Genomic DNA, 1,153,433 nt, shown 5'->3' with positions numbered 1-1,153,433 from the left:
CGTCAATTATTTTTTTACTTATTTCTTTCAATTTATTTGATTGAATAGAGAAAATATTTGTTTTTCTATTTTTAACATTTGAAAAATAGGCATCAATTACTAATTCAAGAATGGTGGTTTTTCACTGAAATTCTTGGTTACATTAATTTATTTTTCAAAATGGAAATATCTTTATTGTTTGACTAATAATAAAATTATTGTGCCTGGTTTAAAAAAAAAACAAATATTGTCTGATATATAGATACATATAATGGAAGTCTTGTATTAGCTACCAGTTTTTCTTTCCATTGTATAGTATTAAGTCAAATATTAAGTCATCATTTTAAAATTCCATATATTTTTATTTTTTACCTGTAGTTTAGCTTTTTTATGATTTTAAGCATCTAGTAGCTTGGTTATCATCTAGACTTTTCATTTTAATTAATTAGTTAGTTAATGAATTTGAGAGTAAGAGAAAGACTGGGAGAGTTCCCATTACTTATTCACTCTCAAAGGCCTGCAAAGAACCAAACCCAGGAAGTGGGAATTCAATCTAACTCTTTATATGGGTGATGGGAACCCAACTACTTGAGCCATCACTACTGCCCCTCAAGGTCTGCATTTGCAGGAAGCTGGAGTCCGGAGTTGGAGCTGTGCCTTAAATCCAGGCACTCTGTTGTGGGATGTCATGTCCTAACTAGTGGCTTACCTACTAGGCCAAATGCCCACCAATGATCTTTTTAATGTTTGGTTTTTGGCTTTTGGCTTTGGCATTGAGGTTGATAAAGACCTTCTTAAGCACAAAATTTGAAATATAATCCATGAACATTTGGAAATTTTCTGTAGTATTTTTATTATTTCATGCTTTATTTATTTGAAAATTGTGTATTTAAAATGTGATATACAGAAATTGATTGTTTCTAAGTTGTGGGAAATTGATTGCTAGGTAAATAACTCACCTATAACAGAAAATAAGAAATAATTTTCTGAAATTTTCAATGCACAGAATAAAATTAAAGATCTTTTTACTGAATTAATATAGGATTCAGATATTCTGTTATTTTTAGTATCAATTTGTTATTCAACTGTTACTTCAACCAGACATTTACAAGTTCCATCCTGTTTTTACTGTCTATACTTTATGTTGTCAAATACAAAATAGAAGTTTGAGTAGACGATTTTGTTTAAATGAGAACTTGAAAATATCTATCGATTAGTGATGTATTGAAATGTAGCATTATATGTTGTGTCACAATTACACATTCTTCTTCCTTTGATCTTCATTTCTAATGGGGAAAACTACATGTTTCCAGCCATTCATTCTTGCATACATGGAGTGAACTTATACTTCTATATTTTCAATGAATTCTTCCTTCTCTAAAATTATTTTCATTTTATACTGAGGCCATAAACAAGAGTGTCAATTTGTTAAGTCAGCAACAGGAGTCACTGTGCACTTACTCCTCATGTAGGATCTTTGTCCTTAGTGTGCTGTACATTGAGATTTAATGCTATAACTAGTACTCAAACAGTATTTTTCACTTTATGTTTCTGTGTGGGAGCAAACTTTTGAAATCTTTACTTAATGTATGCTAAACTGATCTACTGTATATAAAGAGAATCAAAAATGAATCTTGATGTGAATGGAAAGGGAGAGGGAGTGGATAAGGGGAGGGTTGTGGGTTGGAGGGACGCTATGGGGGGGAAGCCATTGTAATTCATATTCTGTACTTTGGAAATTTATATTCATTAAATAACAGTTTAAAAAAAGGCTTCCATAGCCTTGGCAACTCAAAAAAATTATTTTCATTTTAAAAGATAATATTGTTCATAATTTCTCTTGATTGATCTCCTGCGTAACCCTATCATTAAACCCCATTCACATATAATTTATCATCCTTTTTATAGCTAAATTAATTTCTTAAAAGTCAATTAGGATCACAGCCATACCCTAGTTCAGAAAGTTTCCCTAGCGGAGCACATATTCAGCCTGGTGGTTAAGATGCTTACATTCCATATCAGAGTGTTGGGTTTGAGTCCCAGTTCTGCCTCTCTACTCCAGCTTCCTACCATTGCAGGCCTTGGGAGGCAACAGTGATAGCTTAAATAATTGAGTTCCTGCCAGCCGCACGGAAGATCTGGGTTGTATTCCTGGCCGCTGAGTTCAGCCTCAGCCCAGTGCCAGCCTTTGCAGGCATTTGAAGAGTGAATCAGTGGATGGGAACGCACGCTCTCTCTCTGTCCCTCTCTCCTTTCTGTCTTGCTCTCTTTCTCTTTTTTCTTCTCTCAGTCTCTCAAATAATTAATTTTAAGGAAATTTTCTTGCTGTTTTATGGCCAATAGAAGAAACACACACACAATCACAGTCTATTCTCAATCACCTCCTCCAATCATTCTGCATAATTGTGACAAACCTGTGACTAACATTTCTCTTCATCTGTGTCTTGGCCATATAGCTTTCACTGGGAATATTCTTCCTTTTGTCTCCAACACAAAAACATCATCTATCCTTGAAGAACCAACTCACATTTAACTTTACATTTTAAGTTTTCACTCTTTATTTCGGCAGGAGAAAAATCTCTGTTTTATGTGCAGAGTAGAATTTGTCAGAGTATGCCAAGTCTTCTCTCTCTTTATATAAGTCACATCTCCCTACAGTAAGCCCCAAACTCCTCAAGCACATAAACAATGCTTCCTTCTGCTTGTACCCTGTTTGTAGTAGATGTTCATGGAATATTTGTTGAATTAATTTGTTTAGTGGCATACTCATTGTCCAACTTAACACAATGCTTAAATTTTCTTCTTGTCCATGGTAACCACTTAATTAAAGGTGATTTAGCTTTCTATCACCATGTTGTGGAGAAACGTTCTTGGCTCTTTACAACGTTTTGTGTATTTTTTTCCCTGAACTGACCTACTGCTGAACTCATTTATCTCAAGCTGACTTTACATCTTTTACTTCAGGTACTAGCATCCATCCCCTGCTTCTGGTCCACTATTTCTATGGAGTTTATATGTTTCATTTCCCATGAATCCCCAATATTCTGGTAGAACTTAATCCTTCATTCAAAGAAGATCTGTGCGGTTCATCTTAGCCATCCCTTTCTCATCACTTCACACACACACACATACACAGCAATACACACACACACATGCATACACACACATACACATCACTATGGGTCTCTGAGGTAATGTATTGACATTTTATTACTTTATTCATATTCTGATTTTCTTCTTTTCATGACTCGTTTTAGGTATAAAACACTTCTCTTAATGGCTAACAGTAAGATACTAAGTGTGTGTACTTAGTCTTACTTTCTTAGAATTAAGGCCAAAAATTAAATCTAAAATAAATTACAAGAAACACAAGCAATTTTGTATAACAGAGACATAATCAAGAGAAGGTGTTGCTCCATAATCAATCATTGTGGCATTCCCTCCCCTCCACCCCAATTTTTTCTGATAGAGCCCTATCTATTTTGCTAACATTTTGTCTTTATGACCTTTCAATATTTCCTTGCTTAAAAAGACACTTCATAGCCAGTGCTATGGCTCAGTAGACTAATCCTCCACTTGTGGTGCCGGCACACGGGGTTCTAGTCCTGGTTGGGGCGACAGATTCTGTCCCGGTTGCTCCTCTCCCAGTCCAGCTCTCTGCTGTGGCCTAAGAATGCAGTGGAGGATGGCCCAAGTACTTGGGCCCTGCACCCGCATGGGAGACCAGGAGAAGCACCTGGCTCCTGGCTTCAGATCAGCATGGTGTGCCAGCCGCAGCGGCCCCTGGGGGGTGAACCAATGGAAAAAGGAAGACCTTTCTCTCTGTCTCTCACTGTCCACTCTGCCTGTCAAAAAAATAAATAAATAAAAAAAGACACTTCACTTTCTGTCTTGCTTTCCTGAATATAAGTATTTTTGCTATTGTTTGTTTTTTGAAAAGCATATCTAGTCTTGTTCAAGTGGAAGTTTAAAGGAAGTCAGTTCTGCCTGAAATTGTGTTTTGCATTCTTCATGGTCTGGTTAATTCCTAGAAATAAGGGAAAGTACAGGAAATTGAAGAAAAGTGAAAAAGCAAGTAAGCCATGAAAAAGTCAGGTAACTTAGGGACCTAATGTTATGCACAAAGAGAATTTCTAATAATCAGGTAATAGAATCTTCAAAAGTAATTTTGATGGTCTCCAGGACAAGGAAAAATGCCATTTAACTTACATGTCATGGTTCATTGTCCTTTCCTCTGCTAGAGTTGGCCAAAATGTTAGAGGAATATCATTATAAATGTGGAGAAGAAATGTCCATGGGGGCTGTGGAGCCACGTGAAAGGGTGGAGGATGTGCTTCATTGTAGTCATATCTGGATTGAGTATGCGTGTGCTAAACACACACAAAGCATACACGAGCAAATGAGGCATCAAGTCTGCCTACCAAAATTCAGAGTTGTGATTTGTGGAGTCTGCTGGGGCAGGTAAATGAAAAAGCAGGGAAAACAGAAGATAACAGGTGGCACCAGGCAAAAAGGCCAAAGTGTTGAAGCAACCTTGAACTCACCAAGAAACATTCACATGAGAAGATTCTGAGAGGGTGAGAGAGAGGGGAGATCAGTGCAGACCTAGGACAAATTTGAAGACATGTCCAAAATAGCAGGAATGAAAGATGAGCAAAGCGAAAAATCAAAAGACAGGCTAAAACCTGGAATCACTCAATCAAAGCAGAATGAAAATTTTATAGCTTAGATTTGGCAATGGGGGAAAGAGAAAAGATCAAAGTAAAAAGGCGGTAGAAAATTACATCCAGTAGAAGAGGACAGGAAAGACAAATGATAAATCACTTCATCTTGTAATAAGATGGTAGAGAAAACAAACATATCAGTCATGTAGCTTGCTAAAGTAACAGAGGAATACCATTCCCACTAATCTTTCTTTTTTTCTGATTTCAATAAGTTCTGAAAAGGCAAGGTTAAAAGAAACAGGTAAATAATGAAACATCTTTTGAGAATCCAGAAAGACAATAAACATATTTCCTTTTTGATTTTATTATGTAACAACAAGACAAAAGCTAAACGAATAAAGCAAAAACAATCCTGTTAAATATAAGAGGGAAAATACAATGGAAGAACAGGAAGATGATCAAACTTTGAAAGATGATCAAGACCAGACATGAATGTTTGGAAAACTGTCTATTGGAAGGAAATTCATTATATAAATTGTTTTTTACAAGATTTGAAGTAAATATCACCACAAATAGCAAAACGAAAGCCAAAACATCAGTATAGTAAAAGGGGGCGCTGACCATAAGAATAGGTGAAGAAGGAAACATCCAAGGGAGGTAGTAAATATTTAATAGCAAAAAACCACTTAAGGCACAGAATAAAGGACTTAAATATACAAACAGCTGGAAGAAATGGGCGTAAGATGCATGGCAAACATTTGTGCAGTCTAAACACAAGGTATAAAAAGGTAGGCAGAATGTGGTCACAGTTGATTTACAATGTTCCGCCTCAGTAACTCCATGAGTGGCAGCAATCTGAAAACACTCTTCCTTTGGGATATTTTAATGAGGCATCGGAAAATAAAGAGACTGAAGTTTGCAATCATATCTGATTTGGCTCTGCCACACAGACTGGCGCTGAGGGTGGATGGCACAGCAAACATAGCGGAAAGAAAAACAAGGGGATGTGACAAAGAAAATAATAATTAAGCACATGTAAGCTTGGACAGAAAGAGCGGGGATAACAAACACTTCAATAGGCGGCAATTTTGTCTCTCAGCCCTAAGTATTGGCTAAAATCTTCCATTGAAATTCTGCCCTGCACCACTTTCTTCCTTGCAAGCAAAGCCATTCATCGGTTCTTTCGTGCTGGTTCAATTAAATCCTATAGTGCTCCCAGGCAATGTAGCGTCAGCTCTGGTAAGAATTTCAATTCCGCAAACAGGCCTGTAAATATGCTACTGTGGATAAATTGGCCATCAGGGTGATAGAGAGGAGCGAAGGGAAATGTGTGATTACAGCTGCTTTTAGTGTGCTAGAAAGCTGCTGAGCCATTACTGTGGGCAAGAAGAATACTGTTGTCGCCTCTGCTTATCTAGCGTTTTTGTTCTTTCCATATTAGCTATTTCCAGGCAAATACTCCTTGGCTGATTTATATTTCTTAGTTACTTTCACAACAACCCTGACCTAGTTATTGTTTGTTTTAGAACTGAAGTCTGACTTACGACTCAAGCCCATTGTCTCCTAGGTACCGTTTTCATCGTCGTAGTTCATCTTTCTAAGCTCTCCAGTCTGAGGGTCGTAGGCACTTGTAAGCTGGTTTTGTTTGTGTTTTAAACCTTTAAAGCCTACCACAAAATGGAGGACTCTCACTTATTTGTACTTTTGACTGTTTCTAAGTTTACTTTGTTTTTATTTTGATTCATTTATTTATTTGAAAAATAGAGTTACAGAGGCAAGAGAGAGAGAGGTCTTCCAATCACTGGTTTACTCCCCATTCATTCCCCAGGTGGCTACAAGGACCAGAGCTGAGCCGATCCAAAGCCAGGAGCTTCTTTCAGGTCTCCCACATGGGTGCAGGGGCCGAAGGACTTGGGCTATCTTCTACTGCTTTCCCAGGCCATAGCAGAGAGCTGGATTGGAAGTGAAGCAACTGGGGCTTGAACCGGTGCCCATATGGGATGCCGGCACCGCAGGCAGTGGCTTTACCCACTATACCACAGTGCTGGCTCCAACTTCTTTGTTTTATGGAATACTTAGAGAAACTACTTTCAATATAGATGAAGGAAATGAGTTTTTAGCTCTAATATAGACAGAAGTCACATCTCTCTTCAAAGCAAATGTATTTTTTTAAATAATAATACTGTTTAAAGGTAAAAAAGTTTTCTTTCATTCTACCAAAACTCTCTTCTTTTACTAGTGATCTCAAAAACTTCCATATATAAGGACTTAGGAATTAACAGCATGCAATAACTTTGTGCACAGAATTTTCTGGTACTTATGTATATTTATCAAGCACAATGAAAATTGTTTTTCCCAAAGAAATGGATGCAGGATTTTCTGTGTTCAGTAAAATAGTTTAGATACTAAAGCCTTTGGGTTTAAGTGTTTCCAAATAGAAAAAAAGAACAATAAATGCAACTATATAATTGTTTTGACATTGCTAAATACAATATACTGAACTTCAGATTTTTATGTATTTTTCCCAATACTGAATTCATGTGAAAATTCACTTTGTGTTGACTGTTATATGTAAAATCCATAAAGCAGAGGATTTCTGAAATCAGCAGCTTTTCTGGCAATGCTTGATATTCAAGATCAGGATATTGGTTTTGTAAAAACATCACACTCCTTCATTGCATTTTTTCAATTGTATTCCAAGCTGAGTCAAGAGTCAATTCCACTGACAGACTTACAAGTAAATATGTTTCAAGAGTTGTATTAAAATTATCCTTGAATCTAAAATCAGCCCTTTCAATTATATGTTTCATTGTCTAAAAGTATGATAGAAGGATGTTAGATTCATTGCCTTTTCAGAGAGGCATTTGAAACACTTAGTTGAAAAATATACAAATGCCTTCCTATTCACCAAAAGAAGTAAACAGGGATTTTTTTTTAAAGTAAAGTAGTTCTTGAAAGAGATGGAGAACTGAATTCCAAATACTAAATGCTAATGTGGACTGAGGTATTTTCCCTTTTTTATTAACAGTTAATCAGTTTCTAGGATTTGCATATACTTCTTAGACCTGCACATCTTTTACACAGAGTAGGTATAAATGTGTTCACATTATGTCAGAATGGAAATAACTGTGTTCTGATGAGATCTGTCGAAATGTTTATCTCCATTAGAAGTGTGGGTTATACTAGTTCAAAGTGAGTGATTTTTAAAAAATAGATCTTATTAGCTTTTTATCATAACCATCTGTGATCACTTCAAAATTTATATATTTCATATTCTTACAATAATAAAGCTCTTAGCGATGACTGACTCAATAACCTCACAATACTAACACAGACTGTATCATGATGGTGGAGTTTCTGGGTTTAGACTTGGCAGCTTTTGGATTGAACCAGTGCTCTGCCAATTACGAGCTATAAGGGAGGTTTTTGAATAATTAATAAAGGCTTATTTAATGAGGAACGTACATCCTCCTGTGGCCTGGTTGTTTTCTAAACCACTAAACCTCAGTTACTTGATTTATAAAATTAAGGATAATGGTAATAGGTAACTAATTGTGTTTTGAGAAGCTGAAGTAAACTAGTATACATGAGAAATGTCTAACATACTAGACATGCAACAGATGGTAGCTAACTCGACTACCACTGCTGTTAATAACATAATAATAAATCACATCTGTAATCCATTGGTTTACCTTGCTATATCTGTCCTGATGACGTTTTTTTTTTCCTTCTGTGACATCAGTACATTTCTATAAAATGACATACAGTTGTAAAAGAAAATGCAGGCTTTCAAATAAGATTCTGATAGTTTTCCTGTTCTGATGTAGACTAACAGCCAGTGTTATGGTACAGTGAGTTTCGAATCTGCTTGCAGTGCTGCTGTCCCATATGCAAGTGGTAGTTCAAGTCCCAGCTGCTCCACTTCCGATTGTGCTTCCTGTTACTGTGCACTCTGCTGATGGGTTCACTAGCAGATGTTGGTTGAAGCAGTTGGGCCCCAGTCATCTATGTGGAAGACCAGGATGGAGTTACTGGCTCCTGACTTTGGGCTGGCACAGTCCTGGCTGTTATAGATATTTGGGGAATAAAACCGCAGATAGAAGATAGCCTCCTCCCTCTGTTGTCTTTCTCTCTCTGCCATTTTGACATTCAAGTAAATAAATATTCTTAAAGAAAAGCAAAATGGGGAAACTACACCACTTTGACCAAATCAGGATTGTTGCCTGATTTTTAAAAGTAGAATTTCAGTGCACTGTAACTTGTACATTTGTTTCCATATTGTCTACAGCTGTTTTTGCATTTCAACTTCAGCTTGAGTAATTATGACAAGGACCATAAAGCCCACAAAACCTAGAATATTACAATCTAGCCTTTTATATGAAATCTGTCAACCGCTGCTCTACATCAATCTAAATGTCTGGGTTTTTGAAAGCCTAGTAAGTTTATGGAAAGTTAAGAGTATCTCCAAAATGTTATTATTGGAAAATTATTCTACTTACATCAACCCTTATTTTACTTAATAATAGTCCCTAAGAACAAGAGCTGTGGTGTGCTCTACTCAGATATGCCAAAGAGAAGCCATAACCACTTCCCCTAAGTGGAAAGTGAAAATTCTTGATTAATAAGGGGAGAAAAAATCAAATATTGAGGTTACTAAGATCTACAGTAAGATATTTTGAGAGAGTAGGTGGCCATATCCACATAACTTTTATTATAGTATATTATAATTGTTCTATCCTGATATTGTCAACTACTTATTGTGCCTAATTTATTCTTTAAACTTTATCTTAAGTATACACACACACACACACACACACATAAACACGTAAATATACAGGGTTCAGTATTATCCATAGTTTCAAACATGCACTGAGGGTATTGGAACATAATCCTATATAATAAGTGCCTACTATGGTGAATTTCCAATTAGTATTACCTCATTATTTTTTCCAATATTATTGTTCTCTAATTGTTCTCTAATTTTGCATTCAAAAATTAAGGGCCCGAGAGTAAGAGGAAAGAGGAATCAGATGATTATAATAGAAGAACAGCTCATAATTATTAAGTATTTTACTGTTACTATATGGAATATTTTATAGAGAATATCTCTTGTTATCTTTATGTCCAACTGTATATAAGAAGAAACGAGTACATCAGGAACTTAAGCAATGACTAAGCAGTGAATATGAAGCAGAATCCTTACTTTTTAATCTCTGTATTACCAAGTGCTCATAGAAACTCATGAGGTCTTGGCTGGCGCCACGGCTCACTAGGCTAATCCTCTGCCTGCGGGGCCGGCACACCGGGTTCTAGTCCCAACTGGGGCGCTGGATTCTGTCCTGGTTGCTCCTCTTCCAGTCCAGCTCTCTGCTGTGGCCTGGGAAGGCAGTGGAGGATGGCCCAAGTGCTTGGGCCCTGCACCCCATAGGAGACCAAGAGAAGTACCTGGCTCTTGGCTTCGAATTAGTGCAGTGCGCCGGCTGCAGCGCACCAGCCACAGCGGCCATTGGGGGGTGAACCAACGGAAAAAGGAAGAGCTTTCTCTTTGTCTCTCTCTCAGTGTCCACCAAAAAAAAAAAAAAAAAAAGAAACTCATGAGGTTTGTACATTAGTTCAAGTGACATACAGCAAAGAAGCAACAGAATATGTTTTGAATTATTAAAAGAAAAAAGCAAAGCCAGCTAAGATTGATAAGGTAATGAACTTCAGCAGAAGGATATTAGATGCATGGTGAATAGGAGGTAGAACCCTCTGCTACCGACCACTCAGGCTTTTACTTGAAACCTCACATAAATCTGAAAAACAAATTAGTGGAACAAGTATTCTTAGCTAATGCTGACTTAAATTAAAATTCAAAAATGGCCTATAATTGCTTAAACAAAAGCCTTTCCCAGAAACTAAATTAAAATGTCTGCATCTATATAAGAGGCTTTCAAATAGCAATAAGGAAGCAAAGTCTTGAAACAGAATCCCTGCAATGCAGCAGGAGGATCTTTGACCATTTAAAAAAAATACAGCCTTAAGACGCTCAGTTACAAATCACATGGCGATCATGTAGCATAAATCTCCTGTCTGCTCTTGAAAGACACCATTTGTCAAGCAAGGAGGGACTGGTTCTGTTGCTTTGGCTCTGTGCTCCTGGAGCACTGCAAAGTCTTCATGCCTATGAGGACACATCTGCTCTGAGTAGGCTTATGGAAAGCACGATAAAATAAGGTTGGATACATCGCTGCACACTGAGTAGGACATAAAAAATATGAAAAGACTAACTTGGTCATTCCAATGGCTTGAAAGCAGATGTAATAACAAAAGGGGAAATTAACATTGCAATGTTTATTTCACACACACAAATACCCATACCCAGAATCATCTGTTGTGCTAAGTATGGCGGTATTGATTATCTAAGTGAACATAACAAAAAGACAGATATCACTATAGAGAAAAATATTTCAATAAAAAATGCATCATCTATAACACAGCATTTAGCCATATGCAGTTTGCTTTTATGGGAGCAGTTTTACAAGTTTGTAAGAGTATATAACCAATAGTAAAATAAAACTCCTTGTTTTTAAATATACAAATCCTGCCTTGTTGGAGAGCAGTTCAGTTGCCTTACTTCTTCTGTGGAAGAAGTGGTTTTTATCTCATTTTATACACTCATTTTAATGCTCCTAATTGAATCCACAATAAAAGGCTCCCGGTTTCTTCACTACAAGGAGCTCTGTGAATGAGTTCAAGTGATACGTAAGAAAGAAACACACACACACACACACACACAAAACCCATGAATATATTTTGGATTATTAAACCAGAATAAAAAAGCATGTACTAACTAGCATGAATTCATATTTATATTAGAGTCATAATTTTGTCTTTGGGAATTATATTTCAATATTGTTATGACAAGTAACCATACAAAACGATTATTGGTATATGTTAATCTATTTTTTTCCTTCCTCTACAATTTTTTCCCCTCTCATCCTTCAAGGTATGTGTGTATGGTGAGAGAGAAAATGAAAGTGGAGTAAGGAGATATTTTAATTCAGGATATTACAATAGGGAGAGCATTCCTTAATGAGAAGCAACTCAAAGAAAAAGGAGGCAGCCTGGGATTTTATAGAGCAAGTGAATAAGGACTCATTTAGAGTAGCAGAGTGGGTCTTAATTGGGCATGTGGCGAGCATAGTCTTGTGGGGTTGGTCATTTCTAAGAACACAATGGGTGGGTGATTTCTCAATACCACGGCTGTCCAGGAGCGCATGGCCCAGATAAGTTTCAGCATTGTCAGTCACCCTTTTATTAACATAAGTTTCATGACTGAACAGCTTAGAAGTAGACATGATATGTTGAACTATCTGGTCCCTGGCAGTGCCAAGGTCAGACTTTTAGGATACTGTTGAGACAGCATGTATACTAGTATTGGAAACATTAACTTGCATGGTTGCAGCCTGACATTGAAGGAAAGTGGAAGAATTTGAAAATATAGCAAGAATTAACAGTTTGGGCAAGGGATCAGGAAGTAGTCCAAATTGAAAGAGGTACCTGCTGTGCTTTGAGTACGATGTGTCCTCAGAACTGATTGAGCAATTTAGACTCCAAAGTAATAAATTAATGGTATTATAAAGATAAATACTTTATCTGAATATGGTTCTTGGAAGTAGGGCTTATGGTAGTGATGAGATTAGGTTATTAGAATGGAGCCCCCATGAGTAAATCCTGTAGGCTTTTGTAAAGGTTTATTTTATTTATTTGAGAGGCAGAGTTACAGGGAGACATAGAGACAGAGAGGGGTCTTCCATTGGCTGATTCACTCCCCACATGTCCACAATCAGGGCTGGGCCAGGCCAGAGCCAGGGGCCAGGAGCTTCTTCTGGGTCTCCCATGTGGCAGCAGGGGCCCAAGCAGTTGGGCCATTCTCTGCTGCTTTCCCAAGCTCTGTAGCAGGGAGCTAGATTGGAAGTGGAACAGCCAGGACTCGAACTGGTGCCCTTATGGGCTGCCTGTGCTACAGGCTGCGCTTTAACCAACCTGCTGCGCCATGGCGTCAGCCCTACCAGTGGCTTTGTAAGAGGGAGAGGAAGGCTGTACAGACTGATGGCTTCTCTCACAGTGTAACTCAGCCCAGAAGGCCTCTTGCAAGACCCCACCCCATGCTGTTTGGATCTTGTGCCTTGAGAACCGTGAGCCAAAATAATCCTGTTTACTTTGTGAGGTAGCCTGCCTCAAGTATCTAATTGCAGTATGAAAAACCAACTTATATGACCCAAACTGGTTTTTCCAAGGTAAAAGGCCATGCAGTATTCAGTAAAACTTCAACAAAATAGAGTTTGTATATCCATCAATCACTTGCTATTTACAAAGAAGTATAAAATAGCTCAAAGGAAACGAACAGGGGTAGAACCTGATAATCCTGAAGAATGTATTATAGATTCACTTTCCATTAAAACACAAGGCTTTTTCTACAGTCCTCGTTATTTTCACCAAAAATAATTTCAGAGAAATATTATTCTTGATTGCAAAATATTGCTGATCTCATTAGATTTGTCATATTTATATCCTCCCAGCAAAAGATGTAATTTACCACATAGGTCCTAATTGCTTTGCTGAACATTAACGTGAGGAATTTCAGATTTGATATTCCTGCAACAACAAGGAAGCTAAGCCAAAACTCACCATCACATTCACATATCCTGTAAGTTTGAGTGAATTCCTTTCTTTTCAAGATCCTTCAAGTAACCTAAGGTTTCCTGGGCTTGTCAGGAAATGGATTTCCTTACACATTGAGAAGGCTGCTAAACCTTTGATTTAGGAACTAGGCCAGTTTCCCCAGGAGGATTTTGTATGGCTAGTTCCATATTATTCTCAAATTTAGCATTCCGGGTTAGGCCTTGATTGCATAATAAAAGTATCCAATTATGTCCTGGTGACAAGGAAGACAAATTGTTTTTCAACTTATGTAATAACTATATTGCCATGCAATTAAAATGTTCAGTACAAATAAAGAGATTGCCCCCAAAATTTTGTACCCAAGAGTACCTAGTATAGTCTTTTTCCTAAGAGGCTCTGAGATAATTTTCTTTGCTGAAGACAGCGTCTGAACTGGGGCGTGCACAGATTATAAGACCTCTCCCCAGAGTAAAGCACACACATGCATACACACACACACGCACACACACACACACAAGAAAGAAAGCCTCTGTAGATATCAAACTCTAGTTAACCTATTACTGATAATTCTTAAAATAGAAAAATAGATGAAAGTCTTGGATAAGAATCATACAACTAAAAATGAAATTAGGTTGTTTTGTGGCATGCAAAAGGACAGTAAAAAGCAATCTCATGAAAGTCATAGGTATCTAAAAACATAATTAAGTTTGCTCTCAAAGCACAGTAGATATTATATTATTTTTAAAAAGCAAACCAACTCTACAGAGAAAAAAGTTTTAGGTGTGAAATAATCATCACATGATGTAACATTAATATACCAATAATATAATTCAAGCCAACCAAAATTACATCAATAATGTCAAGAGATTACAAAGTCTGCAATAATCCTAAATAGCTATATAATGGTAAAACTCCATAGGCAAGTATACAGAAGGTCTCAGAAAATTCATAGAAAATACAGAGTATTGGCCGGCGCCGCGGCTCACTAGGCTAATCCTCCACCTTGCGGCGCCGGCACACCAGGTTCTAGTCCTGGTCGGGGCGCCGGATTCTGTCCCGGTTGCTCCTCTTCCAGGCCAGCCCTCTGCTGTGGCCAGGGAGTGCAGTGGAGGATGGCCCAGGTGCTTGGGCCCTGCACCCCATGGGAGACCAGGAAAAGCACCTGGCTCCTGGCTCCTGCCATCGGATCAGCGCGGTGCGCCAGCCGCAGCGCACTGGCCACGGCGGCCATTGGAGGGTGAACCAACGGCAAAAGGAAGACCTTTCTCCCTGTCTCTCTCTCTCACTGTCCACTCTGCCTGTCAAAAAAAAAAAAAAAGAAAGAAAGAAAATACAGAGTATTGATTTAATTTTTTTAAAATTTTAATACGCATGAAAATTATATTTATGGGGTGCTATGTGATTTTTAACATGTATATATGATATAATAGTTAATCAAAATAAATATATTTATCCTTTTAAGCATTTAATATTCCTTTATAGTGAAAACATCTAATGTTTTTCATACCCAAATTAATTTATCTTTTATTTCCATTTTTCCACACACTTTTTGAAGTGCTTTCATATTAGTTTTCTGGGGCTTCCATAACAAAATAGCTTAGAGTGGGTGGCTTAAACAACAGAAATTTATTTGCTCTCAATTGTGAAGTCTGAGATCAGGATATTGCAACAGGTTCCCTCTGGGAGCCATGAGGGAAGTGTCTGTCTCTGGCCTCTTTTCCCCTTGCCCTTACATCAGCTTCTTGTGGACATGCGTCTGAGTTCCCTGTTCTCATAAGGACACCAGCCAGTAAATGACAGCCTATGCTAATGACCCTCTTAAGCCTGGTTACTTCGTTAAAGGCCGCAAGGCCAAAAAGAATCCCATTGTGAGATACTGGGGGTTAAGACAGCAACATAGAAGTTTTAGAGTTCACATAATTCAGCCCACACAGAAAGTGATGCGGATCTCCTGCAAGGCTAGATTGAAATGAGAGAGGTCAGGTTGGGGCCAGGTTAACAATTTAGAAAATGTCTGAAATTAGGATTGATAGCACTGGAGATTGTTGATTGATTTCACAGCAGGCAGGATAGGATGATGACAAATAAAAGCAGGTGGGTGGGAGGCCATGGACGGGTCGATAGGGACTTCCTATACCGTGAATAATTTCTGGAACATTTGCTTAATGACATTTTACACAAACCAATTTGGTCTGTGGAAGGCTACATATATCTTCTAATTAGGAAACACTTTCCACACAAATGATGAATGGTAACATCAAATAAGCCTTATTATTTCTAACTCCTCTCTTTTTTATAGTGTGGAGGAACAAATCCTATGTGTTTTTTTTTTTTTTAAGGAACTCATGATAATAAAACAGTTTTAAGTCAAAATATAAATTTAGGATTCAATCATAGAAAGGCAAAATATGTGATCTTGTCAGGAGATTTGAATACTTGATCAACGTGGGATTGTGCTGAACTAGAAAACAATCCTTGGCTAGTTAATAAACAAAATAATGCATTGCTGCTGCAACTTATCTGGTGGAAAAAATAAATTATTGTAGTAATTTTTATAATATAAAGTTTTTTATAATAGGCCTCTTCATAAAGCGAATAATCACTTCATAAGTAAAGTGATATATAAAAATCTTCAATAATACAGTAACAGGTAGTAAAAAGTTAAAGCATGGCAGAATTACTTAAGCTGCTATACCTATTTCACAGAAATTTTATGTGTGTTCAGTAAAATATCAGAATTAATCTCCCAGGCAATACTGAGTATGACGGCTATTAAACATTCTCACAGTTTGAATAAATATTTCACATTGTTGGGTTTACATTGAAAAGAATACAACGCATAGTTTGAAAATGAATTATGAAGGTAACAATGAAAAGATATGGAGATTCTGCAATTAAAAGTAGGTGTAATTTATATTTCCTTTCATAGCCCAAGTAATATTAATAGGTATAGCTAATAAATAGTAAATCCTATTTAAGTTCCAATAATTTGATAATAAATGACAATAATACTGTGACATTCCCTGAGACAGTACTGTATCCCAGATCTTGTACTAACTGCTAGTTCTCATAATTGTCACTATAATATCTATTTTAGAATTGGAGCTGTTATTAAGTTTAGACAACTAAGCCTAAATTGTTCAAGATGAAAGGGAAAGTAGCCACTAGCAGCAGAATCCAAACAAGTTACACATTTCAATATATTTGCTTTCTCAGTAGCTACAACAAACTAAGCTTTGATCTTTTTCTGATTTTAATGATTATTCCTGAATCGGTTATATTTTGGTCATGGAACGGAAGTCCTAAAACTAATGGAATAAGAGATAATTTTAGGAGAGGAGCCTCTGTGGCACACAGGGTTAAATCGCTGCTTGGGAGTGCTGGGAATGCAGTACCACCACTGCGTCTGCAGTGTTAGTTCTTACTGGATCGTTCCTGTCAGTTTCCTGCTAATATGTGCCCAGGAAGTAGCAGGTGATGGGCCTGTTCATGTGAGAGACCTGGATGGAATTCCTGGCTCCTGGCTTTCACCTAGCGCGGGCTATTGCTGGCTTTTGGGGAGAAAACTGGTAGGGAAAGCATGATCACTCTCTTGTCCATCTCTCTCTGTTACCTTGCCTTTCACATAAATAAATAAATCTTTAAGAAAAAGAAATTTATTATTGACATTATACTTTGGAGAATAATGGGAAAAATGAGGAGAGAGAGGAGTCCTAAAGGAGTTTGTGTCACATAAAAGTTCCCGAAGTCAGAAAGCAGAACAAATGAAAAAAAAAAAAAATCCTCTTAGCATGGTTGCCTCTCTTCCGGTGGTGAGCTTGAATTCACTCTACATCAATAAGGGAGGTCTCAGGGCTGGAGAGGGGAAACTCAGTACAAGATGTGGTTCAGTATTGATAAACTGAATCTCAGTGGGACAAATGGAACTCATGAGAACAATCTGGAACCCAGGTCTGTCAATGCAACAAACTCCAGCAGGGCGAGTAAACAGCACCTCAGCATGGAATCACACACACTGGTGGCCTCAGGCTCAGAGAAGGGGAAGGGTGGCATCTAGCAGGGGCTGGTGGAACTGAGTCCAATTTTCTGGCGCCCTCCAGTAAGGGGAGCTGGCAGATCAACGATAATATTCAGGAAGGGCTCTGCTACAGCTGTGGAATTGTTGCTTTACTTCTTTTTGACTCTCATGTGAATTTCCCTTGTGATCAACACCCTATGGAAAGGGAATTCTGGGAAACGTATTTCCCATTTTGGTAAGAAAACAAACTAGTGACTCACTAGGATAATCCTCCACCTGCGGCGCTGGCACCCCGGGGTTCTAGTCCTGGTTGCTCCTCTTCCAGTCCAGCTCTCTGCTGTGGCCCGGGAAAGCAGTGGAGGATGGCCCAAGTGCTTGGGCCCTGCACCCGAATGGGAGACCAGGAGCAAGCACCTGGCTCCTGGCTTCCGATTGGCACAGCGCGCCGGCCGTAGCGGCCATTTGGGAGGTGAACCAACGGAAGGAAGATCTCTCTCTCTCTCCCCCTGTCTAACTCTGCCTGTCAAAAACAAACAAACAACAAAGGCAAGAAGTCATCATTTTGCAAATAGTATTTCACATCTAAAAATGTGGAAATGTTACCGGAGAAATTGCAGGGTTCTTGTCTTCGCGCAAGAAAGAATTCAGGCGTGAGACAGAGAATAGTGGGAGGTAAAATAGCAAGGCTTATTAGGGTAGGGACATCCGTAAGAACGGAAGTGCCCAGTTGCTTGGACTGGGTGGGGGGAAGGAGCAAGGTTACATGGTTGAGTGGAGAGAATACACCTGGGCAGGCCAGGCGGGCGGCTCAGCAGAGAGGCAGAGAGCTGAGCGCGCAGTCCAGTTAGGGCCAGGGGTTTTTAAGGAGATGGGTCTTTGTCTTCACACATCTCCTCCTGAAACAAAGGATTTTATGGCTGTAAATATTAAGAAGCTCCTATCTGAGTTTTCCCTTGAAGGTATCAGACAGGAGGAAGCCTAGCTGGTGCCATCCTGGGTTCAGAGGAAGGGTGAGCAGAATCCCCTGGAGAATGGGGATCCAGAGCAGGGTGTTTGACATGCAGATACTGGGCTGCATCTGGGAGATTGTGGAAGATTTGTCAGGTAGAAGGGGCGGGGACCTCCACCTGACAGGTTATCAGGTAGAAGGGGGTAGGGCAGGATGCGAATACCGAATGCCGAGCTGCCCCTGAAACATTATCGGGATGACTTTGAGATGCAGATGCATATGCTGGACATAGATGTCTTCTCTTTAGGCCTTTATGTCACACACAAGCTCATAACTGACTTCCTACCTAACAGAAACAGATATTTGTCCTCAGAAAAACTACAGTCATTATGAAGTCTGTATGTAGTATGATTCTAGGATGAAGTTTCTGTGGCATTTTTAAGGTACAGACACAAGATTAAAAGGTAGCACAAGACTTTCAGCTTAGCAGTGTGGAAGATTGTACTCTAAGTGACCCTCCCACTAAAATATAACCAGTTCCACCTGCAGTCTTCTCTCTTTAATATACTCCTAGGAGGGCTAGAATATCAGAAATCTCCAAGGATCTAAAAATCAAAGCAAACAAACAATAAGTTGAAACTGGAACAGAGAGCTGTGAACTGTCAGCGCAGGAGAGGAGGTATCCCAGGGATACCCCATGCACACCTAGAATCTTTCCAAAACCTGCGTTCGCAGCAGTCACAAAGTGCAACCTGAGAACCCCACAGCTGTATTTCTCAGATCAAAAGAAATTGGTTCCAGGAAGGTAGCACCCCAAGGAACAGGGAAAATCCACTACAGATTCTCTCTGCTGAGAAAAAGAGCCAACACAGACATTGGCACATAAAAAAAATTAAGCAAAAGATAAGCCCAGGATTAAATGTTATTAAAAGAAAACAATGAAACAATGGAAAATGAGCCATTATGAAATAAAAATGAAAGCAATAACAGCAAATTATAAATTTAGATCTCTAAGACTTCAGATACTAAAATTATTAATTGTACAATAGTTACATATAAAAAGCATGAAGAAATGAAAAATGGAGTAAAGAAAGAAAAAAGAGTTGGGAAAGCAGCTATTTGGGGGCCGACATCATTGCACAACAGGTGCACAACATTACTTGTGAGACTGGCATGAAGTACTGATGCGCCAAGTGAAGTCAGCAGCTCCCTGCTAACGTGCCTGAGAAAGCAAGGGAGATGGCCCCAGTACTTCAGCCCCTGACACCCACATGAGACCTCGCTGGAGTTCCTTCTTCTGGCCTCAACATGGCCCAGCCCTGGCTGTTGGAGCCATTTGGGATAGTGACCAGTAAATCGAAGATCTTTATCTCTCTGTCTCTCCATCTCTGTCACTCTGCTTTTCAAAAAAAAAAAAAAAAAAAAAAAGTTGTTTTTTTTTTAAAGTAGCTATTTTAAGAAAGGATCTGTATCTCTTCTGAAAATGAATAAGTCAGTAGCAGAAATTAAAACCTTTGGGAATAGTTTTAACAACTAAAGTTAGCTGAAAAACAGTAATAACTGGAAATAAGATATGGAGAAAGTATTCAAATAGCATATGGGGGAAAAGAGATGAGAAACATGAAAAAAAAAACATAGAGGCTACAATCAGATCAGAAAAACAAAACAATGAAACTATAGGCCAGTAAAATCTGCAAAAATGACAGCTGAGAATTTTTCAGATAAAGAGAAAAACTCTACAATCACAGACATAGAAGGGATAGCAATCGCGTTTACATAGAAAAGAATAAAAATTATGACTATATGTGAAATAAAAACTTGAAAAAATAGGTATAAGTATATATGCATATATAGCAAAACTTAAAAATACAATTATGGAATTATTCAGATGATAGTTATTCAAACAAAATGAAACCCAGGTGTATGTGTTTGCATATTTTGAATATATATTTATTTTTAAATACATTATAAAAATAAGACTCAAAGCATTTCCAAAATTATTAAATATATTAAATCAATAGTTCAAACCTTAATACAGATGCACAGTACATAAAAACATGATACAAAACCCACCAGGGTCAAAGGTTTTCAAGATTTTCTAATAAACCTTCCAGAAAGGATTACTCCTAACCATATTATAAGACTTTTCAAATAAAAAAAAGAGAACAATACACCCTAGTCAAAAATATGAGGAGGCAAGAAATCCTGGAAACCAGTATGATAATAATACAGAATTATAATTTAATAAAGCAGAATTTTAAAAATACCCAACAACCAAATTAGGTTGAATTTAAATTTATTCCATGGATGCAGGGATGACAATATGTTAATATGTACTTGATCTTAGCCAAAAGGCCAAGAAGCAATACATCAATGTGTTAATACTATATATATATATATAGCATATATATATTTGATTTATTACTATAGAGAAACTTAATGTCCTCTCAACACATGCACAAAAATTTGCAATAATTTCAACTCTAATTCCTGATTTGAAAGAAAGAATAAAGGAAATAAACTTTTTACAAGATAGAAACTAGTTTAAACTTTTAAAATCCCATGCTAGCATGCTTCATGGCAACTTTTCATCAAAGTTCCTATGGAAAGGATTTGACAGGAGACAGATGGAACGTGAAATGGTTGTTTTCCGGGAACAACTATCAGCCGTACTCCACTGAAGATCTATTGCTTTTTCATTAGCATATTTCTTTAATGATATCTAACCCTCAACCCACAAGTTTCAATCACTGTCAGGTATTAAAATTTTCACCCACACTATTCAAATTTCTTGTTGGTCCCATTATTGTCACTGAAGCTACTCGCTTAAGCTACTTAGAGCAGAGAAGGGGAAATCACCTGTTTTTTAATTCCCAATTTGTTTTAGCCCTCATCCCTTGAGCTAAACAATTGAGAACAGAGTGTGCATAGATAATATTCTCTTTGCTAAGTGACTGCAGGTTCCAAGAGGCAGGTTCCTAACACTTGTTGCTGGTTCTCCTTATAATGCCGACTGCCTTCTCATTCTTTGTGTATCTGGTGGCCGTTTTCTCTAGAGAGTTCTGAAGTATCCTACATCTTCACACCCACTGCCATCAAAGGCTGTCTAAGGCATAGAGGCTCTTTCCTACCCTCCTATAGCTGCCAGCATGGAGGAAGGCCCTATAGGACTTTCTGCTACTAGGCCTCCTGCTCTCTACTCCGCCCTCCCCCCCCCCCCGCACACTGTCCCACCCCAACATTCATCCTCCCCCACACACATCAGAAATGTTTTTGGTGAGTGGGTCATAGAAGTAACAGTGTTGCTTAAATTTTCAGTACTGTAATGGCTCCAAACTCACGGCAAACTAAATCTTTACCCTTATTCTACCACTGACTGGTTTGAGGTCTATCTTAGTTCTGTGATTTCCCTGTCCCCACTAGAAGCTCAAATTCTTTCTGATTGTTTAATCTTTAAAATATTTAGACCAAAAAAAATAATCCCCATTTCCTAAAAATTCCTCTACTAATACAGAAAGGGTAGAGACATTGCTTCCCTAAGATTGCTGCCTTGGTCCACATGCTGCCATCCTCTTACACAGCCTCTCATGTCAGTATTTACTAATATTTACCAGCTTGAGTCAACAGGGAGCTTCATGAATAGGACCCATGAAGAGTTTACTATAGATTTCAAGTGCACATTCTTCTGTAAACATGGTCCTGTTCTTTAAATATCTGAAGCATAGAAATATCTCTTGGTCTAGCATTGTGTCTCAGTGGCTTAAGCCACTCCCTGTAATGCCAAAATCCCTTATGGTCACTGGTTCAAGTCCCAGCTGTTCCACTTCCAATCTGGCTCCCTACTAATGCACCTGGGAAAACAGGAGAGGATGGCCCAAGTGCTTGGGCCCCTGCATCCATGTGGGAGACCAGGAAGAAGTTCCTGGATCCCGGCTTTGGCATGGCTCAGCAGGGTCCACTGAGGACATCTGGACAGTGAAACAGAGATGGAAGATTGATCGATCTCTCTCTCTGTCTCTCTAACTCTTCCTATCAATTAAATAAATAAATTATAAAAAGAAATACCTTTTGATCAGTAACTCTCATGTCTATTTAACTTATCCAATTAGAAATGTTGAATTACTGATTTATAATAAAAGTTGCTAAAATTATGATAAACATAAAATTGATCATTTTAGAATTGATGTTAAAAATTCCTAATCTTGATAATCACTACTTTAAATATAATTGAATCCACATCAATAAAAGATAACTAGGAGTTGTTACAAACATGTGAAAGCATAGAATTTTCACATGAGTTGTTCAAAATATTAAAATCTCCAGAAGTAGATAAAAATTTAATGTGCTATTAAAATATATCTACATGAATAAACTGAAGTAAAACATGATTTAAATATCTATATCTCAGGGGCCAGCACTGTGGCGCAGTGGGTTAACGCCCTGGCCTGAAGCACCGGCATCCCATATGGGTGCCGATTTGAGACCTGGCTGCCCCACTTCCAATCCAGCTCTCTGCTATGGCCTGGGAAAGCAGTAGAAGATGGCCCAAATCTTTGGGACCCTGCACCCACGTGGGAAAACCAGAGGAGTCTCTCAGCTCCTGGCTTCGGATTGTGCAGCTCTGGCCATTGTGGACAATTGGGGAGTGAACCATCAGATGGAAGACCGACCTCTCTCTCTCTTTGCCTCTCCTCTCTCTGTGCAACTCTGACTTTCAAACAACTAAATCTTTAAAAAAATGTATCTCAATATCTAACGAGATTCAATAAAAATATACTAAACAAAATACAGGGAAAAGGAGCCAAAAATTACATAATCGAGTCCTAAATTTAGGAGAACATAGCATATAAAAATGATGATAGTATTCCCATGTGATTTTCCAGAATTGGATTTTTTTAAATTAAAGATATCTGGTTAAAACAGGGTACCCCAAAACTTTTGTGGAAAATTGAATCAGAAGGTAAGCATATTTTGGTCCAAAAATTTTTGAAATCCTTGCAAAGGTTTTTTTTTTCAGAATATGCATTTTCCATTAATATTTTAAAGACCAACAAAGCAATTCCATGCACAATAGCTACAAAAATATATTTAGGACTAAATTTAACCAAAGCAGTGAAAGATTTCTATGAATGAAATTATAAAAACACCAATGAAAGAAATCATAAAGGACACAACAAAATTCCATGTTCATGGACTGAAAGAAGTAACATTGTTAAAATGTCCATGCTAACCAAAGCAATCTAGTGATTCAGTACAAGCCCAGCAAGATACCATATGCCATTCTTTACAGAAAAAATTCCAAGATTCAAACGAAACCCCAAAAGAAAGAATAGCAAAGAAATTCTGAGATATAAATAAGTAAAGCTAGGGGCAACATCACAATACTTGACTGAAAGCATAGTGCAAAGCTATAGACCCCACAACAGCATGGTACTGGCATAAAAACTGACATGTAGATTAACAGAACAGAATATATAACCCATAGATTAGCCCACCATCCACACCAACACTGATTTTTGACAAAGATGCCAACAACATTCATTCATTGGAGAAGGGACAGTCTCTTCAACAGTTGTTCTGGCAAAACTGTGTGTGTGTGTGTGTATATATATACATATATATAAAATTAGATCTCTACCTCTCACCATTTACAAAAGCCAACTTAATATGAGTCAAAGTTCTAAATATAAGATATGAAATTGTGAAATTGCTAGGAGAAAACAGAGAAACACTTCAAGACATTGGTGTTGGCAAAGGCTTTCTGGCTAAAACACCAAAAGTACAGGCAATAAAAGCAATGCTAAGCAAATGAGATGTCAAACTAAGAAGCTTTACAGAACAAAGGAAAAATTGAACAGATCGAAGAGACAACCAACAGAAAGGGAGAAAATACTTGTAAGCTGTCTGAAGAAATATTAATAATCCGATTTTATAAAGGAACTCAAACTCGACACATAACCATTCCAGTTAAGAAATGGACAAGGATTTGAATAGACATTTATCTAAAGAAGAAATACAAATGGCCAACAAATATATTAAGAATGCTCAATATTACCTATCAGGAAAATGAAAATCAAAACCATAATGAGTTATCCCTTCACCCCAGTTAGATTGAGTAGTATCAAGAAGACAGAAATTAATAAATGCTGGCAAGGATGTGAAGAAAGGGGAACTCATAAATTTTTGGAAATATAAGAATGTACAGCCACAATGGAAAAACAGTATGGAAATTTTTTTAAAGTTCTAAATAGAATTGCCATATGACCCAGTAATCCCCTACTGGGTATATCACCTCTCCCCCCAACAAAGAAATTATGATATCAAGGTGATACCTGCATCATGCTATTTATTGAAGCACTACTTATAATAATGATGACATGGAATTTAGCCAAGGTGTCCATCAACAGATGAATGGATACAGAAATGTAGAATATGTCCAATAGAATATTATTCAGTCATAAAAAATAGAAAGAAGTCATTTGCAGTAAAATATATGGAACTGGTGGAAATTATTTAAGTGAAATAACCAAAGACAAATAAAACTTCTGTGTATCAGTATTGCTGCAAACATGGTTTTGTAAAACTTTGTTTTACAACTTTGTGAAACAAATGGTTAAGAATGTTATACAACTATAGTTTTAAAGATATGTTTACTTTAGAATTTATTTTATCTGAGTGAAATGGGCCTTTTTCTAGTCAATTACTTTTCATAACCATTGTCTATATTCCCACTAAAGTAGGGTCTTTTTACTTAGTGAAGCAGCAAGCCTTTTTACTGCAATGTAAACTTAAAATATTATCTCAAAAACTCAAAGAAAGGGAGGGAAGAAGAAAGGGAAGAAAAATAGGGGGTATGTTCTCCCTCTCATTCTGAACACAGAATTATATTGAATATAGGGGTTGGGGAGGTAAAAGAAGGTTGACTGGCAGGTAGTAAACCACAGCTAGGTAGAAGGAATACATTTCTATTATTATGCAGCACCGTGGGCTGAGTATAGTTCACAATAAAATGTTATATGTTTTCTGAGAAAAGGAAGAGAGGAACTCCACATTCCATGGGAGTATCAGGGAAAGTAAAGTGTTAATTGTCCTTATTTGATCAGTACACACTGCATACATGTATTGAAATGTCACACTGCACCCTATAAATATGCACAACTGTTGTTAATAAAAGTGCCTATATGAAATACATAGTGGATAAAATATTTGGACAAAGCATAATTTCATACTTTAAGGAGGAAGGGAAATGGTGCATTATATAACAATCATTCATGGAACATACCTCTTCAAACCCCTCCAACTGCTTATAAGCATATCTAAAAAAAAAAGTATGAAAAAGCGTGTCTCACTAATGTCTTAATATAGAGAGAATTATTCTGAACATATGTTTATGCAAGGAAAAAAAAGCAGAACCCATTGATGACTGGAATCCCAACCAAAATAAGGTACTGAACGAATGGCCTTGCCATTTCTCAGGGTTTTGCACTGCATAGCAGCAGAATGAGAAGACACCACAGCTAGGAGAGTGGACTATACACCTGACAGTGTGGAACGGACTTTAGTAAATGATTTTATCAGGATCTCAAAAGAGGAGTCAGGATCTAGAATCAATTAAAGGCTGTACTTAACTCTTAAGGTTCTCTCCTTCCCCTCAACTTTGAAGATCAAATCAAATAAAAATTATAAAACTAAAAATTAAAAAATCCAACAAACTTGAAACAATATCAAGTCCAATTAAGTCTGGAATTCAGTAATGGGAACTTCGGTTGCAACACAGAATATTAAAGTCATAAATCATTAAAAAAAAATAAAGCACCAAAAATTAGAACTTGAGAAGCAGGGAGGCAGAAGCAAATCTAATAACATCAGTATTAACTGTTGTAAGTTAACAATTTTACGTTCACACCATGTACATAAGCCAAGCTTTCCCAATGTATTCTCACTTAATCCTAAACCAACCCTATAATTAAAGTGTCTTAACCCCATTTTATGGATTAGACAATTAAGCAAAGGTTATATTAAATAATTTGCCCAAGTGAAAAAGTTGAGATTCAAATCCAGTGATGCTAACACCAGAGCTTCCCTTCCTGTCCACTGTTACTGTGACAATTACCTCACTTTGAATTGTACTGAAAGTACAACTTCATTTGGGATCAATTTTACACATTATTGGCTATATTATTTGCTTTTAGAAAATAATTTATGTATTTTTGTGAATTCATTAATCTAAAAATCAAACATATCAAAAATGGTTTCATTAATGTAAAGATAGAAGATTGTAATTAAATCATGTTTTACCTCAATCTTTAGGTCAATAGTGACATTCTAAGAACTAGAAAGCCTTGCTTTATTTATGTCATATTAGGCAGTGCAAGGTTGCTAAGGCAGAAATCAAATGCTTGCCAATTTTAGTTACAGCCAATTCATGGGAGAGCTGGTGAATATTTTTATAAAAAGGAAATGTTGGAAGCTAAATATGCTTAGTACAATTCAATATTTTGAGCAAGTAGAAATGGTGGGTTAATCACAATTTGTGGAATGAACTTGGAAGTAATTGATACAGTAAATAATTCTCCAAGTTTTTCATCTTTTTATGCAGTCATTAAGTTTTCCATAAAAACCTGTAGACTCCCTCAACTAAATCACAATATTTTATTGGGCAATATTTGCTTGAATTTAGTTATCTGTACTTGTACTTTATTTCAAATAGGCAAACAGTTCTGTTTATGACCACAGCGCATAAATGCATAGATAAACCTCTGTTCCCAAATTAAATTTTCCATTTTGAATGGAAATTTTTAAATAGCAAAGAGCTCTGCAAAGATATAACTAAATTATCCTTCAGTCCAATTGTTTTACCATGTTTTTGTCAGTAACTAGAAAAATGCTAAACTAGGAAAATGTTGAAAAAAACATAAACATGCCACAGGGAACATAAGGTAATACATTTCTTTAAGAAAAACAAGTGAGTATATGCATTTATCAATGTTAGATAGAATTTTTTAAAAAGCTATTTATTTGAAAGCCAGAGAGAGAAAGAGGTCTTCCATCTGCTGGTTTACTCCCCAAGTTGCTGCAATGGCCAGAGCTGGGCCAGTCTGAAACCAGGAGCCAGGAGCTTCTTCTGGGTCTCCCATGTGGGTGCAGGGGCCCAAGCACTTGGGCCATCCTCTACTGCTATCCCAGGCCATAGCAGAGAGCTGGATCGGAAGTGGAGCAGCCAGGACTCGAACCAGTGCCCATATGGGATGCCGGCACTGCGGGTGGAGGCTTTACCCACTATGCCACAGTGCAGGTGAATGATGGGATGGAGAATATTTTCCAAACTGGACCATGATTGTTCTAATACATAGCCAAGGAACTGCTTCTGTTTTATTCTGCTCTTTGGGTTTTTAAAATTCAATTTTTTAGTTTTATTATCCATGGTGGGGCAAAACAAAAATGACAGGAATCAAATAATGTGGTTCACCTTTATTTACTAACTGCACATTTCTTAATTTCCTAAAAACTTCAAGAGTTTTCAAGCTTCAAGCAAAACACAAGGAAAGTGCTGCTTAGGCGGAAGAGCACTTTCGATACATTTGGTATTCATTGAGGATTATCCTCAAGTGTGTTACCTGAAAAACATTACAGCTTAAAATTGCAAGCTAGCTTTATAGGAAATTTCTAATAACAGCAGGGGGCTGAAGGATATGTCAAACCAAATACAACACTTCAGGGTAGACAAAGGAATTTATGTAAATGTAGACTAAACAATATTATGTTCCTATGATGTTTAGTACTATTGTTGTTCCTTTTGTTAAGTGCCTTGACTTTGAATGGTTAGTATAAGAGAACTGGAAACATTGTTTGCAGGATTAAGATTCAGAAAACTAAATCAGTTTAAAAACCAGTATTTTCAAATGTAATACAGAGCCAGGAAATTTACTTTATGTAGGCTCTAGAGTAAAACCAAAAACAACACCCATGTGATCAATGAACTAGCGTAAGGCAAGCACCAACAGAATGCAGACTCCCTGGAGACCTTTTAAAGCACTGAGAGCCGCTAGTTGATTCTACTGGGGCCCAGATCTGTCCAATATAAACTCAGTTGTCACCCGTGACCTTTCTTTAATAAAGAAAAGATTGGACAGTTGTCTCCTGAGTGTGAGATAATGTAAAACTTATCTGGAAAAACCTTTTTCATTGATACCCAACTGCCTTAAAGCTGTTAATCAGAGGAGATGGCGAAATCTAAAAACAACGTACAAGAAATAAGGCCACTGAGCTTCCAAGTGACAGAAGCTGAAACACCCCTAATGCCTACCATTACTTCATCTCTATTTACTTTTCTATAAATAAGGATTTTTCATACAAACTTGGAATTTCTGTTTTATTGAATGGTAACTGTGTAAATTAAGATTTTAAACAACACTTTTGACATATCTCCCTATATTCTCCCAACGTATATGGAATAGAATAACAGTAGCTTTTTCTATAAACGTGTTCTAATATTTCTTACTTAAGTGAGGAAACTATCATTTTTCATTATAACTTTCTGTATCACTATAAAACTTTCCTAGTGGGCTACATTTTAAAAACCAGATAAACATGTGAAGTATTTTAAAATTAAGAAATGTTTAAATTTTTGCCGGTAAACACAATCTATGGCACAGCAGAGACGGGCATGGTCCCAGGAAGCAGGGCTCCCAGAGTCCTCAGGAGTACAAAGCCCGCCACTTCGCCAAGGGGCCGTGGTCGGGGATGTACTTGACGCCACAGCCGTCAGGGATGAGGCGTTTGGCGGCCACCTTGTCTTCGAATTCGTCAGCATTGAACTTGGTGAAGCCCCACTTCTTGGAGATGTGGATCTTCTGGCGTCCAGGGAACTTGAACTTGGCCCTGCGTAAGGCTTCGATCACGTGCTCCTTGTTCTGCAGCTTGGTGCGGATGGACATGATGACTTGCCCAATGTGGACCCTGGCCACGGTCCCTTGAGGCTTTCCAAAGGCACCTCGCATCCCGGTCTGCAGCCTGTCAGCGCCGGCACAGGACAGCATCTTGTTGATGCGGATGACGTGGAAGGGGTGCAGCCGCACCCGGATGTGAAAGCCGTCTTTGCCGCAGCTCTTCACCATGTATTTGTTGGCACAGATGCGGGCGGCCTCCAGGGCTTCCGAGGAGAGCTGTTCGTACTCAGCCGACACCATGTGGCCACACAGAGGGAACTCGTCCACCTTCGCCTTCTTCCGGCCCAGGTCAAAGATCCGGATCTTGGCATCGGGCACACCTCGGCAGAAGCGCGACTTGGGGTACGGCTTATTCTTACAGTACCGGTAACAGCGAGCAGGGCGGCGGCCCATGGAAGTGGCTGGATCTCAGGGAGACGTGGAACACGCTCGCCGCAGCTCTACCTTCTGTGCCTAACCCAGGAAGACCAAGGGAAAGCCATCCTTTTACGACATCTCAACCGATGCGGCAACGGCGCTTTACGTCACTTAGCACGTTAGCCGAGGCCTGGGACGGTTGGGTGTGACTCCCGTGGGTTGCTGGGTAAGGAACCAGGCGTTGTCGGCATAGCACGGAAACTGTTTCCTGCTTGTTGGCAGTGTTGGGCTTGGCTCCTTTGCTGTAGGCTGCGCCGTGGATATAAAAGATTTATTTTGCTAGAGTTTAAAAAGCAATGTCCCTCCAATTCAAAATACTCTGTGTCCAGTTTGGCTAAGCAATCCATTTTCCAAAGCTGGTGGTCCCTGACAGCATTTGTGGCGCAGCTGCTGTTTGTGGAAGGGTGGGTGACCACCTTCCCGGGATGGAGTGCTGGCTGTCTTGGCATGTGTGCAGTGATAGGTCTCAGGAAGGGATGAGAGCAGACGGGAGACTGGGATAAGAAGAAATCAGTTGCAATTGGTTTTAGTGCAAGACATGGGCTTTATCATTTTGTTGTAATATAGTGAACAGATAGGAATGGGCCAAAACCACAGGGAGATCAGAAAGGAACATGTTGCAGTAGTGCAAAAAGAAGTAATTTGAATATTCTTTATTTTATTTTATAAATATATTTGCATGTGTATTGCTATGTGCCCAGCATCCATCATAGTGCCTGGAGAGGAGAAGTCTGTTGGGTGGAATGAAGTTGCCCAATCGGGGTTGCTATGTCGTCCACACTGGCTACTACCTGTCTAGACCGTGCTTTCAGTTTTCAAAACCCTAGAATTTTCTGTGAAACATGCTGCGATGGCTGTGTTGGGCCTCCCTGCGTGAACCTCTTTGTTTAATCCAAATAGTAATCAATCCTTGTTTTCATGGGACTGGACTAGTTTCTGCATTGAATTCCTGGGTCCTGCAAAACCCCTCAGTCTCAGGCAAAATGAGAGAGTTGGTTACCTGTCACTCCCACATGTGAGGCTCCTCACAAGGTGCAGAATAGACAAAGGAGGGCCAGACTGGGATCCTTCATTTATGTACCTGTCCATAATGCTATAAACGTTATATTCCTTTCCCTAACACTATAAACATTAAAAAGCATTGGAAAACAGTAAAGAGTTACAAACATTATGAAAAAATTGAATCATCCCAATGTATTTAAATAATATCCTTTCAATTCCAAAACTTGGGGTGCCCCCTGCCTTTCTATTACTACAACCTACAAAGTTCATCATGCTCAGGAAACCTTGCAAAACACTTAAAATGTAACTGCTTTGAGGTTGCCTGGAATATATAGTGAAGATACTGAATACAGAGTTGGGGAGAGATGCTGTCATCTGTGGCCCAGTGGTAGCTGGCTCTAGTACATTACCATTTAGCTGTGTACACACAAGAAAAACAGGAAAGATAATCTTGGCTAACACTAATACACACCCTGGATCAATAAATTTGGAAATGGACAGGGAGAAATCATGCTCCAGAGGCCCTTATAATGCAGGCAGGCAGGCACACAGGTAAAGACTTGATTCAGCTCTGGCTGTGAAAAAAGGTTATTTGCCAACGGGTGCTCTGTCCTGTTCATAACCCCTCTGTAAGGGCTGCACTACTCTATACTTATTGATTAGTAATATATCAAGTCAGCCTGTAAGTACTTGGAATTAGCACTAGACAGTGTCAGCGATACAATCAAATGTGGGAAAGAACAGTTGGGGGCATAGTTCAACCCACACTGCTTTCCTTTTTGATACCGCATTTCAAATACCTCACAAAGAGCTAAATGGGACTTTGTTCTCAGAAAATGTGCTGGAATCCAATATATTGCATGGTGTGTGCCCTGGATGCCTTCTCCTGCTGCAGGAAGCCTGTGCGTTACTGATCACTCAGTCATTATGCAGTGCTCCATCCCTGGTGTTTGACAATACGCCATGATTCAGAGACCCTGTTCCCACTTGGGCTCTCAATGAGGTACGAAGGCTCCGCTGATGACTAACAGTCATTTTCATCTGCATTTCTTAGTGACTTCACACAGGGGGCTATCATCTCGATAGTTTTGAGAGTCTCGTGAGTAATTTGACTGTATCTTCCTGGAGTTGAGCAGGGAATGTAAAAGAGCCATGGTTGTGACTGGCCTTTTCTTCAAAGTCATCCAGTTGTGCCTGTTGTCATGACTAACGGGTGGTCATGCTATCACTCGTGTACCTGATTCACAACAGTGCCCTTATCTATTTGGAAAGCACAAGTTTTCTGAACAAAAATATTTTAACTATCTCATCCCCTGAACCTAATGCTTTCCTTTTTTGGCTGATACTTTCTATTATGATTAATATCCATTTAGAAATAATGGTCCATCTGCTGAATCACTTCCTAAAAGCCTGTGATGTCTGGGCTGGACCAGGCTGGGCCAAGCTGAACAGGAACCTAGAGCTCCATCTGGGTCTCCCATGTGGGTGGCCAGCACCTAAGCATCTGAGCCATTGCCTGCTGTCTCCCACAATGCATCAGCAGGAAGCTGGATCAGAAGCAGAGGGGGTGGGACTTGAACAGACACTCTGATATGGGATGCTTTACAACACCTGCCAAAATATTGATAGAATTTCATTTTTTATTACAGTGCTCAGTTTTAATTGCAGTTAAATACATATTTTTTATCACATTGGGCAGTCAAATTTAGTTAAATTTAAGGGTTCTTTAATTAAGAAATCACTGGGGCTGGTGTTGTGGTGTACTAGGTTAATCCTCCGCCTGTGGCACCAGCATCCCATATGGGCACCAGGTGCTAGTCCTGGTTGCTCCTCTTCCAGTCTAGCTCTCTGTGGGCAGCCGCAGGCAGTCTCCCCTTTTGTTTACACTTAAACATATGGATGGAGATATCCCAGCACAGACAATTAGGCCAAGGAGATTCCAGGAAGAGGCAGGAAGAACCGTATCTCACTGCTAGACTTCTCACAAGAAATGATATAGATAATCAGCCACACCTGAAACCTGCATTTATCACCTGTGTGTTTTATTATACCCTTGTAATCTATGATTGATAACTCTATGGGAACTCTTTGTAACCCCAAAAGAATTTTAGGTATGTAAATCCTCTGTGTGCCTTCTTGTGTACAACTGATCATGTTGAAATACGACTGGACTTGTTGAATAAATGAGCCTTGATCAGGATTTGTCTTGGCTCCATTCTTTGCATCCTTGTCCCCGCATTCCCACTCTCTGTTTCAGGAAACCGGGTTCATTGTGCTGCAGGCCGGCACAGCTCTTTGCTGTGGCCTGGGATAGCAGTGGAGGGTGGCCCAAGTCCTTGGGCCCCTGCATGCGCATGAGAGACCAGGAGGAAGCTCCTGGCTCCTGGCTTCAGATTGGCATAGCTCTGGCCGTTGCGGCCATTTGGAGAGTGAACCAATGGAAGGAAGACCTTTCTCTGTTTTTCTCTCTCACTGTCTGTAAACTCTACCTGTCAAATAAATTAAAAAAAAAATAAAGAAATCACTAATTCCAATTGATAAAAGCACTGATTTGGGATGGCTTTATAAACTATGTGCCTCATTTGTTGTGGATTGACTGTGTGCTGAAATCTTGACATGTAAGGTGACAGTACTAGATAGTAAGGCCTTTTGGAAGATAATGAGGTCATGAGGATGGATCCCTCACACCTAGAAATAGTACCTTTATTAGGAGACCCCAGAGAACTCTCTAGTCCTTTTTCTACCACATGAGGATACAAGAAGTTGACCCTCTGCAATTAGAAGAAGGTCCACAGCAAAATTTCACCATATTAGCACCCTGGGATTAAGTCTTCTAGTCTCAATAACTGTGAGAAACTAATGTTTATAAATCACACAGTCTGTGGTACCTAGTAATAGCAGTGCATATTGACTAACACACCTGTCAAACATTTTTATTCATTCTTATTGTTTTTTTTTTTCCCCCATGGCAGAAAACACAGAGCAATATACCAGAGATAAAAAAGTAGAAAGATTCAGGTAGGCTTGGATGAATAAACTAAATGGGACCAAACTGTTTGAGAGACATGGTGAACCACTACATTGCTGATTATTTAGTGCATGTAGTAAAGAATTTGGCCTTGCCCAAATAGTTCTTTTCTCTACCCTAAGCTTCTGGAGTCTCTAACTGCTTTTTTTCAGATGACTTAGAATGGTGATTTGCCATACTAGAAACACCAACAGTGTGATGTAGCAATTTGAATCAGTAGTATCACAGCAGGTATTTTTGGATGAAAAAAGAAAATATGTTGCATGGTGTAAATAACTGACAAGTAGCACTTAACATTACAAATATGTTAAAATATGTATTTCTTTTACCTACCTGATCCATTTTTATAATCTTCCATTGTTATTTTTTCTGGCTATGTATTCTTCGATCTCCTCTCAATTAGACTTCTACTTTCAAAATCTCAATAGGATAAATTAAAACTCAATTTGTTATGTTGTTTGTTTGGAATCTGCATTGTTATAAAACTTTCATTCAGCCTCACAACTAAGTACCACTAATAGCACGTGCATCTTTTGGGTTGTTGTCATATTGAGAAAATCTTTTTTCCTTCCTATAAGAATAGAAATACTCCAAAGAATTTCTGGTTTCCTTGCACAGTGACTCTCAAATATTGAAGAACAATTCTCTTGAAGTAATTTTAAGTTGATGTCCTCATTGCAACCAAGTAGTAGGCAGAAAGCAATCATACTACTCAGATTTATAGGAAATTATTGGTTGCATCTCTTCCCAACTTTTGAATGCAGTGACAGCACATTGGTAGTTGGGATTGGTCATGGTAGAGGTCTTTTCAGAGTGGGAAGAAACCTACAAATTCGGTGCTCGTGCTTTTCCTGGAGAGCCAGTTGTTGAACATGTATGAACACAGCACTGTGACTGCCTTCTCCCAAGCTGTCTGCTACATACTTCTTTCATTGGTGTCAGTACTACAAGTCAGATCAGCCAGATCATAAATCTTTTTCTAACAAGTTGAACAATTCATTATTCCCCATTAATTAGAGTAAAAAACAATTCAAGAGCCCATTAATAACTTCAATTAACATATTTAATTAATTAAAGCTGTTGCTAGGATCTGACACTTGTTTTGGCAATAATTTGTTTCTTGATTACAAAATACTTCTATTATTTTTCATCTTTATTATATGTTTTATAGTCCATCCATTTTTGTTAACTTTTCTCTCATTTAATAAATAAGTGAAATTACTGTCAAAAGTTTGTATTTTTTGTTCCATGTAGAATTTTCCAAAATATCTTTCCAAATTTCAGTAACAATGGCATCTTTTTTAAACATATATTTATTTTTTATTTGAAAGTCAGAGTTACAGAGGGAGAGAGAGGGAGAAGGGGGTGGGGAGAAAGAGAGAGAGAATCTTTCATCTGCTGGTTCACTCCCCAGAATCAGGAGATTCTTCCGGGTCTCCCATGTGGGTGTCAGGGGCCCAAGAACTTGGGCCATTTTCTGATGCTTTCTCCAGGCCATTTGCAGGGAGCTGGATCAGAAATGGAGCAGCTGGGACACAAACCATTGGCCATGAGATGCTGGTGCCACAGGCGGTGACTTTATCTGCTATAGCACAAGGCCAACCTGTTCATCTTTTTCTTAAAAAGAATGTATTAATGCATTAGATTCTAGGGTCACAGAAAATGCATGATAATTAGTACAATACAATTGTCACCAATTCTCATGTTTTAATGTGATAGTAATACAAAGATAAACAGATTCCATTACTTCAGAGATACAATTCCAAGAATATAATGATCTCTGTGTGTGTGTGTACCTATCTATCTGAAAAATACTCCACATTTTTTGATTATTTAAACACTTATCTCTTTGGCCATATTTCTTTGCATTGTATTTCTAATTAGTAGTGGATCAGGGGACTGTTAGAGTCTAAACAATTCCAATACCAGCCAGTGAGGAATGACTCATGTGTACATGGGTGTGACTATAATCCACACAAACATCCCTAGGTAAACCCAGCTAAGTGCATTCTCTAATTTCTTTAGCCAGACCCCAGAATTTCCAAGGCTTCTCCAGTGCTGCCTGTCCTCAGGGCAATTGTATAGGAAGAGAACTGGGAGTGTAACAGAGGCCACAAACTCATCATTAGGGCTCATCCTGGGGCCATGGAAAGGGTCTGTGTATATGAAGGTCTTGAATCTGAAACTTCATTGATTTTTCTAAGAGTAATTTCAATCCTCAGTCGATACATTGCCTTCAACATAATATCCCTTTTCAATCTGGCTTCACTAAATGGTGATCTTCATTACTTGCTGTAGTGCCCATCTCAAAATTTCCAAAATCAAAATCTTACAGCAAAATATCAATAAATGTTAACTTTCATTTGAAAAACAAATCTGGGTACTTACCAAGTTTTTTAATTACAAAATATTTTTCAGAGATTCTGTCTACTATTTTAACATTAAAATATTTAAAAGGTGTGTTGAAAGGCCACCACAAAACACACTGAACACCAGAGTAAGGGAAAGGGCTTATTGATGGGAAACCGACAGCCTGGAGGTAGGGAGTGGAAAGATTGCCTGTGTGGGAAAGCTGGTCCTGTTTACAGCTTTGCAGGGATGAGGGAGTGGGAACAGTGAATCTTGTTAGAGTAGAGTTGGGCCATTTGATCACCTGACTCCAAGAAGCCAGGCTGGATCCTGGAGAGGCCAAACTTACTGTACAAGGTGGGACTGGGTCAGAGTCTCAGATGGCACCCAGGACTTAAGAGACAAGATGGTGCCAGTTTTACTAACATTCCCCCCCCCCCTTTTTTTTTCATAAAGCAAGTGTTGTATGGGATTACATCAGCTCCCAAAGCCCAGAAGGGGTGGAGGGACAATGATCTTTCTTCTAGAGCTACTTCCTGCTGACAGGGGGTGACAAGTCACTCTCCACTGGTAGGGCAACATCTCAAGTTATGATCTCCTAGGTGGGGAGCTGAGTATATTCCTGTAGTAGCATTTGGTTGACTATCTGTTTGGTGAAGGCTTCGGTTCCTTGCATTATCACCTCCTGTAAACATGAACAGACAGGGTAGGATAAAAGCCAGGGTGAGACTAGCAGCCAGTGGGTCCTAGGATGGGGTTAACCAGGTGGTGAGGGGACTCCATAGGGAGGTAGAGGGGAGAGAGAGACTGTCTGGGCCCTAGGGAAGACTGTTTAATAGATGTGGCGATTTATTGAAGCATTTTTAACATTTTGCTCTACCTGGCCCAGTTCATTAACATAACGACAATATGGTTCTCCCGGAAAAACACAAGTTCCCCGTTTATTGGTGTGATAAGGTCTTGTCTGTCTAGTGACACTACATCTGCCAGTGAGGTGATCTGATTTTGGAGGCCCCCAAATAGCATCTGCCAAAGTTTCAGGGGACCTCGTGACCGCCTCTTGTAGTTGTTGGAGTTGTTCTTGGAACCGGTCCATAGACATGACATTGTGGCTAGAGCATTTCCCGAGACCACCACCAATGAGAGGGAAGCTGCAAAGCTGATTCCAACCAAAACCAGGCGAAAGGCCATTCGTCTGTTGTGGGCAGGAGGATTTGTCAGAAAAATTCTGAATAATTATACAATATTAAGTGGCAGGAAGAGGACCATCAATGCACATGGGCCAGGAATAGAGCCACTGATGTAAGAGTAGAGGGTATGATTATAAAGGAATGAGGCCCAAATGGGCTAGACAGGGTCTAAAACAAAGGACAAAATAATTTTATTTTTAGAGGATCTAAGAAAGGTGCTAAGCCATGAGCGAATTTTCCCATTGAGAGGCAAATAGACACTGAGAAAAGGGGCTTGATAAATAATCAGGTGGGCTTCAAGGCCTTGCCGGTTATGAGGCCCAGACCTATACAAGATAGAACAATAAAGCCGTTTCAGTAATATTTTCTTAAAATCTGTTTTTAAATTACCAATTGATTTGACTTACTTTCTGCTCTTAGTAATCTGAATTAACCGTACTTTTTTAAAATTGGAACCCAAGTACATGATTGGCTTTACCTGCTTGTAGGGCCATCCCAAAGCACTGAATACAATAGAAGTCACTGGAAAAAGTGTTAGGAAAATGGTTCAGTCTCATGGCATGATCTACAGCTTGACACCATCCCAGGCTCTAGCCAGCCCATGTACCCCCCCGCCCCGCCCCGTTCTGGAAGCCAGGTGGCCACGTGACCCTACCACTGGTGTCAAGCTCCACCCCCATCCTAATGGGATTTGCTGCTCCTGCTTCCCTGCCCACCCTCCAGCAAAGGCAAAGTTTTAAAAGGACCTGTTCATGAACATGTGGCACTCCTCTCCACTCTCCTCTTCTCTCCCTCCCTCCCTCTCTCTCTCTCTCTCATCATCTTCTCTCTCATCGTTTTCTCTCTCGGCTCCTCTCTGCTGCTCACGCTCGCTCCTCTTGCTTACCTCTCTCGGCTCCTCTCTCACTCTCTGCTCTCTCTCTCTTCTCTCTTGCTCTCCTCTCTCCTCTCCTCTCTCGCTCTCCTCTTGCTCTCACTCCCTCTCTCCTCTTCTCTCTTACTCTCTTTTTCCTTCCTCGCCCCTTCCCTCTCGCCTGCTGGGTTTTCCCCAATAAGCCCTTTCCTTACTCCGATGTTTGGTGTGTTTTGTGGCAGCCTAAGAAAAAGTCCTTCAGGACCTATAGGAGTACACATTTAAACACAGAACACATGTGTTAGTTTTCATGAGCAGCACAAATCTGATTTTTAGTGTTTGGAGGATAACACAAACTGAAGATGACAAAAGACTTTAAGCCATAGGTAAAATTATAAATTCATTAACAGAACACAAAATCTGTCTCTTTGGTCATTCCAAGAATTGCAAATAAAAACTTCAGTTAGCACATGGAATCATCCTATAACTTGGAACAATTTTAACAGAGTCAGGACTAGGGAAGAGAAAATATCTTACTGGAGCTTGCTAGTAAACTGACAGTCACCAATTAAAAACTATCAGAAAGAGATGTCACAGGTTTTAAACAAATATTTAAGATGATTTCAAAATATTTACTAACCCATATCTGTATTGCAAAAACCTCATTGCCTTAACAAAGGATCAGATTCTGTCAAAGAAAAATAGATTAATAGCTTTAGTACCCCAAAATTTCTTTCTTTCATAACCTTCTGTGACTTCCACACACCTTTTGCAACTTACTTTAAAACTTTCTTTCATTCCAGTCTAAAATAAACTAGCTATCAGAATAAAGTAATTCTTACAAACCATGTCCTTTCTTTATTTAAAAAAAAAAAAAAACTTCCTTCTTAACCTTAATTACCAAGAACACATTTCTATACTTGTGACATTTTCCACCTGCTGATTTCTTTGATTTACATTTTGAAATAACCTTTTAAAAATCTCAAAATTAAGACAACATTTTATAAATGAGAAAACACATCAAATTTCAGACTTACTTTTAAGCACTGTTGAACTATTTTTCATAGACAGTTTATGAAAACATATTTGTTAACAAACCCAACTAGTTTTTTATAGAATATAAGGTGCTCAAAGTACCAACATTTACATTTAGACACCTTTTTCATTTGTCTTTACCTAATTTACATTTAATAATTACACCTAGATGACTGAAGACACTGATATTATACCACACCTCCATCTGAATTAAGGTCAAAATTATATTTATATGGAATTCTACTCCTTTTAGCTACAAATCAGTGACATTAAACCAGAGACACCCATTGCTATCAGAAACCTGTTAAACCAAGTTGTAAAACAAGTTTGGCAAATTATTGTTTACCATTATGTTAGGTTTAATGGGAGAGGGCATCCATCAGAGCAGATGGGCACCCCTCCAGAGACTCCTAAAGAGAATCTGATAGGTGACAGAATGAAGGGCAATTATGGACAAGGAGATCTGTCTGGAAACAGTAACTAACCTGGTGAGCCTGCTGGTTTGAAGGGCCAGTAGCCTTGATCATTATTTCACATAGGTCGGGAGAGATAGCTTTCAGGGTAATGTTGTCTTTGGAGGAGGACATTTATTTTGTTAGGTTTTAGGATTTTAGGGTCCAAAGAAGAAGTGGCTAGTTAGAGAAGATGTTAGAGCTGAGCCTGCCCAGACCAGACCGAGGCCGGGGTGTTGAAGTCAGCCTTGAACAGCAGAGCTGCTTGCTGCAGGAGGTGTGGAGCACCCCAAGGACTCTCATAAGGGGGGGTGGAGGATGAGAAGAAGGCTCTTTGGTGAAGTTTACAGTGTATTGTTCTAGCAGTTTGGAATGTCCCTGTCACAGGGCTTTTAGAGTGATAAACATTTTATTAGCCTTTACAGTATTTTTTTGTCCTCAGGAGGATAGCATGGCAGAATGAAGGAGTAACATTTAGGAAGAGACAGTTTTGGATGTTAACTCAGAGCTAACGAATGAAATATCTAAGAGATGAGGAGACCTGGCAAGGTATGGAAGCCTGGCTCCTGGCTGCCCAGTCTCACTGACAAGTTCAGTCCCAACACCCTAATGGGCTGAAAACTCATCAGAAGACCTGATTTGCAATCCTTTATCCTGACTTGTTCATCATAAAACAAAGAGCCATCAGAAGCCAAAGAAGTGCAATAGATGACTTGTTTACTCTAAACTGTGAGCCCAGAAGGATGGAATCCCCTCCCCCTTGCTATTGTTATGTTAAAATTGGAACAGGAGGTGAGGGACAAAGATGAGCTGGAGGACCAGGCCAATGGCTGGAGGTAGAGTATGTCTCCTCCCAAAAGGGGTGCAGGGCGTCCTATCAGTCACATAGAGTAGATTGGGAGTTTGTAGATGCAAGGTTTTCCTGAACTCTGACTGTGGAGGGTGAAGCAGAAGAGGTGGGTCCCTAGTAGTGGGTAAGGACTGAGAAAGTTGCCCCCATGTTAATGAGGAAGGAAATTGACCTACCTGCTACCATCACGGTTACCCTGAGCTCCCGCAGAGTGATGGTCCTAGTCAGGTGGTGGTAATCCAGGCTCCTTTAATCCTCAGTTGCCACTCCTAGAGGTCAACTTGGGGCGTGAGTGGAGTGATGGCCTACTGACCTGATGGGCAAGAGGGCAGTCCACCCCAGTGGCCCTTTTGGTGACATTTAGGACAAGGACCCAGTGGGAACCCAGGGTTGGGACAGGTTGTGGTCCAGTGGCCTGTTTGGCCACATTTAAAGCACAGGCCCTGGGGGCCCTTATTGTCAGCTCTATAATTCCTGTGATCACCTGGGCCACTGGATGAAGCAGGCTGCTGAAAAGCCTTGGGCAGCCTTTGAAATTTTTCCTTTTGGGTTCTCTCATCTTTCCCATTATGCACTTTGAAGGCCACCTTTAGAATTTTTGCCTGAGGTGTTAATGGGCCTCTCTTCAGCCTTGACGTCTGGAAAACTCTGGGCAAAAAAATTATTTATAAGAAGGCTAGAGGCTGGTATATTGGGGAGAGTCTGCATAGGACACTGTCAGTTTGATGGGTTTTATCGGCAAGGAGAGGGGTCTGTTCCCAAACTCACCTTTGCTCCTCTGGAAGGAGGGGATTGGAGAGGATTGGAGAGAGCAGTGGGATGGGGGAGAGCGAGAGTTAACAAGGGCTGGTTCTGAGATAAGGGCAAGTGGGAACTTGGCATTCCCAGGCGGGACGGGGAGGTACAGTGAGTGAGACAGAGCAGAGTGGACAGTGCAGGAGTGGGCGGTGGGCTTTGAGGTGGGGGCTCATCTGTAGGGTCAAAAGTGGAAGAAAGGGCTTTTGGTCTTTTAGTGGGAGACTGGGAAGTTAAGAGAACCTGAGCCAGAGAACACAGATCCAGAGAGAAGGTTTAGAGCTGAGGTAGAGGAAAGCCTGCAGCTGGGGAATTCCCTTCCACGTTCCCCAGCGCTCGCAGAGTGTAAAGATCCTGAATAATGTTAGGTCAGTAAGTGGCCCTTTCTCCTGGTCGTCCAGGTCATACACGGGCCACGCCTGATTACAAGGAAAGGTGAGGGGATGGCATTTCAGATCGGGGCCCATTTGAGAGGAATAAGATTATTATTATTATTTTATATGACAGGTAGAGTTATAGACAGTGAGAGAAAGAGATTTTCTCTCTATGTGTTTCCCTCCCTCTCTTTCTGTAAATTTGCCTTTCAAATAAATAAAATAAATCTGGAAAAAAATGATGCGATCTTTATATTAAATCACTGTATCTTAAGTTTTCAGTTAATATGTAACACTCTAATCGACACCCATCAATTACTGGGTAATTTCTTTTTTTTAAGATGTATTTATTTATTTGAAAGTCAGAGTTACACAGAGAGAGAAGGAGAGGCAGAGAGAGAAAGGTCTTCCATCTGTTGGTTCATTTCCCAACTGACTGCAACTGCCAGAGCTGTGCCTGTCTGAAGCAAGGAGCCCGGAGCTTCTTCCAGGTCTCGCATGCAGGTGCAGGGGTCCAAGGACGTGAGCCATCTTTTTTTTTACAGCTAGAGTTGGAGTGAGAGAGACAGAGAGAAAGGTCTTTCTTCCGTTGGTTCACCCCCTAAATGGCCACTACAGCCGGCACGCTGCGCCGATCGGAAGCCAGGAGTCAGGTGTCTCTTCCTGGTCTCCCATGAGGTTGCAGGCGCCCAAGGACCTGGGCCATCCTCCACTGCCTTCCCAGGCCACAGCAGAGAGCTGGACTGGAAGAGGAGCAACCAGGACAGAATCCAGAGCCCACATGGGATGCTGGTGTCGCAGGTGGAGGATTAACCAAGTGAGCCACGGCATTGGCCCCATGGAATAAGATTATTTAGGAGACAACCGAGAGTTGGATGGAACAGGGAACAAGGAAGCTCCCATAGCAACAGGTGGGGTCAGACTGGTGGATATCAGGCAGCCCCAAGATAATGGCCGTGGGAGAGTACAGGAGCAGAGAGTGGGTGGGGGTCATCACCCACGCCCACTGGAGCCCAGGCAGGGAAGCAGAGGGTGAGGTCATCACCCACGCCCACTGTTGCCAGAGGCATAAAGTCCATGCCTGGTACCAGGACTTCAAGATGAAGCAGAGTGGGATCATAACCTGAGATAGAGGTCGCAGTGGGAAGATTCCCCATTCCCATCATACCTTAGGATTTGGATGGCCGGTGTGTGGATGGAGACCAGAGTGTTCGGTGGCAAAGGAGGAGGGCTGGGGTGGGCTTTGTGGTTGGCAGGGATCCAGGATACAGACGCAGCTCACACCCCCGAGGTGAGAGCAAGGTCAGTGGGCAAGCTGAAAAAGGGGAGAGAAAGGAACACTAGTGGAGAATGTTTGTCCATTAATGCACCATGAATCACTCCGAATTCAGTGGGGTTACCCAACAAAAATCGTCTAGGTCTCCTTCATCATGATTCTAGGTGTTGACTCCCCTGAAGTTACCACTTCAGGTTTGTTCATGATGTTCATGATGTTGCAATCACGTGGTTACTCTGACTGACGTCACCTTGAAGGCTAACGCATTACATGTGTGGCGATTAACACTAGCTGTTAGGTGGAATTTCAACTGACAACTGACCTACCAGCTAAAACACTAACAGATGCCTCCCTGTGTGGCCTGGACTTCATCACAGTATGGTGACTGGGATCCTAGAACACACGTCCTAAGGGAGATCCAGGTGAGCACTCCATTACTTAAACTCAGATCCTACGTGACATCAATCCTGCTGCATGCTGTTCATTTGACGTGAGTTATTAATGCAGTGCATGCTCAAAGGAGGGAGACTTAGAATCCATTTCACGATCTAAATCCTATGCAAGTGCAAATGAATTTTCTTCCTCTCAATCTGAAAATCTGTGCACTAAGAGACAAATTACCTGCCCTGTATATCTAAAATGCAGTGATGGGACAGGTATAGCACAGTTACTGGCATGAACACAGGAGACCCAGTAGCCCACAGAAATATGAAAACCATCTACACAAATGATGGCGGCGCCTGGATTTGGGCTCTGCCCTACTTCTTGGAAATAATTCTCTGCACAACTTGGGTATGCCTTCTGAGCTCTTATTTCTGTCCTCTAAATATTACTTCATTTTTCACCAAAAGGTTTGTGCTTGTAGCTGAGCATGTTCTAAACCAGGTCCACTAATACTTGGATATCCAAAGGGTAGTTTTCATTTTGTGCTGTCTCTCTTTGAAGTCTGATGTAGTGGGGTTTCCAGTGATACATTTCCTTTAAACATTCTTCTTTTTTTTTTTTTAAAAAAAAGATTATTTGAAAGAGTTACAGAGAGAGGTTGAGACAGAGAGAGAGTCTTCCATCCACTGGTTCACTCTCCAGATGGCCACAACGGCTAGAACTGCGCTGATCTGAAGCCAGGAGCTAGGAGCTTCTTCCGGGTCTCCCACATGGGTGCAGGGGCCCAAGGACTTGGGCCATCTTCTGCTTTCTCAGGCCATAGCAGAGCTGGATTGGAAGAGGAGCAGCCAGACTAGAACAGGCGCCCATATGGGATGCCAGTGCTTCAGGCCAGGCCACAGTGCCGGCCCCCACCTTTAAACATTCTTCAGGGTTCTATGAATTATATTGGTGCTCACAATATCACCAAAATCCCCTTTACACAAATCCCTTTGAGATAACCCTGTTCTACCTTGAACTCCCTGAAAAGCTGTGTAGGAAATAATCTTAAGATGCAGAAACTTGGTGCCAGTGTTGTGATGTAACTGGCAAAACTGCTGCCTGCATCACCAGCATCCTATATGGGCACTGGTTCAAGTCCTGGCTGCTCTGCTTCTGATCCAGCTCCAAGCTAATGCACCTAGGAAAGTAGTGGAAGATGGCCCAAGTCCTTGAGCCCCTACATCCAAGTGGGAGACCTGGATGAAGCTCTTGGCTCCTGGCTTCAGCTTGGCCCAGTCCCAGCCGTTGTGGTCATTAGGGGAACGAACCAGCAGATGTAAGATACATCTCTCTGTATCTCTCTCTTTCTCTCTACCTTTCAAATAAATAAATCTTGAGAGAGAAAAAGAGAGAGAATTCGCAAGAAATATCCTTAAAATTCTTAAACAGGACCGGCGCCGCGGCTCACTAGGCTAATCCTCTGCCTTGCGGCGCCGGCACACTGGGTTCTAGTCCTGGTCGGGGCGCCCGATTCTGTTCCTGTTGCCCCTCTTCCAGGCCAGCTCTCTGCTGTGGCCAGGGAGTGCAGTGGAGGATGGCCCAAGTGCTTGGGCCCTGCACCCCATGGGAGACCAGGAGAAGTATCTGGCTCCTGCCTTCGGATCAGCGCGGGGCGCCGGCCGCAGCGCGCCGGCCGTGGCGGCCATTGGAGGGTGAACCAATGGCAAAGGAAGACCTTTCTCTCTGTCTCTCTCTCTCACTGTCCACTCTGCCTGTCCAAAAAAAAAAATTTTTTTAAAGAGAACTTTCTCTTTTGGAACAATCTGAAGAACTAATTTCACACTTTCTGGGATCTTAACAATGCCTTAACACCTATGTTCTCTTGATTTATCATTAGACATTGTTTTCCTGAATGTATCCTCCTGGATTTGTTTTTTGCCAGGAAGTTTTTTCCTAATTTGTTCCTTGGAGAATCTGTAAGTGAAAGATATTTTTATTTTGAAGCCAACCGATTTCAGCTTTTTTTTTTTTTTTGTAATATTTATCAATCTATTCATTAACTAACCTCTTTTTTTTTTTTTTTGTTTTTTAATTAGGCAAGTAGAAGAAGCCAGGTAGCAGTTTGAAAATTTTGCTGGACTCTCTATCTACAGCCATCAGTTCAGTGAGCACATTTTTTATTTTCTGTGCTACTACAGGCATCAATGTTGCCCTCAGGCAGAGCTGGAAATCCACTTGGAGACTTCTCTTCCATGTAGTTATGGATGATGGGAGTGGTTGCCAGGGTTCTCACCTGTAGCTGTCTGTCAGTTTTCTGCACTTACCTATTCCATGTGCCCAAGGCTTCCTTAAAACATTATTTCTGTGTTTTAAGGAATGGAATCCTGATAGAAGAAGTTGGGTAGGTCCTGAGTTAACTTTTTGTAACTAGCCTTACAAGGCATGTGGTACCACTGGCACCACATTGGATTTGTTAAAAGTTAAATGGCAATAAGATTTCTAGAATAGCTGAGAAGGGACCTATGAAAATCTGCTTCTCCATAAAGGCAATAATAAGTTTGACAAAAATTGTAAAAATTGACTTTTTCTGAACTCTGGAAATTAAGATTTGCAACAGAACAAGGAATACTTATTCTAGAAAAGTTGCTTCTTTGTATTAAGATCAGTGAGCTTTGTGGCAGGGGCTGGGCCAGGCCAAAGCCAGGAGCCAGGCAGATGCAGGGGACCAAGAACCTGAGCCATTCTCCTCTGACTTTTCAGGCACATTAGCAGGGAACTGGATTGAAAGTAGAGCAGCTGGGACTCAAACCAGTGCCCATTTGCCATGCCAGTGCTACAGGCAGCAGCTTAACATGCTACAACACAACACCCAGCCCAGGAAATCCGTCCTTACAGCAAATGGTACTGAGACAGCAATATGCATGCAAACCTGGCTTCAGATCAGGGCAGCTCTGGTCATTGCAGCCATCTGGGGAGTGAACCAGCAGATGGAAGACTTCTCTATTTCTGCCGTTGCCTCTCTGTAACTCTGCCTTTCAAATATATAAGTTAATCTTAAAAAATGACCACAGATGTGAATGCAAACTAAATTTATAAGAGTTTTAGAAGAAATATAATGATAAACCTTTATGGTTTCTTTTATGTGACCTAAAAGCACAAGTAACAAGGAAAGCTGTTGGATTTCATCAATTTTAAAAACCAGTATGGAAGTGAAAAGATTATTTATAGTATTTCTTTAAAAAAGATTTATTTATTTGAAAGGCAAATTACAGGGACAGCAGGGGAGACAGAGGGAATCTTTTATCTGCTTACTCTCCAAATGGCCACAATGGCTGGAGCTGGGCTGATCTGAAGCCAGGAGCCAGGAACATCTTCTGGGTCCCCTTTGTGGGTGCCAGGGGCTCAAGCACTTGGGCTGTCCTCCACTGCTTTCCCAGGTGCCTTAGCAGGGAACTGGCTAGAAGTGGAGGAGCTGGGACTCGAACCAGTGCCCACATGGGATTCTGGCATTGCAGGTAGTGGCTTTACCCCTTAAAGCACCAGCCTCATATAACTTTTCTTACATGTAATCATTTATCTGTTAATCAACACATGGTGTGCCCTCAAAATTTTTTTAAAAGACTAAACCAGATGGTAGTAATACTAGAAAAGTTTAAAAATGTACATTGGAATACTCTAGCAATTACATTTAAGCAGATTGAAACAATATAAAAGATATACAGAGACTCTTCATTAATATTATATTGGCAGGAGCTGGTCTGGATATTTTACTTCTCTTTGCTGCTTTGATAAATATAAGGCAAATAAAATGCATATATTAAACAACAGAGAAAACAGTTATTTGAAAGAACGCTATATAATGCATATTGCTCAGGCTTCTGTTTTCCTAGAAATAAACAGTAACGACTGGTTACTTTCTAAATAATAAAATGTAGACAGAATTAAATCTAAGAACAATCTTTCAGAAAATTATGAAATATTAGAATATTAATGACTAATTTAGGTTTCCATGAAATAATCCTCTTCAGCAATCTCTTACTAATTTTCAAATATAACTGTTACTAATATGAAAAACAAAAATCCCACCAAGCTTTTCTGGACATTTTTTATAAGGTATCGTGATAAGAAAATATAATTATTGATGTGCCAGATATTACAGCATTTATATACCATACAGATTTCTAAGAATGAGATAATTATGATGATTAAATTATTATAAAGCAGTTAATTGGCTCCTTTATATGAGTATAAATATTTAGAGCTAAAAATCTATAAAGACATGGATATTAGGACATATAAATTTTTAATTCTCTTCATTGATCCAGTGTTGCCATCCCAAATCATCTTTACTGTTTAATGGATACAGTTTCATCCTCTTGGAAAATGGCTTATAGGAAGCCTTTCCTGCCTGGCACATCAAAATTCACACCTTCTCTCCTAATGATAACAGTGGCCACTCCTCATCTGGTCACTGACACATGGAATCAGACACTATCTCTTGTGTACAGCTGCATGGATCTGTCAGCTACAAACTTGATCAATCTCAATGTTCTGATTATTTATTTATTAAACAAAGTCTTCAGTTTTAATTAAGACTAAACTAAGTTAAAATGTGTTGTGACTTGCATGCTTTTTACCTGAGTTAGTTAGCCAGGAGCTGAGGACCAATGCTACTAAGTTAATTCTGGAGATATTTCCTCACAACAGAACTATTTTTTTGTTTGTTTGTTTGTTTTGACAGATAGAGTTAGACAGTGAGAGGGAGAGACAGAAAGGTCTTCCTTCTGTTGGTTCACCCCCCAAATGGCCAATACAGTCAGCACTACGCCGATCCAAAGCCAGGAGCCAGGTGCTTCCTCCTGGTCTCCCATGCGGGTGCAGGGCCCAAGCACTTAGGCCATCTTCCACTGCCCTCCCGGGCCACAGCAGAGAGCGGGACTGGAAGAGGAGCAACCAAGACTAGAACCAGCACCCATATGGAATGCTGGTGCCGCAGGCGGAGGATTAACCAAGTGAGCCACAGCGCCGGCCCACAACAGAACTATTTTCATAACATCTCTTTTTGCAAGCATTTTTATCTTAGTTGACTCTGTCTGAATCAAAATCAACTGTAATTTTCTATGTAGCATTAAATCAATCTGATCAACTAATCCACAAATATCTATTGAATGCTAAATGCTAAATTTTATGCTACCGTATTCTCAACGTGTGGGTAGACATAATGAAGAATAGATGATTTGGGAGATAAAAATTTGTGCACATGAAAAGATGACTAAAACCTCAATATGATAATTGCAATATAATTGGTATACACAATCGGAGATAGGAAAGGTGGAAGAAAAGAAAGTGTTCCTTAAATTTAGATGGTGAAAACACCCCATGGAGATTTCATCTGTGAATATCAACAGTGTTCTCCTTTGCTTCTTCTAAGATGGCACTTTTTTTTAAGATTTATTTACTTGAAAGGCAGTGTGAAAGAGAGAGAGAGAGACAGAGAAAGAGATTGATCTTCCATCTGCTGTTTCACTCCCCAAATGGCCTCAACAGCCTGAGCTGGGCCAATCCGAAGCCAGGAGCCAAGAAATTTTTTTCAGTCTCCCATGTGGGTACAGGGGTCCAAGAACTTGAGCCATCATCTACTGATTTCCAGACCATAGCAGAGAGCTGGATCAGAAGAGGAGCAGCCAGGACTTGAACTGGCCCCCAAATGGGATGCCAGCACTGCAGGTGGCAGCTTTACCCACTAAACCACAGCGCCAGTCCCCCTAAGATAGCACTTCTGATGATTGAGAGGAAACTTGTTTGTGAATCTTCTCTATTTCCACTCAGTGTCCTTCCTCTTCTGTTGTCCTGTAGCCTGAAACCTACTAGTATGGATGTGGTCTTCTTTTGCAATAGAGGTGTTTCAACAGAAATCCTGATACATCAGCAGAAAAGACAAAGTTCTCAACACGTGTAATGACAAAATGATTGTTCATATACTCATTTTTGTTCATGCAGTTACTGGAACCTGAGGTCAGAATAAGAACTTCAGGTCATTTAATAAGGCCTTGTAACTCAATTAGAAGCAATTAGAATGAGAAGCGAAGGAGTCAGCTTCTGTTGTATGCAGTTTGTTATCAGAGAGAAAATATGTCTTTTTTGAATTCTTCCCTGTAGTTTCTACAACTACCTTAGCTAGATAAATATTATCTACTTCTATGACAGGCTTGGAGATCGGAAGCCCATATGAATGTTTTCCATTTCAGCATTTCATCTCTAGATTAAGGATTGTAAACAGCTTCTACCTGTATAGATACGGTTTTGCCTAACATACCTCACACTTTCACTTACAGCATTACACTCAAGTCCTTCTGAGGATGAGTGGCACAGACAGTCACACCAGTTTATCATCCAACCATAACTTTCTGCATACATTTCAAATAAAAATCGAAATGATCACTACAATTTTGTGACAATTTTCACAGCACTGCAGATTTATTATTTTATTGGGTTGGATTGTTGTTAACATGCATAGTGATTATTATTATAGTTATCAGATATCTCTTATATACCCCAGTTAGGTGTGGAAGGAAGGAAGGAAGGAAGGAAGGAAGGAAGGAAGGAAGGAAGGAAGGAAGGAGTGCTTCACATTCAGTTTGAGATTAAGATTTTACATCTGAAGGTATTTGAAAGGTTTGTGGAAAAAATGGAATTAAAAGGTAAGTTCATTTTGTAACAAAAACAAGAACTCCATGCGTAGTTTTTTCTAAGATTTATTTATTTTGAAAGAGTTACACAGAGAGAGGGAGAGACAGATATCTGGTTCATGTCCCAGATGGCTGCAACAGCCAGGGCTGGGCCAGGGCAAAGCCAGGAGACACTTCATCCACATCTCCCATGTGGGTAGCAGGGGCCCAAACATTTGGGGCCATCTTCTGCTGCTTTCCCAGGCCGTTAGCAAGTGCTACATGAACCAGCACCCATATGGGATGCTGGTGTCACAGGTGATGGCTTTAACCACTAAGACACAACACTGGCCCCAGTTTTTTCAAATATGTATGTTTCACGAACATTTTGAACACTCATATTCATGGATTTCAAATGTATTTTGCCCCCAAATTATATTTTTATCCCATTTCCCAATAACTTCATGAAATAACCTCATATTGTTTAGGCTTAGATCTCTCAGATTAGGTGAGTAAGGTAAAATAACAAGTTGCCCCAACAGTCCTAGGAAAATGAAAAAGTTCTCCGTAGATGGAAGATTAAACCAGGGGATTTCTTTTTAACCTTGTTAGTGGGATGAGTTTTACAGATAGGGACGATTCTGAATCAGAGGAACACAGGGCTTGCAGCAAAATTTTATATTTGTAATATTATAAAGAATAAAAATGTTTTTGAAAGTATGAAATGAGTAGATTTTTTTTTTGCCTTTTTTTTTTTTTTTTTTTGACAGGCAGAGTGGACAGTGAGAGAGAGAGACAGAGAGAAAGGTCTTCCTTTGCCATTGGTTCACCCTCCAATGGCTGCCGCAGCTGGCGTGCTGCGGCCGGTGCACCGCACTGATCCGATAGCAGGAGCCAGGTGCTTCTGCTGGTCTCCCATGGGGTGCAGGCCCCAAGCACTTGGGCCATCCTCCACTGCACTCCCTGGCCACAGCAGGAACTGGCCTGGAAGAGGGGCAACCAGGACAGAATCCGGCGCCCAGACCGGGACTAGAACCCAGTGTGCCAGCGCCACAGGCAGAGGATTAGCCTAGTGAGCCGCAGCACCCACCGAAATGAGTAGATTTGAACAGCAAGCCTCCCGTGCAGTGCTTGGGTCTTGACTGATGCTCTGTAGCTCCTTCTTGAGCCTGGCAAGATGCACCACAGCTGTGCGTTGGCTCCTACACTGGCCGCCTGGCTCCCAGAGAGCCTCTCCGTGCTCCCCAGCCCACCTCTGTTCTAGGTTCTAGGTCAGCATCCTAAGTACCAAATCTAATACTGAAAAAAGTTCACCATTGCGTGTTGGAATAGGGTGGGCAAATACAGAGAGGATTATGATGCTTTTCCACACATGGTACCAAGGTAGGATATCCTCAAATACTGGGTCATTTTTCTTGAAATATCACTGGCTGACTGTATCTTTGTTTCCCCAGATGGACCAGAAAGTGATGGTGTTTTGCCCCCAGATTGCTTTCTGGCTGTGGATTTTAGTCATGGATACACAGGGAGATAAGGGTTGTTGTCAACAGCTGCATTCTATAACCAATTTCTGAGCTCTGAACACTGCTCATCTCCCTCGCCCCCTCCCCAGCTGTGGTCGTGGACTCTACAGCACAGTTCTTACTGATGATCTGACTTTCAGGTGAGGTGCTTATCTTCTATTAGTTATTCTCAGGGGAGACATGGGGTGATGGTTTATTTTATGTGGCAGTTTAGGCCAAGGGATGTTGAGATACTTGGTCAAACATTTTTTAAGGGAAATTAATATTTGGATAGTTAAACCGAGTATTCCTTAATGTAGTCTCTTTAATGTGAGTGGTCCTCATCCAGTCAGTTGAAGGCCCAAAAAGAATAAAAAGCCTGGATCTCCAGAGAGTAAAAAGGTATGCCTGATGCTTGACTGAGTTAGGACATCAGTATTTTCCTGCCTTCAGGTGAGAATTGAAACATGGGCTTTTGTGGGTCTAGAGTCTACTGGCTTTCACATGAGAGCTTATATCCTCAGCTCTCCTGGGTCTTCAGATTGCCAACTACAGGTCTCAGGACTTCTTTCCCCCTCATAACTGTGTGACAAATTCCTTATAATAAATCTCTTTTTCTGGCTTCCCCTCTCTGACATAAGATGAGATGATAAATTTATTTTGATGCAAAATAATTTTAAATACATATCATAATCTCCTGTCGGATTTCTCTGCAGAACTTGGACTAAACAGAAGAGGTGTAGGTCTTCTACTAACTTCAATTTCAACTGCTACAACTGATGTAGAGGTGTTGTGGTCAGTGTGGGTACCCAGCTGGGTTCATTAGAGGCTCTTTCTCCCACATATGAAAGAATTCAAAGTGGAGACATAAAGATGTACAGGGAAATGGAATGCATTCAAAGCAAAGAAATATTCAGGCAAGCTCGAGAGAAACAAAAATACAACACACAAAGAGATCCTAAACAAGCAAGAGTCCTTCACAAAAAATACCCTTCCAAAAAAGGTTGGTCCATCCCGTCATACTCTCTGGAGGTATAGAGAGTGATGTCGGGGTAGAGCTTAATTGAACATTCAAAGGAGGTGTGTAGTTTGGGTCAGCATTTAAGAAACACCCATTTCTCCGCCCTTTTTGGAAATATCAGCTATGTCATGGCATTGGGTGCATTGTGGGAGTGGGAGTGCCACAGTGGCATAAATGGCATCATGGGGAAACATCCCACAGCCGTACTGGATCTTTCTGGTTGGCACTGGTTCTAAATTTACAGCGTTGTGGAACTTGTGGTTTCTGCTGCATGGCTTGGTGGTGAAGAGAAGATGGTCATGGGTGGTGCACAGAAAGTGCGGTGTCGTGCAGACTGGGGTAGGTTGTTAAGCAGGGACTGGCCCCAGCTCTTGTGAAGAGAGCTGTTAGACACCCCCTGCACTGGGTCATTGGAGCTGTGAAATGTTGGCCCACAGTGCTGCAGGGGTCAGCTGAGCCGACTTCCAGTGGCCTACACTACCGCTGTGCATCAACGGTAGCTATTAACTCACGGTGGGGCTGTGGCTCTCAGACCTTTTAAACCAGCTAATATTACCTGCTTTCCCACATCAGAGGAACAAGGTCACAATATATACAAGAAAAAAAACAGATTGTAGTCACCATTGCTGAGCGTTCTTGACTTTTCTAGTTAAAACACAACTATCGCAACTATTTTACAAGGAGAAATTAAAATATATTTAATAGGAAAAAATTTCCATATACAGGTTTATATTTATGTTAAATTTATGTCTTTTATTTCAGCTGGTTTATACATTTACAAACAGAATTTTAAGAAAAAGCTACTCATGTACTGGGGAAGGAGGAAGGACTTGACATTTCTTGCACAGAGCAGGTGAATGTTTGGTCATCTCTGTGAAAGGAAGGTGGAGTGACTTACTCCTGAAAGTTTGTTTCTTAGTTAGAACAAAGAGTAAGGTCAGCAAAAGTCTCTATAGGTCATATAACCTTTACTTGCAGGGAGAGTGAGACTTTGTCTTAGTGGAGATAGTTAGCTATTTCTGGTGTGGACAGCATTTAGTCCACTGTGTGGCTATTTTAGAGTGAGAATGTCTTCAGAGAGTTCTATTCAAGAGGAACAGAAGTCAATTTAAAAATTCAACTTATACTGGACAAATCTCAGATACCATACCTGGGAAACTCTAAAGAAAAAAGGGTAGAAAGTTAAGAAAATCACCTATTTGAGCTCAGTTTTTTAATGGGAATCTACCCTAGCTTTTGAATTTAAAGTTTATAAAAGTCAGATACATGTACATCATGAGTGGCACATCGCCTTGTCAAATTGTAAATGTTTTTAATTATACATTAGTTAACTACATTCATGCTTATGAGAGTGAGCTTCCTGTCTTTGGTACTTAACTGAGCCACAGAGAGCTACAAATAGAACCTAAGCAACCTCTAAGGACACTTAACCAAGTGTATTTAATTTTAATGGTACCAAGTGTTAAACTGGTTTAGTAGAAATAATGACTTCTTTAATGAATGTTAATCAAATATTTTGATAGAAAAGCCCCTGAACACCATAGGATATATTGGATTCTACAACTCCAAGTAATGTAACTGTTCCTTAGGTGGACAACATGATTATTAAGACACATCCCCTGCTAAACTCAGCATTATAATATCACTTCAAAGGCATTCTTCCTAGAAATACTAAGAAAGCAGATTCCATTTAAAATATCTCAATGTTTTTAAAATTTTGAGGAGCGTTAGATGTTAAGAATTAATTTAATGTGCGCTTTATTTCTTGGATGTCTTTTGTAAACATCCCAGTGAAACTATGGCAAGATTGAAAAGTTTCTGCATCTACTCAAGAATTATATCACAAAGCAAGATTTGTCACTGGCTAGGAGAACACGTTCTGACTGCACTGTAAATGCCACCAACGGTAACAGCCGCTCTTGTTTGTAAAACACATGACTGAAAACAACAGCATTTTGCAATCATCTACATGGGGCTGGCATCAAAACTTTATCTACTAGTGAAGCTTCAGCAACATGGAGGGAGCCTGGGTACCTTGGATTAAAAAGTTCTGAAGGCATTCTGAATTTCCAAGAAAGATCAACTAGCAAAATCCATCACCAGTGGTTGCCATGGAAAAGTCAAAGTAGAGAAGTATGGCAGTACCTGTTCAAATTACACAGAAGCTGATTTTCAGAGTTACCTCTGGCATGAAATTCGGCGAATTTTCAGAGGGCCCCATCAATGAAGACACCAGAATTTCTACAGAGTTTGCATAGAAGTTAAACCCAACGTCCTGATACTGTGCTAGAGGAACAAGTCGGTAACTAATCCTTCATCATATGGATAGTACAAATTTCAAAGGAAAAAACAGGCAAATGTTGATAACACACAGTACTTGGGGACATGTTGGGATAATTTTAAAAATTAGCCAAAATTTAAAATGCGCAAATTCTTTGACTCCACTATTCTAAGCTCTTATTCCAAAGAAATAATCAACAAATTTGTGTATTCTTAATTAAATCACAAATTCATGGGAAATTCAAGTGACTTAAAGAAGGAAATAGGAAACAAATCGTATAGCAAATATGCTGTGTAAAACATATTGATAAGGATGGTAAAATATTAAAAAGAGTTAAATTTGTACAGACAATAAATGACATTAGATTTAAAAGTTTAAAAACAAGGTAAGAAAAATTTGCAATATTCTCTATGTATAGTGCTAAATGCTCCACCCTAAATTCCTAAGCCTTCTCCATCAGATATTTCTGGTGCCTGAGGCCTATTTCTAGCTCTGAGAATACACAAGGCAGACATGAAGTGTATAAAATTAGCACCTTTGAGAAAAACAGCCCTCAGCCAATAGTGGATAGGAGTTTGTGATTAAATAACCCAGGTGCCTAACCCATTGTGTGGGACAACTCCAATTCTTAAGTTTCCTAGCAAGACTGAGCCCGAGGTTCCCACACCCATTACGGATTCATTAATGCTGCCCACTGGGCTTTCTTCTGTCTGAATGTGCCTTTTCCACACATGCTTCTGTTTCAGCCTCCACCTACAATGATTTGTTCTTCATTCCTCAGTAACGGTGTGCTTATGGGAAAATCCATGAGCAATATTTTATGCATATTTTATGATATGTATGTGTAGTAAAAGGCAATAGGGATAAAAACCAAATATAACAAATATTTCTCTGTACTGTCAAAGTACCATTTATGCTGTGTTGTATTATATTTTATATTATTCAACACAAGGAGGTGTGGGCAAGCAAGACAGTCAATGAGGCCTCCTGGGTGGATTGAGTTCTAGACCTAGTAAACATATATTCCAAATGGCAAAGGCGAAGATTTGCAGCTCATATCCCTCCCTCTTGCTTTAGGATTATCCTTTCTATGCTGGAACTTGGCAGGGTACAGACTGGAAGCCAGCTCTCTCAGTGGGCCTGTGGTGCGGAACTGCAGCAGGCAAAAGTAAAGGCAATGAGGTACATCTGTCACAAAGGCCAGCGAAATCCCAGCACCCTGGCTTTCGGCAGCGTATCAATTCAGCACAGACTAAGAATGATTTAGTAATTTCTTTCCCAGTTAGATGAAACTTCCGTCATCTTGACTGCTGTTTTCTGTTACTTCTGTGAAAATAACACAATTGTATGCATAGCAATGTCTTTGTACCATGATGAGGGCATATCCAGCAGTGCCACATGAGTTCACATGATGGAATGTCAACAGTGAAGATATAGACATTTCAAGGAGTAAAGCTAAGGATTAGACAACTTCCATTAATTTTCTCTGTCTTGAAAGACAATGATTTATCACCATATCTCTATATCTATTATGTGTTTGTGTTATTCCCTATTTACTGTCTTAGAAGTAGGGATTTTTTGTTATAAAATTCAGACATCTCAGAATTTTATTTTTCACTTATTATTGAACTAAAAGATAAACTGACACATTTCCATAGTGTCATTCATTAAGGCCATGGATTAATAATCTTACTTCATTAAGCATTACTTATCTGGTTTATTCCATCTATCTCTAAACAGAATAAAAACTTGTTAGCATTTTTTATTAACTGTAATTGTACATGATCCTAACATCAGATTCTACTCTAAAGCTAAGAAATAGCAGAAAAACATAAGTTGTAGATAGCTAGATAGTCTTTGAATATCCTTATAGAAAAAAAACAAATATTTTACTTAGATTATTATGTAATATAAGTATATTATTAACTGCAGAATGAAATTTCATTACCTTTCATCATTGTGATACTTGCACTATAATATTTGGTTAAGGGAAATTGAAAGATATGCCTACATAATGACTGAGAAATTCTATGAGGCCAAATTTTTATAAGAAACATGGGTTATTAAAAATTATTTGTAAATTATATGTAGAATCATATTACTTACTAAAACTTTAAATCATACACACAAAGATGTAGTCTAAATTTTAGCCCCAAACATAAATTCATTCAAAGCACTTCATATTTCCAGAAAACAAAAATATAAAATACAGTTCATGAATGGCTTAGGATTCAATTGAGAAGAAACAAAGCTTATTATTAAGAATAGCCAGGGGGAGGCCTTTGACTCAAGGGTTAAGAAATTGTTTGAGACACATGCATCCAATATCAGTGTCTGGGTTTGAGTCCCAACTCCCCTCTGATTCCAACTTCCTGCGGATGCACACCATAAGCAGCAGCAGGTGACGACTCAGGTAGCTGGTTCCCTGCTACCCATGTGGGAGACCCAGGTTGGGTTCCTGGCTCCCAACCCAGGCTATTTGCAGTTATCTGGAGATTGAACCAGTAGATGGGAGTTCCCTCTTTGACACTCTTTCTGCCTTTCAAGTTGATTGATTTGATTAATTAATTTAAAAACAATAGTGGGAATTTTACTAAAGAACTAAAAGGCAAAAAGCCAAAACAAGTATATTAAGATTTATGCTAGATGGCATTTCTTGTATAGAACAATTGTGTACAGTCAAAATCATTTCAAAATGATATTTTTAAGAAATTCTTTCCTTTTAACAGCACTCAAATACTGAAATGTTTAGAGTGAGATGAAAAATATGCTACTGCTATGGTATATTCAGTGTCAGTGTTTGTCATATGTACAAATTGAAATACTCTTAAAATAACCCTATTAAGCATAATGATAAAGCTTAACTTACCAAGTATTAACTGCCAATAAAATGTGGTTTATTAAGTATGAATGAGCAAGGTTTCCTTATATCTCTTATAAACGGAGATAAGCATTCAACTCAAGGTTGAATACTAAATTTAAAAAAAATTTTCTTGCTAGAAAAAATTCCTATGTTAAGTGAATGAACAGATTTTGTTTTTATGTGTGAATAATATTTTAATCTAGAGATCTTTGACCACTTTAAAATTATAATATTCAATTTTAATATAGAAATAGTGAGAAAAATTCAGTGACTGTACATTATTTTTAAGTACCTCTTTTGTCTCATGAATGAACCTCTATTTTCATGTGTTCAGTTACAATGGGATAATAAAATAATCACTTATTTTATTCATTTTTTAATATTTGTAGTTTTAATTTTCTACTTTGTCAGATATTTTGTTATTTAGAATGCATTAACTAGTGCCATTTTCAAAATAACTATCTTAAATAGATTAGCTTATTAGCCTTTTTGAGCAGATGAGATCATTGAGGTTTAAGTGACTCACCTAAGTCCACACAGCTTCTAAGTAACACAGTTGGGATTTGAGTAGATCTAAATCAGAAACTGGGTTTGGATTATTTCCTATAACTAAGAAATTCTCCTGTCACTTCTTACTTTATGCTTATGTCTATTACCCTTTATAGGAATTGAATATTTTACAGTGAACACATTTACAATATATATTATTTCCTCTGTATTCTTTGGAAACATGTTGATGCAAAATACCATTAAAAACAGCAATAACAGTATACTGATATTGTTCTTGTATGCATGCTCTCTTTCTAAATCTTAAATTATGAAAGTGTTTTTTGTTAGAATGTACTGCTATTATGTGAAATTATTTGGCAATGAAGAGGCCCATCATTGTAGAGTGTTGTTGCTGTTATTTTAATAGAAACACAACAAAAAAATCTGTCTATCCTGCAGTTAGACTGGCATCATGGTCTTCTTCTACCATTTACCAATTACTGATCATATACACTGGGAAATTTACTGATATGTTCTTGGGGTCTTGTTTTTTTGTTATTTTAAAGATTTGTTTTACTTGAGAGAGAGAGAGAGAAAGAGAGAAACAGAAATAGATCTTGTATCTGCTAGTTTACTCTGCCAATAGCCACAAAGGCTAGGGATGGGCCAGGCTGAAACCAGGAACCTGGAACTCCATCCAGGTCTCCCATGGGGTTGTAGGGGCCCAAGCATCTGGGCCATCTTCTACTGCCTTCCCAGACTCATTAGCAGGGAGCTAAAATGGAAGTGGAGCAGCAGGAGCTCGAATCAGTGCTCCTGTATTGGATGCTGGCGTCACAAGCAGTGGCTTAATCTGCTTTACCACAATGCTGGACTCTGGCTCTTATTTGTAAAATGAGCACACCAATTATACTTTGTGGAATTTTAGTGATAATTTATACACACACACACAATTTATGAAATGACTAGTAGAAGGGTTCAGTTAATGTTAGGTATCAAGATGAAACCAACGGTAGGCAATACAATATGGAAAGTACTTGTGTCCTTTCCCCATACTAATGGCTTCTATTCCTGTCTGTCTTAGTTTATTTCTTCTTCCTTATAAATCTTGGTGATTTTTTTTTTTTGGCAGGGGGGGAGATACTTCACTTTTCCATTGAATTAAAATATGCAAACTTCTTTGACAAAAAAAAAGAACTTGGTAATTTATGGAAGGTTTATATTATTTCTTTTTTTTTTTTTTTTTTGGCCCAATGCACAAAGTATAAACTCAGTTACTTTCTAATCAATCACTCCAAGTATGTGGGTTTGGCATTGCATATGGGTTGGTTAATAGCTCTAATGATGTTCTCAGCAGTAGGATGGTTTTTTAGCACATGTTTCAATCTTCACTAATATTCCCATGCAACATTCTCTTTTATCATTTTGTCATTTTCCTGATGGATTTACATATACTGAGATATTTGTAAAATCTATCAACTGTCAATTTTAGGATTACATTTTTGTTACAAAAGGTAAGCTTTCCAAATGTTTCATTTCAAGCCTGCAATTGATCACTTCTTTCCTTTTATAAGAATCATCTAATCATTATAAAACAGCTAATAAAACCTACATTTCTTCTTCCACAAAAGTGGGCAAAGAGAAATATCTGTTGCGTATTATCAAACTTACTTCCATATTCATCTATTATTCCAACGATTTAGTAAGACATAAAATCAAAGTTTGAAATAAAGGAAAAGTCTAAACATTCTCAGTGTGAATCAGAGAACAGATCTATCCAAAGTTTCTCATCAATATATTTTCCTGTTTATCTGACTTTATTAATAAACTTTCTGAGCAATTAAATTTAGATAGTTAAATGATTGAAAAAAATCTTTGGTTCATGACATATGCTTAGTAAGGTACATCTGGGTAGTTTCTGATCAAATAATCTGGGTAGTTTCTGATCAAATATGCTGACATAAATAAACTTACAGTTTGAATGAACATTGTTTTCTTCTCTGTCAAGTCTAATACCATGTTTCTACAAAGATAAAATTGATTATTGCAAAGAAAAAATGAAGCAAATATGTCCTGGACACTCAACAACAAATTGAAATCCTGAAAGTTGTGTAGGGGATAAATAAGCTACAAAAGACATACAGTAAGTCACAGGTGGAAAATGAGATAATTACAGGCCACATGAACAAAACCCACAATAAACTAGAAATAACATTTTTATTATATGTGGACTCACGTGTTTAATATAGTGCTAATAATTTGAGGCTCACTAAATCTTTTAAAAAGAACATGATGGGCCGGCGCCGGGGCTCACTAGGCTAATCCTCCGCCTAGCAGCGCCGGCACACCGGGTTCTAGTCCCGGTCGGGGCGCCGGATTCTGTCCCGGTTGCCCCTCTTCCAGGCCAGCTCTCTGCTGTGGCCATGGAGTGCAGTGGAGGATGGCCCAAGTGCTTGGGCCCTGCACCCCATGGGAGACCAGGAAAAGCACCTGGCTCCTGGCTCCTGCCATCGGATCAGCGCGGTGCGCCGGCCGCAGCGGCCATTGGAGAGTGAACCAACGGCAAAGGAAGACCTTTCTCTCTGTCTCTCTCTCTCACTGTCCACTCTGCACTTTGCCTGTCAAAAAAAAAAAAAAAAAAAAAAGAACATGATGGCCGCTATAGATTCTCCCACTGCAGGGTATCTATGTATGTATCCCACATCAGGAACACTTTTAGTTTTGTCAACATGTCAAAAAACGTGCAACTTTATTCCCTTTAAACTTCAGCTGTCCATACCCATTGCCATTCTTCATACAAACTGCTATTTTCCTGCAAATGTTGCTATTCTAAAGCTTTCATGTCTGTATTCCAGTAAAAGCAATCTCTGTTTGGTCTGATAATCTCATCCTTATCAACTAATTATATCTTATCAAGTGGCTTGACCCCTTCACATTTCACACTTAACCCTGTTTTGAGCAAATTCCCTTCCTTCAAACCAAATACTAAACACTTTCACGCCTCGCCTTAGCAGCTCTCTCTCAGACCTGTTTTCCTTGTCCCACCATGTCCACTCTCAAAACAGCTCATTTTAAACATATCCCAACGTCTGTCTGAGATACTTCTGCCCTAAGCTGGGGAGGGTTGCTAGAAATAAAAAAATTTTATGATAGCACCAGGTAGCCTGTGAAGTTATTTTATTTATTCATGTTCCGTTCTTCTCCCACTCATGTCACCAGTGTGTGCAGACAGCTGTTTCCTTAAGTCTCCTAACGATCCCTTACTTAACTCATCCATTGGCAGACAACTGTTTTATTTCTAACATGTGGTGTCTTTGTCTGGGCTGCTCTACCAAAAATATCATTGACTAGGTGGTGTATATACAATAAGTTTATCTGTTGGAGTTCTGGAGATTGGAATACCCAAGATAATGGTGCTGGCAGATTCTGTGTCAAGTGAGTGCCCACTTCCTCAAGCATGGCCGTCTTCTCATTATAAACAGACAAGATGGAAGGGGTGTCATTATTAAGAGCACTAATTCTACTCATGATGTCTCTACCCTCATGACCTAATCACCTCTCACTTCCTAGTACCATTCCTCTTTCCTAGGACATAAACATTCAGACCATAGTGAATGGGAAATGTGTAACGCTCTGAATTCCAAATTGCCACCAGAGTGATCTTTCCATTGAAAGGAGGAAAATGCAAACATCTGCACATTCTATGATGCAGTAGCAGCAAGAAACTGAAGACCTCAGTACTGTAACAGCAAGGATTGCATTCTTAGTGACCTGAAGGAGCAGCCTATGAATTCACTCCCCAAAGAGACATAACAGCCAGGACTGGACCACCTCAAAGCCTGAAGACAAAAACTCCATCCTGGTCTCCCATGGATGTGCCAAGAACCCACGCATTTGCACTGTCTTCTGCAGCTCCTAGGCCTGTCATCATGGAGACTGAAAGCAGAATAGCCAAGACTCCCATGGGCACTCCAATGTGGGATGTGGATGTCCCAAGTAGTGGCTTAACCAACTACACCAAAATTCCCACTCCTCAAATTCTTGTGATTTTTCCCGTGGTTTTTCTCTCTTGATACATTCTTCAAAAAATATAAACAAACCTTGGTGATGACCTGTGTTACTTTAAAATAATTATAATGTCTAAAGTCTACACAAATGCTTTCAAGAACTTTTGATTCTTCCTTCAATCTCTTATTGTAAAAAATGTTAGGCTATGGTCCCATCATAGATAGATCATCTCATTCATGAATCAACAATTTTTTACTTGTTTTTAATTTTGGATGATAACTTCATTTCAACCTCTTAGAATGATCTCAAAGTCTTCCCCATGTTCACAAAGTCATTGTGGTAATCCACAGAGAGTGAGAGAGAAAGGTGGGGGACAGAGATAGAAGGAGGGAATGGGGGAGAGGGAGCTCCCGTCTATTGACTCACTCTCCTAGATGCCTTCTACAGCCGGGGTTGGGCCAGGCTGAAGCCAGGAGCCTGGAATTCAATGCAGGCCTCCTGCATGAGTGACAGGGACTCAAGTACTTGAGCCACCACCTCCTGCCTCCCAGGGTGCACAGTAGCAGGAATCTAGAATCAGAAGTGGAGTTGGAACTTGAATGCAGCAACTCTGATACAGGATCTGAGAGGCAACTAAACGATTGCTGCAAACACCCACCCTGGGTTAATGTTGTCTACAAGACTACATTTTATATTGTTCACTAAATGGTGAAAGCAGAATTTTTAAGAGTACAGAATTTGGTTTGATCTAAGTTAAAATAACATAATAGATATTCATCATAGTTTCAGTTACTAGGCACCCAAACATCTTTCCTGTTTTTGTAAGATCTGTCTAGACTTTCTCATATAAATTAGGTCAGTTCTAAGAAGAAAAAGTATGAGCTCTTAATTACACCAAATCAGCCAGCACAGATCAGGAAGTAATTAGACAAATGGCATCATGGAGTCATTCTAATTTTAGGGAAATTCTTGGATCAATCGGAGTAGCACCCTGCTTCCCACAACGTGACTTCAAGGGCATAAATAAGTTCCTTTCTTCCACTCTGTCACAGCTATGACCTGAGCAGCATGCAGCCTAGCCTTAGTCAATTAGATACTTGAACCCAGGATAATTCTGAGCAATTTTTAGAATACAGATCCAGAACCAAGGGTGATCAATGGTAGAAGGCTAGGTTCTAGGAGAAGGTAATACATGAAAAACATTGATATGGATGTGACTACAAGCAGAAGCTCATTTAATGATAGCTGTTTGTTAATACAAAACTGTTTCCTTGATTTTTAATTGGTTTTATGTATATTTCTCTAATATTTTAGAATTTACAGTAGTAAATATAATTGGCCTAAAACAGCAACAAAAAACCTCCATGACATCTCTCCTTTAACTGAAAATCTTTTGATGAACTTACTGATGTTACAAGTTTAGCTATAAAATGTTCTAGACTGTTTTAACTTCAGCAGTGCTTCAGACGATGACCCTCCTTGTTATCTCTGAAAATGTACTTGCTAGGGGTGGGCATTTGGCACAGAGTGGTCAAGATGCAACTTGGAATGTTGGCATCCCATATCAGAAGGCCTAGTTTAAGTCCTGCCTCTGTTTCTGGTTCTAGCTTCTTGCTAATATGCACTCTGGGAGGCAGCAGGTGGTGGCTCAAGCAGCTGGGTGGCTGCCACCCACGCGTGAGATCCAAATTGAGTTCCTAGCTCCCAGCTGCATCCTAGTTTAGCCCTGGCTGTGGCAAGCTTTTGGAGATGAAATCAGCTGATAAGATCTCTCTCTGCCTGCCTCTGTTTATCAATAAAAATAATGAGAAATAAAATGACCTTGTTAAAGTTTTGCTACTTTGCTGCTATTCAAAGGAAAATTATTTGCACACATCAGTTTCTTAGGGCTAAAATATTTCTTATGACCTCATATTAATCACTTATTAAATAAATTTAGATTATGTGGCTAAGGGATTTTCTTGAACAACTTTCTACTGAATGAAATGTCAGAGATAGCTAGCGGTAACTTTTATGTTAGGTTTGTGCACAATGGAATGTTCTACTTGGGTTACACTGCTTTAAAGATTATGGTCAACAAACAAACAAAATATCATTGACCTGTGGGATAGGACTTCCTTTACCTGATTCCAGTGGACTGATTATCCTAACTGGTTTAAGAAACATTTCCATGCATTTCTAGGGGCTCTAAAGCCCCTAGTTGTTGTTTTCCTGTCTTTTCTTGAGACTTAGGAAATATTCCAGGGGAAGGGCTGTAATTCCACCATGCTGAAATAAACATTAGCAAATCACTTCATTTACAAAAGCCTCTGCAAACTTGATGGAAAGGAAAAGCACATACATTTCTCATGCAATTCCATTGATAACTCAATGTAACTTTTGAGTAAATTTCCATGGAAATAAATACAATGTAAAACAGTGAAGGTTAGGATAATTTCTGTTGAAGGTTTTTGTATCCTGAAGAAAAGAGCCAGATGTCAATTCCTATAAGATTTGCACTTTTGGTCATTTTTTTCTAGTCTTCCAGGATTCATTTTAGGGTTTTGGCAACTTTCTAACAACTCTTGGAAACATAAAGAGTTTATTTTGTCCCTTTATAGGAGAGCTTAACCTCTCATCAGCAAGCGGCTTACTGCGAAACAATGGCGACAATAATAGCACTCATCAAAGAGCTTATTTTTTCCAAAGGCCTGACTACTGTCCTAGAATAGTAGTTAATCCATTTATTCCCTCCACTGGATTCCTCTCTTCATCTGTCTCCGCAACCAGTCGGCACAGATGATTGTTTCTTTTTTTACTGCAGCAGAAACAAAGGAAAACGTATTTGAAATTCTCGGTATGTCCTTCTATCTCCCTTCTCATAAAGAAGGACTTTAAATAAATTGGGAGACACACATGGAGTTCCAGCACCTGGTGTTAGTCTGAACCAGACCTGACTGTTGTGGCCACTGGAGAGAGAACCTGTGGATGAAAGACCTCTCTCTCTCTCTCTCTCTCTCTCTCTCTCTCTCCTGCCCCCTTCTGTCACTCTGCTCATCACATGATTTCTTTTAAGCCTTTTTTTATAAAACAAAAGGATAGTACTTTTTGTGTAGCTGTATTTGTTGGAAATGGTGAAGAGAACATATCAATGCGTATCTTAGGATGGATCACATGTGGTACACTTAACAATGAGAAAAACTGGAAAAAAGCATCTATACATGCTTTGGATGAGAAGAAAGGCATTAAAGAAAAGGACGCGGACTTGAATTCACAATTATCTCAAAACAAAGTGTGCACACTGAAGAAGATTCCTGTAAAACGAGGCGAAAGTGCTCAGCACTGGCCGGTGTCTTAACCGGGAAATAGACACGCTGGAAGGCCTTCTGTGACTGAGAACTCGGAACAGGACACTCCTCGGACCCTGTTCAACCGGACTGAAGAACTCAGAGGCGGTTTGTCTGCTGGGGGAGAATTTGTGTGGACAGAAAACGAAAGGGAGATGTCTGGAGTTCCGTTCCCTAGCAGCAGAGCCTGAGACTGCGGGAAGTGATTTCTGGAGGGAGAACCGTGCACCTGACTCCTAGGAGGGCCTGAGGGAAGCACTGTAGCGGGGGAGCTGCTTCCCTTCAGCCTGGTCCCACGGGAGCCCTGGAGCTTGTGTGCTGTCACAGACTTTTGTCCCCTTGTGGCCAAGAGAATCAGTCTTTGATGGACTCAGCTTGAGGAGCGGAGGGAGTGGGACCCTGGACGTGGCAGCTCCTACGTGCAGAGGGCGGATTTCAGCGGGATGTCTTGCTGGGAGTCCTGAGCAGTCAGCACTCCCTGGGAGGGTGGCTGACCTGAACTGACTGGTACGGGGGCACCACCCGGAACGCTTAGAGTTGTGAGTCAGCATCGTGCATCCGCACTGAGACATCGCTGGCACGCTCAGGACAGGACAGAAAGACAAAAAGCACTGAAATATTTCCAAGTTTGAATTAGTTCACTCCAAATGAACCCCCTCAGGGCATTGTGTTGGTTAAGAAAACAAAGGCCTGTCATTTAACCTCCTTTTACTTGGGTCTTCAGTTATAACTGAAATAAACCCTATCTGCTACACCCAACTTTCTTGTACATGTAGCTTTGAAAACATTTATTTAACAGAAACATAAAATATCAAAAATAAAATACACTAATCCTATTCAACGGATAGGGGCATCTGGTATGTAAAATACATTGTGCAGTTTCTCACTTCCCTCCCCATTAGGAAATTAGATTTTTTTATTCTGTAAAAATCCTTACACACCCTGCTTTAAATTTGAAGCTATCAAAAATATTAGTCCGATTTATCTAAGTCTTTGCTTTTGCCAGGCAGTATAGTTATCCTCTTGGCTACTTTTCTTACATAAAAAGTGCACTATTTATCAGCTGCAATTACTGACCACACACAGGAGCTCAAGACCCCGGTTTTCTGCTTGACAGTGTCCTGAAGAGTTAATTTCCATTTTTTTTAAAATAATCTCTCTCTCTGTCATGGAAGAGACGTATCTTTCAAACTTTCCTAATAGTGATGGGACAGCCTTCTACCAATACACTGTCCTTATTATACAACCTCAGTGTTTTAAAGATCAATTTATTTATTTATTTGAAAGAATGACAGAGATACACACACACACACACACACACACAAGAAGAGACAAAGAAATCTTCCATCCACTCGTTCACTCTCCAAATAGCCACAACAGCCAGATCTGGGCCAGGCCAAAGCACCGTCTAGGTCTCCCATGTGGGTGGCAGCTGCCCAGGCACTTGGTCCTTTCTCCCCATTGCTTTCCCTGGTGCGTTATCAGGAAGCTGGATTGGAAGCAGAGTAGCTGGCTGGGACTTGAATCAGCCTATGCTGTAAGTGTAGCTTAAGCTGCTGCAACACAACACTGGCCCCTTGTTACATATTTTAACACATGTTCTGGTGAAATAGTTCAACTTTCATAAGCAAATGTCAGGATTACAAACAGTTCAGCTGTCAGGTAAGGCATTTATCCTCAAGGACAGTATTCTTTTCCCCTGTTGAGGGTATCTCCTTTGAGTTTGAAAAGTTGGTTTCCACCCATCCTTTTTTCTTCTCCCCTTCCCCTTCATGAATAATGAAATATGCTCCTGGAAAGACTGGGAAAGGGATTCAGCACGCATCACATCTCACATATCCTGTGTTAGTCTTTTTTGTTCCTCCTGCAAACATCAATTAAACTTACCTCCTCTCATGGGGAATTGAAAGGTGGGAAGCTTGCAGGTTAGTTTTAGATGGCAGGTATAACAAAGCACCACCAAACGGGTGACTTAAAACAACAGCAATGTCTTGCTTTATAATTTTGAAGGATACAAATCTGAAACCAAGTTGTTGGCAGGGCAATGGTCCCTCTAGACAGAGGTTGGGATTATCTGGCCCGTGGGCCATATGAGACTCGTGAAATCATGTGGTCTGACACTGCCAAGGCAACTGCTGGTGGAACTCAAAATTCAACCAATCTATAGCAGGCTAATTTTTAAGTTGATAATTTTGCATGGTTCACGAATGATATTATAAATATTCAAATGGCCCTTGGCAGAAAAAAAAAAGCTTTCCACCTCTGCTCTAAAACCTGTGGAGAAGAATTCTTTCTTTCCTTTTCCAAGCTTCTAATGAAAGTCATTGATGGACATTTAAAGTTCCGAGGCTTGTGGTTGATTCACTCCAATCTCTGCCTCTCACCACAGGGTTGTTTCCCTCTGTGTCTATGTCTTCACATGTCATTCTCTTCTGTCACTCTCTTCTTACAAGGTCATCATTTCAAATAGGATTAAAGTCCTATCCTACTCCACTTGACCTCATGTTAACTAATAACATCTTCAATGACCCTATCTCTAAGTAAGCCCACATTCCAAGGTGTCTCAGGTTAGAACTTTAGCACTTGTTTTGGTAGGATACAATTCAATTTATAGCAAATAGAAAGTTTAAGTTGGGCTCTCCAGTCATTTATTTATTTTTATTTTTATTTATTTTTTTGACAGGCAGAGTGGACAGTGAGAGAGAGAGACAGAGACAAAGGTCTTCCTTTTCTGTTGGTTCACCCCCCGCAGCGGCTGGCGCACCGCACTGGTCCAAAGCCAGGAGCCAAGTGCTTCTCCTGGTCTCCCATGTGGGTGCAGGGCCCAAGCACTTGGGCCATCCTCCACTGCACTCCCGGGCCACAGCAGAGAGCTGGACTGGAAGAGGAGCAACCGGGACAGAATCCGGCGCCCCAACTGGGACTAGAACCCAGGGTGCTGGTGCCGCAGGCGGAGGATTAGCCTATTGAGCCGTGGCACCGGCCTTTTCCAGTCATTTATTTAGCAATAAAATTTATTTTTATCACTATCATACCTATGTATGTTTCTCAATTGTTTATTAGTGAATGAAAGAATATAATTCACACATCAGCAGGAACTCCAAAACACGCCCAGATGATATGTTTCATAGTCACTGCTATAGAATTTTCTCATAAATAGTATAACTTGTTCTCTTATCTGCCTGAATCATTTGATAATTCTGCAAATTCATCATTCTCCCTCAGCCACTTTGTCCACTCCCTACTCATGTCCTCCAGCAACTGCATATTTTTTCATGAATTGAACTATTTGTTTCATTTCTCTCACCTAATGAAATCCTACTCATTCTCCACACTCCAGGTTAAGTGTTTCTTATTCAATAAAGCCTATCACAAAAGTTTGATCAGATTCCTTTCTTCAGTATGCTCACACATACGGTTTCTTCCTTGAAGAACTATATTAGCAGTCTGACACTGGAAATTAGAACCATCAACTAACTTCTATTTCTCACTCTAGCCTTCAAAGTTTGTAAGGGATCAGTTTGTTTTTGTTCACTGTATTAGTACTAGAGATAAGCAAAATTCTTGATAGGCCCCAAATAAATATTTGTTGAATATGTAAATGAATATTGTTTTGTTAAAAATATTTTTGCATGATTTATGTAAGTGAATTTTTGAAATCTGCCTTAAATGCATTTTGGATGATGTAGAAGTTTTTTGATTTATTTTCTTTTTCTGGGATCAAGATGATGGTTATTATCACGTTCTGAAATTTAGTCAAACAACTGGATATAATTCCATGATTCTTGAAAAAGCATACTCAAGATGTCACTTAAGGTTGATCTTTCTCTTGGTATTTCTAAAAATGTGTGCTTTATCTGTGCAAGTGGTTCGAGTTTTTAATAAAATGTAGGCATAATACAAAAAGCCTTCCTTTAACAGTTTCAATGGAGAATTCATTTTACATTTTAGTTGATTAAGCCAGAAAAGTAGCAGCATTTTCTCTTTTCTGCATTATATGAAAATTATGTTCTTGCAAATGTAAATCCCATAAAACAAAGTTTTATTTATTACTTTATCTCAAACATCTCTTAGTAGATACTAAATAGTTTTTTTTTTAATTAACATGAACACATGAACTATAGAAACCAGCAGTTCACTATATGTTGGTAGTAGCTATTCTGAAATCCCAAGAGGGATTACGTTTGGCCAATTTAACCCCATTTTAGCGAGTGCAAATAGCACATAGTCTAATATTCTTCTAGTTCACTCTTAGAAAATCCTCTTAAATGTCTAGGAAAATAGCAGTGATATGTTTTCAAATATTCTGTATTGACTGAATGAATAGACGATAGTGGTATCAATTGCTACCTTGGTTATATTCAATCCAAGATCCGTTTTTTCTGAATCTGTCATTAAGTTTCTATTTCACCTGAACATTAGACTGCCATAGACCTGAAAAGGAATGGTATTCAAAACTATTACTATTGATCTGGAATGGAGGCCCAGTATTTAAAAGTAAACTATCAAAAAAAGTGAAATCATTTCAGTATTCATTTCATATGAATGGGTAGATTTCCTCCAGCTAGTTCGCAATTTGGCATTCATCCTGTGGGGATATACCCAAGTGCCCCAACTCTAAATGTGGCCATTTACATTATTAATAAAGGTCATTGAATCTAACCTGTGCCCTTGTGGGACTGATGAACCTCAGAGGGGTTTGCTTATCTCGTTTATAAATGTCAATAAGATGTTAAATTTTTGCACTCACTTGTATCAAAGTGAGCATAAATGATCTTTTTCAAATGGTATTTGGAATGAGTTTTTTATTTCCCTTGAGAAGAGTTAGCTGTTAAGAAATAAGTACTTTAATGTCAGTTCATGAGACACTAGCAAGTCACCTAACCTTTCAAAATTTCTCTGCCTCTTATATCCCCATATTTATGATATTTGACAATGCTGACCAGCTTCTCACAGCAATATAGGGAATTGTTAATTGGTGTGATTCACATAGATTCTATGACTGGGCTACCAGCCTCCAGTTTCTCATACCAGAGAAATCTCCCCAAATTCAGGTTCTACAAATACTTAATATAGCCTTTCTCTGTGCCAAGTGCTAGACATAAAAAGTAAACACTATGCAAACCAGTCTATGGTTAAAGAGAAAAACAAAAGTAAACAAGCACTAAACATGTTCAATAATAGATGCATATATGAGTTGTTAAGGGCAGGGAAGTTAAAGGCAGAGCCTCTAATATTTCATGGATTTCGGGCATTATATGTAGCAGGATAAATTCTATAAAGAGAAAAAGGAAGAAATGAATTGTCAACAATCAACATGATTTCACGGTGGACCTATTGTGGACAAGAATGTTCGAAGAACAACTTATCTAAACCAAGTAGTTTGAAAAGTCTAAGAAATCTGAAAAATGAAATAATAACTAATAACTTAAACCACTTTACATGAAAGAATGGAATGATAAGATTTCTATTTTAGAAATTCACTCATTCTCAGATGATTCATAGATATACCCCCCCGAAAGGAAGAATTATGGGTAAATGGATTCTGAGAGAGCAGATAACTGACATTAGATAACAGTATGCAAAACACTGGGCAAACAATTATGAATAATATACACAATTCTACAATTAAAATTCAATCCATAGCCCTAAATTCCTATTTGAATTTTACAGCTCATGACTCTCCTGCCAGTAGTTTTACTTGAACTATTTTCTTGCTCCCACTTGGCTTTACCTATTTGCTTTGCTCATTCTAGTCTCTTAACTTGAACCAACCTTATCAAAAAATGAACCCGAGGATATGTAACAAGTGTAAGGTATTAAATACCTTAAGAAAGCTGTGTATAATATTCCGGAATTAAAGGAAGACATAAATTCTTCCTTTCATATATCCTCTGGGCCACTATAGGAGCAATGAGAAGGAAATTCAGAAAAGAGAAAAGATCAAATTAAGGGTCAAAGTTAGTCTAAATATTAATACTTGGATAGGGTTTGAATACTCAGCTTTGGGAGAGGAAATTTTCTTGATAGAATACAAGCAAAATGTGTAAGGAGGCAATAAAATTAGCACATGTTGCTAGAATATAGCTCCCAAGGGGTGTCCTGCTTCCTTTGAAATCTAGATGGAGGTGGTCCTACCTCCAGGGCTCTTGAAATCTGTATACCGGCAGAATTGCCATCATGTGAGTATTGTCACAGCTTACAGCTTGCACTCTCCAGAGCTGCAGCCCAAGTTACATCTGGGGATATCTGAGCCCTAGGTGGATCAACCAATGAGTGCTGCACCAGAATTCACAAAGCCAAGTTCTGAGATGACCCTGGGCAGCAGGTCTGAAGAAGATTCCCTATGCCAGCCTTCTGAAACCATTCTACTCTCCTGGAGCTCTGGACCATGGATCACTGGAAACCTAATCTGAAGACCCCTGAAATGCCTTCGGGGTCTTTTGCCTACTGTTTTGCAATTAGTATCTGGCTGCCTTCTGTCTTCTCCCTTCGGCTCATCTCTTCTGTAACCTGTCACTCAGCCACACTCCTGGCATTCTTTGATAAGCACATATTTCCATTCTTTATATATAGTCTGGATATAAATTTCCCAGATGTTTATGTTTGACTGCCTTGTTAATTATAAATTATTATCAATGAACACAAGGCAAGCTTATTTAACACAAATGGGCCCAGGACCTCGTCAGAATGACTTTTACTGTCCATAATCCAATCAGCACTCTGGTCACAACCGTGCAAGTAATAATTAAGTTCCAGACTTTCTTTATTCTTTTTTCTTCTGCTATCACACCAAAATGACCATTAGTGATCTGCTCGTGACATTCTTGGTGTTTCCTAGCGTGTTCCTTCAAATCTTTCTAACACCTGGCTATGTTCCAGTTCCAAAGCTGCTTTTACATTTCCAGGTATCTTTATAGCAACACGTTAATCTGGTACTGATTTTCTTTATTCATTTTCTGTTTTCATAACAGAAAACTTGAAACAAATGACTTTTAAAGAAATGAAATTTATTTAGCTCACAGTCCTGGAGGCAGGGATGTTCAAGATCAGGTGGCCATATCTGCTTGACTTTAGTAAGGTCCACGTGCAGCTCCATGCATGACTTAAAGTGAAAGGGGAAGTGGGTACCCACGTTAGAGAGAAGGGAGTCAAAGGAACTGACCCACTTTATAATAACCCATTCTTGCAAGAACTAATTCACATCCATGAGAACTAATGCAGTCTCATGAGAAACGTTCCATCTCTCAACATCACTACAATGGTGATCAATTTCAACATGAATTTTAGGGGAGGACAATCGACATTCAAATCATAGCAAATAGGATAACAGAGAACCTTGAATATAAGCCAAGCTAAGGATATTGGGATTCAGTGCTTGATCAGGCAAATCTTAGAAATTATAGGTTTCTGGCATCTTTTTCCTATTCCTACCTACTCTCAAATCAGGTATTCATCCAGCCCCTCAGATTCCCAGGTTATTGGTTCCCTTGTACGTCAAAACCTTAAGTTTTGGTACACAATTGGTATGTTAGTTAAGATCCTCCAGAGAAAGAGTACCAATGGGATATATGAAGGGACTTTAACTTTATGAAAAAGTTAAATTAAAAATGTGATTTAATTTTAGTACAGATTCCTGATGCAAATTTTTGGTCATGATACGTGGAAAATGTGTGTTATGGAAAAACTATATGTAGATTTCAAAAAAACTTGCTTGCACCAAAATAAACCCATACTTAGAAAAATTATTTATTTGAAAGTCAGCATAGGGGAGAGAGATCTATCTGCTAGTTCACTGCTGAAATGTCCACAACAGTCAGGTCTGGGCCATGCTGAAGCCAGGAGCCTGGAACAGCATCTGGAGCTCCCACACAGGTGGCGAGGACCCAAGTCCTGGAGTCATCTTTTGAGGCTCATTAGTCAGAAGTAGACCCATACTTCTGGTTCTACTTCAATAAACTTTTTGAAGTAACCTGCATAGAGATTCCTGAGGGAATTTATTATGAGAGTTGGCTCACTTTATTATGGAGGCCCAGAAGTCCCATACTTCACAGTCTTCAAAGAACAAAAAGAACAGGAGTATATTTCATTCTGAATCTATTCATGCTAGTCTCCTTAGCCAAGGGTTACTCCACCACACCATTGCTTTTCTCTCCTGGTAGTGTGCTTTCATTCCCTTCCACATGGCTCGGCTGAACGCTGTCCAAAATTTTCCACTGTCCCATTTTTAATTAAAAGTCTCTCTTTAAATTATTTTCTCCCTCTTGTTTCACTATAAGCAGTCAAAGGTAGCCATGTGGCTGCTGAATGTGTTGAAATCTCCTCCACTAGACAAATCATCATTTTTAGTTTTCATCTTAAGTCTTGGACACATGTATCTTACGTTCTTTGCCGCAGTGTAACAAGGGCAACTTTTAGTCCAGTTTTGAATAAAGTCCTTATTTGCATCTGTGACCTCAGCACTATAACATTTATCATCCACATTTTTAAAAGATTGATTTTGTTTATTTGAAATAAAAAGTTAGAGGCAGAGTTGCAGAGACAAATAAAGATAAAGATCTTTCATCTGCTGGTTTGCTCCCCAAATGGCCACAACATCTGGAGCTAGGCCATGCCAAAGCCAGGAGCCAGAATCTTAATCCAAGTCTCCTGCGTGGGTTCAGGGACCTGAAACTTGGGCCATCTTCCACTGCTTTCCCAGGCACATTAGCAGGAAACTGGATAACTGGAGCAGCCAGGACTAAAACTGGTACCCATAAGGGATGCCATCACTGCAGGTGGCAGCTTAATCCATTACACCACAATGCCAGCCCTGTATCGTCCACATTTCTAACAGCATCTGGTCATGACAACCTAACCAATCTCTAAGATACTCTAGCTCTTCCCTGATCTTTTCTTCTGAGTCACAAAGATCATCCAGAACAGTCTGCCTATAGTATTCTAAACATTTTATCTGCTATTGCGAATTCTTCCCACCTCTGCCATAACTTCAGTTTCCAAAGCCTGCTCTTGTGTAGTCAGAGTAACACTCCCCTCCTTGTTGCAGATTTTCTGTATTAGTCAGCTTTTCATTAGTATAATGAAATACCAGAGGAAAACCACTTTATATATGGCTTAGCCTTTGATAATGGCCTTCCTGCTGGCAGATTAGGAGGTAGCACAGGGAATGCAAGAGATAGGGAATGGGCATGTCTAGCTCTCTATCAGTAGGTTCTCTCCCCCTTCTCCTCCCCCTCTCCCTCCGAAAACCATCAGGACCCAACCGTAGGGGCTCTATTCTAATGTTTTTCTCTATAATCACAATATTACATTAAGTTCCTTTAATGACAAACCCATGCATCCAATATGGGATGGGAGGCTCTCAAGTGTTGTCTTAACTAGTAGGCCAGACACTTGCCCCATGGGTTTCCCAAGTGCTTAGTTTAGTTTTTATGGTGGTGGTATTTATTTAAGCAGTTATATTCTTTAATTGTTTTAGTTTTAATCTTACTCTTAAATAGTTGTATATAAATTGAGAAATAGTTATGTCAGGAACGTTATATACTGGCAAAATACATACAAATTTGGTGTTTTCAAAACAGTAGATATTGAGATGATTCCCTTTGTTTTGTTTTGTTTTGTCTTGTTTCCTCCCAGGCAGGGATTGGCTGTGTTGAAATCATAACCCTCAGTGTGATACAATTAGCACCCTTAGGTTGAAGGCCCCTGAGAACTGCCTTCCCCTTCTACCATGGGAAGGAGAAAGTAAGAGATGGCCAGTCATGAATGAGGCTCTTTTAAACACTGAATCTTCTGGCAAAGCCAGGACCTCTGACCTCTAAGACAATGAGAAATTTCTTTTGTTTATAAGTCATCCAGCTTATTATAAATTTGGTATAGCAATCCAAATGCACTAAGATGCTTACACATTTTCAAAGCCATTTTACCATTATCAGATGAAGGATTATTCTGCACTTTTTTTTATCTTCAGAAAGCAATTTATATAAGGTAAATGGTTTCCTTATAAAAAGCACTTTTACAATATTTACTTTTTATATAAACATTGTAACAAAAATATTTTGGATCCTCCACTAAATTAAGTGAACCATACATTATATATCTCTTCTTCAGTAACTTCACCATCTGTGCTTAGATTTGACCCTTTGAAGGCATTTACAATTATCTGCTTGAGTTTATTTTCTATCTTCATATCCATGTCTGATATCCATTGGATATCAGATCTATCTTTCATTATAGGTAAATAAAATATTGATTGATAGAGTCTTTACAGTACTACAACATTCACTCTGACAAATAAGGTCAATAAGCAACAAGAATTGCAGTGATGAAAAGTGGGAAGTCATACATACAAAAGCATCTTTTTTTTTTTTTCAAAATCTTTTAAGGGACTGGCATAGTGGCCTAGTAAGTTAAGCCCATGCATTACAATGCCAGCGTCCCATATGAGCACAGATTTGAGTTCTGGCTGCTTTACTTTTTTATTTTTTAAGATTTATTTATTTATTTGAAAGGCAGAGTTACAGAGAGGCAGAAACAAAGAGAGAGGAGAGAGAGAGAGAGAGAGAATAGGTCAGTCAGTCAGTTGGTCGGTCGGTCTTGCATCTATTGGTCCACTCCCCAGATGGCCACAATGGTCAGAGCTGCACCAATCTGAGGCCAGGAGCCAGGAGCCAGGAGCTTCTTCCTGGTCTTCCACATGAGTGCAGTGGCCCAAGGACTTGAGCTATCTTCTACTGCTTTCCCAGGCCATCACAGAGAGCTAGATCAGAAGTGGAGTAGACAGGACTCAAACTGGCGCCCATATGGGATGCCGGTGCTACAGGCAGCAGCTTTAACCACAGTGCCAGCCCAGGGCTGCTTTACTTCTGATTCAATTCCTAGCTAATGCACTTGGGAAGGTAGCAGATCATGATGCAAGTACTTGAGCCCCTGCACTCACGTGTGAGACCTCAATGGACTTCTGGCCTCACCCAGTTCTAACCATTGTGGCCATATGTGGAATGAACCTGAAAATTGAAGGTATCTGTGTTTCTTTCTATAACTGTCTTTAAAGTAAAATAAATAAATCTTTTTTAAGAGTGCTGTGATATCTTTTACATTCCTCTAGAACTGGAAAAGATCTGAGCAATTTTTATCAGTAACAGATACTACAAATTAAATCCTACAGCAACAAAATTCTGTTTTTTCCTCCTAATTGTTGATAAATTATTTGAAAAGTGGATCATCATTAAGATTTATACCTAGAAACCTTGAGTATATATAGTGTTGCTTTTGTAAATAGATTTTGACCTAAAATACTTTAAAATTATATTTAGAAATATGTGCTAATGTAGTACTTCAAAAGTATCTCTTCCAGAAAATTATATACCAGTTCAAACCATTACTGCTTAGAATTACTTGAGTTTATCTACAAAGGGATAAGTGATACATGAATTAATGTGAGAATGGTTTATAACAAGCATTGATTCTGATCTCCTCAGTAACTAAGGGAATGTGTATATATGAATTACACAGACTATGTACAAGTTACATTAGTGTGCCAGTGATCTGTGGTCATCTCAGAAGTGAATATTTTGCACGGAATTCTTGTGACAATATTTCCAAATGATTTTCCTTTACAGTAACAGTATTTTAATTAATCTAGAGTTAAGAAATAAAGCTGAATATAGTCATCAATCCTAGAAAATTCATTAGCAGACTGTTCATGCATTTATCAGGAGCAGTAATTATTTGGGAGCAGTCATTTCAAAATTTGTATTTACAGAAAGGCAGCAACCGAATAACTTTAATGCGTGGACATGAAGCAAATGCCAAAATGACATTTGTAAATAATTACACCAATGCAAGCCTGCATGTGCAAATTGTAATTTACTCTCTAGAAGAGTCTTCCTAACAGTGCTAGAAATGTTAATATTTATAGACTAATCCTTTCAATAAGGTCACTGACGTGGCATGTCATTGTAGATAGCAGGATGTGTGGGGCTTATTAGCTAATTTATACCCATTTATTCAACCAATAAATTCCTATCAAGACAACAAATTTCTTAATTAAGTACATAAAGTACCCACAGTACACATTTTTAACAGTAGAAACTTAAAAACATTCAGAAATTCACTTTTCAAAATTCTTTCTGCCTTTATAAAGGTATAACTGACATGTCAAGCTACATATATTTATAATGCATAGAATGATGTTTTGATAAGTATATACATGGTAGAATGATTAAATTAATCTGATTAATATGTCCATCACCCTGTATAGCTATTTCACTTTTTGTGGAGAGAACATTTAGTATCTACTGTCCTAGAAATTTTCTTTTTTTTAAACCTTTTATTTAAGGTATACAAACTTCATGCATTTCATATATACAAATTTAGAAACATAGTGAGTCTTCCCACCCTGACTTCCCTCCTGCCTGAACTCTCACCCTTCTTCCTTCTCCTTCTCCTATCCCCCTTCTTATTGTTTACAAAGATCTATCTTAAGGTAACTTTATACTCATAAGATTAACCCTAAACTAAGTAAAGAGTTCAAAAAATAGTATGAAGAAAAAAATACTGTCCTCAACAGTCAAGACGAGGACTGTTCAAAATCATCACATCCCAAAAGGTGAATTTCACTTTTATATATTGCCTTTCCATACTCTATCAGTTACCACAGATCAGGTAAAAGATATTGTATTTGACTTCTAGGGACTTTCTTATTTTACTAAGTATAATGGCTTCTAATTGCATCCACTTTGTTGCGAGCAACAAGATTTCTTTCTTTCTTTCTTTCTTTTTTTTTTTTTTTTTTTTTTTTTTTTGTACTGCTGTGTAGTATACCTTTAGCTAATCTTCAGCTTCAGCTGATGGACATCTGGGTTGATTCCATATTTTAGCTATTATGAATTGGGCTGCAATGAACTTGGGGATACAGATCACCCTTTCATATGATGATTTCTTTTCATTTGGGTGAATTCCTAGGGAATAGCATGGCTGGGTCATACGGTAGGTCTATATTCAGATTTCTGATTAATCTCCATACTGTCTTCTGCAGTAACTGTACCAGTTTACATTTCCACCAACCATGGATTAGGGAAACCTTTTCCCCCACATCCTTGCCGGCATTTGTTGTTTGTTGATTTCTGTATGAAAGCCATTCTAACTTGAAAGAGATGAAACCTCATTGTGGTTTTTGTATGCATTTCCCTGATGGCTAGTTAGTCTGCACATTTTTTCATGTGTCTATTGGCCATTTGAATTTCCTTTCGTGAAAAATGGCTGTACAAATCCTTTGCCCATTTCTTAACCAGATTGTTTTGTTGTGAATTTCTTAAGCTTTTTATAAATTCTGGATATTAATCCTTTATCACTTACACAGTTTGCAAACATTTTCTCCTATTCTGTCAGTTGCCTCTTCAATTTGCTGAATGTTTGTTTTGCAGTGCAGAAGCTTCTCAATTTCATATAATCCCATTTATTGATGTTGGCTTTGATTGTCTGAGCTTCTAAGGTCTTTTTCTAGAAGTCTTTACCTATGCCAATGTCTTGCATAGTTTTCCCAGTGTTTTTTAATAATTTGATGGCATTGGGTAACAGATTTAGGTCTTTAATCCATTCTGAGTGGATTTTTGTGTAAGGTCTTAGGTGTGGGTCTTGCTTCTTACTCCCAGTTTCCCCAGCACCATTTGTTGAAGAGACTTTCCTTGTTCCAGGGATTGATTTTAGCTCCTTTGTCAAAGATAAGTTGGTTGTAGATGAATGGATTAGTTTCTGGAGTCTGTCTTTTCTATTTCTTTCTTTAATATTTTGTAATTCTCATCATAGAGATCTTTGGCATCCTTGGTTAAATTTATTCCAATGTACTTATTTTGTAGCTATTGTGAATGGAATTTATCTCAGAAATTCCTTCTCAGCCATGGCATTGTATGGGTATATAAAGGCTATTAATTTTGTGTGTTAATTTTATATTAAGCCACTTTACCAAACTCTTTTATGAGTTCCAACAGTCTGTTAGTGGAGTCTTTTGGATCCCCTATATGTAGAATCATGTCATCTGCAAATATAGTTTGACTTTCTCCTTTCCAATTTGTATCCATTTGATTTCTTATTTTTGCCTAATGGCTCTGGCCAAATCTTCTAAGACTATATTGAATAATAATGGTGATGGTGGGCATCCTTATCTGGTTAGATCTTAGTGGAAAGCTTCTGGCTTTTCCCCATTCAATAGGATGCTGACTGTGGGTTTGTCATGAACTGTTTTGATTGTGTTGAGCAATATCTCTTTTATATTCAATTTGCTTAATGTTTTCTTCATGAAAGTATATTGTATTTTATCAAATGCTTTCTCTTCCTCTGTGGAGATAATCATATGGATTTTGTTCTTCAGTTTGTTAATGTGATATGTCACATTTATTGATTTATGAATGTTGAAACATCTCTGCATACCAGGGATAAATTCCATTTGGTCCTGGTGATTGATCTTTCTGATATGTTGTTGAATTTGGTTGCTTAGTGTTTTGTTGAGGATTTTTGCATTTATGTTCTTCAGGGAAATTTGTCTATAGTTCACTTTCTCTGTTGTACCTTTCTTTGTTTTAGGTATCAAGGTGATGGAGGCTTCATAGAAGGAGTTTGAGAGGATTCTCTCCCTCTCAATTGTTTTGAATACCTTGAGAAGAATGGGAATTAATTCTTCTTTAAATGTTTGATAGAATTCAGTAGTGAAGCCATCCTGGTATGGGTTTTTCTTTGTTGGAAGGGTGTTTGTTACTGATTCAATTTCCATCTTGGTTATTTGTCTGTTTTGGTTTCTGTGTCTTTATGGCTCAATTTAGGTAGGTTGTATGTGTGCAGAAATCTATTCATTTCTACTAGGTTTCCTGATTTGTCAGCATGCATCTCTTTGTAGTAATTCCTGACGATTATTTTTATTTCTGTGGTAACTACTGTTACATTTCCTTTTTCACCTCTGATTTTACTTTTTGGTCATCTCCCTCTTTTGTTGGTTAGTTGGGCCAATGTGGTATCAATTTTGTTTATTTAAAAAAAAACAGCTTTTTGTTTCACTGATCTTTTGTATTTTTGGTTGGTTTCAATTTTGTTTATTCTCTAATTTTAATTAGTTCTTGCATCCTACTAATTTTGGGTTTGGCTGGTTGTTTTTCTAGGTCCTTGAGATGCACTGATAGCTCACTTATTTGGTACCTTTCTAATCCCTTGATGTAGGCACCAATTGCAATAAACTTCCATCCTAACACTGCTTTTGCTGTATCCGATAGGTTTTTTTTTTTTTTTTTTTTTTTCAGGCAGAGTGGACAGTGAGAGAGAAACAGAGAGAAAGGTCTTCCTTTGCGGTTGGTTCACCCTCCAATGGCCACCGTGGCCAGCGCGCTGCACTGATCTGAAGGCAGGAGCCAGGTACTTATCCTGGTCTTCCATAGGGTGCAGGGCCCAAGGACTTGGGCCATCCTCCACTGTACTCCCTGGCCACAGCAGAGAGCTGGCCTGGAAGAGGGGCAACCAGGACAGAATCCGGCACCCCGACCGGGACTAGAACCCGGTGTGCCAGTGCCGCAAGGCGGAGGATTAGCCTAGTGAGCCGCGGTGCCGGCATATCCCATAGGTTTTGATATGTAGTATTCTCATCTTCCTTCATTGCAGAAATTTTTTTTATTTCCCTTTTGATTTCTTCTGTGACCCACTGTTCATTCACAAGCATGTTGTTTAGTCTCCTTGTGTTTGCATATGTTTAGTCTCCATGTGTTTGCATATGAGTTGATTTCCAGCTTCATTCCATTGCAGAGAAGATGCATGTTATGATTTCAATTTGTTTGCGTTTGTTGAGACTTGCTTTATTGCCTAGCATGTGGTTTATCCTGGAGAAAGTTTCATGAGAACAATGTGTATTCTGCAACTGTGGGATGAAAAGTTCTAGAGATAGCAGTTATGTCCACTTGGTCCATAGTATTAATTAGCTCTGCTGTTTCTTTATTGAATTTCTGTCTGATTGATTTGTCCATTGCTGAAAGTTGTGTGCTAAAGTCTCCCATTTCTATTGTATTGGAGTCTATGTCTCCCTATGGATTCATTAACATTCCTTTTAAATAGCCAGGCAACCTGTAATTTGGTGCATATACATTTATTTTAGTCACATCTTCCTGTTGAATTAATCCCTTAATCATTATGTAGTGCCCTTCTTTGTTTCTTTTATTAAATTTGTGCTAAAGTCTATTTTGTCTGATATTAAGATGACTTCAATAGTTCTTTTTTGCTTTCGATTGGCATGTAATATCTTTTTCCATCCTTTCACTTGCATTCTGTGGGTATCTTTGTTATTGAGATGTGTTTCTTGTAGGCAACAAAAAGATGGGTCTTGTTTTTTAATCCACTCAGCCAACACGTATCTTTTAACTGAGAGTTTAAGCCATTTCTTTCAGGTTACTATTGATAATGAGTTAGCCCTGCCGATATTTCCACAAATATTCCTATAGTTCACTTTTGATTTTCTTTGTACTTTTACTGGGAGATTTTCTGTCTTCACCTTCCTTTATAGTGATGACTGTGTTTCTTTGTTTCTGTGTGTAGTCATCTTTAAGCATCTTTTGTAAGCCTGAACAAGTGGTGACAAATTCTTTCAATTTTTGTTTGTTATGGAAGGTCTTTATTTCTCCTTCACTCCTAAATTAGAACTTTGCAAGGTACATAATCTGGGTTGACAGTTTTTTTCTTTCTCTTTAGACTTGGACTATGTCCTGCCATTCTTTCCTAGCCTATAGGGTTTCTGATGAGAAGTCAGCTGTGAGTCTAATTGGAGATCTCTGAAAGTAATCTGGCATTTCTCTTGTGCATATTTCAGAATCTTTTCTTTACATTTTACTGTTGAAAGTTTGACTGCAATGTGTCATGGTGAAGATCTTTTCTGGTCATGTTTAATAGGAGTTCTCTGCGCTTCCTATATTTGGAATCCCTTTCTTTCTCCAAATAGGGGGAATTTTCTTTAATTATTTCATTAAATAGGCCTACCAACCCAACTAACCCATTCTCTCTTTCCACACCTTAAGGAACTCCTAAGACACATATTTTGGGTATTTTGTAGTATACCATTTATCTTTAAAACTTTTTAAATTTATCTAATTTTTTTCTTTCTTTCTTTTTTTCTTTTTTTTTTTTTTGGTCTGAAAATTTTCAACAATTTGTTTTCTAGTTTGGATATTCTTTCTTCCATCTCACCAAGTCTGTTGTTAAGGGTTTCCACCACATTTTTTTTTTATTTATTGAATTCTTCATTTCTAATATTTCATTTTGATTTCTCTTTAAAATATCAGTGTCATGGGAAAAATTTTCATTCATGTCATGTATGGAGTTCTTTGGTTCAGGGATTTGCTTCTGATTGATTCTGTGTAATCCTATGATTAATCTTTTGAATTCTGTTTCACATATTTCCTCAATCTCTTGATTTTTGTATTCTAATACTGAAGTGTCTTTGTGTTCCTAGGGGAGGGAGTGGGGTCGCATTGTCTTCTTTATTCATGTTTCGTGATTTTTCTGTGTTTATTTTTAGGTATCTGTGGAGATAATTGTTGTTGTTGTTGTTGTTTTTCTTCCTGTCATGGCTGTTATCTTTGGACTATACCTGTGTGGCTCAGTGGATTATCTGCTCTTTCAGGGAATACCCAGAAGCGTGTTCTGGGTGTGGCCAGGGAGTTCTCACCAGTGCTTGAGGGTTGGGCAAGTATCCAGGGTGACACCCCATTGGGCATGGTAGATCACCTCTTTTTTATCAGAAGGGAGAGTTTAATCAATTCTTTTTGCACAGTCACACCCTCACTTCAGCTTTTCTTAGGTGATCAGTGCCCACATGGTAGCCCAAAGTGGTGCAATACTCATTCACCCTGCAGTAAGAAGCCCACAAAGGATCTGTGCAGTCCTTGGTATGAGCCTGGATCCCAGTGCCATGACCCACCCCAGGCAATCAGGAAGCTCTGAACATGTGGAGCCTCTCACAGTGAAAACCCAGCTATACCCTGTGCCCTCTTGTGCAGTCAGTGTTCCCAAAGTGTCTCATGCAAGGTTCCCACAGTCATGAGGTGCTGAGGATCCAAACTACCCCACTATTCTGTCCTGTGCAAAGAGAGGCAGAGACACTCCCAGAGCCAGCTGTCCATGGTGCTCCATCTAGGCAGTTTGAGCCCCAGAGCCTGTGATGCATTGGAAGGCAGGGGCACTTCACTGTCCTACATAAGCACCTAGTCTACTGTTCATCCTCTTAGCCAGGCTCAGGCATCTCCTCTCAGCTGGTTTTGGACACACACCAATTATCACTGCAAATGCATAATAATTACACCAAACAATGCACACAAATTCTCATGTTAATGTGATATTAGTACAAAGAGAATAAATTCCTTGTAGTTCATTCTCTCTGTTTCTTTCTTTCATAGTTTCTTTTTAAATTTTTGAGATAACACTTTTACTTCAAACTATAGTCAAAGCTTAGTGCTCCACTAAATAGACTTCAACAAGTAAAAATTAAAAAATAATAGTTCACTGGGAATGCATGCAAGGGCTATAAACAATAAAATGAAAAGTTGTCCATTTCATTCATATGCAGTAAATTTAAAATAGATCATAAAAACTATAGTAGCATATCATTCTTAACCATTGGACATTAAATGTTGATGAAATATCTATTCAGGCCGGTGCCATGGCTCACTAGGCAAATCCTCCGCCTTGCGGCGTCAGCACACCGGGTTCTAGTCCCGGTCGGGGCGCCGGATTCTGTCCCGGTTGCCCCTCTTCCAGGCCAGCTCTCTGCTGTGGCCAGGGAGTGCAGTGGAGGATGGCCCAAGTCCTTGGGCCCTGCACCCCATGGGAGACCAGGAGAAGCACCTGGCTCCTGCCTTCTGATCAGCGTGGTGCACCGGCCGTAGCACGCCAGCCACGGCGGCCATTGGAGGGTGAACCAACAGCAAAGGAAGACTTTTCTCTTTGTCTCTCTCTTTCTCACTGTCCACTCTGCCTGTCAAAAATAAAAATAAGAAAAGAAATATCTATTCAGTGTGAAGATATAACAATTATAAACACATATGTACTCAACAAAAGACCACCAAAATATATACAGCAAATATTTGTTGACATAAGGGAGAGATAGACTCTAATACAATAATAGCAGATGACTTCAGCAACACACTCTGATCAATGGACAGATCATCTGGACAGAAAATCAATAAAGATACATCAGTGTGAGAGAAATGGATCCAACAGACATTTCCAGAGCATTTCACCCAATACCTCATCAGCACACAGAAAATTTTCTAGGATAGACCACATATTAGGTCACAAGTCACGTCTCAGTGAATTTAACAAGACTGACATCCCATGTGTCTTCTCAGACCACAAAGTAATAAAACTAGAAATCAACAGGAAGAACAACTGAATATTCACAAAAACATGGAAATTAAATGACATGCTACTGTATGACTGATAGATTACTGAGGAAATTAAAAAATAAATTGAAAACATTTTTAGAATACATGAAAATGAAAACATAAGTGGGATACAGCCAAAGCAGTATTAAGAGGGAAGTTGATAGCATTAAGTGCTTATGTTTAAAAAAGAAAAAGTGTCAAAGATGAAATGATACATCATGAAGACTTAGACAAGAACAAACCAAACCCAAAATTATCAGGATGCAAGAAATATAAGAATCTGAGTAGAAATAAATGAAATTGAAACTGAAAAATGCAAAATATCAATAAAACCAAAAGTTGTTTCTTTCCCAAGAAGCTTAATAAAATAGACAAACTGCTAGCCAGATTAACAAAGACTAAAGTAGAACCAGCACTAATAAATAAAATTTGAGACGAAAAAGGGGACATTCTAACATGCACTGCTGAAATGCAAGCCTCATTAGAAGCTACTATGAAAAACATGCTAAGAAGCTGGAAAATATTAAAGAAATTGGTAAATTTGTAGATATATATAACCTAAGATTAAATCAGGAAGATAAAGAAAAATCAATATAGACCAATAGTAAGCAATGAGATTGAAACAATTAAAATTGTCATCAAGGAGAAGTCCATGACCTGATAGCTTTTCTACTGAGTTTTACAATATATTGAAAGAGGAATTAACTTCAATATTTTTCAAAATATTCCAAAATATTGAACAGGATGGAACTCTGTCAAACTTTGTATGAGGCCAGCATCACTTTGATACCAAAGCCAAACTAAAACACAAAATAAAAACTACATACTGCATCTTGGTCTCAACAAAATACTAGCAAAGCAGTTCAAAACCGCATCAGAGAGAACATACATCACAATCAAGTGAGATTTATCCCAGAATTGCTAGGTGGTTCAACATACACAAATAAATGTCATAAAACATCAATAGAATGAAGGACAAAAACCATATGGTCAGCTGGTGCCGTGGCTTACTAGGCCTATCCTCCGCCTGCAGCACTGGCACCCCGGTTTCTAGTCCTGGTTGGGGCACTGGGTACTTAGTCCTGGTTGCTCCTCTTCCAGTCCAGCTCTCTGCTGTGGCCCGGGAGGGCAGTGGAGGATGGCCCAAGTGCTTGGGTCCCTGCACCCACATGGGAGACCGAGAGAAAGCACCTGGCTCCTGGCTTCAATTCTGCACAGCGCCAGCTGTGGCGGCCATTAGGGGAGTGAACCAATGGAAGGAAGACCTTTCTCTCTGTCTCTCTCTCTCTCTCACTGTCTATAACTCTCTCTGTCTCTCTCTCACTGTCTAACTCTGCCTGTCAAATATATATATATATATATATATATATATATATATATTACCATATGGTCCTCTAAATAAAAGTAGAGAAAATGTTTGGTAAGAGCCAACACCCCTTCATGATAAAACGCTCCACAAATTAGGTATAGAAGGAATATGCCTCAAAATTATAAAGGCTATATCTGACAAACCAATAGTCAATATTATACTGAATAAGGAAAAGCTGAAAACATTTCCCCTCAGAACTGGAATAAGACAAGGGTGTCCACTGTCACGACTCTTATTGAAAACAGTATTGGAAGTATTAACAAGAGCAGTTCAGGAGGAGAAAGAAAGAAAAGGCGTCAGAAAAGTCAAAATATCCATGTTTGCAGATGACATGATGTTGTACATGGAAATACTCAAGGATAATGATATGATACATTCTTGTAGTAAAATAGCATTGTTTAAACAACAAATGTTGGCAAGGATGTTGGGAAGAGGCCATCCTAATCTGCTGTTGGTGGGAATATAAACTGGTGCAGCCACTGTGGAAGACAGTATGAAGATTCCTCAAAAATCTGAAAATAGATCTGCATGACCCAGCTGTCCCTCTCCTGAGAATTTATCCAAAAGAAATGAAATCAACATATCAAAGAGTTATCTGTGGCCCCTATGTTGATAGCAGGTCAATTCACAATAACGAAAACCTGGAATCAACCAACCCTGATGTTTATCAACTGATGACTGCATAAAGAAAATGTGGTATATATACACTATGGAATACCAGTAAGCCATAAAAAAGAATGAAATCCTGTCTCTTGCAACAAAATGTATGCAACTGGAGACCATATGCTTAGTGAAATAAACCAGACCTAAAACCACAAATGTCATGTATTTTTACTAATTTGTGGTAGTTAATATTTAGAGTACAAAAAAGTAATGTATGTGAGTGAAATATACATCTTCAGATTTGATTAAGTTCAACATAATGGTTGTTGAATATTCGTTTATTTATTTGAAAGGCAGAGTAGATGATAGAAAGGGGAGAGAGACAGATCTTCCCACTGCTGGTTCACTCCCCAAAAGGCTGCCTTAGCCTGGCAGAAGCCGGAAGCCAGAAGCCAGTAACTCCATTCTGATCTCCCTTGCGGGTGGCAAAGGCCCAAAAATGCAGCCACTTCTAATGTCTTCACAGGCCATTAGCAGGAAGCTGGATCAGAACTACAGCAGCTGGGACTCAAACTGGTACTCCATTATGGATGCCGGTGTCATAGTTAGTGGTTTAACCTGCTGAGCCACAATGCTGGCCCCCACAACTTAATGCTTTGTATGTAGCTCATTATGTTAATTATGTGTAATTAAATAAATCCAAAATATTATAGTAGTGCTACAGGTCTCTTTGCATTTAAATTATTGGAAACTATTAAGACTAATTTGTAATTCATATATTTGAAAGCTGTTACTTTAAACCTAAAATACAACAGAATTATTTATTACTAATTCTGACAATGTATGACTAATTGAGATGTCTTGATTAAAATTTATGACTGTGTTTTGTCTCTCTATTTAATGAACATTTTTAAAAAATCCTATTTTCATGTTGGTGTTCACTGCCTTGTTAATTCAGTAAAGAGGCTTCATAATTTACCACCTGACATTTAAGATTTTAAATTGTTATGCCATTTTCATGTAGCACATAGGCATGGTCTAAGGCAAAGCAAAATAAACACAAAGTTAACCAATTTTCAAATTATTATAATAATCTACATCAGGGTTTAGAAAACATTTTCTGTGAAGGGCCAAGAGCAAATACTCTAGGCTTTTGGGGCTTGTACCTGTTGTGAGCAAATGGAAAGTGAACCAGCAAGTAGAAGTTCTCTTCCTGTCTGTCTCTGTGCCTCTCTGATTAATAAAATAAATAAACGTTTGTTTTTAAAGATTTATTTATTTACTTGAAAGAGTTACACAGAGAGAGGAGAGAGAGAGAGAGAGGTCTTCCATCTGCTGGTTCACTCCCCAGTTAGCTGCAACGGCCAGAACTGCACCGATCTGAAACCAGGAGCCGGGAGCTTCCTCCTGATCTCCCACATGGGTGCAGGGGGCCAAGGACCTGGGCCATCTTCTACTGCTTCCCCAGGCAACAGCAGAGAGCTGGATTGGAAGTGGAGCAACTGGGACCAGAACCAGCGTCCATATGGATGCGGCGGATTAACCTACTGCGCCACGGCATTGGCCCTAATAAATATGTTTTTAAAACTCAATATTTTTACACCTAATTCTTTTCTGAAAAGTATATTTGGACAAAATTTTATACTTCATTATTGTTTATATTTTAGATATTAAAACTGACCTAATTTGGTTTCTTATAACACACGAGATACTGAGTTTCACAAGAGCCAAGCTTCAATTAAAAAAAAAAGAAAGGAATGGATACATGAAGCAGTTCTAAGGAATGCTCCATTCATTCATCCTAATGAAGAAATAAAGCATTATGCTTGGTGAAATAAGCCAGTCCCCAAAAGAGAAATACCATGTTTTCCTTGATCTGTGATAACTAATAAACAGAGTACAGAAATGCAAGGTATATGAGCAAAATTAACATTTTGAGATTTGATTATTATTTAATATCCCTTGTCTATACTCTTGTGGAACAGTGGTTCTTCTACTTACTACTAGTTGAATTCTTTATTTAATGGAGGGTTAAGCTTATGATTATAAAAGAAACTAAAAGTATGTCATTATAAAAATTAAAATAAGAAAGGGAGGAGAGGGGTGAGAGCATGGGTAGGAGGGTATGGTGGGCAGTATCATTATACTCTTAGATCTGTATATATGAAATGCATGAAATTTGTTCACTATATATAAATGATTTTTAAATAAAAATAAATATTAAAAAAATAAATAATCCCTAAGGTAGGATCATATAATTTTTAATTTTTCCATATACTAATTTTCTAAGTGCACAAATCATTCATGTCTATGTTTACATTTATTGATTAGCTATGGGTTATAACTTTCACTTCTTTTAGACTATTGAAGCCAGTTTTGAAGGTAGTTAATCATAGATCAGTTTGGGTGAGTCAAAGTAAGTTTCACTCTAGGGCTGCTTAATGGCTTTTACTAAGGCATGTACTTCTTGGGTTTTACTAACTACCACAAGTATTCAACATAGCTTTCCTCTCTGGCTGGTCAAAATGTAAACATCTGCTATGCCTATGTTATATCAGAAAATTGTTCAGCTTATAGTTTTTTATCGGTTGTTCTGACTTGAGGGATTTTCACCCCGGCTATGTGTCACAAGAGATCCCTAAAGCTTAGTTCTCAGTTCAATTTCCTGTATTTCTGGTATGCTGCTCTACAAATTTCAGCCTCCTGGGTTTCCCTAAATTTTTATCTTGGTATCCTCACTTTGTCAAGACATCGTGGCTTTGGGATTCTCTCGGCATGTATGGAAGAAACTGCTTTTCAGTAGGCAAGTAGCATCGTGGCTTTCTCAGGCATTTGCCCTCTCTTGGGGATCAAAGTTATGAATCACCTGTTGTCCAATACCTGAAAACTTTTTTTTAATATTTTACTCTACTTTTATTATTATTTACAGTGAGAGAAAACATAATTCCAATTGTTTTTAATAAGTGAAAGGAGGAAATTACTTTTGTCATTAAATATAAGAATCCTACATTTTAAAATAAGACTCATATTTGACTTTTTGTGAAATATGAGATCCTGTTCATCTTTTCCTTCGTATTGAATATCACCTGAACTGTGTCCAAAATGGTCATCAGTATAGGCAAAGACATGCTAATCATTATTTCCTGAATTTAGAAACCCATTGTCTTTTCAGAAACTTAAACAAGTGTAGTCATCCTTCTGTATCTGTGGAGGTGTTTTGTCAGGATCCTACCGTAGACACCAACACCTGTGGCTACTCAGCTTCCTTCTATAAAATGTCATAATATTTGTCTGTTACCTATCTACATCCTCACATATTTTTCTTTTTAAGATTTATTTAAAATGTAGAATGACAGAGAGAGAGAGAGACAGAAAGAGCAACAGAGAGAGAAAAGGAGAGAGAGAGAGAGGGAGAGGGTGGGAGAAAGAGAGAGAGAAAGATCAATCTTCCACCCACTGGTTCACTGTACAAATGGCAGCAACTGCCAAGGCTGGGCCAGGCCATGGTTGGGAGACCATAATTTCATCCAAGTCTCCCACATGGGTGGCAGGGATACACTTGGGCCAGCTTCTGCTGCTTTCCCAGGCACGCTAGCAGAGAACTGGATAACAAGTAGAGCAGGGGCCAGCGCCGTGGCTCACTTGGTTTATCCTCCGCTTGCGGCTCCAGCATCCCATATGGGCGTCAGGTTCTAGTCCCGGTTGCTCCTCTTCAAGTCCAGCTCTCTACTGTGGCCCAGGGAAGGCAGTGGAGGATGGCCCAGGTGCCTGTGCCCTGCACCCGCATGGGAGACCGGGAGGAAGTATCTGGCTCCTGGCTTCGGATCGGCATAGCTCCGGCCATAGCGGCCATATTGGGGTGAGCCAATGGAAGGAAGACCTTTCTCTCTGTCTCTGTCTCATTGTCTAACTCTATCTGTCAAATAAACTTTGAAAAAGAAGTAGAGCAGCCATGTAACCAGTGACTTAATATTGTTGCACCACAAGTCTAGACTCTCTAGTGTTGTTTAAATTATTTTTAGATAACTTATCTTACCTTACAATAAAATAAATGCTATGTAAATAGTTGCTATACAATATTATTTTATGAAGAATGTCAGGAAAAATAATTTGTACACATTTGGTTAGAGGTAATTTAAAATATGTATTTTTTTTTTATAACTATGGTTAGTTGAATCCAAGCAAGTGGAGCCCACAGATGCAAAGTGCTCACTGTAGACACCATCAGCTATCTGGATTCTGCATTGTGGAACTTATGTATCAGAACTTCAGAAATTTTTAGCATTTTATTTTAACAAAGGTCACTTCAGTAATAAAAGTAAATACACAAGATCATCTGCCTTTCAATATAAATGATACTAAAGAGCTTTAGGGTGAATTGAAAATGAATAACCACATCTTAAAATCGCAGAATAAATTGACTTATTGGACAGTACACTTTCCACTTGACATGACATTGGAGAATTTTAGTGTCTTTTATGTTAAGGTATTCTTCCTTGCTAACATTAACGAACACTACCACATGATTCTCAAAGAAACTCTTAGCTCGAATTAACACAGATCATGCCAAAAACGCATAAGTGGATGCTCTTCTTTTGCTCTCATAGATTGTCAACAGCAAAGAAATTATGAGTGGGTCTCCTCAAGCTTTGTAAACAGTAGTAATAAATTATTTCAGAGTGAAATCTTAAAATGAGAACATGTTTTATTCCATTTGCTGGTAGAAATTAGAATTGAAGTTTGATCTCTTAGCAGTTTTTCTTTTCTCTGATAATGGCTGTATTGTTTTGTGTAGACATTGAAAATTTGTTATTAGACTGAAAGTTGTGTGATCACAATTTATCACAATGCCCTATCTCATATGACTTCAGATAGCTTTAATAGTAAAGATATGCATGTTACAAACATAGACTGTGCCCACAGAGTAAATATTCACCACACTATTTCCATTTTTTTCTGAGGACACAGCCAGACCAGTTTCTCCAGATTGCTATTTAGTTAGGTTTGTCTGGGTGATCACTGGGAGCATAAATTATAAATCTTTCCAGGCTTGCCTCATGATAATCTTCACCATGATCCTCCCTCCTCTCACCTCCCACTCATTCTGTTGGATTCCAAAGATGATTCCAAAAATATGAAGGAGGGCAGCAGAGAATAGGAAAGGAACAAGAGTCCCTGAGTGGAACGCTGGTCACACTCTTGAACACACTGGACTATATGCACCCAAGAAATCAAATTTTATTGTATTAACTCACTAAGATTTGGGAACTTTATAAAGTATAACTAATGAATACTTATATTCAAGCCATAAAGACTCTGGTCCTGTAAGTTGTAAAGAGGGAGATGCCCATTACACAGTGTGAAATATTTAGTTGATTGAACTGAGTCTAATGGCCCTATACCCTATGGGCAGTTAGAAACACTCACAGGGTTATGTATGTGGCTTTAGCTTTCTGCTTTGGACAATATATTTCCTGAAAGCGATATGTTTTAAGAAAAATTTCTTGGTTTTCAGACATCAAGGTTATTATTAAGAAGTGAGAGAACATGGACTGTGCAGACTTTGAAAGGCCAACTTCCATTGAAACCAATGTATTAAGACTATAAGTCAGTTTATCTTTGACAAAGGAGTTAAAATCAATCTGTGAAGCAAGGACAGTCTCTTCAACAAATGGAGCTGGGGAAACTAGACCCCTACCTTACACCTTACACAAAAATCCACTCAAAATGAATCAAAGACCAAAACTATCACCCAATACCATTAAATTTCTAGAGAACACTGGGGGAAACCCTGCAAGACATTGTCATAGGCATCTACTTCCATGTATTTTCCTACTTCCTGGAAAAGATCCCAGAAGCACAGGCAATCAAAGCCAAAATTGACAAATGGGATTACATAAAACTGAGGAGCTTCTGCACTACAAAAGAAACACTCAGTAAAGTGAAGAGGCAATAGACAGAACTGGGTAAAGTGTTCAAGAAATTCAACAGCAAAACAAACAATACCCTTTAGAAATGGGAAAAGGATTTGAACAGCCATTTTTCAAGAGAGGAGATTCAAATAGCCAACAGACACTTGAAAACATGCTCAGGATCACTGGCCATCAGGGAAATGCAAATCAAAATCACATGGCGTTCCACCTCACTCCAGTTAGAATGGCTCTCATATAGTAATCAATAAACCACAAATGCTGGTGAGGATGTGGGGAAAAAGGTATCCTAATACAATGTTGGTAGGAATGTAAATTGGTACCGCCACTGTGGAAGATAGTATGGAGATACATAGACCTTCCATATGATCCAGCCATCTCACTCTTGGGAATTTACCCAAACCAAAATACATCAGCATCTGAAACAGTGATCTGTACCCCATGTTCATTGTAACACAATTCATAATAGCTAAGATATGGAATCAACAAGATGTATATCAACTATTGACTGGATAAAAAAATTATGGTATATATACACTATGGAGTACTACTCAGCTGTATGTGTGTATGTGTGTGTGTGTATATATATATATACACACATACCTGTCTTTTGCAACAAGATGGGCACAACTGGAAACCATTATACTTAGTGAAATAAGTCAGTCCCAAAAAGATAGATATCGTATTTTCCCTGATCCAAGGTAGCTAATATACTGGAGTGAAATGGACTGTTTGAGATTTGTTGATTGTTTACAGCCCTTGTCTCCACTGTTGAGGAACAGTGTTTTTTTCTTCATACTATTTGTTGAACTGTTTCACTTAGTGTAGGGTTAACTTTATATTAATTAGTAAATGGAAAGTAGATATTTGTAAAAATTAAGAGTGGGAATAGGAGAGGGAGGAGGAAGAAGGGTTGGAGTGTGAGTGGGAGGGATGGTAAGGTAGGAAGTATCACCATGTTCCTAATTCTGTATATATGAAATATATGAAACTTGTATAGCAAATAAAATGTTTAAAAAATTTAAAAAAAGAATATAAATGAAGGGGCTGACACTGTGGCACAGCAGGTTAAGCTGATGCCTACAACACCAGCATCCCGTATGGTTATCGGTTCCAGTCCTGGCTGCTCCATTTCTGATCCATTTCCCTACTAATGTGCCTGGGAAAAGAAGCAGAAGATGGACAAAGTCTTTAGGCCCCTGCACCCACGTGGGAGACTGGAAGAAGCTCCTGGCTCCTGCCTAGTGCAGCCATGGCCCCAACCACAGCTGTTGAGGCCATGCGGGGAGTGAACCAGCATATGGAAATTGTCTGTCTCTTTCTCTTTCTCCCTTCCAACTCTGACTTTCAAATAAATAAATCTTTTAAAACAAGAATATAAATGAAAAACTTTTGAATTATAATTGTAAGACTTCTCTACTGAACTATCATACTTTATAATAAAGCAAAATCAGCAAGGCTATACTTTCCAAATGACCTCAAAGAAACCATTAAGCTCAGAGAGATAACACTGAGTCAAGAAATTAAAGAAATAAAGCTAAGCACTTAGGTCAAGTTAAAAAAACGAGATGTGATAACAGGTACATGAAAATACATTCATAGGTCAGAAGCTAGCTATAAATTGCTAACAGAGTTATGTGTGCACAAGCACACACAGGCTCACACACATAAAAGCAAACAAAACATTCTGAATGTTTGAAATTCAGTATCACTGTCAAATACTCAACTTGTTAAATATGAAACCGGCTGTGAATCTTGAAATTCTCTCAGGAGAGAGTATTCCCCAACACCTACTTCTGATATGAAAGTAGGTAACAGTCCAGGGAGGGGCTTCCGAGATGTGAATTAGAATATAATCAAAGAGCTCTCACTGCTCTCAGGTAAAGGAGACTGCAAAATGCCTGCTCAGCACAATATCAAAATCGATAGAAATCACTGAATTCTGTTGGTTTCTTTCTCCTTCATCTCCTCTCAAAGTAGTTTTTTTATTACAATCTTCCTATATCTGTTCCGTCATTCTATATAAGGTATTAGAAGGAGAGGGATAAGTTATCTTCTATTGAATGAGTCATTTGGCCTTAGGTACATCCAGAACCCACAACCTGATAGGAAGGATGGCATATCATACCGAGACCCTGGATTTCTTCCCGACGCCATGACTACAGAGGGCTTTGGTTTACCTTACTTCGGGGAAAAAGTGATTCTCTTTGAGAGATGAATAGATAACCAGTGGCAAACAAGGTCAGGCTATGATAGAGAACAGCTAGCAGTTCACCAATTCCCATTTCTCTTCCTCCTGGGCCTGGAGCCAGTCTTTGTCTAACTTTCTCTTGGTGGTTGGTGGGACCATAAGCTAAATACTGAACATGGAAGATAAGTGGCATTTATAGATGTCATTTCCGCAACCCTAGGAGAATGGAGAAGACCCTGATTGTGTAAAGAAAGTCTAACCATAAGGATGGAGCCTGCCTGCCTGCTTGACAGCTGTGAATCGCAGCATTCTTCTGCTACCCCCTGAATCTCCCAGCTCTCCTCCCACGCTCACTGATTTTCCAAGAGAATTCACTGAAATTATTTTGTATTTTTATTTGTTCATTTCATTTATTTAAAGGCAGAGTGACAGAGAGACCCAACTGTGGGTTTACTCCCCAGATGCCCACATCTCAGGGCTGGACCAGGTCAAAGCCAGAAGCTAGGAAACAAGTCCCAGTCTCTATTGTGAGTGGAAAGGACCAGCTACTTGAGCCACAACCTGCTATCTCCAAGGGTGCACTTGAGCAGGAAGCTAGAATGGAAACCCGTGCCACGAGTGAAACCCGGGTACTCCAATATGGGATACAGGGGTCCCAAGTATGGTTCAAATTTATATGCACTTGCAAAGCAATGTAGGAAATAGGAATAAATGTCACAGTGATGAAAGTACTGATTTCTGAATTTTGTGAAGGCAAAGGGGAACATATTAAAATGTTTAATAGAATAGTGTATATATATATAATATTAACAGCTACATGTATTAAGTGACCTCTGTGCTGAGCACTTGTTAATTTATTTACTCAACAGCATTAAAATGAAGACTTGTCTCATGCTACTCACTGTAGTTGGAGAGTTGAACAACAAACAGAAATCCCGCTTTGATGATGTTCCTGTCTTAGGAAGACAGCATGATAAAATGAGGTACGTGTTGTTATGCCATATGTTACAGATGATTTTATGACAGTCAGGAGGCTAAATATTTTGCCTGAACTCATAGAATTTTATAAAAGATCACATGTCTTTGACTCTAAAGCTTTTAATGAATTTAAGTCTGGACATTTTAAGTTAAAGTAACTAGTGGTTTCTTAGCCATCTGAAAATTGCCTCACTTACTGTTTGGATGTGACCACATGGCTTATTGCAAAGTCTTTAACATTACTGCACTGCAACATTTGGAGAAATTTTTTCTGTGAGAACTTGATACACTTAAGTCACATAATGCATTTCAGCCCAGAAAAATTTCCAAGAGAGGGCAGGCATTGTGGTGTAGTAGGTTAAGCTGCCCTTGAGATGCCTGCCTCCCGTAGCCTAGTGGCTGGGCTTCAGTGCAGCTTCTGTTACTGACGCAGATTTCTGCTAATACACACCCTGGCAGGCAGCAGATGGTGGCTCCAGTGCTTGGGTTTCTGCTCCCCGCGTGGGAGACCAGGTTGGAGTTCCGGCTCTTGGCTTTGGTGGCCTGGCCCCAGCTGTTTTAGGTTTGGGGAGTGAACAAGCAAATGAAGATTCCCATTCACCCCCCCATCCCCTCACCATTGCTTTGACTCTCAAATAAAAATAAGCCAATAGAAAAATCTTCCAAGGATCTTTGACTTAATGTATCAGCAGCACAATTTTGTGTAATATATTTAACCAATAGAAGAAAACTTTGGCAAGTTTTTAATCATTCTGATAATTCCTTCACTTTTTCCTCCTGCTTAATATATGCTTAACCAGTTGCTAAGTTAAAAGCAGAACTAAGCATAAGCATAAACGTGATAATCACTGACAAATTCTTATCTTTCACTGTATGTAGATCACATATTTTGAAATTGATTGCCTATATCACTATAAAATCTTGTGTGAATATTGTCACAGGTAGTAAGGCACTGGTTGAATAATATGGCAAAAATGCAAACTATAAATTAGAAAATGAAATCTTGATTGATTTTCTATTGTAATTCAAGTGTGAATATGAGTAAGTTCAAGGAATTTTATAGACTTTGGCTCCATAATACACTGTTGGTATGAAGTTTCCTCTTGACTCTCAGTTCCTTGGGTAAAGCTGTTAGATTTCATATGTTCGTGTCAGACTTGACAAATGGTACCCTGACTGAAGCACACTGATTACAAATGAGAAATTATTACTCCAGGAGCAATTTGATGAGCTCAGAGAAAAGTCACTTACTACTTTGTGTCTCTATATCCAGAGAAACTAATTAGTGGAAATGTTGCTGGAATTATAATCTGTTAGCGTAGCTACTTTAATATAAAACCTTGGTGATTTTCATTTCAGTTTGGCTGCAATTATTTTTCAATTAACAGATCAGAACAATGAACTCTAGAGTTTTACCACTAAGCACTATATTTCTCTGTACAAAATGAAAATGTTTTCAATAAAATGATCCTCTTTCAAAAAGAAAAGAAGGCACCACCTAAAGAGACAGTTAAATACTCGCTGATATTTGAAAATCTTTGTTCCAAGTTAAATGCTACATAAGCAAATCTGAATAAATAAAATGAAGTAATACAGTTCATCTTGATCACTGATTATTTTATTGAGTGACAAAAGAATACCTTTCATAAAGATACTATTTTAGAACAGTGGTCAACCCCATCAGTTTAAGGTTATTTATCATTTTATTCTGTATCGGTATACAAATGGTGCTATAAGAAGTTATCATAAATGTTGTAGCTCAGGACAACACAGAACTATTGTTTTACAGTTCTGGGGTCAGCATTCCAAGATGGGTCACAGAGTGAGTGGGATGTGCTCCTTCTGAAGTGTGGAAACCCATTTCTTCATCATTTACAGCTTCTCCAGGCTGCCAGGATTGCTTAGCTCACAGCACCAAGTAACTTCTGGTTCTGCTTCCTTTGTCACATTACCTGTTCACTTTTAAGACTACATTGGACCCAGCCTGATACTCCAGAGTAATCTCCCCATCTCCAGATGCATAACTTAATCACACATTGTCCAGTCCCTTTTATAAAAGAAAGTGGCATATCCATGGGTCCCAGTGATTTGGATGTGGGCATTTTGGAGGGACTTTTAAGCAGTTAGCAACCCTTGATTTGTGATATTTACTGAATATTAATTTATTTCAATGCATGGATGTTTTAGGTGACACAAAGCTGAAAAGAACTGGATTCTATATTAAACAGTTGACAGAAAAGAAAGGAGAAATATTGGCTATATTAATAAGTATCAGTGCAGGTACAGGAGAAGTGTTATGTAAATTCAAAAGAAAAGCTACCTTGCCCCTTTCAACTCACAGAACTTTAGTTCTAGAAATCACAATAAGATGCAAACCGTTGCTTATTGATATAACAAATAAAATTGTTATAGATATGGGGAAAAAGTCAGATGAGACAACATTTTTTAAACTGGGGATATTTAAATCAGCCTTAAAAATGAAAGAAATCCTTGTATTTGCAACATTATGTGTAGAGAACATAATGCTTGGTGCAATAAGCCAGAAAAAATAGAAAAATATTGCATGATCTCATATGCACAATCGAATAGTGGGATTCATGAAAGAACAAGGTCAAACGGCAGTTGTTGGGTTATAGAGGTGGTGGGGGAAACGTGAAGTTGTTGGTCAGAGGGCAGAGTTTCAGTTATGGATAGTTAGTTCTGGAGGTCTAATATATAGCATGGTGACTACGGTTAGCAACACTGGCTTGTATACTCAAAATTATCAAAGAGGGTAGATCTTTATTATTAAAGTAATTATCAAAATAATTTCCATGTGAGATCATGCAATATTTTTCTACTTTTTTTCTGGCTTATTTCACCAAGCATTATGTTCTACACACATAGTATTGTAAATAGAAGGATTTCTTTCATTTTTAAGGCTGAGTGATCCAAACCTTAACTAGTTTGATTCTGCTGATCATTTTTTTTTTTTTTTTGGACAGGCAGAGTGGACAGCGAGAGAGAGAGACAGAGAGAAAGATCTTCTTTTTGCCGTTGGTTTACCCTCCAATGGCCGCCGCGGCCAGCACGCTGCGGCTGGCACACCATGCTGATCTGATGGCAGGAGCCAGGTGCTTATCCTGGTCTCCCATGGGGTGCAGGGCCCAAGCACTTGGGCCATCCTCCACTGCCCTCCCAGGCCACAGAGAGCTGGCCTGGAAGAGGGGCAACCGGGACAGAATCCGGCACCCCGACCGGGACTAGAACCCGGTGTGCCAGCGCTGCAAGGCGGAGGATTAGCCTAGTGAGCCGCGGCGTCTGCTGATCATTTAACAATGGATACATACATCAGAATATCAGATTTTCCAACTGTATTGAAAAAATTTCTATTTTTTCAGTTATACATTGATAAAGGTGAAAAACAATTTTTACAAAGATGCTGTGGTAGCCATCTTCCTATGTTTGAGAAATATCCAAAAGTATGTGTCTTGCAAAGACAGTTTTACACAGTACATGTAAACTATAGGAGTCACCCTTTGACTCAAAGTAAGAAACATGTCTTTGAGGATCAGTTCCATCCACAAGAGGAAGGGCATTCTTCAGGAGGAAGGAAATTATTTTGAAAGCAAACAGGATGACTGCTTGGCTGTGGAATCACAGAAAAGCTTCAAACAATAGCTATGTGTTTACGCTAGGTGACCCAGAGTCTGCTTTCTAAAGTCTCCAGTTCTGTGGTCAAACTCTGGGAGTTTTCTGTGATTCCACAACCACATAGTCATCCTGTTTGTTTTCAAAACCACAATCTTCAGATAAAGAACAAGATGTGGAAGCGACTATGTTTTTTTTATATATGTATAGGTAAAATGAAGCCATATTTTCTGGGGATATATTTATAAATATTAAACTTAAGAGAATAAAGGTAATTATTATCATAAAATACTGAAAAATAATTCTAGGGGCAAATGAGGCTATTGCAAGCAAGGAGGGGCATGTGGTGAGGACACAGGTTTTGGGCGATGTTCTAATTCTCTCCTCGATGGTAGGTAGGTGGAGCTATGTCTTGTTCTCTTGCTCTTACCTCATGAGATCACCCATTCATTGTCCCACATTTTCAGTTAAGGTTTAACCCCCCCCTTAAATTCTATCAGCCTACTCTTCAGCTAAACATATTGGGACTTATAATACTCTGTTGTCTTCAGATTTTTAAGGAAGATAAGTTCATACCCACAATTTCTTCCCTTTGTCCCCTAAGAAATTAAATTTCTTCCCCTGTAATAGCAGTGGACATTTAGGAGAGAGTACATTTAGGAGAGAGTGCATGAAATATCAGTGATTTTCATTCTATTGTCCTTCTCCACCTCTCTCTCTCCTTCTGTATTTTCCTTGGTACCATCCTGTGTGTTTTTCTTTCAGTTCTGGTTCATTTATTCCAGGGATTTCATACCAGAGTTTTGGATTACCATTTAAAACTATATCTATATTTTTGTAATGGAATAAGCTTATTTACAGTAGAATGTCAGGTAGTTATACCATAAGAAACAGATAAAATGAATTTATTTGCACATAAGACTAAATTCAAATTCAGTAGGAGAATTACAGGTAAGCATACCTAACATCTCAGCACCTAGAGGGTAGCCAGAAAAAGCTATAATAAAAATAAAATCCCAAAGCCATTCTTGTCATTTTACACAGAATTTTAGTGATATGTTAATACAGTGCATGCAGCTTGGTAATACTCTTTTATTGCCTGTAAAATGTAATATCATCATAATAAGTCTTTATGGCACAGAGACAAGCTATACTTGGCTTCTTGACTTTTCTTTAGTATTTAAACCCCAAATAAGAAAGAAACAATAATTTTTTTCCAAAAACTTTTGATCAGGTGAGAAGTGTTGGAGAAGTTTGTGTGTGTGTGTGTGTGTGTGTGAGAGAGAGAGAGAGAGAGAGAGAACAAGAGAAGTCACAGCCATCTATATACTGATGATGACCAAATTGATTCCTCAATACAAAGTTATCTTAAGCTCAAACGTGTATATTAATTACTTATTGAATTTCTCCATGTGAATATCTGAGTCACTTCAAAGTCAAAAAAATAAAACTAAACTTACCAACATGGTTCACAAAATGCTCCCATCTCCTATACTCCTTCTCAGCCTCTCACATGGTTGTACAACCTCCTGCTCCCTGCTCCAAGCCTCAGTTTTAGGCATTTAGTTCAGAATGATCTTTCTGAACCCCATATCCAATAATTTGATTACTCTGAATTGTTCAGATTTAACCTGTGTCCAAAGTACACATTTTATCTTCTCTAAAAATCCATCAAATCCCTGATCATTCTATTCTGGTCCCTGGTTACCCCTCCATTATCATGGACTTTACCCTTCTCAGCTCTGCCATTTTCGTGCTAATTCCAACTAGTTTGTCCTACTCTCTACAATCTCTGGCCTTCAGAACTTTAAATGTCTCCTATTCCACCTACTTCATCTACTTAGTCACTACACATTTTTAAAATCTCACCATATAGTGAGATTTTAGTGGCTAGCATATCCACTAAAAAGTTTCCCTAACCTCCTGAGTCCAGACTAAATCACTGCATTTCGTGATGCTACTTCATGGACAACACTAAATTTACGTGACGCCCACTCTAATGTAAGGCTGAGACAGTCAAGAAATCTCCCCAGCCTTTATGCCCTGAGAAATTTCTGCAAAGGACACCAGGCTCTAGTGTGTTCCAGAATCACACTCGCCTCCGTCCCTCCTCAACAATTCCCTTATTGCTTGAATAAATGATAGGATACAGCAACTGATGACTGAAAAAAGAATAGATCACTTCTACAGATTTCCAAATAATATATTTAGATGCTACTCCTACAAGAAAGGGGAGCTTGATTTCCCTCCTCTTGATTTTGTGCTGGTTTAAGTTCAAAATAAGTGTTCAAGGGAGAGAAAAAAGACTAACTGTACAGTGGAAAAACCTGGTAGGCACCACCTTAATCAAGTGATCAATGTAGATACCACTAATCAGTTGTCAATATGTGTAAGTGCCTTCATCTCTGTATAATCTTTCTAAAGATCCACACTTTTAATTTTATGAATATTAGACAAACCCAAATTGGGACACCTTCTACAAATTACCTGACCAATATTACTTAAAAATACATTCAAAAATTTATAAAAGACAAAGAAAATAGAAAACATTGACTTAGTGAAATCAGCCAATGCCAAAAAGATAGATATCATATGTTTCCTGTGATCTGAGTTAACTTAGAATACCTAAATGTAAGGTATTGGAGAGAAATAGACATTTGAGATTCGTCGATTGTTTATAGCCCTTGTCTCTTTGTTTGAGGAACAGTGGTTTTTTTTTTTTTTTTCATACTATTTGTTGAAGTCTTTTACTTAGAGTAGGGTTAACTATACAATCATTAAGTGTACTGAAAATAGATCTTTGTAAAAATTAAGAGTAGGAATGCAAGAGGGAGTGGTGGAAGGGTTGGAGCACGGGTGGGAGGGAGGGTAGGGGAGGAAGTGTCGTTATGTTCTTAAATCTGTATATAGGAAATACATGAAACTTGAGTAACTTAAATAAAATTTAAAAACAGTTTTGAAAACAGTAAAAAAAAAAGACAAATAAATGAAACACAGTCATAGATAAGGGATGCCTAAGGAGACCTGATGACTAGATGCAATGTGGTATCTACCATTGGATCCTGGAATAGACAGAAGACATCCATGCAAAAACAGGTGGGATAGAAATAAAGATCATAGTCTACTAAATGATACTCAATAGGCAGTATGCTTATAATATGTATTCATTATATTTGATCAGTATGCCATGGTGATGGCACTTGTTAATGTAAGTTATAGGGAAAGAGTATTCAGGACTCTGTCCTATATTTACAACTCCTTGGTAAATCTAAAATTAATTTTTACTTAGTGGAGGATTGAGCTTGTAATTATAAAATAAACTGAAAGTAGGCCATTGTAAAAATTAAAAGGAAACATAAGAAGGGAAGGAGCAGTGAGGGTGGAAGCGCGGGAGGGAGGGAGGGAGGGAGGGAGAAAAGGGTGAGAAGCATCACTATGCTCCTGAATCTGTAAATATGAAATTTGTTCATCCATATAAATAAACAACCTTTTAAAATGAATAATAAAAAAGAACAAGATAGATATTTAAATTTCTATTAAGCAAGTCTGGAGTTTAATAAGATTTGGGTTAAAAATACTTCAGTTCTTCTCTGATTTTTGTCATCTACTAATGTATTCAGCTCTCAGTGTTTTAAAATGTGCTATGTATAGGCTAAACATATTTCAATTCTTCCTTTTCAGTTTGCTATATGAAATTTTTCAGTAAATTCTTTAAGTTCTCTCTTGTGTTACTTCTCTGTGCTTGCTTCTTAAAACTACTGATCCTTATTTAAGTGCAGAAGCTTGTCAACACACATCTGAACTCCTTCAGTAATGTCCTATTCTTCAGCTAATGTTAATAAGCTCACCAATCTTACCAAGTGTAGACATTGATACTATAATAAAATTTTAGATCAAACTACGATCTTCTTAACACAAATATACACATGTACACACACTTATACGTACAGGCCAACTGTTTTCAAATCAGGGGTATTGGTTAAAGTATGAACTCCTCATTGAGATTTTAAAGGCTTGACAGAATTTCGATCTGGGAAATATTTTAGTGTTATTCATAATTTCCAGACCTGTACTTATGGCAATCTACTCTTGATGTCCTTGTGTGTCTCAGCAAGCTTTCACCAAATGCTTACTATTTTTGTCTTAAAAGTAGAAAGTTTGTAGACTTTTGATAGAAAATTTCATGTTAATGAATATGTGAATAACGAATAAAGTTTTATAAAGCAGTCTTGGAAATAAGTTATAAGCAAATTAAATAGTCATACCGGTGCAATGTATTGTTCTTTGAAATTCCTGATGTTCCCAAATACTCATTATTCTAGCAATTTATTTCATACCAAAATGTATTTGGGCCAACAAAATAGTTTTCAAGTACTCATGAGATGTATAGTATTTATAAATTACAACCCATTTCGTATATTGCCCACAGCACATTATTATGCAATTATTTGATATAAATTACAAACTGATATTTTAAAAACACATTTAAGAGCACCTAAAATTTTTAAAATCATTTTATAATATGAAGTATGTTGTTACTAAATTAGGTATAAATTTTTATGAGATCAATGAACTAAAATTATAAAATTATGTCATCACTCTTAAAAATAAAATACTTTAAGTACTGAGAAGCTAAATATTTTTAAAATATGTAGAATTTGTTTCATAGATGCAGTTTTTAAATTTTATTAATAAAATAACTGAACATTGTGATTCCAATTTGCAAATGCATACATACTAAAATGTATCTCTGGATTTGTTATTCTAACACTTGAAGTTTATTTATTATAAGAAAGGATATTGGGCCGGCGCCGTGGCTCACTAGGCTAATCCTCCACCTTGCGGCGCCGGCACACCAGGTTCTAGTCCTGGTCGGGGTGCCGGATTCTGTCCTGGTTGCCCCTCTTCCAGGCCAGCTCTCTGCTGTGGCCAGGGAGTGCAGTGGAGGATGGCCCAAGTGCTTGGGCCCTGCACCCCATGGGAGACCAGGAGAAGTCAGGCTCCTGCCATCAGATCAGTGCGGTGCAGCGGTCGCAGTGTGCCGGCCGCGGCGGCCGTTGGAGGGTGAACCAACGGCCAAGGAAGACCTTTCTCTCTGTCTCTCTCTCTCACTGTCCACTCTGCCTGTCAAAAAAAAAAAAAAAAAAAAAAAAACTTAAAAAAAAAGAAAGGATATTGAACATACATAATAGTGCCTGTTAGCATTATTTTTTCAATGTTTAGATAAATGTTGTACGAGGCATGGCCACAAAAATAAAACTGAGCTTTCCACTGGAGGACAAAAAAAGGTATTTAAAAGGAAAACCAAAATGAACAAAATGATCTCCCTAGAACAGGCTTATTTGAGACTAGTAGGATTATAATCAAATTATCTCTTATAATAACAATGACTGAAAATAAAAATTACAAATATCAAACTTGCCCATTTACTTAGTTAATAGCTTTAAAAATTCCATGTGGAGCACAACACCTAAACGTATGAGTGGTCTAGGCAAAATAAACTGATGCTTCAAACAACTGCTTTTTCCACAAGACTGGTCACAGAACCTGACTGACTGCTGAAGTTGGGTTCCTGAGATGAGGTGTATGTAGGTAGACAACTTCCTGTTCTCCTCCCTAGAATGACTGCTAACAGAGTGTGTAGTTCACACACACGTACAAGTGCAACACAGCTTACTAAATGTTACGTAATACTTTAGATGGTAAAAAATACTCTTCTTTATTTTCTAAAACGTGTACCATGCACCAATCAAAAATCTCACAGAATATTCTTTATATGATTTGTAATCATATCCCTGTATTGGATGGTCACAAATTCATTGTTAATAGCCTGACATTACTTAATATACTACTTAATATAAATATGATTTATGTAAATTAATAAATAAAATAACAAATGAAGACCAATAAGTTTCTAAGTGTAAGATTTCAAAATTATGTGAGCTGTTTTAATTAGTTCAGAGATAAAAATGGAAACAACTATTTGTAAACATCAACTTATTTAAATTAGTTATAAGTTGTTGACTGACTATGTAGTTAATCATTTTTCAGGAGCTCCTATGGCACACAAAATATTAAATAGCTTATCTTCTTTTCAAGTAAATGGTAAGCCACTCTGAAAAGTCTGTAATCTCATCCAAAGAGAGCCACTGCATATTGAATTCAAACTTCATGCCAATGTTCCTTAAAAACAAACATCAAACAGTTAGAAAGCATAAATTACATATAATTTATGGTTATAAGCAGCATTACTGCTGCCATTTTTTCACTTCCATCTCTTAAATCATACTACTCTTAATTGATGATTCTGTTCTCCTGGTTCAGCATACTCATATATTTTATGATTTATTCTTTCATGGAGATAAGCTGCAAAAACTTTCTGAAAGCCAAATACATTCCAAAGAGTCATTTAGAAAAATGGCATATTACATATAAGGTATCAATTTATTATCATTTTAAAGTTTTCTTTCTGAAAACATTTTTACTTCATGATAGTAAGATATACTCAGTATAGTAATGATAAGTAAAGTATAAAATTCTCCAGTAATATCTCACTTCACCGAGAACTGCTTTTATATTTTGACTTTTATCTATCACACTTTTATACATATATCTAAATACATATTTTATTGTATACACGCCTTTGAAATATAGAGTCATAGTGTGCTTACTGCTTTATAAGTCTCATAATGTTTTTCCACTGTTAAGTATTGGTCAATAATATTCATTGATGGTTGCATATTAGTTTGTTAATAATTCATATGCCATAATAAAATTAACCTAACTCCTCCTGTTGGACAAGTAAACAGTATCCTTTTTAAATATTTTTGTAGTGAATATTCTTGTTATCAAATTTATTTGCACCTGCATAATTTTCTCAGCAGTATAAATTCCTATACATATAAAGTCAATAATCAAAGAAATGTAATTATACATCTTTTGAAAAGCATAATAATATTTCTAATCCCCAAAGCAATGCTACCTTTAACTCATACCAATTGATAACTAGAGTGTTTGTTTCTTTGTTCTGTAACTACACTGTAGATTATCTTTCATTTTAAAACTTATATTTATTATGTGTTATTCTGTTATAAGCTGTGAAGTCTTCTTACATATTTGCCTCCAAAAATGTCTCACTTGTTTTTATACTATTTGTTAAAAGTAGCTATTATTTCTGCCATTGAAGCATCAACTTAGCTTGAGTTAAATTTGTTCATATTTATTGGTCTTAGGATTTCTGTCCCTTTGGTCTATTTCTGAAGCGAATCCAATGCAGTTTTCCTAATGCACTTCATTCTGTGTGCTGTCTGACAGCACTCTATTCACCCTATCATATTACCCATCCTCACAGCATTGTCATTTTATATTTCCCATCCCTATATCTCACCCTAGACTTTGAATTCCAGGGTTTCAGACTGTCTATAGTGTATTCTCTATAAGTGCATGAAGCAGTCATGAAAATATATTTACTCATAGTCAGTATCTGAGAGGTAAACACCTTGTAGTCTTCCTCACATCTTTTTGTTATTTTGTTTATTTTTCCCTCAGATCTCAGTGTTATTTTGACATCACTCATCCAAAAATCTCAGTGCAATTTTATGTTACATTTATGAGTTCATTGAGAAAAACATACGACCTTCAGGAACCAGAGTTGTGGTGCAGTAGACTAAGCCAATGCCTGCGATGCCAGCATCCCATATGAGTGCCAGTTTGAGTCTTTGATGCTCTACTTCTGATCCAGCTTCCTGCTGATGCACCTGGAAAAGCAGCAAAAAATGGCACAAGTGCCACTGGTTCACTCCCCAATTGCTTGTAACAGCTAGGGCTCTGCCAGGCCAATGCAAGAGCCAAGAACTCCATCTGGTCTCACAGATGGGTGGCAGGGACCAATGTACTTGAGCCATCACCTGTCTCCCAGGATGCACGTTAGAAGGAAGCTGGAATCAGAAACAGCTGGGTCCTGCCCAGGCACTCCTCGATGGCATATGGGAACCATAGCCAGCCACTTAATCTCTGCACCACAATTCCCGCTGCTGAACTTTTAACATAGTTTTCCAACGATTCTTAAAGTACTCTTAGAGTTTATTGCTGAATTTTGTATATATTTATTATTTACTGAATTATGATTATTATAATTTATACTCGAGAGGTCTTTATTTATTTTTTTACACTTATGCTATGAATGCATCGGGAAAGGGTTCCAGCAGCTCAGGCCCCTCTTGGTTCTGACAAAGTGGGCTTCTCTGGTTAGAGCGGGCTGGGCTTCTGTTGAACCCAGGTACCTTTCTCTTTCACTTGCTTCTTTTTCTGATCATTTTCCTTCACGTTTCAGGAAGCTATCTCAGCTCTTACAGAGCTTTATATGCCCAATATGCATGTTTATTCTCTTAGCAAGGATCTTGCCCTTAATTTGGTTGTTTACAACAATGCCAACAGCATTTGCTGGCTAACAGTATGACTCTTCCAGTGTTGCCATAGTAACATTTTGAGGCATTACATTTTTTTTAAGGGAAAGAGTTTATTGGGGAAGCTCAACAGACTGGAGTGAAGGAGCAAAGGGGTGAAAAAGGAAAAAGAGAGTGAAGGAAAATGTAAGAGAGAGAGTGAGAAAGAAATCCAGACAGAGAGAGAGAGACACAGAGGTCAGGAGATGGAGAGAGAGAAAGAAACGTGCTCTGGAACACGTCCTTTTAAAACTTTGCCGGGTGGGGGAAGGGTTGGCGGGCAGGGAAGTAAGATCAGCCAATCCCTTCAGGGTGGGGATGGAGCTTGACACGGGTGGTTGGGCCACATGGCCACCTGGCTTCCAGCAATGGCAGCGGGGGCTAGAGCCTGGGATGGTGTCAGGGTGTAGATGGCGCCATAGATGAGACTGTGCGATTTTACTAACATTCCCCCCTTTTGTTTTTTATATAGCAGGAGTTGTATGGGATTACATTAGCCCCAAAAGTCCAGAATGGGTAGAGGGATGATCTTTAGAGGTGCTTCCTGCTGACGTGGGGTGATGAGGTACTCCCTGCTGGCATGGGCAATGTCTCAAGCCGCTGTCCCCTGGGTGGGGAGCCAGGATATCCCTGTAGCAGCATTTGTTTGACCGCCTGGTTGCTGAAGGCCTTGGTTTGTTCTGTTATCACCTCCTGTAAATACTTAAAGACACTGTAGCATAAAAGGATGAGAATAGCAACCAATGATCCTAAGAGTGGCATTAACCAAGTAGGCCTGGTTAGTACTTGGATGGGGCATTGCTTTTTGAATAGTACCCATTCCTTTGATGTCTACAATGTCACTGTTTGTGTATATACACATGTGTGTGGCCCAAAGAACAATTCTGTGTTTTCTCAAAGGGCTGGAGAACACATAGGAGGTGTCTCCTCTTTCCTTCTGTGTTCCTCATCTTTGTGAATTACTGGAAGATAATGGTTCCAGCTGAAAGAACATTTATTGAATTATTATTATTTTCACAGTTTTACATCTTATTTCATGGGATTTCTAGAAACATATCTTAAATACACTTTATATATTTATATCACTTTTCTGATATTGTTATTCTAATTTCTTTTTATGTTTATTGTATAGGCTAACATTTCCAGAGTAATATTAAAAATCATTAATGGGCATAATTAATACTATTCTAGTTTTCACAGAAATGGTTCTAAGACTTCATTATAATGTAGAATGTTGGCTCTTTGCTTGAAATTTTTATATCATGATAAGGAAATTTTTATTCTGAATTTACAAGGAGCATTCTCTATTAAGTTTGATGCAATATGTTCACTGCTTACGATAGGCATTTGAAGTGCTAGGGAAGTTGATGTAGGCCTTTCTATTCTGTGACCATCTCTATCCTCCTAGACATGGTTAAGAATAGTGTGAATAGATCCTAGAAGGTCACTGTTGCTGGCTGTTTCTTCAAGGGAAGTGCTCGGTGACTCGCACACCCTGATGCCCTGTTATACTAAGCTTGCACAGTGGAGCTTACTGTGGCCTCCGTCAGAGCAGATGAGATTAATTGCATCAAAGTTTCTCAGCTTCCCTGATCACTTTCATGAGTCATCTTAATATCACGAACTCTGCAAGCTAATAAATCCAATATATCTTTGTTGTTGCACAGCGAAATTAAAAGGCGCCTAGAAAAGATCACAGGAAACAGAAGAGAATATGTGTTTCCAAGAGGGAGCTGTTGCACAGTGTAAGATTTGAGTTGACAGCCGGCACCATGGCTCACTAGGCTAATCCTCCACCTTGCGGCGCCGGCACCCCAGGTTCTAGTCCCGGTTGGGGTGCCGGATTCTGTCCCGGTTGCCCCTCTTCCAGGCCAGCTATCTGCTGTGGCCCGGGAGTGCAGTGGAGGATGGCCCAAGTCTTTGGGCCCTGCACGCCGGCTGCGGCAGCCATTGGAGGGTGAACCAACGGCCAAGGAAGACCTTTCTCTCTGTCTCTCTCTCTCACTGTCCACTCTGCCTGTCAAAAAATAAATAATAATAATAAAAAAAAAGATTTGAGTTGAATTACCACTGAAGAACAATATAGGTCTGAACTACATTAGGGTCACTTTAGCTTTCCCTTCCCTCTAGTCTTTACTGTTCATCACTGCCATTCTTGAGCTTTGGCATTTGTATTTTTTCTTCCTTAGGTAATGTACTTATGTGCCACAAAACTGCATTTCTGACATCTGTGTTACTTTTCTTTCATTCATTAATTCACCAAACATTTTTGAGAAAGTCATTAAGCAGGCCACATCAGACTAGGGAAATAATGCTAATGGAATTTGATGCATTCGTGACAACTATAGCTTCCTTTCTAGTCAAGAGATTATAGGCCAAATGTTATAGATATAAACAAAACTTGGATCATGTGTTGTATGATGCAAAAATTAAAACCCTACGATGTGATCGAACATAATTGGAAGACTGCTTTAAAATCATTGAAGGGAGGGGCTCTGGCGAGAAGAGTCTAAAATTCTGCGACAAAATGGAGTCCTTTAATTTAGATATCAGCCTCCTTAAGAGTGTTGAAGTTCTGAAATCAGCAACACACAAAGCTGGTAGTAGCCCATACCAGTTTTACTTAGAAGATCAAAATGTTGACGGAAAAGTAGAGGTAATCTGGAATAAATGGTAGGCAAAAGCAAAGGACACTGAAAGAAGAAAAGAAATAAGAAAAGCATAATACAAGAATATGTGGACAAATTGTAACTACTCCACAATATCTCCCACAGCTGATATTCAGCAAAATGTGTCATACCAACAATGTATAATTAGTAGGGCTCCTGCTCATTTCAACCGTTTGTGTGACATATGGCAACAGCGCCTGGAACAATGCTCTGTAAAAGCATTTCTGGAACTCTTGTAGCTGTTACTGAAGATATCTTTACTGCTGCGGTACAACTATTGCATACTACTGGCAGGGATATTATTATTCCTATTACAACCTGTTCTAGCAAAAGATTTTCTCAAAATTGAGAGAAGAAATCTTGTATTTGTTAAAGAACTCCATCACTTAGGAAATACCTATAGTTAAGTTTCAATAATCTTCCTAATATATGTGGACTTTTTTTTTACATCATTGCAAAGCTGACATGCTGAATTAAAAATAAATGTAGACTTTGAATTTCAATCAGGCTGAGAGCTTCTTATGAGCAGGGTACTTAGAGTTTATAAAACTTTTAATCTCATACTATTTAATATAATGCTTCGTACGTAAACAAAGCCAGGAATGAATTATCTGAATGTTGTATACCACACTAAAACAAATATACAACTCTTCTTATTTTTTTGGGTCACTGTTCTTTGAGAGACCTGCTTATGTAAAACTGAGAACCAGAGCCATTGTTTCCCAATATGTAGAAGAATTCATAAAGTATGCCATATTACTTTACAGAAAGATTTATAAAACATTATTTGCCATAACAAATATTTTTTTAAAAACCTCATCAGAAAAGGTCTACTTTTGATATTTACGGGATATCACGGCATTCTCATTTTAACCTGGCCCTGAGCTGATTAATCCGAACTCTGACACAAGCAAGTCAACAAGATTTGATACTAATCAAACAAAAATCTTCAAGTGAAAATGTTTGCTTACAAAATATTCTAAAACTTCCTTATAATTATTTCATCTTATTTTTTCCAAGAAAAATAAGCATTATCGAAAACCTCTTAACAATTGTAAAGGGATTTTTATACTAAGATAAAACATCCAATATATTCCAAATGCATGCCATAATTAAATGAATGATTAGTAAATATTAAGGCAAGGGGATATTTCCATGAGCTTACTTTAGAAGAGATACTTTGTTAAGCTGCACACTCTGTGTCTACCTATCCTGCTGCTGCCACATTCTTTGAAGTAGGTCCTGACTCCCAGGCCCTGTTCCAGGTGAAAATTACTGCAGTGGATCCCTGGGGGCTGAATCCTTATATGAATTGGGTCAAAGCATTACTGACTTCAACTCAGGAATCCAAGTATCCAAAATAGTACCAGTATCACTATACACAATTGACAGAACTTTAATGTTATATCTTTCACGTATATTTTACATGTGTATGTTTATAGTTTGCTATAAATTATCTAATAAAATACCCAAACATGGATTATGTTTAAAAATGCAAAAATTAATAATCCATTGACAACTGATGGATTGAGAAAATTGAATCACACCTATGAAACAAGTGTATGAAGATATCATAAAGAAGGAAATTGTAGCACTAAGTAAATAATGTTTACTCATGATTTATCACATCAGGCAAGATGGGGTTCTCCTAGTACACAGTAACTTTGTATTTATAAAAAAAATGAATAAGAATAAACAAATGTTCAACTGTAGGAACTTGGTAGTATCTTTTGGAAAACACAGCAAGTATCATAATTTATTAGAAAACATAGGGCTGTTAAGCTAGCAAATAAATCACGTAAAACAAAATTTACATAAATTATAAGGTTTTGTGACAAATGATATTCAGTAGGTCAGGTGTATTAAAAGCATTTTCAAGTCATTATTTTCAATTTACAATAAGTTTATTGGAATATAACCCCATTGTCAATGAAGGATCTGTTAAATATAAGAATGGGAATAAGAGAAGGAGGAGATGTACAATTTGGCACATGCTCAATCTGACTTGCCCCAAACAGCAGAGTTAGAAACATTCCAGGGGATTCCAATTCAATCCCATCAAGGTGGAATGCACCAATGCCATCTCATTAGTCCAAGTGATCAATTTCTGTTCACAATTGATCATAATGATAGGACTAAGAGCCAAAGGGATCACATAAACAAGACTAGTGTCTGCAAATACTAGCTGATAGAATAAAAAAGGGAGAGAACGATCCAACATGGGAAGTGGGATACACAGCAGACTCATAGAATGGCAGATGTCCTAAACAGCACTCTGGCCTCAGAATCAGCCCTTAAGGCATTCGGATCCGGCTGAAGAGCCCATGAGAGTATTTCAGGCACGGAAAGCCAAGACACTCTGGCAAAAAAAAAAAAAAAAAAAAAAAATGACCTACATGAAAGATCTCTGTGAGTGAGATCCCAGTGGAAAGAACAGGCCATCAAAGAAGGAGGTACCTTTCTCTGAAGGCAGGAGAGAACTTCCACTTTGACTATGACCTTGTCTAAATAAGATCAGAGTTGGTGAACTCAAAAGGCCTCTATAGCCTTGGAAACTCATAAGAGCCTCGGGTGATTACTGACACCATAAACAAGAGTGTCAATTGTTAAGTCAACAACAGGAGTCACTGTGCACTTACTCCTCACGTAGTATCTCTGTCCTTAATGTGGTGTTCAATGTAAATTATTGCTATAATTAGTACTCAAACAGTATTTTACACTTTGTGTTTCTGTGTGGGTGCAAACTGTTGAAAACTTTACTTAATTTATACTAAATTGAAGTTCTGTATATAAAGAGAATTAAAAATGAATCTTGATGTGAATGGAATGGGAGAGAGAGCGGGAGATGGGAGGGTTGGGGTTGGGAGGGAAGATATGGGGGGAAAAAGCCACTGTAATCCATAAACTGTACTTTGGAAATTTATATTTATTAAATAAAAGTTTAAAAAAATGAAGGAACATCTGTAATTACTGCAGATTCAAAACAGATCAGCTTGAGACTGAAAATCTCCTGGAATTTTTTAAATTTAAGTTATAGGAGGCCCCCACACATTTGTGGGTTTTATTGCCAAATGTCAATAAAAGTTCTCATCGTGACAATCAGAGTAAAATTTCTCTTGTTGAACCAGCACTCTTAAAAATGTAACCATCTTGAAATGTGCCCAGGGGAGAGTCATCATTTTGAAATAAGTCCAATGCATTCTCTACAACAAAAGCAGGACCATCAAGAGAAAGATATGCACCTCTTTTATCTGACTTTCAGGCAGGAAATTTAGCAAACTCCAGCTACCTCTTGCTTTCTAGTCTCACCTATAATGAGGGAAAAAAAAGCTGAAAATCATTTGTGAATGTCACAGCCCAGCCCAGGGAGGAAGGATTTGTAGGATTACAGATAACTACTTCTTCCTTCACACCTTACCACTACAGCAACCAGACTCCTGCATAATAAGAACCAATTACAACTGAAAGGACCACAAAGCTCACTCTATTATTATGGAATTTCTAGGGAAAACCTACCAAACAGGAGAGATAAAATAAGAACCCTAGAGTATATTGAAGTCACATATGAACAGCCACCGCAAACAATCTACTTCTAGCCAGATAAGCATAAAATTTCACACTATTGGTTTATTTTCCTGAATTCCTATGATTAATGCATCATAGTTGGCTTTCAACAAGGAGAAAAAAAAACACAAACATGATCGGAAGAGACAAAGCAAACATCAGAAATATCAAATCTGACAGAGATTTTGTGATTATCAGGCTGCAAATGTAAATTAAATATAGTTTATCTGCTCCAGGCTCTCATGCAAAGTGTGAAAACCATGCAATGACTAATGGATAATGTAATCACAGAGTTAAAAATGCTAAGTAAGTATCAAAAGGATGGCTTTGTTTCTGCTGAATGCTTTAACAGAAATGAAAACCACCCTGGATATGCTCATCAATAAACTGGACACAACCAAAGAAATAATTGTGATCCAGAAAGCATGTCAATAGCAGCTTCCCAAACTGAAATTCAAAGATGAAACAAGAATGCAAAATAGTAGAATAGAATGATGAAGAACCATGCCAATTCCAAACATGCGATGTGTAACAGCCAAAAAGGACAAGAAGAAAGGAAGAGAAAAAATACATTTGCAGTAATATTTGTTAAGAATACTCTAAAATTTAAGACAAAAATCAAAACACAAACCCAGTAAACTCAGAGAAGCCCCAGAAGGATAAATACCAAAACCCCTACACCTATGTACATCATATTCAAAGTGCAAAAAGACCAAAAGAAAAAAAAATAAAGGAGAACAAATCTTAAGAGAACCCAGAGGAAGAAGATACCTTTCCTATTGTGACAATGAATTTTTATGTGTGAACTTACCTAGGTCAAGAGCACACTTTATTCTTTTAATGTGAGTGATCTTTGGATGAGATGAATATTTAAGTTGGGAGACTGATTGCCCTCACTAATAGACTGGGCCTCATCCAGTCACTGGAGGACCTCCAAAGAACAGAAACACTGGCTTCCTTGATTAGGAGAGGATTTTTCTTACCTGACTTCCTTCTTCTTAGAATAGCAGCTGTGGCTTGCTTTTACACTCAAACTTCCATTTCTGCTCTCCCTGATTCTCAAGTCTACCATTTGTAGGACTGATATACAATAAAAATACACTTTATGTATATTCAATAGTGTAGCTATGACGGTACTTCAAAACATTCATGGGAAAATCGAGTCAAAAGAAACATACTTCTTTTTTTGCAAAATGTTTGGAAGTCCATACATATGGAGGGGCTTCAGAAAGCTCATGCAAAATGTATATTATAAATTATGCATGGACATAAATGAACCTTTAGTAGCTTTTAATCGATTCATCAATTAATTGACATTATTTAGTACTTAGAGCCTAGGATGCCTCAAAAACTAGACAAAAGGTAACTATTCAAGATTTGTTACAGCAGTACAACCATACAAACGATCCAGAACCTTGTCCTAACATTCTGTATTGGTCAGGTTTCTCCAGAATAATAGGTGCAGCAGAATAGTGAGAAGAGTGAGGGAGAGGGAGAAAGGGGAGAGGGAGATTTATTATGGAGAACTGGCTCGCAGGATTACAGAGGCTAAGAAATCCCTTGGTCTGCCATCTGCAAACTGAAGCCTGAGGGATTGCAGTGGTAGAATTCCCAGTTCCAACTCAGAGGTCTGAGAGCTGGGAGAACCAATGGTATGAGTTTTAGTCCACATCTGTAGACCTGAAAATGAGAGAGCTGATGGTATAGGTCCTGTTCTGAGGGCAAGGGAAGTCAGACATCCTATCTCAGGCAGAGAAAGGAAATTCTCTCTTCACTTCTTTGCTTTTCTATTCAGGCCTTCAGTGGACTTAGCTGAGGCTCCCCAATACTGGGTAGAGTAGTATGTTCTACACAGTCTACACATTTAAATGTCAATCTCTTTAATTATCCAGAGATAATTATCCAGAGATAATGTTTCATTATCCAGAGATAATGTTTGACCAAGTATGTGAGCATCCCATGGCCCAGTGAAGTTGGCAAAGAATTAACACCATACCTACACAGGACTCTTACCCTGTTGTAAGCCAGAAATTACGAACTAAGGACTCATCAAATATGGCCTTTTTGTGATTTTGTTTTGTCTGTAAATTACTTTAAATTTAGTAAATTCCCAGATTACTACATATTTATAAATATAAAAGATCAGTCAATTTCTATTGCATTTCTATTCTCTCATAATAATTTGTGGCTTTAGTTTGCCACAGCCCCTAATACTCTCTGTTATCCCTTGCTCATTTAAATGACTGATCTTATCTTTAAAGACATTTTAGGTTGGATCCTTAAGTCTTTATAAAAGTGAAATATTGTTCAGAAATTGTTAGCTAAAGAGTATGCTACTAATTATTTGGTGATTTTCCTCAGGTAGACAAACATCAGTCTTTTACACAGGACAATATCCAAATCATAGTGATTTTAAGAACACATTCTGAATACCACTTTTGTTTTCCAACAAATGATCAGCAAAACAACCTGTAGTATCACTGATGAATGGTTTTGCTCATAGCCAAGAAGAAAATGATTTCTTCCAATCCAATGCAACAGAATTTTATAGGTATATATAATTTTCCTGTATGTCTTTCTCTAACAGAAAGAAAAACAATGTGTCTGGGTCAATTTTTAATATTCTACAATGCTTGGCACAGTGCCTATACAGAGCATTTAATAAATATTTGCTACATAATACATTAAAATAGCACATTCATTTTCAGTACCAGAAAATATTTTGAGATTGGAAAGTCACCAAAAAATAATTTTCCAAAAAATAATTTTCAAAAGCACTTAACATGTTTGTAACTCTCTCATCATTACCAGTAGAATAAAATAGCTTCAACAAATGGTTGAAAAAAATTGATTGTGTAGATATGATTTGCTGAAAAGTACATACTTTACCTGTTCTCGAACAGTAATTTTCCATTGTGAAAATACATTAAAGAAAAAAAATGAAAGTCTAGAAATTGCTTTTATTGCTTTTAAAAGACTTATATAGGTATCTGATATTTGGAACTGATTGACCAGCTAAGTGTTTTCAAATGTGTCAGCTTTCAATCTCTTGAAAAGCCAGTTGCATCCAAAATAAATGTACCAATTCTAGCCTGATAGAATTGGATCACTTTAGTAGAGGACTAAAAGCTAACTGGCACAAATACTTCATGTAAAACAAAAGAAGGGGCGTTTGAATAGAAGTCCCAGAACTAATGATTTCAACTTCAACTTTCCTGACTACAAATGGTTGCTATATAAGTATCTGTGCTTTTTAAAGTCCCCAAGTGGTTGAATGCAAGTTAAACAAACAGAAGATCAGGTTTGCACATTAGCATGGGATTAAAATAAAAAGGTGCATATGGTTTCTACCCATAGAGATTGATTAGACAGGTCTGAGGTCTAGCTGCAGACCTGTCCCAAGTCGTTTTAGTGCATAGCCAAGTTTGAGAACTATTATTCTAGCCTAGGATTTAAATTCTGTTAGTAGCCCTTCTCTCACTCATATGTGAAGAAAATATGCTTATTTTACTTCAGACTTCATAGATTAAAAGAACATTAATGTACAAGCCTATATCAAGAATGATCCAGGTAAATGTTGTTTACTTGGTATCAGCAATGTCTGGCTTTATTTATATTTTCTTGACTATACCATTCCTTTCAACCCCTTAAGACACACACACACACACAGAGAGAGAGAGAGAGAAAGAATCATTTTATTCTAGTCTGCCATTTCCAAATACTCTTGGTTATGTCTCCTGAATAGATCCATTGTTTTGTATATACAATTTGAAGTTATAATTTTTCCCAATCAAAATAAGCACATCAACAAAGGGTATGCTTTTGTGTTTGTTGCTGTAAGTATTTAATGTCTGAGCTTTCAGCAACTGTGTCACAACCTCCATTGTGTCTAACCTCCAATATTCTTTGTACAGCTTCTATTGAATTGAAAAAGCACTTTAAGTGATGTGGGCAGAAAGGCTGCTCACAAAGAGGAGCTGAGAATTGCCAGCCCTGGCACCACAGCCTTACCTGCACTGCAGCGCCATGCGCATTTGCCAAACTCCACCTCTTTGCTTATGCCAAGACAACAGCTAACTATATCAAATACAGCTGCTGGCTGCGTCCCCATGATGACCTTTAGTTCATTATACTAGAATTACCATTGCTGACACTCCCACTGTCGTCATACATCTGATGCCATGACATTTCCAGGATTGCAAAACTTAAAAAAAAGTGAAAAAACAGGCAATACTCAAGCTCCACCCTTTTTAAATATTCAGTTAAACCTCATGCCAGTACCCTGCCTAACGCTGTCAGATCTTAGAACGGCAGAATTCTGCTAATTATGGCTCTTTCTGAGTTTGCTTGCACTCATTCCTCATTGTGTACTTCTGTTTTGAATAAATTTTGAAAACTGAATTCTTTCTTGGGATGAAGAATCTGACCTACCTAGCCAGGGGCAACCCTATCCCCTAAGCACAGTGAGGCTTTCTTACTCAGAAACAAGGGCAATTCAGTGCTTATATAGAACAAACATGGTTATAGAGAACAAAAATTCTCTAACCTAGCAAAGACATCTCATCCTTATAGGGAACTTGTGCGCCTCAAGAAAGCAATGATGGCACCCCCAGTGTAACTTTCAGATTGTAAAAATGTGAATGCAATTTGAACTATACCTCTGTGGCAAGGTGGAAGGGCCTGTTTTCATGTTGTAGCTCTCTTTACCAGGCAGACTGGAACCTAATATTTTTCAGTTGCAAGTTATGTCTTCTAAGATAGCATCAGAGAATTTGGAGAAGCTTGAGTTTCCAGGTCCCACAGTATTTAATCAAAATCTCATGGAGTCTGGCCAGTAATCTGTGTTTTAACAATTTTCTGTTTTCATGCATCAGAATGTATGATGCATCTGATGAATATTAGACTGTTCTAAGTACTATTCTTATGGAAAGATGACTCCCTACCACCTACAATAAACTAAGTTCAACTCATGTCAGAATAAAGGAAAAGATTTGGACGATTGTTCTTTGGTGGCTTGATACTGTCCAGGAGTTACAAAGTCTAAAAAGAAATATTTACTGAATATAAAGGAAAACAAGCCAATAAAAGTGATTAAAGGGTCGAACTGTAGTTTTCCACAGTCAGAAAGGGTATGTAGTGGTGTTACATAGCAGGTAACATAGATTTCATGTTTTTGTACATGAAAGGATGCTTTTGAGTTTGAATCCAATGTGGAATTTAATCTTTCTGTCAAAGGAATTGAATTATAATCTCACCTTTTGCTACAGCTCCATCAGAACACACAGGAAGCTGGCCAGGAGCACAAACAAGTCTCAGAGAGACAGAGGAGAGCATACGTCAGTGCTAGCACAGTAGACAACATTTCTAGGAAATAAGGCACTGAGAGAAGGCATTTTCAGAATGCCAGAAGGAAAAACTTAAACGTGTGAGTTCTATGAAGCTAAAAACAGAGATAACTCAAACTCAAGAAATGCAGCCAACAAAGATCTTGTATTTCAACAACTTCCTGCAAAAACCAAAAATATAAAACTAGTGGATTTCTTTCATGCATATTTACTGAAATATCTTAATCTAAAATTTGAGTAAACCAAAAGGATGTACTCTTCCCTGCAAACAGGATGTGATATTATTAGTCATGTCTGTCCACTGAACAAAAGGAAGAGAACTTCGCACCTGTGGCTAGCTGACTTTTGTAACTTTCTGTCTGGTAGGATAGTCTTTCAGTGAAACCTCTGGGTTTTTTCCTCCTTTGTAATTCTTCTGAAATATAATTCTCCCACGACTTGAATAGACGTGGTAGACAAAAATGACACAAAGAACCTAATCAAATATTAAAATCAAATCCTTGATTGAAAAATAATTTTGAAAATACTACTTTCAAATGCAAAACCTGAGTTTCTTGACAGTAAAAATTACACACACACACACACATATATATATAGAACATCCAAAACTTATATATATGTGTGTGTCTATGTGTCTGTGTATGTGTGTATAACATGCAAGCAATATATATATATATATGACCCCAAACCTATATAAATCAAAACCCAAAGTGAAAAAATCAGAATATGAAGTTTATAGTATAATAACAGAGTGGGAAGTGCATCATAAAAAGGTTGTTTAATAGATATATTTTTGACAATGAAAAAAATTGAGAACTAAATTCAGTGCAAGTGGTTCAGATTTAGATGTTAATGTTTATCTCAGAAGAAGATCATAGACACATACCTAGCTAAATACAAGTATAAGGATGGTATAAAACAATAAATACCCCAGATAAGTTTGGGGCCTAGGTATAAGAGCATCAAGAACTGGCTCTTGGGATATATTCTAGTAGACCCTAGATATTATCATCAAATCTGTTCAAAAGTAGAATAAGAATGGCTGATGGAAGTCCTTGGGTGGGTCCACTTGCATATAATATCTTAACACTCACATTCCAGGTTGGTTCAAGAATGCTACTTAAGAATTCTCAAATACTACCCACCAAAAAAAAGAAAAAAAAAAAGCCCATAGGAATCCTGAAATACTCTCTGAATAATGACTGATAGTGCTAGCACCTATGGAATCCTATTCTTTGAATGGAAAGGACTTACCAAGATTTACCCCTTGAAGTCATGAGAATACTTCACATTCTTTTGGGAACAGAAGTCTAAACTTTCTAATTAAATGATAAAAGACAAAAGAAATAAATAAGGTAGGTGAAGAGACTAGGGTATATTATATGAATATATGAATATGATTGTGGATTTAAAGACTGATGAGGGATCAAATGTTTTGAGAGCTGCAATAGTAAAGAAAGTGATGTATAAATAGAGGAAATGATAGAGAAGGAAAACTTGCAGATGAAATGGAAGGACCATAGTTATTGGTGACACTTTGAGTCATGACGAAAATAGGCTAATAGCTGAAGAGGAAATGCCAGAGATAGGAAAGAGGGCAAGATTGCACAATGTCGGGGAACTGAAAGATAAGCTGCTATAATGATCACTGATTTTCAAGAATACTGTGATTGCATTGGAGATCCTGGTGCAAAAATTTCAAGATGTTAAAGAACATGGGCATGGTAGCAGATGAGCACAAGAAAGAGGGGAGTGAAAGCTGGGGGATGATACGTTAGGGAAGGAAGGAGGGAGCCTGCAAGTGGTAGAGAAGCACCTCTGTGCTCAACTATACTCATGACAGCACAGTGGGCATGGGGCTCAATATCCAAGAGGCATCGATTGAAGCAGGGTTTTCAGATTCATGGACGTTACTGTGTTTCCATTTGTTTAGATTGCCTTCACTGTTCCAGCAAAATTCTCTGCTTTTTCAGAGTATACACCTTGTACATCTTTTGCCAGATTTATCTCAAAGTATTGCAGACATTTTGATGCAATTGGAGCTGGTAGTGTTTATTTAGTTTCAATTTTTGGTCATGCATTATTAGTAAACTAAAAATTATTAAAAGCAACAGTAATTATTACCTTAAAACTTCAGAGGACTAGGAATATGGGATCAGTCCAGCTGAGTGAATCTGGTTCACAGTGTCTCATGAGGCCATTGTCAAAGTGTTGACCAACACCCTTTCAAGTCTGGACTAAGGCTGGAAACATACACCCATGTTCTCACCATTCTTCCTTGGGTTGTTGGAACGAGAGTTTTAGGTTCCTGCCACTGAAAATTCCCCCATAGAAGAACTCACAATGTCATTCTCAACTGACTCTCTCATACCCTGGAGCCGTTTTCTGGTCTCCTAAGCTCTGTCTGTGGAAAGAGTGAATTTCAAGATGGGAGATCCAGGCTGGACTCCCAGAAGGCTGTGGAGTGAGGCCAGAGTTCAGAGTGCCCTTATCACTCTGCCCTTATTATTTTTAAATCTCTTTCCTCCTTTGTTCCAGTTCAGATAGCTTGTACTGCTGTAAGTTAACTAATCTTCTCTTCAGTAAACACAGAAAATGCCTTTAATTCTACCCAGTACATTTTCTTATTGGACATTACAGATTGTTATCTCCAAAAGGTTGGTGTGAGTCTTTTACATTTTCCATATCTCTACTTCATCTTTCCAAATAGCTTCTTGAGCATACAGACTACATCAGTAGTAACTATTTTCCTGTCCTTCTCTATTGATTCTGGCATCTCTATCCTTTCTGGGTCAATTTTGACTTCCTGAAGTTTCCTCCTCATTGTAAGTCATTTTTTAATGCTTCTCTGAATGAGTCCTAACATTTTTTATTGGGTGGTAGACATTGTGAGTTTTATCTTGGTGCAGAAGCAGACAGCTACTTTAGAACACTTAATGAAGATACTGGAAATACTGTACCACAGTATGTGGTGGATCCCAGATTTCAGTTTAAAAGTCTATTTCCAGAACTTTGTGATCTATAGCATTTCTTATTGTCTCTGCTTTTCCTTGGTGCATATACTTGACCACTGGGCCTTTCTCTTCATCCACTGCCATTCCTTGCTTGTCCCTTTTTGCCTATAATAGTATCTATGCCACTAAATTATGTCTGTCTCTGAGCCTGCAACACTGACATGCTTTTTTTATTTGAAATAATCAGAGTCTCAATCCCTCACTTTTCTAGAACCTTTAAAATGTATACGCTTCCTATTACTCTGTATGTCAAATGCAGTGATAGTAAGTAGGCACATTTTTGCTAAATTGAACATAAGCTTAGTGTCAACAAAAACAACTCCTCTGTTAGAAGCATTCATCTAGAACTTGGAAGGATAGAAAACATCCTTTAGGGGTATGACACAGTGGTATCAGGAGCATTTTGATGCAGATTCGGTTGCCTTGAATTAGGGGCATTTTAACACAAAGAAACAAAAACAGGTGAAAGTCAAACACACTGATGTCCTATATTGCTAACAATGGAGAGCTTCTGGGTTGTGGGGAAAAGTGTTGGGGAAATATAATTAAAAAGTGAATTCTTCAAACTCAAATATTCACAAGGTAATGGAGATAGAAAACGATTTTATTATTGAATAAGAGTTAAAACAGAATATGATGCACATCACAGGCTGTCTACTAAAAGAAATCACATGTTGTATTATACAGCCAAGAAGGTTCAACGTATTACTTGTATCCACATAAACAATAATTAGTCCTCAAGGGGACTTGGGAACACCAGATTCATTCTAAATGTTCTTGGTTCATTCTAAATGCACAGTTCATTCTAAATGTACTTGGTAGCTGGGTGCCCTCTTGTGAGTCTATTCACTTTAGACAAAGGAAAATAAACTTGTCCTATCTTTATGACAAAAGGTAGTTTAACAACTTGCAGCCTAAAGATCCCATAGTCCCACAGAAATGGGGAGATAGAGTGGTAGCTCCTTTGACATTTAGTCCCTTCCCCCATCCCTTCCTTCCTTCTTTGTTCATTTATTTATTCCATAAAATTTATTTATTTATATATTTGAAAAGCAGATTTACAGAGAAGGGAGAGAGAGATCTTTCATTCTCTGATTTACTCCCCAAATGGCTGCAATGGCCCAGCGTGGTCAGGAAAAAGCTAGGATCCAGGAGTTTCTTCAGGGTTTCTCCCATGGTTGCAGGGGCCAAAGCCCTTGGGCTTTTCTGCTGCTTTCCCTGGCACATTAGCAGGGAGCTGGATGGGAAGTGGGGCAGCCAGGACTTGAATTGGAGTCCATATAGGATGCAGGCATCCCAGCATGTAGCTTACTGCTATGCCACAACTCAAGACCTGTATCCCTGCATTTCAAAAAGATGGCTCCTATGTTTTTTCCCTATGTTTTGTCATAAACGTGACAAAAAGGCCTAGAACATTGTCACGTGGATTTGTATACATTTCAATGAGAGGAGAAAGTGCTTAGTTGTCTAAAGTAAGTGGCCTAAGATAAAGGATGGGAAATAAATATCTTTCCTTACTTTTCACAGAAAAAAAATTAAGCCTTTTTAAATTTGTCTTTGTTCTTAAAATGACAGTCTAAATCTTTGTTCTCAAAGTGTAAGCTCAACACTAACAACATAGGATCCTGTCGGAATTTTATTAGACATGCAGAATTTCCATCCTCATCCCAGGCCTACTGAATAAGAAACTGCATTGTTAATCTCCCGTTCTTACACCACCTCCCCAGTTTAACTTAATTGCCTGTGCTCTCTCAAAAGCACTGCTTTATTGGATGTTATAGGAGTTCCAGATCTTCATCCTCCCAGAGTCCAGGCCGTAAACTATTTCAGGCTTCAAAAAACCATTCTGTCTGGTTATTTAATATCATTTTGGGTACTCAAACCAATGAAAATTCAGATTGCAGGCAAGTATAGCTGAGTGAGCCAGGTTGAATGGCTCTGTATCTCATGACTCGTGGTCTAATTTCTAATCCCTTATACTCCACTCCCACACATATTTCCAAGGCTTCTTCATACTGGTGAGACTTTATAAAATACTTTTAGAGTATGAGCTATTTCTCCTTAAAGTAGGTTGGCAACTTCAATATCCCATCTATGTTTTGACTTACATAATGCGACAGAAGACAGTGTCCAGTGGTTGGTATAAGGCTTTCTATCTGGCATTTTACACAAGTTCAGTAGTAAGAGGCATACACAGGAGAAGGCTGGGCCTCTCAAAATGCTAAGTGTAGGTGATACCTCCTTCTAGTGGCAGGACAGCTGCAGGGAGATTGGAGAGTATGAAATTTTATTCATTTTGTCTAAGATGTTCCCAAATATATATCATAAGACCTAGTTCCTTTCCCTCTACTTCCCTTACCTTAGCTTGCAGTCCCGGGATGGGGTGCTTGAACAGTTCATTAGGGTGAAGTCTTAGCTTTGCAATTGCAACTGTGTAATTCTTATAACTGCAATGCAGGTATGATCTGCAGTCATATACTAAGTATAGCAGTCAGCAGTCAGAGATAAGGTATTTCTTTCAAGCTATTTTTGAAATTTCTTGATCATCCACTTGTTTGCTAAGTTGGTTATTCATAATCTTTCATTTCTCCTTCTTCCTGTATATGTTTTCTTGTGCCCCCAGAGGAAACCATGACACTGATAGTCAATTTTTGCCGTGGTGACTGGGTGCTCTCCTTTTATATGCCACACTAGTGATGTGAGTAACAGTGATCTCAGGGGGTGGCTACCTTGCAGCCACAGCCTTACGTCTGGGAAAGAGGCTGACCATGTGCTTGTCGAGGAGGGACTATGCTGGGGCTACTCCTGCTTTCCAAGTCTTCCTCTGACGTAACATTAACAAACATAAACTGACTACCATTTTGCCACCCAGCGATTTGCTGCGCCTCCCATTTCTCAAATGAGAGAGTGGGAGAGCTGTTTGGTGCAGTCCACAGATATCCTAAGACACAGAGGGCAGGATGAATCTGGAGGGGAAAGTGGAAGATACCCAACGTATCCACTATCTGAGTTCTCAACACAGTATTTACCTTTCAGGTTTCTTCCATGAGGAGAAAAGCATAACAATACTCATTACAAAACTGTGATTATAGTGCCAACCCTTTCTATTTCTCCTTCACTAACAGAAAATAATTCTCACAGCAATACTGAGACTGGCCTTAGACAAGACTGCTCATCAGATTGGCCCCTGGCTTATGCCTGAAAACTTGACTAGTAAATAGTTTTCACCAGTGATGTAAAACTTTATGAATGGGTCTGGCAATGTAGCACACAGGTTAAGCTGCACTTACAATGCCAGAATCCCACATGAACACTGGTTCAAATCCCGGCTGCTCCACTTCCTATCTAGCCCTGTGCTAATGCACCTGGGAAAGCTGTGGAATATGGCCAAGTCCTTGGGCCCTTGCTATGCATGTGGGAGACCTGAATGGTGCTCCTGGTTCCTGGTTTGGCCTGGCCATTTGGGGAGTGAAACAGTGGATGGAAGATCTCTCTTTTCCTCCCTCCTTCCTTCCTTCCCTCCCTCCCTCCCTCCCTCCCCTCCTCCTCTTCCTTCTCCTCCTCCTCCCCCTCTTCCTTCTGTGTGTGTGTGTGTGTGTGTGTGCAACTTTGACTTTCAAATAAATCAGTGTGCCTCAACCATACAATGTGGCTTTGTGCTGAGTATCTACTTTCTCCCTAATAATCTGGAATTTCACATGGGATCATGCCCTAATAAAATTCCTGGAGTCTACAGCTCAGTATAGCTTCCTTTGTAGACAACACTTTATATGTGTTGTCATAACGTGTTGGTTGCTGGAACAGTTAAGCCCATCCTGTGTGATTCCTCTGGGAGAGAACTCAAAATTTTGTTCCCGCTTTCCTCTGGATTTCACCCCATGTACCTTCATCCTTTGATGATTTTTGCTTTGGATCATTTCATTGTAATACGTTCCAGCCATAAGAATGACTGTCTGGGCCGGTGCCGCAGCTCAATAGGCTAATCCTCCACCTTGCGGCGCTGGCACACCGGGTTCTAGACCCGGTCGGGGCACCGGATTCTGTCCCGGTTGCCCCCCTTCCAGGCCAGCTCTCTGCTGTGGCCCGGGAGTGCAGTGGAGGATGGCCCAAGTGCTTGGGCCCTGCACCCCATGGGAGACCAGGAGAAGCACCTGGCTCCTGGCTTTGGATCAGCGCGGTGCGCCGACTGCGGCGGCCATTGGAGGGTGAACCAACGGCAAAAGGAAGACCTTTCTCTCTGTCTCTCTCTCTCTCACTGTCCACTCTGCCTGTCAAAAAAAAAAAAAAAAAAATGCCTGTCTGGTGGGTCCAGTGAGTCATCTAGCAAATGGTGGAACCTGGAGCTTGTCATAGACACTACAGTCCAGGAGCATTCTCCAGTGTTAGAACATCAAAGATAGAAAGTGTACTCATTCATTCATCTACTAAAATATTTTGGCGTGTTGCTGTGCTTTGAATATTTGTCCTCTGAAACTCATGCAAAGTTAGTCTCCTCAAAGTCTTGTACTAATAGTACTCAGTGGATGGAAACATAATGTGGCTACGGTGTTTAAAGAGGGAGAAGCTTTTGGGAAGTGATTAGATTGGGTTAGGTCGTTGGGTTGGAGCTCCCATGATTTAATCCAGGTTGCTTTCGGGGTGGGGGGGAGAATTATTGAGCCAGCAAGTGCTCGTGAAAGCTTCTGAAACAAATACAGACAAGCAACTGCACTCCTGCCTGACTTGAGTTTGTCCAGGGCACCCTCTCGAGGGCCTGTGCCAACCTGCTTGGACTTTGTATTTCATAAGTTATAGTAAGAAAAAGTAATTAATACAAGTGCCTTCTGAAAGGTAGATACACTATGCTTTCAGAAAATATCTTTAAAGTTAAGCAATTTCCAAAGTCTATAGTTTGATCATTTTCATGGAATTAAACATCATTTTCAAAAATACATAAAAATTGTTTGTGCCATTATACTATTATCCTATATCCCTATCTGAAACAAGTAATGCAAAACAGAAAATTAAAATGTTTTATAAGATGTCATAGTCTACCAGTAGAATTACTTTCAGCAAGATATTGAGCATGAGATTAGAGCATGACATTTATCTTATATTAATTTTTTTGACAGGCAGAGTTAGAAAAAGACTGAGAAAAAGGTCTTCCTTCTGTTGGTTCACCCCACAAATGGCCACTAAGGCCGGCGCTGTGCTGATCTGAAGCCAGGAGCCAGGTGCTTTTCCTGATCTCCCATGCGGGTGTATGGCCCTAGCACTTGGGCCATCCTCCACTGCACTCCCGGGCCACAGCAGAGAGCTGGACTGGAAGAGGAGCAACCGGGACAGAACCCGGTGTGCAGACACTGCAGGTGGAGGATTAGCCTAGTGAGCTGCGGCACTGGTCAATCTAATATTAAAATTTAGTACTGAAACAAACAGGGCATAATTATACATCTTAAAAATCAAAGTCGTATGGTAATCTTACTGAGACAAAATATAAACCCATTCCAAATTATGATTTACAGATCTGATGTTAGCCATGTCCATTTCATGTGTCAATAAGCTCAAGATCTTTAACTGAATGTATACTTATATATTAAAAATTGAACTAAAATAACCTTCTTATCTATGACTACAAAATGTCCACCTATCTTGTTCTCCATTTAACTTATTTTAAAAATATTGTAATCACTGGCAATAATTTTAAATACCAGTTTTAAAATTTAAGGTTTTGCTTTCATTGGTAGCAATACCTAACATAAGAGAAATCCCTGAATCCTATTGCTCTTTTGACCGATGCTTTCTTGTGTATCTTAAGTCTATAACTGTGTTCCACCACTTTTAACTACATATAGACAAAAGGTCTTTTCATAGTAAGAATAAAAATGGGCAGCTCAAATAGGCTAATCCTCCACCTGTGGCGCCAGCACCCCGGGTTCTAGTCCCTGTTGGGGCGCGGATTCTGTCCCTGTTGCTCCTTTTCCAGTCCAGCTCTCTGCTGTGGCCCAGGAGTGCAGTGGAGGATGGCCCAAGTGCTTGGGCCCTGCACTGCATGGGAGACCAGGAGAAGCACCTGGCTCCTGCCTTCGGATCAATGCGGTGCGCCAGCCGCAGTGCGCCAGCTGTAGCAGCCATTGTGGGGTGAACCAACAGAATAAGGAAGACCTTTCTCTCTTTCTCTCTCTCACTGTCCACTCTGCCTGTCAAAGAAAGAAAGAAAGAATAAAAATGTAAAAATGAACTACATTAACTATGACCTCTTTTTTTCATTTTCAATTGTCTTTACATACAGAAGATCAACTTATTGTAAACTAAGTAAAGATTTCAACAGACTGTACCCACAAAGACATACAAAGTATAGAGAACTGTTTGGGTAGTAGTTTTACCGTTAATTCGCGTAGTACAACACATTAAGGACAGAGGTCCTACATGGGGATCAGGTGGACAGTGACTGCCGTTGTTGATTTAACAATTGACATTCTTGTTTATGGCGTCAGTAATCACCCTAGGCTCTTGTCATGAGTTGCCAGGGCTAAGGAAGCCTCTTGAGTTCACCAACTCTGACCTTATTTAGAAAAGGTCATAGTCAAAATGGAAGTTCTCTCCTCCCTTCAAAGAAAGGTACCTCCTTCTTTGATGACCTGTTCTTTTCACTGGGATCTCACTCACAGATATCTTTCATTTTGGTCATTTTTGTTTGTTTGTTTTTGCCAGAGTGTCTTGGCTTTCCATGCCTGAAATAATCATGGGCTTTTTAGCCAGATCTGAATGCCTTAAGGACTGATTTTGAGGCCAGAGTGCTGTTTAGGGCATTTGCCATTCTATGAGTCTGCTGTGTATCCTGCTTCCCATATAGGATCATTCTCTCCTGTTTAATTCTATCAATTATTATTTGCAGACACTGGTCTTATTTATGTAATCCCTTTAACACTTAATCCTATCTTTTTGATCAATTATGAACTTAAACTGATCACTTTAACAAGATGGCATTGGTACATGTCACCTTGATGGGATTGGAATCCCCTGGCACATTTCTAGCTCTACCATTAGGGGTAATTCTGAGTAGGCATGTGCCAAACTGTACATCTCCTCCCTCTCTTATTCCTACTCTTATATTTAACAGGGATCACTTTTCAGTTAAATTTCAACACTTAAGAATAATTGTGTATTAACTAAAGAGTTCAACCAATAGTATTAAGTAGAACAAAAAATACTAAAAGGAATAAAATATTAAGTTGTTCCTCTTGAGAACTAAAATGTGCCTCACAATTATTTTAATATATTACAGATCTGAAAAGCAGGTAACCTTGTCCAATAATCAGAGACAGATGCCCAGACATATGAAATATCTCTCTTTAAATAGGGCATAACATTTCAGGAATACATGTATTTCTTTTTAAGTGACTGACAATGCCAGTTGTGTATTGCGTTAAAGCATATTGTTGATTTTCTAAAAGATGTGGTCTTCATGAAGGACAAAGTCCATGGAGTAAAGTAGAATGAATAGTAGCTGTTTTCTCTCTAAATAGTGACTCTAAGGACAGAAAAGAAAAGTCATTTAAAAAAATAACCTTGGTATTACAATGAAAGTATCAAACCCAGTGGGAGAAAAGCACATAATATACTCCAAAGTGTGTCGCATGTATTGCACACATATATTTCTATCAGGAAGATTACGGAGAGACTCATCTCTTATCCAGTTTTTTTTTTTTTTTCTTGACAGGCAGAGTTAGACAGTGAGAGAGAGAGAGAGACAGAGAGTTATAGATAGTGAGAGAGAGACAGAGAGAAAGGTTTTCCTACCGTTGGTTCACTCCCCTAATGGCCGCTACAGCTGGCGCTGTGCCGATCTGAAGCCAGGAACCGGGTGCTTCCTCCCGGTCTCCCATGCAGGTGCAGGGCCCAAGCACTTGGGTCATCCTCCACTGCCCTCCCAGGCTACAGTAGAGAGCTGGACTGGAAGAGGAGCAACCGGGACAGAACCCAGCACCCCAACTGAGGGTAGAACCCGGGGTGCCGGTGCCGCAGGCGGAGGATTAACCAAGTGAGCCACAGCTCCGGCCTATCCAGTTTGTTTTTAAACACAATAAGGACATATTTTTGGAAAAGAAAACCATATATGTAGAGGAAAGACTCTTTTCACTGAAGAATAAGAATAATGATATTCTAAAATTAAAACTTTGGGGGAAAGAAAAGTGATGTTAGGCTTGTGGAAGTTCAGGCATATATGATCTATCACTTTTCAATATCTTTTCTCCTAAAATGTGATTTAAGAGACTTGCTTTTTAAACAATTCTATTTAGCACATATTAGTTTAAAAAAATCCCTCCAGTAAGTATCATAGACTAGATTCATGCAGGCAATGTCAAAAGCTATTATGCTTTCTCTTTGGGGAGCTGCCACACAACGGATTAGCTCCAGCAGTGATCACAGGAGCTTGAGAGTTGGAAGCTTATTGTTAGCCGTAACAGAGCTTAAAAACATACAGAAATCAGCTTCCCTCTCGAAAACCTCCGCAGCAGTTATTTCATTTTCAGCTTTTTATGAAATATGTATCTAAAATGTATAGCAATACATTTATATTATAACAATAAAAATGTTTTCTTTCATTTTAATCAAGGGAAGGAGTAGTTGTGATGCAGCTGTCTTTTTGGTGAGGATATGTTTAGTTGATGATCTGTCCCATATACTGAAATATAAAAACAAAGTGACTGTATTAATTCAAACATTCAAGGAAGCCTACTGCTAAAAATTCTTTATGGTTTTACTCAAAGTGCAGTTTTTTAAATCAGAATAAATACATTCATAAGAAATCAAATACAAAACTAGTTATCTTGGCTTCAGAATGGCTATTTGGTTGCTGAATAAAAAGGAGAATATATGTAACTAAACTAGACCAATAATTTTTATCATAGTCCATCTCATATTCGAGTGAATCATTATATTCTTATAGATGCAATCAAATTTAAGATTTATCACAGATTTTTCTGGCATTACTTCTTTCTTAATATAGAATTCAATGAGTCACTTGCTTAGGCTGAAAGAAAATCAATACTGCAAATATACTCAATTTTTCCACAGAAATTCCCAAGAGAAATTATTCTATGGTCCAATAAATTTCTCAGTGAAGAAATATATTCTGTTGCTAGGCCTAAATATGTACTTAGTCATTTTACTCCATAACATTCACTTATACTGCACACTTGTCTTAATAATATAACCCTTTCTTCTTCTTTATAGAACAAATTTTTATATTTGCATAAGTTGCAGGCAGTTCTAATGTTCCTTTCAAGTTAGGTTACAAAAATATTAAGGTAACAGTTTCTTCCTAAAACTGACAGCTATAAAAATCAACACATAAAAAGTATCCTCATTTGCAGCACCAAGACATTCTAAGAAACTATATTTAAATATATTCCTAATGAGGCTATGTTGCTAGCTCTGTCAAATTTGGGTAGATTCTGAAAACACAATAGCCAACAAAATTGTTACATAAGTTAGGAAATTATTACTTTGAGGAAGTACTGGATTACAGTCTGCATATGAAAACTCTAGTTACTTAGAGATACAATTTCTTCAGCAAGATGTGTGGGTAGAAAACCCTTTGTCCAAATGAGGAAAGTCATATAATAACACCCATGCTTGGCAAACAAGCTCTTGTCATTAGTTTTTACCTTGCAAAGAGTCTTAAAAGTGAAGAAACCTTCTGGCCATGTCTACCTGGCAGCTGTAGTTAGCAGTAGAAATTAATATATTTTACAGATTAAAAAAAAATCAATCCTTAGAATTGAATTTGCCATACCATAGTCACAAATAGAGTCACTTCTAGATGAATTATAACCAACTTTGTCAGCCTGAGCCATTAGAAACTAAATAATAGAAACGTAAAGATCACCAAAAAAAATTATTCAAACCTTATTGGGTTTTGTCTGAAATGAAAAGACAGCTACCTATTTGGAAACTTTTGATGCATTTACTTTTTCCACAAGTATGGGGCCTGTGTTCCAAGCAACAGCCTAGCACCTCAAATACATGCACAAAGGACTGGCAAATCTGAACCCCACTACATTAGTAAAATGTTTTATAATAGGTACTTTTTTTAAGTGACTTATCTTTCCTAGCAATGAGAAGTTTGGAAGATTAGGATCAGAGGAAGCTTTCAAGAAAAACAAATACATTTCATCTGAGTCTTAAAAGACGAAAACAGAAACTGCTGTGTAACAAGTACATATAACATGGCTACAGCAAAAATAGGCTACCAGAAAATACCATCATACGTCTCTCAAGCCTCCAACTCCATCCAGGTGAAGAGTTCAAGATGATAGGAATGTTATGGAAGTGAGTTACTTCTGAAAAAGTGGGCTGTGAGTTCCATCTTTAACCCCATGTCCCTAAGAGGAAACATGGGTAGTTATTTTGATCTCTCTGAAATCAGAGTATATCTTAAAATCAATAGTACACTATATTTTTTGGCAGCTTGCTTTTTCCTTTTAGCAGAAAATAAATTACTGGAGAACATATCATGCGTGGCTTCTCAGCTTCAGTGAAATATGGTAGGAAAGGCCCTGTGAAGAGAGTAATTTGGAAGAACTGCCTGGATGCTGTGCCTCAAAGACAAGCCGCACCCTTACCTCATGTGCAGGGCCTTGCTGTGTCTGATTTCTTTCCAGAGAGGAACTTGAAAGAGACCTGCTCTTTGATCTCAGGTGAACTCAGAGGACCAGGTTCAAATGTAAAGGGACACAGCTTCTCTGAGAGAAAATGAACTGAGTTTAGTCTGCACGTGCAAAATTAGTGTTTTCTATGGATCCTAGGTAGGAGTGCACAGGATCATCTCATAGCCCATCCAAAGGGTTGACTGAGGGCCTGGTGGGCTCAGGGATTGATTGACTACTAACCCAGTGTGCCAGAGTGGAAGACGAATGTAAAAAACAAACAAACAAACAAACAAAAAACCCAGAGAATACATCCCCGGGATAGGTTGAACCCAAACTGCAAGAATCCTTAAATTTCAAGTTTCAAAACTGGGTATTGATTCTCTATGCATTGGAGAGCCAATTTAGTAAGCTAACAATAGTATGTCCTGATCTCTGTTTTAAAATGTTAGTTTGTAGCAGATAGTGACTAGTGAGGAAGAATGCAAATCTAAAACAGAAAATCGATTGTTTAAAGCTAGCAATACAAATAAAATTCTTTGGAAAAAGCCGAGAGATAAGTTGTGCTAGACAAGGCATTACCTCTGAAGTGTTTTCATATAAGGAGGAGTTCCTCCTTTTCCTATCTTAAAAACACCCATTTTAAGTGGAAGGGTTTAGGAATTTTTTAAACTACAGTGGTATCAAGAACTCTTTCATTTTCAAATTGAAATTTATAAACTCATTTAGCTAAAATGCATATTCTTCCAATCTTTGCCATACAACATTATGTGGCTGGAAATCACAGAATATGGTTTTAGAAGAAGCTTCAGTGATATCTGAATGTTTGAATTAAATTGAATAATAATTTAGTGCAAAACATTTTTGCTTTAGATCTGCAGTTTATTCAATATTTGCTGCAGTTTTTAATCTCACCATGCCTTCATCATAAATATAAAACTGTGGGAAAAAATGCAGTAGCCTGTAGATTATGCATCCTATTGTATAAGTTTCTCCCATTGTATTCTGAGCAGAATAATGAAACAGTAGTAAAAACAGCTGAGTCTCAGCAAAAAAAAAAAAAAAGAAAAGAAAAGAAAACCTACTACTGCTATCTTTCCAATTTTTATTAGCTAATGTCCTATCATTTTACCATTTAAGATCTTTTTAATACTAGAGATAACTCTTTCTTTCTGTTATTTTGTCATCAGGCACAAAATTTATCATGAATTTTTCTGAATTTTTCAATTGCATACACAATTAGCATTTTGTTATAAGAAAAAAGTAATTGTAAACACCATACAATATTGCTACTGTACTGCAAGTAATATTTTTGTTTAGTTCTTATGAGCAGTGTCAACTAAATGGATTTATTTATCAATAAAAAGCCCTTCTTAGAGTCATATAATTACTGAACTGTAACTTTATATTTAATACATTTAAGCCACTGGCTTTTACTGATGATACTACTGTCTTAGATTGAAATGAACTATGGGCATCTGATAATCTGAACTAAAACTTAATTCTCATCCAAGTTTAGTAACTTTTTTATGACTAGATGGTAAATAGATTCTTACTCTAGAGGGGAAAACTCCTGCAGATTGATGGTAGCTATGGTATTGAACCTTAGCAGATTAAGTGTGGAAATGCTGGCAAAGGTAAATTTCAAAAGTGATGATTTCAGTGGTTTGGCCAGTCTTAAACCAAATCATAATGCTTTTAGAATAGAAACTTTATTCCATACCATAGCGATTTATGAAACATTAGCCCAGGTTATTCATCCTGTGGACAAGTTTCACCAAAGAAGTCCACAAATATTTCCCTCTTCCTGGAAAAATTGATTGGCCAAAATTGAAGCCTCAGCTGGCAGACTTCCATTCATCCCTTCATTCAGAAACATAGCAGGAAAGCAAGAGCTGTGTGCAGAAATGACTAAGATATAGGTCTTGATCTCAAACAGCTCATTATCTAGAAGAAGGGATGGGGGTTAATAAATAAAGGAAAATAGTGTCTGGAGTACTGTTAAAAATTAAGTTGTCACACCAACAAAGGAAAGGGGCATGTGAGGCTAACTGCCCAGGTGACGCTTCCTGTCCATGTCCAGGAGAGAGCGATGCCAGGGTAACAATATTTCCTCATGCCACAGGAGACAGTGCCTTTGATAAATGAGAGACATTTTCTCCCAACTGAACAGTGGGAGTCCCTCGTCTACTAGATCCTTAATACCAGGGAAGGCATTATAGAATTCTGCCCTGAAGGAGTGTAATTCTACCCAAATCAGCCATGAGCGTCACAAACAAACAGTTAAAAGTAGTTGGAAGAAAAAAACTGAAATATCCCAAAAGCAATTTATAGATTCAATGTGATACCAATCAAAATACCAAAGACATTCTTCTCAGATCTAGAAAAAGTGATGCTGAAATTCATATGGAGACACAGGAGACCTCAAATAGCTAAAGCAATCTAGAACAACAAAAACAAAGCCAGAGGCATCACAATACCAGATTTCAGGACATATTACAAGGCAGTTGTAATCAAAACAGCATGGTACTGGTACAGAAACATGTGGCTAGACCAATGGAACAGAATAGAAACACCAGAAATCAACCCAAACATCTACAGGCAACTTATATTTGATCAAGGATCTAAAACCAATGCCTGGAGCAAGGACAGCCTAGTCAGTAAATGGTGCTGGGAAAACTGGATTTCCATGTGCAGAAGCATGAAGCAAGACCCCTACCTGACACCTTAAACAAAAATTCACTCAACGTGGATTAAAGACCTAAATCTACGACCTGACACCAACAAATTATTAGAGAACACTGGAGAAATCCTGCAAGATATAGGTACCAGCAAAGTCTTCTTAGAAAAGACCCCAGAGGCACAGGCAGTCAAAGCCAAAATTAACAATTGGGATTACATCAAATTGAGAAGTTTCTATACTGCAAAAGGAACAATCAGGAAAGTGAAGAGGCAACCGACAGAATGGGCCGACAGAATGGGAAAAAATATTTACAAACTATGCAACAGATAAAGGGTTAATAACCAGAATCTACAAAGAGATCAAGAAACTCCACAACAACAAAACAATCCACTTAAGAGATGGGCCAAGGACCTCAATAGACATTTTTCAAAAAGGAAATCCAAATGGCCAACAGGCACATGAAAAAATGTTCAGGATCACTAGCCATCAGGGAAATGCAAATCAAAACCACAATGAGGTTTCACCTCACCCCGGTGAGAATGGCTCACATTCAGAAATCTACCAACAATAGATGCTGGAGAGGATGTGGGGAAAAAGGGATACTAACCCACTGTTGGTGGGAATGCAAACTGGTCAAGCCACTATGGAAGTCAGTCTGGAGATTCCTCAGAAATCTGAATATAACCCTACCATATAACCCAGCCATCTCACTCCTTGGAATTTACCCAAAGGAAATTAAATTGGCAAATAAAAAAAGCAGTCTGCACCTTAATGTTTATTGCAGCTCAATTCACAATAGCTAAGACCTGGAACCAACACAAATGCCCATCAACAGTAGACTGGATAAAGAAATTATGGGACATGTACTCCATAGAATACTATACAGCAGTCAAAAACAACGAAATCCGGTCATTTGCAACAAGATGGAGGAATCTGGAAAACATCATGCTGAGTGAAATAAGCCAGTCCCAAAGGGACAAATATCATATGTTCTCCCTGATCAGTGACAACTAGCTGAGCACCTAAAAGGAAACCTGTTGAAGTGAAATGGACACTATGAGAAACAATGACTTGATCAGACCTTGTCCTGACTGTTGATGAACAACTTAATACTTTATCCCTTTTAGTATTTTTTTTGTTCTACTTAATACTATTGGTTGAACTCTGTAATTAATACACAATTATTCTTAAGTGTTGAAATTTAACTGAAAAGCGATCCCTGTTAAATATAAGAGTGGAAATAAGAGAAGGAGGAGAAGTAGAATTTGGGACATGCTCAATCGGACTTGCCCCAAATGGCAGAGTTAGAAACGTGCCACGGGATTCCAATTCAATCCCATCAAGGTGGCTTGTACGAATGCCATTTCACTAGTCCAAGTGAGCAATTTCTGTTCACAATTGATCATAATGATAGGACTAAGAGTCAAAGGGATCACACAAACAAGACTAGTGTCTGCAAATACTAACTGATATAATAAAAAAGGGGAAGCAGGATACACAGCAGACTCATAGAATGGCAGATGTCCTAAACAGCACTCTGGCCTCAGAATGGGCCCTTAAGGCATTCAGATCTGGCTGAAGAGCCTATGAGAGTATTTTAGGCGTGGAAAGCCAAGACACTCCAGAAAAACAAACAAACAAACAAACAAACAAAAACCTATATGAAAGATCTCTGCAAGTGTGATCCCAGTGGAAAGAACGGGTCTTCAAAGAAGGAGGTACCTTTCTCTGAAGGCAGGAGAGAACTTCCACTTTGACTATGACCTTGTCTAAATAAGATCACAGTCAGTGAACTCAAAAGGCCTCCATAGCCTTGGAAACTCATGACAAGAGCCTCGGGTGATTATTGACATCATAAACAAGAGTGTCAATTGTTAAGTCAACAACAGGAGTCACTGTGCACTTACTCCTCATGTAGGATCTCTGACATAAATGTGCTGTACATTGTGATTTAATGCTATAACGAGTACTCAAACAGTAATTTACACTTTGTGTTTCTGTGTGGGTGCAAACTGTTGAAATCTTTATTTAATATATGCTAAATTGATCTTCTGTATAAAAAAAATAAAATGTTGTGTATATTCACTATAGAATACTACTTAGCCATAAAAAATCAAACTCTGGCTGGTGCCACAGCTCACTAGGCTAATCCTCCACCAGTGGCGCCGGTACCCCAGGTTCTAGTCCTGGTTGGGCACCGGATTCTGTCCCGGTTGCTCCTCTTCCAGTCCAGCTCTCTGCTGTGGCCCGGGAAGGCAGTGGAGGATGGCCCAAGTGTTTGGGCCCTTCACCCTCATGGGAAACCAGTAGGAAGCACCTAGTTTCTGGCTTCAGATCAGGGCAGTGTGCCGGCTGTGGCAGCCATTTGCAGGGTGAACCAATGCAAAAAGGAAGACCTTTCTCTCTGTCTCTCTCTCTCTCACTGTCTAACTCTAAAAATGAAACTGATCTTTTCAACAAAATGAATACAACTAGAGATCATTATGCTAAGTGAAATATTCAGACCCAAAAAGTAAAATACCATATTTCACTAGTCTCTCTCATTTGTAGTAGTTAATATATGTAGATACACTACTATAGTTAAATAATCTGTGATTATTTTAAAATTTACTGTATATGAGTGCAATGGACTTATTTGATTTCATTATTTGTTCTAGCCTTTGCCTGTATTTCTGCTCAACTAAGATGTTCTTATTTTTTTACTTCTTGAATTCTTTATTTGGGGTAGCATTAAATCTTTAATGTACATTTAAAGTGCTGTCTCAAAAATTAAGAATGAGAAGGAAAAGCAAGTGTACATAAGCAGGAAGCTTGAACAGAAGTCGAGCTAGAACTTGAATCACAGGCACTCTACTGTGGGATGTGGACATCCCAACTGGCATCCAAACTTCTATGCCAAACACCCTGCTCAGACATTCATGAACTTTTTTAATATATGACTTTGAGAGATTTTTTTAATTTACTAAAAACTTTATCAAAAAAAAAAGAGAGAGAGAGAGAAGGAAAAGCCAGAGAGGGAGGAGGGAGGGAAGGAGGGACATAGGAAGGCAAGTATCATGTTCTTAGACTTGTATCTACACACTGCATGGCGTCTGCTCTCTTTTTATTAGTACCACATGAACATGAGAATTGAGGAACAAAGATGGCAAATAGGCTAAATAGCTGATATTCAAACATCAAATCGCATAAATGGCATGCATTAAAAAGTTACACCATAAAGAAGAGAAGATTAATAATAAAAAAAAGAAATGGCAACATCAGGAATTGTTCCCTGAGATACCAGAGATGCCTGACTTCAGTGTTTTTATCCTGTGCATTTTACCATGCCACCTCCAAATAATTCAGGCACTAAAAAAAGAAATCTCCTTTCATCATCATTATACATGGTTCCTACTAGTGTACTTTATGTCAAAGCTCATGAGTTAAACTTCAGAAAAATAAATTTCAAGAAAAAATAGAATCAGAATGAATTCAGTCTCCAGTTTTCCTGATTCTCCACGATGTAGACTACATGCCATGGGACTTCTTTGCCTTCATAATCACATGAGTCAATTCTAAAAATAATAAATAGACACGATTTTACACACACATATGTAATACACATATAATATACACATACACGTATACACACATGTGTATATGCACACACACACACACACATGATATGGTTGTTTCTTTGGAGAATCCTAACTTCCCCTTACAAATCTTGCAACCTGTTACATAATAAACCAAAGTTAGCCAATTTGTATTGACCCCAAGGTTGTTTTTTTTTGTTTGTTTGTTTGTTTTTTTTTTGACAGGCAGAGTGGACAGAGAGAGAGAGAGAGACAGAGAGAAAGGTCTTCCTTTGCCGTTGGTTCACCCTCCAATGGCCGCCGCGGCCAGCGTACCGCGCTGATCCGATGGCAGGAGCCAGGTGCTTCTCCTGGTCTCCCATGGGGTGCAGGGCCCAAGCACCTGGGCCATCCTCCACTGCACTCCCTGGCCACAGCAGAGAGCTGGCCTGGAAGAGGGGCAACCGGGACTAGAACCCGGTGTGCCGGCGCCGCAAGGCGGAGGATTAGCCTAGTGAGCCGCAGCGCTGGCCATCCCCCAAGGTTATTTATTTACTGTAGGCTAGGACCCATTAGCTATAATGCCCACTGGTGCCATACTCAAATTTTTACACAGCCAATGAGGAGATTTTTTTTTTTTAATGTTACTTAAGTTATATAAGTTTCATGTATTTCATATACGCAGGTTAGGAACCTAGTGACACTTCTCCCTTCCCCCCACTCGTCCTCCTGCTCACGTTCCAATCCTTCTTCCTCCCCATTCCCAGTCTTAATGTTTACAAAGATCTATTTTCAGTTTACTTAATGATCATATAGTTAACCCTGCACTAAGTAAAAGAGTTCAGCAAATAGTATGAAGAAAAAAACAAAAACCCTGTTCCTCTACAGAAGAGACAAGGGCTGTAAACAATCATTAAATTTCAAAATGTCTATTTCATTCCAATACTTTATATTTGAGGTGCTCTTATCATTGAATCTCAAAATATCTATTTCATTCCAATACATTGCATTTGAGGTACTCTTAAAAGCTATTGAGAGCCTTCTTGCTCTACTTACCCTACAAAATCTATTACCATTTGCTGGAGCTTTCTATCCCAGGGATTCTCCCCATCCTTGTACTGCTGAGCAACAATATCTAGACACGAGCCTGCTCTTTCTTCTCTTGCAAAGTTTCCTACCCCTTCTCTTCTGAGAATGGATCCCAACTATGCCCTTCGCCCTGGAAGGACTCTGCTGAGGGAATTCCCTTGTGATTTATCTTCACACAAACCTGTAGCTCATCCCCAATAAAGCTGCTTGTTACTGCCCCCTGGTGGTAACATCCTTTTCTTTGCTCACTCCCCAAATTCCTAGAACCTGCTACACAACCTAACGAGGGGATTCTCTACCCTTCACCAAGGGAAATGATGAAATAAATTGGCTTTGTGTTTTAAAATTGTCAACTTAGAGACTGTCAGGAAAAAGATAAAGTCATATCATTGATTTGATGAGCGTCGTATGGACCTCCTGCTACAATTTTTATATATTGAAGGCTATCATCTCTTTCTAAATAAGTTGCTAGCCCTTCACATCCCTCTTCTTTCTCCATTTTTCTCTACTGGATACTTACATCCTAAGTTATCAGATACTGCAAGAGAGGCACCCAAGACAGTTTGAGCTACAGGGTGAATGGTGAGGAGAAGCATCATGCAGCCAGAGAGTGGCAGAGTGCATGGTATGGAAAGGGTCTTTGTGGGACCAGGGCTAGTACAGTGTGAAAGCAGCTGGCATGTGGCTTGTTGTGGAGTATCAGAGCCTTGGAGAGTTAGCAGAAGAATCCCTGCAGAGATGGTCTCACAAGAGAAAACAGAACCCACAGAATAGGGGAGCCATCCTTGCAGAGTCATGTGGCAGGAATGAAGATGGTATTTATTCTGTGGAAAGTGTAGGAGAAGAGATAAGAGTTTCAGAGATGGATTTATCAGATATGCTAAAGATAAAAGGAGTTACAAAGATGGAAAGGAAGGGCAGGTGCTATGGCGTAGCAGGTTAAGCCTCCATCTGCGGTGGCAGTATTCTAATATGGGTGCCAGTTCAAGTCCTGGCTGCTCTACTTCTGATCCAGCTCCCTACTGGTGGCCTGGGAAAGCAGTGGAAGATGGTCCAATTGCTTGGCCCCTGCACACACAGGGGAGACTTGGAAGAAGCTCCTGGCTCCTGGCTTTGGTCTGGTACAGCTCCAGCCATTACGGCCATGTAGAGAGTGAGTCAGTGGATGGAAGACCTCTCTCTGTCTCTCCTTCTCTTTGTCTGTAACTCTGTCTGCCTCTCACATGAAAAATAAATCTTTAAAAAAAAATGGAAAGAAAAAATTAGTAGAATGAACTCTATGGTGTTATACTAGAATTAGTGGTATTATCTTTATATTAGTTCTTAGGGTTAACAGCAAAATACCACAAACTAGGTGACTTACACAAGTGTCTTTTCTCACCATTCTAGAAGCTGAAAGTTCAATTTCAAGGTATAAGCAGGCTTGCCTTCTTCTGAGGCTTTTGTTCTTAACTTTGCAGGTTGTACCCTATTGTGTCTTCCACGTCCTTCCTCTGTGAGCATATATCTCTAGGCTCTTGCTCACCATATTCAGATTTCTTCATCTTATATGGACACCTATTAGATTGGATAGGACTCATGTTACAGGTCTCATATTAATATAATCCCCTCTTTATAAACCTTGTCTGCAGACATGGTTCAATGCTGAGTTCCTGAGCACTAAGACCTAAGCCCATGGCACTGTTGTACATCTCAGGTACACAAATGCGTAGGGATCCAGCTTGACATGATTGCAATTATCTTCATCGTAAGCTTCATCTTGCCCTCTGGATGCCCCTGGCAGCCATCCAAAACCCTATGAGGTTAAAAAAAATTAATTAAGATAATTTGCTTTTAGGTGATATCTATGTCTCTTTCTGATATCTAAATGTTAATATTTCTACAGAAGTGTATATTCCAGTTGGCTACAGGCTATCTTTGTTTGAAAACCCCTTTTATTCCATTTCTTCACACCAGGATCCTCTTATCTTACAGTTTTCCAAGCCTTAATTTGGTCTGTAAGTCTAATAAATTAGATGTTGTGTAATCCTGGTTTCCCCACTTCTTTCTTGATTTCATGGGTCCTTCCACCTTTGTCCAAAGTAAATAGATGAATACATTTAGGGCAGGTTGATGACATAGTGGGTTAAGCCACTTTTTGGGATGCCCATTTCCCACATAAGAGTTCCTGGTTTGAATCCTCATCTATTCCTCCTCTGATCCAGCTTCCAGCAGGTGATGGCTAAAGTGGTTGAGTCCCTGCCATGCACTTAGGAGACCTAGCTGAAAGGTAGTCTTTCTTTCCCTCTCTGTTTCTCTCTCTGTCACTGTCTTTCCCCTTTTGAAATAAATGAAATAAAAATTTTAAAAATCAGCAAATTTGGGTCATGGTTTCAAAAGTAAATGATAAAAACACATGTAAATTTCATTCTTAATTAAGTCTGAAAGAATTTTTTTTTTTTTTTTTTTTTTTTTTTTTTTTTTTTTTACAGGCAGAGTGGACAGAGAGAGAGAGAGAGACAGAGAGAAAGGTCTTCCTTTTGCCGTTGGTTCACCCTCCAATGGCCGCCGCGGCCGGCGCGCTGCGGCCAGCGCACCGCGCTGATCCGATGGCAGGAGCCAGGAGCCAGGTGCTTTTCCTGGTCTCCCATGGGGTGCAGGGCCCAAGCACCTGGGCCATCCTCCACTGCACTCCCTGGCCACAGCAGAGGGCTGGCCTGGAAGAGGGGCAACCGGGACAGAATCCGGCACCCCGACCGGGACTAGAACCCGGTGTGCCGGCGCCGCTAGGCGGAGGATTAGCCTAGTGAGCCGCGGCGCCGGCCAGTCTGAAAGAATTTGACATGGAAAAAATGCCTTTTGGAGGGTGAAGAGTTGAAGGACCAGTGTCCATTTTTGTTGGACTGTTTAGTGAATGGAAGAATTTTACCATTGTAATTAAACTAGGTTGTCTTTTCCACAGAGATTATCTTGGTAAATAGAACCACTGAACTTAAATGTTATCATCACAATTGTATTTTTTAATGTTTTCTAAGATTTATTCAATGACAAAATCAGATAAGTGAATCATATTCAGTGGCCAAAACTTCTGTTTTGCTGCTATATATGTGGGTTGCTACAGAGGCTTGTAAATAAAATACTTGATTTGGTGACTTAACTTGGGTACTTCATAGGAGTGCCACACTTGCAAGGTGCAATAAACTTCCGAATATACACTTGTATACTTTGGGGAACCAATGGGTGAAGAAAGCAAGAGAAGCAAAAGGCTGCTGGGCTAGAGTGAGTGCTGAGACCTGCAGCAGGTTACAGTGGATGTCCATGGCCAGGGCATCTAGTTATAAATTCTTTTTAAAAAGTGATGATAACCAAATATATCAGTACATGGCCGCTGACTATGCTTAAAAATATTTTATTTTTATTATATAAAGCATTTAGCATTTCTGGTAAGTTTGTATATTAGTTTTATAAACATCTCAAAATTTAAAGTGCCATACTTTCATATGATGAGAGAAGTTTGTTCTTTTTGTTCCTTAAATACCCAAGGGTTTCATACACATATTCTATCACTACAAACTACCATTCTTGGCATCTACTAACTGATTCATATTTAGAAGAGATAAAATTAAATAAGCAATAGTAATGATATTTCATTCCCATTGGGAAATAAAGCCATTTTCTTTTTTAAAATCTCAGATTGCTGAGATTGTCAGCCAAAAGTAATAAAAAAGTATTAATGTTCATGTCCTGTGAGGTTTTATTATATCTACCTAACCAATACAGAAAAAACTAGAGGATTTTTCTCAGAAAAATGTATGTTCAGAGTCAACTACTTTAAGAGGTACAGTATAATTATACCCACCTTGACACAGCAATGCATGAAAGATTTCAAATGTAAGTATTAATATAGAATAGGATTATTGATTCATCCAGCAGTCCACTTTCTATCACATAATTGCAATTTATGAAAGTCATTGTGTTAAAAATTTTGAGCAGCAAACCTAAAACTATCAAAATGTGCCATGAAAGAATGACAAATTAGGAATCAGTAGTGGGAATTGAAAACTTGGGTATGTTTGTAATCCTTTCAGAAAGCCCTGATAATTTCAACTGACATGCAGAATGAAGAAGTTCAATGATTATCAAAATAGTTCTAGATAATAACAGTTTGGTTGGAAAATATATAGCAACTTTAAACTGATTTGGAAGTATGATTTTTTTGAATTGTACTTAGTTCTCCTTGCTTTGTGCAAGTAAACACAGTACATCTGGGGATGTACCGAAAAGAAATCAAAATACATTTTCATGTAAAGACTTATGTGCGAGTTCATTGGAATATTATTCATTATAACCAATGTTTATAACTAATTAAAGAAAAAGTGATATGGAATACCATCAGCAATAAAAAGATATAATGATGGCACACACTATAAATAATGTGAATTAATGTCATGAACATGAGGCTGAATGAGAGATGCCGAATGCCAAAGCAGTATATGTTGTGTTCTTCATGGGATCAGTGCTGTGGCATAGCAGGTAAAGCCACTGCCTACAGTGCCAGCATCCCATATGGGCGCTGGTTCAATCCCGGCTGCTCCACTTCCAATCCAGCTCTCTGCTATGGCCTGGGAAAGCAGTAGAAGATGGCCCAAGTCCTTGGACACCTACACCATGTGGGAGGCCTCAAAGAAGCTCCTGGCTTCGAATCGGTGCAGCTCAGGACATTGTGGCCATTTGGGGAGTGAACCAGTGAATGGAGGACCTCTCTCTTTCTGCCTCTGCCTCTGCTTCTCTGTAACTCTGCCTTGCAAATAAATAAACAAACAAACAAACCTTTAAAAATTTTTGCATTCTTCCATTTATTTGTAAGAGAGCTGAGGGTAAGTAGAATTGCTACAGAAGAACATGGAGAGTCTTTTGGGGCTACCGGCACTGTGATATGATTGTGTCACTGGAGGAAAGGTCGTGGAAGCCGTGGGGTTCTTGTCTTCATGTAAGAAAGAATTCAGGCGTGTGAAAGATGAGAGTGATAAGGCCTTATTGGGGATGGGGCATAGTCAGAATGGAAGGGACAGAGAGAGCACGCCCAGTTGCTGGGACCGGGGGAGAGCGAGGTGACATGGTTGAATGGGGAGAATACACCTGGGCAGGCCAAGGGGAGTGCTCAGCCGAGAGGCAGAGGGCTGAGTCTGCAGTCTGTTTGGACTCCCTGGGTTTTCAAGGGAGTCTGTTTACCCACCTCCCCCTCTCCTTCAGGACAAAATTTGGTAAAACTTAGCAAACTCCTCCCCAGATTTGCTGGTGCTGGGCAGAGTGTAGGGGTTTCCCTTGGGCGTCTGTGAAGGTTTTATGCCCCATGTTATCAGGTCAGGTAGCCCATTTGGTCCTGAGGAGAGGATTCTCCTGGGAGCTTTCCTTGGGGGAAGGGCTGGGACCCCCTGGGAGGTTATCAGGGTCTGGGCAGGACTTTGAAGTGCGAGATGCTGGGCTTCTGGGGCTTCCGCAGTGGGTGCTGGTCTTCAGGCCTGTCTCCACACACACATAGCCTCAATTTCTGACTCCCTGCCTAACGGTTGTACATCTCTATAAATTTACAGAAAATTACTGACTTGTTCACTTATAATAAGTGAGTTTTGTGGCATGCATATTATATCTTCATAAAGTTGCCAACATTTTAAAATAAAGTAGCACAGAATGGCAAGAAGTGGTAGTCGGGGGGGGGGGGGATAGATGAAACAGATTGGTGATGAGTTGATAATTTTTAAAACTTGGGAATGAGTGTGTGGGATCTTTTCTCACTCTTTTTCTGTCTTTGCACATATTTTACACTTTCAAAACTAAAAGTTAAATTTTTAAAACTTGGTCCTGTTGTATCTAGATTCCACAGCAAAGAAAGTCAGCCTTGATAATGTTACTGTATGGACTAATTACACAATTAATTTTCTGTAAGATCAATGTAAATATAAATAAGTCAGCATTTACTTATTATATTATTTTTTTACCCATTTGTTTAAATAGAAGACAATATAAGAGTTCTTTAAACAAATTTATTGTAACTAAAATAGTGTATATTTGACATGCCATGGGCAAACTAATCTTTATATGTCAGTTATAATAGCTTCAAGCACACTTGGAGTAATAATTTCTGGACCAAGTGTTCAGTGTACTGGCATTTCTGGGAAAAAAATCATTAACTATGAACAGAAATAGAAGCCTTCTGTTTGTGGTGTGCTAGAATAAATTAATGAACCATAGTAGAAGTTTAAAAATTCCTTTTATTAAATGAAACAGAAGGAGCAAATTATGTCCATTGTTTGGGACCTTTTGTAGTTGTTAACTTATAGTCGTATATTTTCTTTGATTATTTGTCTGGCATATTTGTCTCAATAATAGAATCCAGTGTAAAGGATCTCCTTGAAAGATTTGTAGCTTAAGATAGGCAGTAGGGCAAAGAAGCATTTATCTCATTCTCTTTGGAATCATGGTGCCATTTCTGTTGGCTATTGGTACACACAGACTAAAGTATCTGAAGAGTCTACAGAGCATGGCCTGATGTGATTTTTAAGCATTGAATGTTTGCTCCTTCTTTCCTTATGCTATGAAACTTCAAAGGCCAAGTTTCGATGATATAAAACATTGAGTCATCTTTAACTCAGATTCCTATTGAGAGCCGATGTTTCATGATCTCTGAGAAACTATTTCAAAATGTTTCTGATCCTCCAAGTTACTGTATCCTTATTTACATTGAAGTGTTTCTGAAGTATCAATGCAGTTTACTTAACTTTTATTTTGATATAATTTCAAGCTTATAGAAAAAATGCAAAAGTAGTTCAAAAATATTCATATTCCTTTATCCAAATTAACTAATTATTAACATGTGGCCCCATTTCTGTATTATTGAAGTAATTTTATAAATGTGATTGTAATAATTTTATAGCAACATACTTAAATAATTTAACTTTGAGCTAGAGGAGACAGTTTGCTGCCTCAGTCAGTAAATCTACATCCAACTGCCAGCCTTTGAACTGGGAAGCTGATTTGATTTCTCCAAATCTGAAATTCACTCCCAATCATGGGTGATTTGAGTGTCAGGACACCCAAAAATTTCCCAAAGAACCACTGCTGCTCCTCAAACTGTGATCCGTCAAAGCGCCTTGAGTTAACGAGAGCTGGAAGGAACTAGAAGCTGCTTTAGATCCAAGGTCTCTTTTACGTTCCCTTGTTTTTCCCTGCAAGTTCGGGGAGAGGCTTTCTCTGACTTGTCAGATGGAGGAAATGTCTCCCAAAGGAACTGCAATTGTCTTAAATTCCCTCGGAATCTCGTCAACTGGCCAGGAAAGACGAACTGGAGAGGAGACTGAAAGTCATCACCAGGCTGAGAGACATTTCCTCTCCTGAAAGTTTTTTAATGTTCATTTGTTTTCATCAACTGAAAGGTAGAACAGGAGATAGCAACAAAGGGAGAGAGGAAGAGAGAGAGCGAGCAGGAGAGGGCTTCCCTCTGTTGCTTCATTTTTCAAATGCCTACAGCAGTCAGGGGTGGCCCAGGCCAAAATCAGGAGCACGGAAATCTCTGTGTCTCCCTTCCGGGTGGGTGGGACACAGGTATTTGAGCCAAGATCTGCTGCATCCCAGGATCCGTTAGCAGGAAGCTGGATGGGAAGTGGTGTAGCCAGGGTTAGAATCGACACTCTAACATGCGGTGCGGGTGTCCCAAATGCAGCTCCAGATACCGTGCCATGTCACCACCCCTATCCAAATTTGAAAGGATGGAAGCTCAGGGCCCAGTGTTGTGGCACAGCAGGTTGGGCTGCTGCCTGGAATGCTGGCATCCCACACAGGCGCCAGTTCCAGTCCTGACTGCTCCACTTCTTTTTATTTTTCTTTTCAGAAAAGAAAATGTTTGTTACACAGTAGAATATATGGAATAAGATGCAAAACTACAAAATAGTATAAAGAGAAAGTATTTTTGTATGTAATTTTTTACCCTCCTGGATTATGCCATGTGTCAGGGTATAGATAATTTTAATGATCCTGGAAATGCACTGTGAAATTGCTTATCCAAAATGTCAACCAATTAATACTGCCACCGTCACTAGATTTAAATGATACTGTTATTCTCTGATTTTAGTTTATTATTAATCCACTGGTGTTAACGTGTTAATTTCAAAACTACAGAGGTGAAAATAGTGTCCTTATTCTTTCTTTTCAAAGAATTAGGAGACATGTTTTCTATAAAATAAACTGAAATCAATTAGATAATTGTATAATTTGACTTCTTTTTTAAACTTTTATATAATAAATATAAATTTCAAAAGTATAACTTTCATGTTATAGCGGCTTTTCCCCCATAACCTCCCTCCCACCCACAATCATCCCATCTCCCACTCCCTCTCCCATCCCATTCATCTTTGAGATTCATTTTCAAATATCTTTATATACAGAAGATCAACTTAGTATATACTAAGTAAAGATTTCAACAGACTGCACATACACAGACACACAAAGTATAGAGTACTGTTTGAGTAGTAGTTTTACTGTTAATTTGCATAGTACAACACATTAAGGACAGAGATCCTACATGGGGAGTAAGTGTACAGTGACTCCTGTTGTTGATTTAACAATTGACACTCTTAGTTATCACCCGAGGCTCTTGTCATGAGCTACCAAGGCTATGGAAGCCTCTTGAGTTTGCCAACTGCAATCTTATTTAGGCAAGGCCATAATCAAAGTAGAAGTTCTCTCCTCCCTTCAGAGAAAGGTACCTTCTTCTTTGATGGCCCATTCTTTCTGCTGGGATCTCACTCACAGAGATCATTCATACAGGTCTTTTTTTGTTTTTGCCACAGTGTCCTGGCTTTCCATGTCTGAAATACTCTCATGGGCTTTTTAGCCAGATCCGAATGCCTCAAGAGCTGATTCTGAGGCCAGAGTGCTGTTTAGGGCATCTGCCTTTTCTATGAGTCTGCTGTGTAGCCTGCTTGCCATGTTGGATAGTTTTCTCCTTTTTAACTCTATAAGTTATTATTGGCAGACACTAGTCTTGTTTATGTGATCCCTTTGACACTTATCCCATCATTATGATCAATTATGAACTTAAACTGATCACTTTAACTAGTAAGCTGGTATTGGTACATGCCACCTTGATGGGATTGATTTGGAATCCCCAGGCACGTTTCTAGCTCTACCATTAGGGGTAAGTCCGAGTGAGCATGTGCCGAACTGTACATCTCCTCCTTCTCTTATTCCCACTGTTATATTTAACAGGGATCACTTTTCAATTAAATTGAAATAACTAAGCATAATTATATGTTAACTAAAGAGTTCAACCAATGGTATTAAATAGAACACACACAAAAAAATACTAAAAGGAATAAAATAGTAAGTTGTTCTCCGACCGTCAGGACAAGGGCTGCTGAAATCATTGTTTCTCATAGTGTCCATTTCCCTTCAACAGGTTTCCTTTTAGGTGCACAGTTAGTTGTCACCGATCAGGGAGAACATCTGGTATTTGCCCCTTTGGGACTGGCTTATTTCACTCATCATGATGTTTTCCAGATTCCTCCATCTTGTTGCAAATGACCAGATTTCATTGTTTTTTTACTGCTGTATAGTATTCTATAGAGTACATATCCTGTAATTTCTTTATCCAGTCTACTGTTGATGGGCATTTAGGTTGATTCCAGGTCTTAGTTATTGTGAATTGCTGCTCCAGTGCTGATCTAGCTCCTTGCTAATGCTCCAGGGAAAGCAGCAAAGATGGCCCAATATCTTGGGTCCCTGTCCCTACATGGGAGACCCAGGGGAAGTGCCTGTTCCTGGCTTTGACTTGGCCAAGCCTCAAAATTGCAGGATATAAAATTAACACACAAAAATCAATAGCTTTTTTTTAAAGATTTATTTATATTTGAGGAGTGAACTAACACATGAAAGATCTATTTCTTCCTTTCTCTATGTAACTATACCTTTCAAATAAATAATCTTTTTTTTAAAACATGTTTTTAACTAAGGGAGTTACATTTTGCAGCAAGAATTTGTAAGACTGACTTCCTTTTTAGTAGGTAGCTTTTCATTCGCCAGTTTTTGAAATTTTCCAACTGTGGCTAAAGAAAAATGGTTCTGAACTCTAGGGACTTCAGTCTACAGCCTGCTGTCCCAGGTCATTAAATGATGGTATGAACACCTAATTTTCAATACTGAACACTTTCTTTTTTAAGATTAGATACAAAAAATTGGAAAGGAGCAAGTCAAAGTATCCTTGTTTGCATATAACATAATCTTTTATATGGAGGAACCAAAAGGTTACCTTAAAGACAATCAGAATCCATAGAGAATGCAGCAAAATTGCAGGATATAAAATTAACACAAAAATCAATATCATTTTTTAAAAAGATTTATTTATTTATTTGACAGGTGGAGTTACAGACAGACAGAGGGAGAGACAGAGGGAGAGACAGAGAGAGAGGTCTTCTTCCACTGGTTCACTCCCCAAATGATCACAACAGCCAGAGCCAGGCCAATCAGAAGCCAGAAACCAGGAGTTTCTTCCAGGTCTCCCATGAGGGTGCAAGGGCCTAAGCACTTGGACCATCTTCCACTGCTTACACCACAGCACTGGCCTTAATCAATAGCATTTATTTTCTTTTTTAAAGATTTTTTAAAATTTATTTGAAAGAGTTACACGAGAGAGAGAGAGAGAGAGAGAGAGGGAGGGAGAGAGAAAGGTCTTTCATCCACTCCCCAGTTGGCCACAATGGCTGGAACTGCACCAATCCAAAGCTAGGAGCAAGGTTGGCTTCTTCTAGGTCTCCCACACAGGTGCAGGGGCCCAAGGACTTGGGCCATCTTCTACTGCCTTCCCAGGCCATAGCAGAGAGCTGGATCAGAAGTGGAACAGCCAGGTCTTGATCTGGCACCCATATGGGATGCCAGCACTACAGGCTGCAGTTTTACCCACTACGCCACAGCACTGGCCCCTCCATAGCATTCTTATACATCAACAATGCTTTGCTGAGAAAGAACTTGTAAGAGCATTCCCATTAACAATAGCTATAAAAAATTTTAAATACTTTGGGATAAATTTAATCAAGGATGTGAAAGTTCTCCATGATGGAATTTAGAAAACATCATTGAAGGAAATAGAAGATGGCATGCACATGCGCACACACACACATGCATACACACAACTAGACACACCTTCCATGTTCATGGATTGAAAGAATTAATATAGTCAAAATGTCCATACTAGACAAAGCACATTACAGATTTAATGTGATCCCCATCAAAATACCAAGGACACTCTTCAGAGATCAAGGGGGAAAAATCCTAAAATTTATATGGAAATACAAAAGACCCTGAATAGCCAAATGAACCTTAAACAATAAAAATAAAGTTGGAGGCATCACAATACCAAATTTCAAGAATACTGAATGGCTGTTATGACCAAACAGCTTAGCACTGACACAAAACAGACATGTAGCCCAATAGACCATCACAGAAACTTCAGAAAGTCATCCATGCATCTGCAAATAATTAATCTTTGACAAACAAACTAAACTCACTCCCTGGAGAAAGGATGGTCTCTTCAACAAATGGTGTTAGGAAAATTGTATTTCCACATGCAGAATATTGAAACAAGACCCCTCCCTTATACCTTTGAACTTCAACTCACAATGGATCAACAACCTAAACATTGAACCTAAAACCATCGAATTACTGGATGAAAACATAGGGGAAATGCTGCAAGACATTGGCCTAAGGAAAGATGTCTTGGATAAGACACCAGTAGCATAGGCAATAAAAGCAAAAATGCCAACTATGATTAGATTAAGCTAACAAGCTTCTGCGCAGCAAAGAAAACATTTGACAAAGTAAAGAGGCAGCTAACAGAATGGGAGAAAATACTTAAAAACTATATTTCTGATAAAGGTTTAATGTCCAAAATATATAACGAGCTCAAGATACTCAACATTAAAGAATGTTTTACGGGGTCCAGCATGGTGGCATAGCAAGCAAAGCTGCTGTATGCAATGCTGACATCCCACATTGGAGTGTTCACATTCCAGCTGCTCCACTTCCCATCCAGCTCTATGCTGATGGCCTGGGAAAAGCAGCGGAAAATGGCCCAAGTGTTTATATCTCAGCCACGCACATGGGAACCTGAAGGAACCTCCTGGCCCCTGCCTGGCCTAGCCCTGGCCATTGCAGCCATCTGGAGAGTGAACAGGTAGATGGAAGATGTCTCTCTCTTTCCATCTCTCTGTAAATCTTTCAAATAAAAAAGAAATAAAGCTTTTTTTTGAAAAAAAGGAATGTTTTACAAAATACTTGGTGATACATAAATATACAAAACTATTTAAAATATTAATTCAATGTGAGACAGATTGGCTAACTGAATGTAATAAGCAAAACAGGGCTAGTTTTTCCTAAACTGTTATGGATTTTTAAATTATGTTTCATAAGCATCAGTGATTTGGTTAATATTGTGAATAGATTTTAGCATGGAGCCCATGATCCCCTCTTTCTGATATTAATATCCATGGGTAATGGTCTCCCTTTGAATGTGAGTAGCCCTCTCTCTGAGAGTCTGAAATTAACTGAATTCTGCAATAGTATGAGTAACATGAGTACAACACATGAATGAGGTAACAAATCCTTTCACACTCAAGCACCATATGAGACTTTAATCCATACTGAAACCTTGATTTAAGCCTGGCAGATGTCTCAGCTAAGCAGTGCCCAGAATCTAACTCTCAGAAACTGTGAACTAATATATGAGCCGCTTTAAACCACAAAGTTTATGGCGATGTTGTTACATAACAACAGATCATTTGTACAGCTAATCTGATGTGGTTGTAACTACAATGCACCCACAGAACTGAACATTCTTTGATATTCCACTCAGATAACAATTCACATATGTCATAAGCAAATCACATATGTAATGAATAAAACAAGCCTATATGCTTTGATGCTCAAAATTGAATTCTGTAGTGAAAAAGCTGCTTCTAACCAGCACAAAATTATAGTAAAATAATTTGCTAGGATGTTTATTATATGATAGTAGTAGTGGAATAACTGCATTTCTCTACAGATAATCACCTGAAGTGAAGTTCTATTTGTTTAATAATGTGATAAAGATAACAGGAATTAAAAAATTCATAGAAAAGTAAAATTAAAAGATAATACATGTTTTCAATGAACATTTTGAAGATGCCTCATATATATTAACTATGCATTTGCTCTTCAATTTCTTTTTTTGCTTCTGTGTTTTGAAGATGTTTGATATATAGTTCAATTCTTACGTGAGTTTCTTGTACTTTGTTTACATGGCAATGTTTGTTCCTAAAACGTCTTTCATTAATTCATATTAATATCATTAGGTATATACCAAATATATTTTCCAAAGGGTAAAAGTAGCACAATGAACACTTCAAACAAATCACCATCTTCAGCAATTGTCAAGTCTGGCTGAGCTTGTTTCTTGTACAGCTCTACCTGCTTCCACAGAATTCCTATGTGTCCACATGTAAATATCTTAGAATACAGTTCTAAATTTTAAAAAGAGCAACCTTTAATTTCAAATCCCTTCAAACTTGTAGGTGTTAACAGAATAACAAAATACCATCTGTTCCTTTTATCATGTGTGAACTTTTTTCATAAATGAGAGAACATTTAAAAATTTGGAATTATGTGTACAATCGTAAATCAATGTTATGAGCTTGTAACATATTGGTAGCAATTACATCTCCATGCTTGTATTTGAAAATGAACTTGTTACAGCAATATCTTTCTCATTTAAGGAGATACTTACTTTCTGATAAAAATATGAAGTTTCAGAAATGATAGTAATTCAATACCAAATATGTGAGTTGTGAAGATTAATGGGATAAACAGTATCCAGTATCCAGTGAGTTTTGGGAAATGTCTGTTCTAACATAACATTATTCACTTCATGTTAATAATTTTGTGCAGAAACCAAAAATATATCTAAATGTTTCTATATGAGTTGCCAAGAAATTCTATTTTCAAATATTTATCCTAAGGAAGCAGCATAACACAAGTACAAAGGTATATTTTCTCATATGTACAGTAAGCATTATTCTACTATAGGGAATTATTTACAAAGAGATTATACTTTAAATTAAAATGAAATACTTAATTACTAAAAATGATGCAGAATCATATTAAGTATTAGTGGGATATCAGATTATACACATATATGATACACTTATTATTAGAGGCACTCACAACCACTGCATGGCACAATTCCTGAGGCAACATTCACAAACACTACAATGCAACTGCTGTCTTGGTGGCATTTCCTACACTACAGAGTTCAGGACAGGGATCTGGGATTGGGTTCATTCATTTTCTAACCCTTGTCTCCACATCTAAGTTGTGTAAGTGTTAAAATCATTTCTCTGGGGTTAATGTGAATATTAAATGAGCTTATTCATCAAATGCACATTATATCATGACACTCATTATTTTTATTTGTTCATGTAGGATCTGTACCAATTATGTTTTTCTCACTACTGTATCCATATATATAATTGCTTTTCAATAGTATTTTTATATTTTAAATTAAAAATTAATCCAAGTGTAAGTTGTATTGTATATAATTCCTTTATAGGGTGGAAATTCTGCAACACATGTCTAGCTTTAATAGTGGTATCATTATTATGTAAAGCTTAATTTTGTTGTTTATATTTTATGAAGATTTTAACTTGAGCATATATTTTTTTTAAACTTTTATTTAATGAATATAAATTTCCAAAGTACGGCTTATGGATTACAATGGCTTCCCCCCATATCGTCTCTCCCACCCGCATCCCTCCCCTTTCCCACTCCCTCTCCCCTTCCATTCACATGAGGATTCATTTTTGATTCTCTTTATATACAGAAGATCAGTTGAGCATACATTAAGTAAAGATTTCAACAGTTTGCTCCCACACAAACATAAAGTGAAAAATAATAGATGATTTTTAAGTGATGATGAAATCAGATCAGACCTATTGTCATGTTTAATCCCAGTGAGAGTCAAATTGGGAATTGATAATTTCTTCTTCTTCTTTTTTTTTTTTTACAGAAGATCAGTTTAGTATACATTAAGTAAAGATTTCAACAGTTTGCACCCCCATAGAAACATAAAGCGAAATATTACTGTTTGAGTACTCATTATAGCATTAAGTCTCAATGTACAGCACATTAAGGACAGAGATCCTACATGAGGAGTAAGTGCACAGTGACTCCTGTTGTTGACTTTACAAATTGACACTCCTGTTTATGGCATCAGTAATCTCCCTATGCACCAGTCATGAGTTTCCAAGGCTATGGAAGCCTTTTGAGTTCACCGACTCTTATCTTGTTTAGACAAGGTCATATTCAAAGTGGAGGTTCTCTCCTCCCTTCAGAGAAAGGTACCTCCTTCTTTGATGACCTGTTCTTTCCACTGGGATCTCACTCACAGAGATCTTTCATTTAGTTTTTTTTTTTTTTTTTTTTTTTTGCCAGAGTGTCTTGGCTTTCCATGCCTGAAATACTCTCATGGGCTTTTCAGCCAGATCCGAATGCCTTTAAGGCTGATTCTGAGGCCAGAGTGCTGTTTAGGACATCTACCATTCTATGAGTCTGCTGAGTATCTCGCTTCCCATGTTGGATCACTCTCCCCTTTATTTATTCTATCAGTTAGTATTAGCAGGTACTAGACTTGTTTATGTGCTTCTTTTGATTCTTAGTCCTTTCATTATGATCAATTGTGAACTGAAATTGATCACTTGGACTGGTGAGATGGCATTGGTACAGGCCACCTTGATGGGATTAAATTGGAGTCCCCTGGTATGTTTTTAACTCTACCATTTGGGGCAAGTCAGCTTGAGCATGTCCCAAATTGTACATCTCTTCCCTCTCATATTCCTACTCTTATGTTTAACAGGGATCACATTTCAGTTAAATTTCAACACTTAAGAATAACTGTGTATTAATTACAGAATTAAACCAGTCATATAAGTAGAGCAGACAAAAAAACTACTAAGAGGGATAATGTATTAAGTTGTTCATTAACAGTCAGGGCTATGCTGATCAAGTCACCGTTTCCCATAGTGTCCATTTCACTTCAACAGGTTTCCTTTTTGGTGTTCAGTCAGTTGTCACCGATCAGGGAGAACATATGGTATTTGTCCCTTTGGGACTGGCTTATTTCACTCAGCATGATGTGTTCCAGATTCCTCCATTTTGTTGCAAATGACTGGATTTCGTTGTTTCTTACTGCGGTATAGTATTCTAAAGAGTACATATCCCATAATTTCTTTATCCAGTCTACCGTTGATGGGCATTTAGGTCGGTTCCAGGTCTTAGCTATTGTGAATTGAGCTGCAATAAACATTAGGGTGCAGACCGCTTTTTTGTTTGCCGATTTAAATTCCTTTGGGTAAATTCCAAGGAGTGGGATGGTTGGGTCGAACGGTAGGGTTATCTTCAGGTTTCTGAGGGATCTCCAGACTGACTTCCATAGTGGCTTGACCAGTTTGCATTCCCACCAATAGTGGGTTAGTGTCCCTTTTTCCCCACATCCTCGCCAGCATCTGTTGTTGGTAGATTTCTGCATGTGAGCCATTCTAACCGGGGTGAGGTGAAACCTCATTGTGGTTTTGATTTGCATTTCCCTGATTGCTAGTGACCTTGAACATTTTTTCATGTGCCTGTTGGCCATTTGGATTTCCTCTTTTGAAAAATGTCTATTGAGGTCCTTGGCCCATCTCTTAAGTGGGTTGTTGGTTTTATTGTTGTGGAGTTTCTTGATCTCTTTGTAGATTCTGGTTATTAACCCTTTATCTGTTGCATAGTTTGCTGTCGCTCCCCGTCTTCGTGGAGGAACGACACAGGACCCTGCGCTGTTCTTTTTTCTGCTCGGCCCTCCCCGGGTTTTCTGCTGGTTCTTCCCGGGTTGGCTACCGACCCTTCCACCTCTGTGGAAGGGCAGTTCCCCCTAGCCACTTTCCCCACTTCCGCGGGGGAGCGGCACACCGCCGGCCGGCTCTCTCGGGGGCTGCACAGGTGTTCCTTCAGATAGATGTTCCCCTTAGATGTTCCTGGTGCATGTTGTCTCTCTCCTCCTTTATAGCCCTCTTCCACCAATCCCAACTCTGCTACCCACACGCCGAGTACGCTGCTCTCCTCCAATCAGGAGCAGGTCCTACAGTTTATTGGTTGAACTGGAGGCAGCTGTGTAGAAGCTGTTTCCTCCTCTCCCAGCGCCATATTGTGGGAGAGCAGATGCATAGAATAAGTCTTAATTCCAGTAATTTAGTCTAGTCCGAGTTGCTCCCAGTTGCTCCCCACAGTTTGCAAATATTTTTTCCCATTCTGTCAGTTGTCTCTTCACTCTCCTGACTGTTTCTTTTGCAGTACAGAAACTTCTCAATTTGATGCAATCCCAATAGTTGATTTTGGCTTTGACTGCCTGTGCCTCCCGGGTCTTTTCCAGAAATTCTTTGCCTGTGCCAATATCTTGAAGGGTTTCTCCAATGTTCTCTAGTAACTTGATGGTGTCAGGTCATAGATTTAGGTCTTTAATCCATGTTGAGTGGATTTTTGTGTAAGGTGTAAGGTAGGGGTCTTGCTTCATGCTTCTGCACATGGAAATCCAGTTTTCCCAGCACCATTTATTGAATAGACTGTCCTTGCTCCAGGAATTGGTTTTAGATCCTTGATCAAATATAAGTTGGCTGTAGATGTTTGGGTTGATTTCTGGTGTTTCAATTCTGTTCCATTGGTCTATCCATCTGTTTCTATACCAGTACCATGCTGTTTTGATTACAACTGCCCTGTAGTATGTCCTGAAATCTGGTATTGTGATGCCTCCGGCTTTGTTTTTGTTGTACAAGATTGCTTTAGCTATTCGAAGTCTCTTGTGCTTACATATGAATTTCAGCATCATTTTTTCCAGATCTGAGAAGGTCTTCGGTATCTTGATTGGTATTGCATTGAATCTATAAATTGCTTTTGGGAGAATGGACATTTTGATGATATTGATTCTTCCAATCCATGAGCATGGAAGATTTTTCCATTTCTTGGTATCCTCTTCTATTTCTTTCTTTAAGGTTTTGTAATTCTCATCATAGAGATCTTTAACGTCCTTGGTTAAGTTTATTCCAAGGTATTTGATTGTTTTTGTAGCTATTGTGAATGGGATTGATCTTAGAAGTTCTTCCTCAGCCATGGCATTGCTTGTGTATACAAAGGCTGTTGATTTCTGTGCATTGATTTTATACCCTGCTACTTTGCCAAACTCTTCTATGAGTTCCAATAGTTTCTTAGTAGAGTTCTTTGGGTCCCCTAAATAAAGGATCATGTCATCTGCAAAGAGGGATAGTTTGAGTTCTTCCTTCCCAATTTGTATCCCTTTAATTTCTTTTTCTTGCCTAATAGCTCTGGCTAGAACCTCCAGAACTACATTGAATAGCAGTGGTGAGAGTGGGCATCCCTGTCTGGTACCAGATCTCAGTGGAAATGCTTCCAACTTTTCCCCATTCAATAGGATGCTGGCTGTGAGTTTTTCATAGTTTGCTTTAATTGTATTGAGGAATGTTCCTTCCAAACCCAGTTTGCTTAGAGTTTTCATCATGAACGGGTGTTGTATTATCAAATGCTTTCTTGGCATCTATTGAGATAATCATATGGTTTTTCTTCTGCAGTCTGTTAATGTGGTGTATCACATTGATTGTCTTGCGCACATTAAACCATCCCTGCATACCAGGGATCAATCCCACTTGGTCTGGGAGAATGATCTTTCTGATGTGTTGTTGCATTCTATTGGCGAGAATTTTATTGAGGATTTTTGCATCTATGTTCATCAGGGATATTGGTCTGTAATTCTCTTTCAGTGCTGCATCTTTTTCCCGCTTAGGAATTAAGGTGATGCTGGCTTCATAGAAAGAATTTGGGAGGATTCCCTCTTCTTCGATTGTTCTGAATAGTTTGAGAAGAATTGGAGTTAGTTCTTCTTTAATGTCTGGTAGAATTCAGCAGTGAATCCATCTGGTCCTGGGCTTTTCTTTGTTGGGAGGGCCTTTATTACTGTTTCAATTTCTGTCTCAGTTATGGGTCTGTTTAGGTTTTCGATGTCTTCCTGGTTTAATTTAGGTAGGTTGCATGTGTCCAGGAATCTATCCATTTCTGATAGGTTTCCCTGTTTGCTGGCATACAAGTCCTTGTAGTAATTTCTGATGATTCTTTTTATTTCTGTGGTGTCTGTTGTTACATTTCCTTTTCCATCTCTGATTTTATTGATTTGGGTCTTTTCTCTCCTTTTTTTAGTTAGTTGGGCCAATGGGGTGTCAATTTTGTTTATTTTTTCAAAAAACCAGCTCCTCAATTGGCTGATTTTTTGTAATGTTTTTCTTGATTCAATCCTGTTGATTTCTTCTCTGATTTTAATTATTTCTCTTCTCCTACTAGATTTGGGTCTGGTTTGCTGTAGGTTTTCTAGATCCTTGAGGTGAATTGAAAGCTCCTCTATTTGGTGCCTTTCCAATTTCTTGATGTAGGCACCTATTGATATAAATTTTCCTCTTAACACTGCTTTTGCTGCATCCCATACGTTTTGGTATGTTGTGCTGTTATCCTCATTTACTTCCAGAAAATTTTTGATTTCTCTTTTAATTTCTTCTATGACCCATTGTTCATTCAGGAGCATGTTGTTCAATCTCCATGTGTTTGTGTATGCTCTAGGGATTCCTGAGTTGCTAATTTCCAACTTCATTCCTTTATGGTCTGAGAAGCTGCATGGTATGATTCTAATTCTTTTGAATTTGCTGAGACTTGCTTTATGGCCTAGTATGTGGTCAATCCTAGAGAAGGTTCCATGTACTGCTGAGAAGAATGTAAAATCTTTAGCTGTTGGATTGAAAGTTCTGTATATATCTGTTAGATCCATTTGGGCTATAGTGTCGTTTAAATCTACTGTCTCCTTGTTGATCTTCTGTCCTATTGATCTGTCTATTTCTGAGAGTGGAGTATTGAAGTCCCCCAGTACTATTGCATTGGGGTCTAAGTCTCCCTTTAAGTCTGTTAACAAATCTTTTAGATAAACTGGTGCCCTGTAGTTAGGTGCATATACATTGATAATTGTTATATCTTCTTGTATTGATCCCTTAATCATTATATAGTGCCCCTCTTTGTCTCTCTTAACAGTTTTTGTGGTAAAGTTTATGTTGTCCGATATTAAGATGGCTACGCCCGCTCTTTTTTCATTTCTGTTGGCATGGTATATCTTTTTTCCAGCCTTTCACTTTCAGTCTGTATGGATCTTTGTTGGAAAGATGTGTTTCTTGTAAGCAGCAAATAGATGGGTTTTGTTCCTTAACCCAATCAGCCAATCGGTGTCTTTTAACTGGACAGTTCAGGCCATTAACGTCCAATGTGACTAATGAAAAGTGGTAACTTTGCCCTGCCATTTGCCAAAGATAAGTTCTAATATATGCTTTGAATTCCCTGTGATCTTTTGCTGTGAGGTTTCCTTCCTTTATCTTCTTTCATATTGATGACTGTGTTTCTGTGTTTCTGTGTGTAACACATCTTTAAGCATCTGTTGCAGGGCTGGACGAGTGACGACAAATTCTTTCAATTTCTGTTTGCTATGAAAAGTCTTTATTTCACCTTCATTCACAAATGATAGCTTTGCAGGATATAATATTCTGGGCTGGCAGTTGTTCTCTCTTAGTACCTGGGCTATATCTCGCCATTCCCTCCTAGCTTGTAGGGTTTCTGATGAGAAGTCAGCTGTGAGTCTGATTGGAGATCCTCTGAGAGTAATCTGACGTTTCTCTCTTGCACATTTTAGGATCTTTTCTTTATGTTTCACTGTGGAGAGTTTAATTACAACGTGTCGTGGTCAGGATCTCTTTTGGTCGTGTTTATTAGGGGTTCTGTGAGCTTCCTGTACTAGGATTTCTCTGTCCTTCTCCAAACCTGGGAAATTTTCTGCTAATATCTCACTCAAAAGGCCTTCTAATCCTTTCTCCCTCTCCATGCCTTCAGGAACTCCTAGAACCCGAATGTTGGGTTTTTTAATAGTATCCTGAAGATTCCCGACAATATGTTTTAGATTTCTAATTTCCTCTTCTTTTCTTTGGTCTGACTGTATCCTTTCCTGTTCTCTGTCTTCTAAGTCCGATATTCTCTCTTCTGCTTCACCCATTCTGTTTGTAAGGCTCTCTATTGTGTTTTTCATTTGATCTATTGAATTCACTTCAGTCACTATCACAGTTTCCTGTTGTACTAGTTGTTTCATTTCATTTTGATTCCTCCTTAATATTTCATTTTTACGAGAGAGATTTTCTATCTTGTCCATTAAGGATTTCTGTAGTTCAAGAATTTGTTTTCGAGAACTTCTTAATGTTCTTATCAATTTTTTGAGATCTGCTTCTTGCATTTCTTCTATGTCATCATCTTCATAATCTTGAATTGGGGTGTCTTTTTCATTTGAGGGCATCATGGTGATTTCCTTGTTTTTATTACCTCGGTTTTTGCGTTTGTTATTTGGCATATTGGAGATATTTGGTTTCTTCACTGTGGTGCTTTTTCTTGTTATACTATGACTCTAGATTAAGTGGACTATCTGTTTTTGATGGAGCCTTAGGGCTTGAGATGGGTGTGGCCTGAGAGCTCTGTTTGGTGTGCCAAAGGTGACACTCCCAGGTTAGGCGTGGTAAATCTCTCTCTCTCTCTCTCTTTCTTTTTTTGATTCAAAAGGGAAGTAATTCCTCACAGCTGAACAAAGTTGGAGGTAGTTAGCAGGCAAATGATATACCCACAGGAGCCAGAGATCGGAAGCTCTTTCCCAAGGACCACACAGGGAATCTGTTCGGCCCTCAGAGTGGGCTCAAATTCTCCTTCAGTCTCCCACTGGGTTGCCAAAGTTACAGAATTGTAGCGTCTCTGGAGAGTGCTCACGTGAATTCCGTGAGTTCTCTCCCCCACCGTCTCTTTTTTCACAGTCTCAGTTCAGTAGCACCACAAATTTACTAGGTCCTAATCTCCTGTTAATTCGCCCTGCCCAGAGTCAGGTTTTTCTGCTAGGCTCAGGGCCGGTGCAGACCTGAGGTTGCTCTGCTTATGACGTATGTCCAAGGTGGCGCCTGCTCTTTGTCTTCCTCTCCCTTGAGAGGTGAGCGGAGAGAGAGAAACCCATGTCCGTACCAGTCACCTTTTTTTTTTTTCTCTCTCTCTCTCTTCCAGTTAGCCTGGTGAACTTTCCCCCGCTGGGGGTCATTCCCTCTAGTCTCCTCTCTCCGCTTGCCTGCCGGTGTCTCGGGCTATTGAGGTTCGGCTCACCTCGCGTTCCAGCACTGGTGTGTTGAGTCTGCCGGCCAGCACCATTTTTTCTGAGCATATATTTTTAAAAGTATTGTAAAATGCCTCTGTATACCTGCTTGCACTTATCTGACCTTTGACTCAGAAATTCCATTCCCAGGAGTTTACTCCCCCTCAAGTGGAAACAAATATTTTTAAAAAGTTCAACAATGTTCAAATGTTCATAGCAGTTTTATTTATGCCAGCCAGAAACAGGAACTCAGCCAACTACCAATCAATAAGTGAATTAGTTTAACACACTGTGATGAAAGTTAATGCAATACTAATACATGCAACCACATAGATGGATTGAATATATATATATATATAGAGAGAGAGAGAGAGAGAGAGAGGGAGAAAGAGAGCAAAATAAATTATACTGATGCTGGTATCACATCCTTTATATCAATATTTATAATAAAATAATCAGTGAATGTAGTTGTTGTTTTGTGGAAAGTGAGGGCAGAGTTTTATTGTGAAGAATAGAAGAAAATTTTCTAGGGCTTTGGTCAGATTCTATGTCTTAACAGATTTTTGGATTACAATTACATAGCTGTAAAAATTATTAATATATTCATGTGCACCAAATGCACACTTAAAATTTGTACATTTAATTAAACTTCACAAGAAAAAAAACTCATAACAATTATTTAATACAAAGTTGAATTATTTAGCAGAAAATACACTGATGAATTTAAGGATTACTCTATATGGTGTATTTCTGAAAGAGCAAATATAGTAAAATATAGATGAGAGATCTAGAAGAGAATATGAATATTCCTCTTAAATAAAACATTTTTTGTGTCCTTGAAATTTTTGATCAAAACTTAATAAATATATTTTAATAATAAATTCATAAAAGAAGTGTGGGTCACTGATTCTTTACCCATATCAAATGTACCTCAATGGTGACAAATTTAAGATATAAATAACCTCTTCTGATATGAAAAGTACCTAACAATAAAATTGAGTTGGTACCACTACAAATGAAAAATGGTATTTAAGCTATGATTTGCATTTTTGATTTTTTAATTTTGACATAAAATTACTTTGATCAGTTCAGCATATTAGGAAAGTAAGATCTGCTACAAATTTAATTTTATGTAAAAGTATATTTTGGCCAGCGCCGTGGCTCAATAGACTAATCCTCCGCCTTGTGGCGCCAGCACACATGGTTCTAGTCCCAGTCGGGGCGCCAGATTCTGTCCCAGTTGCCCCTCTTCCAGGCCAGCTCTCTGCTGTGGCCCGGGAGTGCAGTGGAGGATGGCCCAAGTACTTGGGCCCTGCACCCCATGGGAGACCAGGAGAAGTACCTGGCTCCTGGCTTTGGATCAGCGTGATGCACCGGCCGCAGTGGCCATTGGAGGGTGAACCAACGGCAAAAGGAAGACCTTTCTCTCTGTCTCTCTCTCTGTCCACTCTGCCTGTCAAAAATAAATAAATAAAAGTATATTTCATGCTTAAAAGTATTTTCCTTGTGCTTCAAATCAGATTCTGTGTAAGTGATTTGGTTCTTAACCTTCAAAGAGGAAAGGATAGTGGAGTAACTCGCCTTTCCCTCAAAATTCCTCAGTATAGAGAAGGCAAACACTCGGACACTGTGTAATACAAAGGACGGCTTAGTTGATAATCCTCTCTTTTCTCCCTTGTTTTCTTTTGCATTAAGTATGGGATAACTGAACACTAGTCTTATTTTGAAGTTAGGCTTAGTCATGAGACTATCTGAACCACAAGGTGGTCTATGTGTGGGTTATTTCTGGAGATATGATGTATTTTCCCTCTTCTATATAAAGCAGTATTTCAGAGATCTGTTGCTATCTTACAAACAAGCCCACAGCACTTTGGCTTAAAACAGAGATTTGCCAACAAGGACATTAGGACCAACCACTTATTATGAACAAAAATTTATATATATTTTTAACATTAACCTTTTTAAAAATTAATGTCATAATTTTAAATGCAGTCAATATGATGTTAATGCAATAGCCATTTTAAATTATATGCATTCTCATCTATTTAAAAATTTGTGGAAAAGCATTTTCTAAAGAGTGATAGTTTTATACTGTTTTTATTTGAATTCATATTTCCATTTCACTTCTGCAAAATATTTAAATTAAAATATTTTTTGTCTGCATGTAATTCATTAATATATTTCTCACATAAAGAAAAACTATTCAGAAATATAGTTATCGGTAAGTGCACAAGATTTTTACAATCTTACATTGAAGAAACAAGTCCCCTAAAAGGACAGTTCAAAAATGTAGCCATAACAGGGCATTCAAAGGGACAGGAGAAGGGAGAGACTAGTTATACAATCATTGTGTTAGACACATGAAGCAATAATGACTAAAGATTTCCTGACTCTGCCTGATAGCTGAGTGTCAGTAGAGTGGGGTGGTAACTACTCCATTGAACAGATCTTAATTCCAAAAAAAAAAAAAATTCCAGAAAATATTTGAGGATTTCATCAGGCACATAATTTCTTCTCAGGAAAAAAATGAGAAAAATTCTCTCCATCTGCACCTGGTACTTCTCCTCCACTTTTAGGCACTCTTTCTTGATCATTGTATTATGGCTTTGGAAGATGTTAAGATGAGAAGAAGCAGAGTAAGGGATATAAGGGAAATATCTGTACTATGTTTAGAATCCTCTAAGTCTAAATTACTTCAAATATTCTGATTTTAAATTAAATATTTATGTAGCCCCAATATTGTTGATTACTTTTATCAGAAACTATCAGATAAAAAGTGGGAAAGTGAAAATACATAGTATTTAGATTAATATCTGGAAGAGATACATACATAGTACAGAATATAAATAAATATAATACTAATGTTAAGTATTGTTATACAAATTTGTTGTATATAATGTTATTTAATGCCTATATTTTTCTTTACTTTAAATTTTTATTTTTGATATAGGAAATGCCTATTAAGATAAGTGCCCTATATTTAATGTATCTCGTGTTTAAACTAAATTCTGCACATATCAATGGGAATTGGTACATAAAGTATTCACAAACCATAAATGTATTTTGAGCACTGATTCCTCTGACTTACTCACCAAAAGAAATGGGACATTTGAAGAAAGTACTCAGAATCCATGGTATTAAACAGAAATCTGTTTAGAGGAGCAAACCCATTCATAACAGGATACGTTCCTAGGGTAGTTTACACTTAGTCTACAAACTATTTCGATTTTTGAATCATGACTACTTGTTATGGTAATAGATGGCACTTTTACCTAAGTGATTTCATGTTTTACTCGGGACAAAGTAGGTGATGTTAATGGAAATTGGTGTTTCTTGGAACTAACAAGTTCCTAACATACAGGGATGAGTGTGGTGTCTTTTCATGGTACCTGCTTCCAACGGGAAGTACCTTGTGGCTTGACAGTAAAGGTCCAAGAATTACTATAAATGTAGGGGGGTACTTTCGTACTAAATCTGCTTTTTGTCTTGGGTAAAAACACACCCCTAAGTGAGTGTGTGATTGGAGCAAAAACCGGCCCATGTGTAACTCCCTGTTGCTAATGTGTTGGCACAAGGAGGACTGACAGTATTTAGTGCTCAGTCAATGTTTCTTTGAAGTGAACTGAGTTTTATTGAGATTTTGTCTCCATACTGTTTCACATTTTTTTCCCAAGACAATTAGCACTATCCACTCTTGGTTTCAGTTTTATGGCCTCCAGACACTTCATTTACTACCTGGCTGAGCATCCTTTTTCGTTTGTTTATATATTCCTTTAAAGCCCCTCATTATTCACCATGTAAATACGCAGTCTGCACCCAGCAGGCTTTCAGAGTGTCCTATTCTAGCTGATTTTCCCCCTTTGCTAATGCAGTCTGCTTTGTTTCACAAATCAAATCTTCTACAGCTTCAATTCTTTCATGTACTTCTTTAACTGATTATTCTAATTGTTTTGCAGCAAAATTTCAGCCTATTCCTTTTTAACTTATGGTTGATATTTCTTTAACTTGCATATGAATAGAGAAAAGCTTATTTTTTCCTAAATATTCATTCATTTCCTGTAAGAGCTCTATCTAAGGGTGAAAATTTTTTGGCATTTTTTCTTTATTTTAAAAAATGTATATATTTTCCATGAGGTCTTTAAATTTATCTATTTTGTGTTTTGCTAATATTTTGCATATATCTTGCTAATCATTAGAAATTTAGTGTCATAGTACATTATGCACCAAGCTCAACGGTGACAAATCTTTATGTATTATTTCATTACAACATCAAAAATTATAAAAATTGATACCATTATTCCTACCTTTCAGTTGCTTAAACTGAGGCTTAGATATTTTAAGTAAATTTCCTACATAATTTTTTGATGAACAAATACAGGTCCTTTAACCCCAAAGCCTGCTTTCTTCAAAGATCCATTCATGCAGTTCAGAGCACTGTTCAGCTAATAACTGACAGTCCACTTAGTACAAGCGTGTGTGTGGTGCTTTTCTGCAGTTCATTTAAAGGAAAAATCATTCCTTCTGGAAACTAGACCTTCCAAAGGTTAGTGATGTTGAATCTTAAGCCTTCAATGCCAATCTCTCAGGCCAACAGCCTAAGGGAAAGTGTGAAAGGAGAACCAGGGAAACATCTGTTTGAGATGATGTCACACTTATTTGGAACCTTCCCTCTTTGTCTGCCTTTGACAGTCTGTCATCATTTGATAGCCCATGTAAGTGACGTAGGAGATCTGTGTGGGGTGATCCCTCAGTGTCATTTTCCTGATCACACACAGCCACCTGGTTGAGAATTTGGCATAGGGACCAAGCCATTGTCGGATGTGTCCCTGCGGTGAAGTCAGTGTCTTCTCCCAATCCAGAGCCTCCCATGTAGGAGGAGCATCTTGGCAGTTTCTCAGGTCTGCTTCAAGTGTGGAATTGTAGTTTATATCAACAGGTGTCTGTTTGCAAGGCAGGCTTCTGCAGGTTGTTACCTGTTTGACATTTAACTTTCTGGCACTTTCATGGCTATTTTAGTGAGGAACAGGAAGAGACCATCGCAGCCAGAGGAGCTTGGTTAACAGCTTCTGGAAGCCCTGCCTGTGTTCACGGATGCAAGTGTGATATTCAGACATCGAAAAAACCTTTGAAGTCAGCAGTTTCTCTTCCAGATATTAATCTAAGGAATCATTTTTTTCCTGTTTCTTGACAGTTTTGCTTTCAGATAAATATATTCCATTACTCTACACAAATATATACATATCTAAAGTGTTAAAAGGTATGCAAATTATTTTATTTTGATTTTAAATGGGAAAGTATCCTATTGCATCAACATTAGCATGGGTTTACTTCAAAATGTTGGTGGAACAACTGAGTTAGAATTTAAGCTTATTGTGCTGCAAAAAGTTTTTGAAATCAATGCATAATTTTTAACACAATACTCATTTTGAAGACTCCTGACAACATAGCAGAGGAAGAGTGTCTTCAACCCTTCCAGGGTTCCTAGAGAGGTCTGAGGTGTAATGAAAAATGATTAATAGGAGGAGAGTGGAACAAACTCATTATATTAAAATTTTATATGACTTGGAAGCCTTCAGCAATTACCCCCAAAACCCAGGGGAAGCTGTCTATTTTCATGCTTAGTACATGAAGGATGGACAGCTATGAAGAGCTGTAATTGGACAAAAGGGTGTGACCTGATGATCATAGTCGCCCATGTGGGAAGCACAGCAAGACCTGCCCCCCGATTCCTCTTGGTCGTTGTGTGTGCTGTTCTTTTCTCCTTGGCATGGGGCGGGACCCCTTCTGGAAAGAGGATCTTAGGACTCATTCTCATACAACATAGGCCAGAATGGTTTTTTATGGCCAGCTATTAGAGAATAGCAGGGGAAGGGTAGAGGAACATTTGCAGGAATTATGGTGGGCTTGGGGGAGGGGAGTTCTATGACTCACCTTCAGGAAGCAGAATTCTTAGTTTCTGATGGTCTGCTCTGGGGGAGAAGGGGAATGGGGGAAAGAATGGCAGGAGAAAAATCACAAAGAGCCAGAGCCTTCGCATCTGAGGCTTGTCCACCATCCAGCAGTTTAAAGTACTAGGCGCATCAAGTGCTGTACTCTGGGATGTTGTTTTCTGAACCCTAACAATAACACTATTCAATAAAAGATATGCTGGCTGGCACCATGGTTCACTAGGCTAATCCTCCGCCAGCGGCGCCGGCACCCCAGGTTCTAGTCCCAGTTGGGGCGCCGGATTCTGTCCTGGTTGCCCCTCTTCCAGGCCAGCTCTCTGCTGTGGCCCGGGAGTGCAGTGGAGGATGGCCCAGGTGCTTGGGCCCTGCACCCCATGGGAGACCAGGAGAAGCACCTGGCTCCTGCCATCGGATCAGCGCCGTGCGACGGCCATAGCGGCCATTTGGGGAGTGAACCAAAGAAAGGAGGACCTTTCTCTCTGTCTCTCTCTCTCACTCTCTAACTCTGCCTGTCAAAATACATAAATAAATAAAAAGATATGCTTACTTTACAATCATATTGATCTTTTTTTTAAAAAAAGAATATTGACAATTTGAAAATTCATTCACAGATAACAATGCCTACCTTGTAATAATTGGGATTTCGGATCTATGTCCATTTACTGGATATTCTCTCTACTCTCAAAACCTATTCCATATTTCAAACTATTTGAAAGACAAAACATGTTTTCAGATTATTCTTAGTGTGATTTTCCTAGAAAGTTATTTAACACTACCTTCTGCTTCTTTGATTTTTCTTTTTTTTTTCTAAGATTATTTATTTGAAAGGCAGTGTTACAGAGAGGCAGAGAGAGAGGTCTTTATCGGCTTGTTCACTCCCCAAATGACTGCAGTGGCTGGAGCTGGGCCAATCCAAAGCCAAGAGCCAGGAGCTTCTTCAGGGTTTCCAATGTGGGTGTAGGGGCCCATGGACTTGAGCCATCTACTGCTTTCCCAGGCCATCACAGAGAGCTGGATAGGAAAAGGAGCGGCCAGGATATGAACCAGCTCCAACGTGGGATGCTTGCATTGCAGGCAGCAGCTTTACCCGCTACTCCACAACACCAGCCCTCAACTGTATCTTTCACATACAACTTTCCAGAGGGGCTAGCATTGTGGCTAAGTAGGCTAAGCCTCCACCTTCAGAGCTGGCATCCATAAAGGCCCAGGTTCAAGTCCTGGCTGATCCACTTCCAATCCAGTTCCCTGCTAATGGCCTGGGAAAGCAGTACAAGATGGCCCAAGTTCTTGGGCCCTTGTACCCATGTGGGAGACCCAGAGGAATCTCCTGACCCCTGGCTTCAGATTGGCATAGCTCTGACCCTTGCAGCCATTTGGGGAGTGAACCAGCAGACAGATCTCTCTCTCTCTGTCTCTCCTCTTTCTATCTGTAACTCTGCCTCCCAAATAAATAAATCAATCTTATAAAAAGAGACTTAATGAGGTAAAACTATGGTTCTAATAGAGATATAAAATTAATGCATGTCAAAAGAATATGTCTCCTTAATTATTGAGGCATCCAGAATGGATTCAAGTAACAATTTGACATGTTACAACAACAACAAAAAAAAAAAAAAAAAGAAAAAAGAACTTAATACTTTACCCTTTTAGTATCTTTTATGTTCTACTTAAAACTATTAGTTGAACTCTGTAATTAATACACAATTACTCTTAGGTGTTTAATTAATGCTATAACTAGTACTCAAATAGTATTTTACACTTTGTGTTTCTGTATGGGTGCAAACTGTTGAAATCTTTACTTAATATATGCTAAATTGATCTTCTGTATATAAAGATAATTGAAAATGAATCTTGATGTGAATGGAAGGGGAAAGGGAGTGGGAGAGGGGAGTGTTGTGGGTGAGAGGGAAGTTATTGGGAGGGGGAAGCTATTGTAATCCATAAGCTGTACTTAGGAAATTTATGTTCATTAAATAAAATTTAAAAAATTTTTTGACATGTTATATATATGTAATTTTACTGGACATATTTACATTAATAGAGATGATAGCATTTACATTGCTATTCATTTTCTATAGCCTAAGTTGTTTTATACCTCAGAAGTGTAAAATGGCCTTTTAGAAACAATGAATGCTACACATTGATTCTTTATCAGGTAATCCTCAGTACAAGTTCTAACACTCATGGCTGTGGTGTAGTGTAATCACCCTGGTCTGGACAGTAAATTGCCAAGTCATCAGTCTAGTTAATTAATAGTCTTTGACTCATTCTTTTTAGTTGTTAAACACCCATCAAGTTCTAGAAGTAGCAGACCCTGGAGTTAGAAAAATTACAAAAGAGAGAGAGAGAGAGGAGACAAAGTGCTGGCCCTGAAGCGACTCACAATCAGATACAGTGGAGTGACAGGTAAAATTAGTTACAAAGCACGTGCCAGCTACAGGATGAAGGTACAGTGTGGCATGAAGAATGCTCTCCACTTTTGCTTTAGGGATTGTCAAGGAAATCTCTGTAGAACTGGGGTATAATAAAACATTTAAAAATGAGCTCATTTAAATTAAAAATAGTGTGACACTTCTGACAGGAAAACATTAAGTATATATGAGAAAAGTAAAGATGGCCGCCAACTGAAATTTCAGAAACCCCACAAGGAGCAGAAACTGCTATGAAAGCCCATGTAATGCTGTCGATCCTATCTCTGCAGGCCCTCTGACACGGGATGGCCATCCTCAGGCTTCCCGCTTCCTAAGCTAAAGCCTCTGGCTTGTTCCTCTGTGCAATGTCTGACTGCAGAGCCTCTTCCTTTTCCTTTTATGACAGCCATTTCTAAGACTCTTAAAGCTTTGCTGTCATTTCTCCCTCTCTTTTCTTCATTGTCCCTCTTCCGTCATTGTTGTTGCCAGGAAGGTATGATTTTTAAATCTCTGCTGATTTTTTTTAAAAAGTAAATCTTTGCTTATTTTAGGAATTTGCCCTAATATATCTAACATTCTTACATAGGAATTTTTGTGGTCCTAGAGTTTCTCTCATTTGCCTTCTTACAACTCAGAAACCAAAAACAAAAAGGAGGAGACTACGAATACCTACAAGTTTTTTTTTCGTTTTTTTTTTCTTTTGTTCTGGGTAATTATACAAACTATTAATATTATCTTTTCTTCAAAACAAGATAAATTTACATGATCACAATGGTCATTTGTGTGTAGTATTTTGGAGAGTCTGCTGCTGTGTCCCTGTTTTCAGTAAAACAAGACTGGAAGTGGAAGATCTTGAGAGAGAATGAGATGTGTTCAGAAGTGCAAAGACTCAACCTGAGATGTCTCTACTGGAAAACAATTATATTAAAAATTTTTACCTATTTGTAAAGCAGAGAGAGAAAGAGGGAGAGATATCCATTCACTGGTTCACTCTCCAAATGCCCATAAAATCTGGGGCTGGATCAGGCTGAAGCCAGGAGCCAGAAACTCAGACCTGGTCTTCCATGTGGGTGACAGGGACCCAATTATTAAGTGGATGATGAACATTTTAAGGAAATAGTGGAAAATTAAGGAAAATGCATGATTAATTAGAACTTCAGGTTAGATTGCATTCATGTTTCCTTCTCCAACTCTTATTTTTATAACCATCTATCTTGTGGTTTATTTCTCTTTAAGAGTATATATATTTTTTTAAAAAAATGAGGTGAGCTATCTTTTGCAACCCTAGGATCACATACTCACAATGTTGTATGCAGTGATAAAATGCCTCTTTCCATAACCAGTATTTGATAAGAACCATGGAAGTCTTTTTTATTTCTATGGCTGTAGTTAAATGTTTGTATTTTCTACTAGTACAATTACTAAGCTGATCTTTGTGAGGTTATTTTTTTAATGTGGTAAATAGAACTAATTTTTAAAATTTGAAACCATACAGTCTTGGAGTAGACCACACTAGATAAATTTTCTAGTTATCTGTTTATGCATAACAACCATCCTAAACTCAGGGTTGCTATAATTTAAAATATTACTTTTATATCTGTGGTTCGGGGGTGGACCAGGCTCAGCTAGGTGGTTTTTTGCTCTCAGACACTCAAAATGTTGCAATCAGGTGGTGGTCATGTCTGAAGTTATACCAAAGTCTTCCTATCCATCTACTGTAAAACAACTGATGCTGGTCAAGTGGGATTTGAGCTTGGGGTGCCCACTGGAACACAAGTCTCCGTACGATCTTCCCTATAGCAGTGGCTCAGTTCCCATGACAGTCTCTCTATAATCTCTCTCTACAATCTAGCCAAGGAAGACTTTCAAAGTAAACAGACAGCATTCACCACAAGTAAATCTGCATTATAAGAAATATTGAAAGTTTTTTTTTTTTTCAGATGATAGATTTTTGCAAAGCCCTGGGACTTTCAGGGTTTACTGTCCCTCTCACAGGGGAGAATATCTTGTTTCACAGGAGAGAAAGGTCTCAAGTCTGTGTGAGATTTCATGCCCTAGCCCAAGAGCAGTAAATCATCCATTGCACAACTTTGTCTCCACGATGGTCCTTCTTGTCCCTTGCTCGATTCTCACTTTTTCTCAAGAGCATCTGCCTTTGACTCATGGGAAAGACCCTGAGAGAAAATGTAAAATAACCTTGTCTCAGGAGACTCACCATTCACGTCCTGCTGTCCTATGCTTTCTCTGCACGAACACATTAAAATTGTAGCTATCTTGTCATGTATGCTTTATGCTGTTCATTTTTCCTTCCAGCGGTTTGCCAAAGATGAAACTGTTCAGGAAATTTGTCATTCTTTAGAATTCAAAATAGTGATTGCTTTGTGATAAACGGCACACAAATAACACAATTTTGTGGGTCCCTCAGGTATTTTCTCATTGTTGGTAGTATGATAACATTCTCTTTGGCCTTTCAGTGTCCAAAACAGCAGTGGAGCCATCAACTTTAGTATGGAGGGATATTTTTACTTGATATAAAATTGACATTAACAGAACCATTTTTTATTTCAACACTCTGAAGATGTCTTTTCATATTTGCCTCAATTGCATAATTGATGATAAGTTTTTTTAAGTTTAGAAACTTTCATTTATCATTTCTCTTTTTGGCTGATTTCAATATTTTTCATTCTTTTATTATCAACTTTTGATTGCTCTGTAACAAGTTATATTAATTTGGGTTTATCTTGCTTTAAATTTGATTAACTCTTTGGACATATGAGTTGATATTCTTCATAAAAATTTGCATTGGACTTCGTTGCTTCAAATATTTTTCCATTCTAATTGTTAACACTTTCAATTTCCTTCTCTTCCATTAACAATCCGTTAGACTCTTTTCTATAATCTCTTTTTTCCTCAAAACTTTGTTCACATGTGTATAATATACAAAACAAATTCATGGAAAAGAAAGAAATACAATATGACACCCAAATAAGTTTACAGTGATTGACAGTGACAAAGTTAGTTTCAGCACAGATTCTTTTTTTTAAGATTTATTTATTTGAATGGAAAAGTTACAGAGAGGAAGAGAGAGAGAGAGAGAGAGAGAGAGAGAGAGAGAGATCTTCCATCCACTGGTCCACTGCTGGATCTGCACCTATCTGAAGCCAGGAACCAGGAGCTTCCTCCGGGTCTCCCATGCGGGTGCAGGGGCCCGAGAATTTGGGCCATCTTCCACTACTTTCCTAGGCCATAGCAGAGTGCTGGATCATAAGTGGATCAGCTGGGAATCGAATGGGCACCCATATGGGATGCCAGCACTGCAGGCAGCCACAGCACCAGTCCCTCAAAACATTCTTTTTCTGTGTGCTTCAACTAGGGTCATTTTTACTTACATATCCTTTCTTTTGTAAGAACTAATCTATGGTTAAGCACATTCAGTAAGTTCTTAATTTCATAGGTAATGTTTTAAAATATATAATTTCTATTTGGTTCTTTATATTCTCTCACTTCTCTCTTAGGGTTCCCATCTCTAAATTCATTATATATATATATGTGTGTGTGTGTGTGTGTGTGTGTATACACATATTTATTGATTTTATTAAATCAGCAACTTTGTTTTTATAGCTGGTTTCAAATTCCTTGACATCTGATTTCAATTTATATGTACATATACATATGTGTCTCTTCCTCTTGTTTCTTTTCTTTCCTTTTTTTTCTTCTTATTTTAGGGATCTCTTGGTTATGAGTCTGATGTTCCTTTACACTTCTCATTTTTTCCGTTGCTATATGCTGCACATTGTCAAGGTAATATTGCTAGATTTGATTTATTCATTTTTAGTTAGAGGATATTAACTTTAGCCCTAGAAGTCTGTTTATAATGTAGCCATTAAGATTGGCTCTAAATGCTGATTCAGGATGTTTAGGACAGCTTTACAGTAGCTAATTTTGGGACTTGTAATAGCCTTGTTTTTAAAGTACAGCTTAGTTTTAAATTGTAGTTGCTTGAAGTAACACCTCTTCTTTCAATGATCCTTTGGTTTTATTGTCTTAACCTTGATTTACTGCTAAGAGAAAAAAAATATTTCTTTGTGATTGGCCAAGACGTGGTGTCATGGAGTCAGAATTTTTGGTAACTGTTGAGTTTCACTTCCCTGTTTTGCAACTGTTGAGTTTCACTTCCCTGTTTTGCCTTGATGACAACGTGGGTACAGTGACAATGAATGCTAGTCTAGTGCTGACTTTCACGGAATGCTCTTTCAAGAGCAGTACAGGAAGGGCCAGTTCACAAGGCATTACTGCATTTGGAAGTGCTCTTGGGATGAAAAAGAACACCAATTGCTCTATTTCACCTTCTGAGGATTTAGTTTCTTTATTGTTTTTGCGTTAAAATTAATTCTGCTATTTTCATAGTAACAAAATTCATGGCATCAGTTTATGAAAAGATGTGAATAATTCAGCTAAATAAACCAGTGCTGACAGCTGTAATTCATTTCCACAGCAATCAATATGCACCAAAATGAAATCATTTATAAAAACATCTCAGAAAGCAATTCGTAGAATCAGTTAGAACCACATGATGGAGATGTATTCTGAGCTGTGTTTCATTACATAAAGAGAAAATCAAATTTGCTGCTTCAAATTAATAGGAACTTGAGGTACACAGACATACAATAATAATTTTTAAAGTGATGTTTGGCCTGATATTTTTTTTTCTTTAACAGGCAGAGTGGACAGTGAGAGAGAGAGACAGAGAGAAAGGTCTTCCTTTTTGCCGTTGGTTCACCCTCCAATGGCTGCCGCGGCCAGCACGCTGCGGCCGGCACATCGCGCTGATCCGAAGCCAGGAGCCAGGTGCTTCTCCTGGTCTCCTATGTGGGTGCAGGGCCCAAGCACTTGGGCCATCCTCCACTGTACTCCCTGGCCACAGCAGAGGGCTGGCCTGGAAGAGGGGCAACCGGGACAGAATCCGGCGCCCCGACCGGGACTAGAACCCGGTGTACCGGCGCCGCAAGATGGAGGATTAGCCTATTGAGCTGTGGTGCCGGCCCTGATATTTTATATATCTATAAAATATGAGAGAAAATGTAAAATATAAAATTTAATTTTTCCTTTTATTTTTCCAATTATCAGCCTCTGCCTTGACTATTTCCTTTGGTAATTAAAGCTTTGTTTTGTATGTCATAAACTTCAACTTCTCACTTACTCTCTTGGGAAAAGTAGCTGCTATACTGTGACAAGAGACCCAGTGGGGAGAAGATCAAGCTTTATGCCAACAGCTGTGTGAGTAGGGTATCTTTAAACAAATTCTTCACTTGGTCAGATCTTCAGATGACAGCATCCTTGGTGGACAAATGACTATAACTACTCAAAGACCCTGGCTCACAACTATTCAGTAGGCTCCTCCGGAATTAATGACCCACAGAAACTATGATATATTTGGTTTAAACTACAGAACATGTGGAATAATATGTTATGCAGCACAAGATGACTAATATATATGTTGGTACCCCGAGGTAGGGAGCTACTATAAAATAATGCTATCTTGTGGGAATGCCTTTGAAATCGAACAGGAGAAAGAAGCTGGGGAATCTCAGGCTGTTTGTAAAAGCTGAAAGAAAAGCCTAAAAGAAAATATTTGCTAAAGAATCATGGCATTGTCTGAGACTATGCATGAAAGCTAAAAGGAACAGGAGGAAAATACTACTAAAAACTGAAGGGAAGCAGATACTTCCAATGCAGCAGGAGTTAGCAATATTGCCTCTTCTGATAGTGTTCAGAAAGCAAAATACATTCAATGAACTGCAGGCTCCAACTTCACATGTTTCCAGCCTAAACATACTGTCTGGTGGCTTCTTAATGCTTAGAAGTAGGATATGGGAGGGAAGGTATATACAAGGGAGGGAATATTGAACATTAATGATTAATAGTTTTATGGCACTGGCAATTTTCAGACTTTACAGAAGGCAAACAAGGTTCAAATTAAACACCGGCTTGCTTTGAAAGATTTATGTACTTATTTGAAAGGCAGAGTTTACAGAGGGAGATGCAAAAAGAGAGAGAGATGAGAAAGAGAGAGCTTCTATCCACTGGTTTACTCCCCAAATGGCTGCAATGGCTGGAGCTGGGTGGATCTGAAGCCAGGAGCTTTTTCAGGGTCTCCACCTTGGATGGCAGGGGCTCAAGTACTTGGGTCATCTTGTGCTGCTTTCCCAGGTGCCTTACCAGGGAGCTGGATTGGAAGTGGAGCAGCTGGGCCTTGAACTGAAGCCCATATGGGATGGGGGCACTGCAGACTGCAGCTTTACCTGCTACGCCACAATGCTGGCCCCTGCACTTACACTTTTACCAATATCACAGTCTCTCGGTCAATATTGTGTTGAAATCCATTTGTGTGTATACTCCGTTTTTTTGTCTTTTCATTTTCAAAATTTTCTTGACTATTATAGTTTTTATTTTTCATGTAAACTTTAGACTTATCTTGCCCATTTTTAGTAAAAGTAGTCCTACAAGAGTTTGATTACAATGCATTAAACCCATACAATTTAAAATGATTTTTTACCATCTCAAGAATATTTTTCCAGTCTTTGATCTAATAATTCCCTACATTTACTCCAATCTATTTGTGTTTTCATTAGTGCCTCACAATTTTCAGAATGTAGATTTTTATAATTTTTGTGAGATTTATATGTATTTCATGTTTTCAGTGTCATTATCTTACTGTTTTCTACATCTCAGTTTCCAGTTACGATTTTTGCAAATTGACTGCATATTTATTACCCTCACTAAATTCACTTAACTAGTAACTACTTTGTAGATCTTCTGAGTTTGTTTATGTAGATAATCCTATCTTGTGTGAATTCAATAGTTTTAATTCTTCATTTTCAATTGCAGTCTCTTTTGTTTTTCTTTATTATTAGCTCCTTCTCTTCTATTTCATGATAGTTTATCTGTTATGAAGCCATAAAGTACAACAGCCATATAGTTTTCTTAAGAGCAAAGATTCTTTTACAAAGGTGAATCATCAGTTGTGTTAGTAAAGAAAAGAAAAGAAACAGGGTTCTTTTAGGTTCATTTAGGCCACTCAATCAAATTAATTCTGAATCTCATTCTATTTCTGTCTTTCCAATAATATGAGCAAGGTCTAGGTTGTCTGCCATTTGAAAGCATTTGCATCATAACAGATGAATAATTACGTAATCTTCTTAGAGCCATTTTAAAATTTGCAATTGTTTACTCATTAAAGGTTCAGTTTATAACAAAATCTGCTATTTTCTGCATAGAGTGCCAAGATTATTTTGTCTTTTCCTCTCCTTCACTCTCTAAACTTTGGTCCACATTATTTTAATTTTCTCAAATATGGCGTATCCTATCCTGCTCAAGGTTTTTGTGTGTGTGGTTTTCTCTACCTGAAGTACGTGCCCTAGGGTAATCACACAGCATATCTCACCGTGAAATATTTGTTCAGAGATACCTTTGTTTAGGACCACCCAATCAGATTCCTCAATCCTAACATGATCCCTCCCTGCTTCTCTTTTTTTTTTTTTTTTTTTTTTGCTTTTTCCTGTTTGCACAGTTGAAAGGAATTTCTACAACCTCCCTCTCCAGTGTTGATAATTTGCTAGAATAGTTCACAGAACTCAGGAAGACACTGTATTAATATCTATCTGCTTATTATAAGGGATACAAACAAACAGATTAAGAGGTTGATAGGGTCAGATCTTGAAGGATCCTGGGCACGTGAGCTTCTGTCCCAGGGAGTTAGCACGTGCCACCCTCCCCACATGCCGACATATTCACCAGCTCTGAAACTCTGAACACCCTTGTTTAGGGATCTTTATGCTAAACTCATTTATAGGCATGATTGACTAAACTATTGATCATTAGTCATTGACCCAATTCCAGGCCTCTCTTCTCTCCTTGGAGATTATGGGATAGTGCTGAAAATTCCAAGCTTCCAATCATGACTGGGTGATCAACCTCATCTGGAAGCTCTCTAGAAACTCCATAGCCAAGAGTGATGGTCAACATAGGAAGGATACTCATCACTCAGGGCATTCCCAGGGTTTCGAGGGCTGTGGGTGTCAGCAAACAGGGACCAAGTCCAGTATGTGTGTGTGTATATATATATATATATATATTTTATATCACAGGTATAGAAAATGTGATTACAGTCTTTTACTATAAATGAGTATTACTAGGAAAAAAGTTTTATTATATCACAGTGCCATAAATGAGATGAAGTTTGAAAAATGAGCTTATCTTTAAAAATGGAACCGTATTAGTTCTTGGAAGCAATAAAAATAAAATAGAAAAATCCAAACTTTTCTAAAACAGAGTTAACTTACGCCTAAAATATCGGTGGACAATTATACTCAAACATACTGAGCAGGAAAACTTCCAAAGTGATTCTGAAATGATATTTTAAAATATACATGACTTTAGCTTGCTTAACTTATCTTTGCCAATTTGAATCTTTTGGTGGAATAGACACTTTACTGATTATTTTCTCTATTTCCAGACATTGAATAATTAATAATTAAGTAAATCATTGCTATACTATCAATAATAAAATAGCTTATACTTGAATACACTCAAGATTTCCAATTAATTGTATAGTAGCTGATATTGATTGCTATATATTTGGTTGTGATTATTTAAGCTCTGAATACCAGAGTTATATAATATTCTTGTGTGTCTTATTTTCCTCTTGGGAATCTGAAATGTTGAAATGGGTGGGCTATTTTAAGACTTGATTATTCTAGCCTGGGAGATGTTGAAGGGATCATATCACTTTTCATGGTAGTCATCTCATTCTTCAGCTGCTGTGGAATGGAAAATCAACATTGGGTGTATGTATGTATATAGACAACATAAGTTCTAATTAGGCATCAAATAAATCCCTCTGTTTTTCTCTATTTTAGAAGATTGACAGAATGCATTCATTAAACATAAAGTTATGGTTATATTTAGTGATTTGAGGATTAATTGGAGATAATCAAAATGACCTAAATATCTAATTTATAAGAAATGAAAGGAAAAGTTACTCATAAATGTGAGACACATGGATATGCTTCAAGTTGATCATAGATGTTTTGCTTGTCCCTCAGAGGAGATGGACTTCTGTATAAAATTGGTTGGGATGTAAAAATTGATGAGGCCACATACATCAAAAGGATTGAACAGATTTATTAGTAACACATCGATCCATTTGTGAAAATCAAAAGAGGGTCCAGGACACCTTCCTGAATGACTTGAGATACCAAAGAGGAATAACCGGTTCTGGCTTTTATTGCGGTTAAGAACTGGGTGGAAGTAAAGATTTCCTCAGGAAACCCAAGAATTAGGTGAGTTGAACTTCCTTCCAGTGCCAAAGGAGGGAGCATCAAGCTTTCTTATTGGCTTGTCCAAATGTGAGGCAAGAAGAGAAAAGGGAGAAAGAAATTAAAAATTGTTACAGTTGCAAATCAAAAATGAAATCAGTCTTTTTATTTTAATAAGTTTATCTGAGAGGTTCTTTACACAGCAACCCTGCTTAGGTATGTTAAATGTGAAGTGCATCTCATGCCCAAGGCAAGAGGCTTCTTCTACGGCCCATTGTATGCACTATCACCATCCCCACTACATCTTCATCTTCTGGATGAAGGGTTTTGGCACTGGTGAAAGAGGAAGAGACCTAACTGAGTCTTGACGCCCAGATGGACAGTATTCAAGAAGAATTAATCATTACAGTGTTCTTGCTTCCTTGTGGGTTACAGGCAGAGGGCTTAGAAAAACCTCTTTCACATTTTTTTCCCCTTTTAGAATGTTCCATCTTATTCCCTCCCCCCTTTTTTTTTTTCATTTTTGTCCACATCCTCCTTTTAGACATATTACTCAGCCTTGTATTTATTTTTTGGGAATGTGTCTTTATCTAATCTCACAGGGCTGTTTGAATGGGGAGTTAGAATCAGGCATATTCGGAAATGTCACTATGACTTGCTCTTTGGAATATAAAGCCAAGTGAAAATTCAGTAGGGCCTAGGAGAGGGAAGTAAGTATAGAGATATGTGAGCCTGCCTTTTGTCTGTGCCAAAACACTGTGCTTGTTGTTCACGTACTGTCTTGTGCAGCTCATGTAAGATTCTTGTGACAACCAGCATGTAGTACACAGACAGAAGACTTCTGATTCATGTCTATATGATAATACTGTGAATGAGTCCTTATGGATAAAACAGTTACCACAGTGCCTAGAGACATAAAAAAAATCCAGTACATCATAAGTATTATTATTACATAATGAACACATATACTGTGTTCTTAAATCAATGCTTTTGAGAATGGAACTGGAAAAGTCTTGATTTGTTAGCATATATATATAATAGCATATATATATATAGCATATAGCATATATATAAAACCACACATACCATACAATAGTCTCCTCTTATCCATGAGTCATGCTCTAAGAAATTCTGTGGACGCCTGAAACCTCAGATGTTAATGATCCCTATGTGCTTTTGCATATACAAATGGGGTAGGGGAGAGGCTTCAAATAGTGTATGTGACATGGTTTGTTTTGTATGTTTGTTAAAAAAAACTATGCATGGATTTCCAATTCTTGGAGCAAAAGTTATTTTTAATTACAGTTTTCAAACATTTTGAAAGGCCCTCTTACATACTGTTAATAAAGTTTAATATCTAAATTAGGCATAGTAAGCGATTAGCAACATTAAAAAGCTAGAACAACATTCTGTGATATAAATAAAAAAACAAAATAGCAACATCCTGTAATAAGTTATTTGACTTATGAGTTATTTCTTCTGACATTTTCAAATTAACATATTTAGACTATAGTTGCTCCCTAGTAAACTGAAATCATGGGAAGTGAAATTGTAGATAAAGGAGGACTATGATACACTGATTTCTGTGATATCCTCATATAAATCTTTGGAAGAAGCTATGCGCATCATTCTCTCTCTGAATATGGACCTGGAAATGATAGCAAGAATGTATCAGTTGGTGTCAGCAGTCATGCTAAAATGGCACAGGAGAGTAATCTATGTATCTGTAATATTTATATTTCTGTCATTCTAAGAATCTTTTGTAGTAAGGTGCACGTCATATTCTTTCAAAATGATGTAAAAGCTGAGTATCTAGAATCTGTTGTGTAATACTCAAATTGTCTCATTCATTTCCTTGTTTCCATGCATTCAATTTACTTGTGAGTGCTTTAAAATGTCATATTAAGCAAGAGATACAGATATATAAATCTATCTTTATAAATACATGAAATATATATACATATTGTATAAGGTATGGATGAATCCTGACTAAACCTATGGAAGAATGTCCTATGTTTTATATAGATAAATGTAGCTGAGAATTTCACGTTTAGATTTAAACTCAGATTTCTCTCCCAAACTTTAGAATCTTATTTACTGTATTTAAAAGGTAGTATTAAAACACAAAATATGCAAAAACCCCAAACCTCTGAACTTAAACTACTCCCACCCTAACTGCTCTGTTTCCTTTCTGATCTTGGTTAGTAGCAATGCCACTCTTCCAGTGGCCCAGGCCCAAACCTGGGAATTTTCTTCAACTGTAAGCTTATTCTCACATCACACATCGAGCCTACTGAGAAATAATACCTCTGTCTTCAAAATCAATCCATCTTCAGCCACAAAGCTCACTGCAGTGATTCTTGTCGCTATCCTTGTTTACGTGGATTTCTGATTTGATCCTCTGTTTCCACCTTTGCTTCCTACGGTCTTCTCAAGTGGGCAATCAATGTGATTCATTTAAAACATGGCCTCCACCTCAACATTCTTTGAAATATCTCTGTTTCACTTGGTGACATATACAAAGCCCTGTTTTCTCTGTCTTCTCTCACAGCCTCTCTGATCTCATCTCCTACTAATGTCTCTGGATCAATATGTTGTAGTTACAAAAGTTATTGTTCATTTCTTAGAACGAGCCAGGCACACTCTCACTTTTGATCTTTGATCTTATTGTTCTCTCTTTCTGGAATATTCTTTACTCAAGCATTTATGAGTTAACGTTTTCACCTCCTTCAACTCTGCTCAAATTTCATCTCATCACTTTTTATTAAAATTACCATGTCAAATTTAAAATTCTGTCAATTTTAATTCTAAATCATAATTTCTCTGCCTTACATTTTCTGCATATCCCCTGCCACTCCCACACCTGGCACCAGCACATCTAAATACTACATGATTTACTGAACAAATGATACTTTTTGTTTATTGTCAGTTTCTCCGTATCTAAGATAAACATCCAAGAAGCCTGGATATGTATCTGTTTTGTTCATTGATGTCTTCCAAGTGCCAAGAACCGAGTCTGACACATGGTAGGCACTAAGCAAATATTTGTTTCTTGAATAAAGGATCCAGATGATAACAGAAGGAGACACAGCTAGATCTACATAGAAACAGACACACAGAACACAGTTGAGTCAGTGTAAATAGGAAACATTATCATACACATTCAGGAAGTTCTGCTACTCACCAAATGTTGAACCCAGAAAGAATTATAGTCTGCAGTAGCATAAAACTTCTTTTCACAGATGTATGTGAAATTCAGATTCTCTTATACCCATAAATGAAAGGCTTTCAAAAAGCTCATAAGAAAATGCAGATTCAATTAATTCCATTTTCCCAGAAACTTTTTGAAGTACTCTCCTAAGTGCTTAATCCTACTTGGTACTACCTCAGGAACAAGTATTTATGATTAATGGTACCTAGGAAAAACACAAACAAAAAATTTTCTAGACCATATGATATGGAGCCTCCCAAAATATTTTTCAAAATTATCTTGGCTTTCACTTAATATATAGTAAACTTATGTATAGAAACGGAGGAATATTCATGCAAGAGAGTTAATTATTGTATCTATTCCTTAACATCATAAATTATAGCCACATTCTAAAAATAGTCTGGCAAAAAGATAACTAATTGCAATATTCACAGTCAGTAATTCTTACAGTAAGTTTATTTTCAGTTTTAAAAAAAGGAAATTCAAGGGAGATTGTATTGTGTTCTCTTTGAAGCTTGAGTTGAACTATGAAATCAAAAGTAATCAAAACTTCTTTAAACATTGAATATGATATAGTATATTTATACCCTTGTGTTATGCATATTTATTTTACATAAGTTAAAAGTAGGTCTATGAGATCAAATGTTTTTTGATTATTAAGTAATCTTTTTAATTTTTAAATTTTTATTAATAGAAAAAGAACAGATATAATGTATTCCATAGATCCAATTCTAAAATACTCATACTTCCCTCTTTCTTTTTTTGCCTCCATCAATCTTCCTCCCTCCCTCCCTCCTTCCCTCTCTTCCTCCCATCCTTCTTCCTTCATTTTTATAAAACCATAAATTCAGTCCGCTCTACAATCTCAGGCTTAATGCACCACTAACCATAACATTCAACAAGTAAAAAGTAGAAAAACCAAGTCCCACAAGAATATGAACAAGGGTTAAAAGTGATCAAATCATAAGATGTCCATTTTGTATATATTTTTAATATTCTATATTAACTGCCACATATCAGAGAAAACATGATGTTTGTCTTTTGGGGCTGGCTTATTTTACTAAGCATAATAGTTTCCAGTTGCAACCATTTTTTCAAAGATAGGATTTCATTCTTTTTTATATTTGAGTAATATTCCATAGTGTCTATTTATCACACTTTCTTTATCCACTTGTCAGTTGATAGATATCTGGGTTGATTCCATACCTTAGTTATTGTGAATTGAGCTGAAATAAACATAGGGGTACAAATAACACTTTCATAATCTGATTTAATTTCCTTTGGGTAAATTCTTAGGAGTAAGATGGCTGGGTCATATGGTAGACCTATTTTCAGATTTCTGAGGTATCTCCATACTGTCTTTACAATGACTGTACCAGTTTACATTCCCACTAACAGTGGTTTAAGTTACCTTTTTCACCACATCTTGTTGATATTGGTATGAAAGCCATTCTAACTGGAGTGAGATGAATCCTCACTGTTGTTTTGATTTGCATTTCCCTCATGACTAGATTTCCTGCACATTTTTATGTGTCTGTTGGCCATTTGTATTTCATCTTTTAAAAAATGCCTGCTCACATACTTTGTCCATTTCTTAATTGGCTGTTTGTTTTGTTGCTGTTGAGTTTATTGAACTCTTTATATATCCTGGATATTAATTCCTTATCAGTTTCATAGTTTATGAAAAATACTGTCAGTTGCCTCTTCACTTTGTTGAGTGTTTTCTTTGTAGGGCAGAAGTTTCTTAGCTTGGTGCAACCCCATTTGTCTATTTTTAGTTTACTTTTTTTTAAAAACAGAGTTACAGAGAAAGGGAGAGAGAGAGAGAGAGAGAGAGAGAGGTCTTCCATCCACTGGTTCACTTCCCAGATGGCCGCAACAGCCGGAGCTGTGCTGATCTGAAGTCAGGAGCCAGGAGCTTCCTCCAGGTTCCCCATGTGGGTGGAGGGGCCAAGGACTTGGGCCATCTTCTTTTGCTTTCCCAGGCCATATGGGATGCCAGTGCTTAAAGCCAGGGCTTTAATCCACTGCACCATAGTGCTGGCCTCCTGTAGTCTTCTCTAAGGAGTCATTGTCTCTGCCAATATCTTACAGAGTCTCCCTGTTTTTTTCCTCTAGCAATTTGATTGTATAAGGTCATAGGCTTAGATCCTTAATCCAATGTGAGTTGACTTTTATAAAAGGTGTAATGTGGTAGAGGTCTTTCTTCATACTTCTGCACATGTAGATACAATTATACCAACACCATTTGTTGAACAGACTACTTTCTATAGGGAGTGATTTTAGCTACTTTGTCAAAGATTAGTTGGTTGTACATGTATGGATTCATTCTGGGGGTTTCTAGTCTGTTCCATTTGTTTACATGTCTACTTTTGTGCCAGTAGCAGGCTATTTTGATAGTAACTGCTCAGTAGTACGTCTTGAAATATGACATTGTGATACCTCTGGCTATGTGTTTGTTGTTTAATAATGCTTAAGCTATTTAGGGTCTCTTGTGCCTCCATGTGAATTTTAGCATTGTTTATTCTAGATTTGAGAAGAAAATCTTTGATATTTTGATTGGAATCACATTGAATCTCTAAATTGCTTTGGATAGCATGGACATTTTCATGATATTAATTCTTTCAATCCACAAACATGGAATTTTTTTTATTTTTTTGAATCTTCTAATTGTTTCTTTAATGTTTTATAATTGTCATTGTAGAGATCCTTCTTATCCTTGATTAAATTTATTCCAAGGTATTTGAATTTTTTGTAGCTAGTGTGAGTGGTACTGATCTTAAAAATTCTTTGACGGCCATGGCACTGTTTACGTATACAAAGGCTATAGATTTTGTGTGTTGATATTGCATCCTGCAACTTTACCAAACTCTCTTATGGGTTCCAATAATCTCTTGGTGGAATCTTTTGTTTCTCTATATATAAGATCATGTTGAGCCTGGAGCTGTGGCATAGCCAGTAATACCGCCACCTACAGCACTGGCATACCATATCCACCAGTTCAAGTCCCAACTGCTCTACTTCAAATCCAGTTCCCTACTAATGGCCTAGGAAAGCACTGGAAGATGGCCCAAGCACTTGGGCCCCTGCAGCTATGCAGAAGGCCTGGAGGAAGTTCCTGGATCCTGGTTTCAGATCAGCCAATCTCTGACCATTGCAACTGTTTGGAGATTGAATCAGCAGATGGAAGATACCCCTCTCTCTCTCCCTCTCTTTAACTGTTCCTTTCAAATAAATAAGAAATACATTTTTTTTTACAAAAGGGATCATGTCATTTGCAAATAGGGATAATTTGACTTCCTCCTTTCCCATTTGTAGCCCTTTGATTTCTTTCTCTTGCCTAATGGCTCTGGGTAAAACTTTCAGCACTATATTGAATAGCAGTGGAGAAATTGGGCATCCTTGTCTGGTTCCACCTTTTTCCCATTCAATATGATGCTGGCAGTGGGTTTGTCATTTACTGCCTTGATTGTGTTGAGGAATGTTCCTTCTATACCCAATTTTCTTAAGGTTTTTTAATGAAATTATGTTGTATTTTTTCAGATGCTTTCTCTGCATCTATTGAGATAATCATATGGTTTTTAGTCAATTTGTTAATGTGATGTCTCACATTTACCAGTTTGTGTACATTGAACCATCACTGCATCCCAGGGATAAATCTCACTTGGTCTAGGTGAATTAACATTCTGAGGTGTTAGATTTGATTAGCTAGTATTTTGTATGATTTATGTATCTATGTTCATCAGGGATATTGGTTTGTAGTTCTCTTTCTTTGTTGTATGATTTTCCAGTTTTAGAGATAAGCTGATGTTGGCCTCATAAAAGGAGTTTGAGATCATGACCCCCTTTCACTTGTTTTGAATAGCTTCAGAAGAATCGCAATTAATTAATTTAAAAATTTTGGCAAATTTAGCAAGGTAGTCATCCTGCTTTGGGCTTTTTTTGTTTGGAGGGTTTTATTACTGATTCAATCTCTGGCTTGTTTATTGGTCTGTTTAGGTTTTCTGTATCTTCATCACTCAATTTTGATAGATTGTATGTGTCCAGAAATCTATCTATTCCTTCTAGATTTTCCAATTTGTTGACATAAAGCTGGTAGTAGAAATTCCTGATGATTCCTTTTATTTCTTTTTGTTTTGTTTTCCTTTTTTTTTATTGTTTTTATTTCTGTGGTGTCTGTTGTAACATCTTCTTTTCCATATCTGCTTTTATTTTTATTTTTTAAATATTTATTTATTTGACAACTAGAGTTATAGACAGAGAGAAAGACAGAGAAAGGTCTTCCTTCTGTTGGGGTTCATTCCCCAAATGGCCACTACAGCTGGCGCTGCGCCGACCCGAAGCCAAGATTCAGGTGCTTCTTCCTGGTTTCCCATGCAGGTACAGGGTCCAAAGCTCTTGGGCCATCTTCCACTGCCCTCCTGGGCCACAACAGAGAACTGGACTGGAAGAGGAGCAACCGGGACTAGAACCTGGCGCCCATATGGGATGCCGGTGCTACAGGCGGAGGATTAGCCAAGTGAGCCAGGGCGCCGGCCCCATATCTGCTTTTATTAATTTGAGTCTTTCCTTCCCACACTTTATCTAGGGGGTTAGCTGGGCCAATGATATATCAATTTTATTTTTTCAAAAAACCTATTGTTCATTTCACTGATCTTTTTTTTTTTTGTTTCAATTTTGTTTCTTTTATAATTTTAATTATTGCTTACCTCATAGTAATTTCGGGTTTGATTTGTTTTTGTAGGTCCTCGTGATGCATTACTAGATCATTTATTTGATGTGTTTCCAATTTATTAATATAGGCAGTAATTGCTATAAACTTACCTCTTAATAAAGTTTTTGCTGTATCTCATACATTTGGACATGTCGAGTTGTCATCTTCATTGGTTTCTAGGAATTTTTTATTTTGACTTCGTTTATGTCCCACTGTTCATTCAGGAGTATGTTGTTCAGTTTCCACGTGTTCATTTATTTTCTAGAGTTTCTTAAGTTGTTAATTTCCAGCTTGCTTCCATTGTGGTCAGAAAATGTACATGGTAGGATTTCAATTTGTTTGAAATTGTTGAGATGTTCTTTATGGTCTAGCATATGGTCTATCCTGGAGAAAGTTCCATGCACTCATGAAAAGAGTGTGTATTCTGTAGTTGTGGGATAAAATGATCTGTATATATCAATTAGGTCCTTTTGGAACTAAATAATCTTTAATATTCAGTTCTCTCTTCATGAGTGGTGGTTGCTATTGTTTTGTTTTCTTCTTACTTTGAGCAACTTCATGGTACAGTGTTTAGCATTTGCAGTAAGCCTTCCAGATCATTCTTAGTTTAAATCTTAAATATTCATGAGTAATTTGATTAACTACAATTTGTCACATCGAACTTAGTATGTTAATGATTTGAAAGAAACATCTTAAAAACCTCTGAGTTTTTCAGAAAATACAACTCTGAAATTGCTTATGTTTGCCATATTTTTGTTTCATTTCTTAATGGTAACTTTTCACTCCCCCAATCCTGCTCTTGAGCAGACAATGATCCAATTCCTAATAAAGTGACCAAGTGCTTACCTTTGATGCAACCACTTTCAGGTCACTTGAGTCCATTTAGTAAATTGCTACTCCAGCGCAATAAGTGGAACCCCAATAGCTTAAAATCATTAATGCATGTAAAATTTGGCACTTGCCAGTGATGGTAGAGCACTTGTTTCCAGATCCTCATTGTAATGATTATGAAGAAAGAATATGTGCCCAAAGAATAATATGGGTAGCCATTAGAATTAAATACGCTCTCAAATTTATTATAAAACTTTGTCATCTAATGTCAAATAATATATATTTCAGAAAATAATGGCCAAAATTTTATTTCCTGATAAAATACAATGTTTATTATGCTTGAAATAAAAGGACCCACAAATATATACTCTAGTGTTTACATTTTTCTAAGATTTATGTATTTGAAAGGCAGAGTTAGAGGGAGAGACAGAGATCCATCTGCTGGTTCACTCTCCAAATGGCTGCAATAGGCAGAGCTGAGCCAGGCTAAAGCCAAGAGCCTGGAACTCCATCTGTGGCCCCAGCCTACGTACTTCCACTGCTTTCCCTGGTGCATTAACAGGGAGCTTAGTTTGAAGTAGAGCAGCCAGGACTTGAAATGTTGCTCATATGGTTGCCAGTATCACAGGTGCAGTTTAATCTGTGCCACAGTGCTGGCCCCAAGTGCTTTCTTTTAATTTTCTTCTCATATTTAATCAGATTACTACATTAGTCTCTAGGCAAAAATGTTGTAAGATGTGGATAGAAATGAAAGTATTGGGCTACAAAGTTTGTGTTATACTGAATGAACAGGTTCTGGAGATCTAAGGCACAGCGTGGCAACCATAGTTATTAACACTGTATTTCACACTTGGAATTTGCTAAGAGAGATCTTAAATATTATGACAATGAAAAGATAAATAGGTGATAAATTCATTAATTAGCTTGATGGGGATAGTCATCAAATGGTATGTGTATATCAAAATATCATGTTCTTTCTCAAATACATACAAGTTTGTTTTGCCAAGTATATTCAATAAAGCTGGGGGAAAAATAAAGTCATAGAAATGGAAAGAATTTGAACAGAGTTTTCTGACAATTAAAGGGCTATACCTTCACAATGATAGTTTGGTATCCTGTGTATAAAACTTCAGGGAGTTTCTACTAAGTATCAAAAATCTTTTTTTTTTAAGATTTATTTATTTATTTGAAAGGCAGAGTTACAGAGAGAGAGAGAGAAGAGGCAGCAATATCTTCTATCTGCTGGTTCACTCCCCGAATATTGCAACAACCAGGGCTGGGCCAGGCCAACGCCAGGAACCAGGAGATTTCATGGGGGTCTCCCTCATTGATGGCAGGAGTCCAAGCATATGGGCCATCTTTTGCAGCTTCCCCAGGTGCATTAGCAGGGAGCTGGATTGAAAGCAAATAACCGGGACCCGGTGCCCTTATAGGCTGCCAGCATTGCAGGTGGCTGCTTAGCCCACTACACCTCAATGCAGACCCCTAGTATCAAAATCCTAGTAGAAATGCAATGGTTAGGATGTTTTAAGGCTAAATTGAAGCCATAATCACCTAAATCTCTATGTTGTGCTAAATTAGCACTCAGTTATCAAATGCAACAATTGGTGCCAAGTATTTAGTTTCAGTCCACAGACGTGTTTTTGGCTCACTTAAATCCACTGATTATCTCTTCATAATGTGCGACTCACATTTTGTCAGTGTATAAATCAGAGAAACAGTGTCTAAGTATCTGCGCTGTGCAAAGCATGAGCAATTGTTCCAAAAGATCCAGTTCACTCTCCTATTTCTTTTTTTCTTCTTCTTTTTTTTTTTTTTTTTTTTTTTTTTTTTGACAGGTAGAGTCAGACAGTGAGAGAGAGGGAAAGAGAGAAAGGTCTTCCTTTTGCTGTTGGTTCACCCCCCAAATGACCGCTATGGCCAGAGCTACTCTGATCCAAAGCCAGGAACCAGGTGCTTCTCCTGGTCTCCCATGAGGGTGCAGAGCCCAAGCACTTGGGCCATCCTCCACTGCCTTCCCGGGCCACAGCAGAGAGCTGGCCTGGAAGAGGAACAACCGGGACAGAATCTGGCACCCCAACCGAGACTAGAACCCGGGGTTCTAGTCCTGAGGATTAGCCTAGTGAGCCGCAGCGCCCGCTTCACTCTCCTATTTCAGTACTAAAAGCTCAGCAGAATTCTGCATGTATTTTTGGGCATCCTAATTTCCTGGTGTTCAGTTCTTAATTAGTCAGAGAGAGGTAAACTAGGATCTGTAATCCTGGGGGGTTGAGGTAAGGGTTGTGTTTAATTGAAGGTTTAGAATTACTTGGAAATTGGTATCCTTAGAGATATGGTGCCTGTCCATCATATTGGTATCATTAAATGTAGCCTGTATAAATCACGAGACACCTTTTAAGCCTTATAATGAAACCAGTTTGTTCTTTGCTTCTATAAATTTTTTTGCTGTACTCTGTAGAGTGTTCCATTTAATTTGTGTGTAATATAAGATGGTTTTATTTTTCTTATAATTGTTACCCTCTCTGCTCTGTTAGAACTGTGTGTGTGGAATATCAAGATCACTTTTTGATATCTCAATTAGATTTCCCTAAGTTGTGATTCACCATGGGTTACTAAGACAGTTCTATTATGGCAGTTCTATTCTGCATATTTTAAAACAAGATTCATCTTTGAGTTAATGCCCTTCCACTTCTCCCAATGCAAGCTCAGTGAGGCCTCAATAGCTTGTCTTGTAAGGTGGGTGAACTTGGTCGACTGCTCTCAAAATTTCCTTTCTTCTATATCTTCTCTGGAGGATGAAGCAAGGGGTTATAAAAGGGAAAGTGGTTGTTTTTGAATGTCCATGGCCGGTGGGCTGATTCTGTGGTTCCTGTGTAACATAGGAAACCCCATATTGGAGGTGATAAAGTTGAGGGCTTTCTTTGTGATAGCCATTATTGATTTTTTTTTAAAGATTTATTTATTCATATGAAAGTCAGAGTCACTCAGAGAGAGAAGGAGAGGCAGGGAGAGGTCTTCCATCTTCAGGTTCACTCCCCAATTGGCCACAATGGCTGGAGCTGTGTTGATCCAAAGCCAGGAGCTTCACCCCGGTCTCACACATGGGTGCAGGGGCCCAAGGACCTGGGCCATCTTGTACTACTTTTCTCAGGCCACAGCAGAGAGCTGGATCATAAGTGGAGCAGCCTAGACTCGAACAGGTGCCCATAAGGGATGCTGGCACTGCCGGCGGAGGCTTTACCTGCTATGCCACAGCTCCACCCCCCCCCCCCCATCATTGACCTTATAGTTTATAGAACCATTGAGAAGAAAGACACAAATCTCACTGAGAAGACCTTCGATTATAGTCTCCCTAGAGATGTTTTCAGAGCATGCCTCAACCTTCATCTGAGCCCGTCTGCAGGCTCCCCACCGCCTCCGCTGTGTGGATCCTCCTTCCCAGGGTGGCAGTAAATGAGGCGACCCTGTTCTAGTGTGCTTGAGCAAACCTCATCTGCCTCATGTCCCAAACCTGGCACGGGATCGATTCCAGAGATCCACCTTCTCTACCGTTCAGGAATCTAAACGGGCAGAAAAGCCTCACTTACACCCAGTCTCTCTGTGCGCCAAGTCGTCCTGCCTAAAGGACCCCGCCAACCCTGCCGGGAACTGCTTCTCTGGGTTCCGACTTTCCCTGTTCACCCTTTCTGAACCACTGTGGGCAGTGGCTTCAGGCTTTGGGTTTGAAACTATCACGTGCGAAAGTTTCACTGGGGGAGTGTGTTGAATGTAAATGTTGGTTTGTTGGAAGGAAATGTGCTGTGGTAAGGACAACACAACAGAAACCATGGGACACAGGCTGTCCTCAAGCCCAAACTCAAGCCCCGGCCGGGATTCCAGCGGAGCTCGACAGAAGTTCCAGGGTGACGTCATCTGCGTGACTCAGGACCCCCGTACATGTATTCCCTTCTCAGCATGTGATGGACTACTTTGCTTTGCTTTCAGTGTTTTTTTCCCCAACTTTATGGCTTTTTTCTCATATTTTTATGCTTTGTAGTGTTCTTGTCCCTACAATGGGGAATAACTAAGTCTAAATTCAGCCCCGTTTCAAGCTGATACTAGGCAGAAAGATTCAAGGAATCCCGAATTTGGGTCTTTGGGCAAAGCACCAAGTAAACGCTCTTGCCAGTTGGATCTCTGCGCTGTAATTCAATGGCAACTTAATGGAAACTACTATGTGTCTAACACTGTTTAAATTTGTGGAGCAAATTTAAATAAGTTTGTCTAAAAAGATACTTATACAAAAATTTAGGTATACAGTGTATCTTAAGTGTGCTGTGGAAACCAAAACTCACTCAGCAGAGATGATTAGAGGAAAAGGCAACATGAATTGGATCTTATAGGGTGATCAACTTTAGTATGGCTTGATTAAATATTGATCCCTGTAGGGATAGCTACTAACCTCCAGTGCCCATTCTTCTGATATCTGGTAGGACAGGCACAATTTTAGCAATTCATTTTTCCACTGTAGTAAGCCAGAATGTACCCAGATTTAGCCAACATTCAAACTGATGAGAGCCAATGTTTTACTAGAAAAAAATAAAATAATATAAACTGCTTTGATGGAAGATGAGGGAACATCCCCCAAATTAACATGAAATTTCAGTGGACAACTGTTAGCAAAGGAGAGCTTCTTCAGGAACTATTGATTGGGACAAATACTGAATACAAATATGTATGAAGCCATTTTGTGCTGAAAGAAAAGACATCTTGGAAGATAAAACAGCCTGAGCAAAAATTACAGAGTCATGAGAACAAGGCTATAAGTAAGCCCAGTCATGTGCAAGGTGAAACTGGTGAAACTGCTGAATGGTTATAGTCTAGAGGTCATGAGGAAAGAAAGACTAGGAGCTGAACTATATATACTGGTTTGATTTTTTTTTCTGGAAATACAGATCGAAGGATCTGTCTTACTGATTTTCTTTCTTTCTTCCTTTCTTTCTTTGTTTCTTTTCTTTTTTCTTTCTTTTTTCTTTCTTTCTTTCTTTTGACAGGCAGAGTTAGACAGTGAGAGAGAGACAGAGAGAAAGGTCCTCCTTCCATTGGTTCACCCCCCAAATGGCCGCTACAGCCAGCATGCTGTGCCAATCTGAAGCCAGGAACCAGGTGCTTCCTCCTGGTCTCCCATGGGGGTGCAGAGCCCAAGCACTTGGGCCATCCTCCACTGCCTTCCCAGGCCACAGCATAGAGCTGGACTGGAAGAGGAGCAACCGGGACAGAATCTGTCACCCCAACAGGGACTAGAACCTGGGGTGCTGGTGCCACAGGCAGAAGATTAGCTTAGTGAGTCACAGCGCTGACCGTAATAGCTTCTTTAGATGTGGACACATTTAACCAGAGTTAAATATATATATATTTAATATATATATGTATATATATATAACACAGATATATATATAAAACAGATATATATAACATATATATAAATAAAGGACAGATATATATTATATATTACATATATAACAGATATATATATTTTTTTTTCTCAATTGACTATACAGCAACACAAATTCTGTTAAGCTCCTGGTAAGTATATTTTTGAAAATTAAATTTAAGGTTCTGCCAGAGCAAACTCCTCCAAAAGACACTTTTCTCATGTTGTTTCTTCAGAATTTTTAACATGTTTACTTTATAAATTTGTCTAGTCATTTTGTAAAATGTCAGGTCTGTGAGAAATGAGAGATCTTTGAGCAAATGACTTCACGAGACCCTCACAACCTCCAGAGGGACTTCCTCCCTTCCCTTTGTGATCACCCTATGTTGGTCACTCTAGCAATTCTACTCTGCAACATGATGCTAGCTTAATAGGTTACGAATGGCCTGTAGAAATAGGAAATTATTTTCACATGAAAAAATGTTCAAGATCACTAGCAATCAGGGAAATGCAAATCAAAACCACAATGAGGTTCTACCTCACCCCGGTGAGAATGGCTCACATTCAGAAATCTACCAACAACAGATGCTGGCGAGGATGTGGGGAAAAAGGGACACTAACCCACTGTTGGTGGGAATGCAAACTGGTCAAGCCACTATGGAAGTCAGTCTGGAGATTCCTCAGAAACCTGAATATAACCCTACCATTCAACCCAGCCATCCCACTCCTTGGAATTTACCCAAAGGAAATTAAATCGGCAAACAAACAAGCTGTCTGCACATTAATGTTTATTTCAGCTCAATTCACAATAGCTAAGACCTGGAACCAACCCAAATGCCCATCAACAGTAGACTGGATAAAGAAATTATGGGACATGTACTCTATAGAATACTATACAGCAGTCAAAAACAACGAAACCCAGTCATTTGCAACAAGATGGAGGAATTTGGAAAACATCCTGCTGAGTGAATTAAGCCAGTCCCAAAGGGACAAATATCATATGTTCTCCCTGATTGGCGACAACTAACTGAGCACCAAAGGGGAAACTTGTTGAAGTGAAATGGACACTATGAGACTTGATCAGCTCTTGTCCTGACGGTTGATATACAATGTAATACTTTATCCATTTTAGTATTTTTTTTTTGTTCTAGTACCATTGGTTGGACTCTGTAATTAACACACAATTATTCTTAGGTGTTTAAATTTTAACTGAAAAGTGATCCCTGTTAGGAATTTGGAAAACATTCTATTGAGTGAAATAAGCCAATCCCAAAGGGACAAATACCACTTGTTCTCCTTGATAGGTGACAACTAACTGAGCACCAAAAAGGAAACCTGTTAAAGTGACATGAACACTATGAGAAACGGTGACTTGATCAGCCCTCGCCCTGACTGTTGATGAGCAGCTTAATATGTTATTCCTCTTAGTATTTTTTTTTGTTTGTTCTACTTAATACTTTTGGTTGAATACTGTAATCAATACACAATTCTTCTTAAGTGCTGAAACTTAACTGAAAAGTGTTTGCTGTTAAATATGAGTGGGAATAAGAGAGGGAAGAGATGTGCAATTCGGGACATGCTCAAGCTGACTTACCTCAAACAGTAGAGTTAGAAACATACCAGGGGATTCGAATTCAATCCCATCAAGGTGGCATGTACCAATGCCCTCTCACTAGTCCCAGTGATCAATTTCTGTTCACAATTGATCGTAATGATAGGACTAAGAACCAAAGGGATCACATAAACAAGAATAGTGTCTGCAAATACTAGCTGATAGAATAGAAAAGGGAGAGAATGATCCAACATGGGAAGTGAGATACACAGCAGACCCATAGAATGGCAAATGTCCTAACAGCACTCTGGCCTCATAATCAGCCCGTAAGGCATGCGGATCTGGCTGAAATGCCCATGAGAGTATTTCAGGCATGGAAAGCCAAGACACTCTGGGGGAAAAAAAAACCTAAATGAAAGATCTCCACGAGTGAGATCCCAGTGGAAAGAATGGGTCATCAAAGAAGGAGGTACCTTTCTCTGAAGGGAGGAGAGAACTTCCACTTTGACCATGGCCTTGTCTAAATATGATCAGAGTCAGTGAACTCAGGGGGCTTCCATAGCCTTGGCAGCTCATGACAAGAGCCTAAGGTGATTACTGATGCCATAAACAAGAGTGTCAATTTGTTAAGTCAACAACAGGAGTCACTGTGCACTTACTCCTCATGTAGGATCTTTGTCCTTAGTGTGCTGTACATTGAGATTTAATGCTATAACTAGTACTCAGACAGTATTTTTCACTTTATGTTTCTGTGTGGGAGCAAACTGTTGAAATCTTTACTTAATGTATGCTAAACTGATCTTCTGTATATAAAGAGAATCGAAAATGAATCTTGATGTGAATGGAAGGGGAGAGGGAGTGGGAAAGGGGAGGGTTGTGGGTTGGAGGGACGTTATGGGGGGGGAAGCCATTGTAATCAATATTCTGTACTTTGGAAATTTATATTCATTAAATAAAAGTTAAAAAAAAGAAATAGGAAATTATTTTCAATATGAGCCTCTTAAATTTTGTAATGCAAAACAAAAGTGGAATCAGTTCTCAGAAATCCTGTATGGTTTGGGTTATATTTAAGAAATATTTACTGAGAACTGAGAGCAAGTCCACATGCATATACAAATATTTTACTCAAGATTCATTATTGTTTCCCATGCAGATTATTGAGACTAAATTTCTTTAAATTTGAAAAACAAAGCACAGTTAAATAGATAAAATTAGCTTAAGAACAGGTGGTGTTGGGCCGCCACCATGGTTCACTAGGGCTAATCCTCCACCTGTGGTGCCAGCACCCCAGGTTCTAGTCCCGGTTGGGGTGCTGGATTCTGTCCCGGTTGCTCCTCTTCCAGTCCAGCTCTCTGCTGTGGCCAGGGAGTGCAGTGGAGGATGGCCCAGGTGCTTGGGCCCTGCACCCGCATTGGAGACCAGAAGAAGCACTTGGCTCCTGGCTTCGGATCAGCGTAGTTCAGGCCATAGTTGCCATTTGAGGGGTGAACCAACGAAAGGAAGACCTTTCTTTCTGTCTCTCTCTCTCTCTCACTGTCTAATTCTGCCTGTCAAAAACAAAAGAGCAGGTGGTGTTGACATTTTGCTCACAATGAATTCTTAGTTCTTAGCACAGACCAAGCGCGTAGTAATGTGCTGTACTTGTGTAGCTTCAAAAGCAGGACAGTTATAGATCGACTGTAACTGACTCATAAGTCCCGCACTCTGCTTAATACAGAGAACCCTCAACTTCCAAGACCAAATCAATTCACAATTGTAAAAAGGGGTGTGGTGGGCCTTTGGCATCAGCATTAAAGCACTGCCTGGGACTTTGTGTGCCATGGGAGAGAGCCTGAGTTTGCTTTATAGCTCCTCTCCAGATTCTAGCTTCCTGCTAATTCATACCCTGGAAGAGAACAGGTGATAGCTCCAGTATTTGGGTTCTTGCCACCCACCTGGAAGACTGGATTGAGATACTGACTCCTAGTTTAGCGGGCATCTGGGGAATGAACCAGAGATGGGAGATCTCTTTCTGTCTCTGACTCCGTGTTTGTATGCCTTTCTCTCACTACTTCTCAAATAAGTAAATGAAATGTAAAAAATTAAACTGAAAAGGAATAAAGATGTAAAAAAATCCTCTGAGAAATATGATAAGCCAAATTTTATTATTAAAAGTACTTTATAAAGATGGAAATGTTCTGTTTCTGAACAAACATTTAGGACACAATTTTCCTTTCTAACAGGAGAAACTGTATTTCATGTAGAACAGGACTCTTATTCTACCAAGTTCAAAATTGATCTTTTTGAATCTTATTATTTTTGAATCTTATTATTAAGGTTAAAAAATAAATTCATTTAAAAAATATCAGCAGCATTAGGAAATTTTTAAAGAAATAACAAGACATTCTTCTTAGTATTTGCACTTTGAATTCCAGCATTAATCCCCACTTCTCCTTTGACTCATGCATGTTTAAAATCTCTCTTTATGAAGTTTATCTCTACTTAGTTTCAACATAAAATTAACCATCTATAAATCCCATTTTGATACTTATATCCATTTGGAAGTGGCTATAGGTCCTGTACCAAACAAATTTTCAGGAAGGAAATTACAAAGTTCGGTTTTCCTTACAGCTAATTCATGTCATTCATTTAGCAACATCAGTGCACTAGTGAGTGTTTCAACCACTTAGTCACACGGGGTTCTCTGTGTGAGTCATGCTAAGGAAGAATGAGGAAGATTGTTGATGTTTACACCCTACGTCTTCCTTGCGCAGTTTCCAGTATAACTCTAGAACCAAACCATAAGGTATCATAGAGACTCTTATTCTGGCTTGTTCCTGTGCAGACTGCAGTGTCCGAGTGACACCACAGTAACTGAAGTGGCAGCAGTCACTTGAACCTTATTTTATGCTATGTTCTGATGATTTCAAATTAACATGAACATGATTAAAATTTGATGTGAATGCAAATCCCAATTTTGTCACCTCTGAGCTACAATGCGATATGCAGATTTGTAGTTCTTTGTTGAAAGATTAGTATGCCTTCTGAGAAATGGTCTCTAAAGCCTTTATTCTGTATCATAAGATTGGAAGAAATAATTACATGCCTCGGATTTTCAGTCACATGCTATACATATACATATATATACACACATAGATACTATATATACATTTATATATACCATATAGACAAAACAGATTGTGTGTATACATATACACATGCATACAAATGTGTATGAAAATTTACATAATTTTTGCTTATATATAGTTATAAATACCTGATAAATTCTTATTTTGGCATTTATTTTTACACTAAACTGTTTTGTCCATCTTCCCATCATTTAATAGAATATCTAGTGTATGTTCTACACAGATTATGCCTCTATAAAACAAGATATAACTATCAAACACCATTAATATATCAATTCCCTTTTTATGTGCAAATAGTACTAGGATTAGGAGACTATGTTACAGCAACAAATGTTAAAGACACTTGGTTTTAATTCTGGCTGTGTTTTCAGTCATTTTACCTTAAGTAGTTAAATGATGAAATCTCTGTACTCCCAAACCAATAGGATGATTATTATTTGTTCTATCTTATAGATCATTTGAGAATGTGACTCTGTTAGAAAATTTGAAGATAATTCCTATAAACTTGGATAATATTAAATCTTATAATAAAACAAATGATACAACAGGAACAATAAATTCTTTATTCTATACATTCTGATGTACAAATTTTACTGATTTCTTAAATTTTTCTATGTATATATGTACATTTTTATTAGTTTGGTTTCCTACATATTTAATTTGATTCAACAAATAATAGTTGAGCACCTACTGTATGCCAACCCCTGACATTGGCATTGCAGGGAACATAAAATTAATAACAAATAATACCTGCTCTTAAGGAGCTTACAGTCTCTATTAGGGAAACAAGACAAGGACCCAATAGTTATAAAGTAAACATGGATTCCATAAAATAGGTGCCAAAAGGTTAGGAATTTCAAGAAAATTATCAGGTAAAAAAGATTTACTTGACATGAATGTTCAAGAATTGGAAGGATTCCTCCCACCCCATCCCAAGAACATGAGCTAGAAGTCACTTAAATAGAATAGAAAGATAAAACTGAAGAGTTTAGAAAGTGTGAATATGTTCTAAGGATGGTATGCTTTCCAGTAAAATTGCAACATCTGGCAAGGTATATTATAAACATTTAGGAAAACACTGAAGGTATGCACTTAGATATTTGTACTCTTACTCAATACATTATAGGTAGACACCAAGGATTCCTGAGCAGGGAAACAGTATGTTTTAGGCTCCTCATTCTTTTAAGAGAACGCATCAATACTTAGGAAGACTGATTTGACAGGTTGTGGTGATGAATTTGGCCACAGGGGTTCCAAGGGTAAATAACATGACTGTGATAGCACTGTGTAAGGAGGTGAAACAGTCCAGTGTCTCTGAAAGCAGGGTTTGATTAAAAACCCTTTTTAATCAAAAAGCGTTAAGAATGACATAAAGGAGGAGACAATACTGACTACACTTGGGACACAAGAAATATGGAGCAAAGATGATTCTATGAGTTTTGACTAGGGGTAGACACAATTGACAGGAAAACAGGGAGCATAGTGATGGACAATTTAGCCAAGACAGAGGATTAAAAAAGAATTTCAGAACTCAGGAGAAAAATAGGATTTTGAGAATAAAGACACTGATTTGGAACCTTTTAAGGTAAGATGCAACATAAATCTTGATTGTCCCTAACAAATGTGGGCTAGAGAATGAGGTCAATTGTGTGTCATCCATGGAGATGCAGTAGATGCGACAGACTTTAACAAAGGAACATAGACCTCTAAAAATACCTAACAGGTTAGATGAGGGAGTATGTGGCATATGACATGATAAATAATACCCAAAACAATCAAGGAAAATCAGCATTAACACTAACATATGCTAACATTTTTAATTTTAAAAGAAGAAAATGATTGAAGAATGAATCTTAGGGAAGTGTTTGGACTTGGCTTCTGTGGGGTCAATAGTGCGGAAGCCCAGTCATTCATTGTTACTGAACAAATATTTGAGGCTCTTCCATGCCAAAAAATAAAATAACATACTATGATATTATAAAAAGTGCATGGAAAATATACATTATGAGGAGAAATACCTGGATTCCTTGGTGTTTTTGCACCAAAATAAACTCTTGGTTTTTCATGAATTTTGAACATTTTTTATTTTCTAGGCAGAGAGAGAGAAACAGAGCTCCCGTCTACTGCTTGAATCTCCATGTGCCTGACAATGACTGAGTCTGGTCTAGGCTAACATTAGGAGCAGAGACTTCATGTGGGTGGCAGGGAGCCAACTGCTGGAGACCTCACCTGCTGCCTAGGGTGTGAGTTAGCAGGAAGCTGAAATCTAGAGAGGAGCCAGAGGTCAGACCCAGGCACTCAGATATAAATTGTAGGTATTGAAGTTCCTGGTCCAAATGACTTCCCCTCTGTGAACTTTTTAAGTAAGTATTCTGGTGAGCATGTTTTCTGTAGCTTCCTATAGTTGATAATAAAGGGAACTCCTAAACATAAAACAAATACTCAAAAAAAAAAAAAAAAACTTTTGAGAAATAGTGTAAGGGAAAGGAAAATACAGAAGAAACTTACTCGGCCTAAATGATGAAATAAGAATTCCCAGAGGAACACATGTGCATGCCAAGACCAGGAATGAACCAGGCGAAGGGCAGGAATGCTTACAGCATTTAAGACACTACAAAAGCATATGCCGAGCCTGAGTGTGGCAGCAGCACTGGTGAAACTGAAGACATGCTCTGTTTCTGAAATGAAATAAGCAAGAGGGAGCATGGTAGGGTAATGACCTTCCATCTAGATAGGATGATCTGTTATGTAAGGTGATGCATATGGCACAGCACCAGTACCCAGCAAACAAGGGAGATAAGGCTGCATTCATGGAAAGAGGCTGGATTACGCAGGCTTATTATGCTGCTTTAAGAAATTCAGTTCTTGTTTGCCAAGCAATGGGAAATCATTAAAAGACTTTAAGAAGAAAAATGAACTTGTATTTGTATTTCAGGAAATACAAGCTACAGTTAAAAGAATGACAGAGGGTAGCAGGCAGGAGGTAGAGGAACATGAGAAGTTACTGTAGTATCCTTACAAGAGTTCATGGTGACATGGCCAAGGGTAGTGGCATTGGAGATGGCAGGAAGCAATTAGATTCACAACATATGCAGAAGGCAAGATCAACAAGATGTGATAGATTTTATGCAGGAGGTAGAGAATGGGGAGGCAGCAAGGTTGACTCCAAGGTTTTTTTTTTATAGTGACTATTGGTGCCTTTCTAGACATCCAGGTACATTAGTGTGAAACATGGTCCTCACACTTTCATTCAATATTGATAATGATAAACATCAATTTAGCCACACGATCTCGTCTTTGTCCTATTTCTGAGCAGTAATAAGCATCTGTTAGATGTTTGGCTGAGACTAGCAGTGTGTTTCCATGGACTTCAGCTCTCTATGTACAGCTAATTAGGATGGGGTTTGATTGTACATCACTGCCCTCATTAGTACATGCCCACATCAACAGAGCTAATCAGATGAGAAAGATGAAAAGAAATGCACTCATTGTGATGGGAACTGCTTTCATGTACAGTGTACTGTTGTCTAAAACAGATAAATACATTTGAGAGACTGTAATTGAGATCAACAAATAATTAGTGTATAGGAGGAGAGATAAAAGAGGAAAAACAATCTTGTAAAGCAGGTCCATTCTGTTCTAACACAGCAATTTCTCCTGGCATGTAAGCTATTGTCATTCACCCTTAACTCACACGTTACGGTTCTGATGACTTACAGACATGATTTTCACTTTTCTCCTATTAATATACACAACCCAGACGTTGAAATAAGGATGTTTTATGAAATCAAGCGAATTTTGACCTATCGACCTATTTCTTTTCCTTTGCTAGTATCTAATATCAGGTGATATTCTGTCCTTGCTAACTGGCCTTTTTGCATTATTGTGGGACATCCCTAAGACCTGACCAGGCAGGCACACAATTCTCTGCCCTGTGTGATCCACACACGGGATACCTAAAGCTGTCTTTTCTAGGCCATAGAAACTTAGAAAAGACCTACTTCTTTTGAATAAGAAAACACACCAAGAATTTCTTCTGTTACACCAGCCATTTTCTTCTCTTTCTCTCCTGGGGAATTTTCAAACTACAAATTTATCATTTATTTACTGTGTGGGGGAGAATTGGGAAGAAAACAGAAAACGTTAACTATTAAGCTACACTTGCCAGACAGGAAGAATGCCAGTAGTTGGGTGAACACATGTTTTTATAAATTCTCTCTTAACCAGTGACATTCATGTTACAAATTTTTTAGATAAGGTAATATATAGTAGACATTTATATTTTAATACATACAGTTAGAGCCTGTTGTTGAAAACAGATTATTGGTTCTATTATAAATAAAATGGTTCAGCTGGGTTCTTTCAGGGGCAGTCTCAGACCAGGGTTTCAGTGCAGTATTTTATCTGGATGGTGATTCCAAGAAATACTAAAAGGGATGTGAGGAAATGAGAAAGGAAGTTGAGGCAACAGATGCAAATACAGCTCTTCATCCAGAGACCACTGAAGGTAACGTGTGGTACCCACTGGAGAACTCTGCCTGTCTACCAAACACGATCTTCAGAGTTAAGCTGCAAGGGCATTGGTTGAGGGCAGCTGGTGCAGTGTGGGGTGGAGTGGTGCCTGCTTGCGGTAGTTAAGTATCTGACTCCTGAAGAAATCTCCCACTCCACTGGCAGTCCTAGGGCTGCGCCATGCTGTTAAAACCAGAGGGTACATGAGCCCGGCTATATGGTGTTCAGCATTCCCTTCCTGATGGGCATTTAGATTGTTTCCAGTTTTTCACCATTCTCACATATTCTAATACCCCCTTATATACTTTTTAACATGGATGTCTGATTATTTCCAGGACAAAATTCCTGTAAGTGAAACTAAAGAGTTACTCAAAAGACTCCATTACTTGCCAAACAAGTAAAAGCTTTAAAAACTAAACACTTAGAATGTGTTTTGGGATGGAGAGAGGAAACTTTCTTCAGTTTATATAAGTGATTTTTTTGGAATGTTTATGTAATATTTTATAATTAATTTTAATTGCAATAATCTAAATTTAGTTTAATATTCAAAGTATCCAAATTTATAGGCATATTTAAAAAGTTATTTTACATCTTCCATCACTGCTATAATTGGAACTAAAATAAATAGACATAACCTTAAGACAGAATTTAATATTTGTATAATTATCCTTCTTAAGATAAGGGTAACATTGATTTTTGCCATGGTGCTGGCATCACATATGGGCACTGGTTCTGGTCCCAGCTGCTCCAATTTTGATCCAGCTTTCTGCTGTAACCTGGGAAAGCAGTGGAATATGGCCCAAGCTTTTGGGCCCCTGTACCTGCATGAGACCTGAGGAAGCTCCTGGTTCCTGGCTTTGGATCAGTCCATATCTGGCCATTGCAGCCATTTGGAGAGTGAACCAGCAGATGGAAGACTTCTCTCTTTCTGTCTCTCCCTTTCACTGTCTGTAACTTTACCTCTCCAATAAATAAATAAAAACCTTAGGGGAAAAAAAGGCTGTATATTTAAAAAAAATACAATCCATTCAAGGAAAGAAAAATATAAACTGAATCCCATCAAAATTAAAATATTTTTCCTTTCAAAATAACAGATGAAGACAAGGATAAGACAAAATATAGACTGGGAGAAAATATTTGAAAGCATATATCTGGCAAATGACTTTAATGTAGAATATAAAAAAATTCTAAACAGTTTAAAAATTGCAATTAGAAAACTGGCAAAGGACATGGCTAGACATTCCACAGAAGAGGATATTCAGATGGCAAATGAAAAAATGCCCAGCCTCATCAGCCTTTAGACTTCATTTCAAAACCATAAACGGGGTGAAGACTTGGGGTAGTGATTATATTGGGCTGCAGGTTCCTTTATCAGGGTGCCTGGTTTTGAGTCCTGGCTGTACTCCTTATTCCAGTTTCCTGCGAATGCACCTGGGAGGCAATAGGTGATGGCTCCCACATGGGAGGCCTGGAGGGAGTTCCTGGCTCTTGACTTTGGCCTGGCCACTGCAAGCACTTGGGGAGTGAACCAGTAGATGGGAGCTGTCTGTATGCCTCTCTGCATGTCATATGAGTAAAATAAATGAAAGAAAACAATTAAATATGCATAGTGAGATACCACTACACACCTATCAGAATAGTTAAAAAGATGGTGACAATAGATAGAATATTCACTCTGGAAAATACTTGGGCAGCATTTTGTTTGTTTGTTTGTTTATTTTTACAAAACTAAGCATGAAACTACCACAGTACCCACCAGGAATTACACTCCTGGGCATTAATCTCACAGAAATGGAAAACAAGTTTCAGGCAAAAATGTATCCGTGAACGTTTGTCGTAGCTTTATTTGCAATAGCCCCACACTGGAAACAAACTAGATGTCCTTCAATCAATGAATGGTCACACAAACTAGCACAACTACACACAGAATAACAAATATAAACCATTGGTGCATACTGCAGCTGCAGTAAATCTCTAGGCAATGAAGCTGAGTCAAACAAGTAAATCCCAGAAATGCAGATATCATATGCAACACCATTTCTAAAACATTCTTGCAATGACAAAACTGAAGAAAGGAAAAATGTGTAAGTTATTTCCAGAGTATAGGACGCATTAGGGAAGGGAGAAGCATGGTAAAATGGTGGAACAGGAGGGTTTCTCGTGGTGGTGAACTGTTGAACTTGAGTGCGGTGGTGGGTACATGACCCTGTGGGTGCAACTGAGCAGACATAGTAAGCAGAGCAGCAAGTACAAACAAAACTGGGGAACAAGATGAGTGGTTCATATCAAGGCAAGATGTCACTATGGAAAACTGGGTAGAAAAAATAGAACAGTGTGTATGGGATCTTTGTACCACTCCTTAAAACCACACATTGAATGACGTCAAAATTAAAGTTTTTTTAAATGAGTGTTCGTATAGAACGTAAGTGTATATGTAATGTTAATGCCAAACTTGTCCTTTAAAACTAACAAGTGTTTTTTTCTGTTAAAAATTTTATAGTCTAAAGCATTTTATTAAAAATCATTTATATTATAAAGTAAAGCCAGAGACTTTACTTCACTGAAGGGCTAATATATAAAACATAGGTCCCCAAGAGCATTAAAATACTTGAATAATTTAAACATCATGGAGGGGCAGGTGTTTGGCCTCCCGAAAAACAGGAGTGCCTGGGTTTGAGACCCAATTCTGGCTCTTGCATTCAGCATCCTCCTAATGCAGACCCCGAGAGGCACTGGTGATGGCTCAAGTGATTGGGTTCCTACTACCCCCATGCAAGAACTGGATTGATGACCTGGCTCCTGGCTTAGGCCACAGTTCAGGGCCACAGTGGACATGTGGGGAAGGAACAGTGAGTGGGAGTTCTGGCCAATAATTAAGTAAAAATTTAATAAAAATATATTGTGGGAAATTCTTCCTTGCTTATCTTTCAAAAGTAACAAGGAAAAGGAAACAAGGGTTTTTCATTAAGTTAACCAATTGTGTATATGTGTATGTTTTCTTTTTTAAAAAGATTTTATTTCAGAGGTAGAGTTATAGACAATGAGAGAGAGAGACAGAGTCTTCCTTCCGTTGGTTCACTCCCCAGATGGCTGCAACGGCCGGAGCTGTGCCCATCTGAAATCAGGATCCAGGTGCTTTTCCTGGTCTCCCACATGGGTGCAGAGGCCCAAGGACTTGGGCCATCTTCTACTGCTATCCCAGGCCATAGCAGAGAGCTAGACTGGAAGAGGAGCAGCCGGGACTAGAACCGGTGCCCATATGGGATGCCAGCGCACAGGCAGAGGATTAACCCACTGTGCCACGGAGCTGGCCCTGTGTATGTTTTCTAAGAAGCATACTTCCTTTGTGAAATACTGACATCATTTGATTATCATGACATTATGAGAAGGTACTATTATTCCCCATTGTTATAGATGAAATGAGATGCAGTACTTGTTAGGACCAGTAATATTCTAAGTGTTTATGCATTTAAGGTTATTAACCAGAGAGTGCACGATCCCCTAGTACAGGTACTGGAAATGATAAGGGCAATTATGTTAAGGAAAAATTTAGACTGGCTCTGGCCTTCTACGCCATGTCTCCAGGGAGCTCTAAATCAGAGAGATTTTAATCCATCTACTCAAGGGACTCCTACCAATAAAATCAAGACCTGAAAAGAGGTTCTTTCCACTGCACTGATGTGTTTCAAACTGTGAGGTTTTGAGGGGGAATCACTTACATCAGAAGCATTTGGCAGCCTTTTACAAAAACCTGGGCTCTCCTGTCCCCCAGCTCTGTTGATTCATCTGGTGCCCAGAGCCTGGAATCGGAATGGTCAACAGCCCTCCTAGGAGATTCTAATTAATGCAAAAGTCTGAGTCTAACTGCACCCTGACACACAAAACCTGTGAGGTTCAAGTGAAATGTGCAGTGTAATTATTAATGATGTCATACTTTGTCAATTTTAACACTCAATTGCTTCCCACAGCTCAACATCTCTGAAATAGAACTGTGTATTATATCTGGTGGTGTCTTGCAATCCCAGTGAACACAGAATGCTTTTCCTTCTTGGTACATAAAAGAATATTTTAGATTTGATGAAATTTGAATTTCACTGGACAATAAAATACAAATTATAGTGCTTAGTAAGTACTGTTCTTTTTATTCCAGGGTCACATGTGTAAGGGTTCCATATGCACGCTATGAGAAACGGGGTGCTGGGAAGAGATCCTTGAGCCATTCACCGTACCTAGATTCACGTACACCATGGGTAAGTGACTAATCAGCAGGGTTACAATAGATGAAATGATGCTTGAAAATACTTTGTAAAAGGTAAATCTTTGTGAAAATGGTGTTGGTGTATAAATGTGCCTGTATGCATGGAGTTGGGGTAAGTTTAGTAGAGAAAGTGAAAATACTCATTTCCAGATAGCATATGTGTAACATTATGACTCTTTGTCTTCTAGGAAAATCAAGCACCTTATCAAAAAGGTAGTGCTCCTTAGTGCTTGCTATGTCTGTTCTGGGAAATTATCTAAGTGCTTTACAGAGATTTTTGCATTTGAGTCTCCCATCAATCTTATGAAATGCAATGTGATTACTATTGCTCTTACCCCTATTTTTAAAGGGGAGAAGACTGAACTTTAGTGACCTTAGGCGAACTTAGTAAAATTACATACTGAAAAAGTGGTGGAGTAAGAGTGTGAACAGGGAGGCATTTGAGACAGGAACTCCGTTCCTAAAGTTTATCTGAAAGTAAAATGCACTAACCCACATACTGTGGACTCAGATAACACAGGAAGGAGCACGCAGACAGAGGATGAAGTGGAACCATTGTCAGTGAGTAGGGAAAAAGACAAAGCAAAAGAATGTGAGGTAAAATATCTGTAAACACATTTATTGAAATTTTTCAAACCTATTTTAATATACCATTTTCATAGACATTGAATAGGTATGGATTATATGCTTCATGATTAAACTAATCAACTTAGAGTGTTCATAGAATGAAAAGAAAAATTCCATAACTGCATCTGGTAGAGACACAGAATATGAAAATGGCATATTAAAATAAGTTTGAAAAAAATTGCAATAAATACATTTACAGATATTTTACCTCACATTCTTTTGCTTTGTCTTTTTCCCTACTCACTGACAATGGTTCCTGTTCATTCTATGAACACTCCAGGTTGATTAGTTTAATCATGAAACACATAATCCGTACCTATTCAATGTCTATGTTCCCATCCTGGAAGCTCTTTCACTTTGTTGTTGGAGGCTTTGCCTATACTGGAGAGCCTGGCCTTGCTCCCCTTCTATCTATGCTTTTTTTTCTGGGTATGCAATCTGGACCTGGGATCAAGGAAAACCATGACATGAGTGTGGTGCTGGAAGTTCTGTGCCTCTCCTCTCAGCATTACTTCTCTATGTTTTTTCATTCCTACACCTTGGTCCAGGGTTTTTCTCATCCTGTTTTTCTTGTCCTAGAAGAGAATCAGCTGATAAAATGTTACCCTACAATGTTATGGAGTAGGATGTTTCCTTTATGGAAGTACTTGTAGTTTGAAAGCCCAAATGGTGAAAGCATGAAGGATTGAGCCGCTGAAAGGGGAACTGCAAGGCCCTGGTGGGGCATGTTGATTGGAATGGATACAATTCTAGTCACTTCAAGTAGGATGACATTGGAAAGGCTGATTTGACACATGCAAAAATCCCAGTGTCATACATGATATTGCCAATCTAAATCAGTGAAAAATTAAATATTCGTGTTTATTTCATTAAAAATCCTAACAGACACTATATTCTCTATTCCATGTATTTTAAAATTATTGTGTGGCTACCACATATTAGCATTACAAAAACCGCTTGGGTACACTGGGCTGTAGAATTTTTTTTTTTAATTTTGGAAATTAAAACATACTCAAAGTAGAAATAAATTCAAATGATAAAAATTAATACTTTCTGTTCGGCCCTATTTCCAATTTTAAAATTAATTTCTCATGATTTTGTTCCATGCATATTTTGCTATATCAACTATTACCCACACTATCTAATTTTTATCATTTTGCTTTACAATTTGAAGGAGTAAGACTGAATTTAGCCAAGAGCTCATGCAATCTAACATAAAAAAATTAATCATAGCTAATACAATACATTCTAGGTGAAAGAAACGTTTCTAGTGTTGTTGTGGATAATGCTGGCATCTAACACAAAACAAACAGGATTTGCTTGATTTTTCCTTAGTTAAACCATATAATGATTTCATTTGCAAAAAACATGAACAACATTTGCCCTTCTTCTCTACAGAATATCATTTTTTTTGTTATGAAACTAAGAAGTGCCAGAAAATTGTGTTGAAAATTGTTTAAACTTACTTCAGGTGGGTTGACTTCTCACTTGCCATAGTACACTGGAGATGTCTTCTCTCCTTGCAATTTCATTGATTTTATAAACGAAAGATTAAAATTGCTGCTTATTTCCTAGGTTCACCGAATAATCCCATTCTAAATATTGCTCTAAATCATGGGTAACTCAATAATCATTCATTCAATAATCTCTATAGGATCTAGATACAATGAATGTAGGACCTATAGAGAAAACTGAAGATGTAAAAAGTGTATATATATATATACATATACATAATATACATATTATATATATCCTTGCCATGAGGAGGTTACAATTTCATCTAGAAAGCAGATATGCAGACAACCAAAGACTACTTTAATAAAAGTAGTAGAAGAAATAAAAATTATAGGTAAAATCAATTTGTTAAACTAAAAAGTTATATAAAGAATAAACAGTATTTTAATATGATTTAGAGAGTAGTTGGAGGTTTGATTTTCAAACACAGTGACTGTTAATGTTAACTATATTTACATGTCCAAAATTTCATGAATTTATTTAGAGACATGATACCAAAGATAAAGAGAAAATTAGCTAAATAGGCAGTAGGGAAACAATAATAAGCAAGTTAATTTTTTGGATTCCATTTAGACTTGGGCTCTCTCAATCACTGTCAAACTGTCTTGTTAGTTTTCCCACAGAACACCCACGTATACTTTAGAGAGTGACCATGAAATACATGATTAACATGATCTTCCTGGATAACATCAGCACCATTAAACCACAATTATTTCACATATCACACAGAAGCCCAGAGTTACTAAATGGAGCCATAATTCTGAAATCACATCCATTCAAGAAGATTTTAGTGCCTACTTGTTTAACACAATCTTACAAATGATCCCTCACAAAGGATGTGAAAATCAACACATATCTTAATGGGCTAATTGTGCTCGCTGCAGTGTTGAGTCTATAAAAGCATTTTAATAGTGAGACAAATGATGGCAGTCTCATCTTAAATTGCAAACATAATTGCCATTCTAAATATCTTTTTGTTCCTAAGTTAAGTGCTCATTGACAGCAGAAATTCCCCCAAAACACTAATAGAGTGTTAAACATAATTTCATTTATTGAAAAAAATCCAAGGGAAAATAACACAGAGCTAACTGGAACTATTTAGCAAAGGAAAATATCAAAAGGAAAATGAAACCTTAAATTTGAGATCCCAAATGTAACTAATAGTCAACATAAATTCAACACAATAGATGTTTGATTCAACTTGTACATTTAAATATAATGATACTGAAGAAATAAAAAGCATATCCTGGAAATCCAGGATAATGATTGAGACCCACACAAAAACAAACTGCAACTAACAAGCTAAACCCTATATCATAGAATTTCTCATCATTTTATTGAAAAATGAAAATACATTTCAGCTCAACTCATAGAATATTAGTACAACTGAAATTAAATTCAATCCATTGTAAATATTATGTGGAGAACACCGAGTTTCTATCCAGTGTTTAACTTCTGTCCTACTCAATGTTTGTTTTTATTCCAACTTCTTAATTTCAATATATTCAGTGTGGGTTCAGGGTAGTGAAATCACCACTCATAATTAATTAAGCTTTAAATTAAATGTGTCAATAAAGTAATCCACATACAAATATAGGGAATATCTTCTTTTATGTTTCTAAGCAGACATGAACATATGGTGGATTGATTCTAAGCTGACATATTGCACATTAAAATTTCAAGTCCATAAGTTTTTCTATATAATAATAACATACATGTTTACTTATAAATATTGTGGATATTCAGCAAAGACTTTTTATACTATATTTGAAAAAAATTCTGATCATTCTGTAGTAGCGTTTCTTTTAAGTTGAAGTAGAAAATGCCAGACATTGATTTTTAAAAATAAGCACTAAGAAAACTAATTAAACTGGATAGCCACAAAGGGAACATTGTAGGAAAGGAAAATAGTTTGGGATTGAACCCTATGATTTTATTGTTTTCACAGAAAATGCAATAACTCCTCATTGACATCAACTGCCCAGTTGCAAGAAGAGTATATACCTTCTGCTTTGTTGAGACACAGGTGAGGCAATTCCTAAGAAGTAGTCATGAACCAAGAAGCTAATGAATTTGGGGTAAACTTTTTCCAATTTAAATGTCTGTTGAGTGGCCCTGATCTTTGAAAGGCACATTAAAAAAAATGTTTTCTGGTAAGGAACATGCGTTCAAAAGAATCCTTTGAAATCTGCCATTAAAATCAGATTAGTATGTCACCATCTTTCAAATCAATAATCAAAACAAACAAAAATAGGTCATGAAAAATACCACAGTCAATTTCATCGAGTCTTAAATACAGAACTAAATGAATTAATTGCTCTTCAAATAATACATTTTATTGACAGATCAGTTTATTATGAAATCTTTAAAAATGCATGTTTGGTGAAAAGTCAGTACAGCTGTAATTTCTATTTCACTATATTAGAAAATATAAGGAATGGGCTTATTTTAACTATTGATCACATGACGTGACTGACTAGTTGGGTGCTAATTCTGATTATTATGTTTGTCATAATTCATTGCCATGCTAAACTCAATTGTGATACATTTGAAATGAAGTGCTATTACTTTAGCCTACTGCATGACATTGTGGTATACCATGCCTCTTTCAAATGTTAAAGAAAATTTAATGACAGGCCAAACTTCAGGCCTGCTTGGTACTGGGATTCACATGGAACCAGGAAGTATTTTAAACCAGGGATACATAGCGGGTTGCAATTCATGGTGGAACTAAAGAATAAACAAAGGCTAAGTCTGTATGGAAAGAATGTAAGAGACAATTTTTTGAAAGAACAAAATAAGCGTTATTTGTTAATACTGCATAGTCAGTGAGCATTGAATATAAATCCCACAAACATGAGTGGCTATCTTTTTGTCACTTCGGGGTTTGTTGAGATGTAATAACGTTAGGCATTATGTGGCACTTCTGGAAACTAGCGTGAAAGTCATCCTATCTCTGATGCTATCAGTTCTAAGATGTATTTTATATCTTATGAAACAGAAATGCCACCAGTTCCAACTAAAATAAGCCTGATTGCAGCAATATTCAAATGTAGTGAAACAAGGATTTTTAAACTATAGAGTAATGCTTCTAATTAATGGACTCAATTATAGGCAGTAGGGGAATTACACTGTGATGTTTTTGTCTCAGAAAATTAGAGGCTTCAGTGCCTGATACCTTGCTATAAAAGAAATATAAATGGCATCATTAACTTTGAATATGTTATCAAAATGGAAGAGGGGAAATGTGTCAGTGAGCTCAATTCACAATAAATATAAAAAATATTAGGAAAAAGAAGGCAGTTGCTAAACAGTGTTTGAAAGTTCTCATTATTATTACTAATATTAAAGAAGAGGCTACTTAACATAATTTACATTTCAGTTATGCCAATATTTTCAAGTTTTCTGCATTTTTACCCATTTATTTTCAATGAAAGCAACTAAACACTTGATCTGAAGTGAAAAACATTGATTCTAATCTTGTTTGTTGGTTTACATAAGAGAACCAGAAGCTACTTGACAAATGCATTTCACTTATCACCATCTCAGTAACTCTCATTGTGAACTACTTCCTCTGATTGCCCCTTTGTTCTTCACATTCGTCCACAACTTCTCAAATATTTAACTGAAATTAATTTTGAAGTACCAGCCAGTTCTCATAAACTTTGAAGTGTTAAGTGTTCTTACTGTGTGAGAAGTTAAGAAGGATTTCAGTATTTTATGAATTCTTATTGGCAAAAGTGAAGCTTTCACTTAGAGCACTTTCGCTGTGTAGGATTACTTAGGAAAAAAGGAAATTTGTTTTCTTGGAAAGGATACATATAAACTCAAATATTCTGAACAGTTTTCTGCAAAAGCCTCGTTCCAATCAACTTAAAGATCATGGGAAAAAGGCAATGAGTTAAGTCTCTTCAGATCTAAAATATTTTTACTGATAGTATCACCTGCAAGTGTATAGATAAGAGAGCAATCTACTATTTTGGATAGTGAAGAGAAGTGGTTAGGTGTCATAAAGTGATAGTCAGGGTGAAGGGAGATTTTGCAAATATTAAACTTAGTTCTCCAGCTATAATTCACTTAAATCTCTTTGGTTTGCTAAGGTAAGTGATTTTGAAAAGTTTTCAATATGTGTTACTTGTTTGAAAAAGTCATGAAACTCATTTGTTTATTGTGTTTCATTTAAAGGACTTGGTTTCACTTAGTTCTATCACTACCTGTATAGTCTGACTGGTTCCCCCTCTTTAATTGACCATGAAAGTATTAAAATCCAAGTTCATATTTGTTTCCTTATTTTACCTTCAAATGTTTAACATGTATTACATGTCTTACAAATATAGGCGTGTGCATCAGGGAATTGTTATTAAAATTTCTTCCTGCAGATATTAAGGTAGATGAACCCCTGACGATTTATCCCATGATAAAATAACCAATAAACTGTGTAACTAATCTCATTTTAGTGATAAATGAACACTGCTCAACAAACACACATACCGCTTGTCATACCTTACCTGGAAAGAGGCTTTATTGAACAGAGCTGTAAAATTATATTTTAAGATGAATTACTGAATTTGCACAAACATTTCTACAGATTTGTTTTTTTAAAAAAAATCAAGCTTCATCATTTTCTACTACATTTTGTTGTGCTTTTTATATTAATAATTGCAAATGTTATAATTAATTTAATGCTTATATCCCAATTACTTGCATAATCAGTTTTTTTTTTTTAATCCTGGGGTGTTGAAAGAACATATAATAGTAATATTCTCCTTTAGACAAAAGTCTTTTTAAATGAAGTTAAAAGCTGAGATAATTTAAGGAAAAAGATCTTCAAATTTTCATAATCAACAAGTTTAAGTGAAATTTACAATGCATTGGAAAACTGGCTGGTTAAAGGTATGATTTGTCCTCAGGTAGCTCAAAATCATTTTTACAGGTTTTTGTTTTTTTGTAAAAGTGTTTTTTAATCTTGGTAAAATAATAAAATAATATTTCACAATTTGCACAGAGTCTGACTAAAGGGCAGAGGCATATGACCCTCAGTGTTTGGAATAAAGCCGGATTTCTCAGGCCCAGTTCCGCTGCAGTTTGTATGCACTGCAATCACAAACATTTTCTTGTTCCCTCTAAAGCTAGGGCCAATTTCATTTCAAATGGAGGTTAGAGTAAAAAAAAAAAATCACTTTTGTGTTTTACCACCTTCTAAGTATCATCTTAATCACCTTTTGCTCTGGTTGACCCATTTAATAACCTGGAAGAAAAAGTGTTGCTCCCATGTCTGGTCTGAATGGAAGTTATTCTCTAATGGACAATATGCCGAAAGGCCATGGCTGTCTAGGAGGTTAAACAACAAATATCTTGTCTGCTTGGGCTTACGCAGCAGCTCCGGTCCCTTCTTCTTCAGAAGCGGCTCTGTTGTCTTGCCTGTCGTTTGCACATTTAGGCTCTGCAGTTTGTTTATAAAATAGTTTTACACAAACCACTCGTAGCAGTGCAAGCTTCTGAGTTGAAAATTATTCAGGCTTGTTTCATTGAAGGCACTTGGTTTCCATGGCAATTTATAAAAGATGGTGGTTTGGTTTCTTCATTGAACAGATGACGTAGTTTGGGTGTTCAAGTGGCCGCAAGCAAACTCCGCTAAGCCTGTGTAATATGTAAGCCCAGGTTTACCGTCCTGGAGAGCAGTGCATGCAAGAAGAGACAGCATACAGTTATCTAGCTTAGCCATGGGAGGAAAATAATAATTAATAATAATAATGATAATCAAGGTAGGACGGGAATAAGGTGGGGAGGAACATGAACGCCTTAAATAATTCTCAGTTCGGGTTCTTTGCAAGGAAGGGTAACAGCCAAAGGTAAAAGGGCCTACATTTATTTACTTCTCTATGTAAAACCTTCTTGAAAGGAAAATAAATGCCAGCTCTTCACGTACCCTGTTTACAGTGAGGTTTTTGTTGGCAGGCCATTAGGTTTCCATGGTAACAAGCAAAGTATTCATTTGAAACAAAACCAGCCATGACTTTGTGCTTTGACAAGGATTTCTATAGCTCTTTCTTTCTTCTTCTTCTTCTTCTTTTTTTCCCAAGAGTTCAACCAGATGACGCCGTAATCTTTTTAGCCACAAAAGCACCTGAAGGTCTCTTCTCAACTCAGGTCAATATTATCTTTTATATGTAGTTTGGAATAAGTTATACTTCCATGACATCTTTTTATCCCCAGTGCTTAAAAAATTTGTTTTTATTATTTTATTTTTGAGTCAGTAGTCAGTGGAGGAATCTTTGGTAGTTTGTTTTTTCAGTGTCCATTTACAAAGACTCTTTCTTCATGCCAGTGCCTGGTGAATCTTGTATAGCCTCTGCCAGGATAAGGTCACCTTCGAGGACTTAAGATAGAGATGAGGACGATAACTGGAAAAAGCCATATATGAACTAAAATCCCAACAGCACCATCCACGGAATCTGAAGATAGGGCAAATAAATGCCAAAAAAGAAAAAAGAAAAGAGAATAAGCCTTCCATGCAGCTACTAATATAACTTCAGCGAACTAATAAAATTTATTGTCTGGAAAGCATTATTAGAAAGTTTGTCATTTATAAACTCCATTTCTAAGGCAAGTGAAAAGGAAATCACTTGAATACATGGTTAGAGATTTCCTAAGATATTATTCACAGATTTTTAATGGCTATAACATGCTATGAAAACTTGTTCTGGAGATATTCTTGTGGGTTTGTGCTGGACCTCATCCTCACAGTTCTGCTAACTATGTGAAACAGTGCACACAGAAAAATTCTCAAATTATAAAGAGATGAGTTTAAAAGACAAGCAAAATTCCAAAAGTATTTAAGGCTTGAAGACTGAGATTAAACTGCTCTTGATGGAAACTAGGAATAGATGACAATGAGGAAGGAAAAAGAGTTCTTTTTATATTAACTTTTAGAGGCAACATGAAGTCCATTCTAACTAAAAACTGCATTATACCAATGTGACATGACATTCCTACTGTAGCTGATATTGCAATGAAAGCCACATGTCCAGGTGATACCTCTTGGAATGCATCCCTTAAGCAAGCATAAGCAAACATGGTGAGGCATTGACCTGGGCTACATTTACAAAATGGCTTTACCTAGGGGAGATTTGGAATTTGAAAACAGAGACACACAGTCTTAGCTCTGGGGGATGAGGGCCATGGAACCAAAGAGTGGGAAGGGTTGGGAGTCTGAGGAGGATTTTGACTCGCAGGCTGGTCTGCACTTAGAACATTGTATATACGTGTTAAAATAGTCACCCATGTTTCAGAATTTACTAGGTTGGGTGGGTGAAATTAATACTGAAAATATTGTGGTGTGCATTAATGAACTCCCTATAGGCACTCATATTCATTTTACTGTGATTCCTCTGACCATTTCTGGTTTCTCTCTAGGGAATAAATTTTGTTCTCCTGCTCTCCTCTTTTGGATAGTTAACTCAATTTGTTGAACTAAATATATGGTATTTTCTAGCAATCAAATTATAAAAGTGTAAGATTCCTGTATAGAAATGATGACTACTTTCAGTTAATATGTTACAGCCACTGATTCATGCTTTGAAATTTAAATAGAATTTCATTATTCTCCAAGGAGAATGCAAGATTTTCTGTACATGACACAAACCTGGTTCATGCAGGCACAGCTACTAGTTTACTAGTTTTCTAAAGCAAAATTTAGCCAGACTCAGGCAGAAGTTGTTACTAAATGTGATGAAATGCTAAGTGTAATGGCAAGAAACTATGAGCAAATGGCTCATTGTTATCCACAATCTTAGTATTTGTCTTATTACAATGCTTAAAAATGGAGGTAATTCAGTTCATAGGAGCAATCACTGGATAGTTGTACGAATTTGACTTTCAACATCTAGACTGATAACTTAGCATGTTTAGTGAGAAACTTTAACAAAGACTCTGATTCGCTCTAGACTCACACAACATTGATTTTAATGCTTTGGTATGTACTGAATCACTGATGAGTTATTTGTGTAAATTTGTCTTGATTGCTACCTCTTTATATGACCACAAAATTAGAGTCCAGATTAGCCTAAGAAAATCCTTCAACAGGAAGAACCTCTAATCACAAAGATATTACATTTGTCAATTTCAAATGTATAACAGGGAGATTAAGATTTTAATAGGCAGATGAAGAAGAGTTTAATAGCTTAAACATAGTTATAATGCTATTTGTATTTTTTTATGTCTATGGTTAAAAAATATATTGTTAAAATGTAATCAAATCAGGAAAATAACTAAAAACCAAATTATTAATCAAGACTGAGGAACTAACAGGAGATTAATTATACTATATAAAATTAGGGTTCTCTATTCTGCAATACGTGTACTAAGAATTTTTGTATGAAATGTGTTACAGTAATTGGCATAAGTTAGATCTAAGAAATATATACCTAACCTGGTGATATAAGGACAACTATGGTTGTATAAATGTGTGCTGAGTATGTACATTCAATAAAAGCTTTTTGAAATAAATAGTATACATTAAAATATTTAAAAATATTATTTAAAAATGAAAGTGTGGTTGCCTTAAATAGAAAAAATAAAAATTACTTTTATCATATGACAAGCTGCCTACAATGAAATTTTATACTTTGATTTAAAAATATCTTCAAAATGTTAACATCTTAGATATTGGAAATTTCTAAGTAAATTAAAAATAACATTTGAAACAGTAGAATATATTAATTTACTAGTAGTTTCACTATTGTAATGTCATATCAAACCAGTCCAAGATAAGACACTTACTCTTAGTCGTTAGGTCTTGTTTTGCACACTCTCCTTCTGCAATTGATACATCATCAATGGCAATGTCTCCTTCTATTCCAGGACCTCGAATACCTTCGAAAATGAGCTACAAATGTGAATGAAACAAACCTAAATGAGCTGCAATTTGTTGATCAATTTTACTGAGAAGTCAAGGAAACAAATGTCAATAATTCTGGCGTAATTTATTCTTGATTGTTTTCAAAACTGTTACTCACAAAAATGTAAACCTAAAAGGGAACATGGAATCCATTATGGAATTGCATAGTATCAGTTTCTCAACACTAAAAGCATTGTGTCAATTTTAGAGCAAAACTAAATCTAATTGGGTAGTAACAGTAAAAAACACCAACTAAATTCCTCTTTTCTGGAGCAAGCGGCAGTTCGTATTTGAGCAATCTTCCTCTCAAATAGAGTCCTTTCAGTTTTCTCTAAACATATCTCAAAAATTAGTGTTTTAGAAACATTTTTTTTAAATGAATCAATTCTGGAGTCTTAAGAGTATTATGTTTATGGAAGCTAAGAACAAAACTTTATCAACTCTGTAATAGTTTATTCTTTTGTAAACAGGTTGAATAAGTTCCGCATACATCTATGCTTTACATTTTGATACCCTCATTTTAAAAGTTGAAGATATTTATGAGTCCACTGGTGTTGAACGTCTCCTGGTAGGCCTATGGATTTCCTGTCTGTAACAGTGTATGGCACTGGGGCTTTACTCGTGAGATTGAAAGAAGAGATTAGTGAAATCAGATTGCCCTTGTGACTTCATTGTAGATATAATGACAACATATGGACAATTAGCAAATTTTTGTTTAACAGCAACAAGACTCTGGGAATTTTCTCTAACCTTCAAATACTTCCGGCATAACCTTTCATTCTTTTGATCCTATAAGAAAGCCTATGCATTTAATGATTTTTTTAAAAAAAAGTTTTATTTATTTGAAAGTCAGAGTTACAGCCAGAGAAAGAGAGATGGAGGGAGGGAGGGAGGGAGGGAGATCGTCCATCCACTGGGTTCACTCCACAAATGGCCACAACATTCAAGGTTGCTCCAGGCTAAAGCCAGGAGGCAGGAGCTTCATCCAGGTATTCAAAGTTGGGCCAGCATCTGCTGCTAGGTGCATTAGCAGGGAGCTGAATCAGAAGTGGAGTAGCTGGGACTCAAACTGGTGCCTATATGGGATGCTGGCACCAGAGGTGGTGGTTAACCTGCTGTGCCACAGTGTGGGCCCCCCCAAATTAGTGATTTGTAGTCACAGAAAAGAAAGTCTGAATATCAGAATGAACTATGTAGTTGGTCTTTCCAAAGAAATGGGCATTTTATGCAGCTCTTAAGATTCCACTAGGGAAGCCCAAATCCCAAGAACCTGTTTCAAGTCCAGGTTCTCCTTCTGCTTCCAGTTTCCTGCTAGTGATGTGTCCTGGGAGGCAGCAGACGATGGCTCAAATACTTCAGTTTCTGCCACTCACATGAGAGACTCAAACTGAGTTCCTGGCCCCTGGTTTTGGCTTGGACCAGCCCTGGCTGTTCCAGGCATTTAGTGAGTGAACCAACAGACAGAATCTTAGAATCTCAATATCTTTCTCTTTGGTCATTTAGGGAATGAAATGATAGATGGAATGTCAAAATCTCAATCTCTCACACCCTCCCTCTCTCTTTCTCCTTCCTTCTTCCTCCCTCTTTCTCCTTCCTTCATCTGCCTTTCAAATAAAATTTAATAACTTTCACAGACTAATTAGCAAAGCTGTTTCTAATACCAAACCGATGTGTGTGATTTTATACAATTTCTATTCTTATTTCATTACAACAAATTTGAGTGAAAGTGTATTCTTCCCTTTTCCTTTAAAAACAACTTCTTAATGGCAAATTTAAGATGATGTTCAGAAAAACATAGCTCCTTTAGAGAAAATGGTCGCCTGTTTTTTCATATGCTGTCATAGTTTTCTCACTGGAAATCGCTAAGTAGTCTGCAGAAGTATTGGTTTTCAACTTTGGTATTGAGTTGTGTCCCCCATTTAAACAGCCCCTAAGAATAATTTTCACAATCAGATAGAGTAAAACAGGTGTAAGGAATTTTTATTAATAGAGTTTCCTGATTACTTATGTTGAAATAAAGATGTTAATCAAGATTGCCCAAAGGCATGTCTTAGGTGCTTACAACAGATGCCCTTTAACATATTCATAAATTTCCCATCTCATTGAGCTATCTGTTTGAAGGTACTGTCTTGTTCTTACCAGCAAGTTTTTAAGGCTTTCAGGTATTTTTTTTTTCTTTGCTATGTGCTTCTTACCTGATAGAGAGTCAATTTTAGAATAAGTCCTTAGCTAGCCCCAATCCCTAATATGAAGGGAATTTTATCTTGGAAAAAGAACTTAGATTCCTGCTGAGTCAGTCTGGGTCCATATAATCAAACATTTTTCACTCCAGCCACAAGGCTAAAACTTGGTTGCCTGAAAGTGTAATACTGCCATTACAGTAAGCTTTATAACATATCCTAAATAATTAAATCCTAAATAAATTAATACATATGGATGCATGCATACCAGAGAGGTTTTAATTCTGGAGTGCAGAAGTGAGAATGCTTTACATGGGAAAATTGGGTAAATGGAGAAATCTCAGTCATCCAGAATTTTAATTTCAAAGGATGGAATTGGGAATGAAAAAGAAGTAACTGCTGCCTATTGAGTATGATACAGAGTTTGCACTGTAGCCATGGGGATAATAAGAGTGATACACTGTCATCTTTGTGTATGGAAGTAGGATGTAGGCGAAGACTCCAATAAAGAAAGGGTGGAATGTTTCCTCGGCAGCTGACACTTGAAATTCATACAGATGAAGCTGAAGTCAGTGCTGTCATGGAGGTGGATGCTGAAGAGATGAGCTTGGTAGCGCATGGACTTCCCTTAGCTTTCTAAGAGTAGTCGGCTTGTTAAAAATATCCACAATTTTTAAAGTACGTAGTGATTGTCCCTTTGTATGTTCATGATATCTGCAGGTAAGGGTCAATCTAAAATCATGAGATTATGTTAAACATCAAAACTAAAATATATAAATCAACGAGGTCATCATTGAACTTTTCAAAGTTGCTTTCTCTGGAAAGCTACATTTTAATTATAATGATCTTGCCATTGCTCATTCTCCTGACTTCCTGTCTGGCCTGATCAAAATCAGATGGCTGGACCTAGACTTGTGCTAGAGATAAAAGTTAGGGACAGTAACTTTTATGGTTCAATTGAGAGCAAGTGCTGTGAAGCTGCTCATAGCACACACCAGAGGGGAAATTGGCTGACAAGTTCATTTGTTGTTGCTGGCAATATATTGACTACAAGTGTGTTGTTAGTCAAACAGCAAAAATAAAAGTGAACAATGGTCATGCTGTCATGTTTTTGGAGGGTTCCATATACCAAGAACACTACCATAAATGAATGCTTCATCCTCTGGTGATAATAATGAATGAAGTGGTACAGCAATAAAAACTGCTTGCATTTACAGCCATGTAAATTGTAATTTGCCACTGAATGAAGCAGGTTGATTTTTTTCTTATACATGTGTAAGTACAGCATGAGTTACAAACATTGTTAGGAAAAACATCATGGAATTATTAGCTATTTACTAGTATGATAAAATAATTTCTGAGTATTAAAACTCTTGGAACAATCATAATTAATGTCTTCCTATTTTCTTTTTGAAATCTTGTGATGATATGGATATAATTCAATAGACCAGACAAATATTGTTGATTTCCTCTGGGTCTTTTTTGAGAAGAGAAAGGTGCTGAGCAGTATATGTGTTTCTTTTGATTTCCATATAGTTTTGCTATTGGGAAGGTATTAGTTGTTTTCTTTATATCCATGTTAACTATGAGATATAGAAATGAAATGCATAGGTATCAAATTTAAAGTATATACCTGAGCCAAAGTGTCAATTGTTTACAAAATATAAATCTTGGCTGACAAACAACTTTTTCTTCAAGATAAGCATGAGACATAACAATAGTCCATTAAAATATGTTGTATTTCAACATGGAAGTTGTGATCTGGATACATTGGAAGTAAATCTGTGTCATGTTGACGTTGAGCAAAAAGGTTATCTAATTTTAAAAGTTAAATTGTTATGTTTTTACAAAGCTCACCTTGATTCTATGATTGCATCACAGAGATTAAAGTATGTTCCCTTCCTCTTCAGTTTCTCTAAAATGGATTTGGTTTAACTGACTTGAAGAAGGAATTGAATTGCATCTGGATACCCAGGTAAAAAATGTGGAAGTTCAGGTCTCCCTTTCTTTACACACAGTCATGTTGATAGTTTTGTAGTTTTCCTTAATGGAAATGACAAGTTTAAAATTTAAGTGTTTTCCTAGTGTATGCATGTGATTCTGAAAACCTGATATGCAAAAAGTACTGTATAATAAGGCAAATAACTCTTAGTGTGGAAATTTATATGACTTTTTTTTAATCTAGAAACCTTTTATTTAAGGTATACAAACTTCATGAATTTCATATATACAAATTTAGGAACATAGGGATTCTTCTCACCCCGCCCTCCCTCCTTACTTCTCACCCACCATTCTTCCTTTTCCCTCTCCTAATCTCTGGATGGCAATTTTTTAAAGTGCACTACTGTATTAGAATAACAGCACACAAAATTGTTTCTATTAAGCAGCTGATTACTTTCTGATATTAAATATAATGCTTTAAAGCATATATATTAAATATCAATATTTAAACACATATATGATGCTATTAAAAGTTGTAGTATTCGGATATAATTTCTCAGCAAGAATAGCTTCACATAACACTAATGAGTAAAAGTTGATAGAGACACCAAAGAACAAAATGTATTTCGGATTATATGATATGCTTTTTTTAATAGTGTCTTCTGCAAATGTGGGTAACATTTTCTGACAAGAGACAAACCATTCTGATTACTACTGATGAAACAAGTACAGTAATCTGAGCTTGAAAATCGACAGCGTATATCACTTTGGGAAACTGCAGGAAATGAATACATGTGAAAATAGCTATTATCAACAGTGTTACCTTTATTTTGTTACTTATTTATTCAGCACATAACAGAACTATCTTCAATTAATAATATTATTTGAAGAAAGGCAACATAATATGCCAACTAGGTGGACTTGTCCGTTTCCCCAAGTGAACCCGAGGCAGCTAGAGTGTCCAGAGCAGAATACCAGAAAAAAGGAGTTGCATAGAGACAGAAGCATGAACAAGATCTGCCTTGAGGATTCAGCATAGTACCGATTAGGACATGAATATAAGGAAACAACACAAGATCTGGAGGAACTAAAATGATGCACTTACTTACTAGTGCCCAGCCCACATAGGACTGGGAATGGTAATATGACCACCAACAAAACTGGAAAACCTTGTAATTCAATGGTTACTGCATAACGTACTCAGAAGACTGTCAATGGAGTTGTATGAAATAATTTGCTGTCCTCAAAACACTGCTTCAGTTTGCACTAGCAAATTTTAAAAGCAACACCTAAGAAGATCAGACTGTTTCCAAGTTTCTATATCCTCCAAAAAGCCAAGAATCATAAAAATCTCTGGCGTCTGTGAAGGTATAATGCACATTGCCTGGCACACAATCACATTGCCAGACTTGCAAAGAAGTTGGAAAGTAAAGATGCGCAATGGGAAGAAAAATCAGTCCACTGAAACCAACCAGGAACTGATACAAATGTAAGCATTAGTAGATAATGCCTTAAACCAGTATAACTGAATTTCACATCCTGAAAACAACAACTGGACATATAAAAATATTTTCTAAGAAGATTCACATTGAACTTGTAGAGATGACCAATGACTGATAGAAATGAAGGAAGATTGGACATTGTGGATGAAATGATTATAAATGTGACAATACAATTGAAAGTACCAAAAAGTAAACATGAATAGAAAAAAGTTTTAAGTGACAAAAAAGTATAAATGATATGTAGAACACAAGGAGCTTTATATTTGTTTTTATTTATTTATTTATTTATTTATTGACAGGCAGAAGGAGAGAGACAGACAGAAAGATCTTCTATTACCGTTGGTTCACTCTCCAATGGCCCCTGTGGCTGGCACACCACGCTGATCCGAAGCCAGGAGCCAGGTGCCTCTCCTGGTCTCCCATGTGGGTGCAGGGCCCAAGCACCTGGGCCATCCTCCACTGCACTCCCTGGCCACAGCAGAGAGCTGGCCTGGAAGAGGGGCAACCAGGACAGAATCCAGCCCCCCGACCAGGACTAGAACCCGGTGTGCCGGCACCTCAGGTGGAGGATTAGCCTAGTGAGCCGCAGCGTAGGCCAAGGAGCTTTATATTTGCATATTCGGAGCCTTCAAAGGAAAAGGGAAGCAAAACTATGTTAAGAAGGAGAAAATCCGCCAGCGCCGCGGCTCACTAGGCTAATCCTCCGCCTGTGGCGCCTGCACACCGGGTTCTAGTCCCGGTCGGGGCTCCGGATTCTGTCCCGGTTGCCCCCCTTCCAGGCCAGCTCTCTGCTGTGGCCAGGGAGTGCAGTGGAGGATGGCCCAGGTGCTTGGGCCCTGCACCCCATGGGAGACCAGGAGAAGCACCTGGCTCCTGCCATTGGATCAGCGCGGTGCACTGGCTGCAGTGCGGCGGCCATTGGAGGGTGAACCAACGGCAAAGGAAGACCTTTCTCTCTGTCTCTCTCTCTCACTGTCCACTCTGCCTGTCAAAAAAATTTAAAAAAAGCATACTATTTAAAAAAAAAGGAGAAAATCCTCAAATTACACGCAAACCATAAAACCACAGACCCAAGTTAAATGAATCTTAAGCACATAAAAATGAAGAAAAATACATTAAAGCCCAGCCTTATCAGATTTCTCATAAACAATGATAAAAAGTATCTTAAATCAGAGGGAAAAAGACACATAGCATAAATATAAGCATTTCTACAAGATTATCATGGGAAAAAATACGAGATGGCAGTGAGATATTCAAAGTTTAGAAAAAGGGATAAATCTTTCAACGAATAAAGATTGAAAAGACCCTGTTCTTCAAGAAATGTTGAATGTAGTCCTTTAGGCAAAAGGAAATTGATACAGATGAAGATAGGGATGTAAAATATTAGATTAAGTGTACCAGAAATGGTGCAAATGCTGAGTGCCACCTGTATAAATCTGATCTGATGTTTAAGTTGGAATGAGAAGAGTTTATGAATGCAGAGAGTAAGGCTCTCTGAGGTTGTAACCATTATGAATAAAGCTTCAGTCATCTGAACATTCCTAAACATCTCCTTTGAACATACTTTTTCTAGATTTAATATGCAAATCTCTGAGGCTACAGAAAACCTGTTTACATTTTCGGGAAAATGTGAGAAACCTCTGCTCTGAGTTCACTCTGACTCCAGTCTTCCTGATAACAAAAGACTGTCTTCTTGAAGTTCCTCATTTTAATGAATAATCCTGAGAAGAAGATGGAATGAATTAAGATTGGCCAAATCACAAACAAAATCAACTCCTTTGCACAAAAGTAGAACAACAAACTTGGAGCTAGTCCTTTGCTTCTTTTATTTTCCTAATGGAACTCCTATCATTTCATGCAATGTGTGGCACATATACACTTAAGACTCCCTAATTGAAAAATTCTTAGTCATCCATAACTACTTCCCAAATTCAAAACATTAATCTGCTAGTTATTATCTAAGCATATCTTGGGTTTGTTTTCTATCATTGTCCTTCAAAATCTTTTAAAATTTTCTTAACTGCTTTGCCAACCCCGCCTGCTATATAACCTGAGTGTACCATAGCATCATGGGTGAAATATTTTTGATGACTCCCCATTGCCTAAGCCCTCATCAGTCCTAGATTTATTTTCAAGCACCAAAATTCTAGATAAACAGCTTTGTATTTCTCCGGCAAATCCTGTGGGAGATGACCTTGATGTTTCTGTTTGCTCCACACTTTGCCAGAATCCCACTGCTGGCCTCTTGTCTGTTTTGCGACTCTGCTGGATTCAGGTTTTACCGCATAATAAGCTTTTCTTGACCCTACTGACTACTCTTCCTGTTGGTTGGGCATGTTTACAGAACTTTGTGCATATCTATATTGTTGCAATTATTACAAGTATAGGATTTACCTGCTTAGATGTATCTTTGCATCAATGTGAGGCAAATAATCATTTTTAAAAATCTCCCTGCCTTGCATTGTGCTTGGCCTATAACAGGAATTCAAAAAATATTTTTGCTCCACTGTCTATAAGAACAAATACTTGTTCTGAAGGTGTTCAGAATGCTTTTTTAAGTGAGTGCAAATGCTAATAAAGGAGAATCCTGAAGGCAAAATTAATATGACTGCACTGCTTGATCTTGTGTATGTATTCCATTTAATAATTTACTGTTGGAGAGAAGTCAAGGAAGAGACAAAATACCTCTACAATAACATCAACCTTTTAGAAAGAAAAGCTTTTTGAGGCCTACATAAATTTTTAATTTAGTTTACATGTTGGCATATATTGAATTTTCATAATTGTATTGTCCTTCAAAAACAAAACAATAATTTTTTCAGAGTCTTATGGTTGGGGTTGCTGTTATGTATTTGTACACAGTTGGCTAGTCTTAATTATTTCTTTACCATTGTGAATAGCTGTATGCATTTTAACCATCCTGCTTAGATCCAGAAGTGCTATCTCTAAAATTAGAATCTTATGTTAAAAGAGGAAGGCATTCCACCAACTAAATATTGGAGCAGTATCATATTTTCTATATGCATCTAATAAATCATTAGAAGAAACAGTGCTATAATCTCATAAAAGTATTTTATTCCTTTCAACATAAGGGATAGATCTATAAAATGTATGATTAGATTTTAAAATCACTATATTTTAAAAATATGAAAAAACTGGTTATTTGTAGGATATTTATGTTTATAGTTATTAGATCACTGAAAGTGTATTAACATCATTGAAATAGTTTCACGATCTCATCATTCGTTTTGATGGTCACTGTTAAAATCTCTGTTTTTTTTTATAATTAGCTCTCTTCTATCAATTAGAACCTTACTTATGTCTACATAAACAAAGTAACTTCTATAAAGTGGTAAATTACTGAAATGACTACCTTGAACATTAACATTTTGTTAAAGGTGTATGAAATTCCAAACACACTAATTGACTAGCCAGTTCCATTCATATAAAACCTGGATTGTTTTTCTTCACAGAATAAAATATTTCATGTGATTTTTATAGAAATGGAGTGCATTTTCTCCAGGTGAATTATTTTAATTTTAGTATACTATTATTCAAATTAAAAGGGGCATTTTTCCCTGTAAGACAGCCATTAGTACTAGTGGGGAACTTTATCTGTGATGGCCATATCACAGGACTCCTGAACACTCATATTTGAGTATTTTTCAAGCACTGGCTTTAATGCTATGCTCCCATAGAGTTACCTATCTTTCTTACCTGAAATGAAGTAATAGGATAAATATTAACATGAGCCTCATTCCATCGTTGTCCTTTATTCCCACTGGAAGACCACAGTGGATTCTCTATTGTCGTCTGCCCTTTCAATCGTAGATAAACATTTAAAACACCTAAAAAATAACAATGACATTTTATTTTGTTTAATTTTTTGCTTCACAATAGTTTCTCCTCCAAAAAGTAGAAACTTTTAAACGTGTAATTTCTCAATTGATTCTAGTGTTTCTTCTCATTTCTTACCTTACACTTTCGGCGTGTGATATTTGATCCAAAGATAACCATGACCTAGTACCTAGAACTTGTAAATGCTACCTTACGTTGCAAAAGGGATCTTATTGAAAATAGGAAGCATGTAGTCTACAAACTGTACTTTACCATGAAGTTTTTTTTTTCAAGAATATATGATGCTTCGAGTATGTGCCAGAATAACTTTAATTTTTTTTTCTCTGTGATTCTTTATTTTCATTCTTAAATTATAGACGGCAATTCTATGGTGGCTTTCCTAAAACAACTTTGAGAGTTCTTTGGTATCATTTTACATAGACATTATATGTTTGTTGAGTACCATGACCTCCTGTTCTGATTGAGAGGAAATTGAAACTATCATCAAATCAATATATGGACATTTTAAATATATTATATTACATACAATATATTCTGTAGATGCATCAGTTTTAGTTCACTAACAAAATAATGCATGTCTTTTAGAATTAAGGGATATATGCTTTAAAGAAACACATTTACAACATGACTTATTATTATATTACTAATAAGGTCTTGTGCCAGAATTGAAAAAGTGTTTTCTCAGCAATATGCTTTGCCAATGACCATGTTTACATTTCTTAATTAACATTTCCATTTCTAGATATATAGTATAAATTCAAATGAATTTAACTTAGGTTTATTGAATATATATTATGTGAAAAATATTTTGTCTAGGTAGCTCCAAAGAAACCAGGTCTGAATTATTGTAGACTTTAAATTAGGTTTTCAAACAGATAAAACAGGCTGTTTTCATTTGTGGCTGTATTTTATTTATATAAAATATACTTGCTTTACAAGAAAAAGACACTAAAATTATATTATGGGTCCAGCTCTGGCTGTTGCAGCCATCTGGGGAGTGAACCAACAGATGGAAGAGCTCTCTGTCTCTTTATCTCTCTCTTTGTAACTCTTTCAAATAAATGAATATTAAAACAAAGAATAAAAACAAGACTTAGAGTGAGGTCAGACATTGCATTTTTAGACATGTTGAGTTGGGAAGCAATCCACACAGCAGACTCATAGAATGACAATTGATTTAAATAGCATACTGACCTCAGAATGAGTCCTTAAAGCATTCTGGTATGACTGAAAAGCCCATGAGAGCATTTTAGGCATGGAATTCTAAGACATTGTGGGAAAAAAAAATTCCTGCATGAAGGATCTTCATGAATGAGACCCCAGTGGAAAGAAGGGGCCATCAAAGAAGAATGTACTTTTCTCAGAAGGGAAGAGAGAATTTTCATTTTGTCTTTGGCCTTGCCCAAATACTGACAAAGACTGTGGTCTCAAAAGGCTTCCATAGCCTGGGCAACTCATGGCAAGAGCCTTGGGTGATCACTGATGTCACACATAAGAGTGTTAATTAACAGCAGGAGTCACTGTGTACTTACTCTCCATGCAGGACCTCTGTCCTAAATGAGTCATACTATGAGATTTAAATGTAAAACTTGTTCTCAGTTTTTTTTTTTTAATATTGAATGCATGTGTTTGTGCACAAATATTTGAATCTCTGTTTGAAAAAACAAAATATTTGAAATCTTTACTTAGTACAGAGCTTGTCTTCTGTGTATAGAGTTTATTGAAAATGAATCCTAATGGAGAATGGGACTGGGTGTGGGAGCGGGAGGAGGAAAGGCGCATGGAGTGGGTGTGGTTTGTGGGTATGGTTGGAAGAATCACTGTATTTCTAAACATGTACTCATGAAATTTATACTCACTAAATGGAAGTTTTAAAAAAATTATAACTGAAATAAAGCTTTTAAACATAATTTTATTGCCTTATTAAGTACATAGTAATAATTATCATGCTAATCAATGAATACAAACTACTTATTCACTGGTATATTTTAGAGGCTGATTAATATACCAATGACCTTGAAACTCTCCTCTCCCAGCAAGTTTCTAGTTCTTAAGTTTATAAAATAGAGCTCAATGTTAAAAGATATTTAAACTTAGGGCATCTTGGTCAACAAAGTTAGAACTTGTGAAACAGTATAAAGCTGTTGAAGCGAAGATGAATTCAGCAAAGCTGATTCAGCAAATAATAGGGCGTTGTACTAAGAAAATGGCAAAGCGAATATGATGGATTGTGTTAATACCCTTTAAAAGTAATTTTAAATCTTCAGAGACTCTGTATTTACGCTTTAGTGGGCACCAGATACCAAATCATATGAATTTAAATCATCCCCAAAGATTTTCAAAGGCTGTATAATTCCAGGATAAAAGTTTGAAGCAGTTAAGCAAAACTTAAACTGTCTTTTTTTCCCTCTTGGTTGCTAATACTCATCTTGATCACCTCTCCCCAAGCATCATATCATCTCCCATATGCCAGAGGGAGAATGGACTTTGGTAATCTCTTAAAGTTAAGGATTTACATTCATAAAAAGAAAAACTATCTAAATGCTCTTTTACCTCTTGACCAAAATTTGGGGACCATCTTTGGCATATGAAAAAGAAGTATTGTTACTTTAATATATTATTACATAGAAATTGGCATATAAAACATAATTTGCATAAATATTATCATTACTATTGCCTTGTTCTCATCTTTCAATCTTTAATATTTTACCATTATTTTACTATAAATATGTATTGCATTTATTTTAGAAACATTTATGTATATGTCCAAAACTGTGCATATATACTTCTAATAGATACTTGAAATTGCCAAGTTCACATGAATTAATTTGTGATTTGGTTTAACTAAGACCTGGAAATCCCTTGCATAAAAATAACGTTGTTATTATAATCAGTAACACAGACTCATTCGAGTTTCACGTTTCATGAAAGGTGAGGATGTGCCAAAATCATCCGGCTCCATGCGAGATCTATGTAAATTGATAGGTAATTGTTGGCATCATTTGTTGTATTCATACATACATAATGAGAAGTCATAGAATCATTATTTTCTGCTTCAACAGAAACGGCTGTATGCATCCATTATTTTTCCAGCACATAATTACAATTGTATCTTAAATAAAAACTGTCAGTTCACTTTTTTTCAGTTATTACTGTAACTTCTGGAATCCACTTAAACCTGTGCATTAGTGTGGTAACAGATTTTCCAAAACATAGATTTCATGAGGCTTTCTATTTCTGTGACTTATGTCACATCCCGTAGGCGGATCTTTTCACTCTTTGGTTGTATTGCTGTTCCCATTCTTCTATTATGTAACAATATTTCACATTCCTGCAGCATGGCTACTTCTACTTCCTGCTTACCTACCTCTTTTGGAGGATGCCTTGGGTTTCTCCTCGCCCACAGAAACCCATGTTGCTCCCCCTTGTGGATGCACAACATGGCCTGCCATACTTGAATACATATCACTACCTGACTTTGATTTTATTCAGTAATTTACTATCTGAAATAAGCTATATGATGGATAAGGACTCCTACCATAGTTCTTTCTATCCTGTATCGAATTCAAAGTCTATAGGCACACATATGCAGTTTGTGCCATTGAATACAATTAAGTGAATTCAAGACCTATGGGTAAAAATACCCTAAACAAGAAATATTTACTTTCACTGAAGTTAGTTCAAAAAGTTTTGTTAAGAGTGGGTAAGAAACTGAAGTGGTAAACTCACTTGGTTACCATTAATTCAATAGGTTAGATGATCTTTTCTGTAAATTACAGTGGAAATAAACTTGTATATTTTGAAACACAGCCAATTTGGCCTGTTTATTAATTTGGTTTAAGCATACTATCTCCTATTATCCACGATATTGGGTCATCAACAATTAAGAATCAAATAGGAACAAAATAAATGTATAGGTAGTTGGTAGTTTGAAACCAGATACCTAAAGGTCAATGAATTAGCTGTTAAAGTTTCATTAGAGGGTCAGTAACAAGTGTCTGTTATAAGGTTTACATTGTAAGTGCTAGTAAATCATGACTAGATTCAATCTACTCCCTGCCCTTTAAAACATGAAGGCACTTCAAATAGTTGGTAAAAAATAGATTTAACAGACAATATACATTTTCCACAAATTTTTAAAAGATTCTCTCACACCTTTTTTTAAACAAAGAGGTTTACTGAATGAACGTCTTGCACCAGTAGCATTATTTTCACTGTGATGGCACTGGCATGATTAGTATAAAATGCACACTGGGCTTCACTCAGCATTGACTAATGCTTACCAGAAAGAGGCTTAATGTCACTATTACCAAACAGCTCACTCTTTGGTAGCAACACTCAGTGATCTTTTCGATTTCCTGTTACCTTGGAATGGCTTTTTTGCAAAGAATTTAATTTTGAGAATGTTATCAAAATATAAGTATTTTATAAACTCATTTTACTGACAGTCTTTTTTTTAAAAAAATCATTTATTATTTGAAAGCCAAGTTAGAGGGAGGGGAGTGAGAGACAGATCTCACTCTGGTTCATTCCCCAAATGGCCACAATGGTCTTCACTGGGCCAGGCCTAATACAGGGGCCAGAAACTCAATATGGGTCTTCCATGTCTGTGGCAGGGGTCCACGCATCTGAGCCATCTTCTGCTGCTTTGCCAGGCACATTAGCAGGGAGCTAAACTGGAAGTATAACAGCTGGGACTTAAACCTGTGCTCATATAGGATGCTGGTATCATGGCAGCAGCCTAAGCCACTGTATCACAATGCTGGCCCCATATTTCCCTGATATTCCTCTAGAGTCAATGTAGTCATTGCTCTAAAATAATGGCAGCTTATTATAATGGCGTCTTTCAATTGGTGTTGAAATCCAAGGAGAAACATCCCAATGTCTGAAGAGATTTCTTATTTGAGGAGTATATGCAAGATCTAAGTAAGACTGTTGGTATTTTTAAGTTTAATGAGAAAAAATATGGTGTTTGACCAAAGTGATAATAAAATTCTGAGTTATAATGCCATGCAAAATATTGTCAGCATTGATTTCTTGGTGTCAAGTCCCTAGTCTAAAATCTTTGGATGTTGGCATATCTGGCAATTAAATACCTTTAATTCAACACTTGTTAAAGAATAACAAGATGTATTCTTAACAAAAGATAATGAGAGGTTAAGTCTGGATTCTTTAAATTCTTTTCCTACATTAAGTTACATCATCATAAGGTCATATGTCTGGATCATACTTCAGGTGTCACCTCTAGCCTCTCCAGCTCTCTGTTTCAATGATAAGTTGTGCTCCCTTATACTGATCTCCTAAAACTGTCTAACATGCACCTGTACATTTATTTTTTAAAGGAAACAGAGACTCTCAGGAAGGCAACTTTTGTGTGTGCCTGCTGCTCTAACATCTGGAATCTTTGAGAAGCCACATTGGTTTTTCCTTCCTTCCTTCCCTCTTCAAGATTACTTCCCTCTGACTTTTCTATTTCTTGGGGGCAGGTGTTGTAGCCCAGAGGTTTAGCTACAGCTTAGGAAGGCAACCTTCCATATCAGAGAGTCAGTTCAAGTCCTGGCTCCTGTTCTTCCAATTAATGTGCCTGGGAAGGCAGTGGATGGAAGCCCACATCCTTGGGTCCCTGTCACCTACAAGGGAATCCCTGGCGCAGCCTTGGCCATTGCAGACATCTGGGGAGTTAACCAGTGGATGTCCATCCACTCTCTTTCCATTTCTCTTTCTCTCCCTCTCCAACCCTGTCATTTTGACTTTTCAAATAAACTAATGCAATTTAAGAAGTCACCCTTTCTCTATACTTTTTTTCTATGAGTATCATAAAACAGTAGACTTCATTAGTAAACTCCTATTTCTTTGCCCCCATTTGCTTCACAGTAAAATTTGCTTTCTAGAGACATAGCTTTTTAAACTCTTCTTGTCAAAGTCACTGAATTCATTCATAAATGTCTTTTGTATTGTAATTTTTAATTTCCTGGGGTGATATGTTTATATCTCATTTTCTTTATTTTAGAAATATAGTCTATATGTAGTGGCTTTTAACAAGTTTTCCATATACAGTGAGATTCATTTTTTTTTTTTGTAGGAATGTTAGAACTTCCGATGATTGATCAAGTAGTAGAATGCCCTTTGGTAACCACAGGAATGCTGAAATAACTTAGTACTCTTACCAGCCACAGGTATGGTACGATTTACATCTAAGTTAACAGTTCAAGGGTAACCTGTAGTGGTTATTTACAAATGTGTTCTCTTCTTTCAACAAGTTGGATGAAACATTTACCATGAAATTTTTCCAGGGCGGCAGGTTGCCTTCCAATGATCTCAACCTCCTGTCATTAATAATACTCTGGTATAATTCCCTCCCATTGAGTAGGAGTTGTAAATATCAACTTGAGTAAAGAGTAAGGTAGGAGTCACAGGATGTCTGTCTCTCTGACAGATTGCTTGCTAGAAGGAAGCCTGTTATCATGGCTTGAGACAGCTTTGTAGGGAGGTCCAATCAAAAGCCAGCAAGAAGATGCTATGTGTAGTGCAACACCTGATCCAAGTATAGGCATACCCTAGAGATGAATCTTCATATTAAACTGGAGTCCTTGCTTGGGATCTTGACTTCAAACTTAATGAGAGACCTTGTGTCATAAGCAACCAGCTAAGCTATATTCCTGACACTCAGAAGCTAGAATAACAAATCCTTGTTGTTTCAAGTCACAAAAGTTTGATGATATTTGTCATGCAGCAATAGATGAATAATACAAACCATTTGGCTTTACTTCAGGGGAATCTCACTTCTAGAAAATGCATCACCCATATCTGTATTATTAGAAACTTGTGACTCTTCTCAATGATATGCTATTCTTTAGTCAGTTAAACTGCAAGATTTATTTATAATTATCCAAAAAGTAACAGGTGCAATACTCCCCTGGTTTACAGATGAATGAAGGTCTGAGCAGAATATATGGAAAGAAGAAAAAAGTTTGAATTACAGGCACCATCTCCCTAATGAAGTGTTTTTGGTTAGAAGTTAGTAGGCAGCATGGCTGCTGTGCCCTTCTGAAAGGGACTCAGATAATAGATTTGATGCCCATCCTGCAACCTTGAATTATCTAATAAAGCAGCGAAGTGGCACAGGGCTGAACACAGTACAGGTATTCCAGGAAATGGAGAGCTATCTTCCTCAGCCCAACCCCTGAAACAATCAGCATGGCGTTAGCAGAAAAGTAACCTGAAGACCTATTGACAATAAAGAGAACAAGAATAATGATTGGGAAGCTTTTTGCCTATAACATTACCCTTGGTGTCAGCATAAGCACACAGAACTTTTAAGAGGAAACTCTAAAAGAGCCACACGCTTAGGCAATTGTGTGTATATCTGCATCCTGTCATGGTTTTCACTGCACTGAATTGATGGCTACTCTTGTAGCTTTCTAAATGCTTTTCCAGTCTGTATTCTGTTTTCCAATTATTTTGCCCACTCCTATGATATCTACTTGTCTAAATCAAAGATCTCACTATTTTTTTTGCCTACATAATAACTCACCCACACGGCTAAATAAGTGTCACATACTTAGCTAGGGTTTCATGGCACTCCAGAAGTCTTCCTGAAGAGCAGTAAGACAGACAGAATCTGTGTCCAGCTTCTCCAATTGGAATTATGGCTTCACTACTGGCTATCTGGTGGGCATTCTAATTAAAATATTTGTATCTCAGTTTCCAGGTCTATGAAACAGGACAATGATATTAACTGGTAGAAATGTTTATCGTGAAGCTTACAAGAGAGTAAATCAGAAGGGTCTTGATGCAGGATGAGCACTCCGTAAATATAAGCTATTAATTTATCGCTATTTGAAATTCAGTGTAATCTAGAATTATGAGTTTCTACCATCTGATAGAAGATATTATTTATGCTATCGCAGTTTTCTGAAACAGGAATTGTTTTTTTTTCTCATTTTATAGAACAGAATACCAAGAGCCAGACCTTCTATGTGATTTCTCAAAAGTATTATAATGACTGAGTACTATAACCAAGTAGCAGCTAGTCCCTCTGATTTCTAGTTGAGGGCACTTTTCTCTTCTAAAAGCTATCTTCCTTGTCACCTACTGCTCTACTGTGAAGAGTATGGGTTACTAGTGTCAGCTATGAGTTTGAAGTCCAGCACTTGGCAATTTTATAAACATCTTGAAGTTCAGTTTTCTCCACTGCTAAGGATGTATTGGCATGTTCATTTTTAAAAGAGAATTATTTAGTTTAAATGTATATGATGTGCCCAAATTTATTAGTTTTGGTATTTTATTAACTTAAAACAAGACAGCACAGTCATCCTAAATTCCCACATTTTACCGTCTCATTCAGTGTCATAATCCGCACTGAGCTAATCCCTAACTCTTGTATACCCAGGACAGATCTTTTCCTTTGTTTTGAAGCATTACTTCCTTCACAAACCAAATATAGGTCCACCATCCCTTGTCTAAGATCTGTAGGCCTACATACACTTTCTTACTAACAATTTTGTCTTAGGTTAGAAAAGTATATCTCTTGTATATGATGTGCTACCACTGTAATCACGGGGAGCAAGATCCTGTCATTACACATGGCATTATTTTTGCTTTAAATGATATAAATCTTCATAGTCATGTGCATAAATGGGTTCATATCCATTCAAGTCATATATTCCCAACACATGTATTGCCAAATGATTACTTTTAGAACTTGTTGGTGTTAAACTTTTCTTGATTTTGGAATTGCACATTTGCTAATCTGCCCCACAGGGAATCCACTCTCAGTATTATATGCTAAGCTATCTTTTACTCATCTTGGCCTTCATTACGCCTGTCCACAGATTCTCATGGCAAGGGATGTATCATTTCGGCATGCTCTTTAGAACCTAGAACGTCCTTAAATTGTAGTACTGTGTTAGGCTACTTTATAAACAAGGAAAAGATCACACCGATATCCTAAACAGGTGGATGGTGTGAAAAGTACTTGACAGTATGAAATTATGGCTACATTCCTTTTCATCATTATTAATTTTTGCATTGAGACACTCTTCAAGCACATTTCTTTGGAAAGAAACAAGCTAACTGTGAAACCTGTTGATGGTCAACTTAAATCAGGATATCTGAGCAGTTAGACTTTGAAAATTTGGAAAATTTACCTAACGTCAATGTGTAAATTAGATAGCAGAGGAAAATTCTTAGCATCTTATTTTTGCATTTTTCAGGTAGGTCACTTAAAACAACAGTTGTGACATTATTTGACTGCAATTGTTGTCATGCTATATTGGTGAATCTGTCTCTTCTTAGCTATGACAGCCTTTACAGGAAACACGACTCGCTGTCATCTCACCTATGTGTTGTCCATACATGTGGTAAAAGAAGCTGAAACAGTATGCAGTGTTGGTCGGTCCGTACGGGTTTTTAGGAGCTATGCTGAAAACAGGGCTGAGAAGTCGAGCCTTTTCGCCTTCCAGTCTGGGTCGAGAGGTCTCAATGTACATATAAAAACCTTAAAACAGACAAAATAGAATGGTTAAATATATTATTAGGCAACGTGGCCTTTCAAGTCCTTAGGGATTTGTAGAATTTCCACGTACACTCAAGATCGATAGGAGGATCTGCATCTCCTATATCAACTCTTTATGTGTACATGATGAGCAGTGGCTTTAACAAAATGAATGATCTTGTTCATAAAATAAGGTATTCAATTAGAAGTTTATGGGCAATGTTGTGAAGCAGTGGGTTAATCTGCCACCTGTAACTCTGGCCACCCATATGGGCACATGCTGCTCCACTGTCCCTGGGAAAGCAGCAGAATATGGCCTGAGTGCTTGAGCCTGTGAGGGACTCCGGTGGGGTTCCTGGCTCCTGGCATTAGCCTCTCATTGTGGCCATATGGGGAGTAAACCAGCAGTGAAAGATCTCTGTAACTCTGTCTCTCAAATAGGAAAGGAAGAGTTATAGAGACAGACGAGAGAGGTCTTCCATTCACTGGTTCACTCCCCAAATGATGTAAATTTAGGCAAGAGCTGGGCTGATCTTAAGCCAGGAGCTTTTTCAGTTCACCTACGTGGGTGCAGGGGTCCTAGCACTTGGACCATTTTCCACTGCTTTCCCAGGCCGTTAAAACGGAGCTGGATCAAAAGTGGAGCAGCTAGGACTCAAACCAGCATACATAAGGGATGACAACACCGCAGGCAGAGACTTAACTTATTACACCACAGCACTGGTCCCATCAAATAAATAAAAAGTTTAAACAACGATTATATTTTAAAAGATTTACAAGTCTCTCAGCTATGCCAGTTCTAAGAAAAAAATATATGGTTATTGTACCTGACATTTATGTGGAATTCTATCTTCTAATAAATGGCTAATGATTCTTTGTATTTCCTATTCATAGCATTTATAAAACAACCTGATTTCTGTGAACACAGCACTTCACAACCTCATACCTTCTTTGGAGCCACTACGGTCAGCATTAGGTCCTGTGTTGGGGGTATATTTCGTATTTCTTGTTGCTGTACTTTGTTTTGTCCAGTCAAAATTATCTGTATCATCTTGCGTGAACAAACAAATGTTTCCATCTTCAAACCCACAGTGAAATTCCCCTGTTAACAGATTTTCAATATATTTTTAAATGTTAATTAAATCAATACAAACATTACAATACTATGATAAGGAAATTTAAAACATTGTACAGAAATAATTTTATCAGAGCTGTAACAGACCACAAGATTACAGCTAAACATAAAAACTAATTTTAATGAAGAAGAAAAATTGCTTGTAAAATTGAACATGACTCATGTAAGTTTCCTTTGAAATATCCATATAACTTAAGGAATATAGTTCATACTTGAGAAATTTTCCCAACTTTCATTTAGTAAATTTAGGGACAACAAAAACATAACTGTCAGTTAGATAACAGTCTTAACTAATCCAATTTTTCATGCCATGTCTAAAATTGTTTATGTGTACCCACTTACAATAATGAAAAGTTACTAGGGCAATGTGATAGCAACGTATTTTAGAAAATATTTTTCTTCACTTTCATACTTTGTGAGTTTGTCAGATGCTTGAATTCACTTGAAATGGAGGATTGAAAAGGTTCTATGAAGACTCTGATGCATAACTAGGATTAGATGCCTACCACACACTGAATTAGATCCAACACAAGGTCTGAGAGCAACTTTTTCATCTGTCCTGATATCTGGGTGGTAATAATGTTTCTAGGTATAAAGGTTTGGGTCTTATTTATTTTTTTAATTGGTGATGGCCCTACCTGAAAAATAAGTATAAGAGATTGATAAGCTCCATTAGATACAATGTACATCCTTGAGCAAAATGAAACAGTATATATTATTTCATTTGACCTAATCAAACTCTATGAAATTCCCCAAATACTTATTAAACTCACAGAGAGGCATTCTTTGGATAAAATCAGCTATTAAATGATAAATTCAAAATGACATCCAGATTAATGGCGATTTAAACTTTTAAGGAAAGCCGGTGCCGTGGCTCACTTGGCTAATCCTCCGCCTGTGGCACCAGCACCCCGGGTTCCAGTTCCGGTCGGGGCGCCGGATTCTGTCCCGATTGCTCCTCTTCCAGGCCAGCTCTCTGCTGTGGCCCGGGAAGGCAGTGGAGGATGGCCCAAGTGCTTGGGCCCTGCACCCCATGGGAGACCAGGAGGAAGCACCTGGCTTTGGATCAGCGCAGCGCCAGCCATGGCGGCCATTTATGGAGTGAACCAACAGAAGGAAGACCTTTCTCTCTCTCTCTCTCTCTCTCTCTAACTCTGCCTGTCAAAAAAATGAAAATAAAAAAATAAACTTTTAAGGATAAGGGACTCTGGTTTAGTTTTCCTGCCTTGCACAGTTGTGAAAAGATAGCTGAGTTAATTGGAAACAATGATACTTACAAATAAAAAGAAAATAGGTGGGCTTCCCATTACATTAAGGAATATGTTTTTGTCATGTCTTTTTTTCAGGTTAGACTGCTGTACTTCTTACTCATATTTTACATTCTGAAGAATGTAGGATTTAAGAAACTCTAAATCAGTAAGTTTCTGGATAAACAATATTCCACACAAATATAAGACATGTTTATGTCATAGATCTTATAATAAGATAGGACTTTTTGCTATTATCCATGAAAAGTATCATGCTGAAGTAGCAGTGCAGTTACATCCATGCATGATGTCTTTTATATTTAACACAAATTTCCCTTAGCTGCTGCTTTGGAGTACTGTGGATTACTGTAAATATTTTCGCCTACAAAATTATATATTATGTATACATAAAAAGATGTTAGAGAACATGTAAAGATTTTAAGATTATAATTTTAATAAGATAAAAATTAAGATTTGGATGCAGATCTATAATGATATTTATCCATCTTATTTTTAAAAATGAATAAAAAGCATTGTTTTACAGTGAGTTAAGACACAGCTTGCAATACTGGCATCCCATATGGGCTCTTGTTGCAGTTCTCAGCTGCTCTACCTCCAGTCCAGCTTCCTGTGAATTTGCCTGAGAAAACAGCGGGAGATGGCCCATGTAGTTGGGCTTCTAGCTCTTAGCTCCTGTATTCAGCCTGGCCCAGCCCTGGCCATTGAGGAGTGAACCAGCAGATGAAAGGTGTGAACCAGTAGATGGAGGATCTCTCTCTCTTCCTCAAACTCTGCCTTTCAAATAAATACATAAATCTTTTTAAAAAATGAATAAAAGCTTCAGAAGTCTCTCAAAGTAAAATTTAGGAATACTACAGCTTAACTTACTTCATGTATAAATTGTTTATGATATTGTAATTACTATAATCAAATCTGGCAAATATATAAGCAACATAAGTAACTCTTCATTACTTCTGAAGTATATAGTTAAAAAACCTATTACTGGAGAGATTTTCATAAACAGTTTATAGATATAATTGAAAAAACACTAGTTTGGAACATAATAATTTTATGACTGTATACTCAGCTTCAATGAAATAATTATAATTATGTACAAGGAAGTTGACTCATAAAACATGCATGGGAATATAGAATATTTGATAAATAATGAAAATGTACTCAGCTGTATAAATTTATCAAAAGAACTCATAAAATAGGAAAGTAATAGAGTCTAGGGTTTTTTACAGTTTTTCTAATTAGAACCTGATTTTGGTAGAGTTTTAGAGGTCACATGGAAATAATAAAGAGATTTCAAATAGTTCACATTACAAAATAGCTAAACTTTTGTTATCTTTTCTTGAACCTTTCCCAATGTGATGATGACTCTTCAGGATTCAAAAATAAGAAGCCTGAGGGCCGGCGTTGTGACACAAAGGTGAAGCCTCCACCTTTGACACCTGCATCGCGTATGGGCACTGGTCCAAGTCCTGCTGCTCCAGCTCCCTGCTGAGGCCTGGGAAAAGCAGCAGCAGATGACGCAAGTGCTTGGACCTCTGCCACCTATGTGGGAGATCCACATGAAGCTCTTAGCTCCTGGCCATTGAGGAGTGAACCAGCAGATGAAAGACCTTCTCTCTCTAACTCTGACTTTCAAATAAATGTATCTTCAAAAAGAATAGTAAGTCTGATACCCAGCAACCCTCTTGCAACTACCCTCTTCAACCCTTCCTTAGAACCTGCAAAAATCTAACCTTGCAATAAAAATAAATGCTCTCCTGCGCTGACATTTTAGAGTGGATTTTCATGGTAAGTCCATTTTAGTTCAGAGTGGCTTTCCAGAGATAGGGCAGTTTTCGGGCATGGGAATGTCTGGTAGATACCTACTATGTCATCTTGCACTGATAACCTTCAACAGAAAGCAAAAGACAATTTTCCAAAAGCACTGAAATTTGATAGTTTTAAAAATCTGTAACCTACATCAGACCAATCACATTGGGATTAAAGTAGAGATGTATGAAAGAAACACACACACACTTGGTTAAACCATTCCAGTAGTCACTGGATAATACTGTTTCATGTGATAATACTGTTTCAAGTGATAATACTGTTTCATTAGTGGAATATGGAAATTCAAAGTGATATGCAATCCCACAAAAGAAAAAAAAAACTGTAGTTATAGAAATACTAAACGGATTGGGAAAATGGCTGCACATTTCCATGTTCAGGAAAATTTATAAACATCAACTATCAATATTAAATAACTTGTCCCATGCACATATCCTCTTAAATTTAAAATTCACATTTAGTGCCAATCTTACTGAGGCTAGACCATTGTGTTTTACATTTAATAATAATTGTGATTAACAATTATTATTATGTATTGTCTACTTTTCTTAATTATGAAAGATAGTGACATTTTTAAAGTAAAAATATACTTACTCAAATGAGGATTTACAGGAGCTATAAGGAAAGCAAGAAAATAAGACAATGTTAGCATGCTTGAAGTAAATAAATGTCCAATCAGTGTCTCATAGTTCCTCCCAAAAACTTAAATGATCATCCCCACTGTGGCCATGGAGAATTATATCTGCAATTCATTTTGTTCTAGAGTATACCTTGGAGCTCAACAATAACCATCTCAAAGAACCAAGAGGATCAATGCTAAATAGCATAGGGGAATTGCTCATTTCTAAAAGAATGGATTGCTGGGCTTTTACATCTTAAGCAGTGCTAAACAAACCCCAGAAATCAAATCTGAAGCTGACAGTAGGCCAACTGATGATGATTTGAAAGAAAGCAATATTCCAACAGAGCTTATACTACGTTGTTGCTGTTACTTACATTCAGAAAAAATGGCATGGCATATGTGAAAATAATTTGCATGCCATGTAATGTGTCCCAAAACAAATAACTACTTCCATCCCACTTTGTCACACACACCCCCACACACAACTTGCATGCATGTGAGTTTTCAAATGATAAGCAACACATTTTACATTTTGTGCAACAAAATAAACATTTGGGTTATAAAACTGCATTTACAATATTACTGTTAACTGCTGTCAAAAGAGAAGTGAATAAATTTCACTAAAATATGGACAGAAATAAATGTAACCTAAGAGACAAAATGGTATGTGTATGTATTACTTAGGTATTTAATCACTCAGAGAAAATTGCATTCCGGTTGAAGAGAGCATTATTGTAGTCTCCTTAGATTACAAAAGGTAGTTAATCTACCCTTCATAACTTTCTCTATTTAGTCATTTTATTGTTACTTCTTATTTGCCTTTATCTAACCTGTGCGTTACTAATGAAGTATGAAGGAAAAAACAGCTGCACAAATCATATTCTTATTCAGTTACTGCATTAACACACTGGGATGAATTTTAACAATCTGATTTAGCTTCTCAATCATAGTTACTATTTCAATATATACAAAGGAAATGCTATTACCTTGATTACTTTTCTGATTTTGCTTTCAGATTGTAAATTATGAAATGAGTAATATAGACAAAGAATGGTATATTTACTAGTTCCACTGAAGTGAACTAAAAACAATTCCTTTTCCTGCCTGATACTAATAAATTTTATTTTGAAAACTCAAATAGTTAAATTTAGTTATTTCTGTGAAATATGTGTCAATGAAGTAAGCATCTCCGAATTAAAATTTAGTTTTAAGAAACATCATACCTACATGCAACCTCTGTTGATGCCTAGTCCCCAGTCTGACTGTGCTGGGAGCTAGGGCCTTTAGTGAAGTAATGGAGCTTAAATGGGATCCTAAGGGTGGGACTCAAATCCTGGTGCCCTTGTAAGGAGAGGAGACACTGAAGAGCTCTTTGTGTGCCATGTGATGCATTGTGAGAAGGCTGCAATGTGCAAGCCAGGAGAGAGCAGGAAGCCAGCCATGCTCCCTCCTTGATCTTGGACTTTGCATCTTGCACACCTGTAAGTAATAAATTTCTTTCTTTCTATTTTTTTTTTTTTTTTGACAGGCAGAGTGGACAGTGAGAGAGAGAGACAGAGAGAAAGGTATTCCTTCCTTCCATTGGTTAACCCCCCAATGGCCGCTGCCGCTGGGGCACCGTGCTGACCTGAAGCCAGGAGCCAGGTGCTTCCTCCTGGTCTCCCATGCAGGTGCAGGGCCCAAGCACTTGGGCCATCCCGCACTTAACTCCCGGGCCACAGCAGAGAGCTGGACAGGAACAGGAGCAACCAGGACAGAATCCGGCGCCCCAAATGGGACTAGAACACGGAGTGCCGGCGCCGCAGGCAGAGGAATAGCCTATTGAGCCACGGCGCTAGCCCAAAAACATTTTAAATTTACTTTATTGCTTAAGAATTTTTATTAAGAATTCCTGAACTGCTATATTTTTTAAAATTCCTCTTTAGAGAAAGTCATAAGGACCTCCAAAACTCAAAGAAGTCAAGATCATCTGCAATAGAGGGGTGGACAGTAGTTCCAGTCAAGGTATATTATTTCACAGCTGTTTAACTTTGGAGGATACCAAAACTTCCTATTTTCTAGTATTTTCCATCTTTTAAAAGAATGAAAATTAATGCCTGGTTTCTAATGTCCTCCTTCAAATAGTCCACAATTTCTAACTCAGAAGCAGGAAAATAGTATGTAAGAGGATGTAACAAATATTCTATAAAAATATAAAACATAACAAATGTTTGTAAAATACATGAAAAATTTCATAACATTTATGAAACAAAATATATAAAATATATGAATCGAAATAAATGTAGATAGACTTCTCAGTGGAATCATGAAGCTGATTACAATATAACAATTGCTACTATGTGTTTATTTTTAACTCCAATACAAAACATCCACATATTCGTGAAGGACTATACTTGAGAAGAGATATCTTTATCCTAATGTTTTCATACAAATATCTCAGTCTTTATTATATATCCTAACACTTCAGTGAACATTGAATATACAATTTAATTGGTCTTAATAGTTTCATTTAATTTTTCACTTCTGACATTATTCATTGTTTCCCTGGGAAGTAGGAAAACTACACCTAATGTAAGACAGTGGAGTCCTTCAACTGCAAACAAAATGAAGGCTTTTGTTACCTTTTCAATGACAGCCCTGATAATTAAAAAGAATGATATCCCACTGAAGCAATGAAATAAATATGACATATTTCTTAGTGATTCCTTAATACTGAAAAATTCTACAGATAGTCAATGATCATTAAAGTTTTAAAATGCATAAATATATCAATTTATATTCACCTCTTTAAAAGACACAAAAATAATAGCATACCTTTAAGTAAATGCCATTATTTTTCTTCGAACTAGTCTAGATAAACGTTTTAGATCACCTTGTAATTTTCTCACATTTCTAAGCTAATTTCTATTTTTGCTTAAATGTGAAGAAATATTTTATGCCTAGGTTATAAAGGTAAACTAGACCAACACATACACACACACACACACACACACACGACTTTTAAAATACTAGTAAGGCTCTTGGCTCTGCTCTCCTCTCTCCTCTGCTCTGCTCTATCTTCTCTCCTTGCTAGCTCCTCTCCTCTCTGTTTCTCTCTTATATTCTCTTTCTCCCTTTTTCCTTCGCCGCCCCTTCACTCCGGTCTGTAGGTTGTTCCCCAATAAACCCTTTCCCTTGCAAAAAAAAAAAAAAATACTAGTAACTTGAAAAAAAAAGAACCATCAACAAAAATACACACAGCAACTCTGATGGCCTTCACAAACTGAAAGGATACGCTAACTGTGGTATTGTTACCAACAGTATATTATTTAACAATAACAAGAAATGAGCCATTAAGCCACCAAAACACCTTGGAGAAAACCCAGATATGCATTGAAATTAGCAAGGCTAACAAGTCTTCTGGCAGTACAAATCCAGCTATGCAACCTCTGCAAAAGGAGAAGCTACAGATACTGATTGTCAGGGCTAGAGAGGGCAAGGAGAAGCAGACAGGTGGAACGCAGGGGAACTGCACGTCAGTGAACCTTCTGTACGGTATTCTAACTGGTGGACAAATGACATCATATGCTTCTCAAAATCTACGTAACTGAACAAAAAGAGTAAGTTCTAATGAAATATATGAACTCTAATAACATTGGTATTTATGAATCAATTGCAAGAAATGTACCAATATGTCAGATATTAATAATGGAGAAACTGCATGGGGAAGGAATTTTGTATTTTCTGAATAATTTTCCATAAAGTGAAAATAGCTCTAAAAAATAAGTGTATATTTTAAAAACAGAAAAAAGATTTTGATCATATTTCTTAACTTCTTAATAGTATACACTTTAAAGTCATCACAAATTAGACAAAATCCAGAAAAATATTGCATCATGCATTGGGATCACATTTCTATCACAGAAGTGCAATGTCTATGAAATCATTATTGCATATTTCTACATTTGTAACCAAATACTACCATTTTTGGTGACTAAAGGTTTTCTGACAGTTTTCTGTTTGGTTACTTAGATGATTATCTAGAAAGTCAATAATCTGAATTTCACTTTTTATCTAAATTTGGTTGATAGTAGCATCATAAATGTTACATATATTTAACATGTGATTAAATGCTTTCAAATAAAAGGCTACTTACCACTATATTTGATCACACGAATTGTTGAATCTCCTTCACCAAATTTGGTAAGAGGAGTCAGTCGAACTTCATAAGCCTCTGGTTTAATTAGCTCTGTCAAGTTATATGTAATCAATTCTCCCTTCTGAATATTCCCATTTATTTTAATCTCCTGTTCCCACCATCGCTGCTGTCCAGCCTGAAATCAAAACAATTATATAATAATGTTCCAAGTGTTTACCTCAGAGGGACTTAGCGAGTTTTAAGAAAATGAAATAAACCTCTAAATTGTATTACATTTGAAAGGCATTACATAAATTTTATGAAAGTTTAATTCCCATAATAAGCAACAATTTTACAGATGTTTGCATGCAAATGTTTGCAGAAAACTGCCAAATTATTAGAGGTTAATTAAATAAATTTAATAGGTCATCCAGAAAGTTCAAACAAAATCCCGCTAATCAAAGTTTTGAGAGATGTAACTTTAACTACTTCTTAGTGACATATTAATGACATATTAAACTCTTGAGTACCTGCAACATCTTTATTATGTTAATAAACTATGTATTACATGTAAAACAGTTGTCAGTATGTATTGAGGGCATTAGTAATATACAGAAAACTGAGTCTTTAATGTCTAAGTCTATTAAAAAAGACAATAAAATAAATGTATACTATAACATGATTTGAAATATTCATATTGCAATAAAGGAAAATAAAAAGTGCCAAGGGGATTAAGAGTGATAAAGAGGAGGTTGGTATAGGCACTCTTTTTATTTTAGGTAGTCACAGGGCAGTTCCAAAAAAAGGATGTTAGAAAGTTAAATAAGAGGACAGCTAGGAATTGGCCGCTGGCTGGGCTTGACAGAGATCTTGAAACAGAGTGCCAGTGGAATGGAGAAGATGAAAACCTGATTGCAACAAGTGACGAAGGATCTTCACACTACTTTCCACACTAAAACACACAGTACTCAGACACCTTTACGGGAGAGTTAGACAAAATGGTCAGAAAGCACAAATTCTGATAATATATAAATTTTTCCAGAGATGTAAGAAAACTAACTTTCCAAATAACTTTAATGTAAACAACCAAGAAAAAAAATAAATGGCACTAGAAAAGAAAATTACATAACTGAAAACCAAATTCACCAGGTTTTATCAGCCATACTATATCCAAGCTGGTTTACCTTACCAGGATGCAAGAATTACTTAATAGTAGGAAGCATTTTAATGTATGTAACTGATAAGAGAAGAAAAAAAATACATTTCTCTTAAATAAGGTAAAATTTGACCAACTTCAACTCCTATTTACTATAAAACAGTAAAGAAGTTAGGAACTACATTAAACTGGTAGGTAAAAACCAACAAGTATTTATTGGATACTTTATTTGTAATTCTTGTACTTTAGAATGATTTCCTTGGGGCCAGCACTGTGGTGAAGAAGGTTAAGCCACCATCTGCTACACCAACATCCCATAAGGATGCTGGTTCAAGTCCCATCTGCTTCACTTCCAACCCAGCTCCCCGCTAATGCACCTGGGAAAAGATGGTCAAGCACTTGGGCCCCTGCATGTGCATGGGAGACATGAAAGAAGCTTCTGGCTCCTGGCTTTGGATCAGCCCAGACCCGACTGTTACGGCCATCTGGGGCTTCTAGCAGATGGAAGAACTCTATCTCTGCCTTTCAAATCTCTCTTTCTCTCTGTAATTCTGCATTTCAAATAAACAAATCTTTAAAAAAATAATTTCCTTTAGAACCACAAATGAAAAAATAAGCTAAATATCATGTGTTGAAAATTCCACTTTATGAAACACATCTCTAGGGTTGCTACAAAGAAATCAATCTGTGTATGTGTGTGTGTGTGTGTGTCTCCTCCCCTCTCCCTCTTCATGTAAATGTTTGGTTTTCTCATCCCCCCATTTACTTCAGACTTACTATATGTCTTTTTAAGACTTTTACATGGTCTTCATTAAATTTATGCATGTAATACATGAGATTGTTAATAAGTAATTCATATATTTGCTGTTATAACATGGGATTTTGTTTTATTTTAAGCTATTTTTTCTAGTCCATATAATTGTGATTTTTATTTTTTCCTATATTCATATATATGTATTTGTATGTGTGTGGTGTACATATGTAATAGTTTATCTAGCTCTGCTTCCTTATTATCTGTCATCAGTATAGCTACCTCATAGCAGGTATCTGCTACTTTTCATATTTGATATCGATGTTGTTGTTTCTTGTGACATTATCATACTAGCAGGAGACTGGAGACTACTGGGATAAAGAAAAAGATTTGTAACATGACAGACCTCGTAAGCTGTGTGCTAGGTTGCTTCCTTTTGCCCTCAAAGTCCCATGGAGGTAACACAGAAGTGCCAAGGTGAAGAGACAACATGCCTTGGTTGTGCATCATATGTGAGGGAGGCCAAGGTCAGGAAATTTTAGCATTTTAAAATTTTTAAGAAGATTTATTTCTTTGAAAGTGAGAGAGAGGGAGAGATCAACTTTTCTTACATCTGCTGGTTCAAGTGGCTGCAACGGCCAGAGAGGAGGAGCCAGGCTAAAACCAGAACTGCATCCAGGTCTCCAAAGTGGGAGGCAGAGGCCCAAGTTCTTGGGCCATTTTCTGCTGCTTTTCCCAAACCGTTAGCAGGGAGCTGGATCAGAAGTGGAGCAGCTGGAGCACCCATATGGAATGCCAGTGTCATAGGTAGAGGCTTTACTCACTCTGCCACAATGTTGGCCCCAGTATTTTTTGCTTGAAAGGAACCAAACTTCCGAATCAATGCCCAGAAAGGATACACCTTTATTTACTGGACATCAAACTTTACTTCTAGTATAGACACTATTCTAATATTTGCAAATGATCTTGAAAAGACAGGCCAAATGCAAGAGGTCATGAAACACTCTTCCAAAAATATAACCTTGATGAATATATACACTGCTATAAGCATGGATAACAAACTGGCAAAAAAAAAAAAAGTTACAATGAGAACAGGTAAACTCTTGTACTTGGAAACAAACGTATGCATGGCATATAAAGCAATATTATTAGTCATCTATCAAAAGAAGTAGAATGATCAAAATGTAGACTCCTCATAAAATAGGTATAAAATGCAGCCTAAAGAAAGAACCTAAGCTACGCATATCAACATGGGTGAGTTTCAAAAAGGCCATATTGGGCTAAAATTAATTTTGCGGCAGACATATTGTAAAATTTACGTTTTGAGACAGATGCATAGATCGGTTTCACAGTATAAAGAAATGCAGAAGGGCACAAACACCAAGGTGAAGGTTCTCATTATTCTGTTCATGGGCGTGTTGAGAAGACCTTTAAAGCACATACAAAGAACTCCAATGATATTTGTTGATTTTTGCTTCTTAAGATCGGTTGTCTATTTCCAAATTGCATTGTTTTGTTATGCCTGAAATTGTTTACATTATTTTTTAAAGAGAAAACTGGTGAATAACAGAAGGGTGGGTGTTTGACTTAGCAGTGACGACCCCACTTGGAATGCCAACATCCCATAGTTGGAGTGCCTTGCTTTGAATCTTGGATCTGCTCCCCATTCTAGCTTGGATCTGCTTCCCCAGCAGGCAGCAGGTGATGCTCAGGTAGCTGGGCCCTGCCATCCGTGTGGGAGACCAACTTCCTGGCCTTTGGTTGGTCCAGCTCCAGCTAGGTAGGATTTGGGCAGTGAACCAGTGGATGGGTGCTCTTTCTCTAACCGAAAAAAAAAAAAAAAAAGGAAAGGAAATTTGGAACTTTCTTAAACTTTGTTTCTTCTGATTTCTGAAGCAGAGCTCTCCCTACATCAGCATTTTTGATGACTTTTATGCACTTTCTGGACTGCACTTCATTCTTCTGAGTTCTAAATGTCGGTGTCTCCAAGATCATGTTTTGGTATTTTTGATACTCTGTATTAGTTGTTCTTACTTTTGAGTATGCATGATAGTTACTGGACAACCTTGTAAAAAGCCAGAATTCCAAGTCTTACCAAAAGGTAATTTACGCTTCAGTGAGATTGCAAAACACAGTTTAAAAGAAAAGCATCAACTCCTATCCCGCAAACAGATTTAGGAGCAGATAACCCAGGGTTCTAGTTGCTGAGTCAAAGCTCAGTCTCACCTCCTAATTAATGCCATAGGTTTCCTAATACCTTTACATTGATAACTCCTTAACCTGTTTCTTAAGATCAGATAATTTAAAAAACCTATCAATCCTTCTGTATGCCAAGCACTAGATTTAAATATATCATAAGTATTATATTTAATCTACCACAAAGCTTACTATGTAAGAACTAATATTAGCTCTATTTTATAAATGAGACAACAGAGGCACAGAAGGTTTATGTGTTTACCAAGCTTGAACAGCTGGAGAGCAGCAGCCCCAGAATTGGATTACACCTAAAATGACTCTTCCTTATGTCACTTTCTTTTTTGCTTCTCAAGAATTTACTATCTTCTTAATTGTTTTGAACAGAGCCTTTGCATATTTAGTTACGATAGAGCTATAGTACCGCTTTTTTGCATATAGGTTGTAAGCAAGAACTACTTTCTATTAATTTTTATACTCACATTCATGATTATCTTGGTAAAGATATATGTGTGTGTATATATATATATATATATATATATATATATATATATACACATGCTAAATTCCAGCATGCACTGCATATTTTACTGGCCTCAAACAGGTACATTAGGAAATCAAAGTTATTTCAGTGATAATTGTATAAAGTCACTGATTTTACTGTCATGTATGTTTATGACAGCATAGAAGAGATACCTTGGGAAAGGATATAAGCCTAAATTCCAAAAGAAACAATTCAGTATTCATGGATAATTATGCAAAGCTCAGAGCACATTTTACAAATATTTTTATCAATTCTGGAGGCTTAAATTCCTAAAGTAGTTTAAAGCAAATAATAATTTCACTATCTTTAGTTTTTACATTTTTATATGTATGGGTTAAAGGCAAAGTGCTGTTATTTCAACAGGCAGATAAAAGCAGTTTAAACCTACAAAACTGTGTACAGAACAATTGACATTTTACTAGCACCTTAAGACTCACAAGTTTAATGAAGATGTGCTTTTCCGGATGTTAATGTAATTTTAGTGTCACTCAATATCCGTAGTACATCCCACGAAAGAGATGGTAGATATTCTGTTGTTATAATGAGTTGCTCTACTCAAGTAATTTTAGTTAGCAGATCTGTTGATGTTACTTATTACAAACTCCAGAGTGTAAGTTCTTATGTGTATTAAAAAAGCAATAATTATATTTACAGTTGGAGGAATACACAATGTAATATTTTATATTGTCAGTGAGCTATGCAAAATGGAAAAACGAAAAACCAAATACAATCGTTGCATATACTCAAGAGGAAATGTGATATTCTCCTATTGATTGAAAGCAAGCCCAGGAAAGCCTCATGTAATGTGGAGCAGAAACCACCGTGGCAGACGGCAGTCTCCAGATCACATCTATAAGCACACAGATAAAGACGTCAGTGCTAACATATATTTTCACATCACTTTAAAAAACTCATTTGGTTTTTCTTTTCCCCAGAAATTCGTTTCTTTCATTTAATTTAGGGATTAGCCTAAAAAATCCCCACTTTTCCTACAATGAGAGTTTTCATTAAACACTACTTGTTATTTTTACCACAGAGAATAATTAAAAGGTTATGGATGAAAAAGGTCTCAGAATGAAAAACGTTCTTTCTCTAAAATGTGTAAGGAACAAACAAGCTCCTTTAAGCACAAGGCTTCTGCAGCCTTTGAGATGTGAAGAGGGAAGTCCTGCCATCATTTCCTTTGGACTCTGAGCTTTTTTCTGCACTATAATGAATAAAAAGCACTGGGGGAATGAGAACCTAAAAGAGAGGAAGGGAAATATCCATCCACTGACTCAAGGCATATGTACCCTAGATCAGTCCATCTGTGTTCATGTAACGCTGTGGGGGAGGCATCAGTAGTCCCCTTCGGTGAGAAATTATTATTCATGTTTATCAGTCACCTTGCTAGAAAAAATAATAGCTCATGTTAAAATTCTAGGTATTACAAACCCTAACTCATATACTCTTAGAAGATTTCAAAGGACATAAGCTTGCTTACTTGTTATGTATTAAAATCAAATTGCTTACAACACAAAATAAAAGATAATGTGGATTACACGATGCCCTGTAGTTTTTTTTTTTTTTTTTTTTTTTTTTTTTTTTTTTTTTTTGACAGAGTGGACAGTGAGAGAGAGAGAAAGGTTTTCCTTTGCCGTTGGTTCACCCTCCAATGGCCGCTGCGGCCAAGCTTGCGGCCAGCACACCGCGCTGATCCGAAGGCAGGAGCCAGGTGCTTCTCCTGGTCTCCCATGGGGTGCAGGGCCCAAGCACCTGGGCCATCCTCCACTGCACTCCCTGGCCACAGCAGAGAGCTGGCCTGGAAGAGGGGCAACCGGGACAGAATCCAGCGCCCCGACCGGGACTACAACCCGGTGTGCCGGCGCCGCAAGGCAGAGGATTAGCCTAGTGAGCCGCGGCACCAGCCAGCCCTGTAGTTCTAATAACACTTTTTAGAAGGTAAGATATAATAAATTATATGGCATTAAATGTACCTTACTTCTATGTTCTACTCATAATCACATACATTTTTCCAGCTAATTACATACCCTTTCTTCCCTCCTTACCACACACTTGCGTGTTATCTCCTTCACGGTCTATGAATTCTGAATGAGAGTTACTTTTCACAAGTCCATAGGAGTATTTTGCGTATGATACTTTGTTCATGATATTAGCACTGTCAGCAGTGACGACGTACTTTTAAACGTACAGGTGTTTACTAGCTTCTGTCTGCCATTTGTCTTTGCTGGCTTGCATGATTATGTCTACATTAGTTAAGTAATGCTCCCTGAAATTCAGCCTGAAGCTCTGACAGGCTGACTTACGACTCATCCCTCGACAGATGACATCAATACCTGTTCACTTTGGAAATTCGGTGGCTCTGCAGAGGGATGAGGGCAACATCAGCTGCTTTTCACTGCGTTTCCACCGCCACACATTATGATAGGTCATTTCCAAGTACCTATTTTCTTTGATTGTGAATGCACAACGCATCATACTGTGACATAAAGGCATTTTAGAAAGCATTTAGACATCAACATTTAAAACACAATTCAAAGATATAGTGTGGCAACAGTGGAAATAATGCAACTCATGTTAGATATGAACAATCAGCAACTAACATCAACCCTTTGTAAGTCTAAACAGCTAACATGAAACTTCCACTATTTGAAGAAACCATAAGCCATAATTTTCTTGCAACCAAGATATATAACTGAAAATGTTTAAATTGTCTGGAAATTATGATTCCAGTTAGTGAGATCAGAATAGGGTGACAACATGAAAATATGGAGCATTAGAAAACTATATTCAGTAGCAATTAAAGACTATTCTTAACTACCAACTTGACATTTCCAAAAATGGAATATTCTTATCTTTCTAAAATTAAATTTTACTTATCTAATTTCTGATGACAGAAGACTGATTTTTGTGAATTCAAATTAAACACTGTATATTTAGAATTTTATTATGGGTGAAACGGCGGTAGAGAAAAGATGACTTGGTTCTTTGTCTCACATGGAAGAATTTCCAAGCAGACATGGCAAAGAGAAAAGCAGGATGTATTTAAAAGCAAGGTATGGGTCCGGCGCTGTGGCTCAGTGGGTTAACGCCCTGGCCTGAGGTGCCAGCATCCCATATGGGTGCTGGTTCTAGTCCCGGCTGCTTTTCTTCTGATCCAACTTTTTGCCATGGCCTGGGAAAGCATGGAAGATGGCCCAAGTCCTTGGGCTCCTGCACCTGCAGGGGAGACCGGGAAGAAGCTCCTGGCTCCTGGATTCGGATCAGTGCAGCTCCGGCAGCTGTGGCCAATTGGGGAGTGAACCATTGGATGGAAGACCTCTCTCTCTCTGCCTCTCCTCTCTCTGTGTAACTCTGACTTTCAAATAAATTAAAAAAAAAAAAAAAGCAAGGTTAATTTAAGTCGGAGATCTCCTGCCAGAGTGGCCTGGAGGGGAGTTCCAAAAGAGCCAAAACCTGAAGGGACTGGAGGTAGTGGGGTGTTTAAGCACATTTTTGTGGAAGAAAAAAAAAAACAACTTGATGATCAGACTGACATTCATATACAAGCAAAGACAACACCCACCAAAACACCTGATCTGTTTGTATAGCAAACTGTGAGCTCAGAAGGATGAGATCATCATTCTCTTGCTATGTTCATGGTAAACTTGGAAATTAAGAAATTAATTAAATTAATATATTAAGAAATGGGGCAGGCACTTTTGGCCTTGCTAAAAGTAGCTTTGGGGGAAAGCAAGTATTTTGCATCTTAAATTTCCACTGGGACCAACCTGATTGCCTATTAACCTGGCTCCTCAAAATCTGAACTTAAACCCAAGTTTAAAACTCAATCACTCTCAGTACTAGGTACTGCAGAGAAGTACTTAAGTGGAGGCAGAGGCAGAAGCATACCCAGCTTAGGTGCATACTCCCATGGTAATGGAAGGGCTACTTTTTGATTGGGTTTCCTTCTGTTTCCTTTGACACTGGCTCACTTAGTCACCTTTATCTGGTCTTTCCTATTCTGTTCTAAGATCTAGTATCTATTTTAGTGATTTGACCTCTGCTCAGTAGTCTATTAAATCTGAGTCGTTCTACAGCACACACAGGTCCTAAAGTCTAGCCACATTATCTCTGCTTCCTCTCAGGGCCTTGGAAGCCTGCCTGCCTCCCTGGTACTCCAGTACTGATCAGTCCTTATTTCCTGAAAATCTGACTCAATTACCCTAGCGGTTACTCAACAGCTCCTCAGGTGGGACCCCAAGTTCTTGTCAAGTCTTGGTCTTCCTCAAGTACAAGATGGGAAGACAGCCCACACCTACCAAAGTCTGTTCTTTAGAAATAGATACATAGATACAGTATGTATTGCTTGTACCTCACTTTCACTAAAATAACCCCTTCACCAAGCCTGGAGCTTTGTGCAGTGGGGATTTCTCAAATTTTTTTTTCAGACATCAAGAATTTGGAAACTCAACATTTTTTATCTCATTCAATCACATCCTACCCAGTTCCATGGTCATGACTTCCACTTGCTTTAAAATGAACACCTTCAAGGCTACCGTTTCTGTTGTACTTTAGAAAATCTAACCAAAGTTCAATTTGTCTCACTTTTGTTTCATGCAAATACATGTTTGTGGGTTTGCCTTCCCATTCTTAGGTCTTAAACCTTCTCTTCCTCTGTTGTCATTTTAAATAATAAAGAGTAGCTACTATAGAGAATAATGAGAAAGAAAAAAAATCCATTAGTTAATATTTCAAATTCTCAACTGATCTCTGCAATTAGTTTTTAACTTACATAGCAAATTACTGCTGACCTGTGTTTAGCTTTGCAGGCTATGAAAATCATTCCCTAAAGTACTTCTTATTTATGCTATATTTCTTTTAGCAATAGTTTCTAGATTATAAATTAAAACAAAAAGTCACCCCTGCATTCAGTTAAAGATGGTATTAAGTGGGAACCCAGCTTCAGGGTCTTAATCTTTTATGTAACTTGATAAGTTTGCTTCCCTTTCTTATGTCAGTGAACCAGTGGTGTCTGGAGAGTCTTGAACTGAATTTACAGGAAGAGTCTCTGGCAAATATCACTGGTATATGAATGAAAGGCCTTGCAATATACTTCAGGGATGTTTTAGACAGAGAAAACTACAATCAGGCCCACAGCACAAAGTCTTCTGTGATAACCAAATGAAATAGTCTTGCTCAGTGATCTTAAAAGAAAAAGAAAACATAGGAAAAAAAGAATATTCAAACTGAAAACTCCCTCAGTACATTAAAGGTGATATAATAAAGTCAAAGAAGAGGTTGCACAAAATTCAAGACAAAGAATAGAACATTGGGCAAAAGGGCACCCCTTACTACCCGGAAACAGAATGCTTCTGCAATAGCAATGAGTGGAATGCCTGCAGGGATGAAATACACATCTAGAATTTTACACAGTGTTTAACATTAAGTAAATAATTTTATGTGAAATAACTTTATGTTCCAATGTTATAGACATGAACAATTGTTAATTTCTTTTAGTTGTATTTATTTCTTTTATTTGAAGGAAGAGCAACAGGGAGGGGAAGAAGGGAGAGAGAGAAAGAGAGAGACAAGGAGAGGGAGGGAGAGCCTGCAACAGCCAGGGCTGGGTCAGCCTGAAGCCAGGAGCCAGGAATCCCATAAGCATCTCCAATTTTGGTGTAGAGACCCAAGTACTTGAACCATCACCTGCTGCCTCCCAGGGTGAGCATTAGCAGGAAGCTGTGTCAGATGTGGAGGCAAGACTCCATGGTGTCCCAAGCAACAGCCTAATCCACTGTACCCCTGCTCCTTTTTTTTTTTCTTTTATTTATTTGCAAGGCAGATAGAGAAAGGCAAATGGAAACACAGAGATCCTCCATCTGCTGGTTCACTCTGCAAATGAGCACACCAGCTGGGGCTGGGTCAGCAGAAGCCAGCAGCCCAGAATTCAATCCAGGTCTTCCACATAAATAGCATGAACCAAGAACTTGAGTCATAACCTGCTGCCTTCCAACATGCACATTAGCAAATGCCGGAATTGGAATCAAAGCTGGGTTGCAAACCCAGACACTTTGGTTTCTGGTGCCCCAAGCAGTATTATATCCACTATGACAACTGACAACCCCCACGAATAATTTTAAATACAGCTAATGATTATTGAATAATTACTCTGCCAGAATCTAAGCATTAGAGTTATTAATTTAATCTCAAAGAACTCAATAAAGTAGCTGGGTAATTAAATTTAAGTTGCATTCACATTCTTAAGATTCTAACACATTATACTAAAATATGTAGAAACATTGCTTCTAGTGATAACAATATCTGCAAAAACGGAAACAATAAAAGTGAACAGAAAGAGACGAGATGCAAGATCCCAGAAGACAGATAAAACAATGTGCAACTCTGGCCTCAGAATCAGCCCTTAAGGCATTTGGATCTGGCTGAAGCACCCACGAGAGTATTTTAGGCATGGAAAGCCAAGACACTGTGGCAATAAAAAAAAAAAAAAAAAAAAAAAAAAAAAAAGACCTAAATGAAAGATCTCTGCAAGTGAGATCCCAGTAGAAAGAACGGGCCATCAAAGAAGGAGGTACCTTTCTCTGAAGGGAGGATTGAACTTCCACTTTGACTACGACCTTGTCTAAATAAGATCGAAGTGCGAACTCAAAAGGCCTCCATAGCCTTGGCAACTCATGACTAGAGCCTAGGGAGATTACTGATGCCATAAACAAGAGTGTCAATTTGTTAAGTCAACAACAGGAGTCACTGTGCACTTACTCCTCATGTAGGATCTCTGTCATAAATGTGCTGTACATTGTGATTTAATGCTATAACTAGTACTCAAACAGTATTTTACACTTTATGTTCTGTGTGGGTTCAAGCTGTTGAAATCTTTACTTAATATATACTAAATAGATCTTCTGTATATAAAGAGAATTGAAAATGAATCTTGATGTGAATGGAATGGGAGAGGGAGCGGGAGTTGGGAGGGTTGCAGGTGGGAGGGAAGTTATGGGGGGGAAGCCATTGTAATCCATAAGCTGTACTTTGGAAATTTATATTTGCTAAATAAAAGTTAAAAAAAAGTGCAAATGTATTTCTAACACTTAATTTTCCTGTCACTGTCATTTGAAACATTTTGCTACTTAGTTTAGAGAATGCTTGAGAAAACTTCATATATTTAAAATATTTAATGTATATTAATGTAATTTTTTCTGATTTATGTAGTTACTTAGTGATAACATTAATAATGAATTATGACTGTACAAGCTACATTGAATAATACGGTTTAAACTTATATTTTGGTAGAGTTTAAACAACTTGATATTAACCGATAGGGCATACAAAGGTCAAATTTAGATAAATTAAGTGGTCTTTTTTGAGTCTATGAAAGAATAGGTTCTTTTTGTTGAAACAACAGGACACAGATAAATACCTAATAATTAATTTCAGCACCTGACACATTTCTGATTATTGGACATTTTTTAACAATGAGACTAGAACATTCCATTTGATGCCATGATTATAGTAAAAGCTTTTAAGACTCCAAAATGGAACAATATGAGCATTTGATTTTTTGTAAGCTTCCTATGCAAACACAAATGAATAAATGTGTTTTGGAGTAGAGCTGAATGTGTGTAGACTGGTCTCAGAATAATTGTCACTGTGGTCACAGTGGGACTAAACTACTCCTACTCGTGGGATATTGTCCCTATAGGAAGCACAGATTCCCAAGTTATAAGTGGCCACTCCTTAAAAAAGGAGAATTTGCTTCTTTTAAAAACATAATACAAAAATGTATGTATAGAGAAATAGTGACCAGAAACAGAATGGAACTGGCATAAAACAGACACAGAGTTCAGTGGCCTAGAATCCAGAATCCAGAAATAAGCTTAACAATATATATTCAGCTAGACTTTACAACGCCACCAAGAAGACACAATGCAGAAGGGACATTCTCTTCAACAGACAATGCTGGGAAAACTGGGTATTTGTGTACCAAAGAGTGATTTGACCTTTATCTTATCACACTATACACAAATTTTAATTCAAAATAGAGACCTAAACATAAGATATGAAGCAATGAAATTCCGAGAAGAAAACAGGGGGAAAAGCTATTTTAACATCTATCTATATCTATATATGTATCTATCCATCTCCTACTAAAAGCATTGGCAACAAAATAAAAAGAAACAAGTGGGACTACATCAAACTAAAAAGCTGCTATTCAGCAAAGAAAAAATTTACAAAACAGAAAGGCAGTTAATGAATAGAGAAAAAATTTGGTAATTGTATTTTAGATAAGGGGATGATGTCCAAAATGTACAAGGAACTCACACAACTCAGTACCAAGAAAATAAATAATCAAACCAAAATTGGGCCAAGGACTAAAATAGGTATTTCCCCAAACAGGAAATAAAATTGGCTAACAGTTATATGAAAAGGTGCTCAAAATAACTAATCTCCAAGGAAATGAAAGACAGCTCCACATGTGTGTTCACTGTAGCATTAGTTACAATAGCCAAGATATAGAAACAACCATCAATGGAAAAAACATATAAAAATATACAATTTGACCTTAAAAAAAGGATTCCCTGCTATTTATGACAACACGGATGCACTCAAGGAGTATAATGCTAAGTGTGCTAAGTGAAATAAGCCAGACATGGAAAAATATTGTATGATTTCATTAAATGTAGAGCCTAAAATAAGGAAAAAACAAAATAATGAAATTCAAATACAGAGCATGAGACTATGGTTGCCAGTGTCAGGATTGTTGGTAAAATACAGAATTGAAAGTGAAATGGTACAGTGTTCCACTTATGTAGGATAAATTAACTGAGATCTACCATTAGGAATGTTGACTAAATATTATTGTAAATTGTATATGTATGCTAGACATTTCCTAAAAGATTAGAGTGCAGGGGCCCAATCACGTGGGCATTCTTCTGCTGCTTTCCCAGGTGCATTAGCAGGGAGCTGGATCGGAAGTGAAGCAGCCAGGACTTAAACTGGAACACATATGGGGTGCCAGCATCGCAGGCAGCAGCTTAACCTGATATGCCACAATGCCAGCCCCTAATTATGATTTTATAGCAATCATTTTACTATATACATGCATATCAAAACCTCATATTAGATTTTCAAGTATATAAAATAAATAACAGAAATTAGAAATGTAACAGTATATGCACATTTTAGTACAGATGTGTCTCAACATATGACGAGATTAGGCCCTGATAAACATATTGTCAATATTAAGTCAAAAACCCATTTTGTGCTCAACCTTCTGAACATATCAGGTTAGTGCATCAACTGTTCTTCCTCAGGATTACATTCATGTGGCTGACTAGAGGCTATGGCTCTGTGTTACCTCCACCCTCCTGAAATATGGATGACTGTACATTGCTAGCCTGGGAAAATATCGAAATTCACAATTCAAAGTATAGTTTCTACTGAACGTATATCAGTTTTGCACCATGTAAAAGTGAAAATTGTGACTCACACCACTGTAAGCATCGTCTGTAGGTACTATACTTAAATTTCTAGGATCAAATTTGGAAACTGCAGTAATTTTCACATGGCCATTAAGAAATTAATCAAATACATGAGATTGAGCTTATTTGTGCTAAAAACACATAAAAGGATGTGTTTTTAGTATAAATTATATCATAACAGACTGTGATCCCAACCAGTAGGGTGTCTAAATGCCAACTTCTGCCTATTCCTAATTCCACCCCCAGCTATCAGGAGGGCGGATCCTCTAACGGCACATATTCATCTTACACCATTTATGGAATTCCAGTCGGGATGGTATTCTGGAACATTTAAATGAAGTACTTTTATTTACTAAGAAAAGTACAAGAAAAAAATAATCGCTGTCAACATTTCAAGGACTCACTATTAACAGTATTTTACAACAGCTTTTATACTTTAATTACAAATATCCACTGTAGTATGGTTACCCTTATTTCCACAGTTGAGGAAACTGATAAACTAATAGTTTCTTAGGTCACACAGCTGGTAAGAAGACAGAGATGATATAGGCACACAATTTTTTTTTTATCTTTTATTTAATGAATATAAATTTCCAAAGTACGACTCATGGGTTACAATGGCTTCCCCCCCCATACCGTCCCTCCCACCCACAACCCTCCCCTTTCCCTCTCCCTCTCCCCTTCCATTCACATCAAGATTCATTTTCAATTATCTTAATATACAGAAGATCAGCTTAGTATACCTTAAGTAAGTATTTCAACAGTTTGCTCCCACATAGAAACATAAAGTGAAAAATAGTAGATGATTTTTTTTAAATGATGATGAAATAAGATCAGACCTATTGTCATGTTTAATCCCAGTGAGAGTCAAGTTGGGAGTTGATAATTTCTTTCTTTTTTTTTTTTTTTTTTTTTTTTTTTTACAGAAGATCAGTTTAGTGTACATTAAGTAAAGATTTCAATCGTTTGCACCCCCATAGAAACACAAAGTGAAATATACTGTTTGAGTACTCGTTATAGCATTAAGCCTCAGTGTACAGCACGTTAAGGACAGAGATCCTACATGAGGAGTAAGTGCACAGTGACTCCTGTTGTTGACTTTACCAATTGACACTCCTGTTTATGGCATCAGTAATCTCCCCATGCACCAGTTATGAGTTTCCAAGGCTATGGAAGCCCCTTGAGTTCTCCGACTCTTATCTTGTTTAGACAAGGTCATAGTCAAAGTGGAGGTTCTCTCCTCCCTTCAGAGAAAGGCACCTCCCTCTTTGAAGACCTGTTCTTTCCACTGGGATCTCACTCACAGAGATCTTTTTGATAGGCACACAATTAACCTAATTTCAAGTCTACGCTCTTCATCACTATCCTCTATTTCCTGTTATTACCTACATGTTGTCTTCACAGATTACCCAACATTCCTTTAGAAAAACGATAGTGGATTTTTTTCCTCAAGGGGGAGGCCTAATTATGTTGAACTGAATCCACACTACTGAATGATAGCCTACGATAATAAATCTGTCTTTAGGAGAAGGGTTAATCACAGAGCTTGTTATTCTGCAAGGCCTGACAGTTTCAGTGGTGTCAAATTCTGCTCTGGAATTTTATCTAGGGACTGCTGTGAAAGTGTGCTCTCACGGCGCTGAGTTTTCACTCATGAATGTTACATAAATCACTAAATGACAGCATAGTTCACATTGTTGCATACGCATGTTGAAAGTATTTGTATGTTACTGACATATTCCCTCAACCATGTATGTATTACTTCCATCTGTTAAAACAACAAGACTGAAAACTACCCAAGAGACCATGTATAACAGTAAAAATAATCATTTTTAGCAGGCTCTGAGAAACTACTATGGAAGAAAAATCTTGTTTCCTATCAAGTTTGAAAATAACATAGTCTAATTATTTTCTTGCCATGCTTGGATCAGCAGGTGAAAGGACATCTCAACCTAAAGATTAATGTATTATAGATTTCAACTCTGATAAATTGGAATTAAATGGCTCAGTAAGCATCTTTCTTCATAAGTTAGATTTCTCAGGGAGTACTAACAGATTGGTATTTAGGTTCTGAATGTTTAGAGTTCTTATTTTTCTTGGTATCTCTCTGACATGGGCGGATCATAATCACTCCCTACAGTTATTTTTATGAATGATGAGGTGTATGTCTTTACATCTATAAGATATTCTACTGTTGTTATGTCCTGGGCTTATAATTAATAACCTTATACCTATTCTTACATAAATGCCACCTGTCCCTTCCACTTCTCATTGGAAACTTTCTTTAGTTATTATTTTTAAATTTTTTTTAACTCTTATTTAATGAATATAAATTTCCAAAGTACAGCTTATGGATTACAATGGCTTCCCCCCCATAACGTCCCTCCCACCTGCAACCCTTCCCCTTCCCACTCCCTCTCCCCTTCCATTCACATCAAGATTCATTTTCGATTCTCTTTATATACAGAAGATCAGTTTAGCATACATTTGTGGGGAGCAACTCGGACTAGACTAAGTTACTGGAATTAAGACTTATTCTATGCATCTGCTCTCCCACAATATGGCGCTGAGAAGGAAGAAACAGCTTCTACACAGCTGCCTCCAGTTCAACCAATAAACTGTAGGACCTGCTCCTGATTGGAGGAGAGCAGCGTACTCGGCGTGTGGGTAGCAGAGTTGGGATTGGTGGAAGAGGACTATAAAGGAGGAGAGAGACAACATGCACCAGGAACATCTAAGGGGAACATCTATCTGAAGGAACACCTGTGCAGCCCCCGAGAGAGCTGGCCGGCGGTGTGCCGCTCCCCTGCGGAAGTGGGGAAGGTGGCCAGGGGGAACCGCCCTTCCACGGAGATGGAGGGACAGTAGCCCACCCGGGAAGAACCAGCAGCAAACCCGGGGAGGGCCGAGCAGACGAAAGAACAACGCAGGGTCCTGCGTCGTTCCTCCACGAAGACGGGGAGCGACAACATTAAGTAAAGATTTCAACAGTTTGCTCCCACACAGAAACATAAAGTGAAAAATACTGTTTGAGTACTAGTTATAGCATTATAGTTCATAGGTACAATTCTCTCAATTGTCCTCCATCTCCCTTTTTTTCTTTTACTTTTTGAGATAATATTGCTTAAATTTACATTACAGTAAATAGACAATGCTTCACCAAATATGAAGTTTAAGAAATAACAAGCAAAAAAAAAAAAAAAGACCCAAGTAGGCAACGGCTATAATCAAAAAATGAATAGAAAAATGACCATTTTTCCAAAATGCAGTAAATTTTACAGTAATCATGGATCAGGCAGTAGCTTGAGCAGCCGAGTCATGATGGGTCAAAGTCAGATTGGTGGTCATGGTCCTGGAGGCGGCCAGAAAAACGTCAAGGACAAAAAAAAGAAATACAAGCCTCTGCCAAACCAGAGGGGGAAAACGAAGAAGAAAACAAAGGGGCCAGATGCTGCCAGAAAACTGCCACTGGTGACATGCCAAAGTCAGTGCTGGCTGGACTCACTGAAGTCAGAATGAAGGACTATCGTTTCATGGAGGAAGAATTCATCAGAAATCAGGAACAAATGAAACGATTAGGAGAAAAGCAGGAGGAAGAAAGAGCAAAAGTAGACGACCGGAGAGGGACCCCACTATCAGGAAGAACCTTGGAGAAGATCATCGATGACAGCCATGCATCATGTTGACATCTGTGGGCGCAAAACACTACGTCAGCATCCTTTCCTTGGTGGGCAAGGATGTACTGGAATTAGGCTGCTCGGTCCTGCCCAGCCACAAGGTACGTGCTGTGATGGGGTGCTGATGGATGACACAGCCCCCTGGATGTAATGATGAAGGCAGAAAAGGCCCCTCAGGAGACCTATGCTGTAATTAGGGGTTGGAATGCCAAATCCAGGAAACGAAGGTATCTGTGGAGCTTCCTCTCACCCACCCAGAATACTGCAAAGAGATGGGAATAAAGCCCCAAGGGAGTCATTCTCTGTAGCCCACCTGTTGGTTTTACCAATAGGTAAAACCTTGTTGGCCAAGGCAGTGGCAAACCAAACCTCGGCCACTTTCAGAGTGGTTGGCTCTAAACTTAATTCAGAAATACCTAGGTGATGGGAAGTTTCGCATTGCCAAAGAACATGCACCATCCATCATGGGTACTGATGAAGTTGATGCTATTGGGGCTAAAAGAGAAGACTCAAATTGCGGTGGTCAGAGAAAACTTCAGCGAACACTGCTGGAACTGTTGAACCAGCTGGATGGATTTGATTCAAGAGGAGACGTGAAAGATATTACTGCCACAAACCAAACAGAAACTCTGGATCTAGCACTTATCAGAGCAGGCCACATTCACACGAAGATGGAGTTCCCCCTGCTGGATAAAAGCCCAAGAGACACATCTTTCAGATTCACAGGAGCGGGATGCGGCTGGCTGATGATGCAACCCTGCACGACTTGATCCTGACTAAAGATGACCTCTCAGTGTTGACATCAAGGCAGTCTGTGCAGAAGCTGCCCTGATGGCCTTGAGAGGATGCAGAATGAAAGTAATGAATGAAGACTTCAAAATATCTAGAGAGAAAGTTCTTTATATAAAGAACAGAAGGCACTCCTAAGGGCTCTCTCTCTTGTGGACCATGGCTGCCCACAGGATAATGCCTGTACTTTTCCTTATCAACAACAGAGGTGTGGATGGGGAAGCTGCTCCAGGGAACCCATGTTCCAGCTGATTTTTACCAGCAAACATTCTGTGTGTCTTTCTGAGTGTGAGATGTTCTTTGGTCACTGCTCATTCTGCTTCCCAGTTAAGTGTGCCCTTACCCACACAAAAAAATTTAAAAAATTTTTTTTAAATAATCACAGATCAAAACTATAGTAGTCTAACATTCTTAGATACTGGTTTGACAAAGGCATAAAATAGAGTTTTACAAAACTATATCTGCAGCAATACTAATACACACGGGCATTTCATTTTTTTTCTAATTATCTTTTTTTTAATTCATTTTAATTCAAATATTTGTTGAATATTTCACAGTACAGGAGTTCAAATAAGCTAATGACAGGATGATTTGTATTTTCTTTTTTTTAATTTTTTTATTTTTTTTTCTTTTTCTTTTTTTTTAATTCCTTATTTTTTATTTTTTATTTTTTAACTTTTATTTAATGAATATAAATTTCCAAAGTATGATTTATGGATTACAATGGCTTCCCCCCCATACCATCCCTTCCACCCACAACCCTCCCCTTTCCCACTCCCTCTCCCCTTCCATTCACATCAAGATTCATTTTCGATTATCTTAATATACAGAAGATCGGCTTAGTATACATTAAGTAAGGATTTCAACAGTTTGCTCCCACACAAACATAAAGTGAAAAATAATAGATGATTTTTTTTAAATGATGATGAAATCAGATCAGACCTATTGTCATGTTTAATCCCAGTGAGAGTCAAGTTGGGAATTGATAATTTCTTTTTTTTTTTTTTTTTTTTTTTTTTTTTACAGAGGATCAGTTTAGTATGCATTAAGTAAAGATTTCAATCGTTTGCACCCCCATAGAAACACAAAGTGAAATATATTGTTTGAGTACTCGTTATAGCATTAAATCTCAATACACAGCACATTAAGGACAGAGATCCTACATGAGGAGTAAGTGCACAGTGACTCCTGTTGTTGACTTTACCAATTGACACTCCTGTCTATGGCATCAGTAATCTCCCTATGCTCCAGTCATGAGTTTCCAAGGCTATGGAAGCCCTCTGAGTTCTCCGACTCTTATCTTGTTTAGACAAGGTCATAGTCAAAGTGGAGGTTCTCTCCTCCCTTCAGAGAAAGGTACCTCCTTCTTTGAAGACCTGTTCTTTCCACTGGGATCTCACTCACAGAGATCTTCTGCCAGAGTGTCTTGGCTTTCCATGCCTGAAATACTCTCATGGGCTTTTCAGCCAGATCTGAATGCCTTTAGGGCTGATTCTGAGGCCAGAGTGCTATTTAGGACATCTGCCATTCTATGAAGTAAGAAACAACGAAATCCAGTCATTTGCAACCAAATGGAGGAATCTGGAACACATCATGCTGAGTGAAATAAGCCAGTCCCAAAGGGACAAATACCATATGTTCTCCCTGATTGCTGACAACTGACTGAACACCAAAAAGGAAACCTGTTGAAGTGAAATGGACACTATGGGAAATGGTGACTTGATCAGCATAGCCCTGACTGTTAATGAACAACTTAATACATTATACCTCTTAGTAGTTTTTTTGTCTGTTCTACTTGATGGGTTTAATTCTGTAATTAATACACAGTTATTCTTAAGTGTTGAAAATTAACTGAAATGTGATCCCTGTTAAACATAAGAGTGGGAATAAGAAAGGGAAGAGATGTATAATTTGGGACATGCTCAAGCTGACTTGCCCCAATTGGTAGAGTTAGAAACATACCAGGGGATTCCAATTCAATCCCATCAAGGTGGCATGTACCAATGCCATCTCACTAGTCCACGTGATCAATTTCAGTTCACAATTGATCATAATGAAAGGACTAAGAGTCAAAGGGAGCACATAAACAATTCTAGTACCTGCTAACACTAACCGATAGAATAAATAAAGGGGAGAGTGATCCAACATGGGAAGTGAGATACTCTAATTATCTTTAAAATAAACTTTTTACTTCTGTTGACTCATTTTTACTACACAGACTACAGATTTCCAATAAAGTAGCTTATTATTATTCTCCTGCTCAAATTTTTTGTCATTTTTTTGTATTATTTACAATAGCAGATAACATTATTGAACACCACTATGTACACTGATGAATTACTCAACTTAAGTAAAAATTCATGCCACCATGAATGTTTTATACACTGTGTTAAAACTGTTTTAGCTTGATACTATTTAAAGAAGTACCCATTTGGGTGCTGACCTGTGGCATAGTAGGCTAAGCTGCCGCCTGCAGGGATGGCATCCCATATGGGCTCTGTTTTGAGCCCAACTGCTCCACTTCCCATCCAGGTCCCTGCTAATGGACCTAGGCAAGCAGAAGATGGTCCAAGTGCTTGGGCCCCTGAGTCTGAATCCCTGGATGAAATTCCTGATTCCTGGCCTCAGTCTAGTCCAGTCCTAGCCATTAAGGCCATTTGCAGTACATAAAAGACTTTCTTTCTCTCTCTCTCTTTCTCTCTCTGCTTCTCCCTCTCTGTAACTCCTCATTTCAAATAAATAAATAAATATTTTTCAAAAAAAAGAGATATAGCCATTTGGGTGATCAATTTTACACTGATGAGAAACCTCCAGCTTACATATTTTCATAGATTTTTTATACTAGAGCATATTTATATACAAATTTAAATGACTGAACTACAGGGGCTTTAGTTCAATTATTGACACTGATAAAAAGTTTAATCAGCAAAGTGTTCCAAAATTATAGACTTAGAAGAAAAGTAGGAATAGGGAAGCTCATATAAGTGTTTAGAAAGAATTTGACATCACTAACTCATTTTGGGACAAGAGCCTAGGGTGATTACTGATGCCATAGAGTGTATATTTGTTAAGTCAACAACAGGAGTCACTGTGCACTTACTCCTCATGTAGGATCTCTGTCCTCAATGTGCTGTACATTGTGATTTAATGCTATAACTAGTACTCAAACAGTATTTTTCACTTTGTGTTTCTATGTGGGTGCAAACTGTTGAAATCTTTACTTAATATATACTAAACTGATCTTCTGTATATAAAGAGAATTGAAAATGAACCTTGATGTGAATGGAAGGGGAGAGGGAGCAGGAAAGGGGAGGGTTGCAGTTGGGAGGGACGTTATTGGGGCGGGGAGCCATTGTAATCCATAAACTGTACTTTGGAAATTTATATTCATTAAATAAAAGTTAAAAAAAAGAAAAAAAAAGAGAAAACATTACACCAAATGAAAAAAGCTAGAAATGAGGACTGTACATTCTATGAATCCACTTATGTAAAAGGTCCATCATCTGCACCTCTAGAGAGAAAGTATTCCTGCCTAGGGACAGGGAGGTGGGGAGATTGGTTGGTGCCTGTTAAAGGTATAGAGTTCCTTTCTTTGGTGAAAAAAAGTGCTCAAATATTGGTTAAGGGGAGAGGGCTGTACAACTCCATGAAGATACAAAACATCTGAATACTGAATTATGTGATTTGCATGTTATCTGAATTATAGCTCAATAAAACTGATGCTAAATAAATAAAAAAATAAAAATATCAATATGATAAAAAGTTTAATGAAAGTGTCACAAACTTATAGATTTAGAAGGAAAAAAGAACAACAAGTAATGCTTATAAAAATGTGTAAATGCCGTTTAGCGTCATTCACTGGATTTTGGATTTAAAATGTCAATAATACTCTCTTTTCAAGGAAATCATTGAACAAAACCATTGACTGATAAAACTATTTTTTCATGAAAATTAGCTAACTTAGGTACTTATGATAAACAAAAGTAATCAAAAACCATACAGAGTAAGCTCCTTTTATATTATTTCAGTATTAAAATTGAGAGAAAAAGGGAGAACAGACAAAAACATGGCAATATTATATAAAACATATTCAAACACAGTGTAATATAATTTCAACATGTTATACACTGTGAATCTTATAAAATTTAGAATTTAAAATTCACCAAAATGTAGTCTTATCTTGTAATGAGTGTATGGCCTGTGAAATAGAATATTTTTTAATGAAAAAATAGGACAATGTGGCAGAAAAGCCTGCCTGCTAAAATATTCCCAGTTCTTGTGCTCTTTAAAAGAGAATTCAAATTTCAGTTGTTCTATACCAGAGCATCCCTTGAAATTAGGTATGGTCATGTGACCTAGTCCTGGCCAAGGAGATGTAAGTGGAGGTGCCGTGTGGTGCATCTGGGAGGAGACTGAAGTAAGCCTCAGAAACCAGGCTTCTTCACTCTATTATTTTGCAAATTATTCTAAATTTTTTTGTGTTTTCCTTTTCCTTTTCATTCTGATCTACCACTATCTGAGAGGATCAGGAAACCTTAAGCCTGATAGTCATGCCCTGTAACAAAGAAATAAAAACAAAACAAAACAAAAGTGAAAAGCAGGCTGTCAGGTAATACTGGGAGCACCAGGTGAAGAATGGATTGCTGGCATCTAAATTTATTTTCTGCTAGACATATTTAAACATCTGTTATTTTGCTCATTTTAGATATATGCAGTCATATGTGATCTTAAGTATTATACTAGTCATTTTTTTTTTAATTTTTTGACAGGCAGAGTGGACAGTGAGAGAGAGAGAGAGACACAGAGAAAGGTCTTCCTTTTGCCGTTGGTTTACCCTCCAATGGCTGCCGCGGCCGGCGCACCACACTGATCCGATGGCAGGAGCCAGGTACTTATGCTGGTCTCCCATGGGGTGCAGGACCCAAGCACTTGGACCATCCTCCACTGCACTCCCTGGCCACAGCAGAGAGCTGGCCTGGAAGAGGGGCAACCCGGAAAGAATCCGGTGCCCCGACCGGGACTAGAACCCTGTGTGCCGGCGCCGCAAGGTGGAGGATTAGCCTACTGAGCCGCGGCGCCAGCCTGTACTAGTCATTAAAGATAGAATGTTGAGTTTATTCAATGCAAATAATTATTAAAGAATTTTTAATCATTAATCATATCAGGTTTTGTTAATATCATCATGTATCAATGTAGCAGACTGCAAATTACAATATAAGATATGTCAAATGTAACAACCAGCATTTATTTCTTACTGGTGCATCAGTAGGTTGTCTGTGCTTTAGCTGATCTAACCTAGGAGTAAATAGGAGTGTGTTTGGTCATGGAAAGAATTCAGATTAGTGCTGTTTGTCTCTTTTTTTTCTTGGACCGCTGAGCTACCTAAAGCAGGTTCTTCTCATTTATGAGGTCAGATTGTTCCAGAGAAGTGAGCAGAATCATGCAAGGACACTTAATGCCTAGGCTCGGAACTAACACTCTTACTAATACTAAACATATTCCACTGCCAAAAGTAAACTGCATGGCTGAATCCAACACCGTGGGCCTTGAATGTATTCCTCCCATGAGAAAACAGAGCTGGGGGAAATAAACCTCAGATGAAAGGATAATCTACTATGAGGTTCCAGTAGAATTTGGAACGACCACATATTTCCATTTGTACAACTGCATTATTAAAGAGAAAGTAGCAAAAATATAAGCTCTTTAAGCCTAAAATTAAAGGTGTATCATGCAGTCATATAAATCAGATTTTTTCATATATCACAAATAAAAATAACATTTTGAGAAACCATCATCTACCTACAATAAGAAAGGCCATCAATTTTAGATGCTTAGCTATATATTCATTCATTTCTCTTATATAACATGAGACTAATTCTAATTTTATAAAAGGTATAATTACTAAAAATTTTTCTACAACCTTCTGTGAATAGCATATTATTTGGTATTGTTATAATTTGTGCTTAACTGAATTATACTATATACATGACATATACCCTTTTCTTCTCACTTTATGATCACTGTCATGAATACCATTTTTTGTGATATTAATATCCCTGTTTTCAAGAAACACAGTATGTATTTGTATGTATATAGTATCTACATATTAAGTGAATATGACAAAATATTAAAGGTTAGTAAATCTAAAATTAAAAACAATTAGAAAAAAGGAATTCAAAATTTTAAGTTTGAGAAGCCACTAAGGCATTCAAGTAGAGTGAGTAGGTTTAGAGAGGTAACATTAAAACTTTGACACCCCATTCATTGTCATATTCTTTGATATTGATAAATAAGATAATGGCAATCACATATTTTATAATTATTTCTTTGATGAAAAAAGTAAATTGGGTTAAAAAGAGAGATTAGAAGCAGATACTCGATGGCGAGACTGCAAGACTCGATGGGAGGTGAGGGTCTGAGGAAAATGAAACTGAGAGCAAAGGGTCTCAATCATTGCAATTAAACAGGTGATATCAGCAAAATATTGAAACAGGATAAAAATTTTAGCCCAGGTAGACAGTACTCAACTGTCCACGGTTTAGTTCTCAATTAAAAATGAAACTTCCTCAATGCCAGCCCTGGAAATGCTGTAAAACAAGAGGCAGACCAATGGGCCCACAGGGAAACCTGCAGTCCCTATAGGAAAGGAGGCCATGTCACAAACAGGGGTAGCAGATCATCCTTTTGCCTCCCAGCCCTTATCACTGTTATGAATTAATCACCACTAAAGCTTTTCCCTGGAGACAATAAAAATGAATCAAAACAGATAACAGATCAGGAGTATATAACATTTACAGGTGAATTAGCGACTACAGTATTCTCCATCCCCTTACTTTCCTCTCCCCATAATTATTACTTGTGAAGTGGCCACTCCAAAGCATTCCATTCCACATTTTCATGAAAGTAGGGTGGGAGACCGGGACAGGTCAAGCCCAGTCTGTAATGCATCAGGCTACACTCTGAAATGAATTCATTGTAACATCCACTTTCTAATCGATTCTCAAACTCCAGTGACTGCAGAAGTTGTGATCTGAGCCTTAGCTTATCTCACAGATACTTATGACTACCCAAGATAGTAGACACATCAAAGGAACAAAATGCACTCAGGATGAGAATTGGATGGGGTGCCTAGAGGAGCTCAATGACGATAAAGAAATAATAAATAAAGAAATAATAAAGAAAACAAGCTACAATAGTTAATGTTACAATGTAGAGTTAATGTCAAAAATCTTAACCAAAATGTCAGTTAAGATTTTAAAATCAACTTAGCCATCCCCAGAGAAGTAGAAGCATTTTTTAAAAATACTTGATATAAAAAATAGCTTTGAAAATCTCTGAGAAATACTTGGTGCTTCAATGACTACAATAAAGAACTAAAGAGACGTGCTCAATGAAATTGGATGTAGCTTAAGAAAAAGTTTTGACCCAGATTACATCAAACAAATCTCTCAGGAGGCGTCAGTAAAGTAGGGTTAAGAAATTATAAAGAAAAGTTAATAAGTAGGCAGGGAAGAAATAAAAGTATCAATATTCATATAGAAGAAAAATATTGATACTTTACTGACGCCTCCTGAGAGATTTGCTGAGAGACTGAAAAATATTCAATATGTAAAGATAGAATCACAGAATTTTCTAGAAATGAAATGCCTATTTTTTGTAAAGTGTGTCAAAGACATGCACAGCCATTTCTCTGAAGAAGATATAAAGATGAAAAATTAACATGAAAATGTTTTCAGTACCAATAATGAATTCAAATATGTAAATATAATTACAGTACTAGAATTGCTGAAAAGAAAATAGTGATAGCATCAAGTCTGGGTGACTGTACAGAAACTGGGTCACTCAGGCAGCTTTCGTGGGAGTGTAAATGGAAAAAACGCTCTGGAGAAACAGTGTGTCAATTCCTTTTTAAAACTAAAAATGGACTCACTCTACCACTCTGACACTGCACTGTTGGCATTTATCCTAGAACATGAAAATTTATTTCCACACAAAAATGTGCAAATGAATGTTCATAGCAACTCTATTTGTGATAAAGACTTAAGTAACTGACTACATTTCAAAGCAATAATTCTTCATCAAACTGCGGTATACCCACACCATGAAATACTGTTCAACCATAAAAATGAATTAACTACAGAGACAGGCAACCACTTAGATGAATCTCAAGGAGATTATTCTGAATGCAAAAAAGTTCACTTCAAATCATTATCTATTGCAGGATTCCATTTGTGTAACAATTGTGAAATAATATAAATGTAGAAAGAGAGTGGAAACGAGGGGTTTCTGTGGAGTTTGACAAGGGTGTGGTTTGAAAGGAATGACATAATGAGATAATGTTGGTGAGAATAAATACAATGTCTTTATAGGAATTACTGTCTAATTTTAAATTAGTTTTAGTTCATTCTTTTCATTTGTGTCACTAAGACTTCAATTTTGAAAACAATGTTAACATATGAATTGTTTTTATTTAGCGGTGTTGACATGTGAAAATTAGTGAAATTTTATTTACCTTATGCCATCATTAACTTATTAAAATATACTTATAGACTGCCTGCCACATACATGGCATTTCTAGACAAAAGTATATAGAGTACTCCTTATCCAAATATTTGCCACAGTACAAATTTAACAACAGTGAATAAAAAAACACAGTAAAAGAAAAATGCCCAGTTCTTACACATTAAAATTTTCACTGTGGGAAACAATGCTAAAAAAAAATAATTAAATACCTGATACGTAGGAGGCTAGTAACTGTCACAGAGATAGTAACAGGGAAGTTTGGTAAGTAACACAGAATGCTCCCTAAAATTATAGTGACAAGAAAACTCGGGTGGCACTCACCATATAATTCCTTAACTCAGGAGGTGGCTTTTGCAGTATGTAGAATACACTCACGATTCCAAGTGAACCTTTCTCTAGAGTTGTGCAAATGTGATCTTTTTAATTCATCTGTTTTAAGCGTGACACCTTGTTGTATTTGCTTTTTATATCTTTATTTAAAACATTATAGATTTTGAAGTTGAAACATAGATCATAGTGTATTTTACTATAAATATCTAAAGGTATTATTCAACAATATTAGCTAAATGGAAATTCAGGAAACAGCATATATGTGTTAAAACATCTTAAAAAAAACAGGTTTCAAATGTGCTAATAATCTAAGTCTGGTTACTTGAATTCTACTTGCTTTATTAAAACTTATTTCAGACTGTTGAGGTGTAATTGACAAGTAGGAGTTACAGACATTTAAGGGTGTGTATGTTTAGATGTACACAGACATTGCCAAACGATCTCCTTTTCATCACGTGTTAGCTGCTTGTACTCAGGCACATCATGAAATCTGAGGTTGGTTGGGTTTTTGGTAAGTGTTTAAGACATGGCTTGGGACCTCTGCACACCGTATCAGAGAGCTGGACTTCAAGTTCCACGTATCTCCTAATTCCAACTTCCTGATAATACATACCCGGGAAGGCAGCAGGCGATGGCCCAAATACTTGGTTTCCTGTCAGCCACAGGTGTGGATTGTGTTCTGGCTCCTGGTTTTGGCCTGACTCAGCCCCAGCCATTGTGAGCATCAGAGCAGTAAATCAACAGATGTAAGATCTCTCTCTCTCTCCCTCTCTCTCTTTTCTCTCTCTCTCTTCTTTTCTCTCTCTTCTTTTCTCTGCCTCCCCTTATCCCTTTCATATAAAATGAAAATAACTTTTAAAAAAGAACTTCGATGACTAGTAACATTAAAACCAGCTTTAAAACAAGTTTTGGCACTCAAATTTATAATAAGTATTTGAGCATTGTGGAATATCTAATTCTGAGGACTACACTCTCATCCTCTATTATCCTTTTTTCTATTAATAATGGAGCTAGCTAAATATTTTCTGGAAGTGCACTAAGTTCATCAATTTTACTGTGTAACAACACAATGATACATCAGAACTACAGACACATCTTAATTTGAAAATACTTTTAAAGCTATGAAAAAAAATGTTGAACTGCAGAAGAGTACACAGAATAAGATGTTTGCCTGAGATTTGTTTATTAAACAAATAAAATTTCACTGACAGATGAGATCTCATAGTCTACTTCCACCCAGACCTTTTCGTCTTTTCCCACAACACAGAGGACTATATTCAGAATGTCTTATCTTCTTATCTTTTCCCAAATATGATTTTATACTTATCCAACATATGTTTGACTATATAGAAATTATAGTTATAGTGGGAAATATACCCTATTACTTCTAAAATATTTGGATTTTTTTTTTGCTATGCCAAGAATGATTTTTTTTTTACAACAGAGTTTTTATTTCAAAGTGACCTCACCAAAGTGGGCATGGCATTGTATTGATTTAGAACATACATAATGCAAGAGCTATAATGAAGAGTTTCTTCTTTCCATTTGTCTACTTTTATTGCTTTCTATGTGGCAATAATATTCTCATGCTCTCAACTAACAATGACTAAGAATCTGTTTTATGTTCAAGATAATGCTGTCTGGCATTTTATGGTACAGAAAATAAGCATTTTCTCAAGACTTCCATTACCTGGTATGGCAATATATTTGCTACTACCTCTAAGGCATCAGGAATACACAGGCTGAGATAAATATACAGTTAATCACTGTGTCTCTTTTTGGTTGTAAGATATAATTCTCTTTTTAAATAAATTCCACAAGAAAATTAAACGCATAAGTTGTTATATGCCAAGAATTAACTTTTATATATGAAAAGAAGTAACTTTTATATATGAAAGTCTCTTATTTATAGCCAATATAATGTACCTATTTTCTGACAAAATTAGTTTAACAGATGAAGGTACTTCACAAAGTTTGTGAAAAATGGAATTAATAGATAATTTTATTTTGTGCTTTCATCTCTGACATAAACACTGTTCTGTTAAGACCTCTTGCCCTAACAACCTAATCACTCTTCTCATTTGCAAAAGGCTCAATTCTGTTTTGTTGGTCTTTGTATTATTATAACTGCAGATTCACAATAAAATCTTTAACTTAGACCTCCATTGTTCTGACTAGCTGTTTTTCTTGAATAGGCTGCTTGCCAGTGCTTAAGAAAATAAATGTAAAACATATATAAGATGTACATGTTCTACTTTCCTGTGGTATATTCATGTGTTGCTATCCTATCTGGGTTCACTTGTGACTCCTACTTCACATTTTCATATCTCTGCTCAAATATCAAGTCCTCAGAGAGGCATCCTCTGACCCAGTTTCATAGAGAGTTGCAGCATCTTTCACAACTTCATCATCTGGCTGTGTATCTCAAGAAAAACACTTATTACAACCTGAGACCAGAGTGGCAACATATTTGTATGCACAGTGACTTCCTGAATTTAAAATGGGGTTTCAAAAGGTAAGGAATTTTGCCAGAGGATTTTGTTAAGATCTATTCTGGTCTCCTCATTAGGGTAGAGTGAGAGACAAGTCTTTGTCCTGTGCTTCACAGTATAAAGCATTGATTCAAAGGCAGCAGGAAGAGTTCTAGGCATCACATTACTGTGAAATAAGGTCTCCGAAACAAACCACTCTCACACCTATCAGCACATTGCTATCACATCAACACAAAACCACACTGTTAACATGTCTATTTCTGATGCTCATTCAAAAAATGAAAGTTAAAATTTGAATAAAAATTTCATTCGGAATTTCACAAGAAAAATGGGCTTTTTTCAAGGCATAGAGCAATCTGTCTGGAAGGGGGGAAACAGTATTTCCTAATATTATGCATGCTGAGTTGGGTAACACTTCCCTTTGAAATTTTTGCCTTTGTCGTGGTGCTCTTAGCATTGTATAACTCTAACTCCTGTGATTTGGGATCATTCTATCCTACTTATAAAAATGTGATTAGTAGGACAGAAAACTCAAAGTAATTATTTAAATAGGAAAAGTACATTATAATTGAAGCATTTAGGAGTCTCAGCCCCTTTTAAAACCTGCACCTACAATAATGCCTCTTAGAACCTCATAGGTTCTTATTAGTTGGCAATTTGGTCTTATGCCAGTGGCTTGTCTTATAAACTGTCATTATGTTTTGCATAGCCATCAGATAGAATACACTCTCAATAGATTATATAGTACATATTTTTATTAGTCCTACATAATTTATAGTATGAATGCAGTCATTCAATTTTTAGATAATTTTCCTTACCTCAAATAGCTTTTAAAAATCACTAAAATGGAAAATGAATGTGGGAGAAGCTATTATTTCTTCATTTTAGCTAATTTGCTGGACTGTCCGAAATTAGATTCTTTTCTTTTCCAAAATTTAACCGTTAGTCTACTTCTCATCAATATGGTTTTAAAATGATGAACATGTGTAATAATTGAAAATCAGCCTTTAGATACCTTCTCAAATTTTCATTCATTCTGGGTACAGAATGAATTTAAAGGTATCCTCTATTTCTTCCTAACTTTTTACATAGCATTAGTCACCTTCTGAAATTATTCTGTCTGTTCTACTCCCTAACCAGAATAATTTCCATAAAATCATGGACTTTTCTGTTGCATTTACTTACTTACCCAATGTACATGTAATGGTATGAAACACCTAATTAAAAGAGAACAATATGTTGCATCAAATACTGCTGTCCATAAGGGCAGCCCTTGGTGGTAATTTGAGCTCTTTACCAGCATCTTGTCCTTTTATTCTTGGCAAGAACACAGAGGAAAGCAGGTTTGCCCAGCGGACCTAAATGAAGTCATGGCTTTACTCAGATGAAGGAAGTATGAGCAAAAGTGACTTGTGCTTCTCCCAGAAGGAAAACTTAAAAGCTGGCACATGTGTTAGCATGCTCTCTGCAAAACACATGTAATAGGTAAGATCATTCAGACTATTACATACAAACACAGACCAGTACATCAGTACTTGTGGGAAACTAGGACATGATGAAAGGAAAAAATAAAAATTATAAAAGAGATCATGTAAAGATGAAAAAATACTTCTAAAATGAAACTACTTTTTAAATTTTCTAGGATACTATTTGTTGAACTCTTGATTTAGTGTTGGAATAATCATATGACTATAAAGTAAACTGAAAATAGATCTTTGTAAAAATTAACAGTGAGAATAGGAGAGGAAGGAGGGAGAAGGGTGGGAGCGCAGGTGGGAAGTATCACAATGTTCCTAAATTTTTATAGATGAAATTTTTATGTCTTAATTAAAATAAAAAATTTCCTAGGATTTTTAAAACTTAAGATTTACTCTAATATCTGATATGCTTTCATAAACACATGTATACTCAAAATTAACTTCTCTAAGCAGACACTAATTATTATATAAATAAAACTACCTTTGACTTTGTTATTCTTTTTGCAAAGGCATGGATCCTAGAAAGATAAATTTTAGTTTAACATCTTTGAAACAGGAGGTCTGACATGGCCAAATACTGAGAAGATGCACTGACCTCAGCCACAGAAACATTCCAGGAAATCAAAGGAAGGACCACATTCCTGGGGCACTGACGGAGAGAAATTTCAGTAGAGAAGTGAGGGAACAGAACAGAGATTCCACGGGGCAGTGAGGAGAAAGGACAGACACACTGCCATCAGCCGGGTCACCAGCCACCCCTGCAGCTACACCACTGTTTCCCTGAAAAGCAAAATCATCTTCCTAGGATAAGGTAGAAAGAAGATTTAACTGGGGGAGAATTCAGTCCCCTACCTTCAGGTCCAGCCTGGAGAGCTGAGGGGGACTGAGCAACCACTTTGTTTTGCATAGGGAAGCCACAATGCCTCTATCCTATTCTCCCACCAAAGCACCGGACCCGGTTGGATGCAGTAGAGCAGCTGCAGAGCTCTGTTCCAATTCAGGGAATACCAGAAGTCCCACTGCCTCCAGAGACAGGGCAACCTCCAGGAGGGAGAGCTGATCCCCCGCACCCTGTGACTGTGCGAGTCCTGGGCCTGGGTCTTGGAGCTAAGAGAATCTCAGTACGAGGCTGGTTTTCCATCATCTGCCCAGTATGACTGCAGCGACTCAGAGCGCCCTGAACACTAGGGGTGGATCTCACAGCGGCTCAGAAGACACTGCAGAGTGAGCTGGTGCTCTGGATGGTGCATGCCTCAGTGGGTAAAGCGCGCTGGTACCTTGTGCTCACTCTCAGCTGTGGATTAGCTTGTTCACACCAGCACCTGGAAATGGTGGAACTGCAAACAAACCAGTTGGCTGCAATATCCCCGACCCACCCCCCACAGGCCACTGACAAAATGGAAGAAAATATTTTCAAACTATGCATCCTATAAAGGATTGATAGAATTATAACGGGCCCAAGAAACGTCACAAAAACAAAACAAATAATTCAGTTAAGAAACGGGCAAAGGATATCAGTAGACATTTTTCAAGGGAAGAAATACAAATAGGTAACAGACACATTAAAAGTGCTCAGGATCACCAGCTATTAGGGAAACACAAATAAAAACCATGACACAATTACACTTCAGTTAGAATGGCTAATATCCAAAAGTCAAAAAATAACAAGTACTTGAGAGAATATGGGGGAAAAGGTATTCTAATGTATTTGATGGGAGTGAAAATTGGCATGACCGTTATGGAAAACAGTATGGAGATTTCTTATAAAACTAAAATTGGATCTGTCATATGACCCAGCTATCCCACTCCTATATATATATATATATATATATATATATATATATATATATGAAATGAAATTAACCTATGAAAGGTATACCTGCAAACCTATGTGTACAGCAACTGAATTCCCAGTAGCAGACATAAGGACCCAACCTTGATATACAACAACTGATGAATGAGTAAAAATATAGTATATATACACAAAATTGGATCTCTGCATGCAGAAGTGTAACAAGACCCCCTCCTTACACCGTATACAAAAATCAACTCAATATGTATCAAGGATATAAATCTATGACCTGATACCATCAAATTACTAGAGGAGAAAATTGGGGAAACTGCAAGACATTGGCATAGGCAAAGGCTTCTTGAAAACGACACAGAAGCATAGGTAATCAATTCAAAAATAAGACAAATGGGATTACATCCAGCTGAGAAACTTCTGTGTTGCAAAAGGAACACTCCATGAAACTGATAAAGGATTGAAATCCAGGATCTATAAAGAGCTCAAGAAACTCAACAACATAGCAATAAACAAACAAAAATGAAATCCTGTCATTTGCAACAAAATGGATGCAACTGGGAACATTATACTTATTGAAATAAGCCAGTCCCAAAAAGGACAAATACCATGTGTTCTCACTGATCTGTGGTAACTAATAGAGCACACTAAAAGGTAATCTACAGAAATGAAAATGACACTTTGAGATGCGATGACTTAGCCTTTGTCTCTACTGTTGAGTAACAGTTCTTTTCTCTTACTTTTGTTGAACTCTTAACTTAGTATAGAGTTAATCTTACATGTATAAAGCGAATTGAAAATACAACTTAGTAAAAAATAAGAATGGGAATAGGAGAGGGAGAAGGAAGAAGAGTGGGAGTGCAGGTAGGGTGGGAAGGATCACTATGTTTCTAAATTTCTATTTATGAAATGCATGAAGTTTGTATACCTTAAATAAAAAGATTTCTGGAAGAAAAGAAAACAACAAAAGAAACAATTTAGTTAAGAAATGGGTAAAGGTCTTGAACAGGGATTTTTCAAAAGAAGAAATTGAAACAGCCAACAGACACATGAAAAAATGCTCAGGATCACTAACCATCACAGAAAAACAAATCAAACCAAAATGAGGTTTCAATTCACCCCAGTTAGAATGGCTCTCTTACAGAAACAAAAAACAAAAAACGCTAGCAAGGATGTGTGGAATAAGGTATCCTAATCCACTCTTGGTAGGAATGTAAACTGGTGGAGCCACTGTGTAAGATAGTATGTAAACACCTCAGAAATCTGAATACAGACGTACCATATGACCCAGCCATCCAACTCTTGTGAATTTACCCAAATAAAATGAAATCAGCATATGGAAGAGTGATCTGTACTCCCATGTTTATTCCAATTCAATTTACAATAGCTAAGATATGGAATCAACCCAGATGTCCATCAATTGAAGATAAGATAAAGAAATTATAAAATAGATAGACAGATAGACAGACTATGTAGAATACTACTCAGCCATAAAAAATGAAATCCTGCCTTTTGCAACAAAATGGATGCAACTGAAAACTGATACACTTAGTGAAATAAGCTAGTCCAAAAAAGACAAATACCATATATTTCCCTGTTCTGCGTTAATAGAGTAACAAAAATGTAATATATAGGAGTGAAACTGATATTTTGAGTTTTAATTATTGTTTACAGCCCTGAACAGTGTTTTTTCCCATTTTTACTATTGTTGAAACTTTTACTTAGTGTAGGGTTAATCTTATGAGTATAAAGTAAATTGAAAATGGATCACTGTAAAAATTGAGAGAGATTAGGAGAGGAGGGAGTAGGAAGGCTGGGAGTATGGGTGGTGGTAGGGAGGTAAGTGTGGGAAGTATCACTATGTTCCTAAATCTGTACACATGAAATTTGTATACCTTAAATAAATTGTTTTAACAACAAAATGGAGAAGGGGAATAGTGGTAACTCTTTTGGTATGAGTAGTGTTTTGTTCTTAATTTGGGTGTTGGTTATGAGTGTGCTCACTGAGCAAAAAACTCTTTTATATCTTTTATATGTACAGTCACATTCATTCCTTGCTATGTATACAGTTCTTCAGTGTAATGTTTAAATAGATTGTTGGAACACAAAACAAAATGTTGCATGTATACATAAGTATGTTAAAGCAATTGTATACTATGACTTCAAGCTTCCTGCAGATTATCTTTTAAATTCATTTTATATTTCATTGAATATATTCCATTAAACTTGTGCCTAACACCCATCTCAATAACAATTCATTTCTCTATTAAATATGAACAATCATATTCAAGACTCTATTCTAAACTTGTAGAAATGAGACAGCAAATAATATGTTTTCACATAGGAGTCTTTAAAGACAACAAGCCCGTAGGTAGCAAATACTGTCCCCATACCTGTCTTCTTGCTTCTTGTACTTCTTACCTCCATTTAATCATCAGATCCAACAGATTTGCTACATATATTTTTCACCAGTTCCCAAGGCAACATCATTGATTTGGGTAGTTACATTTCATTAAAAAAATACAACTGGCTTTAACCTGTTTCCTATTAATTTTATACAACAATAATGATGAATGGACTCCCTATTTTGACATTTTCAATGTCTCCCCACTTCTCATGGTATAGCTTAATTTCTTTGAAACATTTCATAAGAGCCTTCAGGACCTGTGTCTTTCAGATCTCCAACTTGATCTCTTTCATTTTTTTCTAACTGTGATCCGGATATACTACACTATTTCCAGTTTTCCAGAATTTTATGGTATCTGTGTCCAGCACATGTTAATTCTATGCATCCTTCAGGCTGCATCTAGCATTTCCTCTGTCAGCATTCCTGACTTCCCACAGTGATCTGAGGTTTCCCTTCATACTTCTACAATACTTTATGTGCACACCTAACATGATACCTGTTATACTATATTGTCATAGCCTGCTTGACTGTTTTCACAGTTTAAACTCTCCGCATATAAGAACCATCCTCCCACTCACCTACCACTATTCCTTCATCAAGTGAAATGTTTAAGTACATCATTTGCTGATTACATGTATGAGTTCTGATTTTCTATTTTTGACTTTCTTATAAATGGACATGAAATAGAGAACATATGTAAGCATTTTATTAAAATAAAGCCTACCCCTATATTATCAAACCTTATGTATTTATGGAAAAGTAAAACTTCTATTCTTGAACTAATTTTTTAATTTATAACATTCATTTGTAGAGGTAAACACAACAGCTTAGTAGACAGATATAGATCTTCACAATATGACTCTTAGCTGCCTCTCTAGCCTCATCTCCAACCAAATCCCATCACTTTATATACCATAATTCCAAGAATCACAGTTATGTATGTAACACTGAAGTATAAAGCTTAAGCAGAATGCTGCTAAAATTAGACAAGCAATGTTGATATAATCTCCCAGTAACCTCGCTTTGCAAAATGTGGGTGCATAACTTAACCCGTTGAAGATTATTTCCTCAAAAACCAAGAAGATGATACAAATTAGACAGAATTTTATTAGTGATCTATATTATATTGAAATGTCCTTTAAGCACAGTTATTAAAAACAGGTAATGCCAAGGACATTAGAAATGTTACCTTCAGATTTTGAAACTCATTTATGTCTTTCCAGAAAAAACTTTCAAAGTTTGAAATACACTGAAGCAACTTATGTAGTATAAAAGGTTTTGCATTTCTTGTTCGAAATTTTTCAAAACAAAGAACTAACCTTAGAAAATACAGCAAGCCATTATTAAGCAATTGTAAAGCACTAATCATACAATTTTACTGAAATCTTTCATGTTCAACATTTATTATTCAATGATCAACATTGTTCTAACCATTTTAGTTAAATATTTTAACTGCTGAAAAGTGTTAGGGTTTTGGTATAAAAATAGTGTAAGAGAATGTGTAGCTTTACACTTAAGGATAATGTAAGAAATTTTAAAGAACAAAGTGGAAAAGTTAAACCTAAACTAACAATAATTTATAATTAAAATTGAGACAATATTGAAAAAGATGATCAATTCAGAACAATCTAGCAACAATTATTTAGATGACCTCGTAGGAAGAGTTTTGATGCCACCTACTCCTTTCCAGCTGCATGCCTTCGTATGGCTTAGTAGGACTTTGTCATCAGAAAACTACCAAATGCAGGTTTTAGTTTCTGTGTATCATGATTAAGTAACTGATAATATTTCATTAGTAGGTTTCTTAGAAGTCTAAAAATCATAAGCCTAAAGAACTGTGTACACCCTCAAGAAAATCGATGAATATATTTGCATTTGGAATAGTGCTGATTCCACCACGTGAACTTTGAGGCTTGATGTTGTAATAATCTTTGACCCTGGAAAAGCATTCATCCAAAGCATAACAAAGAGTGGAATTTCTAGTGAGTAATCTATAATTACCAATGTAATATGCAAATTTCAAATTAATTTGTTCTCACAAATGATTTTTGAATACCATATCTAAAGCACTGTCTTTGACACTATTTATAGAGTTAGTTTTCATATTCAGATTATATAAGAATGCGAATATGTTAAAAAGTCAAAATATGGAAATGTGATCAGATCTCCATCTTTAATTTTAGTGTGATGAAATAAAACAGTGGTTCTCAAAATATGAACCTAAACTAGCTCTATCAGCATTACACAGGTGGTTTTTAGAAATATAAACTTAAATGTTAAATGAATGACTATTTTCTATTGAATTCTACATACCTAGTTATACACTGGTTTATTGAACAGTTTATTTGACTTGGATCAAAGTCTTGGAATTCATAATAATAATGTACTTGTAATCTATAAAGGAAACAGTTTAGATACTTAAGAACTGTTCTTTTGTCCAAGAAAATACATATGTAAGTAACCCTTTCTTTAATAAAATATTGACACAATTGGACAATCAAGATAACCCAGGTCAATTTAATTAGGTTTGCCATCAGTTAACCTGGGAATAATACTAAATCCATCTACAATTTTTGTTATCCTCTCCTTAACTGAAATTTTAAAAGTAACACCAATTGGTTGGCATCTAATATTTTTTTAAAGATTTTATTCATTTATTTCAGAGATAGAGTTGCAGACAGAGGGAGAAACAGAGAAAGGTCTTCTGTCTGCTGGTTCACTCCCCAATGGCGGCAATGGTCAGAGCTGAGCTGATCCAAAGCCAGGAGCCAGGTGCTTCTTCCCGGTCTACCATGCGGGTGCAGGGGTCAAGCACTTGGGCCACTTTCTACTGCTTTCCCAGGCCACAACAGAGAGCTGGATTAGAAGAGGAGCAGCCGGGACTAGAACCGGCACCCATATGGGATACTGGTGCTGCAGGCAGAGGATTAACCTACTGTGCCACAGCGCCAGCCCTGGTTGGCATCTAATATCTTGAAATTTTAAGTGTTTTAACTCCCCATACCACACACATTCACAGACTCTTCCATTAACTCCCATTAATGCATCAGATTCTTCCACCTCTCACTTCCTTCCCTTTACTGGAAATTCTATCACTGCTGCATTCATATGGTAAATTTATATCTCTACATATTTGGTAATCTCAGTTCTCATGACTACTCTACCGTAACTTTCTTTACTCAACAGGAAGTGTTCACCCAAGTTCTAATTTGTCCTAACTAGGGTACCATTGTTTATTTCATCTCCTTCTATTAATCATTTTTAAGAAGCATAAATTTGAAAATGCAAGCACACTTGCCAACTTCGATTTAGACTATATTTATGCCAGTAATTTGATAAAATTTCATAACAAAAACCTCTTCAGAGTTGTTCAATATCTACCACATCCCGGGTCAAAAAGAGAAGAAAAATTCTAATTAGTTTTCCCAAGCCATATTGTTAAACAGAGCAAGATCTGTTGGGCCACAGACTCAGACAAATTCTTCAAAGAGAACTTGGAATTTTCCAAGACAAGGAACCCTTATATTGTAGTGGAGGTCTATATATCACTCATTTGCTGCACATTTATTTACCATATAGTTACCACATATTTATTTGTCACAATAGATATACTGCAAAGTTAGTGGTTACAGAAATGAACCAGACACGTGCAGGGGCTGTCACATGGAAGATCAAGGTAATTTCACTTTTGATTAAAGGAACTTATGGCTTATTTCTTTTTTAGAGCCAAAGAGAACATTTGCAAAATGTTCATTCTATATGTCTCCTATATGTATCCTGTTTCTTTATCTCATCTCTATACATTTGATATTTTTCAGAACATTCATTAAAAACATTGCAGTGAATGACAGATAACATTAAGTCATTGTTCTTTTCAGAAATTTTTCTCAAATTTACATCACTATTGTAGTTTTGTCCATTTCAATAATTTATTAGCTCAATTGTTCTTCCTCTTTCCCTTCATTACCTTAATCTAAATCATTGCTACTTATTTCAAACATATACCCAATGGTGTTCTTTTTCTCTGTTATGTTATCAATATAATCTATACAGTATTATCAGATTAATCATTAGAAAATCTCATATTGAGATATGGCTGTTTAAGAAAATACTTGCTGACCTTGACCACAGGAATGTACGAGAATAGGGGAGGAACCAGATTCCCAGGAAACAGGTGGAGAGACGTTTTCAGGGGAGGGTACAGAAAGAAGAGAGACTGTGGAGCTGTGGGGACTGTATCCTGCCCGTCATTCCTGTAGTCGAGGGCTGGTGGGGACCATATTCTGGGAGTGAGGTGAGAGGAACCTGCAGCAGCCCAAGTGTCACTGGCGATATTGTCTGAAGAAGAACTTGTGGCCCCCACTGACTTTGAGTCCAGCCTAAAGTGCTGGTGGTAGTGGTGGGGGGCAGGGCAGGTGGCCATCTAACCTAATAAAGGGGGAACAAGTTATTCCCCTCCAACCCCACCAAAGCCCTGGACTCAGCTTTCCAGGGCACAGCACTGACCAATACTTCAGGCAGGTGACTGGCTCTGGGAATTGCATGGCTGTTTCCATGGATGCACTGGTTTGCAGGGCAGAAGGAAGATTCCTGCTCCCTGTTACTGTGTGATGGGTCTTTTGGAAATCACTGTGTCTGGCTCCAGAAGCTCAGCATTCCCTGAATGTTAAGGAATATCATTGTGGAGGGCTCTGTGCTTACACTAAACATCACAAAGATCCTTTGTGTGTTATGAGCCTGAGAGGGTAGGATGCATAGACACTGTGGGCTAACCCTAGGTAGTCTGTTTACTATGGCAAAGAGTGGCTGCAGCTATGACCAGGCCAGCCAGCTTGATCATACCCTTCAACATATTAACAATAAAGGAGACCTACCACACCCAATCTGGGTGCTACTCTGTACTCCTGTCCCACCCGCAAGCTCTGGCTGGACCTCCCTTACCCCACAAAATACATTTACGGATATCCACTGAGGGAGCAAACAGTCCACTAAGCAATAGAGGCACATTTCAAAGGACAAAGCTCTCAGAGAGAAAACCAACAAATGTTTCCACAGATGAGTAAAAATAAAAGTAGAAATAAATACAAGAAACATGTACAAAGAAGACAATATGTCTTCCTCAAAGAAACACAGCACTTCAGTATTAGATGTGAAGATGAGTAGATTGAGGAAATGCATGAAAGGGAATTCAAAAGAATTATCATAAGATTACTCAAAACACAGAAAAAAATATTATAAGTTAAAGAAATCCATACATGACATCAATGAGAAATTCTGCCAGGAGAAAGAGATATTATTGAAACATCAAACAGACATATTAAAATTAACAATTCAATATGTCAAATAAAAATACAGTGGAAAGTTGTAACAACAGATTTGGTGAATCAGAGAAAGAATTTTTGAGCTAGAAGACAAATCTCTGGAATATGTCAGACAAGAAGAAAAATTTAGAAAAAAAACAAAAATGGTGTTCTAGATTTTTGGGATGCCATCAAACAACCAAATATAGGCAACAGGATGTCCTGAAGGTATGGAAATAAATAATGGCTTAGAAGACTTAGGGAAATAATAGCAGAAAATTTCCCTAATATGGAGAAAGACATGGATATCCAAGTACAGGAAGCATATGGAGTCCCTAATAGACATAATCAGAAAAGATCTTCACCAACACACATTATAGTAAACCCTCCAAAAGTAAAACATAAAGAAAACATCCTAAAATGTGTGAAAGAAATACACTAGATTACCATAAAAGGCTATCTAATTACATTGAAAGTTGATTCCTTATCACAAACCCAATAGGTTTGGAAAGAAAAAAAACCACCAAGCCAGAATACTTTACCTAGCAAAGCTCTCATTAAAAATGAGTGTGCTTGTCCTGACTGTTGATGTACAATTTAATACTTTATCCCTTTTAGTATTTTTTTTGTTCTACTTAATACTATTGGTTGAACTCTGTAATTAACACACAATATTTCTTAGGTGTTTAAATTTAACTGAAAAGTGATCCCTGTTAAATATGAGAGTGGGAATAAGAGAGGGAGGAGATGTACAATTTGGGACATGCTCAATCGGACTTGCCCCAAATGGTGAAGTTAGAAATGTGCCAGGGGATTCCAATACAATCCCATCAAGGTGGCATGTACCAATGCCATCTCACTAGTCCAAGTGATCAATTTCAGTTCACAGTTGCTCACACTGATAGGTCTAAGAGACAAAGGGATCACACAAACAAGTCTAGTGTCTGCTAATACTAACTGATAGAATCAAAAAGGGAGAGAATGATCCATCATGGGAAGCAGGAGACACAGCAGACTCATAGAATGGCAGATGTCCTAAATAGCATTCTGGCCTCAGAATCAGCCCTTAAGGCACTGGGATCTGGCTGAAAAGTCCCTGAGAGTATTCTAGGCATGGAAAGCCAAGACACTCTGGCAAAAAAAAATGAGGACCAAAATGAAAGATCTCTGCGAGTGAGATCCCATTAGAAAGAACAGGCCATCAAAGAAGGAGGTACCTTTCTCTGAAGGGAGGAGAGAACTTCCACTTTGACTATGACCTTGTCGGAATAAGATCAATGTCAGTGAACTCAAAAGGCTTCCATAGCCTTGGCAACTCATGACAAGAGCCTAGGGTGATTACTGACGCCATAAACAAGAGTGTCAATTTGTTAAGTCAACAACAGGAGTCACTGTGCACTTACTCCTCATGTAGGATATCTGTCCATAATGCGTTGTCCAATGTGAATTAATGCTATAATTAGCACTGAAAGAGTATTTTACACTTTATGTTCTGTGTGGGTGCAAACTGGTGAAATCTTTACTTAATATATACTAAATTGATCTTCTGTATATAAAGATAATTGAAAATGAATCTTGATGTGAATGGAATGGGAGAGGGAGCGGGAGATGGGAGGGTTGCAGGTGGGAGAGAAGTTATGGGGGGAAAAAGCCATTGTAATCCATAAACTGTACTTTGGAAATTTATATTTACTAAATAAAAGTTTTTTTAAAAAATGTGAAATAAAAGCCTTCCAAAACAGAAAGTGAAAGAATTGTTACCAACTGGCCAGTAAAAATACAAAGGAAATCCAGAACAAACAACAGGAATATTTACAGAAAAGTGGCAAGACCCTGTCATTACTTATCAATAATAAAATTGAATGTAAATGGCCTCAATTCTCCAGTTACAAGACTCAGACTGGCTGAGTGGATTAAAAAACAAGATCTATATGCGCCTATAAGAAACACACCTCACCAACAAAGATAAACACAGAATAAAAGAGAAAGAATGGAAAAAGATATTCTGTGGAAATAGAAATAGAAATGAACAGGAGTTGCCGTGTATCCATCCTGGTATCAGACAAAATAGACTTTAAGACAAAACTATTAAAAGAGACAAAGAAGCACATCTTTTCATGAGTGCATGGAACTTTCTCCAGGACAGACCATGTGCTAGGCCACAAAAGTCGTCTCAGAAAAAAAAAAAAAAAAAAAAAAACACCTAAAATCATATCATTATCTTTACTGACCACAAAGGAAGAAGCTGGAAATTAACAACTTCAGAAACTTGTGGAGCCAGCATTGTGGCATAGATGTTTACGCAGCCTACAATGCTGGCATCCCAAATGGGAGCCAGTTCCAATTTTGGCTGCTCCACTTTCAATTCAGCTCCCTATTTATGTGCCAGGGAAAGCAGTAGAAAATGGCCCAAGCATTTGGGTGCTTGCATCCATGTGGGAGATCTGGATGAAGTTCCTGGAACCTGGCTTTGGCCTGGACCGCCCATCCTTGGCCATAGTGGTCATTTGGGAAGTGTACCAGTGGATGGAACTTAGAGATTCATTCTCTCTCTCTCTCTCTCTTTCTCTCTCTCTCTAACTCTGCCTTTCAAATAAACAAATATTTTTTTCCAAATAAAACCCTGAAAAATATGCAAACACATGAAGATTGAAGAACATGATCCCAAATAAGCAGAGTTCATAGAAGAAATCAAAAGGAAAATAAAAAAATATTCACAGAAATGAATGAAGATGACAAACCAACATATAAAAACTTATGGGATACAGTAAAAACATTGGTAAGAGGAAAGTTTATAGCAATTAGTACCTGCATCAAGTAATTGGAAAGCATAAAATAAATGACCTAACAACGCATCTCAATAACCTAGTAACACAAGAACAAATAAACCCCAAATTAGGAGGAGGAAAGATACAATAAAAATTAGAAAAGAAATAAATAATACTGAAATAAAAATGATATAAAAGATCACTGAAATGAAGAGCTGGTTCTTTAGAAACAAAAAGAATATTTATAAACCATTGGCACAAGAAAAAACAAAAAAATGGAAGATGATTCAAACTAATAAAATCAGAGATAAAAAAGGAGTTGTTACAATGAATACTACAGAAATAAAAAGAATTATCAGGAATTACTATAAACAGCTACATGTAAAACTGGAAAATCTATAAGAAACACAGATTTCTGGACACATACAATTTACTAAAATTGAAGCAGAAGACATAGAATGTCTAAGTAGACCAATAACAAAGACAGAGATTGAATCAGTAATTAAGACTCTTCCAACAAAGAAAAGCCCAGCACTGGGTGGCTTCACTACCAAGTTCTACTAAACTTTTAAAGAAAAAACTAATCCTAATTCTTCATATATTCAAAACAATTGAAAAGGAGAGAACCGCCCCCAACACCATTTATGAGCCCAGAATCACCTTAAATCCAAAATCAGAAAATGATACAACAAGGAACAAGAACTACAGACCAATATCTCTGATTAGCATAGATTCAATAATCCTCAACAAAATACTATCAAATGGAATCCAGCAACAAATCAAAAAGATCATCCACCTGGACCAAGTGAGTTTTCGCTGGGCTGCAGGGATGGTTTTGTATACTCAAATTGATAAACATGATACATTACATTAACAAATGTAAGAATAAAAACCATATGATTATCTTAATAGATACAGAGGGATCATTTGATAAAACACAACATCCTTTCATGATAAAAACTTAAGCACATTCAGTATAGAGGGAAGATAACTCAATAAAATCAAGGTGATATATGACGAACTCACAGCAAACACCATATCCAGTGGGCAAAAGTTGAAATCATTTCCACCAAGCTCCAGAACCAGACAAGGATGCCCACTCTTACCATCAATACTCAGTACAGTTTTGTATGTTTTATCCAGAACCATTAGGCAAGAAAGAAATAAGAAATTAAAGGGATACAAATGAGAAAGGAGGAAGTCAAATTGTCCCTTTATCCAGACGACATGATATTATACATAGGGGAACCAAAAGAATTTATTAAGAGATTATTGGAAATCATAAGAGAGTTTGACAAAGTTGTAGGATGTAAAATAAACACATGACAATCAGTAGTATTTGTATACACAAACAAAGCATTGCTGAGAAAGAACTTGTAAAATTATTCCAATTCACAAAAGCTTTGAAAATAGTTAAATATCTTTGGATATTTTGACCAAGGAAGTGAAAGATTTTCTACAATGAAATTACAGGGTCAGCAAGGTGGCAAAGCTGATAAAGTTGGCATCCCATATCAGCGCCAGTTTGTGTCTGTCTGCTCTGCTTCTGAACCAGCTCCCTGACAATGGCCTGTGAAAGGCAGCAGAAGATGGCCCATGAGGGAGACCTGGAGGAAGCTCCTCGCTCCTGGCTTTGGCCTGGCCTGGCCTGGCCCAGCCTTGGCTACTGTAGCTATTTGGAGAGTGGACCAGCAGACAGAAGATCTATCTATCTCTCTCTCTCTGTCTATATATCTGATTTTCAAATAAATAAATAAATCTAGAAAAAAGAGAAAATTATAAAACATTAAAGAAAGAAATAGAAGATAAAAATAAGGAAATATTTTCATGTTCATGGACTGGAAAAATTAATATTATCAAAATGTCCATATACTTAAGGCAATTTACAGATTCAATCTGATACCATCAAAATACCAAGGACATTCTTCTCAGAGGCAGAAAAAAAAATCCTAAAATTCATAAGGAAACACAACAGACATTGAATAGCTAAAGCAATCTTAAGCGATAAAAACAAAGTTGGAGGGCCGGCGCCGCGGCTCACTAGGCTAATCCTCCACCTAGCGGCGCCGGCACAGCGGGTTCTAGTCCCGGTCGGGGCGCCGGATTCTGTCCCGGTTGCCCCTCTTCCAGGCCAGCTCTCTGCTGTGGCCAGGGAGTGCAGTGGAGGATGGCCCAGGTGCTTGGGCCCTGCACCCCGTGGGAGACCAGGAAGGGCACCTGGCTCCTGGCTCCTGCCATTGGATCAGCGCGGTGCGCCGGCCGCAGCGCGCCGGCCGCGGCGGCCATTGGAGGGTGAACCAACGGCAAAGGAAGACCTTTCTCTCTGTCTCTCTCTCTCACTGTCCACTCTGCCGGTCAAAAAATTAAAAAAAAAAAAAAAAAAAAAAAAAAAGTTGGAGGTTTCACAGATATACTACATGGCAGTTCTAATCAATACAGCATGGTACTGACATAAAAGCAGACATGTGGACCAATAGAATAGATTAGAAATTAATCCACATATTTACAACCAACTAATCTTTGAAAAACAAACAAAATCACTCCATGGAGAAATGATAGTCTCTCCACAAACTGTGTTGGGAAAATTGGCATACTGAGGTGTGAAACAAGATCCCTCCTTTATACTCTCTGAAAAAATCGACTTTCAGTGGATCAAGAATCTAAATGTAAGATGTGAATACATCACATTACTAGAGGAATACAATTAAAACATTGCAAGATACTGGAACAGGAAAGGACTTCTTGGATAAGACCTCAAAAGCACAAGCAATAAAAAAAAATACAAATAGGATTACATCAAGCTAAGAGGCAAAGCAATGAGGACAATGCATCTGATAAAGGATTAATATCCAAAATATATAAGGGGCTCATGAAATTCAACAACAACAAAACAAATAATCCAGTTAAGAAATGGGCTAAGGATATGAACGTGCATTATTCAAAGGATGAAATACAAATGGTCAACAGACACGTGAAAAGATGCTCAGGATCACTAGCCCCATGTCTACAGCAGCTCAAGTTAAAGTAGGTAAGATATGGAATCAACCCGACATACATCAACTGACGATTAAAGAAAATATGATGCATATATATATATATATATACTATATATGTGCAAACTACTCAGCCATAAAAAGAATGAAATCCTGTCTTTTGCAACAAAATGGATGTAACTGGAGATGATTATGCTTAGTGAAATAAGCCAATCCCCAAAAGATAAATAATACTTTTATTCTGATCTTTGGCAAAAAAATGTAATGCATGTGAGAGTGACATTTTGAGATCTGATTATTGTTTACAGCCCTTGTCTCTGTTGCTAAGGAACAGTAGTTTTTTGAACTTTCCACTTTATAATTCTTTAGTGGAGGACTAACCTTGTGACTTTAAAGTAAATTTAAAGTTACTGCAAAAACTGAAAGAAAAATAAGAAAGGCAGAAGGATGCAAAATATTATGTTGTAAACCTATATCTTTGAAATACATGAAATCTGTTTTCTTTTTATAAATAAATTTGCATAAAAAAAGAAAATGTCATAGTGAAACCAAGTCCCTGTATAGTGCCCTTGATATAAATGCTACATATTGTTAGAACCTAGTCTCTCACAATCTCCCCATCTCCTTCCTTTAGCTTAATGTCTCTGAAATATCAGCCTTTTACTAAAATCAACTAAGTAAACTCAGATTGTGATCATTTATATCCTCTTCAGGTAAATGTTTAGTTTTTCCTCGGTGGTTTTTTTTTTTTTTCCAGGATACCCAGACCTTGGGTAAAAAGTAAATACTGTCCTGAGTAAATCCCACTTTGCAACAATGACAATGCCCTAAAACCTGTGCTATCACTTACTAAAGAAAGGAAGACCCCAAGTACTGGAACAATCTGAAACTCTTACCTGAGCCGAGTATGCAGCCCCCAACCCTAACTTCAATCCACCAGATCCCTTATCCTTACCTCCCTAGGGAGCCCAAGAATTCAAGGAGAACTGCCCCGCCCCTAGTTCTATGCTTTGCAGGAAGTAGCAAGTGCTTTCAGGCACAGCAGGTAAGATGCCCCTGGAATGCCCACATCTCCTATATAAGTGCCTGATTTTGAGTCCTGACAGTCCTGACTCTCCATCCCAGCTGCTTGCTAATGTGTTCCCTGGGAGGTCAGAGGTGATGAGCCAAGCGCTTGAGGACCTGCCACGCACAGAGGAACCCTGCATAGAGCTCCCAGCTTCTGGCTTCAGCCTGCCCCAATTCCAAGGAACTAGGGACGTTAAACGAGTAGCACAGAGATGGGAGAAATCAGTCTCTCTCTGTTTCTGTATGTCTATCTTTTTATGTTCCTTTGCGTTTCAAATAAATAAAATTTAAAATAATTGTTTTTAAAAATTTTACCCTTTGCTGGTGTCAGTGATGGGCTGCTGCATGTCTGGTGAGTGGATGTAGATTTTAGAGTTCTACAAAGATACTGATGATGATTTAAAACTATTCAAAACAATTCAGATTATTGATCAAATCTATAGATGTCCTGCACTAGAATTAAAAAGCCCATGTCAAACAGTCCCTCAAACATCTCTCTCGACAAAGTCTAATTGGCTTGAGTCAAGCACATATGGTATTCCATTTTCATTTTTATCTTCCATTCTCTTTCGGCATCTATACAATGTACTGCAATACTAATACTTTTTCATACCAGTAGTTTAAGTATAAAAAGTCATTCCTCACAATCTTGCAAACTCTGCAAATTTTGATTTTTTATAAACATATTGAGTACTTAGAAACCACAATAACCACAATTATTACATACATTGTTATCTATAAGAAATCTATAATTTTTTATTTACTATGAAGTATTACAATATTGTGCTTTCACTAAATAACAGTAAGCACAAATTATTTACTAAAACAGCTTCAAAAAATGCTTAACCAGAAAGAGGAATATGCAGTAACTCAATTACTCAATTGGCAAAAACATGTCTGAAGACCAGAATGAATCATATAAGACAATAGAATAATTATAAAACAATTTATATTTTGAGGACTGATTTCTTTGTTAGTGATTATTAATGATTACCACTTGAGTAGAAAATTTGGAAATAAACCTATAAAACTAACAAAGTCTATGTTAGTGATGCTGTAACCCGCTACCGGGCAGTAGTAGCTGCTCCCAAACTTGATTCTGTGGCACTTTGTATATACTTCTATTATAACATTTATTTTAATAGGACATTTAAGACAATTCTTCATTTTTAAATACCATATGATTAATTAAAGTTTCATTGATTGAATGGGTGAGGAAATACATATGATAACTCTAAGCACTATAATATACTATGGTTTAAGAAGGGAGGAGTGGGGCAACTAAAGCACTCTAAGCAATGACATATCTTACTTTCTAAAATGATCATCAAAATGTCACACTCATTGTAAATCTGTATGGCAAAATATGAAAAAAAGTGTATAAAACTGTAAAATCTCTTATTAAAAACTGTAATTGTCTCTATTGCCAGTGGATTCTAATGATGTTTATGTTGGTTAGTATATACAAGTTAGAAATAATTTTGCTGGTTTCTTAATTCCTTAGATACCATCTGAGGCAAACATTCAAATAACTCTTTTCTCTTTCCTATTAAGCAACAAATGAAGCAAGTAATTGGAGAGTAGTAGCTGTCTAAGGAAATTAAACAATTGCTTAGCTGAGCCTGAAAAGTATAACTTAAGAACATTAAGACTTTAAGAAAAGTTTTTTTCTGCAAATTAGTATTTTGGCTTCCCATGATATATTTCTCCTTTTAAAGCTTCTTAAAGTAGTTATTCCAGAGTTCCAGTGCTTTACTCTAGATACTGTGAAGTATTTTACTTGAAGTATATTGGGCAATGGTAAAATTTAAAGACACTGTTCCACATCACAGTTAAGTACTGATCATATATTTTAATAAAAAGTCAGTTAACACTATTAGAAAACTACAAGGAATGCTGTTTTTCATTTTACCAACTCTATCCATAATGGGTTTAATAACAGCAATAATTTTATAATCTTATTTAAGAATAGGTAATGAAGTTTCTAAATGTTTATAAATTAAAAACAAATTATAGAGTTTTTAGGATTGAATTTGTCATTAGTCTTAAAGAATCAAATTTTTCCCCAAATCTTCAAAAATACAATGAAATATTGTGTTCTGAAGGCCATATTTGATATTAAAAGGAAGATATTTTATACTAAATGACCTAGGTATTTTGAAGATTAAAGAAATTAGTTAGATCTATGGGATTAAAATGTAAATATAGCATGAACATTAAGACTCCAGAATCAATAAAATATATACTGTGAGTTAATAATTCCTGGAAGAAAATTTCATCTTATAACCAAAAACATAAATAGCAGTGATTAGAGAAATGTCATTTCTTTTAAAACTTATGTTGTAGAGTCCACATTATAATACAGTTTATTTAAACTGTTTTGTTGATTATATTCAAAGTTCATTGATTCAAGATTCTGAGAGAGTTTTGGAAATGAAAAAAAAAAACCACGTGCATGTAAGTCATAAAGCCAGCAGCCCTTCAGATTGGCATGGTCAGTTACCCAGAGACTGTGAAAATATGGCTGAGGAAGAAAATAGAAACTAAACGTAAAATTCTGACTCTCATTGCAAATGAACCCATAACCAGAAAATAGTAAATGACATCTAAAGAAAGCAGCTTAATTTTACAAATACCAATTACTCTTGGAGATAGATAGATAGATAGATGAAAATGGATAACCAAATAATGTGGTAGGGAACTAAGAAAAATAAAAGAGAAGAATTCCTTGAGAAGTTTCTAACATGAAAATTTAAGAACAATCACTGTAGCAAAGAAAGATGTACTTTTCTCTGAAGGGAGGAGAGAACTTCCACTTTGCTTATGGCCTTGTCTAAGTACTGACAGAGTTTGTGGACTCAAACGGCTTCCTAGGGAGCTCATGTCAACAGCCTCGGGTGGCCACTGATGTCACACAGTGTTAATTGTTAAATTAACAACATCAGTCACAGCACTAACTCCCCATGCAGGACCTCTGTCTTCAAAGAGCTGGATTATGAGACTACCAGTAAAACTAGTTCTCAAACAGATTTTTTTTGGGGGGAGGGTGCATGTGTATGCAAATTGTTGAAATCTTTACTTAGTATAAAGTTGGTATTCTGTGTACAAAGTTAAATTAAAATAATTCTTAATGGAGAATGGGACTGGCAGGGGTGGGGTGGGAGGTGGGTATGGTGCAAATAACTATATTCCTAAAGTTGTACTTATGAAATCTGTATTACTTAAATAATTAATTAATAAAAAAGTAAGCTCTCAGAAAACAAATGATGCAAAACTGAAAAAAAAAAGAAAACAATGGCTGTGTTAAGAAAAGAAAAATATAGTCATATCCCACTTGTCAGAGTGAAAACTACTAACCACTTTTGCTGTCACTTTTATCTTCCATGCCAATAAAAATGATCAAATTAGAACAGGTAGAACAATCAACTTTGATGTGGCTTTAGGATTTACATAAATTTACCCAAGGACAAGTGCAAATTTTCAGAATGGTCCACTGAGATCTGCTGTGAGCATTCATGCAAGCTATCAGTCATTAACAAGTAGCAGTATGTTTCCACCAGGAGGGATCTCTTACATTTTTAAGACCATTAACTAATAAGGAGGACAAATTCAAGTTCCAATCTATCTTAATTTGAGAGGTTGTCTGACAAATTCTTTTATTAAGTCATGGTGAGCACTATAGAGAAACAATGGCTTAAAGACAGAACTGCTGAATCGGTTGCTAGAAGTTTACCAGTCTTTTATCAAACAAATTTTTTCTTTTCTTCTGTTCCAAATCAAAATGTTATTTCTAGGATTTAGTTATACAAATAGAATGTACACTTTGCAAATCTGCAGATGATATACAATTGGGAGGAAGAGCTAACTGACCAGGTGCTATTCAAATATATCTTGAAAAACATTGTGTTAGGCTGAAACAGTTCCTCGGATACTACCTAACAAGAAACAACGTAAAGATCTACATTTAAATTTGAAAAAATATTACTTATACCCGCAAAGGCCAAATGAGCTTAACAGTAGCTCATTTGAAAAAGATACACGTTTTCATGTAGTGCACAGGGAAAATACCATACTTTATTATTTCTTCATATTTTACTAAAGCATATTCTTTGTCAGATCTATTAAATTAACTTTCAATGCATTCTCTGTATTTCTTGCATGCTTCAAAAATAATATTTAAAATGTACAGCTCCTCTGGAAACAAATGATTAATGAATATGGTTAAGTAGGGCACATCTTAAATAAGTTCCTGGCATTTGTAGCATACAATTTCTCCAGCATATCTAGTACGGAAGGATTTCAGAGACCTCCAATAATGTTGCTTTAATATGTCTGCTGTCATAGGGGAAAGTATGTAAATCAACTTAAAAAATTTGTATGTAATTCAGAGCAGTTTACACAACAAGATATTATCTCTGATAAAGGAAAATACATCCTGAAATTCATGAAAAAAGGTTAGAAAAATTGTAGTAACAAAGTCTGCACAAGGGTTACAAAGGAAAAATAAAAGATGGCAATTAAATTTCTTACCTGCCTAATACCCAATCGGTACGCAACAATCCGATCCACGGCGTCGGGATTCATTTGTGTCCACTGAAGGCTGTAGGAATAAACACGGTGTCTGTTCTGCCACACTGGATTGTAGGTATCATAGTAGAATTCTGGAGCATATGCCTTTCCTGAAAATAGAGGGGTGCTTCAATGTGAGTGATGACATACTGCAGTTCAATAGTGCATATTTCCTTTGACCCTTTCATCTCCCTCTACTAAACTACTAAAAAAAGCCACATTATTAAAATCTAGTCAATTTTATATATACTTTTGAGAGCAGATATAAGAATAGATAAGTGGGCCGGCACCGTGGCTCACTTGGCTAATCCTCTGCCTGCGGCGCCGGCACCCCGGGTTCTAGTCCTTGTTGGGGTGCCGGGTTCTAGTCCCAGTTGCTTCTCTTCCAGTCCAGCTCTCTGCTGTGGCCTGGGAGGGCAGCGGAGGATGGCTGAAGTGCTTGGGCCCTGCACCTGCTAGGGAGACCAGGAGAAGCACCTGGTTCCTGGCTTTGGATCATGCAGCGCTGGCTGTAGTGGCCATTAGGGGAGTGAACCAATGGAAGGAAGACCTTTCTCTTTGTCTCTCTCTCTCTCTCACTGTCTATAACTCTCTCTCTCTCTGTCAATCTCTCTCACTGTCTAACTCCACCTGGCAAAAAAAAAAAAAAAAAAAAAAAAAAAAGAAAGAATGGATAAGCACTGTGAGCAGTCAAGACTGAGAAATGACTCCAAGCTTTCTGTTCTGAGCAACTGGAGGAATGTAATTTCCATTAAAAAAAAAAAATAGAAAGCTAGGGGAGGATCAAAGTTTGGAGGAGAAGATCAGGAAGTCATTTTTTGAAAATTTTAAGTGAACCATATTGAAACATGAAGCATACAATAGGATATAAGTATCCTGGACTAAAGGAAAGATCAGAGCTGGATCTAGGCCTGGTGTTGTGGTGCAATGTGTTGGGCTGCTGCTTGTGACACCATAATCCCATATGAGTGCTAGTTTGAGTCTGGAATGCTCCACTTCCCATCGGCTGCCTGCTAATGTGCTTGGGAAAGCAGTGGAAGATGGGCCAAGCACTTGGACTTCTGCTACCCTACATGGAGTCCAGAATGGAGTTCTAGGCTTCTGGCTTTAGCTTTGCCTAACCTCATCTGTTGTGGACATTTGGGGAATGAACTAGCAGATGAAAGACTGTCTCATTCTTTCTCTGACTCCTCATCTCTTAAATAAATTATTTAAAAAAATAAAATTTAAAAAAAGAACTAGAGCCATCATCTTGCAAAGCACACGTTTACAATTAGAATTTAAATCAAAAGCCATGAGACAGAAGAGATACTATAGAGAGTTTGAGTAGACCAAGAAAATCTGATCACTGGGCAAGCCATAGTTGGAGTCATGGGAAGAGATAAAAATCACACAAAGACGTGAGATAAAACAACCAGGGAAAAGGAAGAAAACCAAAAGTGTGGATCAAGAGAAGCGCACAGGGGTGAATGACCAAAACTATTTAAAAACAAATAAATAATGAAAAACCAGGGCAAGCCTTTGAGCTAGCTGATAAGACACGTTTAAGATGCTGCATCCCATGAAACAGTACATGGGCATGAGTATGACTTCTGGCTCCTGGCCCCTGCCTCCTGTTAATATAAACACTTAAAGGCAGCAGTTATGGCTCAAGTAGATGGTTCCTGCCTCCCACATGGGTGACCCAAATTGAATCCCTGGTTTTCAATTTCAGCCTGGCTTAGGACAGGCCATTGTAGGCATCTCTCCACAACTCTAAAGCAAATAAAAATTTAAATGTTATTTGAATATTAATTCAGTTGAATTGAAAATGGATTAGTACTAATATGAAGAATCTCACACAGAAATATCGAGAAGAGCCATTATATTCATATTATATTTCTTCTTCCATTTTACATAGTATTTTTACTTACTATAGCACTATTTCATGTTCACAATAGCTAAGAACACAGCCTACTTGAGAGGTAACCACTACACTAAATGGAGGAATCATTGCCCAAAGTATTTTTGACAACTTATATCAAAAATCAAGGTTCCTTTGGCTGGCACCGCGGCTCACTAGGCTAATCCTCCGCCTGTGGCGCCGGCACACTGGGTTCTAGTTCCGGTCAGGGCGCCGGATTGTGTCCCGGTTGCTCCTCTTCCAGTCCAGCTCTCTGCTGTGGCCCGGGAAGGCAGTGCAGGATGGTGCAAGTGCTTGGGCCCTGCACCCGCATGGGAGACCAGGAGAAGCACCTGGCTCCTGGCATTGGATTGGCACAGAGCGCCAGCTGCAACACGCCGGCCGTAGCAGCCACTTGGGGGGTGAACCAACGGAAAAAGGAAGAACTTTCTCTCTGTCTCTCTCTCACTGTCTAACTCTGCCTGTCAAAAAAAAAAAAAAAAAAATCAAAGTTCCTGAATGCCATGGCTGAGAAAGAACTTTTAAGATCACACCCATTAACAACAGCTACAAAAAATTAAAATATCTTTGAAGAAATTTAACCAAGAATGTGAAAGATCTAAACAATAAAAATTATAAAGCATTAAGAAAGAAATAGAAGAAATAACCTAAAAATGGAAAAAATCTTTCATGTTTGTGGAATGGAAGAATAATATCAAAATTATCCATACTATTCAAAGAAATTTAAAGATTCAATGGGATTCCAATGAAAATACCAATAACATTCTTGTCAGATATAGAAAAAAAAATCCTAAAGTTCATATGGAAACATAAGAGAACCTGAGTAGCTGAAGCAATTTTAAAAAATCAAAAAAGTTGGAAATATCCAATGCCATATTCAAAGACATACTACAGAGCTGTTATATTCAAAACAGCCTGGTTGGTATTGGCAGACAAACAGGCGTGCTGAACAATAAAACAGAATAAAAGCCCCAGAAATTAATCCATGCTTCTATAACTAAGCTTTGACAAATGAGATAAAATCACTCCCTGGAGAAAGAATGATCTCCTCAACAAGTGGTGTGGGGAAAATTGGATCTCTGCATGCATAAGTATGAAACAAAGACTCCTCAACTATCCTATACAAAACCAAATAACGATGGATCAAAGTTCTAAACCTATGATCTGAAGCCATCAAAGTACTAGAGGAAAATACAAGTGAAATGCTGCAAGACATTGGCATAAGCAGAGACTTCTTGGAAAAGACCCCAGAAGGTCAAGCAGTAACAGCAAAATAAACAAATGGATTTACATCAAGCTAAGAAGCTTGTGTACAGCAAAGGAAACACTCAACAAAGTTAAGAGGCAACAGACAGAATGGGAGAAAATATTTGCAGAATGCATCTGATAAGGATTAATACTTAGAGTATATAAGGAGCTCAAGAAACTCAACAACAAAACAAACAATGCAGTTAAGAAGTGGGCTAAGGATTTGATCAGTAATTTTTCAAAAGATGAAATACAAATGGCCAACAGACACATGAAAAGTTGCTCAGGGTCACTAGTCATGTGGGAAATGCAAATAAAAACCATCTTGAGGCTCACCCCAGTTAGAGTAGCTATCATCCAAAAAATAAAAAAATGCTGGCAAAGGTGTGGCAAAAAAGGTACCCTAATGTGCTGTTGATGGAAATATAATCTATTACAACCATTATGGAAGATAGTATGGAGATTTGTCAGAAATCTTTAAACAGATCTCCAATATGACCCAGCCATCCCACTCCTGAGAATTTACCCAAAGGAAATTAAATAAGCAAGCATATGAAAGAGGTGTCTGTACCAATATACTTATAATAGCTATATTCGAAATAGCTAAGATACAGAATCAACCCAGATATCAATCAACTGATATTTAAATAAAATATGGTATATATACATGATTTGACACAGCCATAAAATAGAATGAAATTCTGATTTTACAACACAATGAATGTAACTATAGACCATTATGCTTAGTGAAATAAGACAGATCTCTCCCCTGAAAAAGATATGTTTTTTTCTGATATGTGGTAGTTTATACAGAGTCAAAAGAAAACCAAAAACCCTGAATATCTAAGGGTGAAATTGACATCTTACAGTCTGATAATTGTTTATAGGCCTCGTCTATATTTTGGTGGAACAGTGGTCTTTCTAGATTCTACTTCTTGAACATTATGTTAGTGGTGATTAAGCCAGTGATTATAGAGAAATTGAATGTCTATTATTGCAAAAATAGAAGCAAGGAAACATTCAAAGCAAAACAGGGACAGAATAGATGCACAACCAATGGCTATGTAGCACAGATAGGAAGTATCTGTTAAAGGTGGATACATGGAGGTTTTTTTGAGTTGATAACATGTGATAATAAAGAAAATCAGACTAAATGTTCAAAGATCTATAACAAAATACACATCAATGATTTTTATTAAACAAATACAAAGTTTGACTTTGAAATGTCCTATCAATGGTCTCTAAATACAGAACTGCCTACCCTACTAGACTCTGAATTTCCTTTCAGGAGAGGTGTGTCGCTCCCCGTCTTCGTGGAGGAGCGACACTAAACCCTGCCTAGGCTTCATATCCGAGTCACGGCACCATTATGTCGCTCCCCGTCTTCGTGGAGGAACGACACAGGACCCTGTGCTGTTCTTTTGTCTGCTTGGCCCTCCCCGGGTTTGCTGCTGGTTCTTCCCGGGTTGGCTACCGTCCCTTCCACCTCCGTGGAAGGGCAGTTCCCCCTGGCCACATTCCCCACTTCCGCGGGGGAGCGGCACACCGCCGGCCGGCTCTCTCGGGGGCTGCTCAGATGTTCCTCAGGTGTTCCCCTTAGATTTTCCTGGTGCCTGTTGTCTCTCTCCTCCTTTATAGTCCTCTTCCACCAATCCCAACTCTGCTACCCACATGCCGAGTACACTGCTCTCCTCCAATCAGGAGCAGGATCAGCTCCTGCAGCTCAGTCAATCAAATTGGCGAGAGGCAGCTGCGTAGAAGTTGTTTCTCCCTTCTCAGCGCCATATTGTGGGAGAGCAGATGCATAGAATAAGTCTTAATTCCAGTAACTTAGTCTAGTCCGAATTGCTCCCCACAAGGTGTTTTAGTCAATATCCTAAATAGCCATTCAGCTATTTCAAAGTCACTGTCTCCGAGATAGCCATGAAGGAATCTTTCAGTCTTGACTGCACAGTGCTCTGAAATGCATGCCTAACATCAAATCGAATTTAATACCCTATTTTAAATGACATATGGTTAAAAAATGGAGGAACTAGCAATTACAAATTATATTACAATTTTGTATTAAGTATTTGTTTTGAAAGGGCTTATATTTACTATGAAGAAAAATGTTGCTCCAAATTATATTTAAGTATGAATTCATTTTAAGGCTAGCCCAGGAAACCACATAATTTATAAATATCTTGGGTTATTCAGATGAAGGAATGCAGGCAACACATTTTGAAATGCTTTAAAGGATCTGAAATCACCTCCAAGTCTGCATAACAAAAGACTAAAAAATTAATTCTAGCGTAAGAATCATCTATCTTTTGGGTTTTCATCAATCTCTGAGAGCAGCAGACATGATCCAACAGCCAAGCTCTGTAGGGCAAGACTAAGGAAGGTCAGATAAAGGGATTGTGACAAAGTGGGATAGAATTATGAAAAGAAATCCTATTCTGGGTATTTCCATATTCTAGAATATTTGACACTTAGTTGACTGCTGGCAGAGAGGGGGGTGGATCTGCTTCAAGTAATCAATGCAAATTGTTATAATTCTAGGAAGATTGTTGATTTAAATTAATACTTTTAAGTTTATTGAAATTGTTTGATCTTGAGGTTTTAAAAGGATCCTTGTGACCTGGTAAATAATATGAATTTGTTCATCAAGAGTTATTTTCAAGCAGTGAAAAAAGATAAGTTCCAATCTAATCCTCATTTAAATATTCTAAATAGATCAATTACTTTAAAATTCCATCATTATTTTTATATTTAATTGCAGATTATTAGAAAGGCTATTCAATGCATTTTTAAAATGCTATATTTTTCTTATTTTTTTATTTCAACTATCTTTAAAACAGATAAGAACAGGGAATTAAATATGGAATCTTCCAGCACTACTGAACATTAACATAAATCCTACTGATTGCAACATTCGTATGGAACAATCGGAAAGTGGAAAACCTGTCGTATCTTCCCTGCTCTCATTTCTACCCCACCAAGTAGGGGACCATTTTCTTGGTTTAATGGTTCCTCTTGCTAATGCAATTTCCTACTTTTTAATTTTTAAAAATATTATTAATATACACAGGATAGATTTCATGCATTTCATAGATACAATGCTGGATAATCATACTTCCCTTCATCTCTCAATCATCTCTCCTTCCTTTTTTTTTTCCTTTACTTTTTGAGATAACATACTTTCAGTTCACTTTATAATCACAGACTTAATGCATCACTAACAATAAAGTAGAAAGGCCACTGTTCCATAGGAATATAGACAGGGCTGTAAATAATAAGCGAATCTGAAGATGCCTGTTTCATTCTTATACACTACTTTTTTTTTTCTTTGCATTCTATGTGTCTACCACACATCAGAGAAAGGACATGATATTTGTCTTTCTGGTACTGATTTATTTCACTAAGCATAATGATCTCCACTTGCATACATTTTGTTGCAAAAGACAAGATCCCATTCTTTTTTATGGCTGAGTAGTATTCTATTTGTGTATATACCACATCTTCTTATCCTGTCATCAGCTGAAGGACATCTGTGTGGATTCCATATCTTCGCTATTGTGAATTGAGCTATTATAATTATGGGTATACAAATAACTCTTTTATATTCTGATTTCTTTTCTTTTAGGTAAAGTCCCAGGAGTATGATGGGTGGGTTATATGGGAGACCTATTTTCAGATCTCTGAGGAATCTCTATACCGTCTTCTGTAATGGTTGCAATTTTCACTGGTTAAATCATATGTAATAAATTTTCATGGAACACTGGATTAGAAAAACTTTAGATATCATTCCAATGTCATACAAAGAAATTTAGGATAGACTAGAGACAGTGATGACAATATAGAAAATTATATATTAGTAATAAAAATTATATATTAGTAATAAAAATTATATATTAGTAATCAAATACAATAACTCAAGAAATTTTAAAAAATTAGGAGCAAACCTTATGGTTCAGTGGGTTAAGCTGCTGTCTGCAACGTCAGCATCCCATATAAGCACCAGTTTGAGTTCAGGCTATTCCATTTCTATCCATCTACCTGCCAAAGTGCCTGGGAAAGCAGCAAAAGGTGTCCCACCTGCTTGAGATCCTACCACTCATGTAGGAGACCTAGAGGGAGTTCTAGGCTCTTGACTTTGGCCTGGCACAGCCCCGGCTGTTGGGACTATTTGGTGTGAATAAACAACAGATGGAAAAATCTCTTTCTTTCTTTCTCTGTAATTCTAAATTTCAAAATAAAAAAAAATTTAAAAATTTTGACTACTTTTATAGCTGAATAACTACATTACCTTATAATTACATGTTAAATAACTTTAGATAATTACTCATGTTATTGATTAGTAAAAAATAATAATGGATCACAAATAATTTTGAATAGCTGTAGTTAAAAATAGATATGCTTGCTTATGTCCCAGAGCAAACTTCTTTGGAAAAATCTTAGAAAACAAACACATTTCCTGATTTCAACTGAGAAATAAATCTAAAAACTAAGCAAACACACAAACTTAATTTTTTTGTCTAATTTCAGAGCCAATCATAATTTATGTCGATATACTCATTTGTAAGAAGTGCACAATAATATCAATAATTTTAGGCTTTGACAGACTAATGGGACATCTGCTGGTTGAACAGAGAAAGATTTCATAATACATATTTTTTCTTTGTTTTACTTCAGGCATTTATCTTATTTCAGCAAGCATTCCAAGAAAATATTCTTGGGCTCTCATACTCTAGTTTTATTTTTATACAACATTATTCCAGTATAAATATTCTTTGATTAACTGATCTAGAAGCACATTCAGTATATAAACTGGAAGATCATTTTTAGATACATTATGGATAATGATATATTTTAAAATATTTTAAAATGTATAGGAAAACATTATATGTCCAAAATATCACATACAATTTATGTGAAAGTATAGACATTCTTTTTTGAAAACAGCTTTATGGAAATGAATAAATGAGGATTGAAAAGATAATTTTAGGCACAAAGCTCAAATACAAATGGAAAATATCATCCATGTAAGGACTTAAAATGTCCTTAGCCATATGAATCGATTTTAATAAAGTCAAAATAGTTTTCATAATAAAAATAATTAAAGAATTGCACAGTGGTGGTTCAGCCCACATATATTTCTTGAAGGCAACTAACATTTTGGAAAGTATCCTGAAGGAACACAAAGTAAAATAAAACAGCTAAATTTGCTTTACAAAAATATTTATAAGGTACCTTTGCACACATGAGGGATATCTGCTAATCTTTTTCATTTGTAGAGAGATATTAAATAGTTAATCATGTCATTATGAAGTACTAACAAAATCTAGATAAATAAAATCAAGTCAAGTCTCCCATCAAAGAAAAGCTCAAGATCAGTTTGATTTGCTCCTGAGTTCTAAGACACATTTTAAAAAGTGTTATGTTCTTACTATCTGTTGAATTTTTTAGTGGAGGGGTAAGATTATAAAACAAACTGAAATTATGTAATTGTAAAAATTAAAAGAAAGAATAAGAAAAAGAGGAGGAAGGAGGGTGTAAACACAGGCAGGTGGGAGGGCAGAGTGGGAAATATCACTTCGCTCCTGAAACTTTATATATGAAATACATAAAATTTTTTCAACTTACATGAATAAAAAATTTGAAAAAAAGAATTTACATTAATTATTCTTAGTCTACAAAATACAAGAGGGGGCTAGCATTATTGCATGGTTGGTTAAGCCACTGCTTGGGATGCAAGCAACAACAGCATCCCATATGAGTGCTGGCTAGAGTCCTGACTTCTCCACTTCATTGCCCTTTCCTGCTAATGCTAGTGGAACAGCAGCATAAAATGGTCCAAGAACTTGGTTCCCTGCTACCCATGTGTGAGACCTGGATAAAGTTCTAGGCTCCTGGCTTTGGTCTGGCCCAGCCCTGGCCATTGTAGCCATTTGGGGGAATTGACCAGTGGGTTCAAGATCTCTCTGGCTGTCCCTCTATCTAAATCTGCCTTTCAATTAAGTAAATAAATCTTTAAAAAAAAAAATAGAAAAGACTGGGGCTGGTGCTGCAGTGTAGAGGGTAAAGCCACTGCTTGCAGTGTCTGCGTCCCATATGGGCACTGGTTCGAGTCCCGGCTGTTCCACTTCCAATCCAACTCTCTGCTACATCCTGCAAAGCAGTAAAAGATGGCCCAAATCCTTGGGCCCCTGCATCTAAGTGGGAGACCTTGGAAAAACCTTTTGGCTCCTAACTTCATATTGGCCCAGCTCCGGCCATTGCAGCCATTTGGGGAATGAAATAGCAGATGGAAGATCTTTTTCTCTCTCTCTGGCTCTGCTTCTGCCTCTCTATAACTCTGCCTTTCAAATAAATAAATACATCTTTAAAAAAATAAAAAAGGCAAGAATTATTCCAAACATCATCCCTTGAGTCTAGCACTAACTTGACCTCATAACCAGACAAGGACACATCAAAACAAAACAAAGCTTCTGGTCAATAGCCTTGATAAATTCATATGCAAAAATACTCAACAAAATGCTAGGAAATCAAATCCATAGCAGGTTTAAAAGATTATTCACTTCCTTCAAGGGGGATTCATGCCAGTGATACAAAGATGATTCAACATATACAAGCCAATAAATGTTATACAACATCAACACGAAGAAATACAAAAACCATATAATCATTTCAATAAGTGCAGAAAAGGCATTTAAAAAATTCTCATCATTTCAGATAAAATCCCTGACCGCATCAGGTATAGAGGAGAGAGACTCAACACAGTAAAGATTATATGTGGGTATAAGAAGCCAATAGCTAACATTGTAATGAATAGGGGAAGCTGAAGACTTTCTAAGATCTAAAACAAAGGAAAGATGCCTACTTTCACCAATCAGCTAGAACAAAAAACCTGGAAATCCCAGCCAGAGCAATTAGGCAAGAAAAACAGTTCTTGGAATACCCACATCTGCTTTCATATTGCCAGGATCCAAGTGTCAGCTCTATTCCTGATTCTAGCTTCCTGCTTATGTACACCCTGGGAGGCAGCAGGTTATGACTTAAGTACCTAGGTGACTGCCACCCACATAGAGGACTCTAACTGAATTCTGGACTTCTGGCTTTGACTTGCCCTACCTAGCTGTGTTGACATTTGAGAAGAGATAACCAGCTAATGAAATAATTCTCTTTCTGCCTTTCAAATAAATAAAAATTAAAAAGAAAAAGGTGAAAAAAAAAGGTAATTAATTTGCACAAGGTGATGTCAAATTATCACCATTTACCAATGACATGATCATACATATAAAGCCCGATGGGGCCAGGCTGGTGCTGTGGCACAGTGGTTAAAGCCCCAGCCTACAACACTGTCATCCCATAGGGATACTGGTTTGAATCCCACCACCCCACTTCCAATCAAGCTCCCTGCTTATGCCCCTGGTAAAGGCAGAGGATGGTCCAAGTACATGAGCTTCTGCACCTGCATGGGAGACCCAGATAAAGCTCCTGGCTCCTGGCTTTGGCCTCGCCCTGTCCCAGTTGTTGTAGCTATTTGGGGAGTGAACCAATGACGGAAGACCTCTCTCTGTGTGTGTCTCTACCTGTCTCTGCAACTCTGCCTTTCAAATAAATAAAAATAAATCTAAAAAAAAATATTTTAAACAAAAGCCCAAAGCTTCTACCCATAAATCTTTAGAACTAAGAAATAAATTTAGCAAACTTTTAGGATGTAATATCAATGTACAAAAATCAGTAGTACTGCTTAATGCAAATAGTAAATTGTCTGAAAAGGAAATCAAGAAAGAAACCCCATTTCCAATAATTGGACAACTTCATGCAGAATAAAGAGACTAGATCCCTATATCACACCATGTTAAAACAAAACTCAATTCAAAATAGATTATAGATTTAAATGGAAGTCCTGAAACTATGACACTTCTAGTAGAAGAAAATGTATGGGAAATATTTTTATATATTGGAATGGACAAGCATTTTTTGGAGGGATCTGAGCCCAAAAGCACAAGAAACAAAATCAAAAATAAGCAAACAGGATCTCATCCAACTATAGAGCTTTCACAACCCATAGGAAACAATCAACTGAGTGAAGAGACAACCTACAAATCGGAAGAAAATATATCCAGATGTCAATGAACTGATGACTGTATGAAGAAATGATGGTATACATACACTATGGAATACTGTTGAGTGGTTAAAATAAAAAGAAATCATGTCTTTTGCAACAAAATGGATGCAACTAGAAATCAATTTATGTGGTGAAATAAGCCAGTCCCAAAAAGACAGATATCATGTTTCCCCTGATCTGTGCTAATTAATAGAGTACTTAAAATGTAATGTAAAGAAGTGAAACTGACATTTTGAGCTTTGATGATTGCTCACAGCCCTTGTCTCCATTGTTGAGGAACAGTGTTTTTTTCTTCATACTATTTATTGAACTCTTTAGTTAGAGTAGGATTATAATTATGAATATAAAGTAAACTTTGCAAAAAATTAAGAGTGGGAATATGAGAGGGAGGAGGAAGAAGAGTGGGAGCATAGGTGGGAAGGAGGGTGGGGTATGAAGTATCACTATGTTCCTAAATTTGTATATATGAAACACATGAAATTTGTATACTTTAAATAAAATTTAAAAAAAAGCCTTGAAAAACCAAAATATTTACAATCTTGCATATGACAAGTGATTAATATCCAGATCATATAAGGAACCCAAGCAACTGAATAGCAAAAGGCAAAAACAAAAAACCAAAACAAACTTGCACAAAAATCCAATTTTACAAAGGGCAGTACATTGAAATAGGCATTTCTCAAAGGAAGACATATGAATGGCCAATACACATCAGAAATTAAAACAAAGGCTCCCCATCACCAAGCATCAGAGAAATGCAAAACAAAAAATAATGATATAACCTAACTCCAACACATTGGTTATTATCAAAAATATAAAAATTAACAAGTGCTGGTGAGGATTCAGAAAAAGGGACATCCTTGCACGCCGCTGGCAGGAATGTGAATTCACATCACCATTGTAGAGAATAGTATGGAGATTCTTCAAAACTACCAAAGGATCTACTGGGTAAATCCAAGATAAATGAAATCAACTTGTCAAAGAGGTATCTTAAATCCCATGTTTATTGATGCATTATTCACAATGACTAAAAAATAAAAACAACCTGTCAACTGATGAATGGACAATGAAACTGTGGTAAATACAGTTGCATAGAATTGAACTTTTTGCACTGAAAATTTTTATTTTCAATTTTCCACAAACTTAAAAGTACCTTCATATGCAGTGGAACACCATGCAGCAATAAAAAGGATGAAATCCTATTATCTGTAATCACATGGATGGAAATAAAGGCCATGAAATAAGCCAGGCACAAAAAGACAAGTACCACGTGATACCATCCACACACGGGGAATCTGAAAAGAAAAACTCAACTCACTAAAGTTGAGAGAAGAGCAGTGAGTAACAAAGGACTGATGGAACAGGAGGAAGGGGGATGGAGAAAGACCGATTACAGGGTACTAAGTCACAGGTAGGAGAAGGGAGTTCTGATGTTCTCTTGCATAGTAGGGTGACTATAACTTATAACAATATACTATATGCTTTTTAAAAAATTAGAAGAAAGCATTGTAAATGTTTTTACCCTAAAGAAATATAAGCTTTTAAATATATAGATATGTTTAACCTGATATGAACATTACACAATGAGTGTATGTATGTAAATAGATACACACACAATATATAAACATCAACATGTCATTCCATAAACAGGTATAAATTTATGTATCAGGCAAAAGTTTAATAGCTAAGATGGAGTTCATTTTATCTCAGACTATATTTTACAGAAAAGAGGAATGCACACAAATAATAGTTTGGCTTATTTTTTGGTATATGTAGTAAATAAAGCTAGAAAAAATCTGATTTTTTTCCCAAGCATACTAAATTATTAATACTTGCTTACAAGTAAACAGAGGAATTCTGCAATGAAAGACTGACAATAAACAAGAGTTGGGGGAGAAAAAAGATTGTTGTTGGTCTTTCTGCCCTTCAGAGACGGATTTTTGGGCCCATGACAATGAAATCAACGGGCCAGTGTAAACTGAGAAGTCAGAGAAGATCCCCCAAAAGTGACAAAATCACAAAGAGCTTTAACTTCAGAGAATACTAGAAACAAATGGCCCTTTCCCAGTTGAGACTGAAAACAAAAATATTTAAATTAACTAAAAATATTTAAATTAACATTGAAAAACACCACTGGCTAGTGATACCACAAATACTTGAGGAGAGGCCAACACCAACTAGATTTTGAAAGACAAGTGCAGAAAATTCTACCAAAAAAAAATAAAATCCCTCTACAGCCCAATGATTCCAACATTATGAACACTTAAATGCCCCATGTTGTATGACTCAAATGGCCGAGGAACAACAGAAATAGACCTTAGGCAATAAAAAATGAAACAAATTCATAAGTGAGTATGCAAAACATCAACTGACACACATATAGAGAATATAAGCTGGCACTGGGGATAGTCTATGAGAGAATAACACTCTTTAGATTAAGGAAAGTCTTCATGGGGTACAGGTCTGACATTTGCATTGACTTAAAGGACAAGAAATTGCTCAGACAACTGTAGTCCACAGAGGAATAAAGAAACAAGGCATGATCACAGATGGTAGAAAATTCAATGGTATAATGTTTCTGAGTCTATCACAAGACACTATGGTTATAAAATGCAGCACGCACCTTCGTTACCCAATCATGCTCTTGCAAACAGGGATGGGATCATCATCGCTTACCCGAATGTCTAATACAATACATGTGCTAGAATCAGACATCAGGCATCTTATCTGATATGATAAGATGTTGAATGCTGGTCAGTTAAATTAGTTTAACCTGTACTCACATCTGGTGTTTCTCCTGATTTTCATTTCCCAGTGTTAAAAAAAAAAAAAAAAAAAAAAAGATAGCAAAAAAAAATTGATGGGAACTAAAATGAGTAATAACCAAAAGGTAGTAAGGAAACAGTTTGAAAAAACACATTTACTGTATAAAAATAATTGTACATAAAACTTATCATATGTATATTATTAATTCAAAAAGTACTTGTTACTTGTTGAAATTCATGGTAAACTTAGAACAATGAGGGTTCAGAGATTTTTTTAAAAGCAGTCTTCAAGTATACACATCACAGCTCTGAGCTTGTTTGTGTTTTCAGTAGAAGCTGAACAGTGTAGTCAGCTGATTTTGGAGTCAGGGTCATTATACATTTAGATCCCCAGACTGACTAAGCAGTGGATTAGTCATTCTGTTACATTTTATACAGAGCAAAAATCTGCGCGGCTCTGTGTCATTCTTCCACAGAGCAGAGGAAAGAACAGTCAATTGCTGGAACCAGAATGACTACTTTCTCTTCAAATGAATCAATCTTGAGTCATAAGAAAAAGAAAAGAAAGGAACTATGGGGGGTAATGCACAAATTAATTACCCGGGTTTAGTCAGCATACAATGTAAATATACTTCAAAATATCATGCTGTAGCTAATAAACACAATTTTAACTGTCAATGTAAAAATTTTAAAAATTAATAAAGAAGAGAGGAAAAGAAAGAAAAGGATTGATTTTTCTAATTTTTTTAACCTGGAAAATGATGTAACATCATTTTCAATTTTGCTGTTTTGTTTATGAGAGAAAGAGATAGACAAAGACCTTCCATCTACTGGTTTACTACCCAACTATCTGCGATGGCCAGGCTTGAGGTCACTTCAAAGTCAAAAGCCAAGGACTCCATCCAGGTCTCCCATGTCGATGGCAGAGACCCAACCTCTGGAGCCATCACATGCTGCATGCCGGGATGCACATCAACAGGGAGCTGGAATCAGGAGTGGAGCGAGGATTCAAAACCAGGTGCTCTATAAGGGATGGGGACATCTCGATCAGCTGTTTAACCACTAGGCCAAATGCTCATTCCTAAATTCATTTCATATTTTACAAAAGTGTCTGGTGGAAATGAGCGGGATGAATGGAGTAGGCAAGAAGCCCTAGGCAGGAAGAAGATACTGACTACAGAAAAAAGGCATGTGACTTGGGGGATGAAGACAAAGCAGACGAAGACTGCACACGGACAACTGTTCCATCTATGCTCTTCCTCTGACTGCAGTCAGCGAGGACTCCTGAATTTCAGTCTCCAGAGAGGACCTGTACATGCCAACCTTGGCTGAGATGCAAAATGACCTCACACATCTCACCCTGGAAAGGAGCAAAAAACTGCATTATTCCTTAGATCCCATCTTTCTGAAAGCTTATCATTTGGATTCAAGGCCATGTAAAAGTTACTGGAGGAAAACTGGTACTTTGGGGGATAAAATTCTTTACCTGTAAAGCCAAGAAAAATTGCTTAAAGAGAGGGTCAATGAATTCATTCTCTGTCACCTATATTTGGTATTTAGTTGAATAATCTAAAGATAATATTATACCTGACATCAAAAGTAATAAAGGAATTATTATTACTTTGATAGGTTCTACCTATTTTCTTTTGACTTGAAAAGTAGTAAATTAATGTGAAGAAGGAATTTAATAATGGAATACATGTAAGTAAGACTTAACAAAATAAATTATGGTATCTAAGATGACTATCAAAACAGTAGTAAAATTCAATGTCATCAATATATTTTCCAACAGTGATAACTTGTGAAGATGTATGTAGAAAATGTAAATATAACACATAAATAATACAAATGTGAAGTCAATGACAACATCTAAAGACTGCTTTGACTTGTTTGAAAAAAAAAGGAAGATGTATGTAAGAAACTAACTCAGCTATGCATAGAATTTAGGTGAGTGTATTTTTGCTCAAGACAAAGAAACATTACCCTTACTGTGCTTTCCCATTTATAATTTCAAATGATTGATCACTGTTACCACATTTTAAAACTGCAACACAACTGATTTTATTCATCCCCTATGTGAATCCATTTTCTTATGCACAGCGAGAGTTGTGCATACTACATGGTAGTAACCGCTTGTGACCACACATCAGAACTCAAGAACTGCCTTGGAATTCATACTCTGAAGAGCAAGCTCATTGATCGGTTAAATAATAGAACTATTGGTAGTATTGTCAGGCTTTACAAATCAGTGGGATCTCTATAGAAAGCCTTCAATCCATTCAAGCATGAGGTACAGTTGTTATATTTACAGTATCTTGATTTGTCCTGTAGGCATGAATTTTCAAAAATAAAACTGCTAAAAATTAGGTTTCTCATTCCAAAAATGTTTTCACTTAAAATATACTGTATTGTTGGTATTTGTGTATTTCTTTTTTCTTTCACATTTTTTTATTTAGTAAATATAAATTTCCAAAGTACAGTTTATGGAATACAATGGCTGCCCCCCCCCATAATTTCCCTCCCACTCGCACCCCTCCCATCTCCCGTTCCCTCTCCCATTCCATTCACATCAAGATTCATTTTCAATTCTCTTTATAAACAGAAGATTGATTTAGTATATATTAAGTAAAGATTTCATCAGTTTGCACCCACACAGAAACACAAAGTGTAAAATACTGTTCCAGTACTAGTTATAGCATTACTTCACATTGGACAAAACATTAAGGACAGAGCCCACATGAGGAGTAAGTACACAGTGACTCCTGTTGTTGACTTAACAATTTGACACTCTTGTTTGTGGCGTCAGTAATCACCCTAGGTTCTAGCCATGAGTTGCCAAGGCTATGGAAGCCTGTTGAATTCGCTGACTTCGATCTTATTCCGACAGAGTCATAGTCAAAGTGGAAGTTCTCTCCTCCCTTCAGAGAAAGGTACCTCCTTCTTTGATGGCCCTGTTCTTTCCACTGGGATCTCACTCACAGAGATCTTTCATTTAGGTCTTCTTCTTCTTTTTTTTTTTTTTTTTTTTTTCCCAGAGTGTCTTGGCTTTCCATGCCTAGAATACTCTCATGGGCTCTTCAGCCATATCTGAACGCCTTAAGGGCTGATTCTGAGGCCAGAGTGCTGTTTAGGACATCTGCCATTCTATGAGTCTGCTGTGTATCCCACTTCCCATGATGGATTGTTCTCTCCCTTTTTGATTCTACCATTTAGTATTAGCAGACACTAGTCTTGTTTGTGTGATCCCTTTGACTCTTAGATCTATCAGTGTGATCAATTGTGAACTGAAATTGATCACTTGGACTAGTGAGATGGCATTGGTACATGCCACCTTGATGGGATTGTATTGGAATCTCCTGGCACATTTCTAACTCCACCATTTGGGGCATGCTCAATCGGACTTGCCCCAAATGGAGTTAGAAATGTGTCAGGGGATTGCATTACAATTCTTTCACTTAATAATTGTTATTTTCAACTTAATATTTTATTTTTGGGGGATAATGTATTTTTGATTTATATTACAGTCAAAGGCTTAATGACCCATTAAATAAAGTGTTCAACAGTAAGAAGTAAAAAGACCATAGTTGAGTAGGAAAATAGGCAAGAGCTATAAACAATAATCAAATTAAAAAATGTGCCACTTCATTCAAATGAATTTTAGTCAGAAAATCATTAAACTAGTTGTACATAATTCTTAATGTGTTTGAAAAAGACAAACATTGACAAAACACTGAATTTACACAAAAATTGATACAGGCAATTTTTTATTTTAGTTTTTAAATTTTCTTTAACTTTAGCTCCCACATGTAAGGGACAGCATGCAGAATCCTTCTGTCTTCTGCATTCTTCTGTCTTGCTTATTTTTCTCAAGATGATGTCCTCCAGGTCCAACCATTTTGATGCAAGATAGAATTTCATTCTTTTTTTTTTTTTTTTTTTTTTTTTTGACAGGCAGAGTGGACAGTGAGAGAGAGAGAGACAGAGAGAAAGGTCTTCCTTTGCCGTTGGTTCACCCTCCAATGGCTGCCGCGGCCAGCGCGCTGTGGCCAGCGCACCACGCTGATCCGATGGCAGGAGCCAGGTACTTATCCTGGTCTCCCATGGGGTGCAGGGCCCAAGCACCTGGGCCATCCTCCACTGCACTCCCTGGCCACAGCAGAGGGCTGGCCTGGAAGAGGAGCAACCGGGACAGAATCCGGCGCCCCGACCGGGACTAGAACCCGGTGTGCCGGCGCCGCTAGGCGGAGGATTAGCCTAGTGAGCCGCGGCGCCGGCCGAATTTCATTCTTTTTACAGCTGAATAATACTACATTTTTCTTACCCATTCACCTAATGATGGACACCTTTGTTGATTCTATATTTTGCCTATGGTGAACTGTGCTGCTATAAATGTGGTACAGGTGCCTCTTTGATACAGTGAGTTCATGTCTTTTGCATGTATACCTAGTAGTGGGATTGCTGGATCATATAGAAAGTCTATTTCTAATTTTTAAAAAATTTTTATAGTTTTTTCCACAGTGACGGCACTAACATATTCCCACCCAAAGTGTATAAGGGTTTCCTTTTTTCCACATCCTCACCAGCATTTGTGGCTCTCTGTCTTTTGGATAACAGCCATTCTGACATGAGTGAGGAGATATCTCACTGTGATTTTGATTTGCATTTCCCTGATGATTAGTGATATTGAGTATTTTTCATATATTTGATAAACCAATTCAGTAAAGTTACAGCTTACGAAATCAACATAAAAAAAGCCAGTAGGTTTTTTATATGCCAATAATAAACCTGCTGAAAGGAAATCAGGATAGAAATCCAATTCACAATAGGCACAAAACAAGCAAATACTCAGGAGTAAGTTTACCCAAAGAAGTGAATAATCTCTACAATGAAAGTATTAGAATATTAATGAAAGAAATCATCCAGACATACAGAAACATGGTAACATATTTCTTGCTTATAGATTGTAAAAATTAATATCATTAAAATGTCTATACTATCTAAAGTAATCTATAGATTCAGTGTAATCTATATCAAAATACCAATGGCATTTACAGAATTACAAAACACATCCTAAATTCACATGCAATCACAAAAGACCCATAATAGCCAAAGTTATTTTCAGTAAAAAATATTTGCGCTGGAGGTATCCACAGTACCTGACAGAAAATCATACTACAAATCTATAGTAATTAAAGAGGCATGACACTGGCATGAAAATCAACACATAGAGCAGTAAAACAGAATATAGGTCCCAGAAATTAATCCACATATAGATGGCCAACTGATTTTTGATAGAAGTGCCACGACCATACACTGGAGAAAGGATAATCTCTTCAATAAATGGTGCTGGCAAAACTGGATGTACATATGTAGAAGAATGAAATTAGACCCCTACCTCTCACCATATACAAAAGATAAACTCAAGAGAGATCAAAGACCTAAACTTAAGACCTGAGACCAAGAGGTTACTGGAAGAAAATGTGGGGGAAACACTTCAAAACATTGGTGTAGAGAATGACTTCTTGGATAATACCCCAAAACACTGGGAACAGAAACTAAACTAGACAAAAAGGATTATATCCAACTTAGAAGCTTCCACACAACAAAGGAAACAATCAATAGAGAGAAGAGATATCCCACAGAATGAGGGAAAATATTTGAAAACTACTTATCCAACCAGGGATAAATATCCAGAATCTATAAGCAACTCAAAAAACTCAACAGCAAACAACAACCAATCCAGTTAAGAAATGGGCAAAATGGGGCCAGTGCTGTGGCTTTGCAGGTAAAGCCTCCACCTGCAGTGCCAGCATCCCATTTGGGCACAGGTACGAGTCCCAGCTGCTCCACTTCTGATCCATCTCTCTGCTATGGCCTGGGAAAGCAGTGGAATCTGGCCCAAGTCCCTGGGCCCCTTCACCCACATGGGAGATCCTGAAGAAACTCCTGGCTCCTGGCTTTGGATCAGTGCAGGTCTGGCCATTGCAGCCATCTGGGTTGTGAACCAGTGGATGGAAGGCCTGCCTCTCTCTCTCTCTCTCTCTCTTTCTCTCTCTGCCATTCTGTAACTCTGCCTTGAGAATAAATAAATCTTTAAAAAAAGAAATGCACACATAATCTGCACAGTTCTCAGTGGAAATGTTTTTATTTTCTATGTAGAAAAAATATATAATAATAATAAATTGTACCATCATTTAACAAATACACAGTCACTAAAACAAAACTTTTAATACATATACGAATTTGTCTTATCAACTGATAAATTCCTAATCATCTGTCTAAAGAATTTTATGGTGGAAATATGGAACAAGCTTTATGGGATTTACCATTAAATTAATTTATAAAAGGAAGCCTTACCCACTTATATTTGCCATTGTTCTTTCTTGTATTTGCAGACTCATGTTTTGGCTTGTTTTTATTTGTAGCTGTTGAAGTTATCCGCTAACATCTAATTTCATATCATCATTTCATACTAACAAAAACCTGGTACCTCAATATTTGTAGAGGAGGTGAGTTGGTAAACTTTTCCACCAGGTTCATTTCTCTGTTCCAGAGTGTAATGAATCAGAATTGCTAAGGGTTAAAGTTTCTTTTTTTTTTTTAATTTATTTATTTATTTGAAGTCAGAGTTACACACAGAGAGAAGGAGAGGCAGAGAGAGAGAAAGAGAGAGGGGTCTTCCATCCAATGGTTTACTTCCCATTTGGCCGCAATGGCCGGAGCTGTGCCGATCCGAAGCCAGGAGTCAAGAGTTTCTTCCGGGTCTCCTAGGCGAGTGCAGGGGCCCCAGCGTTTGGGCCATCTTCTATTGCTTCCCCAGGCCACAGCAGAGAGCTGGATCGGACATGGAGCAGCTGAGACTTGAACCAGCACCGAAATGGGATGCCGGCACTGCAGGCAGCAGCTTTACCCGCTATGCCACAGTGCCGGCCCCCTCACGCACCTCCTTCCCATAAACAAAAATATTTGCTCTCGTCATTTTTCTCTGTCTTTCTTATTCTTATGCACCTTTTCATCTATTTCTTCTGTTAATTTTTCTATTTAATAAATATCATATGTTCTCCCTGACCAGTGACAACTAATAGTTAATTTGGAAACCCCAGTGTTATATAATATATAAGCCTTTGCTGATGGTATGTTTGTAAAATCATTTCTATTTCTCACTGAGTCCCTCTCCCAGATTTAGACATAACTGAGAGGAGTACAGGGTGCTCAACAATGCAAGCTACTCCTGCCTGCTGTTACAAAATAATACAAATGCTAACGATTTAAATTTCAGCTAAAATATTTTTAAAATGAGAATCATGGTATAATAAAACTTTTACTTTACTTAATTACAGCCATTAAAGAGATGTACTACTACTGACCACGAGAAACTTTCCTTGTGTATGCGTATGTTTTTAATGTTAATCCTTCATTGAAATATTTTGTATGATCTACAAAGATACAATGAAATGGCATCATTACTATAAAAGTAATATAGTACTTACACATTTTTATTTACAATTACAGTTTAAGACCCTACATAGGGACTTCAGGAAAGTCACATTAATATAAATAGTTCAGGATATACTAAGTTTGTAACTAAAAAAAAAAAAAAATGCTTCTATGAGGCTCTACTTATCTTCCAAATTGCTTATTTTAAGTATGTAATTTATGTATTTATGAACTAGAACTATGATGAAATGGTTAAGTTAGCCATATAAAATATCATACGATGTGTGTAGCAAAGCATAAAAATTGAAAGCCTGCAAACTTAGATTCCCTTGGATAATCTGACCCATGTATTGTCCAACTCATGTCACATCAGACACTCATGAAGGGAAAAGGAATGACATATTTTTGATCCCTTAAAAAATGAATGCTGAGACTGGTAATCTCTTGTATATTTTGTGAATTATTAATAAGATTTTACATTGTAAAAGATCTATGATTCATGTGAACTTGTTTTGACAACATGAACCTTTTTGGTAAAGGAAATATCTAATCCAGTTATACAATATTTGAGAATAGATGCACGACCTTTTTATTTAGAAATTTAATTTGTAAGTTAATTTGATTAGTGAATAAAATGAAGGGGTCCTTCAAAAGAGTCTTTCAATATATTTTAAATAACATAAATATATAGACATCTGAGCTGATATGTGCTTAAAATTACATACAATTTTTAATAAATATATGTAGTCCACAATGATATAATTTGAGAGGGTAATACAAGTGCAAAATCACTTAATTATCAGTGAGTTTTCAGGTTGCTTAATTTCCTTATTTTATGTTTTTCAGAAGTGATATGACATTCCAATTCTATTTCTTTCATGAGTATTTAATACTCAAGTAAGGAAAAAGTCAGTATTTCTTACTGTAATAGCCAGATGTTGACAAGTAACTTCAGTATATTTTAAAAGAATTTATTGTATCTCTTACAAACATTTGATTAAAAATAGGTATCAATTGGGGCCGGCGCTGAGGCGTAGTGAGTGGATAAAGCTGCTGTCTGCAGTGCTGGCATCCCATATGGGCGCTGGTTTGAGACTCGGCTGCTCCACTTCTGATCTTGCTCTCTGCTATGTCCTATGAAAGCAGCGGAAGATGGCCCAAGTCTTTGGGCCCCTGCACCCACGTGGGAGATCCAGAGAAAGCTCCAGGCTCTCGGCTTCAGAGAACCGGCCATTACAGCCAGTTGGGGAGTGAACCAGTGGATGGAAGACCTCTCTCTTTCTCTCTCTGCCTCTCCTTCCTCTCTGTGTAACTCTGACTTTCAAATAAATAAATCAATCTTTAAAAAAAAATAGATATCAATTGCAGTTTGTAGAAGCAAAAGTAACTGTTTACATTTTTTAGAACAAATTGAAATGGACTTAAAATGTATCAGTAGGTATTCTTTAAAAGGCCAGTCAATCTCATATAGTTTTAGATAGTCTATGCATTATTCTCTGATATATCGCCATTGATCAATAAACTTTGGTCACTGATAAGAATATTTAGAATAGAGATTTAACAAGTGTTTTAAAAGTATCACAAACTTGAAAATATTTAGAAAACTTCAGTTGAAATAAAATTATATAATTTTATATGTCCTTCTTTATGACAAATAATTTAAAAGTTCAAGATTCCATTGGTGAAACATAATTGAAATGGAAGAGAATTAATTTCACCATATGTTAAGTAACCATTCTGTATATTTTCTTTAACATTAGTAATAAAGACCTTACTTATACACCTTGCTTCATTTTAATACAATTACTAATGCTCTACACTACATTTTCTACATGTGCTACCCAATTAAATTTCACCACTCTTTCTGTTGTTACTTATTTAACTTTATCTTATTCCTTTAAAAATACATTAAGTTAATGGCAGGTATCTCCTTCAAATATTATCCTAGGATCTGAAGGAAATCAATGGAACTCAAAAGAAATCTAAATTTTATCACAAAAGCAGTCATTTACAACTGGTCTTTTTTGGGTGGGGAAGACAAAAATCCTGGTGATTACTGTTTACATAGCAGTTATCATAGTACGTTAATTAAAATTTTAAAGCTGGAAAATTATTTTGAAATTTGTAAACAGTACTCATAAATAACTCCTCAGGATAGAGCACTCACATAGGCAGCACCAATCTCAGTGATATCTTGGAAGTTATGTCATCATTTCCAGTTTTAAATAAGAAAATAAAATATTTTTTCTAAATTTATTTCAATTTACTTTGACCATTTTTAGGATAAATGAGATCATGTTGTCAGCTCAATTGAAATAAAACTCAATTTCAATAAAAGCCATTACTGAATTGTCTTTAACTCTTATTAAATAAAAGTTATTAGAAGATTACACAAACATCAAAATATACCACTGGAATAATAAAATCTATACAGAGCTAAAAGGAAATATGTGTGTACATTACTCAGAAATTAACAAATATTTAAATTATTAAAAATGTTTTCTTATTTGCCATTGACTTATCTACATAGGTTCAAATTTGATTAGGATCATTAACAGAATGTTAAAGATAAATTTGGATAAGGCACCATAATAAACCCTAATGATATGTTTGTAAGAAAGTATCATATAGTTAATGGATTTCATTAAAATATATTAGTATAATGTGTTAAAGTTATATGGAGACTCTGATATTGTTTTCCTAAAGTAAAAAAATAATTTAGACATAAGAAAACTTATATCTTTTTATAGTTTGCATCAATAATTCAGGCTCATATGACTCTAATGTCCCATGTGTCTAAATGACTAGGTATTTAAAAGAAATGTGTTTCTAGAAATATCCACTTGTGACATTATTTGACTATAATGAATACAAATTGTCCAAATTTAAAAATCATTTAAAATGGATAAACACAATTTATAAACTTGCCTAAAATCATATTCCTGTGTTAATATTTAGCCTTTTCCTTAACCTCCAGGAAGGCAGTGGCTCAATATGGCCTCCAGGCCTATTGCTAAGAGGCAGAAATAATGAGAATGATCATTAAATCCATAGACTATAAATAATTCACCAAGAATCTTGCCATTGATTATTAGGAAACAAGTCATTCATGCTAAAGTAGGTAGATAACCGAGTACTCAGAAGTAATATGGGTTTGTAATTACTTCAGTTTCACCAAAAAAAAAAAAATCTTCTTTACCAACCCCCTAAATACTCATTCCATATATAATCCACATCAGGTAGAAGGTAACATGATATGTTTCTTATTGATAAATTTCTTCCCCAGTTGAAAACACTTCTCAGAAGTGTTCATGATTTCACTTGAAAAGGACTTCATGGTACAAAACCATTATCCTTTACTAACACAGTAATTAATAAGTGTGTTGTTACAGAGTATTAATAACAGACATTTAATTACTAGTTAAAACTCAGGCTAACATTTCTCAACATGAAAATTTTTATATGAAATTCAAAGGGGTAGAATGATATGTCTGGAAATCCATTTATTCAATATATATAAATATTCTTTTAAAAATTTGAGTAGAAGATTCCAAGATGGCAGAATAGTGACAGGGCAGTCTGCTTTAGGCTAGGTGAAAATAGTTTAAAAAAATAAAAGTGGAGCAAGTACATACTCAAGGGAGAGTTGAAGGGCAAACTGCAGTGGAGATCCGGCAGGAGCAGGAGAGGTGCTGTGGATCTGTGCGGAGGGTGCAGTCACTCAGCGATGGGCATGAACACAGCAAACAACCCCAGCAGCCCTGAGCAAAGTGCCAGCTTTGAAGACAAGGTAAGATCAAGACTGACGCGGTCCATGCCACTGGTGACAGAGCCAGAGAGCGAGCCTAGTGGACTACAGGAACTGTGAGTCCGACCAAGAGCACTGAAGGGGACAGGGTGTTTGCTCACCCAGAGACAGAGATAGGGGGGCGTCTCTCACTATGCCTGATCTCCCCCAACAGCAGCGCCCATCAGCTGGCTGAGAGAGGGCAGGCACCACTGTGGACATTACTAGGTAGCAGCTGCTACAAGTCTTGTGTGTGCAAGCAGCAACTGGCAGACAGGCACCATCTTGTCAGCACAGGCAAACATAGGAGCTCCAGTGCACAAATCTGGAAACGGATGGGGAGAATGAGCCATTCCAACATTAGTACCGGCTGCAGAGACCCTTGTACATGCCCAGCACGGTCATGAGACCAGTAGGTCTGCAGCAGGCAGGTGTTATGTATGCACGTGATCCAAGGATTTTACCAGAGGGGAAAAAAAATCTGTGTTCCCCACTGACTTTGACTCTGGCTGAGAGATTTGATAGGGGGCTGAGCACCCACATATCTCTGTGAGGTGCCCCCAGTTCTCAACCTATCAAAGGCTCCGGGGATCCAGGGCTCAAATCGCCTAGGCAGAGCACCCGCAGGGAGCTATCTCTGGGAACGTGTCAGCATTTCTGTGGATGGAACAGGCTAGCAGGGTGGAGTGGATCATCTGCACTCCATGCCTGTAGGAGCCCTGAGTGGTGAGACTGGGAATCCTGAGACTGCATGAGAGGGCGTAAGGTGTAGCTGCGTCTCTGGGCTATTACTGTGTACGGCACCACGTGCTCAGAGCTCCTGATTGCCTGGCAGGGTCATTGCACTGGAATCTGCGGTTCATATAGAAGCACTGATGAGTGTTGCACTCACTGCGGACAAACACCTGGGCACTGATCACCTTACAAGAGAGGACGTGAGGGTGTGATTACACCAACAGAGGTGACCATACCCCTATCCCCCCCCCCAACTTCTGTTAACAAGAGATCTATCACTCTCAACTTGGGTGTCATTCTGGATACTTGCTCCACCCTGGAGTACTGACTAGAGCTCTCTGGTCATGCACAGCACCCAGGTATGGATGACTTCACAGTTGAATTCTACAAGACGTTTAAAGGAGAATTCCAATTCCTCTCAAGCTATTCAAAACAACTGAAAAGGAGAGAGTCCTCCTAAACTCCTTCCATGAAGCCAGCATAACGTTAATTCCTAAGCCAGAAAAAGATGTGAGAGAGAATTATAGACCAATATGCCTGATGAACATAGAAGCAAAAATCCTCAATACTAACTAATTGAATCAAAAAACACATCAGAAAGATCATTCACCTGGACCAAGTGGGATTTATCCCTGGTACACAGGGATGGTTCAACATTTGAAAATCAGTAAATGTGATGCATCACATTTACAAAAAGAAGAACAAAAACCATAGGATTATCTCAATAGATGCAGAGAAATTATATGATAAAATATAATATCCTTTCATGATGAAAACCTTAAGAAAATTGGGTATTAAAGGAGCATTCTTCAACACAATCAAGGCAATCTATGACAAACCCACAGCCAGCATCTTAATGAATAGTGAAATATTAGAAGCATTCCCACTGAGATCTGGAACCAGACAAGGATGTCACTCTCACCACTGATATTCAGTGTAGTCTTGGAAGTTTTAGCCAGAGGCATTAGGCAAGAAAAAGAAATCAAAGTGAATCAAATTGGAAAGGAGGAAGTCAAACTATCCCTATTTGCAGATGACATGATTATATTTATAGGGGATCCAAAAGATTCCACTAACAGAATTCTGGAACTCATAAAAGAGGTTGATAAGGTAGAAGAATATAAGACTAACACACAAAACCAATAGACTTGGTATACACAGACAATGTCAAAGCTGAGAAAGAACTTCTAAGGTCAATCTTATTCACAATAAATAAAAAAATGATTAAATACCTTGGACTAAACATAACTTAGGATCTCTATGAAGAAAATTATATATATATATATAATTATATATAACAAATATATACAAAGGTATATTTACAATATAACAAAGATCTCTATAAAGAAAATTACAAAACATTAACAAAATAAATAAGACACAAAAAGATGGAAAAATCTTCCATGTTTATGGATTGCAAAAATCAATCTCAAAATGTTTATACTACCAAAAACAATTTACAGATTCAATGTGATACCAATCAAAATACTTAGGACATTCTTCTAAGATGTAGAAAAAATGATACTGAAATTCATATGGAAAACACAAGATAATCTGAATAGCTAAAGCAACTTTATACAACAAAAACAAAGCCGAAGGCATCACAATACCAGATTTTAAGACATACTACAGAGAGGTTATAATCAAAACAGCCTGGTATTGGTACAAAAACAGATGGATAGACCAATGGAAAAGAATAGAAATACCAGAAATCAACTGAAGCATCTACAGACAACTTTTCTTTGACAAAGGAGCTAAAATCAATCCTCGGAGCAAGGATAGCCTTTTCAACAAATGGTGCTGGGAAAACTGGATCTCCACATGCAGAAGTATGAAGCAAGACCCCTACCTTACACCTTACACAAAAATCCACTCAAAATGGATCAAAGACCTAAATCTATGACACAATACCATCAAATTACTAGAGAACATTGGGGAAACTTTGTAAGATATTGACATAGGCAAAGACTTTTTGCAAAAGACCCTAGAAGCACAGGCAATCAAAGCCAAAGTTGACAAATGAGATTACATCAAGCTGAGAAGCTTCTGCACTGCAAAAGAAACATTCGGCAAAGTGAACAGCCAATGGTCTGAATGGGAGAAAATATTTGCAAACTATGTAACTGATAATGTGCCTGAAAGTATCACTATTTTCTTGAATATGTATTTATGAAATACCTGAAATCTGTATAATTTAAATAAAATGTTCATAAAGAAAATAATATTTGAATAAAACCTTTTATACAGTACTGACTGGACACATAATGTGTTCAATAAATATTACCTCCCACTGCAACCCATTAACACAAAAAATAAAGAAGTTAAAATAAAACTCTCTCTGGTTTTACTGTTTATTGTCAATAAGCACAGGAATATGAAACAATTTTAAAACTAAATTAGATAAATTTAAATGAGCTCCCATTTATTTTTTTAAACTTTAATAAAGCAGTATTTCAACACAACTGAATCACCCTTGCTCCCTTTTTGGCATCATCTTAAGGAAAAAAATTATTTATGCAAATCACTGGAACATATGCCAAATATATATAGTTGCCTTGAGCCTTACAAAATAAATACATGCATTTATCAGATAACAACATTTCAAATTAAATGAATATTGCTTTTACCCTATAACTTATACTTTGCAAAAAATGGTGAAAATATTAATAATGTAAGTCCTGTTTTTCCACATAAAGCTTATAGTAGAACCTGGTCCAAAAATTCTAAAAGGTGATTTGGATTTGATGAAACAGTTAGCTTTGACACTTGGCATGCAAATTGGAAATTGCCTAAACATTTAAGGAAAGTTTGAAAATAAAACATGTTAGTTCATTGATGTTTAACTTGGAAACACCTAAGTAAATGTTATGTACATTAAAACCCCACGTTTTAGAGAAATATAATCTGGAGAGCTCCTTTGAGAATACAGATTTTTGACCACTGGTGAAAGAGAGACTTGTATGCAGAGGAAGAAGAAGAGGTATCCTCCAATTATCCTTTCATTTGTATACCATAAAGATTTCCCAGGGGCCTTCACTCATCACTGCTCTACTAAGTGTTTTAGACACATGCCAGAATTGTGTGCATAGGGATGCAGTTTAATAGTTGCTCTATTGTATTTTTACTCTTCATCAGGACTCATGGAACAAGAAAAAATAAGAGATAATACTACCTCGAAGTTATATAGGAATTAGCAGCATACAAAGAATTTTCACTAATACTAAGTTCAGTCTTCAGAGAGGTGGTAAAAGAAAAATAAGCAAAGGAATATTAATTGGTTTGCATAACAAGCCTGAATAGTTAAAAACAGCAACATAATTATGGACCTAAAATAGACTATTTTCCTCACTGAGTCTGAAGATTGTCTCTCAAAAAGATCTTAATGGGTATTTCATCAGAAGGAATGCAGACATAAAATTCACTAAAACAAAGAAAGATGGCATTAAAACAGAACCTCTGATTCCTACCTTCCTTAAATTATAGTCATACAGGGGCTGGCGCTGTGGCAGAGCAGGTAAAGCCACTGCCTGCAGTACCAGCTACTCCAATTCTGGTCCAGCTCCCTGCTACGGCCTGGGAAAGCAGTGGAAGATGTCCCAAGTCCTTGGGCCCCTGTACCCACATGGGAGACCTGGAAGAAGAACAAGGCTCCTGGCTTCAGATCAGCCCTGCTCCAGCCGCTGTGGCAATTTGGGGAGTGAACCAGTGGATGGAAGACCTCTCTCTCTCTCTCTTTCTTGCCTCTGTAGCTCTGCCTTTCAAATAAACAAAATCTTTTTTTAAAAAAAATTACAGTCATACATCACTTAACAATGGAAACGTCTTATGTAGAAACATAGAAATTTGTTGTCAGGTAATTTCATTGTTGTGTCAACACCACAGAATAGGCTACTACACAAGTAGGTGGCATGGTATACTCTGTTGCACCTAGGCTGCAAACATCTGAAGTATGTACTGGTACTGAATATTGTAGCATATGAAACAATATATTTGTGTACTAAACATATCAAAGGAGATTTGTTCATAAGCACCAAATATTGGTAATACATTGAATTATACTACCTTAGGTGATAATTTTTCAACTCTTCTTAGAATCTTATGGGGCCACTGTTATATACCTGGTCTGGTGTTCACTGAAATGTTATTATGCAGTACATGAATGCATATTAGATCAGGAATATTATGAAAACAAAAATATGAGAAACCCTTCTTTATGGAAATATTATAGCAAATATTCCCCAAGGCAGAGGAAACACAAACCTATTTTTGCTTCATTTTATATTTTCAAAAATCATATTGTTAAAATATGAAATGTGTTAATTGTCATTCTGACTTTATTATTTGTGGATGAGGAAAGATGGCTACTCTGACCTGCCACACTTAACTACACCACAATTATGGCCTTAGGTCAATTCTCCTTTGCTTACAAGTCAAGATCTACAGACTAGCTCTTCAAAAGCTATGCCCCTTCTTTCCCGTATCACCACTTTCTCAGTGAACCAACTCTAGAATATGTGAGTGTGGCTGGGTGGGAAACAGAGAGATAACTGACACTGCAATAGCAATTCCATAGATGTCACTACATATCACAAGATAGCACAAAAGCAGATGCAGAAAATTATTGAATGTACATAGCATCCAATTCCTGAGATTTCACAAACACCCCATGTTGCAGTGAGTGTACCTTTGTTAAAAACTTCCCATTTTAAATGAATACTGAGCACAATCAGTCTGTTTCTTCCAGCTCCCCCCATACATCCCTTATCTAAGACATACTTCTAAGTTATCTGTTAAAGAATCGAATCACTGAAGCACCTAGCAAGTATTTAGAAAGTCAATTGCTAATTCTTACCTGGTACAGAGAGGGAAGAACTCCCTCTAGTTCTGTTAAATATAAAATACATACAAGAGCATTTCTGAGCCAAAATGGAAAAATTCCCAGAACTCTGCTTACTTAACAGGTTCACATATTTTAAGCCCTGGAACTTCTTCCTGACTGTTTTTACAAATCCCCACAGGACTACTCACAGGTAATCTTTGCTTTTCCTTTCTTGCTTCAACTTCCACCTATCCATTGGAGAGGTCCATGAGTCTGGGTAGCAAAGGCTAACCACACCATCTACCTCCACCGTCTCCAATGTTCTGTCTCCAGAAGCTTCCAGCAGTTCACTGGGTGTAGAATGGAGTCATAAACTGGCAGAAAATTGCCGAGCTGACATAGAGAGGTAAGAGAAGTTCCTATACTTATACCCCACTCCTTAGGGATGATTTATTCATTAGACTACTGGAGTCACAGCGCCTGGGGCCCAGAAGATATTAAGGGACCAAGAAACCTTTTAAATTTTCATTTCTGCCGGCGCCGTGGCTCAATAGGCTAATCCTCCACCTTGCGGCGCCGGCACACCAGGTTCTAGTCCCGGTCGGGGCGCCGGATTCTATCCCGGTTGCCCCTCTTCCAGGCCAGCTCTCTGCTATGGCCAGGGAGTGCAGTGGAGGATGGCCCAGGTGCTTGGGCCCTGCACCCCATGGGAGACCAGGAAAAGCACCTGGCTCCTGGCTCCTGCCATCGGATCAGCGCGGTGCGCCGGCTGCAGCGGCGGCCATTGGAGAGTGAACCAACGGCAAAGGAAGACCTTTCTCTCTCTGTCTCTCTCTCTCATTGTCCACTCTGCCTGTCAAAAAAATAAATAAAAATCCTCATTTAAAAAAAAAAATTTCATTTCTTTTAAACTTGGAAGAAAATTAACATAAGATTGCATAAATAATAGTTGGAATTAGTTTATTTTTAAGATGTAGATATAGTTATAAATATTTTTAAAGATTTATTTGAAAGAGTTATAGATAGAGGGAGAGACAGAGAAAGGTCTTCCATCTGCTGGCTCACTCCTCAGATGGCCACAGCTGAGCTAACCCAAATCCAGTAGTCAGGAGCTTCTTCTAGGTCTCCCACATGGGTGTGGGGCCCAAGCCCTTGGGTCAAACTCCACTGCTTTGCCAGGCTATTAGCAGGGAGCTGGATTGGAAGTGGAGCAGCCAGGACTCGAACTGGGGCCCAAATGGTGCTGCAGGCTGAGGTTTTAACCCACTGTGCCACAGCGTGGACCCCTAATTTTAAACTGTAACTTATTCATGTATTGTTCAGAAGAACAAGCGGTTCACAAAGACAAAAGGGCCTAAAACCCAAAGAAGTCTCAATGCTGCCCTGTCACTCAGTGCTTCAAGCTCCTGAAAGTCTACAGCTTGACACCTGCACGCCTCCGTCAGTTTAAGACATTAGCCCACACCGCAGGAGCACAGGAGACCAGATGTCAAGGGACATTCAGAGGAACGAGAAGACACCTTTCCCTTCCATCACCTGACTCTTCTATGAGGCCTGCTCTTCCCCTCTAGGAACTGATTCTCCTCCCCCCAACCCGACTGTGTATATTGGTTAAGTTGGGGGGGTGGATATATATGAATTTGAATTACGTAGATGAAATAATCTATGAAAAGCACCAATGTACAAAATTTGAAATAGAGTACATCTAAACAAGGAAAAAAATCTCAGAGGATAAAATATTAGAGAGTTGATTTATTTGGGTTCACGCCTTATATCAGACACTGAGATTTTTCTCTTCACTTCATACACCATAAATACATCTGTGTAGATGGATAACTTCCCATGAAATTTTCTTGGGTCTTCCTATTCAAGATTTTATAAGCCCGCTTCCAGTGTTCTACCTCATAAAGAAAATATTTTAACTGCACCTTCTAAATCATTGCAAGGAAGTTTAATATTGGGAATAAAACAGTTTGTTCTAGATTTACAAAAAGAAGAGATCATTTATTTCTCCAAGACAAGAAGAAGCTGTTTAAAGGCCCTTTTTAGTTGCTCCTATTTGTCAACTTGCATTTGTTTTTTTTTTTTAAATATTCACAACTTCCTACAAAATGTCAACATTCTTATCTATTATCTATTTTATCCTTACAGAAGATAAAAGTGAAGACAGGGGATCAGAACTTTGCCTCTAGGAAGCAATCATCAAACCACAAAGCTACATTCTAGACTAGGCTGTCCAAAGCAGGTCTCACTGGAAGATCCAAAGCCTCTGGGTTCACAAGCATGGCAACCCCTGGCTGACGGCTAAGTGGAGCTGCATCTAGGCTCAGTGCGTCCTGTGACATCCTGTGCCCTGGAATAAGACTCCATGTCCTTCAAGAAAGCAGCTTTGGATCCTCTTTAGTTCACACACAGACACTGTACAGGCTGATGGGTTTCATGATAAGAGGGTACTTCCACTATCCAAAAAGGATGGCTACTTACCTACTTTGCCCTCTGTGAATATAGAATTTTAAACCACAATTCTGTGTCTGGGACTCAACCATATTTTCCATATCACATCACTACCTGAAAGTGTTGTCCACTCAGGAATTTATAAAAATAAAGTTTGTATGGGGCTGATGTTATGGCGCAGTAGGTTAAGCCTCAGCCTGCAATGCCAGCATCCCTTAAGAGCACTGATTGAAGTCCTGGCTGCCCCACTTCCAATCCAGCTCCCTGCTAAAGCATCCAAGGAAAGAGCAGGAGATGGTCAAAGTCGTTGGGTCCCTGCCACCCACATTGGAGACCCAGATGGAGTTCCTGGCTCCTGACGTCTGCCTGGCCCAACCATTTGGAGAGTGAAACAGAGGGTAGAAGATCTCTCTGTCTCTGTCTCTGTCTCTGAATATCCCTGCCTTTCAAATAAAAAAAATAAACCTTTTAAAAGATGTGACTAAATCTCTAATTTGAGAACTGCAAGTATTTTATTAAACATTTAACTCAGGAATAATGAATAACGAATAGGCTGCAAATAAATGTATTCAGTCTCCCTTGAATCTACACATCCTCTTATAACTTAGCAGTTCCAAACTATCTAAAGCCATGTCTCCATTTAAAGGGCCATTGGCTGTCAGGTGTGTGTTGTGGGGAACAGATGGATGACTGATTCAGTGGCACCCAGGCTGAGAGCACTGAGTGTTCAATGGTGTACTTACAGACCACATTAACTTCTTGGCAGTTGCCACTGCTGTACACGTGGGTGGCCCATCAGTGAATATGAATGTGCTGAATATCATTGAAGCAGGGAGCAAAAGGAGATCAAGCGAGTTGGAGAGAAGCCCAGAAAGTCTGCTGTTTATCTTCTAGGAACATTTATTTTGACCAAAACACATAACTTGAGCTAATAAAGTGGATTAGGGTGTGAATAAAGGAAACTAGTTATTGAAACTGCATCACTGTGATGCTGTGAGAATAAAAGATCCTTGAACAAGAGAAGGATTAGAGCACAAAAAGGTGTTCTAATCACACTGCTAAGAAACACTGGTCTGGATTTGAGTATGAAGCAGTGTCAGCCAGCAGTCAGATCCCAAAGTGTCCAGTAAGTGTCTTTTTGCTAAGTTCCTTAAAAATGGACAAAGTTCATTAGAAATGTGAGAGACAGAGATTTCTTGAATAATGCTCACCTAAGCAAGGGGAAATTATTAAGACTATGGTTATATTCTATGGTGGGAAATCCCAAAGTAATTTACAAAATAAAAACCTGTATTGATTTTCCTCACTTACAGCTTTGTCACAAAATCTCCCCTGAAAAATGATGCCTGATCAGGCTGTGTGCTGTCATGTGTGGGATCTCCCTCTTGCCCGCATTAACTGCTTTCTGGCATGCCTTTGCAACAGGTTCTGCACTGATCTCGTCCATTAATCATTCTCTCAGGGTGATGGACAGAGGCCAGGTGCCTAAGGAGACACTTGGAGGCTTCAGAGATGGCTTTGATACCAGTGAAAAAGTCCTGTGAGTCATTCATAGATTACGGCCACTTGATATCTAATGGAAAGTCCAAATACACTGAGTGCTAAACAGGCTCTTACGAAAGGAATAGAAACAGTACGCAGATGATAGTCAACTATTTACGTGCGGATTTCTACTTTCTACTTTTTTGTTTTGGTTTTTATTCCGGTTCTATTCTTTGAGGGACACCTGAGATTTCAGATTTTTCTTATCTTCTACAAATGAGATCTAAAGCAGATTCCAAACGAAGGTAAGGAGTTGTGAGAATAGTTTTGGAATCCTATGGCCTCACTTACTATGCTAATCTGTTTTCTCTTTATTCTACAGTACAAAAAGTCTCTGCGTAAGAAACAGGTATGCTCCAAAGTCCAATTCTTATCTTTCTGAATAACTTTTATACATGCCCTCTGATACCAACAGGAGAGTATGAGGTCATTTTAGATTCTTGACATAATTGTTACTGTCTCTTAACTTAAAGCAAGAAATTATGAAGTACTTATTTCCAAGTCTAGCTTACTTGACAAATATCCATTTATTTGACAGCACTTTTTAAGCTATAATTTGCATTCAATAAAATACATATATTGTAACTACACTTTTTTTGATCTTGGAAAAAAATATTACTCTGTAATCATGACTCTGAAGAAGAGACAAATTTCCATCACTGCACAGAGTTCACTTCTACCTTTTATAATCAATCATCTCCACCCACAGTTCAAGGTAAATGGGAATAGACTTTCTATTATTGAAGATTAATTTCTCCTCTTCAGGAAAGTCAAATAACTGGAATCATAAAGTATAAACTTTCTGTGTCTGGTTCTTTTCATGTAGCATTGTTTTCAAAATCCAATCATCCACAGTATTTCATGTATCAGTATCTTACCTGTTTTTAGTGAGGAAAATTCAGTTAGTAGAATGCAAGTCATTTTCACTTTTGATGGGTATTTGGGTTGTTTCTAGTTTGAAGCTGTTACAAACAAAGCTGCTATTAGCATTTGGGCATAAGTCTTTGTGTAGACTATATATGTTCATTTCTGTTGGGTAATAATCCAGGAATGAAATCATAGAATCATTTGGTGAGTGCAACTTTGAGTTCATAAGAGAATGACATTTTTTCATATAAAAATTTCATAAAATATCCTGATTTTATTTTGCATTCGCACCAGCAGTGTGTGATAATTTCATTTATTTTATATCTTCAGTGCTACCTGGTATTGTCAGTCATTTTTGCTTCAGATATCACAATGTATGTATAGTGTTATTGTAGTTTAAATTTATTGATAACTAATGATGGTGACTAGTTTTCATATGCTTTTTTTAAAATAAACTCATATTTTCAAAAAAATTTTTAATATTTTTTATTTTTTGCCAGGCAGAGTTAGACAGTGAGAGAGAGAGAGAGACAGAGAGAGAGTTATAGACAGTGAGATAGAGACGGAGAAAAAAGTCTCCCTTCCGTTGGTTCACTCCCTAAATGGCCACTATGGCCAGCGCTGCGCCAATCTGAAGCCAGGAGCCAGGTGCTTCCTCCTGGTCTCCCATGCGGGTGCAGGGACCCAAGCACTTGGGCCATCCTCCACTGCCCTCCAGGACCACAGCAGAGAGCTGGACTGGAAGAGGAGCAACCAGGACTAGAACCCGGGGTGCAGGCGCCTCAGGTGGAGGATTAGCCAAGTGAGCCACAGTGCTGGCCTTCATATGCTTATGTGTCAATGTTCAATCAGACTTCTTATCACTGAAATACAGGAATTATTTCTATACTCGATGTAAGTCCCTTGTTACATATATGCATCTCAAAGACTTTCTTCTAGTCTATTACTTGCCTTTTTTTATTTTAAAAAATAATTTGTATATTTATGTGAGAGGCAGATGGAAAGAGACACACAGAGAGATCTCCCATCACTAATCTACATCCCAAATACCCACAGCAGCTGGGATCAGGCAAAGCTGGACTCAGAATCTGAGAACTCGATGCAGATTTCCCACATGAGTGGCAGGAGCCCAGTCACTTGAACCATCCCCTGCTGCATTCCAGGGTCTGCAAGTGCAGGAAGCTTGAATCAGGAGCCAGAGCCTGGCAGTGAACCCCGGTGCTCTGATATGGGGTACAGGCTCCTTAGTGAACATCTTAACCATTAAACACCTGTGCCTTTTGCTTTCTTACTGATGTCTTGGAGAACAGAAAAATATGGTACCAATAAAGTGTAATATGTTTTACCAGTAGCATTTTTATTTAATATCTAAGACATTTTTTGCATATTTCAAGTTTGTGTAGATTTTCTTATTTTTCTTCCAGAATCTTAAAGCTTCTTACAGTTAGATTTATAGTTATAATCTTGCAGGTAGTGCAATGTCTTGTGATATGTTAATTTTTTTCCATCTGAATATCCAGTTATTATAGTATAATTTATTCTCAAGACTAGCTTTTCTCCAGTGGATTGTGTTGATTACTTTGAAAAGTCAAATGACTACATTGCTGCTGTATATGAAACTATAGAAGTCTATTACTGGGGGCTGGCGCTGTGGCACAGTGGGTTAACACCCTGGCCTGAAGCGCCGGCACCCCATATGGGTGCCGGTTTGAGACCCAGCTGCTCCATTTCCAATCCAGTTCACTGCTATGGCCTGGGAAAACAGTAGAAGAGGGCCCAAGTCCTTGGGCCCCTGCACCCACATGGGAGACCCAGAAGAAGCTTCTGGCTCCTGGCTTCGGATCGGAGCAGCTCCAGTTGTTGCGGCCAATTGGGGAGTGAACCATCGGATGGAAGACCTCCCTCCCTCCCTCTCTCTCTCTCTCTGCCTCTCCTTTCTCTGTGTAACTCTGACTTTCAAATAAATAAATAAATCTTTAAAAAAAAAAAAAAGTCGTCTATTACCTGATTCTCTATTTTCTCCCATGGATCCAGATGTTTATTTTTACAAAAAACAAAGTAATCCTTTATAGTAAGCCTTCAAGTAAGGTAGTACGTGTTGCCAATATAGCAATAAATAAAAAATTAACAAGCTATGGTAAGACATATTCAAGTGGTTTTTAAAAAAAATATTAATGGCCTAAATATTCATTCAGCAAATGGACTGGAGTTTGGCCTTGTGGAATACACATTATAATAGTGGACATGGTAAAAAAAAAACAATAATAACAAATATAATGACAACAGGTACATAATTCCTGAGCTTGGTAATATTCTGAAGAAATGATCTCTGGAAAGTGACGATCCGAGGAAGGAGCTGGACACAGAAGACCTGCAGTAAAGTGTTTTCCAGAATGAGAACTTTCCCTTTCGCTCCTGAAAGAAGGGCTGCCCTTCTTGCTGATGAATGTCCACTCCAGCCAGCCTGCGAGTCTCCCTCATGCTTAGGTTCCTCCCCCTAATGCTTCCAGTTACAGCTAGTGGTTTCCTGCTCCATGCTAAGGCCAGGAAATGGCCCACCAATAACAAAATACAGAGGGAAAATCCTCACCTGTAAGACACAGTCCTCTCTCAAACTAGCCCCAGCATGTTGTCACTGGCTGCTTCTGCTCCAACCTAATAATCTCAACATACTTCTTCCTCCAAGGTGCAGCGTAAGTGTCATTGGTACTCAGAATGACTATACATCAGATCAGCCATTTCTTGATTTGATATGATCATACTGTTTTGCTTTGAAAATACCTTCATATTGATTGGCTTATTTGATACTCCTAAAATCATGGAAATATTATCTCACACGCAGATAAAGAGGCCAAGACCACAAAGAGTCATATGGGTAGTACAAGGCTGAACAATTAGAAGCTGCTTATGTTTGACTTTTAGAACTATCTTTACATAGTGAACACAAAAATAGAGCCATACTCACAATAAATTATTCAGAATAATTTAATACAGATCAGAGAAGTTCATATTTTTACCCCTTATTAAAATTTTATTTGGGATTTCTGCTGTGACATTGTACTTAGCACTGTGTACTTACTTGGGTTCTCAACAAAATACTATAGATTAGGTTGTTTAAATAGGTATTTATTTTCTCAAATTTCTGGAGGATAGAAATCTTCAATCATTGTTTCTCCACATATTCATCGTGTTCTCCTAATGGTGGAGAGTGAGAAGCATACTTTCTGATTTTTCTTATTATATGGTGGTAATCCCTTTAAACTGTCCTCATGTAAACCTAATAACTTCCCAAAGAGACCAACTCCAAATACCATCACCCTGGGAGTTAAAGCTTCACGTGAAAATCTGCAGGAAGAGAACACAACTAATCTCATAGCCGAAGCCTTTCTGAGTTTGTGTCCTGTCTCCTGCTTCTGGTTACATGGAGATTTTTTTTTTTTATTTGACAGGTAGAGTTATAGGTAGAGTTATAGACAGTGAGAGAGAGAGAGAGACAGAGAGAAAGGTCTTCCTTCCGTTGGTTCACTCCCCAAGTGGCTGCTATGGCCTGAGCTGCGCCAATCCAAAGCCAGGAGCCAGGAGCTTCCTCCCAGTCTCCCATGCGGGTGCAGGGCCCAAGCACTTGGGCCATCCTCCACTGCCCTCCCGGGCCACAGCAGAGAGCTGGACTGGAAGAAGGGCAACCGGGACTAGAACCCGGCGCCTATATGGGATGCCGGCGCCGCAGGCGGAGGATTAGCCTATTGAGCCGCGGCGCCGGCCAAGATGTGGTCATCTTAACTTACCTTTACCTTGAGTCCAGCTATCATTCATACTCCCCTCCCTGGCCTTCTGACCAGATTTCTAAACTTTGATGTATAACTTTTTCAAACCTAAGTTTGCTAAATTCAATTAACTATAGGACTTACCATGTTATTTAGCCCTAAAAAAGCACAGACATTTTTCTCTCTCTAGAAATATAGTATCGTGGGAATGATGATTTTCTTAGTTTATCTATCACTTTATCTGTTTTTAATGAAATGTAAATGCCTAAAAACTACACTAAATTGATCTTTGACATGGCAGTCATTTGTTAAGAGAGCCCAATAATAGACTTTGATAGCAAGACTGCTTTCATGAATCTTTAATGGGAAAAATTATGATATTTTAAGATTATTTATTGAAAGGCAGTTACAGAGAGATATACGGAGAGACAAAGAGAGACCTTCCATCTGCTGGTTCATTACACAAATGGTAGCAACAACTGGGGCTGGGCCAGGTTGAAGCCAGGAGCCAGGAGGGTCTTCTGGGACTCCCACATGGGTGCAGGGGCTCAAGGACTTGGGCAATCCTCTACTGCCCTGCAGGCACATTAGCAGGGAGCTAGATCAGAGGTGGAGCAGCTAGGACTCGAACCGTTGCCCATAGGGCTTTTTGGCACTGCAGGCCATGACTTACTGCACCAAAATGCTGGCCTCAAATTATGATTTTTTAATGAAGAATTTGTGAGTATTGCAGAGAACTTAAGGAGCCATCATGCTACTGTGAAAATAAAGAACATTTTAACTAAATTTTTATTTAAGTGTGCTATGAATTATTCCTGATGTGTTTACTGGGGGGAAAATACACTTTCCTAAAATACTATATAAATTTATATTGAATGTCAAGATATATATTTTAGTAAAACTTTTTTCTAAGTGATAACACTAGCTTCCTTAAATTGCATTTATATTTTATTCTTGCTTTTTCAGATTGTACATGGATTCACCTCTGTTTTATCTGGTTTTATTATTAAAAATTCTTTTAACACCACTAATAAAAGAGTCACTGAGTTATCAGAAAGAACTTGAACTATTTATTCTTGGCTTCCTGGGCTTCTGTCACTTATCTGTCAAAGAAAGGTGACAGAATCTCTTCAGCAAATGCATTAGGGATGTCAGGTATGTGGGATCACTTTGTACACCAGAGAATGCTATGTATTAAGTTGTTATTTCACCTTTTTTACTATAGGCTATTTTTTAATGTAACTTCAACATAAGGCCAAGCTAAAACATTAGGATCCACTAGTCTATCCATTATCATCATTAAAAAATCTAATTAAATGAAATTCTTGCCCAGAAAACATTTGCTTGAGATGGAAGTTTCTTGAATTTTAAAATTGTCACAGGGAATTTTACTATAAGGTTTTTTTTTCATTTTCACAGTAAGATTAAGCTGCTCTTATTTCTCATAGCTAATAAGGACTTTGTAACAATCTTATGTCGTTCATTTTAAATACTCATGAGAAACAAGGATTGGTGCCAGTGTTGTGGTGTAGTGGGCTACACTGCTACCTGCAGTGCTGGCAACCCATATGGGCACTGGTTCGAGTCCTGGCTGCTCCACTTCCAATCCAGATCCCTGGTAATATGCCTGGGAAAGTAGCAGAGGATAGTCAAAGTGCTTGGGCCCCTGCACCCATGTGGGAGACCGAGACCAAGCTACTGGCTTCAGCCTGGCCCAGCCTAGCCACTGGGGACATGTAGGGAGTGAACCAGTAGATGGAAAACTTGTGTCTCTCCTCTCTCTGTAACTCTGCCTTTCAGATAAACAAATAAATAAATTTAAAAAAAAAAAGAAAGAAAAGAAAATGAAACAAGTATTTAGATGAATAGCACAAAAATAAGCACTGTTAGAGAATAAAACACACTTCTATGCAAAATCAGAATACAAAAATAGAATATTTGACTAGGAGTCAAATCTCCTTTTGTTTCTATCCTTTCTCCTCACTCTGGAACACCAGGAAGTGCTAGAGTGCTAGAGTCCTCTAAAATCCTACCATAGGTAATACCACAGCCTCACATCATTCTGAATCTCTACATTCACTGAGTGACATTTTGAGAACTCTCCTCATGCCTGGTGCTGTGGCACAGTGGGTGAAGCCACCATCGCCCATGCAGGTGTCCCATATGGTGCCGGATGGAGACTTGGCTGTTCCTTTTCCAATCCAGCTTTCTGCTAATGGCCTGGGAAACAAGTAGAGGATGGTGCAAATGCTTGGGCCCCTGCACCCACGTGGGAGACCCAGAAGAAGCCCCTGGCTCTTGGCTTTGGATCCACTCAGACCATTAGCAGGGAGCTGCATTGGTAGTGGAGCAGCCGAGACACAAACTGTGCCCATTTGGGATGTCAGTGTTGTATGCAGTGGCTTTATTTGCTACTCAACAACACCAGCCCCAGAACAAATATTTTTATACCAAAGGTAAAAGTAATTTTCATGGCAAATTTTTATCTGGTAAATCCTATTTGCTATGACTATGGGAAGAATTAAGTATCATAATAGAGCTAGCACTTACATTCATATGTAAATTAGGTTCTAAACGTAGTAATGGCAGGAAAGGTTGGCATGAGTTGCTACAGACCCTAAATTAATTCCCCAGGGTTCCTACCTCCTGGTTTTCATGTCTGTGTAATTACCTTGTATTGAAAATGGGAGAAAATTGTTAATTCTTTCTAATGAGTAGAAGCCAGCAAAGGTGGTTAGATGTTACTTCCATGACGGTGTTAGGTTATGTAGGAGTCTATGTCAGCAGACTGGAGCTAGATTCTCCTTGTAGGCCTGATGAAGTAAGCAGTCATTGTGGAGAAGCTCGTGTGACAGAGAATTGCAAGTGAGTTCCAGGACCTCCAAGAACCAGCACACGCCAGGGCTCTCTCATAATGTAATCACAAGGAATCACTTCTAAAACATGAATAAGGTTGGGAGGACTTCATCCCCACTTGAACTTCTAGATAAGAACACATCCTAGCCAACACTCTGTGGTCTTGTGAGAGCCAAAGCCAAGAGTCAAGCTAAGCCATGTCTGAACTCCTGACACACAGAAACCCTGAGATTATAATTATGTGCTATTTCTACATGTTAAGTTTGCACTAACAGCCCTCTTAAACCCATTGTCCTTATTATTAAAATTTCTTTCTTGTGATTATAATTTAAACATTTTCTTATCTTTTTAATTATTCTAAGACTTTTGATGCTCATGGCTCCTTGAAAAGGAAGTATGACTAATAGAAATAGCATAAAGTTTACAGATCTGAAACCATTCATACAGTATTTTCCTTTACAATCTCAGTTTGATCCCATCACAACATTTTCAAATAAAGCCAACTTCTCTCTCTCTATGTAATGTAATTTATACATACAGTCTTTACTGAAGATGAAGCAATATGATTTCATTATATCCAGTGACATGCAAGCATAAAGGGTATGAAAAATTACTGGGAAGAGTCCTCAAAAAGAATGAGTATGCTTTTACTTTAGGCTGAACTGGGGAAGTAACGGTTGGAACTTAAGTAGGTCTGTGAGATGTGCCATTTATTAATGATGTTTGAACAATAAGATATAGGAGGCCTGAATCCCTGAGAGCCTTGTAGCACCAAGCCATCATTTTAGTTTATGAAATGATACATCAAGGACTTAGCCCAAGTGAAATGATTTTCCATCCTGTTTAAATCATGGTTACTTGGAACTTATTGATACTTTCAAGTGTTCTACAAATATTAACATATCTAATTGTTTTGTGAATCACAAAAGTGTAAGCTTTCACAGCTTGTATTCTCTCAAGAACAAAATTCAACATAACTGTCAGAAAGTCATATAAAGGTAGTAATAACTATAGAAGAAGAATATAAACAGAGGCTAGTATTTCAGAATAAAGAAGCATGTGAACAAAGGCTGAGAGTCTTGAAGTGTATAATATTTGGTGGAAGGCAGTGTAGTTCAGTCTGAATATAGTTTGGAGAATTGATATAATTTAGGGAAATATGAGTGTGAATATTTTCTTTGGAATATTACTAATGAATGGTCTGAAGAATTCTGACAATGAGGAATTTGCATATCATCCAAGAGATCATGAGGAGCATCAATATTTCTCACTTAGAAATATAGATCTAGAAAAATAAAATCAAGCAATATAAAAAATGGCATGAAATAGTAAAAGGCTAAAAATTCAGAGGATAGATAAGAGACTATTCCAATATCCAAGAGGAAAATATGAAGCTCAAGAAAGGCAACATGAATGAAAATAAAACTATAGCTTCAAGAGACTAAGCAAATATAAAACTGGACAAGGTTTTGGAAGAAATTACTCATTGTTCTGTTTCTGGTCTCTAATCTACTACGTTATACTTAGTAAGTACATAGCAAATAGTTGTTAAGTGTTTTCCTGATTGCAAAAAAATGCCATTAGTTGAGAGAGTATATACTGATTATTTTCTATCCATTTATAATTTACGGGTACACAATAAAAATTTATATAATACATATCCACTGTTATCTATTTAAAGAGAAACCATTCCTTCATTTAAACAAATATAAAATTGTCTTCATTGAGCACATTCCTAACTGTTTTACAGGTCTACGTCAATATAACTCTGTGCATATATTTTCTGGAAGTTATAAAGTCATTTTACTTTTACTTTAGGGACATCATATAAGATGGTGATTGCTATTTTCTTTTTTTCTTTGACCTAAAACCTAGTGTAATAACTATTTATGGCTATACTATCACGTGATATTTAAGCAACAAGTCAAAAAAGCTATATATAATATTTTCACAATACTCATTTCCTCATCCAATCCACTAATAAATATTAGTCTCTTGATATCTATAAATATTTCAATAAAACATTCTCAGAAACAAGTCTGTTAAAGGAAAGATATATAAAGATAAACTGGTTAGTGGGAACATAATTGGAATAGCCTAGAGCTAGATACTGATTGCTAAATATTGAGGAATATCAATTAGAACTATTTAACACATGTATAATGAAATACTTTATAAATCAACACTACATTTTATTGCCAGCAGCCTGGTTCTTAATGTTCAAGAAAACAGTAAAGGTGTATTTTTATTGACCTCAAGTGCAAGATTTAATAAAATCTGCCAAGAGATTCTTTCATCTGGTTTCAGGATGTTGGAGTCATCTTGTCTACCGATCATGTAAACAGATCATAGCATTTCAATGGGAGTTGTCCCTTGTACATATATTCCCCGAATTATACTGTATTTTGGATTCAACCTTTTACTTTTCTTCAAACCGACAGTATATTGTATGTGGAGATCTTGAAACAATGAGGTTAACCTGATGACTGAAAAATACACATTCTAAAGAAATTAATACACAGGGCTATTTCCTCTTTCTCTATGGTGCAACCTATAAAGGTCTATTCTTTTAGATAGCTATCAAAATCTACTTGCTGCACCCCAAGTATGTTGATTGGAAGAATGTAGCCCATGTTTCCTCTGGTCTCAGCTTGCCTTCTGGTTCAAAGAACAGAATGTGGATCACATAATAGAGAGCAACTGAAAATTTCCAGAGGCAGCATGGATCGAAACCTTCTAGCTATAACAAAACACTGTTACCACAGAATGGTGTATAAAGCCAAAAAGGTTGAGGAAAGAGATTTAGTTAACTTTATGGAGTATTTTAGTTTGGAGGGATTAATGAATGAAAGTGAGGTGATTCATTCGCATTCAGATGTGAAAAATAATAGTCTCTGAAGAATTCCCATAGATTTTATAAATAATATATAAACAAAAATTGAAAGCAGTTTTGTGTTAATGGTTTAAGAATCAAAATTGAGGGCCATGCTGTGGTGCAGTGGGTTAAACCGCTGCTTGGGACACCTATATCCCATATCAGAGAGCTGGTTCAAGTACTGGCTTTTCTTTTTTAAATTATTTTATTTTATTTATTTATTTATTTTTTATTTTTGACAGGCAGAGTGGACAGTGAGAGAGAGAGACAGACAGAGAGTAAGGCCTTCCTATACCGTTGGTTCACCCTCCAATGGCCGCTGCAGCCGGCACACCATGCTGATCTGAAGCCAGGAGCCAGGTGCTTCTCCTGGTCTCCCATGGGGTGCAGGGCCCAAGCACTCGGGCCATCCTCCACTGCACTCCCTGGCCACAGCAAAGAGCTGGCCTGGAAGAGGGGCAACCGGGACAGAATCTGATGCCCTGAATGGGACTAGAACCCAGTGTGCCAGCGCCGGAGGATTAGCCTATTGAGCCGCGGCGCTGGCCAAGTACTGGCTTTTCTATTTCTGATCCAGCTCTCTGCTAATGCACTTAGGAGGCAGGGAATTATTATCCAAATACTTAGGTTCCTGCCAGTTACACAGGAGAACCATATAAGGGGTTCCTGGCTCTGGGTCCTGGTTTTGACCTGGCCCAGCCCTCACTGTTCACTGTCAAATTGAACAGGAGGAAGGATGCTATTTCTCTCTGCCCCTACTCCTCTTTCAAATACACAAAAGGTTAATCAATAGGCTAATCCTCTGCCTGCGGCGCTGGCACAGCTGGTTCTAGTCCTGGTTGGGGCACTGGATTCTGTCCCAGTTGCCCCTCTTCCAGTCCAGCTCTCTGCTGTGGCCTGGGAAGGCAGTGGAGGATGGCCCAAGTGCTTGGGCCCTGCACCCGCATGGGAGACCAGGAGAAACACCTGGCTCCTGGCTTGGGATCAGCGCGGTGCGCCGGCTGCAGCGCACCGGCCACAGCAGCCATTGGATGGTGAACCAATGGTAAAGAAGACCTTTCTCTCTGTCTCTCTCTCACTGTCCACTCTGCCTGTCAAAAATTAAATATATATATATATATGTGTATATATATATGTATATATATATATAAAAGCTTCAAATTCAACTGAAACTTAATAAAAGGCACTGTCAAACAAAAAGGAAGAAAAATCAACAGAGGACAGTTTCATGTTCTTTGGTTAGCTGGTTATATTTCATTTAATTAATAATACACTTTAAGAAGCAGTCAATTAATATTTTCAGAGTTCTCTTACCAGTAAGAATTTATCACTAAGAACTAATGTTATTAGTGAAGAGGTCTTCAGCTTGAAACACTGTGATAATTTTTTATGACTGCTTTTTGAAGAGTACATAAATTCAAGGTTTTTCTCTTACTAATATAAATACTGAAACTATTACAAGTAATTCTACCTTGGACAAAAGAACAATGAGAAGTATTTCCTTTTATTATATGGCTAAACTCTATTTTGAAAAGAGCACAGATTTACTTTAGTACATAAAATATAAAATAATATAAATATGTAAGGCTTAATATTGAGAGAATACTTAAAAGATATTAACATAAGAAAGTGTGAATATATCTCCCTAACTTATTAAATGCTAGGTACAATTTATGTGGGTACTTCAAATAGTATGGAATGTGCTATAAAAAGAGCTTATTTTAATGCAAAAAATTTTGAAATCTATGTTAACAAGGGATCTTCAAAAGATAATGGAAATGAGTATTTTGAAAAAGCTATTCATCTATTTTCAAATTTGTATGCAACAAAATAAGCTGATCTTTCTCTCTAAAAATTAACTTTTTCTCTTTTATTTACTTAGATGGCAGAGAGACAGAGACATACACACAGACAAGCAGGATCGCCCATGTGCTGATTCACTCCCCACCCACAATAGTGGGGGCTTGATCAGACTGAAGACAAAAGCTGGGGACTCAATCCAGGTCTCCCGTGGGTGACAGGGACCCAATCACTTGAGCCATTATCTGTTGCTTTGCAAGCTGCACACTAACAGGACACTGGACTTCGGAGTAGAGCCGGGACTTAAACCCAGGTACGCTGATACGGAACGTGGGCATCCTAGTGTCTGCAACACTGGGTCAGATACTTGTCCTTAAACTTTTACTTTTTTCCCAGGAACTACTTGAATCTCCATATTGTTTTTCTGCGGAATATTTTTAAAATTATGGCAGACTAAGAACAGAATGGAAAGTTATCATACATTGAAAATAAATTCTTAAGTGAATGGATAGTAAAAATCACTTTCTCTGCTATTAAGAAAACAGGAGTAGGCATATCTTCACCATAATTTTAGACTTGACTTGCATAAGAAACACATAACTATTAATACCTATAATGGGATCCAAATGAAACCAGTTAACATCCTTAGTTCTCACTTTATTACTAAAATACTCAAAATAACCAACTTTATCACTGACTCAATTTGAATTCAAGTTAACTTCTAGGTAGTCTAGAGGCACATGTACTATTTTAACTATTAAAATAGGCTGGTTTTGAAAATAAACAAGCAGAAAGTCTAATTTGCAGATCCAAATTGCTCATGGTATGCTCCATGGATTTAAGAAATGTTTACATTTTTATATTGACATAGACCTAAAGTCCCTTGGTCTAAAAAAATAAAAACATAAAAGCAAAAATCTGGGATCTTACCTGTAACAAGAAAGCTGCATCTCCCAGCTCCAGCTTCATTCATGATGCTACAGTTGTAAACCCCATAGTTTTCATTGGAAAGACTCTTCACCGGGTACTCCGTGTACTCCTGAGAGTCAAACTGACCCGTCCGTAATAACTTATTGCCCAAGCGCCACTCATAGGTCAGTACCCGTATTGGATAGGCTCTCAGCACCCTGCAGCTCATCGTGACACTTCGGTCCTGTCCTTGCCGGATCTCCAGGAACGCCGGTTCCACGGCAGGGGGATCTGATAAAAACACGGTGGAAAAGAGATGAAGGATATGCCTTGCAATAAGCCAATGGCCATTCTTATTATGAGAACTTATTTTTATAAACACAGTCCCAAGTAATAGGGAAATTATTTTTTTTTTAAATTTACCCAGAACACCTGGTACCTTATTCATTTTCATTCACTATGATTGCTAACATGGTTAGATACAAATATTAAAGTCCTTGTGAGGGCCAGCTTGCGGTTGCAATTTCATGCGTGGACTTCGCTATCACCGATGCTGTGCTCAGTTCAAAATGACAATTTTCTGGCACTCCCTTCAGAGTGGGAATGTGTAGACTGGGTTTCCTGCTGCTCTAGTCCTACCCATTCAAGAGCTACTTAGACTTTTGACTTATTAGATATTAGGCAACAAGATATACAAACATGTGGGTTCTTTTACACTCCTAAGTATTAGGTTGGTTTGTTACACAGTAAGATAATTTAAAGAAATGCCCTTTACCCTTCAAAAACATGGCAGTTTGATACTGTATCTGGAGGCTTGGTATAGGAAAACAAAAAGACAAGAGGATAACCCAGACAGGACAGCTTAAGTGTTAGACAAAGCTGGTTCTGGAAAGATATGACTTCAGAAGGAAGCTAACAGGAGAACATTCAATTTACTGGATCAGTAGAACAACTTGAAAACCTGGACAGCAAGTAATGGAGAGGGTCAAAGAATCTGGAAGCCAAAAAAGCTGCCGTCAAGGGACGGAACTTTTTTGGAATTTAAATATTACAGAGGCAGTAAGATAAGAATGAAATGCTAAAATGGAGTAAAGCTTAGTGATACTGGAGTCAAATGCATACAAGTGAATATACATTTGCTCTCACTTTTTATCTATGTAACAAAACTAAAAGTGTGCAAAGATTTATTCTTAAGAATTTCTTTAAAGTGGCAAGGGTTATCAATGAAAATAATTATTCTTAACACAGGAAATATTCTAAAATACATATTTACTTAACTTGCTGTGAGGGGCCACTGCTGTGGTGACTCAATGTCGATGTCCCAGATTGGAGTGCCCAATAATGCATCTCAGGAAGCAGTGAAATACAGCCCCAGGACTTGGGCCCTTGTAACCCATGTGAGAAACTTGAATAGAATCCCTGGCTCCTGATTCAGCCTGGACCAGCCCAGGCCATAGTGGCCATTTTTTGGGAGGATGGGGGTTTCGGAGGTTGGTTGCTCTATCTTTCAAATAAACAAATGGATCTAAAATTTTTTCTGTGAGAATTATTTGAATTACTCTGACCTACTGGATTGCTTAAGTAAGTTTTTTAGAGCCTTCTATATATGAATGTGACATTTTTTTCTGTACCTAAAAGATTCAACCTTTTCAATTGTTAATGATCTATAATCATGTCTGATATGGTAGTTAAAATTATTTAAAAACAGTATACTTTCCTGAATTTTAATATAGTCTAAATTAGAAAGCATAATTTCTATAAAAAAGACCACTCAAAATATTTGTACACAGGGTGGTTCCTTAATTTAAAGAAACCTCATTTTCCAAAAAGACAGGAAGTATGAAACTGAACACATTCATTATAGTCCAATCAACTATGACTATGGTAACATTCACATTCACTTCAAGTGCCCAGGCTATTAAAGAGCTCAACATTTTAATCTTTGTATATGCAGGGAGAAGGACTGATATTTGCAGTTATGATTTGATTTATAATATGAAGTCTTTGAATATGATGAAGAAAGCTTCAGATGTTAAAATTAAGAGCTCATGATTCTGATAGACTCAGTTTTTTCTGTTGTCACAGTTATTCAATATACTTTATTATGAATTACTTAGCATTATGAAAGTGAAATAAATGAATATGTTATGAGAAAAATAAACTTTCATATGAAATATTAAAAAGTAAAACTCCTTAGAGAAATAAATAGGAACGTATTTTTTCAGTTGAGCAAAATGATTCTTAAAATATTAGTTATATAACTTATTAACTTATATAATTATATATTATATATGATTTAAAAGTCAATCAAAATTCTCACTACATATATACTGAATGATGATAAAATTAAAATAAAATTATATTTGTTGATACTGAAAGTGAATATTTGCTAGGCACTAGGTAAGGTATTTATAAGACTTCCTTTTATAGCAGTCACCCATTTTATAGAAGAGGTGAAGACTACAGAGGTTAAACAAACTCATTCAGTTACCAAACAAAAGGTATAATAAGGATTAAAAAAGGCAATCTGATTCTAGAATATATACTCTTAACAATTATCATTTTTGACTATAATTACTTCCAAATACAAATATTATCAATAGTGTATGGTTTGTCTTTATTCCTCAAAAGGGCTTTGAAAATTTTACCCCATTGGTTATTTTCTTTAAAGATTTATTTTTATTTTTTTGCAAGACAGAGTTACAGAGAGAGGTAGAGACAGAGAGAGAGGTCTTCCATCCGCTGGTTCACTCCCCAGATGACCACAACAGCCAGAGTTGCACCGACCTGAAGCTAGGAGCCAGGAGCCTCTTCCGGGTCTCCCACGTGGGTGCAGGGGCCCAAGGACTTGGGCCATCTTCTACTGCATTCCCAGGCCATAACAGAGAGCTGGATCAGAAGAGGAGCAGCCAGCACTAGAACCAGCGCCCATACGGGATGCCAGCGCTGCAGGCCAGGGCTTTAACCGGCTGCACCACAGCTTCAGCCCCACCCCACTGGTTATTTAAAATTATCAACTAAAATAGAGATTGATGTGTTCAAATTACTTAGAATTCAAAACTTTCTAGGTAAAAAACTGAAATCATACTTTGTGGAAAGCATGAAAGTATTGCAACACAACTGCTAGGTTAAGGAAAAAGTGCTAATGGGTTGTTACAAACCAGATTCAAATTGCAGTTTATGTAGAAGGGTACTCCATATATATTATGTATTACTTGCATATTAATATATCTAAGTGCATACAAAACAGTAAGTGTGCAAAGGTTAAGGTGCAATATACTAAATACATTATGGGTTTTAAGTGTATAAAGTGCTCAAAATTAATTCCAAATTTGACATTTTCTTTTCTTGCACCTATAGGCTCAAGATGTCTGATAGGTATTCCACAGTGAGGGTAGTTCTAATGTTCAAGTTCATTTACAGATGCCTAACACTTCTGGAAAGGGAAATGCATGAAAATGCTGGATTATTTAAAAATGTGTACAAGTTTTTGTCTTAAGGGGATCAGAGATTAGTTTATGAGTTCTTTTTATTTCGCATATGAATAAAATTTGTCTTCATTTCTTGAGAACAACTGCCTGCTTCAGATGTGTATCAAAAGTGTAAGACAGGGGCCAGTGCTGTGGCGCAGCCCGTAAAGCCGCCATCTGCAGTGCCGGAATCCCACATGGGCGCCCATGTGAGTCCACCTCCTATCCAGCTCCCTGCTATTGCACCTGGGAAAGCAGCATAGGATGGCCCAAGTGCTTGGGCCCCTGTACCCATGTGGGAGATCCAAAAGAAGCTCTTGACTCCTACTTTGGTCTGGCCCAGCTCCAGCAGTTGTGGCCAGTTGGGGAGTGAGTCAGTGGATGGAAGACCTCATTCATTCACTCTCTCTCTCTCCTCCCTCCCTCCCTCTCTGTAATTTTGACTTTCCAATAAATAAATAAATCTGTTTAAAAAAAAAAACCTATAAGACAGGAAGTACATTTAACATAAAATAGATCTACAATATATGATCCAACAATCCTATCCCTGGGCATATATCCAAGAGAAATGAAATCCATATGCCAAAGAGACATCTGCTCCCCATGTTTATCACAGCACTGGACAACGTATGTATGTATCCACCGATGAATGGATACAGAAAATGTGGTATATATCCACAATGGAATATTACTAAGCCATAAAAAGATGAAATTTTGTCATCTGCAACAACATGAATGGAATTGGAAGTCACTAACATTAAGTGAAATAGGCCCCAAACAGAAAGATAACCACCAATGATCTCAGTCCTAGGAGGAGTCCAAAAATACAGGATCTCATAAAGTTAAAAATACAGTGGTAGAGGCCGGCACTGTGGCAGAGCAGGTTGGGCTGCCACCCTCAACGTGAGAATCCCATATGAACACTGGTTGAAATCTGGGGTGCTAATGCACCTGCTAAAAGCAGCAGAAGATGGCCCCAGTGCTTAGGAGTCCTGGATGAAGCTCCCAACTCCTGGCTTCAGCCTGCCTAGCATTGGCTGTTGGGGCTATGTGGGGAGTGAAACAGTGGATGGACTCTCTGTCTCTCTCTCTTTTGCTCTCTCTCTCTCTCTGTAACTCTGCCTTTCAAATAAGTGAAATAAATCTTTTTTAAAAAATGGTGGATGCCAGAGGCTGGGGAGGGATTTGGGAATCGAGGGATTAGAAGAGATTGATTGATGGGTACATACTCATAGCTAGAAAGGAGTAAGAAGACTGGGGATTCTATTCCACAGTGTAGTAATTATAAATAGTGTTAATAAACTGTATACTTTTCTATCTAAAAAACTTAGAAAATAGGATTTGGTAAACTTTCACTATAAAGAAATGTTAAATACTTGAAAGTGTAACTATGTTGACTCTGGATATTATACAATATATATGGGTAATGAAACATCATGTGGTCCCTGATATGTAAGAATGCTTTTATATGTATGTTAATTTAAAAATAATAAAAACAAGTCATATTTAAATAAGACTCTTCAAACTAATTATAACAATATTAATATAAAGCATCTTAAAATCCTTATGGGAGTATGATACCATGGATATTAAAAATAGAGTTTTATTCAGTCACTAATAGTAAAAGAGAAGAATGCTCACTACTTTGGAGTATGTTAGCACAAGTATGACCACAATTAAACATTAGAGGGAACAGTGCTATACCTGCACAAGTCAAAAGGTTTCCCAAACTCTTGTCATCTGCTTTTTGCTTGCTTTAAAGGAACCAGAGAAACTACACTCAATAATCAACATATTCAATATTTACAGGAGAAATCTAAAATTTGGAGTATTAAGTCAATGGATGAAATTCTTCCTTTTTCCAGTAAAAACAATAAAGTGGCGACACACAGTATGATGAGCTCTAGCTCCATGAATACACAGAGGTCCTGGGAGGTGATGTGCCAAAAGACAGCAAGGAAGACCCACCATTCCCCAACATCCTAACTCTACACACCTCCTCCATTTGGTTCTTCCTAAGTTGTAGCCTTTATAATAAACCTGTAAATGTAATTATTTTCCTGAGTTCTCTGAGTTGTTTTAATAAATGATCAAACCTGAAGTGAGATGATCAGGAACATCTAAATTTATAGCTTGTAGATTACAGATGCAGGTGGCAACCTGGCATCTGAATAGAGGCACTCTTGTAGGACTGAGCTCTTTAACTCGTGGGTTATAGCTGAACTGAATTAATTAATGGATGGAATTAATGGATGTTACGTTGCTGTTGGTAAATAAGGTAATTGATTTGGAGATCAGTTCTTTAGAGAAACTTTAGGTTGGACACTAAATTTGAATCAAACAATTGGTGAGTATTTAACAGTACAGAAGGATTTGTGTGGGAAACAAACATTGGCAGTCTTCAATCTGCTGTGAACTCAAAAAAATGAATGGGATTCAGAATATATGCATTCTAAACTGAGGCTTTCAAATTAGGCAGCTTCTACTGAATTGCAAAGATTGTTTCAGCACAAATAGAGTAAAAAGTAATAGTTAGGCTATATAAAAGGTTTCATGAAAGTTGACTAGAACATAATGATAGAGTTAAATTATGGTAGTGCGCCATCCCAAGGCAAAAGTTAGCAATATAAAGCTACTGAGCAAGGGAATGATACAGTTTAAGGAAACTAATTCTATTTCTGATTTGAGTAAGGGTCCAGGAAGGTAATGATTAATTATGTAACATATTCCTATTGATGAAACTGTCAACCCTAAAGCCATCTGATTTCTTCATAGAGTATCTTGGAATTTCAGTTTGTGAGCTTATAACTCAATGAGGTAGTTTCAAAAAAAAAAAATTAAGATAGAAGTTGGAGTACTGACTTGTAGCAATAAACTACATTACAGATAAAGTTATCCATGAGGAAGCAGAACTGGAAGAAACTAAATCTTCATGTCCTCAACCCTTTATCTTTTTTACTTATCAATGTAAAGTGTATTTCAGAAACTTGGTGACCAGTAAGGGTTATTTCAACAAAAACCATTTTTTAAATTAATTTGAAGTGAACCAGAAGTCCAATTAAGCAGAAGAACTTTCCCAGAAAAGTGGAATTGCAATATCTACAGTTTATGCTTAAGTTTGATTTATAACACAAAGAAGATGAAATAGACTAAGTTTTGCAGTCAATAGACTATGATGCCAAGTCACCAGTTCTGTGTTTTGGAAATTCATACACGCCATCAAATGCCACTTTCACGATTAATTCAAACTAAAATAAAAGGATTATCTTAAAATAGGTTTTAGGAAAGAAACAATTGGGGAATCATCTAACCTATCCTTTATACGACAGAAGATGAATTTGAAAAACAGGAGATAAGTATCATGTAGGAGATACAATATCATGCCACTGACATGTCAATTCTCGAGAACTTGGAAGAACTCACATTTTGTACTTAGACTTATGTTAGGGAGGTGACAATTTAATTTGTTCATGAAATACATTTCCCAAGAGAAATGTAGTTCACACAGGATTAAAGAAGAGTTGAGACAGTCTAAGAAGAGTGATTTTGACACTGAAAATTAAATTTTGGAAAAGATACAGAACATTGGTGTGAATAACAGAATATGCCATATGCATCATCAAGCTCTAAGTAAAAACTGACTCTAAAATTTTGATATTACGAGACAATTTTTTGAATACCTTCTTCAAAAATATTTTTTCATACAAAGCCCTCATTTTTTTTCTTGAAGGATAGTATAAATTTCTCTGAAGATGTTACATGGAAAGAGTTCAAATGAGAAACACTGAAATTTCTAATGTTTTCTTCCTTTCAAAAGAACAGACAACTATTAACAACAAAAGAGACAGGAATTCAGACTTCTCATTTTCTATGTTCAGATTTAAGCAACAATAGTTAGACAATCTATTGTACTTTTGATTGTATTTCTACATACAAAAATTAACTGGTTATTTGATAATAGCCCCAATTAGGCTAATATTGGACTATTCAAAATTCAGTTAAAATGCTGCCTCTAATATCTGATTATTAATTATAACTAACTCTAAGTCATAGAATGTGATTTATAATAAATGCCTAATTCAAAACTTTGGACATAAATTGATTCATCCTTTACAAAGGGGATAAACAGGTAAAACAGCACATTAACATGACAATAAATTTAATAGGAATGAAACTTTTTAGAAATACATGTTTTTATTTTTTCCTGCAAGAATTGGCCAGATAAAATTGAGGAGACTCAGAATATTAACTATCCTTGAAAAATTTATAAATGATATTTGAAGCCTAATCTTAGGCCAGAAGAGCTGAAGATGTACACTTTAGTTTTAGGAGAAAGGAGTTATTAAATATTGATTTCATCAACAAAAATGTGAGACAGTAGTGGCTGTAAGTTTTTTAGTTTTTGCTCATGGTGTAATGGTTTTCTTCAAGGAGTGTTTCTCTACTTAAAAGATACTTATTTTATTTTCCTTGGGGATTAAAATCCTTCTCAACAAAACCAAAAAAAAAAATCAAAAAAAAAAAATTTAAAATTGTGTCATATCAAATATAAGTTGGCTGTAGATGTTTGGGTTGATTTCTGGTGTTTCAATTCTGTTCCATTGGTCTATCCATCTGTTTCTGTACCAGTACCATGCTGTTTTGATTACAACTGCCCTGTAGTATGTCCTGAAATCTGGTATTGTGATGCCTCCGGCTTTGTTTTTGTTGTACAAGATTGCTTTAGCTATTCGAGGTCTCTTGTGCCTCCATATAAATTTCAGCACCATTTTTTCCAGATCTGAGAAGAAGGTCTTCGGTATCTTGATTGGTATTGCATTGAATCTATAAATTGCTTTTATATGTGATCAAGGATCTAAAACTAATTCCTGGAGCAAGGACAGTCTATTCAATAAATGCTGCTGGGAAAATTGGATTTCCACGTGCAGAATCATGAAGCAAGACCCCTACCTTACACCTTACACAAAAATCCACTCAACATGGATTAAAGACCTAAATCTACGACCTGACACCATCAAGTTACTAGAGAACATTGGAGAAACCCTTCAAGATATTGGCACAGGCAAAGAATTTCTGGAAAAGACCCGGGAGGCACAGGCAGTCAAAGCCAAAATCAACTATTGGGATTGCATCAAATTGAGAAGTTTCTGTACTGCAAAAGAAACAGTCAGGAGAGTGAAGAGACAACCGACAGAATGGGAAAAAATATTTGCAAACTATGCAACAGATAAAGGGTTAATAACCAGAATCTACAAAGAGATCAAGAAACTCCACAAAAACAAAACCAACAACCCACTTAAGAGATGGGCCAAGGACCTCAATAGACATTTTTCAAAAGAGGAAATCCAAATGGCCAACAGGCACATGAAAAAATGTTCAAGGTCACTAGCAATCAGGGAAATGCAAATCAAAACCACAATGAGGTTTCACCTCACCCAGGTTAGAATGGCTCACATGCAGAAATCTACCAACAACAGATGCTGGCGAGGATGTGGGGAAAAAGGGACACTAACCCACTGTTGGTGGGAATGCAAACTGGTCGAGCCACTATGGAAGTCAGTCTGGAGATTCCTCAGAAACCTGAAGATAACCCTACCATTCAACCCAGCCATCCCACTCCTTGGAATTTACCCAAAGGAATTTAAATTGGCAAACAAAAAAGCGGTCTGCACCCTAATGTTTATTGCAGCTCAATTCACAATAGCTAAGACCTGGAACCAACCTAAATGCCCATCAACGGTAGACTGGATAAAGAAATTATGGGATATGTACTCTTTAGAATACTATACCGCAGTAAGAAACAACGAAATCCAGTCATTTGCAACAAAATGGAGGAATCTGGAACACATCATGCTGAGTGAAATAAGCCAGACCCAAAGGGACAAATACCATATGTTCGCCCTGATCGGTGACAACTGACTGAACACCAAAAAGGAAACCTCCTGAAGTGAAATGGACACTATGGGAAACGGTGACTTGATCAGCATAGCCCTGACTGTTAATGAACAACTTAATACATTATCCCTCTTAGTAGTTTTTTTGTCTGTTCTACTTAATACTACTGGTTTAATTCTGTAATTAAATACACAGTTATTCTTAAGTGTTGAAAATTAACTGAAATGTGATCCCTGTTAAACATAAGAGTGGGAATAAGAGAGGGAAGAGATGTACAATTTGGGACATGCTCAAGCTGACTTGCCCCAAATGGTAGAGTTAAAAACATACCAGGGGATTCCAATTCAAGCCCACCAGGGTGGCATGTACCAATGCCATCTCACTATTCCAAGTGATCAATTTCAGTTCACAATTGATCATAATGAAAGGACTAAGAGTCAAAGGGAGCACATAAACAAGTCTAGTACCTGCTAACACTAACCGATAGAATAAATAAAGGGGAGAGTGATCCAACATGGGAAGCGAGATACTCAGCAGACTCATAGAATGGCGGATGTCTTAAACAGCACTCTGGCCTCAGAATCAGCCCTAAAGGCATTCCGATCTGGCTGAAAAGCCCGTGAGAGTATTTCAGGAATGGAAAGCCAAGACACCCTGGCAAAAAAAAAAAAAAAAAAAAAAAAAAAAAAAAAAAAAAAAAAAAAAAAAAAAACACCCTAAATGAAAGATCACTGTGAGTGAGATCCCAGTGGAAAGAACAGGTCTTCAAAGAAGGAGGTACCTTTCTCTGAAGGGAGGAGAGAACCTCCACTTTGAATATGACCTTGTCTAAACAAGATAAGAGTCGGTGAACTCAAAAGGCTTCCTTAGCCTTGGAAACTCATGACTGGTGCATAGGGAGATTACTGATGCCATAAACAGGAGTGTCAATTTGTAAAGTCAACAACAGGAGTCACTGTGCACTTACTCCTCATGTAGGATCTCTGTCCTTAATGTGCTGTACATTGAGACTTAATGCTATAATGAGTACTCAAACAGTATATTTCGCTTTGTGTTTCTATGGGGGTGCAAACTGTTGAAATCTTTACTTAATGTATACTAAACTGATCTTCTGTAAAAAAAAAAAAAAAAAAGAAGAAGAAATTATTAATTCCCAACTTGACTCTCGCTGGGATTAAACATGACAATAGGTCTGATCTGATTTCATCATCATTTAAAAAATCATCTATTATTTTTCACTTTATGTTTGTGTGGGAGCTAACTGTTGAAATCTTTACTTAATGTATGCTAAACTGATCTTCTGTATATAAAGAGAATTGAAAATGAATCTTGATGTGAATGGAAGGGGAGAGGGAGTGGGAAAGGGGAGGGTTGCGGGTGGGAGGGATGTTATGGGGGGGAAGCCATTGTAATCCATAAGGCGTACTTTGGAAATTTATATTCATTAAATAAAAGTTTAAAAAAAAATTGTGTCATATCAAATTTGATGACCATATTGTTTTAATTTACTCTTTTTCTATTATAATGAATATGAACACTTTGATGAAAAGGATTCTTAGACAACACTCATACAGAAAATATTTAAATCAATATATCATTCTAGTCTTCATAATGGTTTATTCATTCATAATAATTTAAGGAAAACATTTAGCATACATCCTAATAGTCCTGCAGTACATCAAATTGATTTGTGTGGAATGGAGGCTATGGGTAGTCACTCAGCAGCATGTGTTACATTGTTGACACTAATTACTAGGACCTAAGGTGAATGTGCTCAGTAAATACTTCAAAACAGTCTACCACTACTTACAAGGACAACACATATTTTCTCTAAATTTCACATAAGTGTAATAATAGTAGAAGCAAGTCAATTTTAATGTGCTATGCATTTTATGGTAAATCTGAGGTTTCGGGTTTGAGAGGTTATTGTTGGTAACAGAGGAAGAATTGTTTTCATTGCCTCTGTCAAGTTGGGCTTTCTATATTTGAACACCTTGGGAAAATACTGCAGAATCCCTATTAAAAGGTGTTAAATCTTTCCTGAAGAATGACACAAGGAAGCAAAATATTTTATCTCCAATCGTATTCAGTATATTGGTAATTATATATTTATGTTTAATACTGAATTTGCAAATTAGGTCATTTCCTGGATTTATCACATACATATGCCCTGACTACAAATGTAAAAAGAGATTGGGTTTGTATCCAATATTACCACTGTAAAAAATTTATGTACTCAAATTCTAAAAAACTTCTAATCACCCATTACAGTAGAGTCTTTATAATTTTTCCTTAAGAAATAGTACAAATTTACGTCAACAAATAAATAAACACCTATTGAAATAGTTGAGAACCATGTAAAATATGTTTCCTACACCTCAAGGACTTTAAAGAGTCTTAACTAGAAGATAGGAAGTAAGAAGAGAAAGTGTTTATAACACTGTGAGAAATACAAAGTCCCTTTCTTTTCAGGACTCATGGTCTGGGTCGGGTAGACACAGCTTGGACCCATGAACCTTTAAAGAGCACAGTGAGTAAGTCTGAGTGTAAGAAACTTGGAGTGAGTGGTAGATGCACAATGGGTGTGATAGGGTACTAATGCTCCAAGTTACCATGAGAGACAAATGTTATTATGTGATAGGGTTATCAAAATTTTCATGACCCGATTTTAAAAGAATATTTTGAGTACCCAGAGAGGAGGAGGCAAGGAAAACTGCAGAGAAGCACCACTTAGTGTGGAGAAGAGCTGGGACTGAAAATCTAAACATTGTACACTTCTTCAGTCTGCACTTTCTTATCAAATATCTGAGTTTTAGCTAATCAAAGGATTTAGGGGCCGGCGCTGTGGTGCAGGTTAATCCTCCACCTGCAGCATCATACATTGGCACCAGTTCAGGTCCCAGCTGCTCTACTTCCAACCCAGCTCTCTGCTATGCCCTGGGAAAGCAGTAGAAGATGGCCTAAGTCCTTGGGCCCCTGCACCCGTGAGGGAGATGGAGAAGAATCTCCTGGCTCTTGGCTTCAGATGGGCACAGCTCTGGCCACTGGAGCCACTTGGGGAGTGAGCCAGCAAATGGAAGACCTTTCTCAATCTCTGCCTCTACCTCTCTGTAACTCTGCCTTTCAAATATATACATATACATAAAATGAAATAAAATAAAATAAAATAAAAGTAAGATTTAGACTGGGGTGGGCCTTTGGCTAAGAGATAACACGCACACTCAATAAGAAAATGCCTGGATTTGATTCCCAGCTCCTCTCCAGATTTCAGCTTCCAGCTGATGTGTACTCTGGGAGGAAGCAGGCATGTTTCAAGAGGTTGACCCCCATGACCCCCATGTGTGAGACTCAGAATGAGTTCCAGGTTCCTGAGCTTCAAACTGTCCAGCTCCAGCTGTTTCAGGCATTCGAGGAGTGACCCAGTGAATGGACGCACTCTTTCTCTGTGTTTCAAATAAAATCAAAGTTAAAAAAAGGCTTAGACTGACCACAGAGATGAACAATTCTCCAAACAAAATTATACAAGTGGTAAAACTAAAAGCATGTGGACAGCAGTGAAGGATAGAAAGCCACAGACGGATATCATCTTCAGTGCGTTCAGGTACTGGGTAATGTAGGATACGTGTGGAACTGGATTCATACATCTGGTCATTCATTCATTAACACTTAAACATTACTCAAATATTGATGACTCCTTTGGGGACAGGTTTAGAATTATGTCAGATTCTGCACTGCATTCAAGAAATCTGTAATTTTCCTTGGTAGTTAAGATATATACATATATCTATCTCTATCATATACGCATCATATATATCACACATACACACATATATTTGCTATAATACAAGCACCAACATGAAAAGACAACCAGGATAACCCTATGATTTATCTTCTTACCTTATATAGAAGATCTCTAAATCATTAAATTGGTATAATATTGAAATTTATTGGCTGACAAATTATTTTTAATAAATTGTTGGAAGGCAAAAATTAGCTTCTTTAAAACAGAACTCAATTTTACTTTAATGAGCAAAGTTTATATAGCATAAGTCTATATTAACTCATAAACATTTTAATTTCATTAAGCATTATCAAAACTAAACAGAATAATTCTTTTAGATAATCATGTATCTTACTCAGCTCCTTAGCTGACTGTCCAATAGCATGCCATCAGTATTTTTCTGAAAATTAATTTTCTAATTCTTTTAAAGGAAAATCTTTATTAAAAAATCATTTATTGTGGCCAGCACTGTGACGTTACTATTAAGTTAAGCCTCTGCGATGCTGGCATCCCATATGGGCTCAAGTTCACGTCCTGGCTTATCCTCTTCTGAGCCTCTTCTCTGCTATGGCCTAGGAAAGTAGTGGAAGATGGCCCAAGTGCTTGGGTCCCTGCACCCATGTGGGAGACCCAGAAGAAGCTCCTGGCCCCTAGCTTTGGATTGGCCTACCTCTGGCCATTGCAGCCATTTGGGGAGTGAACACGTGGATGGAAGACCTTTCTCTCTGTCTCTCCCTATCTCTGTCTGTACCTCTGCCTCTCAAATAAATAAGCACAAGGAGAGAAAGGAAGAAAAGACAAAGAGGGAGGGATGATAGGAGGGGAGAGGAGGAAGGAGAGAGGGAGAGAGGGAAGAAGAGAGGGAAGGAGGGAAGGAGAGATAAAGAGAGAGATAGAAAGAGCAAGAGAGAGAGAGCGCAAGAGAGCGCTCTCCCATCCACTGTTCACTCCCCAAATGCCTGTAAGGCTCAGGATCTGACTGAACTGAAGCCAGGACTCAATAACTCCATCCAGGTCTCCCATGTGGGCGGCATGAACATAGCTCCTTGAGCCATCACCACTGCTTTCTAGGTTGTGTATTGGCAGGAATCTGGAACAAGAAACCAAAGCAGGGAATGGGTCCCAGATACCCTGATGTGGGACGTGGGCATTCTAATCAGTGTCTTCACTGAGATGCCAAATGTCCTCCACCACACTCCCTGTTGTCTATTACTTATAATTTTATATAAGATTTCTGATGTGTTCCTTCACAGTTGTAATTTTTGATTCATAAATTCAAAATTAAGTCTTTCTCTTTCAATGAGAATTTTATATGAAAAAGTCTGTTAATGTGTTTCCAGAAAAACACCATCAAAACATTCCTATCAAAAATGGAAACATCCCGAAGTGCCATTGGAGATTTAAAAATTCTGTGCCATACATTTGAGTCCTCATCTCATTTGCTAAATCTCTACTTGTTCTATAGGGTGGCTTTCACTATCTTGCTGGTTGCTCTTCGCTAACATCAATGTGTTGAAAAATTTAACAGTTGAAGTTTTTTGGCACTCCAGACATATAAAAAGAGTTTCAGCTGTTGGTAACTTTACACTCACATCATATTTCTTGTCCTATGCCATTAAAAATGGAAGGGAAATGATGAACATTTTTACTAGTTTTCTTCTTTTCCTAATAGGCTCATAGCAGCCTAACTCAATAAAATCAGGTACTCAATAAAATCAGGTTGGATATTAACTTATTTAAATGTACAGAATTAAAGCCACCAATATCACTAAGTATAAACAAGCTATACTATAGACTTATTATTCTATTAAAACATTAATATATTTGTATTAGTTTATAGCTCAAATTAGAACTCAACATTTCAACTCCTATGCACACCTGCATCTAGCCTCCTACATCTTTGTTTTTTTTTTAATTTTTTTTTATTTTTTGCCAGGAAGAGTTAGACAGTGAGAGAGAGACAGAGAGAAAGGTCTTCCTTCCGTTGGTTCACTCCCGAAATGGCCACTACGGCTGGCACTGTGCCGATCTGAAGCCAGGAACCAGGTGCTTCTTCCTGGTCTCCCACGCAGGTGCAGGGACCCCAGCACTTGGGCCATCCTCCACTGCCTTCCCGTGCCACAGCAGAGAGCTGGACTGGAAGAGGAGCAACAGGGACTAGTACCCTGTGCCCCAACCAGGACCAGAACCTGGTGTGCCAGCGCCGCAGGTGGAGGATTAGCCAAGTGAGCCATGGCGCCGGCTTCATCTTGTTTCTTTACTTTTCTTATAACACAGAAAACTCTCGTAACTATTTGTTTTACTGATATTTCAAGTGAGTATCTGACAAAAATTACGACTCCTCAAATTGTTACAAGGAAATAAATGAGGAATTATTATTATTTCTCTCTAGGAAAGTGTTCACCATGCTCATTTCTGTTTCATCTTAGTTTTTCTATTTGTTAATGACTTTGAATAAATGGCTCTATTTTTTATGGTTTCATTAAGTCTAAAGCTTCGTTTCTCTTTTCTACCTGACAATGGTCTTCCACAAATAACTGTGGCCTAGGTTAAGGATTCTTCTGTAGGCAAAGGCCTTTTGCCAATTTGAAGAACCAGAGATTACTTCCATGTTCTACATCTGTTAGTAAGAAAATACACACGTGGCTCAAGTCTTCATTTTTCTCTTTCATGCTGTGCACTTACATTTTTCTATAATTAGAAAAACTTTAGCTTGAACATAATAACATCACTGTAAATTATAATCAATCCTGAACACCCTAAACAGGCATTTACTGAATTTCCCTGAAGACATTATTGTAACTGGGAATTGTTATTTAAATATTTAGTAGTAAATTTCATTTTATTTTCAATTCATTGTTTTCCTCTAAGGCTTCTAAAGAAATTACAAAGTTATAAGAAAAGAACACAGTTTCAGACAAGAAACTAGAACTCTCTTCTTGTTCGTGAAACTGATGGCACTGGTGACTGGATCAAACAACTGAATTTCCCTTGGATTCAGCTTCCCAGTCTGGAGTTCTGTGCTTTTGATATAGACTTTTCTTTGTCTACCAACGTGCTATTGTGAAGGTTATATGAAATAAGGTTTAAAAGTTGTTACAAATAATTCATAAAAATATAAAATAGTATCATTGCAAGGAAAAAATCTATTCTACTAATTTATTTTTTTTCAGTTATCTAGTACAGACTATTGAATGTCCTTATCAAGAAAAATTTGTTGAAAAGAAGTGAACCCCGGGGCCGGCACTGTGGAGTAGCAGGTAAAGCTGCCGCCTGCAGTGCCGGCATCCCATATAGGCGCTGATTCGAGGTCTGGCTCCTCCACTTCCAATCCAGCAATCTGTTGTGGCCTGGGAAAGCAGTAGAAGATGGCGCAAGTGCTTGGGCCCCTGTACCCCTGTGGGAGATCTGGAAGAAGCTCCTGGCTCCTAGCTTCAGATTGGTGCAGCTCCAGCTGTTGTGGCCAATTAGGAAGTGAATCAGCAGATGGAAGATCCACTCCCCCCCTCTGTGTATATGTATGTGTGTGTAACTCTGACTTTCAAATAAATAAATAAACCTTAAAAAAAAAGTGAACCCTGGAGAATTATACATTTACATGTAATGATACTTTTTAGTTTTTATACACCAGGGGATGTTGAAGCTGAATTGCTTTATTCAGTTTAAATTTCTACTAATGTTCTCTTTTTTCTCAGTGCCTGTGATTATGTCATAGTGATTTATAATACAGATAGATTATTGAATTTTGGGGAGAAAGTTTAATTTTCTTAAGTGCATACCTAACCCACACTTATCTGACTTACTGCTACCCCAAACAGCATATTGGGGAAAAGGATATTATGTGCAAGAAAGGAATCTAGACCACACTGGAAACTTGCAGTACCAAAGGTAAGCAATGGAACATGGCCCTTGACAACTTAGCAAGCCTTTGTTTAATAGCAATGGAGCTCATAGAGTTGAGAATCAGTTAGTTGCGCATCTGAGGTCATAACAAATACTTACATTGATCACAAAAATAACATAAGCAAAGAAAATAACATGGATGTCATCAATTTGTCCTACTGCACTACTACCTTATTCACCATTAGACCTGTACTTGGAATATTTTTTTCATGAAAAAAGATTTCCAGTCTTCTTAAGTTTCACAGATTGATCCATAAGTTGGATGTATCAAGGGGCAACCATTCTCAGTAATAGCTTTGCTTATATAAAGTGTCAGTTATTTTGTTAGTCTTGACAACCTGATGAAGCTTGCTGGAATATCAGATTCCATGTGAGGGCTAGTATACTACAGTAGTCACAAACCACTGTTTTCACCTTACGGTGTTGACACTTGGCACAGACACAAAACAACAGATGGCACAAAGATAACAATTGTTCTCTACTCAAAAGCAATGTCACATACAGAACTCAATTATGCACAAATGGTTACAGAAACGCTTTGTGTAAGAAGTTTTATCAGCTACCTCTACATCTGTGCCTCTGTTGTTTGTATCAACAAAGCCTCTTTGGGGATTCTTTCTGAGAGAAAGCTACTTCTTTTAATTATAGCACTAGGGTGCTTTGCTCAACATTAATTTCCACATAAAATGGAGAAACAATATTTAAGGCTGACAACTTGAGAATTTGTCAACACTGATCCCAAAATATCCCTGAAAATATTTATGTGAGAAATTTTTTCCAATTCTCATTTACAGGCTGATTAAATTCATGATTAATTTTGCTGGAATTCAGTCTTAAAAAGGCTATTAAATAACTTTTCAAAAGACAAACTTCTTAAAAGCAATTACGGAATGAAGCTAGAAATTAAAACTTAAGAATTTCTTGAAAATATGCAAACACATCAACACTAAACAACATGTTTTGAAATTAACAGTAAATATAAGAAATCAAAAGGAAAGTAAAAAAATTCCTGGAAACAAATGAAGATGATTATATAACATATCAAATCTTATGGGATACAGTAAAAGTAATGCAAAGAAGGAGATTTATAGCATTTAGTGCCTACGTCAAGAAGTTGGAAGCATCAAATAACTGAGCTATCAATGCATCTCAAAGGCCTAGAAAAACAACAACAAACCAAATCAAAATTTAGTAGGAGTAAAGAAATAATTAAAATTAGAGAATAAACGAAATTGAAAATAAGAAACAAAAAAATACAATACAAAAGATCAGTGAAATGAAGAACTTGTTTTGACAAAATAAAAAGAATCAATATACCATTGAACTAACCTCCCCCCCAAAAAAGAGAAAACTCAGTAAAATAAGACGTAAAAGGAGATGTAATGACAGATACCACAGAAATAAATGAACGATTGGGAATTAACTACAAATAGCTATATACCAACAAATTGGAAAACCTAGAAGAAATGGATAGATTCCTGGACACAGGCAATCTACCTAAATTGAGTCATGAAGATATATAACACCTAAACAGACCAATAATCAAGATGGAGATTGAATCAGTAATAAAGCCCACGGCAACAAAGAAAAGCCCAAGACTGGATGGCTTCACTGATGAATTCTACCAGCCATTTAAAGAAGACCTCATTCCAAGTCTTATTCAAAACAATTGAAAGGGAGAGAATCCTCCTAAACTACTTCTATGAGGCCAGTATCACCTTAATTCCAAACCAGAAAAGATACAACAAAGAGAGCTATGGACTAATACCACTGATGAATATAGATGCAAAAATCCCCAACAAAATAATAGCTAATCGAATCCAACAACACATCAGAGAGATCATTCAAGCAGACCAAGTGGCATTTATCCCTGTTATGCAGGGCTGGTTCAACATACACAAGTCAATGTAATGCATTACATTAACAAATTGAAGGATAAAAATCATATGATTCTCTCATTAGATGCAGAGAAAGCATTTGATAAAATATGACATCTTTTTAAGATGTATTTTATTTATTTGAAAGAGTTACAGAGAGGTAGAGACAGAGAGAAAAGTCTTCCATCTGCTGGTTCACTTCCCAGTTGACTGCAGTGGCTAGAGCTGCACCGATCCAAAGCCAGGAGCCAAGAGCTTCTTCCTGGTCTCCCATGTGGGTACAGGAGTCCAAGGACTTGAGCCATCTTCTACTGTTTTCCCAGGCCATAGCAGAGAGCTGGATGGGAAGTAGAGCAGCCAGGTCTTAAATTGGCACCCATATGGGATTCTGGCACTTCAGGCCAGGGCATTAACCCACTGAACTAAAGTGCTGGCCTCAATATGACATCTTTTAATGATAAAAACATTAAGCAAATTGGCTATAGATGGAACATTCCTCAACACAAGGCAATTTATGACAAATTTATGGCCAGAGTCCTATTGAATGAGGAAAAGTTGGAAACGTTCCCACTAAGATCCAAGACCAGACAAGGATGCTCACTCTCAACATTGCTATTCAATATGGTCATGGAAGTTTCAGCCAGAGTTATAGGCAAGTTTGAAGATGACAAGATTCTATGTATATAGAGGAACAAAAAGACTTCACTAAGAGGCTACTGAAACTCAAAAGAGAGTTTGATAAAGTTGCATGATATAAAATCAACAAAATAAACAACTTTTGTAAACTCAGAGAGTGCCATGGCTGAGAAAGAACTTGTAGGATCAGTTCCTTAGAATAAATTCAATCAAGGAGTTAAAAGATTTGTTCAATGAAAATTATACAATATTAAAGAAACAGAAGACACAAAAACATGAAAAAATCTTCCATGTTTATGGATTAGAACTAGTATCATCAAAATGCCCAGACTACCAAAAGCAGTTTACAGATTCAATGGGATCCCAATCAAAACAACAACATCCTTCCCAGATCTAGAAAAAAAAAATGATGCTAAAATTCATATGGGGACACAAGAGGTCCATGAATATCTAAAACAATCTTAAATAATGAAAACAAAGCTTTAGGCACCACAATACAAGATTTCAAGACATACTACATGGCAGTTGTTTTCAAAACAGCCTGGTATATGCACAAAAATAGACATGCAGACCTATGGGACAGAATAGAAACTACAGAAATCAATCCACAAATCTACAATCAACTACTCATTGACTCAATTCCTGGAGAAAGGACAGTCCCTTCAAAAAATGGTGCTGGGAAAATTGGATATGTGCATGCAGATGTACGTTACACCTCAACTCCAAATGGATTAAGGATATAAATCTACAACCTGGTGACATCAAATTTTGGTAGGATAACACAGGAGAAACTCTGCAAGACATTGGCCTAAGCAAAGACTTTTTGGAAAAGAACTCAGATGCATAGGTAGTCAAAGCCAAAATATACAAATTGGATTACATCAAGCTGAGAAGCTTCTGCACTGCTAAAGAAACACCCAGCACACCGGGTTCTAGTCCCGGTTGCTCCTCTTCCAGTCCAGCTCTCTGCTGTGGCCCAGGAAGGTAGTGGAGGATGGCCCAGGTGCTTGGGCCCCAGCACCTGCATGGGAGACCAGGAAGAGGCACCAGGCTCCCGGCTTTGGATCGGCGCAGCTCCGGCCATTGCAGCCATTTGAGGGGTGAACCATCGGATGGAAGACATTTCTCTGTCTCTCTCACTGATTGTAATTCTACCTGTCAAGCAAATAAATTAAAAATCTTAAAAAAAAAGAAACACTTAGCAAAGTGAAAAGGTGAAGAGGTGACCGACACAATGGGAGAAAATATTCAACTGGTAAAGGATTAAATACCCAGAATCTATAGAGAGCTCAAGAAACTCAACAACAGCAACAAAAAGCATCCAGTTGGAAATGGCAATGGACTTGAACTGGGATTTTTCAAAGGAAATATAAATGGCCGACAGACACTTGAAAAAATGCTCAGGATCACTGGTCATCAGGCAAATGGAAATCAAATCACAATGAGGTTTCACCTCTCACCAGTTCGAATGGCTCTCATACATAAATCAACAAACAAATGATGGCAAGGATGTCTGGAAAAAGGTATCCTAATCCACTGTTGGTGGGAATGTAAACTGGTGCAGCATTGTGGAAGACTGTACAGAGATATCTCAGAAATCTGAAAATAGATCTAGCATATGACTCAGCCATCCCACTCCTGGGAATTTATCCAAAGGAAATGAAATCAGCATATTAAAGAGTTATCTGTACCCTCATGTTTCTAACAGCTCAACTCACAGTAGCCAAGATATGGAATCCACCCATATGCCCATCAACTGATGACTAAATAAAGAAATTATGATATAGGTATAGTATGGAATACTACTCAGCCATAAAAACTAATGAGATCCTTTGTTTTGCAACAAAATGGATGCAACTGGAAAAAACCATACTTAGTAAAATAAGCCAGTCCCAAAAAGACAGATACGGTATGTTTTCTCTGATCTTTGGTAGCTAGTAGAGTACCAAACAAAAATGTAATATGTTTTGAGATTAATCATTTATAGCCCTCATTTCTGCTGTTGAGTAACAGTGTTTTTCTTCTTCCTATTCACTGAGTCCTTTATTTAGTGTAGGGTTAATCTTATGAGTATAAAATAAACTGAAAGTATAGATAATTGTAAAAATTAAAGGAAAAATAAGAAATGAAGGAGGAGTGAAGGTAGGATCACAGGCCAGAGGGAAGGTAGGATGGGAAGTAACGCCAGGCTCCTAAATCTGCATATATGAAATACATGAAATTTGTTCACCTTAGGGAAAAAAGCAGAGTGAAAAAAGAAGAAATCAAAAGTGCAGCAGAAATTACCTACTCAAAAGACACAAGTAGGTGTTAGGTGTTTAGCATGCTGCCCTAGCTATCCTATAGACACACTGGTAATTTTTTCCCCAAAAGTATCACCAATAAGCTATATTTAATTGCTAAGGACTGATTCAGTTATGGAAATCAGTATAAATAAGTAACTTACTCTGTACTTCTTAGCATAAGCTGCCAAGTGTGTCAGATTTTCTCTTAGAAATTGTTTAGAAACTCTGATTAAAAGTATTAATTTTTAGGACCATTCTTCATGGACCTTATAATGCTCAAAGACAGCTGTTGACATTTGCTCAAAGTGGCCCTAGTTTGATTTCCAACTATCATAATGACACACTTACTCTGTTCCACTGGTGTATGCATATATGTATGCGTGTGTGGTGTGTGTGTATGTATGTGTGAGTCTAATTACCTGACACATAATTTGTATATGCATCAACTTTTTTAAGAAATGTATTAAGACAGAACTTACTTTCAAATGAAAGTTCTCTATAGAATATGAAATAAGTACTAATGTATACCAGATAGCTCTTTGGGAAAAGGCTGGTAAAATAAACAAGACTGGGTTTTTTTCATTACTGGTTTGTTAGTTGATGTGATAGTTGAGTCCCCTTGATTATTAGTGAGTAAATATGACAAAATATTGTTTGTGATCTTCCCTAACATGATGTAACAATGAGTTTGATACAAAAAAGTCTAAGGTAATAAACATCATTTTCTGCTCTTTATTTGCAATATCTACAACAATTTCTCCTTGACCAGAGCCTGGATACTTGGGCAGATGCTCTCTACTCTGTGCCGGTGGACATAAAGAGGCCTATATGTTGAGTTTTCCTGATTATGGACAAAACAACATGGCAGTTGCTGTACTGACACACCGAGGAAGAGTTTTCTTGGTGATGTGAAAAGAAAATTGCTTTAAAGAGCAACACTGGTGTATTTGACAGTTGTTTAAGCCTACGACTCACAAAAATGTTGAAAGAACCATCCCCCTAATAACCCACAAAAATGAAATGACTGATGCTGACATTTAATAAGTTGCTACTGTGTGTTAGACAACTGGCCCTGGATTGAGTAAAGTGAAAATGCAGTAACAACATTCTGGCCTCAAAAATGTAGCAAAATAATAACACCGCAGGGTATCCTTACTGTGATCAACTGCAATGCCCAGGGACGTAGAGGCAGGATGTATGCCAAAGGCTGTTGGGACTGAATAATCTGAGGGATATGTGTGTATATATGTTATAATTTTCCATTGATATTTACTACAATTATTTGCAATTGATTATTTTATGTGGTGGTAAAAGGAAACATTTTTTAGATTAATATTGTTAAAGTAATATGCTAAATATTAAAAAATAGTAATAGAGAATGGAGAACATCATGTAGAAGGAACAAAGAGGAGACCAGCATATATAGAAATCTGGAATACTTAGCTCTGGTGTTGTCTGAGATCTCAGGATAAGTCATGGAGCTAGAGATAAATGAAAGACAATGCCTGAGACACAGGTATCTCCGTCAAAAGAACAAATCACACCAAATAACCCACCCACTGGATTTCTTGGAGAGTCTCACAACATTCCAAACCACTCTTTGGAAAAACATTACTCAACACACTCCACTGCCTTTTAGAGATAAGTAAAATATTGTCAATGCAGTGCTACAGTTACCAAGAAGGGAATCATCAAGAATTCAAAACATAAAACTGAGTGAGCTGTGACAATTATTAATAAGCACTAATAATAGTTGTCTAAAATTATTTTGAAAGAAAAACTAAAAGTTTACAAATAATTATTGTAAGATGAACTGGCATCAAAGGGTTATCAAGCATTTAAAGAATGCAAGTTGAGAATCCCAACCTCAAATCAATGAACTCATTCATTTGAATACTTGGAGACTGTCTTTTTCACTACTTTTTCTAAATACCCCATGTTTGCTTCATTTTATTCTTCTAACTATAATCATAAAAAAGAGGATAGGAATAAATATAAAGCAGAACAAATTTCAAAGCTCACTCCCAGGGAGCCATTCTGCTATTTTATCTGCTCCTCACATCCTCCTCATTTCTATCAACCTGCGCCCCTCCATCTACCCACCACTACCCATCCTACTCTGACTTTTTTATTGAATTACAAGAATCCTGGTCCTACCCTCTGGGTCTCATTAACATTCAATTATTGTTTATAACTATTGCCTATATTCCCACTAAACCAGAGCCTTTTTGCTTTTTACTTGTTTTTTACTTGTTAAACTCCTTGTTTGGTGAAGTGTTAATTCTTTTTACTGTAATGTAAACTTAAAATATATTATCTCAAGAACCAAAAAAAGAAGGAGGGAGGGAGGGAAGGAAGGAAGGAAGGAAAAGAAAAGGAAAGGGGAGGGAGAGGGAAGGAAGATGGGAGGAAAAAGGATATTATATTCCTTGAATCGTATCCATGAGCCTATGAACTATATTGAGTCTGTTAAAAATTAAAATTTAAAAACTAAAAAATAATGTGCTGAAAAAGAGGGGTTGATGGGGAAAAAATTAAAATAACAATAACATAGTATGACTACACAACTCAGCTACTGCCAGAAAAATCTAGTTTGAGCTTATGCAACTTAATGAAAGCAGAAGCACCAGGGAAGTAAGGGTTAAATTCTGACAAGTTGCCTGACAGCAAGCCACAGTTGCTGGGTGTGGTGACCACAGTATTCCAGTCATCAGAAGATCCACAGCAGCACTGTGACTCCAGGGTGGGCACATCATGGTCAGGAAGAAGCCAAAGAATGGTCAGGAGGCTCTCAGAGATAACAAAATACAATGGGGCAGGCAGTGTATGTGACAGTATTGATGTCATAAGTGAGCTGGAAATAGAGATGGGTGGAACAGAGTTTTAAGAAATCTCAGCAAGGTGTGATTTACCTCTTTCTTTTCAGACTGAGTTGAAAGTCATGCTCTTTGGTGGCTCTGCCAATGGGAACGAGAACTGCTTCAAGAGAGCGATTTTCAACTGTTTCTCCAGAATGTCACTTGGTATTAGTCCCATATACAGTACAAGCTTGTGTTCTTGAAATAGGAGCAAGGATTATAAACACCTACATGCTACATGCAATTACTGAACCGCTAGAGTGAATTATATTCACTGTTTTAAATAAAACACATTCAAGGGGTCGGGCGTTGTGGCACAGTGGGTAAAGCCAATGTCTGTGATGTCAGCATCCCAACTGGGCACTGGAAGGCATCCCGGCTTCTTCTCTTGGATCCAGCTCCATGCTTCTGTGCCTGGGAGAGCAGTGGAGGATGGCCCACGTCCTTGGGCCCCGGCACCAATATGGGAGACCCAAAGCAAGCTGCTAGTTCCTGACTTGGCCTGTCCAGTACTGGCCATGTGGCCATCTTGGGAGTGAACCAGTGGATGGAAATTCTCTGTCTCTCCCTCTCTCTTGGACTGTAACTCTGAATTTCAAAATAAATAAATAGTATTCCCTGATCTGGGGTAACTAATAGAATACCTCAATATAATGTATTGGAGTGAAATGGACATTTTGAGATTCAATGATTGTTTATTGCTCTTATCTCTACTGTTGAGGAACAATGTTTTTTTTCTTCATATTGTTTGCTGCTTTAGTTAGTGTGGGGTTAATCTTATGAGTATAAAGTAAACTGAAAGTATATCTTTGTAAAAATTAAGAGTGGGAATAGGACAGGGAGGAGGGGTTGGAGTGTGGCAGGAGGGAGGAAAGGGCGGGAAGTATCACTATGTTCCTAAATCTGTATATATGAAATATGTGTATACCTTAAATAAAAATTTTAAAAAGTTACATGCCAAAAATAAAATAAATAAAATTTTTGAAGAATGTATCCAAGGAATAATCCCAAATTTGTGCTGACCTATTTAATTTTATACTTAAGAAACAATCCCAAGTCACAGATACTAATTTTAATTATTCTAATATAATTATTCATCAATGTACCTGTAATTCGCAGCCCACTTTGCACTTTTGAGTCAATCCATATAACTCTCTGAGTCCCAATGTCATTAAAATCTCTACTTTCTGTGTCTAAATAGCTTGTCCTAATTTCCTAATTCCATTACAGCTCTTACGGCTTCTTGCATGTCTAGGAATTAAGAATGCTTGCAGAAGAGTGAAAGGAAAATGGAACTTCCCCAAAAATATGACAGGATAGTTGTAGTGAATTAAAACTACACTTGTGAGGGCGATACAGAAGACATTCCTGAGGAAGGTGATTTCTTTTTAGATTATGAGCTTTGGAAAATAAAAATGCAGGGTAGAAAGCTCATTTTTTAAAATATTGGCAAGTGACAATATGTGACTAATCTATCTTTTTCACTGTGGCTAGAATTACATAATGCTAGTACGATGGCAGGGGAGATGAAATGAAACATCAGCTTGTATCTTCTGTGGGCAAAGGTTTCTCAAACCACATTCAGTTAACTCCCAAGTAACCATGCCAATTGGAGAGGAAAAGATACAGATGATATGAAATAACAGATTGCTTCTACTTCCAAAATAACTTTCAATTATACTGCATTTTATGAGACAGAATTACATACAGGCCCACATGTTCTATCATTATGAGACACACACCAAGTGGTGGAGGAAAGAGGTGGCAGAGGCCACCAAGAAGATCCTGAGTATTTCACAAAATTACAGACCTCTCAGATCTTCAGAAACACTACAGGTCAACAGTCCAACAGCCCACTTCAATCAAATGAAATTCATGCTACTACTTTCCCACCATTGATCTGTATAATAAAACCAAAAATGCACCTCCAAATTTCATGTATATAAAAAATGCTTTTTCTTATGTAGGACAGCTGCTATAAAGATCATTCCTCTATATAATATAGTGTCACTATATTAGTATTCCTAGGTTCAAATCTAGACTTTCTAATTTGCTAGATTGGTAGCCTTGAAATACGTAAAATATATTTCCCTTAGCCTTTAATTTCTACATTTCTAAAATTAGGATTACAACAGTGCTTAATTCATACCTTTGTTTTGAAAATTAAATGAGATAATATGTACTAAGTTTTTAATGTAGCCCCTTATTCCTTCAGGTGTCATAGAAGTTTTATAGAGCATGAGTCCTTAGAAATTAGCTTATTAGAATATATATAACATGAGAGGAAGAATTTTTCAAATTTTTAGCTATGATAGTTTAAGTACCCATTAATCTCTTGAATCAATTATCAGACATAAACAATTCATAGTAAAACTTTTAAGATGTTATATATTCTGGCGGGCGCCGCGGCTCACTAGGCTAATCCTCTGCCTTGCAGCGCCGGCACACCGGGTTCTAGTCCCGGTCGGGGCGCCGGATTCTGTCCCAGTTGCCCCTCTTCCAGGCCAGCTCTCTGCTGTGGCCAGGGAGTGCAATGGAGGATGGCCCAAGTACTTGGGCCCTGCACCCCATGGGAGACCAGGATAAGTACCTGGCTCCTGCCTTTGGATCAGCACGGTGCGCCGGCCGCAGCACGCCGGCCCGGCGGCCATTGCAGGGTGAACCAACGGCAAAGGAAGACCTTTCTCTCTGTCTCTCTCTCTCACTGTCCACTCTGCCTGTAAAAAAAAAAGAAAAGAAAAAAAAAGAAAAAAAAAAAGAAAAGACGTTATATAGTCTAATCTCTTGAAAATAGGATTTCATTTTCCAATTAAATATGGTGCAGAGTACTGTAAAAAGGTACAAATAAGAAAGCTATTGATATGTGTGAATAGAAATTTTCCAAAAATGTCAACTACTCCTTTTAGTTTTTAGATTCTCCTAATGTCCAGGGTTGAATGTGTACACACATTGGAAAAAGTTGGCTTTGAAATGGTATGTCATGAAAAAAATGCAAAATTGAGGATTAATAACTTCCAGAAAGGGTATTCAATACAGATAAACAACAAAACACAAATTTTATTTGGAAAATATTAAATTTCACTTTGTTACATGAAATAGTAATTAAGTACAAAATAAGTTATAAATATCAAATACGAAGTTATTGTCTTCATATACAGAATACATAAAACACACAAGCACACTAACACACACAGCCAGAAAATGAGACTGCTTCCATAAAGTAATGGGATTAGGACGGCCAATATCACAGCACACACTCTGAGTTAAGCTTTCTTCTCAGCGATTTTTTTTCTAGTTACCATCTGGTCATTCAATATGAAATAAGTAGTATTACTATATTTAACTTGTCTTATTGGGGTCAAATAGCCAGCCATTTTTCAAACTTATGAATGTATTTCCTATTCTCTCCTTTCATATTTCTACTTAATGTTCTGTGGAAATGCCACCACTTCAAGAGGAACTTTAGGATTCAGAATATTAATAGGTAAAACATCTGCAGCTTCAGAAAGGTCATCTCCTGGGATTATTTAAATACTTCATGAAATATAAAGATCTCACAGTTTTCAGAAAGAAAAGAAATAGTATACCCATCTTGGTACTTAGAAAACAAATTTTGTGAAGTACTGAATAACCCATTGTATTTATCAGAGACCACTTGTCCAACAGCATTGTCAATTGTCATTTAATAATTTAGCTTAAAAGTCTCTAATACCGATAGGGGACTAATCAGGAAGATAGAATTAGGCTGATGAACTGGAGGCCACACCTCCTATCCCCCAGGTGATCTCATCTGTATCCACCCACCTGTCAATCAGACCATGTAACCACTCCCCTTTTGGAAGAGAGTAGGAGGCTGGAACACACTGAGTCGGCCCCCCATTTTGCCACAGGCTGCTGGTCTCACGCCTGCACACCCTCTCTTGCTTGCAGTCCATGGCCTGCTTCTTGGAAAAGACAGGCATGGAACTCCCCATTTTCTTTTTCTCCCACTTTCCCTTAATAAAGCCCTCACATTCCTGTGATTTCTCTCACTTTCTAAATAAATCCAGAACTTTACCATGTTGTCAGTCTTGTTTGGGCCAGTGCTTAGAATTCTTAGCTAACTAAACAGCAAGAATCCAAAATTTTGGCTTAAGCAATCCCATAACAATACCACATTTCCTTTATTCCCGTTTATGTCCTAAGATTCAAAGCAGAAAAATTTATTCATCTATAACTTTCATGTTTACAGTACTTGACAATTTTATATTCTCTATATTGTACATATAAATTTTTTGAAAAAAATAATGTCTGTGAGAATATTCAGAAACATAACTTACGCTGTTATTTTTTCCCCTCTCAGACTGAGAAATTCTTAGAAAAATGTGAAATTCCTTCAACCAATGAGACTAAAAGAGGAATAATTTCTATTATGCATACAAGAAGAATAAAATAGTTAATGCCACCATGTTTCATAATAAACAAATTCAAAAGTAAACCTTCAAATATCTATGTCCATTAATCACAATGGAATTGTGCTAGGTCTCTATTTGTCATCACAGAATTCAGTACCAGATTTTCTTGGATCCCACTTAAAGGTTATACAGAAAAAAAGCCTTGTTTGTGGGTCAGATTTTTGTCACATTCTCAGAAAAATGTATAGTTGTGTGATGTCAACAGCAGGAGAATAACTGTTTCCAACTCATGATTTGGTGAGAAAAGCTAGCTCTGAATATAATCTTGCTTTCAAAAGAGCAAAACCAACAGATGCTATCAACAGCTCTCTATAATTCATTACAATAAAACTGCTTCCAGTGACATCACTTAAAGAATTCCTACACAGCTCAAATCGTTGATGTGAGAGCCTCCATTAAAGAAGAAAAATGAGAATAATATCCATGATACATATAATTTGGAATTTCTAATATGTAAATAAAAGTTATTAAAATGTCCACTTGAAATTAAATCTGTAATCCTATTAAAAAATTAAAATGTAGATAAAAATCCACCAAAATTACCAAACATTCAAGGTTATTTTATGGTTAAGTGATCAGCAAAGAATTTCAAGCAAAATTTTTAGACTATTTTCTTATTTCCATAAAGGAACAATTTCTTAAAGCTCATTGTTGATTATAACAAAATGTTACAGAAAAATCCACTAGTAATTCATATATGTAGCAGCCACTAGTACTAATCATTTATACTTAAATTTATGCTACAGGACAGTGTAGTAATTTTTACTTGAATAGTATTTTTTCCATCTTAAAGAGAGCATTTTGTCATACCACTCTAATCATTTATTAGTACATTTTTCAAAGTAGTCTGAGTTCTCCAGCAGTCATATACTTATTTGTACATTGCTAAAAGCTCCCATGTAATGAGCATAGATATGTAAATTGTTTCACTTTGATATGTGGAGAAATTAAATTTGGGGCTCAGACCTAGAAAATGAATTGTGAGACCAAAACAGGTTTCGTGACTGTCCTGATGATTCGTGGGACATGAGTGAAGTTGATTAATAGCTCAGCATTGTGCCTTGACTAAACCTCATCATTTACATGTCACTTAATACTGACAAGGGGAAGTAACTGATGTGAAAACCTTTTCTACCCAGTGTACTGAAATTTTTCCCCAATAACAGTTAATTATTCAATCTTAAGCATTGTCTCTTGTTTGTGAATACTTAAAACTATTTTTCTTCTCATTCACTAGGAATGTCTTTTCTGCTATAGAGATGATAGCAGCTTATTAGGAATAGATAAGGGTGTTCTATTACTCTAGAATAATGATGATACATGCCCATAATAAAATAGCATTGTTTATTAAGCATATTTGATACCTGTTATCTGCAAATGGATAGAACTATTTTAAAATGCCCAGAAACCATTTATCTCTCCTGTCAACATTTTCCTTCCATAGGTCCCTGCATTACTTGATTCTCCATGGTTAATACTGAGCAATTAATTCTAACTCCTGTACCTTAAAATAACTGATGACAATTTTTTCATTTGATCATTGTTCATAGCCCTTGCTTTTTTTTCCCTGGGGGACTTTGGACTTTCTATTTTTTTATTTGTTGAGCTCTTTATTTAGTAAATCCTGCAAGCCTTTGTCTATAATGTAAATTAAAAATACTTTACCTCAAGAAATTTAAAAATCATTTTCCTGTGGAAAAAAACGTGACAAATAATACCTATGAATATGGCACTGATAGCACATTTTTTCAATTCTGTTCGTATATTATAGGGACATGTTGACTATCTTTCTATATAAATAATTTAAGCTCTTCACCTTTATACTTTAAAACACTGTGCAACAAACAATTTGGTCTTTCCCAAAGAGAAGTGTCACCTTGCTTTTGTTGTCAGCTTCTAGGGGGTAATCTAAGCTGCACCTGATAGAAGTGTCTTCCTTCAAGGAGGGAGCTGGCCACATCAGTAGTCTGAGGTTGAGGTGCAGAAATGTCACAAAGATAAACTGTGTGATTTTTTGGTGATAGCTGTCAAACAGAAATACTAACCATGTGATGTATGGTGAGGACTTTCCATCACACCATATTAGTTGGCCAGGAAACTTCATTCCATGATATGAGTAATCAATCAACCATGCCCACACAATGAAGATCCATTAAAGTCTCTAAACATGGAATCAGGGATTAATTTGTCTGGTTGGCAACACTCTGTAAGGTTGTCACAAATCAATGCTGGAAAGGAAATATATCCTGATTCCATGGAGAAGACAATGGAAGTTTCACACTTAGAACCATTTCAAAATCTATGCTGTGTTTCTCTGTTAGCTGACTTTAATCTGTATCTCATCCCTGCAATAGTTGTAACTTAAAATATGTTAGCTTTCTATGAGTTCTGTAGGTTGCTCTAATAAACTATGAAACCCAAAAGTAGTTCTAGATACTACCTGAGTAAAATCTTGCAGCTGGTGTGAGAAGGGAGGACTATCTGTGAAAGACTGTGCCCTTGAACTTTGCAACGAGGCTACACCCGAGGCAGAAGAGCTTAGATAACATATTAACTAAGAGGCAGACAGGCACACACAGACACACATTCAAATATGTGAATACAGAAACTCAGTCCAACCAAAAATTAACATCACATTCCAAACTATAGACTAACAAGTATAGTTTAATAGCTTACTGTTACTGCCAAGTGTGCCTCTGCTCCTGCCTCTTGGATTCTAATAGAAAATTCAAGTATTCAGGCAAAACACCATTAAATATAAGAGCAAAATACCCTTAAATATAAACCCTCTCGATTTGGAAGTATAACATTAATTTTAAATTTTGATGAAAAGAAAATAACCACATGGGATATTGGTGCCAATCTGAAGCCAGGAGCCAGGTGCTTCTCCTGGTCTCCCATGCAGGTGCAGGGCCCAAGCACTTGTGCCATCCTCCACTGCCTTCCTGGGCCACAGCAGAGAGCTGCACTGGAAGAGGAGCAACCAGGACAGAATCCAGCACCCCAACCGGGACTAGAACCCCGGGGTTCCAGCACCGCAGGCGGAGGATTAGCCTAGTGAGCCATGGTGCCGGCCTATTTTTTTCATTTTTAAGAGAGAAAATGTAGTTCCTTTAATCAGTTTTCTTGAGATGTCATCTTCAGGCTTGGCCTCATTACTGTATTATTCTTGTGAGTACATTCACATTTGTCAGTACCAGTATTAAAGTGAAGTGTTTGGAATTCCTAATTTCAAATTTAGCATGCTTAGTACAGAGCAAAATCATACTTCTCAAATTTTATGAGTAAAACGGCATTTCTCAGATCAAAGGGAGATGGTAGATCATTATATGGTGATGAATATTTTATGTAAAGGATTTAGGGCAGCAAAAGGAAGATTAAAATAAAACAAAACAACATCACTGGGGCCAGCACTGTGGCGTAGCAGGTAAAGCCACTGCCTGCAGTGCCAGCATCCCATATGCGTACCGGTCAGGTCCTGGCTGCTCCACTTCCGATCCAGCTCTATGCTATGGCCTGGGAAAACAGTAGAAATGGCCCAAGTGCTAGGCTTTTGCACCCATGTGGGAGACCTGGAAGAAGCTCCTGGCTCCTGGCTTCGGATTGGTCCAGATCAGGCCATTGTTGCAATTTGGGAAATGAACCAGAGGATGCAAGACCTCTTTCTCTCTCTCTCTCTCTCTCTGCCTCTGCCTCTCTGTAACTCTGCCCTTCAAGTAAATGAGTTTTTTTTTTTAAATCATTTCTATATGCTTTGCTTCTGTTTTATTCTATCACAACTTATTCTATTACAGCAGCTATCAAATCAGTGGCGATGATAACCAACTTGCTGATATTTTGATGCCCAGATACTAATCCAAGCAATCTTTAATTGTTATATTGGGCAGGATTCTGAGTTTCTGTATTTTTAGCAAGCTCTCTAGATAGCTCTGTTAAATACCAAAGTTAAATAAGTGTTGCACAAATTATAATTTTCTTGAAGGGCTGGCATTTTTTTGTTGCAGGTAAAGCTACTGCCTGTGGTACAGGCATCCCATATAGGTGCTGGTTGGGGTCCCAGCTGCTCTACTTCTGATCCAGCTCCCTGCTAATGGCCTGGGACAAGCAGTGGAAGATGACATAAGTGACTGGGTCCCTGGCATCCAAGTGGGAGTTCAAGAAGATGCTGCTGGCTCTTGGCTTCAGCCTAGCCCAGCTCCAGCCATTGCAGCCATTTGGGGAGTGAACCAGCAGACGGAAGATCTGTCTGTCTCTCCCACTCTGATTTTCAAACAAATAAGTAAATCATTGGAAAAAATAATAAAATTTTCTTGAGTATTAAAAGTAGCATACTGCTTTACTTTAAATAAATGTGGAGTGTATATTTTAGAAAATAATTTTTAACATTTAATCATTTAATTGTGATTTTAAAATTAATTTTGATTTTTTTGTGAGGTAATATATTTATTTCCATTACAGCTACTTTTTTTTTTACCAGTATATTTTGTTGAATTCATTATGAAAAACTAACCCTTCCCAATTATTAAAATTTTAATGCTTCAGTTGACGATATTTAGGTCAGCTTTTTAGGAGAAACTTTTTCAACTTAATATTGTGAATGTAAAAATTCAGCTCTTTATACTTTTAAAATAACAAAGAGATTAGTATAAGAAAACATTTAATATAAAACTACCCTTATTCATGTGACAATAAAATTTAGAATTTGAGCTAGTTTCTTAAATTCTGCATATAAATAATATACTTCTTAGAAAACAGAAGCATTTTATTTAGCTGCCTGGGAAAAAACTGAGATGTCACTTCATTTGTAACATTAGGAAGAAAAAGATCTGGGGCTGTCATTTGGCCTGGTGGTTAAGAAGTCAATTAACATGTCAATGTCCTATATCAAAGTGCCTAGGTTTGATTCCCAGTGCTGACTTCCAATTCCTACTTCTCACCAATACCAGCCTCTGGGAGGCAATAGGTGACAGCCTCACTCACATAAGTGACTTGGAATGAATTCCTGGCTCCTAGCTCTGGCTATGACCCAGGCCTGCCTGTTGCAGGCATTTGGGGAGCAAACCAGTGGATGGGAACTCTTTCTGTCTCTCTGTCTACCTCTCTGTCTCTATGTTTCTGTCTTTCAAATAAAAAACAAACAAACAAAACAAATCAATCTATCAATCTACATCATTTAACTTCACTTCTAATCTAGTGGCCAGTATCTTAATCAAAAATGTCATTGATCATAGAGGTTTGAAAATAGTATGAATCTATTAGTATTTTTGGTGAAGTTTTTAGGCAGGCTCCTCAGAGTGATGAGCTAGTAACATAGTTGACATATGTTTTTGCAAAAATTTCTCATCGCCTTAAGTTGTCAACTGCTTTCAAAGAGTACCACAGTCCTGTTCAGGGACGGAAATACTGCTTTAAAATCTTGGTGGACTCATGGAAAGTCAAGACACTCTGGGGGGAAAAAAAAAACCTAAATGAAAGATCTCCACGAGTGAGATCCCAGTGGAAAGAATGGGTCATCAAAGAAGGAGGTACCTTTCTCTGAAGGGAGGAGAGAACTTCCACTTTGACCATGGCCTTGTCTAAAAATGATCAGAGTCAGTGAACTTAGCGGGCTTCCATAGCCTTGGCAACTCATGACAAGAGCCTAAGGTGATTACTGATGCCATAAACAAGAGTGTCAATTTGTTAAGTCAACAACAGGAGTCACTGTGCACTTACTCCTCATGTAGGATCTTTGTCCTTAGTGTGCTGTACATTGAGATCTAATGCTATAACTAGTACTCAAACAGTATTTTTCACTTTATGTTTCTGTGTGGGAGCAAACTGTTGAAATCTTTACTTAATGTATGCTAAACTGATCTTCTGTATATAAAGAGAATCGAAAATGAATCTTGATATGAATGGAAGGGGAGAGGGAGTGGATAAGGGGAGGGTTGCGGGTTGGAGGGACGTTATGGGGGGGAAGCCATTGTAATCAATATTCTGTACTTTGGAAATTTATATTCATTAAATAAAAGTTAAAAAAAAATCTTGGTGGACTCAAGAATCTTCACAATCCAATTGCAAAAGGAAGCCAGTAAAAAGTTACACAGTAAACAACAGGTGTCTAAGGGCTCCAGTGAGCCCCCACAACTGGAACCTACAGAGATTCTTTCCTGCGGGAATGAGGCTATTTAATAGTAGATGTGAAATCTAAGAAAGTTCTGATAATGCAGTAGCCAGTGACCAGTCACGGTTCCATGAGCCCTTTGACAAATTGACGCCAGTTTCAGGCGTAAAACAATTCAACAGCCTGAGCCTTCCACACTGTACCCTGTACCATATCTTAGCTGCTTTCTTGTTAAATATATATATTTAACATGCTTAGTACATATACAGATATGTTATATATTTATATATTTGAAAGGCAGAGAGGGAGAGATCTACTGAAGATCATCAGAATAAATTAAGAATAAAGAGAAATGGATGGCAGATATGAAAAGAGTTATTTTACAAGAACCCTCAAGAAGAAAAGGTGAATGAAGTAAAATATCATGAAGCTTTGACAACAATTCTCCTGTCTACAAGGGTGAGAAAATAAAGCCACTTGTATGAAGAGCAGAGCTCATGAAGCTATCTAGAATAACCAAGGGTTATGCAAACTTATGTGTGAGTGAAAGGTTTGGAAATACATTATCTGGATAAGTTTAATAAAGCTGGGTAGGCTAAATAAAGGTTACATAAATTTTGTTTAAGCTTAACACTCTAAGATGAAACTCTTCTATATTTCCAAACCCAATGAGACCAAGAAGGTAGAGGCCAAGAACACTGGGTCACAAAATAAGAAAAGATTATAGAAGACCAGATACACATTAATAAATTCTTTTAGTTCAGCTATTCTTTGCAAAATAAAAAATATTTGAAATGACATCTCAGACTTCCCAAGTATTTTAAGTTTATTAATCAATTATGAATAGTAAATACATACTACCACCAACAGTTACAAATTAAACATGTGTATTACATCATTTATATGATTTATGTAGTGTGTTACTTTTATACTATTTCAAAGTACTTACAAATAGACAAGGTGTTTGATGCCATCACGGATAATCTTGGTTCCCTTATCCTGTTTTGTTTTTCTCAAAAAATGTCAAGTTGTTCAACTACAAATTATTTTGTCATGGGAGATTTTCACAATTTAACTCTCCTAACAGAAAATAATCTGCTGTTTACTAAATCATCTATCAGTAAAATAATATGTGGGAATGGAAATGCAGAATATGATGTAGCAGATGAAAAGTACTACCTCTGGCAAAACTCATTATGATTACTATTTTAATCACCACTTCTAACCACAATTTTTTGGTCAAATTTACAACACACCATTTTGCAACGTGATTTTAAGTACAAATTATGAACCAGAAGGGCTAAATTTCTACTGTTAACATTGCAATTAAAAAAAATAGCCACAACACAGCCTACATTTTTTTCCATCGAGATTATACACAGTAGTGGAGTATAAATATTTTGAGGTATTGGTGCTTGGTTTTCTACAAAATCACTAAGGTCAAGCACTTAGAGAGGTTTTACAAATTTAAAGATTCAACATTAACAGCCTAACTGGGCATAAAATTTCTTGATTCTAGATCGACAATACCTCATTAAGAAAATATTTCTTGCACTATAATTGGAATTTGGAAAGGTGGTTTTTTTTTTTTTTTTGCTGCTTTTGTAATCTATCTACAGATAAATCTATAATGAGCTAAATTTATCCCATCAGGATGACTGAATAAAAAATTCCATCATTTAAAATTATTTAAAACCCTGGCTATGGAGGAAAATGGGCTGTAAAGAGAGAAAAGAGGCCATATCTTCCTTCTCCAGCTAGGATGGACACCACAAAGAAAGCGAACTTCTACTCCCACTCCTTATCACTCCTTAGCCTACTAATTCTCTCTTTTGAAATTCTGACCAGCCTGAAAACTGCCATAAATTAATGAAAAAATAGTTTAGAAGGGCACATAACATAAAAACTGGGACATACAAGACAATCTACTTTGTCTACTTGAACACACATTCACAGGTAGTTGGGTTTTATGAGAATGATGTCTGTTCATTGGACACAACACACGGGATTTAATTATGATGATATTTGAAGTGAAATACCTGAATTAGAACACAAGCATTATCCTTCATGAATAACACAAATTTTACACATAATTTGTCCTTTATAATTTTTAGTTATCACTCCTGAAAGTAACTGCAATTTTATGCATAATAATAGCAAAAATTAAAAGCTAAAGAGTTACAGAAACATTAATGGTTGTTACTTATTTTATACTTACTGTATACCAGGTATAGTTAATTCTCATAACACCTTGAATTAGAAATAATTGTATCTACTTAATAAGCAAGGATGTTGAACAATAGAGAGCCCAATTTCATAGCATGGGAAGTCACTAAGGATAATAATACATTCTTTGCCTCAGTTCTAGGCAGCCCTGATATATAATAAATAAAATGTGCGTAGAATCTGCTAGTTCAATTTCTGGCTGTACATGGTGAGATTTGTAGTATGATATTCAAGTGTAAGTTTTTCAAGGGAAAGGGAGTATTTCTCCATATGTTCATGGGAAAAGTACAGAATTATTATAGAGTTTTACAGTCAGGAGTAAATTATTTTTGATATCATCTAGTCCTGTGTTATTTATTCCTACCTTCAAAAATGAGACACAAATCATTAGATGACCTGGCCAGGACCATGTAATATGGTAGCAATAAATCTAAGAAGAAAACTGAATTTCTTAGATTCCTTATTCCACTGTTTTAGTATCCATAAGGTAGCTACACTTTAAATATGTGACTTTTCATGGATAATCTTCTTTCAAATTTCTCTATATAGAAGAAAATAATAGCATGCAAAACCTAAATAATTTTATTATTCAGCTAAGCACAGTCTGATACCAGAACTAAGAATCTATGCACAGTATTTCGATTTGACATCAAAACAAATAAGTTCGCTTTTCAAAATATCCTAAATGAGAGCAAAATACCATATCATCAGCCTATAGTGGGGACAGAACATAAAATATTCAGGCTTCCAACTCAAGCCTAGGGCAGCCAACAGTAGAAATACAGCATGAAAACCAATTGCACTATATCACAACAAATAAATTGCCTATTCTGAGCTGCCAAATCAAGGACAAGATGGAAAACAAATTCAAGCCAGTTACATAACCAGATCAAGAGTGTAAAATATAAGCAAAAATTTAAAAAGGAGGGCATGCAGTGTGCAAATATAGACAAGAAACCCAGCTGAACAAAAATGCATAATCTCAGGAATAGAAGAAACTTTTACCTAAGTGTTCTCTAAAGGACAGTTTAATAAGAACCTGAGTTTTGTTAAATAAATGTTCATAGTGATCAGTTACATCAAGATAGAATGAAAAGAGAAACTCAACTCTATGGAAATAATATGAGGACCGAAACAACCAACTGAAAGAAAACCAATCAAACAGAATAGAGCAAAACGCACAAGGCTGCAAGTTGAGTTATTAATGTGATAGAAAGACTGGATGTAAACAGAGTACCTGTACACAGAAACAGAAAAAGACTTTATCAATCAGAAGGAAACTTAAAAATGACAAGCTCAAATATTTGTCTAACACAAAACAAAGTGTACTGAGGTAGTGATCTAACAAATGAGACTGAAAATAATACATAGCACAATATATTAGTTTCTTAAAATACAGAACCTTCATTTTTTCCTAAGAAATCTAAAGATGTAGAATACAAAATTCTCCAAAAATTTCAATGCAAATTCTATTTTGAAGCAAAAGAACTATAAATATCAGAATGACTAGATTATAAGTTAGTGCTTAATGTGATAAAAATCAAAAATTACCAAATTATTAGTTACAGTGGTTATACCCTTTTAGATTTCTAAAGAGCAGGGAATGTTAGTTCTATTATCTAGTCAAATCCTCCAGCTATTGGCATGGCTACTATTATTTATATTAGTCAGCCTAATAAATAAATAGCAGCATCTCACAGTTATCATTGTCCTGTGTCGCTCCCCCTCTTCTCGGAGGAACGACACAGGACCCTGCACTGTTCTTTTCTCTGCTCGGCCCTTCCCGGGTTTGCTGCTGGTCCTTCCTGGGTTGGCTGCCGACCCCTCCACCTCCGTGGAGGGGCGGCACCCCCTGCCACTTTCCCCGCTTCCGCGGAGGAGCGGCACACCGCTGGCCGGCTCTCTCAGGGGTTCCTCAGGTGTTCCTTCAGATGTTCCCCGGTGCATGTTGTCTCTCTCCTCCTTTATAGTCCTCTTCCACCAATCCCAACGCTGCTGCCCACACGCCGAGCACACTGCTCTCCTCCAATCAGGAGCAGGATCAGCTCCTGCAGCTTATCAAACTGATGAGGCAGCTGCGTAGAAGCTGTTTACTCCTCTCCCAGCGCCATATTGTGGGAGAGCAGATGCATAGAATAAGTCTTAATTCCAGTAACTTAGTCTAGTCTCAGTTGCTCCCCACAGTCCTGCTCTGATGAACAATTACGGTGAGTACTCATTCAGGTGATTATGTGCCATTGATATCTTTGATCAAATGTCTACTTAAGTTTTGCTCAGGGGCAGGTATCATGGAACTGTAGGTTCAGCTGCTGCCTTGGATTGCCTACCTATCCTATTCCAACTATTCTTCTTCTGAGCCAGTTCCCTGCTATTGCACCTCAGAAGCTTCAGAGGATGGTTCAAGTACTTAAGTCCTTGTCACCCATGTGGGGAACCAGGATGGAGTCCCTGGCTTGACTTGGACATGGCCCAGCCCTGGCTGTTGTGGCCACTTGGGGATTGAACAAGCATCTAGAAGACAGCTATGTGTGTGTGTGTGTGTGTGTGTGTGTGTCCCTCTGTCACTTTACTTCTCAAATAAGTAAATTTTTAATCTTGTTCATCTGTTGTTATTCCATCGCTGAGTTTTGAAAATAGTTTACATGCCCTAAATTTGCTTCTCAATTGTGGTTGTCATTTCACTCTTCTATCAGTGTCGTTAAAGAAGTCTGTGGTTTTCTCTTTTTATAACATCTAATTTACCATTTCTTTCTTTTATGACTTGTAGCCTGGATGCAGCATCTAAGAAATCAGGGAACTGCAAAACTTTCAGGAGAAAACACGGATTAGGCAAATGTTTCTTGAATGCAAAACTCAAAATATAAGCTAAAAAATGACAAATGTGACTTTCCCAAAAACTTTTGTGAAGAGACACTGAAAAGAATGCAAAAACAAACTACAGACTCAGAGAAAACATCTGCAAATCACACATGTGATAAAATGGATTTATAGAGAATTTTCAAAACTCAGTATTGAGAAAACAACTTAATAGAAATTGGACAAAATTTGAGCTGATGCTTCACCAGTGAAGAAATACAGATGGGAAATAATCACAGGAAAAGATGTTCAATATGATTACTTTTTAGGGAAATCAAATTAGTAATGAATTATGGATCAATTTTTCCATATTGATCAGGGAGTAAAATGCAAACGAGTAATGAATACTGTGTTAATGTCAGTATATAGATCAAGGAGTGGATCCACATTTACTTTTAAGCACTTGCAAATCCAGTTATTATGGTTCAGCTTGTTGAAAAGATTATGCTTTGTCAACTATATTGGCTTAAGAAATTTAGTAATGATCAATTGACTACACATGTAGGTTTTATTTATGGATCTTTGGTCCATTACATTAGTGCATTAGTCTATCTGTCTATATACCAAGACCACATTCTATCATTATAACACTTTATAGCAGGTTGTGTTAGAAATTCATCACTATTGTTAGTTTTCAAATGTTTCAGTCACTGCAGTTTCTTTAAATTCCTTATAAATTTTATAATCAGTATTTTAATTTTTACCCAAAAAACCTGCTTAATTAAATTCAAACCTTTAAATTAAATTGTTTTGAATCTATACATTAGGTTATGGAGAACTAAAGTCATAAAAACATTTAATTATATTCTATGAATATCTTAAGTGTCTCTATACTTCCTTTAGCAATGTTTTATTGTGTTCATTGTATAGATCTTTCATATCTTTATTCACATTTTCCCTTGTATAATCATATAGCAACACATTTTAAGTATGGTTAAATATTATTCCTTTCTAGTTTAAACCTCTTGATTCTTTTGTCATATACATAACTGCAATTAATTTTTGTATTTCTAGCTTTTAACCTGTAACTTTACTAAATTAATTTATTAGATGTAGTGTCTTCTGTAGATACCACCAGATTCTTCACATAGATGTCATATCAGCTTTAAACAAAGAGAATTTTCTTTCTTTCTAATATAGATGTCACTTCTTTTCCTTGCTTTGTTGTAACACCTATTATCTCATATTCTGATGGACAAAAGTAGTATGGGCTGCACTCTTAGATAAGCTTTCTGGAGTGCAAGTTAGGGAATGTTCCTTCTCAATGCAACTATTTGACTCTACAAATTTATGCAGACATCAAGAATCTTTTAGGAAACAAAATTTCCTTTAAAACTTCGAAGTTCTGATTACCTGGTGAACTATAATAAATGAGGAAATCCAATGAATGAGTGGCTAAAACTTCCTAAGAGTTGTACCATATGGGTTTTATTACTTTGGTCCTGATAGTTTAATTTCATTCCTGGGTCAAAATTTTTTGCCAAAGGATGGACTAATGCATCGAGATTCCTCATTATAGAAAATTATATATTTATGTAGTAGAGTTGAAAATGTCTATTACAAATATCTCAGGAAAAAAAATAAGTATCTAGTCATAAACTTTTGCTACCCTCCAATTTTCACATTAATTATCATCAATGAACTTAAGCTTGAGATTTCATGTTTTGTGTCTACCATGTTGTGGTGTATTCACTGCAGAGTTCGACGAACCTGGTAAACGAAGGCAACAAGCAAGAGCCTGGTCATTGGAAATGTTCTCATAAACATAAAAGCTATTTTAGTCCACCTTAAGATTGCATTGTATCCTACTGTTTGTGAGAGACACATGGGTCACTTCATAAAGACTCTTGCAGTGAACATGGCCTTACTACTCTGAGAGACAAGGAAAAACACTTTCCATAGACTACATATTACAAAAGACCTATTTGTTTTTCTCTATCATTAGAAAATGAAAGAAGACAGGTAGGAAATGAAACAATGCAAAAGCACTGATATTTCCCATGGTTTCCTGGTCAATCCTCTTGCTCCTTAATTATCTTGTTGATTGGATCAGGTTGTTTTGCCTATCATGTTAATGATGCTCATTTTAATGATGTTAGTTATTTTCTTTATAGAATTATATTAAATTTGGGTTAATCAAATTCTAAAAGTATCCAATTATATTCATCTCCAAGGAAAGAAAATGAGCACAGGGTGGATCGTAACATGATGAGAATTACTGTAGCAAGCATGCCATTTCTAAATGTTCTTGCTTTATTTAGAACCTTTATTTGTGTTGACAATTCCAATTCTTAGAATATTGAGCATCAATTTGTAAACAACTACTGTTTAATCACATCTTTGACTAATCCATAATGGATACATGTATACTAAGGTTTCAAGGTACACAGACATCATGCAGACCAAGGAAGCCACACTTTAGAAAGGTGTCTATTAGAACAAAAACAGTTCAGAGGTCTTCTGGTTAAATCTGAAGATTGCCAAAGGGATTATGACGAAGACAAAAACAAAGTGTTAGCAAAAATCTCAAAGCTAAATGCAAGGCTGGCACCGCGGCTCTCTAGGCTAATCCTCCGCCTTGCGGCACCAGCACTCCAGGTTCTAGTCCCGGTCAGGGCGCCAGATTCTGTCCTGGTTGCCCCTCTTCCAGGCCAGCTCTCTGCTGTGGCCAGGGAGTGCAGTGGAGGATGGCCCAAGTGCTTGGGCCCTGCACCCCATGGGAGACCAGGATGAGTACCTGGCTCCTGCCATCGGATCAGCGCGGTGCGCCGGCCGCGACGGCCATTGGAGGGTGAACCAACAGCAAAGGAAGACCTTTCTCTCTGTCTCTCTCTCTCTCACTGTCCACTCTGCCTGTCAAAAAAAAAAAAAAAGCTAAATGCAGATCTAAAGAACAATTCGATTAGATAGTGTCAAAGAAACCGGCTCATATCTGATTACTAGAGTTCATGTAAATGACTCATGAAAGCAGTTAACAATGATGCCTTTATATCTAGTATGTGGAACTAAGCCTATAAAATTAGATGTTTCCAGGACTACCTTGTAGAAACAGGTGCCCATTCCTAGGAGTCATCCATGTGGAATTCTATACTTGAGAAGCATTGTGTCTTTCACATTTTTGCCAAGAAAAACTATTTTTTCACAGATTTAAATATTTAAATTCTTTATCTAATTTGGCAATATGGAGTGAAAAATGGTACTGGACTAGATATGTGGGCCTAAGTTTTATCACTAATAAGCTGCATGATTCAGTTAATATCTGCTCTGGAGGTTTGAATAACATAGTGTTCTTGGAGGAGCTTTTAAGAATTAAACAACTCCTGGGGCTGGCACTGTGGCATACCGGTAAAGCAGCTGCCTGCAATGCCAGCAACCCATATGGATACTGGTTCGAGTCCCGGCTGCTCCACTTCCCATCCAGCTCTCTGCTATGGCCTGGGAAAGCAGTGGAAGATGGTCCAAGTCCTTGGGCCCCTGCACCTGTGTGGGAGACCTGGAAGAAGTGCCTGGCTCCTGGCTTCGGTTAGCACAGCTCTGGCCATTGTAGCCATCTGGGCAGTGAACCATCAGGTTGAAGACTTCCTCTCTCTCTGCCTCTGTGTCTCTGTAACTCTGCCTTTCAAATAAATAAATCTTTTTTTAAAAAGAGAATTAAACAACTCCATAAATATAATTACAGAACATTCAGTTTCCACACTTCTCCCCATGAAGTATCTTTATTCTTTTTGAAATAATACATTAATTAAAAATATTGAAAATCCTTATTCAGAATTCATTCAAAGGTTTACTTCTCCCTGAGCACATATTAGCTGTTTAATAACTAAATCTTACTTAGCAAAATAAGATATTATCTATTTCCATTATCTATTTCTTTCCATTTTTATTCCAATATATCAAACTGGAATATCCCAATTACTCAATTCATAACTAAAATAATGCACTCTTGTTTCTAGTGAATACTATTAGGCTAACTTTGCTTGACAAGTAATAATGTAGGGGCCAGCGTCATGGTGCAGTGAGTTAATGCCCTGACCTGAAGCGCCGGCATCCCATATGGGCACCAGTTCTAGTCCCAGCTGCTCTTCTTCTGATCCAGATCTCTGCTATGGCCTGGGATAGCAGTGGAAGATGGCTCAAGTCCTTGGGCTCCTGCACCCAGGTGGGAGACCTGGAAGAAGCTCCTGGCTTCGGATCAGCACAGTTCCAGCTGTTGTGGACATCTGGTGAGTGAACTAGTGGATGGAAGACCTCTCTCCCTGTCTCTACCTCTCTCTGTTACTCTTTCAAATAAATAAAACCTTTAAAAAAAAAGTAAAAATGTAACATTAATTTTTTTTGACAGGCAGAGTTAGACAGTGGGAGAGACAGAGAGAAAGGTCTTCCTTCCATTGGTTCACTCCCCAAATGGCACTACGGCTGGCACTGTGCCTATCTGAAGCCAGGAACCAGGTGCTTCTTCCTGGTCTCGCATGCAGGTGCAGGGCCCAAGCACTTGGGCCATCCTCCACTGCCTCCTCGGGCCACAGCAGAAAGCTGCACTGGAAGAGGAGCAACCGGGACAGAACCTGGCACCCCGACTGGGACTAGAACCCAGGGTGCCAGCGCTACAGGTGGAGGATTTAGCCTTGTGAGCCGCAGCACCGGCCATAACATTAATTTAATCTATAAATAAAAATTGTATAGTATGGCACTCCAAGTAGTCCTAGAGATTAGTTTACATTTTTCATATAAATCAAAGCTGGCGCTATATCCATTTTTGTAATAATTAAATAATTATTTTGTTTTCTGGAATAAGCACTGCATCTATAACACACCATGGAAATGTTCAAATAATGTGATCAGAGGTTCTAATAAAGTTGTCCATTTTAATTTGTAGCTTTTCCTAAGGTAACTAGCATGTGAAAAATAAATACAATTGGTTTCAATTTGTCCTCTCTTTCCAAATGGCCTTACGGATCTGATTACCCAAACCTTTTCTGCCTCCCTTGGTAACTAAGGAAACTTAATATGTTAACTAACCTCCCTGACCCACTGATTACTAATCATTAAGATTTAATCAATATTCACTTTTCTCTAATCAAGCACACTTTAAATTACATCAGTAACACAAAGTTTAATGGGGTGGGTGGAAGCAGGTTTGGGGAATTATTTTATTACCGTCAATGCATACAATGAATGAGCCACGTGAAACTATGATTCAGGCTTTTCTTGCTGGATACACTTACCACCACATTGGGTTTGTGTAAGAACTTTGAACTCAGTGTCTCAGGAAAAGATAGCAGCTGTGGTAATAGGCAGTCAACGAGCCAAGCCAGAGGCAGGAGCATTTTACGACTCAATTTCCACCTTCTCCAACCACATATGTGCTTTTTGAGTTTTCAATTTTCATTCTAGAAATACTGAGTCTATTTACGTCTTTTGTACATAACAACATTTCCAACCCACTGAACCTTTATGCATGCTGATTTCTCTGCTTTGTACATCTTCTACAAGCAACAAGGTCATGGCCACCCTTCAGAACTCAGGTTAGCCATCACCTACTACTTCTGCTTATACAGAATGCATCTCCCTCCATTAGTATTCTTATAGTGTCAAGAACAGTAGCAACTTTCTCCTTACTGACTAGCATTTAAATGATCCATGGTTATTTCTGATTTACCAACCAGATGGAAAGTTTTTAGAGGATGAGAATTAGATCTTAATAATCTCTGTACCTGCAGCATTCAGCCCCACTGTTGGTATGCAGTGAAAGCAGGTAGGCTTTCTGAACTGATTTGAAGAAATAGATTAAAGATATTCATATAAGCGTTTGCTATCTTGTTAGGAAGAATTTTAAATACATAAGGATAATATAAATTTCTAGTTTTTTTTTTTATAGTTGCATGTATATACTTTGAGATAGTATCCTAAGGAATCTACCTGTTTAAAATCAGGGTAAAAATAACTCACCTTAATGAGTTATTTCAATAAATATTTTTATCTGAATATGATGGAATAATTACTTCAATTTATAACTGTACCTTTGTAACCAGTTTTGCATCCCATATTATTTAAAATTTGGTGGAGGTACAAATGTTGAGCCCAAAAGTTAAGATGCACACAATCCCTACTGTTGGTGGGAATGCGAACTGGTAAAGCCACTATGGAAAACAGTTTGGAGATTCCTCAGAAACCTGAATATAGCCCTTCCATATGACCCAGCCATCCCACTTGTTGGAATTTACCTAAGGGAAATTAAATTGGCAAATAAAAGAGCTGTCTGCACCTCAATGTTTATTGCAACTCAATTCACAATAGCTAAGACCTGGAATCAACCTAAATGCCCATCAACAGAAGACTGGATATAGAAATTATGGGATATGTATTGTATGTAACACTACACAATGGTTAAAAAAAAATGAAATCCAGTCATTTGCAACAAACTGAAGGAATCTGGAAAACATCATGCTGAGTGAAATAAGCAGTCCCAAAGGGACAAATATCATATGTTCTCCCTCAGACAACTAACTTTTAGGTTGTCACTAACTGAGCACCTAAAAGAAAACCTGTAGAAGTGAAACTGACAATGTGAGAAGCAATGACTTGTTCAGCCCTTGTCCTGTTGAGGAACAGCTTACTATTTTATTCTTTTTAACCACTGGTTGAACTCTTTACTTAACACAGAATTATTCTCAGGTGTTTATAATAATTGATATAATTAAAAAGGAGAGAATGATCCGACATGGGAAGCAAGACACACAGGAGACTCATAGAATGACAATTGCTCTAAACAGCACTCTGGCCTCAGAATCAGTCCTTAAGGCATTCGGATGTGGCTAAGAAGTCAGTGAGAGTTTCTCAGGCAGGGAAAACCAAGACATTGTGGCAAAAAATGACCTTCATGAAAGATCTATGTGAGATCCCGGTGGAAAGATGGGGCCATCAAAGAAGGAGGTACCTTTCTCTGAAAGGAGGAGAGAATTTCCACTTTGACTATGGCCTTATCTAAATAATGTCAGAGTTTGTGAACTCCAGAGGCTTCCATAGCCTTGGCAGCTCATGACAAGAGCCTTGGGTGATCACTGACATCATGAATAAGAGTGTCAATTGTTAAATCAACAACAGAAGTCAGTGTGCACTTGCTCCCCATGTGGGACCTCTGTCCTTAATGTGTTATACTATGAGAATTAACAGTAAAACTAGTCTTTGGACAGTACTATATACTTTGTATGTCTGTGTGGGTGCAAACCATTATAATCTTTACTTAGTATAGAGTTGATCTTCTGTATATAAAGGTAACTAAAATTTAATCTTAATGAAGAATGGGATGGAAGAGGTAGTAGGAGGTGGAATGGTTTAGGGGTGTGAGGGTGGGTATGAAGGGAAGAACAGCTATTATCCAAAAGTTGTACTTACAAAATTTATATTTATTAAATAATTCTATAAAAATTTTAAAAATACTTAAAATAAATAAATAAATATTAAAAAAAGATGCACACAATCCTCATTATAGTATATGGGTTTGACTCCTGGCTTTGGCTCCTGCTATTAGTGTATTGGGAGTTTTAGAGATTATTTTTCCTAATTTAAATTAGTTATACATGTAACCTCCATTAATTTCACACTCTAGCACATTTGTAGAAATTTCTTTGGTGTCATGCTAACATCACAATTTTAAACATGCATATTTATAAAAAATTGCCTCTGTGGCCAGTGCCGGGGCTCACTAGGCTAATCCTCCACCTTGCGGCGTCAGCACACCGGGTTCTAGTCCCGGTCGGGGCGCCAGATTCTGTCCCAGTTGCCCCTCTTCCAGGCCAGCTCTCTGCTGTGGCCAGGGAGTGCAGTGGAGGATGGCCCAAGTACTTGGGCCCTGCACCCCATGGGAGACAAGGAGGAAGCACCTGGCTCCTGCCTTTGGATCAGCGCGGTGCACCGGCCGCAGTGCACCGGCCGCGGAGGCCATTGGAGGGTGAACCAATGGCAAAGGAAGACCTTTCTCTCTGTCTCTCTCTCACTGTCCACTCTGTCAAAAAAAATTTTTTAAAAAAATTGCCTCTGAAATAAACAAGTTATATCTAATAATTCATATTTAATACTATATAGCAATTAGAACTATAGATATTAAGAAATCCAAAGAGCACTAAGGGCTATCAACATGTAGAAACTGAAATTCATTAAGAAAAACAAAAAAAGCAAAAAAATAGATAACAAAAATATATACTAGTGTTAGTTTACAGTTTAATCCTAGGATAAATCACAATTATAATTTGGTAATTTTACTAATGACACCTTTCTGTGGATAATTTAAAATTAGAAACAATGAAATACTACACAATTTTCTCAGTTTCTGTTTTTGTCATTTTTCCCAATTTTAGTTTTAACCTATAAAGACAAAACATAATAAGGTGCTCAGTTGAATATATGCTATTTTCATCACTACTTGCCTGAATCATATTGTTATCATTATCTTTTAGGCATTTATTTATTTTATTTCAGCAATAATTTTGTTTAATCTCCATGTATACCATAACTGTGTTAAACAGTTTATGATGCTATGCTCAGAGGGAAAAAAAATGTAAAAGTTGAGCAGTGAAAACTCAAAGCTTGGCATAAAAAACAGATTCATTCACATATTCCCTGAAAATCTATACGCTAAATATAGCTGTTTCTGAGAATAGGGACTTGCATAAAATGGATTGACACATCATGAAAATGGTCAATTTAATCAACATTAATGATGCAAAAGTTAAATCACTTCAAACATACACTTCAGGCCTGAATTCTCAAGGTGGATATTTTCCAATGATTTAGTACATCATTTAATTATGTTATATATTGTTTTCAAATACCAGTTTCATCTTTGGCACTGAACTGTTTAAACCAGAAAGCATAAAGATAAATCAATCCCAAATTTAGCTTTAACAAGCATTAATAAACTTACAGTTTGTAGGCTAGAGAAGGAACATAGGGAGCTTAAATAAACACACCATCAAATGAAAACACAACGTACAGTTACAGGGGGCTGAGGGTAGTTACTTAAAGATTAAACCCAACACTGCATGTAAAGTCATTTAGAATAAAGTGAGTATGCCACAAATGGTGGGTTTTGTTAATGATCTTACTGCCACTGATAAAACAGGTGTAGAGGCAGTAGGTAATATTTCAGTGGGTAGGTTCAGTGCAAACATCTTCATGAAGTTGCCATGTGTTATTCTCAAGGAAAAGGACCAGGAAAACATGAAAAATTAAATGGGCAAGAACAACAGAAGTAGGTAGAAGCATGAAAACCTGGGGACATGAAATCCAAGTAGTTCACTCCGTTTGCCTTGGGGAGATTCTACAGAAAATAAGTGAAAAGGCTTGAGGCAAATAAGCGAGGATGATGGTCTAAGGCTCAGCACCCAGGATTAATTTACAAGGCAATGAGAAACACAGAACTCTAACACATTAGAATGACAGCAACTGAAGCTAGGGTTATGGAAAAGATGAGCAAGAAGCAAGGCAGATCTGAAATAGGAATCTGGAAATTAAAACAAAGCATAACATATGTATTACAGGCAGGACTATGAGAAATATACTCTAAAAGTTTGAGATGGAACAAATGAATCCCAGAAAGTACAGAATTACAGAGATACTAGAATCCGGTATGGGAAAAATAAAGGAGGTAAATTTTGTGGAGATGTAAAGTGACAAAGAAATTAAGGTCAACTATTCAGGAGATTCCCAGACTAGCCAACTGGCATCAGTAAAGCATTAAGTGACCCCCTTGTTTGCTTACTTGATAGACCTAACATTGGTAGTAGGATGCTGGCAAAATTCATATCCAGTTTTCAATTTTATTGCTTCAATTAGACTTTCTAAACAAGTATGCAGGTAGCAAGGAATACGGTGAAACAGTCTAAAACTTGCCTTTGGATCCTCTGATCTTCCATGCTACATTTGCCAGCTTGTGAAAACATTTGCTTTCTCTGGTTTTCAATAAACTAGCCTCTAGAAAAACATGGTGGATGCATTCTACACAGGATAGTTATGAAGAGTAATAGGGAGTCCTTCATAACATACAGTCCAAAGTGTAATATGTAAAACAGTTTCCCAAATAATGTAGAACCCAACATTATATAAGATCTTTAAATTATTGGTTTTCAAGACTGACATAACATACTATTGATTTCTTTATCATTCAAAATTTGTTCTTTGCATTTTTTACTTGGTTTATTCACCACAGATTTAGCATTTTATAAGAAAACAATTTCTGAATATGCAATGTCAAAGGAAAGGCATGAGAGAATGCTGGGATTATACGCAATTCAATGACTCAATGATCCTGAGTATCTGTAAGTTTCCTAAATGCAAGGAATGTCAGAAACCCTATTAGTAGTCCACTACTACTAATACTACTACTACTAGTAGTCCACCACTACTTCTACTAGTCCATCACTCTGTGATGACGCATTTTGGGCTGGACTTTTGTAGCTGTTAAATTGTCTTACCAAATGAATTCATCATGAAAAGGGTAGCATCAACTTTTTAAACAAATATGTTCATCACTGAAAAAAAATGTTAAATGAAATTATAGTCTAAGATTCTCCTGCAAACCATTTCGGAGTGCCCAGGTTCAAATGCCAGCTCTGCTGCTGATTTCTGCTTCCTGCTAATGTGCACTCTGAGACACAGTGATGGTCCAACTGGTGGGATTCTTTCCATCCAGGTGGGAGGACAGCAGACTACTCTGAGTTCCTGGCTTATGCCTGGCCCAAAGCTAGCTATTGCAGGCCTTTGGGGGAGCAAACCAGCAGGTAGAACATCTTTTTTTCTTGTCTTGTCTCTCTAAGTAGATTTAAACAATACACAGGTTATATTCATAACTGATGAGAAATTATTGAGATGTATAATATACAAATGTCTCTAAATCACGTGCTCTAAATAATTTGCTACCAGTCATAGTTTTTATTGTTTTCTTCCATATGCTAACCTATTTTTTTTCTTGGTTTTTGTTCTTGCTATGTTTCCATCTTGCAAAGTACCTGCGTTTTATGTGTAACTGTCTTTCTTATCTAGGAATAGTAGAAGATATCACATATATCTGTTTATGTCTCTATTTCTCCTGGTTTCCATTTGTGTTTATCTAGTCTGATTCACTTTTATCAAGGTGCTTTATCCTTGAAATTGACTTTTCAAGCTTATCAAAGAAAAACATTTTCCTGACTTCATGCTCCCTTGCTGGCAGTAAGAGACAGGTTTTATTTTAGATCTAGATAGGAAAGCTGAGCTCCACCAAGGCCTTTGAACCAAAGGGTCACAAAGAATTAATCTAGGTTCACATAAAGCAAAGGAATGAAAATTAAATATGGTGTTATTTTTGTGGAGTTTTTCTTAGTGAGATCCTCAGTAAGGTGGAAAAGTAGGCCTATTTAAAACACTTTCCTCTCACTTGAGCACCCCCTTGAATTGCATCCTCTGGTCTGCTTTAACAAAACCCAGGAGGAAAAGAAAGCCAGGCATCAGAAGCAATGTAAAGATAGGCGGTAGGCCTATTAAAGGCTGATCTGAACAGTGATCTGCCATCAAGGAGACAGCACGCCAGTCCACTGCAGTGGCTTTCAATGTGGTATGCTTGGGCTTCAGCAGAACTCAGCCTGTGAAGAGCCCTGGCAGCTCTGCCAGCCAAGAGTTGGATCACTGGAAATGGACCTGCCCTGGAGTCGAAGGACTTCAGGTCGGATGCATAGACCTTGCTGGCTCTAAGCTGAAAAGCCTTTCACTTGGCCCAGCTTCCAAAGTGACCACTACTGCTGAGGGGATGGCCAAGTAGGGTCAGTAACATTGCAGACAGAACTGTAAATTTCCTGTTAGAGATGCCACCTGCCTTTACCTGGCCAGCTCTCCTCCCAGGCCAACTGGGTAATGGAAGTCAGCAGGGTGCCTTCCCCAAGAGGTTCATACTTCCCTTAGGATGTACCCCATGTGAAGCCATACACAGGTATCGGCCTCATAACTGACAAGGCCTTAAAGCCCACCTGATTAATTATCAGGCCCCTTCTGTCAGTTTCTATTTGGCTGAGACAGCACCTTTCTTAGCTCCTCTAGTAACAACTCTGTCCTTTGTATCTAGCCCACTTGGGCCTCATTCCTTTGTAACCATAGCCTCTACTCTACCACCAATGGCTCTCCTCTCAACCTGTGTGTATTGATGGTCCTTTCCCCTACTTAATGTTGTATGATTGTTCAGAATTTCTCTACAGACAAACCCCACTACCTGTAAAAGTTAAGTGGCTTTTCTCCTGGTCTTGGCTGGGATCAGCTTTAAACCACATCCATCAAACAATCTTCACAAGAGTCCAGAGACCCTTCTCATTTCTCTCTTCTATGAAATCCTCTCATTACCTGGTTAATGCCACTCTTAGGATCATTGGATGTTGTTCTCACCCTGTCTTTTATACTACAGTGTCTAAGTGTTTATAGCAGGTGATAATGGAACGAACCAAGGCCTTCAGCAACCAGGTGGTCAATCAAATGCTGCTACAGGGATATACTCGGCTCCCTACCCAGGAGACAGTGGCTTGAGACATCACCCCATGCCAGCAAAGAGTACCTGCCCCATGCCAGCAAAGAGTACCTCGTCGCCCCATGTCAGCAGGAAGTAGCTCTAAAGACAGGTCATCATCCCTCTACCCCTTCTGGACTTTTGGGATTAATGTAATCCCACACAACTCCTGCTTTATAAAAAACAAAAGGGGGAAATGTTAGAAAAATGGCCCAGTTTTATCTATGGCACGATCTACACCCTGACACCATCCTAAGCTCTAGCCCCTGCCGCCATTGCTGGAAGCCAGGAGGCCACATGGCCCAAAGGCCATGTCAAGCTCCACCCCTATCCTAATGGGATTTGCTGCTCCTGCTTCCCTGCCTGCCCTCCGGCAAAGTTTTAAAAGGACCTGCTCCTGAACCTGTGGTGTGCATTAGGCTCTTGCACTCGCTCGTGCTCTGTCTCTCTCTCTCTGTGTCTCTGCTCTCTCTTGGTTCTCTCTTGCTCCCCTCTCTCCTCTCCCTCTCTCGGCTCCTCTCTCCTCTCTCTCGCTCCCCTCTCTTTTCTCTCAACTCCTCTCTCTCTCCCCCCCTTCTCTCTTTTTTCCTTCTTTGCCCCTTCCCTCCGGTTTGCTGGGTTTTCCCCAATAAACCCTTTCCCTTAAAAAAATAAAAAAAAGATAAATAAAAAACCTTCCTTTCTCCTTATTTATTGGAAAGCCCTGCCCTTCACCTCTGGACTGTGGAGAATATATGTTCTCAAATGTCAAAGAAGGGGATTGCACACAATTGTATCAATACTACCACCTTGTGTTCCTTTAAATGTGAGTATTGCTGTAATGAGACCTACATGATGTCAAACTGTTAAAGAAGACCCCATGTATGATGTTTATGTTTCCTTTAGTTTTATCCTTTTTCATCATTATATTAATTTTACATTCAATAATTGTGGTAATTATTATCCTTTGTTCTGTACAGGGTCCTTTGTCTGTTTACAAAGCCTGCAGACACAGACACCCACATACCCAGATATATTTAGCATATGCACACTAGCACACAAAAATACACACACACTATGCATGAAAAAAAGGAAAAAAATGTTCTGTTTTAAAACCTGACTTGATTATAAGATGTGAAAGTATAATGACCTTTTTTGGTTTTCTTCCTTATCTTTTTTAAAGAAATACCTTTAACAGTTCATTTGGTTGTGACTGGGTAGTCTGACAAAGGGAGCATTATCACGAAAAGAACTAAACTACTATACTTGACAAGTGAGACATTTAAGACGTCCTCAAGGTGAGGAAGAAAAGATAGAGTTAGAAACATACCAGGGGATTCGAATTCAATCCCATCGAGGTGGTGAAGAGTTAAAATTGTATATGTGTGGGTGTCAAAAGTTAAGCTTAAGCTTACAGGTTTAAACCTTCCTGGTGCAGCTGTGAAAATAAGACAGAGTAAAGTAGCACCTTGACAGTAGGGACTCCATTTTGGAGCACTTGAGACTGCATTCTGGGAAAGCAACCCCCCCACCGTGAGACTCTGGTCTGAAACTATGATCTCAAATAGTCGGACAATAGCAGTGCACTACACCACCCTTGGCAATGCACAAAAACCCCCTAGCATGATTGCTCAAGCTTAAAAGTAGAAAGGTTGCACCTGGGTTACCTGGGCTAATAATGAAGATGTGATTTGTCTATGTCTTAAAATCATAATTGCTGATTGTAAGATTTTAGCAACCGCTTAGCAACCGTGTATTCTCTCCCCCCTCCCGATTTTGCGGTTTTTGCCTTTATAAACCCTATGCTGTAGTTCCTCACTGCTCCTCTGTCCTTGTCAGAGGGCCCCAATATGTTGGATCAATAAATTTAACCCTTTGCTGGTTGCATGAGAGAATAAGTCTCTTGGAGTCGTTCCTCGGGCGGTGGGCTTTTTCAGACCCTAACAGTGGCATGTACCAATGCCATCTCACTAGTCCCAGTGATCAATTTCTGTTCACAATTGATCGTAATGATAGGACTAAGAACCAAAGGGATCACATAAACAAGAATAGTGTCTGCAAATACTAGCTGATAGAATCAAAAAGGGAGAGAATGATCCAACATGGGAAGTGAGATACACAGCAGACCCATAGAATGGCAAATGTCCTAATAGCACTCTGGCCTCATAATCAGCCCTTAAGGCATGCGGATCCGGCTGAAATGCCCATGAGAGTATTTCAGGCATGGAAAGCCAAGACACTCTGGGGGAAAAAAAAAAAAAAAACCTAAATGAAAGATCTCCACGAGTGAGATCCCAGTGGAAAGAATGGGTCATCAAAGGAGGAGGTACCTTCCTCTGAAGGGAGGAGAGAACTTCCACTTTGACCATGGCCTTGTCTAAATATGATCAGAGTCAGTGAACTCAGGGGGCTTCCATAGCCTTGGCAGCTCATGACAAGAGCCTAGGGTGATTACTGATGCCATAAACAAGAGTGTCAATTTGTTAAGTCAACAACACGAGTCACTGTGCACTTACTCCTCATGTAGGATCTTTGTCCTTAGTGTGCTGAACATTGTGATTTAATGCTATAACTAGTACTCAAACAGTATTTTTCACTTTATGTTTCTGTGTGGGAGCAAACTGTTGAAATCTTTACTTAATGTATGCTAAACTGATCTTCTGTATATAAAGAGAATCGAAAATGAATCTTGATATGAATGGATGGGGAGAGGGAGTGGATAAGGGGAAGGTTGCGGGTTGGAGGGACGTTATGGGGGGGAAGCCATTGTAATCCATATTCTGTACTTTGGAAATTTATATTCATTAAATAAAAGTTAAAAAAAAAATGTGGTACGGAGGGAAATTAGCAGAAGACCCCCCCACAGAGAAATTGCTTTTGGAGAGAAGGCCAGTGAAGGCCATCTAGGAACAGGCACTTTTAAGTCACAGTGCCTCCTCCGTTTTTCTACCCCTCCAGCAGTTTCTGCAAACCTTCCAGAATCTCTCTGTTTGGGAGAGATCCTACCCAGGAAGTGAAGTTATGTGAGGCAAAGTTTATAATGAATAGGGATGAGTGCTGACACACTGAAAACACAGGAAGAGCTCTGAACGACAAACTCAGAGAAGAACTGAAGCTCCCAGAAACATGAGAGAGGCAACTTCCCAAATTAACTGCATGGCTCAAGCCATTTTATAAAGGAATTTAAATTGAGAGAAACAGAAGAAAGTAAGAAGATTAGGGAAAATCATTTTACACATGCATCAATAGACACATCAATGTCTATTCACATAGGTGAACTCAAATGTAAAAATACATATAATAGATCTGTTTGGAAAAAGCATTATCAGCTAGTAACCCCTCATCTTTGCTTAGAGGAGACGTCTGTAATATCATGTATGTTAAAAGATTTAGAGGTTAGGCATTTGGTTAAGGGGTTAAGATGTCAGTTAAGACGCTCACATCCCTAACTGGAGTGTCTGGGTTCAATTCTCAGCTCTGGCCGATTCTAGCTTCAAGCCAGCATAGTGGAGGCAGCACTGATGGTCCATTCAGTTGAGTCTCTGCCACCCAAGCAGAAAACTAAGAATGAGTTTCCAGCTACTGTTCTAGCCTGTTCCTAGACCTGGCTTTGTAAACATCTGGGAAGTGAACCAGCAGATGGCAGCTCTCTGTTTTCTGTATTTGTCTATATGCCTGACTCTCTCTGCCTCCCAAATAAATAAAAGTAGTTTCTGTCTGCTTCCACATTAGATCATAACCTTACCTATGCCAATGCTTACCTTTAATTATTATTTGAATTATTTTAGTCTACAACAGAAATCAGTATTTTTATTGACTGAATTACTATTTCTTTTCCTTTTCTTTTTTAATTTATTTATTTGAGAGGCAGAGTTACAGAGAGAGAGAAGGATACACAGAGAGGTCTTCCCTCCACTGGTTCAGTCCCCAGATGGCCACAACAGGTGGAGCTGGGCCAACCTGAACCAGGGGCTTCTTCCAAGTCTCCCATGTGGATGCAGGGGCTCAAGGCCATCATCAGAGAGCTGGATCTGAAGAGAAGCAGCCAGGACACAAATCGATGTCCATATGGGATACCGGCACCACAGGCAGAGGCTTGGCTTACTATGTTACAGTGCTGGCCCCTATATTACTATTTCTTGATTGAACATATTTATTAGCCAAATTAAGTGTTTCCAATTTAAAATACTGATTAAAGTGAGATATAGAAGAAACAGTTTAATTAATCAGAAAAAAATGAAGCATTTAACAATAAATTCAACAAAAGTAGTTCAAAACTCAAAATAATGTCAATATCACAAGTTTAGATGACATAGGGATATTTTGAAGAAATTAGAGAAAGTATGTAAAATAATCAAAGTAAAGCACAAAGGATATACCGAAGGTAGACTTCTTTATTTTTCAGGTTGGTTTATATTTTTATTATTATTTTAACAATGTGTAAATAGATTTGCATAATTTATATGGAAAAAGGGGGTCAAAGGTTATCTACTCAGCAAAAGAAATCAAATACTTTTGAAAATTAGCATCATATCTAAAATAAATGTTTGTAGTATTACTACTGCTAAAAGCAAAGCCATGTACTTTCATCTCTATTAGTTTTAGTGTAATTTGATAACTGCTGAAATTTTATTTTCAACAGGAAACTATTGGAATTCACAGATAAACTGAGCCTAACTGTGCAGATTTTTAGTCAATAACAAAGATTAAAATTCAAGGCAGTGAAATTGTGAGATCAAATATCATGAAGTATGTACAGATATATCATTTCTCATTTTAATTTTTAGTTTTTAACAGATTCAATGTGGTTTGTATGTACAATTCTAAGAACATAATGACATTCCCTTCCTCCCTCCCTCTCCTTTCTCCCTCCCACTCTCCTTCCTACTCACTTTCTTTTTTTAGTTTTTGAGATAACATATTTTAAATATACATTAAAGTAAAAAGGCTTAATACTTCACCCAATAAGAAGTTTAATAAGTAAAAAGCAAAAAGACCTAGTTTAGTGGGAATATAGACAATGGCTTCAAATAACAACTGAATGGAAAAATGACAATTTTACTTGCAGTAAATTTTTTAAAGTAATTACAGATCAATAAAACTATAATAACTATAACACTCTTAATCATTGGTTAGACAAAGGTATAAAACAAACTTTACAAAACTATATTTGCAGCAAGAAGGGGAAAAAAGGAGAGAGAGAGGAAAGAAGGGAATATCATCATGTTCTCAGAATTCTATCTACAAATCACATTGAATCTGTTAAATCCTAAATAAAATTAAAATTTAAAAAAATTTAAAATATACATAAAAAACTAGAAATACAGATAAATCATTTCTATTTTTCATTTGTAGGACCTCTTTACCTAACAATGACATGAATAAATACATCAGTGTTAAGTAATTCAATAGATGAGCTAACTAAAATAAAAAAAAATCAAATTACTAGAACCTAAAGTTGGAGGATGTGGGTCATTCGTTAATTCAGTGATCATTGATAAACTGAAGAAGAATCAAGTTACAGTTTGGGGACAAGCAGGGATAGCACTGTACCCATCTTAAGAAGTTAAAGGAGAGAAAAAATTATGGATTTCTTATGTAAAATTCTAAAGAAAATCAGCTTGATTATATAAAACAAACAAGTGGCAATGCATGTCCCATCTTCAAACAAGGAACAAGATACTCAAGTTATCATCTCCTCAAAGTGTGTGTGTGTGTGTGTGTGTGTGTGAAACAGAGGAGAAAGAAGAAAGGAAAGGGAGGAAGAGGGAGAGAGAGATGCTTCTCTGAAGGTTAAAATCTTCAACAGGTGCCTAAGAAAATAATCACAGATTCCCAAGACTACTGGAGAGAATCTAACACAGAGATGGATATTGTAAGATTTTCACATGATTTATTAAATGTAATTTGGACGTCACTCAAGGTCAAAGTGGACTTTTCAATCCAAATATTTTTTAAATCCAAACACTAATGATTTGTACTGAAAAAAATTAGTGTGTTTTACCCCAATTAATTGATTTAAAACATTTAGAACATAAGAAGCAGGGCTGGTGCTGTGACCTAATAGGCTAAATCTCTACCTGCAGCGCAAGCATCCAATATGGGTGCCAGTTCCTATCCCGGCTGCTCCTCTTCCAATCTAGCTCTCTGCGTAGGTCCTGCGAAAGTAGCAGCAGGTGTTCCAAGTGCTTGGGTCTCTGCACCCATGTGGGAGACCTGGAGAAAACTCTTGGCTCTTGGCTTCAGATCAGCCAAACTCTGGCCATTGTGGCCATTTTTGGAGTGAACCAGCAGATGGAAGACCTTTCTCTCCGTCTTCCCTCTCTGTAACTCTACCTCTCAAATAATAATAATAAATTCTAAAAAACACATAAGAAGCATACTGCTTTATAACATACTTCTTGTGTGAGGGGGAACTCATACTTTTCACAAAAAATGCATGCTAAGGAGAAATATAATTTTAATTTAAGCATTTCACATAAAATAAATAACTTCTGAAAGAGAGAGAGAGACAGACATTGACTCATATTGGATAAGGCAGGGAGGAAGATGAGTTAGAAGCCACACCTCCCCCACCCTATGTAATCCTATCTGCCTAGCAGTCACCAAAAATATCCTTTCCCAGGATGCTTGTCCCTTCATCTGGGACCAGGGGAGGGGTCCCATAACCACTCCCCTATTTAACCTCTTAAGAGGACTGCAACTGGGTGGAGCTTGATCTCCCTGGGAGGCAGATGGGTTAGGGTACTGAGGCATCATCTCTGTTCTTCCCTCCCTAATCCTTTTCCCTTCCTGGCCCATTCTATTTCTGAACAATGCTCACGTGTGCATGTGTGTGTGTGCGTGTGTGTTTTCCTCACCTTTTAAATAAACTTTATCACTTTGTGTACCATATTTGTGCCTGTACTTACAATGTTTTTCTAGCTAAAAAGAAAGTACCTGGAACAGGAATTTGGACACTAACTGGCCCACAACAATAATGATTTCCAAGCTATGCTTATCTTCTTATTGCTTTGTAAAATTTATGATCTTGAGGAGATTCTAAGATGGTGGATTAGGGAATGATATACTGCACTAGGCTAGGGATAAAAAAAAAGTGCACCATCAGGGGAGAACTGGGGAGAAAACTGCACCGGAAATCCTACAGGAGGAAGAGGAATGCCATGGACCTGGGTGGAGGGTGCCGACCCACAGCAGGAACACAGACATGACAAATGACTGCAGCAGCAGAGAGCTGGAGTGGGAGGCAGCTTGGAGATGGAGGTGGGACAGGTGATATAGCCGGAGGGAGAGTGTGGAGTGAGCCTGGACTGGAGCCCTGGGGGTCCGCAGACCAAGTGGAAGCAGAGGGGACATGTGTATCTCACCCCAACTTCCCCACAGCAATGCCTGCTGCCTGGAAACACTTCGGGTTTAGGCGGCAGCTGCGGGAGCTTCTGTGCGCCCTTGCAGCAACTGCCTGACATCTCAGCAGTCATGGAGGCAGTGGCGGGGGGAGCAACATTCCACCAGTGTCTCTTGTGTACATGTGACCCAGAGATTGTAGCAGAGGGAAAAATCTGCAGTCCCCACTGACTCTGAGCCTGTCTGGGAGGCGGCTGGGCAACCAGGTAGAATGATGAGGCACGTGCAGCCTCCGACACCTAGGTGGAGCTGGCGCAGGGAACATCTGCCTTGCTGCTGACCGGGCAGGCTGGCAGGGCAGAGAGAAGCCTCTGCTCCCAGTGACTGTGGTGGCTTGTGTGCTGAGACAAACCAGGGCACTATGTAATGATTAAGGGAGCAATTCAACAGGAAGATGTAACTATAACAAATGCATATGCACCCAATTACAGGGCATCTGGCAATTTAAAAGAAATGTTAATGGATCTAAAGGGAGACATAGACTCCAATACAATAGTAATAGCAGACTTCAACACCCCATTTGTATCAATGGACAGATCAGCTAGACAGAAAATCAACAAAGAAACAACAGAGCTAATCGACACTACGGATCAAATGAACCTAACATATCTACAGAACTTTTCACCCACAGTTGCAGAATACACATTCTTCTCTCACTACATGGAACTTTCTCAAGGTAGACCATATGCAAGGCTATGGCACAAGTTTCAGCAAACTAAAAAATAAAATAAAATAAAATAAAAAAAACTGAAATCATATGATGCATCTTCTCTGATTACAATGGAGTGAAGCTGGAAATCAACAACTCAAGAATTTCTAGATTATATGCAAACACATGGAGACTGAACAACATGTTCCTGAATGAACAGTAGGAAATAGAAGAAATCAAATAAGACATCAAAAACTACCTGAGAAGATGATAATACAATATATAAACACCTATTGGATACAGCAAAATCAGTGTTAAGAGGGAAATTTATAGCAATTGGTGCCTACATCAAGAAATTGGAAACACAAAAAAATAAATGAACTATCAATGTATCTCAAGGACCAGGAAAAATAACAACAAATCAAAACTCAAATAAGCAGAAGGAAAGAAATAATTAAAATGAGAGAAAAATAAATACAATTGAAATAAAAATTATAAAAGATCAATGAAATGAAGAGCTGTTTTGTTTTTAAAAATAAAGTTGACATCATTGGCCCAACTAGCCAAAAAAAAAAAAAAAAAAAAAAAAAAGGAGAAGACCCAAATCAAAATCAGAGGTGAAAAAGGAAATGTGATGCAGATAGCACAGAAATAAAAAGAATCATCTGAATTACTACAAAGAACTGAATGCCAACAACCTGGTAAACCTAGAAAATGGATAGATTCTTAAATACATACAACCTACCAAAACTGAGTCATGAAGATACTGAAAGCCTAAACAGAGCAATAATCACGAAGGAAATTCAATCAGTAGTAAAGACCCTCTCCACAAAGAAACGCCCAGGACTGCACAGCTTCACTCCTGAATTATACCAGACATTTAACGAAGAACAAATTCAGATTCTTCTCAAGCTATTCAAGACAATGGAAGTGAGAGAATCCTCTAAAACTCCTTCTATGAAGCCGATATCTCCTTAATTCTTTTTTTTTAAATTTTTTTTTTTTTTTATTTTTTGACAGGCAGAGTGGACAGTGAGAGAGAGAGAGAGAAAGGTCTTCCTTTGCCATTGGTTCACCCTCCAATGGCCGCCACGGCCGGAGCGCTGCGGCTGGCGCGCCATGCTGATCCAATGGCAGGAGCCAGGTACTTATCCTGGTCTCCCATGGGGTGCAGGGCCCAAGCACTTGGGCCATCCTCCACTGCACTCCTGGGCCACAGCAGAGAGCTGGCCTGGAAGAGGGGCAACTGGGACAGAATCTGTCGCCCCGACCAGGACTAGAACCCGGTATGCCGGCGCCGCAAGGTGGAGGATTAGCCTAGTGAGCTGCAGCGACGGCCTCCTTAATTCTTAAACCAGAAGAAGATACAACAGAGAAAGAAAACTACAGACCAATTATAGATCAATATCCCTGATGAATATACATGCAAAAATCAACAAAATACTAGCTAATTGAATCCAACAACACATTAGAAAGATCATTCACCCACACCAAGTGGGGTTTATCCCTGGTGTTCAGGGATGGTTCAACATTTGCGAATCAATAAATGTGATGTATCACATTAAAAAACAGAAGAACAAAAACCATATGATTATCCCAATAGATGCTGAGTAAGACTTTCATAAAATACAACATCCTTTCATTATGAAAACCTTAAGCAAATTGGGTATAGAAGGAACATTACTCAACACAATCAAGTCAGTTTATAACAAACTCATGGCCAGCGTCTTATTGAATGGGGAAAAGCTGGAAGCATTTGCACTAAGATCTGAGACCAGACAAGGATGCACACTCTCACCATTGCTATTCAGTATGGTCCTGGAAGTTTCAGCCAGAGCTAATAGGAAAGAAGAAGAAATCAAAGGAATACAAATTGGAAAGAAGGGAGTCAAACTATCCCTATTTGGAGATGAGATGATTCTATAAATAGAGGATTCAAAAGACTCTACCAAGAGACTATTGGAACTCATAAAAGAAATCAATAAACAAGTGCTGGCAAGGATGTGGGGAAAAAGGTACCCTGGTCCACTGTTGGTGGGAATGTAAACTGGTGCAGTCACTGTTGAATACAATATGAAGATAGCTCAGAGATATGAATATAGACCTATCATATGATCCAGCCATCCCACTACTGGGAATTTACCCAAACCAAAAGAAATCAGCATCTGAGAGTTATTAGTAACCCCATGTTCACTGTAGCACAATTCACAACTCAGATATGGAATCAACCCAAGTGTCCACCAACTGTTGACTGGATAAAGAAATTATGGTGTATATACTCAGCAATTAAAAAAAAACCATCATTTACAAGCTAGACACAACTGGAATCCATTATAGTGAAACAAGCCAGTCCCCAAAAGAAGGATGGCATGTGTTTTCCCTGATTTAAAGTAACTGAGTACCTAAAATGTAATGAATTGGAATGAAATGGACATTTTGAGATTTGATGATTGTTTACAACCCTTGTCTATTCCGTAGAAGAATAGTGTTTTCTGGGGCTGGCACTGTGGCTCAGCGGGTTAACGCCCTGGCCTGAAGTGCCGGCATCCCATATGGGCACCAGTTCGAGACCCAGCTGCTCCACTTCCATTCCAGCTCTCTGCTATGGCCTGGGAAAGCAGTAGAAGATGGCCCAGGTCCTTAGGCCCCTGCACCCACGTGGGAGACCCAGAAGAAGCTCCTGGTTCCTGGCTTCGGATTGGCACAGCTCCAGCCATTGTGGCCAATTGGGGAGTGAACCATCAGATAGAAGACCTCTCTCTCTCCCTCTGTCTCTCCTTCTCTCTGCATAACTCTGACTTTCAAATAAATAAATCTTTTTAAAAAAAGGATTAGTGTTTTCTTTTTCATACTATTTGTTGAACTCTTTTACTTCAAAAAAAAGCACCTAGTTAAAAACTACATAGGACAATGAATCACTCTCCTTGATTGCAATGCACATATGTAGAATAATATTTGCCCTTTTAGGAGACTGAACTTTGACCTGCAATTAATTAACCACCACAGATTGCTTTCAGGGAGGGAACAATTTTGGCATTCATGCCTCTATTGCATAGGGTAGTTAAGCAAGTTAACCCAATAGTATTCAGTTGCAGTTAATCCTTGAATGAGAACCACTGAGTGGAAGGCAAATACAAGAACTGATACTTGAGCAAACAGTGCTGTGGAAGCTCCTGGAACGCAATACACTTTTTTTTACCTTCTGTTGGTGGCAATGGAAAGTGTTTCTACTCCTAGTAGAAAGTTCATCTGACACTAATGCTGTGAAGGGAAAGAGAAGACGTGAAGTAGAGGGAAAGGGAAGGAATGCTTTGGAGGAGATCTCACGCTTCAAAATAACAGGTGGAGTGGAGAAGTCGGGAAGTTTTTTCAGAAGGAGGTGACATTTAGGGAGAGTGATCCATTTTTCAAATGTGAGACTGAGCATTTCCAGGCATCATCTAGCACAATCCTATGAGGTTTCTTTGCATCATAACAAATATACGAAAGTGAACTCAGAAAGCATAGTTGAAGTATCAAAGCCAGAATTGAAACTGGCTAATTATTTAAACTATGCTGAAAACATAGAGATAAAATGGTGACTCTGGACTTGGTTTCAAGAAGAGGGATCCTTTAAGTTAGGGCAGGAATACAAGAGGAGAAAAATTAAGGGGATAATCACAATTTTAATTTCAGTCACACTGGATTGTTGAATTCATCAAGAAACTGAGGTGACATTTCACAGAATTTAATTAAATCTCAAATACAAATTTGAAAAAGATGTGCACGATAGTGATATTCATTTTGCTACAAAGCAAGAGTGTAGAGTTTGAGCACAACAGAATCCTGATGTGACTGGGAGACAGGAGAATAAATAGTTAACTATGATTAGAAATTAAATGGAATTAACATACACGGTATCATAAAAAATGAGAAAGAAAAATACAGTAAGCAGAATGAATATTCATCCAACAAATATACCTGCTGATTGTAGCCAACAATGAGACAAGACAGATGGATGGATGGACAAACTAACATACATTCATACTGCTAAATATTTGCATTTTTATATCTCCACGTGTATGTATGTGTGTATATATACACAAATATATGTGTGTATACATATATACACATATATGTATGTATACATATGTGTGTGTATATACATATGATGGATTGATGCAATTGTACCTTAGGGATTCAAGTGAGCACTGAAAATGAAAATTTCACTTTGAAAAATTATTTATATATCAGCTACAAAGAATTATTTTCATCATTTTCTCTTGTACACAAGGCAACTATCTTTAAAACATGTACCTTCCAATACTAGAATCACCAGAGAAACTGTTAACACTAATGAGCACTAAGGAACCGAGAATACTGAAGGGACTTCAGATAACCTCTGCCACATCATCCCCACATTTCAGCATAAACAATTTATGTGACAATTGACTGCACAGCAGTTTTCTTAAAAACCCTTAAATTTCCCACTCAGTTCTTTGTGTGTTCCTCCCATGATTAGTTTTGTATGATTATACCCTTTTATATTTAAAACAATGGTACTGGAGTTACTTAGTAACCTTTTTTGTGGGAAATATTTAAAAACTTTTATGTTAACTGCTAAATAATATTAAAGAAGAAAATCCAAATATTCAGTAATTTCAAAAAATATATTTGCCTTCTTTCTCTTTGAAAATAGTTGGAAAGCAGGAGAAAGTAATTTCTAAAGAAGTCTTGTATGGATAAAATTAAGGGAGAATATCTTTCAGTTTGAGAATGCTTGGTCAGCTTAAATTCTGACGTTTCCTTTTGAACAACTTTTGCTTTTGTTTACTGTACTCTTTAAGGCTTCAAGGAAATACTCATTTGCTAGAAGAAAGGAACTCACAAGATGCATCAAAATGATCTATTGGAAGCATGAAGTAAGCTACTCCCTGCCAAACCCAGATAAAGAAGCCAAAAGGCTACAAAGAAAGAAGACAGGCACGGAAGAAGCATCAAAAGCAAGATTCAAAAAATAGGTATGATGGAAACACACTGGCTTAATATACAAAACTACAAATATTACGATCAAATAAATAAAAATACAAGAGTAAAAGAGTTGCTAAGAAAGCTTATCATGGCAGATAAAAAGAATAGATGTAGTTAAAGGGATTTAAAAAACAAAGAAAGAAAGAAAAACACAGTCTTTCCCTGCTGCTTGAGAATCAGACTTCCTTGTAATGCCTTAGTGCTAACTCTGGTAACCTGACAAGGGAAGTTTTGAGTTTAGGCAACATTTCTAAGACTGCTCTTGGATTTGGAGGACTATTCAAGCTGGATGTAAAGCTACAGCGTCGGTGATTCTTGTAACTGTCAGGTCTCTTAAAAAATCCTGGATACTGGGGATAGTGTTGTGGCATAGCAGGACAAGCCACCACCCACCCGCAGCATCAGCATCCAATATGGCCACCAGTTCCTGCCCTGCTGCTCCACTTCCAATCCAGTTCCCTGCTACTGTACCCATGAAACCAATGAAGATGGCCCAAGTGCTAAGGCCCCTGCAACCAACATGGGAGAACCAAAAGAAGCCACAGGCTTTTGGTTTTGGCCTGGCCCAGCCCAAGCCCTTGTGACCATTTGTGAAGTGAACCAACAGATGAAAGATCTCTACCTCTCTTTCTGTAACTGCATCTTTCAAATAAATAAAACCCTGGAAATTGTGAATACAGATGTGTTACAAGAGCCATTGGCTCCGAGGGGCCAGAGGATTCTGCCAGAGTTCCCATTCTCATATTATGTAAATTTTGTCTTCTGATGTATGACACATCATTTAGGTACTGGTTCTTAACCTGGGTGATTTTTCTAATCAGCGAACGTATGGCAATGTGTGGTGATATTGTTGTCATCATGACATGGGGAAAGGGCATCCCACTGGCATCTAAACACCCTATAATTGCCAGATAGTTGGCAGGCCAGATTCCCTCTCCCAACAAAGAACTACATTTTGGAGTTAGGAGAGGCCCTTCGCATTAGACTTTTAGTAGCATCCCTGACTCTTACTCGCCAGACACAGCTAGCACTCCTCCCCTTCCAATCATGAAATAAAGCAGCTTTGAGACATCTTCAGCTGTCTCGAGGGGATGGAGAATGATGAAGAGAGCTGGATAGGTGTAGGTTATTTCTGACGTACATGTGACTGCATCTGATACCAAACATGCCTCTAGTAGTCCCTTGAGTTTCAAATCAGTTGAATTTAAGAAGATTCTTAGTAGAATATATCATAAAGGAGTTTACAAAGTACCTTATTAAAATATAATCCATGATAATAGAATCTTATATAATACATACAAGTCAAAAATCTATGGCTAGTAATAAGTATTTAAAATTATATCAAATAAATTGTAAATAATATCCCTGATAACAATTCTGTTCTAGGGATACCAGTCACGTTTCTGACATTACTAGCATCTGACTTCTACTTTTCTGATTGACTACACCACGTACTAAATAAAGCGCTTTTCTGATATTCAGTTTCTTACATTGTCACCTATCTCCTGAAGTGCTTACACATATTTTTTCTTAGTCAGAGACTCATGGTTTTTGTACTTATATATCCCTCTACAGAAAGCATATTAGTAGCATATTTAAAATAAACTGATAGGGGACGGTGCTGTGGTACAGTGGGTTAAGCCGCTGTCCACAGCACTGGCATCCCATACGGGCGCCAGTTTGAGTCCTGGTTGCTCCACCTCTAATCCTTCTCACTGGCAATGTCCTAGTGTTTGGACTGCTGTACCATGTGGGAGACCTGGAAGAAGCTCCTGCCTTTGGCCTAGTCCAGCCCTGGTAATTGTGGCCTTTTGGGGAGTGAACCAGCAGATGGAAGATTGCGCGCGCTCTCTCTCTTGCACTCTTGCTCTCACTCTTGCTCTCGCTCTGACTTAAAAATAAATAAACATTAAAAATGTAAAAAAACTGATAACATCATAGCAATGTTCATGTGCTATATTACTGTTTACTTCTATGTGTGATTATTTTAATGATTATTATTGGCTTTTTATTTCATTGGAGAAGATAATAGTACTCACATTTAAAAATGCCTAAGTTCTATATTTAGAAATACTATGCTGATTTTTGGAAAACAGATAAATTCTTTTTCAACTAGCAAATATTATAAAGGCACAACAATTTCATATATCAAATATTAATATCTATAATAACATATTATTGGAAAATGTGTTGATATTCACTTCTCCTAAAAGAGAATATATTTTCATAAAGCAAAAACAGGAGGAAGGAGGAGAGAAAAGGGCCCCAGGAAATGAGGTATACCGTTTTCTAGTAAAAATATATTTACTTTAATCACATATCTGGAGGGTTTTGAGGGAGAAATACCCTTAAAGTACTATGGAAACACTAAAATCATCCACTTGAATTCATTTCTGCACAACTGGGTGGGCAGATGTACTTAGCCAACAACATCAACAAACACAAACCTTGCCTGGCTTAAGTTGCACTTTTAACCACTGAGTTATTAAACCTAACTGGTTCCAATCTACCTTTTTGCATAGATACCCAACATAAAACTTAATAGATGAAATCTTTCTAAATATTGAACAGTGATTGTACCTACGTTAAAACAGCAGTAGAGACAAATAGAAAAACAAATGATGTATTATTTTCTTAAATGAGCTCAATACTAACAAATATCCATTTTCCAGGTAATGTGTAGTGGCATGGGCTAGATGTGGAAAGCACTGTATCCATGCTCTGAAGTGAGGAGTCCTTGAGAGAGGGGCAATTTCTTTCTATTTTTGTGGACGATGATTATCTAGTCCTTAAGTGGTTGTCTATTTGCTATGTTTTTTGGAAGGCAGAAGCAACAGAGCGCAAAAGAATGCCCAGGATGACAGGAGGAATTCAGCTAAAGTAATATCCTCCTAGAAACCTCCTGGAAAATAATATGCCCACATGGGAAGTTCAATCTTCAAATATGCTAGAGCAAAGTAAATTCATGGGAAAATGAAGTAAGACATGAAATATTTATATATGACATGCTGACATGAAATAATAATCCAAGAACTTACTCTGCATAGAGTCTAAACTGGGTACAAACAGAATTACATTTCTTCCCTTTTTTTTTTTTTTTAAGAAAATTACTTAAGCACAGGGTCCATGGGAACAGTAAGATAAAATAAAATATAATTATTAATGTTTTCAAAATGTTAGCTTTGCCTTAGGGTTTAGTTGATTCATGTTCCTAATACCTACTCTAAACCATAAAAGAACCAATAAAGGTATTTAATTCATTTTGAGGAACATTGTGTAATGAATGTTGGGTTCTATTTAATAATCAATCATGTTAAAATACAAAAAAGGAATTTTTAAAACATTAAGTATTTTTTTAAAGATCTATTTATTTATTTGAAATTCAGAGTTATACAGAGAAAGAAGGAGAGGCAGAGAGAGAGAGAGAAGAGAGAGAGAAGAGAGAGAGAGAGATCTTCCATCTGCTGGTTCACTCCTCAATTGGCCGCAACAGCTAGAGCTGTGCAGATCTAAAGCCAGGAGTCAGGAGCTTCTTCCAGGTTTTCCCATGTGAGTACAGGAGCCCAAGGACTCGGGCCATCTTCTATTGCTTTCCTAGGCCAAAGCAGAGAGCTGGATCAAAAGTGGAGCAGATGGGACTTGAACTGACGCCCAAATGGGATGCTGGCATGCAGGCGGCAGCTTTACCCACTAGGCCACAGTACCAGGCCCTAAAACATTAAGTATTATCTTAATAAATGTAATCTTGTCCCAGTAAGGACATAAAAGAAAGAATTTCTTAATGATGAGAGTTTTAAATGTTAATTTTTTCCCTGGAAGAGATGCCTATAATGGATCAGTTCTCACAGAATCTAACAATGTGTAGTTGTGTGGTACAAAAAAGAAAAAAGTTGATTTGGCCCTCAAGGAACTTAAAATATAGCAGGATGTGGGGAATAGGGTGCTACTCTCTGAATATCTGTGTCAGTCCCAAATTGAAAGAGTGAAGTGTGACTGCTTATGTGACAGTGTGCCATCAAAAGGTGGGAACTTTAGGAGGTGGTTAGCTCATAGGGGTCTGCTCTGGAATGGGATTAGTGATCTTACAAGAGTCTCCAGAGAGTTGAATCGCCCTTTCTACCACGCAAGGGCAGAGCAAGAAAGGGTCACATGTAAAGCAGATGAGACCCCTCATCCATGGTCAAGGACTTCTCAACCTCTAGAACTGTAGGGAATAAATTTGTTTATGGCTGTCTTGTTAAAACAGCTCAAACGGACTAAGATATTGGTTATAAGAGGAACAAGTAGGAAAATGGAATTTTTTAAGTTAAAATATCAGAACTTACATATCAAAAGGATACTCTTAATGATAGTAATTGCCAGTATGTATTAAAAAGTAAGCAGTGTTCTAGTAACTTTAAAAAATATTTGAATCTCCAAATACTAACTGAAAATTGGGAAAATGTTTCCCTGTCTGGGGGTAAGAAAACCAAAGTTCAGGTTCAGGTTAAACTGCTGCTTGGGATACCAACATCCAATACTGGAGGTTGGATTTGAGTCCCGCTTGCTCAGCTTCCCAGCCAGCTCCCTGCCAATGCACTTGGGAGGGCAGCAGCAGTTGGTAAATGTCCTTGGGCTCTTGCATACTTAAGGGAGACCTGGATGTAGTTCTTGGCTGCCAACTTTGACTAAACTAAACTAATCTAAAGCTCCGAGAAGTTAAGCATGTGCTAAGAGATATATACGTAGCACTAAGTGGTAAAACTAAGATTATTTGAGTAAAAGAAAATCCTCCAAATTAATGTTCTCTTCAAATTATGCTTACTGAGGCAAGGTAAGTCTTCTGCTTTTGAGAATTATTTTATGGAAAGAAAGCAAAACTTTTAAAATCCAGTCACTTTGGTGACAGAATTAAACTGAAACCATCAGAAGTATTTCTTTTTTGTCGCTCAAACTGACTCTAGACAATATGACAATATTAGAGGAGAGTTCTGAGAACAGCAATGGTGACATAAAAATTAGTAGTTGACTGGAGCCAGTGTTGTCACACGGTGGGTTACCGCACTGCTTGATATGAGTGCCCCATATCCGAGTGCTAGTTTGAACCATGGCTGCTCTTCTTCTGATCCCTCTAATGTACCCAGAAAGGCAGAAGCTGGCCCAAGCACTTGGATCCCTGACACCTATGTGGGAGAACAAGATGGACTTCCTAGCTTGCCATTGATCCATTGGGGACTTATTTATTTATTTATTTTTTGACAGACAGAGTTAGACAGTGAGAGAGAGAGAGACAGAGAGAAAGGTCTTCCTTCTGTTGGTTCACCTCACAAATGGCCACTACAGCTGGTGCGCTGCGCCAGTCCTAAGCCAGGAGCCAGGTGCTTCCTCCTGGTCTCCCATGCTGGTGCAGGGCCCAAGGACCTGGGCCATCCTCCACTGCCTTTCTGGGCCACAGCAGAGAGCTGGACTGGAAGAGGGGCAACCGGGACAGAACTGGTGCCCCACCGGGTCTAGAACCCAGGGTGCTGGTGCTGCAGGCGGAGGATTAGCATAATGAGCCGCGGCACCCGCAATCCATTGGGGATTGACCTGGAAGATGGAGGATCTCTTTTTTTGTGTCTTTCCCCTTCTCTCTATTGCTATGACTTTCAAATAAATAAACAAATGTTTTTTTAAAAAAAAAAAACATGATTTCTGAAAGAAGTATGTCATCTGATGTGCATCTTTAAGATGAAGTTTCACTTTGAAGTTCCAAATTGTCCTGTACAGACTAATAATGCAGGTGTACATAGAATTATCAGGAAAAGATCCTCCATGGCCACCAAGAATCAGTCTAAATCATTCATACAGATTTAATTAAATTTAAAATGTCATGAATTAAACTTATCTTTAGCATTAGTCATGAAGAAATCTCATTTGGAAATTTAGAACATTAACATTAAGCCAAAGAGACTGTTTCATATTTACATATAATAAGCATAAATTATAACTATTCACTTAAGTGACTTAAGTATACAAAAATACTATTTATGTGTAAATCCTTCATACAATTAATAAAATTAACTCTCTTAATTGTAAATTGTGTAAGTGGACAGAAGTAAAACTATCACTTCTCAATCTTTTGGCTAAGATTAAGTGCAGAAGTAAAACTAAATGAAAAAATGCGCTTTGCAGGTGTAACATTTTTTCTTCTTTGATTTAGCTATTTCTTTTTCAATCTTATTTTTCACTACATAAAATTATATATAATATAATAAGTATTTGAAGAAAAGAAATCCTCACTAAGTTTAAAGTTCATAAACTCTAAGAGGTATTCCAGAAAAGACAGAATAATGTGACATTTTCTCCTTTCATATACGTGGACACCTTCAAATGTAAGCAACAAGTCCTGGGATAGTCCTGAAACCTAAATAACACAATAAAAAAGGCATACAAGGAGAAGTGTGAAATGTACATATATTCCATTTGTTATCATAGCTTCCATTTATTCAACAAGTTTACCAAATAACTATAATGCAAAATATACTATGCTAGGAATACAAAATAAATAAAATGTAGCTTCTTAACTATAATGACAGAACTAATGCCAATGATAATAGAAAAACACACACACCTACGTAGGTGTGTGTGTACATGCATGCAATAAATAACATGAAGCATTGCTATCCAAGTAAATCAAAATATATGTAATTATTTTAATACTTCTAAAAACTCACAATGAAAGTTAGTTTATTGGTTTAACAATGACAGGTTCCTGTGACATTTGTTTTATAGGAATAAGCCTTAGGCAAGCATGTAGGCTGAACCTGTTATAGTTTCAAGCCATATGCCTGGAAAATGAACTTCTAATTTACTTAGGAATATTCTGCAGTTGTTACAAGTTATTTTTACCTGGAAAATACTCAATAATATATATCCAATTCTGCAGAGAACTTGGAAAAATGTGAGAGGAAGTTCGTTCAAAGACATGATTGTATTCTCACCTGGACTATGAAGAGTGCTGGCTAGATCCAATCACCTCCCTGGATGGGCCAGGGAAGCTCATTAGGCTACACCTCTTTCTCTGTCAAGTTGGCTTCAAAGGCAGATAAATTACACCTTTCTTCATATATCAAAAGAGCTAGATTTTTCCTGTGTCTGCTGGTATCTTTTTGCCAATTTCATTCTTGTCATACTACAGACAACTGTACTCTTATTTATTATTATCCATGATCATAGGATTACATTTTAAAATCTGCTTTTGAACTTAGCATTTTCTAAGGGACCTATTAAGAAATGGGAGATAATGAAAGTTTAGCTAAACAGAACTTGGGATTTAAGTATATTATATCAAGAATAGAGATCCTTATTCATTTTTTAAAAACATATTACTTTAAAAAAGCTTTAAATCTACAAAACAAAAATTGTGAGGAGACTGCTATTCTTGAAGTTACCAGTCCTACAGCTTTTATGTGCATCAGAGTTTTCCCAGCAAGGAGCGAGCACACTGAAAACCAATTGGTCTAATAGCTCCAGGGTCACTGAAGTTTGGTGTTAGCTCCAGGAGCCTCCAGAGTCCTGTGTACACAAGAGTGCAGTGTTCCAAGTCCCATCAGATTCCTCTGTGGTCACTGCATGGTGTCTCCTCTCTGCTTAGAAAACTGAAGAGTGGGATCAACCCAAGATGGCTGCACAATGAAAAACTGCACTGACTTCAGCCACTGAAAGATATCAGAAAGAAAAAATAACAGGCCATGTTTCCAGTGGACTTACTGGGAGAAATTTCCAGTGGAGAATGGAAGAACCAAACAGAGATTCCGTGGGACAGCAAGGAGGAATGACAGACCCACTGCTGTCTATTGTGGTAACCACCCAGCTGGTCTTATCAATGGTACATAAAGATGTACTACACACAGAAAAAAAGAAAACAATGGGTATCATGAAATAACATGAAGACAGAAAGCCTCATAGTAAAAGAACAAGAAAGATTCAAAATAAACAATAGGATTACTAATGGATAAATGGCAGGATCAAGCCTTTATTATAAATAACAACCTTGATTACAAATGTCCTAATTGTTCAACTAAAAAATATAGGCTTGCTGAATGGATTTTTAAAAAAAAGACCTATCTGTATGCTGTCTACAAGAAACACACTTCCACAATAAAGATACACATAGACTGAAAAGGAAAAAAAACACAGATACTCCATGCAAATGGAAATCAAAAGTCAGAAGCCAGCAGTTGTTAAATTCATACCAGACTAAATAGATTTAAAAAATAAAGTCTAAGTTCAGAGATTGGGAGCATTCAGGGTAGTATGGCATAGACGTAAAACAAAAACTGTTAAAAGGCACAAAGAAGGTCATTATGTAATGACTAAGAGATTAATTCAACAGGAAGATGTGAACATAGTAAACATATATACACCCAATGTTGGGGCTCCCAGTTTTATAAAACAAATGTGAATGGATATAAGGGGAGACAGAAGCTCTAATACAATACTACTGCAAAAGATCACTGAAATAAAGAGATGGTTTTTTGAAAAGATAATCAAAATTGATCAATTGTAGGACCAACAAAGGAAAAAAAAGGAAGATGATCCCTACCTTATATCCTATACAAAAATCAACTCATAGTACATCAGGAATCTAAATCTAAGACCTGAAACTATCCAATTCCCAGAAGAAAATATAGGGGAAATACTGCAAGACGTTGCCATAGGCAAAGACTTCTGGAAAGCATAGGCAATAAAAAAAAAAAAGTAGACAAATGGAATTACATAAAGCTAAGAAGCTTCTGAACAACAACAACAACAAACAATTAACAAAGTGAAGAGGTAACAAACAGAATGGGAGAAAATATCTGTAAACTATGCATATGATAAAGGATTAATATCCAATATATGGAAGGAGCTCAAAAGACTCAAAAATAACAAAACATACAACTCAACTAAGAAGTGGGGGCTGGCACTGCAGTGTAGCGGGTAAAGCCACCATATGGGTATAGAGTTAAGTCCCAGCTGCTCTACTTCAGATCTAGCTCTCTGCTTACCCAGGGAAAAAGCAGAAGATGGCTCAAGTCTTTGGGCTCCTGCACTCATATGGGAGACCTGGAAGAAGCTCCTGGCTCTTGGCTACAGATTGGCCCAGCTCCAGCTATTGTGGCCATTTGGGGAGTGAACCAGTGGATGGAAGCATTTTTCTACCTCTGCCTCTGTAACTCTGCCTTTCCAATAAATAAATAAATTTAAAAAATAAGTGGGAAAAGCATACAAGAGAATATTTTTTCAAGGGATCAAATAGAAATGGTCAACAGACACATGAAAAAGTACTCAGGATCATTAGCCATCAGGGGAATCCAAATAAAAACCACAATGAGGTATCACCTCACCCCAGTTAGATTGGTTATCCAAAAATCCAAAACAAATACTGGCAAGGAAACAGATACCCTAATATACTGTTAGTGGAAATTCAAATTTGTACAACTATTATGGAAAACCATACGGATATTCCTCAGAAAACTAAAAACAGATCTACCATATAAACCAGAAATCCCATTCATGAGTCATATTCAAAGGAAATGAAATTAGCATATGAAAGAGATACCTGTATGCCCATATTTATAGCAGCTCAATCCATAATGATATGGAATCAACCTAGATGTCCATAAACTGATGACTGGATAAAGAAAATGTTGTATACATACACAATGGAATGTTACTCAATCATAAAGACAAGTGAAATCTTGACATTTTCAACAAAATGGATACAACTGTAGACCATTATGTTAAGTGAAATAAGCCAGACTACAAAAGGCCAAAACACATGCTTCCTCTTATCTGTGATAGTTGGTATGTACAGCAAGTCTAAAAATTGTGTGTATATCCTGTCATTCAGTATAGAGCTATAAAATATTGCTTCACTGAACCATAGTATGCAAATGACAATATAATCTTTGCCAAGTTAAAAGAAAAAAAAGAAATGGGGAGGGCCAGTGAGGACTCTTGGGATACAACTAATGTGCTGTTCTCAGTTTGGATATTGGTTGTAAGTGTGATCAGAGGATCACAAACTCATTTATCTACATACTTATATGTGCTTCTTGGTAGGTATACTGTATTTCAATAAAATGCTGAATAAAATTTTAAAAAGAAGATTGAGGAACTGTTTTTCATTCTTTGCTTTTCTTCCCCTCCTCCTTTTCTTCCCTTCCCTTTCTTTCCTCCTTCTTCCTCATATTTCTTTTCCTTTTCTCTAAAATCTGTTTTCACATGAACCTCACATCCGTGAGCATACCTTGAGAATATAAAGGATAGTAAGAAGCATGCAATTAAATGAAACTTGAAATCTAAGACCCATTTTCTTCAAGAAAACACTAACCATTCAGTACAATCAGTCAAGTAACTTGACATTTGTTTGCAAATATCAGATTGCGTATTTATAAGACAAATAATATTCCTAGAATCTGAGTTCCCTCAGAGTAGGAGCAGGGAATGGTTAAAGAACAGCACCTTGTCCCCTCTCTTCCTCCACACACCTCCTTTAAAAATGTATTGGCTTCTAAGACACTCTAATCACAATATTTCCATATGAAAATTGTTTTTCATATTTAAAACCTTCTAATTCATTCTGCAACAACCCTAAATTTAATATAAATGTGACATTTTTGGGATCAATTCTATTTTCAGTGTTCTGGGTTAAAAAAGGATCACTGAGTGTTTATTAAAGTGCATAGATTCGACTACTTCAACTGTTTTCTTGAAGACTACAGTAGCAATTATTCAATAAATGGTACATCAGTTATAATTTCCAGCAGCACTAACAGAGATGGGTCAGATTGTATACAGTTTGCTTTGTCTCAGCAATATCCTCACCACCTGGCAACAAAGTCACCAAGACCTACTCTAGGGACGCAACAAGAATAATGTTGCTAAATCTGTATGGACCCTTACATTTATGGATTTAGAACCTTTAGTCCTGAAAGCAAATGGAAAGCCTGGGGTGTCTATTTTTTTTAAGCTATCACCATAATCTCAATTAAAAAGCTGAAAACTTATCTTATTGAACACTCAGTTAAACAATTATCTGTTAAGAAAGTCAGACAAAAATCCAGAACCTAAAAAATCTGCCGAATTAGTTCTTTGTTACCAGATAATTTTGTACCCCATAGTTATAGCTTCCGATGTACAAATAGCACTTTAATGATTCCATATCCACAATTTAAGCAAAGGATGCTTTAAAATAGGTGGATAATTTGGACAAAGGGCAGGCAATTGTCTGCAGTAGAAACATGAACTGTGAAAACAAAAGAGCATTAGCAATTAGCAATTACTTCTAGTCTCCACTTTGCTACACTGCACATGGACAGTTTTTAACCATTAGGTTTGTCAGTCCTTTGGCGTTAACCAACCACATAACTCTATCATAATCATCGCACACACTAATACAACTCTTTCCTAGTAGCTCAAGTAATAAGCAGATTTAAGGAAAATTAGTTCAAATTGGATAGCAATGAGGTAGAAACATCTCGTTCTAATCCAATTCCAAAAATCACCTCGTTTCACTCAGAGAATAAAGGTATCATTTCTCCTGTTATCCCCAAAATTGAAATACATAAAAGGAATGTACTCACACTGCACGATGAGCTGCACCAGGGCTTCCCGGGGTTTCACATTAAATCCGTTGTACTGGCTGGTCTGGCATCTGTACATTCCTGACATTTCCCTAGTCACATTCACAATCCTCAGCGTTCCATCGTAACTCTCCATCTGCATTGACCCATCAGGCATTGCCACTTCTTTGTCTGCTCTAGACCAAAGGATGATCGGTTTAGGTTTCCCAGTTACTTGACACTGCAGTTCTATTGTATCTCCTTCTCTGGTGACCAAAGGTGATTTTTCCTGTGGAACAGTCAGATTGGGTGGAACTTGAAATGGGAAAAAGAAAATTTTTCTAGGTTAGTATAAATTTGGTGAAGCATATTCAGACACAGAAAATCATTAGGAAACAATATCTGCTGGTTGAAGAAATGTTACAATTCAGATGACAAACATAAGGAGACCTTGTGAACAGACATCCTTACAAAAATAATATAGAGTGGTTTTCACTGAACACTCTCAAATTAGGGTTTCAAATATTAGCACAACATACAAGGCACTGAGTTGGAAAATGAATGGTCAACATGAAAACACCCTCCTCAGTCACATGTGCTCATTAGCCGTTGCCTGGGGCTTTAACACCAGTTTTTCTCACGAGCTGGATCCAGACTGCTGTGGGTAGGAATCAACTTCATAAACTTAGCATCCACAGGAACTGCAAGTAGTGGGAAATGAACAAGAGGAACCTCTGACATAAAATCAGAAGTTGTCACTCTGGTTTAGAACTTGTGGCCAAACTGCCTAACTTCAGGGTCCACTCTCTGGCTAGTGGGAAGGAAACTGAAATATTGGCTACAATGACACACTCTTTGAAAATCCACTGCTTTCTCTTATTTTGGATTTCTAATTTTTAAGATTTATTTATTTCATTTAAAAGAGTTACACAGAAAGAGAAGGAGAGGCAGAGAGAAAGGCCTTCCATCCACTGCTTCACTCCCCAGATGGCCACAATGGCTGAAGCTGTGCCGATCCGAAGCCAGGAGCCAGGAGTTTCTTCCAGGTATCCCATGTGAGTGCAGGGGCCAAAGTATTTGGGCCATCCTCCACTGCTTTCCCAGGGTATAGCAGAGAACTGGATCAAAAGTGGAGCAGCCGGGACTCGAACTGACACCCATACGGGATGCCGGCACTGCAGGCAGCGGATTTACTCACTAACTCTAGTTGTTTTTGACATGTGAATTTCATTTTAAGATATTTGTAACCAATGTTTTGCCATGATGTTATCACTATTTCAGTAAAATTTTAAAAATAGATTTCAATGCACATAAGTACATTTTTCTCAAGTAAAGGTAATTTCTGATTTTACTGGGAATATTTATAGTGAAATTTGATTTTACTGAATCTTTTTTATTATACTATAACATGTATGAATGAAAAACATGAACTGAAGGGGAGACTACACAATTATTTTTGTTTCAGACACTGTCACCTTTCCATTGGAAGTATTTTTATATTATGCAATTATGTATGAATTCAAATGGGTTTATGGAACAGTGTATCTATTAGGAAAGCACAAATAAAATAAAATGTCAGAGACAAGAATAACCAGAAATATGTGAATAACTTAATCCTTCTTCTTATTAACATCATATGTTCTCTTTGCATATAGAAATACATGCGGAAGGGGAAAGATTTGAGGGGCAGCACTGTGGTGTAGCCGGGAAAGTTGCCACCTGCTATGCCAGCATCCCATATGGGCAGCCGTTCGAGTCCTGACTGCTCTACCTCCTATCCGGCTCCCTGCTAATGGCCTGGGAAAAGCTGTGGAAGATAAGCCAAATGTTTGGGTCTCTGTACCCCCTTGGGAGACCCAGATGAAGCTCATGTCTCCTGCCTTCAGCCTGGCCTAGTCCTGGCTGTTGTGACCATTTGGGGAGTGAACCAGAGAATGGAAGATCTCTCTCTCCCTCTCCCTCTCCCTCTCCCTCTCTCTGTGTAACTCTGACTCTCAAATAAATATTTAAATAAAAACAAAACAAAAAAAGAAAAATGAAATATTTTATTCTCCCTCTAGCACTTAAATGCTCTATTTCCCAGGTACAAAAACTAACACAACTAGGTTTTAAAATTATTTTCAATTAATGTTGACATGTATCCTCTGTTATTACAAAAAGAGAAAAATAAATTCAAGTTCAAAGTGATAGAATAATCTTGCTCATACAAAAATAACCAATCTACTTTTCATTTAATTTCTTCATTTATTTAAATAGCTTTCATAATGCATTATATATTATAATTTAGAACACATGATACCTTAAACGCTCTCTTCTTAGTAGATACTTACCTTTTAGTAACTACCTTAACCAACTCTTATGCCTCTACTATGAGTCAGGCACAATTAGGAATTTATCTCAATTAATAATATTAATAACCAGCTAGTTAACATTTAAAAATCAGAATATTGAGTCGAAGAGATAAGAAATATGTTGGTTTTCTAGAATACAAGCCAAGGCCAACATATAGCAGGTTGGCAATGTAGTCCTAACTCCTGAACCAGGTTGCAATGAATATGGAATTTGGCAACCATAAGTGAGTAAGCACTGGACTCCCTTCTTGCTGTATCCATCTGCTCACATGGACAGGTCAGACAGAATGTCTGCCCATTTTATGGTCACTGTCCCAGGGCAATATGAGATGAGACAAAATGTGAAGGAGTATATTAAAATATTTTGCAAATTATCTGACTTCTAACTTACATATGTCAAATTAGTATTTTCATCCACCTTAGGCTACTTCCCATATGCATCAAAAACTGCCAACCAAATAAATCCAAAATCTGATAAGTTCTGTGAAATAATTTCCTTTGAGGGTTATCTCTTGGAATGTTCAATCCATATCTCATCCAAAAACAAGCCCCATGATCTTAGTAAATTGTAACTTTTTTGAGTACTGAATCGTGAAAAGACAAAGTTATACTTTGTGTGCCCCAAGGTTATCAAAATTCTGAACAAAGGAGCAAAGAGTGAAAAGTTAAAGAGTAGACCATATGAAATTATGTATTTTCTTATTTACTAAGACAAATAGTTAAATATCTTATTATATTTTGCCATTCTAATCCAAAAATTTTCTTGAATAGTCATACTGTTAAAGCTTATCATGTTGAAAATTTGATGATTCTCTTTATAAATTTGTTTGTTATATATTTATTTAAACTTTAACTTTTCCTTTGCCTGATAAAAATGATAGAAATCTCAATCTCAGTTTTAATTTCAGTAACTTAAAAATAGTTTCTTAGATAAATTATCCCAGGCTCTACTACATAGTAAAAATTGACTAAAAGTTGGTTTAAATTCATCTCTTCCACAAGACTTTAAAACTTAAAATCAGAGTTACAACTTGTCAGCTCTCTTGGCCAAAAAGACCTCATCATTTTTTAAAGTATTATAGTTTTCTCTTACTCTCTAAATACTCTAATTACATTTTCTATTCTGCAGAATTACAAACTAAACCCTCTTAGTTATTACTATAGATTTTCCACTAGGAGTTCTTATGTGATGTTTTACTATCATATATTCATAATATAAATTTTTACTTTATACCAAGGTTCTTCCAGCCTATGATTGTACCCTATTTTTATATTCCAAAACTCTCTCAAATCTAATCACCACTTACTTCTTGATTAGGATAATAGTTAATTATCAAAACATCCCATCTATTAATTAAAATCATGGATTTTTTTTTGTTTCACCATTTGCTCTTGTCCTCCACTAATATCCATCAAATCCTATTTTTTATTTATCAAAAATGTCTCTCATATTTGTCTGTTTCTTTGCATGGCCACATTTTTCCTTCTTGTGATAATATCCTAAACTGACTTCCTGTCACCAGTCTCATTCTTCCACGTTTCCCATTACCTTGTCATAAATGTTATAATAAACACAATTCCATTCGTATCACTATCAACACTGCAAACCCCAGGGAAAATGCTTCTTATAACACTGTTTTAATTTAAGAAAAAAAAATTGAAAACAGCAGAATCTCCTTGTTAAGTAAACCAGGGAACATTAATGTAATATATTACAGAAAACTTTTTAAAACGATATAATAGACCTATTAAAAATAGACCTATCAATTGATTTATCGATAAAGGTATTTATATTATCAAGGAAAGCGTATTAGTAGACAGTATAACCATTATTACTGATAAAAATGTGTTACTATATACAAGAACAGTAATATACAATTTTTATACAGAGTTTAGCAGCTCCTGTTATGTACATACAAAAATAAACAATGTGAGATGACAGCATGTTAATCTGCTTCTCCATAGTTATCTTCCTCTCTAGGTATATCCCATGACATCTTGTTGTAAACCTCGAGGGCATACAATAAACTGTATTTTAGCAGGCAGACAATAATGGATGTGACTAAATAGTTTTCTGAAGGGAAGAATGCAACTGCTTACTCTCTATATTGCCAGCATTCAGTGCACTATACCTCCCCTAACAGGAACTCAGGAAAAGATTTTATACCTGTTGTACAAATTAAGACAGTAAGGGAGAGGAGCACTGATTCAGGGCACAGGAGACCAATGCAGGGAAAAATCTAGAACAAAGAAAATCCCAGAAAGAACTACATCAAAAGATAAACAGTGGTTCTTTCACATTGAAAAACTACTGGTAAATTTTATTTTTATACCTTCCCTTCATTGTTCACTTTCTCTACCACATGTGCAATGCATATTGGTATATTATAGGCTCCAGAATCCCAGAGAAACTTAAAAGGTCATTTCAATCTATTTTCAAAACTCACTCAAAAAACGTCCACTTTTCAGTAACACAAATATTTCACACCAGAAATGGGGCTCTGCACAACATAGTCAGAAGTGCTCTCTCCTGGTACACTCCTTTGCTTGCAGTTTCCCCGATTAGTTAACCTCAGAGCTCTGTAGCAAATAGCTCCTTCCAGTGTTCAGACTGTCTGTTCCCAGCACCCCTGCCCGCCCTCTGTGTTGAAACTCAGCTTAAATGTCACTGCTTTTCCAATGTCTTGCCTACTCCAGGATGACCTGATTAGTCACTTTTTGGGACCACATTACATTGTATGTTGTATACTCATCTAATCTGGGCTTGTAGCTTGGCTTATAATTATTTTTTTGGAGGGAAAGACAGGAAGTTGAGGGGAGAAAAGAGGGAGGGGGAGGAGGAGGGGGAGTCGAGAGGCAACAGAAAACAGACAGCTGCCATCTGCTGGGGTCACTTCTCTCAAATCTCCACAAATAGCTGGGGCTAGCATGGGGCTAGAGCCAGTAGCTAGGAGCTCCACGCAGGTTTCCACATTGGTGGGATGGGCCATAATCTACTGCCTTCCTACACGAATTAGCAAGAAGCTGGATTGGAAATGGAGCAGCATGGGCCTGAAGTCACACTCTACTATGGGATGCTTATGTTGTAAGTGACAGCTGTTGCACTGTGACACAATGCCAGTCCCTTGGCTTGTATTTTCTCCCTTGCATGTAGCTCTGACAACATGGTTCCTAGAAGGCACACTGTAACTTCTTCTATCTTGCATGTCTAGTGCCTTGCTTTCCTGCTTGGCACGCAAGAGATAATTATGAATGATTGAGATAGGAAGAAAAAGAAAAGGGGAGAGGAATTTAGGGTAGTATAGATAAAAAGCTCTGAATTTAATTGTTAGTAGGAATAAACACAACACATAGATCATGCAAATTTCAGGAAAAAGTGAAAAGTAAAATAAAGTAATTCTGCAATCAGTTACACATAGGTACCAAAATTCTTTGTAAAACATATTGACAGGATAGATTCTTGAAGTACCTCTTAAGATGTAAAGAGTGTCTTAAGAATCAAGAAGGAACCTTTCCAATTTTCTTTTCTCTTCTTTTATTTAAAGACACAAATAGGAGCTGGCATTGAGGTTCAATGGATTAAGCCACCACTTCCTACACTAACTCTCCATGTTGGAGGGTAGATAGGTTTGAGTGTTCTGCCTCTAATCGACCTGCCTGTATAAGACGGTGCAAATACTTGAGCCCCTGACACCCATGTAGGAAACCCAGACGGAGTTCCTGGCTCCTGTTTTCAGCCTGGCCCAGCCTGGGCTGTTGTGGACACTTTGGGGACTGAGCCACTAGACGGAAGATTTCCTCTCTTTCCTCCCATTCTTCAAATAAATAAAATAAATTCTTTTAAAAACAGATGTGGAGAGATAAGTTGTGAATCCAAATAAAAACATTCAAGAGGCAATTTGAAGATATGCCATCCAATTTTTCTAATATTTTTATGTTATTAACCAAATAAATTATTTTCCTAAAACTAAGCCTTACAATGAAACTAAGCACAAAGTTTCATTTGTCTACAACATGTCATATCTGTATTCATAACGCACTTGCTAGAAAAACTCCTTCCTAGTAAAACATACAAATAAATTCTCTGACATAAAGTCTATACTCCGCCTTTGCTTTGAATTGTCCTGCCTGGAATGTCACTGCAGGATATTCTACAATCAGAGAAACTTGAAAAACATGGGATGACACCAAAGTTTCTCATTCCCAACATAAACAAACAACTGAACAACTGGTTTTCTGTGAACTTCATTGTATCACGGACTATAAGAAGCTCTAAACAAGTTTGATGCTTTCATTTATTAATTAGGAAGGAAGCGGAGGAAAGCTGACCCTCAGTCTGAGAAGATCACAGGTTTATTTTCCTTATGCAAAGAAATGCAAGGGAAGCTTAGCTTGAACTGTGAGATAACACGTGATATTGTCTGAAATACAGACAAAATATGCTTTGTGTAGACTTATGGTCTTAAAATATGTAAATATAGTTCAGTTTGCTAATAAATATACAATAAAAATAAGTAATAAAATGAGTAATATGCAGAATTTTCTTTAGGACAACAACACTGTTTTCAAGAAATGAAAAATTTAATTTTATATTATACTTGACCTTTGAGGGGAATAGTTTACAACAAATATGTATGTTCCAGAGCAGAATGCATAGTCTATATCAAAAATACAAATATAAATAAGATTCCAAGAATTGTTTGTTCATGAGAATGACCCTAGGAGACCAGATATTAAGAATTCTCATGATGATCAGAAATAAACAAACATAAAGAAGACTGAAGTAAATGATGACTCTATGTCACTATGGTAAATAATGCAAATTAATCAAATCTATTTGTGTGTGTGCATGTTTTTCAAGAACAAATGGGTTAAAAATTTATTGTAGACTATGGGTTTCAACCCTAGTGACCTACTTATTGAGAATCTCAAGTAAGCAGCGTCCTTACTGAGACCCCATAGTTGTAAAGGAAAGATACTGTGACACTAGATGCTTTTTCACTGACTACGTCAGCAATCCTGACTCCTCTGTTAGCAGCTTTTTAAGTAAGAGTCATGCAGATAGCTAGAAAACACATGACCATTTTGAGAAATCACTAAGTAATTTTACATATAAGGAAGGAACTAAACAATTTACAGTAGCAACAACTGTCCCTGGCACATCAGTAACAATGTCTCACAATGGGCTGTGGTATAAATAAGATAAACCACTAGTATAGGGAGATCATCAGCATGCTTGTTGTAACACCACTCCAGAAAGTATATTTGGTGTGAAAATAATTTTATTATTGTAGTCAATGTATTCAAACCTTCATACCCTAATACTGGAAATAGTCTAATAATGACACACATCATAGATCTGAATATACCACCGAGATTGGGAATAATTGCCTTATATACAAAGTTTATAAGAACACAATACTCAGAGGCCCCTGGAAAATATGCACATAATTATTTAAGACAATTTTGAGAATTTGCTTCAATGTAAAAAAAAATTATGATCTAAGTCAAATAATTTTTAACTAATAAGGTTGACCTACATAAAGTATGATTAATAATTACATGTCACTAAAAATATAAAATGTTTTTGAAAGGTATTAGCAATGAAAGAAGAAATCCAATACACTAAAGATCCTCACATATTGATGGATCTTGTAATATCTGTTTCCTTGTAGAGTTCACAACTGGTAACATACAATGTTTGATGAAAAGCAGCACAACTTCTGCACATTTTTCAATAAAGGAATAAAGATTCCCACTTGACTACAAATAATTCCTGGTATGTAAAAATACAAAGAGATAATATGGTGAATTATATGATACACAGTAACAGAAATTTATTTTTTGTATTCATTTGTTTTTAAAAGTGCAGAACTTAATAAAATCTATTAAAAATAAAATATGTAAGGGCCAGCACTGTGGCATAGCAGGTAAAGCTGTCACCTGCAGTGCTGGCATCCCATATGGGCGCTGGTTCGAGACCCGGCTGCTCTACTTCCGATCCAGCTCTCTGCTATGGCCTGGGAAAACAGTGGAAGATGGCTCAAATCCTTGGGCCCCTGCACCCACATGGGAGACCGGGAAGAAGCTCCTAGCTCCTGGCTTTGGATCAGTGCTGCTCCGGCCATTGCAGCCAATTGAGGAGTGAACCATCGGATGGAAGACCTCTCTCTCTGCCTCTCCTTCTCTCTCTGTGTAACTGTGACTTTTAAGAAAATAAATAAATCTTTAAAAAATAAAATAAAATATGTAGAACATTCCTGGGCTATAGATTAATATAATATACTGCACTGTTGCACTTCCTCCTGAATTATCTTTTCTCTTATAAACAAATTACTAAATCCATTTAATAATGTTTCTTTCTCTTCCTAAAAAAACTTACGTGCTATTATGAATCTTTCTTGAAAATCATGTCAGATATCTATAACAATTCACCATTTTTCACAATAGAAGGTGTAAATCCCTTTGCTTGTTTTCCATCTTACATGCAGAATCTTGGTAAACCATATTACTTCTATGAAAAAGTCTCTACTCCACTGAGGCAGGATTTCTAATCTGATAACTCACATGGCTTATTCTCAACTCCTTACCTTCCTTCCTTCTCTCCAGAAATGAGTTTGTTCTCAACATATTCACCCAATGACTGTCAATTGCTAAATTTACAGTTCAGTCTTATCTTTCCTGATGTCCTCACAAAATGAGCACTTCTTTATTCACTTATAGCTAATCATGCTGATAACAGCGTAACAGTTTTTCTGAGTTTTCAGTAGTTCCCACATCATGTGACATCTTAAAGTATTTAGAGGAGATTGATATATTCTTGATGGATTGATGCAACACTAATCAAGGTTACCAAGAAATCCAAGAATGAAAACTTTCGGTGAATAATCACCCTTGACTATCCAATGTTAATTATCAAACATACGCATTTCAAGATCATTTTTCACATATAATTATTTTAGTTTTCAAGTTTAAAAATCCAAAAAACACAACAGATATTTATAATATCAGCATTTCTACTGGATTTGGACTTGTTCAGATTGATGATTTAAGGGAGTAGAAATAATACACTAAAATAGTGGAAGCATTTGATAGTATTGAGTAATTTGTCCATTCTATAGCTCTCCTTAGTTAGCAGGAAAGAAAATGCTGGTCCTACAAGACTGTCCATGTGGTTCCATATTCTAAGTTTGTATTACTGATAGTCCCATAAATTAAATAAGTATTTATTTTTGGATATATCTTTATGCCAGATGACATGCCTACTGTTTTGTCCATGTTACAAATACTCATAAACATATCCCTTTTTACATTCTGTAAATAAAAATTGCTCTTTATCTTTGTAATGGCACACACTTTTAAGTACCTCACCAATAATAATTTGGGAGATGCTAATAAGTCAAGATTGATAATGCTTTTACAAAGCTGGCAATACAGCAGGAACATTAAAAATAGACATGAAGTTAAAATAAAACATTTGCATTTCTAAAGGGAACTGTACATTCATACACACACATGCATGATGTTTATTTTTGAAAGAGTTGGGGAAATTTTATCAAAATGGTGGTGTTAGCTATTTGAAGCATACAGGGAGAGGCATGTAGTGCCTCTGATTGGTTTGGTATTGGAAGATGAAGGACATGCAGTGTCATTCAATCAGGAAAACAAGTTTGGCAGGCAACAGTGTGGCTGTTCCAACTTCCCTCTCCCAGCAGGTGCTGCTATGGCAAGAAGAGTCTTTGAGGGATTCGATAGAACACAAAGTATAAGGTGAAAGAACAAAACAGAAAATTGTTCTTGTTCTCTGGGTGGCACTCATACCTTCCCTCCTACACAAGACACAAGACCAGTTGCAGTAAACACATGTTCTACCCTTGCTGCCTCATGAACAAGTGATTGATGGGGATTTAGGCTAAGGTTGCTCAGGTCAATTCTGGTTCAGCTTTCAAACAGCTTGAGTTGTTATGATCATTTAATAAAGTATTTTCTAGAATCATTAAAACAAATCTATACTCATATGAGGATTTTCTATCAACCTGTTTGGATGTGCATTATTTCCTTTCTCTTGCCTAACTGCTCTTGTTAAACTTTGGGAAAAGCCATGAAAATGCACTTTCTTTTTCTAACCTCTCTTCCCAAACATTTTTTTTTTCTCAAAGAAATATATAAATGAAAGTCAGTAATTGAGAACATACTTAATGTCCTCCATGTGGAAAACTCTGTTTTCTGAAACAATGAAACAAATTAACAGGAACAAGATATTTTTTCTAGTGACTTAAATTAGGTTTACATTTTAACAAGTGAGGAAGACAGCCTACTCTGGCAATGTTGGAAGGAATATGACTCTACAACACAAGCAGTCACTCTTCTGTCTAGTAACAAAGGGAGTTTTAAGAGTCAAAACATTAAAATAAGGGTTCTAAGACAGTGAATTATCAAGATGTTAACTAGGTCATTTGATGAAGCAATAACCAACCTATCAACAATTCCTTAGTCTGGTAGTAAATTCTTCAATTTAACTCTTTCAATCAACTTTCATTTCAGTTTTGCTACGTTTTTAAAAGCACAAAGTTAATAAGGAAAACTAATTATTTGAATTTTAAAGTGAAAAGTTGTATACTGAAATACAAACATTGTATCTTAGCAGTTAAATATAATGGGCAACAGAATCCTACATTTACTGAATTTAGTTGAGGATCCCAATTCCTACAATATCTATAGTTCATACTGTATGGACAGATTGGCTACCTGCTCTTAAAATGGGTGCCATGGCTTGTCCAAATACATTTATATGCATGGATACATGCATAATCTTTTAAGCTAGTAGCACAGACTCGAGACAAACAGAAGCAGGACCATATATTTGGGAATTTGTATCTTATATTAGAACTAATTATCAACGTATTTCACATTGTTTAGTATCTCCAATAGAAAAATATGCTATGACTGAAGAAATTAAAGGTAAATTAGGCCATTCACTGCCTGTAAGAATTACACTATGCATGACGGAGACTGAAGAATATGGAGCTTTCTTAGCAACTGCTATTTATTCCTATCTATTTCTAAATCAAAGGGACTTTTTCAACAGATACAAAAGGTTTTGAAAAGTTTTAAGTGTACAAGACTGGAAATTTGACTTGAGCACAAGAGGTAACTTAACTGTATAATCATGACAAATGGATCCTGATCTTGGGTTTTTCGCATGCAATTTAGCTAACTGAAAATGAAAACTGAAGAAGAAATTTGAGATGTCACAACACATAGGAAAGTGTCCTCTACACTGTAAAGCGCTGTGAGTTGGGCGCGACACTTGTACAAAGCAAGGTTCAGGTCTGGATGCTGAGGTTATACTCCAGTTCTCTTACCTCCCAGCTGGGTAACCACACAAACTTCACTAGTATGCATCTCTCTCTTTAATGGACATAAAGTGACCATAACAGTACTGACTTTGCTTTTTTCTATATATAAGATATCAAACACAAGGTACAGCATATAATAAACATGGAATACATGCTAGTTATTATGTCTTATTATAATTACCCTTTGAAAGTGGGATATCAATGACCCTACTTTTTATTATGCATATATTTCTATATTGCAGGTATAAATTATGTTTCATTCATACCTACAGTATCTCAAGTACTTAGCATAAGTACATATATGGTCAATGAACAATTGTATATATATATAAAAAAATTCACTGGCATTGTCAGTCATCTGGGAGACACATGCATGTTTCCAATGAGAGCCTCTTTGAAAAAAATATTATTTTGGAAGGGTAAGAATGAGCCTTCCTGTGGCTGGTGCTGTGGCACAGGGGGTAAAGCCACCACCTGCAATGCTGGCATCCCACATGGGCACCGGTTCAAGTCCTGGCTGCTCTACTTCTGATCCAGCTCTCTGCTATGGCCTGGGAAAGCAGTGGAAGATGGCCCAAGTCCTTGGACCCTGCACCCATGTGGGAGACCCGGAGGAGGCTCCTGGCTTCAGATCAGCACAGCTCCGGCCATTGCGGACATCTGGGGAGGAAACCAGCAGATGGAAGACCTCTCTCTCTCTCTCTGCCTCTCCTTCTCTCTCTGGTAACTCTGACTTTCAAGTAAATAAATAATTCTTTAACAAAAAAAAAATGAGTCTTTCTGATCTGAACACATAGAGGCATCCCACAAAGCCAACCAAGAAAGTTGAATTAGTCCTGCCATGGCACATACTATTTGTATGTTTGGGTATTATCATAAAATGACATACAATACAGATAACCCAGCTCTCATTCTGTTTCTGTTAAGCAATGAGTTTTAGACATTCCTAAATACATCTCTTCCTCCCTTACAAGGATGACAAAATGTCAGTGCTGTCCCTTTTCACAAAGGTCAGGGTGTTGCCATGAAAACCAGGGACCAGTAAGTTTAAAGGAGCTGTCTGATCAGGTTAATTATTTTTCCTTTCTTGTGGATGGAGGAAATCTAAATTGAAAGGAAGATAAACTATCAATTATATATAAAATGCATTTTAAGAGAACATGGTAAAAGAAAGATGCTTTAAAGCAGTCCACGATTTATTATACTTTCTAGAGCAACTGTTGCTCACAGTGTTAAACTCTTCAATACAGAATGGCCAGAAAAATCTATTTACTTCTACAATAAAAAGGCCATTTGTCTTCTTGTAGAACCCATGTGACATTGCTAGGCCTCTTATAAATGATCACTGTGGACAATGCCTGTGGTTTACGAATTCCCTAATTACACCACTGATTGTGTACCACTACATATGCCTTATCCTGAGGAAATAGACACGATTGTCACTTTAATAAATGTTTTGACATAAAATGAAGGTGATTGTTTCGTGTTTTGTCAAGAGCAAATGAAAGAGCCAGAGCACACAATGTTCCCTCAACAGAACAGGGACACATGTTCTTCAGAGAAAATGGGATTTAATGATCAGATCCGTTAGTAGATAACTGGTTAATTAAAACACAGGAGGCAAATTTTCTTTTAACACATGAAGACCTTATTAACAAACGTACTGATGCATGATTGCATTTTATGATCCATTCTGGTAAGTCTATAGAATTATAGGGTGCCACAATAAAAATATGGACCTAATTTTAAAACCACATAAAAACTCATATAATGCCATTGATTGGAATGATCCATAACTCATGGTAAGCTAACACGTGAATGTGAACAGTTTAGTAGCATTTTATTAATATGGTTTTACAGTGCATTTTATTTCCCAGCAAGAACATTTCTGTTTAAATGTCAACTAAATATATTTTGTTTGTAAGTATTATTATTTAGATAGGCCTAGTAAAATTGGACTACTTATATTTCACTTCTACCGGACTGTAATTCACGCTAAATACATTTTAGACACAGACATTTGAACTGCTTATGATTTTATTTCTACTTCACATATTTAAATTATCAGTATATTTCATATGTGCATAAAATGTTTTAAAAATACAATGACATTGTGTTCTATTCACATATTTTTAATGTAGTCATTGTTACTAGTAGAGCATCAGTTAAAATCAGGAAGTTCTGTTTTCTCTACTTGTCATATGCGTGAGAAGAGTCAGGAGAACTCAGTTCCCCTCTCCCTTGCAAATGATTGTCAGCCTTTCCAAAAGTTTTCAAACCTAACCCTAGGTTCTCTTTGGCTGACCCTCACCCAGTCAGAGTTGCCAGGTTAAATTACTTTGGGAAAGAGATCAGAAGACAGACAACATGATTCGAGGTATTTGGATTCACTCACCAAAAATACATTTCTCAAAGTATAGATCTTAGGCCTAAAATGTTTTACATGAGTTCATTCCATTGAGAAACTATCTTGTAGAAATAACTCAGGTTATTGGGGCTGGCACTGTGGCGTAATGGGTAAAGCTGCCACCTGCAGTGCCAGCATCCCATATAGGTACAGGTTCAAGCCCTGGCTGCTCCACTTCTGATCCAGCTCCTTGCTATGGCCTGGGAAAGCAGTAGAAGATGGCCCAAGTCCTTGGGCCCCTGCACCCACATGAGAGACCTGGAAGAAGCTCCTGGCTCCAGGCTTTGGATCGGCTCAGCTCTGGCCGTTGGGCCAACTGGGGAGTGAACCAGCAGTTGGAAGACCTTTCTTTCTCTCTACCTCTCCTTTTCTCTGTGTATAACTCTGACTTTCAAATAAATAAATAAATCTTTAAGAGAGAGAGAGAGGTAGAGAAAACTTAGGTTCTGCATCCAGAACTGACCTTTGTGTAACATTTCATGTTACTAAGTTACTCAGAGGCTTGGGAAAATCAGCTTTGGTTGCTAACGCTGAAGGATCTCAACTATAAAACGAGTAAAATCGGCCGGCGCCGCGGCTCACTAGGCTAATCCTCCGCCTAGCGGCGCCGGCACACTGGGTTCTAGTCCTGGTTGGGGCGCCGGATTCTGTCCCGGTTGCCCCTCTTCCAGGCCAGCTCTCTGCTGTGGCCTGGGAGTGCAGTGGAGGATGGCCCAGGTGCTTGGGCCCTGCACCCCATGGGAGACCAGGAAAAGCACCTGGCTCCTGGCTCCTACCATCGGATCAGCGCGGTGCGCCGGCCGCAGCGCGCCGGCCGCGGCGGCCATTGGAGGGTGAACCAACGGCAAAAGAAGACCTTTCTCTCTGTCTCTCTCTCTCACTGTCCACTCTGCCTGTTAAAAAAAAAAAAAAAAAAAAAAAAAAAAAAAAAAAAAAAAACGAGTAAAATCACAACATCTACCCCTCAGCATGACCTGAAGACTCAATGAAGCATCGACTGCAGTGTTTAGTCCTGCCACGAAAATCTGATACACACTCCAGACACCTTGGTTCTTCTGTGTGTATGTAAATAAACAGGTACTCTATTTGATATGGCCTATAACTGAAACACCACCGCAAATGGAAACACTTTGTTTCTGATATAGGGTATGGGTATGTGTATGCATATTTAAACTGAACGCTTACCATCCATGCATTTTTCTGTTTGTTATACAGCTATATGAGTCTTTTAAAAAGATACTTCACCATAGACAACGTGCCCTCCATCTGTAAGTTGCAAGGTTTAGTATATTTTCCAGAGGAGCTATTAACACTTACATCATGCTACTCTTGATGACACATTTCAAATGCAGTCTGGTAACAATTTAAACACACAAACTGAAGTCCAGTGTTTTCAGGCAGAATGCCATTACCTTGACAGGGACTAGAAGAACTCTGACTTAGCATCATGGTGGTGGACCATCTGTGTTCATGGGAGGGCCTCCCCCTACTTTCCTGAGTGGCACAGGACACCAGCAAGCAGAATCTAACATCCTAACATTCTTGGACGTGGCATTTTTGGACCAGGACTCAACGAAAACAGTTACATGTCTGGTGCCGCGGCTCACTTGGCTAATCCTCTGCCTGCGGCGCTGGCACCCCGGGTTCTAGTCCCGGTTGGGGTGCCGCTTCTGTCCCGGTTGCTCCTCTTCCAGTCCAGCTCTCTGCTGTGGCCCGGGAAGGCAGTGGAGGATGGCCCAAGTGCTTGGGCCCTGCACCCCATGGGAGACCAGGAGAAGCACCTGGCTCCTGGCTTCAGATCGCTGCAGTGCGCCGGCCATAGCAGCCATTTAGGGGGTGAACCAACAGAAGGAAGGCCTTTCTCTGTCTCTCTCTCACTGTCTAACTCTGCCTGCCAGAAACAAACAGAAAGTTACAAATGTTACTTGAGTCCCTTCAAGGATATTTTAACACTTGTCTCTAGTCACCATTTTTATGCAAGATCCTCATCAAAGGTGTGTGAATGAGTATTACAATCACTGGAGAAAGCAAAGGGAAATGTCCATTTCATCCATATTTTCAATGCATTGTGCCAGCTCTGGCACTAGATTTGGAACCTGAAATTTTAAGCTCAAGTCAGAGTAGAGCTGTAGGAAGTGAACAATGTATCTCAACTTTTAGGTACCATTTTCTTCTCTGCAAAATAAAAAGCTGTTAGATAATCTACAAGAACCTCCGATGTTGCAAATCTGTAATAATTAAGACATCTAAGAATATTTTTGAAATGTCTAATGAAATATGTAGTGGAGTACCTCCCTCAATAATCTGTTATTTTTTATTTATTTATCTAATGAAAAACAAAAATCAGAGCACACAAATGTCCTATAATTGTACCTTTAAAAACCCCAATTAACAATTTTCTAAAGTTTCCTAACTCGTTGATAATAATGAAGGAGTAAAACTAAGACTGAAATTTCATGAGGCCCCTTTAAACTTTAAAATGTATTCATCTGCAAGCAGATTTGGGAGGGAAAATTTTTAGCACTATTGATAGTTATAGTTTCTACTTTGGAATCCTTGATGAAATAAATTTAAGGAGTGGGTTATGAGCAGGTTTAAGCTGCCACATGTATGCCCATAACCTATATCAGAGTGCCTGTAATCAAGTCCTACATTCACTTCTTTTTTTTTTTTTTCTGAATTTGTTTATTTATTTGAAAGGTAGAGCAACAGAGAGGAGGAAAGACAGAAACAGAGAGATCTTCCATCTGCTGGTTCACTCCCCAAATTCCTGTAACTGCCAGGGTTGGGCCAGGCTGTGCCAGGTGCCAGGCACTCCAACTGAGTCTCCCATGTGGGTGGCAGGGCGTAGGCACTTGAGCTATCATCTGCTGCCTTCCCAGACAGATGAGCAGGAGGCTGCACTGGACATGGAGCAGCCTGGACTCAAGCAGACAACCAGACAGCATACACGAGTGTCACAAGCAGCAGCTTAACACATGGTGTTGCAATGCTGTTCCCCAACCTCGGCCTCTGATCCAGCTTCTTGCTAATGCATATCCTGGGGGCAACGGATGATGGAACAAATACTTGGGTTCTTGCAACCCATGTGGGAAACCTGGATGGTGGTCCTGGCTCCTGGCTGTGGCCTGGCCCAGCTGCTGTACTTGTGGGCGTTTGGGGAAAGAATCAGTGGATGGAAAGTTTTTTCTTTCTCTCTCTCCTTCTGTCTCTTTGTCTTTCAAATAAACAAAAATACACAAAGAAGGAGTTTAAGACAGTACATATTATAAAATGAAAATTAAAGATACCAAGTATCAATGAATCACTATAATAACTTTTCTCTGGTTTCAGAAAATCTAGGATTCTAGAGATTTTGCTATCACATGGATCAAAATAGTAATCAAACTACTAGTCTATGGATCTGGATACATGGCTGCTTCTGCTTAATTCTGCTGCCCAGTTGCTAAAGGTAGATTGATAGTGTCTTCTGTGAACATAAACATTTGAAATGTTATCAAGTTACATAATTAAGTGAACATAATAGCAATTCTCATATCTCTTCCGTCTCTTCTTCCCCAAAGAGCCAGGGTTAGTATTGAAACTGTAGCTTCAAAATAATATTTCCCAATTTATATTCTATTCTTAACTACAAATCTGATGGATTCAGTTTCTATCCATCACCTCAAGAAAATATTTGTTACAAGACTTCAGCTCTAGTAAATTACTGCTGGTTGTTACAATTTCAAATGCAAATTATGGAAATAATGGTTTTCAGTTCTCAATAGATATTTTTATATTCATTTATGTAACTTTTAAATAGACGATATATTCCCCAATACTTTGATAGAAAAGATAAAGGGTACAGAAAGCAAAATTTGGATAACATTTCTCATGTATCACTGATCAGTTTTATTTTAAGGTAATCTGGGAATTCAAAAAATGCTTAATTTCACTAAGTGAAGAAAGTTCTCACCGTGAGATAGCATACTCAAAGATAACTGACAATTGCTAATGTATAACTTCTATCTAGAACCTTTGCTCTGACATTAGGGGAAAATATTTGGACATTTTAAAATATAATAATCAGGGGGCCATCGCTGTGGTGCAGTAAGTAGGTTAATCTTCTGCTTACTGCGCCGGCATTCCATATGGGTGCCGCTTTTAGTCCCGGCTACTGCTCTTCCAATCTGGCTCTCTGCTATGGCCTGGGGAAGCAGTACAAGATGACCCAAGTCCTTGGGCCCCTGCACCCAGGTGGAAGACTGAGAAGAAATGCCTGGCTCCTTGCTTCTGATCAGTACGGCTCCAGCTGTTGTGGCCATCTGGAGAGTGAACCAATGGAAGGAAGACTTTTCTCTGTCTCTCCCTCTCACTGTCTGTAACTCTACCTTTCAAATAAAACAAATAAAATCTTTAAAAAATATAATAGAGGGAAACTATAAACATAATGCTATTTCTATAACTATATACTTCAATTCTATAAAATATTCTAATATTGAAACAGAATTAACATATACTGAACTATTATAGGAAATGGAATTAATTCAATATAGCCAGCCTTTAAATTTATATTCTCCCAAAAATAATGAATAAAGATATCGATACTTCTAAATTCAACTAAAACTAAAATGTTGCAAAATTTCATGTTTTAAAATGATCTAATTGAAAAGAAGGTTACTACAATGGTTATTTTCTGTGTTGATCTTTCAGGCTATCTGTGCCTGTTAAAAAAGATGGTATAAAATCTGAGAATTGAATCTTCATACTTAAATATTGTATTTAAACTCTGATCCCTTCTTCTCTCCTCTTCCCTCCCCTCTCCTTCCATCTCTTTCTCTCCTCTCCATTTCAGGTATTTTTCAAACTTACTTAAGTGTGAGAATAAACATAGTTAGAAAACTTTGCTTCCTTTGCCATTTTCCTTACATTATTTTAAGCATGCCATATGAATACTATTTATATAAATACGGATTCCAGATAAGTCTCCTAGACACTCTGCACTTTTAGACTGTTGCATTTACCTATCTCCTTTATGGACAATCTGCACAGCCACTGAACAATGTAGGATTTATACAAGAGAACAGAAGACATAATTCTAAAGACTATTTAATAATTCTTTAAAGCATTAGAAATTTTAATAGAAAACCATTCACATTTTTAAATAAAAACCCATTTAAAGAGAAAACTTACTTTCAAATAAGTAATGTTAAGCATGTAATATTCTTGGTAACTTTTATAAATCTAAATATGAATTTATCTAACTGTGTCTACCATATAGTCTGATATTAATATTATTACTTACTAAAAACACAAATGAAAGGAATTACGTATCTCTATGAGTGTGCTTAATCTAATATTTCTAAAGAATGTTCTATGTATACATTTTAGTGAAACACACGTGCTCAATAAGAACGCTATTACATAAATCAGCATCTCTCCAGAAAATTCACTCAGCACAATAGCAACTCAGGACTCTGAGATTAACACAGTAAAGATACCTGTTTAGTCACATTTAGTTACAGTCCCGATGGTACAAGTGAAGAGGAAAAGCTATAAAAGAAAAATGATAAAGGTTGTAGAGGAGGTAATTCATTGTTTTGTTTTTAGGGGACAGTTTCCCTAGTGACATCCTGCTCGAAATACTGTGATTCTTCCTGGCTCCTATCAAGGACAGATAAAATACCCCTTTCAAAAAAACACAGAAGTCAGATGGTTAAGAAAGGAATCTTCAAGAGATAAAGAGCAAATATAATCTGTGTGAAGCCAGAGCTGCCAGTGGGAAAAGTGACCAATGAGCCACACAGAAAAAACAGCCCATAATCAAGATACTCTAAAGTTCTCAGAGCATCTCATTGTTTCTAAAGCTGTGTTTTTCAGTATGCCTTCTCAATTAGACAAAATATTAAAAAATACTTAGAAACAGATGTATAAGGTAGATGATGGAATAGGGACTACAGCACAAAATTCTGTTTGTTAGGAATGAAATGTATGCAAAGGCAAAATAATCTCAGGAATCTCCGTAGCATAGTCCCATTCAATGGAATATTCCAGCACTAAAGTCCTCACAAGGCAGCCAACAAACTGACACGTAAAGGGGGAAATAAGACAGATGTCGCCTCAGTCTTAAAACATATCAATGTCTGTATGGACAAAAATAGGTTAAATATGGGTTTAACTTAATTACCTAGAAGTCCATAGAGTTTAATTTTCCTATTATTTGACTTCTTAATTAATAGTGTTTCAAAGGTGTAGGCTAAAAGTCAACAATCTATGGCCTGTGGGCAAAATATGGCCTACCAACTGTCTTTGTAAATAAAGTTCTATCAGCACACAGCTGTGCCCATTTATTTACTGTCATGGCAGGATGCCCATTCTAATCGCCGAGTGGAACAGTTGTGACAGAAACCATACAGTCTGGAAAGCAGAAAATATTGACTGTCCAGCCCTTGACACAAAGTTTGCCAACCTCTGATAGTCATCATTAATTTGGAAGTTATGGATTGAACTTCATAATTTTGGGTTCAAGGCAAGAAATTAACTTCTCCCCATCCAGTAACCCTGGTCCTAATTACATAACTTTTGACTGAATGGATGCTTGCTCTGCCCAGAGCATGGCCAGGGCTGCTTCTGTCACTTGTATGACTTCTTCTTACATAGAATAACCATCCTCCAGTGAAGTCATATTACAGAACTGAGGATTTAAGCTGCAGACTTATATGAGTTTCTGTTCTTTCTTAACTGCAAAAGGGCCAAGGAGCACATGCAATTTTTTTTCTTTACTCCCTTGCTCAATAACTGTTCTTATTCATTGCATACTGTTGTCCTATGTTTTCCTGAACTTCCATTTCAAAGTTGTGAATTCTTGCACAGGCACTGGTCAACTTTCACAATGACAATGCCTAGACAGGCAGTCAGCAGCAATGTTAAAATGTGGGGCTCCTTTTCTCAGTTGCTCACCACTGTGCACCTATGTTTATGTTTCAGTCTCCTATTAGATCCTCTACATCTGGCTCCTTCACATTTTGCTTCCTGCCATGCAGAGTGCCCATAGCCTTAACAAGGAAGAAAACAATCATCCAAACCTTATTCTCTATGTGTCCAGCAGATGGCTCAACTGTGTGTCATGGAATTCCAATGATCACGTCTTATTCTTACATTTCCAAGGTGTAAGAGCTTCAGAGTTTACTATAAACTAATAACTCTACGGCATCATTCAGAGGAATACCTGTAAGCTAATGAGCGCTTGGGGATTTTACCATGGAAGAAAACTGGAGAAAAGAAGATAGTCCTAAATATTAATGTTACTTCTTTAAAAATTATATTTATACAAATGAATAATGATCTACTGCCATGTTTTAAGAATTTTTGATTTATACTGCTACTTAAATTTTAGGCTAAATTCCTGTGCAGTTTTCAGCAACTATCTGAAGCACTTTTATTGTATAATACTGAATTATAATACTTGTTTCAATAATTTAACAACAATGAATATAATGTATTTTTAGATATCCATGGTCTAGTCAGGTACTGTATAGCTCAATAATAAAAACTGTAAAATTGAAATAAACCAACACTATTGGTTTATGTTAACTAATATCAATGCTATAGTAAAAGCAAGAAATAAAGAATTACTAGTATTCCTGGGACTTTCTTCATCCTGTGTATTTTCTCAAATGTACTCTCCTGCTGTTACTACCAAAATGAAACTTCCATCAAGATATAAAACCAAATGTCAGTTTTCTATGAAACTTTCTTGCATCTACATTGACAAAATCATCCACAAGATTTTACCAGAAGTATGCTCAGACTTAAAAAGCACAGTAGCCATCCGATATATTTGAGGTCTAATTTCTCTCGACAACTCTAGAAGAATCAGGGATGTCTGTAGTAGGTAGGGGATTTCAGGGAGGAGTATTTTGGAATAAGATTATATTTCCTTTTTCTCTAGCATTTTTATCTTTGATACTGAGGCATACTGATAATAATCAAGATAATTTAATTTTTTCAAGTAATCTCTTATTACTAAGAGGTAATTCTTGAGTACAATGTGCTTCCTGATAATTTTGAAATTTCCTTTTAGGATTTTTGGAAATTTCATGAATAATGCTGGTCATCTTTTCTACTTTGCCATTGAAAAACAGTTTCATATAGGCAACAGAACCAAAGAAACTAAAAGTGAACTTTAGTACTCATTTTGTAAATAACTGCACAATATTCCTTTGTTTTCCCTGATGTGTGCTCCCTCTTTTGTCTAATTTTAATAGCATGTGAACTGTGCTCCTTTCAAACAACTCCTTTCAGATAGAAATATTGATTCCTTGGATCTGGTCTTTTAATAACTGGTGCTGAAAAAGAAACAGCAGAAAAAAAAAAAAAAGCCAACAAATGACCAAAGAGAATGCTTATAAAGAAATGTAGAACAATTCTTGAAAAATGTACTTCAGAAATAAGAATGCATGATCCTGAATCATAAAAAATTGTTCTTATCCTAACAGAAAACACCAGATGTGGGTTGTCATCTCATACAATGTCACATAGCAAACTGATACAATGATCAATAGGTATTTACCAATTAATTGATACTTAAATGAATAACTGGGCATAGCTACAGTTTTCTATCAGATACCATAAATAAATCCATCTTCTAATGCTAAGAGCAATATTTAAATATCCATTAAATTTAAAAATGTTGTTTTAACCTAGAAAAGGACTAATATCTGAAACATACTTTTCATTACCCTAATTTCATTTTACACTAATTTTAACTAATAAAAAATGGAATACCCTTTAAAATAAAGCAGAATTGTGAAAACTAAACACATTTCATCAGCCTGAAGTGTGGAGCTGGTGCCCTCAAGGAACAAAATCAATCCCAAGTGCACGGCAATTTGGACCCAGCAGAAGGCACAAAGTACAGGTGAGTATATTAACACTCAAGAGTTAAAACGCTGTCTGACTGGAAAGGAAAAGCCAATTGTTAGATATTCCTCAAAACAGAGTACGCTCATAACACTTGCACTCCACATTTTCAACACATATCATTCAAGAATTGTCAATCTGGTAACAGGTTGGCAAAACACAGATAGTTTGGAATTCTGTGGATACATGCAGATCATATTTCATGGAAGCACAGGGCTTTCTATCGTCCTGAGGTGAAGCTAGTGTGTCCTCCCATTCCCTCCCTCTCATCAACAGACTCATATTCAGTCAAGAGAAAATCGCAGCATGGTCTCATCTTTAACCTTAAAGGAAGGAATTTTAGAGCAATATATTTTCATATTTAACTATTTCCATTGTGACAATACTGTATCACAGGATTCTTCAAAATGTCACATCTGATAACCACCTTAACACAATTTTTATTGGTTTTTACTAGTGTAGCGCATATTGGTCTTTAAAAAATTCATGAAAAATTCATGCTATAAAAAATTACATATACATTCCAGAATATTTGGGCCAACATAAACTTACCGTGAAAAACTATACATAGGTTTCAAAATTTTTGTACCGAAATTAACTAATCTTTGAATTGCACTTTTCCATGAACTTTCCAAAGCACTCACATATATTTTGTATTTGAACAGTCTTAAATTATCTCTCAATATTTTCTTCTTAGAACAAAAGAGTTTCTGTCTATAATTTCTGAAGACATCTTAAATTTTTAAACATTCTTTTTTAGTGTATCAATATAATTGTAGGCTCCATAGGGGGTAATTAATGAAAAACTGATATAATTTAACCTAGAAACCTATATATATATAGCCATTGGAGAGTGAACTAGTGGATGGAGGACCTCTTTCTCTCTCTCTCTGTATCTCTCTTCCCCTGCCTCTCTGTAATGCTGCCTTTCAGATAAATAAATAAATCTAAATATATATATATATATGTATATGTATAAAGTCACAATATATTTACTGACCATTTAGAATAATAGGATTTTTTTTTAAGACTCTTATAAGAAGAATGGTCTTACTTTAACTAAAGATTATTTCTTTTCTGGCAAAACTTAGTTTTCTAAACCTGAATATCGTTTCATTCGTAAATACATGCCTTACCTGTGCTGCTGGATATATTAACATCAATACTGATATCAGAGATCCCTCCTCCCTTCAGAGATGCCACACATGTGTATGTTCCAAAATCTGTGAATTTTAAATCAATGATGTCCAAGTTTGTTGTTCCGGGGGAAACATCAGGATCAGTCTGGGTGATCACCATCCGCTCAGAGCTTCTTAATGGACGGCCATTCTTAAACCAACTAAATGTCAACTCCTCAGAAGGAACAGCTTCTACTTGGCAAGATATTTTCACCTCACGCCCAATCTGGATGTTGTCATCTTTGTGATAAGGATCTGGTGTTATCCAGAATCGTCCTTTTTTTAATGCTAAAATAAAAAAAAAATCCATATGTGGTTAGTGTTACCTTCATAATTTTAGAAATTCATTGACTGCAGGTTCCTCTCTGGGCTGAAATAAAATAAAAAATAAAATATATACATATTTCTTTGCTATTTCTAAATAGTGTGCATACCAATAAAGCTCATTTAGGTAATCAAATAAGCTAAACCTTAAGACACTTAAAGGCTCCAAACACTGATTTTATAAATTGCATGTTTCTCAGTGATATTAAAAAGTAAACTTTTAACCTATGTATAATTATGCTTAAAAAATACTGCCACTGCATTTTGAACAAATGATGGAATCTGGTACCACTCAGAATCCCGTATGGATGTCAGTTGGAGTCCTGGCAGCTCTACTTACAATCCAGTTCCTTGCTAATGGCTTGGGAAAAGTACCAGGATGTGGCTAAAGTGCTTGGGCCCCTGCAGGCACATCAAAGACCTAAAAGAAGTTCCTGGCTCCTGGCTTCAGTTTGGTCCAGTCCTGGCTGTTGAGGTCATTTGGGGAGTGAAGCAGTGGATGCTCTGTGTCTCCCTCCCTTTCTTTCTGTAAATTTGCCTTTCAAATAAATAAAATAAATCTTGAAAAAATGATGCAATCTTTATATTAAATCACTGTATATTAAGTTTTCAGTTAATATGTAACACTCTAATCAACACCCATCAGTTATTGGGTAATTTCTTTTCTTTTTAAGATATATTTATTTATTTGAAAGTCAGAGTTACACAGAGAAAGAAGGAGAGGCAGAGAGAAAGAAAGGTCTTCCATCTGTTGGTTCATTTCCCAACTGACAGCAACTGCTGGAGCTGTGCCTATCTGAAGCAAGGAGCCCGGAGCTTCTTCCAGGTCTCTCATGCAGGTGCAGGGGCCCAAGGACATGAGCCATCTTTTTCTTTTTTTTCTTTTTCTTTTTTTTTTTTTTTTTTTTTTTTTGACAGCTAGAGTTAGTGAGAGAGAGAGAGACAGAGAGAAAGGTCTTCCTTCCATTGGTTCACCCCCTAAATGGCCACTACGGCCGGCGATGTGCCGATCGGAAGCCAGGAGCCAGGTGCCTCTTCCTGGTCTCCCATGCAGGTGCAGGCACCCAAGCACCTGGGCCATCCTCTACTGCCTTCCCAGGCCCCAGTAGAGAGCTGGACTGGAAGAGGAGCAACCAGGACTAGAACCCGGCGCCCACATTGGATGCCGGTGCCAAAGGTGGAGGATTAATCAAGTGAACCACGGTGCCGGCCCCCCATGGGCCATTTTATACTGCTTTCCCAGGCCACAGCAGAGAGCTGGATTGGAAGTGGAGCAGCCGCGACTACAAATGGTACCCTTATGGGATGCCGGCACTACAGACAGTGGATTTACCCACTATGCCACAGCGTGGGTGTCCGGGTAACTTCCAAAATAAATTAAGTAATATGCAAATGTCATACTGAAGAAAATTCTTTTAAGGTTGTACTTGCTGTTGACACGTAGTTTGGTAAAAATTTAATCAATTCACATTAATGAGGTCTCTTCATGTACTGAAACAAGCTAAACTGAAGAAAAAACCACAGCTTTGCCAAGAACCGCTCTTTTCTACCATAAAGAAACATCTCCAGTTAGAAACTGCCAGCAGGCTTTCTCATGCAGACAACCAAAAGCACTTCTGTGACAAGAACTGGAAAACATACCGTTTGTATCCTAATAGCAGTGCTTTCCAAACCCAAGGTCAGTGCTGTCCTCAAGATCTGGGCAGTGGTGAGGACTGCCAGAAGTCCACTGGGGAAGCATCAACAGGCTTCCTGAGGACCTGAACTCTGAACGACACCCTGAGACTAGCATCCTAGCATCGAATAGCTTTCTCCAACAGCGATTCTCCTACATGCACAGTGTTCTTTTTCCCAACATCCTCCCCGCTTCCTTCTGTTTTCACATTGCTATCCCTATCTGATAAAACACAATATATGTAGTGTAACACAATGACCAGAATATTGGCCACTTTTACCACTAAACCAAAATACATAATTATACTGTCAAAATCCACATCATTTTAGTGGATCTGCAGACAACAAAGTCTGTGTAAGCCCTTTCTGGATAACTGTCTCTGAATTTAGCCACATTTTCTTGTTAGTCCAACACAGCCAGGATATATCAAGGAAATCTATAGAAATGTTCAGAATCAACTACAGATAGATACATTTTTAAATCCTGAAAAAAATACTTCTAAGTTTCTTTACTCTTATCCTCCAATATTTTTATCCATTTTCTGATTTGCCTCTTGATGATAGACAAATGAGGATCAAAAGCAATATCTGCACCTTCCTTTCTACTCAGGAGATATTTTTAAGGCTGCTCCTTATGAGCAGGCACTACAGTATGTCCTGATTACATGTAATAAACAAAGCAGACACAGGATCCTCATTCTATTATCTATAGTTGTATAATCATATTTTCATAGGCAGTAGGATATGACTTCACATTGTCTCTGGCAAGGGAAATGTGAGCAAAATGCTTATTTCTAGATATTATATTTGTTAGATAACATTCTGTACCTACAATGCAATCATAATTAGAGTTTTATATATAAACAAATCATAAGAACACAGAATATAGTTTTCTTTTGTAAATAGATCTGAAAAGAGCATGTCAAGAACATTCACTCTTGCTAGCACCATAATATTGAAGTGAGAGCTGCTTTCATTTGCTAAGAATTTTCCTCAAGAGAGAAGTAGTAAATCTAAATAAAATTTCTGAACAAGTCAAAATTTGTTTATAATTCATATTCTATATGTTAATGTATTAACAATTTCCAATTGTTAATATAAGAGTACATATGGGAGTACTCTTCAGAATAATTTTTATTACAAAGTTATATGTTGTACATCTGCAAACACACACAAACTCGTGTCTAAGTGATTAATATTTATTTACCATGCACTTACTGATTGCTAGTTCTGTTTCTGTGGAGTGACCTATGAAAGTGACTAGACAGTGAAGAAAACTGCAAGCCATTCAAATTAGATTTACACTACTAAACAACTCAAAACCACTGATAAAACATATTAAACATTCATGTTACATCTTAGAAATTTTTTTAAAAAATAATCTTTAAAACTCAAACTAAAAATGTTAAAGATTATAAATTTTATAAACAATAAATACATTGAAAATGTCATTTTTCATTTCTATAGAAAGCATTATATGAACTCAAATACACTTTTAAGAAAGAATGAACTGCCAACATTATTTGTTGATATCTGTATCAGACAAAGTTTTCGCATAAGCCAACCATCTAAGTCTTTCTAATGACACAGATTCCAACGAGAAAAAGAGGGGCAATCATTCTGTTAAGCAAGTTCCAGTTCAGGAATACTGGAAAAAATCACAGGAATCATTTGACACCAGGGTCGGTCTCTGTATTTGCCTATGTTGTCCTTGTAACAAAATAACTGCTTCTCATGTCTAATACTCTAAGAAAATACTCGAAGGAAGAAAATTGGCTGAGTGAGGGTATGTGCGTGTGTGTAGACATCTCTCATAATGGAGTACAGAAAACTTTTTCATTTTGACTAGTCAGAAAATGAGTAAGAATATAGCCCTGTAAACTAGATAGGAGTATGAACATTGAGAACTTCAAACCTAATTATTTTTTCCGTTCTATGTGATCTAAGATGGACAATCTAATTTTTATGGGTTAAGCATGCCATTTGTAAAAACAGGAGGTGATAGTATAAGGCTCCTCAATCATCCATTCTGAGAAATGGATGTCTAACAACTGTATTTGAATTTTGAAAATATAAAGTGCTTATCATAGTTAGCAAGCTGGAAGGCACTTTCCTTCATCTATAATTAAATACTTTATTTTTCAGTGAACAATTGATAGTAGTTCATGTAACGTTAATTTAAAGTCATTCCCAGTTAAGATTTCAAACTCTTAAAATCAATCTGCAATTAGTGCTGAAGTACAACAAGGGTCCCATACACTTAAGAGACTCTGTAGAACTAAAGAAATTCTAGGCAAAAAGAAAGAAGAAATCCCTTTCCTCAAATGCAATTTCTTAGTCTGAACACAGAAAATCCCCTAACACTAGCCTGAGAGAACACTAGATTCGGTATAATGTATTATAAATTGTGATAGATGAACCCCAAAAGCGACTTATTTAGTCTGGCACTGCATGTAAAAGACTGGCAGGAAGCTGAGCCACTGCTCTGGATAATCAATTTGGAAACGTTGCATTGTAACCATCGTCTCATTTTTCAGTACTGAAAGATCTAAAAGCCGTCTTGGTCTATGTTCACTGTTTTTTATTTATGTATATATTTACTTAATTTGGAAGGCAGAGTGACAGAGAGTAAGAGAGGATGAGACTGAGAGAGACAGACACGGAGGGTTAGTTCTTCCATCCACTGGTTCATTTCTAAAACGGCCGCACAGCCAGGTCTGGACCAGGTGGAAGCCAAGAGCCAGAACTCCATCTCGGTTTTCCATGTGGGTGGCAGGGACCCAAATATCTGGTTCCTCATGAGCTGCTTTTTCAGGAACATTAGCAGGAATGTGAAGTGGAACGGCCAAGACTTGAACTGATACTGATACGGCTGCTGGTGTCAGCAGCTTAACCCACCAGGGCACAATGGGTTCTGCAATGTCCCACATGTCCCGCCACAATCGTCTCTGACAGGTTATCTATAAGGACGATCCAACTGCACTTACTGTAGTCCCTTTACTTTAGGAGAAACAAAGATGCTCTGTGAATGGAATGAAAACCAATTTATAGGAGCAGAGGCCACAAAGTGAAAAATCTGCATAGGATTTGCTGCTGACCTCCCCTAGAGAGAGAGATTATTTTACTTGTGAATAATGACAGTTCTTTCAATACCAGTGGTTTTACAGAAGACTTTCAGTGCTGAAAACTAACTTACTTCTTGGTCTTGAAACAGAGAGAATTGGCTTTGGAAAAGTCTAGTCTTGTGGTTTCCACAGGAAGAGGCTATGAAATTTACCTTGACTATAACTTTAGACGCAAAGCTATAAGATACATTGCTTTCTTGGTCAAATGTCTCAACATTAATAAAATGATATTTGTAGACAAAACCAAACTTGAAAGTAATGCCTTAAAATTTTAATAAGAAAGCATCTCAGGGCTGGTGCTGTGACATAGTGAGTAAGCTTCCACCTGCAATGCCAGCATCCCAGATGGGCACAGGTTTGAATCCTGGCTCCTCCCCTTCCTATCTGGCTCGCCACTAATGTGCCTAAGAAAGCAGCAGAGGATGGCCCAAGTACTTGGGCCCCTGCACCCATGTGGGAGACCCAGATGAAGCTACTGGCTTCTGGCTTTGCATCAGCCCAGATCCGGTGATTGTGGAAATTTGGGGAGAGAACCAGTAGATGGAAGGAAGGTAACTCTCTCGGTCTCTCCCTCCTTCTCACTCTCCATAACTCTGCCTTCAAACAAACAAATAAATGAATAAATCTTGGTAAAAAAAAAATAAAGAATCTCTTTGGAGGTAAGATATATCAACTCAGATTTTTAAGCTCTGAAAAAAAAAATATCTGTTTCAGAAGACAAGGAATGACTGCTGATCATCATTTCAAGGTGATAAATTAGTGAAACATCTCTCCAAATGTATTATATCTTATAATCAGTGAGATTTTGGACAACATGAAAAATTAACAAAATATTTCTGAGATCAACAGATTTGAAAACCAGTAACATCTTAATAAAAATCAATAAAAATTTATTTTCTCATCTATTCTTTGCAAAAGAGAAAAATATTTGTGTGAGAAAGTACTTTCCAGTCCCACCAGATACCAATTCAATAAGCAGTTGGAAATAGATTATATCAGCAAAGCAATTAAAAGACAGTAAATTATATATATATACAGATATATATATAAATAAATAAAATCTATTCTAATGTAATTAGGTATCTATCTGTCTCCTAGAAACAACTGTGAACATCTGGGTGGTATGGCCCCACATTATTCTTCTTTATTGTCCTCAAATCCATAGTAGAATTTCTGGTTATGGTTGGTACTCAGCAATTTTGCTGGATTTAATTACAGTTGACATTTCATTTCAATGCACTGACTCTTCGGATGGTGATTATTTTCATTCAGTCTGTCATGTATGTGTTACCTTTGACTCTGTTTTTACAGTCCTATATTCTGAAAAGCATTGCAAAAAAGGAGAAAGGGAAAGGGAAATATTCGATGTCTACTATGATTCCGAAGCCTTCTTGTGGGAGCACAACGGTACTTGGTGAACCAATAGTAGCAATACAAGTTCCTATGTGAGAGTGAGGGGCAGGATTCTGCACAGAACACAGGGAGCTTCAGTGCAGTGTAGTCGTAAACACATGGTGTCAGGGACATCAGGAGTCACGCATCCCGCTTTGTAAAGGAAATTGCTTCAGAGCCCAATGAATAATTACTTCTGAAGAACAACGGAAGCAGGAAGAAAGCTAACAACTAAGTATACTTGCATTATCTAAAATAATATTTTCTTCCTAAACCTGCTTCAGAAAAAGGTTAATAAGAGTTAAGCTGGAGGCCGGCGCTGTGGCTCACTAGGCTAATCCTCCGCCCTGCAGCACCGGCACAGCGGGTTCTAGTCCCGGTCGGGGCATCGGATTCTGTCCCGGTTGCCCCTCTTCCAGGCCAGCTCTCTGCTGTGGCCAGGGAGTGCAGTGGAGGATGGCCCAAGTGCTTGGGCCCTGCACCCGCATGGGAGACCAGGAGAAGCACCTGGCTCCTGGCTTCGGATCAGCGCGATGCGCCGGCCGTAGCGCGCCGGTTGCGGCGGCCATTGGAGGGTGAACCAACAGCAAAGGAAGACCTTTCTCTCTGTCTCTCTCTCACTGTCCACTCTGCCTGTCAAAAAAAAAAAAAAAAAAAAAAAAAAAAAAAAAGACTTAAGCTGGGGCAAAGCAGAACAGAGAAAAACTGAAGACTGACTATATGGGTCAAAACTAGCTTTTCTGCAGAACTTGTCAGAGCTTTGACCATGCTACCATGCACACTGCCACATTCCTACAGAGCCTAACTCTAAGGATAGGTCAGCCAAAACGAGTATTCCAGAAAATAAAGTTGGAGAGACAATGACCTAACAGAATCTGCCAACTGAAGGGGGTAATGAAAAGATTTTAAAGTAGATTCCATTCTTGATATTTGGACATTTCCATTATGAGTGTCACAAAACATTACAAAATATCACAAGTTGTATCACAAGATAAGGCTCTTTAGCGAAAATAAAATTAATAAAAATCTTTATTTTTTAAGTATCTAATGGCAGCTTGAAATTTTAAGAAATATCAGTTCTTCACTAAAACCACCTGCAGTAAGGGCAGCATGTCTCTTTCCTTCCCTACTAAAACAATGATTCTTTTGAAAAGAAATATCAATTTCTTCCATTTAGAAATAGGCATTTTGAAATATTCAGAAAGCAATAAAAAGGAACTAAATATATTCACATTTGTACAATTTCCAGCACTGATATAAACTCATTGAGGCCCAAGCTAAGTTTCTTAAGAAAATAAAAATCAGAGTACACTTACAGCTTAAATTGTTATTTAAAAAGTATGTGACGTATTATAAAAAGTATAATGTATTAAAGCTTATAGAAGATGGATGGGAGAAGGGAGGTCTCCTTTTTCTTAGATGCTATCAGGTATTCTTATACTCACATCCCTTATCTAACGACTCTAAATTCCAAGCTAGGGTCTGCACTGAAGTTCATTAATCATGCAAGAACAAAGAAGATCATTATACTGTTTCCTAAATGTGGTTTAATATAGCACTGCTTATAATCTGAATGTAAAATTTGATGTTGAAAGGAAGTTGGGGTTCTATTAAATTGTAAGGTATCAAGACACTATTTATTTTGTGAATTTACTTGGAGCTAATTACTATAGTTAATCATTCAAATTGTTGTAAGCAAAGTATAGTTGAATTTTAATCATCTTTTGAATGCTCTTACTCAGTAGAACAAATGCAGGTAAGCACGCAGGGTAGGAATTAAAAAAAGGATATTTTAGAAGGGCGTAAATTGAGCTTTTTAGAGTAGTTGCTTCTTTGATAAGGGGGAAAAGAGATCAATCAAAATAATACTATTATCATCATTATTCCAACCAAATAAGCCCTGTCTTAACCAAGGAGAAAATATGTGCATAAGTGTCATAAATAAAAACATTTCCACAACATGGCTGCCACAAAAATAATAGTACTTGACACAGCACGGCGTTTCAGTTTCTGAATAGATGATTATTCATCAGAATGACTGGCTGTCCCTGCTATGTTAAAAAATTGTGGATATTTATATTACATTTAACAACACTTCTTCACTGTGAGAAATGAGAATGCATCCAGGTTAAACTATAATTTTTTTATTAGTTGTTAAAGATCTGGGACTTGAAACAGCCACCATAAGATGAACTTCAACTTATAATGACTGAACCAAATACAATTCTGTTGGAATTATTTCAAGAACAGTACATTCATATTATATGTGGTATTGGTAATCAACAGTATAAACTTCTAAAATACTGAGATTAACTCAAACCAATAATTTTTCTTTACCTTTCTTCCTTTTTTAAAATATTTTGTCTCAAAAGATTTGGCCCTTTTCTTTCCAAAATGATCCTGCCCATTTGCCTACTTCTCCCACTGTTACCTAACAAAGTATGTTTTTTTTTTTCAGTTATCTACTCCTCTTGAAATCTCAATATTTTATTTTCCATATCCTATTCTCCAAGACTAGAAATATGTTTATATCATATATGAACTTGTCTTAATCCTCATAATAATAATAATAATAATAATCTCTCAAACTGTCTTCAGCATTCTTGGTAAAATTTTTTTTTACTACTGTTTTATCACATACTCACTTATGTGGACACTTTGCACTCTGGTTTTCAATGGTGCAAAATGATTTCTTAACAAAATAATGAAATTTTCTTATCATCTACATTTTTCACTTCACTTCACATTACATTGCTAAATTTTTTTCCATCCTGAAAATCTCTAGTGCTGGTTTCTACGACTGGTAAGAAATGGGATAACAATTAAGTAAATAAATCAATGGCCTTTGCTCATTTGCCCTGCAATTTTCCTGATCGTCTCCCTTCCTCAGCTGAGATGTAGTATTAGATCAGTAGTTACACAGTCAGGCTTGCTGCAGAAGGAAGGACCTTTCTGAATTGTTTTTCCATAATTGCAGATCATGGAATTTTTCATTAATGAAATACCTTCCATCTTGCTGTCCATGTTTGAGGAACATAGGGTTGGTTTTTATTTCTTATTGTTTCATTTTTTGTGACGAAATGCTTTAAGTCCTCCAATAGTTTATTAGAAAGAATGTAGACATTAAAAACATCCCCACTATGATGAACATAAACAGGTTTTCGGCCCTGGTATAATTTAAATTTTAAAAAACTGATTTAAAAAAACAAAGATTTCCAATTGTGTATTACCATTTTTCACTCATTTGCTATAGTGACAGTGTAAAAACAAATCATGAAAATGTTACAATCATATCCATGTACATTTCAAAAGTTAAGGAAAAATGCATTTAAACCACTGAAATATATTCAATCATTTTATCACTACAGAACAAAGAAAATAACCTAGATATATTGAAAGACTAAATAAATAGTGTCTATTTTCACTAGGAATTCAGATAAATTATCCTAATCATCTTATCCTACCTTATAAGAAACTGAGGAGTCAATATTGTTGACCAAGACTACCTAACCGTCCCCTCAGTCCGCCTGATAGTTACCTTTCTGACTAGAGGTCCCTGACCTTCCTGTCCTCAGAGCATCTACTTTAAAAAACCTGAATATTCAGAGAAATTGTAAATTTTCTTACTGCTTCTTTGAGATGTAAATTGCCTAAACCACAGAACTGTTTTTCTCAAGTACCTGGGAGCCATCCCTTTGAAATGTAATCATCAAAGTCTGAAATACTCCTATCTCCCAGTCTCTGTGAAAGCTGAGTGCCTAACTTTGCAAAGTGAAACTATATCATTAGCAGACATAGACTTAAAGACATTGACCAACCTCCGCAGTAACATTTTCAGGTATTTTTCTATTAGCTCACCCCAGCATTTTAAAAATCCTTCCAGCACTATTTCACTGGAGTTGAGTTCACTCTCTCTTCTTCACTGCAGCAGTGTTGAAAATCTTCCTTGCCATTTTTAACAAGTGTCAAACTTTGCTTTTACACTACTAAATTTAGGATCGTGTGTTACTGAAATAGATTAGAGTAGAATCAGTCTAAGAAATTCATTACCACAAATTTCAAGTGCTTAACAACACTCATACACATACTATAATATGTTACCAAAAGATGGAAAGTCACATGAATATAAGAGTATATGAGAGTTGCAAGGTGAATTTAATTTCTTTAGAATGTCCTAAAAGGTCAACACTATGTAATCTTTAATGTACTGTAGACAAGGATACAGACTTAGCGGTTACCAACAGATGGCAGGACTGCTAAAATGAGCTGTGAAGAAATTACAAAACTAAATAAATCCTATATGAATATATAACATATGTGTGTACATGTACACTATATACATACATATATATATGCTACAAAGAGATATTTCCTATAAAAAGGGAAAGGATATTGTATCTTGCTCCAGAGTCTTTAAGGCAAATTTTAGAAATATATTCTGTTTTTCTTATTTTTAATGAAAAATTAAATAAGGTCAAAATGATGGTGGTGTTGCAGACATGTTTATTGGTCTATAAGTTAACCCTACACTTAATAATATTAGAACAAGGGCAAAGAGGGAAATACTGATATTTCATTTTCTACAGTAGCTATGCATTAAAAATACTCCAACTCTTCCAATAAACAACAGATGAAAACACTAATCCTGGTTCAGAGATCTGGTGGGAATTTATCTTCTTAAACTGCATAAAAGTCATACCATGAACAGTCTTTTTAACCACATCCTTAAAGTGATGGTAACAATGAAACTCAAACGATCGATTAGCTGTCAATCTTATCTCATGATAACAATTTAAAGTGATTTTATACAGGAACCAAAGAAGCACATGCCAAGTGCACAGGTTCTCAAACCCAATTCAAGGATGAATCCAAATACCATGTCTTGGTACATATTAAGTAGGAGTACATACATATTAATATTCTAGGAAAATTAACCAGAAAGTCTGTTGGTGGTGGCGTTGGTAGTGTTCGTGTGTGTGTGAGAGGGGTATTGAGAAATTATATGCTGAAAGTTATGTGGAAACATACTCTTTCTCTAATTCTGTCAGAGTTTAACAGAGAGTTTAACAGCCCAGCACCACTTTTCTGAATGTCCATGGTTTCTTGGAGATTTACTATGGAAACGAATTGAAGACCAAGAATCCTGGAGGCAGACAACCTGTGTTCTAAATTATTTATTGCCTAGAGAGATGTGACGTTGTGTAATTAACTACAGAGCCACAGATTCCCAAATGTGTAAAATGGCGACGACAGTAAAATAAAATCGATCAATTAAGCTCTGAGTATGCTAATACCATCCAAAAATAAATAGCAGATGTCAGTAGCTTTACTTTCTAGTCAGTGTTTCCTGAGCTTTCCCAATATGTTTTTGCAACCAAGGGTACTAAGGTCAAAAGCCTCAAAGTGGAGAAAAGCATAGAATTTACTAATTTCATAAAGACAAGCAGTGAGGGCACTCGGTATTATGGGATGGAAGAGTTATTACGGCCGAGTCAGAGAAGGCTTCCTGCAGTTGGTGGTGCCTGAGAATTCAGGGGTAAAGGGAAGGCAGTGGAAAACGCTGCAAGGTCACTGCAGAGGGTGACACGTGGAGCAGGAACTCTTACTGTCCCAACAAGCAGTGCTAACTTAGCTCGGTGACTCTAGCAAACCCTTTCCTCTTCCTGAAAATGTATTTCTCTGGAATTTCAGTCACTTTTATTTCTTTCCCATTTCTCAGGATGCAGAGTGGTTCCTCTTTCCAGGGCTGACTTTTTTTTTTTTTTTTTTAAGATTTATTTATTTATTTGAAAGGCAGAGTTAGGGGGAAGGGGGCGGGGGAGACACACACAGAGAGATCTTCCATCTGTTGGTTCATTCCCCAGATGGCCAAAATGGCTGGAGCAAGGTGGATCTACAGCCAGGGGCCACTTTCAGGTCTCCCACGTGGGTGGCAAGGCCATCTTCCGCTGCTTTCCCAGGTGCATTAGCAGGGAGTTGAATTGGAAGTGGAGCAGCCGGGTGTCCAACGGGCACCCATATGGGATGTAGCAGGCAGCAGCTTTACCTGCTCCATCACAGCACTGGTAAAGGGCTGAGCTCTTAAAATGGACTCCTGAACTCAGCTACAACTGTTAACGGAACACATACAGCACTAGGGTTAGTGATGTGACAGAACAAATACAATGCACAATTTATGAAGCGTTTCATCCATGAAACGGACATTTGAGGTTATTGGCAAGTAGATATCAGTTTGTCATCACTGAACCATTAATCTTAAAAATTTTGTCAATTATCAGACAACTGATATTTGAATACGGGCCATAGATGATGCTAAAATTTATACACTTTTAGTAACTGTCCTGGATTGTATGGAAAGTATTCACTAAAGTTTTCTGGGAAAAGGAGAACTGTATCTCCAACCTTCTCTTAAATGGGTCATAAAACATCCTTAGACAAAATTAGAGAAAGAGTGATAAAGTAGGGGCTGGCGCTGTGGCACACTGGTTTAAAACCTTGGCCTGAAGCGCCGGCATCCCATTTGGGCACTGGTTCTAGTACCGGCTGCTCCACTTCCCATCCAGCTCTCTGCTATGGCCTGGGAAAGCAGAAGAAGATGGCCCAAGTCCTTGGGCCCCTGCACCCACTTGGGAGACCGAGAAAAGGAACTTGGCTCCTGGCTTCGGATCAGCACAGCTCCGGCCATTTGGAGAGTGAACCAGTGGATGGAAGACCTCTCTCTGTGTGTCTACCTCTCTCTGTAACTATGTCTTTCAAATAAATAAATAAATCTTTTTTTTTTAAAAAAAAAGGGTGATAAAGTAAATAAAGAAAATGCAAACTAACAATGAAGCTGGATAAAGACTACATATTTATGGGAGTTCCTTGTACTACCTTGGATATTTAAATATTTTTCTTAAGCACTTGTTTAATAAATTAATTTGTAGAAAAATCAATGGGTTTATTGTTACTACGTATACCTACAGATTGAAAATTTGTACTCCCTGTGGAAACCAGTTTTACAGATCTAGATGATTCCACTCATGTTAATCTATTCTCTTTATATTAAGCTAAACTTAACTCTTATGACCATTCAGAAATTATCAATAGGAAAACATTATAAAATATTGACATAATATGCCAAAAAATCTGCAAATAATATAGGGCAGCAAAATAGACGTTTACTCATTAAAATATTTGTCAAGCAAATGGAATAATCATCCTTACACAAGTGGTTGCCAATTAATGATGGTGCCTGATTAGTAATAGATGATTTTTATAAATTTTTCTTTAAAATCTTGAAGAATTTTATTGCAGAATATTTGTCTTAGTTGCCTTCAATTAATCATTTGTCATTATGAAATAAAATTCACTTAATATGGCAGAGAAATAAAAATGCTTACTATTTGATAATGACAATTCTCAAGATATTTTGAAAAAAATAAGTACTCAAAATGTGGAACTATCATCTATAATATTTTAATGTTATATTTAATATTCAATATATTTATTATATTTATATATTATATACTTAATATAATATATACTATTTTTCAATTTCAAATCAAAAGAATGCATTTTATATGGCTACATATAACTGTGAAAGCCCAGTCAGACCAACATATGTGTGGATATATACAGGTGTGTATATATATATATGTATGTACACATATGGCTATACCTATATAACCCAATGAGCACTGTTTTTAAGCATGTTTACTTTTACTCTCCTTTTTATTTCTATTTTTTTCTAGACATATAATCTAATGTCAGAAATACCTATCTGAAATACTATTTGGACCAGGCGCCTTTATTTGTAAGTCTATATGAAACATGGAAGCAAACCAATGAGAATTTTATAGAGGACTGATTCAAGGATTATCTGAGACTTAATTTTCCTGAGTTCACTCCTTTGGAGTGATGAAGCAAAACATTAGTTTCCTAAATTCTGTTTCATTGTTATTATTCATTGTATAAAAAAGAATTAGAATCTAGCTCGCCTTGAAAATATTTTCTTACTTGAACATATGGTACAATTCTACACACTTAAGATCTTATTTACTTTCATTTGAAATAACGAGAGAAGGAAAGAGAGAGGGAAGAAGGGGGAAGGGAAGGGGGCGGGAGGGGAGAGGGAGGGAGAGAGAAGGAGGGAGAGAGAGAGAACCATTTACAAGGCAGCAATAGGCAGGGCTGGGTAAGACTGTGGCCAGGAGTCAGCAACTCCACTTAGGGCTCCCCTGTGGCTGGCAGAGATCCAGGTACCATCCTGTGCCATCATTTGCTACCTCCCCTGATGTGCATTCGAAAGAAGTAGATTGGAAACAAAGCCAGTACTGATAAGGAGTGCAGGCATCCCAAGTGGCATTTTAGCCACTGACCCAAAAGCCCACTTCTGTTTGCTCATTTTTCACAGACATTTCTCAGTTAATGGTATCTCACATGAATGTTAAATATATATACATTTATAAATATATATTTATGTATTTTATTATATATTATATTATATATAATATTATATATTATATATAATATAATATATATATTAAATATATATTAATATATTATATATAATATTATATTTATATTATAATTATAATTATATTATATTATAATTATATTATAATTATATATATTATTATTATATATATAATATAATATATATAATAAAATACATAAATATATTTATATATGCAATGTGACATTATTATGCCAATACAAACACACACACACAAATGGCCTCTGGATACTTTCTAATTAACAAAAATATATTTTCTTCACTAAATGGCTAAAGACAAGCATGAATAATTTAATTTGTGTCAATGGCTTTTTGAGGCTTTACCATTTTCTTTGTTGGTAGCTATCAGCTCTTATTTCTCACTATCATCATAGATCATGCAATCACTTTACTCCCTTTGTAATTTGTTATTCTTCTTTTATGAAAGGTGTACATAAATGCAGTTGTGCACTTCCTTGGTTACACTGTCATTATTTTTGATTGTCTTTTCCTGTATCCCAATTTTCAGCTCTGTTCTTTGGGCTCAGTATGATACACGCATGTGATGCTACTATGTGCTCTCTATGTTATGGGATTTAACCTGCAGCTCATTTATTTATACCAGGCTGTGCTCTAAGAAAGATTGAATAGGCTTTCAGTATTTATCTGTAATATATTGCATTTCGCAGTAAAAAAAAAAAAGAATCAATGATAACATAGACTGACATTCCAAAAGCACAACTTATAACCTATGTACCTGTTTACTCCATATTTTTGAAACTATAAAGATAATGCTTTAGATATCTTCACACACACATTTACCCACAGGAAAATAAGATAATATTTCAAAAGCAAACTTTTGAAGAAAAATGATGACTGCTTAGTTTGGTAAACATCACATTTCTGTCCTTACATAGCCTATATCATTGTCATAAATTAATCCTAAGAATGTTTCCTACCCAGGATTATAACATCTCAAAACCATTTAGGACACACTTCTCTAGATAGCCATTAACAGGAGGTGACTTCAAACATTTCATGAAGAAATGGAATTTATTTTTATGCAAAACTTTTTGAAAATTCATGCATAGATTTATCATAACATGCATTTTTCCATGTACTTTTTGAAGAGGCTTCAGATTTGATCAGCACGGGCATGCATGCAGGGACCTCTTGAAATATTATTCTTATCTGGCTGAAGTTTCCCACCCTTTTGACTTACATCTCCTCCCTGCCCTCAGTCCTGGGTAATCATACAGCTCTTCACTTCTATAATTCTAGTGTTTTCAGATTTCATATACAATCATAAGCGAAATGAGACACACAAACACACACATACACACACAGTGACAGAGCGATAGAGATCTGCACTTTGATAGCTAATTTAGTCATTACTTGACGTTAACTTTCCTTAATGAAATACCATTTGAATGTGCAGATTGTTTGGGAGATATTTTTAGTCATTAAAAGAAGGCGCACATTTAGGATAGGTTAAAATTATGTGGACAATGTCTCACTAATGGAGTGAGAGATGCACTGCTGAGTGCTCCAGAAAACTAACCCTGCATCTGCCTGTGACGCTAATGTTTCTGTTTATTAAACTGAGAAGGAGCCAGGTATTAATGAAATTTCATTCCTTTAATCTTTCCTATAATAGCTGAGATCAGTACAGAATTATGTTTTCTCTAAGTATTTTCTTATTCAGATTACTTGAAGTTGAAGGCAGCACAGAAAAATACTAGAATTTATAGGCAAATCAAATACAAAATGTATGCAGTTTCTAAAAGCATTATTTTGAATTTGGTAATGAATTTTAGTGACAAGACGAAAGTTATCGTCTCATTGCATGCAATATTACTATAGAAAATTACATATTGAATCCAAATGCTAGAATGATGCTAATAAGTAGTTTTAGGCCATTAATAAAAGATGAATTTTGTTAAATGCACTGTGTTATTTGGGTCAGGTGTTGTTTTTCTCCCAATTTCTACTTGCAGTCCACCTGGAATTCAATAAAATAGAATAAGAAGGTGAAGGTTAACACTCTAATTCAATTAAACAGGTTTGCTCAACACCAATTACATAATGCAGGCACTCCTGGAACAGTCCTTGTCATTACAGATAGAGAAGAAAAATGATTCTAAAGCAAAATGAATATACTGAGGACTACAAAAAGTAAAAAAAAAAAAAATTATAGTGCACTTAGAATTAACTCAATGATTTCTGGTTGAAGAAATGTTTGTTCATTCATGTAGTCAGTTTATAAGCAGAAACACAGATACTTTGGTATGGTTGTATTTCAATGAGAAAACAACGTCTGACTATCAATGTAAAATCGACAGAGTGGATGAAACTGCCTCCTGTGATGCCAGCATCCCATATGGGCACCAGTTCATGTCCTGAATGTTCCACTTCCAATCCAGATCCATGATAATGGCCTGGAAAAAGCAGGAGATGGCCCAGTACTTGGGCCTCTGCCATTCATGTGGGAAACCAGGGAGAACTCCTAGCTTTTGGCTTCCACCTGGCCCAACCCAGGCTGTTGGGGCCATCTGGGGAGTGAACCAATGAATCGAAGATTTGTCCCTATCTCCGCCTCTCCCTCTATCTTTGTAATCCAGACTTTCAAATAAATAAATGTCTTTAAAAATAAATAAAAATACTGTTCTATAAAAGGTATCTTGATATATAAATTATTATTATTTTTACAATTTTCTCTAGCATTTTGGAAAGAAGTATGGCACAAATACCTTAGATAAAAAGCAGACATTGCCTCATTTTAAATAGGCAGTCATGAAAACATGCTTTAATTAAACTAATTTAAATAAAATAATCACTATCTCAGTTAAACTCAATTATTCAAGTAAACATAGCAAAATCAGCAAGCACTGGCTTGACATAATAATTATGAAAGGTTAGTTTTGAGTTATCTTGTTTATATTATTAATGAAAATTAATCACAAGGCTATTAAAAATAGTCCACTCTCTTTTGCTCAGTAATGTTCTCTGCAATCTACAGCGAGCCAAAGCTCATTTGTAGTTTATTATAGCTTATTTTTAGCTTCTTATACAGCTCCACCCCCTTCTACCCTTTCCATTCAGTCTCAGAGTAACCCCTTCTAGGTTCTGCTGCTATTGCACAAGGCATGGATCTACCCTGTTCCAGTGATCCCTCTGGACCCATTTCCTCCTTTTGATTTTCAATCTCTACCCTGCCACTGACTCAAGCTTCTACAAGTGCTTAAGTCTCTGTAATCTTAAAAACAATCTTCCATGCCGGCTCCCGCGGCTCACTAGGCTAATCCTCCGCCTTGCAGCGCCGGCACACCGGGTTCTAGTCCCGGTTGGGGCGCCGGATTCTGTCCCAGTTGCCCCTCTTCCAGGCCAGCTCTCTGCTGTGGCCAGGGAGTGCAGTGGAGGATGGCCCAGGTGCTTGGGCCCTGCACCCCATGGGAGACCAGGAGAAGCACCTGGCTCCTGCCATCGGATCAGCGTGGTGCGCCGGCCGCGGCGGCCACTGGAGGGTGAACCAACGGCAAAGGAAGACCTTTCTCTCTGTCTCTCTCTCTCTCACTGTCCACTCTGCCTGTCAAAAACAAACAAACAAACAAACAAACAAACAAAAACCAATCTTCCAACATTCCTGCTTTTTCTCTATTCACTGTCATCTTCTTCAAATAGGCCATCTTCATTGTCTGCATTTCTCAAAGGCCAGTCACTCCCTAATATGCTGAAATTTGGCTTCTGATCTACCTCTCTCTGTTACACTGACATCATTGTCAAATTTCAGCCCTTCCTCTGCCTTAACTCCTTCTAGAATCTTAGGGTGTTAACCATACCTTCATTTTTGAAAGCTTCTTTTTCCTTTCCCTTAAACCTCTGAAAATCTCTTTCTCTCATTTTGTGAAAAACAATTTTTTGAAGTTTTAAACATTGTTGTATAACTCTCAAATGGATACATTTTCCAAAGACTTATTTCTAGTTCACTTGATACCATATTGCCACTAGTCTACAGATGAAACATAAAATTTAATGTAAAGATGTCCCTACATTCCAAACTCGTAAGGAATATTTTGTACCCACAAATTATTTTAAATATTATTTCACAAAATATCTTCTAAAGTAGTGTATTTTCCACATAATGCAAATTCTACACTTACTGATTAATTCTGCCTTTTGGGTTTTTCCTCAAAGGTCAGCAAGAACAGCTGGAAAATTTGGTCACAAAATGCTTCCAGAATAACAAAAAACAAAACAAAATCAACCCCCTTGGAGTTTATTTAGCAAGTACAAGTCATTGTGAACTTATGTTTTTTGAAAATATGTGTTTCTTAAATGAAATGTTTCAATTACATGCAATTAGTATCATGTATTAACTGGTAACCATGAATGGTCCATAAATTGTTGGTGGAAAAATACATATTCATTAACATATTATTTTCAGTTCATGGTGCCTGCAATTAAGACATATCCAATTAGGGAAGAAAGAACTGTGAAGTTATTGCTCAATTTGAATTTTTCATTATTTGCTGATTGAACTATTTGTTAATTATTGTTTCTGTGCTGTTGATCACTACATTGTGAAATTATGATACTGTGGGCACCTTTCCATGCAAATGTACCAGAGACAGATCTTTTCATATTCCATCACATTTTTTTTTGGTTTTTCAAAAATGAAGAAGTAATAAAATCTCCCTTTATTATAAGAAGTTTCATATCAAATTTAGGATGGAATGCTGAAACAACCTAACACATTCAATTCTTTTCTATTTCACTTACTTATAAAATTTGTTTCTGTGTTCCATCATCATTGTTCTTCAAAGACTCAAATACAAAATGAGTGTACAGTGCTACAAATACACAAGTGTTGCAAATATATGGACTCAGGTTTCTTTCTTTTTTATTTTACTGGGGTTTCTTACAGCTGACCAACAACCCTATGGAGAAAATTAGAACAGCCTAAAACATTTTTTTCAATTTCCTTTTTGAAAGTGTCAGATTTCATTCAGAAAGCCTGAACATGAGGGGTCAACATCTTAAGTAATGGAAAAAAACCTGACATACTATAACTACTTTTCTTTCAAGTCAATTGCCGGTTTCAAGCATACAGCAGGAGGCTGAAGATCCAAGCAAAAATCTCCAGTGAGGAGGCTATTACATTCAGCAAAAGAAGTTAGAAACAGAAAGACCAATACCACATGATTTCAATCATGTGGAATACAGAAATGTTGACCTCACAGAATTAGAGAGTAGAACAGTGGTTACTAGAGACTGGGGAGACTTTGGCTGAGAGCTAGGGTGGATTGAGACGGGACAACAGGTATAAAGTTATGGGCAGATAAGATTAATTCTGGTGTTCTGCACAACAGGTGACTGCAGTTAACAACAATGTATTTGCATTTCAAAACAGTTGATTATTACACAGTGTATATAACGTTATCAAAAGATCACTGTCCCCCATAAATTTGTAAAATGTTATGTCTCAATTAAAAACAAATGAAGACTTGTAAACAAAGAGTAATCTTCAGTGAATAGCCCAGATCACTCAGTTAGGAGCTCTGAAGAGCTATGTCATAAGAGCAAATTGGAGACAAACAGAGCTTTACCAAGCCATATTTGAATCCACTTATCCCTGTTTGAATGGGGACAATAAATCTGCCAAGCATAACATAAAAAACAGGAATATAGAAAATAAAAGAAGTAAATATTTTTGAGGAAAGGTACCATTATCTAAGCCAAATTTTCATAAGGAATAAACTGCATCCCATAAAATAATAAAACAATGAGAAACAGAGTAACAGCAGACCACAGGAGATCAAGACTTGGATTTATCCACAAAAATACTAAAGTAGCATGAATGAAATACCTAACAAAATAAGATAAAGAGTTGGAAAAAGCTAAAGGAAAAGCTAGAAAAGTATACCAGATAATAGGAATCTATAAAAATAAATGAAATATAAATTATGCAAAGGAAAAAATTTGGAACCCAGTAACTGTTTTATAGCAGATTAGAAGCAAAATATATATGATCAGTGAATCAGAATATAGAACAGTAAGAAATATATAGGGGGATGGTGCTGTGGCACAGGGGGTTAAAGTCCCAGCCTGCAGAGCCAGCAACCCACATGGGTGCCAATTTGAGTGCTGGCTGCTCCATTTTCAATCCAGCTCCTTGCTAATGAGCCTGGGAAAGCAGCAGAGGATGGCCCAGGTCCTGCACCCACATGGGAAACCTGGAAGGAGATTTGGCTCCTGGCTTAGGATCAGCTAAGCTTTGGCTGTTGTGGCCATATGGGGAGTGAATCAGTGGATGGAAGACCTCTCTCTGTCTCTACCTCTCTCTGTAATTCTGTCTTCCAAATAAATCAAAAAGAAAGAAACATATAAAGTAAAAGAGATTAGAACAAAGAAGAAAAGTTAGGAAAGAGTATAAAATATGAAACTCAGTGACAGGTCTAACATAAGTGAAAATGGAATCAGTGAAGGAGAAGAAAATACAAATTAAAAAGGAATTGCAGGAAACAGACCAAAGATTTTTCAAAACTTACGTGACTATAATCCATAGAATCAAGAAGCTTAGAAAAATCCAAGCATGGTAAACACATAAAAAGCCACATCTAAGTACATATCAGTAAATTATTTAAATCTCTAAATATAACAAGAAATTCTTAGAATAGCACGCAGGAAAAAAAACTTTCAAAATGGAGGATAAATTAAAAAACATTACATATAAATCAAACCGTAAACCGAAAACATTTAATTATATTTAGTGGGGGGAATAGGGAAAAGATATCTTCTCCATATTCCAGGAAGCAAAAGTTCTTTATGTACCAAGAACCCACAATAAGTTAGGGCAAAGAAAGCAGGCATAAAAGGACAAATAAAAAAAATAGCTCTAATATTTCAACATGCATATTCAATGTAAGTGGTCTAAATACACCAATTAAACATAAATGGCACAGTGCATTAAAAATAAATCAACTATATATTCTCTATGCAAAACTCATATCTGGGCTAGTGCTGTGCCCAGCATTCAAAATGAGCATTGATTTGAATCCTGGCTGCTCCAGTTGCATTCCAGCTCCCTGCTAATAGCCTGAAAAAAGCAGTGATAGATGGTTCAAGTGTTTGGGCCCTGCTACCCACGTGGGAGACCAGGATGAAGCTCCTGGCACAACCCTGGCCATTGTGGCCATCTGGAGACTGAGCCAGCAGATGGAAGATCTTACTCTTTCTGTCTCCTCTCTCTGTAACTCTGACATTCAAATAAATAAATAAATTTAACAAACAACAAAAAAGCTCATTTCAATTATGAGGCTCCAGGTAGAATAAAAGTAAAAGGGCAAGAATATAACATGAAGACATCAATTAATGGTAAGCAGGAGGGACTCTATCAATGAGATGCAGCAGACTTTAAAGCAAAGAAAGCTGCCACATTCATACAATCTCTAAAAAGATGGTAATTCTAAATGTACAAATGTACATAAAAAAGTAGAAAAATATATAACCAAGAACAGATAGGGAAGGAAAAACAGGTCAACAATTAGAGTCAAAGACTTTGACCCTACTCGTCCACAATACAATGACTAGATAGCAAATCAATATGGATACTGAGGAACTGCATCAGCCAACAGAAATAAATCTCCATTTATAGAACATTGTGCCCAACTGCAGCAGAACGCATATTCTTCTCAAGTATCCATGGAGCATATGAAGACATGCTGTATCCTGCTTATAAAACAAACCTCAATAGATCCAAAAGAAATCATACATAGTAAATTCTCCAGTGGGAGTAAAATTAAGCTAGAAATCAATAAAAAAAAAAAAAAAGGTAACGAAAATATTCAAACTCTTAGACATGAGAAATCCCATCAGGGAAATAAAACAAAAAACTGAAAACCACACACATTAAACAGAATTAAAATGAGATAGAATACATCAAAATTCCTGAGACATAGCTGAATAAGTGCTGAGAGGCCAGCATTGTGGCACAGTGGGTTAAGAAGCAGTTTGCAATGCTGGCATCAGCTGCAGTCCCGGCTGCTCCACTTCTGATCAGGCTCCCTGCTAATGTGCCTGGGAAAGCAGTGGAAGGTGGCCCAAGTCGTTGGGCCCCTGCCGCCCATGTGGGAGACCCCGATGGAATTCCAGGTTCTTGGCTTCAGCCTGCTCCAGCCCTGGCCCTTGTAGCCATTTCAGAAGTAAACCAGATGGAAGCTCTCTCTCTCTCTCTTTCCATCTTCCTTCTTTTAGTTCCCTCTGTCCTTCTCTTCCTCTCTTTCTCTGTAACTGACTTTCAAGGAATTAAAAATATTTTTTAAAAGTGCTGAGAGGAAGCCAGCGCCGTGGTTCACTAGGCTAATCCTCCGCCTTGCGGCGCCAGCACACTGGGTTCTAGTCCTGGTCGGGCCGCCGGATTCTGTCCCGGTTGCCCCTCTTCCAGGCCAGCTCTCTGCTGTGGCCAGGGAGTGCAATGGAGGATGGCCCAAGTCCTTGGGCCCTGCACCCCATGGGAGACCAGGATGAATACTTGGCTCCTGCCATCGGATCAGCGCGGTGCGCCGGCCGCAGTGCGCTGGCCGCTGCGGCCATTGGAGGGTGAACCAACGGCAAAGGAAGACCTTTCTCTCTGTCTCTCTCTCACTGTCCACTCTGCCTGTCAAAAAATAAAAAAAATAAAAAAAATAAAAAAAAAGTGCTGAGAGGGAAATTTATAGTACAAAATGCATGTAACACATATGATGAAAAGTCTTCAAGAACCAAAAAAGAAGAGTAAAATAAAACTGATTTACTGAGTTGTAAAGTACAATAAAAGTAACTCAGTAATATTATTAGGGGATACATGCTTGTCTCTCAAACCTCTTCTCATGAAGCTCTATCCCTTTCCCCATGTGATGGTCTTAGGTGGTGGGTCTTTGGGCTGGGAGATAATTAGATTAAGGCATCAGAACAAGAATTAGAGTAGAGTAACACATTAAGGATGAGAACTCTGATCATAATGAAATTAAGCTAGAATTAATAATGAAAATAGAATTAGGAAACCCCTTGTGTTTAGAACTTAAGCAATATAATTCTAAATGACCCATGGGCCAAAGAAAAAAAAATCACAGTGCAAATTAGTAAGCACTTCAAATTGAATGATAATGAAAATATTACATATCAAAACCTTTTGGCAGAGCTGGTGCTATGGCATAGTGGGTAAAACTACTGCTGCAGTGCCTGCATCCCATATGGGTGCTGGTTCGAGTCTAGGATGCTCTACTTATGATCCAGCTCTCTGCTATGGTCTGGGAAAGCAGTAGAAGATGGCCCAATTCCTTGGGCCCCTGCACCTGCATGGGGGACCCAGAAGAAACTCCTGGCTCCTGGCTTTGGATCAGTGCTGCTCTGGCCGTTGCAGCCATTTGGGGAGCAAACCAGCGGATGGAAGACCTCTCTTTCTCTCTCTCTCTCTCTCTCTCACTGCCTCTGCCTCTCTGTACCTCTGCCTTTCAAATAAATAATTAAATCTTAAAAAAAAACACCTTTTGAGGGGCCAGCATTGTGGCTCAGCAGGTTAAGCTTCTGCCTGGAATGCCAGCATCCCATATCAGAGACTAGTCCCAGTCCTGGCTGCTATGCTTCTGATCTAGCTCCCTTCTTATGCACATGGAAAAGCACTGAAATACCTGGGCCCCTGCCACCCACACGGAAGACTTGGGTGATGTTCTTGACTCTTCGCTTCCTGATTTACCCTGGGCTAGCTTTGGCTGTTGTGGCCAAATGGGTAGGGAAGACCTCTTTCTCTGTTTTTGTCTCTGGCTCGCTCTCTCACTCTGCCTTCCAAGTAAATAAAATGAATCTTTAAACAATCATTTTGGATACAGTTAGTAATCTGTATAAAGAACCATCTGTAATCTTTTTTTTAACTTTTAATAAATATAAATTTCCAAAGTACAACTTTTGGATTATAGCAGCTTTTCCCCCCAATAATCTCCCTCCCACCCACAAAAATCCTCAATAAAATTCTGGCCAACAGAATGCAACAACACATCAGAAAGATCATCCACCCAGACCAAGTGGGATTTATCCCTGTATGCAGGGATGATTCAACGTTCTCCAATCAATCAATGTGATACATCACATTAACAAACTGCAGAAGAAAAACCATATGATCATCTCAATAGATGCAGAGAAAGCATTTGATAAAATACAAAACCCTTTCATGATGAAAACTCTAAGCAGACTGGGTATAGAAGGAACACTCCTCAATACAATCAAAGCAATTTATGAAAAACCCATGGCCAGCATCCTATTGAACGGGGAAAAGTTGGAAGCATTTCCACTGAGATCTGGTACCAGACAGGGATGCCCACTCTCACCACTGCTATTCAACATAGTTCTGGAAGTTTTAGCCAGAGCCATCAGGCAAGAAAAAGAAATTAAAGGGATACAAATTGGGAAGGAAGAACTCAAACTATCCCTCTTTGCAGATGATATGATTCTTTATTTAGGGGATCCAAAGAACTCTACCACCTGTAATCTTAAAAGCCTACATTAGGAAAAAGAGATAAGATTATAATAAGAAATCAATGACTTACAAAATCAGAAAAATAAATGAATTTTTAAATCCAACAATACAGGGCTGGTGCACAGTGGGTAAAGCCACTGCTGGTGACACTGGCCTTCCATAAAGGCACTGGTTAATGTCCCAGCTGTTCCACTTCTGGTCCAGCTCCCTGCTATTCACATGGGAGACCAGGCAGAATCTCCTGAGTCATGGCTTTGGCCAGCCTCTGCCCTGATCATTGAAGCCACGTGGGGAGTAAACCAATGGATGGAAGATCTTTCTCTTTCTTTTTTGCTCCCTCTCTTGGTAACTCTGACTTTGAAATAACTAAAAGAATCTATCTTAAAAAAAAATAAATCCAACAATACAAATGGAAGAAAACAATCAGGGTCAGAAATTATTAAAATAGACTTCACATGCACAACTGAGAAAAAGCAAGAAAACTGAGTACAAAACTAGGTTCTTTGAAATAACTAATGAAACTGAAGGACCTCTAGAAAAACGAATCAAGGAAACCTGAATGAACAATATCACAGTTTCATTACAAATGACAATTTGGAACCTCTCAAACCTGCTCATGGGAGTAGAAAAGGTATCTAGTTTCTTCTGTTGTATCTATTTCCAACCACAAAACTTGGAAATGCAATATGGTCTGATTAGGTACACCACAGAAACTGGGAAATGTTACAAAGTGTTTTTTTTTTTTTCTTTCAGAGAATTGATTTACCAGCAAACACTGCCTCTCCCCAATGAAGGTAATTGATAAAATTTTAACCACTTTATATCAATACATTTGACAGCTTAAATAACATTCAGATTCTTAGAGGAAAAAAAGATGGAAAAAGAAACAGGTATTGTAATAGTCCTATATTTATTAAAGAAGCTTGATTTATATTTGAAAACATTTGTAGAAAGTAATGTGTAAGCCCAGATGATTTTTCCTTTAAAACAATTAACGAGAAAATAACAATGATTCTCTATAAGTTAAAAGATAGCCAAAAAGAAGATATGCACCCCAACTTACTGTTAACTTTTCTTATATTGAAATACAATTTACATGTAGTAAAATGCTCATTTCTTTAATATTCAGTTTTGTGAGTATGGAATTTGAAAAGGTAAGTTCTTCTCTAATCAATAACTAATTCTTGGTTGATCATAACAGGTAGATTTTGGCTAAGATGGACTTGAGTAACTTGGGCTAATGATTTTTTAAAAAAACTATATATTTTTGGATTTAATTTTTTTTAACAATATGACATTCACTTTATGCTGATCTAATGTACACAAACATACAGATGATTTCTTTGTTCAGACAATTCTTAGATCTTTGTTGAGTCAAAAGTGTAAAAAGGCCGGCACTGTGGCTCAATAGGCTAATCCTCTGCCTGTGGCACCAGCACACTGGGTTCTAGTCCTGGTTGGGGCGCCGGATTCTGTCCCGGTTGCCCCTCTTCCAGGCCAGCTCTCTGCTGTGGCCCAGGAAGGCAGTGGAGGATGGCCCAAGTGCTTGGGCCCTGCACCCCATGGGAGACCAGGATAAGCACCTGGCTCCTGCCTTCTGATCAGCGTGGTGTGCCGGCTGCAGCGTGCTGGCCGCAGTGGCCATTGGAGGGTGAACCAATGGCAAAAGGAAGACCTTTCTCTCTCTCTCTCTCTCACTGTCCACTCTGCCTGTGAAAAAAAAAAGTGTAAAAAAAAAGGAATAAAAGATTTTTTGAGTGCTTAAATTAAGAAATCATATTATGGAAGACAGAAGTCAAGTAGTTTGAAAATTAGATTTGAATGGCTCTATTTAGAAATTCCCAGAGCATTTGGAATGAGCACTGTTGTTGGAAGATTATTGGATGAAATTCAAAGGTAAACAGAGAAACATACGAAACAGAAAATTTGGCAGTTTGTTAATTCAATTAAAAACTGTCTATAAATCTCATGCAACTCAATACTGCAGAAAATTTAGCTCTTAAGCATATTTTAAAATCATAGAGTGAAATGTATAAATAATTTGGTTTTGAAAAAATTCTATTTTTAGATGTGAATTAAACCTATGTTTTCCTTTAAAGGATGATTAACAGTTTTTATACTTCATAAATAAGAAAATGCACTGGGTTTAAAAGGACAGTTAATAGTACCATTCTGAGCAGCATATGAAAGAGATACATATACATCGTTTCTGAAGATGCAAAGTCTCATTTTTCAAAGCCCAGCACGAATGGCACCCTCCTTTGTGGAATTTTCCCCCATCTCCCTAATCAAAATTAATTGTTCCTTCATCTCAGCTTCTAACAACACATTGCCTATGCGTTCCTGTGAAGTTAGTTTCTCCTTCCTTAGGCTGTACAGTGTTTCTCTCCATAACTATGTGAACACCATGGGTTCAGGACACGTGCATTCCTTTTCTCTCACTGATAGAAACTGACATAGTTCTGGCATGGAGTGGAAAATTTCTAAAAACCTACTAATTAAAAGAATCACTTACAGGTATCTTCCTGGATTAATATATTGAGGTAAGTAACTAATACATAATCTTCAAGAATTGGATTCTGTTTTGAGTGTCCTTTAGTAATTATACATAAACTTCTGTAGATCTATAGAGCTCTGTGTTCTCATTCATTTGTCAACAACAATAGTTTGTAAATAAAGGTAAAGAGTGATGAAGTCCAGAAAGACTTTACTAGATTGTTAAAGTGAATATGTCTCAAAGTTTATCTATTGAAATGTTTTATAGAGAAAAGTAGTCAGAGACCTATTTCTAAATTCATGTGAAAGCTATGAATTTATGTAAAGGCATTTACAACCATATCTCAGATATTCTGCCATGTCACTTCTTACCTACAGACTCCTTTTCCCACACAAAGTGAGTTGAGCCAGTGGGTCTGGGAAGTCAGTCTCTGCTACAGTAATGGGGTGAAAATGTTGACTTGGGAGTTAGCATCATTGTTTGGGGACCATTGTACAGCTGGAGGGTATTAAAAAATAAAAACTACAGAGTGCCTGGATTGAAAGCAATCAAAGAATTGGAAAAAAAAAAAAGCTTGAATAAGAGTCTTCTTTTCTTGCATTAACTTTTAGAGCACTGCTATCGATGGGTCCATCCTCTTTTGGCTACAGTAAATGCTAAGCAGGGAAATTTTTTAGAAAAATAAACATGTATAACTAAACTGTTTATCATTAGATAAAAGTATTTGTAAGATTATCCCACAACCAGGCCAAAATTCTTTTACCTGAAATTGTATTTCACCATAATTCTTCATGTTATTTCAATGAACAAAGATGGGTTTATTTACAAAAGAAAGCTGAACTATCTCTATTCAGAGGAGAACTACCGAATTTGATAATTTTTGTATGGTCCTGATTAATTTTTTGAAGAATAATAATGAAAGCTTTTCAGAGCTACAAAACAATATATTAAAATTCTCTGTGGTGTTTTGGGAAGGTGTAATTAGCACGAATATTAAGTTGGGAAAAGAAAAATAGAGTTGCTAATCTGCATGAGTAATTGGGACACCTGCACACGCCAGACAGTTCTGCTTTGGTGGAATGTGAATTTCAGCTGTTATCACTATAGTTTTAATAAATAAAAGATTATAGCACTTCTGATGACTGTAAATTAAATGTGATAACTCTATGTGTCTGAGAAAAGCAGCACTGACCCTATCATAGGTAATTCACAAATAATTTCCATTCAGAAATGCACTGTAGACAAAATTTGATCAATTCTTTCTGAAAAACTGCCAATTACCTTAACTTTCAGATCAGCAGCATGAAGATTTATTCCTTTCAACATATACTGATCATAGATTTATAACCATATTTTACTTGTTGTATGTTTTGCTTATGTTAAATGCTTTAATCGTGCAGATATTTTGTCTTTAATGATACCATTGATCCCTTCTAACCAGTAGACAGTCTTGAAAACATTTGTACAATAATTTGTAAGGCAGCCTGTGAAAGAGTCATGCCACATTCTTCAAATTACAATATTTTTTAGAAAATCATGATAAATACCATATTGGTTAGAATTTAAAGAAAAGTTTGTTCACTTCTATGAGAATAAAAATGTTGATTAACAAAAAATACAGAACTCCCTCCAATGAACAGTGGCTGTACATTTGGGAAGGTAACAGTGTAATTAGGAAAAATATGTGTATATTCAGTATTGATAGGTACCTTTTTTCATAACTATGAAGGGAATTTAATCATGACAGAGAAGGGATCCCAAGTCAGTCTTTGGCAATGAGAGGACAGAGGAAGAAAGAGCTTAGGTCAGTTTAAATATTTAGGAGGCAATTAAAATACTTTTAAAAACTGGCTAACTTTTGAAAACCACCTAGGGGTTTCTAGCTAGTAGACCAAGAACCATACAATGTGTTTTATTTATTTATTTCTAATCAACTGCTCTGTTTCTTATAGAAGGCTTATTTTGGGGAAGTTACTTAACTTCTCTCTCTTCAGTTTTACATTTGTTTAAAATGGAAATATTATTTCTACATGATGTGCTGATATGATTAGACAATTATTTTGTATCATATGCTTCCTAGCATGGTATGTAGTAACTGCTCCATCAATGTGAGCTGTTACTATTATTTAAATAGAAAAGGTACATTCAAAAGTCTACAATGTTCTGCATACAATTTTAGAATTATGAGATTCTTTAAAATAAGCATAAAGGAGATCATTTTGAAATGTTAGCAGTGCTAATATTTGATATATTTCAGTAAAATGAATTCAGAACAAATATGTTTAATATTAAAATTCAGATTTGAAAGATGCAGTTCTTTCGTGTGGATAAACTAGAGTTAGGTAATTCATCACCTCTCAGAAGAGAAGGTTATAATGTTCTTGGAGATTACAGTATATTTCTGTGCAGATGGGAAGTGTAAAATCATGCCCTACTGAATACATATTGACTTCTTTCTAGAAAGGTTAACTCTATTTCAATATTGACTTTTTTTTATTTCTCCATACTAGGAACCTGGGATCACAGTCATCGAAAATATGCTGAAACATTTCTAAAATTAAAAAACAAACACATTTATAGTGTCACCTTGCAGGTGTCATGGGTTCAAGAGAGGGGTTGATAAAACAGAGAAGGGGAAAAATGAAGGCCTAGATTAGCAGTCAGGCAATGTGGGAGCATGACATAAAGAGTGCAGTTATGGAGTACAGTACCATGGTGGCATGAAAACCATCTGAAAATTGTTTGACATTTCTCCCACCAGTGAGTAGAACTTTTTCACCCTTCCTGGAAGCAGGCCAGACTTGCTACTGCTTGGAAGTTCAAACGCAATAATGATGTTGAAGGACTTTAGAGGTGAGGTTCTCAGAGCCCATGCAGTTCTTAAGATATTCCACCTGGGAGCCTTCGACAGATGAAGCTGCCATGCAGAGCGCTGCTATCAACAAATGGAGTGAAATGGTGCGGTAGGGTCAGGTAGAGAGAGAGAGGAAAAGAGAACGAGAGCGAGCACAGGAGCTAGACCGGCCTGAGGAGCCCTGCTGTTTTGTGTTTTTCAATCCACTTAGCAGATTTTCTTTTCAACTGAGAAAGACTTGAAGATGATTTCAACTCCAGTCACTTCTGACTATAATGTCTGAAAGCCCCTGGCTTTTTCAATTGAGTCGTTTAAATCTCATATGTGTGAGCAAAACAAAAGACTGTTATTCCTATTAGCTACTGTTGGATGGTGGTGCTAAACAATAGGGAATAATCAAAAAATGTGGCCTTTTAAGTGAGCTACTCATATCACACAAGGGATATAACAAGACTTAACATGCAAATAAAAATCCCAATTTGCTAACCAGAATTTAATATATACTTTAGATAGCAAAGGGGGATGTCCAGCATAAGTTAGTGAATTTACAAAAGATAATGACTCTACATATACTTATCAAGCATCTAATGTTCATGGGGTAATAACCTAGGCTCCAAGGACACCTAATTGAATAAGGTGACACATAAATTCATTATTCCGAAAATCTCAACAGACAATAAACAAGGAAATATGTACAAAAGAATTCCAAGTGGCTTTGTGATAAGAAGAACCAATAAATCATGGGAATTAGAGGTGGAGAGGGTGTTATTTGAGAATTAACATTTTAGGCAGAAATAACAGCAATGCCTAAGTTCTGAGTTGTGAAGAACAAGGATCATGTGGCTAAAGCAGGGTGAGTAAGGAGAAGAGGCTTATGGGATCATGATGAAAAATTTCTTTCTAAAGATTTAAAAAATATTATTTGAAAGGCAAAGTTCCAGAGAGAGAAAGACAGACAGTGATAAAAGGCTCTTCCCTCCCCTGGTTCACTCTGCAAGGGTCCCCAACAGATGGGGTTGGTCCTGGCCAAAGCCAAGAGCCTGGAATTCCATCTGCATCTGCCCTGTGGACGACAGGGGACCAAGCATTTGTGTCTTCTGCTGCTGCTTTCCAGACCTATTAACATGGAGCTGGATCAGAAGTAGAGCAGCTGGAACTCAAAATGCCATGTGATACGGGATGCCAGCATGGCACGGCAGGCGGTGGCTTAACCTAATACACCACAACACCAGCTCTGATGATGCGGACTTCTAATGCCATTCTGCGTGGCACAGAATCTATGGGGGAATTTGATCAGGAAAATGAGATGACTTTAATTATGTTGGCTTTAGCATGAATGTAGCAAAGATGGTTAGGTGTGGAAAAAAGTCCATGTCTTTCTATCCCCAGGTGCTTAGAAAAAAATGTATTTCCCCGCCTTTAAGTCAATCAGTGTAGTCCTTTTCCCAAGTTCTAGCAACAGAATATAACTGGCACTAACGGGGCATCTGCCCATAACAGTGTCGCCTGTCTGTTGATTCAAGCTCCTTCCTGCTTCCTGCCGACAGGGATGGAGGCAACACTGAAAACCAGCTCAGTAACCACAGATTGAAGATGGCAAAGACATGACCAGCCTAGATACCGGAATGAATACAAAATGCACACATGTGCCCTCATGCACACCAGAGACATACAAAACGCCATCATCAACTCGGAAACACGCTATCCTCTCTCACGAATAAGATCTGAAGTTCTTTTTCTTGGAGTAATGACAGGCACAGGTCTATTTACCAGTGCTGCCTGGACTGCCTTACCTTATACAGTGTCTGAACACTGGAAAGAGAGGCTGAAGTGGGAAGACTGTCAACAAAAAGGCTATGCTAATCAACCCAGAGAAAGGCATTGATGGTCTGGGCAAGGATGGTAACACTGACCTGAAAGAATATGATTAGATTCAGGGATGTTTTGAGATAGAACAAGGAGGACTTACTGAAGTACCTTAATTAAAAAAATACCAGGGGAACTGGCACTGTGGCATGCGGTGAAGCTGCTGCCTGCAGTGCTGGCATCTCATATGAGCGCTGGTTCAAGTTCTGGCTGGTCCTCTTCCTATCCAACTCTGTTAATGGCCTGGGAAAGCAGTGGAAGATGGCCCAAGTGCTTGGGCCCCTGTCGTCCACAGGGCAGATGCAGATGGAATTCCAAGCTCTTGGCTTTGGCTAGGACCAACCCGGGAGAGACCTGGAAGAAGCTCCCAGCTCTTGGTTTCAGATCAGCCCAGCTCCAACCATTGCAGCCATTGGGGAGTGAACCAGTGGATGGAAGACCTCTTTCTCTCTCTGCCTCTGCCTCTCTGTAACTCTGCCTTTCAAATAAGTAATCTTTAAAAAAAATTAATACATAAATACCAGACAGAAATTTTTAAATTTCTCCCTATCTTTCTTTATATTTTTGTGAAAAATAGATGGTAAAATAGATTTTCCTGGCCCTGTTTTGTCCAAGAATGTAACCCAAAGAATTCTCTTCTATTTAAATTTATTTTATTTATTTAAAAGGCACAGTTAAAGAGAGGAGGGAGGGAGAGAGAGAAAGATCTCTCATCCACTGGTTCACTCTCCAAATGGCTGCAACAGCTGAGGCTGGGCCAGGCCGAAGCCAGGAGCCAAGAGCTTCTTCCAGGTTCCCCATGACGGGTCAGAGGCCCAAGCACTTGTGTCATCATCTGCTGCTTCCCCAGGTGAATCAGCAGGAAGCTGGATCAGAAGTGGAGCAGCTGGGACTCGAACTGGTGCCCATATAGGATGCAGGTGCTGCTGGTGGCGGCTTACCCAGCTGTGCCAGTGTCAGCCCCAACCCAAAGAATTCCAGAGTGCAAAACAGACCTGCAGAACGTTCACAGGAAACGGAAGAAACTTTATTCCATGAGTGTCAGACTTTATAGACAATGAAGGGCCAAAGAGAAGTCAGAGACCAGATTTGATTTGAAGGATATTTGTTGAGAAACCTCTTAGGTGCAACTACTCCAAAATCCAAGATATGGAAAATAGAACCTGTATATTTAATGTCAATCCAACTGAGTAGCTTTCCATGGAACCCACTAGAATTCTGAAAGGTTTCCCTGAAATGGTTTCTAACTCATATTTGAAGAAACCTAAATGAGGGCAGCAATAGGATAGAGGAAGTCACGTGAAACTTGTGTGTGCTCATGGAGTTCATGTCAGCATCGCATTTCAACAGTCAGATCTGAGTCTCACATCTCACAGGAAAGCAGCACAGGCTCGTCTTAGGCTGTATGACATGTGAGGAGACACACACACACACACACAGGGAGGGGGGGAGGGAGGGAGAGAGAGACAGAGAGACAGAGAGAGGGAGAGAGAGAGAGAGAGAGAGACGCCTCAGGGCAGAGGGGTAGGTGTACAGTAGATGATGAGAAACATGGCATATGCAGGGATTCTCGGGAGACTTCTGTCTCTGGAGGCTTCCTGCACCACCTAAGTGTGTGCATTTCTTAGGTGGAGGAACCTAAGTGTCCACTAATGGATCACATAAGGAAAAACGCTTCCTATAGAGAGGATGTCTGTACAGCACCCCAAGCCATGGTGGTCAGAACCTGTCAGGCTTGCGGTGGGGTAGCTAGAGAGGAGGGTGGAGAATGGGCAGATGAAGGGAAAGGAACCAAGCACCTCCCTCTCCTTTTCCCTCTGCAGGTTTCCTGTCTAATGTGGACCTAAACTGAGGAGGGAATGAAATTTTGCATTTAATCAGATTTAGAGATTGTGAATATTTTGGATTATGCATTGGAAACACTGACCTAATGTGTCTGTGATCTGTATGTGCTGTGTGATATTCAAAGAGGCCACGGGATCCCAAGTAAGAGTAATATCTTGCCATGCGCGCTCAACACAGTATTTTAATTGATGACAGAAGAGGAAGGTAGGCATTTATAGTGAATCACAACAGCAGAAAGCTTTAAACAAGAATGACATGCCATCTAACTGCAGCCCCAAAAGCAGAGAGTTCAGGAAAGCAAACGTGGGACTGGGAAATCAACTGAAGCTTTTGAAGTCACGTGAAGAGTTTGAGTATACTTTGAGAGTTTCATTTCTGTCTGCATCCTACACTCCTGCACTGTACATGGACATTATCAAATAGGAAGAGGAACTGTCTGAACAACAACAAAAATCCTTTTGCTTGCTCAGAAACCTGATCTATAGATCCTGATTTAATTACAGGAAAGAATGAGAGAAAATAAACCTAGAGTTCTATTTCGACTGTATCAATGATACAGTTAATCTAAGACACTGCAGAGGTCTACAAATTCAGAAGACTGGAAAACAATTTCTTTGATATAATAAAAAGAAAACTATTTCCCTTAACTGAATTTCTTGGCCTCTGTGGACATAAATCAGAAACCTCATATAACTGCAGTAGTTTTTTCTCCCCACAGCTTAACTAGGACCCCTTTCTAAGGCTATTTCCGTATTTAGTGAGATTGTATATAAATTTGATGTTATGGATGCCACTGAGGAGAATTCCCACTTGTGATATGATACAATTATGCAGATTCACACTTCAGAGAAATTAAAGACATGAAAAGAAATTATAGATCAGAGAAATGAATTTTTAGGGTTTTATTTATTTTAGGGCATTTGTGTCAAAGTGTGAAACTTTCCTTTGTAAGGACACAGATGAAAACTGATAGGTGGGGTAGAAAGGAACAAATCATCTTTGAGCATCTTCTAGCTGTGCTCTGAGTTCGTTTTTCAGAAAGGATACCTGAGCAATAGAAACATTTAATGTCTGACATTTTATCAGTTGTGCATGAATTCAGTGTTGCAAATGATCCTGTTTTGCAAAACTAGATTCAGTCCATCATTTTTTCCTAGTGTGCTCCTCTCCTTGATAAAATAATGAAACAAAAAGTTCTACATTGCAGCTATACTGCAGAAGGATAGGTACTTCAATACTTCAATTAATTTCACAATCATTTTGAGTGTATTCATCAGTTTTTCATAACTATAATGAAATACCTAAGGTAAGTAATATTTTAAAAAGCAAAATTTATTTAGCCCATAGTTTTAGAAGTTCAAGTCCAAGATCGGCTTCTGATAGGGTGGCAGATGGCAAATGCAAAGCATGAATACAGAGGGAGGATCGCAAACTGAGCCAGGAAGCAGTGAAAACAGGTAGGCCCACCTCAGGCTTCCAAACCCAATCTCTGTTGTGATCTACCTGCCAAGAATATGGCCCTGGTAACCTTATGACCTCCTTCTAGGCCCACCTCCTAAACATCAGAACTGGATTAAATTTGCACTCTCTTCCTACCATTAATTTAGCACGCTAGGATTAAAAGTCCTGCCTGGGTTCAGGAATAAAAGCATATTCGATCATAGCACCAAGATTTGATATATTATTTCATGGCTATTTGGAAAAGCAAGTACTTAGAAAACCAAACAAAAAAGAAATAGACACTGGAGGCCATACAGTTTTGGATTCCTTTTTACTTTTAATGTAGGGTAGAAGAAAAGAATCCAGTTACTCAGTGAGACAACGCTTAAAATGACTCTCAGTCCATCAATTTAAAACAAGAAGATTAGATTCTTCCATTAATGAATCCTATCTTTGAATTTATTTCCATATAAAATTCTTTTTGCATTTCTATCTTCCTTGCAGATTGCAAAATCTTTTGAGGGAAGGGATCTTTACGGTTAACCTGAGCATGACTTACATTTGGCGAGCCCTGAGCATATGGTACTTGTCCAGTAGGGGTTTGTTAACTGAAAGGCAGATGAAATTTCACTGGTCTGAAATATTTATTTTTTTCATTTCACATTTCCTAAATTAGAAGATATCTGACATTCTTACCCTCTTACAGCTGCTACGATTTAAGCACAGCAGTGGTCACCTGACTTGGAAGAAAATTTCCCAGACAATGCTTCTCTGTAAGCCTGAGTTGCAAATGCTCTTAATGACTTACAGAAAAATATTCTGTAGAAAACCACGCTCATTAAAGTCTTTGAAATGAAAATATTCAGAAGCTGAATTCTGACTATGAAGTGTTTAGATAAATCAGATCAATTTATCTGGTTTCATTTTACTTTTTATATATGCTAACGGGTGGTTTGAAGCAAACTCAAGTATAAACAAATTTCAAAAGGCTCAATAACATTCCATCTTATAAGAAAATATTGGGACAGCATGTTTTATTTTTTATAATAGATAAAATAATGATGCAACTGGCAGTTGATATTGCATTGCCTGCAATCTCGTAGCACACAGTACATTATCCAGAGTACTTTGATTCACATTGCAATACCTTGCAGCATTTTGAATCAAATCTATTTTATCAAACAGCATATTTCTAATAATTGGAATGATAACTAATAACTGTGCTCACCAAGACTACAACAATCTATACTCACACAATCACAGTTGCTTCTCTTGATACACTCTATTGTGTTTTTGTTTCCATCCCAATCCACCATCATGAATAATTTCCAGTTGCATGTTCAAGGGGTCCTCTAGTGCATACAGATGTCTATTTAACTTCAGAGGCATCATTGGCCACACCGTACCTGCAGCTCAAGTCCATGTCAGTGATGTGAGATGAGAAACCAGAGGGTCTCTGCCCATCCTCCTTGAACCCTCTTCTCCTCCTTCAAAGTGGATGGACAACATCTCCTCTTCATTGTTGACTTAGGGACTCATGCCCTACTTTCATTCCTCACATACATTTTGTTTTTTCTTCCTTGAACATCCCCAGGTCTTCCTCAAGTTTTGGTCTGTCAAACCTTTACTCCAGTACTAGTCTACTAGCACAAATGTCATCAACAACCCTAACAACCTTAGCCAAAAGTCATTAGAAATTCATGTCCAAAAATGCTACACTTATTGCTTATGCTTTTCAAATACCATATGACCATCAATATATTTCATTTTCACTCCCTGTCAATGGAATCTTTCAGTGCAATCCAATGTTTTACAGGTCCTTGTCTGATTTTACAATCGGAAGCCCTGATTTTAACAGGGCTTCAATAAATGCTTCATAAACATTACACTGATGAATTCACCCAGTTCCTAAACTAATATACAATGTATGTTACAATGCCTTATGTTCTAAGTTGCATTTTTTTTAGTAGGAGCATATTATAAAATATATCCGATGATATCACTAACAATATGCATACGTTGTAAAAACTATTCAATGCAAATATAAGGTACTGTAGTTAAGATTTAGAAATTTGAGACTCCATTAATAATTAGATACTATCTTATCATTCAAATGATTTTTTCTATAAGTATGCAATACTTGAGGAAATCGTATTATATAAAAAAGTTCATGATTTGCCTGGTTAACACAGGACTTAGAAATGTTCTCTTAGCAAACTTACCTCTCACAATGATGTTGGTGGACTTTTTTGCAGGGTTCCCCACGTTGTTATTGGCAATGCAGCTGTAAGTACCAGCATCATCTGAGGTGATGGCAGGTATGGTCAAAGTCCCTCCATTCAAAACAATCTTTTCAGGCAGGGTCCCAAAGGACCTAACCCAGGTGAGAGAAGGTGCAGGCTCTCCTCCTGTTGTAACACACACTAATGTTATGGCCTCTCCAGGATTTACAACTATAGGATCATCCACCAAGAGTTTAATTGACGGAGATGCTAAAAAACATAAACAAAAGAACATGCACCTATTTAGATATACTACAACTGACATTCAGCAGCTTGCTTTATATGCATTCCTGTAAGCAAATGAAATATGCTCTTTTTGCTACAATCTCATGTATTACACCAATTTAAACAAGATTTAATTATTTGTATTTTATTCAAATGGTACAAATAGATGGAACTCTTAAGAGTTTTACACCTGACAAGGGGAATTAAAAATTATTATTATTGCTCTGTCTGAAATTAGAATAAGAGGGGTGAAGTAAAACAAAGCACCTCTCACTGGCTTAATGATGACAGCCAGCTTTTGTGTCTGTCAATCCCAACACAGAAACTATAGCTGTTTAGTCACTGTGTTTTCACAGCAAAGAGAGTCACTTTTTTAGTCTTTGATCATTTGAGGAGAAATAATCATTTTTTGCAACCTTCAAATAACTAAGAGATGAAGGCCTAAGTCAGAATAGCCTTTTATCATACAGTAGACTTGATTTTTGTTCTTGAAAGAATAACAAAATTATTTAATTTAAATAAATGGTCATACTTCATCTCTAACCACTTTCATTGCAAAGTTTAGGTACCAATTCTCATAATAATTTCTTTAAAACTTAGATGGAAACAAACATGAGCGCTGAAACACAGACCACAAACCATGTCTGCCATTACTTTAATTGTTGGATTATGAAAATCCCCATTCAAAATAAATTACTTATAATATTTCAGGTTAAACACACACCCATTCAATAAAGATTTTTGTGTTATAGCCTTTCATCAGACATTTAAAACAAACTGCACAATAGCTACATGCGTATATGGCACTTTTTTCCCTTTGTATGCTTCAGTGCGAGCCTAAATACTGCATTTGTAAATAAAAATGGGACAAATGCACTTAACTGAAATCTGAGTTCACACGTTCAGAAATATCTTACATCGATGTTGGAACTGTATTGTATGAATTCAGTGTACATTAGAAATGTTTAAACTGCTCTATTGCACTGCTTGACTTTTTTAGATATTAACCTCAGCTTAGAATTGGTGAGTGCTCTCCCCAGAATAAAAGTTAGACTCCTTTTGGTTCTGTCCTGTTATTTAAAAAAAATTCAGAAGAGAACAAGAGGGAAAAAATGGTATTGTGGTTTTGTGGACAAGGCATGGGGTTCTTTTATAACTTTTTAAATCATTACTGCTGCATGCTGGCTCTTCTAACATCATTTAAAAGCATTTGGGAAATTAAAACTGTCATAGGATTAGCCTTTCTGAAGTATTCGGTTGAATTATAAAGATTTATGGTTAAAACCTGCTGGGAAGTACATGTAGTAGAAATAATATGCTAAAGTCAACACAGTATGGTATAAGAGTATCTCAAAGAGTTATTTAATAATGTTGTACTGATAGAAAATATTGCTAAATAAGTACTCTGAAAAGAGATAATATTCTTAATTATTAATATATCATTATGAAGAGGTAAAGGAAATCCCATTTTAAAGTAAAGACCATAATTTTACAAAAGTATTTCATTAAAATACAATTACAGAGATTTCAACATTTATAGCATATTTAAAAAGCTTGATTGGTTTATACCAAATTTCAGCCAAATTAAAATGCCTAAGGCCTAAAAGTCCAGTAATTGCATATATTTGGACTATAGAATACACCAGAGCCACATTAAGGAATATTTTTCCCTGTCATTGATTGGTATAAGGATGAGTTGCTTTTTATTAAGCATTATTTTAAAAAAAATTCAAGAGAATCTTAAGCAAAAGCAAAAGCACATTATTAAAATATGTTTTCCAAAAAGAGAGTTAAAACCACAGAATGCTTTTCAAGTTAATTTCATTGAGTATGCCATGTATTTTCTGTGATTGTTCATGAAATTAAAAATAGCCTAAGTAGAACACAAAATGGTTAACAATTTCAACTCTTTAAGAATATTCAGATATATATTTTTAGAATCAAAATGTTTTAGCTTTAAACCTTCAAAATGTAAACCACTGTCATCTTTTGTTACAATATCCCATTTTGATTCCAAAAATATCAGCTTTTTACAACTACAAAGATTTCTGTAAGAACCACAGAGATGCAGGGATTCAGAAAGTTTAAGTATAAATCATGTCTTGGAGAAAAAACAAACATAGGAAAGAACTAAGACTATTTTTGTCTGTTATTAAAATACTTTAAAGATTCATATTGGTGGATTGTGTACTAAGTTGTGGGTATATCAGTGCAACATTAAAGATTCTGAACTAGTTACCTCTTTCTTACAGGCTTTCAATTTTTCCTTTCGTGTAACACTATATGTTATTAACTAGACTACCAACATGGCTCTTCAGTCAGAAGTAGTCTGTTATGATTGTATCAAAAGCTGGAAGTGATAGTTAACTGGTAAAAGCAAGGCTTCCATAGAAAGAACCATTGGTTCAAATCCTGACTCTGCCATTTAACAACTTAGTGTGCCTGACAGGTACTTTTACTTCTGACCCCACTCTTTGAGAGGATTCATCTTGTGTAACATCCTTATGATAGTATCTAGTACAAAACATGCACTGAAAACAAAGTTTGCTTTTGTCACTGTTTTTATTTCTACTGTGATAGCCTGGCACACAGTGGGTAATTAAAAAATACCAGTAAGACAAATCAATTAATAGAAAAATGAATAAATGAATGACTATATAAAATATGTAATCATTGTCAAACATAGTTGTTCTGATTGCCTATTATAGAAATTTTAAATCATTTTGACTTTCTGAGGTCCCGTATATCACAGAAACACATTTAAATGTCATTACCTTTTAAAGAAATATAATGCTAATTTCTCAGTGTCCTAAAGCTTCCAACCATCCAGACTGTATGCATTCTAAGCTTACTTTTCTTCCCTTAAATGGCCAAATAATTTATCAAAAAAATAAGGCTCATTTCACTAAACTATATACATAACCCAGTTAGTGTTCAGTACATGCCTACAACCTATATTGAATAAGTTATTCCACTGCCATCTGAGGGTACTTCAACAAGTTCACAGAAAAAAATGGAATTAAAACATAAGCTCAAAAAAAAAAAAAAAACAAACCATAAGCTCATTTTGGTTCAACAATTTTGAAACCCATGCTTATTGTTTTTATAATATGTACTTTCTATGAACTTTATCTTATGTAAAGAGTTTTGAAAAACATGTTAAGTCCATGGAAGTCATAATATGTCTTAGTACATGAGGAAAATGCTCTGTTCTATAACACTTACAGAATCTAGGTGCCCATTCATTTCTCACAGCAGAATGCGAAAGAGGTTATCACCATAGCTCATTTTTAAGTAATAAAGAATTTAAACATGAAGACTAGAACTGGAATAATAGAAACACTTAATGGGTCAATTTGTCATTTTATTTGAGACGTTCATCAAATCAAAGAAAAAGGTAAAATATATAAACCAAAAATCCTTCAATGAAAATGCAACATTTATTTAACAAACTCATATTTTTAAACATGTTTTATCATTATTGGCAGACAAAGTTCTAATTACATAGAATTATTTCAAGTACACCACCAGTTATAAACTTCCTGTATGTACACAGTGATTATAAATGACTGTGGTGCCAGCCAGACTGTGAGACTGGTAATTAGCCAGCACTTAATGATGGAAGGCACAACCATCATGATAGCTGTCACGGAGACTTGACTCCGCTCTACAAGATACGCATACAAACACTCTGGCATGCTGGCTGTGCTCTGTGGTGGAAAAGTCTGAGGGAAGACAGGCAGAGTGGATAGATTCTTGATGGGATGGATGGATGCATGACAGATGATAGAGAGATAGATGTGAATCACTGGTCCTGGGAGAGATGAGATGAGATGAGACAAAATGGCAAGACAGGAAGAGAAAGAACTGAAGGAGAGGGAGAGTAAGGCAAGGGACAAGACTGTAGTTTCCATTTTTAAAACTGTTAAACATTAATAACTGGAATGTAGCAAGTATGTCTTGCAAAATATCTGTTAGAAAGGGATTCCTTCCCATTCTCTTTGAAAATCCTCTCCTCCGGGAAATGCAAGAAAAGTTTTCTTAAGCTGGGCAACAGGTACTTCAGAAGAACTAATAGAAAAGCAAGTAGGCCCCACCAAAATTCCAACTTAGTATGTTCCAGCACAGAGGGGATCTTCAAAAGATTCACACCTCATGTTCCAGGCTGTGGTCCAACAGGGCATGCCCTAGGATTTAAACAAAAATGGAACTCCAAACTGAGATCAAATATCTGAAATGACTGCAGAATAGGAGGATGTAGAAAAATAGAGTTGAATCACAAAATGATGAATAAAGATTGTTTTTTCAAACCTGAATGTGTAGACTGGGATTCATGATAACTACAAATTTTAGTGATTCAGATCCTCATAAGGTCCTCTGGACATGTGATGCAAAGATTTAGCTTGGGTTATTAAGAATACACTCTGTAGGAAGAGAATATTATTTTAGCAGAATTCAATGGCTTCTTGGGAGTTTTATTTTGTTTTTTAATAACACCTAACATAATAGTTAAGCATGAAGATTAACACCTGAGGATAAAAACGTGAATGCAGGATGCAATACTAATCATCTATGTACCCTTTAGGCTTTGGCCATCGATGGATCTTGGGCTTTTAATTTTGAACAGGGAGTCTAGCTTTCTACTCATACTTTGATGAAATTTGTAAAAACTACAGTAGAAGCTACTTCAGAAATCTGCTAGTCACCTTATGTTTTGGATATTCTAAGCTGTGATGCTTTGAAAAGAAGCGATTTAAATCTTAGAAAGTAACCAAATTCTTAGAAAAATCACAAAGAGGTAACAGAACAGAATGAACGTGAATAAAAATGTTCATCTCCGACAGTAATGCCTCCAAAGGGGGGTCCTGACACAGCTGTTCATTTGGGTAGGAATCATGGGAAGCATATTGAATGGGCAGAGCAGGGAGACAGGAAAAGGAGAAAAGCCACTAATTAGTAGGTTGTGCCTGTGGGAGACTGGTTCCCTGCTGCTGGGAACCCTCTGAGAGACTGCATTGAAGTCAGCTCAGAAGACTCCCTGGAAAAGCCCAGGAAACTGGCTGGGAGGTCCCACCACCAACTCACATCCCTTGTTAACTGAGGATTTTTCTGTGGGCCTTACATTCCTAACGTGATTATCCAGAAACTTCAGCAAAGCAAGTTCTCAGGTAGAAAGAGAGCAGAGATGGAACCTGCCCAAAGAAACAGCAGGAACCTTCAGGACAAGTCAGGAGGGAAAGCAGGGGACTACCAATGTCTCATGTAAATTCAGCGATCGGTTATCCTCTACGTGGACAGAATGCGAAAACAGTGAAGACAGGAAGAGTGAGGAAGGGATGGGTCTGAGTGGAAGCCCTTTACCAAACAGGAATCAGGCACAAAGGAAATGAATGAGAACACAGCATGAATTCAAGTGTGAAGAGGTAAAAATATGCAATTAGCTTTATTATTATTATTATTTTTGGACAGGCAGAGTTAGACAGTTGAGAGAGAGAGACAGAGAGAAAGGTCTTCCTTTTTCCATTGGTTCACCCCACAAGTGGCCGCTACAGCCGGTGCATTGTGGCTGGTGCACTGCGCCGATCTGAAGCCAGGAGCTAGGTGTTTCCTCCTGGTCTCCCATGCGGGTGCAGGACCCAAGGACCTGGGCCATTCTCCACTGCCTTCCCAGGCCACAGTAGGGAGCTGGACTGGAAGAGGAGCAACCGGGACAGAATCCGGAGCCCCGATCGGGACTAGAACCCGGGGTGCCAGCAGGGCAGGTGGAGGATTAGCCTAGTGAGCCACGGCGCCAGCCAAAATTAACTTTTTGTTTCTGTGAGCCTATATTTGCTTAAACCGTAGAACATACACAGATGCTAAGCCACGTGCAGCCTTGTGGAGATATATCCAAGCTATTCTTTTAGATTCAAAGAATAGAAAAAAGTTCTCTCAAAATAACTAGTCCTTTCACTGAGAAAATATCATCACTATATTTTCATATATTTTATTAAAATCCATTTTCAACATGCATTTCACTGAAATAAAAGTATACATACCAGTGAATATTTCACAAAATAAAAATGAGATATGTTAGTAGTTGATTTGAAAACACAAAATAATCTACCCATTTAGTTGGTTTATTATTCAAATATTTTATTCACATATTGATTGATTCTCAAGAAACTCTAGAGTGGTATCATACTGGGGAATTCTTCTTCAAATGATGCCTTGGGTACAGTAATATTTGAAAGAGTATTCACAAATAGTTTTCAGTGCAATAATCAACCATTACTACATATATTCAAGCCAAAAAGCATTTTTTTCATAATTTTAATAATTACAGGACAGGTATTTCCAGAAATGATTAAGAAGGCAGAGTAAGTGCATCTCTTCATGGAAAACTGCATAAAAGTCTCCAAGAAGAGACTTTTCTCATTTGACCTTGAGTTCCTAACCAGGAATTCTCCAGGTTGGTTTTGTCTGGCTGGCACATTATCTGTTGTTGCTATCAACAGTGAAGGAGTGTCTTCAGGCATTGTTTTTCCTAGTATAACACACTCCAGTAATCAGTAAGAACTTACAGAATACCATGGATCTGGCATTGTGACAGGCATTTGCAAAATATCATGAACAAAACACCCACAGAATCCCTGCACTGAGGAGCTTAGGACCAGCTAGGCAGGGAGTCAGCCAACTCCTCGCGAGCCCCCTCATCTCTAGAATGTATCCCATTTATATCACGTACACTGGTTTATGTCATCAGGGCACTGTGAGTAAACAGAGTTGCCAAAAGATATATTCACCAGTGCAATGAGACTTTACAAAACACACCAGCAGACACATTTGCATCTGATCATTGAACAAGATGAAGTTTGTACAACTTAAATAAAAAAAATTTAAAAAGGAACCTGCATTCCCGAAGAGCTATAGTGAATGAAGAGAATAAGATTGTCACAGTCAATAAGCTATGCTCAGAATTTGTGAGCTAACATCTAATAACCTGAAAAGTCTTAATAAACACTGAAAATGCATGAAGAACAGAACCTTTGGCACTACATCTTGTAGTGCTAAGGTTTGCCACCTCCCTCCCTTGATCAACAATCCCTTAATGTTCTTTCCATCAGACGAGGTTTTGGAAAACTTGTTTTTATTCAATTTTACAAGAAACTGACCATTGATTGCTGCTGTAAGAAACACAGATGTTCATCTCGCATGAAGACAGGTTCTAAGCTAAGCACTTCCAATGAAGACCTGTGATAGTAACAAGTTTTTTTTTTTCCTTAATGGAAAAATACTAGAATTTTGAGAAACATAGTGGATGGCAATAACATCATCACAGATTAGCAGATCACAAACTATTTCTGCAGCCTCAAACCCCTTTTTTGTACTTGTAATTTGGTAATCATGTCAGCAAGTATTTTGTAAAGCTCATTTAGTAGCATCAATTATTCACCACAATTCCTAGTTTTTGTGCAGACCAACTGAGTGGCTTCCTTTTTCATACCAGTGTAGCTGTTTAAAACACATTCCCATGAGAACCTTTACCCCTATCATTTCATTGTGAGTTATTTAGGAAAAAGGCATCAGTGTGAAAAGCTGGTGTTCCAATCTTTGTACCTCAAGCATGTAGAGAACACTCACAAAGAATCAAGTGCTCAATAAAATCTGTCTGAATAAAATAGTTAGCTTAAAACTTAGATACCAGAAAAATCCACCTCCGCCTGACTGCTCATAATAAACTTAACCAAAATAAATAAAAGTGAAAAAAGACATGGATTTCATGAGCCAGGTACTCAAAAACATTGATCAAGGAGGTCTGCTAGTCATCTATTTGACCTATTTGAATTTCACTGCTTTCTATAACTCAGAAAGATAACAAAGAGTTTCTGTAAGGAAGTTAGCACACTATAACAAGAAACTAATAAGGTATATTATTTGCATTCTTCCCTAAGCAATTCTTTGTTCAATTTTATCACTGAATATTACTATTAATAAGCCATGTAATTAATTCAACTTGTGACTCAAACAAAAAGTGGCATATGACCTTTTCCATATGATAACCAGCAAGTAAATAATTCATTGAGGATTTAATAATTCATTCAAAGTTTAAGTTCTTTTTAATTTTTTTTTTGACAGGCAGAGTTAGTGAGAGAGAGAGACAGAGAGAAAGGTCTTCCTTCCATTGGTTCACCCCCCAAATGGCTGCTACGGCCGGCAAGAATCATTTATCTATTTGACAGTGAGAGTTACACAGAGAGGGAGAGGGAGAGGGAGAGAGAGAGGGAGAAGGAGAGAGGGAGATCTTCCATCTGCTGATGGCCCCAAGGGCAGGGCTGAGCGAAACTGAAGCCAGGAGCCAGGAGCTTCTTGCAGGCCTCTCACATGGGTACAGGGCCCAATCACTTGGGCCATTTTCTGCTGCTTTTCCCAACCCATAGGGAGCTGGACCAGAAATGGAGCCGCTAGAACATGATGAACTGGCACCCAGATGGAATGCTGGCTTTGCAGGCAGTGGCTTTACCTGCCATGGCACCATGTTGGCCTCTATATCTCTTTTTTTAAGAATTATATCTTTAGCAGAACAGATGAAAGCATCATCTACCACCTATAACACCACCTGGTATTGATTTCATAGCCGCAAATTTCATTTTATAAAACATTAGGACTGTAGGAGAAGATACTCTTAGTGGCTAAAGATTTTGCCTGATAATCCGTCCTGGGGACATTTTATTTTAGTGTTATATTTTTAACCTCTTTATGAGTCTGTATCTTAATTTTATACTAACTTGGGCTGATGTCAGAGAATGCTGTTGAACACATTTTAACTCTTCTAGGCTTCTGTTTGAGCCTCTAATCACGAAGGGAACTCTGTTAGAGAAATCCTGCAGGTCTGCCTGAACACATTTCTACTATGATTTATAAACTATCTGGTCACACAGCCTCCTAAGCTTATGATCAAACAATATTCCGCTTAGTCAAAGGTCTAAACTGGTTCCTTGACATAGCAGAGACAGCTAGGTCATTGATAGCAACAGAATAATCTAATTACACACAGAAGGATGTATGTATGTTTTAAGAAAACTTGCTAATTCAATATATATCTAATATGGACCAACTGTGTACTAAGTTCTGTTCTGGACACTGGAGATAATCAAAACAAAAAAATCCATTCTTCATAAAGTTTGAAATTACAGGGCAACAACTATAGCTCTTAATATACACCAATCAATATTAAAAAAGCTTTATGTATATTAACTCATTTCATTAGATGAGGTAGATGCTATTATTTTTTTATTAAGGAAGAGTTGAGAAATAGTTTCAATAAGTTGCTCAAAATCACATACCCAGTGCATTATGGAGCTGGCATTCTAATTTCAAATGTCTGAAATTTAGATGGATATAAAGCATTATAGATAAATTCTAAAGTGAAATAAATACAACTAATACTTTTCATGTTTAATCCTTTGGTGATTTTTTCCAGAAGAAGGATTAGCACTATATCTCTAACAGAAATAAGGGATGGCATTAATAATCTCTATTATTCTATAGAAAACTAGATGGGGTGAAAATGAACTTGGTCTATTGGTCAGAATTCTAAAACATATATCATCCAAATACAAGCTGAACAGGACCTGTAAATCACTTAAGCTGTAATTACAAAACCTGAATTCTGATGTCTATGAAAGGTGCTCTTAAAACTCTTGTTCAGGGTGTGTTCCCACCTGACTCAGACACAATTTTAATGGAATCAGTGACTTAAATCTCTAGATACCAGAAGGTAAACAGGGAAATTTAAACATGGAATGTCTTCATGATACAGCAAAATGGAAAGCCACAATGGCTTTGTGCCAATAAGAAAAGTATAAAATAAATAAGTGCACTGCTATTTAGGAGAGTAAATGAAATTACAAAGAAGAATATTAACAGAGACCCAAACCATTTCAACCATCACTCCCACCTAGAAAAATGGGATTAGTTTAAGAAAGCATGGAAAGTGGTAATTACCCAAATATTCAGATTTTAGCAGTAAGATGAAAGCTTTTGAGACACAGAAATTACATCCTTTTCCATGGAAGAGCCTAGAGGGGATTTAGATAGTCTGACTCCAAGGTTCATAATCTGAGACACTGTCCCAAGACAATTCTGTAGCATGGACTTAAAATAAGACAAGTGAGCAGATTAAATCGACAGGAATCAGACAAGACACCTGGAATGTAGAACAATGGCAAAGCTTATTCAACGCAAAAATGAGGGAAGGAAGGAAAAAGTAAAGACAGAAAGAGAGGAAGATGATTAAGAGTTGAGGAGAAGCACAAAAGGATCCCTAAAGGCCTGCGTTCTGGTATAGCGAGTAAAGCGACAGCCTGCAAGCCAGCACCCCATATGGGTGCCAGTTTGCGGCCCAGCTGCTCCACTTCCATTCCAGCTCCCTTCCAATGTCCTGGGAAAAGCGGCAGAAGATGGCATAAGTGTTTGGGCCCTTGTACCCATGTGGGAGACCCAGAAGAAGCTCCTGGTTCCTGGCTTTTGCCTGGCCCAGAACTGGCTGTTGTGGCCATCTGGGGAGTGAACCAACAGACAGAAGATCTCTCAGTCTGTCTTTTCCTCTTTCTCTGTGTAACTGCCTTGCAAATAAATAAATAAATAAATATTAAAAAATTTCCTAAAGAGAGACAGAATGAAAAATTTGTGGTGCCTTCTAAGGTTTTCTATGAAATCTCCAAAAAAAAAAAAAAAATAGACAAAAGATGTGATAAAAATTTGCTAACCTCAGTATTAACACCTAAGATGAAATAAGATAAATTCAACATAAAATTATATATACATAGTCATTCTTTTTTTTTTTTTTTTTTTTTGACAGGCAGAGAGAGACAGTAAGAGAGAGGAGACAGACAGAGAGAAAGGTCTTCCTTTTCCATTGGTTCACCCCCCAAGTGGCCGCTATGGCAGGAGCCAGGTCTCCCATGCGGGTGCAGGGCCCAAGCACTTGGGCCACAGCACTCCCGGGCCACAGCAGAGAGCTGGACTAGAAGATGGGCAACCAGGACAGAATCTGGCGCCCCGACTGGGACTAGAACCCGGGGTGCTGGGGCCGCAGGTGGAGGATTAGCCAAGTGAGCCACAGCGCCAGCCCTACACAGTCTTTCTTAACATACTCAAGGATTATCATTATCCATCATTTTTAATTCTGAAAGTAGTTTTACAAAACAGACTAAGAATATCCTGTCTTGATAACATGAATTGTCATAACCTAAACAAGTATGGAACCATTGTACTGCTCAAACCTTACCCAATAGTCATTAGAATCTCATGGTGTGGATTTCTGCTCTAGCCTTGAATAGATATATGTATGATAAGGATGCCAGAATTACGAGTGTAAATCTAGAAGGTGAGGGTATATCACTAAACTAAGATCTCCCCCCAGAAACTCTAGAATTACAATGATTCTGTATTGTTTGTGACATATAACATGTTTATCCTGAGGTATACATATATCAAATATTTTTTACTTGCATGTTCATACTGATATACATTACCAAAGTAAGTTCAATTTTAAAAAGGAAAAAAGAAAAAAAAAACTATTCAGAGCACAACTTGTTAAAAATCAATGTCACTCAACATAAGAAAATTAATAAATATGACACATCACATTAAACAGGATTAAATCACATAACTGTCTAAATAGCTACAAAGACATATTTGGCACCATTTCATTATGAAAAGGTTCAGCAAACTGGGAATAATAAGAAATCACCTCACTATAATAAGTGCCACATATTAAAAGCCCACAGCTAACGACAGGCTCAATAGTGAAAAATCGCAAGGTTTCCTCAAGGATCTGGAACAGGAAAGGATACTTGCTTTCACTGCTTCTTCTCAGCTAAGTGCTGGAAGTCCCAGCCAGGCCAATTGCACAAGAAAAAGAAATAAAAGGCATTCAAATTGGAAAGAAGTGAATCTCTGAAGACATTGTGACCTTATATCATCATACAAAAGCATAAAGATTCTACTGTTAAAAAACCTCTTAAACCTAATAAATTCAATAAAGCTTCAGGGTAAAAACTCAACATAAAAAATAGTTCTGTTTCCATATAACAACAACAAACTAACTGACAAAGAAATTAAAACAGTCCCATGTGCCAATTAAAAATAATATCACACAGAATAAAGTGACTAGGGATAATGTTAACTAAGGAGGTGAAAAATTTACATCTGAAGACAACAAAATATTGGTGAAACAAACAAACGAAAAGATACCTTGTGTTTACAGATTGGAAAAATTGTGGTGAAATGTTAGTACAGCCTAGCATGATGTCATGATTCAATGCAAGTCCTATTAAAATCCCAAAAGCATTTTTTAAACAAAATGGGGGGAAAAATCCTAAAAGTCATACAGAACCACAAAAAACAAAAAATGACCCAAATCTGTCTTAAAAAAGAACAAAGTGGAGGTACCACACTTCGTGATTTCAAAACAGATTACAAGTCTAGAGTAATCAAGCAGCATAGTACTGGTATTGAGGCAAATACAAAAGAATATACTCAAAATGGCCATGTAAAATTTGATTTTGGAAAACATTTTGAATTTAAAAAAAAAAAAAAAACCACATCCAAATGAACTCATCTATTGTCGCCATTCGTTCCCATGAAACCTCTCATATAGAAGAATAAAATAGCAAATCCAGAAATCCATCCAGGAACGTACAGTCAACTTACACTCAATAAAGCACCAAGGGCACACAAAAGGAAAGAGATATTCTTCAAAAAATTTTCAGGGAAAACTGGATACCCACATCCTAAAGAATGAAATCAGATCCTTAGGAGACTTTATACATAACATCAGCTCAAAATGGATTAAAACTTAAACATGAAACTATAAAATTATCAGAGTACGGCATAAAGAAAGTAATTCATGATGTTGGTGTTAGTTATTTCATTAATACAACCCAGAAAGCTCAGGTAGCAAAACTAAACTAGAAAAATGCAAACAGATCAAAATAAAAGTTTCCGCACAGTGAAAGAATCAAGAGAATGAATACACAATCTAAAGACCAGGAGTAGCTAATATCCAAAATATATGAATAGTGCAAACATGCTGATGGCAAGAAAACCAATAACCTAATTTTAAAAAGGACAGGGGCCAGTGCTGTGGGTGAAGCTACTGCATGCAGTGCTGGCATCCGATATGGGCACCAGTTCGAGCTCCGGCTGCTCCACTTACGCTTCAGCTTTCTGCTATGGCCTGGGAAAACAGAGATGGCTCAAGTCTTTGAGCCCCATCTGCATGGGAGACCTGGAAGAAGCTCTTGGCTCCTGCTTCAGAATAGTACAGCTCTGGCCACTGGGGCCATCTGGGGAGTGAGCCAGGGGATGGAAGACCTCTCTCTCTCTCTCCCTCGCTCCCTCTCTCTGCATTTGCCTCTCTGTAACTCTGCCTTTCAAATAAATAAACAATCTTTTTAAAACATTTTAAAATTATGTCTCTAAAGGAGACATAAAAATGGCAACAGTCATTTAAAAAAATTTCAACATTAATTTGCCATCAGGGAATTACAAATTAAAACCACAATGAAATATCACCTCACACCTGTCAAGATGACTGTTACCAAAGGGAAAAAAAAATTAAGTATTGGCAAGGATGTGAAGAAAAGGGAGACCCAACACACTACTGATGATTTGTAAATTGGTATGGCTACTTAGGGAAATAAGTTTGGAGTTTCCTATAAATTAATGGGACTACATATGATTCAGCAATCCCACCACCGGGTAGATGCCCAAAGGAAATGAAATCAGTATTCTGAGGAGGTATCTGTACTCCACGTTTACTGAAACACTGTTAATAATAGTCAAGATATGAAAGCAACCTCAGTATCTATCAGTGGATGGATGGATAAAGAAAATATGGTATGTATATACAATGGAAAACTATTTGGTCAGAAAAAGAATGAAATCCTGTCATTTGCAATAACATGGGCCAACCCAGGGATCATGATGTTAAAGGGAAAATAACCTGACTCAGACAAGTTCTGCATGACCTCACTCACACCTGGAGTCAAAAAAAGTTGATCTCATACAAGTGGAAAGTAGAATGGTAGTTACCAGGGGTGGGGATACAGGGTAGGCAATAGGGAAGATATTGGTCTAAGAACACAAAGGCAGTTAGGTAGGAGGACTAACTCAAGAGAGCTACAACATGGTGACGATGGTTAATAGCACATCCTCAAAATGCAAATATATTGTTCTTGCCACACAATAATAACTGAGACTAAACATTTTAATTATCATTTCACCATGTATATATGCTACAAATCATGCTGTACATAGAAAATACTGTAAATAAAATTTCATGTTAAGCAAAAAATGAAAAGGGGCTGGTGCTGTGGTATAGCAGGTAAACCTGCCATCTGCAGTGTCGACATTCCATATGGGTGCTGGTCCGAGTCGCCCGCTGCTCCACTTCCAATCCAACTCTTTGTTGTGGCTTTGGAAAGCACTGGAAGATGGCCCAAGTGCCTGGGCCCCTGTACCCATGTGGAAGACCCAGAAGAAGCTCCTGGATCCTGGCTTCGGATCGGCCAGGCTTTGACCATTGTGGCCATTTGGGGAGTGAACCAGTGGATGAAAGACCTCCATCCCTCCCTCCCTCCCTCCCTCTCTGTAATTCTGCTTTTCAAATAAATAAATAAATCTTTAAACAAAATGAAAAATACTTTTAAAAAATCATAGGCAGTAAAGCAAAAATAAACAATTGGGACCGTAGCGAATGAAAAAGCTTCTGCACACACAGCAGAGAACACAATCAACCGCGTGAACAGGCAACCTATGGCACAGGGGACGATATTCTAAACCATGAGTCACAAGCCAAACAGAAAACAAGTAACCTGACTGAAAAATGGGCTGAAGACTAGACAGGACTTTCCTCTACAGAAGGCAATACAAACGGCTAACAGGTATATTCAATCAAAAATGCTCAACATTAAAGAGCCAGTAAGTATTGGTGCGAACGCAGAGAGATGGGAAAGACGTGCAAAGTGGTGCAGTTGCAATGGAAAATAGCATGAAGTTGCCTCAAAATATTAAAACTAGAATTATCACATTACCCAGCAGTCCCACTTTGAGGACTGGATGTTTATCAAAAAAAAAAAAAAAATGAAATGAGATCTTAAAGAGATAGCTGGACTCTTACGTTCACTGCAGGACTATTCGTAGTAGCTAAAAGGTAGAAACCACCCAAACATCTACCAACAAAGGAAAGGATGCAGAAAATGTGGTATATCCATAAAATGTAATTCTGCTCAGCTGTTAAACCATGCGAGAGTACTGCAATATGTGACAACACAGATGATCTCTGAGGACACAATGCTAAGCGCCAAATGAGCCTGTCACAGAAAGACAAATGTGTGATTCCATTTGTGTGAGGTATTGCAAAACACCCACTCCAGAGAATCCCAGGGTGAAATGCTGGCTGCCAAGGGTGAGGAGAGAGACAATGAAATGTGGAGAGGTGAGTTTTCCTGGGCATGAAGTTTCAGCCAAGTGACAAGAGTAACCTCTCAAGGATCTGTTGTACAACTTTGTATTTATATTCAAAAACTAAGCATTATACAAGCAAAACTGTTCAGAGTGTAGATCCCATGGTAAGAGTTCTTACTATAGGGGCCAGCACTGTGGTGCAGTGGGTTAACACCCTGGCCTGAAGTGCCAGCATCCCATATGGGAACTAGTTCGAGGTCCGGCTGCTCCATTTCTGATCCAGCTCTCTGCTATGGCCTGAGAGGGCAGTGGAGGATGGTCCAGGTCCTTGGGCCCCTCACCCACGTGGGAGACCTGGAGGAAGCTCCTGGCTCCTGGCTTCAGATCAGCTCAGCTCTGGCCATTGTGGCCAGTTGGGGAGTGAACCATCAGATGGAGGACCTCTTTCTCTGCCTATCATCTCTCTGTGTGACTCTGACTTTCAAATAAATAAATAAAATCTAAAAAAAAAAAAAGAGTTCTTACTATAATAAAATAAAAAAATATTTTAAAAAATGTATTTAAAAAATAAACATGCCAAACAAAACGAGGTAATTCCAGGTTGCGTGTGCAGTAGGAGCTAATTTACCAGACTGAACTACAAAGCCGCAGAATGTGGTTTAGACAGGCAAAAATGATAATTTTTCACTAGACACCTTGTACTATGTGTGACGGCAGTATCGTGTTGCCTTACCATAAACACTAATGGTGGTTTAATACTGTTCCTACTGATCTAATTCCAACAGGAGTCAATTCCAGTCTATTTAACTAGCTCCATTTCTTATCTTAGTATTTCAGACATTCAGAGAACACTGAAACATATTTTTGCCATGTTCTAGGACAATGCTTCTGTGTGATAAGGGAGGTGTTTGTTTTTTGAATAAAATAATCTTGTAATGTAACATACATAGAGTAACTAAGTTGCACAAAATGGAATATTACATAAGGAAAGATTTAAAAGCCAATCAAAGCTTTTTTCAATACTATTTTAAAATGAAAAACATTGAAACACCTCCTAATTTACTTCCACTCTACATGTAAGAAATGCATGTACACAATATCCTGTCAATATTTAATTTCTTAAAGCTACTGAATATCCAATTTTCAGATTCAAGCTCTGGATTTTTAAAGATAGATCTGGTAAAATCACATTTCCCCTTTTTGAATGACTGAGGAGCGACTGAGATACCTTTTGTGAACAACAACAAAAAACATCCTTTACTTTTAATAGAGAGGGGCTTTCTTTTTGCTTTTCAAATTCTTAATATTCAAATGTATTGATTTGTTTCTCCAACAATTTATAAATTAGATCCACATTACCTTTGATCTGCTTTTGTAAACCTGTACTGGGGCCGGTGCTGTGGCACAGTAGGTTAATCTTCTGCCTGTGGTGCCGGAATCCCACATAGGCACCAGTTCTAGTCCTGGCTGCTCCTCTTCTGATCCAGCTCTCTGCTATGGCTTGGGAAAGCAGTAAAAGTGTTTGGGCCCCTGCATCTGCATGAGAGACCCAGAAGAAGCTCCAGGTTCCTGGTTTGAGATCAGCAAAGTTCAATGGCTGTTGTGGCCATCTGGGGAGTGAACCAGCGGATGGAAGACCTCTTTCTCTGTACCTCCCTCTCTCTGTCTGTAACTCTACCTCTCAAGCAAATAAATATTTTAAAAAAACCTGTAACTTATATTAAATATTTTGTTTAAACACATAATGTCGGACATGTCAAAATCTACATCTCACTAAGTTTTCAGCTTCACCGATTATAGACACAGCTCAAAGTGTCCTAATTCTGTATGGATATAAGATTTTTTTTGATCAATGATGCCAAAAAATTCTATAGGTCATTTCTTGATCTATTCCATTTTGTCAAATCCACACAATAGATACCATTAAAAGAATAAGAAAACAAAGTTACAATAAACAAATCCTTAAAACACAGTGTTTCTATCAAAAATCAATACTGGTGACTTTACTGCAGATTCACTGGACTGTATGTGATTGAAGAATGCAGTGAAGAAAATTCTCAACTAGTGAAAAACAGAATCCAAAGCAGAGCAGCTAAAATGTAACCTGAACCAGATCATTAAACCATTGTACATGACTATTTTCTACAGCAACAGAACAACAGCGAAAAAATACAAGGCACTTTTTAGACAGACTGCAGAAACAGGAAATTGGGCAAACAGTTAAGATTATGATGCTTTGGAAATAGTTCTGCAATAACAAGCAATAATTACATGTTGCCCTGGACTTACAGTCAAAGGTTGATGGTTATTCATGTCTGATCCTTTGTCTGCCCATTACTTCCCAGCCTACCAACCCTCCTGTGTCCTTCCACTTCCTGTAGCAATGCAATGGATACACCACCCCCGAAATATGGACTACCACGTGCAGTCTCTTTTTCAAACCTAATTAAAGATGCTGATCCAATATAGATCTTTTATTTATGCCTGGTTGTGACAGACATTTTTCCTGCAGTATTTACAGTAATCTAAAAACTACATTTATCTATACTACCCAGCTCATTATTTTCTCATTAAGATTGAACAAAGCATATTCATATGTGCATTTCATCATATCAGAGTACCAGGGGAAGACCATACACTTATTGCCAACTCAAAGGAAAGCTGTTTGTATTTTTTCAATTCTTTAACTTAAAAAATGTATTCTATAAGTGCTCTTTGGTGAGATATGGAAAAATTTCTATTCTCCTAATAAGAATTTTAAAAAATCATATTTATCCGGCTCTGATCAAAACATTTGATTTTAAGAAACAGTAAGGCTTATATTTCTTCATTATGGAAATAATATATTATAAAAAGGCTTTATAAAATCTATCAGAACTAATGTGGTAAATATACTCCAAAATTGAGAATAAAATAATTTGCATTTAATGAATACATATTTGATATTTACTTAATTTTCTAACAATTGGCAAAAAATTGGAATTTAGTTGTAATTTATTATTTTTGCTGAAAATGTCAGATTAGTAGGTTCTATCGTTGATCCTTTCACTAAATAAAAGATAAGATACATATGTATGTATTTATGTGTGTGTGTATATATAATCAATCAATGGGCTGGTGAGACTTTAGAAAGCCTTATTGCTTTCTTCTCAAAGGATAGTTTTATTATATCAACCACCACCACCATGACTAGGAATCTATGATATATCAGGTACTTTAAATATATAATATCATTTCATCTTCATAGTATCTATAAGGAGGAAGATTCTGGGAGGAAATTTCTGCTCCAAGTGCCTTAGAGTTTGATGGAGGCGAGGGGCCAGGTATGCATCTTCTCTGTGAGGTTAAAGACTCACAGAGTGACTTTTAGTACAAGAAACAATGAGAGCACAAACATTCCCTAAAATAGGTTGAGAGATTATTTGTTGACAATTTTTCTTCTTGAACAATCACATACGCCCAGATGTAAAAGGACAATAGCACAACTAGGTGTCATCTTCAAATTCTGGAAGCCTAGACCTTGAGGCTCAAGGACAGCTGTGTTATCTTGCCAACCACAAGCGAAATCTCACAGAGGGTGTTCTCTTCCTATCAATCTGTAAATCTATCCTAGCCCAGAGCACATTATCAACATGATTTAGTAGAACATCAAGTTCAAAGAGGTTCAGGAATTGATTATATCACTTTAGAATGGTTTGATGAAGCATGGAGTTAGACTGGATGATTTCCCAGGATACAGGACTTTCACCGAGTCCAAGGCAAACTGGGATGCCTGCTCATCCTAAAGATGAAGCCTGGATATAAATCATCCTAAAATTGTGGATAAATAAGTAATGCAGGTAGCTACATGCACTCATGGAAATGGTTCCATTGTCAGAGTCAGTAATCTATAAAATCAAATTTGTCACTGAATGATCATGTTATGGGTGGCAGGCTCAAAAACCATGAAGAAATTATTAAGAAAAACACTACAGCAACCAAATTATTTATTACTTACCATAACAAATCTCAACAATTTCACTACAACAGTAAAAGCTAGAAAATAGGCAAGACATGGACTATAAATTCATGATTCAGAGTGGTACACAAATTAAACATTAGTAGTTCAAAGTAGCATAAAAAGTTTTACCTTATTTTAGTATATTTTTACTCTACTACCTGAATCATGTAGAACATATGCTTTGATTTTCTGTAATATTTTCCTGTGAATAAGTTTAAAATATTTAATTGTAAATATAACCTAGAAAAATCAAATCAATAAATATTCTTAGCATTCGTTAAAACAAAGACTATTTGATATGGTTCAAAGCATTTGTGTTAAGTTGTGAGACATCAGTTCAACATTTTGCATCCTTTTAATTAAGTATAATAATGTTGATTTTTATTTGACTTTTTTTCAACTCCAGCTTCTTAGTAACCATTGTATCTAAGTTATGGTATCATCTGTGAGAATTATTGGAGGTGGGTCATATTTTAGGTAAGAATTTAGTCTCAAACTATTCTTGAATACAAGGAACCTACAAAATTCATTGCTAGGGCAACAAAACTCATGGGTATAAAGAGATCCCAGAAACATGCAAACTTCCGGTTACCATGCTAATAGGATTTTGAAAAATCTGGGTCATCTTGTTGCTTTGGAAACTGTCTCAGGAATATCAAAGTTGAAACTCCATAATGACCACATTTTCCAAAATTTGCTGTCTAACCATCAGTCATACTTTCACATTTCAGAAGTTATGTGAGAAAAAGCCACACATAAGTTTGATTAGTTTATGAAATAACAAACCAGTGAGATGAAGAGAATACATTCAATATTAATAATGTTGCAAGTCTCTTCTATTTTCCTGACAAATAATTGATTTCACCAAAGAATACTATGTATTTATGTGAAACATTTATGCTGAGAATAAGTTAAGTGCAAATATACCCTAAAATTCACATTCTTTTCTATAGCATTTTGGGGGAAGTATTAATAACTGATGTACACATTGACAAAAAAAGTCTATAAATGATTGTGAATGTATTTTAAGATGTAATCAGTGGTTGAAGCTGTACATTATACTCAAGCAAAAATTTCAAAGGTTTTGTCATTCATTACTGATGCCAGTTTTACCCTTTCTTTCCATTATCTACACTGACAACTCAATTAGACATCCTGTTCACTGGGTGTTTTCCTAAATTTTACATAGACTTTACTATCTACAAAACCAAATAATGTGGGTATTTTTGTTATCCTCATTTTAAAGAAAGTGGAAAACAGAGTTAAATGACACTAACAACACCAATGTTGCAGAATCAAAATTTGGACGTTAAACTTCTGATTTTAAATTCTAAGCAAAAGAGATCAAAAGAGACGGGATATCTTGTTTTCTAGCTAAAGTATATCACCATTATTCTAATAACATTTTTTGCTTTCCACTCGTGTCTATAGAAGTAAATACTGTTGTTCAGATAACAAGTTATCTACGCCTAAAAAATAAATAAATAAAATAAAATCAGATGGGCAGATTTGGCTTAGAGATGCACACACCACTTGGGACATATGAGTCCCTAAATAGAGTGTCACAGTTTGAGTCCCACCTCCGATTCTGGCTTTCTATTAATGTACACCCCAGAAGGCAGCAAGTGATGGCTAAAGTAATTGAGGCCCTTGCAACCACTGGGGAGACTTTAATTGAATCCCCAGGCTCTGTCTTGGCTTGATTCAAGACTGGCTGTTGCACATATTTGAGGAGTGAACCAGAAGATGAGAGATTAGTCTGTCTCTGCTTTTTGAATTATTTTTTTTTCAAAAATTTAGGAAAGCATTTGTATATGTCCAACATTTTAGCACACAAAAAAGTGAAAAGTCAACAATTTTTAATTATTTTATGTACTAACTTTGCCACTAGAAAAAAAATGTACACAAGTTTACCCACATATCATTTGTGACCCTATTTTGAATATGACTTTCATAATTAACAGTATTAATTATGACATGAAGCTTGTCACTCACTAAAGTGTCATCTTTCCTTCTTCCTTTAGAGTAGCTTTCTTCCTACTTCCCCTAAGCTAAGACTATATGGTCATAAAGATTATCAATAGTTTTCTCTCTTTATGTTGACTTTCGATTGAAAAACGGGTCTTTTAAAAATGTCCAAATAACTTTCTTGTTTTAACCCATAAATTCATATTTGACATTTTAAAGGAAAAGAAAACCTAAATGCAGACTACTTCAAGCAATTTAGGAGAGTTATGGACTGACTTGTACCCTCTCCCAACAGTCATATGCTGAATCCTAACCTGAGCTGTGACTGTGTCAGGAAGGAGGCCTTTCAGGAATGCAAGTAAGGTTAAATGGGGTCATAAGGATGGGACTCTGAGTTCCATATGATGTAGAATGTGACAAGACTGCTGTCCTTACGAGAAGAGAAAGGGACACTGAAGCTCTGCCTCTTTCCCTCCATGCATACACACGAAAAAAGGTCATTTGAGGGCAGAGCAAGAAAGTAGACAAATGCAAGTCAGGAAGAGAGGTGTCGCAGGGAACAACCTACATGTGCTTTGTTCTTGATCTTGTAGCCTCTACAACTACAACAACATGACTTTCTATTACCTAATCCACTCAGTCTATGGTAGACCAACATAAAACAGTATCATATTAGCATTACATATTTCTCACCAACCTTCATGATCTTTCTTCAAAACTAAGATTACTGGTAAAATAACACAGGTAGTTTCTAATAAATGATGTTGCTGATTACATAGATATTATGGAGGTCATCTAAAAGAAACTAAACATTCTATATGGTTAAGGAAAATGTCTGAAATCTGTATTATGTGCAGGTGACAGCAAAATTACTTCTTTTGCATTTAACCTGAGTATCCATGTCAAAGAGAAAATCTTATCAAGAGAAAATTTTTAATGTTTGTTTCATACCCAAAGCTATCAAATTACTATAATTGAGATATTATTTTATGTCTTACAAAACTTAGTTAAAAGAACTACCACGAATAGATCACAGTATGCAGAGTTTTATGTTGAAGTTCCCAGCAATTGTGGGGCCTTTCTATTGCAACTAATCTATGAGTTCTGGAAAAGAGTAAGAACAGATAAGAGTTATCCAACCTAAGATGGTTCTTAACTTGTAAATTTTCCCATGAAAAGTTTATTGTAACAAACTGAAGAACTAAAAGAGGGAGTGAGATGAGAAAGAAGAAATAGAAAGACAACAGAGGAATGAAGAGTAGAAGGTCATAGACTTCCCCCATTCTTTAATCAGTAACACTTTTGTGATGACTTGGTTCTTTTATGCAACGAACATTTAATGAAGACATCCTAATCAGACAGTAAGGTTGAGTAGACTAAATCAGAGACCTTAATAAGTAAAATGAGCCCCATCTGTCCCATTTCTTTATGGAATTTATCATAAATGCCCAAGCAAGTAATAACTTAAGTTTTCTGTTCTAACATAGGTAACTTACTTACTCTTATTTGCTTTTGAAATCTTAAGACACAAACATGTTTGAAATAAATTAAAATATATGAAATTTACTATCATAATTCCTATGTGCCTTCCCATTACGAATACACACAAACTGAGAAATTTAAGATAATTTATACTTAGTTAACATAATTTATTAACATTCCAAATCTGTAAATCTTATTGGGCCTTGTTTTAATAAACTATGAGTAAAACAGCTACTTTAAAAATTCACCAACTGTTTTCTTTTAAATGGGTGCAGGAAAACAATGAAAACTTCTTGTGTACCCCACTACAGCATAATGTAAATTGATCGGTGTGCAAGACAAGAAAGCATGGCACCTCATACTGCATAACACTCTATGAACTTTGACTGGAAGGCTTAGAACAGCTAGATTGAGAATTATACATAATGACCCAGGAGACAATTTCACCGTATGCCCAGCAATCAACAGGGGCCAACAGATTATTGGTTGCTTTCTATGGCTTGTATATAATTAAAGTTCTACTATAATGACAATTCACAGTAGGAAAGTTACGAAATACATTGTTGGTAAATCAATAGATGACACTGACTATAAATGATATCTAGACATGGGCTTTCCAAGCAATTCTAAAAAAATTGATTTCTATGAACAAGTTATTATTCACATAATGGAATAGATGGATGCAAAATAACATAACAAAGTCTACATTTTATTATTATCCACATTAATTATTTAAGCCTGTTTAAGATACAGACATTGTCATGCAATCCTGGAAAAAGTGTAATTTGACAGATAGAGAATAGGCCCTAGAGAGTATAATCTGTGGTGCAGTGGTTCCCCTATAAAGATTTTGAGGGGATGAGCATTGTGGTACAATGGGTTAAGTACCTCCTGGGACTCTGCATCCCATACAGGAGTGCTGGTTCCAGTCTAGGCTCCTCCAATTACTATCCAGCATCCTGCTACGGCATCTTGAGAGGCAGTAGATGATGGCTCAAGAGCTTTGGGACCTGCCACCTACGTGGGAGACACTATGGAGTCTACCTGTTGTGGGGCATTTGTGGACTGAATCAGGGGATGAGAAATCTCTTTCTTTCATTTCTTTCCCTCTCTCCCTCACTCTCCTTCCCCTTCTCTCAATCCCTTTTCCTCCCCTTTCTCATTCTCCCTGCCTTTTAGGTAGATGAAAAATAAACATTTCTTAAAACAAATAAAAAAATTTTCAAGAAAATCTTACCCATAGCAGACATTGCCTCCATCTGAACATGCTATGTCATTTGGGCACTATGCAAATCAAGTCTATAGACTGACTGCAATTAAAAAGTTATTTGTAGAGAAATTTAAACAAAATTTTGTTTTTGCTGAAAGTATATTTAATAGTCAATTATTTGACTCTATTAGAAAGATAATTTCTAAAATCAGTATTTTTCTTAATACATGATTTTACAGAGGAGGAGATGTACTAAACATACGACACAGTGGCAATAAAATGTTCTCCCGTACAATTAGGGACATATTTCCCTCCATGTTTTGCAAACTGAGTTAGAAATATGGGAATTTTACCTATGTTACTGAGAGAGTCATAACAGAGAGACTCCTATGGAGCCCCTGCCTCTCACTGGGGAGTGGCAATGGTAATTCATTTTCTCTGGAAGAACAATGAGCTAGCTTGCATGCTCTCAGCTGGCAATGTAAGGCCTGCTTGCATAAAGATTCTCCAAGCTTAATTTACTCCCAGTGTACTTGGAGGGCAACGATTTTAGCTGTTTGGAATGCACAAACCCTTACAACTATGAGCACTATCAGAATGGGAAAAGAGCTGAAGCAAACCCGGTTAGAATTTGTAAAGTATAAGACAGACACACGACCTGCCTGATGAGTGACTGCAGAGTCAAAAAGGTAGTAACTTATGTTTTTACACCAAATTATTCACCGTAACTCTAATACTCTTTTTGTACCAAACCTCAATCTAAAATTGTTATGAGGTAGTTTATAGAGGGGAATAATAGCAGTTTTCATTGGTCTGGTTGACTGGAGTACACACTACCCTGAAAAATGAAGCCTGGGCAGAAGTATAAAAGCTTAAACATAACCTCTACAGGGCTCGTGCCCTCTGTGTGACAGGTAGTCAGGAATCTGTTTTCTGAGCTGCCAACTGTTAAAAATCACCTCCAAAAGGAAATGATCCATTTACTTTAAAAAGATTTCAGGAATTCTGTCACCTTCTATGGTCATCTCCTTGCACTTTCAGGTAAGAACTACTTACATAGTCCTAATAGAACACCCTGGCTGAGTTTCACACCCTTTTGCTCCAGTTCTATGACAATGGTGAACAGCTGGTCAATGTTCTATTTAAAATAACTCTTCAGACATAGAATCAACTTATCCCCACCGCTTACAAGCTGTGGGGCCTTGGGAAAGAATAACACTACACTTCTAGAGCACAGCAACATAAAAGAATTTTATTGCATTTCAGTCTTCAAATAATTTTCATGTGTGTTAGCTTAGTTCACTCTCAAAACAATCCAATGAGGATACTTTAATCTGCACAGGCTACTTAGTTACATCAGATTAAAGAAAAAGCTATGATTTATTTTAAAATACCTGTTTATGTCCCAGTAGTTATAACCTGCTGTAACAAATATGAAACATTTTAAAAACAAATAAAGCACTACTCAAGTGCAATGTGGTAATACAGCTAAAATAAATCCAGGGTTTTATTCTTCCTTAATCTATTGCCAAGTCTTTACGGAGACCACAGCACCTGTATTTATTTCATTATTAATTTTTCTCTTTGGGGCATGTATATTTTTAAAATATATGAAAGAAACTAAGATAAACAAAATTAGTTATAAACACTCACAATACAGTTCATGCCAACAAGAATAGAATTATTGTCAGTTCTTTTAAATCATTTCTTATTTCCTTATTTCTTACTCCCTCTTGTTAAGTGACATGGGGTTATTAACCTTTTTTAAGTATTAGGTACACTAAGATTTTGTATTTCTATTTTTCTGCCACATAATTTCTATAAAGCATTTCTCATTCTATTTGATAGAGCCTGCTTTTCTCAGCCATACTGTTCTGGTACTTTCCTCTAATGACTCTATCTTACACTTAACAGAGCGTTCTCTGGGTTAGCTAATATCCCTATACCTATTACTGATTTCCCATAAGAAGAGTCCAACAAATTTCTGATGAATAAAAGAATGAGCATTTCAAAATTTTAGCAGTTGAATACATTTTTCTATATCAATGCATGTGCACACATTTTTTTTCCCCTCAATACAGTCTGTCAACCAAATGGGCTCGTTGGAGCCACTGACCCGTTCTTTGCTGGAAGAACTAAAAAAGTGTATTCCACAACATTTATACATATCAACTTATTAATTCTTTCCTACAACTTCTGTGTTCATGAAGAAATGAAACAAAGAAAGACAGTCACTTGCTTAACTAGATTGGGGAGCTACAAGAAGACAGAAGCAGGGACAACGAAGACTGAGATACAAAAAAGTCTATACGGTTAGAAGCTTTTGTTAAATGGAAAAGGATTTCTAAAGTCCTTTAGTTTAATGCAGTTATTTGAAAATAAATATGTAATTGGCATTGAAAATTGGAGTTTTCCCAAATCAGTTCAAATATTACTTTAATAAGGTGAGTCTTTGTAGAAGATCATACAAAAGACAGTTCATTCATGTGCTCCCCATGCTTTTTGTGTAGCGACTCTAATCTGCTTAGTGATTCTGATGTCTGTATTACAAATATAGGTTAGCAAGTTGTAGATTTGCTAATATTTTGATATTTTCCACAAAAATACTGCCCTAAACACACCTACCTGAAATTACCAATTATTTTTCTTGACTTGAAACAGAGTAAAAAAGATTTTTGAGTTTTTATTTGAAGAGTCCAATATTTTTCAAAAATATCTGAGTAGAATGCATAGTATTTAAAGAACTATAATCTTATATGCTATATATAAAAATGCATGACATAGAATACATGCTATGAAATGTTACTGTGTCCATTTACAAAAAACTTTTCAGTTATCCCAGAATTTCCTGGGAAAAAAAGATTCTTGTTCCTATCTATGCTATAGAAATTATTTGGCCTATAAGAATATTAAAGAGCCTTTTAAAACATTATCTGTAGATAACAGACATGTACTCCATGGAGACAGTTCCATACCTGTTTTATTGGAAAGTCTAAATGATACCATCTTATCAGGAATATTACACACATTCCTCACTGAAGCAATGCAGCTATAATTGGCATAGTCCTGAGGTCGAAGATTCTTTAGCTTTAAGATCTTTGTTTCACCCTGAAAATATAAAGAAGGTCATTAGAAAAAGCCAATGGTAAGCAGAATAAATGAATGAAACACAACATTATATTGTATCAAGTCATTATTATAATGTGGCAAACTGTCTTATTTTTATGAAAAATACTCTGAAGTTAAAAAGAACTCTGCATTTAAAAAATAACAATTTAATATACTCAGATAAAATCCAATAGTCTACAAAGAAAACTAATAATGTTTTCTTTGCAAGCTAGCTTGTAAGAGAGACAAATCTATTTCTGGTGATAGTTATGCAAATTATATCCAATGATTAGGACAGTGTACTTAATAATGGAGTTTATTCAACAAAAAATATAATCTATACAGTCTTCAACATGAAATTTTATGAAAGAAAAAATTCTGAGGAAGAATCAATAAACAAAACCCTGTTACTTGAACAAAATTAATAAAACATGTCTAATACAGATAATTAAATGTTTATACATAAATATGAAAGTGACAAGTGACACATCTAAAACCCAATGAAAGAAATATTTATAAGTACTTCTATACTATTAATGTTCTTGCTGTTTTATATTCAGGAGTTGGGGAGTTAGGTTTACCAGGGAAATCTGCTAAACCACAGAGAGACCCAAGTCATGCAAGCAGTCAGAAGTATCTTACAAACTCTTGATGGACCCGAAAAGACCACATAAAAATTGCTCAAAGGGTAAAAATAAACAGTAATGGAAACAATTAAAAAAAAAAAAAACCTCCTGCCCCTTGCCCTATTAAAATTAAGCCCTTGCAATTTCTTTGCCTTCTAAATTCATTAATCCATCTCAAAATCATCCCTCTTATAACTTACTTACTTATGGTGATGGCAAAACAATGTCCACAGACTTAAGATTTGGAGTAGCAATTTTTAAAATGTTATTTTTTTTTAGGTAATGTGTTCCTTTCATATTAATGGGGTAAAGTAACTAAAGTCCTAAACATTACAATACTTTCACAAGCTATTAAGAAGGAAGGATTGGAGGGCCTGTGCCATGCACAGTAGGTTAATCCTCCGCCTGCAGCGCTGGCATCCCATATGCGTGCCGGTTCTAGTCCCTGCTGCTCCTCTTCCAATCCAGCTCTCTGCTATGGCTTGGGAAGGCAGTGGAAGATGGCCCAAGTCCTTGGGTCCCAGCACCCATGTGGGAAACCGGGAAGAAGCATCTGTCTCTCTGTCTCCTGGCTTCAGATCGGCGCAGTTCTGGCTGTTGCAGCCATTTGGAGAGTGAACCAGTGGACTGAAGACCTTTCTATCTGTCTCTCCTTCTGTCTGTAACTCTTCCTTTCAAATAAATTTAAAAAAAAGAATTAAAAAAAAAAAAAAGAAAGAGAAGAAAGATTGGAATACTTAGTGACTTTTTTTTTTTTTTTGACAGGCAGAGTGGATAGTGTGAGAGAGAGAGACAGAGAGAAAGGTTTTCCTTCTGCTGTTGGTTCACCCTCCAATGGCCGCCGCGGCTGGCACACCGCGCTGATCCGAAGCCAGGAGCCAGGTGCTTCTCCTGGTCTCCCATGCTGGTGCAGGGCCCAAGCACCTGGGCCATCCTCCACTGCACTCCCGGGCCATAGCAGAGAGCTGGCCTGGAAGAGGGGCAACTGGGCCAGAATCCAGCGCCCCGACCGGGACTAGAACCCAGTGTGCCGGCACCGCAAGGTGGAGGATTAGCCTATTGAGCCACGGCGCCGGCCGACTTAACATTTAAAGACATCATGTGCACTGCAAAAAAAAAAAAATTGTCCAGACACTGGCACAATTTCCCAGATGTGTCCAATAAACCTCTACTTCAGTGTGCATGGGCATTGTGGACAAAATTATTTGATTCACTGTCAAAATGCAATCTTCAAACAGGTCCACCTTTAAAATTTTCTTAAGTAAATTAAGCAAAAACTCATTATTTTTAATTTTCTTTAGGAAATGTGTCCATTTTTCTATACAAATATAATTGCATCCCACACAAATATATTCAGAAGTCTCTGTGTTTCTAGAACTTATATTTAAAATACTTCCCCTTGTGTTAGAGAATTCTCATACCCTATAATAGAGCTAGCTACTCAGAAACGTTTTGTAAAAATTACTCAGAAACTTTCTGAATGAGGTGGTAATACCCCTCCTATCTCTGAGACACTTACAGTTTAGATTATTCTGCTTTTCTTCCTTTTCTTACCACCGAACTACTGGTATTCCCAGAAGCTGTGTTTGTTCCACACTTAAACAAATTTTATAAAATTTCCATAAGTGTTGTTCCCCTTGTTGATCAATTTATATGACAAACCTTATTGTCATGCCTCACTTCCAAGTCTGTATCTATATTTTAGAATTCTACCATGAATTTCAGATGCATATACCAAATTTTTGCTTCAACGTGTCCATTTTATCATTTCACAAACAGCTAAACTGGACTTTAAATCTATTCCTCTAAAATCAGTTGCCTCTCTAATCCATCCTCTAAACTATCCTCTCTAATCTATGAGGAATCTTAGACTCAATTATAACTTTATATTTACATGTTTAGTGTCTCAACTAGATCGTTTTAATGATTACATATATACCATCTCAACTATTCTTTCTTTCTTTATTTTTGGATTCTAATGCCCTTAATCCTCCATTCAGATGAAAAACTCCTGATTGTCTTTACAGTTTAAGGATTAGAGGAGACAAAATGATCCATATTTCAACTAGGAATATTTTCAGCTTTACTGAAGTATGGGTGACAAATACAAATCATATATATTAAGGAACCTAACATGATGCTTTTTTTTTTTTTTTTTTTGGACAGAGTTAGACAGTGAGAGAGAGAGAGACAGAGACAAAGGTTTTCCTTTTCCGTTGGCTCACCCCCTAAATGGCTGCTACCGCCGATGTGCTGCACTGATCGGAAGCCAGGAGCCAGGTGCTTCCTCCTGGTCTCCCATGCAGGGACCAAGGACTTGGGCCATCCTCCACTACCTTCCTGGGCTATAGCAGAGAGCTAGACTGGAAGAGGAGCAAGCGGGACAGAATTCGGCACCCCAACAGGGACTAGAACCCCGTGTGCTGGCGCCATGGGCGGAGGATTAGCCAAGTGAGCCGTGGAGATGGCCATCCGTCATGATGTTTTGATATGCTTATACATTGCAAAGTAATCCTCACAATAAACTAATTAACATATATCCATCCCCACAGTTATCACTTTCCACACTTCTTAAAAATATTAAATCTGATCATATCATCTCTTCACTAAATCACATGAATGATTTGCAATTGCTTTTTTGTTTAAAGATTGATTTGAAAAATAAGTTTATTTGAAGAGTTACAGACAGAGAAGTTGAGACAGAAGGTGAAGTCTTCCATCCACTCATTCACTCCCCAAATGGCCACAAGGTTGGAGCTGGGCTGATGCAATGCCAGAATCCAAGAGCTTCTTCAGGATATCCCATCTGTGTGTAGGGGCCTCAGCATTTGGTCCATCTTCTGCTGCTTTCCCAGGCCAGCAGGGAGCTGGATTGGAAGTGGAGCACCTGGGACTTGAATCAGTGCCCACATGGGATGCCCATGCCGTAGGTGGAGGTTAAACCTACTACGCCACAGAGCCAGGCCTGATATTGTTCTTACAAAGAAAACACAGTACTAGGAACGTGGCTGACAGTGCTATACGATGCACATTCTTCTTGCTTCTCTTAGAGCCCAGGACATGGCCAGCTTCATCCTTTCATAGACCCTTTTCACATATACCTGGCTCTTCCTGTCTATCAACTCCATCTCATTCTTGGATGCCAACATGCCTCACTTTCATGTCAAGTCTTCTTACTTTCCGAAATAGGAGTGATTCCTTTTTATGAGATACCCTTCTGTTTCTAACAGTTGCATCTTTACACTTACTTGGGTAATGGATTTATTTTCTGCCAGATTCCTTCCCCTTGCCACTGAGTACCTGGAAGGAGGAATTTTATCTGCCTTGCCCCCAGCGCTATATTCTGGTAATAGCCAAGCACTTGTACAGAGGAGCCATTCTTAAAATCAATACTTTCACAATTCAAAGTACTGTGCCTACATCATCCATGGCTTTGCTTTATACAGATTATTACCCCAGAGGGCACCTGCTATGAACTCAATAAACAAATGAAATATAATTATAGATTAAGTGTATAAAAGAGAATGTATTTACTACATTACAGGTAATCAATAGATATTTATATATTCCTCCAGTAACAATTTGCTTTGTTTACCCTTTTAATTTTAGGTGGAAATATGCCCAGACAGAATATTAAATCAAAGCTTGAATCATATCAAAGGAAATAGTGAAAATCAACAGAAATATAAATGATAGGTAGATATATAGAGATATATATATACAAGCACATACATAATGCAATACAAGAGTATCATAAAATTACATAAATTACAGCAAAAATAATCCATCTGTAACCTTTCTTAAAAAGTTTATTATGCCAATATTCCAAAAACAATCACATTGTTATAACTATTCCTAAGTATTTACAAAGATGAATGAACAGTATCATCAAGAAGCAAAAAGACAAATGTTTTCCCTGATTTGTGGTAACTCAGTACAAAAAGATGTAATGTATACGAGCAAAATTGAAATTTTATTTGATTACTGTTTATAGCCCCTGTGTCTACTGTTGAGCAACAATGTTTTTTTATTTTTTTTTCTATTTGTTGAATTCTCTACTTAGTGGAGGATTAAGCTTATGATTATAAAATAAACTGAAAGTACATCATTGTAAAAATTTAAAAAAAGAGCAAAGTGTAAAATGAGAGAGAGAGAGAGAGAAAGAGAGAGATGTGTATTTAGAGGCTGACATTATGGTATAGCAGGTTAAGCCACTCCTGCAGCGCTGGCATCCCATATAGGTGCCAGTTTGTGTCTCAGCTGCTCCATTTCTAAACCAGCTCCCTGATCAGGGCCTGGGAAAAGCAGCAGAAGATAACCTGTTTTGTTGCCTGCCACCCACATGGGAAACCTGCATGAAGTTAATGGCTCCTGGCATCAACCTGGCCCAGTACTGGCCACTGTGGCCACTTGGGGAGTAAACCAACAGTTGGAAGATCAATCTCTCTTGTTACTCCTTCTATCTCTGGAACTCTGACTTTCAAAATAAATAAATCAATTAAAAAAAAAAAAAACAGAATGTGTATTTAATGATGAAGTCTTTTTGACAACAAATTAATTATAGTCAGTGATTATTTTTTCTGTTTTCAAGGGTCAATTGTTCTTTAATTTACATTTTCTTGATATTACTTTTCAATGCCAACACTGGAACTGTATCTGCAAACATCCTAAATGACACTCTTTGGTTAAAATCCCTTTCTTTTTTATGTATCCATACCTCTCTGCTTATTTCTAACATTACTTTTGTTACCTTGACAGCCCCTCATGTGTAGATGGTTATAGATAGAATAATTTAGCCATTTCTTGGTTGTTCTCCAGTTCATTTTATATCTACTACACAAGTTTAAGTCTGCAATCTTCTTCTGATACACTCCTAGTGAATCTAACCCATTAGCATAGTTTCAGTTAGCACCAGTGCATACACAGCTGGCAAAACTCTGAGCAAATAAAAAAAACAAATTACTTGCAAAAGTAACCAATAGCATTGTAATTAATAAATTCTAGCTTCTACTGCTTTTTTCTTTCTTCCTGATTGCACTGTTTGCTTGTGATTAGCTTTTGGCCACCTCCTATTCAGGTTTTCTAATTCCCTTTGGCAATTCTTCTGTTTGTTCTTTTATTGACTTTTTTTTCCTACTTTATTCATCCCCCCAAGGGGGAGAAAAAAACACATACAGCACACTTCCTACTTTGCAAAGGAAGAAAATATTGAATTTTTTTCTTCTGTTTCTAGATATAGATAGATAGATGATAGATAGATTTTTTTTCTCTTTCTGGATTTGCCACTGAGCACGCGGGGCTCTCCCACATTTCTATCTCCACCTCTGACCTCCACTTTCATTTCATGTCCTCTGAAAACTGATAGACTCTTGCAGAGCCAGAGCAGACAACGTGATAACAACTCAGTGGGTTCTGCGTCTCACTGCATTTATTGATCCTGCCGCCTCCCATGGGTTTTCTAATGATAGCCACCAACACTCTCCCAAGCCCAGATTCAGAACGTTTGGTATCATCCGTGTCCTCTCCACCGAGTCTCATGCCCCTAAACGCATCGACGGCACTGCAGTGGACTCATGTTGTCATTTTCCTTTCACAAAGAGTCTTTTCCTATCCTAGAGGCATGATGCTTGCTTTAGAACCTGAACAACCACTGGCTTAACAAATACTGCTTGAGTACTTATTCTGGTGAAGGTAATGTGTGGCTTAATGCTAGGAACTGCAGCTCTCTTTAGCGTAATCCCTCAGTATGCTGCTACTAGCCAAGGTTTTATCATGTCATTTGAATGCTGGAAAATCACAAATAACTCTCCTTTAATGAAAGGTCATTTCTAAACCCTCAGGTTGTCATTTGAGAACCTATGTAGTCCAGCAAAACTACTTTGTCCTTATTCCACAAATAAACTCTCCATTTTTCATCCATTTATTTATGTCAGTATTTTGAGGTGTTTCTTTATGACTTCTAACATTTTGCCATTAAAAAAGAAACCACTGCCCAGTTCTTGTTCTGAATAATTTTCTGTTGCTATCTGAATTGCTTTAAAAAATGTATTCTGTGATGCCCTTTCAGACCTCATCAATTATCAGTAAGTTCTCTTCCTTTAGAGTACTTATTGCATCTGTATACTATAGCATCTCTTCAGGACTCACTGTTCAGGTTTGGTTACCAGGAATCACGCGGTGTGCTGACTCATATTCCTTAAGCAAACTGTAAGGCCACTGAGGGGAGAGGAACCCTGCATCTCCATTAACATGTGGGGAAGTTCTCAAAGCCATTGCTCAATAAATATGTCTCTTAATGGTGATATGGACGAACCAGGCAGGGAGTTAGGTAGGGATAAATGAAGTAGGAATTTTTTTCTTCATAATGTCTGTGTAGCCCTGCATTGCATCTTTACTCTCTTACCTGGCAATCCAGTATGGCCAGTTTCCATGAGGCAGGGATGTCTCATCTGGAACCAGGAAGGATGGCCATGTGGAAGTTGAGCTTCGGCTGGAGGCACCAGGAAACTCCCAGAAAGCCTCACTCATGTTAAACCCTGTCCTCTTTGTATATTCAACTAGAACACCAATGCCTACCTTATAAAAGGGACTAATAACCTGGGAGCATCTCTTGTTCTGCGCGCGGCTTCTGGACCGTGCTTATTCACTCTTTCTCTCTTGAATAAATCCTTTTCTTAAAAAAATTCATTTATTTGAAGGGCAGAGATACAGAGAGAGAAGGTGAGACAGATAGAGATCTTCCAACTGCTGGTTTACTCTCCACTTGGCTAAAAAGGCCAGGACTGTGGGCCAAGATCCAGGAGCCCAAACATTTGGGCCATCTTCTGCTGCTTTTTGTTATGGGAAGACAGTGGCAGAGCTCGGTTCTTTGTCTCACATGGAAGAAAAATTTCCAGACAAGCAGAGAGATTTAAAAAAGCGAGATTTATTAGAGTCAAAGACCTCCAGCCAAAGTGGCATAGAGGTGAGCTTTCAAGAGAGGAAAAATCCCAAAGGGGTTGGTGGGAAAAGGCTTTTTAAATACAATTTTGGGAAAGAAACTCAATCAATAAGGTGGAGCAAACCCAAGAAAAGACTTGATTTACAATCCTTTATCCTGTCTGGCTTGCTCAAGGGCGGGATAGGTAATTTGTTTTCAGGATAAACTGTGGGCTTAGGAGGATGGAATCGCCACTCCCTTGCTATTCTCATGGTAAATCTGGAGATTCCTAAGGAAGGAGGCCACTTTTGATCTTGCTTAAGATGACTTGGTGAAGGGAACATTTCCACCCTCAATTTCCAGACTGCCTATTAACCTATTTGACTCCTCACACTTTTTCCAGGCCATCAGCAGGGATCTAGATCAGAACAGAAGCAGCTAAGACAGCAACCAGCCCACATGGGACACTGGCATCACAGCTGGCAGCTTTTACCCTGCTACACCACAATGCCAGCCCCTGCTATAACTCTTGCTTCATCCTCATTGCGTTCTCATTTTTCTGCCCTCTCTGTAAATATTATCTCACTAACAACCAGCTGTAGACTATGTGATTCTTCTCTATTTTGTTTCTTTGTTCATATATTTTCACAGGGCCTAGCAGAAATGATATATTGCTAACTTTCATTGTTAAGAAACTGGCGCAGTTTTAGCCAGGTGGCCGCATGGCCCAGCTACCTGAGCCAGGCTCCACCCCCATCCTTATGGGACTTGATGCTCCTGCTTCCCTGCCCGCCCTCAGGCAAAGTTTTAAAAGGGCCTATTCCTGAACACGTGCTCTCTTGGCTCTGCTCTCCTCTCTCCTCTCTCCTCTTCTCCGCTCTATCTTCTCTCCTTGCTAGCTCCTCTCCTCTCTGTTTCTCTCTTATTTTCTCTCTCTTTTTCCTTCGCCGCTCCTTCACTCCGGTCTGTTGGGTGTTCCCCAATAAACCCTTTCCCTTACTCCGGTGTTCGGTGTGTTTTGCGACGGCTAACATTAATATATAACATTCATATACCTTCTTGTTCAATGTAAAAAAAAATAAAATTACACCAAGGAAAGTCAATTTTTTAAAATTCATGCCAGTTAGGGCACATGCTAGCAAATTTTAATAAGTTGCCAGTTGCTGAATTAAAATTAACTACAGCAGTGGGGTGGGTGATTGGCTCAAAAGTTCTTTTTCTTGATTTTCATGCTACTAAGAGGGATATGACTGCTGTAAAAATTCATCAGAGGAGATGTTTACCCTGGCAGTTAACATGCGAATTTCAGTGTTTGCATCCCACAAGCAAGTGCCTCAGTTATTCTTCTGGCCTCCCTCCCAATTCTGAGTTCATGCTGATGAAAGTATGGGAGGTAAGAGGTGATGGCTCAGGTAGTTGAGTCCCTGCCACCCATGGGAGAGACCTAGATTCAGTTCCAGGCTCCTGGCAACAGCTTGGCCCAGCCCCTGCTGGTATGGAAAATTTAGGAGTGCATCTGCTAATGAAAGTGAAACTGAGCCTCTAAACAAAGTCTTGAATGTAGATGCTAAATACCATCAAGCCCAATTGCTGAGCTCCCCTCCCTTATCTTGAAGTGTTCTTGCCCAGCCTTTTGAAAGTAAATCAACCACTTACTAAAATTAACTCACTAATTGAAGGAGTACTATAGACTGGCTCTGCAAGTTTCAAATCACCTGACTGAGACGATCATTTGCTTCTCCAGTAGATAATACCTTGATTGCCACTATTGTCTTGAGAGGTTTATCTTCAGATAATTCCTGGTACAAGACAGAAAGTAACTACCACCTCAATATAGCCCACAGAGACTAAAGCCCACTTGGGCATAGTAAAAATTCCCTAAACATGATCTCTCAGGCTAATCAAAGGGAGGGACTATCAACCAATCAGGAAACTGGACACATGCTGGACACACACCTCTCATCCCTATTGCAACCCAAACGAACCTTCACCCCAACCCCTTGTGGGAGACTGGGAATTAAGCAACAGCTGCTTAGCTCCTTGCTCTGTGCTTTGTAACTGACATCTCTTTTCTTCTACCAATCCAATGTCAGTGATTGGTTTTCTGTGCACTGGATGAGCAGAAACAGTTCTGGGGGTTCTATAGCAATTCCTCCAATCAGTTTTGGGGGTTGTTCTATATCAGAGGCTCTCTCAACCACTCCTGGCCTCTCAAATAATAACTTAAATAGCTTTTCAATATGTGTACTTATATCTAAACAGAGGATGAATTTAAAGCAACTTAAGTGGTATCAGATAACTAAATACAGAGAAATTTGCAAGTAGTATACTAAGCTATTTCAGATGCGACAGTTTGGGAAGCATGCCTACAGAAGTCATATCTGACTTGAAACCTGAAGGACCAGAATGACAGGTGAGGGATGAGTGACACAGCATGGCACAGGAAACCACAACTCTGGAGACTAAAATAAAACTAACGTTGAGTTGCCCAATGAGACTAACTTCCCAAACTGAGGTGAGCATGGAATGATATGAAACCTCTGAGATGGGAAAAAGCCAGAGTGGGTGGGCTGGGAGAGTAGATATTCCTTTATCCTAAAGTTACCTAGGCTGTGTTTCATGCTACTAAACTCATCTGACTTTTATCAACCAGGCTTGTGTTTTATTTCATGGAAAGTATTTTTAACATGATTTCCACCAACCGTACTGTCTGTTATACCAAACAGCCTTCCCCTTCAGTCATTTTGAGAATTACCTAGCAAACATTATTTCAAGAAACGGTTTTCAAGCTAAAAGTTCTTACCACTGAGCCTGCCTCTAAAAATCTTTCTTCTTATAAGCTTTCATTTTCAAAGTTGCTATTTACCTATATCACTAGTATTTGTATATATGCTTATGTGTGTTTTATGCCACTTACATTAATTGCATTCATAATTGCATTCATCATGTGTTTTACATTATTGGAGATAACTTCATTTGAATTCTAATCCCTGCCGTTTGTACAGTGGTTTGACTGCTGTCAAATGAGTAGAAGTAAATAATAGGAAAAGAATAGCTTTCATTGAACATTACTGAAATACATCGATTCCAATAGAAGTGATAGAAATGGAAAAAAATCTTAACATAAAAGTAGGCTACAAAATGGGTAAATTTAACCAATTACATGAAAGATCTTGGGGGCTGGCGCTGTGTTGTAGCGGGTAAAGCCATTGTCTGCAGTGCCGGCATCCCATATGAGCGCCGGTTCGAGTCCCGGCTGCTCCACTTCCGATCCAGCTCTCTACTAAGGCCTGGGATAGCAGCAGAAGATGGCCCAAGCCCTTGGGCCACTGCACCTGTGTGAGAGACCAGGAAGAAGCTCCTAGCTTAGAACTCCTTGCTTAGGACCGGCACAGCTCCGGCCATTGAGGCCAATTGGGGAGTGAACCGGCAGATGGAAGACCTCTCTATCTGCCTCTCCCTCTTTCTCTGTGTAACTCTTTCAAGTAAAATAAATAAATCTTTTTTTAAAAAAAGAAGATCTTTACAATGAAAAGGATAAAACATTAAGGAAAGAAATAGAATAATATGACATAAAAATGGAAATCTTCCATGTTCATGGATTGGAAGAACTAGTATCATATACAAACATTCGTACTACCCAAAGCAATTTAGATTAAATGCAATCTCAAACAAAATACCATATTCTCCTCAGATAAAGAAACCAATGACCCTAAATTTCGTATGGAATCACAAGAGACCCCAAAGAGGTAAAGCAATTCCAAACAAGAAAAATAAAACTGGAGCTATTATAATACCAGATTGCAAGACATAATACTTAGCAGTCAAAATCCAAAGAGTCTTGTACTGGCACAAGAATAGACATGTGGACCAAAGGAACTGATTAGAGACCCCTAAAATTAATCTACAAGTATACAACCAACCAAGCTTTTACAAGCTAAAATAACTCCCTGGATAAAGGATGGTTTCTTCAACAAGTGGTGCTGAGAAAACTGGATCTCTGCATGCAGAAATACGAAACAAGACCCCTTCCTTACAATCTATACAAAAAATCAACTCAACAATGGGTCAGGGGTCTAAACCTAAGAACTGATCATCAAATTACTAGACAAAAACATAGGGCAAACACTACAAGACACTGGTATAGGCAAAAACTTCTTAGGTAACCTCTCAGGAGCACAGACAATAAAGGCAAAAACACAAAAATGGGATTACATCAGGCTAAGAAGCTTCTGTACAGCAAAGGAAACAGTCAACAGAAACAACTGACAGAATGGGAGAAAATATTAGCAAACTAAACATCAGAAAAAGGACTATTATCCAGTATATATAGGAAGCTCAAGAAACTCAGCAGCAACAAAACAAGCCATCCAGTTAAGAAATGGTCTAAGATCATGAACAGGTATTGTTCTTAGAATGAAATACAAATGGCCAACAGACACAAGAAAAGATGCTCAGGATCACTAGCCATCAGGGAAATGCAAATAAAAACCAAATGAGGTTTCACCTTATCTCAGTGAAAATGGCTATCATCAAAAAATAAAAAAAAAAGTTAGAAATGCTGATGAGGATGTGGAAGAAAAGGTACATTAATATGCTCTTGGTAGGAATGTAAACTAGTACAACTATTACAGAAGACAGTATGGAGATTCCTCAGAAATTTAAAAATTGATCTACCATATATCCCACTCATTCTACTCTTGGGAATTTATTCAAAGAACATGAAATCAGCATATGAAAGAGGTACAAGTACCCTCATGTTTATAATAGCTCAACTCACAGTAGCTAAGATATAGAAGCAACCCATATATCTATCAACATATGACTGGATAATGAAAATTTGGTATATGTACATCATGGAATACTATTCATCCATAACGATGAATGCAATCCTGTCTTCCCAACAAAATAGATGCAGTGGGAGACCATTATTCTTAATGAAATAAGACAGCCCCCAAAGAAAAAAATATCATGCTTTCCCCAATTATGGAAACTAATATACAGAGTTCAAAAATGTAATGTAGGGGTCTGAACTGTGGTGTAACAGATAAAGCCACCACCTGCCATGCCCACTTCCCATAGGGGCACAAGTTCTAATCAAAGCTGCTCCACTTCTAATCCAGCTCTCTGCTATGGCCTGGGAAAGCAGTAAAAGATGGCCCAAGTCCTTGGGCCCCTGCACCTATGTGGGAGACCCAGAAGCTTCCGGCTCCTGGCTTTAGATCGGCACAGCTCCGGCCATTGTGGCCAACTGGGGAGTGAACCAGTAGGTAGAAGACCTCTCTATCTGCCTCTCCTTCTCTCTCTGTGTAACTCTGCCTTTCAAATAAATAAATAAATAAATAAATCTTTAAAAAATGCAATCTCTATGAGCAAAACTGACATTTTGAGACTTGATTATTGTTTTAGCCATTGTCTATACTCCTGAGGAACAGTGGTTTTTCTAGTTACCACTTCCTGGATTCTTTATCTAGTGGAAGTTTAAGCTTGTGATTATAAAGAAAATTGAAAGTATGGATTGTAAAAATTAACAGAAGAATAAGAAAGGAGTGAAGAAAGAAGGGAGGGTAGGGTGGGAAATAGTATTATACTCTTAAAACTGTATATTTATTTGCTTTATACAAATAAAAATATTAAAACAGATCTATGAATGTAAGCTATGGGCCATTCATAAAGAATAAAGAAGCCAATTATGGACAAGAGAATATAAGTGGAAATAAATCCTCAAGAGAAATAATTATAAAATAATCAAATATATTATAAACAATAGCAATGAAATTATGGCCATTAAATTGCAGAGGTCACTTTTTTAATGGATACATTTGTGAAACATTTTGTATACCTGAAATTTTTATTGTCAAGAGTGCTTTTGGCATTTATGCCACCCCAAAATAAAGGATACAAGTGGGCAGTAATATTGATACTTTAGAGCTTACAAAAAGAATTATGTTACTCTTTGAGTTGAAGCCCATTCTTTAAAAACCAACAAGTATGTTCCAAAGATTACAATGGTTTGCATACACATACTCTACTTAATTCTTCAGAACACAGTAGCAAAATGTCCATATTAGGACAAAGAAAGAAAGAAAATTCTTGAAATCTGCAATTTCCAAATATTCAGCCACCATGAATGAGACTGCAAAATCATTCTGGGTCATCTAAAATAATTATTTTTCCTACTCAGAAAATAAAATATCAATAGGTAGGAGACTATAGGACCCATGTAAAACTGTCTACTAAATTAAAAATAGGATTAACTTATACATCATGTAAAGAGATGAAGGACTAATATAGACAGTCTGTTTAAGAAATTAAAAATACAGTAGGCAGACATAAATAAGAATTGGAAGCCTACCCACTTAATAAACCACTTCTGGAAATGATGTAGAATACAATTATAAAAATATAGCATGAGGTATAGCAATAGAAAATACCATTATTTATATATACACACGCAGATACATGTTATCAAATGTTATGTATGTTTATATGTGATTCTGTACATGGTTAATACCTTATTATCTACAACTGCTTTATGACATAACATTAATTTGATTTTTTTAGCCACATAAATTTGATATTCTGTGATGTTGGGAGATTTTTGCATGAGAATTTCAGTAATTTGCAAAAAAGAATTTTGAGTTGATCATTTTCTAATTGCATAATTAGCCTATTTGGTCTAATTATGTAATTGATGTAAATATGCTCAGTTTTGTAATTAGTTGGTATAATTACAATCCACAAAATGATGTCACGAACATTTTACAAAAGTTCTAGAAAATGGCAAGTGAATGTGCAACTTGAAAAATTTAAGTACACAATTACAAAATAATTTGCAATAACTATATTTAAACTTTTATAACTGCATTTTAAATATAAGATATAAATACATGCTATTCATTTAGACAGTGGTCCCTTACCATTATTGACATTGCTCTAGGAATATAATAAACATAGCCACAAGAAGTATTTCTACGCTACTTATATAAACTGGAGCTTAAAAAGTTCTCTAGTTGTTTATGATGATCCTTAGATACCACAAAGAAAAGTAAAATCTTCTAATATATTCATTCTGGTACCTCTCATGATTGAGTTATTAAAACTTGTAAATAATGATAAATGCTAGTCTGTGTCTTTTAATATTGAGTAAAGTTATAAAAGGCATAATTATTCCTTTCAGACTTATTATATTGTAGTTTTATTAATTCATATCAGCCTTAGTAACTTAGACCAATATTTTCTGGAAACATTATCTATCAAAAACAATAAATAAGGTTGTGTCACTCAATGGGATCATGAAATAAATATTCAATTCAAATTGATATAGTTATTAACCTAGTATGAATGGACATGCAGGGTAGAGATATATCGCATAGTCTCAGAAAGTATACTGAGTAGCATTATTATTGAAAACACAATATCCTTAAAAGAAATTTAATTTTCTCAAATCAAAAAAGTAAGCAGACATATGATCTGTCATCTGAATCCTCACACAATATAGTCCCAATATGCCTTCCCAGCATCACAGCCAACTGTTACCCACACATACCAATTATTTTTCCAGCCAATCTGATAAACTGTCTTCCTTGTTTGCTTCCTGCAGGTGCTTTTGCTTCCACTGTAACACTGCCTCCATGGCAGCAGCCATACCTCTATATTGACCAAGATTTTTCCTTTGATTATAATAACTGTATACCTCATTTTCCCTTATATAAGAGCAAAATTAGTGGAGGAGGAAGGAGCCTTTCCTGGTGACCTCTATATCTCAGGCACCAGTTTACTAATTTCTTACACTTAGTATATCTCAGTTATTTTAACTGGATCTTACTGACATTATGAAGTTACAAAATCCATAGGCTATAGATATAAGGATGCAAATTGAAATCTTTTGCAGTGGTTTGAATATCGCTTCCAAAACTGACACTGAAATTTAACTGCTACTGTACAGGGAGGTGGGGCCTTTATGAGGAGATTATCTTGGGAGCTCTACCCTCATGGATGAATTAATGTGGAATAATTATCATGGGAGTGATCCTTGTTAGAATAGTGAGGCCCCATCTCACATCGTCTTTTGCCACATCATGTACTCTGCCATGTTAGGATGCAAAGACCTCTGGGATGCCGAAAACTTGATATTGGACTTCCAAGACTCTAGAATACTGAAAAATAATTCATCTTTCTTTATAAATTTATTTTAAATTAATTCTTTATTCTCTATATTAACAAGTTTGTGGTATTCTGTTCTAACAGCAGTAATACAAATAATATGATAGTAAAATGGAACATATTTTCAGTAAAAATTATGTATGACAGTAAAAAATCATTATCATCTCACAGTAATAGAATATAAAATCACTAGCACAATAAGCAAAAGGAAAAGTAAACACCATTGCAAACTTGCACAAATAGCAAAGTCATATTCCAGGAAGGCAAAATAAATCTGTGCAAACAGTTCAACTATTCAGATTTATATTTTACCATCGTGAAAATAAAACAGCAACTAAGTCAACCGGGTTGTTCTCCATGGCTGGACAAGCATAATTGAGCACACTTCCAAATTTCTAAGGCAGCCGTAAGCTACAAATGAGGACACTATCTGCTATCTAGTAGACTCAGGGGTAAAAATATTTCCCATATCATTTTCATCTGCATTATTAAACTTTGTCTTAGAATCTAGACTTCTCAACCTATTACTTCTAATATTTCTTCTTCATTATAAGTTTTAGGAAAAGTTCTTTTATTCTAGAGCTTTCTGTGAAAGCACATGAAACTATCAATGTTCTTTGTACCACTACATCTATCCAGAAGAATCTATGTACAACTAAAAATCTGTCCTGAAATATAGCCTGAAGGACATAAAGAAGAGTTTCAGAATAGCACCTGCAGGGGCCCAGATACAGCAGTCTGGTGGCAATGAGTAGTTCATCGCTTTCTAAGGAGTAGGAATGCACTGTCAAATTCACATAATGTTGCTCCACTTATTTTATATTACCAGACAGATTCATGTATTTGTGCTACCTTTTCAACTCAGTAGGCATTTGCATTTGTGATTCTTACACAAAGCTCACCTAATAGAGCACAACTGAAAAAGAAACACTTGGGCTGGCGCCGCGGCTCACTAGGCTAATCCTCCACCTGCGGCACCGGCACACCAGGTTCTAGTCCCGGTCGGGGCGCCGGATTCTGTCCCGGTTGCCCCTCTTTCAGGCCAGCTCTCTGTGGCCAGGGAGTGCAGAGGAGGATGGCCCAAGTGCTTGGGCCCTGCACCCCATGGGAGACCAGGATAAGTACCTGGCTCCTGCCATCGGATCAGCGCGGTGCACCGGCTGCAGCGTGCCGCAGCGTGCCGGCCATTGAACACTTGAATGTGTAGGAAGCTATTTTATACAGTAAACTGTCTTGTTGCTGAGGAGCAATTTCTTATAGGAAACTCTCCAGACTTTAAGTAAATGACCAGTTTCCTACGCATTTATAATAAGTGCAGCTATATTGAGAGAGACTCAAAACATAAAACTCAACAATGCTCTCAAACTTTTTGTACAGCAGTAATTTGCCTGACAAGTAAAATACAAATGAGAGAGGTCAAAGTTTTCTTCTCATGATTATGATATACTGCTAATAGCAGTCACCATCAGAGGAGTAGCTTCAGTAGCATTCTCCTCAACTTGATCAGGAGATTCAACCCCTCAACATTTTGGCAGTCAGTCTGTAGAGACCAACCCAACAGCTCTGAGATTCAAGTTGAAACACAAATTCAAATTTGTATATTCAAAATATTCAAAACAATCCTGAAAAAAAAAAAAAGATGAACACCTCTGCAGGACTTATTCTTCCTGATTTTAAGAGTTATTATAAAGCCATAATAATTAAGACAGTATGATATTGGCCTAAAGATAGAGAAAAAATGAGTGGGAAGAATAGTAGTTCATAAACAGATACCAATATACACAGCCAACTGAGTATTCATGTAGGTGCCGAGGGAACGCAGTTGTGAAATGAATGTTTCTTTTCTTTTTCTTTTTTTTTTTTTTTTTGACAGGCAGAGTTAGACAGTGAGAGAGAGAGACAGAGAGAATGGTCTTCCTTCAGTTGGTTCACTCCCCCAAATGGCCGCCATGCGCTGATCTGAAGTCAGGAGCCAGGTGTTTCCTCCTGGTCTCCCAGGTGGGTGCAGGGCCCAAGCACTTGGGCCATCCTCCACTGCCTTCCCAGGCCACAGCAGAGAGCTGGGCTGGAAGAGGAGCAATTGGGACAGAACTGGCGCCCCAACCAGGATTAGAACCTGGAGTGCCAGCGCTGCAGGCGGAGGATTAGCCTAGTGAGCCGTGGTGCTGGCCATGAATGTTTCAATAAGAAATATGTATACTCATTGCAAAAAACAAAACAAAACAAAACCCAATGAACTAATGCATTCCCTTACACTATAAACAAAATGAATATCGAACAGAAACAGCAAATTGGATAATAAATTTAATGGATAATGATTCTCCTTGAACATAAAAAGAAGTAGGTATCTGGCTCAGGGGTCAGGATGCCACTTAAGTTACTTGGGTTCAAGTCCTGATTCTGTTTTTGATTCCTGCTTGCTGAAAATGTGTACCTTACAAGGCAGCAGGCAATGGTCCAAATACTTGGGTCCTTGCTAACCATGTGGGGAATTTGGATTAAGTTCCAGATTCTCAGCTTCAGCTTGGACCAACTCTGTTTTTGCAGGCTTTTAGGGGTAAACCAGTCTATAGCATATTCTCTCTCTCTCTCTCTGCCTTTCAAATAAACAAAATTAATATATAAAATTTTAGGAATATTTTATAATAAAAATCTGTAGATGTAAAACACTTGAAATGCAATAAATACAAAAAAGTAAATATGATTGTACTATTCTAGCCATTACTATTGAGAAAATGGGAAAGTAATGATCAAGGATATAAGTTTAAGGTTACCAATAAATGATACTAAGATAATAAACTCAGAGAAAACAGAATGATAAAAATATTTTATAAATCCAAAAGAAGTCAAGAAAAAGGCAAAATAAAATAAAACAAGTGAATTATATACTGGTATAAAAAACAGATATTACTTGATTAAATGTATTATAAGCTAAGATTGTTGCACTTAATTAAATCAACAACAAAATCTATTTATTAGTTACAAGTAAAATATTGTAGGTGTGGAGACATAAAAAGTTAAAAAGTAGAAGCAGAGCTGAATGTTTATCGCCATCTATACTACTCTCCTGTCCCCAAAACACTCATCTAAAGAAAGCTTGTGCCATTACACTGGAAAACAGAAAACACCTTAAGGCAAGAAACACTCCTAGAGATTAAGGAAGATAATTCTGAAAGATAATCTACCAAGAAGATAAAATATCAGGAAGGTAACATACATCTATAATGCACTAACAAGATCATCTATGATACAACATTCTAAATCCCGCAGCAGTAATAATACCTCTTCAAAACATGCTCGTCTAAAGTAAAAATGACAGCAAACAGACAAATCCACACCTGTACTCACAAGGGTTAACTGATCTCTCTTAATAGCTCTGAGAACAGCAGATGAAAAAAAAAAAAACAGAAGAAATACAGATTTAAATAATACAATTAGAAAACCTGAACTAACTGGCACTTGAAAATTTTAGAATGCACATTATTTTCAGTGCATACACAATATTTATGAAAACAGACCACAGGCTATGCACAAGGCAAATTTCAATTTCTGAGGACTGAAGTGATTCAGAATGTTTTCTGGCATAGTAGAATTAAACTATAAATCAATTAAAAATTACAACTACAAAATCTCCAATAGTTGGAAATTAAATACAATAAAATGGATTCATTTATAACACCATTCTCATTTATGTTTCCCTGTTTCTTTATTGGTAATAGAGAAATTTACAGAGAGTGATTCAGGAATTACTTGTACCTTGGAGCTAACTTTAACTATCCCACAGCTAGTAATTCAAATGTCTCCAAAGGAGTATTAGTTCAATTTTTAACATGTTTACTGAGAATCTTCCATGTGCCAGGCATTGTTAAGCTGTTAAGAGCAGACTAAGACTCTATAGTTAGAGTTTATGTCTGAAAAAATAAATAATTTTATCATTTGTCCCACAATAAAAATAAAGCTTGTTATTGGGAAGTGGTAACTACAGAAAGGCAGAGATGTTACTTCATACATGATGGTGCAGTGAAAGATTCTGTGGGCAAATGAAATTAAAAGATAAGTTCATTCTGGTGCTAAATATTTTGCATTCCGTGCATAATTTTTCTTGACACACATTTTCCACGAACTTGCTGATGACTCATCGTAGATTTGTCAGGGAAATTCTCTTTGCGGTGATGAACCTCACGTATTAAGAAGAGTCCCAGTGTATTATCAAGTACAGCACACTCTGGGTGTAGGGATCAACACTGTGCAGAGCCCCGGCGTAGAGGAACACGGCCAGCTCTAGCATACTTTGGCTAGAGCAGAATAGCAGCTCAGGTAAAAGACTCCAAGGCAAGGCATGGTAGAGGCCTGTTCTAATAGACCACAAGACATCATCTGGATTTATTGTGAACACTGGGAAGCAACTAGAGGTATTAAAACAGAAAAAATACCTTATCATATTTGTATTTCTAAATTATCACTCTGGATGTTTGCAGTTTTCTGTAATAAAGCATGAACGCCATGTAGGAGCCTACTGTTTTGTTCCCTGAAGGGGTAATGGAACAAGTGTGATATGGTGGTTTACCTGTGTGTATCAGTTGCATACAGTATATCAAGGTTGAGTTCTACAAGGAAAAAGCATCGATGATCTCCTCTCTATGAAAAAAACAACCAAGAATATGGCCGCAAGAAGTAGACTTGCTATATGCTGATATCTGAGACTTTCCATCAGTTTGGACTAGAACATATATTGTACATTAACAAATTAAGTGTACATCTAAAATAAAAATATTGAAATATTTTTTGCTTCACCTAAATCTTCTGGACACATACTAATACCAGCTAAAGAAGAAGGAAGGATAAGCATCATAATTAAAGGCAGGATAATCTTTTTAAATAGGAACAAAAGCAACATGATTGATAATTATTAACTAAAATTGCTTAATCTAGCACACAGTATTGCAAGGAAAAGCCGATTATATTTCTTAGATTTTTAGACATTTAAGGTTTCTGTGGTTGTTATTGTTCACTCTCCAGATAGCCACAATGAGGCTGAGGCTGAAGCCGTGAGCCAAGAACTCAACAGAGGTCTCCAACAGGGTGGCAGAAAACCAATCACCTGAGCCATTAGGGACCATCAGGTCAATGACTCTTCCTCTTAGATATTTTCCCAAAGAATTAATGTAGACTAAGCAGCAGATTTACGAGCAAAGCGAAGGTGGGATGTGGTGCCAGTTAGTAAACACTAATATTCAGATAAAAGGAAGTATTCATAATAACATCTTTGAATAAAGGAGTTGTTTTCTCACAAGGGGGTAGCAGGATAAAACAGAAAAGAGTAAGTGAAAGTGTTTTTTAAGAGGGCAGAATCAATAGCTACAAGTTTCAGAGCTCTTCCAAGATGGCCTCCCAGAACTGCTTCCATAGAACAGAGACAGATTCAAAGAATGATTGATAACCTTGTTTAATAGCTTTAAACCAAATTCTTAGTTATTCTGATAGTTTAAAAGGTTTCCCAAAATTTGGACAAGGTCCATATGTTCATTCCCAAGTGCTCAGACTATCCGCAGATGAGACAACCCAAGAGTGAACAGGTGTTTAGAATTATCTCAATCCATAAAAATTATCATGTTTCACAAAATTCCAGATGAAAATTTGTGTCCTAAATTGTTACAATGTTCAATTTAAAAAAATAACAAAAAAAGATGAATCAAACTGGTGAACTCTTATCTGGATGAGAATGATTTTGTTTCTCATTTTTTTAGCCAATGCAAACAATTTTAGTAAAAAAGAGAAGAATGAGTTGCAGTTGTAGTAGTACAGAATATTTAGGGGAAATTAAGTCCTAACTTGCAGGCAGAACACAGTTGATACCTTAGGGGCCTCAGTCAAGAGGGGGTTAGATCAGAATAGGCTTCAATATTCTGCCATGGAAGACTACTAGCAACTCATGTGCAATGATGATCTTCAGAGGCATACAATGTGGCAAGGCACAACTGCTCTATACCTTACTTACCATTGCAAATAGGGATATCAAAATCTCTCCGTGTTAGAAATATTTTCCACAAAAACAAACCAGTCAGCAAAATGTATCATTATGTACTTTATAGTGAAACATGAATAAATGCTTGGACAAAGAAATATGTTAGGATGCATACACATAAAAACATATTCAAGAGTTAACATTTCAAACAAAATGTTGGAAATTCATTTTTTTACATAAAAAAGTTACCCTTCACATTCATATTTGAGTCCTCTAAATCTTTCAGTCAAGGACCTACTGTTCTTAAAAGGCCAAATTAGGGGAAGTTATCTTTCCTAGCAGCCACAATATTACATGTTGCTGAGTTAGGAAAGTATCTTAGCAAAGTATGACAGAAATATTATAGCTTAGTTCCTACCTGGGTAAAGAAGGGTTCATAAATCTCAACTCCTTTATCAGACCCTTGCAGTAACACCTCCTGGCCACGTCTCCAGCTGTACCGAACAGGTGGATTGGAATTGGCAACACACCGGAGGAACACTGTTCTCTCATAGTAAAATTGTTCTTTAGCTTCACCTATACTTTGATGGACAGTTACTACTGGGTCATCCAAATCTAAAAGAAATAAAACAGGCAACAGGCAACGTTAAGAGTTACACACTTACTTTCAAATGTTATACAAATACAAATAACAAAGGTGAACACTTCTGATTCTATTACTCATGGCTAGGCTTTTTTTTCCCTCACTGTTTATTCCGCTTATCTGCAAGAAATTTCAAGAGGCAAGAAAGAAATGTTATTTCCTAAGATACTTTTGTTGAGATGGTACAAATGACTGTGTATTTCCAACTTCTAATCACATAAAAGTAGAACTCCGAGAGATCAAAATTCAAAACTCTTAAATTTAAGGGTTTAATAAAAAGAATACAACAGAGGAATTATTGTCATTACCATGCAGCGCAATTGGCTCAGTCCCATAATGTATGGCTCCTACCAATAATTTATAAATGAAACCTTGAAAGATCAAAGAATATTTATAAATTATTTCAATTTTTACGGAAACAAAATGTGCCTATACAGTGAACTGAATTTTACCTTGTTCTCTGTAACCAAATATAACCCCAATTATATTTGTTGATATGAAATGTGCAGACAGAAGACAATATTAAAAGGCATTAATATTTCTAATATTGAATACTATAATTAAATGTGTGCCATTTTACACAAATTCTAAAGAGATATCACAGGTGTAGCATCTCCTGGAAAAACACTACTCCATTAAATCTTGGGGTGTGTGGGTCATATAGTCATCATCTTCACTACTCATCTCTACCAGTGTAAAGTGAAAGCAGCCAAACACAATGGATAAACGAGTGAATAACGAGTATTTTTGAGTTTCAGTAAAAGCTTATTTATAAATACAGGCTGAGGGGCCATAGTTGATCACCCCTAATGGAGCACACCCAAGGGTCTTAAATGAAGGCAAAAAGAAATTAAGAAGTATATTTACCTGAGTGTAACAATGAGCTCTCAGTTCCATGTGCTCATGCCAATTTAGTACTATAGATCCCTATGGAATGTGATGCAAACATCGGCTGCATGGCCATAGTTCCACCCATGTTAATTTTATAAGAGGTAAAGTTTACTTAACCTTTGTTATCATTAATATTTCTTTATCAGAAAAATAGTAATAATAATAGTACCATAATAATCAGCCTATTCGAGGATTACATGAACAGTTCATAAGATCCTGGGCATATAAAAAATGCTCAGTAAGTTAGCTATAAATATTATTATTTTTAAAGCCTCACGGAAACTCCCACGGATTCCATGTTATTTCCGTATCTTTATTTTACTACTTCATAATGCACTAATCTCTTGTTTTAAATAGGTAGAAAATGTCTTTGTCTATTGTCTAAGCCATCAAAGGCTTCTACATGACAAGCACTTTGATGGGAAAGCCTGAAAAGAAACTACAATATTTATATGGACATAACAATGTTAAAGTTTATGGGCACATTCTGCCCTGAATATTTAAAAGGCGTTCTTCTTCAGAAAAGATTCTTTCTGATGTATTAAAATAATAAAAAGCCAACAAAAGTAGTGAAGAGTTGCCCTATGATATCCAAGAACATAATCTAAAATTTCTCCATTTTTAAAAAAGTTTTTTTCAACGTGAATTGTTTGACAGCCCTACTTTGATTTCTAGTTTTGCAATTCTCTGAGGTTTTTTTCTCTTTTCCAACATTAGAATCTTTTCACAGCTACCTCAAAAGTATAATTTTAGCAGTGTAAATTCACAGAACAAATGCTGCTTTTGGTAAAGTTTAAGGAACTTGCAGTTTAAATTCACTCTATTAATTGCTGAGGGATATATGCTGTCTGGTTTTAATAAGCTGCAATATTTAGAGTGGCTGGCTTCATTATCATTAAAGAATAGTTTTTAAAAAATCTATAAGATATTCATGTATTTGGTGATTAGTCCTTACATAAATCAAATAATACAGAATATTGACTGAATTCAGCCTTAGTAACTTTTTTTATAACTTTTTAAAGATTTATTTATTTATTTGAAAGTCAGAGTTACACAGAGGGAGGAGAGGCAGAGAGAGAGAGAGAGAGGTCTTCCATCCAATGGTTCACTCCCCAACTGGCCGCAACTGCAGGAACTGTGCCGATCCGAAGCCAGAGGCCAAGAGCTTCTTCCCCGTCTCCCATGCAGGTGCTGGGACCCAAGGTCTTGGGCCATCTTCTGCTGCTTTCCCAGTCCATAACAGAGAGCTGGATTGGAAGTGGAGCAGCCAAGTCTTGAACCTGCGCCATAGGGGGTGCTGGCGCTTCAGGCAGCGCAGGCCCCCCTGCCTGAATAACTTTTAAAAGTGGACTCCGAATCAGTAATAAACTACTTCCTTTCTTTGAAAGTCTAAGTTATAGAGAAGGAGAGATGAGAGAGATCTTCCATCTGCTGATCACCCCCACGATGGCTGTTATGATCAGGGGTGGGTCAGTCCGAAGCCAGGAGCCAGTTGCTTCATCTCGGTCTCACACCTGGGTGGCAGGGGCCCAAACATTTAGGTCACCCTCTGCTGCTTTTCCCAGGCCATTTGTAAGGAACCAGATCCGAAGTGAAGCACCCAGGACATGCACTGGTGTCTATATGGGATGCCAGAATCACAGGCAGTAGCTTTACCAACTAGGCCACAATTCTGGCCCAACTCTTTCCTTTCTTATTAAAAATGTATTTTCTTTAGGTCATAGGCTCATTTTTAGAAGACAGGACCTGCATTATGTTATTAAAAAACCTAAAAACTGTGAAGCTAGAAAACCTAAGAACAGAAAATAATTGGATTCTCCTTGGGTTCCAAATAGTTAATAGCTTGGTCTTTCCACTTACTGATGTATCCTTAGCTCTTCTGTTATTGTTGGCAATGTCAACAGGCTAAAGCAGAACAGAACAAACCTGAACCATCATTTAAATATGCTCTTCCCTGACTTGGATGCATTCTAAGGCACTGGTCTGAGAATCTAATCCCACGACCCTGGCTTGCTGAACATTCTCTTGACTGAATTATATGTTGGATTCACTCATGTGTAGGAATTTCTGCTTCCCAAAATTGCTGATGACTTCTTTCTTTATTTTAAAACATGACAAAACAAACTTTGTTTTAGACAACTCAAATATTATTTGTGTAACTATATGTATACATTAATTATATATACATATAATATACAGTTTAAGCAAAACATACATTATAACATTTAAAGATGTTCTGATATTTAAATACATATGTCCTATGTATTACTGAATATATACTGGGCACATACATTTGTCTTAGGTCAGTCTTCAGAGAAAACAAACTCTGAAGACAGAAATGTGTGTGAAGCAACAGTGTTGGGATTTACCTTCTAGAATAACATGTACGGAAGGCGGAAGAAGTGGGGTTGGACATGGGTTGGACATGAATCCTAGGACAGTAGCAACAAAGGTTTTTCAAGCTCTGGAGAAGTTCTGAAACTGTGACATGTCACTCAGAGCTGTACTGCCCTAAGCCTTTATGCACCTATCGCCCTCCTCATTAACCAGTCATTCAGTTGTACTGCTCTTCACAGGTCAGATGAGTGGGAAAGTCCACTGTGTTTGGCTTGGGAAATTTTCTACAGAGGGGCTCAGTGGATAGCCAACGGCTGAAATTCTCAGGAGCTGCAGAAGTGATAGGTCAGTCCTGAGAAGGATCTAGCTGGAGCATCCACTCAGATAAACTTCTACATGTGATAATTCTATCTGGGAAAATCTACTTTGGGATTCTGGTTAGTCTGCTTTCTTGGAGTAAAATTTTAAAATGAACTATGGTGAGATAATATTCATAATCTATTATTACCATTATAGATTCCTCTCACCAACAGTCAGTTCCTTTTTTTGTGTAAATAGTTTATCTAGTAGGGTTACCAGCGTTTTGTCACTGAGTGCTCTTGGTCACCACACCCTTCTCAGACCAAGACTGATGCCCTTACTTGGTTAACACCAAAATTGAGCAGGGAATCCAAAAAGGGACTCGGTGGATACCAATATGTATATCAAACATATTCTTTACTAACTTGTGAGGTAGTAACAGCTTACTTTCAGCAGATCATACAAACTAATTGCTCCTGCTAGGATGGCAACTCTTCCTATCTGCCCTTCCAGACACAAGGACCTTAAATTAACTGAGAAGCAGAAATGGCTTAAAGATTAATGGGGTTCTTTCTGTATCACTTAATAGACGTGTTTTCCTTTTCTCGGAACTTGAACATCTGAACTGGCAGAGTACAGAGTTGCGGGAAAGGATACAGATTTCCCCAAGTTGAGTCATTGAATGTGATAGTAGTAAGTGAGGTCATCCCATGGTACTTGGACCTGCATATTCTACAAGAAAAAAAATGATATAATAATGGTCATTTATCTAGGATTCAGCAGCATCCTGCAGGACAGTACCCCTTCCTTCCAAGATATTATCTCCATAAGACCTAGCTGCCCTTTCAAAAATGCCATTTTATCTCGAGTAAGCTGGCATTTTTAGGCGACACTGTCTAGGTATGAGTAGATAATCCCATAGTAATATGCCCATTTCATAATCTGAGATATTCATGTGGAACTGCATCCTATTTGTGATGCTTCTCAAATGTTCCAAAGGTCCTCCTTCCATAGTGTAGAGTTATATAAGTAAATAATACACAGAAAGAAGTGAAGCACTACCATATATACTTGCAGTGGTATTATAGTTTGTTTTGTTGGTTGGTTGGTTGGTGATTCAATCAACCCTTCAATCAATGAGTTCAAAGACTATGAACCATCTCAGGTTCACATATTGGGCACAGTCATGACATGTTATAAGATGGCAATATTTATCATCTTGATAATTCATCTTTGATTTGTTTTAGTTGAGTAGACTGTATTGTCTATTCAATTTTTTTCCCTAGGCATGCTGTGTTCTGTTAACCATCTTGATAGCTTTCTGTGAGTCCTGGATACAACTGAACTAGTTGGTCATTAAGATAATTGTGCCAGGACTGCTGCTACAACACAGCAGGTTAAGTCTCTGCCTATCTAGCCCATGTTCCAAATCAGAGTGCCAGTTTGAGTCCTGGCTGCTACATTTTCTATCCAGCTTCAAGACTATGCTACTGTGGAAGCAGTGGCTGATGGCTCAAGTTCTTGGGCCCCTGTTACCCATGTGGGAGACCCATAGGGAGTTCCAAGCTCCTGGATGACCTAGCCCTGGTTGGTGCAAGCATTTGGGAAGTGACTCAGCATATACAACTGGATTTCTCCATCTCACTCTCCATTTCCCTCTTGCTGTTCTCTTTCTCTTCTCCCTGCCTTTCTGTCACTATTTCAAATAAATACATATTTAAAATAAAAACGATAATTGTGTCCACTTTACACAACTAAGCACCACCATCTAGCCTGAATTATTTTGACCACTTCCCATTCTGATTCTGAGTAGACAGCCCAATAGCATCTCCTGCCATCCAAGTTTGCCTGTGGAGGACAGTCACTCCCAGACTATTCAATGATGCCCATGTCTCACTTCCTAACTACTACAGTCAGTAGTTGTCCTTCAAGCCTTTACAAAGAATAGACTGATCTGGTGGTACTTCTGGACAACACCTGATTTACTTACATTAGCATGCCTAGTTCTCTGAGTCTTTTGATCTTTTCTTTTGTAGTAATTCTAGCACTTACTCATTTAGTGGGGATCACTAAACTAATCCTAGCTGCATTTAGCACTGTTCCATCCCTTTATCACAGAAAAATATTATCACATTAATCAACTCTTATTCTTCAAACTTAATCTTATTTTCTACACCACTTAATTCAGAAGCCTCAGTATCTAGCTCCATATGTATCTCGTAACTCCTAATAAATATTGACTAAGGTCTATAGGTCACCTGAGGCATGGTCTTTTTCTTTTCTTTGAGAATCAACACTTTCCTAGCCATGTATTGTTGCCTATTAGCCTTGTACGTTGATTTCATGACCAGGAATAAAAGTGGAGCTATATTCTAAGAAGTTTGTGTTGCACCCAAAGAAAAGAAGTTTCTGAATCATCTTCAAACAAGACAGAAGTGCTAGCTTCCAACAGAGACAAAGAGGCCACTTTTGAAACTCCTGAAGGTTTAGAAGAAGAAGGTTTCAAGGTTTTTGAGTTCACAAACACAGATGAAGCCCAATCCCCAAGTCAGAGTTCCACTTGTTCCAAACTAGGACTCAGACCCTGGTTTAGCTAAGGATACAAGATCTGTTACAATTTTACATAAGCACTGAGCCTTATTCTCAGCTTTTATGACCTCTAATTAAGAACACAGAGTCTCTTCATACTTTACTAAAGAGGTCATCTTATCCTCACACATCACCCTCAAGTAATGATTAGTTATGTTCAGCCTTTCATTATCTTTTTCCACAGCCTGAATGGAACCTAGTAGAAGCTAAATGATCCAGCTGTCATGTAATTATTACTTTCCCTTGAATTCTCCAAAGGTCTGAAATATTGAACTCACAGTGCATTACCTGCCACAAGTACCATTCTTCATTCACCATGAGTGAAAGTTTTAACAATTGCACCACTCTAGAATTCAAGGGTTGCCTGTGGTCCATTCTTCCATGAGTAATCAAACCCTTACTCCCATTCAACTAGTTGGGTGATGGGTGATCCACTCCTAGAATTTTGAGAGTCAACTTCCTCAGAATAGGCTCTTTGGAAACATTATTCTTGGGTAAAGACATACATTTCAGAAAGTTATTGAGGACTACCCACAGGGTGCACTCATATGGTTATATGCAAAAAACGAAGACTAGGCAGCAGGAGAAGTTAAAGCCTCCAGCTGATCCAGGCAGAGCTTGAGCCAAGAAGGCCATTCGTGACTGTTCTGCAGAGCTTTCCTGAAAAAAACAATGATCAGTCACTACATTAGGACTTCTCTTACTGTGAAGTCTTGACCTTGCATTAGGTGGCTCTTCTCGACAGAAAACGAATCCATGAGACTGACTCACTTGAGAGTGAACATTTTCCAACATTCTTGGTAAGATTTAGAGCATCTGCTTCACATCATTACCCAAGGACTTTGTGGTCACCTTCTGCTACTCTTCTCAGTCTTTACATGTAGTTTATAGAAGGTAAAATCTGTATCATGCCATATGGCCCGGTGATACCATAAATTCACACTGGACTATTTTCTGTTATTGGTGATATTTTCATATATTTATTGCATCTCTTTAAAATAAATTTTAATTTCATAGGCTAAATGTGTGAAATTCAAACATTTTTGAAATTATATTCACTGAGAATACAAAATGTTCTTTAAAGATCATATGATTTTTATTACTTAAAAGTCGCCAAAATATTTATGATGCAATTAAATCTGATTATTTTATTTAAATATTTCCTTAAAGATATTTTAATTATATGACTAATATGTGTTATGCTAAAATACATCTGTAGTGCACAGGATCTATAGCTTAGTCATGTTTCTATTACCAAAAACCAACATAACGTCCAAGAAGTCAATAATAATCTAATTAATAGAGATGTTATTAATATAGTCAATGTCTATTCATCAAGGACAGCCATGCATATCACAGTAATAATATAGGGGGGTAATTTTTCCTTTAAATGCAGGATTTTTGGCAGCTGGGCAGACTGAAACATGAATCGTAAAGTGTGGGTGTGAAAGGGAGGGAAGCTGATGGACTTTGTTTAGATTAGTAGCTATAGCTACTCCAGTCCCAATGTCTGTGAGATGGAGCCAGAACGCAAAGTATGATCTGCAGATAGATTTAGGAGCCATCAGCATGCAGTAGGGGAAAAGAATTCATTCAAGGAGTGTGCGGACTGAAAAAAGCAAAGGATCCAGAATCCCTAGGCAGCATCAAAAGCAGATATAGAAGAAGGAATTCCTTCCAAAAGATGGAGGAAAAAGTAATAGGAGAGATGGAGTCAAAGAATATCAATATTGAATGAAATACATGTTTAAAAGTACTTTCATGACACCAAGCAGTTGGAAAGCAGAATAAATGGTGGGAAAGGACAATAATTTTTAAAAAAAAAAGGATTTGGAAAGTAATTTTAACTTTGGCAACAATCACGTCATTCGCAACCTTTGCCAAGGTTATGTAGCGGAGCTCTGGAACTAACAATTTTCTGTACTTTAAGGAGGGAAAAGCAGGTAAAAACATGGCATTATTAACGTGTATACTCCATTCAAGAGATGGCTCCGTACATAAAAAGTTGAGGAGCAGCAAGAAGACAACATCGGATCAAAGGAGTCTTGGTTTGTTTTGTTTTCCCCTAAGTTGAGAGGTGTACATTTATAGCTGCAAACACAGAAGAACCAGGTTAGTGAAAAAACGTAAGGAAAAAAATCACTCTCTGAAATAAGTATGATAATAAACAGGAGTCACTGTGCACTTACTCCTCATGTAGGATCTCTGTCCTTAATGTGCTATACATTGAGACTTAATGCTATAACGAGTACTCAAACAGCATATTTCACTTTGTGTTTCTATGGGGGTGCAAACTGTTGAAATCTTTACTTAATGTATACTAAACTGATCTTCTGTAAAAAAAAAAAAAAAGAAGAAATTATTAATTCCCAACTTGACTCTCACTGGGATTAAACATGACAATAGGTCTGATCTGATTTCATCATCATTTAAAAAATCATCTATTATTTTTCACTTTATGTTTCTGTGTGGGAGCAAACTGTTGAAATCTTTACTTAATGTATGCTAAAACTCATCTTCTGTAGATAAAGAGAATCGAAAATGAATCCTCATGTGAATGGAAGGGGAGAGGGAGTGGGAAAGGGGAGGGATGCGGGTGGGAGGGACGTTATGGGGGGGAAGCCATTGTAATCCATAAGCCGTACTTTGGAAATTTATATTCATTAAATAAAAGTTAAAAAAAAAAGTTCATGGCAAATGGAATGAAAAATAAAATAAAAATATATAAATTTTATTCCTCAAAAAAAAGAATATATATTTTCTTAAGAAAAATAGCACATGGGGGTACTAAAAGTTATTATTTTCCATTTTATGGAAAAGAGTTTATATCACTGCTATTAAAGGATGAGCACACATAACAAAATACCATGCTAACTATATGCATGTATCAACTGCCATAATGTGAATAAAATTAAATTACCTCTAAGTGTATAAGGAAACCAATTAAATCGTTGTTAGACCAATCAGTAATGAAGAACAAAGTACTGTATTGTAAACAAAGCATCTTTGAAACTGATCTGTAGCATTTTCTGCAGATACCATTTCAAAAGTCTGGCTTTCTTTGATAAATCAATGAGAAATTTTGTGCGAATATCAATGACAAGAAATGTTTCATACAGTCTCCTGGTTCTTCAACAATGACTAATTTTATCTGATAACCCATGAAAGAAAACTAACAAAATGAATACTTATAGCCAACTTCTCAAAATGTGACATGTAGATGAATGAGGCTATTTTTAAAATACAGACTTATTCTTCTGGGAAATTTTGCTCTTACTCTTACTCTTCTACTCTTTTTTTTCATAAATTACATTTCCATATGAATTTTTTTAAAATTTTATTTAAGGCATACAAACTTCATGCATTTAATATAATACAAATTTAGGAACATAGTGACTCTTCCCATCTTACCCCCCTCTCGTCTGCACCTCCACCCTTCTTCCTTCTCTCTCTCCTATTCCTACTCTTAATTCTTATAAAGATGCATTTTCAGTTTCCTTTGTGACTCATAAGATTAACACAAGAGTAAGTAAAGAGTTCAACAAATTATATGAGAAAAAAACAAAACACTGTTCCTCAACAGTAGAGACAAGGGCTGTAACCAATCACTGAATCTCAAAATGTCAATTTCACTCCTAATAGATTACATTTTACATACTTTATTAGCTACCATAGAACAGGGAAAACATATGCTATTTGTCCTTTGGGGACTGGCTAATTTCACTAAGTATAATGGTTTCCAGTTGTATCCATTTTATTGCAAGAAACGACCTCATTTTTTTATATAAGCACTGAATAGTATTCCATTGTGTATATATACCATAATTTCTTACCCATTAATCAGTGGATGGACATCTGGGTTGGTTCCATATCTTAGCTATTGTGAATTGAGCTGCAATGAATATGGGGATACAGATTACTCTTTCATATGCTGATTTCATTTTCCTTGAGAGTATTCCCAGGAGTGGGATGGCTGGCTCATATGGCAGCTCTATTTTCAGCTTTCTGAGGTTTCCCCATACTGTCTTCCACAATGGCTGTACCAGTTTACATTCCCACGAAGAGTGGAGTAGGGTACCTTTTTCCCTACAACCTTGCCAACATTTATTGTTTGTTGACTTCTGTATTCTACTCTTAAAAACTAGAGTTTTTACAACTACACGTAAGTACGTTTCCTCTTAGTCAATACTATGCAGATGATTCTTTCTGGGGAAAGTGTATTTAAATTTGAAGATGGCCTAGATAAACTTCCCTAGGATTTTCACTTTATCTCCTCTTCTCACTCATTTTCTACCACTTTCCTAAAAAAATGAGGATAAGAGACACGGATATTTGAGATATTTATATGTATACAGAGATAGGACAATGGTATGACAAACACATAATTATAATTTATGCATACATGATATATATAATTATTTATGTGAAGGGCAGGGTGACAGGGAGAAAGAGGGAAGACACTACTTTTTTGTCTTATTTATCTTCTCACATAAAATACCTCATGGAAATCCCTCCAAGATAGAAATCTAAGCTCCTCCTTTTGCTTTATTTTTTAAAAAGATTCATTTTATTTATTTAAAAGGCAGAGTTACAGAGAGGTGGGGGGTGAGGGGAGAGAATGTCTTCCATCATCCGGTTCGATCCCCAAGTGGCCACAACAGCTTGAGTTGGAGCAGTCCAAAGTCAGGAGCCAGGAGCTTCTTCTAGATCTCTCATGTGGGTGTAGGGGTCCAAGCACTTGGGCCAACTTCCACTGTTTTTCCAGGCACATTAGCAGGGAGCTGGATCAAAAGTGGAGCAGCCAGGAAGCAAACCAGACCCATATGGGATGCTAGCTCTGCAGGCAGTGGCTTTACCCGCTACGCCACAATGCTGCCCCCCACCCCCAACACTTTTTTGCTTTAAGCAGCTGTACAATATCCCTTAAGTGAACGGATTGAAATTTGTGCATTTTCATATTATGGTCACTGACTTTATTTCTATGATTCTCCTCTACACATATTGATCAGGAATTGTTTCAAAGCACAGGCCTTCAAACTGATGACTTTATTGAGATGGGAGAAATTCTTTTAAATAGAAAGCTGGCTCTGGTTGCTCTCCAGGGGGAATGTCCCTTTCACTACAAGCATGTGATTACTGCCCTTCTGGCATCTCAGTCATGATGGGTTTTACTGCCCTTCCACACTCTGTGCCATCTGAGCGTGTGAACTGTCAGCTCCTTGCTACCTCAGATTGCACTTCCCTTACTCCTAGTGAACTCGCGTGTCCTCTGCACTGGGATCTTCCAGGCTTTTGTTTCCTAGCTGCTGCATCATATCTTTAGCTATTTTTCATTTGGGTTAGGTGCATTTTTCTTTAACAAATCCTTAAAAAATCTCTTTGTGCACTATATTCTTTTCATTATTGTTTATTAATCATATTCATCTTTTTGCACAATCAAAATAACTTAAATTTTATAGAATGAAATATGACTGCCTCTTTTTTAGATGGCTTTGGTTGATATGGAAATAAAGTTTGGGAAGTTTCCCCTCAGGTTGTACATGAATTTTTTGCTCCATCTAGAACTGAATTTTCAATGTCCTATTACTTAGAGGTCTACCATATTTTTTTTCTGATTAGTATGCAGTAGCAGTAGCTTTTACAATGAACTGACTCCCAAGTTCTCTACCACAATGATTTATATTCTAACTTTATCATATCTCACATAAATTAGGAGCTATTTCCTGGTTTATCTTCTATGTTATTTGTCTATCCCTCTGTAAAATCACATTACTATGATATGTAAAAATTTTATCCTCTTAATTCTATTAGGACAGCTTATCCCTATTCTAGTCTCATGCTTTGTTCAAATTTATACCATTTGGTTTAATACTGTGCTTTGGTCTTGAGATAAATATCCAGATTAATTTATTTTTATTCAGATTCTGAAAGAGTTACACACAAACCTAAGCCTCTTTGCATTATTCATTGAGATCAAACTTATATAGTATTTTTAATTTTAGCTAAGCTAAAATACAAAAACTCATCTGGCCTGATGCCATCAACAAAGACAGATATTTGATCATATTTCTAATTTTATCCAACGCAGTATATTTTCAACTTGGTACTGCTCATTGTGCAGTTATACATCACACATTTCCATGAGACATATGAAGTACCTCAATTTTTGATCTTACTTATGATGTCTCACTTTTAATTTTGAAAAATTTATTTTCACTGTATTTGATAGGCAGAGAGACAGATTTTCCTTCTGCTTGTTTACTCCCCAAATGCCCCCATCAGCTGGGGTTATGGCAAGACCAAAGCTACAAAGACCAGAACTCAATCCAAGTCTCTCAAATGAATGGCAGGGACCACAGCCTTTAAGCCATCACTGGCTGCCTTCCAGGGTGTGTGTTACAAGGAAGCCAGAAGCAGAAGCAGAACCAGGACTCAAACCCAGGCACCTGAATATGGGATGCAGGCAATTCAAGCAATGTCTTACCACACTGCACTAAATGGCTACTACTCTCATTGTGTCTCTTCATGCTTCTGAATAAAGCCCTATTTCTGCTTCCTTTATTTTCTTTTAAACTAGAATTACAAGAAGTTCATTAATTTTGGGGGGCCTTTTTAAATAAGCAGATTTGGGAATCCAAGACAGCTAAACAGGATATAGCCATACTAACTCAAGTTGCTCTGAGATCTTAAAAGAACAAAGGAAGGATCTAAGTTTCCATGGGTCCAACTGACAGAAATTTTCAGAGAAGTGAAAAAACAAAACAAACAAACAAAAAAAACCCAAACAAACAAGGAAGACTTTGTGACAGAGGAGAGAAAGCAGAAACTGTTGCAGCAGGTCTTGCTGGCTGTGAGCAGCCATCCTAACACATTAACAAGTCAAGGTAGGAAAAAACTGCCACCTGCCCTGCCACTTGTAGTTTTAGCTAAGAGAGAATTCCACAATCACCCACTGACTTTTACTTCAGCCCGGAGAACTGCTGGGGCTTGAGCAATGCCAGGCTTAGAGTAGGGAAGCCACCTTGTTATCCTTTCCTCCCCTCCACCACCAGCACAGAGCACCATCCTCCACAGTAAAAAGCCACAAGGCCCACCTCTCTTCTGCTCCTACCAGCATCATAGGCAGAGTCAGGACAATGTGTAGGGTAAAGGACAGATGCCTTGCATCCTAGAACTGTAGGAGTTTTGGGGTATTAGCCTCAGAGCTATGCTCACAAACTCTATGTGAACCAGGGGGATTTGCCAACTCTTCTGAGGGCTAACACGAGAAGAAGCCAATAAAAATAAGCTTCCACCCTGGGAGATCTGAGCAATAACCCACTATATCCTCCAACACTAGAACTGTAACAATTCATTCTAAATTTCTTGGTGCCACTGGAATCTATCTGGTGGACATAAGGAAGAATCACCTGCATTCCACATCTCTAAGATTCATAAAATCTCTTCTATGCCTTGTGGTCACCCTGTAGGATTAGAACAGGGCTCACTTCACATCCTCTAGTCCTGTGACTAGAGCTGTTGGTGTTATATGCCACAGCACCAGATGGACTCTCCTAGCAGGACCTGAGGAAGGACCCATCTGTATCACACAGTCCTAAAGCCACAGCAATTGGTGCCATAAGCCCCAACATCACTCAGGCTTGCCAGTATCACATTCACCAAGAGACTGACACCAAACTTGCTGTGGGCCAAAGACACACCAAAAAACAAACAAACAAAAAAAACCTTTATTCATCTCAAAGCCACACTTTCTATCCCTACAAACTGCAGCAAACTAGACTACGATGTCGCTTATAGACACAGATGATATTGATTAAGACAAAAGAAATCACCCAGAGACTACACTCCTGGGCTTACTTAGAACCAAAGCCAAAGCAACAACCCAAGTGATACCTGGCATTCCAACTAAACCATAAACTCTTTTTACAATAAAACCTAACCCATAAAGAAGAAGGGACGGTTACACCAGATGCACATAAGTCAACATGGGGACACGGGGAACATGAAGAAGCAAGGTAGCATGACACCTCCAAAAGAACACAAAAATCTTCCAGAATTAGATCCTAACCTGAAGGAAAACTATGAAATGATAGATACAGAATTCAAACTAATGATTGCAAGGAAACCCAATGAAATGCAAGAGAATACAGACAGATTAAAGAAATGAGAAAATCAATGAGTGACATGAATGAAAAGATGACTAAGGAGACAGAATTCACTTAGAAGAACCAAACAGAAATTATGGAGATGAAATAATCAGTGAAATAAGAAATACTACTGAGACCCTTAAGGGCAGAACAGACCAAGTGGAAGAAAGGATTTCTGACCTTGAGGACAAGAATTTTCAAATAACTCAATCAGACAAAAAAAGAGAGAGAGAGAATTAAAAAGAATGAAGAAAGTCTTTGCAAAATATGGGATACCATTAAATGACCGAATACTAGTATTACAGATATTCCTGTAGGATAAGAAAATGAAGAATCCCAAAACAGTAAGAGACAAGCATCAAGTTACATAAAAACAAACATCAGACTTCACAGCAGAAACCCTACAGGCCAGAAGAGAGTGGGATGATACACTCAAGGTCTTAGAAGGAAAAAAAAAAAAAAAACTTCCAACCAAAATATTATATTCAGTGAAGCTTAAAAATGAAGGAGAAATAAACTATTTTCTAGATAAACAAAAACTGAGAGCATTCACCACCACCACACCAGCCTTACAAGCAATTCTGAAGGGTGTCCTATATTAGAAGTAAACATGAAAACCCAAGACACCAAATTTACTAACAGAGCATGTAGAATCACTATCTAATCAAAAGAATGACAGGTCTTAGTTTTTATCTATCAGTACTAACCTTGAATTTAAATGGACTAAAGTGAGATGACATTTCAAACCAACTGGAAGGCAGTAGACCATTCAGTAAATACTGCTCAATTTTGCACTCGGGAAAAAATAAAAAAGACTGGATTCCATGTAAGGATGGGGTAGCTGGCAGTTTTCTTCTTATCTATAGGATGTCTAGAAGTCTGCTACTGTTTCTTTGTATGGAATTGTTAGCGAGTAATTTCCATATTCCAATTAAAATTGAAACTCATCTTGAAGTATGATATATTATCTTTCTACATTATTTAGCACTATATACAGTGCTGGTTTAATTGATCACACTGTTTAGCTAAGATACAATGTATATAAAATATCTGGTTCATAAGCTGAAGATAAGTATGTACTAGGGCCAGCACTGTGGTACAGAGGGCTAAGCTGCACCTGTGATGCTGGCATCCCATCTGAGCGCCTGTTCAAGTCCTGGTGCTCTACTTCCTGTCTAGCTCCTTGCTAATACACCTAGGAAACCAATGGAGGACGGCAAAAACACTTGGGTCCCTGGCCCCACGTTGGGAGACCAGGCTGGAGATACTGGATCCTGGCCTGGGCTGGCGCTGTGGCACAACTGGTTAAAGCCCTGGCCTGCAACGCCAGAGATTTCTGCCACAGTCATGCATTCTTTAACATCTTTTTATGAGGCCAGCATTACTTTGATATCAAAACCAAAGACTCAACACATAAAGAAAACTGAAGACCTATGTATTTAATGAAAACAGATGAAAAGATTCTCAATAAAATATTAGCAAATCGAATCCCAAACCACATCCAAAAAATTATACATTATGATCTAGTGGGATTTTTCCCAGAAATGCAAAGGTGATTCAACATATACAACTCAATAAATGTCAAAAATCACATCAATATTATAAGAACAAAAATCACATGGTCATGTGGAGATAACATTTTATAAGATTCAATACCCCTTCATGATAGTCAGACAAAAAAAATCAAATATTCAGGAATAAATTTAACCACAAACTGAAAGATATCTACAGTGAAAATTATCAAACACTGATAATCATCAAGGGCACAAAATAATAGAAAGATATCAGTATCATTAAAACGTCTATATTACCTAAGGCAATCTACAGATTCAATGAAATTTCTATCAAAATACTAATGACATTCTTTACAGAACTATAAAAAGCAAAGCTAAAATTCATATAGAATCACAGAAGACCCAGAGAGCCAAAGCTATTCTGAACAAGGAAAATCATGCTGGAGGCATCACACTATCTGACTTCAAACATACTACAAAGCTATAGTAATTAAAGCACCATAGGATTGGCATAAAAACTGACACATAGATCACTGGAACAGAATAGGGAGCCCAGAAATTAATCCACATATATACAGCTAACTGATTTTTAACAAAAGTGCTCAGATCATACAATGGAGTAAGGATAGTATCTTCAGCAAATGGTGATGGCAAAACTGGATGTATGTAGAAGAATAAAATTAGATCCATATCTCAAACCATATACAAAAATCAACTCAGGGTTAGTCAAAGACATAAATCTAAGACCTGAGATTATGCAGTTGTTGGAAGAAATGTAGGGTAAATGTTCTAAGACACTGGTATATGGAACAACTTCTTGGAAAAGACCAGCAAAGCACAAGCAACACATGCAAAACCAAATAAATGGGACTATATCAAACTCAGAAGCTTTTGGACAGCAAAGGAAATGATCAACAGATGAAGAGAAATCCAATAGAATGGGAAAAAAATATTTGCAAACCACCTATCTGACAAAGGATTAAACTCTCAAATATATGAGAACTTAAAAAACTCAAAAACAAAAACAACCGATCCAGTTGAGAAATGGGCAAAGGACTTCAACAGACAGTTCTCAAAAAAAGAAATATGGGGGCTGGAATTGTGGCATAGTGGGTAAAGCTCTGGCTGCAATGCTGGCATCATAAATGAATGCCAGCTAGAGTCGTAGCTGCTCCACTTTCAATCCAGCTCCCTGCTGATGGCCTGGGAAAAACAAGATAAGATGGCTCAAGTTCTTGGGCCCCTGATACCCCAGAAGAAGCTCCAGGCTCCTAGCTCTAACCTGGCACTGCCCTGGCCATCGAGGCCATCTGGGAAATGAATCAGAGGATGGAAGATGTCTTTCTCTCTCAATCTTTCCCCTCTGCCCTCCATTAACTCTGACTTTTGAATAAATAAATACATCTTCAAAGAAGAATGAAATTCAGTTATTTGCAGCAAAACAGACACAAAAGGAAGACATCATGTTGAGTGAAAAAAGCCAGGCCCAGAAAGACAAATACCATATTTTCTCCCTTATATGTGGGAATTAAAATTTAAAAAACAAAAAAGAAGAAAGAAAAAATAAATATCTGTTTGTATCAGTATTGCGGCTAATACAGCTTTGTAAAACTCTGTTTTATACCTTTGCAAAACAGTGCTTGAGAATGTTAAACTACCACAGTTTCAGTGATCTGGGATTACTTTAAAATTCATTCCATGTGGGTGAAAAAAAAAGAACTAGACCTGCTCAGTAATAATATATTCTGTGATTATTTAATGAGAAAAAATAAAAATAATCAGATTTGGATATGTGTCTTATTTGCCTTTATGCTGTTTTTGCTCTTACTTTACTATCTGTACCTTTCCTGATTCATTTTACTCAATTTATTATTCCTTTCTAATTCACTGAATATTAATTTCTACTGTATTTTATTTTAATAACAAAGGCATTTAAGTATACATTTACCATTGAATTTGGCATTTGTTGTACTCACAGATTTTATTACACATTGTCTGTTTAGCTACCTTCTAGTTGGCATTTTCCTTGGACTTGAAGGTTATCAAGATCTGTTTTAATAGTTCAAGTAGAATGGATTTGATAATTACCTCTTCGTTAGTGATTTCTATTATGGTTAGAATTTATGTCATATAAATCTTTACATTTTACAACTTAAGGTTTTCTATAAATATTTTACCCAAACACATGAATTCTTTTGTGAATGTAACCATAAAGAAGTGATGTTTTACTGATCCAAGGTACTCAGTGTCTCCATTTCCTCCTCATATCAATAAAGTAAAATTTTGGGGTCATCTACATGGACACTCTGACCCTTTTCTGCTCTTTATTCCTCGCCTGAACTTGGAGTGCCTTTGTGTTCTTCTACTCTTTGTTTCTATTGGTTTAAGGTTTCCCTTACACTCTCACCTTTCAGTTTTAAGAACTGCATTTGGATTCTCTTTAACACAATGCGAGCTACCTAGTGCTCCCCCAGTAAACACATGCCCTATCTTGGGTTCACTAATCTTCTCTCCAATCTTTCCTAGAGTACACATCTCATACTGTACCACTGAAGATGTCCTCACTGAATTCCAGAAAATCTTTTGCCCTCAAAGTCAGTGAATGGCATGGTCACTGGCTATAAAATTCCTGAGGTACAGTTTTTTTTTTTTTTTAATGATCTGTCTATATTATTCTACTGCCTTCTGACATTTGATATTAAAAAGAAAATTGGCCGGCGCTGTGGCTCAATAGGCTAATCCTCTGCCTTGTGGCACGGGCACACCGGGTTCTAGTCCCGGTCGGGGCGCCGGATTCTGTCCCGGTTGCCCCTCTTCCAGGCCAGCTCTCTGCTGTGGCCAGGGAGTGCAGTGGAGGATGGCCCAAGTCCTTGGGCCCTGCACCCCATGGGAGACCAGGAGAAGCACCTGGCTCCTGGCTTCGGATCAGTGCGGTGCACGGGCCGCAGCGGCCATTGGAGGGTGAACCAATGGCAAAAAGGAAGACCTTTCTCTCTGTCTCTCTCTCTCACTGTCCACTCTGCCTGTCAAAAAAAAATTTTTCATGTAAATTCCTAACCCCTTTTTTTTAACCTTTGTCCTTTTTCACTGTGCCATTAACTCTAGATTCAAGGAGAGTACAGAACATATTTTGAGATAAAATGGTAGATTAAAAACTCAATTATCTCTTAAAGAAATAATTATGTGAAAATTAGAAATTGGTTTACTGATGTTAAGTAGTTTTGAAATTTTGGAACTAAAACAATGATAGAATACTTAGACAATGTTCAAAAGTTGAAAATTACAAAAAAGAAAATATCAGTAAAAAACATTCTTAGTTGAAACTAATATGTAAAAACTAGTAATTGTTCATTATTATTACATGTAGAGTACATATCTAATTAAATTTCAATTTATTAGAAAATATCTCGGGGCTGGTGCTGTGGTGTAGCGGGTTAAGCTGATGCCTGCAGTGCCAGCATCCCATATGGGCTCCGGTTTGAGACCCAGCTGCTCTTCTTCCAATCCAGCTCTCTGCTATGGCCTGGGAAAGCAGTAGAATAAGGCCCAAGTCCTCGGGTCCCTGCACTCTCAAGGGAGACCTGGGAGAAGCTCCTTGCTCCTGGCTTTGGATTGGGGCAGCTCCAGCAGTTGTGGCCAACTGGGGAGTGAACCAGCGGATGGAAGACCTCTCTCTCTCTTTCTCTCTGCCTCTCCTTCTCTCTGTGTAACTCTTTCAAATAAATAAATAAAGCTTAAAAAAAAAAAGAAAATATCTCTATTTAATAAATATAACTTTGTGTCCTAGTTATGCTTTCAGTAACGTTATTATACTAATAAAATTAATGTTTATAATATACACCTAATGTCATGGGACACAAGATCACAATATACAATTTTTTTCATTATTTAGCTTTTTCAGGAATTATTTCTGAAAATATGCATATAGATCATGAATTAAATCTCTAATTGTCATCAAGTGATTTATGTGAATAAAATTCATCTTGGAACTTTCTGTGTATATTGCATGGTACATAAATTAACATAAAAATAAGCAGAGCAGAGAGCATGATTGTTCTCAGGAAGATGCACACACATACTCAATCTCAGTGAAAAGGTGCCTCAATTCCACAAGCTTAGAGGGGATAGATGGATTAATTTCAAAATTGTGTAATGTTTTGGTACAAGATATTTGTAAGATTTCAAGTATTAATGAATAAAGATGAGATAATATATTTCCTTAATCATGTTTTATCCTTAAGAACTATCAGACATAATTATGAAAATATAATAAAGTATAAATAAAGGGGAGAGTGATCCAACATGGGAAGTGAGATACTCAGCAGACTCATAGAATGGCAGATGTCCTAAATAGCACTCTGGCCTCAGAATCAGCCCTAAAGGCATTCGGATCTGGCTGAAAAGCCCATGAGAGTATTTCAGGCATGGAAAGCCAAGACACTCTGGCAAAAGATCTCTGCGAGTGAGATCCCAGTGGAAAGAACAGGTCTTCAAAGAAGGAGGTACCTTTCTCTGAAGGGAGGAGAGAACCTCCACTTTGACTATGACCTTGTCTAAACAAGATAAGAATCTGAGAACTCAGAGGGCTTCCATAGTCTTGGAAACTCATGACTGGAGCATAGGGAGACTACTGATGCCATAGACAGGAGTGTCAATTGGTAAAGTCAACAACAGGAGTCACTGTGCACTTACTCCTCATGTAGGATCTCTGTCCTTAATGTGCTGTGTATTGAGATTTAATGCTATAACGAGTACTCAAACAATATATTTCACTTTGTGTTTCGATGGGGGTGCAAACTGTTGAAATCTTTACTTAATGTATACTAAACTGATCCTCTGTAAAAAAAAAAAAAAAAAAAAAGAAATTATCAACTCCCAACTTGACACTCACTGGGATTAAACATGACAATAGGTCTGATCTGATTTCATCATCACTTAAAAAAAAATCATCTATTATTTTTCACTCTATGTTTCTGTGTGAGAGCAAACTGTTGAAATCCTTACTTAATGTATACTAAGCTGATCTTCTGTATATTAAGATAATCGAAAATGAATCTTGATGTGAATGGAAGGGGAGAGGGAGTGGGAAAGGGGAGGGTAGTGGGTGGGAGGGACGGTATGTGGGGGAAGCCATTGTAATCCATAAATCGTACTTTGGAAATTTATATTCATTAAATAAAAGTTAAAAAAAAAAAGAAACTATGTGACAAAAACATAATCTATACAAAATGTTTAATAAACTTGGGTGTATTTCCAGCTAACACAAGAATGAATTTCATATAAATCTAAATCTTAACGGTTTTTGCTTTTTCTTGTGTGTTATCTTAGGAAGCTAAATTTCTTAGAAGAGGGCTAGGGAAAATTTTCAGCTCTTAAATTTTGCTAATTTTAGGATAGGGTGTTAAAGTTTATCTTTTTAATTTCATCTTATATTGATATAAAGAGAACAGATCTCATATATTTAATAGATAAGGTGCTAAGAATATAATGATACTTTCCTCCCTTCCTTCCTCCTCTTGTCTCCTTTTTTTCTTTTTTCTTTTTAACTTTTGCAGTAATGTACCTTAAATTTACTTTATAATCACAGGCTTAATATCCACTACATATAGTGTTCAACAAGTAAAACATAGAAAAACCATTGTGGTTTTTGCTCTTTTTTTTTTTTTTTGAGTGTCTTACGACATCATTTTTTTCTTGATAAATATGCATTCTATCCTTTCTTCCCTTATTAATTCAATTGCAACTTAATCATGATGTTCAGGTCATATTTTAGTCACTAACATCACAATAGAAAGAAAGGAGGCCTGCACCACGGCTCAATAGGCTAATCCTCCACCTAGCAGTGCCAGCACACTGGGTTCTAGTCCCGGTCGGGGCGACGGATTCTTTCCTGGTTGCCCCTCTTCCAGGCCAGCTCTCTGCTGTGGCCAGGGAGTGCAGTGGAGGATGGCCCAGGTGCTTGGGCCCTGCACCCCACAGGAGACCAGGAGAAGCACCTGGCTCCTGCCTTCGGATCAGCGCGGTGCGTGGCGGCCATTGGAGGGTGAACCAACAGCAAAAGGAAGACCTTTCTCTCTGTCTCTCTCTCTGATTATCCACTCTGCCTGTCCAAAAAAAAAAAAAAAGAAAGAAAGAAAGGAAGGAAGGAAGGAAAGAAAAAGAAGGGAGGGAGAAAGGGAAGGAGAGGGAGGAAAAGGGAAACGAGGAAGGGAGAAAAAAGTGACCAGTACTTATGTTTCCTTTTGAAGCTTGTATTCTACTGAAATAAACAAGTATCAGGCAATAAATTATGTAACTAAATATTTATCTTGGTAACAAGTATTTGCTTGTCATTATGATAGATGCTAGCAGGACAGTATACAATACTATGAGAATGAGTTAAAGGCAAATACGTACCAGTCTGTAGCAACAGGGAAGACGTCCCTGAGAAAGAGGGTGTTTTATAAAGGTGAATTTGATAGGGGCCAGTTGGCAGAATTTCAGGCAAAGACAAGAGTATGCTGAACCCTTGGAATGGGCCAAGTCTTTGTGGATTCCATGAGGTGAAACAAAAGTAACATGGCTGAAGCAAAGACAGAGAAATGGAGAGGACCTGGAGGTGAAACTTGAGATGTAAACAGAGCTTAGATGAAACAGGGGCTTGCAGCATTTGGCAGTGAGACACCTCTGAATGGCTAAAGCAGGGTGTTACATAAGCAGATCTACTTCTGTAAAAGTCTCTGGTTGCAGTGCTGAGAACATACTGAGAAGAAGCGACTGTGAATACAAGCAGCCCCGGTAAACGGCTGTGATACATGGCTAGGGTGGTGCTAATGGAAAGGTAAAGTAACTTTGTTTAAATGGCTATACAATAACCATTTATAGTGCAGATACAATGGAATTGTATAATAATCTTCAACTTTTACAAAAGAAATAGAATTCATTATGTACAAACATTTTGAAGTTAATGTCATGATGTAAATAAATGAAAAGACAGCTTGTTAATTATATGACCTATATAATTATATGACCAGTTTGATTTCATTCTTCGTACTGACCACCATGAAAACAGAGGCTGTCTATATGACAAGCATAGGAATCCTGACAGTTAACAGGATTGACATGGAGCTAAAAATACCAGAACACAAACTTTCAAGATGTCCCAGAAAGTACATCTTTTATACAATACTGTTCTGAGATTTGAGATCTGTAAATATCTTAGCAAACTCGTAAATGGCTGCCTCTTGTCAAATACCAGGATTAACATTTGATCAAACTCTGTTCCTGTATTTTGAGTATTTCCCATACCCCATCCAAAGGGATGAAATGCTAGGTACTTTCTTTCCAGGCTCAGCTTACACAATTGAATGCACCCACCACAACTCTTGCATTGGGAGCTACCAATCCATTCCAGTGGCATATGGTGGGGAGTAGTGGCAACGATGCTGAGTTTCCTGGGAAGCAGGAGAACTGTGCTAGTGACAGCTCCTAGCGTTTAATATGAGCAACACCACTGCATTTTGGGAAATTTGGGGCATACTAGCTGTAGAAGTAGTAGCCCTGTGCTCAATGGTTTGTGGAGGTACTGGGGACTGTGTTCCTCCATGCTGGTTATATGCTCCTGTTTCCCAGCTTATTTTCTAAATTTCAATCTGCAATATTGAAACAATTCTATGAAATTCAATTTTACCTACTTATTTAGCTTGCTAGATAGTTAATCAGGCTGTTAATTATGTAGGTAGTTTATATTGTCCCTATTTGAAATTCGTTGCTTGTATCCAATGGTTTACTGAATTAGCACTATTCAGCCAGGGGGAGCTATAAGTTAACTTTATTTCCTCTACCAGTTGCTCTTAAAGCCTATGTGATAGATTATTTCTTGTCCTGCTTTGGGAGAAATTTCAGGCACATCAACTGCTTTTTTAGTTTCCTGTAGTGAATCACAAGAACAATCTCATGTCTTCAATTAAAATGTCCAATTTAGTAATTTTAGAAAACTCAAACTATGAAGTTTTTACGTTGGACTTAGTCTATTCCTTCAGTTGTGCTCTAGTTCATGCTTGATGCCCTGAAAATCTGAGGGGGGAAGGAAGGGAAACTGAGGTTACTTCACCTGTTATTTCCCTTTCCTTTCTTCTTTGATTCCTCCCTCTACACTCACGAGCTACAAATAGTTCTTGCAGGATTGTCTTTATGGTGATGGAAAGGGGTGAAGTATGAGAGATGGAGCTCCATGCTTCATACAAAAAGTCTACAGATCTCAGGGGAGGAGGCTTGACCTCCCTATAAGTCTGGAAAACTTCAGTACCAAGCAGTATTCTGTTATTCTTGAATTCTGATGCATAGGGCTTTTGACTGTTCCAATAAACTCTTTTCCTAAAGTACTAGCATTATCTAATTATATTTAGAATGAAAACAGATATTTTTGTCCTACTTTAATTAACATACCTAATAAGTGCTTTGGTGACTAAATAATAGATAATTATATTTTTTGTTGGCCAATATACTCTTCCTAGAAACTTTGAGGTTTTTTTTTTTCAGTTTTACAAGCACCAATGTGCACTACTTTAAACTTCATTCATCCTTAGAAAGTTTTACAATTCAATAACAATATCAGACATGTAGTGAAGTACTTATCAGTCCAAAAATATGTATTTCTATGTAATGAATTTTTTATTTTTTTCTGTATTCTCAAACAAAATGCATATTGCATTTCCCTTCCTTTAGCTGTTAGCATTGGTTATCTCTCACATAATTTAGGCATCAGAATCTCCGGTCTTAGGTAAGGTATCCTAGCACCTTGTACAACCTAAATGAGACGTGACCAAGAGTAACAATTATTTCCAACTCCAGATAACAACACCTTAAAAAACATTAAAATGAAAACTAAAAATCTAGAACAGAGATATGAACCCATACAGCCAAGCTTCACCTGAAATAAACAGACTGCCTCATGCATGACTAGTATTAGCCTGACAGCACCAAGAAAATAATACTTTGTGCTTTCCACTAATTACCAAACGCTCCTCATTTTAATTACTAATTTAAAAACTCATCAACAAGGGCTCCTCACTGGCAGACAAGACAATTTGTGTCAGATTGAATGTATCACACAATCCAGCCAAATATTCAGAACACAGGATTCTGCTCTCAGCTGGCATCTCTTAATGGTCTGCACTTTGCTTTCAGAAAATTGAGAAAAATTAGCAATACTCCCAAAGGTAGATCCTGGCCAACCACAGCATGTTTCACTTATCAGAATCACCCCCCCCCACCTCTTCTAAAATATTATTTATAGGAACATCCTTCCAAAATTACATATGGTTATCCCTTTTTCACAAACTATTGTTTCTGGAGTTGTTATTTATTTGAAAAGGTTACTGGGAAGAGGGACAATGGGTTAGGCTCCAGCACACATCAATATCGGAGTGCTGGTTATGACCCAGCACCTCTGATTCCACTCCAGCTTCCTGCTAATGCATCCTGAGTAGGAAACAGATGATGGCTCTAGGGCTTGGGGCAATGCCACCAATATGGGCGAGCTGGATGGAGTTCTAGACTCCTGCACTTGACCTAACCCAGCATGCAAATGTATAAATAGAAATTAAAGAAAGTAACCAGATGAAACTAATTCCCATTGTGATTGAATAAGAATCACTTTAATCTGCTAGTTACAAGAACAGCTGAGGAGTAATTACCCAAGTCGTTACTGTGTTCTTGACTAAAACTGCAATTTGAGGGAAGTTAGTTATCCTCTCAGCGGCGTGTCTTTTCCTTATAAAAGTTCTGCTGTGGGAAGCACCTCAGAGCCAGTTGATTATAATAATAATAAATAAAAAGCAAAGAGTTTTCTGACGGAATGCAGACATACAAAAGCAATGGAGATTGACCAGAAGCAGAAAATCAATAGCAGTGAGCATTCTTCTCACATGAAACAAAGTAGCAGCCAACACAAGGAGCAGAGGCGGCAGGAACACAGAAATCAGGGACTTCTCAGCCAAGGGCAACGCTCTGGTGAACACATTTATCTCCGAGATGTCAGATTAGAGGGGCTAACACACCTTCCAGCTGTACCTGTAAGCACCTCAGGGAGTCAGTGAAGTACTTGAGTACTATAAGTGAAATGGAATTTTATTCTAAATACAATTTTTTAAATTTATGATAATCAGACACAACTGAGCACCTTGATAGACTAGCTTTTGAACAATGCATGACTGTTGTCTGTAATAATCTAAGCATATAACTTGATTGCATTCTCACACCATTTCAATTAAATATACAGCTTCACTGAATTGAACCATGTGAATTGTTTATAAATAAATACTTCTACTACTTGCCATTTTCAATGAACTATTCCCAATATAATCGTATCTGGTTCAGCTTATGCATCTTTAACTCATCTGGCTGCTGCTTGATTAAGTCAAACATTTCTCCCTTTTGAATTTGCTTTCCATCTTTCGGGAGTTCTAAAAAGTTAAAAAAAAAAAAAGTCGAAGAGCAACCTGTTGCTACTTAAACAAGAAATATACAGTAAACTCAATGAAAGCGGTGGAAACTTCACACGACTACTATAGCCATCACCCAAGTGTAACCAGCTTGGGTTGACCTCAAAATGTCAGTGCCAAGTTTCATGCCATTCCTTTCCTCTTATGTGCTTTATGATTATGATCGATGCAACATTTAAACTCCACACCGCCACTTCCACCAAGCTAAGAAAAGAGGTTAGGAACTACTTTTTGCTACCAACAGGGAGAGAAGAATACAAGGTTTGTGGCCACAAGAACTCAAATAATTGCTTTTGATCAGATTAATTGTTTCTACAAAACTAGAAGCTGTCAATCAAGATGATCAATGGCCACTTATTCACACACCAGTCAAAATGTGATAGGATTTCTCCATCCTAGCTTTTAAATGAATTTATATCAAGGAAGAAATAAGATCAGCTATTGGCAGGACTTCAGGCAGCAATGAAATATTTGAAATTTAATAAGTTCATTTCCAACACTGAGGGATATCATATGCAGATATAGATGGTAAAATCTTGTTAGGAAAAACTAAATAAAATTATATATATATATATATGTGTGTGTGTGTGTGTGTGTGTGTGGTGTGTCTGATTCATAAGTTGAAAGACAAAATTATGTATATATTGCCCCCTTGCACATTTATAATGTTCTAGTCAGACAAGATGATAAAATGGATTATTACATAAATACCAAGTGGTAGGTATAATAACATATCCACTATCCAATTCTGCCTATACTGGCAAGCACCAGAATAAATCACGGTGTTCACATGTATACATAAAGCTCTCTGTCTAAATAGAAAGAAGTCTGTGCCTTTAATCACAGGGGTCATCACCTTTGCTTTTGCTTCCAATCCACTCTAAGCTTTTAGATTCAGGAACAAATTGCTTTTGGTTCACTTACTAAACTCTGTAAGTAAGCAAGAAGAGGAAAAATGACAGCAACAGTAAAAGTTCTTTGAGCAGATCAACAAAGAGAAAATAAACCATAAATCATAACAAATAATATTTATTTGCTATCATTTATCAGAACCTAAATGTGCAAAAATGCTCTATACACATTTAACAATTAGGCCAACTTTTACAGGAGTTTTAGGCCTGAAGCAGTGGCAATTTTTATAGAAAGTATTAACAACTTTTCTAAAATTCTCCTACATGGTTCATTGAAGACTCATGATACAGAATAATAGATGATTTCTTATTGATAAAAGGGAGAATTTTTTTCTTTAGTATTGGAATGTACTTTTTAAAAATGAATTTATTAATACATTAGATTCTCAGGGTCACAGCAAATGCATGATTGTAACTACAACACAATTCTCATGTTAATGTGATATTAATACAAAGAGAAAAGATTCAATGTAGTTCATAGATTCAATTCTGGGAATATGATACTTCAGTATCCACTTCACACAGACACTGCTAACCATGACAGAATCTATTCTACTTCAGAAATTTTATGTCTGTTCTTTTCAGACTATTCCAAAATACTGAATACTCTGCCGCACTCTTTTTATAAGAGCAACATCACTCTAATGCCAAAACTGAGTAGACACAACACAAAAAGAAAACTACATATCTGTATCCTTGATGTATAAAGATGCAAAGATTCTCAACAAAACATTAGAAAATGGAATTTAAAACCAAATCAAAATATCATACATCACAATCAAGTGGGATTTAATCCCAGTGACGTAAGTGTAGTTGCTTACAATAAACATCATGAATCACACCAATGAATGAAGAACAAAAATCATATGGTCATCCCAACAGATGGAAAGAAAGCATCTGATAATATTCAACTTCCCTTCATGATAAAAGCCCTCTACAATTTACATATAGAAGGAACATATCACAAAATTATAAAGGCTATATATGAAACACCAACAGCCAATATCATATGGAATGGGGGAAAAGTTGAAAGCATTTCCCCCCAGATCTGGAATGAGACAAGGATGCCCACTTTCATCACACATATTCAACATAGTACTGGAATATTAACAAGAGCAAGTAGGGAGGAGAAAGAAACAAGAACATCAAAATTGGAAAAGAGGAAGTAAACATATCCATGTTTGCCGATGACAGGATGTTGTACATGGAAGAACCTAAATATTCCACCAAAAAGCTGTCAGAAGTGATAAACCCTTTCTGTAAAGTTTCAAGTTACAAAATAAACATATAAAAAACAGTAGATTTTTAAACATGAGTGATGAATTCACTGAATGAGAAACCAAGAAAAAATTCCACTCAAAATAGTCACAAAAAATCAAGTATTTAGGAATAAATTTAACCAAGGACGTGAAAAAATCTCGACAATGAAAATTAACACTGATAAAAGAAATCAGTAAGGACATACCCAAGAAATGGAAAGATATTCTTTACTCATGGATTGGAAGACTTAATATTATTAAAATTTCTATACTACCTAATAAAATTGAAATCTACAGATTCAATTTAATTCTACCAAAATACCAGTGACATTCTTCATAGTCAAAAGTCCTAAAATTCATACGGAATCACAAAAGACCCAGAATAGCCGAAGTGATCATGAGCAACAAAAATCAAGCTGGAGGTATCACAGAATTAGCACAATACCTGACTTCAAAGCATACTACAAAGAAATAGTAATTAAATAACGTGATATTGGCATAAAACCTGACACACAGCGATCGGCACTTGGTGTAGCGAGTTAAGCTGCCACCTGCAGCATCAGCATCCAATATGGGCGCCAGTTCAAGTCCTGCTTCTCAACTTCCAATCTAGCTCTCTGCTAATGTACCTGGGAAAGCACTGAAAGATGGCCCAAGTGCTTGGGCCCCTGAACCCACAGGGGAATCGAAGAAGCAGCTCCAGGCTCATGGCTTCTCTCTGGCATAGCCCCAGCCATTGTGGCCACTTGGGGAGTGAACCAGAGGATGAAGACTTCTCTCTCCACCTCTCTATGTCTCTCTCTGTAACTTTTTCAAATACATAAATATATCTTTAACAAGTACTGTTCAAAAAACTTGACACATAGATTGTGGGGAGCAACTGGGAGCAACTCGGACTAGACTAAGTTACTGGAATTAAGACTTATTCTATGCATCTGCTCTCCCACAATATGGCGCTGAGAAGGGAGAAACAGCTTCTACACAGCTGCCTCCAGTTCAACCAATAAACTGCAGGACCTGCTCCTGATTGGAGGAGAGCAGCGTACTCGGCGTGTGGGTAGCAGAGTTGGGATTGGTGGAAGAGGACTATAAAGGAGGAGAGAGACAACATGCACGAGGAACATCTAGGGGGAACATCTATCTGAAGGAACACCTGTGCAGCCCCCGAGAGAGCCGGCCGGCAGTGTGCCGCTCCCCCGCGGAAGTGGGGAATGTGGCTGGGGGAACCGCCCTTCCACGGAGGTGGAAGGGATGGTAGCCAACCCGGGAAGAACCAGCAGCAAACCCGGGGAGGGCCGAGCAGACGAAAGAACAGCGCAGGGTCCTGTGTCGTTCCTCCACGAAGAGGGGGAGCGACAATAGATCAATAAAATAAAGAGCCCAGAAATTTGTGCATGTACATACAGCCAATTGACTAGACAGAAGTGCACAGACTGTACAATGGAGTAAGGATAATTTCCTCAATAAATGGTGCCAGCAAAACTGGATGTACACATGTAAAAGAATGAAATTAAGTTCCTAACTCTCAGCAGATGCACACATTAATTCAAGATGTATCAAGGATCCAAATTCAAGACCTGAGACTATGAAGTTGCTGGAAGAAAATGTAGGGATAACACTCTAAGACACTGGTGTAGGTGATGACCTCTTGAAAAAGACCCCTAAAAGCACTGGCATCAAAAGTAAAACTAAACAAATGAGATTACATCAAGCTCAGAAGTTTCTGCACAACAAAGGAGATGATCAATAGAGTGAAGAGACAACCAACAGAATGGGAAAAATATTTGGAAACTGCCTGACAAAGTATTAATATCCAGAATATAACAGCAACTTTAAAGAACTCAATAACAAAAAAGCAAACAATCAATTAAGAAATGGACAAAAGACCTCAACAGACAGTTCTCAAAAGAATAAATACAAATGGCCAACAATTATATGAAAAAATGTTAAATGTCACTAGCCATTAGGGAAGTACAAATCAAAAACACGAGGAGATATCGCATCATCCCTGTCAGAATGGCTATTATCCAAAAGAGAATAACAAACGCAAGTGAGGATGTGGAAATTCGAACACTTACACACTGTAGGTGCAAATGTAGATTGGTACAGCCACAGTGTAAAATAGAATGGAGAGAATAAATAGAAATAGATTGCTCTATGACCCAGCAATCCCACTATTGGGTATACATCCCAAAGACCCGACAACGTTGTATCGAAGAGATACCTGCACCACCATGTTTATAGCAGCACTGTTCACCAAAGCCAAAATATGTAATCAACCAAGCTGTCCATCATCAAATGAATGGATAAAGAATATGTGATACACACTGACACACACACACAGTGGAAGATTGATTATTCAGCTATTAAAGCAATGAAATATACCATTTGCAGCAAAATGGATGCAACTGGAGGACATCATGTTGAATGAAATACATTCAATACAGAAAGACAAATATCACATGTTCTCTCTTATATGTGGAAACTAAAATATTAAAATTAAAATAAAAGCAAAAAAGAAATGCCTGTGTGTATCAGTATTGCTGCAGTTTTGTCAAGTATGTTTTATATCTTCATTAATAATGTTGTACTACTCTATTTTAATGACCTATTATTACTTTAAAATTTACTGTATATGGGTTCAAACAGTTGTGTTTTTTTTTCATTATTATTTGCAGGCTATGCATACATTCCTACTGAACTGGAGTCTTCTTTTTGCCTGCTGAACTCCCCTGATTGTAATATAAATTCAAAGTATGCTATCTCAAAACTCAGAAAGAAAAGAAAGAAAGAGAAACAGAGAAAGAGACAGAGACAGAGACAAAGGAACACACAAAGGGGGAGGGAGAAAGGGAATATCATTATATCAGAATTTGAATGATGAACCCTATTGAATGTATATCTCTTTGTATTAATATTACATTAACATGAAAAAATAAAGAAAAAAGGAGACCTAAGTAACTGAAACAATTATAACAATAGATAAGAATAATTTCCTGGATATACTTTTTTTTAAAAAAAGAATTAGTTATTTATTTACTTGAAAGAGTTACACAGAGAGCGAGTGAGAGGTCTTCCATTCAATGGTTCACTCCCCCATTGGCTGCAATGGCCAGAGCTGTGCCAATCTGGAGCCAGGAGCCAGGAGCTTCTTCTTGGTCTCCTACTCAGGTACAGGGGCCCAAGGACTTGGGCCATCTTCTTCTGTTTTCCCAGGCCATAGCAGAGAGCTGGACTGGAAGTAGAGCAGCCAGGCCTCAAACTGGAGCCCATATGTGCTGCCGGTGCTTCAGGCCATGGTGTTAACCCACTGCGCCACAGTACCAGACCCCTGGATATACTTTGAGGTCAACTAGGGAAGAGCCAACCAACCAGTGGATCAGAACAGGGAGCCCCAGATAACACCCATGTGTACACAGAAACTTAATTTGTAAGTGCGATGACATTTCAAACCAACTGGAATGTAGTCGACCATTCAGTAAATACTGCTCAATTTTGCACTCAGGGGTAGCTGGCAGTTCTCTTCTTATCTATAGGCTGTCTAGAAGTCTGCTACTGTTTCTTGGTATGGAATTGTTAGCTAGTGATTTCCATATTCCAATTAAAATTGAAACTCATCTTGAAGTATGATATATTATCTTTCTACATTATTTAGCACTATATACAGTGCTGGTTTAATTGATCACACTGTTTAGCTAAGATACAATGCATATAACATATCTGGTTCATAAGCTGAAGAAAGTATGTACTAGGGCCAGCACTGTGGTACAGAGGGCTAAGCTGCACCTGTGATGCTGGCATCCCATCTGAGCGCCTGTTCAAGTCCTGGTGCTCTACTTCCTGTCTAGCTCCTTGCTAATACACCTAGGAAACCAATGGAGGATGGCAAAAACACTTGGGTTCCTGGCCCCACGTTGGGAGACCAGGCTGGAGATACTGGCGCTGTGGCACAACTGGTTAAAGCCCTGGCCTGCAACGCCAGAGATTTCTGCCACAGTCATGCATTCTTTAACATCTTTTTATTAGCAAAAACCAGCAATCCAGCTTCCCTTACGTCCTCATGGGCTGACGTTTTACAGCGTTCTCTGGTTACAGAAGAACAGAGAGACTCCTCGGCCACCATATCCCACCCCAGGAAGTGTGTATTGCAAATTACTCTCTTCTACGTTACTCCCTACTGCAGGGGACGCACGTAAAACTTCATTCACAGAAAACTGGTACAGGATGGTGGTTGCCCCTGCATTATCCGGCCCACAGTGATAATGTCGTGCGCCTGGTGACTGAGCAGTCTCCGTATCTTGGTGAAGAGAATTCCCATCCTCGGGCAGCGGAGGGGCAGAGAGACGCACCGGGGCCTCATCCTCTGCTGCCGCTGCTCCCGCGCTGGCCTGGCCGACGCCCACGTCCAGGGAACCCGAGCCAAGCATCCGCCCAGCCCGGCCTCCCGCTGCCACCGGGGCACACTCAGCACTCGCCGGCCCCATGGACACTGCCACCGCATTTTCTGCTGCGGGCCTTGCTGGCCACCGTCCTCCCCTGCACCTCTCTGGCCGAAATAAATTCTAATACTTGGAAGTACAGATTTAGAATTTTTTTGCACCGAGATAAACTTTTTTTTTTAATTCCGTTTTCCCACAGATTTTCTGAAATACCCTAATATTACAAGGTATTACAGCTACTTGAATATACTTAATAGATATAGAAATCTAGAATGGCGAAATTGTGGGTTTATAGGAGCATAACCATTTTCATTGAAAGCAATAAATTATTTTCTAACGGTTGGAAATCAACACATGTTTGACTTCTAGCAAATAATAAAAGCTGACATTTACTGAGTGCTTATCCTAGGCATGTGTTTTACAAATGTTAACTCACTTACTGCTCAGCGAAATTCTATTAGACACAGGAGGGTTATGAGAGAGGAAACAGAATAGGAGAATTCAAGAACTTATCAAAGTTGCCTAACTACTAAGGGACAGAGCTCATTTTCAAATCCAGACCATGGAGTCCAAGCTATACACCATGCGGGGTGTATCCGAAACAATGTATCCTAAACATGAATTGACTCAACTGTAATCAGATCGTTCTGCCTCTGCAATTCAACAGACAGAGAGCCACCCTCTCTGAGGAAAGACGCTCTCTGCCAGGTTCTTTCCATTTTCTTGGGTTAGTATGTATTGATGACTATCAGTATTACCACCTTCTTTTGTTAATTCGTTCTCTTGCTTGTTACCAGTTTCTAATTATTTGTATCTCATTCTGAATGTGGCTGTGTTTCTATGAGAAGACTGGGCCAATATTCCCCTTTATTTATGCAGCCAATAATGAAGAGTTAGAAAGATGCTATTTACACGTTAGTATTTAAAATGTAAATGGTTAGCCACAGCTGCTGCAATTTTCCCAATTTTAAGACAGAAATGAGGTGAGGATATGGAGGCACAAATATGTCAACAGGGTAGACATATTCTCTAGGCATACAGAATAAAATGTGAAAGAAAAAAAATAAAAGGACAGCAGACTTGGAACTAAATGGACATAGATAAACCCTGACAATACCTAACATACACAATGAACATAACCTAAAGACAGGTTTGGAATTAGTCATTAAAAAGTTTATATTTGCAGGGAATTTTGCAGAAATGAGATTCAATTTGCCCTTGTAAACACTGTCAAATTTAAAAACAATAAAGTATGCACTAATGTCGTTAGTTTCAGGAAAAGTTATCAGGATACATTTTTAAAAAGAAATTTTGAATTGCATTCACCCTCCTAAAAATCAGTTGATTAGAAATATGTGTATTAAAATGTTTTTTCAGTACTTAAATGAATCCACAATAGTGACTCCAGTTTATTCATTTTATCTAAGTATATTCAATTTTATAAATATATCACAAATTCATATATCCATTTTACTATTAAAAGAAATATTTTTTATTCTCCTTTTGTCTGTTATGAAAAATGCTCTTTCCAACAATATTTTACATATCCCTTAGGAGCACACAAAATACTAGCAGCATTAATTGAAGTTTTAAAGCACATAAAATAATAATACATTGTTAATAATGTACATATGAGGTAAAATGATAAATAAATATAATGGAAGGAAAAACCACTCGATAACAGAATAGCAATTATCCCTGAGAAAGGAAGGATATATGGGGATTCTCACTATGATGGTCATGTTTTATTACTAAAGTAGTGTTTGTCCTCCTCTTCTGTCCTCACTTAAGACCCAAAGGGCTCTGTGAAATTAGACAAAGTTGGTCCTTTATTCGAAAATATGAGGGCAAAAATATTCTAAAGTGAAAAATTTTCCCACAGAGCTTTTCCACAATGACTCAAGAAACTGGTCATTTGCTGTTGGTACAGTCATTGATAGCACAGTTGTTTGTGGTAAACAGTTTCTAAAATGACCCCCGACTGTTCTCCCCCGTGGTATTTGTGCTTCTCCCTTTCAGTGAGCACTGGATCTACTGATTCGCACCTAATAAACAGCATAGAGGAAAAGCGAATTTCAGCTCAGAGTTCTGTGCTTTCCTTCTTGGGTGCTCGTTCTCACTCTCTCGCCCATTTGCCCTTTCATGTTGCAGGCTGACAAGTCGCAATGATCTCATGTCCCTGGGGAACTGTCAGAGAGGATGTGAAGTCTGTCAACAACCATGTGAGTAAGCTTGGAAGTGACTCTTCACCCAGCCAACCTCGTGTGACAGTAGTCCTGGCTGACAACTTGATGACAGCCCGTGTGAGACCCTGAGCAAGAAGACCTAGCTAATACTTTGGAATTCCTGACACACGTAAACTATGAGATAACAAATGTCTGCTATTTTTAAGACCCAAAGATATGGGGTAATTGCTTGTGCAGAAATAAGTAACCAAGACTCCATTATTAAGAATATGAATTGGACTATCAAACATAAAATATTTCCAGCAGTAACATTAAAAATGAAATATTCTTCATATATTTAAAAATATAAAGAGGAGACTCATTTTCAGTATAACAGAGTAAGATGATCAAAAACTCCTCAGATACCTGCCCCCCAAAACAACAAGCTTAAGAATATTCTATAAGTTGACCTTGGCAATAAAATAAACTGAGAGACACTTATTCTGAAAAATGACTAAACTTCAGGTAGGAGCAGCATAAATCAGAGGTGTTTTGCCTGTGGCTACTCTCCTACTCTAACTAGGCTTTGCATAGTAGCCTAAGCAGTCTTTGGAACCCAATCCAGTTTTGCTGTTGCTGTTATAGACAATTCACTTGATCTGAAGTGTTTTCAGTTAAATACAAACAGCACTGTCAATAGATACAGTATCCCAAGTTTGCAATCTCAATCACACACACACACACACACACACATTCACAAATATACTCAAGTGCATCAACAACTCATTATCAAGGCTGCTACTGAACTCTTTAAGGTCAGGGATAGTTTGGAACCATCATTCTGCTCCTTGGTGAAAATGGGTTCCTCCCAGCGGGACTGGATGGGAAAGCATGAAGATTATTGCCCCAGAGCCCTGGAATACAGTCAGCTCAACTACTTCTCCCTGACTCATCGAAACCACCCTGAAAAGGGTAAAAAATACTATGGGTGGCAAGCACAGCTGCTGATATTGAGTCAGCTGCCATTTTTATGCTTTCTAGTGCAACGTGGAAATAGCCTGAAATCATCTACCTCCCTCCCCACTCCGCCTACCCCACATTACCTCTTAAACTACTGTCTGTGATTTGCAGGTGTAATGGCTGCAAACATGCCTGAGCCATTAGGATATCAAGCGGCATTTACTGTAATCCCAGAGTGGTCTCATGATAAAACAAATAGCACTGGATTTCAATTCATTAAATTTATTAAATCCTTTATGTGAGAGACAGAGCTCAGATTCATGATTTTTGGAGAGTTTGGACTTAAAGAAGCATTCATTCACTGTCAGGTGGGAGATGGACTTAGTAAGCTGGCCTCATTTTGGGGGTAGGGGGTCACCCTGGTTGATACAGTGGTAATTAATGTTTAGAAGGCACCTGAATGGAGCAATGAATAGAAATAATGAGATTGCTCCAATAACTTAGTAAAATGTCACTCTTTTTACTTCTGCAGACTTTGACTTGTCTGCCAAGTCCCTTTGTTTCTTTCTTTTTTTCTAATGCTTTAGCTGTCTCATCATGGCGACATCTTACAGAAGCTCTCAGCTACCTGGCTTCTGTATTTACTTAAAAAAAAAAAAAGAAATAAAGCAAACAGGCCATGATAAATTTAAATCAGTTTGATCTGAAACTACACCACAATAAACCAGAGCTAATCCTGTGCAAATTGAAACACAGAGCATGTGTCTTTGTTTCCATGTAGTGCCTGGAAATGGCCACTTTGCTCATACAGGAGATGGAACCTTCTGCAAAGCTCGTGTGGGAAAACAGCATGAATGTGTAACTAGTCTCAATGACCACAATATGCCTCCCAGGACAGCAAGCCTGGGAGGGTTAATATTAATTAAATGGGCTGAAAGGGCCTGTCTATCCTTTGGGGTGAAATATTCAGTAGTCAAGTTATGTCCTGTGTTACCACATCTGCTTTCAGGGCGTGTGTCTTTGGGAATTTTTCTTATCATCACTGCTAGAAATATATAAACATCAGCACATGGAATAAGCAATCTCAAAAATTGACTTGAATGTAAGGTCAAAGTTACCAGGATGACACAGTGCTTAAAATATTATCTTTGTCTATGCAAAGACAAACAAAAGATCACATCCCTAAAAGATTTCATATCCATATGACACGTAACATTTAGTCTCGTAATATTCACAAAATTGGGGCTGGTGCTGTGGTGCAGTAGGCTAAGCCTCTGCCTCCGGTGCCAGCATCCCATATGGGCACCGGTTTGTGTCCTGGCTGCTCATCTTCTGATCCAGCTCCCTGCTGATGGCCTGGGAAAGCAGTGGAAGATGGCCCAATTATTGGGCCCCTGCACCCACATGGGAGTCCCAGAGGAAGCTCCTGGATCCTGGCTTAAGATCAGCCCAGCTCCAGCCATTGTGGCCATTTGGGGAGTAAACCAGCCAGTGGAAGACCTCTCTCTGTCTTTCCCTCTTTTCTGTAACTCTGCCTCTCAAGTAAATAAATACATTTTTTTTAAAAAACTCACAAAATCATGACTTTATAAGCTACTGAGGGTTTTTCTTTCCTTTCCCCTCGTAATAAAGTAATTTTATCAACAGAAATCTTTCCCATGAAAGACAATGTAGCTCAGTATGGAACTATCTAAATCAATTTTCTTCCCACATCCACAGCTGAATACAGCTCTGACTGGCTGGGGTAATATAGTGGAAAATCCAATGTGGGAGACTTGTATGCGCACTGGCGTTTTCAATCTTATTACACTACCTTGTTTGAAACAATATAGTTAAGGGTCAGTTAGTGCAGTTTTTTGTTTTTCTATATATAAGCTCGGTTTTTCAGGAGGCACTCATTCACTCAACTGTTTCAAAATGCATCAAGTTGAAACTTGCCTACAAGCTATTGTATTAGCTTTAGGCAAGGCGGATAGCTTTTCAACTGAAACATTAAAAATATTTTTAAATTAAAAAAACTTGTATCATCTGATTTAGTTTCTATTATATGTATATGTTTGTAAGTATACATGCACACATACGTATTAGTGTATTTCTCTACTGTAGGACTAGAACTTCATGTATATTAGTAGTTCAAAATTTTGAAGCCAATACTAAGATTCTAGAAACTCATAATAATTTTCTGACTTCTTCTTTTATATATCTGTATTATTTACACATCCAATACACTAGTATCATTTATTTTATTTCAAAGCATCAAAAATTGTTTTCTACATAAATATTAATCTATGAATAATTACAAACATTCTATAAACACTGTCATCAATTCCTATATTAATTATAAGAGGCTATCTTCATATTTTCACTGTTTTAGTTGCCACATCTGTAATTAAACATCTTCATTTGAGTAGGATGTCTATTAACTACTTTTTTAACCAATATTCTTTACTAGAAAGTGGTTCTAATCCATGGAAATAATGATATTAGCAAGTATCAATGATATGAATGCTTTCAGAATTTTTCCACTAAAGATGGGTTGCTTCTTGTACACCTGTTTATCAGTGGTCAATCTTAGCAATTAGTAGAAACACGTTGTTTAAACAGTAAACCTCCTGATGCCCCACAAATATCTAGTAACACTACATATTCATTTATCTTTCTCTTCAACGTCAGAAGAGTAAAATGAATACACTTGTGATGAGCACACAGTGAGTTAATATCAAGGCAGAAAAATCTAGATGCTAATTAAGGTACAGAATAACACAGCTGATGGAAACAAGGAAACTTTCCAAGATAATGAACAGCTGACTGCTTGTACCTTACTGAGTGTACAGGAGAAAGCAACCGCCTTAGCCATGCAATTAATGATGCCTCTGCATTTAAAATCTAAACAGTATACAACTGCAGAGACTGAGAACTGTCTGCAATTAGTAGTTAATAAGAAGGTCAAGGCAATAACAATTCGAGTGCAGATTAGTGTGAGGCAGACTAAGGTTTATGGCAGTCTGGAATAGAAATAATTGCCTTACTAATTCTTTGGAAAGAGGTATATAAAATAATAACAGCAGCTCTCCAGAATCTGTCATTAAGAGTCCATTGTCCAAAACTAAATTTTATTTGTAACAACAAAGTATATACAATTATTATTCCATCAGGTGTGTACAATCATTCTCAATTAACTATTAAATAAATGACTCAGTTGAGGAAGTCAACTCTATATTCTTACTGATTTTATCAACCATGCCATCTAAGCAGCTACTTGTGAAAACAGGTTGGCAGTCACTGGCATAGACAAACATTTTCTCTGGACTCATCAACAGTACAGTCCTGTGGGTTCAAAGGCAGGTTCTATCAATATGGTTTTTATGTAAACCTCCCTCCAGGGCTGTGTGAAACTGACCACTGCAACACTGAAAAATCCTAAGTTCAGGAAATCAGGAAATCTTACGATTCTGAAATTATTGATGAAATTCCTATTCATACTTTGAGAAATAGCTCAAGTATTGTCCTTCTTAGAAACCTTTGCCAGTGCTCTGTGACAGACTAAGATTCTCCCTCATCTAATGTAGCCTTGTTAACCACCTGGACTAACTAGGGCAGCAGCAAGAGCTACCACGGTAGTAGCAGCAACAGAAGAAATACAACTGGTGCTGGCATGATGGTGTAGCAAGTAAAGCCACCACCTGCAACACTGGAGTCCCAGATGGGCACTGTTCATGTCCCAGATGCTCCACTTCTGTTCCAGCTCCTATGAATGTGCCTGGGAAAAGCAGCAGACGATAGCCCAAGTGTCTGAGCTTCTGTCACCCATGCACAGAGACCAGAATGAAGCTCCTGGCTTTAGGATTTGGCCTGCCCCAGTGTTGGCCACTGCGGCCATGTGGAGAATGAAATAGTGGACAGAAGATCTGTTTCTTCATCTCTATGTAACTCCAACTTTCAAAAGAAATACCTAAATCTTTAAAAAAGAAACACAACTAACACAATGGGGAACTTAATATAACTTCTGAACATATTTTATTCATTGGTTTAACACTTATAATCACATTGTATGGCAAGTACCATATCTCTAACACTATTTAATACGTGGGATCTTACCTAGTGTCCTACAGCCAGTTAGGGTGAAATTAAGAATGAGATCCAGCCATCCCAGAACCACAGATCTTAACCATGTGACTTCCTATTCTTTGTCTTGACTGTGCCCTTTTTAACCATGCACTGTGAGTTTTCTAAGGATGCAGAACATGTCCTCCTCTTCAAGTTTGATCTCAGAATATGTAGCATAAAACAAGGAGCTATTCAGCTAGGTTAACTGGCCCCTTGGGCCCCCTCTAGGAAACCGCTTCAAAACAGCATTTGGATCCACTGAAGAATCAGCTCATAATAAGCCAGAAACTTTTATGCAATAAAACCAAGGTATTGAACTGAAGATTCAGATAAAGCAAAGGCAGGATTGCGATTCATTAATTAGGCAGAGGTCAATGTCTGTTGGCCTCCTTCCCTCCCTCCCTCCCTCTCTCTCTCTCCCATTTTTTTCTCTCCTCTCATCTTTATAAGTTTCTTTTACAACTATTATAGTCATAATAATTAAAAAAATGAGTTTAAACACACTTCATGCTCTCTCTCATTTAGCTCTTAAATAGACACAGGGTCATATGTGTTGTTTGTTTTCTATTACATCACATTCACATTTATTTTATATTTTCTAGAATGATATATATTTGATATAAGACACAGACTCTCACTTTGTCATATAATGTAGGATCCCTCGATTTTAGCACAAACCTTGGGAATCAGTTAATGAAGACACTATATTTTCTATTTCAAACCAATGGGGTAAAATTTTTCTTCCTTCGACTTCAAATTGTATTCTTTTCATGTGAATTTTACTTATCTTTCAAGTTTCAAAGGTTAAATTTCATTCTTTGCGTTTCCATAAAGTTTGGCAATATTTTCACATGAACTGAACCACCATGAAAAGAATCCTCTTTTCAACAAAATTATTAAGTTAATATCGCAATTCAATTATAGAATATAGAAAATATTCTTAAAAGTCCAAGGAAGGCTTTTGAATCCTCAAATTCATTTAAAGTTTTAATCTGCTGAAAAATATGTTTCATTAAAATGTGAAGACATTAAAGCCCATTATCTACTACACCTCACTGCAGGGTATGTTTGAAGAAGAGCCAGTTTAACTGAACCACATGAAAATGATAAAGAATTAACATAGACTTATATCTGCAACGTTTAACAAACTTCATATTACAGTTTCTTTTGATAATCAAACCAGGAAATAAACTGGTGATTTGATGAAATAAAAAGCATATAAAGACAGATAAGTTCAAACAGTTCACTGACTTCTGTTGTTTATCCTGAATGAGAACGTGAAATGCTATCGCAACAAGAATTCAAAGTCGGCTTCAGTCTCTGACAGTCAGAAGTGAGAAGAGCAGCGGAGGAATCTGTGAGTGCATTACATATTCCCTTCCAGCTCTGGATTAAACCTGAGTGCTTCAGACCCACAGACAGCTACTGAAGGTCATCTGCAAGGTATGCCAAGGACAGGCCGATAACTGATTAAAAGCTGCACTTAGAACAAAATTAAAATCCACACAAAGGGAAAAAAATTGTTATGATTTTGAGCATTCTACTAACAAGACTAATTTTAATTTAACAATGGTTTCTTATGCATCCCAGTTTGACATTTAGAATAGTTATATAGCCACATATATATACATATATATACACACACACACATAAAGTAACTAAAAATATTTATATGTATTTATATACTGACTATATACCAGTAAGTATATATAAATGTCACTAGTTTTATAATTAAATATTAGCCTTATAAAAGCTTTCAAAATAAAAAAAAACTCTTTATATACTGAGTTTTTAAGCTATCTAAAAATTCTGCATTCATGATGAGAAAGTAAGTTCTCTGGCTCTAATTACTCCTTTTAAGGGAAAATTTAACCAGCATACATTAAGATAAGCTAAATAATTTTCCCTTGAGTTAAGAAATTTATGTAAAATACCACATACATGCTGAGAACAGCTGATACTTATTAAACATAGTATAGAGGATAGAATATGTAGTTGTACTGATAATAATAATAGACTATATATGTATATATTGATATATATCTACATATTATGTAATAAATATAATATGTAGTTGCCTTGATAATAGTAATAGAATAGAAACAGCAATAATAGTACTATAGTGTTTTTAATTGAAACATATTTGCATATACTTTTTATCTATAGGGTGGTAATTTGGTCATGTACACTATGTACAATATCAGATTAATAATTATGAAAAGTAAAGAATAGCAAAACTGATGGAGAGTGGCTTAGTACAATCAGTTTTCACTCTATATGATATTTAAATTTTTTTTCTATTAAGTAAAAAAAAATCAACCACAAAATTAGAGCTAAAACTAAATTGGCATATTTATTATAAGAGAAGAAGGAATGAAATAGTAATGAAGAATTGTATCTTTCTGAAGCTATTCTTTTTCAATATAATGGATCTGGTTTGTTGAAAGCAAAAACATAATTTGATGTCATACATCATATACCACATGTTTTTTAATTATTCATATTTGCAGTATCTCCCCCTTCTTATTCTTAATGCATCATCTGCTAGCTTGAACACTCCATGAATTCCTTGAAGAACATTTTTACATCTGTTTATAACCCCTCCCTCTACTGCTACCAGACAGTAAGATTTCAAGATCCACATCAATATTATATTCATCTTTGGTAGCACCATATTTGCTAATACCCTCTTCTGGAAGAAAGGTCACTTTCATTCCACTTTAGCAACCTTCTGAATAGTTTCTTACATGGAACTTAAGATGACACAAAGGCATTCTATCCCTGCAATGGTAAACCCAAATAGTTCTCTTTCTTACGTAGGCCTCCCATTCTTTCTCTGCTTCTTGCCTGATGTAACTATCCATCAAACCAACTGAACCTTCAGTGGTGTTTCACAACTCTCCTCCAAGGAAATGAAATACTCCATGCTTGACAACAACTAATACGGGGAATCTTCTCCAGGCCTCCAACCAGCCTTTGCCCACATTATCAGCAAATAACTTATGCTCTATGTTAGATGACCAAAGGGTCAACAGGTATGAACTTCAGCTTCACAAATACTACCCGTACTCTGTTTATTTGTATAACTCCTTATTGCATGTCTTCATGTAGGAAGTTGAAGAGTAAGATTTCCTCTGGTCATCTGGGTTTATTCATTCTGTTCTCTTCACATAATCAATACCCCAAAATATTCTCTCTGCCTTACATCATTTATCTTCCTTGTACTCAATTTCATCATCCGTAAAATTAGTATTATGCCTATTTAGTGAGTTATGTGAAGCAATTAACAGAGTGTATAGTGCATATTAGATGCTATGAATATATTTTATTATTGTTTGTAGAATAGCAGTATTCATGACCCAATTTTTGCATATATGATCAAGTCTCTGGCACAAAAACAAAAGTAATAATTAAAATCAATAAGATATATCCCACTCTCTCTTCCTTTCATCCTTACACTTTTTGAGACGCCCTTTATTGAATTCTTACTACATCCCTCACCCTTCTCAACCTTTTTTGCAATTACAAGATTTAAACAGGAAATTATTTATAATGGGCTTAATACTTCCAGAGGCAAACAACTGATCAATGCTGGTACAGGTAACCGTGATGACCAAATGACAGTGACTCTATGGATCAGATGTCCCTGCATAAGGAGTTCAGCAACTTTTGTATGGTCCTTAAATTAGTGAAAGATGGAGTTGGATTGTGTCACTTAGATTAACTAACTGGCACAATTTTTCTTAATGATCACTACCCTTGGAAGCTTTCAATTAAATTCCTGATTTTTTAGAAAGAGCCCTTTCCAGGCATCAAATCACAGAGTTTACACTGATGTTCATGAAACTACCCTTCCTGCATCTCCTCCCTAAACTTCCACCTGTCAATAGCTGTGAAGAGCTGAACTCTAACTTCTGTTACCAGCCATGAAACCATGAGCCACGCATTCCCTAATCCTATCCTTACAGCAACCCACTAAGGAAACCATTCATATTATTATCTACATTTTACAAATAAGCAAAATTCATTGCCTGAGATTCAAAGAGTGGCATTACATGGATTATTGAGTTATACAATTTATACATCTGACAGGATGTAGATCCTGGATGGGAACTCAGCAGCTTAGCTCAATGTTTATACTCGCTCTAATGACACTCTAATGCTCTCATGCCCAGGCCACATATAATCGATGCTGACCATATGCTTGCTGAATAAATACTTTTGTTCCAGAATTCATATAATAAATGGCTAAATACAATGTTAAGGGCAATCATTGAAATACTGAAGTATCACTCTTTTCTCTACAGTTCTGGTAGTTTCAATACATTAAACAGTTCTCAGTTATGATGTCAAGATTTTCCTTTATGGGTGTGACACACACCTGTCTGGTTAAGAGAAAATGGTGTATAAGCAAGTAGAGCATGTGATGGATACTGCCTAGTAACAGGGAGCCAGATATTTCTTATGTGACCATGAGGATGTGGAGGCATGCAACTAATATTTGGCAGATGTTCCTCGAGGAAAATCACTGCTTTACATGCATTAGTGTGCAGGGGAAAGCAAACGAGGGCAGAATGCAGGGAGGGCCCAGTCTCAGAGAAGGGTGATATGGTTTTTCATGGTGACAGATAGGAAAGGTAGAAGAAGAAATGACGAGGCAAAAGAAAGGCACCAGGAATACAGGCAATATCTAGGGACACTGCGGGGACACAACCAAGTATGACCAATGCCTTTAAGTGCAATGATTTTGTCCTGAGCAGGTAGCATTGTTTATATTGCTGGAGTGCAAATCCAGCTACCACCACACCTGAACAACTCTGAATAAAGTCCTTCTGTGCCATGGGAGAGTGTGATTGTGGGCTTTTGGTGTGAAACCAAGAGACATCCTGCTTCACAACTAGTGTCACAGCAGGGACAGAGAACTAAAAGCCCAGCTTACAGTAGGGTGATTTTCAGGAACCCCGAGGCAGGACTTTGGACTTGTCAGAGTTTGAAAATGACACACCTGCTTCTGAGTCATGAGATCTTGGGCTTGGACACATAATCTATAAATTTTTAAAGATCCACGTGAGCTTAGGATGTATAACCAGAGACAAAAGCCACAAAACGACTTCAGGATAATAGAAGGGAGGAAAACTTCTCCATGAATATTTCCTGAGGACTTTCTCAGTTTGACAGAGCAGATAAATGTTTTGGGTGCCTCTATGAAAGGCAAAAAGAACTTACAGTTGCATGAACAGGAAAAATTAAAGTTGACACAGAAAAACATTTGGAAAAGTATAGATATGAACAGTTCTGATCAAATTAGAGATGAGCATACACAGTGTGAACATTTTGAAAGGATAATTTGATCTTTACTGAAAGCCCTGCCTATTAAGTTGCTATGCACAGCAAGAGTAAGCTTTTCAACACATTTTTTCCCAAGAGTTATCATCATAATAATGAATTACATTGATTCATTCCTGTTTTTTTTTAATTTAAGTTATATAGGTTTCATGTATTTCATATATACAGATTTAGAAACATAGTGATACTTTCCACCCATGACCCAACCCTTCTCTCTCCTCCCTCTCACATTCCCACTTTTTATTTTTACAAAGATTTACTTTGTTTACTTAATGATCATAAAATTAACCTTACACTAAGTAAAATAGTTAAATGAATAATATGAAGGAAAAAAAAAAACAGTGTTCCTCAAGAGTAGAGACAAGGGCTCTAAACAATTATTAAATCTCAAAATCATTCCTGTTTCAATACAACACCTTTGGGCCAGTGTTGTGGTGTAGCAGGTAAAACCGACACCTGCCATGCTGGCATCCATTATGGACACCGATTCTAGTCCTGGCTGCTCCACTTCTGATCCAGCTCTCTGCTAATGGCCTGGGAAAAGTAATGAAACATGGCCCACGTGTTTGGGTCCATGAGAGACCAGATAACTCTCCTGGCTCCTGGTTTCAGTCTGGCCCAATGTTGGCTGTTGTGGAAATTTTTGAAGTGAATAAGTGGATGGAAGATCTTTTTCTCTGTCTTTCCATCTCTCTCTGTAACACTGACTTTCAAGTAAATAAATAAATCTTTTAAAAATACAACACCTCTTGTTTACTTTGCAAGAAAAGATAAGTGATAGACAAAGCAAAACAGACAAGGACTTACCATGATGAGAGAAAATTCATCAAGAGCAAGTGCTAAAAATAATCTTCATTATAAAGTTATACAGGGGATACGTGATCTATGCATGTCCATCAAATACAACAGACATAAAAGCAGTATGAAAGAAAAGTATAGAATAGAAAATATTACCTAAATCTTGTCTCTTTGGGCAGCTGTGGGGTACATCACCTGAGTCATCACTTGGGAGACCTCAATACCATATGAGAAAGCCCGGCTTGAGTCCTGACCACTCTGCTTCTGATCTAGCTTCTTGCTAAAGTACATCCTGGGAGGGACTCACCACCCTGGGTGCTGCCTCAAATACTTGAGTTTTTGTCACTTACATGGGACACCCATGGCCCAGTTCTGGTTATTACAGACACAAGTAAGTCAACCGGCAAATGGAAGATTTCTTTCACTGGCTCTCTCCCCTTTTTGCCATGTCTCTGTCATTCTGCCTTTCAAATAACATGAAAAAAAAAATCTTATCTCTCCAAAGACCAATGTTGTTATTAACAAATTGTATAATAATCAGTAGCTTCATTTTAGGTATCTGGCTTTTTTTCTTCAAACTAACTACGTAAATACTAAGACAATGCCACTCATTGTTGCCACACGGTTAAAAAATTTAATTTCTAATATTTGTTGGGCCACTAATACACTAAGAAGACCTGAACACCTTCTTAATATTTGAGTAGCTTAGATGGGAGTTAAGCCTAGTGGTGAAGACACCAGTAAGCATGCCTGCATTCCATTCTGGAGTTCCTGGGTTCAATACCCAGTTCTGTCCCTTGACTCCAGCTCCTCGCTGAGGTGTACCCTGACAAGTGGTGGTGGTAGCTGAGTAGGTTCCTCCCATTCCCGTGGGAGACATGGACTGAGTTCTTAACTCCAGGCTTCATCCCTGCCATGGCTATTATAAGCATTGAAGGGATAAACAAATGGATGGGACCCCTCTTCCCTCTTTCAAATAAATAAATAAATAAAACTAGAAGGCCGGCCCACCAGCTCACTTGGCTAATCCTCCGCCTGTAGCGCCAGCACCCTGGGTTCTAGTCCCAGTTGGGGCGCCGGATTCTGTCCCGGTTGCTCCTCTTCCAGTCCAGCTCTCTGCTGTGGCCCGGGAAGGCAGTGGAGGATGGCCCAAGTGCTTTGGGCCCTGCACCCGCATGGGAGACCAGGAGGAAGCACCTGGCTTTTGGCTTCAGATGAACATGGTGCGCCGACCGTAGCGGCTATTTAGGGGGTGATCCAACAGAAGGAAGACCTTTCTCTCTGTCTCTCTCTCTGTCTAACTCTGCCTGTCAAAAAATAAAATTAAATTAAATTACATTAAATTAAATTAAATAAATAAAACTAGAGTGGCCTAAGTAGCAGATATAGGAAGAAGTTTCTATTAGCTTTTTCTCTCTCTGCATCCTTCATATTTCCACCAGAAAATTTTCTGATATTATATATTATACATACACATATTATGCATATATATATGCTTGTGCATATGTGTGATTATACATGTAAATATGAATTTTGTGTTTGAGTGTGTATATAAATACATAAACAGTCCTATTCTCCCAATCATAAATATTCTCTTTCTTCACCTAGACTTACTAAATCTACTCTGTTTTGATAGTTTCAAGCTTTTCCTTCAATTATGACAATGTCTAGAAACGATTTCTTCCCTTATTCTTCTGTAATACACTTATTTGTGCTTATGGTCTAACATCCATCCTCACCTCCTAAAAGGCTGTAACTTATTGGTGGGCAGATAAAATGTTTTATACATTTTCATATGACCAAGTATAAACACATGTGCAGAATCTGTTTATTGACATATCATTATAAGTATTCAGAGCTGCTCTTAAGCGAGCAAAGTAAATGCTCATTAGAAGTATTTTTCCATCATGCTCAGCATACATTTATAAATGCTCATTCAGAGTGATTTCAGATTGAGATATGCTCTCAGTGAAGAGAAGTATAAGATCAGCAGCTCCCCCACAATGTCCCAGCTTCGAATAAACACCATTCTACAGTCTACTTCTATATACTTTGTAGAGATCAAGTAGTATGTAATATTTTGTGCCTGACTTATTTTTACTTCATATAATGGCCTTCAGGTTCACCCTTATTGTTGTGAATGACAGGATTTCATTCTTTCTTTTGGTTGAGCATTGCTCCATTGTGTATATATGCCATATTTTATATATTTATCTATTGATGGGTATTTACTTGGATTCCATATTATCCATCAGTGTTGCAATATACATGTGGTTATAGATATTTTGACACATGGATTTCACGCCGTGGATCATAAAGTATTTCTGACTTTAATTTTTTGAGGAACATTCATGCTGTTTTCCATAATCACTGCACTTTCATTCTTAGCAACATTTTCCATATTAGAATGGAGGAATAAATTCAGATCTGTTACACAGAACGGTACCTACAGCTAACAACAGTGGATTCTTGAAATAGGCAAAGAAAGTATATGTTAAGTGATCACACCACAGAAATGATAAATTCATGAGGTAATACAAAGGTTCATTAGCTAGATTTTCCATCCCATAAGGCATATTTATTTCATAACATCATGTTGTATATTATAAATACATATAATGTATATGTTAATTTAAAAAGAACAAAAAAGTCCAAAATCAAAGAATCTAAAAGCTTTGGGGGTGATTAAGTGTGTTTTCATCCCATCCATTTATCTAGAGACACATAAAAGTCAAGTCTCACTGAATTCGTAATTTAGCAAGTCTCAGAGCCAACATAAGAGATGAAGCTATAATTCCTCTCTCTTCCCTCAACATTTCAGCTTCCGCAGCAAATATCTCAACTCTACTCTTGTTGCATTTTGCTCTCACTGAAGATATGAACTGTGTTGCTTTGTTTACCACTCTTTTCCCAACACTTACTCACTCAGAACCTGGCACACACAAGTCACTTGATAATTGTTTGTTGAATGAATACTGAATGGCCCACTATAAACTGTACCATATGAAGCAGAATTTTACTCCCACAAACAGCATTGTTCAAAGGCATTGCTTTCCAGATCTCAGCTTCACTTTGGAAACATTGCTTTCATATTCAGAAAGAGAAAAAAGGAAGACACAGCTCATTTTGTAATTCTGTTTTCCAACTGCAGCACACTGCCCTCTCTCGACACACTGCTATTAAGATCACAAGCACATTACTTTCCCTAATGCATATATGGACACAAGCCATCACATCTTTACCTGAATTTTGCCTTGAGGAAATTTGTGATAACACGTTTAAGAAGTAAAATACCTATCAAATGCAAACATTATTGTTATTAGGCATTGTTAAGATTGGCAGTGGCAGGGAAGGGTTTGCAGACTTTAAAACATATAGACTTCTAAGAATTCAGAGGGTATAAAAGAGAAGCCATAAGTCTAAAGAAGGATGAAGAATTAAAACAAACTGAAAAAAAAAAAAAAACCCTCAAAATACACAAACTGAACAAGATTACACCAAGCATCTTGGTTTTACTTCCAAGTGCCCTTGGGTAACTAATCGTGACCTCCATAAGCACACTTCTTATACCCTACTATAAGCTTGTCACTGAACTTGTCATGTGAACCGAAGTATATTAAATAATGTATGAGATGATCCCTGTTCCCCTGGCGTTTATAAGACTTTTAGAAAAAAACACTATAGCATGAGTTGTTACATAATCCTGGTCAACAATACAGAATAACCCACTGTGTCTTAATGTACCATTCCACAATTCCCCCTATATGACTCAAGTCTAGAAAACTCTGCAAAAACAAAGTTTTTCCAAATCTACATGAATGCACACTTCTTCTGACTGTAGCTATTCCAAACATTGCCCTTGTGTATGTTTAGCCTATTTATCAAGTTGATATATCCCATTTTATCTTTGACATAACTGAGTGTATATCAAGAACATGCTGAATATTAAGGTAACAAAAGGCAGGTAATCATATTAAAAAGCACTTTACAAAGCAAAAAAAAGTCATACTTCCCGAAAGAGGAGATAAAGCAAGACCTCAACAAGTAAGCCAAGAGCAGGACATATTTGGAAGCTGGAAGGAATAATGGAAAGCCAGATATACTACAACTCATGATAGGAGCACATCCTTTATGCAGTATTAGAAGACCAGCCAGGTAGAATACGAGAATGGAGAAGGAAGGCAGTAGTGGGATTGTTGCGTCATACAGTAGTTATAGTTTTAGTTTTTTGCATTATCGCTACACTGTTTACAATATCCCTCCCAGACATCTTCCAAAGAGACTTCTGCACTTCCAAGTTTATTGTACTATTGTACTATTTAGCCACTAAAATGAAGGAATCCTGTCATTGGAAACAACATGGATTCAAACCAGTGGACAGTATAAGTGAAATAAGCCAAGCACAAAGTGGTAAATATTACATTATCTTATTCATATGTGAAAGCTAAAAACTAGATAGTCTCACAGAAGTTAAAAATATAGTGGTGGATACTAGAGGCTGTGAGGGGGAGATGGGGAGAGGTTGGACAATGTGTAATAGGTTATAAGCTGGAGAGGAGTAGGAAATTCTCGAGGTCTAGTGGCACAGTACGTTGACTACAGTCAATGTTAATGTACTGTATATTTCTCTATAAAAGACTAAACAGTAGTATTTTGGATCGTTTCACCATAAATAAATGTTAAAGTCTTGATAGGATACACATATTTACCCTAATTGGATGTTACATAATGTAGAAAAACAATGAAATATCACATAGTACTCTACAAATATAATTTTTGTACATGAATTTTTTAATTTAACATTTTTTAAAGGAGAGCAGTGGATAGGGAGGAGAAGAGGTGAGGTGGGAGAATGGTATTTTCCGAGGATGAGAGATTCAGTTTCAGGAGAACATGAAAAAAAACAACCAGATGAGGCTGGATTTTCATTCATTAAAAAACAGAACTAACGCAAAATTCTTTTTTTTATATTAGACATGCAGAGTTAGACAGTGAGAGACAGAGAGACAGAGAGAAAGGTCTTCCTCCCGTTGGTTCACCCCCCAAATGGCTGCCGCGGCCGGTGCTGCGCTGATCCAAAGCCAGGAGCCAAGTGCTTCTTCCTGGTCTCCCATGCAAGTGCAGGGCCCAAGCACTTGGGTCATCCTCCACTGAATGCAAAATTCTTAATAAGAGCAATTAAAACTATTGAATTTAAAGAAGATTGATCTGACAAGAATATGCAGAATTCAAGGAGAGAACTATTATTGTATGAGAGGTCTTTTGGGAGACTTTTTGCAGGAGCCAGACGTGAAATGATGAGAAAATGGAATAAGATTGTGGAGGTAGGATTAGACTCAACCTGTTATTCTTTTCCATCTTAGTTCTTTCTGAAAATCGGAAAGCATGTCTAAAAGTCTTTTCACATGTTCAGTTCTGCATTTAGAATATAACCACAGAAGGAAGGACACCTGAAATATCTGAAATTAAGCAAATCTTTTCATTTACTTCATTTACAGCCATCTCTAAGACTTGATTGCATGTTTGCTGCAGTTACCGCATGACACATGGGCTTTTGCATTCTCAGCCTGGTGACAAACTCAAGGGGCCCCGAATAAAACCAAGGCCGTGCCCTATCGTCAACAGTAACGTTTCCACTTCACACAGTTTAAAAGACTGAAAGTAGGCTACTTGTCAGCTACTTCAGTATTCCATGTTGAGTAGTCACACCTGTATGTTTCTCAAGTTAAAAATTACCAAGCTAATTTTTTCCTCTATCAATAGAGAATAGAGGTAATATTTTTGAAAATATGAAATATCAAGGCAAGATCAGATGTCTTCTCTGATATCCTTGGCAAGAATCATTTCTGCCAATTATCAAAGGAAAAAAACATTTTTTAAAACTCTTGTCCTTAAAGTTAGAGGCAGATATTATTTTAATTTAAAGTCTTTCTCATCTATTATAAATCTAATGGCTTTTTTACTCTTTATCAGAATCTTTCCCCCTTCTCCTAAGAAGCTGGTTAATTACTGATATTTCAAATTATCTGACCTGACCCATGATACAAAACAAACTGCAGAAGTAAAAGTTTCCAGGTTTTCTGGGGCTGTTGTAAATGTAAAGTGGATACAGTGTGGGCATTCGGCCTGGCAGTTAGGATGCCAGCTCAGAGACCCGCATTCCATAGTGCACTACCTGCGTCTGATACCCAGCTCTAGCACCCAATTCCAGCTTCCTGCTAATGTGCACCCCAGAAGGCACCACACGATGGCTCTGGTAATTTGCATCTTGCCACCCACGTCGGGGACCTGGATTGAATTCCTGGTTCCCAGCTGCTACTTGAGCTGGTCAGGATGTTGCTGGCTTTTGGAAAATGAAGCAGTGGGTGGGAGCATATTCTTTTTCTCTCCCTCTTCCTTTGTCTCTCCCTCCCTCCCTTCCACCCTCCGCCCTACTCCTACACCCCGTCCCTCTCAAATAATTATTTTTTCAAGAAATTTAAAAATCAGTCACCTAAGCATTGCTTACATTTAAAAAGCAGAAATTATGATGCATTTTTAATAAATTCAGAAAGTATGCTATACTCATATAATAGCCTCAAGTACTAAAAAATAAGCAACAGATTACTATTCTAGCTTTTACTTTATCCTCTGTTAGACTCAGAATTCGCCAGATTTAAAAAATGAAAAACAATTACATTAAGTACTCTCATTTTTAAAAATGCAAACCATTTTAATAGCTCACTTGATTTGTACAGATGATATTCCTTTTCCTGATTTTTTCTTGTTTTAATGAAATGTGTATGTAATACAGAGTAGAAAATTGCAGGTTTTGCCCAAGGGGAGAAATTCGGGTTCAGATGGTTCATGACTTGACTGGAAATCCTAACACTTGACGCCAAACTATTCTCTGGCTGACTCAGCAGCAGCAGGTGCTGGTCCTTTAACCTTTGCCTAAGAAATCCCATAGAGCCCATGGTCTGTGTTCTTAATGGTATTTTGGTCAATTTAATAATGGATTTAACGCTCTAAAATATCAGTTAAATTTCATAGTTTTTTTATGAAGGAGAATCTTTACTAAATTTAGAAATGAACACTTTTCTACATAAGACCACTGGTTGAACTCTGTAATCAATGCACAATCATTCTTAGTAAGCATTTAAAAATTAACAGAAAAGTGACCTGTGTTAAACATAGGAGTGGGAATAAGAGAGGAAGGAGATATATAGGTTGGCACATGCTCACTCGGACTTACCTCCAGTGGTGGAACTAGAAATGTGCCAGGGGATTTCAACTCAATCTTACCAAGGAGGCAGGTACCAATGCCAGCGCACTTGGTAAAGTGATAAGTATAAATACACAACCAATCAAAAAGATAGGGTATGTGTCAATGAGATTTCACAAATAAGACCAGTGTAAGCAAATAATGAAGGATAGAATTAAAAGGGAGAGAATGATCCTGCGGGGGAAACAGGACACACAGCAGACTCATAGAATGGCAGCACTCCTGCCTCAGAATCAACCCTTGGGACATTTGGATCTGGCTAAAAGGTCCATGAGAGTCTCACAGGCATGGAAAGCCATGACACGGTGGCAAAAAAAAATCTAAATGAAAGATCCTGGTGAACAAGACCCCAGCAGAAGGAACAGGCCATCAAGGAGAGAGGCGCCTTTCTCTGAAGGGAGGAAGGAAGCTCCACTGTGATACGGCCTTGACTAAACAAGTTCAGAGTCGGTGAACTCAAGGGGCTTCCATAGCCTAGACAGCTCATAGCAGGAGTCTAAGGTGAATTCTGACGTCATAAATAAGAGTGCCAATTGTTAATCAACAACGGGAGTCACTGGGTACATGCTCCCCACGTAGGATCTCTGTCCTTAATGTGTTTTACTATGAAACTTAAAAACAACACTACTAGTTGAACAATACCCTATACCTTGTGCGGTTGTGTGAGTGCAGCCTGTTGAAATCCTTGCTTAGTATATACTAAGTTGATCTTCAGTATATGAAGGTAATTGAAAATGAAACTCGATGAAGGGCGGGATGGGAGAGGGAGTAGGAGAGGGGAGGGCCACGGGAGGGAGGGAGGTTTGGCGGGGGGGGGGGGGGGGGAGCCACAACAATACACAAGTTGCACTTTGAAAATTCACATTTATTAAATAAAAAAAACCTATATAACAAACAAAAAAAAGAACTTAATACTTTACCCTTTCAGTATTTTTTATGTTCTACTTAAAACTATTGGTTGAACTCTAATTAATACACAATTACTCTCAGGTGTTTAATTAATGCTATAACTAGTAGTCAAATAGTATTTTACACTTTGTGTTTCTGTGTGGGTGTAAACTGTTGAAATCTTTACTTAATATATGCTAAATTGACCTTCTGTATATAAAGATAATTGAAAATTAATCTTGATGTGAATGGAAGGGGAGAGGGAGTAGGAGAGGGGAGTGTTGTGGGTGGGAGGGAAGTTATGGGGGGAGGCTATTGTAATCCATAAGCTGTACTTTGGAAATTTATGTTCATTAGATAAAATAAAATATAAAGAAAAAAAAAGAAGTGAACACTTTTAACAAAAACATCAAAAACAAATACAACTGCACATTAGAATAGGCTGAAATCTTTGTCAAAAATATTGCAACTTTTCTGTTAATAGGAATTAATAGCTTTTATCCAAAAAAAACCACCGATATTAAAAATACATAAATGTGATCATTACACACAACTTCATTAATTCTTTAATATATTCAATTCGGTTTCTAATTAATGTCATTATTTCTATCACTTTTCCATTAGCACTTTTAATATGCAAATCAATTTTGTAAGATTTACTAGTCTTATTTTTAACTAAGTTCTTTTTTATGTTTTTTTTTTTTTGAAAAAACGGCCAAAGGATTTGTGTTTTAGTTTGATTTCTCACCAGAACCTCCAGTAGCCTGTTTTGCATATAGCTGGCCCTCAATTAATATTGCAAACCAGCAGACTGTAATTGGAAGTGGACTGCCAGGGCCTCTAGTCCAGCAGCCTCAAAGAATGTCTGTGATTTTCCGAATCAGGTTGAATGAGCCAGGAATAGAAAAGTAGTAGGCACAGGTGCAGAGCAACGTAGGGAAAGCTGCTGGTTGCCACTCTCATTGTGTGTCTGTGGGATGTGGAAAAGATTCTGACAGGTGCTCTGTGAATACACCTTCAAAGGGGGCATTTGACTGGTACTGAGTGGCTAATAATCAGCTTCATAAAGGTAGGGTTAAACTGACTTCAAATGAACTCTTCCCTATGTCTTCTGAATAAGCAACAATGGACAGGGATGAAATAGGGTTTTTGGAGTGAGCTTTTTTATTAGGAACTCGAACATCATTTATGAGTTAGAGTGTAGGCTTTCTAGTAAATACTACAGAAAAGCAAGAATTCTTCATCTGTTGCCTACATAAAATTGCAAAATCCTGTCTTGATTTTTTATTAATTGGGTCATAACCATGACAGTAACTTACTCTAACAAGCATGGTGATTACTACATCATATATTATGAAGACTTTCTAAACCCAAGCCTGATGTTTTGAGAGGATGGGTGGTTGGTAAACAGATTGTGCCTTTGGGATTGTGAAAGGCATTTCTTTTGTGCCAGGGTTTGCCATGCTTCCAGAATTCCCATTAGTGATTCTAGCCCTTTCCAAAACTTTCCTGTCTAGAAGTCATGCTGATGGAGCCAATAAAAATTTTAAAGGTTCAGTGTCAATAATCTTTAACTGTACAGTTTATAATTCTTCTAACACAGGTAAACTGTATTTATGGAACAAATCAATAATATGTTACCCTAATCTCCCACCAATTTCTCAGGTGAAAATGTAATAAATAAACCTAACAGACAAGGATCAAAAAGATCACTGTTTGTTCTGAACATAATGAAATGCAGTGATCTACATAAATAAAATCAAAGTGGGGGTATGTTTTAGAAATAAGAATGCTTTCAAATGCTTAATAGATATTGGAAAAGATTTCTTTCATGTGTGAACAGTGTCTGCACATATGAAAACTTATTACATTAATGCCTCTGAATCTAATTTCTTTTTGAATTAAAAAATAAGTTTTAATCAAATCCTAACCTTTAAGGTTGTATGACCTCCATTACCCTGTGAGCAACACAGTCACAGCCAGGAATGAGTGAAACAATTAAGCTAACACATTCTCAGAAATCTAAGTGTCCTCAAGAATCTAAGATAACATATTTGGAGGTGACAAACTTGTCCACAAAAAATACATTCTCTCCTTCTCCAAAGACAATTTCCCTCCAAAGACAATTTGGGGCTCCCAATGGGTATCTACTGCTTCTTAGGGCACAGGAAGCACTACTGGTATTAGGAGAATACAGATTTTCATCAATAATCCTGCAGTCATTAAAACTATAATTCTTTGTTTTATATCTCATATAAATGGCAGATCATTACTCATATTGTCTAAATACATCAGCAGTAAAACTGTAATACAATTTATGAATCTGTCTTTCAAATTAAACTCTCCCGGGGCCGTCATTGTGACAGAGCTGGTTAAGCTGCTGCATGCAATGCCAGTATGCATTCGAGTCCCAGTTGCTCCACTTCTGATCCAGCTCCCTGCTAATGCATCTAGGAAAGCAGTGGAAGATGGTCTAAGTACTTGGGCCCCTGAACCCACATGGAAGACCTGGAGGAAGTTCCTGGCTTCGTCCTGGCGCAGCCCCAGGTATTGCTGCCATTTGGGGAGTGAATCACTGGACAGAAGATCTCTCTGTTTCTTTGTCTCTCTCCCTCTCTTCCCCCTGGTCTCAGCAACTCTGTCTTTCAAATAAAAAAAATAAATACAAAAAAATTAAACTCTCCTTCCTACTTCAAACCCAGCATTCTAACCTCTGTTCCTCCAAAAACTGTCTCTTCCCCTACTGTGTCTTTAATCATGCTTCTCTCATTCAAGAACAGCTATGGTCTTCCCCTCTATCCTAAACCCTCCTCTGCCAAGGATTGTGATGGTTTTGGTATTTTTTCACATGGTGGCTAACGTGAAAGCCTGCCGAAGTTTCAAAGATGCTGGCAAAACACGAGATTCCTGGGTCAGAGACAAAGACTTTACTGCTTAAGTCTCTGATGGAAGCCTGAGCTTATTGATTTCATGGATTCTCCATCCCTTTCAATTTCACCAGGAATCAGCACATTAGTGGAGCAGCCCAGGTGGATGCCACGCAGTCAGGTTGTGGCACAGCTAAGGAATCATGAGTTTATGAAGCTCCACTAGTTGTAAACGTCCTGTTAGACAACCTGCTCAATCTTTGCTCCTTATGTAGACATTATCTTCCTTACTCTTGTTGGGGAACAAATTTGCCCTCCACTCTGAAGACAGACACTCTCTGGATGTCCCAAGGCCATCTGCTACATAAACATGCTTGACAAAGAAGTTTCAAGACACAGCTGTCAAAAGACTCACAGAAATGTCACAGAGATCCATCTCTGAAAACTCATCCTTCAAACTACAATTAAATCCCACTTGCTTCACACAGTAACATCTTGCTCTTGGCACTGTATTTTCTGTGCCATTGGTACCTCATTCACTGTTGTGATTTGATGAAATGTTAACCTTATTAATAATTGCATTCCCCTTAAGGTAATTAGATATTTCCTGTTTAAGCTTAAACTCAGAGAAGGTACAAATTATTTAACAAACTACTCTTTAGCCTTAAAAATTTCTATGGAACAGTTTTGAATGGTCACTCAAATATAGAATGAATGAATGAAATATGATTCAAAAGTTTAAAAACATTTCATTCTAAACATGTAAGCAAAAGGTAGTGTGGAACAGCATGAAAGAATTTTCTTCTAAAACAATTTTTAGGAACAATGTAGTTATCAAAATGTGGTACCAGTAATATCTACGCTACCGCTTATCCATTTCTTGTGAGGCAGGATCTGTTGGGGTAACTTTATTTGGTGTTAAATAACAAGGAGCATTAATTCTTATGAAGCATAAAGTGTTCTCAAACATCAAGAATCAGTAAAAAATCAGTTCTGATGAAAATTTAGGAAAACTGAGTGTAAATCTCATCTTAGGCTTTGGAAATGACAATGACCTTCTGAAAAAAAAGTTGGAATAAAATTTGTTTTGACTTCTTGAATCTTACAATGCAAATGTCCTTCACAGTTAAACCCTGTATATGTTTATATTTCATATAGTGCTTTTCTGCCTTCATTTGATTTTGTACAATCAATTTTCTCCACCTCTACCATGATTTCAGAATTTCGATGGGAACTTCAAGAACTCTCTCTAAAACTTCAGGTAACCACAACTGGATCAGATTCCTGAAGACCCCTTCTTGCAGTCTCTTTCTTCCAGCTTCCACCTGGCCTGGCTGCACAAAGCTATTACCACAGTGTCCAGTTTTTCAGACCTCCTGGGTTTCCATTCCATATTCTGCTACACATAATTTCCTATGCTTTGGATTTTATCTATTCTGTTTCCAGTTACTTCTTTGTTTTGGTGGATTATATCTATAAGCAGTCCTCGGAAAAAAATTTGAAATATTCTACATTAAAAAAGGGCTTCCTTCCTATTTCAAATTTGATTTTTTTAAAAGATTTATTCTATTTATTTGAAAGACAGAGAGGTAGAGTTACAGAGAGAGGTAGAGACAGAGAGAGAGAGGGCCTCCCTCTATTGGTTCACCCCCAGACAGCTGCAATGGCTGGAGCTGCGCTGATCCTGAAGCCAGGGGCCAGGAGCTTCTTCTAGGTCTCCCATGTGGGTGAGGGCCTTGGGCCATCTTCCACTGCTATCCCAGGCCATAGCAGAGAGCTGGATCGGAAGAGGAGCAGCCAGGACTAGACCGGCAGCCATATGTGATGCCAGTGCCTCTAGCCAGGGCTTTAACCCACTGTGCCACAGCACCAGCCCCTCATATTTGATTTTTTTAAAATCTGACTATATAGAACATTCCAGTTAGGAAGCAATTTTCTTTAAGAATTTCAAAAGCTTTATTCAAATGTCTCCTAACTCCCACATTTCTTTTGTGAAGATTTGTACCACATTGATTCCCCATTTTTCTTAATATTTGATCATTTTGCAAAAACAAAAACTATTTTAAGATGTTTAAGGTCTGTTTTGGTCTTAGTGTGTTGAAACTGTCCACTAAAGTGCTATAGTGTGAATTTTATTTACTTTGTAGTGCAAGGCACTCAAGGTTCCTCTTCTAATTAAAAACATACATCCACCTATGATGAGGAACTTTTTTAATTAAAAAGTTTTTTCATTTCGATTTTAATCTATTTGGACTTTTTATTTAAATACCACATCAGATGGACTAATTCTCTAATTTTTTATCCTCTCTTATGATCATTAAATTTTATTTTACTCTGTAAGATTTCTTCAAGTTTCTCTCTATCACTTCTGATTTTATACAACCATTTTTAGTATTCTAAGGACTCTTTTATGTTATCTGTAAGTTCACTGTTTATATTTTTCTATTGTATTTACACAAAGGAAATATTTGCTTTTCCTGAGAATTCTATTTATAAATATTAAGAATTATCATTGTTTTCATATGTTAGCTACTGAATTTAGCTTATTTTCTGAAGTATTTTTCTCATTTATTTCTCTTAGTCTCTTTCTTTTGATTGTTAAAAAGGTATTCTAAATGCCTGGCTATATCCAACACATTCACATCTAAGAATCACTACTAGAGAGCTTGTTGATAGCTCTACTGATCAACAGAAAGTTTTATTTTGAATGCACAAGAGACTTCAAAAAGTTGGTTGAAAATAGAATTAAAAAGTTATTCTTGTTGCAAAACAAAAGCCTTAAGTCCATGCATAATTTCTTCATAATATGCATTTTCCCTTAACTTTTTTGAGACCTTGCATATTCATGCGTATGCATGAATTCATGATTTTTGCACCAAAGTAAATTAATCTTTTAATTCTCTACTTTGAACTTTCTAAAATGCTCTCATACTATCCAGACTTTTTTTGCAAAGACCTTCAGTTTGGGGATTCTGTAGCTTTTTCTCTAGATTCATCACTTCTCTGTAGAGAGGAGCCCTCCCATCTCCTTCCTAGCTGGCATTGAATCTGAGGACCATCATTCTTAGAACCAACGTGAAAAGAGACAGAAATCAGTATACAAACTGTCACAAACCCTGATTTAACTACAGTAAGCTGCCTCTTCTGAGTTCCTTAGCCCAATGTTTTTCTGGTTCAATTTCTGAAGAAAGTCTATTTCTAGTATTCTGGGAGGATTGACAAGGCAGCTGGCAGATGCAGGGGTGGGTTTAGGCATTGTGCTACATGAAACATGGCAGAAGATAGGGATGTGTGTCTTATACACACTTTCAACCAGTTCTTCTGTTTTTAGACTCAACCATATTCTTCCTCTAAAGCTAGCTGGTGACTCCAATTATTGAGCTTTTCAAGGACTCCATAGCCTGGGCAGGTCTAACTCTGACCTCCACACTAAAAAGTCTGGTTTAAGTTTTCTTTGGCATGCTATCGCACTAAAAATCCCTTAACCTGATTCTTTGCCTTCAAAATTGTTTTTTGTCATTACTCTCTCAAACTCTATATCCTTATTGATATGTGTATTTTCTATTGTTGAGGTTTTTATTTTATTCCTTTACTGTTGTTTAATCATGGTTTCAGGGAGAAGAGAGGAAGAAATCATATGTTTAAGATACCTGGCTTAAGCAGAATTTAGCCTTCATTTTTATCGAATCACTGTTAGTATTCAAACTCTCAGGAATTATTTCCCAACACTTGAAGAATTATAACTGATCAGTGTTTGATCAGAAATATTTATATAAATGATGGCATCAAATTAAAAAAAATATTTACATCACTAGGTGGCTATGAAACCTACCAAACTATAAATATCCAATTATGAAGAAATTATATTTCATAGAATTCTTGGAATGATGGTATAACATTTAATAAATAAAAATGAACATTGTTAAAATAATTTCTAAAACCATATTGATTAAAAAGATTAATATAAAACTTCATTTGATAGTTCATTTTTATTTTTTAAATTTTATTTAAGGTATACAAATTTCATGTATTTCATATATACAGATTTAGAAGCACAGTGATTGATAGTTCCTTGATAAAAGTCTATGGAGCCCAGCTTTTTCTACTATAAAACATTTTAGAAAATTATGTGGGGAAAGTTGCTAATGCAGAATAACAGATCTCACAAAAATGATCATATTGTAACTCTAGTTTCACAGATATTTCAACATAGCCATCTAACAAGCTCACCTCATTTTATATGTTACCACTGTGGTTAACTTCCATTTCTGAAAAAATTTCTTCATCAAAGTAATGAGTGGTTGACATTAGATTTTATTTTAAGTCACTTTGGGCTCTAAAGTATAGAAACATGTGTGACAAGGATCTTGAATTTACTGGATCACTCCTCAACTGGTTACAACAGCCAGGAGTAGGCCAGGATGAAGCCAATAGTGGGAACTCTATCCTGATCTCCCACAGGGGTGGCAGGGGCCCAAGAGGCTAGATCATATACTGCTGATACCAAGGCACACATTGACAGGAATTGGAGTAGCCAGGAATCCTACAGCATTCCAATATGGGGTGCTGGCATTACAAGTGGTGGCTTAACCTGCTCCACCACAATGCCAATCCCTAGAACATGAGATTTAATGAGTGACACCCATATATAACAGTATGAAAATTCTCCAAGAATACTATGTGACATTAATATGTGTATTATGTATTAATTGTACTTTATTAAGATTTTATTTATTTATTTGAGAGGTAGAGTTACAGACAGAGGGAGAGACAGAGAGAAAGGTCCTCCATCCATTGGTTCACTCCCCAAATGGCCACAACAGCCAGAGCTGCGCCAATCTGAAGCCAGGAGCCAGGAGCTTTTTCAGATCTCCCACATGGGTGCAGGGACCCAAGGACTTGAGCTGTCTTCTGATGCTTTCCCCGGCCATAGCAGAGAGCTGATTGGAAGAGGAGCAGCTGGGACTAGAACCGGTGCCCATATGGGGTGCCGGTGCAGCAGGTTGAGGATTAACCTACTGTACTACTGTGCTAGCCCCTAATTGTACTTTAATGCATCTGTGAGAGATTTGTGGGATAATCTATACCAAGGGTCTCAATGCTAAATTCTGAAGATATTTATTGTTATTTTTGTTAAATCCAAGTCAGTGTATCTCAGTTTACTATCACAAATGTGGTCCTGCAGATTTTGGGTGTGTATTTTGTATTGCTTCTCCTCCTATTTTCGAGTTCTCCCAATGATGAAAGTTCCACTTGTGAAACCAGTTAAAGAGAAAAAGAAATTAACAGTGCAGATGACGAGTCTAAAATCAGAGCTCCAAATAGAAAAGTTGATCCTATTAGCTTAGCATTTCCTAAAAATAGTTAATGCAAATGTATCTGACACAGTGCTGTTCATTTGCTTATGCTTTATAAAAATGAGCATCTTACTTCTAATGGTACAGTTTAAAAATTTGCCATGGGACCGCAAGTCCCCTTAAGCTGGGTGGTAAAAATACCATCTTAAGTGTTTAAGAGATCATATGGATAGGATTAAATTTCTGGTAATAATAAGATACAGAATTAAAAAGGAGGGAATGTTCCAACATGAGAAGCAATCCACACAGCAGACTCACAGAAAGACAATCACTTTTAAATCGCACTCTGACCTCAGAATCAGCCCTTAAGGCATCTAGTATGGCTAAAAACCCTACAAGAGCATTTCAGGCATGGAGAGCCAAGACACTAAGGCAAAAAATGTCCTGCATAAAGGACCTTCTTTGGTGAGACCCCAGTGCAAAGAAGTGGTCATCAAAGGCGGTACTTTTCTCTGAGGGGAGAGGAGAACTTCAACTTTGCTTATGGCCTTGTGCAAATACTGACAGAGTTTGTGGATTCAAAAGGCTTCTATAGCCTAGACAGCTCATATCAAGAGCCTGGGGTGTTCACTGATGTCATATATAAGAGTGTTAATTGTTAATTAACAACAGGAGTCACTGTACACTAACTTCCCATGCAGGACCTCTGTCCTCAAAGGGTTCTATTATAACTATATCTAAGTGCTCCCAAAAGATGTATATCATTCTTGGTTGCCTCTTTGAAGTTAAGGAAGTTTCCAAAAACAAAACAAAACAAAACAAAAAGATGAAGTGAAATTAACTTCAAGATGTAGTAACTTTGAACATCCATTGTCTTGACTGTTGAGGAACATTTTTTTTTTATATATATACCATGCGAACTGTTGAACTCTTAGGATAGAGTTGGTTTACTGTGTATAAAATTAATCAAAAATGGATCTTAGTGGATAATAAAACTGGGAATGGGAGGAGGAGGAGGGGTGTGAGAATGCATGGGAGGGCTGCTATGGTGGGAAAAATATTCCTAAGGATGTACTTATGAAATGCATGAGGTCTGTATTAATTAAATAAAATGTTTGTTTGGGGGGAGGCAATAAAAAACAAATAAAAAAAAATAAGCATCTCATTCAAGCAAGCAACATCAAATCTGAATTCAAAGATGACACTGAACTACACATTATAATACATTTTTAGACATCAATGTTGCCAAATTTAAAATAATTAACATGCTAGTATTATCCTCAATTACAATGATAAATCCTGTGTATCAAAAATTCATGTAGAGGGCTAGCACTATGGCATACAGGGTTAAGCCACAGTCTGTATTGCCAGCATCCTAAATGGAGAATGGAAGCAGTCCTGGCTGCTCCACATCCAATCCAGCTCCCTGCTAATTGCCAGGGAAAAACAACAGAAGATGGCCCTAGTACTTGGAACTCTGCACCCATGTAGGAGATCCTGAGGTAGCTCCAGACTCCTGTGTTCACCCTGGCCCAGCACTAGCCATTGTGGTCATCTAGGGAGTGAACAAGTGCATGGAAGACCTCCCTATCTCTCTGTCTCTCTCTCTGTCTCTGTCTCTATCTCCCCCCTTTCTAATTCTGACTTTCAAATAAATCTTTAAAAAATCATGTATATATAATATACTTAAACATAAGACCTCTAGTTGTTTATTAATTTATATTTGGAAAGCCTTATTCTTCAAATAGATCATTGTCTGTATTGTGGAGTATTTGTATTCCTCAAAACATGTTTGAAAATTTACTATTGAAAGAAATATATGGGGGCGGTGCTGTGGTTTGAAAATTTACTATTGAAAGAAATATATGGGGGCGGTGCTGTGGTTTAGCTGGTAAAACTGCCACCTGAAGTGCCAGAATCCTATATGGGCATCAGTTAGAGTCACAGCCACTCCACTTCCTATCCAGCTCTCTGCTATGGCCTGGGAGAGCAGTGGAAGATGGCCCAAGTCCTTGGGCCCCTGCATCCATGTGGGAGACTCAGAAGACGCTCCTGGCTCCTGGCTTCAGGATCCGCACAGCTCCAGCCACTATGGAAGGAAGATGTTTCCCTCCCTCCCTCTCTTTCCCTCCCTCCCTCTCTCTCTCTCTCTCTGCTTTCAAATAAATAAATAAATCTTTAAAAAACAGACATATATTCATTAAAACATTTAAGAACAGACCTAAGTACTTAAAAATTATGTCAACATTGCCATACTATAACAATCTACTTTGGAGCCAAAGTTAAGGCATTCTCTGAGTTATCTGTATTACACAGATACCACATTTGTTCACAGAGTCTAGAATTCCACATGCCATTTTCTCAAATAATATAATTTTAGTTTTTTTTTCTAATAGCAACCAAAACAATACTGAAAATAATACTCCAATACAGTATATATCACAGTGACATTTCACATAAATACCATGGAACAAGATGTCTGTCATGTTCCGGTGGTTTGAGAAAAGCCCCCAAAGGAATTCAAAAAAGAAGGAGGTAACAGAGATAGAGCCTTTGGGTGCGGCTGAACACAAGATGATGCAAGCCTTAGAAGACTAAGAAGGCTGGGAAAACTGGAGGCAGCATTGTTCTCATTTCCAGGTAGGTGTCCAATATGAACTAAGATGTGAAGACATAATGCATTCTAGACAAGAGATATGAGGAGATCAAAAGGAGTAGGCATAATACAAAATAGTACTAAAAAGCTCTGCAATAAAGGAGGAAAGAAGACATTTTTTTAAACTCTAAAAAAAGTTATTTCCTCTCTTTGTATTTGATTTTTAATCCAACAGTACAATCTTCTTTTTTTTGTCAAATCTATTGTGGTAGCAATATGGGTCATGATCCTTATTCAAAACCTTTGGAGACTATGCTTCAGAAGTTTTCTGATTTTAGAGAAATAATACAGTACATACACCATTAATTACATAACACAACGGGATTGTTGGCTATACTGTGCAGTCCAGTGTGTTGTTAGCCAAACATGTATTATTCATAAAAAGTAGGGTAAACAGAGTATACAGTATTTTCTATTTTTAGATTCAAGTTATTTCAGGTCAAATTTTGCCACCAAAGTAGTTCACACATCAAGTTTTGTGAACTAAAGTCACCCCATGCCTCCCAAAATAAACAAAAAACAAGTTTCCATGTACCAGGGGATTCCAATTCAATCCCATCAAGGTGGCATGTATCAATGCCATCTTACTTGTTAAAGTGATCAGTTTAAGTTCAAAATTGATCAAAAAGATAGGATTAAGTGTCAAAGGAATTACATAAATAAGACCAGTGTATGCAAATAATTGATAGAATTAAAAAGGAGAGAATGATCCTACATGGGAAGCAGATATACAGCAGATTCATAAAATGGCAAAAGCCCTAAGCAGCACTCTGGCCTCAGAATCAGCCCTTAAGGCATTTGGATCTGGCTAAAAAGCCCATGAGAGTTTCACAGGCATGAAAAGCCAAGACACTCTGGCAAAAAAGAAAAAAAAAATAACCTAAATGAAAGATCTCTGTGAGTGAGATCCTGGCGGAAAGAATGGACCATCAAAGATAGGAGGTCCCTTTCTCTGAAGGGAGGAGAGAACTTCCATTTTGAATATGGCCTTGTCTAAATAAGATCGGAGTTGGTGAACTCAAGAGGCTTCCATAGCCTTAGCAGTTCATGACAAGAGCCTCGGGTGATTACTGACATCATAAATAAGAATGTCAAATGTTAAAGCAACAATGGGAGTCACTGTGTACCTGCTCCCCAGGTAGGACTCTTGCCCTTAATGTGTTGTACTATGAGAATCAATGGTAAAACTACTACTCAAACAGTACTGTATACTTTGTGTGTCTTTGTGGGTGTAGTCTGTTGAAATCTTTACTTAGTATATACTAAGTTGATCTTCTGTATTAAAGATAATTGAAAATGAATCATGATGAAGAATGGGATAGGAGAGGGAGTGGGAGATGGGATGATTGCGGGTGGGAGGGAGGTTATGGGAGGAAAAGCTGCTATAATTCAAAAGTTGTACTTTGGAAATTTATATTTATTAAATAAAAGTTGAAAAGAAAAGAAAAAAACAAGTTTTGAAAAGTTTTTAGAGCTTAGAATTGTGTATAAATTCCTGAGTAGGTATATTTTTAAATGGATTGTCTAAATTATAAGAAAAAGTACAGATACATGCTTTAGAACATGGTATTATACAATTAATGTCAGTTAAATTTAGGATAAAATTATATGTCAGCAAAATGACTGGAAATATTAGGTCAAGTGAAGGGACACAAGGGGTTTTAATGTTGTGACTGGGAAGTATACAACCATGGCCAACCCGTGTACCTATGCTGACAGGAAGAAGGTGGTATGCCGGAAGAATGTTGCTTAAAAATATGCCAATGGATGTCTCAGGGACCAAAAGATACTGCAAGAGAATGGAGTATAGGCTGCTCTCCCATTTTTTCCAGAAAGGAAGCAAGGACCTGAATGTGCAAGAGAAATGTCAAAAGCTATTCCGTCACTCACTTGCCAGTCACTGAATAACGAGATTCAGCATCAAGTCTAATAAATAACCTTCGTACTCTTTCAAGACACGTCCTACCACTGTCCTGAACTGAAAAAAAATGAAGAGGAAAATAAGAAAGATGAGTAGAAAACAGGCACTCTTCCCTTGCTACTTATATCTGAATTACTCTAAGGAAAGAAAAAGTTGCCTATATTCCAACATCAGAGATTTAAAAAAATCAAATACAAGTTCTTGTAATAAGATAATGGATTGATAGACAAACTGGTGAAAAAGACCAAGCTGAATGTTTTGGGCCCTGATTTGTTCTAGTGCAGATGTAAGGAAACCCAGAGCATTTTAAATATATTTGTCAATAGCAAAAAGTAGGAAAATGAGATTAAGAACAAAAATTAAAACATTTTCCAGGTGGCATAGCATTGCCCAGGGTTGGTGTTGATTATTTTTAATAGAACTGGGTCAAAAATAGACTCTACACAGAAATTTTTGGGAATTCACAAGACAATTCACTGTATGCTTCTCAGACTGCATTTTCAAATATTCAAGAAGAATAGCACGATTCACACACGGTTAAAACAGACACAAGTTACACTATAAACAAAATGATCCTTTCTGTATAAAAATATAGGAATAAATATATAAAGTATATACATTACAATGCTAGGCTGTTAGGATTATCAATAATATTTTGTCTTCTCATGAATATGATTCCTAAATGCCCGATAAGGAATATACATAATATCATAAAATTCATGAAAAATTCCTTCTTTGGGAATGTGGTAAAGGAGCCATCATTTTCTTACGTATTTTTCATTCCCAAGTAAACAGAACTCTATGGTTTTTGAGAACAGCAGCGATACCAGAAAGAAAACCCAGACTGCACTTATTCACAATTTTCGGGGAAAGTTACTTACAGTACACATCCACTCGGATTGACTTTATCGCTGGGGACCCCAAGCCATTCTCTGCTTTACAGTAATACCGGCCTCCTTGGTGTCGCTGAATATTTGTAATCCGCAAAGTCTCATTGAAGACACTTGAGTCCTGGAATCTGTCAGAGGCACTTCCTGCTGTTTTGGTCCACCTGATCTGAGCAAGCATCAACAAAGATTGTTACTTTAGGTTGGTTTTCCCACAGAAAAACAGCAATCACTCATTTGAAGAGTTTGCTTTCAGAGCTGGAACACTGCATTTCCTGTTAAATTACTGACAAGGTTTAAAAGAGTTTGTATGTGTAACTAAATTATAGAATTTTAAATGCAATGTTATCCTTGAATAGTGAATGCAATTTAAATCCAACTGCACAGGACTCATGAAATAATTAGTCCAGAGGACAACATAAATTCAAAAAGAGTTAAATGTTGTTAGTACATTGGAAATATGGATTAGTTTCTCTTTTTGTTGAGTATCTGAAGCTTTTTTCATATTTTCCAAACTGTGTAAGATACTTTTTACTTATTTAGTCCAGGAAGGCTCACTTATTTTCTTTTTAGACCTGCTTTGTTACATAATTTTAAATTTCCTATTTGATTTGGGTAGTTTGAACATATTACCATAAAGCCTTATGGAGATGATGTATAATTTTATACACCTGGTTGATAAAAGCAAGGTTTTATTTCTTTAATAGCTTTGCTTTAATGCACCCATAAGGGATTTATCTACTTTGATAATCAGAATTTACATCAATAATTATTTTTGAAAATTGTAAACCTTTTCAAGGAGAACATTTCTACCAAACTGCCAAGCCACTCTGAATATCCAGACATCTCATTATAAACATCATTCTTTTAAACACAGCTGAGTATCACGCACTTCATTTCTGCTACCAATAATGACTGGCATTCAACTCATATTTTGTGGATTTTGGTTCATAAAACTTGAACAAAAGCCACATTCTGTTACTGTAATATGATGCAAAATAGAGAGTAAAAGGATTTGACTTTATTTCTCTCCTGGTCTCTGCTGTGTAACATATTTTTATTTCATTTTATTTTTTTATTTGATAGAGTTAGACATTGAGAGAGAGATACAGAGAGAAAAGAGAAAGCTCTTCCTTCCGTTGGTTCACCCCCCAAATGGCCGCTAAGGCCTGAGCTATGCCAATCCGAAGCCAGAAGCCAGGTGCTTCCTCCTGGTCTCCCATGCGGGTGCAGAGGCCCAAACACTTGGGCCATCCTCCATTGCCCTCCCAGGCCACAGCAGAGTGCTGGACTGGAAGAGGAGCAACCGGGACCAGAACCCGGCACCTATATGGGATGCTGGCACCGCAGGCAGAGGATTAACCAAGTGAGCCACAGCGCCGGCCCCCTTTTTGTTTTATTTTAAGATTGAGAAACAGCTGACAGAAGTCCTCTGGTCAAACACATGGTAAAACATGGAGAATAAAAATAAAGACAGAGTCTTGATAATTGAAATTTTCTAACAGTGCTAATATATATATACCTATTTTCTATGATAATTACATTGCATGATTAATGGTATAAAATATCTTTAAAAAGTTCTCCATATCATAAAAATGTTACCATGAATATGATGCTTTCCCTTAACTGTAAATGAAATGAAAATGTTACTTAGGGGTTAATAAAAATTAATTAAGCCACAAAACTAAACAAATATTTATTCAATACCTTCTATCTACATGGACTGTAAAGAAACAAAGAGAATGATTCCTCACTTCAGACAGCTTATAATTTTGTTACTAACATGCCCAGAAAAAAAAAAAAAAGGAGTGACAAGGGCACTGTTTTGATTAGTCATATTTGGCAAGCCTGAGATTCTATTTTTATTTAAATTTTAACATCTAGAAGTTCACAAATTAAAAAATCGCATTTTTTGCTTTTATACATATAGATCTTAATCCTCTCTTAAATGACTGAAGTATTTATGATATAATCTAAGATATAAAAAAACTCTTAAGATGTCACATTTTCTGTTGCGAGCCTTCAGTCCAGCTGGTAAGATGCCCATGTTCCTCATCGGGGTGCCTGGGTTTTAAATTCTTGGCTCAAAGTCTTATTTCCATCTTTCTGCCAATGAAGACTCTGGGAGGTGGCAGGGATGGCTCAAGTAATTAGGTTCCTGCTAGCCATGTGGGAGACTGGAATTCAGTTCCTAGCTCCTCACTGTGGTGGCTAGCGCTGGCCATTGTGTGCATTTAGGGAATGAATAAGCAGAAGTGAAGCCCTCTCTGTCTCTCTGATCGCCAAATAAATATTTTCCTGAGATTTCAAGTTTTACTTAAAAATCACAATATAATATTAAAGCTGATTTGAAAAAATAAATATTTCAGAATGTAACAATAGGTGCAAAATAAGGAAAGCTACAGAAACAGCATAGCACTAATGTTATTAGCATACAATAATTAAGTGGCACATTAATAAATCAGGTACAAGAAGGGGGGATTCTGTGTGAGTGTGTATATATGTGTGTGTGTGTGTGTGTGTGTGTGTAAGGGAAGGAGTGAGACAGACAATTGTGATACATGGAGCCGGCACAGTGGTACAGTAAGTTAATCCTCCACCTGTGGTGCCAGCATCTCATAAGGGCAACAGTTCTAGTCCCGGCTGCTCCTCTTCAGATCAAGCTCTCTACTATGACCTGGGAAAGCAGTGGAAGATGGCCCAAGCACTTGGGTGCCTGCACCTGCATGGAAGACCTGGAAGAAGCTCCTGGCCCCTGGCTTCGGATTTGTGCAGCTTTGTTGCGGCCATTTGGGGAGTGAATCAGCAGATGGAAGACCTTTCTGTCTCTTCTACTCACTTTCTGAAATTCTACCTCTCAAATAAATAAATAAATAATCTTTTTAAAAAATGAGAATTGTGATACACACTAGTAGTTATTAAAATTCTTTCTTTTCCTCCAGAGTATTTTCCTTCTTTTTCTCATTCATATGAATCACTGAACACTATACTTAACATAGAGCTAATCATATTCGTATAAAGCTAACTGAAAATAGGCCTTAGTAAAGAATAAGACTGAGAATAAGAAAGGGAAGAGGAAGGGGAATGGGAGAGTGGGTAGGAGATGGGCCTGGTGGGAAGAATTGCCAAAACCCTAAAGCTATAATTTTGGAAAGAATGAAGGGTGCAACTATAAAACAATATAGTCCTACATACTCCCCGAGACCCACTTCTAAGGGAACAGCTAAACAAAATGCCATAGGACCCCAAAATCCCTTAAGTCAGCTAATAAAAATAGCAGCTTAAGTGTTATAAAGACCAAATAGATAGGATTAAGTAATAAAGTGACCACATAGATAGGATCAAGTGAAAAATTCATTATATAAATAGGATTAAGTGTATGGAAACAATAATAAACAGAATTAAAAAGGAGAGAAGGCTCCAACATTGGAATCAGTCCATACAGCAGTCTCATAGAAAAACAGTTGCATTAGGTAGCACTCTGACCTCAGAATCAGCCCTTAAGGTACTCCAGTCAGACTGGAAAGCCCAGGAGAAGCATTTCAGATACGGAAAGCCAAGACACTCTGGCAAAAGACTTCCTACACAAAGGACCCCTATAGGCGAGATCCCAGAGGAAAGAAGGGGCCACCAAAGTATGATATACTTTTCTCTGAAGGGAGGAGGGAACGTCCATTTTGCTTATGACTCTGTTGAAATATGGCTCTTCATAAGAGCCTTTATGCATTGAAAAGCCATCATGTTAATGTTGACAGGTTTTCCAAAATTCTCATTTTTCTCTCAAAAACATTACTTTTATCATTCACACTAAATATATTCAATGTATTTTCTTTGAGATGGCAAGTTCAATTCATTTTTTCAGAAAATATTTACCAAATGCTCAAGTCTGAATAATTATAATTTCTATATCTATCACCATTTAAGTACAAAGGTTAAAAGAGTTGTGTAGACCAATGGAACAGAATAGAAACCCCAGAAATCAATCCATACATCTACAACCAACTTATCTTTAACAAAGGGGCTAAAATCAATCCATGGAGCAAGATGTTTTCTTTAACAAATGGTGCTGGGAAAACAGGATCTCCACATGCAGAAGTATGAAGTAAGACCCCTAACAAACACCTTAAACAAAAATCCACTCAAAATGGATCAAGGATCTAAATCTATTATCAGATACCATCAAATTACTAGGGAACATTGGGGAAACTCTGCAAGACATTGACATACACAAAGATTTCTTGTAAAAGACCCCAGAGGCACAGACAACCAAAGCCAAAATTGATAAATGGGATTACATCAAATTCAGAAGTTTCTGCACTGCAAATGAAACACTCAAAGTGAAGAGACAACCAACAGAATGGGAGAAAATATTTGCAAACTATGCAACTGATACAGGATTCATATCCAGAATCTATAAGGAGCTAAAGAAAATCAACAACAACAAAACAAACAATCCAGTTAAGTAATGGGCAAAGGACTTAAACAGGTGTTTTTCAAAATATGAAATTCAAATGGCTAACAGACACATGAAAAATGCTCAGGATCACTAGCTGTCAGGGAAACGCAAATCAAAACACAGTGAGGTTTCACCTTACCCCTCTTAGAATGGCTTTCATACAGAAATAAACCACAAAGTATGTGGGCGAAAAGGTACCTAATCCACTGTTGGAGGGAATGTAAACTGGTGAAGCCACTATTGAAGACAGTATGGAAATACCTCAGAAAGCTGAATATAGACCTACCATATGACCCAGCCATCCCACTCCTGGGAATCTACCCAAAGGAAATGGAATCAGCATATGAAAGAGTAATCTGTATCCACATATTTATTGCAGCCCAATTCACAATAGCTAAAATATGGAATCAACCCAGATGTCTATCAGCTGATAATTAGATTAAAAAACTATGATATATGTACACTATGGAATACTACTCAATGCTAAAGAAAAATGAAATGCTTTCTTTTGCAACAAAATAGAAGCAACTAGAAACCATTATACTTAATCAAATAAGACAGTCCCCAAAAGAAAATTACCATATGTTTTCTCTGACCAGTGGTAACTAACAAAGTAACTAAAATATAATAATGTATAGGAGTAAAATAGACATTCTGAATTTTTTTATTTTTTTGACAGGCAGAGTTAGAGAGAGAGAGACAGAGAGAAGGTCTTCCTTTTTTCCATTGGTTCACCCCCCAAATGGCTGCTATGTGCCGATCCGAAGCCAGGAGCCAGGTGCTTCCTCCTGGGTTCCCATGTGGGTGCAGGGCCCAAGCACTTGGGCCATCCTCCACTGCCTTCCTGGGCCACAGCAGAGAGCTGGACTGGAAGAGGAGCAACCAGGACAGAATCCAGGGTCCAGCACTGCAGGCGGATGATTAGCCAGGTGAACCGTGGCGCCGGCCGACATTCTGAAATTTGATAACTGTTTATAGCCCATGTCTCCTCTGTTGAGGAGCAGGTTTTTTTTTTTTTTTTTTTTTTTTTTTTTTTTTTTTTTTTTTTTTTTTTTTCCCCACACCATTTGTAGAACTCTTAGTGTAGGGTTAATCTTATGAACATAAAGTAATCTGAAAAAAATCCTTTGTAAGAATTAAAAGTGGGAATAGGAGAGGGAAGAGGACTTGTGGGCAGGAAGGGTGGGTAGGGTTCAAAGTATCACTATGTTCCTGAATGTGTATATTTGAAATACATGAAATTTGCATACTTGAAGCAAACTTAAAAAATAGTACACACGGTATTCTGTGAAAAGACGTGGCTTTTCAATCATATAGGTTTTTTGACTTGCGGTAAGCATCAAACTGTAGTAAGCCGTAGAAATGCATTCTAGATATTTTCCATTTTGTCATACAGAACATAAAAAATAGTCAAAGACATCAAAAACTAATAATTTTTGGTGATTTAGCAAAGATTTTTAGTGACTGAATTTTTTTTAAAGTATGGCGTTAACAACACAAACACTGCTAGTATAATTTATGCCTCTGCTTTGTATTTAGGTGCCACTTGTTTCTCCACCATTTCTTTGCACCATCACTGCAAACACAACATATTTTTTTTTAAAAAAAGACATTTTTCTTCACTATCACTATAAAGAATGCATAGAACTCCTGGAGATCTATGAACCACACTTTGAGAATGACTCATTGTTAGAGCTGGCCATACACATACACAAATATTTTGGTTTCATAAGGTGGCATTTTAATTTTCTAAAAACTCATGAGAGAAAGTACACAAATTCATAATATTTTAATACTGTACACATGAATTTAAGCCATTTATATCTTTACTGTGAAGACTAAAACATTACAATCACTATATTGAAAGACATAGAATGACAGAATAGATTAACAGGACTCGACTAAACACTGCTTACAGGAAACACACTTCACCTATAAAGACACAAGCAAACTGAAATCAAAAGAAAAGAATATTTCATGCAAATAGAATCCAAATGAAAATTGGAATAGCCATACTTTTTTTTTTTTTTTTTTTTTTTTTTTGACAGGCAGAGTGGATAGTGAGAGAGACAGAGAGAAAGGTCTTCCTTTTGCTGTTGGTTCACCCTCCAATGGCCGCCATGGCTGGTGCACTGTGGCCGGCGCACTGTGCTGATCCGAAGGCAGGAGCCAGGTGCTTCCTCCTGGTCTCCCATGCGGATGCAGGGCCCAAGCACTTGGGCCATCCTCCACTGCACTCCCGGGCCACAGCAGAGAGCTGGCCTGGAAGAGGGGCAACCGGGACAGAATCCGGCGCCCCGACCGGGACTAGAACCCAGTGTGCTGGCGCCGCTAAGTGGAGGATTAGCCTAGTGAGCCGCGGCGCCGGCCGGAATAGCCATACTTCTAGCAAACAAAATAGATTCTGAAATCAAAAGCAGTAAAAAGGTAATAAGAAGGTCATTATATAATGTTAAAGGGCTTAATTTAGCCAGAGGAAATTATATTTATAAATATATATGCACCCCAATATTGGGGCATCCAAATACATAAAGCAAATATTAATAGATATAAAGGGAGATATAGACTCTGATACAATAATAATATAGAACTTTAATACCTCATTTTCAGAAATAGACAAATCATATAGACAAAAAAAAATCAATAAAGAAGGAGCAGACTGAATTTGCACCCTAAATCAACTGAACTTAACAAAGTATCTTCCGAACTTTTCATCCAACAGCTACAGGATACATAGTTGTTTCTCAACCACACACCGAATATGTTCAGGAGAGATTATATAGTAACCTGCAAACAAGTCTCAATAAATTCCAAAGAATGGAAAACACATTAAATACCTTTTCTGATCACAATGCAATAAAACTAGAATCAAAAACCAAGAAATTTCTGGAAACTACACAAATACATGAAAATAAAACACCTTACTCCTAAACAGTCGATGGATAAACAAAGAAATCAAGAATGACATTTAAAGAAAAAAATTCTTGAAACAAATACAAATGTAGCCGGCGCCGCGGCTCACTTGGCTAATCCTCCACCTTGCAGCGCCGGGCACACCGGGTTCTAGTCCCGGTCGGGGCACCGGATTCTGTCCCGGTTGCCCCTCTTCCAAGCCAGCTCTCTGCTGTGGCCAGGGAGTACAGTGGAGGATGGCCCGAGTACGTGGGCCCTGCACCCCATGGGAGACCAGGAGAAGCACCTGGCTCCTGCCTTCGAATCAGTGTGATGCGCTGGCTGCAGCGCGCCGGCCGCGGCGGCCATTGGAAGGTGAACCAACGGCAAAAAGGAAGACCTTTCTCTCTGTTCTCTCTCTCTCTCACTATCCACTCTCCCTGTTAAAAAAAAAAAAAAAGAAAAAGAAAAAGAAAAAGAAAAAAAAATGCAAATGTAAACGCAACATACCAAAATAAATGGGATGCAGCCGACAAAGTACTAACAGTGAAGTTTAAGCAATCAATGCTTTCATCAAAAAACTCACAAAGATTTCAAAGAAGCAACTTACCACTGCATCTCAAGGAACTAGAGAAATGAGAATACATCAAATACAAATCTGGTAGAAGGAAACAAGTAACAAAACTTGTAGCACAAATAAATGACACAGAGACTAAAAACAAACAAAAAACCCACAAAAACCAATGTATTCAAGTGCTGCTTTTTTTAAGAGTCCCTCTGTGCACTTTTTAAAGACCAGCCCCACACAAATATTCCGTATTAAACAATGTAACAACAGAAGAGTTAAGGTCATGATGGGAGGAAAAAGTCACAGAGGAGTTGGTAAAATATATATATATGGATATATACAGTAAAATCAGTCAATTTGGAGAAAGAATGTGATATATTAACAAAAAATTTGTGCTCTGAAATACTAACAGCATAGGAAAGCTATTACTTTTTGTAATGTTGAAAGCAAAAAGCTAAAACATAATGTCAGTAATTGGTATTCAGTAAAGTACAGACAGCTGAACACATACAACAAATAAAATTAGAAAGGGAAGCACGTGTAAAACATGCAAATGCATTAGGAAATTCCAAAATACCTCTCTGAAAATCAGGCGGTTCTAGATAATATTTTTTATCATGTTAAAGAGTAAATAAGACAGGAGGCAAGCAAAAAATGCCATCCACATGTATGACCTACAAATATATAGAAGGTTTCCTACCCACATTAAGGTTTTTAAATATCTACTAAACATTTACAAAAGCTGATCATGTAATAGGCAGCAAAGACAACCTCAATTAATAGCAAAGGTAGAGACAGTACTGACCCTGTTTTCTGGACTTCATTTAATGTAATTATAATAATCAAATGATCACAATACATGGATATTCAGCCATTATTCACGTAGAAAATTAAAGGGGAAATTGTTATCTAGAAGCCAAAGAACTGAAAACCATTTTATACGGAATCCATCAATGCAATGAAAGAACTACACAGAGCAAAATGTAAAGCTTCATTACCTCTTATATTAAGCATATATAAACAAGTAAACCAACAAGAAGTACTCATTTAATGTGTTCTAATTTAATGGAGGTTTTCCTGGGCTCCACCCCATGACTGCTTGTTAACCATGGCAAACAGAAGCAGTTCATCCTTATCATCTTTCCTTGGAGTTTCTTCTAAACTAGAAACACAAAGGTGTGCAGACTGGTAATGGGGAAATAATAAAACAGGTAACACATTCCACAGGAAGATTCTGTGGATAATTCAACAATGGATCTCTAGAATTGAGTGCAACAGATGGTCCTCACATATTTGTTGAATGCAAACATGGCATCTGAGTTAAAACTCGAGGGGCTGCTGGATATAATGGTTAGGATTAGTTCAGCTGCAAGAAAACTGACACAGCAACAGTGACTTCTGTAGCATGAAAGTGAGATTCCCCCTTGTGAAACAATCTGGAGTGAGGCCGGCCAGCACTGTCACTCTGCTCCAGTCAGTCCTCAGAGACTTGGGCTACTCCAAGGCTTTCCCTGCAGAACGCTGCAGGAGTTCAAGGCCCAAACTAGCAGATCCAGTTTTCATATATTCTTCCCAGCAGAAGGAAGTGCCTGTCAGTTGCTTTTACAGAAGGCTCTGGGAAGATCAAAACACTTCTGCTTCCATCCTCATCAATAACTACATGGACAGCTAGGTGATACACTCTCTACTGTGAATAAATACCACCTCCCTGAGTATTTCATAACTGGGGAAAAAAAGGGAATCAACATTTGAGAAAACTACTAGTCCCACAATGGGAATAAAATATATCCAATATTCAGATATGCTCTATATTAAATATGCTTTATATAAATCCTGCTACAACAGTATAAGATTAAATAACTATCTCCATAAAAGGTCATAAAAATACTAGAATTTAGGAAATACTTTTTATACTGAAACTATCACTTAAGCCAAAGAGGCAACATGTAGATACTTTTAGGCTGCAGATCACAACTCTTAGCTTAGGGCTACCCAACTTCCAACAGAGAATTCTGTATTGTGCTTTTTGATATAATACTACTATGAAACATCATTGCTTTTATATAGCCTTAAATAAAATCAACATCAACTGAGATAACCTTAAGAAAATATCAAAACCCTAAAGTATACATCCAGAGAGACTTGCTGAATCCCAAAAGTACATTGCATAGATGCTACAAACTCAGTAAGGGCTTAGACCTTGACAGAGCGAACACTTCTAGGTTTCCTCCTTTAATTAAGTCTAGTGAGTGAGAATTTGTGAATTGAAGCTATTTTCTTTTAGTTGCCAACAAGTTAAGCCAAATATCCTGAAGTCAATTTATGGAGACTAACCTGAGTTTTGTCCCAACATTATTTGTATGCTGTATAAAGTTCCTTCATCAGCGAGAGAAAGCTAGAGAAAAAATAAAGTAAATATCATCTGATCTGCTGTAATTATCTGAAGATCTGCCATCAGAGCCTTTGGGAGTGAAACTTAAAAATCCAGTTGCAAAGTATCAGCCTGAAAGAGTATAGAGGTATATCTATGGCAGATAATTACGAGCCCGGTGTTCATTATAGTTTTGAAAATAAAGGTTACCCTCTTCTCCTGCACTGATATCAAGGAAAATTACAGAGGAAATAGGTTTCTTTGAATTGCTTAATATAAAAGATAGAATTCTGAATACCATGGAACTCTAGATCATACAGGTTCAATTTTTAATAAATTGTTATCAGTCTACAATACATTATAACAACATGTCACATTTGCCTCTAAATCTGCTTTTAAAAAGTGCCATGAATTTCTGCCAAAGCAACTAAATTTTAACCTGAAAGTTTCTATGCTCTATACATAAAGCATTGTTTTTCTAGTATGACCAGAATAATATGGATCATGATAGTTAACATTGCTACTATCACTATTAAAAATCAATAAACAGCTTTAAATGATTTCTACAAGTTATAATTACTGTCTGACATATGAGGGCATTGCAAAAAAAATTCATGAGAGAAATGGAACAAAAAGGCAAGTTTACTTTGGGGCAAACATTTTTGAAATTAATGAGGTTAAGTACTCAGGTAAGAAGCTCCTGGGCACATACAGATGGGCACACACAGAAGTGGGAGTCTGAAAGGGTACACAAGCTGGGTCTTCTCTCTAACCAGAACACAGAGTAGGGAAGAAGAGGGAGTCATTGTAGCAGAAGAGCTGGAAGCAAGGAAAACAGTGGGTGAGAACAGAAGTATTTCTGAACACTACCTAAGATGGAAAGTGGGGAACAGCAGGTTTTGATCTTTTTTTGTCTAAGCCTTTTCTCTGCACTTAAACTTTGAGGAATTGATTTACCTCTTGTAAGAATACACAATGGAAGACAACAAATAAACGCAGTACTTATAACTGTCAGACTTCTGTATGCATACGGATCTCTAAACAGAGCCTGCTAGCATTATTTCAAACCAGAGATCAGAGAAAAGGGGACAGCTTGGTGACAGGGGTTATCACGTTGAAATGTTTTAATGCAGATCACATCATGCTTATATAGCACAACCAAGAAACTGACCACAGATCCCAAAACCACTAATAGCACCTGACTTCTTTAAAAGTCTATACAATACTTTTATATTTCATTCTATGATTTCAATTCCATAACAAGAAGAAAAAACATTTTTCTCTTTTCATTTACAGCTCCAATTTTTCTGTATTCAGGTGGCTTCTTCTTCTTGTGCACTTGATTCCTGCTCATCTCTAAGTTCTCCGTCTTTCCTGCACTTGGTGTCCAGTTAATGCCCTATGATCCTCCAGATATCATTATGAAGGGTGCCCTTTCCTATATTATGTCCTCTTCTTTTTTGGTGGCATAGTACAAAAAGTGCTATGTATTTCTCCTATGAGATTACTCATCACATGACATTCAAATGAGCTGCTTATATGTTGAAGTACGTACTGCTCCGCCTAATTCTCCTAGAGTCCTTTATCCTTCTGATACGTGCCCCACTACAATTCCTGGTTTTCTCACTGGAAGAAGGTTCTTTAGGCTGTGAAGTTGCTGTTCTCAAAAGTCTTTGAAATCTGAAGAGCTTACCCCTTATCACTGCCACTTAGCTAATGAGGGATTCCTGTGGGATATGAAACCTACTCTCTTACCTCCACCTGGGACAGACTCTACAGCAAAATTTATCCTCCATAGATCCTTGAAGTCTCAGGCTGAAGCTCTCTGCTTGAAATCACATCCCTGCCTATCTTCTCCCCCTTCCCTCATTTCATGCTCCATTAGCAGTTTCTCCGAAGAATACTCCTGGAACAAAATCACTTGCACAGGAATCCTCATCTCAAGCTGCATTTGTAAAGAACTCAACCTCAGACATAATTCTCTTGCCTTTAATGAACTGTAAGCTCATTATGGAAAGGAGTATACTTGATCTTGGCATCCTCAGCACGAAGAATGGAGCCTGGCACACACTATTCAGTAACAAAGTCTCTGTGGCTGAGTAGATTCCTGGCACTTTAATTCCTGCGACAGTACAAATATCAATTGTATATAAAATTTCACTCCATAAAGCACTCACAATATAGTGAATTTCAGCTAATTGAGATGTTCATCTTTTAATACATACTTCTTAAATGAAAGTTTTCATTTTGCCGTATAGACAGAGGGATTTTTACTTAAGTTCTATAATTTTTACTGAATTTTTATTGATACATGTAAATTTTTTATTATACTTTGAACATGAGTAGTTGACGTTAGATGAAAGTATCAAAAGATAGCTTTGTAATAAAATTATAAATATGCACTGAATTAATTATGAGCATTATTATGACTAAAATAAACTGATAAATGGATAAAATGAATTCATAAGGTAAATTTGTTCAAGAGAACTGATACTGGAGAAAAAAATATAATCATGAAAACAAAAGGCTAGGTGATAAGAGCTAAGAATTAGTTTACAAAACCACTCAAGTGTTAGTATAGATTTAAATTACCAAATGAATCAACAGTACAATACAGCTGGTATCAAAATGTCAAACAATGTGCTGAATATACTCAAATACGAAATTTAAAGATCTGACTTCATTTTTATCATTATAATATTACATATATGCTATAGACAAATCAGAAAAAATTGGCCATAAGGTAAATGGAGAGAGATTTTTTAGTCATTTACACAATGAAAAATCCTCTCTTAGATTTCACCTGTGATTTGTACTTACCTCCCTAACTCTCAATGGCCGAGTGCCTTAAAGGAAACTCGCCTCCTCGGTCATCTCATCATACACTTCTTCTTTTCTTTTCTTTTTTTTTTTTTTTTGGACAGGCAGAGTGGACAGTGAGAGAGAGACAGAGAGAAAGGTCTTCCTTTGCCGTTGGTTCACCCTCCAATGGCCGCCACGGCCGGCGCATTGCGGCCGGCCGGCGCACCGCGCTGATCCGATGGCAGGAGCCAGGTACTTATCCTGGTCTCCCATGGGGTGCAGGGCCCAAGCACTTGGGCCATCCTCCACTGCACTCCCAGGCCACAGCAGAGAGCTGGCCTGGAAGAGGGGCAACTGGGACAGAATCCGGCGCCCCAACCAGGACTAGAACTCGGGATGCAGGCACCGCAGGCAGAGGATTAGCCTATTAAGCCTCGGCGCTGACTTCAATATACTTCAAATATCATTTACATAATGAACTGAAATTAGTGTATGTAGTTCAGACCTCTCCACTAAATCCCAGACTTAGAGCTACCAGCTGTTTGTTCTCCATGTCCAATCTAACATATCCAGTAGGAACCATTGGTCTCCCTTCCAAATGAACTCTCCTCGCCTTTCCCAACTGAATTACTGGTAACTCTGTGCTTTCAGTCATTTAGACCCCAAACTGTCTAGCTTAAAAGAAAGGGAATTTCAGTAAAAACAAAAAGTCATACTATTAAACTTGGTTCCAAACAACTACACCAGATCTTTGATAGACTTTATATTATATAACTCGAGAAGAAAATTAGTCATTTACTCAATTTTTATGTTTGTAAGGGGTCCCCAAGACCACACCTAGGGTCAATGATTCACAAAGCACTCATGGACCATAATATATAGTCATACTCATAACTATGATATATTACAATGAAAGCATACAAAGCAAAATTAGCGGAAAGAAAAAGGTCTGTGGAGCAGATTGGAGGAAAAGACCACAAGTTTCCAAAAGTACCCTCCTTTGTGGAGTCACAAAAAATGTAATTTAGCCCCATCATTGAACCATGGCAATGAACCATACAATGCTGAATATGAGGGAGGCTCATTAGAGACTCAGGGCTCAAAGTTTTAACTGGGATCTGTTTATTACACACTCTCTGCATAGGATATATCAAAATCCCAATATCCCAGGAAAGAGAGTGAATATTCAGCAAAAATAGAGTTTTCAAAATCTATGTAGATACAACGAGCTACCCTGATGTTAGGGAATGCTGGGACTGCTCCTGAAAATCAAATTCCCAGATGTTAACCAAAGGACAACCTTGCACATAAGGTTTTCTAAAGGCAGTAGTCTCAAGACTGCTAGGTTAACATTTTTCTGCACACATATGTACCATGTAAGCAGAAGGGTTGTGTGGGCATCGTGGAGAGGGCCTGTAAAAGTGAAATGAATTGATCTAATTATATTTTGACCTTTCCGTCATCATTGTCTGAAAATCAATTGTGATACCTGGAGCTCTAGAATCCACCTCAGATTGTGCATCAACTCCAATGTAGCAGTCCTGAATAGGTACCTGATGTCACCAAGAAGTCATCCTAGCATCTCAGCATTGTCTGCAATTATATCATTCTTCCTGTCACTCAGAGTCAACGCTTGATTTGTTTAATCTACTATTATTTCTGAATTCAGTGACTAAAAGCCAAATCGGAATTTTTCATGAAAAGTTGAAGCAAAATAGAAGAAATACATTTTTAACATTCGAAGATCCTATAATTGAAATATCTGCTTTGTTTTTCAAGCACAAAATAATCACCCTTGGAGGAACATCTAGATATGCCCCAAGAAATAAAGGAGATTGCACATATTGGAAATGTTGCATTTTAAAGAATCTTGATGTGAACAGCAGCTCACATGAGAAGGTACATACTATTGTACTGGTTTAAACAAACAAACAAAAAAATCCCTAAACTGGGCTTCAAACAGCCTAAAGTGGAATATCCCAACTTAATCACAATGTGTCATTTTAATATAGGGAAAGTATTGTAATGACATATGTATTTCAAACACATTTGTTTCTATAATGTGAGTAGATAAACATGAGCTCTGGAGAGCATTCCGGTTTCACTGTAATGTTTCTCCCACAAGTCTAAAAGGCTTCCCTGATTTAAATTTACCGTGATTACACTTAACAATCAATATTGATTTACGATAAATTTTACAAATTAAAGATTCTGTTTTAAGTGTTGCTGCTGAGTAGCGTTTCCATCTTCTCCTTATGGGTTTCTTATGGGAATTCTCTCACCATTATTCTCAGTCTTGTTGAAAGTGAAGCCCTAATGTCTTTAATGCTTTTTTATAATAGAATATAATCTAAATTAACAGCACTGCAGACCCTGCTGAGTATCAGAAATGTAATAAAAGAATACGTTGCTCTGTTCCACTCACTCCAAGACAGCAATCTTCTAAAGTTGTATTTATATTTGCATATTTGCAAGGTAACCAATGAACTCTTGCCATTTAAAGGACTAAAAAATATGTATCAGCACATAGAGAAGAATGAGAATGTCATCAAGACATATAGGCTTGAAAGACATTTGTAATTATAGTAATCCAGGATTCTCCTACCAAGTTTAATTTAATCAGGCTGTGCCAAATAAATATCACAGAGAAATTATATTTCATGTTTCTGTAAACTCACTAAAGTACCTCTAAATCGCCAAAGAAATATTTTAGAGTTAATCATCTGTCACTGTACGTTTTTCTAGGCGTTTGGGACTGGAAAAAGAAAAATTAGCATCTGCAATTCTTATGAGCAAATCTTCACCTCTCATTTTGCTGCTGAAATATTTGACAAACGTCTTTAGGACTGCCCAAACAAGAACAGTAACATTTTCAGGGCACTTTACTGCACCAGGAGGCGTAAGCGACCTTCAAGCACAACTGTCAGCTTAACACTGCAACTCCACACAGCATTCAGGTGACCGCAAGCCTGCCAGCAGGAAGATATGCACAACTCAACCGAGACCTAGGGAATGCTACACACATGTTCATGTACACAGCCCAGTATCCAAACCCATGAGTCAGACAGCATTATCAGTACACTATTCTCACACAGACTAGAAATATTTCAGCCAAGTAGAATAACGCCAGGGAGGGATACTGAAAAACATTGAACTCCTTTCCATTTTAAGTAAAGCTTAGGGAAAAGAAGAAATACGAACTCTTCTTGTGCTAATTTCTCTACTAGACAACTAGCATAGCTGTATTCATAGAAACGCCACTGATAAAAATTGTTGTCCTCAACTGTCAGATGACCGAACTAAGATTCAGAAATATGACCTTAGTGTACCTTTATTTTTGACATGTTGTGGCCATGTATTCCCCATATAATATATAGATAAACATGTTCCTTGAAGGAACATGATATGCAAATTTGATAAACCAAATAATTAAGTTTCTTAATGTGTGCTCCTGTAAAAACAAAAAGAAATATAAACTAAATTCCTCAAAGCTACATAATGAGTAAATAATGGTTCTTGGATTCTAACAAGAATCTGCATAACTCTTTCTAGTAAAAATCACAAATATGAGTATTTGTTAAGGACTTACTCTGGCATATTCTTTAGAACTATATCTCATGTAATCCTCACAAAAACATACTAGTTTAGTATTATATTCCCAGGTTACACATGAGAAAACTGAAACTTTAGGTAGGGAAATTATTTTCCCAGAATCTCTAGTATATAAGGGCCTGGGCTCAATCTCCGGTATTAAGAACTGTCTACTGGCTTTAATTCAAGCAGACTTGAAAATCTTTCTCTAAGTAAAAATGCAAACACACATACATACAGCTTTAATCCAATGCACTGTTAAACTTTACTGAATCACCTATTGTAAAGTTTTATGGCCAAAGAGGAGGGTCCTCAAAAAGTTCATGGAAAACATATTTGTGATATTCAAAAAGTATTTTAAACCAAAAGAAACTTATCTTGGAATTCCATTTTTCCACAAACTTTTAAAAGCCCCCTTGCATTTAAGTTTTGCCAGATTATTTTTCGTAACTGAAACGGTGATGAGGGAGGTAGAACAAGATGCTCCAATGATTGCGTCTCCACAAAGACATTAAGCTCAACGGCCCCTCACTCACCGAGCCGCCTGCACAAGAGGTAAAGAAGCCAGCTAAGAGGCTGCAGGGCCTGGCTCTAGTAAAACATTAAGTAAAACCCAGTACCGGCAGGGCCCCACAGCCCCTGCTCGCTGCCCAGTACCAGCAGACTGAGCTTCTAGTCCTTTCTCAGGGAGTGAAGAGAATGATACCACAAGCCCACCTCCTAGGTTGGGGGAACAGTGAAGCAAAAATCTCATCAGTGGGGAGTCAACTGATAAACTGAGCGCAGCACTTTGCTTTGGAACTCTGTGCTGGGCCTGCCCCAGTGAGACCCGGAACCTGAAAAAGCCCAGTGGGCCATGTCCCCAGGCAGTGTAGACAGAGAGAGGGTCTACACCTTTTCTGGCAACACGCAGAGACTTGCACCCCAGTAGGATCGATCCAAGTTGTGGACTATGTCATCAACTCCTTGTGCAGGCATGGGATGTATGCGAGAGGCACAGAGGTTTTCTGCAGCTGTGAGACCCACGTAGAACACATGTCAGTGTCAGCCTCTGCCACCAAGGCCATGCCTTCACTACTCCCTCTCCAAAATACCTCAGGCAGACAGCAAGGGGCAAGACTGCAGCCACCGAGAGTACAGCATGACGGCGAGCCCAAGACTGGTAATTCAGTGTTGTGTTGGCAAAACCTGCTCCTGGGCAGTTCTTAATGGTCCTTGTCCTCAGGCCAGTGCCTGTGCATAGGTTCTCTGGACCCATTTTGGTGCCAAATAGAGAGTTGGTGCACAGCTAACTGGATTTATATCCCAGCCAACAGCATCCCATATGGGCGCTGATTTGTGCCCCGGCTGCTCCTCTTCTGGTCAAGCTCTCTGCCATGGCCTGGGAAAGCAGTGGAGGATGGTCCAAGTGCTTGGGCCCCTGCACCCACGTGGGAGACCCAGAAGAAGCTCCTGGCTCCTGGCTTTGGATTGGCGCAGCTCCGGCTGTTGCGGCCATCTGGGGAGTGAATCAGCAGACGGAAGACCTCTCACTTGCTCTCCCTCTGCCTCTCTGTAACTCTCCCTTTCTAGTAAATAAATAACAAGCACATTACCAAGGCTGAATCCAGAAGAAACAGAGTATCTGCACATACCAGTAATGAATAAAAAAAACAATCAGAAATAAAAAGTTTCTCATAAAAAAAAAGCCAGTACCCGATGGGGTTTTGGAGACTGAGTGTTCCAATTACAGAAAAAAGTAACTTGAAGCTATATGCTGAGCAAAGAAGGGAAAAGATGAGTGTAAAAGCTCTAAGAAAAGGATCTCCAATAGAAGTCTTCTTAAAGCAAGAAGTTTCCACAAACAGTAGTGAACTGTTAGGATATCATCGTCAGCACAGATAATGTTATCAGTTTCAAGATACATGCACCAAATAGCAAGTTAGAGATTTTGATTTTCCCCTTACAATCACCCCATATCCTCAGGATACAGTTCACTAATTGCTATATATATATATATATATATATTTTTTTTTTTTTTTTTTTGACAGGCAGAGTGGACAGTGAGAGAGACAGAGAGAAAGGTCTTCCTTTTCCGTTGGTTCACCCTCCAGTGGCCGGCGCACTGCGCTGATCTGAAGCCAGGAGCCAGGTGCTTCCTCCTGGTCTCCCATGGGGTGCAGGGCCCAAGCATTTGGGCCATCCTCCACTGCACTCCCCGGGCCACAGCAGAGAGCTGGCCTGGAAGAGGAGCAACCGGGACAGAATCCGGCACTAGAACCCGGTGTGCCGGCACCTTAGGTGGAGGATTAGCCTATTGAGCCGCGGCGCCGGCCTCACTAATTGCTATTGTTTCGGAGGGTGCCTTCTTGCAGCTCAGAGTCTGGAAGCTAAAAAATCTACCAGAATCCCTTGCAATAACAGTGCAAATCTGGATTGTGGTCGATAATAATTCAGAATGAAATTAACTGGGAATAGATCTATTTTGAGAAGAATAACTTTGCAGGTGCAAACAACAGTATGCATTGTTAAAAAAATGGACCCAACAGTTCTAGGCAGAACTACCTAAAGCCTTGATCATATCCCAGGTACAGTTTGTCTAACTCTTGGGAGGAAAATTTCATGATTTTAACAGAGGAAGCCAATTCTTTTGTGGACAGGCTAGTGATATTATGTGGTTACCCTGGATGTTACTCCTAGAGATATAGCCATAGGATTTTTGCCTGCAGTCTTTACAGTAAGTTTTGCAAGGAGTTAATTACTTGGATTAATGTACATGTTCTTAAACAATATAGAATGGATTTTATTATCTCTAACTGTACTCTACGAAGCCTCTTCTCCTCTTGCTCTGACCTGCCTGCAATCCGATTCACCTTGAAAGTCAGGCTTTGTGGAGAAAATGTCCAATGTCAGCAACACCTCTTTGACCTTCATTCTCCAAAGTTATGCTTCTCTTTTTGGAATTAATTTTCTGTGTTACCCATAGCCAGGGACTACCATTTTATTCCATAATTATAAACACACACTGAAAAATCTAACTACCCAGCAAAATTGATATATTGACAAAGACTCTTTACTGCTTAAATATTAGCAGTCAATTCTAGAGTATAAATGATGCATTTCAATTCTTTCATTTTAATGAGAGCAACAGGAAGGATGGAGAATAGGAGGGCAGCAGCAAGTGAGGCGAGAAGTGGCTCCTTCGATTTACGATGAAGAATCAGAATTCTGAATCTGCTAAATAGAAATATTATTTGGGGCTACATGAAATATGCAAAAACTACTGTGCATAATCCATAAATACGTCAGTGTGACTTCTACTAAAGGTAAGCTCTTAGAAAAGTTTTACAGTCAGTATTTAAATTACCAGTGTGGCTACATTTCAATAACTAACTATACGAATTTTTAAAATAAAACTTTGCTCTTTGACGGTAAATTATGTACAAGTTCACCTGTCTACATAGTTAACACTAACACGTATAAAAGCATGACTACTTAGTGAATGCTTAGTTTCATCTTAACATAATGGAGATTTCTTTATAATACCTGTAATAATAGAATTCGTAAGCATGAGAGAACTGCTTATGAAACACTAAGCTATATGTCAGGCAAAATATGCATAAAACTGATTACAAAATTAACATATTAAATCTATGTCAAAAACAATGCATATGATATTGTTCCTCACTTAGTTTTGAAGCCAACTGTGGGGAAATATATTTAATTTGCAATAGTGGACTGTCCTTATGCTTTTTTACATCTGAACTTTGTACATTAGGCCTCTGCTACCGTTTTGTTATGTGCATCCCAGTGCTTTGAAAACTCTTCAGGTGCTAAGAGATATGTGTGAAGTGAAGCAGGAGAAAACATGGGGCCTGCTGTTCCTAAATATTTATTAAAAGATGCTGCTTTACAAACGCAAATGACAGAAAAGTGCATTTATTAAAAGTTTATAGGAACCGGTGCCGTGGCACACTAGGTTAATCCTCTGCCTGCAGTGCCGGCATCCCATATGGGTGCCGGTTCTAGTCTCAGCTGCTCCTCCTCCAATCCAGCTCTCTGCTATGGCCTGGGAAAGCAGTAGAAGACAGCCCAAGCCCTTGGGCCCCTGCACCCAGGTGGGAGACCCAGAAGCAGCTCCTGGCTCCTGGCTTTGGATTGGCCCAGCTTCAGCTGTTGCAGCCATTTGGGGGAGTGAATCAGCAGATGAAAGACCTTTCTGTCTCACTGTCTGTAACTCTACCTCTCAAGTACATAAATCTTTTTAAAAAAAAGTTTATAAAAGAAACCATACTTTGTAGTTAGGTAAAAGGCACAATACTGACCTAACAGCATGTTGAACTATTCTAGTTCAGACTCACATTGAAAAGTTTCTGAGTAACAAAAAAATCACTGTGTATTCAAAACCTTTTTAAAATCATGAAGTAGGGTGCCTAACTCACAATTAGCTACATAACAAGAACTCAGATACTTTAGGAAAATAGGTGACACTGATGAAACTAGTTCAGCCTGCCTACTGGTCCTTGAGTTATTAAGGGAAATCCTGAAGATATTTTCACCTATCTGGATAATCTGAATTATGACCAGTGCACACCACCATAAAAACCTACATTTTATTTGATATATTTTTCTTGTTATTTACTTTATTTTTTACAATTTGATAACAACCCAAATCACACAGTGATAGAGATAAAATAATCAGATATAAGTATTGAATATTTGCGTAATATTTATGTGTATGAAATGTATAATATGAAATATCTACATAAATATTTACACACACTACTATATCTTTAAAATGCTCCCTGGAATGTACATTTTGAAAAAATGTATATTTCAAAATTTCATTGGACTAGAGGCTTCCATAGCCTTGGTAGCTCATGACAAGAGCTTCCGGTGATTACTGACGTCATAAATAAGAGTGTTAATTGTTAAATCAACAACAGGAGTCACTGTGCACTTACTCCCCATGAAGGATCTCTGTCCTTAATGTGTTGTATTATGTGAATTAATGGTTAAATTAGTCTTCAAACAGTACTTTATACTTTGTATGTCTGTGTGGGTGCAAACTGTTGACATCTTTACTTAGTAATACTAAGTTGATCTTCTGTACATAAAGATAATTGAAAATGAATCTTAATGAAGATGGGATGGGAGAGGGAGTGGGAAATAGAATGGTTTGCAGGTGGGAGGGTGGTTATGGTTATGGGGTGAAAAACTGCTAAAATCCAAAAGTTGTACTTTCAAAATTTATATTTATGTTATTTAAAGAACTATTTTATTTATTTGAAAGACAGAGTTACAGAGAGAGGTAGAGACAGAGAGAGAGAGGTCTTCCATTCTGCTGGTTCACTCCCCTGATGACTACAACAGCAGGAGCTGCACTGATCCGAAGCCAGGAGCCAGGAGCTTCTTTCCAGCCTCCCAACTGTGTGTAGGAGCCTTAGGACTTGGGCCATCTTCCACTGCTTTCCCAGGCCATAGCAGAGAGCTGGATTGGAAGAGGAGTAGCCAGGACTAGAACCGGCACCCATATGGGATGCTGGCACTGCAGGCTGGGGCTTTAACCCACTGTGCCATAGCGGCAGCCCCCCCAAAATTTATATTTATTAAATAAAAGTTTTCTAAAAAAAAAAAAGAGAGAGTTGGAAAAACCGAAAAAGCTCTTTGGCTATAAATAATAAAACGTAATTAAGTCTCAATAAATGGTACCTCCCAATCTTATAAGACATATACTATTATAGTATTTTTTTTTAATTTTTTTTATTTTTATTTTTTTTAACTTTTATTTAATGAATATAAATTTCCAAAGTACGATTTATGGATTACAATGGCTTCCCCCCCATATCGTCCCTCCCACTCACAACCCTCCCCTTTCCCACTCCCTCTCCCCTTCCATTCACATCAAGATTCATTTTCGATTATCTTAATATACAGAAGATCAGCTTAGTATACATTAAGTAAGGATTTCAACAGTTTGCTCCCACACAGAAACATAAAGTGAAAAATAATAGATGATTTTTTTTAAATGATGATGAAATCAGATCTGACCTATTGTCATGTTTAATCCCAGTGAGAGTCAAGTTGGGAGTTGATAATTTCTTTCTTTTTTTTTTTTTTTTTTACAGAGGATCAGTTTAGTATGCATTAAGTAAAGATTTCAACAGTTTGCACCCCCATAGAAACACAAAGTGAAATATATTGTTTGAGTACTCGTTATAGCATTAAATCTCAATGCACAGCACATTAAGGACAGAGATCCTACATGAGGAGTAAGTGCACAATGACTCCTGTTGTTGACTTTACCAATTGACACTCCTGTCTATGGCATCAGTAATCTCCCTATGCTCCAGTCATGAGTTTCCAAGGCTATGGAAGCCCTCTGAGTTCTCCAATTCTTATCTTGTTTAGACAAGGTCATAGTCAAAGTGGAGGTTCTCTCCTCCCTTCAGAGAAAGGTACCTCCTTCTTTGATGACCTGTTCTTTCCACTGGGATCTCACTCACAGAGATCTTTTGCCAGAGTGTCTTGGCTTTCCATGCCTGAAATACTCTCATGGGCTTTTCAGCCAGATCCGAATGCCTTTAGGGCTGATTCTGAGGCCAGAGTGCTATTTAGGACATCTGCCATTCTATGAGTCTGCTGAGTATCTCACTTCCCATGTTGGATCACTCTCCCCTTTATTTATTCCATCGGTTAGTGTTAGCAGGTACTAGACTTGTTTATGTGCTCCCTTTGACCCTTAGTCCTTTCATTATGATCAATTGTGAACTGAAATTGATCACTTGGAATAGTGAGATGGCATTGGTACATGCCACCTTGATGGGATTGGATTGGAATCCCCTGGTATGTTTCTAACTCTACCATTTGGGGCAAGTCAGCTTGAGCATGTCCCAAATTATACATCTCTTCCCTCTCTTATTCCCACTCTTATGTTTAACAGGGATCACATTTCAGTTAATTTTCAACACTTAAGAATAACTGTGTATTAATTACAGAATTAAACCAGTCATATTAAGTAGAACAGACAAAAAAACTACTAAGAGGGATAATGTATTAAGTTGTTCATTAACAGTCAGGGCTATGCTGATCAAGTCACCGTTTCCCATAGTGTCCATTTCACTTCAACAGGTTTCCTTTTTGGTGTTCAGTCAGTTGCATGTTATTTGTGTTAGAATGAAACATTGATTTTGTTATGTTTTGGAATACTCAAGTTGTAATAAAATAAATAAAACCATTAAAAAAACAAAAACAAATAATTTCATTGCACTAAAATACACAACTTTTTAGTCTTTTAGATTCTTTTAGTCAGATCATAGGATCACACCAAATGCATGAAAATTACTACAACACAATTTACATGTTAATTTGATACTAATGTAGAGAGAATAGAGTCAGTGTAGTTCATAGATCCAATTCTAAGAATATAATACTTTTTGCCTTCCTCCCATTTCATTGTTTTCTTTTCAATTTATATTATAGTCAAAGGCTTAATGATTCACTAAATAAAGAGTTTAATAAGTAAAAATGAAAAAGACCTTATTTCAGAGGGAATACAGACAAATGCTACAAAGAATAATCAAGTGAAAAGGTGATCATTTCACTCATATGTAGTAAATTTTGGAATAATCATTGATCATTAATACTATTAGTACTATAGCATTTTTAACCATTGGTTTAACAACAATATAAAATAAAATTTGACAAAACTATAGTTTCAGCAATACTGATAGACACAGATGTTTCTTTTTTTGTTTTGTTTTTTGCTATTTTTTTGCTTTTTTAAAATTTTATCTCCCACATACAAGGGCGAACATGCAGTGTTTGTCTTTCTGTGTCAGCTTACTTCACTCAGTATAAAAATTTTAAATATTTATGGAATACCATAAGGTGTTTTGATATATTCAAACACTGTAAAATAGCCAATCAGGATAAATGTATCTATATCCTCAAACATCAAGTATTCCTTTATAGTGAAAATATTCAAAATCTTTTCTTCTAGATTTCTTTTTTAGAGAAATATATAATAAACTAGTATTATCTTTAGTCATTTTACTATGAAATAGAACATCAAAATTTCTTCTAATTTCCATGAACTCATACATATACATTGATCTATTATAAATGTATATATACCTATACATGAGTATCATACATTCTCTATAATTATAAATCCTCTAACATATAAAGTACCCTGAGGTAAATTATAAATACTATTTATCAATTATCAGTTAAGGTACTAACACATCTTAAACTTTATTTTCAGTAGTTTCCACATCATATTCCTTCAGTAAAGGTAACAATAATGACCTAAGGCCTCAGGATTCCAAGAGCAGATCCAGCCATGCTACTCTACCTGAAATACCCAGAAAGCTTAGCTATCAACTATACCTAAATATTCCAGACATTTTTTTCTGGCAATAGTGCATGTTAAGTATACAAAACTAAGAGAAGATAAACATTGGTTGAATTTATCCCATAAAAGGAAATGATGTCCATTCCAAGATACTACCATGACATCCCATGAAAAAGATTTTTAGCTCTTCCATTACATTTATATAGTCACTACTTCGGATAAGGTAAACTTTGTCACAAATCCCACTGCCAAAGGAATGCAGTCATGTCAGATCTCTAATAAACAGCAAATACTAGCGTACACTGAATGGCCCTATATATACACATATATTTTATTTTCCCATAACATTCTTTGATGAAAGTTTTTACTTCAGTCAATTAATGTCTATTTATACAATGACTATAACTGTTCCTAATTGGGAAAGCAATGTTCATATATATAATTATTTGAACACATAATTATACATCTAATTGCATAATTATAGGGTATACTGAAATGATCAAAATTTCATTATCTTATAGATTTTGGAAGACTGTATAGCATTTATTAAGAATCAAAAAGACAACAGAGTCAAGCATCATTGATAATACTATCTTTAAAAATGCTTATTTTCCAAAGTTAATTTAAGACTTGAGAGAGAAATAAGGTAATGACATGCTAATGTTTCCATACCAGTTCACAGAACAATTCCTCTTTCTGCCATGTTATTTCAAAATGGCTGTTGATGATATCCCACCAGTCCTTTGTTCTGTTCATTCAATTTATTAATTTATGGTACATTTTTCATTTCCACGTTTTGAACAGGTGGAGATGTTTTTTTAAAAAACAAAGCAGTTTTGAGGGGAGGCCAGTGTTGTGGAACAGTGGGTAAAGCATCGGCCTGCAACACCATCATCCCATATGGATGCCAGTTCAAGTTCTAGCTGTTCCACTTCCAGTCCACCTCCCTGCTAATGGTCTGTGAAAAAAATCCATGAAATATGGTCCAAGTGCTTGGGCCCTTGCACCCATGTGGAAGATCAAGATGAAGCTTCTGGCTCCTGGCATTGGCTTGCCCATCCGATAATGAACCAGTGGATGGAAGATCTATCTCTCTCTCTCTCCTCCCATCTTCTCTCTCTCTCTCTCTCTCTCTTTCTGTCTCTCCCTCTCTGTAATGCTTTCAAATAAACAAATCTTTTTTTTTTTTTAAAAAAAAAGGAGGAATTTTTTTTTAAAGAGACTCATTATAGAAAGAATAACATGAAAATCTGAAATTCATCCATCCAGTGTAGGGAAAAGGAATTTTACAGCCTTTTCCATTCCTTATAATCTTGGCTAAGTGAATACATTAATACTAGCTATCTTACTCTAGATGCTTTAAAAAGAACATAGCCTGAGGCAAGGATTAGAGCAGTCACATTTTCTTTGGGAGATGTAAGTCCAAGAAAAAAAGCTGAGGTTAATAAAGGGGTAGAGGGGATCTTAGCAAAGAAATATGTGAGACAAGGCCCAGAATATGCTGATTATGATATGCTTGTCCTGTGCACACACAATTACCTGGAACGTTTGCAAACAGGAAACACACTTGCACTTAGTAATCTAGCGAGAAATAGACAGGAATTTGTCTCTTTCTGTTTGTCCATATTCATACCACAGATTCATGAACTGCTTCTCCCATATGATTGAGCTTCATTCCTTGGCCCCCAGCGCTTGTTCAGAAAGCCAGAATTTGAAGACTTCAAAATGACCTTGGGACTCAATGACTTAACCCCTATCAATGTCTGGGTCAAAAAGTAAAGAAAAAAGGGGAATGAGGAGGCAATCCTGCGCTCTGAGAAAATGGAACAACACGAGGAGACACCAATTATATTACCAGGTAAGTGTTACAAAGATTAAAGCTGAAGAATCCAATTTACCCTACAGGAAAGATCTGGGAAAGTCAGGCGAATCATGACTGAAGCAGACCGAACAGCACATGCTCTTTCTGGAATAAAAGAACGCTAAGCAGGCAGCATGCCTTCTTCCAAAGTTTATAAAAACGGCGACTTGGTCACTGAAGTTTTCCCAGATGCTAAATGAGTGCTAAATTAAGGAATCGCCCATTGTGAGGCCCTCAGAGAGGGGATAGAAGGGTGTGGTCCCTTCCCACATTAGCGAAGTATTAATGTATCCAATAATCACCCCACTTGAAAATGTTTAAAATGAGTTAACGTGGATTTCTGAGAAAGTTTCCCAAGCTGGGCCACAAAATGCAAAGAAAATCTTTCATGAAAATGCACCCTTTACCTCTGCTTGCAACATAAAGGAAGCTGTTAGGAAACCTTATGAGGCACCAGTTCAATATCTCCCCCTGACCCAGTTCCTAGAAATCTACTCAGTTACCTATTAAAATAACCTGCTAGTGCAAACACCCTGAATTTGCAGTACTTACAATATCAAGGTTCACGTATAAATAGCAACTGCCTCCCCTAGAGTAAAGCAAGTCTTCTCTTTCCCACAACCTAAATCTAATTTAGACTGATTTATTATTAATTCAAAATGTCAGAAAATCTGGTGCATAAAAAGGAGAGCTGTGCAAAGAAAAAAGCTACTCATTTCAAGAAGGGAAGATCTTAAAATATAAATATCTTTATTCCTTGATTTAAAAAATAAATCAAAATCAGATTAAGCAAATTGAAGAACTCTGACTTCTGACAAAATCAACTGATCTTACTGGGCACATTTATCACCTCAGTCACTCAGATCTTGCCCTTGAGGCAAGCTTTTCTTTGTTTTCCACATTCACATTAGACCACATAGCAGAAAAGACTCTCAATGGAAGGGCTTGTGAGCATGACCTTACAGTGAAAGAACAGACGGAAGATGGCTCTTTCTCTCTCTCCCTCCCTCCCTCCCTCTGTCTCTCTCTCCTCTGCTTTCACTTGCCCTTTCAAATAAACAAATAAATCTTTTCAAAAAATGATATTTATTGGGGCTAGCAGGGGTTAAGCCAGAACCTGCAACCCTGGTCTCCAGCCCCCGTATCCCATACGGGCACCAGTTTGCATCCCAGCTGCCCCACTTCCGGTCCAACTCCCTGCTGATGATGCTGGGAAAGCAGTGAAAGATGGCCCAAGTCCTTGGGGCCCTGCACTGCGTGGGAAAACCACAAGGAGATCCTGAGACTCTGGCTCCTGGCTTTGGCCTGGCCCAGCGCTGGCTGTTGCAGCCATTTGGAGGAACCAGCAGGTGGACTCCCTCGATTTCTCTCTCTCTCCTCTCTCGGTGACTCTGCCTTTCAAATAAAAAATATATTTTTTTTAAAACTCGGTTGGTTTCTCATCATTCACTAACATTTGTGGTGAAATGGAGCAAGGCCCAGACATTCTTTCTGGAATGGTCACAGATTATCCCTTTGTAGCACAAAATCATTAGTGACTTGAGATTTGTTAAGTACCTCTTTTGATAACAGATCCAAACTTTACCACCAAAAATTAATAAAACTCTGTATCTGTGTATTTGGCACCCACCATTAACTCAGTACCCTAGACCAAAATTCTTGTTTAAAAATGTTTATGTTTAATTGAAAGGCAGAAAGAGAGGGAGAGGGAGAGGGAGAGGGAGAGGGAGAGGGAGAAATAGAGAAAGAACTAGAGTGCTAGCAAATACTCGTAACAGGCAGTCTGGGACAGGCTGAAGCCAGGAGCCTGGAAATCCATCCTGGGCCCATGTGGGTGGTAGAGTCCCAAATGCCTGACACATCTACTGCCTTCCACACATAGTCATAGGAATCCGGAGTGAAGAAAGCAGAGCATCAGGGCTCAAACTAGGTACTCCAATGTAGAACACGGGAGTTCTGAGTAATGGCTAAGCCAGCCGCCTCACAGTCAGCAACACCGGAAGTCTTCTATCCTTTTTGAATGATCTTCTCTCACCTTCATATCCATTGGCTCAACAAAACACTCCACTCAAAACATACGTGGGGGCAGGTGTCTGTCATAGTAGGTAAGATGCCACGCAGGAAGCCCACGTTCTCTATCTCAGTGCCAGGGCTCCAGTCCTGGCTCCATTCCACATTCCAGGTTCCTGCTCATGTGCACCCTGGGGTGCAGATGCAAATGGCTGACCTAGTTGGGTACTTAGCACCCACAAAAGAGACTCAGATTGAGTTCTCAACTCCTGGCTTTGGCCAGGGTCAGTCCCAGCTGTTGCAGACATTTAAAGAATGAGCCAGTGCATTCCAGATTTCTTTCTCTTTCAAATACATAAAACAAAATACAAAGTAAACATATATTTTTATTTATTTAACCTACTTTCTTGCACGACCTCTGAACATTACCCCACAGTATGCCATCATCTGCTCTCCGTGGATATGACTCTACATCTACTCTTGACTCCTCTAATCTACTCCCAAAGAGTATTAAAGTATTCCTGTTAAAACACAAGCCATATCATGTCCCCTTCTTCTTAAGCCCTCCTTCGTTCTTCCCTTGTTCACAGAATGGAACACAGCCCTTTTTAAGGCCCTATTCCTACTTCATGTCCCATCCCTGGCTCCTCACTCAACTCCAGCCTAACTGGGGTGACACGCACAGTCCTCCTAGTTCAGGGTGCACCCTGCGCTTTCCCTCTCAACTTCAGACAAGCCTCTGCTCGAAGGCCAGTCCATCACAATAGGCTTCCTAGACTTCCCTATGCAAGAGAGAGATCTCTTATTCTCAGGCATCTTATCCACTTTAATTTTCCTCAGGACACTTACCAATACCAGGAATCAGAATGTGTGCTTATCTGTTATTACACTCCCTGGGTGAGCATTAGAAAGCAGAAACATCTTCATTAACACCCCCCTGTAATTCCAAGGAAAATTCAATGCTTCCGTGCTCACCAAAAAACAGGTTAGCCCCTCAGCAATAATAAAAACATCAACATTATTAATTAGAATGTTGTGGTTTAAGTTACCCTACAGACTTGTCCAAATAAATGTGGAAGTGTCATGTTCCCAGAGGGCATTTTACTCAGAAAAGAGGTTGTAAGAAAAGACTATAAACGCTCAGCACTTTTACGAAAAGAAAGTAAAAGCTCAGGGACAAAAAGGAAATTTTTTTTAAACTGACTTCTCCACTCCTAATGAGATACAAATAAATCTTAGCAGAAACTCAACAAAAGTCCGTTTTTAGTAAAATATGACAACACAGATCCTCTGCTTTAAACCAGTATTACAAAATCATGTAGAAGATTACTTTTCAATTAATTAAAAGATATGGCAAGATGTAAAAATGGAGAAAGCAAGCCCTTCCCCTGTCAAACAAAAAAAGGTCTAATTTTAAAATTGTAAACAAGCTGTGATCACCTCTGCAACCATCTGCTAATTCTTCACTAAAGATTCCAGTGCCTGCACATCCGTGGCTGGGTCCAGTTACCCCTGAGTAACCATCTGAGCTTTTTTAACAACTGTCACCTCTCAAAGTTCTATTGAGGGCTTCATATGAACCACGGGATAAACAGCATATTCAGTAACCCCAAGAACCTTAATCCCTACAAAATCCCAAATTTATTTTTAAAAAGTCTCTCATAAGTGTTCAATTAAATAATGAAAAACTTCTCTCATACAGCATTAGCTTATGGACTAAGATCCCTGAGTGGAGACAAATTATCAATATTTTTACAAAGGTTTCAGCACAGGTTTTTACTTTTAACATATATCATATCATGTAAATTACATTGTATGAAATTATTTATAAACTAAAAGAAAGTCAACCTTGCCTTTACAGTAAAAGGCAGGTAATAGTCTTTGATCAGTTCAATGTGAAATATAAATGGCTTCTTTTATATAAAACAGATATTGGGCATACAATTTTAATTGAGGACGATTTTTAAAAATTTTTAGTATTTTGAAGGAACTCACAACAAAGAGAGCTGTATATCACATTGCTTTTTACTTTTATAACGAAATGATAATAAATCTTTTTTAGGAAACAATATCTTCAGCCGGCAACGTGGCTCACTTGGCTAATCCTCCGCCTGTGGTGCCGGCACCCCAGGTTCTAGTCCCATTTTGGGCACTGGATTCTGTCCTGGCTCCTCCTCTTCCAGTCCAGCTCTCTGCTGTGGCCCGGGAGTGCAGTGGAGGATGGCCCAAGTGCTTGGGTCCCTGCACCCGCATGGGAGACGGGGAGGAAGTACCCAGCTCCTGGCTTCGGATCGGTGCATTGCTGGTTGTAGCGGCCATTAGGGGAGTGAACCAATGGAAGGAAGACCTTTCTGTCTCTCTTTCTCTGTCTATAACTCTCTCTCTGTCTCTTTCTTTCACTGTCTAACTCTGCCTGGCCAAAAAAAAAAAAAAAAAAAAAGAAAAGGAAACAATCTTCAATGCTTACATCCAATCATCCTAAATTATCTGACTAAAACATCACTATGTTTTTAAAAAATTTACTTATTTGAAAAGCAGAGTGACAAAGAGGGAGAAACAGAGAAAGAAGTAAAGATCTCCCATCCTCTGATTCACTCACTCCTGTAAATACCCACCACACTGGGGACCAAGCCAGGCTGAAGCCAAGAGCCAGGAACTTTATCTGGTCTCCCACGTAGATGGTAGAAACCCAAACACTTGGGCCATCTTCTGCTGCCCTGTAGGCCTGTTAGCTGAGAGCTGGATCCACAGTGCAGAGTAGCTGGCACTCTGTAGTATGGGATGCAGACATCTCTAGTGGTAGCTTAACTATTTTAATAAACATTTATGATATTTTGTTTATTGAAGCAAATTGAAAAATTCCATCTTTTTTTAAGTGTATCTTTTTCCTGAAGTGTAAATGCCATCTTTATCTCTAAATATTTCAGTCCTCAAAGCATTTTGGTACATGCAGTGTTCTAACCTTGTCACTCAAATGTCTGATAAAACACAAAGTTCTTTCACCAGAAACTAATGAGAGGATAGGTGCTATTCTCAGTCAGAAACACTGTTTAAGGGGATTGATGCTCAGTTTCTTGAATCAGGTTATAGGAGTGGGTTAAGTTAGTGAACATTCAATAGACTAACAAACACAATCAAAAAGAGAAAACAGATCATGAGAAGAGCATCAAATGCTAGCACTCGTCAGCATTCTGGAAGGGACCATCAGCAGTGCTTCTCTTTAGGATCTCCCATGTGTGAGAAAGCCAAACATGAAAAGGAGCACAGTGTGGGAGGGGATGGAAAAATATCTGAAGTCCTGGAATCCATGGACAAAAATGAATTCATGATTATTGCAAGAGATAGTTTATGTTTCAGAACACACACAACCGAGAGGTTTTAGATGAAAATACATTACCCAGAAAGGAAAGGGAAAGGTGGAAACAGTGTGCTAAATTGCTGCTGCTCTCTCCTGATCTCCCAATTAGTGAGTGCTTAGCCAACCCTCTTGAAAGTAAATGCCTCGAAGGAGGGTGGTGTCAGTTAATTATTCATACTTTATTGCCAATTACTTTAATCAGTTGCTTTCTTCCAAACATTGAGCTGAATCAGCTGAATTTAGGAAATGTTATACATAGCAGAGTATGAAGAGATGTTTGTGGTGCGATTATAGAAAATAGGTTATTTGGAGGAAACCTGCTGTAGGTAAGTCTGTTGAAATCATTGAGGGCTTCCAAAATCTACCCACTGAACCCTGAAGTGTGAATAACCAATTCAGGAGATGGGCTTTCAGAGCTACCTAACATTGCGAATTTCAACATCTTAAATTCTACTTTAATAGTTCCTTAAGAAATTTCCAACTCAACTTTTTGGTATCTTACAGTGGACTGGGAGTGATCAAACAAAGCTAGGTCTGTGGACTTAAGGTTGGACCCAAGATAGCCAAACTGGCGAAACCACTGTTCTCATTCAGGCACCAAATTTCTCTTTCAGATCAACACCCTAACATCCTCACACCATCACAGGTAATCTTCCCAAGGGCACTCCACCCTGCTCCACAGAAGTTGGATCTTCTCCACTAATGTGGCAATACCTTCACAGGCAAAAAACAACAAAAAATGACTTTTGAAATTCATCAATACAGTTAATGCTCTGTCCTCATCTGGGAATTAAATCAAGCATGCATGGAAATGTTTGGAGAAAACCTGCATTTGTATTTGACATGCACAGATTTTTTTTTCTTGTCATTATCCCTACAAACCAACTATCTACATGGCATACACTCTGTTTTAGAGATTACTTAAAATATACAGGAGAATGTGTGTAGGTTGTTGTCGCTCCCCCTCTTCGCGGAGGAATGACACAGGACCCTGCGCTGTTCTTTTGTCTGCTCGGCCCTTCCCGGGTTTGCTGCTGGTCCTTCCCGGGTTGGCTGCCGACCCCTCCACCTCCGTGGAGGGGCAGGGCCCCCTGCCACTTTCCCCACTTCCGCGGGGGAGCGGCACACCACCGGCCGGCTCTCTCGGGGGCTGCTCAGATGTTACCCGGATGTTCCTGGTGCATGTTGTCTCTCTCCTCCTTTATAGTCCTCTTCCACCAATCCCAACTCTGCTACCCACACGCCGAGTACGCTGCTCTCCTCCAATCAGGAGCAGCTCCTGCAGTTTATTGGTCGAACTGGAGGCAGCTGCGTAGAAGCTGTTTACTCCTCTCCCAGCGCCATATTGTGGGAGAGCAGATGCATAGAATAAGTCTTAATTCCAGTAACTTAGTCTAGTCCGAGTTGCTCCCCACAGGTTGTATACACACGCTAGGCATTGTGTACAAGGGACTTGAGCATCCTCAGATCTTGGTATCTGTGGGTGCTCTAGATGCAATTTCTCATGAGTATTAAGGGGCAGCTATGTTCCTTAATGATGGAGAAGATGTCAGTTGCGTGTTGTAGCAACAGCGTCCTTTAATTAAAGATCAGTGCGCCAAACAAATCACTAGGTCTCCAGGAAATTATTTGTGGCTCCAGAAACTTGCATGAATTCCTAAGGGTTTCCTGAAGCTCCTGCATTTCCCACCTCTTTTCCTCTTTCTTAATCTTCACAATTCAGAATATTCTATGTTACCATAAAACCCTTGTACGTGTTCTATAATTTTTTCAGTGAGATAAGAATAATATTTAATATCCACACTGACAAGGTGCCACTTATGTACCAACAGTATGTTTAGGTAGAGAACAAACAAAACAAAATAGCTAGACTGAAATTCCATTTGCATTATGAAATCACTTTGTGATCATTAGGAAGTTTCTCTTTGTTACCCAGAACTTCACATTCTACATCAGGAAAATGGAGACATCTGTACCCAACACATAGGGCTGCTATAAGGACAACAAGTGAACAGAATAGAACATGACAATAAGGAATGTTTACATTATCCTGTATATCTTTGCTGCTTCCCCAGCATTTGGTAAAATGTTCTAAGTATTTTCTTATAAAATCTATTACTATTGCTATTACAGGTATTTCATTTAGAATTGTCCTTACAATCTACAACCTCTGCTGCACACAGCTGCAGTTCTTTTTTTATAGTTATACAGTTATTTAAAATCTTGATAACATATTGCCTGCCATAGAGGATAGCAAACCTATGAAGTTAAAAACTGGTAGGTCGAAAAACAATTAGATGACCACTGCAGTGTTTCAGTTTTAATAATTCTGAAAATCATGGCCGATTATGATTTTCCCTCTCTGGCATTTAACACACTTGAGAAATTGCCCCTGTATCTGTCTCTTCCAAGGTATGCTGCCTTTGAGGGGGAAAAAAAAAAGACTTATCTTTCTTGTTAATTATTTTATCCACATAGTAGGTTTTTAAACACATCCACTGGAAATATAATGAATTAGTTTAATGAATAAATGTCCAATACATTAAAGTGAAAGGACAATAGGGGTCTGTGCATTTTAATGCATTTAAATAACATTCCATTTTCTGTTTGCCCTAAAGTAATATATTTTCTGTGTGATTTAGGCACCATCTGGAATTAAATAAATAAGTCTCTATGTATTCAATTACAGACTCTTACAAGTTCTATTCCTATATCTTCTCTACTTTATCCCAGTTCTGAAGGCTGGTCTTCAGCCTCCAGTGCCTAACACTTTTTTTTTTTTTTTTTTTTGACAGGCAGAGTGGACAGTGAGAGAGAGAGAGACACACACAGAGAAAGGTCTTCCTTTTGCCGTTGGTTCACCTTCCAATGGGCGCCGCGGCCGGCGTACCATGCTGATCCAATGGCAGGAGCCAGGTGCTTCTCCTGGTCTCCCATGGGGTGCAGGGCCCAAGCACTTGGGCCATCCTCCACTGCACTCCCTGGCCACAGCAGAGAGCTGGCCTGGAAGAGGGGCAACCGGGACAGAATCCGGCACCCCGACCAGGACTACCACAAGGCGGAGGATTAGCCTAGTGAGCCACGGCGCCGGCATCACTTTTTAATCACATATATTACTCAATGAAAATCCCTGAAAAGAATCTTATTCACAAATACATATAATTGTCTTAATTCATTCAAATAAAATTTCCTTCTATCTTTGACTTGATTCTTGTATCTACTTCAAAACAGTTTCAGAGCATCAATGAAGGAGCGTCAAGCCTTCACGTACTGTGTTGTTGTGTGCGCTGTAACCCACAGACCATCTGGCTGTTTTCAATGTGGTGACATCTTGATTTAAGGACAGAAGATGCTATCCTGTGAAGAGACTTGAAAATATGGGCTCTGTGTCTGTGCATTTTTACATACATGTCCCAAAACAATCCTTTGTTCCCTTAGTGACTTAAAAACAATAAAAATGTTCAATGAAACAGAATAAAAAAAAAGATTTGGCTTCAAGACAGAATTTCACTGTGCTTCTTTAAACAAGTAGTGAAATTAATATGATTTTATTTGCTTTCCACATGTCCCTCCCTTGTTGCCGTTTCAGAGTCAATTTTGTTGGGGAGTAAATTATGACCACAATGGTGCCAGGCCTCCTGCTACCTGCTATAAAAAGATACTTGCCTCTCACTCTTTTTTTTTTTTTTTCTTTCTTTTTTTGACAGGCAGAGTGGACAGTGAGAGAGAGAGACAGAGAGAAAGGTCTTTGTTTTTTCCGTTGGTTCAACCCCCAGTGGCCGCTGTGGCCAGCGCACCACGCTGATCCGAAGCCAGGAGCCAGGTGCTTCTCCTGGTCTCCCATGCGGTGGCAGGGACGAATCACTTGGGCCATCCTCCACTGCCTTCCCAGGCCACAGCAGAGAGCTGGACTGGAAGAGGAGCAACCAGGACAGAATCTGGTGCCCTGACTGGGACTAGAACCCGGGTGCCAGCGCCGTAGGCGGAGGATTAGACTAGCGAGCCACAGCGCCGGCCACCTCTCACTCTTCTTAAAGAAATTGTTTCTCAGTCATAATGTTAACGGTATGGAATTCTTGAAATCTTTTCTCAGGGCTTTGCTTCAAATTCCTGAATGCCACCACAGAAAATAGGGCTAGTTTTTACAAAATAGATTTTTGAAGGTTCCCCCATATCCATGACTCTATTCTTAAAATCTAGTGAGGAGGACTCCACAAGTATTATAAAGTTGTAGAAACATTCATTTTTTTGCCCAATACATTTTTTGGGAAAATTCTACGCATAATTTGGCATCCAATGATTCTAAGAGATTTTTTTTCCTGAAATACAAACACATTCCCTGCTTACCCAAGGGAATCACTGCCAGTCTATTACGTGTAACATTCGCTTCTACAAATCTAAATGATACGTTTGATTGTTTCTCCTCTGTTTTCCATGTGAAGCACTGTGTAATAGCTCCCCACTGTGGAAGACGGAAGGTTAGCTCTCCCACATGGCCCAGCCTCACCTCCACCACCACAGGGACACCCAAGTGCAGACACCCAGTGCCTGAATCATCATCGATATATTGGAGGTGGAGCTTCATAAACAGTACTTACACTAGTGTGACTGTGTGAACACTATACAGGCTGACACTCACAACTTTTGGTTTTCCTCGAAGTAAAGTTCTTTTATGTTCAATCTCTTTTTGAAAGTCATCAATAATTCATTCTACCCTCTTTGCCAGAGTGCTTATCTTTCTCAGGTCATACAAGCACAGAGGGTATTTCAGTCACTTCCTCTTACTGACAACCCCTGTCTGTAGCTTCACCCTTTCAGTCTGGGTAAGCTGTTCAGCAGCTGTCCTCTCAGAAAAGCCCTTCACCATTGTCACCGGGATACCTTTGAACTTGCTTCTCTACTATGATCTTACATCCTGAGAAAGTTCTTGTATTGCTTCTAGGATAGTGACTCAGCAATTTTTACTCTTCATTTGTTTTTTCCTGGTAATCATATTATTTGAATGATGGGCTCCTGGAATAATTCCCTATTTTTTGAAGGGTCTCTTAGTTTCCATTTCATTTTCTGTTTTCTCTCCTTTCTGAAAGACTTAATTTTCAAATCTCCTATTGAGATCTCGCTCACCACTATCTGCTCTTCAATCATCAAAGAGCTCATTTTGGTTTGATACTTATTTTTAATAGCAAACTATTCTTGTTTCATGATTTCAATGTTAGGATTTTATCACAAGATTACTAATGAGGAGTTTTGCAGAGAAACTCACTGCTCAGCATCTGTCTATTTTTGACTCCTTCTTTCTTCTTTCTGCTTAGATTCCACAAATGTGCAGTGATCCATTGTTATCTATTTGTATTTTAGGGCAAAATATTAAAAAGCTGATTGGAAATTCAGTAGTGGTAGGTGAGACTGGTTAATCGTGGTCCATTATATGTTCATCTACTGAACCTTCTGCTTGAGGGCCTGAAATATATGTGCATGAGGGCCATTCCCTCTATTCTCATTCCCTAAAAAGGCATCTTTCATTTTCCAGCCTGGGTAAGTACAGCATGTTTCTAACATCCTGGATGTTAGATGGCAGAGGCTTAGGGAAAATACTGAACATCTAAAACCCACCATCTAGATGTTCACATTCTCAGTCTGTTTTAATTCAGTGCCTCCTACCTAGGTAGAGATTATCTCATTCACTCTCTCCAAAATAAAAAAACTGTCAGGGTGTGGGAGGAGGGATCACTCGACTATGCAAAGTCTAGGAAAGAAGATCTGGGTCTAATCGCTTCTTTTGAAAAAAAAGATTCATTGATTGATTGATTGATTTGAAAAGCACAGTGACAGAGGAGGGAAGAGAGAGAGAAAGAGAATCCTCAAAAGGCACCCTGGGGCTCTGCCAGGGAAAGTCAGAAGCCAGGAATTCCATTCCATCTGGGTCTCTCACTTGGCTGGCAGGGGCCTAAGATTTGAGCCATCATCTGGTGCTGCCCAGGATACATTATCAAGGAACTGGATTGCCTAAGGGATGCAGACATCTCAAGCAGCAGCTTAACCTCCTGTGCCACAAAGCCTACACTTGCAACTGATTCTTAAACAGATTTTTAACCAACTCTCCTTTTTTCTAAGCCTTGCATCCCCCTGCATTTCCAGGAGTAGGTGGTGTCGCAGGTTTATAAACCTATAGTGGTGAAAATGAGGGATCCTGGGGCCGGCGCTGTGGTGCAGCTGGTTAAAGCCCTGGCCTGAAGCGCCGACATCCCATATGGCCACCAGTTCAAATCTCAGCTGCTCCTCTTCTGATCTAGATCCCTGCTATGGCCTGGGAAAGCAGAAGATGGCCAAGTCCTAGGGCCTCTGCACGCATGTGGGAGACCTAGAAGAAGCTCCTGACTCTTGGCTTCAGATTGGTGCAGCTGCAGCCATTACAGCCATCTGGAGAGTGAACCAGTGGATGCAAGACCTCTCTCTCTGTCTCTACCTCTCTCTGTAACTCTTTCATATAAATAAAATAAATATTTTCTAAAAAAATGAGGGATCCTGTTGCTGTAAATCATGTCCTTTGCTTTAACAACCCTGCCTTCAAATGCAGTGTCATTTCCCTTTTCTGCTGGTCAGTTGCGATTCATCTTTCAAAAATTTGTTTGCCGAAGTCTCTTTTCCTATTTTTACAACTGTATAACATAACAGCCTTAATGCATGTGTTTAGTCTATTATTCTTAACTGAGCTTTAAAAGACTGTAATATTCCACATTTACATATGCCACTGCCCTTTGTACAATATTTTATGTAGTTACATGGGTTTAGACTTCATCAACTGCACAACAGTTAGAATGGCATTAATAATGAGAACTATTCTTTTGGGGGGGTGTTAGGAAGATATCATTCTGAAGAAAAACAACTATGTGTAGTATAGTTTTATATCAGATGAGACACTGAGTCCACGCATTCCTATCCCTAGACCATAGCAAAGGAAACATCTACGTGGGCCCTTTCATGCGAACGCTGCTCAAGTCAGAACAGCTAGGTGGATTTTTAGGAGGCTAAATTCTCAACAGACTACTTGGAGTAGTCCATGCAGGATTTGGAGATGGTCAAGATGGTTACTGGCAGATGCTGGATGACACTGCTACCTACTTACTTATGATTTAGCAAAACAATATGCCCTTTTGGTGTACTAAAGATCTTGATACTTGTATAAGTCCCAAATTCGTATCTTGGAACCTAATTCTCAACATAATGGTATTAGAAGGCGGGGCCTTTGGGAAAGGATTAGGTTATGAGGGGAGAGCCCTGAGGAATGCAGTTAGAGCCCTCCAGGGGGCTGAGCAGTGCAGAGTCCTCCCCTCCTGTTGTGTGAGGACACAGCACATCTTTCCCGGACACCTAATCTGCCAAGGTCTTGATTCTGTACTTAACAGCCTCGGTAACTGAAGGAAATTTCAGTTGTTCTAATCCACCCAGTTTATGGTATTTTGTTACAGCAGGCACTGTTCCATCCTCGCACCACACCCTGCCCAACACACTCAAACACACACATCTGGCAATCACTCAAGATTTTAAGATACTCTGGCAATTTTAAAGCACACTCACACATTCCTTGAAGCTTTCCCCTTTGAAAGATGGTGTCTAGACAGATTCACATCTCAACTCTTATCACAATCCTGTAGGCCACCCTTATCAACTCACTGGAAATCTGTCAATCATTTCAAAACTAGATGCTCAGTCTTAAACTGTTTCTCTCTGTGGAAATTGTTCTTGCCCTATGGCCCACACTTCTCACAAAAGAAAGAAAACTAATGTTTGAACATAAATCAAAATGTGTTATACCTTTGCTTAAAAGTATCTCCTAGTATATCAACTAGTAGTTTCCTAGTATTTAGCTTCAAATGGCCCACAGCAGCGGCAGACTTTGTTGCAGCATTTAAGTCCTCACCTGGGGTACTGGCTCCCATGTCCGAGTGCCTGGTTTGAGTCCCAGTTACTCTGCTTGTGATCCCATGTGCACCATGGGAGATAGCAGATGGTTGCTTACATACTTGGGTCCCGGCCACTCACATAAAATCCTGGCTTCAGCTTGGCCCAACTCTGGCTGTTACAAGCATTTAGAGGAGTGGACTAGTGATTGGAAGGTCTCTGTCTGTCTCTCTCTCTCTCTCTCTTCCCCCCACCCTCCCTTCCTCTCATTTCACATAAAATGACAATAAACAAACGTCTAATGGAAATCTGATGTTCATATGTTTTCTATTTTTAAATTTTATGTATTCAAGTATTTATTTATGAAAGAGAGAGAGAGAACATGTAAGTGCTACCATCTGCTGGTTCACTCCTCAACTGCAACAAACAAAGGGACACCTCTGGAAGTTGGGAACTCAATTCAAGTCTCCCATGTGAATGACAAGAATCCAATTATTCTAGTTATCACCACTGTCTCCCAAGGTCCACATTAGCAGAAAGCTAGACTCAGGAGCCAGAGCCAGAAACTCTGATATGGGATGTGGGATTCCCAATCAGAGACTTAACTGCCATACAAGAACAATCATCTGTCCTTATTTTCTGTTCTTCGATTTCTTCATGTTGGTCCCTGCATCAGGTCTTTTCCAACTGCAATTTCATCTACTGGAAATTTTCCCATAGTTATAGAGAGAGAAAGAGAAAGAGAAAGAGAAAAAGAGAGAGAGAGAGAGAGAAAGAGATAGAGAGAGAGAGACAATATCTTCTATTAGTCTACTCCCCAAATGGTTGTAACAGCTGGGGCTGGGCCAGGCTGAAGCCAGGAGCTTACTTATTGTCTCCCACATGGGTTAAGGGAGCCAAGCTCTTGAGCTATCCTCTGCTGCCTTCCCAGGCACATTAATAGGAAGCTGCTTTGGAAGTAGAGCAGTCAGGACTCAAGCAGCACCCATGAAGGATGCTGGTGTTGCAGGCTGCAGCTTTAACACACTACACCGCAACACAGACCGTCCTTCTGCCTCTTGCCTCATATTACCCCACCAAAAGCTCTGTGTAGCTCAGTCCTTTCTCATGATTTGGATTTCAGGTAGATATTATTATCTCCAAAAGCCTATCTGGAAGAGTCCTGCAGTCCCCTATTTTATAGCCTATTCTGTATTCTACCACTAGAAGTTACTTGTTCACAATTGCCTTCTCCACTAAAATATAAATTTCATAAGAACTTAGAACTTATTTATCTTATGTACATTTATGTCTCCCCAAAATAAAATAATTCCACTAAATGTTAACATTTACTTATGTATAACATTTACTAAAGTATTTTTTTTTTTGACAGGCAGAGTCATAGACAGTGAGAGAGAGACAGACAGAGAGAAAGGTCTTCCTTCCGTTGGTTCCTCCCCAAATGGCCTCTACAGCCGGCACTGCACCGATCAGAAGCCAGGAGCCAGGTGCTTCTCCTGGTCTCCCATGGGGTGCAGGGGCCCAAGCACTTGGGCCATCCTCCACTGCCCTCCCGGGCCACAGCATAGAGCTGGACTGGAGGAGGAGCAACGTGACTAGAACACGGCGCCCATACGGGATACCGGCGCCACAGGCGGAGGATTAACCAAGTGAGCCATGGCGCCAGACAAAGTATTTAATATTTATTATGTGAATGCAAGGAATACAGAGCTCTGTCTTATATTTCACTAGTTCTGATGAATATATGTAGGATATCTTAGGTACTATTATACTGGCAATGAATAAACTATCATACAAGTTTTCCATTATTATTTTATGTCAATAAAAGTATGATTACCAAAAGCAAACACTACTTATTTATTATTTCACCAAAACTATACCAAGATGCATAGGTCCCTGGTGAACCTTTAAGACTCATGAACTCTGATAGACACTAAATTAAACCAACTCAACATAGAGCATCTATTTTTTTTCCAAACTTCAGGCTAAAAAACAATCAACACAAACAACAACATACTATAGTTTTATTTTGTACTCTGCTATTAGTTGAGTGCCCTTGAATAAGTCCTTTAACCTATTTCTGAGTTAGTTCTGCCTTAAAAGTGGGGAAAACAATATTATCCAATATACAGAGCAAAATGGGTTTCCCTGGCATTTTACAATTATTGTTATTATTACTAATTCATAGAGACTGGGAGGGAAGGAGCTATTAGAAATAGGCTATAGCCGGCCGGAGCCGTGGCTCACTTGGCTAATCCTCTGCCTGCGGCACCAGCACCCTGGGTTCTAGTCCCAGTTGGGGCACCGGATTCTGTCCCGGTTGCTCCTTTTCTAGTCCAGCTCTCTGCTCTGGCCCGGGAAGGCAGTGGAGGATAGCCCAAATACTTGGGCCCTGCACCCGCATGGGAGACCAAGAGAAGCACCTGGCTCCTGGCTTCGGATGCCGGCCGCAGTGGCCATATGGGGGGTGAACCAATGGAAGAAAGACCTTTATCTCCGTCTCTCTCTAACTCTGTCTGTCCAAAAAAAAAAAAAAAAAAAAAAAAGGCTAGAGCCTCTCCAGAGCTACCTCTACACACTGCCATTCCTTCCCCTCACCCCAGCTATTCTGCCTTCTTCTAGCACCATGATCCATACCACCTCATTCTCAATCCAGATTTCTAAGAAGGAACATAATGCCATTTTTATTTTAACTTTATCAGGCCATCTTACAGTTAAACAGCAAGAAAGTGAGCACATTTTGATGAAAACAGACAATGAAGCTCAGGAAATCTAGAATTACTAGACTCTCATGAAATATGTAAACCTTGCTGGAGATAATATAATAAATAACAATTTATCATACTTTTCAGGAATACCACTTGCATAACAGAAAAGGGATGTGACATATTCAACTGTGGGAGACACCCTTTCTTTTCGCATAAAATGATCTTTACACAGGTCCCATTTTTAAAAAATCTATTGAGTATATTTAATCACAATTTTGCATATTTCGATTAATTTGGGCTGCTCTCTATTCTTTCATAATCCAGTGAACTAAAGATAGCTTTGAAGACTTAAAACTATTTATGGAAAACTATGTAGAACGAAGACAATCCAATCTGTTAACATATTGTGATTTTCTTGAAAACTGAGGCATGTCTTCATTATTCAATTTGGGTGGTGAAACAGAAGTCAATGGGAGTATAATTTAAGAATGACAACCACAATTCAAAGCTCAACACACAGAGAAATGATGAACATACCTGATGCAAGAATACAGAAAGAATTAGCAAACCGTGAGGAGGAGGACATGGGGAGAAGGTTGTCTTAATAAAGGAAGAAGAAAAACACTATGTGTGACATGTTCTCATTTTAATTTTTCAAGAAAAGTGAAGATCACTTTTCTAGCAGTCATAGCTTATGGTAATAGGAAAGCTTGAAATAGAAAAATCTAACAAATGGTCAATATCTCACTCAATATTCCTTTGGCAGCTTTCCTTGACCTTACGAACCTGAGACAATAATTTGCTATTGAAGCTCAGCCATCTGCACATGATGTTCATGAAGTCTCTCCTATTTACAAAACACTTAAAAGACAGAAAACTCATTTTGCATGGTAGGATCTTGTTGTCTAAGAAGTATGGTGTCTGAGGACTTCAAGGTGGTTAGATTGTGTTTTCTCTTATTCCTCACTTAGATTTTAAACTGAAAAATGGGTTGAAATTGATAGATGGTAACCCAAGGCTGATGTTACTGTTCTTTACTTATTCATTAAGTCAGCAAGGGGTGTGAGCCAATTGCTAGGGGTCATTGATCACCAAGCTACAGAGACACTGGGGAGAATTGGATTGGAGTTTTGCCTCCAAGGAACTTCCTTGTGAAAAAGGCAAACAGATCAAGAGATAATTATTATTATAATGAGGCAATTAGGACAACTGCAGACAGAGATTCACTGAGAGACTAGAAACTTTATAAAAGGACAAAGTGAGAGCAAAGTCACAAAAAAAGAAGAAAATTCACAATTTTTTCCACTGACTTTCTTTTCCTACCTCTTTGTCATTTCTAAGCATACAGTTCCATGGTGTTATGTGAATTCAACAATGCTGTGCAACGGATCTCAAGAATTTTTTAACCTTGCAAAATTAAAACTCTAACCCCATGAAACAACCAACAGCTCCCAGTTTCTCTCTTTCCACAGTCCTGGAAATTGCTAGCTATTTTGTGTTTCTATGAATTTGTCACCAGTGCAATCACACAGTTTTTGTCCTATGATTGGCTTATTTCACTTAGAATAACACCCTGAACGTTGATTCATGGTTTACTATGTGGCAGGATTTCCTTATTTTTAAATGCTGGATATGACAGTACTTTGAAATGTTTATGGGAGAAGGGAATTAAAATGTAAGTTCTGCTGCAAAAACATTTTTTTTAACTTTTATTTAATGAATATAAATTTCCAAAGTACAGCTTATGGATTACAATGGCTTCCCCCACATAACATCCCTCCCACCCTCAACCCTCCCCTATCCCTCTCCCTCTCCCCTTCCATTCATATCAAGATTCATTTTCAATTCTCTTTATATATAGCAGATCAGTTTAGCATATATTAAGTAAAGATTTCAACAGTTTGCACCCACATAGAAACATAAAGTGAAAAATACTGTTTGAGTACTAGTTATAGCATTAAATCACAATGTACAGCACATTAAGGACAGAGATCCTACATGAGGAGTAAGTGCACAGTGACTCCTGTTGTTGACTTAACAAATTGACACTCTTGTTTATGGCATCAGTAATCACCCAAGGCTCTTGTCATGAGCTGCCAAGGCTATGGAAGCCTTTTGAGTTCACCGACTCTGATCTTATTTAGACAAGGTCGTAGTCAAAGTGGAAGTTCTCTCCTCCCTTCAGAGAAAGGTACCTCCTTTGATGACCTGTTCTTTCCACTGGGATCTCACTGGTGTAGATCTTTCATTTAGTTGTGTGGTTGTTTTGTTTTGTTTTGTTTTGTTTTTTTTTCTTTCCAGAGTGTCTTGGCTTTCCATGCCTGAAATACTCTCATGGGCTCTTCAGCCATATCCAAATGCCTTAAGGGCTGATTCTGAGGCCAGAGTCCTGTTTAAAATCCATTTCTACTTTTTCATATTATATGTTTTCCAAGAATTTTTTTTTGAAGATTCTCTGAGCAAGGTGTTCAGGAAATCTGTAAATCAAATATACTTATGTTTTATTTCCATGCCCATGATCTTTTAAAAATGTATATATTTATTTAATATATTTATTTATCTGAAAGGCTGAGTGGCAGAGAGAGGGAGAAATAGAGATCTTCCATCTGCTGGTTCACTCCCCAAATATTCCAAATGCTACAAACTGCTAAGGCTGGGTCAGGTTGAAACCAAGAGCCATAAGTCCCATCTGGATCTCTCACATGGGTGGCAGAACACAAGTACTTGGGCCATCATCGACTGCTTTCCTAGGTGCAACAGCAAAGAGCTAAATCAGAAGCAGAAAACTGGAGCATGAGCCGGCATTCCATTATGGGATGTGACTTCACAAGGAGAGGCTTATCCTGCTGGTCACAAATCTGAGCCTTCTATGAACGTTTTAAAGTATCTGCATAATACTCCATTGTGTATATAAATATGTAACACTCAAAAATACAATAATACCTCTTGGATATTGTGAATAATACAGCTATGATCTCAGTTGTGCAAATATCTCTTTGAGAATCTGCTTCCAAATGTGCATTTTTACCCAGAAATGATACTTATTTGTAATTACCATTTTATCTGACTATACTGGCTGGATCTCAACTACATTATCTAAGTTAACCATTTTAACACCAAAAAAAAAAAAGAAAAAGGTAAAATTCAATTTGTAGTGGTAATTGGGTAAACTGAAGGACTTAGAGAAACCAAGTAACTTGATATAGGACTTCAGATAGTAAGTAATGTGGAAAATGTCTAACCCAAACACTGTGATCCTACCAAATATGTAACTATTGCAAGTAATTAAGTTTTGAAGATATTAAAATATCCTCAATTCTAAAAGGATTGGAATTAAGAAGATTTATCTTCACCCAGAGAAAGAAGATATTCGCAATCCTAGCAAATCAATGGAAGTACACAAAAGGGAAACAAGGAATGGATTTGACAGGAGTCACTCATGGGACATGAAGCAAAGGCAGTGAAAACGGACTGATCATCATCTTTCAGGTACTAGAGTCCAGTAGGTGCCTTTTTTTTTTAAATCATAATTGAAAGAATTTTATTAAATATGTATGCTACAATTCACTGCAAGAAAAGGATATACAATGGCATTAATTTAAAAAAAAGTTTTCTGTGGGCATAAGGTTCAAAGGTTTTATTTATTTAGTTGTCAGAAGGACATACAGAGATAACAGAGATTTCTGATACACTGGTTCACCTGGTACCATCATGTTATTAGAGAACATTTAGGAAACCCTGCAAGACATTGGCACAGGCAAATATTTCTTGGAAAAGACCCCAGAGACATAAGCAATCAAAGCTAAAACTAACAAATGGGTCTACATCAAATTGAGAAGCTTCTACACTGCAAAAGAAGTACTCAGAAAAATGAAGAGCCAACCGACAGAATGGGAAAAATTATTTGCAAACAATGCGATTGATAAAGGATTAATAACCAGAATATACAAAGAGATCAAAAACTCCACAGCAACAAAACAAACATCCTAGTTAAGAAATGGGCCAAGGACTTAAACAAACATTTTTCAGAAGAGAAAATCTAAATGGCCAATAGACACATGAAAAAATGCTCAGGATCACTAGCTGTTAGGGAAATGCAAATCAAAACCACAATGAGGTTTCAGCTCACCCCAGTTAGAAATCAACAAACAATAAATGCTGGCAAAGATGTGGGGGAAAAAGTACCCTAATCCACTGTTGGTGGGAATGTAAACTGTGCAGCCACTGTGGAAGACAGTTTGGAGATATCTCAGAAACCTGAATATAGACCTACCATATAACCCAGCCATCCCACTCATGGAAATTTACCCAAAGGAAATGAAATCAGCAAATAAAAGAGTTATCTACAACCCCATATTTATTGCAGCTCAATTCACAACAGGTGCTTTTAAGCAAAGGGTAAACACCATCAGATATGTGTGTGTGTGTTGTATTATTTGTGTATCTAGGTCTAGGTTGCCTACATTCAGCATGGTCAACTTTGCCTATGCCAGCAACTACAGGACTGCCTCCAAAAATTATCTGCAGCGACTTTCTCCATAGGAATTTTTCTGGACCATAAGCTTTTTCTCCACATTTTACTGTAGACTTACTTTCTGGCTTCCCTTATTTCCAAAGGATGAGCTCTCACTGACATTGGATTTTTCCATCATTGCTTAAAAATGAGAATTAGAAGCTGGCACTGTGGCATAGCAGGTTAAGTTGCTCCTGTGTTGCTAGCATTCCCTATGGGCACTGGTTCAAGGCTCAGATGCTCCACTTCTAATCCAGCTCCCTGCTAACAGCCTGGGAAATCAGAGGATGACAGCCTGCGTGCTTGGGTGCCTGCCACCTATGTGGGAAACCTAGAAGCTATTGGATCCTGGCTTCAGATTGGCCCAGCCCCAGTCATTGCAGCCATTTGGGGAGTGAACCACTGGATTGAAGATCTCTCTCCCACTCTCCTTCTCTGTCTTCTCTCTCTTCTCTCTCTGTACCTCTGCCTTTAAAATACATAAATCTTTAAAAATTGTTTAAAAAATGAGAATTAGGTTTAACAGCTGCATGGCTTTTATTCTGGTATCCGCTAGTTATATCACCTCTTAATTTTCACATTGCTTAGCTTCACCCAATGCAACTGTAACACAAAATAAGCTTACAGGACAGTTTTGTGTGTGAATACTTTGTGTCTGTTAGTCCTTCTTGTCTCATAAATAAGATTGGAGAATATATTTTAACCAGCTGTGTGTTTCTGTAGCCCAGATGTCACCTGAGGTCATCTCCTTTGAGGTATGTTCATAAAATGAAGCTGACATCTTTCCTGTCCCTTCCTCTCATAATTCTATCGTCTGCATTTTGTGAGAAGCCTGGTGCCTACCTCTAGATTCCTATCAATTTCTCGAGTTATTTTAATTTCTTTTAATTCAAATTTCCATGTTTTCTCTGAATCCCTAATGTAACTTTTATTTGTATCTCACTCCCTTAACTGTTTCATTCTTCATGTCTCATAGCAACCTAGAACAAGCTCCCTTTAATTCTATGTTGCCAAGAGACAAGTATCATGGAGCACGCGTGAGATAACAGAGTCTGGGAGCATTTGGAAATAGGAGCCATGATTACATCATAGAATTATCTAGCAAACAATAAATCCATATCCCTAAAATAATATCCATATCCCTAAATATCCATAATCTTAAAATTCTTTCAGCTACCTTCCCTCCACTCCAAACAAGAGATTATCAATGGCTGGCATGTAGCAACAGCATCACCTCCTCCCGTACTTTTTTCTCTGCTGTCTTCCTCCCTACCTCTCCTCCTACCTTCCTCTGGTCTCTCTAACTCTCCTTCTGGTCTCCTTAACTTCAGAGCATATCTCCTCCAGTGAAACAGTTTATCTATCTGCTCATTTCTTTCAACTACCTTATGCATTTAAACAGTCCCCTGTATACTTAAAGAACATACCACAGTAAATATAAAGCTATTGCTCTGCAAGGAAATATTGATACTCTATTAGGAAAAGTGACCAATTGTAATGTGAATGTAAGTAGAATATTATCTTCCTGTTTTGTAGTTTTATTGGGGTCTACTTTTAAATTAGGAGGGAATGGGACAAAAATTTTATAAATGCAATAAATCACAAAAATGTTATCTAGATACACATGACTCTGAAAACAAAAGGGAAAGCAAAAAGAAAGGAAAAGAGAGAAAAATGAGAGATAAGTAGAGAAAGGTATAGACATGTAGAGAAAAGGAACTATGTCAGGACAGTAAGGTTATGAAAACCTAAGTCTGAAGTAAATAACTGTTTTAACACTACTCTGTTGTGGCTTGCAGTGTCTGTTCAAAATATTCCAGCTTCCCAGTTTAGAATAAAATCCAATATCATTTCAACAGATGACACAGCCCTGTGCCTCTGCCCTCAGCCTCTCAGATCTTAACTTCTACACTTCGTAGCTCATACCACTCTATTCACATTGACACTTTTCTCAACAACATTTGACATGTTCTCACCCCAGGGATCTGCTATTTGCTGTTTCCCCTTTTAGTAAGGATTTGCCTCAGATACTCATGTGGCTCACTTTCTCACTTGAAGTCTCTGTGCACATAGCTTCTCATGAAAGTTTTCTCTAAACATCTCATTGAAGTTTTTTTCTTTTTAAAAAATTTATATAAAGGGACAAATCTTACACATGACAGTTTTAAGAATGTGATACTTCCCACCCTACTCTCCCTCCCTCCCTCATTCACTCCCACCCATTTCTCCTCCTCCTTTTCTTATTTGTCTTTTAATTTTTACAATGACATACTTTTCAATTTACTTTATAATCACAAGGTTAATCCTCCACTAAACAAAGAGTTCAACATTTAGTAGAAGAAAAACCAGTGTTCCTCAGGAGTATAGACAAGGGCTATAATCAAATCTCAAAATTTCAATTTTAATCATATACATTATATTTTTTGTACTGTGTATATTAGTAACCAGAAATCAGAAAAGACAAGATACTTTGATATTTGTCTTTATTTGGGACTGGCTTATCTCACTAACCAAAATGATCTCCAATAGTATTAATTTTGTTGCAAAAGTCAGGATTTCATTGTTTGTATGGTTGAGTAGTAATCTATCTTGTATGTATATCACAATTTCTTTATCTAGTAATCAGTTGATGGGCATCTAGGCTGAGTCCATACATTAGCTACTATTCTGCAATAATTGATCTGCTATAAAAATGTAGGTACATATAACTATTTCATATGTTTATTTCATTACCATCAGATAAATTCCCAGGAGTGGAATGGCTGGGTCATTTGGTAGATCTATTTTCAGATTTCTGAGGTATCTCCATATTGTCTTCCATAATGGTTGTACCAGTTAACATTCCCACCAACAGTGGATTAAGGTACCTTTTTCTACATATCCTAACTAACATTTGTTGTTATTGTTGTTGTTTTAGATTTTTAGATGATAATGATGCAAACTGGGGTGAAGTGAAATCTCATGATTTGCATTTCCCTGATGACTAGTAATCCTGGCCATTATTTGAAGTGTCTGTTGGTCATTTGTGTTTCATCCTATGAACAATGCCTGCTCATAGCCTTAGCCCAATTCTTAATTAGATTGTTTGTTTTGTTGTTGTTGAGTTTCTTGAGCTCCTTATATATTTTGGATATTAATCCTTCATCAGATATATAGTTCACAAGTATTTTCTCCCATTCTGTCAGTTGCCTCTTCAGTTTGTTGAGTGTTTTCTTTGCAGTATAGAAGCTTCTAAGCTTCATGTTATCCCATTTTGTCTATCTTTGCTTTTATTGTCTGTGCTTCCAGGTTCTTATCCAAATGTCCTGGCCTATGCCAATGGCCTTCAGTGTTTCCCCTACATTTTCCTCCAGTAATTTGATGGTTTCAAGTCTTAGGTTTAGATTCTTGATTTTTGTATAGCGTGTAAGCTAGGGGTCTTATTTCATATTTCTACATGCAGAAATGCTATTGTTCAATACCATTTGTTGAAAAATATGTCCTTTATCCAAGGAGTGATTTTAGCTCATCTGTCAAGATTAGTTGGTTATAGATGTGTAGATTAATCTCTGTGTTCTCTAATCTGTTCCAATCGTCCACATGTCTATTTTTGTGCCAGTACCAGGCTGTTTTGATTATAATTACCCCATAATATGTCTTGAAATCTGGTATTGTAATGTGTCCAGCTTTGTTTTTGTTGTTTAAGATTGCATTACCTATTCAGTGTCCCTTATGTTTCCATATGATTTTTAGGGTCATTTTTTTCTACATCTGAGAAGAATGTCCTTGGTATTCTGACTGGGATCACATTAAATCTGTAATTTTCTTTGGGAACTATGGAAATTTTGATAATGTTAATACTTCAAATCCATGAATATGGAAGATTTTTCCTTTTTTTGTGTCATCTTCTATTTCTTTCCTTAATGTATTATATAATTTTCATTGCAGAGATCTTTCACCTCCTTGATTAAGTATATCCCAAGTTATTCTTTGTAGTTATCGTTAATAGGACTGATCTTTAAGATTTATTTATTAAGGATTTTATTTTTATTTATGTGAAAGGCAGCATTACAGAGAGGGGAGACAGGGTTTGGGAGAGATCAAGATCGATCTTCCAACCACTGGTACATCACCTAGATGGCCACATTACTTAGCAATGGACCACGCTGAAGCCAGGGGCCAACAGCTTCATCTGGATCTCCCATGGGGGTGGCAGGGGCCCATGCACTTGGCCATCTTCTATTTTTCTCAGGCCATTAGCAGGGAGTTGGACTGAAATGGAGCAGCTGGGACATGAAGCAGGGCCCATATGGGAAGCCAGCATTGTAGGCCATTGCTTCACCTGCTACATCACAGTGCCAGCTGCTGGACTGATCTACCTCAGCCATGGCACTGTTTGTGTATACAAATGCTATTGATCTTTGTGTGTCGATTTCATATCCTGCAATGCTACCAAACTGTCTTATAAATTCCAATAATCTTAATAGAGTCTTGGTTCCACTATGTACAGGATTTTGCTATGTACAAACAGGGATAATTTGACTTCCTCCTTTCCCATTTGTATCCTTTGATTTCTTTTTCTGGTCTAATGGCTAACCACCTCTTCCCAATCTCCCTAGCAACTACTCTTATGTACATATGTTTGTTGTCTATGTTACATATTAAAATACTCACACAGATAAGGATTTATATCTTTGTGTTTACTAGTATCATTAGTTCACTAGTGCCTATAACTGCCTGGCATAGGTGTTCAATAAAATGTTCAGAGATAGTTGAATTCCACATTTTTTCTTTTTAAATGTTTTTAAATTTACTTTTAAAGAATACAAATTTCGTAAGTACAACTTTAGGCATCTAGTTTTTCTTTCCACCATACCTGCCCTCCCACCCACATTCCCACCCCTCCTTCTTCTCCCTCTTCCCTTTCCAGTCCTATTCTCCATTAAAATTCATTTTCAATTAACTTTGTACACAGAAGACCAACTCTATACTAAGGAAAGATTTCAACAATTTGCACACACACAGACACACAAAACTGTTTGATAACTAGTTTTTCTGTTAACTGTCACAATACAACTCTTTAAGTACAGAGGTCCTGCATGGGAACAGTGCACAGTGACTCCTGTTGTTCATTTAACAATTAATACTCTTATGTATGACCTCAGTGACCACTCGAGGCTCTTTGACATGAGCTTCCTAGGCCATGGAAGCTTTTTGAGTCAATAAACTGCCAGTATTTAGACGGGGCTATAAGCAAAGTGGAAGTTCTCTCCTCCTTTCAGAAAAAAAAGTATATCCTTCTTTGATGGCCACTTCTTTCCACTGGGGTCTCACTCACAGAGATCCATCATGTAGGACATTTTTCTGCCACAGTATTTTGGCTTTCCATGCCTGAAATGTTCTCATAGGCTTTTTAGCCAGAACAGGAAGCCTTAAGGGCTGATTCTGAGGTCAGGGTGTTACTTAAAGTGATTGTCATTCTGTGAGTCTGCTCTGACTCCACATTTATTTTCAATTATCTAAGCTGACTACATACTTTGATTAGCTACTTAATCACCTTTTAATTTTTAAAGAGCTCTACAACAAAGGGCAGCAGTCCTGAAAAGAAGGGAAGAACAGATGAACTTGGATCCTAGAAGGAGAATTTGAAAGCATGGATCAGTGCTTTCCAGGCAGTGCTCTGTAGAACTGCCGAGTTCAAACATTTTTTGTTCACATACCTCCTACAAGACTTGAAAACCCAGCCACTCCAAATATATTTTTAGGTTGACATCTAAAATTATTCTCTTAATTTTAACTAGCAGCAAAGATGGATTTTAAATCTTGCAATTTATAAGTAAAATGTCTTTTCTCTTACATATTTTTAAATTTATTTATTTGAAAGAGAGATGGAGACAGAGACAGTGAAAGCAACAGCGAGAGAGAGACTGAGATTTTCCACACCTGTTTCACTCACTCCCAGGAAGCTCACAACAGACAGAGCTGAGTCAGGCAGAAATCAGGAGCTAGGAACTCAGTCTGGATGTCCTACATGGATGGCAGTGGCCCAAGCACTTGAGCCATGTCCTCCTGCCTCCCAGGGTACATATTATGAGGAAGCCGGGATCAGAAGTAGAGTCTGGATCAAAACCCAGGCACTCCAATATGGGATGCAGGCCATCCAAGTGGCATCTTAATCACTGCAAAAAACCCATCTGTTTTCTCTTTTTGAACAGATCCACAGAATATACAACATGATGTATTGAAAAATATGAAAACACCATCTTCAATAAGAAGTTTCACATCATTTCTTTTTCTCCTTTAATGTTTCATTCTACTTTTCTCCACAGAATTTTATCCTAATACACTTGCATGTTTCAAAATGATTTACTGATCACACATTAATATTAACTGAGGAAGGAATATGAATGTATCTTTGGAGATTGAGATTCTTGAGTTATCACTAAAATTGCATTAGTAAACAGGAGCGCTAAACAATATAAACATAATTTGAAAAAGTATTTATCAGAAATCTCTTAATCACATGGCTGAAATTACTTTTCTCAATCCTCTCATGTCCTTGGATGATCATTGCCTACTGCTAAAAGAGACAAGAGGTTCAACATAATGCTTAATTCTATTTTTAATTTTTCTAATTAAAAACTGAGAAATTCGCATAAATAAATAAGAATTTAAGAATTTTAATTCCTCCTTGCTATGGGAAGACTATCATGCAGTTCAATGCTATAGCATTAAAAATTATTTCCAGTATTAAAACTCTATTACGACCAATTTTGATTTTGTTTAAAGCTGAAAGAATTCAAAACTACCTTAGCTGTAGAATAATGGGGTTCTCGAACCTAAAAATCAGTCACTGGTTTCCAACAAAACCAATTTCCATTTGTTTGGTGCCCTGGAGTTTTTTGCACTGTGGAGCAATGTACCAATAACAAGATTAAGCTACCCAAACACGTGCATCTATTCCTCCTGTGTAAAGTGATCCAAGGCTGATTACAATCTCATCAACTCTTTCTCAAGCGGATGAATTACAGGAAGGCACACAAGTGAGGCTGAAGATATTAAGGCTGATTCTCTTAAAACTGCCCTGTAGATACTCTTATGTGAAGACCGTTGCCTAAAACAAAACAATCAGTCTCACAAATGAGAATCCTTAGATATCTTCAAAGTAGCCGTGAAACACTACTTCTGTTTCTCTCCTTAAGAGGTCCCCGGTGTTGTCCACTGGCACATAATGAATGGATGTTCTTTGCTGAAGAAACCTAGTAGTCTTATTTAATCCAAGATTTTTAAATAATATTTGAACATAGGACACTTTTTTCTTGTGACATTATTTGACAATTGATACAACTAATATTCCATTGGTACATATTTAAAACTATGCTAGGTGTTGCTACTGAAAGGTATAGAGATATACAGCACCTTTAGAAATTAAGGGCTTGAGGAGACAGATGGTTGGAGTTATAGGAAATAATATTTTCCCAAGTAAGGAATCTAAGAGAGTCCTGAGGGACACAGGGGATGCGTTGGACATTGTGTACTCAGAACAGAAATGGGCTACTGGGAGAAATACGGAGGAAGGGAGAGGACGCAATGTCCCCACCAAGTGGTTACATAAGAGACGGTGACAAGATGATCTAACATCGAGGATATTTCATACATATTCAAGAGAGAAGCTGCTGCTGCTCAGAGAGTGTTCTTTCTTCTTGAAGCTGGGGGCGGATGGGGAGCCTAGGCAGAAAATAACTCTGATCCAGGGAGTAAGAAAATTCATTCAGCCTTGGAAGGTGGTAGCTGGGAAAATGGTGATGGGGTGAGGAGAGGACAGCATGGCTCAAAATATAATGCTATGTAGGAAGAGAAAGATACATAAACTCATGTGAGATGAGGAAGGATTCAAGCAGAATCTGTATATACACATTGATACAAATTCTCTCTCTCTTTCTCTCTCTTTTTCATTGGCCTTATCTCTGACATGCCCTCTATCACCATTATCAAATTTTGTGTTCTGGGGCAGTGCACACATCTGGGGGAAATAAAAGAATGGTGCAGGCAAAGTGAGAGAGTACAGGCCGATGGCAGAATCTCAAGCAGGAGGTGGAACCTTTACTGAGCCCTGGGAGAGGGCGATCAAAAAGCCTCTCGAGATAAAGCAGATTAACAGGTGTGCCTCAGAGTCACCTCTCCTGAAAGGTTCTCTAGAATGTGCCTTTTCACTTCTCTCTACCCTTAGAGAACATCACAAAGATACAGAAAAGACACAGCATGGTAAATACCCACAGTCAATGAACACAGTTTTGAAAAATCAAACTTTTCCTTCTACACCACCCCTTAAACTGAGATAAGGACGCTTGAGGGCTCCTGAGCATACATCTGCTGGAACTAGTCTGCGCCTGAACAAATCCCAAGCTGTGAGCTGAAACTGGTTGCCACTGAACCAACTCCTCAGGCAACCCAGAATAGTCAAGGCCCCTCTTGCAAAGCTTCAAGGTCAGTCCACAGAGTCACTAAAGCATGCAAATACAAGCAATGACTTAAAGGTAAAATCCAAGACACAGATTATATTTATACTTAGCATGGTTACTATGACAATCAATGGGCTATTTAACGTTGTTAGCATTCTAGCTCACTGAGTTAATAACAGAGAAGAATGGCATGAAAGTTGGTCCAAAGCAAATTACTTCAATTTCATGTAACACAGCAAGATGATGAAAGCCATGCAGGCTGAAGAGAGTTCAGAGGGTTTGCAAAAACAAAGAACAAATCAATCAGCAGGTTATTATAAATAAATATTTGGAAAAACAAAGAACAAATCAATCAGATTATTATAAATAGTCATATTTATAACTAGCGACACATTGTTGATACCTCTTCCCTGTCAGTTCTTCAAGCTTTTAAAATTAATTTTTTTAAAAAAGATTTATGTTTTATTTATTTGTTTGAATGGAGAAGTTAGAGAGAGAGAGAGAGAGAGAGAGAGAGAGAGAGATCTCCCATCTGCTGGTTCACTCCCCAGATGGCTGCATCTGGGGGCTGGATCAGGCTGAAGCCAAGGATCTAGAATTCCATCCAGGTCTCCCATGTTGGTGCAGGGGCCCAAGCACTTGGACCATCTTCCACTGCTTTCCCAGCCACATTAGCAGGGAGCTGGATTGGAATGGAACAGCCCGTACTCAAACCAGTGCTCCTGAGGGATGCAGGTGTTAGCTAAATCACCGCCTCACAATGTCAGCCCAATGCTTTTTAAAATTCTAAGCTGAGGATTTAAAATGAAACAAAACAGAAAGTCAAATTGGAATGTACAAATTGATATTTGGCCAAAATCTTTTCTTTTTTAAAGATTTATTTATCTATTTTGAAAGTCATAGTTACAGATAAACAGGGAGATACAGATGAAAGGAGAGATCTCCCACCCACTGGTTCAGTCCCCAAATGGCCACAAATGCCAGGGCTGCACCAGGCTCAAGACAGGAACCAGGATCTTCATGCGGGTCTCCCATGCGGGTGCAGGGGCCCAAGCACTTGGGTTATCCTCAGTTGCTTTTCCAGGCAGATTAGCAGGGAGCTGGATTGGAAGTGGAGCAGAGGGGACTCGAACCAGCACCAATATGAGATGTGGGTGCTGCAGGCGGCAGCTTAACCTATTACGACACAATGTGGGCCCCTTGCCAAAATCTTTACAACTATATAAGCTCCATCTTACAAATTGACTGTCCCCTTTGCATCTCAAGTCGTGATGAAGAACAGAACCCAGAATTAGATCCAGGACATCCAGCTTTTAACAGGGAAAAAGGTGATGCAATAAGGAAGCAAGGATCAAGTTTGCTGAACTGCTGTTTGAAAGATTCATCTGCTAAAAACAGCAAAGAATGATATATCATAAGACGTTAAAACAGATGGCCTCAGTCACAGTGCTACATCACACAAGAACGGAGACTAGGCCTAAAATAGCCCAAGTAATATTTTTATTAACAAGATGCCAAGTACTGCAGCAAAAATACCTTTAGGAAGAAATCTCACTTCAAAAAGGTTTTTCCTCCTTACACTTGATGCTATTTTCTGAATTACTCTTGGTCCATTGCCTATGTTTAAGTATCTGGGTGTCTGCCATACTCAGATGAAATAAATTCACCTCTTTCATTAAATGAGGCCTCCTTGTCTTATAGGACCTCCTGCATGATGGAGATAAATGAGAGTAAATTAAACGAGCACCTAGGAAGAAGTATTCTTGCAGAGAATTTTTTTGCACATTAAACAAGCAGAGAATTCACAAGCCTTTGAATTAGTTATGAAGAGAGACCGCTCGTTAAATCTGAAGACATTAAATGTTGTGACCTTAAGATTATTAAAGGCAATGCCAGGAAAGGAGTTGCAGAATACGGACACACAGAGCGGCGTGTGTAAACAGCAGCTGTGATTCCCACAGGCATTTCAACTACAAAAGCACCGCACAAGATCAGAGCACCGACCCTCGGAGAGTTCTAAATCCATTCTGAAATCAGAAGAGCAGGCTGAGGCCAGCATTATATTCATCTCTATGACCCTACAAGTAAGTACTGTTCATTAACAGATGTGTATTCACTCATCTGTGAGTTACACCTCAGGAAAGTAGCACAGTGCTGTGGTTAGCAGTGTGGAATCTGAGGCCGGCACGGTGGTGCAGCAGGTTAATCCTCTGCCTGTGGCTCCGGCATCCCATATGGGCGCCGGTTCTAGTCCCAGCTGCTCCTCTTCCAATCTAGCTCTCTGCTTTGGCCTGGGATAGCAGTAGAGGATGGCTCAAGTCCTTGGGCCCCTGCAATCCTATGGGACATTTGAAGAAGCTCCTGGCTCCGGATCGGCGCAGCTCCGGCCGTGACAGCCATTTGGGGAGTGAATCAACGGACGGAAGACCTTTCTCTCTGTCTCTCCCTCTCACCGTCTGTAACTCTACCTCTCAAATGAATAAATAAAATCTAAAAAAAAGCGTAGAATCTGGAGCCAGGCAACATAGGTTAAAACTCAACCCATCTACTTCAGACAAGTTTACATGCTAAATTTGGTTTCATTTTTTTTTTTTTACTCTTTATTTAAATACCAAATGTCTTTAGGGGCTGGCATTGTCAAGAAGCAAGTTAAGCTGACACTGCAAGCCTTCATCCCATAACCCAGCTGATTATTCCTGCTGTTCTAATCCCCATCAAGCTTCCTGCTGATGTACCTGGGAAAGAAGATGATAGCCAAAGTACTTAGGCCCCGCCACCCACGTGAGAGACCCAGTCTCTCTTCATAACTAATTCAAAGGCTTGTGAATTCTCTGCTTGTTTAATGTGCAAAAAAATTCTCTGCAAGAATACTTCTTCCTAGGTGCTCGTTTAATTTACTCCTCCTGGATTCAAACTTGCCAAGTCCTGGTGATTGTGGACATTTGGAAAGTGATCGAGCAGATAAAGGATCTCTCTCTGTCTCTCCTTCTCTGCCACTTTTTCAAATAAATTAATTAAAAATTAATATAAAATATTTTAAAACTCTTAGAAGAGCAAATGACAAAATTATCACCAGACACTACAAGATATTATTAAACATTTATGTACTTGTTAAAATATACATAAAATGAAAAATGATGAAAATAAACATGAATGGAATTTTTAATATTTTCCTCTTTTGCCACATGAATCTGTCTTCACAATACTGCCCAGGCCATCAGTATGGAAGATAAAAGTTCAATAGGAAAAGTTTTGATCAAAATAGAATCAAAAGACAAAGATGGCAGTCCTTGTCAAATACGACCAGCAAAGAGCAGAACAAATGGTCCCAATGTTTGGTTTGACAGGCCCTGATATCTCTGCCTCTACTCTTGTGGAGACGAACAAAACAGGTTTTTGGAACCTATTACTATTCTATCTTGAATCATATGCCTAATTCTCTTTATTAAAATTTGGTTTTCCCTTCATTTTTCCTGCCAGGAAGCAATGTTCTCATCAAAGCACGAGGTGATCCACTTGGCAGTTAAATTTATGATAAGCAATTACTGATCATGCTGCTTATACACTGAAAATGACTGTGGACTGGGTCAGCATGAGTTAGCCTCCCAAGTTTACTAAAGTTTCAATTGTAGGACCTACCAGGGACGTGCAGCATATCCAGTAGAGCAGCAGATTTATGAGGATAATTCTTGCTTGTCCGTCTCTGGCTGCCTTGACAGTCAGCTTGGCTACACTGTCTTGGTGACATCCCTGCTTCTTAGAGGCAAGTGATGTAAGTTTTCTAAGTTCAACTGTAGACAACAGGTCTTGCAGAGTTGACTCAAAAAATAGAAAATTTCTCCTTGCAGTTTTCATGACACACAAACTCAAGAACCCAGATTTATTTAGGAATGTAGATTCAAACGATCCGTTTTTTCGGTTTGTTTTACCTACTACAGCCTTATCTCACTGAATTACTTGCTCAAGAAAAGTATTTAGGACACAACTATTTAATAGTATAGAGTAATACTTTTAATGTTCCTTTTCAAACGTGCAAATTACGGTTCATGCTGAGAAGTAATTATTTGCATTAGAAAGATTCGGGCCAATGTTGTAGCAGAGTGGATTAAGCCACCCCTGGAGACACCTGCATCCTGAACTGGAGTGCAGGTTTGATTCCCAGCTATTCCACTTCTCATCTCATTTCCTGCTCATGCACACAGGAAGGCATCAGAAGATAGTCTAGGTACTAAAAGATCTCTGCAACCAATATGGGAGACCTGGATGGAGTTCCAGGCTTCTGGCTTTAGCTTGGCGCATCTCTGGCTGCTGGGGTCATTTGATGAATTAAACAATGGGTCAAAGATCTCTTGTTCACCCTACCTAGTAAATGATTAAATATAATAATATTTTTAAATATTTGTTTATTAGAAAGCTAGAGTTATACAGAGAGAGGGAGAGAAAGAGACAGAGATCAAAAGATCAATTTTCCATCTGCTGTTCCACTCCCAAGATAACTGGAGGGGCCAGGGTTAGATCAGGTTGAAGTCAAGGGCCAAGAGCTTCATATCTAGGATTCCACATGGGTGGCAGGGGCCCAAACATTTGGGTCATCTTCTGCTGCTTTTCCTAGGCCACGTGGGGAGCTGGATCAGAAGTGGAGTAGACAGGGCATGAATGGGTGCCTATATGGGATACAGGCATCAGAGGCAGCAGCTTTGCCTGCCATGCCACAACACTGGACTATAAATAGTACATTTTTAAAGATTTAGAAAGATCTCTGGTGTTTCTGTAAGGTTCTCATTAATACCTTATTTTATGATAATCACTGTGATATTCATACATATAGAAGAGATACAAAGAGATTCCAAGATGGTGGAGTAGGGAAAGGTGTACTGCTGTAGGCTAGGGGTATATATTAAAAAAAAAAAAAAAGTGGAGGAAGTACATTCTTAGGAAAGAGCTAGAAAACAGCAGTGGAAATTCTATGGAAGGAAGAGGAACATTGTAGAACAGTGTGGAAGGTGCAGAAGTGCAGCACAAGCATGGACACAACACAAAACCCAGCAACTGAGTGCCGGAAAAGGGCCAGCGTTGAGGTGAGATCAGGCTGCAGCATCCCGTGCCACTGGTGATATAGCTGGAGGGAGAGCTTGGAGCCCTGAGGGGGATAGGATATCCGCTAATCTAGGGCAAAAAAGAGGATATTTCTCCCCATCCCTTCCCCCAACAATGGGGCCTAGCAACTGGCTGAGAGAGGGTGAGTGACATTTTGGGTGAAAGCAGCTGCAGCAGAAGCTCTTGTGTGTAAGCCCAGCAATGCACCCTGACAACAAGCCAGCTTCTTAGCAGTAGCATAGCTGCAGCTTGGGTGCACGCACCCAGGAACCAGCATGGAAAAAGCAACATTGTGAAATGAGTAGGAGCTATGGCCAGTGACTCTCATGCCTGCATGTGATCGAGGAATTCTACCAAAGCAAAAAGTTTGCATTGCCCAATGACTTTGAGTCTGCCTGAAAGAACTGGCAGGAGGCCGGGCACCCGTGTAGGATTGTGAGGTGCCCACAGACTCTCAACATATTATAGGCTTTAGGGTTCAAACGGCCTAGGCAGAACACCCATAGGTAGTTGGCTCTGGGTATATCTCTGCCTCTCTGTGGACTGGACAGGTTAGTGGGGTGGACACCCCATGACGGTGAGAGCCTTGTGTGCTGACACGTGGGAACTCTGTGACTGCACGAGAAGGCACAGGGTGTAGATGGGCCTCTCGGCAATCAATGTGGGTGGGTCCACATGCTCAGAGCTCCCTGAATCCTAGAGAGGGTCACTGCAGTGGGATCCATGCTCACACTGAACACTGCACAGATTCATTGTGTGGTTCATACAGCAGTGCAAATGAGTATTACATCCACTGTGGGCTAATATCTAGGCATTGATCACCCTGGAAGAGAGGAGGTGAGGGTATGATTACGCCAACAGAGGTGATCATACCATCCTTTTTGCTAAAAGAGGAGATCTACCATGCCCAATTTTGGTGTTACCTTTGATACCCATCCTACCCTGGAGCACTAAATTTAGAGTTCCCTGGACAAAAATCTTGGGGTATTCATGAAAGAAGAGACACTCCACTAAGCCAAAGATGCATAATCCAAAAATAAGTTATCAGAGGAAAAAAAAACCCAGAAGTATTCCACAAATGTCTACAAATAAACATAGAAATTCAAAAAAATAATAAGTAAGGCAACATGACGTTCCGCACCTCCCCCCCCAAAGATTCATCTATTGGCTGCCTATAAGAAATATACCTCACCAACAAAGATACCCACAGGCTGATAATTAAAAGGATGGAAAAAGATATTCCATGCTAATCGAAACCAAAAAAGAGTAGGTGTAGCCATTCTAATATCAGACAAAATAGACTAACACAAAAAGTGTTGATAGTGACAAATAAGGTCACTATGTAATGATTAAGGGATCAATTCAACAGGACGATGTGACTGTAATAATTATATGTACTAAATGCCAAGGAGTCTGGCTATTTAAAAGAAATGTTAATGGATCTAAAGGGAGACATAGATTCAATACAATAATAACAAGGGACTTTAACACCCCGCTTTCATCAATGGACAGATGAACTAGACAGAAAATCAACAAAGAAGCAACAGAGCTAACTGACACTATGGACAAAATTGACCTGATATCTACAGAACTTTGCACACCACAATCATAGAACACATATTCTTTTCATCAGTGCATAGAAATTCCTCTGGGATAGACCTTATGTAATGCCACCAAGCAAGTTTCAGCAAACTCATATAAACTGAAAGCAAACCATGCATCTTTTCTGACCACAATAGGATGAAGCTGGAAATTAACAACACAAGAATCTCAAGGATATATGCTAACACATGGAAACTGAACAACATGCTTCTGAAAGAACAGTGGGTCATAGAAGATACCAAAGGAGAAGTAAAAAAAAATCTGGAAATGATTGAAGACAACAATACAACACATTAAAAATTATGTGAGGGGCTGGTGCCATGACTCAGTAGGTTAATCCTCCACCTGCATTGCTGGCATCCCATATTGGCACTGGTTCTAGTCTCGGCTGCCCCTCTTTCAATCCAGCTTTCTGCTGTGGCCTGGGAAAGCAGTAGAAGATGGTCCAAGTGCTTGGGACCCTGCCACCTGCATGGGAGACCGGGAAGAAACACTTGGCTCCTGGATTCGGATTAGCGCCGCTCCGGCTGTTGTGGCCATCTGGAGGAGAGAACCAATGGAAGGAATTCCTTTCTCTCTGTCTCTCCTTCCACTGTAACTCTACCTCTCAAATAAATAAACAAAAAAATCTTAAAAAAATTATGCGATACACCAAAAGCAGTGTTAAGAGGGAAATGCATAACAATTGGTGCCTACATCAAGAAACCAGAAAGATACCAAATAAATGAGCTATCATGCATCTCAAAGACCTAGAAAACAACAACAAAAAGTAGGAGGAAAAAATAGTTAAAATTAAAGAATAAACAAGGTTGAAACAAAAAAATACCAAAGATCAGTGAAATAAAAAGGGGGTTTTTAGGAAAAACAAACAAAAGTGATATACCATTGGCCCAACTAACCAAAAAAGAAAAAAAAAAACATAGGGAGAAGACTCAAATCAATAGAATTAGAGATGAGAAAGGAAATGTAACAATAGATAGTACAGAAATAAGAATTAAAAAGATTTTCTACAAAGAGGTATATGACAACAGAAAAATCTAGAAACAATGGATAGATTCCTGGACACATACAATTTACCAAAATTGAGTCATGAAGACATATAACACCTCAACCACTGAATAACCAAGATGGAAATTTAATCAATAATAAAGACCCTCCCAACAAGAAAAGCTTCATTTCTGAATTCTACCAGACATTTGAAGAAAACTAATTCAAATGCTTCTCAAGTTATTCAAAACAATTGAAAGGGAGAGAATCCTCTCAAACTCCTCCTATGAAGCCAGCATTACCCAAATTCTGAAATGAAATAACAGAGAAAAAGAACTATAGACCAATATCCCTGATGAAAATAGACACAGAAATCCTCAACAAAATAGTAGCTAATGAAATCCAACAACACCACATAAAGATGACTATTCACCAAGACCAAGTTGGATTTATCCCTGGTATTCAGGAATGGTTCAACATTTGCAAATCAACAAATGTGATACATCACCTTAGCAGATTGAAGAACAACAAAAAAAGTGTGATTATCTCAACAGATGCAGAGAAAGCATTTGGTAAAATATAACATCCTTTCATAATGAAACCTAAAGAAAATTAAGTATATAAGAATATTCTTCAACACAACTAAGGCAACTTATGACAAACCCACAGCTAGCATCTTAATGAATGAACGAAAGTTGGAAGCATTCCCACTAAGATATTGAACCAGACAAGGATGCCTACTCTCACCACTGCTATTCAATACAGTTCATGAAGTTTTAGCCAGAGCCATTTGGCAAGAAAAAAAAATCAAAGGGATACAAATTGGGAAGGGGGAAGCAAACTATCCCTGTTTGCAGAGGACATTATTCTAAATATAGGGGATCTAAAAGACTCCACTGAGAGACTATTGGAACTCATATAAGAGGTTGGTAAAGTAGCAGGATATAAAATTAACACACAAAAACCAATAGCCCTTGTTAACACAGACAATGCCATGGCTGAAAAAGAACTTCTCAGAAAGAGAAGTTCTCAGAAAGAACACCCACAATAGCTACAAAATAATCAAATACCTTGGGATAAATTTAACCAAGGAAGTCAACAATCTCTGCCATGAAAATTACAAAACATTAAAGAAATAAATAGAAGACACATAAACTCAAAATGGAAAATCTTCCATGTTTGTGGATTGGAAAATGTCTATACTTCTGAAAGCAATTTACATATTCAATGTGATACCAATCTAAATACCAATGACATTCTACTCAGATCTTGAAAAAGTGATGCTAAAATTCATATGCAAACACAGGAGAACCTGCATAGTTAAAGCAACCTTATACAACAAAAACAAAGCTGGAGGAATCACAATACCAGATTTCAAGACAGGCTAGTTATAATCAAAAGATCCTGGTACTGGAAAAAAAAATAATAGACTTGTAGACCAATGGAACAGAATAAAAACTCCAAAACTCAATCCACGCATCTACAACCAGTTTATCTGTGACAAAGAAGCTAAAAATCAATCCCTGGAGAAAGGACAGTCTCTACAACAAATGGTGCTGGGAAAACTGGATTTCCATGTGCAAAAGCATGAAACTAGACCCGTACCTGACAACTTACACAAAAATCCACTCAAAATGGATAAAAGACCTAAATCTACAACCTGATATCATCACATTATTAGAAAGCAATGAGGAAACCCTGCAAGATATTGGCACAGGCAATGACTTCTTGGAAAAGACACAAGAAACAAAGGCAATCAAAGCCAAAATTGACAAATAGGATTACATCAAATTGATAAGCTTCTGCACTGCAAAAGAAACAGCAAAGTAAAGAGGCAACAGACACAATGGGAGAAAATATTTGCAAACTATGAAACTTATAAAGGATTAATAACCAGAGTCTACAAAGAGCTCAAGAAAATCAACAGAACAAATAATACATTAAGAAATGGGCAATGGAACTGAACAGGCATTTTTCAATAAAATAAATTCAAATGACCAAACACTTGAAAAAATGCCCAAGGTCACTAGCATTCAGGGAAATGGAAATCAAAACTATAATGAGGTTTCATCTCACCTTAGTTAGAATGGCTCTCATATATAAATTAAAAATTAATGCTGGTGAAGATGTTGGGGAAAAAGGTACACTAGTCCACTATTGGTGGGAATGTAAACAGATACAGCCACTGTGGAAGACAGTATGGACATAACTCAGAAATCTGAAAATAGATTTAGCACATGACCCAGCCACCCCACTGAGAATTTACCCATAAGAAATTAGATGAAAGAGTTCTCTGTACCTCCATATTCATTACAGCTCAATTCACAATAGCTAAGATAAGGAATCAACCCAGATGTCCATCAACTGATGCCTGGATAAAGAAATTATGGTATATATACATTATGGAATGCTACTCAGTTGTAAAAAAAATGAATTCCTGTATTTTGCAACAAAATGGATTCCACCAGAAATCATTATACTTAGTGAAATAAGCTGGTCCCCAAAAGACTGATGCCATATATTTCCCTTGATCTATAATAACTAATAGAGTACCCAATATGTAATACACTGGAGTGAAATTGACATTTTGAGATTTTATGATCATTTACAGCCCTTGTCTCTAATGTTGAGGAATAGTGTGTTTTTTTTTTTCCTACTATTTGTTGAACTCTTTACCAGTTTACTGTTAATCAGGATGTAAGCTTGTGGGATCAGTGCAGCGATGTAGCAGGCCAAGCTACCTGCAGTGCAGGCATCATATATGGGCTCCCATTCTAATCCCAGCTGCTCCTCTTCTGATCCAGTTCTCTGCTATGGCCTGGTAAAGCAGAAGATGGCTCAAGTCCTTGGGCCCCTGCACCTAGGTGGGAGACCTGGAAAGAAGCTCCTGGCTCCTGGCTTCAGATTGGCTCAGCTCTGGCTTTTCCAGCCATCTGGGGAGTGAACCAGTGGTTGGAAGGCCTCTCTCTCTCCGTCTCTCCCTCTCTCCCTCTCTCCCTCCCTCCGTCCCTCCCTCTCCCCCTCCCTCCTTCCCTCCCTCTCCTTCCCTCTCCCTCTCCCCCTCGCTCCCTCCCTCCCTCTCCTTCCCTCTCTCTCTCTCTCCCTTCCTCCCTCCCTCTCCTTCCCTCTCTCTCTCTCTCCCTCCCTCCCTCCCTCTCCTTCCCTCTCTCTCTCTCTCCCTCCCTCCCTCTCCTTCCCTCTCTCTCTCTCTCCCTCCCTCCCTCTCCTTCCCTCTCCCTCTCCCTCCCCTCCTCTCCCTCTCTCCCTCCTCCCTCTCCCTCCCCTCCTCTCCCTCTCTCCCTCCTCCCCCTCCATCCTTCTCTCTCCCTCTCTTCCTCCCTCCCTCTCCCTCTCTCCCTCACCCTCCCTCCCCCCTCCGTCCCTCCCTCTCCCTCCCTCCCTCCCTCTAATTCTACCTTTCAAATAAATTAATCAATCTTTTAAAAAAATTTAAGCTTGTATAAATCCCCATGTGCCTGGGAAAGCAGTGTAGGATGGCTCAAGTATTTGGCCCCTGCCACCCATGTGTGAGACCCAGATGAAGCTCCTGGATCCTGGCTTTCCTCTGGCTGGGCCAGGTTGTTGTGGCCATCTGGAGAGTAAAACAGCAGATGAAAGTTCTCTCTCTCTCTCTCCTTCTCTCTCTGTTACTCTTTGAAGTAAATAAATAAATGCTTTTTTTTAAAAAGAATAATAGATGTAATATTGGAATCCAAATCCAGGTCTGCCTAATTCTTAATCTCTGTTCTTTACTTCACTATATTTTTCTGTGCATATCTGTATCTCATTCACCCCTTATTCACTCAGTGTTCGAACAACAAGAAATTTGAGGCTATTTAATTTTGTCTAGTTCATCACCTCTTAAATTTACTCAATCTATGAATCTGATTTCCAAAATAGGTCTCAATGGTAGGTATTTAGCCCAGCAGTTAAGACACTGCTTGGGATGCCTGCATTCTGCTGTGCTTATATCAAAGTCCTGGATTTGATCTTGATTCTAGATTCCTGCCAAGGCACTCTCTGGGAGTGAGATGATGGCTGAAGTTCTTGGGTCCCTGCCCCTCAAATAGAAGATTCTGGCTAAGTTCTTGGCTCCTGGATATAGCCTGGCTTAGCCTTGGGTTTTGTGGGCATTTGTGGAGTGAATAAGCAGATGAAGGAACACTTTCTGTGTCTCTCTGAGCTGTTCATCTTTCAAATAAATAAAAACTAAAATTTTTAAATTTCAAAAATAGCTCTCATATCTACTTAGCTGCCCTGCCATGATTCTAGTTGAATCCTTTCATCTCCAGTGCAGGCCACTCCAAGAATCTCCTACTTGGTCTCCTTTCCTTCTATGTCACCACTTACTCTGTACTTCCCCATGTACATTGTTTAGCATGAACTTTTAACCATATTCACAAAATTCAAGTCTAATACTGTAAATATCTTTATTAAACTATTCCAGACTGCTGCAGTTAACTCCAAATTTCTTGAAGGAATTTCTGCAGGCTTTTCATGATCTGTTCCTTATCACCTCTTCAATGTCTGAAATTGAAAGTCCCCCTCTTAAAGGAACCAGCTTTAGTTCTCTGAGAGTCAAGCTCTCACCATGTGGCTTCTGAACTGGTGATTTTCTCTGCCAGAGGCGCAAATCAAATCTGTTACCATTCTTCTCCAACACTTACATTGTTCTCTGGTAAGATTTCACCTCTCGACTTAAAAATCACCTTCTCTAGGAAGCTAAGAGGGGAGCCCTGTCTGCATGTTATCCACAACACTTAACCTCACCAAATCATAACGCTCTATTGAGTCTGTGAGGTCAGAAACCATGTCTGTCCTGTTTATGTCTATATGAGTTTATCCAATACTGAATAGTTTGTTTAAATAAGTAATGGTAACCAATAAACATGTGAATGACAGAAGAGTTTGTTCTGAAGATTAAAAAGGGAGAATGAGGGGAAATACCTGATAATCCTATCCTAAAGAACCTTGTGGGGAGCAAACCGGACTAGACTGAGTTACTGGAATTAAGACTTATTCTATGCATCTGCTCTCCCACAATATGGCGCTGGGAGAGAAGTAAACAGCTTCTACCCAGCTGCCTCCAGTTCAACCAATAAACAGTAGGACTTGCTCCTGATTGGAGGAGAGCAGCGTACTCGGCGTGTGGGCAGCCGAGTTAGGATTGGCGGAGGAGGACTATAAAGGAGGAGAGAGACGGCATGCACCAGGAACATCTAAGGGGAACATGTAGCTGAAGGAACACCTGTGCAGCCCCCGAGAAGAGCCGGCCAGCGGTGTGCCGCTCCCCTGCGGAAGTGGGGAATGTGGCCAGGGGGAACCGCCCTTCCACGGAGGTGGAAGGGATAGTAGCCAACCCGGGAAGAACCAGCAGAAAACCCGGGGAGGGCCGAGCAGACGAAAGAACAGCGCAGGGTCCTGTGTCGTTCCTCCACGAAGAGGGGGAGCGACAAACCTAAACATTGAAAGAGAAATACAAAGCTTGGAAGAGACATGACAAAGAATAAAGGATCTTTTGAGTTCTCCACTTCAACCTCCAAGTATGATCCTTTTTGACAGAAACAAATTTAATCATCATAATTTGGGTATATTTTAAGTGAGAAACTAACCCTTAAAATGAAGGATACAAAAGCAGTTTAATTCTCTAAGAAGGAAATTGAATGATTTTAAATTCCATTAGCATTTTGTTGAGTATTTTCATTTGTATCCATCATTGTTAATGTTAACTAAACAAAAAGGATTTGATTCATCCATTTGACTTTGTCTATTTGAATTTTAATTGCTAATTATTTTTTGTTTGTTTTTTGGCCATTGTGACTATTGATTCCTAATTTTTCAAGTCAATTTTGGCAAACAGAAATTTTTCAGAGGAATTTTATTTTTCTTTTATCCATTGAGGATTACATTGGCAATACTTGCTTATCTAACCAACATCAGTTTTTTATATAAATTTTTAAGAGACAAGTACTCAAACATACTCACATACAATTTGAAAATCCCTTAGACAATCTTCTCTTGGTTATTCATTTTTTAAATACATTTGAAATTGTTCAATTTTATTCTTTGTTGGATTTACGTTGAATTCTTTTTCTAAACAATATTATTTATTGCAAATGCTATAAATAGTGAGTAATTTTATTTTCTTTGGAGTAAAATTTAAAGCTCAAAATATTTTTTAAAAGATTTATTTGAAAGAATTACATAAAGAGAGAAGAGGCAAAGATAGAGAGAGAGAAATCTTCTATCCAATGGTTTACTCCCCCATTGGCTACAACAGCTGATAAAGCTCAAAATATTTTAAAGTCTTTTAGCTGGTCAAAGGTGTACTAGTCAGGGAGCTCAATGCAAGAGTCAAAATGTTGTGGTTTGAATACAAAGTATCTACTAGAATTGCTGAACAATTCCTTTCTGCCCACCTCTTGTGTTTTAAACACTGTACTTATAAGTAACACAGAGTGACAAAGTCTATAACCGATTCAGGAGGGTTCAAAAACAATTCATTTCCTATTTTTACAGAGGAAGCATCATCATGAAAAAAAGGAAAAATCTGTTTATAAATACCAAACAAATGACTGGAAACTACAGAATCTTTAAAAGCAGAAGAGGCATGAGTACAGCAGGAGTTGGGAGCAGAATTCAGAGACATTTCCTTCTAAAATCCTGTCCTCAATGAGCAGGCAAAAAGGCTGCACAGTTCTGGTCCCTTTGATGCAAAAACTCTATGTATTCTTTCAAAACAGCCATGGAATTTGGGTTCTACTCTTTTGTCTACACTAAGAAGGCCTGATGATACTTGACTACTCCAGTTTAACCTATCTTCACAATACTTTCAGCACTCATGAAGCATAAACTCAGCAAGAAATACATGACTGGCAGAGTGAGTGGGAATCAAAGTTTAGGGATGTTAAGTTGCCATATACAACAGCAAAAAGAAGCAAACTCTGAAAAATAGTAAGTTTTAACTTTCCAAAAATTGTTCTTAACACTTTGAGGACTATATAGTTTTCAGAGTGCTTTGAAGCAAGACTAAGTACTATGAGCAAAGACCTACACATTAATACTTGAATAAAATTGAGGATAAGCCCTTTATGGGTCAAGGAAACTTCCAAAGGGAGACTTCCTGCAATTAAGGACGTGGAGTCTGCCAAAGGGAATATTTTAGGAAAATATACTCTAATATTTAAGACTCTTTCCTAGGACTATATGTTGTATAAACTCATGGGCCTTTATGCAAGGTTTTTTTTTGGGGGGTAGGATGTATCATATGTTTGTTCAAGAGAAACAACAGGCCATTTAATATTATCCATAATCATCATTAACTGTATTCATTCATACCAGCCTGCATGTTAAAAAGCATACAGTAAATGACTGAGTTGCCTAGGGACCAGTTCCCTTAGGCAGTACATGAGAAGACTGGACCAGCTGGTTACCGTACAATGAGTGTATGTAATTTGCACTTCTAAGTTGGAAGATTTTGTTATATTCACTCTGACAAGTAAGGGACACAAGTAATAAGCACAAGTTGTAGTAGCACCTTATTCTTGACAGCAAGTAGCATTTTCTCAATTAAAACATCATGAATAATCAGTTTTTGAAAGAAGTCAGATAACTGCAAGCTATAAAGTATAAATATTTTTTGTTGCTGCCTGCTCCATTAAAATAGTAGTGAAATATAAAAAGGAATTCTAGAATTAGGAAAGCTCTGGGCTCTTAAGATTGTGGGGAGCAACTGGGAGCAACTCAGACTAGACTAAGTTACTGGAATTAAGACTTATTCTAGGCATCTGCTCTCCCACAATATGGCGCTGGGAGAGGAGGAAACAGCTTCTACACAGCTGCCTCCAGTTCAACCAATAAACTGTAGGACCTGCTCCTGATTGGAGGAGAGCAGCGTACTCGGCATGTGGGCAGCCAAGTTGGGATTGGTGGAAGAGGACTATAAAGGAGGAGAGAGACAACATGCACCAGGAACATTTTATCTGAAGGAACACCTGTGCAGCCCCCGAGAGAGCCGGTCGGTGGTGTGCCGTTCCCCCGCGGAAGTGGGGAAAGTGGCAGGGGGAACCGCCCTTCCACGGAGGTGGAAGGGACGGTAGCCAACCCGGGAAGAACCAGCAGCAAACCCGGGAAGGGCTGAGCAGACAAAAGAACAGCGCAGGGTCCTGTGTCGTTCCTCCACGAAGACGGGGAGCGACAAAGATACTGCTTTTCAGATTTCAACATAAAATACCCAAGTTTATAAACCCTCTCTAAGTATCTGGATAGGGAAAAATTCAATAGGATTGAGAACGTGATACAGGCACTTTTGAGGAACTGATTTTACTTATAACCTAGATACTTCTAACACATCAAAAAAAAAAAAAAAAAAAAAAAAAAGGAGGCAGATGAAGTCAAGCCTGAAAAAACACCAATATTTTCCACCTTGCAATCCATTACGTCAGCCAGCACTTTCCTGGAGTTGTGATTATTACATTATGACTTGATTACTAACTATGACTGCCACAGCTGGAGAAGTGAAAGCACAGTATGAGGCCATTTCCATTAAAGGAATATGAGAGTCCATAACAAGCTCTGAGGCCGCCCGGCTGCTGTGGGGCTGAGCTCAGAAGTACATAAGTATCTACTTAAGATGCTGTTTGAAGGAGCACCCTAACTTCCATCATTATTTCATTTAGCTTGAACTGTAGCACGGATTTTTCCATTAAGCAATATGAGACACTTAAACACCAAATTGAGGTTATCTGTCCTCCAAAAAAGGCAATGCAATTTTTCTAGCTTTTCTGGAAATTTTTCCAATTTTTCTTTTGCATGTATATGCAACCCTGATTTTGCCTAATAAAAGAGACTCCATGGTTCTATAAATTAGGAAGTTCTATAAATTAGGAAGTGATGCTGAAGTGGCAGAACTGAGAACAGAAGCATTAATGTTCATTTGAAATACGGGCATATGTTTTAGGAAATCGGAGGCAAAGGAGTTGTGGCTGTTAAAATTCAGCCAGTCCAGAAAATCCCCAATACAAAGACTCAAATGTATTCGAAGCATAGATTCTGATATTAATAGGCAAAAGGAGTCATTATATCATTTTGTATCTATTCTTGGTTTATGCACGGCTCAAATGACAAAGCAGCCTGGGATGTACCAAAAGATGCAGTAGAACAGTAAACTACCTAAATATTTCACAGGGGATGATAATCACTGTAAGAAAACCACACTTTCAATTGTGGCTTGGGACAGATTACATGTAATGGTGTGTTGTCATGTGTGTGCTTGTGTGAATGGGCACTAAAAATAACAGAAAAAAAATCACAGAAAGGCACTTCTAGACTTCATTTCCCAAAGCATGGAGCTTTGTTTACTTACATGATTTCCTCTCTCAAAATCTTACGGAGAAAAATCTATACTTAGCAAGATTAAAGCTGTCGCTAGAGGCATTTTCCGTGTAAAAAGGAAGCTCCTCTTCTGTCTGACTTGGCCGTTTTCTTTCCTGTGTGGGATCCCTAACTTTAGGCACAAAGGCATATGCTCTGGTGCCTGTGCAAGGTTTGAGAGCCTCATTACCCAAAAGAAGAACTTAACCATGGTCCCAAACCTTAGTATCTATGCTCCCAAGCTTCTCTTTCACCCTAAAGCTTGGTTCTACCTCCTTTTAAAAAAGTACTATTCTAACTTGAGCAAAAATTTTACTTGTGAATTCTTTCTGCCTTTCATTTTTAATTTTTCCAAAATTTATTTATTTATTTATTTGAAAGTCAGAGTTACACACAGAGAGAAGGAGAGGCAGAGAGAGAGAGAGAGAGAGAGATGGGTCTTCCATCTGATGGTTCACTCCTCAGATGGCCGCAATGGCTGGAGCTGTGCTGATCTGAACTCAGGAGCCAGGAGATTCTTCCAGGTCTCGCACATGAGTGCAGGGGCCCAAGGACTTGGGCCATCTTCTGCTGCTTTCCCAGGCCATGGCAGAGAGCTGGATCAGAAGTGGAGCAGCCGGGACTCGAACCGGTGATCATATGGTATGCTGGCACTGCAGGAGGCAATTTTACCTGCTCTGCCACAGCCCCGGCCCCTCATTTTTAATTTTTAACAGACTTAATTGATTGAAAAACCAATAGTTTAATTCTAATTCGCTCGGCCTACTGATTTTTGCAATTAAACTCCTGCAAGAGTCCAGGAAATTATGTGAAAATTTGATGCTTTACTATTTTAAACTTTGGGGATCCATGTTTATGTTCTATGCACACACACACACATTTAAAAAAAAAAAGATGAGGATTAAATGTAAAAGGCTTAAATTTGATTCCAAGCACATTTACAAAGTCACCCTTGAACAGAGGATGAAATAAGAGTGTATGGAGAACCTGGAAGAATTGAAATTATGATTTTAAAAGTCCTGGGAGATGCCCTAGAAAGAGTTATCAAATAGCAAGAATGATGAAAGTCACAGTTTCCACCCCATTTCTCTGGCAGGCTCTATACCTCCTGATCTTGTTGAAGTCTCTCATGCTAAAGAGTAACTCTATTTTCCCCTAATAAATAGTGACTCCACTAATGTAAGAAAATAAGAAATTTTAAAAATAAAAAATAATTTTAAATAATAAAATTTGCTTACAAATGATTCCCCCAAATCAAATATTATCTAATTTTCTCCTGGATTTCTAAAATGGTTTTCCTTCTCATTTGTGGATAACCAACTCCACAAAAACTGTTTTTCCCTTCAATTTACTTATTTGAGAGAGAGAGAGAGAGAGGAGAGTTAGAATAGATATCATACATCCACTGGTTCAAACACAACAGCCATGGCTGGGCAGGGCCAAAGTCAGGAGCCTTGAACTCATTCTAGCTGTCACATATGGGTAGCAGGGATTATAGTCAGCATCTGCTGTCTCCAGGAGTGTACATCAGCAATTAGCTAGATCAGAAGTGGATCCTGAGGAATGGATTAAGCCACTGCCTGTGACACCTGCACTGGCTGCTCCACTTTGGATTTAACACTTTCAAGCCATACCAACTGTTACTCCACTCTTTCCTGTGTACTCCAATTGGGGAATTTAATGAAGAGAAACAAATGGAATAAAAACAATTTTATCAAAGAAATAATCTCAAATGGTCACTTTTTCAAGGAAAATTTTTTTAAATGAACATATATATTACTAACAAGTTGCATGTGACACATTCCATATTTGTTTTTATCTGACTAATGTGTTCATACTGAGAAAACCTATTAAAACCTTTCTATAAAGTAGCCTGTGAAACAATATATGTATGAGATAGGTACCACTGTTTGCTGATCAGTGAGCAAAATTCCATTAAGTTAGCTTAGCTCAAAGTAATTCGTCCCTATCAAAAAATAATTCCTCAGGTGCAGGAAGATACGTAGCCCTACTTTCCAATCAACAAAAGCAGTGATTTTTACTCTCAGGAATTCCCTCCTGGGGTCTATGGTGGCTAGAGGTAAGGTCTCCACTCTCTTTTTTCAATCCCTAATAAGCAGAGCAACTAGACTTACATATCGGACTAGGAATAAGATTTTAGTTGAGAAAAGAGTTCCAATAAAAAAAAAAAAGTTTTGCAGGGCCAGTGTTAAGCCACTGCCTGCAATCCCAGCATCCCATATGGGCACTGCTAAGAGTCCTGGCCTCTCCACTTTGAGATCCAGCTTCCTGCTAATGTGCCTGCAAAAACAGCCATCCACATGGGAGACACGAGTGGAGCTCCTGGTTCCTGGCTTCAGCCTGGCCCAGCCTCAGCTGTTGCAGAAATTTGGGGAGTAAATCAGTAGTTGGAAGTTCTGTCTCTCTCTCTCTCTCTCTCCCCATAACCCTATCAAATAAATAAAAAATCTTGAAAAAAAATGTGCAATTCATTGAGATAAGTTAAGGGTCCTGTTACTGTCCTTAGGCATAGTTGCAAATATAAACTGTTAGCTGTCTCAAAACTCATATCATAGTATATTCTGTTGTTAGTAATAAAACTTGGATGACAGTGAAATCTTTCAGGTAAACGATATAATAATATTTGAATAAGAAGGTTTTAGTGGCTCAATCCAGGTCTTCTGCTCAAGAATATGGAGGAAGAAAAAGAGCAAATTAACAACACTTGAAAATCTCAGTGGTACATTAACAAGTGATAAAATAAGGGCTTTTTCTGGTTTATAATATCTGCATTATCGGGATTTAAAGCTGAGCATCTGTGGAAAAAACACAAATATTTTCATGGGTCACCACTAGGAATAACAGAGAATGGCAATAGATTTATAAATGAAGTGATTAAAAATAGCAATTCTAAAGACTTATGTGCCACCCTACATTCAAATATGTGTACTCAGACATAAATTATTTTCACAGTATACTAGTATATTTACTTCTTTGTAAGGCTGGAAGTGATATATAGGGAAAACATATCCACATTGCAATATTTAGTAAATATTTCCTGAATACCAAGTTAGAAGAAAAAAGTAAAATTCAGATCCCAAAGGGAGTGAAACCTTTGTGCAAATTTTCATGTAAGTTTCTGTAGATTTGTTGTCGTTCTTGTTGCTATTTTTCAAACAGGAGTTTTAGAATATTTTTGTTCCTAAAAAATGTATTTAGACATAGGAATATTTATTGTCTTCCTATCTCTGATACTACCTCCACAAATACGGTGTTGTAGTGCAATATCTCCTAAGTCATTCCCTGCCCTTTGAGTCATTTATGCCACTTAGAATTCTGTGATTTGAGGTGGCTGCTGTTATGGCATAGTGGGCTGTGTCTGCCTGTGGCTCCAGCATCCCATAAGGGTGCCCATTCCAGTCCCGGCTGCTCCTCTTCTGATGCAGCTCCCTGCTATGGCCTGGGAAAGCAGTAGAAGATGGCCCAAGTGCTTGAGCCCCTGCACCCAGATGGGAGAAGCTCCTGGCTCCCGCTTCGGATTGGCTCAGCTCCAGCCATTGCAGCCATTTGGGGACTGAACCAGTGGATGGAAGACCTCTCTGTTTCTCCATCTACAATTCTACCTCTTAAATAAATAAATAAAATCATTAAAAAAAAGAATTCTGTGATTTGAACTGAAATTTTTCTGGGGCTGGTGCTGTGGCGCAATTTGTTAACGCCCTGGCCTGAAGCGCCAGCATCCCTTATGGGAGCTGGTTTGAGACCCGGCTGCTCTACTTCCTATCCAGCTCTCTGCTATGGCCTGGGAAAGTTGTTGGGCCCCTGCACCCACGTGGGAGATCTGGAAGAAGCTCCTGGCTTCAGACTGGTGCAGCTCCAGCCATTGCAGCCAATTGGGGAGTGAACCATCGGTTGGAAGACCTCTCTCTCTCTCTGCCACTCCCCTCTCTGTGTAACTCTTTCAAATAAATAAATAAATCTTAAAAAAAAGAACAATGTTTATAAAATTTTTTTTCTTAGCTTGTGCTCTGAGGAAACAAAACAAAACAAAAGAGCTACATTATAGGAAAAATTAATGAGTCTGATCTGATTTCTCCTTCATAAAATCATATCCATGTCTCAGGACACTGTGTTCCTTTCTGTATATGAGCACTGATTATCTCCTCTTGTAACTTATACTTAACAGGCATCCTTTCAAGGTAAAATGCCTCTCATCAAAAAAAAATGCACATAGAATTTGACAATTAGGATACAGTTTTTTTCTATCCATAAAGACTTTTGCTGTTATTAAATTTTGAGATATCCTCGAATGTTGTTTGAAAACAGGAATAATGTATTCATCACTGTGCTAGATTATGGCAAAAATAAAACTATAAATAATAAAGAAGCTATGAACATGAGTAACTTTTTAAAATTTAGTAATGCCTTAATTAAGATATATCTGTGAGATTTTAATATTAATATAAAAATATACACCATCAACACAACGAAAGGATAATTAGTTCAAATGGAGCTTTTAGAGAAATTTTTCTAGAAGCCACACTTAAACACGCGATTTTTTTTTTTTTTTTGACAGGCAGAGTTAGACAGTGTGAGAGAGAGAGACAGAGAGAGAGTTATAGACAGTGAGAGAAAGACAAAGAGAAAGGTCTTCCTTCCATTGGTTCACTCCCCTAATGGCCGCTACGGCCGGCGCTGGGCCAATCCAAAGCCAGGAGCTGGGTACTTCCTCCCGGTCTCCCATGAGGATGCAGGGACCCAAGCACTTGGGCCATCCTCCACTGCCCTCCCGGGCACAGCAGAGAGCTGGACTGGAAGAGGAGCAACCAGGACTAGTACCTGGTGCCCAAAACGGGACTAGAACCTGGGGTGCCGGCGCCACAGGCAGAGGATTAGCCAATTGATCCACAGCGCCAGCCCTGTTTTGCTTTTTAACAACTTCATTGAGATATTAGTGAAATACAATAAAAATCTACCCAGATTTTTGCTCACATATTTCAAAAACCATCACCAAATCAAACTTCAGAACATTCTGATTCCTTCTGAAAGAAAACCTGTAGCCAAGCCAATTAGCACCTCACACCACGGGTCCGCATTCTCACAAAACTAGTCTTAAGTCATCTACTGCCTACAGCATTTGCTTATTTTTAACATTCCCTATAAATGGAAGTAGATACTACATGACACTTTATGACTGGTTTCTTTACATAATATAATGTTCTCAAGGTTCATCTTTGATGCAACACATATTATACATCATTAGTTTTTACTACTGAATGCTGCTCTATTGTATTTTAATTACTTGTCAGTTCATGGATATTTGGATTGTTTCTACTTTTGGAAATTATTAGTAATATTGTATGTGTAAAAGTTTCTGTGTGAAGATACAATTTTCTCTCTCCAGCACATGCAAGAGTGAAACTGTTGGATCACATGGTAAGTTTGATATATTTACAAATTTTCTTTTTCTTTTTTTTTTAAGATTTTTTTGTTTATTTGAAAGAGCCACACAGAGAGAGGGAGAAACAGAGAGACAGAGAGACAGAGAGATAGAGAGACAGAGAGAGAGAGAGAGAGAGAATCTTCCATCCACTGATTCACTCTCCAAATGGCCCCAACAGCCAGTAGGCCAGGAGGCACTTCCAGTTTTCCCAACTGGATGCAAGGACCCTAGCACTTGGGACATCTTCGGCTGCTTTCCCAGGCCATTAGTAGGGAGCTGGATCATAAGTGGAGCAGCAGGGACTCAAACTGGCACCCATATGGGATGCTCATGCTGCAGGCATTTAACATTCCCACTGGCAGTGTATAAGGTTCCAGTTGCTCCACATCCTCAACAACTCTTATTATTTTTCTTTGGGTTTAGAGCCATCTTACTGGATAAGAAGATGTGTCTCATAGCTTTGTTTGGCATTTCTCCTAACGACTAGAGAGGGTGGGCATCTACTTCATCTGCTTATCTTTGCTTTCCTTCTTTGGGAAATGTCTATTAATCCTTTGTTGAAAAGTGCAAACTGCAGCCAAGTGTGTTATGCTACAACTTGGGACGCCCAGATGCAATATCAGAGTGTCTGGGCATGAGTCCTGCCTCTAATTCTAATCCAGTTTTCTGCTACTGTACACCCTGGGAGGCAGGCAATGATGGCTTAAGTAGTTGGGCCACTACCATCCGTGTGGAAGACAGAGATGGAGTTTCTGCTCCTGGCTTCAACCTGGCCACGCCTCAGTTGATGTGGGCATTTGGAGGAATGAATCAGAGATAGATGATATCTCTCTTGGGCCTGCTCTGTCCCTGCTTTTCAAATAAACAAACTCTGTGCCCATTGTAAAATTGCACTATTTGTCTTTTTATTAATGAGTTGTAAGGGTTCTTTAAATACTCTGTGCACAAGTTCCTTTATCAGCTATGTGACTAAACAATATTCCCATTCTGTGGACTGTTCATTCACTTTCTTGGTGGTCTCAACTGCAGCACAAATATTTCTAATTTTGACTTACTACAATGTATCTGCTTTGTTGTGCTTCAAGTATCATTTTAACAAAGTGAGCTTAGGCCCTGCATGAAGAGTAAGGAAAGACCAAATTACAAACAACAGAAGCTTAGGGCCGGCACTGTGGGGTAGTGGGTAAAGCTGCTGCCTGCAGTGCTGTCATACCATATGAGCGCCGGTTCGAGTCCTGGCTGCTCACTTCCGACCCAGCTCTCTGCTGTGGCCTGGGAAAGCAGAAGATAGCCCAAGTCCTTGGGCCCCTGCACCCTCGTAGGAGACCTGGAAGAAGCTCGGGCTTCAGGTTGGCACAGCTCCAGCTGTCCCAGCCATTTAGGGAGTGAACCAGAAGACATAAGAACCCCCTCCCCCCTTCCCTCCCTCCTCCTCTGCCGCTGCCTCTCTATAACTCTGCATTTCAAATAAATGAATAAATCTTAAAATAATAGAAGCTTATTCCAGATGGAAGAAATAGAATGAGCAATGGCATGGAAATAGAATTCACTGTCAATTCTTCTGTATGTCCAGAAGAGGACAGATCCCTACAGAGCTATATCTTGCAATACTGTCATACCACACTTCAATTCTGCAATGTACAGACAATGTGGCTCCCCAGATGGAATTGTTAGCACTGTTCTAGTGAAAGCTACACGGTAAGCTTAGTTAAAGATGTAAGTAAATATCTCAAAGATGCATATATTCCTTCTAAAAATGAGGAGATTGGCCGGTGCCGCGGTTCAATAGGCTAATCCTCCACCTTGCGGCGCTGGCACACTGGGTTCTAGTCCCAGTTGGGGCGCTGGATTCTTTCCCGGTTGCCCCTCTTCCAGGCCAGCTCTCTGCTGTGGCCCGGGAAGGCAGTGGAGGATGGCCCAAGTGCTTGGGCCCTGCACCCCATGGGAGACCAGGAGAAGCACCTGGCTCCTGCGTTCAGATCAGAGCAGTGTGCCAGCCGCAGCGCACCGGCCGTGGCGGCCATTGGAGGGTGAACCAACGGCAAAAGGAAGACCTTTCTCTCTGTCTCTCTCTCTCACTGTCCACTCTGCCTGTCAAAAAAAAAAAAAAAAAAAAAGAGAGATTTGGATTTGTGCCTTCTAAATTGGAAGTCCTCAAGCAATGTCCAGTTTGCAAAACTAATGATTATTATTCTAGATTTTAAGTTAAATCTAGAAGACTGCCAGATATACTCAACATTATAGTTCAATTTAAAAATGGTAGAAAGCAAGTCATTTCAACAGTATAGCTAACAAATGCTTTTTACTTTGGACAAATCTTCCTTTCCAACAGCATCTTTAAACATGGAATGTTCCACCTTGTTTTTGTTAATGTTTAGTAAATTAAATTGAGAAAAGGTCCTGAGCATGTTATCTTACAGCAGAAAAACATTTCACTTTCTCTTGAGAACAGCCTGCAGAACACAAAGCACCAAACCTGAGCAATCCACACATAATTCCTGCTCTCTGCACTACTTGTCTTCTGATACCACACTTACCCCTATGCACGCCCACCACCTCATCTGAAACACCGGAAGGTCTGACTGCACAGTATCTCCCACTGGGACTTTCTGGGATGGTGTTCCAAACAGCAACTACTGGAGAGGCAAGAGGTGGACGCCTCGGCCAGGGAATGCGGACATGCAGGAAACACTTGTCCACCTCAGCGTTTTGATTTGAAAATGCCAGCTGAGCCTCTTAGCAGTACCCTTCATCTAGTCATTTCTTTGCTAAACATAACCAGTCATGGTTTTCAAAAATACAAATAGTACCTGAGCCCAAAATGTGAATTCTAATCCAACCTATGAGACAAAACAGATGTCCTTCAAATGGATAAGGAAATTAAGTCTTGGAGATGATAAATAAATTGGCCAAAAGCATATCATCACTTGGTGCCAGGTCAAGAACGCCACTCAGAACACCTGCTTTCTCCCACGTTAATGTTCTTCTGCAGTGCTTCAATATGCTTGATAATGGAGAAGAGTATAAATCAACCATGCTTGTCATCCCAGTGTCTTCCCAGATTACTTATCAGAATGGAAGTAAATAGTTGTAAAATTGCATTTTATATTAAACCAAATTTCCATAAAAATATAAACCAGGCAACAATCAATGAATTTATTAAGGTGTCAGATAAATTAAACTGCTTAAGGAGAGACTTTAGTTACTGTAGTACCTTTACCAAAAAGGATCATTTTTACTATTAAGAAGCAAGGGATGCTAGCACATAGTATGAGTCTACTTTTTTTTCCTCAATGGAATTATCTTTTGAATTAGGAAAAAAATGTCCTTTCAAAGAGACACTAAGAAAAGACAAACAGTAAACCTTGTCAATGCCTCTGCCAAGATGGTAATAAGGGTTCTGTGCCCAGCTGCATAGTTTTTGGAACAGTCAATGGGTTTCACCAGTTTGATCTAAAGTAGGCATTTTTTGTCCCTCTTCTGAACTCCAAAGTTCTTTTATTCCTACTGCTCTAAGGGCTTTGATTACATTTCTCATTATCTTCTTATGACATGATATTCCCTACCAGGTAGGTCTATTTTCCATTCATTTACTTAGCAAATATGTACTTACTAAGTCTAGCTTACTGGGTGCAGGATACAGACTGGAACTCTGAAACTAAAATATCATCATCCTTCCCCTCCTACCAGGGAATTCATTTTGCCAGAGATAGGACTTGACCATGACTGACAGTACAGTGCAGTGAAAGCCATAGGGACAGAACTCTGAAATGAAACTCACACTGCAAAGCTCCCCTGCAGGTCAGACTGAAGCCCCTCTCAGGGCCTCCCCCTGAGATCACCGCCTTGAACTTCCTCCTGCTCTGCCCTGACTCACCCACTCCCTCAATAGTCTCTTACGAGTACTTCCATAGCAAACCTCCCATACACCAGTCCTCATCTCAGGAAATGCTTCCAGGGAACTTGACCTAAAACATTCTGACAGGGGATACAACAGCGCAACAGGTAGGCACTTTGAACAAATTATATTTTTCAAAGGTAGCCAGATAATAAATTGCAAATTTTAGATGATCCTTATCACCTTGCTTTGACTAGGACAGCACTAGTCAATATTTCATAGAAATGTTTAACTGGAAAATTATGATTCATTAATAAGAATGGACATTGAGGAACAAACGTAAGTGCATATACGCATTGTGTAATTCCGATGTCTTTGATTTGGCAACATGGACTAGAGGGGAACTTCAGAGAAAAATGTATTGTATAATATTATTGACATTAATTGGTAGAAACTGAAGGTAGTAATTAGGAAGTCTACATAGGCCACTTGTACCTAACAGTCAAAACTATGAAATGTTTCTCCAACCAAAATGAGAAGAGCAAATTGTTCATGCACCACATTTGAATATCTCAGAAACAAAACATCCAGACAATCTTACAGCTGAGCAGAGGCTGTGCAGGACTGTCCCAGAGGAAAAGTCAGCTGAAGCAAAATACAGGAAGGAAGATTCCAGAAAGCAGCCAGAAGATAAAAGGAAAATGAGAAAAGGAAGACTCAAGCAGTTATACAGGGGAGTACAAGGTAGAAGAGAAGACTATCTCTGAGGTTTCAAACTCTACGTTATGCCATTGTTTGTGATCATGATGTCCCATAACTGACTGCTGGTTTGAGTCCTGGCTGCTTCACTTCCAACCCAGCTTCCTGCCAATCCACTTGTGAAGGCAGAGGATGATGGCCTAACTACCTGGGCCCTTGCCGCCCATTTGGGAGACCTGGATGGAGTTCCTGGCTCCCGGTTTTTGCCCTATCAAGTGGGGACATTTGAGAATTGAATCAGCAAATGGAAGATCCCTCTTTCTCTGCCACTCTGCTTTCTGAATAACTCAATCAACCTTTATGAAAATACAGAGGAATAAACAAGTAAAACCAGAGAAAGCTACCTAGAATAGTGACCAAAGTTAATATGGAAAATAATAGCAGTAATAATGAAAATGTTATATACGTGGAGAATATCTTGATGGTGCTAGAACTTTATGGCTGGTCTTAGACATGGGAATCACTGCCCCTAGAGCTGTACTGTGTGCCCAGCGAGACCAGTTTCCACCACAAACTGACACACACTGAAACAGACAGGTGTGCTAGGCAGCCAGGCTCCTTGGGGAGATCTCCAACTAGATCTGCAAATCTGCATTTAAGTGTTGGGTTTACCAAAGGAGATCAGATTACCAGGACATTTTTGGAATATTACTTGGCTTTTAATTGAAAATATGGTCTAGTTAGCACAGTTATCCCTAAGTATCTGCCAGGGACTGGTTTCAGGACCTCCTGTGGGCAGTAAAAACCACAGATGCTCAAGGCTCTTATACAAACCATACACATCCTCTAATATACTTAATATAATCTCTAGATTATTTATAAGACTAAACCAATGTAAGTGACATGTAAATAGTTGTTACACTGTGTGCTTTAGGTAATAGTGACAAGAAAAAAGTCTGTACATGTTTAGTACAGATGCAATTTTTTCCAAATATTTTCAATCCGTGGTTGTTTGAATCTGTGCTGTCAGACGATTTGCATATAAAGAGCAGATTGTATATGGATATGGGACACATCCAAATGAATCAAGAATTGCACATAGTGAAGTATTTCTCTTTCCATGTGTGCTGTGCCCCAGTTCTCCTAAGGTAGTACCCTTATTATCATTTTCTATGCTTTTTCAGGAATAGTTCACAAATTTTGCAGAAAAGTGCAAGCACTGTTTTCCTACTTGCCTTGTGACTGCACCATATAATTTATTTTTTATTTTTATTTATTTATTTATTTTTATTTTTTTGCCAGGCAGAGTTAGACAGTAAGAGAGAGAGAGAGACAGAGAGAAAGGTCTTCCTTCCGTTGGTTCACTCCCCTAATGGCTGCTACAGCCAGTGCTGTGCTGATCCAAAAGCCAGGAGCCAGGTACTTCCTCCTGGTCTCCCGTGCGGGTGCAGGGACCCAAGCACTTGGGCCATCCTCTGCTGCCCTCCCGGGCCACAACAGAGAGCTGGACTGGAAGAGGAGCAACCGGGACTAGTACCCCGAGCCCCAACTGGGACTAGAACCCGGGGTGTTGGTGCTGCAGGCGGAGGATTAGCCAAGTGAGCTATGGCACCAGCCTTGTACCATATAATTTAAAAATATATCTTAAAGACAGTGTGAAATCAGAATGTGTAGGAAAGCTTTATTGTTTCTAAATAATTGTACAGTATTCTATTTTAGTGGATTTATTTATCTAATTCCTTGATAATTGACACTTAGGTTGTTTCTATCATTTTGCTAGTAAAAAATGTTGCACTGAAAATCCTTGGATTTATCTATGTGTGTAATATACTCAGAAGACATGTGCAAGAGTACATCTATAAGATGAATACATTCAAATGCAATTCTACCAAAAGCTAAGTGTATTTTTCTTAATCCAATCAGAAAATTGACAACAAATTTAACAATCTGTGCTCCTACCAACAATATTAGAAATTACGCGTTCTGTCACACACACACTGACAGTGTGTGTTATCAATTAATTTTCATCATTGCCAGTGTCACAGTTTTTTAAAAAGGTCCTGTTTTCAATTTTCATAAAGTTCATTAATAAGCATCAGATTAACCTAATTTTGGTCTGGGACATTTGTGGTTTTTGGCCAGTTAATGTTCTTGATTTCTACTTTTTCTTAAAAATAACTTATTTAAAACATTGCCTCTTTGTTTTGAATGTAAATTGAAAATATCTTATATATTTTCCCAGCTTGAATTTTGCCTTTAATTCCAGATTTTCCCTACAGTTATTTTGTATTATTATTATTACTATTAAAAGTATTCAAACATACTTTTATATACAGCTTCAGGATCTCATGTCATCCTCAGAAGACTTGTCTCGGATTTAAAAAAATAATTACCATTTCCCTCTACTTTTGTGTCTTCTAAAAAAATTTTAACACTTACAGACCTATAACACACACTCACACACACACTCACACACACACTTTTTCTATTTTAAAAGAAGCCAACAATATAATTTTTGTTAACTCCTAGATATGACTTCTTCATCAGACACCTGGTCCATGTCTAATAATAAAAAGGACTAGAGCATAATCTAAATCCCAAATCCTAGTTTTGTAAAAAATATTTTTTCAGATATTTATCTAAGTAGACACCAAAACAAAAATGTGAATTTTCATGTATCATTCCTTAAATAATGCATAATTTATTTTATATTGTGCATTATTAAGAAGCTGCTATGTTCAAAATTAAATGTTTTATGGGGCCGGCGCCGCAGCTTACTAGGCTAATCCTCTGCCTTGCGGCGCCGGCACACTAGGTTCTAGTCCCGGTCGGGGCGCCGGATTCTGTCCTGGTTGCCCCTCTTCCAGTCCAGCTCTCTGCTGTGGCCAGGGAGTGCAGTGGAGGATGGCCCAAGTACTTGGGCCCTGCACCCCATGGGAGACCAGGAGAAGCACCTGGCTCCTGCCATCGGATCAGCGTGGTGCGCCGGCCACAGCGCGCTGGCCGTAGTGGTCGTTGGAGGGTGAACCAACGGCAAAGGAAGACCTTTCTTTCTGTCTCTCTCTCTCTCTCCCTGTCCACTCTGCCTGTCAAAAAATAAAAATAAAAAAAATAAAAATAAATGTTTTATGGATGTTCTAATATTAAAAATGATCTTGTCTAGCTATTTAGCTTATCTGCTTAAAAGTGTTTTTGAGACTAAAATTCCAACAGCTAAGCTGTGATACTGACTCTAGTGGTTCAATCAACCATTCATTGCTAGGCTAGAGCCACTCCATAAGACATTTTGATCTATATCCTACTACCCTGGAATACTGTAAGCTGACAGGAAAGAAAGGAAATTAGTTCAGCCTATTTATACACATTAAACAACTTCAACAAATAAATGTTTGCCATTCATAATTAGCCTATCCCATATCATCTTTAAAAAAAATGTTTTCTATAATGTCTTTAACAAATTCCAGAACTCATATGTTAAACTATGTAAATATTTCAGTATGTCTCTCTAATGGATAAGCATAAAAAACCTACATTTCATGCCTTGTGAATAAAGTTCTTCAATATAAAAATCAGGCAGTTCTTTGTCTCAAAATGTATCACTATGTTCCCAAATCTGTATTTATTAAGTACATGTAATATGTTCACCTTATATAAATTTTAAAAAATTGTTTTAAAAAAGGTTAAGTAGAAAATAAGAGTGGGAATAAAACAGCAAAGAGGAGGTAGAGTGGGAGTATGGGGGGTGGGCACAGTGGAAAGAATTATCATGTAGCTAAAGTTGTAATTATGAAGTATATGAAGTTTGTAACTGTAAAGCTGTATCAATCTGCATATATTTCTATGGACTTACTTTTTTTTTTTTTTTTTTTTTTTGGACAGGCAGAGTGGACAGTGAGAGAGAGACAGAGAGGAAGGTCTTCTTTTTGCCATTGGTTCACCCTCCAATGGCCGTCGTGCTGATCCGATGGCAGGAGCCAGGTGCTTCTCCTGGTCTCCCATGGGGTGCAGGGCCCAAGGACTTGGGCCATCCTCCACTGCACTCCCGGGCCACAGCAGAGAGCTGGCCTGGAAGAAGGGCAACCGGGACAGAATCCGGTGCCCTGACTGGGACTAGAACCCGGTGTGCCAGCACCACAAGGCGGAGGATTAGCCTAGTGAGCTGTGGTGCCGGCTGGACTTACTTCTAAGGGTACAGTTTAAAAACTTGCCATGGGACCTCAAATCCCCTTAAGCTAGGTGGTAAAAATACCACCTTAAGTGTTAAAGTGATCATATGAATAGGATTAAGTCTCTGATGAAAAATAATAGAATTAAAAAGGAGTGAACGCTCCAACACGGGAAGCAGTCCACACAGCAGACTCATAGAATGACAATTGCTTTATGAAGCACTCTGACCTCAGAATCAGCCCTATAGGCATTCTGGTCTGGCTGAAAAGCTCAAGAGAGCATATCAGGCATGGAAACCCAAGACACTGAGGCAAAAAAAAAAAAAAAAAAAAAAAAAAAAAAGTTCTATATGAAGGACCTCGGTGGGTGAGACTCCAGTGGAAAAAAGTGGTCATCAAAAGAGGTACTTTACTCTGAAGGGAGGAGAGAACTTCCACTTTGCTTATGGCCTTGCCTAAATACTGATTGAGATTGTGCATTCAAAAGGCTTCCATAGCCATGGCAGCTCAAGTCAAGAGCCTCGGGTGATCATTGATGTTATACATGAGTGTTAATTGTTAAATTAACAACTGGAGTCACTGTACACTAACTTCCCATGCAGGACCTCTGTCCTCAAAGAGTTGTATTGTAATTATGTCTAAGTACTTGTAAAAGATACATTGTTCTTGGGTGCTTCTTTAAAGTTAATTGTTTCTAAAAAAAGAAGTGAAATTAACTTCAAGATGCAATGACTGGGGGGCCAGTGCTGTGGCACAGCTGATAAAGTCCCAGCTGCTCCACTTCCAATCTAGCTCTCTGATATGGGCTGGGAAAGCAGCAGAAGATGGCCCAACTCCTTGGGCCTTTGCACCTGCGTGGGAGACTGGAAAGAAGCTCCTGGCTCCTGGCTTTCAGACTAACACAGTTCTGGCCATTTTGGCCACTTGGGGAGTGAATCAGTGGATGGAAGACCTCTCTCTCCCTCCCTCCCTCTCTCTTTCTCTGCTTCTCTGTAACTCTGCCTTTCAAATAAATCATTAAAAAAAGATGCAATGACTTTGAACATCTCTTGTCTCGATTGCTAAGTTTTTTTTTTTTCCGTGCAAATTGTTGAACTCTTTACTTAGTAGAGTTGGTCTTGTGAATAAAGTTAATCAAAAATGCATCTAAGAGAACAATGGTATTGGGAATGGGAGAGGGAGGAAGGGGAGGGGTAGGAGAGTGGGTGGGAGGCTCAGTATGGTGGGAAGAATCACTATATTCCTAAAGTTGTACTTATGAAATGCATGAAGTTTGTATTGCTGAAATAAAAGGTTTCTTTGGGAAAAAAAGTATTTTTTAAATTATTATCTGAAACGGATATATCCATTGCATAAAGATTACACAGTTCTTAAGTATCCTAATCTGTGACATCTCTCCTAATTAGCCCCTTGCCTGAAAGCAGATAAAATTCCCTGAAGGACTCCTTTGCCCCTGCATTCTTTCAAGAAACCAGCTCAGTCCCATGTCCTATATTGTTCTCCTCCCCATGCTCTACATTCTGTTTCACCTTTGAAAGTCCATGGAAAAACCCATAAAAGTGGCTCAGCTCTGCCAAGACCCATCCTCATGGAGGGCTGCACTCTCAGCCACTTGTTCCGGCCGTGTGCACACAGGCAGTCAGCCACTTCTGTGAACTTATTTTTCCTGGAATAAATTCATTTTGGCCGTGCGTTTGTAGCCTGTCTGCTCTCTCTTCTGCCCCGCTTGGCCTACATCGGTACCCACAGCATGCTATCTAGGTAATTCCTAAGTCTGCCTGTAGCATGTATGTCTGTGATTGCACCCTCATGTCATTTAGGTTTTTACACTCGATCTTAGCCCAAAGGCTGAGAAGCAATATATTTAGTAGATTCTTAACTAGGTATTTCCAGAAGTTGCTTTGTTCTCAGACTTCATTTTATATTTCACTTGGGACAGGGCATGACTAATTCACTCATAGATGGCACTGAAGTGCTTGGCAGTTACCAGGAGGCACATGGAGTTCATGAAAAAGGAATTAAAAGATTCGTCTTCTAAGAACTTCTTGCAGCCCCCTGGTACAATCTCTGCTTGTACCATTCTTCGTTAGGTTAAGGCGTATCAGATGCTTTTGTCACCATCCTATTGATCAATCCATTTTCATTTTCTCAAAATATTTCACCTACAGCTTTCAGAAGTTGCTGATGTTTAGCTGTAGAATGGTGATCTTTGATTTATGGAATTTGTTCAGCATGTATCAGTTGAGTGCACCTGAAAAGATGACACTGTCTTCAACAACTATTTGCCTCAAAATGCAATTGTACACAAAATCAGAAAAAAACCTAAATTATATTATCAATCTTCAGAAAAGTCAATGTATATGTAAGCAAATTCTAAATGTGGTCATTAGGGTTTAATGTTGCCTTTGTTGTTTTGGTGGCCTAGTGACATTACCTACTTACAGACACTGATATTTTGACCCTAATACAGTTACCCAAGGCTCATGTGACTGTCCATAAATCTACACAAACAAATACATGACCAGAAGAACTAGAACTCAGCTAAATATTCATGGATGGTTGTTTCAGAAATTCAGACAGCTACTCTGTCCAATACAAGAAGTCATTATCATCATTGGGGCCGGCACCGTGGCTCACTTGGTTAATCCTCCGCCTGTGGCACCAACATCCCACATGGGCACCTGGTTCTAGTCCTGTTTGCTTCTCTTCCAGTCCAGCTCTCTGCTGTGGTCTGGGAGGGCAGTGTAGGATGGCCCAAGTGCTTGGGCCCTGCACCCACATGGGAGACCAGGAAGAAGCACCTGGCTCCTGGCTTCAGGTCAGCGCAGCACTCGCCATGCTGGCCATTTTGGGGGTGAATCAATGGAAGGAAGACCTTTCTCTCTGTCTCTCTCTCTCACTGTCTATAACTCTACTTGTCAAATAAAAAAAAAAAAAGAAGTCATCATCTTTATGAAAAAGACATGTAAGTATTAATAATGGAAAGGCAACAGCAATGTTTACTGTTCATATATACTCTTGAAAATCCCATCAGTGTTGAAATGAGCACATATCAGAAGTCTCTGCTCATGGCTATTAGTCTTGACCAAATATTGAATGATTCTTTTAAATGTACTGATTGTGCTAATAGCAGAATGAAGGGGATGTAAGGCTTGAAAAGACATACAAAGTGAAAGAGAGCAAACTATATAGAGAAGCAGTCAGTAAGCTGGCAGGTAAGATAAAAAATCCATAAGGGGTAAACGGCATGTAAATAAGGCCTCTATTCTCAATTAAGGAAAACAAAATAAGATTTGGAAAAGGACATCATGAATATTGTCACACTATTTTTTGAGAACATACTGTATTCCACCTTTTTTTTCTATTTAATGCAATAAAATTTAAAATTCTAGTAATTTCCTGGTAGGTGGGACTTTTGTGTTTTTTTTTTTTTTTTTGCATGCCACCGAGTGTATCATATTATATGCCTATATTCTCCATGCTCTGCAAAGAAGTTAGTAATACAAATTACATGAATGCCATTTTGTCACTTTTGAGACTAGTTACAAGAACAACCATAAAAACTGCAAATACAATTCCAGAGAAACAACTACATATTGTGTCTTAAGTTAAAAGCATTTTAACATCAGGTACATGTTACTGTCAGATTCTTAAGCCCTGATTTCAGGTAAATAGGGTTTTCTTTTCATTTTATCTGTTATAAAATGTTGATAGTCTTTAAGTGTTATTTTTATTTTTTAAAATCTTTACTACTGGGGCCAGTGCTATGGCATAGCTGGTTAAGCTGCTGCCTGCAGTGCTGACATGCAATATGGGTGCCGGTTTGAGTCCCGGCTGCTCCACTTCCTATCCCATTCCCTGCTAATACAGTTGGGAAAGCAGCAAAAGATGGCCCAAGTGCTTGGGCCCCTGCCCCCACTTGGGAGACCTGTACCCAGCTCCTTGCTCCTGGCATTGGATCAGCCCAGCTTGGGCCATTGCACCCATTTGGGGAGTGAATCAACAGATGGAATCAATCTCTCTCTCTCTCTCTGTCCCTTCCTCTCTCTCTCTCTCAAATTCTGTCTTTAAAATAAATATATATTTTAAAATGTTATTATTTTAATTGGCACATAATTGGACAAATTTATGGTATATAGTATGATAATTTGATATCTACACATAATATATAATAACCAAGTCACAAAAATTAGCATTTCTGTATGTTGACAATCTCTGAAATTGTCTACTCTTGTTATTCTGAAATATATAATCAACTGTTATAAACCTTACTGAGATAGAAGGCACTAGAGCTTATCTCTTCAATTTAACTGCAATCTGATTCCTGTTACCAATCTCTCTCCTGTATCCTTTCTGATTTTGATCAAACACATATATAATTGGCTGGAATGTAAATGGTAGATTTATATCATGGAATATTTTGCCGTAAAAAGAATAAAATCTTGTCATTTGTGGTAATATGGATGGAACTGGAAACACATTGTCTTAATTGAAATAAGGCAGTCCCAGAATGTGAAATACCACATGCTTTCACTGATCTGTAGAAGCTAAAAAAGTTGATCACCCTGTAATGTTATTTTTGAAATCAGTAATTTAAATTAACCATCAGCATCCCTCTCCTAAAGTAATCTTAAAAGACAGGGGCTGGGGCTGCAGTGTAGTGGGTAAAGCCACTGCCTGCAGTGCCAGTTCAAGTCCTGGCTGCTCCTCTTCCAATCCAGCTCTCTGCTATGGCCTTGGAATATAGAAGATGGCCCAAGTGCTTGGGCCCCTGCACCCACATGGGAGACCGGAAAAAGCTCCTGGCTCTTGGCTTTAGACTAGCATAGCGCCAGCTGTTGTGGCCAGTTGAGGAGTTAAGCAGCAGAAGGAAGACCTCTCCCTCCCACTCCCCCCCCCACCCCGCCTCTTCTCCTCTCTGTAACTCTGACTTTCAAATAAATACATAAATCTTTAAAGAAAAATCTTCAAAGACAAATAGGGCAGAAATATCCTGCAGATAGGGGCATGTTCTGTGCGCATGATGGGTGATGATTGTGAAACGTGAACTAGTCAATTAAGAGCATTTCCAGTGCACCAGGCTGAAAAGTGTGCAAATCCTAGAAAAGGAACAGAATAGGCATAAACATCTGAAGACTCAGAGTGGTACAGTGGGAGGATGGTGAGACAAAAATTTGGTGGCAACTTAGTCGTCCAGTCTCTGTCTCCAAATGTCAGAGTGGCCTTACACTCCGCTTTTGCAGTCTCATTGCACACATTTGCCAAATGAGGAGGACAGGATAAGGTAAGATAAAATTTCATCAAGGTTTCTTCTTTCTAATAAAAATCTAATAGGGTACATCCATGCTAAAGAACTCAGATACAGAAATTAAGAATGTCCTCAGAGTGGTAGTTATAATTTATTAAGTGTAACAATTCATAATAGAAATGTGCAAAGTCAGCTTAATGAAGTCAAACTGGTAAGACATCTCTGGGTCTTGGCTATCATGCCACGAAAGGCATTAATGTTAATACATCTCAAGAAAAATATGCCAACCATGACTAGAATTGGTCAACCTTGGGCAAAGAAAAACAAGTTTTGAGGAGGACAAACTGGCAGGCAGTAATCATTTGGGAGCTTTCCAGGGAATTTTTACTATGAGACTCGAGCATTATGGTTTCCCACCCTATAGTAGACAAGATGGCCTTTAGATATCCCAGTTCAAGGTGTCTGCTCATCATTCTCGTTTATATTTGGCCTCCCTACTGGGCGAGTAATCCTGTTAGACAAGAGCAATGTCCAGACCATTCCCCATGGGAACATATGAAACTGGCTGTTCTATTATAATTTACCATTATTTGTAGCTCATCTACACGGATTGACAGACCGAACAATCTGCTACAGTCTACAGTTGTAGTTTTCACTAGAAATACTGAAATCTGATTGTTGAAATGACTGAAATCTGATTCTTTGCAGGTATATCATATCAGCCTTTGTGAGTTCGGAAAATGCAAACTCATCCACAATCCACTTTCATTATACTACCAAAACTAGGTTTATGAGCCTCCATGAGTACTCCAATCTGGAGTGGCCTTATTTACGGAAGTAAATGTCCCTTTGTGGCTAACTGCCTCAAAAGCCAGCCAGCATTCCCCAGGTGGTTTCTCTCTGGAGTGGCTGAGGGAGCTGGTTGTGGCGCAGCTTTCACACAAATCTCTTCTCTTAAACATTCCCTTGCTGTGCTCTGGAGCCAGGGAAAAGGAACCAAGTGCTTGCTGGTTTCAACCAATGGGAGGCACCGGCATGACTGACAGAAGAAAAGGAAACACCCACTTTCTCCCCTTCTCAGTTTTTCCTATTCCCAGAGTAACTCATTTCCTGCATCAAAGTCCATCAGTTTTAAAGCCCAGAATTTAAATGATCAGAATGGTTTCTACTTTCCTTGTAATGTCCTAACTGAACACCACATAACATAAGAAAGAACCCACTAGTAATGGCAATTATATGTTTAAGAAATACTAAATATCATGGACACATACAAAGATTCATAGTAAAATTATATGAACCAATAAAAGCTTTTTATTGGTTCCATTTTTTATTTTGATAAATTAAACTAGGCATCAGCCTTAAACAGGCACAAGTCAAGTTATGTGGCTTGTTGTGATCACCAAACGACAGTCAGAGGAAATCTAAATCTCAAGTAGATAAATGGTCATAAGGACAGTAGTAGACTTAGTTAATGTGCATATATAATAAGAAATAAAATGTTTTAAGCTTAACCCATGAACATATCAAATCCCTATAAAGTTGTAAAAGAATGCTTAGCAATGTTCAGACTCACAGCATGATTTACAGTCTATCATCACAAATTAGAACACTTACTGGTTATGTTAGTTAACATAGTGGGCCAAATGAAGATGTTAATTCAGGTATGTCAATAAAGAGTATATGCTTCAAAGAATAGACTTCAATAAGCTACGGACCATCCATTCTATTTCATGCACAAACATCCATTGTACCTATGAAGGGATTAACTCCGTCCTGGGACTTTGAAAAAACAAGAGGCTAGGTCTCCTCAAAGGCTTCTAGCAAAATGAACCACAGCCAGTTGTCAAGGTGAAGTCGAACATTTCATAGCACATACATTTTCTAACTCTGTTCCACCTTCTATGATTTTTCCCTTCACTGATGAACGTCAGTCTCCTATCATCACTATATTATTTAGACATGGGATTCTGATTTTAGAATTTGCTGTTTACATCAAATTATAAGCAATGAGTTTCCATGTTTTTGTGTGATACTTTGTGAATGTGATCTAAATGTTTAATGGCTACATCTGGACTTGAAAAATGTACAATACTATCCAAAGCCATATAAAGAGTTTAAAGTTAGAATTTTCTCTGACGAAAGGCTTTAATAGACTCATATTATTGACTCTCATCTTACAAGTGTTTTTACATCCTTGTTACATGGAAAAACGGGAAGACATTAAGTTTTCTAGGCCACCAACGGAGCATTTAATGCATTCCTACAGACACCGAGGAATACAGATTCCAACAGCAATTCACAGACATCAGTGTATCTGAAGATTTCCTTAGATGCTGAATGCTTAAAGTAAATGACAGGCAAATACAATTTACTATTTTTAAAAAGCAATAAAATTAATTAAAATACCGGAGAATTAGCTTAAACTGATAATGCTTGTCTCATTCATTCAGTAAGCTATTGTAACCATCCACATGTGACTTTTTGTTTTGGTTCCCATACATTCTATCCTTGAATACAGGGCACTAGTTAAAGTAGAGAAAGGATGATCTTAAAAAGTATGCCAGAACAGCCACAGACAAGAGCTGTCTAAGACAAATCACAGCAAATACGTACCCTAATAGGATAGAAAAGAGGATGGCAAAACCCAGTGCCTACTCACTAGCTGATAATTCACTGAGAGAAAAACAATGTATTCAAGAAGAACGTGATCATTCTATTATTCTTGCAACAAGTAATTATTTAAAATTTTAAGTCTTTATTGGCATGATATATTTGATCCTTAATGAAACTTACTGCTTAATTACTATTAATAACTTCATTTTCTACATGAGTAAAGCAAGAGAAAGGAAGGTTAAGTAATGGTGAATCATGCAGTTAGATTCCAGAACCTAAAATCTCACTCACTTGCTAAGCAGCATGCCATGACAGTAGGCAAGCAGGAAGGTACCACACAGAAGTACAGAAATGGCAATGAAGTCCCTTAAACCAGACAAGATGTAAGGGGTACAAACCAGTGGAAGAGACAACAAATAAAAGCCAGTAGATAACAAGCTCCCTTCATTATTATTTATATTAAGGTAAAGTTGAGAAATAAAAATTGTATATTTTTATGGTATACAGTGTGGTGTTTTGATCTATGTATGCAATGTAAAGTGGTTAAACCAAGGGAATTCACATATTCTTCACCTCACACCTCTATCATTTTCTTGTTGTGAGAATGTATAAGATCCACTCTCTTGGCAATTTTCAATTACGCCTTATATTATTAGTAGGTATGGTTGCCAGGATGTACCACAGACCCAATGAAGGCAGCCTCAGAACACACTCACTAAAGATATAAGTAATTTAAAACTACAAATAACATGTCTCGTGACTTCAAAACTATGTTTGCACTCTCCCAAATTCCTCAGATGTGAAACAATCTGTGTGGGAGTTCAAACAAAATGGTATCATTTTTGTCTAGTCCCAAACAAAATAATAAATGCAGGGGGTCATACAGGTGGGGGAATCTTGTGTATATATCTCCAAATACAGCTATGTACAGAAGACTGCCAGAATCACAACCTTGCACAAATGAAACCAACTGCTTATGTAAAAAATACTTGGGTAAAGATGTCTGCTCAACTATCTAATCGTGGAATGACACTGCACTTGGTATTGTTTCTAATGGGCAAGGATTTTTGTTTCAATACATCTTAGGTAATCCTTCTCACATTGCCTTTCCAAATCCCCCATCCCTCAATCTCCTGAATACACCCGATTTATCAGAGGGCCTGTATTCCTACTGCAATGTTCTTTTCCCAAATAAATACCATTATTCTTTGAGATCTCCCTTCTCCACCCCTGCCCCAACTCTGTTATCTGACATTTGAGTACAAGGTGTTGTAAATGTAACTGGTTACACTGAGGACACTGGAGACTGGAGTAGGGGGAACTCATAATGCACTATTCCTGATATCTTCATCTTGCAAGACAAGGACACCATGAAGCCTGACATACACATATGGACTCCTGCGATGCCAGAGACGGATGCAGCTGAAAGCCAAGGGACACCAAGGATTGGTCACTACCGGAAACTAGCAAAGGGAAAGGAAGGATTCCACTCAGAGAGAAGATGGCCCTGCTGACACCTTGATTTCGTAATTCTAGCATCTGAATGTGAGAGAAGAAATTCTTGTTCCATCTAGAAGCATGGTCTGTGGTACTTCCTAACAGCAACCCTAGGAAACACAGTATACAATCATGTGATTCAGTCACTGACACAATTTGGAATCAGAAAGCAAGGAAGGCTAAAAGCAGAAGCTCACCAGTACACAATTTATATATCTCATGAAATGTATTATATTCACTGTATAATACTTCAGAAAACCCTTCCAAAATGATCTGTAAGTACGACTGGTTATACTCCATCTTCTTGAAAGTAATACAGAGCTATCAAAAAGTCCAGTTGTTCTGATTCCACATGGTGTAAATGCAAAAGATCACTTGGTGTCCGGCGCCGTAGCTCAGCTGGTTAATCCTCCGCCTGCGGCACCAGCATCCCATATGGGCTCCTGGTTCTAGTCCCAGTTGCTCCTCTTCCAGTCCAGCTCTCTGCTGTGGCCTGGGAAGGCAGTGGAGGATGGCCCAAATGCTTGGGCCCCTGCACCTTCATGGGAGACCCAGAGGAAGCACCTGGCTCCTGGCTTCGAATCGGTGTAGCTCCGGCCATAGTGGCCATTTGGGGGGTGAACCAGTGGAAGGAAGATCTTTCCCTCCCTCCCTCCCTCCCTCCCTCCCTCTCTCTCTCTCTCTCTCTCTCTCTCACCCCCTCACTGTCTAACTCTGTCAAATAAATTAAAAAAAAAAAAAGATCACTTAGCTTGCCTTCTACACTTCAGGCCTAGATGCCCAAGTCTTAATTACAAAAAATATACAATATCCATGACACCCAAAAGAGAAGTTACCAACTAGAGATTTTGCTATGCTCTAGCTTATTCAGCGTCTTTTAACGATTTCTGCCCCAGGCAAGTAAGTAACAAGAAGGGGCTAGGTTGTAAAGGATACTGTTTCCTCCTGTACCACAAGTAGTGGAAGAGGGAAGAAATCGATGTTTGCTGATAGAAAAAGATAAAACTGTCAGGAAAACAAATGTTACTTTCAGATTTCTGTTAAGGCCTTGACACTAAGTGAAAACAAAAATAAAAGACTAACAATTCCTACCCCAAACCCACCCCCCAAAAAAAGAACTGAGTCATTTTTAATATATTTTCTCATTTTGGGGAGAAAAATAGATTTTATAAAAAAGCACATTCTTTGTAGCATAAGTTAACTTTTTCAGATTACAACAATGGTTTTTATTTCTTATTGATTTTGTTCAAAGCATCGCTAAGCACTTTGGGAAAAGGCTGTGATGAGCCTAATTTAGAATAAATGCTACATGTTTATAACCAACACTGGTATAGATCATTAATTAGCACTGACAATATAATCTTCACATAGAAGTTGACAGGTAGTATTATGAAACTTAAATTTCACATCTCCATATTTCAAAGCTATTCCAAGAAGTGCTCCAAAAACTAGGAATTTGAAAACTAAAGTAACTTTGCCATAATTAAAATATTTAATGTACTAACCATAAGTGAAAAAGGATTAATCTGTTTTGATAAGATCAAACATAGATCACTACTGTTCATTTTCATGCTACTTTTAAAACAATAGGCATAGAAATGTCAACTATGATTTGTATGTTGTTGAATGTCCCCTAATGACTCATATTGTCTGGATTTACCTTTATATGTACATATTTGTGTGTATATACACAAAGTATTCACATAGTACAGACACAAAAAATGGATAAAGTAATTTTAACATTCTATTATTAAAATATTTACTTCTGTCTGTTAATAGTGCACTTATATGCTGCAGACAATCCAATAGTTACTATGAAAAAGAAGGAAAAATTTAAGAAAAATTATATTGCAGATTATCTATTTAGTGATCTCCCCAGGTAAATAATCCATTTCTGATTTATGTCAATGAATTTTTTTTTTTTTTGACAGGCAGAGTTAGACAGTGAGAGACAGAGAGAAAGGTCTGTCTTCCTTTTCCGTTGGTTCACCCCCAATGGCCACTGTGGCCAGCACACCGCGCTGACCCAAAGCCAGGAGCCAGGTGCTTCTCCTGGTCTCCCATGTGGGTGCAGGGCCCAAGGACCTGGGCCATCCTTCACTGTACTCCCGGGCCACAGAAGAGAGCTAGATTGGAAGAGGAGCAACCAGGACAGAATCCGCTGCCCAGACTGGGACTAGAACCCGGGGTGCTGGCACCGCGGGCGGAGGATTAGCCTATTGAGCTGCAGTGCCGGCCAATGAATGTTCTAAAAATAAAAACATATAATTCAATTCATCAATATTTATATAGTTTCAGAACTTCTAAATTAAAGAACTTGCAATTGCTTACCTTAAAATGACATTTATAATTAATTATATGTTGATAGGCAGCATTGATTTCCTTTGAGCTCCCTGAAAAATCCTGATAATTTCAAAATATCTATTTGATGAAAATACTGTAATAAGATAATTAAATTGTTATGATCTTAACATACCTACCTCTCTCAGCCTTCTGACCCCATTTTAAATATTCTATAAAGGCGGTTCCTATTTCTCTACCTCACTATCTTAAACCATAATGGTATCTAAATTTCAAAGAATCAACATGCAGCAACTGGCTCCAGGTATCTTTACAAATAATTAAGCCTAAAGCATGAAGGAGTGAGCTCACCTTCAATTCTCCCTGATTCAACACCCTCAAAATCTAGTTCTGTATTTCATCAAGCTCAAGATCCATTAGTAAAAGTTCATTTTAAGGCCAAGGCCAACTCCACCAGGACAGGACAATCATTCCACTGACTATACTGAGTTCACTATAATTGTATAGTAATGTCAATAATACTTCAGAATTATTAAAGTTAGAGAAATGTATTATTTTGTATCAACAGCTTAAACATGATTATGATTTACAAAGTATTTATGTTTTACTAGGCGTTCTGTTAAGTAATCTATATATTTTTCTCATCAACTAATATTTTTTCTAAAAGTCTTTGGAATGAATGATAAATGCTTCTTCTAAGCTTGAAGACCATCCATAGAATTACATACAAAGTAAATGCTGATAGAATAGCACATAGGTTCAGATCTCCCAAGGAGTAAAAATGAGTGCATTTATGAGAATGTCCATTAAGTACTCAAGAATTTTAACAGGTACTACTGATGCACTGGGAGTGAAAACAACGTTTGGAAGTATATTAAATATCAACACAAAAGGATTTCCTAAGCACATCTAAAAACCAATGCAAAGGTGGGTGACTGGTCTAGCAGTGAAGCTCCAGTGAAGTAAATGAGTTGCTGCCACCTACATGGAGACTTGGAGTGCGTGACTTGTTTCCACATTTAGGGAATGAACCTGTGGATGGGAGGTCTCCCTCCTTCTCTCCCTTCTTTGCTGGATTTCTCTCTGTCCTTCTGTCTCTCAAACAACCAAACAGAAAATCAAATCAATGGAAACAATTATTTGAAGGTACAACATCAACTATCAGAAATATTGTGATTCCTCCTAAGCAAGGTACTCTAAATGTATTTAACCATGTAACTACCAACTTAGTAAAGCTTCGTATCACACATGAATGGGACTAGGTGCCTGTGGTGGGGAGAAGATTGGCAAAGTAGCCATTGTTTGGAATTCTTGATGAATTAATTTTTGTACGCTGTCATAAATTCTTCCCACATTTTATCCAAAGATTCATTTTTTAAAATGCAGGTACAGATAGTCTCAATCTAAATAGATTTATTGCAGATGAAAAGCCTCAATTATATTGAATTATACAAACTCTGAGAAGGAAACAATGTATTATTTTATTCTTCTAGTTAGGTATCAGGACCCAATTCTGCCCATATTAACTGAACATAAATAAAAAATTCGAGTATATCAATTTTTCATGAGTATGCATTAGCATTTTGTAACAATTTTAGTGGAATGAATGAGAATAAAGTATGAAAATATGAACCAAGATTTATAAAATATCTACAAAGAATAAAACTAAAAATAACTGGCCATCCGAGATTTTCATCATGGCAAGATGGTAACTTCAGAATTTTCATAAAAGATTAATGAAGACAAAAGAACATCAGTAACTCTGCAACAGCCTTGATAATTGAGAATGCATTTATAGGGTAATCAAATGACTGAATATGATTCTAATAAACAATTGAAAATGGCCAACACCAATGAGGGTGAGGTATTATAAGACTGTAAACAATTTTAATGCTTCCTAGATAAATGTTTTTGATATAAATAATTTTTATAGAATTGCTTTCAACATTATCCATATTTTAGTGATGACACATATTATTCAAATGAAATCTCATCCAGCCAACATACAAAACACATAAAAGTAAAGCTGCTTGGGTTGATGCACATTTTTTTCTTCTCTTTTCCCTTGTTTTTAAAAGATGGAGAGGTCACTATATTCCAAACTTCCAGATACGCATTTCCATGTTTATTATTAAAGCAAATTCAAAGACCACCTTTTTCACATTACAATAAAACCATCTTCTTCTTTAAGAAGGCTGAAATATTTGAAATGTCCTATTGAAAATTTCTTTTTAAAAGTTCTCTAATGCTTTCTAGCACATGATCTCATTGCAAAAATAAAACAATGCAATTAAAATCCCAATATTTATTTGGAAAGGACATATGAAAACCTCTTCTAATTCATAGGGAGATAAAAAACATTTGAGGTCAATCGAGGAAATATTGAAAAACAAATATAAAAGAACACTTTCAAAAATACTATAAAGCAATAGAAGTTAAAATAGTACGGCATTGGTACAGAAAAGGAAAATAGAAAGGCAATATATCCAATTTTTAAATGAATGACAAAAACAGCACTTGGAAGCTTTAGGGTGGAATGTAGACGCTCCTGTTTGCTTAAGGCAAGAGAGAGAAGACAGAGAAAAAGCAAACACTAGACTAATAAACAAAATACAAGAACCAAAAATGAAAAAGTTGAAACAACTAATATTTTATAACCAAACAAATGTGACAAAATCTAACAAAATAACATAAACAATGTTTCAAGGCAAACAACATCCTGGGAGGTAAAACATGCCACAGATTTATTAAAAACTGAATTTTTATGTAGTATTTAACAGCTGGCACCAGTCTACAAAAATATAGGCAGCAAGTTGGTTAGAAAATACAAGATAAGAACAAAGATGTACAGGAGGCTGAAAAATGTGTGAGAAATTGTTTAAATTGAACAGCTATTTAAAATGCACAATCTTAAAGTGCATGAGTGTCATTTACTGTCTCACACATAATATGGTTGCATGTATGTACAAATACATAGTATATGTATATATATATTTACAATATAATTTTCTCTCTCAAAGGTATCCCTTTATCTAAGTATGATGTTCATTATCATCCCTATTGTACAGAGAAGAAAACTGAGGGTCAGAGAGGTTAGGAAACTTTTCCAAGGTCACACTGTTAATCAAGGTGGGACCAGGGTTATCGTAGGCAGTCTGGTCCCAGTGTCACCTCTTCACCACTTTATGCTACTGACCTCTCCACCGTTCATTTTATTTTTCTTGGATGTCAGTATCATCAGGTCACTATCTATCAACAAACATCATATCACATTAAAACATTTATATAGAGCCTAGAGGGGAAAACTGTCCCACAATACTTCTGGAAACAGACAATCATTGGTATTCTTTGGGAATGGGCAGGAAATTAAGAAATAGGCCATTGAATGATTGAGAAACTTCTCTCTCCCAGTACATTTCAAGTATAATCATGTTCAGATTAAACAAGAAAGTCATTCTAGCTTCATGATATTTGCCAAGAAAAACCCATCCTCAGACCCAATGGCCAACAGCATGCCCTGGTCTTTTGGGCAGGCTGCCAAGCCCTAGATGATCTGTCAGCTTTCCTTATCCACTTTGGTGACAGAGGAGGAAGCCCAGTGAATTGTTTTCAAACTGGCAATACAAATGGAAACTGATTCACCTAAAAACAAGTGTTTTCGAGGAATAAATAAAGAGGGATGCTGAAACATACAGTGAACAATACATTGAGCTGCTGGTGTTGTGGTGCAGTGGGTTAAGTTACCACCTGTGGCGCCAGCATCCCACCTGGGTGCCAGTTGGAGTCCTGATGGCTCCACTTCTGATCCAGTTCCATACTAAAGTGCCTGGGAAAGCAGCAAAAGATGATCCCTGCACTTGGGCCCCTACCACCTACATGGGAGACCTGGAGGAAGCTCCAGGCTTCATCCTGGCCCAGCCCTGGCCATCACTGACATTTGAGAAGTAAACCAGTGGATCAAAGACCTCTTCTTTTCTCTCCTTCTCTCTGTAACTCTGACTTTCAAATAAATCTTTTTTTTTCTGTAAAAGAGCATACACTGCAATACTTCCAGAAATAGAACTGCTTAGGGAAAGATCTATCTAACTTCTTTGTTTCAGAACTTATTTTGTATTGGCTAGAGATCAAAGACTGTGCTCCCAACTGTGAACGATGAAAAAGACGATGTATGGAGAAAGTAAGACATCTCTAATATTAAAGAGACATAATCATGGAGATAGAGGGAGTAGAGGAACTCTTGTGATGAATCAGGCACAGAGATAAGAAGCTGTGTATTCAAGTAAAAGTTGCAGCTCAAACACTGCGGGTTTGGTACATTGATTGTGGGGAAGGGGGGAGCTTTGATATGTCTTTTCTTGCCATAAACTGCCTCTCCTCTAGCTCCTTGTGGTTTCTTTTAGATTTATTTGGACCCTCCTTTTCAAAATGCAGTTTCATTTTCGCCTTATGCAATACAGCTTTATGGAAATACATGAGCAATTAATTAATCATCACAGAAAGAATAAAACACTGAAACTGATGCACAAAACTGAGGATTCGACTGACCCTCTTGGGTTGACTTCAATGTATGATTCTAGCATTTTTATTCCATGTCTAAAAATACAAAAATAATAATCACATTATAACTATTATAAATTTTCTTTCAGCAAATATTCCCTATAGATAATTCTATTATTTTTTAATTTTAAAATTATAATATTATTTTCACTGGACTCCTATGTTTTCTGAATAAATTTAAGAACAAAAACACATATTAGCTCTACTATCTGTATCATATTTTAACAATATTATTTATATACTTGTATATTTTCATCGGGAAATTTTTTCTAAAACATTGAATTATCAATTTTGTTGATCCAGATTTCATTAAGACCGCTTATCCATTAATTTATTTGTAGTTAGTACTAAATATAATATGAAATGTTAGCTGTTTCATTTTTTCAATAATTTATTAACTATTTTATGAGTTTTTCTACTTTCCACTTTAACAACAGCATATATTTTGGGAAACATTTTATTATTCTAATTTTGTCCATAATATTTGTCAATCCATCTACCTCTTTCCCTATCTATCTATCCAATGTCCCATTCTATGATGATTCATATGCCTATTTTTATTTGTTCTTCAAGGTCAAAATGTCAAGATCAAAATCTTTGAAGATTAAAAGTTAAGAACACCAGAAGTAAGCACCAAGGTTAAATACGAGTTCACAAAATCACCACAGTGCTCTTCACTTTCCCCTCTGTGACTGTGTTAGCTGGGTGCTTTTCAGTTAATGCAAACAGTAAAAATACGTAGTTTTGTCTACTAAATAAGACTTCTTTTCCTGCCATGTGGTTCATAGAAATCACCACTGTGAATTTTGAACTAGTCAGGTTAAACATATGACAATAAAAGTTGTCAATTAACCTTCTATATCCAAATTTGTGGGTTTTTTTGTAGTCTTATGTATATAACTCTAATAGAGCACCTAGGGTCTAGCTCTGTCTAGCTCCTTTTATTCCTTCAAGTTTTTCTCTTGGGATATGCCCTTTGAAAGTCTTAGTTTCTATTCCTGCTATTAAATCAGCTTAAGAAATTCATAGTTATCATAGGTGATAACTCTCAAAGCCTGAATTCATATAGCATCTGCAAATGTCTGTTTCTCATAATTTTCCATGAATATAATGACTAGGAGTAAGCAAAGCACATGTGACCTCACACATCACATTCTTGAGAACAAATGCTTTTTCAGCTGCAATTATGTCATCATGAAATCATGTTACACATTCTAAAATAAGCTCATTGCCATATGAATTGTTATCTTACTGAGATATTTTTATAGCTGTGTTTTAACAGCTTCCTAAGAAGTGTCTTCTAAATAGCTCATAATACCACAACAAACTCTTTTTTCATCTTATGCACACGAATATTTTGTTTGAACATTAAGAAATCACAACTCGGGTCCTGCACTGCACATACACAAACACTTGAGTAACACACACACACACACACACACACAAACAGCTATTTCACTAAATCTAAAACATGTAATTTTTGACTTTTAAAGAAAGTCAGTTTTTCCTCAATGTCACAGTTCGGGGCTCACCTGTGGACGGGGATGTCCTGTGACAAGACAGGTCAATTCCAGCGTTTCTCCTTCCCGGATGGTGTAGACTCTTTCAGAGTAGCGTTCCTCCTCTATGTTACAGGCCAAGCCTGAGTGCACAATGCGAACCGTGGGGGGAGCTGCCAAGTCAGGGAGAAAAGAGAAATAAGAAGGTAAGTCAACTGTCTTCCCATGAACCATCATGATTGTTAGAACAACTCTTATCTGATTTCTCCACAGTAAGGCCCATCAGTCTTCACATTTTGAGCTTCCCCAGGGGATTAAACAGTTTGCTGGAGAGAAAGTTCCAAATTTATCTAATAGTCAGCATCACCAACACATTCTAAAAATGGCTAAGGGGAATGGGATGGGAGAAAATTAACGCCTCAGGAAATGACCATTATTACAAGACCATATGATAAAATTTGATTGTCGAAATGTCAGAAGGCCCCTCTAATCTGAAATCCAAGTTTTAATATAGTAAGGAAAGTTGTACCAAAATAGATACTGCACACACACACACACACACAAAAAAAAAAAAAAAAAAAAAAAAAAAAAAAAAGAGAGAGAGAGAGAGAGAATCATTAGAAGGGAAAAAGGACTCTGATTTGACAACAATGGAATGTGACTACTAATTATATATCATGTGGGGCAAGGAAGAAGCTAAATAAGAAGGTTTGACCCTGTACTGAGTTGAGCAAAAAGATAATCACACCAGCACAGTGGCATAGTGGGTAAAGTCGCTGCCTGCAGTGCCAGCATTCCATATGGGTACTGGTTCAAGACACAGCTGCTCCACTTCTGATCCAGCTCTCTGCTGTGCCCTGGGAAAGCAGTGGAAGATGGCCCAAGTCCTTGGGCCCCTGCACCCGTCTGGGAGACCCAGAAGAAGCTTCTGGCTCCTGGCTTCAGATCAGTGCAACTTCAGCCATTGCAGCCAATTGAGGAATGAACCAGTGAATAGAAGACCTCTCTCTCTGACTCTCCTTCTCTGACTTTCAAATAAATAAATTTATCTTTTTAAAAAAATAATCACTGAATTAAACCAGTGAAGGCTATATATCATTGATGCCTGAGTCTAAAATCCTCATTAAAGAGAAACTCAGTTCTCAAGAAACTGTCCAAATTCCTAAATATAATTTTCTCTTATTTAAGTCCCTAAAAGGCAAATAAAATTTGATTACAACTCATTGGCTTATGTATCATCAGAAACCAACTATATGCAAAAAACTATGGGCCATGAGAAATAAAGTGTGGTACCTGTCATCAAATACATGATTGACAGCTACTACAGATTGGAGATCATCCTTATTTATGAAGTCAGACTTTTTGTTGTAATACAATTAGGGGTGGAAGAGAAATGGTTATTTTATTAAAGGAAAATGTTGAGGTTATATCCACAAGTCAAGTGCAGTAGTCTCAAGAATTTTCTGTAGACATCTTCAACCTAAACAGCAATATTCTAAACAGAGCCTTTAACTGCTTAAAAATGAATGCTGATAGATTTGGATTTTTTATTTAGGATTAAAAAGACAATGAATCTACAGAATTTGAATATAAACTTGGTGATTCTCTGAAGTAAAAAAAATATATATAAGGCTAATTTATGGGAGGAATCTCTTCCACAAATTTACAGAAGTAAAAATACAGTAACACCTAATACTAATAACACCTGATACTTGTCTTTACATAACATACTGATATGGGTCACACAATAGTGTTCCGTAATTGGCAAGGGCATATTTCATTATACTTGTCAGTTTCAATCAGAAACTGGGAGATGGAAAATTACATTTAGGACTAATGAAACAACTGCTTATTTCCATCTCATGCTAGGTATTTGAGTATACTCCTGCTCCTACACCTTGAAATTTATAACACTCTCTCCAAAATCCACCATCAAATGATGTACAAAACCTTCCAATGGTAGCTTAAGATGGAGGAGTATTTCTAGAAAAGTAATTTTTACATCTAATACAAAACCACCCAAGAACTTGCTAAAACACAGATTTCTACATATGTGTATAAAAATCTCTGAAATTTGCCTTTTTAACCATGCACCCCAGGTGACTACCATCACAATGCTACTTAGACTAAATTATTAAAAATATTTTTCTGGGTCTTATAAATATTTATGAACTAAAGGAAGATACTCCTAGGGATAGAATGTTCTTTTCCATTCAACTTTTTAAAATAACTAACCTTCATTATATTCATCACTTCATTGGCTTGAAAGATTAAATGCTGCTTAAGTAAATCAAATATTTAGTTTGTTCTATAAAGTGTATCAAAAATTTTATGTCATGTTTTTGGACTCTGTCTAGACATTATAATAATTTGTCTAGGTCTATGACATTAGAAATTCTTATTTTTATCCATTCTCTTGGTGCTCTGATGCTTCACCCAGTGTTTCCCACAAATCATTTCCGACAGTCATCAAATTTAGACTTCAATTGCAATAAGTAATACTAGCAAGATACTTATTCTTAGACATCTGTCTTATACAGTTGTAAACATAAAATGCTGAAAGACTGATCAAAACTAATAAAGGCTTGCAAAACAAAAATAGAAAGATTTCAAATAGAAAATAGATTTATCTTGAAATATATTTCCAAGCCAAATTTAGTTTAGTGACAGCCCACTTACTTATTAATATGTCTAATTATATAGTGACCTGATATCTTTCCCAGATTAATTTACACTTGTTATTTTTGTTTTAATTTTAAATCAGTTTAAAGTATTGTTACTTTCAAGATGTATCTTTCAAAAGCATCATTATGCAAATGAGTAGCTTTATTTAAACCATTTAAATTATACAGTAAGCACACTGTGACATTTACAAGGGTTAATTTTCTGCTATTTTCTTCTATATTTTAACACATTCTTGGAAAAGGTAATTGCCTACATAATGCAGTCATCATGAATCTACCACCTCTCCTGCAGGAGGCTGGAATACACCACCAAACTGTTAAGTGATAAAGACATGTTCCGTTCAGTATTTATTAAAATATATGCTCAGTGCCTTAAATTCCCAATAAGATGAACATGTGAAAGCTTCCATCTTTTGTCTGAAGAAAGCTCACCTATAAGGGCTGTAGAGGTCACCCAAGTCAATGCTTTTATTTCCACTTTAGAGATATCAAGGGACTCACATGGTACTTTGGCCAGTTATGGAGTAACTGAGACCAAAAGCACTGGTCCTTTGTTCTTCTCGTATTTCTGGGGCATATCAAAATAATCACTGGGCTGGGTTTCATTGCACAGATTAGGCTGCTGCTTGGAATGCCCACTTCTCACATCAGAGTGCCTGGGATGGAGCCCTGCCTCTCCATTCCTAACCAATCTCCTGCCAACCATCGGGGAGACCAAGATGGAGAGCCTGGCTCCTACCTTAAACCTGTTCCCGTCCCAGGTGTTGCAGGTATTTGAGGAGTGAACCAGAGAGTAGAAGACTTCTCTGCCTTTTTATCTGTGTGTCTCCCTCACTCTTTTTCCCTCTTTGGCTCAAATAAGAAAGAAAGAAAACAATGAAAAAAAAACAAAGAAGCAAATGAACCTGTCATTGATAAGTTAGGGTTGTATAGTAATTCCCAAATTAGACCTAGACTACATTAGGGGAATAATAATTATTATTATAATAATAAAAGAATGAGAAACATTATTGAAGTATTTAAAGATCATGGGGAAGGAGTCCAGCCTAGTGATTGAGTTGCCCACATCCCACAATGCAGTGCCTGGGTTTGATTCCCAGCTCTGGCTCCTGACTCCAGCTTTCTGCTACAGCAGAACCTTGGAGACAGAAACAACAGCTTAAGTGGCTGGGTCCCTGTTACCCACATGGGAGGCCTGGATTGAAATATTAGCTCTCTGTGGCATAGCAGGTAAAGCCACCGCCTGCAGTGCCGGCATCTCATATGGGTGCTGGTTCGATACCTGGCTGCTCCACTTCCAATCTAGCTCTCTGCTATGGCCTGGGAAAGCAGAAGAAGATGGCCCAGGTCCTTGGGCCCCTGCACCCACAGGGGAGACATGGAAGAATCTCCTGGCTCCAGAATGGCACAGCTCCAGCCATTGCGGCCATCTGGGGAGTGAACCAGTGGATGGAAAATCTCAATCTCTCTCTCTCTTTCTCTGCCTTTGCCTCTGCCTCTCTGTAACTGACTTTCAAACAAATAAATAAATCTTAAAAAAAAAAAAAGAAATATCAGCTCTCAGCTTCAGCCCAGCAAACACATCACAGGGCATGTGGGGAGGGAAACTACAAAACACAGCTGTCTTTCTGGCTCCTAATTAATGAAGAAACAATATAAGTAATATTATTGTTCCAGTTCACCACCCGGTTTTCAGACGCTGCCAAATGCATTGATACCTTGAAAGTTGCCCAAACTGTATTTTTTGGAATTTCTGTTTCATCTGTTATTTTCCAGCTTAAGAACCAAATCTCCCCATGTCATTTAACAGGGCCCTAATCCCTTCATGTAGATTGTCCTGAGTCCAACCATCCAACCTGAAATCCTTGTTCTCTGTAGGATCAACCCTTTATCAGTGGGAAGGTACGGACTTTAACTTTCTTTGCCTATAGTTTCCCCCGCCTAGCATTTCCAGACTGATACATGGACCCATATTCCTGATGCCTTCTAGAATGACTTAGCAATGGTTCTCTTCTCCGTTTTCTAATATATTCCTATTGCCTGAGACGTTTTCACCGTCAGGATGAGCATAGTTGGCATCTGTTCCCTATCACCTAACTATAGCACAGAGCATGTATTTATTTAATAATTTGTAACTTTTATTTTAACAAATATCATTATAATATAATGACTGGATTTCCTATTTTAGCAAGATATCAACTATTATGGCACTGGATTCAGTTACTTTAAAAATAAATGCTCTTTGCCATATTATAGCTGAAGCAAAATGTCTTTTATCATCTTCCTTATTGGAAAAAGCTTCAATTCATCATCCTGAAATCGGAGTAAGGGTTATGATCCCCTTTGCCCTGTAGATTCAACAATGAATTAAAATGTTAAAACACTGCATGGAACTCTTATTCATCCAAATTTTCTTGAAGGAAACCAAATCTCATTACATAAAATCTTTCCTAACACTAATCATATCAACTACCTTAATTTGAATAAATTGGCTTTTGAGTTCAAGAGGTCAGCCTCAAAGGGCAAAAGAGAGGCTTTCTTTTATCTTGTTAGAGTACACTTTTGAAGGTTAAACCAAATTATCTGTTTTCTGTTGGAGAAGGAACATAAATAAATTTTTCTCAAAGGAGACAACCAAAAGCATTTTTGGTTTTTTTTAATGTAGTATACTAACATTTAAACATACATTTATTGAGCAACTGGTATATCAGACTGGGTACTGGGATATGAAGAGTAACACCATGATCTGTGCCCACATTGGTCTACAGCCTATTGCTTCTGTGCAATTCATTAAAAGTAACCATGATGGCTGAACAGAACAGGTACTTTAACAGAAGAAAATGAAAAGTACTACATGAGGACAAAGTGCAAGATAGATAATTTTGTCTGGAGGACTCCAACAGTTTCTACCAAATCAGTAACATTTAACTTGCACTTGGAAAACTACTTGTGAGAACAAAAGAGGACGCACACTCTAGAAACAGAAAACTGCTCAAAGGCCTGTCTGTAACAAAGTGTGTGCTGTGATCCAGACTACAGTAAAATGAGTTCCACATCCTTTTCAATTTACTACAAATCTCTTTTTAAAATTTATTTACTTGAAAGACAGAGTTACAGAGAGATAGGGAGATATTCCCAAATGGTTACAAAGGCCAGGGCTGGGCCAGGCCAAAGCCAGGAGCCTGGAACTACGTATCAGTCTCCCACACTGGTAGCAGGGACCCAAGGATGTGGGCCATCTTCTACTGCTTTGCAGTTTGCAATAGCAGGGAGCTGGATGGGAAGTGGAGCAGCCAGGACTTGAACCTGTACCCACAAGGGGTGCTGGCATCCTAGGCAGTGGCTTAACCCAGTGCACCACAACGCTGATCCCTACTCCAATCTTTACAAAGTACCTATGGTCAAGTTGCCATTATGCGGCCAGATACAAGACATGCGCTGTTTAAGGCACAGAACAGACATGAGGAGAGAGATGTAGTTCAGAGGTCTTGTTAGGATGCATTGATGAACTGAATCTGTTGGGTGAGGGAGGAGCGGCCAACACTTAATTTAAACACTGGTTAGCTAGGAGAAAGATGAAGCTTTCAAAACAAAGATTTTCCCCCAGTGATCAGACAGCTCACGTAACTTACAGTTGGGAGCAGCTTGAGATGAGGGGCTCTATGAGGTGGGGGAGGTGGCTGCTACACTAAGGACTTGGCTGAGAGGTATTTTTGAAGGAAAAACTTCCAGTAACAGACACAGCTCCCGAGGGGCATGCTGTTATAGACAACAGTTGTTTTGGTATTAGGAGTTTTCTCTGCTCTAAGAATCCCAAGTTAAAGTCTTATTCTTTAGTAAATCCTTCAAGTCCCTCATGCACCTAAATTCTGGGAATTCAAGTTGCAACAAAAACACTGCTACTCTTCTATACTAGGTCAATGTAACTTGTGTTTTTGGTACAGGTGACAGATACCCTGTGTCACTGCTCACTGATCTCCTAGAAGCTCTGGTCAAGAAATCAATGAGCCATTCTTCAACAGCACCCCTCAGATACTCCAGAGTTCTGTGGCATTTGAGAGAGAGAGAGAGAGAGAGAGACACACACACACACAAAGAGAGAGACAGAGAGAGAGAGAAAGAGAGAGGGAATATACAGTCAGGGGGTTTCAAATCGTTCTGTTCCCCCTCATGGCCAGACACAGGCCATAGAGCTGGTATATGTCCTACCACTCTCTTAGATGTCACTGAATTTTGCTTTCAATGCAAAGCTAGCGGTCATCAAAACTCCCTTACATTTTATCTAATGATACAATGATTACATACTTCCATAATGCATACCCCAGTTTTCTACATCTTACATTTACTTAATCAGCCCTGCCAGTCCTTGGTCTCATCTCCTTATTTCACAGTTTCAAATATAGCACATATACACAGGTGGCTTCCAATTGTTACTTGCTCTCTTTCCTTCCTAGTTGCTGGTTACACATACCACATGTGTCCTCTCCATTTTTCCTTTTTTCATAATGTCTCCCCAATACAGCTTTCAAAATAGTATTCTGTGTTTAAGCCTAGTCCATTATTCCTCCTCTTGTTGAAAACTCCCTCGTCTAACATCTTTTTCCTGAAACTAGTTATATTAGATGGTGCATATTACAATCTCAGATGGGAAAAAGGAGAATGAAGATTTTTGTGGACAAGGTAAAAAATTCCATTTTGAATACTGATAATAAGTTGACCAGAAACAGACAAGCTACTGCTGGACAAGATTTAGTGTTTTTGAGTGTTAGTTGATGGCTGCAGTAATGGAATAGATGAAAGATCAAAAACAGAGCATGAGTAAGGGAGTAAGAGAGTCATGATGATACCAGGACAGATGTGAATTCTTAGCCAAGGAACACAGAAAAAGAAACTTGGTATGACTGTGAAGTCAGATAGGCAAAACAGAAGGAGTACCAAGGACAGGTGGTACTTCAGAAGTGACATGAAGTCATACTGCAGCACGGTGGCCTGGCCATCATCACAAACTTGTCAGTTTGGAGGAGCACAGACAGCGAGCCACTGCCACTGAGAGTACAGACAGGCTTGGTGGAATCCGAGGGAGATGTGGCAGCCGAGAAGCAGGGTCAGAGGAAGAATGAGGTGTGATTAACGGAGGCGGAAAACCTTGATGGGTCCAACCAAGCTCACAGCTAAAGTGCAGTCTGCCATTGAGGTTCACCCATATATAAAGAAGAAGACTGAGTAAAACGCTGTATATTTTACCAATATGATATCACCATCTCAGAAATGCAGGGAATGTTTTACATGGTTAAAAAAAAAAAAAGCTGTAACATTTGCCCTTAAACATAACTGCAATGTATGCATGTATGTATGTAATTATTGCTAACACTACAGTTCTAATATCTTTCGTCACTCTTTAAATATATTTCCTGGTGCTAGCATTGTCGTACATCATGTTAAGCCACCGCCTATGAAGCCAGCATCCTGTATCAGCACTAATTCGATTCCTGGACGGTCCACTTCTGATCCAGCTCCCTGTAACATGCCTGGGAAAGTAGCGGAAGATGACTTGAGATTTGCATCCCCGCTACCCATGTGGGAGATCCAGATGGAGTTCCAACCTCCTGGCTTCAGCCTGGCCAGCCTTGGCAGTGGCCCATGGCAGCCATTTGGGGAGTAAATCAGTGGATGGCAGATCTCTTTCTGCCTTTCAAATAAATAAAAAAAAAAATCTTCAAAATAAATGTTAATAAATACAAATGTTTCCCTAAAAATCTACTTTACTTCCTTTCCCCTTTTCCCCTTTGTCTTAATTTACTTTTTTTACAAGTTCAACTTGACCAATTTCTGTAGCATATATGAAGAAATCCCTAAAAACTGCTATCAATTTGTAAAATAATAACCAATCAGGATTAATCTGCATAGCATAAATATGCTAATTTCTCCCATATTAAAAACAGATTCGACTAACATTTATCTTTTTTTTTTTTTTTTTTTTTGACAGGCAGAGTGGACAGTGAGAGAGAGAGACAGAGAGAAAGGTCTTCCTTTGCCGTTGGTTCACCCTCCAATGGCCGCCACCGCCGACGCACCGCGCTGATCCGAAGGCAGGAGCCAGGTGCTTCTCCTGGTCTCCCACGGGGTGCAAGGCCCAAGCACTTGGACCATCCTCCACTGCACTCCCGGGCCACAGCAGAGAGCTGGCCTGGAAGAGGGGCAACCAGGACAGAATCCGGCACCCCGACCGGGACTAGAATCCGTCTGTGCTGGCGCCGCAGGCGAAGGATTAGCCTATTGAGCCACAGCGCAAGCCCATTTATCCTCTCTTGACTTGTCTTTATAGTCTAGTGATTAGGAATAAGGATACTTACTCTCAGCCACCCTCTGCACAAGCCTTGCCATCCCCCTCCTACTGTAGCCTGGCTTCTGACGCATCATTTACATTTGCAACAGAGGAGGCAGGGAAATACCACTTTGGTAGATTGCATGTTTTTGTGGTCGTAATTCTGATCTCTTCCCTCTCCTTCAGCTTTATTTTACCTGCCTTTTGTCTACTGGATCCTTTGAACGGCACACTTGTCCCACAGTCAGAATAACAGACAACAGAGTATTAGATCCCAAACCGTACCCCTGCATAACAGCACACACCCAACATGCACATAAGCAAACATTATTTCTCTGTCTAGCTGAGTAACTTCTTCAAAAAGAGTTAAAATTTTTCTGTCACTGTCATTAAATAATCCTTAATAGTACACTATCCTGGTACACACAAAAAAATATATATGATTTTAAATCAGCTTTTGGCTCACTGGATTTACTTGCTTTTATGGTTATTTTGAATTAGCTACATCTCAGCATCAAGCTGATTTACCCCTCCCTCTTCCTGCCCCGTGCCCTATATTTGGTTAACACTGTATTCCTATCCTCTAGAGGGAAATGCTTTATTATCTTAGAATGTGATGAGCTGCAAAATGAAAGTAATAAGGCCTTATTGATTATACTGGATTTAATCAAAAAAGATAATATGTATCCCATATGACTTTGTTGAAAGGCTTTGATTTATGAAAGGTTTTGAATATTTTGTATTATTTTCTCAGCACATGTTGAACAGCAGTGTTATAAATTAACTTATGCGCCCTGAGACACTCTCCAAAGGCCCAAGTAAGGTAAAAAAAAAAAAAATTAAACCTTCAAGTGTCTGGTTTTAGAAGGTAGCTATTAATGCTTCCAAAATTAAAAACAATGTGAACATGGTGTTTTTTGTAAGGGAGAGTCAAGAATTTAAAGCAAAATATTAAATTTAATATTAAAATTTAAATATCAGTATCTAATTACATGTGTATATATATACTACTTAAAAAGATGGAAGAAAGGTTGTTACAAAAATGCAACGACATTCAAAACAACTTAATTATATATTAGAGGAGGATCTAAGATGCTGACCTCCAGCCCCAGAGAGGTAACAGTTTTCGGGGAACTGAATGACAGAAATTTTCAGGGAAGTGGGAACAGAACAGAGACTCCATGGGGAAATGAGAAGAGAAGACACACACACCGACATGACCAACTGTGCCGCCAGCCAGCCCTGCATCTGAACAGCCAACCGCCATCATGGAAACACCATTTTCCCAAGTCGAAATAGGAAAAAGTCACTGCGGCACGCCAGCATGGGCAGCTTTAGGTGAGGGAGAATTCCACAGTCCCACACTGACTGCAGGTCCAGCCTGGAGCTGCTGTGCTCTGCAAATGAAAGCCACATAGTCCCAACCCTCCTAAGTGCCATTCTCAACTGAGTGTGGGACAGTCCTGACTGAACCCTGCTCTGACTGCGGACGACACACAATCATGCAGCTACCAGAAGCAACCAGAGCCAGAGTCAGGGCCATTTCCAGGGTGGGGAACACACTCCCTGAATCCTGCAGCTGTGGGAATTCTGGGCATTAAGTCCCAGAGCTGTGCTCAACTCAATGCATGTGATCCAGGGGGTTTCCCCTCAGCTTCTTGGGGTTAACACCAGCAGCAGAACAAAGAAATCCGCACTAGACTTGCAGAAGTTCTCTCCCTAACTCCTAAATCCCAGTGCTGAGAACAATGGGCACAAATCCCAGCATCACCCCTACGTGCCACGTGACAACAACAGGCAGTTCCATGTGTGTCCCGCAGAGCTGACGCTGTTGACGTCAGTACTGCAGTCTTTGGAGTCACCTGCACTCGGGTGCACTGTGTGGAGGGCTCTACTGCAACATTCTGCTTCAGGTGGGTGACTACAGCATCCCCAACATCTGACTCCCACCCTGGGAGATCCTGGTAATAACACCACTGTATCCTGCAACACCTGGACTGTACTAATCAACATTAGCTTCATGAAACCCACTGGAATTTACCCAGTGGGATCCAGGGGAGGACCTCCCTGCATTCTACCTCTCTGAGCCCCTATCTGCCAGTGCAAAATCCCCTGTATACCTTGTAGGTAGCTGGCAGGACTGGCACAGGGTTCAGTTCACATCTCCCACTCCAGAGACAGGAGCTTTCGGGGTTGTAAGCCCCAGCATTAGTTCTAACTCTCCCACCAGGATCTGGGGACTGTTGCATCTACATCACACAGTCCTAAATCCATAGTTAGTGCCACAACTCAGCATCACTCAGGGTTGCCAGTAGGACAAGAGGAAAACTCTCTTTATATCCCTCTATACCAAGAATGAGGCCTTGTTATCACCATCCCTGTGTAACTAACACCCAGCTCTCTGAGGACTGAAGATAAATACCCTAGCAAGACCACAATCACCACAAAGTGAAGCTTTTACCTCTACAAATTACTGCGGACTAGACCACTGTGTCACTGAGACACTGATTTAAGCAAAAGAAATCAGAGGTTACACTTCTGGGCTCACCTAGAACTGAAGCCAAAGCAACAAGCCACCTGATACTGATACCCTGCAGTCCAGCTAAACCATAAACACTTTTCAAATAAAACTTACTTTGTAAAGAAGAAGGGACTGTTATACCAGATGTGCAGATGTCAGCATAGGGACACAGGAAATATGAAGAAGGTAGCATGATTCTTCCGAAAGAGCACAACAGTTCTCTAGAAATAGATCATGATCTGAAGGAAATCTATGAAATGCCAGCAATAGAATTCTAAATAACGAATGTAAGGAAACTCAGTGTGATGCAAAAGAATACAGATAGACATCCTAATGAAATGAGGAAACAACAGGTGACATGAATGACACATTCATAAGGAGACAGAATCATTAAAGGTATTCAAACAAATTTTGGAGATGAAATAGTCCATGAAATAAAATATATGATTCAGAACTTCAACAGTAGAACAGACCAAATGGAGTAAATAATTTCTGAAGGATAAGACTTTTGAAATAACTCAATCATACAAAAATAAACAGAAATTAATTAAAAATGAAGTGTAAGGGCTGGCGCTGTGGCATAGTGGGTAAAGCTACCGCCTGCAGTGCCAGCATCCCATATGGGCACTGGTTCAAGTCTTGGCTGCTTCTCTTCTGATTCAGCTCCCTGCTGTGGCCTGGGAAAGCAGTAGAAGATGACCCACGCCCTTGGGCCCCTGTACTTGTGGGTGACCCAGAAGAAACTCCTGGCTCCTGGCTTTGGATCAGCACAGCTCTGGCCAATGTGACCATCTGGGGAGTGAACCAGTGGATAAAAGACCTCTCTCTCTCCCTCCCCCCGACTTCTCTCTGTGTAGCTTTCTGACTTTCAAATAAACAAATAAATAAATCTTTAAAAAAATGAAGTGTATATGAAATATGGGATAACCTTAAATGACCAAATATTTATATTATAGGGATTCCTGAAGCAGAAGAGAAAGAAAAAGCTGTTGAGAACTTGATAAATGAAATCGTTGAAAATTTCCGAGGTCATGAAAGAGACTTGGAAATTAAGATGCAGGAACTGCAAAGGACCCCAAGTAGATTTAAGCAGAGAAGATCTCTAAGACACACTGCAGTCATATCGTCAAAAGGACAAGACAAAAGCGTCAAGTTGTATGTAACTGTTACTAACAGTACGCTTCTCAGCAGAAACCCTAAAGGCCAGCAGAGTAGGATGGTAATGTTCCAGGTCTTAATTATAAACATTCAATTTGTCAAACAAAAAGATGTAATTTAAAATTTTAGCTTAAAACAACGATAAAAATACTAATGTTTTGTGTCAAAACTATGTTGTAATGCCATTTTTTGTTAAATTATCAAGATATTAACTTCACAGAAAATGGACTACAAAGCTGAAAACCACTTATCTGAATTTATCTCACAAAATGACACATACACAAGCATACTTTTTTAACCAAAGCATGATACATTTTGAAATTTTTACTGCAGAAGGATTTCTACATTTGCAACTTAGGATTTCACCAGAAACACTTTCTTTTGTTTTCATCCACAAGTGCTATTTATTAAATCAAAGGCTCAAACTTCAAAGACTCCTTGTGTTTTATAGATGAAAAAAATAAAATTTCATAGAATGTACGGTTCTTAACATTCCTTTCAAAGTCAGCATTTGATAACCTCTGACATATGTGTGAGAATAGAACTGGGAGCCACAAAGTCTGACACAGCCATGCCCAGCCATTGGTCACTAGTGTCTCCATCCCACACCTAGCCTCTCACTATGGTTCCTCCAGGTATTCCCCATGAGAAATGCTGGACTCACATCTAGACGACACTTGAAGGCCCACTGAATATTTCACGACTTTCAGCTTTTACTCACAGAGGACTTCCTTGAGCAAGCTGAATATTTCAACATGAAAGTAAATATTGGGGGAAACTGAGATGTCTCCTTGCTGGGTAGGAATATGCTATTCTATACCCAAATTCCTGTTTTTATATTGAATTCTACAGCACACCCTGAATTGTCTCAAAGTTTGAGTCAGGTCTCTACCTAATCAGTGTATTTCAGATAAAAATAACAATTACACAAATTCTGGAGACTAAGCCACATAGACCACTTTAAAAAAAGATGAAGGAAGGAAAGAAACAGGGAGATGAAAGGACAGGAGAAGAGAAGAAAGGGAGGCAGGGAGGGAAAAATAAACCAAGGGACTTTTTCTCTTGCTTTCATGATAGCATTCTTAGTAAGCTCTGGAATTTGTGTGGGGGCAAAGTAAGAGAGACAAGCAAACTAGTGTGATATTGCAGGAGAGCACAGCATTTAGTATTTCAAGTCTCTGAGCAGGTGTCTCCCTCTCGATCAAACTTGTGAGATATTTTGCTGTCAATCATCTCATAGCCACATATCAAATGGGCAGTTAACTCACCAAGGGCTTTGTCTCTTATGGATTATCATAGTACCTCAATGGATCAGGATCCTGATGAGCACAGCTACCCATAACACCACTGCTTTTCCTCTTTTGGATTGAAATGAATACCAAAATACATTCCTCATTTTCCTATAAAATTAGGAGATTTTCAGCTTTCTTAGAAATAACCACAAAACTCCAGCAGATACCAACCAAAATGAAATTACAGTCATCATTACCTCCCAACCTTAATCACAAATGGAATTTAGAGAACAATTCTTTCTTTCAACCCAGCTCATTAAGGAAACAAATGAGACTTACTACAAAATATGTCAAAAATGAGAACTTCAATTTGCTTTCTCCCAGAGTCGCAAGGGCACAGAGAACGCTTTCAGAATCTTCTCTGCCAACTTCTCCACTATTCCTGTCCACTGAAAAATCACTGCCACTGTGACCAGCCCTAAGAAGGTCAAGTTAGTTTCTCACCATGTCACCAAAATTTCCTGTGGCCTCTGGAATAAACGAATTGTATGATGGTGGCATGTAACCAAACTCTGTCTTCTCCTGAACCCGGCAGAAGAACAGTTAACACAAAGAGAATAGTTCACAGTCTACTCAGGCCAGACTGGCATGGCTCAAGAACTTAGTGAATGGGGCCTGAGCTGTGGCATAGCAGATAAAGCCACCACCTGCAGTACAGGCACCCCATATGCAAGTCCCGGTTCTTCCACTTCCAATCCAGCTCTTTGCTATGGCCAGGGAAAGCAGAAAATCGCCCAAGTGCTGGGGCCCCTGCACCCACGTGGGAGACCCAGAAGAAGCTCCTGACTCCTGGCTTCGGATCAGCGCAACTCCAGCCATTGTGGCCAACTGGGGAGCGAACCAGCGGATGGAAGATCTCTCTCTCTCTCTCTGCCTCTCCTTCTCTCTCTGCGTAACTCTGACATTCAAATAAATAAATAAATCTTTTTAAAAAAAGAACTTAGTAAATTATAGGCACCCTTAAAGCACATATTATTTTGATCATCTCTAGTTCTTCCTAAAACCCCAAAAAGCATTTTACTTCCATTTGAGAAAAAAAAAAATATTTCCAGGTAAAGTCAGTGAATGACAAAGCTTAATTTAGATTCAAATCCTGCCTTGTACTAAAGACAGTTTTTGTGATTTTCATTGTGTGTGTACATGTTTTTATTTTTCATTTCACCATATTGTTTTCCCATTTTTAAAAGTTTAGCTATTCTTTATTTCTTTGGGATTCATGTAATAAGAACAGAATACAGAAAACAAACTATCAACCCTATATTCTGATAAGGAGAGGATAATTTCCATTAAATTTTCCTGTCACTCTGGGCTGGCACTGTGGCATAGTCGGTAAAGCCACCTCCTGCAGTGCCGGCATCCCATATGGGTGCCAGTTCGAGTCCCGGCTGCTCCATTTCCAATCCAGTTTTCTGCTATAGCCTGGGAATGCAGTAGAAGATGGCCCAGGTCCTTGGGCCCCTGTACCTGCATGGAAGACCTATAAGAATCTCCAGGCTCCTGGCTTCACATAGGCTTAGCTCCAGCCATTGTGGCCACATAGGGAGTGAACAAGTAGATGGAAGACCCCCCCCCCATTCTCTGTAACTCTGCATCTCAAATAAGCAATAAATAAATCTTGCTTTAAAAGGTCATAGAAAATAGAAATAAAAGATAAATATATTTTAAACACACACACATATTGCTTGAAAGAGAGAGGAGGAGGAAGGGATGGCCCATTTGCAGGTTCACTCCATCCACTCTCTCAAAACAAAATATCCGCAACAGCTGGGCCTTGGCCTGGGTTACGGCTGGGCAAGGTAGCAGCCAGGAGCCTGGAACCAACTGGTTATCCTCTATGGGTGGCAAGGACCCAAACACTGAGCCATTAACGGCTGCCTTTTAGTTTGTACCTTACCAGGAAGCTGCAACCGACAGCAGAACTTGGACTCAAACCCAATTCCAAAGTAGGATGCAGGTCTGAAGTCGTGTTTTAACTGCTATGCCAAACATCGAAACCTTCCATAAATTTTTCTGAACATTCCTCATATTATATATGTATTTCAATATTTTTCTATCAAAATAAATTTATTTTCAATTTCATTTTTAACTTTTATTTAATAAATATAAATTTACAAAGTATAACTTTTGGATTATAGCGGCTTTTTTCCCCCATAACCACCCTCCCACCAGCAACCATCCCATCTCCTACTCCCTCTCCCACCCCATTCCTCCTCAAGATTCATTTTCAATTATCTTTATGTACACAAGATCAATGTAGTATATACTAAAGATTTCAACAGTTTGCACCCACACAGAAACACAAAGTATAAAGTACTGTTGAGTGCTAGTTATACCATTAATTCACATAATATAACACATTAAGGACAGAGATCCTACATGGGGAGTAAGTGCACCGTGACTCCTATTTTTTATTTAACAATTACACTCTATTCATGATGTCAGTAATCACCCAAGGCTCTTGTCAATTTCTAAGAATTTTTGAACTCCTATATATATTTATGACATATATTTGCATAATATTTTCTAATTTAAAAGTCTCCTATGATAAAAGTTATATCTCCCAATGTTGCTAATTTAGCATATTGGGCTTTAGTTTGGAGTACAATTTCTTAAACTGAGAAAACAAGTATATAATCTAACTTTCTTCATATCTAAGATGGGGATGATAAAGTTTTCTACATCATACTGTTGTAGCAATCACATTAGATAATTCACATCTATGTCTTACCACAGTTCCTGGCTCACAGCACTAATTGTTTAAAATCTCAGCTTTTGTCTTCCAGGCCAGCTCTCTGCTGTGGCCAGGGAGTGCAGTGGAGGATGGCCCAAGTGCTTGGGCCCTGCACCCCATGGGAGACCAGGAAAAGCACCTGGCTCCTGGCTCCTGCCATCGGATCCCGGCAGCAACGCGCCGGCCGCGGCGGCCATTGGAGAGTGAACCAACGGCAAAAGGAAGACCTTTCTCTCTGTCTCTCTCTCTCACTGTCCACTCTGCCTGTCAAAAAAAAAAAAAAAAAAAAAAAAAATCTCAGCTTTTGCTCACAGTCTGAAATCTCTATGTAGTGAGCAACACTGGAGTAACATTATTGCTGATTATTAAAATTATTTTCTTAAAATGTACATAAAACAAATAAAATAAGAAAAACGAGGATGCTTGTAAATTTACTAACTTAACACAATTTATATAAAACAAAAATCTAGATAAAAAGAGACACATAAAAATTACCAACTTTACATAAATTACTCAATGTAATGAAACAATCAAATATTCCACTAAACACGAAGTTCTCTTTTTGAGGTCAAATAAACAAACAAGAAAATAACGGCTAAAAATTTCGTCTGATATTGGACTTCCCCCCCCCAAAAAAAAAAACACAGAAAAAATTCTTTGGGTAAATATTATTTTATTTGCTAATATAATACACCACTTTTAAATAAATAACAATTCTGCTGTGGCCAGGGAGTGCAGTGGAAGATGGCCCAAGTACTTGGGCCCTGCACCCCATGGGAGACCAGGAGAAGCACCTGGCTCCTGCCATCGGATCAGCGCAGCGCGCCAGCCGTGGCGGCCATTGAAGGCTGAACCAACGGCAAAGGAAGACCTTTCTCTCTGTCTCTCTCTCTCACTGTCCACTCTGCCTGTCAAAAAATAAAAAATAAATAAATAAATAAATAACAATATATCAGAGCTGACGTCATGGCGCAGTAGGTTGATCCTCTGCCTGCAGGTGCCAGTATCCCATTTGGGTACTGGTTCTAGTCCTGGCTGCTCCTCTTCTCATCCAGCTCTCTGCTGTGGCCTGGGAAAGCAGTAGAAGACGGCCCAAGTCCTCAGGCCCCTGCACCCGCATGGGAGACCCGGAAGAAGCTCCTGGCTCCTGGCTTCGGATAGGCGTAGCTCTGGCGGTTGCGGCCATTTGGGGAGTGAACCAACGGAAGGAAGATTTTTCTGTCTTTCCCTCTCACTGTCTGTAAATCCACCTCCAAATAAATAAATAAAATCTTAAAAATAAATATATAGAAACACCTAAATTCTAATACTCAGAATTGCTTCCCTATTACAACTTCAAAGGGAATCAAACACTTGCAGAAAATTCCAAGAAAATCTAAATTTCTTCTCTATTGCAGTTTCACACCTAGAATGGAGAGGCAGTAAGATAAACCAGAAATGTTATTATGCAGATGAGGTCTCCATTTTAATTAAGGCCTGAAAATGAGAGACCTAAAGGCCTCATTCCAGAGCTATTTTGACATATATCAAACATTCCTTAATTTACGATGAAAGCCCTGTTTGACAGGTTCTCAAATCAGTGAGCTCCTATTAGCTACCAGTACCTGTAAGTGGTGTTTTGTCACTGACCTACATTAGTATATCAAGTTCTGACAGCACATTAACGGCTGCACATCCTAACAATTCAGATTACAGACTCCAGTCAAATAGTGAGAGAAGCACCTCAACAGCAATGAAATGCACATGTCTCTGCTTTTCCTTCACTCATTTGATGAGACATTAAGGAAAAATTAAATACAATGATAAATAGCTTTACAGATTCTCTAAATGTCTTTTTTTTTACTTGGGAATTATTACACAGATTGTATCACTGAACTCTGGAAATATCCTCTATGAATGAATGGGATGAGAAATTGCTAACTTTGTGGAAAAAAATATACATATATCTGTTCATGAAAGCCTCAAATCATGGTGAACTGAGATTTGTCTCCTATTTTTTTCTGTTATTCTTAGCATGGAGGTTGCTAATAGTGTGCCATGGAGCTAGAAGCGGTTACATTATTTTCAGAAGACTTCGCCCAAGGTTTCCAATTATATCTTCTCAAGAAAAGATTCTCATAATGCTTGTCAATACTGCCAAAGCATTCCCCTGAGAGAGCACCTTCTCTCATTAATGATCTACATGGAGAGAGGACCATGAACCATCCTAATCTGGTTATTCGGGAAGAACAGTTAAAACTCCAAGGGTGTCCAAATGCTGTTCACCTTCTTCTCATCCAGTCTAAAGACAGAGGAAACACAGAGTAAGTTGTACAATCTCCCAGTCCCCATCTATGTGGCTCCCCTTGCTTTGCCTTCCAGGCCCTAATACTCAGCTGCTAACTTGCCAGTTTCTCTTGAATGTCTTAACTGTGTGTGTTGCAGCTCATTCAAAACTGAACTCATGAATCAACACCTCTTTCCCTTCATGAAAAGGTGTCTTTTAGCTCCTCTCATTGGGAAATGCTTATTAAATTGTTAAATGTTGTATAACTTAAAGATGTAATAAAATATTATCCTTTTCTGAGTGAAAGAGGAAAACGTGTCTTCTTTCAGCCTTTCCTCCATCATTGAATGGAAATACCTCCAGAAAGGTGGCTTATACCAGAATCGGAGGACTCCCCTAATGTCATCACTAACTAGGTCATTTCGATCCCCTAACGCGTCCATTCAGTCCGTCTTCACCACCTTCTGCCATCACAAGCCACGGGCACCTCCAACGATGACTACTACAAAGCTTCCCTAACCCAAGACCCCTTTCCAGTCAACCCTCCAGACAACAGTGGATCACCTTTCCTACATGATCGACTCAACCCCTCATGGAAAACCTTCAGAAATCCTTTACTACTTTTTAAATAAATTGGTTGGCAACCTGACTCTGAGAAGCCCGCAAATCCTAGTTCTGTTTCTTCCTGGAAAACAACCTCCCTTCTCTCTTCTTCCTGACTCTGCGTGCTCTGTTTAGTTCCAGCCTAAGGCCTTTGTCCATGCTGTGCTCCGGAGCCCAAAGTCCTCTACACTCATTGCCTACTCAGAACTCAGCTCTAGCACCCTTTAATTCGGGACACATTCTTGACTACCCTGCCAACAAACCCAATCAGTCACTAAGGGGCGCTCAAAGGAGCATGGGCCTCTTCTTTCTGCTACTTGCAGTAGATATAAGTGCACACACACACTTGTGATGGTTACAGTCTGCATCTTCCAGTTTAAAGTAAACCACAGAGGCAGCACTATGCCTGAGTGTGCCCAGTATCAAACTCCAAGCGTCTGGCACTGGGTTTAGCACATGGTGTTGTTCATGAAACATTTACTGAACAAAGTGAATGTGGTAAAACAAAGTAGCTCTTGTAAAACAGAAAGGAAGGAAGAGGGAGGGGAGAGGGAGGAGAGACTGGAAAAGAAATGAAGGAAGACTGGAAGGCTGTTGGCTCATGGGAAAAGAGTCTAATTCTTGCTCATAATTTTTTTTTTTTTTTTTTTTTTTTACTATTTGAACAGAGAGAGAGAGAGAGAGAAAGAGAAAGAGGAGAGAGAGGTCTTCCTCTGCTGGTTCACCTGCCAAATGCTACAAAAAGCAGAGCTGAGCTAAGCTAAAGTCAGGAAACTAGAACTCAGTCTGGGTCTCCCACATGGCTTCCAAACATGTGAACCATCACTTGCTGCCTCTCAGGGTGTGTAGGTTAACAGGAAGCTGGGATCAGAAGCAGAGGAAGACAAGTTATATCTCAATCATTTTGCCCATTGACTGTCCCTAAATATTACTTTGTAATATGCAAGAATATTCTATAATTCTAATTTCATGAATAACTTATTGATCTATTTCTAAAAGTTTAATTTTTTCCTGATTGTCATTGCATCAGATGAGAATATATCAGGACCATATCTCCATGGTGAGATAAGTTACAACATAATTTCTTTCAACATGCAGAGTAAAGACCGTCTTTCACATGGTCTATTTATTATGCAGCAACTTCCGCTTATTAAATGTGTGAAAGGATGTTACTTAAATATTTACCATGATTTATGTTACAATCGTTTCCCTAAACGCTACATTATGGTATTATTGAATGGCAGATTTTCAGTCACCCCCTATGTTTTGTGACTAGAACAGACTAACTGCTTTAAATAGGTGAGTCACAGATACATGTGTGAACAACATTCTTAGGTTCAACCAGATTCAAACAAAATATCTTGTATCCAACTGCAATGTATATTTCTGGCTTGCAGTCAGGTTGGAAAACATTTATTATAATTTGCAAATGTAAAAAGACTTTCAAATAAAGAAAATGTCCCTGCCTACCTCTAGGTCTACATTCACCTCAACATATTAGACTTATATTCCTTTTTCTATTATAAAAATACCTTACAAACAAATTTATAATCACAAGTGTCATCCTCCAAAAAAGAAATAATTCAACATGCAGGAAGGAGAAAGACCACTGTTACTCAATAATATAGACAAGGACTATAAACAATAATCAAATCTCAACATGTCAATTTCACTCATATACATTATATGTTTTGTAATGTATAAATTAGTTACCAAAAGAAAGAGAAAGTATATGATATTTGTCTTTTGGGAACTGGCTTATTTCACTAAGCCTCATGGTTTCTAATTGCATCCATTTTGTTGCAAAAGACAGTACTCTATCACACACACACACACCCACACACACACACCCCACATTTTATTTAACCAGTCATCATTTTATTTACATATCAGTGGATTCCAAATCTAAGCTATTGCGAACTGAGCTGCTACAAACATGGGGGAACAGATAACTGCTAAATATGCTGATTTCACTTCCTCTAGATCTATTCCCATGAGTGGGATGGCTGGGTCACATGGTAGATTAATTTCCAGACATTTGAGCAATCTCCATACTGTCTTCCATAATGGCTGTACTAGTTTACATTCCCAACAACAGTGTATTAGGGTACCTTTTTCTCCACATCCTTGCCAGCATTTTTTTTTTATTACAGCCATTCTAACTTGGGTGAGGTGAAATTTCTTTGCGGTTTTAATTTGCATTTACCTGTTGGCTAGTGATCCAGAGCATATTTTCATGTGTGTATTGGCCACGTGTATTTCATCCTTCAAAAACATGCCTGTTCACATCCTTAGTCTGTTTCTTAACTGGATTGCATGTTTTCTTTTTGAGTTTTTTTGAATTCCTTATATATTCTGGATATTAATTCTTTATTAGATGTATAGTTTGCAAATACTTGACAAACCCACAGCCAGCATCATATTGAATGAGGACAAGCCACAAGCATTTACACTACATTCTAGAACCAGACAAGGATGCCCACTTTCATCATTAATTACTATTCAATATAGTTCTGGAAGACTTAGAGCATTAGCAAATAAAAAGAAGTCAAAGGGATACAAATTGGAAAGGAAGAAACCTAATTATGCCTGTTAGCAGATGACATGATCCTATACATAGGAGAACCAAAAGACTCCAGTTAAGAGCCTATTGGAACTCATAAGTGAATTCAACAAAATGGCAGGATGTAAAGTCAACAGACAAAAATCAGTAGCATTTATATACGCAAAGACATGGCTGAGAAAGAACTTCAAAGATCAGTGCCATTCACAATGGCTACAAAAAATGTAAATATGTTGGGATAAATTTAAGCAAGGACCTGAAAGATCCCTGTAATGAAATTTATAAGACATTAAGGAAAGAAACAGGAAAAAAAAAAAAGAAAAATCTTCCATGTTCATGGATTCAAATAATTATAACATACAAATGACCATACTACCCAAAGCAATTAATAGATTCATTGTGATGTCACTCAAAATACCAAGGATATTCTATTCAGATCTAGAAAATAATAACCCTAAAATTCATATGGAAACACAATAAGATGCTGAATGGTGAAAGTAATCTTAAAAAATAAAAACAAAGCCAGAGGCATCACAATATCAGATTTCAAGACATATTACACAGGCCAGTTATAATCAAAACTCCCTGGTAGTGGTATAAAAGTAGACACGTAGACCAATGGAACAGATCATAAAACCCAGAAATTAATCCAAGCATCTACAACCACCTAATCTTTGAGAAATGACCTAAAAGGAGTACCCCCATCTGCACCCCCCATGTTTGTAACAAAAGGATAGTCTTAAAGAATGGTGTTAGTAAAATGCAATCTCTATGAAACAATATCCCTACCTTACACCCTACACAATGGATGCAGGATCTAAACCTATGACCTACAACTACCAAATTACTAGAGGAAAACATAAAGGAAACACTGAAAGACATTGGCCTAAGGCAAGACTTCTTAGATAAGACCCCAGAAGCACAGGAAGTAAAAACAAAAATAGACAGATGGGATTACACCAAGCTAGGAAGCTTCTGCACAGCAAAGAAAACACTTGGTAATGTTTCTGGGAAAAAGGCAGTAACGTGCCCTGTCGCTCCCCGTCTTCATGGAGGAACGACACAGGACCCTGCGCTGTTCTTTCGTCTGCTCGGCCCTCCCCGGGTTTGCTGCTGGTTCTTCCCGGGTTGGCTACTGTCCCTTCCACCTCCGTGGAAGGGCGGTTCCCCCTGCCACATTCCCCACTTCCGCGGGGGAGCGGCACACCGCCGGCTGGCTCTCTCGGGGGCTACACAGGTGTTCCTCTTAGATGTTCCCCTTAGATGTTCCTCGTGCATGTTGTCTCTCTCCTCCTTTATAGTCCTTTTCCACCAATCCCAACTCTGCTACCCACACGCCGAGTACGCTGCTCTCCTCCAATCAGGAGCAAGATCAGCTCCTGCAGCTCAGTCAATCAAATTGGCTAGAGGCAGCTGCGTAGAAGTTGTTACTCCCTTCTCAGCGCCATATTGTGGGAAAGCAGATGCATAGAATAAGTCTTAATTCCAGTAACTTAGTCTAGTCCGAGTTGCTCCCCACAGTGCCCCATCATGTTGATGTTTGTGTGTATACACGTGCACATGCACGCACACACACACACACACAAGTGAACTGTAATTACTTCCGGAAAATCCTATACTCTGCTCCTGAGATTCTTGCTGTATGGCAGGCATAACCAAGGTCACTGCAGGAAGGGAAAAGATTACTTGTATTTTTTCTTTCAGTTAATGTTCAATACAGCATCATTAACATCACATAAAATAATTTGATTTTTCAAATGTTGTGTCTTAACCAAGAGATGTATTCCACTTCTGGTCATCACACAGTGCTTGCCCTAAAAGGTAGAAACTGAACCTTGACCTCTAACTGCTAAGTGTGTCAGCATTCAGTGCCAGCTGTCTCCAGCTAGAGAATGTTACCTTCTCCTAGTCTGTGGTTTCATTAGCGCTACACACAGATCTAGGAAGGACTATTAAAGCCAATTAGCAGACATGCAATACCTTAGGTACTCAACTGACTAATCTGAGCCAGAGGAAAAAGAAAAATTACAAAAACATTCACAGTGGCAAGTTAAAGATGCTTGAGAACAAAGACAGATGCAATGGTTTTAATAAAGATGCAATCACAATCTAATAGGAAACTTCCACAATCGTTTTGGCTGCAAAATTGCCATGCCTTACTTTTATCTTTTCTCCCGTTAACAACTATTGATTACATGTATTCAGAAGGAGAATGGTAATTATTTTTAATAATTCGCTTTTACAAGGTCCCTTTCAATCCTGTAAGGTATGATCTTACAACTACAGGCAGCATTCTACTGAAAGAAATAGCTGCTTATTTACCCACGGAATGCTAAAAATGGCTCCATTTTTCCAAATTTGCAACTTCTCATGTACTAGCAAACTGAGTGGAGAGACAGAAACATAAACAGGCAGATTCAAAAGTTCTCTACATACAGAGCATTTTTGGTAACAGTGTGCCACTTGGACTGATTCCCTGTCATTGTAGATATAGACTCACGACAGACATGGCCATATGTCACAGAGCTTAGGTTTATAAAGCTTACCCAGCAGAAACTGTCATACACAGCAGAGTAACCAGCTGTAAACAGGAGAGGCCTAGGGTTTCTACACGTAAAACAATGCTGCCCCTTCCTTAATAGAATTCTGCTGACAAATTCTGAAGAGTCCAAATTAGGTTATCCCAGAAGGCAGGCTTGGGGAGTTGCTTTACCACATAACTCGTTTTAAGCTTTATTACTACTATTATTTTAATCTTTCAGTCCTCGAGCAAGACAATAAGAAAGACTAAAATATGAAACTTCTTCTCAAATTTAATAAAGTCAAACACCCTGCCAAGGAGATGCAGATTGAGGAGTAACACAACTCACTCTGATCCTATCTGTCAGGAATGATGCTGGAATGCAGACTGTGGGACTTTATCGTGAAAGAAGCCAGCAAGCATGACCTGCGTGTGAAGGCGCTAACTTCCCTGGCATCTCCACCTTTCAGATTGTGGTTATCATGTGGGTACTCAGCTGCTCTTTGGATTAAAACAGCAGGATAATGTCAGGTTCTTTGAAGAGTAGTCTGCTACTAGTTTTTAAAGGCATGTGTTTTGACCAAAAATCGAGCATTTTTCAGAATGAACCATGATGCAAATATGGGAAAGTTTTAAAAAAATTTCTATTGATTTCTTGGGTTGCAGAAAGAGAGGCAGAGAGAGATGAAGAAAGAGAGATTTCATCCCCAAATACCAGAGCACCGGGAACTGAGCTGGGCTAACGCTACAAGCTGCTAACTCAAGCCAATTCTCATATAGGGGCAGGAACCTAACTACTTGAGCCATCACTTCTTCCTCCCAGGGTCTGCATTATCAGGAAGGTGGAGTCAGTGGCCAGAGACCTATCAGAATCAGGTACTCTGATATGGGAGAAAGACATATTTACTAGCATCTTACCCACCGGGTTAAATGCTTGCTCTATTATAGGAAATACTTTTTTCAGCACTGGATTGCTTCAGTTAACGTGCAGCATCTTTGCTCCACCCACCTTTCCATATCCACCACCCCCACTTCCATCCACTTCTGCAAACAGCTATATCCACTGCCCTCTGATGCCTGCTTACTATTCACGTTAATAGGAAATTTGCAATTTCCACAAAAAGGGGAGAGGAGGCCAAAGGCTATGTCACGGAAGTGGAAAGATAGACTATAAGGTTGTAGAAATCCCCTTCTCTTCTAAAAACTAACTTTCTCCATTGTCCTGGGAAGAACTTCGGTTATTTGTTAGATAACTCTAGCCCTAAGGAACAGAGTCATGCATATGCATGGTATTCAGTTCCAGATGACACTCTAAGTGACTATATATAATGATTGCATAGAAGTGACTCAACTACAATTATTTTTTAAATGACTTGTGTCTAGATTTAGTTAATAGATGTGATAAGATAAATGGTTCATTTCCTACATGAGAGAGAAAAAAAAAGAAATTTGTCTAAAACTATAAATGGTTGCTAAATATTATCAACTGGAATGACATCCTCAACTTGAATTAGTTTGCAACACAATGTGTACAGTAGAAATAGGCAAAAACATTAAAGGAAAGAACTTAAAATAAGCTAGAAAGAAACTAGTAAGAAGAAAAGTATGAAATAACATGAAACAGGAATGAGAAAAGCCAAATTGCAAGGAATTACATTTAATGCCATTTGAGAAATATCTGAGTGAAAATTTTATATAAAACTACTATTAAGATCTGTGAGGATACCGAAGTGTATAAAACATTGTTTCTTCTAGGAGTTCAAAATGTAGTCACAGAGTTGGATATGATGTTTAGAGCTGCCCATGGGTCAGAAGAATAAAACATCCCTGGGAATGCATGTCAAAAAACACACATTCTGTTCATCAGCAAGAAAACGTCAAAACCCTCTTCCATTTGGAGAAAGTCAGAACATTTTGTGGCTGCTGTGCAAATGATCCAGATCCTGACATTCTCTACGGACTTTTCTTGGCAAAGAATCACTGCATCAAATCACTGTCTTATCACAATTATCATGAGGATCCTAAAAAATATTCCACTTTGACTACGACCTTGTCTAATAAGATTGGAGTCCGCGAACTCAGAAGGCTTCCATAGCCTTGGCAACTCATGACAAGAGCCTAGGGTGATTACTGATGCCATAAACAAGAGTGTCAAATTGTTAAGTCAACAACAGGAGTCACTGTGCACTTACTCCTCATGTAGGATCTGTCCTTAATGTGCTGTACACTGTGATTTAATGCTATAACTAGTACTCAAATAGTATTTTTCACTTTGTATTTCTGTGTGGGTGCAAACTGTTGAAATCTTTACTTAATATACACTAAATTGATCTTCTGTATATAAAGAGAATTGAAAAAGAATCTTGATGTGAATGGAATGGGAGAGGGAGCAGGAGATGGGAGGGTTGCGGGTGGGAGGGAAGTTATGGGTGGGGAGCCATTGTAATCCATAAGCTATACTTTGGAAACTTATATTCATTAAATAAAAGTTAAAAAATAATTTTCCCTTCTTAGTTTCCTTGCATGATAAAAAAACAAAAACTCATGCATATTGTTTTTGACCCTAACTATTCGTCACCAAATTTTAGATTCTAACAAGAGTTGTTTAACATTTTTTACTTTATAAACCGATTTAAAATGTAAACATGCAAAGGCTTTTTCTTTATTTCTCTTGGTGATTAGCTTAATCTTGGTAAAAGCCAAAAGAATGGTAAGTTTTATAAATGTTATTACATTTAGGATAAAAAAAAAGTCAGCCAGAGAGAAGGGGACAGGGAGAGACAGAAATGAGGCAGCCCTAGCAGTAATTAAATCAAAAGATGTAGCCTCCATTTATGCCATAGGAAGTTTGGAGAAGATGTATCAGAGAAAAATAAGCTCATGGATCTGAACCAAAAATAGAAAAACAATGCTATAATGGAAGTAAATTACACAGCATGCTCACATATTGCAGCATAACTTCAGAAATAAAATCTCGCAAATGTAGGAAAAAATAGAATAAAAAAAGAAAATGAATGTAGTAAGAAGGAAAATAAAAAGAACACAGAAAACACAGGCATGACAGACCATGTTGTGATTCACTTTGCTTGACTGCCAAGACCCGATTTGATTTCTCAACTTCATGTAACTACAAGACTGAAATTGACATGCAGTGCCACATTTTTTTCTCTAGGATCACTGATCACTGCACAATTGGGATCTATGTTAATGTCTGGAGAGCTAATGAATCCTAATCTCCTGTGTTGGACCCAAGAAGCTTCATTAGTGACATTCACCATAAACTCTGAGTATCTTGTTCCTAATATATTTTCATATTAAAAGTACTGTAACAGATCTTCATTTAGCATGTGATGGGGATATGAAGGATGGAGAGAAGACAACTGAGGTCGAAGACAGAATCTTAAGATTGCCTCTGAGAAATGACCTGAGCTGAGATTTGCAAGATGACTACTACTTCACTGGGCACACAGGGATGAGGAAGACACGTGATAGGCACAGGGGAAAACTGCAGCAAAGCTCAGAGGTGAGATGTGGGATCAATCAAAACTGTCTGAAGACCATTTAGATAGCTGACAATGGAGTAGAGTGAGGAAGTAATAGGCGAACTGCACTAGTATGAGCTTTGGGTTCCAGATTAAAGCAATGAATGCTGGTGATAACAGAATAGCAGAGGGTTTTTTAAAATGCATAAGACTAAATCAGACAAGATTACAGAAAGGCAACATTTGACAGGATCAATCGAAAGACTCACTAGCCACTAAGGAGGCCTCTAATGGGGTAAAAGAATTGACTTCAAACAGGATTATCACCTTGAATGCAACTGACATGCTAGCCAAAGGAACTGGGGTTTTACTTAGCCATATTTTGAACACAATCATGACAACATCAGACATTAAGAGGACAGCAACATAAATTTGAAAAAAAAACAATTTATGTGGGAGAAAAACTTAAAGATCTGAACTTCCTACTAAGTTATCTGCTTCAGTGTTTGCCACCAAAATCACACACTCCACCAAAACGTCATTTGCAAGTCATGGCAGGTGTGTAAGTTCTCTGTACCCATAAGCGTCTCCAGCCGTCAGTCAAGCACTGCCTACCAACAAGCATACGCTCTGAGAAATGTGTCATGAGGGGATTTCCTCACTGCAAACACCACAGAGGGGATTCACACACACTGAGAGGGCTGTAGTCTCACCGGGTGTCTAATCGTGGGGGCCCCTGCTGAATATGCAGACTGTCATCATGTGGTGTATGACTCGATACTATTAATAACACTTTAAATGCGGGTTATACTGTGTTGGCCATGTGTCAGGCGCACTTCACACATACCAATTTAATCCACAAAGCAAGTAAAAAGCTGAGCATTTCTAACCACTGTGCTGTGAGGCTCTTTAAGTAGCTCATTCCTCCCCAGCACACCTGTCCTCTCACTGATGTAGTTCAAGTTACTTCCACCTCTCACCTAACCCACACAACAGTTTCCAAATGAATGCTTGCACATTCAGATTTTTTTCTTTCTCAATCTACACTTGTTACGGCCATATATGTCATCCATTTTGTTTTAAAGATTTATTTATTTGAAATGCATAGTTACAGAAAAAAGTGGGAGAGAATGATAGCACACTAACTTCCATCCACTGGTTCAATTTCCAAATAGCCACAACCATAGGGCCTAGGTCTCCCACATGAATGGCAGGGACCCAAATACTTGGGCCACCTTCCATGGCTTCGGCAGGCATGCTAGCAGGGAGCTGGATCGAAGTGGAGCAGCAGGGACTTGAACCAGCAACCATACGAGATTCTGGAATTGCAGGCAGGGACTTAACCTCCTGAGCCACAACACAGGCCCTAGCCCACTGTCATTCTTAAATGCAACCCACGACATCACTGCCTGTAAGAGACGGTATGCAGGCACAAACAGTTGTTCATCATTTGTGTAAACTGTTAATCAGAAAGAGTGAGCAAGGGTGAGAGGAGTGGAGGACAGAGATTCAGGCAAATCAGTTACAACTGTCTGGGCTTCAGAAATAGAGACATTAAGTACTATTGATCACTGGAGTTGAATAATCCATTATCCCTTCCTCCCTCCAGAGAAATCATTAATTTCGTTCCATCGAAGACATTTTTATCAGTCCAAGTCCTGTCAGGAATCAGATGGAGCAATCAAAAGGCCTGATGGAAGAGATGGTTGTGAAGAGAACATTTCCTGAGCAGAGGGCGGAGCTAAGGAAAACATCGAGGACAGCCGAAGACTCAGGCGACACTGAGGGCTGGAAGCCATGCCCCCCGCTGGGCCAGAACACACTGGAAGGCTGGATCTGGTCAGATCTCTAGCTGAACAGGACCACCAGACAGGAGCCCTCACAGGTGCGGAGGAACACAGGCACTGACCAAGTGTGGTCTCCTAAGAGAGGAATCCAGGGCAAGAAACTGCCCAAGCTCTTCTCCCACAAACCTCTCCCTTCCCTCTTTGTCCCACTGAGCCAACAGAACCAATGCCCAATGGAACCAGTACACACAGGCCAGATCACCAGAGAACAAACCAGGCAGACAGGGTAGAGAGCCAATAGAGAAGCATAAAAGGAGAGTATCCAGCATATTCATCTGCCTTTATGTATTATTAGCCTTGACATTAAACTATATAAACTGTATATATTAAATTATATAAAGCAAAGTCTGTCTAAAAGTAAGATAAAAGCATATTGCTGGGGGTGGTATTGTGATATAGCAAGTTAAACTACACCTATGCCTCTGACATTCCGCATCAGAGAGTCAGTTCAGTTCCTGGCTGTTCTACTGCAGCTCCAGCCCGCTGCTAATACACCTGGGAAAGCAGTGGATGATGGACCAAGTACCTGGGCCCTTACACCCACATGGGAGATTTGGATAACTCAGGGATCCTCCTTTCATCCTGGCCCAGACCTGGCTGTTGTGGCCATTTGGCCAGCAGATGGATAATTTCCAATCTCTCTCTACCTGATCTCTATCTCTCCTTATCCCTCTGTAGCACCGTCTAGCACATAAGTAAACAATTAAAAAATATCTTCTGACATTCAGCAATGGGAAGGCTTCTTGGGCTTCCATTTCCCACTGCCTTACAGTTGGAATAGTCTTGCCTCTCTTCTATCACAAAAGTAAGGATTTTGGCAGGTGGAGACCTGTGTATACATTTACTACCAACAAATAATTGCTTACAGCCCTTGGATGTTCAACAATTTTCCCTTAGTTTATAATAAACACATCAATTTCAAATATGATTGACTTATCACTCTCCCGAATATGGTATTTATTAAGTAAGCAATTAATATCAAAACAGAGAACCAATTAATAACCTTGTAACACCTGCTGTTTGATGGAATCAATGTATCCACACCTACACGTGTATTTCACAAATGGCAATTTTAAATGTGCTCAATTGCTCTCATTTTTATTAGTGAATTACCCATTATCCAACAAAAATTTAATTCATATCAGTTGTCACACATGTCCATTTATTTTTATATAACTAGATATAAAACTGATATATACCTTAAGAATTATTACTATTCCTCTGTATGTTTCTGATACCTTAGTCTATAATACAACTTCTGCTTGATACTTCAAATGCCACGGTTAGGAATATATGTCTGTGCTTTGAATTACTGAGAAATCCAAAGAAAGGCAGAGAAAGGAGGACACATTTCAGGCAGTATTTATATGACAAGTCTCATAATTTAGTACAACATCACAAGGAGTCATCTACAGACGTTTGGTGAATTTTAAGTTGGAAAAGCAGCTATGAAGTTACCTCCTTGAAAAGAGAGGCTTAAGTGCACAGGGCACAAATATAATCAGTATAATGTGCATTGTCAACTCAGTTCCAATCATAATATTAAGTAGTAAACCACAATGAAAACTAAGCTAACACATAATAATTAATATCTTTCCCCTATAGCCAGCAGCAAAGAAAACCAAAGATATTAGATACTTGAAACTCAAAAACATATGCAAGTTTTCCCAAGGAACCTCATAAAGGTCATTTGTCTTTTGATATTTAAAGTATGTATAGGGGAGATGAAGAAGCTATGGAAACAGTTCTAATGGACAACAATTCTCAGAATCCTATCTAGCTTATACATCTTCCAAAAATACAATTAAGATGCAGTATCAAAGAAAATCACATAATGCTCTGTTTTTGTAATGACTGCAGCTATTCAGATTGAGCTTTTATCAATTTTGATAAACATCTTTATCAATTTTAAATTGATAAACGTCTTTATCAATTTTAGAGACCCAATTCTTAGCTTCAGGTAGATGTGCTATCTAGAAAGCTCTCTATGACACACGTTTTATGAACTGCAGTCCCCATTAATGAACAATTTCACTAAACATCAATGAAAAACATTAAGGATGAAACCACCCAGTTGCATAAAAATATAAATTTTTACAAAACAAAACATATCACTGTTTTCAACACTAGGGAAATTTTTTTAATGAAAAATAGTCTCTTTAAAAGATAGAGGCTGACACATTCCTTTAATCAAATACTGTCTTTGGGAAGAAAAATGTAATTTTCTGTATTTAACTCTGAGCATTTTGGTATAAAGCATGAAAGAAAAATCAACAGAAAAATTACTATATGTGTCACTATGACAAGTAACAGAAAGGTTCTAAAGTAGAATTTATATTGTAGAAACTAGTATTTTAATCTATATACACTCAGCTTACAAACATAAATATCTGACAAAGGGTTTTTTTTTCAGAATACTTTTTTTTTTTAAACACAAATATCTTATAAACTCTTCTACCCCCTCATAGGACACTTCAAATTTCCCATCATTTTGTTAAATCACTTGATATTTTTCTGGGTTATTTTAACAGTTGTTTGGAAAGTTACTTGACAGGTTTTTTTTTTTTTGTTTTTTTTTTTTTTTTTTTTTTTTTTTTGCTAACAAATAAGGACATAAGGAAAGAAGTTTATTAGATTACCTGATAATAGAATTAGTATAGATTGTTGCCTTATTTTGTACTCACTTATTAGTCTAACTAGGTCAGTGATAGCTTTGCCATTAGTGATTAAATTTGTATATTAGTGAGTTTTCAGTTTTAACTCAAATATTTCAAAAGCAGTCTAACAGTCTTTATAATAGTTGATCACAGAGATGTTTCTAAAGGAAATGAAATAAACTAGCTCTCAATACACACAGATATATTGGCATAAAGAAGTCAATCAATTTAACCAAGGAGACAGGATTCATGGAAGTAGAAGAAATAAGATCTTTACTTAGATGTCTCATTATTATAAAAACTTTTACAATGATTTGGAACATATCTAACACATAAAATCGCAATATTAAGTTTGACTACATGAATCATCTTATTCACACCGTAAATCATCGAGTCAACTCTAAAAATCTCCGTCATCTGTGTGAGCCTGGACAGAGCGATTGTATTCAGTAAAGCTCCATTTTCACAGCTGGAAAATAAGGACAGTCATTTGTGAAGTCGGCCTTCAGCTCTCCAATTCTGTTTATCAGCATCTGGTCTACATTCAGACAGCAGCCCAGTGACCGCTGGCCTTACTCCAGTCACTTTTGGCAACACCATGTCAACACATTAGCAAAATGCAGGCACGCTGGTGAATCACAACAATGATAAAATAGTGGCAACAAATTTCAACAGCCAATTTGAGTGAATATCTAAAACTATAAACCTATTAAGAAAAAGAATAGCTGGTGCTGGCATTGAGCCATGCTGGCATTCCGTATGGGCACTTGTTCAATTCCTGGCTGCTCCACTTCCAAACTAGCTCCCTGCTAATGGGCTGTATCTGCCACTTTTCCAGGCCAAGTGATAAGATCCCTACTACCTACGTACAAGTCCCAGGTGAAGCTCCTGGCTCTTGGCTGCAGTCTGGCTCAGCCTTTGCGGGACTGTACCAGCAGATGGAAGATGGATCTCTCTCTGTCTATCTCTCCCTCTCTCTGTAACTCTGCATTTCAAATAAATAAATCTTTTCATTTTTTAAGAAAAAGAATAGCATGTGTCTGCAGCAGAAAGTACAGATTTGTCCTCAGTCAGTCCTATTCAAAGCAAAGGTTTATCAGGCTGGCAATGTGGCATAGTAGGCTAAGCCTGTGCCTGTTGCACCAGAATCCCTTATGGGTGTCAGTTCCAATCCAGCTCTCTGCTTCTGCCTGTGAAAGAAGTAGATGATGACTCAAGTGCTTGGACCCTGGCACCCACATGGGAGACCCTGAAGAAGCTCCTGGATCCTGGCTTGGGATCGGCCCAGATTCAGCCGTTGAGGCCACTTGTGTAGTAAACCAGCAGTTGTAAGACCTCTCTCTCTCTCTCTCTCTCCCCCTCTGTCTGTAACTCTACCTCTCAAAGAAATAAATAAAAATCTTTAAAAAAAAAAAAAAGGCAAAGTTAAATAGAACTCAAGACTGGGCACTAAGTTGATTCCATGTTAATATAAACTGCCTTTCAAAACATATTTCTATCTTCATATTTAAAAATCAAAATTAGATGACTTACTACTTTAACTTACAAGAGCTCACAAACTGTCACACTAGCACAGAATATATTTCTTTATTTTCCAAATACTTTTAATTCAGTTACATTGCAATACGTTGTTACCATAGAAAGTATGAATAGTGTTAAGATTATCATCACATATACTGAAAATTAAATTTTGTTCATAAAGCTTGATCACTCTAATCCATATGCCCTAACAATTTTTATTTGCTTTAAAGATATCGGTTTTTATTTCAGTAACCCAATACTATGCAAATAATACTTTAAAGTTACAAATTTAATTGTAGTTTTACCATCAATTGTAGCCTGGTTTCTACCCTCAACCTTTACAGTCACAAATGTACAAATTTAAAAGCCATTATTTAACAAGATAAGAAAATGATTTTATAGATAAAATTATAAATCTATTTTCATGAATAATATGTGTTAATATTAAATTCTAAGTTGACTTGACAAATTAATGAGAACCAAAAATATCAAGAGCCTGTATTTTAAACAAACATAGATTATAACAGTAGTATTACTAGTGGTAGTTTTATTTGAAATGAGTTTGCAGTTCCCAGTGACAAACAATAATATCTCTGGATTCTCATGTACTTTAAGTTATGGTTACGAAGTTCTCTCCAGTAAAATTAGGTGCAAACCAAAGCTTTCAACTGAGCTGATAATGACACAGTACGCCTGTAATGGCATTGTGACTCAAAATGTGATTTCCAGCATTATCTGAAATCTTCAAATGACATGAAAACAAAGCAAAAAGCTCTCTGGCTTTGGAGAGCTCTTGAGCACAGATTCACTGAAGAAAAGGCCAATGTTTAAAAACATGTTTATATTGCAGTTATATCAGACCTTTGTTTCAATATTAGGCCATGTGATTCTGACTCGCTTTCATCATGAAATATAGATCACACTTACACGCATTAAAAAATATTTTAACAAAAAAAAAAAAAAAAAAAAAAAAAAATATTTTAACAGGCTATCTGCACCTTCATGGCTTAACTAATTTATTGTGCCATCTTTAAAACACAAGGTTCTAGAGAATGCCACTGTGAGTTTAAAATTTTTTGGCTGCTTATAAAATCACAGGAAAGCATCCAGCTTCCTGAAGCTTCAGTTTCTCTGAGCAGGGGGATAACGACACCTCATAGTGCTGTTGAGAGGATTAGCGAGACAATTCCTTTCAAACACATCCAGCAAATACACAGGGGTTAAATTTAAACTTTTATTGAACTATCCAAGGGCTTCAAAAAAGTTTGTGGCAAATTTATATGACCTTTTAGTTCCATTTTTCCATGCGTTTCATGAAGCCCCCTTGTATACTGCTCTTAATAGCTTTCATTATTTCAAGGTTTATGACAAATTAAAATTAAATTATGTAAGTAGCTAGTATTTTCTTGGTAATTCTGTAAGGAGAGTGAACCTCTTACAGGTATCTGTCTGGCTACATTCAGAGTATCAGAATGTAAATGGCTATAGCGTGACTTGTAATTCACAAAGAACAAACCAGAAGGACCTATGGCTGCTCTGAAATAATCTTTTGTGATGGAAGAATTCCAGATCTGTCTTTATGTTGGCTGAGCACTACTGTTCACAGAACAGAATAGTTGAGCCTTGGTTTCCCCATCTAAATCATTAGGTAGTAGAACTGCATAACTGGAAATGCAGATCTGGTCAAGCTTTAAAATTTGGTGGTTTTTAAACAGTAAGAAAAGCATTATTATTTATTGCAGATTTATTGGCCCAAAAAGCATGTAGTTTACATTTATTTCCTCATTTAATTTCATTCATTTAAATATATTCCTGAATACCCACTATAAATGCCAGCTCATTACTCTTTACAATGGTCAGTTTAGCAGTGAAAAGGCAAAATTCTTGCCTTCACTCCTATAATGTGAAAGCAGAGACAAAGGCAATTTAGATAAAATACATGCCAGATTATTAAGAAGTACTAAGGAAAAAAAGGAAAAGTCTAATGTATGTAAGGCTTGCAGGGGGATGAAGGGTTACAACTTGAAGTAGATTGGTCAAGGTAAACCCCTGAAATAAAAATAACTGAACCAAGCCTTGACATCAGTAACGTAGAGAGCTATAAGGATATGCACGACAGAGTCTTCTGGGTGGTTAAATAATACGGCACAGACCCTGAGGTGGTCAGGGTCACAGAATGAAAACTGAGGGGGCAGTCATAGCAAATAAGGTCACCTGTCATAGCAGGAAGGGCTAAGAGAGGTTTTCGGATATTTGTGTTTAATCTGAAAGAGGTAGGAAATCATCAGGGTGATCAGATGATTTTTAACAGTGGGACAGTGTAATGTAAAACACACACATGTAAGTATGTACATGTAAATAAGTGTGTGTACCCGCATCAGAATGCATATACGTGTCTATATTATAGAGAAACATACATTTCCACACACATACACATATAAACAGGATCATTCTATTACATTGATAATGGACTGAAGGAGGACAAAACTTAGAACAGGAAGACCAGCTGGGAGGCTGGCACTGTGAAGCAGCAGGTTGAGCAGCTGCCTAAGATACAGGCACCCCAAGTGAGCACCGACTGAGTCGTGGCTGCTCCACTTCTGATGCAGTGTCCTGCTGCCCCTGCCATCCAGGGCCATCTGGCTGGAGTTCCAAGCACCCGTCTTCTGTTGATCCGGCCCTGGCTGTGCCATCCATTTGGGGAGTGACCCACTAGATCAAAGATCTCTCTCCCTTTATTTCTAACTCTGCCTTTCAAATAAATAAATAAATCATAAAAAAGAAAGACCAATTAAAATGCTATAAGAAATTAGGGTGGATGTGTGGACTCAAATGTATAGTTTGGCATTCATATGCTATGGAGTAGTACTCAGCCATAAAAAGAATGCAATCCTTTCTTTTGCAACAAAATGGAGAGAACTGGAGTCCATTATACTTAGTGAAATAAGCCAGACCCAAAAAGACAAACACATGCTTCCCCCGATATGTGGTAACAGAGTACAAAAAATGTAATGTAGATGAGCAAAGTTGACATTTAGAGATTTGATTATTGTCTACACCCCTTGTCTCTTATATTGTTGAGGAACAGTTTTTTTCTTTCCTTTTTATGATTTGTTGAATTCTTTATATAGTGGAGGATTAAGCTTGTGATTATATAAAAAAAACTGAAACAGGTCACTGTAAAAATTAAAGAAAGAATAAGAAAGGAAGGAGAAGGGAAGGTGGGATCACAGGCAGGTGGGACATATAACTATGCTCCTAAGCATATATGAAATGTATAAATAAAAATTATAAAAAAGAAAGAGAAAGCATGACTTCTAATTATTTGTGGAGCTAATGAAAAATCAAGATCACTTGGAGTCCCCTGTTCAAATTTCAATATAAAATTAAGAATGTTCACACAGTGATAGCAAAGCACTAATACAAGAACCAGAACTGCTCTGAGTGTGTAGAACTCCAAGGTTTCAATTGAACCATGGAGTGATGGAACTGCTATTAGCTTAATGAAGAAAAAGGTACAGAGGAGGAAGGAATGATATTGAGGAAAAGATCAAGACTTGCACGTATCACCATCCAAGGCATGCCTTTTAGATTTCATGCAGAGATGTAAAGCAAACATCAAGATTTACTGTAGGAATTTAGCTTTCTCTTTAACAACACGGGAATCATCACTGACCCCAACAGGCCAGTTCTCATGGACAAAGTGTCGGAGAAAGCAGTTGGCAAGGACTAAAGCAGTTCTGAGCAAAGAAAGAATTAGAGCAACCAACCTCAGGAAGCACCCAGGCTCCTCAAGGCAAACAGAAAACAGAGTGACAAGAGAGCATGAAGTAAAAACAAGTATCTTTGAGAAGAAGAAATAATTGAAACCTCACAATAATTCTCTGAGGTTGGCATTAATTTTGTTGTTTAAAAAGTGTAAAATAAAATAGTAAGTGACCATGTATTGTTTTGTTGAAATTGGAGAGTCATTGTGAATCAATGACTTACTTAAATCAATTAATTAGGGTCTTAGTGCCTTAGGATTAAGTAGAGAGCTTTCATACCTATGCATTGCCTTAAAACAGCGAATGTTTAAGATCTCAGCCTAAATGTCATCTCTCCAGTGAAGAGCCAACTGCCCCACAATCTCCATAACATCAAACCGCATGTTCTTTAATAGCATTCAGTAATCTACAGCTATCCCATTTAGTTATTCCATTTATTTACTTACGTATCTTCTGTTTCTCAAGTGTGAAGGAGTTTACTCTACTTTTCTGATTTGATGGCTATGTTCACTGGACACAGCCCAGTGCTTGTATTAGTGTATGCTCAGTGCATGTCTAATAATCTTCAATAAATGACTATCTTTCTGTCCTTTCTCCCTTTCATATCCATGCCAATAGAGGGGGGAAATGTCTGTAGCTATTTCTTGGATATTCTTCCATTTTATCAGTTGCTAAACTACAAAAATTCATTAAAAAGATCTCTCTATGGGTAGGTGTTTGCCCTGCAATTAAGACACTGGATAAGATGACTGTTGCCCCTATCATAGCAGCTGGGTTCAAGTCTCAGTTCCACTCCTATCACAGGCTTCCTGCTAATGTGTAACACAGGTAGCAGGAGGTGATGGCTGACATAGTTGCATCCCTGCCATCCACGTTAAGACCTGGTTTATTTTCCGCAATCCTGGCTTCAGCCTAGCTCACCTTTGGCCACTGTTGGTATGTGATTTTCTTCATATATATATATATATATATTTACATAAATTATATATTTTATATATATGTCTCCATGTCTCAAATAAAAATATCACTGTAATTACAATTAGACAATAAACTAGCTAAGAATATATTAAATTTTAATGATACTGTTTGTATCAGTTATTTTTCCCTATAACAAAACACCTGAATTAAGTAACTTACAAAGGAAAGAAGTTTACTTTGGCTCACAGTGTTAGGGGTTCTTGGTCCAAGAGTGGGTGGGCCCCATTTGTTCAGCCATCTCATGAGGCCAGAGAGGATGACCATGGCATACTGTGTTTGGAGGAACGATCACATGAAAATCCAGGAAGGAGAGGAAGAACGAGGCCCAGTTCAGGCTTTTATAACCAACTCTCTCACAAGAACTACTGCCCGTGGGCATAGCCCCAATGATTTCTACCAGGCCCACCTCCTAAAGACCACAATGGGAGTAAAGACCCACCCTCCTAGCACCGTCATCACAAATTTCTGCAGTTGAAACTTTCAACATGTCATGAGTTTGGGAACCTTAACTTAAATAATGACACAGATTTTAAATAAATTATATCCTTCACTTAGTTTCTCATACAAACCAAGGAAGTAAACAGTGAATTCAAGCAAGGCAAAATGCATGAAAAGTCAGTAGAGAACATGTTATGAAATCTAGATATTCAAATTAGTTTGTTTTTCTAGAACTTTAATGATGATGACATCTGTGTGTCACAGATACAGCCCCCAAAAGTATTGAACACAGATGTTTCTGTTAAAATAAATTTAAAATAAATACTTGAAGAATGAGATTAGTTTCAAATGACTCATTTGCTTTTCAGCATTCTCCTGTTTACAGTCTCGCCCTATAGCACTTATCTAGAAAGATCTTTTCATTTAGCAGATACAAAGTGGTTCAGGTGCTACTGACAGATCAATGGCCTAAACCTCAAATCAAAAGAAAAGTGACCACCACCTTGCCTTATTGGTTATTTTCTTGTGAGAAAATTGACAAAAATTTGTTAATAAATGAGAGTTTTTGTCTATTGGACTAATTTGGCAAGAATAATAAGGGTCTTATACCATATAAAATCAGATATTGGCGTAACACATACAAGAATAAGAAGAGAGGCACTTTCTATTTTCCTGATACCCGAACTCCAGTAACTGACCCCACAACTCTGTTTATTGGGAGTACAGGTACAAAAACAAAACTAAAATAAATCAGAAAAAGATTTAATGAAGCAGGAGAAACACAATAAAAATAAAGGTAGTGAATATGTGGTTACTGTCTAGATGGTATTACTTTTTGCCCTTATTTTCATCATCTATGATATTAAACATTCTAGATTTAGAATTAGAAGGTATTTAATAACACATGATCCATTTTCATACATTATTATGATTACAGGAGAAATCAAGAAAAAAAGACACATTCCTTCATTCCGTACTTTGTTTAAAGTAAACTTTCTCTAAACACCATTATTTTTTAAATGTCTCATGCCCCATTTTTTTAATGATATAGACACTGAAACACAAGAGTGTAGTTTGTGTTGCATAGCCCATTTTTCTTTTGAGAATCAGTTAAATAATTACGTGCTGCAAAACAGCAATTCTGTTCTGAAAGCATCTCAAAATAATCTGTGTGTTTACTCTTTTAAATAATCTAGGTAAGATGAGCCTGCTTTTCAATAACTGTTATATCCTAATTGTGTATTTGTTCTTTTTAATTAGCATGCCATCAAACCAGATCATGAGGATTAGAGTGAATGAGATTCCATTGTGCTTTAGATGGTCTGCTTTAAACAGTTTGTGCAAATTTATGGAAATCACTTTACTGTCTAGATAGCACATATTAAATATGTAGTTTCTGAAGAACTCTACTATGGTATCACAGGGAAGAAACATGAGGCTAAAAAGACAAAAGTTATAGCTGAACAGACTATATATCTTTTTTTTTTCTTTTTTGACAGGCAGAGTAGACAGTGAGAGAGAGAGAGACAGAAAGATCTTCCTTTTTTTCCATTGGTTCACCCCGCAAAGGCCACTGCGCTGCCACCGGTGCACTGCGCTGATCCGAAGCCAGGAGGCAGGTGCCTCTCCTGGTCTCCCATACCTTAACAGCAACATGGGTTATACTGTGTGTGTGTGTGTGTGTGTGTGTGTGTAGGCATGCTTCCCTGGTATTTAATCCCAAGCATAAAATAATGATCACATCCTCACTGATTTATGCAAATTTACAGTGCAATTACATAAGCATACATTTTCCTAAGTGCCTCATAGCTTATAAAACTTTCAAGCACTGCAAAGGGGGTGAATTTGACATATTTCTTAAATTTGGGTTTTAAAAGACAGTGGTAAAAATCATGACTATCATAAATGGCTTATGCAAATCCATAGGCTCTGATGCTAGTGTTAGCCAGGATTCAGAAGTCCACTGACTTATTGCTCAAAGCAGAGAACTGAAATGTGCCTGCTTTGACGTATCAGAATGGCTTTGCCCTACAGCCGTGTGGTACCTAAGCTCACTCCGTGCTTCTCAAACAGCCATGAATATTAGACTCTGTCTTTACACGGGCACATTACCGACCAGGTTGCAGTTTTGCATTTTAATTAAAAGCAGTGATTACAGTATGCTTAAACAATCACTCTTAGGAAAAGAGTAGCTTATGCTTGTTGGAAAATGGAGACCCATTCTAGACTGTCTATCCATTCAAGAGTACTCTGGAGGTAGAGTTGCAGGTTCATGTATGCCTCAGAATTCTACCCACACGGTGACTGTATCTTTGTTTAAACATAAAACATATGTATATCCTGGAATAAGGATTATAATTCAAAAGACCTGTTTTCAAGCTCTTAAAATATCATGATTTATTTCCTTAACTCTGAAATATTGACAAATAAGGAAACCTCAATAGTGAGAATTTTATTCCTGAATCTTGGTGTTCAGGAAGATGAAGAACATGTATTTTTGTTCATAAGATGCACACTTCTTTCTAACTGGCTCACAAAATCCTAATTTAATTAACAGAGTGCAACTAGCCATTATCTTCATTAGGAGATGCTCATTTTGAGAATTTCGACATGCCTTCTAAGAATTTAGGGAGGAAAAAAACTGTGTCTACTTCATTCTGACTGAAATTAATCACTAGTACTAAACTTTTGTGTTTTGCAGGGGAAGTCTATTTAAAACAGACCAGAATGTCTACATTTATAATCATGGAGCATCCAAAATACAAGGGTGTGTTTATCACATTTAGAGACACAAAAGAACCAGGAAATTGTCGTGTATAGTTAGAAAAGGAAACACTATTTTTTGGATAGCTTTAATTCTTGTAATTTTTAATTTTTTGATAATGTAAAAAGAGATTTTTTTGTTTCTCAGAGAAACAGAATATAAGTAATAAAATTTAGATACTAAAAACAGATACTGTAAACCTGAAAACTTTATAACTGAGAAAGCATTTCTGAGGCTAAATGACCTCTACATATGTACATGTACCCATGCATATATATTATGTATGTATGCACAAATGCGTTTTCACCACTAATGCCAGTATTCTAAATTTTCAACATGAGTCATATAGTAAATTTAAAATAAATATTGAAAATAACACAATTCATCAAATAAATGCCCTTTAAAAATGGATGTTCAGGCCAAGAATTGCTTTTGATCTCACAATCAAATTACAGGGGCCGGCGCTGTGGCGTAGCGGGTAAAGCCGCGGCCTACAGCGCCGGCATCAGATATGGGCGCCGGTTCGTGTCAAGGCTGCTCCACTTCCAACCCGGCTCTCTGTTATGGCCTGGGAAAGCAGTAGAAGATGGCCCAAGTTGTTCTTGGGCCCCTGTACCCACACGGGAGACCTGGAAGAAACTCCTGGCTCCTGGCCTTGGATCGGCGCAGCTCTAGCCATTGCGGCCATCTGGGGAGTGAACCATCGGATGAAAGACCTCTCTCTCTCTCTCTCTCTCTCTCTTCCTCCCCTTCTCTCTGTAACTCTTTTAAGTAAATAAATAAATCTTTTTTTAAAAAAAGAATCAAATTACAAGGAAAAAGGAAAGTGTTGCCATGATGCTGGTTGGACACTATGGGAGGGCTTCCAAGGACAACCTTGACATTCACAGTTTCACAGGTAGTCATTTAATTTTGTCAGCATAGCCAGAGACCACAACAAGGCAAACTCAATCAGTTTCATTCTGACTACCCAAATTCTCAAGACACCAATCTGAAAACCAATTTATAAACTCATTTCTTAATTTATTATGAGAAATATGAATGCCAAACAAATAAAATATTTGTACTCATATACTCTTGGTCAATGTGGTCTCAGTGACTAAAATGGAAGATTAATAAAAAAAATTTTGAATATTGATTTGTAATATGATTTTAGGATCTAAGATAATTTTTGAAGATTTATTTACATATTTGAAAGAGTGAGAGAGAGAGAGAGATACAGAGGGAGATAGAGAGAGGGAGAATTTTCTAACCACTTGTTCACTCACCAAACTGCTACCACAGGTAGGTCTGGGCCAGGAAGAAGCCAGAAACCAAGAACTCCATTTAGGTCTCCCACATGGGTGGCAGGGATGCAATTACTCAGGCCATCACTGGCTGCCTTCCCAAGTACATTAGCAGGAAGGAAGATTGGAAGCAGAGCAGCCAGGACTTCAACTGGCGCCCTCCAATGTGAGATTCTGGCATTGCATGCAGTTGCTGAACCCACTGTGCCACAATGTTGGCCTGATCCAGGGAAATCAGCAACATTACTCTGGGCTGTCTCAGTCTCAGTCACAGGCTCTACCTTCCACAGGGGTCTCCTGTGGGAGTGATACTCACTTGTCAGCACTAGAACCAAAGCAAGAATTCATTTCAAAATTATCTAATAACAAAGTCTTTCTTATTGGGAGTAATGTTGCACATCAGAGTGCCTGAGTTCAATTCCTAGTGTTTTTTTTGGTTTTTTTTTTTTTTTTTTTTTTTTTTTTTTTTTTGACAGTCAGAGTGGACAGTGAGAGAGAGAGAGGCAGAGAGACAGGTCTTCCTTTTCCATTGGTTCACCCCCCCAATGGCCACTGCGGCCGGCGCACTGTGCTGATCTGAAGCCAGGAGCCAGGTGCTTCTCCTGGTCTCCCATGCGGGTGCAGGGCCCAAGGACCTGGGCCATCCTCCACTGCCTTCCCAGGTCACAGCAGAGAGCTGGACTGGAAGAGGGGCAACTGGGACAGAATCTGGCACCCCAACCTGGACTAGAACCCGGTGTGCCAGCACCGCAGGTGGAGGATTAGCCTACTGAGCCGTGGCACCAGCCCAATTCCTAGTTCTGGCTCCCAACTAGCTTTTGGCCAACGCAGATTCTGAGAGGCAGCAGTGCTGGCTCAAGTAAACTGAGTTCCTTCTGCCCACATGTAAAGAACTGGACTCCATTTCTGGTTCCTGGCTCTCACAAATGGGGAGTGAACCAGTAGATGGGAGCTCTCTTTCTGTTTCTCTGCCTCTTTGAAAATCAAAATGCCTTAGTCACTTCCTAGGATCTTATAAGACACAGTAACCAGAGGCTCAGTAGATGGTGTGCTGCCTTTTCCTAGGGCCCTCTTTTCTGATAAAGCTGCACAGCCTTTTAGACACTTCCTCTGCCCAGGTAGACACTATCATTTGATTATAACGGGTATATTAAATGAAGTTTATTCAGTATTCCACAGCTAACATTAAATTTCAGACATGTCATATATTCAAACACTCAAGATTCAATATCACAGAATTGTTCCTGCTTCTAATATTTTGTTTCTGTGGTCTCAGATCTGATATTTACACAATACTGATTGATGTGAGCTGCTTCTATTGATTATTGATCTCATCTTCCATATGTAATGTCATGTAACTTCATTCTCAGTGAATGCTTTATATTCAAATACTGGGGGTGTTGCTGTTGCTTTCTATGTACTAACTATATTCAGTTCCATTTGTTCTACCATAAGGCTGATTTCGCCCATGTTGATATTCTTTTAAGATTTATTTATTTGAAAGTCAGAGTTACAGAGGGAAATACACACACACACACACACACGCGCACACACATGTACACACAGAGAGACAGAGAGAGAGAATCTTCCCTCAGCTGGTTACTCCCCAAATGGCCAGGACTGAGCCAGGTCTAAGCCAGAAACTCCATTCCAGTCTCAAACTTGAGTAGCAAGGGCTCAAGTACTTGGGCCATCCTCTGCTGCTTTCCCTGGCCAACAGCAGAGAGCTGGATGAAGCTGCTGAGACTGCTCCAGGCACCTATATTGGATGTTGGAGTTGCAGGTAGCGGGATTGAGTTCCCAGTTCCCATGAGGGGAGTGAACCAGTAAATGGAAGATCTCTCTCTACTTGTCTATCTGCCTAAGAAAATAACAAATGAATTTTAAAAATTATATTAACAATGAAAAGTTATGCCAAGTAGATAAAATATTTTATATATTATCTCACATAAGATATCTTAGATCTATATGAAATTGACAAAATTATTACCATGCTACAGCTGAAGAAGTAGTAGTTCATAACCAGTGAGTGCTAGAGATGAGATTCATACCTTGGCATCTTATTACATAGCCCAAGTTCTTATATTCTCTACTGCCCTCATGCCCCATCAAATAGTCCAGAACAAGACCAAGACATTATCACTTTCAGACTACTACATTCTTATATTTGTAGAAGAGGATGATAATGGGTTTCCTCTGAAAAGTGTTGAGAATGCACTTATACATTTTCCTAGGAGGAACTCTAGGATGGGTTAGAAGAAGTGTCTTGTGGAGACATCAACTTGGGGAAGGCAGTAATGCTTTTCAGGTAGAACTGCAGTTTGGAGAAGGCAATTCTGATTGTGGATATTCTCGGAGGACCTAAACTGTCCAAGACCTGGGCAGAGAGTGGCCCTATCTATAGGGCAGACAGCAGCCTGAAAGAGATGTTCATGTAAAGAGATCTGCATTGGCGGTGCATGAAAGGAGCCACTTCACAATAGCCGTAAGTTCTTCTCCACATTATGCTTCTCTTCTATTAACCACAGAAAGCTTCCTTGAAGATTTAAAGCCCAGTTGCTCTTGTGAATAAAACTGAGGGGCTTATTTCATACTTGGGATAGAGCGGAGAAAATCACGCCCTTTGTTCTGAGGTCAGAATGATGGGAGAAAGGAAAGGCAGCTTTGCTTGGCAAAAAATGCTGCAGGGAGGCAGCCACAGAGCAGGAGAAGCAGGCAGATGACCATGAGCCACAAACAATCTCCAAGGACTCATGCCCAAACCTGGAGGTCATACCTTGGTGAACCAGAAACCTGACACACTTGATAGATGAACGAAATAGGGGGGGGTTACTGCAAGAAGGATTAGTCTCTCCTAATTCACCTGTAAGGCCTCAAGCCATTTAAGGGAAGGAAAGCTGATTTAATTAATTAGGGAGAGACTATTGAATCTCGGGCATTACATTATATCAGGAAGGTAACATGACCTAAGTTACAAGTAGCAATGAGATGTGGTGAATCAGCGAGGAACCAAACACTCCAAGAGGGCATAAAGTAGTGTGAAAATTCCAGTGTGAAGCTAACTTTGCACTTTCTTCTTTCTTACCAACATAACCAAATGGCACGTATCAGTCTCAGATAGTACAATGTTTTTCTTTCCTTCTTTTTGTCATTTTCCACTCAATTGTTTTTATGATGACTCCTTTATAAGCTTTATTTTGAGTTGATAGAGCATAATTAACTGCCATGGGTGAAAATACTTTCTCTAACAAAGAAGGCAGATACCAAGAAATAAAGATAACATTTTCAGCCAACTAAATAGGAGGGAGGGAAGGGTGGAGGGAGGGAGGAAAGGAGGAGAGGGAGGACACTACAATTACATTTTTAGAATTGTTTTTATGAAGTACAAGAAATCTTCTCTTTTTATTAATATCATATTTGCTCTATGAAAACTGGTGAGAATTATGTTGTAGTAATTATCATACATTTGATGTGACTCTGAGAATCTAATGTATTAATAAAGTCTTTAAAACAAATATATATGACATAAAAATATCAACAGGAAAGTCATTTCTCATTAAATATAAATTTTTCACTTTTAGGTTGTTATAATTTCATATAATATAATTTCATATTGTTCTGTAAATTGATTTGCTAAAGCATTGCCTACTGCTTAATGTCTGCCTTTTGCCGCCTGCATATTCAAACACTGCACAATTCTATGGCTTCTATACATTTTTGCTTCTGTTCTCTTATATTAACAAAAATTTTTTAAAAAGCAATGTAGCTGGGGCCGGCGCTATGGCACAGCGTGTTAACACCCTGGCCTGAAGTGCCGGCATCCCATATGGGCACCGGTTCAAGACCTGGCTGCTCCACGTTTTTTTTTTTTTTGACAGGTAGAGCTATAGACAGTGAGAGAGAGAAATAGAGAGAAAGGTCTCCCTTCTGTTGGTTCACTCCCAAAATGGCCGCCACGGCCAGCGCTGCACCGATCCAAAGCCAGGAGCCGGGTACCTTCTCCTGGTCTCCCATGCGGAGCCCAAGCAGGTGGGCCATCATCCACTGCCCTCCCGGGCCACAGTAGAGAGCTGAACTGGAAGAGGAGCAACCGGGACTAGAACCAGCGCCCATATGGGATGCCGGTGTCACAGGCAGAGGATTAATCAAGTGAGCCACACCGGCTAAGACCTAGCTGCTCCACTTTCGATCCAGCTCTCTGCTATGGCCTGGGATAGCAGTAGAAGATGGCTTAAGTCCTTGGGCCCCTGCACCCACGTGGGAGACCCAGAAGAAATTCCTGGCTCCTGGCTTCGGATGGGCGCAGCTCTGGCAGTTAGCCAACTGGGGAGTGAACCAACTGATGGAAGACCTCTCTCTCTCTCTCTCTCTGCCTCTCCTCTCTCTCTGTAACTCTTTCAAATAAATAATTTTTTTTAAAAAAGCAATGTAGCTTACCTAGAATCAGAATGACCAAAAAAAAAAAAAACCAAAACAAAACAAAATTAATGTCTTAAATACAATCAAGGTGAAAATGCAATCACTCTAAATAAAATAGCTACATGTATGTAAGACCTCAACAAAGTTATTCATTATTCAACTCAACAATGGAATTCACAACTCTATGGGTCACTCCTTTATCTGCTCAGTAAAATCAGAAAAGAATATACCTCTGCGCATCCAGAATTAGCTAACTGTGATTGTCACCCCTACTGAATACAAACAGCTCATCATTGTTTACCACACAATCACACTCAACTACAATTGTCTCCTTTGTTTTCTCTACAATCGCCTCTGCTTTCTTTATCCCTGGCACTGATCAACAGTATTTCTTCTGAGCAATAAGAATTTCTTTACTGCATAAAGAAAAAAGCATCGCAAGTCTGGCATGTGCATAAGCCAAGTGTTTTACACAATACCACATTGTGGGGACCAGCATTCGGCCTCAGAGCCTATGATTAAAGACCGGCCAGGGTGGGGCCTATTGACATTCTTTTGTGTGAAGAACCTCCCCTCAGTAATACAAGAACAAACCATTCTGATGAAATGTTTTGCCAGGCAAAACCACAGCCAATTGTGATACTAGTTTCTTCTTCCCTGCTGTCCCAGTAAGACCATAAAATTATAAAAGCGTGTGAGTCCCTTCCCTCCCCCATCACTTATCTTCAATACCCTAGTCAATATTAGAGAAGGTTTTATAGGTGAATGATGGCTAATGTCTACAAGCAGTAAGTAAAGTCAGGTATTTAGGGAAATTCTGAAAAAGCAAAGTAAACCAGATTATTGTAGTTATTTACATTTTTTTTTCCTTTGGAAATTGGTCCTACAGCTCCTTGAGAACAGACAATTTCTATAAAACTTCCCAAGGCTTTCTCAGCCGCATAAAATTATACCCTGTAGAGGAGAATTTAATATTTATGTACCTATATAAAATGCCTTGATTCAGTTTGTCTCATTTTCATACGTAGCTTCAAAACCGATGGATACTTTCAGTCTTGGGTGAATGAATAAAGCACTGTTGCGAGTCTAAGGAGGTCTGTCTAAGCTAGATGCCGGCCAAGAAGCTGCACTTGCTCCACCAGCGATCGTGAGTCACTATACAGGTCATTCATTTATCAGTCAAAAAAATCAGGAAAGAATATCCCACCACTCTGAGAGATACTCTTCCAGGAGCCAGTTAGTGTGACTTGTCACTATATTGCATTACCATAGAATACCAATGTGCTATGTGACTGCAGGACAGACATATGTGTATTTGTTTTGGAGTGTATGTTATACACACAGTATCAATGAACTGACAATCACAATTCTATAATAAATTAAAAGAAACTTACAGGAAACACAGAGAAATAAGGCAGAATAGTCTTAGCCTACTTGATCTTAAAATTCAACTTAATGTTTTATAAATAAAAATGAAAAATGAATGTTTTCAATTCCTCCATACACCTGAGGGAGACAGACTCACTCTCTCACACACACACACGCGTGCACGTCTCTCCCTAGAAAATACACAACCTCCTCTAGGAAAGTTGAAAATCATTTTTTTTAAAAAAGGAAGCAAATTCCATTTAATATTTATTTTTAGCTAGGACTTGGCAAAACCAGTTGCCAGGAGTAGTTCTCCAGTTCTGAATACTAAATATTCAACAGATGGCTCTGCTTCGATTTCACCCAATCTGGAAATGCCCCAACAGGAAACAAAGATGGTCTTCAGACTGTCCCTTTTCTATTAAAATATACTTCCCACACGTGCTGTGAATAGGAAGCTGAGAATTACAAGGTTGTTCTGTAAAACAATGAGCATTGGAAGACTGTACCAACATTCTTCACACAAATAAATATCACTACAAATTTCATGTCCGTTAACAAGTGAAGTATCAAGGGATTAAAAGATAATAAAAACTTCAAACATGTTTATGAATCCCTACTTCTAACCACTTCTGAGCGACAATTCTCAACTAGATATCCTTTTAAAATTTTAAAATTGAAGTTGATTCCTCCCCCTTCCAACTCTCAAATGAAGCCACCCAGTTAAACAATAAAACTACAGAGATCTGGCGATTTCCACAGCATGATGATTCTTCCATTTTAAGACTAAAGATGAATTTCATTGATGTTCAAAGACTGGTCATAAATTAGCTAATCCACATAAGGGCATTTTATATCCTATGGAAGCACAGTGTGTGTTGGCTGTTTTATTTCCATTATAAACAGAAACACATTTGTGAATGGCATTGGAGTTGAGGCAAGAGATTTCTGATTAGTCAAGTTAGCATCAATTAAAAGACAACTTTTGAGTACTACAGTAAGCTTTCAATAAATGGTAAGTATTATTCTTGTTTTATTATTAGTTATAATCAGCAAGGCATCACACAGACTCATCTAATGTAACAATATATATAAATTTTGTTCTTTCAGCACTTTAGAATTTCAGCAAGAGTGGAATGGTAAGAGCAAAACCGAAGAAAGCACCAGCTGCCTGCAAAGCACTTTTTCAAAAACATATTCCTCTCAAAAAAAAAAAATTAATAAAGGAGGGGCCGGCATCTTGGCTTAGTGGGTAAACCTGCCACTTGCTGTGCTGGCATCCCATATGGGCACTGGTTTGAGTCCCAGCTGCTCCACTTCCAGTCCAGCTCCCTGCTAATATTGCTGGGACAACAGTGGAGAATAAACCCAAGTACTTAGGTGCTTGCACCCATGTGGGAGACCTGAAAGAAGCTCCTGGCTGCTGGCTCTGGCTGACCTAGCTCTGGCCAGACAGCCATTTAGCAGGTAAACCAGTGAATGAAAGATCTGTCTCTTCCTCTCTTTCTGTAACTTAGCCTTTCACACAATAAATACATTTTTTAAAAATTCCTTCTTTCTGAAGTTAGGTAAATAAATTCGACTATTTTTAAGTCTCCATATTCCCATATACAAGAAGACAGACCTTTCTATTCTGAGAATCGTTCTTAGTGTTGGATATTAATATATGCAAAAAGTATACATGTTAGGTGTTAATATTCCAACTGGAATAAATGAACAAATATTCCTTTTAACTATAATTTTCTTATGGTACATGTTCTATTTTTTGTTAATTCACACATAAAATATTTATTAAGCATATATTGTATCTGGCACTGTTCTAAGTCCCAGAGAAATGATGAAGGACAAAACTGGTATGTTTTCCTTGCTCATGAAGTTTGTAATCCATGAGAAATACAATTCATGGAGGACACAAAGAAAAATATAAAAACATAAATATGTAAAGCAGTAAGATAGTGACGTATACAAAGGAGGAGGAGTTCAGAGGTTCCTGTAATTCAAGAAAAACTAAGAAACAACAGTAAACACATCTGAAAACATGAGCCTGGTGGAAGAATGGGGATGGGGCTACACTCCACATTTCAGGGCAGAGTCAGAGCAAGAGTGTTTAATAGAGAAACAGAAAAACCTGAAGGGCTGGTTCTAGAATATGTAGGTACAGGAATGAGGAATGAAAGTGGGAAACTACTTATACAGAGCTTGTTAGCCCCATTGAGAATTCTAGACTTTCAGAGCCATGGATATTAAACAGATGAACCACACAAATTATCATTTTAAAAGTCATATGGAAAGCAACTGTGAGTAATGGGTTATCCAGGTAAAAGTGGAGATGAGGGCACTGCTTAGGAGACCATGGATATAATTCCAGTGAAAGATAGGTTAAGTATATATGAAAGAAAAGGTGGCAATGAGAAGGGATAAAAGTGTGAAACATAACGCATGTTTTGCTGATAGAATATAAGCATTTTATTGGCATGTAGGTGGGAGCAGGCATAAGAAAATAGGAAGAACCGGTTATGAGTCAAGAGGACAAGACTTCAGAATGTCTGCCTTAGACCTCCAGGTGGCTGGCACAGTCACTGTGCTAGAGAAGACAAAATGAAATAAATAGAAGTTTTTTAAGGGTATGAATTGAAATATAAACATCTGGAGTTTGACATACTTCCAGTACTTCAACCTGAAGCACGGAGCAGAGCTCTGGAATGCAGGACAGTTTGACAGTTCATTGAAACTACATGAAGTGTTAAGAACTGCATTATGAACGATATCAACATATAAATAATTGTGTCTATAGAAATGATTGATCTGATATATAATGGGGTAACAGTAGCCTCACAGAATCCAAGACGCAAGGAAACATTCAAAAACAATAGGTGCTAAAAAAAGGTAAAGCATAACAGAATTGAGAGAGTGCTTCCTAGGAAGAAGGCAAAACTGAAGCTATTGGCAAAGTCACATTGAAGTTGGCTGAATAGTGACTCAGATGTAAGGAAATACAGCTAGGAGTACAAGGGAAGGGAGAGAAAACATGATGGCAGTAGCTGGGAGAACACTTGAGACTGAAAGGAGTAATATTTCTCTGTGTGAGTATATGCATATTTAAAACAAGAAAATTTCCAACATTTCAGGGCTGATTTGTGTGAAGTCAGCAGAATGAAAAATTAATGATAATTACTTGAGAGAGTTCTCTGAGAAAGTACATTGGAGGGATTTGACTTGGAAAGGAATAAAATACCTCCCTATTCATGGGGCAGAGGGGTGTGTGTGTGTGTGAGAGAGAGAGAGAGCGAGCTAGAGAGAGAGAGAGGGAGGAGAAAAAGGGAGATGTTCAGAGAGAGAGAGAGGCAGAGTCAAAAAGAGAAGAAAAGATGAGTATAAAAATCCTTGTAGATACGTTGGCAAGAACTTATGAAAATTCTGGCTTGATGACTTTATTTTTAAACTCATCTGCTGAATTTATTGGGAGAAGAGGCAGCTAGTTTCCAAGTACAGACAAGTTCAGGTTTGAAATAGCTTTCAAGAGGAAGTGAGACTCACAGACAAATAAAATTATTATTAAGAATCTAGTTGAGATCAAAGGGATGGAAAAAACTCAATTTAGAGGGAAAATCAATCTTTTTGTTTGTTTGGCTTCCTGGATAATTCACAGAATTTGTGGTGGACAAGTAAAGCAAGCAAGCACTTGGCAGATACAGGCTTCAGGTATCGATGAGCAGCTATTGCACAGGGACAAACAGAAATGGAGGTCAGAGGATTTCCAAGAGTGTCCTTAAAGTGATAAACCAAGAAATCTGAACTGATACAGAGCAAAGTGATAGCAGGAGAGGACTGCTGGAGTGCACTAAAGCCCACTGGCACTGGAATGACCTAGACAGGAGCTCAGAAACCTCTTCACTTGTTTGACTTGGGAGGAATGAAATTTATATGAGGCACTGGGCCTCATAACAGGTGCATGTCTGATAGCCAATAGACAATCACTGATAATCATTATCATTATTATTGACAAAGTCAAAATTTTGTTGTTAGGACAAAGTATGGAAGGTACATAATAAATACCTTCAAACAAAAATTAATTTAGGGTAACTAAGCATCCCTTCTTACAAAAATAAGCATGACCATTCAAAGTATGGTCATGTTATTATGCTATCTCCAAAACATAATAACTTTTCCATACTTTGGTGCAAAGCTTTTTTTAAAGAATGTTAGTGTTTTCATTGCTTTTTATTTTTTTATCTTTATTAATGTAACAAAAGATTTATTTGAAAGTCAGTGTGATAGAGAGAAAGAGAGAGAGAGAGATGGGTGGCAGGGCCCCAAATACTTGGGCCATCCACTGCTTCTCAGGTGCATTAGCAGGGAGCAGGATCAGAAGGGTAGTCATGACTTGAACTTGTGCTGGGATACGTGATACTGGCATTGCAGGCAGGTGCTTAGCTCACTATGCCACAACACCAGCCCCAACTGTGGTTTATTTTTCAGAAACCTCTTATTTTTTAAAAATAAGATGAACTGCAGAATAAAATAAAGACATTACTCAGAGGAGGTAGTGAGAGTATAAGACTGATGAAAACGAAAATTGTCATGTCTTACCACTGGAAAAAAGCAGCAAGCATTAAAGCTGCATTTTCATCATTGGCAATGCCAGAGGGGATGGCACAAGGGAACAATTTCAGGTTGAGCACGTTTTCACAGCTTGAATTGTAATCCTAACAATGACACAAACCAATCCCTTTGTTGGGGAAAAGGCTTTTGGCATTTTTCATCCCATTTGTAAAAATGCAGCTAAGAAGACAGAGCTATTTATTTGCAACCAGAGTGCTTCAGTCAGAGGCCAGCATCCCAGTACTGGAGGGAGTGCCCTTCCAGAAACAGTTGTGTAGAACAGGGATATATGTTTGTTTGTTTTTCTTAGAACATGAACAGAGTTCTCTCAACAACCATCTGTCAGTTGCAAAAGGACCCAGACTTAAGAGACCTTAAGATAAAGGAGCTGAAGCTGCTGTAGTGGCGCAGTGGGTTAAGCCACCACCTGCGACATGGGCATCCCATATGAATGTTGGTTCAAGGGCTCGGGTCTCTGCCACCCACATGGGAGACCTGGATGGAGTTCCTGCCTCCTGGCTTCAGTCTGTCCCAGCCCTGACCACTGCAGCCATTGGGGAGTATACTAGATGGAAGATAGATAGATAGATAGATAGATCTCTCTCTCTCTCTCTCTCCCCCCTCAAATGTTGCCTTTCAAATAAATCAAACAAATACATATTTTTAAAAGGTAAAAGAGTCTTCTCTCATTTCCAGTAATTAACCATATGCTCCCAGTGTTATTGCCTTAATCATATCAATAATAGCCTGCAGTGGTCCCATAGTTTGTGGGGCCTAAAGCACATAGAAGAAAATATACAAAAATACCAATGCCATATTTGCACATGGTTTTTCAAGGGGCTCATGCAAGAGAGATGATTCATAGCTAAACCTCAAACTTTGAAGGAATCCCCCTCTGCTGCTTTATGTACTAACTGTGAAGAAGAAATCATCTATATAACAGCATTATGGCAAAATAAATTTGCCTATACAAATGTATGAATCAAAACTCAAAGGCACAGCTTTGATCCCTGCCATAATATCTGCATAGAATTAAGTGTTGACAAAATTTTAATAGTCCCATTCTCAAGAACAGCTCACACAAAATTGCAAGCATCCCATGTGGTGTTACTGGAGGAGATCTGAGACTATCACCAGCTCCAGATATTTCCTACCTGTGGGAGTGACAGATTATGAAATCTTACTATTAAGGGCTCAATTCTCATCAAGTCATATCTGCCTCCTGGCGTGACGGAACCTCTGGTTCACAATGCTCACCATGACATCTTCACCATAAATTATGAGCCTAAATCTGTTCATGGAAATAGATCTAACTATCCATATACCAGAAATATAGAGGACAGGGGACACACTTAATGTCACACAGATATAATCATCAAAATCTAGAGTAGAGGAAATTTAAAGGACAGCTTGCCTAGTTTCTTCAACAAATACATGCAGGAAGGGGAAGCAGAGAAAATGGAGGAAGTTTCATAATTCACAAGGGACAAACTATCTGCTACATACAGCAACCCAACTAAAAAAAACCAAGGACATCAAATCACTAGTTCTGAGGATATTAAACCACTACTCATTTCTGGGTGATTGAAAGTGAGGTACTATGGTTGTGTTTTCAAAAATAAGACCTTAACTTCTGAAGTGTTTAGAGATGAAAACAACGAACAACAGAATCAGCTCTTTGTGTTTCTGTCTTAGCTTCAAATTAACTGTTGACCTTTCCAGGTCCTTTCTGTCTCCATCTCACTGTTGCACCATTAAAGGTCATTCTCTTAGGGTCCATCAGCCTGGCATTCCCTTGGTCTCTGGCCTCCATTTGGCCTCAGCCAGTGAGAGGCCCTGGCAAAAGATGAGAGGTCGGGAGAAACAAGCCCAGGTTTCCATTCCCCGAATTTTCCCTCTGAGACTCAAAAGTTGGGTAGTAGTTGTGTTTCTCTATTAAAGACCAGTGTTCCTGTTGGGTGAGCCTAGCCTATAGCTGCAGCAATTCCAGAATCCCAAGATCCACTTCGTCCCCTTGTCCTTCAGAGCCAATTCTGGGGCAGATTTCTTAGGGAGCAATCATCCCTGTTGCCATCTCTTTTTAGCTTCCTACATGTTGAATCATCCTTATTGATGGGAGAGAAGTAGGGAGGAAGAGGGGGAGAGAGAAACAGAGACATATAAAGAGACAGAGAGAGGGAGAGCAAAGAAGGAGGGAGAGGGGAGGAGAGGAAAAGAGAGGGAAGAGGGTGTGAGAGTGAAAGAGAGAGGGGGAGAGGGGGAGGAGAAGATGGAGGGGGGAGGGGAGGGAGATGGAAGGGGGAGAGAGATGGAGGGGGGAGGGAAGGAACAAGGGGGAGGGAGGGAGAGAGGGAAAGAGGGAGAGGGAGAGAGGGAGAGGGAGAGAGGGAGAGAGGGAGAGGGAGAGAGGGAGAGGGGGGAGAGAGAGGGGGAGAGAGAGAGAGATTGATTTTCTATGTACTCATCCCTCAAACACCCACAACACCCAGGGCTGGGTCAGGTTTAAGGCAAGTGCCAGGAACTCCATACTGACCTGTCTTGTGTGTGGCCAGAACCCAAATATTTCAGCCATCTTCCCCTGCCTTCCAAGTGCATTAGAAGGAAGCCAGATTAGAAATGAAGCAGACAGGCTTGAACCAGGCACTCCGATATGGATACGGAATATGGGCATCACAAGTGTCATTTTAACCATTAGGCTGCAACACCCGACCCGAATTTTAATTTTTAATCTGTAACAAAGTCATTAGAATAAAGCCTATGAAAGCCTACATATCCCAATATCCTTTGAAGCTAATTTGGGTCATAAAACTAACTTTTGTCCATTGGTACACAAGCAACAATATGTAAAACATCCTCCTCCTTCCAAATGGGAGGAAGGCCCTTTCTCATATCATCTAAGCTGCAGACTAGAAAACAGGCAGTCGCTGTGAAAATTCCCACAGCTATCTTGGAACATAAATAGCACTGAGAATAGAAGAAAGGATTCTTGCTCCCCAACATCAAGAAGAACTATGTTAACATTCCATTACCCTCAAGTTCTTCAACATGAGAGTAAATTTTACCTTGTTGAGGTTACTGTTATTTTATTCTTACATTATTGTTTAATCACAGCTTCACTTGTTTAAAAAAAAAAAAAGCCTGAGGCCCATTTGCAGTAACTGGATTTCTGCCATAATGCCCGATACTGGCTTGCTGCTTTGATACTGTATTAGACATAGTTTCTCCCAGATAGACTCTGCCCTAATCTAAGCCTCTTTTCAAGAGGTAGGACTTGAACCCTACAGCCCTTCAGTGAGCATATAGCCGATTAGGTACAATTAGATCTCTGCATATTTGTTTAGAATCAAACTCTATTTCTGCTCTGACAATATTCTAGACATCTTTTTTCCCCTTCTACACCCAGAGAGAATACAACCTATTTTAAATAATCACCTGTGAATGCTGCCCCTTGATAAGTTAGCCTGCAGCCTTGCTGTGTGCTAAGTCTACTCAGGACATCAGAAAGATTTCTGTATGCTGCTCCCCATTGCCTGATGGGAATAATATGAAGAATGATGAGCACTGTCAGGATAGTAGGACTGTCCAGTTATGCTAGAACATAGGGAGTGATGTTGAAATAACAGGTAAAATAACAGGTCTCAGATCAGGAATCAATACACTAAGGGAATATTTAAATAATGCAAAGTTACATATTCAAACATACAAGTCATGTTAAATTTAAATATACAAATTAAGCATATGTAAAATGTATTAATTATAAGGGACATCACATATATGTACATAATCTGGATGAATTATTAAAAATAATCAAATTCTTCACTCGGAAAACTTTTGAAAGACTTTCTGACATCTGAATTTCCACTCAGAATCTGCCTTTGAGGCAGACCTATCATTGCAGTAAATTTCCATTTCAGTAGCTCTTAAGTACCTAAGTGGTTTTGGTGGCTGGATTCAAGGAGCAGAGAAAGGTTCAACAGAAGATTTCAATAGACGGCAAGGGAATTCTAAGTGTAGGGGGGAGGGGAGAGTCAGAGGAAGAACAATGATTTCCTATGCATGTGAACTTCTAATACATGATCAGGTATTCTTGGATTTCGTGATTGGCACCAAACTGACAGGTACCAAAGACTATCTATTAGAACAACTGAATTTTGTTCTTCTTCCATTAGTTAACTATAAAGGGCAAGGATTTGATACCTTCAAGATCACAACTTCGCTTATTAGTAAAATGCCCAATAAACATTTGTTAGTGAGATACAGGGTGTAAAAACCTGGACTCTTTCTCAGTCTTTCATAAGATTCTTGTGTATCCATCATTCTTGTCATATTTACTGAAAAGCTCTGTATTGATTATGCCACTGCTCATAGGTCTCATGTTAATACTTAGGAAAATAAGTTAACCATTCTTTAAATGATGTAGACTGACAACAAAAACAGCTTCACAGATGATTCCAGGAAAGCCAGAAGAATTACTCAAAATATCTGAAGTTACAAATGATAACAAGAATTCAAAAGCCTTACCATGTCTTCAGTAACACTAAGAAGTAATTTTCAGAATGATATACCCCATATGTCCTTAATGAGTTAAATTATATGCACAAATATATATGTAATTCTATAATATTTAAAAATCAAAGAACCTGGTAGGAAACATGCATTTCGTAGCATCTCTGAGTTACGGTTACCTCTTTGTAATCGGAGATAAAGAGTTATGAGCATTATGGGTCCTAGGTGGAGTCACAGCAGGTTGAACCACCCCCTGAAATGCCAGCATCCCATATGGACAACAGTATGAGTGCTGGATGTTCCACTTCTGATCCAGCTCCCTGCTAATGCACCTCAGAAACCAGAAAACTGCCCACCTACTCGAACAGGATCCTGCCACTCACACGAGAAACTGAGATGGATTTCCAGACTCCTGACTTTGGCATGGCACAGCCCTGGGATTGTGGCCATTTGGGGAATAACCCAGTGGTTACAAGATCTATCTCATTATCCCTCTCTCTCTCTCTAACACAAACAATAAAAATAAATCTTCACAGAACACAGATAACATTTTCAAGTTGCTTACCACAATTTGCCTACCACCATGTGTTACACACAGCAGTTTCATAAAGTAAATGTTATATATCATATATATATATACTGAATTTTGCTTACCTATTACACATTTTTTTAAAGATGTATTTAATTATTTGAAAGGCAGAGTTTACAGAGAGAGAGGGAGAGACTGAGAGAAAGACATCTTCCTTCTGCTGGTTCACTCCCTAAATGGCTACAAAGGCTGCAGCTGGGCCAGTATGAAGCCAAGAGCTTCTGGGTCTCCCACATAGGTGACAGGGGCTCAAGACTTGGACCATCTTCCACTGCTTCCCCAGGCACATTAGCACGGAGCTGATCAGAAATGGCACATCTGGGACTCCAAAAAGCGCCCATAAGGAATGCTGGTGTTGAACACAGCAACTTTGCTGCTATGCCACAATGCCGGCCCCTCACAAGGGTATTTTAAGAAAAAAAAAAAATGAGATAATGTTTGCAAAGGTTCTTTGCTAATATTAACAATTAAACATATGTTAATTATGATTTTTAGACCACATTTTGGGAAATCCTTTATTTTACAATGCTTAATTCTTTAGCAAATTAATTGTGTCTCCTCAAAATTCATACACTGAAGTTCTAAAGCCCTCTACCTGACAATTTAACCATAAGTGGAGATGAAGTGATTAAGTTAAATAAGGCTCTTATGGTAGGTCCTTATCCAATCTGACCGCTATGCTTATAAGAAGAAAAAGAGAAAGCCAAAACCGTAATAGTAAGTACAAATCTTTAACTAGTAACTAAACAGTTCTCAAACAAAAGTCCATATCCAGATGGCTTCATGGATGAGTTATACCAGGCATTCCAAGAAAAATTAAGATTGATACTTTCAGAAAATGGAAGGAAAGGAAGATTTTCTAAACTCAAATTTGAGGCCAACAAAGTTTGATGCCAAAGCCAGACAATAAACCACAAGGGAAAAGGTTAGTTGACTGTCACAGCTGTAAAATCACCAATGAAACACTAGTAAATCAAATTCAGCAACACATCAAAAAGATCCTACAGAATGACAAAGCCAGATCTGTCCTTCAAAAGCAAACCTGGTTTAATATGTACAAATCAATGTGAAAACCACATTAATCAAATGAAAAATAAACATCTCATGATCCTAAAAATAAGTGCAGAAATAACCCTTGATCAGCCTCTGCATCTCTTCATGAGAAAAACTCTCAATGACTTAGGTGTAGATGGAAATTCCCTAACACAATGAAGGTCTCTAATGAAAAGGCCACAGCTAAGATTGTCATCAATGGGAAGAACTTGGAAATGTTTTCTCTAAGTAACTATGTGATGTGTTAAATTTGCTCAACCGTAGTGAACATTTTACCATACATGTATATTAAAACATGTTGCACATCTTAAACATGTACAACAAATGAAGGAGAAGATGGTAATCAAGACACACAAAAGACACTAGGGGTTCAGGGATCAGAGGCATGATAATATGAAGAGACTTCAAGAAAGCATTTATCTGCAAGCCAGGAACAGAGACCTCGGAAGATACCACGCACACTACATACCTTGATGTTGGACTTTCAATCTTCAGAAGTAGGACAAAATACATCTCTTTTTCAAGCCAGCTGGACTGAGGTATATTATTATGGCAGCCCTAGCAAATTAATACTCCATGCCTACATTCCGAAAAGTCCAAGATAATTTACAACTCTGTGTTGTCTCTGACCTGTGGTAAGAAAAGGTATTTTGCCCTTACTCCAGATTAAGTAATTCTGATGTCTGTTTTGCTCCCATACATTTTTTTGTATTGTATATTTACTACCATATATCACAAAAACATATGATATTTGTCTTTTGGGGGACTAGCTTATTTCATTAAGCATAATATTTTCCAGTTCCATCCATTTTGTCGCAAAAAGCAGGATTTCATTCTTTTTATGGCTGCATAATATTCTATAGTGTGTATATACCACATTTTCTTTGTCCAATCATCAGTTGATGGAAATCTGGGTTAGTTCCATATCTAAGCTATTGTGACTGAGCTGCAATAAACATGGGGGTACAGACAACTCTTTCAAATACTGATTTCACTTCATTTGAGTAAATTCCAGGAGTTGGATGGCTGGGTCATATGGCAGCTCTATACTCAGATTTCTGAAGAATCTTCATACTGTCTTCCACACTGCTTTTACTAATTCACATTCCCGCCAACAGTTTATTAGGGTACCTCTTCCCCACATCCTCACCAGCATTTATGAGTTAAAATAGTCTGTGGAGTCTTTTGGTTCCCCTCTATAGGGCCATGTCACCTGCAAACAGGGATAATCTGACTTCTCCTTTCTAATTCGTGTTCATTTGATTTCTTCTCCTTACCTAATGGCAGTGGGCTTTTATTTTAACATGATACTTCACAAAGCAAAATGGTTGTTATCTCAGATATAAGAGCACAGTTGCATCTATCAATCTCCCATTAAATTTAGCAGTCCTGAAATGCTAACTGGAATCCTGGCGGCTTGTCTTCTGTACTAACTGCCCTTAGATTTAATGCTTTATCATTCAAATACATGTTCTTCAGTAATCAAATCCCATAAAGAAAACCTGACATCTGTACGGCTTATTAAGCATCTTCAGTTATTTTCCATTTTCTTCAAGGAGAAATCCTTTCCAAACAGGTACTACAGTAAAATTATAAACAGACTTTAAAAGAGTACAAAAATGAGGAGCAGGCTTTAACAATTAAGATGCTTACATTCTACATTGGGGTAGCCAGGTCTGATTCCAGGTTCTGGCTCCCAACTACAGTTTCTGGCTAATGCAGACCTTAAATGGTATGGATGATGGTTCAACTGTCTTGAGTTTCTGCCATTCACAGGGAGGCCCTGGACTGAGTTCCTAGCTCTCAGCTTTGGCCTCAGTCAAGCCCCAGCCATTGTGTGCATTCAGGGAATGAATAAGCAGATTAGAACTCCTGCTATTCACCTCTCAAACAAAAAGTTTTAAAAATAACAAAAATTTTGAAGGTATTGAGTGTGTATATACACTGTAACACATCATTCCAGTCCATTTTTATTAATCTAATTACTGCTTATACAATGTTTATTGCCTTTAGAAGGCATGGATCAGCCATACTAAGTGTTCTATAAGACAAACAAAATTTAAGGTAATGATATTCTTAAAATTCTTAATAATATGCAGTTATTTGTTATGTTGATTGCATTTACTTTTTAAACATTTTCATTTATTTTTTAAATTTACATAAAAATTTCATCTATTTATGGAATCATGTGATATGAGATGCATCTACTTGTGTTATATTCAAATCAGGGTAAGCACATACATGTCCTCAAATGTCAGTTCCTCGTGGTGAAAACTTTCAAAAAGCCTTTCTTCTAGCTTTTTATTTTGTTTAAATACAGAACACAGTATCTTCATCTGTAGTCATCCTACTGTGCAATGGAGCACCAAGACTTACTTCTTCTATCTAACATTTACCTTTGCTTTTTTGCCACACGGAAAATTTTCATTCCATTGTACTTTTTTCTAAAAAGATAACTCTGAATATGTAAGGTTATAAAATAACCAGGTACAATTCAGAGTCACAGGCTGCTAAGTATTGCAAATAATTTTGAAGAAATATTTTACCAAATTTAATGAGATTTTTTTTAATGTTTTGCTATGTCCTATCAGTCTGACATTTCTTTGTTACTGTTATGCTCAAATGGAAGCTTTTTCACTGGTTTTGACAATAGGTACTATTTTATTTTCCTTATCTTGAATTACTTCAAAACAAGTGCATCAAAGATCACAGTATTAATGGATTGCTCTCTAAAAATCTCATTCTGTAAAAGCACTTAAATCTAGAAATGCTTGACAGCTTTGATTCAAAATTGAATGTATGCATTCCTGATATAAAACAAATTAATAAACCTTTGGGAAATAGTTATAAATTTAGTCACTTCGCTCAATTTTATATCCTGCAAAAACAGCCTGATTTCTCTGCCACAGGAAAAGCTCTCTGAGACCTCAAGATATTGGCGTCTCTGTTTACTATTTTGGTGAAACAACAATCCATGTGAAAATGTCTTTCTCCACTTGTATGTACCTCATTTTCATAACTTTTATATACACTTCCATACTTCCTAGTTCATTAAAAATGTTTGAGTATCTGGGTTGCATCCGATTTGTATGTTCACCAAATATTGACTACAGATCCAAGATTTAAACAGCTCTTTCTCATCAAATAATAATATAAAGTCACACAACATGGAAAATGAATTGGTAAATATTTAAATTCTTTTATAAATAAGAGCTAGAAAAAGAAGTATATGAAGGAGGAAGAGGAATACAGAGAAGAGGGAATACTTTAATTTTTAGATAGCATCTAATTCACTTTAAAATATGAGTATGTATTTAATACTACTCAAAGTCTTTCTCAATGTATGTTTTATTGGCTTAGCATCTTTTTAAAATTTTGACTCTATATCTAAAAGTGTTCATATGTATTTTTAAACAGTAACTGCTTAAATAGAAATGAGCTTATTGAAAATTCAGTGTTAAAAAAATGAATTAGCATCTCTAGCAAGTCACGTGATTGTAGGTGAACTTAGAATCTGAACATTCTCATGTTTGAGCTGGTTGTCCTTATTTCAAATAACCACTATGGTGATTTTCTCTGAGTTTTATTGATTCAACTCAATATGCATGAGTCATCTCTAAATGTTAAGTATGTATATACATAATAATTTTTCAATGCTGAATTTGTGAATTTGCTAATCTTGAATTATATTAGATGCCAGAGTAATTTTTCTACTGAGTGACAGTAAAATGAGGTCCTTCTTTTAAAGCAAATTCAGATAGTTAAACAGTGATTGCTGCTAATATTCACTGCATAAAAATTCACTGAGTGAACTGGCCCTCAGGAAAAGCAGTCTCCTGGTATCCTGAGTTCAAACTTAAGAGTTCATTTTCTCAATATAAACCATGTAAGCAGAATTATCTTGTAGAGTTCAAAACAGAATTCTTAGTAGTTTTTAGTGAAATGGAGTTTCTTGAACTATTCTAAATCTGAATTACCAAATTTTTTTTAACACTATTTTCATGAAATAATATATACACACATGAATTCTAAGAAACAAGTGAAGTCAGTGGGAAAGAAACCCATCTGTACCAAATAAAATTCCTTAGGGGAAATTTGTAGTTTCTTTTCTTCAGTAACCAATAAGATCAGGACTAAACAGGTGCTCGGGCATATTACAGAAATCAAATAAATTCAATTCCTTCATTTCCACCCACTTTTCATTAGTATATCATTTCTGATATACTAAAGATGGAGTTCATTTTTCCTTTTCTGAATTAGAAGAAAAATGTCTTTCTGAGTACCACTGGAAAATAGGTGTCTTGGGGCTCACCCTTGACTTTCCCATCCATTTAGGCTTCCCCCTTGGAAGCTGCAGCTAACAGTATGCGCAGCTGCTAAGGCAGAGATAACTCTGCCCATAATAAATGAGTTGAGTTCTTTACCCCATGGAACACAAAGAGTTGACTGTGCTGGAATGGGCAGAATCGCCACAGCTATGCGGCTGGCTGTTCAACTCCTTGCTATTCCTAAACTATTAAGTATCCGTGAACCGTACAAGTAAACCTAGCAAGCTGACAATGTAAGTGCTCAAATATTAATAAAAAATATCCTCATTTTGATTTTTTTCCCTCAATTTAAGCAGTAAGAGGCAGTCAGGCATATAGCAAATGATAACTTATCCCTTTTCCAAGACATGCCCAGAACATTTAAACAAAAAAATTCAGAAGGAAGGATTTTGGTACTTAGTATTAACCTTCCCTTTCTTGCCTAACATATTGGTTCACTGGAACAATGTAGAGAATTTTTCCTCCTCTCTCTGTTTACAAATATTTATAGCTTATAGCATGCCACCACATCCTAAGTTGGCACCAAGCCAAAGCAGATTCATTCTTTTAATCTTTTCTCATACATCAATACTTCTCTTTCATCATTTTTGTGGCTTTTCTCGGAAGCTTTTTTAATTTATCTAAATATTTTTTAGAGCAGAGGTGCCAAGAACTCAATCAGAAAGGCAATCTCAATAACCATGCCCAAAGGGGAGGGGCAGCTCCAAACCATTTTATAAGTCACAGTTCCAGCAGCACTGTTCTCACAGCAAGGTTTTCTCTTCCTATTGCACAAGATGCATTCAGTGGTCCCTTCACAAAGCTCAACCTTCTGCAGACTGAATGCTTTGGGGTTTTGTTGCTGAAGGGAGGCGAGGAAAACTCTTGGAATTGTGCTGAATTGCAGAATCCCCAGTCAATCCTGTCTTATGTAATGGTGCCTTTTCTGCAAAAAGGGTAGAATTTTAAAATGTGAATGCCCCAAGGATATCTGGCTCTGATTTATTAGTCTGCAACAAAATTCAAGAAAAGAGTTCTGCTCTAGAGCATCCCTCGAGAGAAGACTAGTCTTTCTGGTCCTTCTGAGATGAGCAAGTGTGAGCTGGCTTTTTCATGGCCTCTAATACTTACGGCCACAATAATGGCCAAATATGGAGGCCTTACTAATTCTTTTCTTCACCCTTCACCACAGTACTTTTACCAGGAATTTAAGTCCATTTGTTGACCAAATGAATAATACAACCTCTTCTTCTATTCCAAATAATATGTAGTATATTTTTCAAGTATATATTAAGTGTTGCCTTCTCGCTCATGTATCATTAATCAGTACAGATTGAGTCCAATTATCCTTCAACAGTAGTAATGGAGGCAGGGAGGTAGCTAGCAAACAGGAGGCAAAATCATCAGCCTACAGCTTTTACTGTGCTACAAAAATACCACCAGCACCATCCAGCCACCCCACTGCAGCATCTTCCCATAACCATTGGCTCATTACACTGTCATCCTAATCAAATTATCACGGCACATATTCCTACTCTTATTTTGTACCTGATGCCAAAACACTTCTGGGATTTCCAAAAAAAAAGGACAAGAAAATGGATGGTCCTCAAGCCCTGCCCCAAAGTCCACGTCATCTGAATGTTCAGTTCATTTCTACCCTGATCCTCTGGGATCATATAAAGGGACAGTCTGAACCTTGCTGAGGACGGTACTCTCCCAAGCATGCCAACACCTTCCTGAGTGTGAACTTGCCTGTACATCAATTTTGCTTTCCTGCTGAAGTTTACCCGTGTCTGATCCTTGAATTCCTTCTTGCATTGGAGAGAACTTATATGCAGGCACCCTACAACAGTAATATTTTAAAATATCATATGCAATTCAGTCCATAAAACAACACTCCTATCCAAATAGATTTGAACTTTCTAAAAATGTGATACCAGGGGGCCTGTGCTGAGGCTTGGTGGGTACAGCTGTCACCTGAGGTGCCAGCATCCCATGTGAGCACCAGTTTGAGACGTGGCTGCTCCACTTATGATCTAGGTCCCTGGTAATGTACCCGGGGAAGCAGTGGAAGATGGCCTAAGTAGCTGGGCCCCTGACTTATTTCACGGTTTTTTAAAATCAAACCAAACCTAACATAAACAAGAAAAACAACTTCGCACATGCTTCTTGAACTCCTAAATCCCTCTGAAATTAGGTTTTCTCTGCCCTAGTCAACTTTTTTACTTGGCTGAAGTCCTTCTAATTCTTCAAACTTGACATCAGATGACTCTAAATAAGAATCTCAATTTCTAGGGCAATGTTTTTATTATATATGAGAAAGTAAAAAAATAGCTTTGTAAAAACTGAGTTCTCCTGAAATATAAAATTAACTATTTCACCTAAAAATAGCCAAGTGCTCTGTTAGCCACACTCCTTGAAAAAATGAAGGTGTGTTACATTAATCTGAAAATGAAATAAATAAATGATGCAACAAGACCTAAGAAACATTAACAAGATGTACTCACAAATTAAGTTTGAGCCCATCTTACTTAGATAGTGATACAAACTGAATAACCATACAATCTAAAGAGATCATTTTAGGAAACCCATAATAGAAAAACAAGAGTTAAAAAATTGTGAATTAGACATGCTTTCAGGGGCCAGCGCCGTAGCTCACTTGCTTAATCCTCTGCCTGCGGTGCCAGCATCCCATATGGGCGCCAGTTCTAGTCCCAGTTATTCTTCTTCCAGTCCAGCTCTCTGCTGTGACCCGGGAGTGCAGTGGAGGATGGCCTAAGTGCTTGGGTGCCTGCACCCACAAAGGAGACCAGGAAGAAGCACCTGGCTCCTGGCTTCAGATCAGTGTAGCTCCGTCCATCACAGCCATTTGAGGGGTAAACCAACGGAAGAAAGACCTTTCTCTCTGTCTCTTTCTCTCTCTCTCTCTCTCTCTCACTGTCTAACTCTATCTGTCAAATAAAAAAAAATGCTTTCAATGTCATGCTTGAAAAAAGAAATTTTTAATACTGCTAGTCAATGGCAATTTTTTGTAACCATCAATTTAGAATCTGAAATATATGTCCAGTTATTTTATCACATTTTAATAATTAGTATCTATAATGACAATATTCATTTTAAAGATCATCTCATTTCATATTTATTCAGGTTTTAAACTGTCTTTAATATAAAACTTTGAGTTCAAAATTAAAGGTTTATTAGAAAGTGCACAAGTTTTACATAAAATATATCATGCTTCTTTATTATTTTTATATGTGAGCATTCCAAACGAAATTTATGTGTAAGTCGATCTCAAATGCTCCATGTTGAATTCAATAAGTTTTATTTGTTTAAATGTTTTTGTTTCTGTATAATTCAAACTGATTAGTTACTGAAATGGTCACTATGTTGCTAAATTCATAAGTCAATTATTTTGTCAATTTGTAATCTCCTGTGTCCACCACCCCAGCTTTCTCTTAACACAGCTGCGACATGTTTCTACTTTTCCGCCTTCACTGTGGCAATACCTGATGTGAACCACTCCCTTGTGAAAAAACAACTCATACCAATTACCCACTTATTTATTTTCAATGACTTTCAAACCTCAGATGCTACCTCCTTTTCTGTACCACTGTTCTGCTTAGATGGTGTCACACCACTTAATCACTTAATACATTTTTTCTTGTGGTTTTATAGTTAATACTGCTCAGAATGTACTTTTTATATCTCCAATCTTGTTACAAACTCATCCAGAGCTGGGGATGTATTCCAGATCCAGGAGACAGCACATGAGGATTTTTTAAATATCCCTTGACTTGAGAAAGCTCTTAAAACATACAACAGGTGAAAAATGCATCTAATAAAAGAAAAGTAAATTTACAATTTGAAATAAGCTTGAAAAATAGGAGATACTATCACTTCTGTCAAACAAAATGATCAACCAAGATTCACAGGCAGGATGTCAGAATGTTCGTTTCTTTTCCTAACAGTGGTCTTTCTGTTTTTAATTGTCTTAAATTTCTTCTGCCATCCACAAAAGTTCATTCCTCTGTATCATTTTACTGTGCTTTTTTTTTCTTTCTTAAAGCATTTATCAACACATGTCATAATAGGACAAGCAAAGTCCAATAACCTCATTTTAAACTGTATGTTTTCATACCCATATAGAAACCAATCGATATTCATGGACTAAGAGCCAAAAGGTAGAAACAACCATATATCTATTAACTTATGAATGGGCAAGCATGGGTGTTTGGCTAGTGTCTGGAATGTCACTGAGGACACTGGCATCCCGTGTTGTAGCTCATGAGTTCTGAGTCTTTGCCCTGCTCCTGAGCCTAGCTTCTTATAAACATACACCGTGGGGTGTAGCAAGTGAGGGTTCAAGTATTTCAGTCTTGACCCAGATTAAATTCCTGAGTTCCTGGCCCCCAGTTTCTGACTGATGTCGTGGGAATCTGGGGAGGGAAATATATGGGAGATCTCTGCTCCCTACTTCTCCCTCCCCTTACCCGGTAGCTCTGCCATTCAGTTAAACAAAGCTTAAATAAATACAAGTATGTGTGTGTATATTATATATTTATGTGTATGTATATATTATGTAATATACATATTATTTATATAAAATAAATCTCATTACTGAGGAGACCTATACTTCCAGTAATAATATAATTAACCTTAAATGTTTACATATTACGACGTCAGTTTTTACTGTTCAGGTATCTTCTTCCTTAGTTTTTGACCTTCACCTTGTTCTGTACAGTTTAAACTATCAGGCAAAAAGGTAAACGTGATAATGAACACTCTGATCTTTGGGCCTGGCATTACAGTGCAGCAGGGAAAGCCACCATCTGTGACGCCAGTATCCCATATAAGTGCTAGTTTGACACACAGCTGTTGCACTTCGGATCCAGCTCCCTTGCTAATGTACCTGGGAAGGCAGCGGAGGATGGCTCAAGTGCTTCAGCACCTGCACCCATGTGGGAGGCCCAGAAGCAGCTCCAGGATCCTGGCTTCGGGCTGGCCCAGGTAGACCACTGCAGCCATTTGAGAGTGAACCAGGGGATAGAAGATATCTCACCTCTCTAACTCTGCCTTTCAAATAAAAATAAACCTTAAAAAAACACTGATTTTCAGTCTGGGCAGAGCTGACATTCAAATTATTGAGATTTTCACATCTAATTTTTCTCCATTGGTGATTTAAATTACTGGATGAATATCTATGAGCTGTCTACAGTTGGACAAATGCAGTTTTCATCAACACAAAGTCACATTTCAAACTAAACATCAAAATGGTTTCAACTTTTTTGACAAATCAACTCAAGAATATTACATAAGATTAAGAGAGAGCTTCAGGTGCTAGAACACACAACTGGATTTGTTTTGTGGCTTTCTGCACATTCCTTCCTTCCAATGACGAAAGCTATTAATTAGAATTAGAAATATGTGAACTATTCTGAACCAGTCTTCTATCTGTAATGGAATCTCTTTAAAAAAACATATCAAGCTAATAAGCTAGATGCTTACCTGGATTAAATACACAACCTATTAGTTTTCCAAGTGTGCCCTTCTCCACATACTGTCACCTTTGACTCAATTTCCTTTTAACCTGATCATCCCATAACTAATCATTTACCAATATTTCAAAGAATTTTTCACTGTGTTTCAGTAGGAAGACGCTGAACTTTTAAGCAAAAAAGTATAGTTACTTTGTAATCTAGCCCAACTCTTTTCTAAGCATATCTTTGGTGACTGACAACATTAACAGACATATTTTTCCACTATCAGAATTGAGAAAACGTGTATCTACTTTATAGTTGTTCAGAAAGTTTACTCATTAATAAAATGTTGCCCATAGCGCTTTACCAAAAGTGAGTCACACTATAATAGTTAATTCTCTTTTTCTTAACTTTTTAGCCTACAACTTCCATCTTAATGAAAGCTGTTACCATGTTGCTTGATCTTGAATCTAGACCAAAATCTGCTGTCAGCTTTATCTCCCTAAAATCCACTTAATGTTTTCACTCCTCAAATGGTCAAGGCCAGGTTATGGGAATAACTGGCCAAATAAAATTAAAATGCTTCTGTTTGACCTTTAAAATCCTCCTTAGTCTGGTCTCAACTTTCTCCTTTTCTACTAAAATTGAAGCAATCATATATCTGAAATAACCCACTCTCCCGAAATCCACCATTTTTCTAGTGCTAGTCTTTCACATTTAAAAAAGAAAAAAGATTTTTAACTTTAAGTTGCTTTTCTCTAGTTCCATGACTAGCCACACTTCACAATTTCCTTTCCATTGATCAACCTCATCGTGCCTGCTCTATCCCAGTCCTTACAGTTATCCAGGTATCAACGTTTAACTGCTTTGTAAAACTTTCCCTAATTATTTAAATTATAAGCCATGCCTCCCTTTCTCTAAAACCCCAGTTTTGAAGAGTTTATAAGGCAATTAATTTTGTGCTGTGAAACCCGATTTCCTCTTCAAACATTTATTTATTCACTTGAAAAGGAGTGTGACAGGGACAGGGACCAGAGGTGGGGGCAGAGAAAGAGATATCCTCCATCCACTGGTTTCCTCTCCAAATGGCCATAACCACTGGGGCTGGGTAAGACCAGACAGGAGCCAGGAGCTTCATCTAGGTTTCCCACTTGGGCCTAGGGGCCGACACACTGGGACATCTGCTGTTGCTTTCCCAGGCACATTAGCAGGGACTTTAGCAGCCAGGTCAAGTGCCCACATGGGATGTTGCTGTCACAGGCAGCGGCTTAATCCATTGCACCACAGTGCTGGCCCTGATGTCTTGTCTTTAGCCAGTTTCCCTGCAGCTTAATCAGCCAACTAAACCCTACCCATATTTGCAAGGTTATTCAAAGCATTACATTCTTCTAAATCATCAGGAAAATAAAATTCCAGGAAACTCAGTCTTTCAGGCAGAAAAGATTTAAAAATCACTAAAAAGACATTTTGTAGCATTTCCCCTTAAACAGAAAACACTATTTCAATGCCTCAGTCTTAAAGTATCTTCATTTGTCTTTATATCAATATTTTAATTACTTTTTGATTTTTGATTACTCATTTTTAGAGACCTATCTGAACAGTCTCAAGAATTATAAAAAAGTGACAGATGCTGGAGCTCATTCATGAGCCAGACATTTACACATGTTCCTTCCACACTTATTTATCTAGCAAATTTTATTATCAATATTTACATGCCTATTGCATAGACTTGTATGCCTAACAAAAAAAGTAAACAAAAATTATTCTTGCTCAAACTTAGACCTGACTGTACAAAAAAAAACACACAAATTTCTCACAAACACAAATGTATTTTCTACAAAAATTTTCATTTAATATAAACTTTAAACTGTGCCTTTACTATTTTTTCCCACTTCAGTACAGAATTGTGAAATCTGAGAAATACTTGCTTCGGAATCTCTATATAGAAATACACAAGTTTTAGAGGAGTGAACCTTTTAAGTAATTAAAAGAATTAACTAACAAAAACAATGTTTTCTGTGGAGAGAAGAGAGATATTCAGAGGGAGAAGGCATATAAAATGGCAGAGATGCACTATGAATCCTGAAAATCAAGGCATAACACATCAGTTCAGTTGAAGAGGATGGCTAGGACTAATGATAATAAAGGAAATCCTGGATGATTTAGTGCACATTAAATGCTTGTCTATTAAGATCCCTGTGTTAACTCAGTACTTTCTGTAATTTGTGACTATCGAAGGAAATGGATTCTGTGGAAAGTAAAGTGCACACATCAGACCCTTCTGAGCACGGAGTCATGCCAATTTTTTCTGCACAAAAGTGCTCTAATCGGGAATATGTGATCAGCTTATTGTAACCAATACTGAGGCAAAAGGTGGGCTACATGGTGCATAAGGCAGAAACAAAAGCCTCAATGCACAGGGTCTTGGATACAGGTGCAATGTCTTCTAAAAGTTCATGGAAAGCATGTAATAAAAAACTGGAAGGATTTCAAAAAACTTCTGTATCAAACTTATCTTTTAATTATATTTTTCCATGACCTTTTTATAGTACCCTCATAGGTAGATCATATTGGTATTTCACATTGGTTAATAACTAGGCAATACCATCACATATTTTCTCATGTACTTAAATAAAGTAATCTATACAGAGACTTACCAAGTATTATAAAATAGAACCTCGTGATCACACCATATTAAAAAAGTAGGGCAGAGTTTGTACTTGACAACACTGATGGAGGCAAAGGAATTGAGTTAAGAGAAAAGATGATGCCAGCAGCTTCTATTGAGCCAAGAGGAAGGGCTCTGGTGAACCCTCAAGTTCTGCATGCAGCTAGGCTGCACAAAGTCAGAGAAAGCTCCCTACGATTTTAAACGGATAATGCAAATTGAAAATGATATCAAATCTCATAATAATCTCAAGATCTGGAAAATATGAATGTACAGATCCTACTTTATTTTTCCTGGAAATTAACTTTCCTGGATCATCTCTGTACCTGCTGTTTTCTCCTTGGTATTGGACTGACTGCACTTGGAACTGCTATTCAGGTTTTCCATTATTTGCATCCTCTCCTCTGCAACCAGGGGCATTTCATACTTTTATGCTCTGCACTATGGCTCGGGAGGGCTACTTTACCACATACCGCCACAAAAATCAGTGCCGCTGATTGCTTGGGTGGGTGCCACAGTACTTTCACACAGCTCCCAGTGGTTCCATCCCACCTGATATACCCACTTAGAGACTCTCCAGTAGAGAACAAAATATTGCAAAAACAAATTGGAAGTCACTGAACAAATGAGGGTGTTAAGCCCAGTGGGGTGGACCAGAGGAACAGAACACTGCGGAGCTAATCAGAAAACCATGCAACCTGGGGACACAAAGACAGCTGAGCCTGTAACAATGGAGAAACTGCACAATGAATACTTCTGACGCCTTCACCTAGTTCAAATTTTTCTTGCCCGAGTTTCCTTAGAGAGAGAAAACATTGTTCTTGATGTGAAAAGACAGGATTTCAAGTCCCAATTGTGTTATTAGCAGCTTATATAATCCCGGGCAACGTGAGTGAACAATCTGTGGAGCCCTAGAAGAAGATAACACTGACTCATCCTACATTTGTGAGCATTTAACAATACCCGTGAACCAATTAGAAGCATAAAACTACAGACTTTATTTCTAGAAAGCTCTTGTGCATTCTTCAATAAACTGCACGATAAAGCCTGAAGACTGTAACTATACAGACATGGGACGATATTTACTGTGTCACTGATAGTTCTGGATCCAAACAAAATTCACTGAGAATGGTAACATTTCTCAAGATCAGGAATTAGCCTTCATGATCTTAGATACAATAAAATGCTTTCCTAGTGAAAACTGAAAATGAAGATCAAAACATCTGATAAATGTGATTTATTAAGAATGAGGTAAGCTACCATACTTAGTGACCTATCAACCTGAAAATTCAAACACAGTAAGAAATATTTGCAAGAACGACACACAGGACCTTGTTTTCAAGATGGAGTTGTAAGACTGTTATTTCAGAGATCCACACTGATGATTGAAACAGGAGCTTCTTTTGCATGGTTTTAGATAGCTCCAAAGAAAGGCCAGTAAGCATCAGTGTATGCTCTCGCCACCTTCACTTCTCCTTCCTGCCCTCCCCCCACTACCAATTACATCATCATTCATCTTTAAATGCCAGGAGTGGAAGAGCCTTACACTAACACTCTGTGGAGGACAGAAAAAATGGGTAGTTTCCTTTAACGACAGAGAGCAAGTTATGTCTAAGATGTTCTAAGAAAAGTCATTGATGATATCTGCTTACCTACCTTTACAATTGGATTAACCCTAGCACTGAGTAACCATTAACATGTAGGGTTGACAGAAAATAATAAATGTAGATTATTATCATTCAAAATGTCATAATGAGAATACTCAAATCATTAGAGTAATTTTTGACTTAAAATAATCTAAGATTTCACTTATAATCTTTTGAACAATTCTGATTTCACAAGAACTGATTCTAGTGGATTCTATCAAAGCAAGGAATGCAACCATTGACTGGTACTATGTAGTTAGCAAAGACATAATCATCACCTTTAGTTTTACAATTAAAAAGACCACCATTCCTCAAAAATGTGAACTGGGTAAGCATGTCAGAAAAAAAAAATAGTAACAACAGTGACAATTACAATGTGAAAGAGTTCTCAGGAAATGACAACATCAAATGTGAGACTTGCCGAAAGGTACTGATTAGCTATAGAAGAGTAAAAACATATCCAGAGAAAAAAGAGAAATGGTGAGACAAGAATCAACAAGATCAATACCTGTTGAGGCTAGCCTCGAAGGGTAGCAGTAACAGTAAGAGAACCCATTTCCATTACTTTGCCATCCGTGTCATGTAGAGATTACATGGGAGCCACAGCCTGATTCAAAGTGGTGAACTGCCTATGAGTGTGAACTTGTAAGTCAGAATATCTGCCTGTTAACTCTGCTCCCCATTCCCTAGATGTGGGATCTTATAAAGCGACTTACCTTCCTTACCTGCAAAATGGGAACATTATTACCTTTTTCACTGGCTTCTCATGGAGAAAATATGACGAGTTTAAAAATGTACACATGGGATGTGGTGAACACTTAATAAATGACAGCTCTCCATACAATGATTTTCAAATATAAAGCAAATATGACCAGACTGTATGGGGAAATTTCAAAATGTCTGTGGAACAATAGAACCAAAAGATACATTCGCCTTGATGTAAAATACTTTTAAAATCCATGCATAGTTTTTTCATATACACATTTTCCATTAACTTTCTTAAGATGCAATTTACCTTCTCATAAGTCTTTTTAAAAGTCATCTTAAGAGGGCATAGTTCTACCATGTCTACTACTTTTGTGTTTTTTTAATATTTATTTTATTTATCTGAAAGAGTTGAGAGAGCGAGCGAGCGAGCACGGGAGAGCGGGACAGAGAGACAGAGAATCTTCCATCTGCTGGTTCACTCCCTAAATGGTCACAGTGGCCAAGGCTGGACCAGGCAGAAGCTTCCTTCCCCAAATGGCTGAAGCTGAGCCGATCTGAAGCCAAGAGCTTCTCCAGGTCTCCCAAGTGTGTGCAGGGGCCCAAGCACCTGGGCCATCCTCTGCTGGTTCCCCAGGGGCATGAGCAGGGAGCTGGATCAGAAGTGGAGCAGCCAAAACACTGGCTCCTACTATTTTTAGTGTTTTTTAAGAGCTAGTTACTGAAGCCGGCGCCGTGGCTCAATAGGCTAATCCTCCACCTTGCGGCGCCGGCACACCGGGTTCTAGTCCCGGTTGGGGCGCCGGATTCTGTCCCGGTTGCCCCTCTTCCAGGCCAGCTCTCTGCTATGGCCAGGGAGTGCAGTGGAGGATGGCCCAGGTGCTTGGGCCCTGCACCCCATGGGAGACCAGGAAAAGCACCTGGCTCCTGGCTCCTGCCAGGATCAGCGCGGTGCGCCGGCTGCAGCGGCGGCCATTGGAGGGTGAACCAGCGGCAAAGGAAGACCTTTCTCTCTCTGTCTCTCTCTCTCACTGTCCACTCTGCCTGTCAAAAAAAAAAAAAAAAAAAAAAAAAAAAAAGAGCTAGTTACTGGATAATCCCAGGAAATATTAAGGACTCCTCTAAAAAGTATTTCAAATTTTGTAGGCTAAATTGACTCTTTTCTCCAATTCATAAACAAATCATTTGAGCTCAACACAAATGGAAACAGATCAAGTGTTTTCACTGTGGTTCCCCCATGCCCACCTACTCCTGCTTTCTGAAGGGTCAAGTCCTAAGTTGGAGATGAGGCTAGGGCTTCATTTAGATGTTCACGACCAATATACCAAGACAGCTCCATGAGGCTCCCTGTTTCTTGTCACTGCCATGTAATGTACTCATGTACTCTACTCTTCTTTATTACTCTCGATTCAATTTCACTTACATAAAAATAAGAAGAAAAGGGGCAGTGCTGTGGTGCAGCAGGTTAAAGCCCTGGCCTACACTGCTGGCATCCTATGTGAGTACCAGTTCAAGTCCTGGCTGTTGCACTTCCAATGCAGCTCCCTGCTAATGCTCCCGGGAAAGCAGCGGAGGATGGCCCAAGTCCTTGAGCCCTTGCACCCACCTGGGAGATCCTGAAGAAGCTCCTGGCTCCAGGCTTTGGATCAGCTCAGCTCTGGCTGTTGTGGCCGTTAGGGAGTAAACCAATAGATGGAAGACCTTTCTCTTTCTCTCTGTCTCTACCTCTCTCTTTATCTCTTTCAAATAAATAAATCTTAAAAAAAAAAAAGAAGAAAAAATAAAAGTTGCTGCAGTGGGTGTATGGTATACCAGTGACAATGTTGCTCAGGATATCCAAGTTCTTTATCTGAGATTCTAGATTCTATTCCCAGCTCCGTTCCTGATTCCAGTTTCCTGTAATGCGTACCCTTGAAGACAGGAGATAATGATTCAAGTATGTGGGCCTCCGCTACCCACGTGTGAGACTCAGATGGATTACTGGCTTCAGCTTGGCCCAGCCCTGCCTGTTGTGGGCAACTGGGGAATGAACCAGCAGGTAGGAGATGCCTCTGTGTCTCTCCCTTTTTCTTTCCCAGCCTCTACAAATGTTTTCTGCAGAACACACATTTTTGTTCAAACATCATCATGTTGATGTAATTCTGATTAATGTATTTATACTTCAAGTATCCTTTATGACAGGATAAACACATCCTTTAATCCTAAGTAGCACACCCTAGACTTCATGTAGAATGGGTATGACAATCTTGAAAGCCACAGATCTCACCAACTGTCTGGTATGTTAGCATGTAAGCAGGTCTCTTGTCTATTTCCACACCTGTCTATATTTAAGGACTGAGTCACATCAGCATAGCTTTCAGTTTCAAGGACTATATTGACATGTGGATTAAAAATCCTTTTTGGCCAGTAAGCCACACTTCTGAATATCTACTTGATCTGGTCTTCATTTTCTCTTGATCTCAATGTTATTTGCTGTAGAGACCACAGATGACAAAGTAAATGATGAGAACGCCTAGTTCTAAATCTCCCTATCTCCTGATGACTTGAAGAGTCTGTTTTTTGCTTTTATTGTTTCAGTCTATTTTTGATTTTATTGGTTTGTGTTGTTCTTTCTTCTGTTAGATACTCCCAAAATATGAGTTACAATTGTATTTGTCTTTGGAGACATAAAAAAGGAGAAATTTGTGGTATAAATGATTCCTCATTTTAGTTCTTTCACTAAATCTAGTTTTAAATTAAATAATAATTATTCTTGATTAATTATTCATATTAAGGATTGTATACTAAAGTAAATGGAATCATTGGGCAGTTCTGTAATGACACTAAGTCAACTCTTTCATACTCAGTTCACACAAACCCTAAAAATGTACAGGTTAGCGATCTGACTCCTCTCTTTGAAGCTGTATCAGTAACACACAATTGGATGTTACACTAATCGTCAAAGGAGTGTTTCAAAAGGGGGATTAGGGACATGGACCTAACATGCTAACAGTTTATGGCAGAAATCCACGATACCTGGAATGACAGCTATGGATGATGGAGACAGGCAGACTCAAGTTGGAAATGTTTGCTTCCACTCACTTTAAAAAACAGCCTGTTAGGACCTCCAGGTATCTTTGGTTTCTTTCCTTCCACTGTCAAGTGTCTGAAATGATTGATCTACGAATGCCGCCTTCATTTTTCACAACCATTCAATACTTTAATCCTGTGCAACCTGGTTTCTCACCAAGCCAATCTCCTGATTCTACTCTCTCAAAGGTCACTGAAAGCCTCCTTATTGCCAAATGCAATGGCCTTTTCTCCAACCTCATTTGTCTTCATGTTCCTACCGTGTCTGAGACACATTCTCCCCTTCCTTGAATCACTATTCCTCTTCTGCTTGGTATAATGCATTCTGATTCTCCAAAGGCTTTTTGATGCAACTCCTGCGTTTGTTCTAAGGTGTGTGGTCCTCAAGGCGAATTCTAGACCTTTATTTCCCCTGCTCTGCCTGCTCTCACTGACACTGCACATGTTGTCTCTTTGCAGCTTTCTCCTCTATGCTGCCAACTCCATCTACAGAACAACCAACACCTGTCAACTGTCAGGAACTGCCCCGCTTTTCAGCCCCTCAGACTCCTCTCCCAGTGAAAGTAAACCATGCTCCAATGATCTATTCACGCTGTAAAGACTGCCTCCTCGTCTTGACACAGACCACTTAAGAGGTCTTAATGCTGACTGAGGGTTTCTCACTTACAGACAAAGTTACTCTTAGAAGTCACGGCTTCTAGTAGCCTGAAGTCCTTTTTCTTTCCCCACTCACTGTCGACCTGATTCAAGACCACTTGCATCCTTTATGTCTTGTTGAACTTCTGGGACTCCTGTCTTAGCTGCAGCATTAGTTTTGACAGAGAGTCCTATCAGACTCCTGGCCACTTGATTCAAGTTCCACACAACACAGTATCACTGCTTTTGAACAGGAGGTGGGGGGGGGGGGTGTTAAGTGGCTTTTAAGACACTGGCAATAAAGCGAAGGATCTGCACAAGGCCTGTTTTTTTTTTTTTTTTTTTGATAGGCAGAGTGGATAGTGAGAGAGAGAGACAGAGAGAAAGGTCTTCCATTGCCGTTGGTTCACCCTCCAGTGGCAGCCTCGGCTGGCACGCTGCGGCCGGCGCACCGCGCTGATCCGATGGCAGGAGCCAGGTACTTCTCCTGGTCTCCCATGGGGTGCAGGGCCCAAGTACTTGGGCCATCCTCCACTGCACTCCCTGGCCACAGCAGAGAGCTGGCCTGGAAGAGGGGCAACCAGGACAGAATCCAGCGCCCCAACCAGGACTAGAACCCCGTGTGCCAGCGCCGCAAGGCGGAGGATTAGCCTAGTGAGCCGCGGCGCCGGCCTAGGCCTGTTTCTTAAACATGTTTGCTAGTTGTCCTTCCAACTTGGAACGCTGTCAGACTCAAAGCTTTCAAAAACACATTCTACAAGACATTCATCATTCACAGAATGACGCACAGTTTTACAATGCTATTTTACCTCTCACATACCAATGTTCCCTCCTGTTTTTTACACATTCCCACAACCTTGTCCACCTCCACCTGAATATCCAACTCCTGCCTTCCTTACTCCCTTCCTGGGAGACGTATTTAGGGTCATGTACATAAGTTGGCTGTGCTTTTGACCAGAGATGTGTGACCTTTCTTTACTGTGTCAAACTTACTTTCTTAGGACATTAAAATTCAGGATTCTGGGATGCTAGGCAGCATGTGCTAGGCACTCAAACTACAGAAGAAAGCATCTGGGAGTCTGGGATGTGAGCAGTCTTCCGTTCTGTAAAGAAATATGCACCCAGATGACATCAGGAAAGAGGGGAGTGATGCAGGTGCACACGAAGAAGCCTACTGGGCACAGGTAGCTCAGAGTCATCACGAGAAGAGAAGGGAGACGCTGCCCATCACCCCTTTCTGATGGTCTTTTGTTTTATCATGAGCAAGCTAGACAGGATTATCAATCTGACCTTTTGATGTTGTTTCCCCCACCTTCTGACTGTCAGCTGCTGTTCTGTGTCTTTGCCTACCCCCCCCACACACACACAAAAATTGTACAGTCAACCATCACAGTTTCTCATGTCTGCCTCTCTTGGAGTCCCCCTCCTGGCTGCTGTGGCAAGAGGTTTGTGACTTAAATAAATTTTGCTTTGCTCACTGTCTTGTCTGCTTAGCAATTCTTTCACTGGACACAAAGAATTGAGGCCGCATTCTAAAAGACACTCATCTTTCTTTGCCGTCATTTTACCCATAACAAGTAGACTTCTGGTAGTTATAAATATGGGTCTCCGGGTTCTAGTCCTGGTTGGGGCGCCGGATTCTGTCCCGGTTGCTCCTCTTCCAGTCCAGCTCTCTGCTGTGGCCTGGGAGGGCAACAGAGGATGGCCCAAGTGCTTGGGCCCTGCACCCGCATGGGAGACCAGGAGGAAGCACCTGGCTCCTGGCTTTGGATCGGCACGTAATGGCCATTTAGGAGGTGAACCAACAAAAGGAAGACCTTTCTCTCTCTCTCTCTCTCTCTCTCACTAACTCTACCTGTCTAAATAAATAAATAAATAAATATGGGTCTCAAGTGAGACAACCAGTCAAATGCAAGGTCATGATTTCATCCTCTGTACACCATCTTCCCTAGTTACTATTACCACTTCCTGAGTCACAGAAATTTCAGTGCAAACATGGCTTTCAGTCGTACTATTCTGTACTACTGACCGAGCGTCCCTCACGTTCTATGTCTGTTATTCACATTTCACCATTGAGTTCACGAGCTTCTGTGATGAGCACCATGTCTTTACTTTTTCTGTATTTCCAAATATACCATGAGCTGCTGCTTCATAACAGCTTTAACAACGTATGCATTTGGAATCTCAGAAGTGGAAACATAATTGTTATATAAATTTTACACAGAGAAAATGTAAGTGTAAGCACATGAATATGTTGACTCCGAAAATAGACAAGATATGCAAACGTCCCAAAACTAGTTTGTAGCGGTTAAAAAACTATTTAATGATACATCATGATTCTTAGGGTGAGATTACTTTTTGTGATATTTTATTTGAAAGGTAGAGACAGATAGAGATTGAAGTCTCCCTTCTACTGGTTCACTCCCCAGTGTACACAACAGCCGTGACTGGGAAAGCCAGAGGTTGGTCCTGAAAAATCCAGTTTGGGTCTCACAGGTGAATGACAAAATGCAACTACCTGAGCTACCACCTGCTGTCCCTCCACCAAGGGTATGTATTAGCAGGAAGCAGGAAGCCTAATTGTGGGCTGAAATCTAGGCATGCCCATCCGTACGCAGGCTTCCTGACTGGTGTGTTAAACCCTGCCAAACACTTGTCTAGATTTTTGTGATTGTCCCAATTTGTGTGATTTTAAAAAGGCATATACAAATGCTTCTTTACTACTTACTGACAACATTCTTGCATCACACTACAATGCAGGCTCTAAAAGCTGCTGTTTAGAATATCTTCAGATGATGGATACATAAACAAGAAAAAGCTATATGAACAATTACAGGGGACTTGTCAATTTCCTGTTGGGGAAAAAGTCTTGGGAAAGTGAAACAGTTTACAGCTTTACTGCCCTCTGCAGCTGCAGAAGTGTGAAGGCAAAGCACCTTAGTTTTCAGGCCTTGGAAAAAAATAAGGTGGGTAAGGGGGTTGGGGGGAAATGGACTTCCAGAGAGCTGTGAATAAAAACTCTCGCCAGAGTCATGCATTTTGCAACACCTACAGGTACAGGATTCCAGTATCATTCCCTCCAATACAAACAACATTTTAAGCACTGAGTCAAATGACCTCCATGATATTAAGAGGCCATCTGGGGCCGGCGCCATGGCTCACTAGATTAATCCTCCGACTGTGGTGCCAGCATCCCATGTGGGCACCGGGTACTAGTCCCGGCTGCTCCTCTTCCAGGCCAGCTCTCTGCTGTGGCCCAGGAAGGCAGTGGAGGATGGCCCAAGTGCTTGGGCCCTGCACCTGCATGGGAGACCAGTAGGAAGCACCTGGCTCCTGGCTTCGGATCAGCGTAGCTCTAGCTGTAGCGGCCATTTGGGGGGTGAACCAACAGAAGGAAGACCTTTCTGTCTGTCTATCTGTCAAAAAAAAAAAAAAAAAAGAGGCCATCTAACTATTTAGTAGTAACTTCCTGACTCCAACTGAGAAGTTAAGGCAGCCTGGCTTTTTCTCTGTGCTCCCACAAATGGAGCGGACAAACAGATGTAGCACACAAGCCTGTGATGGTGGAAATTTAGACACTCCCTGTTACCCTGTTCTACCTCCTGTCCCTCAGCCCCCATCTCATGAACTTCAGCTTTGGAGCAATTTGATCACTCCTAATTTAAAGCCATCCCAAAGGGCAAACAGAAATTACAATGAAGATCCTAATTCTCCCCGCTGAAAATAATGGAAGGGATTTTTCCCTTTCCTTTTCCAGCACTTCCTTTAGGAGAATGTGAATTCTTTCCAGCCAAAGCCTCCCTACAGAGCTACCTTCTATCATGAAGATAAATACATTTCCTTGAATAAAGTCACCTAACAAACATGGTCACCTAATTACCAAGCAAACGTAAACTATGTGTGACAATGGTATCATCGCGTTTTCTTTCTTAAGGACTAATTATCATTTAGCCTGAGAACATGTATGCAATGGTTCTGTCTGACCATACAAAAGGGTGAAACTAGCCTTTGCAGTCACTGTTGTGGATTGCTGTGCTGCCCACTTCACTTTGGGACGATGCTTATTCCACAATGAAACTATTCTGTTCCTTTCTTGCTGTTGTAGAGAGGTTTTCTGGTTTGATAGAATATTTTGTTTTTCATTATATTTTCCCAACACCTCCTCTTGGCTTCTGAACACCAGTTTCTCCTGAATTATCTCTTGTGTCTCAGTATGCTTATTATTGATCTTGATTGAAATAGCTGCCACAAAGGGGTCTAGATTTTTCAATGTCTGATCTCTCTTCACCTTTCCAGTCCTTGTCCTGGCACGTTCTAGCCCTATTAAACCCCACCCAGACAGACTTCGCACATCAATCTCTTCGTTGTAAATTGCTTAGGTTTCATGATCCCAAATGATTTTCTGGCTGTAATTTCATGTGGAATACACAGGTTTGTTCTGCCAAAGGGGAAAACCGCACTAGTCTATTCCAGAATTCCTGTTGTGCAATATGACCGTGAATTCTCATCACAAACTAGTCCTGCATTGTTTACCATCTTTTTTACGAATGAGTTTCTGTGGGAGGTGAGAGTTAAACTGTGCCCAAGAAGGATGATCCAATCAGAGTATTTCTGAGGTTTCAAGCTGTGAAATTCAGACCCAAGAGGATGTCATTTTTGGGCCTCCATGTTTGACAGCCTGTTGAGCTGCCTTGGTTATCAACCTCACCTTACTTCCAAAATATGTTTAAATTGCACTTGTTATAGCATAATTTGTATATAAACAAAACACATTATTAACACAACTCATTTCTTTGATCTTGGTTTTTTAATCATAAAACATTAGGTTTGATCTTGATTATCTCCAAGTCATTTCCACGGTAATATATGTGAGTCTGCAAATCTTCCCATAATTTCTAATGTCAACATTACCAAATACTAGGAACACCCAGGCACATATACACGACTAGTGACAGGCATTCTATTTTTCCCTTCTCAAGCTGTTGCTACTATATACCTCTCTGCATCACAGGCAGTATAAAGATCCAACACAAGCAACTTAACAGCACTAGTTAAAGTTGCTTTTTTTTTTCCTAATTTTTGCAAGTCACATTCCTGGATCTATTTTCTCCAGTTAAAAATTCCATTTTATTACCTTATTATTAAATTTTCTTTTTTCATTAATTATTCTTATAGGTCTCAAAAGGGGAGAGGGCTTGACTATGCTGTTTTTGGTATCCTGTGAGCTGAAGTGGTGCATGTGGGGAGCAACTGAGACTAGACTAAGTTACTGGAATTAAGACTAATTCTATGCATCTGCTCTCCCACAATATGGCGCTGAGGGAGTAAACTTCTACGCAGCTGCCTCTCGCCAATTTGACTGATGAGCTGCAGGAGCTGATCCTGCTCCTGATTGGAGGAGAGCAGCGTACTTGGCGTGTGGGTAGCAGAGTTGGGATTGGTGGAAGAGGACTATAAAGGAGGAGAGAGACAACATGCACCAGGAACATCTGAAGGAACACCTGTGCAACCCCTGAGAGAGCCGGCCGGCGGTGTGCCGCTTCTCCGCGGAAGCAGGGAAAGTGGCAGGGGGAGCCGCCCCTCCACGGAGGTGGAGGGGTCAGCAGCCAACCCAGGAAGGACCAGCAGCAAACCCGGGAAGGGCCGAGCAGACAAAAGAGCAGCGCAGGGTCCAGTGTCGTTCCTCCGCGAATGGGGGAGCGACAGGTGCACATCTTAGTACTTCTATTTCAAAGACAGTGACATCAAACTAAGTTTGGCTCTATCTTATCAAACTTTCAGGATTTCATAATCAACTCTGAGACCTTCAGAGAGGGGTATCAAAGGGAGGGTATGTGTTAATTAACAAGTAAATGAACGAACAAATACCTAAGGGAATACGTAAGTAAGTTGTATAGGATGAGGTTGCAGTGAGAAAAAAAATCTCAGTTAATTATTAAGGTCAAAGAGGCAAAGAAAAAATAGAGCTTAGAGGTCATTATCTTTTGTCATGAAGCAAATGATCTGACATTTAAAGTGATGGGAAATTATAGCTATACGATACTGTAATGCAAGATCTAATTTTTGCTGATGTCTCAGGCTGAACCACATCAAAATGTTGATTATGTTGACACTTATGCAACTCAGCCTGGAGTCCTGGCCAAATTTCAGGGAAAGCTTTGTTCATTCAACAAGTATCTCTGAGTGGATGATACAAGGATGAACAAACTAAATTCCCACTTTGCCTACAAGAACCAGATAGACTCTCTGGGCACAAAGTTCAGAGATGCTTTGCTGAGCTGCATACACCTTGGATGCTTTTGGAACCTTGTTAAGAAGAAAGGCCAGAAAACAAGGTGCTATTTGCATCTCTTTGAACACATCAAGAGCAGCTACACACAGCAAACTGGCTGAGCCTACATTTCCATTTAAGCTTGCTTTTCAGAGGTAGGCATATTTTCAACATACAAAAACAACCTAAGAATAAAGATCTGATGAGTGAGACTTCAGAATCCAAACAAAAAGCACATAAATCTGTTACTGCCTGAACAGACACCAAGATCACATTTAGGGAAATGAAAAGGCTTAGGAATGTGGGAATCATTCCTATTTGGGAATCTCATTACTTTTACTTCTTCACCAGTCAAGAGAATTCTAGAGGGAAAAAACAGACCTTCCCAGGGCTTTCTAAGAAGACTTTGTGGCTAAAAGACAAGTTAAATTTCCACAGTACTAAAAACTAAAATGTTAGGTGAACCCTAAATTGTTTCTAGCTAAATAACAGATAACAATAATCAGAGACAGCATCAAGGGCTACAAATAATTAGCTGCGTCAAAAATCCATGCATGTTTTCTAAGATTGACAGATTTGAAGAATAAAACTTTATAGATGCTTTAATTGTGGAGCCTAAATCATTCCTTTCCTTAACCTTCAGAATCTGTGTATAGGTTGCAACAATATAACTTACTTCTGCATATACTGTTGCTTATATAGATGGGAATCACTTTTTCAAAATTTTCAATTTATAATTTTTGTTTTATACAAATTGAAGTTTTCTGATTTCAAAAATATAACTCAACTCTTAATGCATGAATGTTCTCCTAGTTGCCACTGAAAAACTAAAGTATCATAGATAAGACATATGTGTGTAGAAAGGTACATTTATAATCAGTTGAAGCAAACTTCCAAAAACAAGGCTCAAGGCCTCTTTTTGCACAGCCTATTCCCAAGGAGGGCCCTACCTCTAGTTTTTATTTGCTGTTTTAAATTCTGTTTATTTAAAAGGCATTCCCTCTTCCCCTCAAAACTATATGAAACTTCAGGGTCCATTGAAATCTGAACTTAACATTGATAGTCACTTAACAATCTGCCTCTATAGGAACTCCAGCTGTTGGTGCTCTTGTCACTACAGAGAAAATCCTGCCATTTTTGTGCCTTCCTCAGAGATGAGGAAACCCATCTGCAACCCAACCAGTCATTCTGATTCACCAGGACACTAAGAATTTTCCCAGAAAAGTGACATTTGGCACTGAAATACAAGCAACTTATCAGTAGAATTCGGGTTGGACAATGGTTTAGTCAAAGAGAAGAGAAAAATTAGGTCCACTTAGTCATGTCCTCCGCTTTTTAACCTGCTTTTTCTGGCCTTATTTTTCCTCTATGAAAATCAAAATGCAAAATTTTTACTTCTATCAGAGTAAAAAAAAAAGCCACAAAAGGAAAAAAAATACAACAAATTGCTATGTACTTGTTAGCATCAACATTATTTTTCTGCTTTTGCATCTGTTCAGTCATCTGAACTTGTAAACCACACAAAGAAGTAGGAATAATATTTTTTGTTTTGAAAATCAACTGAATCACTGAGACTTCCAAAAAACAGCTGAAGGCCACATGGTTTTTATAGCCTGAAATTCTTGAATTAGAACACAACGGATCACCTAGTGGGCATCTGAAACCTCCAGACTTCAAGTATTTACCAATCAGAAACTATCTGGAGGTTAACCTTGGCTTTCATAGAAATTAAATAAATCAGGAAGCTCATCTTATACACACAGTTATTTATGACAACTAAATAGTAAAACACTGTCCTTGTCCCACACAGAAAGACCACTGAATTTCTGCCTGAAGGTACCACATAAATAGAATGCAAAGAACACTTAGTGTTTTCCTTCATACATGTTAGTACACTGCCCTTTCATGGTAGTTAGTAGGTCTCTTTAAAGTCATCATCATCTAATTTGCAAGTTGCATGACTACATAACCATTAAAATCCATGAGCTTATTCATATCATTAGAATGTAAAGTGTCCAATGAGAACAAAAGATTATGAATTAGTCTCAAAAACAAAATTTTTATAAAGTTTATAAATAAATTATCCTAACTGAAAATGGAAAGTCATGCAATAGTGACAAAAAAAAAAAAAAAAAAAAAACTCTGATATGCCTAGACACTAACAGGGTGTCTCAAATTAAAACAAAGTAGATGCCTTCCAAAAAGAATTCTGACAGAATACTTCCAACTGTTTACATTGTTTTGAAAATAAGTCCCCAAAGTTACAACTTTACCTATTTTTCTGTAGCTTTCTACAGAAAATCAAGAAAATGTCACCTTATAATACATGTATCTACAAACAATATTTTACCTGTAACATTTAAATTTGTGACTTCATGGCAAGTACCAAACAGTAATACTAAACATGTCGAAGGCAATAATATTGAATCTGTGAGTATAAAGTTAATAAAGTTACTGGAAAATGATATGAATGCAACTTTTGGGACTTATAAACTATGCCAAGTAAAAGGCACAATGCTTAAGTTATGAGTAATTCACAAATCAATAATTAACTTACTACATCATAGGTATACAGTATCACTTCAGAATGAGTTCACACACAATTCTAACTCAAATCACATTCAAGTATAAAAACATTATAGTCACCATTTTCATTTAAGTTCATTGTAGTAATCACAATGCTTAATTATATGCTAAGTTTGAAAATAAAGGACTTCTTTTTCTTTCAACTGTGAATTAGCTAGCAATTTATGTCATGGGCTTCCCTATTTACTTCAGTGTGTAGTAAGTACAGAGGAAAAGACTAAACCAAAGTCTGATTATTTTCTGACTTGTAAAGCAGTTTATATGGTTCCTAAGTGTTGGGATACTTAAAACTGAGGTTAAATAGTAGACTATGTATTAATATTTTTAAGGCTATACATAAGTCAATATTCACTAACAAACATAATGAACAACTTCAAGTAAATATGCATCATTTTCCTAATAATAAGTATTTTTTAAAGTTAAGGAAATTTAAAGTATTTTTTTACTTTTTTTCATTTTTTCACTTACTCATAGATAATAATCAACTATGGTGGAAAAGTTACCTAACTTTAAAGACAAAATAAAGTATAGGCAAACCAATGGATTCTGTTTTCTCTATGTAATAGATATATAGAAAACTTTCAGATTTTTCTGTGGAGATAACTATGAATATATTATATGCACATCTAAATATATGCAAATATATTTACATATAAATAGAAGCTAACACATGCAAATACATAGTTTAAAAACCAATGCTGTAAAACAGAGTCATAGATACAATGAGAAAGCAGTAGGTGCTGATGGAAGACAATCAGATTGAGAGAAGTATAATAGTTCTTAGCTGAATTTGTATTATCAGTTATGTGGATTTCTCTCACCTATTTAGATACTTCAATAATTAGCAATATCCAGTAATTAACAATTATACAAACCTTAAGGTTCTAAGAACTCTGACATATGCTTAACACTTTATAGCTTTATATGTAGTTGCTTCAGTCAGCAACACAGCAAATTCCTTGATAATTGATATTTACATGCAACTGAATTTACCTGCACCTGTACACTAACTTCACCTGATTTCATTATAGAAGAAAGGTTACTCTTTCAACAATTAGGATCTACTTATGTTCACTCTCTGTCTCTCCAGGAATTCTTCCTTCTCCAGTCAGGAAAGAAAACCAGGTTTGGACAGCAAGTTTATCATTGACAAAACAATGGGTAATACTGAGAAATAAATGTGTTGCAATAGAAATGAGGGAATTACAGGAGAGAAATGTTAAACATATAACCAATGAAGAAAGAAAAGTGCCCATCTTAAAGTCACATAAAGAATTCTCTTAAAGAGTAACATACAGAATTAACTGAAGAGTCACATATAGAATTATCAAAGCAGAAGAAGGTGAAGAGGAAAGAGGACAATGAAGTCTGACGTAGGTTCACTGTATCCAACTATGGGGGATAAGGCGTTAAGGGACCAACAGAACTGTGAAACAGGAAACACAGAAAAGGGAATTGGGGATTATCCATTTTCATAGTCAGAAGAGGAAGAACGGGGAACTATATGCATAGTTCAATATCTGAATTCTCAAAATAAGCAGCTACGGCTCCTTTATCTTAGAAGGAAATTTCCTTCCATCTGCTTTGAGGCCTCAGACAGCCATGAACACGACTGGCTCAGGTTCTAAGACACTGCATACCATGACAGGCTCGGCTGCCCAGCTCTAGGGAAAAGCCCTTTCTGCCCCGGGAAGCCAGCCGAACACATTCAAAGGTGTCAGAGCAGATGGACTGAAGCGTGTCGATACACAGTGAAGCACCCAGCCAGCACTGGGCAGCCCATAACCATCTCTTCTCCTCCATGAGGAGCTTAAAAAACACTCAGGAAACCAATTGTGTCTGGTGAAAGTAAAGATGATGGTGGGTAAAAATACATGGTAATTATCAAATATAAGTAGCCAGCTTTGGGATTTCAGAAGCAAGGAAAACCAGCACAGGTCAGCTGATTGTCAGAGAAGGCAGCCATGAGGAGGTAGTTCTAGTCTTCATCCAGCTCTCTCTATGTGGTGCAGAGAGCATATAATTAGGCAGAGACACCTAAAAGGCTGACCCGTGGCACAAGAAGAGATGTTTCTCCAATTTGCTTCCCTTCTATTCTCACATTACTCTTCCAGTTCTAACGTGCAATGTTCTGGCAAAAATAATCTCGTTGACAAAGCAATCGTATTTGGAAAAAAATAGAAGTGCATTTATAATTACATAATTATTATGAAAAAATATATACTAGAACAAATATCCCTGTGTTATTTCTTTTTCTGCCTACTTCACAATTTCAAGTCAAAATCTTCATTCTTCAACATTTATCCCCATGGTCTCTGGCTTCCAGATGCAGCATTTAATCTCAATTCTCCCCCAAACTCATTCAAATTTATATTAAATGTCTAAAGTCCTTTTTTATGACTATTTTTTTCCTAATAATTTTTGCAACTTCTCTCTCTCCACTTTTTTTTTTTCTTTTTTTGACAGGCAGAGTGGACAGTGAGAGAGAGAGACAGAGAGAAAGGTATTCCTTTGCTGTTGGTTCACCCTCCAATGGCCGCCACAGCCGGCATGCTGCGGCTGGTGCACCGCACTGATCTGATGGCAGGAGCCAGGTGCTTCTCCTGGTCTCCCATGGGGTGCAGGGCCCAAGCACTTGGGCCATCCTCCACTGCACTTCCTGGCCACAGCAGAGAGCTGGCCTGGAAGAGGGGCAACCGGGACAGAATTCGGCGGTGCCCCAAGCTGGACTAGAACCCGGTGTGCCAGCGCCACAAGGCGGAGGGTTAGCTTAGTGAGCCGCGGCGCCGGCCTCTCTCTCCACTTCTAATTTATGCAGAATAAATTTAGATTGCTCTCTCTATCCCATTATATTTGTATATTTCTACCAGGCTCTAGCCAGAAGTCTATCACACACATTTGTTTATCTGATAATAAAGTATATTTTGTAGGGGTTATATTGTTGACACTGAACAAAATACTGGGAGGAAACAATAGATAAGCTTTAAAATCATTTATGGCAAGGCATATGGTTTTTCCTCTGTGTCATCAGTACTGTTACAGATACTCTCCTTATTGAAAAATTAATATCAAAATAAAAACATACTATTCAACATTAATTTTAAAATAATTTCATTTATTTATTTGAAAGGCAGACAGACACACACACATACCCCGCAGAGCACCTAGCCAGTGGTTCACCTGCTCCATGTCCACAAGATCAAGGGCTGGGCCAGTCCAAAGTCAGGAGCCAGGAACTGAATATGGGTCTCCCACATGAGTGGAAAGGATCCATCTTCTTAAGCATCACCTACTCCTTGTCAGGCAAACATTAGCAGGAAGCTGGCCTGGAGAGCGGAGCTGGGAGTGAAACCCATGCACTCTGACACAAGTGGCAGGCATCCCAACGGCAGCTTCACTGCTGTGACAAACGCCCACCCCCATTATTAATTCTCACTCCATTCATGTTTATCAGGTGCAGTAGGGTTACAAGGATCTTCAGAAGGCTACACTTGAAAGCAAAGTCTATTAAGGAAGAGAACAAAACCAGATATAACTAAACCAGGCATTCATAGCTGAGGGTACCCTAGGATCAAACACTGAGCCATTGTGGGTAGGAGGGTAGAGGGACAGAGAAACCAGGTTTTGTTCAGTTTGCCAGAAAAAGGCAATAATGTAGCCTAGTTGCATAGAAACAGCATGATCACACTTAAAGACCTAGGTATTCACAAAAATGCTTGGATTTTTTTTTAACCAACAAATTCCCATGCAGTTTGGCTCTGTGCATATGTCAATATTATCTGATTAAACGGAATCAAACTGTGATTTGGGGTTATGACCATATGTTTGGCATCAGGCTACTTGGCAGCAAACAGCTAGCCGGGCTGGACAGTTGTTGTACGGCCCTCTGTGTGCACAATCGGATCAATGCACTCAGAATCTGAGGTGTTTTGCAGCTGTACCTCCTGCACCATCTCCTGAGAGCTGTCCTTCTGACAACCCCATGACAGTCGATGTCAGGTCTGCCTGGGCCACTAATTACCTGTCTTTTGCTGACTAAAATAACTGATAAATTATAATGTCTATTGAAACATAAGATTTATTCATTGAGAGGCAGAATTAATGCAAGAGTTCTCGTAGGAGTGACAGAGAAGAGACACCAAACAAGCAATATTCAAATGCCTCTGGACAAGCAAAGCTCCTGGTTCTAGGACAGGAGATCTAGAAGTCTGAAAATCAGCGGCCAAGAAATTCTAGTTTGTGGCAGAAACCATTAAAACAACCATGTGGTTTTCCTGTGTTTACCTTTTATGCGTTAGGGGCAATACTTGAGTTTTTCTTTTTCTTTTTTTTTCTCATGGGATTTCATTCAGCAAATTAAATTTTGTTTTGCTACCTATGTTCCTAAATCTGACACAGGCAGCATTAGCACATCTTTGAAAGTCCCCTGGGGGCCAGCACTGTGCCACAGCCAGTTAGGGTACTTCCTGCAGTGTTGGCACCCCATATTGGAGCCCTGGTCCAAGTCCCAGCCCCTCTACTTCCCATACTGCTCCTTGCAAATGAGCCTGGGATGGCAGCGGAAGATGGTCCAAGTGCTTGGACCCCTGCCACCCATGTAGGGGATCAGGGTGGAGATCCTGGTTCTTGCTTTAGCCTGGCCTAGCCCCAGCTGTTGTAAACATTTGGGGACTGAATGAGTAGAGAGCTCTCTTTCTCCCTCTTCACTCTGCCTTTCAAATAAAGTAAATAAATATTAAAAAAAAAAAAAAGAGTTGCAGAGCTCAAGTTAGAATGTTGAATCCACAAACCAAGTGGTAGTGTGACCACTACGTTCCCACAAGGCTTATTTACAACAAGTTAATAATTATCTTACACTAGGTCAGAATCATCGGAGGCAGAGACAAAACACAGAAAAAAAAAAAGAAGACGAAAGTTACTCCAACAGCCCCTTCCTACTGGCTCTAAGTAGAAGTGTGCACTTGGCCTCGAGGGTCACATTTCCAACTCACAAGGAGCACTTATGCCTCTGTGCTTCACTGCATGTTGTAGAAGTCTTTCAGTCTACAAAGTATACTCATTCTGTAATGTTTGTAGGACAAAATGGATAAGGAAGAATCAGAGAAGAACGTAAAAAAGGAAACAAAAAATGAATTGCTTTCCTTCAAAAACGGTGTTTTGCATTTTTCTACAGCTCCACACAGTTTACAAAACACTAAGTGCATATGTCTTATTTTGGTCTTTAAAACTGCATGCAATAGAGAAATTACAAATTAGAATAAGGGAACACAATTAACTTCCAAAACGTATCTATTAGGAAGTACAGCCAATGTTTCAAAATTCTTCTCTTCTGTTTCATGAACAAACAGTTGCTAATACGCTGTGTGACTATTCTTTGCCTATTCAGGCTGTGAATTTTCCACAGTTGCATTTGTTTAGTTACATGGCACCATCATTGAACTCCCTTCTGTATGTAATTTCTCCACAGTGACTTGCTTTTTCCCGCTCAACTTAAAGTCATTCACAAAAAAAAGTAAAAATAAAAAAAATTCACAAACTTTTCCACAAAATAAAAAAAAAAGGCAGCCTCTCCCAACACTGTCTCTCTGTAGCTCCCATGCTCCCATGCTATGGGACCTCTTCCCCTCATTCTTTTTTAAGATTCATCTCCTGCCCTCCATTTCCATGACCATTCACTGGCAACTTGGTCTTGTGCTTCCCAACGCCATAAAAGCTCTCTGAATACACTCCAGATTCCCTACCTGCTAATTCAGGTGGGCACTGTCTCTTCTTGACCAGATTAACATCCCTGCCACATTTGACACAGTTTTCCTCTTCCTCAAAGATACTTTTCATTAGTCATTCTGCAACAGGGCACCGCTGTCTCCTTTCACTTTCTTATTGATTCCTTGTCAGTATTCTTTGAAATCTCCTTGCTCTGTGCTGGCTACATGAATGTCAGATGATCACACCCACATTCAACACGGCCGACTTCTCGGATTTCTCCCTCTCTTTTTCGTCACAGCAATCCATTCTTCACCAGGACGGTGCATTCAACTAACTCCTCACTTGCAAATGCCAACCTGTCCTCTCAGTTGTAACTACCATGGTCTTAACTCATTTCCCCACTATCTATCACTTGTATTACATGGATGACTACAGAGTTATGGTAACAGTTCTTGTTTTTATTTTTTATCACTCACACCATCATCAACATTGACAAGCACCACTCATTCATCCTCCACAAATTCAAATAGTACTTTCCAACTTTACCTGAAAATCAAGGCCCCAACTCGTTAAAATGGCAGGTTCATTTTTTAAAAGGATTTATTTATTTAAAAAGTAGAGTTAGGGAGAGAGAGAGAGAGAGGGAGGGAGGGAGAGAGAGTGCTGGGTTCCTGAACCAGGACCCCGACATGTTGAGATGCGCACCCCAAAGACTGATTCCAAACCAGTAGATGCAACACGCAAGAGGATTTATTCAACGTCTGCGCAGACGGGCCTCTCGACAGCACAAAGCCATCCAAAGAAGAAGCCCCGAACAGTTGTTAACGAGCATGTTTAAAGGGAAAAACCACACAATTTACTTAATACACACAATTTACACGCTAATTGGAGGGTTTAAATGATACACACATGATTCACACACTGATTGGAGGATTTAAATGAGGGGGTTAGTGGTGGGAAAATTTTTCTGGCTATCGCAGGAGTCACTTTAAGACTTTAGGGTGGTTCTGAGGCCAGAGTGCTATTTAGGACATCCGCCATTCTATGAGTCTGCTGAGTATCTCACTTCCCATGTTGGATCACTCTCCCCTTTATTTATTCTATCGGTTAGTGTTAGCAGGTACTAGACTTGTTTATGTGCTCCCTTTGACTCTTAGTCCTTTCATTATGATCAATTGTGAACTGAAATTGATCACTTGGAATAGTGAGATGGCATTGGCACATGCCACCTTGATGGGATTGAATTGGAATCCCCTGGTATGTTTCCAACTCTACCAATTGGGGCAAGTCAGCCCGAGCATGCCCCAAATTATACATCTCTTCCCTCTCTTATTCCCACTTTTATGTTTAACAGGGATTACATTTCAGTTAATTTTCAACACTTAAGAATAACTGTGTGATAATTACAGAATTAAACCAGTCATATTAAGTAGAACAGACAAAAAGGCACTCGGATCTGGCTGAAAAGCCCATGAGAGTATTTCAGGCATGGAAAGCCAAGGCACTCTGGCAAAAAGATCTCTGTGAGTGAGATCCCAGTGGAAAGAACAGGTCTTCAAAGAGGGAGGTGCCTTTCTCTGAAGGGAGGAGAGAACCTCCACTTTGACTATGACCTTGTCTAAACAAGATAAGAGTCGGAGAACTCAAGGGGCTTCCATAGCCTTGGAAACTCATGACTGGTGCATAGGGAGATTATTGATGCCATAAACAGGAGTGTCAATTTGTAAAGTCAACAACAGGAGTCACTGTGCACTTACTCCTCATGTAGGATCTCTGTCCTTAATGTGCTGTACACTGAGGCTTAATGCTATAACGAGTACTCAAACAGTATATTTCACTTTGTGTTTCTATGGGGGTGCAAACGATTGAAATCTTTACTTAATGTACATAAACTGATCTTCTGTAAAAAAAAAAAAAAAAGAAATTATCAATTCCCAACTTGACTCTCACTGGGATTAAACATGACAATAGGTCTGATCTGATTTCATCATCATTTAAAAAAAAATCATCTATTATTTTTCACTTTATGTTTTTGTGTGGGAACAAACTGTTGAAATCCTTACTTAAGGTATACTAAGCTGATCTTCTGTATATTAAGATAATCGAAAATGAATCTTGATGTGAATGGAAGGGGAGAGGGAGTGGGAAAGGGGAGGGTTGTGGGTGGGAGGGACGGTATGGGGAGGAAAGCCATTGTAACCCATGAGTCGTACTTTGGAAATTTATATTCATTAAATAAAAGATAAAAAAAAAAAAGACTTTAGGGTGGGATATCTGCTGCTCGCCAGAAGGTGCTCTGCAACTAGGAGTTATCGCAAAGCCTTGAGGCGGGGTTCCTGCTGGGAACCACATCTCAAGTGACAGCTGGTGCCTAGGGCTCTTTCTAGGAACTAGCACACTAAGTGGGGCAAAGGTTACTTCTAAGAATTAACTCACTAAGTAGGACAAAGGTTACTTCATCTGGGACGGAGTGGAGTGGCTCTTCAAGAGTACTACCAACTGCTGGTTCACTCTCCACAAGGCTGCAATGGCTGGGGCTAGGCCAGGCTAAAGCCAGGAGCCTGTAATTCCATCTGGGGCTTGCATATGGGTGGCAGGAGCCCAACAACAAGAGCCAGCTTCTGCTGTTTTCCCAGGTGCATTAGCAGGGAGCCAGATCAGAAGTGGAGCAGCTGGGACCCCAATCTGCACTCATGTGGGAAGTCAGTATCACAGGCAGTGGCTTAACCTGCTGTACCAACACCAGCCCAGCAAGCTTATTTTTAAGGCTCATACTTTTCTAAGCTTCCTCCATTGTTCATCTCCAGCCCTGCCAACCTGCGAGGTCAAGTTGCACTCTCAGGCCTCCAGTTCTATGCAGGTGCCATCCCCTCGACCTAGAAATGCCCTCTTTGCCACTTATCTTTAGTGGCCTGTACTTATGTCTTTTTAAAATGTCCTAAGACTTACTCAAGTGTCCTTTAACTTTCTATAATGATGAGGTTCATGACAGCTAGCACAAAATACAGCCCCTTGATGCTGGAAGAAACAGGAGCAGGCGGGTCTCTCTGACCTTCTCCTGCCCATGTCCCCTCAAACAGGTGACAAATTAAGTCAATTAATTCTTTGGCCTTCCTCTAAGGATCATGCTGACACTGGAAGAAATAAAATGCCCTCATCGTTGAAGATCCAGGGACAAAGGAAAGAATCTGAACAAACAGGCCTTGCTAACTTACCCTGGGTTTATCTTCTTACAAATATTTATTTATTTAAAAAGCAGACTTGGAAAGAGAGAGGGGAAGAGGGGGAGAAGCAGAAAAATGAATCTAGAGATCTTCCATCCACTGGTTCACTCCCCAAATGCCTGCAACTCCTGGGGCTGTCTCAGGCCGAGCCCAGGAGCTTCATTCTGGTTGCCCATATGAGTGCAAGGGCCCAAGGACTTGGGCCATCCTCTGTTGCTATCCCAGGAGCATTAGCAGGGAGCTGGATTGGAAGCAGAGCAGCCAGGACACTCATATGGGATGTCTACCTCTCAAGTGGTGGCTTAACTTGCCATGATGCTGGCCCTACCCCTGGTTTATTATCATTAGATCATTCCTGGTTACCCAAGCATACATCTGCATGACTCACTCTTCATCATACAAAACACACAAGTTCCCTGTTGCTTTGGGTTTTCATTTCTGCAGGCTTCCACGCCACGTGAAACTTATATTACATAAATGTACATGGTCTTTTCTTGCTAACTATACTTAGGCTATTGCTGCATTGCTGGTTCATTTGCCTACCTCACAAATTTAGACGAGTGATTATGACAAATGTGTATCTTTTAAGGAAATTAAGCAAACTTCTCTTACCTGAAATGAATCTTAGATTATCTATTTTTGTCATAAAGTCTTAAGACAATGATAAACAACTGCAGCTCAGATTCTGTATATATTAATTTCTAAGTTTTATTATCTGAAGTAATAAATGCTATTTAAAACAATAATTCATTAATCAGTTCCTTCTAAGCATTACCCCCAGGCAGAGTTAGACAGTGAGAGAAAGAGATAGAGAGAAAGGTCTTCCTTCTGTTGGTTCACCCCCAAAATGGCCGCTACGGCCGGCACGCTGTGCCAATCCGAAGCCAGGAGCCAGGCGCTTTCCTCTTGGTCTCCCATGTGGGTGCAGGGCCCAAGCACTTGGGCCATCCTCCACTGCCTTCCCAGGCCACAGCAGAGAGCTGGACTGGAAGAGGAGAAACTGGGACAGAATCCGGCACCCCAACTGGGACTAGAACCCGGTGTGCCAGTGCCGCAGGTGGAGGACTAGCCAAGTGAGCCGTGGTGCCAGCCCCCAAAACAGTTTTGTATATATCTTCTCAGACATATACTTGCATGTTTATGTGAAAATAAGTATGTCTCAATGAGACTTTATCCAGAGAACAAAAGAAATAATAATTAAAATACTTTTTAAAAGAGGGAACTACAATACACTCTTCATCTGGCAGTTCTTCACTGAATTCTTAAAAATATTTAAGGCATAACCACATTTTGTGGTTTCCATTTGGCTCTCTCCTGATAAATATGAACTCTGATGTCTAACTGCCATAGTGTAACATTCTGTCATATCTCTAAATTCCACAAAGTCGCAAGCCATGGAATAGATGGTTACATGCTGTTTTTAAAAATGTCTCAGAATTAATCATTGATGTCCCTTTTCTGACGTGTCTTTTATGCTTTGCGTGCTTCTCAAAGATAAGGGGAGTAGCAATGTTAAGCAGTGTTACTATCCTTATTGGTAAAATAAATGCAACTATCAATCCCAAAGCTATGCACGTGACTTTGAAGGTCCAATAATTTGCCCAATTTCAGACTTTTCCACATACCTTTTGTGAATTATGAAACACAAAACCACTTTGACAGTTACAGATCCTATTTTTAGAATCTGTGCCTTTTGTCACACCGTTTTACATAATCTTCCAAGCACTTGGAGCATGACAATAGGAGGGAGATTGAAAGAACTTGAATTGCAAGAGTATAAATGACACATGAAGCAATCATATAAATCCAATCAACAGATTTACTTCTATGAAGATCCTGCCTAAAATCTTATCTATGTTCACGCATGACCCAACATTATTAACAGCACCTTTACAGAAAATATTTGAATAAAAAGAAACAATTGAGAACTTCAAGAATTAATTTTGGCTTAAGCTTTTCACGTTTTCAGTATGATGAAAACTTTTCCTCTAAAGTATAAATTTCCAAGTGCAGGGAATAGTCCATAGAATTTGAAATTACAGATGTCTTTATGTAGAAATCCTAGTCTAGTGGTTTAATATAAGACAAGGTTAAGAGTAAGAAAGGAGTTCATCATAGTTCTAAGAATTTACATGAATAAAACGAATTTACTCAGACTGCCAGTAGGGGTACAAATAATATTTTATTTTAGAAAAAATAATTTAATAGCTAGAAATCCATCTCATAGAAATTATCAGAAACCAATACATATGTACTTATATCAGCAGTTCATTGCAACATTCTTTAAAGTAAGAATATTGGGAGCAGGGGTTTGGCCTAGCGGTTAAGATGCTAATATTCCATATGGGAGTACCTGAGTTCACTTCCAAACCCCAGCCTTAGACCACAGTTCCCCAACAAAGCAGCCTCTAGAGGCATTTCTGATGGATCAGACATCGGGCTGCTGCTGCCCTTGTGGAAGACCTGGACTGAGTTGTTGACTTCTGGCTCCAGCCCCTGCCCAGCCCTGGCCATTGCGTGCATCTGGAGAGTAAGCAGCAGTTGGGAGCTTCTGTGTCTGTCTGTGTCTCTTGCTCTCCACCTCCCTCCCTCCTCTGCCTGTCAAACAAAAACCAGTTAAGTTAAATGTCCATAGTACGAAAATACAAATTTCTGAAATTATGATGTGTTTATGAAATGTGGTAGAGATGACTGACAACATAGTAACTAATTAATTATAGCACAAATTTAGGTTGCTTTATTATGTATACAATAAGATAGCAATAATTATGGAAACAAAGAAAATTAAATCTGAGCAACACAATTTTCCATGAAGAAGTAGAAGAAAGAAAACATAACCTAGACTTCATATCTCATTAAATCTTTTCTTTCAGACACAGATCAAGAAGAATGGCTAGAAAAAGCCATAAAGTGTGTCAAGTGCTATTTGCCTTGTTTCCACTTCACTTCTCTATTCTATTTAATGGATACTGGCAGAAACTGATGTGGTTGGACAAGTAAACTTTTGATTCTATGTTGAACATACATTTATTCTTCTGTGAGGTTTTAAATAATTTCCCCTGAGTACTAAAGTAATATATCCTGACAGAAGAGAATTATAAAGCTCTGAAAAGGTATAAAACATATAAACATTATATACCATTGCTCTCTCTCTACGGACAAACACTGAGACGTAGGGACCTTTCATTTTGATTATTATATATGAAGTACAAAGACAGGAAGATATACTACTAAGCACTTTTTACCCCAATTAATAAGATCATACTGGAAAAACTTTCTTAAGTGAATTGGTTTGGTTTTCCATAATGCAGCAACTTAATACTCCTAACAGATACACATGTATGTTCATTTCATTGCACCCTAGGCAACACTTCATATACTCATTTACAGATAGTTTACTACTTCTCTTGGACCTTAAAATGTTTTCAATCATTTGTTTAATAACATAGCTTAGAATTTAATATTTTATTAGCTATCCTATTTTTTCTTCTGTGATTGCTTTATGCATAAGTTTCCTTTCTTCAATGAAACTACTATTCCTTTACAGACTACCATAATTTCTTTAAACAGCACCAAAAAACCAGCAGTTTTTATACCCCTGAAAATTTGTTTCTTATTCCCTTGGCTTTTAGATTTCCCAGGACTTGTATATACTTAGAGAAGGATAAGAAAATACACTTCTATATTCAGATTTAACCAAAGATCAGAGAAAGTTTAGATTTTTCTATATGCTAAACTTTTCTGATTCATCATTACCCAGATGTACAACAGTTGAGTATTATGGTGAAAATGAGAGGCACTGTTCATTTATTTATTCATGCTTTCAATACTAATCATGATTTGCTGAGTAGTTACTAAGCTGAAAAGACCTCCTTCCTAGCACTGTGAACCATTCAGAAACTAAACAGATGGAGATTCTTGCCTGTATGAACTTTGGCTTACATTCCAATAGAGGGCAATTGAGAACACCACATGTAGTAGGGAGTATATTAACTCAGAGATGCTCATGTCCTAATCCCCAGAACCTGTATATATTTCACCTGACATAGCAAAAGGAATTTGCATATTATTTAGGTGGGAGACATAATATAGGGAAATCATCATTTATGAAGATCCTTAAAAAGCAGATAACTGTCTGACTGGAAGTGGAAGGGAGGTACAGCAGAGATATTTCCCCACCTCAGAAGGATTCAAGGAGTAAATGCTGGCACTGAGAGGCAGGAATCCACAAGCAAGGACTGCAGAAAGGACTCCGTGAGCTACGGCCATGCAGCTGACTGCGGCGAGGCCACTGAGAGCTCTGCTGGCAGCAGGACTCCACCAGCAATCTGAATGAGCTTAGAAATCTCTTCTTGGGCCGGTGCTGTGGCGCAGCGGGTTAACGCCCTGGCCTGAAGTGCTGGCATCCCATATGGGTGCTCGTTCTAGTCCTGGCTGCTCCTCTTCTGATCTAGCTCTCTGCTAATGGCCTGGGATAACAGAAGATGGCCCAACTCCTTGGGCCCCTGCACCCACATGGGAGACCCGGAAGAAGCTCCTGGCTTCTGACTTCAGATCTGAGCTGCTCTGGCCGTTGCGGCCATCTGGGCAGTGAACCAGCAGATGGAAGACCTCTCTCTCTGTCTCTACCTCTCTCTGTAACTCTTTCAAATAAATAAAATCTTTAAAAAAAATATTTTTTTTTTTCAAAGCGGTCATTACATCTGTGTTATCTGTCCTGAGATCAGTAGAAACCTAACATAAAATGCAAGATAAATAAGTTAATTTGATATTAAGAGGTATCAACTGCTCTAGAAAGTAAAATTAGTGCAAGGTCAGAGAGGTCAGAGACGCTTCTGTGTAGAGACTGGACCACTGGTGGCCAAGCTGGGCCTCTTCAGGAAGGTACTATCTCAGAACAGTCATGTCAGAGGTGAGGCTGGCTGCCAAGCAGACACCACAAGAGATGTTTTTTCCAGGCAGATGAACCTGCTAGAGGGAGACGAACATAGGCACAGCATTTCTAAGGAACAGTGTGGGGTCTCATATGCCTGGAATGGAGTGGGTTAGGGTGAGATAGGGCAGGGGAAGACCGAGTCAGAGAAGTATGGTGCCCTGGTTCATATGCCATGCTGGCCCTTGGAAGCGTGAGTTTCGACTACGAGTGAAATGGCAAGCCCCCAAATGTTCTGAGTGCAAAAGCTATGTGATCGGATTTAAATGTTTCAAGGAGCAACGTGGCGGTTATAATGAGAAAGCCTATGACGGGGACAGAGACAGGAGACAGGCGATGTGTTCTGATGTCACCTCACAAATTCGCACGGAGATGATGAGGGCTTAAAAGGAGGTGGCAAAAGCGGAGGCAATGAGAAGGAATCGGTCATGGAGACAACTTTTAAAGTTTCCAAATAAAATGTAAGGGATAGTTTTTCCAGGAAGTGCCCAGGATACGCTTAGATAGTTTCATTTAATTATAATTACAGAACACATGATGATCAAAGCACTTCCCACATTGATCTGAAGATACCTTCTTTTTTTCTCCTTCTAGACAACAAACTGGATTCTAAGAAAAGCAACTGCGTATTTTTAGGTGAGCCTAACACAAAGCGACATCCTGCCGCCCCTCCTTCTCATCTGTACTCTAAGTACAGTCAATCTTCTACAAAGACTTATCTTTGATGACTAAGCAGAGGTCCTCCAGGTCACCTCCCTCAGAAGCTGTATTATTTCAAGCAATCTAAATGACACCTAGACATAAAAATCAAATTCCTATTGTTCATATATTTTTAGCCAAAAGAACATCTCAGGAAGATAACTATCAATAGACAGACTGTTCACATGGAAGGCTGCTTCCTGGATTGGATTCACGCTCCCTCATCCTTGATGGGTTGGGCCATTCTTAATAAATAATTCCGTAAGCATCCCATAAAAAGAAAACAATGACACATGTGAGGGTATCACTGAGGAGTGGGGTACAAAGACTTACAAAGCCTCAGAAGGATGTCTGACAGGTGATTTCTGCTCAGCAGGAGGTAGCACACTCATCACAGGCTGTGAGTTTCTACTGCTTCACAAACTTTGTGGGTTTTTGTTGTTTTACTGGTGGTTGTTCTTTGGCCTACATTCTAACAGAAATGAAAGACAACTCACATTTGTTATCTTAGACAGGAAGCTCCTCAGGGTCTGAGCATGATATTCTGCATTCTAATCACTGTTTAGAAGATGCTACTAGCTTTAACCACTTAGTACCAGGAAAAGCATAATCATCCTGGAGTGAGCCTTTGGTTTTCATAGCTGATTTAAGAGAATTATAAAACACAGAGGAAGAGAGAGAAAAATCAAGAAAAACTTGTCACTACTTTCTAGTCCTGACACATTTTACAAGAAAGCTAAAGTACATTCACTGTTTTGAAGTGTATATTTGTAATAGACCTGGAAGAAGTCACTTCAGGAACAAAGGACACATCAACTATAATAATTTACAAAAAAAAGAGTTACAGGTATTCTTCTAAATGTGAATAAATATAGGCATGGGGGAAGAGAAAGAAAAAGTAGCAAAACTTTCAAAAACTTATTATCTTAATAGGAAGTGTAGACTGTCACCCCTCCCTATTTTTCCCATTTTTTTTTTTTTTTACAGATTGATTTATTTGAAAGGCGGAGTGATAGACAGGAAGAAAGAAAGAAAGATCTTCCCTTCCACTAGTTCACTCTCCAGATGGCTCCAATAGGCAGGGCTAGGTCAGGTTGAAGCTAGGAGTCAGAAGCTTCACTCAGGTCTCCCACTTGGGTGGAAGGGACCTAAGCACTTGGGCCATCTCCCACTACTTTCCCAGGAACGTTAGCAGGGAGCTGGATCCCAAGTGCAGCCTCAGGAATTCAGTGCCCATATGGGATGCTGGCATCACAGACAGTGGCTTAACCTGCTGCACTACAATACTGGCCCCCTATTTTTTCTTTCTTTCCATGTAAATCAATCAATGGTTTTAAGTTTTTTTGAGGTTAATTTGATCACATTGTATGCTAGACTGCACTAATATTAAATTTATGTATTTATCCAAAAGGTATTTATACAAATTCACTATTCATCAAGTATCCTGGCAATCACCAGAAATAAAAGATGAAGACACAGATTTTATTTTTTTGTGTTTGAATATTTATTATCTTTGTTTTTGATATTAATTTGAAAATCCACACAGTTGACCTTTCTGTAATGGCTGTGTTTCACAACTGCTTTGCAACAAAATTCCTGAAAATTGAACCATTGGCTTTCCTGAACCAGAGCAAGCCAGCTGCAGGAGCCCAAGGATTGGGAGGATTTCGCATCCACACTAAGACCCTGTTCAACAGGACAGCCTTGGAGCTGCTGCTTAGTGGGGCACTTCGTTGCAATTTGGGGGAGGAAGTGGGACAGGAATTTACAGGCAGGCTGCCCTGCAGAAACCAGTGGTGAAAGTGGCCACAGATACAGGAGAGGAAAAGTGGAAGGTGGGACTCATTCCAGGAGGAGGACAAGGCTTAGTTTCATTTTTCTTGATGCTCTCATACTACAAACATCTAAAAGTTCAGATGACTGGAATTCAGATAGCATTTTTATCATTCTTAACTCATTGAAGGTCTTATTTATATTTTCAACTGTGTAATTTTTTTTCCAAGTCAAGGAAAAATTGGTCATCCAGGAAATTTCTCCTAACTATGGTCAGGATGTTCAATATCATTTTACTTGGAGCTGGAAGCATTTACTTTTGAACTTGGATATAGTAATATTATGTTGTATATGTAACAAGGTGTCTATGGCATAAAAGTTTAATCAAACATTGAACATTTATAGGTAAATAACTGGAATGTAAAATAATCTTCTTCTTAAAAAACAAAAAGAGAGAGACCTGAGTCTTGCCTTTGAGGACCTTATATTTCAAATCAAACTTTATTCTGCTGATTAGGCCTTCAACGCTACTCAGGTGAAATATGTATCTTCTGCACTTTCATGTTCATTATCATGTATTTGACCTGCCACTGGCTAACTCAATGTGAAACCAAGCCTATAAACAGTCTTGAACACAGATGCTAGATACCATGAGGTCCCAGTTGTTAGCCTTCCTTCCTTAATTTAGGGGTCCTTGTGCTCCCTTTTATAGCACTAAAATTAATTCACCGAACTGAGGTGGTGGTATGGCTGGCTCAACAAGGTTCTGCTCTCCTGACTCACAAGGTCATTTGCGTCTCCAACAGGTAACATCCTCATGGCTGTTACGGTCTCTCATGGTTTCATCTCAGGGAAATTCCAGGTCTGGGGCAGAAATTTACCACCTCTTTATTGTGCCCCCTGACTGACTGAAGCCCACTCGGACATCATAAAAATTCCTAGAAGAGGACGATATTGCCCATCAAACAGAGGCAGGCCTCAAGCATCACTGACCAACCAGAGACTCGGACATGAGCTGAGAATGCACCTGTCTCAGCCCCAACTTCAATCTATAAGAATCTTTACCGCTAACACATTGAGGAGCCCAGGAACTGGGCAACAGCTGCCAGACTCCTCGCTCTACAATAAAGGACTACTTTCTTCTATTACCCTGATGTCAGCGATTGGCTTTCTGTGTGTGTGAGAAGAGTGAACCCAGTTTTGGGATTTCTACAGCAACTACTCCAATCAGTTTCTGGGGATCTGAAACAATGTAGAGCTTCTTCAAGTGCTGGGAGACTAAACTGTTTCCCATGAAAACAGGCACATCACAGGTCATCAGGGAGGAATTGCAAATCTCTTCTGAGGGTGAGAGTAACCAAGAAAGGGCCCTTTCTTGAGAAAGATAAAATGTTACCTATGTAATTATATCAGGAACACACATATTTTCTCCAAGACAGGAAGAATCAATGGTTGAACAAGGGTCAAAAAAACATTTCCATGCTTTGAGAGTACCCTGGGGAGTAAAATGCCACTACGGACAAGAAACTAAGGTATGTGTAAATGTGGCTTGTGCGGTAGGGCTGGAGCACTCTAGAATGTCCTTGACAAACTCTGGAAAAATCGCCATGGAAAGAACTAAGGCCATTAGCTTCCATGTCTGGGCAGGCAGACTGTGGCCAAACCTTGCAAGCTCTAATTAAATACAAGTTTATCTGAACTTTCTGTAAATTTCCTTACATCTCTGAGATAGTAACAGTAGTGTCGAAAACAAGAAAACTATAAAGAGGAAATCTCATACGGACCCAGAGGACAGGAAACGAAAGCACGTAGGCATGAAAAGAAAATGTTAACCAGCAGTACTAGGCTCATGAAGCAGCACATAAGGAAAAAGTCAGCATGTGTACATTAGGAAGATCACACCACGCTACTCTATTGGTCTACCAGATGCACTCATGCTGCCAATCAACGGGCATTTTAGGAGGTCCCAACAGGCATAGGTTCTCAACCTGCAACCTGAGCCCTGCCTGGCCTTATGAAAATATTTAAGAAAACCCCAAATGCCTAGAAGGCTGCCCACTGAGTGTTATATCTCAGGTACTCTTGCCCGTATTAATCATTCTTCACAATGACCCTGAGCGGTAGGTACTGTTATTAGGGCTACTACCATCTCACATGCTGGGAAACTGAAAACCAGAGCAATGTTACAAAGCTTGCTTTAAAATCTCAGTTAATAATCCACTGCAGACTACCATCCACCTTCTCTGGTAATACTGACTGGGAAGAAGGCAAGTGCAACCACCAACCATGACTGGTTTGTCTGATATAAAACGCTTGTCAGTCTTCATGGGGAAAGGGAAAAGATGAATAATGGGAGGCAGGGAAAAGCACTAGACAGGAGTCTGTTTAGAACAATTGTTTAGAAGAAAAATAAAATGGAAATGAAAATATTTCAGATGGCAAACCTACTTTTGAAACATTGTGGATTGCAGGTAATGTATAAATTATGTGGTGAGATAAATTATTTTGACAGCAGATTTGCAGAGGGAGAGACAGGCAGGAATGAAAGGAGTGCTCCAGGCTGTCACCCACATTTCCCTGGGAAAGAAGCCCAGAGGTTTTCAGACGCTACTGATGTGCAAACACAAGCCACATGTTGCTCCTGTGATTTCAAGGTGACATTCCTGGAAAAGGCCCTTTGAGCTAAACAGTTGTGCGTTTATCCTTAATCAGAAGTCAAAGATTTTAATCCTATGTGCATTGAAAACTAAAAATCGTAAATAAAGGCAGCCAATGTATCTCAGAGTTTTATTAATGTGCTTTGAAAACTATCAGCATCTCATCAAAATTTCATTTGATTTTCTTCAGAACCATTTTCACGTTAGTTCAGAAAATTGTATCACCTCAAAACCTTTTATTCCACATCAGTTATATCATTCCATCGGGCTGATTAAACATTTGAGCTATATTTCAGTGCTTCAAACTGATATTAAACCTGAACTATCAGTATTAAATATCTATCAAAGGACAAAAGTTTTCATCACGTTTCAAAATACATGACTGAAAATAAACAATACATGTCAGAGAAAGCACAGCCTCAAATGATTGGTACCTAGCTTAGAAGTTGGGCTTGGTTAATTTCTGGAGTTGGAAGCATGCTTTTCATAAAATAAACTCAAGAAAATTAAGTTTTGACCATGGTTCATGCATGCCTGACAGTAGGTGTCTGAGTTTCTGAAGATGGAAAATAAAGACAATCAAGGGGAAGGGCAGTGAGAAAGAGAAAAGTGACATGAAGTAACCAAGGGCATTGTGTGGGTCTTCAATGATTCTGTAAGAGAAAGATTTCAAATTGGAGGGACTAAAACACATCTTAACATATTGGTGTACATTTCTAGAGCTCACATTTCTGAAGTAAATAACTCTATAATAAAAGGTGGGCCAGCTTTCTTGATGTTCTTTCCATTCCACCCAATGCCCAGGTATAATTTACAAAGATGAGAAAGAAAGACCTTAATCAGCTAATTGGGAGAGGACTAAAGACAAAGTAACATATTCTACCTGCAAAGCAGTACACACAGCAAAAGAACATAAGCCAGTAAGAGAATAAGGTGGCAACAGCAAGGTTAGAGATGTATCAAAAATGGATGTAACACCTTGAGTTCTGTCCTCAAGATCATTAACATTACAGTGTCTATGTGCCAGACACTAAGCTCCAAGGAAAGAAGGAATAGGTAAAGTTCTCTAGGACTTGAGAGTCTATTCCAAATAAAACTGTATTTATAACAAGATAAGTAGCATTTCTTAAGAGATAAAACAAATCCAAGTGATAAAAGGTCAGATGGGAATGAAAGGTGAAATCTCAGAGGAATAAAATAGTGTGGGAAAACCCATTGTTCTTCAAACTGCTTATCCTGAATCAAATTTGCTCATCTCCAGGATTACTGTGGCTATTGTAGGTAGGACCACCGACTAGGAACTTCATGAGCTGTATGCCCTTGGCCAAACAACCATCCTCTAAAACTGAATATCTCATAACAGTATGAGGATAACGACTACTTTCATCAGCTAGTTTTAAGAATTAAACTATGCGAAGCCAACGCTGAGGCACAGTGGGTTGACGCCCTGGCCTGAAGCGCCAGCATCCCATATGGGCGCTGGTTCAAGACCCAGCTGCTCCACTTCCAATCCAGCCATCTGCTATGGCCTGGGAAAGCAGTACAAGAAGGCCTAAGTCTTTGGGCCCCTGAACCAAGTGGGAGACCCAGAAGAAACTCCTGGCTCCTGGCTTCAGATCAGCGCAGCTCCGTCGCCGTTGCAGCCCATTGATGAGTGAACCAATGGATGTAAGACCCCTCTCTCTTTATCCCTCTCTCTCTGTAACTCTTTCAAAAAATAAATAAATTAATTAAACTATGTAATTCATGAAACATACTTAGTATATACCAAAGTGTTTAGTAAATTTTTAGCTACTAAAGACAATAACAACCTTTGCTAAATTATAAAGCAGTGTCTAGAAATAAATTTCTGATATATATGAAGATGTCATCATGTCATCAGCTAATGGGCTGAGCAGCCAATCTGTCTTTATTAGTATTACCTCGAAACCCTAAAACTTCCAAGCCACCTGATGTACAAACTTGTTTTTCAGGTACTTCAGTTAAGACCCAAGAGGATATAAAACTAGCCAGTGGAGAGATCCAAGATGGCAGAATAGGGAGGGAGCTTACAGCTCTGGTCTAAGGGAAGATAGTTTTTAAAATGTGGATAGAGTGTAGTCTCAGGAAAGAGTTAGGGAAAAAATAGCAGAGAAAACTGCACGCAAATCAGAGCGACACTGTGGAATGACATGAAACGTGGACAAGTACAATTCAGGACCCCAGCAGCTCAGAGCCTCAGCACCAGCTTTGGAGTGAGGTGAGACCAGTCAGAAGCAGCCCCAGCCACTGGAGACAAAGCTGCAGGAAGAACCTGGCGAGGGCCCAGCTTGGAGCCCTGTGGAGACAGTGTACCTGCCAATCTAGAGGAGAAAAAAAGGGGGCACGTTTCTCTCTCCCAGACCACCCTGCACCAGTGTCCTGTAACAAGCCAAGAGAGGGCAGGCGCCATTCTGGACATGTGTAACAGCTGTGCCAGCTCCTGTCCATGCCTCCCAGCCAGCAGAGCAGAAACACCCGAGTCTGGCTGGGAGAACTGACAGGGGGCTAGCTGCTCGTGACTGTGGGAGGTCTGTGTTCCCAGACTGTGAAACACTGTGGCTGCATGGGAGGGTGCAAGGTGTGACTGAGTCTTCGGACAGTCACTGTGGGGGACTTCCCACACTTTGGGACTCCTTGATTCCCTGGAGGGTCATTGCTGTGGAATCTGTGTTCACACCAAGGACTGCACAGATCCTTTGTGTTGTTCTTGGGACAGTGCGAATGAATATCGTCCCCACTGCAGCTAGTCACAGGCAGTGGTATGCTTTGGGGAGAGGAGGTGAGCCTGAGACCACACCAACAGAGCAGAACAAAAAATTACCACACCTAACCTGGGTGTCACCTTGGACACTCCCCTCTCACACCACTGGTCCAACTAACCAAAAAAATAAGAGAAAGGACTCAAATTAATAAAATCAGAGATGAAAAAGGAAATGTAACAACAGACATCACAGAAATTAAAAGAATCATCAGAAATTACTGCAAGAGCTGTAGGCCAACAAACCAGGAAACCTAGAAGTGGATAAATTCCTGGACACATACAATCCACCAAAATTGAGCCATGAAGACAAAGAAAATCTAAACAAACCCATAACCAAAACAGACATTGAATCAGTAATAAAGATTCTCCCAATAAAGAAGAGCCTAGGACAGGATGGCTTCACTGCTGAATTCTACCAGACATTTAAAGAAGAATGAATTCCAATTCTTCTCAAGCTATTCAAAACAACTGAAAGACAGGGAATCCTCCCAAATTCTTTCTATGAAGCCAGCATCACCTTAATTCCTAAACCTGAAAAAGATGAAACTGAGAAAGAGAACTACAGACCAATTTCCCTGATGAACATAGACACAAAAATTCTCAACAAAATTCTAGCCAATAGAATCCAACAACACATCAGAAAGATCATTCACCTGGACCAAGTGGGATTTATCCCTGGTATGCAGGGATGGTTCAACGTTCAAAAATCAATCAATGTGATATATCACATAAACAAACTAAAGACCAAAACCACATGATTATCTCAATAGATGCAGAGAAAGCATTGGATAAAATATAACACACTTTCATGATGAAAACCCTAAGAAAATTTGGTATAGAAGGAACATTCCTTGTTGGAAGCATTCTCACTGAGATCTGGAACCAAATAAAGATGCCCACTCTCACCATTGCTATTCAATATAGTCCTCAAAGTTTTAGCCTGAACAATTAGGCAAGAAAAGGAAATTAAAGGGATACAAATTTGGAAATTGAGAAGGAGGAAGTCAAATTATCCCTATTTACAGATGACTTAATTCTATAGGGGATCCAAAGGACTCCATCAGGAAAATATTGGAACTCATGAAAGAGTTTGGTGCTGTGGTGCAGCAAGTTAACACCCTGGCCTGAAATGCCGACATCCCATATGGATGCCAGTTCTAGTCCCGGCTGCTCCACTTCCAATCCAGCTCTCTCTGCTGTGGCCTGGGAAAGCAGAAGATGGCTCAAGTCCTTGGGCCCCTGTACCCAAGTGGGAGACCTGGAAGAAGCTCCTGGCTCCTGGCTTTGGATCAGCGCAGCTCTGTCTGTTGCGGCCATCTGGGGAGTGAACCAGCAGTTGGAGGACCTCTCTCTCTGCCTCTCCTCTCTCTGTGTAACTCTGACTTTCAAATAAATAAATAAATCTTTAAAAAAAAAGAGTTTGGTAAAGTGGCAGGTTATAAAATCAACACACAAAAATCACAGCCTTTGTAAATACAGACAATGGCAGAATTGAGAAAGAATTTCCCAAATCAATTCCATTCACCGTAACAGAAAAAAAAAAAAAAATTAAATACCTTGGAACAAATTTAACCAAGGATGTCAAAGTTCTCTACAATGAAAATCACAAAACATTATTAGAGAAATAGAAGAAGATACAAAAATTGGAAAAACCTTTCACGTTCATGGATTGGAAGTACCATCAAAATGTCCGTATTACCAAAAGGAATGTACAGATTTAATGTGATACCAATCAAAATACCAAAGCCATTCTTCTCAGATATAGAAAAAAATGATGCTGAAATTCATATGGAAACACAGAAGACCCCGAATAGCTAAAGCAATCTTATACAACATAAACAAAGCTGGATGCATCACAATACCGGATTTCAAGATACACTGCATGGCATTTACAATTAAAACAGCCCAGTACTGGCACAAAAACAGAAGGATAGACGAATAGAACAGAATAGAAATGCCAGAAATTAAACCATGCATTTCCAATCAACTTATCTTTGACAGATGAACAAAAGTCAATCCCTGGAACAAGGACAATCTCTTTAACAAACGGTGCTGGGAAAACTGGGTTTCCACATGCAGAAGTATGAAGCATGACCTTACCTTACACAAAAATCTACTCAAAATGGATTAAAGACCTAAATTTTTGACCTGATACCATCAAATTATTAGAAAACATTGGGGAAATCCTATAAGAGACACTGGCATAGGCAAAGGGTTCTTCGAAAAGACCCCAGAGGCATAGGCAATCAAAGCCAAAATTTACGAATGGGATTACATGAAATTGAGAAGCTCTGTACTGCAAAAGAAACACTCATCAAAGTGAAGAGGCAACCAACAGAATGGGAGCAATTATTTGCAAATTATGCAACTGATAAAGTATTAATAACCAGAATATATAAAAGAGATCAAGAAACTCAACCACCAACCAACCAACCCAGCTGAGTAATGGGTAAAGGATTTACATAGGCATTTTTCAAAAGAGGAAACCCAAATGGCCAACAGAAACATGAAAAAATGCTCAGGATCACTAGCTGTCAGGGAAATGTAAATAAAAACCACAATGAGGTTTCACCTCATGAAACACATAAATGTGTTTCATACAGAAATCAACAAACGACAAATGCTGGTGAGGATTTGAGGAAAAGGTATGCTAACCCATTGTTGGTGGGAATGTAAATGGGTAAAGCCACTATGGAAGATAGTATGGAGATACCTCAGAAACAGAGTATGACTCAGCCATCCTACTCCTGGGAAATTTACCCAAGGGAAATGAAATCCACATATGAAAGTGATCTGCACCCTCATGTTTACTGTAGCTCAATTCACAATAGCGAAGATACAGAATCAACCCAATGTTCATCAAATGAAGACTAAAGAAATTATGGGATATGTACACCAGGGAAGACTGCACAGTGGTTAAAAAATACAAAAATAAAAATAATGAAATTCAGTCATTTGCGACAAAATGTGTGAAACTGGAAAACACCATACTTATTAAAATAAGCCAGTCCCAAAAGAACAAATATCACATGTTCTCCCCAATCCATGATAACTAATAGAGCAACTAAAAGGTAATCGATAGAAGTGAAATTGACACTTTGAGAAGCAATGACTTTGAACATTCCTTGTCTTGACTGTTGGGGAACAGGGTTTTTTTTTTCCATATCACCTGTTGAACTCTTTACTTAACAGAGTTAATCATATGCATATAAAGTTTTAACTGAAAACCGATATTAGTAAATAATAAGAACGGGAATATGATAGGAAGGACGCAGAGGAGTGGGAGAGTGGGTACAGTGCAAATAATCACTATGTTCCTAAAGTTGTAATTATGCAATGCATGAAGTTCGTATTCTTTAAATAAATGGTTTCTCAGGGAAAATAAAAAATAAAATGTAAACATAACAAAAAACAACCAGCTAGCATTCTTAACCAGAATAGACCCTGCTATAAGGACACTACAAATAGGTCAAAAAATGCCCAAATGCCAGCTGCCTGTGCTTGAGTGCCCATCCCTATGTGTGATAACCACAACTTTCCTCTTTTAAATTCTTTTGCCCCTAAAATAGAAAATACCCATTTCCCTTTGCTCTAAGATCCAAGACTTTGGAAATCATTCTCTATAGTCTTCTTATTTGATGCAAATAAAATTTTTTTTTTAACAACTACTTCTGGTAAAGGTTTTGATTTCTGCTTACCAAGAGGCAAACTCACGTTGGCCTGAACAAGGATATTTCAAAAAGTTCATGAAAGATGGGATGAAATGTTTATTTTTGTGCAAAAAACCTAAAATTTATCAATAGTTTTTTTCACAATATGTATTTTTCATGGACTTTTTAAAGATTCATGTGCATGAATTTCAAAAATTTTCGCACCAAAATAAATTAGTATCTTTTTCTTATAAAAGATTTATTAGGTAAAGTGACACAAAGAAAGAGAATGCCCATCCTATGGTTCACTCTCCAAATAGCCTCAACTACCAGAGAGGGGCCAGTCTGAAATTAGTTGCCAGGAACTCCATCTTGGTCTCCCACATGAGCAGTAGGGACCCAAATTCTTTCATCTTCTGCTGCCTTTCAAATGCATTAGCAAAGAACTGGATGGTAAGTGGAACAGTGCTGCAATATGGAATGTAGGTGATGCAGGCAGCGGCTTAGCCCACTGTGTCACAATGCCTACCCCATAAACTTATCTCTTAGTTTCAGTTTCCAGGAACTTTTGGAAGTACCCTTGTGTACACACCCTGGACATCACTAACTTGAAACCTCATGAGTTGTTTACCTTGCCTAACAATCATCTTTCAAGACTGAACATACACTGAATATAGATGGAATATGTGTATGTGTGTATATACAAGGGTATATACATCTGAGAACAGAAATAGAACTAAATACTAGCTGATCATTAATTTCAGTAAAAATGAAAACATTGAGTTGCCAGAGCTCTACAGAAAATGCTAACGTACACTACTTGTAGAAGAAAAACCTGCCGAGGTTGGAGTTTTCAAAATTACTTTCTTCGATTCATATTTCATTCTGTACATCACTGCTGTTGAACATTTGACCATTATTAAGATTTATGAAGTTCTGTCCTGATTTAAATTCGTGTCACGTAACCAGAAACCCAACAAAAATTTAGATACAACAAAACAGATATTTAAAAATAGATGCAAGAAAGGAAAAGGAATAATCATGAAAATTAATGTCACTGTCATTTTTACTAATATTGTAAAGATTCAGAATTAATACCATTGCAAATAAAAAAAAGGATTCCTTTTTGTTCAAAGAATCTTTGATTAAAATGTGAATCAATGTGTGCATATGTTTACATACAAATTAGGGTATTTTCCTTCAGGAATGAATTATGAGGTCACTCATTTCTTTTAAAATCCCATTAAACTAATCTTACTATTCTGACTTGATGAAGCCAGGTTTGGAAAATCTAGTTTAGGTAAACCTAAGTGGATCCAAATGAAGAGCAATGTCCACACCAGCAATACTGTTAAGACTATATATGATTGTTATATATGTTTGTTTGGTTAACATATAAAGAAGAAATCTTTATTAATCAACAGTTTTTTCTGAGTGACCAATTCATAGTACCAGATAGTAGACACCATGTACTCCATAATTTAACTAACTTTGGTCACTCTAATTTAACTGAAATGTGTCTTCTCTATGTGCTACATTTTGGAATCTATGCATATACATAATTTCATCCTCAATATAGTAGACTAAAACACATTGCTTTTCAAAGTTTATTTTAGATTTTTATTCTCACCCAGAAAGACTTTTGTTTGGAAAAAGCCTAAACCTGTTATTACCAAGAGGACTTTTGGCTAACTTATAACAAAAGATCATGGACCAATTAGTTTATAGATACAAAAATCTTATCTCTCAGTTATGGAGGTTGGGAATTCAAAGTTCAAGGCGTCAACAGGCCCTCTTCAGGTTGCAGACGGTAATCCTCAGCTGCTATTTTACAGTAACAGAGGGAGAAAGATATTCTCTTGGGGCCTCTTTCATATGGGGTGAGAGAATTCATAACCTAATCACCTTCAAATGCCCTAATTCTTAATAGCTAAAGAGTTAGGATTTCGGCCGGCGCCGCGGCTCACTAGGCTAATCCTCCGCCTAGCGGCGCCGGCACACCGGGTTCTAGTCCCGGTTGGGGCGCCGGATTCTGTCCCGGTTGCCCCTCTTCCAGGCCAGCTCTCTGCTGTGGCCAGGGAGTGCAGTGGAGGATGGCCCAGGTGCTTGGGCCCTGCACCCCATGGGAGACCAGGAAAAGCACCTGGCTCCTGGCTCCTGCCATCGGATCAGCGCGGTGCGCCGACCGCAGCACGCCGGCCACGGCGGCCATTGGAGGGTGAACCAACGGCAAAGGAAGACCTTTCTCTCTGTCTCTCTCTCTCACTGTCCACTCTGCATGTCAAAAAAAAAAAAAAAAAAAAAAGAGTTAGGATTTCAACACACATCTTTTTTTGGGGTGGGGAGACATAAACATTCAGACCATAGCACTACACCCCTGCTCCCTCAATGCCCTTCTCACATGAAAAGTACATTAATTCCGTCTCAATAACTTTCAAACATTTAACTACTTTCAGCATCTCCTCAAAAGTCTAAAGTTGAGTTTCACCTAAATATCATTTCAGTTAGTTATGAGTGAGACTTAATGTAGACTTCATCCTGAGGCAAACTGGCCTCCAGCTGTGAATGTCTGAAATGTAATCAGTTATGCCGACTTTCATAGGACAATGGTTGGATGGTATAGTATAGACACTCCCATTCTGCAGTGGGTAAATATGGTAAGTGAAATGTGTTACAAGTCCTGAGGCAACCTAAAACAGTTTTCTGGGACTTAATACCCAGCCTCCCAGACATACAGGGGCAAGAGGAGCTGAGAGGAAGGAGGCAATGCCCTCCCCAGCCCTGTCCCTTCCCTGCCCACCCCACCCCGGCTATGCTGGTCACAGCTCAACCTCAAACTCCCATGGCTTGTATTTGGGTGCTTGCAGCTCTTCCAGGCTCAAGTCACATGGACATGATCTATCTGTATACAATCTTGAGGGTGGTCCCATCTCCGATCACCCTAACTGGGGACTTTCCACAGAGTCCCTGCTTTCTGGGTAGACTTCTACCCTAGGTTCCAAAGGATTCTATCCTTTGAAATCTAGTTTGTGTGTGTAGACATTTTCCCACAGCTCATGCATTGTGCATGAGAGCATACAAGATTTACTACTGGTGCCTGCACGAGGGGAACTCCTCATGCTGTGACACACATGGGCCATTGGAGCAACACCTGGGGCAGTCAAGGAGTATTCCACCAGGATGCGGTGAGCAGAGGCTGACCATCATCTTGCCCCCAGTCCTGGTCCCCCAGGACCTTACCCTCTGAGTGTGTGATGGATCGGGCACACCCTACTCCCAGCCCAGTTTCTGAAATACCCTTGGGGTCACTCTTTCTTGGCTATGACACACAGCAAGTGCCTTTTGCTATGATGGCAGACTCATGCTCATCTTACTGAGTGGTTATCGGCCACACCACTGTTCCGGGTCAAACACGTTTCCTCATTCCTTTCAATAGATAACATGAAAACTTTCCAAATTTTAAATTCTGAGTTCCCTTTGATAGAATGGTATATCATTGAATCTTTTCCCACATTTTACTACATCCAAGAGTAGCTTTAGCATTTTTTTTTTTTAGCATTTTGCTTAGAGATTTCTTCTGCTAACTATCCACTCAAAGTTCTGCCTTTCCTAAAATATTGCAACAGGAATCTAATTCAGGCAAGAGCCAATGCCACCTTTCTGGTTTCCAACTAAGAACCCATCAGAATGCTCTTCACTGTCCATTTGTCTACTAACCTTTTCCTGGTGTTCTCTGACATGACCAAGGCTTTCATTCAGTTCACCTCTTTCTGAGCCCTCACCAGAATCATCCTGCACAGTCCATTCACGGCAATGCAGGCTTTTTCTAGCACGCACCCCAAAACTCTTGCAGTCTCTACTCTCAGCCAGTTCCAAAGTGGCTTCCACATTTTTAAGTATTTGTTATAGTAACAACCTACTGCCAGAACCAATTTTCTGTCACAGTCTATGTGTGCTGCTATAACAAAACACCACAAACCGAGTGGCTTGTCAATAAGAGAACATTCTTTCTTAAAGTGCTAGAGGATGGGAAATCTGAGATCAAAGTGCAAGAGGTTCAGTGTCTGATAGAGGTTCATTTTCTGTTTCATATATGGTTCATTCTTGCTGATTCCTAACATGGTGGACAAGGGAAAAAAAAAAAAAAACTAAAGCCTTGTGGTCTCTTTTACAAAAAATATTAACTCCTGGGTGGGCATTTGACATAGAATTTAGAAGCCATTTGGCATATCTGTATCCTGTTTTGGAGAGCCTGAGTTGGAGTCGCTACTACATTCCTAATTCTAGTCTCCTGCTAATGCACCTTGGAAAGTAGCAGGGGTGGCTGAAGTAGCTAAGTCTCTGTAACCCATGGACATGACCTTGATTTTATGGTGATACCTATATTTTTTTGTTTTTAACTTTTCTTTAATAAATATAAATTTCCAAAGTGCAACTTTTGGATTATAACGGCTTTTCCCCCGATCACCACACTCCCACCCACAACCTATCTCCCACTCCCTCTCCCATTCCATTCTTCATCAAGATTCATTTTCAATTAGCTTTATGTACACAAGATCAATTTAGTATATACTAAGTAAAGATTTCAACAGTTTGCACCCACACAGAAACATAAAGTATAAAGCACTGTTTGAGTACTAGTTATACCATTAATTCACATAGTACATTAAAGACAGAGATCCTACATGGGGAGTAGGTACACAGTGACTCCTGTTGTTGATTTAACAATTGACACTTTTATTTATGACATCAGTAATCACCTGAGGCTCTTGTCATGAGATGCTAAGGCTACGGACCTCTCAAGTTTGCCAAATCCAATATTATTTAGACAAGGCCATAGTCAAAGTGGAAGTTCTCCCTTCAGAGAAAGGTACTTCCTTCTTCGATGGCCCATTCTTTCTGCTGGGATCTCACTCACGGTGTTCTTTCATTTAGGTCATTTTTTTTTTTTTCCAGAGTGTCTTGGCTCTCCATGCCTGAAATACTCTCATGGGCTTTTTAGCCAGATTTGAATGCTTTAAGGGCTGATTCTGAGGCCAGAGTGCTGTTTAGGACATCCGCCATTCTATGAGTCTGCTGTGTATCCTGCTTCCCATGTTGGATCATTTTCTCCTTTTTAATTCTATCAGTTAGTATTAGCAGACACTAGTCTTGTTTATGTGATCCCTTTGACACTTAATCCTATCTTTTTGATCAATTGTTAACTTAAACTGATCACTTGGACTAGTGAGATGGTATTGGTACATGCCACCTTGATGGGATTAAATTGGAATCCCCTCTCGTTTCTAATTCTACCATTAGGGGTAAGTCTGAGTGAGCATGTGCCTAACTGTACATCTCCTCCCTCTCTTATTCCCACTCTTATATTTAACAGGGATCATTTTTCAGTTAAATTTAAACGCCTAAGAATAATTGTGTGTTAATTAAAGAGTTCAACCAATGATATTAAGTAGAACAAAAAATACTACAAGGAATAAAGTAGTAAGTTGTTCCTCGACAGTCAGGACAAGGATTGATCAAGTCATTGTTTCTCATAGTGTCCATTTCACTTCAACAGGTTTCCTTTTAGGTGCACAATTAGTTGTCATCGATCAGGGAGTACATTTGATATTTGTCCCTTTGGGACTGGCTTATTTCACTTAGCATGATGTTTTCCAGATTCCTCCATTTTACAAATGACCAGATTTCTTTTCTTTTCTTTTTTTTTTTTTTTTTTTTTTTTTTTTTACTGCTGTATAGGATTCTATAGAGTACTTATTCCATAATTTCTTTATCCAGTCTTCTGTTGATGGACATTTAAGTTGATTTCATGTCTTAGCTATTGTGAATTGAGCTGCAATAAACATTGAGGTGCAGACAGCTCTTTTATTTGCCAATTTAATTTCCTTTGGGTAAATTCCAAGGAGTGGGATGGCTGGGTTGTATGGTAGGGTTACATTCAGGTTTCTGAGGAATCTCCAGACTGACTTCCATAGTGGTTTTACCAGTTTGCATTTCCACCAACCGTGGATTAGTGTCCATTTTAAGAAAAAAAATATTGGCAAAGAAATATCAACATGGAAAGATTGTCTGAAGCTGAAGTGGTATTAAATGTGAAGGTATTATGCATAACTACACTACCCCTATCATTCATTTGAGAAAAGAATTGCACAAAAAGGGTTAGCTAAATTGGTTCTATCAAATATTTACTTATTGAATTATCATATGGTATTTGTTGTAGGCTGATTGACCCATGCGATGTCAAAGACCATGACCATGATCCAAAGAAATTACATGTATTTCAAGTAATCATGAGAAAAGTGTATAAAATATTTCTGGATAGTAACTTTCTTTCAAAGAAACACACCTGAGCACCTAAGAATGGGCTTGACTCATTGGACTCAGTACTCCTATATTTACCAGTCATGATCTTTCTTTAAATATTCCTTACATCGTTTTGCTACATATTTCCATACATCTGATATAATTCTAGCAAAGAAATAAATTTGTTTAATTAGATAATTAATTTTTGTGGAAATTGTGTAGAGAAAATATATCTCCAAATATACCATATATCAAATATATACATTATATTATTCAGAAAACCACACTGACTGTTCCCAATTTAATTGATAACTATAAAATTGTTTTGATAATTGAAGCAACAGTAAGCAATCTTTTCCCAATAGGATCATTTTTCTTGGGAGCCAAAAAAGAATAGGAGTGAGTGTATCCTTCTATGGAACAAGGTATACTCACCAGGGGTGGGACTCTTTGGTTCATAGTTGGAACCCACAAACATGAAGAAGAGAATTCAAAAATTATAGTGGTAATAAGAGATAAGACTTCTGGTGTGAATAAAAGACAGCAATAATACTAGTAATTAAAATATTGTAGAAACAATAAAGATTATAGGGTAAATTCTACAAGTTCAGATTGGGGTGAAGAAAGATGAATAAACAGATATGACATACATAAGCATGTAATTGCAAAGTTGCCCATATAAAACCATATGCATACACAGAATATACATGGCAGCTAAAATTTACATGATATTTTAAAAGGTAACTTTCATGATTTTAAATTGGAAGGCACTCAAACAATTCAAGTGTGATCACTGGCAAGGCATCAATCCATATGAATCTTTGCAGAAATAATCCTGCCATGGAAATATGCCCATATAGCAGGATAAAGATGAATTATAAAGATGGATTCAAATGTGAAAGGAAAGAGACTAGCTCTAAAATAGCTCCTGCTGTTCTATTTTAAGCTTGCCAGTATCTATTGTGGTTCCAAGAAATTCTACATTTGGGGAAAATTTATATATCAAATTATTATAAAAGGTCTTTTAATTAACCCTGAGTAGAGTGAAACCTAAGAGAGGAGAAGGGAGGAGAGAAGGGAGAGGATGAGAAGCAGGGCCCTGTGGGGTGGACACAAGAAGAGGAGAGAAAAGGAGAGGGGAGGAATCACTGAGTAGTATGTTGGCATTTTTGGTGGTGCTGTATAACACAGACATGAAAATTCAGTGTTGATAAAAAAAGGACACATTTAGCCGGATGGGCTCAGCTGTGTGACATACTCTATACCTTTTCTCATTGCAATGCTTTTCCATGAAGTCACAGGTATTACACATTTTGACACGTTAAGGACATGGTATTTAATACCATGTACTCATTTGTATCAGGACTCATTTTCCTTAGATGCAAAAGCCGTCTCTAAAAAAGTGAGGGTGAGGGAAATGATTTTTCAACAGGCATCACAGAACACATCCTGTCTCATCCATCAACAAGCAGTATGAATGGTGCACCTTTTTTTCATTGTGTTGTTTTGCATTTATTTCTATGCAAGGAAAACATTCAATTTCAAGAATAAAACCTGAATAATGTAGTACAGTAAACAGACCGCAGAACCAAGAACAAGATATGAAGAGAACCCCTCTCCTTCCCAGGGAGCTGAAAGCACACAAATCAAAATATTTAACCTGGTCATTCACTAACCCATAATACATTCTAAAAACTACCTCCTGTATCAGTTTAATGTCACAGATCTGGAGAACTGCATTCTGGGGTCTCCACTTACGTCCATCTGTAATACTCACATTTTAAAATTCTGTTATTCAAAGGCAGTGAGGGGACAAAAGGATCATTTTATGAGACATTTTAAATTGAATGAGTGTAAGCACAAGAAAAGTCAAACCAAATGAAACCCAACCAAACCACAAATTATAGAGAAGAATCCTGCCTTCTCTGCTTGGCCTAAGACAAAGTCAAGACAAACAACTTTGAGTACTAATTGTTATTTTCGAGAAAAAATATTTGCAAAGTAGCCAATATTTCATTAAGTTCTGACTCAATATGTGGCCAAGCTGAAATGAAAACAAATGCATAACTGTGCTAAAAATACTTAGAGCCTTGTTTCCCAGTATAAAAGAATACAATCATACAATACTGATACTTATGGAAAATGCTTATTTTACATTATAGTACATAGAGTTTCAAATACTCCTTATATATAATTGAACTACTACTGAACACCAAACTGTTGTAAAAAAAATCAACTTTAAGAGAAATTTCTCACTCATAATAGCTAAAGCTGTTTGTTTATCATTTTTTTTTTTTTTTTTTGACAGGCAGAGTGGACAGTGAGAGAGAGAGACAGAGAGAGAAAGGTCTTCCTTTTGCCGCTGGTTCACCCTCCAATGGCCGCCGCTGCAGCCGGCGCACCGCGCTGATCCTGGTAGGAGCCAGGAGCCAGGTGCTTTTCCTGGTCTCCCATGGGGTGCAGGGCCCAAGCACCTGGGCCATCCTCCACTGCACTCCCTGGCCATAGCAGAGAGCTGGCCTGGAAGAGGGGCAACCGGGACAGAATCCGGCGCCCCAACCGGGACTAGAACCCGGTGTGCCGGCGCCGCAAGGTGGAGGATTAGCCTATTGAGCCACGGCGCCGGCTTGTTTGTTTATCATTAACAGGCAAACACTAGTACAAGTAGATCCCTCTTCACAAAAACCAGGTTATAGTTCCTGAATGTCCTTAATATTTTCACATATTTAAGAATGTGCATTTTGTTTTGCTGTGAGATCCTCTATTCATTGGGTTGACTTTTAAACTCATTTTTCTAAGTTAAAAAATACCAAGTACTTGAAAACTCAAGATTTGGAGACTCTAATAAAGTATTTTGCAAACTTCATACTTTCTTTGAGGTGTAGTGCCACTCAACAGATTACCCATCTCTTTATACAATGTGGAAGTTGTCCTCCCTGGCCTACAGCATAGACATTCACCCATTCTGTTTACCAGTTGGCCAGGCCAGCAGTTTCTGATTTTTAATTTCTAAATGTGTAAATTTTCTGCTTTCCTCTTCAGGAAAGCACTCTCAGCACACTGTAATAGCAATAAATGAAATGCCAGTGTTTATGTGCCTGTAAAACCTCCACAGACCAAGAAGTCAATCTTAGTGCTGACACAGATCTTCTGACTGCCTTTCTGCATCATGAACGAAGCTGGAGATTTTCTCTAAGTTTGGTTTAGCAAGGCAGATCTCTCCAGGCCCCTGAAAACTCCCACTTCCCTCCTCGGCTTCCAGGCTTCCAGAACTACAATGAATTCACACACGTGTCTCTCAAAGAATGTTCCACCTTTCAGGATAATCCCAGAAATCATGTGAAGGACTACAGAATTCAAGGCGGACACGCAAAGGTAGCTTCCATTAAAGACATGTTTACATTGAGTACAGTTTTGTTTTCATCACTCACAGATTAGGCCTGAAATTTTTTAACTTCTTATATTAACAGGTCCACTAAATATTTATAACATATATATATATATATTGTGTGTGTGTGTATATATATATATATATATATATATATATATATATCAGATCTATCAGTGTGTGTGGGTACAGGTGCATCTTAATAATTTGAAAGGCAGAATCACAAAGACATGGATAGAAAAAGATAGTTCCCTAAATGCCTTCAAGAGCCAGTCTGGGCCAGGCTGAAGCAAGAAGTTGTAAAACCCAACTAGGTCCCTCACATCAGTGGCAAAGAAAGAACATGGGCCATCACCTGCTACCTCCCAGGTGCAATACTAGGCAGCCGGATCAAAAGTGGAGGGTGGAGGTAAGTCTCAAACCATGCACTCTGACGTGGTGTCCCAAGCAGCAGGTTAACTGCACCACAATGCCTGCCCTCTATGATTGAAAAAAAAATATATATATATAGCTATATATATATATATATAGCTACTCTTTTGTCTCCTTTCCAATTCCTAGGTTCATTGAGCTGATAAAATAAAAACACATACACACATATACTATTTGGCTAAAATTTTGCTTAAGTTTTTTTAAACCCCACCAAGTTGCAAGTCACAATGGATGTCTCCTTCATGTCAGGCCACTCAATAGTACTGAGTTACAACTTACATTTGGAATAAAATCTAGAAAGAGATAACAGAGGGAGGGGCAGTCAGACATTTAGACAGACAGGTCATTACTGCACCTTATCCTTCTTAATCATAGTTTGTTCTCCTTTATGTATGTGAAGCATCTAAGGGAAATTCAGAAACTTGAGGGAAGATGTGCTGATTTGATTTTAAAGTTTATACACTGGAGAGGGAGAGGGACAGAGAGGCTGCCCATCTGCCAGTTCACTATCCAAGTGACAAAATGGTGGTTAAGGGACCAGGGCCAAAGTGGGAGTATAAGCCTCGTCTCCCACATGGGTGGCAGCAACCCGAACACCTGAGTCAGTACTGCTGCTTCCCTGTAGTGGCAGGGAGCTCGAGCTCAGAGCCTGAACTCTTAGTCAAACCCAGGCATTCTGAGAAGGAATGTGGGCATCTTAACCACATAGGCTTAAGATAGGTGGAACACCTGCCGCTGGGCCTTATCTTTTTATCCACTTTTCTACAAACTTTTTAAAGTTTTTATACTTATGCAAACTCTTTTGCAGATATACAGGTCTTCGATTTTCAATGTTGTTTTTTTTTAAATTAATGACTCCCTTTCATACAACATATTTATATATTTATTTATTTATTATTTTTTGACAGGCAGAGTTAGACAGTGAGAGAGAGAGAGAGAGAGAGAGAGAGAGAGAGAGACAGACAAAGAGAAAGGTCTTCCTTCCGTTGGTTCACCCCCCAAATGGCCGCTACAGCTGGGGCGCTGCACCGATCCGAAGCCGGGAGCCAGGTGCTTCCTCCTGGTCTCCCATGCGGGTGCAGGGCCCAAGCACTTGGGCCATCCTCCACTGCCTTCCCAGGCCACAGCAGAGAGCTGGGCAACCGGGACTAGGACCCAGGGTGCTGGCACCACAGGTGGAGGATTAGACATGTGAGCCGCGGCGCTGGCTATATATTTAAAAAGTAATATTCATAATATTATCATGGACTAAATTTTAAATTAATCATGTCTCTCCTCACTGATTAGAAAAATAAGGTTCAAAAGCATGTGTGCAATGCTTTAAATGCCTCAAGTAATTCATTTCTCTGAGTCAATTTATTATTTTCTCCGTACTAAGTTAACCACACACAATATTTATTAGCATGGTTGGGAAGTAAACATTTACTAATGCTGATATCCACGTACCAGGCCACGGGCTGAGTGCTTAAATGCATTGTTCATCTCACTTAAGTACTAGTTAAGTTATTTGACAAGTGAAGAAGGGGAAATTTAGAATTGTGTACTTTCCCCCATATCACACTACTGTTACCAAAGCACGGATCAGAATTCAGCTGCCACTCTCCCTCTCTCTCTCCCTCCCCCAGACCCCACAACTCCCCTTCTGTGTGTGTGCTCTTCAACTGCAGTATGGTGGTTACATGGAAACTGAAATTTAAAATATGTACAGTGTGCATCTGACTTATTATTTTTTACTTGTGTAGCTTTTTCAACAATCATGTGATATTATTTCCTACTGAATTTTGTGCATGCATATGTCTCTGTGTGTTCTAAGAACATACAACTTATTTAATTTCACCCTTATTTAACTTTTGAAAGATAATTGAATTGTGCAGGGTGACTATACTATCTGCTTTTCCACAATTCATCCAACAAGTGAATGACATATGGACATGCACATTTAAGCTTCGACGTTTTAACATTCCACATATTTCCATGTGTCAGAGCTCATATCACCACTTGCAGTCATTTGTACACAACAGGTGCATCACTTTTAGGCATGTACAATTACAGGGGTGGTGATTCTGATTACTGATCAAATGTTGACCCTCTAGTTGCTACAATTGTGTAGTTAATGCTGAATGGAGACAGAGTTATGCACAGGAATAATTCATACCTACAGAACTTGAGTAACTAGTATCTATATAGTTTTGCTTTTTTGTAATTAAACTTCCAAGATTTCACAGACTAAGATGCCCATCTGCCCTCTCCTTGCCAAACTATGGATAATCCAAAGCAAACAAATCCACACATCCCATAATTTTTATTTTTTTAACTCTAAAGGAAACAGAAGAAGAAAAGGCCTCTTGGGTTGCTATGTTCTAGGAGAAGGTAGGCTGGAGTGTGCAGAGACGGGTGGAAACTGTTGAGAAGGAAGAGAGAGAGATCCAGTATAGAAGTAGCCCAAGTGTGATGGGAATTGGAACAGCTCCCCAGGTAGAGTTTCAAACAGAATTTCTCATTTAAAGTTATCAGGCAATTTCAATTTAGCCTATTTGATAAGACTGTATGATCCCTTGTGTATTTCCCTAGGTTTCTGAAATTCCTTGCCCTTGAAAAACATAGTTCACTGTTAACACCTTATTGGGAGAGGTTACACCAAGACTGCAGTTCCTATTCCACACTTCAGTTTGGGGCTATCAATTTTTAGTACTACCTGGCAAATAGCTTTCAAGTAACAGAGCACATATCTGTACAGTCAACAAAATGAAATCAGACAAATAAGCCCTCATTTAAATTTGGCAGGAAATAATTGTAGAAAAAGTTATCTAGTAGCAGCACACTAGTATTTATTACCATGAAATCTTAGGAAGTACCTAATGTGAGTTGTTTCAGAACCAGTGAATATGATGTGAATAAAATGTAAGGGAATAAGGGAACTATTAGACACATACACATGGACACACACAGAGGCCCGAGTCTTCCAGGAACAGGGGGTTAGTCTGTGCAGGGCTACTGAGAAGTGTTCAGATATCTTTCACTAAAGTGTAATTTAAAAGCACTTTTTCCAGACTTAATAATATTTTAGTCCAATTTTGGTATATGACTTCTGAATCATTTTATTTCTGTATTTTTTAATTTTTTTCACTTTTATTTAATAAATATAAATTTCCAAAATACAGCTTATGGATTGCATTTTATATGTGCATGTATATATATTAAATTGACTTAATACTAATCTTCCATAAGAACCATAAAAGAGCCTACGTTTTTCCATATGCCCTTCACCAAGTATCCCCTCATGCTAACATCTTAAGAAAACTATAATTTTTTCCCAGATTTCAGTTTTCTTTCACTAGTGACCTTTATATTTTCCAGAGTCTATCATTATTTGTTTTTATTTCATTTATTTATTTTATTGATCAAATTACTCCAAATTTGATTGCTGGGATTGTTTTTAGATTGGTTTCTATACCATTTCTTACATATACTCCAATTTTTAGTAATTTTTTTATAACCACAGATGATTCCATTAACTCAATTACAGTGACTCTTTGAACCATAAAGTAGGAAACATGAAAGTTATTACTAATAAGCAGATAATACTGTTTTAAATTTTTTATTTAAAATCATTTTCTTAAAAGCATCCTAATATTTTGGAAAAAACAATTCCTTGCAAAAGCTTTCAAATACACACACAAACATGAGTGAACCTAATTGTCAATAATAGACAAATGCCTACATTTTAGCATTAGATGTACATAGACTATGGTGTACATAACATATGTACATATAAATGCATAGTATATACATATTATATATAATATACATAAAATCATGTATGTTATATATAGATGTACATAAAGTATGGTGCAGACCCATATTTGTAAAAGAGAAAGGACAATCACAAATCACTGCTTGGTGAACAACTACCTTGTAATTCCCTACATATTGTGAGTTACCCTATTAACCATAGGAAAAATGTCTGGAAAGAAAAACATCCAACAGATGAGTGAAGTTAGGTGAATTTTAGGTGCTTACTAAAAGCATATGGTAATTTATATTAAAATATGACTAAATAAGATTGTTTCCATATGGAAATTATTTAAACAAATATGCAACCTAAACAAATATAAATGTCCCTTAAATTACCATCATTCCATCATTATAATAAAATGATGTAAAAGTCATTAGTATTTTGATATTTTAAAAATGGCTTAAATGAATTCTCCAACAGTATAAAGAAAATAATACCCCCTAACCCTAAAGAAGTCTGAGGCTAACAGGAACAGAGAAAAGACTGGAAGGAAATGTTATGATTTTTGCCTTGGAATAGAAGTTACGACTGAGGAGTGGCAGACAAAAGGAAGGGAAGGGTTACAATTTTCAGATGCTGGGGTGTGCACATGCCAGTTTCTCAACAGTGTTCTAAATACTCTTGGTCCTCATCAATTTAATCAAGGTAACAAGGAAAAAGAAGCCTTTGGACCAGGTTTTCCCTACCATTTTTGCTATTATTCACTTATATAAACACAAACACACACGCTCCTTATTCTCTGCAGTCCTCTCCTCTATTTTGCAAAATTCTCAGTGGATGGCTGAATTAACTGCATCTGAGTAATTGTCAGAAGGCTAGGTGGTGGGAGCCAAGAGACAGGGTCAGAAAAGCAGAACCGCTTTTCTCTTTCCTGGGACTTAATGTGATGCCAGATACTTCAAGCGGTGAATGCGCTTCTATTGTCCTGCAATTCTTTCTCTCAGAAAGTGCCAATGAGCAGTGAGCTCTGCTAAACATTTGATTCAGTGCAGGCTGTGTCAGATGGGCTTCTCATTATTAATAGATACATCGTTTGAACATGCCAGGATTACAATTTATCATGCAGTTAGTCTAGATTTATGGATTAGCTACAACCTAAGAAAGAAGTAAACTATTTCTTGATTTCACTAAAGCACATGTATTGATCTTACCAGATTTTTTTTCTTCCCTTTTCTGTAGAACAGTTATTTGTGATTTGATGATCAGTTCACAGGCAAACTTCAATATGGATGCATTACATTAAAAATACACTATTTGCACCTCTTCAAACCTGATATAGAATTAGAAAACAGTAAAGAATTCTTTTTTTCTTTCTTTGTTGTATACACTGCATATAAGTGGAAATAATTATGCTGGAGAATATCACAGTAGTAAAATGCAGTCATTCTCATATTTGGAAACATTAATATGCAGTTCTCAAATTCAACTTTTACACAAGTTGTTGCTCTAGAATATTTTCAAGATTTCAATGAGGTATTCCCTCCTCATACTAAAGTAGCACAGAAGTTTTATTATTATTTTTTTTTAATATGAGAGGCCCAGAGATTCAGGGAGAGTGGGTGGGAGTTCAAATTCTTTACTTCACTCACCAGATGCTCCCAAAATCTAGCACTGGGGCAGGTTGAAGCTGACAACCCATAACTCAATACAGGTCCCCTATGTGGGTTGCAGGGACACAGAGACTGGAACCATCACTGCTGCCTCCCAGGGTCTGCATTATCAGTAAGCTGGAATCTGGATCCCAGGCGAGGATTGAACCCAGGTACTCCAACATGTGACATGGGTGCCTTACCCAGCATTTGAAATATTAGAATAAATGCCCACTCAAATACAAGAGTTTGTTAAAAACAAAAAACAAACAAACAAACAAACAAAAAAACAAAAAAACCCGCTGTTCTATAACACACAAAAGATGACCCTGGTTAGCTTATATAAAGCCTAATTTTTAAAATCAAGTTTATTTTTTATACTTTTTTTTTTTTTTGACAGGCAGAGTGGACAGTGAGAGAGAGAGACAGGGAGAAAGGTCTTCCTTTGCCATTGGTTCACCCTCCAATGGCCACTGCGGCCAGCACACCACACTGATCCGAAGCCAGGAGCCAGGTGCTTCTCCTGGTCTCCCATGCGGGTGCAGGGCGCAAGGACTTGGGCCATCCTCCACTGCACTCCCTGGCCACAGCAGAGAGCTGGCCTGGAAGAGGGGCAGCCAGGACAGAATCTGGCACCCCGACTGGGACTAGAACCCAGTGTGCCGGCGCCACTAGGCAGAGGATTAGCCTATTGAGCTGCGGTGCCGGCTATTTTTTATACTTTTTTAAAAGATTTATTTATTTATTTGAAAGTCAGAATTACTCAGAGAGAGGAGAGGCGGGGGGGGGGGGAGGAGGAAGGGAGGGAGTGAGGGAGAAGTCTTCCATATGATGGTTCACTCCCCAACTGGCCACAACGGCTGGAGCTGCACCAATCCGAAGCCAAGAGCCAGGAGCTTCTTCTGGTTCTCCCACATGAGTGCAGGGGTCCAAGCACTTGGGCCATCTTCTACTGATTTCCCAGGCCATATCAGAAAGCTGGATTGGAAGTGGAGCAGCCGGGCGCCCATATGGGATGCCAGCACTTCATGCCAGGGTGTTAACCCTCTGTGCCACAGCGTCCACCCCAAAATAAAGTTTTTATTAATTCCTACTATTTGCTTCTGTTTAAATATAAAAATTATCACCATAAAATAAATTTATAAGCATCTCAGTTCAAAACACATTAACAATTTTTGTATCTAACCATCATCAGTCAAACTCAAATAAGGAACCTAAAAGGGGCAGCTTTTTCTACATGCAGTTTTCTATGAAGAACTTTTCTCTAATATTGTTCATTCTAATTCCTCCATTCCCCACCCCCACATTCATACCACATACTCTCAAATTCATGAGATCACAAAAATCACATTTTTATAAAATGTGGCTATACAGAATAGTATTTTGCAGAAATTAAAATGAAAAATAGAAGCATCCATACTTACTGTACAAGAAAAGAAAGGAATGGAGGGAGGCAGGGAGGAAGAGAGAAAGAATTTGCTATTTAGGAATGATCTTTTTCTCCTGAAAGAAACTAAAACCATTCTTAGTAAATGTGAAATATCGGTTTTTATTTTCTGGACTTTTCCTTCATCTTATTCTTGTTCTGCAGATCCTCTGTCACTTTCACATAATTTCTCTCTCATAGCATTCTGTCCTATGATACTTTTACTTTTGTTATAAAGCATTTTTCATCATTAGCATTTCTGCATAGTCAATTATCAAGTGCTCAAAATTCACTGTAGATGCAATCTTCATAAATCAGTTTTTGTGGATTTACTCCTTCCCTGTAAACGCCTAACGCCAACTTTGTTGATTAATCATGATTTGCTGTATTTATTCATTTATTGTAAGATATTGTTTATTGAGCTCCTCAATGTCCCCGGCACCAATCTTGGTACTGAGTACAAATCAGTGAACAAGAAGACCAAGACTTAAAGTCTATTAAGGAAGATGGAGCAATAACAAGTAAACCTAATGGTAAGTCCTTAGAAGAAAATAAAATAATGTGACAGAATGACTAGCTTTGGGGGAAACAAGCAGCAGGTGGACAGCAGCATCGGATAGTCTGAGGCCTGAAAGTGACTGAAAAGGAGACCTGGATGGTAATGACAAAAAAGAGCTTTCCAGGAAGAAACGCAATTGCAAAATTCCTGATGTAGGAAGGAGAGAAAGTTGTTGTATCATGAATGTAATGAATACGTGGGAAAACAGGGTTGAAGTCAGAACAGCAGGCTAGAATTTAGATCTGGTTGCAAGAAAACAGAATTCATTTTCAGCAAGGCAGTGACATAATCTGAAATGCATTTATAAAAAGCCACTGTACAGTGAAAAGAACCCTAGTCCAGAGACTGTTGCAGGAGTTTAGGAGATAATTCAAAGAGACAGAATGATTCAGAACATATTTAGAATTAAAACCAGTAAGGCATGCTGTTTTAAGCACCACTAGTAATAACCTCATGCACTATTACTTCAAAGAGTGAAGTCTGGAAGCTACACATATATATGGTGCAGCAGTTAGTCACCAAAAATGACTAACTCCTAAATAGACTATACATGAAGTCTGAATATTCTAGATGACTGGGACAATCTATGGACGTTGGTACATGTGTCTAATCATGACTGTTTTGCAAGATAAGTGGATTTCACATGAGAATGCTTAGCTTATGGTTTTATGATTAAAATTATTTTAAATCTGACATAAAATAGAATTCTGAATATTAAAAGTGAACTGGGTATCAATGAATTAAAATCTATTTATGATGATTGAGGAAATATCACATTTACATATGAGATCATAGCTCTGCTTAAATTTTATCCAGCAGTTGTGTCTCCTACCTATCTACCAAATTATATTTCCAAGTCTTCTCGAGCTATTCCAAACAACTGAAAGGGAGGGAATCCTCCCAAATCCTTCCACAAAGCCCTCTTCACCTTAATTCCTAAACCAGAAAAACATACAAAAGAGAAAGAGAACTGTAGACCAATATCCCTGATGAACAGAGATGTAAAAATCCTCACAAAGTACTACTTATTGGAACCCAACAACACATCAGAAAGATCATTCACACAGATCAAGTAGGGATTTATTCCTGGTATGTATGGATGATTCAACACTTGCAAATCAATAAATGAGATACATCACATTACAAACTGAAAAATAAAACTAGAACATTAGCTCAATAAATGCAGAGAAAGCATTTGATAAAATACAATATAATTTCATTATAAAAAGCTTAATCAAATTAGGTATAGAAATATAATTCCCCAACACAATCAAGGCAATCTATGACAAACCCACAGCCAGCATCTTAATGAATGGGGAAAAGTTGGAAGCATTTCCAGTAAGATCTAGAAACATACAAGGATGCCCAGTCTCACCACTGGTATTTAGTACAGTCCTGGAAGTTTTAGCCATAGCCATAAGTGAAGAAAAGAATTAAAGTGATACAAATTAGAAAGAAAAAAATCAAATTATCCCTATTTGCTGATGACATGATTCTACATATAGGAGTTCCAAAAGACTACTGAGACACTATTGGAACTCAAAAAAGAATTTGGTGAAGTGGAAGAATATAATTATACACTAAGATCAATAGCCTATATATATACAATGCCATAGCTAAGAAAGAATTTCTAATATCAATCACATTCACAATAGGTACAAAAAATTAAATATCTTGGATTAAATTTAACCAAAGATGTCTGATTTCTATGTTGAGAATTAGAAAACATTAAAGAAAGAAATAGGGGGCTGGAACTCTGGTGCAGCAGGTGAGGCCTCCGCCTGCAGTGCTGGCATCCCATGTGGTCACCGGTTCGAGACCCGGCTGTTCCACGTCTTTTTTTTTTTTTTTTTTTTTTAATTTATTTGACAGGTAGAGTTATAGACAGTGAGAAAGAAAGACAGAGAAAGGTCTTCCTTCTGTTGGTTCACTCCCCAAATGGCCACTATGGCTGGTGCTGCGCTGATCGGTAGCCAAGAGCCAGGTGCTTCCTCCTGGTCTCCCATGAGGGTGCAGGGCCCAAGCACTTGGGCCATCCTCCATTGCCTTCCCAGTCCATAGCAGAGAGCTGGACTGGAAGAGGAGCAACCGGGACAGAATCTGGCGCCCCAACTGGGACTAGAACCCAGGGTGCCAGAGCGGCACCACAGGCGGAGGATTAGCCCAGTGAGCCGCGGCGCCAGCCTGTTCCACTTCTGATCCAGCTCTCTGCTGTGACCTGGGAAAGCAGTACAAGATGGCCCAAATACTTGGGCCCCTACATCCATGTGGGAAGACCTGGAGGAAGCCCCTGGCTCCTGGCTTCAGATCTGCACACCGTCAGCCATTACAGCCAATTGGAGTGTGAACCAGTGGATAGAAGACCTCTCTCTCACTGCCTCTCCTTTTCTCTGTGTGTAAGTCTGCCTTTCAAATAGATAAAATAAATCTTTTTTTTTTTTTTAAAAATGAGAGAAATAGAAGATACAAAAAATGAAAAAAATCTTTCATGTTCATAGATTCGAAGAATCAATATCATCAAAAATGTCCATACTACTGAAAGCAATTTACAGACTCAATGTGATCTCAATCAAAATATCAATGCTGTTCTTCTTAGATCTAGAAAAAATGATGCTGAAATTTATATCGAAACACAAGAGAGGCCAAATAGCTAAAGCAATCTTATGTAACAAAAACAAAGCTGGAGGAATCACAATACCAGATTTCAAGACATAGTACAAGGCACTTATAATCAAAACATCCCAGTACCAGCAAAAAAACACACATATAGACCAACAGAACAGAATAGAAACACCAGAAATTAAACCATCCATCTACAACCAACTTATCTTTGAAACAGAAGCTAAAACTAATTACTGGAGCAAGGACAGTCTCTTCAACAAATGGTGCTGAGAAAATTGGATCTCTATGCAGAAATATGAAACTAGACCCCTACTTTACACCTTACACAAAAATCAACTCAAAATGGAGCAAACATCTAAATCTATGCCCTGATACCATCAAATTACTAGAGAACATTGGGGAAACTCTCTAAGACTGGAAGAGGCATTTTTTCAAGAGAGAAAATTCAAAAGGCCAACAGACACTTGACAAAATGTTCAGGATCACTAGCCCTTAGGGAAATGCAAATCAAAACCACAATGAGGTTTCATTTCAATAGCCCCCCCCCCCCAACAGAGTGGCTTTCATACACAAATCAACAAAAAACAAATGCTGGTGAGGATGTGGGGAAAAAGTTGCCCTAATCCATCGTTAGTGGGAATGTAAACTGGTGTAAGCACTGGAGAAAACAGAATGGAGATATTGGGGCCAGCACTGTGGCACAGTGGGTAAGGCAGCCACCTGCAGTGCCGGCATCCCACATGGGCGCCAGTTCAAGTCAGGGCTAGCTCTCTGATATGGCCTGGGAAAGCAGTAGAAGATGGCCCCTAGTCCTTGGGCCCTGCACCTGCATGGGAGACCCAGAAGAAGCTCCAGAATCCTGGCTTTGGATCGGCGCAGTTCCAGCCATTGTGGCCAATTGGGGAGTGAAACAGCGGATAGAAGACCTCTCTCTCTGCCTCTCCTTCTCTCTCTGTTAACTGACTTTCAAACAAATAAATAAATCTTTTATAAAAAAAAAAAGGATTGGCAATATCTCAGAAATGTGAATATAGTCCTACCAAAAGATCCAGACACACCACTTCTGGGAATTTACCTAAAAGAAAAGAAACCAGCATATGAAAGAATTATCTGTACCCCCATGTTCACTGAAACGCAATTCACAATAGCTAAGATATGGAATGCACCTAGATGTCCACCAACTGATGGCTAAAGAAATTACGGAATATATACACTAGGGATCATGACTCAGCTGTTAAAAAATAAAATCCTGTCTTTTGCAACAAAATGGATGCAACTAGAAACCATTATGCTTAGTGAAATAAGCCATATATCATATGTTTTCTCTGATCTGTGGTAATTAATTAGATTAACTAAAATGTAGTGTATTAGAGTGAAATGGACATTTTGAGATCTGATGATTGTTTTCAGCCTCTGTCTCTTCTGTTGGAGAACAATGTATTTTTTTCTTCATACTATTTGTTAAGCTCTTTACTTAGTGAAGGGTTAATCTTATAATGTTAACTGAAAATAAATATCCATAAAAATTAAGAATGGGAATAGGAAAGGGAGGAGGAAGATGGGTCGCAGCATGGATGAGAAGGAGGGTAGGAAGTATCACTATGCTCCTAAATCTGCATATATGAAATACATGAAACATTTATACCATAAATAAAATTTTAAAAAACCACAGGATAGGAATCTGTATATCCAAGTTACTTTATATGTGCTTGTGGCTCCCATTTTATCTTAACCACATGTAGAAGGGTTTTGCCATGGTGCATTTAGCTGAAAATAGTTATATGAAAAAACAGCTTATCGACTACTTACTATGCTGTGTATTTCTTAAAAAAAAAGTCTTTCTTAAATATAAAAATTGAAAGGAAATTCTAAATATGACTACTCTGAAAATTGATTTTTCAATCTTGATATCACCAACATAGATAATGAAGCTTAAATAAAATATACCATAAATAACTGATTGTTGAAGCAAGACATTTCACAAGCTCTCATTTGAAATAATTATTTTACTTTGCTGGATGATGTAAGTAAATGTAAATAAGAGTTTGGAAGATTAATATTTATCTCAGGGGTTGGCTGCAGACCAGGATTCAGGCTGTGATATAATTTCATGCACTCCTTCTGCATTTATTCAGTATTTACCTGATGCCAAGCCCTGGCCCAAATACTGGGATATAGAGATGAAGAGAGATAACTTCATGCTCCCAGGCAGCTGCCCTCACAGTCACATGAAGACGACATGCACCTAGCCAGTAATTAGAGACAAAATTGCCTTTTCAGAACAGGACGAGCAGGGTATAAACAGAATGAAAAAGTATTGGAGAGGAAATGTAATTTGCATAATTATAAAATGGTCAAAACCACAGAACAGTTTTTAATTAAAGGCATTCTGATAATATTAGACATACATGGAAAGTTTAGGACCAGCAGAGCTGCCCTTCTGGGCAACAGGTTCTACTTTCTTCTACTTGTCTTGGCTGGCCTGTCTTCTGGAAACACCACATACTGATTAAGTAGGCATGTGACTTTTCATGTGATTGAACTTCTGGGAGAATCTAGTTTTCAATTTCCAAAGTAAATGCATTGAAAAATACGGAACAAAGGAGAACTAAAATAAATTAAAACACTTTAAAAAACATACCCTGTAACACAATCAAAATGACTAATACTAGTTTTGAAGAAAGTAGCCTGAAATCTTAATGGAAATATACCCTAAAGCTTTATAAAACCTAACTTAGGACAGAGGAGACATTTGGAAAACTATTCTCAAAGGGAAATGAGAAATTCTGAATTCAGTACATCAGGGAATTGAAGTGTTGTGGGGTTGATGCTGCCATTTACAATGTTATTCCATGAAAATGGAATAAAGCTGTAGACTTGAATTGTAAATACATTGAGAAAAATGAAATCATCTCTTTGTTATTCAAAGCAGACAGCATTCTCTGTTATTTAAGTATCTCATCTAGTTGCACAGGAAACTAATGCATGAGCTAATTCAGGAATGTGTTGAAGCTTCACAGAGCATAGCCTTAGTTATGGTCAGCAAAACAATTATCAGTTATTACTCAATTTTTGCATGTGTTTGGAAATTTAATTATGGTGGACATATCTGAATTTAGAATATGTATCCATGATCATCATTCTCAAATTAGTTCCAAGCCCTTACTAAAGATAGTGAACAGAAGGTAAAATATCTCTTGAAAGATAGATGGCTTTTGGTAGCTGAAAATGAAACATGAAGACTTTTGATTACAAAAGAACTCCAAGATTTTTGGCTAAGAAAGTACACATGAAATCTTTTGTTTTGGGAAATATCCATTTAGGTAAAGTTGATCCATTATTGAATAGGTGCCCTTTGTTATTCTTCACCTATGACCATTCTGTAATACTTCAGTTTTGACGAAGGTTCAACTGTCATTGAACTTAGAGGCTATCTTATAAAGTTTACTTAAAGACGGTTCCATAAGTAGCTACTTATAGTTGCTTTATGCTACTTGGACTATTAATGCTACCCTTTATTTCAAAAACCAGACTACAGAAGCTGCATCTCACACAACTTCGATGATTCAGAGCTTTGTGAAACTCTTATACTCATAGCATACCCAGTTAATATTTCAACTGGAAATTTAACCTATGTCTTATGTTTCAATCAAATCATTTTAACAATTCTCAACTGTTTCTATGATGTCAAAGAAGGCAGAATATCATGTAGAACTGATTGTTTTCATATTCATTGGTTAAAACAAAGTACCTCACAGGGCATGGTAAGCAATCGGCAGGATGGCTGGTATATTCAGCATAAAACAGACATTTGGTGAATATAAACAGAGCGTGTTTGAGTAAACTGAAGCTGTTTCTCTATTCTAGTCCCTTTCAGTTGTAACTAGTTTTAGTTAGAAACAACATTTAAGTGCAAGGTACACACATTTCTGTTTGTTACTCCGGACCCCAATACATCAAGATGAGGGGTTGTTTACAATGCTTTAATTGCATCCACACAGCAATGCACACGTGTCCTTTTTGTGGGCAATCCCACAGTCGGTTACTATTCTTGGCTTTGGTGGAACTATTACTTCTGAGGAGCAGCAGATGCCCTTCCTAAAAATATCACATTCCCTTAATTTTTAGCTAAGCCAAGACTTTCTTTTTGTTCTGCCAGACACTTCTTGAATATATTTTTGCAATGCTGGTATTTTTGGCTGCTGTGTGGTCTCTCCCAGATTTTCCATCATTTTCTGAATGGGTAATTGTACACATTTTTACCTGGACTGACTCATCAGTGAGGGTTTAGACTGCGGGGTGTGGCCCACAGCCCCACATCTGGGCATAATGTTTAAGAAACCAGTTCTTCTCAATGTAGTTTTCACTCCCAAAGCCTTTACTCACACTTTAACCACTTGGCTTAGTCTAGAGTATGCTCTATGCAGTGAGTTACTATTGTCTTCATAATAATGTTTAACCTATTTCCTGAAAGCTTCTCCATAAATTGCCTTTTGTGTTCATGGCACATTCACAAATATTAAAGACTTATTGAGAAACACTAGTCCTGTCAAATGCCTCTTGTACTGGGAAGCATCTAACTTTACGTTCTTGCCAACAACATGCTGATGCATGATTCCTTTCCTTTATGACTAGCTTACTGAAAAAAATCCCAAAAGACTTTATATTTGTGGGCTCACCTCTCTCAATTTCTTTCCTTATGAATTTCACAGACCATGGCTCATCAAACTGATGGCATTGTTCAGTTTTTTTTTTTTTTTTACAAGATCTACAGAGTCCCAAACTGACCTATCTCAAACTTTAGGCCTTTTTTCTAGAGTTCTTTCTCTCTAAAGCAGAATACATATTAAAAATTCTGCCTTAATTATTTAAAAGGCAGAATGACAGAGAGAAAGTGATCTTTCACCTACTCATTCAATCCCCAAATGAAGCCAGGAGCCAGGAACTCCATTCAGGTCTCTCTTGTGGGTGCCAGGGGTTCAAGCACCTGGGCCATCCTCCGCTGCTTTCCCAAGTGCATTAGCATGGAGCTCAGTAGAAAGTGGGAAAGCTGGGATTCAAACTAGCTGCAGGAGACAGCTTAAACCACTGCACCAAAACACTGGCCCCTGCTACTGACTTCTAATTAGGGAGCCCACTCTCTTCAGGAGAAGTTTACTTGATTTTAACTCATGCATTCAGTGCTCCCAACACTCCAGTGGTTATAATGGTAACTTATAATTTTCTACAAACTAGGACATCTCAAAGAAAACTTATCCACAAATAATAAAACTCTCATAACCCCAGCATTATAACTTCTCTACCTGATAAGCTGCCCTTCTCACAGTTAAGTGGAAGATAAGAGATTCAAGTTTTAAAAAAAGACTAGAGTCAGGATTTAGCGTCACAACTAAGGTAATCTCTTGGATGCCCACATCCCCTATCAGAGTGCCTGGGTGAGAGTTCCAGCTCTGCTTCCAATTACAGCTTCCTGCTAATGTGCACCCTGGGAGACAGCAGGGGATGGCTCAAGTACCTGGATCCCTGTCATCCACATGGCCCAGCCCACGCTGTTGTGGACATTTGGGGAGTGAACTAGTAGATGGAAGGTCTCTGGTTGTGTTTCTCTCTGCCTTTCCATGAATGAAAATTAATTTTAAGAATCTAAATGGTTTAAGTTGTTAGGTGGTTGTTAGGTTTAAGTTGTTGTTGGGTGGGTAGAAAGCTAAGTATTTTCAGGTTTATATATAAGATGGCATTTCATAAAGTTATATGGACCAGCTTTCTAGCAATACAGACAAGCAGGACAGATGGCATTTTCTGAAATATAGAGAGGGAGCCTCAGCTGGATTTCATAGGTATTATAAACCAGAGAAAGGCAGGAAAACAGACTTCATGTGGTATGGTATACCATTCTTCGCAGGTCAACCCACCAGATTGCTCTCCCACACCCTAGACTCCCAGGGAAACCACAAAAAGTGCCCTGTAGCCAACTTATCTCTTGAGGAAAGGCTCAGCTCAGGATCGGAGTTTCTGATCCATGTTCACAGCAATGGTACCTGACTGTAACAAGAACAGGATCTCCTCTGGGTCTTGAGTGGCCCCTGTGTGCTCACCATTGTCATGTGCAAATATGCCTTAACAGCAACTGTCACTGGGTGTTGGAGTTGTGATCAGTATGCCTCTACAACCACATAGAAAATGGTTTAAAGAGTACCTAAATTAGTTGACTTTCATATCTTCATTCTAAAATATGTATTTTTCATGTCCGTTACTCTAAATCATCTCTTAGAGACTACCTCACATTAATTCTTCTCCATTCCAAAGCAGGTAAGTAAAAATATGATTTATGGAATAATGGCTACCTCTATGGACTACCATAATTGGAGTCTTATTTTTTTAGGATTTATTTGAAAGAGTTACAGAGAGGTAGAGACAGAGAGGTCTTCCACTCACTGGTTCACTCCCCAGATGGCCACAATGGCCAGAGCTAAGTCGATTTGAAGCCAAGAGCGAGGAGCTTCTTCTAGGTTTCCCACCTGGGTGCAGGGGCCCAAGGAGTTGGGCCATCCTCCACTGCTTTCCCAGGCACATCAGCAGGGAACTTCATTGGAAAAGGAGCAGCCAGGACTAGAACCAGCACTCATATGGGATGCTGGTGTTGCAGGCCTGGGTCTTAACCTTCTGTGCCATAACACCAACCCCTGGAGTCTTTTTTAAGCTTTATCTATTTGCATTTTATTTGAAAGGCAGTGAGGCCATGGCAGGGAGAGGAAGGGATGAATAAAGGAGAGAGAGAGAGAGAGAGAGAGAGAGAGAGAGAAACAGACAGACATGCACTTCCATCCAATGGTTCAATTTCCAAATGCCCACAATATCTGAGGCTAGAACAGGCCAACGAAGAGTCCATAAATCAATCTTGATCTGGATCTCCCCTTTGGGAAGCAGGGACTTACACATCTGAGTCATCATCTGCTGGGTGTGCATTAGCAGGAAGCTAGAACCAGAGGCAGAGTTGGGACTTAAACGCAGGTACTCCAATATGGGAAGCAAATCATCCCAAGTGGTTTCCTCACTGCTGCCTGCAGCATTGAAATTTTTTTTTAAGATTTATTTATTTGAGAGGCAGAGTTACAGACAGAGAGAGGGAGAGACAGAGAGAAAGGTCTTCCATCTGCTGGTTCACTCCCCAAATGGCCACAATGGCTGGAGCTGGGACAGGCCAAAGCCAGGAGCCAGGAGCTTCTTCTGGGTCTCTCATGTGGGTTCAGGGGCCCAAGCACTTGGGCCATCTTCTACTGCTTTCCCAGCCCATAGCAGACTGCTGGATCAGAAGAGGAACATCTAGGACTAGAACCAGCAACCAATGGGATTCTGGCCTTGTAGGCAGAGGCTTAGCCCACTACACCACAAGGCCCACCCAGCATTGGAATCTTAACCAAGCTAGTTATCATATTTGAGCCTTAAGTATCTCAACTAGAGAATAAGGATGACAAAAGTTCCAATGGCACAGAGTTGAGAAGCTTACATACAATAAAGAACCTAAACTTGGGTTGATCTGAGACATACAGTAAATATCAGTACACTTATATGTTATTTGCATTCTATTTTATATCTGATATAATTCCAGTTGTTGACAACATACTACATAAGGGTAATGTCATTCTAGAAAAACTGCTAGTTGCTGGGATACACAATGTCTGTGCCTTCATTTCTGTAGTGGCAATAGTATTTCTTCATCTTTGGCACTGAAATCCACCCACAGTTTATAAATGGGATGGGCCACAAAATCTCAAATGGAGTCCAGGGTGGAGTGGAGGCAACAGATGACAAGAAGTTACTGTGTGAAACTCATCAGCTTTCAAATGTGATTGGGGAACTAGGGCCATCTCCTAATTTAAGACAACGATCAGAATTTCTTCAGCAGCTGATCTTTTAAATTAAACAAACAAGCACAGCTGGAAAAACACATGCAAATTTTGGTATTTCCGTCTAGCAATATGCAAGCATATCCACAGTAGGGGTAATTTGCTGAAGAAGCCTCATTAATGAGCTCTCGCCCCGGTTTATTCCAGGCAGTCATGCTACACTCTAATAAAGGCAGCGTTTTCCTGAGTGCTACAGAAGGTCACGTCTTACATGCAGTGTCTTTCTCCAGAAAGTACCAGTCTTTTCAGTCTAGAATCTGCTTCCATTATGGGTAGCTTGTCAAATACACATGGAACTTGTATTTCTCAACACCTCTTTCTGAAGTTTCTCTGGACTTAATCATTGCAATGCATCCTACGTTGGGGTAGGTACAACTCTGTGGGCTACGTATTACTCACCCTTTTCTGGTTTTTACTGTTATTAGCTACCTGTGCATTGATTTCACTTCCTACTGCATTCACAAATGTGAAGTTTAAAAATAGGATAAGCGCCGGCGCCGTGGCTCACTAGGCTAATCCTCCGCCTTGTGGCGCCGGCACACCGGGTTCTAGTCCCAGTCGGGGCGCCGGATTCTGTCCCGGTTGCCCCTCTTCCAGGCCAGCTCTCTGCTGTGGCCAGGGAGTGCAGTGGAGGATGGCCCAAGTGCTTGGGCCCTGCACCCCATGGGAGACCAGGAGAAGCACCTGGCTCCTGCCATCGGATCAGCGCAGTGCACTGGCCGCAGCGCACCAGCCGCGGCGGCCATTGGAGGGTGAACCAACGGCAAAGGAAGACCTTTCTCTCTGTCTCTCTCTCTCACTGTCCACTCTGCCTGTCAAAAAAAAAAATAGGATAAGCATAAAGGAAATCCATTTTATGGCATGTTCAATACAAGAGGAAGTTATGATTTTGCAATGATGTAACAGAAAGGTAAGCAACAGCATAGTAAGAATCACCACCTCTTTTCAAAGAGGCGTGGCATGTACATCTCTCAAGCTTCAAATTCACCCCACAACCCTGAAAGAAACATCACTGGATGCAACTTGGCAGGAGAGCACTGGGTTCTGACCTTACAGCCCAGTGCATCACATTTTACAAGGGATTGTAAACATTCCTGATCAGGTTCTAAACAACTCCCACGTCTCAAACATGCAAGCCAGTAGGGATGCTTCCCTCCCCTAGCTTCATGATGCCATTTTCAAGAGACAGGAGCCAGAAATATGCTGCAGCTCTATCCGTGCAGCTGCGCTTCCCAAGCTGGAAGGAGGAAATGTAAGCAATGCAGAAAGCAAAAGAAGAACCAGACCAAGTGGTACTGCTAGTGCCTGATTCATTAGCCAGGGCCCGGGATTGTTTTCCAGTGTAGAAAGAAGTTGGCACCAACGCTTGGCAATGCACTCCAAGCTCTATCAGGGAAAGGAATTGATCATTCGGATAAGAAAAAAAGTCTCTCGCTGTCTCACTGTCTCTTATGTGTGGTGCTACTGTACTGCTTTAGGAACAAACATAGTGTGTCTATTTTTAGGGCGAATGCGCCTACTCTCTTCGCCAGCTAAATCGTTCTACATGACTAATTTGCAAGTTGAATTATCTCAGTAAATAGGCTGACTCACTAGCAAATAATCTGTAAAATTTAACCATGCATTAGCCTTCTGTAGTGAATTAGGTCCTTTTGTCTTGCTCAGGATGCTGAAATGAACTGCAGTAGTGCTCTGGTTAATAAAAAATAAAAGTGGAAGAAAAGTTATTGTAAAGCCAGGAAGGATCTTTCTTTAGAGGAGTTGAATATGACAGGTTCGTATATAGCAAGTTATATTGAGAAACATAAAAACATCTGAATTCAAATAAGGAAATGAACCACAGTTTAAATAGATATTTATAAACTTCGCAAATAAACAAACACATGAATATATATATATATATATATATATATAACCACACATAGTATATTTGTATCTCCTACATTTATTAATGGAATAATGCTTATGTAATCATTTATCAAAAACAATGAATAGCAGTCAGTATCCATAGCCTAACCATTGTTCAAGAAACAGCTGCAGAATAGATGATCTGAAATGCAAGGTTAACATTCCTCATTGTCAGTTTGTCTTCCTTCTCTGTCCTCTACTCTCTCCAGGCCTGTGGTGTTTGAGGAGCACAAGGACATTTCTGTCCTTCATAGAAGTAGAAAAACATTTCTTGTTTTCTATTGTTGTTGTTTCCATGTGGTTTAGAAAGAATACCAAGTAATTTGTACCTAGGGAGATAACGACCGACTTTTTAAAAAGGATCTATCTTGTCCAAATGTTACTGTTTAACATGCCAAGGATAACAATTTTAGCCACCAAGAATCTAACAATGGCCAGGACAGTGGGGCACCAAGGCTGTGCATATATGAACAGGTGTGTGTGCATGATGTAGGGGAGTTTCTCGAAGCACTTCAGAAGTGGCAGTGTTCAGAACTGTTGGTCCATGATTACAGAAAGTATTCTGAATTTTTATCACATTAAGATTGTTTAAATTCCCTACAGTCAGTGCACCTCTTGACGGGGCTGTCCTGCTCCTCAGCCCCGCCCTGGTTGGGTCAGTATTCTCAGCAGAAACGTGCAGGAACACAGGCAGCCTGCTACTGTTCCACCCAACCCCATAGGATCCCTTCAGGATCATGTGCGCTGGCTCCAATGGGCTCTCACTTTCAACAGCTTGTACCTGTAGCACTCTAGAGGCAGGCTGCCCTCTAGCTGCTGGAGTCTGACTCACCTACGCATAGAAGTAAAAGCCCCTTGGACAGAACCTTAAAGAGGACACATAAATTATCTTGTCCCTGATTTGACATTATCTGGAGAGCTCCCTTGAGGAACTGGGTCCATGGGATGTTGACTTGATTTGCTGTCTTATGACCTTAGCTGTACTTGCTGTACTTGACCTTTACTTGCTATCCTTCCCTATGCCATTTCTTCATTCCTATGAATACTTTCTAATGAAACCTTATTTTAGGGTCTACTTATGGAGAGTATGAGAGTAACCACAGCACAGATGATTGTGAAAGCTATAACTATGGACTGGTGTAGCGTAGCAGGTATAACCTCCCTCCTGCGATGCATGAAGCTCATATGGGTACTAGTTCTTGTCCTGGCTGCACCGCTTCTGATCTGCCTCCCTGTTAATGGTGTGGGGGAAACAGCAAAAGATGCCAAATGGTTAGGTGACTGCCATCAATGTAGGAGACCTGTCTGGTTTCCCATGCTGGTGCAGGGCCCAAGAACTTGGGCCATCCTCCACTGCACTCACTGGGCCACAGCAGAGAGCTGGCCTGGAAGAAGGGCAAGTGGGACAGAATCCAGTGCCCCAACCGGGACTAGAACCTGGTGTGCCGGTGCCACAGGCGGAGGATTAGCCTACTGAGCCGCAGCACTGGCCAAGATCTCTCTTACTTTCAAAAGCTCTCTAGCTCTCACTTGCTCGCTCGCTTGCTCGCTCTGTGTGTGTGTGTGTGTGTGTGTGTACTCTGTAACTGACTTTTAAGTAAATATTTTCTTTAAAAAACCAAAAATTGGCAGAACTGAGACTCTGGACAAATACATACCCCTCTTTTTCAGAAAAAAAGTGAAAAGACAAAGTCTTCTAGTTCCTAATCCTGATACATACCAAAAAAGAATAAAAGGGAAGCCAAGATAAGCCCCATGGCCTGACTCAGTATGATCCTACACTTTCTGTATTGCTTCCAAGAGTCCCTAGGAAGAGAAAAGATTCAAAAACAGAGAGACTCACTCTCGGCATGCCCTTTGCCCCCAGAATAATGCTTAAATGAGAGAAAGATGTGATTGTTTTCCCTGGAATCATTATACCAACATTTTTTCACTTTTCCCATGTCAGGCCTGTTCTACTTCCAATGGTGGGATTAATTTTGCAGCAGAGCAAAATCCCTAAATACATGGTAAGCCCTGATTCCATTCAGGCAGTGCGGATAAACTAACAATCCCCACCTTCAACTGCATTACGGTACTTTAGGAATGACGGACATGTGTACAACAACTATAAAACAAGGTAGGAACCATGCCTCGAAGGGAATACACAGAAAGGTCTATGGCAGCTCAAAGTTGAGATGGACAGAACACTGAACTGAGTGGAGACACAACACACACAGCACAGAAACGATGGCCCTTGACGAGACCTTTCCCTATGAGAGATTTGGTCAAGCAGAATCTAAATGGAAGAAGGCTTCAACATTGGGAATAGTGCGTCAGAGAACAGGTTAGAATGGGCGAGGGCCTGGGGGAAGCACACGTGGAGAGCAGAGAACCATCTGTCGTGCAGGCAGCAGTGAACAAGACTGAAGCAGAAGGAGGCAGTGTCTTGAGCATCCAGAAATGCAGTCAAGACCCACTGGTCAATTTCACTGTCCTTCGAATTCCACAGACCCAAGGTTATCAACACCACAAGTAAGCAAAGCAGCGCATTCATTCTTATCTTACAGTGAATGATTCCTGAAATATTGTGATTCACAGCTGGCTTTGATGGAGAAGGGACAGTGAACATCATGGTGAAGTGACTAGTTTGTGAGGCCGCTGTTAAGAAACAAACACAAGAGAGCACCCAAAATAAATGATCTGTCCTTTAGAAGTTTCATCCCAACGGTTACAGTAGCCCCAAACTATATGCAAACAAAACATGCAAGTAAAATGCTTCTCACAGTAAAGGAAAGGGGAATCATAAACACTTGTGACCTACGTTAACAGTTTCTCAAATCTCTGGGAATATTCTTAGATACAACAAAATACTGAAATTATCAGTTATAAATTATTTGAATTTGAAGCAGCTTAAATTCAGTAAGAGATTACAACTAGAAATAATATCAGAATAGTTTAATAGTTAATCAGATGTAAGGAAATAAACCCGCATTGTTTCAACCTTTTAAAATGATAGGACCAGTATTGCGGCACAGCGGGGTAAACCTCCACCTGCAAGATCCGCATCCCATACGGGCACCAATTCAAGACCTGGCTGCTCCACTTCCAGTGCAGCTCCCTGCTAAGGTGCCTGGGAAAGCAGAAGGGGGCCCACCTGCAACCACGTGCAAGACCTGGAAGAAGCTCTGGGTTTAACTTGGCCCAGCCCCGCCCATTTGGGTAGAGAACCAGCAAATGGAAGATTTCTCTCTCTCTCCACCTCTCTAACTCTGCCCTTCAAACAAAAACAAACCATTTGCTAATATAATTTTTTTAAAGTCAAGTTAATGAAAGTGACTAAAGGAAAGCATTTTTAAACAAACCGAAGAACTTACTAGGAAAATGAAGGAATAATCTAATTTTAACTACCAAAATAAATATATATTGTTAACAAATATGCATGAGGACACTTTTGCTTTAAAGTTCTTCTAATAATGGAATTAAAATGTCTATTTTGGTGCAAATTTGATGTCCAAGCACACTGTTTTCAATGAAATGTATTTCTATTAAATTTTTGAAGACATTTCTGTATTAAGTAACTCTAAGTTCTAGGGTTACAATATCGTTTCATTAAAAATTCACTTTCCTCCTGAAATTTGTAGTTTTGTGAAAACCTAGTTATTGATGGGAAACAAACAACATGAGCTAGTAAAGTAGTAAAACATATAGCTGGTAGATAAACAACAGAAACACACATCTACAACTATGTCAACACACTATTGTAGTAGAAACATAAACCAGTAAATGATGTTTCAAAGAAACCTGTTAATGAGACCCAGTGACATGAGTATAAACTAAGAATGATTACAAATGGCTGCCAGAATAGAGCTGGGATAGAACTGCAGTGTCAATGCATGGATTCTGTGCCACAGAACAAATATTTTCCTATTTGATTTCAGAAAGTAGATAACTCAGTCAAATATATTGATTCAAACTTCTACTTAAAAAAAAAAAAAACTAGGTATAGCACAGAAAAAACAGAACTCTGGTGGAGAGATTGTTGAAAAATCAAACAAACATTATCATGTGGTTTATCATTGATTGTTATCAATTTATAATAAAGTTGATAATAAAGATAATGGATAGCAAATCTTTAATATTTTGTAATGAGTGGCCTATTAAAGGACTCATAAATATTTATTGTTTCCTTAATCACTGAATTTGCATTTCTTGAGTATCTATGTAGTGCCAGGCACTCCTCTAGCTGCTGAAAATGCAATAGAGATTAAAGCAAAAGTTCCTGTTCTTGTACAGCTCACCTTCCATTAGTGCAAAGGCAGCAACACAAACTGAAAAGAGGGGAAATACAAAGAAGTCCAGAGAAAGGTGCACTTAATGTAAAGTGAAGCAAGCTAAGATAATTAGTCCACCAGTGGAGGAGCTGGCCAAGAGAGGCCTCTTTGATGATTTGAGAGACCCTCAATGAAAGGTTAAGGCAAGGCACTGTGTGAAGGCTCAGTCTCCCCAGCAGAGGGAGCTGGAGGGGACAGCTGGGAGGAATGGTGCACCTGACTTCATCAAAGCCTGAAGAGAGGGGACTGGGAACAGGTGGTGTGAGCATGAACCGTGCCTGTAGACAAAGATCAGTAGAAAGCAGAAGTCCAATACTCACATGCTAATCTTCACAATGATCCTGCCTTACAGGTATTATTATACACTTCATTCTCCACGTGCAAACAAGACTTAAAGATATTAAATAAATGAGGCACGGTGGATAGCATACAGGTTATATGAGCCTGGAACATGCACCATAACCCTCATCTTCATTGCATCCCTGCAGACACCATGTTTATGGGTATAGCACCAAGAGACCTCTAGCCTTAAAACAGATTACAATATGTAATTTTGTTGACTAGCTCATAAAATTCAAAGAATCACATTTCTTTATATTACATGTCTCTATATGCATCTATGTTTACTACATAAATATGCACTGTTCAGAAATTTATAACTGCATTGTTCATCTATAAAATATACACATATAATTTACCTCTAATAAATTATCCAACATGGTATAAATTGTCCAAGTTCATCCTCAAATGCTTGTTTAAACACTATAGTGTCTGCAGTTGAGTTTGATATTGGCATAACCAATTACATGCAACAATGATTCAATGGACAATAAATTCAGAATCAAAACTGATATGCCAGGGCAGAAATTGAAGGCAGTGGTTAAGACACTGCTTGGGGCTGATGCCACAGCTTATTAGGCTAATCCTCCACCTGTGGCGCTAGCACCCCGGGTTCTAGTCCTGGTCAGGGCGCCGGATTGTGTCCCGGTTGCTCCTCTTCCAGTCCAGCTCTCTGCTGTGGCCCGGGAGTGCAGTGGAGGATGGCCCAGGTACTTGGGCCCTGCATCCGCATGGGAGACCAGGAGGAAGCACCTGCCTCCTGGCTTCGGATTGGTGCAGCGCACCAGCCATAGTGGCCATTTGGGGGGTGAACCAATGGAAAAGGAAAACCTTTCTCTCTGTCTCTCTCTAACTCTGCCTGTCAAACAAATAAATAAAGACACTGCTTGGGACACCAAGTTCCCCCATCAGAGTGCTTTGGTTGGAGTTCTGGCTCTGCTTCTGATACCACCTTTCTGCTAATGAGCATTCTGGGAGGCAGTCTGTCCTAGCTCAATACTGGGCTATCTGTCACCTATGCGAGTGACCTGGATTTGGTTTCTTGCTCCTCCCTTCAGCCTAATCTGACCCAACCCTACTGCAGACATTTGGGGAGAGTAAACAAGTAGATGGGAGATCCAGTTTGTTTGTTTCACTTGATCTTAGCCAAAAGGCCGAAAAGCGATGTGTTTGTTTCCATCTCTGTCTCTCTGCATTTGAGATCAATAAAAATAATTAAATCTTAAAAATGGATACACAACAGATACAAGACAAGGCACTGTTGATCTACAAAGGAGCTGGTAAGATCCACAAGAGGGAAGATCTCCGTTCAGTGTAGGAATTCAGGTATTCATGTAACAAAGAAAGAAAGAAGGGCTAAGGCTTATATCTTGGAATAAGGATACTCTTCAACCCTAGGCTTATTTCTTTCCCACGTAGTTTCCAGGTTACCCTTTTTGCCCCAATCCTACAAACTGTCATTAAATTATTGTACTGCAGAATGGGTCATTAAGATTGCATTTACAAGCTCATCTCAGTTTTCTACATTTAAATTATCATACACCGTAATGTAACTGAATATAGTCATGTTATCTGGACCGCCTACTTCAAAAGGCTGTATATTCAAAAGAATCATAAAACATACCAAGCCACACCAGTCATCCCAGTATGTGCTCTGAAATAAGCCTCTGGTAATGTGACCATGGAGACCGAAGTTTGGAAATGTGATTGGTGAAAACGTAACTGTTAAATCTTGGGTACAAATGGAGAAAATGAAGGGCGAGGAGGCACAGATCCCAGCTGTCTCTTCAATTCTATTGCTATGCTGCCTCTCCTTTTTAAAAGGATGTGAAGTTCAAGGGTAGGGCATTTGGCACTCACAGTCAAGATTGGTATTGATTGAGGAGAATGGATAAAGAAAAGAAGGAAAGAATAGATCATGAAACAGCAGCAAGGTTTTGGGAGATGATGTGCCTTTAGCCACCTCTATCAGTTGGCTGTAGCTACCTTTTCTTTTTAGACATGTTATTCATGGGATAATCATTTATGCATTTTCCCTCTGAATTCAAAGAATAGTAAGTGTAATTATTAAAGTTACAAATCACAACTAGAGTAGGCTCATTGTATTTTAATTGCAACAAGAGAATTTTTTTACTTTTTAATTAGTGAGTTCATTTTCACCAGTTTCCCTTTTTTATTATTAGATGATAAAGACTCATGGAAAAACATTTTTCCAACATGTAAGTAATTTCTTAGTTTGCATTCTTACCCATTTTCCCCTATCTGTTGAGATCACAAAACATAAGACAAAGCAAAAATAATTTCACAGGAATTAGAGAAAATAAGAAAATAAAGATGACTTGGAGGGATGAGAGGAAGGGGAGAGAAATGACAGCAAAATTGCTGCAGGCCAGCTTCAGTGGATGCTGTGTGGTTCCTTTGTAAATGGCCCGGGATGACACGAAGCACAAACAGGACAGGCAAAGTAATGAGTCAGAAATGGAATTCAATTTCTTGATGGTACCAACAGTAGAGGTATGATGTCTGACAAACAGCAAGGAAAGAACACAATGGGAAGAATATAATTCATTTCCTTAACTCTCAGAGGAACACAGAAAGCAGTCAGGGTCAATACTTTGTTCATTTGACAAGCACAAAGCTTTGTAGTCTTCATCTGAAAAAGCACTTAGCTATTTCTTTCAAGGCCACCCTCCCAATAACTCATCTCTCTAAGGCCACAGAAATCATATAATTTTGATTTTTTAACAACTTGATTGGTAATATATAAAATAACTAACTTTAATCTTCATTTCAATTTTTTAAAAAATATTTTACAAATAGAGTCAACCCTGTATAGAATTTTTAAGAAAAAAGATTTTTCACAGAGAAATTTTTCAATAAAGAAATGTGTGAGTACTTGGTTTGATGTAGAATGCAAAATCACTTTGGGAATTACATATGAGCAGATTACACAATAAATCTGAGTATAACGTTATAGTCAGTGGCTTTATCAAAAAAGATCATGTGCTTGTGATCCAAAATTTACTTAGGTTATGTTACAGTTGTAAGGCTTAAAATTTGAACAGAAAGCAGCTGATTAAGTAGTATTAGTTTCTCTTCTCTTTTGGTGGGTTCATTGCTAGACAAATGGAAAAAAAAAAAAAAAAAAAAAACCTGTGGTTGGGTTTGAGAGACAATTCTTTGTAAAAAGAGACCTGCAGAGTGTGGTTTGGGACTGGGAAGGAAACACGAATATTCTTGTTTCATGAAAACTTAAAGTCTGAATTCAGCTTTACAAAATGTCCAAAAGAGAAAAAGACACAGTTCTCCTAGCTTATCTATGAAACTATAGGCGGTTCTCTTTTGCTTCTCCTTAGCTTGGTCCCAGTAGTAAATGCAATTTAAAAACTTGAGGAGCGGCCAGCACCGCGGCTCACTAGGCTAATCCTTTGCCTTGCGGTGCCGGCACACCGGGTTCTAGTCCCGGTCGGGGCGCCAGATTCTGTCCCGGTTGCCCCTCTTCCAGGCCAGCTCTCTGCTGTGGCCAGGGAGTGCAGTGGAGGATGGCCCAAGTACTTGGGCCCTGCACCCCATGGGAGACCATGAGAAGCACCTGGCTCCTGCCATCAGATCAGCACGGCGGCCACTGGAGGGTGAACCAATGGCAAAGGAAGACCTTTGTGTCTGTCTCTCTCACTGTCCACTCTGCCTGTCAAAAAAACAAACAAACAAAAACAAAAAACTTGAGGAGCAGGGTTTTGGCTTAGTGGTTGAGACACCAATTAAAATGTCCCATCCCATACTGGAGTGCCTAGGTTCAATACCCAACTCTCACTCTTCATTCAAGATCCCTGCTACTGCAGCCCCTGCGACACAGGAAATGATGGCTCAAGTATTTCTAGCCCTCTTGCCCTTGTAAGAGTCCAGGAATGAGTCCCTAGCTCCTTGCTTTGGCATCACCAGGTTCTGGCTATTGTGGGATTCGAACTACCAGATGGGCAATTTCCCCCATTCTTGTCTCTGTCTCTCGAATAAAAATTAAAACTAAGGGACTGACATGGCACAGATGGTTAAGCTGCTGCTTGCAATAATGGCATCCCATTCTGGAGTTCTGGTTCCAGTCCCAGCTGTTCTGCTTCTGATCCAGCTTCCTGTTAATATGCTTAGGAAGCACGAGGAGGATGGCTCAAATCCTTGTGCCCCTGCCAGCAATGTGAGCGACCAGGATGAGGTTACTCATTCCTGGTTTTGGACTGGCTGAAATCTGGCTGTTGTGGCCATTTGGTGAGCAAGTGAGCATATGGAAAATCTCTCTCCCCCTCTCTCTCTCCTTTTTCCTCTCTGTTGATTGCCTTTTGAGTCAGTCAATAAATAAATCTTTAAAATTTTTTAAAATAAAATTCATAAAGAGCTATGCTAGGCATATATAAAATTGAATAAAAACAGAAGAAGGATTTGGGGAGAGGTGTCCATTGGAGGGCAGTTACTTTCCAAAACCAAATTTAAATTGTTGATGTTAATATCCACCATACTTATTTTAGCCTGGCTCCATGGTAGACTTATGTGCAGCAGACCAGAATTCTAATCACAGACTGTGAATAAATTCTATGCATCTGTGTAGCAACTTCAATCATTATACTGAATGGGCTGTACACAATGGCATGCAATCAGAAAACAATTTATTTTTTCGCCTCACACTGTTCTCTTAAACCTGACCCATGGACTTATTCATCCCTAACCCCTAGATGAAATATTTTCCTATTACTCCAAAATAATAAATATTGTCATGTGGCTCTCACATAGTAAATATTACCATCTTAGTAATAAAAATTCCTACCTCAGAAAGATCTTAATTTCATTGAATTTAATGCTTTCCCTCATACCAAACTCAAGATCAGCTTGGTACTGCTAGCCTGGACAGTTTCTTTTTGAGGACAGGGGAAAGGACAAACATTTATCTTATTCTTACTCCACTGCATCCCACTGTTTGCTGGCAGTTCAGGGTGCTACAGCAGGGAAGGAGAACAGGAAAATCAAAGGAACCGTGAAGCCATTCTGCTATGAGACTCCCCTATATGGTAGCTACCTGGTACTAATACTTTTCTTCTGGATGTTCCTTCAGGTTACATGGAAATTTTCCATTTTGGTTGGAGATATAGGAGTAATGCACTTCTCTGGTCATTTTTGAAAACTTTTCATTTCAGAATAGTTCTAAATCTACAAAACAAAAATTGTCAGACAACAGAGTTCCCAGATGTCCCTCATTTCCCTTATTAACATCTCTTTTCAGTATCTTTGTCACAATTAGTGAAATAAACCAGCTTCCCATCACTTTTTAATCTAAAATCCTTTTATTCCTTCCAACCTCTAGTAATCATCATTCCGTGTTCAGACTGAATTGCTTACTTGTGGTACTTGTCTTTCTATGTATGGCTGATTTTACTCAGTGTGATGTCCTCTAGTTCCATTCACTTTGCTGCAAATCACAGGATTTATTTTTTTAATAGCCAAATACTATTTCAATGTGAACACATTCAACTTTTTTAACCTATTCATCTGGTGTACATCTTGGTTGATTCCGGATTTTGGCTATTGTGAACAGTGTTGCTATAAACATGTGGAGCAGCTATCTCTTTGACACACTGAGTTCATGTATTTTGGGTACATACCCCATAGCAGGATTGTAGCAGTTCCATTTCTAGTTTTTAAAGAAATCTTAACAGTGTTTTCCAGAGCGGCTGCACTCATTTATCATGCCATAAACAGTGTATACGAGTTCCCCTTTCTGCACATCTTCTCCAGTATTTGCTGCTCTATGTCTTTTGAATAACAGCCATTCTGACAGTAGTTAGATGATACCTCATTGTGATTTTGATTTGTATTTCCCTAAGGGGTAGTTAGGTGGAGGATTTCTTCATATGTTTGTTGGTCATTTGTTCTATTTCTCTGGAGAACTGTCTATTCAGGTCCTAGGCCCATTTAACCAGAGTGGCTGTTTTTTCATCGGTGAGTTTTTGGAGTTGTTTATGTATCTGGGATATGTTAGATTAAGTAGCCTGCAAATATTTTCTCCCATGCTGTCAGATGTCTCTTCACTCCCCTGGCTGTTTCCTTAGCTTTGCAGAAGCTTCTGACTTCAATCAAACCCCTTCTTTCTCGTTTTGCTTTTGTAATCTGTGCTTTTGGGGACTTATTCAAGAAGCCATCACTTATACCAATGTCTTAAAATGTTTCCTCTGTTTTCTTCTAGCATTTTCATAGTTTCTGGTCTTACATTTAGATCTCTGATCTATATTGATTTGATTTTATATATGGTAAGAGGTAGGGATCAAATTTCAAATTAGCAATCATGAGAAAAGAGTTGTGAAACATCTTGAATTTAGAGCCAGTTGGTCGGAAGTCCCAGTGGCCTAGGACTTATCGATGGTATTTAAAAGGGGGCAGTCATGCAGGACTCAGCCCCTAACTTACGGGTCCTAACACTAACTTCAGGTAGCTGGTGTCAGAATTGAATGGAATTGTAGGCCACCCTACTGGTATATGGATAGTTGAAAACTGACTGCTGATGGGAAAGGAAATCTCTCACATTATCAGCATTTTTCTGTAGGTAGACCCAGACCATGCTGTATGACAAGGAAGCATCTCCCCAGCTTTTTTCTAGAAAACATTTAGCTCTGTTTGATTTCTAACTTCTTAGAGTAGGAGGATACTTCAAAAAATGTATGGGAAAATGGAATTAAAAATATTAGTTCATTTTGGTGCAAAATCAATTTTGAAATTCATGCTTTTTTAAATAAAATGCATGGTCCACACACTATGAAAAACATCTGCATCAAAATGAACATATATGCCTTTAATTCCATGTCCCATGACCTTTCTGAAGTCTCCTCAAAGATGAACAGCTCAGACTTACTGGCCCTGAATTTTGACTTTTCCTGTCCTGCAACAGTAGTCCAGCACCTTTCCTAAAATATGTGAAGGTTCACAGCACTTCTTTCGTTCTCTACTTTTGGAATCTTATTTATGCCCAACTGTGTATTTCCCTTGAAAAATCATTACATCTACAAAAAATTAGTTTATATGAAATTCAGATTTCATGTAGTCTGAAGCAGGAATAAAAGATGGCGCAGCTAAAGAAACATTGTTAGATTGACCCACACTATAAATGATTGTAGGACACACTATCAATTTTTGTGTCCAGGACTGTCTTTTCACATAATAGAGACATGAGAATTAGCCACGGTTACTGTGTTAATTGAAAGGAGGGCAACTTTTTGATTAGAAACATATGTGATCAGGGCCAGTGCTGTGGTGCAGTGGGTTAACACCCTGGCCTGAAGTGCCAGCATCCCATACGGGCACTGGTTCTAATCCCATCTGCTCCTCTTCTGATCCAGCTCTCTGCTATGGCCTGGGAAAGCAGTAGAAAATGACCCAAGGCTTTGTGCCCCAACACCCATGTAGGAGACCTGGAAGAAGCTCCTGGCTTCAGATCAGCACAGCTCCAGCCATTGTGGTCATCTGGGGAATGAACCAGCGGATGGAAGGACTCTCTCTCTCTACCTCTCTCTATAACTCTTTCAAATAAATAAAAATAAATCTTTCTTTTTAAAAAAAGAACTAGGTGTGACCTTTAAATTATCCAGTTTTTTTCTGAAACAGTTAAACAGTCACAAAGTCACTAGCATTAAAACTATAGCTTGAGAAAGCCATAAAATATTCATATTAAATTTTGTAATTAACACAAACTACCAAAATAACAAGAAAGATGAAAAAAAATTGTGAAGTTTTATGCTCTCAGAATATAAATGGTATGCAGAACAGAAGCAAAACTTCCTATGCTCACAGTGGCCAAGTAATTCCCTTGTGACGAAAATACTTCAAGTTCTTAAAATATTTTAAACATATGCTTTTTTTTTTTTTTTGCAAAAAAAGAATACAATAGTATTTTTAAAAACCTGCTACCTGGGGTTAGCCTTGTGGAGTACCAGTTTAAGCCACAGCCTGCGATGGCAGCATTCCATACTTTGAGTACCAGCTACTCTGCTTCCAGTCCAGTTCCCCGCTACTGCACTTGGGAAAGCTGTAGATGACTGCCCAAGTGCTTGGGCCCCTACCACCTCTGTAGGAAACCAGACTCCTGGCTCTGGCATGGCTCTTGTGGCCATTTGGAGATTGAAACAGCAGATGGAATAGCTTCTGTCACTCTGCCTTTCAAATAAATAAAGTCGATCTTTTATTTAAAAAGGCCTACCTAAAAACAGTAAAAATTATTTACTTGACTAGGACTTCATGAATTCAATTTTTGGCCTAAGATTTTTCAGTCTTCATCGACAGACAACTTGTATGTTCTCAATTTGTATCTTCCTTTGAAGGTTTTCTCTGAATAAACAGCTGTGCTTTTCAAGTTTACTCCCATCTTGCTTGAACATGAACTTCTTGGCATTTAGTGGCATATACTTGGACCTCCAATGTGCATAAAAATTGCTCCATGGAACTGTCACTTCTAATTTCTCCGAGCAGAATACTTTGAGACATGAACACTAACTTCCTTCCCCATGCCAAAGAAAACAAAAGGTGTATCTCTCAGATCAGACTTACACAGCATCATCTATTTACAGAATAAAGCAAGTTGCAGAATGGACCTGCTGGGTCAGAAATGGGGAAGTAACTTCCCAGCAGTGCTTTATCCATGCAGACATTATTTACCATTATTAAAGGTACTGAAGAATATTTCCAGAACTAACATAAAGACAAAATTTAAAATGCCAGCGTCGGATAATTTCTGGCTTTACCACCTGTCATTCTGAATTATTCTTTTTTTTTTCTTTTGGTTTATGAGCATTTAGCAAGACATTTTTGAAATTATATTCTAATGTGATACATTAGAATCTTCAGAGAAGTTTCCTATGGGCTTTATAATAATGGAAGAAATACCGTATTAGGGAATATGAATAGGGATTGCTTATTTTCAAGTTAAAGGGAAGAACAATTGTTGCACACAATTGTGAATATTATCATTTTTTCAAGTGATTGCTATTGGAAATTTTAATAAAGGTTAATGGAATAGAGAACGGAAGGGGGCTTCCTTTTCAAATAACCTCAAGGATTCAAATACGTCATTCTTACTCAGTTTGAACACTATTAAATTAATATTTGTATAGGGCAGGTGCTCTTAACTTTTTTACTCGCCAGCTCATCTGACAGAAAGGAGACAGACACACAAGTCAGCAACCATGGCTCACTACAAAGCAGTTTCAAAGAGGCAGTCACTCCCTAGAAAAGGCGCCTTAGGAGATTCTTCCCACTCCACTCCCTGCATTCTACAGCCCTCTAAAGCCTGCCCATGCTCACTAGAGAAATGCTTACTACATGTAGTTTCTAAAGGCTTGCAAATACATCACACCTTATAAATATAAAAAGTAGCAGCACTTCATCCTTTGCTACCCAGAGAGGATGATATCTGGTCTGGAAGAAGCCCATCAAGGATTCTTTAAAAATGCCCAAATCAGAGCACCAAGATAGGGAGGAATCCTACTAATTCTGCTGCAGGAATCATGTCATAAATCGATCTGAACTGGGGAGAATATTATTGCTTTGCTTTATAATCATTGCGCTTATTCCCACCATACGCACCAGGCGTATTAAGACAGCATCTCTGAATGTATCCAGGTAACGTGCAGTTGCCTGCTGCAACCTTCATCTGATCATAACCCAAACTACAGGATTTTTAAGCTAACATATAAATCAACAAGCCTACCAGGCTTAGAAATTACCACAATTAATGGACCAAAAACCTACCAGGCAATCAAAACAGTTTTAATCACTAGATTTCTCAGTGTATCTCTGTTAACTGCAGAGGGTAACAGTGACTGCATTAGGCAGTTAGCTCCTCAATGCAGTTAAACTTCGATCCGGGCCAATAGGTATTACTTACCATCCTGTAAGTAAATTAAAATTCTCTAACATGTGTAATAAAAAATTGTTTCCAATTTCATATGGTCAGAAAACTAAACAAATGGACATAACAGAGAAACAAAAAAAAGTCCTTGAAAACCAAGACTTAGCAATGTTCACAATAAATGGAAATAAGTGAAGACATATTATGCCTTAGCTTGGGGGGACATGCAGACATGTAATTTCTCTGGGTGTGTAGGTAAACAATGCTGGAATAGAGAAGCCTTAGCTTTGGTCAAAATGGTGCACAGTTAGGGGCCAAGGAAAAAAATCTTCAAGCAGTCATGCTTTTTTGTTACTGAAAACTTTCAAATAGAATCCTTTATGATGAAAAGAGCAGTCTTGAGTGTCAGCAACTATGCTATCACATGCATGGTGTGCATAAGCAGGTAAATGTCTCTCAAGCATTCACACACACACACACACACACACACATACACACAGATGGCATACATGTTTGCAGCATGCTCTTCCCCAGGTATTAATGAAGGGAGTCAATGACAATATTTGGCAGTCTAAAATCGAGTAGAATCCCTTCCATATTGCTTGAACAAAGAAAGAAATGAATACAAATAAAAATAAGAATGAGTAAAATCATTTATAGCAAAAGTGAGTCTTACGAAAACTTTACTATTTTTACCTACAATATTGATTCAAACTCATCTCAACTGGTGGATATAATTATAGGCCAGTATGTGCCAACAGACCCAGGTCTGAGCAGGGTTGCTACTTCATTAAATTTCATACAAGGACTCAAACATCAGAAGCATGGTTATATTACATGACCTTTAGAATTTCTTCTAAAATATAGATTTTATCACACAATGACCAGTGGTCTGCCTAAGACTCGTGATTTCCTTCCCAAAATAAACTTGTTACCACAAAACAGAAGCCTAGCCAAAGGCATATATTTGCAGCCCCACTATAATATACATGGGGCCAGTCGATTGTCAGCAGAAGTAGTACGTATCAGTTCTAAAGTAAAGTGGCTAAGAAATCACTATGGGGTCCAGCGCTGCGGCGGAGCAGGGTAAAGCCCTGGCCTGAAGTGCCGGCATTTCATATGGGCACCAGTTCTAGTCCTGGCTGCTCCTTTTCAAATCCAGCTCTCTGCTATGGCCTGGGAAAGCAGTAGAAGATGGCCCAAGTCCTTGGGCCCCTGCACCCACATGGGAGACCTGGAAGAAGCTCCTGGCTCCTGACTTCGGATTGGCTCAGCTCCGGCCGTTGTAGCCATTTGGGCAGTAAACCAGCAGATGGAAGGCCTCTTTCTGTCTTTACCTCCCTCTGTAACTCTTTGAAATAAATAAAAATAAATCTTAAAAAAAGAAATCACTATATTTTCATCATGCTCTCATTTCTATTTATTTCTAATGGACACACAAAATTAATCATACTTATGGGGTAGTATATGGATGATACTACTATCATTGTATAATGCCCAATCAGGGTAAATATATCTATCTCCTCAAACATTTGTAACTTATCTATGGTTGAAGCATTCAAGAGTCTATTTTCCAGATTTTTTTAAATGACAATCACACAGCAGGGCAAGTATTTGGCATCGTGATCCTAATACTGCTTGGGATACACCTACCCCATGTAACAGTGCCTGGGTTTGAATCCTAGTTCTGCTCCTGATTCAAGCTTCACGCTAAGGTGCACGCTGAAACTCCGCAGGCTCAATAACTGAAGTGACTGCACCACTGCCTCCGCACATGGGCAACCACACATGGGTTCCGGCCTCCCAGCTTTGACATGGCCCAGCTCTGTCCACTGTAGGTATTCAGGGAGTACATCTGTAGATGAGCATATACTCTCTCTTTTTCAAATAAGTAAAAGAAAAGGCAGGGGGCAGTGCTGTGGCGAAGTAGGTAAAGCCACTGCCTGAAGTGCCAGCATCCCATATAGGTGCCAGTTTGGGTCCTGGTCGCTGCACTTTCAATCCAGCCCTCTGGTATGGCCTGGGAAGGCAGCAGAAGAATGGCCTAAGTGCTTGGGCCCCAGAACCCTTACGGGAGGCCCTGAGGAAGCTCCTGGCTCCTGGCTTTGGATCAGCTCAGCTCCAGCCATTGCAGCCATCTGGGGAGTAAACCAGCAGATGGAAGACCTCTTCCTCTCCCTCTCTGCCTCTCTCTGCCATTCAAATAAAATAAATCTTAAAAGAAAATAAGTATTAAAAAAACTAAGAAAAACATACAGTACATTATCATTATTTGTAGTCAACCTATAATGCATGCTCTCATTTCTTGTCGTCTTGCTATAAGACAGAGGACTCAATATTGGATGGAATGGTGGAGACACAAGACTGAAGGCATATGAGACCATGATTTGTGGGAGACCATGATTGCAAGATCACCATTTTTACATGCGCATTACAGTAAATGCCACATTAGCGAGAAAGTTATATTACGTGGTCACTAACATTTGGGTGTTAATTTGTTATAACAGTCTACAAAGTAATAAAAATTATGATACTTTCTCCTTTAATGAACTTCTACAATATTTTACGTAGTCTTACTCTGTAATATTACTATGATTTATCACTTATCCATTACTATGTACATTTATGACAAGGGAAGAAATGTCAAGAGAGTAACTAATTAAAGGCTACCTCTTCTTTTCAAGTCCAATTAATCAATGGTCACACTTGGGTTTAGCTTTTGTTTTGTCTACCTTTTTCATATTTATGAAATTTTGTCTTTGGCTTCTCATTTTTAAAAATAAAAAGTTCCCTTAAAAAGGAATACTACAGAGTTTCAAACCATACCAAAGTACCTTCTCTTTGATAAGTTTGAGATATGAATTTCAAAGATCTGAAAATTCATAAATTTGTATCATTGTAAAGCATTAAATCTGGCAATAATCTGTTAATTAGCAAAGTTATAACTGAAAAAGCTTCATACTTATCTCCCCATGGTAATTTCTACAAAAATCTTGAATTATCTTTAAGCCTGTTTTACTCATTTCTTTTATTTTTCAAGATTTATTTATTTGAAAGGCAGAGAGAGATGGGAGGGGAGGGATCTGAGACTGGACCAGACTAAAGCCAGGGGCCAGGAATTCCATGCAGGTGATAGGAAATCATGCACTTGAGCCATCATCCACTACTTCCTAGGCACATTGGAAGGCAGCCAGATTGGGAGCTGAGTAACTGGGACTCCAACTTGAGAGACAAGCAACCCAAGTGATGGCTGAACCTGATGTGCTACAACACCTGCTATTTTTAAGTGCTGTCTTCCCTACTGATTACGTCTCTAACTTTACCTAGTGGCCAAACTGAAAAGGTTTGAAAACCCTCACATTTGCAAGCCAAAACAGTAAAGAAAAGTAAATAAAATATTAGATGAGGAACTCTGACAAAACTTGTTGTAATCATGCAAATATTACAGTATATCTGAAATGCTTTGTTAGTTGCAAGTGACTGACTCATGCATAGCCAGTATTGAAAAGGGAAAGAGTTGGAAATGCACAAGAAAATCCAACTTTGGGTGACAAATGACAGCCGTCAAGTGCAGTTGAATTTCTTGAACTGAAGTTGACTAATGAGAATGTAAGGGCCATCTCTGCTCCTATGAGTCTTCTAATTTCATGGAATATCAAGCCACATAAATGAGCATTTAAAAAGATGAGGTATCAGATGCTAAATGTCATGCTAAAATGTTAGCATACAGCACTTTGAAATCTTTGATTTGTCATATGATAAGCTGTGCATTCCCTCTGCTACTAGAACGGTGAGAACGGGACCCAGTAGGGAGGTTTAGCTTAATAAATGTAGCCACTTTATTCCTCAGACTGCTGGTCCGTGTGATTGATGGAGCTTCTGTCTCTTCAAGGGAGGTGGGATAGGGTCTTAGGCAGCAGACTCTGAAATGTTTGATGTCTGACAGAGCAACTGACATTCACGTGACGCATTTTCTCTTCCCCCCCAAACTACGTCAACATTTATTTATGATAAAGGATAAGCTGGGTGAAAACAGGCAATACTGTTTATCATCAATCATGAGGTTTTACATTCTCCTTTGCAGGAAGAGGAATGACTTGTCTGTGGTATATTTATCACCTCAATATTTCTTTAATACTTTAAATGTATAAAATGTAGCACTTAACCATCCACAAGCTGTTCTATTGATAGTAAATATCTTTAAAGAATTACTGGGAATTATTATTCATTCTACCACTTTTTAAAAATATACTCTGTATACAGTTTCTGCACACAGAGTAAGGAGTAACACATATATTTAATTCTTGGGGCTTGTAATCATTTCTCAGGTTCAGTAGTGGCAGTATACACATAAAGAAGATTCTAGTTGAGATGCTAATTAGTGATCTGCTGGGATGCTTGGAATGAGAGGATCTGAAAGCTTGTTCAGATTGCTTACAAACATCACACAAAAATGGTATTTTTGAGGATCTCCTCAGACCTGGAATGCATTAAGTGAGACAACTGCACCCTTCTCCAAGTAAAGCTCATTTTGAGAAAATTTAGAATGTGAAGGATAAGGAGATTTTAACTGATGGAAATGGGGAGATAGCACTGATTAATGAGCACTAATCATGACAGGAGAAAAGTAGATGTAACACAGTGATTGAAAACAATGCATCTATCTTTTCTCTCAGCTTTCCTCAATGGTATAAAAAGATGAAAAAAGTAATAAAATGGAACAAGATTTACAACATGAATATTTAATTATATAGAACATAGACATTATGTAAAGAATGACAAATACTAATATTTCTGTTATACAAAATAATGAACCAAAAGGAACAAGAAGGTGTTTATAAAATACATTCTTTGGCTTTTGAGAATATATGTAAGTATGATAAAAACGGGTATGCTAGATTAACCTAGAAAGGCACTAGTAAATATCAGATAACATAACATGGCCTAATGAAGAACACTGATACACAAAATCAGGAGGTTGATTATAGCCACAGAAACAGTATTTTTTGTTTAAAAATACATGGATGAAACAGAGTCACAGTTTAAATACTGGAATAGGGGGGCATGTATCTGGCCCAGTAGTTAAGTCCTCACTTGGAACACCCATATTTCATACCTGGAGTGTCTCACATATGTGCGTGCTTTACCTTCAAACAAATAAAAATAAATACTGAAAACACTAAAGATGAGAATTGGACAATCTTTCCCTGCACATCCTTTCCAGCATTTATTTCTTGGCTTTTGAATGATAATGATAACCATTCTAACTGGGTTGAGGTGAAACCCCATTGTGGTTTTTATATGCATTTCCCTGATCACTAGTTATCCTGAAAGTCTTTTCATGTGTCTTTGGCCATTTGAGTATGTTGTTTGTGCTTTTTAATATTCTTAGTCCATTGCTTAAGTGGATTGTCTGCTTTGTTGTTGTTGAGTTCTGTGAGCTCTTGAATATCCTGGATATTAATCCTTTATCAGATGCATAGTTTGAAAGTATTTCCTCCTACTCTGTCAGTTGCCTCTTCACTTTATTGAGTGTTTCCTTTGCTGTGCAGAAGCTTCCAAGCTTGATATAATCCCATTTGTCTCTTTTTCTTTCATTGTCTGTCCTTCCGGGTTTTTTCCAAGAGGTCTTTGCCTAGGCCAACATCTTGGGAGTGTTTCCCCTAAGATTTCCTCTAACAACTTGATGGTTTCAGTTCTTAGGTTTAGATCCTTGATCTATTACAAGCTGATTTTTGTATAGGATTTCATACTTCTGTATGTGGGGATCCAAATTTCCAACACAATTTATTGAAGAGATCGTCCTTTAACCAGGGCATGCTTTTAACTCATTTGTCAAAAATGAGTTGTAGATGTGCAGATTAATTTCTGGGGTTTCTAATCTGTTCCACTGATTCACATGTCCATTTTTGTGCTAGTAGAAGGCTGTTTTAATTATAACTGCCCTGAGGTATATCTTGAAATATGGTATCATGGAACCTTCAGGTTTTTTACTATTTAAGACTGCTTTAACTACCTGGGAGAGGGTCTCCTTTAATACCATAATTATTTTTACAATCTTTCTTCCTAGATCTGAGAATAATGTTCCTGGTATTTTGATTTAATCAAGAAATGTGCTATATATGCATGATGGAATTCTATTCAGTCAGAAAAAAAGAATGAAATCCTCTCTTACAAAACAAAATAGATGCAATTAGAGACCACTCTGGCTAGTGAAATAAGCCAGTCCCAAAAAGACAAAAAACATCTTCTCTCTAATTTCTAGTAACTAATACATACAGTACAAAAATATAATGTACATGAGTAAAACTGACATATTGAGGTTTGATTATTGTTTATAGCCCTTGTCCATTCACCTGAGAAACAGTGGTCTTTCCACTTACTATTGTTAAATTCTTTATTTAGTGGAAGATTAAGCTTGTTATTATAAAGTAAATTAAAAGTACTTTATCATAAAATTATAAGAAAGGAAGGAAGAGGGAGGGAAGTATCATTATGTTTTTAAGGCTGTATATAAGAACTATGTTACATTTATGTAAATTTAAAATTAAAGAATTGGAGTATGTGATATGAGAAAAAATTAAAAATTTCTTTTGAGTTTGTATCAACTATAAATGACAGGAAGACAAAGAGAGGCCTTCTAGTGCCACTGCATTTTGTAAGGCTTTAGAGAGGGCACATTTTAGAATATGAAGTGATAGTTGAAAAGCTTTCTTTTTTCAAATAAATTTATCTTTCATTTATATATTACATTAACATTTTTTGAAAGTGGAGTAAGAGATAAAGATGGAAATGAAGACAGGAAGAGAGAGCGAGAGAGAGTGCACATTCATGTACTGATTCATTCACCAAATGACCACAAACATCAACACTGGGCCAAGCCACAAGCCTAAACTCAATCTGATTCTCCCATTTGGGTGGCAACACCTAAGTACTGAGCCATCAACCTTTATCTCCAAGGATATACATTAGCAAGAACTGGGAGAACAGACAAGATTCAGTAGGAATTTAAATAGATGAGAATATCCAAAGTGGTATCTTAACCAGTGGGCCAAACACCTGCTCCTGAAGAAGTTTTCAACAATGAATTATAACACTTATACTAAAATAGGCAATTGAGTCACAGCTTGCAAGACAGTAGTATATAGTATATTTTTAAAGATTAAGAGAGATGTATAGCCATAGGGTAGAAGATGAATCACGAGGCAAATGGCAAGTTATCAAGTCTCTATGTGTGAGATACACAAATGCAAATCATAGGAACTAACTTCTCTGAAGAAAAGACTATGATGTTTGAATTCATAATATCATTTCTCTAATGCTAATATAAAAGCAATAGAAATATAGTTAATGATTCTCCGTTTGTTAATATGTTTTGGTTGAAAACAGTATGAGATTTTGTTGAATAAATATATTTAAGGAAATAATTTATAGCATTCCCCCTAAATTCTGGAACCAGACAACGAGGCCCACTCTCACCACTGATATTTAATATAGCTTTGGAAGTTTTAGCCAGAGCCATTAGGCAAGAAAAATAAATCAAAAGGATACAAATTGGAAAGGAAGAAGTCAAATTATCCCTATTTGCAGATATGATTATATATATATAGGGGATCCAAAAGACTCCACTGAGAGACTATTGGAACTCATAAGTTTGGTAACGTGGCAGGATATAAAATCAACACACAAAAATCAGTAGCCTTTGTATACACAGACAATGTGATAATGTGATGGTTCAGAAAGAACTTTTTAAGATCAGTCCCATTTACAGTAGCTCCAAAAAAAAATTAAGTAACTTGGGATAATTTAAGCAAGGATGCCAAAGATCTCTACAATGAAAATTATAAAACACTAAAATAGAAAGAGAAGTTAACTGAAAATAGATTTTAGTAAAAATAAGAATAGCAATAGGAGAGGAAGGAGGAAGAAGGGTGGAAGTGCAGGTAGGAGAGTGGGTAGGGTGGGAAGAATCACTATGCTTCTAAATTAGAATTTATGAAATGCATGAAGCTTATATGCCTTAAATAAAAGGTTAAAAGACAAAAAAAAAATAGAAAAATCTTCATTGTTCACATATTGGAAGAATATACATCATCAAAATGTCCATACTACCAAAAGCAATTTACAGATTCAATGTGATCCCAATCAAAATCCCAGTGACGTTATTCACCGATCTGGAAAAAAGATACTAAAATTAATATGGAAAAAACAAGAATTCTAATAGCTAAAGCAATCACATACAACATAAACAAAGCCAGAGGCTTCATATTACCTGATTTCAATTCATAGTACAGGGAAAATATAATCAAAACAGCCTAGTACTGCACAAAAACAGATATGTATTCCAACAGAACAGAATAGAAACTCCAGAAATTAATCCATGCATCTATAACCAACTTATCTTTGATAAAGGAGCTAAAATAAATCCATGGAGCAAGGACTTTCTCTTCAACAAGTGGTGCTAAAAAAATGGGATCTCTGCTTGTAGAAGTATGAATTTAGACCATAAAAAAACCCACTCAAAATGGATCTTAAATCTATGACCTGATACCATCAAATTACAAGGGAACACTGGGGAAACCCTATATGACATTGGCATAGGTAAAGACTTGTTGGAAAAGACCCAGAAGCACAGGCAATCAAAGCCAAAATTGACAAATGGGATTACATCAAGCTCAGAACCTTCTGCACTGAAAAAGAAACACTCAGTAAAGTGAAGAGGTAACTGGCAAAATGGTAAAAAATATTTGCAAACTACACAACTGATAAGGGGTTAAACACTCAGAATTGATAAAGAGCTCAAGAAACTCAACAACAAAACAACTAATCCAGTTAAGAAATGGGCAAAGGACTTGAACAGGCATTTTTTCAAAGAGGAAATCCAAATGGCCACCAGACACTTGGAAAAAAGTTCAGGATCACTAACCATCACAGAAATGCAAATCAAACCTATGGTGAGGTTTCACCTCACTCCAGTTAGAACAGCTCTCATATAGATACCAATAAACACCAAATGCTGGTGCAGATTTGGGGGAAAAAGTTACTCTGGTCCACTATTGGTAGGAATGTAAACTGGTGTAGCCACTGTGGAAGACAGTATGGAGATACCTCAGAAATCTGAATATAGACCTACCATATGATCCATCCATCCCACTACTGGGAATTTACCCAAACCAAAAGAAATCAGCATATGAAAGACTTACCTGTATCACCATGTTCACTGCAGCACAGTTCAGAATAGCTAAGATATGAAATCAACCCAGGTGTCCATCAGTTGTTGACTGGATATAGAAATTATGGTATACACACACTATGGAGTACTACTGAGCTGTAAAAAAAAATATGCAATCTTGTCTTTTGAAACAAAATGGCTGCAACTAGAAACCATTAAGCTTAGTGAAATAAGCCAGTCCCAAAAGGACAGTATGTTTTCCCTGATCAGAGGTAACTAATAGAATGCCTGAAATGTAATGTATTGGAGTAAAAAGGACACTTTGAGATTTTATGATTGTTCCTCAATGGAAGAGACAAGGGCTATAAACAATGTGGTTTTTTCTTCTTCCTACTATTTGCTGAACTCTTTTACTTAGTGTAAGGTTAACTATATGATCATCAAGTAAACTGAAAATAGATCTTCGAAAAATTTAAGAGTAGGAATGTGAGAGGGAGGGGGAGGAAAGATTGGGGTCTGGGCGGGAGGAAGTGTAAAGGGGGAAGTGTCACTATGCTCCTAATCCATGTATATGAAATGCGTGAAACTTGTATAACTTAAACAAAATTTTTAAAATTCAAAAAAGAAAATAACTTACAGTATGCTAAAAATGTCACATGGTTATAAATTCTGGATATAAATACTTCAGCACTACAGATATTCTATATTTATCAGTATAACAAGACATTTAGAGTCTAAGCTGACATACTGCAACAACTGGTCAAGTCCATGTTGGAGAGATAAAAAAAATATTCTAAGAAAGTGTGTGTGAATGAACAAAGGGATATACAGTATTAAGTTATAGATTACTTAGTGGAAATAGGTTTATGATTCAATTATAAATATTTTAACATGTTTATTCCCAATTTGTAGTGAAAAATCTATTGTTTCTTCTCAGTATATGTTCCATAAGGAAATATTAGTTAGGCATTATCAATCATCATTAGAGGAAGATTGATTGTGTTCCTTAGTATGCAGTCTTCCAAAAGAGGAAATATTAGCAATAACAGAGAACCTACATTTTAGAAGGCATGCTTTCTATATTTATATGATGAATATTAGACAATAACAGAGAACCTACATTTTAGAAGGCATGCTTTCTGTATTTATATGATGAATATTAGACAATAACAGAGAACCTACATTTTAGAAGGCATGCTTTCTGTATTTATATGATGAACACTGTGATAATCATAGCAAAAACACACTAATTGCCCACCATAATTTAAAATAAAGTTGAGAATTAAGACACAAAGACAGGTCATTCCAATTCAAGGAACTATGTGAAAAACGGTTTTGGAAGATACAATTGAAAACGTAGAAAAGGAGCTAGGAGAGGAACAAGATAATACATTTTTTCCAAAGCAGACATTCTGAAATGGCTTCCATCAGTATTACTCTACATTACCTACTTTTCTGTACTATGCACTGTGCTGCTCATTGCCTCAAACTTATTATTTGCCTCAAATCTATTATTTAAATAGCAGTAAAAGAAAACTGCATAATAACATAACATTTTGTCTTGCTTTTAATGCATATCTTGGGCAGTTTATGCTTTTTAAGTATAATTTTCACCTTTTATTGTGAATTCCTTTCTCAGATCATAAGAAAATTTTTCATTAAAACTAAGGAAAATGACAAGATTATAATAGCATATATTTTTAATAAACTATCCACTCTTGGGGCGAGTGTGCGGCATGGTGCTTGGTATACCTGCTCCCCTACTTCTAACCCAGTTTCCTGCTAATGCATCCAGAGAAGCATTAAGAAATTACAAAATACTTGGGCCACTGCCATATATGTGGGAGACACAGAGGGAGTTCTGCCTTCCTGGCTTCAGCCTGGCCCAACCCTAGCTTTTGCTGGCATTCAGAGAGTGAACTAGCAGATGGAAAAAGGATGTCACTCTCCTACTCTCTGTCTTTCCAAGAAAATGAAAATAAACAAAATCTTAAAAAGTAAAATTATCCATTGTTACTATAATAAACTATTTTTCCAAGTGGTTGAAAAGGCATTGCTTATTTTAATGAAGCTAATTAAATTTTTTAATATTTATTTCATTGGGAGGCAGAGTGAAAAAGAGACAAAGAAAGACCTCTCCCATGAGCTGGTTCATGCGATGGAGGCCAGGATTGACCTGGAGGTCAAAGCTGGGAACCAAGAACTCAATACAGGTCTTCCAAAGGGAGGCCAGGCACGTACTTACTTGGGAAATCACTGTTGCCTTTCAGGATCTCAATTACCAGCAGACTAGAATCAGGAGCAGGAAACTAGTATTCAGTCCATGCTTCCCAATATGGGACGCATGACCATTGTCTTCTGGGAATGAAAAAACACATCAATTTTTGGCAGGTTGATAATACAGAGTTTCCAGTTCAAGTTACAGTAGTGGCCAAAAATTCTCTAGTAAGGTTTGTTAGATAAAGGTATATTCTCTTCTGTTGGCCAATGATTCCTGAACTAGAAGGAAAATTTGTGTCCTAGTGAATATGAGGCAGTCTATCATTCTCTGAACAGAAAAGTCCTTAAAGCCCTTTGACCCAGACTATTTCTACTATTGTACAGAATATTATATACTGAAAATAAAACTCCAGAAGGCAAGATGATGCCATCAGTTCCTCCTCTGTGATCCTCTTTGATGTCTACGGGTTGTTGACTTAATGATGATGGTGATGGAAAACCACTCTGACTTGCCCTAGAAGAATTTCTTAAAGGCGGCCAGCAGAGATCCTGTGTTTGGGGGTGAAAGATGGTAGTGTGGTTTTTCTCCATAGCACAGGTCCTTCATACTCAAGTGAACCTAGCTGTACTATTTTAAAGAGTGAGGAATTCATCATATATTATAGTCATCGCTCAGTTGTTAATTTCCCCCTTGCACCTCCCCACCAAAATGTTAGATGGATGTGTTTTCTTGGCTTGTCTTTCCTTTCCTTCTTTCCTGTTCTTTCCTTTTCTGCTTTCTTTATCAAGTATATATCAAGTGTGTTGCTCAGTAAAAATTGTATAAAGGTTGTATCAAACCCTTAAAGTGAAATTATGCACAGGAAGGAAAACTCAAATAATCCAAAATATTTTAATAATTTTTAAGTCTCAAATACTTTGGTTCTTTTCCAAAAATTTTATGATAATACCAAAATGAACTGATCTAAAAGAGTAACTTCTTCTCGTAAGGTCTATTAAAGATTCTAGGAAGCAGAATTATTTTCATAGAACTGGGAAGAATTGAGAAAAGAAGATTATGTTCAAAATCTGCAATACAGACAACTTATTATTACGTGATCTAGAGATTTTTCAACATAGTACACATTAATTGACTATGCACATTAATTTGGATTATGTTTAACTTCAAAACTACAAAATGAGTACTTTCACTTGATCTGATACTAACTTTCCATGAAAAAAGTTTTCTTGGTTCTCAGTATCAATATTAATTTTTTTTACTTATGTCTTGTATAGAATCTGTTCTAAGGACTTCTGACTCCTTTCTAAGGTATTGGAACTTATGATTCTTTAAGTTATGATTAGGTATATGCAATAACTTTTTTCTTCTCTGTCTACATATGTGGATACATGGAAAAGGAAAAAATGTAATTGGGAGTTTGGGGATGATTTTGAAATACTTTGAGAATCATATAGGAGCAAAGGAAATGTGTTAAAATGGAAAGGAGACAACTGTATCACAACGTTTACAGTGTGGTACACTTCTGCATTTAATATATTAGAGTTAGTCATTTAGAAAAGACAGAGAAAGAGGAGAGAGAAAATCATTGCCATGAGAGTAAAGAGCTATAAAAATCCATGCAAAATTCATCAAGAAAGATGAAAAGACAGAGATGGACCACCTGACAGAAGACAGCAAATAAAATTTACACAACAATATTTTGACACTCCATATCTCACTCTGCAGCCCAGAAAGGGTGTGCCATTGGTAGAAGACTGGATGTCATGTAATAGCATGCCATGGACACAGAAAACAAACCCAGAATGTCTTTGCAGCTGGGTGGGGACTGCCAGGTAGACTTGGATAAAATAAACCAGCATTCCTGGTATTGCTCACCTTGGAAAGCCTGGACACCAACTGCAGAGATACACAAATCCCATCAGAAGAAATGCAGACAGGCCTTCAAAAAGTGATTCTCAACCCTTTTATCTGGCTGAAAACATCTATTAGTTATGTGCAGGTGCCTAAATATTATATACATTTAAATAAGAAAGGAATATAACGCTGCCCATTTCACATACCTTCACATTCTACAAAGGGACTGACTCTAATGTGTTTCTATTTTTAAATTTTTTTTAGTTTATTTGACAGGCAGAGATATAGACAGTGAGAAAGAGAGACAGAGAGAAAGGTCTTCCTTCCGCTGGTTCACCCCCCAAATAACCGCTACGGCTGGAATTGCACCGATTCGGAGCCAGGAGCCAGGTGCTTCTTCCTGGTCTCCATGCTGGTGCAGGGGCCCAAGCACTTGGGCCACAGCTGGGACTAGAACCATCGCCCATATGGGATGGTGGTGCCGCAGGCAGAGAGGATTGACTAAGTAAGCCACGGCGCTGGCCCCTAATGTGTTTCTATTTTTAATAGAAGAAAAATCTTCAAATCTTATGGAATAATCATTGTTCCACTGTAGCAAGTGAAAAACTGTTCATCAGTAACAACTGTGATTTAAGCCCTCTCCTTGCACAAACATCAATATTACACTATTAACCAGCAAGCAGTACGGCAGGCGAGAAGGCTAAATAAGGACTCTAATCAGAGTAATCCTAGAGTTTCCTAAGAATTTCAATGAAAGACTCAAAATTAAGCAAAATCATGACTTCAAATATCTCAAGTTAAAATAAACTGAAAAAAATCTTGAGGGTGTGGCCAGCATTGTGTCGTAGTGTGTAAAACTACTGCCTATAAGGCTGGCATCTCATATGGGCATCCTTGAGGCTCTACCCTCCATCCAGCTCCCTCCTCGTGGCCTGGGAAAAGCAGAGGAAAATGGCCTAAGTATTTGGGCCCCTGCTACCCACAGGGGGAGATCTGGATGAAGCTTCTAGCTCCTGGCTTCAGTCTGGCCCTGTGCAGGCCGGTGGGGCCATTTGGAAAGTGAACAAGGAGAAGGAAGTTCTCTCTCCTTCCTTGACTATAATTCTGAATTTCCAATAAATAAACAAATCTTAATAAATAAAAAACAACTGGAGAGTACTTTAAATAGTGAAAAAATAGATTAAAACTACTTTATCACAAAAATTTGAAATCCATAATTTTTTTCCTAACATGCATTTTTATAACTTTTTGAAAGCTCATCGTATGCATGGATTTTCATTTTTTTGCATAAAAATAAGCTTATCTTTTAACTCCATTTTCCATAAACTTTCTGAAGTACTCTGCTACATGTATTGCTAGGCAAACACACAAAATCAGCATGGTCTAGGCAGCTGGACCAGGAATAACATTTGCTCAAACTTCTCCCTCAAAATACAATTAAGAAAGAAAATTTTCCAGATCGTAGAGCAGAGGGGGTTCAAATCTGGAAATAACAACAGAGACATATCTTATAAACAGAATAGCCCCACAAAAACCAAAATGGAATCAATTTAAATTTTCAGCACAACATTTGTTTCTCAATAAAGTGGCTTCCTACTGTGAACATTCTCTTCCTCACAGATTCTGTGTGAAGCAGCCCAGACATTTTCCAGTCCCAAGAAAACCTGCAATGATTGCAGACCACAGACTGATCCGCCAATAAAGCTTCAACAATGAACAAGAAAAACCACCAAAGGCAGATACTTGATCAAAAAGATTTGAACATATGATCCTGGCTTTCTTATTTTCATGTGAAGTGAATGATAGTACTGAAGTTCAAGCCTATTCACTTTTTCTGGAAACCCATTTCAACTCATTTCATAGAAGGGCACTTGGAAAGGACCAAAAACAACAATAGTGAGAGAAATTCTTTGGTGAGGAACGTGCTGTGCTTTCAGCACAGTTCCTGAATTCAGATCTGTAGGATTTTCACCTGTTCTACTGAGGACATTTTGTTGCTCTAATTGCAAAAATAAGCAACGAAGATTGACCAAATAGCAATACTCTGAAGTGAGTGATTTTCTTTGTGATAAAAAGAAGTTTATTAAATTCTCACTACTTTCCTGATTTTAAATCTCACTTGCCAAAGGTGTTTCCAACAAATTCAGTGATCCTGTTGGGTGATGCCCACAAATATTTGTAAGTAGGAATAAAGGAAGCGGACACGAATGCTAACTACTTCATAGTGGTATGTTTGAAAACATCTCAGAATTGCCTGAGTTACTTTTAAAGACTATACAATTCTGCCAGACTAGAAGTTATGGTTAACAATAAAATTTCTGGTAAAAATTACAATTTGATCAAAGTTGGCGAACTCAAAAGGCTTCCATAGCCTTGGCAACTCATGACTAGAACCTAGGGAGATTACTGACGCCATAAACAAGAGTGTCAAATTGTTAAATCAACAACAGGAGTCACTGTGCACTTACTACCCATGTAGGATCTCTGTCCTTAATATGTTGTACTATGTAAATTAACGGTAAAACTAGTATTGAAACAGTACTTTAAAAAAAATTACAATTTGTACCCAAGAGAGGCTAACAGTTTCCCAAGAAGGGACAGGAAGCTTTGTGTACAGTGTTCACATGATTATTATCAACACAGAAGTTTTGGGCAACACGGATACCAACAGTAGAGTATTTGAAAAAGAAAGCAACTAACATACAGCTACAGGTTTGTTTTTGACTAGAAGATTTCAACTCAACAGTTACTTGGAATTTTTCTCTTCCCATCTATCTGATGTGAAAATTGCTGGGCATATTAACATAAGATGTTCAAAACACAGAAATCAAACTTTTAAAATTGTATTTTACTAATAAAATCAAAGTACTTCAAGTTGTGGTTTCCCAGAAAAATTCAAGAGGAATTATCGATTATTTTATAAAAGCAGTCTCTAATGTGTGTGTGTCTGTGTGTGTATATCGAAGAAATGAATTAAAATCTAAGACATCAAAAAGTGCAGGGGCAGTCAGCAGTCCAAGAATTCCTAAAACGCTAGCTAAAGAACTGAGGGAAATAAACATTAAATCAGGAAAAACTTTCTAGTACTTTTGAATTTTGAACTTCTATTAAATTTGTCTTTATGTGCCCTTCTCCTATTCCTCAGAAATTCAGATGAAAATTATTCAGTCAAAAATTCCTAACAGGCATCCTATGAAGACTTGCCCAAGCATGTGACACAATGGCAGATACTGTGGAGACTATGTCTTAGCCTTTGTTTTCAGAATGTGAACAATGTAAGTAAAGAGGTGTTAGAAACATCTAAAAATAAAATAGTCAATAGTAAATACAACTATAAATAGTTATACCATGTTATCCAATATTTCTATACTGCATATTCTCTAAATTAGGCACCAAACTTAAATAATGTGAATAGGATTTCATGTCCATGAGTTCTAACTGGATAGCGAGGTCTTCACATACGAAGCAGTGAATGAATTAACTTCGATAATGGGGGAAATTTAGCAAAGAGAAGGGTAAGGGATGTTGCGGATATAAGAGCTCTTAGTTTCCAAAGAAACTTTTGGGTACAGGAACATGTATCTAGTATAGTTAAAACAATATTTTGTGCTTTTAATTATCAGTTATGTAGCATGCATTGTACTTGTTTTCACCTCATTTAATCTTATTATTTTTTGTTTCCTTTACTCTAATAGTATGGAAACTCCACGGTTCTTTTGATTACTCTTTAGTTAATGACATTCCTTTAGTCTGTAAAGGATGTAACTTAAAATACAGTATTGAACCTGTTAGCAATGTAATTTAAAAGCCAAATGTTCATTAAGAGGATTACCAAAGAAAGATCACTAGTGGGTCAGACCTACGAATACTCTAACAATGATGAGTTATCCCTAGAAACTACTGCACTATAAACTAGGCAGCTTAGTTTGAAATTCATTTCCAATATACTACATATACAGCCAAACACCTTTCATACATATATCGACATGTCACACTATACCCCATAAATACGTACAATTATATCAATTAAAAAGAAATATTTACATATATAAAATCACTAAATGATTCTTGTTAGATGACTTACACTGTGATGTACGTATGTGGCACATGTGAAAGCAGATGGAGTGATAAAACACCCACAAGCAGGGGCTGGCGCCGTGGCTCACTTGGTTAATCCTCTGCCTGCAGCGTTAGCATCCCATATGGGTGCTGGGTTCTAGTCCCGGCTGCTCCTCTTCCAGTCCAGCTCCCTGCTGTGGCCTGGGAGGGCAGTGGAGGATGGCCCAAGTCCTTGGGCCCCTGCACTTATGTGGGAGACCAGGAGGAAGCTCCTGGCTCCTGGCTTCGGACCCATGCAGCGCCGGCCGTGGCGGCTATTTGGGGGTGAACCAACAAAAGGAAGACCTTTCTCTCTGTCTCTCTCTGTCTGTAACTCTACCTGGCAAATAAATTTTTAAAAATCTAAAAAAAAAAACCACACACATACACACATAAGCAGATGAGAAAAAGGAAGAGAGGGAACCAGACATAGAAGCTTACACACCAGGATTATCCTGGAGAAATAGAGGAATTTTACTTTCCTAATTTTCAATTTCTTTTTTTTTAACTTTTATTTAATGAATATAAATTTCCAAAGTACAGAATATTGATTACAATGACTTCCCCCCCATAACGTCCCTCCAACCCGCAACCCTCCCCTTATCCACTCCCTCTCCCCTTCCATTCATGTCAAGATTCATTTTCGATTCTCTTTATATACAGAAGGTCAGTTTAGCATACATTAAGTAAAGATTTCAACAGTTTGCTCCCACACAGAAACATAAAGTGAAAAATACTGAGGTAGAGGGCAAGATGGCGGAATAGGAAGGGAGCACACTGATAGTCCAGGGAGAGACAGTTTAATAAAAGTGGATATACTGCAGATTCAAGGAAGAGTAGGGGAGGAAACAGCAGAAGAAACTCTTCCGGAACGCGTGATTCACAGTGGACCTGCGTGGAGAGCGTGGGAGCCCACAGTTCGGGACACCAGCGGCAGACTCAACACACCAGCGCTGGAACGCGAGGTGAGCCGAACCTAATTTTCAATTTCAATCTCAGCCTCTGTGACAAATTTTCCAGGTGATAACTTGATATCATATTCAATTTACATTAGAATTGGTGGGTTCCTGCTCTTGGAACTATGAGAATACTTTTCAAGAAGTCTGTTATTTCAAACTGAAAGCATTAAAATTTTTCTCAGAAATATGTGCCTCTGTGTAAATACATACAAATACACACAATGTATTACCAACATATGGCTAGGGTAATAATATAATACAAAAGTTTTTGCATATATTCCATAAGCATCTTCCATTTTTTTCTAAAGCTTGCACTGTATGTGTGCAACAAAAGCAATAGATAATGTGCAAACAAGGAAGGGGAGTGATTATTCTAGAAGGAATAAGGCCAAATGTTTGGAATAAGCAACCCATTAACTGTAACCCAGGGTAATAGTGGGGGTGCTTATAAGTAACTCATTCTATTCTTACAAATGGGACCAAGAACATAAATTACTACTAATTCAATGAAAAGCCAGAAAGATTTGATAGATGCCAGCCAAAACGGCCCCAAGAAGAAGCCAAAATAAGGCTGACAAAGAGTGTAAGAAAGAAAGCTCCTTAGTATTTGAGAAGGTTTTCCTTACTCTACCAAAGCCTAAGCATTGTTACTTATCACCTGCAGACAATGGGTCGCTAAGCTCAGAATAATGGCAAAGAATACAACAGCATACAAAGTACAAGAACGAAAAACTAACACAATACAAGCTTCATGCAAAAGGAAACCTCAAGTGGAAAAACAAACTTTGTAATATGACATCCAGTAGAAGTTCTTAATAAGGGAACTGAAGAAGAAGATGGTCTTTCTTCCTTCTCCCTCAAAAATGTGCCCTAAAATCACTCAAATGGGGGCATCATTTAAAGGTTTTGATAGCTTGGCAAAACTTTTTATTCAGAAGTAGCTATTATGCCAGCAGAATACAATGGGTAGAGAGTCTCTTACAACCATGGAAGAATTCTCACTTAACTTTTTGACCTTGCACAAATAATTTATCCTTCTATGCCTCAAGTTTCCCATCCATAAAAATTAAAGTTTAGTGTCTGCAAATACTAACTGATAGAATAAAAAAGGGAGAGAACGATCCAACATGGGAAGCGAGATACACAGCAGACCCATAGAATGGTGGATGTCCTAAACAGCACTCTGGCCTCAGAATCAGCCCTTAAGGCATGCGGATCTGGCTGAAAAGCCCATGAGAGTATTTCAGGCATGGAAAGCCAAGACACTCTGGGAAAAAAAAAATGACCTAAATGAAAGATCTTCAAGAGTGAGATCCCAGTGGAAAGAACAGGTCATCAAAGAAGGAGGTATCTTTCTCTGAAGGGAGGAGAGAACTTCCACTCTGACTACGACCTTGTCTAAATATGATCAGAGTCGGTGAACTCAAAATGCTTCCATAGCCTTGGCAACTCATGACAAGAGCCTAGGGTGATTACTGATGCCATAAACAAGAGTGTCAAATTGTTAAGTCAACAACAGGAGTCACTGTGCACTTACTCCTCTTGTAGGATCTCTGTCCTTAATGTGCTGTACATTGTGATTTAATACTATAACTAATACTCAAACAGTATTGTTCACTTTGTGTTTCCATGTGGGTGCAAACTGTTGAAATCTTTACTTAATGTATGCTAAACTGATCTTCTGTATATAAACAGAATTGAAAATGATTCTTGATGTGAATGGAAGGGGAGAGGGAGCAGAAAAGGGGAGGGTTGTGGGTGGGAGGGAAGTTATGGGGGGGAGCCATTGTAATCCATAAGCTGTACTTTGGAAATTTATATTCATTAAATAAAAGTTAAAAAAAACAAATTCCAAAAAAAAATTAAATTTTAATGAAAGTGTTCTGATGATGTAATGTGTGTTTATACATGTGTTTATAACAGTTAATATTCAATGCCATATATATATAATTTAATATTTAACTTGTTAATTAGCCTTATATAAAGTAAACTTTAACTCCATAGTAAAAACAACAGTACAGTGAAAAACATACTAACACTAATGAAATGTCCGTGTAAAATGGAGCAGAAAGTGGGAAGCACTGGGTAACAGACCAAGGAAATTGGACCTTATTTTATAATAACACATAGTGAAAGAGGACAGTACCTTATGGAAGAGGCATATTAAAAGCCAAACAGGTTTGCATTTCTGTCATGTAAGTATTCAAGGAGAGCCAAGGAGGGAGAGCAATGCAGAGTGTCATGAGAAATCTAAGCATTTCTTAGTGGCTAGCCGTGACAAAGGCAGTCTCACCGTGGCCTCAAACCAACAACATCGAGATCCAGTGCAGCTTTCTAAGGTCCTGCCTATCCACGATCTTCCTAAGTCATCTCAAAGAAAAAAAAAAAAATAGACCAGTAGAGTTGTTCTTGCATGGAGTTGCACACAACATAATTAAGACAACTACAAAGTAGACGGACATACGTGTTGCTTTGCTGCATTTCATTTTCAATCGAATTTGAAACATTTAACACAAATTATCTGTCCCTACATGGCAGAAAACTCATCAGAGTGAGTGGAGTAAGGAGTTTTCCTTCCTGAAGCCTCTTGCTCTGTAGACACCAATTCTAACCGTGATGAGGGTTGGCAGTTGAAGCCAACACTATTCCAATTCAATATAATACTTGATAAATCTCCTGAAACAAAGGCAGATTGGCATCCTTAGCTCTGCCCAGCAAAGTTTCTTCTGGTTTATATACTGTATTCCTTAGTCTTCTTCCTTTACTAGAAAGTTAAGTATTACAATGAAGCTCAAGCCAGTGGAGAAATTCTGTAAAGTGTATTTCAGTTAAACTTGGCATCTCTTACGGATATAAATGCCAGGTACACTGCTTTTCAAACAACTTCACTTCATTGCAAAGTGTCTGAGCATACAGAGAATTTTGAGAATTTGCTATGCAAATAATAATCACTTAAAATTGCTTGAAATGTCAAATCTGCTCCATACTGAGGGCTGGAAATTAAAAATGTTTTCAAGTTTTACACCTATAAGAAAGCTCTAGAAATAAATGCAATCTATTATCTTAAATTACTATATACATGAAATATCCCCAGAGAAATGTGAAAACCATGTATGAGTTATATCATGATATAAATATTCAGAAACTTCTATCTTAACAGGCTCATATAACATAAATTAGCACCTTTGTATCATACTTAAAGGGCAATATGAGAGCTAGACTCTGTAGACGTACCTAAAGTGGGGTCTTTTCTCCTTCTCACCTTGTCCCTTTTTGGCATGAAACAAAAAACTGCAAGGGATTAAAAACGCTAAGTGACACCACAGGCAGGTCACTGCAAGGTTCAACTCCGACACAGTGGAGCTAGCAGGTGCTAAGGCTTCTTGTAGAACTAACTTTCTCATTTAATGAGACCTCGACCAAAGGAATGTCCATCATTTCTGTTAAGATTGAGAAATTCTCCTGATCAGAATTAATTTAAAAAATTAATTGATTTAATATTTATCTAAGAGGACAGCATTTTTCCATAAAGTGCATATTGGAAATTTCCAAGGAGTGGATTCGCATGTTATACTCTTCCACCAACAGTGGATGTATTTACAAGGCTCATCAGAAGGCTGGTGACAAAGGGGAGAAGGAGGGAAGATGATTGTCTACCTGTACGAGGGGTAATCTCAGAGACTGTCTCTAAATCACACTTCCCACTGCTCTAGTATCCCCAAATGTTATGGGGTGACAGTGCAGGAAACAAATGTTCTCCTTTTTTATCTGGCCAAGTATGTATCGGGTGTCTCTCAGAATAGTAAGTAGATGAGTAGCAGTGATACTCCTGAACATTTTTCTGTTTCCTGCGATAAGCATTATTAAAGGAGACTTCTTGACTCACTAACAGATTCTAGATTCACTAACCAATCACCTTTTTCACAGGGTCTATCCTAAAGCATGTAGTCATGAGAAAACTGTATGTTTAATAGTCTTGACTTTTAAAAAGATGCCACCTTGTTTCAACTCCAGATAAACTAGTTAGATGCTTTAAAACCAGTGCAGTCAAAATGTGGGACAATTATTATTTAAAAGGTTAAAAAATAAAATTTAGTGAAAAGCTTATTTTAAAAACTTAAAAATTCATCATAGCAAACTTTTTCCTAGTTTCAGTATTAATCTCTTGCAAATTGCCTTCTATTTTCAATTCACAAATTAATTCAATTCACAAATTAATCTTGGTTGATTTTTTTGAATCAAAGAAAATAACTTAGGTACTGTTAATGTTTAAACAAGATCAATTTCAAACTTGAAAATCACCTCCATATTTTCGGTAGCATATTTATTCACTGGCAATCAATTTGAACTGTAACAGCAAAAATCATAAATAAAAATAGAAGACTTGGCAAGTAAAATAATTCCTGTGTTTTAAAAGAGTTCCACTTTGTATTAGAATAATAATTTGCTAAATTGGAAGAGGGTATCTGAAAAATCATTCACACCAGTAGCTCTTGCCAAATAACTTCAATCATGTTTCATGACCAGGTTTCTACAAATAGAACACTTATGGTGTCATATTTTGAGCAAATATGAATAAAATGGTTTTTATTCAAGGTAATGTAGTATATTGGAGAACGGAAAATAAATGCCAAACAATACTGTAATTCTTTCTTTCCTTTTATCCACAGAAATAATACGGAAAAGCTAATGACAATCCCCAAAACTGGAGGAAAAGCTACACACAATTCCACTACCCCAGGATTATGTTGTTATTAGCACTTATTTCATTTTGAGCTATGCTTGTATTTATAATTCAGTCATAAAATAAGTAGTCATGTTTACACTATATATACAATCTTATAGTTTTATACTTTTTCACTCGATATTTATCTTGTATTTTCACTTTTGAATGACAGTAGAACTGACTATACTCTTCTACCAAACCCATCCATGACTTTTTTTTTTTTTTTGACAGGCAGAGTTAGAGAGAGAAAGAGAGAGAGAGAGAGAGAGAGACAGAGAGAAAGGTCTTCCTTCTGTTGGTTCACCCCCTTAATGGTCGCCACAGCCGGCGCGCTGCACTGATCCGAAGCCAGGAGCCAGGTGCTTCCCCCTGGTCTCCCATGCGGGTGCAGGGCCCAAGCACTTGGGCCATCCTCCACTGCCTTCCCAGGCCACAGCAAAGAGTTGGATTGGAAGAGGAGCAACCGGGACAGAATCCAGTGCCCCTACCAAGACTAGAATCCCGGGAGTGTCGGCACCGCAGGTGGAGGATTAGCCTAGTGAGCCACTGCGCCAGCCCATCCATGGCTTTTCAACTAAGAATTCTAAGATCTTTCAAAAGGTGGAATGATGGTTTAGAGCATTGTCAAGACCTCCTTGTGGTGCCAAAACCCCTATTTGATCAGCAGGTGCAAGCTTTCTGATTAATCTGAAGAAATCTTAACCCTGAAGACAAAAGCCCCTATCAATGTTTAAACAGCTAAATGGTTGTAGAGCCCTCCGTTCCAGCCTTGTTATTTGAAGCCCATTGCCCTGTTCTCCAAAGCTTGATGCTTCTAAGCTTTTAAAATGTACTCACTGCTACTAAACATTTTTTTTAAAAAACAAAGTTTCTGGTATTCTAGTTCTCAATGCTCAAGGCAAACCTTAGTCGTACACATTCTACGCAAAGAAAAATGCAAATAAGTTTAGCTTCAGAAAACTGCAGTAACCTAACTAGAAATTTTGTCTTCCTCTTGATAGGGTAACAAATTAAAGCACAGGGCTTTCTATTGGGAGTTCTACCTTTCCAAAGACTGACATGCTGTACTTACTCTGGATAAACATATTGATGGCCAAAACAAATACAGTATCCAGTATCTAATGGTACATTTTTGATACTTTTACTATTAGCCAATAATTTAGAAATGTTACTTTATTTATGTTTTCACTTACAAGAGCAGTATCTCTTCAGGCAACCCTTATTTGCTGGGGGGTCAGGGAAGAAAGACAAATTCAGAAAAATTCTCGACCAATTAGGCCATCAGTGGAGACCACTTCCCCAGTGAGTGACATCATGCTAAGCAAATGAGAAAAAAGGCAAGGCTTTGAAGTGTTGTAAATCTTTCATCATCTTGAAATCTTTGAAATGTTGGGTAATTCTAAAGAGCCTCACCTCTGGCTTTTTTATAGGCAAGTCAGAGTTAACAGCAGTTCCTGGAACCCTACTGCATCTAAAGGAAATACCCACAATGCTTTAACAATTATTTCTCAGTGTAACAGCAATTGATGCTTTGTGGCAACAATCCTACAAATCTTTTTTTTTTTTTTTTCCTCAAACTGAATTTGCAAGGTGATTTGCACTTGGAAAACCAAATCCTGAAGTAAACTTAGAAAGAACTCTAAATCAATAATATCTTCCTACATTCCTTTTGAAGTAGAGAATAGAATATGACAATTTAAATGATAATATGCAATGCTAAACAATTATTTCATTTTCAAATAAGGCTTGAGTAATTTCAAAAGCGAGATCTTAATGAGGAATACACTATTAATGCTATAATCTATAAAAAGAAAACTTAAATACCTCACCTTGGTGCCTTTATAGGTATACAGTGTCTCATAGAAGCAGTGATTGCCCCACACAGATGATGTAAAGACTTAATGATGTAAATATTTTGTTTACTGAAATATTTTCCTAAATAATCATGGGTAAACCTTCAGTATCTCATGAGTAAGGAAAAAATCCAAATAGCCTAAGAAACCAGGTATTACAATCAGAAATTATTTGTAAGATGCCCTATATTCCTTGTCTCTGTGATACTACCCCCCCCCCCCCCACCTTCTAAGCACAGGAAAGCCTTGGGATCATTCTGAAGCACCACCTGTTGGGAGCTTCCTGTTTCTACAATTCCTCTTACATCCATTCTGTCTTCTCTATTTCCTCTGCCACTGTTTCACCTCAGGGTCACATCTTGTCTTCAAAAACCATACAAGAACATCTCTTCTGTCCCCTCTCCCTCTAGGTTCATCCTTTCCCATCTGAATGTGCTGAACTGGGCATAAATACTATAAGTGATGAAGTTTCCTTATTGAAAAAAAAAAATGTTGCTGTTGTTTAGAAACTATTTCAAATCAAATAATTTCCTTAGTATTTATTTTAAAACTTTCAATGAGCATCTTGTTAAAAAGTAATCAACCTTTAGTCCTGTAAAATTAATTGAATAACATGCAAAGAAAAATATTTTCAGAGAAGATATTGGCTATATCATAACACTGCATCAATTCCTATCAAATACTTTCTAGTGATACTTAAATTAAACATTAGTTGACTACTTTATTTAATCATGTTGTTCCTAGTTCACATCTTTTAGGCCTAAACAGGAAAAGTACTATGAAAGTAATATTCACCACTTACCTGCAATAAAATTATTTTTACCAATAGCAGTAATATTCATTTCTACTTCCTCTTATCACTTGGTAAAAATGATTTTAAGAATTATTTTGAGCAGCAAGTACCAACAAACAAGAATCTTTCACTGTCAAAAAATATAGAATAGATTCTTTCCTAGATACTCATACAATGAAAAAAAGAGAAATAATCCTTTATTAAATATTTTCCTATATTTCTCCCCAACCTTTGAATATGCAGTTCATTTTCTAACTATTGTTCATAAGACAGAAAAGAATACATCAACTACATCCACCAGAATTTGTCCCCAGACATCCACTGTGGATTCTGAAGCAAGGTATTGAAAACTGGGAAAGTGTGCCTAAATAGGATCCTTTAAGAAGAATGAGATATTGTAAATTTTCCTATAGTAATTAAAATGTGTTATTATAAAAATTCTCAAACTATAGGATGATCATATGATTCATTTTTACACTGATAGGGAGAAGCACCCCAGAGAATTGTTCTGATAGTAATAATTATCTTGCTGTTATAATGGTAATATTCATGTTGTATGAGTAGAAATGGAGAAAGAAAGTGGGAAAAAAAAACCTTGAGAAATTAGAAATCATTACATGAGCACATGCTAACACTTGAGAATGACTAACATCACTAAAATGTACACAAGTAATGACACTACCATTGCAAACAGAGTTAAGGAGGTACAATTGTTTGCCTAAGTTAGTGCGATGCTAAGCAGAGGTAGCAGCCTCACTGGCCCTGCTCTTATACTCCTTTATCACAAAAAAGTCACAGATAATCCCAGGAAGAAATCTGACTTGGAAAAGAACCAGCACCATTTCCAGGGAGAAGAAACCATTTTCAACTTAGACTGTGAAATCAGCATCTGAGTCGTTTATCACAGCCTTGTTTGACAATGTTCACATGATGAACCAGTTGATGGGAAATGAAATTTACAAATGATTAGGTCTGTCTGTAATGCAGAATAAGGTTTACAGATGCAAGGTAGCTCACCCAACATATTAACAACCAAGAAGGAATGAGTTGTAAGGAACACTAACATCTTGAACTGCCTGTATAATGTCTCTTTGTGTCTTAATACAAATTGGGAAAATTTTGCTTCAGAAACACCCAAGCTTTGCCTACAGACAAAAGTAATAAAATTATCCCAGGGTATTATAATCACTTATCTGTGGATAAATTGGCTCAACTCCTTTTTATTAATGGATAAATTAAAGAATCAAAGAGAAATGATGCATTGATTAGTTATTTATTCTAGGTAGAAGGTCAAAGAGAAACATTTATCATCCAGAAAACATTTATGTTTGACTTGGACACTGTGTAATCAAAAATATTCTATATGGCTTATTTATGTGTTAGTGAAAATCAAAATACTACCCAAAATACAGAGCTTTCAGAGGAAGTACCAAAAACTAATTCTGATGACAAGAAATTCAAGGAGTATTGGATAACGGGCCTTCAAAAAGCACAGAAAATGCATATCATGAAAAAACCATACAGTGATTTCAAATAATTTTTTGCACAAAAATAAGCAGGTTTTAATTCCATTTTTCCCTCTACTTTTTTCAAGTACCTATTTTGAGGTACCATATAACTGTCAAATAAAAAGTCAAAAAATTACAGTAATATACATCAATCTTAATGCTGGAGACATGTAGGGAGTCTAATATAAGTTTCATTTGATATATTACTAATAAAATTAGTGACAATTTCTGAAGACTTAACCTACATTTTCTAGCTAGAACTCATCGTGGGTTTACAACTATGAGTAGGCATCAGAATCAGTTCTTGGAGATATAATTGCTAGGTGAAAAGCAAATTATTTAGCTTTATCTCTGAATGCTGTAATACCCAGGTATGGACGCAAATCACAAGGTCTCAGGAGTGATACAGGTTTAGGAAGAGGGCAGCAAAGGGAAGTCTCTGTAAGGTAAACATGCCCTCAAGTTCATTTACACTGAAATATCTAAATAGCTCTGATTTTTATGCATTTTAATTTATTTGACAATACTTAACTGGAATCTAAGTTCCTAAGCTATAATAAAGGAAACCTGTGTCAAAGACATGATCTTTGTCTTTCTTCATTCATTCATTTATTCATTCAATAGTATTGGCCACCTGCTAACAATCATTCTAACTGTTCCAGTGACAAAGTATTGGAAGTAAGGTGGAGTCAGCAGAGACTACAGAGGCTCTCTAGGCTTATACTATGAAGTTCGGGGCACAGACCATGGGAAACGAGTCAGATTCTAGATATGCTCATACTCTCAAAGTACACACAGTCAAGAGTACTTGCTGAAGAATTGGTGTGGGGTGAAGGAAAGGAATAAGACCGGATGGGAGAGAGGGAGGCAGGAGGGAGTGGCTACTATAACAGCTATTTTTCTAATCTGTCCCTTGCAATAATGGACTGAGACTTTATACATACATTGAAGCTTAAAAACAACAAAAAAAGACAATACTTGCTTTCCATTTACCATTTTTTTTTTCAGTTCATGGTAACCCTAACAGTGCACCTTTGTGAGTGCCTTCGCGACCTCCTCTTTCCCACTAACACAATTCTAAATTCCCGTCCAAGTCTTTTTGTCAAAACTTGCTTAATTCTGTTTACTGCCACTTCTTGTCACACCGACTTTCGACAAACATACATTTCATATATCCCACATTGTTTTCTTCCCTCCCTCTCCAAATTGTCCTGCCATTCTCAAGTTCTCAATCAGAAGCCCTGATATAAAGAGCCTGCTTCAAGCAGACCGACAGTCTACATAACCATGATGGCTGCAGACTCTTTTGTCATTTCTGCTCACTCCTCCTGCCCCATCAATCTCGAGTCCAAAGCTGACCTTCATCTTTGAGAGGCTTCAACTGAAAAAAAAATCATCGTAATTATTGATCTGAGACCCTCCTTTCAAAGAGTTGCAACACATAATCACTCTCAATCTTGTCTTACACAGCATCAAGGTCCATCCTGTAAGTACAGAGAAGTACAGATGGTGACAGACAAAGCTGAACACTCGGGAGTACATCCCAGAAGTCAAAATCACAGTGGCTCTCCATCTGTTAACATATTCATATTTATCTCATTTTCCTATAAGTACTCCTTTGTATTCTCCACTCACGCTAGCAGATCTCAGCAGGCAGCGAGCGGTTGGCATCTATATTCATCTTGTAGTAGTTCTCGAGTCTCCATTTTCTAAATAGCATGATGTTATAAAGACAAGTGCCAAGGCCATATTCTAGCCCCCAAGAAATGTGAGTAGTCCTCAGCATTTTTCAGTTAACTGATCAGTAGTGGTGAGCAGTGCACCTATTATCTGTCCACTGGTGTCAAAACCCTTAAGACAAACTTGCCCTAGCCAGTAGTTATGTCATCCTCTTGGGCATTGAGCCTAACAGTTAAGATGCCACTGAAGGGGCCACCCTCACAGTGCAGTGGGTGAAAACACTGCCTGCAATGTTGGCATCCCAGATGGGTGCTGGTTCGTGTCCCAGATGCTTCACTTCTGTCCCAGCTCCATGTTATTGGCCCAGGAAAAGCAGCGGATGATGGCCCAAGTACTTGGGACACTGCACCCACGTGGGAGACCCAGATGAAGATCCTAGCTTCAGCGTGGGCCAGGCCCAGCCATTGTGGTCATTTGGGGATTGACCCAGCAAAGGAAAAGATCTCTCCATCTGTCTCTCCCTAACTCTTTCAAATAAATAATTTTTTTTAAAAGATGCCAGCTAAGAAGCCCATTTTCCACATTGGAGCACCTGGTTTCAATTCTTGGCACCAGACCCTGATTCCAGCTCCTAGTAATACAGATCTTTGGAAGCAGTGGTAAATACTTAAGAAATTAAACCTCTGCTAACCATATGAGAGCCCTGGATTGATTTCCAAGCTCCTCACTTTGGATTCAAGTCCAGTTCTGGACATTGTGGGCATTTGGGAGTGAACCAGAAGTTGAGATGTCTCTTTCTCTACTTCTCAAAGAAATCAGGGCAGGCGTTATGGTGCAGCATGTTAACCCATGCCTTGGGATGCCTACATTCGATATCAGAGTGGTGGTTCCAGTCCCAGCTATTCTACTTCTGGTCCATCTTCCTGTGCATGCACCTTGCAAGGCAGCGAATGATGACCCCGGAACTTGGGTCCATGCCATCCATGTAGAAGAACTAGATGGAGTTCCCAGGTTTGGCCTGGCCCAAACCTTTGGGGAATGAACTCATGGATGGAAGAGCTCTCTGTCTCTTCTTCATTCTCTATCACTCTTTCAAAAATAAGTAAACCTTTAAAGATTCCATGGTACATGTGTAGGAGAAATCTCAAAATGAAGAGTAGGTATATGGTCACATATTAGACTGACAGATTTTTCACTCTGTAATTTGAGTTTTTTTTTTTAAATAAAGTATTGGCTTTATACTATTAAGCTATATTTTAACAATAAGTTATAGGCCATGATTTAAAAATGAATGATTGCATATTTTCAAATATACTTTCATAGACACAAATAAACACAAAACAATGCAATCAGAGTTTCAAATTTTTTTAGGATTTATTTATTTATTTATTTGAAAGGCAGAGTTATAGTAAGAGAGAGGGAGAGACAGAGAGCTCTTCCAACAGCTGGTTCACTCCTCAAATGGCTGCAAGGGCTAGGCCGAAGCCAAGAGCTTCTTCTAGGTCTCCAATAGGGGGTCGAGGCCCAACACTTGGGCCTACATCTGTTGCTTTCCCAGGCACAGTAGCAGAGAGCTGGATCAGAAGTAGAGCAGCCAGGATATCAACTGGTGCGCATTTGGGATTCCATTGTTGCAGGCAGTGGCTTTACCAACTACATTACAATGCCAGCCCCTGATTTTCATATTTCATGGAATTATAAAGGGATAATTTGCAGGCTTGACAAAAACTGCAATATTTGGCCAGCGCCGCGGCTCACTAGGCTAACCCTCCACCTGCGGCGCCAGCACCTGGGGTTCTAGTCCAGGTAGGGGCACCGGATTCTGTCCCAGTTGCTCCTCTTCCATTCCAGCTCTCTGCTGTGGCCCGGGAAGGCAGTGGAGGATGGCCCAAGTGCTTGGGCCCTGCACCTACATGGGAGACCAGGAGGAAGCACCTGGCTCCTGGCTTTGGATCGGTGCAACTCATCGGCCGCAATGCGCTGGCTGCAGCAGCTGTTGGGGGATGAACCAACGGAAAAGGAAGACCTTTCTTTCTCTCTCTCACTGTGTAACTCTGCCTGTCAAAAAAAATGGCAACATTCAAATCCATCCAAGAAAGCATTAACAAAAATGTATTTACTTGAAAGGCAGAGTTAGAAGAATTAGAGAAAGAGAGTGATCTCTTGTCTGCAACACTCAGGGCTGAGCCAAGCCAAAGCCAAGAGCCTGGAACACCATCCACTTCTCCCACCCCAAGGACATCTTCTCCTGCTTTCCCAGGTGCTTTAGCAGGGAGCAGGATAGCATATGGAGCAGCTGGAACTGGAACTGGTGCTCCTATGGGATACTGGCATGGCAGGTGGCAGCTTAACCTGCTGAGCCGCAATGCTGGACTCTAGTAGGGCATTTTTTGAGGACAACAGGTCAATCAAAAGAAATGATTCATAAATCAATGCTTTATGAAGCAGTAAACATATTCATCACAAAGTACAGAGATATCGGTTGATTTTAGGAAGGGTTACATGACTGAAAGTCTCCTTGAAACTTCCTAGGATTCAACACACCATGTTAATTTGCTCTCATGCCTGATGTTAAGCTCTTGAGATTTCAGTAGTCCAAACAGCTACCCAAGTTTGATGTGGGGCTGCCAAATTAACACCTTTTCCTTTATCACTTTTATGTGCAAATGTGTTTCAGAAGCTTTGTGATTTCATCAATTTACAAGATTAGAGACACAGAAGTCTTTTCCCGTAACTACAGGAAATAACTGCTCAGTTTCAATGATCACTCAATTCATCTCAATTATTTCTTCCTATGTCAAAACTTGAGAAAACATGCACTTTATAGACCATGTTCCAAACAAGGGACAGAGATGCTTTATACAACTCTGCTGTTTTCCAATCTTCCTGAAGTATGTTCAGTCACATTATAATGGATGATCCCAACAGAGATTCAGGGAGTCACATTCAATCAGAAAGGAGGTTAGGACATTTATGCACGACTTGAAGGGGATTTAATATTGTTCCCTAAAAACAAATGTAGAGAATAATATGTTCAAAACTTGCACTATGGGCAGGTTAGCAGAAAAATCTGTGTGTCAATTCTCTCATCTATGAAACAAAATTGTATTTCAAATCTACAGAATTTTACATTATATGGAATAAGGAAAGTGAGTCTGGAGCAGACAAGGCTCAAAGAAAATGAAAATTTTCATTATTATTCTCTTAATTGTGTATTTGGCTGTTAGTATGCACATGTTTTTAGCACCTTCTTATCATTTGAATGACGTCTTCACAGATTAGAATGAAAATTAGTATCACATAATTATTTGAGCCTGGTAACTCTGAATGTTACTTTTAAAACTTAATGGGTGCCTATTTCTAAATTTCAAAGCAGCATCATAAGTAGAAAACATGTAACCCTCCCTTGCTGTTTCATAAATCTTTTGAATTCACAATTAGCTTATCAATCTAGCTTTTCCAAGAATTCTTTTTTTCCTTATTTTAGAACATAACTTCAAAAATCTCCACTGTCACAATTCTGTCTTTATGCTTTTTGTGAATAAGTTGGCTTGAAAATTATCTCTTTTTATAACAATCCAAATTTATCTACTTTATTATTTATTTTAATGCATTATACAAGCATTTCCTTACCGTTGGAGCACTGTGACATTAGGAAAATATTAGGAATGACTGTTTTGGTGGTACAAGCTGTCTGTATCACCTTTAGAAATTATTTAATGCTATAGAGCCCTGGAGGCTCTCTGAGCAATCTCTAGGTGCCATTCTCTACCTGATGAGATCACTGTGCATTCTAAGTGTGAAAGTATATGTAGTGTACCTATTAGGTCATCCTATGAAGTGTGTTGTCAGCTGGCAAAGAATATTTCAAACCAAGACCGGCTGCACTCTGGCCAGAAGGAGAATAGCACGTTTTAAATTTTAAAACTACAGTAAGTACAATGTGCTTACAAACTCAACTCTGCAAAGCATGATATATAAGCTGACTAGTGCCTTGACTTAGTGGATCAAGTGGCCCATGCACTGTGTTCACATATCAAATTAAAAGGCATCATCATGCTGTTAAGTTGCCAACTCCTATGTATTACTATAAGAAAGAATAAACCAAACAGGAATACAGGGAAGAAATGGAATGAAGACACAGCACAGAAGTACCAACAAGTAATGGTCAAAGTTCTAGTTTTTAATGGAAATTTCCTCAGGAAATGCATGTAAGAGATTCTTAAGGAAGTTAGCAAACAAGTTAAAGCAGCTACTTGTGGAACCATACTGAGAGTGCATAATGAACCAAAGATGATAATCTCTGCACAAGAAGGGAAAAATATGCTCAGATAAACATACAGATTATAAATAGTAGAAACTGTAGCATTTACTTCCACTTAATAGGAGGTGACTCATATAAACGATATGATAGGGCCGGCGCCGCGGCTCACTAGGCTAATCCTCCGCCTAGCGGCGCCGGCACACCGGCTTCTAGTCCCGGTAGGGGCTCCGGATTCTGTCCCGGTTGCCCCTCTTCCAGGCCAGCCCTCTGCTGTGGCCAGGGAGTGCAGTGGAGGATGGCCCAGGTGCTTGGGCCCTGCACCCCATGGGAGACCAGGAGAAGCACCTGGCTCCTGGCTCCTGCCATCGGATCAGCGCGGTGCGCCGGCCGCAGCGCGCCAACCGCGGCGGCCATTGGAGGGTGAACCAACGGCAAAGGAAGACCTTTCTCTCTGTCTCTCTCTCTCACTGTCCACTCTGCCTGTCAAAATAAAAAAAAAATAAATAAATAAAAAAAATAAACGATATGATAGTTTTGATCCAATAAATGACCAAACAATATACTTAGGAAATGTGGTTCCTGTACACCATTCTGAGTACTCTGAATTATGATACCAGCTCTACCATTTATTTTGTTGCAAATTTTGTTTAAAAAAATTATAGTTAAAGATACACAAAAATATAAGCTCCTTGCTAGGTTAGGGTGACTTGAGCACCAACAGGATCTAACAATAAAGGAAACTTGTGCAAAGCACATAAATAAATAAATAAATAAAATAACCACTATAACCTTAATGAGAATGAGCATTTAGAAAACTTAAAAACGTTTTTCTGTCTTCAATTTTATATCTGGAGTGTATTAAATTAGACTTATAACGAATTCATGGTGATTTTTCTTGGCACATATTGAAGATTTCACCTAGTTGCTTTTAGTTTTCACTTTATCCTTGAATATTTTACCCAAAGAATTAACAGTTAAAGTAACTGACAAGAATAAACGTGCTATTTCCTAAATAGTCCCCCCCTTTTTGGGGGGGATTGTCATTTTTACTCTCTATTCCCCATCTATTTGGTGGAAACCATAGTGGTCTAGAAAACCACTAAACCAGTAGTCAGTCAGAATAACAGAAGCAAATGACATTGATAATCCAAATAATATTCTGTCTTTTTAATATTTGCACAATAAAATTTGGAATTTTTTAGTTTTTATTTTATGCTATTTATATAATGAAAATTCTGTTAGCATTAAGAATGGTTACCATCTCCATATATTATTATCAAGGGAAAACACAGGCAGCCCATCTGTGGGAGGGCTGTTTTCTACAGCGATTCTAACAAAGAAGGCCTCTATGTGTCAACTTTTAATTCTCTCCTAAAATTCAGACAATGATGCCTGCTCTAATGAGCAATGGTGTGGCAACAGCAGGATAAAAATCTATTCCCCAAGTGAATGCCTACAATAAAAAAGCCAGTGAGCCTACCTGCTACTCATAAACTGTGGGACTTCAAACTCTCGGGGTCTGCTAGCACAAACAACGGTGGAATTCTTTCCTTCTGTGCTTGTCACTGTTACAATCACCTTTCCACTCGCAGAAAACGTGGACTTCACTGACTCCCCGAGTGATGGTTTGCATTCAGAGCGAGCAATCAACCCTAGTCATTTGAAAACATTTCATTTAAAGCTAACACTATCCGGGATGCCAAAGAAATCACAGAGTTGGGGCAAAGAGTCTTCTTATGAATTCACTGCAAGAAAATGAGCTGCCGCTCAGAAACTGGTGACTGACCGCATCACATAATACTTCCTTGAGGACTAAATGAAGACTCGCTTATCAGACGGTGTAGTCTGTCTCTTCAACACTGATGACATTAATGCAGTAATTTCCAAACCTTACTTTCACAAAGCTGAATGCATATGTGGAAATTAAAAAAAAAAAAAAAAAAAAAAAAAAAGGTGCTAAGGGGCAGGTGATGTGGGTAGCAAGATAAGCCTCCGCCTGCAGCGTCAGCATCCTATATGGGAACTGGTTCCTGTCCCGGCTGCTCCATTTCTGATCCAGCTGCCTGCTAACACGCCTGGGAAAGCAGCAGAGGATGGAACATGTTCTCGGGCCCCTGCATCCATGTGGGAGACCTGGATGAAGCTTCTGACTCCTGCCTTTGGCCTCGCCCAGTCTTGTCTGTTGGGGCCATTTTGGGGAGTTGAATGAGCAGATGGAAGCTGTGTCTTCCCCCACCCCTCTAATTCTGACTTTCCAATAAAATAAATCTTTAAAAATAAAATAGGTGCTGATGTGTATTTTCCTTTAAAAAAAGTTCTAGAAAGCCATAACAGAGCAACATTAGATGCATTCAATAGAAATTTAAGGAAAAGGGAATAGAGTGTGAGATTTTATAAAGGAAGAAACTAAGAAAAACTAAAAACATGAATTAAGTAGCAATGAGGAGTCCGAATTGACATAGCAAGTAAGATAGCATTGTGTATGGAAATTCTGGAAGATCTCTTTTAACTGACACTCCAGTAGAGTCATTTCTCCTGCTTATAAGAATCCAGTGGCCAGGCCTATTACAGGCACCTTTTTCCAACAATGTCTGCACACATATAATAAAAAAGAATGTTTTACAGGAATTATGACAAGATTCATATTAACAATATTATTTTCTTAGATACTACTCATTACTTGTGTGTCTATTTAATAAAATCTCAGAAAATTCATCTTTGACATCCTGACAGCAGATGGATAAAGGGATAAATACACAAATCCAATCAATTCCTGAAGACAAACTGACTTCCGGGAAATAATTATAACAGCATGTTGAGTGAATTATTTTCTGTATTCTAGAGATAAGGCCCATAACTAAAAATTAAATTACTTAATTACCTTACATTCCACACTAACACACAAGAATCTCAAGTAGGGATCAAATCCCACTGAAAGAATCTACCGAGGAGGGCACTGCTGGCACCACTACCAACACACACAACTGTGCCGGACACTGCAGAGTTTCTCTAAAGGTCTTGCTGGGAGCGCATACCACACAGTGACAGAGTCCACCTCTGTCAAGAAAGAGAAAGGGAAGCTTTCCCCTGCGTGACGCCAACTGAGAGAGCTATCAGTAAGAACGTTCAGGGTGCCTACAGGATGTAGAGACTAGCACTTCATCTGCTAAAATCTCCGTGCAACCAAGAGATCTGCTGATTAGCTCAAGTAAGCTGACTTCAAAATGACAAACATGAAGACAGCTGTCCAAGCACAAAGCAATGGCAGTGTGTGAGGGGAAGGACATGCCAATCAGGCACCACCACTATGTGTTATATATATTCACTAATACAACATACTGAACCCCAAAGGTAAGTATAATTACTTTGTATAAATTAAAAATATAAAAATAATTTTAAAAGGGAGGTATAGGGGCAGGTGTTGTGGTGCAGCAGATCAAAACTGCTACCTGTAGCACTGGTATCCCATGGGAGCTGGTTGAATCCCGGCTGCTCCACTTCCCATCCAACTCCTTGCTAATGCACCTGCGGAAGCAGTGGAAAATGACCCAAGTACTTGAGCCCCTGCCAAGTATGTGGAAGGTCCTGAAGAAGGTATTTGCTCTTGGCTTTGGACCAGACCAGCTCCAGCCATTGTGACCATTTGGGGAGTGAACCAGCAGGTAGAAGATTTCTCTCTCAGTCTCTCCCTCTCTCTCTGTAACTCTGCCTTTTAAATAATGAAAAAAATAAATCTTAAAAAGTAGTTGTATCATTAAAAGCAAAAGGGTGGTTTAACAATATGTCATTTTGGTTTTGTATGCTGAACTGGCCACCAGAATATACAACCATGCTTAAGAAATAATTTCATTTTTCCACAGTAGTACAAAAGGGTAATAAAAATGTTTTATTAGTAAATATTAACTTGGGCATTATTATTTTATGTGTATTCTGTGGTTGCTACACGGCAAGTCTTCTTTAAAGATTTTAAAGCCATTATTAATTTCCAAAGTATGAAAGTCATCTCAATAAAAGAATTCCATAAAATTTAATTTACTACATTTGGCCACAGAATGGTGACAGCACTTTCATATATTTCCATAACTACTCACTTTTCATTCAATACATAAATAATTCTATGAACAGAAATGACATTATCTAGAATCTACGTTAGACTAGCAAATATATTTTTCTACAAAGAATCTATAGCAATCTGCTACCACAAAACATTCATCCCCTTTCAACCATTAACCACAAATATAAATTCCTGGGGCATACATTTAGAGCCTAGCATTAGGACACCTGCATTTCACATTCGTGTACCTGGGTTATGTTCCCATTTCTGGCTCCTGACTCCACCTTCCCACCAATGGAGACCTTGGCAGGCAGTGGTGATGGCTCAAGTAATTGTATTTCTGATACCCACACGTGATCTCTGCATTGAGCTCCTGGTTCCTAGTTTTGATCCTGGCCCAATCTCAATGGTTGAAGGAATTTGGAGAGTGAAAGAAAAGATAGCGGCTTTGTTTCTCTTCCCACTTCCTCCCCTCAAAAAAATAGAAGTTTTAAAAATGAAAGAAAAATTCCTCTTTCCTTCCAATGCTTCCTAAGCCAAGAATTCCCAAATGTAGCTGAGTAATTATGTACTTGTTTCCACTTTCATTTAATATTAATTTTCTAGTATTAATATTTAACAATGCTGACTCTGTTACAGAATCAACCCCAGATGCCAATCATGATTGCATGTTTCTAATCTCAATAGCCAGCAGACATGAACAGACTATGGAAATCATTATTCAATCATCTATTAAACAATGTTAAGTTTCTATATTATTTAAATGCAAGATTCAACCTCATTTCTGCAGATAATATAAACGTTAACCAAAGATCACACTCCTAATTAGCATATGAATAATGATCTATACTAACATACCCAAAATTATGAATCAGGCCAAAAAATTGAAAAAAATGACAAAAGGAACTCAAAGAAAATGAGTGCTCTAGAAGAAGGAAAGATCATTTATAGTTGATTGAGTTCATTCATTCATTCCAATAAAGGTTACTTAAAAGTGAATCTTGATTCCAGTAGCTAAGTTAAAATGCTATCAACTTCAGATCCCATTATCTGAGCTTAATTTTAGTTTAACAGGTCAGTTTAACCTTCTGAAAGACTACACTGAATTACATTGTATTTATGAAACATGAAAAATCTTTTTCAGAGTCTTTAATGATGTAAATGATTCTATTTGATTATATGAACAACGATAACACTATTTCCATTACATTAGACTCACGCAATATACAAGTCTTTCACTTCATAAGTCAAGGTCAGCCAGCTGTAGCATCAAAGAATCAAGCCAAAAATGTAAATATTACTACTTCACATGAACCTTGAGAAATTGTTTTCTCATTTTTTCCCAAACTGTAGCCATTTCCTGTTTACATTCTCCATATTCATTTTGAAACACTTTATCTCTTCTATTGATGCTTCACCAACAAAATCAAGGTGTGTTATCATCAATGTGGCTCCTAATATTTGCTAATTCTGTATATTAAAATGTCTATAAAATACAGAACATAGATCTAATTTACCTAAGGAAATGTGAAAGACAGTTAACTCATCTGCAATGAAAATAGTGATTATATAGACAAATTATCTTTAATTATGATATAAATAATGTCAGTCATCAAAGGGTTCAAGTTCATATCAGTTATTTTCTCACAGGTCAACTGGGTTCCATAAATTTAGTGATCATTAACAAATGTCCAGTGAGGATCAGACTTGACCAATTTTGAGACTTTCAATACAGTTTTTATAAAGAGATTTATATATTCATTCATTCAAATGGCAGAGAGACAGAAAGGAAGAGAGAGAGAGAGAGAGAGAGAGAGAGAGATATCTTCAACCTGCTGGCTCTCCCACCAAATGGCCTCAAAAGCCAGGGCTCTGCCAGCAACTCCATCAGGGGCTCACACTTGGCTAACAGGGACTCAAGTACTTGGATCACTGTCCACTGTTTCTCAGACACATTAGCAGGGACTCAAATCAGCACCATGACACAGGATGCCATCATCTCAAACAGGGTCTTAACTTGCTGATCCACAACACAGACTCCAATACTGGGTTTTTCCAATACTCAGACTCACTTGAAACACAAGTCACTCATGACCATTCATTGGTTTGGTGAGCAATCTGGTCTGTGATTGCACTTCAATTTTAATAGAGGGTTGAACAGTGCTATCAGAATATATTTCCTTTTCTAATTACATTATCGAACATTCCTTTGTTTTTTTTTTTAAACAAATTAATTTGATTATTATTTAGAAGGCAGAGCAACAGAGAAAGACACACCCACACACAAATATCTTTCATCTTCTGGCTTACTTCCCAAAGGGCCACAACAGCCAGGTCTCGGCAAAACCAAAAGCAGGATCCAGCAACACCATTCCAGTCTCCCACGTGGGTAGCAAGAGGCCAAGGGCATCTTCCTCCAACTTCCCAGGCACACTGCAGGAAACTGGATCGAAAGAGGATCAGCCAGGTCTTGAACTAATACTCCAACACGGGATGCCAGTGTTGTAGCAGTGGCTTAACCTGATGCACCACAATATTAGCCCTACAACAGTCTCCTTAAATTATAATTAATACCTTAGAACTCTTTGTTACCAGATTAGTCATTTCTTATGGATACACATCTGAGAGGTTTTAAGATGTACTGATCAGAGGCTACGGAAATTTAAAATGTTACAAACATGGCACATGTCTGTATTATTAGTGTAAGTCAATGGAAAAATATAATCTAATTCACAGTAGTTCACTTAGTATACTATTTTTCTGGTAATTATTCCTTTAAGTAAGAATCAAGTATGAAATTCTATTTGTGGCACTCTCTCTGAAGTTAAATAAGTATCAACAAAAGCTGCACGTGGGAAACAAGAGGCAAAACTATGGGAACAGAAATGCCAACAGGAGCACAAGAAAGGCTAGCTGAAATGCACATTACACATCTCTGTTTTCCATCAACATCTGGGTACCAGCATTTTCTATGTTTACCTCTCCTGCCTCCTGTAATTCCTTCAATCTCCACACGGGGACTAATGTTAAACACATTGCAACTTACTCAGCTAATAATCAAACACCAGAGATAAAAATTCTGTTTATCATGAAGCTATTTCTGGTACAGTATGGACACTAATGCCATACTTTCTGTAGTCTGATTAAGCGGTGATGCAGAAATTCTCCTTTTTACCGCATAGCATTAATAGACAGGCATGTTCACAAAGTCCTTCCCACCCTGAACAAATATAAGAGAAATGGTACTCCAAGAGGGTATACAGAACTTTCCTTCAGGCACTCACCAAGAAAGGATATATTTAAGACACACTTCCATGTCAGAAAAAAAATACATCATTTAAACTATTATTAAATGTACTAGAAAAAGTAGCAACATACATGGGATAAATGGGCCTAAGATTTAATAAAATAAAAATATTAATATGTCAAATCTTGCAATGAAAGATAGGAAAACATATACAGAGAAGTTTCCAAGTAGCTTTTTATATCATGACATATTTTGGTCTGAAAACTTAAAAATAGGAAAATAAATTTCCTTATTCATTTCCATGACATTATCATTTATAGACATGAAACCACAGCTTATGAATCATGTAGATAGGAAGTAGTCATCTAGAATTTTTTTTAAAATACTGAACAATTTCTGGTACATTTTCTTTTCTGTGACCTTTTTTTCAACATGTCATATGCTAATATGTTCACAGTTTTCCAGGACAGTTAATCCTGATTTGTATTTGAAACCAGCGGTGTGTGTTCATGATTTAGGGATACATTTTCCTAATTATTCCAGCTGCAGCTGGTCCATCATGACAGAACAAAGTTGCATAAAGTGTACCTGGCTGTCTTCGTGTTGATTGTTCTTTAGTCAATTCAAATATTTTAGATCCATAGCAAATTTTATAGGATTGGGGATATCATGATGTGCATCCTGTTTATCTGTTAATTACCGGAAAATCTCTGAAAAATTATCTGAAATGTCTGTTCCAATATGCAAATAATATTTATGCAAAATTTTAACCATTAACCAGATTAATGCCCTTTGATTTATAGCTACAATATAAGTACTATTCTTCTCTAGTCTTCCAAACCAAGTTAACAAGCAATTAATTTTTTCAATGTCTATTTTTAGACTCCTAACAGTGTAGTTGTCCTATAGTTCACTACCACAATTACCTTACTCACCTATAGCTTCCAGCAAAAGAGATGAGTACACCTATTCCAAAAATAACAGTACACAACAGGAGAACTTATGCTTACCTTGTGATGAGTTTTCACACTCACTAAATCAGCACAGCTAAGCTCTACCTCCAGGGAAGACATAGTATACAGGCACAGCGAGTTCATGATTGAAAATGTGCAGATTTTCATTGTCAATCAGATCTAATATAGTCTATTAGAACTGTATCTTCTCTCATCTTGTATTAGGGCATTTATCTTTGTCCAGGTAAGCAAAGAGATTTATGTGTCTATATTAACTTGAAGATGAAAGAAGATGTGGGGTGCAGTTGTAGGTATCTTTGGAACACTAAAAATATTTTGCAATTTAAAATTTCCAAGTCTATTTCCATCGAGAAATCATTTGTAGATTGCCACACAACCTTATGAAATACACATGAAAACACACATGGTCCCCATATGTAAGTCTGTGGCTCATATCCTTTCAACTGAGTGAAAAGTATGTTGTACACATTTCCTCATATGCTCCAGGTAACTGCAATCTTTGTTTAGTCTGAAAATTCTTTCAAAAGTAACATTAATCCTGTGACAAAATCCCATTTAGTGGCTCAAATCAGTAGTAGGAATTCCTTCCCAATTTAGACTATTTGGGACATTACAACTGTGACAAGGACTCTTTAATAAGACAACAAGACAAGATCAAAACCGGTAGCGGAGAATATCTACTGACTTAGATACTTGAGCCAGAAAGTCTGAAGTGAGATTCTATTGAAAATCAAAACTTGACACCTAGCACCAAGGTTGTGCTACAAGAATACTAATTTCTACTTCAAAGGAACCTGAGCTTTCCATAGAAATAAGTGATTTCTAACAAGAAAAAACAGATAAAAGATGACTCTGGGAAATGTGCCTGCCAGTATGGAAGTTGTCAGAATCAAGCTCAAGGGACTCCGACAGATCCAATAAGCAACTACATTAATGTCCAAAAGACATGTGACTACCAACTATCAGAATACCTCCAATATTTACAATCCACAGATTCACAATGACACTCATCAAGCTAACTCCTTAAAACTCAAGATTCAACCAGTTTATTTTGAGAGTTGTTTCTAAGGGTTGGGGGGAAGAGAGTAATGGACATTTCTCATGCTTTTTCCTAAATACTGATGGATAATTCTAATTTACTAAAGATTCCAACTATAATTCAAAAATAAAAATTAGCAAATCACTGTGCTGCAACTCTAGCGAAATACTGGATATTGTGCTCATCAATTTGTTAGACTGAATATTGATGGGGAGTTTGTAATACAAAAGTTTCATGACATTTTAAGAATGACAATTGTGGCATAGAAGCTAACGCTGACATTCCATATAGGCACCAGTTCAAGTCCTGGTTGCTCCATTTCTGATCCAACTCCCTGCTAATGGCCTGGGAAAAGTGTCAGAAAATGGCCCAGGTGCTTGGGCCCCTGCATCCACACTGGAGTCTATGATGAAGCTCCTGACCTGGGCCTGGCTCAGCCCTGGCTGTTGAGGCCATTGGGGATTGAACCAGCAGATGGAAGATCTCCCTCTCTCTTTCTCTCATTCTGTCTCTCCGTAACTCTTTCAAATAAATACATCTTTAAAAGAAAAAAAAGGAATGACAGTCAAATAAAAAAATGTAGAAAATGTGGAACATTCTATAGGACATAAAAAGATCAATTTCTTGATAAATCATTTACAAGAAAAATAATAGGATAGGGTCCATTACAGAATAAAAAGACATCACATATAAGTATCAACATGCAGAATTGTTAGGCTCCTGATTTGAAGCAAGTCTACAAAAATATTTGAGAGTTTATGAGGGAAACCTAAAACAACCCCACATATTGGACACTACCCAGGAATTTTTTCTATGTAACAATGAGTGAAATGGATTAGCATTTACTGTGTGTTAAATTATGTCCCCTTGGGGCTGACATTGTGGCCTAACAGGTAAGCTGCCAGCTGCAAGGCCTGAATCTCATATGGACGCTGGTTTGAGTCCTGGTTACTCCACTTCCAATCCACCTCTCTGCTGATGCGCCTGGAAAATCAATGGAAGATAGCCCAAGTCATTGGGTCCTGACACCTATATGGGGGACCAGGATGAAGCTCCTGCCTCCTGGCTTCTGTCTGGCCCAGCTCTAGCAATTGTGGCCATTTAGGGAGTGAACCAGCAGATGGAAGATCTCTCTCTCCCGAATTGCACATCTCTTCCCTATTTTTTTTGCAATTCGGGACATGCTCAAGCTGACTTACCTCAAACAATAGAGTTAGAAACATACCAGGGATTGAATTGGTGGCATGTACCAATGCCATCTCATTATTCCAAGTGATCAATTTCAGTTCACAATTGATCATAATGAATGGACTAAGAGTCAAAGGGAGCACATAAACAAGTGTAGTATCTGCTAATACTAACCGATAGAATAAATAAAGGGGAGAGTGATCCAACATGGGAAGTGAGATACTCAGCAGACTCATAGAATGGCAGATGTCCTAAACAGCACTCTGGCCTCAGAATCAGCCCTAAAGGCATTCGGATCTGGCTGAAAAGCCCATGAAAGTATTTCAGGCATGGAAAGCCAAGACACTCTGGCAAAAGATCTCTGTGAGTGAGATCCCAGTGGAAAGAACAGGTCTTCAAAGAAGGAGGTACCTTTCTCTGAAGGGAGGAGAGAACCTCCACTTTGACTATGACCTTGTCTAAACCAGATAAGAGTCAGAGAACTCAGAGGGCTTCCATAGCCTTGGAAACTCATGACTGGAGCATAGGGAGATTACTGATGCCATAGACAGGAGTGTCAATTGGTAAAGTCAACAACAGGAGTCACTGTGCACTTACTCCTCATGTAGGATCTCTGTCCTTAATGTGCTGTGCATTGAGATTTAATGCTATAACGAGTACTCAAACAATATATATCACTTTGTGTTTCTATGGGGGTGCAAACTGTGGAAATCTTTACTTAATGCATACTAAACTGATCTTCTGTAAAAAAAAAAAAAAGAAATTATCAATTCCCAACTTGACTCTCACTGGGATTAAACATGACAATAGGTCTGATCTGATTTCATCATCATTTAAAAAAAATCATCTATTATTTTTCACTTTGTGTTTCTGTGTGGGAGCAAACTGTTGAAATCCTTACTTAATGTATACTAAGCTGATCTTCTGTATATTAAGATAAGTGAAAATGAATCTTGATGTGAATGGAAGGGGAGAGGGAATGGGAAAGGGGAGGGTTGTGGGTGGGAGGGACGTTATGGGGGGGGAAGCCATTGTAATCCGTAAATCGTACTTTGGAAATTTATATTCATTAAATAAAAGTTAAAAAAAAAAAAAAGAAACATACCAGGGGATTTGAATTCAATCCCATCGAGGTGGTATGTACCAATGCCATCTCACTAGTCCCAGTGATCAATTTCTGTTCACAATTGATCGTAATGATAGGACTAAGAACCAAAGGGATCACATAAACAAGAATAGTGTCTGCAAATACTAGCTGATTGAATAAAAAAGGGAGAGAATGATCCAACATGGGAAGTGAGATACACAGCAGACCCATAGAATGGCAAATGTCCTAATAGCACTCTGGCCTCATAATCAGCTCTTAAGGCATGCGGATCCGGCTGAAATGCCCATGAGAGTATTTCAGGCATGGAAAGCCAAGACACTCTGGGGGAAAAAAACCCTAAATGAAAGATCTCCACAAGTGAGATCCCAGTGGAAAGAACGGGTCATCAAAGAAGGAGGTACCTTTCTCTGAAGGGAGGAGAGAACTTCCACTTTGACCATGGCCTTGTCTAAAAATTATCAAAGTCAGTGAACTCAGGGGGCTTCCATAGCCTTGGCAACTCATGACAAGAGCCTAGGGTGATTACTGAGGCCATAAACAAGAGTGTCAATTTGTTAAGTCAACAACAGGAGTCACTGTGCACTTACTCCTCATGTAGGATCTTTGTCCTTAGTGTGCTGTACATTGAGATCTAATGCTATAACTAGTACTCAAACAGTATTTTTCACTTTATGTTTCTGTGTGGGAGCAAACTGTTGAAATCTTTATTTAATGTATGCTAAACTGATCTTCTGTATATAAAGAGAATTGAAAATGAATCTTGATGTGAATGGAAGGGGAGAGGGAGTGGGAAAGAGGAGGGTAGCGTGTGGGAGGGACGTTATGGGGGGGAAGCCATTGTAATCCATAAGCTGTACTTTGGAAATTTATATTCATTAAATAGAAGTTAAAAAAAAAAGATCTCTCTAACTCTGCCTTTCAAATAAATAAAATCTTAAACAAATGTCCCTCTCAAAAATGATATGTTAGAGTCCCAACCACCAATATATAAGAATGTGACTTTATTTGGAGAGGGTCTTATATAAAGTTAAATGAGATCAATTAAGTTCAAGTTAAAAATAAGTTCATGAATGTGGCCCTAATCCACAAAGACTAATGTCATAAAGGGGAAGATGTGAACATGGAGACTGACCAACAGACATACAAAGAATATGACATGGAGAGACATGGGGGACAGTCATCTACAAGCCAAGGAAAATGGCAAGGAAGATTTCTCTCCCAGCACTTTCAGAAGAACCAGAGCCCTGCTGAGACCTTGATGTTGGACTTCTGGTCTCTAGAACTAGAAGATGATGAATTTCTATTGTTTAACTCACCCAGTATGCAGTACTCTTCATAGAAGTCTTGGCAAACTAATACATCCTTCAAATGTCCTTATTAGTTAGATATGCATTCTAAAGTATTTACACATGAAATGGTATGTGTAAGATGTACATTTTAAGTATCTAGCAGGGGCTGGTGCTGTGGCACACAGTGGGTTAAAGCCCCAGCCTGCAGCACTGGTATCCCTCATGGGCACTGGTTGGAGTCCTGGCAGCTCCACTTCCAATCTAGCTCCCTGCTAATGTGCCTTGGAAAGCAGAGGAAGATGGCCCAAGACTTTGAGCCCCTCATGCACACGGGAGACCCAGAAGAAGCTCCTGGCTTCTGGCTTCAGATCGGCCCATCTCTGGCCATTGCGGCCATTTGATGAGTGAACCAGTGGATCAAAGACTTATGTCTCTGTCTCTACCTCTCTCTGTAACTCTTTCAAATAAATAAAATAATCTTTAAAAAATATATAGCAAGAAAGAGTGAGAGAAGAAATAAAGAATAGAAACTCTTTAAATTATTTAAGCTAAGGTTCATAATACAATATGGTCTATCTGCAATGAACTGGATGTATAACGGTAGCCTTTAGATTTTGGTGACATTGGAGGAAGGGATGATGGAGAAAATTTAATTAATATATATTAAGTTGCAGTTAGAGAAGAGAAATTCTAGTGTAGTACTGCACAGAAGGCTAACTATAGGTATTGCTAAGGTACATTTTTTAAATTTAGAGGATTTTTATGTTTTACCATCAAGAAATATTAAATGTTTGAGTAGACTTGTTAACCCTTATTTGAACTCTGGATGATATATATATATATACATATATATATATATGAATGAAAGCATCATGTGGTAACTCACAAATACGTAAATTTTATATATTGAAACAGCAAAGTGTAAAGTTTCATAAGAAACATTTAAAAATCAGAAGATAGGCATACGCATCTGGCCTAGCTGTTATTATGCCTACATCCCATCTCAGGGCTCCTGGGTTTGCATCCAGGCTCCATTCTTGATTCTGGCTTCCTGGTAATATGCACATTGGGGGACAGCAAGCAATGGTTGAAATCATTGAGTTGCTGCCAACCAGGAGACCTAGACTGATTTCCTGGCCCTCAGCTTTGGTTCTCAGCACTGAGCTTTTGTGGACATTTGAGGAGTGAAGTGGAAGATTCACTGTGTACATTTCTATCTGATAAAAACAACTAGTTTTAAGTGGGAGATAAATGAACAAAATTAGTGGGTAAGTTTAAACATGAACACACAGCTGAAATTAAAGCCGCTTTCTAAAACAACATTCTGCCTGATATCTACAGGAAAACTACACAACCCTAGTTAGAGAATCCAGCTATATTTCAATATTTATGATGACAATTTATAAATTCATGCCCTTATGATGTCATTGAGTTTACTTTAACAACTAATTTTAGAGAAGGATTTTAGGTAAGTACTATGCAAACAATTGAAATATTTCATGAACTCAGTGCAAAATTGTAAATACCAAAGACACATTCTAATATTTGCTGTTTTATTTAGAGCATTCCTGATCATTTCATGGAAAGGTAAAAACAAAATAAAGGATACTGTTTAACAGTTAGTGATTCAAACTTATCCTCCAGGGTAGCAGTCTGCTCTAGTCAGACAAGGAAAAGGCTGGTGCCTCTTCTTGAGATATTATAAAATATATATAACTGAGTATACATATTAAATGTGAATATACATATTATATATGGAATAAAAAGTTTCAGAATGTATTAATGCTCAATAGGGTAGAGACATATAAAATGTATATACTTGAAATTTTAAAAACCTAGCACACATGGTAAATTTATGATGTTATTTCACAGACTCTAGTGATATGATAGTCAATGATTATTCTATAAAGAAACTAATAAACCTGAGTTTTAAAATTAAGGGACGACAAGGACCAAATTACCTACAGGAAAAAAATTAATAAGTTCTTTCAAGATATCAGAATTTTAAGTAGTCAGTGATTCAATCTATCATGTTCTCAGTTTGAAAACTGTTTTTTAAAAGTGTGTAGTTCCATAATTTTTCTTATATGTGAAAATAATTTCTGAATATCAAATTATGAGCTAGGAAACTGCTAACATGCACCAGTTCTGAAAACATCACAACAGTATGTGGGTACATATAAAAATATTTGTATAAGAGAAATAATATAGACACATGTATCTAATATTCATGTTCTTCATCATACAAGTATTATTTATTATATAATAATATTATATGGTGGAGAAAAAGATAGTATCTGTATTCTTCATGCTATGTCTGCAGTTGAAGGACTCAATCAATGTTGTATTATTAATCACTCTTTAAGCACTTTTTGAACAGTAAATTAGGCAAAGTGTAAGTGAATTATACAGGTTGGTCACTCCAGTAAGAAAAAAAAAAGTACTGGGCAATTTTTATGCCATTACTTTCAACTGTTGATTAATTCTTCCCTTATTTTGAGTTAAACTAAAAATTTCAACTACATTGCCATCTGTTGGGACAACAATACAAAACCAGTTGAAGAATAGAATTTGAATTCAAATCCAGAATTCATTTATCTATAGAATAATTCCTAATTCAGTGGCGATACTTTTCATATTCTCAATATTCTATTATTTTCTTCATTTACAGATTTTTCACTCTATTGGGCCAAACTTGACAAAGATATCATTCTACTCTACTATCTGTTGAATCAATACTGAGCAGAAATCATAGGACACACTGTCCTCAGTAAAATGGTAGACAATTATGAACAGAAGCAACAAATAAAAGCTGATAGGAGAGATTAGACAGGCACATAAGCAACTACCAAAATACAGAAGTTACATGATGAGAGCAATTTAGCCAATACTACAAGAGTTTTGTAGATTTCTAATGGCTGGAATAATCAGTATATTTGCTGTTGGGCAAGTGTTTTTTGAGCCTGAAGTGTTTAAGTAAATGGAGCTTGAATGTCAGAGACAACATCCACATGGAATAACCCAAAAGTCTACAACTGGGACTGATGCATGAAATAACAAGAATAAAAGAAATACAGAAAATAGAATTGGTGAAGAAAACATCTACCGTCCCCCTCAAAGACCTATTTTTCCCTCACCCACCTATTCAGAAACCTTATTTACCACCCCTGCCTACAGCACACATGGCCATGTGAACAACTTCTTGTCACAGTACACATACACAAATGTTGGATGCAAATCCCTTCCTGCTGTCTTCCATTAAACTGCTTGTCTTGGACTTTGTCTCTCCTTCTCATCTCCATAGGCTGAAAGTTTCTGACCTCGATTAGATTTCAAACATGTGTGTGACATAAATGCACCTAGAAATGGAGTCATAAAAAGAACAAAACCAAGATCCCTGAAAGATACCCTAGAGCAGAGCCAGCCTAGACTTCATCATGTCATGGCCTTGGAACCAGATAGAGGGCAGATCACTTGTCTTTGTTATTTATTTTTTTTTTTGCATGTTATCATGCTCTTGAGAAGCATTTGCTAGCAGTTGTGCATTTCATGGTTAGAAATACCAGATGACAGCATCAAATCAGTGAACATCATAAATCAGAAAATAAAAGAGAATAGACGTCAACTGTACAGAATGCAGAACTGTGTATATTAACAGATTAATTAGCTACTGCAGTATTAGCCCAGGAGGAAACACAGATTTGCTACTTTAAAGTTAGGCAATGGGGCCAGCGCTGTGGCATAACAGGTATAGCCACCCCTTGCAGTGTCAGCATCCCACATAGATGCCAGTTCCAGTCCCAGCTGTTGCACTTCCAACCCAACTTCTCTGCTATGGCCTGGGAAAGCAGAGGATGGCCCAAGTCCTTGGGCCCTTGCACCCACGTAGGAGACCAGGAAGAAGATCCTGGATCCTGATAGGCATAGTTTTGGCGATTGCAGCCATCTGGGGATTGAACCAGGTGGGTGGAAGACCTCTCTAACTCTGCTTTCAAATAAAACAAATAAATCTTTTTAAAAAGTTAGGTGGCCGGCACAGCGGCTCACTTGGCTAATCCTCCACCTGTGGTGCCGGCATCCCGTGTTCTTGTCCCAGTTGGGGCGCCAGATTCTGTCCCAGTTGCTCCTCTTCCAGTCCATCTCTCTGCTGTGGCCAGGAGGGCAGTGGAGGATGGCCCAGGTGCTTGGGCCCTGCACCCGCATGGGAGACCAGGAGGAAGCACCTGGCTCCTGGCTTCGGATTGGCACAGCGTGCCAGCCGCAGTGGCCATTTGGGGGGTGAGCCAATGGAAAGGAAGACCTTTCTCTCTGTCTCTCTCTATCGCTGTCTAACTCTGCCTGTCCAAAAAAAAAGTTAGGTAATAAGCGGTGGGAATATGGCCTTGTTATCAAGATGCCACTTGGGACACTCCCATTCTGCATCTGAGTTCCTGGCATCAAGTCTTGGCTCCACTCTGAATTCTGGCTTCCTGCTTATGGGAACCTGGAAGGCAGCAGGTGATGGCTCAAGTACTTGGGTCTCCTCTACCCTAGTGGAAAACCTGGATTGCATTTCTGGCTCATTCCAGCTGTTGTGAACATTTGAAGGGTAAACCAGCTGAAGGGAGATTGCGCTCCCTCCCCACCTCCCCTACATCTCTACCTCTCAAATAAATAAATAGTAGGTGACAAAATAAGGAACAGGATTTAGAAGAGGGAATTATGGTTTGTGGAAAAATATGTTCTATGTGTTAAGATTTAAAGCACACACTAGCCAGAGAGCAGAACTAAATCTTCAGTTTACACATACATTTGCATAAAAATAAGTTCAGGGTAATACGAACTGTAAAGAATATACAAGAGAGAACAGATATGAAAAAGGAAGAAGACTGGATGTCTCATATCCACATTTGATCCTAAATAAAAGAGCTGATAAAACTCTCACTTTAAGTTCTTTTCAAGTAGCTATAACATGTTAGCTACAGATTATCAGACACCCAGAAGAAAAAAGGTTTTAAACAGTGATTTCAACTTTTCACTAGTGATAAAGATAATACATTATTCTCTTAACATTTTTCTTTATGCTCTCTAAGATAAAACTTACATGGATCTTATCTCCACCGTCAGAACTGCCTAAATAATTCCCACAAAAATTCTGTTATTGCCAAGATTACGTCAGCAACCGAATAAAGCCGCACTGTGGCTTAAGATCTCTATGCTGATTACCTCAGTTGTTCATTCTACTATTCCAACACAAAGTCTAAGAATTCAATTCGCAATTGCAACAGTGATTCAAGTCCAACACAGTCCAACTCATCCTCATGTGCAAATCCTCCTACACCTTTTCTGACAAGTCTTGCCTCCATCTAACAATCACCAGGTTACCTTCCTGACACCAGTGAAAGAGAATTCTATTTTTAACTGGTTCTATTCATCAGGAAATATTCCAGTTATGGTAGTTGTCAATTCTCTATTGACTACTCTTTATATAGAAAAAATTACTTTTCAGCTTGTCTACTATTCAGGTATTTGAAGGAGTTAAACCTTTCCAAGCTACACATCTCCAGTTCCTTAAAATATCTCTTCTTGTGTTGTTTGCACCACTATTACCATCCTAGGCATTCATTCTAGAGCAGCCTTTTCTGCATGCCCATATTCTACAGACATTTAGAATGGATGACTGGATTACCAAATTAAAGGGTATTTGATTCAAGTACAATAGATAGGAAGTCTCATCTCTTATGACCAAACTATTACAGTGAAACCAGTTCAATAGTACTGCTAACGTCGAAACTTATTGAGTATAACAAAGAATACACAGAAGTTTGCTTGCTTTTTTTAAGATTTCATTTATTTGAGAAGTAGAGTTACAAACAGTGAAAGGGAGAGGCAGATAGGTCTTCCTTCCATTGGTTCACTCCCCAAATGGCCACAATGGCCAGAGCTGCACCCATCCAAAGCCAGGAGCCAAGAGCTTCCTCCGGGTCTCCCACGCGGGTGCAGGGGTCCAAGCACTTGGGCCATCCTCCACTGTTTTCCCAGGCCACAGCAGAGTGCTGGATCGGAAGTGGAACAGCCGGGACTCAAACCAGCACCCATATGGGATGCCAGCACTGCAGGCGGTGGCTTTAACCCACCGCGCCACAGCAGCAGCCCCTTAGATCTTTGAAAAAAGTAGGAATTGTTAGTCTTTTCTACCTTAATTGATTAATTCTGTTATTCTAACCTATTGAGGAAATTAGTACATCCCAATCCTGTGCCTGGATTATTCATCACTGCTTTGCTTGTAGATTTTATCACTGTTAAGACTCTCATTTTTAAATAATAAACAAAGGACAAGGTTGAAAACAACTACACATCTCTTCCCCAGTATGATATTATTGTTATAAGTTCTAATGTACTGTCATCAAGTCTATTTATAAGACCAACTTAATAAATTCTGTCATCTAGTTATTTCATACTAATAAAATTTTCTCAAAACTATTAGATAGTGTGTTTAGGTAGAAACATAAAATTACTGCTGGAATCTTTTTCAACTCTTTGGGTGTCTTAAAAACAAAAATACAAAGAATAAAAATAAGAAACTAAGGTATCATTGCTTTAATGTGAAACTTCCCTTTTAGCTTGACTATAAACTGTGTACATCACCAGTGCTACATTAATATCTGTAAATATCTGAGTAATCAGAATGTCAGCCAAGTACCTCTCTAATTGTCATTTGGCTTCATGTTTTTACCCATGAGCAGTTTATCTGCGTTTGTTTCATTTTTTAAGTATAAAGTTAAAGGATATTGATCTTTATTTGTCAACTGTTGCAATAAAAACAAATACTCCAAGTGGATGAGGTCACAAAAATAATTTTGCTAATGCTGTTTCATTGTTTTCATGAACACTTTATTTGAACTAGAGATGTGGTTTCTAGCTTACAAATTGTGACTTGCACAATCACAACAAAATAAAATACAAATTACACAAATACAAATAATTACATGGGCAGGAAGGACTCAGAGAAGGAATTAAGCTGGCTGCAGATGTAGATAGGTTCCCACGAGAAAAGCTGAGGTACTGAGGATAATACACACGGACACATCACAGAAAGCAGCTGCCATTTGTAGGAAACGGCTGTGAATAATAACGTGGTCTAAATCAAAGAGAATTTTTGCCTACTTGTTGTAACTGTGCAGACTATCATAGAGAAAACACAGAATGCTAAAAGAAGTTTTGCTGGGATGGGGTAGAGTTGGATCTACCTAGTAAAAACCCTGGATATTTATTCTGGAGCTGGTAGAATGAATTGCAGATCAGTTTGGATATTATAAACATAGTGACGATTCAAGAGACTGGACTCTATCAATCAAAGAATGATATGAAAGCACAGAAGGAAGTTTGATTAAGTCCTTGTACTTCAGAAATGTGGGTGTTCTGGCAAGGGATATACCCAACAGAGTCTTGGGGGCATGGCTACTCCTATCTAGCTTTCAAAAGACATGACTGCCTGGCATAGCCACAGGCATAGGACCCCGGAGTAGGACAGGGGCAAGACATGGCCAGACAGCCACTAGGAAGGTTAGGACACATGACACATCCTAACAAGCCATGTGGCAACACATTCACGCCTGTGGGCCTGGAAGGCAAAGAGGAGACTCACGTGATTAAACCAGGGCTTGAAATGTAATGGTCTTTCTCCTTTCGTTTGATCGTAGGAGCTTGTATCTCTTCTTCCCTATTTTTCCCTTTAGGAAAAGAAGTTCTATACAACAGCTATGGTTTTGGAACCTGGTTCACTTCACAACTGAAGATAAATTTGCCTCAGGATGAACTGTACCCAACTCACATTCTTGTCTAATATGGATGATATTTAGAAAACACTGCAGTTTAGAGTCTAGAATTGTTTGTGGGAGACTGGCCTTGTCACACAGTGAGTTAAGCTGCCACCTGCAATGAGGAATTGCAGAGTGCTGTCTGGAGTCTTGGATGCTCAGCTTCTGATCTAGCTCCCCACTGATGTTCCTGGGAAAGCAGCAGAAGAGGGCCCAGGTGCTTGGGCCCCTACACCCATGAGGGAGGCCTGGAATGAGTTCCTGGCCCTTGGTCTGGCTCAGCTCCAACCTTCATGCTCATTTAGAGTGAACCAGTGGATATAAAATCTCTAAAATCTCTTCATGTCTATTTGGTCCTTTTCCTTTCAAACAAATCTTAAAAAACAACAACAACAATAATAAAAAAAAAAAAAAAAAACCAGTTGACCATAAAAAGGTACTGAGACTTTCAGGGACGCTGGCAAGTAATGAGTGCATTTTACATGGGTGAAGGACATGCATTTTGGCAGGCCAGGTATGGAATTCTAGCTTGATTGCTAGTATCTTATCAAAATTCATATATAGAATCTTTTAAAAAATTATTTATTTGAAAGTCCAAGCTACAGAGAGAGAAAAAGATACAAAGAGACACATCTTCCATCAACTGGGTCACTCCCCAAATGGCTTCAACAGCTGGGACTGGGCCAGGTCAAAGCCAGGAGCTGCTTCTTCCACCGTGTGGCACAGACTCAAGCACTTGGGCCATCTTCTGCTGTCTTCGTCATTTAATGATGTGCTTAAGAGCTAATCTGCACAGCCTCCAACAGTCCTGTTGCTCCATTTAGTTATGCCTCCTCCACTGCTCCTTTTGAAATCAAAGACCTTATCACCCAGGTGATGTAAGGATAAAGGGAAGCTTTCCAGTGACTCCTCCTTGTGAATACAATGAAATCCAAATTCCTTGAGGTTGTCGGTAAGTTTTCACAGGAGTTGGCACCTGCCTCTCTTGACCTCATTGCATTTTACCTTCTATCAGAAGTGTATTCTTTTGGTCTCTGCACCAAAATATTCCTACTGGAGGGACTCTACATGTCATTCAATCAGCGTACCATGTGAATGCTTAACTAGCACAGTGTGGATCTCAGCTTCAGTGTCATTTTCTTGACACAAGCTTTAATTATTTCAGCTAAAGTAGCCTTCCTCATCCTATCTTTTACAACAAAATGGATGCAACTGGAAACCATTTTACTTTGGGAAAAAAGCTAGTCACAAAAAGGCAAATACCATGTTTTCCCTGATCTCAGGTAACAGAGTACCAAAAATGTAATGTCTGTACTGCTGAGCAACAGTGTTTTTTTCTCTTCTATTTGTTGAGCTCTTTACTTAGTGCAGGGTTAATCTTATGAGCTTAAAGTAACCGGAAAGTACATCATTATAAAAATTGAGAGGGACTAAGAGAAAGAGGAGGAGGAAGGGTGGGAGTGTGGGCAGGAGAGATGGTAGGGTAGAGAGTATCACTATATTCCTAAATCTGTATATAAGAAATACATGAAATTTGTTTACACAAAAAAGTTTTAAAAAGTAGCCTTCCTTCCCTCCTCCCAAGTTGTTGCTTCCTATTCCATTGTCTTTTATGAATTCCTTTACAGTAGCAACTATGATCCAAAGGTCTCTTATTTTTATTGGTTTGTGTTGTATCTACTAACGCACCTCCACGCATTACCACAGGCAAGGAGTGTTTTTATTCATTAGTTTATGTTCAGGTTTTGGACCAGTTCCTAGCAGAGAGAGTCTACCAATCTCAGTAAAATGAATGAATCAATGTATGAATGAAGACACTAACACCTTGATCCCACAGAAGCAACATTACTCATGGAAAGGAAACTGAATTTTGAAAGGCCATGCCATAAAATCAGCATTAAGTATGTTTACAGAAAAAAAAAAAAAACACAGAAAGTACACATTAAATAATTAAACTTTTAAAAAATTTATTTTATGTGCAAACATTTGAAAAGTAACTGGGTTGCTTTTACCCTTTTTTAATAAAACTCTAGAAACTTAAACATTACCTACAATTCCCTGAAAATAAAAACTGTTGCCATGAAATTATTTAAATTTCTTAGGTATTGCACACATGGACGAAAGGAAATAAAGTTGAAAAATGAATACATATCATAGAGACACACTTTAAACTAGAAATATAAACCCAACTGAGGAAGCCTCCAAATTCAAGGACAGTCTATCTTCACCCTAGCAAATATGCAGGAAGTAAATGAATATAGTAAAAAAGGAATGAGGGTAATGTACAAAGCTGAACAAGTAATGGAAACACACAGTCAGGCTTATCTAGGAAACAGGTTTTTTTTTAAAAGCAGGCCTCCATACCCCAAATTTCTGGAGCCATCTTCTCAATCACACATCATAACAGCATCATAAACACAACACCAACAAATAAAAAAACCTAATTCAGTAAGGGTAAATTCCTGCCAAGATCACAGAACTGGCTTACACTACACTGCTTCATAGAAAATCATGTGTCTTACTTACTTCTCACTGCCCATCATGTGTATCAACTGCTTTCCTATTTTAATTCTTTGTAAGTACAGGTAGCATATTTGGACATGTAAAATAGTAAAATGTAAAACATTTTCTGTTACAACTGTGTTTGATCTCCAATGAATAAAAATTAAATAAGCATCACATGCAAAAAAAAGCATAGTGACCTTAAAAGTACCCACTGTACATTTTCCTTCCAACCTTTTTGCATTAGGAAAGTCATTTTTGACATGAACAGTTTTTCACTACACAAACATTTAATCTGATCTCAATTCAACTATAGTTAATAATCACTCATAAAGATTCAGAGACCCCAAAATTCAAGGACTGTAAAATCATAAATCAAACTGGCCATTTTATTTCCTGAAATGGTATCAACCTCTCAAGTGCCAAAGGTCTGAATGACTGATGAAGCCATGCCTTGTTCCAGTGGCATCATAAATCCATCACCATGGATGCCAGAGTCCATGCTTAACATTACTTCCACTGTGAAATGCTAATTTGGATCCACAGTTCAATGATTTTCTTAAGAGATGACAGTATAATGTTGAAATTATTGATGTCAGTCTCTTATAAAGCAGATTACCTGCAGAGCCACTCAAAATCCCCATTTTCTCTCACTGTGAGCATACCAGCCACCTCTGAACTGGAGGAAAATAGGGGCCAGTGCCACACTCATTAAACATACACGCTTTTAAATATCTTGTTTTTTAGTTTATCTGCATTGAGATTTTTATTACAACTTCTTTGGGATTGAGTCAGGAATTCTTGCTTCAAAAAGACTGAAGGTAACCTGAGTATACATTGTGAGTATTTTTGTGTGTGTGTGTAAAATTCTGCTATGGACTATACTATGCCATAAAAATCTGACTAACTGGGATTCAAGATAATTTGATAATTTCAATAATATTTTATATTCCCTTAATTATATAATTCATTTCATGTATATTTTAATAAAGAATTGTGTTATCTTGGGCCGGCGCTGTGGCACAGTGGGTTAATGCCCTGGCCTGAAATGCCGGCATCCCATATGGGCTCTGGTTTGAGTCCTGGCTGCTCCACTTCCCATCCAGCTCTCTGCTATGGCCTGGGAAAGCAGAAGATGGCTCAAGTCCTTGGGTTCCTGCAGCTGCGTGGGAGACGTGGAAGAAGCTCCTGGCTCCTGGCTTCAGATCGGCACAGTTCTGGCCATTGTGGCCAATTGAGGAGTGAACCAGCGGATGGAAGACCTCTCTCTCTCTCTCTTTCTCTCTCTCTCTCTCTCTCTCTGCCTCTCCTCTTTCTGTGTAAATCTCTCAAGTAAAAAATAAATCTTTTAAAAAAAGAATTGTTATCTTTTCTTTTTTATGTAGTTATTCTATATTTAGTACATGCATTTAATAAATACTTCTGAAACACAGGAGAACTTTTATGCAATCAGTTATTTCTTAGTGGTGTTAGTAAAGTAATGCTGGTGATGATAGAAACTATAATTGCAAATTAGAAATATAACAAATTATAGGGTTCCCTCAAATTCTTCACATATTATTTCCTACATGCATGATACCTCAGTGAATGAAACAGTAATAATTTATGTACTATTGGGCCTCTACCAAACTATTATCATATATTTACATGGGATTGTTTGATAACTGGTGCTAGAGGCCCTGATGTGAAAAATGCTGGATTATTTAATCCTTTGCCATTTTTTTTTATTCATGTTGAGAAATAGATAACTTAAGAATCTAAAAATATGTATGAGTCAATGAGTATTTCACCAGTAATAGCATAAGCAACCACAAAGTAAACATTTCCTGGCATATAAATTCTGATACATATTGTCAGTACACCAAGAATCATACATAAATGAAAGCCTCAAAATGTTTGAAATTCAAGGAGGTCCAAGTATGTTATTTTCTTATTCTTACCATATTCCCTGAGTTAAAAATTGACTTCTAGTGCTCCAGAAATTCATGCTAAATGTTATCTCCAAATGAAGACAATCTTATCCGTATGAATTCAACTAGTATTTATTGTGTGCGTCTTATTTTTTTATGCATTCAGACATTATTGCAGAATACTGAAATGAATGTGTTGTATATGAAATATAGTAAATACTTAGCAAATCTTGTAGATTTTAAAAAAAATGAAATAGTCTACTAAACCAAACACCAAGGAGAATAGGGTGGATTCACAGAGCTGTCTCAGAGACTGAAAACAAAGCAACTGAGAGTAGACTTAATAACAGGAGTTCTAATTTTAACAAGGTGATCATCTTAACAGCCTTTCACTTAATTCTCTTTGTTTTGTTTCACTTTAGAGAAAGGTAAAGGGAATATTTGCCACAATTATTAGTTGTAAATTAAGAGAAAAATCTACCCCCAGCACATTTTTTCCCTTTAACCAACAAGTCTAACAGAGAAATGGTTAAGATCGGGAAAGTGTCTGAGAAATGGGATACTTACAAGCTCTACTTCATTTGCGTGCTCCTAACTGGGCTTAGAAAGCCAGTCTAACTGCATCAGAAAGTCACTCCAGAATGAAAATAATTTCCTGAGTTTTCCGGATTGATTAGAGAAAAAGGGATCTTCTGGTGCTTTTAATCCTTGTTTTACAAAGGAGAACACTGGAACTCATTAACAGTTTTCCAGAAGATCACAAACAGGTTAACACCCGTCCTGGGTCTAGAAGGACTCCTCAACTGTGCCATCACACAGGAATAACAAGGGTGTTAACTTAGGAATCTTTCTCTTCCTCTCCTTGTTTTCTTTCTTCTCTTCGTTGTTAGCGAAATACCCCACATTTCTTCCTCCGATACCCTCAGATACCCCTTATCAGCACTTGTTGGTCTCAAGGGGGGTCACTTCACTCCAGTATTAGACCCTTTCTTCTCTCTCTCTGTTCTCGTTATCCTCAGACCCACATTAAACCATTCCTGTCCTCCTTTCTCCTGTGAAGAAAAGCTCTAAATAACCTAAGAAGAGTTATTTCTGAAATATTAATTGCTCTTTTATTTCTTTATACATCCCAATTCTGTTTACTGAATTAACCAAAGATTAGTGGGAGAACACAAAGTAAGAAAAATAGCTCTGCCAGCCCCTCTTGGAAAGCAATGATGAATAGTTTTTGCAGAAAAGGAGTCTATTTCAACAGAGAGTAGCTCACTGACTTTCACAGCACAACAGAGAAGTAAGGCTGCACGAGTGGCTAGTTCCTTGGTTATTCATAAAGTTGAGAGCAAGGAATGAATATGTAAGATGATACCTCTATCATCATCCTAGCGCTTTTCAGCAGCGCCTCTGGAATCATAATTCAGTTGCGCCTACTGTGCATAACCTATGAATACCCTGCACACTTCAAGATGCAAAGTTGACAACTGCTAGGCCACGCCTGCTTCTCACACGGACACTTCTGCGGTCAGAGTACGGTGAGTCTCTGCTGTCTTTCTCTGCACAGAGCCAGTGAGAATCATTGCTTGCTAATTCGACCAGAACCTTCCGCCGCCCAAATCACTGAAAACACAACGCATGCTCAGTGGCTGAGCACCAAGCAAGGACAAGTACCCAAGGCAGAGACAAGTGGGGCATCTCCTGTTTGCTGGGAGCTCACTTCTAGCCTCAGAGCACTGTGAGCAGCAGGATCAAGACAAATAAGCCACGCTGGGCAAGTCTAGAGAAGGAAACATCAAGTACCACAGGATTCCTCTGGGAACTAAAAAGGTGGCCCGTGTTTGAGGAACACAGTGATTTAGAATACTGACTATGCAGAGAGAAATACTATATATGCCATTCATTAGCTGTTTTCCCATGTGGTTGCAGAGGCCCAAACACTCGGGCCATCCTCCACTGCTTTTCCCAGGCCATTAACAGGGAGCTGGGCCCTAAGTGGAGCAGCCAGGATACAAAGCAGTGTCCATATGGGATGCTGGCCTCAGCGGCAGTGGCTTTTACCTACTATGGCACATGGCCTGCCCCTCAATGATTGTTTTTCCACAAAGAATTCTATGAACTGGTCTTTTACACATAGATCCATAGCCAACATCGGTTGCTTGACTCCTGAACATCTCCTCTATACTGCTCTCACCAAGTGCACTCAGAATTTGCTCCTGTGAATCCCCTTGACCTCATTCCCAGCCTCCTGGGATGCAGGTTCTCAATGGCACCTGCTTCAGCTGGGTAGTTACTGCTATTCCCTGGCCTGCAAACTTTGACTCACAAAGGAACACACAGCCCAGGTCATGCCAGTGAACCTAAGGATGGATCTGTGAGTCGTCCCAAGAAAATAGTTTCTCCTCCCTTTTGAGGGAGGAAAGGCCACCGAGAGAAATGTCTCCTCTTCCTTTGAACTTCATGGTGTGAAGTTATGAGGTTTGACCCTTGCATGGCAACCAGGTGGCAAGGTAATAAACATTATGCCTACACAAAGGAGAGGGCACAGTTAGACAAAAAAAAAAAAAAAAAAAAAAAGATAAATAAAGGAAAAGTCTGGTGACATCACAAATCTATGTATCAAAACATGCATGAAGTCAGAAAACCTTGTTTTCCCGGGACATGAGTAAAATTATTTTTAAATTATAAGCCAATTTGGGTTGAGATTTCTACATATGCAACTGAAGGATCTCTAATTTAAGAGCAACTCAGTGAACAGTGAGAAAGTACAAACTTATACAATTAAGACCCAAAACTGCAGACATTTTCAAAAGAATTCTTTGTGTACTATATACTCAAAGAAACAACTGGATGCAATCAGGTTGAAATTTGTTAATTGTGACAAGAAAAAATGGTTTACAAATATCAACAATTTTTCACAAATGACTATTTTCCTTTTAGAATGAAAATATCAGTCAGATAAAAAGCATGTTAGATTGATTTTTCCACAAGTACCTAGGAATAAAATGCCTGCAAAAACGTTTGCTGCTGACTTTCACAGTTGATCTCTACTTGCAAGGTAGGAGCTATTCAGTGACTGAAGTCTAGGGAAATCAAGCTCTAAACACCTGAGAATTTTCAAGGAAAATTATGATGTCAACATACATCCTTCAGCTAAAGATAATGCAGAGATATTAGTGTGCCACCATGAATACACTCATCCCAAGAGTACAAAAATGGGGAAGAAAACAGGATATTTAGAGAAAAATATTTAGAAAGTATTTTAGAACTTTCAAAAATACTAACTTTTTAGACCCTCTAAAAAAAACAATATAGAAATTACCAAGATAATAAAATAACTCATATATGAGCAGGTGTTAAGTTCATATTAAATGGAAAACATGATGTTTATAGATGACTTAGGATAAAATTAGGCTATTCTAAAAGAGGCAATGAACTTGAACTAAGTGTCTGCCTATCTCAATGAACTTGGGCAGAATATAAACCCTTTCTGATCTTCGGTTACCCTGAACACTTGTAGTTACAGAAGGCTATCAAATGACATAGCATAATTCAAACATCATGAAGAATATATTTGAATATATGAAAATTAGAAAAAAAAGCCTATGACCTAACTACATGATTTACATATATCCTTGTTTATTAAACTATTATTTTTCAACTACAAAACTGGAAAATTTTGTTATAAAGATGTTTTAAGAGGGAAATCCTAACTAACCAGATCAGATCACCACACACGGAACACAGGTAGTGAATTAGACTGTACCCCGATTGTGCGGAAGTAACACAAAGAATGGTGACTTCAGCATATTGTGCATCTTAAGTTTTCATTTTTCTTTCTTCTTGACACCTTCAAAAATGCTACCACTGTAGTTAAGTTAAAGAATAAGAAAGTAATCAGTCAGGATGAAGAGGCAGATTTTGTGGTATGATGCTGTAGGGGAGATTATATCATGGAAATAGATCTAACTTTGCAAGGGGCTGCAACACTAAAGAATGAAGTGCTAAGTAGACATGCATATGTAAATTGCCAAGTGAGGCCAATAGTTCTCCAGCAACAGCCTATCTGTGCTCACAATTCTAGAAGCAGAAACATCCAAGTTTGCAGAGATGAGAGACTGGCATGTGGGGGTGAGTTCAGGAGGCTTCACAGAGACTAAAGTAGAAGATATCTGCTAAATTTCCTCTGCTTCAGAAAACAGCAACACGCTCTTAAAAACACCTTGGTTTCTGGAGGAAAGATAAGCTAACACCACAAAGGGATTTCATAAAGTATGTGGAAAACACTGTGGATGTCATTATTTTGGCATAAGAAACTGATATTGGTGCACATGAATGGTCTTCAAAATGTTTATGGAAAATGAACTATGCAGGGATTTTAAAAATTGTACTAACAGAAGCATGCCTTTCATTCCATTTTCCAAATTTTTTTAATGTATATATTCATTTGAAAAACAGAGTGACAGATACACAGAAAGAAAGAGACATCTTCTATCCACTGCCTCCCTCCCCAAAAGGCTGCAATGGCCAGGGCAGAGCCAGGTTAAAGCCAGGAGCCTGGAATTCCATCGGGGTCTCCCATCTGGGTGACAGGGTCACCAGTTCTTGGGCCATCCTCCACTGCTTTCTGAGGTACATCAGCAGGAGCTTGGACAGGAAGCAGAGCAGCCAGGACTTAAAACAGCACTCCAATTGGGATGCTATGACTACAATATGGCTTAATCCTTTCACAAAGTTGTTTTTTTTTTTTTTTTTTTTTTTTTAAAGATCTATTTTATTTGAAAGATTGAGTTACAGAGAGAGGTAGAGGCAGAGAGAGACGTCTTCCATCCGCTGGTTCACTCCCCAGATGGCCGCAACGGCTGGCGCTGTGCCAAGCCGAAGCCAGGAGCCAGGAGCTTCCTCCGGATTTCCCAGGAGGGTCAGAGGCCCAAGCACTTGGGCCATCTTCTGCCGCTTTTCCAGGCCATAGCAGAGAGCTGGATTGGCAGCAGACAAGACTAGAACAGGTGCCCATATGGGATGCCGGTGCTTAAGGCCAGGGCTTTAACCCGCTGCGCCACAGCACTGGTCCCACCACAAAGTTTTTGAAGTCACCTGTCATACACTTGCCTTCATTATCAATCTACAAATGTGAATATAATTTACATCAGTGTTTGTGCCAAAAATTCTCATTTTATACCTTCCTTTATGTTTTTTTTTTCCTAATAGTCTACAACATTACTTATTTCTAAACAGAAGCCTTTTGAAAACAAAGCTGGGCCTGGATTGTTTCACTAAGCATAATGGTCTCCAGTTACATCAGTCATTTGGTTGCAAAAAGGGAAATGTTGCATTTTCTCTTCTTGGTGGTAGCTAACATATACAGTACACACATTTTAATGCATGTCAGTGAAATTGACATCTTGGTATCTGATTATTGTATGCAGCCCTTGTCTCTACTCCTTGTTGAACTCCTTATTTAGTGGAGGAAGAAGTCTGTGATTATAAATTAAAAACATGTTACTGCAAAAAATAATTTAAAAAAAAGGTGGAGAGAGGGAGGGAAGTACCATTGTATTCTTAGAACTGTATCTATGAACTGCATGGACTCTGTTTTCTTTATATTAATATGAAGCAGACAAAGAAAGAAGGCAAGCCTGCTCGAGTACCAACCAGTTAAAAGCACAGCCAGGTCTAACTGAAGACCTACGTCTTAGCACCAAACTGCGACTGTCAACAAAATCTAGGATGCACACAGAGCCAGATAAGGGCTAGGTCATCATCATTTTTACTATCTTCACCATCTTCTGAATATTTTGATGGAATTCACATGTCCTTTGTTACTAAAAAACAAGCATTCATTTCCAAATGTTTAATCTGCAATTCTGACTCACTCATATTTTAGAAAGCAATGGTGAATAGTTTTACACAATATGCATGCTTTATGTTCACAAATACTGTAGAAAAAATAAGGACTAATATAGTAGTTTTAAGATCTCTTTTGAGCTTGTCTCCTGGTTCTGACTTAAAGAGTTGATTCAGTTCTCTGCTTCTCGGTGTCTTTTACTCCCAAGGAATTGAAGGTCTACATGCCTTAGGTTACTAGTTTTGCCTCTCCCTCTACAGAATTCTTTGAAATTATAACTTTGTGATTCAAGTATGATTTTAAAATATCCTCATTTTAAATAATAAGCTGCAACTCTACCTTGAGCAAAGCATTTGGATTTACAGTCAATCCTTAATTGAAATCCTTTATGTTTCTGAAAATTAAGGAGTAAAAACAAGTACAGAAATGGCAACGGTAAGCTTGTCCGAGTTTTCGTCTGAATCTTCTGTCAGAAGAGCTACAGAAGGATCCCACCCCTCATTGCTCTTCTTTATTACTTTCTAAGTTCTCTTGCCTCAATCTTCATCTTGAGTCATCCTGTCAACTGAAAACCAATCAGGAGTCCGCACTACACCCCAGTGAGACAGCCACTCTTCCCTTCAGGTATGCAGTCAGCTATGCTTTCTGAGATAATGATTTCCACCCCAGTAAGCACTGTTTTCCTCCTTATTGGAATTAAAGGGAAAACAAGATTGCAAACATGTTTTCCCCTATCTTGCTAACATTTCAGGTAAACAAGTGCAAAGAGCTGGAAAATCGGCATCATGCTTCTTGATAATAAATCCTTCCATCTCCAAAAAGACAGGCACCAGATCACTAGAGCTCGCTGCTTGACAACAAGGAGAACTATATTAGACTCACGTAGCAAAGTCACGTCTGATTTCGCAAAGACTGTATCTATACACCTGGAACAACAGATAGATGCATTCCAGATCTCACAGCATACAATGCATAGCTCTAAGTCCTGTTCCCCATGAGGTACCACATCATTATATTGCATTCTTAATAGTGCCTATGAGCTCCCAAAAAGATTTCCATCTGCTGAGTGCCATTCTCTGGTTAATGGTGTTTTCCCTCCTTTTAAAAAGTCCTCCAATGCTACTGACACAAGTGGGCCCTTTTAGAAACTAAGCTACATGTATGCACGGACTCATATATTTTAAATTGCCTAAAATCTTAAAACATAGTTGCTGCTAATATCCTGTAGAAGCAACTCATGAAATTCATCTCCCCGGAGAGGCTGATAATAATGATTAGTAAAGCTGCATATTATGAACCCATGTGAACTTCTGAATGTAAAAATCTATACTATGGACGTTAAAATGTTACTACTTTGCAAAACCTGAAAAATTTTATTAGTCCTTTTTTCTATGACACATCCCACCTTAGTCAGAAAACAGATACAAAACACAGAAGAGAAAGTCGACATTAACAATTCCATGAAAACAAATGAGCTCACAGCCAAACAAAATTCAAGAATCAGTGTTTTCAATTACTTGCTATGTTGGAGATGAATGTGCACACCAAAAAACTGAAGAAAATTGTCACCATTCCTTGAAATATGATTACAAACTACTGGATTCATGTAAGGCTCAAATAAATCTCCTTCAAGTTAAAGATAAAAATCCAAATCAAAAGCAATATTGACCTTCTCTAAAGTATAGGAATGATGTCATCTAGCATTAAGGGAAAAACTGCAAAACAAAATTAATACAGAATCAACTTCAGCTTGTATGGGAATTTTCTTTCTTTTTTAATGTTTAATAAGAACACTGATATTTTGTCATTGATTTAAAGAATAGCAAAACTGTTTATGATATAATTATGATATAATAATAACTTCAATTTTGCTGGTATTCACATGCACACACACACACTCACACACATACACACAAATTGATTTTCCATGTCCCACAGGAAATCTGCCACAACCTTTTCAGGAAAAGCCTTTTTCTCCTTCCAAGGCATCTGCCTCAATGGATCGATGACTATCAGTTTTAATGTTCAGTTTCTGAATAACAAAACAGAAACTGGATTTGGAACTGTATTTTTGGATTATCTCCCATGTCCTCCCCTCGGTGTACCTTGCAAAGTTCTCTCATTCATCACTACGAAGAGGACTGTTAACAAATATGTTAAGTCCAACACTAGAGTTCTTGAATTTCTTTTACTAAATCCCGATCCTTTTCCAAGTAAATAAAAACAAATCTATAGAGCAGCAGTAATTAGTCTCATTTATAGCTCACGATTTAAACAGGACCTTAAGAATTCCAAAATGCTATAAGCCCTCTGCAGACTCTAATTTTGAAACTCATGACTTTGTCTCTATAGGCGTGTTTATACTCCCCTTTTAGAGAAAAAAATATCTGCTCCTACTTCCTAGCTCAAGCCTCTGACTGACTCTTTAAAGGCAACACATTCTTCTCTTTTAATCCCCCCTGTTAATGAACTAATACTGAGCACATTGTCAGCAGTCTTTGCCTTCCAGTTCCTTTCTACAAGCAAACCCAATGGCCCATCTCAGTATTAATGTTTGCCTCCAAAGGGTGAAACTCGTTTACTGTGTAATTCTGCTTTCTCTTACTTGAATAATCAAGATTTCTATATGTCATCATTTACTAAATCTGTTTCTGTATGATCAAGTCAATAGAAAGTACTATGTTCAGTTTGGGTATGCCCACTAAAGAAATTCTTCATTCCCTACTTTAAATAATTTCATAAACACAGTTTTGAGCAGTTTCACTTCCACTTTTCCAAGGAGAATATTTAAAACTGTTAAGTTTGTGGGGCCAGCACTGTGGCGCAGTGGGTTAAAGCTCCACCCTGCAGCACCGGCATCCCATATGGGCAACGGTTCAAGTCCCGGCTGCTCCACTTCTGCATCAGCTCTCTGCTATGGCCTGGGAAAGCAATAGAAGATGACCCAAGTCCCTGGACTCCTGCACCCACAAGGGAGACCTGGAAGAAGCTCCTGGCTTCTGATCAGCTCAGCTCTGGCCATTGAGATCATCTGGGGAGTGAACCAGAGGACTCTCTCTCTGTTCTACCTCTCTCTGTAACTCTTTCAAACAAATAAAATAAATCTTAAAAAAAAACTGCTCATTTGAATAGTCCAGAAAAAGTGAACCAAGTAAATAGCCAGTGAAATGTTATTTCTAAGTTTCATATTTCAGGAGTAGGAGCTGCAATAATAGCATAGGTATTTTATCCAAATGAAATGTAGCCGATAATACCATTCTGCTGCTAAATTCATTTTAAACAAACTATTATGTTCTGAAACTTATCTCTCTGCCTTTTACTATTTTCAATACCCATTTTTCTTATACAGCACACCGATAACTAGGTTGTATTCATTAAAATGCCAGAATTTCAATTTCCCAGAGATTGACACCTTCAGATAATCTCTACAATTTTAGAGGCAAATCAATCTATTTTGATTTAAAATTGATTAGCATCTTTGGAAATAATGTGGAGCGAATTGCTGAGCTAATCAAGGTAAATGGAGCCATGCATTAAGCATTCAAGAATGTTATTCAATCACAAAATAACCCGTATTTCCAGTCTCCAAATCAACAAATTAAAGCTGCCCTTTGCAAGGCTTAATTTCTTCAGCTCATCAGTATTGTTGTGTCTTTATATAGTTATCAAACACCAACAACATGCTCCTGACAGGGAAAATAGCCGGCCTTGCCTATTTGGGATGCCAATTAAGCAAAGGCCACAGAGGCCAAGAAGTGATGAAAATAGATTCAACAAGTCTATTTATCTTGCTCCTCTGGTTGTCAAATGACAAAGCACTCAGTAAGTACACAAAACTATTAAGTTAAAATCTACCCAAGCAGAACTAACATAATAGTTTTGGGCATACAGTGGCAGTTTAGTCCACACAGCAGGGTTTGCATATCATTTAACTGATACTGAGCCTTAATATATGAATTTTTTTTTATCTTAAAACAATTTGGAGGATGTCCTAGAGCAGTATGCTTTTAGGATCATCTGTTTGAAGTGGAAAGGACATGTCAGAGACCGAAATCTGAAATCCAGGGATATTACATTTGTTAATCCTCACGTTCTATGGATATAAATTCATATAAAAGCTAAAGAGGAAGGAAAGGTCCACTCAGGGAGCTGGGAAAGGCCAAGGCCCCTGAGCTCTGCTCTCACGCCATGGCAGGCTCAGGCTCGGGCTCGGGATGGTTCCTGGGTCTATTTGCCTGCCCAGGCCTGGGCTGATTGTCGCATTACACAGAGGTTCATCAAGCCTTCAGCACACGGTTGTCACAGAGGCAGCTATGTTTTTATTGTGCTGTCCATCATACGAGGAGGTGCTTTTGCCTTAGTTTGTCACTCAAATAAAATGTCCCTATTTTTTTCCTTCAACAGCTTGCAAGAGGAAAGTTGTATCAAATACACCACGTCACAGTTGAAACATCTATCTTCCTCTGAAAACAATCTTCAAGGAGTGGAACTGACAGTATTTTTCAGTCATGCTTGAGGGCAAATCAAGGACAGATATCAATGACCTGAGGTGTGCGGTGTATCTCTCGCACTCCCTCTGTTCTCTGCAAGACTTTTTTTTAAAATATTAACCATCTTTTCTGAAACATAATATTTTTATAAGCAGAATTCGGTAGGAAGTGTCTATTTTTGAAGATATGTGTCTGTATCAATTTAAACCACAGAGTAATCCAACCTTTCAGCCTGGGTTAGTAAAACGACAAGATCAAAGATTTGCAAACCCATCTGATTTAGTGGGAGAAAAATTAGGGGGCAGGAAATAAGTGCAGAGGATTTTAATTTAATGGCACAGAAAACACATTTAAAATTAAAGTCAGTAGCATTTTTCTTCTGCCATGACATAAAGACTGATTTGATCACATTATGAGAGAAAATTGCAATCATTACATAGGGACCCACAACAGAGAGTATGGATTTTTGTAGACATACAAGATTCTTTAAGCTAAGAACATTGATACTGGAAGCATGGAGCTACAGTAGGCAAAGCTCATCTATGTGTCCTGGAAAAGGGTTCTATTTATGGCAGTTTTCTTCAATATATGACAAACAGTGTGTAATCTCCTCTATAAAATGGAATCAAATACCCATTTGGTAGAGACAAATTTTTCTTTTATACTACTCAGCCCCATTTTAATAATCTATGTCCTGTCTTTCCTTGTACTAAGTTATATTATAATGGCCTGAATAAGTTATAAACTCTCCAGAACAGGATTTCTCATGTGCACCATAAAGATGATGTCATGGCACTGTGTCTTATGACTCTTGGTAGTTCCAAAGCTTCTCATGGGGCCTTCCATGAAACAGGCACTCAATGACATTTGCTGTGTCAATGATTAAATCAATGGCTTCTCAGGTTGGTTATAGTCATGAAAATGCAATCAATCACTAGAAGGCACGTCATAGAATTATTTAACCTTGGAGTTACAAGAAGTCTTACAGGAGAGCTTGTCAGAAACCCATTCAATTTAGGAATACCTTCCACAACCAAAAAAACCTAGTCATCCACATCTCACTTCAAAACTCTCCATGTGCAGGAAATGAAATCAGTATATAAGAGTTCTCTACTCCTTCATGTTTATTGCAGCTCAATTCACAACAGCTAAGACATGGAATAAAACCAGATGTCCACCAATTTAAGACTAGATAAATACTGCACAGTGTTAAGAAAAAAAATGAAGTCCTGTCTTTTGCAACAAGATAAGTTCAACTGAAAACCATTATATTTAGGCCGGCACCGCAGCTCACTAGGCTAATCCTCCATCTTGCGGCGCCGGCACAGCGGGTTCTAGTCCCAGTCGGGGCGCCGGATTCTGTCCCGGTTGCCCCTCTTCCAGGCCAGCTTTCTGCTGTGGCCAGGGACTGCAGCGGAGGATGGCCCAAGTGCTTTGGCCCTGCACCCCATGGGAGACTAGGATAAGTACCTGGCTCCTGCCATCGGATCAGCGCGGTGCGCTGGCCGCGGCGGCCATTGGAGGGTGAACCAATGGCAAAAGAAAGACCTTTCTCTCTGTCTCTCTCTGTCGCTGTCCACTCTGCCTGTCAAAAAATAAAAAATAAAAAATAAATTTAAAAAAAAGAAAACCATTATATTTAGTGAAATAAGCCAGTCCCAAAAAGACAAATATTGTATGTTCTCCCTCATCTTTGGTAACTAATGGAGTACTTAAAAGGTAATCTTTAGAAGTGAAACTGACACTCTGAGATGTGATGATTTTGAAGAGCCCTTTCTCGACAGTGGAGGAAAAGTTTTATATATATAAATTTGTTGAATTCTTTACTTACATACAGTTAATCTTTGTGTATAAAGTTAATTGAAATGAGATCTATATAGAAAGAATGGGACTAGGAGAGGGTACAGGAAGGAGGGTGGGAGAGGAGGCAGGAGGGAGGTAGGGTGGGAAGAATTACTATGCTCCTAAATTTGTGTATATTAAATACATGAAGTTTGTATATCTTAAATAAAAGGTTTCTAGGTAAAAAAAAAATCTTCCTGTTTTGGAGTTCACTATTCCATTTTCATTCAGTTCTATTGGTTAAACTTCCCTATGTTCAATCACAAATTGCATCCTAGTAACTTGAATCTTCTGGATTACACAGAGTAAGAAAAACTGCTTTCCCAACTGCAAAGCACTTCAAAATTTTTAAGACTACCATGGTTGTCTCACATAATCTTTTCTCATTTAACATTCAAACTCCTCTAAATCTTTTCATTATCTTTCCGTTTCGCGTTGCACTCTATAGATCTTTCATGATCTCAAGACATTGTTGTTGGGCATTTCTAGTTTTTCATCCACCTTCTATTAACAGGGAACTCAATCAGTTTAAAACATAGTTTGACTGCTTTTAAGATTTCCGTTTCTCTCTTGCTGGTGATAGCTTTACCACAGTATATGTAGGTTTGGGTTTTACATTGTAGTTAACTTCTTGGAGTTGGGGACTGTGGACTTGGAGCTTAATTACCATTTTTTAAATTTTTTTCATAGCTTTTTGTCACATTCTGTTGCCTCTCACTTTCTACAGCTTTTAATTTCATGTATGTTGGTCAGATGTTATAGCCTTTTAATCTACGTCTTCGTTTTCTAGCCATTCCCTTTTCTGCTTGTACATCTTGATATTTCTGGTTTTTATCTTCCAGTTGCTCCTTTGACATCCCAAATCTGTCATTATCATATCCACTGAATTTTTAATTTTTCAATATTCCATGTTCAGATTTCAGTTCTCTGACAAAATTCTCCATTTTTCTTTATTTCTTAAAAATACTAACCAGGTATTTAGGGATTCTTGATAACTGCAGTATCTAAATAATCCACTGAGACTATCATTTTTCATTTTTGTTCATCTGAACCTGTTTATTTGCATGTGAGGTAATTTTAAATGCATACTAAAGAACACTGACATCTTTGGTGAAGTGTGGGTTTGTGGTTTGGGATTTATTCAGATTGAGCTTCCAGTTTGTTCTAACTCCTAGATCACAAGTACTTCTAGGATCAAGTCTATGTGCCTGTGACTACACAAGAGCCACTCCACTTTCAAGGCCACTAAACTCGGACCTCTGTCTCCTGTAGGACCACCAGGCTGCTGGGGCCTTTTATCAGCTCTTTGCTTCCCTGGAAACAGATTTCTATTTTATTTCTGGAATTCTCAAGCTATGTGCTTACGGATTAAGAACTGGCAAATGCCCTTGGAGGCAATCACACGTATCATTTCTGGGTCAAGTTTCTGAGATTCATTCCCCTTTCTTGTCCTGATCTATGTAACTACTCTAAATGCTCACAGTTTTCTCTCCAACCCAACAAATCTGTTGCAAGCCACTACCTGACACTTTATTCTCATTCTGTCTTCCCCTGGCTGAAAATGAGCAGATCCTGTCAGGGAAAAGTAAAGCAATTATAGGGATTAGCATGGTGGGCTCTTCTACCCAGGATATTGCCCCAAGTCCTGCCTACTTTTGGTTTGCACTGTATCTCCCAAGATTTCACTAGGTGATTTTCATTTGCAGAATGTTGTGACATTATCACAGTATGAGCATAACTGCTGAATATTAAATATTTTTAAAAGTTTTATCATATTTATTGGAACACAGAGTTATGGAGAGGGAGAGGGGGAAAGGGAGAGAGAGTGAGAGGGAGAGAAGGAAGGAGAGAGGGTGAGAAAGTGAAGGACAGGCAGAGGGAGAGGAGGGGGGAGGGAGGGAGAGATGAGGGGAGAGAGAAAGACAGGGAAGGAGGGAGGAAAGAGTGAGAGGAAGAGAAAGGAAAGAGGGAGAAAGCGAGAGAGGGAGAAAGCGAGAGAGGGAGCCAGGGAGAGGGGAAGAGGGGGAGAGATTATCTTCCATCCACTGGTTCACTCCCCAGATAGTTTCAATGGCCAAGGCTGGGCCAAGGCCAAAGCCAGGAGCCTGGAATTCCATCCGGATCTCCCATGTGGTACAGAGGCCCAAGGATTTAGGCCATTATCTGCAGCTTTCCAAGGTGCATTAGCAGGGAGCTGGATTGGAAATGGAGCAGCCAGGACTCAAAATGATGCTTAAATGGGATGCCAGTATCATAGGCTGTTGTTTTATTTTTTGTGCCACAATGCTGGCCCATAAAAATCTTTTTTTAAGATTTATTTATTTTATTGAGAGACAGAGTTACAGACAGAGGGAGGGACAGAGATAGGGATTTTGTATTCACTGGTTCAGTCCCCAAATGGCTACAATGGCTGGAGCTGGGCCAATCTGGAACCAGGAGCTTCTTCAGTGTCTCCCATGTGGGTCCAGGGTCCCAAGCACTTGGGCCATCTTCCACTGCTTTTTCAGGCCATAGCAGAGAGCTGGATCAGAAGTAGAGCAGTAGGGACTCAACCTGGCACCCATGTGGGATGTTGGCACCACAGTCAGAGGCTTAACCTTCTAGACCACAGCATCGGCCTCTAAGTATTACATCTTGAGCACTGCACTAAACTAAAAAGATGATGGAGACGTGGTTCTCAGCCTTCATCTAACACAGGGAGTAAGGTTACGTGTCTGAGATGGTAGCAGGAAAGTCAGAGGAACTATTTTTATTGCCTCAGAAGAATAATCTGTTTTTGTTTAAAACTGGAATTAATGTCATTTCATACTTCTGATAATCAAGGTAATTCTGTCATTGTAAAAAAATTAGAAAATCAATGCAACCATGAAAAAAAACCACACTGAAAACCTCTTGAATCCCAATAAAAGACACCCATTAATTTATTGTGTATCCATCAAGGATATATGGTAAAACAAAAGAAACAAGGAGGAGGGAAAGGAACAGCAGGATGTGGAATGACAGGAAAAGACAGCCATTTTCATTGAGGTTGTGGCAAAAACACTAACAAGAGCAGGCATTTGGCCTAGAGGTGAAGATGCCCCCATCGGAGTACCTGGGTCTTTCTCTTGGCTGCAGATCCTGACTCCGCCTCCTGTGGAATGTAGACTCAGAGACAGCAGTAACAGCTCAGGTAACCTGGCTCCTGTCACCCACATGCGAATCCACGTTGTGTTTCCAGCTCCCGGCTGCAGCCTTACCACAGATTGTAGGTCCATGGGAACCGAACCAATAAATGGCAGCTCTCCCTCTCTTCCCCTGCTCTGTTTCTCTGTCCCTCAAATCAATTTTAAAAAATGAGTGAAAAAAATAATAGGAGTAGAAAGGATTATCTATGAAGCTTGTCTGCGTAAGCAAAGCAGATTAAAACTCAACAGCAGAACCTTGGGGAAGAGTGAAGTACAGAGCAGAAGTGCCGCCGGGCTAGTTAGCAAAGAGCAAACTGTGAAGTCGTCGAGACCAAGTCAAGAGAATCTTCAGAGTAAGATGTGAGAGATCTCGAGTGCAGCAAGCATTTCTTACAACCATTCTCTGCATCTGACCCTCCAAATCTCAGCACTGGTGGCTTACAGGAACAACCGTGAGCAGGGTAGGGGTAGCAAAGTCACACTGCATAGGGGCTACAAGGAACTGACGAGGGAGAAACTGCAGGCAGCAACTACCAATTATCTTTCTTAATCATGCAGACATGAGAGAAAAGCAAGCTAAAGCAGTGGGTAAAAGCCAAAGACGTTCCTTAGTTTGAATTCTCAAGAAACTTGAGCATATTTGGAAACTAAGGGCAAAGAACAATGAGAAGGCAGCAAGTTCAGTGCTGGCAAGAGAGCAGGAAGCCAACACACTAGGATCCCTTGCCTGGATGCTCTAACACAGAATATGATTATCCCTGACCTTTCCTGTATTCACATTTCAGAGCGGGCACACATTCAAATGAAGGCCAAGGAAAACGACCCCATCTTTTTCACAAGAACTGCTGACAGGTCAGGCCTTTTACTCCTAGTGCCTATACTGGCTTCAGGTCCCACCAGTCATGCTTATTGACTTCATGCAAAATATGAAAGCAAGTTCTAGTCAGTGGCTGTGGAAACCTGGGGCAATTTTCCCTCTTCCATCTGAAGAAGGAAGTCAAGAACTCTTATTTCAATTGCTAGCAGATTTTCAGAAAAGACTAGGATATCAACACTCACTAAGTTGCAGGTACGTTCTGACAACAAAATTAAGCAGCTCAAGTGCTTTAAAACATAGTTTTAACTGTCTTTTTAAAAATGATCTGTGTACAGCACTGTTGATTATCCATTTTTTTCTTCCAAATACACCAGTATTTCAGACAAAATTGAGTAAAGTGAATAATGTTCTATTTTACATAGACAAGTTCTATTTGCACCTAATTCTGATATGCAGTAAGACTATCAATCTATTTCTGTGTGTAACAACCCATCTACCATACAGAGAAAACCATCTACATGGCTACTCTTGACTAAAACTGAATATATTTCAAGAAATAATTTTGGAAAACTTCCTATAAAGTGGGCAAATAAAAATTAAAGATTTTCTCATAAACTGTATATGTAATATAGCTCAATGCTGTCTAGCTTTAGTGAACCCTCCCCTTTTTTAAAAAAGATTTATTTACTTGAAAGTCAGTTATACAGAGAGAGGAGGAGAGAAAGAGAGAAAGAGAGAAAGAGAAAAAGAGACAGAGAGAGAGAGAGAGACAGAGAGAGAGGTTTTTCCATCTGCTGGTTCACTCCAGTTGGCCACAATGGCCAAAGCGGTGCTGATCCAAAGCCAGGAACTTCTTCCGGGTCTCCCACGCAGGTGCAAGCGCCCAAGGAGTTGGGCCATCTTCTACTGCTTTCCCAGGCCATAGCAGAAAGCTAGATGGGAAGTGGAGCAGCCACGTCTCGAACTGGCACCCATATGGGATGCCAGCACTGCAGGCAGTGGCTTTACCCGCTAAGCCACAGCACTGGCCCCATGAATCCCTTTTTGGATGGCCATCACGGGACTGTTTTAACTAACCAGAGACAGATATCAACTCCAACATTTCTTCCAGAGGCTACCATGGTCATTTATTACTCATACTTTTATAGGGAAGGATTTATTTGATAATAAAGAAAAAAAAGTATCCTTGTACAGGTATAATTTAGGAAAATCTTCCTTTTTTACTCTTACTGACCTTCAAATAGCAAGACCTACCCCAGCATTCCGAACTTCTGACCTGACTTTCTGACTTCTTGTGTGGAAGATATCAAGATTGATCAAACAGACCATCCTTGGAGAAGTAGTCTTTCATTACGGTAAGTCTTTGCAATCATGAAATACATAATAGCATTTACTCACACACAAACTTCTCGATTTTGGAAATCTTGTCACTCAAAACAAAGTTTCACACAAAAATTGGTGGGGCATGCATAAACATGATATTTATATAGTTCCAAGCAGTTTTCACCACTCTTGGTAATGACAGAAGTTACATAAATAATATTTCAATTAGTTTGACATTTTTGCAATTTAGAAATATGATGAAGCCAAAGTCCAAGTGATGGGCAAAATAAAACCAATAATAATTTTCTAGAGTTTATCCAAATAAGAAATCAGGGCTGTGCAATCCACATTCCCTTCAGTTTCCAACTAAAATTAATTTTAATTTCCTATGAAAGTTACAAATGCCTGGGAAGTTAACATTGCAACACTTTTCTATTTGGTTTCCCAGCAAGGCTTCAAGTATTATCAATATCAAAGTAAGTATATAAAAATCGAGATGTGTGAGGTCACAGAATTTGCATGTGTTATATGCCCTTCAAAGGCCATTAGAGGGGATGGGTATTTGGCTTAGCAGTGAAGGTACTGGCTAGGAAACTTGTGTCCCACATCAAGGGCATGGGTTTGACTCCTAGCTCCTAGTTCCTGATTCCTTGTTTCTGGTAAAGCAGGTTGGGATGCCTGCATCCTATATTGGAGTGCTTAGGTTTGGATCCAGTTCCTGCTTCTAATTGCAAAGTCAGACTAACAAATACCTTGGGAGACCTTCTGGCGATAGTTCAAGGAATTTGGTCCCTGCCTCCTATGACTGAGACCTGGATTGTATTCCCAGCTCTTTTTGTAGACATTTGGAGAGTGAACCAGTGGGTGAGATCTATGTCTGTCCTTCTCTTTCTACTTCTTACATAAATACATAAATAAATAAAAGAAAATACTAACCATGATCCATATTAAAAAGGACATAGAAATATTTAACTACTGGGGCCGGCGCCATGGCTCACTAGGCTAATCCTACGCCTTGTGGCACCAGCACACCGGGTTCTAGTACCAGTCAGGGCGCCGGATTCTGTCCTGGTTGCCCCTCTTCCAGGCCAGCTCTCTGCTGTGGCCAGGGAGTACAGTGGAGGATGGCCCAAGTGCTTGGGCCCTGCACCCCATGGGAGACCAGGAGGAAGCACCTGGCTCCTGCCATCGGATCAGCGTGGTGCGCTGGCCGCAGCGTGCCAGCCGCAGCGGCCATTGGAGGATGAACCAATGGCAAAGGAAGACCTTTCTCTGTCTCTCTCTCTCACTGTCCACTCTGCCTGTCAAAAAAAAAAAAAAAAAGAAAAAGAAATATTTAACTATTTTAGGCAATCACTGAATAAATACAATATGACCAGGTGTGGGAGTTACTAACTTTTCTGAGCCTCCATCTCTTGCTTGCAAAATGTGAACAATAGAAACAGCACCACAACTGTTATAGGATTAAATGAATTAATCTGCAGAAAACTTTTACGACATACTAGGAACACAGCAGTTCATTTTTGTCATTCTCACACACTCAACTAAGCATGATTATTTCATCCTAGTGGAAAAGGCTCTTCCTTAGACTTAAGACACCATCAGTAAGGATTTGTCAAACATATATGGCAACAGTCAATTTCTGAATATTTATCCTTTGAAATTAAGAATATAATGGTTTTATACGTGGCACATCTCTTTACCTAGGTAAAAAACCATCTAGCTCGAATTAAGTACTATAGTTGTTCAGGGAACTATGTGCATTTACATTCAAAACCAGAAAATCAACAGATTCATCCTGAAGCAGATTCCATGATATAAAACCAACCAACACATTGCTATGATCAAAACACGTGTTGTAGAAAATTGACCCCTGTGAGGATTACACACCAGACACAGCCATATCAGAGAGCTCCTTACAGGCTTGGCCATCCTTTCATACTATTGGGGGCTGACAGTGCTCAGGAAGGAGGAGACAGCCACAGACTTAGTACCTGGGCATCAAGCAGTAGCCTTGACCCCTACAGGCCTATGAGTAAATACAAAGCCCTTTAAAGGCAGGGAAAACTTTATTGTTTATCCTCCATAGTTGTTAGTATTGAAGAAATGCAACAGATCTATTCTTCTCAATGGGCATTACCAACGCTGCTTCCTCCTTGGACCTCATGGCTTTGATAGCTCCTGGCTTGGTCATCCTCTGTTTAATCTCATTTAGGGTCTTTTGCCTTAAACTTTGAGTTTCCTAGGTTTACTTATGTACAGTGTTTTACTATGTTTATAGTAAAGCTCATCTTTGATTAACACTCATCCTAAGAGATCTATATTCCTGCCTTCACCCCTATCCCAGGCCTAGTTTCTCAAGGATAACTGGATGTAGACAATCATATCATATTCAGTTCTTTGTATCATCTCATGAAAATAAAACTGCTCTCCGTTGCCAGTAGTACCATTTTCTTCTAACATTATTGAGTTTTCCTCACTATTTATACCACTGAGTATTTTTTTCTTTGTATCCGTTAGAGCTTCTTCTTAAAGATTTGCTTATTCATTTGAAACTTAGAGCTAGACAGAGAGATACAGAGAGATCTCCCATCTGCTGGTTCACTTCCCAGATGACTGCAACAGCCAGGAGCTTCATCAGGGTCTCCAACATGGGTTCAGGCGTCTAAACACTTGGACCATCTTCCACTGCTTTCCCAGGCTATAGCAGGGAGCTGTATGGAAAGTAGAGCAACTGGGATACAAACCAGTGCCCATATAGAACACTAGCAAAGCAGGCAGTGGCTTTACCTGCTATGTTGCAGTGCAGTCTCCAGTTTAAAAACTTTTTTTTTTTGACAGGCAGAGTGGACAGTGAGAGAGAGAGACAGAGAGAAAGGTCTTCCTTTGCCATTGGTTCACCCTCCAATGGCCGCCACGGCCAGCACGCTGTGGCCGGTGCACCGCGCTGATCCGATGGCAGGAGCCAGGTACTTCTCCTGGTCTCCCATGGGGTGCAGGGCCCAAGCACTTGGGCCATCCTCCACTGCACTCCTGGCCACAGCAGAGAGCTGGCCTGGAAGAGGGGCAACCGGGACAGAATCCGGCGCCCTGACTGGGACTAGAACCCGGTGTGCTGGTGCCACAAGGCGGAGGATTAGCCTAGTGAGCCGCGGCGCCAGCCAGTTTAAAAACTTTTCATAACACAAAGAACAATACAAACCATTTTATTAAGAAAATTAATCACCTCAGGTAAGTTAAAAAATTCAGATACAATTTTGATTTGACTTGTGGTTTTGTCCAGGGCCTTCAAGCAATGTTATCAAGGATCTGGTTTCACAGGATCTGCACTTCCCTATTCTAGCTTCCATGGAAGCAGCTCTACCTCTGGCTCCATATTGTGGCTCTCAAATTAACATCCCCTCATGGGCCGCCTGACTTTCAGTCATCTAATACTCACATCACACTTCACATTACAGAAGCATCTCTTTTCATTGAATTTTACTTATTTGTAGGCCATGAGAGACACAGATGAGAGTGAGAACAAGAGAGAGGCTGGGCTAGTCTGAGTCTGGAAGCCAGGAACTAAACCTAGGTCTCTCACAGGAGTGACAGGGACTTGAGCAACTAGATGTTGTCTCCCAGGATGCACCTCAGCAAGAAGCTGGAATTGGGACCACAGCCAGGACTTGAACTCAGGCACTTCATATGAGATGCTTGCATTCCAGGTGGTATTTTAACCACTAGGCCAAACACCTGTCCCTCAGCATGTCTTCTGGCAGCATTCACCCAATCTGGGGATTAATTCTCTCTAGACTTGACTTAGCTACTATGTCCATCACTAACTGGATAGGTCTACCTATCATCAATAGAAATAGTGATGATCAATCACTACTAGAGATAGTTCTACCAAATCACTACCAATCACAACTTGAGATAGGTCAACCAAACCAGGGAACTACTCGGATGTTCCCACAACACAGGTTTAAAATGCAGCAGGATGACCCCCTAATAGACAACCAGGGTACCCAACAAGAAACAGGTGCTGGGGAGCAAAAAGAGAGATGTTTGTGACACACCCTGGGTTACAAACTCTGAGCATGGATCAAGTACACATTCTACTCTTCCCTCCTGTCCTCCTCGCCTCCTTTGCTAGAATACCTAGCACTGCTGAAGACTTCTTAGTTCACACTCAGTACATACGCTAGGATTTATTGGTCAGTATGTGTCGTTCTAAGGTGACATACACTTTTTTTAAAAAGATTTATTTTTTTATTTATTTGAAAGGCTGAGTTAGAGAGAGAGGAGAACAGACAGAGAAAGAGATCGATCTTCCATTCACTGAATCACTCTCCAAATGGCCACAATGGCTGGGTCTGGGCCAGACCAAAGCCAGGAGCCAGGATCTTCCTCTGAGTCTCCCACATGGGAGCAGGGGCCCAGACATTTGGGCCATTCCACTGCTTTCCCAGGTGCATTAGCAGCGAACTTGATAAGAAGGAATGGTGGGTCTCCAACCAGCACCCATAGGGGAAGCTGGTGTTTCAGATAGAGGCTAAACTAGCTATGCTACAATGCTACCCCCAAAATAAACATTATACACATTTTAGATCAAATTTCTGACATGAATGCATCTACTACCAGGTTAGATGCTTGCACACCAAGGTAATATGAGTGGGTATGCCTTTCCAACCATGTTTTCCAAGAATGCTTAAAGTACATACCTAGAACATAATGTAAAATTAACATATACTCTCATGCTTATGTTCTGATCTGGAACACTGAGAATCATGACCTCTCCATACTGCTAATGTCCTGACAGCCCACTCAACCCTATAACTCCCACATATTTGTAACTTATTTGTCTTTAGTGGCCTGAGCACTTATTTAGAATAAATTATTCTTATTATTCATTTTAGTATCTCGAGGTCACTAAAAGGTATAGTACATAGTATGCCACATATATTTATTTGTTAAATGGCATTATTATTCTATGATTTGATTAGTAAAGAAAGCAAGCAGAAAATACATGGGTCAGTGTTGTGGTATAGTGGATTAAGCCACTGCTTCCCAACACCAGTATCCTCTATTGGAGGACCTGTCAGAGTCCCAGCTACTTCAGGTCTGATCCAGCTCCTTGCTAATGTGTCTGGGAAAGCAGAGGAAAATGCATAAGCACTCTGCCACCCATGTGGCATTCCTGATTGGAATTCTAGGTTCCCAGCTTTAGTCTGGCCCATCCCTGGCTGTTGGTGCCATTTGGGAAGTGAACCAGCAGATGGAAGGTAGATAGGAGTGTGTGTGTGTGTGTGTGTGTGTGTATTTGTGTTCTTCCCTCTGTGCCACTCTGCCTTTCAAATATATAAGTCTGTTAAAAGGGAATCAAAAAGTACAAAGTACGTTTTATCATTTTCTTAGTCATACTAAACACAGCTGAAATAATCAAACTTACCCCTGTGAGATTTTCCTTATAATTTACAGGAGGTCCTAGTTTAAGCAGACTCTTTTTCAAAATGGTAATCAAACAGATCTGGATATGCCTTGGGAGTCTCATAATTGTGAAAAGTGCAGTGAGTTAGCATTGAAGACCTGAGAGTTTTAAAATGATAGAAACATCTGTTACTCTGACTGATCTACAGTCCAGTCTTTATGAACTTATATATAAATCCCTGAGCACAGGTGCCAATGTGTGGGGTGCTGGAGGATTCGGAGTAACAATGAAAAGGGCTGGTTTGGGGTCGACAGCTTTGACACCAACAGCATAGTAGCTTTGTGGTCACAGATTGTCTTGGAAAGAACGCTGGCTCTGTGAAACAGGTGTGGGGAATTTTGGAGAATGTATAGTGGCACCAATAGCAGGAAAGTTAGGAGGCATTATGCAGTATGTGACTACAGAAATACACTGAAACATCCAATGAACAACCTCCCCAGGATCTCCGAGGCTACCAGAGGAGAAATACGCATCTTACAGATTAGCTTGGAAAAATGAAGTAACACAATATTGCTGTTCGTATTGCAGCCTTCGCAAATGCCACTCAAGTCAAGTCTAGCACAAAACAGATTGTGTCTCAAAATTAGAAACTCAGTTGTGAAAAGCAGTGGGCCAGATAAGCATATTAAGACATCAACACACTGTTCATTTTTCCTTGTTCAGATTTTGTGATTAGGATTTCCAGATGCTGGGGATTAGGGCTCTTCATATGGTTCCAACTTATGAGAGTGCAACTTAAAGTGACTGAAATGTTTGCCCTTGTCTTCTATTTCACTCTTGTTGCTTCTACTAGAGGTTTCAACGCATCCAGATGAGATTCTTCAACCTTATGAAACTGAAATTTGAATTTTTTCAAGCAGTTTGTGGTAGACTCTGATGCTAAACAGCAGTAATGAGTCCTAGCTGCCAGGAACTACTGGATCTCAAGGAAACCAATCAATACTCCACAGTGTGCTGTTTCGCTGTTGTTCAGAAGGTTGAATGTATTAAATATATTTTCAACTCATGATTTTTCTGACAATGAGTTTAATGGACACAGCTTTGCTATAAGTTATAGAGCTTCTATATTTTAATTTTCATCTAGCAAACCAAAAAATTAAGATAAGTAAATTCCATTTATATCACTTACACAACTTGCCTTCATGTACAACAAGCTCCAAAGTGCATCTTCACGTTCTCAAAGACTGAGCAATTAAAAAATAGAGATATCTGCTACATTAAAACCTGACAGTTTCTTCCTTTGGGAAATGCTAATAGAAACAGCACTTTCTAATTTTTCTGGTTAAGGTCATTTTGATTTCCTCTCTTGCACATGCAGATGTAAGGCAGAAACTTACTTTCTGTAGCTTAACTGTTAACTTTGTAAAATTAAGTAAAATAGAGTTCCAATGAAATGAAAGTAATGCCATGTCTTAAATTAGCAGTCAAGGGAAGGAGTTGCTTTTGGGAAGGAGTTGGAAGTTGCTGTGTGGAATTTCCCGCTTCCCCAAGTTAAAGGACATGACTTATTCTACTCTGTTGTGTAAAGAAACAAAAAGCGGCTTTTAGTTGGGAAGGAGAGGATTTTCATAGTAGAGTTGATAGGCTGAATAGCAGGAACAAATAACTAATCTTAGGAACAACGGTATTCAATATAAATAAATTAAAGACAAAAAAGGAAATTCAATAAACATGGAATAGGGGCAAAGTTTTTCATTTTCTTTTTTTTATTTTTTTTAGTAAAACAGGTCCAAAGTTAATGCTTTACATAAAAGCCACTGCATCAGTCAAAATTTTAACCACATATACATACACACAAATATTATGTTAATATTAGCACACACAAAAGATTTAAAAGTAATAACTATCTTACAGTCTGTGGATTCTGAAATAGCAGATTCTTGAAACTCATATTACTGCAGCAGAGTGAGAGTTCAAAAGTATTCCATTCACCAGTTAATAACACTAGCCAGCAATCTTAGCAAGTTGTACAGTGAGAAAGTGCCATAATATATCCATCCTGTTGTACGACATAATTTTGAGTTCATAATCAAAGTAAAAATTGTCTAACAAGCCAATCTAGAACTATTGAGATATTCTTTGGAAGTAGTAAAAGGCTTTTCTTTAAATCACTAACAGGGGCAGGTGTTTTGGTGCAGGTTAGGCTGCCACTTGGGATCCTGTATCCTGCATCAGAATGCCAGTTCAAGACCTGGCTACTGCACTTCCGATCCAGCTCCATGTCTGTGTGTGTATGTCACTCTGTCTTTCAAATAAATAAACCGTTATGAGATTACCATCAGTTCTGACAGCTCAGCGTGAATATTCCATACAGCCTGGCCACCGAAATATTTCAGTGGTCTGATTTACCTAAATATATAATTTTGCTCAAAAGCTAGTCACATAACAATACAGAAGACACCTTTTTGCCATCTGTTCAGAAGTTAAATATGCCACTAATTCTAAGCATGTAATTAAAGAATCACAGACCTAATTTGGCTAATCCATGAAGAAAAAGACTTGGAAAAGAGGTCAAGTAACAGTGGAGTAATTTAAGAACAGTAGGCTCTATAAATCAAAGTTCCTCCCAATGTGCAACCATTACAAATTATACCAGCTGTTGACATGCCAGAGAGACGCTACTACACAATGCAAGACTTACTCTGAAGAGGAAACCTGGGGGCTGCCAGTAACCACTGATAACTTCCCTCTGTGAACAGCAAACTTCTAAATAAGCAAAATCTTGTTACAGTACTAAAATATGTCACATCACTATTCAAATTCATCAGACAGATGGCTAATTTGACTAAACAACCTTTGTTTACACTGGAAATGATCCACGAATCCTGTGCCAAAGAATTGTGGTTTCAACTTCCCCCTACTTCAGTTACCACATTAATTCCAGAGTTCGCTGAGTCTCATGAGAACAGAGTAAAGATTTATGCATATCCCTGTTGGATAAAAACTACCTGTTGAGTTGTAGCTAGCAAATACTTAGAAATCAGACTTCTTCAGGATAACACAAAGAGGAATAATCCTAGATAGCACAGACAGGCAGCTTTATATCCTAAACTACCATTTCTGTAAGGAAAAGTATTTTAATTACATTTTTAGTATTTTTTAGTTTTTAATATAGTTCATAGACAATTCTAATATAACGATATACTCTGCATGCCTCCCTCTCTCCATTTCTTTTATTTTTGAGACAAAATTTTTATTTGCATTGCAGTTAAGGGTTTAATGCTCCATTTAATAAAGACTTCAACAAGTAAAAAGCAAATAGAATCTAATTCAGAGTAAATATAGGAAAGAGCTGTAGATAATAATCAAAGGGCAATATGACTATTTCACCCACATATAGAAAATTTCAAAGTAATCACAGGTCATTAAAACTACAGCAGTAGCATAATATTCTTAACCATTGGTTTGACAAAGGTATGAAAAAAAAGCTTGACAAACCCTATTTGCAGCAGTACTGATATACATGAGCATTTTTTCATTGTTGGAAAAATAGTTTCAGATGAAAATTACTGTTACCAGCACTGATGTTTGAGACAATATAGATTTTTTTCTTTTGCAATTTCCATTACAATGTTGGGCATTTTAATTTCTAATTACTTATAAGTGGCAGTAAACAAATCATGATGGTTTTAAACTGTGCTAGCACACTTTAAAAAATGGTTTAATGATGCAATTATTGAGTTTTCCTTGCATCAGTATTTTTTTTAAGTTTGACCGACTGGCATGCTATTTCAATTTTATAAGTTTTTTTCTCTCCAGTAAAAGAATCTGGTAATCATTTCCTGAGAGTTAAGGGAGCCCCTTAGAAGTTGACTTCACTTTTAGGCCACCAGGTGATCCTCAGTAAATTATTGTTCTAAAACAGGGAATGATGCAGCACATCATTTCCTTCTGTAAATAAGACAAAGTGTTTTCAGAACTTATTTTTTTCTTACTAAGGGTTAGTGGTACACAAAATGTTAACAACGCAATGCCTCTGCATTTGGGGTTCTTCTCAGCTAGGTTTTCTCACATTTCAAGTATCTTCAACTCTGAAATGTTTGCCCTTGTCTTCTATTTCACTCTTGTTGCTTCTACTAGAGGTTTCAACGCATCCAGATGAGATTGTGTCGATGTGTGATGTGCTTCTTTGCCTTTCTCTGCCTCATTGGACTTTTTGTTATTTGAAAGGTGAAAATCTGGTTTATGCGATGAGCATAGCAATTACCCTGCATGTATCTGTGTGTCAGCACTTAATAAATTGTGTAATGTTATCTCTATATATAGTATTTTATCTATCATCTACCTATCAAGTAAACTTGGTACCATCTCTTCATAAGCATAGGTTTCAGATGAACTCATCCAGTCACTTTACATGTAAAAGCTGTTCAATAAATGTGTACAGCCCTGAATGTAATCATATCTTTCCAATTTTTATTAAGCCCATGATGCTTTGCCTAGAGTGCTTTCACTGATGTCAGGTGCTGCTCTCCCTCCACCTTGCAAGCTAGTCTTACTTTTGTGTTTTCTGTTGACCACAGCATAATTCTGAGTTGTTCTAATGGAAGCATCCTTGAGAATACTGTAAAAGCAATCACGTGTTAGTAAATTTCAGAAGTAATTTTTGAATCTCACCACCACCTGTATCATTGCGGGTACAATCAGAAGTCAGAAACCATACCATGATTTACATAGACAAAACTGAATATTATGAATTTTGAAATATGGTAGGGGAACTCTGAGCCTCAGGTGATTACTGATGTCATAAATAAGAGTGTCAATTGTTAAATCAACAACAGGAGTCACTGTGCCCTTATTCCCCATGTGGGATCTCTGTCCTTATGTGTTGTACTATGTGAATTAATGGTAAAACTATTATTCAAAAAGTACTTTACACTTCGCATGTGTGTGGGTACAATGTACTGAAATCTTTACTTAGTATATACTAAGTAGATCTTCTGTATATAATTAAAAATGAATCAATGAATAATGGGATGGGAGAGGGAATAAGAGATGGGATGGTTTGCGGGTGGGAGGGTGGTTATGGGAAAGGAAACCGCTAGAATCCAAAAGTTGTACTTTTGAAATTTATATTTATTAAATAAAAGTTTTCTGGGCTGGCGCCACAGCTCACTAGGCTAATCCTCCACCTTGCGGCACCAGCACACTGGTTCTAGTCCCGGTCAGGGCGCCATATTCTGTCCCGGTTGTCCCTCTTCCAGGCCAGCTCTCTGCTATGGCCCAGGAGTACAGTGGAGGATGGCCCAAGTCCTTGGGCCCTGCACCCACATGGGAGACCAGGAGAAGCACCTGGCTCCTGGCTTTGGATCAGCACAGTGCGCCAGCCGCAGCGCACCGGCCGCGGCGGCCATTGGAAGGTGAACCAACGGCAAAAGGAAGACCTTTCTGTCTCTCACTGTCCATTCTGCCTGTCAAAAAAAAGTTTTCTAACAAAATAAAGAAATATGGTAGGAGATATATGATCTACAATATATTTTTTAAAATATTTATTTGAAAGTCAGAGTTACAGAGAGAGAGCAGAGACGGGGAGAGAGAGAGAGAGAGAGAGAGAGAGAGAGAGAGAGAGAGGTCTTCCATCCTCTGGTTCACTCCCCAGATGGCCACAACGGACAGAGCTGCACCGATCTGAAGCCAGGATCCAGGAGCTTCTTCTGGGTCTCCCACATGGGTGTAGGGGCCCAAGGACTTGGGCCATCTTCTACTGCTTTCCCAGGCCATAGCAGAGAGCTAGGTTGGAAGTGGAGCAGCCGGGTCTTGAAAGGGCACCCGTATGGAATGCCGGCGCTTCAGGCCAGGGCACTAACCCTCTGAGCCACAGCACCTGCCCCTGATCTACAATGTATTACAAATACATATCTTATTTATGACTACATCACATTTATTATACTCTGTGTGTGTGTGTGTGTGTGTGTGTGTGTAATGAAAACTCTAGAGCTCAGGGAGAGTAGACAAGGAAGAAACAACTTGAATGAGTGGAGAGATCTCTCCCAAGTTTAGGATTCATATCTCATTGAAGAAGGTATGTTGCAGCCCAGTCAACAGTAAAATCCATTGAGATGCCCACAGCAGAAGCGGATTACAATGGCTAGGCAAGCAGGAAACTCCCCTCAGTGTACAACAAGGCTTGTTGGTGGGCACACAAATGGAGTCATGGCAATGGAACCTCCTGAACAGCAGGGAAGCAGGAGGTGAGCTGTCAGTGGTGTCCCACTCCAAGTTCTAGGTCAGTGTCTGAAGCACAGAACTACCAGAGGATCTCTGGTAAGTAAGAGGAGCACCGAGCAACACTGAATCACAATGGACCTGGAAAGAAACTCTCTACTTGCTGCCATTTTGCATTAGTGCCCTCTACTGACAAAGCTTAATTTCAAGATCACTGCAAAGGAGAAATGTTCAAAGGATCCAACCCCATCACAGTGAAGCAAATAATGACGGCTGACTCTGGAGCTGAGAGACAAAGAATAAGTAGAACATCATTCACAAACCAACAGATGAATTTATTCTCAATAAACACTTCATACTAGGACTTGATCATTCCTACTCTGTCTCTTATCTTTTGGTCCTATCTAACTCTTTCTTAGAACCAATCTATTTCAATGAGATGCACAAGTTGTTTAAAGAGCAAAGGTTATGTGCTCCCATCTCTGAGAAGTGAGAGACATCTGGATACAGCTCATATCCAGCCTCATGGAGTAGCTTTCAACAGGTCTGACATAGACTTGTTGTCTTCTGTTTATGGTCATACATTTTATACAGTGAAGGTTGGGCTTCTGTCACCTTTGAGACATTACAGATCAGGATCCTTGTTCCTACTTTCAATGGCCTCTTTAAAGTTCCTACAACACACCAACAAATCCATTTGGGACATCTGCAGCTGGTTTCTCCTTCTGTCCAGAACACTTTTCCATCAAAGAGCCACATGGACTATCCATTCATTTTCTTCAGGTTCTGCATCAACTGTCACTGCGTCATTAAGTCCTTTCCTAACTACCCTATTTAAAATAGCAACCAGATAATATTCCATGTCCCCTTTCTGCTGTATCTTTCTCATTAGCATTGACTCCCAACACACTATGTGTGTGTGCACGTTTAAACGTAATTTGATCATTCTGACTATTGCCTGCAATCCAAAGTAGAATACAAAGTCCACAAACCTGGATTTATGTTTGTTTGCTGCACTGTATTTTAGATCGTACCTGGATCAGTTTCTGACACATAATACATGTTGAATAACTACATGTGGAGTTACTCTTACCCTACAACTCAAGACCAGATTACTGCTTTCTCTTTTATTAGACATTAAAACTTTCAAATTCCTACAGACACCAAGCAGGCAATGTCAATGGCTGATGCAGGCAGCGGTGAGTCCCTGGGTGGAGTGGGAATCCAAGACCTGCCACAGGGATCAGCTATTCACCACACCTACTGCAAACTGGGCCACACAAAAAGAACAATCATGTCTTGTAATTTTCACACTGTCCAAAAGAGGAAGGAAAAAAAGGACTAAAAAACGTATCATCTCCTAGTTTGTAAAACAGGTACTAATTCAACTCCAGAACAAAAGGATCCCAAAAATAAAACCCAAACACTCTGCAAGACAAACAAAACAGGCCTGGAAGGAGGATGTAGCTACAGCAGCAGAGTGGCCTCATGATTTTCCCTCACTGATATAAAAGGGAGATTCAGAGGCCTGCGCCATGACTCACTAGGCTAATCCTCGGCCTGTGGTGCTGGCACCCCGGGTTCTAGTCCCGGTCGGGGTGCTGGATTCTGTTCTGGTTGCCCCTCTTCCAGGCCAGCTCTCTGCTGTGGCCCGGGAAGGCAGTGGAGGATGGCCCAAGTGCTTGAGCCCTGCATCCGCATGGGAGACCAGGAGAAGCACCTGGTTCCTGCCTTTGGATCAGCGCGGTATGCTGGTCGCAGCAGCCACTGTAGGGCGAACCAAAGGTAAAGGAAGACCTTTCTGTCTTTATCTCACTGTCCACTTTGCCTGTCAAAAAAAAAAAAAAAAAGGAAATTCCTTGTTTGCTTTCTAAATCCTCTCTCCCTCTATGGATGCTCAGGTCCTCACATGTCAGTCCCCTCTCACGAAATAGGCTTTGTCCACATAAAGACATCATTGTGTCTCTAACCACCGCCCCCCTTCTTTCCATCCCTTATTTATTTACTTATTTATTTCCATCCCTGATTTTGCTTTTTAGTGCCAGTGGTCCACACATCGTAAATTTTCAGAAGAAGCTTCTTTGTCATCAGAAAATCAAGGGAGCAGGTTGAATTGACTTCCCCTGTTATGTAAGAACTTTATTTTCCATATCCACCACCTCTAATTTTTTTCATAATAGTTCAGTTCCCTTGGAAATCACTCTCCATTCTCTTCTTAAGCCTTCCTGTAACTGCTCCATACCAGTCTTCAGGTTGTCCTCCAGGATCCTAAGTGCTCTGCCCTTGAGTAGCCTAAATCCATTTCTACTTAACAGAAAAAAATCACACAAGGCCCCAGTAGCTTAAAAATACTCAGAGCGCTGGTGCTCCAACTCCATATTACTACCTAACATGCTGGTTCACTCAATCCCTATCTCAGGCTCAATTCATTGTCAACTAACTTTCCACAGTCTATTGAGAGCAAAGGTAAAGCTGGGGGCGGGGCAGGCAGAAAGGCCCTTGAAGGAAAAGAATGTATTATAAGGTCTTAAAATTATGAGAGAAAAGAATATTTTATAAAGAGTGAAATTATTTATTTTCAAAACAGTAGTTGCTGTTCTTTAAGAATTCGTAAGAGAACTTCTAATCACAATCTCCTGTTATTGTCTCTTTAGCAGACATTTAAAAAGTGTATTTCTGAAAATACTTGTACTTAGCAAAGTTGTCATGGATTTTTAACAGCCCTTAGGAAGCACTTTTGATTAGGCTGTTAGCACATAATGGAAATCAGAAGTTGATTTTAACTCATCCTGCACATCTTTCAGTTTTCAACAGATAACTTTTTATATTCATACTGGTAAATTCAGCTAAGATTTCATCATAACCTTCAGATTATATTCAATCATAATTTGAAGAGGGGCAGCACTTAAATAAATTTTGAGTTGAAGGCATAATAATAGCATTTACATTCAGTAAAACATGAGTATATCTGTGCTGAAACAAAAAGTTTTAAGAAAAACTGTTTTTGATCCAGAAGTCAACTGCAGTGAAAGCAAATAAACCTGTTAGATTGAAAAGATTTTTTTTTAAAGATTTATTTATTTGAAAGGCAGAGTTACAGAGAGGCAGAGGCAGAGGCAGAGTCTTCCATCCACTGATTTACTCCCCAAAGGGCTGCAATGGCCAGAGCTGGGCTGGTCTCAAGCCAGGAGCCAGAAGCCTCCTCCAGGTCTCCCACATGGGTGCAGGGGCCCAAGGACTTGTGCCATCATCTACTACTACCCCAGGCCATAGCACAGAGCCGGATTGGAAGTAGAGCAGCTAGGGCTAGAACGGGGGTGCCTATATGGAATGCCAGCAACTCAAGTGGCAGCCTCACCTGCAACACCACCGTGCCAGCCCCTAAAAAAGAATTTGAGACAAAAAATTCTAAAATGTCACAAAAATGCTGTTATTCTTTTATATGTTGCATTATGAACTAATTTCCGGGATGTTGGTACTGTCTAAAGCAAAGACTGGCAATCTTTGTGTTGGGTTATAAAACAAATCTATAAGAGTTATTACCTTTCATATTACTGAGGTAATTAAGTACTTCCAAAAAGTATGGGAAGCAGAAAAATATAAAAAATTGGTTCTCAAAGTATTATAAACACCACCAGGCACCAAGCTGGCTATCTCATGGATGATTGCAATTTACCCTTACTACTTTCAGATGATTAAGCAGAAATTAAAACCCTGAAACAATGTGAGTTGGTTATATTGTTCATACTCCAATTTAAGAAAGTTAAGGACACAGGCTTGATCTAAAACAGAGAATTGAATACAACGTCTGAACAGGTGACACCATCAATTTCCCAGTTTTTCCCCATGGTTAATAAGTTAATGACCCTTGTGCTTGCCACTTCAAATGAATTTACTCAGATAATTCAAAAAGATCTTGTGTTCACTCATGCACTCTGCTGGAGTTATAGTCATAAATCATCCAATCTAGCCACCAGACTCTGTAAAAATCTATAAATCAGCAAGGAAGTGGTGTTGAAAGATGCTATCTAAGAGTTTAAGCACTAAAATATCACTCCCCAAAGTGAATACTGTGGAACGTTAGTCCAGTGAGGTTTCTAACAAAGAGGAGGCAACTCAGGGAGTGTCCTAGAAAACCAAACGCCACTTGAGATTCCAAAGACTGTTAACATACAAAGCCTGCAAGTAAGCTTGTGGCAAGGAAACTGGATTAACTCCATTTAATCCATGATATTTCTGCTTTATTTACCATAAAGTATCCAAGCTTTCTCACTACCCCTCAGGAATATCTTCAAGATTTGAGATTCATTCATAAAGTTTAAAATTAACTATATTCAAGAGTATTACAAATAAAAATCTACACTCTTTAAAACTAAACAAAAGTACGTTAGAAACTAAATGCTGGGCTTAGTATCACCAGTGAGAAAATAACAGCTATCCAAAATCTAATTGTGTTCAGCCTCAACCAGTTACAAGACTAAGTGATTAAGTACTTACAAAACCATCAGCAGGTTAAAAACTTACTTTATTAACTCTTCCTTGATGTAAAATGTAGAATTGGCATATTTCAATCCCATAGTCCTAGGTTAACAACTATACTAAAATATGCAGTTCCTAAATTCCACACTGCTTTTAATTGCCAGAAAGATCAATGTGAAGTAATCACTGCCACTTCAAATTCAGTGCTGAATGAATGGGTGCACTGGATACATCAATCATACATCTTCAAAGCCAAATACCCCTCAGCAGTTAAGATGTAACTGCTACTGTATACTAGTGCTAGGCAGTTTATTTCTGTGTATTTGCATTGTTACAACATGCTTGGTTGATACATTGATTGTACTGAGGGATGGCCAAAAACCAGTCAAGAGGTGTTGACAGAATCTGCAGTCATCAAGCTCATGACCTCTGAAGTGGTACAGAGTAAGGCTGCCATCTTCCCTCCACCTTGCCTCACAAATCTAATCAAAGCAGTCCCCTCACCCAATCTGTACCAAAGACCAAGAAGCCTGTCTAATGTGATCAAAGATGTGAAGGCAAGAGTGACATCACAGGTCCAGATTACAGGAGCTGATCCTCTGAATTACTTCCCTTCACCAGAGGTCTAGCAGATGCAAACTGGGTTTATAAAAGTAAACCAGTTTGTTCCAAATCTAATTTTTCAAAAGAATGACATTAAGAGAAGGAAGTATAAAATCATCACCTGAACTGTTTATGCAAACTAAAACCAATTTTTATTGTTGTAAGAAAATAATTTTCATCATTAAATTATGTAACACCAAGTTCAATATTTAAATGAAAACTCTTGTATTAGTATAATAAGGAATCTGTCAAATTCTGTAACAAAGGATTAATCCATGGGCATGAAATGCAAAGTCACTATTGGCTGTGTTTAATAAATTTTGTGCAAATATAGTAACAAAATAGAAAGGCTAATGTCACTAAAAGCTGATGGCTAAACTCTAAATGTATTCAAGTGCCTGTATTTCATGGTTACAAAGCACTTTTAACAGCATATGATAAAATCTATCAACATATACGTTTATTTCAAGAGGAACGCTCCATTTTGTGGTCAGATGGACACAATATTTATTTTTAAAGATCTTATGTCCTTGTAGATTAAAAAAGATTAGAGGGGCAAGGATCATGTGAAAGGTGTAAGGCACACTTTATTTTTCAAATTGGTCTACATTGTAAACAAGAATGAAAACCATAGATTAAAGGGCTGTACACGCCAAAAGCAAACAACAACTATGCAGGGTGCTACTTCTAATTTATTATTTATATGGGCGACTTTCTGCCAACAAAGCTTCCCTCCCTAAAATACATCTCAGCTCTGTGGAATCAATTAATGACATTCAAGAACTCTGTGATGGTTAAAAAGGAAAAAAAAATCTGCTCAGATACTTACATTGAGTATTCAATGATAAGAAAAAAGCAGCAGTCTCACGTTTAGCTTTGCGCTACAAACAGAAATAAAGAGGGTCAAGTGAGGCCTCGCAAGCCATGTCCATCAAATGCACTGTTAACAATGTAAAAGTACTGTGAGTGTATTGAGATGCTTGCCTGGGATTTCTGTAATCCAGTTTATGACAGGCTACCTGTCACATGATCATAGAAATACACAATGCGGTACTAGGCATCTTAGGGGAATATTTAAAAGTCTAAAACTTAATTCCTGCTTTTAAATTATTAATATGATGGGGAAATGGAGAATGCACTATATTTAAGAACAATACCTCGAAATGTTCTATCAGTATACTGAAGTTCAGAAAAAATTGGATTATCTAGAACAGGAACAGTTACATATAAGACAGAAAAATACTTTTTATACAAAATTGGAAAATGTATTTAAGGTACCACATACAGCCTAACAGGCAGGGGTTCGGGGGGTTGGGGTGGTGGTCATGGAAACCTTCACAAGAGATGGAAACTAACAAGAGCGAGCCTGGAGCAGCCCTTAAGTAGGGCTGGGCAGAAAAGAGCCCAACCTCAAAGCACTGAAGGTGTCTGTTCACAAGGGGGAAAGCTAAGAAGATGACATTACTCATCAGTCATTCATAGGGACTAATTTGGGAGTACTGGCTTCTGACTATGATCCCAAGAACATAGAAACTTCATGCGTATCCAAGTGTTTTTGATAGATATGAGTTTGTATTTACTTGAGGTTCTGTGTGTGTGTATGTACAGGTGAAGACCCTCAGATAACTCACAGAATCTAATCAGAGTATCACTGGATACAATCTTCATTTACTATTAAATAGGAAGAGAATCACCCTATTTCCATAGGAAAATAAATTCAAGGCTCTTATGTGGAGTATCAGAAACTCAGTCTGTGGCAATGCACTGCTTTCTCTTTGCCTTCAACTCCATGCAGAAGACTTTGCAAATGGAAATTCTCTGAAGAAAGCCATATGGGAAAACAGCTTTGTTTGGCAAGAGATTTGGCTGTCAAAGAAGGGAGGTGGCAAGAGATCTCAAGGAATGTCTGGGGCTTTGCGTTCTTTTATAACCTTAGGAACATTCCTTGGTCTCACCAGTTCCTGAGAGTTATTTTCTGTCTTGTCTTCAGCGGGCCTCCAAAAAGGCAGGAAATTGAATCGTGTTAATCCTAAAGCCCACTGCCTGGAAAAGCAACCTAATTCATTTAGAACATACTAAATTCAATCAAATAATTACATATCTAAGTTTATTTTAACCCAGATTTACTCTCTAAACTCACAAAGGAATTAAATAGGTTGTCTTCACAAATGCTCCTTAACTTTTATTTTCCTGAAGCATGTATTTAGGCTCTTAAGGTTTTTAGTAAGACTGTCCCATACAAATTACTAAAAGGAAATCTGGAATAAAACACTTCCATTTTAGTCATAAGTTATTTTTTTCTTGATTGGAAAAGACCTAAGCCAGCATAATAAATACATTTTTGTAGCAGACTTTGTAGAGGAGAGAATGAAGTGAGTCTTGGCTATTTGGTAGACACAGAAGAGAATCAGAGCTACTATGAAAGGCGTTAAGTAACAGGCAAAACTGCAATCATCAACCACCACGTGCACCAGTTGGGCACCTCTGAACATCTGCTCCTTGATTTTTCATCCCTGTATCTTCACCGTGTGTCATTTTGTTGGTGTGGAACAGCATCAGCCACTGGAGAGAGAAAGCTCCAAGAATGTGCACCCTTCACCTTCCTCATTTTTCTCTTTGACTTTCCCATGTGCTCCTTTGTGTTTCTACCCAGGACATGGCCAAAACCATGGCCCAGGAAAAGCAGAAGATGGAATTCAGTGCTGCCAAGTAAGGGAAACAGTAGGACATAAAGCGGCCACACTCAGAGAGAAGTGGACTCCACGGACTAGACGCTTCCATGTGTATCCAGGTAGACGTATGACAGCCGATACTGCTTTAAGAAATTCTTTCAAAGTTGAAAATATGTTAAGAGATTCCAGAGTAAGTACTTTTCAATTTAAAATCCATGGGGCCTGCACTGTAGCATAGTGATCCTAGACTTGCCAGTATTTGAGTAATAAACCAGCAGATGAGAGCATTCTCATTCATACACTGTCTCTCTCTCACTCTCTAATAAATTTTTAAAGAAAATTCTGTTTAATTCTCATGGTGGGAATTCAGATTCTCCTTTTGTTTCTAAACCCAATACATTCGTCCCACTGGCATTTGCTCTAAATACAGATGTCCACCCAAACACACTTACAGTCCTTAAGGTGGAACAGTAACATATTTCCAATATTGTGTCCTCATTTCTTGGAATAAAAAATGTTTTCAGTTCAAAGGAGCAAAGTAATTTTTAAATAAATTTAAAACAGATTATTTTACACTTTAAAATTGTGTTAAATGTAATTCTTCGCAGAAGCTAAATGTAAAGACACTGCTATAGTCAGCAGTGTCCTTGAAAACAAACTGTTACAGTCATGCTCACCACGTGATTCCCATGTGTATAATTACCAACCATTCTCTTTGCATTCAAACCCCACTTTCATATAACACTTCTAAGAATTTTTGGAAAAGCTCACATAACTAAGTAATTTAAGTATTAAATGCATGCCTGCTACACTGGACAGGAAAAAGGGAATTATCTGAATGTCAAATTTAACATTACGAAATCTAGATATACTCTTCACAACAAAATAAAAAGAATACATAACCATATTTTAGTGCAGTTATTTTGGGAATATAGGTAAAGGTGAGGGGAAAAGAGTTTGAAAAAAATGTAGTGTCTCAAAGGAAAAAGAAAAAAACAACCTGCAGTATTCCATAGTGACTATGAATCAAGACACTGGAAGCTGGATCTCTGGATTCATATTTGAGCTCAGGCACTCAAGGGCTGTGCTGTGCGCCTCTGCACGCTCCTTTTCCTATCTGGTCTTCTGTGTCATTCCTGATTAGAGAGCCAGTATCATGGCTTTCTGACTTAATAAGGCAAGGAAAGTGCTAACATCTGGCGCACAAATATTAATGTCCATTGCCCCCAGTGATTTTCTTTGGAACTCCTATTACCTACCTATGTTCTTAGAAATAATGTTTCATAATTATCACTATTACTAGATGGAGGCAAAAACAAACCCTATACTATGGCTAGAAATCTTCCCTTGGGATATATGACTTAAAAATTTACCATGACACTCAAAATATTTATGGAATGTATTACATTTTACATTTTTTTTTTTTTTGACAGGCAGAATGGACAGTGAAAGAGAGAGACAGAGAGAAAGGTTTTCCTTTTCCATTGGTTCACCCTCCAATGGCCGCTGCGGCCGGCGCACTGCGCTGATCCAAAGCCAGGAGCCAGGTGCTTCTCCTGGCCTCCCATGCGGATGCAGGGCCCAGGCACTTGGGCCATCCTCCACTGCACTCCCTGGCCACAGCAGAGAGCTGGCCTGGAAGAAGAGCGACTGGAACAGAATCCAACACCTCGTCCGGGACTAGAACCTGGGGTGCCAGCACCGCAAGCGGAGGATTAGCCTAGTGAGCCGCGGCACCAGCCACATTTTACATTTTTAAAGTAGAAATCAGTCATCCTTTAGAAAATACAATTTTATTTACATATTGACATATTTGTTCACATTTTCCCCATGTTAAGTTAGACGCTACATATCTGAATTCTTCCACTTATAACATCCATATTACTTTTTAAAGATTTCTTAAATGTTTTCACAACAAGGTATTGAAAATTAGAGTAACAACTTAACATTTCTGATTTACATTTAGAAAGACTAAGGGTTCTACTCTGCAAAATCCAACAGCCATTGTGCAGAGCATGCACATATTTTTAGTTTTTAAACAGAAGATCTGTATGAGTCAACAATTGTCATTAGCCTTATCAGGAGTAAATGAAGGTTTCTGTCAGTCCTTCTGATAGATGAAAGCATGGCTCAGCATCTTTCATTAATACTTTCTTGAATTGCAAGGAGTTTAAGTTTCCTCTTGCTACTGAGCAGAACATAATAACAATTTCCCTAAAAAGAGACTAAACACTTAATAATCACTGCCTAGTGTCACCCAGATATAGCAATCCTTGGAAATGAATTTTGGAAAAAAAATTGCTGAAGCAGATGAATCAAGTTACTACATTTCACTTATTTCCAACATTTTGACAACTGTCAACCATTCAACAAAGATTACAGAACTTGCTTGAGCTGACAAAGAAAAAACTACCAATACTTCGGCCAGGCACAGCCAGCCATGAGTTGCAGGGTCTAGGATTAAATTTTCAGTTCTCAAATTTTTCCGAGTTCAGTAGCATGGATCTAACTCACAGATCTGGCTCAGGTTAGAACATCATACATACTTTGGGGGTGCGAAAGCACTGATGTAGAGAAATTGAATAATTAGCTTAATTTGATAATATAAGACATCAGTCATAATTACAAACAATAAATCTGTATTGAAAGAATTGTAACTTTTTCATATCAAGTAACTTCATCAAATTACGCTCCCACAGTTGTATTTTCCTTGTGTATGTTCTATCTTCAAATATTTCAATTCTCAATTCTCACAGGATTTATCAAAGAGCCATTTTCTCCCATAAATTTCTCGTGTCTACTTTTGTTCACTAAGAAAGTTCTGGAAATGACAAATGCATTATTTTATCCTGGTTCAGTCTCAACTGCTTCAGGCTATCTCTTTTTCCTTTTACCTTAAGTACACTACCCTGTTAGTAAAATACCTAATGAGGACATTTTATAATAAAAACACTGTAATATACAATTTCCATACCATGTAAATTTTGCATATTTATAGCATGTGAGTTTTTTGAATATGTACCAAGTTTTGTAAGCCGCACCCAAATCTAATTTTAGAATATTTTCACCATCCCCAAAACGAACCCCATACACTCCTTCCCTCAGCTTTTCACAATCAACCAATTAGTCTTCAATGAGTAATCTACTGTCTATGGATTTGTACTGTCTGAACACTTAATACAAGTTGCATCACAAAATATTTATTGCAACTGGATTCATTCATTTAATATATGCAAGATTCATCTACATTACAGCATATCTCATTACTTCATTCCTTTATGGCCAAATATCAATTCATCAGTTAGACATTTGACTTGTTTTGAATTTTGGACCAGTATAAACAACATTACTATGAAAATTCATGGGCAAGTTTCTATGTGGGATCAATTTTAATTTTTCTACTGTATATTCCAGGGAGTAGAACTGCTATACCTTATGGTTAATAGATTAATATTTTAATGAACTTCCTAAGTGTTTACCACATGGGTGCAACATTTTACATTCTCATGCACAGTTTATGAGGGTCTAAATGTCTCCACACCCTCAGTATCTTTAGTTGTTTTATCTTTTTACTTTGCTGGGTTTTTTGCTATATGCCATTCAATTGGCTGTGGAGTAGTATCTCATTGTGATTTTGCTCTGAATTTTCCTATCATGTTATCTTTCCAAGAACATTTACAGGCCTTCTTTGGCAAAATATCTATTTAAATTCTTTGCCTATTTTAAAATTACTTCTCTTTTCATTCTTCTGTAAAAAAAATATATTTCAAGTATTTTTACCCATTCTATGGTTGCCATTGTTCATTTGGTGCCTAATTGTGGTTTTAGCTCTGAGTAACTTTGAGATTATTATTGTCTATGGCATTAAGAGTCCAATTCTTTTACCTGTAGATAACAAACACTTCAACAGCCCTGGTCTATACACCTGCTGAACAGTGGTTGTTTTACTTGAAGTCTTTATTTAGTAGAGCATTAAGCCTTCAATTATAAGGTAAATTAAAAACATTATTGCAAAAATTCAATGAGAAGGAGGAATGATATAAATAACATTATATTCTTAAGATTGTTAACTACATAAAATGTCTGCATTAAAAAATTAAACATTGAAAAAATAATTAATGAAATATAAAAAGAAAAAAAGAAAAATGTATTATTTGTGCTACTGAATTCTCATGGCATGTTTCCTGAAAGCCATCAAAAAGCTAAGAACTAACTTCTGAGCACTCAATAATTTCCCACTGATCTACAAATAGTCTCTATCTTTATACCAATAATACAGGGTCTTAATATAGCTTAGGGGATAGGTTTTGAAATTATGAAATGTGCACATCTATCTTGATTCTTTTTCAATATTGTTTTGGCAACTTAGAGTCCCTTGCATTTTTTTTTATGAATTATAGGATCAACTTATATATTTCAAAAAAAATCTGGGATTTTTTTTTTAAAGATTTATTCATTTGAAAGTCAGAGTTACACAGAGAGAGGAGAGGCAGAGAGAGGTCTTCCATCCGATGGTTCACTCCCCAGATGGCCGCAACAGCTAGAGCTGCGCCAATCCGAGGCCAGGAGCCAAGAGCTTCTTCCAGGTTTCCCACGGGTAGTGTAGGGGCCCAAGGACTTGGGCCATCTTCTACTGCTTTCCCAGGCTATAGCAGAGAGCTGGATGGGAAGTGGAGCAGCCAGGTCTCGAACCGGTGCTTCAGGATGCCGGCGCTTCAGGCCAGGGCTTTAACGTGCTACACCACAGTGCCGGCCCAAAATATCTGGGATTTTTATTGAGAGGATATTAATTCTGGAAATCAATTTTGCAAATGCCATCATCTTAACAGAAATTTTTGGTTTATGGATGTGAAATGTCCATTTATTTGAATCTTTATTTCAAAGCTATTTCATTGATTTCACTATACAAGTCTTGCACAACTTTTAAATTTGTTAAGAATTTAGCCTAATTTTTAATATGTTTTAGCCTTAATTTATTTTTGAGGATTGTGTAAGCTGATTTTGTTTATGGAAAATCCTGTCTATAAAAGTTTACTTCTTCCTTTGATGGTAGAATATAATATTAGTTTTGGGTTTTATTTTTTGTGGATGTTGTTTATCAAATTGAATAAATTCATTTCTATTTCTTAATTGTTGAATGCTTTAGATATTATAAAAGATTTTTCTGTACTTATTGCAATGGCCATCTTATTTTGTTTTTATTCTGTTAAAACTGAACTTAAGATGTTGAGTCAATCTTTTAAAATAAAAATTTATTCAAAAGGCAGAGCTGGAGCTTCTTCCAGGTCTCCCACATGGGTGCAGAGGCCCAAGCAATGGAGCTGTCCTCTGCTGCTTTCTCAGGCAAATAAGAAGGGGGCAGGAAAGTGGAGCAGCCAGGTCTCCACATGGGAAGCTGGCATTGCAGCTGGCAGATTAACCCACTATAACACAGCACCGGCCCCTGAATCAATCTTGAACTGTGATAAATCCAACCTCATCATGCTGTATAATCTTACATTTGGTGCTAGATTTGGTTTGCCAGCATTTTGTTTGTATTTTTCATCTATATTAAAAAAGAACATTGGTCTATATTTTTCTAGGTAAAACTTTGGCATCAAAGCAATTCAGATCTCACAGAATGATTTCAAAATTATTCCCAGGGCCAGTGCTATAGCGTAGTGGGCTAAGTCTTGGCTTGTTTGCCTGTATCCCATATGGGCACTGGTTTTTGCCAGCTGCTCCACTTCCAATATAGCAACCTGGTAATGTGCCTGGCAAAGCAGTGGAAGTGGCCCAAGTGCTGGAGCCCCTGCACCGGTGTGGGAGCCCCAGAAAAAGCTCCTAACTTCTATCTTCAGTTCAGCTTCTCCTGCAGTTGCAACCATTTGGGAAGTGAACCAGCAGATGGATGATCTTTGTCTCTCCCTCTCTGTGTGGCTCTACCTCTCAAATAAATAAAATCTTTTTTAAAAAATATCCAACTCCTCCTCCTCTTCTTTTTTTTTTTTTTTTTTTTTTTTTTGGAGGAAGGAAAACATATATTTAACTTTGGAAACATTAACTGTTTGGGTTGACATTGTGGCATAGTGAGCTAAGCCTATGGCACCATCATTCCATATGGGCACCAGTTCGAGACCCAGCTGTTCCTCTACCAATCCAGCTCTCTGCTTAAGGCCTAGGAAAGCAGTGGAAAATGGCCCAAGTGCTTGAGCCCCTACACGCATATCAGAGATCTGGAAGAAGCTCCTGGCTCCTGGCTTCAGATCTGCTCAGCTCCAGTACTTGGGGAATTTGGGGAGTGAACCAGCGGATAGAAAACCTTTCTCTCTGTCTCTCCCTCCCTCCGTGTGTAACTCTGACTCTCAAACAAATAAAATCTTAAAAAAAGAAAGCATTCACCAGTGAGCCATACACATATAAGGTTTTGTTTGTGCAAAGTTTAAAATTTCTCCCCACAAATAAGTTCTTCAAAAATCTCTTCACTTGCTATATAACATCTAATCAGATTTTTTTCTGTTTCTTTTGAGTCAGTTTCAGCAACTTATGTCTCTGATTCATCCAGATTATCTAATTTTTTGGCATACATTATTCAGTTTTGATAGGCAGAATAGAGGCTCTCCAAAATATCCTTATCTTTAGCCACAGAACCTGTAAACATACGACTTTACATGGCAAAGGGGAAGTAAGCCTATGAATCCAGCTGGCCTTTAAATATGGTGACTGTCCTGGATTATGAAGGTGAACCACCACCATCGCACGGATCATTAAATACACAAGAGGAAGGCAGAAAAATAGGTCAGGACGAGTCTTGTTCAATTTTTAGTTTTGATTACCATCTTTAATGATTTCCCACTTAATGTTATTACTGATTAGGACTTTTTTGCATTTTCTATGTCTTGTGTGTGTTTTGTTCCTCTACTTGCCCCCTATACCCTTCTGTTTTGTTAGTTACTACCTAGCATTTTATTTCCCTAGTAGTTCTTGAACTACACTTTGTGAATCATTTCCTTAGTAGTTTCCTTGGGGTATGCAGTTAACATTTGAACTTAAAACCATCTAGTTAGGATTAATACCATCTCACTGCAACAGTAAGAGAAAATTTAGCTCCAAAATATGTCTGTCCCTCCTCTGCTTTATGCTCTTATTATTATACAGCATAATACTTCATAATATATATCCACCAACTCAATTTTAAAACGATGGAGTTGTCTTAAATCACATAAAGGAAAGAATTACAAAGGCATATAGATTCATGTTGTCTTTACAGACACAGCACACTTAACCATCATTTGTTCATTTAGATTTGGGTTACTGTCTAGTGCTCTTTGTTAAAGTATTTATTCATTTGAAAGGCAGGGGTAAGGAAGAGGGGTGAGAGAGACAGACAGAGACAGAGAGAAGAGAGAGAGAAAGATTAACTTCCATCCACTGATTCACTCCCCCAAATAACCTGAATAGCCAGGGCTGGGACAAACTATAGGCAGGAAGGAGCCAGGATCCCCATTCAGTTCCTATACACTGGTGGCAGATACCCAAGTACTCTGACCATCAACTGCTGTCTCCCAAGCACATTAGCAGGAAGCTGGACTGGAAGCAGAAGAGGGACTGGAACCAGACACTGTGCTATGCGACTTGGTTGCCCAAGCAGCATCCTCTACCTGCTTTTCTTTCATCTTAACCTAAAGGACTTCACTTTGATTTTGTTGTAAGCCATGTCTACGACTGAAAATACCAACTTGTTTATTATGGAATCTCTTAATTTCTTTTTTCAAAAGGGTAGTGTTACTAGACATAAAATCCTTTGTCAACAATCTTTTCCTTTCGGCACTCTGTCACTTGCTCTTTCTGCACTGCATACTTTATTTTCAGTTATTAATCTTACTAAAAGCATCTTGCACATCATGGGCTGCTTTCTTGCTCTGTTTAAGATACTCTGTCTTCTGACTACACTGCATTCAGTAATGAGTTTCTTTGAATTTATCCTACTTGAGATACAGTGGCTTTCTGGATATATAGGTTTTTTTTAACTTTTATTTAATGAATATAAATTTCCAAAGTACAGCTTATGGATTACAATGGCTTCCCCCCCATAACGTCCCTCCCACCCACAACCCTCCCCTTTCACACTCCCTCTCCCCTTCCATTCACATCAAGATTCATTTTCGATTCTCTTTATATACAGAAGATCAGTTTAGCATACATTAAGTAAAGATTTCAACAGTTTGCTCCCACACAGAAACATAAAGTGAAAAATAATAGATTATTTTTTAAATGATGATGAAATCAGATCAGACCTATTGTCATGTTTAATCCCAGTGAGAGTCAAGTTGGGAATTGATAATTTCTTCTTTTTTTTTTTTTTTTTTTTTTTTTTTTTACAGAAGATCAGTTTAGTTTTCAACTGTTGAAAGCTTTACTTAATGTATACTTAACTGATCCTCTGGATATATAGCTTAAGATTTTTTTTTATCACATTTCAGAAGTTTTTAGCCATCACTTTTTTAAAACAGAGATTTACTTATTTATTTTGAAAGAGTTTTACAGATAGAGGAAGAGACAGAGAGCATCCATCCACTCGTTCACTCTCCAGATGGCAGCAATGGCCAGACTGAAGCCAGGAGTTTGATCCATGTCTCCCACATAAGTAGCAGGAACCCAAACACTTGGGCCATCTTCTGCTGCTTTCCCAGGTGCACTAGCAGGGAGCTGGAAGGGAAGAGGAGCAGCTGGGGCACAAACCCCAAACCATATGGGATGCTGGCATCACAGGCAGCAGCTTTATGTGCGAAGCCACAATGCTGGCCTCTGGACATTATTTCTTAAACATTTTTTCTGCCATTTTCTGAGACTGCTTGTATGTGTATCTTTAAACACGTAAACCATGTCTCATCACACAGCTGAGACTCTGTTCACTTTTTTTTTCTATTCCTCAGATTGAATCATAATTCACCTTATGTCCACTTATCAGGTTGAATTTTTTCACTTTAGTCATTTATACTTTCAATCTTTAACTTCTAGTTGAAATTTTTATTCTCTTTTAGCTTTATGTCATTATTACCATTCCCTATTTAGTGAGACACATGATTCTATTATTTTCCTTTAATTTATTATACATTATTTACTTTCATTTGGTGACTGTATTAATAAAAGCTTATTTTAAGTCTCTCTAGTAAGCCCATTAGCTGGGCTTCCTTGGGGTGAGTTACTTTTGAGTATTTTTTTAATTACTGTATGAGTCATACTTCCCTGTTTGTATATGGACATTTTTGTTGCTGAAAACTCAGTATCTCCTATTCCAACAGTCTGTGGTTGTTGCTGTCTGCTTAATGACTCCCTAGTTAATCCAGACAGTGTGTATATTCTTTGTCATGTGTACCTATCAGAATCCTTAATGCATTGAGCCAAGGCGCTTTTCAAAACTGCTAAGGAGCTGTGTGTGTTCAAGGCATATCCTTGAAACTGCCATTTTAAAACTGTCTTCACTTTCTGTTTATATAAAGCCTCAAGATCGATCAGAGATGAAAAACTAAGACTTCTGAATTCCTTTTTGGACAGGCACACAGTCTTGCACATGGCTGTAGCCTTATGGACTTCCAGAAATACGGCAGAGATTTTCAAATTTCCGTTAAATTTCTCATTCTTCAAAATGTTCTAATCTAGGGGCAGCTTGTTGTTTGGCTCAAAGAGTTTCATCGTTTCCGACAACTACAATGTTAAAAATTGCAGCTGAGTATTTCTTCAACAAACTCCTGGTGATAGGGCTTTTCTCACTGAACAGACTCTCAATCAGGTGAAATAAAGACAAGCCCTGTGCATGAGGCTTTCCCAGGGATCTGCCAGGCCTGCCAAGTACTGACAATTCAGCCAGGCTGGAGCATGAGAGGCTCCAAACCTGTCTTCCACACCCTGGCTCTAAGGCTTCTGGTTTCTGTAGCTTCTTGGTTTTCATACATATCTTGGCGCTAGGAAGTAGGGGGACGGATATAAAATTTAAAGATGTATACAAGGCTCTCATAATTCTTAATGAAACACCATGATTTTTTCTCAAAAAATCCTTAACTTGGTTGTAAATACTTTGAAAGATGTGCAGAACTGAGAAAAATTCATGTTGACAAATTTTGTCAGCATTCTCGTTTTTTAAATAGACGATTTTGCAAAGTCCTTACCCTATCATTTCAGAAGGGCTTCTCCCATGAGGGCAATTTAACACCCAAAGTCAAAGGTTTCCTTTAGTCTTCATCATTCTTCACTATCAGACTTTTCCTCCGGTTCTTGTTTTTTCTGGTTTTTTTTTTTTTTTATACTTAAACTACCAGTATCTACTACTCTCAAACTTTATCATTATGAATCAAATTGTACCTCTCCTCAAATTCATATATTAAAGCTCTAATTCCCAATATGACTATATTTGGAGATAGGGTCTGTAAAAATACAATCCAGGTTAAGGAAATCATAGATCATATTACATAGCTACTATATATATATATATATATATGTATATATATATATTCATCAACCAAAGACTGTGTGGACATACAGCAAAAATATGGCTATCTACAAATCAGAGAATCCTTGTCAGAAATCAAGTGCTGGTGGCACCCTGATCTTTGACTTTTGGCCTCCAGAACTGTGAGAAAATACTGTGTTTACTAACACACTCAGTCTATGGTAGCCAAACATAACATATTTAGTCACTTACCATCCAAATCAATTTCTCAACCCCACCCCTAACCTCAATTCAGAACCTATAGCGTTCATGTTCAACGTCTTGCTAGGCACTGCTTCCTCAGTCTTTTTGGCTTTGAAATCTCAACAGGGTCCAACTACAACTCCCAACTATAAAGCAGAAACTTCTGTCTTTGATAATTTGAAGCATGATTCACAGCTCAGGTACCCAGGCTCATCCTTTGGCAAAATTGATTTTGCAAAATGTCTTTCAAAGCTTCTGAGTAGACATTTCTAAAAGAAGGATTAAAGAGTATACAGCATTTTATTCTCCTTACTAATGACTTCTTTGTACATAAAATATTTCTATTCTCCCCATATCTGTAGCAATGGCAATAAATTATAGTACAGAGTCTTTGGCAAGGCACCTCAATATGTTAATATTCCTCCACTTCCTTCAGAATCAGTAACATCAAGCACAAAAACCATGCTCGATAACTGGAAAATCACTATCATAGCCAGTGATATTAAAGGGAATGTACATGTAACATTAAATTTGTGTCTACTGCACTTTAAACTACCCATCAGTGAAGTACACAATTTGGAGAAGAAAAAAAAAAATCACAGCAACTCTCAGAGATTATGCAAGTTAATGTGATTCATTCACTGATTTGTTTTTCACTCTGAAAATATGACTAAACTCCTGCCTTGCTTTATTCTTCATGCAACTGTCTAGACACTGTCCCTGCATTTAGTACTAAAGTAGAATCCTTGAAATTATATGAGCACTGCCAGAAGGGACATATCTTTGCTTCTGTTAAAAACTATATCCAGTTCTATCTAGGGCAAACTCATTTTGATAACCAGATAGCATAAAAAGAAAACATTCCCTCATTGAATTTAAAGCTCAGAAATTGGTCAGGAGTATACACAGAGAGTGGCATACTCTCTCAGAATCTTTACCCTGCCAACCATGGCCATCCAACTAAAATGATGCCCATGGCACATTGAGGAGGGAAAATAATCTATCCTTTTTAAGCACACAATAGTATTTCATTCATTTATGACTTCCAAGAGTTTTCATAAAGGTAAAAGTACTTATTGAAATTAGAAACATCCATATTTAATACTAATTTATTAAATATATATTAAAAGTAAAGATATATCAAGTTTTTAAAGAAATTAGTTACATTATTACATCTTCCAAACTCAACAAATACTGTAACTAAAAATTAGTATCAGTCAGAGGAGACTGTTTTTGATTCAAAAAATACCTCAACACTACAACTGTAAATTCTGCCTTCATACTACCTACGGGGGTGGTTTTCCTTTTGCTTTTTACAAAACACCAGCCTTCACCTTATTAGAGTGATTTCTGATAACTGGTTCAAAATCACAGCGCTGATTCTTTGAATGGAGATAAACACTGTTGCTTTCTATGCTTTTCTGTTCTATCAAAACATCTCTACTGCACACACCTGCACTTAAGGCTAAATATTTTGATGTTTTTGCTTCTTCACACCACACATGTACATATTACTTCTGCAAGTTTCCATAACAGCCTGATGGTATTTTATTAAATAAATAAAAGTATTGCTGGGATTTATTTTAATAATTTCATAGCTTTCTCAAGTCTGGTCTTTTAATAATTTCCAATAAAGAAGTCTGCATCATCAGACATTTTTTTCTATTTTACAACCTAGCATTTAATTCCCAAGACACAAGCCAAAAAATAATAAAAATACATTCAGAGCTGAGTCTCCCAAACCTTAATAGGTTCATTTATATTTCTTGACATGAGAAAACAACACAAACTCAAAAGAAGTTATTTATAAGGATACTTCTAAAAAACGTCTAATAAGAAAAATATTTAAAGTATTTTATCAAATCATAACTATTTATCAAAACATTTTAATGTCATCATCGTCCATTGGACACACATAAATTAATTTTAGGTAACCTATTATTATAGTTTAAGCTCTATGAAGACCAGTTCAAGTCCAGTTTGTCTCATATAATTTCACTCAATGTTTTCATTCCACACTGATTGAATAATTCTGGGTAATTAGAGAACAAAGATTTTCTAGTATTGTTACTAAGTCATAACACATGAGGATATATAGTGTCTTTTTTTGCATTTCTAGAACTTGCTAATGTTTTCTGCATTTTAGGTGTTCAAGAAATATTAACAGTTAAGATAACATGTAAATACCATACACTGTCCTAATTGCAAAATCACAGATGAATGTGATCAAACATTTTGTTTAATTCTCAGGTGGGGAAGTGGCAGTTGTACATCCTTGAGTTGTCTAACTTTCTGCCTATTTTTTTTCCATTATAATTTGAGAAGTCCATTTACTTCCATGAATACTCTTTATTATACAAGACTCCTTGATTCTGTGGGTGCCAGTGTACTGGATTTGGGCATGGGAGTTCAAACATATGTGTTACTGATTTCAGTTGTGTTCCTTTCTCTGCATTGAATCTATCTTTTCCATTTGATTATCTGAAGATGAGTAGATAGTATACCTAGTAGTCTGCCTGTATTTAATTTCTCAGGAAGAAAACTATACATATAGATGGAAATTTTGCTGCTCATAAAAATATTAAGGATTTTGTTTTGAAATTGTGTTTTTGAGTATAAGCTCAAAGGAACTGAAACCCTTGAAAAATAATCTTGTCTTCATAGACTATCCTGGAAACATGAGACTACACTACTGCAGATGGATAAGTATGTACATGGGAAGAAACAGAGAGGAAGCTAATAATTTAGGAAAGTGTCCATGGAGCAGGTTAATTTTAAGGAGTGATTTTTGTTAAATCTTTATATCTCTAACTGTATCCATGATAAACAGTTTTAATGCTATCACTTTAAATAATGAGTTTATGCAAATTTCTTATTTTAAAGGAAAAAATTATTTTTCCATCTCACTTAAGTGTCAAGTGACTAGGATTGGAATAAGAATTCTAGCACTACACTGTGTTTATACTCAAATACAGAGTTTAAACAGCTTACATTTTAACTAATCTTAACAATCCCTTCTTCTAATTCTTTTTACTGATATGAAAACTAAGATCAAAAGTCATTTGCCACCACCTACTGTGGCACACTTTCATCTCATTCTCACACTTGTCTTTTCTAGTTTCTCTTAGTGGAGCTACAGAATAAGGCCAAATGCACACAAATAAGTAAGCGCAAGTCAGTCAAAAATGGTAAGTTCTGTCCTATAAATATTAGGAAATATTAGGAAAGAAGATTATTTCAATCGAGGAACAAGCGGCTAGGAAGGGACAGGCTTACTACTATGAATGCTATAAGTAAACGAACACCAACAGATTACCAGTACCTTCTCTGCCTTAAGCTGGCAAACTGAAGGCAAACATCTCTTAATATTTTTAACCAAAGTCACACAGCTACTTAACACTAGCAGTAAAATCAGACCACAGAAACTTAAACTTGTCACTGTTTTCCATTCATCAATGCTACAACATTCTCAATCACTCGTGTTCCTAAGAACTGGGAGTGCGAAGCTGTGGAGAGCTAATGAGTTGTAAGACTAATGAAATCAGGCATGAAATGGAACTATGAATATATACTCCTGGTCTGGGAAAGACACAATGTCTCGTTATGAGCAATATGTGTGGAGACACCTCATGCTGCCATACTCAGCATTGCTGTAAAGTTGCCACCTATGTTCTCCTGAAATTCACAATCAGCCTGCTCATAGTGGCATGCCCTCAGAAGGATCTAAGTAATAATCCACCACAGTAACATTTTAATGAGTTTTTTAGAAACTTATCACTTACTCTAACACATTTTTTTTTTCTCAGAACAGAAAATCCAGCAATAGTGAGTCACTGGAAATGATTCTTTCCTACTTTCCATAGTGAAAGAGTTCAGTTGACCAAAACTTCGCTAGATGTTTTTTTAAACTACTTCTACCTCCAATCTCTCACACCCTTAAGTTACATAGTTTTCTGCCAGCACAACTGTGTCATTTGCCATGCTGTCCATGTGAACCCCATCTTTAAGGCCTGACAGAATTCCCTATCGCACATCCTTCAACAAGAGCAAGAAATCCTTTGTTAAACAGGCTGCAATCCAGATTATTACTGCATGGAAATAAAAGTTTCCTTTGCCTGGCATCTTGACATTTCTGAGTTAAAGGCCTACCGAACTCTGGGTCTTGCAATTAGTCTTGCTGAGTGACTCCCTTTCAAATTCCTGGCCCCTGCTTCTGCTTCCACTCTGGCTGCATTAGGTTGTGCTTTAGGGTTGCTTCGTTATCGCAAGTGTCACACAACACATGTTACAAAAAACACGAACTCTGCACACGAACACTTAAGACTACAAAATCTGATCTAACTCGACTTGCAGAACCTGTAATTTGCTGCTTTCTCACTTCTCCCCAGACACCAGGCAGAAAAGCCTCCCAAATGCTTTCCCACTTTGGAGATTTCCTTCTCAACAACCCTTGAGTAGGAGAGGCTCTTGGCAGAATTCCAACTCCACTTGTTAGAATTCCACGCAATTCCCAAGGCTGGATTTTAAAAGTCTAATTTTCTAGAACCCATCCAGAAGTAACCTCTCCTTTTCTCAAATTTTATCACCTTGAGCACAGCATCAGAGCTACTATACTGCTGGCTTGGAATACTTGTTTCTCCAGCTTCAACATTCTGATCAGGTTGTTTTCTTAAGCTTAACATCCTAATCTGAATATTGCAGCTAATAAAGATGATGCCTTCACCAAGTTATTGGGATGATTATTCTGGGGGTAGGTGTCTGGAAAAGTGGTTAAGGCATCTCCATCCCACAATGGAGTACGTCAAATTCAGCCCCGATTCCAGCTGGCTGCTAATGCACACCATGGCTGTCAGCACTGAGGGCTGAAGCAACCAGATCCCTGAACTCACATGGGAGACCTGGACCAAGTTCCGGGAAGGAGCAGTCCTGGAAGCTCTAAGCATTTGGGGAGTCAACCAGTATTGGGCATTGCCTAAAATAGTCCCTAAAAACATGGTGCCTGGCCAATGTTCGGGGGGCGTGTCTGCAGCCACTGCGGTTAAACCACATGAGATCGGACCACCTGCAGGGATAGGTCTAATTTAGTTCTGGACACGTGGACAGTGCATGATCCCTATAGCTCGCTTAGGATGCCGCTGTGTGTGGTCCACTTATGCCTGCAGGACCTTTTCACTGATTGGCTCCCCTACTGCATATGTCTTTCATAAGCTTTATAAGGCTGTATACTTCCTCAATAAAGTAGTTCCTGCTTTGACAGAACTCACGGGTGCTTGCTGTGTGTGCTTGACCCATCCACCTTACCTCTCCCGTTCACCTTGTTGGGGAGTGCTTGTACTGTTCCCTGCTGGTCAGAGGCCAGTCTCAGGCTTAAGACCCCAACAAACCCGTAGATGCAGGGGGTGAATGCACATGCTCCCTCCTTATCATCAATAATTAAGAAAATAAATAAAGAGTATCCAGTTTACAATATATGCCCAGTAAGATATCTGGTATTACCAGTATTACATCTCTGATGTACTATTACTACAATAAAAAGTAAAATAGGAGCCAGCGCTGTGGCATAGCAGGTTAAAGCTGCCGCCTGCAGTGCAAGCATCTCATATGGGCACCAGTTCTAGTCCCGGTTGCTCCTCTTCTGATCCTGCTCTCTGCTACCACATGGAAAAGCAGAAGACGGACCAAGTGCTTGGGCCCCTGCACCCACGTGGGAGACCCAGAAGAATCTTCTGGCTTTGGATTGGCCCAGCTCTGGCCATTGCAGCTGTTTGGAGAGTGAACCAGCAGATGGAAGATCGACCAATCTCTCTACCTCTGTAACTCTGCCTTTCAAATAAACAAACCAAAAAAAAAAAAAAAAAAGTAAAACATAATAGGTATACAGTATTCATCTCCTTTTGTAAGCTTTTCTGGGACACTTAATGCCTTAATGTTTTTTTTTTTTTTTTTTTTTTTATTTATTTATTTATTTTTTTTTGACAGGCAGAGTGGACAGTGAGAGAGAGAGAGACAGAGAGAAAGGTCTTCCTTTGCCGTTGGTTCACCCTCCAATGGCCGCCGCGGCCTGCGCGCTGCGGCCGGCGCACCGCACCGATCTGATGGCAGGAGCCAGGAGCCAGGTGCTTTTCCTGGTCTCCCATGGGGTGCAGGGCCCAAGCACCTGGGCCATCCTCCACTGCACTCCCGGGCCACAGCAGAGGGCTGGCCTGGAAGAGGGGCAACCGGGACAGAATCCGGCGCCCCGACCGGGACTAGAACCCGGTGTGCCGGCGCCGCTAGGCGGAGGATTAGCCTAGTGAGCCGCGGCGCCGGCCGCCTTAATGTTTTATATGGCATATAATTTCCTAAAATTTCTGCATGCAGTATTAATCCACACAATAATTGTGTGGTCTGCGAGTTATCATTTCATGAAGAAGGAAAACAAACTCCAAGAGAGAAGGTGATCCAAAGACACACAAGTGTTGTAAATGCCCAGCTCTGGGACACCAGAATGAATAGTGCCACAGCTTCTGTGGGAGGGAGACCACGTTTTCACGATCTTTCTCCTTAACAACTCACTGTTTTGTATTAAATGACTACACAATGCATATTGCTATCCAGTTGTAAAAGAGAACTTATTTCAAGTGCCTATAGTGCCTGTATGAATTTATCAAAGAAGAAAAATGGCATCAACATGGACATATGACTGGCAAACCCAATGGTAGTGGAATGTGCACAATTTGGAGCACTGGAACCTTCTAGTATTTAATATTGATCATAAAAATCCTGCTATGACCAGGGACATCTGGGATATCGGTTTATTATATTAAGGAAACCCACATAAAGTATGTAACTTTTATCTATAAAACAGTATCTAGCATCATGAATCCACTGTGAGAATAAATCATTCCACACAACAGGTCTTAATGAACCAGAAAGGAGAGGTGACAATTTTAATACCCCAGCAGGCTGTGGCGTGAGTGGGAAGTGGAGCAAATACTGTATTAGAAAGCTGAGTCAACATTCAAATTCTCAAATTACAGGGGTGAACATATGAGCAACTACTTAAGCCACCGCTGGCGGCACCTGCATCCCATAGCAGTGTCTGGTAGTCTACTTTGGGTCGAGCCAATGCACATGCTAGGAAGCAGCAGGTGATGCTCAAGTACGTGGTCCCTGCCACTCACGTCGAAGATCCAGATTGAGTTCTGCACTCCAGGCTTCTATCCTGCACCAGCTCTGACTGCTGCAGGCATTCGGGGAGTGAGCCAGCTGTTTAAAGAGCATTTTCTGTCTTCTCCCTCTCTTTAATTTTTTTTTTATTTATTTTTTTGACCGGCAGAGTGGACAGTGAGAGAGACAGAGAGAAAGGGCTTCCTTTGCCATTGGTTCACCCTCCAATGGCCGCCGTGGCCGGCGTGCTGTGCCTGGCACACCACGTTGATCCGATGGCAGGAGCCAGGTGCTTATCCTGGTCTCCCATGTGGGTGCAGGGCCCAAGCACTTGGGCCATCCTCCACTGCACTCCCTGGCCACAGCAGAGAGCTGGCCTGGAAGGGGGGCAACCGGGACAGAATCCGGCGCCCCGACTGGGACTAGAACCTGGTGTGCTGGCGCCGCAAGGCAGAGGATTAGCCTGTTGAGCCACGGTGCCGGCCCTCCCTCTTTTACTTTCAATAAATTCTTCCTAAATATTAAACTAAAGCCATGTCTTAAATTATTCATCCAACAAACCTTTACTAAATACCAACTGTGTGCCATGTTCTATATTAGGCACTGATTATACAATCCTGAATAGAAGACTTGTTATGACATAGTGTGCTTAACCCTGGGTCTATAACCTGTGTATGTGCATGGTTTATTTATGAGTTACCTTTCATAAAATGCTTTATTTGGCTTTCCTTTCTATATGGAAAAACTCACCTCTTCATATTGTAAAAAAAAAAAAAAAATGGGGTGGAGATTACCAACAGATCCACAGATCAACTAAGTTCATTTTAGCACTATTCAACATTTTCATTAAAATTTTTCACTTTCATAATTATTAGTCTGAATGGTCTACTTTCTAGAAATTATGAGTCATTGTGAATTAAAAGAAATCCCATGGAAGGGCTGAGTGAAAATGAAAGCCAGCGGGGAGCAGTGGCAGAAAGAAGGTGTGACAGATAGTCTACGAGACCACGCTTTTAGCACCCCTTGCAAACAAGATTTATGGTGGAATGAAGACTCATATTCTCAAGTATGACTATGGATAAAAATATAATGCTTTTCAAAATATTACTTTTTAAAGAGCTGCCAATAATGGTTTAAAAAATCTATGATAGGGGCCTGACGTCTTAGGGCTAAGAAGTACCAAGTTCACTCAATTGTCCTGGAGAAATTTTAAATCTAGACCAGTACAATGCTGGCTTTAATTTTAACCTGGCATCTGGAGGAAGTTTTATTTTCAATAGAAAAGTAATATTTACTGAAAATGCGTGACTCAGTATGCAGTTTTCTGGGGGAGTACATTATTTGTACCTAAACAAAATGAAGATCTGTCAAAATTCCAAAAACAATGAATAAACATCTCTGCATTTCAGAAATAAATAAATGATCTAAACTGACAAAAACAAGCAGCCCTTTAAGCAGAGAAATTTATAATTAGCCTATGTTTTCAAGGAGATACACACACCTCTGTCCATTCGGATGAGTTCTCTGCCTTTATTATAGTAACTACCACCAGCCAGTCAATTAAAATATCCTTGCACATTTATAGGTGCATATATCTCTTTCCCTAAGGGCAGATAGGGAATACATACTATATAAGGAAGGTTATTAGAAAATCTTGAGTTGGATTAATGATGTTAAGTGATTTTTTTTAACTTTTATTTGATGAATATAAATTTCCAAAGTACAGAATATGGATTACAATGGCTTCCCCCCTACATTACTTCCCTCCCACCCACAACCCTCCCCCTTTCTGCTCCCTCTCCCCTTCCATTCACATCAAGATTCATTTTCAATTCTCTTTATATACAGAAGATCAGTTTAGCATACATCAAGTAAAGATTTCAACAGTTTGCTCCCACACAGAAACACAAAGTGAACAATACTGTTTGAGTACTAGTTATAGCATTAAATCACAATGTACAGCACATTAAGGACAGAGATCCTACATGAGGAGTAAGTGCACAGTGACTCCTGTTGTTGACTTAACAAATTGACACTCTTGTTTATGGCCTCAGTAATCACCCAAGGCTCTTGTCATGAGTTGCCAAGGCTATGGAAGCCTTTTGAGTTCGCCAACTCTGATCATATTTAGACAAGGTCGTAGTCAGAGTGGAAGTTCTCACCTCCCTTCAGAGAAAAGTACCTCCTTCTTTGATGACCCGTTCCTTCCACTGGGATCTCACTCGCAGAGATCTTTCATTTAGGTCTTCTTTTTTTTTGCCAGAGTGTCTTGGATTTCCATGCCTGAAATACTCTCATGGGCTCTTCAGCTGGATCCACATGCCTTAAGGGCTGATTCTGAGGCCAGAGTGCTGTTGAGGACATCTGCCATTCTATGAGTCTGCTGTGTATCTCGCTTCCCATGTTGGATAGTTCTCTCCCTTTTTTATTCTATCAGTTAGTATTAGCAGACACTAGTCTTGTTTATGTGATCCCTTTGGCTCTGTTTTTAACCACAGAACTTCTCTTAGAACCCTGATTACACAAATTGCTAACTATCATTCCTGCCTAGCGAAATTATTCTTTTTAAGGGAGTAAAACAGGCAGCTATAATCTGTACATCTTCCACATTTTCTTAATTATATATATATATATATCAATATTTAATACACATATTTTGCAAAAGAGCTGTACAGGAAATTGTTCAAATATTATATTCAGTTTCAAATAATTAAGCACTTTAAAACAGAAATGAATAAAACATTGAAGTATTATTTTAAAAGATATCTAGTCATCAGATATGATGATTTGCAATACATTATAGAACCTGTACCAAACAAGTGTCTGTAACAGAACAAGACTGAATTTTACTTATGACTAGCTAAAATAAGATCCACTCACTTCAATGACAAATGCTTGTCAGACATTATCATAGAGATGCCAAGCGTTCAAATACAAACTCTAGAAATCATTCAATATTGGCTTGCCCAAGCAGCAACACTCTTCTAGAAACTAAACCTCATGTGTTTTCTGAGTCCATCCTAGACGTGGCAGCAAATGCCTTTATGGGCAAAAATATCACTAGGCAAGGAAATACTGAAGCCCATGCTTTGTGAGATCCAGTGTTCCCAGCATGTGTGAGAGGGCTGAATACAACACACCCCTATGAAGCAACTTCTACTCATTTGCACAAAACAGAACCATAGGCTTTAGTGTTCACTTACCCAAACTCGTGTTCCTTGTTGGACCAGGAGGCCCGACCCAGGAGGTATCTATTTAGCCAAGGCCAACAGTATACCTTGTTTCAAAATTTCACCAAGAGGTAGGCATCTGGCATGGACGTTAACACTGAGATGCCAGCATCCTGTTTTGGAGTGCTGGGAGTTGTATCTGAGCTCTGCTTCTGATTTCAGTTTCCTGCTAAACTATACCCTGGGAGGAAGCAGATGATGGTGCTGGATCCATGGCACCCATGTGGGAGACCTGGGCTGACATCTATATTTCTGGCTACAGCCTAACCCAGACTTGGCTCTTTGGGCATTTGGGGAGTGAACCAATAGAAGATAGATGTCTTTGTCCCTTTATTTTTGCCCATTAAATACAAATGAAAATAGATTCTAAAGATACACATGGACTTCACCAACAAAAGGAGCCCAATTTTATTTGCTGTACTTCCAGGCATGACTAGAGTTCTGCTTTAAGCTGTCAGGTTGTCTAGAAGCGCCTCTCCCTCTGCTTGCTGGCATGTTTCAAACACCTGGGTGATAACTGTTGGATTTTCCTCGATCCTACCACACTAGCTTCCCTGGAAGGATCCAGCCCTATAGTTTCCCTGGATTCAGTCACTTGTTTCAACAAAATCCTATTCTTTTCTTCACTGATCAGTACCACTGGGTCACTAATGGTATGAACTATGTCCAGTTTTCCTAAGTTATGACACCAGTTTATTACAACTGGAAGTTTTAAAATCACATGTAGATTTTATACTCCTCGTGTTGTCTACATGGATGAAAGTCATCAATTAACTGCTGTTCTGGGGGATTTTATTATTATAACACCAATTAGAGTGTTAAGGTTGTTCAGTTCTGCCCACTGAAAACATTACCCAGCACTCTCTTGTTTTTTAACAAATAAAAGTTAACTAATCTTTCAATTTAATAAAATGTAATTACTTGGGAATTTGTTTTGTGACAACTACATCTAACTACTGAGTGAAATGACATGGAATATGGATTCATAATGAATTTTTGACCAAAATATACCACCAGTAAAATAGAATATTCCCTTCATGGTGAATAAAATTTTAAATACATCTTTGATTAAAAATAATATGATTCAGACTATTTTTAAAAAAATTTATTGATTTGAAAGGCAGATCAACAGACAAACAGATAGGAAAAGACAAAGACACTTCCATCCACTGGTTCACTCCCTAAATGACTGCAACAGCCAAAAATGGACCAGGTGGAAGCCATAAGCCAAGAATTCCATCCTGAATAGGGGCCCAAGTACTCAGGCCAATTTCCTAGCCGTCCTAGGCACATTAACAGGAAGCTGGATGAGAAGCAGAATGGCTGGGAATCAAACTGGCACTCCGGTATAACAGGCTAGCATCGTAACCTCTGCTTAATCTGCTGTGCTATGGCCTCATAAAGGCTATTTAATTGGTCATTTACTCCTATTTCTCTATCACAGAAGTTGGCCCAAACAATAAAGATGAAGAAAGGTTAGATATAACTGGTCTTAAGAAATCTTTGTAGACTGGTGAAATTCTTTTTCTACCAAAGCACACCATATATAATAAAATCAGTCTGGCACACTGGAAATTATTGCCATCAAAATAATTTTTTAAATACAAGGTTTTCATGTGATCCGCTTTATATGTTGCCAATACTTTGCTGGTTATAAAATACACTGTATTTTTTAAGTTAGCCCCAAATGGTCATGAAGTAGGCTCCATTTGCAGATTTTTTTAAAACTTCCTTTTAGCAGCTGAGTTTCCTTCACATTCCACTGAAACACAAAACTACTGTCACCTTGGTATAAATTTGCCTGAGTGCTAAAATAATAAATTCAACTTTGTATTCCGTTTGTATCTAATGCCTTTTTTCACACTAACTCTGATAATCAAAGATCTTCTATAAAAACTGAGGTTGAAATGACAGGAATACCAGTACTGATTATAAGACAACACATATGTGTGGTGTGCAGGACCAAAATCTTTCTCTCATTCTCAACTTTTTCACCAACAGCGTCTGCAGCTTTTGCTGCTGTTGTTGTATTCATGCTTTCTCCCACTCACCTCCCTCCAGAGGCTGGATCTGGAGCACTCTGGGCCAAGCAGGGGACACGACAGCTCTTACTAATCTGGGTTGGACTACAGAGAGAATCACCTTTCACAGCCAGGCAGACAATTCTCTGCCTCTCCTTGAGGATGAACAAAAACCCCATACACTTCCAGGTCACATTCAGCCATCTCACGACCACAGTGGAAGCCATCCTAGGGAAATCTAATAAGCCAAAGATGGCAGAGCACTCATCACGAGGGCCTGACGATATAGTTCAGTCAACAACAAATTCTTGAGCCCTCAAAAATGCTGAAGGTAGGAACCATTCTTACTGCTTAGGTCAGCTTTGTAGAATTTCCATTGCTCAGAGCTCACAGCATTCTAAATGGGTATACTGAAAGCATCCTGTTGAAAACTCACACTTACACATATTTCAGATACTGAGCTCACTCTTGCAATCTAGTGCTCCATGGAAGTACAAATAAAAACTCCCCAAGGTCTTAATTTCAAAAAGGTCAGCTTTAAAAAAAAAATTCATCATAATCCTGCAAAGTTGTAAAGATGCTTTTAAGATCCTATGGTTATAGTCACAAAGCAAATCTTTAAGGAAGCACTGAATAAAATGTTAAGGCCAAACAAATCCCACTATTGAAGAAGATAGAAAAATGTTTCAAATGGAATGAGATTTAACCCCACACATTGATCAACTTTATGAATAAAGGAAAAGTTTTTTGTCCTTAAGTAAGAACATATCCAATTCAGAGGTTACAAAACAAAAAAAACAACCTTAAAAATGTTTTCTTTATAAAATACACCACAGAATGAAAAGAAAAATTAAAAAGGAAAAATACTTTCTAGGCAAAGGAATAGACACTGGCACTCAGTCTTCTGAATAAATGATCCCCAAGTGTGAACATTATGTAATCCAAAGTTGCTAATAAACAAAGATACTGGAATCCAACATAGATGTTCAACCCAACCACTCAAGTGGGAGGCCCAGTAGAAGCCCAGCCTGGCTGCACCCTGGCCCGGCTCTGGCTGTTGCGGCCAATTGGGTAGTGAACCACTGAATGGAAGGTCTCTCACTCTCTTCCTCTCCTTCTCTCTATAACTACCATTCAAGTAAAATAAATCTCTTAAAAATATATTCACTGTATATCAAAAAACACACACATCTGTATAATAGATGTATATGCAAATACATACTCACTCTTCTCATGTGCGAAAGAAATCCCGCAAAAATGTAGAGCCGGCTTTTGGCCCATGTTACTGATTCTTGCTACTCCCTCTACACAGTACACCTTCCATTTCTCAGACTTATGAAAGAAATTCCAAAGAAAATTCTAGGTTAACCAATCTCAATCCCTTCCTTCAATTCCTTGCACTGTTTGTGGGCATTTCTGACTTACAATGTTGCTACAGTTTTTTTTCAGCAAAATACAAGTTACGTGTATATGCAGTTACCATGAGCAGTAATTTTGACTTCTATGTGCTATTCTTACTACTTTATAAAAGTCACTGTTATATTTCTGACATCTCCACAGATAAACTTTATATATTGTGTGCCACAGGCTATGCATTGGAATTTTGACAACCCACATCTTCCTTGATTTAGAAATATTTGGGAAGTTATTAATTGTAACAATCCTTTGGGTTTTTTAACTATGTTTTTAACATATTTAGTAAATATAATTTTCCAAAGTACAGTTTATGGATTACAATGGCTTCCCCCCCATAGCTTCCCTCCCAACCGCAACCCTCCCATCTCCCGCTCCCTCTCCCATTCCATTCACATCAAGATTCATTTTCAATTCTCTTTATATACAGAAGATCAGTTTAGCATACATCAAGTAAAGATTTCAACAGTTTGCACCCACACAGAAACACAAAGTATAAAATGCTGTTTCAGTACTAGTTATAGCATTACTTCACATTGGACAACACATTAAGGACAGATCCCACATGAGAAGTAAGTACACAGTGACTCCTGTTGTTGACTTAACAATTTGACACTCTTGTTTATGGTGTCAGTAGTCTCCCTAGGCTCTAGTCATGAGTTGCCAAGGCTATGGAAGCCTTTTGAGTTCGCCAGCTTCGATCTTATTCCGACAGGGTCATAGTCAAAGTGGAAGTTCTCTCCTCCCTTCAGAGAAAGGTACCTCCTCCTTTGATGGCCCCGTTCTTTCCACTGGGATCTCACTCGCAGAGATCTTTCATTTAATTTTTTTTTTGCCCCCAGAGTGTCTTGGCTTTCCAAGCCTAAAATACTCTCATGGGCTCTTCAGCCAGATCCAAATGCCTCAAGGGCTGATTCTGAGGCCAGAGTGCTGTTGAGGACATCTGCCATTCTATGAGTCTGCTGTGTATCTCGCTTCCCATGTTGGATCATTCTCTCCCTTTTTGATTCTATCAGTTAGTATTAGCAGACACTAGTCTTGTTTATGTGACCCCTTTGACTCTTAGACCTATCAGTGTGATCACTTGGACTAGTGAGATGGCATTGGTACATGCCACCTTGATGGGATTGTATTAGAATCCCCTGGCACGATTCTAACTTCACCATTTGGGGCAAGTCCGATTGAGCATGTCCCAAATTGTACATCTCCTCCCTCTCTTATAAGTTTTAACATTTTTATTTAATTATGACCTGACTCACACATGAGTGAAACATTAAAGATATTCATACAATGAACTGGCAATACTAAGTCACTACTCAGCTTTTTGCTGAGATAGCTTGCAAAGTCTCAAATCTCTTGGTAGAAACACTACGTTTTCCTTAAGTAGGGCCGTATCACCAACCCCTTTGGTTCTATTCACAACAGGCAGCTCAGCTTCTAGGAAGTCAAGTAGCATGAGTTAGGAATACAGACTACAGAAGCAAAAATGATCTTTTCTCATTAGAAAATTAGCTGGACCATATTTAAATGGAATTGGATATTCTTGCCTCGGCAGCATTATCCAAAAGTGTAAACCAACCATACCAGCCAAAGTCTTTTAAACTTCACACAAGAAACACATTTACCCAACTCTGATTAGCATTTTCATACAAATTGTCTTTATCTTCTGATTAATTTCATATTTTACATTTAGCTCAGTGCAAGGCCATGATTAAAGACAGAATCAAATAATTCATTTACCATGGCCTTGTGGTTTTATGAACAGGTCCCTGAGAGACAACACCAATGTCTAACCCATCTCAAAGTGATTATTTCTCAAACATGTAATTCTGTAATCAAATTAAGGACTGCACTTCTCTGCTTCATTTTGTCTACCTAGAAACACTAACATGAAACCAATTCCATCATGTTATCAATGTAAATACAAAATGGTTTCAGACTTGATTAGAATAACCCTGAAGACGCCAACATTTTTCTATTGGGGAATATTTTCCCAGAAGCTGATCATAAATCATGCATTACAGAATCCAGCATAATGTACATAGGCTATTTCTAGCCCTGAAAAAATATTATTGGCCACATTCCAATCCTTCCAATAATACAAGTGTTATTTCACTTGTCCCTGCCAGAACCCCAAGGACTTGCCAATCTCAGTTTTTTTCCACATATTCAGTGTTTGGCATACATGCTTCTTACATTTAACCATTAGATTTTATAAAAAAAATTATACATTTCTTTTTTAAATTGTTCAAATTCATTTGTTTAAGTGAAAGTCAGAGGTGAAGATCATTCATACACTGGTTCACTCACTCAACAACTTGGCCAACACCAGGAGCCAAAAATTCAATCTGGGTCTCCCATGTGGGTGTCAGGGTCCCAAGCGGCAGAGCCACTGCCTACTGCTCCTGGATGCATTTGCAGGAAGCTAGAAATAGAACTTGAATGCAGGCACTCTGAAATGCAGGCACACCAACTGGTGGCTTAACCACTAAGCCACAGCTGCCTGCAAACATCCTTACGCTCAGTTTTCTTATCTGTGAAATGGGTGAAAGTATTAATTTCCTAATGTTTTAGGCATTTTTTGGTTTAACTAATTAGAGGTTGTAAGATCTGGTAAAGTACCAAGCGGTACTAAATAGCTACTCAGCATGCATTCACTGGCCACTGTGGGCTCCAGCTGCTTCAACACAACTGCTTTTAAAAAGCAAGATAAAAATCAGCCAACAGCAGGTGAAAAGCTCATTGGAGGAAATGACATGGAAAGAGTGTTTTATAACTCATGAAATTGTTAACCTTGTTTTAAAATTACAAAGTGATTTCATTGTAGAATGTTACTGTCTTGAAACATTCCTGAAAGGTGCAACTGTGGAGGATCAACCTTTGAACCTGAGAGGAAGAAAATACTTGAAATTTCATGGGTTGCACCAGATGAGCTTTTGAAGTTATCTTTTTTTCACCATCCTGTTGTCTCTTTGCTCTGCTGATAAAACTATGATGATGCATCCAAGTAGAAACAGAAGCAGGGAGTGAGTAGTGTCAAGTTCTTGCAGACAAGAATGGTTCTGCTCACTGTGGGTTTTATTTATTTTTGTTTATTATTTCTTGCAAGCTAGACTTAGACCAAAGAAGAGAGCAGATTCAACCCATGAGGGTATTAAGGGATTCAAAGATTCTTCTCTCTGCTGAAGCTCAGCATCTGTGGCTCATGCTATCAGCCTAAATTAGGATGTTTCACTGCTTACTGACAGTCATTTCTTGGGCTCTTCCTAAGTTCATGGTGCTGAAATGCTAAGCAAATGGCAGCCTTGTAATTGGCCCTTTCCTCTTGTGGGTTCCTGACACCTTTGCTCACCAAGAGGACTTTCATCTGATTGTCTCTAGCTTCTGGGTCTACTGAATTCACTGCCATATCCAAATTCTGTGTTTCTTTCTTCAATTTGATATACTCTTTCCAATAATCCAAGTCCAAACAATCATTTGTAAATTATTCAGAATTCCTAAATATCCCTTTCTGTTCAACAATTTGCTTTGGTTGTCTTACCTTTGAATTGTACCCTGGTCATGAGAGGCCATATCTTATCTATCTTATAAGGCTCTATCTTATTTATTCTTTTTAAAATAACAGATGTTCTTTATCTTCATTTCAGGTACTTTTACTATTGCTACCAAAAATAAATAGCTAAAATGTATTATTGCTTACTGCAAATTAGAAACTTCTAAGTAGTTACTATACACCACCTCTCAGATATAGCTGCTATTATTATTATTCCCGCAATTGGAAAATGAGGCTTCAGGGAGTAGATATCCTGCTCAGAGTTACATAGCTCGGGGCCAGCACTGTGGCACAGCAGGTTAAAGCCCTGGCCTGAAGTGCTGGCATTCCATATGGGCGCCAATTCAAGACCTGGCTGCTCCTCTTCCAATACAGCTCCCTGCTATGGCCTGGGAAAGCAGTAGAAGATCTCCCAAGTCCTTGGGCCCCTGCACCCACGTGGGAGACCTGGAGGAAGCTCCTGGCTCTTGGCTTCGGATCAGCTCAGCTCTGGCCATTGTGGCCATCAGGGGAGTGAACCAAAAGGATGAAAGACCTCTCTCTCTGTCTCTACCTCTCTCTGTAATGCTCTTTCAAATAAATAAAATAAATCTTGAAAAAAAAAGTTACATAACCGGTAAGAAGAGCTGAAAATTGAACACAGTATGTCTAGACCCAGAGCCACCGCTATAACTATTCCTATTCTAGTTGCTCTACAGCACTGAGCTGCTCACACCCTCCAAGTACTCAGGACAGAATTGGGTTTTGCCATATCACTGTGGGACAGAGAGGCATGAGCATATGCTGGCCTGTAGATCCAAAGCTGACACGCTGTTATTATTAGAACATTACTGCTATTTTAGTAATCAGATGCTTCCACATTTACCATTCCAAGTTATTTTTCAATTAAGATGGTTTCTCCTTATGATATCCATTGCACAAAATACAATCAATATTAACTTTGCAGATGCCGCCACTGTGGTACATACTAGCATAGGGAAAACACTTTAATATGTAGAGAAAAACAAGTAAAATAAAAGTCAAACCACAGCATCCCAATGATGGTAGGATTTTAACTATCTTCATGGATAACTTTCATACAAAACAGGAAACAACAAAAATCTGGTCCAAATATTTATACATGCAAAGAAGCAAGAGGTCATATTAATTCTATCAGCTGCATAAGCAGTACTGTTAATTCAACAAAATCATTTGATGTCCACCAAAGGTTCCACAGACTGAGACAAATTCTACCATGTCATTTCGAACCATTGATAACCTGGCTGAATATAGTTACCAGTAAAATGAATTTTAAAGCATATATTTCTAAGCAACCTACATAGGCCCTATCAACCTCAAAAGTCATCACCAGAAAAATAAAACTTTTAATATTCTGCTGTCTATGACCCATAAAGGATGAAAGCGATTTCAAGACAAATCATGAGTCATTCTTTTCTCTCGCTACTTTAAATAGCATTAGTGATCAAGATTACCTACAATTAGAATATGAATTTAAGTTACATTAATTATGTCCCTTACAAAGTCAACTTTGCTAAAAGAAATATTAAGATTGTGCCTCTAATATGAAGATGACATAAAACATGTATATATGAAATCTAATCCTGGTAGCATGTAAAATATGGGGCACTCTCTTTTCCATCAATTTTTATCTAGCACATAAACATCTGCTTGTTATAATTTAGAATTCGTTGCTAAAGAAATCCGGGTTTCCTCTGAAGCAGTACACTCCTTTTCAGTGCTATCAATTATATAATTACGACATGTTTGCTTTTTCCTGAACCCTACTCCAACTTTCTGGGAGCTGAGAGCCAAATTGGAATGTCAGTCACAGAGACCATTTATCTATGTGCTTGTCCTTTGGCATCTTTGTATTTGGAATATGTTTTCTAATTCAACTTGTCTTTTACTATTTCATTACAAATTACTGGCTTACTAACCAATGTCAAAGTTTTTATAAAACAGGTATGCTATAAAAGATACAATAACTGGCTCATCTTAAAAATAGCTTAATAGATCTTATAGTACAGATCCAGTATTCTTTAAACTGCTGCTCTAATGTACTTTCCATGTGGATTATTGGTATGTTCTTAAAAAAAAATTTAGTTCTTAACTCTTCACTTAAAGCAAAGAGCCTTATTTCCCCAGTGTGTCAAATCCCAGTGGAAAGCTGGCAATATTGGAAAAATATAAACTGAAAGGATCAAGTGGGGAACAAACATGAGAAAACAGCCTTTCAGAAATCTACCAAATGGTTCCTGTGCAGGAAGAAAACTGTTAATATTCATACGAGGGTCCAGCACTGTGGCACAGTGGGTAAAGCTGCCGCCTGCAATGTTGGCATCCCATATGGACACCGGTTTGAGTCCTTGCTGCTCCACTTCTGACCCAGCTCTCCGCTACTGCCTGAAAAAGCAGTAGAAGATGGCCCAAGTCCTCGGGTCCCCGCATCCATGTGGGGCTCCTGGCTTCGAATCAGTGCAGTTCCGGTCGTTGTGGCCATTTGGGGAGTGAAACAGTGGATGGAAGACTTCTCTCTTTCTGCCTCTACCTCTCAGTAACTTTGCCTTTCAAATAAATCTTTTTTTTTAAAAAAATGCATACTAACAGGACTAAAAGTATATTATGAGCCAAATACTCATTTAACTGATAAACAACCCCTCAGTGCCCACCTTAACAAAGGCAAAGTGCACTTGGCTAGCTCAAGCCTCTCCATCAGTTATGTTCCCTCTGTAGTCCTTTCAGTTTTGTAGTTAAAAAGACTATTCACACCGCACAGATTCTGCACCCCACAAGCTCCATCTATTGTCCCTGAAGGTTGGAAAGCGTTATTAAATCCAGCGAGAAAAGGGAGATGGGACTTAATATGGTCAGGGAAGAAAGCTCAGCACCCTAGCTTCACTTGAGAATGCGAGCTCCATGACCTCAGTTGATTTCGATGGCATTGGTATTTTTTCATTTCCTTATAAACTCACTTCCACAAATGTACCTTTCAAGCCTCCTCTGCAAGGTCAGTACTTTTGCATCCTGGTGACTGGTTTATGTGGAATGCAGACTGCGAACACAAACCTGTGACCTCTATATCTTTTCTTAATAAAATGGAAGCAAACACCATCCTAAAATATGGTTATAGTAACCTCGTTTTGCTCCATTTTCATTCCCGTGTACTTGAATGGTATCACACAGCAGCATATGCCAACGGAGACCTGCATGCAGCCCAAAAGGTTTCAGCAATAACAAGATGGTTTACTGTAAAGATAACCACACACACACACGGAGAGAGAGAGACAGTGAATAAGTATTAAGGCCAATAAATTACTTTATAGAACATGAAACTAGAAACAAAAACATTATCAAAGTTCACTTCTCTTTTCTCCGCAGCCTTGCACAGTCCTGGACTAGCCAACTAATTAATTATACATTTTCTAGGCTGCATCATTTTTAAAGATGGCATCCAAGTTCACAGATAATCTCAGGTAAGTGCCCAAACTTAGAGAACAGCTGATACAGCAGATGATTTTGTTTCTGTATTTGCTACAGTACGGAGTGCTGGGTGCACAGTATACACACGGGAACATACAGACCAGGGCTGGAATTTGGACTCAGAAATGTACCTGCACTGTGATCTTAAACATGTCATATTTTGAGCCCAAATTTTATCATACATTACAGTTTGTATAATATTTTTATTAACATCCGTAAAGGACATGTGTACAAATATTAAAATCTACCGGCGCCGCGGCTCACTAGGCTAATCCTCCGCCTTGCGACGCCAGCACATCGGGTTCTAGTCCCAGTCGGGGCGCCGGATTCTGTCCTGGTTGCCCCTCTTCCAGGCCAGCTCTCTGCTGTGGCCCAGAAGTGCAGTGCAGGATGGCCCAGGTCCTTGGGCCCTGCACCCCATGGGAGACCAGGAAAAGCACCTGGCTCTTGCCATTGGATCAGCGCGGTGTGCCGGCCACTGCGCGCCAGCTGCGGCGGCCATTGGAGGGTGAACCAACGGCAAAAGGAAGACCTTTCTCTCTGTCTCTCTCTCTCACTGTCCACTCTGCCTGTCAAAAAAAAAAAAAAAAAAAAAAAAAAGTCTAACTGCCACAAGCAGCACACCTCAAATACTTAAGAAATTTTGGTGTTCTTCAATCTCTTCCCCTTGATTCTAGACCGCGTGCCCTTGTTGTACTGAGTTTGTCTCACGGAAGCATTTAAAATCATTCAACCTAAGAACCATCTTGCGTGTGTTTATCATAGACCTTTAGGATCTTGGAAAATATGCCTGCCTTCAGGAAGCTTACATCCTGTTTAGGAAGGGGGAAAACAGGCTAAAATATACTCTTGAGCATCACATAAAATTTCTTGGTTTTCACATTTAGAAAGAATGTCTTGTCTTCCGTTAAAGTCCACTGTACTGCCTGGTCAGAGGAATTCTGAAGGAACACGATAAAGTAATCATACTACAATGGGCTTTCAAAATGGAATTAACGGATTATTTTTGTGCAAAGAAATTGAAATTCATGCTGATGGACGTTCTTCAAAAGTTCATGAAGATTGTATGAAAAAAATATGTGCATCTCAGCTTCTGTTATTTTACTGTCTTCTTTATATGACTATGATTTTTGGTTTTAGCTAATCTACCATCATAAAAGTTCTTGCTTTTTAAAATTACATTTATTCTTTGATATACTGTTATCATTCAAATAAGCATATTTCTGAATTTGGAGTCCTCGTAGATATTGCTATTAGAGACCACCAGATCTATCATCCTGCTGATGCATCACAATTTATTAAAGCATTTATATGTTACACATTTAGCTTGTTTCCATTTTGTGCCACAGTGAAATTTTTTCTTGTTTAAATATTTTCATTAAGACAAATTTCTGGGCATCCAACATTAGCTCAAAGCAAATGCATATTTGCCCTGATCATACCAGAAAAAGCAATCATCACTTATCACCTTGGTCTTATTTTTTAATGTAAATATTTTACATCAAAGTTTTGTGAATAATTCACAGGGAACAAATAGTGAAAAAATTACCATAATTTGTAGTAAAATTTTAAACATAGCTTCTTTTTTCCACTCAATTTTAGGATACAAATACTATAAAGAAAATTTTTTTTATCAAAATAAGATGGATCAAGTTTTTGTCTTAAACTTGACATGATCCACTTGAATGAAGTGGGAATGTCATCTTAATTTCTGACCATGAAACGGCATCATTCACTTACTCGTGGTTTCGATAATGGTCATCTAGGACATCATAATTTAAAGACTCATGGTCTGAGATGTTAATTATATAGTTAAAGAAAATATTTATAATTTAACATTTATGTATTATACAGAATTTATAACAAAATTATGTAATAGATTTCACAAGTATAGAGTGCTGTTCTCATTTTCTGATTTACTTAATAACTGAAACAACTTTTTTCTTTCTTAATAGATGAAAATGAATGATGAACAAAGAAATAATTTCTAGGAGGATTAAAAAAAGTAAACTGCTTTAAGATATAGTGAAAATAATACCAGTAAAATCCCAAAGTATGCTTTAGATTTATAAAAGGATCCAATGGACCCACGTGATAATTAGAACACAGAATAAGTTGTATTCTATCTTAAAGAAGTAAATGCACTCTTTGTCCTATGGAAGACCTCTGAGGAATAACTGAAGTCACGATATATCAGTCTTGTACAAACAGAACAGCTCCTAAGGTCCCTGAAATCCAATCAGGGCCAGGCATTTGGCCTGGAAGTTAGGATGCTGGTTAAGACACCTGCACCCCATGTAAGAGTGCCAGGGTTTGCGTCGAATCCTCTCCTAATTCTAGCTTTATGGTTGTTCGCCACTGGTCTGGAAAGCAGTGGTCATAGTTAAGGCAGCTGGGTGCCTGCCACCCACATGGGAAACTGGGATTGAGTTCCGAGCTCCCTCCTGGTGCACCTCCAGTCTTTGCGGGCATTTGGGAAATAAACCAGCAGATGGGAGTTCTGTTTCTCTTCTCTCTCCCCTACCACCTCCCTCTCCCCAACCATGCAAATAATTTTTTTTCTAAAACTGCAGAATTGACTCCAATAGGCCCTGATAGTATCCAGAAGGCAAATAATTCTTGGTACACATCCATTTTCCCTTTTTCAAAGATAAGGGAATGGCATAAACTACTGGGCAGTTATTCTTATATACAGGTCATAACATCAAATAACTATTTACACATACGTGTATTATTTACAATTGTATTTCATTTCTATGGTAGGTCTGAAGAGGGAGGAATTATTATCCCCTTATTACAAATAAAAAAGCAAATCCAAAGAGATTGTGTTTGTCACATTCACATCAAAATTAAATAGTAGCACAAAAATTTCAACCCAGCCCTATTCTATGCTTTCCAAAGCTGACACTTCCACACACAGCTCAGTGTCATACTTAATCCATGCTGTCCACTGTAACAAAATACATTAGAATGAGTCATGTATAAGCAACAGAAATTGCTCACAATTCTGTTAGGATGAGAAGTTCAACATCAAGGTACAGAAGACTCACCACTGTCTAGTACATATCTACTCCTCACAGATGGGGCCTTCCAGGTACCTTCACATGGTAGAAGGGGCACACAGTCTGCCTCAGGCCTGTTTCATAATCTCACTCAAGAGGGCTGTGCCTTCACAACCCGATCACCTCCTCAAGGTCCGGTTCTTAACACTATTGCATTAGGGGTCAGGTTTCAACCCATCAATCTGCTGCGGAACACGAGACCCAGACCATAGCAGTTTGTATTCAGAATTAGGAATCATATAATTAAGATTCTACCTAAGTCACTTTTTTTCATATAAAGAGAACAGACTTCATGCACACCATAGGTACAGTTCCAAGAAGACTGTAACCATCACACTTCCCTCCCTCCCCCTCCCTCTTTTCATTAGTTTTTGCAAAGACATCATTTTAAGCCATTATTTTCACAGGCTTAATTCACCAGCAACCATAATATTCAACAAGTAAACAGCAGGAAGACCACTCTTATAAGCTATGTCAATTAACAGAAGAGCTGAGATAGCAGAACAGCAATGTAAAAGGGAAACAGCACACTTGCCAGGGTGCTCTGAAAAGAGAACACACAGGGTCTCCATATATTTGAAAGCACTAAGGAAAAAAGGCTAACATGCCTGCCTAGAAGTCTTTTTTGAACAAAATATATTTACATTTTTCTGAGGTTTCAAGTCAGAAAAAGGCACTGGTTTTCTTACTCCATGGTTTGGAATTATGAGAAATAATGTTTCTGCGAGCTGCCTGTTGATTTTAGCTACCTTGGTGACAATGGCCCTCTCCACAGGCCATACATCAAAGGGTCACATTAACAGTAGTTGGCTGGCTCGGCACACTTCCCTAACTTGTGTTATTTTAGGGGAAAAAAAGATTGCTAGTAAGTTTAAAGTTGTCATGGCTCCACCAATGGATAAAGATCCTCATCATATTAAATCAGGAAGTACTTGCAAACTATCACAAGGCCTTGCTTTTCTTCAGCAACTTAACTTTAAACACTTTTATCCCTTAATTTAGCTTTCCATCTCATTAAAGCTCTAAACACCTATTTTTACAGATATTTAGGCAATAAGATTCTCTATCAACCTCTCCAACATTATTTCTTCATTTTGGTCCACTGACTAAAGAAAATCAATTTTTTTAAGGAAGTAGTTTTCAATCAGATTGGGGACAGACAGCAGTATCCACACTATCTCCACACTATCTGCTGTGCTCATCTGGCTGACATTTCCAGTAAGTCAAGCCTTAGCTGAGGATGACATTTGTAATTATTAGAAGATACAAAAATCAAGAATTGTGAATAACCATTTTTCTAGGGCAATATGTTAAAAATACTCTATTTATTTATAATATATATTTTATTTAAGTTATATAAGTTTCATATATGTCCTTTACATTAGAGGAATACAATGGCACTTCCGCCCACCCCCCTCCCACCCATGCACCAAGCCTTCCTCCCCCTCCCTCTCACATTTCCACTCTTAATTTTTACAGTGATTTTTTTAGTACACTTAATGCTTGAGAATACAGTCTTTTTGAAATAATCAGCAAGTCAATGGGATCCATGTTTAATTGTTCTTAGTTCAATCACATGGATAGGGCATAGAAGGTTTCACTACATGAAGTACATATATTTCATATATCAAGCCACAATTCTCCCTCTAATGAGAGAGGCACACTTTCTTGATTCATTGATTTGGATGCGGCCACATGACCTGTATTGGTCACTCGACTCAAAGCAGACATGACAGTTTGCCAATTCAGAGAAAAGGCTGTAGTAGACATAAAACTCTTCTGCTCTTTTGTTCTTTCATGGGAACAGCATGCCCCAGGGTTCACTGGTCCCCAAATCAAACACTAAGTAAAGCAACATGAACTTACACAGGAAAATAAATGCTTGCCATTTTAAGTCTCTGAAACTTTGAGGTTGTTATCAGTTATGGCTCATTATTATATACAGATTAATGTACACTATATTTTAACAATTAGTTGCCATCTGTTTCCCTCATTGTGCTGGAAGCTGCAATCATGACTATGGGTCAAACCATCTCACTTAAGAACTCAGGCTCTGAAATAAGATGGACCTTTGGTAAGATATTAATTTGTAAACTTATTCAATTTTAGAAGTGATGTGATGAACAGTACCTCCCTTATTGTTATTGCAATGACTCAATGATAGACTAAACTTCCTAGACTAGTGTTTGCTATATAGTAAGCATTTACTAAATGTTAGTTATGGCATTTTTAAATAAGTTATACCTCAAAAATTGACATAGCTTCATGGTGCAAAGTGTTACTGAAGGCCTCAGTCCTAAGTGGGAAGTGAAACAGGAGGAAGGCAGGCATGGGGCATCCTTCTGATGGCAAGGCAAGTCCCTCATGGCTGTGTTGTGATAAAGAATCCCCTGCCTCACTGAGGATTTCCTGTAATACATTTATGTTTCCAAAATGTGGTAATGAGAATGGCTTTTACATGTGACTGAATATCAATTCTTTCACATTGACATTATCTTTACATCTTCTGATTAGAACTGTTTCTAAATTATTGTCTTAAATATTTCTTACTTGACAGTAGAGTAAGACAGTGAGAGAAAGAGAGACAGAGAGAAAGGTCTTCCTTCTGTTGGTTCACCCCTCAAATGGCCACTTCAGCCAGAGCTATGCCGGTCCACAGCCAGGAGCCAGGTGCTTCCTCCTGGTCTCCCATGTGGGTGCAGGGACCCAAGTACTTGGGACATCCTTCACTGCCCTCCTGGGCCACACCAGCAGAGAGCTGAACTGGAAGAGGAGCAACCAGCACTAGAACCCGGCACCCATATGGGATGCTGGCACCACAGGCATTGGATTAACCAAGTGAGCCATGGTGCCGGCCCCAGAACCGTTTCTAAATTACAGCCTAAATCTCCCCTTTCTCAGTAGATGCATTTTTTTTTGACAGGCAGAGTGGACAGAGAGAGAGAGACAGAGACAGAGACAGAGAGAAAGGTCTTCCTTTGCCGTTGGTTCATCCTCCAATGGCCGCTGCGGCCAGCGCGCTGCAGCCGGTGCACTGTGCTGATCCGAAGGCAGGAGCCAGGTGCTTCTCCCAGTCTCCCATGGGGTGCAGGGCCCAAGCACTTGGGCCATCCTCCACTGCACTCCCAGGCCACAGCAGAGAGCTGGCCTAGTAGATGCATTTTTTAACAAATGTTATTTTTGATGACTTCATCTCTTAGTTCCTTATTTTAGCAATTATGATACTTTGCATTTTAATATAAATTAGAGGCATCCCAACGGATGACAGGACAAAAACTGTAATTTATATTCCTAGATGCAGTGAAGTATCATATTTTCCTTTAATTTACTAAATGCACAATGTATACTTGCTAGGCTTATGGAACATAACCATTGGTCTTCCCAAACAAGTTAGTAAACCTAAAAACTTATCAGCATCCTTTGATCTTGTAGCATTACTTATAACATTCTCTTTTAACTCAAAATTATTCAACATTTCAACCTTTGTCAGATTCAACTCATGCTCTCATTGCAGAAACTTCCAGCTGCGACAAGTGAGCAAATGTGCACCTTACTATGCCTGCCACAGCGCCCATGTTCATGGGCAAATAACATTATCTTGTAAAACTTAAGGTATCAGTTTCAAAGACAATTCCAACTATGAATTTGACTCATAAAACTTTAATCCACCATTACTGAGAACATACAACACACTGATTTTGGCACCAGAAAGGGAGAAGCAAGCAAAGTAGTGCAGATCTTCACTCTCATAGAACTGGGAGGGAGAGGTGGAAAATGGGAAAGTCAATCAGTGAATAAACCTAGTGTGGTACAGAGACTTCAGGCTGAGTTACAGGAGCCATGGCAGCGAGATTATACTGCAAGACCTGGGAAAATGTCTCTCAGGAGATGAGATTTAGGCAGAGTTTTTCATGAATGACAGGCAGCAGCAAGGCAGAGGGAGCAGAGACAACTTGGCAACTTCTGGCTTAAGTGGAATTTGAGTCCTTAATTCATCCTAACAATTCACTTTCCAACTATTTAAGTGACTCCTAATTTATTTCAGAGACTTAGGTGCTAAATAATATTTTATTTGTATATATATATATATTCATGTATAAACATTGAATCTTTTCTACCTTGAAAAACTCATGAGTATTTCAGATCCCAGCAACAAAATTATCTCCCTAAAACTTTCAGAAGGATGGAGAAAAAGGCCAATTTTAAATATATCTGTTTATTAATATCTGTCTGTTCTTTATTTAAATCCCTGTATTTGGATCTCAGATTTATAATTATCTGAAACTGCATCTGTCTTCAAGGCAAAATGTGATCCCCAGATAATATGTGATTACTTTATAAGACAAATTCTTTATCAGCTGTCTTTAGAAGTTGAAATGATTACCATGTGTGTAAACAACATTTTCTCTGAAGAGCTTTGCCACCCCTTCAGACTTTTAATTTTAATTACTTTAAGCCCACATAATCCTCAACACATCTTAGTGATGTAAATGGAAGACAATCTTATCCTTACTGTGCTAATGAGTAAACTGAGGCACTAGGCAATTAACTTACTTATTCTTGATTACTCTGCACCTTGCATTTTCATATCAAACTGTCTGGATAAAATGTAACCACCCTGGTAGGTTATCCCCCTGATGCCAAGAGGTTGGATATTTAAACAACATACAGATGTTTATTTAAATAATAAAATTATCCAAACTTTTAAACTTTTCATTCTTTAGATCCAATGATTCCATGAAATTTGTTATTCTGTCATTAAAACACTTTTGCTGTGCACTATTTCTGAGACTGTAGTAGGACTGAATACAAGTGTGAATCCAATGTTTTTTCTGGCAATCAAAACGCTCATTTTTGTATGTTTTATGACATAAAATATGATCACGCCAGTGAATAATCATAACTGTTAAAAACAAACCTTTAGTATGGACATACGATGTGTGTTCACTCTGCACTTGTTCACTGTTAATACTTTACTATGTGGATATATCACAACGACAAACACAAAGCTTAGCTTGAAAGTTTGAGAGAGGAAATCCCTGTCCTTTTTTGTACTACAGACATCCAAATTAGTAGTTCTTAAATATCTTAACCATCTTCTTTACAGTCTCTCCTCTCCATACCTTCTGCTCCAGTACTGATTTAGAAGTTTGTTTCCTGTATGGGTTACTGCAAAGTTTTAAGAGTTTTACGAATATCCCTTCTCATGTAAGAAAAAATAACACTCCATTTTTAAGTCTATCTTCTCATGGCATCTGTGTAAACACAAACCGTTAATGGTTCCTTCATCCCTACGTACAAAGTTTAACTTTTTAGAGACTCTTTCAAGTTCCTCCACAAACTACTAATTGCATACATGCCATCAATATCCCAGCCAAAAGCAATTCCCTACAGCTCCAAAACATGGTCTGTTCCATGGCTTCATGCCTTGGTCTCCTGTTTTTCCATGGAATACCTTCCTCTTCACCCTAAATGGAACACATTTATTCATATCAAGACTCCACTCAATGGAGTATTTTCTGCATCTCACTTTCCCAGTTAAGTAAAATCTTTTTTCTTATTTAATTTCCCTTATAACACTTTGTATAGACAAATCATAATCATAACTAAGACTCAGACATAATCCCTAGTAATATATAGATACATTGAGTCATGAGATATGTATTACCAGTTCGCAATAATATGCTGAGATTATAATGTAAAAAAATCTCAGGAAGAAAGAAAAAGAGAGACAGATATCCTCCTTCTTTTGATTTACTCCCCAAAGGGCTGCAAAGGCCAGTGGTGAGCTAGAATGTAGCCAGAAGCCTGGAACTCCATTTGGAACTCCCATGTGGGTGGCAGGAGACCAAGCATCATTTACTCCCTTCCAAGTGTGCAGGGAGCTGAATCAGCAGTGGGGCAACTGGGATTTGAACCAGTACTCATATGTGATACCAACATTGCATGTAGAAGCTTTACTTGTGCTGCCACAATGTCAGCCCCAAAATTTAGACTTTTATCTCTGCATTATGAATAGATAATTTGGTATGCAATGAAAAAAAAAAACTGAATGCCTATTTAAAAGGTGCCATATAGGTCCCACAGAAAGCTAAGTAAGGATGGGATGTGGTTGATGCCTTTCTCCCAACTCTCTTGATATGGGCGCACCAAAAAACTCTCCATCAGCACCATTCTCCTACGAAAGTAATACTGGTTTATCAAAGGATTTACATACACTTCTTATCTAAGGTCCTGTTTCCACTGATAACTAAATGAACTTGGGAAAATTACTTATTTCTAAACCTTAGTCTTCTCATCTATAAAATAGGGATGATAACAATACACATCTCACAAGGCTGATTAAATAAAAATGCAAACACAAGGCTGACAAAGTATGGCAAATATTAAGTACTCATGAAAGACCCCTGTATAATCTGTGTGATAGCTGAGACACGGGCAACTGATAGACCCAATATAAGCCAACCGAAGCAAAAAATAAAAAATAAATAAAAGTGTTGTTGCCTTCTATAACTAGGAAGCATAGAGTCAAATAGGCTGACATAATTCGTTAATTCTCTTTCCATTTCAGACTCAATCCATCAATCTCTCAATGCCTACTTAGGTCTTATCCTCCTCTCTTCATTATACGCCTATATACACTGTTCCAATTATTTTCCACCATATATAGGCTTCCTCAATCCAGCAGCCACAGATTGTTTCAATCAAACTCTGCGGCAAATCAGACGAGAAACATTGCTCTTCGGAGTCAGCAAATACCATATCGGGGAACGTCTCTGATGGGTCAGCTTGGGATCATGACCACTGTTACATAGGAAGGGGGATTACTGTCAGTTGTCCAACCCAATCTGGATGCTTACTCTTTGAATCTTAAGAACACAATCTGTCGGCACAACAGAGAAGAAGGTAGACTTGACAAATGAAAACCCTAGCTATTACAATAGCCCTCTTGACTATAGTCCCATTTTCTACTCACCTGTAGCTACATTTACTTTTTACTTTCACATGACTACCTTCTAAAGAAGCAGTATTCAAAATTAACCCTTGACATCTAACTATTTAATACTATTCCTGTCACAAATCCAACCAGACATGCTGTCTTCTTTCTCTACCCTCCTCACCTGTGTCAGTTAATATGATTTAGTATATCACTCTGATTGTTCCCTAACACTGTAACTCAGTTCCTGTTTCAGCATTATCTAAAATCAAGGTTCTCTCAGATGAAGAACTACAAAATAAGAATTAGAATATCATGCTTTTTGTAAGATGGCCTTAGGAAGCATTGGAACAAAACAGGAAGCAACACAAAGAATGGAAGACAGCCAGTCTGGTATGTATTAATGAATGGGTTACTCTTGCAAACATGAGGAAATCAAGTCCACTGGGAGCCAATCAGAAATGGTTTAGTACACTTATTTACAGTTATCCCTCCCAAAAAAAACCCGAAGAATCCGGAGTATTCTCCAACAGCCATTCATCAGTGGCTCAGGGCAGCTCCAGAGCATTTCCCCCAAGCATTTCCTGACATTCCTCCATGAGGACGGAGACAAAGCCCTTCAAAGCAAGCCACAGAGGGATGAACCTGTGTACGAAGCCCAAGGGACATGGGCTGAATACAAGGATTTTGAGTGCAACCAAATTGAAGGCAAAATTTTCTCTAAATAGTATCCCATGTACTTTCTAGGATTCAGTTGAGTGTTGGTCTATCCACTACACCTTTTTTAATGAGCATCTTGATCCTGGTGCCTGTCATGTTCAATCTTTCTTGACAATTACTGTATATGCTACATCGTATTTCTCATAGATTTCCAGACTATGGAAAGCTATAAATCTAAGGTTCTTCACTTTGGGTCACACTGATTGTCATCCTACAACAATAGCAGCATCTATCTAGTCCTATTGATTTGACTGTGTCACTCCTATTCCCTATCAGATACTTTGTCTCACACAACAGTCTTGCAAGCCTTTGGAAACACTGAGTCATGTTGGGGTGGCACTCTTAGGTCGCAGCAACACTTCTGCTTTTACTCCAAGAGTCTTTATTACTCTTAATTTTAACCTTCATTTTAAATATTAGTTCTATTGGGATATAATTAACATCATATACTCCATCACTTTCTGTACAATTCAGCTATTTTCAATACAGTATATTTACATAATTTTGCGCTCATGCCCACAATGTAAATCTAAAGCGTTTTTAACATCCCAAAAGAAACCCTGTACTACCTAGAGTCATTCCTCATTTCCTGTTGCTACATATTAGATATCCTGAGTATCACTAATCTGCTTTTTCTATCATTTTGCCTAATATGGACTGTTCGAAAACAATGGAATCACAGAAGGTGTGGCCTTCTGTGTCTGGCTTATTTCACTTAGCTTGTTTCTAACGTTCATCTGTATTGAGGTCTACATTATTTATTCTTAAGATTTTATTTGAGAGGTAGAGTTACAGTGAGAGGGAAAGACAGAGAAGTCTTCGTTCTGTTGGTTCACTCCCCAGATGGCCACAATGGCTGGAGCTACAGCAATCCGAAGCCAGGAGCTTCTTCTGGCTCTTCCACGTGGGTGCAGGGGCCCAAGCACTTGGGCTATCTTCCACTGCTTTTCCAGGCCACAGCAGAGAAATGGCTTGGAAGAGGAGCAGCCAGGACCAGGACCAGAACCAGAACCAGAACCCATATGGGATGCCGGAGCAGGATTAACCTACTGTGCCAGGGTGCCGACCCCTTAGTTGTTGTTTTTAAAAAAATATTTATTTACTAGCAAGGCAGAGAGAGACATAGGGAGATGGAGAAAAGGAGGAGGAGAGATGGAGGCAGAGAAAGAGGAGATTTAGGAAGGGGTATGGGGGAGGGGGGCCACAACATTCACCCCACCATTCTGTTTCTTCCAACAACGCATGAAGGTTTCAATTTCTTCCATCAAAACTCATTATGATGTATGTTTTATTGGTCATACTATTACTTGTGAAGTGTTAGTGTTTTTTAGCATTTCCTAATGTTAAGCAGCTTTTCATATACTTGTTATATATTCTCAGAGAAATGATTATTCACATCCCTTGCCCATTTTTTTAAAAAAATTATTTGAAAGTCAGAGTTAGAGGGAGAGAGAGAGAGGTCTTCCATCTGCTGGTTCACTCCCCAGATGGCCCAACGGCCAGAGCTGCACCAAACCGAAGCCAGGAGCCAGGAGCTTCTTCCCAGTTTCCCACATGGGTACAGGGGCCCAGGGACTTGGGCCATCTTCTACTGCTCTCCCAGGCCACAGCAAAGAGCTGGATTGGAAGTGGAGCAGTCGGGTCTTGAACCAGGCCCATATGGGATGCCAGTACTTCAGGCCAGGGCGTTAACCTGCTGCACCACAGCACCAGCACCCCTTTGTTCATTTTTAAATAGGTAGTTAACCTTTTTTTTTTTTTTTTTTTTAGTCTAAGAGTTCTTCATATTTTCTGGTGTAAATTTCACAAATATTATTTTCAAGTATTTTCTCCCATTCTGTCCATTTACTAGATGTTGTCCTTTGAAGCACATTTTACTTTTTTTTTTTTATTTTTGACAGGCAGAGTTAGACAGTAAGAGAGAGACAGAGAAAAAGGTCTTCCTTCCGTTGGTTCACCCCCCAAATGGCCGCCACGGCCAGCACACTGCGGCCGGCGTGCCGCACCGATCCAAAGCCAGGAGTCAGGTGCTTTCTCCTGGTCTCCCATGTGGGTGCAGGGCCCAAGCACTTGGGCCATCCTCCACTGCACTCCCAGGCCACAGCAGAGAGCTGGGCTGGAAAAGGAGCAACCGGGACAGAACCGGCACCCCAACCAGGACTAGAACCTGGAATACTGGCGCCGCAGGCAGAGGATTAGCCTAGTGAGCCACATCGCCAGCCAGCACATTTTATTTTAAGTCCAATTTATCAGTTACATTTCAATTGCAGTATTATCAAATTACTGCAAACTTATTTAGACCAATATAAAATCACTGCAATTTTAAACTGACAAATAGCTGTATGTATTTATGGAATATAATGTTATATTTCAATGTGTGATGAGCAAACCAAGGTCATAAGTCTGCCACCTCAAATATTAATGGTTTCTTGTGCTTCAACCTTCAAAATACATTCTCCAAGATAATTTGAAATATACTATAAATACTTTTCAATTATAATCACCTTATTGTACTACACAACAGTAGAAATTAGAGGGAACAACCTGAGGCTGCTTGAACTTATTGGCTTTTAGACCCCATATCACTCTACCTATGAGTTTCATGTCTACATTTCTTTCTGATTGTCAGTGTCCTGCCTCCTGTTTCCCTATGCTAAATGTTTGATGATTACACTGGACTCTACTAGATAATCTAGGAAAATCTCTTTATGTTGAGATCCTTAACTTAATGACAACTCCAAAGTCCATTTACCATGTTAACTATAGATGTTGAGGATGCAATGTGACCCTTCTGGGAGGGGGCAGTCATTCTACCTACCACAATCTGTTCTTGTCTCTTTTGCTTCTGGTGTCATTTCTCAGAAGTCACTGCTGTAGATCAAGATTACAAATTAAGGCCTGTGTTTTCTTCTAAGAATTTTAACACTTACACTTAGGTCTATAATTCATTCAGCATTAATTTTTGCATATGGGATGTGGGTGAGACCGAACATCATTGTTTTCCACGTATATATGCAGTTGTCACAGCATTGTTAATTCAGAATTCTGTTCTTTTCCCCTATACACAGTTTGTCATAGCATTCTTGGAAAAGTCAATTTACCATAAACACAAATGTACTGCCAACCTCTATTCTATTCATCTACATCAAAGATTACAGAACAAGGTCTTGATTACTTTAACTTTGTCCTAAGTAATTTTGATAGTGGATTGTGTGAGTCCTCCAATTTTGTTCTTTAAGACTGTTTTGGCTATTGTCTTTTGATTCTCCATTAGAGTTTTATAATTACTCTATCAATTTTTGCAAGAAAAATAAAGAGGTTTTTAATATGCATTGTGCTGAGTCAGTAAAATCAATTTGGAAATTACTGCTATCTTAATAAGAGTAAATATTCCAATTCATGAACATCAGGTATATTTCCATCTACTTATGTGTTCTTTAATTTCTTTCAATATTTTATAGTTAAAAGTTTTACTCTTCTTTTGTTAGCTTTATTCTAAAATAATGTAGTCTTTGATATTATAAATAGAATTGCTTTCTTAATTTCATTTTTATTATCAGTGTATAGAAACACGCTGAGTGTTTGTAAACTGATCATACCCTACAACTTTGTTAAACAAACTTATCCTATTGTGTGTGTATGTACAATCCTTAGGGATTTCAACAACCAAAATCATGTGAATATCTGTAAACAGAGAAATGTTTACTTCTTTCATATGTATGCCTTTTCTTTTTCCTTGCCTAATCACTCACTAGACCCACACAGTAAAGTTGAAGTAGTGAAGGAAGGTATTGCTTTCTTGTTTTAGTGGCATATTAAATTATCTGTCTTTCCTACTAGTCCTACTAGTCTACAAGCTCTGCAGTGGCCTAGCTCACACAATTGTAAAGATTTGGTATTAAATAACAAATTTTAATTGAAAATCACAAAACAAGAAGTACCAAAAATAAGATGCAAAGAATCGAAGTTTCAGGAGCTAGAGTATTCGAACAAAATCTGGATCTTGAAGCATGAAAGCTTTGACAAATCAAGTATACTCTTGAGAGAGCGCAAAGTGAAGACAAAGGCATTTAGAGAGAAAAGCTTGGGACAGGGATATGAATATGAGGAATAACCAAACTTCTTACTGAACTTTTTAAACAGAAAATGGAGATCTGTTCCCATTTTATTGAATTTAGTGATTTAAATGCCAAGAATTTTGAAATGAAAATAAACCAGATCAGTTAAACCAAGACCTCATCGTAAGTATTATCTCAAGGCAAATGCAATAGTATAGACTATTTGGCTGCGTGGTCATTGACCATCCACATCAAGGGCAAGGACATTTTTGCATTGACTCCATAAAGCAGTATTTTTGAGATCTAGTGACCAATCAACAAGATGTACTGTTAAGAAAAAAACATGCATTTAGTTCAACTACAACCTAATTTTAGAGCAGACATGCCATTTAATCTTTATATTGCAATGAAAAAACTTTGGTAAATCTTAAGAAATAACTCTGTTCTATCGAACCTTATGAAATTTTTGTACCAGTTTTACAAAAGTAAATTTCTCTCCGCTTATCCTTGTGGCAGAAGAAAACTGCCAATCTCTGATGTGAAAATTCTCAGGCCCTACTGCTGAGATTGGATATCTGCCATTCATGCCCTCACACTTATTTGTTAAAGCTTGGCAAGAACAGTGGTAAATTCTGAGTGGCATGCAGAAGCAGCAGTTAGTACTCTGATTATTTGTCAGTTTCTATACTGCAAAGAATTTCTTATGGAAAGATTTTGTCAACAACTTGTACATTCATCATATTTAAAATACACTAAAAGCTACTGAAATTTTAAGTGTTACTAGTTTTTAGAATAAAATTTATAAATTTTTCAAAAATCAATCAGAATATTTCCCTCCCTTACAGAGGAATTCAGATTCAGTGTAGATTGAAAGCCACTGCCCTTGTACATAGAACTACTACTTCCCAGTTTAAGACTTGGTCTCCTTCGGGTAATTCACTTGTGTTGCTAGGATGAACATGCAATTAGCAGGGTCACACTTTTAAAATGCAATTTCTTGGGGCACAGGAGATGGAACTGAGAATCTTTATCTTTGTACAGTATCTATTTGTTTAAAACTGAGAGAGAGATGCGTATACCCCATCTCTGGCTCACTCTCAAATGGCTGCAATGACTGGGGCTAAAGCCAGGCTGAAGCCAGGAGCCTGAAACTCACTCCCTCTGGGTCTCCCACATGGGCCATCTTACTTGGGCCATCTTCTATAGTCTTTGCCTTTCTCAAGTGCATTACCAGGAAGTTGGATCAGAAATGGAGCAGCCTGTACTCAAAACCCCACTCACAGGCTCTGTCAGTCACAGACAGAAGCTTAAACTGCTGCACTACGATGCAAGCACTTGTCTTTCTCTATTTTACCTTATTATCTTCCATATCTTTTTTTAAAAAAAATTTTGATGACTGACTGATCCTATTTTTATTATAAAAGTTAGCAGTGAAAATGTCTTGAGAGCATGTGAATAAATTCAAGGTTCCCACAAAAGAACCTTCTGTGGATTCCTTTGAAGGATTATTAAAGCTGTTCTCAATGGAAAGATACTAATTATTAGAAGACAGTGTTTCAGACTGAGCTGGAAGGGATCCCCACCCCTTCTACGTAACAAGCTCTGAGATTTCATACTCCTCAGAGTTTAGAGGGGAAGGCACTGCATCTCAAGTGGTCCTCAGGTTTTAAGGAGTCAGATACAATTGCACTAGCACTTGCTGTGGTTCTTCACTATGTAGTAGATCCAGAGCCAACCCCCAGCAGGTCCAGCACTTGACATGCAGTTCTACACACCACGATTATTTTCAGCAAGTGTTTATAGAGCACCTGCTGTATCATCAGCATGTGCCAGATGCTGAGAATAGAGTGGAACATCTGTTCCAACGATGTTTCTAGGGCAATGGATAAAGGACACTGTAAGGTGTATGTCACATTTTACCTGTCTCCAAGTCCAAACATATCCATCTAACCTTTTGATCTTTATGACACTTTTTTTTTTTTTAACAGCCAGCTCAGAATGCCTGCCCACTTTTCACAATTAAAAATTACCTATTTTCTTTTTTAATGGTCTATGCATATGTCTTGTTATTTGACTTTATTATAAACACTTTTATTTAGTAAATATAGTTTTCCAAAGTACAGTTTATGGATTACAATGGCTTTTTCTCCCCCAAAACTTCCCTCCCACCCGCACCCCTCCCATCTCCCGCTCCCTTTTCAAGGTCTATCTAAATTCCCAACTTTTCCATAAACCCCACTTGGACATTTAACAGCTTTTCTCAAGTTTCTCTCCCAACCTAAATATGATTTTAAAAAGTTGTGTTTAAAATAACCAGGTGCCTACATTATGCACATCAAGTGCCTAACACTGGAACTGGCAAGTTCAAAAGAAGATCCATTAAAGGGCCGGCTCTGTGGCACAGTTGGTTAATCCTGGGCCTGCGGCACCAGCGTCCCATATGGGCTCCGGTTCTACTCCCAGCTGCTCCTTTTCAGCTCTCTGCTGTGGCCTGGGAAAGCAGTGGAAGATGGCCAAGTGTGTGTGCCCCTGCACCCACGTGAGAGACCAGGAAGAAGCACCTGACTCTTGGCTTCGGGTCAGTGCAGCTCTGGCCGTTGCAGCCATCTGGGGAGTGAACAACAGAAGGAAGACCTTTCTCTGTCTCTCCCTCTCACTGTCTGTAACTCTACTTGTCAAATAACTAAAATCTTTTAAAAAAATGATCCATTAAAGACTTTTAACCTTGTGTCTGGATTTCCAGCACTAGTGGAAAAAATAAAAACTGATTCTAGAAAAACAGCAGCTCACAGAATCCCACCCTACTAGGATGTTTTTGTTGTTGGTTGAATCCAAGCAAGTAATTCATTCAAGGATACGACAGCATAAAGCAGTGAGAAACATTCATTTTAACTCTGGAGGATCCTCCTGTAGTTCATTCTTCTTAAATAGTCATTACAACAGTGCCCACACTAGTCTTAAGCATGTAGGCACTTACTGATCTCTGCCCCAGAGTTTGATTTACCTACACAATTTATGTTTTCAAATCCTAACTATAGTAATTGCCTGATAATGCATAATATTTTTTAAGAACAAATCCAAGAGTAACTCCATGCTGAATGAAATAAGGCAAACATGAGAGTAAATTTTATGTGATTCTATTTATTTAAAATTCTAGACTACATAAAACTGATCTATAATGCCAGAAAGTAGATCAGTGGTTGCCTGAGGCTAGGGTTGAACAACTCCCTGCAAAGGCAGCTAGGTAATTTCAGCAGGTGGACATATTTTCTATTTTGATTGTGAGTGTGGCTACACAAGCGCACATCTTTATCAAAACTGACTCATTTAAGAGAGCTGCATTTGGTTGCATGTTAATTCCAGATCAGTACATTTAAAGGTTAAAGAGGACAGGGCCCCAAATTTTCCATTTCTGGGCTAGAAATCCTGGAGTCAAGTAAAACCTACAGAAAAATGAAAGGCATTGAAACCAGTGAGTCACTGGAAAAAAGGAAATCCAGAGGAAGTTAAGGACTTGGCTCCTCATTACCTTCAGAAAGTCAGATTTAGTGGCTTATTTGTTTATTTATTTGTTTCAAATGCTAAGGGGCCACGGTGAAATTGTTAAGCAGCTGTAGTTTGCTCCCACCTTGAACATGAGTTTCCCCAATCTTCCCAGAAAAACCTATTCTCTCCTCTGACTATCTTAGAAGGCTCTTTCAAGAATTAAAGAATAGGAAACATTTAGATATTTTTTGTTCTTTCCTACTGGCATTACCAAAATTAACACTGTTTACCGTTAATATTTTCTAAATAGGTAACATTTCCCAGGCATTCTGCTAACTAAAGCAGTTCATTTAAATATTCCAACTATTCCTCTGAGGTCAGCATTTTGATTTTCTTTTGATAAAAACAAGTGAGTAAACTAGGAAAGCTGCATCTCTCTATAGAAATGACTTCTAACTATTAATAAGTTATGGAGCTTTGGTTCAAGTCTAAATCAAGATCCCACCTCCAGAGCCAATGTATTTTGGGACAAACCATTCTACAGAAGATCTACTCTGCTTCGAGAGCTAGCAAAACAAGGGATTCACACTAATGGGCTGGTGAGGGATCGTGCCACTACACTGAGACCACACTGAAATTCCCATCAAAACATTCCTCCCATTGGAAAACAAGAGGTTCTGACAGACATGCTCAAGCAGCCATGAAACCCTTTCATTTCAAACCCAACATCATGGAAATTTTCCTTTTAAGGTTAAATTTTCTATATAACCAATTAAGATTTCCAAGAATCATCCAAATAAACTAAGACTATTTCTCACAGAATTATTCAGTTTGTTTTCACAATTAAGAAGTGACACCTATGAACTAAACTGATCATTTTTTTTTTAAACAAAATGAGTATCTTAAGAGTTTTTTTTTTTCTTCTTCTTTGGTACAACTCAAGTCAACTGGGAAAAAGTGCAGGGGAACCTTTCCCTCTGTTTTCCTAGCCAATTTCACCAACATCTGTTTCCAATGATGAACTTAACTTAGTAATGTTGGTTAGAAAGTCCAACCACAATATGTCTATTCTTTAGGATGTCTTGGAATATATATATATATATATATTTTTTTTTTACAGGCAGAGTGGACAGTGAGAGAGAGAGACAGAGAGAAAGGTCTTCCTTTTGCCGTTGGTTCACCCTCCAATGGCCGCCGCGGCCAGCGCGCTGCGGCCAGCGCACCGCGCTGATCCAATGGCAGGAGCCAGGTACTTATCCTGGTCTCCCATGGGGTGCAGGGCCCAAGCACTTGGGCCATCCTCCACTGCACTCCCTGGCCACAGCAGAGAGCTGGCCTGGAAGAGGGGCGCCGGGACAGAACCGGCGCCCCGACCGGGACTAGAACCCGGTGTGCCGGCGCCACAAGGCGGAGGATTAGCCTGTTGAGCCACGGCGCTGGCCCTATCTTGGAATATATTAAGTTCCTTTAATTCACAGCTTTATATCTCAGAAATGGAAAAATATGAAAAATAATATTTCCCTTTTGAAGAGATGGCTTATGAATATAAATGCAACAATTTAACAGTCATTTGAATCACATCGACCTTTGTTCAACTCCCTTTTCCCTAGTTATCATTACTATAATAACTTTAAAACACTTCCACACTTTCTTGGCTGGGCTCAATAGCTGCCCAGTAGCCTTCCTTTATAAAATGTAGTCAATTAGAGTTTATTATAGGAAAAGTGAAATATATGGAAGACTCTTATAACACACACACCCAGAATCTAGTCTTGCCATTTCCAGACATAGTTGCCGAAGCCCTAAGAAAGGACAACTACTTACTGAATCAGACATCAAGTGTATGTGCAAAGCTTACTAAGTACATAAAGGACAGGAGCCCTCCTGCATTGTTGGTGGGAATATAAGGTGTTGCAGCTGCTATGGAGAATGGTTTGCTGGTTTTATAAATGGTCAGAGAACTACCATTTTGACTAAGCAATTCTACTTGTAGGTAACCAAAGTAACTGAAAGCAGAAATTCGAACTAATGTTTCAACACCAATGTTCACAGCAAAACCACAATTCACAAAAACCAAAGGAGTAAGCAACACAAGAACTCAAATGATTAAATGATAGCGTATATGTACAACCAAATACTGTTCAGCCATAAAATTGGAATTAAATTATTTTTAAATTTATCATTAAAATGTAACACTGGAACATTTTCATGGGTACAGTATTTCAATACACGTACATAGCATAATTGAGTAAATCAAGGAGTGAGTATCTCCAATTCCTCCTATTTTATGTGTGGAGCTTATGTGCTCCTCCCCTCTAGTTCTATAGACAATACATAATGCACCACTAAGAACAACAGTCACCAAGGGGCTGTGAAACATCAGAACTTTAATTCTTTTAAACTGGGTTTTAGTAACTGTTACCTACTCACCCTTTCTAGCCTCTACTGATCACTGCTCTAAGTTCTGATACAATTTTTATATTATATATAAAGGGAAATACCCTGTATTTCTGGTTTAATTTTTTTGTTATTTATTCAAAAAGCAGACTTACACAGAGAGGGAGAAACAGAGAGATCTTCCATTTGCTGGTTTATTCCCCTAATGGCTACAATGCCTAGGACTACACCAGGAAAAAGCCAGGAACTTCATCTGGGCCTCCCACATGGGTGGCATGGTACCAAGTACTTAGGCCATCTTCCACTGTTTTCCCAGGTTCATCAACAGGGAGCTAGATCAGAAGTAGAGCCATCAGTAACCATATGAATGCCTGTATTTGTTTCTTACGTATTTCACTTAACATAGTATTCTCTAGTTCTATCTAGTTTGCTGCAAAAGTTAGGATTTAATTCTTTGTGGTTCAGTAACATTTCATTGCTCTGTATATGTGCACACACATTTTATTTAGCTATCCATCCATCAATGGAAACATAGGTGAATCATGTGTTGAGTATTCGATGTTCTTGGCAGCACTGAGTGTTGCAGCTATCTTTTCCCTCTGCTGTTCATTTCCTAGGATCTCTCTCACAGAACTGAGATAGCTGGTTCATGTAAGAATTCAATTTTTAGTTTTCTGAGGAACCTCCATATCATTTTCCTTAATGGCTAAACTAATTTCCATTGCCACTATATGGATTCCTTCTTTCTACATCCTAGTTAGCATTTGCAGTTTTTTGTCTTTTGGGTAATAACCATTCTAACTTCAGTGAACTACCTCTCGTGGTGTTGACTTGCACTTTCCTAGTGGGTAACATGTTTGAGCAGTTTTCATACATTTGCTGGCCATTTCTTCTACTTCTTTTGAGAATTGTTTCTTTGGGTCACTTGTACATTCTTTGTTAGGTCTTTATTTTCTTATTTTTTAGTTCCTTATATATTTTGGATACTAATCCTCTGTCAGAGGAATAACTTGCAAATATTTTATCAGTTGTCTGTTCACACTTGATGTTCTTTACGCTTCCGAAGCTTCTTAGTTTAATGTAATACCATGTGTCTAGTTTTGGCTTTGTTGTCTGAAATTCTGTAGAAACAGGAACCAGCAGAACTGATGGTTCTCACCTTAGGAAGAGTTATTTTTGAAAAAATCTACACAGAATACAATCCAGTAGAAGGAATCCAAGTCCAAATCACAAACTGGAGGTCCACGCCAATAGTGTGTCAGTCTGTTTGCCTCCCACCAGTTTATTTCATCTCCTAATCCAGATGAAAAGATGATTTGGGGAAGACGTCAAGTCTGTCCTTTTCTCGTCTGCCTCACGACCTCACTGTCAAAGTGGATATTCCATTTAGTCAATGGCTTTAAGCTAAAAGCAATGTGCCAACTCATTCCATCTGAAGCATGACTAGACAGAAACTCTGCGGGCAGGAAAGAATCAACTCAGTTGAAAACTAAGCAAGTTCTGTTTTTTTTTTTTTGTCACTTTATTCAAATTGCAGCAAATCAAATTAAGATAATTACTGATGTATAGTTAGGCACACAAAAAAGGCAATCTCTGGAACTCAAAGCACTCACACACAGTTGAGTATTTTAATGCATGCACCATTTTATTTCTTCCAAGAATTAGTTGAAAGTAGCCTGTACCTGGAATGAGTTGGCATGATTTTTTTTCTTAATTTAATCCCATCAGTGAATTTAATGCTAAACCAAAGAATAGGCTTTGAATAAGTAGCTTTCATTTGCCTCAACTTCCCCATCTGGAAAACCAGAATACCTTCCTCCATATATACTTTAAGTTTGTCATCTAAAACTATGTAAATTTTAAATGTGAATGACTTTTTAAAAATAAGTTTGCCTTCTTCTTTCATGAGTGTATCAGGCCAAGAGAATGTTAATTGCATTTTCAAAGTCACCTTGCTATCTTGTGCTGGGGACAGAACTGAGTATCAAATTTACTGATGGATTATTTTGTGTCATTATAACCTCAACTCTCTGTGTACTCAAATGGAGAAGTGTGTCTGAAATAAGTAAAATATACATAGATGAACGTGAAGATTTAACATTGATTTAGGTAAATAGCCTATTGTACATTCTGTATATCCTCAGTAATATCACTAACAGAGGAAAAATAAGAACTGATTTAGTCATCAGTTTACTTCATAGTGAATAAAGAACTGTGATTCTAACTTGGAAAGAAATGAGAAATAGAAGATTCGTGGCTAAATGGGCTACAAGGCTATCATGGTATTCCAGTTTTATACTTCATGTAGTTGTCCCAGGAGAACAGTTTAATACTTTATAGAATTCTTTCTGAATCAATGACCGCATGTTTACTTTTAGATACAACAGTAAGGGTGTCCATACCTTTCCCAGTGCTGCCTAGTAGTTTTGATTCATTAAAGTCTCAGACTTTTGACACACATAAATGCATGTGAACTCATGAGTGGGGATACTTGTCATGCACAGCCAAAATCCCAAGCATCCTAGTCTTAACAATCAGACGCTCTGATGTAGTTAGCTAAGTAACACACACACACACACACACACACACACACACCAGGGAAGAATGCATTTAAATTGCTATAAATTCACTACTGCTGCTAAAAGGTAGTTTTCAATTAAGCATCTTTTTGACAGGTGAATAAAAGCCATTTCAAACATTGCAAAAAGAGTCGTTTCACCATTAAGTATTCCATGACTTAATGAGCGGCTTTAACAAGAATATCAAGTTTACCGTATGAAAATTATTTACTGTTATTACCAGCAACTTTTACAGCACGCAGAGATACATGCCACAAAATATTTTTTAAAAGCCTCTAAGACTACAGAGTTGGATAGAGTAACAGTCCAAATTTGTCATCATAAGCTTCTCAGAGAGTACAGGCTCGTAGATTAGGAAATTTCCAGTCACACAGGAACACAAACCATTTTCATTAATAGATAATTTTGAGCACCAACTATGTCATTTATTGAGGACTATGTTTTCCATTCCTTTTGCTTTGTGGAATAAAGCTCATAGACATCATCAGTTAGATAGGAGTTGAGTAGCAGGCACAGTAATGAAGGTCTCTAACACAGACACACACACACATACAAAGTAATTAGCAGAGTTTTATTTTATTTTATTTTGAGAGGTAGAGTTATGGACAGTGAGAGAGAGAGAGAAAGGTCTTCCTTCCATTGGTTCACCCTCCAAATGGCCGCTACGGCAGGCGCTGTGCCGATCCAAAGCCAGGAGCCAGGTGCTTCTTTCTGGTCTCCCATGCAGGTGCAGGGGCCCAAACACTTGGGCCATCCTCCACTGCCTTCCCCGGGGCCACAGCAGAGAGCTGGACTGGAAGAGGAGCAACCGGGACTAGAACCCAGCACCCATATGGGATGCCAGCACCGCAGGCAGAGGATTAGCCAAGTGAGCCAAGACGCTGCCCCGAGTTATTTGGAATAAGTGTGGTCACAGGGCAAGATCAAGGATCCACTTGAAGTGACAGACCTGAATTTACTGTGTCCAAAATTTACATATTAATGATTTTCTCTAATAATACTTTAACTTCTAGATCCAGAAACAAGAATTAAAGGAGAAATTACACTGATCGAGGGCAGTTATTTTTCTGGAAGACAATTATTTTAGAGTAAAAATGTAAGGCATGACACTTTAAACTATAAAGGATGCATATAGAGAAAACAACTTTCAATTATTAGTCAAAGGTCAAACAGTATCCATTTCCTTTTCCATTTTCATCATTAAATCCAATGGTAAATTTTCTCTTAAAAAACAGTATTAGGTTGGAGTTACATAATGAGTAAAATCCAAATTTAGTTCTTAAACATGAGGACAAAAGAATTTTTGTTCAAGTTTCAGTGGCATCTAAACAAGGTCAAAGGGTAACACTCCAGCTACATTGTGAACGGTGCTTGGATGTGTTCACACAGTGCGTGTGTAGCTGCAGGGATGAAACCAACCCTATGTACTTATGTGCCCACACTAAAAGCATTCCTTAATGAAATGTAAACTTTGTTTTAACTAGAAGGCGGGCTCTTGACTCTACGCAAGTATACAAATTATGCTCTCTGCCCTAGTTTTGGAATTTTGGCTTAGGCTTATTTTTCTGGATCTGTTATGCAGTTTTAAGTATGACCACTGTAGGAAATTCTCTCATTCCAAAATGAAGGACCGCTATGTATGCTGTGTGATCCCTTCATTGTGATGAATCTCAGGAAGTCTGCCCCAGGGCTGTGTAAAGATGACACTATCTGGAATCTGCAGAGGCACTGTTTTTCTAAATAACAGGGATATAGTGTGCCTCAATCTTGTACCAACAACTTAATGCTCCTACCAAACGATCATGTTAAATAACTAGCCACCTAGCTGACACTCAATCACAAAGGTGCTCTACGAATGTCAGTTATTCTAAATTCCACAGAGGCAGAGGAGACCACGGGATCCTGCACAGAGCCAGGGCACTCAGAGCCCTCATCAGCGTCTGCTTTCCAATCACAGTGCGCCAGGAGAGACGTGAAGCAGGAACCCGGATCAGCTGAATCATGCCAACAGGAGAATAATCCCACTTTATGTTTAGAACGTCTACAGAGCCCCGAAGCCCCACAAAATAAAAACAATTGCAATTCCTCTAAACAAATTGCAGGGAAAGGACAACACCTATGTTTTTTTTTTTTTTTCTCACCAAGTTGAAATCTGTGTATGTTTAATTTCCTACTATGTTTACAGTAGATTATTTCCAGATCAGAAAAGCTCCTAACAGGAATTTCTTTTTGCCCCCTTAAGGCCTTGAATGGCAGGAAAACTTAATATTAGTTCCTCTGTAAACTTGAGGAAAGACAGAGCTTGGGGAGGTGGCCCAGCATCCTTATCTCCCTTGTTTGGAGCACAGGGTCTGTGAAATGCATTGCACTGGACAGAAGTGGTCTCTCAGGGCAGAAGGCTAGGATGAAAACTGCCCAATAATTCTGGCCTTTGTTCTCAATCTATCACTGGAGTCCAAGGGAAGCATTCAGCAAGCTTGTAAAGTTACCAGTATGAAGGGAAACAACATGGACCACAAACCATGCATTCAACCCAGCCCATACAGGACTTCCTTTCAGTTACCGCTCACACAAAGCCACAGGAGCCTGCTTCTCCTTTCAAATTCCTCTGGTCAATGTAGGGCGTTGGACTGATGACTCTAAATGTAATATACTCCAGTAGGAATGGAGACTACTGTCCTCTAAGCAACAATACAGTCTGACTTGCCCAAAGCAGACACATGCAGCATTTTCACTCTTTCCACCTTTAACAATTTAAATAAAAGGATTTCAATTTTTCTTCTGTCTCACTAATTGATTTTGCTTTAGAATCCTTTCCCAGTCATTCATTAGACTATGGTATTTTATTTGAACGCTTTATTAAACTAACACATGAGTCTGTACCAGTTCCATATTGTGATGTAGTGGCCCAAATCATCAGAGCATATCTTCCAATTATGTGTGGTAGATGTAAAATCATCACTATGCAACTTAGAGTTGCTTCAAAAGGAAGACTATTTAATGTTACACTGAAATGCACTCCTATGTCGGGTTGCACTTCTGAAATAGTTTGCATTTCTATGATTGCCAAGTGCTTTAATTGTGTCCAATGACTGAGCTAAAATTAGAATGCCGATTTATTTCCAGTGTGCCTACTCATCCTATCGTCTCTCGCCTTCTCCTTCCTTCTTTCTCTCTCCCTGCTCCCTTCCTCATTTGCTTAAACTGCCCTGGGCCCGTGGTCCCCAAACCCACAGCAAAGACTCTGGAGCATACTGACAGACCCTGAGCAAAATAAGCATAAAATTTCAAAAAAAATGCACACCACCTCCACACTGTTATTTCAAATGTCACTTTTCACACTTCCTTCCCATCTCCCCTTTCCGTATCCTTTCCACCTCTCTCACTGTGTTTCTTGTTTATCTTTAACCTTTCTTCTCTTAACTCCCAGGTTAAAAACAACCATGCATTTCTTTGCAGCTCCTTCCACCAAGAAGGGGAGTGCATTTCCTGACCCTTGTGACTTCCAGAGGAAACAATTTCTGTGATTTCCAAGAAGCCCCAATTATCACCTTTTAGGAGTTATCCCAAAATTATTATGTTCTGAAGAAGTTTTGCTTGGGTTTCCTGAAGCCGGAAGACAGCTTGCAGAGAGGACGTGCCATGGGAGCTAATGCACCTGCTGAAGCATCTTCATGGGACAGCCCAAGCACAACCAGCAGAACCAACACACCACTCACAAAATCTCCAGTAGCAAGTTGTTTTTAAGCCAGTCAATGTGGGAGCAGTCTCATTAAAAAAGGTACCGGGGACGGCGCCATGGCTCAATAGGCTAATCCTCTGCCTAGCGGCGCCGGCACACCGGGTTCTAGTCCTGGTCAGGGCGCCGGATTCTGTCCCGGTTGCCCCTCTTCCAGGCCAGCTCTCTGCTGTGGCCCAGGAGTGCAGTGGAGGATGGCCCAGGTACTTGGGCCCTGCACCTGCAAGGGAGACCAAGAGAAGCACCTGGCTCCTGGCTTCGGATCAGCGCGGTGTGCCGGCCGCAGCACGCCTTCCGCAGCTGCCAGTAGAGGGTGAACCAATGGAAAAAGGAAGACCTTTCTCCCTGTCTCCCTCACTGTCCACTCTGCATGTAAAAAATAAAAATAAAAAAATTTTTTTAAAAAAAAGGTACCAGGGCCGGTACTGTGGCGTATTAGATGATGTCGCCGCCTGCAGTGCCAGCGTCCCATGTGGGCACCGGTTAGAATCCTGGCTGCTCCACTTCCTTTCCAGCTCTCTGCCACGGCCTGGGAAAGCAGTGGAGGATAGTCCCAGCCCTTGGGTCCCTGCGCCCGCATGGGAGACCCAGAGGAGGCCCTGGCTCCTGACTGGCACAGCTCCGGCCATTGTGCCCAGTTGGGGAGAGAACCAGCAGATTGAAGACTCTCTCTCTCTGCCTCTCCTTCTCTCTCTGTGTAACTCTGACTTTCAATTAAAATAAATAAAACCTTTAAAAAAAAAAAGTACAGCTGATACACTCCATTTACAGTCTCTCATTTTTTCAGTCCTCTTGTTTCAAGTTTAAACTGTCTTGTGCTACCAATGCTACAAACATGTGTCTACTCCCTGGATTCATATTTTCTTGTGTTTGGTAAGTCATTTTGTTTTAGTGAATAACACATAACCATAAACCCAGTAATTCATTCCATTTATATTAAACACAGTAAATTGAAAAAAAGTATTAAAATGAAAAATATCCATTTCTCCATTTATAGATAAGAATCAAAACAGTGAAGTGGCAATGAGTGTTCGCCTGTGTGTGCACACACCCATATGTTTTTAATATAATTAGAAAGATGCTGAACTCAAAGTCCTAGCTGTGGGGGAGATGTGTTGTCCCTCAAGGATGGGTAAGTCAAGCAGTGGACAGTCAATAACAACCATATCCTTCCTATTTCCTGGAAGACACACAGAAGGACAACATGACTTGCTAAAATGGGGAAATCATATCAAATCAGTCAGTAGCAGAAGCTAGCACTAGGCCTGGCTGTTAAGATGCCCATGTCCCACATACGAGTATGTGAGTTAAGACTAGGCTCTGTCCCCCAACTCCAGCTTCCCTGCTAATAATGCAGACAGGGGAGCGGTGGTGATGCTTCAAGTTCTGGGGATCTTGCCACCCATGGCCGAGACCTTGGTCCAGTTCTCAGCTCCTGGATTCTGCCCAGTACACTGGTTCAGACCACTCTGCCATTTAGGGAGCGAATGAATGCGTGATGGGCAAAGGGGGTGGGGTGGGCAGCAAGCACATGTAGCCACACTCTCTCTCCCACTTCCTGTGTCTCTCAAGTAAGAAATGTGAAAAAAAAAATTACAAATATTCAAGGGCACAAAGCTCAGGTAACACACAACATTCTCACAGGCTTACAGAGAAGCTGTGAAATCGGCGCAGTGGGGGCCAGTGCAGTAGCACAGTGGGCTCAGCCACCACTTGCAGTGCTACATGCCATGAGCATCAATTCCAGTCCCTACTGCTCCACTTCTGATCCAGCTCCCTGACAATGCCCCTGGTAAAGCAGAAGGTGCCCCAGGTACTTGGACCCTTACATGCGTTTTGGATGCAGGTGGAGTTCCAGAATCCTGTCTTCAGTCATTTTGGGTGTGAACCAGTATATGGACAATTGCTCATTCTTACCCCACTCCTCCTCCTTCTCCCCTCCCTCCCTCTCTGTAACCCTGCCTTTGTAGAACATAGCCCAGGGATATGGTCCCCTGCCACCCACATGGGCGATCTTGGGTTTTGTCCCAGGCTTCTGGCTTTGGTCTGGCTCAGCAGCCAAGCATAGCCATTTAGGAAGCAAGCCAGAGGATGGGAGTTCGCTTTGTCTATCCTCCCTTTGTAATGCTGCTTTTCAAAAAAAAAAAAAAATCTTGCATCAAATAAAAAAGTTACAATGAAAGAAATCAACTCTCAGAATTACCAAAAATTACTATACTGTGTGTTCTGAATGAAGCTTGGGGAAAAACTCACAAAATGGCAATCAAGTATGCCCTTCACACACATAAAAAAAGAATTTACAGTAGGTTCTCACAGTAAGTTCTCAAAATCTATTTTCACTTATTATACGATATCTATGTATCTCACACGTACTGCCCACAGCAACCTAGCATCTTTTCCATCTCTCCTCAGTTTCTTCAACTTTCTCCTTCCCTGTTCTGGCCTAAACATACCCAGCTCAAACAGCTCTGCTGACCACCAGCCACGTCTCTTCTTTTATAGTGTTGTTTCACAAAGGCCATCTCTACATGCTGTCCCTAATGGTACCTCCCCTCCCAAGTTAGTGTCTCACATATGGGCATTGCCTAAATCATTAACTGATATTCTTATACCTTCCTCTGTTGACTTATTTTCCCCAATTAAATTATGCATACTATGAAATCAAGGACCTTCCTTCTCATGCTCACTATTTTGTCTTCAGCAACTAGAATACACACATTTTTTAAAATGCACTTGACTAATCAAACAGCCAAGAAGTATAGAGCCAACCACCTAGCAAAGTTCCAACACTTGATCTCATGTAGGATCTTCCTGCCACAGAACACAATTTGGGGTTTCCTCCCTTTCCTTTTCTATCAAAACCAGTACTCAGAAAAGGTGGCCTTGATATAGGGTTAATGAAATAATTTTTAAATGGCAACTACTGAAGGGAACATAATTTAATCCAAAAGCTAAATATGTATTCTCTTATGATTAAAATGCATTTTACTACTCACTTCACCAGGGCTTGACATTTCTGCCCCTCACCATGAATAGAAGTAACTGAGACCAGGCAGTGTATAGCAATCCAGGAACCTCAGCCTCCAGCTAAATGCGTACACCTGAGGCTAAATACTAAAGGTACTGTTTGCCTTGTGTCAGCAGATCCACCCACACCACTTTGAAAATGCACCACCCTTCCCCACAGCGCACAGTACATTTATAAAGATGTATGATATGATTTGTTTCCCACTGGGAAGAAATGGGTTGTAGGACAAAAAGAGCTGCTGTGAGTCAGAAGGCATGCATCTCGTACAAAACTGAAATCCTCGCTCCATGAACCACAGAGAATTTAAGAGAAGAAAAAATTCAGTTTTCCCAACCACTTAAATCTGGCATTTCATTAGCAGTTTAATCATAGTAAAAAATGTCTTATAACACTATGATACTTGAGCAGGAAAAAACTCTGCATGCACTAATGTATTTGAATTATAAATTTTAATTGATATGGGAAGAGTAGGAGCTATTAAATTTTAGGATGTTTGTGTTACTATTTGCTCAAGATTACTTTGGTAATGAATAGCGAGAGTTATATTATCCCTTAAGATGTTTTATCATAAATGTATGTCCAAGGAAACTAACATTTCCTATTACAATCTATATTTCAGTAGAAAATGAGCTGTTTGATATCTCCAGATATACTCCATTTCTGAATTTGTTTACCTTCTCTACACCCCTATGATCGCGATCAGAAAGGCAAAAAGAACAGAGTCCCTGTATATGTAGACAGGCATTTCAGTGTCATTTGTAGTGAAACACTACAGGTACCCTATTAACCTTCATCCACTTATTTTTCACCTTTTTCCATTTTTACTGCATCTAAGAGGAAAAAGCCTTAAGGTATTTCATTTACAATATATTAACAAGACCACTGCCCAGACAAGATAAAAATTGAAAGACAATCATCGATGCGTTTAATTCTAAGACAAACATGTCTAAGGAGAAAATGTTTCCTTTCATTATATTATGGCACTGCAAACACCAGTGGCAGTGGTTTGGTCCATAACAGAGAATTCAAGGACCATAATGGGGAGAACAAAGAGGGCAGGGGGTCCTTTTAAAGCCACAGCCTAGCAAGATCATGAAGACCAATGGGCAAAGCAGGAAGGGCCTTGCTTCCACACTAAGTGCTTCTGACTTCATCACGCAGGCCAGAGGGAACACAGGATTTGTATTTGAGAAGACTAGTTAATAAGCCAACTTAATTCAGTATGTTCAAATAAGTAGTCAATACCTATTCAATTACTTAAAACAGGTTAATGGTTTTGTGCTTGTAAGAAATAGCCTCATATGCCCCCATGGGAAAACTGTGTTTATAATGTGTTATCAAATACCACACCAAGACTTTGGGTTGCATCAGTTGCCACATTTCTTTTTCTCATATACTTACAGAATTGAATGCTGTTAACATGCTACTGTCTAAATTACTGCAAGTTTCTTTTACAATTCCACAACCACAAAACACTGGTAATGATCTGAGTCTATGAAAATCCTACAGAATACATGTTTTCATGTACATTTGTCATTAACTACAGGTCATGGTGGGAAAAGCTCACCGACTGGTGCACAGAATGTGTCACCGTCCATACACCCCAGCTTAGGAATGGCCAACAGGCACTTCTAGTTGCCAGTAAGGTGGGGTCTAGTTTTTCTAAACCTCCTCCACATTCTTCTGAACAGAACTGTGAGAAACAAACCATACCAATTGCATAACATGTTCTAAAGAGAGCAGAAAGGCAAGTTATATAGTCACATTCCTGTGTATATCCTACAAAATCCATACATTTTCCTTCTAAAAAGACTTATTTGAAAGGCAGAGAGAAAGGGAACCGCCATCTGCTGGATTACTCTCCAAATGGTCACAACAGCCATGTCTAGACCAGGTAGAAGCCAGGAACCCCATCCAAGTCTCCCCTCTGGGTAGCAGGATCCCAAGCACTTGCGCCATCTTTCACTACCTTCCCAGATGCATTAAAAGGATGCTGGATTGGAAGGACAGCAATTGGGTTTCACTCCATGTGGGCTGCCACCTTTCCAAATGACAGGTTAACCTGCTACATCACAAGGCTGGTCCCCAAGTCCATTCTTTCTTGCATAAAATATTTGAAAACACACAATGTTCGAGATAAAATGTAAAGCATCATACACAGTAAACAGAACACAGAAAAACTGTTTGCTCTCATGGGGCTTAGATAAGTGGGAAATGGAGAGAAAATTATTTTAAGGGCTAATATCTATCAGACACAGATAAATAAACAAAGTGGGAAGCACAGTTGACTATTACTTTGGGTTTGGGTATTTGCTATGGTGGTAAAGGCACCATCTGAGATGCCTGCAACCCTTCATTAGAGTGCCTGGCTCTTCTTCCAAGCCCAGCCTCCTGGTAATAACCACTGTGGGAGGCTTTAAGTGATTATCCAACTAACTGGGTCCCCATCACCCTCCTTGAAACCCAGATTGAGTTTCCAGCTCTTGGCTTTGGCCTAGCTCAGCTGCGTGGCCATTGCTGTACTTGGAGAGCAAATCAGCAGAGAGATCCGTTTCTCTTCCTTTCAAATTAAATGAAATAAGTGTCTTTTTTGAAACATAGGATGCTACACTGGTGTGAGTGGACGGACTTTCATTTTCAAAGAGAGCAGTCAGGAAGTATCATCATGTTCAGCCTCGAATAACTCAGCAATGATGCTATCAGGGAAGGGTATTTCAAACAAAATGAATGGAAGGTGTGAAAGCTGTGATGTGGGCAAATACATATCCGTACATGGAGAACAACGGCAGTAAATCCAGATGGCTACAGCACCAGGAAACAGTCATCGAAATGGCAAGTTTAGAGAGGAACAGAGGCCACATCATGTCAGACTTAAAAACCCACTGTGAGGATTTATGGCTGTTCCCTCAGGTGAGATAGGAAGTCATTGAAAAGTTCTAAGCAGGAAAAAGTCAGCCAACGTAAAATTTTAAAAGAATCACTCCAATTGATGTACTGAAAATAGACTGGAGGGACACAAGGACAGAAGCAGGAGACTAGTTTAGGAATGAGTATGATTCAGGTGATGAAATAAGACTTTGATGAGGGTGGTAGCTGGGAAAATGGGTTCTGGATTTAAATACAGCGACTCTCGCAAACTGGAAATAGGTCTGATGAGGAAAATAAGCAATCAAGGTTTCTGCCATGAGCAACTTCAAGAATCAAGCTGCCATCTACTAAGAAGAGAACTAAGTGTACAAGTCCAATGAGGAAAAAGCAAACATTCGGTTTCAATGTTAAGTTTGAAATGTCTCAAATCTCAGGTGCTTGGAAACCCATGTGCCCCACAACGCAAGTGAAGAAACAGTTATCTGAGATGTACTGAAAATACACATGAAGTGTATCAGCCAACAGCACTGCCTATCCCATTAAAAAAAAAAAAAAAAGAAAGAAACGCATCATGGGGGAATCAACAGCACAGTGATTGATCTTTGTGGTGCTACACTTTCCCCATAAGAGACGTGCCATAGTCTACTACTTCCTACAAGTGAAAGGACATATTTAGTGAGGTACAGAGAGCATGCAACTATCCAAAAAAAAGAGTTAGTAAGGGTAAGTAAGAAAGAAAACATGATTTGGGCATTCTGAGCATAATATTTAGAAGGAACACACTCAGTCTCTTATTTGAAAATACTTCAAGTTTCCAAATGAATATTTAACCCAAGAAATATGGTTCTCCTAACTTATACCCTAACACTATTTTATCATAGCACACATCACATTCTATCTTATATGTTGAGTCCCCTGAGATATTGCTGGTTTGTTTCCAGACCACCATAATACAGCACTTATCATACTAAAACAAGTCACATAATCTTTGTAGTTTCCCGGTACATATTCGTCTTGTTTACACTATTCCATAATATTTGTGTAACATGTTATGTCTAAAAATGTGTATGCTTTAATTTATAAATAATTTATGGATAAAACATACTATTAATCATCTGAAGTATTGGGAAAATGGCATTAACAGACATGCTTGATGCAGGGTTTCTACAAATCTTCCATTCGTGATAAACACAGCATCTGTGAAACAATATACGAGAGTGAAATAACACAATGTATGTCTGAATGTTTACATAGTTGTCCTTTAGTGTTTTTTATTTATTTCAGTATAGAGAGAGATCATCCACATGTGGCTCACTACTCAAATGCTCCAAGCAACTGGGGCTGTTCCAGACCAAACCCAGAAAACTCAATCAATGACAGAGAGGGACTCATCCACTTCAGCTATCACTTGCTACCTCCAGGGTAGGTGTGAGCAGGAAGGTAGATCAGAAACAGAGCCAAAACTCCCTCAAATCCAGGGGACTCAATCATTTCAGGTAGCAGTTTACCCACTGTGTGTATTCCCCATCACACATCTAGCTTCTGCATTTTTATTAAATGTCACTGTCTTGGGGCCAGCACTGTGGCAGAGCAGGTAAAGCCGCCACCTGCAGTGCCAGCATCCCATATAGGCACTGGTTCAAGTCCCGGCTGCTCCACCTGCTCCACTTCCAATCCAGCTCTCTGCTATGGCCTGGGAAGGCAGAAGATGGCCCACGTCTTTGGGCCCCTGCACACACGTGGGAGACCCAGAAGAAACTCCTGGCTTCAGATGGGCACAGCTTTGGCCATTGAGCTGTCTGGGGAGTGAACCTGCAGATGGAAGGCCCCCTCCCCTTGCTCTCACTCTCTAACTCTTTTAAATCAATAAATAAATCTTTAAAAAAAAAGTCACTTGGTTACATGAAGTGTCACACTCAGTAGGTGCAGGATAAAGACTAACTGCATAGAACTAGTGTAAGCATCTTAGGAAGCTACATACACTCACATAAAGACCACAAATGTGAAGTAACTCTACTTGTTATACCACACTTTAAAATTAAAGTATTTATCATACAGAACCTTCAACAACAAAAAATAGCAGCATTTAACTATATTAAGCTGCTTAATCTTCTAGATGCTTACTCCTAACTTCTGGCAAATGCATTTAAAACTATTTGAATTTCAAAGTGCATTGTCTTTAAGTTTCTTGAACATGATTTACAATTTTTTTTCACCATAGGCTCTAAATTATTTAGGTATACTTCTATTTGAAAAGTATTAACCTCCTCCAACTAATGTGCTATTGTTGGTGCTAAATACAATTTGTAGTTTTTCTCCCCACCCCACTCCCCACATAAAGTGCCAAAGCAGCATTTCCACGGGTGTTATAGCCCACAACTGTGCCTTATCCTAGTCTATCTCCATTGGTAAAAATATACAAATGAAAATTCTCAAGTAGCTTAAAATATGGAGCTGAGTGATGACTTATCAGGTAAATATCCTCCAGAATTCTAAACCAACTTGATCGTATTTAAAAGTAGACCCAATTTTTCTGTGGATCTAAGCTGTCACATCCCAGACTCAATACTTCAGCATCCTAAAGACCTACTGATAACTGTATTTTCTATTCCTTGTTGCCTAGCAATGAAACTGAAGTCAGGGTAGACTCTGACAGCCATTCATTTTGAGCTTTGTGCACCTTCCATACACCAGCTACTGTTCTGATTGCTAGAGATTTCTTAACAGTTTTTTACACCAGCTCTGAAGTAACTACCTATTTTCCTTAAAAGTTAACTGAGGACTTCAGGAGTACAAATAACTCTCCTAGTGCCCACTCAACCAGCAAGTCCAAGAATCACGCCAAATTTCTGATTCTACAGTCTCTGTTTTTTGTTAGATGGTAAATGGTCTAAAGCATTTACTTTTCCATCTTCATCTATTAACAGAGTCTGAAAGCAAAGAAACAAATCAAGCTGCATGGTGTAATTTTAGGTACTCACTGGAAGACAGAATTCACATTCTGTTAAACAAGTACTGAATTCACACTCCACAAACATCATTCATTACACATGTATACACAGACACATGTACGCATGCATATGCACACACACACACAGACCTCAAAAACAAATCCTGACTTGCTACAATGTTCTTTATTATGAACAAGGGATTTGTTGCTGTATCAGAAGGTCTAGCAGCACTCAACCCAGTCTACCTATAGAATTACATACTATCCTTTAACACACTCACATGTAATTTTCCTGATTTGCTTTGTGAATAAAACCCCTCTGTCACATCAAGATTTATTCTTCAAAATAACAATTTTCCTCACTTGCACAAGATTTCATTAGTTTTTCACATACGAGAAACTTACATGAGAAAGCACTAATACTTAAGCTTTTTAAGAAATATTTCAATTTCTTTCAATAACATTACTATATTTAAAATATTTTTGCCATTTTTGAGTTGTGCTAAATACAAATTCTATTGGAGGAACTGACAGAAAAATTGGTGAGATATGGAAGTTTATTTACTTCATTTAGATTTAATAGAAAACATCTTCCATATAAAAAGTTAAATCTGCATAGAGAGCTGTTATTTATCATTTAAATCATTGTTTACCCAAAGATGGATTCCACTCTGGTTTATCAAACAGAAAGTTAACAGCAAATACAAGCCAGTGTGAGGGGACTGCAAAAACTTTGTGGAAAATGAATTAAGATAAATTCGAGTGAAAAAGAAATGTAAAATCTATACCTACTTGTTTAATATTTTCAGTGGACCTTAAAGTGCCTATTATTCATTTATTTTCATATACACTGTGCTTTCAGAGTAATTTTAAGTTAATTCTAATACAGTATTCTTTCATGAATGCATATTAGAAGACTTCACCATTGAGTGATCTTTAGAAATAGTAAAAGGTTAAAAAAAATCATCTTCCTGACTTAGAACACTCCAGTAGGACAAGGATCTTAAATGCCACCTGATCAGTAAAAGCTTCTACCAATTCCTATTTTACTTAAATAAAGAAAAGGAATTTAGGAAGCATAGCAATTTGCTCATGTATCGCATATTCCACATCAAAGATGCTCAGTGCATGGCTCAAAGGGTTGGCAATGATATGGACCCTCTGTATCTTTGTTCTGTCTTTTTTTGCAGTGTTGTGCCAACAACAGTATGCACTTCAAGTGAGGTTTGTATTTTAAAAGATTGTATCTGTGAAGGATGTATCCCCAGATTTGGTACACAGTGAGTGTTCTAAAGGTTTAGCTTCATGTTTATTAAAGATAGTCATGACGAAGGAGATTCCACAATGATTAGGTGCTAGTTAATAATTTTGGTTGGGAAGAATAATTAAGTTAAAACAAGTGATAAGCATCATCCATCCTCCTTGGGTGGTATCATTCTTCTTTATCTTTAGATTCTTTCTCATACATACACAGTCATCTGGCATTGTGGCACAGTGGGTTAAGCCACCGCTTAGGACACCAGCATCCCATATCAGAGCACAAGTTCCTGCTCCTGGGATGGCAGCAAATTATGGCCCAAGCATTGTGGCCCCTGACAACAACGGGGAGACCCAAAGGGAGATCCTGGCTTTTGAGTGGCCAAGTGCTAGGCATTGCCGCCAGTTGGGGAGTGAACAAGCAGATGAACGCTCTGTCTCTCCCTCTCCCAGTCACTGTCTTTCAAATAAATAAAAACGACCTTTGTAAGAAAAGATATGTGGCCATTGAAAAGAGCACATTCAGGTGCCTTGATGTTCTGAGCAAGTGATGCTGGATTAATATAAATTGGTACCATTTAGAATACTGAAAATTACATTTGATTTTGTGGTACTCAATTCCTACCAAAATAACTATGTTATAATAACGTACATTTACTAAAAATGAGTGTAGCATTTCAAGTTCATAAACATTTTAAGGACAATTTCAATTATTCCAATCAAAGGCTATATTAAGTATTGAGGGACAGAAAGACATCATCCTTATGTGTATGACTGTAGCACAAGATAATCTACTACACCATAAAATGCAGCCTTGGGTAGTTATGGAATGTAAGGTATTTAAGTCTATGCTAGGCAAAATCATCAATGAGTCTTTCCAATTTCTAATCCAATTCTCAATAGGAGATATTTACAAGGGCTGTTGTGGGACAAGATCATTTGGCAAGAGAAGCAAAGAGTGCAAACGTATTTTGAAAAAGCTACCCCAGAAGAGTCTAATGAACAGTCTGGAAGAATCCATCTTGTTTCTCACTAGGTTAGGTGGGAACTAGTAGATTTCAAAGGAGTTTAACAATAACCTCATTTCCCATCTGAGTGGCAAACTGAGAACCAAGACTAGAACCCCATTTTTACTGCTAATAAAGCTGCAATTGTAAAGATATGGCTATTATCTGCAAGCAACCAGATTCCTGATTCTCATTTCGTAATGGAAATGGACTGACTCTGTCCAGTCAGCACTGACACGATCTTACCCAGAGTTCTTTAAGCAGAGTCCATACATAGGGCTGGAAAGACCTGTAAGAGCAGACCTTGTTCCTCTTTCCAGTCTCTGGGTCAGGGATCAGTGGGAGTCAGAGGCAATGGGAAGAATGATCAGGACCACCAAAACCTTAGCATGGAAGGTCAATAAGCATGATGCATCTCAATGCTGTGACAAATATATACTTCAACCTGAGTAAAGCAGCTTTACTGTCAGATGTGACAGAACCATCAAGGTCAATGGCTATACATTGTCTGCTCCTCCTCCGATAGGCTGCTAAAATGCCAACTATCTTGTTCCTGGCAGTTAGCTCTGAATTAGCCAATTAGAGGCTTTATTTTAGTGGAGTCAGTTTATGCATTTCTATTATTCATATAATTTATGAGATAATAGATGATCTATTATCATTCTGGGTACTGGGCTAATATGATTATAAAAGACCTAAGTTTTATGTCACTATTAAATTCTGCCTCCTCTTTACTCACCTGCCTGTATATTTTGAGGCAGACACTTTAACTCAGAAGCCTTTTTCTTGAGGCACATCTGGGTTTCCATATACTCTTCTCCAGGCTGCTGCTGCTAGTTACTGTTCTGCCTCAAGCACAATATAATGGGCCAAGTGGCAACTTCTGTTACTTTAGAGGTTGTCACACAAATATAATAACTGAAATCCTACCAAATTTTAATAATTACAACTACAGCATAAAAATTTTAACTACAGCATAAAATACAGTATTTTTTAGAGCATGGACTATTAACATTTTTCATATTTGTGCAGGTTTATATACATCTTATGAAAACAAGAAGTATTTATTCCAAACAAAAGTCTTGAAAATATGACCTATCTTTTACAAGTACACTGTCCACTAGGAAGTCACAAATCACATGTGATGATTCCAATTTAAATTAAAATCAAGTAAATTAAATTTTCAATTCCTGATTCTTACTAGCCTCATTTCAAGCACTCAAAAACAATGTTTTTATCCACCTCCCTATTGGACAGCAAAAATACACAGCACATCTATCATCCAAGTAAGTTCTACTGGGCAGCACCAATTCCACAGCATCACTGTTGGGAGAACCTAAAGAAAAGACTTCAATAGATTCAACTCATGCCTCCAAATGACCCAGCAGGCTATCTAGTGAAGAATGGATATAACTACTTAACTGGTGAATAAACCATTTCTAAGATAAGTCTTATGAGTTTTATCTAAATGAACATCGGTGAGCTTACAAGCTGCTATTACGCAAGTCTTAAGAAATGAGTTTCTGTACTAAGACTATCAGCTTGGACAGCTCTTAAATCTCATATGTATTTATTTCTTTGTTAACTCTCAATTTCTTTATGGGTGATTTGGAAAAAATGTGGAAGTTACCTGCTTGCTTGGTACAAAGTAACTCACTTTGATTCTTTCACCAGATACGTATTATGTTTTCATATAATATCTGTGCACCAAATACTAAACATTTATAGGGAGAGACAGACTGAAGAAGAAAAATGACAGTAAGGAGATGAGTAATTTTATAATTCAGTATATACAAATAAGTGGATCAGTTTAGGATTTATATCCAAATTCCAGCAGTTAGCCCAGAAGGACACTCATTGTATAACATTTAATATACTTGAATCTGGGATTCTAAATTCAGTGTATGATTCATTAGCCTTTCTGCTTCTTTGCTAAACTCTACTAGTCTGTAATGGGAGTAAAGATGGCAAAAATCAGAACAATGCTGACACAGACTATAACTGTCTATTTTCAAAATGTAGTCACACACACACACACACCATACTAGTTTGGGGAAGTTTCTTCATATCAGAGTGCTCCACTAATGAATTCTATCAAAATACTTCTTAAATCTCATTACAACATCCACAAAATAATGGGAATCCATTTTTGTGGCCTCCACAGACAAAAAAATTCAACATGAAAGATAAATGAATTCTACAAAAGTTAGTGGGCATTCCCGGCACTGTACTTTTATGTATGTTGCCCTGGTTCTTTGCCAAGTGTCCATTTCTAGACCCCTCACTATCAAAAACCCACCCATTCATCCATGACTACGTGGATGCCAATTATAATGTCACCCATGTGACCTATGCTTTCTCAAGACTCTAAAACTCACCATTCCTACCCTTCTTGCTCAATATATGCTCCAGATCTGTTACAAGCGGGCACTCTATCTTGTTCAATTTTGTAGTCTTTCTGAATGCCTGATGCAATATGCTATTTCTTCTACCAGGTTTCTTCTCTTATTTGCTTTGCTCCAACTGCTATTCTACCACTTTTAAGTCACAAAATCTAAAACATCCTTATATTCAGAATAAGATCCAAATTAGGCTGAGAAAAAGTTAAGCATGATGAAGCAAAGTAACAGAGTTTGGATTCAACCAGACTTGAGCTCAAATTCCAGGACTTAATCTTAGTGGGCTTTGAAGATTTCCAAACTTTCTATTGATAGCACTCAGAGAAGAGCCACCTGTCTGAAGCACACTGAAAGAATGGTGCCAGACGTGGTCCAGACAGGGGCTCTCATGTCCTCAGTGAGAAGAACAAAAACACTGCAGTATCCTTACAGTAAATACTATACTGCTTTTCATACATGTATATATTAGCATCTCAATTTTTTTCTATATAGAACTATCTCCACACATCTGTTGATAGGACAAGAATCAATGCATGTAAAAACTGTAGGACCGTGTTAGATACTAAGTAGACACTGTATAACAAAATTGTCATAGTTTATAAGCTGCATCAATATCACTATGAGAAATAATGTAAACAGAGGATTAGCTGACAAATGTATTTGATGAGTATCCACCCTTTTTTCTTTTTATAAATTTAACATATACAAATTAAATGTATTTACTATATACAGATTTAGGAAGTGATTTTCCCCACCCTAACCTCCCTCATGTCCATACTCTGATTCCCCCCAATTTTTTTTTTTTTTGGACAGGCAGAGTTAGAGAGAGAGAGACAGAAAGGTCTTCCTTCCATTGGCTCACCCCCAAAATGGCCACTACGGCTGATGTGCTGCACCAATCCAAAGCCAGGAGCCACGTGCTTCCTCCTGGTCTCCCATGCGGGTGCAGGGCCCAAGTGCCTTCCCAGGCCACAGCACAGAGCTGGACTGGAAGAGGAACAACCGGGACTAGAACCCAGAGTACCGGTGCCGCAGGCAGAGGATTAGCCAAGGCACCGGCCAGATTCCCTCAATTTTTACAATGACTTACTTTCAGTTTAATTTATACGCTTAAGATTAACCCTACACTAAATCACAAGTTTAACAAATAGCATCAAGGAAAAAAAAATGTTCCTCAACAGTAGAGACAGTAAAATACTAACAATATTACAGGGAAACCAAAGGCTCTCAATCCACACACCAAAGGAAGGTAGAGGTAGCCATACATCAGGGGTTGTGTATCGCATCAGAATGCAGATGTAGGTAAGTAACAGACAAAACAAAATGCTGCCCAAATTTTGGATAGCAGAGATGAGATTTCTGAATGACTGAGCCTGCAAAACTCAACACAGTGCTACTAGCAGGCACATGAGATTTTTGCCGTCCCCATCTGTCAAGCCAAAAGGGACTACATTCCTTTTTCAAGCCTGGTACTGATCATTAAAAAGTCTGTGGGGTTTGTTTTCTCTGCTTCAACAAAGTCAGTCATCCGACTGCACACTGCTCACCACTCGGGCGATGTCTGAACAGGTTTTTAACACTGATCCTAAATGTGATTGCAATTTAACTTATTACTGGCGAGGCACAGCTGCTCCACTCTCCACAGTGGAGCCTGATGGACCCACAGATTGATCTGTTGCTGTCTTCATCACAGCACACAGCCACCCACTTCATTTCCAACAGCCCAAAGCTCCCATCACATCTCAGCCACAAAAAAAGGCCCTAACAGTCACAGAAGATGCGGGCTAGAGGTATACAGAATTCTTGGCTTAAGGCTGATATTTATGAAATCTGGAGTTGGAGACTTAATGATAATAATGTAGATCTAACAGTATACACATCAGGAAAACCAACATACACAATAGATGCCAAGTTTTAGCAATAGTTAAATCAGGAGCTAGGTGCTTCCTCCTGGTCTCCCAGGCAGGTGCAGGGCCCAAGCACTTGGGCCATCCTCCACTGCACTCCCGGGCCACAGCAGAGAGCTGGGCTGGAAGAGGAGCAACTGGGACAGAATCTGGCGCCCCAACTGGGACTAGAACCTGGGGTGCCGGCACTGCAGGCGGAGGATTAGCCAAGCGAGCCGCGGTGCCGGCCTAGCAATATAATGTTTTATTAAGACAGTCATCATCATTTGTTACTCAAGAGAATCAGTAACTCAGTCTTTTTCATTAGAGGCGTAACTATCAGTGAAGATGCTGTTCCCTATTCTGGGACGTAAGGAAGAAATTATATACATGTAGTGGACAATAACGTCATGTTACCAATATATAAAGGTGTCATTAGGAAACTCAGGGGGAATCTTTGCAGAATGACAATGATTCTTCTATTACATCAATGTGTCTCAGTTCTAACATTAAATATTTTCTACCAATATATCATACTGTGTCTGCACAGAGTATATGTCCATATCCAAAGATAAGCATTATGGATTTCACATCAATTTTTAAACACTTCAATTTGAACTCTAAATTCTTATAACAAGATCCAATTAACGAAAATGCACCTCATTAAATCACAGGTATACTGGGCATGCCTATGAAATCATTTTCTTCTTCAAATAAGAACATGAGAACATCACTGCTTCCTGCCTAATCATGCTATAAACTATACCTCAAAAATCAGTATATTTTTATTCTCAAATTATACTAGTAAAAGCATGACATCACAATGTTAAACAGTTAAATAAGAATCTGGTTGCTGTGTTATGGCCAAAAGGCAGGACAAAGCTTTCAGAGACGCATGGAACAATTAGTGGCAGTGTCTTCCAGTCTTCTGGAAAGCAAACCTGAGCATTTCCCAGGGTACAAGACTGAACGTTATGTTCACTGCGACTGGTCAGACTGGTTGAGGAACACCATCAGTCTAATCAGGGATGCATAAACCATCAGGCAAACTATCTTCTATGGGTCACCTGAAGTCCACTTACGATTGTCATTACTGAGCATCCCCAGCCCTGACAACTGGATTAGTCACTTACCTCTAGCATATCACAGTGCAACACGTATGTGAAGATTGCTACAATGGAACAGGCCCTCTGAAATTTGTCACCCTCCTTCTACTTGCTAAGCGCAATGATGTTTATGTGGGAATACGTACATTTGGCAGGATTGCCCCCACTCATTAAATCTTCATCCTATTTCCATTACCACTCACATTCTTGCTTATAATAATTTCATTATCCTTTCACTCAGTCTCAAGTCCTTTCAAATCCCTCAACTGCTTATTAAATACATTTAAGACCAATTTGCTAGAAATTACTTTTTTTTGTACTTTTCTCCTTACCCAAAAATTCATGAGAAATCCTGCCTACTCTGTAATAAATTCTTGCATGTTTTCCTGTAATTTTCTAAGCACCAAAGTACCAAATCAAATATTATCTATTGATACATATCAAAATATAGTCATCAGGACTGGACACGTGACTTGCTTTAGTCAATAAATTGAGAGCAGAAATGATATATTCCTTAAGAATCAACACATGTCTTGCTACAACCTAAGTGTTGGCATTCCTCACAAAAGGACGGACTAAGACATGTTTCAAACCAAGTCTGCTCTTTCTGCTTACTTACCAATGTGAAGAGGCCCTAGGACAGAGTCGCAGCTGAACCATGGCCAACAAATATTGTTGCATTACTTGCTTTTTAAATAGTCATTCTTGATATGCTTAGAAGAGTGACACTGCTTAATATGTATTACATCAAGTCAAAGAAAACAAGTAACAAGGTAACCTGAAGACAGCCACATTCGAAAGATTAAAAATGGGCAGAAGGTGAGAAAGGAGAATGGACGACATCATCTGTTTTTATTCAGTAAAAATTTACTGGATGGGCCGGCACCACAGCTCACTAGACTAATCTTCCGCCTGCGGTGCCGGCACCCCAGGTTCTAGTCCCGGTTGGGGCCGGATTCTGTCCCAGTTGCTCCTCTTCCAGTCCATCTCTCTGCTGTGGCCCAGGAGGGCAGTGGAGGATGGCCCAAGTGCTTGGGTCCTGCACCCGCATGGGAGACAAGAGGAAGCAGCTAGCTCCTGGCTACCGATCGGCGTGGTGCGCCAGCTGCAGCGCACCCGCCGTAGCGGCCATTTGGGGGGGTGAACCAATGGAAGGAAGACCTTTCTGTCTCTCTGTTTACCTCACTAACTCTGCCTGTCAAAAAAAAATTTACTGGACATGTAACTGAGTCAGAAAGTGATAAGCATTAAGGAAACAACTGCCACTGATGCAATTCTGCCTTTGCTGGCACACAGAAATAATGACAAGTAAAGCAGCAATGAGAAAGCTATGTGTCCTCTGATGTGGAGAAGTACAAGGACTGGAAATGCGAAGAGATCAGGGAAAACATCTTCAGGTTGCGGTTTAGGAATAGGGCAGCAGACAGATCAAGAGGAGCAATGTGGGCCAGCAGAGACAACGTCTGATTACAATTATCTCCCTGTGAAAACAGGTAAAGCCATCTGTTGCCAGGGAAAGGAGAGGGGGAGGAGACTGCAGGATAAAGCTGCTGTCTGGAAACTTCGGTGAGGTCTGTTGAAGCAATTTTCAAACTAGGCAGCTAAGCAGCTGCCTGGGGAATCAGTTTTCACAGCACTGTTGCTGTCTTACTGGAGAGCATGGTGTTGGAGTGGCAGAGTTCTTGGGAGCTGGACGATGTTCTACAGGGCCACTCAGACCATGAGCGGCAAGCAGATAGGTGGCTTGTGCCAGCCAACCTCCTGGTGCCAGATGGCTGCACTGAAGCCAAAAAGAATTAGAAATATGGCTAACAGCCAAGGTGTGGCCCTGAGCTACAGACCATAAAGTCTAAGGAACAAAATGAAGTGATGGTGGTGAGGGTGCTTCCACTTTAAGATTCCACAAAAACAGAGTTTGCAAGGCACTAATGACGTTACTGCATTTTTTTTTTTTTTAGTTTTAAGTCACTCATACTATGAGGTATTACTGAGAACCCTTGCTCTCTATGAACTGTCAAAGTGATCCAGTTATTTGCATACCACTTCTTTTTCTTTCAAATGTTCTCCCAGTTATTTAAAATGCTTCATTTAACTGCAATTACCATTCTGTGTTATGGAAAACCACTATTATTACTATCACTTTATATTTGAAACAATACAGGTTTTTGGAAAATTTTCAAAATTGCCTCTAAGACCCCAAGGTGAGTTTGTGATAGATGATAACCAGAAAGTAATTGTTACTTCACTGATGTATGCCTCTTAAGCAATCAGTGCAGAACATTCAAAGATTATCCTCGTGGCAATACTCTCTCTATACTGAAGTCTCCCGTCATTTCAAATTCTTTGGTTTGATTCACAAACCCTAGGCAGTAACTGATTTTTGGTCATCTCAGGCAGCAATGTGTCCATCCACGCTAAATCCTCAGGTTTACTTATGTCAGCCTTGATGTACCCTTTCTGAGCCCTCGATTTCCCATTTAACGTCTACCAATGATATCAATTTTAATTCAATTATTACAAACAGTAATTTTAAAGGAGACATTTACAGTCTCAGAAGGTGCAAAGTCTTTGCTCCTTTTGAGAAGTCCTTTCATTTCTACTTGATAGAAAAATCTATATATTTTACCAAATTATGAGGATACAAATAGAGCAAAGGGGTTGGTTCTAGGACCTGCAAATAAATCATTATTCTTATATCCAATCAATTAAGAAACAAAAGAAAAGCCTCCAGGCTAACAGAGGTGGTAAACAATTTTCTTATGTGCTTCTAATTTTAAATTAAAATTGAGGTCATATTGAACTCGTGGAAGTCAAAACCAATTTAGTTCCTTTGATCTCAACCTAGGGAAACATACACTTCTACTCATTCTCTCTGTACCAAATAAATAATTTTCAGATAAAATAAAGACTGGGCCACACAGAAATAAGGGAGTTGTATGGCAAGCACCCTGTATGAATAATTTTGTACAGTTTTATTTTTGCCATAAAAGATTTCTGTTAGAATAATAATTAAATGAAACCTTCATTTAGACCCAGTTTAACCACTAACTTGACATCTGAAATCCTACATATGCCTCACACTTGCACTGTTTCTAAGCCTCTTGTCTTCAGGTGAATTTACCTGCACGGATTCACTCACCACCATCAGAATTAAGCGTCTTGCCCCAGATCGTGTAACTAGTAAGCAACAGTTGTTAACAGCTGGGTAAGCGTAAGCCCTGACTCAGCTCCCTCATTTTCCACTAACAGGTTACAATATGGTCACTTGCATAATTGGTCTTTATTCAACCTGGAGTGATTTCTTTCTAAGCACAATAACTATATCAAACTTCAATCAAGTTTATCATTTGATGACCCTAAACCACACATACACAAAAGATTTCACTAAGCTTCAGAAGATTATTTGCTGCATTAAAAGACTACTTACGGCCGGCATCATGGCTCAATAGGCTAATCCTCCGCCTTGCGGCACCGGCATCCTGGGCTCTAGTCCCAGTCGGGGCGCTGGATTCTGTCCTGGTTGCTCCTCTTCCAGGCCAGCTCTCTGCTGTGGCCCGGGAAGGCAGTGGAGGATGGCCCAAGTGCTTGGGCCCTGCACCCCATGGGAGACCAGGGGAAGTACCTGGCTCCTGCCTTTGGATCAGCATGGTGCGCTGGCCGCAGCGCACTGGCCGCGGCGGCCATTAGAGGGTGAACCAACGGCAAAAGAAGACCTTTCTCTCTGTCTCTCTCTCTCACTGTCCACTCTGCCTGTCAAAAAAAAAAAAAAAAAAAGAAAAAAAAGAAAAAGAAACGACTACTTAACAATGCTGTTCTGAGTCTTGAACTAAAGCCTACTCCTCTCAGTCACATAGCAAAGAGCACGATTACAAAAGTTTATACATTCAGTTCTTAAATAGGGTAACTGTGGTTGCCAACTATCAAAATTGCTCAGTGACTTTTGATTAAATACAAATGGTAATTGAAAAAATTATTCTAAAAGCAGGCACTGTGGTCTCTCACCTGGCTTCCTCAGAGAGTCTGAAGGCGGCTTGGTGCATGGATAGCTTCTTCAAACTGGGGTTTCTGTGGGCAGGTGATCAGCAGAGCATCTTACTCAGCTGCCCTTTGGCTCCACCCCCGTAGATACACATCCATAGATTCATATTTGACATTTCTAGACTCTATTCCTTCATATTTATTTTCAATGCCTTAAAGTAAGTTACTAATAGTATTCGGTCACATGAATAAAAACTGTAATCTTCATGAAATTGTGTAAGCTTATCATCTCTCTAGCCAGTTCTCTATCTCTAATCTTATCACTGTCCAATCTTCACTCCGCATACCTGAGTTGTTGAATATATTTGGGAGATTGTCAGTTTTCTCCTCCACAGCCTCCACCAGTGTCTCTCAGTTTTAAGAAATCACGGGGTATCTTCCAAAACATTCCTGAAAGTGCATATTATGCAAAAATGCACAAACTTATTACTCTTTTGACCAAAATAAACTTACCTTTGATTCCATTTTTCCACAAACTCATGGAAGAACCCTTATAAACCAACAGTCCCTTACCTCAATCCCAAATGCCCTCCGACTCGGCCGCTGCTCCCTCGTCAGTCCCAGAGACATCTGCTCTCCTTATAAAGCTAGTCATAGTTAAGTGGAAATCGAGGGAGAAGAGTGTTTCAGTCTCCATTAGGGTCATTTTCTTCCCCTCTTGGTTCACCTGAGCTCCCCCCTACATGAGGTCTCTGCACAAGCTTTCCTTGCCTCCCCTGATGAGGTGCCCCCATGAGTGTGCCCACTGTATCCTCCAGACATTCGCGTTCTGTCCGTCAACATAGGCTGAAATCCATTTTCTGCATGTTACAAAATGTAAACCTCATCCTGTTATTAAAAATGGCCAGAACTTGCCTCCTAATTCTGGAAAACAGGCTCCATAGGCTCTACCGAAGCCTGCCCAGCCCAATTCTCCAACAGTCTTAGCCACATGCCACAGGTGTGTTTTGTTTTGATTTGGCTTTTTGAAGCAAACTTAGGATGCAAATCTCATCTCTTTCTCAACTTTACTGTATTCTCTACTTTCTGCCTCACTGCCACAAATTCCATTCTTCCTCAGTGTCTATATTCCTGTGGAAAAGTGGTCTTTCTATTTTTTACTTCTTGAACATTATGGTTAGTGGTACATTAAGCCTGTGATAATAAACTTAAAGTACGTTATTGCAAAAATTAAGGGGTAAAAAAGGAAGGAGGTGAGAATGAGGGAGGGAAGGAGGAAAAAAGAAAGGAAATATGATTATCTTAGAATTGTATCTATGGGGCCAGCACCGCGGCTCACTAGGCTAATCCTCCGCCTAGCGGCGCCGGCACACCAGGTTCTAGTCCCGGTCGGAGCGCCGGATTCTGTCCCGGTTGCCCCTCTTCCAGGCCAGCTCTCTGCTGTGGCCAGGGAGTGCAGTGGAGGATGGCCCAGGTGCTTGGGCCCTGCACCCCCTGGAAGACCAGGAAAAGCACCTGGCTCCTGGCTCCTGCCATCGGATAAGCGCGGTGCGCCGGCCACAGCGCACCGGCCGCGGCAGCCATTGGAGGGTGAACGAATGGCAAAGGAAGACCTTTCTCTCTCTCTCTCTCACTGTCCACTCTGCCTGTCAAAAAAAAAAAAAAAAAAAAAAAAGTATCTATGAAATACTGAGATCTGCTCTCTAGGTTAATAAAAATAATTTTTTTTAAAAAAAGAAAGACTTCTTTGAAAAGTCATTTCTATCACCCAAATTTAATCAATTTTCTTTCTCATGAAAATTTTTATTTTCTTTCACAACACTTACCTAAATTTCTGATTATCTGACCAGTATTTTAATGTTTTCCTCTGCAGTCTTCATAAGTTTTATGAGGTCTGAAACCACTTTGGTTTTGTTCATCACTCCAGACGCATTGTCTGACACAGTGACTTGTACAAGGCAATGCTCAGAAATATCGGTTGAATAACAGTGTCTCTGTTACTAAGGTTCAATGTTCCAGGAGAGTGATGATTCCATACGACTTTGTAACACCTCAAATTGCCTACAGAAGATTCTCCCTAAATATTATATCCAATGGGAAACTTTCAAAGACAACCCAAATCCCTAAAAAAAAAAAAAAGAATGGTATTAATCTTTCTTTGGTAATGTACATACACTGAAGAACTTAGTATGGCTTTAGCCTTACACTGACTGTTGAGATGTGGAGGCAAATCCCCCTTAGGGAACATGAGCCTTGCCTGCTCCGCTCCTGAGCACGACCTTCCCTTGTGAGCTCAGCTTCAGCTGAAGAAAATCAGTGCAGTGCGGTCTTGTCTCTTGGACACTTCCAACTGAAGGGTCACTCATCTTTCCCATGTCTACAAGCCCAGCTTCCTCACTGCAACTGGAGACAATGCTGATAGGCTGCCTTACCTCTGGAGCTCTCCCCAGAGCCCACACGGGCTCCCCAGAGCCCACACGGGCTGCCACACACACACATCATCTTTCACCCTCTCCCCTAATCACACACCTGTTTTTTGTTTCTTGGTTTCTTTTCTTTTTGCTTTCACTTCTAAGCCGTCTGATCTAAAACACCATGCCCAACAAAGGTCCTGCTTGATAAATTCCATTGCAGTGTTTGCTTTGTGGCAAATCCATCCATGACAAGAAAAGAAGTTAGATTTCTATGTACATAAAAGATAGCAGATAACAAACTGGCATGTAAACGTTGTGGCAATGTATATGTTATTACTAAAGAATTGTTCAGGCTATTAGATGAGTGCCATATGTTCTTTCCACAGCTTTATGTTAATAGCAACTCTGATAATGGATGTTTACAAACATTCACATTGTTGTCTTGGGTTCTGAAAGAATATTATTAAGCAGTATGATCTATATTTGCCTGAAGTGAATATAAACATTGTTGAAGATGGTTTTATGTCAAAAAACAACATGAAGATGCACAGATATGCTATACTTATGCCATTCTAAGGCAGTTCTTGTTCACCTTTCCATGAAACGGGAGATCATCCATATAAGGGCACAGGTTCAGACTGTAAGGCTTGTAGCATAAACACATAGCTAGTTCACAGAAGGAAGGAGTGTTTGTTACTGAAATAAAAGAATGGTCCAGCTGACTTTAACAGTGGTTTTTCAGCTTGCTAGCAAAAATTGAACCCTTATTACTTTCTCCCTTACATGTTAATCATGCATAGTTTATCTTTAAGCAATTAGAATTAGACACATTTTTTTCTAAAGGAATAAGCATTCTCAGAAGGAGAAAGTAGCTTATTAGAAAATGTCTACAGCGAAGGGGCAGGCTTCCCCTGGGGTACATGGACTTCTCAACCCTTACAGTGAACACAAATCACCCAAAGGACCTAATCCAAATGCAGACTCTAATTCACGGGTTCTGTGTTGAGGCCTGGGACTCTGCATCTCTGACAAGCATCCAAGTGATGCTTATACTGCTGATCTGTAGACCACAATCTGAGAAGCAAGGAATAAAAACACACAATAACATGACAGGCCTCCTAGAATATGATTTATAAATAAGGCAATATTTTGGATACACTGTTCAGTGGAAACAAAGGACATACAACACATTTATGAAGGGAAAAAAATGCCCACAAACCCAGTCATGAAAACTAATTTAAAAAGTCATATAGCTAGTTAACTGTTATCCTTGTACAATAAGCACACCAACAAAACCAGTGAGTAGTTGTGGGAAGCAAATGAGAATCACTTCTGTAATTCATACTTCAAAATGTTAGGTATTTTTATAAATATGCATTATATGGAAAACAGAGTATCTGTAGGTTATTTTCATACTGTAGGAATGAAAATTTCTATTGTAATATGGGTACAAATGTTTGTAATATGTGTATATATGCACGAACCTGGGCATGTATGTGTCCATGTGTATCATTCACAGATTTCAAATTTTGTATGCCAAAGTTAATGTGATATACTTCAATGACAGATAATTCCAGTTTATGATTAAGATTCTATTCCAATTCATGCCTATTTCCTGAGTAAAATTCTTACTTTTCCTCTGCTTATGGAATTATTCCTACAACACAGAGACTTTCTGAAAGAACTTTACACTCAGTGTCTGAATATTAAAAACAAAGCGAATGTCAAGACAAACCCGATGTACTCGTGCACTGTATCCCTGAAAATGAGTTGTCACAGTGCAAAAGAAAAGAACACCTGTTCTGTCATTGCAATGAGGTCAACACAGCTCTACTAATGGCCTGCGTACATGGAATGGTTACATATTAGGAATGAAACACATTTCTGAGATTCTTTTCCATTTGGATACAAAAACAATCAAATCAACGCACTGAGAACTGCACCGGTTGCTCTGTATCTCTTTGCTTATCTATTCTGCACAGCAACATGTGGGGAAGGTCCTGTTATCCTCATTTTATAAATGAAATAGAAATGTTAAGTGATCTATCCTTGGTCACAGAAGGAGACAGCTCCTACTTTCCCTGGAAAATGATAAGTAAAAATCCTCTTAGTATCTCTCAACCATGGATACAAATCACCTGGAGGCCTTATTGGGTCCCACCTCTTGGAGATTCTAACTAAACAGTCAGGTGCTTGGTCTTTAAAGTGTCTACGGTGACTCTAACGTGCACCAGAGTGCACAGCATCTGTGCTGGAGCACTGGAACCCCTGCTCTGACTCGACCCCTCAGCATAAGCAGATAGCCTCATGCCTCATTTCACGGAGACAGCAGGACAATCACACAGGCTCTTCTTCTACTTGTCACTGCCATATCAAGGCAGCAGGCAGGGATATTCTATCCACAGTCTCTCCACTTTTCCTTTGGTTTACACTAATTATATATATATATTATATATATATTATATATATAATTATATATATATTATATATATATATATTCTCTCTCCTTGTCTGTCTCTACCACCCCACACTAATGTTATTTGCACTTGAGTTTGGCATGCAGTGTTCTACATACACACTCCCCACTCCAGCAACCTTAACCAATGCACTGTTATCTCTTTATCACCTGCCTTAACCTCTCTCTCCATTCAATTCATTCTCAATTCTTTAGTTTTAGCCACTCCTTTTAAAAAATATTTTATGTATATGAAAGGCAGAAGAGTGAGAGAGAAAGAGAGAGACAGAGCCTTCCATCTGCTGGTTCAGCCCCCAAATAGCCTCAACTGCCTGGCCCAGCCCAGCAGAAGTCAGGAGCCAGGAGCTTCTTCCAGGTCTCCCACATGGGTGCAGTTCAGCCATCTTCCACTCCTCTCCCAGGCCAGCATCCATTGGAAGTGGAGCACCTGGGACTCCAATCAGCATCTACATGGGATGCAGGCACTGCAGGTGGCAGCTTAACCCACTATGCCACAACGCAGGCCCATTTCTACTCGTTTAAAACAAACAAACAAACAAAAAGCCCTCTTCTGTCAGCATATACACTTTTCGCCTATCCTGTGATCACCTCAGCCACATTTCTTCTCCCAGCTATCCACAATGGATGAGGACATCTGCCATTCATCTCTCCATGTACTATAGGGCCCATCGCTCGATACAGTCTACTCATCAAAATCACAATGCCACTTTTGCTCTAATACTTCACATTTCCTACTAGCATTTGACTTCTAGTTTCTCTCCATCCCTGCAGCACTGCACTTTTCTGGGGTGTCCTCCTGTCACTCATAGGTCCTTCTCAGCTCCTCCGTAGGGTTCGTGCGTCTTATGTGTATTGTTCCACTGGTTCTGTTCAGGGTTTGGTGCTTTTCTCACACTGTGTACTGCAGGGAGATGAAGACAGCACAAACACTGTGATGGACACAAACCCCAAATCTTGATGCCCTCTTTTGTCAGTCTTGACCCATGGATTCATGTATGCAATTATATTTTAGACACACGCAAAACTACCCAAACTTACTACATCCAAGAACATTATCCATGGTCCCTAAAGCAATGAATGGCGACAAGACTTGGCTCCATCCTAGAAGTGTAACTTTATTCTGAAGCCTCTCTTACCTACAAAGGCTTCCAATGATTCAATCGAAACCAATCATTAAGTCTTAACTCTCACACTTATCCTCTTGACATCAGCCTTGTCTATAAATTAGCAACCTCTAATTTATTCTTAGATTACTATTCCTAACTTCCTCCTCTGACCCTAACTTTGTTCCTTCTACTCCACAATCCACGCATGGCAGGCATCGGAATCGTCTGGAATACTAAAAAACATAGGAACGAAACAGACATCTTGTGGTATAACTGCTGTTTTTAGCCCCTGTTTATACTCCTGTGAAACTGTGGTCTTCCTATTGTTGCACTTGTTGAATAATATGGTTAGTGGTGAATTAAGCCTGTGATTATAGAATGGATCAAAATTACATCTGTGCAAAAGTTAAAGAAAAAAAAGAAAAAGGAAGGGGAGGATATTGAGGGAATGAGAGGGGGAGGAAGGGAAATGTGGTTATTTTCTTAAAACTGTACCTATGAAATACATGAAAGATATTCTCTTTATAATAAAATTTTCTGAAAAACAAAAAGGAAAGTTGAATAAGAGAAACAAGAACCAGAGGAAACAAAAATAGATTTAAACTCTAAACAACCAAAAAAAGGACAAATTGTAAAAGGTCACTTTCCCTAGTGAAACCTTTGATGGCCCCACATTTTGTTCAGAATAAGGTTTTTTCTTTTTTTTTTTAATTTGACAGGTAGAGTTATAGACAGTGAGAGAGGGAAACAGAGAGAAAGGTCTTCCTTCTGTTCGTTCACTCCCCAAATGGCCGCCACGGCCAGCACTGTGCCGATCCGAAGCCAGGAGCCAGGTGCTTTCTCTGGTCTCCCATGCAGTGCAGGGGCCCAAGGACTTGGGCCATCCTCCCCTGCCTTCTTGGGCCAGAGAAGAGAGCTAGACTAAAAGAGGAGCAACTGGGAAGAGAACCAGCGCCCATATGAGATGCCGGAACTGCAGGCGGAGGATTAGCCAAATGAGCCACTGCGCCGGCCCCCAGAATAAGGTTCTAACACAGTGATCTATTTTGAAAGGTCCTTCATGGACAGACCCCCACTATGCTTTCTATCTCTATCCCATGTGTTTCCTCCTTCACATTCAAAGAAATATCCATTACTTTGATTGGCTATTACACAATGTATACATGTACTGATACATCCTATAGCATACCACAAGTTGGTACAATTTTTATGTCATAAAATTTTTTGAAAATTAAAAATAAAATTTTTGAGAAAAATAATTTTGGAATTTGGCTACTAAAATGATGACATTCAAGAATCACTGTTAAGTGTAACAAATCTGTGGTTGTGCTTTTAAAAATGAATTTTGATCTGAGGGATCCTTGCTAAAATATTTATGGCTGAAGTGAAACAATAATATAATCTGCCACTTGAACAGATAGTGAAATAAATGAAAGAATGAATTCAAAAATTTTAAAATTATGAAAGGAAATCAGTTATGGACATATGTTTAAAAATTCCAATTAATATGTGAAAAAAAAGAAATATTCATAATCAACTTCTCAAATTTTTTAACCTTGCTGATATCTAAGGCTAAGCCCAGGCCTGGTCCTTTTTCCTCCTGTCTTCACCTCGCCCCTTCTGGAACACTTCACTCATCTCTCAGGTTTCGTTCAACAGTAGATGCTCACACTTTGGACTGTGTCCATCTCTGCACTGGGACTCTGTCATGTCTTACTGCAAAAACCTAAGAGAACTGTTGAACTTCTCCAACGTGCAGGCACCTCCTCTTCAAAATGAGAGGAACAGAATGCACACCTCATAGAACTCTGTAGCCCTTACGTGAAACAATGCCTGGGAAGCGGTTGGCACACTGCCTGGGGCACATTGCCAACAAATGCTGTTAATCACGTGTCTCAGCGACCCCAGCAATGCTTTTGGACAGAATCCTAACTGCTCTCACCAAGGCCTCGACTGCTCCTGTCACTGTCCCCATGCCATGCGATGATGATGTCTTTATTATTATGATTATGTATTGTGTTTTCCACTACAGTGAAGCTCTTGAGAGTCGGGGGTACCGTCATTTTATTTACTACTGCATTCCTGACATCTGATGCACATGAGCTTCTAGCAGCACCAGGTAAACATTAATTCAATAAAAGCACATGAGCTTAAAAATTTAAAAGATCTCTTTTCCAAATTAACGGGGCATTCACTTTTCAAATTATGACACTGTTCCTGGAAAAGATGATAATCATAGTGTATGTGAATATATAAATGTATTAAATTAAACTATTTAAGAATGATCTAACGTTAGGCTTAAATGTTTTCAACTTAAGACGTTAGTGTTGTAAACATAAAGGATAAATAAATTCATAGATAAATGTGGCAAAACACTAAGTAGCTATAGCACCAAAATTTTTATTGGAAAAGGAGAATCTGACATTGGGAAATATTGGTGTCACATCAATAATTTCCACAGTAGCATGCAGGTCTGTTTAAAAACTAGAAATAGAACTGTCATATGATCCAGCAATCTCACTACTGGGTATAGATCCCAAAGACATGCAATCATTCTGTCAAAGAGATACCTGTTCCACCATGTTTATTGTAGCATGATTCACAATGGTCAAGATATAGAATCAACGAAGGTGTTAATCATCAGATGAATGGATAAAGAAAACACAATGGAATATTTTTCAGCTACAAAAAAAAAAGAATTAAATCTTGTCACTTGCAGCAAAATGGATGGAACTGGAGGGCATCATGTTAAATGAAACAACTCAGATACAGACACGTGAATATCACATTTTCTCTCCTATGTGATAGCTAAAAAACAAACAGAAAATACACAGTGGTGACTACTAGAGGCTGGGAAGTGTGGTAGGGGAGGGGTGGGCTGAGTTGAGATAATGAATACCACCAAACCAGAGTTAGTCAAAGGACTAAGTTACTCCTGTTGCACAATTATTTGGGAGACTCTAGCTCCCAATAACATGGAAAATAGTGTATGAAAAAAACAGAAGAGAGAAGGACCAGGCCTCCAATCACAAAGTGATGCCACACTACGGGGGATCTTCAATAACTTGCTTTGATCTGTACACACTATACACATTTTGAAACGTCAGAATCCCATAAATGAAGCAGCTACAACCATAAATATGTACAATTATTATGAATAAAAACTTTTAGCTAAAAATCAAGTTTTTAAAATTTCGAAAACCAGTAATTTTCAGTGAACTACATTGCACACTTTGCTTATTTTGCAAATGCTATGTGAAAGCTGTACTATTGGCTGGCACTGCGGCTTACTAGGCTAATCCTCCACCTGCGGCACTGGCACCACGGGTTGTAGTCCCGGTTGGGGCGCCAGATTCTGTCCGGGTTGCTCCTCTTCCAGTCCAGCTCTCTGCTATGGCCTGGGAAGGCAGTGGAGGATGGCCCAAGTGCTTGGGCCCTGCACCTGGCTCCTGGCTTTGGATCAGCGCGGTGCACTGGCCGTAGCAGCCATTGTGGGGTGAACCAATGGAAGGAAGACCTTACTCTCTGTCTCTCTCTCTCTACTGTCTAACTCTATCTGTCAAAAAAAAAAAAAAAAAAGGTTGTACAATTTTCATGTTACTATTAAGACCATGTAAATTTTCTCCATAGTATACTTTAAGTCTAACGTAGGTTTTTCTCCCTGTATGGAATACCTACCCAAATCATCTTCAAAAGTGGGTTGTGGGGACAGGCTTTGACACAGTGGTTAAGACACTGTTAAATATGCCTTCATCCTATATCAGAGTGCCTGGGTTCCAGTCACAGATCATTTTTTTTTAAGATTTATTTATTTGAAAATCAGAGTTACAGAGAAGGACAGCAGAGGCAGAGAGAGAGAGAGAGAGAGAGGGAGAGAGAGAGACAGAGAGATACACAGATAGAGATAGATCTTCCATTGGCTCACTCAGCAAATGGCTGAAAAAGCTAGGGCTGGGCCAGGCAGAAGCCAGGGTCTTCATCTGGGACTCGCACGTAGGTATAGGGGCCAAAGGATTTGGGCCATGCTCGGCTGCTTTCCCAGGCACATTAGCAGGGAGCTAGACTGGAAGTGGAGCAGCCCAGACTAGAGCTGGCGCCCACATGGGATGCCAGCACTGCAGGCGGTGGCTTTACCTGCTATACCATAGTGCTGGCCCCAGCTCTGCTTCTGATTCCAGCTTCCTGCAACTGTGCACGCTGGCTGTGGTTGGGCATGTTTGCCACCCTTGTGGTAGACTTCTGTTGAGTCCCCAGCTCCTGGCTTTGACCTGTTCAGCCACAGTCACTGCAGGGATTTGGGAAATGAACCAGTGGGAGGAAAATCTGAGTCTCTTTGTCTCTAACCCACTCCGCAGACCCACCGCCATCTCTGTCTCTCAAACAATACTAATGAAATACACTGTGAAGACTGGCTAAAAGACCATGAGGTTCTGTAACCAGTGTTATCTGTGCAAATGGTATTAATTGGGCAGAAGTTATATAATAAACTCTCTATGTTGAAATGTTGTGATGGTGAAAGCTAAAAAAAGAGATTGTTCTTTTCTAAGATGAAGTACAGAGCAGTTTGTACCTAACCAGCAGGTGAATCCTTTAAGAAAGAAAATAGGTGGGGCCAGCGCTGTGGCTTGTGGGTAAAACCACCACCTGCACTGCCAGCCTGCATCCCATATAGGCACTGGTTCGAGCCCCGGCTGCTCCACTTCCGATCCAGTTCCCTGCTATGGCCTGGGAAAGCAGTAGAAGATGGCCCAAGTGCTTGGGCCCCTGCACCCACATGGGAGACCAGGAGGAAGCACCTGGCTCCTGGCTTCAGATCGGCACAGCTCCAGGCTTCTCAGCCATCTGGGGAATGAATCAGCGGATGGAAGACCTCTCTCTCTCTCTCTCTTTCTCTCTGCCTCTCTGGAACTCTGCTTTCAAATAAATAAGTACACCTTTAAAAAGAGAGAGAGAGAGAGAGAGAGAGAAAATAGCTTCATGTCTCGTAGAAGGTAATTTGCAAAAATTTTTGTATAGTGTTACCAGTAAACCCTCCTTTGAAAATTCACATTAAAAAATACTTCGAAAGAAGAAAAAAAGCCAAATCCATCAAGTTACTTATTGCAATAGTTCTCCAAACACAGGGATAAAACTGAAAAAAATGTATATTCAAAATGAGAAAAGGCTTTAATATGTTTCCCTTAAAATTGAAATTATAATGACATCACAAACATTTTTTCTATTGCTATGTAAATAAAACAGAAAATATTTTATGTATATTCATTTAATTATATGAAAATTATACATTCATATCAAAAAGAAATGTGACAATATGGATAGGTGATCAATAACTTATTATTGTATAATTTTTAATGTTCATTTTAATAAATGTAAAGTATGAATATTTATTATATTTGCCTTTTAAAAATTTCTCAAATATAAACACACTGTTCTAGTGCTTTACTATTAGATTATCTTTTCCAGAAAAAAAGAGCTTGCTAATCTAGTCCTTAGTGGACAAAACCATTATATTTTTTGTTTTCATAAATGATTCTTTGTGTTGTATTTTGTTGAAAATGAGCACATCTATATCACAAGCCTAAAGTGTACAAAGTAGAAAGACAGATTTCCATACCAGTGAATTTACCATTGTATGTTCTTGAATCACAATTTATACAAAGTGAAAAATATTTTATTTTGTGAAATGTGCAGAATATGTAAGTAGTATTCTAGGTAAAAGACACACCATTCATACATTCTTCAATCTAAATTATGATTATTAACATCATATTTAGCTAAAGAGGTGATTAATGTGAAAAAAAAAAAACTGAATATAAGGGGTGCTCTGAAGCTATATCCCAGCTCCTCACTTACTAAACTATGTGACTTTAGGCAAGTCATTTAACACCTCTTGCGTCAAATTGCTCACCTGGATTATTACCCTGAGCCTATAGAGTGGTTGTCAGCACAAAAAATGTTTGTCAATGGAAAACACGTAGAAACTAAATGGCAGGTAGTAACATATAAATGTTTGTATAATTGCTCAAATTTAGAGCTAGGCTTTATTTTTCTGTGTGTTATATAATGTACTCTACAAAGCATGGCAAGAAATAAATACTGTTTTCTTCAAAGAAAGTCCTAGAAAATTCTGTGCCTGAAGATTTTTGACTTTAGGAAGGTCACTTACTTCTCTGAGTATTAGCTGCCACTAAGAAAACATGACATGTTTTAGATAGGATTAAATGATCAATATAGTAGGAATCAATGTAATATTATTAATATGTTATCTCCCAAATTTTATATGGCCTTGCATAGTATCTAATAGAGGAGATAGTTTGCAAATAATAATTTTAAAAGTAGGCATAATTGGGTCCAAAATTGTTTTTCCAGAGGACACAAATTTATTTTAAAAAATCAACAGGTAAAATTTCATGAGTTGTCATTATTCCTGATACATTAAATATTCTGCTTTCTAGACTAAAAAATATCAGTGTGTGTATAGAAAGGACTGTGGTCATCTGATTTAAATATATCTTCACAGAAAAAAAAAATGAATCTCCAAAGTGCAGTGATCCTTGAAATCAGAAGTGTTAATACTTTGTAATCTTGCAATTCATACTTTCCAGGAATGGTAACACCCTCAAGTACTAATTTACTATGAAGAAAACACACCTTGTTATTTTCAGTGAGTGTAGGCTTCATACAAAGCAGTGTTTGAAATACCCAAGAATGTTGTGTAGATGTATTTTAAATTAGAACAAAAACAGACACACCTTAGGCAAGACTTAATCTAAGAGAATGATGATAAGATACCAAATTAATTCTCAAAAAACACAGGCACTTGCAATCTTCATTCAAAAACTTACCTACTTTAAAATTTCAATAAGCAACAATTTTTAAGAGGTAGCAGGATACACTGTAACATATTTCCAATATCTGCTTAGGGAATATGGCAGACAAATAAACACAATAATTTCTTACAACAGGACATCTTATCACTACATCTGTTCTATTCATGCTAATATAATACTTTCAAGCCCTTTCATGCTCCCAGACACCAGAATTCCTAAAACTAAGGTATCTTCCTAAAGGTATAACTTGAATGTAAGCAAAATGATAATACAGAATATTAAGATGACTATTAACATCATTGACTTCTAAGTATACCTGGAAGCAAAATACATGAAACCACAATGAATCTAAGGGTGCCTTCACTGAATGAAAATTAAGGAGAGAGCTTTTGCTGGTTTCTACATTTAAAATAATCATCAGAGCAAAATCCACCTAAACTATTGTTCTAAGAGACAGCTACAACTAAAGATATTTAATGTCCAGAAGCTGGCATCAAGAAATGCATGTGTGCATGTGTGAACCCAGCACTCCAAGCACTGAAAAGAAGGCATATGTGGGAGCTAAGAAACAAACAAAACTTCAATTTAAATACAATGTTGATTATCAGAGGCTCCAAGGGGTGGGAGGGATGGAGGTAGTTTGGATTGAAAAAAAGAAAAGAGATCTGGGAGGCCGCTGTGGTTCATTAACTTTAACAAATAGACTAACATGAGATGTTAAGAAAAGGGGAAACTGGGTGCAGGGTATATGGGAACTCTTTGTACTACTTCACAATTTTGGTTTTATAAATGTAAAAGCATTCTGAAATACAAAGTTTCTTTAAAAAAATGAATAAGTATTTACAATGTGCTAAGCATCATAAGCACTGCACATGCTTCTACTCATTTCCATCAGTGATACCTGGCAATGGATCTTCATTTTATAAATGAGAACACACGGTCTCATAAAACACACTTGCACATCTGTATAGGTATTAAGGTCGAAAGACTTGCCTAAGGTCCCTTATCTGTCCCCAAACAGAACAACTCCAGAGCTCCTAATTTTAACTTCTATGGGATATTGGTTTACAGTTGGTGATTAAAATGCCCACAGTTAAAACACTGGAATAAAGCATTTTATTTATTTTCAGTATGAATGATCTTTTCAATTTAAAAAAATTTAAAGGTAAACTAAATTTGTCAGTAAATTACAATAACCATCTTTGGCATGAGTATCAATATATAAAAATGAATTTGAGATAAATATCAGTCTTTTATCATCAAGTTCCTTCTGGGCTTCACAAATGGTCAGTTATAACAACTAGTATAAAGTAACTTTAAAATAATTTTCTAAGAATAATACTCTTGTGAAGAGTTTAAGTGAAAATTTTTGAACCTCAAAAGATTTTGAAGAAAGAGTACTTAACTCCTACCTCTTAGAAGTCAATATTCTGTATAGCATAAATGTGTGCTACTTTGAATAAAAACAATGTAACACAGCATCTGAAATACAAACCAGTGAGAAGTCAATGAAGAAAATATTATACACATTTGACTGCAAAATAGTTTTAGATAGAGCAGTGTCAGATTTCAGATGTGATTATGTATATATAAAATGTGTATATATTATATATATTATAATTATATATGTATTATGCATTACATATGTGTGTGTGTGTGTGTATATATATATATATATATATAATATACATCCTGAATGTTTACTGGTCATTTCATTGTTCTTCCTGAATGACCTATCAGCATAACTGCACAGTTTGTTTCCACACCAGCTTTGGCAAGGCAAACAGTGACACGCGCATATTAAATGTCTATGCGGTTACCCAAGGAGATCAGATGACACAACTCTGATTCACTTGCTCATGGTCTCCTTTGTCTTCATCATTCTGCCAGCCTTTTAACGTGTGATTATGGCGTTCAAAGGCACAACAGAGTCAAAGAGGCTGGCTTAATGATGCCTAACACAAAGAATATAGATGAAGTCGCTGACATCCAGCATCAGAAATACTTCGTTCTGCACAAATTCGTGCTGATAAATCAGTGCATGACCACAGAAGTGCGTGCAAAGGCACAATTTTTAGATAAAACTTGAAATGCATTTTTTATCTGAAATCATTCAAAATAAACTCAGTTTGAGCAATACAGGCGAGGAGCAGAGAGAATTCATGGGAAGATGATAAATTAGAAAAACAGTTTTGTTATGAGAACTTAGCAACAACAGTATCTCCATAATTAAGGAAAATGCCTTCTATCCAGCCTCTCTCATGCAACCTCGGCCATTTACAGTCCACTCTCCACCAAACACCCAGGGCGAGTCCTTGACACCCATTCCAGATGCTCTCACATCCCTGTTCAGAGCCCCTGGTTCCCACAGAATGCCATCAGGAATATATTCTAGCGCGCTTACACTCATCTTCAAGGCCTACCCGATGGGCCTCTACTCACAGCTCAGGGCTCAGCCTCTATCATTTCCTCCAAGTCTGTGGAGCTGCTTGGAAGTCCCTGAGCATGCCAGACCCGCTCCTGCACCAGGCAGGAGGAGTTCCCTCAGCGTGGAAGGATCTGCTGCTCTGCTCTAGCTTTTTCACACAATGTGAGCCTTGGTGAAATACCACTACAGGAAGTCCTTCACGATGTCTTCATTTTAAACAGCAATCTCCTGCCATTGTTTATATTCGCTTCTTAATGTTTATTCTATTTAACACTTATTACCTGGGGCTGGCGCTATGGTGCAAAGGGTTAACACCCTGGCCTGAAGCGCCGGCATCCCATATGGGTGCAGGTTTGAGACCCGGCTACTCCACTTCCAATCCAGCTCTCTGCTGTGGCCTGGGAAAGCAGTAGAAGATGGCCCAAGTGCTTGGGCCCCTGCACTCACGTGGGAGACCAGAGGAAACTCCTGGCTCCTGGCTTCGGATTGGCGCAGCTCCGGCCGTTGCAACCAACTGGAGAGTGAACCAGCAGATGGAAGACCTCTCTCTCCTCTAACTTTCTCTCCCCCTCTGCATCTCCTCTCCTCTCTGTAACTCTTTCAAATAAATAAATAAAACTTAAAAAAAACCTTATTACCTGATACATGTATATATGAATGGGTTTGTATAGTTACACACAGATGAGAATTTGCTGTCTCTTTTGAGCCACTAGAATGTAAGCTCTTTAATCAGAGTTATTTGACTTCTGAATATGTCACTTTACTAAAAATGTGATGAAGGAACACATTCATTAGGTACTACCGTGCATATCACCACGCGTTGTCCCTCACTGTATTTACTCTCTGACCTATGCTTTTAAAGACTTTCTGCTTGAGAAGTTAATCCTCTTTCCTTTCAGAGTCGCTTATGTTCTCCTGTCTAGTTCATGTTTTTCTCTCACACCACCGTTAAGTTGACTTTTACTCACAACTGCACTATGTCTCCAAAGGGTTATGGATAATCTCAGATTTGGAATAAAATGCAATTTTGCTGTTCTAGTTAAGATGTTTATGGCATTTTATATTACATATTGTGCTATGTTCCTGTGACCTCTCTGGTTCAGTTAGCACCACAAGACCTAGGGCGTCTGTCTCCTTCAAGGAAACCTTTCCAACACCAATCTACCAAAACATTAGTGCTCCTAAGATTCCACCTGTGACTTTCTTCACAATAACAACAGTCTACCAGAACTACACATTTTCAGCTCCCAAATATGCACACTGATTCCTGTAATCTTACCTAGATGAGGAAAGGGGGTATAGTTTATTCACTGGATTATTAGCATCAAGCACCGTATTGGGGCATAACAGAAGGTAAGTAAACACCTGCCTAGTGATTGATGACACCCAAGTCAATGGCAGCTCCACGGAACACTCTCCCTAGTTTCCACAGCTATAGCTCTACCTACTACTACACTCGGTATGCTCACTTGACTTGGAGTGTCTTTGACCATATAAGGCACAACCTGTTGAAAACACAAGGCATTATCTGTCCATCACTTGTTTTCTCACCTCTAAATTTAACACCAAGTAATCCCCATGGTCTATAGTCTACATCTTGAGAAATGAAAGCCAGCTAAGGAAGAATTTGACAATCACTTTCCCTGCTTAAATATGCACATCCAGTTTCCTTCTTGGGTAGGCTCTTTTCTTCCAATTATCTGTTCAGTAAGTCCTTTCTTAACATTGGCAGGATTAAGTCCATTCACGTCTTCATCACTTCTTACCAGATTTAAGGCAGTGACTTGTTTGTCCTCCCTAAGGCTTTCCTCTCTTAGTCTTACACATGGCTGTCCTTAAAGGTGTATTTGTTTTTTTCAAGATAAAACCAATCAGATCATATTTCTTGCTAAAAATCTCTGCCGGGCTTCCTATATAATTCTGGAGTGCTTAGAAAGCAATTTTCTATCATCTAAGTCCACATTTACCATGGTCTGCTTCTTCATTAGACATCCTCTCTGCCTCTGACTATGCTCTCTCTTGCCAACATCCATCTACTTTTCCTTTTTCCCACTTTTTATTTATCCAAGGGTCAGAAACCTTAGGGTACAGGTCTGTCCCTCCACCTGAAATATCTTCTGCTCCCTTGTACTTCCAATACTCAAAGATCAGTACTTCTCCGAAACCTTGCATTCATTGTGCTGTCAAGCCTTTTATGTATTCCTTGCTCTATGCAGATCATCAAAATCACAACATAAGCCAAAGGCAGGAGCACTGTCTCTGTTCTACAACTACATATACATGGTTTAATAAGACTTGCATCTAGAAAGTAAATATCGAACATTTCTTATACAAGTTTGTAATCATTTCTTTACATTTGTATTTTCTCAACTTCAATAGGTAAGAAGATAAATTTAACCTATTCCCAGAAAATGAAACATAGCCAGAATTTTTTTTGTTTTATTCATTTAATTAGAAAATACAAAAATATATGTATGCCCATAAATAGGTTTATGTACCCAATGCAAATTAAGTATGTCTAAACTTGATATACTTGGAGTTAAGCTAAGAAGTCTGTAGTTTAACCAGGGATACAGACCACTACCTTGATTCCTAGATTACTATGTCTAATCTACATATATAATAACTTCCTTTGGAGACCAGCACTGTGGCCCCACGTGTTAAAGCCCTGGCTTGAAGTGCCTACATCCCATAGGGGTGCCAGCTCCAGCCCTGGCTGCTCCACTTCCAATCTATCTTCCTGCTAACATGCCTGGGAAAGCAGCAGAGGATGGCCCAAGTCATCAGGTCTCTGCATTCATGTGGGAGACCTGGAAGAAGCTCCTGGCTCCTGGCTTTGGACAGGCCAAGCTTCAGTCGTAACGGCCATTTCGGGAGTGTACCAGTGGATGGAAGACCTCATCTCTCTGTTTCCACCTCTCTCTGTAACTCTGCCTTTCAAATAAATTAAATAAATCTTGAAGAAAAAAAAAAGTCCCATTGCAAGTCTGATTCTAAAACATGACCAATTATTCCTCATTAAATCAACAATTCTCCCCACTCTGTGGAGTTGTAATCCCTGATTCAAAGAATGCCTGTAGACATGTCTCATCATTTCTATTGATGTGATTATAGGTGTAAATGTGACCATAAAAAGTAGATTAATGAAAATCCTATAATGAGTGGCCAATTATTAGAGTGAAAAAAAAAGACGGGAAAGAGTAAATCTATGGAGTAAAGCATGCCAAGTAGAAACAGCTTTCAAGCAAGGAGCTGAATGATGACTGAGTTCAAAAGCCCAGATTAAAGTCAGTAAGAGATCAATAGAAAGATTGATAAGTCACGGCTATCTTCCAACCAGTTGTTATTTATCTTTACAGGATACAATACTTGTTGCAGTGCATTTTAGGTTGAACAACCATAGTAATCCTACAATTTGACATGTAATAATTAGAAAATTTTACTGGAATACTTCATTTCCATTGAAAACCTTCAGCTAGGGTTGTCAGACATGCCACGCAAAATGCCACTTTAGAAGTAACTAAATTCATTTACTGGTCCACTAGTCCACTGACTCCTTTTCTTTACAGAGAAAGGAGAAGCAAGGACAAGCAAGAAAAAGAGGAGATAAGAGAGGGAAGAGACTTACGGCTGAGAACAAGGTAGACTCCAAGCAGTGGAGATTGGGAGTACAGCCAACTGGTGGAGATTGGGCGTAGAGAGCCTTCATGGCTATCCTCCTCATTCTGGGTGACACAGAAATGTAGGGAAAATAGTGCACTGGGCTAACCTAGAGAGGAGAGGCTTCTTTCCCAAGGGGAATCTGTTGTCACAGACTTGACCTGCTTTATCAATGAACAGAGATGGAATCTGGAGACAGACTGCTTGGATTCAAATCCCAGGTCTGCCACCTTCTATCTCAGTGGCCTTGGACAGGTTGCTCATTTCCCACTACACAGCTCCCTGAGCAGTAAAATAGGGATCATTTTGGTACTTATCTCACAGGTCTGTTATGAGAATTAAATGAATCAATATTGTCAAGGCCCTTAGAAAAAAAGGCTGATAAATAACAGACTACTATGTAACTCTGTGTTAATGCACATGTATGCATTTTAAGATGTAAAAAATAGGGTTGCAGTATTGTGGCACAATAGGCTAAGCCTCTGCCTGTGGTGCCAGCATCCCAAATGGCCACCAGTTTGTGTCCCAGCTGCTCCTCTTCGGATCCGGCTCTCTACTTATGGCTTGGGAAAGCAGTGGAAGAGGGTCCAAGTCCAAATGCACCCACGTGGGAGACGTGAGGAACTTCCTGGCTCTTGGCTTGGATTGGTCATTGTGGCCATCTGGAGAGAGAACCAGGGGATGGAAGACCTTTCTTTCTTTTTTTTTTTTTTTTTTTTTACAGGCAGAGTGGACAGTGAGAGAGAGACAGACAGAGAGAAACGTCTTCCTTTGCTGTTGGTTCACCCTCCAATGGCCGCCGCGGCCGGCGCGCTGCAGCCAGATCCGAAGGCAGGAGCCAGGTGCTTCTCCTGGTCTCCCATGGGGTGCAGGGCCCAAGTACCTGGACCATCCTCCACTGCACTCCCGGGCCATAGCAGAGAGCTGGCCTGGAAAAGGGGCAACCGGGACAGAATCTGGCGCCCTGACCGGGACTAGAACCCGGTGTGCCGGCGCCGCAAGGCGGAGGATTAGCCTATTGAGCCGCAGCGCTGGCCAGAAGACCTTTCTGTCTGCCTCTCTTCGTCTGTAATTCTACCTCTCGAATAAATAAATAAAATCTTTAAAAAAATTTTAAAATAAGCTTAGATTATGACTTTCAACAAATGAAATATAGACAAGGACCTACCAGCAATGGCCATTCCAAAAGAGGCATATTATCTGGATTGATACTATCTGGGCATCATCTGGATACAATCAAAATAATATCCATATGACTAAATAAAAAATCTGACATTTTATCAACCTGATACATGTTGCTAAACAAGTGTAGCTTCATATTCTTCGAAAGAAAACAAATGTGCTCCTAAACTCATGTCATATTGAACTCCTAGATTCTTCAATGCTACAACACCTAAACATCTGCATTTATATCATAAAATTGTTAAGTTCCACATCCCAACATCTGCTAACTAAAGAGTTAACTTTGTAAATTTAAGCTCCAGAAGATTTGTTAAGTGGGGCAAAGTATTTGCATATTTATCAGGATTACTGCTTAGTAGTATTTTAAATTACTTAGTTTATTTTGTTATGAGCTCAGAGCCTGGGTACAGATTGACTTCAAATCCAACATGTTATTTACTAGTTACAAGACTTCTACTTTACCTGTCCTTCCCTTGTTTTCCTTATATGTTAAACAAGGGTATCAGTACAGGTATGTGGAGGGCAGCAGTGGGTAGTACCTTCCTTCTCCATCATGAGCGTCATGTGACACTCCTACAACAGAAGACAGGTTAACAATGCAAAAGCATACCAACTTATTGTTGTTTCATGTGATATGAGAGCCTTCAGAAATGATCTTGGGAAAGCTATCTATTTTATGATTAGATTTGATAAAGAAAAGACAGCCATGAAAACATGTGACAGGGCAGAAAAGTTATGACCTACTGGTAACAGACTGGGTGGGGAAATCCAGCAAGACCTGCCCATGCAAGAATTCTTCCTAGTCCCTCTATGTGGTGATCTTCTTCCTCAAGGAATAGGACAGGCTCCTGTCTGGACTGCGCATCTTAAGAGCGACTCACACAGCCCAGATCAGGGAATTCCTTTATGGCCAGCTGTACATAGAAAAAGTGGGGCAAAGCTACAGCAATACTTCCAGGTTTTAACACTGGTTTTGGAGAAGAGTTCTAGTTCCTGCGATCTGCTTTGGGCTAGAAGGGAAGGTTAGAAGAAGGTCAGAAAGACTCTTCGCTTTTAAGATGCTCCCACTGTCCACTTCAAAGTACTCAGCATGCCAACGTGCCATATTTCGAGGTATTTTTTCCTGAGGTCCAATATATGTAATTATGTATATAAGCAAAACACTTAGGATATTATCTGACAAATAAGCACTATGTACAAATTTGCTATTATCACAATTGTTATTGTGGACAAAACACGATGGCTATACTCCTTTCCTTTGCTGATGAGTAATCAAATTCTCTTCTTAAAGGAATTGTCAAACATATAATGTATTCTATGCATTTGCATTTATTTTCAATTCTGTTCACAAAGAAAAATTTTAAGAGGAAAACATTTTAAAGTCCCATATTATACCACATTAATAAAATATCTATCAGACGTTGATACACTATGAGCAGACAGTTTTATTCCCAATGATACTTTTTGCCAATCATTTTTAACATAATACAGAAATCACTGGCATTCACCATATTTGGACATGCACCTGTAAATCACTTATTTCTCCAAGTCCAATGGGCTTGCTGTAGGTAGGTCACCAATGTAACTATGAAATGGCAATTTCTTCTCAATCACTCCTTAATATTCTTCCACTACAAGTAGTTTGTATGTGAGGAAATGGCTTCCTCATTATGGAAATAAAGGTCTGAAAAAGCATGCAGACACCAACTGTGAACCCGCCTCACAGAGCCTCTCCTGAAAAGCTTTGTGTGTACATAAAATTATCAAGAAGTAACCACTAGACTGGCATTTTCTTTGAATGATAATAATAATTTTCACTTAGTAGATTATCAAAAATGTTTTTATTTTTCTGTTTTAACTAGAAAGATAAACTTGGGGACAACTAGTACTAAAGTGAAAATGAAATGATTTAGATTCTCCACTCTTTTAAAAGGAAAAAAAATTTTGTGTGGGTGCAACTGATTAAATCATGTCTTTTTTTCATTCAGTAATCTCTAAAAGCTCATTACTGAGCACTCTCCTTGTTGGGTATAATTTACATAGTGAAAAAGAGGAAATGAGCCATTAAAAGGTCATTCAGTGGATCACAGTGTACAGCAGGTGACTTTTCTCACAGCTATTTTTAAATTACTTTATTAGAGCATCTATATTCTTGCAGGAAGATATAGAAAGGTATGTTTTTACAGGAAAAAAGCCACCAGTTTATAGAATAGAATCTAGCTAAAGTAGGCAGATAAATGACCCAACCCCCAATGATGTAAGCATCCTGATCCCTAAGGCTGTAAATACACTGCCTTATATGGCAAAAGGGACTTGCAGGTGTAATTAAGGTGACAATCACCCTGGGGTGTGCAGTATTGTGGATTCCCCAGGTAGCTTCGGTGGAATGACAAGAATGAGGGAGCAGTTTTACAGCAGGAAAATAGTTCAAAAAACGTTACTCTGCTGGCTTTGAAGAAGGACAGGGCCAAGAACCGCGGAGTGCAGGCAGTTGTTAGGATACAGTTTCTGAAAGACCACAGCCCTGGAAACAGGTTTAGTGTAGCCCTGTAAGACTTATTTCAGAGTTCTGATCTCCATAACTGAAAAATAACACATATGAGTTACTGGAAGCCACTAAATACATCATAATATATTATAGCAACACAAATAATTTGAGGGGCTTCCAAAGGTTCACAAAAACAATGAAATTAAGATAATGCAAAATATCCATAAACTTTTCAGATCCTCTTCATATACATTTTCACAAAAATACTGTAGCCACCACCTTCACACAGTTTGCATAAACCAAGGGAAACATCTCTCTTATTAATATGCATTTTTTTTCTGTTTGTGTTAATCCAGTAGCAGCACTAACAAATAATATTTTAACTGATCAGAAGAAGAGCTAACCAACATCCAATGATGGTAACAACTGTTTCAGGACATGTTAACTATAATACTTAATAACAAGAGAAGGTAGGGCCTAGTGTTTGACCAGGTTAAGACACTGGTTAAGACTCCAGTGTCCCACATCCAAGTGACTGAATTTAATACTCAGCTCCAACTCTTGTCTCCCTAGGAGGCAGCAAGGATGACTCAAGTGATTGCGTTCCTGTCATCCTTGTGGGGAAACCTGGATTGAGTTCCTGGCTCTGAGTTTGGCACAGCTCAGTCCAGCCCAGGGCTACTGTGGACATTTGGGGAGGGAACTAGCATAAACGAGCTCTCTCGTTCTATTTCTGTCTCTCTGCCTCTCAAATAAAGAAATGCTTTTAAAAAGAAGGTAATTTTTCTCTATTGTATTGCCTTTTTTTCTTTTCTTTTGGATAGGCAGTTAGACAATGAGAGAGAGAGAGAGAAAGGTCTTCCTTCCATTGGTTCACCCCCAAAGTGGCCACTACGCATTGTGGCTGGCGCCGATCTGAAGCCAGGAGTCAGGTGCTTCCTCCTGGTCTCCCATGCAGGTGCAGGGCCCAAGCACCTGGGCCATCCTCCACTGCCTTCTCCGGTTACAGCAGAGAGCTGGCCTGGAAGAGGAGCAACTGGGACAGAATCCAATGGCCCAACTGGGACTAGAACCCGGGGTGCTGGCGCTGCAGGGAGAGGATTAGCCTAGTGAGCCACGGCACCAGTCGTATTGTATTGCCTTGAACACAAACTTTCATTACTGAAATAGATTCACTAATAAAGATTAAGCTGTAAATACATATATACCAATATTTTTTCTTACTTGCTAAAGATATGTGTGGGCTGGACTACCAGTTTTCATTAAATATACTTCAGTAAGAATCTCTATACTACTTCTTTAAACTTTTCATGTATATAAACATATAAGAATATATAAATATATTTCTATAGTATATAATTTGATATGTAAATATTCATTCCAGATTTCCCTTTAAATTTTAATTCTGAGGCTGGACCAGCAAAGTAGTTGACAAAGCATTCTTCAGGGTCATTCTGTTTGTGTCTGGATCCTGGCCTTCTGGTTATTATTAGGTAAACGTAGATGTTTTATTTATCCTCCCTACATACAGTACTGTAGTCAGTAAAAATGGGGATAACAGTTGTGTACTCTTCTAATAATGAATATAATGTGCTTACCCAACCACAAATACAATTTCTACTATTGAAAGTTTTAATTGCATATAATTTTATGCCCTAGAACACTTAACTCAAGTCCTGCACACCTTCAACAAATATTAGGTGACAGCTGGAATTCAGGGATGAATTTGAATCAAAAAGAGATTTTATGTAGAAGGAGGTTGTTCATGAATCTGAAATTTGAATTTGAACTTTACCAGCTCCTTAAGTCCATATTCATTCAAGTGTGTCAATGGAACTATATAAAATGTTCAAATTTTCTGCTTCTATAAACCAAGTTTAACTCAACTATTGAGTGTCACTCTACTGTGGTGTGATTTATTTACATATTCAAGAGATGGCTTCCTAATGGAACACACTGCCAACTCCTAGGAAGTTGGGATATCAATAGCAAATACTGTTTGAATTAACCTCTATCCCTAGTATCACATATAATATTCTAATATCTCTAATGAACACATAAGTACATTATAAATTAACCAAAAAATCTAACACTGTTAAGTCAGGAAGACTTTCTATGTAAAAATTTTAGTTGATTGAATACATGTGAAGTCCGCACATGGATTTTAAAGCCTCACTTTATGAAATTCGCTCCAGAGGTTTTCTGTTAACTGCAATGTATTCTATTAGATTATCAGCAGTAACATATACGGCCTATTTCAAATGAATTATTCATTTTATTGCATTTCTGCATCTTTGTAATAACATCTTTGGGATGATTTTTCCCTATAATAGTATGTATTAACATTAGATACATGCTAATAAGGTTACAAAAAATCATAATTCCTTTAAACATAATTTCACAAACTATTTGGCTCAGGGACTGGATGTCTTAAGATTTCTCATTCTGGATGATTAAAACAGAACTAGAGAAACAAACTCTAACACAGTAGACAATACAGATCCCATTTTGTTGATAAAAAGTAGTCTTATTATCCTTATTGGCACTTCATTTATCTATTCTATGCAGTAGAGTAACAGTGTGGTGATAGGGTGGCTTGGTTCTTTTCTTCTAACATAAAAAAAAGATAGAAAGTTAATGCCCTAACGTCCCAAATATATGTGTCTTACAGAATTTAGAACAGTAAACACGAAACAGTAAACACAAAACCAGGTATACAACTTGTGGTATCTTTAACATTTTTCTTCACCTCTATAAAATATTATTATGATTTATATAGGTACATTTTTAAAACCTAAAAAGAAAGCCGGCGCCGCAGCTCAGTAGGCTAATCCTCCGCCTTGCGGCACTGGCACACCGGGTTCTAGTCCTGGTCAGGGTGCCGGCTTCTGTCCCGGTTGCCCCTCTTCCAGGCCAGCCCTCTGCTATAGCCTGGGAGTGCAGTGGAGGATGGCCCAAGTCCTTGGGCCCTGCACCTGCATGGGATACCAGGAGAAGCACCTGGCTCCTGGCTTCAGATCAGTGTGATGCACCGGCCGCAGCGGCGGCCATTGGAGGGTGAACTAATGGCAAAAAGGAAGATCTTTCTCTCTGTGTCTCTCTCTCTCACTGTCCACTCTGTCAAAACTAAAAAAAAAAAAAAAAAAATTAAAAAAAACTAAAAAAGGGTAAAAAGAAACTAGGACAAAGCAATTCAAACTGTGTTTCAATCATACCCATCAGCATCTACACTACTTTAAACTACGTTTCAGGCAAGTCTTCTGATCACCTGCTTCTTTCGTGAGGCGTGGTTCTATACTGTTAAGATGCATAAATACAGATGGTGGAGTCAGATACTTCTGGTGTCCAATCTGGGTTTTCACATCTATTACTACATATCTTTTCATGAATTATGCAAACTATCTGGAACCTAGTTTCTTCTGAATTTTGGGCTACTATAAAAGAAGCACTCTAAGAATTTACAAAAAAGCATTTCTGCTACCTAGTACATTCTCAGTAATGTTATTACCATGGGCACAATTACAAACCTCCTTGTCTTTTCAATGACAATAAAGGTCATATGAGGACAAGGAGCATTATTACAGTTCGTAGCACGTTTTCCTCATTGTGTAGAAAGTATCACGCCATGTAGGTAATGTCTAATAATGATTTCCTCAAGGAACAACTGTAACCAGAAATAAATAGAGAGGAATTAACTACTAAACCATAAGGCATTGAAATACAAATACAATAAAGGGTCAGCTTCGTAGAATCAGACGTGAGTGGCCAGGCAGTCAGGGAAAGGTCAGTGACAGACGGGGGACCAGAACAGGCATACAGCATTTTCTAGAGAGAACGAAACAACAGAATAAACTTCAGAAGTCTAGTGTAAGTAATTTTAGTCAGTAAAAAGCTCATAAATAGTGTTCATTAAAATAATTTTTTGTGATGTCACAGAATGTGTTTAACACTTTTTTATTAAACCATATTTGTTGGTGCTGTGGCTTGAATCCCAGCCACACTGCTTCCAATCTAGCTCCCTGCTAATGAACTTGGGAATGCAGCAGCAGATGGCTCAAGTGTTTGGGCCCCTGCACCCACCTGGTAGACCTGGAAGAAGCTCCTGGCTCTCAGCTAACTAAAGCCTCCATATTAACATTTAAAATTGGTTGATGTATATATTACGTGTTACATCTAGAACACTTACTTAGTTGGCAATATCAATACATTTAAGAAACATCTAAACATGTTTTAAAGAAGTATTTATTTATTTGAACCCAGAGTAACAGAGAGAGGGAGAAACAGAGAGAGCTTCCATCTGCTGGTCTGCTCTTCAGATGAATATAACAGCCAGGGCTAGGCCAGGCCAAAGCCAGGAATCAGCAGCCTCTCGGTCTCCTACGTGGATGGCAGGAGCCCAAGCACTAGAGCCATCCTCTGCTGCTTCTCGCAGGCCGTGAGCGTAGAACTGGATCAGAAGTGGAGGAGCCATGTGGGATGCCAGCCCCACAAGTTTCACCTGCTACAGTACAACACCAGCCCTGAAATACCCAAAATAATCACAAAAAATATTTGAATATTTATTGAATGACTGAATAATGATTTTCGTAGTCACAGTGATTCAGAGTATCTGCTAAAAAAAACACAAGGTGATTTATTCTTCTTAATGCATCAATGAGAAAATAATACCACTTTCCTACTGTCCTGTTATTTTGAGTTTGTAAGGACTGTTTAGAAGGTTACAAGAGGGAGCCGGCGCCGTGGCTCAATAGGCTAATCCTCCACCTTGCGGCGCCGGCACACCGGGTTCTAGTCCCGGTTGGGGCGCCGGATTCTGTCCCGGTTGCCCCTCTTCCAGGCCAGCTCTCTGCTATGGCCAGGGAGTGCAGTGGAGGATGGCCCAGGTGCTTGGGCCCTGCACCCCATGGGAGACCAGGAAAAGCACCTGGCTCCTGGCTCCTGCCAGGATCAGCGCGGTGCGCCGGCTGCAGCGGCGGCCATTGGAGGGTGAACCAGCGGCAAAGGAAGACCTTTCTCTCTCTGTCTCTCTCTCTCACTGTCCACTCTGCCTGTCAAAAAAAAAAAAAAAAAAGGTTACAAGTGGGTAAACTTTCAAAGCATTACCTCATGGATCTTGCCATTCACAAAATAAATGTGTGGTGTGAAAATGGTGTACGAGTTGGAGCAGTTCCCAGCCAGGAACATACAACTTAGTGAAGAAGACATACATCAAACAAATCCTCTCAGAGGTATACACAGAGTAGTAAGTCTTGATAAGTGCTCAGAAACATATGATGCTATGAGAGAATTAACTGTTGGTTTTAATTTAAATGGGTGGGGGTGGGGCACCCTGGAGAGCTGCTGGTTTTATTTGAGAATTGAAAATCCAGAATAAATTAGGCTTGGTAACCTAGCAGGGAAAAAGAAGGGAAGGCAATGGTTCATGCTATGGGTAAACCTGCCTGGATACCAGGCTGCCCAGATGCGTGGTCAAACATTATTTAGGGTGTTTTTATGAGGGTGTTTTTGGATGCGTTTAATACTTCAGTCAACAAACTGTGTAAAATAAGTGGCCTCTGTAAAGTGAGGTAGTCTCAACCATCCAGTAAAGGCCTGAGAAGAACAAAACAGCTGACCCTCTCCTGGATACGAGGGAATTCCCCTCCCTTGACTTCAAGCTGGAACATCACGTGCCCCCTGCCTTTGGGTTGAAAGATCTGCCGTTGCTGGGGCTGCAGCATGGCAGCCTTGGGGCTGGAGCTACACCTGTGTCTCCAGTGTGGCCCCTGCAGATCTTGGGACTTGTCAGCGTCCATAATGCCTTGGGCTAATGCTGCATTATGTATATGCACACACACACACACACACACATTTTGCTGGTTCTGTTTTTCTGGGGAACACTGATTAATACAGGTTAGAACATTTCAGAGCAATGGATAAACACGTACAAAGAGTCAAAAATTGAAAGAACTGGCAGAGTCTACAGCTTTGTAGAATGAAAGTTCCTTTTAAAATTGTGTCTCTAGCACAACGCTTAGAGAAACAATTCAAGACGATCCTGCAGAGGTCGGTGGGGTCCCCGTCTTGAATGTGTGACAATGACAGCAGAGCTTAAAATCTACCTGCAGAATAATGGGACACCACTGAGTACTTCCCAGAGACAGCAGTGAAGTACACCTGATTAGTGTTTTTAAATCACGCAGGTTTGATGTATGCAATGCAGAGGTGTACGGACTACGTAGAGGGGTTGCTCCAAAAGGAGGTGAGGACACGAGTTAAGAGATAAGTGCATTCCTAGACACAAAATCTAAAACTGGCGTGGGCTACGGTGGTGGTGGTGGCAGAGGTACACAGGAGACCTATTTAGCAGGCCGATCCACAGTAAAGATGAAGGACTGATTATAGGAGCATAAAGGACGGGGGAAGGGTGGGGTGGGGTGACGAGCTCAACTGCACAGAACTGGGTGACCTTAAAAGAGAAGCAGATGAAGAAGGACAAAGATTTAGGCAAAAATCCACTGACTTCTGACAGACTAACCATGATGTCTTTGAAGGCTCGAATGTGAAGGAGGCAGTTATGTATGTTGATCTGGAGCTCAGAAGAAAGATAAGATACAGAGTTTAAGTATCAGAATCATGACAGAGATGCTATTCAAATTGCCAGGGTAACAGAGCACATGGTGAGAAGAACAGAGAAAATGATAGAACGCTGGAAATGTTTAATGTTTGGTGATGATGGACAGGAGACAGAACTAGCCAAGGATACAAAGAAGTTTTATCCATCAAATAGATTTTCCTGTTAGGAAGTATGATGATTTTCCTTTACTGTAAAGTATTATCAGATACATCTCAAATTCTTCTGGAATAAGGAATGTTATTTACAGAAAACTTAAATACAGACAATATTCCTCTCATCTATTATTCCTGAGAACAAAATTTTATATAGACATTATAAATTATTCAAAGAAACTTGAACTTTCCTGTTTCATACATAATAAGCAATAAAAGTATCAGATAACATATCAATGTTTTTTAAATTTTACATAAATGAGACTAGCTTCAATGGTAGAAAAAACAGAATAATTTTATCTGCAAATATTAATTTATTCAACATTTATGTGTTCTTTAATAGAATTAAACTTTGCTTCCCACTATAATATTAATATTATTTTAGGATTATACAATTATTTCCCAAGGTTTGACATAGTGTTATAAAACATCAACAAATCAGGCAAATTGATGTTCATTAAAAAATGGTACCTTATAATTTTCAAAATAATCTTTTAAGTTACAAGATCGTTCCAATATCAAATACACACATACACACCCATACCTATTTTGCCATCAACTGATAACTGATAGTGGAAAGAAAAATACCACTTTAAATTTTTATAAAAAATTAAAAATGAATAAAGACTATAACTCAGACTCAGAAATTAGGATTTCAAAATCCATAAAGAGATGGACTGTGGGGCCAAGATTCTTATCAAACCACAGGGAAGTAGCTGGAAATATAAGCCAGAGTCAGGTTGAAAAGGAGACAGTACTGTATGGCATATAGTCTTTTCTCAACTTTGACACCCTTAGTTTCCAAAAACAACTCACAGAGCCGCTTGTCCATATGAATGCAATGCCAGAAAAATGTCAATATCCAGTAAGAATCTTGCATGGACAAGAAATAATTCTTACCATAAGAAGATCTGAAATCGCTATAGACATGGTTCTTTAAAATAGAAAAATCTATTTTCTATGGAAGAACAGAAACCAAAGAAACAAGAATAAGACAGTATCAATCAATTTCCCAGGAGAATCAACTTCATTTATCAAGGGAATACTGTGGAAGCCACAATTCTTTGCTGAGATCTGTGACATACTACGTGAGCATTACACAGTTCTGTATCTTCCCTGGGTGACCTGGGATGATATGCTAGAGGAGAATGTACACACTGTCTGAAGTGTTTAGGAGGCTGAGGGGAGTAATAGTTACAAGAATTACAAAATTAGATGGCTCCTTCTAGAGTACCAATGAAAGCTGATATGATAACTAATATGTTACTGTGGTCAGCACAAAAATGCCCTCCAATGCTCATACATTATTCTCTGGAAACTCATGACTATGTTAGATCAAAAGACAGAAAGGAATTAACATTGGAGATGCAATTAAGGTGGTTAATAAACTAACTGTAAAATAGAAAGAACACTTGTGGATCATCAGGATCGGCCCATTGTACTTAGAAGGGTCTTAGAGAGTGGAAACACCATGTTTGCGCCAGGGAAATGGATCCCCAATTACTGGATGTCAAGACTAGGAGAAGGAAATGTCAGCACAGATCTGAATTCCCCAACATCAACGGGAATATCAGAATTTCTATAAACTAGACAGTGTTTTGAGGTGCTAAACAACCAGGAACAATACTGACACAATTATCTTAAGAAACATCATAGCCAGGATGGTATTCAAGGTAAGGACGTCTCTAAAATGCCCACCAGCCCCATCCCAGGCTAAAACAGCGAAGCAAAAATAACAATGCACTCTGGAGTTACGGAAGACATTCATTAGTCCCTTACTCAAAGACCTAAATGAATCAGATGCTGTAACCCCTGTTATTCTCGCCATTTCTCTCACCAGTCTTGTGGCTACAACAGCCAGATGGGATGCTCTAAATTGGTATTTGACAACCACAAATTCAACCAACTGGAAGCCCCAGCTGTAGCATATTTAATTGTGTTATCTTTGCTCAAGGAGATTCATAGAACTGTGGTCACAGTATCTGGCAATTGACCTAACAAAAGCTTTCTTACCTGTTAGTTATTAAGAAAGAGAACCAGAAAAAGTTTTCATTCACATGGGACAAACAGCAGCAAATGTCTACTATTCTGATCCAGGACTACAATAACTTTTGTGTCCTCTGCCATAATACAGTACAAAAGTATTGGAACCCACTGGATATTAGGGAAAACATTACAATCAATTCTGTCAGCAACATCTTGTTAAGTGGACCAGTTAAGCAGAATGTGGCCAGTGTTTTAGAAGCCTCCAAAAGAACACAGGTGCTCTCAGCATGAAAACAACCACCCTGTCAGTGAAAGTTTTAGGAGTTCAAGGTCCAAGTCAAATGAGGACATCTCTTCCAAAAGAAAGGACAAACTATTGCATCCCATAATAACCATCAAAAAGAAGGAAACACAACCCTTAGAAATATTTAGAAGAAAACACAATCAGTGTTGGAAATCCACTCTGACCTATTTCCCACGTGCCACAGAAGGATGCTGGCTTGGATTGGGGCCAATGGGAGTCAAAGACATACAGAACATACAAGTTCCACTGGAGTAATTCTGTAGCTTGGACCACATAACTTTACAAACTCTATGATTTTAGAAGTATCTTTGGTGAGACAAGACACCATGTGGAGTTTATGGCAAGTCTCAGCAGCAAAAATAATAATACAGACACTTAAGGTTTTTGAGCAAGTCCATCCTATTTGCAATATCAAATTACTTGGCAAACAACTGGTGATATACTATTGAGCACTTGTTTTGGCAAAGTATTTACATATATGCTACCTAGAGTCCAGATTGCCACAGATGCCCATTACAACCTAGGATCTATCAGCCAGGTTCTAAGATCAAACACCCTGCAGCAATCTATCAGTAGCTGAAAACAGTATATTCGAAACTGAGCACAAACAGTTGTGCAGACTCATTCTCCTCAACTCATACCTATGACTGCATGGCAAGTCCCTTACAACTACCAACTCCAAGCTGTGTTCACAGAAGGCTTAGCTCCATATGTGATAAAACAAAAAAGGTACTGCACCTGCCCTGCAGCCCCATAAAATCTGCCTTCAAAAACAGCAAAGAGGGAAAATCCACCTGATGGGCAGAGTTCATGGATGTTATGTTTTGTCTAAAAAGACTTGTGGTTGAGGAAATAGTACATATAGCCTTATTGGCGGAAGTAAATGGCTTATTTGGTTGTTGGCTGGAGACCTGAAAATAGAAATAACAGATCAGTGACAATAACTCATGGTAAGTGGAATGCAAATGTACCTCCTATGGGAAGCAGATAGATCTCTGTATACCAAACTACTGCCTCTAGAAAAAGACCATTCTGCACAAAAGGGACACGAAGCAGAAAGCATTTTCTGAAGAAGGCTGTAACAATTTATCTGCCTTACAAGTCTGCCTTTATGTGCTACCTTGACACTATTTCCATCAACTGTTGGAATATAAACTCCTTTCCTTTTAACCTGAGTGGGCCTTTGTCTCTGCCTCAAACAACAGATGACCACAGAATTGATGCGTGTGTCTTCCAAGGCAAGATTGCAAGAGAATGTTTCTATCCTTTCAGGAAAGACGTTCTCAGATTCCTGCCAGGAGACTTTAAGGGCGCTCAGACCATGGGAGAGTCTATATGGTGAAGTCACATGTAATAGTTCTACCACTAATCCAGAATAGACGCCAACTGTCCCCCAGAGTATCCTCCACCACACATGTGAGTGAATACGCCTCCAGCAGATTTTGGCGTCCAGAGGTCAAGTCATCCTGCATCTTCAAGTCTTCCTAGGTAAGGACTCAGAAATTCTGGGACAGAGATGAGCCATTCTGACTACCCTTTGTGTTGATTCTTGGCCCACAAAACAAATGAATATAATAAACTGGATGTTTTGTACCACTAAGTTGGGGTGACTTGTTACACAGCAATAGCAATGGGAATAAAGTCATAAACAACTAAGCATGCATAATGACTTCAGCAGTTGACATCTGTCATTTTGTCATCAAGCCATCCCAATGTGAGTTCAAAGGGCACAAGAAGGAAGGAATATAAGCCCCAGTATGAAGATTGAGTTCACTGAATGATGCAGAGCTTCATTAGTCAAGATCGAGCTGGTTAATGCTGCTGCCAATGTCTAACCTGCCAGGAAGAGGGTCTCTGATACTCATCATTCCTTAAAGGGATGGGGCAGTCACTTGGTGGTAACTGAGTACCTTGAAATTCATTCACACATCAAAGAGCAAAAATTCACCTGGACTGGCACTTACACATATAGGGAGGCTTCACAAAGTTCATGGAAAATATGTAGTCTTTTAATTTTATCTTTCCATTGGCTTACTGATTCCCCTTATTCTGGGTATAGGTTTGTCCTTCCTGATTACAGGGCCTCAACAAATACCTCAAACCAAGGATTTTCATAATATGAGATCGACCAAAACAGCATCTCTTCTCACACTACACTAAACAAAATGATCGACTGAAGCTCAAAAGAATGGGCATATGATTATGGAATCTAATGGGTCTGCTACATCATGCGCCACCCAAAAGCTGCTGGCCTGAGAGAATGCTACAACAGACTTCAGAGGAACCAGCTCACACAGTAGCTTAGAGATGACAGATGAGTGGAATGGATACCACACTCAGCAGGCAGACTCTTAACTTGTGAGCTTAACATGAAGCTGTATTGCCAGAGGTAGAATACACACACCCAAGAGCCACAGCTGGAAGGATAAACCCAGTGACCCATATGGGTTATTGGTGCTTTCTTTCCCTAGAATGCTGTATGGCTAACATATATTGGATCCAGAGTAAGAATACTTCCTCCAGGGGCAACAATCAGGGTGTCAAATTCCCCTGACATCTGTCATCTGTACACTTTGGGCTCCTTATGCAAAAGTTAGCAGACAAAGGCAAGAGTTGTCTTTCAGGCCAAAAAAAAATATTAATAATCCTCGATGTTTGGAGGAAGCAAGACTTCTGTTACGTGACATGAGCAGGGGAGAAGACATCTGCCACTCAGGTGACCTACTTAAGAACTCCGTGGCGTTCTCCTACCTAGTTCTAAGAGAAAACTGAGAAACCTCAGCTGTGTCCTGGGGAGGGTGTGGTGTCCAGGATCTCAGGCCCTTCACGCACTTCATCAACTTGCCCATCTGAATTGCTAACTGAGGGAGTGACGGGTGTTAGGAGAGACAGGAAAGGGGGATGATGAGTGATGAGTATCAGCTGTCACAGTAGGGGTTGAAGTTTATCTTGCTAAGAAAAGATGCCTAGATCTAGATGAATTCCCTTCAGCAAGCAACTACAAACAGCACAAAGGGTCAAGTGCGATTGGCCATTCAGAACCCCTTCTGCTTGAAGGCATCCACTCATCCAACCAAAAATGTTACCTGGTGACCGTTCACAGTTGAATTCCTCCCAAATCTGCTTTTGACCACTGGGAGACACCTTACCCAGAGACAAGGCTCCTCCTCAAAAGGAGCTACATGCAGTGTTGGTAGATAAAGGGGTAAAAACGACTGTCCCTGAATAGGGGACATCTCCAAAGGCCCATCCTAGCTTCAGTGTATTCCATCCACTTAGCTTAGAACTGTGTTGCAGCTGAATCAGAGTTCACCATCTCCCTCTACTCAACTTGGCTCCCTCTTTTCCTTACAAGTGTTCTACCCAAGAACACTGCCTAATAACCCACCAGTCTGTAAATATCCTCTTAGGGTCACTTTCCTGAAGAAATTATCCTAAGATGGGCAAGGATTGCATTCTGCCACTATTTATTCTATGAGTTAGCATTATCTGGGAGCCTTCTATCACTCTGTGATAACGCCAAATCTATTCTTGTTGATTCTTCCTGTTTCACTAGGCCATGATCATGAGCGGGTCAACACATCTTCTGCTACCCATGCAACCTGAAACTCAATCTCCCAGAGCACAACACAGTGGTATGCTGGAAGGCTGCCTTATTAGTCTTCATTACTGGTTTTATCAATAATATCCAAACTGCAGAATTTCTGATTCTTTCATTAATAATGTGAAAACCTCTACCATGCTATTATTGTGGAGAGCATGGCAACATTGTAAAGTGAATGAGAAACAGACAATAGCTAAGTCACCAGAAAGTGCATTTATGGCGAATTTAGAATAATCTTTAAGAAAATCTTGATGATACCTTTTTTCCTTCTTATAAAACGATTTATTTATCTGAAAGGTAGAGTGACAGAGATAATGGGAGAGACAGAGAAAAAAAGGGATCGGGATCTTGCATCTGCTGGTTTGCTTCCCAAGGGGTAGAAACAACCAGATCTGTGCCTGACCAAACCTGGAGCCCATCACTCCATTCAGGTCTCCTATATGTGCAGCAGGAGTTCAAGTACTTGGGTCATCTTCTGTTGCTTTCCCAGGTGCACCAGCAGGGAGCTGGACCAGAAGCAGAGAAGCTAGGACTACAACTGGTGCAATACGGTATGCTGACATCGCAAGCAGTAGCTTAAACCACCATACAACAACACCAGCCCTGACATTAAATGTTTCCAATCAAAGACATTTAAACAGATTTTTCATAATCATAAGATATTTCATCTTTTATTTTGTTTAAGAATCTCTTTGGAGCTTTGTGTGATAGCGGGTAAAGCTGCCGCCTGTGACACTGGAATCCCATATGGGCACCAGTTCGTGTCCCACCTGCTCCACTTCTGATCCTGCTCCCTGCTAATGGCCTAGGAAAAGCAGCTGAAGATGGATCAAGTGCTTGGGCCCTGGACACCCATGTGGGAGACCCGGAGGAAGCTCCTGGCTCCTGGCTTCAGCCTGGCCCAGCACTAGCTGTTGTGGCCATCTGGAGAGTGAACCAGCGGGTAAGAAATGTCTGTCTCTGTGTGTCACTCCCCCTCTATCTGTAACTCTGACATTCAAAGCAATAATTATTAAAAAAAGAAAAAATATATTTTCCAGCTTTTATGTAAGCATTCAATTATTATATAATATTCAGATAAATTTTAAACCATCACATACAGATACACTTAGGTATATAGTTTTATGCCTATTATTAAGTCACTATCCACTTTCACTGAAAATAGAGCATGAATCTATGGTACTTAAAATGAAAAAAATTGGAAGTGCAGAAAGACATAACTGGGGTATGCTATATTCAAGAAGCACTTCCCAATATAGCATTAATGAGTAAAGTAGTAACAAACATAAGATCTATAAAACTCTTCTGAACTCGGATTTGACTCATCTTTTACTGTATTCCTTCACAAAGACTTCAGTTTAATTTGAAAATATTTGTTACAAAATACATGATGGCCCATGCCACTTCACATTATTACCACAATTTTCAGTGAGCAAAAAGTCATATCCTATTATCTTCCAGGATTTGATTCAAATATGAATAAATCACTGTTTTAGAGAAGGAATTTACAAAGTCAATCCTTCTCCACATTTTTAAAATAAAGAGATTTGGCTTCAAAATCCAGTAACAACACGGTTACGCTACAACTTTAAGCGAATTGCCAAGTGTGAAATGTGAATTTATAATGTATTTCAGAGCAGTGCTCTTGCAGCGAAGCTGAATTAAGAGTTAAAGTTCTAAAGATTCAACTTCCTCTGGAAATTTGGGGGGTGGGGCTACGAGTTAAAGAAAACCTCAGCTGCTTAGACATGCATGGCACTACAGCTGCGTATAATACCTTTCCTGTTCTCTCTTGAAATGGTTTCCTATCGAAGCAGCTTCTGTATCAATCACACAACAACCAGAATGGTACAGGGTTACCCATGACAGTCACTGCATTCAAACAGCATAGGAAAAAGTGACTTTTCTAGAAGCTAATGCTGTAGCTTAAAGCCTCCAATCCCTAGCTGCACTAATTGTTAAGCTTTGAGGTTTGACAAACTCACTGGCAGCTAAGAGAAGGGCAGAGCTTGCAATCAACTGTCCTCTTAAGCACAACAAGATTTGCAAAAAAAGAAATCCGCTCTTATAGTCTCCTCAATTAACTCTGCAAAAAAAAAAAAAAAAATCTCAAGCAATAGCTAGAGGAAACTCAAGGCAAAAATCAGGCCAAATGTGACATTTAACTATCAATCTTACCAAGGCCAGTGACTGTTAATCAGCCAGGGGAAAAATAAAATAGTGCACCTGACAGTGGTTATTTTTTATAAGCACATGCTCACTATTTTACATGGAGAAATATATGACTTCTACAGAATATGTAGTGTAGACATTTATTCATTTTTATAGGTTACTAATTATGAATAAGCTTAAAATATCCTATCAGTCCAAAAATAAACTATACCAGAGAGTCCTCAGTATAGGCATTTCAATGCTAAAGAGAAAAAAATGTCATTTCTTTTCCATAAAAAGAAAACCGTATGGTATAAAATGCTGACATTTGCTACCTACACACATTTCTCAGGCAGAAAAAAATATATAAAATTTATCACTAAAGGTACATTTCAAAAATACAATATTTGAGGTAAGTTCCATGCATGGCAAAATGTGAGCAGCTAACTTGAATGTTATAATTGCAATAAACATAAATATATGAGCATAATGTTAATGATATGTACTTGAATACATATATTTATATTTTTTTATTTTAAGCTCAGCCACCAACATCTGTACAGTAATTATTTAAACCTTTTGTGTTTTAGATTTTGCATCTATCTTATTCAAAGATTAGAATATGGTATGATATACATTAAACCCTAATATAATGCATGTCATCTATCAGACACTTGACAGAGATTATTTTATTAAGAATACTATATGCTGTGTATAATTATTTTTCAATAATAGATGGGGAAAGATGGAAGATAACCTGGTACTTAAGTGTGACTTGTGGATACATTTTAGTACCTGCACATGAATACAGGTATGTGTGAGGCATGACAAGGAGAAAGGACCACACAGAAGGAAGAAGGGCCTTCTGTGGATACAAGCTGATGCTAGGTGTCCAATGTTAACATCACCGCAATGCAGATAGAATAAACTACCTATGCACTGTTTTATGCAACTAAAACTATTTCCCTTTTGTCAACTGCAGAAAAGAGAAGAAGTAATGTGAGTTCCTAAAAAGTAATGCTGTGAATTCATGAACAGTACAAACATGAATGAATCACAGAAAATATCAAAAATCAAAATGAAGCTGAGGGCAGAGATCGCATGGCCTGCTGCCAACACTGAATCAAGGTCACCTTTGCAAGGGAAATGAGAAAGTCATCCAATTCCTGAAGCTTTACCTAAATAAAGCTCAGCTACTAGCCCACAACACCCACTCAATGAATACACATAGACATACATATGTATACATGGTGTACAAGTGCAAGTGTGCATGAATGTATGTTTTAGAGTAAATGTATATATATACACTCTATGAACAAATACACGATTATAGTGATTGTGTGTGTGTGTGTGCGTGTGTGTGTATTCTTATACAATATAAATGTTTCTAAGAGTTATGGCATTAACACGTGTGTTTCAATGATGGCAGAAAACAAAAAAAGTAAGCATTTTGCAATATTAACCCAAATGATATAAGAAACACTGAGTTTAACAGCAACATTAGAGAGAGCAGGAAAAAGCCTACTTGCAGCCCCAGCTGTTGCAATTGGAGGACCATGACAGTGAGGCAGAGGGGATTATCAAACAGCAGCAGCCTCAGAGTAACAAGGCAGAGCACTCCAAGTGCCAGCCCACTGGGAGTTATTCTTATCTCCAGAAAAGAACAGCAAGTTTGGAAATCCCAGTCGTCACACTGATGACAAAACTAAAAAATGTACAATATTGCAGGGTTGGTCCTATGAAGGAGAATCCTTAGACAAGTCTATTTAGGTGAATCTATGCATGACCAAGAAAGAACAAAGCTAACCAAAGACAGAATTTTAATTAATGGTGGACTAAGACTGAGAACTCTTTAGACTAAATACTGCAGCTCTGTTAAGAGAAAGGGTACAGGTAGTACAGAGATCAGTAGGCACATGAACAAAAAGCAAAATGAAACTTGAAAAGTAAGGGCAAATCCCAGCAGTGGTGCAGAATAAGGCATGGCAAACAGTGAACAAGCAGAAAAAGAGGATGAAAACACTAGCTATATCACTTCTTAGTCACAGCTTCACTAACTCTGGGGTACTGAGATAAGACAGCCAGCTCCTAAACTATGTACACTCACACCCATCTCATACCCAGAGTTTCTTGTGTGCATATGCCTCAAGTGACTTGTTTCACAAAGCCAATACTGTCCATTCCACAAAATGGGGAAATTTTCAACTCATAACTTTGTCTGTTTATGTTCCTGATCAAAGATTACCTTCTAGTTTGGCTCAAGAGGAACCTTCTGATATGCCCAAGCAATAAGGAATTAATATTCTACCATATAGACTAACCTAATTAAACAACTGTACCCATTTACTTAAGTTTACCAGCAGGAAGTATTGAAGTGAATTACCTTTTACCTTCAAGAAACAGAATGCAAATGTTTAGCAAGGATAATTAAAAAGAACTAAATATGAAAACTTTTTTTATGTATGTGGCTGTTAAGAGTATAACACTAAGTAAACCCAAGGCTTTTCAGTTAGTATTCATTTAAAGATTTCCTAAATGATTAGGTGATTATCTGGGAAACAGCAATTATGGTCACTTTGCAATCAAAATGATGTTATGCAATAAGTTGTGATAACCCCATTTACTGATTTATCCTCAATTTCTATTTTTAAACTGCCAATTATAAGTATTGTAATAAATATATCCTCAGGGTCTTTTTTCCCCATTTGGATGGATTATTTTTATATAAATTTCTATTTTAACTTGGTCTGGAATCTTCTTACACCTTGATGCAAAATAAGATTTATAAATATATTTCACAACACACGTACACTTACATAAGTTTAACCATAATCATAAAGCTGAGGTTATAGTAATATTGTTTGCAGTTCTTACATGAGGGAAGACATCAGGGCCCTGCCAACTACCACCATGAAAACTAAGGAGCAGAGGGAGAAATTCCAGGACTATATGCATTGAAAGGCAGGCAGGCAGGCCTCAGTAACAGTATCCACTATGCAGGCATACAAAATACTTTACCCACATTGATATTATTTGTACCAATATACCACTTCAGTTACTTTCTGCTATAGTGTACAACTGGAGTATATTTTACAGAAAAAAAAAATCTGTGACTTGCTCTTTGTTACTTCCTAGTTTCTTATTCTGTTCCAAAAACTAAGTAACAATACATATGAGACTCAACTGGGGCAGCATCTCAATGCAGGGTGGTAAGAAGAGAGGGAACTCTAACTCTCCATGCTTTTTCCCTTCTGTGTCAGATACATTTATTGACATTTCTTCTGTGCACCTGCCCAGTGTCTAAAGAATGTACTAGATGTGGAAACTGAGGGATAGATATTAAGATTTTTGCCTGAGGTCACACAGTAAAATAACAGCTGAACAAGAAGTAAGCCAAAGTTACCCAACAGTTCTCCTCTACATCATGCTGCCTCGCACAGGAATAAAACACAATAATGGAGCGCATACCTCTGTTTTCATGAGGGAGATGCATTCATCTCAGTGGCTGTACATTTGTAAAGAACAACATGAGGTTTAAGTCATTCTGGCCCCACAGTTTGCTGTTTCTAAGCTGCACTTCTTTTTCACACTCTAAAAAGGCTTTGGAAAGACTCCGACTTTAACTCCAGACAGAAGCTGCTATGTGGTTTCCAAGCTCCCCAAGTTTGCTTAGATGTGAGGAGGGCTTGGTATCCCATAGCAACTTGGCAGATCACTGTCCCATCTTCTGAAGAAGAGGTCAGTTGGTTTCATATTGAAAACACACTAACTGTGACTCTAGGTGGACATAAATACCTGAGCAAGTTCCAAACTATCACACAATAAAATTTATCTCATAAAACAACGGACTTTTGGAAGGGAATAGCATAGGTTAAAGGACAGATACATCTCAGTTGGGTAAACTTTGAAGACATTTCTTCCAATTTGTTAACACATCAACAACAGGGTTAGTTTTCTCTCTGCCCCTACCATGCCTCTGGGTGAAATCCACACTGCAGCAATGCCCTTTCCTTCATCCTTACTGATATCTTGCCAACTCATTTTCAAGGCTTAAATCATGCTGGAGTGACTTTTTCATGTTTTCTCTAACCACGGTAGCAGCTCTAATTGCTCTCTTGCTCCTATATGCCAGCACTTCTATATCTTTCACAACCTGATTATCAGTTTTTCTACTGGGTTTTATGGTATCAGTGAACTTATAACTTGCTGGAGCTTCCAACTCTTGCTACATACATTCCCCACAGGAGTTATATATTAATCTGCTGACTGAAGTCACTTGCATTTAACCGAAACAAAGTTAGAACCTGGGCAACTTGTGCAGAATTTCTACTGGTCACAGTTTCTGAAAACTGGCATGCCTTCCTCAACTATTTCTCTTTCCTCAGATGCTCATTGTAGACTCCTTCTTGGCAATAAGTCCACTGTAGTGGAGGCATGGACCCAATTCACAGTGACACCTCCAAGTAACAGAATGTCTCAACACGTGACTTGTGTCTACCTTTCCTTCAGTTCCCAGGTCACACTGTTGCAGCAGGAAGAATACTGTGGCCTCCAGGGACCACAGCCTCTGTTTCAGAGCCCTCACTTCCCTCACCTCTTCTCTCACAAGACCACAAAAACCTCCCTGCAGATAGATGTCTTTCAGCTTGTCAGTAGACATTTTTCTCCTTTACTCTGTTGGATGCACTTGAACACAGTCCTAGTTTCTTTAGAAAAAAAAATATGATTTTGCTATGTTGCCATTACTTAAAGGGCAGACACATTTTTCAAATAGCCTTTACTGCCTGCTCACCTTTTTCAGATTTCTGCTGTCTTTTGTGCTGTCCATTAAGACTCTGGATGCCTGGCTGTGAGCAAACCCTTAAACTTTCAGACCAACATGTTTTCCTCTCCATGGAGTCACTCAATTATTTGTGTTCCCCTCATCCTCATTACTACAAAGTAAGGCAAGAAATATGCTGCTTGAAGATGCAGCAAGAAGTCACACACTTAACCTCTTCTGTCGATCACATAATAGTCCTTAGTAGTGCCTTGATGATGAACAGAAAAAAGAAATCTTGAGTCTCCTCTTTTTATACAAAGTTGTAGAGCTAGAATATTGAAAAACAAAAAAAATTAATTTTTTCATCCTTCCATAATATGTACTTAATGAGATATTTATAATAAAAGTGTAGAAGCCAAGAACATGTTCCTAATAGCTTAAGTCCTCTTCTGTGATTATTAATTCTTGGGGAATATATGATTTAGATTATGAAAAAGAAATCATCACTTATAATCCAACCAGTGACATCAATAGGAAAGGAAAGAAAGTGTTTTCAAATATAAGATTAGAAGTAGCATAAGAGTTTTGGAAAAGTACAAGAAACCAACATAAAAATAAATTTTATTCTCCATTTTATATCAGTAGAATTTCATATATATAATTTCTAACTATATCACCTTGCACTGATTTCATTTATTGGATGTAATGAAACATGGGGAATTTCAATAACTAAAAAAATCCATCCAATAAATGTCTCTGGACCCTGGAAAAAAGAAATTTTACTGAATATGACCTCCATTTGCCTAACACAATGGTTAGTCATTGTGTCTTCAGTGTGGTAAGTTATGACATATTCAAGTCTTTTTTCATTTAAAACTTTATTATCTTATATGACCAAAATTCATTAATTATATTTAAAAATAAAAATAGGATGCAGATTTTGATAAATATAATTATTTATTCAGTCTGATTTAAGTAATATATTTATATCGACAATCACTGAATCAAAAATTAAACTGCACTTTGTGGGATTATTCAGTTCTTGTGAATTACCATGAAGCTAAAACCATTTGCCCCATTCATATCTGAAATGCAATCAATATAATAATATTTTCTGTATCCTTCTAGTAGTGAAAAGGGAGATGAAGAAAGACCTTTCCCAATCTAACTTCAACCTGATTTCACATTCCTTTAGTCAACTAAGCTTCCAAAAGGCACTTTCAGGATTAGACTGGTACATCTGGCTGTTTGCCATTGCCTTGTGGATTACAGCCTTGGGCTCAAGTCTCAAAGGGTCTTCCCAAAGCATGAGAACCCAGCCAGAGAATAGGAGTGATGAATCACCTCTGTACTTGGAAAGTAATCTAAGATGATGGATACTAACACCATCTTAATAAGACAGAAACTGGACCCACAAGACCATGCTAAACTTGCATCCCCATGAGCCCTATCCCAATCACACTTGCTTTAAAAGAATACAGGACATCCTCTTTCAGAGAAGTTCATCTGCACCTTGCTCCTCAAGAAAGGTATAAGGTGGTTCACAACTACAAACTAAGATAAACAAGATACAACATAAATATATGATGAATTAGAAGAAGAGGCAATACAATTAATCAAGGAAATCAAGATAACGAAAACGGTCTTCCTATTACCTTTTGAGATATTGTATCACTGGATGAACCAATCTTTTAAACCTTACCACTGGCTCTTAATTCTCTGAACCCTGGCACCCTCACTGACATGTTCACTCTAAAATGATTCATTAGGTTTGATTTATAACCTCAATTAAGCATAATTATTTTACAGTTAGAAGTACACCTAGAAGATGCACTGGAGTCATACAAAACATGAAGAAGTTACATCATATAAAACAAACTACCATTTTGCACAGGAGATCTCATTAATATGAATAGTATATTCATCTTGAATGGACAAAAAATGATCCCAAGATACAGTGGGCGGCCCAGTCACTTTTCCTTGGTGATAGTGCCCAAGGTGGTAATAAAAGTGTGTGTGAAGACGTGGGGACAGTGGAGTAGGGCGAGAGAGATTACAGACGATCTTATGTAATAGAGCTGCAGATTGATTTCTGTTAGCAGCTTCATTAAAGTCATTTCCTCTTTGGCTGATAACCTGAACACTATCCAGTCAAAAGCAGTATTCATTGCAGGGCCTCTCCTAACTCAACCTGGACAGAAATCACCATCAACGGACCTTAGGATAAATGCTAGGAAAAACAGCTATATCCTAGGATTGGCTTTCATGGCCAAGTGGGCTTCCGTGGAAACCTTAGCATTTTGGATTATTGTTAATCCAGATTCAACCCCTTGATGGCCTCAAATATCTTCAGAGCCTTCCTGTCTCACTTATCTCCCTGTTCTCAATTCCACAACGTGTTGTGTGGCCAGCGGCTGCCTGCAGTGTCATTCTTGAATTGTACGAGATTTACTGACATTAAATGTTAATAAAGCTTGCTAATTTGACAAACACGTGTGTTTGATAAACTTTGTCTACTTAGTTCTTCCAACGCATCCTGGAAGCAATGTCTGGACACTGCATTAACTGTTTCAGGATACTATGCGATTGGGCATCCACTCAAATGACTCAGGCGTCGGGCTTGATGTTGTTTTTCCTTTGTTGTGAGATTTGTTTGTGCTAACGCAGTCATAGTATTTTAATTTAAAGCATGAGGACCAGTGGTAAAAATACAGTGTGTGTCAATCAGTGGAGCATTTTTCCCCTTTTTAAGCAAGTCAACTGACAAGTTTCCAGGAGGTATGATTCTTCATACTAAGTCATCATCAACAGAGCTTCAAGAAAATACAGTTACATTACATAACACCACAAAAGGGCTTTGGGAAAATGACCTCTCAAGACTAGGAAAATGCTTTGAGTCACTGGGCTGTAGATACTCCAAGAAGCACATGCAGAGCTGAGTTAACACTCTGACCTTTGACATATAACTGATTATTCTAAACCTAATGCAATGTGAGTGCAACAAAACTGTATCAGTTTATTGTGTATTTAATGATTTTTTTGGGGGGGTTAGTGGTGTCAATTAAGCCAAAAGAGAATTTACCTAGAGCTTAAAAATTCCAGGAATATTTTTGGGAAATAATTAATATAAATAATTTTTAAAATTCAGGAAGAAAAAAATCTATTGCTAAATATATATATATATATATATATATATATATATATATATGCCAGCGCTATGGGCCAGCACTATGGTATAGTGGGCTAAGCCTCTGCCTGTAGTGTCAGCATCCCATATGGGTGCCTGTTCTAGTTCTGGCTTCTCCTCTTTCGATCCAGCTCTCTGCTAATGGCCTGGGAAAGTAGCAGAAGAATGCCCAAGTGCTTGGACCCCTGCACCCACATGGGAGACCTGGATAAAGCTTCTGGCTCCTGGCTTCAAATTGGCTCAGCTCCAGCCATTGCAGCCATTTGAAAAGTGAACCAGATGATGGAAGACCTTTCTCTCTATCTCTACCTCTCTCTGTTACACCACCTCTTAAATGAACAAATAAGTACACACACACACACACACAGATTTATGTATAGACCATCTCCAAATGGGTATAACCCAATTAAAAAGTCATCTTGAGAAGGCCACATAATTCTTTTAAACGTTTTTGTAAGTATTTATTTGTTTATTTGAAAGGCAGAGTTACAGTGAGGCAGAGGCATAGATAGACAGAGAGATCTTCCATCCACTGGTTCACTCCCCAGATGGCTACAATGGCCAGAGCTGTGCCAATCCGAGGCCAGGAGCCAGGAGCTTCCTCCCAGTCTCCTACACAGGTACAGGGGCCCAAGGAATTGGGCCATCTCCTGCTGCTTTCCCAGGCCATTGCAGGGAGCTGGATTGAAAATGGAGTGGGCCGGCACCGCAGCTCAATAGGCTAATCCTCCACCTAGCAGTGCCGGCACACCGGGTTCTAGTCCCGGTCGGGGCACCGGATTCTGTCCCAGTTGCCCCTCTTCCAGGCCAGCTCTCTGCTATGGCCCAGGAGTTCAGTGGAGGATGGCCCAAGTGCTTGGGCCCTGCACCCCATGGGAGATGAGGAGAAGCACCTGGCTCCTGGCTTCCGATCAGCGCAGTGCGCCGGCTGCAGCACACCAGCCACGGCGGCCATTGGAGAGTGAACCAACGGCAAAAGGAAGACCTTCCTCTCTGTCTCTCTCTCACTGTCCACTCTACCTGTTAAAAAAAAAAAAAAAAGAAAGAAAGAAAGAAAGAAAATGGAGCAGCTGGGACTCGAATGCATACCCATGTGGGATGCTGACACTTCAGGTGATGGCCTTACCTGCTATGCCACAGCGCCAGCCCCAGACCACATGATTTTTATACTAATCTATTACAAAGAGAATTTTGCAATCTTTCAGAAGTATTTTCAAACAATTTATGTTACTGTAATGTCAAATCTGACATGATATTTATAAGGAATATATAGGATATCCCCATTTTTAAAAAATTTAATGACACCAGAATTAGTTGTGTGTAGTCAGGCATTCTAGCATAGTCTCCCTTCCCTAATGGCCACATCATATATAAACCTTAACCAGTACACCGTTTGCTTAGTAACACTCACGACCAATGAATGACAGGCAGGTGCCTAGAATCATAGCAGAAACTTTTACACCAAAGTCTGTACATACTTGCCAAACCAGGTATCCTAAGAAGATGACAGTACTCAAGAAAACATAGATTGTGCATTACAACAAGTACTCTTAAGTTACTCAAAATTAAAAATCTGAATTTCATCCTCAAAGTTTTTCAGACAGGAAGTGGTAGGAGAAAGGAATTGCTTGGTTATTCCAGGGAAGAAAGATTAAAATAATATAGGTCTAAATCATGTAGGTAATTTTAGGCTACAATGAAATTATTTTTGCCTGTTATGTAGAAAATTGTCAATGAATCTAGCCACAAGAAAGTAGTATTAAGAAATAATATTTCATGTATAGTATATAGTGTGAATAATCTCATAGCTGGCACACATGTGCAAAGGCAGTGTGGAGGCAGATATATGGATATAGGTTTTATGCTGGCAAAGATCCTATCTATGTGAAATTTCTACTTGAAACTGATCTGCTTTGCAACTAATCTTTTTCAAAGATCTTCATGTAAAATTTCCAAAGCACACTTTAAGAACCTTACAAATACTGTATTTATGTTTCTTATGTTGATCAATGTTCTCTTTCCACTAAACAAAAATAAACTGTTTTCTTCCCCATAACCTCTCCAACAACTGAAAATAAAACTACTTCGTGGTAGCAAAGGTCATGACTGATGAAGCCAAAGCAATGAAAGTGTGAGTCCAGCTCACAGACCTCGGGTCGCACAGCAATGGTCACTTGTGATGAAGAGCAAGGGCTGGGCTGCAGGGTCCCAAACGCTGAGTACTCCATTTAGAAAGGTCTGGGAGGGGCCAGGCGTCCACACTTCTAACACGTTACAAGTTGAAGCTGCTGCAACTTGAGTACAGGCCACCACAGGTTGAGCACTAAATTCTATGACATGGGAGCCATATCTGAAGAGTAGTATGTAGATATTCCTTGTGCCCACATAATAAATGTGGCATATATAATGGCCCGGGATGCTGATTAGTATCTCTTACTGAAGTCAAGTCTGTTCCTAGCTAAGTGACAACCGCATCAACATGAAGACAAACAAAAACAGGATCACCATCTTCATCACAATGACCAGCGAGGCGGGAGAACTGCCTTCTCCTTTATTGCTAAGGGACACGCGGCACGGGATTATTTTAATGCAATCCTTTTTCCACTTGTCTCCACTGTTGAGTCTTATGCTCTCCCACCGCCTGGCTCCACAGGAGACTTGGCAAGACAAATCAGGCGACTGACCAAAAGTGACCAGAGAATAGAACGGAACCATTCTTTGGAATCCCTGGGGTCCCAGGGTCCACCACGCCCCCCTCCCCAAATTTCTTACTTCTCATGACTTCCGCCCCCCCAACACTGTCTCACATAAACAATTTGTAAAAGAAGAACAAAAGTGTCCTTTTGACTGGGATGATCCGAACCAATGAGAGAGGAACAGACTTGGACATGGCCTGAGAGGCAAAGTCTCCCGGCCTCGGGACAGGTCCCTCGAGAAAGCTCCGCCTGCAGCATTTCCCCAGCCCCAGGATCCCAGCTGCTCAGGACAGAACAAGGTCCAGCTGAGTCCAGAGAGCACGCAGGGAATTCCTGCTGTCTTCGGTCCCACCTCCCGCTGTCTAACAGCTCGGCCAGGAGGCTCAGAGCCTCCCTCGCGCCCGAGCGCCCCCTTTACCCAGCTGCGGCCACTCCCACCACTGAGCGAGTTGTCTTTCCTTAGAAAATTGAGATGCTTTAGAGGCAGGATGAAGTGAAGGTTTCCTGGCCCCAGTCCAGCAGGGAACCAGGAAGACAGGAAAGGGGAGTGGCAGAGCAGGCGGCATCAGAGCTCTGAGGGCTGAGGACAAACCCCCTCGCAGCCCCACAGCCCTGCTCGGCTCCGGACTGGACGTGCAGGGCAGGCAGTCAAGGCTGGCTCTCAGCTTCCGATTTCATCCCCAAATACTCATGCACTGGCACCCACGTCCGTCCACTCGGCAGTCCGCTGCAGGGTCTGCAGGGAAAGCTCGACCACTTCCACAAATGCTCATTCACGCCTGGTGGCCCGGGGCGGGCCGCCACGGACCTAGCCTTGCAGCGCTGGGGTGCAAATCCCCAAGGGCGACGCGAACCGGATGCCCCGCGCACATTTTCCAGAGATTGGCGGGGGGAGGGGGCTGACCTGCGGTCTGCCTCTTCACCTCCCACCCTGGGTCGGGAGAACGCAAAAGTTATTTCCCTTTAGGAGCCCCGTGCCTTGTCCCAGGAGAACACTTGCATTTCAGCCCAGTGTTAACTGGGGCCTGAGTGTGTGTGTGTGTGTGTGTGTGCGCGCTCGCGTGTGCGTGTGTCTCAAAGCCAAGGGTGCCAACTGCTGACAGGCGAAGGAACCTGGATTTGCTTTTGAGGACTTCAACGCCCTCGAATTAGCAAACTCGCCCTTCTCCAGTTCGTAACCCTTGCAAGCTCTGAGTCCTCCAGAGACAGGCTGTGAAGACCGTATCCCGGCCGCAGCGAGCTGGCGTCCTGCGGACTCGGCCGCCCGTTCATTCATGCGTTCGTTCATCCATTCACACCAACGTGTCCCTTAATTGTGTCTGGCACTGGAGAGCCCTGCCTGCTATGTTCCCTTCCCCGAGTCAGTGCTCATGGCAACGGCTGGTGCAGAGCGCGACTCCACCGTCACCCCACTTCCTGAGCCGGAAAACCCAGCCATGCAGGCATCCGCGGCACCAGGCAGAGGTGGAGAGCTGGCGGGAGGCGGCGCGGCGCGGGGGACGGAGAAGGCTTGCGGGGGAGACTCGCGGGGGTCACATTCGGAGCTTCCCTCCCCGAGGGAGCGCGGCCGACCCCTCGCGGCGCGCAGGGAGCCAGACCGCGGTTAGATCAAAGGCAGCCCAAGCTCCAGCCCCCGCGGGGATCCATCCAGTGCGAGCCACTCGTCCGCGCGAGTGCGGGGCCGCCGCTGGCCCGACCCAACTCCGAGCCCCGAGCGGAGGCGCCGGGGGAGCGGCTGGCAGCCCAATCCGCAGCGCGCTCGCCGCCTCTCTCTCTCTCTCTCTCTCTCTCGCTTGCCCACAGCGCGAGGAAGTGTAAATCAAACCCCGCGCCGGGAGGGGCCCCGGGCGGCGCGACTCCTGCGTTGTCGCTCCCGAGCCTCTCTCGCCTTAAGAACCACAAGGTCACGATAACGTCGCGATGGCACTCACCGTACACTCCCTGGCCGGAGATCCCCTCCAGGAGGACTGTCAGCAGCCACACGAGACCGTACACCAAATCCATCTTCACGTGAACATGAACATATCCAGCCCAGGTCCGGGTGGGGGACGCGGCGGGACCTTCCGGAGGCCGGCGGCCGGCCCGAGCCGAGGTGCCCGGGCACCGCTGACCCAAGAGGCAGCGCCGTCCGTCCGTCCGTCCGTCCGTCCTTTCCCGGCGGCGGCCGCGAGCGGAGCCCAGGAGCCCGCACACGCGCACACACACACACACACACGCACACACACACACACACAGAGAATACCCTGACACACACTCGCACGCACGCCGCACTCACACCGGGCGCCGGGGGCGGGGGAGGGAAACCGCAGGCGCCGGCGGTGGTGACAGCGAAGGGGAGCCGCGAGGCGAAGCGCTCCTCTGCGAGCCGCGGGCTCGAGTCTCAGCAGCGGCGGCGGCGGCGGCGGCGGCGGCGCGCCGGGCTGGCGGCTGCGCGGGCAGGGGGCCGGGGGCCGCGCGGAGCTGAGCCGGCTTGGACGGCGGAGCTGCAGGAAGTGGCCTCTGACCCGGGGGGGCCCCCGAGCAGGGCTCTGTCGCCTGGGTTCGCCTTTACAAAGTAACTCGCGAAGGTCCCCGGAGGAGCGTCAAGCGGCGGCAGCGGCCCGCCTGCCCGCAGTCCGGAGCCCTCAGCCCTGCTGTCTTGCCTTCCCCCATTCCATCAGTTGCCATTGCAACGCCAATCCTGTTACACGATACAGACTCGCATCGCCGAGCGGGGCGCGGAGGAAGAGGAGGAGTGGGGCTGAGGAGGAGGTTTGGGGGGGGGGGAGAGCAGGGACGGGAGGGGGGCAGGAGGAGGAGAGGGGTCCAACAGGGAGCGAAGTGCGCGTCTGGAGCTCGCCGGGGCACCAGCCGCCGCGGCCGCTTCTGCTCTCCGAACAGCCTTCAGCGCCCAGCCAGCGGAGAGGCGGGTTCTGGCGGGCCGCGCCGATCCCGGGGAGCCGAGAGCAGAGTCCAGGCGCCGCCACTTGCGAGAGAGGCAGAACGGCGAGCTGGGAGGCGAGCGGCACACACGTCGACGCGTGCCCACCGGCACTGCGCGCGTCCTCTTCGCTTCCGCGCCACCCCCGCCAGGTGCAGGGGGTGGGGGCGGTCGGGACCGGCGCGAGCGGAGCCGTGCAAGGGCTTCCCCGCCGGAGCTAACGTAGCGGTGGCATCCAGAGGCGAAGGCGGGAGCGGCCGCCTGCGGAGGGCACCGGGCTGCGTGGCCGCCGCTGCGGCACAGGCGCCCGGGCTGGGCGGCGGAGCGCCCGGGGTTCGACGCCGGCCGGAATCCCTGGGTTGGCCAGGGGGTGCGCGCCGCGGAGGCGGACGCCGGAGCAGGAGGAGGAAGAGGAGGCGAAGGCGGGCGCGGGGCGCTGGCGGACAGGCTGCGGGGCTGCCGGGCTGCCGGGCTGCCGGGGAGGAAGGCTGTGTGTGGTCACGTTGTGCGCTACGTGCTGAGAGCGCGAGTTGCTCTCCGCAGCCGGGCGACGTCAAAGCCGGGTGCGCGGCTCCTCTGCCTGCGCTGCTCCTCCTTCGCCCTGCCTTCCTGTGTCGCCGAGCGGCTCCCAGCCTCCAGCCTGCCCCGCCGAGGCCTCCGCGGCTCCCGGAGCTCCTCGGCCGCCGGAGCCCCTCACTTATTCCTGCCGCCGCTGTCGGCCAGCCACCGCCTGAGACCCTGGCTAAGTACGTGACACGCTCTCCCCGCCCCGCCGCCCAAGGTCTTCCAGCATCCGTCCTGCGTGGCTAGAGGGCAGAACAGGCCACAGCGCTTGGAAGCGGGAACACTTCCACCCCATTTTTCTTTTTTTTTTTTTCTTTTTCTTTTTTTCTTTTCTTTTCCCTTTTCCTTTTCCCTTTCCTTCCTTCCCCTTTCCGTTCTATTATATTCTCATTCTCTCTCCCACTCTCTCACCGTCAATACGCAGATGAAGGCTCTGTTGGGAGAAAATTCGAGTTCAGGGATTATTTTATTTTAGGTGCCTATTTCCTCTTAAAGTGAACTGCTTGGGGAAAAAAGTCTTTCATTTTTTATGAAATATCTTGTGCTGAATAGTTCTAATGTTTAAAAATAATCATAGTTTTACAAAAGGGTTACCGAATCCAGAACATCTTTAATGTACCTGGGAACAAGTGTAGAAATAACTTCACCACAAATTAACAGGGAAAATCTGGGGACACGGGATGGGTAGTGATTTATTTCTGGAACCTAAATAATAAGTGTTTACGCAGTTCATTCCATAGAACATGTTTCTCCCTGTTCAAACAGCAGACAGGCAGGGAGGGGACTGTAATGGTTAAAAACCCTGCATTTATGCATCCGTTATCAAAGTAGGTGCTGTGGGAAATCTGGAGCACGGTATTCATTTTTCAGCTCCGGTAGCAGCCTGGGAGGCACAACACACTGAGGTGCCCCTCAGACTGGGGGGTGCACAGTCCCCACTTCTCCTCTCTTAAGTGAATTATGCGGGTTATTTTGACCCGGTGTGATCAAGTGCTTACTCTCTGCGTTTACAAAATACGAGGAAACTGAATTTTAGACAGTGTGAAGGACCCCTAATTTGTGAAATGCACCTTTGACTAGATGGAATTAAGTAGCACTCCGGAAGCCAAGCTGGCTGTGTGGCATTTGTGCAGGGAAATGAATGATGCGCGGCTCACTCACGGGTCACCTGTCGGGGCGCCGCGGGCTGTGGCGGGCGGAGGGGCGGGTTGTCTTACACAGGGAGCGCTGCCTTTTGTAACCAGGTGGTTCCCGCACACCGCAGCACCAAAGCTTCACAGGGCAGTACCTCCTCGCAAATGGGAGGTCTGAATATGCCTCCTCTGCAAGGCTCTTCTGGATTTTAGCTCATTCTGTCCCGAAGTCGAACTTCCTCTCGCGTTTGCAATGCCCTTCTAGACGCTTAGTTGCGGGATCAGTAGGGTTTGGGGTGTATGTAGGATTATTTCATCATTCCAAGAAGTCAGTGTATCCCCTTTAGCGAGGAACCCAGACTAAGTGATCAGACCTGCTGGGGTTTACTTTTCTTAATCTTCAGCTGGAAACCAGGCCTTTCTTTTCTCTATAATGCACATCTCCCCACAGCATGGAGCCCTCAGTAATTCCTGAATAAAATACTTAGAGCTTGGAGAAAACTTATAGAACCTCGTCATTTTACAATTTACTGAAATTGACGTTGAAATAAAAATTGAGGGAAAAGCCACTTGGCATCTGTTCTGATCCATGCTTTAACCTAGATATTGGACAGTTAAAGACCTAGAAGATAATTTCTTCATTCAAGAACCAATCTATAGGGCATGTTGATCGTATACACTATTTCTGTTGACTTTCTAAGCACTATAAATAATAAAGTGCTAGGGTACAGTGTCAAAATCTTTGCATGCAACCATTAATTGGATTATACAACAGTGAGCAGGAAAAAAAAAATACTGGATTTAATGGAGATCTTTTTTGTTCCTAGGAAAATATGACATAGGTTACTTGGAGGAGGAATTGGTCAATCAACCAAGGTATTATTTTCTTCTTCAAAGTCGACATTTTAGGCTCTGCTGACTCAACAGGCATGATGCACAGCGCTACACCATAGCAATGGCTATTGAAAGCCTCCAGGTGGTGAGCCTGAGCTGAGGCTTCAGGACAGGCAGGAGATATTTTAGCAGAGACAAGGGCAGGAGCTCTAGAAGATGCTCATTTGAAATCAAACACAGGACACTGTATAGAGTCCAATTAGAACAGTTTCCAACAGAGGCAGTGCAAAGAACTTAGAGATCACCTGTTTCCTGGATTGTACCCACTGAAGGTGGATGTGGCATAAAGTATGGAACCCTACAGAGATGCACTGTGTCTTACTACCAGGCTCCAATCCCGTGTATTATTCTAACAGGAGCAGTGGTGGATGTGTACCACTTAGGATGACAGACCTTGAAAATGTAGGGGCTCTCCTTTGCTGGATCTGTTTATTGACTAATTGCATTGTAACTTCCAAAGTCTGTTCTCGAGTATGTGCATGATACTCCAATCCAGCCTGCATGGCAGATGCAATGTTGTGGAGGGAATCAGAGGATGGCCCGAGACCCACCCAAAGAAGTAGGATAGAAATGAGGGTGAAAAAAATCCAAAATCTGGAGATGTGGTTGAGTCAGAACATCAATGGTAAATCTGTTTTCTTTCTTACTACAATACAAATACTGGGTCTATTATGTTATTTACATTTATTTCCTGTTTCTTTGCCAGCCAATTAAATTACACAGTCTTCCATAAACAGTACAGCCTGTCCAGTTTGTAAAAACAAAGTGAAAGGCAGTCTCTGGGACTTCTGCACAGTGACTTGCTGCTCCACACTTCTGTGTGCTCTATTTCTCTTGATCACAGATTCCTAGCCCCAACTGCAGCTTGCTGGGGCTCTAACTCCCCTTGAGAGGTGCCTCAGTGAGCTGCATACCTGGACCCCTGGCCTGGCCCTTTTGTCCTGGGGCTAAACCTACAATACAGTTTGATAAAACCCGGAGATTGGAACCGCCCTGTAGTGCACAAAATCTTCGATCCTTCCTGATCAAAGTTTTATAGCCAAATCTCTGAACATAGTTTAATTTCCTCCTACTTTGCTTCAACTAAGCAAGGCCAGACATTTAAGCACCATCACATAGAACTGGCTGTTACAGATGGTAACAAAAGACATGGGTGTGGGGCCCGCACTATGGTGTAGCAGGTAAAGCCACTGCCTGCAGTGCTGGCATCCCATATAGGTGTTGGTTTGAGTTCTGGCTGCCCCACTTCCAATCCAGCTCTCTGCTATGGCCTGGAAAAGTAGTAGAAGATGGCCTAAGTGTTTGGGCTCTGCACCCGTGTGGGCGGACCCAGAAGAGGCTCCTGGCTCCTGGCTGCGTATCTGCACAGCTCAGGCCATTGTGGCTATCTGGGGAGTAACCAGCAGATGGAAGACCACTCTTGCTCACTCACTCGCTCTCTCTCTACCTTTCCTTCTCTCTCTGTGTAACTCTGACTTTCAAATAAATAAATAAATCTCTAAAAAAATTAAAAAAAGAAATCACTCATTGTCTCCTTGATGTAATCCAGTATCCAACAAGGAGTCTATTAAAAACAAAAGAGACATGAATCTACCATTGCATTGAGGACTCCAGGTGCTGGTCATTTCCAGGAGATAGGCAGCAGGCAGTTGCTCCTAAGCAGTGGGATGCAGCACACACTGTGTCAGGTGGGAGACAAAGACTTAGTATGGGGGAATGGCATTGTCTCTCAACACTGAGAGTAAAAAAGAATAACGAGAATATTAAAACTAACATTAGAATTAGGAATACAGTGAAATCCCTATCATATGGACTAAGAGGTTCAAGAAAAAATATTTTGGCTTGAGGAGCAAGAAAATACCCAAAGAATGATTCCTGGAGGCAGCAATTCAGGGCGTAAGTAGAAAAGGAGGTACCCAGCTGAGGTTGAATATGCGGATACTGTTTTGAGTGGATGCCAGGGTAATTTGTAACCAGATGATGGGGCTAAGATCTCAGCTATATTGTGGTTGACAGTGAGGAGTGTTCAACAAGCTGGGGAAAACAGGCAGATAGTCTCCCTCTGAGAACTTCAAAATTGCAGCACATTTCAGTTTCTACACATTTAGTAAGAGGCATTCCCTCTCCTTTACCCTCCTCCTTTCATGCTGGTCCTCAGCCCTAGACTTCCAGGATTCTGTGAACTGCTCATAATTTCTGTACAATTTGTATCCTGAACCCAAAATTAAAAGCCTACCGTTACATACTATGTAGCCTTTGTAATTTTAGTAGGCTGCCCTAGATTTATTCTTATCCTGGCACGTCTCCCTTGAACTCTTATTATAATTCTGACACTATTTCAGGAACAGACAAAAGACTGATTTGTTCCAGAGTAGAAGATGTTCAGTGCAGGGCAATGGAACATAGTGCATAAACGTCTGAGCTTTGACATCAGATGGCCCTGGGCTTGAACCACTGACATTTTGTGATTTGGACACCTTCTTCATTCCATAAAAGGAAAAGAGCAGATGTAAGTGTTCTAAATAAAATAATACCTGTAAGATACCATAGCTCAGCACCTGGCACATAGAGCTCAACTAACATATTAATTATTACTTTGACTATTTTGGTTGATAATGTGTGTTCCTTATTGGAGAGCATTATTAAGTGGTATTAATAACTTGAATGATTTCCATTTGGGGATTAGCTGACAGTTTAGAATTCTTAGTTATATGACTATAATGGAGTGGCTTTTTATTTTCAAAAACAATTACTTGCTTTCATTCAAAGCTCATCTGGTCCATGTCTATCCAGCCACACTGAATTCTAATCTTTCCACAGTTGTAATTGTTTGGTATTTTAATACTTAGAAAAATGTTGATCTCTTTTGCACTGAGAGTATTATCTACTTCAAGATTATTTTTGAAAGTACTACATCCTTAATTGTATCCATTAAGAGCACCACAGCTTTAAAAAAGTTCTTGCTTATTGCTATGCTTGGTTTACTATTTTAAAAAACAGATTAATAAGAAATTATGCTTACAATTCTAGTCACTAATAGGCTGGATTAAAAATCTGCATCAAAGTTAGGTTAGAAATTTAGTGGTATAAATACAAAGAAACCCACTGTTTCATACAAAGAAGTGATTTGATTAACCCACTGGTAAGACATAAGGGTCTAAAAAGAGTTGACCAAAAATACACCTCTAGATTGTACATTTTGAGCAATTTACAGATGTAAATGTAATACGAGATAAAGGGTAGGAAATTTGGCTTCCAACCAGGTGATGGGTTCAACAGGTGCTCTCACACCATTTAATTTTTAACATTCTCTGCAGTTAAACTCAATCTGTTATCTTGACCTACCCATATCAGCTACTGGTTGGAAAAGGTCAAAGAAACACAATTTTTGCTTGGTTTTAAAAATTAGTGTGTTTTATGAAATGGTCAGTTTTTCAGGGTTTCTTTCACACATTCTTACCCTCACCCCAAAAGAGTTGGTTCATGTTTTGAGCTGCTAATGGGGGTAGGTGTCCTTTTTCCAGCATCACTGCTGGCCCCCACTTGATCTTTGCGTGCCTGACACTCATCCTGTTGTATTCAGAACTCACATCTGTACCCAATGACTTTGAGTCAGAAGAGCTCATCTCACTATTTTCGGTCACAGGTTTTCCCAGTCATCTAAACACCAAGCACTTGTCATTCTTCTCCAGGTCCACTAAAGACCTCCTGGATCTCCCATATACATTCACATAAGGAAACCAACAGGCACCCTCTGATTTTCTCCTTACTCGAATACCCCATGCTGATACTTCTACATCACTGTAGATTCTCCAATTTGTATTGTGTGTGGCATTTAACCAAAGAAGGCAAGATTCAGGAAAACAAACCATGCCATGGTACTCTTAATACACACACACACACACCTCAAGCTTCAAACTATGCTGTCTCTTCTTCTCCCTCCTTTCTCCCCACCTCCAATATCCTCCATTTTCTTTGTTTATAAAGATGTGTTTATTTATTTGAAAGACTGAATAATATTGGGGTGAAGGAAAGAAAAGAGAGAGAAAGAGAGATCTTCAGTCCACTTCTCCAAAATGGCCGCAACAGCCAGGGTTGAGCCAGGCCAAAGCCAGGAGCCAGGAACTCCCAAATGGATGGCAGGGGCTACAAGACCTGAAGCATCTATGGCTGCCTTCCCATTAGCAAGAAGCTGGATTGGGAGTGGAGCAGCCCAGACTTGAACTGGCACTCCAGTTTGGGATGCCAGCATTGCAGATGGTAGCTTAACTCACTGTGGCACAACCCCAGCGCCTCTTATGTTTTTCCCACACAGTAAGGCTCTCATTGCAAGATCCCCAACCAAGGAGGAGGGGGTTTCACCTTTCTTATAAAGGGAAAAATAATGGACCTTATTTCAATCTTGCATTCTCCCTACTCTTTGAAGCTTATTAAAAAAGAAAGAGAAAGAAAAAAAAATGAAACCCTGCTATGAACTCTAAGTCAGAGCTTAATAATTTAAAGCTTGAGTACCCCCAAAAAGCATTTTCTCTCAAATGTCTGATGTTTCTTTTTTCCCTGGCTCTGCCCTTTCCCTGAAGTGATGCTCAACTTCAGTAAATATAAGGCCCCAGAGTAGCAAGAATGACAGAGAATCAGAAATAAATTTAATATAGGTTAGCATTTCAAAATATTAGTTATAGTTGCACAGCCCAACCATCTATAAATAAGTTATTAAGGTGTTAGAGCCCGGGCCTGCCTATTTAAGGTGGCCTAGGAAGGCAAGACCTTGTTAATGAAGCTCAGGAACAGATCCATGGGCATACGGCAGATGTGTGGGGAGTGCAGAAGGATCAGTGAGAAGTATCTTAAAAGGGGGCAAAATGATCTGTAGGACAGAAATCATTTACTAGAAGGTGGGAGACACAAGTATCCCACAGGCCACCCAAGTGGAATGTCAGAGAAAATCAGACCAGCCAAATAAACATGGAAGGCCGAGTCACAGTTGTGGGTTCACAAGCAAGAATGTAACAGGATAGACAAGCGAAAAAGAAAAGTGGCAGCAGGAGCTAAGGTTTGGTGGTGTGCCCCTGTTCCCAACACCATTTTTCCTTCTCAGAATCTCAGAATATGTCCTTATTTGGAAATAGGGTTATAAAATGAGATCATATACTGGAGTAGAATGTACCCTTAATCCAGTAAGACAGGTGTCTTCCTAAGAAGACACAAAGACATCAGGGAGATTACTGATGCCATAGACAGGAGTGTCAATTGGTAAAGTCAACAACAGGAGTCACTGTGCACTTACTCCTCATGTAGGATCTCTGTCCTTAATGTGCTGTGCATTGAGATTTAATGCTATAACGCGTACTCAAACAATATATTTCACTTTGTGTTTCTATGGGGGTGCAAACTGTTGAAATCTTTACTTAATGCATACTAAACTGATCCTCTGTAAAAAAAAAAAAAAAAAAAAAAAAAAAAAAAGAAGAAATTATCAACTCCCAACTTGACTCTCACTGGGATTAAACATGACAATAGGTCTGATCTGATTTCATCATCATTTAAAAAAAATCATCTATTATTTTTCACTTTATGTTTCTGTGTGGGAGCAAACTGTTGAAATCCTTACTTAATGTATACTAAGCTGATCTTCTGTATATTAAGATAATCGAAAATGAATCTTGATGTGAATGGAAGGGGAGAGGGAGTGGGAAAGGGGAGGGTTGTGGGTGGGAGAGACGGTATGGGGGGGAAGCCATTGTAATCCATAAATCGTACTTTGGAAATTTATATTCATTAAATAAAAGTTAAAAAAAAAAGACACAAAGACACCAAAACATAGATTAGATTAGATTAGATTAGATTAGATTGGATTAGATAAGATTAGAGATTTATATATATAGGAGAGAATGCCATGTGACAACTAAGGCAGAGATTGAAGTTCTATGTCTGCAAGTTAAGAGACATCTAGAATTTCAGCAACACCAGAGACTGATGCGAAGGCAAGAACCAGATTCTCCAGGGAGCCAGCATGGGCCTGTTGAGACTGTACTTGCAGATTTCTAGCCCTCAGAACTGTAAGAGAAGAGAGTTCTGTTGCTTCAGTCACCTAGTCTGAATTCTTAGAGCATTTGCAGGAAACAAGTATAGGGACTCACACTTGTCCCTTTGGTGGGAGTCTACACGAAGGCAGTTTGGGAAATCTGCCATCTCTGTCTCATTCAGGAAGTTCTGTTCTAAATCGTTAGGGAATCAAACCTGCCTAGCGTGGGCAAATGAAATCCCTTCAGTAGCAACTGAGTTGACACACCTGTAAAACATGCTACTTGCTTTAGAACAACTGCCTTAGCCTTTAGAGAAATAATGTTTGTTACATATGGGTGGCATAGCCTGCCCTCTCTCTGGGAACCAGAACCAGGACAACTAGCCTGGAAGGATTCCTGTTCTCAAATCAGCTTTGATGAGGCTGCTCTCCAGTTAGCGGTGGGAAGGCTGGGGTGCCATGGAGAAGAACTGAGGCACAAGTGCCGCCTTCCTCATCGTTCCCCTGCATGTGTCTGATGAACACTACCCACGTAGTCAGTGCCCGGGAAAGCTCCCATTCCCATTCCCTCTAAATAAATGCCACTGACAGCAGAGGTTCCCAAACTTTGTTTTTGTGACTTTTCCCCTCCTCAATCCATAACAACAACTCTGAGCGGTCTTCCAAAAGTTTTTGGGATACATGTGATGTCTTTTATTTATTTATTTATTTATTTATTTATTTGACAGGCAGAGTGGACAGTGAGAGAGAGAGAGACAGACAGAAAGGTCTTCCTTTTGCCGTTGGTTCACCCTCCAATGACTGCCACGGCCGACGCACCACACTGATCCGAAGCCAGGAGCCAGGTGCTTCTCCTGGTCTCCCATGGGGTACAGGGCCCAAGTACTTGGGCCATCACCCACTGCACTCCTGGGCCACAGCAGAGAGCTGGCCTGGAAGAGGAGCAACCCAGACAGAATCCGGCACTCCAACCAGGACTAGAACCTAGTGTGCAGGCGCCGCTAAGCGGAGGATTAGCCTATTGAGCTGCAGCACCAGCCACATGTGTTGTCTTAATTCTGTGCTCCATGGACTTTTTGAAGTATCTTAATATATTTTATTTCATGAACCAGTACATACACACTACACACAATCAGACACTCAGAACAGTTTCTCTTTCACAGAGCAATTACCTGTACCATATGAAAAGTATTCGGATATATTCTTTTAAATTTATTACATTCCTTTACACATTAGTTTACTTTAAAAATTGTCATTGGGCCATACTAAACTTATTTCATTTTGATATATTAAGTGAAAATGCTTAATTTTTGCATGCTGAAATAATAAAAAGAGCAAGAACAAAAATAAAAACAATACAAAAATCTCCTTTATCTAAAAAGTCTGGAGAGAACATGCAAACGTTCATTCTCACACTGAGAATAAATTTCATGATAAGGCCTTGGGGAGGGATACTTATTAAAGAGATATACATCAAATAACATTTTTTCTTCACCTAATATCAGGTAATATTTTTTCCCTTCAATGGTGACATCTCATCTCAGTAAGTTTTATTTCCAGCAACATTTTTAATGACTGAATAGCATCCCATTGTGGAGATAAAATGCAATTATTTAACCAATCCTTCTTTCTTTGACACTTGGTTCCTCTCAAAATCTTACATATTCATGGGAGGAATGAAAATTTTAAAACATTGATGAAAACAATCATCAAGGACACAAAACATGGAAAGGTATTCCTAGCTTATTGACTGGAAGAATGTCATTAACATGTCTATCCTACCTAAAGCAAGCTACAGATTCAATGCAATCCTATCAAAATACCAACAACGTTCTTTAGAGAGGTGGAAAACAAATAAAATTCATATCAAATTACAAAAGACCCAGAATAGCCATAGCTACCCTGAGCAAAAACAAAGGAAAAAAAAATCAAGCTGAAGACATCACAATCCCTTACTTCAAAACATACTACAAAGCTATAATAATTAAAACAATAAACAATAATAACATTATTGTCCATAAGTAATATTTAAAAAACAGTGAAGGGACTGGAGTGGCACAGCAGGTTAAACTACAGCTTGCAATAGTGACAACCCTCACCACTTCTACTTTTTAAAAATTTGTTGAAATTTTCTCTTTGGCCTTTTGAAGGGTTTCTTTCTAGAAAAATATTTTAGGGTTTCAGAAAATATTCTGTAATTTTAAATGTAGGATATAAAGCTTATGTGTAAATATATGCAATAAACCTTAATAAATTACTTACATGCTGTGTATCCTATTACAGTATATTTTGATAATTCTCCCTCAGTGTATTCCGCATTCATTGTTGCAAAGGAAAGATCTGAGCAAACTTCAACTTGAATCCACTACAGGTGCTTTCTTTTTCTCCCAAAGTGCTTTCACTGTTGTTATTTCATGTTTGTGACTCATCTATTTTAACAGGATGTATCTAGATAAGAGCTTTTCCCATTATTTATACCTTAAATATAGTAATCCCTTTCCCATCTCTGAAATGCTATGTCTTAATTAAACTTTCTGTAGTTCATACTCTTTTGAAGTCAACTAGGGAAAATTTCAGCAAACTTAAAAATGCAGAAATGGTAAAGTCTATATTTTTTTTCTTTATGATATACTTAACATGGCATATAACTAATGACAAGCAAACTATTAAAAATACACCTTTGGCAATCCTCATGATTCATATATGTCTCTGAGAAAGGAGTTTAGGGATCCAAGGTGCAGCAAATATGAAGTCATACACCCACATCTGTGTGTGCTTGTATTTGCATATGTTAACTTTTTTCTTACCACTTCCAATCTGTCATGATCCTTCTCATGCTTTCTCTCTGTGTATGGTTTTAGGGGTCACACAGCAAAGTCAATGAGGATTTTAACTTTATCATTAATTTATGAATTTCTTGAAGTTCTTTTTTCTAACCCTTTTATTGTTTACTTTGTCCCACTGTCTTCTTAATTTTCTCTGACACTTAGGAGGTCCTGAGCCCTGGTGAATGGGTGACTGTAATTTTCTTCTAGATCCTGTGATAAATTATAGCCAGAGCCGTGTTCTTTTCAGCATTGTCCCCTTACTGCTTTGCTATGTGGTGTATTAGCCCAATGCTATCAGTTTTCCTTTTTAAAAGGAATTTATCTCTATGAGAATTTTGCATCTGTGAACAAAGTAAATGCACTGTCTTGGGTCCTGTTCTTCGACTGTTTAAAAGTGCAGTTCTCTCCTGAGAGTCACAGAGACATGGGCTGAAGGAGCCCTAGCTAAGAGCAGGCCACATGCTTCTCTGGTACTCCTGGGCCTTTTCTTCTCACTTGCATAATCTCATTTTCTGGTTCTAAACCGATATGGGAGGCAAATATTATAATTTCCAGAATGCTGCAACAGGAATTTTTTTTGTCTGTGCCTTCTTTAGTGCTCACCTATAGTAGCTATACTTCCCAGAAAGTATGTATTGGGTCACCTTTTTTTTTTTTTTTTTTTTTTTTTTTTTTTTTTTTTTTTTTTTTTTGTAAATGGCACCTGAAAGGTCAAGAGGGAAGGCAGCCTAATTTTGCTTTAGTGCAGAGTCTGAGTCAGGGAATGTGCAAAGCAGCTGCCTTCTTGCTTTTCCAGGCAATCTCTTGTCCTCAGTCAGAGGCTGGAGCCAAAAAAGATGTAGGTTGCTTGGTTTCTTTCTTTTCCTTGCCTTTGAGCTTCTCTCTCTCCCTCCTGCCTACCTACTTCCTACTTTCCTTCTATTTTTCTCCCTCAAACTATTTGCATTTATTTTTAACTGTGTTAACACCTTACATATTCAGGCCTAACACTAAGTGTCTACTTTACCTAGTTATAGATTTTTGTCTTTTTCAGCAATTTTTTTCTTCGCAGGTAGAAGGCTGTCTTAGTGTTATCTTATCCAGATGTCTCTAAATATGGATCATAACCCTTAATTTGTTTCGACTTCTTTCAGTTTGAGTCATTGTCTCCATTTCCTTTCTTGTAGACAACCAAAAAATGAGAAATGGCATTCTTAATATTGCTACTTGGTTGCCATACCTTGTTATATATTTTGGGGTTTTTTTTGAATTCCGTTAAGTTGTTCTTTTAAGTGAAAAAAAAGAAACCCACAAAAAGAGAATGATGGAATCACAGACAAAATCTCAAATAAGACAAATCTGATGCTACAATAATAGCAATAAAACTGAAATGGATTCAACACCTATCTTCAACTTTGAAAATGAGGGAGATCTTGTGTGAAACTCTGGGGGAAGGGGCTGGCACTGTGCATAGCAGGTTAAGCCACCATCTACAGTGCAAGCATCCCATATGAGTCCCAGTTGCTCCAATTCTGATCCAGCACCCTGCTAATGCACCTGGGAAAAGCAGCAGAAGATAGCCCAAGTGCCTGGACTCCTGCATCCACATGGGAGACCTGGTAGAAGATCCTAGCTTCTGGCTTTGGCCTGGTCCAGCTCTGGTTGTTGTAGCCATTTGCGGGGTGAACCAATGGGTAGAAGATCTCTCTCTCCTTTCTCTCTCTTTCCCTCTCTTGTTCTAACTCTAACTTTCAAATAAATAAATCTTTAAAAAAAAAGAAAATCTCTCTGTCCTTAACGTGCTGTACACTGAGGCTTAATGCTATAACGAGTACTCAAACAGTATATTTCACTTTGTGTTTCTATGGGGGTGCAAACGATTGAAATCTTTACTTAATGTACACTAAACTGATCTTCTGTAAAAAAAAAAAAAAGAAAAAAAAAAAAAAGAAATTATCAATTCCCAACTTGACTCTCACTGGGATTAAACATGACAATAGGTCTGATCTGATTTCATCATCATTTAAAAAAAATCATCTATTATTTTTCACTTTATGTTTCTGTGTGGGAGCAAACTGTTGAAATACTTACTTAAGGTATACTAAGCTGATCTTCTGTATATTAAGATAATCGAAAATGAATCTTGATGTGAATGAAAGGGGAGAGGGAGTGGGAAAGGGGAGGGTTGTGGGTGGGAGGGACGGTATGGGGGGGGAAGCCATTGTAACACATGAGTCGTACTTTGGAAATTTATATTCATTAAATAAAAGATTAAAAAAAAATTTGCATTTCAATGATGATAAGTGATGTTGAAAAAAAAAAGAAAATCTGGAAGAAACTACTCAGAATCTTGAAAGGATAAAAAATTCTTGCATCTATCATATTATATACCTTCCAATTTCATCTCTTACTAATACAAAAAAAAAGAAACAAAACCACAAAATATGAATCAAAGGTCATAAACTAATGGGTAGTAATAATAATTTGCATCAAATATTGGTTAAAAATTTATTGGAACATGTCACATTTCTCTGATACCTGGTCTGACTTTCTTGGTCTGTCCTGGAGTTCAGCTTCCAGGTTAGTAAAGAATTCCCAGGCAAGCCAATTGTTTCCCATCTCAGACCCCTCAGCAGGAGGGCTTTCTGCATCTTTTAGAAGCATTTTCTTGTGTCTGCTTAGGAATAGTTCACAGATGTGGGTAAATTAATGCCCACTAGAACCTTAAATAGGGACATTCATTAGTAATTAAAAGAACTTGATTTTTGGTTTTCCTCCCTTTCTGTTCTTTCTCTAAACTTCTTTCTGTACCTGGAAAACCCCACCTGGAGCACAGTGCATGAGAGTGCCAGTGGTAATTTCCTAGAAATTAATGTTATCTAATTAAATGTGTTATAAAGTGTTTGTCTCAAGTCATTATTTTACATAATCATAAAAATGAAACAAAATCTGAATTTAGTGAATTGAAGAAAGACGGCTAATGAAGGCCTACTTTTACTCTATGGCCTTGGACTTTAGTGGAAAAGTGGAGTCCAATGTCCAAGTATGAACGAAACACATTGAGCTTTTGAAGTTTTTCAAACTTGCCACCCTCTCCCTCCATGAATTGAATTATTTTGTTAAGAAACCCTACACCATTATTAACAATATTTTCAGGAGTATTATAGCATTGCATTCTAGCCTTAATCCAGGTATGCATGTAATTTTATGTAGACTTAAGCCATAATCAGTGTTGAAAAACTGTATTTTAGGGTTACTAGAGGTATTTCAGAATGATCACATTATTTTTTTCTTTTTGCTGAAATACATCTGTTGATTAAATTTTGAATATTTGAAGTACTTGAGCTAATTAATTTTGTTGATTACATAATGGAACATATTTCTGAAATGTATTGACTTTCCCATCATACTCAGTAATTTCATATTTAGTAGACATTGCGTTACTTAGTGGACAAATGTCCAATGGAGATTATTATTGAAGTGCCTGAGTATACTGTCATTTCTGCTAAAGTATAGCCCTTCCCTTGTTAATACAAAGGTCTGGTAGTGAATTTCATGAGGTTATTTATTTCTTTGCATTTACAAATAATGCCCAGCTCTAATATTTATTTTTCATGTTGCATTTATAAATTTTCCAAAAGAAAAGTAGGAAACAAAAAACCATTAAAAACATATCTGGTTAATGATTGGTCTGAAAAATTCTAGGTTTGTAATAAAATTTTTGTGTATTCCTCCTTCAATAGTATAGAACAAATACACAGTCTTCTTATATAACTATTATTACCATATTTAGTTAAAAAATTTCAAGCAAACGCAATATATTAGTTTTTACATATGATTTAAAACTACTGAATATCAAATTAAATGACACAAAAGAAAAACCCTAGGTAGTAGTAAATTACCTAAAATAATTTACAATAACTTATTTTTAATCTTAATTTTCAAGCTACTTGAAGATTCTGTACTGAGAAACAGTGACATCCAGTATGTAAAATTGAAAATTATCTCTTCTTATTCTATAGACAGTACACATTTGTGATTTATTTTTGTAATTTACCAAGCATTTATGTTTATGGATTTTTTTTACTAAAGTCATTTATTCAATATCTATTCTCTGAGTTTAAATCAATTTTTGAAGAAAAAGTGTAAGAGCATAGATAAAAACAATGGTAATGGGGGAAGTAATATAAAATTACCAAGTAGTAATCATTTATCTCTCAAGGATTAATTCCAAGTACTTGATTTATATATCAGTAAAAAATAAAATTTTTTTTTCAATCTGTTCTTTCTCTGATATCATTATTATCATGGCTTGTTCGATTCCACTGCAAAATACCAATGGGTAGACCAATGTTCCTGGTTATGATGGTAGACAATTTGGATCAACATTTACACCAAGAAGTATAAAAGATGAATATTTACATACTTGCGTATACCTGTACCTTTGTCAACACTGATCTGTCTAGATGACAGAGAAATAACAATACAATGACAACTGCATAGCCAAGATCTCAGAAAAGATGAAAACTTGCCATGGCCAAGTTGAGCATTTGTATTCATTTTTCACCATGAAGAATTAACCTATCGTTGAAGAGGCAGCTGAGAAATGGAAATGTATGGTAAACATTCCAATACATACAAGAACCTCGGGACACAAAACTTGTGATTTAAGTCGCACCAAAAAATAGAACCTGATACATAATATACATGAACTCCAAAGAACTTGCAAGTTAAAAGTAAGGATGAAACGGAAACAGGCCAGTCCTCATTGGGTCTGAATCACAGCTCTGAATCAACTCCAGTGCTTACTGGATTAAGATGACCTTGAACTGCTAATGTACAGGCTGCATGCCAGGGCAACTATAAATCATCCCGGGAAAGATAATATTGTCTTACAAACAGTACTGATCATTCAATCTAAAAGACATATCGATTGTTGCGGACTAAATTGTGTTGCTGCTCATCTCTCACCCCCATTCAGGATATGACCATATTTAGAGATGGAACTTGTAAGCGGTAACTTAGATAGACAGGTTATATGGGTGGGCTCTAATCTGGTATCTCTGGTTTCTTTATAAGAACAGCAGACTGGGATACAGACATACAGATGAAAAACCATGTAGAAACACCAGAGGAAGATGACTCACTACTAGCTAGAATTGTAAGAAAGTAAAGGTATTTCATTTAGAGCACCCATCTGTGGTACTTTGTTATGGCAGACCTGACACATTGTCAATGTAATCAAAGTCTAAGGAAATCGAAAGTAGAGGGGACCAATGTTATAGTTCAGTGGCTTCAGCCATCACTTGAAACTGGCATCCCTTACTGGAGTTACAATTTAAATCCCAGCTGCTCATTAGTCCTAACCAGCTTTCTGCTGATGTGCCTGGGAAGACAGTGGAAGACAGTCCAAGAATCTGGGCACCTACCGCCAATGTGGCAGCACAGAATGGAATTCCTGGCTCATTGGTTTGGCCTGGACCAGCCCTGTGTTGGGCAATTTGGAGAGTTTGCCAGTGGAGGAATGTCTGTCTGTCTGTCTGTCTCTCTATCATTCTGTCTCTCATATAAATGTTTAATATATAAACTAGCAATGTCTTTAGAGAATCTAGACTGATGATAGCAGCTATTGACTTAAAGATAAAATCTATTTCTAATACATGTATAGGTAGATAAAGATGCAGCTAACACAGTAACTACAAAATGAAAACTAATTAAAATTTCACAAACTGCAATTAAGCATTGAAAGATAAGTTTAGTAGCAAATTTGATGCAGATGAAGAGAGAATATTGAACTGGATAAAAGAACAAAAGAAAATTTGCCTAACAAGTCATTGCAATTTAAAAGAACAGGAAGTACAAAACAGAGTCTATGAGACAACTGACTAATGTTTTTAAAAAGGACTATGTACACCTTGTTGGATTCCACAGAGAAAAAGATAAATACTGAAGATTTGAAGAAATAATAGCTAAGACTGTCAAAATCTAATGATGATAGAAAACCTCAGATTAAGAAGGAAATGAATAAAAGATACATATACTTAACATGGTAAGTGTGTTGGTAAAAAATACTAAACAGAAAAACAAAGAAACAATAGATGTATTCAGGGGGGAAGATAAATTTACTACAGATAAGTCACAATAGAAATGAAGAAGATTTCTCAACAAAAATACAAATTGAAGCCAGATAACAATGAAAAATATCTTCACAGTATGAAAATAAATTAAGTACATTTTACTATACCCAGTAAAAACAACTTAATACTTTATCCCTTTTAGTATTTTTTTGTCCTACTTAATACTATTTGTTGAACTATGTAATTAACACACAATTATTCTTAAGTGTTTAAATTTAACTGAAAAGTGATCTCTGTTAAATATAAGAGTGAGAATAAGAGAGGGAGGAGATGTACAATTTGGGACATGCTCAGTCAGACTTGCCCATATGGTAGAGTTAGAACCGTGCCAGGGGATTCCATTCTTTCTGCTGGGATCTCATCTTACTAGCAGACACTAGTCTTATTTATGTGATCCCTTTGACACTTAATCCTATCATTAGGATCAATTATGAACTGAAACTGATCACTTAGGCTAGTGAGATGGCATTGGTACATGCAAACCTTGATTGGATTGAATTGGAATCTCCTGGCACATTTCTAACCCTACCATTTGGGGCAAGTCCAATTGAGCATGTGCCGAACTGTACATCTCCTCCCTCTCTGATTCCCACTCTTATATTTAACAGGGATCATTTTTCAGTTAAATTTAAACATCTAAGAATAATTGTGTGTTAATTAAACAGTTCAACCAATGGTATTAAGTAGAACAAAAAAATACCCCACAAACACCTAAAAACAAATGCATAAATTCAAAAAACAAGAAAAGCAAGACACCATGACCTTCCCTTCCCCAACCGAGGAACACAAAAACCTTTCAAAGTTAGAATGTAAAATGAAGATGAAGTAGGCAGGAACATAGGTTAAAATTGATTGGATTTGTGAAGTGGAAGATCACACCTTTGCCATGCCCCTATGTGACCTCATGCCCCTACCTGATGCCTTTGCCATGTCCCTGAGTGGCCTCATTCCCCTACCTGGTGACACCTGGGTGCCCACCAGCCAATCAGGTTAATTAACCACTCCCCTTTGGAAGTGGGTTAAAAGCCGGGACACGGTGTGACCCGGCCGGCTCTTCTTCCCTGGCCTCTTGTCAAGAGGGGGCTTGCTGTAGCCCCGCACCTCCAGGGCGCATGGCCTTTGGGCCATGTGCTCTAGGCTTCGTGGCCCAGATATAGGCCTAGATGCTCTTCCATGTGGCTGGTTCCTGGTGCTTGGTATGAACTCTTACTTACCTCTCTCTGCTAAGTAAAGCTTTCACTCCCCTATGCATCTTTCTCACTAAATAAAAGCTTAAAATGTACCATGCTGCCTCATTTATCTGTGCCATTATTTAGAATTCTTCTCTAAATATTAAGCAAGAACCCTCTTGAGCTTATTAATATCAGGGATTTAGTAATAAGCCCGTGGTGAAATCGTAAGGCACCCCAAATTCCAGTAGAACATGTGGCACCCCAAATAGCATTTCTAGGGAACTTTAAGGGGCCACATTTCAGTGTGAATTTTAGGGGGTCTTGTCGGATTTCAAAGAGATTGAGGAAATGCCAGGAACAGATTCAAAAAGTTAATCATAGGACTACTCAAGAGCAATGAGAAGCAAATCCATGAAATAAAGAATACCATATATGATGTGAATGAAAAATTATCCCATGAAATTGAGATTTTAAAGAGAAATCAAAATGAAATGAAATATTATTAGAAATGAAGAATTCATAGATCAAATAAAAAATGCAGTAGAAAGCCTTAACAGCAGACTTGGTGAGGTAGAAGAAAGAATATCAGAGCTAGAAGGCAAATCTTTGGAAATCTTATAGTCAAACCAAAAAAAGAAAGAAAATAGAAAATCTAAAAATAGTGTTGTAGATATATAAGATACAATCAACTGACCCAACATAAGGGTCTTAGGAGTTCCTGAAGGTGTGGAAAGAGAATGGACTAGAAGGCCTATTTAATTATAGAAAACTTCCCTAATTTGGAGAAAGAAAGGAATGTCCAAATAGAGGGAGCACATAAAATTCCTAACAGACATGACCAAAAAATATCTTTACAATGACATATTGTAGTCAAGTAAAAGGATGGAAAAAGATATCCCATGCTAATGGAAAACAATAAAAGGCAGGTATTGCCATCCTAATATCATACAAAATAGACTTTAACATAAAAACGGTTAACAGAGATGAAGAAGGGCACTATTTAATGATTAAGGGATCAATTCAACAGGGAGAAATGACTATAATAAATATATGCACATGCAATTACAAAGCACCTGGCTATGTAAAAGAAACATTAATGGATCTAAAGAGAAACATAGACTCCAATACAATAGTAACGGGGACTTTGACACCACACTTTCATCAATGGACAGATCAACTAGATAGGAAATAAACAAAGCAACAACAGAGCTAATTGACAATATGGACCAAATGGACCTACCTTATATTTACAGAACTTTGCACCCCACAGTTGCAGAATACACATTATTCTTATTAGTGCATGGAACTTTCTCAAGGATTGACCATATGCTAGGCCATAAAACAAGTCTCAGCAAATTCAAAAAAATCAAAATCATACCATACATCTTCTCTAACCACAATAGAATGAAACTGGAAATCAACAACTCAGGAATCTCTAAATCATAAGCAAACACATGGAGACTGAACAACATGTTCCTGAATGAACAGTGGGTCATAGAGGAAAACAAAAGAGAAATCAAAAAATTTCTGGAAACAAATTGTCAAGAATACATCATGTCAAAACTTATAGGGTACAGCAAAAGCAGGGTTATGAGGGAATTTTATAGCAATCAGTGCCCACATGAAGAAATTGGAAAATTATCAAGTAAATGAGCTATCAATGCATCTCAAAGATCTTAAAAAACAACAAATCAAACTCAAAATAAGTAGGAAGAAATAAATAATTAAAATTAGAGAATAAACAACATTGAAACCATGAAAACAATATAAAAGATCAGCAAAATGAAGTTTTTTTGAAAAAAATAAACAAAATTGAAACACCATCGGCCCAACTAACTACAAGAGGGAGAGAAGACCCAAATTAATAAAATCAGAGATAAAAAATTAAATTTAACAACTGATACCACCAAAATAAAAAAATCATCAGGAACTACTATAAAGAGCTGTATGGCAACAAATTGGGAAACCTAGAAGAAATGGATAGATTCCTGGACACATACAACCTACCTAAATTAAGTCATGAAGACACAGGAAACCCAAACAGACCAATAATCAAGGTGGAAATTGAATCATTAAAAAAAAAAGACACTCCCCACAAAGAAAAGCCCAGAACCAGACAGCTTCAGCGTAGAATTCTACCAGACATTTAAAGAACTAATTCCAATTCTTCTCAAGCTTTCAAAAACAGTTGAAAGGGAGGGAATCCTCCCAAACTCCTTCTTGAAGTCTGCATCACTTTAATTTCTAAACCAGAAAAACTTGCAAAAAGAAAGAGAACTATAGACCAATTTCTCTGATGAACATTGACGCAGAAATCCTTAACAAAATATTAGCTAATTGAATCAAACAACAAATCAGAGAGACCATTCACCCTTACCAAGTGAGATTTATCCTTGGTATGCAGGGATGGTTCAACATTCAAAAATCAATAAATGTGATATATCATACTAACAAACTGAAAAACAACAAAAAAAAGTATGGCTAGCTCAATAGGTGCAGAGAAAGCATTTGATAAAATAGAACATCCTTTCATGATGAAAACTTTAAGCAAATTAAGTATAAAATGAACAATCCTTAACACAATCAAAACAATTTATGACAAACCCACAGCCAGCTTCCTATTGAATGGGGAAAAGCTGGAAGAATTTCCACTAAGATTGGAAACCAGCCAAGGATGCCCACTCTCACCATTGCTATTTAAAATGGTTCTGGAAATTTTAGCCAGAGCCATTAGGCAAGAAAAAGAAATCCAGAGTATACCAATTGGAAAGGAGGAAATCAAACTATCCCTATTTGTAGATGACATGCTCCCATTTATAGGGGATCCAAAATAATCCACTGAGAGGCTATTGAAACTTATAAAAGAGTTTGGTAAAGTGGCAGGATATAAAATCAACACACAAAAATCAATAGCCTTTGTATACACAATGTCGTGGCTGAGAAAGAACTTTAAAAATCAGTCCCATTCACAATAGCTCCAAAAATAATTAAATACCTTGGAATAAATTTAACCAAGGATGTCAAAAATCTCCATGATGAAAATTACTAAACACTAAAGAGAGAAATGGAAGAAAACATTTAAAAATGGAAAAATCTTCCATGTTCATGAATTGAAAGTATCAATGTCAACAAAATGTCCATGTTACCAGAAGCAATTTATGATCCCAGTCCAAATACCAATGACATTCTTCACAGATTTAGAAAAAAATGATGCTAAAATTCATATGAAAACACAAGCTACCCTGAGTAGCTAAAGCAATCTTACATGACAATAACAACAAAAAGCTGGAGGCATCACAATATCAGATTTCAAGACATACTCCAGGGCAGTTATAATCAAAATAGCCTGGTATGGGCACAAAACAGAATTGTAGACCAATGGGACACAATAAACTCCAGAAACCAATCCATGCATCTACAACCAACCTCTCTGACAAAAGAGCTAATATCAATCCTTAGAGTGCAATCAGTCTCTTCAACAAATAGTGCTGGGGAAACTGAATCTCTACATGCAGGTGTTTGAAACTAGATCCCTACTTGACACCTTACACAAAAATCCACTCAAAATGGATCAAAGACTTAAGTCTGTGACCCAATACCATCAAATTACTAGAGAACAATGGGGAAACTCTGCAAGACATTGGCATAAGCAAAGACTCCTTACAAAAGACCCCAGAGGCACAGACAATCAAAGTCAAAATTGACAAATGGGATTATATCAAGCTGAGGAGCCTCTGCACTGTAAATGAAACATTCATAAAAATGAAGAGGCAACTGACAGAATGGGCAAAAATATTTGCAATCTATGCAACTGATAAAGGGTTAACATCTAGAACTTACAAAGAGCTCAAGAAATTCAACAACAATGAAACAATCAAGTTAAAAAAATCTGCAAAGGACTTCAAAGAACATTTTTCAAGAGAGGAAATTCAGATACCCAACAGACACTTGAGAATATGCTCAGGATCACTAGCCATCAGGGAAATGTAAATTAGAAACACAATGAGGCTTCACCTCACTCCAGTTAGAATGGTTCACATACAGAAATCAACAAACAACAAATGATAGCAAGGATGTGGGGAAAAAGGTATCCTGGACCATTGTTGGTTGGAATTTTAACTTCATGCAGCCACTGTGGGAGATAGCATGAAGACACCTCAGAAATCTGAAAATAGACCTACTATCTGATTCAGCCATCCCACTCCTGGGAATTTAGCCAAGGAAAACGAAATCAGCATATGAAAGAGCTATCTGTACCCCCAGGTTCATTGCAGCACATTCAATAGCTAAGGTGTGCTATCAACCCAGATGCCCATCAACTGTTGACTGGATAAAGGAATCAGGGTATGCATATGCTACAGAGTACTACTCAGCTGTTAAAAAAAAAAAAAGAAAGAAAGAAATCCTGTCATTTGCAACAAAACAGATGTGATTGGAAACCATTATATTTAGTGAAATAATCCAGTCCCCAAAAGAGAGATACCACATAGTTTCCCTGATCTGAGGTAACTAACAGTGTACCTGAAATGTAATATATTGGAGTAAAATAGACATTGTGAGATTCGATGACTGATTACAGCCCTTGTCTCTTCCATTGAGGAACAGTGTTTTTGTTCTTTCTTTTTCTTTTCCTTTTTCTTCATACTATTTGTTGGAATCTTTTACTTAGTAGGGCTAACTGCATGATCATTAATTAAACTGAAAGTAGACCTTTTAAAAATTAAGAGTGAGAATGTGAGAGGGAAGAGGAAGGGTTGGAGCATGGGCAGGAGATAGGGTAGTGGGGGGATGTCACTATGTTCCTAAATCTGTATATATGAGCTGGCGCTGTGGCTCACTAGGCTAATCCTCTGCCTTGCGGCGCTGGCACACCGGGTTCTAGTCCCAGTCAGGGCACCGGATTCTGTCCCAGTTGCCCCTCTTCCAGGCCAGCTCTCTGCTGTGGCCAGGGAGTGCAGTGGAGGATGGCCCAAGTCCTTGGGCCCTGCACCCCATGGGATACCAGGATAAGTACCTGGCTCCTGCCATCGGATCAGCGTGGTGTGCTGGCCGCAGCACGCTGGCCGCAGCAGCCATTGGAGGGTGAACCAACGGCAAAGGAAGACCTTTCTCTCTGTCTCTCTCTCTCACTGTCCACTCTGCCTGTCAAAAAATAAAAAAAAATCTGTATATATGACATTTATGAAACTTATATAACTTAAATAAAATTTAAAAAAGAAAGCAATATCATTTATAACATTTATTCTTACAAAAAGAATAAAATATTTAAGAATGAACTCGACCAATATAAAATACTGATAAAAGAAATTAAAGAAGACAGAAATAAATAAAAAGATTTGCTGTTAAAGTGGCAATGAGTATCCAAAGCACTGTACAAGTTTCATTTAATGTCTATGGAATCTCAATGTAGGCATAAGTGGTGACCTCATGGTAAACACTCCAGTTAAGACATGCACATCCCATATTGGAATGCCTGAGTTCAATACCCCATCCAGCTCTGGCTCCTGACTCTAGCTTCCTGCTAATGTAGATTCTGTGAGGCTGCACTGATGATTCAAGTAACTGGGTTCCGGTTACCCATGCAGGTGACCTGGGATAAGTTTCCAGCTCAGGATTTCAGCCTCAGGCCATCCCTGGTTGGTGGTCAGGAGTTTCTCTCTCTCTCTATTTCTCTCTCTCTCTCTTTCTCCCTCTCTCTCCATCTCTCCCTCTCTCTCTCTCCCACTCTCCCTCTCTTCCTTTCCAATAATTTTTTAAAAAAATTCAAATGTCACTTTTTACAGAAAAAAAATCTTAAAATTCATATGGAACCACAAAATATCTTGAGTAACCCAAACAATCCTAAGCAAGAAAAACAAAGTTGGAGACACCGTATTTCCTGATTTCAAAATGTATTAACAAAGTTTCAGTAATCAAACCAATACAGCACTGCCATAAAGATAGACATATAGACAAAGAGAACAGAAAAGAGAGCACAGAAGTAAACTTGCTCAAGTAAGTTCAACTGATATTAGACAAGGGTGCCAAGAACACACAAGCAGAGAGGAGTCCTTTCAAAAAAATTGTGTCGGAGGTGTGGATCTGGCACTGTGGCTATGATGGCACTTAGGATGCCACATATCATATTTGAGTGCTGGGGTTTGAGTTGCTCTATTTTCTGATTCCAACTTCCTGCTAGAGTGAACCCTGGGAGGCAGCAGTTGATTGTTCAGTCACTTGGGTCCTTACCACACACATGGGAAATCTGGGTTGGATTTCAGCTCCTGGCTTCAGCCTGGTCTAGCCTGATATTGCAGGAATTTATACGTGAACCTATAGGTTAAAATTCTCTCTCTCTTTCTCTCTGCTTATATGCCAATATAAGTTAACATTTTCTTTTGGACAGGCAGAGTTAGACAGTGAGAGAGAGAGAGACAGAGAGAGAAAGGTCTTCCTTCCATTGGTTCACCCTCCAAATGGCCACTGCGGCTAGCACTGTGCCGATTCGAAGCCAGGAGCCAGGTGCTTCCTCCTGGTCTCCCATGCAGGTGCAGGGCCCAAGCACTTTGGCCATCCTCCACTGCCTTCCCTGGCCACAGCAGAGAGCTGGACTGGAAGAGGAGCAACCGGGACAGAATCTGGGGTGCTGGCGCTGCAGGCGGAGGATTAGCCAAGTGAGCCGTGGTGCCGGCCAGTTAAAATTTTTTAAAAAAAGAAGTGGGTGTTAGGAAAACTGGATATATACATGCAAAGAATGAAACTAGAACTTTATCTTATACCATACACAGAAATCAATTCAAAGTAGATGGAATACTTAAATGCACTACTGGGAACTATAAATACTCCCATGAGAACATAGGAGGAAAACTTCCTGACAATGGCCTTGGTAGCTGCTTTTTTGGATATGTCATCAAAGGCATATGGAACAAAGGCAAATATAGATGAAAGAGACTACATCAAACTAAACACCTTCTGCACATTGAAGAAAAGAATCAATAGAGTGAAAGGACAACATATTGAATGAGAAAAATATTTACCAACCACATATATAACCAAAAATTAATCTTTAAAATGTGTAAAGAATCCCAACAACTCAACAGCAGAATACCAAGTAACTAACTAGAAATGGACAAAAATTAAATAGATATTTCTCCAAAGAAGACATATAAATAGCAACAAGTATATTGAAATTCTTTTAACATCACTAATTATGAGGAAAATGCAAATCAAAAGCTAATAAGATATCATCACAAATCTATCAGAGTGGCAATTATAAAAATAAAAGTTGCAAGGCTGACAAGTCATTGAAACTCATGCACACTGGTAGAAGAAATGTAAAGTAGGGTAGCCCCTATAGAGACAGTATGAAGGTTTCTCAAAGAATAAAAATACAACTTCCATACAATCCAGCGATCCAGCATCTGGGTACTTATTGAAAGAATTAAAATCAGGATGATGAAGGTGTGCTTGTATTCTGTGTTCATTACAGTATTCTTTGTAATAGCCCAAAGGTAGAAACAATCTAAATATCCACTGGTGGATGAGTGGATAAAGAAAATGTGATACATATATTCAATGGAACATTAATCAAATAAGGAAATCCTTTCAGGTGTGACAACATGGATGAAACCTGGAGGACATTATGTGAACTAAAATAAGGCAGTTTCAAAAGGTCTGCATTATTTCACTTACATAAGGTGTCTAAAATAGGCAAACTCATTGAAACACATAATATGAGGGTGGTTGCCAGGGGCTCAGGGTAGTAGAAATGAGGAAATGCTGTTCAACAGATATAAACTTCCAGTTACAAAAATGAATATGTTCAAGAGATATCCTGTTAACCTTGAGCTTACAGTTAATATTATACTGCACACTTAAAAATTTGTTAAGAGAGTAGATCTCATGTTATAAGTTCTTACCAAAATATAAATATTTAATTAAAAATACTTGGTATTTGTGAATGAAGTTTGGTTTGCTGGGCCCTAGTTTACCAATTTTCATTACAGCCTAACCTGATTGGATAACAAGATGCACAGTGGAAACTAGTAGATACATGGATGTGAACTTCAAATCATTATCATTGTTACTGATTCCCCTGATGTTTTATATTCAGATTTGTGAAAAAGATGTTATTTATTTATTTGAAAGAGCTACAGAATTAGAGAGGGAGTGACAGAGATTTTCCATCCACTGGTTCACTCCCCAGATGGCTGCAACAGCCAGGATGAGGCCAGTCCAAAGCCAGAAGCCAGAAGCTTCTTCCAAGTCTCCCATGAGGGTAACAGGGGCCCAAGAAATTGGGCCATCTTCCACTGCTTTTCCCAGGTCACTGGAAGGGAGCTAGATGGCAAATAGAGCAGCCAGGATTCGAACCAGTGCCCAAATGGATGCCAGCATCACAAGTTGGGGCTTCACCTGCTCCCCACAATGCCATCCCTTACATTCTGAATTTAGACTAATCTTTGCATGGAGGAGTGAGTAGCCTATCAGTTAAAGACCTTGGGTCTGATATCAGAGTATCTGGGCTCATTTCTCACTTCCAGCACCCGATTCCAACTACCTGCTAATATGGACACAGGACAGCAGCAGCAACATCCAGGTAAGTAATTTCCTGCTACCCATGTGGAAGACCTGGATTGAATTTGCAGCTCCTGGCTTTGGTCTCTTCCAGCTCAGGCTCTCCTGGGTATTTGAGAAGTAAACCAACAGACTCACTCTCTCTCAAATGAATTAATTAAACAAAAACTCCAAACTAAGATTTCCAAAGAAGGTTTGAGATGCTTTGTGGTTTTCGTTTTCCATGTATTTTGTAAAAACAAACTTTAAACTGCATTAAAACAAATTTCAAAAGATACTGGGACAAAAGGAAAAAAAAAGGAAGAAAGGAAAAGAAAACCCAAACCTGTTGCCTACAAAACCTAACTTTCAGAGAAAATAAATATTCATGAGACCAGCAAAGAAACCATATGACAAAGCAAAGAAACAAAAAGAATAACTCTCAGGTCTTGAAACATACAATGCTTACTTGGTTTCATTTTGAAACTGTTGCAATAGCTATTCTATGTTACATGGTTGTTTTTTCATGTTCCACCACTGGTTGGGAAGAGTTGATATCTCTTAATTCACAGATGGAGAGGACTTGTTCCCAGGTACAATTCTCAGAGGATTACCTGACATGCTTGATTTAGATGATGGATTTACCGGTACTATTGGGCTTTCAGCTTTGAGATTTGGACTTTTATCTGATACTGAAATAAGATGAGACTTTGGTGATGTTGGGATGTGGTGAATGTATGTTGTAAATTGGAACACATGATTATTGTGGGCCCAGAGTCTATGGTTTGCCCAAAAGTTTCCCACAAAAACATCCACTCTGTGTTCTAGGAACCAATGATTATATTTCATGGAAATAATAATATGAGGCACTTGCAGATGTAATCAAGATATAATTTAGATTACCCTGGACTATGAGGGTATTTCCCCATCTAACCACATAAACCTTTGCAATCAGATAAATTTATTCAGTTGGTGGCAGAGAGTAAAAGCAGAACATGATGCTGGAGAGACTTAAAATGTGAGAGAGATTCTTCTTTCCATTGTCGAAGGAAACCATATGGAAAATACGAGATGGGTGGCAAGAGCCTAAGGAGAAAAGACAGGACCTTACCTGACTGCCTAGGAAACTGGAACTTGACTACTAACTTCTGCGATGAACGGAGTTGGGCCAACAAATCAAAATAATTTGAAAATGAATTCATCCCCAGAGCCTTCAGAAAATGTGATCCTGCTGACATTTTGATGTCAGCCTCATGAAATACAAAACAGAGGACATAGCTGTCTACATTGCATGTAGACTTCTGACAATAAAATAAGCAGATAATAAATGAATAGCAGGAAAGTATAGATTTAATTAAAAGAGATTAAGGAAATATAGAAGATAACATTCTTGAATCACTATATCAATATAAAATGATTCTGAACTACAGAACGAATAAAATAATATGTATGAAAACTATAATGTAGACTTGATCAACATAGCCCTGACTGTTAATGAACAACTTAATACATTATCCCTCTTAGTAGTTTTTTTTGTATGTTCTACTTAATATGACTGGTTTAATTCTGTAATTAATACACAGTTATTCTTAAGTGTTGAAATTTAACTGAAATGTGATCCCTGTTAAACCTAAGAGTGGGAATAAGAGAGGGAAGAGATGTACAATTTGGGACATGCTCAAGCTGACTTGCCCCAAATGGTAGAGTTAGAAACATACCAGGGGACTCCAATCCAATCACATCAAGGTGGCATGTATCAATGCCATCTCACTAGTCCAAGTGATCAATTTCAGTTCACAATTGATCATAATGAAAGGACTAAGAGTCAAAGGGAGCACATAAACAAGTCTAGTACCTGCTAATACTAACCGATAGAATAAATAAAGGGGAGAGTGATCCAACATGGGAAGCGAGATACTCAGCAGACTCATAGAATGGCAGATGTCCTAAACAGCACTCTGGCCTCAGAATCAGCCCTAAAGGCATTCGGATCTGGCTGAAAAGCCCATGAGCATATTTCAGGCACAGAAAGCCAAGACACTCTGGCAAAACAAACAAACAAACAAACAAAACCTAAATGAAAGATCTCTGCGAGTGAGATCCCAGTGGAAAGAACAGGTCTTCAAAGAAGGAGGTACCTTTCTCTGAAGGGAGGAGAGAACTTCCACTTTGACTAACTTTGACTATGACCCTGTCTAAACAAGATAAGAGTCGGAGAACTCGAAAGGCTTCCATAGCCTTGGAAACTCATGACTGGAGCATAGGGAGATTACTGATGCCATAAACAGGAGTGTCAATTTGTAAAGTCAACAACAGGAGTCACTGTGCACTTACTCCTCATGTAGGATCTCTGTCCTTAATGTTATAACGAGTACTCAAACAGTATATTTCACTTTGTGCTTCTATGGGGGTGCAAACTGTTGAAATCTTTACTTAATGTATACTAAACTGATCTTCTGTAAAAAAAAAAAAAAGAAATTATCAATTCCCAACTTGACTCTCACTGGGATTAAACATGACAATAGGTCTGATCTGATTTCATCATCATTTAAAAATCATCTATTATTTTTCACTTTATGTTTCTGTGTGGGAGCAAACTGTTGAAATCTTTACTTAACTTGTATGCTAAACTGATCTTCTGTATATAAAGAGAATCGAAAATGAATCTTGATGTGAATGGAAGGGGAGAGAGAGTGGGAAAGGGGAGGGTTGCGGGTGGGAGGGACGTTATGGGGGGGAAGCCATTGTAATCCATAAGACGTACTTTGGAAATTTATATTCATTAAATAAAAGTTAAAAAAAAGAAAACTATAATGTAAAATTCACAAAATTAGCATCTAGGTTATTGGAGTTACCAAAAGGGAAAAGAAATAGGATGGGAGACAAACTGCATTAGAAAAAGAAATGGGGGGGGGCAGCATTTTGGAGTAGCAGATTAAACCTCTGCCTGCAATGCCAGCATCCCATATGGGCTCTGGTTGGAGACCTGGCTGCTCCACTTCTGACCCAGCTCCCTGCTAATATGCCTGGGAAAGAAATGGAATGTGCCTCAAGTGCTTGGGCTCCTACACCCACATGGGAGATCTGGATGAAGCTCTCGGCTTCTGAGTTTGGCCTGTCTCAGCCCTGGCCACTGTAGCCATGTGGGGAGGGAACCAGCAGATGGAAGATATTTCTCTCTCTCTCTTTCTCTCTCTCTCTTTCTGTCTTTGCTCCTCCTCATCCTCCTTTCTGTGTAACTCTGCCTTTCAACTAAATAAACAATAAATTTAAAAAAAGTTGTTTATGAATTTACAAGAGCAACACTTCTGGGTCATTAAGTATAGGTTTATTTTTTTGGAGAACATTGTAATTGTTTATCTCAGAGCCTGAACCACTTTACATTCTTACCAATTATGTTTGAAGGTTACAATTTCTCAACATCCTCACCAACACTTGTTATTTTTCTTTCTCTAAAAGTTACAACTTTCCTAGTGAGCATGAATTAATAACTCATGAGGTTTTCATTTGAATTTCCATGGTATCCAATAATGCTGAGCATGTTTTCATATGCTTATTGGCCATTTGTGTATCTTTCCTGGAGAAATATCTAATACCGGATAGTCATCTTTTTCTCTTTTTTGACTTTTGATTATTATTTATAAATTCCAGATACTAAAACATATTATTTACAAATATTTTCTCTCTTTTGATTTATCACTTTCTTGGTAATATCCTATAATACACAGGGGATTTTAATTTTGATGAAATCCAATTTATTTTTTTTTGTTGCTTATGCAATTGGCCTCATCTTTAAGAAACTGTTGCCTAATCCAAGTTCAACAATATCCATGCTTATGTTTCCTTATAAGAGCTTTATATTTATTTTTCTTACATTTAGGTTTTTGATCCATAATGAGGATTTCTTTATTTCTATGTGATATGATGCACTCATGCTAACTATTTTGCATGTGTATAACCACATATCCAAGATATATCAGGTATCCAAGATATTGCTGAAGATTATATGCTGTGGATTACTCATATGTAGTCAAATATGCAAATAGTTGAAAGTTAAAGGATTGTCAAAGACATTCCATTCATGTTTATTATACAAAAGAACTTAAAATTTCATAAATTAACATGATGATAAGAAGGGATGCCAAATGGCATATACAGAGAAGTTTACTTTCTGTACCTGATCATTTTTGTAACATAGGAGTCTTTTGTTTATTACTTGCATGGGATATATCTGTTCTTACTCTCTTGAGTCTACTATAAGAGATTTCTCAATGTATATCTTAGGAAATTAATCTTTTCAGCTTTATTAGTTACTTGTTTATTATGTCTCAGCTCCAAATCCATGCTTCATTGCCTCGCCTTGTGGCCATTAAGCTGGACCATCTGAACATGTATCATTTGACAGTTGGTTTGGTGTTAGTCTTTGCTAATAGCACTGGAATGAAAGGTACTGCAAGACAAAAACAGAGCAAAAGTCTCCTCTTCCTTCCCCCATGGGCTTTGTGTCGTGACCATTAGTGTGTTGGCATTTGGGGTGCCTGGTATTATTCATCACAGGACTAACTCTGTTGCATTATGAGTCTGTGCTCTCTGTTTCTTCTCCATCACAGCAGCCATAGCAGCAGTTCTAATTACTCTTTTGTTTCCAGCACCTTTTAGAAAGTTTTGCCTCCACCAAAATCCCACAGTCATACACAATCAGCCAGTAATGGTAACTAGGGCAAAGCTGAAGTTTTAGCTCAAGTTTGTCAGAGTGGGCCCCTGGTTGATCAGATGGATTTCACAGCTATTTTTTCCAGTTCTTGTTTATAGATTGAAAAAGAGTCACGTGCAAACTAGCAGAATCCCACATTAGCTTTGTGATCTGTACATAAAGTCCACAATGGTAGCAAGGCCTAAGTCAAAATTCTAGGGTCTACGCCTCACCATTCAGATATTCAGTCTCAAACAATACTACATTCTCGGAGGAATTGCAAAGATTTGTGTTCTCATCAAAAAAGAGTGGTCATACCCATCATTTCTTCAGTTGACTATTTGGCCAGCACAAAAGTTAGATGAATCTCAGTGAATGAGTTTTTTGACTCTGTTCAAAGCCAGTACTTTAGATATAGTATAGATGGACCTGACCTATGATGGTTTGACTTAAAATGGTGTGAAATTGAAACATATTCATAGAGATAGTACTTCAAATTTTGAAGTTTGATCTTTTCCTTGGCTAATAAAATAAAAGAGAATAACCTTTCACAATTCTGAGGAACAGCATCAAATTACAACACTTAGCTATGTAATCACAAGGGTGAACAAGCCATATTCTGCAGTACACAGTATGTGGAGTATACCCTACAGTAAGCTACGAAGGTTCAGTAAGCTAGGTATATAAAATCCACTTTTGACTTCTAATATTTTCAATTTACAGTGGTTTATGGTGACATAACCCCATCAGAATTCAAGGAGCACCTATAATTTTATCGGAGCAAATCAACATAGCCCTGATTTGCTGGTACTGATATGACAAATTCTTATCTCTACGTTCAAAATTGTTACAAGGGCCACCAGAAGTATTTTTTTTTTTTCTGATAGAACCAACATTTCCTCCTTATAGGCATACTTTAGGGTTATGTCAACTCCCCTGCTCTTTTCCATAACACAGTCTTTAGAGATCTTGATCATCTCAATATCCCACAAAAACTTTGCTGTTTCTGTAAATTGTTTATATTACTCAAATTAGATTTGATAAGCTAGAAGTACTACATACTTTAGGTGTACTAGTAAGACTTATGTGATCTAGAGATTTGAAAATAAACCCCACAAAATTTCAGTGCCTTCAAACTTCAATGAAGGTTTTATGAGTCAAAGTCTAATACACAAGCTACATCCTTCAAAGTGAAATACGCTGCCTACCACCCACCCCTCCAGACATACCAAAAGCATTGTATTGGATAGGCAGTTAAGAATTTGAATGAAACATTTGCTACATTTGTATGTTCTACTTTAATCTATATACCAAACTGAGTGTACATTTGGTTTCCCAGAGGAAAATAAATTTTAGAAGCAATTCTAGGCTTCCATGCATTCTAAATATTCCCCTTGAGCCTTATAATCCAGGATATTCACTGACGCTTGAATTATCTGTGGCAAATAGGAATATTGCTTAGAGAATCTGGCAGGAGTCTACAGAAGAATTTCAGTAATTATAAACCTCTTTTGGAGAAACCTACACCCACTTTGGCAAATAATTACTTTCCTTTCAAGAAATAGCTTTTGATTTGCTACTTGGCGCTGGTAAAGACTGATGGCTAACCATGAGTTATCAGGGGACCATGAAGAGGAACTTTCAATGTTTTCCGATCAGCCAGATCAAAGGATGGGCATGAGGAAAAGCAGTAAATTATCAAGTTGGCATAGAATATGAAAGACTAGCCCAGGTGAGTTCTAAAGGTACAAATAACTTATACGAGAAGAGGACTCTTGACTTATTTGAAACCAACACTTGCTGTATTAACTCCTTTCAACCCACCCACACTTCTGGCCTTATGGGTAGCTTCTTATGATTCACTGAGTGAGGGGCAAGAAACAATAAGCACACTATTTTGTAGATGGATCTGGATGAGAGCTGCTCATACCACCTCAAAGTGAACAGCAGCAGATATACAGCCCCACACAAAGACGACCCCACACAAAGGAGGGCAGAAGTGGGACCCCTTCCTTGGCAGAACTTCAAGTGGTACATTTTGCTGTGTGCTTTGAATGGACTGAGAGATAACCAGACGTATGTACTACATTGACTGATGTGTAGTTGTTAACTGCTTGATTGAGTAGAGAAAGACTTGAAAAATAGGAATGGAAGCTGGTTAGATGGAACTCTTGGAAAGAGGTATATGGATTATATTCCTGCATGGATACAAAATTGTGAAGATATTTTTGCTATTTATGAATACCTGACAGAACACATACATTCTAGGGGGCAGAATTGTGAGATTACAGGTTAAACTGTTTCTGTGACACTGACATCCTGTATCAGAATGCTTATTTGAGTCCTGGCTGCTCCACTTCTGATCCAGCTTCCTGCTAATGCACCTGGAAAAGCAGTGGAAGACAGCCCATGTATTTGGGCACCTGTCATCCACACGGGAGACAAGAATGAGTATCCTAGCTCCTGGCTTCTACCTTGCCTAGCCCTGGATTTTGTAGCCATTTAGGGAGTGAATCTGTGGATGAAAGATACTCTCTTTCCCTCTTTCTCCCTCTGTCTTTCCCTCTCTCTCTCCTCCTTCTGCTCCTCCTCCCCTGTATCATTCTGCCTTTTAAATAAATGAATAAATAAATTGTTTTAAAGGAAAGTAATATACTCTAAAAACACCCTATAAATAAGGTACACAAGTGTACCTTATTTTTAAACCAACACCCTTTTTTTCCAGGCCTTCTCCTTCCTCAGGTGCTTATTCAATGGATCAGGAACAAAAAGATCATGGCAGGAGGGATGGGCTTCAACAACTGTTCTTCCTTTTACCAAGGCTGACATAGTACCATCGATGAGTGCTTAATCTGCATGTAAAATAGGCCAACATTGAATTCCATATATGGCATCTTTTCTCAAGTGGGCTAAGCATGCCAGTTGCATTGATAATACTGGAAATTCTTCCATGAGTGAAGTTGTAGAAATTTAACATCACTGTAAAAACATACCTTCTGAATATAGATTTTCCTTCAGTGCCCCCATCATCTGCATCCATGTAGCATTTTGATCTGTCATGAGATTTTGCACAAGGAGCTAATTTTTCAGTATGCTCCATAGCAGTCTTACACAATTAAATGGTCTTACTAATCCTCTCTTATCCAGACATAGTTGTCCTAACGTAACCATGGAGTGTGTTATGGAAGAGCCATTTATGGTGGTAATTATGAAGTGATGTGATCTCATAGATGTAAGATATACTTTGAGTCACAGACAACATTACATAGTTCTTTTTCTTGCTTAGTCAGAAACATGAATCTGAGAAACAAAGATAGGAAGTGGTTTCTCTTAGCATCTTACCTAATACTACAAGCACAGCATATTTGCTTCCCATCTGGAAGGTATGCTGAGGTCTTCATGTCCAAATAAGGGATTATTCTATTAGGAAATACAATGCTTCTAGTTACTTTGAAGTGTAGACTGTGGCCTGCACATGTTTGGGTTTCTCAACCTGCTGAGTGAATGGGCAAAGGTGAAGCGACTGATCCCAATTATTAAGAGAAATTGGTTGATAGCTACACTTATGGCAAAGATGGTATGTCTGGAACTCAGGGGATTCCCTAAGGCTCAGCGAAGTGCTCCCGTGACGACTGGTAAATGTTAAAGGGAGATTAAAACAACAACATCGGAAAATTGAAGCTATTAAAGTCTCAGACCTTTTAGAAAGATGGTTTACCCCACTAGGTGAAGCACCAGAGGCTGGAAAGGAAATTCAGAATATAAAACAGCCTTGGGAAAAAGAAATTGCAGATACCTCTTCTTGATGAATTGCCTAAGTAATAATTGTAGGACCATGAGTAAATTTAATGGTTAATTAATACATCCAACAAGACATGACAATTGAAACAATAAGCTGTTAGAATTGCATGTCTCCTCATTTTCTGGAATCAAACCCCTTTTACTAGCTAACAGATATTTATATAACATTTTCCTTGTTCAATTTGCTGTTGTGGTCTCTGTGTTCTGCTGGACCATAACTGACATATCACTTCCTCTATCTATCATTATATAACAAAACACCAAAATTTAATAGCTTAGTTCCCCAACTGATTACGATCTGTCATGGTTCTGTGGTTTGACAAAGATCAGCTGGATGATGTTCTTTTGGAGTGTTGCCTGCAGTTTCAGTAATTTGTCATGTGGGGCTATGGTAATGTGAAAGCTTTACTGCTACTTGACGCTGGGAGCTCACCTAGGGCTCTCACTTTCAGGACCTATAACAGTGATTCCTCTATGGGCCTCTGGTTTTGCCCAGTATAGAAAGTGGGTTCCCAGAGGTACCTAAGAGCAAATTTTCCAAAGGAAGTAAAAGAAGACATAAAGACAGTTAAGGACTGTCCCTGAACGAGTGTTGCTTCTGCCACTTTTTATTGAAATTCAGCCAAAAAACTATTCCAAGATGCTATTGCTTTTCTGGGGTTCTGCTGTAATACTTTAGTTACCAATTTATCAGTTGGATTCCTTTTGCAGAAACCATCATAATCTGACTTTGGCAACTTAAACATCAAAAACAAACAAACAAACGAAAAACAGAAAAGACCTGCTAACTAGATGTCAAGAGTCTCATGGAAATATCACGAAGCAGGGGGTCTAAACTCCTAAAATTGATAAGGAAAGAGACAAGCTGTATATCCATAGGCTAATTTATTTCCAAACAGAATTACTGTCTACACAGGTATAAACACCATTTCACAATTCATGTCATCAACAACAAACACTACACAGCAAACACTGTTGTCCTTGAAACCTTAGACCTGTTGCTTTTACTATAAAGAATTTTCCATGAGGCCTAAATCCTTCTTCTATACTTCAAAACTCACACTCCATGGATCCCTAAGCTTTGAAAGATCCAGGCACTCCTGAATACAATCTGTCAGAAGAAATAAGTAACTTAGAATCTTATGCTTTCCATTTCTATAACTGTAGTAAGAATTTGCTTCTAGTCTAGACTCAAAATGGAGACTTTCCAAACCTAGGAATAGGACACAGATGCTAAGCAGGGCTCCAAATATAAAAATGTCTCTATCCATACAGTATATTAATTTTAAAAAAAGTTTTATGGAATTATCAAAAAATTCATTTTAAGTCTCTGAGCTATAAGCTTATTAGTCAAATAACAAAGTGTGAAAAAATCTTTTGACACACTTATTATTAACATAGGTGAAGTTTAATCACTGTATAATATGGCTTCAGTATACCTGTTTTGGTAATCAAAGAGAATAAGTAAACAATTATGTTATTAAACCTGAGTGATTTACAGTGATATAAGTCAACGTATTTTGTTTTCAGAGATAACAATGTATATCAATATTCTGTGGGCAATATAAAATTCTGACTAGCACTTCTCACACTTTTGTATTACATAAATATTTACCTGAAGTTATAGTGTGAAATTCTTTATTGCTGGAAATAATCAGAAGAGATATAGTGGTATCAAAAGCAATATTAAAGTAATGGAAACAGATTCCATTATTTACTTAGTACAATGAGATTATTTCTAACTTACATTCCACCCATCTCAACTTAATATACTGTTTTGTGATTAAGGAAAGAAAGGTTGTGGAGAAAATAATACACACACACACACACACATATACTTTTTCAAATCTGAAGAAAATACTAACTTAATGAGGGAAGGTTCAAAGCAACAACTGTTAAATATCTACTATGCATGGCTTTAGAGAGGTGACTAAAAGAAAAGAGGTCTCTATTGAGCTAGAGATAGCAAGTTTAGACCACAGAAGCTTGCCCACAAACACTAAGTAGTATTATGTGTTGGGCTGAGAAATCATGATGGCTCTAGGATTACAATTGCCTAAAACACAGTAATAACCATTAGTTAGTTGGGACCCAGGTACAAACCCGAAATAAAATAGTCTTTGAACAGTTAATAAGGTTCACGACATTTACCTCCACCCAATTCATTCATCTATTATTTCACTCAGTAAACATTTATTGAATGTGTCTTAGTTGTCATTGATGAAGCATAAAAATCACTTTTGTCATATATATTATGCTTAAGTAGGGAAGAAGACAAAATACACAAATGACCTTAAAAATGAAACCACACAGAAATAACTAAGGATTACATCTAGAACATTTTATGGAGAGTTCACTGGGTCAGTCACTTGGTGTGTAGACTCTAGGGTCAATTATTGCAGGCCCACAATTATATAAACATGATAGTGTATATTTAGAATACTACTATACATAATAATTTGGTGGTTCAAATTTATAACACTCGAATCTTATAAAATATATATGTATGCTTTTGTTTTATATACCTTTTTCATTTTTTTCTAGTATTTTACTTTTATTACGTTTTACAAAATTTTAAGTTCACAACAGTTTGGGAAAACTTAAAACATGTTCCTTCCTGAAAATGGATGGAGATCCTTGTCATTAAGAGCAAGCTGTTTACTTTCCTTTCTTATTCATCCAATAAGTTTAGGGTCAGTTACTACAGGCTACTTGTAGGTATCCAATTAACACTACCTGAAAAATGTTGACATGATTTTCATTGATTTCAAAATTCTTATTTACCAAAAAATTATAATAAAAAGAAAGAAGAAACTGCAAATAAGTAAACAGAAATAAAAAAAAATGGGAGGGGGCGATGACTCAAAGTCTTAATATAAGAGAGACATGGATGAAGGGACAAATCAACCTGTACTACCTTAATGTTCTTAACCCGGAGTATAACTGATTTTTGTAGTTACAGACCTGCCTTGAGAGGAAATGTTTATAAGTATAAATCATTGTGATGATATAATGTAAAACTTATTTTTAGAAAAATTCAAAATTTAAAAAATATAACTATACAATGCATTGTATAAAAGCCATAACAATAACATAATTACTACTACAAATAACAATATGGATGAATCTTAAAACTACAATGTGGAATGAAATCACTCAGACACAAGAGAACAATGATTTCATTTATTCAAAGTACAAATACAGACACAAATAATTTATACTATCAAAAGTCAGAGTAATGGTTTCCATTCAGCTGAATCTGTAGGGGCCATGAAGGAGACTGTAATTCAATATCCGGTTTTACGATTTGGGTACTGACTACACAGATGAAAAAAAATTTGTGAAAATTCATTGATGCATGTATTTTTGATTGACATACTTTCAATTAACAAAAATAATTTTTGGCTTTGGAAGGATGAATACTCAGCTTTCTATAAAGTTCTATTAATTTGATTGGTTAATTTTGGAATTATCTTTATAGATAAAGGTCATTTGCTTGTTTTGCGAGTATTTCTTGATATAGTACAGTTTGTCCTGTAAATACTGTTACCGATCAGTGATCTATAAGAACACTTGAGATCTTTCCATCAAATCATACTGTGAAAGAAGCAGTCATTGACATTTAAAAAATATTCACTGGAAGGGCTGGTGTTGAGCAGCATTTTAGGCCAGCACTTGGGGTCCCAACATCCCCTATCACAGTGCTTGGTTTAAGTCCTGGCTGCTCCACTCTGATCCACCTTTCTGTTGGTGTGAATCCTAGGAAGCAGCAAGTAATGATGAGTCAAGAACTTGGTTCCCTGCCATGCACATAGCAGACTCCTGACCTCTGCCTGGCCTAGACTTTGCTGTTTGGGAAGTGAACCAGTAGATGGAAGATTTTCTGTCTCCCCCCACCCACACCTTTCAAATAAATAAAAACAAACTTTTTTTAAAAAAATGAAAACCAGGAAGTGTCTAATATCTAAACAATTTCACTACCCTTGGGTAATGACTGTGCTAACGTAGAGTACCTGCTGGAGAACATATTAGCAGTATGTAGCTACACTTTGTTCTCCACACAATTGTGTTGAACTGTGGCCACGCATGTTTGTTTTTCCTTTCTTGGTTATGAGCTATAAAAACTGATCCTGGCAACTCAAGCAGAAAACCAATTTATTGTAAAATTATCACATTGTGAGCAAAATTGTAGAAAAGAATTTGAACTTGGAGAGTTAAATTCAGAAAATTGGTCAAGATGAGTGGAGACTGAGTAGCAGAGAGCATGGGTAAAGCCTTGTCAAAGAAATAATGCATAGGACATTGCTGGCACTGACACCCTTATGCCTTTCAGGCTAACTCTTGAATTGTTCTCATAATGGCCACCATTTTGAGGATTTATCTTTCCCATATCTGAGAATTTGGTTTACTGTTTCACAATTCAAACTTCCAGGTGGAAAAAATCTGTTCCCAGGCTCTGCTTCTCATGTAGCCTTGCCCAAAATAAGAAGAGTGTGCAGATGTTGTTCAGCTTAAAAAAGAAATCAAGAAATGCACACTACAGACAAAAAAAATATAAAAACAACTTCCCAGATTTACTTCAAACACCTGTAGCCTATGTATATCAGAACTCTTACTGCATAAAAGGTACCACCTGAAAGCTATTAAAGTGATCATCTAAATCAATTATGTAAAGCATACAGCATGATGACAAATAGGACTTTCCTCAAAAAAAAAAAAAAACACACTTTGATCACCATCAGTGCATTGGATTTTGGGGTTACTTCTGTTTTTGGCTTTGTTTGTACACATATATATTTTCATTAAATAAAGTCTAATGAATGAGAAGCTCTGGATAGTAGATGATCATTTATAGGTCCTACCATAATAAAGTTGTTTATTAGTATGACAATTTAAATGTTACAAAATATATTCTTCATATTTGATTTTATGTGCTTTATTAAAATTTTAGAATATAATAGCTAGCCCATAACAGCTTTTTTAGAGGTAAATGATTTTAGCTGTAAATTATAACCTGAAGGTGTTAGATATTGTAAAAATATTAATACCATAATTTGTGACTGGTGAATTTAAGCACTTTCCATGAGAAATTTGCAGCAAATGGAAAAAATTAAATAGTTGTCAGCATTTTGTTGTCGATACCTTTCACATGAATAAATATAAAACATTTTACATTGCACAAGTAGATATGTCTTAATACAATGTGACTTGGTTGAAGTAGAATTTCTTGATCTAGCAGCAAGTCTCACCGTGTACCTGCCTCAATACAAACTGGTTAGATTATATTTGGCATGTTTTTTTTGTTTGTTTCCTTGGATTTTTTTTCTGACTTCAACTGAGATTGTGTGCTTTAATTTTACCACTTAAAAAGCACAAATCATCATCTTTGAATGGATAATGCATTAAGAAAGACATTAAACTCTTTTTAAATTTTTTAAAGTTTATTTAATAAACATAAATTTCCTAAGTACAACTTTTGGATTATAGCGGATTTCCCCCCCCATAACCTCCCTCCCACCTGAAACCATCCCATCTCCCACTCCCTCTCCCATTCCATTCACATCAAGATTCATTTTCAATTCTCTTTATATACAGAAGATCAACTTAGTATATATTAAGTAAAGATTTCAACAGTTTGCACCCACACAGAAACACAAAGTATAAAGTACTGTTTGAGTACTAGTTATACCGTTAATTCACGTAGTACAACACATTAAGGACAGAGATCCTACATGGGAAGTAAGTGCACAGTGACTCCTGATGTTGATTTAACAATTGACACTCTTAATTATGGTGTCAGTAATCACCCGAGGCTCTTGACATGAGCTGCCAAAGCTATGAAAGCCTCTTGAGTTTACCAATCCCGACCTTAATTAGACAAGGTCATAGTCAAAGTGGAAGTTCTCTTCTCCCTTCAGAGAAAGGTACCTCCTTTTTTGATGGCCCATTCTTTCTACTGGGATATCACTCGCAGAGATCTTTCATTTAGGTTTTTTTTTTTTTTTTTTTTGCCAGAGTGTCTTGGCTTTCCATGCCTGAGAAACTCCCATGGGCTTTTTAGCCAGATTTGAATGCCTTAAGTGCTGATTCTGAGGCCAGAGTGCTGTTTAGGACATCTGCCATTCAATGAATCTGCTGTGAATCCCGCTTCTCATGCTGGATTGTTCTCTCCTTTTTATTTCTATCAGTTAGTATTAGCAGACACTAGTCTTGTTTATGTGATCCCTTAGACACTTAGTCTATCATGATCAATTATGAACTGAAACTGATCACTTGGACTAGTGAGATGGCATTGGTACATGCCACCTTGATAGGATTGAATTGGAACCCCCTGGCATGTTTCTAACTCTAGCATTAGGGGTAAGTCTGATTGATCATGTGCCGAACTGTACATCTCCTCCCTCTCTGATTCTCACTCTAATATTTAACAGGGGTCACTTTTCAGTTAAATTTAAATGTCTAAGGATAATTGTGGGTTAATTACAGAGTTCAACCAATAGTATTAAGTAGAACAAAAAAAATTCTAAAGGTAATAAAATACTAAGTTGTTCCTTGACAGGACAAGGACTGATCAAGTCGTTGTTTCTCATAGTGTCCATTTCACTTCAACAGGTTTCCTTTTAGGTGCTTGGCTAGTTGTCACTGATCAGGGAGAACATATATTTGTCCCTTTGGGACTGGCTTAATTCACTCAGCATAATGTTTTCCAGATTCCTCCATTTTGTTGCAAATGACCAGATTTCTTTTATTTTTACTGCTGTATATCATTCTATAGAGTACATATCCCATAATTTCTTTATCCAGTCTTCTGTTGATGGGCATTTGGGTTGATTCCATGTCTTAGCTATTGTGAATTGAGCTGCAATAAACCTTAAGGTGCAGACCGCTTTTTTGTTTGCCAATTTCATTTCCTTTGGGTAAATTCCAAGGAGTAGGATGGCTGGGTTGTATGGTAGGGTTATATTCAGGTTTCTGAGGCATCTCCAAACTGACTTCCATAGTGGCTTTACCAGTTTGCATTCCCACCAACAGTGGGTTAGTGTTCTGTTTCCCCACATCCTCGCCAGCATCGCTACCATCTGTTGTTGGTAGATTTCTGCATGTGAGCCATTCTAACCGGGGTGAGGTGAAACCTCATTGTGGTTTTGATTTGCATTTCCCTGATTGCTAGTGATCCTGAACATATTTTCATGTGCCTGTTGGCCATTTGGATTTCCTCTTTTGAAAAATGTCTATTGAGGTCCTTGGCCCATCTCTTAAGTGGCTTGCTTGTTTTGTTGTTGTGGAGCTTCTTAATCTCTTTGTAGATTCTGATTCTTAATCCTTTATCTGTTGCGTAATTTGAAAATATTTTTTCCCATTCTGTCGGTTGTCTCTTCACTCTCCTGACTGTTTCTTTTGCTGTACAGAAACTTCTCAATTTGATGTAATCCCAATTGTTAATTTTGGCTTTTACTGCGTGTGCCTCTGGGGTCTTTTCCAAGAAGTCTTCGCCTGTGCCAATATCTTGAAGGGTTTCTCCGATGTTCTCTAATAATTTGATGGTGTTGGGCGGTAGATTTAATCTTTAATCCATGTTGAGTGGATTTTTGTGTAAGGTGTAAGGTAGGGGTACTGCTTCATGCTTCTGCATGTGGAAATCCAGTTTTCCCAGCACTATTTGTTGAATAGACTGTCCTTGCTCCAGGGATTGTTTTTAGATCCTTGATCAAATATAAGTTGGCTATAGATGTTTGGATTGATTTCTGGTATTTCTATTCTGTTATATTGGTCTATGCATCTGTTTTTGTACCAGTACCATGCTGTTTTGATAACAACTGCCCTGTAGTATGTCCTGAAATCTGGTATTGTGATGCCTCCAGCTTTGTTTTTGTTGTACAAGATTGCTTTAGCCATTCAAGGTCTCCTGTGTCTCCATATGAATTTCAGCAGCATTTTTTCCAGATCTGAGAAGAATTTCTTTGGTATTTTGATTGGTATAGGACATTAAACTCTTGAAGACAGAAATAGTCATGCAAGTAATCCTTGCCCTCTTTAGGTCCAATATTCTCGACTGTTTAGGTGGGACTTTATTCATGCATATCTCTAGATAGATAAATAGATCAGTGGAAATATAGATCGGCAAACAATTCATTAGGTGGATGTGCAGACACTCTTGTAATTATAGAAATTTGTTGCAGAGAAGGCCAAAAATACACTAACAGTGAGCAAACTGACAGTTCAAACACTTTTTATCAATACCCTTACACCATAAATCAGAAATGCTACAAAGTGGATTCTGCTATCAATCTTCAATTTTGATTTAGTCTCAACTATAATGCCAAGGAAATAGTTTTGTTTAGTTTGTACCTCTATGAGCTGTTTTAAAACAAAACCTGAAAACTTAGAAGCTTAATGTATGTACCAGGTTACACATTTGCTGAAGGTCTTTTATTTTAGAGCAGCCTGCAGAGTGCTCTGGGCTCAGGATCTTACACGTGGTCGCACTCAAGCTGTCAAGCAGAGCCGTAGTCATCTCAATGCTGAATGAGGGCTGAAGGATCAGCTTTTAAGCGAACAATATTGGCAAGCCTCAAATCTCCCCAACTACCACCTGATACTGTCATCATAAAAGAGGGCAAACATGATCATGAAGCAAAGGAAGGTCCTTCCTGATGAGGAATTGTCACATTTAAATACAAAGGGACATCGTTAAAATTTAGAATGTCTATTGACCACAGGTTAGCACATGATATCTAACTTGATATTACAGAAAATCATCTGTCTTTAGAGATTTTATAATATACTACAGATATGGTTTGTGAAGGGTTTGGAGAGGAAAGAAGAAAGTCTAGCACTTTCAAACAGGGATAAAGTGTGCAGATTCTTAGGAGCTTCCAGTCTGTCACATCACACTATCAACTGCTTATGTCTAAATTAAAGACATAGTCTAACTTTGCTGCAGGTGGGTACAAAGACACTTTATATCTGGGACACATTTCTGAGCTTATGACTCTGTATATGCCTGGCTCTGTGCTTGAATCTTTGAATACAAACCTCTTTGGGGGAAAAGAGCCTTTTTTTTTTGGTTCTGAAAGTTTTCTCTTGTTGTCTTCATTGCCCTTTAAAGAAATTCAGTGATGATACAAATGACTGGAGGCCATAGTGTTGAGTGATTCTGTGATGATAGCTTGAAAACTTCAGAAAGTGTTTCAGGGCTAATAAGTACCAGGAGAATACCAGCAACACTGTTATGGATAGTTTACAGCTGACCAAGTCTCTAAATTTTGAGCAGTCTGGGCTGAAAATATACTGTGTGATAATTTTTGCAGAAAGAATGAATTCTTATATTACCTGGGAAGAAACAGCATCCACAAAAAACAAATAATTATTTTTTAGCAAACAATCATTTAAAATGATAGCAAGAGGCATTCTTTATTTTTTGGCTTGATATTGATCTAAATATGGAAATTGACAATTGGCTTATGGGCAATATACTCGAAGTTAGAACTGCATGAAAAATGTTCACATCATCTGTGAAATTATTTTTACTGCAAATTTTTTGCCATGAGGATTTCTGTTAATTTAGTCACACATAAAAATAGTTTTAGTATAAGAACAACTTTCCATATTTGGTATTCTACAATTATAACTTATTTTTCCCCCAAATGAATATAATCTTGTAATGTGAACAAGAGAAAAAAATAAATCAATGTAATTATTACAATTAATACACATTTGATTTAAGATCTTTGGACAATGAGGCAGACTTGGATTATTTGACTGGGCTTCACACTATCATTATATATGCACATATGTATGATTATACATACAACTAATTCAAGAATTATAACAAAAACCTCTAATAACTACTGTTCCCTTGAGAGGCCTTTAGCTTTATTGTCATGATAAGATCATTAAAGCTGCTCCAAGCATCCCATCTTTCCACATCAGTCTTCAAAGTAGTCAGAAAGAAAGGGCATCGATTACTTATAAGTAACTGTGTCTCTATTGGACCAAAAGGACTTTTTTGCAAGGTGAACAGTGAAGATAATCATTTTAGGGAGGATCACCCCATGGTCCACACCTGCAAGCAAAATGGCCTATAGATTAACTCCTTCTTATAAGTATGTCCAAAGTTAGCTTGTTTATTTGCAAGTCATGTCTCCTTTTCTTTCTTTAAGGATTTACTTACTTATTTGACATAGTTACAGATAAATAGAGGGAGCACTTCTATCCACTAGTTTACTCCCCAGATGGCCACATGGCTGGGGCTGGGGCAGGGGCTTAATCCAGGTCTCCCATACAGATGTCAGGAGCCCAAACAACTTGAACATTCTGGGCTGTTTTTCCCAGGCCATTAGCAGGGAGCTGGATCACAAGCACAGCAGCCGGAAATCAAACCAGCACCCATATGGGATGCTGGCATTGCAGTCAGTAGCTTTATCTGCTATACCACAATGCCAGCCACAAGTTACATCTTCTTTAAAAATAGGATGTAGAATAAAACATTTAACCTTATGTTTGTTCAGATTCCGTTAAAATTTATTTTAGTATATGCTAATTTTGTACATTCTGAATATTTTAACTAATATTTTTATTCAACTGGTATACATCTATTAGACCTGAATATTAGTGATTGACAGTAAGTAGGTTAGTCCAAAGTCCATGTTCTAGACTGTAAAGACCTAAGTTACATGTGAGCATATGATCTGGGGAAAACTGCTTTATTTCATTTGTAAAATGTGGATAATGGTAATAATGTTTGTATGTGAGTGTGTTGGCGATATTGAGCAACAAATACACATTTCATAAGGGTTGGTGATAATGAAGAGGGAGAAAAATACAATGATTTGATCTCATATCTCTTGCTCTGAACTGAAAGATAATATGTGCCAAATGAACCAGCTATGTAATCATATAGTACTATGAGTAAATTGAATTTTGAAGTTTAATTTACAAACTCCTTCTTTTCTGTCATTTATTGAATATTTGCTTTTTTTCTAGATCCTGTGCAAAGATCTTTACTTACCATACTTGTTAAATCCCTAATATCCCTAATTATTACTCATTTTTATTGAAGAAGCAGGTTCAGCATGGTTAAACAGTCATCTAGATCACAGCCAGGGATTGGCGGGACAGCAATGCAGTCACAGGTCTGTAGGTAGCTTCTGATTCTGACGACTGCAGCGCTTTGCATCTCTTTCACAATGCTTTTATGAGTTTTTAAAAATAAAAATCATCTATGTCATTAAGCTCTAAACCATGGTTTTAGGTATTCTAGAACTCTGTTTTCACTTCTTCCCTTTTCTCTTGCATTTCCCTTTTTTGCATTCTTCATGCTGTCACTCAGAATTACTTACCTAACACATCCTGATAATTTTATAAGAAGCACAGTAGCATGATGACTGGCTTCCTTGTAAACACTGACCTTGGCACAATTGACTTTTTTTCCTGTTAAAATATATTGTTTTATTGACTTTCTTCTGTTAGACCGCTTGAAGTATATGCATACTTGTTGACTAAACAGATAATAAAAAATTACACATAAGTTGGTACTTGTCTGACTTACTGTCATCTTACATTTTAAGCAGAGGATGTAAACGTTCACATGGAATGTTAGTATATTAGAAGACAGTGTTTGTGGCCGGCGCCGCGGCTCAATAGGCTAATTCTCCACCTAGTGGCGCCGGCACACCGGGTTCTAGTCCCCGTCGGGGCGCCGGATTCTGTCCCGGTTGCCCCTCTTCCAGGCCAGCTCTCTGCTGTGGCCAGGGAGTGCAGAGGAGGATGGCCCAAGTGCTTGGGCCCTGCACCCCATGGGAGACCAGGTTAAGTACCTGGCTCCTGCCATTGGATCAGCACGGTATGCCAGCCACGGTGGCCATTGGAGGGTGAACCAATGGCAAAGGAAGACCTTTCTCTGTCTCTCTCTTTCACTGTCCACTTTGCCTGTCAAAAAAAAAAAAAAAAAAAAAAAAGACAGTGTTTGAAAATGTGATTCAATTAAAATGAGGTTCCTAGATTGGGCTTTAATCCAATCTGATTGGTGATCTTTCAAGAAGAGCAAATTTGGACACAGAGAGAAACAGCAGGTATCCAGGTACACACAGGAAAGACCCTGGGAGGACACTGTAGGATCATGATCATCTGCAAGTCAGGGATGAGTGACCTAAGGGGAAACCAATTCCATAACACCTTGAACTTGGACTTCTAGCTTCCAGAACACAGAAAATACATTTCCTCTAATCCATTCAGAAAGTGGCATTTCATCATAGCAGCCAAACTCATGAAACACTTCATTTACTAAGCAAACGTATACTACAAATACCTGCTCTGTTTCAGATGTGTTCCCAGGGCCTTGAAATGGAATACTGAATAAAGAAGAACATCTAGGAAGTCATGAAATGCATGTGTAATGTTAGTCCCCTGGAGGAGATCAAAGGGCTGTACAGAGAGCTTGAGAGCTTATCACCCTCATCACTGTTGTTGCTGGTGAGGATGATCAGAATTAGGATCATGACAACATACCATGAAAATCAACAACAGAGTCTTTTGAATGTTTGAGGAAAACAAATATTGGGACAATGAAATTGTACATATAAGAACTCGGACCCTGTTATTTGATATTGTTGGTTCCTTTGCAATTACCTGTGCCTTGTATCAGCTGAGCTCTAGTGCAGTGGGGTAGTTCAATGTTAAGCATGGGTTATGGAAATGGGTAACATCATTCCCTCCCTCATTTCCCTGAGGCCTAGTTCATGTATATCTCCTGATTTACTTGGAAGTTGAAATGCCTTATAGGAGAATGTGACATTTTACTTCTTGCATGAAAAAATTGAGATCTGGGGATGGAGTTGGCTAGCAGATTTTTTTTTTTTTTAAAGCATCAAACACTTAAGACAATCAAATTTATTAAATCTTGAGAAAATTGAGTTATAATGGAGTTGATACACAGGGAAGCATTTTTCATAATCCAGATTAATAAATGTATGTTTTTTTTAACTTTTATTTAATGAATATAAATTTCCAAAGTACGATTTATGGATTACAATGGCTTCCCCCACATACCGTCCCTCCCACCCACTACCCTCCCCTTTCCCACTCCCTCTCCCCTTCCATTCACATCAAGATTCATTTTCGATTATCTTAATATACAGAAGATCAGCTTAGTATACATTAAGTAAGGATTTCAACAGTTTGCTCTCACACAGAAACATAAAGTGAGAAATAATAGATGATTTTTTTTTAAAATGATGATGAAATCAGATCAGACCTATTGTCATGTTTAATCCCAGTGAGAGTCAAGTTGGGAGTTGATAATTTCTTTCTTTTCTTTTTTTTTTTTTTTTTTTTTTTTTTACAGAGGATCAGTTTAGTAAGCATTAAGTAAAGATTTCAACAGTTTGCACCCCCATAAAAACACAAAGTGAAATATATTGTTTGAGTACTCGTTATAGCATTAAATCAATACACAGCACATCAAGGAGAGAGATCGTACATGAGGAGTAAGTGCACAATGACTCCTGTTGTTGACTTTACCAATTGACACTCCTGTCTATGGCATCAGTAGTCTCCCTATGATCCGGTCATAAGTTTCCAAGGCTATGGAAGCCCTCTGAGTTCTCCGACTCTTATCTTGTTTAGACAAGGTCATAGTCAAAGTGGAGGTTCTCTCCTCCCTTCAGAGAAAGGTACCTCCTTCTTTGAAGACCTGTTCTTTCCACTGGGATCTCACTCACAGAGATCTTTTGCCAGAGTGTCTTGGCTTTCCATGCCTGAAATACTCTCATGGGCTTTTCAGCCAGATCCGAATGCCTTTAGGGCTGATTCTGAGGCCAGAGTGCTATTTAGGACATCTGCCATTCTATGAGTCTGCTGAGTGTCTCACTTCCCATGTTGGATCACTCTCCCCTTTATTTATTCCATCGGTTAGTGTTAGCAGGTACTAGACTTGTTTATGTGCTCTCTTTGACTCTTAGTCCTTTCATTATGATCCATTGTGAACTGAAATTGATCACTTGGACTAGTGAGATGGCATTGGTACATGCCACCTTGATGGGATTGAATTGGAATCCCCTGGTATGTTTCTAACTCTACCATTTGGGGCAAGTCAGCTTGAGCATGTCCCAAATTATACATCTCTTCCCTCTCTTATTCCCACTCTTATGTTTAACAGGGATCACATTTCAGTTAATTTTTAACACTTAAGAATAACTGTGTATTAATTACAGAATTAAACCAGTCATATTAAGTAGAACAGACAAAAAAACTACTAAGAGGGATAATGTATTAAGTTGTTCATTAACAGTCAGGGCTATGCTGATCAAGTCACCGTTTTCCATAGAGTCCGTTTCGCTTCAGGAGGTTTCCTTTTTGGTGTTCAGTCAGTTGTCACCGATCAGGGAGAACATATGGTATTTGTCCCTTTGGGACTGGCTTAATTCACTCAGCATGATGTGTTCCAGATTCCTCCATTTTGTTGCAAATGACTGGATTTCGTTGTTTCTTACTGCGGTATAGTATTCTAAAGAGTACATATCCCATAATTTCTTTATCCAGTCTACCGTTGATGGGCATTTAGGTCGGTTCCAGGTCTTAGCTATTGTGAATTGAGCTGCAATAAACATTAGGCTGCAGACCGCTTTTTTGTTTGCCAATTTAAATTCCTTTGGGTAAATTCCAAGGAGTGGGATGGCTGGGTCGAACGGTAGGGTTATCTTCAGGTTTCTGAGGAATCTCCAGACTGACTTCCATAGTGGCTTGACCAGTTTGCATTCCCACCAACAGTGGGTTAGTGTCCCTTTTTCCCCACATCCTCGCCAGCATCTGTTGTTGGTAGATTTCTGTATGTGAGCCATTCTAACCGGGGTGAGGTGAAACCTCATTGTGGTTTTGATTTGCATTTCCCTGATTACTAATGACCTTGAACATTTTTTTCATGTGCCTGTTGGCCATTTGGATTTCCTCTTTTGAAAAATGTCTATTGAGGTCCTTGGCCCATCTCTTAAGTGGGTTGTTGGTTTTGTTTTTGTGGAGTTTCTTGATCTCTTTGTAGATTCTGGTTATTAACCCTTTATCTGTTGCATAGTTTGCAAATATTTTTTCCCATTCTGTCTGTTGCCTCTTCACTTTCCTGAGTGTTTCTTTTGCAGTACAGAAACTTCTCAATTTGATGCAATCCCAATAGTTAATTTTGACTTTGACTGCCTGTGCCTCCCGGGTCTTTTCCAGAAACTCTTTGCCTATGCCAATATCTTGAAGGGTTTCTCCAATGTTCTCTAGTAACTTGATGGTGTCAGGTCTTAGATTTAGGTCTTTAATCCATGTTGAGTGGATTTTTGTGTAAGGCGTAAGGTAGGGGTCTTGCTTCATGCTTCTGCACGTGGAAATCCAGTTTTCCCAGCACCATTTATTGAATAGACTGTCCTTGCTCCAGGAATTGGTTTTAGATCCTTGATCAAATATAAGTTGGCTGTAGATGTTTGGGTTGATTTCTGGTGTTTCAATTCTGTTCCATTGGTCTATCCATCTGTTTCTGTACCAGTACCATGCTGTTTTGATTACAACTGCCCTGTAGTATTGAGATCTGGGGATGGAGTTGGCTAGCAGATTTTTAGCTTCCAGAGTTCTACCTTCAAACTTGTGGAGAGCAGCCTGATGAGACAACTTTAAAAACAGGGCTTGAGTTTCCTGGTACAATGAGGCAGGCTTGACCTAGACCTTCCAGAAGCAGGTGTACTTTTGAGAATAAGAGCTGTGTTAAATGCTGAAAGACCTATGTCCTTAAACCATATATGAATATGGGTAGCAGAATAAAATAACACAGGCATTCACTGTTCTCTTCACAGGTGGAGATAGCACTACTGTTTGGGTCAAGGCAGCAGCAGTGCAGGCGTCAGCCTGGATAGTGCTCTGAAAGGAAAGTTACTAATTCACTTAAGCAATCTCCTACCAGATTGTTAGAGTGGTCTAAATAGTATGCAGGGTATATCCTCTGAGTGGAGCTGGCCTTGGTCCTACTGATTCTTAGGTTCACTGAACATACAGTAAGATTCTGTGCAGAATCTAGATGGAGAATATTTCTTAGAAGAGGTTAAAATTTTGAGTTCTGAGGGCAAGCATTTAGCTTAGCACATAAGACACCTACCTCCAATATGAAAGTCCCCGGGTTCAATTCCTGGCTCTAGCCCCTCACATAGATTTCTGTTAATACAGATCCTAGAAAGTAGCAGGTGATGGCTAAAATAATTGTGTTTCTGCCTCCAGCATAGGACACCAGAGTTTTCTAAGTTCCCAGTGCTTTAATTCTGACCAACGGCTGTTCAATGGAAGGGGTCTCTCTATCTCTACCTCTCAAAAATATTTTTGCAGATATAATGGTACAAAATTTGGGACCAATAATTTGAAAAACATAGACCAAGGTGATCGAGTTGATTATTGAGTATCCTTATTGGAAATCTTCATGTTTGGGGAAGCTTAAAGTCAAAACATAATTCTCACGTTATGTATTGACCACTGATATTTAGAGTCTCTCAAAAATTACTTTAGTGCCTGATTTTTTTCAAAGTCTATGCATCACAGGTGTTCTTTGTCAAAGATGCTGTAATTCAGGACAAACGATTGTTTTTATTAGATAATTGCCTAATTTCTATTCATTTCAGGGCAAGAAAAAATACTATGTAAACATTAATCTATTCTTAGTTCTTTTACTGAGTTTATGAATGACTTAATATTGCTTAATTACTTTTCACAGTTGTACAAACAAAAACAAGTATAGAACAATCATGAACATAACAAGTTATGACAGTTGCATTACTGATCAAGTCCAGTGACATAAAATCTATACAATAAAGCAGTATTATACATTTATAAATATACACAGCATTATTTGATTTACCACAATTTGTAAGAATAACTTTATGGAACTATTTTTTGCTTTGAGGTGGATTTTTTTCCTGAATGAAACTTCTTGTTTCCCTCCTATTTGTCTTTCTCATTTTTTAATCTTTTATGTTGTGTAAATTGAATAGCAGAAAAGAGGGCATTTTTAGATTACCATTTGCTGCTTAAATAAAGAGTTCAAGTTGGCTGAGGTTTATGAACCTCTTGTGATTGTCAAGTATCTAATTCCAGCTGTAACATGCTATCAGTCTGTTCCAGAAAGGAAGTTAAATGGGCCAGTTACCTTTCACTTCTGCCAATTCACATAAACATAAACATCACCTTTTACATTTTTAGCTTACTCCATTTGTCTAAATCAAATCAAACAACCTTATAGTCAGATTTCCCCTTCATTCTTTGTTTCATGAAATTCTGAATATTCACCAGCAGTTATTTCTTTACTCACTCAAAACACATCGAGTTACATTCAAGCAAAGTTGCTCATTTTAAGATATTGAAATGATATTTTATAGAGATTCACTTAGGAATATTGCAATTGTAGTGGATAGTTAAACAACAGACTAAAATGGATCATATTTAAATGTGTAAAATAAAAAAAAACTGGCAAGCAATTCTCTGTTGATACACGTTATTAACTAGGATAGACATTAACCTTCACATTTCTAATAATGGAAAAGAACATGTGATTAAAATTATTTGGGGGAACTTTCACAGAGAATAAATATATAGTGTTGTTATTAAAATTATATAATACATTTAGTTTTGTCATGGCTTAAATTTCGGCATTCATTGATCCTATCCATTTTAAATAGGATTAACTTTAGAAGGCTTAACTAGGAAAGTAAGATTACAGTCCTCACTCCTTCTGGTAGTAAATACATGTACATGAATATGGACAGACAGTTTACTGTCAATCAAGAGCTTGGATGCAAACAACCTGGGAGACCTAGAAGAAATGGATAGATTCCTGGACACATGCGACCTACTTCAGTTAAGCCATGAAGACATAGAAAATCTAAACAGACCCATTACCAAGACGGAAATTGAATCAATAATAAAGAACCTCCCAGAAAAGAAAGCTCGGGACCAAATGACTTCACTGCTCAATTCTACCAGACATTAAAGAAGAACTAACCCCAATTATTCTCAAGATATCAAAAACAATTGAAAGAAATGCAAAATTCTTTCTATGAAGTCAGAATCACCTTAATTCTTAAAGCTGAAAAAGATGCAACAAGAAAGAGAACTACGGACTAATTTCCCTGATGAACATAGATGCAAAAATCCTCAACAAAATTCTAGCCAATCTAATCCAACAACACATCAGAAAAATTATCCACCCAGACCAAATTGGATCCTTGCCTGGTATGCAGGGATGGTCTGACATTTGTGAATCAAACAATGTGATACATAGCATTGAGCAAAAACTAAAGAGCAAAAACCGTATGATTATTTCAATAGATATAGAAAAAGCATTTGATAAAATAAAACTCTTTCATAATGAAAACTCTAAACAAATTGGGTATAAAAGGAATATTACTAAATACAATCATGGCAATTTTTGACAAACCCGTGGAAAGCATCCTATTGAAAGTAGAAAAGTTGGAAGCATTCCCACTGATATCCAGTAACATACAAGAATTCCCAATCTCACCATTCCTATTCAATATAGTCTTGGAAGTTTTAGCCAGAGCCATTAGGCATGAAAAAAAAAATCAAAGGGATACAATTGGGAAGGAGGAAGTCAAAATATCCCTATTTGCAGATGACATGATTCTATATATAGGAGATCCTACAGACTCCACCATGAGACTATTGGAACTCATAGAAAAGTTTGGTAAGGTAGCAGGATATAAAATCAATACACAAAAACAGCAGCCTTTGTATACATAGACAACACTAAGGCTGAGAACAAACTTCTAAGATCAATCCCATTCACAATAGCTATAAAAAATCAAATACCTTGGAATAAATTTAACCAAGGATGTCAAAGTCCTCTATGATAAGAATTAGAAAACACTGAAGAAAGAAATAGAAGAATATACAAAAAATAGAAAAATCTTCCATGTTCATGGATTGGAAGAATCAATATCATCAAATTGTCCATTCTCCCAAAAGCAATTTTCAGATTCAATGTGATACCAATTAAAATACCAAGGACATTCTTCTCAGATATAGAAAAAGTGATGCTGAAATTCATATGGAAACACAATGACCATGAATAGCTAAAGTAATCTTACATAACAAAAACAAAGCTGGGGGCATTATAATACCAGATTTCAAGACAGAATAAAAAGCAGTTATAATCAAAACAGCCTGATACTGGTAAAAAAACAGATGGATAGAACAATGGAACTGAATAGAAATGCCAGAAATCAATCCAAGTAACTACAACTAACTTATATTTGACCAACTCCTAGAACAAGGACAGTCTATTCCTCAAATGTTGCATTCAAATTATTGGAAAACATTGGGAAAAACTTTTAAGACCTTGGCACAGGCAAAGAATTCTTGGAAAAGAACCCAGAGGCACAGGCAATCAAAGTCAAAATTGAGCCGGCGCCGTGGCTCACTAGGCTAATCCTCCACCTTGCGGCGCCGGCACACCGGGTTCTAGTCCCGGTCGGGGCGCCGGATTCTGTCCCGGTTGCCCCTCTTCCAGGCCAGCTCTCTGCTGTGGCCCGGGAGTGCAGTGGAGGATGGCCCAAGTGCTTGGGCCCTGCACCCCATGGGAGACCAGGAGAAGCACCTGGCTCCTGGCTTCGGATCAGCGCGATGTGCCGGCTGCAGCGTGCCGGCCGCGGCGGCCATTTGAGGGTGAACCAATGGCAAAAGGAAGACCTTTCTCTCTGTCTCTCTCTCTCTCACTGTCCACTCTGCCTGTCAAAAAAAAAAAAAAAAAAAGTGATACAACAAACATTTTTTCTGTGTGGGAGCAAACTGTTGAAATCCTTACTTAATGTATACTAAGCTGATCTTCTGTATATTAAGATAATCGAAAATGAATCTTGATGTGAATGGAAGGGGAGAGGGAGTGGGAAAGGGGAGGGTAGTGGGTGGGAGGGACGGTATGTGGGGGAAGCCATTGTAATCCATAAATCGTACTTTGGAAATTTATATGCATTAAATAAAAGTTAAAAAAAATGAAAAAAAAAGTCAAAATTGACAAGTGAGATTACATCAAATTGAGATGCTTCTGTACTGCAAAAGAAACAGGAAAGTGAAGGGACAACTGACAGAATGGGATAAGTTATTTGCAAAGTATGCAATTGATAAAGGATTAATAAGCAAAATATACAAAGAGATCAAGAAACTCCACAACAGCAAAGCAAACAACCCAGTGAAGAAATGGGCAAAGGACTTAAACAGATATTTTTCAAAAAAGGAAATCCAAATGGCCAACAGACACATAAATAAATGTTCAGGATGACTAGCTGTCAGAGAAATGAAAATCAAAACCTCAATGAGGTTTCACATCAACCTACTTAGAATTGCTTTAATATAAAAATCAGCAAACAACAAATGCTACTTACAATGTGGAGAAAAGGTACCCTGATCCACTGCTGGTATGAATATATACTGTGCAGCCTCTGTGGAAGACAGTATGGTGATACCTTAGAAATATGAATACCTTAGAAATATGAATACCTTAGAAATATGAATATGACCCAGCCATCCCACTCTTGGGAATTTATCCAAGGGAAATAAAATCAGTAAATAAAAGAGTTATGTGCATCCCCATTAGGAATCCACAATTCCTAAGATATGGAATCAACATAAATGTCTGCCAACTGAAGACTGGATAAAGAAATTATGGAATACATACTCTATGGAATACTGCACAGCAGTAAAATAAAGAAATCAGGTCATTTGCAACAAAATGCATGAATCTGGAAAACATCATACTTAGTGAAATAAGTCCCAAAAGGACAAATGTCATATGTTCTCTCTGATCTGTGAGAATAGAGCACCTGAAACAAAATTTTTATAAGCTAAACTGACACTTTGAGAGGGATGACTTGAGTGGCCTTGAATTGACTGTTAAGAAACATTTTTTTCATAATATTTGTTGAATATTTAATTAATATAGCATTAATCATATGTATATAAAGTCAATTGAGGATGATCACAGTAAAAACTAAGAGTGGAAATAAGAGAGGGACAAGGAAGTTTGTAACTGTAAAACTTTATAATTCTGCATACATTTCTATAGACTTAATTTTAAGGGTATGGTTTAAAACTTGCCATGGGACCCCAAATTCCATGAAGCTGGGTGGTAAAAATGCCATCTTACGTGTTAAAGTGATCATATTAAGTGTTAAAATGAACATGTAGATAGGATTAAATGTTAAAGGGATCATTTAAATAGGATCAAGTGTCTGGTAATAATAATAGAATTAAAAAGGAGAGAGTATTCTAACATAGGAAGTGGCCTACACAGCAGACTGATAGAATGACAACCACTTTAAGTAGCACTCTAACCTCAGAATAAGCCCTTAATGCATCCTGGTCTGCTTAAAAGCCCATGAGAGCATCTCAGGCAGGCAAAGCCAAGACACTATAGTAAAAAAAGTTCTATATGAAGGATCTCTGTGAGACCCCAGTGGAAGGAAGTGGCCATCAAAGAAGGATGTACATTTCTCTGGAGAAGAGAACTTTCACTTTACTTGTGACCTTGTTTAAATACTGACCGAGATTGTGGGTTCAGACTTCCATAACTGTGGCAGCTCATGGCAAGTGCCTCAGGTGGTTACTGATGTCATACATAACAGTGTTAATTGTTAATCTAACAATAGGAGTCACTATGCACTAACTTCCCATGCAGGACCTTGTCATTAATGAGTTGTATTATGAGAGTTAACTGTAAAACCTGTTCTCAGTTTGTGTGTATGTGTATGTGTGCATGTGTGCAAATTGTTGAAACCTTTACTTAGTATGGAGTTGGTCTTCTGTGTACAAAGTTGATTGAAAATGAATCTTAATGGAGAATGGAACTGGGAAGCAAAGAGGGAAGAGGAGGAGAGGAGAGAGTGGGGATGTGAGTGTGGGTGGGAGGGCAGGTATGGTGGGAATAATAACTATATTCCTAAAGTTGTACTTTTGAAATTTGTATTCATTAAATAAAAAGGTATCTGAGGGAAAATAAAATAAATAAATAAATAGTTCTATGCAGGATACTCAGGTGCCACTCAGATAAGATACTTGTACAAAGAATTTCAGATCCACAATTCATAAAGATTTTCTTGAATAAGCATGGCTCTGAGAGACACAATGACCTACCCTTTATATTATGAACCTGAGAGATACTAAACAAAGAGAGATGAAGAGAACCCAAGTCAGGCTTCAGATTAAGCCAAAAGTACTACGTGTTTTCAAAGCTATGCTCTACTGCTGGCTTGAAATAAAATTCTGGTTAAATATCTACATTTAAGTAGTAAATACATTGTTTCCTAAAGAGGAATTACAAATGAGTTTTTATAGTTTTCTCATAATGCTCATATAAATATTAAAAATGATAAAATTATATTAAATGATGAAATGCATAAAATATTAAATAAAATATACAAATGGAATACCACCTATGTAGGACTTAATAAAAATGAAATCAGTTTTATCTAGGGCAATTACATCAGTTTCCAAATTTATCTACATACAACCATTGGAGTCATGAACGAGAGCAAATTGGCTAAGTTCCCTGCTGAAAGACAGCATATTCATTTGTGTCTCTTGCTAAATTAACATCTCTTCAATGTTAGCTAAACACATCATGTGTGGGAACGGTAGGATGATGATGGTATCAGACATAGTCACAGAGTCGTTTCAATATACTTTGTAAGATGCTGTAATATCCTGTTTTTATAAAATTTCAAATAGAACCTCAAATCCTACCAAAAGGAAGGAGGTTAATATTAAATATTGATAAATCCATAAAATTACAAAAAACCAAATTTGTCCTTTTTTAATATGTCCCTGTGGTGTGATGATAAATTAGCTTTATTTTCAAGATATTCTTTCAATTTCCAAAAAAGGAATATTAAGGCACCAATGTGAAATCAACATTAAAAGCTTCATAAGCCACATAAAGATAAAGGGCCCATGTGGAGAATGTTCTTTGATAGCATTATACTCCTATACTAATACATTTAATCCCCAGTAGAGACATGCAATGAATTGGATTGTTTCTACAGACTTATTTCCCAGATTTTTCTATATTTTTATCCCTTTGATTCATTGTGACACTGCAGCTGGGCAATCTTTATAAAAAAGTTCTCACTCTGTCACTCCCAATTTTAAAACCATTCATTTGCGCATATTGCCCTCAGAGCAAAATCTAAATTCCTTAATGAGGCTTAAAGTACCCTTCCGGATCTGGCTCCTGACTTAATTCATCAATCCAATCTCTCACTGTTCTCAACTCCGCTTACATTCATGCAACCAATCAACATCTATTGTTTTTTTTTTTGAGACACTAATTTGTGTCAAGTACTGACCCAAACTAAGAAGATACAAAGGTAAATAAAATATATTAACCTTGCTCTCTTGAAACATACAAAGAGGGGAAGAATTCATTTACTTGTTAAATACATAATCATTGATCTTCCATTATATGTCAGGCACAGATGTAGACCATGATGAAATACCATTCATGAGAACAGTGAAAAAAACATACCATGATAAAGAGATGTTCAGTAAATTGGTGCTAAAAAATAAAGGCAAAGCATAATTGACTAAAAACTGTAATACCTATAACCTAAACAATGAGATTCTGTAGATTGTCATGATGGTGAAAATTATCAGGGAGATATGATCACTTAAGTATATCCTTGAGGAGGTGATATTTAGTCTGAGATGAAAGATAAGGTTGATCCAATGGAGGAAGAACCAAATGGGCAGAGACTCTGAGCCAGGGAAGAACATAGAGTATTAGCAGATTCAAAGCCTGAACAACTGAAGCAGGATGCTGAAAAGTGAAGGGTGGTAAATTATACATAGTGAAAGTCATGGTAATGAGTTTTCACCCATTCGTCTAAACAGATTTCCCCAGAAGGTACTCATGTTTTCTATTGTGATTCTTTTTTTTTAAAAATGTATTTATTTATAGTATTTACTTGAGAAACAGACAGGAAGGGATGACAGAGAAAGAGAGAGACAGACAGACAGACAGAGAGACAGACAGAGAGAGAGAGTTCCTTTGTCCCAGTTCACCTCTCCAATGGCCACAAAGGCTAAAATTGAGACGGGAAAACTGGGAGCCAGGAACTCAGTCAAGTGTCCCATGTGAGTGACAACAACCTCCCATATGAGTCACCACCACTATCTCCAAAGGTCTGTATTAGAAGACAGCTGGAGTCAGGAGCCAGACGAGGTACTGCAAACAGACATTTTGTTATGGGATGCCAACATTCCAACTGGAATATTAACTGCTATACCAGACAACTGCTCATCTCATGCATTTGCTATTTTTCTTAGATGTTTTGTGTTCTCAGTAATACTTCTTCCTCAAAATTGTTCTCTATTTAATACTCATTTTATATTGCTATGTTGTATTCTAGTAATTCCTTTTTTTGTCTTAGTTGTGGAACTTATACAAAATATAGATCCCATAATTATCTGAATCCATAGGTTGTGATTTCTTAGGGCAGGGACCACTTCATATTCATCTTTCTATTTGCAGTATCTAACACAGTGGTTGGCACATAATAAATGCCTGGAAAATATATGTCAAACAAATGTGTTCATTTCCTAGTGTCAGCTCTGCCTCAATGCATTTCACTCAATGCTAAGCTTGCTCAGCTCTTGAAATGTCAATCATCCCCAAAGCTAGGCAGCAGAGTTAGACATGGTGATTGCTCTCCTAAGTGTTTTCACTTCCAGCTGGTATTCTGGACTTGGCACTGAAGCCAAGCTACAAGTGACCTAATTAGTCTTTTGGTTATTTAAAAAAATTGGGAATAATCATGAATTGAGATGGCCAAAAACTGGGACATGCAGAGTCTGATGAAAAGTGAAATGTTTAGGATGCCAGATGCAAGTCTTTTAGATGGTATTGATAGTTTCCAAAACAAAGTAGTTTGCATTTTAATTGTTTTCTGGAGCTTTTATCAACAAAGTATGTTCATTGACTAATCAGATCTTTGTACCAGATTAGAAATTAGAACTGTGTTGGGCACAGAAATAAGATACAGAAATCTCTCTTTCTGGCTTTTCTGTAAAAGAATTTCTGACAGCAGAATTCAGATAAATGCTATGTATGTTTCCAGAGTGTAATTTTGGGCCCAACAAACATTGAGCTGCCTTCTGATTCCATGCTTCTAATCAATGTCAGGGAGTAGATGCTAAGAAGGCAACTCTCCCTGAGGAATCAGTACTTAATGGATCTTTGACAGGCTTTTAATGTTTTTTTCTAAAGGCTCATCTCTTGCTTCATAGTCACAATTTATTGGTGAGTCTGATGGCTGATGTCACAGATAAGTGTAACTAATATGCCGTGGTGTCTTATTTACTCAAGAGAAAATGTAGGAAAAGATATTCTTTAAACAAGGCAACATTCAAGGGGTGACTGATGAATTTAAAGTTAGCATCAAACATTTAAGATTATGATAACTGTTATTGTGCAATTATACTCAGATCTTTTGAGCACTTTCGTAGGTGGCTAACACACAATACCATGTTAAAATTCCTGTGGGTGTCTTACATGTCTTCATGAAGTACTAAAAGGGCTACTGAATCTCAAAATATTTATTTACTTGGATGGAGCACAGAGGTCTGTGTAGAAATACACAACCGAGTAAAACCTATCCTATTTTAAGGG

At 38.2% G+C, this 1,153,433-nt stretch overlaps 2 protein-coding genes and 1 pseudogene across 6 annotated transcripts; 1 reads left to right on the top strand and 2 right to left on the bottom strand.

Annotated features, from left to right (window-relative positions):
* Window positions 1-27,742: 27,742 nt before the first annotated feature.
* Window positions 27,743-29,753, bottom strand: RPL10L (ribosomal protein L10 like). Its single transcript, XM_008269619.5, has one exon. It carries the CDS (start codon window positions 29,617-29,619, stop codon window positions 28,975-28,977), a length of 645 nt encoding a protein of 214 aa, XP_008267841.1. The 5' UTR covers window positions 29,620-29,753; the 3' UTR covers window positions 27,743-28,974.
* Window positions 29,754-199,845: 170,092 nt separating this feature from the next.
* Window positions 199,846-1,091,267, bottom strand: MDGA2 (MAM domain containing glycosylphosphatidylinositol anchor 2). Of its 5 annotated transcripts, none has more exons than XM_089309284.1 (20): window positions 1,041,588-1,041,731; window positions 1,041,362-1,041,464; window positions 1,041,039-1,041,101; window positions 1,040,464-1,040,786; window positions 709,779-709,918; window positions 605,013-605,187; window positions 536,767-536,963; window positions 514,540-514,672; window positions 487,164-487,433; window positions 448,897-449,226; window positions 424,764-425,057; window positions 347,279-347,548; window positions 299,342-299,490; window positions 247,078-247,255; window positions 242,915-242,935; window positions 239,040-239,195; window positions 237,938-238,096; window positions 228,457-228,587; window positions 218,999-219,104; window positions 199,846-216,672 (listed from the first exon to the last, which is right to left on the bottom strand). In XM_089309284.1, the coding sequence occupies exons 4-20, from the start codon at window positions 1,040,681-1,040,683 to the stop codon at window positions 216,584-216,586; spliced, it is 3,018 nt and encodes a 1,005-aa protein (XP_089165410.1). In that variant the 5' UTR covers window positions 1,040,684-1,040,786; window positions 1,041,039-1,041,101; window positions 1,041,362-1,041,464; window positions 1,041,588-1,041,731; the 3' UTR covers window positions 199,846-216,583. The 5 variants fall into 5 exon arrangements, with proteins under 5 accessions (XP_089165410.1, XP_089165411.1, XP_089165413.1 ...); XM_089309285.1 differs by having other exon boundaries at window positions 1,040,464-1,040,782; XM_089309287.1 differs by lacking the exon at window positions 1,040,464-1,040,786 and adding an exon at window positions 906,430-906,562.
* On the top strand, window positions 264,504-265,786 carry LOC108178310 (26S proteasome regulatory subunit 4 pseudogene; annotated as a pseudogene).
* Window positions 1,091,268-1,153,433: the final 62,166 nt, after the last annotated feature.

The sequence above is a fragment of the Oryctolagus cuniculus genome, chromosome 12 (genome assembly GCF_051225735.1).
Source record: "Oryctolagus cuniculus isolate XC-2025 breed Fujian yellow rabbit chromosome 12, ASM5122573v1, whole genome shotgun sequence".
Classification (NCBI taxonomy): Eukaryota; Metazoa; Chordata; class Mammalia; order Lagomorpha; family Leporidae; genus Oryctolagus; species Oryctolagus cuniculus.
This window is presented reverse-complemented; position numbering and strand designations above follow the sequence as displayed.

Excerpts from the sequence above, each read along its gene's own strand:
- RPL10L (XM_008269619.5), bottom strand. The coding sequence starts at position 29,619 with ATGGGCCGCCGCCCTGCTCGCTGTTACCGGTACTGTAAGAATAAGCCG.
- MDGA2 (XM_089309284.1), bottom strand. The coding sequence starts at position 1,040,683 with ATGCTGATCCAAAGGCAGGAGCCAGGTACTTCCCCTGGTCTCCCATGG. Across the intron at positions 299,491-347,278 it reads ATGCAGCTTTCTTGTTACAG|GAAAGGCATATGCTCCAGAA; the intron begins GTAAGATCCCAG and ends CTCTATTTTCAG. Across the intron at positions 216,673-218,998 it reads ACAAGACCTAACGACTAAGA|ATTCCGTGGATGGTGCTGTT; the intron begins GTAAGTGTCTTA and ends CCCTATCTTCAG.